The sequence below is a fragment of the Leopardus geoffroyi genome, chromosome A1 (assembly GCF_018350155.1).
Source record: "Leopardus geoffroyi isolate Oge1 chromosome A1, O.geoffroyi_Oge1_pat1.0, whole genome shotgun sequence".
NCBI classification, from domain to species: domain Eukaryota; kingdom Metazoa; phylum Chordata; class Mammalia; order Carnivora; family Felidae; genus Leopardus; species Leopardus geoffroyi.
The window spans coordinates 167,920,226-168,748,070 of record NC_059326.1 but is presented as its reverse complement, the minus strand read 5'-3'; the positions used below and the strand labels follow the sequence as shown (position 1 = coordinate 168,748,070).

Here is an 827,845-nt window from a genome sequence, read left to right as displayed (position 1 = left end):
ACTGGACAAGTTTCTTACACCATACACAAAAACAAACTCAAAGTGGATTAAAGACCTAAATGGGAGACCTGAAACCATAAAGCTCCTAAAAGAAAACATAGATAGTAGTCTCTTGGACATTACCCTTAGCAACATATTTATGAATATGTCTCCTCAAGCAAGGGAAACAAAAGTAAAAATAAATTATTGGGACTACACCAAAATAAAAAGCTTTGCATGGCAAAGGAAACCATCAACAGAACAAAAAGGCAACCCAGTAAATGGGAGAAGATATATACAAATGATATATCCAATAAGGGGTTAATATCCAAGATATATAAAAACTCATACATCTGAACATCAACAACACAGATACTCAGAAACCAAGAAATAGACTCTTAACTATAGAGAACAAACTGGTGGTTACCAGAGGGGAGGCGGGTAGGGAGGTGGGTAAAATAGGTGATGGGGACTAAGAGTACACTTATGATGAGCACTGAGCAATGTATGGAATTATTGAATCAATATATTGTACACCTTAAACTAATGTAACACTATATGTTAACTATACTGGAATTAAAACTAAAAAATTAATTTTAAAAATACCAAAGAGAAAAAAGGGGGGAAAAAAACAAGGGAAGAGAATTCTAAAGGGAATACAAGTGGGAATGTAAATAATAAGAATGACAGTTTTTAATTAAAAAAAAAAAAAGGAAGAGGACATGAATAGACATCTTTCCAAAGAAGACACCCCAGATGGCCAACAGACACATGAAAGGATGCTCAACATCCCTCATCACCAGGCAAATGCAAATCAAAACCACAATGAAGATATCACTTCACACCTATCAAAATAGCTAATATCAAAAAGACAAGAAATAATAATTGTTGGTGAGGATGTGAAGAAAAGGGAACTCTTGTGCATTGTTGGTAGGAATATACAGTGGTGCAACCACTGTGGAAAACAGTATGGAGGGTCCTCAAAAATTAAAAATAGAAATACCATATGATCCAATGATTCCATTGCTGCATATTTACACAAAGAAAGTGAAAACACTAATTCAAAAGATATATTCATTTCTATGTTTATTGCAGCATTATTTATACTAGCGAAGATATGGAAGCAACAAAGTGTCCACCTGTAGATGAATGGATAAAGAAGATGTGATATATAGAAGCATCTGGGTGGCTCAGTCAATTAAGCATCTGACTTTGGCTCAGGTCATGATCTCACAGTTCGTGAGTTTGAGCCCTGCGTCGGATTCTGTGCCGACAGCTCCGAGCCTGGAGCCTGCTTCAGATTCTGTGTCTCCCTCTCTTTCTGCCCTTCCCTCACTCACATTCTGTCTCTGTCTCTCAAAACTAAATAAACATTTAAAAAATTTAGAATGTATAGTATAGAATATTACTCAGCCATAAAAAAGAATGAGATTTTGTCATTTGTAATGACCTGGATGGACCAAGAGGGTATTGTGCTAAGTGAAATAAGTCAGACAAACACAAATATGCTTTCACTTATATGTAGAATCTAAAATACAGAAAAAAAAAAGACAAAAACAAAACAAAAACAAAAAACACCAGACTCTTAAATACAGAGAACAAACTGGTGGTTGCCAGAGGACAGATGGATGGGGGGGATGGGTGAAATACATAAAGTTGATTAAGAGGTATAAATTTCTAGTTATAAAATAAGTAAGTCATGAGGTGAAAAGTACAGTTTAGGAAATAGTCAGTAATATTATAACATGATATGGTTACATATGGTGACTGAACTTATCATGGTGAGCTCTGACTAATGTCTAGAATTGTTGAATCACTATGTTGTACACTTGAAGCTAATATAACATAGGATGTTAATTATAATTCAACAACAAAACAATTATTAAAAAAATTTTTGAGAGAGAGTGTGCATGCAAGCAAAGAAGAGGCAGAGAGAGAGGGAGAGAGAATCTCAAGCAAGGTCTGTGCTGTCAGTGCAAAGCCCAAGGTGAGGCTTGAACCCATGAACGATGAGATCATGACCTGAGCCGAAATCAAGATTTGGACATTTAAGTACTGAGTCATTAAGGCGCCCATAAAAAAAATTAGAAAATTTTGCTCTGTGAAAGATATTGGCAGGAAAATGAAAAGATAAGCCAGAGAAAATACTTGCAAATCACACATCTGACAAAGGGCATGTAGCCAGTATGAAACTCTCTACTTTTAAAGAAATGCTTTCCATTATTTCAGGCTCAACTCAAATTTCATCTCTATGACAACATCAATGATTAACTAGAATTCATGTCTGGACCACTAGTGAATGAATGAATATTTCTCAGCCATTATTACTTTCCTATAAAATAATATACTCTAATAAACTTACACTAATATTCTGGTCCCCTTTTTAACCAAAACCCTCTATTTATTTGCCAGATGCTTGTCATATTGCAATATGTTACCATGGAATGACAGGAAATAAATAATAAGTGCCATGGATGGATGGGCTCACCTTACAGATCCCCCATTGCTCACATTATAGCTTAGCTCTAGGGAGTTTATGTCTAATGAAGGCAGGGCTGAATAGGTATATATTTTTAACTGCATATAATGTCTTGAATGTGTATTTGTCTATATACAGTTATACAAAGTTTTAAAAATTGGAAAAAATCTAACATATATTTCATTTATTTTGTTGAAATAGTAACTCTCCCACTCAGTTTTAGCTCTTACCAAACACACTGTTGCATTATTATTTGCTTTTAAAGTCAAAAGCTTTGGTTTTGTGGAGGCCATTTATTCTGGCCTTGTTTTTCAAAAAATCTTGATTTGCTAAATTTAAATGCAGCTCCTTTTACTAAGGATCAACTGAAAAGCTTTTAATAAATTAATACCTTGGACAGTGGTATTCCAGGGGCCCTAGAAAATATGTAACCTTGATGTTTCCCTCAAAGATTTTAAGATAATAGGTTTACTATATACACAGTTTCCCTATTACATTAAAGGAAAGGTGGACACATTCAGGGAGGTTAACACAAGTATAGTGCTGTTGTATAGGTCCCTATATTCAGAAAGGCCCCGTCCTTGATCACCATCTTGAATTCTTTTTTAGGAATTTATTTTTACATAATCTGTACACTCACATGGGACTCGAATTCACAACCCTGAGATCAAGAGTCGAATGCTCCAGTGACTGAGCCAGCCATGTATCCCATCATCTTGAAACGTTTGATAGTTTTATCTTTGAATTTGTATTTTGTAAATGAAATCTAAAAGGACAAAAGAGCATAGAAATAAACAGAGAAGATATGCACAATATGTATGACCACCTTTCCTTTCCACTCTATTCTTATTAGTATTCTCAGCACCTCATGAGTACAGCGTTCCAGTGAACCCACAATGCAAGAGATTCAAATTCAATGCATGAGTTTGAAGTGAGTATAAGGTTCAGTGTGTTATGTCTGTGACTGAGTAAACAGAGGCACTGACAATCCCCAGAGACCATACTTGTCATTCAAATCAGAACTTGCTGCAAACGCAGAAAGAAGGCAGTGGCATTCCAAGAAACTTGAGCATCCAAAGAATGCTATTATATTCTTTCTTACTGTGTCACTTCCTGTATTGGCCAACTACTCATACTAAAATGAAGACACAGGAGGAAAGAAAAGATAAGCATCATAGAGTTAACTTCCCTTTTTGTCCTTTCTTACTTATCAGCGAAAGCTAGAGAGGGTTGATAGATGCGCACATATCAAGAAGTGAAATAAAAAAGTTGAGTTAGTTTTGTGTGGTTTTCATTATCCTGGTAAGAATGAAACAGATATTCATATATAAGCTACAAAATATGAATTCTGTAATTTTGCTGATTTCATATACAGGTTAAATGTTCTTATATTTGCATTAAAATTGGCATTATGCGGGGCGCCTGGGTGGCGCAGTCGGTTAAGCGTCCGACTTCAGCCAGGTCACGATCTCGCGGTCCGTGAGTTCGAGCCCCTCGTCGGGCTCTGGGCTGATGGCTCGGAGCCTGGAGCCTGTTTCCGATTCTGTGTCTCCCTCTCTCTCTGCCCCTCCCCCGTTCATGCTCTGTCTCTCTCTGTCCCCAAAAAAAAAATGAATAAACGTTGAAAAAAAAAATTAAAAAAAAAAAAAATTGGCATTATGCAATAGAAAGATGAACAATAAAAGTCATGCTAATAATTTAAAATTAAAGATTCTCTTTACTTAGTAAATGAAACCACCATTACAAATTGGGAGAGGGGCTGAAGAAGAAAGGAAAAAAAAAAAACCTTTATTTTAGTACTTGGAAGCATTTTTTCCTGCTTTTTGAGCAGAGGGGGAATTTCATTTTATACTGAGGGGTACTGCATCCTGTTTTCCATAGTGGCCAAACCAATTTACATTCCCACCAATAATGTCCAAGGGTTCCCTTTTCTCCACATCTTTCCAACACTTGTTATCTTGTCTTCTTGATTATAGACATTCTTTTTATTTAAAAAAATTTTTTAACGTTTTATTTATTTTTGAGACAGAGAGAGATAAAGCATGAACGGGGGAGGGTCAGAGAGAGGGAGACACAGAATCTGAAACAGGCTCCAGGCTCTGAGCTGTCAGCACAGAGCCCGACGCGGGGCTTGAACTCACGGACTGCAAGATCATGACCTGAGCCGAAGTCGGCCGCTTAACCGACTGAGCCACCCAGGCGCCCCTTGATTATAGACATTCTAACAGGTATGAGGTGATCATTGTGGTTTTGATTTGCATTTACCTGATGATTAAGCATCTTTTCATGTGTCTGTTGGCCATTTGAATGTCTTCTTTGGAAACATGTCTATTTAGTTCCTCTGCCATCTTTTAATCAAATTTTTTGTTATTGAGTTGTATGAGTTCCTTATATATTTTGGACGTTAACCCCTTATCCAATATGTGATTTACAAATACTTTCTCCCATTCAGTACATTGCCTTTTCACTTTTTAATTGTCTCTTTTACTGTGCAGAATCTTTTTGGCTTGATATGGTCCCACTTGTTGATTTTTGCTTTTATTGGCACATCCAAAAAAATCATTCCCCAAACCAATGTCAAGGAGCTTCTTCTAGGAAGTTTTCTTCTAGGAAGTTTTCTTCTATGGAAGTTTTCTTCTAGGAAGTTTACAGTATCAGGTCTAATCCATTTGAGTTAATTTTTGTGAGTGGTGTAAGACAGTGGTCCAATTTCACTGTTCTGCATGTGTTTCTCCGGTTTTCCCAACACCATTTGTTGAAGAACTATCCCTTCCCCATGAGTGTTCTTGGATGCCTTGTTAAACATTAGTTGACCATATATATGGGGACCTATTTCTGGGATCTCTATTCTGTTCCATTGGTCTATGTGTCTATTTTTATGCCAGTACCATACTGTTTTAATTACTATAGCTTTGTGGGAGTTTCATTTTTAAATAAATACTTTGAAATCTATTATTGCATTTTGTTTATTACTTTACCAAGTGGCACTCTATTAAGTTTTTTCTAATGTGTACCAGCAGTAAACCTTCCATTTCAATGGGGAAGGATAATAAACAGTTAAGTAAGACCATTTTCAGATACTGCTAAAAATACGCAGAAAATGAAACAAAGTAATATGACAAATAGTAATATGACAAATGTGTTACTAGGTGCAGATATGGTCCTTGCTAATATTAGATAAAGAGTCTGAGAAGGTGACACTTGAAATGAGACTTGAAGAGACAAAAGGAGGCAGCCATAGGAAGGTCTGGAAATAGAATATTCTAGACAATGATTAACAATGATTACAAAGTATAGCCCACATAAAGGCCCTGATATGGGAACAATTAAAAAAAATCTTTTTTTTTAATGTTGAATTTTTGAGAGAGAGAGAGAGAGAGGAAAGAGACAGTGTGAGCAGAGGAGGACCAGAGAGGGAGGGAGACACAGAATCTGAAGCAGGCTCCAGGCTCTGAGCTGTCAGCACAGAGTGAGATGGCAACAATTTAAAATGTCCCAGGAACAGAAGGAAGACCACTGTGACTGGAACATAATGAACTTAGGGGAAAGGAGGCAGGTATATAAACTGGAAATTGAGGACAGCTTTACAGGAACAAGACTTTACATTTTATTCTAACTGCACTGAGAAGCTAACAAAGAGTTCAAAGCAAGGTGATAGTGATCAGTTTTACTCTTTTGAAAAAAGATCATTTATGCTCCTACATGGAGACTGAATTGTAGAAGAGCAAGAGGGGAAACCAGGAAACTGCTGAAGTGGTCCGGGGAACAATGATGGTGGTTGGTTTGGATTACCATGGTAACATTAAGATGGAAAACAGGTAAAGAACACAGGATGTATTAAGAAGCATCTCTAAGATGACATTAGTATTGTAAAATAATAGATTCTAAGATGACTGAACATAATTTTAACAAAAAATTACAAATATAATTCAGCTCAATCCAACAATGATTTATTACATAACATGTCCCCAGTTTTCTGCTGTATAAATCTGTACTCATAAAGTATTTCTGCTGTCTAGAAGCAAAAGAAGTATTTTATTTGTGGAGCTTTCTGTAGTGATAAAATAATCTCCAAAAGGACAATTTTTTTAAATATGAAATTTATTGTCAAATTGGTTTCCATACAACACACAGTGCTCATCCCAACAGGTGCCCTCCTCAATGCCCATCACCCACCCTCCTCTCCCTCCCACCCCCCATCAACCCTCAGTTTGTTCTCAGTTTTTAAGAGTCTCTTATGGTTTGGCTCCCTCCCTCTCTAACTTTTTTTTTCCTTCCCCTCCCCCATGGTCTTCTGTTAAGTTTCTCAGGATCCACATAAGAGTGAAAACATATGGTATCTGTCTTTCCCTGTATGACTTATTTCACTTAGCATAACACTCTCCAGTTCCATCCATGTTGCTACAAAAGGCCATACTTCATTCTTTTTCATTGCCATGTAGTATTCCATTGTGTATATAAACCACAATTTCTTTATCCATTCATCAGTTGATGGACATTTAGGCTCTTTCCATAATTTGGCTATTGTTGAAAGTGCTGCTAAAAACATTGGGGTACAAGTGCCCCTATGCATCGGCACTCCTGTGTCTAAAGGACAATTTTTAACAGTCATCCAGGGGCACCTGGGTGGCTCAGTTGGTTGAGCATCTGACTTTGGCTCGGGTCATGATCTCCCAGTCCATGAGTTCGAGGCCTGCGTCGGGCTCTGTGCTGACGCTCAGAGCTCAGAGCCTGGAACCTCCTTCAGATTCTGTGTCTCCCTCTCTCTCTGCCCTTCCCACACTCATGCTCTCTCTCTCTCTCTGTCAAAATAAATAAACATTAAAAAAAACAAGTCATCCAAAAACAAAGCCCATTAAAAACTTAAAAATAAAAATAAAAAACTTTATCACAGTCTATCTCTAAAAGAAAAAATAAAACTTTAGGAAAAGAGATCTGTACTCAGCTATCTCTCAAACTGTCAAACTACTGGCATGTAAGGAGATTCAGATACCTTGTTTGGGTACATTGAAAATTCACAGAGTTCTAAATAATCACCAAGAATCCTGGAGTCCAATATACAAATTTAATATGTAATTTATCTTAAGCAATATTTAGAAAGAAGCCCCATGGCATGCTCTGGAAAGAAAATAAACTTGGTATTGCAATGTGCAAAAACCCAAAAGCTATGCTGTTATGGGTTAACCTGTGTCTCCCCTATACGTACATGTTGAAGCCCAGTACCTCAAAATATGGCTGTATTAAGAGATAGGACCTTTAAGCAGGTGATTAAGTTAAAATGAGGCCATTAGGGTGAGCCCTAATCCAATTTGATTTGAAGTCCTTATAAGAATAGGTCATTTGGACATACACAGAGACACCAGGGATGCATACCCACAGAGGAAAGACCATGTGAGGACACAGAAAGAAAGCAGCCATCTGCAAGCCAAAGAGGAAGGCCTCAGAAGAAATCAAACCTGCCAACACCTTGATCTTGAACTTCTAGTCTCCAGAACTGTAAGAAGATAAATTCTTGCTGTTTAAGGCACCCAGTCTGTGGTATTTGGTTATGGCATCCCTAGCACTTACACACAAGCCAAGGGACTGACTCACACCGATAATGTGAGCCCAATAATATTTTTTCATATAAAATAAACACAATCTTTTAAGACTTGACACAAATGAAAATAAAACAAAAGAGAAAAACAAAATAGACAAGTGAATGTGATAGATATATTTAGAAGTACTATAAACAAAATCAAAGCTGTAGCAGCATGATGCTTGCAATAGGCAATGTCAAAGGATAATAAGGTGTCATTAAAGGAAATATACTACATGCAAGCTAAAATCTGACAATGTTAGAAGCTTGGTGTATGGCAGCTTCTGCTGGAATCACACACTTTATGTGGACAAAGCAGTTCTCCAAAGAAGGGATGGGTGCTAATTACTACCACATACTGTACAAGCAGCTACAAAAAGACTGCTCATGGTTCGCTAAAAGAGGACTGATAATATGGGGATTCTGTAGGGTGTTTTCCATTTCAGAACATTAAAACCTTTCTCTAATTATAAAGTTTTCCTAAAAGACTGTCTATAAGTTGTATTTTTGGAATGTGTGTGTGGGTGTGTGTATTAGAGATAATCACTATCTGTAATAGGTTTTATCACGGGCTTTACAATCGGACTTCAGAGAGCCCATGTGCTGTGGAAAATTGGAAGATGATGTGATATGGCTGTGTACAATAAGGCACACTTTTCTGAGGAGAATGGTTGAGCCAAAGCTCTGGCTGTGGAGACAATCGGCCCCGGTGAAATCATAGCTGGATGATCTTACTCAGATTATTTAAACTGTGTACTTCAGTTTCCCAATCTGTGACATGAAGATAATAACACAAACAACCTCTAATTTATTTGGTCTTGAAAATAAATACAGTAATATGTATAAAAAGCTTAGAATGGTAAGAGTTCACTAAACATTTGCTACTGTTATTTCAATAGCACTCTTGATTCACAGTAAAATTCAAATGCCTAAAAAGGTTACAAAAAACATATTTAGAGAAATCCTTTTGTGAATCCTTTTTAAAATAAACTTAGACTAATCACATCCATATGTATTTGTTTTCTGAATCTGGATGTTCATACTAAGATTCAAACCACAGTGCAGCAATAATGACCATCCATATTATGTGTGTTAAGAAAAATCTACCAGTGGGGCACCTGGGTGGCTCAGTCAGTTAAGTAACTCCGGTCATGATCTCATAGTTTGTGAGTTCAAGCCCAGAGTCGCGCTGACAGCTCAGAGCCTGGAGCCTGCTTCAGGTTCTGTGTCTCCCTCTCTCTCTGCCCCTCCCTCACTCATGCTCTGTCTGTCTCTCTCTTTCAAAAATAAATAAACATTGAAAAAATTTTAAAAAAGATCTCCCAGAAACCTTTAAAGCCAGGTTTGATCCACATGACAAAGGCATTCTCTATAAATCTTTTTTTTTAGAGGGTGAGCCTGAGCTTTTACTGGGTATTTGGTGATGTTAATGAGTGTTCAAATTTAGAAAGAACTCTTAGGTACTCAGTCCATCACTAATCGTATACAACACACAGAAACTGCCTTTCCTATAGCAGTCATAAATTGGAGTTAGTCCCTGACAAACTTTTACTTATCTCCTCTTCCCAACCCTGAGTGAACCCTCACATGTTCCAAAAGCAGATAGAGGTAAATGTTTTACTTTCTCCTACAGCAAATGCCAGCTATGCCTCTGAGGCTTCTTAGGCTCTTGTTAGAGAATGCTGTCACATTCACTATTGGGTTCTAGGAAAAATAATATAAACTGAGTACTTATATGCTCAGATACTCACCAACTGTTTTTATACACACTCTCACTTAAGTATTATTTAAAACCCTGTGGGGTAGCACTAATATTATCTGATGTGAAAAAAAGCAGAGGTTAAATACACGATTCATGGTCTCACAGCTGTTATTAGAGGCACTGTGATTTGAATCCAGGTGATCTAATGCAAGAATCACTTACTCAACATCCTGCCTCGCCAGTTGGGTCTATTGATTCAGAAGAAGAGGAGTGAATTTGAGAGGAAAGGAGCATGTGTGCAAAATGATGAAACAGTAAGGAAGATCATTTCTTTTAAAGTAAAAAAGAACACAGCTGACATAAAAATCCCTTTATAGGTTCAAAAATCAGACAGACCTAAATTTGAGAACACGCTCCACAATTTCCCACGTTGAGGAAACTTAACTGGTCTTAATGAGGATAGTCTTAACCCAACTTCACAGGGTTGTTGAGAGGATTAAACGGCCTAAGGCACATAAAATATTTATCGTGGTGCCTGGATTTAATATATGCTACATAAGTACTAGTCACTGTTACTATTATTTTTAGTATTGAGCTTCACACCTTCAAATACCCTTTTTCCTTCTGTCTTTGTGGTTTAAGTAATTTTTCCTGCAATGCTGAGCTGGACTTGAGCCCTACAAATAAAAGCTCCAGGCAACCAGATAGCTTCACTTTCTTCCTGCAATTCTATTTGCCACCCACTACATCTCCATTGATTTAGTGCCAGACTATAGATCTTCATCCACATACTTTAATTTAGAACCTTTCCTTTTATCTGGGTTTGAAGCATATTGTGTTAAATTCCCAAATGATACCTTTAGAGTTTGCTGCAAAGTCCTTATCCTAGCTTTCAGAAAACTTAAAGTTGTTCATAGGGGAACAATCATTGCTTTGTATTTCATTATTGAATAGAAAATCTAGAAGAATAATACCAACTTTTAAATGAAATTATACGCCCGGAAGGGGAGTATAAATGTAAAAAGGAGAGCACCTCATTATCACTCTTCCAAGCTGCTAGAGTGAAACTTGAGTCATTGCATATTCCAACATCAAAAACTCTCTTGGATATACTAAAGAACATCATTATGCACACAGCAATAAAGTGAGGACGTTATTAGAAGGAACCACTAAGAATAAAAGATTGCCAAGACAGATTCCTAAAATGAATAATATAATAAGCTCGTTAATAAGTATTGTGAAATAGCTCTAGGACTTTCCAACCGAAACCGAATTCCTTGGGGTTTTTAACTAGTCAGGAGCATCAATTCTATTTTTTTCTGTGTAGCTAAATTATTCATATCTCTTCACTGACCCACACAAGAATGTTTCTACCTATATCTATCTAAACATAAAGAAATATTTGATTTTGGAATTGGTATTTATCAGAGTACAACTGTGAAAATAAATGGAATTAGGCTTCTTAAAGACCTGGGGAACTGACAAAAGCCGTTTTAATAAAGAATAAACATATGAAGTCATGCTTCCCCATCTTGTTAAAATCATCTAAATTGCCTTCATAATGCAGAAACTCCTCTACTGCAGAACATTTAAGAATTATTAACAATTCTTAATACACATTTTTTTAAAGTAATCTCTACACCCAACATGGGGCTGGAACTCATAACCCTGAGATCAAGAGTCACATGCTCTACTGAGCCACCCAGGCACTCCAATTCTTAGTAAACCTAGTCGTGAAAGGTTGTTTTAGTCAATAACTGTACACTTAGAAATACACATACTAGTTCATGAAAGGTTTTTTTAGTCAATAACTGCACATTTAGAAATACACATAGCAGTTCATTTTCTTGCTATTTCCATTACCCTCTATTTTCATTACCAGTTGTTTCTGTTTGCATTTGGGCCAGTGCTTTGGGCTCTAGCCCTGCTCATCTTTAATGTTTGTGGTTCTAACCACAACATTAGGTAGAGCAATTGTTTTCTCTAAGGGTGTTAGCTCTGCTAGGAGAAAGAAGTCCGGGTGCTATATTCCACCCAGTGCTCAGGGAATTGCAGGGAGGGGTAACTCAAATGCTTCCATCACATCAAAGATTCTACAGCAACAATTAGAAACAAAACCAGGAGTACACACGAGAAATCACTAGAAAATAGTAATGACAAACTAAGAAATGGTAGGGCGTTTTGTTTTGTTTTGTTTTTTTCCTTTCTGCCACACAGCAAAAGAGGTGTAATTTTGGGCAAAACTGACCGCGTTGTTCTCCAAGATATTTAGAAATCAGACTTTCCGGAGACAGCCAGGGCATGGAGTCAGGTACAGAGGCCAGAGAGTCCCCCGGGCCTCCTCGCCTTCTCACAGCTTCTGCTCCAGCTCGCGGGGTGTTGGGTTTAACGCAAGGCCCGTGCCTCGCCTGGGACTCCAGCGGCCCGTCCCCAAGGTGGGCGGCTCCCGGCGGTAGGCCGGGTCCCAACCACAGAGAGGAGGCCCCTCCGGCATCCTAGAGCGGCCGCAGGGACCACGCGTGGGGCCGCAGGAGCGGGTTGGGGAATCTTGAGCCAGGGTTCCGCAGACTGTTCCTGGTCCTAGAGGTGGCGGAGCCTCTGGCCTTCTGGGCCCTGTTCACCTGAGTCCCCACGCTAGGATGCGACTCAGGCGGAGCAGTTCCCTTCCAGGAGCGGCTTTCACGCCTGCCCCGCCGCCCCTGGAAGGTCTTCTACGCCACCTCGGCGCGACTTCCCGCTGGGGGACTCCTTCGAACCGAAGAAAGGAGCTTCTGCAGGGGGCAGGTCGGCAGCGAAGGCAGAGCCGCGGAGGGCGAACCTGAGGGCTGCCTCCTGGCGTAACCGAGAAGGACCGGCCAAGGAAGTGGACAGGGTTGGCTCCCAGGCCCGGCGCTGTTGCTCTGCGGTCGCCTGACCTCAGGCGGGCTGCTTAACTTGCCGTAGTTTTCTAGACCGCAATACCGGGTTTCTTACTTCTGGTTTTGTGCAAATGAAATGACCTAATGAATGTGTATTTCAGTAAGTGCTGTTTATTTGAGTGCTTCTATGGGCCTGGCATTGGTAAACAGTTAACAAAAGCTTATCCGTTCATTCAACACATGCTTATCGATTACACGCTATATACCAGTACCGCAAGGCCCTGGAGAGGATGCCCACCTGTTGTGAGAAAAACAGGGTCCCCGCCCTTCTGCCCTTCTAAAGCTTATTTAAGGATGAGAGGTTGAGGTGTGGAAGAGGGAACTGACTAACCACCAAACCCATTATCTAATTACAACTTCTAGAGCTTATTACTGGGAGATACCTATGGGGAGGGGATGGAGATGGCGAAGAGGAGAAAAGGGAAGATTTTCCTGAGGAAGTGCTATTTCAACTGACAACTGACCGATGAGGAGGAATCAGCCGCCTTAAATGGTGTTCTAGACCTAGGGAATAGAATGTGTGAGGACTTAAGCAGGAGGACTCCAGTATTTGCCTAGCACCAACAGTGGGACTACCCAGTATGTTCTCTGCCCATTATCTTCAGTGGCCTCATAGTAGGGCAGTGAACCTGGCAGTTAATTTTGGTTCTAATAGTCTTTCCTTATAGTAAGCATCATGCAGTTTCTTATGATCTCCAGTTTGATCAAAACAGGTATTTTTGAAAATCTGAAAAAAACAAAATATCGTCTATGGTGTCTTATTGCTTTCTAAATGAAATGTGGTAGTTATTTCCTTATCTGTAGAAGATAAGGCTCAGGATCCCAGTGGATACCTGAAACCATATGTATATATATATATATATATATATATATATATATATATATATATATATATAATGATTTTTCCTATATATACATACCTATGACAAAGTTTAATTTATAAATTAGTCACAGTAAGAGATTAACAATAACCTAATAAAATAGAACAATTCTAGCAATGTACTGTAATAGGTGAATGTGGCCTCTCTCTCTCTCTCTCTCTCTCTCTCTCCCCCTCAAAATACCTCATTGTCCTGTTCTCACCTTTTTTCTTGTGATGATGTGAGGTGATACCTATGTGATGTGATGAAGTGAGGTGAATGACACGAAGTGAAGTGAGTGACATAGGCATTGTGACATAGCGTTTGGCTACTTGCTAACCTGTATGTCAGAAGGAGGAACATCTACTTCTGGAGCACAGTTGATCATGGGTAACTAAAACCACAGAGAGTGAAACAGAAGATAAGGGAGGAACTACTGTATAAACAACTAAGTTGCTGGAAAAGTTCTCTGTCGACCAAAGACCCATATTCAATTCGAACCTCTGTTCTGCTGCTCTCTTCACTGTATTCTTCAGTTGATGTTGACTTCTTTTGGAACCATGTACTCTTCATCTCAATTCTCTAATCCACCAGCTATTCAAAGCATAGTCCAGTATGAAGCACACTGATTCCTGGTATCCCAAATATCTTCATATCTCCACAAAATGTTTATTTCTTAACCACTTCCTGCTAGCACAAGAGAGTAATACTAGCACGTTAAATAGTTGCAGTTCTAGGCAGATTTTTAACAGAACTCTATCCCAGGGCGCCTGGGTGGCTGAGTTGGTTGAGTGTCAGTCAGGTTATGATCTCACAGCTCGGTTTGTGAGTTTGAGGCCTAGTTGGGGCCCTGTGCTGACAGCTCAGAGCCTGGAGCCTGCTTCGGATTCTGTCTCCCTCTCTCTCTGCCCCTCCCCTGCTTACACTCTGTCTCTCTCTCTCTCTCTCAAAAATAAATATTAAAAAAAAAAATTTTTTAAAGAACTCTATCCCAATCTAACATATAAATTATTTATTGTACACTGATCCTTTTTCTTCCCACTCAGGAGCCTTTCATCTCTTACCCCAGATGACAGCCAGGCATTTCAGAACCATCTGATGGTAACAGGATGGAAACAGACTCAAGTTCACCCCACCATCTAATTTCTGCTTTAAGGGAGATTGTGTACATATAATATCCTTTAATTTCCTTTGTTTATCGCTGCTCCCAACACTGTAATTCTGATTTAGGCACCTTCTAGACCTTCATATCCATTACTGTCTTCTTTCCTGTTTGTGGTTAGAAAATTACTTTTATCAGGGCACCTGGGTGGCTCAGTTGGTTGAGCATCTGGCTCTTGATTTCACCTCAGGTCATGATCTCAGGGTAGTGGAATTGAGCCCTATGGCAGGCTCCATGCTAAGCGTTGAGCCTGCTTAAGATTCTCTCTCTCCCTCTCTCTCTCTCTCTTTCTGTCTCTCTCATTCTCTCTCTCCTACCCCCTCCCCTGCTTACATGCTCTAAGAAAAAAAACAAAATGAAACAAAACCCAAAAAACTTTATCAATCTGTTTTATTTATGAACCAAAAATAGATCTAATCATGAGAATGGCATAAGCATAGTACTAGCATACTAGTAGTACTAGCTAATTGTTCCTCCTCTTTATTCCCATAATATCCTGTGGATATGTCTGTGATGGTATTTGCTACATTGTGTTATAACCAGTTGTTTGTGTTATTCTCTGCTCATTAGACTTCCTTGAAAATAGATTGAGTCTTTTTCCCCCATTTATTTTCACTGTGCTTAGCACAATGCCTAGTACATTATAGGTACTTGTTGATTGTATTTTGAATGGAAAAAGAAAAAGGAATTCATTGTTAAATCAAAGTTTTTAAGTGACATAGATGTAAATGGGAGGCTAACCTCTAACATGTGAACATGCCTAGAAATGACCTTCAGAATCTGCACACACCTTCATCTATCTTCCTACCTTCTAAATAAATATACTTTCCCTCAAACATTAAAGATAATAGTAAAATGAATTCTTACTCAATTTTTTTTCTCTTGAGGTGTGTGTGTGTATGTGTGTGTACTTGTATTTAAACTAAAACAAAAAGAGAATATAAGAGGCATCAATTCCCCATGTTACCAAAAGAAAACAGTCTCAGAACATTAAAAATAGTAATACTTTCAGTGAAAGACAACTGGTGTCAAAACCCAGTTCTTGGGGCGCCTGGGTGGCTCAGTCGGTTGAGCGTCCGACTTCAGCTCAGGTCACGATCTCGCGGTCCGTGAGTTCGAGCCCCGCTTGGGCCTCTGGGCTGATGGCTCAGAACCTGGAGCCTGCTTCCGATTCTGTCTCCCTCTCTCTCTGCTCCTCCCCCGTTCATGCTCTGTCTCTCTCTCTGTCTCAAAAATAAATAAACGTTAAAAAAAAAATTAAAAAAAAAAAACAAACCCAGTTCTTTCTGGTACCAAAACCAATGTTCTTTCTTTGGTAGAAACTAAACTTTGTTTTTTCTTATGGTTCAAGTAATGTAATGAATGACAGAAAAAAAAAAAAAACAGAAATTTCAGATAAGCAAAATGAAAGCAAAAAACCTTAAAATTCAACCATGATTTCAGCATTCAACCATTATTAACATTTTTGTGCATGTATGTGTATATTTATATACATTACATATACTCACACTTTTTTTTTTTTTTTACAGAAATGGAACCAATTAACTTTAATCTTTTTTGCTTAACGATATCTAATAACTCTTCTCTCTTGGCTAATTTATTCCAAGGTTTTTCAACCTCAATATCATTGACATTTGAGGCCAGATCATCTTTTTGTTGTCAGGAGGCTTTTCTGTGCATTGTAGGATATTTAACACCATCCCTGACTTTACCCAATAGATGCCATTAGTACCACTCCCCCACTTTATTGCCCCAATCAAAAAATGTCTCCAAACATTGTTGCCAAATGCCCCATAGGGGACTAAATTAATTAATATAATAATATATTAGAATACATAATTTCAATCATTTTTTCTCAATACCTATCTAATGGCTACTAGAAAATCAATTGTAAATGCTTGACTTTTTAATTTTATATATATTTTTAGAAATAGTTACTATCAAATGAATATTAGAAATTTTTAAAAATTAGTTGTTTACCACTTTTTGCCAAACACTGAAGTAATGCCATCAGACTCAGAGAAATTTCTTATCATCTTAGACTATGTCCTCTTTATGACCCATGGATTTGTTATTGTTTAAAATTTTAAAGTTGATTTTGAGTGAACAAAGGAATATTATCTCAAAGCAAAGACCTGGTAGCATTATAAGTGCATTAGGACTGATAGCCTTTGAGAGAAATGAATTTGCTAAATGAGTGATAGTTTCCATACACAAATGTGTATTTGACAGATTTTTTATCATTATAGCCTCTTTTGTATTTTTAGTTTTCAAGACCTCTAAAGTAAGGATATCCTTTTTTTTTTTTTTTAAGTTTATTTATTTATTTTGAGATAGAGTGTGAGCAGGGGAGGGCCAGAGAGAGGAAGGGAGAGAGAATTCCAAGCAGGTTCTGCACTGGCAGCATAGAGCCCTACGTGGGGCTCGAACCCGGAACTATCAGATCATGAATAGAGCTGAAATTGAGTCAGACACTCAACTGACAGAGCCACTAAGGTGCCCCAAGGAGGATATTCTTTAAAAAAAATTTTTTAATGTTTATTTATTTTTGAGACAGAGAGAGACAGAGCATAAGCAGGGTAGGGGCAGATAGAGAGAGGGAGAAACAGAATCTGAAGCAGGCTCCAGGCTCTGGGCTGTCAGCACAGAGCCCGATGCGGGGCTCAAACCCATGAACTATGAGAGCCAAAGTCAGACACTTAACCGACTGAGCCACCCAGGCGCCCCCCAAGGAGGATATTCTTATACCAAAAATTCATAAACATCTTTCAAAGGCCATTGAAAAGTTCAGGGGAAGTTTTTAGAGTTTGTTATCTTTTACTTAAAAAAAATGTTTTATTGTTAAATAAAATCTAGAAATAAAATATCTAGAAAATTGCATGAATGTAGACATGCAGTTGAAAGAACAAACTACTGCTAACATCATGTAATCACCAACTCAGATCAAGAGGTAAATCACTGATAAAGCTCAAGAAGCACCCTATTTCCACCTCCATTCCCACTCACACTCCCCTCTTCCTCTCTTTCCTCCACCTCCCTCCTCCCTCTTCCTGGTTCTCCTCTTTCTTACTTTAATGAGAAACATTATGTAGTTACTTCCTTGTTCTTTTTATTCTTTTACCATCTAAGTGTGCATTTGTTTACATTAGACTTTAGTTTCACTTGTTTTTAAAATTTATATACACGGAATCTACGCTGTGTAGACTTTTCTCCTTGGCCTAACATTATGTTTCTGAGATTTATCTGCACCATGCCTTCCACTAGAATTCATTTGGTGTATTGTTTTACACTGTATGACTATGTCATGACCCTTGACAGACATTTAATTGTTTCCGGTTTTTGGCCAATGATCATTCTTATGCACAAGTGCTGGTAACCTATGCACACATTTCTGCTGAGTATGTAGGTAGAAATGCAATTGCTACAGGATAGAGAACACATTCATCAACTTTATGACATGACACAAAATTGCTTTCCAAAGTGGTTCTACCAATTTATATACTCCACCATCAGTGTGTGAGAGTACTCTTTTCTCTACATCTTTGCCAACACTTAGTATTTTTAGTCTTTTTTAATATTTAGCCATTCTGGCGGGTTTATAGAGACTTTAATTTGTGTTTTCCTGATTAATAATGAGGTAGAGCACCTTTTTGTGTATTTTTTAAAAGATGTGTTCTTAATATCTGGTCAAATTTCTTGCCCACTTTTCTATTGAGTTTTCCTTCAATCTTTTTCTTACTATTTTGTAGTAAATATTTTCTCAGTGAGTTATTTCTGTTTGTTTCATTCTGTGACTTTTTAACTTTTTAGTTCTCAACTTTTCTAGGTACTTCGTATTAGGTATCTCTTGTGTATAGTATTTAATTAGATTTTGTTTCATAATCTTTTTGAGGGTCATTTTGTTTCCATAGGTAAATTAATTGATATAATAGACATCCCTTCTTATGTTTTCTAGCTTCTATCTTTTCCTGTTTATGATCTTTATATTTTTATGTTTGTATTTTATATTTTATGTGTGCGTTTCTTCTGGAAATGTAAAACTAAAGTTGCATTCTATGTTGTTTTTAGGCTAAAATTTACCATAACTTTATATAATGTATTTTCTGTTTCTTTTTCCTTTATATATATTCCCAACCATGAATAATATCCCTGCCCTCTAAGACCTGAGTTTAATTAACTGCATTGTTTTTCTGTTTTCTAATGTTTACTTTTATATCTTGAAATGTGGTTGTACATTTGTGACTTGAACTGTCAGCTTTAAAACCTGACTTTATAACCTCAGCTGCAATATAGAGAAAATCAAATCTTCCACACACCCTACTTTTTCACCCCTTTCTCCTCTCTTCTCTTATTTGTTACATTGTTTCTACATTGTCATGATCCATACACCTTATGTTCTAATCTGTAACCATAATTTTCATGGTTGTTTTAATCTTAGTCTTAAATAGATTTAATGCTTACAAGCACAGTTGGAAATAATATTAGCTTCCAAGGGTTGTCAAGGGGATCAAATGAAAATACTGAGTCAACCTTCATGAAACTTAACTGAGCATTTAGTTTAATGCAGGCCCTGTGCCAGATATCTGAGAATACAGAGGCAACAACATTTCCTCTGCCTTAGAAGCTCCCATGGCTCATGGAAAGACAAACCATTTCACTGTGATAAGAGGTGTGCCACAGGGAAGTACGATGTGCTCCATACCAGAGAGAAGGTGTTCCTAACCCAGGCTTGGGGATGAGGCAAAGAATGAATTCCTGGAGGAGATGGAAACTGATGATGGGGTGAAAGGCATTCCTGGCCTACACAAGAGCAAAGACAGAGGCACGAGAGAGAATCCAAGTTTAGATATTTGTAGTAGTCCTGAATGTCTGTACTTGAACATAGGGTGTAGGTGGGGAAAAGAGAAGTGATGGGGCTAAGGAAACAACAAGAGGGGAGTCATGAAGTCCACGTGAAACTACTGGGGAAGTTTTTCTTTTTCTTTTTCTTTTTTTAAGTTTATTTATTTACTTTGAGAGCAAGAGCAAGAAAGGGGCAGAGAGAGAATTCTAAGACACTCTGTGCTGAGAGATTGTGACCTGAGCCAAAATCAAGTCTGATATTTAACCAACTGAACCACCTAGGGGCCCTGAACCACGGTGGAGTCTTAACATAAAGAAAAGACTAGTTGAGAACACAGCATGAAGTTCCCACTTAACTGAAATTTAAAAATCCAACAAGTCAATCCAAGAAGGTGGTAAGAGGAGCTCCAGAAACAGCAGGGCACAGGAGAGGGCAGGCAGAGGCAGGCAGGGGAGGAGGGCGTCCTCGGCCTGGCCCAGGTGGCTTAGGGACAGACATCTGATGAGCCCTGCCTGAGGTTCTCCAGGCCTGATGTGACTGAGCAGCCAGCTGGAGGTGGGCTCAGAAGCTGAATGAATGACTGCTAGCACATGTCAGGTCTTGACAATGCAGTCAGCAACTATGTATTTAGGGCTGCAATAGCAACACCAGGGGCCTGTCTAGCGCACCCCGTGGGTGAGCTTGTTGAATCCCTCCCTTTCTGGGGGAGGAGGAGGGACATACAGAGGGACTTCTTTCTCCACACCATTCCTATCAACTCTCTACTCCTGGCCCACATTCCCATCCATTAAACCACTTGGAGTCAACTACCAGGTCTCCAAAGCCCTGGAAATAAATAGTCACAGGGCTGGGTCAGGGTTAGGCCCTTTCTCAGCAATATCTACAACTTTTGCCTAGGTTCCTATTTTTTAAACTCCTGAACTGCATGCAAATTAACACAGTTTTAATAGAATTAGAAAGAAAAGCAGCAGCAGCAGCAGCAACTGATCAGATTTTCATTCCTTTTTTTTTTTTAATTTTTTAGTTCTTTATTTGCTGGTTAGTTGATTTCTTTTTTACTTTTTATTTTATTTATTTATTTATTTATTTATTTATTTATTTATTTATTTTTTAATATGAAATTTATTGTCAAATTGGTTTCCATACAACACCCAGTGCTCATCCCAGAAGGTGCCCTCCTCAATACCCATCACCCACCCTCCCCTCCCTCCCACCCCCCATCAACCCTCAGTTTGTTCTCAGTTTTTAAAAGTTTCTTATCAGATTTGCATTCCTTATGGAACCATTGGCAGCAGCAAAGATGTGGACTCGATGAGGCCAGAATGGAAGGAGATTAGTTGGAAAGTCACCTCTGCTATAACAACATGATTCTTTGTGAGACTGACACCAAGATTTTAAACCCTTTATGAAGAGAGACTGAAAATGAACTAGACTGAGGCTGATGTAGCCCAGATTCCATCGGTTATTGATGTCCCAGGAGAGGTTACTTAACATTGAATTATCCAAACTTTAGGAAGTGAACTAATATTGGCCAGTGTATTTCCGATATGATTATCTTTGGGGGCTGGACCATATCTCTTTTAGGGAGGTATGCAAGGAATTTAAATTCTTCTGTCAATCATATGGAGAATGGAAACCAGTACATCTCAGACAGGTGAGGGGAAAATCTCCTGTTTCTGGCACCAGCATCCATTTGGAATGGATTCCAAGTCATGGAGATTCCTGGAGCATTTCTAGAGGAGAAGCCATCCTGGCCAGGGAAGACTGGCTTGGAATGAGATTCCCCTATGGAATCTTTGCATGGGTCTGGCCTGTGCACATTGTGCATAAGTACCTTATTCTACATTCTTTATTTTTACTCTTAAACCTGAAGCAAAGTTTTGTCAAAAGTTGTAGTCTGGATTCAGTTATTCTGTGGGGAATTGAGGAAGGGCTTATCCTGTGCTTCAGAAAGAGATGAAAAGGTGAGAGCAGTACACCTCCTCCTTGGGATCAATGTGCTGGTACCAGCTTGCAGAAAGCCGTGTCCAGCTGACTGGTCAGTGGGACCTTGCAGGAATACACTGCTGCCTTCAGCCTTAGTGGACACAAGAACCCTGTGGACCTCCTCAGGAGAGTACATGAAAGAACCTTGGGAGCTCTTGGAAGAAGCTGGCAGGTAATTTGATGACAGCTGATTTCTGTGAATTAGGATTGGAGCTATTATAATTTGTGCACTAAGAAAAAGGGATTTCCTTATTTTCTAGCCACAAGATGGTGTGACTGTGGACAACAGAGTCACGTGGTAATCCAAACAAATAAGAATGAGGCCAAACCAATGCAGTGGTCCTGAGGGCAGAGGGCAGAGGGCAGGAGGGAAGAAATATGAAGACAGAAAATCAGCAGGATGTGGTAACATACTGGAGTCTGGGCTATAGATAAATATTTGAAAGCCATAATCATAGAGATGAAAACTGACTCTATGGGTATAGATAATATTACCTGGGAGAGAGTGTCAAGAAAGTATTTTATGAACAGTAAATCATTATCTAAATGTTAACAATTTCACATGCTAACAAAGTGGTCTCATTACTTTATACGCACATCTCATACATTTGTATTCAGTGTGAACATATACACACACATATGTATATATGTATACATATGTATACATACAATCTATGTATATATATACATATATGTGTGTGTATATATGTACATATATATGTATATAATTTCTATTTTATCTTTTTATATATCCTAAACTTTTAGAGACAAAATCTGTAGTGAGTCTTTTAGTTTGGGTCTAGAGGAGGATTTCTCAGTCTTAGCACTATTGCCATTTCTGTTTGGGGCCAGATAATTTTTTATTGCAAGAGACAGGCCTGTGCATTGTAGGCTGTCTAGAAGCATCCCTAGCTTCTCTACCCACTGTTAGCACTGACCCCCACCCACCATAACAAATAAAAATGTCTCCAGACATTGCTAAATGTCCCCTGGGAAGCAAAATCAGTTCCTCCTGAGAACCATTAGAGGACTATATATATCTGTTAAATTTATCAGTGAGAAATAGGAGATTAAAATATTTTATTTTTTTTATTAAAAAAAATTTTAATGTTTATTTATTTCTGAGAGAGAGGCAGAGACAGAGACAGAGACAGAGCATGAGTGGGAGAGGGGCAGAGAGGGCAACAGAATCCAAAGCAGGCTCTGAGATGTCAGCACAGAGCCCTATGCAGGGCTCGAACTTATGAACTGTGAGATCATGACCTGAGCCGAAGTCGGATGCTTAACCAACTGAGCCACCCAGGTGCCCCTGGAGATTAAAATATTTTAAATTTTTTTTTTTTCAACGTTTATTTATTTTTGGGACAGAGAGAGACAGAGCATGAACGGGGGAGGGGCAGAGAGAGAGGGAGACACAGAATCGGAAACAGGCTCCAGGCTCTGAGCCATCAGCCCAGAGCCCGACGCGGGGCTCGAACTCACGGACTGCGAGATCGTGACCTGGCTGAAGTCGGACGCTTAACCGACTGCGCCACCCAGGCGCCCCTGGAGATTAAAATATTTTAAAATAACAGATTCTTTAATAGGATAATTCATCATTGCTGAAATTATTTCTAATTTTATCTGTTCTATATATCATGCTTAGGCATTCTTAAAATCAGAGATACATTTCCTACAGAGCATATTAAAAGTAGTGCCAGTAGGGGTGCCTGGGTGGCTCAGTTGGTTAAGTGTCCAACCTTGGCTCAGGTCATGATCTCACGTTCTGTGAGTTCGAACCCCCTATTGGGCTCTGTGCTGACAGCTTAGAGCATACAGCCTGCTTCAGATTCTGTGTATCCCTCTCTCTCTGCCCCTCCCTTGCTCATGCTCTGTCTCTCTTGCTCTTAAAAATAAATAAACATAAAAATTTTTTTTTAAAAAAAGTAGTATCAGTAGAATAATTAATTTGTATCAAACTAATTTAAAAAAAATTTCAGTACTCAATGGAGCTAAGTTGAAGTAGGCCGTGTTTACTTAGTAAGCCTTTTCTTCTTCAACAAATTAAGAGTAAGCAAGTGACAAGAAGAATGTTTAAATTATTATGTATTAGTTTAATAAGAATATAATTTTTAAAGTATCCTTAAGTACTTTCAATTACCATTTAGACTTTAGCAACTGATATACTAAGCAGAAATCTTTCTATATCATTCATTACATCTGGACTATAAAAGCAACTTAACTACTAGGTATTGTACTTTTAGGTTGATCAAGTAATTCTGAGCTGAATTTGGAAAGAAGATATTTTGTCAAGCATATTACATAGTTTAGACTTTTCATAAATTTATCCTGGATGTATCATAATTAAGGTGATTTAGAGAGAAGTTATCATAACAAATAAGTGTTAAAAAAAAAAAAAAAAGGCCTTCTGATGTGAGAACCTGGCTTGTATTTATGTTCTTTTCTTGTAGTTTAGGCCACTTTTCAGTTTCCTACCCTTAGCCAAAAAAGGGACACCATTAATCTAAAAGTGAAGGACAGTTTTATATTTTCATGATTAAATAACACTGACTTTAATGCTTAAAGAAAGGATTATATACTTTGTTATATTATACCCCTTGTCAGTTATATCTCAATTTATGAAAAAGGAATTATTGTTAGACTCTTCATCTTGAATATCAAGAAAGTGAATTTTGGAATAAGTAATTAATTCCAGTGTTGATAGCTTTGGCATCATTTCTTCCTAGGAAGTCCTAAAGCTTCCTCAGATAACACTTATGAAAAAGTGTATCTAAAGACCACAGCAGAGTGAAGAACAGGACCATCCCGTAATATAATTGAAAGCAACGCAGTTCAGGGATCAGATTCAAATGGCATTATTGGTATGACCGGGCTGTCGGCCAAATGGCTAAGTTATTTGGTGTCAATTTGGTTAACTTGGGTTTTCAGTGTCTATGTAAAAAAAGGATAATGATGTCTAACTTTCAGGTTGTTGAGGAATCAGAACTAATCTGTAAATAAATATACTACCTATGCAAACATTAATCATAGTTGAGCCATGTAGTAAATGCTGATTAATTTTATATATTATTCCTAACCATAAAAATATAGAATTAATATACATAATACATAATATAAATAAAAATGAGTTATTTCAATTTTAATATACTTGAATTTACCAACATTTTCTTTCAAAAGTGATATACAACTATTATATATATATATATATAAATTAAATATATTTTTCTTCTTTTTTTTAATTTAAGAAACAGTTCAAATGTATTTAAGTGGGCTGATTGTATAATATTATATGTAAATCTATTTTAACAAAGAGAGAAAGTATGTTTTTTTTATTGTTAAATATATATACATAAGAGTGTGTAAAATGTATACACACAATTCAAAGAAAAACAATAAAGTAAACATTGAGTATCTACTATTCAGGTTACAAAAAATACTTTGTCAATACTTGGAAGCTCCTAGTGCTTTTTGCCAGAACATAGCGTTTTCCCTCTCCCCTGAGGTAACCTCCATATTTACTTTTGTGATAATGTTCTCTTGCTTTGTTTTATAGTTTTACAGCCTATATATGCATCTCTAATGACATACTGTTGATTTTTGAACTGCATATAATGGAACCATGTCTTGTGTATTTTATTTTTACTTGCTTCTTTCACTCAACAATATTTTGTGAGATTCCATCATGTTGCTAAGGGTCTATTTTCATTTCTATAGGGTATTCAGTTGTATGACTGTATCACAATTCATTCACTCCACTGTAATGGAGCCATTAGTTATCTCCAGCTTTCACACATTATAAACCAAACTGGTATAAATGTTGTTATATATAATTCTTTGTGCACTTGGGCAAGAATTCTTCTAAGTCACTTGCCCAGGAGTAGAATTCCTTTGGGGTAGAATATGAGTAGAATCAACTCTACTAGGTATTGCTAAACATTGTTCCAAGGAAATAGTACCAATCAACAGTTCTACTAATAGGATTAGGAGTTTCCAGTGTTCACTAATATTTGGTATTGTCAGATTTGCTATTTAAATTTGTGTTTTCCTGATTACTAATGAAGTTGAGTATCTTTTCATATTTGAATCAGCCATTGAGTTTTTAGAGAAGTTCTTGTTCAAGTCATCTGCCCATTTTTCTAGTGGGCTACATGTGTTTTTCTATTGCTTTGTAGTTAGTCCTATATTTTGTATACTAGTTCTTTGCCAGTATTTGTATTACAAATACTTGCCTTCTTTGCCTTCTTTGTGACTTGTCTTTTATTCTGTTTATCATGTCTACTAATGGACAGAAGTTCTAAATTTTAAGGTAACCAAATATATAAATAAATCTTTTCCTTTATGGGTTATGCCTTTTGTGAGTTGTTTCAGGATTTTTTTTCTATCAAAAATCATAATACTTTTTTTTAGGATTTAAAAAACTCCTTCCTTATACCAAGATCATAAGGATATTTTCCTATATTTACTTATTAGATATTTACATTTTTTTTCTCACATTTAGGTCTTTAATTAACCCGAAATAATTTTTGTATATTTTGTGAGGTAGGAAATAAAAAAAAATTTAATCCCCATGGATAATCATTTTTCTTAGCACCATTAACACTTTACTCACTGTTCAATAATGTGACCTCTGTTATATATTAGGTTTCCGTATATATGTGGGCTTGTTTGGCGGCTTTGGAAATGTCTTAATTATCATAAGTTTATAATTAGGCTTGAGAGTTCTAGGTCAAGTATCCTGTACTTTGTTCTTTAAAATTGTCTTGGTATTGTTCATTTGCTTTGTTTGGTTCTTCCTTATACATTTTTTTATTTTTTTTTAATTTAATTTAATTTTATTTTATTTTATTTTATTAATTTATTTTTTTAACGTTTATTTATTTTTGAGAAGAGAGAGACAGAGCATGAGTAGGGGAGGAGAGAGAAAGAGGGAGACACAGAATCTGAAACAGGCTCCAGGCTCTGAGCTGTCAGTACAGAGCCCGACGTGGGGCTCGAACTCACGGACTGCAAGATCATGACCTGAGCTGAAGTCGGACGCTTAACCAACTGAACCACCCAGATGCCCCAACTTATACATTTTTTTAATGTTTACTTATTTTTGTGAGAGAGAGAGTGTGTCGGGGGGGAGGGGCAAAGAGAGAGGGGGATAGAGGATCCAAAGCAGGCTTCATGCTGACAGCCCAGAGCCTGATACGGGGCTTGAACTCAGGAACCATGAGATCATGACCTGAGCTGAAGTCGGAAGCTCAACCAACTGAGCCACCCAGGTGCCCCATCTTTATATATATTTTAAAAAGTAATCTCTACCCCCAACTTGAGACTCAAACTCATAATCCTAAGATCAAGACTCACATGGTCCACCAAGTAAGCCAGCCATGCACCCCTCGTTTTTCTTTACACATTTTAGAATTAACTTTAAAAGTTCCATCAAGGAACTAGAGAGTATTATGCTAAAGAAAAGAAATCATAGAAAGATAAATACCATATTATTTCACTCATGTGGAATTTAAGAAACAAAACAAATGAGCAAAGGGGAAAAAAAGAGGGAGAGGCAAACCAAGAAACAGACTCTTAACTATAGAGAACAAACTGATGGTTACTAGAGGGGAGGTGGGTTGGGGGGAATGGGTGAAATAGGTGATGGGTATTAAAGAGTGCACTTGCTATGATGATCACCTGTGTTGTATGTTAAGTTTTGAATCACTATATTGTACACCTGAAACCAATATTACACTGTATGTTAACTAACTTGAATTTAAATAAAAAATTAAAAAAAAAAATAAAAGTTCCAGGGTGCCTAGGTAACTCAGTCAGTTAAGCTTCTGACTATTGATCTCAACTCAGATCATGATCTCATGGTCTGTGGGATCCAGCCCCATGTCAGGCTCTACACACTGACAGCACAGAGCCTGCTTGGGATTCTCTTCCTCTCTCTCTGTCCCTTCCCTGCTTATGTGCTTTCTCTCTCTCTTTTTTTTTTTTTATAATTTTATTTTTTATAATTTTAAATATACATCCAAATTAGTTACCATATAGTGCAACAATGATTTCAGGAGTAGGTTCCTTAGTGCCCCTTACCCATTTAGCCCATCCCCCGTCCCACAACCCCTCCAGTAACTCTCAGTTTGTTCTCCATATTTATGAGTCTCTTCTGTTTTGTCCCCCTCCCTGTTTTTGTATTAGTTTTGTTTCCCTTCCCTTATGTTCATCTGTTTTGTCTCTTAAAGTCCTCATATGAGTGACGTCATATGATATTTGTCTTTCTCTGACTCATTTCACTTAGCATAATACCCTCCAGTTCCATCCACATAGTTGCAAATGGCAAGATTTCATTCTTTTTTTAAACAATTTTTTTTAAATTTTTTTTTCAACGTTTATTTATTCTTTTTGGGACAGAGAGAGACAGAGCATGAACGGGGGAGGGGCAGACAGAGAGGGAGACACAGAATCGGAAACAGGCTCCAGGCTCCGAGCCATCAGCCCAGAGCCCGACGCGGGGCTCGAACTCACGGACCGCGAGATCGTGACCTGGCTGAAGTCAGACGCTTAACCGACTGCGCCACCCAGGCGCCCCAAGATTTCATTCTTTTTGATTGCCAAGTAATATTCCATTGTATATATATACCACATCTTCTTTATCCATTCATCCATCAATGGACATTGGGGCTCTTTCCATACTTTGGCTATTGTTGATAGTGCTGCTATAAACATGGGGGTGCATGTGTCCCTTTGAAACAGCTCACCTGTATCCCGTGGATAAATGCCTAGTAGTGCAATGGCTGGGTGTAGGGTAGTTCTATTTTTAGTTTTTTGAGGAAACTCCAAACTGTTTTCCAGAGTGGCTGCATGAGCTTGCATTCCCATCTCTCTTTGTCTCTCAAAATAAATAAATAAACATTAAAAAAAAAAGTTCCATCAAATACTCTTGGTATTTTTTCAAGTCGCATTGAATTTATGAATTCATTTGTGGGAAATTGACATTTTCAGAATATCGAGTCTACTTCTCCGTAAACGTGGGTTTTTATTTAGAAAATGTTATGTTTTTTCATTTAAACATCTTACACATATTTTTAAATTTGTTTCTATGTATCTGTATCTCCCATTTGGCCGTCCATGTCTATTCCTTATTCTTCTCCACTTTGCTCTCTACTCTGGGAGGCTGACCTCTGAGGACTATATCCATGGCCTCTTATGCTCTCTGCCTCAGTTGGATTCAGCCAATAGGCACCCAGAAGTAGATCAGAAAGAAGAGTGAGGTCAGGATATTATTGACTACTCCAGCTCCTGCAAGGGTTGCTTTGGGTTGGCTCTGTCCCACTGAGGGCTACTTCTCTCACAGTGGTACAACTTTCTCTGATTCTGAGTCTCTCCCTTCATTCCTTTAGGCAAAGACCGATAATAGCTTCTTATGAAATAAAGAATACCAGTCCGAGGATTGGACATTAAAGATTATTTAAGGTTTGTGGCCTACAAGAAGGAAGAAAAATTTTTAGTGCGTATGAAATGGTGACATTTTTCACATGCTATAGAAATGTGAGGAGAAATAAAGACTGTGAAAGAAAAATAATAATCATGAAATTATTGGGCAACAACTATGTGCCTTGCTCTGTGCCAGGTGCTTTACATATTTTATCTCACTTAATCCTTATGATAATCTTATGAGATTGATTTTATTATCCCAATTTCACAGAGGAGGTTTTAAAATGCTTTCTCAAGGTCACAGAGCTAGTTAGTAAGCAGTCGACTCAGAATTTAAACGCAGGTCTGCCTGATTCCAAGCCCATTCTATTAACTACCTTGCTGGTCTGTCTATATTTTACCATTAAATTAACAATCAGGAAATTATGTCCTTTTAGTATGTAGTTTCAGTTAAGTGATCAGGATGTAGTGTCAAAGGAGTGATCAGGCTAGATGATCTCAAGAGGTTAAGGAATTTGGTGGTGAGGAAATAAAGATGGTAGTGGCATACCAGTTCTTTGATAAGTCTAGTACTAAAAGTCTGGAGTTTGATAGTATTGGTTGCAAACAGTCCCATCCTTTTCTAAAAGTTTATGTCACAAAAAGTCTGACTTTTCTCCTCCTGAGATTTGCTCAACTGGCTTTCTCCAAGAGTTCCACTGCATTATTCCAACAGTGATGCCCCAGATCTATAGGGGTTTCCCATCCTCACAGGAAAAAAGGAAGCTACACCAGCTTCTTGGGGTCAGAGCACCTCATTCATCTCTGTATTCAGACCACAGAGCCTAGTGTGCTTGGATCTAAACATGGTGACTTGGGCTCTGCGATCCGAGTTTGGTTGCAGGGATTGTTTATCCTCATTAACATTAACACAGTGACTGTTTTCCAGGTCACCTTGTCCTGGCAGCAGAGAAAAAAAAAATTTATGTCTGCCATCCTCCTGGCTTTCCTTCCTAATAGCTCTGGTACCTAATATATAAGCACAGACAGGTGCCATTTAATAAGACACTTTTAAAAAGGTTGGGGAAATAATTAGCTTTAACCTTGGATCAGCAACTCTAAGAGAGAGAAACCATTGCTGTCACAGAAAACAAGAAATTTTCCAAGAATGGTAGTCAAAACACAGAATGAAAACTAATACCCAGATTAGATTATTGGTGACCACATAATGGAATAGGTAACTAGAAGCCATTTTTCCTGCCCATATTCATCACAGATCAAGAAGAACCTAGATCAGCCTATCTTTGACTTAACGGCAGGTCTCATAAGAATGATAAGGAACTTCTCAAGCAAGAGAGCACAATTCAGCTAAGTAAACTTTGCTTCTTTCTTTCCCTATATCTTTTTAACTTTTGTTGCATTTTTACTTCCTTCACTAACATATTTTATGCTTTTAAAATATATTTATGAAAAAGTCTACTATAAAAGTCATTGCAATAACAATTGTTAAATCATGGAAAACAATAAATAAATGTTATTCAAATGACTGGGAAAAGCCAATATGGGAAAGGAGGGTTGTGAAGACTATAATTAAAGCCTATTAGCAAAAGATCACCTATCTTTAACAAGAAGGGAAGGGGGATTAGCAGAACATGAGTTGTACTCATGAAATACTAGTGACAGTAGTAATAATTACAATAGTAATTGTAGTAATAATGACAATAATGATAGGGAAAGCTCCTATTTGAAAACTGCAATAAATAGAAAGCCACAGAGGACTGTTAAATCTAATACAAATGTCTCCTTTTAATGGTTTAAAGTTTAGAAAGTGAATTTAAAAGACTTTTCTAACTATTTTATTTATTTTGAGAGAGAGAGAACGCAGGGGAGAGGCAGAGGGAGAGGGCAAAAGAGAATCTTAAGCAGGCTCCATGCTCAGTGCAGAGCCCAATTCAGAGCTCTATCTCATGACCCTGAGATCATGACATGAGCCAAAATCAAGAGTCGGTGCTTAACCAACTGAGCCACACAGGTGCCCCAAAAAAGACTTTTTTTAAAGAGTGATTTACTATAGTATGGATAAGGAAAAGTGATGTTTGGACCAGAGGTCCAGTTGCTTGTTTTAGCCTCCATAATTGGATGACATGACATAGTATAGTATATGAAAATATCTAAGTGATGTTAGAGAGGTTTTCATAAGAGAAGCCCAGGGGTGTCTGGGTGGCTCTGTCAGTCATGGTCAAGAGTTCAAGCTCCATGGGTATGGAGCCTACTAAGAAGAAGGAGAAGGAGGAGAAGGAGAAGGAGAAGGAGAAGGAGAAGGAGAAGGAGAAGGAGAAGGAGAAGGAGAAGGAGAAGGAGAAGAAGGAGAAGAAGAAGAAGAAGAAGAAGAAGAAGAAGAAGAAGAAGAAGAAAAGAAAAAGAAGAAGAGAAGAAGAAGAAGAAGAAGAAGAAGAAGAAGAAGAAGAACAAGAAGAAGAACAAGAAGAACAAGAACAAGAACAAGAACAAGAAAAGAAGAAGAAGAAGAAGAAGAAGAAGAAGAAGAAGAAGAAGAAGCAGCTTAAGAACTGTAAAGTAAAAGACAGTTTGGGAATGAGGTTGGTTGTCTATGTTCTTGACAACATGGTCAAGAGTTCAGCTCACACTGGGTATGGAGCCTACTAAGAAGAAGGAGAAGGAGGAGAAGGAGAAGGAGAAGGAGAAGGAGAAGGAGAAGGAGAAGGAGAAGGAGAAGAAGGAGAAGAAGAAGAAGAAGAAGAAGAAGAAGAAGAAGAAGAAGAAGAAGAAGAAGAAGAAGAAAAGAAAAAGAAGAGAAGAAGAAGAAGAAGAAGAACAAGAAAAGAAGAAGAAGAAGAAGAAGAAGAAGAAGAAGAAGAAAAAGAAGCAGCAGCAGCTTAAGAACTGTAAAGTAAAAGACAGTTTGGGAATGAGGTTGGTTGTCTATGTTCTTGACAACACAGAGAATGTGAGCCATTTTTAAGTTTAGGAGAAGGATTCCAAAAGTTAAGAATCTCTCATATTTCATTTGGTAAGTCAATTAAATTTTTTTTCCAAATAAGTGAAAAATTTGATGCTTTGTAATGTTTCATTACTATAAGGCACTTCTTTCTCTTGAAGGTAGTCTATTATGTTTGAGGGAAAAGATGTTTCTTCCTAAATAAAAGTGCAAGCTTAAAAACTAATTAGTTGGTAAAAGTTTGTTTGCAACATAGTGTAAAACAGTACAAATCCTTATAAGTTCTAGTTCAATGTAAGTTTTAATATGTCTTTCCTTTAAGATTTATATGGTCCATCTAAAATGTTACTCTATCAACAGTATAATTTTGAGTTGTGATAGGAGCACAATAATAAAATTATCTTAACAAAATGAGGATGAAAAATGAATTCACACTTTGCAATGTTTTACATAGACTTGACCTATCAGATCCTCAATTTTAGTGGAAAAAGCTAAAATCAGATCTCTATTCCTGGACTGGACTAGAACAATATTTCTAAAGCTGTTCAGAAGATCATTAGCTTCTTTCAAGTCAAAATATATAAGAAATAATTTTTCCATGAGAATAAACAACTGTATTATTCCAAGCTCAATAAAACAAAAAATCCTTACTTATGCTCCTTTTCTCAGAGACTTCAGCCTTTAGCATCTCATAAATCCTAGCTAATTACATGTCAAGAGAAAAGGTTAATTCTAAGTTTAATATGCTTCCCTTTTCTATCTAATGAATCACTATCACATGGAGAATGCTAGGGGTAGAGAATAAAAATGCAAATATTTTTAAATAACTACTTTTGTAGGTTCTAAATGTGAAAAACTTCCCAAACAACGATGCTGTCCCACAATGGAAAACACTGCCTCACTTGCTAGACTATTCATTCAAAAACATTTATGAAGCACTGACTCTGTTCCAGCCCCATTGTGCTAGGTTCCAGATTATATAAGAATAAATATATAAAAGACAACATTTCTGCTCTCAAAGAACTCATGACTATGGGGCAGTGAACTTCAGCATTCAGAACTCCTGTCCCTGCTGTTCCTTCAGAAGCCCATGGTACATGACCCTTCAGCTGCTCTCCAAGTCAGCCCCTTGCTGGATGGCAGAACTCAGGGATTTCTTCTTGACAAAGTTATTTTGGTTTAATTCCCAAATGAGCAGTTAGACTTCTCTAAATACCACAAAACTTTGTAAATTTAAAGCCTCATATAATAAATGTATCAAAAGACCTTTAATGTAACAGGATGATAATTTCATTTTACAATATGAAAAAGAATAGCATGTCTTCATTAATGTTTCATTCACTGATAAGTCCTTTCAAGATCACCCTCGAATCAAAATTATCAGTGCTGAAGTACCATAGGCTAGTCTGCTAATTATATTTACTTTACTAAGCTGTGCTGTTCTAGAAACATCAATTTATCGTCCATCATTTTATTTACTTTATTTGAAAGGTCAGAGCATCTGTGTCAAGTCAATTCTCCAATGTGCTGCAAACAGTGAATCATTCATTTGGTTTATTACAGTATAGATATATCCTTAAATGTAGGTAGACTCCATGATTGTGTCTCACCCCGCCAAGTTTTTCTTTTACGAGGGGGAGAAAGAGAATATACTTGTCCATGGGAAATCTGTCACCAAGGATTTAATTGGTTGACATTATTGAAGCAAAACAAATAACATTGGCATTAAGGTACAGGTGTCACTACTTGTGAAGCCTAATGACATCCCAGGAATGAACAAGAGCATTAGCTGTCCATTCCATTGCCTTATTCCTTATAAGAATAATCTGCTGTATAAAATAATTTGGCTGCACGATATTTTTTACATACAGTCTCTAATCTTCATAACTGTCTAAAATAATCTTTGCAAAATCTTTCTTTTACCAAAGAAGGCCTTTAATCTCAAAAGTAAGTTGAATTGCCCGATGTTACAGAAAACAAAGCAGTCAGAGCTGGCATTTGAATTCAGATCCGTCTGAGTTCATATTTCCTCTTTCTATATGGCACTGCCTTTCCACCAGATCTGTCATCTAGATTGAAGTGTAGTTCTACATTCAAATTAACCACCTCAATATACAGGACAGCAGTCCTTGTAAGTCCAACACACTGGAATCATCAGTCTCTTCATAAAGCAACATTTTTTTCTTTCCACCCTCTGCACCTCCCCAGAAAGCAACATTATTAATAAGATAATCACCAAGATATTGGAAATGTCTTATTTCTACTTTGTGGTGTTTAGAACAAAGACCTGAAGCGAACATGTCTAGTGTAGACTGACTGGCAACACACAGGGCACGGGACCTGTCAACTTGACAAAGAGTCACATCCTCATGTGCCATCTCTCCAAGCCTTCTTGAAAGACACAAACGTGTTAATCACTAATGACAGAGAATTAGTCTCCCTTGATTTGAGTATGTCTAGATCCCAAAGAGAATGCAATGAGATGCCAATATTCACAACTAGTTATTCTCTTCACTTGTGATTATAATCTTACAACATAAGAAAAGCAACATGTTTTGATCAGTCATAAGTGAGGGCATACAATGGCCCTTGTACATCTTGATTTTGGACTTCTGGCCTCCAAAACTGTGAAACAATAAATTTTGTTGTTTTAAGTCATAAAGTTTGTGGTAATTTGTTATGGCAGCCCCAAGAAACTAATACAACACTCCAGGAGAATAAAGTAGAACACAGAAAAGCATTTCTACTATAATTTCAATTATATGAAAAGATCTATGGAAAAAAATTTGAAAAGAAACTCACCACCGTGTTGACAATGACTGCCCCTAGATGATGAAATTATAGTAACTATTGTTTGCTTATTTATAATTTCCGTATTTTCCAAAACCTCTAGAATAAGTATTGCATTTTTATTAGAAAATAAAACATATCCCTTTGGGTTGTGAAAAGCCATGCATTGGTATGTTAATTGCATCATTTATGATGGAAAAATTAGAGGCAATCTAATTATCTAATATTTGATAATGGTTAATTAAGTTTTGGTTTGTCCTTTTGATGGAATATTAAACAGCTATAATATGAGTATTATGTAGCAATAAAGGAAAAGTCTTAAAACAATAAAGGGACAACAGAGCTTAATGGTTAGGATGGTGAGCATTGGAACCAGACTGACTGCATTTTAAAAAGACCTGCTCCATAATAATCAAGCACATTGATAACCAATTTGTTTTTCAGTTTTCTCATTTGAGGACTAAAGAATTGACTTAAAGGTTGTTTAAGGATCAACTGGGCAAGGTTTTATCTATTTGAAGGAGAATTTTTTCACATTTTAACATCTCTGGTATTGGGCTGTCACTGACAATTGATAGTATCTTACAATCACAGAGTTATCATTGCCTATACATGTCAACTTGACCATCACCGTTCGTGTGGTTGTCACATCACCTGAATTATGTACATTGTGGTACTCTATAATTTGAATTTAATTGCTGTTTAAAATGCCTTAAAAATTACATTATGATTCAGCATGGAAATAAAGGCTAGTGTGTATGGACAGAGGCACAGAAATAGAGCAGGAGGGCTTAAACTTGATATTAGCAAACAACTATTTGTTCCTGATGGAGAGACTGCAATTCCATACATTCATGCAAAGCAACCCTGAAGAGGAAGCTGTGTTACATTTTGGGACTGAAATTTGAGCCTATCATACACCAGCAAAGCTATCAAAAGCAAGAGAACTGTGAAATCCCTTGAAATAGATGAAAGAAATTTTAAAGTAATAGAGACTAGTGTAACCAATTCATGCCTTGTGAGGAACCATCATTAAAGGGTCAAGTGTCACTATTATAAGAAATGTCCTGTCACCTTTAGATAGAAGTTGCTTAACTTCTAGAGATGTGAGCTTCAATTGAGGCGGAAAAAGCCTACATGTTGTTTGTGTTAGAGTTTAGTGAGCAGGTGTTTTTAAGTTCTTTCTTAATGATACATAAGATAATGGTGCATCCTACAAACAGTATCTCAATTTCAATGAAATACAATTCAAGGAAACAATGGCTGACACATGGTCAGTACTTCCTAAGTGTAACAAGCAAAAAAGAAACAAAGAAACAAAAAACTGAAAAAACAAAAAATCCAACCCCCCAAAAGGACTATAAAGTTGTCTGTGTACATATCTCACTTACTATAAAACTTTAATTAACAAAGATTTAGAGGGACTATGTAAAAACACAAATGATATTATGTTAGATTGATGAGTTAATGAATGCTTTCTTCTGTTTGCAAATTATTATGGAAACTTGACATTTTCTTATATTTTAAAATCTTTTGATTGAAAAATATGTATTTCATGAGCATGGTAAAAAAAAATAAAGCCAACAATTTAAGCAGTATATAAACAAAATGTAAATCTCTCTCCCATCTCAGACTGTTTCTGTTTTCCCAGAAGCAATTACTAACTTCATTTTCTTTAAAATCTTGATTTTTTTCCATGCATAAAAAAGCATATATGTGTCTCTACTTTTATTTTTCTACTCTAATATATTGTTTTATAGCCTATGCAGATTTTAATTCTTCTTGACATCCATGTAGTATCTGTCAGGATACAGTACAGGAAAGAGAAATCACTCCAGGTATTTTTCAGATAGAAAGGAACTTGACGCCAGAAATTAGGTACTTACAAAATTGTGAGATGAGTCCAAGGAGTAGAAGACAGTATTCTGCTACTAGATACTGATTTCAAGGGCACACCACTTTCACCCAGAGGTCGGCAAATTGCTGCCGTTTCCACTGCTAGAGGGCTGAACTTCCTCAGCTCCCACTGAAGTTGATGGTCAGTGCCTCTGGGACACTGCTCTGCAATGGCAAAGCTGGTAAGTCCACAAGGGAATGCTGAGTCTGACTGCAAACACTGATGAGCTGATAGCTAACTATGAAGAAGAAGGCCTCCCTCATACTTCCAACTTCACGTGCTTCTCATTGGTGGAAGCAAATGCTCATCCTGAACCACAGCTGAAAGAGAGTGAGAAAAGTAGTTCTATCCTGTGGGAAAGAATGTAGAAAAGGGTAGAAATGGACATTGAGGGCTAGTTGACTATAAACAACAGTGTTCCACAGTATCCATAGACATTGTGCTGTGCTCTGTATGTGTGTGTGTGTGTGTGTGTGTGTGTGTGTGTGAAGGGGGGTGAAATGTAGGCCACTTACAGTATTTTGTATATAAACTATGAGGCAATAAATGTCAGTCTAAATATGTCTTTGAGTATCTTTGAGAATACAACAAATTCTAAGCAGTAAACTTAGTGGTGTTATCAGTTGGCTGTATACATCGTTCCATAATAAGAAAGGAAAAAACACATCCCACACTGCCTGAAACACAAAATGACATTTGTAGCTCAATTATGTCATCAAGGGTAGATTTTTACATTTTTTAAATGTGAATCATGTAATATTTAAATCATACAGAAAACACCCCACACCCCTAGTTGCTCTCCTGTGATATACAGAAATGTTTTAGAAACATCTTTATTCCCCTATCTTAAACGCTACAGTAGAGCTAGGTTTACAGGTTCCTGCTTCTCACCAAAATCTCCATTCCCCTATGGCTTCATCGTGTTTACCAATCCTGCCCTAAGGACAGCCCAAGAAGGGTGTGGCCAACAATTTAGTGCAAAATTAACTAGGCCACAAGGGCTGGAAGCATTCTTACCACCTACACCACCCACAGGCAGAAGTAATAGCAATGATTAGCATTCTTGGAGTGCTTGCCAGAGGTCAGACACTGGTCTTTCTTTTAATGCTTAGGATGATCCTATGAGGAATAGGCACCTTTATCATCCCCACATAGAAATGAGGAAATAATCCTCAGTGAGGCAAGGAATTTGCCCATGGTCAAGGCCAGCCCCCCTCCCCCCAGAGTGGGAATTTGTTCTATTTCTCATGATTAAGCACGAATTCATGAAATATGAATCCGGCTGAGGCAAAGGAACTAATAATATTTTCTGTAGCCAAACAAGATGGAACCCCAGTCTCAGGACAATTCACATGTTCTACAGGCACAAAGCCCACCTCATACCAGTGGTTCTCATTATGATGCCAAGCAAGAAAGTAACTGCCGATTAGATCAGAAGATCAGATCTACTGCTAGAAAAGCAATGCATAGCACACACACACACACACACACACACACACACACAGACTCTCTCTCTCTCTCTCTCTCTCTCTCTCTATATATATATATATATATATATTTTTTTTTTTTTTTTTTTTAATCAGCCAGCCAGTAATTCATTCATTAACTGGTTGCTAGTCACAGAATCCTGGAGGTCTGTGGGCACCAAGAAAACAATGCAAGCTACAGCCTGCCTTAGGCTCTCAAGGAATTTTCAGTCACTTTGTAGTGAATAGATAATTATACACCAAACATTTGAATACCAATTCGAGTAAAAGATAGCACAATATCTTTGTAATGTCCTGTGAAATTTTAAAACTTATACACTTTAGGGCACCTGAATAGTTCAGTCAGATGGGCATCCAACTTGGGCTCAGGTCATGCATGATCTTCTGGTTCGTGGGTTTGAGCCCCACATCGGGCTCTCTGCTGACAGTGCAGAGCCCGCTTCAGATCCTCTGTCCCTCTCTCGATCTCTGCCTCTCCCCTGCTCATGCTCTCTCTCTCTCAAAAATAAAAATAAAAACATAAAAAAAAATCTTTTACACTTTACTTTTTAAATGTCATTTTAAGTATGCTCCTGTCTACAATCCTATCAAAGTTACAGTTTGTAACTTTATTAACCTACCACTGTGGATGGTATGATAGGGGAAAAAAATCTATAAAGTGTCTCTGACAGTGAATATATTAAAGTTTTAGCACAACTGGAGTAACCAGCAATGCATCATTATATGCTCAGTTCGATTTTACCTGTATGAAAACTACATGTATTTTTAATTACATGTATTTTTAATCTTAGTCTCTACTAAAGACAATAATGATTTTTTTTCAAAATATACTAGTAAAACGTTGCCATGATAATGACAAAAATTAAAGAAGGCCCCACCTCCCATGATTGAACTTCCAGAGTGAGAAATATTTCCTCTCCCAGCAGCTCATTCTCTTGGGGAGGCAGAAGGATGAGGTGGACGTTACCAGTCTTGGCTAATTAGATACTCCTATTTGAGGTGAGAGTCAGGGGATGGCCCATGACGGTTGCCTCATCGCAGCCAATGCCCAGGAATGTGGAGTCGGGCAGAGGGCATGAGTGTCGGATGGCAACAGACTGCTACAGTGATGTGATTTTGACTGTAACTTGAACCTTTTGGTTCCTGTCTGTTTCGAGGTCAGGATTCCAGCTGCCTAGCCTCCAGCTGCCCTGCCAGCTCAGTGGGCTATTCAATAACCTTACAACAGATTCATTTTGTTTGTTCTTAGACTAAATTAGCCAGAATCAGTAGCCGTTGTTTGCCATCAAGAGTCTAGAGGAACAGGATGTTCAGGAGCTTTGGGGCAGGGGCTTGCGAGCGCTGAGTGGTGGTGTCCTCAGTGGCAGAGGTGGGTGGTATGGCTTGAAGGACATCCTTGGGTCCTTGCTACAAACAAGACTGGTTCGTTTAGTTTAGCTAGTGTTTCCTAAAACACTAAATGTTGAATGTGCATAAAACTTTATGAAGATCTTATTAATCAGGATTCTCTAGAGAGAAAGAACCAATAGAAAATTTTAGACAGAGATAGGTTAGTTTAAAGCAACAGCTCACAAGATTATGAAGGCTGGCAAGTCCAAAAATCCGCAGAGTAGCCTAGCAAGCTAGAGACCCAGGAAAAAGCCAATATTGTATTTCAAGTCCAAAGGCAGTCCACTGGCAGAGTTCACCCTTCTTCTGGGGAGGTCAGTCTTTTTCTATCCATGCCTTCAACTGATTAGATGAGGCCCACCCACATTATAGAGGGTCCATTAGATGAGGCCCACCCACATTATATCTGCTTTACTCAAAGTCTACTGATTTAAATGTGAATCTCATTTTAAAAATACTTTCACAGAAACGTCTAGAATAATTTATGACCAAATACTTGGGTACTCTGGCCTAAGTTGACATGTAAAATTAACCACCACAATGCACACGGTTAAAGGTTAAAATTAATAGCACAGGTGGTAAATCTTACCTATCATCACTGAAGGAAGAGAATACCCACTTAGCTAGAGCCACTGGGGAAAGCTTCATGTAAGTGGTGTGGCTTAAGGGTAAGTGAAGATAGTTACAGCTTCCATCTTCCTGTTCACCATTGAGACAGTCATTGACAGGGATTTGGAGAGTAGGCTGCTTCTAGATGTTTCTTGGTATATCATTCTCAGTGAGTAACCATTTACCTTCCTTATGAGCCCATCTGAAGCCTAATCAATTACTTTAGATGAATACAGACTTATTAAAATTCTTTTAGCACAAAGCAGAAAGCTATTAAACCACAGCTAACATTTATTATCTACTATATGTATTGGACACTGTGCTAAGTGTATTATCTAACTTAATAGACACAAGACACACACCTTAAAGTGGGTACTATTATGAACCCCACTCTACAGATACAGAAGACTGAAGCTCAGAGTGGTTAAGTCACTTCCCCCAAATTACACAGCTAAGTATAAAACCAGGATTTAAATCTAGGCCTACTTAATGCACAAGCTCATGATTTTAACCACAAAACTAGATGTAAAAAAGAAAAAAAAAAAAGTGCTACCAAGATAAGAAATTGCCAATGCTTTAAGTTTATCTTACTCTGGATTCCCCTCAAAGCAAATTTGACACAAGGTTTTGGATGTATGTAAGCTCATCTGGGAGGTGATCTCAGAAGCACAAGTATGAGGAGGTAAGACAGAGAAAGGAGGTCAGCCAATAAAGGATATTAATACCTTACTGTGTGGGCTCAATCCCCTTGGCAACTCTGTGAGACTATAGAACATGGCTCAGAACTGACCTGCCGGGGCGCCTGGGTGGCTCAGTCGGTTAGGCGGCCAACTTCGGCTCAGGTCATGATCTCGCGGTCCGTGAGTTCGGGCCCCGCGTTGGGCTCTGTGCTGACCGCTCAGAGCCTGGAGCCTGTTTCAGATTCTGTGTCTCCCTCTCTCTGACCCTCCCCCGTTCATGCTCTGTCTCTCTCTGTCTCAACAATAAATAAACGTTAAAAAATAAAAAAAATAAAAAAAATAAAAAAAAAAAAAAAAAAAAAAAAGAACTGACCTGCCAAGGAGCAAAGAAGCTGGCACATTTATCTACCAGTTCTCATCCTTCCTTGACTGACTGTTGTTCTTCAAGGGATGAATTCCCTGGCCTTCCTAGTCTGCAGCACACATGGGCTGAGCAGGAGATCCAGGGACTTAAGGAAGGAAGTGCTTGGTGTATGTGGGAAGCACTGAAGTTACCGGTGAGCTTCAGGTTAGCCCACGGGATCTGAGTGGGACATTAATAGCATCTGCTACAGGATATGAATTAATTGAGAACCATTAATTATCAGAAATTTTCTTATTGTGTCAGAACAGTTTATTTCATAAATAAATAGATTTGTGCTTCTGTGAAATTGTATCATAAAACAAATTAGCATTCACCCTTTAAATTCCCATTTAAGGAACTTACAATAAAAAAAAAAAATGAAAATGATATCCAGTTCTAAGAACATACTAGAATTGATTATAGAGCCATATATTAAAAAATAATTGCAGCAGCAAGCAGGCCAACCAAACATTGTGCTAGACAGTTACTAACCATTGCCGAATAAATTATCACTCCTTTTACTCATTCTGTAGACCTATGGAATATGTGTGCCCATGGGATCAGATCACCCTTGCAAACCTGAAAGCCTGTGGTTTCGTGGCTTTGAAGTACCATCCTAATGACTTTTCAAAATGAATTGTGTGGATACACTTGTAACCTAATTCTGTTTGTTTTGTTTGTTGTATCAGACCACCCTAAATAGACCCTATAAATTTGGTGAAATCTGTTCAGCTAACTTTTTTCACGATGAAGCAATAAGCAAGCAGAGAGAGACTCCATTTTATTTACAGAGAGCTCGTCTTATATATATGGGTAACAAACTGGATTTCAGAACTGAAATTAAGCTAAGGTAGTAAACAGTCAAATCCCAATTTCCCTAAAGGACAGAGCCTAAGGCTGTTTTAAAATTGTTTATTTGTTTCCTTATCTTATGACTATAGTTTTTAATTGGTTTTAGAACATCCGGTTCTAATAAATATTTTCCCTGTGCTTCTTATAGCTGAGTTTCCTCAGAGACCCAAGCAACTTTTTTTACATTTTGAAAGCTGTGTGATGACCTAATAATTAGCAAGTTTGTAGCTGGGTTAATAAAAATAAAGCATTTATTATGGAAAAAATGAGAAATTTATTGCAAAATTTTGAGCTATCTTCCAAATGTGGAGTCAATAAAGAGCTTGAAGAAAAAAAGAAAGGTGGAGAGAGATGTCAGTTGAGTATAATAGAGTTAACCTAAGGGTGCACTCCTGGAAATACTCAATTATCATTATATCCTAGGCTAAAAACACCCTTAGCTTTTTAGCCTTGAGTTTATTTCCTACAAACACCTCAGCCACTGAGTTTATTCAGTAGAGACTGCAGTTATTGCCTCATAAAAAGAAAGCATCCACAGCCTATCTCCTTAAGGAGAGAGATTGGTGTTTAATTCAGAAGTGGGTCTCAGAGGACTAAAAGTCCGCAGAGTTTGGAAAGTTGAAAACTATTCATGTTGACGGGAAATGCGTGCTCATTCAAAGGAATTGTTTTTGTTTCTGTTTTTGGTTTTTTTTGCTTTGTAATAAAAGTGGACAAAAGATCCAAATGTGCTTTAGGATGTAATTTTTTTTTTAAATATATGGTTGTCACCATGGATATTTTCTTTAAATCTAGAAAACTATCTCAAATGACAATTAGATTGAATAATAAATTGGGATTCTCTCTACCAATAATAAATTGAGAATAAATAATAGACAACATATTTCATAGAAGATATATCTCCATCATAATCAAAGCCAATCACGCTTCTAATTTAACATTCAGTATTTGAACCCACCTAAGTGGCCTACCTTTTGGGAATCTGGGGAATCTTTCTGCTGAAAGTTCATTAGGAAAAAACTTAACCTAAAACCACCAGACTTTGTATCCTGTAAATACAAGGTTACTCTTGAGAAATTCTCTGCTTGTCTGCTTTGTCTGTATTGATTTCTTAGGTCTCAGTAGCAACTTATTTTTATGATCTGTTTATGTTAGAACATGGGGAATACAAAACATATTCTACCTGTCCTTTGCAACTAATATTACCCATCTCACCATTAGCATTATTATATAGGACTATTTTGCTATTAATATCTGCTCACCAGTTAAATACTTGAGACAAAAAACAAACAAACAAAACCTTTGCTAGAAATCATAAAACATAATAATTTCCAAAACATGACATAAAAAATTTAAGTTCTACTTTAGGGGGTGGTAAAAATGACCAATCTCAGACTCTGTCTTATTTCTTTTCAAAGCTGAAAACACAAAACCTAACTAGGTTTTGGATAGGAAGGCAGGACTCCAGCATATAGACTTTTAGGATATCACATCTGCATAAACACAAGCACTGATAGGTTTCATATAGTGCCAGTGATGGGTGTCTGTTTACAGATAGCAGAGTTATTATATTTCTGTCTCTATTCTCCTTTGCTTTCAATGTTTGGTACAAACATTTCTGCAGCTGTATTTTAACCTAGAAATTCTCTTTGAATGAAGCTTCTTCCTCTATCTTTGGCAGCAGCTCCCTTTCTTCCAAGGACTTCTACACATTTATTAGGTGGTTCACACTCCAGTCTTTCATTAAGACGGCAGGTCCTAGAAGAAGCTTTCTTCATCTGCAACTATTACCCAATTGTAACCATGCAGTCCCGTTTCCTTTTTTTTTAAATGTTTATTTAACTTTGAGAGAGAGAGAAAAAGAGAGGGAGTGGGGAAGGGCCAGAGAGAGGGAGAGAGATAGAATCCCAAGCCTGCTCCAGGCTCAGTGCAGAGGGCTTGGTCCCACAACTGCGAGATCAGGACCTGAGCCAGTATCAAGAGTCCGTTGCTTAACCAACTGCACCACCCAGTCGCCCCCACGCAGTGCCATTTTTGGGAGGTGTCCATGGCTTGAAGATACTAAGTTTATAAATTAAATAAGACAGAGAATTTATAAATACTTTTGAACGTTCAGTTATCGTTTTTGAAGCTCAAGACACATCAGCTCTGTGAATCTCAGCTTCTCCATCAGTAAAGTGAGGGGGTAGGACACATAGTCTCTACAGTTTATTTCATTTTTAACATTCCAGAACTTAGGCTGTGGCATCAGAACACCTAGGTCCGAATCTTTCACCACCTCAGGAAACTTAGGAATTACATACCTAACAGGGTTGTTCTAAAAATTGAGTAAGCCAATGCATGTAAAGCACATTGGACAGTGTCTAAGTGTCCTTTAACAAATGTTAGCTTCTGTTATTATTTTATAATAGCCTCATTTTACAAGTAGATATTCATTTCCTCTTTATTTATTTAACAAATATTTATTCAACACCCACTCTATATAGGTAACAGGGATAAAAAAAAAATAAAGTCAAATAAGACATTAGCCCTGACCTCAAGGATCCTAGAGTCTCATGGAAAAGACAAACAAGTAAATAAATAATTATGATTCAGTGCAGAAGGTACTTTTGTAGCAGAAAGAAGGTTGGGCATGGGCGGTGTGGGATGAGGGAATGCTTGTGGGATGGATGAGATCATGTCTAAGGTGAATCCTCTGAGCAAGAGTTAGCTAGAGTCAGCAAGGGCACAGGGCAGTAGCAGAGGTAAGAACTGGGGGATGGAAGGAGTGAGGAGCTCCACGTAGAGGGAATATCATGGGCTAAGACTCAGATGCATGAAACAGCATGGAGTATTTAGAACTGATGGTGATTCTGCATGTGTGGAAAAGAAGATGCATGTGGCAAGTGGCAGAGAAGCTAGTGAGGCAGATGAGGGGTGGGGTGGGGGGGGTGGGGAGGCAACATTTAAGAAAGGAACTGAGGAAGGGAAAAAAGACTGAGAAGGAGCAACCAGAAAGGGAGAAGAAAATTCAAGGTTAGCATTCTCAACTGTGTGGCATGCAGTGGGGAGATTATTACTTGATTTCTCTTTTACTGTCTACCTTTGGATTGAGTTTTTATTATGTTTCTGTTTTCTCTGCACTATTGACTTGGTTAGTTATGTTTCTTTGTTTTATGGGGGTTTTAGTAGTTGTTTAAGGCAGGGTTGACAAATTTTTCTCTAAATTTGAGAGAATAAGTATTTTCGGTTTTGTGGGTCATACAGATATGAAAACAAATGGGCTTGGCTGTGTTCCAATAAAACTGAACTTACAAAACAAATTTGGCTCACAGAATCTCATTTGGCAACTCCTACTCTGGAGTTTACAACATACATCCTTAACGTACCACAGTAAACCTTTAAATACTATTGTACCACCTCAAAGTGTCTTTTCAGAACCTAATAGTATGCTTTCATTTCTTGCCTCACTTCTTTTGTGGTGTTGTCATATTGCCATAAATTTTACTTCTACACATGCTATAACCTTCATAATATACTGCTGTTATGTTTGTTTAAAGTCAACTATCTTTTTTTTTTTTAAGATTTTTCAAATGAGAAAAAAAAATAGTTATTTTTTATCTCTGGACATAATTTGCCATTTCTGCTGCTTCTCATTTCTCTGTCCACATTCAGATTTCCATCTGATACCATTTTCTTCTGTCTCATTTGGGATTGGGATGCTGGAACCATTTGGGGTTAGTTAGACATTTGACTCTTTCTCCACATGTCCCTTCACGTAACTACCTTGGCCTCTTCACAGCATGGCAGTCTAAGGGTAGTCAGATATTTTTGCATGATGGCTGGCCTCCCTCAGAGCAAGTGTTCCAAGAGGGACTCATTTCAGAAACCCAGAAAGAAGCTACTAGGTTATTCAATATCTAGCTTTGGAAGTTATGCAATTCCATTTCCATGGCATTCTATTGGCCAAAAGTGAGTTATAGAGTCATCCCAGGGGAGGGCTCCACAGGACCTTGATAGCTGTGGTATGGTTCGCAGAGGTGGAGGAGGGGAGGGCGTAATCCTTAAAGACAACCTACCATAGATTAATGACAATAAGATTTATTGTGATTAGGAGAAAAACATTTCACTGAAGAGATGAGACTTAAGTAAGGCTTTGAGGGATATGTGGGCTCTTCCTAAGGAAAGAAAAGTAAGTGCTCATGGTGAAATGAGCAGATCCTCTCAAGAGGATCTGGATTTGAATCCTGCTCTTCCATTTACTAATCACCTACCTTTGGGTTCAAACTAACTGGTTAGTTTAGTTGACAATGATAATAATCTACCCGAAAAGCCTGGATTCTAGCAGGGGCTCATTAGAAGGGAAGTAATTACTACTACTCATAATGGGACAACCTTCAAACTGAAACATATACTGAAGGCATAGTAAGCGAACTCCAACATCAAGTCTGAGGTGTTAGAATGGGTCTGTTCCTCTATATATAATGTACATTTTCTCCCCCTGTGGATGTTTTAAGATTTTTTTCTTCAATATTCAATGTGTTCCTTTCTCCTTTCTCACTGCTTTTCAGATTTTTCTGTTCATCACTTATTTTTGGCAATTTCTCTATGATGTACTTTGTTCATCGTGTTAGATTCACGTTAGATTCCTATTCATGTTAGATTCCTATTGCTGCCACAACAAATGATGACAAATTTAATGGCTTAGAATACAAATTTTGTGTATCAACTATACTTCAATTTTAAAAAATACAAATTTATCATCTTACAGTTATAGATGTCAGAAGTTTAAAATCAGTCCTATGGCAGAGCGCCTGATTGGCTCAGTAGGTTAAGCATCTGACTTCGGCTCAGGTTGTGATATCACGGGTTTGAGCCCCACATGGGGCTTTCTGCTGTCAGCACATATCCTGCTTTGGATCCTCTGTCCCCCTCTCTCTCTGCCTCTCCCATGCTTGCATGCTCTCTCTCTCTCTCAAAAATAAATAAATAAACATTAAAAAAAGTAAGCCTTATGGAGCTAAAATCAAGGTCATGGCAGGGCTGCCTTCTTTCAGGGGCTTTAGGGGAGAATCCATTGCTTGCCTTTTTTAGCTTCCAGAGGCTGCTTGCATTCCTGGGCCCCTGGCCTGCCCTTGCATCATCACAGCCTCTGCTTCCGTTGCCACATCTGCTTCTCTCTGACTTTCTTGCCTGAGTCTTACAAGGCCTTTATATTGGGTCCTCCCAGATAGATCAGATAATCTTCCCAAGTTAAGATCCTTAATTTGCAAATGATATGACTAAGGTAAAATAGTCACAGGTTCCAGGAATTAAGACATGGATATCTTTGAGAGACCACCACAATTCTGCCTACCAAAGTTTTGTTTTTTTCATATTTCTTATTTTTTTTAATGTTTATTTATTTATTTTGAGAGAGAGAGATAGAGCATGAGCAGGGGAGGGGCAGAGAGAGAGAGGGAGACACAGAATCTGAAGCAGCCTCCAGGTTCTGAGCTGTCAGCACAGGGCCCTATGCAGGGCTAGAACTCATGGACCACAAGATCACCACCTGAGTCAAAGTCAGACACTCAACCGACTGAGCCATCCAGACGCCCATTTTTTTTTCATATTTCTTGACTTGAAGTGTTTTCAGTTTCTTGTATCTGTGGGTTTATAGGTTTCATTAAACTTGGGAGAATATTTCTTCAAAAAAATTTTTTTCCCATTTTGTAGCCCACTCTTCCTTTTGTGGCTCCAATACATGTATATGAGACTGCTTGATAGTATTCCTCAGGTCATTGATGCTCTATTAATTTTTTTCAGTCTTTTTCTCTCTGTTGATAATTTCCATTGCTAGTCTTTAAGTCCAGTGATCTTTGTTTCTGTAGTGTCTATCTGCTGTTAATTCCATCCAAGGTATTTTTCATTTTAGATATTGCTTTCAGATTTCATTTCATATATTGTATTTTCATCTCTAAAAGTTCTATTTAAGTCTTTCTTAAATCTTCAATTTCTCTCTTTATCATGTTCATATTTCTTCCACTTTTTTGAACATATGGAATATATTTACAATAGCTGTTTCAATGTTTTTACCTGCTGATTCTAAAATATATGTGATTGATTTTTCTCCTATCTAAGGATCTTATGGTCCTGCTTTTTGCATGCCTGGTAGTTTTTTATTGGATGCCAGACATTTTGAATTTTATTTTGTTGAGTGTTATATTTTGTTGCTTCATTTAACTATCGTTGGGCTTTGTTCAGGAGCATTTGGAATTTGTTTTGATCATTTAGAGGTTTACTTTTAAATCTTGTCTGATTTGACCCAGAACAGTCTTTGGCCTAGAGCTAATTTGGCCCCACCAGTAAGGCAATAGCCATTTGAGAGGAATACCCAATGTCTCACGTATTAGGAAATCTTCATTTGGGCTTGTGTGAACACAACTTACTTCTTACTATGCATTAATTCCAGTGATGTTTATGCTTGTTCCTATTTCTTTTTGTTGGTTCATTCCCTGGCCTTGGGTAGTTTCCTCACATGCATACTTGCTCAGATCATTACTCAGATGAAGATTTGAAGAAAGTCCTTTGCAGATCTCCAGAGCTCTCTCTCTTTGCGGTTGCCTTCTCTTCATTACTCTGTCCCACAAATTCTAGCCACCCTGGCCTCCTTGAACTTTCAACTCATGAAACTGCCAGGCCCTGTTTGAGTTCCCTTATCTGTGCTATAGCCTCTCCAGGCAGTAAACTGAAGTAATCATGGGTTTCCTCTCCTGTGGATTACAGTCCTGGCACTACCCATGATTTCATGTTTGAAAACCATTTGCTGTCTAGATTTCATCTGAGTTTTTAACTGTTGAGGATGGGAGGCCAAATCCAGACCTTATTACTCCATTATAGCAGAAAGTTTTCAGTAATTATTAAAGCATAAAAACAAATATGTATTAAATATATATATACTTACTTACTAGAAGAATTTATAAGTGCTTATATAACCACTCCTCACAAGTATTCCTTAAGGCAGAAACTATGTCGGTTACTTTTTTTTTTTTAAGTTTATTTATTTTTGAGAGAGAGCATGAGTGGGGGAGGGGCAGAGAGCGAGGGAGACACAGAATCTGAAGCAGGCTCTAGGCTGTCAGCACAGAGCCCAACATGGGGCTCGAACTCGCAAACTGTGAGATCATGACCTGAGCCAAAGCCGGACGCTTAACCGACTGAGCCACCCAGGAACCCCTGTCAGTTACTTTCTTAAGACTGTCCTTAACTCAACTTAACTCAGTCTACTGTCCTTAACTCAACAATAGCTGGATCCATATATCAAAGACCAATCTCAATATGGAGCAGGCAGTACAGTGAGAGCCCCATTCTTCCTCTCCAATCCAATGAATTTCAGACTTTGAGTAGATGGCTCACAATAACTCTTTAACTGCCCATCTTGCTACCCCTCTCTCACTCTAATCCCCAAGGTTGAGTTTCCGTCGTCCTGTCTATTCACTGTGACCCTACCTGCCAGGAACACAAATGAGTGGACTAGAAACGGGCTGATTAGTGAATAGAAATTGAAATAGACTCTTGCTATCTATCTATCACCTATCTATCTATCTATCTATCTACCTATCTATCTATCTATCAGTCATCTATCTACCTTTCTAGGGAGAAAAAATTGCAAGAGACTAAGGGTAACAAAGAGAGATTCAGAATCTATGTGGTTGGACTATGATATATAAACTCAGAGGCTGGGAGATGCCACATTCTTTGTGGGCCACAATGAGTTATGAGACATGTAGAGAGAAGAATATAACAGATATACATTAAGAAGAGAGACGGCTGACCATGGCCTGAGTTCCTGGTGACTTTCCTGTTCTTGATTCCAATTTCTTCTTGAATACCTGCCCTTGGGTCCTACGATACCCCTTTTGTACCCTTCTCCTTGCTAAAACGAGTTTATAGAATTTGTTACCCTTCAACAGACCTGGAATTTGGGTTTTCCAAAGTCAACCACTGGGATCCCACATTTCTGAGTGTCCTTTGCTGCCTGTCAAATCTGGAAGAGACCTGATGTCCTCTGACTGAAACTCTTTCCACCACTGTGTATTTCAGCTTCCAGGATTTGCTTTTCTTTCCATCCTGCTACTCATCTTCCCCTTGCAAGCTGTTCCTGGGTCACTAAAGCCCTGCCGCAAACCTCAGTGACTGCAGCCCTTTTGCCTGACTTCTAGAACAAGGCCCATCTAACTCAAGGACCACCCACTCAGGATTCCTAGCTCCTACACTCCAGCCTAAGAGGGACCTATTGAATCACATGGAAGAGGCTGCCACTCTTCCTCCATGCAAGCCAGACCCAAAAGTGATATAGACTTTCCTGTGGGGCAAAGCAGACTGCTGTACTATGTAATATTCTTCTTTATAATCCAGCCAAAGTTATGGGAAGAGTTTGGCAATGAGGGAATGAGTATCATTCATCATGTCTCCCTTTTTCTCTCAAGAGAGTACCTAGCTAATGCCAACCTAAATAAAAAGGTATAATCGAACACATTAATAATGAAGACTGCATTATGCTATTTTCCAGGGTTGCAGAAATGCTGAAAACTGGCTCTTTCAGAATAAAAATGAACAAGTGTTGCCTCCTATACCTCGAGTATGTATTATTATTAGAATTCATTTTTTCTTTCACATACCCATATTTCTCTCTAGCCGATCATAAATTTGCTAAGCTCTGACATAAAACAATTTTTAGCAAGAGGGTGCATGAGGGTAGTCATAGTGGGTTATTAAAGCAGTGGAGGGAAACCTAAATATTGCTGAACAGGTCATAAATGAAGCTTTAAAATGAGCAGTTAAATAGCCCAAGAGTACTGATTGGAGAAATAAAAAAGTTAGAAGGCTCCATGTGAATTTGGATTATAACTATTAAACTCTTTCATGAATTTACCCAAACTCCATAGATATGAACATCTTTTAAAGAAGAGAAGCTTTTTTTGTGTGTCTCTAGTGAGTTTCATGTTGTGTTTTATTTTTTCATTTCATAAACTAAAAAGCCAAGATCAATTTCTGTCCTTTGATAATGTCTTTCCATCCAAACCAGATATATATCAAAATAACAAGTACAATTACCCTTAAATTCCACTTAAGAAAACAGTAAGAAAAAGTAGCCAAGAACATGAATAGACAACGTACAGATGACTAAATGCAAGTGACTAATAAGTACTGTATATGAAAACATGTTTAATCCCTTCAACAAAGATGCAGATTAATATCACAGCATGGCACCATTATTTCTCTACCACATCAATAAAAAGTTTTAAAACAATAACATTTGATGCTAGTAAAGGTGCATTGAAATAGTTGTTCACATATTGCTGATAGCAGTGTAAACTGATGCAGCCTTTCTCAGAATAAATTTAGGAATAGTCACGAAAAATATTAAATATGTTCATTATCTTTGACCCAGGGTTTTCTCTTTAGAGATTCCATTCTGGGAAGTACTCTGAGATATGAACAAAGATTTATGCACAAAGATGGCTGTAACAGCAAGACTTATAAAATACAAGTACCAGAAGTCCTATGACATAAGCTGAGTTAAACACAGAGGAAAGTTATCCCACACAACAGGAAGAACAGAGGATGTAGGCTTCAGGGTTGTGATTCAGTGGTTCACTGATGTCATCAACGAACCAGGTTTCATTCCTTTCTCTGTGATCTTCAGAGCTGGCAGAAAGTAAGATGGCTGTATATCCACAATTCACAAGCTCTATAAGAAGAGAGACTATCACTTCTGTTGGCTCTGTCTTGGATGTGAGAAAACCTCCCCGAATCTCTTCATCAGAACTTCCTTTCACATCTTATTGGTTAGTAGTTGTCACATGCCATCTCTGAAATAATCACTGGGAAAAAGAACTATATTCTTTTTACACCAACCAGGGCCACTCCTGGAGCTCCTAGTAGAATTATTTCTCTTTGAGGTGCATGGTTACATGGAAGAGCAGTATACTCCTGACCAAAATCATTGTTCTTTTTGGAAAACAGAAAGGACAACCAAAAGTGTATATTATAAATCTAAATGAATTAAATGAGCAGTTGGTACAATAAGTACAGGACATTCATGCTATATGTTAGATGACTGGCCATTATAAATGTTGTGTTTGAAGAATGCTCAACATAGAAAAACTTTTGTTTATCATATAATGTTTTCTTAGTCTGCTTATGATGTCATAACAATTTACTATAGACTGGGTGGCCTAAACAACAGAAATTTATTTCTTATAGTTCTGGAGGCTGGGAAGTCCAAGATCAAAGGTACTGGCTGACTCAGTTCCTGCTGACAGCCCTCTTCCTGGCTGCCTTTTTCCTCTGTCCTCACATGTCAGGGAGAGAGAGAGAGCAAGCTCTCTTCTGTCTCCTCTTATATGAGAACTAATCTCATCAGGAGGGTCCTACCCTCATGACCTCAATCCTAATCATCTCGAAAGGCCTCATCTCCAAATAACATCACATTGGTGATTAGGGCTTCAACACATAAATTTGGAAGGGGATACAATGTTCTGTTGAAAACAAATGTTATGTGGGGCGCCTGGGTGGCGCAGTCGGTTAAGCGTCCGACTTCAGCCAGGTCACGATCTCGCGGTCCGGGAGTTCGAGCCCCGCGTCGGGCTCTGGGCTGATGGCTCAGAGCCTGGAGCCTGTTTCCAATTCTGTGTCTCCCTCTCTCTCTGCCCCTCCCCCGTTCATGCTCTGTCTCTCTCTGTCCCAAAAATAAATAAACGTTGAAAAAAAAAATTAAAAAAAAAAGAAAACAAATGTTATGTAATGTTATGTAAAAAAAAAAAAATGCAATTAGAAAAGCACATGCACATTATAGCCAAATGATACATACGTGTACATGTGTTGGTGTATACAGACAGACATCAGAAAGAAATGATAAAATATTAGCTGTGGATATCTCTGTGTAATAAGATTATTGATGGCTTTCCTTGTCTTTATTCTTTTCTGTATTTCTCATTCCTTTCTATATGGATGGATATACGTAAAAAAGTATAAAAGTTAAACGGGTGCCTGGCACAGTCAATTGAGCATCGGACTCTTGGTTTCGGCTCAGGTCATGATCTCATGGTTCTTGAGTTTGAGCTCCACCTCAAGCTCTACGCTGATGGTACAGAGCCTGCTTGGAATTATCTCAAACTCTCTCTCTGCCCCTCCCCCCGCCCCGGCTCTTTCCCAAAATAAATAAACTTAAAACAAACAAAACAAAAAATTTTTAAAAAGAATAGGTTATTTATAAAAATTTCACTCGAATTTGAGGTTAATGGTAGCTCTAATTCTAGAAAGTCAATTATTCACCTCCAATTACTCACTGTATATGGTATTTTAACACTTTTGAGGGTATTTGTCTATACTTATGGGTTGGGTCTACAATAGATCATGTGTGCTGGATTATTTGATCAGGAGGTCTTTAAAGACATTTTGTTTTGACTTTTTACACAGTACTCAGTTGAATAGCTATTATCGGACTATTCACACTACCCAAAGATCTAGTTTATCTTTGATATCAGCCCCTGCAATACTTGTGATAAACTTTTGGCAAGCCATCCACTACTGGGGCTTGAGGACATCTACTTCTAAAAATACTTGTTAAGGTAGTGAAATATTCCTTTGCAAGTTCATGGCACAATGGCCTTCTGACTAGCTCTTGCCACACTAACATATTTGAATAAGTGGAACCTTTCCATTTTCAGACAGACCATCTCATTCAACTTTCTTATCATCAATGTCTACCTTCAAGGGATACCATAGGATTTGGGTAGGAAAAAGTCCAAGAACTGGAAAAGAAGGTTTTAGGGTATCCTCCCTCACAGACGGGTAAGGTGACCAACCGTCCCAGTTTCCCAAAACCGAAAGGTTTCCTAGCTGTATGCTAAAGCCAGGGAATGAGTTCCTGGGAAAGCTGGGATGGGTTAGGTCTCCCTAGTCACAGTTCCATAAACTGCTCAAGCCAAGAGAGCCACACCTGGAAATCATTGAAAAATGACTTGGGAGGCTAAACTATTATTTTTGTTTTCCTTTGTTTTCTTATTAAAATCTCCCTTGGAGCATTCCAGTCTGTTTCTGCTGCACTGCCACTCCATTTTAATGGAATTAAAATTTTTTTTTCCTACTTTTCAGTTAAGAGTCAAGGGAAGCAGAAAGACTCAGGAGGCTGGGTGGAGTGGCAGCATAGGAAACCCTTAGGAGGCAAAGAGAGAAGTAAAATCCAGTAGGGAGGGGGTCTGTTTGTCCAGGGAGCTACAGAAACCTGGGGCAGGCATTAGAACATTTTTTGTTGAAAAAATTAAGGATTTGATTTTATTCATCTTTTTTATTCATCTTTACCCTCACTTTCAGTTTTCAAGATCTGTTGTCATGGCAACGTCATGAATTGAGTAGTTAGTTCAACCTTAATGTCTGTTGGTATCTGCTATGTTATTTAAAACTGCAAGGTTTTCTTGGGGGCACCTGGGTGGCTCAGTCGGTTAAGCGTCCGGCTTCAGCTCAGGTCACTATCTCACAGTCCGTGAGTTCGAGCCCCGCGTCAGGCTCTGGGCTGATGGCTCAGAGCCTGGAGCCTGTTTCCAATTCTGTGTCTCCCTCTCTCTCTGCCCCTCCCCCGTTCATGCTCTATCTCTCTCTGTCTCAAAAATAAATAAACGTCAAAAAAAATTTTTTTTTAAACTGCAAGGTTTTCTTAAAAACAAAAACTCTTGATATTTTATTGTTCAATCTCCTCAGAAATCATTGAATGGACTTATTATTATGCTTATTCCTGACAGGAATGCCAGAGCCATATGCAACACATAAATGATCTCTAAGGATTTTATCACAGGCCTCTCCTCACATACAGAGATTATGTGCAAAACCAAACTTTGTTTTTGCAGAGTTACACAAATAGATAAATTCTGTGTGGTACATTATATACTGCCCTCTTTTTTTTTTTCTTTTTTTTTTTTTTACTGAAAGTGATTATCAGAAAGGTTAAGACAAAAACTTAAAATATGAAAATCCCCATACAGCTAGCAATAGCCTATAATCAAAAACCTTTAAGAATAAGATAGTAAAAGCATATTTAAAAATGAATGATTACTATGGTTTCTAGTATAGGTGCTGAGAAAAAAAAATTAGTATTTAAATTTACTGCTCCAATTCAGACAAGTCTTTAAATACTATATAAACTATATGGATGGATGGTTAAACTCAGACTCTAATCACTTGAGGCTAATAAGATGCATTTTCTTTGTTTTCCTTAATTAGCACATAAATGCACAACATTAGCATCTTATGCTTTCATGTTTGTTGAGTGAATCAGCCTACTTTTTAGGATGTGTGGCAGGAAAATGTGTTTGAGAAGTTAATTATTTTTCTTTCTACTTCTTCTACCCCCTTTTGCCCCATTCAGGCTTGTTAGTCTGATGAGATGAAGAATGTGTCAGAGAGAGAACCATCCTGGTTATCTAGGCAGACTGGCTCATGGACCATTTATAAGTAAAATTCCCATGCCCTAAGTATGGCAGAGAAGCATTGGATAACTACAGGTCTTGCAAGGAGCTGTGCTAATCAGCATAGTGGAACAGTCTGCCATAAACTGGGTTGTGGACAATTGATATTCAGAGGAGTCCACCTTGGCCCTTGGTGCCTGGAACCATGGAACAACTGGTGGAAGGTAGATAGGGGATTGAATGACTCCAGCAGTTGGGAAATAAAACTTCAAAAAGACTATGTTTAAATTTTCTGAAAGCTAAGTAAAATGGGGACTGACCAAGATGGCCCTAACATTCCCTTGAACTTGACTAAATTTTAGATAAACTTCTTTCTGACTATAGGCGTCTGGTTGCCATTTTCTTTTCTTTTTTTTCTTTTCTTTTCTTTTCTTTTCTTTTAAGATTTTATCTTTTTTTAAAGTAATCTCCACACTCAACATTGGGCTCAAACCCACAACCTGGAGATAAAGAGTCACATGCTATGCAGACTGAGCAAGCCAGGCACCCTTGGCTTTTACTTTAGAAAACTTGCAGTTGTAAATTCTCTCTACTTCTCTTTGAAATGTAAATTTTCTACAACCAAAAATGTTTTTCTTGAGAACAGGGGAGCCATCCTTTTGAAATGGAATCATCAAGATGGAGATCCTGTCTCAGTCTTGGTGGAGGATAGAATCTAACTTTGATAAGCAACACTTAGTAAATACAGATGGTCTAATCTCATTGACTAACTTCTCAAGTTCCCCAGTACTTTTCCATTAGCTCACCCCAGCATTTAGAAATCCTCCTGACTTTTGCCTCAGTAGAGTTCACTTTCTCTCCTCTATTGCAATAGTCTCTCTCTCCTTTTGCAATAATCTTGAATAAAGTTTTCCTCGCCTGTTTAACTGGCTTGGCACAATTTTTCTTTTACAGGACTCAAGAGTAAACAATTAAGCTGCCATATAAAGTTTAAATTTTGGGGGTGTCTGGGTGGCACAGTCGGTTAAGCGTCCGACTCCTGATTTCAGCTCAGGTCATGGTCTCACAGTTTATGGGTTCGAGCCCCACATCAGGCTCCATGCTGGCAGTGCAGAGGTTGCTTGGGATTCTCCCTTTCCCTCTCTTTCTGCCACTCCCATGCACTCTCTCTCTCTCTTTTTCTCTCAATAAATAAAATAAACTTAAAACATTTTTTTTTATTTATTCAGTTCAGTTTGTGGCCTGAAATTCATAAGCCTTAAAAATAGAAATACTTCTGCTCTGTAGCTGGCTTCTGAAATCCTGGATATTTTGCATTAGAGTCAGATTCAAAAATAAACTGTTTCCTTATATGCTTGCTTCCTTTTTGAATGTTTCTTGTTCTTCATCATCAGAGATGGTTACTATTTTTTCCCCCAATTTGATTATTTATATTTCCTTGTGGGACATAAAAGTTGTTACAAGGATTGAAAGTAGGATCTGTACACTGAATATACAGAATCTAGCCTTTGACAGCCATTCAGCGAATGCAAAGAGAGTTGCATTCTTTCATCAAAGTGCTAACACATTCAACAGCCCATTGGTATAGACAGAAAAGTTCTAATTTAAGGACTTATTTTTCACAGCTTGAGAAGGAGACATAAACTTTCCTTTTCAATTATAAACAACAGAAGAACTGAAATGAAAACAGCTTAAACAGTAAAGACTTTTTCAATCCTACATAAGAAAAATTAATGATACAATACTTTTCTACTGTTGCTGTAGATAATGACTACACAGTCCCATGGCCCTGAAGTCTGGCTCAGCATTTCTCAACTAGGTCTTCTACTCAGGGTCTCACAAGACTGAAATCAAGGTATCAACTGCAGTGGGTTCTTGTCTGGAGGCCTTTAAGAAAATTCGACTTTCCAACTCCTTCAGTTTGTTGGCAGAATTCAGTTCCTTGAGGGTTACAGAGCTAGGCTCCCATTTCCTTGATATGGCCCCTTCATCTTTAAGCCAACAATGGCATATTAAATCCTTCTCATGCTTCAAATATCTGACTTCATCTTCTACTACCAGTTGGAGAAATAGCTCTGTTTTTAAGAGCTCACGTGATTTACACTGGATAATCCAGAATAATCTTTTTATTGAAGGTCATCTAATTATCAACTTTAATTACATCTGCAAAATCTATTCTGCCATGGAAAGTAACATTCACAAGAGTAAAATCAGGGGGGAAAGGTCATGGGGACCAAAATTCTGCTTACCATACACGGATTTGAAATATACTTTGGAGGTGGAGGTAAAAAGTTTGTTTCAAAAAGTATTTAAGGGACATCTGGGTGGCTCAGTCAGTTAAGCATCCATCCAGCTTGGGCTCAGGTCATGATCTCACAGTACATGAGTTCAAGCCCTGCATCAGGCTCTCTGCTCTCGGCACAGATCCTGCTTTGGATCCTCTATCCCCACCCCAACCCCCTCTCTGCTCTTTCCCTGCTAATTCTCTCAGAAATGATAAATAAATTTTTTTTAATAAATAAAAGTATTTAACATTTTATCTAGTGAGATGTGTATCCCCTATCTAGAAACTTATTAAAGGCCCTCACCCTTTCCTTCAGTACTTGTATTCATTAGTTGACAAATATTCTGCTTGAGGGCTTTCAATGTGCAGAAAAAGAGGAAAGACAACTATCAGTCAAGGAAAATTTGTATGTGGTGTTAAAAAGAAACAAGAGATCCCAAATGGAGTCACTTTTGCTAAGCCCCTGTGGGACCTCATACCTAATCTAACTGAATTTCAGCTTCTCCCAAGAGTGGATTTTAAACCAATCATCCTGGAATTTCCTGATCAACGCTGGTGAGGTAATCTGCAAAATAAGACCCCTTGCCCTTGCCCCGAAGGGAAAGTGGCCATGTCTGAAACAATCCTGTCTCTTTGGCCTGCCCTATTTCTGCTTCTAAAGAATCCTTCCATTTTGTATTGCTCCTAGGAGCTCCTTTCTCCTTGTTAGATGGGATACCACCCAATTCATGAATCATTGAGTAAAGCCAACTGGATCTTTACATTTACTTGGTTGAATTTTGCTTTTTTAACAGCGGTAATAAGAATTGTGGTTTGTGAGGCAAAGACATGGTGAAATTAAGCAGGAATTTGTAAGTGTGGAAGTCACTTTTCCACTGTTCATCCATATGGGTGTGCTGGCATGAACAGAAGCAGAAGAAATTAATGCAGAGGACAGTGATCTGGAGCTTGGGGTCACATATAATATGTGAGGAGAGGAAACCAGAAGTAGATTATGTTAAAGAAGCTAAAATGGTAAAGAAGAAGTCTTTACCAGGAAGTCCTAAGTAAGAAGAGGACAAATAAAGGTAAAAACAGCGTTAGGACCAAACAGTGTCATCAGCTAGCTAACCTGTTTGGAAACAAAAATTTATTGTGAGGCGTACATTAAAAAAATTTTTTTTTCATAAAAGATAATCTCCCTACCTAGAACCAACCCTGTAATTTTATAAAAATATTCAATTAATTATGGAGATCCTTGTTGAGTACAATGTATAAATACATACATATGCACATGCATACACACATCTTTTGGGGGGGGGGAGGAGAGCTGCTATTTTGGGGAGGAAAAGCCCAAGTAAAGACCGAGTGTACAGCTTAATAGATCTCAGGAAAATATGCTAAAGCAAAAGACCCATTGAAGTGTGCTCTATTTTTACTCACAAGCCCAGGGCCTCCACAAAAACATCCACAACAGCCACAGAAAATGCACATTTTATTCTGCTGCTCCTTCCACTGGACAGTGATTTGGATTTGGAATGAAAAACAAGCTCGCATTCATGATCCAAATTTTAAAACCTCTAGGTCACTGTGTAATAAACATTAATAGATTTTGCTTTTCATCGTCCTGGATCAGCTAAAACAATTATGCCCTCTAGTCTCCAAAACCTGTACTGCAAAAGCCATTTTAACAGTGTTTGCTTCAGCTTCATCCTCTTCAGCTTTGGTTCTTGAAGTCAAAAGTTAGCAAAAATGTGATTCAGATTCACTAAGTCTCCTCCAGGTGTAAGCAAACAATTAATCTCATTTGGCTGCATAAACGTGGCTATTGTGAGGTTCATTTGCCCTCTTAACTCTACAAGAAAACAACAACAACTTTAAATTGCTTTCATGCTACTTTTTGGCAGTCGTATTTTTAATTTTTTACATATTATAGAAAAAATACTCCCTAACAGTTGCGAAGGAGAAAGTTATCCATCATTTCCTAATAAAGGCACATGACTAAACACATAATGACAAATTACAGAGGTTGCCTGCCTGACCTTCATTAGCCATCTGGCATTTAGGATGCTTATCTTTAAAAAGTCACCCCAGCATCTTTTAAAAAATGCTTTGATTTGATCTATTTCTACTTCTTTGAGGTAATCAGGCTGGGTGGTTCTGAGAACACATTGTTTGTTTATTTGTTCCTTTGATACCTTTATGTCCTGTCTGCATGCAAGGGCACACCTTACCTAGAAAAGAGCTCCTCAGCAGTTCTCAGGAACAGGAGTTCAGTGCCTTCATCTTGGGCCACCTTTATCAGAATTTCATTTTTTCCCTCTTTGATTCTGAACAGTGCATATATATTTGAACACCCTAACAACATTCTGCCAAGTCTCCTTCGTGGAGTTGGAATTCAGATCAGTAGTCAGGTTATCAAAATACCTTCCCACCTAGATGGGATCGCTGTTAATTACTCTGATCAATTGTAACACATGGCTAAGACAGAAAAAAATATTGAGAAGAGACCAAGACAGAAAAAAATATTGAGAAGAGACCTTAGTGGATCTAATTTTATTTCAGGGACAAAGACAAATGACTGGATATTTTAGGGGGAACCAGGAAGGAAGAGGAGGCAACATTAAGGTTTAAAGGCTTCCAACAATCAGTTTCGGGTCTCTAAATCTAAATGACTAATCTCACTTGGTTATTTTAAAGGCTATCTGGAAATCAAATGGGAACAGTTTGAGATATCTTCTCCGGTATACAGAGGATATGATTCATCGCAACAGCTATGTGTGGCTGGGCATTTTGTGTCAAACAAACTTCACATTTGATATCTCTGCAAATATGCAAACAAATATCACCTTGGAGATTTAAAAGCTCAAAACATCTTGGAGTTTTGAAAGATTTTGTCATTTCAGAAATGGAGGAACAGGGATCCTCAGGAGCAAGGGTGGCTTAATGGATCTTCCAAAGCCCCAGATAACTGTCTTTCCCTGACTTATTCTTAAGTTTTCATTTTTTTTAGATGCCTAAAATTCTCCTCAATGAGACATTAATTTATTAATAACAAATCCTCTTGCGAGGATAACAAACACTCTGGGATGGTGAAGGGAATCTCTGTCATTTACAAATGTGTGTCTATATCTGGGTGGGGTTGCTTTAACAAATCTTCGGGACAAGAAAGGATTTGGGTGGGGGGCACCTGGGTGGTTCAGTCGGTTAAGCGTCTGACTTGAGCTCAGGTCACGCTTACAGTCTGTGGGTTCGAGCCCCACGTCGGGCTCTGTGCTGACAGCTCAGAGCCTGGAGCCCGCTTCGGATTCTGTGTCTCCCTCTTTCTCTACCCCTCCCCCGCGCACACTCTGTCTCTCTCTCAAAAATAAACATTAAAAAAAAATTTTTTTTAAAGAAAGGATTTTTTTTCTTAAGATTTCAAAATCATATCACATGATGGGAAATTCAGTATCAGTCATGTTTAGGAGGCCTTCCTCCATCTAGCATTATGTAAGAATTCCAGGCAGTTTATGCTGTTCAGGAAACGTGGAGAGGAGAATCTGGTGGTGTGCTCATCATAGCTGCACTGAGATCCTCAGTGTTTACGTGGTTTTCTGCTAATCATGACAACCTCTACCTCTGCACTCAAGTTAGCCACTGGCATAAATGTCAACCACCAGGCACCATCGACCCTCCACTTTTTCTAGTCTCTGCAGGGCATCCATTCTAATAGCTAGATTCTCTCTTGCTCAATCAACAGAGTTCTCCTCTCTATATAATAATCCTGCTGTTAAAAAGGGAGGGGGCAGGCTTTTGAAAACTAAAACTTCTTAAACTTTTCTGAGCAAAGAAGACTCCAGACCTCCAGGATATTTATCCTTTTGAGAAAGAAAAAGTAACTGCTTCTTTTATAGATAGTCTGTTCAGGTTATCTACTGCTAGGTAACTCAGTCTGACTCAAAACAATAGCAATTCTTTATTTTGCATTCAAATATGGAGTCCACAGGACTCAGGCAGTTTTCACTTGGGGTCTCTCACATGGTTGCTGTGGAAAGGTGGTTGAGCCTGGGGTCATTGTGAAGGTTTTATCACTCACAAAACTAATGCCTGGACTAGGGAAACTCTAACAGCTGGAGCTAGAACAGTTTGGATTCCTTGGGGATCTTTCTCTTTCTGTGGTCTCTCCATGTGGTGTCAGGTAGCATGAGGGTAGCAGAATTCTTACAAGGTGGCCAAAGCCTCCCAGAGTGAGTAGAGCAAATATCCCAAGAGATACCAGCATAAGCTGTATGGGCTTTTCTAATCAAGCCTTGGAAGTGACGCAGTGTTACTTCCACTGAATTCTGTTTGTGTGGGTAGCCACAAAAGTCCACTCAGATTCAAGAGAGGCTCCTCAGATTTTACCAGTTGATGAGAGGAGAAAGAACAAAATTGTGGATATACTTAAAAACCACCCCAAGAGTTTATAGGAAGGAAGGAAAGAAAAGAAAAGAAAGGAAAAAAGAAAAGAAGAAACAACTTTTTCTCAGTTTGGTTATCCTTCTCCTGTGTGTCCACCCATAATTACCAGGCTGCTGCTGCAAACCTTTCTGGCTTAGAAATTTACTCCCCTTCCATTTCCCATCTCTTTGTAGAGCTTTCTTACTGTCAGTTTTGGTCCCACTGCTCCAAGTCCTGATTATCTCTCCTCCTGGGGACTAAACTAAGCTGGCTTGGGTTCTGTTTCTGATCAGTCTTTGCAGTTCTGTGTATTTTAGAACTCACAAATACTATTTCTACCCCTGGGCACGCTGCTGGGGAATCAGGTTCCAGCCTGGGCAAGAAACAGCTTCAGCTTTTCTGGAATGGAGGCTGGGGAGGTCAGAGCTGCCACACCACAGTTGGAAGTCGGCTAGGCCACAGAGAAAGATTTGCATATGGAAGTGGCAATCTTTATTTCAGCAGTTCCCTGGACTAAGAATGGCGTGGAATCTCTCTGAGCTTCAGGTCTTTCCTCTCAAGTGTCATGGCCCTCTCACAGGACACACAGCCCAGATTGATACTGCTGGTCCTGACGGTAGCTCCATTCAGGTTACCTCTGGGCCTCCACTCTCACTTAGAAAATGGGCAGCCTTGTGGGATTAGGTATCTGAAGGCTTAGGTATCTAAAACTCCTATTAGGATATGAATCCGGCCCACAGTGGTTCTGTGGCAGTCTTTTTCTTTAGCAAGATGTATCTGAGCTCTGAACTGTCCACTTACAGAACAAACGGACACATAAACCCACTGTAAATTGTGTATCACATATGTGAGGGTCTTACCTCATTAACAGTGGTCCACAACCTGCCGCACAAATTCTTCCTGGCACTGTCATTGAACTACTTTTTCTTTTAACAATCCACAAACATTTTGGCAGATTTGATTCATTTTGGATTTTTAAAATAGTATTTTAATAATATTTCTCCTCCAAGAAGTGCTTATTCATTACACATAATTTGGCAAACTTTTTCTTTCAGCTCCAATAGGAAAAACATGAGGAAAGCAATTCCATTGCCTCTTTTGGGTATAATGAATCTTTTCACATTTCTTCTAGTTAGTTTCTTAAAAAATAAAAAAAGAATGACAGCCCGGACCATGCTTCTCATATTTGTCTGTAATGTTGTATGGTTAATAGTCCAGTCTCACATTTGCACGGGGCCAGCTGGCTAAGATGGCACCACAGGGAATCCACCATAATTTTAAGGCATGTTGCAGAGTCACATATGTGCATAAATCTAAATTCACTAGAATGCTTATGGGAACATAGTCATCATCAGATTTGGAAATAAATCCTTTATTGCTTTCATTTTGAACTTCACCCTTACTTGACTCAAATGATCTTTATCTGATAATGGATGAGAGTTCTCATAATGAGTAAACAAGTTTCCAAGAGCAATCTCATTTGTGAAACTTCTTAAAATTCTTGTCAGAGCCCATTTTGAACACAGCCAGGGCAATTATTTCTGTTCTCTTTCAAGAAAAATCTCCTTGACCTAGCTACTATCTATGATGTGTCACAGTCAACATGTAATGACAACACCAGTCAAAACCATAAACTCACTTAAAAAGTGCAGATTAAGAAATTTGAAATCCACATAGATTGTCAATCACACCATAAAAATACGGGGTCTCATCTCACACATAGCAAAGATTGGCATACCCAGCTATAAAACTCTTTCCACACGCTTGGTAAAAATCATTTTTTATTTATATGTAAAATAGCCTGGATGTTTGTAAAAAGAGAAGAAGAAAATTGAATTCAGCCCAAATACTTGTTCATCAGTTCTTAAAAAGTGAATGTAGTTAGGGGCACTTGGGTGGCTCAGACGGTCGAATGTCCGATTTAGGCTCAGGTCATGATCTGACCTCAAAAATAAATAAACACTTTAAAATTTTTTTTTAAAAAAGTGAATGTATTTACTACTAATATATTTAATGACTTAGGATTCTAACCAAGTAAGTCATAGCCACGCTTCTTGAATATTCTAAGAGTAAGTATAAAATCTCAAATAAGTACACAATCTTAAAAGTAAGTATAAAATAAGATTTAGATGAGATTTATCCATCCAATTCCAGACCTTGGAAGAGTTTTTCCATACACGAAAGTTGAGGGAACCAGGACTTCATCTGTGGGTAAAAAATACTTTCATGTGGTACAGTGAGGCAAGATGCAGTAGTAAAGGTAGTTAGTTTATTTTTCCATCAAGTGGGAGTAGGTCTCCTTCCTCCAAATCTGGATTTTGGTAAATCACTGTTTTAAATAAGTTACCAAGATTCTCCTCTTGCTCACCATTGCTCCACTTCAGAGTCCCTGTCAGAGCCTGCTACTCTCCCACCCCGTATCCTTCTCATGTTGTCTGATACCTCCAGTTCCACACAGGGACACCCAGGGGATGTTGAAGAAAATCCCACTGCTGATTTTACACATGCATGGTTCCAGCTTCAGCAGAGGCCCCTCCCCTCAGCCTTCCACATGTCCCAGAAAGTTCTCTTGTCCATTCATCATTGGGGGCTATTTCACTCAGTCCCCCCTCTTGGCTTCCACTATCCCTCACTCCCCATTCTTTCTCTCAGTAGATGATCTTCAGTCCTACAACATTAGAAAAAATAGACTCTAAGGCAGTTGCTAAACTTCCTACCCCTTCCCCTGCCCTCATCCTCATTCTGTTCCTCATGTCTTTAATTCTATCCCATTTCTGGGGTACCTTCAGTCTTTCCCTCTTCTTTGACTTCTCCTGAGCTTGTGAAGCTAAGCCTCTCTAATCCAAGAAGAGCTCCTTTCAGTTCTGCTTTCTTTTCTAGTCACCTTCAACCCCCAATCTTACTGGTCTTTCAGGTAAGACTGGTCATACTGGTCTTAACTGATCATTGCAGGTCTGATACCTGTGAAAGGAGAGAAGGAAGGAAGGGTTGGATGGGAAAAGCCACAGACCACAGTGTAACTCTAAGAAAAATCTCATCTTTGATGATGATGAGACATCACTGAGCAAAAGTTTCCTGTTAGAGGGATCCTGTGTTGAGCAGAAGTGGGCTGGTTCTATGACCCTGCAGTGTTCAGTCAGTCATTAGGGGCAGTCTGTGCAAAGTATGGTCTCAGTGTTTCCATGGTAGAAGACAAAATTCATCAATCAGTTATGTTTCATACAACAATTTGGAGATCTGGACAGCATATCCGTGATTGTCACAGCCTATACCATATACTGCCCAGATTCACTTCTCCATTCATGCTTTCCATGGTCTTCATGTGCCTCTATTCTTAAGGGAAACTTAGAAGAGGGAGTTACCCTACAAGGATAAGTTACAACCCCTGTTTCTACCATTGATCTCAAACCTCCCCTCGCTTCCTCCCATACTAAGCTGTCTTCTTTCCAGTCTTGTTGGCTTACCTAGTGGCATAACTCAAAAACTCATTCCTGAGGGGTCTGATTTCTTAGAAATCATAACCTTCTCAGGCTGTGGCTGCTGCACATGTACATTCACAGTTACCATTAGGCAAGAAAGTATCAAGAAACACCTAAGCAAACCACCTTGGTTCCATACATCTTCTTTTCTGCCCTCATTTTGTCATAGCAGCCCTACCTCTTCCTGCTGGTTGGGTTAAGTTATTCCTGACAAGATGGTGGCTCCATGTCTTATCTGCCAGTACTTGGACACCAAGAGTCCATAGTGATCTGGCAGCAGTCATAGCTTAGAGTTCATGGGGATCCTTATTCTGTTCCTTCACAAGAATGCACCCCTTTGGTGACCATGACCCCCAACCTTGCAGAGTCCAGAGCTGAAGGAATGAAAAACACAGAGATCTCAAGTGGGTCATTGAGAATGATGATAAGTGAGGCCATTTCTATTTCTACTCTTGGTTCCCAGATCCATGTATTCTTCCTACTGAGGCTATTTAGAGGTCTCTGATGGCACCCCATCCTTGCAGAGTACTGCATTTAAGGATGTTAGTTCAGATGTGTCTTCAATAGGTTCTTCTAGTACTCTATGAGGGTGGCAGATTCCGGAAGGTGCAGTGTGTATTGCAAACAGTGAATTCTTTGCTGAGCAGTGGTTTCCCTGATTGGATGCTATGTTATGTGGACTACATCCTATGGATCAAGCATCCTGTAAGCCCTCAGAGAGTGATCCTGCCTGAGGATCTATGGAAAGGAAAGGTAAACTCATATCCAGAATAAGTATCTACTCCTGAGGGAGAACATTTTAAAGTGAAAGGGGTTCACTTGCTACCAAGAAGATAGTCAGTTTGCTGAAATAATAGTGCCAAACTGGGGGATCAACATTGATTGTTCTCTTCTGCTCATGGGTTGGACATTCAGAGGCAGTGGCAGTTAGCAAATGATAATACATGTTGTTAAATTCATGTGCAGTCTCCATCTCTGCCACTGGGCCACTCTCATTATGTACCCATCATTCCAGTTCTGAGGTGGCAGTGATGAAAGCTGGTGAATGCCAACTGTCATTTTTTCTGTTTAGTTGCTCATGGTCTCCTCCATAGTGCGTGCTTTCTCCTGGGTATTAATGTGTGAAAATCTTCACACTTTGTACCCACTACCATACGCTATCGACTTGCTTTTACCCCAGAACTCCTTATGTCTGATCTTCTAGTGTTTTTTCTTCTAGGCCCCTGGCCATCTTGTTAGGCTATTGGTCACTGCCCAAGAACCTATAGTCTTGCCTTGGGCCACTTGTTCTTGCACACAAAGTAAATGATGAGGTATATCACCTGCTCATTGGGAAGATTTTCCCTTTCCACCATATTTCAAGGCCATCCCTGAATGTGGCTATACAACTGCAATCCATTTTTGGATTGTACCCACATACTAAGCTGATCCATATGCAGACCAAACCTAGACATTTTCCTGCACCTACAGCTGGTCATAAGGGGCCCCACATATACTCATAGATGTTATCTGGGACAGTGGTTCTGGGGCAGCTGTGGTGGAAGGGTAGACTACTTGCTCATGCAGCTTATTTGTGCCCTCTGGTCTTGCTTCTGATTATAGATATTAGGCAAAACTGGCCAATTTTTGCTCTATTAATTTTCCACAACTCCCTGAAGTCAAGCATCCTTGGCTGTTCCACTCTCCTTATTGGTTGTTATGATTATTGTGGCCTGCTGGCTTTTAGTAGCTGATCATCACTGCTTGGTCTTCTTTACTTCACTTCTCATCATGAGTCCAGCTCTGTGACCAGCTATCTTACCATGATCCCTGGTCTGCATAGGTGGCCACCACTGAAACTTTGAGTGCTGCTTGTGTCCCTCTCACCAAAACATTCCTGAAAGCCTTGGTGAATGGTATATCCTCTGGGGCCCTCCATGGAATGTTATCCTGCAGAATGTCTTCTGGTTTCACATAATGTATCTATTCCAGCATCCCACTTTCTGCAGCCTTCACATTCCATCTTCTACCATATACAGGGAAGTTCAGGCATTCCCATTGTCCAGCACAAGACATCATTTTTTCCAGACTTCTAAGAGTCACCCAAGTTGAAAGTTTGTCTCATCCCCTCGGGTCCAATGCAGGGTGGTAAATCCTATGTCCTGAGAAAGCATCACCAGTTGCTGACTTTTTGCTTATCCAGTTTTATGCTCTGACCCTTTGATCAAGCACCCTCAAAATTCAATCCCAGGATTATTCCCCCAGTCCATGTGTATACATACTGCTTAATTCTTCCAACTTCTTTAACAGAAATCTCTTTTCCTCCTTCTCTCAGGCCCAGTATGTTTCCAGCAAAGTTATGTGGGGATTTAATCCTAGTAATTAGTCTGGCAGTCTGAAGAGAAGGTGGGATGAGCTCCTGAGGGTGTTATCCATTGTTTAATGAGGAAGAGAGCTCAGCAGAATATTTCCTCTTGGGAACTCTTCCTCCAGAGAGGTAGGCCACATTTTCAAACTCTGAGATTTCAGGGGACTGTACAGAGTTAAGATCCACAGAAACACTCACTCTGGGTGTTTCCATTTCATGTTTCAGGGTCCCAGGTTTTCCCAACCTCAGCCCTTACCCTTGTACACAAGACCTACTTTGAGCATTTAAATATCACTAGAGTTCAGCAACCTCAATTATCAGATGTTGATTTTGCTCCTCAGCTGTGATTGCTCACCCACACAGCAGGAGATAAGGGTTTTTTGTAAACTGTCAGGTAAGCTCTCACATTTAGCTTTTAACTCTTTCTTAACAGCTCTTACTAGGATTTCTAATCATCCCTCTGTAAGGCTTCACTACAACTTAGTAATAACCAGCCAACTCCACAATAGTCTTTGTCCTCTCAATATTTATCAGATGCTTTTGCATCATCTCACTGACAAGGGCATTCTTCTCCACTGGGTGTTTCCCAGGTCATCACCTTTCCAATGTCATCCCAAATGGCCTTTCCATTCTCATCTCCTGCTGTCTATCTGTCTTCTCCCACCCCACAAGCACCTTAAGCTCCTCACAATTCTCCAAGCATTTTTTGCTGCATCATGCCTACACACCTTTGCCTATGGTATTGCCTCTGCCTGCAGCTTTTCCTCTTTACCTCTATGACCATGCTTCAAGTTCAGTGCAAGCATCATCTCCAGAGAGAGTCATAAAGTGGACATGCCTTTGCTTTAAGGTCACACAGACCTGGGTTGTAATACCAACTCTATGACTTACTGCTGCAAGAATCCAGCAGTTTTGGGGGGGATGTAAACTCTTCTGTTAGTACTCAAACTGCAGGGATGAGTTTTCTGATAAGCCATGGAGTGCAGCTCTGTGCTATGGTAAGGATGTAGTAAAGTGTCTAAATTTGATGTAAATGGGAGCTGGTTTGGGGCTGGAATCTTTTAAAATGCATCCAATGACTCCTAAAGGTCAGGCTACCTCTATAGGCTGAACCCACACCATTCACAAGAGTCAAAGTAGTGATTGCTGGATTGGTGAAGCAGGTGAGTTACCGGTTAAGACTTGGGAACCAGATACATCTAGACTCAGATTCTGACTCTGCTATTCAGCTGAATGACTGTGGGCAATTTACTTAAGCTCTCTGAGCCTCAGTCTCCTCCTGGGAAACTTGGAAACAGTAAGCCTAGCTCATTGCATGGTAGTAAAGCCTGGGTGAGAAAATGTGTAGAAAGCATTCAGTACTCTGCTCAGCACATTGTAAGAGCTGGATGAAATGAAGGAAGGAACGACATTGATTAGTCTACATTCCCATCTCAGGTGATGGTCTCTCTTTAGGACAGATGACCTGTCATAGATGGTGAAAGGGATATCCTAAGTGGGCTCCTTTCCTGATGAGCCCATCTGGCCTCCTTCATATTTAAAGCTCTTTGCTCCTCCTTCTTTCTTGACTTTTTCCTTCCATGTATTTGATGCTTCACTGCTGCCCAGTTTGCTGAGCACAGTTCTTTCTCCCCAGCTTGTGCCAAATGCTTTGAATTTCATTTAGTCCATCACTTTATCAACATTTACCTCTTATGCCCCCCTTTGATTAGGGCCCTGCTGGGGAGACACCCAATTAATGTGGTGAAGCAATTAAAGGCAGGGCATTAATGGCTGGCAATGCTGCGTTCCTCCCAGGGAGTCTGAGGTACTTTAATAGGAGTCTCCTTAGCTCAAAGCAAGGAGTGACTAATGGGCTAATTTCAGGACCTTGTGAGGTCAACATCACTGGGACAACAACCTACATAAAATCCAACTGGAGGACTGAATAGACTAGTGAGTGCCAGACACTGACTATGAACAGGGTCTCCTGTCCTTGAAGTTGGTTAACATTGTCAAGGGGTCAAAGATTCCTCAAAGAGCACACCAAGCTAAATGGGACAGTGGAAAGTGCCCAGATAGGTGCATTACTGAGACTTTGATTCAAAACCTTAGTCTCTCTTGCCAAGACAGCAGGTCTCCCTGCCTCCTTGAATAGGTTTCTTTCTAGTCTTTTTTCCATACCACTGATAGGGGACCTTTAGGTGATACCATTCTGAGAATGGTATCTTTCATTGGGCCCCCATTACCTAAAGGTAAGGTCTGAACTCCTTATCTTGACACAAGCCCCTCCTGCCACACGTTTACTCCCTTCTTCAGGCTCATCTTCTGCCACCGCCATCACACACTCACATTCCAGACCAAATGGGAAGACCTGCTGTCCCCTAAAGCCCTCCGGACCTAGCATTTGCAGTTCCCAACACCCAGACTGCCTTCCTCCCCTCTCACTCCCATAATGCCTCATCTCCTCATTCTCCTCCTCTTGTACATTGCCCCATGGGTGCTTCTGTATTTTTTCAAGACTCATCTGTTATCACATCCTGGGGAAGTCTTCACTATTGCTCACCATCACTTAGCACTTGCAAAGTCATACATTTCTTTTCTTTTGTCCTACCAAGCATACCTCTGTTATAATATTTTCACTTTTTAAAAGTTACTTGTTTTGTATGTTTCATCCCACATTAGGTAAAAGCTCTTTGAGCATTTGGAGCATGTCCTGTTTGTTTGAATCCTCAGCTTCAGGAGTTCAAGGTGATTGATAAAGTGTTTTGAGTGAAATGAATGTAGCTATGAATGACCAGAATTTAACTGGCATTCTGTGTCTACCACATATTATAGGGCAATCTATTTAATCTCTCAGTGACTCCATCTCCTATTTTGGTAAATAGGAATAAAATACCTACCTACAAGGATGAAAATGAGATTTTATGTCTATGAAATGTCCTGTCCAATGCTGGGCACAGCACACTGTCCAATTGGGCTGCTGCCCCCACCTTTACCAGCCTCAGTATATGTCTGAGTTGAGTTACAGTACCTTTGAAGACAAGTCCCCAGAATCATAGGAGGAACCAAGAAACTGAGGGGAAAGCCAATATTTGCTGAGTAATTTCCTGTGTCTAGTCTTATTACCACTAGTAATAGTAGTTGTTCAATAAACATCTGAATTTATTAAAAATTTTTTTTAATGTTTATTTATTTTTGAGAGAGAGACAGAGTGTGAGTGGGGGAGGGGCTGAGAGAGAGGGAGACATAGAATCTGAAGCAGGCTCCAGGCTTTGAGCTGTCAACACAGAGCCCGACATGGGGCTCAAACTCACAAACCATGAGACCATGACCTGAGCTCAAGTCAGACGCTGAACCGACTGAGCCTCCCAGGCGCCCCAATAAACATTTTAATTTAAATAAATCAAACAGAATCTTTTTACACTGATTCAGAGTTTGAGGACCATTTCCTTCTGCTGTACTTTCCCAGTAATTAAGTTACAGATTTTCCTTGAATAACTACGATTATGCAGACAGATTTATAAGCTGTTACTGCTGAGTACTTAAAAGAGACTGGCTCTTTATACTGGAATGAATGTGTTTGGCTCACAGTTTTTGCCAGCTTTGTGAGTAAAGAATTCAAAGACATACATTTCTATTGTAAATTGAAAATTTCTCTACCAACAACAAATAGAGGAAATGAAAGAGAGAGAGAGAGAGAGAGAGATTCCCATACGTGTATAGATACATAGACAAACGTCTCCTCCATTTGATGACTATTCAGAGCACACTCTAGTCTGGTATCTTAGAATAGCTTATTTGTTGAATACTAGAAGAATCAAGTAACTATAAGGGATTCAAATTGCCATAGAAAGTCAATCTTTGCAATATATTGTTTGCTTAAATGAACTGACAAGGAAATCTTTCAGGAGCTAGAACCAGAAGGCCTCCTAGATATAAAAGGAAAAACACTACAGTGAGCTCTTGGTTACTGAACACTCTTAAAACAAAAGGAAATGACAATAAGACACCATTTCCTTGGCTTTGTGTAAATTCAGTCTGTCAGTACCTGGGCAGGACTCTTTCAATCTTTCACTACAGATATAAATTGTAATCTATGCTGTTATTTACTGCTTATAGAATATTGTCTCTTAAGAAATGTACATAAAAAAGGGTAAATATATACAATGGTATATGCAGATGTTTAATTTATATGTGTTCATTTATGATTAAACAATTATTTATAGAATACTTGGTATGTGCCAGATAGTGCTTTAGGCACTGGATATATAGCAAAGGACAAGACAATGTCTTCTGTCATGGAGTGTACATTCTGAAGGATGGGGCTGGGGGTAGATGGAGAAAACATGGCTGTTAAATAAACTGATGAACAAGAAAAATATCACAGAGTGAAAAGTGCTATGCACAGGGAACATACAAGTCCCTACAGTAGGAATAGGCTTGGTGTGGTGAAGGAACAGAAGGCAGATCAACATGGTCGGAGAGAAGTGATATGGTTAGGAGGTGAAGTGGAACATTAGGCTTGGAAAATCTAGGTACTGAATTTGAGTTTTATTCTCAGTGAAGTTGGAAACCGTTGGAAGGATTTTAAACTGAGTGGTGACAGAATCGGAAGAACATTTAGAAATGAGGGTGGAGAACAGGTTCCAGTGGGTCAAGAGTGGAAACAAGATTTCCAGTTAGAAGGATTCTGAGTTGAAAAAAAAAAAAACATGACAGCAGCATAGACTATAGCAAACTGGTGAAGATGGAAACAACAGAAAGACCTTACATATGATACACATTTGCATCTGTTTATTAATTGGCAAAAGAACTAAAATATCTTTGTCTTTTTGACATTTAAATACTAAATGTAAGCCAAGCACTGTGACGTATGCTTTATCTCATTCGATCCCATTACAACCGTATGGATTGCTATTATAATTATTCCTTTTTTATGAGATAGGGAAACGGAGGCTTGGAGGTCCAAGGTCATACCACTAAAAAAAGGTATCCTCGGCTCTCTCTGCCCTCCCCTGCTCATGCTCTGTCTCTCTCTTTCTCAAAAATAAATTAAAAAAAAAAAAAACATTTTAAAAAATTTAAAAAAAAAAAGGGGGGGGGGTCGCCTGGGTGGCTCAGTCGGTTGAGCAACCGACTTCAGCTCAGATCATGATCTCACAGCTCATGAGTTTGAGCCCCGCGTGGGGCTCTGTGCTGAAAGCTCTGAGGCTAGAGCCTGCTTTGGATTCTGTGCCTCCCTCTCTCTCTGCCCCTCCCCTGCTCATGCTCTGTTTCTGTCTCAAAAATAAATTTAAAAACATTAAAAAAAATTTTTTTTAAAAAAGTATAGTTGGAACTTGTAATTCAGGTCTGCTTCTACCAAAATGAGTGAATTTATAACTTAACTACAAATTAAACTGCTTTTCAAAAGTGAAATATATAAACGATTTACTAAAAGTATCTAGAACGCTTTCTTCCCTTCCATCATAATTTTACCAAGGACTCTAGATTTTACCATTGAATAAACATCAGGATCAGAAGCATATAACTTGAGTCTATGGCCCTAACTGTGGAATGGGATATAATAAAAAGGACCAACAGATTGCCTATACATTTCTCATCGTACCTCACCAAGCACTTATAGGCCAGTCTTCTTGAGTTGAGACTTGCTCAACAAGCCACTTTGTGTTCTGATTTTTAAATCCCATTGATTCTATTTCAGTGCCTCAACCTCGTAGCCCTTTTTCTACAGCCGCTTTCAATACCCATGTCCAAGTCCTATCACCTGGTGCCTCATCAAAATTCTACCGGTGGTGCTTTATGGTTTATAAATCATCTTTTCACATTATTACCTCAACTCTCGTAGCAATGTGAGATAGATATTAATACATTTTGTTGGTTTCTTGATACATCTATCTTTTTTCACATTGTAACATATTTGCAAGTGAAATAGGTTTTACCCACTGGCAACTAACAACTGCTATTGGCCAGATAGCAGTTGTGGTATGTTTGTCCTTGACTTGCTAGCTTAGTCTGACATATTTTTCCCGATGGTATGAATGGAACTCACTGTTCTCAACTGCTAGCTCCTAACAGATTCTTTAAGGAAGGAATATGAGTCCTGATTATTATCTAAATACTTCTATTAAACATCCTAAGATGTCTTCCAGAAACAACATTTTGAGAATGAATAGGGCTTGAAAAAACTTGCAGAGACTTGAGTGGAGCACTTTTGAGAAGATGATGCATCACCAATGCATCTACTGGCACAGAGGCTAATAATGTGTAGATAAAACATGGGTGCAGACTACTCTGAATCAGAGCGATCCAGAAGAGTTGCACTATGAATGTGAAGAAGTTTTACGAACATCCTAACCCAGAGATTCACAAATTTTCTTCGTTTCAGCCTTACTAGGGTCTCAGTACTTGTTCACAGCATGCCAAGGCCAATAGTTCCATTTATTAATTACTTAGGTCCAACAATTTAGTAGCCATTTGAAAATTTGAAAAAATGATATATATTTTTTCATTCCTAAATAACTGGAATTACCTTCTAATGGGGTAATGCTTTTGGGTACTGCACAACTCTAAATCCTTGGAATTAGATTGGACACTGCCACCCTCATTTCCTGTTCCACATTATTTTTGCATTATGTGCTTTTTTTTAAGTAAGTATAATTGACATACATTATATTATTTTCAGGTGCACAGCATAATGATTTGATATTTATATATATTGCAAAATGATCACCACAATAAGTCTAGTTAGTATCCATCACCATAGTTATATATTTTTTCCTTGTGATGAGGACTTTTAAGATCTACTCTCTTAGAAAACTTTCAAATATGCAATACAGTATTATTAACTATAGTTACCATGCTGTACATTACATCCCCATGACTAATATATTTCATAACTGAAAGTTTAGTACTTGCTTTTTTCTCACAGCGATTGCCAATAACCCACCTTCACAAAATACAATGTCATCAAAGGGATGTAGCCTGAGCTAATATTAAAATTGCCAATAATCTCAAGCTCATAGTTGGTACCATGTGTAACAGATGTCGAAGTATCACTGTTCTTCCCTTAAAAATGTAAAATATACTATGATACTGTGAGTTCCTTGAGGAGGATTGGTACATGTTACGGGAACCATGGCCTTGCTCAATCCATTTGGCTCAGAGTTTACTTTTATAAATGCTCAAGAATAACATATGATAAAAATGAAAACAATGTCCAAATAAGTACACAAGAGCAATTAAATACACATAAAATAAAGTTCCAAAACGATAAATCATTTTGTTACAATTTTATTGATAGGAACTTTTCTTTCTTTGGGGTACATAAGTGCTTCTTATAACTGATGGCGTCTTAGATTCTATTTTATAGATTGAGGTAATCAGACATTAGATTCTGAATTCATCTCCTTGCCTCTAGGCACTTAGGCTATACTTTGTTGTCAGATCAGTTGCCCTAAGTCATAATTTTCACTATGTCACTTCCCCTTATCCAAATATTCAACAACTTGCCTTTGCTTGCATGATTAAATCTAGGTTTCTCCATGCGACAGGTATTGCTGTCTGCAGTGTATTTTAATGTACCTACTTTTGCAGCCTTAGCTTTTGCCTTTTAGGGCCAGAAGACTCTCAGCCTGCACCTTCTTTTAATTGGTAAAGCACTTTGCTACTCTAGGTCTCAGTTACCGAATCTATAAAATGAGAGTTTTGATTCGATCAGTGGTTCCTAGGTGTTTTGGAAAAAAAAATTTGAAGACTGACATAGGGTTGCCAGAGTTTGAGTCCATGACTGATTAATTCTGATATTCATATAGTCTATTTTAATAGAATTGTGTTGCAAATACAGTAAACAACATAAATAACAAGAAAAAACTGAATAGAATTAACTATATAAAAAGTTCAGTTTATTACTTTTACTGTTTTCATTTCACCATGGACTGTATACACTGTTAAGCCCCGGTTCTTAGATCAGCATTTGAGACCAATGGATGACTCTTCCTACTAAAACTGAAGCCTTAGACCAGGGGCATCATATCACCTGGAAGCTTGTTGGAAGTGCTAAATTCAGAGTCTACATTTTAAAATGATCCACACGTGATTTGTATATACATTAAAGTGTGAGAAGTCTTAGACCAGATGCTCTCCAGCAGGAACAATCTCTGTTACCTATGATTCTCTTATATGGACTTGGCTGCCAAACCATGACTTGCCCCGTGACTTGCATCAAGCTAATCTTATACTTTTCTTCCATATTTCTTACTGCTCAGCCCCCTCCCTGCCCTTTTACCTGTTCTTCAATGTCTGGCTCAGCTCTCATCTTTGCTTCTCTGTGTGTGACTTTAGGCAAGCTGATTTTCCAACCCAAGTTGCAACTGCCTCAGAAATATCTATTTCATAAGGCTGGTGAAAGATTAAATGAGCTAATATTTGTAAACTTTGTACCACAGTGCTGGCCATAACAGGCCCTCAATGAGGAGGAACTGCTATTGTTGCTGTCTTTGTCCTTACTGTAACTAGCAATACTAGTGTACAAAACAGGCAAAATGCCCTGCCCCGTAGAACTTACTTCCTAGCAGGTACTGCCGAATTAATGTTTGTTGGATACCGGAGTCACATCTTGATTTGCCAGGCAGTCACTCATCAGCTCAGTGGGTCCTGAAGATTGCCAGAGAGCTCGCTGTAAGATTTTTGTATGCTTGTGAAATTTACCATATTATGTGTTACACTATAAGTATTCATGTATTTGTTTTTCACTTGTTAACCTCTTAAATGCCTTGCTTCTATGAACAGTCCCTTGGCACTTGATACACAGTGGGTATGCTTACTGGATAGAAGAATTTTAGAAAGTTCTCAGCTCTCTTTATCCTTCTAGTGTGAGGCTGCTGTAGTCAGTGCAGTTCAAGCAGCCATCTTAGAAAAAGGTGTTCCTAGCTCCAATCAGACACTGTTCTCTGAATTCTCCTGTTTGTCCCAGCTGTTTAATGTGGACATCTCTATTTCTAGCCTCACTGTCTTTAAGTTGCCTTGTCACTGATGCTGATGACTTCATGGAGAACTTCTAGCTTGAAAAACATAATGCCAACCACAGGCTGGTCCTGAGTGCATAGGTTTTTGTCCACTACAGATTATTACAACACACATTCATTCTCTCCGACTTTCTGATGTGGCCTTTCCTGTAGTTCAGATGACTATCATTAAGAAAAAAAGATCGTGGAAATTTTTGGTTTAAATATAAAAACTATCACTAAAGCAATTTCAGGGAAATAAAGAACTGTCTTATCGTTCCTTTTGGCCTTGTCTGCCCCATGATCTAATTGATATCCATTCTTTTTCAATTAAATCACCACTTGTTTTGGCAAATCCAAGACAGTTCATTGTCTTTCTACTGCCTGTTTGGTAAGGTCAGGGCTGGTGTTTCTGTGCATTAGTTTCCTGAAACCAGGTCGCCACGAGCAGAGGGGACTTGGAAACCGAGGTTGTCTGGTTCCCTGGAATAGCCTAAAATCACCCTTCCAACTGCAAATGCCTTCCTCACTAAAGTTTCATCATCAATTTGCCGATATGCTTCTCTTTCTCTAACAAGCCCCAGTAAAGCCGTATCCCTTATTCAAAACACCCATGTTCTCTACATCCTCAAATTCACCATCTAAATCCAAGATGCTTGGGGAGATCATTAATTCAGACATTTGACTGAACAGAGCCCTTTATCCCATTTCCCCCCAAACAGCAAGCTATGCTAAGTGCAGGGTAGGAAAACTCAATAACTCATGGCAAAGGCATTCATTTTACTTTTAAATTTCAATCACCAGGGTGAAGGGTCAAAAAAGGCCATGACAGAAATTCTTACAGAAGAAAATCCCCCTGTTGCCCTGAAGCCAGTCATCTTCCGATTGAGTAAATCATTACATTCTGTGGAACGTCAGCTTCAGCTATGATCAGAGTGCCAAAGAGAAGGGCTTTCTTTAGGGCTTTCTTTTCTTCCTGCCTACTTATTTTGGTCAGGCTGACAGATGAACAGCCTTTTCAAAACAGCAAGATTCATTAAAGACCCGTTCCTACACATGCACTTGGTGCTGGCCTGGTCCCACTGTAGGAATGAGGAATCTGCATTGCTGTGCATGGTCCCCACGGTAGCATACGCAGACCTCCTGGTCCCCTGCAAGGATATGGTGGCTATCTACATCCTCCTGCTTCACTCCTTTTGGTGAGATGCCACAATATTTAAAAGAGAAGGAGGAAATAGACTTTGACTCTAATCTGCAGCAAATGGACAGGGAGAAAGTCCTGCCTTTTGCCTCTCTCCCAGATGGCACCATTTCCTTTTCATCACCTATCTTCCCAGCTGCCCTGTACGCCTGAGCTCATAACCCTCTCCCCCAGTACTCTGAGACTTCCACTGAAACTTCCAATGAAACCACACAAGAAACCAGAGAGACTGCTCACTCCCTGCTTCATGAATGCTCTTGCCTATTCTCTCCTTTCTGCCTCCTGGGATTACCTTGGTGCTTCCCAAAGTTTGGACTTGGCTCTGCTTCTGCATTTTGCTGAGACTTCGCTTCCCAGATGCCCAATAAAATCTCTACTGGGAGCACCACTTATCCTCAAACTCAGCACTGACAAGCTAAACTAGATTCATTCCCAGATAAGTTCTCCTCCTGACACCGCTGTTTCTCCAGTTGACTAGGTTTGAAAACAACAGTTATCTTCGATACCTCATTTTCTCTTCCAAAGAATGAAGCCAATAACCAATTGGTATGACTTACAAAATGTCTCTTGAATCCACTGCCTTTCAAACATCAGGGCCACATTTCTAGTTCATACCCTTATTTTCTTCAGACATTTACCACTGGCTCCTCTCATCTCTCATCTCACTTGCAGCCACTCCTAACTCTTCCTTGCCCTCCATCCTGTGAACAGCTCATTCTGGAACAGCTCTAATCCTGGTGCTTTTCTGCATAAAAACGTTTAGGGGCCCTCCATTGCTGAATCAGGTGCATGTTCTTCAGACTGGTTTCAGAGCCCCCAAAATATGGCCCCAAGATAGGACATCTGTAATTTTTCCTACCCAATAGGCGGTTCTTTTTTGGTAGATGCCTTTAAGTTTCCTTTGGGGTTTCCCTCCTCCCTAATCCATATGGTTTGGTTGGCACTGATCCCTCTTCTTGGATCTAGAAGTGGACATGTGACTTATCCTCCAAAACACAGTAAATAGTTCTGGGAGAGGCAGAAATAACTTAAATTGGAACAATGAGTCTCTATTCTGAGGCTTTTGCCTAAACATTTGAGAAAGAGAAACTCACTTTGTGTTGACACTGCTAGGAGTAACAATGATAAAAGATTGGAGCTGCCAGGAGTTAACAAGCATAACATGATAATGAAGTCAACAGAGAGAAAAGAAGTGGCATTTAGAGAGCAAGATGGGAGTCCCTGGATCCAGCTTTGATTGAAGCCAGAGCATCCCCTGGCCTCTCCAGTGATGTGGGACAGTGCATGTCTTTCTGTTTGTCCGGTTTTATTTATGCTGCAGTGACCTTCAATCTAAAGAATTCTGACCAGGGGCGCCTGGGTGGCTCAGTGGGTTAAGCGTCCGACTTCGGCTCAGGTCATGATCTCACAGTTTGTGAGTTCAAGCCCTATGTCGGGCGCTATGCTGACAGCTCAGAGCCTGGAGCCTGCTTCAAATTCTGTGTCTCCCTTTCTCTCTGCCCCTCCCCTGCTCACGCTGTCTCCATCTGTCTCAAAAATAAATAAAACATTTTAAAAAATTAAACATAAAAATAAAAAAATTAAAGAATTCTGACCAATGCAGTTTCCACTTATCCTTTTGAATGTTTTCTCCTCCTCTTCTACAGCTATGCTAAACTATTGGTCTTGCTTCAAAGTATAATGATTTTACATATTTGTGCTTTTGCTTGTGCTGTTCCATTGGGAACACTGCAGCCATCTATCTCCACCAGTCCAATCTTTTAAGGTCTCTTTCAGATGTTAACTCCCATCTGATGTCTTTTCTGCCCTTCAGCCCCATAGGGTCTTGCCCCCATTTGAATCCCCCCACTGCCACGGAGCCTTCTGTGCCATTAAACACTTAACATCCTTCACCAGTGACCCACATTAGATGCACAATAAACTCATGTGAATTAAATCAAACTAAAAAAGAGGGGGCTTCCTACATAGAAATGAAGTCAATACTTGTTGAGTTGAATTGACTTTATGTCCTGAGAAAAATAACAGGAAATAGTTTATCCTTTCTACATTACACATGGCTTTAGTTTCTTCCAGCAGATAGGTAGACATTTTCACTGCTACTTCCTTAACCACACATGCCACTATAAACTATAATTTTGTAGCATAAAAGCACTTTAGTTTGAACGTGTGGGAAGCAGTAGTCCTTCTGGTTACAGAAAGGAATTTTATTTACTTTAATACTGGGTGCTTCCTTTGACATAGAGATTTTGTTGTTCTTTTGTTGGTGTCACCATTGTTTTGGTGTTTGGGATGTATTTTTCTCAAATTCAATATTGTGGATTTATTTCACTAATAATATCAGTATTTCTGAGGCTTTTGTATTGCTTTCTCCTTCAGAGTACTGCAATTCTTTGAGCCTTGTTGGTTTTACTACAGCCTTATTTGAAATGAATGTTTTAGTTGCATTTGGTGTTTATATAATACCTGTCAGTTGATCTTCTGAATGATTTTTAGCTCCTCTCTGGAAGAGGAAAGTAACTACACCATAGTCTGGCAGAAGAGGGGCTCTTTCTATAAATGTTAACTGACTGGTTAAACACGAAAAATCCAATCCAACGCCTTGAATCTCTTGTCTACGTGATGCCAAAGACCCACTTTTTTCCCCTTAAGTTAAAATAGTTACCTTGATGTCACATAAATACAACTTATGGAATCAGACTTTGAATTCAAAAGAAATCTTAGGACTGAAATCCAGGACTTTCTTTCCCTCACTGCCATAGGCTCCATCCCCTTGAAGAGCTGCTTTACAGTTAAGTCAGGAAAAAAAAAAAAAAAAAAAAAAAAAACAAAACCCTCAATTTATGTTTGTCTTGGTAAGCAGCTTAGAAAGGAAACTCTAGATGGTCTATGCTCTTGTCCATATTCGGCTCATAATATCACTGGGAAATGTTTTTCTTATGAACACTGAAACATGGGGAACTTGTAAGTTTGGGGTTTCTATGTATGTGATGTGAGTGTCTGAACTAAAATGTTTACTGTTTCTACCTGATTTTACAAGCAATACATATTCACTGTTAAAAAACAAGGCCGCAATGAAATACCATTTTATAACTGCTTTATGGGCAAAATTTAAGGAATCTAACATTCTGTGTATTGGGAAGGTGTAGATAAAGAACATCTTTCGTATGTTGCGAGTAGGAGTGCAAATTGGTTCCACTACTTTGGAAAATAATTTGGCATTATCTTGTATAGTTGAGCACTCACATACCCTATGGCATGAAACTATACTTTGTATATACCCAAAGGAACATGCACCAGGAGTTCTATACAAGAATGTTTATAGCAACCTTATAACAGCAATAAACAAACACACAAACAAAAACTGGAAACAACTAAAATACCCAGAAGCAAGGAAGTGTACAAATTATTGAATATTATACAACAGTGAAAATGAATGAATCATAACTACATGTAGAGTATATATGAATCTTGTAACATACTGTTAAATAAAAAAAGCAAATCTTAGAAGACTGCATACAATATTTTACTCTTTTAGCAAAGTTCAAAAACAATTAGCATTTTGTTTAACCATACATTCACACAATAAATAAGAAAAGCAAGACAATGATAAACCCCAACTTTGAAAAACTTGTTATTTCTGGCAGTAAGGCAAGAGCATACTATGGGAGGAATACATGGGAGAATCAAATCATTGTTAATGTTCGAATTCTTGGATTGTGTGATAGTTTGTGGGTATTTATTACCAAGAAATAAAAGAAAATTAAACAGGGCTACGAATGGACCAATGATGGTAGTGTGCCATTAACCAAGATTTAAGGTGAATTCAATTCTGTGTATCAGAAGTCCAGAGTTAAGAAACAAAGGACAACAAAGATGAAAAGGAAAAACATGTCACTTGAAACTTTTCATTTTTCGATAGTGGGAAACTCAACTGCAGTGGCTTTAACAAGAACGAGATTCTTTATCTCTTCCTGCACTGATATTTGGGTGTATAGGACTTTCATTTTTATGAAAGGCTAAAGGCCTAAGATGCATGCTGACCAAGGCTGTCCTCTTTTAAAAGGATTTGCCGAAGCCCCATCTAGCTTCTGTTGGCTTCATTCATTTACTTTTTATCTTTGCTTTTACTGTTCCTGCTGATTCCCACCACCTTCTCTCTACTTTCCTTCTCTCTTCTACGTGGCTTCTATTTATTGCCCCTTATTGCTTCTGAGTATTCACAACTTCAGTGTCTTACCTTCTCTCTTTGTGCATTTCACTTTGTTCCCAAAATGAATGGTTCGTTCTAATGCCATTAAGTTCAGAACTCCTTGAGAGAGACCTATTTTGCCAAAGCTCACCTGTTGGCCCCCTAAAGTGTCTCCAGTCAGGTTTATTGATTGGCTACCCTGCTTCATTCCCCTAGGCATTATGCACCAGCAAGTCCCCTTTAGGGATGATCTCTCTGAAAAGGGTTGTAGGCATGGCAGACATTCCAAAGCTTGACCCATCAATGACAAGCCAGCTCATAATGTATAGCTGACATATATGGTCCACAATATGGTCCTAGAAGAGCATATAAATGGTAAAGGAGAGGGTGGATTTCTACATTGTTGTGGTATTGGGAAATGTTATCAACTCTTTTTAGAGAAATGTGTAAAGGATTCTTGAAGGAGATTTTTTTTTTGAAAGAGGAAAAGAAAGGATGAGTCTCACATATTATTATGGGTTTATCCCTCTTCAGGTATCTTTACCGTCATTTCTATGGGACACTGGAAAGGAGAAATAAATACAGGTTTTCAGTCAACCTCCTGAACCAGAAACCAGCTTCCACATTTTGATGAGCTTAGTTCATTTCAACATCACCTGCATCCTTGAAAACAATATATTTTCACAAAATAACCCTTCTTACTGCTCTGGTATAATGAACAGGAAACTTTTAAAAAGGTGAATTTTGGGAAAGGCAAAGTCCAAACACTACTGCTGACAACCGAGTCAATGGGCTAATTTGTGGTCTCACTATATGGGGAAGAATTCATCCCTTGGCAGCTTTGCTGTGACTGACCATCAGTGGGTTTTTCCTGATCTACTTTGCACTTGGGAAAGAAATGCAGACTAATTTCTAGAAGGCTGAATCGGATTTTCAGGATGGGCTGGAGTGAGCAAGAAAAACCTAGAAACTCAGCTCAGCCAGCAAGTGGCATTTGTTGTCTTGTTAACTATCTTACTGTTATCTTTTTTTTTTTAAGTCAGCAGTTGGTATTGAAGGCATTATAACACAATTACAGAGAAAGCAGTAGCAAATTCCTCAAAACAAAAAAATAGTAATGAATGTAAATGCTTTTTGCCTCATCTCTTACTGACATTCTTCTTTTCCTCAGTGGTTTAATAGACTGTACTAAATCATCTACACGTGTTCAGCTGGTTCCTGCTCTAGAGGATCAGATACATTTGGAGGGAAATTAGCAAGAGTAAATATTTAGCCTTTGGCTGTGAGATGGGAATTTAATCTGAGTGAAGATAGGACCCATTTGAGATTTAAATACATGATCTTGCCTCTCACCCATGGACCCTATATGGGGAAAAATCAAACAGTCCACTAGAAGTACTTATCTACATACATATTTATTTACTATTTTCTGTGGTGTGTTCAGTATTGTGGCATGTGTTAAAGATGGAGGAGTGGTATGGGGTCAGCAATCAAAATGCAGAAACACCATTTATTAATTGGCAATCTACTTGGGTAGATAAAATATGAAGCAAATTGTAAGGTAGAATGCCAGTGGTTCTCTGCCTTAACTATCCACTGGAATCACCTAGGGGGCTTTTAACACTACTAGTGCTGAGGGGCACCTGGGTGGCTCAGTCAGTTAAGCATCCAACTTTAATTTGCATCATGATCTCATGGTTTGTGAGTTTGAGCCCTGTGTAGGGCTCTGTGCTGATGGTGTAGATCCTACTTGGGATTCTCTCTCCCTCTCTCTCTCTGCCCCTCCCCCACTTGCTCGCTCTCTCTCTCTCTCACTCTCTCTCAAAATAAATATGTATCCTTAAAAAAAAATGCCAATGCTGAGTCCTACCTCCAGAGAACTTCATTATATAATGTACTTAGTATATAGTAAAGAATTTGTCCGGTGAGGACTGCAAGTCCCAGTGCTTGTTTTCAACATTAGTAGCATATTTAGAATCACTTGGAAGACTTTTAAAAGCCCATGCACCCAACTCAATAACATGAGGATCTCTGGGTATGGGACCCAGCCATTAGTATAACTTAAAGTTCTTGAAGGCTGAGAACCATATCCTTAGAGAAATTCATAGCAAGAGAAAAAAAAAGTAATGTCTGGTACAGTGAAGAAGATCCCACAAAAAAGGGCATAAGATGCTTTGACACAGAAGGGGGCAGACTTTTATGTGGGAATAAACATGGGCAAAGGCACAGAACTGGGACAGAGGCTGGTGGGAACCCAGAACACAAGCTAGACAACAGTCAAGGCTTTTGTTTGAGAAGAGTGAAAATACATTTTGAAAGACAAGGTGAATTGAAAGAGGGATTTTTTAAAGTTTATTTATTTTTGAGAGAGAGAGAACACAGGCACAAACAGGCGAGGAGCAGAGAATGAGGGAGAGAGAAAGAGAATCCCAAGTAGGCTCCACAATGTCAGCACAGAGACTGATCTGGGGCTGGAACTCATGAACCATGAAATTATGACATGAGCTGAAATCAAGAGTCAGATGCTTAACCGACTGAGCCACCTGGGTGTCCCAAAGGATGGATTTAAAAGTCTCACTGCACACTTATTAAAATGGTGAAAACCCCAAACACTGGCAACACACCAAATCCTGGTGAGGATGTGGAACGACAGAAACTCTCATTCACTGCTGCTGGGAATGCAAAGTGGGATAGCTGCTTTGGAAGACATTTGGGCAATTTCTTACAAAAAAAAACCCCAGGACATTCTTATACATTTCAGCAATCATGCTTCTTAGGAGGTACCCAAATGAGATGAACACTTATGTCCACACAAAAGCCTACACACAGATGTTTATAGCAGCTTTATTCATAATTGTGGAAACTTGGAAGTGACCAAGATGTCCCTTGGTAGGTGAATGGATAAATAAACTGTGGTACATCCAGACAATGAATTCAGCACTAAAAAGGACAAAAAGACATGGAAAAAACTTGAATGCACATCACTAAGTGGAAAAAGCCAATTTAGAAAGGCTGCATGATATAGGATTCCAGCTATATGACATTCTGGAAAAGGCAAAACTATGGACAGAGTAAAAGGATCAGTGGTAGCCAGGGATCGGGGAGGAAACAAGGGATGAATAGGCAGAGTACAAAGGATTTTTAGGCCAGTGAAACTATTCTATATGCTACCACATTGGTGGATATATGTCATTGTACATTTGTCAAAACCCAAAGAATGTGCAGCATCATGAATGAACTATGGACTTTGGGTGATAACGCATCAATGTAGGCTCATCGATTTTAACAAATCACCACTTCCATGCAGGAGGTTGATAGTGGGGAGCCTGTGCATGTGTGAGGTCAAGGAGTATATGGGAACTCTTTATAATCCCTGCTGAATTTTTGCTGTGGTCCTAAAACTCTAAAAAAATAGTCTGTTTTTAAAAGTGGGGGAAACAAGTCAGGATGAAGAGTTGAAAATTTAGACCGGAAATAGCAGGGTGCTCTTGTATTTCTTGAGCAAGGAACGATGTGGTAAGAATGATGTTTTAAGAATACTTTTGTCACAGTGTATAGAGTAGATCAAAACAGCAAGACACTATGACAACAATATAAATGCAAAATGATGAGAGAGGGTTGAAGATCTGGTGATGATCTGAGACTCAATGGGAAGGAAGCCTTAATGTTGACATCTCGTCATCTTGAGCCCTGTGGTTCTCTTTTCATTATGTGATAAATAAAAGCGGTGTTGGGGCTATCTAAAAGGGAAAGGGAAGAGTATGAAAGAAAAGTTGAAATATGTCCGAGGCTCTGAAAAATCTGTGCTTCAGAATGAGGCTGGAAGGCGGCATATGGAAAGCACTTGAGTACATTAAAAAGCCACCATGTGAATTATTTTAAAAATCTAATTTGCAAAGGCCATTGGCATTGCTTGGGTGCATTTGTAAATCAGGCAGTCGCTAAGTCATCTTGAACAGCTAAAGCTATAATTTCCATGAAAAGGCTCAAAATATTAAAACATTAATTGAAAAAGAGCACTTTGAAAATCCTGTTTGCAGAGTTCATTCAGCTGGGCAGGATAGGGTCAGGCTACTTTTTCATCTGCAGGATAGGCTAAGCCTTTTTGCATGATTGCCCTGGAAAACAAATCCTTCATATTGTAAATGAATGACTCCTTGGTCTGTTTGCTTTATTAAAGTCTATTGCAGTCCTTTTTATTTATTAAGCTCTCGGTTTCTAGTAAACTCTCAAACTTGAATATAAAATGTCCCGTGTTATTTAATCTGCTAGCTATTGTTTATCCCCTTGTCTCATGAAGCCAGGGCTGGCAGACTCAGCTTTTATTATAATGGCTGTAAAGTGTCTGTGGCATCTGTGATGGGGATAAGCCTGGCAGGACAGGGGTCTGCTGTTCCCTGCTCTACTCCTGTGGGCTAGCAGGTGGGCACAGATGCTCCCCCAGCGCTCCCTCCCCAACAGCTCCTGCCAAACCTTAGATCACCTTTACAGAACAGAGGGTAACTCAATGTCAGCACCTCACACAGGCTAATCTTCCCTCTGAGTCAGTTGACAAAAGCTGCTGAGAACAGAAGATTGACTCTGGGCTCCTTCTCTGAAGGTCCTTGCTGTTTCAAGGTCAGGTAGGTAATGCACATAGTGTCTTAATTAGGGCAGACGCTACAAAGTCTGGAAGGGAATAGAAAAAAAGGAAAGGAGAACTATATGCTTATTCCAATCCAGGTACTTTACATTAGCATAGTTTACGCTCTTACCATCTTAGGAGAAAAGAAATATTATTTCCCTCACTTTATAGGTGAAAAAAAAAGGAAGGTATAAAGAAATAACCAGGAAGCAGGGCAGGCATGCAGATAAGAAGTTAGTAGTAAAAAAAAAAAAAAAAAAAAAGTTATTAGTAAGCAGCAGAGCTGCGGGGGTAAATCCAGGCCCGCCCAACTTCAGACCCTGAGTACTTTTCACTCCACCAACTCTTGTCTTGGTTCTGTTGCCAGGTCCGCCTGGACCCGCCAGTACTCTGCACCTCCTGTCTGTGTGGCCCATTCCTGCATTGCTTCTGAGATCCTTGCCTGAATGGCAGAGCCCCAGGGCTCACCCATGGAAAGTTACTTCTCTGTAGCTCCCAGACTGCAGGTCAGCTGGGAAGTCCACATTCTTGTCACACACACACCAATTTTGTCACTGGTAGGATTAATTTAGCTCATTAAGCACCTTCACATTAGGCCTGTGGCTTAAGTGACGTGTCAAAATTTGATGACTACTATTTTATGAATTACACTGATGTGCTGCTTCTTTGATCCCTTTTCATAGCCCATGTGATGGCCATCTGGACACCTCCTTCTCTTGGAGTTTTTGGGATGGCAGCCAAAGCAAGTACAGAATGCTGAACAGATCAATATAGTTAAGCGCATTACCATAATCCACAGACATTAAAACGTCAATACCTCATCCCCCTGACAAAGCCTATATCAAACAGAAGGCTCGATGGCACAATAGATAGATTCATGAGGCTTTCACCTCTGGGCATGGGTTTCAACACGGCTTAGGTCACTTGAAAAAGATGAGTTTCATGGTGTTAACTTTGCCAAACTTTGTTTATTGGCATTTGGGCTCCGATCACAATCCAATCACATGGGCAGCTTTCCTTTACAAAGGGGACACTCTCCACGCTTTCATCAAACACAGGAATTCATTTGAGCTCTGTGTGACCAGTATCCTGTTCTATTAAAAACACCTATAAACATTAGACTGTGAAGCTTCACATATAACCATATCAACATGTTAAGCCAAGACGTGAAGAATTTTAAAACTCAATGAATATTTCTCAGGCACTTAACTTATATGCCCAGCACCGTTCTAGGGGCTGGAGGTGTAGGAGGGGTATACAACAGACTAGGGGCTTCCTCTACAGAATTTATGTTGTAGCTGGGGAGACAGACAAGTAAACAAATAGATAAAGTAATTTCAAGTAACTATAGATGCCATGAAGAAAGCAGACCTGGAAATGTAAAGTGGGGTGGTGAGCTGAGTCCAATATGTGGAGAGAATAGCCATGAAGAAGTTTGGAAGTTACAGGAGAAGCATCCTAGGTAGAACAGTAAGTGCAATGCCCTGAGGCAAGAATGAGCTTAATTCATGTAAGGAATAGAAATAAGGCCAACAGGGACCTCTAAGTCAAGCTGAAGTTGGCATGGGCTAGATCATGCAGAGCCTTCCTTGACATGATGAAGGACTTGGGGAGTCACTCGAGGATTCAAAGTAGTGAAGTGACATAGTTTTAATTTCATTTTTTATTTTAATATTTGTTATTAGTATTACTCATGATTCATTTTTTAGATACAAATTATTCTGGCTATGGCAGTGTTTTTCAACATGGGTGAATTTTCCCCCTAGGGGACATTTGTCAACGTGTGGAGATACTCTTTGGTCATCACAACTGGTGAGTGCTACTGACATCTAGTGGGAAGCTGCTAAACATCCCATAATGCCCAGGACAGCCCCCACAGCAAACAGTCTAAAATATCAGTGGTGCTGTGTTTGAGAACCCCTGAACTATGGTATGGAGAATAGATCATTCAGGAATGGGGAAGAGTGGAAGCAGAAGGCTGGGGCAGGAACCAAGGAGAAATTATGGTTATTTGGACTAAACTGTCAGTGGCAAGGTAAAGTGACTCAAGATATATTTTGGAGATAGAGTTGATAGGACCTGCTGATAAATTGGCTGTAGGAAGTAAAGGAAAAAGGAGTCAAGGATGACTCCTCATGTTTTCACTCTGAGCAAATGGGTAGACAATACAGTCATTTACCAAGATGGGACAGAATAGGCAAGGAATGGGTTGAGAGGGGAGAGATCAAGAATTTTATTTTGGGCACATTAAATGTAAGACCTGTTAGACTTCTCAGTGGAGATTCATTAATACATGAACCTGAAACTAAAGGTAGGGATCAGTTATTGAGCATGTAGATAATAGTCAAGGCCATGGGACTGGAGAGGGTGGCTAAGAGGAACAGAGAGGAGAGTGCGGATCTCTCCAATATTTAGGGGCTGAACTGAAAAGGAAGATCCAGCAGTGAGCACTGAGAAAGAGGTGTTAGGGGAGCACCTGGGTGGCTCAGTGGTTAAGTGTCCAACTTCATCTCAGGTCATGATCTCGCAGTTTGTGAGTTCAAGCCCCACCTCAGGCTCTCTGCTGTCAGTATAGAGCCTGCTTCCAATCCTCTGTCCCCTCTGTCTGTCCCTCCCTCCTCTCTCTATTAAAAATAAATAAACATTGGGGCGCCTGGGTGGCGCAGTTGGTTGAGCGTCCGACTTCAGCCAGGTCACGATCTTGCAGTCCGTGAGTTCGAGCCCCGCGTCGGGCTCTGGGCTGATGGCTCAGAGCCTGGAGCCTGTTTCCGATTCTGTGTCTCCCTCTCTCTCTGCCCCTCCCCCATTCATGCTCTGTCTCTCTCTGTCCCAAAAATAAATTTAAAAAAATAAATAAACATTAAAAAAGAGAGAGAGAGAGAGAGAGAGGTGTTAGGGAAGCAAAAGGGAAACCAGGCGAATGCACTATCCTCAAAAATAAGGAAGGAAAGGGTTTGCAGAATGGAGCCATCATCTATGCTGAATGTTTCAGAGAGGTCACATACAACGAGAGAGAGAGAAAAAAGACCTTGAATTTGGCTGGCTCGATTTGGCCAACAAAGTAGTCACAGACTAGAGTAGCTTGGGTGACATGGCAGATATTGCGCCCTGACTGGTGTGAGTTGCAGAGAGCTTGTTCAGAAGATATAATCAAACAATATGAATTCTTTCACTAAATATTGCTAAAAAGAGGAAAGAAATGGGATGGTGACAGAATTCCAATCGCACAGCAACAAAGAAGTGTCTTCTTCTTAATAGAATCCTTTCTTTATAAGTCACAATGTGTTACATTTACTTATGAAATTCACCAGTAATCATTTAAACAACTAATTTCATTATTTCCTAGGCATTGGTATATAACACGTGCCTTTTATCAACAGTGGAACTCTATTTTATGAATGAAACTAAAATAAAACATCCCGGAGCCACAGAACGAGCTTCAGAACAGTAATTATTTTAAGAATGTAGTTAGAAAACGACCACATAAAGTTCATTTAATTGAAGCAACAAACTTTCGTGTACCAGTCAGTAAGGGGGTAAACTTGTCTTCCCAGCAAGTTCTTTCTCCTGAACCTGAAATTATAGCAAGATTTTCATCTTGGCACCGTCACTTCTTAGTTCTCTGACTAAGTTGCTTCATCTCTGGACACACAAGATTCCTCATTTATAAAACAGTAGAGGTTTGGGCGGAGATTAAATGAAATAAAACATGCAAATTGTGTGTGTCCTGCAGGCATTAAAAATCCATCTTCTCACTTCTTTCTGGCACCTTCACTCCAGTACTTTCTGACTTTCTTTACATGGCAGTGCTGGTCATCATGGGGAGTTCTGTTTTTTCCCCCACATCTCTCTTATGATGTCTTCCCACCTCAGCTGGCACACAGTCCAGAATGCAATGGAATTTGATACACTTGCTGCCTATTATCCTGAAGCATCTATATGATGTTAACACCGTAGCAAGATTTGTTTCTGTGGTTTCTGTATTTCAGTGTATGAAACATTGTGGATTACCAAATATGTAAGCTATGATGACTTCAGAGTGAGAACTCCACCAAATTGTTGGTTCAGCGTTTAGATACAGTCAGGACCATAAGATACAGCCAGGACCTAAATTATCCAACCACAAACAGAAGATTTTTCTAAGAATGAAAAAAAAGACCAAAAATCACAATAACTTAAATTATTTATATAAGTAGAAGTGAGAAAAAAGCCTCTTCAAATTAAAAAAAAAAATTGCTACTGCCCTAAATTGAGATTTTTGAAGAGAAAAGAACTTATTTGTTGATTAAATTCTTATCAAAGATGGGGAATGCGGGGCGCCTGGGTGGCGCAGTCGGTTAAGCGTCCGACTTCAGCCAGGTCACGATCTCGCGGTCTGTGAGTTCGAGCCCCGCGTCGGGCTCTGGGCTGATGGCTCAGAGCCTGGAGCCTGTTTCCGATTCTGTGTCTCCCTCTCTCTCTGCCCCTCCCCCGTTCATGCTCTGTCTCTCTCTGTCCCAAAAATAAATAAACATTGAAAAAAAAAAATTAAAAAAAAAAAAAAAAAGATGGGGAATGCTAGGAGGAATCCATAAAGACAAGGAAATTGTAATAATGAAATCTTTGTATAATTTAAACAAAGCAATCAGTTCCCATACACCAAACCACAGGCTCTAGAGTTCACCAGTTCAGAAGAATGGCATATTCACAAATGTATCATTAGGATGGGCTGAAGGTTTCTGGGTTTGTTTTTTAGACAATGCTGGGAATATCTGCCAAAGAGTGCTCATCCTTTTGTGCTTCCAATAAATGGATGCTGATAGTTCACTCCAAATCCCCAGACTTTTTTTTCCAACCATAGTATTTTGAAAGTTTCTTTTATTTCTGAGTTGCCTAGACTTTCTCCTGTCTCTGTGCATACATTTAGGGAATTTTGATGTGAATGTCTCAATGACTGCCTTATTTTTAACTTATTTATGGGCAATTCCTAAGTTCTATCTAGCATTCAACTAATTTAAATGAATGAAAGACATCATTAAGTCATGAACTGTCATTGGAAGAAAGGTGATAAAGCCAGAGGCCCATGTTTTCCTCAGCAATGTCTATAACTAGTCAATGGTCATCTAGATCCCCATTTGACCCTCTAAAGATCTAGAACTGAATATCCAACTAGGGAGCCCATGCTGATCCCGATCTATTTGAATGGCTCTACATCTATCCTCTGAATCCACACAGAAACAAACTAATTTCCTTTTCTAGGCAGGCGTTGCCCATAACACAACCCAGCTCTGCCTAGTACAGAGTGAGGGATAGGGAGTTCAGGGGATGAGAAGGAGCTGCTTGAGAGGGTAGGTAACCAGGCACAAAGAGAAGAACTCTTGCTTAGCCTGTGAGAAGAGCACAGGTGAATGGGGGTGGTGGGAGTAGACAATGCCTTCTGTTAATGTTAAATATTTTTCAGGTCATAGTTTGAACCCTGTGCACAGACTGAAGGATGCATGCATTTTAGCCCCAGTTAACAAGTGATTTTCACACTTTTGTCCCTTCCCGTCTCAAATCCCCCACTACCGCTCTGCATTTCTTACATTGGAGCCTAAACATCCCAGAACACCATCTCTGTGAATATTCTGAGATGTGCCTAATAGAGGGAGGATAATGTCCTTGGGTTAGGGTAAAGACTGTTTTGGAGATTCTGACCTATGTTCAGCAGCCTTCCTAGGGCAGTTTCCACAATGAATGAATCCTATCTTTAAACATGGAGCTCACTTGGGCTTTTGAAATGTGAAGTCAGTGCCAAGTAGGACCAATCAGAGTCTGGTGTAATTTCTGCCATGCAAATCTCTTTTATGTAAATTGTGTCTTAGGGAGCTTCCAAACGCATACAGGTGGGGAGTGATTACAGAAAGTCCATAATTCTTCTCATATTATTAGCATCTTCAGTGCAAGAATTCTGACAGAGACACTAATGATGAAGCAGCCAAAAAGGAAATTAAGAAAACAATCCCATTTAAAATTGCATAAAAAATAATAAGATATCTAGGAAAAATTTAACCAAAGAAGTGAAAGACATGTACTCTGAAAACTATAAAACGCTGATGAAAGACACTGAAGACAATACAAAGAAATGTAAAGACATTCCATGCACAAGGATTCGAAGAACAAATGTTGTTAAAATGTCTATACTTCCCAAAGCAATCTACAGATTTAATGCAATCTCTATCAAAATACCAACAGCATTTTTCATAGAACTACAACAAATAATCCTAAAATTTGTATGGAACCACAAAAGACCTCAAATAGCCAAAGCAATCTTGAAAAAGAAAGACAAAACTGGATGTATTCCAGACTTCCAGTTATATTACAAAGATGTATTAAGTATGGTTCGACACAAAAATAAACACATAGATCAATGAAACAGAATAGAATACCCAGAAATAAACCCACAATTATATGGTAAATTAATCTTTGAAAAAGGAAGAAAGAATATGCAATGGGAAAAAGTCTATTCATAAATGGTGCTGGGAAAACTAGACAGCTATATGCAAAAGAATGAAATTGGACCACTTTCTTACACCATACACAAAAACAAACTCAAAATGGATCAAGGACCTAAATGTGAGACCTGACCATACAAATCCTAGAAGACACCATAGGCAGTAATTTCTCTGACATCAGCTGAAGCAACATTTTTCTAGATATGTCTCCTGAGGCAAGGGAAATAAAAGCAAAAATAAATTGTTAGGACTACATCAAAAAAAAAAAAAAAAAACTTCTGCACAGCAAAGGAAGCAATCAATAAAACTAAAAGGCAACTGATGGAATGGGAAAAGATATTTGCAAATGACATATCAGATAAAAGTTCAGTACCCAAAATCTATAAAGAACTTACCAAACTCAACACCCAAATAATCAAATAATTGGGTGAAGAAAAACAAATAATCCAGTGAAGAAATGGGCAACAGACATGAATAGACACTTTTCCAAAGAAGACACCCAGATGGCTAATAGACATGAAAAAATCACTCATCATCAGGGAACTACGAACCAAAACCAAAATGAGATAACACCTCACACCAGTCAGAATGGCTAAATTGAACAACTCAGGAAACAACAGATGTTGACAAGGATGTAGGGAAAGGGGAACCATTTTGCACTGTTGGTGGGAATTCAAATTGGTTCAGCCAATCTGGAAAACAGTATGGAGGTTCCTCAGAAAATTAAAAATAGAACTACCCTATGACACAGCAATTGTGCTACTGGGAATTTATCCAAAGGATACAAAAATGCTGATTTGAAGGGGCACATGCACCCCAATGTTTATAGCAGCTCTATCAACAATAACCATATTATAGAAAGAGCCCAATGTCCATTAACTGATGAATGGATTAAGAAGATGTGGTATATATATACAATGGAATACTACTCCGCAACGAAAAAGAATGGAATTTTGCCATTTGCAACAACGTGGATGGAACTTGAGGTTATTATGCTAAGCGAAATAAATCAGAGAAAGACAGATATCATATGACTTCACTCATATTGGAATTTGAGAAACTCAACAGATGAACATAGGGGAAGGGAAGGAAAAATAAGATAACAGAGAGGGAGGCAAACCACAAGGGACTATTAAATATAAACAGGGTTGCTAGAGGGGAATGTGGTAGGGGGTATGAGTTAAATGGGGGATGGACGTTAAGGAGGGTACTTTTCAGGATGAGCACTGGTAGTCATATGGAAGACACAATCACTGGGTTCTACTGAAGACAAGACTACATTGTATGTTATCTAACTTGAATTTAAATAAAAAAGAATTCTTGCCATTTGCAACAACATGGATGGAACTAGAGAGTATAATGCTAAGTGAAATAATTCAGAGAAAGACAAAGAGCATATGATTTCACTCATATGTGGAATTTAAGAAACAAAACAAATGAGCAAAGGAGAAAAATGAGAGAGACAAACCAAGAAACAGACTCTTAACTCTAGAGAATAAACTGATGGTTACTAGAGGGGAGGTGCATGGAGGAGATGGGTGAAATAGGTGATGGGAATTAAAGAGTACACTTACCACAATGAGCACTGAGTAATGTACAGAATTGTTGAGTCACTATACTGTACACCCAAAACTAATATAACACTGTAGGTTAACAATACTGGAATTAAAATGAAAAACTCAACAACAAAAAAGACTTCTGATATAGAAAAGCTCCAAAAGTTCTGAGACTATTCATTCTTCAGGGGATGCTTCTCCATTTTTGGTCATATTTTATTTCCCTTAGTATTATTCTATCTGCCTTGGCATCATTTTACTTTCTTAAAAAACTTTTTTTAAGCTTCATGTGGTGTGGATGAATCTTTAGCCTTGGGATAAAAGTCAATTCATAGCAATTTAGCAGTATCTAGTGATTCTCAGGATTGTCCTACTTAAGACAGGTTAAACTATTCAACAGGTTAAAACTGTTTCCAGATCCCCCACATTATTATTTATATCCATTGATTGAGAAACCGCATAATGACAGAAGCAGACACACTTGAACAGAGCATAGTAGCAACTGAACAAGTTCACTAGTTTTCAAGACAGTACAAATACATGTCATATTAATCCTATGCTTTTCAGGAAGTGCTTAGTGTGCTATAAGAATGAGTCAATCTTTTAATGTGGTGGCTGTTCAGGAGTCTGCCTCCATCCTTTCTTCATACTTCCCCACCTCCCCACGAAGAGTTCCTTAAAGCCCTGATACCTTTGTTAAGCAGTGTGCCAACTCATAACACTCATTGGTTTTGCCCAGAATGCAAGATAACTCTTCTGGCTTGACCTGATTAGATCCTAAGTTAAAACCATAGAATTTGGTGCTAGGGGGCAGTAGAAATCATCTAGTTTTACCACCTTAATTCCCCAATAAGTAACCTAAGGCCAAGGCATTGGAGTGGCTAGCATAGGGCATGGAGAGTAGGACAGAACCAGGTCTTTCTGGTGCCCAGTCCCTGCCTCTGTCTTATATATATAGAAGAGCCAGGCCTGCATCCTAAGCATTGGCTACTCCCTAAGGCCTGAAGATTCTCCAGTGTGTCAGGTTGTGTCCTGCTTTCAGCACTCTACTCATATAACTCCTCTCGCCCACAATCTATTTCTCTCCACAATTATCTGGCAGAAATTTGGTGCATTTTCAAGACGTGGCAGAGTAGAATCTTCCCATGAAGCATCTTTAGACCCTCTCAAGTCAAATAAGACACTTTTTTTGTGCTTCTACCATAGAAAGAATAATGATAATGGCTAACATTTACTGAGCATTTACCATGTGCCAGTAATGTTATAAATTATATATCACTCAATTCTTATAACATCCTATGCCATAGGAACTATTATTTGTCTCCAGGATGAAAATGAGAAAACTGAAATTCAGAGATTTAAGTAATTTTTAAGAAGTGCCTACAAGTGAGATGCCTCACTGGCCGCGTGAGTTAAGTATCCACACGCTTAAGTACTGTGCTATCAACAGTTGTTGAGGCACATCACCCATAACATGGGAGTGTACTTATGTTTGACATAGGTCTTTCTTTCCCACTAGACTGTAACCCCCTCAGAGCAAGGGCTTGTGTTTTGACTTTTTTTCTCTCCATACCTAGCAGTTTCTGGCAGAGAGTAAGTTGTCAATAAACATTTGCTGAATGAATGCATGGAGGAAAGAATCATTTTTCATCAGGGGTCCTTAAAGTGCAATTCCAAAACAGTCCGTGCACAATGGTTTATAAATGAGAGGCCCAGACTAGTGATTTTTTGCATGAATAATGACTTCCCCAAATAGACACTACAGATTGTTGGCAAAAATGTCAGGTACTTAAAAGGCTTTATATAGTAGCACAATCAAATACCTCTATAGGTCACTATGAGAATTTCAGATTTCTCTCTCTTCTTTTCTTGCTAAGGAAGAAAGGGGAGCAAGAGAGGAAGCAGGGAACAGTGGGAGTAGTGTCAGAGTGGAGGCCGAGAGAGACAGCCCCACTTTCTGCTCTGTAGTCACTTAGCTTCCAGAGAAATGCTGGCGTGGGAGATAGCCATAAAAACAACTCTTTCCAGTTTTAAAAAAGATATGCTTTTACATGTTCTCTAAGGCCTTTTAAAAGCAAATATTCTGGGATTCTAAAATTACCTCTAAATTTCACCGTGGCCCCCGGGTGGATCCAAAATTCAAGTCATAGGAAAAATCTTGGTTACTTTAGAATTCTTCAAAGTACGTATTTTCTATTGTACGGTTTTGAAGCTGCTTTTAAAAGACAGAAAATGAAAATTTAGAAAATGAAACTAAACCTACTCTTCTTTCCCAAGGGCAGAGCCTTCAAAGATTTTGTGTTTGTGGTGCTGAGGACCAAAGATGCTCTCACCTATAAAAATGGTCATCAGCCAACAAGAGCTGAAGACACGCCGTGACCCCTTGCTAACCCTCCAGCCCAGCTTGGTCTGCCTGTCTGTCAAATGCAGGGTGGGGGCTCATCAAAGGTCTCTTCCAAGGCAAATGTTCCATGATTTCACACACTCCTGAAATCAACTCGTGATCTCCCTTTACACCACCAGCAAGGGAGGGCATCAGATCAAAACCCCCTGCCAAATATGGCCTTTTGTAGCAACATGGATGGAACTGGAGAGTGTTATGCTAAGTGAAATAAGTCATACAGAGAAGGACAGATTCCATATGTTTTCACTCCTATGTGGATCCTGAGAAACTTAACAGAAGACCATGGGGGAGGCGAAGAAAGAAAAATGGTTGAGAGGGAGGGAGCCAAAACATAAGAGATGCCTAAAAACTGAGAACAAACTGAGGGTTTATGGGGGGTGGGAGGGAGGGGAGGGGTGGTGATGGGCGTTGAGGAGGGCACCTGTTGGGATGAGCACTGGGTGTTGTATGGAAACCAATTTGACAATAAATTTCATAATAAAAAAAAAGCAAACAAAAAACAAAAAACAACCCCCCCCACCCCCCCACCCCACCCCCGCACTATATACCACTCCTTCTTCCACCGCCTTTCTATTCAAGCTGTAGCTTTGGTCACAGCCATTATCTCTCCATGACTATTGGAAGTTCAAAGTCACTTACTTCTTTCTTTTGGCTTTGATTCTCCTCATCCCCCACCCCGCCTACAATTTTTCTGGATGACTGGGAATTATCTGAGAACATGCCAATACTCACTTATGTCATCTTCTAGACACAAATCTTGAGATTCACACCCATTTCCTACCATAAGAGAAATACAGTATATATGCATTTAAAATATGACTTTCTTTGGAAAAAAAAATCCTTAATTTCACAAATAGTTTATTTGGTGCAAAATTTGAAATTATCTTGAGTTTTTAGTTCTCGTGATTTTCTCATTAAATATATTTTGCTTTAAAAAATACAGTAACAAAAAATTTAGTATTTGGAATTAATACTAAATGGTCAATAAATGACCATTATTTAATAAAAGAGGCTATGACATTTTCCAGTGCTTAGCTATGAAGCTCTCAGCATGCAAGTCCCTGATAGATATTTTTGAACAACTCACATAAGCTATTCTTAATATCATAAGCTTCCTTTTATCCTCTACCACGTTCTTTTTTAAACCTGTTAGATATATTCACAGAATATCACATTTTCCTCACAAGCTGTTTTAATTTGCATTTTTCTCAATGACTAATCTGACATGCCAGATAGGAGATTCTTATTTTTTTCCAACTTAGGAAATGCTACCAAAGTATTTTGTTTTGTTTTTGTAAATTCTGAGAAATCTAGCAATAATAGACAAGAAATAAAGAGTCCAATGTCTGCATGTTCTTGTTCTCAAGATGGTCATATTTTTGAGATTATCCTTTCTGCAAAATGGCAGTCCACGTTTCCTTTTCAGAAAGTCATAAAAGTGTTGCCAGAATCAATATTTTAAATTCTTGTGTTGGTTTCAGACAGCAGGATTCACAGTGGTAATACCGTATACCATGTGTTTCTATTTGAAATTATCTGAGTTTCTTATTTGTAGTTATGCTGCAAGATGGTGTGATTCTGAGTTTTCTTTTCTCCCAAAGATTTTATTGCCTTATTTTTTAGAAGAATGAATTTTCTTATTTCTAAGACATTGAGAAACGATTCCATTTCTCTATATTTGTACCAAGAAGAAGGAAGCAGTTATCCATTTCCATTTCTTCTGTGTCATATTAGTTGCCAAGAGAATCCTCCTTGTACTTTCAGTGGCCATTTGTCTCCCAGTTATTTATAGTCAACTAATGATCACTCTTCCGGAACTTTGTCTGTGTTCCACATGTTTGGTTGGAATAAGGCAGTCAGTTGGCAAGAAAGCTCAATGAGGAAACCCCTCAAAAACTGGCTTGAGGATTTTCCATGTTTATTGTTGGTTAGAAATAGGACTCAGGAAGTACTCATTCTGTACTCATCACCAGTAACAATCAGAGATTTACAATAAATGGAGAAGCCCCATGTGAATGGTAGTTAAGTTCCTAAATGTATGTGATTGCACTTTTGCCATTGGCGTTTACATATCTTAAGTAAATCTTGCATCTGAAAGATAAGATGATTCTTCTACAAAATTCTCATGACTGCGGCTGAAGAAACCACAAAGTTCAAAGGGGAGCCAAGAGTTGAGGCTGAGGGATAGCAAAGACTTAGAAACAGAGGCTATTTCAGTTTGCAGAAGGAATGGGACAAGTAAATGGCCTGACCTACTGGTGGCTTTACTTTTGAAAGAGTCATAAAGGTTTCTTGAGAAGTTAGGCACAAAAACCTCAGACTGAGAATAGGGGTGACATAGAGGTTAAACAGACATCCCCATTCTAAGGCTGGAGAATTCAAGACTAGTCCATCCATTCAGTAGCATTTATTGAGGATTTACTGTATGTAAGTCACCAATTATGTTACTATGCACACTCACCTCACTACTAAACAGAATGTTCCCCTGTTCCCTTCTCTTAGGAGTTGCTCCTCACTCATCTCATGGTCACGAGATCGAGCCCTGTGTTGGGCTCTGTGCTGACAGCGTGGAGCCTGCTTGGGCTTCTCTCTCTCTCACTCTCTCTCTCTCTGCCCCTCCCTCACTTGTTCTCTCTCTCTCTCTCTCTCTCTCTCTCTCTCTCTCTCAAAATAAATAAACTTAAAAAAAGAAAGTATATACTTTCTGCTTTGTAATTGTACAAGCCCTCTTAAGCCTCAGCTTGCCTTTTTATTTTAGAATCATATTGAAGACCACATGGCATTCTAACCTACTGAATTTTTCTTACCAGGTTTTCTAATGCTATAGACTCAGTAGGCACATGGTCACAATTCCTATATTTAACTAATTGTTTTGCTATCACATGACAATGACTGCCAATTTGTAATGGTGTGTTCACTGCCTTCTACCTAGTTTCCAGTCAGCAAGTCTCACTTTTTATAGTCTGTTATTTTCAACACCTTATTTCTGGGAACAAATTCTGTTCCCGTTAAGATCTATTTGGTTGGGATGCATCTGGGTGGTTCAGTTGGTTAAGTGTTCGCCTCTCAATTTTAGCTCAGGTCACGATCTCACCGTTAGTGTGTTTGAATCCCACATCAGGCTTTTATCTTTTATGTCAAATAAACATATATTTGACATAAAAGATAAATTTGGTTGGAGGTAATGCAACATGCTGGACGGCTTAAACATCAAAAGTAATTTATTGGCTCATGTAATAAACAGTTTGGAGGTAATGTAGGCCTCAAGCATGGTTTGATCAGGGCTCTGGCCCCATTTCTCTGTGGTGCTTGGCTCTGCCCTCCTCTTTGTGTTAGTTTGGTCTTAGGTTGTCTTCTCTCATGATAGTGAAATGGCTGCCAATGGCTACCAAGACTACGTGTTTCTTGTTTACAAATAATAAATTTCTCTCTAACTTTCACATCTTTTCTGTCACACAATAGAGAGAAGCTTTGGTTCACAATTAAGTTGTAGTTAATCATTTCCACATCTTCATGTACTAACTCAACAGGTACTCCTGACAAAATGTAATCCCATCACCAAATAAGAAGATAGGAGATCTCAGTCCACTCACCTATTTTCACAAGCATTTTATTTCACGACACTTCATGTTAAGCAGATTTTCTCTTACCAGACTCTAAGACCCATTTAAATTTTCCTCTTGCTCTTGAAAAGGACAATTTTCCTTATTTCCAAATTGATGTCTGAGAGCAAAGAGGACATATGGTTTTTGGTAAAACTGGAAAGTCTTTGGGAAAGAAGTTGTCCCAGGACAGAACAGTCTTTTATGCTACTTTTTCCTTTCTGACTCCACTCCTGCTCTTAGAGGTGTCAGTAGAAAGAGGAACAAGTCACCCTAAAGACACATAGCTTTGGGATGATGTTACCACCTTACACATACACCCTGGAATTTAGATATCTGGCTGCAGTGAGATCTGCTCCTTCACTTCTATGCCAACTCTGCAGGGGGTCCCGCGTCCCTACTTTGTACCCAGCACATCTGTATTTTAGAATCAGCTCTTGTTGTTCTATTCCTTTTCACTAAGGCATAGGCAAACATATTATGGTCTCCAAATAGATTCAAACCACTTTCTTAAGAGCAGACTCAAGTATTAGATGTTCATGTGTAATATGGGTTTACTTAGAACATCCAACCACATGTTCAACTACAAAGGACATCAGATTAGAGGAAGATGTAGTCAAAGTGGTACTTAGTAATCTCCCAAGGCCAGGGTCCAACCCTCTGACTCTGTCTGTGAAATGTATAGAGGTGTACCAAAGAAGGCCTGAGGGAAGTCAGGAGGAAATGCATTGTCCGTCTTAAGAGAATTTCTGATAAATTCTAAAAGAGCAGAAAGGAATTTGGAAATTTGGAAAACACCACACAAATAGCCCAGAAGTTGCAGCAAACAATATATTTGGTGGTTCAAGTTCACAACTCTCTCTCTCAAAATGCCATTATTTGGGACCCTACATGGAGTTAGGTCTTACAATCCAGCCTTTCCCCATCACAATGCCCTTCTTGATTTAGATATCAAAACCAAGCAGAATACAGTCTGACACCACCTTGCATACGACAATGGATAAAAGATTATGCCATCCACTCCTGGATTGGATAGAGCTGGAGTTCCGTTAGTGGACAATCCATCTAAATCATTCAAGGCTCTTGTGCTATGGCACCTTCGATGTCTCAGGACAGCTCTCACTCCTCTCCCAGACATCTCTCCTATTTCCCAAGCAGCTCAAATGCCCAGCAATTCAACCATGTGATAAATACAAATTAAACTTTTGGCTGTCCCCAACTTTATTATGAACACCTGGGGGGAGCCAATTTAAGGGAATAAGCATTCAAGGGAAGACATAGCTATTTTGTTATCATTGTGCACAAAAACAGGTGGATGCAAATTCCTCACTTTATTGCTTTGTTTGGTTTGCTTCATTTCCTCCCATCAAGACCTTCTCTCTCTTTCTATAACCTGTTTTGTATTCTGCTGGTAGATCTAGTTCCTCCTCAACACAGAAAGAAAGCTAAATTGTTTTGAGATAAAAATGTCATCTGCCTCCCTCAAAATGGGAAATTCAATCATACAAATGACTGTACAAATGACTGTGGAGGCTGGTTCTCCATTTCCAATGTGGTGTCACTTAGAATGAGATGTCCTTCAGCAGCTGTTGTGCATTATTATGGAGGCTGAAAGCCCATTCCTCCAATCACAGCAAAGGACACCCAAAGCTGCTGCTCCCTCCCTCAAACAAATCACTCCAGGCTGCAAATCTTAATTGTCAACAGCAACCAAGAGAGCAGACTGCACTGGGGAAATCCAGTGCACCCAGCTTGGAGTATGGGCCAGAAACACAAATAGGAGCAGAGACTTGCTGTGTAGCCTGGAGACACATAAGTGCCTCTTCCAACTGTGACATTCTTTGTCAGGTGAAAGTATAGAGGGCCTGAGAGCCCCAAGAGGGGAAGGGGCCACAAAGCTCGGTAACACGTCAGCTGGCTTCAACCAGATTTCCACTCCTTCATTCCGACTAAACATTCCCTTGGGACTATTGCTCTTCTCTATTTGATAGTGTTCTTTAGGCAAACTCAGAACATGTTTTTTAAAAAAAGTGTTTATGTTAATTTATTTTTGAGAGAGAGAGAGTGAGACAGAGACAGAGGGGGAGGGCCAGAGAGACAGAGACACAGAATCAGAAGCAAGCTCCAGGCTTTGAACTGTCAGCACAGAGCCCGACACGGGGCTTGAACCACGGACCATGAGAACATAACCTGAGTGGAAGTCAGATGCCCAACTGAGCCACCCAGGTGCCCAAATTCAGAACATATTTTAAAGATCCTCCCTGTTGATGGAGGGTGGGAGGGAGAGGACGGTAGGTGATGGGTATTGAAGAGGGCATCTTTTGGGATGAGCACTGGGTGTTGTATGGAAACCAATTTGACAATAAATTTCATATATTAAAAAATAAATAAATAAAGATCCTCCCTTTCAGTAGATGCAGTTTAAAGACAACTTTAGTTTTTGAAATACCCATATTATACAGCCTCATAATTAGAAGGAAAAGGGCTCATTATTAAAGACATCTGCTGGGCACCTGGGTGGCTCAGTCAGTTGAGCATCCAACTTCAGCTCAGGTCATGATCTTGAGGTCCGCGGGTTCGGGCCCCGCATCAGGCTCTGTGCTGACAGCTCAGTGCCTGAAGCCTGCTTCGGATTCTGTGTCTCCCTCTCTCTCTGCCCCTAACTGACTCGCATTCTGTCTCTGTCTCTCTCAAAAACAAATAAACATAAAAAAAATAAAATAAACATGTCTGCCAAGGAACAGTCAATAGAGATCTACAACCAGTTCATTCTAATATGCCCAGATAACTGTTAACCCCACCAAGAATGGGAGCAATAAATTAAAGTGCACTAGTTGGCATCCACAAAAATGGTGACAGGAAGGGAAATACTTGTGTGCATATTTGGGGCCAGGCCTCAGTGTAAGGGATTTTCATGTGCATTATCTCCTATAGTCCTAGAAAACCCTGTTAGATAAAATTATAACTTCCATTTTTACAGGTAAGAATAGTGAAGTTGACAATATTTAAATTGGCCAAGTTTCTACACAGAGAGTGAGTGAACTAGAATTTGACCTGTCTAGCTCTATGCTCTTTTCATTACATATTTCAATTTTGGGCATATGACTTCAAGAAAGCAGATTTAAGTAAACCTTTCCCACTCTGGGCCTGATCAATTTTAAGAATAAGTCATATATGGGAATATTGCTTCTGGGAGGAGTAAATTACTCATACCTCAAGTAATAAAACTTTCTCTCCTGTTTTTCCATCTCTAAAACCTTCTCTTCCCTTTTCCTATTTGCATAAGCATGGGAATTTACAATAGCATAAAAACAGTAATTCTAAGAGAAATGTAATTATATTCCTCTAAAAAAGTGGCCGCCTAGGGGAATCCATATAATTCTTTCCCTCATCAAAAGTTACCCTTCCAAAAAAAAAATACAAAACAAACAAGCAAACAAAATGATAGGAACACACACACACACACACACACACACACACACGCGCGCGCGCGTGCGCGTGCAAATTCTACATGTGTCTCCTAGCCTGGCTGGTAAACTCCTTACGGAAAGAAATCATTGGTCTGAGACTTCATCATGAATTGAGGAACTCACATTGGAAATGAATGGTAGCTTGGCTGACTTAGACATTGCTCAAATTGCTGGGGGTGGATCTGAGGGTTTATCTTGAGGGAGCCCAGGGTTTAGAGAGACAAGGGAAGCCAGCCAACACTCTGCAGGAGAAATGCAGGACTGGGTCAGAGGTAGGAGTGAAGCTGAAAGTATACAGCCAAGAGGTTAGAGCCTGGTGGAAGCAGAGATCTAAGTACAAGAAGGACAGAACAAGAGTGAGGATAATCATGGGACACCTGGGTGGCTCAGTGGGTTCAGCATCCAACTCTTGGTTTTGGCTTAGGTCATGATTTCACAGTTTCATGAGTTCAAGCCTTGCCTCAGGCTCTGCACTGGTAGCATGGAGCCTCCTTGGGATTCTATCTCTCTCCCTCTCTCTCAGCCCTCTGCCACTCACACTGTCTCTGTCTCTCTCAAAATAAATAAACTTAAAAAAAAAAAAAGAGTGAGGACGATCACCATGAACAGCGTTGAAGAATACGTAAAACTTTTCACTTTGGGATGGCTCAATTTTTTTTTTTTTTCGTTTTTATTTATTTTTTTGAGACAGAGAGAGACAGAGCATGAACGGGGGAGGGGCAGAGAGAGAGGGAGACACAGAATCGGAAGCAGGCTCCAGGCTCTGAGCTGTCAGCCCAGAGCCCTACGCGGGGCTCGAACTCACGGACCGCGAGATCGTGACCTGGCTGAAGTCGGACGCTTAACCGACTGAGCCACCCAGGCGCCCCAAGGGATGGCTCAATTTTTAAAGTATACTGCACATAAGATGGGTAATATGTGGTAGATAGGACAAGTACCTAAAATGGAGACTCACAAAAATGACCCATAAAATACATGTGGGTTTTATTGTTGTTATTGTTATCATATTACCTTAGGTCAGCAAGGTTTCCAATCCCAACAACAGCTCCATTCTTTCCCCTGGAGAATACATTTGTCCTTTTCCTTTCTGTGAGGATAATCTTCCTGATGCACACAGGTCATTGTGCTTCAATCTTACATATTTTCTTACCTCCCTTTTCTTGCCATGTTTTCTATTATCTACATTATTCCAAATGTGACTTGCACGGCTTTACATTTCCTACTGAGTTGTACAATCATTCATGTGCTTCCTTTTCACAAAGTTCCCTGAAAAAAGATGTATAGTCTCTGGAAACAGTGCATTATTACCTGTAAAGTAAAATTGAGATACTCAGAACATCAGCATGGAGAGAATTCTCTAGCCATGGAGCCCATGGAAACCTGTCTTATACAAATATTCCATTTTAGTGTTACACAAAGAATAATCTAGTACATAAAGAGTCCCCCTAGAAGTTAAGTAAGCACTATTATAAACTTGTTTTGCAACACCTATGTAAGGGACATTGTGATTGAATATTGAATAATAAAACATTGAAATACAAAACATTGTGGGGCCTGCTGTTATGCTCAAAATAAAACTGACGCAATTCTTATTTTTTTATAGAAACCTAGCTTATTTTAATGTTTATTTTTGAGAGAGAGATAAGCACAAGCAAGGGAGGCGGAGAGAAAGAGGGAGACGTGGAATCTGAAACAGGCTCCAGGCTCTGAGCTGTCAGCACAGAGTCCCACGCGGGGCTCAAACTCATGAACTCATGTGAGATCATGACCTGCGCCGAAGTCACTTAACTGACTGAGTCGCCCAGGCACACCCACAATTCTTTTTTTTAATTTTTTTTTTTTGAGAGAGAGTACAAGCAGGGGAGGGGCAGAGAGATAGGGGTACAGAGAATCAAAACAGGCTGTCAGAGCAGAGCCCAACGTGGGGCTCAAACTCAGGAACCCCGAGATCATGATCTCAGTTAAAGTTGTATGCTTAACCAACTGAGCCACCCAGGCACCCCAAAACTGATGCAATTCTTAAGTTAAAACTTGGAAAGTAGATTGTTACCACCTGGAGGTGGACTCAGGTTGGAATGGGAACCCTCTCAAAGTGTTTGCCTGACTCTGCACCCCTCCCTAGAGAAGAGTAGCTCTTATCTTTCCTTGGCCAATGCACTCATACTCTGTCAAGATGAAAAAAAAAGTTCTTCAGATACATGTACCCTGAAAGGAATATTCTTGAAGCAGAGGAACGGTATGTCCATCCTTCTATTCCCTCTACATACACTTCTTCAGAGCATCAGAGAGGTGCCAAGACCTTGAGCTCTGCAATCAGGTTGATTCCAGCAAGTCTCTGAACCAACTTTAAGTCCCATTTGGGGCAGAAATCGAGAGAGTGTTATTTTCTGCCCTCCAAAGCTCTGGAGCATGCTTTGATAGAATGTTTCAAATCAATACAATGCAAGTCACACTCTAAAGTTCTTGAGGATTAAAATGTGCCTGAGAACAGGTTGCCAGCATATTGAGCCAGAATTCAAAAATTTCTTCTTTTGAATACAGAAAACCTCCTGAGGTCTCTTCACTACATCACCACACAGTCTCCTTTAGAGGGCTCACAGTTGGGCTGGTTAAAAGCAACTCTGAACGCTATCACCCCTATTATATCTGCTTTGAGGGTGAAAGATTCTTCTAACTTAGTATTTGTTGTGTTTGCAGATCTTTTTTGGTCTCTTACGATTTGGAAATGGGAATGCACAGCTGCAGAGTGGCAATCAAAGTGGGGGAGGTGATCATTTACATTCCAACACACAGAGATTTCCTAGTCAAGGTTACTTATAAATCAAATAGACGTCATTTCATAAACACCCCCTAACAACTGTACTCCATTACCAAAATGGGAAGCAGTGCTGTTAATGGGTATCTAAGGACTGAAATCAATTTAACTTACAGGCACTCAGCTGCTACAACAGTTGTGAACATATCTGAATTTTAATAAACGCTGATTAGTATTAATATCATACAAGACTTTAAATGTGGCTGGCATGAAATTCTCAATCTAATGAACAGAGAAGCCTGTTGACAAAGATACATTCTCTATTCCCTTGTCTAAAGAAATTTTCCATAGGTTTGACAGTATTACCATCAGTTTCACAAAGATATCATGGCATTTAGTTAGTGTTTGATACTGTAACACTCTCATGAAAAGAGAGTAACCACAAGACTCACATGTCATTCAGAGACAACATGGAAATGATACAGAGCAAACCCAGGAGCAGCAAGTGGAATGTGAAAATTAGGACGAAAGACAGTGAAGATATGCAGGCTGTGATGACACAGAACAGCTGGGGAGTGAGGGCCTGCTCCTTAGAGAAGAAGCTGACAGCAGCCATGACCTGCATAAGGAGTGATAATGCTGGGACATGGCTCCACTTTTGTTTCCTTTCAACAGGAGTGTAAAGGAGCAAAATGAAGGGAAGTGTAACCTATCAATTGGAATTGCAAACATGTCTGATTTTAGCAAGTTTCATGTGAACTCTGAGCTCTGATTTCTTTCTATTTTCTCACTCATCATTGTTTGCCTTGACTACCCTGGGATGTAAGAAAACTGGACTCAGAGTGGATAGTTAATTGTTAGAATAGTATGAATCAGTGGGTTTTATTTGAATAATATCTATTGTCTAGGATACTTATATATATTTTAATGGATATATTGAAGTATAATTGACAAATAAAAATGATATATATCGAAAGTGTACTCCTTGATGTTTTAACATATGTATACATTGTGAAATTTTCACCACAATCAAAGTAAGTAACATATCCATCACTTCACATAGTTACCATACTTTTCTTTGTCTTTTTATTAATGGTGAGAATACTTAGGCACATTTCGCACGTACAATACACTATTGTTAACTATGGTCATCATGCTCTACGGTAGGTCTTCAGGGCTCATTCATCACAAAGGTGACACTGCAGTGAGATGGAGGAAAGGAGTATCTTTTCAATAACTGGTGCTGGGTAAAATGGATATCAATATGGAAGAAAAAAAAAGAATAAGTAACCTCTCCCCCACTATATACAAAAAGAAAATTCTAAGAGGGCTGCAGATTCAAACATGAAAGGTACAAGTTTCCTTTTTTTTTTTTTTTTTTGAGAGAGAGAGAGCGAGTGGAGGAGAAGGGCAGAGAGAGAGAGAGACAGAGAGAGACAGAGAATCTTAAGCAGGTTCCACGTTCAGTACAGAGCCCGATGTGGGGCTCAGTCCCACGACCCTGGGATCATGACCTGAGCTGAAATCAAGAATCAGCTGCTCAACTGAGCCCCCTAGGTGCCTCACCTTTGCTTTATATGGGTTTCTGGGGTCCTAATGACACACTGTTTCTTTATCTGGGTGCTATTATACAGGTATGCTCATTTGTAAAACTGCATGCAACTGCGCACTTACAATTTGTTTACTTCTCTGTAATAAATGTTATACATCTGTTAGAGCTGTTATACTTCAATAAGAAGTTTTAAAAATCAAGTAACATCTGAACTTAAATGCTAACGGGTCCTTACTCTCTCTTACAACCCGCAGAAAAGTTGAAAAATTGTTAATACCATAAGCACACATATAATGTACACCTATATTCACCAGTTGTCAAAATTTTACATTTGCTTTCTCCCTCCCTCCCTCTCTCCTTCTGTCCACCCACATACATATCCACTTTAATTGAACCAGTTAAGAGTAAATTGTACCATTTTAACTGAACCAGTTACGAGTAAATTGTAGACGTGACTAAATTTCACTTCTAAATTCTTCACTGTGGATCTCCTAAGAACAAGGACATGACTACATCAGCACTACATAACCACATTCTATTCTCATATTTTAAAAAGTGTCTTATGTAAATTAAGTGTTCATACTTTCCCAATTGTCTCAGTAATGTTGTACAGTTTTGTTGTTGTTGTTGTTGTTGTTGTTGTGTTTTCGAAGAGCCAGACTCCTAACAATTAGTTGTCAAGTCTCTTCAGGGGCAGTTGCTCTCTTCCTCCCTGCCTGCCCCAGGAGGGGGGCTTTATACCGTCTCTACCTTGCCCCTGGTCTCTGCAAGCACTCGTGGCATCTGTGAGATGGACTGGAAGTGTTAGGACAGCCCTTGTGTTTGAAGCTCCCAGAGGCCCCGTGTTGTTAAGCTTGCTCACCCTCAACGTCCAGCAATTCATTAAAGCTTTGATCTGAAACGTTAAACTCACTTGTAGAGTCACCCCATCTTCCCTGTGTCCTGCCCCAGGCAAACCAGTGTTCCTGTACCTTCTCTTCCTGGAGGTATCCATTTTTTCCCCTTAGATTTCACAATAGGTGGATGCACTGAAAAACTTAGCTTAGTCTGTTATCCAGTCTGTGGCTGAAGTTTCTCTGGATGTATCATTACCTTTAAAGTTGTTGTGTTGTTGTTATTGTTGTTGCTGTTGGTGGAGGTGGTGGTTTTGTGTGGGTATGTGTGTGTGTGTGTGTGTGTGTGTTTGAGGCTATTTTTTCCCTCCATTTTTGTCCTATCTGCTTTCTATATTCTGGGAATTTCCCATCTTTTTTTTTTATGTATGTTGATAGCACGATTTGTAGATTTGCTTTCTTGTGCTGCTGAAGATTTATTCACAGTAAAATATATTTTCTATTGCTAAAAGGAACTTGAGCTAGGAAGAGAGAGGTAAATGCATGTGCTCAATCCATTGTTTTGCTCTCATTTCTATTTTGATTCTTTTAACTTTACATCAAGATTTCTTGCAATTAGGGCCAACTGTGTACAAGCAGATGATTTCATCAACTCTCAAGTTGTTATGCCCACCCCTTCACTCTCCTAAGTTTTGTTCTTCCCTCTTTTGCTCCCTAAATAAAGAGAACAGAGAGAAGGCAGTTATGAAAATCATATACCACTTTTGCTTCTGTGTTCACCCATTGTGGGAAAAAGTTGATTTTGGTTAAAATTTCTCCCTAAAATGAAGGCCCTGCAGTATTAGATTTCCTCCCCACCTGAATACCCAATGCGGGGATAACAGAAGCACTGTCATAACCTTCAAATAACTGGAACATTTTGATGAAATAGGCCTATTCAATAAGCCATCAAAAGCACAAAGGAAGTGGAATCAAGTTGATAACCTCTTTTAGGGAACTAAGATGGAAGTGGATGGCACAACCTCAGAGACAATAATGATATTTCCTAATTGGACTACAGAGTGCAGAATGTCTTATCAACAGATAATATGGCATAGTGCAGCCCATAATTAAAGGGAAAGATTTTAAAGAAGCAGATTTTGAAAGGGACATAACAGTATTTAGATCAAACGACACATACAACTTATAAATACATACAAATATATACACAAGTTGCTTGTCCAACTCACAGAACAAGACAGTCAGATTTGAACTAAATTTCCAGTAGAATTGTACACTAAATGCATATGAGAGACCAGAGCATAAATTCAAGCCCTGAGAGAGTAATAGTAACTGACATACAGGACAGAGGAGAGCTGTTTTACATGTTCTCTCAGCAGAAAGTATAGTAAAGGGAATTGGAGGGATAAATGTTTCAGAGAAAGCTAAGTCTTGCAAAATGGACCAGGTGAAAAGAGTATTAATTCTAATATACAAGGCAAGCATTCAAGGGTGAAGGACTAGAGATTGTAATCCATCCTTCTCTCTGCCAGATTGAGTGCCATCCATACCATGCCAGGAAAACATTCTATTTAGGGCCATGAACTCAGTGGAAAATTGAGTAGCATCTATAAATTCTATTCACTCCCTTTTCCAGATCATTAAAGGCATTAAACTAGACCAGACCCAACACAGACCCTTGCAACACCCGACTACACATCGCCCTAGAGTTAATTATGCTATCATTAATCATTTGCCCATTGTTTATAATCACCCAAGCATTTTTAATAGAACTAGATTCTTATTCAAGTCTGTTTTAAATTAATTTTGCCAATGAAATTTGGAGGGCTAACATACAATGATCATTTGACACCTACATCCATCAATTATGCAGCATTCTCTCTTTTCCTCCTTGGGAATTTTTTTTGGTAGGATGTGCACTCCCCACAGATCTAAGCTTTATGTTAGACATAGCTCCACTGTGCTCTACTTGTTTACAATTTTTCTCTTTCAATAGCTGCACCGTAACTTTTTAATCTGTTGACATAAGAACAACCAGATGATAGAGACTCGAATCACACTTGTTTCTTAAAAACTGATTACACGTCTGTTTTGTTTTATATTCATTTTTCCACCTACTACATTCCTGTCTTCATTTTCAGCAATATGTCCTAGTTCTCCATGGAAGTGATCAGTTCGTATATTTCTTTAACACCATTTAGGTCCTTTTATGCTTGGATGTGTGTCACATCATTGCCACTTTGGATTTATTAAATAAATGTCTTATACTCTTTTCAGACTGCATTTTGAAAAGGGTTATTTTTCATATTTTTTCCACAGACTTCAAAAACAGTCCATATCTTCCCTTTATACATCTGTGCATTAATTACTGGTTTTATTTTTCTGGACTCTATTCTTTTCCAGCTCTTTGTCTTTTTCTCTATTTTTAACTAATAAAACCTAATTTTAAATGCATATATTTTAGAATCAAATAGCTCTACAAAGTTTGTAATGAAAGAGAATACTCTTCCATCCCCACCCCAGCATTTACTTCTCGAAGAGACAACAGATTTGATCTCAGCTAAATATTTTGGTATTTATCTCCATGACTTGAAATAATGTACTTGAATTTCTACCATTGATTTTTATTTTAGACATTATGTAATGTCTTCCCATTATGGAAGATGGAAGTTTTACTCCTTTTCCTCCCGTGTTCCTACCATACATGTGTTACCTTTCCTTTATCTTATACTTCGGATATGATTATATCATAATTTTAATTAGATTAATATCAGTTTATTTTATTCTGATTATGTAAACGTTAGGTCTAGGAGAAATAAATGGTAAAGTCTGATGATTTATTCTTTCCTATACAACTTTTTGTTTTCTCTGGAATTAACAACTGTCTTTGTTTTCTTGATTTTTTATTTACTTTTCACTAATTCATCCCCTGACTTCTCATCAGTTGTCAAAAGCTCCTCTCAAGACTGTCAGATTCATTAGCATTACCTCCATTTTCTCTTCCTAATAAAGGGCCTTACAGAGTCTCTGACTTCTTCCAGTCTGGAATGGTAGCACGCCAGGTCTGATGGACAACTCTCATCCTGGGATTCCCCCCATTGGTTGACTCTCCTGGTCTCTTTGTCCTGGGTTTTTCTCTTTCTTGACTTAATCTCCAAGAGTCTTGAAAATACATAAATGGTAGGTGATGTTTTGAGGAAGCTGCATGTTTGAAGTTGATTTATATTGCCCTAAACATTGTTGGCTGGGAACATAAATCTAAATTGGGACCGGTTTCTTTCAGATTGTTTGAGGCCCCCTATTCTATCAGCTTCTAGCTTTCAATGTTGCTGTTGAGAAGTCTGAAGCATTCTGATTCTAGCTTCTTTAGTATTTGATCAATTTTTTCCCTTTCTCTTTGTTTCTTTTTGTGCCCTGTGTTCTGAAATTTCACAGTGATGAGTCTCAGTATAGTTCTTTTTTCATCCATTGTGCTATATACTTGGGGCACCCTTTCAATCTAGAAATTAAGTTGTGTAATTCTAGGAATTTCCTCCTCAATTACTTCATTGATGATTTCTTCCTTTGTATTTTTCTTTCTTTCCTCTTTCTGGAATTCCAATGGTTTGAATATTAAACTTAATATGCTTTTCATTTTCTCCTGTCTTAGTTTCCATCTTTTTGTTCCTCTGCTCTACTTTCTGGAATAGTTCCTTAATTTTATCTTTCAATCCTTCTATTGTGGTATTCGCTTTTGCTATATTTTCAGTTTCTAGTATTTTTTAAATGTTTATTTTTGAGGTGGGGGGAGGAGCAGAGAAAGAGGGAGACAGAGGATCTGAAGCAGTCTCTGTGCTAATCAGGGCTCAAACTCATGAACTATGAGATCATGACCTGAGCTGAAGTTGGATGCTTAACTGCCTGAGCCACCCAGGCATTCCAGTTTCTAGTATTTTTAAAAATAAATTTAGTTCTATTAGAACCTTAATCCTGTTTTCAAATTTGCATTACCTTTTGTTATGTAAGCCTATTTTTCCAACATTTTAATCCAAAGATTTCAAACATACACAAATGGTGAAAGAGTAGAGTGATAATAATCATACACACACTACCCAAATTCGGTAATTGTATACCATCCAAATACAATAATTGTTAACATTTTACTACCTTTGTTTTTATCTATGTCTACATATGTATATATGTATATTTTGCTAAGCCATTTGAAAATCAATTGCAGATACCATGTTACTTCACCCCTAAATTCTTTCATGGATACAATGTGATCAGTTTATCCTCATTTGCCATTGATTTTCCTAGGTTTTTTAAAATGTTTTATTTATTTTTTGAGAGGAAGGAGGAGGACAGAGGATCCCAAGTGGGTTCCATGCTGACAGGCTGATAGCATCAAGTCCATGTGGGGCTCGAACTCACAAAACATGAGATCATGACCTGAGCCAAAGTCCGATGCCCAACCAACTGAGCCAGCCCGGTGCCCAATTGTCCTAGTTTTTAAACTGAATGCCCTGTGTCTTGAGAACCCCGCTCAGGACAGTCGATCATCCTCAGTAACTCATAGTGATGACATTCTCCTACATAATCATAAAACCATTATCAAACCTAAGAAAATTGACAGAAATTCTATATCATCTTCATTCCACTCTACATTCGAATTTATCCACTTGTCTTTATAATATATATGCGTATGTTTATGCGTTTGTGTATGTGCATGTGTGTGTATATTAAGCTTTCTACCCTCTGCTTCTCTGACATTAACTTTTTAAGAAATCAAATGAGTTGTCTTCTAGAATAATGCCTCATTACATTTTTGGATTTTCCTGATTGTTCTTGATGTCATTTAGTTTATTCTCTGTCAACATTATATTCTGCATACAGGCAGTAAGGATTAAACTTTGATTGGGCTGAGGTTAAATGTTTGGTGTGAATACTCTATATGTTATACTATATACCTCAGAATGAATCACATCAGGAAGCACAAAATGTCACGGTTCCCCGCTATCAGTAATATTAGGTTTGAAATCTCAGGTAAGGTGATGATCACCAGATATCTCCATTGGAAATGCATGTTATCTCCTTTGCAATTAACAAATAATCCGTGGAATAATATTTTAGGACCCTTAATATATTCTGCTCCTCACAACTTTTCATCTCATGATTTTAGCATTCATTGATGATTTTTACTGGTAATATTATTTCAAATGGGGCACAAAATCGTGATTTTTCTATTTCACTCATTCCATATTTATTAGCTGATGTTGTTCTGTAATAAAGAACTTTCTCTAAACTGGGGATAAACAATAGTTTCTCTTAAAAAGAACTAGTAAGTCTTTGCTTTTTTCTCTTACATTCCCAATTTTCAGAATAAGGAATGGTGCTATTAGCCCTCCAAAGGTAGCAAATAGGATCTTTCCCCTTCATCCCCAATCAATGAGGGGTAATAGGTTTTTTGTTGTTGTAATATAACAGATTTTATAATTTTGTTTTATATATAATACAACAGATTTTTTTTTATTTTAGAGAGAGAGAGAGAGAGAGTGGGGAAGAAGGGCAGAAGGAGAAAGAGAGAGAATCTTAAGCAGGCTCCACACTCAGTGCAGAGCCCAACATGGTGTTTGATCCCATGATGCTGTGCAAAAAAATCTCTTTAATTTCAATAAACATATATATGGATCATTTTTTATTTTTATAGGTTTTTTAATTTTTATTATTTTTATTTTTAGAGACAGTGCAAGCAGGGACAAAGGGGGAGAGAGAGAATCTCAAGCAGGCTCCACACTCAGTGGAAGAGCCCAGGACAGGGCTTGATCCCATGACCTGGGATCATGACCTGAGCCAAAGTTAAGAGCTGGATGCTGAACCAACTGAGCCACCTAGGTGCCCCTATATGGATCATTTTAAATGACAATATAGTGCTTCATTGTGCAACTAAAACAAAATCTGATCAGTCTTCTATGATTACAATTTTAAAGGCACTATTATCCTCTCCACTTGCCTATTTTTTTTCATTTATTTTTATTGAATATCCAAACAGATTTTTGATTAGACAAAACTTGAAAATTTTCTTTAGAGAAAACAGAAACCCAAAAAGGCAAAAGACATACAATTAAATTATTAAAATTAACATTTTTACATTTTACTTTTCCATGGAAGCTCTAATAAGTTTGAACATGGACTGGAATTCTATCAAAGAGAAGTGATATCACAGCATTGATATCAAACAGCCTGTGTCCTGACTGGTATTTTAAAAAAAGATGGAGCCAAACAGCAGCTCTCTAAGTCTCCTAGCTTTGGCAGAAGAGTGTGTTTCTAGAAGCCAGATTTTAAAACTTGGATACTAATTATCCATAATGAAGATCCTTCTTTTGTAAGTCATATGTTTCAGAAGTGCTTTACTAAAATGTCTTCAACCCTAAAATTAATTTTGTCTTTAACTTTCTTTTCAGTTAACCTTAATCCAGTTATGGGAAATTGGACTCAGGTAAGTATGGATGGTAATAGAATTGTTTATTTTTCTTTTTTAGCTCACTTATCTCATTATTAAGCTTTTAAGTATAATGGATACTAACAGCTCAGTGTTTGGCCAAATTGCTTATTCCAGATGAACTGGATATTCAGGGTTATTTTTATTTAGGAGGAAAAATGGCAGAGGAAAGCATGTGGTCAAAAAGAATGACGGAACGATGAGCCTAATGAAAGGGTTGGCTGGATGTTCTCCAGTATCTCTTTAAAATGAGATTTCTTGGGGCGCCTGGGTGGCGCAGTCGGTTGAGCGTCCGACTTCAGCCAGGTCACGATCTCGCGGTCCGTGAGTTCGAGCCCCGCGTCAGGCTCTGGGCTGATGGCTCAGAGCCTGGAGCCTGTTTCCGATTCTGTGTCTCCCTCTCTCTCTGCCCCTCCCCCGTTCATGCTCTGTCTCTCTCTGTCCCAAAAATAAATAAACGTTGAAAAAAAAAATTAAAAAAAAAATAAAATAAAATGAGATTTCTTGACCCAGTTATCTAAGAGAAAATTTAGAATTCCCCCCCCCCCAAATGCTCACTTACTAAATTGACTTGGATATTCCATCTGTAGGATTAATATTTTGAAACAAATTCATTCCCTTAGTCATCCCCAATGAATTGTGTTTAACCTGACTTAGCGCAGGGAATTAATTCTGTGTTATAGTAAATGTATTTTGAAATTTCTAAGTGTGTGGAAGTAAAGTTCTGTTCAAGAGCATGCCAGTTACTTAAAATATTAAGAAAGGGTGATTCTGATTTTTCTTCTGATGTTCTTCCACCCTGATTTTGTATATTGGTCTTTTTCGTTCATGGTCAACTCTTTGACCCACCAATGAGCCAACTTAGGATCCTAGACTTTTCTGGAAAGATTTACTAGCGGTTCTTTCTTTCTTTCTTTCTTTCCTTTTCTTTCCTTTCCTTTCCTTTCCTTTTCTTTTCTTTTCTTTTCTTTTCTTTTCTTTTCTTTTCTTTTCTTTTTTCTTTCTTTCAGTACATAAAGATTTGCAGTGGGAAGTTCTTTCTTCCGCCATGTTGAGGCAGCATGTTGAGGTTGCTAAGTGACTGGGCAAGGAAATTACATTCATATTCATCATATGCCTGCACTTCTCTGCCTACATGAATTGAAACTATTGGTATCACGACGAGGTTTATTGTCGGCATCTTCGCCATCTGCATGCTTTTCACACTCTTGCTGATTGCTTTTCTCAGCTTCACATTTCAGCCTTCATTTCACATTGGCAATGCAAAGATATGAGTCACTGTGGCTTAACAGTTTGAATAATGGCCCCTCAAATAGGATCTCTGGGCACTCTGCTTAAGCAGGGGCTTTCCTTGCCACAATGGACATAAAGCCTATGCCCTCTGTAAAGTGAGGAGAACAGTTTGAAAAAGAGAGGTTAGATTTAGTATCTCGGTTGTCCTCTTTGAACTGGGGTTGTGACTTCATAAGAAGAATGTTCTCGGCCTGGTGGTCTGTGAGTCAGGGCAGCTTTGCTGTCATTTTGAAAAATTCAATTGAGTTTAATACCAAGTGTTTAATTCAACACATTGACTGACTTCTCAATCTGTCCTACGCACGATGTGGGCATAGACATGAGTCTCTGCCATATGTTCATTCAGCTGACCAGGTGAACTAAGTTAGAGACTTCTCTAGCTGTCCTTTTTCTCATTCATGGCTGTCTTGGGGACAGTGAGATGGCCTATAGGAGCTGTTGGGAAGTCCTGGGGGACAAATAAAAAGGATGTATAAGTCAGACTATAGATAATTAACTTGGCTCTCTTTTCAAAATGTTTTCCACTATTTCTGGAGCAGGGGAGCAATTATCCAAGTTCTTTCATCTGAAAGCTCTAGTGCTCCACATTTATGGTATTCATGGGAGTCCAGACTGTTCCTGAAGTTACACTACATCAATGTCACTTGCAGTTAAACAATTTTACACATAACTAGTCCTTTCTTCCTCAGATCCTGTCATTTTGCATGCAGATAATTTCTATGGGAAACATGTGCCATATTCAAAATCAGCTTTCAGCCTTCATAAGTCCTATATGTACATTTCTGACGAGCAAGTGTCACTTCTCCAGAATTTGCAAATATCACAAAGGCATAACATTTTCTTCCAAAATGCACCTTTTGAGCATACTTTGGCACATATTCTGAAAAAAGATTTGAAATATGCTCTTTACTCAACTGCCATTGGGAGGAAGTTATCCAAAAAATACATTATTCTCTATTTCTTTTTTGTATAATGTACAAGTCAGAGCCTCACTGGGGCATCTTTCTTTCCATTTTGATTGATCCATCTAATTTGCAATTTGGCTTAGTGGTTACTGAATCAGCCCAGCAACCATTGCCCGGCATCATGTACTCTTTTCATAAAAGCTAGTGTCAAAAATGCACTTGTTTTTGTTTGTACCCAAATGTATAGAATAGAATCATTATATTTTACATCTGAAACTAATATAACACTGTGTTTTAATTATACTTGAACAAAAAAAGAAGAATCACATATAACTCTGTTCTTTTTATGATACTATTTTAAAGGGCACTTTAAAAATTTGGGGGTATATATTCTACAACTTACAGATTTCATTTGATTTCTAAATTTTATAGAAATCTCTATTCTCTGACTTAATGATACCAAGCCCATTCTTTTTAACATGCTTTACCTAATCAGGAAATATGCCCCATGTTTTCACCTAACCAAAGGAGAATCACTTCTTTAACTGACTATGCCACTCATGACTGAGCAAAGCAACTTTTTCAGCACTATTTTAAAATTAACAAACAACTTCTTAAATGAATATTCATGGTTCAAGCAAAGTCAATGGAAATGAAAATGTGAGAAATGTGCCTCCACTATCTTGACACCCAAACAAATAAAACTTTGAGTTCCTTTCCAGTTTTTATTCATACACATTGGCAAATTTGTCATAGTTACCAAGTGTAAACAAAATCTTATGCTCTGTTTTTCATGTAATGTTTCATAATAGTTTTCCTTCATGTTGAATGGTCTTCAAAAACTTAAATCATAATGACTACACAGTATCCCTAACAGTTCACTTTGAAAAATGCATAGAAAAGCCAATACAAAAGCCCACATCATTTCTCCCAATCATGCCTAAATACACATGAGAAATCTGAATGGAAGTGGTTATCAAAAAAAAAAATACACTTTTTTCCTAGTGACAATTTCCCTAGTCACAGTTCTCCCTAATACCAGGGAAGTTCTTCTCCCTGCTCATCTGTGGCTGTTTCAAAACATATCTCCAAAATCTTTGACACTCCTCCTTTCAGAAGATGGAATCTAATTCTCCTCTCCTTGATTATAGGCAGGACTCACTTCTAACAACATGTGGTAGAAATAATGCTCTGTGACTTCTGCTTGGTCTTTCAGGATGCTTGCCATTGAAAACCAGTCACCACCATGTTGTAAGGAAACCCAAACTATATAGAGAGGCCACACGTGGGCCTATGGGCCTACAACTTCAGCTAGGTCTTCAGCCAATAGCCAGGATCATCCACTAAACATGTGAATAAATAACCTTCAGAAGACTAGCTGGTGAGTTTCAAACCTTGCACCTGAAGCTCTGAAGATTGTGGAGCAGAGACAAGTCATCTACACTCACAGAAACCATGAGAGATAATAAATGATTATTATTGTTCTAGTGCAAGCCTCTTCAGTGAGCCTGAAACAGAAAAACACTTAACTTCCCCCTGGTAGATGTGCTCAGACTTTCAGAAACTTTGTGTTGACCTCTCTTTCAGGAGTCAGGACAAGAAAAAAGAAAAAACAAAAAAAAACAACGTACTATTTGGCTTTTTGTTTCTTAGCAAATCATCATTTTGTTCAGTTGATTGTTCATAACTCTTTTGGTTACAAGTTTCAGAAAATTCAACCCCAAAGTAGTTTACACAAACAAAGGAAATTATTGTTTCTTGTGTCTGAAAGGTCCAATGCAGATCTGGCTTTAGAAACAGGTATATGAAGAAAATGAAACGGGATAAGAGTGCACTTAACATGGTGAGCACTGAGTAATGTGTAGAACTGTTGAATCACTACCTTGTACACATGAAACTAATATAACACTGTATGTTAGCTATTCTGTAATTAAAAAAGAGAGAGAAGCAATGCCATTGGAACCTAGTGTGTCTCCAACTTTTTGTGGCTCTGCTCTTGTCCCTGTTTCTTCATTCTTAGCTTCTAGATGGTGACAAGATGGCAAAAATAATTACAGGCCACCCATCTTCCAGGTGCAAGTCTTAACAGAAAAAAAAAAATGTACCTCCCTGTCAGCAGACCCAGCACAAAGTCTGATTACATTTCAGCAGCTCTGATTGTGTGTGTGTGTGTGTGTGTGTGTGTGTGTGTGTGTGTGAGAGAGTGTGTGTGTGTGCCCACCTCTGAACCCGTTACTATAAATTTGGGAATGTGCAGTGCTAACCAAGTCACCTGAACTTCTGTGGGGCACACGAAATAGAAATTGAGAAGATGATTCTGAGAAGAAATCAGGATGTAGTAACCAGAGAGGGACAGACAGGTAGGTAGAAATAATTGCACAGTAAAGTTAAATAAAATGAACATAACAAATAGGGCAATGAATAAACTGAAATTTTCCAAGACATACTAGCAAAACACCTTCTTTCCTCCTGCCTCCTTTAACCCAATGAACAAGTACAGAGAGTGTACTGTCCACTGAGGTGGTTTAGAATTCCATTTCTAAAGACTACATTTTCCATCAAGTTTTTAAAGCTGTTTACAAAAAGTGTTATTCTACTACTTCTGATTTTAAATCCATTAAGCACTTATAAATATCTAAAAAGACTACATTTTTCATACAAAATCTTATTTACCCACTAGGTATACAGCACTGTTAAAGAAAACTGCATGCATTTAACAATGGTTATAATCTGATGTATCTTCTAAATATAACCATTTTGGCCTTATAACATTCCCTCCTCACTTCCCTATCTTTTCCACCAATCCAGTAGACAAGCACAGGCATGTGTAATGCTTAGAGGTGATGCAACCAATTTATATCCAAAAGCCATTTACAAAAGACAAGCTTTTCTCTGAATTTCAAGACAAAAGGTACAAAATGTGCTAATTTTACTACTTTGTCATATACTGGTAAGCTCTTTAACATCTAGAGACTAGACATTGCAATATCAGGATTTGTTTGTTCATTAGTTAAACTATATACAGCCAAAAAAAAATGCACATAACATACAGAAAAACAGTTTTGTTGGGAATGTTGATGAAAACATTAGCCTATTAAGTTTTGAAATTCTTTCCTTCCGACTTCCTTCAAACCATTGAACCAGTACAAATAGTAGTACAATGCTCACAGAGGTGATTTAACAATTTCATTCCCAAAGACAATATTTCCTATGAGTTTTAGCAAAAAAAATATTTACAAAGTGCTACTTTACTACCTCCGCTACATTTAACATGCATCCAGTATTTCTACTAGATGTTTCAAATAAAGACTTCATCTGCCAACTGAATATACAGCAGTCTTGAATAAACCGCACACATGTAATGACAATTATTATGTGAAAATGACTTCAAAATGTGAACATTCTGGCCTGAAATCCTTCCTTTCTCTCCCTCTTCCACTAATCCAGGGGACTGTAATGCTCAAAATTTTCAGAAGACAATCTTTCCTAGGAATTTTACCACAAATTTTTCAAAATGTGTTAGTTTACTAACTTTACTTTTGTCATAGACTGGCAACCTCTTTTAACATCTAGAAAGGCTGGATATTATAAATTACAACTCAATTGTCTATTTTATACACTATATATCCTGTAGAGTAATAAAAAATGCACAGACATAAGGAACAATGGTTAATTTTGCCCCATTATAAACACAGTGGAAGAGTACTCTCTGCATTTCCTCTCCCTCCCCAGAACAGTGCACAAATACAATTTTCCTGCTTAAAGAGATATTTTCTCTATCCCCCCCAAAACAATATTGCATGTGAATTTTAATAAAAATATATTGACAAAATGTGAGACTTTATAATCTCTATTTTCAACACATATCAGGCACTTCAGAACATCTAGAAAGGTAAGATATTTATAAAGCACTCAGCACCATCAACTATATATACAGTAGTGAGGAACATGCACACACAAAACAATGATTATAATATGAAAATGTCTTCCACATATGACCAGTCTGGCAAAGAATCTGTTTCTTTTCTTTTCTTTTCTTTTCTTTTCTTTTTTCTTTTCTTTTCTTTTCTTTTCTTTTCTTTTCTTTTCTTTTCTTTTCTTTTCTCTTTTATTTATTTATTTGTTTGTTTAATTATTTATTTCAATATATGCAATTTATTGTCAAATTGGTTTCCATACAACACCCAGTGCTCATCCCAACAGGTGCCCTCCTCAATACCCATCACCCACCCTCCCCTCCCTCCCACCCCCCATCAACCCTCTGTTTTTAAGAGTCTCTTATACTTTGTTCTGTTTTTAAGAGTCTCTTATACTTTGGCTCTCTCCCACTCTAACCTCTTTTTTTTTTTTCCTTCCCCTCCCCCATAGGTTTCTGTTAAGTTTCTCAGGATCTACTAAGAGTGAAAACATATGGTATCTGTCTTTCTCTGTATGGCTTATTTCACTTAGCATCACACTCTCCAGTTCCATCCACGTTGCTACAAAAGGCCATATTTCATTCTTTCTCATTGCCACGTAGTATTCCATTGTGTATATAAACCACAATTTCTTTATCCATTCATCACTTGATGGACATTTAGGCTTTTTCCATAATTTGGCTATTGTTGAGAGTGCTGCTATAAACATTGGGGTACAAGTGCCCCTAGGCATCAGTACTCCTGTATCCCTTGGATAAATTCCTAGCAGTGCTATTGCTGGGTCATAGGGTAGGTCTATTTTTAATTTTTTGAGGAACCTCCACACTGTTTTCCAGAGTGGCTGCACCAGTTTGCATTCCCACCAACAGTGCAAGAGGGTTCCCATTTCTCCACATCCTCTCCAGCATCTATAGTCTCCTGATTTGTTCATTTTGGCCACTCTGACTGGCGTGAGGTGATACCTGAGTGTGGTTTTGATTTGTATTTCCCTGATGAGGAGTGACGTTGAGCATCTTTTCATGTGCCTGTTGGCCATGCAGATGTCTTCTTCAGAGAAGTGTCTATTCATGTTTTCTGCCCATGTCTTCACTGGGTTATTTGTTTTTCGGGTGTGGAGTTTGGTGAGCTCTTTATAGATTTTGGATACTAGCCCTTTGTCCGATATGTCATTTGCAAATATCTTTTCCCATTCCATTGGCTGACTTTTAGTTTTGTTGATTGTTTCCTTTGCTGTGCAGAAGCTTTTTATCTTCATGAGGTCCCAATAGTTCATTTTTGCTTTTAATTCCCTTGTCTTTAGGGATGTGTCAAGTAAGAAATTGCTGCGGCTGAGGTCAGAGAGGTCTTTTCCTGCTTTCTCCTCTAGGGTTTTGATGATTTCCTGTCTCACATTCAGGTCCTTTATCCATTTTGAGTTTATTTTTGTGAATGGTGTGAGAAAGTGGTCTAGTTTCAATCTTCTGCATGTTGCTGTCCAGTTCTCCCAGCACCATTTGTTAAAGAGACTGTCTTTTTTCCATTGGATGTTCTTTCCTGCTTTGTCAAAGATGAGTTGGCCATACGTTTGTGGGTCTAGTTCTGGGGTTTCTATTCTATTCCATTGGTCTATGTGTCAGTTTGTGTGCCAATACCATGCTGTCTTGATGATTACAGCTTTGTAGTAGAGGCTAAAGTCTGGGATTGTGATGCCTCCTGCTTTGGTCTTTTTCTTCAAAATTACTTTGGCTATTCGGGACCTTTTGAGGTTCCCTATGAATTTTAGGATTGTTGTTTAAATCCTTTTTGATCAGTTCACAAGCTGTTGCCATTTCCTAGAGATTCTTTTGAGGGGAATTCTTCCGTTTCGTCATTTTGGATAGTCCCTGGAGTGGTGCAGAACTGCATGGCACTTCCCCTATGCTGTCTTGAATACCTTGTGTTGGTGGGCGGGGCCGCAGTCAGACCTGATGTCTGCCCCCAGCCCACCACTGGGGCCACAGTCAGACTGGTGTGTGCCTTCTCTTCCCCTCTCCTAGGGACGGGATTCACTGTGGGGTGGCGTGGCCCGTCTGGGCTACTTGTACACTGCCAGACTTGTGGTGCTGGGGATCTGGCGTATTAGCTGGGGTTGATAGGCAAGGTGCACAGTGGCGGGACGGGCAGGCTCAGCTCGCTTATCCTTTGGTGACCTGCTTCAGGAGGAGCCCTGTGGCACCAGGAGGGAGTCAGACCCGCCGCTGGAGGGATGGATCCGCAGAAGCACAGCGTTGGGTGTTTGTGCGGTACAAGCAAGTTCCCTGGCAGGAACTCGTTCCCTTTGGGATTTTGGCCGGGGGATGGGCGAGAAAGATGGTGCTGGTGAGTGCCTTTGTTCCCCGCCAAGCTGAGCTCTGTCGTCCAGGGCTCAACAACTCTCCCTCCCGTTGTCCTCCAGCCTTCCTCTGCTCTCTGAGCAGAGCTGTTAACTTATAACCTTCCAGATGTTAAGTCCCGCTTGCTGTCGGAACACACTCCGTCTGGCCCCTCCGCTTTTGCAAGCCAGACTCCGGGTCTCTGCTTGGCCAGCAGGCTGCCCCTCCGCCCTGGCTCCCTCCCACCAGTCCATGTGTAGCTCGCACCGCCTCTCCGCCCTTCCTACCCTCTTCTGTGGGCCTCTCGTCTGCGCTTGGCTCCAGAGACTCCATTCTGCTAGTCTTCTGGCAGTTTTCTGGGTTATTTAGGCAGTTGTAGGTGGAATCTAAGTGATCGGCAGGATGTGGTGAGCCCGGCGTCCTCCTACGCCGCCATCTTCCCAACCAAATTCGATTCTTTTCGTTTTATACAACATAAACAGCTAACTCTCCTCTGTCACTCCACTCCTTGATATTTCTAGTCTTATCATACAACCTGCTTATGGCCAACATCATCAATTATCAGTGATGTTGAGACTGTCTGATTCTGTGCTTACTTCCCCTTCCCAATTCTTGGCCGTTATTTGCTTTGATAGTATTAACCTAGTGGCCCTTCTACAAGGAAGGCTTCACTTTTTTGGTCCCAGACTAAATCCCAACTTTGGATATAACATCCCAGTAGAAATCTTTACAGACTTTAAATTTCACTAAGTCTTGGCCAACATGCTTGTATAGTTTGCTTTTTTACAAGTTGAGGCTGAATTCCAGCGTAAATATAGAATTGGTTAGTCCTTTTGAAGGCCACCCTAATTGGATTTGATTTGAAGATTCATATTATAAAACTCACTCAACCAGACCTTTCAGTCTCTGATCCATAGAAGGATGAGAGGAAGTCAGAAGTGTAAATTCAATGACACTTTTTATTTTAACAGCAAGAAAATTGAAAAGCAATCTGAGAATTGGAAATCTATTTTCTTCATCACATGTAAACTTTTAAGAATCTGCTGTATATGACTAAATTTTTATTTGCAACATTATATAATTCAATTCACTAGAGTATTTAAAAGAGAAAAGTGGTCCAATATTAATTTTCAATCATTTATAATGAAAAAAAATTCTATATTATAACTTTGTGAGTCAAAACAAACAAGTCTTTTATTTTCTTTAAAGGCTTTTCTGTGTTCTGTAATTACACTAAACAAATTTTCTACCCCTTTCCCCATTTTGAGAATTGTTTACTAACTAGCTAAGGAATTTATTATGTATAAACATAAGTGATATGATATTTTACAAATATCAACCTACCTCTGAAATGCAAATATATTTTGCTCAGTACAGTGATACAAATATGACTATAGATCCAAGAGTAGAAAGAGGCTTACACTTATATACGTAATTCTTTGGAAATTGCATAAAATGCAATCACAGAAATGTGTTTATAATATTTACTTTTCTTTGTAGTTACATTTTAAAAATACACATTTTCCCAAAAAGTTTTCTGTACAAATTTGACCATTTTAATTATTAAATCTCTGCTTTCAGAAGACTGTTCCTTCATCAGCTATGTGCAGAAACCAAAAGAACCCTGAATTAGATAAATGGAGGCTATGGAGCTAACAAAAAGAAAAGCATATTTACACTCCAATCAATAATTACCTGATGCTATTTATGCCTCATGAAAATTGAGAAAGGGTTCAGCTCTAGAAACAGTGACCTCTTTCACTTATCAGTTAGCAAAACCAGAGAAGGATTCTAAATTGAATGTAATTCTGTATATTAAGGATGATTGGGCCAACCCAGCAGTCCAGTCTCTGGATGAACATATGTCCTTTTAGTCACATAGGTGTTTGCTTCTGGATTGCTACATGAAAAGGAAAGAAATTTCTATCTAATTTAAGCCACTGTATTTTGGGATCTCTTTGTTACCACAGCTTAACCTATGTCCTAACTGATGGAACAACCCAGAAAACCTCACCTACTGTGAGAACCAGCATAATCATCATCATTATCTTTGCCCTCATGATATAATATTTGCTATCACCTGATGTATCTACTAATACACTGCTCATGTCAAGATGATTTTATTTAAAAAATCAACATTAACAGCATACACTGTAATGCATGCAACACAATACACGGTGCAGGTTACAATGGTAAATGTGCACCCTGAGCAGCATTTTTGTGCTGAGTAACGTGCATGTGCAGATTTCACATCTCTTCACTAAAGACTGGAGTGTCGGAGAGGAGGTGACATGCCCCCGGATCCTTTGAAAAAGGCCAGAATGTGATTGGGAAATGAAAATGGAGAGATGTGGCTAAAGTGTGGAACCACAAGTTCTATCTCTCTTAGAAACACATTTGCTGCTAAGTAATTGTACTAAATATATCTTTAGACTAAAACGGACAGTTTCAGTAAAACTTGCAGGCAAACATACCACCCACAGAGGGCAAAAAGGCAGGGGAATAACATGCATCATCCAATTTGTGCCTGTAGGTAAAATCCATCACCTGTTCAGACTGCTGTGGATCAGGCCTCTTCTCTGCCACTCCTCAGACTCCGGGCAGCTGCAGGCTGACAGGAGCTCCTGGCAGTGAAGTTGTCTTTAAATTTCTCTGCTATTACAATTCCATTTCCAAGGATTTTTAGTGCAGCAATGGAATATATTAGTATACTTGTATTATTCACTAGTCCTGCTTAGCTACACACAAAAGAGTTTACACTGGATTCAGAGCAATGTCTCTGGGTCTTAGAAGTTTCATAGATGCATGTATTCCTTTGTACAGTTTGGAAAACAGGCCAATGTGAGAATTTCTCCTTGGAAGAGAAAACAGCCTCGAGCATCTGAGACCTTCCTGCCACAATTTTACCCTCTCCTGAGAAGCTCCAAATCTCCTCTCCAAATGTATATGTATGTATATGTATAGAGGATTTTGCCTTTCATGCCTGAATATACGGGGCATGTACTGCTGGAAATCCCTGAAAAAAAAAAAACCAGACTTAATTAATACAGGAATGTGCCTGAAAACACTCATATAGGGACAAATCAAATGACTCTAACTTTCTAAAACAGCAAACTGAATGCCTCCTGCACACAGATGTTGAAAATAGAACTTATTCATTTTAAATGCTCACATTTACAATTCACATTAGTGAAATTATCATATTCCATCAAGGTCACTGAAATTAGCATTACGGTGACCTCTCTATTGTGTCTCATCAATCATTCAATATATTAAGTCACTCTTGAGAGACAGGCCCTGTGACAGGTCCAGGTCGCCGTGTGAGGAATGCCTTCCCATTTATACCATAAAACCAACTCTTACTGCATGGTAGGAGTTGGCTGGACCTAAAGAATAATGACAATTCATCCTTGCTTTTACAAAATCTATTGGATAGCTGAGGAGCAAGATACAAACATGACAAGTGTAACACTTTTTCAGAGATTTCAAAGCCCAAATTAATTAACTGCTAAATAGAATGAGTGGTGTAAAAAATGAGTCAAATTCCCAAACCTGAACAACCTCTAAAGGCATTGCCAGCCCCTCCACCAAAGGAAAATGCTTGGGTGAAGCGAAGTTCTAACCCTCCTCCTCGATCTCAGAGCTCAGACACAGAGCAGCAGTCCCCTACAAGTGGTGGGGGGAAAGTAGTTCCGGCTCAACCATCTGAGGAAGGACCAGCAAGGAAAGACGAAAGCAAAGTAGATGGGGTGAGTGTCCCAAAAGGCCAAAGTGGGCACTCCAGCCATGGTCCAGGACACGGAGGGAACAAAGACCACTGGAAGGGATCAGATAGGAAAGATGGCAAAAAGCATCAAGACTCCCGATCTGCACCTAAGCCAAAGAAACCTGAAGAAAGTCCAGCTTCCAAGTTCAGTTCTGCAAGCAAGTATGCTGCTCTCTCCATTGATGGCGAAGATGAGAATGAGGGAGAAGATTACACCGAATAGACCTCTGCATCCTGTGCTTCCTCCTAGTCTCTCCATCCTGGAACATTCGAAAGCAAATCAAACCTCAGTCCAGACAAGACAATAAAACTCACCATCTCCTGGAGACCTTTCTTAACTTTTTTTTTAAAAAAACAAAAAGCAAAATGAAATGAAATTCTTTTGCATGCTGCTGCAGCCTTTAAAGTATTGAACTAACTGGAGAATCGCCAGTGTAGCCAGAGAGAAAGAGACGGACAGCTTTTAATGGTAAAGTTGTGCATTTTTACGACACATGCAGTTGCCCGTGTGATTAGTGCCTGCGGGCTTCCATTTAGCAAAATGGCAGTGACAGTGATGCAGTGTCTGGATCTGGTTGGGCAGTAGGACAGGGTTAAGGAAGAGTGAGATTTCTACCGTTTCATTCTTAATATCCTATTGTGGCACATATGAATTCTCAAACATTACCTGAATAAATTTTCCATCCTTGGAAAAAAAAAATTAGTCAAATTCTTAACAAAGCACCCAGCTGGTGGCCAAGAAGGACTTTTCAGTTATTGTCTCACCTAATCTTCTCCACAACCTCTTAAGTATTATCCCCATTTGCGGAAAATGAAGTTAAAAAGACAGAGTAATTTGATCAAATTCATGCGATGAGTAAGTGAGGGGTCTGGGACTGGAATCAGACCTGTCTCCATCAATGACTTGAATTTAGAGGACCAATTAGACTCTCAGGGAGAAGTGACATGACCTATGCCAAGTCTTAGAGGAAGGCATATTTGGCCAAAAGAAGAACAAGGGCTTTCAGAGTTAGCATCCGAGGTAATTGGGAGCCTCAGGCTTGCCTGCCTACCCAGGAGATGCCTCAAATCCCAGGAGTGGTTACTTCTTCCTTTTGTTAGAGCATACAGTGCACTAAGCAGTTGTCTCTACTATACTCATTTCCCACGTTTATATTTGCTTTCTCTTTCACTGGTGGTCTGAACGTATGAGTTAGTTTTGGGGACAGAAAAAACCGCATTCTATCATTCAAATTAAACGCCTTCAGGTTTTTTGGTTTTTTTTTTTTTCTGTAGAAGGGCATCTGGATATTAGCATTTCCAATTGTGCCTAGGAGTCAAGAAGTAGATAAACACATTGAAAAGTTGACTTTTCACTATGTCCTTGAGCAGATCATTGCCATGAAAACTTTAGTCCAATTACGGTTTATGCTGCAGACCTAAGGTTCCAATAAAGCTACTAAATTTGTAAAGAAGATTCTGTTTTAAACCTGCTGGAAATTTCAAGCTGGTATCTCCTAGGGTTTCCGAGATACAGTTGTCTCCAAATTGGCCCTTTGTGTTGTGCCCTAGGGCAGCACAGCAGTGTTGCAATTGTGTCTAATTAACCTCCTGCTAAACACAAAATGTCAGAAAGGCAAATCACCAAGCTACAGCAAGATGCTGGGCTGTTGTTATTTTCAACAAGGGTAGAACTAGCTGTTTTAGGTTTGAGGCAACTACTCAGAAATTTGGCAGGATATTAGCACTTAGTATTAGGGTATTTGCATGTCAAAGATGAGATTTGAATAGGCCTTAACTTTGAGGAGGTTACGTTTTAAAACAAGTAGCTAAGAAAGACAAAGATTATTATAGATGAATATTAATTTAGAGGAGATTTTGTAACTAAGTTTGGTTGCATTCAAAATTCTGTTCTCTGCGTAACTCAAGATGACTATCATATATCGCAACTGAAATTTTTCTTTCTTTCTTTTTTAAAAATTTAATTTTTATTTACTTTTTGAGAGAAAAAGAGAGACAGAGACAGAGTACGAGTGGAGGAGGGGCAGGGAGAGAAGGAGACACAGAATCTGAAGCAGGCTCCAGGCTCTGATGCAGGACTTGAACCCACGGACCGCGAGATCATGACCTGAGCCCAAGTCAGATGCTTAACTGAGTGAGTCACCCAGGTGCCCTTGGAACTTTTTCTTTATTTAATAATGTAGGTAAACAGGTGGGGAAAGCAGGAGACTTGCATTGCAATTCAGCTGCTGTAGGCTAAACTATGCTTCAGCAACAGCTCCAAAACCACTATAGTCTTAAATACCAAAGATATATATTTTTTTCTTTTCTTTTCTTTTTTGTGTGTGTGGGGGGTAATGTCTACACCCAACATAGGGCTCAAACTTACAACCTGGAAATCAAGAGTTGCACGCTCCACCAACTGAACCAGCCAGGCACTCCTCCCCCAAAGTTTTATTTTTCAACAGCGCTCCATGTTCACTGGCTCAGCTGGGACCCAGTTTGCAGGAGGTTATATCTCTGTACTACCACAATTGCCAACTTGTTTTCTATTGTTGTATATCAAATTACTACAAATTTAGCAGCTTAAAACAGTACACACAAGAGTCTTGTAGGTTCTTTGGGTCAAATATTCAGACATGGCTTAACTGGGTTATTGGCTTCTTGGTCTCTCACAGGACTGTAATTAAAACGTTAGCCAAGGCTAGGACTCTCATCTGAAAGCTTGAATGGGGACAGATTCACTTCCTCACTCATGTGGTTTTTGGGAGGATTTAGTACCTTGCACATGGTTGGAATGGGGGCCTCAGTTCCTTGTCATGTCAGCCTCACCACAGAGCAACTCAAAACATAGCAGCTTGTTTCACTAAAGCCAGGAAGGAAGCGAATGTGCTAGCAAGACAAATCTACAATCTAATAAATATAATAATGGAAATGACTTCCCAACACCTTTGCTATATTCTATTTGTTAGTATCAAGTTACCAGAACAGCCTATACTCAAGAGGAGGGGACTGCACAAGGTCACGAACCCGTAGGATGTGAGGATCAGTGGGGGTCATCTTGGAGTCTGTCCACCACACAGTAAGACAAAAAACAAAAAAACAAAAACAAAAACAAAAACTAGTTAACATAAGGGGCCATGCACTGGTTCTTAAAGATACATCACCTCCACTACTTTCATCAGCCACATCAAGTCAAATGGCCATATCTGCTTTGGGAGAGGAGGCATGCAATCCCACTACATGCTTAGAAAAAGGAGAAACAAAACATTTGCCAATAGCCCCAATGACAACCACATTTTGTCTATGCAATAAAATCACTTTGGTCTCTGTAGGCCAATTCACCAATTACAAAAAGATCAGTGCATAAAATAACAAATTTAAAAAAATAATAAAACAAGAAAATTATACCATCACACCATTGTCTTAACTTGGGTTCTAAAAGCAGACTCCGAGATAAGAAAAAGTATAAGTAGTTTATTTTAGAAGTGATGGTGTAAGGACGTGAGAGAGGCAGGGAAAAAAGCTAAAAAAAGAGGGGCGTGTGTGTGTGTGTGTGTGTGTGTGATAACAGTGGCTACTGTGGCAAATTGGGGCTCGAACGTTCTGAAAATATTTCTAATGAAATAAAATTCTGGAGACATTTTCAGGAGGCCCGGCTTCCAGGTCCAACATATTATTCTAAGAAGCTAAGACCCCTTGAATCTTACTTTTCTTCATCTGTAAAATTGAGGAAATTTGCTCCAAAACTTTTTTTTTAGGTCTTGTAAAAATAATTTACTTCTGACTCATATATGTCATGTTATTTAATATGAAATCTGCTTTACTCTGGTGCCTTTGATTGTTTCTGTCACATTATGGAGAAACTGAAGTTCCACCGTTCCATGTACTATGCTAGACACCTCTGGGGAGACATATGAGTAAGAATCCTAACATCCCTCCTCAGAAAAGCTTTTAGTCATATAGGAGAGACAGACATGTACACCTTTATTCCTCCCCCTTATCCTCTTTCTCCTTTCTCTTAATATCACCCAAGTCTGTACTTGATATTCAGAAGAAATATGTGCAGCAAAAGATGCAATAAACTGCTATGCCATTTCTCTATTTATCTTCATTATCTCCAGAGAGAAAAGATGCCAACGTGAAAATCAATGACAGGTTAACTGTCCCTTTCGCCTCACAAAGGAAACGTCTTAGATGGTTTCTTAGAAAAATTCAGACTTGGATTCCTTTCTGATTTCCTTTAAATGAAAATTAGCATAGAGAACTGAATTACAAATAAAATGCAGCGCCACAGTCAAGTTTGGACAAACCCAAAAACCAGTTCCAGCGTTAGAGAATTTCTGCATGTTGCAGGCAATGGATGAAACAGAGGGAAAGCGACTGTGTCCTCACACCCTATGCCTCTCCTCATGAGATGCTCAGTGTTTCCCAGGGCCAGGATTCCAGATGTTGAAGTCTTGAGAGTGGCCTGCTGAGCAGAGGTTCTCAAGAGATTGGTACCTCCATCTAGGGTATGGTTGCAGATTTAGTAAGTAAAAATACAGGATGCCTAGTTAATGTGAATTTCAGAGAAACAGTTATTTTTATAGTGAGAGCATGTCCCAAATATTTCACGAGACATATTTATACTGAAAAATATTTTGTTGTTTCTCTGAAATTCAAATATAACAAGGCATCCTGGATTGAATCTGGCAACTCTACTCTAGGGAGGTTTTCCAAAATTTGTGGAGGGAAATATTTTCATCACAGTGATGAAGGAGGGAGTAGGGATGCTGGATATTGTTCATGTGCTAAACAATCTTACATAATAGAAAACTGTCTCATAGCCACATGACTTTTGAATATCCCACTGGACACTCATGAAAACAAAGTAAGTTGGGATGGTTTTAATGTATAATGAGTTTAACATGCAATGGAATCTTAAAAATAAGAGTGCAACAACTATGTATATTAAGGGATAATTTTACTTTTTGTTCAATATGTTACTAATGGCAATCCATCATCCCAGAAAACCATATCACCCGTGGCAACAGAGTTTGTGGAATTTGAGTCACCAATATATCACCTCTGAATCACTGGTGGCTGTCACCATCACAGTGCTTCTATGTGTATGTGTGTACAAGGACGTGATTCTTCATTATTCTTGCAGTATTATTGAGTGCAAGTTCTTACATGTTAAAATACTGTGTCATAAATTATTTCCTTCTATTTCTCTTTTACATTAAAATTAGGGCATTATATATTTTATTCAAAATATTTGCAGAGATAGATTATGTTACCTATGAATTTCATCTCAGGACAGTAAGGGGGTTTGGGTCCGATTAGACCAATACTCACTGCTAGAGGAACCTGGGACCTAGATTTGTCTCCCGTGCCACTTGGGTAGGCTCCGGCACAAAAAAAAAACTTTGGAGGAAGAAGGACTCTAAAATTTTCAAAGGAAAATCAAAACAGCATGATTATGCAAACACACTGCAACCTCTTCACCTCCTCCTTTCTCATCTAAATCCTTCCAAGAAACAGAAATTCAGTCTTGATTCTGCTTTAAATTTTTTAAATGTTATTCTTTCCTCTAAGCTTTGGGACAAAAACTGCATCATTTCATGTTGGATGTATTTCTTTGCATTAACCAAAATTATGTTTTATGAATCCTAATAGATCTAAATGGAAAAGAAATCAACCCCTGAGGCTATTCAGGGTTTATTAATACTAATACGTCCGTCAGCATAAGGAATGATAGTGTTGATTTGGCTTTTAAAAAATCTATTTCTTAGTGAACACAATGTCTAACCAAATAGAAGACAGACCTAGATCCTGCAGATATCAAACATAATTATTACAATTCACATTCTAGGCTATTAAGCAATTTGTCTGGCAATTAACTTTCTATACAGTTCCTTGAACCACTGTTATCATAATAAATAGCATTTCGATATAATCAATGTTGGGGATGCTATGAGACAGTCCTCAGGAGAAGGGAAAAAATGGATGCTGGTGACAAAGAGGAAGGACAGAGATGAGCCTGGGTGTTCTGGATATCAACTGCTGTGTAATAAAGTCCTCCTAAAATCAGTGGCTTAAAACAACATCCAATTTAATTATATCTCATAATTTGGGGGGTTAGGAATTCAAGTAAGGCTCAGTGGGGCAATTCTTCTGTTCCACGAGATATCCACTGGAGTCACTTGGGTATTTAACTGGAATTGGTCTGAACGGTTCAGGATAGCTTCCTTCACAGGCTCAATGCCTTGACAAGGAGAGCTAGAAACATGAGCTAAGCTGGACCCTTGTCCTCTCCATGTGATCTTTTCTGGAGAGTAATTGGGTTGCTTACATGGTGGCTAAGATGCAGGAGTGTTTCCTATGAAGCAGAAGTAGCTGATCTTTTAGGGCCTTGACTCAGAAACTAGTGCAGTGTCATTTCTGCTGTACTCTACTGTTGCCATTAACAGAAGGTGCACAAATTCAGAGCGAAGGAAAATTGACCTCACCTCTCAATGGGAAAAGGATCAAAGAATTTGTGGCCACTTAACATACCAGATTTGAAGGGAAAAAGAAGATAAGCTGGTTGGTGGGCACACATTACACCACCACAAGATGCAAAGCACCATGTCATGCAAGAAAGACATTGTAAAAAGAGACAGAGGGAAATGGCATAGCACAAAATAAACAATAAGGTCAGCAGAGGTACTGCTCACTGTGGTTCTGAAGAAGTCTGACAACAGTTTAAATTTACAATGTTGTGAGAAATTATAGCATCACGTGACATTATATCATACTAGCTAACACAGAAAAGTACAACAGGTTCATATTTTGAAATATTGTATGATGGATATTTTATTTCTGTAAGATTACTTCTCTAAAGGCCCTCTTCAGAGTAAGGGAAGAGTACAGCAAAGATAAAAGATTTAATGTTCCTACTTGGACTTCCAAATTAAGCTCATGAAGTCCATTTCATGTAAGAATGTAAAAGAGTCGGGTGGTTTAGAGTAAGTAGAACTTGCAGTTTTAAATGAGTCTGAACTTAGTGGAATCAAACAATAGAGGCTATAAACTAGACCACAGAGTAGTACGGATAAAGATGTGATTGTTTTGTTAAGAACTGGGGACGTGTTATGCTCCTTGTACTTTTTATATGTGAATCCTATGGACATAAAGCATCTGGGAATTCTTTATTGATACAACCAGATCAACAACCAGAATAGGACTGCAGAGTCTGTCCCTCACACCGATCCCCCAGACTTCTCAATGAGAGCCATGGAAACTTTTAACTTAGGTGTGTGGGGCAGGGGCAGAGAATAATGGATTTTCTCCATTTACACACAGGAAAGAAGCTGCCACCTCTATGTCCTTCCCCAAATAAAAGATGAAAAGAAAGAAATTTAAAAACTTCTGATCCTTTGAGAATGGAAAGGATGCTGGGTTCTCACTCTATTTGGATTGTAAATAAAATCTCTCCAGGAGTCAAAAAGCCTGGTGTGTTCCAACCTAGAGAGGTCCTGGTTTTTCATCTCTTTTTATACATAAATTCCTAGGAGCTAATCTAAGTGCCTATCTCAGGATGTTTGGATTTGGAGGAGATAAGAGAAGTTGTATTATCCTTTCAGATCAGAACAATTAGCTACATCATTAGAAAAACAAATGGCTACAGATCTAATCCTTATGGCATGTGAAAATGCATCCAGGGGAAGTGAAAGCCAGTATTCTCTATCTTTGTATCTTTCACATTTGTCTGTCTCAGGCGACTGGAGCTTTTTGCAGGAGCACTGAGGAATCCAGAGAAGTTTCATTTCCCCACAATGATATAACAGCGGTTTCCTGACATATAGAATGTTAATAAAAACACTTGCTAGTCTAGGGGTACAAGTGGAAGTTGAAAAGTCACACATATTTAGAAGTGGCAAGACTAGGATATATATGGTGTCCAAGGTGATCATTTTTATTGCTTTTAGCTACAAGTACAAGTGACATAATCACAATGACTTACGTAAGGAGGGGATTATTTTTCCCCTCTAATAAGAAGTTTGAAGGTAAGTAATTCATCAACGTTCCAGACTTCTCCTGGCATCTGATTGCCATGTTAGCCTATGGCTGGTCAGTTACGAGGTGAGTACTCTACCTCCTGTCATCATGGATGCACTTCAATAATTAAGAAGGAGAAAAGTCAAAGGTACATATCAGCTTTTTAAGTTTTTTTAAGTCCTAGAAACAATACCTTCAGAGAGGCCTATCCAGTTATATCCATTTATATCTCTTTTTCCCCATTTATACCTTATTGCCCATCCCTAGTGAAAGGGAACTTGAAAAGGTAAATATTGACACTAACCACATTGGTATCCTGAACAAAACTGGGTTTCTTTTAGCAAGAAAGACAAGATGAAAAGCTATCAGAACAGCAACGAGCAATGTTTCCCATCCCCTGGGCCTCAGGCTAAGGAAGGAACATAAGACTACAAAAATCCCAGGTAACTTGGGAGGAGGCTGAACATAGAGAAGGTTTCTGCTCCACTTGCTGTCTGGATCTGTGAAAGGAGACTTCCTCTTAATGTGCTGGCATTGTCACAGGGTGGATGGAGTGGAGTAGGAAGGCAGGGGTGGTATGTTTAAGCAGGGAAACGACCTAAGAACAATACGGTGGTTATCCAGAAGTTCATGCATCCTTTATATGGCACTGAGAAGGGCCATAAGGGACAGAGGAATAAAAGAAGTCCCAGTCAGGGGCACCTGGGTGGCTCAGTCAGTTGAATGTCCAACTTCAGCTCAGGTCATGATCTCACAGCTCCTGGGTTCGAGCCCCACGTCAGGCTCTGTGCTGACAGCTCAGCACAGACTCAGGCTCTGTGCTGACAGCCTGCTTCGGATTCTGTGTCTCCCTCTGTCTCTGTCCCTCCCATGCTTGTGCTCTGTCTCTCTCTGTGTCTCAAAAATGAATAAATGTAAAAAAAAAAAAAATTTTTTAAAAGAAGTCCCAGTCAGGGTGAGAAGGATGCAGAAGACATGGATCCCCTCACCAGAGGCTCTGGCAGGGACAATAAACATCAGAATCCTATTTCTGTCCAAGATCCCCAACCAGATACATCAGCAACAGATAGAGTGCTTCAGAGGTAGATCCCTAAAAAGCCAATGGCAGCTGCTGAAGAGCTGAGGTTGGCCCGTAGACCAGACATGCTACCCCGACATAACAGTACAGAGTGGCAAATGGAAGGAAAGGTTACAAACTTTGAATTGTGTGCCTCTAAATCCTGAATTGAATATAATTAACTGAGAGGCTAAATTTTCAACTGAATGTGACTAAATTACGTTCAATCTGCAAAATCAAGATCATCTTTCCCTCTACAGCGAGTGGGGATAGGATAGAGTCCCGAGTTAGTTTAATTAAATCATGGAGATATATAAAAGTTGCACTTATAAAAGTTACACTTAAGTTACACTTACGTCATATATAAATTTAAAATCTATGGTCATAGGTAGAGTTATGATTATGGTATAAAAATTATTGAAAGTTAGAAATTGTGTTTGGCCATTTCTGATAGCAAAGTGTAATGATTAAGCTAATTCCTTTATTCAAGGCACAAACAATAACTGAGTCTTCTTTGAAGACTTCATGCTGGTGGCTTGAGCCTTCATGCTGGTGGCTTGATTTTAACCACCACAGTGGAGGCACAGACTGTCTCTGGGGCTCTCTGAGCATGAGACAGGAGGCTCTGCAAAGGTGAGTGAAGCAATATTCAGGTTCTGAGTAGGAAGACCCTTGTGGGGTGTGAGTCAGGCTGAGGAAATCTCAGCAGTTTGGGGTAAGTTTGGGAGATAGTCCACCCGAAGACAAAAGAAGAAATAGAATGTTTCTCAGAGCTTGGTCACCACTGGGGAATTTGTAAGCAATTCTCAGAAGGAAGTATTAGGAGAGGGAGATGATAAGATAATAATAGTAGTAATAATAATCACAAATACTTATAACTGCTATTATTGGCTATGAATTTCTACTCTTTGGGAAACATGAAAAATAGTTATCTTCAATTCTCACAACAATTCTTGCAAGGTAAGTATTTTTATCCCCAATTTTGCATATAAGGAAACAGACTCAGAGAGATCAAGGCACTTTCCTAGGATTACACAGTCAGTAATAGGGTTGAAACCCAGGTCAGCAGCCCAACACCAAAGCACTGCTCTTTTCACTGTGTTGTGCCTACTGCACACAACCAGAGAAACAGTCTTTGGCCATTTACCCAAACCCTCCCATTCTGAAAATGGGGAGAGGTTGTTCAAGACAAGCAGTGGGGTTTTGCCCCTTGTCCTGAGATATCCTACCTCCCATTCCTGCCAAAAAGGGAGCGGCTGAAGGTCCCCATGCTTACATCTGAGTTTCAAATCAACAAAATCTGGGTGTGTAAGTAGGAGGAATAGGATCTTCAACAGTTTCATGTTCAACAAAAGACTCCTGATTCCTAAAAGATGCAGTCTTCCAGGGTAAACACAGTGAACTTTCTGGAATTCATAACCAATTACATATGAATTTGGGATTTTTCCATTACATTCTTTGAGCTACTCCCTCTTAACTTCATAACAAGTGATGTCACCCCTGGGGGGCCACCAGGAAGCAGAGGGATTTCATGTGTCTTAAATCTGTATCTAGACTGCAATGGTGTAACTAAGTCACATTACAGTATTTGCAAATATTCAACTCATTGTTTTCTTTGGATCACTGAACCGCAGCATTAAAATAATCCAAATTTCATTTTTTGGTTTATTTCCCAGAATAGAACTCATTATGTCCAGAGCCTTATGGGTCTCTTTAGGAAGACAAGGGCAGATCTCATTCTCCTCACCACAAAGGAAAACAACAATTGAAGATAACCTGTGGCTTGCATCTCTTGTATCTAACTTCCTCCTTTGGTCCAAATTTCTAAGGGTTCCCTAGGGTGAAAAGATAGGGGAGCTTGGATGGAAAGGAGAGAATGACAGTTCAGGATGAGAAAGTTTGTCACTAGTTGACCCTATGCAAGAGGATCCAATGCTTGTGAACTGATCTTCCAAATATTCTATGTTTTTCATATAGGATGAAAATAGAAAATATGTGATATTTATTGACATGTTTCAGCAATTAAATTTAAAACTATGTGTCAAGAGGCTCTTAACTGAAGTTATATATAACTTAGCCCACACTTACATGTCCAATGACATGGATTTATGATGGGATAATGTCATCTCTTGTGTTGCCCACAAGATCCTTAAAGGTGATCCTGCAAGAAGTGGGGACTAAGCCCAAAATGTCAGAATCAAGGTTGGGCATGATTTCACAATAGGACAAGGTACAGAGTTTTAGGGGGTGAGCACACCTGGCCTTGATCTGAATTGGATCTGGCAGATGAGGTTTACAGAAAGAATTTCTGGAGGAGACTAAGGCAAATTAGGCTTGCTAGGCCAAGATCCTAGCCAAGTGTTGGAATACAGCATGGGGTGGCCACAGAGAACAGATTCCACTCCCCTGGAAAAGAGAATGAAATAACTAGGTGGGGCTTGGGTTAGGGTTCTCGTACAGTAGGACAGAATACATTCAGAAACCAAAGCAAAAGCCAAGGTATAAATTATATAAGCACACTATCAGGTGACATCTGTAGCTGGGTAAGTCCAGGAAGGGGACATTTAATAGGTTCATGAAGTTGATTCATGGATGGTGAACAACAAGGCTGCCTCGTTCCACAACTTTCATGGGGCATGTGAAGGGCCTCGCTTGGCTAACTATCCAGTGGCCAGGACTGAAAGACAGTACAAATGGTATCTACTGGAGTGTTCCATGCAGTGGCCGAGTGTCAAATATTTACTCTGCACGTTTATGGTGTTTAGAACTGTTAGCATGGTATACAGATAGAACAGAAGATACTGACCACAAATTTCTATTTATTTGTGCATATCTTAGACTGATTTAGAAATAATTCTAAAATATCTTGCTCTAAGTTGAACAGAGCATATTGCTGAATGTGAAGAGCCAGAGAAACAATTCAGTTGAAGCAAAATTTACTGGTTAGAAGTAAGGACCAAAGATTTTTTGAACCACAGATTTTTGAATATCAAAGTGCTTTGACTCTGATAGTTAGATTTATTTGTACAAGTTGCTCACATGAATCTTTTAACAAGGGAGAAATTTTTAACAAGGGAGATGAACAAGAGCTAAGCTGTGAAGCTAAGGAGGCTGAAATTTGAACCCACAACATTTCCTTGTCAGAGACCACAACATCTGGCTAGTGGAGCACATTTATATCCCTCCATTGCTGTGTCTTCAGGGTATGCCTGTCCATAACTCCACTCTACATTTTTTTATGTTTTATTTTTTTATGTGAGTCCAAACTCACCCCCACTCAGACTAGAATATGATAAATGACAACCTGAAGAATTGTAAAGATATGCCCCAAAAATAATTCTCACTCAGATTTTTTTCTGGCATCTTGTTTGGTCCAGTGTCTGAAGCTGTGATTGATGAAAGCTGGGCGCAATGGCACAAAGCTGGAGTCGTGATCACTCAATGTTCCTTCACCTGAGAAAATAAATCAAGAGGAATAGCACCATGTAGCAGGGAAGTGAGGTATCCTAGAGCTATTTCTGTGGCAGGCGGGGGGAACAAGTCATAGTCTCCCACAGAGCTTGAGTCTCTCAACTTCATTTCCATAATCAGGTTAGCTACTTTTCAAAGATGCACTATGACACTCATATGGAGGGAAAGCTCATGTTTCTTGGCTCAGCCTAATATGCTGACAGTGAAAAGGTGAGGAAGGCACTTCCCCTCTTTTTTTCCCTTAGTGAATTGAAAGGCACTTTGAAAATATATTTAGTGTCTCTGAACATTTCTGGGCTCACTGCTGGTAGCATTTACAGAAGCCACCTGGTGATACAGAAGCCTCACTCTCAAAAGCGAGCTTGAGATGAGTGAAAATAATGATCTAAATATTCTCTCCTAACTTGGGTGAGAAGGGAGCTGAGATGACAGGGGATCCCAGTTACCTAGCACTCCTTCTGATGCCTTCCTCTCCCTCTGTACCCTTCCAATCTATCACCTAGCCCTACCGAGGTTTCCTTCTAAATATCTCTTGAACCCATCTGTTATTTCCATCTCCACCACTAATACCTGGTCTTCAGTTCTTATCGGGGGACACACACACACATACACACACACTGCACTAATCTATGGTCTCCTTCCTCCAGTTTTGTGCTCTCACAGTCCATTCCCCACACGGTAACCAGAGGTGTTTTTACAACATCAATCACTTATGCCACTCTCCTGAATCAAACTCTTTTATTGGCTTCCTTTCACACTCCAAATAAAATCCAAATTCCTCTAACCACAGTTTTAGGCCCTCAGTTATTTGACTTCTGCATCTTTCTCCATTTTCATTTCCTACAACTTTCTCATCATTCATAGTGCTCCAAACACACTGACCTTCATCCAGTTCCTCCTACCTTGCGCTTTCTTCTTACTCTTTCTAGAATGTGCTTCCTCCTGATCTTGGTTCTTCGGTACCACTTGGATAATCAGATTAAACATGGATGCTATACAGAGTTATTTCTGACAACTAATAGATTTTCACTCCCTGCCAAATCTATAATGTTTTGTAGGTTACGGAATCATTTACCCATTTATTGTTAACCTCCAACAGACTATAGGATCCATGAGAACAGGTATCTCACCCTTGCACCTAGTAGTAACTGGCAGGTGGTTATGCACTCAATAAGTATTTATTAAGTGGAATGGACTGAATAAATGAAGGAATGACATTCTGGCTGTAACCCCTAACTCCCAGTTGCTGAGTCATTGTTCCAGCTAACTGGCTGGCCTGCTGCCCAATATTATATTATCTTGCTTTCCTCTGGTTTATAGGCACCCCAAGAGACACTTTGATATATCAGTCACCTTTTGACCAATTGTGCTTTGACTGATTCTGCTTGTCTCAGTGAGCTATGCCTATGTACGGGCTCTGACAATGAATACCAATGACCCTAATGTAGTTTCACTAGCTAACAGGGATAAAGGATGGTATGATGGATTAAAGATTGGCACAAATTCACTGACCTTCCTCCCTGGTATATGTTCAGGAATATATGTCTACTCCCCTTGAATCTGGTGTGTTCTGTGACTGCTTTCACTGATAGGATGGGTTGGAAGTGGTGCCGTGCCAGTATGGGGTCCAGGCCTTATGAGACTGGTAGCTCATACTTCCTGACTCTAGGAACACACTCTCTTAGGGTCTTGAGTCACCATGTAAGAAGTTCAATTACCCTGTGGAGAAACCATGCAGACAGCCCTCAAACTATAAAAAAAGGGAGAGGGGCCTGGCTGAGCCCAGACATCAGTCAATACAAATAAGGCAACAGACACATGAATTAATCCTTCTTGGACTTTCCAAATCTAAACAACCACTAGCTGAATACAACTGAGTGACCCTAATCAGGGCTCCATGAGGCAGAAGAGTTGCTTACCTGAACACTGTCCAAATTCCTAGACTACAGATTTTGAGCTTAATGAAATGACTATTGTTACAAGGCATCATAGGTTTTTTTTGGTTTATTTATTTATTTTGAGAAAGAGAGAGAGAGTATGTGTATGTGAGCAGGGGAGGGGCAGAGAGAGAGGGAGAGAGAGAAATCCCAAGCAGGCTCCGCACCGTCAGCCCAGAGCCTAATGCCAGGCTTGATCTCACAAACCATGAGTTCATGACCTGAGACGAAATCAAGAGTAGGACTCTCAACTGACTGAGCCACCCAGGCACCCCTATTGTAAGGCATCATGTTTTAGGTGGTTTGTTAAGTGACAGGATGGGTGACAGGACAAGCAAGTACACTGAGTTTTATCCTTCAAAGAAGGCATGATCCTCTACTCCTTTGAAAAAGATACTTGTTATCAGTCAGTAATATGGAACAAATTAATCATAATCAATATTTGGGAGGGAGTGTGATGTGTGATGACTTCTCAGGTTCAGAAGAAGATTCCTGTGTGTTTTCTAGGATACAAATCTAAACCACAGCAATATCAAGACTATCTTATCAGGACAACTGATAAATGAAAAAAAACTGTCATAATATTCAATTTAATTCTAACTCAATTTTCCTCCAGGCCTATCTGACGAGTCTACCCAAATAGGATGTGATATAGTAATTATAGGTGCACTTTAGCATATTCTGACACAGGATTTGATTGCAATTTCTAGATTGAGGATATACAGCACTCTCAGAAATGAATCTAAAAACCTTCCAGCACTCTCTACCAACTATCTACTAACCCCATTAACAGCAGATAAGAGAGTATATCCAACAATTTTTCTTGCAGATTCCAGACTTTCTTAAGATTGTCTGAATCTGATATGCACTAGATTACAGTTTCTGTCTGTTTTAATCACTGATGTATCTCCAGCATGTAAAACAGGGACTGAGACATTGTAGGAGTTCAATAAATACTATTAATAAAATAAATCATTGAATTAGAAAAAAAATCAAAGAGGCAATTCTGAGCTGAGGTGGTCACTCCATAAAAGTATCAGATTGGGGCACCTGGGTAGTTCAGTTGGTTAAGCATCCAACTCTGTTTTGGTTCAGGTCATGATTTCATGGTTCATGAGTTCAAGCTCCACATGGGGCTCTGTGCTGACAGTGTGGAGCCTGCTTCGAATTGTCTCTCTCCGCTTCTCTCTCTCTCTCTCTCAAAATAAATAAATAAACTTAAAAAAAATTTTAATAATAAAAAATAAATAAAAGTATCAGATCACCAGCATTTCTTTAGGACCTCAAGCATGCCCAAGTGCTATTCAGAAGATTATGACACCAAAATATTTCATTATAAAAGCTTTACAGTATATTTTATAATATTTAAGAGAGAAAAAAGAGGAATGAAGAATAACGTAACTGAAATTCATGTACTACTCCCACCCAGCTTTAGAGACAATTATATTATCAAAATTGTTCCAATTCACCTAGGGTGGCCCTTTGTAGGTGCCTTCTCCACCCTGCCCTGCAATATTACCACTATACTTAATTTGGTGTTCATCAATCTCTTTATACATGTATGTATGTACACAGAATCTAAAGCAGGCTCCAGGCTCTGAGCCATCAGCACAGAGCCTGATGCAGGGCTCAAACTTATGAACCACAAGATCATGACGTGAGCCAAAGTCATACGCTTAACTGACTGAGCCACCCAGGCACCCCTCTTTTTACATATTTTATACAAAGGCACACACACATATGTAATATATATACATATGTGTGTGTGTGTATATATATATATATATATATATATGTAATATATATACATATATATTACATATATATAATCTCTCATATATATAATCTCTTTATAATAATGGTATTATGTAGATAAGCATCTTTAAGTGCTAATAGATAGTATTGTTCCATGTCTTAAATTGTGTTACCTAACTATATGAATCCTTCTGCAATTTGTGTAAGTCTATGTTTAAGAGTTCATCCTTCTAGAAGTTCTGCACATTTACATAGCACAGATACAGACAGACATACCATATATGCTACTTTGTGACCTTGTTTTTTTTCTTTATGGTCTTTCATTCTAAAATAATTCACAAAACAAAAATATAACAAACTGAGGTGGACATACCCCAAGAGGTAAAAAACACTGCACATATACTAGAAGTGTCCTTTTTTCAGTGCATTCACTTCCTTCACTCTCCCTCTTATCCTCCTCCCATAGGCAGAATTTGGTCTTTATATTTATATCTCCCTCCCCCAAATATCTAATACAAGTTTTTATTTTTAAAAACTTTATCTATCGGGGCGCCTGGGTGGCGCAGTCGGTTAAGCGTCCGACTTCAGCCAGGTCACGATCTCGCGGTCCGTGAGTTCGAGCCCCGCGTTGGGCTCTGGGCTGATGGCTCAGAGCCTGGAGCCTGTTTCCGATTCTGTGTCTCCCTCTCTCTGCCCCTCCCCCGTTCATGCTCTGTCTCTCTCTCTGTCCCAAAAATAAATAAAACGTTGAAAAAAAAAAAAACACTTTATCTATCATCCTCTTCTAGAAAGAAAAAGAGAAATACTGACTTTTTGAGGGTCTGGACTTCATGTAGGTATGTGAGTTCCAGCTCCCCACGTGGAAAGGGTCCTATGCCTAGTCTTAGATCCCCACACAGCCTCTCCTCTCTTGATTTTTCAAGACTTGAGATGCCCCAGGGCGGTCTGTGGACATCACTACCCAGGGGCTTCTCTCTGTCCATTTTTGACACTTGTAGATTTCTACTGTTTTATTGTGAGCTCATGTATACAGTTTAAAGATGTATATTTGACCTTATGCAGCATTTCAAGGTGCTTATAGCAGGAGAGTTTTTCAGAACATCTCATCTGCCAAATTTCTGGAAGTAAAAGTTATGAAAGTAATTCCTCAATATTCTAAATATATTGTAGGCAGCACAAGCATACAGTCATTTCCCATAAGACTGTCACAATTTAAATAGCTGACAAATATTTACAAAACACGTGCTAGATTTTTTAAGTTTATTTATTTATTTTGAGAGAGAGAGAGAGAGAGAGAGAGAGAGAGAGAGAGAGAGAGAATGAGAGTGTGCATGCACATGAGTGAGCAGGGGAGGGGTAGAGAGAGGGAGGGAGAGAGAGAATCCCAAGCAGATTCTGTACTGTCAGTGTGGAGCCCAAAGTGGGGCTCAATCCCATGAACTATGAGATCAAATTGGACACTTAACTGACTTAGCCACCCAGGTTCCCCACTTACTAGATTTTTTAAAGACATGTATCAATTTCATTTAAATAACTCACTTTGTTTCAATGTGAATATCTTATATGATCATTTTTGTTTACATAAACATATTTTTAATTTTTTTAAATAGAGAATAACCACACATGCCTAATAGGTTAAAAAAACTAACCAATTTTTCCTTCATTAGTATAAAAACAAAGGGAAATATTTCAGAGGCAATAAGTAGTTAAAAAGCAAAAGAAGAGAACAATCTCCAAAGTGGTTAGGCCAGGCTTAGTGAGAGGGAACATTCGTGAATTGGGTCGACTAACACAGATAGAAGGAGGGGTCCGATGTCTGGGGGGGGGGGGGTTAGTGACGACAACATAAGCAAGTGTAACTCTTAGTCAATGCTAATGGAAAAAAGAACTCTGCAATACCTGGGAAGTCTTGTTCTGGAACTGCATATAGCACATCAAGTAGACTATTATTCTATCTGAAGTTATGATTATGATTGCTTTTTATTGGTTGTATAAGGTGGTTTTTATTTTGCTTTGATACTCTTTCTGTATTTAAAAATTCTTCCTGAGTTAGTAAATATCCTAGCTATCTTCCATTTGTCCCTTTGTCATTATCTAGCCTTCTCTGCCCTGTTCTGGAGGGTCCCTGGAGGCTGATGCATGGTCGCAATGATCTCTTTTGGACCCTTGACTTTCGGTTGAGTTTAACCAATGAGAGGCACCAGGACGGGGCTAGAGGGTAGAAAGAGAATGAGTCAGATTACTTGCTCCTCAGCACGTTCCCTGACAGGTAGTCATGGATTATCTGTCTCCTTCTAACCAAAGCCACATATTTCTATACAGTTACTATCTCCTTATAACGGTGACTCTTCCCCCACCTGCTCCATCAGACATCAGGTGGTCCCAGTATCATTACTACTAGCCCCATGAGCCATTAACACTGCCTATAACTTTATTAACCTCTCCTCAAATTATCCAACTTGATTTTATCATCTAATTTATGAAGGAACTTTGCATGATATCCAGGGATAATTTTGGTGTGACGTGAGACTGAAGAGATAGGTAGGGAAACTAATATGATCAGATTTTTCTTTTTGAAAGATTTCTCTGGGAGAAGGCTGGGAAGATGGTGCAGTAGTAGGGCCCTAAACTTACCTCATACTACAGATATAACTAGATAACACTCACATCACCATAAATAACCCCAAAAATGACCCAAAGATTGGCAGAACCAACTCTACAACTAAAAAAAGGAGAGAGGAGGCCACATTAAAGAATGTAGTAAAAGGCAGAGATGTGGCTTGAGAGCTAAACAGACTATCTGTGGTCAGGAGGGAGTTGGTGGCGCAGAGAAGGGTGAGAAAATTTTAACTCTTCATTTCCCCATTTTATCATTCAGTCTTTTTGCGGTAGCATTGTTTAGATATAATATGCCATAGAGTATTTTTGGGGAAAGACACTATAATTTTTAAAGAGGAAAAAGCATTTTTTTCCTTAACCTTTTTGAGGTAAATGAGTGTTAAAGGAATAAAATGACTATCACACCAGCAAGCCCACAAAGAGAAGACAGATTCCCATAACACTTTATTTTGAAAGTGAGAGAGACCGAATTTCATGAGTTCTTAAAACCAGTGGGACCTAGACACTGGAATTTTAAAAATCAATGGCCCAACTCTTGGAGAGCCCAGAGGATGTTAGGAAGCTGATAAACAAACCAGATGGGTGGTTCTTTAAAATTTTTTCATGCACATTACAATATGATGAGGCACATATTCATTCCTTCATTCATTCCTTCATTCCGCAAATGCTTATGATTAATATTTATGATCATCCACTATATGGCAGGCAGAGCTCTAGATAGTGGAGATATAAGCAAGAGTAGAGAAAACCCTGCCCTCGTGGAAGTATCATTCTAGTGTGAGAATGTAGCATTGAACTTGAGCTTTTAACACATCTTGAAAGGTGTTTGTAAAATAAACCTCCAGATGTGAGTTATGAGCTCCTACCAGTGTATGTTAACTCTTGACCTCATGGACTTGGTTTTGAATCCCCAGCTCTGTAAGCCCTTCCTTCCACTCTTTTCTCAATGTACTTGAACCTTAGCTTTCCACCATGGAATTATCACTCTGGATGTCACCATTTTGAGGTAGCTTTAGTAGAGCAATCTGCTGTAGCTCTTGACTGACAGCACCTATCTCTGACATCTCAGATGGATGCACCCTAGATCTTCAGAGGGCAGGCTGGGGGTGAGCTGGTAGTGCTGAAGCAAGTATTCAGAAAGAATGAGTCCTACACAGCAGCAACAGTTAACAGCACATTGTGAGGATCTAAAAAATATTCATTTTATTAGTGTTATCAGATACTTCCAACAAAATAAAGACATTAAATTGTTAATTGAGGGGTTGGATCAGCTGCAAAGGATGAGGGGACCCTGGCCAACTAGGGTCAGTGGAGAGGAAGGAGTAAGCTGGGAACACACAGAGGTTGTGCTTGCTTGCCCGACAACCAAGAATGGTCTCCCAGCTCTACAACTTATTGAAGTTACCTCTCTAAAATTTCTCATACATAAAACAGACATGATAATGTCACCTAACTTATAGTGTTGTTGTGAAGATTAGCATAAATACATATAAAGCACTTAGAATAGCACCCTGGCATACAGTAAAAACTCAATAAACATTAGCTATAATTATTTTTTAAGTCATAGGCTGTGTTGAAGAGGGAGTGTGCTACAGTTGTAGTTTGGTCAGAAGTACAAGCATCACCAAGTGATGGCAGATGACTCTCCATATTGTTACTGCCTCCTACTGGAATGGATTCCAAATGGGGTGGAACTGCATGTAAGGACAATTGTTTGAAGTAACTCATGGGAGAGAAGAAAAACAAACAAGGAAATGAGTTACTGACTGAAAAAGATAATTTGATACCTTTCCCAATAATTAATCCTAAAATTGTTATGATGCCATAGTTTAATATTTCTCTGGCTAATTCTCCATGTGGTATTAATAATTGTCTTCCAACTTGTCTTAAATTATCCTTGGAAGCTATATTGCTTCTAGAAACTGCACTATGCATTACAACCATCTGGAGTAATTATAAAACACACTGATGCCTAGGAGTTTGTTCAGTTATTTTCTCATAGGATCTGGACATCTGCATTTTTTTTTTAAATGGCTCAGACGATTTCAGTGTGCAGCTAGAGCTAAGAACTTCTATCTTAGAAGATAGTTCCAGAATCAAACCAGTGGTTATCAAAAACTTTTTTCTCACAACTGCTAGCTCTGAGCACTTCAGCATGATGAATAATTACTGGGACTGGCCCTTTTTCTAACACTCTACTAATTTCTAATTTCCCTTTTTTCCACTAAACAAAAGGAGAAAGGAAAAAGAAAAACTTCATTCAACCAAAGTTTGTATCTTCAATCAACCAATATTTATTGGGCATTTGCTATAGAACAAGCATTTGTTGGGTTCTAAGGATCTAGTGATGAATAGTGTAGATTTCACAGACTGGTAAAGGACTGTGTGGTCTAGTACATTGCTTAGCCAATAGCCTCACATCTTACATATGTGAAGTTCAAAGTGCAACCCTTATCTGGTTAAAATTAATCTGGGAATTCTTTATATAGATTTATATATAAAAAAAAGATTTTTTTAATCCTTATTTATTTTTGAGAGAGAGAGAGTGAGCAGGAGAGGGGAAGAGATGGTGACACAGAATCCACAACAGGCTCCAGGCTCTGAGCCCTCAGCACAGAGCCCGACGCAGGGCTTGAACTCACAGACCATGAGATCCTGACCTGAGCTGAAGTCAGATGCTTAACTGACTGAGCCACCCAGGCACCCCTATAAATCTTTTTTCTTTAATTTTTTATTGTGGTAAAATACACATATCATAAAATGCTACCATCATAACCATTTTTAAGGGCACGATTCAGTAGTATTAAGTATTATAATATTAATAGTGTCATATTGCCATGTACCCATCACCACCATCCATATCCAACTCTTTTAATCTTGCAAAATTGAAACTCAATCCCCATTAAACAAGAACTTCCTAACTTTCATCCCTCTAGCTGCTGATAACCACCATTCTACTTTCTGTCTCTGTGATTACGACTATCTGATACCTCATATAAGTGGGTTCATATGGTATTTGTCTTTTTGTGACTGCCTTATTTCACTTAGCATGTCTTCAAGTTCCATTCACATTATAGCACATCAGAATCTTCTTCCTTTTTAAGGTTGAATAATATTCCATTATATGTGTATTCCACATTTTGCTTCTCTACTCATCTGTCAATGAACACGTGGGTTTCTTCCAGGTCTTAGCTATTGTGAATAATGTTTCTAGGAACACGGATATACAAACGTCTCTTTGAGATCCTACTTACAATTATTTTTTGTATACACCCAGATGTGGGATTGCTGGATTATATGGCAATTCTATTTTTAATTTCTAGAGGAACCACTTTACTGCTTTCCACAGTGGTTGCATTGTTTTACATTCCAACCAACAGTGTGCAAGTGTTCCAATTTCTCCGCATTCTCACCAACACTGTTATTTTAAGGTTTTGTTTTGTTTTGTTTGTTATAGTAGCCATCCCAGTAACAGATGTGAAGTGGTATCTCAGTGTAGTCTTGATTTGCATTTCCCTGATGATTAGTGATATTAAGGATCTTTTCATGGGCTTCTTGCCCACTCCTATATCTTTTGTGGAGAAATGTCTATTCAAGGCCTTTTTAAAATCTGATTGTTTGTTGTTCGTTGCTGTTGTTGAGCTTTAGGAGTTCTCCATATATTCTCAATATTGATCCCTTATCAGATGCATGATGTGCAAATATTTTGTTTCATTCATCAGGTTGCTTTCCACTCTGTTGATCGTGTCCAATGATGTACAGGTTTTTAATTTTGATGAAGTGCAACCTATTTTTTCTTTTGTGGCCTATACCTTTGGTGTCATATCCAAGACCTCATTGCCAAATCCAGTGTCGTGAAGATTTTTCCCCATGGTTTTTTTTCCTAAGAGTTTTATAGTTTTAGCTTTTACATTTAGGCTTTTGGTTCATTTAAAATTAATTTTTGTATATGCTGTAAGGCAAGGGTCCAACTTCATTGTTTTGCATGTGGATATCCAGTTTTCCCAGCACCATTTGTTGAAAAGACTACTGAATAAATAGTCTTGCCATTCCTGTCAAAAATAATTGGATTATATTTGCAAAATTTTATTTCTGAGCTTTATATTCTATTCCATTGGTCTATAGGTCTGTCTTTATGCCTGTTCTTCAGATGAAATTTTAATAAGGGAAAGATAACAATACTTTCTGTAAAAAATCAAAGGAGGCATCAGAGCTATAGAAATATGGGCCAATATTTTATTTTTAGCCTGGCAACACTCAAGCCAGATATACCTATTATAACCCAGCTTCTAGCCACCTCCAGCCAACCTTGTGTTGGTTTCTTTAGAAGGAACAGAAGCAACAGAAATAGCAGCATATAACCTTTAATGCTCTCTTCTCATTGTCCCTCTTCCTGCATGCTTATGTGGTCCCTTCTTTGCTCTGTCTTCCCCCAATTCCAACAGACAGGCTGAGATGAAGGACGGACTTTTATTTCCAGGTTTTGAACTTACTTTATGTGAAGTAAATTAACAAACCTGGTTGTCAGTCATTTATACTTCAGTGTAAAATACAGAATGCTGATACTCTGGGATACTTAGAGACCAATGAAATGTAGAAACATCTTAGCTGACATGTACTTCATTGTAGAGTCAGAACTATAAAACCTAGATATCCATTCAGTGTTTTCTTCACCCTATTGCCTCTTCATGGTGGAGACAAGAGTGGGTGTTTTTGTAGAAGTGGGGTCAAGGATCCTCAATGATTTAGGCTGAGTTCTGAATACTAACAGTGTGGGTACAAACAAGGAAGACAGGGATGAAAAGCATTGCCTGCTTTTGTACTGTGCTGAGATCTAGCTCTTGATCAAATTTGACTAAGAGATATTTTAGTCAAATTTTGGATATTTTGAAATACTGAACTCGCCTCAAAAAAAGCTGATGTGTGTGCCCCTTCCTAGTGAAGTTTTGCAAGATACTCTAAGCTCTTCAAAGCACATATACAGACCACATATCTGAATATCCACAGTGAGGATAATGTTATTCTTGTCCTGGGGTTGAAAAGAGGATTTCTCGCTCATGATATCACATTCAGCTTGTTACAAAAAAAGAGAGGTGAAATTGTCTCACAGCTGGCAAAGCTCTTTCCTAATCTATAAAAATTCTTCTATGCATTATGGCTTCTAGCTATTCCCTTAATCTCTGTAGCCTTGATTTTCTGATTTCTTCATTTTTACAAGGAAGTCTTATTATACAAAGGACATCACCCATGATGGGAGTTTAAAATATTGCTACGCAAGAAAGGAGTCTTTGGTGTGTTTGATATGTAAAGCAAGCAAGAAAAAAAAACCCTAAATTTACAAAGTTGATACATTTTCTCCATGATTCCCCAGGGGCTCAGCCAAAGTCAAAAATCAAAATGATCAAATTTAGTCTGGAACACACTGTACTGCTACAGATTACTTGTACTTCCTGCGGTTGGAGCTCTTCTGTTCCTCATTTGCGATTTTCATGGGCTACCAAGCTGATATAAATTTGGGCATTTCTAAAATCCAGATTGGGTGTGAAGATTTCTTATTAAAAATTAAGTTAAAATGGGAAGACAAAACATAATTGAACCAATCTGAGATTATGGTTGGATTGTATTTGTTCAAAAAGTTCGGTTATCAGTCTTAATAGCCATTAGTAATGGTTTGAGGTCAAACTTCATGCATGCCTTTTAAAATCAAGATATTTTAAAGAGGCCTTTTTGATGCTGTGTGTTCAGCCTTGAAATTATTTGCTTGGATGTTGCTGCCACAGGCTCTCAGTGATGTACTTGAAGAGAAGTTTCAACGGACAATCATTTAGAACATTTAGAATACTCAGAGGAAATGAGCATTTGAATGAATCATTGACCCAAACAAGAAAAGCTTCTATGTTATTTAAAATGCTTCAGAAATCCTAAAATAATTAGTAGCAAATCTGAGTACAGTGGAACATCCCTAAATCTTGCTCCAAGAGCAAAGTGATGAATCACTCTTCTGGGGCCCATCTAAAATTAATATTCTTCAAGCCAATCTCTATTGTACTTACTGTAGGGATGTTTTACTTAATCAGAAAAGAATATGAGTAGGCTGGTATTAAAATGTGCACTGTAGCCAGAAAAAAAATCATTATTCGTTACAATTTTCTGTTTTATAAAATACACCATGTTGATAACACTATCTAAACAATTCCACTAAATAATGAAAATTAAAATGTTAATTGTTGATAGTCTCTAATCTGTCCAAAATGGTTTATCTGTTTGACTTATTTTGGCATTTTTTCTTGGAATTAACATGTCCATGCATGCTGAAAATGTTGTATTTCTTGATCTGGATGGTAGGTTCATGAGTGTCTTCACTTTTCTTTTAAAAAATCACTACTTTAAGTATGTTTTGTGTGTGTGCTATACCTCAATAAATTGTTTAATACTTGCTGTAAAAACGTCTACAATAATACACTTGGAAAAAATATTCTCAGTTTATATCAAAGACCAAGGGTTAATTTTCCTAATTATATATAAACCTTCTAAAATAAAAAAAAAAGGAGGGGCACCTGGGTGGCTCAGTGGGTTAAGCGTCTGACTTCGGCCCAGGTCATGACCTTACTGTTTGTGGGTGTGAGCCCTGGGTGGGGCTGTGTACTGATAGTTTGGAGCCTGGAGCCTGCTTTGGACTCTGCATCTCCCTCTCTCTCTCCCCCCCCCCCCCCCCCCCCATTCTCACTCTGTCCTTCTCTCTGTCTCTCAAAATTGAATAAACATTTAAAAAATAAAAAAGTAAAATAAAATAAAATAAAATAAAAAAGGGAAAGATCCAAAACCCAAGGAAAAAGGTTGTGCAAAGGATATGAAGTTAGTGTTCACAGAAAAAAAAAGAAATACAAGTGGATCTTAAACATATAAGATAATGTTAAATCTCATTTAGAACAAGAGAAATGCAAATAAGACTTTATTGAAACAGCACTTTGTGTTTACTAGCTTGTCAAAAGTCAGAAAAGGCTGGGGTGCCTGGGTGGATCAGTTGGTTAAGCATCCAAATTTGGCTCAGGTCATGATCTCACAGTTCGTGAGCTGGAGACCAGCTTCAGGCTCCACACTGACAGTGCAGAGCCTGCGTGGGATTCTCTCTCTCTCTCTCTCTCTCTCTCTCTCTGCCCCTTGCTCATGTGTGACTCTCAGAAAGGAAAGGAGGGAGGGAGGGAGGGAGAGAGTGAGGGAGAGAAAAAAGAGAGAGAGAGAGAGAGAAAGAAAGAAAAGGAAGGAAGAGAAAGGAAGAAAGAAAGAAAGAAAGAAAGAAAGAAAGAAAGAAAGAAAGAAAGGAAGAGAAAGGAAGAAAGAAAGAAAGAAAGAAAAAGAAAGAAAGAAAGAAAGAAAGAAAGAAAGAAAGAAAGAAAGAAAAAGAATTATCCTAAAAATGAAAATTAAAAAAAAACGTTGATCACACTATATGGTAAAATCAAGGAGATCAACAGACATACTTCTCTACTGTAGAGAAATGCAAACTGGTAACATTTTCATAGAGGACAATTTGATGGTATCTGTCACATTTACAAATGGATTTTTTTGCCATAGCAACTCCACTTCTAAATATTTAACCTACAGTTATGTTTAAGCATGTGCAAAGTGACACATATACAAGAATATTAATGGCAGCATTGCTTGCAAGAGCAGAAGATGGAAAGCAACCTAAACATCTCTCAGTAGACTGGAGGTACAGTCACACAATGAAATATTCTCAACCCCAGAAAAGAATGGGAATGTTCTTTGTGAGTTGATATAGAAGGATCTCCAAGAACTACTGTGGGTAAAATAAAAACAAGTTGTGGATAGTGTGTACAGTACAGTATCATTCACCCACGAGAGAGGCAGTATGTATTAATATTTTCATGTATATTCACAATATATGCTTGGAAAGATATACAAGAAAGTCCCACCATTGCTCAGAGAGGGGAACTGGGTGGTTTGGGAACAGAAACTCAAGGAGGACATTCACTATATGGCCTTTTACATCTTCCGAACATTGAACTAAGTGAACGTATTGTTTTGAAAATACATTTTTTATTTTAAACAAGGATACATTTTTTAAAATATGCCCATGAATTTCTTCCTTTAAGTGTTACTAAAATGCCTTAAAGATTGGAATAGATAAGAAGCACTATAGGTGCACAAACTGATCTCATCCTGCTTTAAAGGATCAGTGGGAGATGTAATTAATGTATGGGGCACAATTATGTGAAAATTCCAGAGATTCTGTTTTGTTTTGTACTGTATGCTGATTTTTAGAGACTGTTCAGACTTCTTATGAGGTGTTTCTCATCAGTCAAATTACCAAAAGACTACTAAGTAGGTAAAAATTGTGGTAGGGAATTATGTAGTCTCTTTCAATATTAGTTTCATTAGTCTAAGAAATCCGAGAAATCAGTTAAAGAATGTAGATGCTCTAATTCAATATTCTAACTCAATCCAGTATTATTCTAATTTGAATTCTAATTGAATATTCTAATTCAATCTTATATTTATTAAAATATTGCTTATCTTTCTGAAGAATGCCCTTTACAGAATGCCCTAAATAGAAGCCATAAGACACAAGAAAAGATAGTCTTGGCATTAAGACAACCAGCTTGCTGGGTTAGTGTCATGCCTTATTTTGTGTTCAGCAGGCATCTAACACTCTGAAAATAATCAAAACTGGTTTTGGAAGTTAATTATCAAATGGTGGGGCTATACAGTCAATCTGAGCGACTGTGCCAACATCATTTATTAAATTAGTTAGAAAAAAATCAAAGCACATGTTGCAATGGCCTTGACTGCTCTATGGTGGTAAGATAAATGCTTAGGAAAATTATTTAAATTTTTCACACCATTAGGGTAGAGAGATCACTTTATAGTGATTATATTTGGTTTTCCACATGGAAAAAAACACTAAACAGATAATTATCAGTTGGTGTTCCTGCTGTCGAAGACAAGGCATTTATTGAAGGCCTCTCTGCACCAGGCACTTAAGTTTGGCTGAGTAATTTTTATAGCTACATGAGGTAGGTTTAGTTATCTACCTTTTGAGACAAGGAAGCAAAGACACAGAGATTGTACATTTAGGAGCGATGGACCTAGCATTAAAACCAATCTCTGGCCAACAGGATGGACCAATATTCTTCTACCACAGTACTTTTACGTAAAAACTACTTACTGCCCATATTTCAATTTTGCCAGCTGACCTGTATAGCACTTTCCCCTTCTCTAGCACAAGACTGAGTCTAGAGCTGGGAAACTGCATGTAATCACCATGCCTCTTTAGCCTCTTTTAATCTAAAACATCTCCACAGCCTTTCTCTCTTTTACAACATTGACATTTTTATTTTTAAAAATTTTAAATGTTTATTTATTTTTGAGATGGAGAGACACAGGGTGTGAGCAGGAGAGGGGCAGAGAGAGAGGGAGAAACAGAATCTGAAGCAGGATCCAGGCTCCAAGCTGTCAGCACAGAGCCTGATGCAGGGCTCAAACTCACAAACCGTGAGATCATGACCCGAGCTGATATTGGACTTAATTGGCTGAGCCACCCAGGCACCCCAACAGCACTGGCATATTTAAAGAATACTGTTGCTCTGTATACTTTTCTTTTTACATAGAAAGTTTCTCTTTCTGTGTTTGTCTGATGTTCCCTATTGATTAGATTAAGGTTTTGTACTCTTGGGTGGAGTACTACACAGGACAGCGATGTTGTATTCTTAGAGCATATCATTGGGATGCACACAATGTGCATCTGTCCCTCACTGATGATCTTAATTTGATCATCTGGTCAAGGTGTTGTCCAATTTTCCCACTCTGTAATTACTGGATTTTTTCCTCAGTTGCAACCAATAAGTGGCCTGTGGGGAGATACTTTAAGACTATGCAAATATCCTGCTTTTCACTAAACTTTCCTCCTAAGTTTAACATGCATTGATGATTCTTATATGATTTAGTCTTTACCATTATGGTTGCAAGTGATAATTTCCTAAATCCAACATTCAGTCTATATTTACCAGTAAGGCCCAGTCATTCTACTTGAAGTAAGAGAAGTCATCTATCTACCTACCTATCAATCATCAGTAAGAATTCATAAGTTCACATTTTTTCAATCATTGATGACTTATTTTACTTAATTAGATGTTCAAGTGGTCACAGATTTGGTGGTAGATCCTTGTGACATTTCCCTATCATGTGTTTTAGTATTTCTTTACTTTCTGGAGTAACAAAAGATGTTCTTGTATCATCTTGTACCTACTTGCTCCAATTCCAGAATCAGCTATTTATCTAAGAAGCTCTAGTTGTTTTTATTGACAATAATGTTAGAGACCAAAATCTGGATGCTAGGTATGCTGACTGCTACCGGCATGGCTTTACTTCTTAGCTCCTTCAGTAGACAGAGCTAGGAAATATATGTATGTGTATTCACATATACATACACATACATACAAACAAATAGACATACAGATATATACACATATTTTATGATACCCAGCTTCCAAGATGGCCCCCAACAATCCCTGTCTCTAAGTTTCGTGAGAAGTTTGGTCTGAGTGACCAACAGGACATGGCAGAATTGATGATATGTCACTTCTGAGATCAGGTTATTAAAGACACTGTGGCTTCCATTTTGATTTTCCTCTCTCCCTCTCCCTCTCTTTACTGTCTCTGAGAAAAGTCTGATGCCCTGTAAGCAGCATATGGAGAAGCCCACAGAATGAACAACTGAAGCTTTCTGCCAGCAATCCTATGAGTAGGCCTGGAAGTGGATCCCCTAGCCTTAATCAGCCTTGAAGATGACTGCAGCCTCATGAGAGACAATGAGTCAGAACCACCCAGGTAAGTTATTCCTGCATTCCTAACCCACAGAAACTATAAACAATGATTGTTGTCTTAAGCTGCTAAACTTTAGGATAGTTGTAGGACTATAGATTAATATATGCATACACACATACACACTTTAGAAATCATGAGTATATACTGGTATTTCCAATTCCAATCCCTTCTCACATTCCACAGTTGTGTGTCCCTTCTTCCTCATCAAGAACTCTTGCTTCTGCAATCCCTATCAAAATAACACCAGCATTCTTCACAGAGCTAGAACAAACAATCCTAAAATTTGTATAGAACTACAAAAGACCCTGAATAGCCAAAGCAATCTTGAAAAAGAAAACCAAAGCAGGAGGCATCATAATCCTGGACTTCAAGCTGTATTACAAAGCTGTAATCATAAACACAGTATGGCACTGTCGCAAAAACAGACACTCAAATCAATGGAAGGAATAGAAAACCCAGAAATGGATCCACAAACGTATGGCCAACTGATCTTTGACAAAGCAGGAAAGAATATCCAATGGAATAAAGACAGTCTCTTCAGCAAATGGTGCTGGGAAAACTGGATAGCAACATGCAGAAAAACAAACCTAGACAACTTTATTACACCCTACACAAAAATAAACTCAAAATGGATGAAACACCTAAATGTGAGGCAGGAAGCCATCAAAATCCTCAAGGAGAAAGCAGGCAAAAACCTTTTGAATCTCAGCTGCAGTAACTTCTTACTCAACACGTCCCCAGAGGCAAGGGAAACAAAAGCAAAAATGAACTATTGGGACCTCATCAAAATAAAAAGCTTCCGCACAGCGAAGGAAACAATTAGCAAAACTAAAAGGCCACAGACAGAATGGGAGAAGATACTTGCAAATGACATATCAGATAAAGGATTACTATCCCAAATCTATAAAGAACTTACCAAACTCAATACCCAAAAAACAAATAATCCAGTGAAGAAATGGGCAAAAGACATGAATAGACACTTTTCCAAAGAAGACATCCAGATGGCCAACAGACACATGAAAAGATGCTCAACATCAGTCATCATCAGGGAAATATAAATCAAAATCACAATGAGATACCACCTTACACCTGTCAGAGTGGCTAACATTAGCAACTCGGGAAACAACAGATGTTGGTGAGGATGCAGAGAAAGAGGCACTCTTTTGCACTGTTGGTGGGAATGCAAACTGGTGGAGCCACTCTGGAAAAACAATATGCAGTTTCCTCAAAAAATTAAAAATAGAACTACCCTACAACTCAGCAACTGCATTACTAGGTATTTATCCTTGGGATACAGGCGTGCTGTTTCGAAGGGGCACATGCACCCCCATGTTTATAGCAGCACTATCAACAATAGCCAAAGTATGGAAAGAGCCGAAATGTCCATTGACAGATGAATGGACAAATATATATATACATACACGCGCGCACACACACACACACACACACACACACACACACACACACACACACAAAATGGAGTATTACTCAGCAATCAAAAAGAATGAAATCTTGCCATTTGCAACTATGTGGATGGAACTAGAGGGTATTATGCTAAGCAAAATTAGTCAGAGAAAGACAAATATATGACTTCACTCATATCAGGACTTTAAGATACAAAACAGATGAACATAAGGGAAGGGACGCAAAAATAATATAAAAACAGGGAGGGGCACAAAACATAAGAGACTCTTAGATATAGGGAACAAATAGAGGGTTGCTGGAGGGATCGTGGGAGGGGGGATGGGCTAAATGGGTAAGGGGCATTAAGGAATCTACTCCTGAAACCATTGTTGCACTATATGCTAACTAACTTGGATGTAAATTAAAAAATTAAAAATTAAAAAATTAAAAAAAGAACTCTTGCTTCCAACATCAACATATTTCCTCATTAGCTTAATCCCATTAGGCATCCAAAGTCCTCTCAGAACTTTTTGCCATACCATGACATAAATACACCTACTTAAAAGTGATCATAGGGGTGCCTGGCTGGCTCTGTCAGAAGAACATGTGACTCCTGATTTTGCAGTTGTGAGTTGAGCCCCACGTTGGGTGTAAACATTCATTACTTAAAAATAAAAAGTCTTAAAAAAAGAAGTGATCATGGCCTGTTTGCAATTCTTCCCCTTTTCCAGCCTTTCCCTACTCCAAACTGAGGGTATACAGGGAAATTCCATGTGCATAAGTTATTTGTATCACTTCTTTTTTGATTTCTTTGTTTTCTCTTCCTGAGTATGGTTCTGGTATTTATTTGAGGTAAAATCAGAATAAGTTCTTTCAGTTTTAAGGTTTTGTCCCTGTTCTCATACTTACTGATTTAGTTTTACTTTTGAATATATAAGATATTAACATGCCTTGGAAAGCCAAAACTATATAAAAAGTTACACTCAGAGAAGTATTACTCTCACATGTATCCTTTCCACACTATGCCCTCACACCCACACCTTATGGGTCACCATTAAAAAAAATTGGTTTCTTGTTTGTCATTTCTGATCTTTTTTACTTTGTAATAACAAGATGCAAGTATGATTTTTTATTGTCTTTTCTTTTGCACATACCTATATAATTTCATAGAGATTGTTCTCATTCTTTTTACAGTTGTATAGTGCCCCCATTTTATGTACCATAGTTTATGTTGGAATATTTAGGCAGTTTCCAATATTGTGTAATTATAAATAATGCTGAAGTAAATAACCTATGCATACATATTTTTATTTATTTATTTTTATTTTTTAATTTAAATATAATTTATTGTCAAGTTAGCTAACATATAGGGTATATAGTGTGTGTGCTTTTGGCTTCAGGAGTAGATTCTCATGATTCATTGCTTACATACAACACCCAGTGCTTATCCCAACAAGTGCCCTCCTCAATGCCCATCACCCATTTTCCCCTCTCTCCCACCACCCCACCCCCATCAATCCTCAGCTTGTTCTCTGTATTTAAGAGTCTCTTATGGTTTGCCTCCCTCTCTGAAACTATTTTTTTCTCCTTCCCTTCCCTCATAGTCTTCTGTTAAGTTTCTCAAATTCCACATGAGTGAAAACATAGTCTTTTCTGACTGACTTATATCACTTAGCATAATACTCTCCAGTTCCATCTACATTTTTGCAAATGACAAGATTTCATTTCTCATTGCAAAGTACTATTTCATTGTATATATAAACCACATCTTCTTTATCCATTCATCAGTTGATGGACATTTGGGCTTTTCCCATAATTTGGCTATTGTTGAAAGTGCTGCTATAAACATTGGGGTACATGTGCCCCTGTGAATCAGCACTTCTGTATCCTTTGGATAAATTCCTACTAGTGCTATTCCTCAGTCGTAGAGCAATTCTATTTTTAATTTTTTGAGGAATCTCCACACTGTTTTCCAGAGTGCCTGCACCAGTTTGCATTCCCACCAACAGTGCTAGAGGGTTCCTGTTTCTCCACATCCTCACCAACATCTGTTGTTTCCTGAGTTGTTAATGTTGTAGTGACACCTGTCACTCCGACAGGTGTGAGGTGGTATCTCAATGTGGTTTTGATTTGTATTTCCCTGATGATGACTGATGTTGAGAATATTTTTATGTGTCTGTTGGCTATCTGGATGTTTTCTTTGGAAAAGTGTCTTTTCATGTATTTTGCCCATTTCGTCACTGGAATTTGTTTTTCAGGAGTTGAGTTTGGTAAGTTCTTTATAGATTTGGGATAGGAATCCTTTATTTGATATGTCATTTGCAAGTATCTTCTCCCATTCTGTCTATTGTCTTTTAGTTTTGTTGATTGTTTCCTCCGCTGTGCACAAGCTTTTTATCTTGATGAGGTCCCAAAAGTTCATTTTTGCTTTTGCTTCCCTTACCTCCGGAATTGTGTTGAGTAAGAAGTTGCTGCAGCTGAGGTCAAAGTGGTTGTTGCCTATTTTCTCCTCTATGGTTTTGATGGTTTCCTGTCTCACATTCAGGTGTTTCATCCATTTTGAGTTTGTTTTTGTGTAGCGTTTAAGAAAGTGGTCCAGTTTCATTTTTCTGCATGTTGCTATCCAGTTCTCCCAGCACCATTTGCTAAAGAGAATGTCTTTTTTCCATTGGATATTCTTTCCTGCTTTGTCAAAGATTAGTTGGCCATACATTTGTGGGTCCAATTCTTGGTTCTCTATTCTATTCCACTGGCCTATGTGTCTGTTTCTGTGCCAGTACCATACCGTCTTGATGATTACAGCTTTGTAGTAGAGGCAAAAGTCCGGGATTGTGATGCCTCCTGCTTTGGTTTTCTTTTTCAGGATTTCTTTGGCTATTCATGATCTTTTGTGGTTCCATACAAATTTTAGGGTGGTTTGTTCTAGTTCTGAGAAAAATGCCAGTGCAATTTTGATTGGCATTGCATTGAATGTATAGACTGCTTTGGGTAGTATTGACATTTTAACAATATTTGTTCTTCCAATCCATGAGCATGGTATGTTTTTCCATTCCTTTGTGTCTTCTTCAATTGCTTTCATAAGTTTTCTATAGTTTTCAGCATAGAGATTTTTTACATCTTTAGTTAGGTTTATTCCTAGGTATTTTATGGTTCTTGGTGCAATTGTAAATGGGATCGGTTTCTCGATTTCTTTTCCTGTTGCTTCATTATTGGCGTATAGAAGTGCAACTGATTTCTGTACATTAATTTTATAGCCTGTGACTGTAGCTGAATTCATGTATCAGTTCCAGCAGCTTTTGGGTGTAGTCTTTCAGGTTTTCTTTTTTTTTTTTTTAACGTTTTATTTATTTTTTGAGACAGGGAGAGACAGAGCATGAACAGGGGAGGGTCAGAGAGAGGGAGACACAGAATCTGAAACAGGCTCCAGGCTCTGAGATGTCAGCACAGAGCCCGACGTGGGGCTCAAACTCAAGGACCTCGAGATCATGACCTGAGCCGAAGTCGGCAGCTTAACCTACTGAGCCACCCAGGCGCCCCAGTCTTTTAGGTTTTCCATGTAGAGTATCATGTTATCTGCAAAAAGTGAAAGTTTAACTTCTTTGCCAATTTGGATGTCTTTTTATTTCATTTTGTTGTCTGACTGCTAAGACTAGGACTTCCAACAGTATGTTAAACAACAGTGGTGACAGTGGACATCCCTGTCATGTTCCTGATCTCAGGGGGAAAGCTCTCAGTTTTTTCTCATTGAGGATGATATTAAATGTGGGCTTTTCATATATGGCTTTAATGATATTAAGGTATGTTCCTTCTATCCCAACTCTCTTGAGGGTTTTCATTAATAAAGTATGCTATATTTTGTCAAATGCTTTTTCTGATCTATTGACAGGATCATATGGTTCTTATCCTTTCTTCTATTAATGTGATGTATCACACTGATTAATTTGTGAATATTGAACCAGCCCTGCATCCCAGGAATGAATCCCACTTGATCATGGCGAATAATTCTTTTAATATACTGTTGAAGTCGATTTGCCAGTATCTTGTTGAGAATTTGTGCATCCATGTTCATCAGGGATATTGGCCTGTAATTCTTTTTTGTGGGATCTCTGTCTTGTTTAGGAATCAAGGTAATGCTGGCTTCATAGAATGAGTCTGAAGCTTTCCTTCCATCTCTATTTTCTGGAATAGCTTGAGAAGGATAGGTACTTACTCTGCTTTAAATGTCTGGTAGAATTCCCCTGGAAAGCCATCTGGCCCAGGACCCTTATTTGTTGGGAGATTTTGATAACTGATACAATTTCTTCGCTGGTTATGGGTCTATTCAATTTTTTTATTTCTTCCCATTTGAGTTTTGGTAGTGTGTGGGTGTCTAGGAATTTGTCCCATTCTACCAGGTTGTCCAGTTGTTGGCATATAATTTTTCGTAGTATTCTCTAATACTTGTTTGTATTTCTGTGGTGTTGGTTGTGATCTCTCCTCTTTCATTCGTGATTTTATCTATTTGGGTTCTCTCTCTTTTCTCTTTGAGAAGTCTGGTTAGGGGTTTATCATTTTTGGTTATTCTTTCAAAAAACGAGCTCTTACATTCATTGATCTCTTTTACTGTTTTTTTTTTTTTTTTAATTCTATAGTGTTTATTTCTTCTCTAATCCTTATTATTTCTCTTCTCCTGCTGGCTTTGGGGTTTCTTGCTGTTCTGCTTCTACTTTCTTTAGGTGTGAGGTTAGGTTTTGTATTTGGGATTTTTCTTGTTTCTTGAGATAGGCCTGGATTGCAAAGTATTTTCCTCTTAGGACTGCCTTTGTTGCATCCCAAAGGGTCTGGACTGTCATATTTTCATTTTCATTTGCTCTCAAATATTTTTTAATTTTTCTTTTGTTTAATTGCCTGGTTGACCCATTCATTCTTTAGTAGGATGTTCTTTAACCTCCATGCATTTGGAGGCTTTCCAAATATTTTCTTGTGGTTGATTTCAAGTTTCATAGTGTTGTGATCTGAAAATTATGCATACATATTTTTAAATTGTTGGAGGTGTATCTTTAGGAGAGATTCCTAGAAGTGAGATTTCTAGTCCAAGGATAAATGAATGCGTAATTTTGTTTGACATTGCCAAACCCACTTCCATTTTGAATTCCAATCAGAAATATATGAAAGTGCCTATTTTCCCACAGACTTATCAACAGAAAGTACCATCCAACTTTTGAATGTTAGCCATTCTGTTGAGAAATGCTGTCTCAGTGTAGCTTTATTTTGTATTTATCTGATTATGAGTGATGATGAACATCTTTATAAATATTAAAGAGCCAGTTTTATATCTATCTTTATGAATTGTCTGTTTACTTTTTTTTTTAATTTTTTAAGTGTTTATTTTTGAGAGAGATAGAGACAGAGTGTGAGCTGGGGAAGAGGCAAAGAGAGGGAGACACAGAATCCAAAGCAGGCTCCAGACTCTGATCTGCCAGCACAGAGTCTAACACAGAGTCTAACACAGGGCTTGAACTCACAAGCCTTGAGATCATGACCTGAGCCGAAGTCTGATGCCTAACTGACTGAGCCACCCAGACACCCCATGAATTGTCTGTTTACTTCTTTTGCTCAATTTTATCTATCAAGCCCTTTATCTTTTTTCTTAATTTTTAAAAGTTCTTTATATATTAAGGATATTAGCCCTTCACCTGTGGTATATATTGCAATTTTTTCCCCACAATTTGATAACTGTCTTTTGAATTTGCTTATAGTGTGTTTTGCCATGCAGTTCTTAAATTTTATGTCATCCAGTCTATCAGTGTTTTCTTTTTATTGCCTCTGGACTTAAATTCCACTTAACTCAACTTTTTTCCACAGAGCAATTCACCTTTGTTTTAATACCTGTATTATTTTTTTACATTTACATCTCTGATCTATTTTTTTTTTTTTTTATTTTTGAAGGAGAGAGAGACAGAGCATGAGTGGGGGAGGAGCAGAGAGAGAGGGAGACACAGAATTTAAAGCAGGCTCCAGGCTCTAAGCTGTCAGCACACAGCCTGATGCAGGACTCGAACTCACGAACTATGAGATCATGACCTGAGCCAAAGTCGGACGCTTAATCGACTGAGACACCCAGGCACCCCAGATCTCTGATCTATTTAAAAGTTTATATATATATGTTTGACTCAGTGATCTGAGATACCACCTTAATCATACACTATTATTTTTATATATTTGGTTCTATTTCTGGACTTTTTATCTACCCCACTGACCTCTTTATCCTTGTACCAATACCACACTGTTTTTTTTGTTTGTTTGTTTTGTTTTTTTGTTTTTTTAAAAATTTTTTTAACGTTTTTATTTATTTTTGAGACAGAGAGAGACAGAGCATGAACGGGGGAGGGGCAGAGACAGAGGGAGACACAGAATCGGAAGCAGGCTCCAGGCTCTGAGCCATCAGCCCAGAGCCTGACGCGGGGCTCGAACTCACGGACCGCGAGATCGTGACCTGGCTGAAGTCGGACGCTTAACCGACTGCGCCACCCAGGCGCCCCCACACTGTTTTGATTATAAAAGCTTTTGGAGTATGTTTTAATTGCTGATAGTGCTTGTCCCCTCTCAGAAATGTTACTTTTCAGTATTTTCCAAACTATTCTTTTGTGTTCATTTTTCCACATAAATCTTGCAACAAACTTATTTGGCTTCACTTAAAAAAAAAAACTTGCTGGATCATGATGGGCTCTGTGCTGACAGCATGGAGCTTGCTTGGGATTATCTCTCTCTACTTCTCACTCTGCCCCTTCCATGCACATTCTCTCTCTCTCTCTCTCTGTCTCAAAATAAATAAATAAACTTAAAAAAACTTGCTGGAATTTTTGTTGGGGTAATACAACACATATATATTAATTTAATGGAGAACTGATATCTTGATAATGTTTAGAAGTTCTAACCAAGAACAAGGGATTTTTTTTTAATGTTCACATCTACTTTTTGTTTCTCAGCAGTGTTTTATAATTTTTTTCATATAAGTTGCAGTAGGCATAAAAACGGCCTCCCAAAGATGCCTACATCCTAATCTTCAGAACTTGTGAAGATTTTACATCAAATGACAAAAGGAGAATCAAGATAGCAGATGAAATTAAGGTTACTAATCAGCTGATCTTAAAATAGGGAGATTATCCTGAATTATCTGGATGGGCACAACATAATCACACCAGAGGGAGAAAGAGAGAGGGAGGGAGGGAAGGAAAGAGGGAGAGATTCTGAAGTGCACAAATGTGGAAGGGAGAGGCAGAAGGGTCAATGTCAGAGTGACATGGTATGAGAAAGAATCAACCAATGGCTGGCTTTGAAGGTGGAAGTTGGCTATGAGCCAAGGTATGCAAGCAGCATCAAAAACTTAAAAAAGGCAAGAACCATTCTCCCAAAGCCTCTCCAGAAATCAATTCAGCTCTGTAGATACCTTGATTATAGTCCATTTCTCACTGTTTTGGACTCTGAACTTACAGATCTGTGAAATAATAAATACGTAATTCTTACACCACTTAATTTATTGTAATTTGCCACGGCAGCAATAGGAAACTAATACATAAATTCTTAACATTTCTTGTTAGGTTTACTCCTAAATATTTTCTATTTTTTGCTATTATTGTGGATAGGGCTTTTCTGATTTATCTTGTAACTAGTTCTTATGCCTGTTTATAAGTTCTATTTATTTTTGCATGTTAATTGTATATGTCACTTCCTTTCCATGCTCTTTGTTTGTTGGTTTCATCATGAATCTCAAGAATTTTTCAGGTATACTACCATGTAACCTGGAAACAGAGATAGTTTTCTTTTTCTTTTTGTACTTATACCTCTAATTATTTTCTCTGGTCTAATTATATTGGCTAATGCCTCCAGAATAATGCTAAATAGTGCAATGTTATACACAGAATGTTTGTGTCTCTCTAAAATTCGCATGTTGAAACTCTAAACCCCAAATATAATGACATTTGGAGATGGGGCTTTAGGAAGGTAATTAGAATTAAATGAGGTCATGAGAGTGGACCCCCCCATGAATGGGATTAGTGCCCTTATGAGAATCAAGACTCATAACGTTGAGCCTTTGAAAAGTAAATATGTAGTCAAGACAAACTCTTGTTTAAAAACTCAGGATGGGGGCACCTGGTTGGCTCAGTCAGAAGAGCATCGGACTCTTGATCTTGGGGTCGAAAGTCTCAGCCCACGTTGGGTGTAGAGATTACTTAAATAAATAAAACTTCAAAAAATAAAATAAATAGTACATAAATATAAATAAATAAAAATAAAAACTCAGGATTTTTAATCTCTCGGATCCTCATCTTAAGTCACTATGTTCTCTTTTTACCTTTTTACATCTTTTTTGTCTTTTTATCTTACAGTAAAATTGAACTTTTATTCATTTGGTATATAGTTCTATGGCTTCTAACTTATGGATAGATTTGGGTAACCACCATCATTATCAGAATATAGAGCAGTTTCATCACCCAAAAAACTCTTTGATGCTAACCCTTTATAGTCATTACTTTTTATTTATTTATTTATTTATTTATTTATTTATTTATTTCTAAAGTAATCTCTATGTTCAATGTGGGACTTAAACTCTTGAGCCTAAGATCAAGAGTCACTTGCTCTTCTTGACTGAGCCAGCCAGGCACCCAATTACTTTCTTTTTAAATGAAATAAATATCTACATAAAGATTCAATTTTTTAGCCTATACCTTCATTTACAAATATGTATCCTTTTAATTATTCCTTCATAGATAATATATCAGTGTTCTATTGCTACATAACAAAATACCACAAAAATTAATAATTTAAAGCAATAGCCTTTTATTATCTCAGTTTCTTTGGAGCTGGACTTTGGGTACGAATTACCTAGATTTTCTACTCAGGATCTCACCAGAATGAAATTAAGATGTCAGCAAGAGATGGGGTCTCATGTAATGTCTGGGTCCTCTTCCCAACGTCATTCAGGTTGATAGCATAATTAAGTTCCTTGCAGTTGTGGGATCAAGGACCTCAGCTACTAGAAGACCACCTTTCATTATGGGCAGTTGACAACATGACTGTTTTCTTCTTCCTTGAGATTCACAGCAAGGAATCTGCTGTTGCTTCTTGTCTCTTTCAGGGCCCACTTGACTAGGTCTGGCCCACCTATGATAATCTCCCTTTTGATTAAGTCACAGTCAAACTTTAAGGAACTTAATTGCATCTATAATATCTCTTTTGCCAGATAACATAATCACAACAGTGACATCCATCATTTTTACAGGTTCAGACCACACTCAAGAAAATTATACAGAGTTTGCTCACCAGGGTGTAGGAATCTTAAGGTCATCTTAGAATTCTACCATAGATACCACAGATATATATATATATATTTTTTTAACTTAAAATACTCTATTTTTCTGTTGTTGTAGTACACTGAAGTGACTACAGAAGCTGGGCAGGTGACATAAATGAGTAACCTGTTATGATGTTTCAAAGGGACACATGCACCCCAATGTTTATAGTAGCACTATCAACAATAGCCAAATATGGAAGGAGCCCAAATGTCCATCAATGGATAAATGGATAAAGAAGATGTGGTATATATATACAATGGAGTATTACTCGGCAATCAAAAAGAATGAAATCTTGCCATTTGCAACTACGTGGATGGAACTAGAGGGTATTATGCTAAGCAAAATTAGTCAGAGAAAGACAAATATCATATGACTTCATTCATATGAGGACTTTAAGAGACAAAACAGATGAACATAATGGAAGGGAAGCAAAAATAATTTAAAAACAGGGAGGGGCATGAAACATAAGAGACTCTTAAATATGGAGAAAAAACAGAGGGTTACTGAGGGGTTGTGGGAGGGGAGATGGACTAAATGGGTAACGGGCATTAACGAATCTACTCCTGAAATCATTGTTGCACTATATGATAACTTGAATGTAAATTAAAAAAAATAAATTAAAAAAAAGCGAGTAACCTGTTGTGACAAATGATACAGCCATGCTCTGCTGAGCTGGGGGTGGGAAGGAAGGGAGTAGGTAGCTATTTACTCCCAAGCAAATGTCAGTCAAGCACATAGATAACTACTGCCAGATCACCTTTTTCAAGAGATGTCACAAATTTGAATTTGTAGACATGATCTGCCATTTTAAAAAATGTAGGACACTAGATCAAATGTTAAAAGAAATATTGTGTGGGATGAACAACTCCTAATTACGAATGCATTCAGACTATTAGTTTATAGAACTATGTTATAGTGACTTCATGACCATATAAGTAAAATAACTGAGGTTAAGAGACCTGCCCAAACATCACTAAAGTACTTAATGTCAGGGTTTAAATTAGAACTCAATTCTTGTGGGCCCTAGCACTCCCTTTATCTTAAGGAATCATTGAACTTGTTCCACTGTTATGTATTCAAATAACCCACTTGAAATTCACAGTGCTTTGAAGAGGCTGATCACTTCTCAAGACATTCACCTTTCAAACTAAACATTTCTAATAATTTTCCTTTCCTTTTATCTCAAAATCAAATACCAAAAGGCAGATTTTTATTCATGGTTCCTCTATTAAGACAAGGTATAATTTATCAAGTATTTGTAACACTTTGAGTATTGCTTTTGGAAAAAACATCTGCCAAGAGATAAATGATGTGATATCTGGATAAACAGTTGCCTGCAACTTGAGAAGCAAAGATTCTTCTCAATTAATTTATATCACATTAGACATTTGTGTCAAGTGGGTGCTTCATGGAATTTGACATCAGGACAAATATTATTAATAATAAATCCATCTTTCAGGTATATTGTAAAGTATAATTAGCTACTATCTGAAGAGTACTTTGTATGCAGAAATTGCTTTATAAATCCCAGGTATGATTTCTCATTAATAACCTTGAATGCATTTGACATTAGTCAAATGTGAATTAATTTGACATGAAAATTGCCTATGACCCATGAGTGGTTATAAATGATATAATTATACAATACAGTATTATTAACTACCATTGCCATGCTGTAAACGTGCTAAAAGAGTAAATCTTAAAAGTTCTTATCACAGGAAAAAACAAATCTGTAATGACATACAGTGATGGATATTAACTAGACTTATTGTGGTGATCATTTCATAATATATACAAATATCGAATTATTATGTTGTATCTCTGAAACTAATATAATGTTGTGCATCAATTATACCTCAATAAAAAATTTAAAAAATAAATGACATATTGTGAAACTCAATAATTCTAACCAAGTAAGAAAGAATAAATAGTGGAAATAAATATAAGTTTTTGGGAAATAGCTAAACACTACACCAAAAACAATTTTGAAAACTCAAGGAAAATTGTTGCACAGAACAATAAAAAAAATTGTGGGGGGAAACAGTAAGATTTAGCTATTTGACTATTACTTTTGATTAAAATGAGATTCTCTTCTTTTTTAGAATTAATCATTTGACTTCATGTGAAAACCCCAAAGGAATCAAAGACTCATAAAAACATCCCAGGTATTACAGACAGGCATTTTTTATTACTGAGCTGAAGAAGAGCTCCTTTCTGAACCATGGCCCAGTAGCTATGAATTGAAATTACTGCTGTTAGAATTTATATGACTCAATAATAAAAAGATAAATAAGCCAATTTAAAAATGGGCAAAAGATCTACATAGACATTTCTCCAAAGAAGACATACAAGTGGCCAATAAGCACATGAAAAGATGATCAATATCATTAAGTCATTAAGGAAATGCAAAAATTTTTCAATTTTTTTTTTTAAGTAATCTCTAGAACCCAACGTGGGGCTTAAACCCACAACCTCACTATCAAGAGCCGCATGCTTCACTGAGTGAGCCAGCCAGGTGCCCCCAAGGAAATGCAAATTTAAATCACAATGAGATACCCACTAGGATGGCTAGAATCAAATCATCAGGTAATAACAAGTGTTGGCAAGATATGGAGAAATTGAAACCTTCATACACTGCTGGTGGGAATGTAAAGTGATGTAGCCACTTTGGAAAATAGTCTGATGTTTTCCCCAAAAGTTAGAGATAGAACACACTTCATACCTACTAGGATGGCTATAATTTTTTAAATGATAATAACAGGTGTGGGTGAGGGGTAATCATAAATCACAGACAGGAATATGAAATGGTACAGCCACTATGGAAAACAGGTTGGTGATTCTTCAAAAAGTTAAACATAAAATTATCGTATGAACCAGTAACTCCACTCCCAGATGTTTACTCAAAAGCATTGAAAGGGACACCTGGGTGGCTCAGTCAGTTAAGTGGCCAACTTGGTTTCAGCTCAGGTCATGATCTCATGGTTTCTTGTGTTTGAGCTCCGTGTCGGGCTTTGAGCTGACAGCACCGAGTCTGCTCGGGATTCTCTCTCCCCATCTCTCTGCCCCTCTCCCATTTGCACTGTCTCTGTCTCTCTCAAAATAAATAAATAAACATTTTTTTAAGCACTGAAAGAAGGAACTCAAATACTCATGTACCGATTTAAAAAAAATTTTTTTAATGTTTATTAATCTTTGACAGAGACCGAGACAGAGTCTGAGTGGGGAAGGTCAGAGAGAGAGGGACATACAGAATCTGAACCAGGCTCCAGACTCAGAGCTGTCAGCACAGAACCTAACATGGGGCTCAAACTCACAAACCGGGAGATCATGACCTGAGCCAAGGTCACACTCTTAACCTACTGACCCACCCAGGCAGCCCTCATACCAATGTTTATTGCAGCATTGTTCACAAGAGCCAAAGGTGGGAATGACCCAAGTATCCATCAACAGATGAACTGATAAGCAAAATGAGGTATATATACTCACAATAAAATATTATTCAGTTATAAAAATGAAGTTCTGATATATGCTTCAACATTAATAAATTTTGAACACATTATCTAAGCCAGGCATACAAAGACAAATACTGTATGATTCCAAATATATGAGGTACCTAGAATAGGCAAATTCATAGAGACAGAAATTAGAATAGAGGTTATCAGGGGATGGGGAGGGGAACTGGGAATTATTACTTAACAGAGTTTCAATTTAAGGTGATGAAAAGTTCTTCTGGTGATGGTTGCCTAACACCGTATTAATGTATGAATGTAATTATGTCACTGAATCCTATAAAAATCATTAAAATGGCAAATTTTATGGTTTACATATATATATTACGGTGTGTGTGTGTGTGTGTGTGTGTATGTATATATATATATATATATATATATATATATGACCACAATTTTTAAAAATTAATAATGTAACATACCCAAAACTTGGCTTGTATATTTTAAATGGATGAATTTGCATCATATGAATAATAGTCCAACAAATCTATTTTTAAAACCTATTGCTGGGGCACCTGGGTGCCTCAGTCGGTTAAGTAGCCAACTTGGTTTTGACTCAGGTCATGATCTCATGGTTAATGGGTTCAAGCCCTACGTAGGGCTCTGGGCTGACAGCTCAGAGCCTGAAGCCTGCTTCGGATTCTGGGTCTCCCTCTCTGCTTCTCCCCTGCTCATGCTTTGTCTCCCTCTCTCAGAAATAAATAATTTTTTTTAAAGTAAAACTGCTTAAGCCCCAAAAACTCCTCAAATATCATTTACACACATGCACCCAAAAAAAATATATTTGCATATTGTACCCGTGATCCCAAGCAAGCTTTCCTGAACACTGCTTGTCCATTCAGAGTTAATTCCATGCTTTTCCTTCATAGTGCTTATCACAGTTGACATTTGTTCCACTACTAGATTCCTAGCTCCATGAGAGTAGGGATCAAGTTTGTTTGTAATTCACTACTGCTTTATAGTGGCTAACACATAATTGGTGTTGAAAAAATGAATGACTGGGTTTGCATGAATAGCTGTGGGTCTTATCAGTTGATAAAGTAACCTTGCAAAATCTATGAGTTGACAGCACAATAAAAAAGTTTATATAAGGCAGTGAATAGCACATTTCTTCAAAACTGCCTTAGGAGTGCACCCCAAGACACCTATCTACAAACACACTAAAAACATGTGCGTCTAGTAAAGGAAGGTTTACCCAACTGTGATTTGAAAGGTGGTGCAAGGGTTTCACTACCAAACGGTTAGGGTGCTGTTTTATATTTGGATAAAAGATTCATTTATGCATTTATGTGAAAATTGAATTTGGCAGATCAAATATTAAGAGAAACCTTAAATTCTAGAAATAAACAAAAACAGTTGCTAGTATGAGAAGAAAGCTACCAAAAAGAAGTCAAGAGATCTGATTTATTTAGATTAAAGAAATGACATTTCAGGTAGCAAAACACTTAAAAAGAGGGACTTGAGAGGAAAACAGACTTTAGAGTGAAGAGGTCTGAAGAACAGTAAAGCAAGAGCAAAGGGCAGGCTCAAACTGAAATTGGGAAAATATTCCTGGAGCTAATTATGGTCAGAAAGTGAAACCATTTTCCTAAAGAGGTAATTATAGCAAACCCAATAGCAACATTCAAATGGAAATTAAATGTTTATGGAAAATGTGGTATTCATTTTTCTGATACAAGAAGTTCTACTAGCTGACTCATGAATTCATTACCCTCTTCCATATTCTTTCATGCTTTTGCTTCCTAAGAAGTTTTCCATTTTATCTGAGCTTGGGTCTGATGAGTGTTTTACAATTGTGTGCTTAGTCAGCATTTTATATTTTACAGGAGGTACTTATCGGAATGCCATATTTAAAATTTCATCTAAAGGCTAGGCCAGTGAAGTTCATACAGTATGATTTTCTCAGCTTGGGTTCAGTGCAAGAAGCTCTATTTTAGGCCAAAATCTCTCAATCTAAGTGACATTGTCAATGAGTAAAACACTTAAATCTCTTATTCAAACATTTAACATTCTGTAGAAATATGATACACATGAATTTCAAGATACAAATTGGGATTTCCTGTTCAATAGCAAATTTAGAACAAGTGCTTTTCTCCTCTCTTTCCCTAGACCCCAATAATAAAGGAATAAACCTAGTGAAAGATGATAACTACACTTTTTATGGTAAGCACTACATAATGTATTGAATTGTCAAATCACTATGTTAAACATAATATAACAATGTATGCCAACTATACTTCACTTTAAAAAAAGGAAGAAATCCCTATCACATCAAGGGAGGAGAGATTTTGAGAAATTTCTAGAAGATAAAAAGAGGGACACAGATAATATGGGAAGGTAGGAACCAAAAAGAGAGAGGTTGATAGACCAGCTCTCTCCTGAACAGCTCCACCTGGCAGTCTCCTTCCCCTGCTCTCCACCTTTCTGTCCAGGTTACTCAGAAGTTATTCCCAGGCAAAATCACGGGGGGCTTCTCTTAAGAACTTAGTGAACTGCCTGAGGAGAATTAAGAGTTATTAGGGTAGCTTAATAACTGCAGCCATTACTGTTTTGACATTTGGGGCCAACACGGCCTTATGGCCAGCTCCCTCCTAGCTTCTACCCACCATGTCTACACAACTCCCGGTCAGCCATTCTGATGAGGCTACAGAACAGATGGAAAAACAGCACAGGCACTCTAAACCAGTTATCTGGAACAATCAACACAGTCAAACATCACAAACATAGGAAGAAAACCATCAGCATGGAGGATATAGAAAAAAGAAATTGTATAAACAAAACAAAAAATCCTATGAAAATGGAACCAACCATTAGAAGAAATGTCTTTGAGCAAAACTGAACAGACTCAAGACAGTAAACAGCAAAAGGGGAAGAGACGATGTTTGTGACATGATAAAAAAAAGTTTCCTCCTTAAAGAAGAAAAAATTATAAACTTCAGAAAAAAACAAACTATAAAATTCATGGTCCAAATAAGCAAACTAAATTATGGCTAGATTTAATGTAAAATATTAAAAGAGAATTCATGTAGGAATATTTTTTACAGGAATATTAGTCTTTGAGTGACCCAGAGGTCATGACATTAGGACCCAGCACACTCCTTTTCTAGTCAATGGACCATATTTTACACAATGAAAAATGTAAATATTCTCATCTAATATAGTAGGAGTCAAGAAAAACTTTATTTTTAAAAAGTTTTTAAGAAAAATTTTAAATAAATATTCTAAAAGAAATACAGGGGGAAATATTTAAATAAATATTTAAATATTCAAATGTAACCAAAAGAACTAAAGTAATAATTATCAAAAATTGGAATAAGTAGAAAATAAGCTAAGGAAAAGAACTTATCTAAGTCCTTATCTTTCAAGGCAGGCAGTACAGACAATCATGTAACTGACAAATAAGAATGAGTATTATGGGTATATTTAGTGGCATGGAAACAATTACGGAGTTGGGGACAGAGAAAGGACATTTAATTGGTTGCTTCTTTGGAAAAAAATAGGCTTAGGTATCGTTACTTTTCATTATAAACCTTTATACAATTTTTCTTTTTTGGTGTTGTCGTTGCTACATAAATATACTGCTTAGATAAAAATTAAACCTGAGGGGAGGGGCCAAGATGGCAGAACAGCATGGAAGTTTTTTGTGTGTCTTATGTCCATGAAATATAGCCAGACCAACACTAAACCATCCTGCACACCTAGAAAACTGATTTGAGGATTAACACAACAATCTGCACAACCTGAACCACAGAATTCAGCAGGTATGTGGTGCAGAGAGGTGAACTGGGGGAGAGAGAAGCCACGGAGGGCAGGGAGCCGCTTTTGCATGCAGAGAGAGGAGGGAGACCGGGGGGGGGGGAGGGAAGAATACGGGAAAGGTACCCCCCTCAAGAGCAGCTGGAGAGAAAGTGGAAAAGTGGAAACAGCCCCAGGGACTGAACTAAAAAGGGAGATAGGAGAAAGGAGAGGGTTTAAATTCCATTAAGACTATAAAAATGGTGAGCACAGAGTCTGAAACTCTCAGCTCAATACCTGGTGGTGCTCTGGTGGGAAGGGCGAATCCCCAGGAGCAGAGTGGAGTCTGGGGTTCTTCAGGCCACATGGAGACAGGCAGTTCCCCTGCTGGAGGACACCTGGTAGAGGTTGTGTGGGTCCCCCAAAGGCAAGGCCCCAGTGGACCCGGGAGAACAACCACATTTACTGGTGCTGGAACAAGGTTGTTAAGGGTGAAACCTGGTTCCAGATATGTGTTGTGATTTTCCATAATCCCTGAAACACTTTGCTACACTATCTCGCAAACTTTTTCTGGGGTGGGCTGGCACCCAGCTGCAGTCTCTAGGCATCAGCAGCAGCACCGTCCCACAAACGTTCCTGGGTGCAGCCAGCACCCATACATTGCTCAGTGAGACCCTCTTGCAGGGGAGGGCAGAATGGGTAAAAGCTGCAGTCCCTCAGAAGTGGGGGTCAGGAAGAACAGCCTCGTCTGGGACAGAACTCGGGAGGGAGGTGCTGCCTGGGTTATGGTCACGGATTGTGTAAAAGCAGGGAGTGGATGGAGGTTAAAGCCAAAGGATGGGTGCGCAATTGCTGACGGGGGAGAACAGAGTTCTGATTAACTAGAGACTGGGGAGTTGGGTGATGCCATTTTCACTGCTCCTGCACATGTGCAAATGCACCTATGAGGGCCACAGCAATCAACCCCAGGAAGCTAAGCAGTGCCATCTAGTGGAGAATAGAGCCATTACACTAAGCCCTGCCCAACTGGGCCAACTTCGCTCTTCAGGAACACAAGTCTCTCCGCTTGGTTAGTTATGGACTACAAAGTGCTTCACAGTTTGACTTCAGGGTAAAACGAAGTAATTTCAGTCATATTTCAGTCTGTTCTTAGGTCCATCTTTTCAATTTTCTTTCTTTTCCTTTTTCCTTTTCTCTTTTTTCTCTTTTTCATTTCTTTTTCTTCAATACAGAAAGAGAAAAAATTCATTTTTTTAAATTTTATTAAAAATATTCTTTAATTTTTTTCTGCTATATTTTTTACTTTTGTGTAAATTTTTTCAAATTCTATTTTACTTCCATCATTTCATTTTAGTCTACCTCAGTGTATTCATGTTTTCAAATTCTCAAACTATTTCCTTTTTTTTTTCCCCTTTTTTCTCTAATCTATCAATCCCCTTTCAACATCCAGACAAAACATACCTAGGATCTAACATCATTTATTCGATTTTTTGGTGTGTGTTTGTTTTTAATTTTTTCATTTTAATATTTTTTTATTTTATTTTTTTACTTTAATTTTTTTACCTCATTAATTCCTTTTCTCCCTTCAAAATGACGAAACGAAGGAATTCACCCCAAAATAAAGAGCAGGAAGAAACGACAGCCAGGGACTTAACCAACACAGATACAAGCAAGATGTCTGAACCAGAATTTAGAATCACCATAATAAGAACATTAGCTGGAGTCAAAAATAGATTAGAATCCATTTCTGTGGAGATAAAAGAAGTAAAAGCTACTCAGGATGAAATGAAAAATGCTATAACTGAGCTGCAACCTCAAATGGATGCCACAGCAGCAAGGATGGATAAGGCACAGAGAATAAACGATATAGAGGACAAACTTATGGAGAATAATGAAGCAGAAAAAAGAGGGAGATTAAGGCAAAAGAACATAATTTAAGAATTAGAGAAATCAGTGACTCACTAAAAAGGAACAACATCAGAATCATAGGGGTCCCAGAAGAGGAAGAGAGAGAAATAGGGGTAGAAGGGTTATGTGAGCAAATCATAGAGGAAAACTGTCTTAACCTGGGGAAAAACACAAGCATCAAAATTCAGGAAGCACAAAAAAAGGACTCCCATTAGATTCAACAAAAACTGACCATCAACAAAGCATATCATAGTCAAATTCACAAAATACTCAGACAAGGAGAGAATCATGAAAGCAGCAAGGGAAAAAAAGTCCTTAACCTGCAAGGGAAGACAGATCACGTTTGCAGCAGACCTATCCACAGCAACTTGGCAGGCCAGCAGTGGTAGGATATATTCAATGTACTGAATCAGAAAAATATGCAGCCAATTCTTTATCTAGCAAGGCTGTAATTCAAAATAGAAGGATAGATAAAAAGTTTCCCAAACAAAAATTAAAGGAGTTTGTGACCACTAAACCAGCCCTGCAAGACATTTTAAGGGGGACTCTCTGAGGGGAGAAGAGATGAAAAAAAAAAAAAAACACAACAACAAGAAATAAATAAAGACCAAAAGCAGCAAAGACTAGAAAGGACCAGAGAACACCACCAGAAACTCCATTCTACAAGCAACATAATGGCAATAAATCCATATCTTTCAGTACTCACTCTAAACATCAACGGACTAAATACTCCAATCAAAAGACATAGGGTAACAGAACGCATAAGAAAACAAGATCCGTCTATATGCTGTTTACAAGAGACCCACTTTAGACCTAAAGACACCTTCAGATTGAAAGTAAGGGGATGGAGAGCCATCTATCATGCAAAAGAAAAAAAAAACAAAACATTATATCATAATTAAAGGGTCTATCCACCAAGAAGACCTAACAATTGTAAACATTTATGCACCAAATGTGAGAGCATCCAAATATATAAATCAATTAATCACAAGCATAAAGAAAGTCATTGGTAGTAATACCATAATAGTAGGAGACTTCAACACCCCACTCACAGCACTGGACAGATAATCTAATCAAAAATCAACAAGGAAACAATGGCTTTGAATGACACACTGGACTGAATGGACTTAACAGATATATTCAGAACATTTCACCCTAAAGCAGTAGGATATACATTCTTCTCCAGTGCACATGAAACGTTCTCCAGAATAGACCACATACTGGGACACAAATCAGTCCTGAACAAGTACAAAAAGATCAAGATCATACCGTGCATATTTTCAGACCATAACACTATGAAACTCAAAATCAACCACAAGAAAAAGGTGGGAAAGGTAACAGTTACTTGGAGACTAAAGAACATCCTACTAAAGAATGAATGGGCTAACCAAGAAGTTAAAGAGGAAATTAAAAAGTTCATGGAAGCCTATGAAAATGATAACACCACAACCCAAGGCCTCTGGGATGCAGGAAAGGCGGTGATAAGAGATATCTAGAAATCCAGGCCTTCCTACAGAAGGAAGAAAGATCTCAGATAGGCAACCTAACCTTACGCCTTAAAGAGCTGGAAAAAGAACAGCAAATAAAACCCCAAACCAGCAGAAGACAGGAAATAATAAAGATCAGAGCAGAAATTAGTGCTATTGAAACCAAAAAAACAGTAGAACAGATCAATGAAACCAGAATCTGGTTCTTTGAAAGAATTAACAAAATTGGTAAACCACTAGCCAGTTTGATCAAAAAGAAAATGGAAAGGACCTAAATAAATAAAATAAAAAATGAAAGAGGAGAGATCACAACCAACACAGCAGAAATACAAACAATAATAAGAGAATATTATGAGCAATTATATGCCAACAAAATGGGCAATCTGGAAGAAATGGACAATTTCCTAGAAACATATACACTACCAAAACTGAAACAGGAAGATATAGAAACTTTGAACAGACCCATAACCAGTAAGGAAATTGAATTAGTAATCAAAAATCTGCCAAAAAACAAGAGTCCAGGGCCAGATAGCTTTCCAGGGGAATTCTATCAAATATTTAAGGAAGAGTTAACACCTATTCTCTTGAAGCTGTCCCAAAACATAGAAATGGGAGGAAAACTTCCAAACTCTTTCTATGAAGCCAGCATTACCTTGATTCCAAAACAAGACAGAGACCCCACTAAAAAGGAGAACTACAGACCAAGTTCCCTGATGAACATGGATGCAAAAATCCTCAACAAGATATTAGCCAACCGCATCCAACGATACATTAAAAAAATTATTCACCACGACCAAGTGGGATTTATACTTGGGATACAGGGCTGGGTCAATATCTGCAAAACAATCAATGTGATTCATCACATCAATTAAAGAAAGGACAAGAACTATATGATCCTCTCAATAGATGCAGAGAAAACACTTGGCAAAATACAGCATCCTTTCTTGATAAAAACCCTCAAGAAAGTAGGGATAGAAGGATCATACCTCGAGATCATAAAAGCCATATACAAAAGACCCAACGCTAATATCCTCAATGGGGAAAACTGAGAGCTTTCGCCCTAAGGTCAGGAACAAGACAGGGGTGTTCACTCTCGCCACTGTTATTCAACATAGTATTGGAAGTCTTAGCCTCTGCAATCAGACAACACAAAGAAATAAAAGGCATCCAAATCAGCCAGGAGGAGGTCAAACTTTCACTCTTCGCAGATTAACATGATACTCTATATGGAAAACCCTAAAGATTACACCAAAAAACTGTTAGAACTGATTCATGAATTCAGCCAAGTTGCAGGATATAAAATCGACACACAGAAATTGGTTGCATTCCTATACACCAACAAGGAAGCAGCAGAAAGAGAAACCAAGGAATCGATCCCATGTACAAGTGCACCAAAACCATAAAATACCTAGGTATAAATCTAACCAAAGAGGTGAAAAATCTAGACACTGAAAACTATAGAAAGCTTATGAAGAAAAATCGAGGATGACACACAATAAAGGAAAAAGATTCTATGCTCCTGGATAGGAAGAACAAATATTGTTAAAATGTTGATACTACCCAAAGCAATCTACATATTCAATGCAACCCCTATCAAAATAACACCAGCATTCTTCACAGAGCTAGAACAAATAATCCTAAAATTTGTATGGAACCAGTAAAGACCCCAAATCGCCAAAGCGATCTTGAGAAAGAAAACCAAAGAAGGAGGCATCACAATCCCGGACTTTAAGCTATACTACAAAGCTGTAATCATTAAGACAGTATGGTACTGGCACAAGAACAGACAGATCAATGGAACAGAACAGAAAACCCAGAAATGGACCCACAAACGTATGGCCAACGAATCTTTGACAAAGCAGGAAAGAATATCCAATGGAATAAGGACAGTCTCTTCAGCAAGTGGTGCTGGGAAAACTGGACAGCGACATGCAGAAGAATGACCCTGGACCACTTTCTTACACCATACACAAACATAAACTCAAAATGGATGAAAGACCTAAATGTAAGACAGGAAGCCATCAAAACCTCGAGGAGAAAGCAGGCAAAACCTCTTTGATCTTGCCCGCAGCAACTTCTTACTCAACACGTCTCTGGAGGCAAGGGAAACAAAAGTAAAAATGAACTACTGGGATCTCATCAAAATAAAAAGCTTCTGCACAGCGAAGGAAACAATCAGCAGAACTAAAAGGCAACCAGAAGAATGGGAGAAAATATTTGCAAACGACATATCAGATAAAGGGTTAATACCCAAAATCTATAAAGAACTTATCAAACTCAACACCCCAAAAACAAATAATCGAATGAAGAAATGGGGAAAAGAGATGAATAGACACTTCTCCAAAGAAGACATCCAGATGGCCAACCAACACGTGAAAAGATGCTCAAGTTCACTCATCATCAGGGAAATACAAATCAAAACCACAGAGATACCATCTTACACCTGTCAGAATGGCTAACATTAACAACTCAGGCAACAACAGATGTTGGCGAGGATGCAGAAAAAGAGGATCTCTTTTGCACTGTTGGTGGGAATGCAAACTGGTGCAGCCACTCTGGAAAACAGTGTGGAGGTTCCTCAATAAATTAAAAATAGAGCTACCCTATGACCCAGCAATTGCCCTACTAAATATTTATCCAAGGGATACAGGTATGCTATTTCGAAGGGGCATATGCACCCCCATGTTTATAGCAGCACTATCAATAATAATCAAAGTATGGAAACAGCCCAAATGTCCACCGATGGATGAATGGATAAATAAAATGTGGTATATATATACAATGGAGTATTATTCAGCAATGAAAAACAATGAAATCTTGCCATTTGCAACTATGTGGATGGAACTAGAGGGTATTATGCTAAGCAAAATCAGTCAGAGAAAGACAAATATCATATGACTTCACTCATATGAGGATTTTAAGATACAGAACAGATAAACATAAGGGAAGGGAAGCAAAAGTAATATAAAAACAGGGAGGGGGACAAAACATAAGAGACTCTTATTATGGAGAACAAACAGAGGGTACTGGAGGGTTTGTGGGAGGGGAGATGGGCTAAATGGGTAAGGGGCATTAAGGAATCTACTCCTGAAATCATTGTTGCACTATACGCTAATTTGGATGTAAATTTAAAAAAATAAAATTAAAACAAATAACAAAAGGTTGTTGACCAAAATGGAAAAAAAAATTAAATCTGAAATTGTTTTTCTGAAATTCAGGAAGGAAATAGATTTGAACCATCATGTTCTTATTCATGACAATGTTAAGTGTTCCAGTTACCTGGGAAAAATGAAATAACCTAACACATTTATTAGGGCTTTCTAGGGTTAACCCTTAGAAAGATCAAACATGTCCTTAGTACTTGAAAAAATGTTAAAAAACAACCAAAAAAAATCATCCCAGGACAACTATGATATTTGGAAAAAGATATAGCTACTGCTTCAGTACAAGATGAGGCCACTGCTAGAGCAGAAGAAACCTAGGAAGGTAATGGCCATTGTGGATGGAAGGGATATCAGGAAACCATCAGGTGGGATTGTCCATCCTAAGGCAACAGAGGCCAGAGAAGGCAGGGACCTCACACTGTATAACAAAGAGCAATGGGACTGCTCTTTCACACAACTTGGTCAGGAAGCTCCCTCACATAAGTTAACATTTGAACAAAGACCTGATCAAAATGAGGGAGCAAGTCATAAAGATACCTAAAGGAAGGAAGTTTCAGACAGGGAAATCAGCAAGTGGTAAAGGCCCTGGGTTGGAAATCTCATTTAATGCAAAACTTCTCCTTCAATATCTCAAAGGTGTTTCTAACTTAGTATATTCCAAACTAGACTACTTTTTCCCTCAAACCAGTCCTCTTCCTGCACTTGAAACCTTGGTAAACAGCACAAACATATAGCCACTAGTGCAAAACAGGAACCTAGCAAACATCAGAGATAAGGGTTTCTTCCTGTCCACAACATCTAATACATCTAGTGCATCTGGTGGACAACCTTGCTAGTCCACTGCATTCTCACCATTAGCAAGGACTCTTGCAGCAGCTTCTCCATGGTCTCCATCCTGTGTGATCTGGCCCTGGTGACCTCTCCATTTGCATCTAGCACATCCTCACCTTTGCTCTCTGCACTCCATTCACAATGGCTTTCTTTCAGATCTGGGAACACTATTTCTTCTGCCTCAGTTTTTGGCATCGGTTAACTACCACCTCCTGTGGCCATCCCTTCAGTGACCTGTATTTTATCAAATCTTTAGATTTTATTTCAAATGTCACTTCCTCAAGAAGAACTTTCCTGATTGGGTCAGGCCCTGATTCTATCAATTCTTATGCTTTTCCTTCCTCACCAATCTCTTAAATTCTCCGATGGAAGGAAGAGTGTTTATTTTGCTTATATCCTCAGCACTTACAATAGTGCCTGGCATATAATAGGTCTTCGGTAAAGTTGACCTTTCTTTTTCAAGCCCCTGGCTCTACATCACTTCCTGGCACTTCCCTCAGAACCTCTAACTTCCTCTTAAACCAAAGGGACAGGACAAGCCACACAAGACTTCTCCCTCGTCAGTGAGAAGGTCACCATTTCTAAAATGGAGGTAAAGGGCAGAAACATGTTTGCCTCCCCTATGTCAGCCAAACAGGATCTTGCACTGTCCCACCCATTCTTTGATCACCCTCTGCACCACTGTTCTGCAGACTGGAGGTGGTAAGCATGGGCCAAAGAGAAGACAGTTCTCTCTGGTAAGCAAACCCCAAACAATGGTGCCTGACAGCCCTGGTTCACTGATAGAAGACCACTACTGAGGCAAAACTTTCAGCTCCAAAGACAAAGCTCCCATGCCCTGTAGAATTGGGGATAACAGGTACAAGAGTCCATTCAGAAGTTTTTTAAATAACTGCAACAATACTTAATATTTATTGGGCATTTGGCATGAGATAGGCACTGAGATAAGCATTTTAAACATATTACCTTATTTAATCCTGTCAACAGCCTAGGAGCTAGGAACTACTATTTTAACCATTTTACAAATTAGAAACACACTGAGTAAAGTCCAGCAATTTGCCTTAATCTCACAGCTAAACAACTGGCGGAACCAACTTTCCAGGAAAAACAACTGTGTTATACAGCATTGTTAGCAACATGGACCTTCTAATGGTAAAAGTGGTGTAAACGACTACAATTTGCCAAAGCCTGGATGTTAACTAGGCAGTCAAGAGAAACTATTAGGCAATTTTCTAGCAAACATAGACTCATGCTACCTTCTTTTTAAGTCACAAACTCAGTATCTTTGCCTTAGATATATTTGTGGTTGTATTTATTCCAAAATTATATATATGATCATAATATACACGATTTTATACATGTTAGGGGCTTCTGTAAGAATTATTCCATGTCACAGAAGCTGTAAATGTGTTAGAGAGGACATGGATTCTAATATGTTCCATTACTGAAGAGTTTCTGTCTTATAGTCTTCAGGTCAACTAGCCCTACAGTTGCATCAATACTGGACCATTTTGATTGGGTTGGTTTCAAGCACCGTATCCGTGTACTACAATTGCTAAAATTCCCAACTGTGGGTGTGTGCAACATGGTGGAAAATGTCTCCCTACCCCTCAACTATGAAATGGCCCCATAGCTAGTCCCTGCCACTCCCAGGTTTCAGTAGTTTTCAGTCAATGTGGTCCTGGGCAGCACAGAGAAGTAGAAGAGTCCCCACAGGGGATTCTACAGAACAGAATTTAACCTTTCGCTTCTCTATTTTTTTTCTAGTTTTGTGTTCCATATATGCTCTACCTTCAAGTAACAAGGGAGGTCTGCCCCATGCCTTTAACTTTATATAGACGGTGCCCTCTCCTGGCTGCCAAGGGTATGACATATAGAGCTAAATCACTTCTTAACTCTACCCCCAAAATGCCCAAAGGATTTAGAGAACTAGCTGACAAATCAATAGAATTACAGTTGGCCCATGAACAACACAGCATTTGGGGCACTAACATCCCCCCTCCTTGTGCAGACAAAAATTCATTTTGACTTCCCCCAAATTTACTTACCTGCTAATAGCCTACTGTTGACACAAAGCCTTACCAAAAGCATAACTGATTAACACATATTTTGTATGTTATATGTAATATATACTGTACTCTTACAATAAAGTAAGCTAAAAAAAAAAAAAAAGAAAATATTATTAAGAAAACCATGGGGGGGTGCCTGGGTGGCTCAGTTGGTTAAGTGTCCTACTCTTGATTTTGGCTCAGGTCATGGTCTCAGTTCCAGAGTTCAAGCCCTGTGTTGGGCTCTGTGCTGTCAGCAAAGAGCCTGCTTGGGATACTCCTCCCTCTAACTCTGCTCCTCCCCCATGCACATTTGTGCATACATGTGCACATTGTCCCTCAAAATAAATAAACTTTTTAAAAAAAGCTTCTTTAAAAGAAAGGAAACCATAGGAAAATAAATTTATAGTGATGTACTGTATTTATCAAAAAAATCCATTTGTAAGTGGATCCACACAGTTCATAAAGGGTCAACTGTATTTACTGGTTGCAAGGAATTACACTAGGATTGGCATACCATACAATGCAATAAAAATACTTTTAAAAAATCTGAAAGCTTCCTGCCATGTGGTTTGTGAGTACAAACTATTATTATGAAAATAGTTCACCTTTGCTCTATAAATGAGAGTAAAAACTCCAAACCATTTGTATCAAACAAGGATCTGACAATTAAGTCTTTGTCAGACCAAAAAAATGAAAATGCATTTCATAGGCTCTGGAGCCAGCCAGCAGGTTGGGGTCTGAACCTCGCTCTGTCATTTATCATCTGAGTGACTTTGGGCAAGTTACTTTACCTGTATGAGGTTCAGATTCCGTAGGGATCACATACACTACCTACCTACCTCACAGAGTTCATTGTACAGGTTAGATTTAAGAACATAGTGACATAAAGGACTTAATACAGTCCCTAGCACTTATTAAATGCTCAACAAATGGCAGCAATTATTATGATATTGACAATGATATAAAGCAATGATCTCCAAATATCTTTGATTATTCACTTCTATCAGAAAAAAATTTTTGAATAGTGTATCTCCAACATATATATATATCTTTATAAATTATATCTACATACACCAATGTGTTAAAATAGAACTGTCTGAAGGATGCAACACAGTATTTCTATTTATAGACACAATTATAAATAAAAGTTCTATTTTCTTTCCACATCCCAGTGAACTGTGTTGTGACACTCCTAGTGTGTGTGCACCCTATTGGAGACTACTGATCTAAAGGCCCAAAATAAAAGGCTTTTCTCAGAGCATCTAGGTCCAAGTTTAAGATCATATTTCTCCTCCATAACCTCTTACCACCCCTCTCTCTAAATTTATCTTCCACAAAATATAAGTCCTATAGACCATGTGGGAGCTTGCTTTCTGCCTCTCCCGTAAGCCACATTCACTGTACTTGATGACTCAGCTCACGTCCAGCCTATACCCCAACACCTGGCTTAGTAGTCCGTCCTGTCTATTGTTAGTCCCAGATGAATATGTGTGCTATCTTGATCTCTACTTGGTTTATATTTCTACACATCTTATCTCTCCAGCAATAAGACCTGAAGACAGGAACCATGTCTTGGGCTTCTGGTGATCTCTGATGCTGGTGAATATATCTTTAAAATACATACCTGTTGAAACATTGACATGCAACTTACTTTTATTTTTTAAAAATATTACACTGGCTTCCTTGTCTAAAAGTGTGTTCTACCACATAAACTAATCATAAAAATTGAAGTTTCTTGCTACATGTTATTCAAACCTACTTCTTAAAATTAAACTATCTTAGAGGTGAAAAGAACTATCTTATTTTTCAAATGTAAAAACCAAGACTTGGAGATTAAGTGAACTCATTTTTTAAAGACATTTTCCGGGGCGACTGGGTGGCGCAGTCGGTTGAGCGTCCGACTTCAGCCAGGTCACGATCTCGCGGTCCGTGAGTTCGAGCCCCACGTCGGGCTCTGGGCTGATGGCTCAGAGCCTGGAGCCTGTTTCCGATTCTGTGTCTCCCTCTCTCTCTGCCCCTCCCCCGTTCATGCTCTGTCTCTCTCTGTCCCAAAAATAAATAAACGTTGAAAAAAAAATTTAAAAAAAATAAAATAAAAAATAAAGACATTTTCCAAAGGAAATTTTCAGAGTTCAAGATAGTTCTTAGTTCATCAGAATAAAAATATTTGGAGTGGATGGGGAGAGAATTTAGACATTCCTTTTATAGTTTGGTTCAAATGAGATCCTTCAGGACAGGAGAGCTTCTTTCTGTCTTCCTTGTCTCTGCACCTCATTTGTCTACAGCTTTAGGTTTTTTGTTTTTTTTTTTTTTAAGTTGTACAAAAGCACGAGGCTTTTAAAATCTGTCAAAAAAAAAAAAAAGTGGCCCTTGTTACAGAAGGTACCCTGAGAATTGAACATAAGCAGTACTAGGCAGTTAGATGACCTAACTATAAGATGATGACTATCGAATAGAGAAAATCAATTGCCTTTTTTTCCCTGCTCAGAAAGTGCCCTGTAGGGGATAGATAAGTGCAGGCTGTAAATAGTTTATTACTCCGGAGTTCTTCCTAATGGCAGGCAGCACTGAAGCTGACAAGGTAACAAGTAGTCACTCAGCCAAAGGTCACTTTCCGTAGCCCAGCAGCCTTCCCACTTGGAAATGCAATCTGGATCTAATGTTGATTTGAAAGGAGAGGTCATTATACCACCCAGCTCCAGGCATCAACTTTCTAAAGGTTTTTAAATTGTGCTTCTTTTAAAAATGAACTCAAACCTGTGATATTTGTGCTTTATTGCTAGTGAAAAGACCTGATTACCGTGGTCAGCTTAACTGCTTTTATTGAGAAGTGGAAGCCAAGGAGTGGAAAATAAATCTTGTGGCTCTGTGTAGGAAGTCTGAAATAAAATTCATCAGTCCAGTTAGCTTTCAGAAATAAGAGGGATGAGGATGGGGCTCTGGTTTCTTTTGATTACAACTGTCTGTACAAGTGGATTGGGAGACTGTGTGGGGTCTGAAGGCTGCTGCCCTGGAGAAGGTCACTGGGATCCCTGAGCAGAAGGGAAGGACCTCCAGACAACACTGACTCTTGCACAGCAGCAAAAAATTAGTTCTGAGTCACCCTGCACTGGGCAGGAAGACTAGAATATACAGACAAGTAGATTTACATTTAAAGCCTCCCTGCCCCCACTCACTCCTCAAATATGCCTACCCTTGAGGGTAACCTAAGTAATTCTACTGGGAAAGGGAAGTAGAATCTACATTTAAGGATGTACTTTTTATTTCCATTCAGGGACAGCATTCTTTCACCTCTAGCTTTACTGGCATTAGTGGTGCTGCCACAGCCAGTTCAATTTCAGTCATTTGACAATGATTTGGGTTTGGCTGTTTGGGACCAACTAGCTCCAAGTTGAATAATGCTGATTATTACATATGATATGTTTTCTCTAATATGCCCTGTTTAATCTCTTGTACTATCTATATTCACAAATTGTGTAACACCTACTTGAATATATCTCCCATACCTGTGAGTCTTCACAGCTACTCTTTTTTAAAAAAAAATTTTTTTTATGTTTATTATTTATTTTTGGGACACAGAGCGTGACTGGAGGAGGTGCAGAGAGAGAGAGGGAGACACAGAATCCAAAGCAGACTCCAGAATCCAAAGCAGGCAGAGAGAGAGGGAGACACAGAATCCAAAGCAGGCTCCAGGCTCCAAGCTGTCAGCACAGAGCCCGACACCAGGCTTGAGCCCTCGAACTGTGAGATCATGACCTGAGCTGAAGTCAGATGCTTAACCAATTGAGCCACCCAGATGCTCCTTCACAGCTACTCTTTTTTTTTCAATATATGAAGTTTATTGTCAAATTGGTTTCCATACAACACCCAATGCTCATCCCAACAGGTGCCCTCCTCAATACCCATCACCACCCTTCCCTCCCTCCCACCCCCCATTGACCCCTCAGTTTGTTCTCAGTTTTTAAGATTCTCTTATGCTTTGGCTCTCTCCCACTCTAACCTCTTTTTTTTTTTTTCCTTCCCCTCCCCCATGGGTTTCTGTTAAGTTTCTCAGGATCCACATAAGAGTGAAAACATGGTCTCTGTCTTTCTCTGTATGACTTCTTTCACTTAGCATCACACTCTCCAGTTCCATCCACGTTGCTACAAAATGCCATATTTAATTCTTTCTCATTGCCACGTAGTATTCCATTGTGTATATAAACCATAATTTCTTTATCCATTCGTCAGTTGATGGACATTTAGGCTCTTTCCATAATTTGGCTATTGTTGAGAGTGCTTCTATAAACATTGGAGTTCAAGTGCCCCTATGCATCAGTACTCCTGTATCTCTTGGGTAAATTCCTAGCAGTGCTACTACTGGGTCATAGGATAGGTCTCTTTTTAATTTTCTGAGGAAACTCCACACTGTTTTCCAGACACAGCTACTCTTAAAACAGAGGTGGACTGGAGTGCCTGAGTGACTCAATCAGTTAAGTGTCTGGCTCTTGATTTTGGCTTAGGTCATGATTTTGGTTTTGGTCATGAGCCCTGTGTGGGGCTCTGTGCTGACAGCACAGAGCCTGTTTGTGATTCTGTCTCTCTCCCTCTCTCCCTGCCCCTCCTCCACTCTCTCTCTCAAAAATATATAAACTTAAAAAAAATCAGGGTTGGGCTAACTGCTTATTTCATAATTCAGCCCATACTACCTGAGGAAGGAAAATGGCTCAACCTCAAAATACATGCATTTCCATGGTTTACATTCTGAAACTTAACTGGGCAGATTATTCAGCATATCCAATAATTTCTTTTGGAATTTTACTGATTATGTGAATACACTTCAGAGGTAAGTTATATGAACTAGCTTGGATTTGCGTGCTGATCTTGTAATAACTCCATTGGCCAAAATACACCGGTCATAATTATTTCAGGTGGCCAGCCCCTACTTGTCCCTTGCTGCAGTAACACAGCTTTGTCTTGAGGACATCACTATCATCTCCACTCCTCAGAAGTGCACCGTTACAGGCCATTTTGAAGTGCGTCAAGTTGAAATCAGAGCTGCAGTTTCTAGGTCTCCATGAAGAAAATGCATTCCTCAGTTTTAAGCTGACTAAAATGAACACAGAATTGGTTTTGTTTCAAGGAGAGTGAATGTATTCACAGCAACTTATGGATTAATAAAACCATAAGTTTTATTATGGGAAAAATAAATAAATTTCTTTGGGAGTTTTCTTTGGGAGAAACTGCCACAAAAATGACAGCAGCTTTATATGGGTGTTATAAAAAGAGTGATACGCCTCAATAAGAAAATCAGAAAGGCTCTAATAACTGAAGTATCAAATGCATGGAAGGACAACCCTCAAAAGAGTAAATTTAGCCAGTAAGCAAACCTGGAGAAATGTTCACTCCTACCAGTAACCCAATGAATGCAAATTTGAAAAAGAAGATATTGTTTTCATCGCTTAAATCAGCAAAAAAATTAAATTAAATTAAAATAACCAATGCTGCTGAAGTGGCAATCTGTCACTCTGATGCAAGTGACCACATTTTAATTGGCTCATCCCTTTAAAGAACATTTGACAATAAGCAGTGAAAATGTTAAAACTACCTATTTTTGGTTCAATAGTTCCTAAGAAGATAATCTAAAATGAATAAAAGAATCTCATGCATAAAGACATTCATTTCAAAATTATTTATGTTACCAAAAATTTGAAATAACCTCAGTAGTCAAAAATAGGAAAATGTTAAACAAATGGCATATTAGATAGCCATAAATTAATGCTATCACGAATATTTATTCACACCTAAAAAATGTTTATGGCCTTCTGGTCAGTATGACAGTTTTGAGCTTGTGAAATATTTCTCCTCTGCTTCAAATACATTAAAATTTCACTTAAAAGTTAAAAAATTTTTAATATATAAATAATCTCAATTAAAAAGACTTTTAAAGCCTCAATACACAAGCTGAACAGCAAACTAAATACATTCTAAAAAGAAGTAATGAATTGGGAGACAGATCCAGGAATCTCACTGAGAATTCAAAAGCAACATAAAGAGATGGAAAAATATGAAAGAAATAATAAGAGACATGGGGAACAGAAAGATCAGTCCATTATCTAACTGAAGTTTCAGGATACAGAAACTAACCACATCATAATGAAGTTGAGAATATTAAAATCACAAAGAAAATCCTAAAAACTACCAGAGATAAGTCAGATTATCTACAAAAGAACAATAATGGGCTCAGGTAACTCGCCTCTGAAGTGTCTCCACATAATAAAGAAAAAATCCCAAAAATGTTACCAGAAATGCTAAAGCCCTTCACCCATAGTTGGGTTTTTCAACATTGCTTATCTGTATCTATTTCTATTTCTATAGAAATATTATTGTATTTCTATATAATTTTATACCCTGCTGCCTTACTGTATCCTGTCAGTGTTGTTATAGTTTTTTATTTGTTTCTTTGGTGTTTTCTAGGTATAAAATGTATATAATGATGTACATATGATACTGTAATGTTTACAATTATATCACCTAGAAATAACAATGCTTTTATGTCCTTTTTACCAATGCTCATTCATTTGGTTTCTTGGTCTTATCTAAGTGCGTTGACCAGAATTTCTGGAACAATATTAATAGGGACATCCTTGTCTTGCTTGTCACTTTATTGACTACTTCCAGTATACAATCTTCAATTAACATGATGTCACTTGAGGGGAGAGATGAATTCTTCCTTAACATGATAAAACCTATCTATTGATTCCCACTTTACTTATTATTTAATAAAGAATTGATGTTGAGTATTATTAAATATATTTTCAGCATCTATAAAGATGATCACATAAGCTTACATTTTGAGTAATATGATAAATATTATTAGTTTTTTCTGATGTCAAATTATTCTTATACTTCTAGATAAAATGCCATTTGGTCATGATTTATTATCCTTTTAATGTGCTGCTGAGTTTTGTTTATTAATGTTTTATTTAATGTATTACATAGTCATAAGACTGATCTGTCATTTTCTTTTCTGTTGTTGTGGGTTTTTTGCTGTCATATTTGGATTCTGGTATCAATGTTTTCTCATTTTATAAAAAGGATCTGGAAGCTTTAGTCCTTCTTCTATGTTCTGTAACAATTTAGACAGCATTGGAACTCTGACATTTAGGAGCTAAATAAAATGCGCCTGTGAGAACATTTGGACCTAATGATGTTTTGGGGTTGCTTTCTGACAACTTTCCATACTTCTTCTCTGCTAATTCCTGTTTGCATTTTCAAATCTCTTCTAAGATCAGTTTTGCTAGTTTAATTTTTTCTATGAAATTAAACATTTTATGTTTTGATATTAATTGATATCACTGATTAATATCAACATTATATATATTACATATATAAATAAAATCTCAAACTTACAAGACACTTAGAAATATAAAGTGTTTATCTTTTCCATAAACCCTTTGAGTGTAACCTGTTGGCATGATACATCATTATCCCAAATATTAGTGTCATTTTCCTACAAACAAGGGAAGTCCCCATTCTAACCAAAATGCAAGCATCAAATTCAGGAAACTAACACTGATATATTACCACCATCTTATCATCAAACTTCATATAGGTTTCACCCATTGTACCCAAAATGTCCTTTACAGCCAAATGATATAGCCCAGAATCATGTGTTCCATTTAGTTATCACATCCCTTTGGTGTGGAAAGAGACTCATTCTTTCAGTGACTTTCATGATCTTGTTGCTTTAAAACATTACAGACCAGTTATTTTGTAAAATGCCCCTCAATTTAGGTTTGTCTAATGTTTCCTTATGATTAAATTAGGATTAAGTGCCTTTGGTAGGAATAGCACAGAAGTGATGAGGAAAAAATATTGATTTTGGGATCAAATTTATCACTTTTTTATTGTCTCTAGATTTTGAATAATTAGAAAGCTTTCCCCATACTAACATTAAAGATGTATTCACCCATGTTTTCTTTGTACTTAAATTGTTAGAATATTACACTTAGATCTCTGATGAACTTGAAGTTTATTCTTGGGTATATTGTGATATTTCATTTTATCTTTTCCCAGATGGCTACCCAAGTCCATCTTTGACCCAGTGATTTGAGATATACTTTACCATATACTGGATTTGTGTAGGAACTTGGATCTCTGTCTGGGCTTTCTATTCTGTTCTACTTCTCTGTCTATTCATATACCAGTATGACAATTGCTTTAATTATAGGAACTTTGTATTATGTTTTAATGCTTGGTAAGAGTGGTCCTTCCTCATTTAGTGTTTTTTTTTTTTTTTTTTTGGTTGTTTGTTTTGTTTTTTGGTCCTGGCAACTCTTATATGTTGGTTTTCCACAGAAACTTTAGGATCAACTTTCCTACCCCTATATTAAAGACTGGTGGTGTTTTTATTGGAGTTGCATCATATTAATAAATTCATGTAGTGAGACTGTCTTAAGTTTTCCTATTCAAGAATAGAGGATATACTTTGCATTTCTTCAAGTCCATGTTTGTGTCTTTCAGAAGTGTTTTAAAGTTTACTTCACATAGGTTTTGAACATTTCTTTATTTTTGGTTCGTTTTGTTTAGAGAGAAAGAGAGAGCATGAGCCAGGAAGAGGGGCAGAGAGACAGAGAGAGAGAGAGAGAGAGAGAGAGCGTGAGAATCTTAAGCAGGCTCCATGCTTAAGAGCCCAATGTGGGGCCTGATCCCACAACCCTGGAATCATGACCTGAGATGAAATCAAGAGTCAGATGTTCAACTGACTGAGCACCACCCAGGTGCCCCAAGATTTTAGATACTTCTAAACTTTATTCTTAAATATCTGCTGCTATTATAAAGGGGTTGTTCTCTATTATTATGAAGACCTCTTTATTTTGAAACAAGACAAAACTGCTTCACCTTTACAGTTTCCTTTCCTTCTTCTCCTACCTAATATAAATTGCGTACTCCATAAGTCATCCCTCCTAGGCACAGGGACATCACATCCGGTCTATGTAGGTGGTGCACTAGCTGTCTCCAGAGCATAGCAGGCAGCTGTAATCTATGGCCATATGCCAAGGCCTTGCCAAGAAGCCAACAATATCACCTATGATATCCATATAGAAAAGATATAGTAAGGTCTGTAGAATATGACTTGTCACAGAATTACATCTGACAATGTCTAAAACATTAGTCACTTTTGTTCTCTGAAAAGCTCATCTAAACAGTTATAATTAATTATTTCATTATATGTCCATCTACCTTTGATCTGAATCCCTCTTTGAGAGGCATAATGCTTTAGTTATTTATGAATTAACAGTACGTGGCACATAACACTAGTTACTCAATAAATGTTTACAGACCCAATAAATGAATGAGTAAATTATGTCTATCATAAACACACCTTACCCTCTTTAAGACATAGATGTTGCCTCTTCCCATGGTTTTATTTTCTCTCCCATGCAAATTTAAAATTGGGAACTTTTTTCCTCAGAGTAACAGGAGAATATAGCATTTTATCCTACTACATTATAAAATGTGATTATTTCTCCCGAAAGTAGGTCTCAGAGTGTGTTAGGTCCTCCCAGTGCTTCTCCTCAGTAGTCATCTGAGTGTATCAGAGCCACTTGATCCCTTACAAGCACTTCACATGTTTTCAGACATCATGGTTTGTAGATTTGCTGTCACTATCAAAACTCCTCAAGCTAGGCAAGAAGGATTCCTCTCTAGGTATAAAGGCCAAGGACATTAAGCAAGAGTCCTTACTGAGGACTGAAACCCACTGAACTGAGCACAACCAAATCTCTCACTTTAGTTTTGACCACATCTAAAATCTGAAATTGAACTCACAGAGATTTTTTAAAGCTTCAGAGGAATACACTGCTTTCTGACATTTTCCTGGTTTTCTTCTCCAGGCAAGGTTGTTCTATCTCAATCTAAAAGCCATTCGATTTGGTAAATCTCTTCACAAATAGAAAAAAAAAAAAAAAATCCCATACCTTTTATAAGCACATAGCAGTTTTCTTCCAAGAATCTTCAAGTAGTAAGCAAACAAAAGCAATATTAGAAATGATGATAAGAGGAAGTAGATGTTACCACTGAATTGCTTCTCCAGTTGAGAAAGTATTACATGAGAAGCTAAAGCAAAAAATATCAAAGACAAAGGAAACAACTTCAGAATCTGATCAAAGTCTCTCAAGTATGTGCCATCAATCTTTCAGAATCAATATCCTAATGGTCATTTGTCTAGATGGGCTTCAGTTTTCAAAGTGTAGGAGTGGGAAACATGGGGGTGGGGAGGGATTGATTGTGTTATGACTAAGGCCAGCTTGCTGAGGAGGGGCCAAGCAGTGGTAGATCTTCAACTCTTCTGATTAGTTGGGGAAAGCCAGTGCTTCTCATGAAGCATGAGGAAGGGACATTACCACAATAACCCTTGAGACAGAAAGAAGAGGAGAGCATTCCACTTTGTGCTATGAGAAAATGCACTTGAAATGGCAAGATAGGACACACCTACAAAAAACAGTAGAAGATATGCCACTAGCGGCTAGATCCAGAATGAGGGCAACTAAACAGCAGCCTCTTTGTCATTCTTGTCCCTGAAAACATATTGTTATCTCCTGTCTTCTATCAAAAGGGTTTTTAAGAAATGTCAATTGAAAGATTTGGTAGGAATGAATCTTCATCCTTATAATTTGGGAGAGAATATTATATTTTAGATTTCCTAAATCAATATTATCTTTGTTCATATTTTTTTAATGTTTATTTATTTGAGAGACAGAGTGCATACACAGAGAGAGAGGGAGAGAGAGAATCCCAAGCAGGCTCTGTGCTTCAGCACACAGCCCAAGGCAGGGCTCAATCCCACAAACCTGGGAGATCATCACCTGAGCCAAAATCAAGAGTTGGATGCTTTACCGGCTGAGCCAACCAGGCAGTTATTATTAAATACAATTAAATCACTGAAATTATCTCCAAATATTAGGGTGTAGGTTTCCTATTATTTCAGAAAGCAAAAAAGCAAAAAACGGTAGACAAGTTAACAGGTGATCTGAGCAGAAACATGCATTTGGGTATATAATTAATTCTACAACCACTATTGGATCTAAATATACCTTCTTAGTTCAAAAATGCATAAAGCAAGGTTAAAAAAAAACATTTTCTGCAATCTGTGTTAAATCTTCCCATGTTTCAAAATGTAGAACCTAAAACTTTTCTTCAGATCCAGGCCACGTGTCTTTTTGAGAGATACGTGGGACTCATTTTATTGGGACTCATTTTACTCTGACGGAGGTTTACACAGTCTGTGATCACTAGAGGCTTAAAGGCATTTAAACTTATTATTTTCTAATTGCCTGAGAATCTAATTAAGTCTTGATCATATGATTAAAGGTTATCATCACCTCAATACTAAAATCAGGATTTTGAATGTTATAGTTCTATTCATATGTCTTAGTTAACTGAAAAATAATTCCATCCAGTTGTCTTCTAAATTATTGCAGCCATTCTTTTGACTTTCCCTATAGCAACAGAACTCAGGATATCACAGGGAGAATGGCCATTTTCTCTGCTTTGATTATTTTTAGGAGTGCAAAACAATAAGTAACTGAGTCTACTTTAACATACATAAAAGTACCACGAGTTTTCAAATAAACTTTATAAGGGATCCATACCTACTTCTCCCTAACTTGAAAACAAGCAGAAAACAAACAAGAAAACCAAAAAAAATCTGGATTTAAAAGCCCTGTGGCAACTGGGAATCAGCAAAAATTGAACAGATTATCTATGGCTAAATTCATATTATGATTATTATGGTCAACAACTCACATTAAATTGTTTTTATTTACCATTATATAGCTCATATTCTTAGCTGTAGGGAAACAGCCAAACCACCTTTGCCAACTTTAGAGACTTGTGACTTAGGTTCAGTTTCACTGTATGGTATAGCCAGAGCTCCTATGATCAACAGCAATAACAAGAATGTTCTCTTGTAATAAATATTAGCAAAGGGTGTGTATATTTCTGCTCTTCAGATGACTGTGTCAATTTAATCTAATTTTAGTTCAAAGAGTCATTCATCTCTGGTTCTGCATCAGAGAAAAAATTACTTTATTTGATTAACTGTGAGGACTGGGAAGAAGTCTTCCATATATCTTAATATTCAATTCTAATGCATTCATTAGGAAGAAACAATTCCATAACCTCAAGTAAATCGTCTCAAATTGGAATGGTCAAAACAAAAATGCTAATAACCAAATAGAATTTAGTGTGTTACATAAGCATGTGCAATCATCTAAATTAAAACTAATCACTTTGTATCAGAAGCAGTAATAAAAGCCAAGTTCTGCCTCATTGTTCTCCAGCGAAGCATGAATAATTCATGACTCAGGTAAGCTTCCCACCTCTTCTGTGTCTTCCACAAGATTATACCAGTTTTATTATTCAGACTGTGTCTCTTTAGAGCACTTTAGCCATGTCAGAATTGAAATGATACTAGGCATCACACCTTCTGATGTTACTATTTGTAGATCTGTTCTTAGGCCTTGATCCAAAGCCGAGTTTGACCAGGTCTTCCTGGACAAAGCAAAATCCCAGAATTTAGCCTTGCTTCAGGACTTCCCACTCTCCCTGAACCTGCCCTGATTCCTCTCCATAGTCTCCAACACTCTCCCTGAATTAAAAATCTTTTCTGGTATCCGGTCCCACCGTGTCTTTCCAGGAAGCTGCTTATAGTGGAAAATTTAAATTATCCTGTTTTATAGCCAAAAACTCTTAATAGCACTTTTTACTTCGCAATAAATGCACCCACCAATAGTGTCACCACTTTTGCACATCACATTTATGCATTCAGCAAACATTTACTGAGTTCCTACTGTGGGTGATATGCTAAAGTCAGAAAAAGAGGCAAGCTCTGCCTCCATGGGGGAACAAATATGGTGGACCAAATGTTAAAACAGCAGTGCTAAGAGGTACTAACTCACATGAACAGGAGACATAGAGAAGGATTCCCAGAGAAAGACTCTTCCACCTATTCTTAAAGGATGAGCAGGAGTACCTAGGTGGTTGCAGAGGAGGGAGGAGGGAGAATAAGGGAAAGAACTCCAGCAGGAAGGGATGTACACCCACAAAGGTGGAAAGTTGAGGACAAGAAACAGATTCCAGGGGGTTCCAATGTCAGTTCCAAAGTCAGGTCCCAAAGTCAGTCTGGATGAACAAAGCTGGCTCAGGGCAGAGCAGCAAAAACTGGGAGGCAGTGAGCTGACTGGAGAACGCAGGCCACTTCGAAGTCACCAGCCTACAGTGGCCATGTGGGATTGCAGGCCGAGAGAGGCCAGAGGCAGCCAGGAATCTGGATGTTTATGTAATATCTTAAACTTTTTCACTGTCTGCAACTTTTTTTTAAATACCACTCAGTAGGTGAAATCAAACATATTATGTATTTTGTGGTAGGCTGAATAATGGCCCCTAAAATATTCAGATGCTAATCCCTGGAACCTTAAATATGTTACCTTATGTGGCAAGAGGGACTCTGCAGATGTGATTAAATTAAGGACCCTGAGATGTGGAGATCATCCTGGATTCTTTGAGCGGACCCTAAATGTAGTATCAAGTGTCCTTAGAACAGGGGGAAGTGGGGAGATTTGGATTACAGATGAGAAGTAGGAGAGGAGATGACGGAAGCGTGAAGCAGGAGTGATGTGAGGAAGGGGTCAGGAGCCAAAGAATGCAGGCAGTCTCAGATGCTAGAAAAGGCAAGAAAATGGATTCTCTCCCAAAGCCTCCAGAAGGAACCAACCTTGTAACACCTTAAATTTAGCCCAGTGAAACTGATCTCAAATGTGTGGACTCTAGAACTAGAAAATAATTAATCTGTGTTATTTTAAGCCACCAAGTTCATAGCAGTTTGCTACAACAGCCACAGGAAAATAATAGATCTTCCAACCTGATTCAGCTCTTTGAGTTGTCAGTGGCATGTGTGTTTGTATGCCCAGCTTGACATTAGACTATAGAGGTGGCCTGGTCCAAGCTCTTGGTATTCTACCTGCTACCCCATTTGGAAACATTTGTTTATGTGTCATTCTACCCTATTAGATACTGTGAATTCACCAGAGACAGGGACTGCCTCTCACTCTCTCTGTGTTTCCATTGCCTAGCAGAGCGCTTGGCACATATTCTTTGCTTTCAAATAAATAAAAGGCAAGGTAGAAAGGGAGGCTGGAGCCAAATCACCAAGGTCTTATTTTTACCATGCCAAGAAATTTGAATTTTATATTGAAGGAGATGGGGAGCAAATAAAATATTTTAAGCATAGGAAGGACATGATCGTTTTGCTTCTTAGAAACTGACAATACCTTAAGGACAATTTAGAAAAGCACAACTGAAAACAGGAGATTGGTTAGAAAGCTGTTGCAGTAACACAGGAATCCTGTAAAGCAAGACTAAGTTAGTAGCAGTAGGGATATAAAGAAAATTGATCATATATTGGGGTTTAAATTGATGGGACTTAAAGACTGGTTCAGGGCCGCCTGGCTGACTTAGTCAATAGAGCATGTGACCCCTGATCTCAGGGTCATGAGTTCAAGTCCCACACTGGCCACAGAGCTTACTTAAAAATTTTTTTGTTAATAAAAAATAAAGACTGGTTCAATATTGTAAGACAGAAAAGGAGAAGTCTTAATTGACTCTCAGGTTTGTGGTGGCAAAAGTAAGGTGGAAAAGGAGAAGTATAGGAAAGAAAATGAAATCAGCTTTGACAGGTTGAGATTATAGTGCCCATGGGACATCAAAATGGAACTATTCAGTTGATTTTATTTTCCTGAGTTTACAAGGGCAGTTTGAGGTAGAGATAGAGATTCTATCTATCAACAATAGTTGAAGCTATGAGTTGTGATGACATGACTTACAGGATGTGCATACATCAAGAGAAAAAGAGAGGAGGATAGAAGAGAAAGGAGAAGGGGTGAAGCTCAAGACTAGTGGCATTTAAGAGAAAAATACAGAAGAGTATCTCTTAAAGTAAATAAAGGACAAATAATCAGAGAAAGGAAGAAAAGTCCAAAGAAAGACAAGTTACTGAAACCAAAGGTATGAAAAGACCAAAAACAGCGATGTGGTTATCAGGATCAAACACAGAGAATAACTGAGATTTTAAGACTGAAATTTGTTTAAGAAATTTAGCAACTACAAGAATATAAATTTCCTTAGCAAAAGAAATTTCAGTGGTATGGCAAGATGAGGGCATCAGGCAGAATCAGACTGCAGTGGACCAACTAGTAAATGAAAAGGCAGGAGTATGAATACAGTGAGCAGAGATGGCAAGATCAGCTCTAGATACACATTGCAATTAAATTGGTAGGTTTCTTGGGGAAAACTGAAGAGGTTTCTGCCTTATTAATTCTATTTTGTCTGTAAAGTGGGAGTCAAGATCCTTTCTTGAGAGCAATGATGAGTTAGAAGATATGAAGGGAGGGGCGCCTGGGTGGCTCAGTCGGTTAAGCGTCCGACTTCAGCTCAGGTCACGATCTCGCGGTCCGTGAGTTCCAGCCCTGCGTCGGGCTCTGGGCTGATGGCTCAGAGCCTGGAGCCTGCTTCCGATTCTGTGTCTCCCTCTCTCTCTGCCCCTCCCCTATTCATGCTCTGTCTCTCTCTGTCTCAAAAATAAATGTTAAAAAAAAAAAAAAGAAGATATGAAGGGAGTAATGAAGGCTTGAAATAGTCACCAAAATGATGGTGAAAGAGCTGAATAAATTCCAGGCAGCAAGGAAGATTAGCATACACTGGAGACCATCAATCCATGAAGGTTCCATACCAAACCAGTTGTGTGGTTCTTCTCCATGGCTGGTACAGTGAAAACAAGGACCAAAGAGTTAAGAGTATCTGTAGATCATGGATCTCTGCCAGAAGGAAGAAGTGGACCTAGGACCAAGCTGATGGCCTGAGAAACAATGAAGGGATTAAGAGACAGGATATTAGGGGATAAGGCAGTAAGAGAACCAAAATGATAGGATGTCCTAGTCATATAAGAACACTTAGGGGTCTAATGTTTAAGTGGGGTCCAATCTAGTTCAAGGATCAGCCATGGAGCAGGTGACTAAGTGGGAGGTGGCAAAAGTTCTTAGAGCCACAGAGGGTAGGAATCCTAAGGCAAACATAATGCTAATAGAATAGATAGATACTGATGTCACACAGAATGACTTCAGGTAAGGAATAATGCAACCATTTGATGAAGTAATATAAAGCCCCACTCTGCCTCAGGTACTGCATTAAGTTATGGGTCAGACCCTACATGAACTAAAAGAGTGTACAATATTGTTCAGAGTAAAAGTGGTAAATAAATATATCCCATTTAATATGTGATAAATAGTAATTGATATGGAATACCCACCTAACTGTAGTGGGCATACAAAGGAGAAGGTGTAGTCAACAACTTGGCAAGTTCAGAGAAGACTTCACCAAGAATGTAATACTTGCCAGAGTTACTAGAAAAAGTTACATTAGGAAGTAAATAGCTGACAATGATAAAGAGGAGTAAAGGGCAGCCAGTCCTAATGACATGCAAGTGAAGAGCTACAGGCACCAAAAGTTTGCAACACAGAAATGACATCTCCCCTCCATATCTCTGGCTGCCCTAAGTGCCACCTAAACTATTCAGCACACCACTGCCATACCTACTGGCCTCAAATACTACTTTCAAGACTTCGGTTTCCTTCTTACATCTTTCCCTTTCTTTCCAGTTCCTTCACCAGTTCCTTTTTAAAGTGAACAGTCTCAATTCTTATATCACAGAGAAACAAATGTGAAAAACATTTGTTTTACTTGCCCAACATCCCCATCCCGACAGTATTTCCCACCACTTACCTATCAAGTACTTCTGCAATGTGTCACCTGCTTCCTGCCTTTCTCATTCATGAACGCTCATGCTCATCCCATGTTCTCCACGTGTGTTCCCTGTCTGTAATATTTCTCCCAGTTTTCCCATCTAAATTAGTTCATTTCTCCTGGCCTAGGTGAAGTTCCATGACTCCCATGATGCCTTTCCTTGACCATCTCTGAATTAGTTTACTATGTATTATAGCCTTTAGAACTGTGCTGTCTCCTCATATTCTCTAACAGTTCACATGTGCTAGACCTATCTTTAAATAAGGTTCCTGAGGACAGAGACCTTGCTTTATACCCCTAGTGGTTTGTAGAGTGTTGAACACACATCAGTACCAAACTAATATGGTAGTAAGTACCTGAGTCAGATCTCATTTTTTAATTCAAGATTTGTTCCTCATACTGAATTCTTTTTATTTGTGAAATGAAGAACCTGTACCCTAATCACTCAGATCCCTTTCACCTGCTGCAATCTGAGTCTAACAAATGCTAATTATTTTATTTGATCAGAAGCTGTGATAGTACACATCAAGAATATCACATGGGCGCTTGGGTAGCTCAGACAGTTAAACGTCTGACTTTGGCTTAGGTCATGATCTCATGGTTCATGAGTTCAAAGCCCCATGTTGGGCTCTGTGCTGACAGCTCAGAGCCTGGAGCCTGCTTCAGATTCTGTGTCTCCCTCTCTCTCTGCCCCTTCCCTGCTCATGCTCCATCTCTCTGTCTCTCAAAAATGAATGTTAAAAAAATTTTTTTAAAAAGAATATCACATTGCTTTGATTCTAAGATTCTATCACATAGCATGCACCATATTTAAAAGGAAAGTAAATATATTTCAATGTACACTTTAATTCTAAGAGTCAAGTTTAATAAATAATTATTAAATTCATTCAGCAAATATTTATTGAGTACCCATTACATGTCAGGCATAATTCTAGGCTCTATAGGACCTTGTAGTATATAAAGCAGACAAGGTCTTTGCTCTCTTGGAGCTTATATTCTAGTAGAAACAGACACTAAATAAACATATAATATCAGGTATGCTATGTCACTTACATGTCACTCAGTGCTATGGAGAAAAATAAAGCCTAGAAAAAGGATACAGAGACATGGGGTTTGTTATAGATGAGGTAGTCATCTTAATTTTAACATCACACAGTAAAGATATGGGTATTCTTGTAGACATGGACACAGGTATGTATAGCTATAAACAGATACAGCTATGGATACATAGATAAGTACAGATGTCAATGTTCTAGACACAGCACTATGTGCCATGTAATGAGCTTAAGTGTATCATGCTCACAAGCTTATTTAATCTTTCCAACAATCCTTTGAAATGTACTCTCCCATTTTACAAATGAAAAAAAAAAAAAAAAACACCTCATATTCAGAGAGTAACATGTCCAAAGTCACTCAGAAAGTGTCAGTACTGGAAACCATACTGAATTTGCAACATACTGATTTTCTTACACAAAAATATTTTAAATTAGAATGGGAAGAAAAACCATCATGTACTCTGATTGCCAGGCAAAGAAATGTATTTTCGTTTTAGGGACACCTGGGTGGCTCAGTTGGTTTAGTGTCTCACTCTTGATTTCGGCTCAGGTCATGATCTCACAGTTCATGAGTTCAGGCCCCCATTGGGGTCTGCGTTAGGAGGGCGGAGCCTGCTTGAGATCCTCTTTCTCCCTTCTCTCTGCCCCTCCCCAGTTCATGCTCTCTTTCACTCTCTCTCAGAATAAATAAACTTTAAATAATGTATTTTTGTTTTAAATATGTCTTTGGCTTTGTTGGTTAATCATCTGACTTCGGCTCAGGTCATGATCTCACAGTTCGTGTGTTTGAGCCCCACATTAGGGGCTCTACCATCAGTGCAGAGCCCACTTCAGATCTTCTGTCTCCTCTTTCTCTGCTCCTCCCCTGCTTGCACACTCTCTCTCTCTCACAAGTAAATAAAATTTTTTTAAATACATAAATATGCCTTGAAAGGTCAGAGGTCTTTTGTATATTTAAGAATTGTGATGGATTATATCACCATAAAAGCCAATAACATAGCTGAAAATGAAGAAAACTCCAAGTTACATGGTTATACAAAAAACAAAGTTGTAAAAATGTAATATATCATGCTGCCATTTATACATAAAAGTGGACCATTTTCCTTATTTGTGTATATATGCACAATATATCTCCCAAGATTAAAAAAAAAAAATGTTGGTAACAGTGGTTACCCTAGACATGAGTAAGGAGACTTCCTTTTTACTAGTATATAACTCTTAAAATTTTTTCATGTGCATGTGTTGCTTATTTACAAATAAAGCTTTAAATTTTTAAATGGGATAATTGATGTCAATAGGACACCCAAAATTGCAGATAGAATAATCTTGTACAAAGAGATCTTTTCTTAACAAAACATAAACATTTTCCACAAGAGAGCTTTCATTAATGTGTAGCCACAATGAAAATTGATGTTATGATAAGCTTGGCCTACTGTATGATTGTTGAACCACATTCCTCTATAAGCAAAGAATAAATGAACAATTGGAAAATAGCCAGAAAGTAGAAAGTGACAACATAAACAATCTTAGCACTGTAAAGTTTTTTTTTCCATCAGACATCTAAAGAGTGATAAGAGCTCAAAACGTACTTGTAAGTATTCGAGAATAAAAATTTAGATTATTTTTCAAACCTTTCCTCCTATATAACATTTTCCCTTGCAACTTCCAAATATCCACCAAGATTACAAAGGAACAAGTCTTTCACAAGAAAGTCGTGGGAAATAAAAATGAGAATATCAGGGTTCTCTTTGTATAAAATTACAAGAATGCCAAATGCCAGCATTATCTGGTTACTTAATGTATTTTAAATGTAAAATAAGTTTACACTAATCCTTTGACCTTTTGAGTCATGAAATGTAAGTTTTTAGCTATAACGGGTATAGCGAAACGTTTTACCTAATTCAAATTCATGCCTCTGCATTGAAAAAGGAGGCGGAGTCCAGGGTACCTCAGTATAATCTATTGGGAATTTAGACCTGTAATTAGCTACCTTTGGTATCATCACTTGCTGTTCAATATCACTGCAACTGAGAAAGCATTTATCTGGCAATAAAAAGCTTTTTATATGTTATATGTGTCAGCTTTGTGTAGTTAGTCAGATCTGTAATTAACTCTCCTTTATAAGCTTTGTAGAAGAATGTAGGAGTACAGGTAGTGAAATCGTGGCAGTTGATGCCCTGTGTCATTTTGTGGACTAGTTATGGTGCCAAAAAAAGAAAGGGGTCAAGTCAACACCCATTGGAACACAGCATCACAGAGATCTTTAATTTCTAGGATTATTTAGAAATAGATAATGATGGTATGACATACATTGACCCTGAATCTCTAGAATTGTGGGCACTTTGCTTCAAAATTTTATTCGCAGTGGTGAGGTTGCCACTCAAGTTTTCTTCCTTCCTGACAGGGCAGGTGGATCACTGAGATGGCTGCCTACACTGAAAAAACAGTGTACATGTTTAAAGCAGAAATTTCATCAGCATAAAACTAACTGGGCAGAAATGAGGCTCTTTTGACCTTACCATCATTAGCATCTTGTAACCAAACAACTCAGATACCTTTGAATCCTTTGCTGGGTCCCATGAATTATTAAGTGGAGAGTCTGATGGCTTGCCCAATTAATGATATACATTTTATTTCCAGGAAGGATTTATTCATCTCTAATAAGTGTTTACCATGTTGTGAGATTAAAAAAATAATAAAACACTTGAAATTTGGGTCAAGAAAACCTACAGGATTTATGTGACTCATTAATAAGTAGAGTAAAATAACCTTCATCTTGAATGTAAAAAAATAAGTACAGCAAATTTTCCATTAGAGTCGTTTCAAAATGGAGAAGAAACATAATGGAAAAGATTCCCTTTGACAAAATATAAACATTGAGATGGGAATAACAATTACAAAAATTACCTATATAACTAGACATATAAAGGGTCCATGACAAGAGAGTGTATCAGTCATATATGTGAACCATATACTGGAGACAAGAAATCCTCTCATCTGAAATAAGTGCCAGAAACCATCCAATGTCTACAAGTGGACCTGGTGTCTCACCTTCTGTGCATGCAACCAGATTTTTCGAACCCATTTCCTTTAAAGCCTTGCACACATATACATGAGTGATTAAGTAATCATTTTTTCCCATCCATTCTGATGTAGCAAGACAACATTCAGACTCCTTTACACAAAGAAGGCTTATGTCAGGAGAAGTAAAGATATATACAAAGAAGGGCAAACAATTTTGCTCAAATCACTAGCCTTCCTGTGTTGCTCCATCATCCCTGACTGAATAGATGTACCAGACATAAGACAAGATAATGGGAAGAATATAAAAGAGATATTAATATTCTTTCCTTCTGAAGAATCTTCCTACTGAAGAAGGAACATACATTTGTTCAGAGCAGATAAGAGCATACTCAAAGACAGTATTTGATCAGCTTCCCAATGGGAAAAACTATGTAGTTACAGGCAATTAAAAGGATGAGAAGGTAGGAAAAGTTGCCTTAACTCAAAGCTACAGTTTAAATATTACGTATAGGTAAAAGCAAGCAAGGGATATCCAGGAAACAATGAAGCCGTGTCACAGATAGGTAGAGAAGGGAAAGGGGTCAATTTAGAAGAATAAGACATACAAAATAGAGACTCTAGATATGTTCCTTTTGACATTAAATACTCTCTTGACATTAAATACTTGAAAGGTTTGAGCAAGGTAATAACCAAGTGAAAATAACTTATGTACAAGTATAGAGCTTAGCTATATAAAAAGTCCCTAAATTTTTTTTTAATTTATTTATTCTTTTTAAGTAGGCTCCAGGCTCAATGTGGGGCTCCAATTCAAGATTCTGAGATCAAGAGTCGCATGGTCCTCCAAATGAGCTAGCCTGATATCCCTGAAATTTTTAATTTGTTAAAAAAGCATATTACTTAACCAAAAGTTACATCCTCATCTGGACATGGCTGAGAACATTCGAAGTAAGTAACAGGAGCCTTTAAATATCCAGGGGGTACAAATCACAAACCAATACACTAAGGTTACCCCATTCACCATTGGAAAACTGACTTTCACTCAGAGCTTGTTTACTCTTATTTTAGAAAAGATCTAACTCCCCTCCCCATTGCAGATTAGAAGCAAGAAATTAAAAGGGGTAGCTTCTAGATTCGGGCGTTCTCACAGCTGTAATAATTGACGGTTGGCAGTGAGACAATGAAGGAAGCAGAAAAAGTATTAAAAATAGTTATTAATTGAGAGATGTGGGTATTTACTTGAAACTGAGGTCAATTACCTCAGTAAAACAAAAATCTTCATTAAATCATTTGAATGCTTTATTTTCATTCTCTAATAATTTTGTTCCTGTAACAGCATGAAGCAATTCAAGCCAACCAATAATGATCTAAAAATGTACCAAAAAGCCAACCTTTCTCTGACTTTCTGACCAATTTTAAATGTTACATCCTTTTATTTAGTTTCCCATTATATGGGAAACTAGTGCACTCACACTAGACATTTACAATATTTGCTCAAAGAGAGCTGAAAGAAGGCTACTGTCCAACTGCAATATCTTCCTTGTAATGCTGTAATCACGTTTTTGCAAGGAAATAACAAATTTTTAAATAACAGTGTTTAAAGGCATACATGGTCTAAGAAAATGTCTCTTTTTTTACCAGGCAGAGTTCTTGCCAACACAGCTCTCTTCTCATTGATTTCATATCATACAAACTGGTGTAAGTGAACATATAAAAATGGAAATTGTTTCAAGGCTGAATGCAACCCTGATAAAGCAGTCATACTTTGTTGCATTTCTTTAGTAACCATTAACCCACAAGAAACTGAAAACATGCTAAAGTGTAGCCCAGGGTCTCTCTTTGTACCTTGGGCTGCCACACTCCTGTCCAAACGTGTCAGGAAACACAGATGAGGATGGAATCATCGTGTACAAATCCAGAGTTCCTTTCTGGCACCACATGTTGCAATGCCTAAAAACAAGGGGGGAATAATAATCATAGCAATGTATTTTGACTACTTATTATGCCCAGGTACTGTTCTAAGCTTGTTCCTTAAATTAACCCATTTACTTTTTTTTTTAAAAGCACTATTAGACAGGATTATTAGATCTAAGTACAAGGCAAATGTGGCTGACGGATTAAGTAACTTGACCATGATCACAAAGCTGGAAAGCAGAGCCTAAATTCCAAAGCATGTCTATCACATGGAAACTCTTAGGTACCTCAACTGAAATTTCCTCTTCTACTGATTAATTACTATACCTTTCAACCAAACACTAAGATTTGTTTTATGATTATAGAGTTGACAAGATGATACAGCACCAATATTTCCCTAACTATTGCTATCTGTCACTCCAGTTTTACAAATAGGGAAAAGGACAGCAAAGCAGAATTCTAAAACACAACACGAGCAACCTAGAGTACACTTTTTGCTCTACAGGAAAATGTCAACAACTCACTTTGTGGCCCCCTCCTCAATATTAACAGAAGTCTTCACTGTAACTGTTTGCATCCTTGTTAAGGCAAATATAGGCATATCACACTCTTGAGATTTGGTGTATGGTTTCACCATTGCGTTATTCAGGATTTTTTCGATTGCAAAAGGCAAAAACCAACTCAACTAACCTAAGCTACCATAATATTAAGGGTTCACTACTGGCTTCACATGAAGCTAGATCTAGGTACTCAAGCGGTGTAGTTTGTATATCCTCCATCCACCCCCCGGCTTGGCCTACCCCATGCTGCCTTCATTTTCAGGCTGGCCTCAAGTAGTGGCAAAGTGGCGGTAAGAAGGTATAGGCTTAGCAACCCCAAAAAACAAAAGAGCGTTTCTCTTTACCACTGGTTCCAGCAGAAAGTCTCAAACTGATATTTACAACGGTGACTGGCCTGCATAGATCACATAAACTGCCTCTGAACTAGTCTCCAGGCCACGGCATATACTGCTCTCAACTTCCATGCACCAACCACTGGCTCTAGAGGCAGGTTCAACTCCAGCTGAACCAAAGGCCTCAACTGAATCAATGAAAGACGGTAGTTCCCTATAGGAGAATATTTTTACCCCGATATAGGGAAACAGATGCTGAGTACAGATAAGCCACAAATGTCCATTATTTCTTTCCTGGCATGCCAGAATAAGTTGCCATCTTGTCATCATTTTAAGCAGATTTTGAGTTCAAAATGACTTCCTTATAATGGACTAACCTGTACTGAGTCAAACAAGAGCAAGCTGAAGAACATTAACCAGGTTTCACTGAATCATATCAATGCAGATGTGTAGACACAGCAGTAGCAGCAGAAAACTTAGGCAACTATAGCAGTCATAGATGGTGGGGCTAATTTGGGCAAAGGCAACCTTTAGCAGAGAGGGCAAAGAGGCACTGCTAGTAAAGTACTTTGCCACATCACAGTCAACAGGTCAAACTCACATGATAATGTTTACTGTGAAAGTAACTGCAAATAATATATGCATCAGACTTTGTAGTTTTGCAAATAGGCAGAGAACAATGTTGTCAGCAGTAATATCTTTAATGCCGAGAATGCTATTTGGAAATAAAATAGGAAAGAACTTCAATATTCTCCTGCACACAAAAGTTACCCTAATTTAATCCGATTTGCCATGCTACACAGGTTTCCATTCATTGCTGTTACCCAATTTAAATAGTTCTCTTCTTATAAATATATTGTGTTAAGAAGTTTCATTTGGAAGAAGAAGGAGAAGAAGGAGAAGAGGAAGAAGCGGAAGAACTTGTTTCATTTGTAAGTCAGTGTTTTTAAAATTTGAGTCCATTGTCCCATTGAAAATGTATAAGAAATGGAGACTGGGTTCCAAGGCTAGACCACTAGTATCAATCAAGTAATCTGTATGTGCTTAATATAGAGCCTAGCACACTGCAAACACTTCACAGATTATAGATGTTACTATTTGTTATAATATGGTAAGCATGAACAAAATGATCAAAATGGTTTTTTAAAATACTAAGAGTTGGGGCGCCTGGGTGGCGCAGTCGGTTAAGCGTCCGACTTCAGCCAGGTCGCGATCTCAGGGTCCGTGAGTTCGAGCCCCGCGTTGGGCTCTGGGCTGATGGCTCAGAGCCTGGAGCCTGTTTCCGATTCTGTGTCTCCCTCTCTCTCTGCCCCTCCCCCGTTCATGCTCTGTCTCTCTCTGTCCCAAAAATAAATAAACGTTGAAAAAAAAAAAAAAGAATAAATAAACGTTAAAAAAAAATCACTATTTAAAAAAATACTAAGAGTTAAGCTAATGAGTATTTACAAAAATGACAGGAACACTCAGTTACTATGAAAAAACAAGCCATTTGTTTTAAATCCCAATTCCATTTCATATAAGAAGGTATTTAGGGGTGCCTGGGTGGCTCAGTCAGTTAAGCATTCAACTCTTCATTTCAGCTCAGATCATGATCTCAAGGTTCATGGGATCAAGCCCCTCTCTGAGCTAACTGTGCAAAGCCTGCTTGGGATTCTCAATCTCTCTCTCTCTCTCTCTCTCAAAATAAATAAATAAACATTTTTTTAAAAAGATGGCATTTAATATATTTCAGCTTAATGAATGTTTATTATTGCAAAAAAAAGAAGTAGGGAATTATCTTAATATGTTTCAGAACAGAATACTATTTAAATTATGATATAATTAAATTTTGGGATTCTATGTAGCTGCAAAACTGAATTAAATATTTTGAGTACAACTAGATCCATACAGCTGGGAATATTTAATGAATTGCTTTTTATTTACCAAGAACTTTTCATAATTTCTCCTTCCACATGCTTACATCCGATGAAATTCCATTTATAAATTGAGGACACGGTATATTGCTATTACCAAAAAAAGAACTGTAATAGGGACACAGCCATAATTGAATTTACATCTTAATTATTTACACTCTTCTCTTTGCAGCCTGAATATTCTATGCCTCAGAGCTGTTTTGCAGACAAAATATCATCCAGGATTAGTAATGCAGATACTCTTTTGACATAAGTGACAAGTTCTTTTGGGTAACTCACATAATGTCTCAGTAAAATTTACTTCATTTAAGAATTAATTCCACAGATCTATTATAGAAAAATCTGATGCTAATTTTGACATTTTTTAAATTACTTAAATGCTAAAGATACCTAACTGCTATCATTTATCTGACCATTTTTGTTTTAGGACGATTTGGGAGAGAATTTTTTCAATCAGAAGTCCTTAAGAAAAAAAATAAATGTAGATAATCATGGGAGCCTAAAAAAATTTAATGAGTTAGTGTCAATAAGACTGCCTCACTAGGGTTTAGACTTCTACTTTCCAAGTATCTGAATTACTGCTACCTATAAAAGAGATAAAATAGAGATACCAGATTGATTGAACTTTGCTTCATTTTTTTTCATTCACTCAGTAACTAGTTCTGGAGCACCTATTATGTGTCAGGCATATTTCTAGGTTCTAAAAGGAGACAGGAGTAAATAAGACAAAGTTCCAATCCTCCAAGGAACTTAATTCTGCTTGAGAAAGACAAAAAATAAATTATTAGGTAGTATTATTCCTCCAATGAAGAAAAATAAAGAGGATAAGGACAAGGTTGGGGAGAGAAGGATAGTGATCAGGGAAGTCCTTTCTGAAGAACTGACACTTGAAACTCAAATAAGAAAGTAAGCCATGCAAAAATTAGAGTGCAAAGGCCCTGAGATGCACAAATCTCACTGTGTTACAGAACAGCAAGACTATGGTAGCTAGAACAAAGTGAAAAGGTCAGAGGGAAAATGATAAAAGATGAAGTCACAGAAGTGGGAAGAGCCAGACCCTACAGAGCATGCAGGTCACGGTAAGGAGTTTGCATTTACTTTGATTGCAATGGGAAGCCATAGGATGGTTGGGAATAAGACAGTGACAGGACAGGAAGTCCGGAAAAGAGGCTCTAAGGAGGCAAGGAGACCATTTCAATCTGGGCAAGGTATGACACTATTGCACTATTAAAATATTGACTCTATACTGCCTAATATCCAAGATGAAAATAAAATTGTTTCTGTGCAAGTGCCATGTTGGGAACAGAAAAATCAGCCATTTAGCTGAAGCGGAACAGATGCAGCTAGAATAAAATACCTGTTTCTATAATGACTGTAGAGAAACTGCTCACCTGAAGGCTTACCTGAAGTACCAATTTACAGAGATTCTTTGTGGATGGATGCTAAATTAGAGAAGAGTGTAAAAGGTCAGAATATTCTGAAGTACATATAACACCTTATCTCCCACCCCCTCCTCCTGTGACAACCTGGCTTCTGGGTGTTGTTATGAATAGAAAAGCATGATGGGCACTACAGGCAATAAACAGCTTCTTCCAAAGTAAAATGCTGCCATCTTGAGGTTTCCAGACAACAAAAATAATGTGAAAAACCAAACAAAAAAACCCTGTGTCTATTTGTTGTTTCTATATGCAAGGTATTCGATTTGGGGGGAAAAATCATAAAGGCCATTAATTTAAAAGAATCAAGAAGTCATCTAACCAGTCTCATGCTCTTGCTTTGCGTGATTCAACCTGTACTCTATAGTGGGCCTTAAATTCATTGTAGGTAGAGGGTATGTTTGGATTTTTTTCTCCTCTGTAGCAGCTAACACTAGCCCTAGTACCTTTTCAAATGATAAATCTTCTGCATCCCTTTCATGATCTGGACCTATTCAGGTTTTTATTTATTCAATTTTGGTAATTTATATTCTTCTACAAAAACTTCAATTTCCCAGATTTTTAAATTGTCAAAGAGTTGTACATAATATTGTTCTATAAAAGTTTGAGTCTCTCGTCTACCCATGGTTATGTATTATTTTTAATCATTAGTGTTACATCTTTTTTACTTTCTCATTTATTGTAGAATTTTGAGCATAAAAAAAATGACAAACTTGGGACCATTTAGGAAATAGCTATCTCATCTCTAATTAGTAATAACTGGAATCTGAACCAAAGAAAACCAGATTTAAAGGATCCTGCAAAACAAATCAGCAGGAAATGGTGACTACTGATATCTGTTTATAAGAGAAAGGAAAAGGTTAACATGATGTTGCAGTTTCTAGCCTAGGATGATAACCAAAGGGGGAGAATAATGATTTCCCCTGAGGACATCTGAATTTCAGGTGATGGAAGGATAGCCTTGTGAAAAAGTCCAATCAGTTTGGAGCTGTAAATACAAATCAAAGCTAGGGATTATAGCTGAAGCTGTGACAATGCATAGATCACATGGAAAAAATTATACAGGGAGAGAAAAAAGTGAGTGTATTAAAATGTCAATAATTAAGAGTTTTTTCTAAAGACTTACACTTTTGGGCAGCTGAATAAAATCAGAGAGCATATTAGAGAAGCCAAAAAGGTCAAGAATTCTAAGGAAGAGGTTTAAAAAAAGCACAGCACAAAAGATGCAACAGACTAAAATGATAAAGATTTGACTACACAGAAAGAAAAACTTTAATGTGGAACAAAGTACCATCAATAACCAAATTAAAATTTTGTTTTTATATTAAAAAAAACTATTTCTAACATGCCTGACCAGTCATAGGACTAATTTCCCTAATACATGAGCACTTAAAAATCAATAAGAAAGCCATAAAAGAATAAACTGATAAACTGAACTTTAACAAAAACTAAAACATTTGCTCTGTGAAAGGCTCTATTAAGAAGATGAGGGGGCACCACCGGCGACTAAGTGTCCGACTCTTAATATCCCTTCAGGTCATGATCTCAAGTTCACAGGATCAAGCCCCACTTGGGGCTCTGTGGTGACAGCGAGGAGACTACTTGGGATTCTCTCTCGCCCTCTCTCTTTGCCCCTCTCCTGCTTTCCTTCTCTCTCTGTCCACATGCAAGTGCACACGCGCACACTCTCTCTCAAAATACATAAATAATTTTTTTTTTTTTTTTAAAGGTGAGAGGCACCTAGGTGGCTCAGTCAGCTAAGCATCTGACTCTTGATTTCAGCTCAGGTCATGATCTCACAATTGTGAGACTGAGCCCCACGTTGGGCTTTGTGCTGACAGTGCAGAGCTGCTTGAGATTCTCTCTCCTGCTCTCTCTGCCCCTCCCCCACTTGCTCACATGCTCCCCCGCAAGATAAATAAATAAACAAACAAAACAAAAAAAGAAGATGAAAAAACAAGCTGCAGACAAGAGAAAAATAGTTGCAAACAACCTACCTGACAGGGAATTTCATCTGGAATTTATAAAGAATTCTCAGATCTCAATAGCAAAAACAAATAAACAACTCAGTAAGAATGAACAACTCTAAAAGACATGGGTAAACAGATATTTTACCCAAGATGAGTTATGAATGGTAACTAAGAAAGATGAAAAGATGTTCAGCATTATTAACGGTTAGGGAAATGCAAATTAAAACCACAATGAGGTATCATTATACACCTATCAGAATGTCTAAAATAAAAATTATTGATAACACCAAATACTGGCAAGTATGCAGAGAAACTACATTAGTCATACTTTACTGGTGAGATGTAAAATGGTACAGCCACTCTGAAAAATAACTTGGCAGTTTCTTATAAAACTAAATATGCATCTGCTATACTACTACCCAGTAGTCACACTCGTAGAAAATTATCCCAGAGAAATGAAAACTTACATTCACACAAACACCTGTGCACGAATGTTCATATCAACTTCATTCACAACTGTCAAAACTGGAAACAACCCAAATGTCCTTCAGTGGATGGTTACACAAACCTTGATATATCCATATAATGGAATTCTAGTCAACAGCGAAAAGGATAAACTATTGATGCAAACAACTTGGATGGACCTCAGGGTCATTATGCTTAGTAAAAATGCCAATCTCAAATGGTTACATGCTGTACGTTTGTGCTTGTATACATTCTTAAAATGACGAAACTATAGAGATGGAGAACAGATCAGTGGTTGCTAGGGGACAAGGATGAGTGTGGGAACAACTACAAATTGGAAAGTCCTTTTCAGAGATAAGAGTTCTCTCTTGATTATGGTTGTGGTTACACAAATCTACATATGAGATAAAACTGCATAATACTTTACATGCACAGAGGAATAAAAATGGAATAAAGTCTGTAATCAAGTTAACAATTTTGTGCCAGTATCAGTTTCCTGGTTTTCATATTGCACTACAGCTATATAAAATGTGACCAATGGGATAAATTGGGTGAGGGGTTCACAGGGCTTTGTGTGCTATTTTAGCAATTTTGTAGGAGTCTAGAATTGTTTTAAAACAAAGATTTTTTTAAGTTATGAGGAAATATGTTATTGCCTAGAATGAAGGACTTCTAAATATGGAAAAATTGCTTTTAACCTTAGTTAGATGGTATATGCAACTGTTTTTGCAATGTTTCATTATTTAATATGTGAAAATAAATTAAAAGAGGAAAAATATCACTATGAAAGTGACACATCAATAGGAAAATAAGCAAAGAACTAGAACAGACCTTTCAGCAAAAGACATACAAAATGGTCAAAAAACATGTGAAAAATGATCAAGCCCATTCCTTATCAAAGAAATACTAGTTAAAATCAGACATCATTTTTGCCTTTCACATTAGCAAAAATTTTAAAGGAATCTGTGTAACTATAGGGAAATAGGGATCTACGTCCTTGGAACATTTTTGGAAGGCAATCTGGAAATATTTACTAAATTTTTAAGAGTTTTTTTTAACCTAATAAACTTTTTAAAAGTTTATTTATTTACTTAGAGAGAGAGAGAGAGAGAGAGAGAGAGAGAGAGAGAGAGAATGCACAAGTGGGGGAGGGACAGAGAGGGAGACAGAATCCCAAGCAGGCTCTTCACTGTCAGCACAGAGCCCAACACAGGACTAGAGATCCTACCAGCCGTGAGATCATGACTTGAGCTCAAACCGAAGAGTCTGTATGCTTACCCAACTGAGTCATCCAGACAGCCCTGTGGTCATTTTTTTGTAATGCTACTATTCTTCTCAAGAATTTATCTAACAGGGGTGCCTGGGTGGCTCAGTTGGTTAAGCATCCAACTCTTGATTTCGGCTCATGTCATGATTTCAGAATTGTGAGATCCAGTGCTGCCTCTGGCTTGGTACTGGGTATGGAGGCAACTTAAAAATCTCCCTCTTCCTCTGCCCCTCTCCCACTCATGTACACCACACAGGCATGCTCTCTCAAAAAAAAAAAAAAAAAAGAATTTACCTAATAGAAACAGAGACTGTTCAAAGATCTATGTATATGGATGATCATTGTAATGTTTATCACAGAAGATTTTTACAAACATTTACAAACATAAATATCCAACAATAAGGGATTGTTTGAAAGTTAAGATATGGCCATACAATGAAATATAATAGGGCATTCAATTAATGCTATTTACCAATAACCTATTATTTGTTCTAGTTGCTTTATAGATATTAGATAACTATCACAGCATCCCTATAAGGTAGATACTATCATAACTCCATTTTTCAGGTGGAAAAAAATGAACTATAAACAGTTGAAATAACTCACCCAAGATACTCAGCTAGATGTAAGTAGTCCTGGCTTTACACAGTAATGTAGGATCATACAATGACCATAATCAATAAGAAAATAATTGATATAAAGTTTTTTAATCAAAATATTAAAAATACTCATGCTGTCTATTATGAATGCACAGAAAATAATACAAATAATACTTAGTACACTCCAACTTATGTTTTAATTTTTTAATGTTTATTTATATTTGAGAGAGAGAGAGAGAGAGAGAGAGACAGCACGAGAGGGGGCGGGGTGGAGAGAAGGAGACAGAATCCACAGCAGGCTCCAGGCTCTAAACTGTGAGCACAGAGCCCAACTCCGGGCTCAAACTCATGAACTTTGAGATCATGACCTGAGTGGAAGTCAGACGCTTAACCGACTGAGCCACCGAGGCATCCGTGTAACGTCATTTTTTAAGTTTGGATAACTTTCCAATATTTTATCCTTAATGCTTTCAATATTGTGAAATATTTCTCATGGTTTCTGTGCTGTGAAGTTTTTGTAAGTGTCACTTCTTCTGGGATATCCTCCTCCCTTCCTTCACAAGCACTTTCTTCATTTATGTCAATGCACCCTCACTGAGTTCCTTGGCTGCATATCTAGGGTCTCTCACATAGCAGCAATGTTAACATTCCCCTGGTCAGTCATTCCTTCTAGAAATTCTACTCGAATTTCACTTTCAGCACTATTACTTTTTGTTTCTTTGCTGCCCTTTCATCTTTTTTAGCCAATTCTTTCTTTTTTGTACCCATTTTTCCAAAATGTCACATAGGTTTATCAATGGGAAACATGGAAGCAACATAACTATGTGTTTTATTGGGGCACCTGGGTGGCTCAGTTTGTTAAGCATCCCACTTCAGTTCAGGTCATGATCTCATGGTTCATGAGTTCATGCCGCGTGTCGGGCTCTGTGCTGACAGCTCAGAGCCTGGAGCCTGCTTCTCTCTCTATTCCTGTGTCTCTATTCCTCCCCTGCTCACACTCTCTCTTTCTCTCTCTCAAAAATAAATAAATATTAAAAAAACAATATGTGCTTTATTGTGTGAATTGGTCACAGATGTACAACAACCAATCATCAACAGATTTTGAAAGAAGTGATGTGATTGGTGACTGATCATAATATATATCTATTTTTACATACAGATGTGTGGTTTGAAGAGCTAGCAGCAACATTTTGTTCTTTATGCAATTATTCACATGGTAAGTGAAATATGAATTGTGTTGTTGAGTCTGGTATTTTTTTAACAAAACCATAGCAACTGAAATTCACGCAAAGAAAGAACTGACTGCAATAGCTTAGCCAGAATTTGAAGACTAGCAGTACAACACCAGAACATTTTCTCTTAACCACTAGGCAATAATACCTCTTAGAAAAGAAATGGTAGGTATATTAAAACTTTGAAATATGTCATTACAGTAGAAAAGAATTGCTAACATATAATATGATCTGATATTTGAAAAAATAAGTTGCAAAAATAGTCATTTGTGTGTGTATTAACATATTAAAAAAATCTGTAGAAATATTTACCAAACTGTTGATAGCAGTAATTATCTCAAGGTTGGGGTGCAGAGTCTGAGAACTTTATCTTTTATATTACATATTCTCTCTACACAGAGCCAGCATGAAATATGAAGACAATGAAAGGGAGAAGGACAAAAGAGGAGGAAGTGATGGAGGAGGAGACTGCTGTCAATATTGGGGACTGCGCAATGCAAGTAAGACAAGGCTTGTGACACTGAGAAATTGCCCTCATAAATCCTCTCGTCTCTCCTCCTCTTTCAGTCCCTCTCCTGTCTAATATGCTCAGGTATCTCTCGTCTTCGTTAAAAATTAAAAAATTCCTTTACCCTGTGGATTCCTCGAGTTCCCATTCTTGTTTTTGTTTGTTTCTATTCTTTTCATGGCCCACGTCTCAGATGCACACACTTTTTCTTCCCTATTTCCTCTTGCCCAGCGCTTCCCATCATGTCATAACCCCATTCCCAGAACAATATCAATGTTGAATTGTTCTCTCAAAGGTCAGCAAGGGGAGCAAAACAACCTCCTTCCCACTGCCACCCCCACCAAACCTGGTGCAGACATGGCCAGAGCAACCTTCGGGAACACGGAGCTAAGTACACTGCGCTCTGCGAGCTGTTCTGGTGAGACCAACCCTCCAAGCAGAGGCCTCCAGTCACCGGGGAACAAGCAAGTCCCCGGAAACAGGAACTCTGAAGGGGACAGAGAGGCGGCAGCGGTTGCACAAACTGAGGAGTCGGGTCTGCGCAGAGGACTTCGGTGTTGCTGCAGGACCCGGATGCAGTAAACGGCTGGTGTGCGTGCAGGAGCGAGATGGCCCACTGCAGGCTAAGAAGGGGGATACCCCCCGCTTCTGTCCTCCACCACAGTCATTGCAGGATGGGATGTGATTTTATAAAGAAGTCAGCAATGTTTCCTTAGAAAATGACGCCTTTATTACCAAATTCAGTGGACTATTCTTACCCTCTTTCCCAACATACATTATTACCACAAGGTAATCACAATACCTGTGTAATGCCCCAGAATTTACACAGGTGAGAACCTGACTCACCTTCCCCTCTGATGGAAGGAATAAAGCAAAAACCTGGTATCCGAAAACCCCTTTGCTCTGGCTTCACGTGCTTTTCTGCCTCATCCAAAGCAGCCCAGAGTGGCAGCCTCATGGGGCTGTGGCCAGCAGAAAGGGAGAGAGAAAGTCCTAGTAGCTGCAGCCACGGATTCTCCCCTCTTCCACACCAGTCGTCTGTCCTTTGATCAGGGGTGGGCGTGAGGCCCTCCTGGCTGTGCAGGACGTAAAAGGATGGATCCAGAGAAGGGGCTTAGATCTCAGCAAAGGCAATTTACCACAGAGCCAAGGATTCAGGCCGTGATCTTGGGGAGGCCAAGTACCCCAAACCTAACCCAAAGTCCTGTGGTGCCTGGTCCCAAAGCAATAAATCCCATGCTGCTCTGCGGACCCCCTTCCTTCTCAGTGGACATAGAGCACATTCCAGAACCAGGAGTGGTGTCACAACCAAATATATTTGGACTCTGTGGGGATGGGGGAACAACTCTGGAAGAGAATTAAGTGTCACTAGGACCCTGGGATGGTAGTGAGAGAAGAAAGAGCTTCATGGGAATGGGATTTTCCCCTCATCTCTTTACATACCTGGCTCCTTCCTCTCAGGCCTCAGCTCATAAGTCACCTCCTCACTGAGGCCCTCCAAGCGCACCCAGACAAGGCCCACTCTCCTCTACCTCCTCAATAGTCCTGGTTATTACCTTCTTTAGGTTCTGACAATAATAAGAATAAAATTTCTTTCACTTTTTTATTGCCCTCTCTCCCAAGTGATAAGTTCCACAAGAAGGGACCATGTCTGCCTTTTTCCCTGTCTTAGTGTGGTTTACCCTCAAAATTGAAAAATATTTAGTGATGGGGAGGTAAGCCCAGGCAACACTGAAAGGGAGGGAACAGGGAAGAGAGACAGGGAAGGGAGGAAAACCAATAAAAAAAGACTCAATGAGCAGGTCAACACTGGGAGGCAAAATGGGCCTCAGTCCTCCAACTGTAAGGAGACTGGGGCATTTACCAAACATCTGCTGGGACCCACTGGTGAAGGAGCCTGTCAGAGGTGTTATCACATCTCTGAGCACATGCACAGGCCTGGCAAACACACTTAGCAGAGAAACTTAAGCAGCCATCAGCCTCTGTAGGAACTTGTGTGCCAGCAGCCTCCAGAGAACACTGGGCAGACACGGGCCAGGCAAGAACAGTGTAGACTAGGCCTGTTCCCAGATAGCCTCAGTTCCCAGATCAGGCTCTGGCACCTGGTGTGTGCTCCATAAATTACAGCTGAATAAACAGAAGATTGATACACGAATGAATAAAAATGAGGATGAATGGGATTCCAGTAATGATAATGTCAGGACTGTTTTGTTTTGTTTTTTTCTTTCTTGGTGTTGGCCTTAATTTTGCCCCAATTCCTAGATCTTTACATTCTCCTTCTGCCAGGTTGAGAAAGATTTATCAGATTTCTCCTGCCATGTGCATTTTCCTTCTCTTCCTCCTCACCTTCCTGGTCAGTGATTCATACACCTTCCTCAGAGGTGTTTTCTTATGCTCATTCCACTGTCAGAAAAAAAGCACTTTATGATTGACTTCATTCCTGCTCACTTTTCAATGAGAAAAATATTACTAGGTTTCTTGGAAATAAATATAACATTACTTTATTGATCCAGTTTTCCTGGTATGTAAGCTATTGCCTATAAATTAGTTGGCCTACTTTTAGAAGTTGCATTAATTCTTTTGGGCCAATTGAGTACACTTTAGTGCACAAACAGCAAGAAAAGTTAAATTTACAACATTGCACACTGCAACTATTAATCTAGATCAACACATACTAGGGACCACTTTTTCCTTTCCCTCTTTTTATATCGTTTTCGTCTGCATTATGAATAGGACATCTTGTCCTGGGCAAAGAAATATTATATCTTCAGGTTTTCAAATACTTGATTAAAATCTTTTAATTTGATTTAAATCTTAATATTTAAATCAAGATAAAATAAATCTTGATATTTAAAATTTTTTTTTTTCAACGTTTATTTATTTTTGGGACAGAGAGAGACAGAGCATGAACGGGGGAGGGGCAGAGAGAGAGGGAGACACAGAATCAGAAACAGGCTCCAGGCTCTGAGCCATCAGCCCAGAGCCCGATGCGGGGCTCAAACTCACGGACCGCGAGATAGTGACCTGGCTGAAGTCGGACGCTTAACCGACTGCGCCACCCAGGCGCCCCAAATCTTGATATTTAAATCAAGATAAAATCTTGATAGTAAAAATCTTTTAAGCTTAAATTAAATTGCTGATGTACACATTCTTTTTGTTTTTCTCCCACAGCTCTTGGTTTACATGAGCTTGGCTTAATTCTTTTATGTAACAAACGCTCTGTGAGAGTGAACTTTCTTTATATAAGCAGTAACAATGAGTTTGAAGTTATCAAACACATTTGATTATGTTTCTAATTGTTTTCTGTAGGGCCTCTCTCTTATTTGTCATAATCAATTGTTTTTTTCTTGCTTCATGGCGACTTGCTATAATACTGAATAATAAATGCAACTTTCCTGGCCAAGGTCATCTAAATAATACTACATGAACTTAAAATTAGTAAATAAACTCACATCTCTTTATTGTTCCTCTTATGGTTAATTTTATGTGTTAAATTGGCTTGATCATGGTACCCTTGTTTTTGATCAAACGCCAATCCAGATATTATGATTAGCATTTAAATCAACAGACTCTGAGTAAAGCAGATTACCTTCTGTAACAAGTTCCATCCAATGAGTTGAAGGCCTTAAAGAAAAAAGTAAGGGCCCCAAGAAGAAGGAATTCTGCTAGTATATTGCCTTGAGATGTAGGACTGCAGCATCAACTCAATCCCTGGGTCTCCAGCCTGCCATTCCATCCTGCAGATTTCAAACTTGCCAGAACCCACAACTTTATAAGCCAATTCCTTAAAGAAAATCTCTCTCCCTCTCTACATATATATATATATATATATATATATGTACATATATATATGTGCGTGTATGTGTGTGTATATATATACATAAATATATAAATATAAATACATAAATATATATATGTATGTGTGTGTATATATATATATATACATATATATATATATATATATATATATATATATATATATATGCAGTTCCTAAATTGCAAAAAAAGTGAATCTTCAGAGGAAAGTCCTATATGAATTTTTGTATGTTTGGAAGAATTGTTTCCTTGTTTCACCTCCATCCTTCCAGTCATCATGTTGAGTATTAAGGGCACAAAGAAGAAAAGTCATGGGCACTGTTCTGAAGTTACAATATGATATGATGATAGCAGAGATAGATATAAGGGATGCACAGACATATTCAAGGAGATAAGCACTACCCAATGCCAGGGAGAAGCTGAGGTGGCTTGACGGAAATGTTTCAGTTAAGCTGGATCTTGAGAGATTAGTAGGAGTTGACTAACTGGTATAGGAAAAAGATCTTCTAGACAGGTTTAATATTTGATTCAAAAATATGACAGCTACCTGTTATATTCATTAATTCACTCAGCAAATATTTATTGACTGTATGTTTTATGCTAGAGATGGTTTTTGTCCTCAATTTTAACTCCTATTTTTACATCTCCCTTTCCAGGCTAGGAAAAACCCATCATATTTATCCTGCTAGATGGCTGTCTCTCATAGTTCAGCTCCCATCACACCCTATAGCAGATATTGGCAATAAAATGTTGAGCAAAAACAAGCAAATAAAAAAGGAATGCTTAGGATTCACTTTAACAAGCAATGACAGAAATCCCCAAATAACAATGATGTTAGCATGATAGAATTTTATTTTTCTCTCATGAAAATGTCTAGATCTATGATCTAGGGTTGGAATGATAGCATTAGGCTTCTTCTACCTCACTACTCTGTCAACCTCATCATGCAGCTATCACTTAATTCAAAATGGCTGCCCTAGCTCCAATTGTCTTGTCTACATTAAACCAATAGGAAGGAGAAAAGGAAGAAGAGATGAGCACTAATCTTCTCTTTACAGACACTTCTGGAAGTCACATATATCACTTCTACCAAAATCCCATTTCCCAGAACTTAGTTATACAACTACAACTAGTCTTCATTAGTGGCAGCCGTATACCCAGATAAAAATTGAAGAAGGAAAGGAAAACAAAAAAAAAAGAGGTTAGAGTGGGAGAGAGCCAAAGCATAAGAGACTCTTAAAAACTGAGAACAAACTGAGGGTTGATGGGGGGTGGGAGGGTGATGGGTATTGAGGAGGGCACCTTTTGGGATGAGCACTGGGTGTTGTATGGAAACCAATTAGACAATAAATTTCATATATTGAAAAAAAAATTGAAGAATGGAAGATAAATATTCAGAGACGATGGACTGTGTTGCAGAAGGGAGAGAATCAGAATGAATATTATTCTGAACACTACACCCTTAGGTTGAAAAACAGAGTTGATAAACAGAAGTTAATTGTTGTTTTAATGTCTTTTAAAATCTCCACTATATTAGGGTGCCTGGGTGGCTGAGTTGGTTAAGCATGTGACTTAGGCTCAGGTCATGATCTCACAGTTCATTGGTTCAAGCCCCACATTGAGTTCTGTGCTGAGAGCTCAGAGTCTAGAGCCTGTTTCCAATTCTGCCTCTCCCTCTCTCTCTGCCCCTCCCCTGCTTGCAGCCTGCCTCTCTCCCTCTCTCAAAAATAAATAAACATTTAAAAAATTTTAATCTCCACTATATAATTTCATTGTTTTAATGATAGTCATTTAAAGCTAGTTGTTTAGAAGAAAAATGTATTTGAATTTCTCCAAAAATCAGGAAACGAATTTACAATTTCTGCGTGAGTTAATTGATCAGTGGATAAGATCATTGGTTTTGTAAAGGTGAGTCCCTACCCAAAAGGTATATCCTCTTTCTTATTTTGAATCCTTTATATGATACATGGGAGAGGAAATCACAAACACTGAAAACTCAAAATAGAAGTCAACAGCACGGTTTCTCACTAATAGCAAAAGTCTGAAAGATTTTTAATTATTGTATTAAACATATCTATGTGGCTGCCATGGAGGCACACTGTCCATTCTTCCCTTTCAGAGAACCTGCCATGAGGAGCATTATTGATGGACACACCTCTGGATTCTTGGTTCAAGACCAGATAGCCTCTGACTGTTCCTGGCCAATGGCTGAACACAGTGAAAGTATGAGAGATGTAACCTGTGAATTTCCAATCCTGGTCCTCAAGGATCCCTTCAGTTTCTGCTCTCAGTTTTCACATGCCAACAACACATGAAGAAGCCGAGGCATTCTCCTTGAAAATGAGAGACTGTATGAAGAGAGCGGCTCAGTCAGTAGCTGACACTAACTGCCAGACCTATAAGGACATCTTGAAACATCTAGTGCCAAACTGCCATGTGACTTGCAACTACATGACTAATTCCAGGCAAGACCTGCAGAAAAACTGCCTTTGAGTCCAACACACATTGCTGACCCACAGGAACATGCGCAAATAAAACGGTTGCTCTAATAAGCTACTAAATTTTGGAGCAGTATGTTAAAGATCAAGAGGTAACTGATACACACCTAAAATATAAGGTATATGGTGGCTGAGATTAAATATATCTATACGTACATATACATACACATATATACATATATAAGGCAAATACTAACAAGAGTCAAGTCCAACTTTCTACATTAAACAAATTAGATTTCAAGACAAAAGCCATTATCAGAGTTAAAGAGCGTCAACATAATTCTAAATTGTATACACCTAGTAAAATGGTCTCAAAGTATATAAAACAGAAAAAAAGCAAAAAATGGAACTACAAGAAGAAACAGATACGTCTATAATCGACACAACTGTCATCAGTGATTAAAATAGATCAAGAGGACCAAAAAAAATGAGCTTTGAGGAGACTGGAATGCACAGTTAAAAAGCTGGATTTAATTAATATATAAAGACCCTTATGCTCTGCGGTAGGAAAAATTTTAGCTTGTGCAGGGCCCGTGGATATGATGGGATAGTTACATCCTTGATTACACTATGTTATACAGGACTCCATCTTTTCAGACTGGAAAGAGATTCTCCTCCTGGCTTTAAAAAATGTAATGTCCTGTGTGTGAAAGGACCACATGGCTAGAACCAGAGGGGGCTCCAGGAGCTGAGAGCCACCCCTGGCCAACAGCCAACAAAAAATATGAGGGCCTGTTTTATAACGACAAGGAATCGAAGACTACCAACAATCTGAATGCATTTGGAAGAAGATCCTGGGCTGCAGATGAAATCGTTGCTGATAGATACTTTGATTTCAGTCTTGTGACACCCTGAGCAGAGAACCCATGCTCAGACTTGTGACTTACAGAAACTGCGCAATAATAAAAATGGATGTCATTTTAAGTCTCTAAGATTGTATTAATCTTAGCTAATATACACTCAACCATTAGAAAAGCATATTCTTCTCAACCTCACACGCTGTATTTATTAAAATTGATCACAAACAAGATCTCAGGGATAGTTTCCACAAGTTTTAAATAACTGATGTCACATGAACTATATTCTTTGATCCCAGTATAATTAAAACAACAATCTGTTCATGAATTTCAGGGAATCCAGAAGGTTTCAGTGTCCAAATATAGCCTAAAAGTGCTAAGAGGGCTGGCTATACATGAGCAGGAGCCCCAGGTCAGGAGAAAGAGGCCACCATGAATGGAAATGTTGGATGCAAGGACAAATTATTGTGATGGTGACTCTGCAGTGGTCCCTGTGCCCAAATAGCTCACAAGAAGCTAAGGACTAGCTTCCCTTCTGTAGTCGCCGGTCTGGGGCAGCAGAGTAGACACTTGGCAGTAAGACCATCAATGACTCTGAGGATGCTTTCCTCCCTACCATTCAAAGTCAAGAAAGCCTGCCAAACACCTAACATTATCTGGAAAGAAGCAGGTGAGAAGGAAGAGAAATCAAACACTGAGCACTAAGCCTAAAGAGGGCGTGCCTGGCTGGCTCAGTTGGTTGAGTGTCCCACTTGGGCTCCAGTCATGATCTTGCTGCTGGTGGGTTTGAGCCCTGCATCTGGCTCTGTGCTGACAGCTCAGAGCCTGGAGCACGCTCTAAGATTCTAGACGGATTCTGTCTCCTCTCTCTGCCCCTTCCCCGCTCAAGTTCTGTCCCCCCTCCCCCTCAAATATAAATAAAGCATTAAAAAAAAAGCCCAAAGAGAATAAACATCCTCAAAAGACAATTAAAATGGAAACAGATACTACTGAGATACTATCGATCGATAAGTTTAAAATTTATTTTCCCTGCTATCAGCACAGACGGCTAGTGAGGTATTTTTTTTCATTCCTGAGAGGAGTATAATTAAGAATTTTTTAGGGGTGCGTGGGTGACTCAGTCAGTTGAGTGTATGACTCTTGGTTTGGCTCAGGTAATGGTCTCACAGTTCATGGGTATGAGCCCCACTACTTGGGATTCTTTCTCTCCCTCTCTCTGTCCCTCCCCCGCTCTCTCTTTCTCTCTCTCTCAAAATAAATAAACTTTTTTTAAAAAGATTTTTTTAACACACCACACAAAATTTTCTTTAAAACTCATTTAAGGGGGGTCTGGGTGGCTCAGTCAGTTAAGCGTCTGACTTCAGCTTGGGTGAAGTCTCGCGGTTCGTGAGTTCAAGCCCCATGTCGGGCTCTGTGCTGACAGCTAGGAGCCTGGAGCCTGGAGCCTGCTTCGGATTCTGTGTCTCCCTCTCTCTCTCTGCTCTTCCCCCACTCATGCTCTGTCTCTCTCCCCTTGAAAAATAAATAAACATTAAAAAAACTCATTTAAAAGATCAGTATTTAAATTATAATATATCATCTCCCAGCAGGTATCTGTTAGACCTATCTCCATACTAGGATCTCAAACTCAAGTGCTTAACAAGGACCAGGCATATAACATAAATGAATGAAGCAGACTAAGTTTACAAGAATAGGATATGGTGGAGTCTTTGGTAACCTGAAGAACACATACCCCAAATCAAAGGATCTCAGATTCTGTGGCTTGGTTCTTGGCAGTGGGCCATCATTTTGTCTATTCCATGATATGCAATATGCATGCATATTTGTTATCTCTAATACGTCGTGATCAAACTAGATCATAGTTAAATATTTTTATATCTGTTTCCCCTACAGTGAGACATTCCAAAGGCTAGAACAGTTTCCTATTAATCATTAAATCCCCAGGATATACCTTTAGCATACAGTAAGCCTGCAATAAATACTTGTGGTAGAAATCATGAATGAATAAATAAATGACCAGGGGCTCATAGCAGCAAATCATCCAGATCAATGCATTAAATGAATGATGGCAAGAGTAATCAAATCACAGACATGAACATGAGGCACCTCACAAAGTTCTGCCTCTCTGTGGTGTGACATGCAAACAGCTGACAGCTCTCTGCTTAATGACAGTCTGCAACCTGAGATTCTAGAAGCTCAGTGTTTGGAAAGGCACTAATTTCTTTCATTTTTAATTAGGTGACCAGTGATTAGATTATTATTGCTAGAGACAAGCTGATTAAGAAGTCACTGACAAGTCATTTGTCCTCCTCCAACGGCTGTCACAAGGATACATTTACATAATGACAGCTTCCCAGATGGGAGCTCTACTCTCAGCTAGTGTCACTTCTGGCAATAAATGCCAGTCCCTCACTATTTGGGACTTCAGTAAATTTTTCCAAGCAGGCAGTTTCCTAGAGGAAATTCTTACGGAAAAAACTTAGGAATGGAAATGTACTGAAAGAGGATTTGCTAAGGCTTCTAGGTTTCTTTCTCTAGGGCTCTTTTTCCTAGAAAGTAAGTTTCTTAAGGTGGTGATGATAGGGTGGTGGAGGAAGGGGAGGGATCATCAGTTCTGTCTTAGGAAGAACACTTTGGGGAATTAGTTAAAAGAGTATCACCTTAAAGGGGCAGGGAGGTGTAGGGGAGTGAGTGATTGGTGTGTGTGTGTGTGTGTGTGTGTGTGTGTGTGTGTGTGTGTGTGTGGCTGGGGTAGGAGTTGGAGAGTCGGGGAGCAGGGAGTGAGTAGAAGGTTCTCTCTTAAATATTGTTGTATTTGAAAAGCAGAGGGGTGCCTGGGTGGCTCAGTTTGTTGAGCATCCAACTCTTGATTTCAGTTCAGGCCATGATCCCAGGGTTGTGGGATTGAGCCCCATGTTGGGCTCCACACTGAGCATGAGGCCTGCTTAGGATTCTCTCTCTCTCTCTCTCTCTCTCTCTCTCTCTCTCTCACACTCTCTCTCTCAAAAATAAAATAAATAAATAAAAAGAAAAGCCAAAAAACTTTACTTGATAAATTTTTCAAACTAGAGCAGCCCAAAGCCTCTATCTAGGTTGCTTTGTTACTTTTTTTTTTCTTCTCATTTTCAAAAGCCTTTCAAGGCTTATTGTGTTTCTCCATTTTTACATAAACAGTTGATTACATTCATTAAATGAAACATTCAATGGGATAAGACAAAGAGAGGGAGAGAGAGCAAGAGAGAGAGAATTCCACCTCTGATTATTTCAGATTAGTGAAGCCTCAGTTAATTTCTAAATGGAATGCCATTAATCAAGTCCCTAAGTTGAATCTCAAAAAAGACAAACAGAAAAACTGAACTTCAAATGCAACCTTCAAAATGGCTGAAAATGTAGGAGAAACTAGCTTGTTTGGAGTAAGTGTTCCAAATTAAAGAAAATTCTAATTATGTAAAATAAAGCAAATTGTTTTTTCAGTGTTGCCAGCCAGGGATTGCTCTGAACTACTTAATGATATTCTACCCCTGCATCTGAAATTTTCTGAAATAGGTGAAACATTTTTCATGCATTTTTTTTACATTATTAACTTGTTTGGTAAATTTATTTTTTCCCATAAGAGATGATGATGCTCAGTAGAGTGCCCAAATTGTGGCAGTACATCAAGATAAAAAAGGGTACATTCCAAAAACATAAGGAGTTCAATATCAGAAAATCTAACGCAGTTCACCACCTTAACAGATTAAAAGGGAAAAAAAAACATAACACTGATAATTTTTTGCTCATGAACTTGTAACTTGGGCTGGATTTGGTAGATATGCTTCACTTCTGCTTCATACAACTTTTGTTGGGGTGGGTGGACTGAGGCTAGCAATTCAGCTTCCAGGTGAGCTCATTATAGGGCCAGCAAGTTGGTACTTGCTATTGTCTGGAAGGCTAGTTGGAATTTTTAGGGGAGCCTCAGTTCCTTTCCACAGGGCTGCTTGAGCTCTCCACCACGAGCTGGATTCCACAAGCAAGTGTTCTAAAAGACCTGGGTGGAAGCGGCAAGGCTTCTTAGGAGTTAGCCTTGGACATCCCAGAATGTCATGCCCACTGCATTCTATTCTTCAAGCAAGTCTCTTAGGCAAGCCTAGCTAGATGCAAGGGGAGGGGACTACATAGTCTGGTTTGGGGGTGCCAGTTTTTAAAGGAGTTGTATGAGAACTAGCTGCTTGCAGCTGGGGATAATGGAGACTGTGGAAAGGCATAGGGCCCCTATTCCAGGGGACAGAAGTCACTGATCCCATGGGAAGCTGAACCTGGGTGCAGTCACTCCAGTTGGCAGAGAAAGTAAGCTGGATTCCAGTTAGCTTGTTGACCAGATGACTCACAGTTAGTACCACAGTGAGAATTTTAGCTATTCCTCCCACTGCCCTTCCGTCTATTTGTCTATTTGCATCCATTGTTCTGGACATTTCTTGGTCCCCTTCAATCAGAAAGCTCACATTCTTCAGTTTTTTACTGATTCAGTTCTGTTTTCTCTTCTTGAAGTTCCTATTATTTGGACATTGGATTCCCTAGACTATTCCTCTAATTTTCTTATCTTTTCATTTCTATTTTTCATCTCTTTATATATTTGTTATGCTTACAGAGAGATTGCCTCAATTTCATCTAATGTTCTGGTTTTTTCCCACTGCTATAATGTTTTTAATTTCCAATCTTCTTTCTTTTTTTGTTCTTTATAAAAATTTTAGCATCATTGTTGTTTCATAGTTACAACATTCTATCTCCCTAAGAATATTAAAAAAATAGTTTTGGTTTGGGGTTTGGTTTAGTTTCGTTTTGTATTTAAGTTTTTTTCTACCTAGATAGCTTCTATTTCTTCCAACCTGCTGTTTTGTTTTCTGTTTTGTCCTTATTTTCTTTGTTAGCTTTCCTCATATGCCTGGAAATCCTTGGCAGCCTGCCCTTCATTAAGAATAGGAAACTAATAAAAATGAACTATTGGGACCTAATCATAATAAAATCTTCTGCACAGCAAAGGAAACAATCAGAAAAACTAAAAGACAACCGACAGAATGGGAGAAGATATTTGCAAATGACATAACAGATAAAGAATTAGTATCCAAAATCTATAAAGAACTTATCACACTGAACACCTAACAAATAATCCAGTGAAGAAATGGGCAAAAGACATGAATAGACACTTCTCCAAAGAAGACGTCCAGATGGCCAACTGACACATCAAAAAATGCTCAACATCACTCATCATCAGGGAAATACAAATCAAAACCACAATGAGATACCACCTCACACCTGTCAGAATGGCTAACATTAACAACTCAGGTAACAACAGATGTTGGCGAGGATGCGGATAAAGAGGATCTCTTTTGTAGTGTTGGTGGCAATGCAAACTGGTGCAGCCACTCTGGAAAACAGTATGGAGGTTCCTCGAAAAATTAAAAATAATGGGTATTGAGGAGGGCACCTTTTGGGATGAGCACTGGGTGTTGTATGGAAACCAATTTGACAATAAACTTCATATGTTGAAAAAAAATAAAAATAAAAAAATAAATGTAAAAAAAAAAATTAAAAATAGAGCTACCCTATGACCCAGCAATTGCACTACTAGGTATTTATCCAAGGGATACAGGTATGCTATTTCGAAGGGGCACATGCACCCCAATGTTTCTGGCAGCACTATCAACAATAGCCAAAGTATGGAAGGAGCCCAAATGTCCATCGATGGATGAATGGATAAAGAAGAAGTGGTATATCTATACAATGGAGTATTATTCAGCAATCAAAAAGAATGAAATCTTGCCATTTGCAACTATGTGGATGGAACTAGAGAGTATTATGCTAAACGAAAGTAGTCTGTCAGAGAAAGACAAATATCATATCACTTCACTCATATGAGGACTTTAAGATACAAAACAGATGAACACAAGGGAAGGGAAGCAAAAATAATATAAAAACAGGGAGGGGGACAAAACAAAGAGACTCATAAATATGGAGAACAAATAGAGAGTTGCTGGAGGGGTTGTGGGAGGGGGGATGGGTAAGGGGCATTAAGGAATCTACTCCTGAAATCATTGTTGCACTATATGCTAACTAACTTGGATGTAAATGAAAAAAATAAATAAAATGGTAAAACACACACACACACACACACACACACACACACACACAAGAATGCTGAAGAATGATTCTGCTAATGACAGATGTGTTAAAAAAAGAAGACTATTCAATTGAAAAAAAAAAGAATAGGAAACTAAAAAGCGGTTTTGGGGCTTCTCTTTATCTGGACAGGCCATTTGTTAGGAAAGCCCTGGTGTTGATATATTTAGATATTTCCTCTTTGCCTAGTCATATTTCTAAGAATATTTTGACACTGACTGGAGAATGAGAGTCTAGCTGACTCTTCTGGAGGCCACATAAGGGATGATGACTAGAGGGTTCTGCATTCAACACTAGGCATATGGCCACCCATTCTCCTTGTTTTCAGTATTGTAGCCATGTTCCCTCAACTGTGTTTAAAATGCCCCTTCCCATCACCTCCAGGGCACTGATCCTGTTTTATACTTTCCAGAATTAAACCTCTAATCCTCTACCTGGATGGACAATGGACAGTTTACCCAGAGTGACAGAGAGAAGGAGGAAATTTTAAAATCTAACCATTTCTCGAACAGCATTCACCCGTATTTGTTATTATAGCATGACTCCAATACACACATACCCATAAATGGATACACTTCACATGCAGTTCCAAATGCACCTGGCACTAACAGTTCCTGAACTTCTTCAAGACTCTGGAGTAAATTGTGAATTGTATTTATTCGCAGCCTCTAGGCTGTTAGCTTGATATCTGGTCTTCTAGTTAATTTGCCCTCAACCACTAGCTTTCCACCTTACAAAATTCTGTTGTCACCACATTGAGGGGCTTTGATTATTGAAAATATACCTTGTGTGTAGTTTTAATATGGTTTGGGTAAGGAATTAAATTAGATGCACCATCTTATCCCAGTCAGTATTTTTTGTGGTTGTTTGTTTTGAGTATAGTTGACACACAATGTTGGATTAGTTTCAGGTGTACATCAAAGTGATTCAAGGGGCGCCTGGGTGGCGCAGTCGGTTAAGCGTCCGACTTCAGCCAGGTCACGATCTCGCGGTCCGGGAGTTTGAGCCCCGCATCGGGCTCTGGGCTGATGGCTCAGAGCCTGGAGCCTGTTTTCGATTCTGTGTCTCCCTCTCTCTCTGCCCCTCCCCCGTTCATGCTCTGTCTCTCTCTGTCCCAAAAATAAATAAACGTTGAAAAAAAAATTAAAAAAAAAAAAGTGATTCAATAAATTTATTATGCTGTGTTGACCACAAGGGTAGCTACCATCTGTCCCCATACATCTCTGTGACAATATCATTGTCATATTCTTTTCGGCATCTTAACCTAGCAGTGTTAATAGTTTTAATAGCAAATTTTATATCTTTTTTCTTCTAGCTGCTGAGCAGCGTTTAAGTGTGTTCCCTACTAGAACAAGTGAGTAGGCAAGACCTACACAAAAATAATCAAGCCTGTAAGCTGAGGTATAAAGCTTTCTAATGTATAACCACACTTGTAAAAGTACTCTAAAATGGCTAGCTACTCTATATTCTATAGTGTCCTAACATCTACAAATTTTTTAAAGTTGATTGGTATATAAAAGTTTACTGGATGGCATAGCAATAGGTCCCAGAGTCAGACTTCAGAAGAGTTTAAAAATCAGACCTTGAAGAGTTAATGGAATTCTTCTAAGACTCAGTTTGTTCAACTCTAAAAAAGAAATGATGAGTGTGGACCTTATAGGTTTATTGAGAGAATTAAAGGAGTGAAAACATAAAAATGGCTTTGACTAGTGCCTGGTATCCAATGATTACACAATAAATGTCGGGAATTAGAATTGAAATGCAATTTAATATATTGACATTAATTTGTTTTTAAATGTGCAGATCCTTAAGATAACTTTTGTATAACATTTATGAAATTAAATATTCCTACATAACATTGAAAAGAGTGATCTTCAAAAAGTTAACACTTGGTATTTCCTTAACAGGAAAATTCAAGACATTTATAAGAATTTCCAGTTTGTACTTAATCATTTCTGCCAAAACTTAGGAGAAAATGATACTTTAAATTTCCACCATAATTGTGCTAACATAAATTAAAACTAGGAAGCAGCCACTGTATATGTCAACTTAATAAAACCAGTATATAATTAACAACAAGCTAAGCTTCATGAGATAATTTCTTCATTCCTTAGCTGACACATGTTTTAAAGAATTACCTCTTTCTTTTGATAATTAAAGCCAACCAGGAAGGGATTCTTTTTGTTTTGTCTTTCTAGTACCAAAATGAATTCCCTTTTATGGCTTATTGCTTAATTAGAGGATATAAGGCTTCTCTGCTGATAAAAATATTTCACCACTCGAAAACCAGCATTGCAGTTAACTTTTCTGTATAGGCACTAGTTGAAATATGGCATGGAGCAAGACTGACACCTGGTGGTCATATGAGTTCATCACACTTAATTATTCCTTGGAATTATTTCATTTAAGGCCCCTTTTTATTAAAAAATAATAGGGCGGAATAGCATTGAAGCTTTTTGTGTGTCTCGCATCCATGAAGTACAGCCAGACCAACAATAAACCATCCTACACACCTAGAAAACCGATTGGAAGATTAACACAACAGTCTGCACAACCTGAACCACACAATTCAGTAGGTACGCGACACTAAGAGCTGAACTTGGGGAGCAAGAAGCCTGAAAGGAAGGGAACCCCTTTTTGTGGGCGGAGAGAGAACGGAAACTGGGGAGGGGGGGGGAGCATACAGGAAAAGCACCCTTCCCCAAAAGCAGCTGGAGAGAAAGTGGAAAATTGGAAACAGCTGCAGGGACCAAACTAAAAACGGAGAAATGAGAAAGGAGAGGGTTTAAATTCCATTAAGGCTGTAAACAAGGGGAGCGCAAAGGCTGCAACTCCGCAGCTCCATACCTGGCGGTGCTCTGATGGGGAAGGTGAATCCCCAGGAACAGAGTGGGGTCTCGGGCCACACTGGGAAAAGCGGTTCCACTGCTGGAAGGACACTTGGTAGAGACTGTTGAAGCCCCCTGGTCCCAGCAGACCCTGGAAGGCAGCCACATTCGCTGGTGCTGGGGCAAGGTTGTTGAGGGTGAAGCCCGGTGCCAGATGCGTGTTGCAATTTTCCATGGTCCCTGAAACACTGAGGCTACACTGTCTCACGATTTTTTGGGGGGACAGGCTGGCACCTGGCTGCAGTCTCGGGGCACCAGCAACAGCAGGATCCAGCAGGCATTCCTGGGTGCAGCCGACATTTGGCCATTGCTCATTCAGCCAACGCTGGGTGAGACCCTCCCACAGAGGGGCGGAGGGGGTCAAAGACGCAGTCCTTTGAAGTAAGGGGCCGGGGAAAACAGCTGCATCTGAGACAAAACTTGGGAGACAGGTACTGCCTGGGCCCTGGTCACGGAGAGTGGAAAAGTGGGGAGTGGAGGAGAGCTGAAGACAGAGGACCAGTGTGCGACTGCTGATCCAGGAGAACAGACTGGGTGGCTGGGTAGCGCCATTTTTCAGCGCTCCCGTGCATGCGTATGCGCACCGAAGAGCACGGCAACAATTCATCCCAGCAGGCCAACAGCGCCATCTAGGGGAGAGCGGAGCTGTTACACCAAGCCCTGCCCAACTGGGCCAACTTCGCTCTTCAAGAACACAAACCTCACCGACGGCTTGTGTGGACTATAAAGAGCTACATGGACTGACCTCTAGGGGAAAACAAAGCAATTTCAGTCCTACTTCAATCTGTTAGCAGGTTCATCTCTTCAGTTTTTTTCTTTCTCTTTCTCTTTTACAATTCTTTTCTTTTTCTTGAATGTAGAAAGAGAAAAAACTCATTTTTATTTACAATTTTTATTAAAAATATCTGTCTTTAATTTTTATTACTGTATTTTTTACTTTTGTGTAAATTTTTTCAAATTCTACTTTACTTCCATCATTTTATTTTAGTCTACTTCAGTGTAGTCACCTTTTAAAATTTTCAAACAATTTCCTTTTTTTTATTTTTCTTTTTTCTCTTTTTCATTTCTTTTCTTTTTCTTGAATGCAGAAAGAGAAAAACTTCATTTTTACTTTCAATTTCTTTTAAAAATATTTTTATTTAATTTTTATTACTATATTTTTTGCTTTTATGTAATTTTTTTCAAATTCTATCTTACTCCCATCACTTTATTTCAGTCTACTACAGTGTATTCACTTTTTCAAATTTTCAAATGATTTTTTTTGTCTTTTCCTTTTTTCTTTTTTCTATCTTTTTTCTCTTTTTCATTTCTTTTCTTTTTTTCTGAAATACAGAAAATGAAAAAATTCATATTTCTTTTTAATTTTTATTAAAAATATTTTTCTATACTTTTTTCTACTATATTCTCTACTTTTCGTGTATTTTAGTCTACTTTAGTGTATTCATTTTTCCAAATTCTCAAACGATTTCCTTTTTTTTCCTCTCCCCCCCCCCTTTTTTTTTGTTTGCTTGCTTATTTGTTTGTTTCTCTAATCTGTCAAACCACTTTCTACACCCAGACCAAAACACACCTAGGATCTAGCATCATCTATTCGATTTTTGGGTGTGTTTTTAATTTTTAATTTTAATATTTTTTAATTTTAATTTTTTTAATTTCAATTTTCCTACCTCATTAATTCCTTTTCTCCCTTCAAAATGACAAAACGAGGGGTGCCTGGGTGGCTCAGTCGGTTAAGCGTCCGACTTCAGCTCAGGTCACAATCTCACAGTCCTGAGTTCGAGCCCCGCGTCGGGCTCTGGGCTGATGGCTCAGAGCCTGGAGCCTGCTTCCAGTTCTGTGTCTCCGTCTCTCTCTGCCCCTCCCCCGTTCATGCTCTGTCTCTCTCTGTCTCAAAAATAAATAAACGTTAAAAAAAATTTTTTTTAAATGACAAAACGAAGGATTTCACCCCAAAAGAAAGAGCATGAAGAAACGACAGCCAGGGATTTAACCAACACAGACACAAGCAAGATGTCTGAACCAGAATTTAGAATCACGATAATAAGAATACTAGCTGGAGTCGAAAATAGATTAGAATCCCTTTCTGCAGAGATAAAAGAAGTAAAAAATAGCCAGAATGAAATTTAAAAAGTTATAACTGCACTGCAATCATGGATGGATGCAGCAGTGGCAAGGATGGACAAGGCAGAACAGAGAATCAGCAATATAGAGGAAAACTTATAGAGAATAACAAAGCAGAGAAAAATAGAGAGATTAAGGCAAAAGAGCACAATTTAAGAATTAGAGAAATCAGTAACTCATTAAAAAGGAACAACATCAGAATCATAGGGGTCCCAGAGGAGGGAGAGAGAGAAATACGGGTACAAGGGTTATGTAAGCAAATCATAGCAGAAAACTTTCCTAACCTGGGGAAAGACACAGACATCAAAATCCAGGAAGCACAGAGGACTCCCATTAGATTCAACAAAAACCAGCCATCAACAAGGCATATCATGGTCAAATTCACAAAATACTCAGACAAGGAGAGAATCATGAAAGCAGCAAGGGAAAAAAAGTCCCTAACCTACAAGGGAAGACAGATAAGGTTTGCAGCAGACCTATCCACAGAAACTTGGCAGGTCAGAAAGGAGTGGCGGGATACATTCAGTGTGCTGAATCAGAAAAATATGCAGCCAAGAATTCTTTATCCAGCAAGGCTGTCATTCAAAATGGAAAGAGAGATAAAAAGTTTCCCAAACAAACAAAAATTAAAGGAGTTTGTGACCACTAAACCAGCCCTGCAAGAAATATTAAGGGGAACTGTCTGAGGGGAAAAAAGATGAAAATATAAATAAATAAATAAATAAATAAATAAATAAATAAATAAATGCCAAAAACAACAAAAGATTAAAAAGGACCAGAGACTACCAGAAACTCCAACTCTACAAGCATCATAATGGCAATAAATTCATATCTTTCAGTACTCACTCTAAACGTCAATGGACTCAGTGCTCCAATCAAAAGACATAGGGTAACAGAACGGATAAGAAAACAAGACCCATCTATATGCTGTTTACAAGAGACCCACTTTAGACCTAAAGACACCTTCAGATTGAAAGTAAGGGGATGGAGAACCATCTATCATGCTAATGGTCAACAAAATAAAGCTGGAGTAACCATACTTATATCAGACAATCTAGACTTTAAAATAAAGACTATATCAAGAGATGCAGAAGGGCATTACATCATAATCAATGCGTCTATCCACCACAAAGACCTAACAATTGTAAAGATTTATGCACCAAATATGAGAGCACCCAAATATATAAATCAATTAATCACAAACATCAAGAAACTCATAGATAGTAATACCATAATAGTAGGAGACTTCAACACCCCACTCACAGCAATGGACAGATCATCTAATCAAAAAATCAGCAAGGAAACAATGGCTTTGAATGACACATTGGACCAGATGGACTTAACAGATATATTCAGAACATTTCACCCTAAAGCAGCAGAATATACATTCTTCTCCAGTGCACTTGGAACGTTCTCCAGAATAGACCATATACTGGGACACAAATCAGCCCTAAGTAAGTACAAAAAGATCGAGATCATACCGTGCATATTTTCAGACCACAATGCTATTAAACTCGAAATCAACCACAAGAAGAAATTTGGAAAGGTAACAAATACTTGGAGACTGAAGAACATCCTACTGAAGAATGAATGGGCTAACCAAGCAGTTAAAGAAGAAATTAAAAAGTATATGGAAGTCAATGAAAATGATAGCACCACAACCCAAAACCTCTGGGATGCAGAAAAGGCGGTCATAAGAGGAAAGTATATAGCAATCCAGGCCTTCCTAAAGAAGGAAGAAAGATCTCAGATACACAACCTAACCTAATGCCTTAAAGAGCTGGAAAAAGAACAGCAAATAAAACCCCAAACCAACAGAAGACAGGAAATAATAAAGATTAGAGCAAAAATTAATGCTATCAAAACCAAAAAGACAGTAGAATAGATCAATGAAACCAGAAGCTGGTTCTTTGAAAGAATTAACAAAATTGATAAACCACTAGCCAGTTTGATCAAGAAGAAAAAGGAAAGGACCCAAATAAGTAAAATCAAGAATGAAAGAGAAGAAATCACAACCAACACAACAGAAATAAAAACAATAATAAGAGAATATTATGAGCAATTATATGCCAATAAAATGGACAATCTGGAAGAAATGGACAAATTCCTAGAAACATATACACTACCAAAACTGAAACAGGAAGAAATAGAAACTTTGAACAGACCCATAACCAGTAAGGGAATTGAATTAGTAATCAAAAATCTGCCAAAAAACAAGAGTCCAGGGCCAGATGGCTTTCCAGGGGAATTCTACCAAATATTTAAGGAAGAGTTAACACCTATTCTCTTGAAACTGTTTCAAAAAATAGAAATGGAAGGAAAACTCCCAAACTCTTTCTATGAAGCCAGCATTACCTTGATTCCAAAACCAGACAGAGACCCCACTAAAAAGGACAACTATAGACCAAGTTCCCTGATGAACATGGATGCAAAAATCCTCAACAAGGTATTAGCCAACCGCAGCCAACAATACATTAAAAAAATTATTCACCACGACCAAGTAGGATTTATACCTGGGATGCAAGGCTGGTTCAATATCCACAAAACAATTAACGTGATTCATCACATCAATAAAAGAAAGGACAAGAACCATATGATCCTCTCAATAGATGCAGAGAAAGCATTTGACAAAATACAGCATCCTTTCTTGATAAAAACCCTCAAGAAAGTAGGGATAGAAGGATCATACCTCGAGATGATAAAAGTCATATACGAGCGACCCAATGCTAATATCATCCTCAATGGGGAAAAACTGAGAGCTTTCCCCCTAAGGTCAGGAACGAGACAGGGATGTCCACTCTCACCACTGTTATTCGACATAGTATTGGAAGTCTTAGTGTGTGCAATCAGACAACACAAAGAAATAAAAGGCATCCAAATCAGCCAAGAAGAGGTCAAACTTTCACTCTTGCAGATGACATGATACTCTATATGGAAAACCCTAGATTCCACCAAAAAACTGCTAGAACTGATTCATGAATTCAGCAAAGTTGCAGGATATAAAATCAATGCACAGAAATTGGTTGCATTCTTATACACCAACAATGAAGCAACAGAAAAGGAAATCAAGGAATCGATCCCATTTATACTTGTACCAAAAACCATAAAATACCTAGGAATAAATCTAACCAAAGAGGTGAAAAATCTCTACACTGAAAACTATAGAAAGCTGATGAAAGAAATTGAAAAAGACACAAAGAAACGGAAAAACATTCCATGCTCCTGGATAGGAAGAACAGATATATTGTTAAAATGTCGATACTACCCAAAGCAGTCTACATATTCAATGCGATCCCTATCAAAGTAACACCAGCATTCTTCACAGAGCTAGAACAAATAATCCTAAAATTTGTATGGAACCAGAAAAGACCCCGAAGAGCCAAAGCAATCTTGAAAAAGAAAACCAAAGCAGGAGACATCACAATCCCAGATTTCAAGCTATACTACAAAGCTGTAATCATCAAGACAGTATGGTACTGGCACAAAAACAGACATTCAGATCAATGGAACGGAATAGAAAACCTGGAAATGGACTCACAGACATATGACCACCTAATCTTTGACAAAGCAGGAAAGAATATCCAATGGAATAAAGACAGTCTCTTCAGCAAATGGTGCTGGGAAAACTGGACAGTGACATGCAGAAGAATGAACCTGGACCACTTTCTTACACCATACACAAACATAAACTCAAAGTGGATGAAAGACCTCAATGTAAGACAGGAAGCCATTAAAACCCTTGAGGAGAAAGCAGGCAAAAACCTCTTTGATCTTGCCTGCAGCAATTTCTTACTCAACACGTCTCCGGAGGCAAGGGAAACAAAAGCAAAAATGAACTACTGGGACCTCATCAAAATAAAAAGCTTCTGCACAGCGAAGGAAACAATCAGCAAAACTAAAAGACAACCGACAGAATGGGAGAAGATATTTGCAAATGACATATCAGATAAAGGGTTAGTATCCAAAATGTACAAAGAACTTATCAAACTTAACACCAAAAAACAAATAATCCAGTGAAAAAATGGGCAAAAGACGTGAATAGACACTTCTCCAAAGAAGACATCCAGATGGCCAACTGACACATCAAAAAATGCTCAACATCACTCATCATCAGGGAAATACAAATCAAAACCACAATGAGATACCAACTGACACCTGTCAGAATGGCTAACATTAACAACTCAGGTAACAACAGATGTTGGCAAGGATGCAGAGAAAGAGGATCTCTTTTGCATTGTTGGTGGCAATGCAAGCTGGTGCAGCCACTCTGGAAAACAGTATGGAGGTTCCTCAAAAAACTAAAAATAGAACTACCCTACGACCCAGCAATTGCACTACTAGGCATTTATCCACGGGATACGGGTGTGCTGTTTCAAAGGGACACACGCACTCCCATGTTTATAGCAGCACTATCAACAATAGCCAAAGTATGGAAAGAGCCCAAATGTCCATCGATGGATGAATGGATAAAGAAGATGTGATATAGACACACACACACACACACACACACACACACACACACACACATACACACACAATGGAGTATTACTCGGCAATCAAAAAGAATGAAATCTTGCCATTTGCAACTACGTGGATGGAACTGGAGGGTATTACGCTAAGTGAAATTAGTCAGAGAAGGACAAAAATCATATGACTTCATTCATATGAGGACTTGAGGAGACAAAACAGATGAACATAAGGCAAGGGAAACAAAAATAATATAAAAACAGGGAGGGGGACAAAACAAAGAGACTCATAAATATGGAGAACAAACAGAGGGTTGATGGAGGGGTTGTGGGAGGGGGAATGGGCTAAATGGATAAGGGGCATTAAGGAATCTACTGAAATCATTGCTTCACTATATACTAACTAATTTGGATGTAAATTTTAAAAAAGAAAAAATAAAGTGAAATCAAAAATAAATAAAATAAAATTCAAAAAATATATAATAATAACAATAATAATAATAATAATAACTGGGACACCTAGGTGGCTCAGTTGGTTAAGCATCTGACTTAGGCTCAGGTCACGATCTCGCGGTTTGTGAGTTTGAGCCCTGCATCAGGTTCTGTGCTGACAGCTCAGAGCCTGGACCTGCTTCAGATTCTGTGTCTCCCCTCTCTCTGCCCCTTCCATGCTCATGCTCTGTCTCTCTCTCAATAATAAATAAATGTTAAAAAAAAAGGTAAAACATGTAAAAGATTATGAAAGTAGTAAGAGATTTGCTGTACAATGAAAATCAGCTAGGGAACATTTTGAACTTCAAAAGCACAAAAAATGGTAATTAGATACATCTTGTTTCATTGGTAGGAGAGGTGAAACTTGCTTTTTATGCTACAAAAAGCATATTGATTCTTCTGAAACTATATGGGGATTTTACAGAAGATTCCTCCCATAAATGAATTTAAAAGAATTCAAAACAAAAAAATCCAACAACAAATAAAAGCAAAGTATAAAGACAATATCATCAATACTAAACAAAGGTAACATATCTGATCTTGTCTACAAACTTCGTGTGGCATCAATAATGAATAATTCAATTTAGAGCACAGTAAATGTAAATACCAAAGTCAAAGAGGGCTTCCTTTGTGGGAAGGTCAAGATGGTAGTGTAGGATATTGTAAAACAAACAAACAGAGAAACAAACAAAAAAAACTTCTGTCCAGTTTAGGAATACTAGAACTGAGGACAGTAGCATACTAAGAAAAAGATACAGACTATGTTCTGTGAAGTCCTCTAGCCAATCTTCCAACATAGAAGCTAGAAGAGAAACCAAACAAGAGAGGCTTTCCCCTAGAAACACCACAAAGTGGGAGAGAGATGGGGGTAATTCCCAGGGACCACTCTCTCGAACTTGAGTGATAGTGGCAAATAAAGGCAGATAAGTGCAGGGATATAGGTACAGCCACACACACTCTCTGTCTCTCTCTGTCTCTCTCTGTCTCTCTCTGTCTCTCTCTCTCTCTCCCTCCCTCTCTCTCTCTCTCTCACACACACACACACACACACACACACACACACACACGACAAAAAATATTGTAACTGTTCACCAAAGTGGTTCACCTTCCTGAAGAGAAGAGCAAAACCCTGAAGGTAACATATCCTCATACTGGGTTAGGAAATATCACTATCTCAACTCAGCTAGCCTTGGGTGCAGGAATTTCAACAGAATTATGAGGAAAGAGAGAGCAGAAATATATTTCCCCAAATGCGATTGACTATAGATGTAGCTTCCTCCCCATCCATCTCATACAGCTGCATAATTGAACAGATAATACAAACCAACATATCTAGTCTTCTGGCTGCAGGTTAAGACTCAAAAATAGTACCCAAGGAAATAAGAAAGAAAGTCAAAAGGAAGCCATATATGGTATTAGGAGGGTAAATCATAATCCTGAATAAACTATTCTGATTCAAAGTTGAGAATAAAAGAGATAATCTTTAACGATGCAAAGTGCTATGCTATGCAAAGTGTAGCAAAAGGAAAAAAAAGAGTACTAGCATCCAAAGAGCATACTCTTGAAGAAGCTTATTCCAATAAATAGAAAAAAATAGAAAACAATGCTTAATAATGTCAGAGAAAATTTGACATAAAAGAATAAAATAGTGGCACCTGGATGGCTCAGTCAGTTAAGAATCCAACACTTCGTTTCTGCTCAGGTCATGATCTCACAGTTCATGGGCTCAAGCCCTGTGTTGGGCTCTGCGCTGACAGTGCAGAGCCTGCTTGGGATTCTCTCTCCCTCTCTCTTTGCTCCACCCCCCTCTCAAAGTAAATAATAAAATAAACTTTAAAAAAGTTTTTTAAAAAAGAATAAAATAAAAATACAGTGAAGTGTTTTAGGAGGAAAATGATGGCATTACAGGACGTCCAATTCATTAGGAGTAGATATTACCTTACAGTAAAGTGACCCAATGACATTGAGACACATTTAAGATATCCACACAAAGCAGAGGAAAAAGACAAAAAGAGGAATCCCTTTTTTTAGGAAAGAAAAAGAGATACAAAAAAATACAACAGAAAGGTACAAAAGAAAGACAGTAGAAAGTCAAATATAGGGGCACCTGGGTGGCTCAGTTGGTTAAGCATCAGACTCTTGATTTTGGCTCAGGTCATGATCTCGCAGTTCATGAGTTCAAGCTGGGCATAGGACTCTCTGCTGTCCAAGGAGGAGCCCGCTTGGGATCCTTTGTCCCCGTGTCTCTCTGCCCTTCCCTGCTTGTGCTCTCTCTGTCTCTCTCAAAATACATAAACTTTATAAATCAATCAATCAGTCAATAAAATATTTAAAAAAAATCCACTGACTCCAGACACAGATTTTTGTAGGGGCATATTGTCCCTTGAAAGGGAATGAGTGATCCCTCCCCTCAATGCTATCCCAGCCAAGTTTGTCCCCTCATTGGGCGCCTTGGAGAGGAATTTTTGTGCTCAGCTCTTTCCATTTTTCATACACAGACCTCTCCCAGGGTTTATCTTAGACCAGTGATACTGAGGTGGGACCAGGTTCTGGTTTTGGTCTCTTCATAATGTCAGAACCATGTCTGCCTTTCACTATATGGAACAATCCACAAGGTAAGCAGCATTTTTATTTTTAATTCTTAAAACACGAAAGGTCTGATTATTAATTACCCTTTCCCTAAGCCATCCTCCCGCCATCCTCCTGCTACTTTTGTCACTCTGTATGCAGTAAGGATGGTCGGCCCCCATCCCCCGTCCTCTCAGCCCCATGTGTTTACTTGCATCTGCTGTGAACAGCTTCCAGCATGGCAGGGTGCCCGCCCCCAGTGCCTGGGCTCACTTCTCTGCCTGAGAGCTTCGTATGGCACAGAAAGAGCTTACTCCTGGCCAGCAGGTGTAACTGGCAGTATAGGGGAGTTGCAGCCCCTGAGGGGCAAAGCCGAGAGGAAGGAAGTGGATGATTAAATGCTCCATCCTTCCTCCCTCCAGACTAAAACTCAGTGGTATTTTCCAAGCATTTACTCAGAAGGCTCTGCCAGGCCTGAGCCCCAGTTCTCCTGGTGGTGGCAGGCTCCTTAATGCACTCTTAATGACTGTCCACTTTTACTCTTCTCACTGTCACCCTGTCTCGCGTTTACCACTTTCTGGCTTGTGCTTCTTGAGATCACCTTCCAAATAAAACCACTTGCACCCAAACTGTCACAGAGTTATATTTATTGATATAGAAACATGTTCTCAAGTTATTCTGAACTGAAAAGAAAGCATATTAGAAAGCAGTAGCACCAGTTCCTAGCAATCATGGGCTGTGGTGTCTTCCCCTACAAATGTGGTGCTGAAGCTAGGGAGAGGTTGGTTTGTCCCAGTGCTAACCTCCAAGTTGTGGGAAGCACATTGGTCATGGAGAATGTGCCTGGAGGGGATACCTTTGTGGAAGAGAGGGGAATGTGTAGGTTAGAGGAGATGAAGGCCAGATGCCAGGAACAAGCATGGGCAGGGGAGGGCTTCCTTATTTCCTCCCTTTTTTCTCCCCACATTTCCCAGACAAGCCCAATGGATATTGCAACGCATTGTGTAGCAGCCCCATCCAAGTGCCAGCCGGGGATGTTGGGTCACTTTGGCTTGTGCAAGAACTCAGCTACAGGCCAGAGCTGATAAGGGTCATGCAGGCTTATATTCTCCCATCTCACCCCCTTTCTATGTCATCATAGAAATAGGTATCCACCTCCACCCCTTCTACCCCCAATAACCATGGGCTAGGCGGTTATAATAAAAGGAGTCAGCCTCTCTTCTCTGAGCAGTAGTCCTAGGAGATAAATGAGTGGTCGAGCCCAGATTGCTTTATTCCTCAACACAGCACCACGTCTAACTAATCTAGGATGGCACAAACTAGGGCCTACATTTGTACCTCTCCCCAGCTAAACATTTTCAGTCAAGGGAATCAGGCCCCAAGGAATATAAAATACTAAGAGGGGAGCTCTGAAAAGAGCAAACACTATAAACAAGATTAGTTTCATAATTTAAAAAATTAGAAAAAGGAATTATAAGACCCACTTCACATATTATTATGACAAAGTCAAAATGCGTGGCGAGGACTGCCCAGGTATAAAGTTCTGTGCCAGCGTAACAGGAGGGGTACAGAGCACAGTGGAGGTGGAGTTTGAATGTTTGGAAGGGGGAAGATAAGGGAGGGTCCCTAATTGCTTCCATTTTCTTTATGAAGTAAGGGATGAGGTCATTACTTAGAGCAAAGAGGAAGGTTTTGGGGGTTTGAGCGGATGCAGAGGGGAACCAGGTAGGTTGGAAGTTTAGAAATAGCCTCATAGATGGGGCGCCTGGGTGGCGCAGTCGGTTGAGCGTCCGACTTCAGCCAGGTCACGATCTCGCGGTCCGTGAGTTTGAGCCCCGCGTCAGGCTCTGGGCTGATGGCTCAGAGCCTGGAGCCTGTTTCCGATTCTGTGTCTCCCTCTCTCTCTGCCCCTCCCCCGTTCATGCTCTGTCTCTCTCTGTCCCAAAAATAAATAAACGTTGAAAAAAAAAAAAAAAAAAAAAAAAAAAAAGAAATAGCCTCATAGAGCAAGACAGTGAACTGCCCAGACAAATAAATCCAGCAGGTTTGAGGCCAATAATCACGAGTTTGTAGTGGGTATAATCTCTGTTGTGTGACTTCTGTCATCAATGTTCAGTTGTACTTTTGCAGACATGAACAGAGTGGGTAGTTAGGTTTATCCAAGACAAAGGTCTTGCCAGACATGGGATGAAAAGATAAAAGGACATAGTTTAGAGAATGGCAAAAGGCAAGGTGTTATTAAAACAATAAACCACTGAAGTTAAGCTGGATAAAAGGAAATGTAGAAAAACGACTGGCCAAGAGGGAGATGTGGAGAGGCTAGGACTACGTTCATCTTTATGCATTTCCATCTTTACAGATTTCCTACAACTCGCTGAATGAATCATTCTTCTTTTAAGAAAGTGAGGCTTTTATTTTATTCTTTATACTTTACACGTTATATACTCTTGTTGATGTTTAATTTTTTTAATGTTTATTTAGTTTTGAGAGCCAGACAGCGCACACACAAGCAGGGGAGCGGCAGAGAGAGAGAGAGAGAGGGAGAGAGGCAGACAGACAGAGGATCTGAAGAGGGCTCTGCACTAACAGCAGAGAGCCAGACATGGGCTCGAACTCACTAACCATGAGATCATGACCTGAGCCGAAGGTGGATGCTTAACTGAGCCAACCAGGTGCCCCAACGTTTAATTTTAACTGCCAAATATTTTATAAAAAGAAAATGCAGAGGCAAATTACAAGATTTCTCTAGTAAATCTCTTCACAAGGCAGATTATGTAGTTAAACCTTTTGCTTTACAACTGATGACACCCATGCTTTGTTTCTTAAATGAAGGTTTTCCTTTTCTTCTGAAGACAATAATCATCTTTAGTTGATAATAGATTAGAAATTCTGTATCTTCAGGTGCCAGTTCTTAAGTAGCTTCCAGTTGGGGCAAGAATTTAGTTGCAGGTAAAATAGACAAAACGAATGTGATATTCCTTTTGAGAGCCTTGCAGATCACATGGTCACCATTTTCTAGGGGCTCTTCTTCACCGTGCCAAGTACAACCTGAATCACGCCAACAAACTCTCCCACTGCTGTGGTCTGTCCAGCAAGGCCAGGTGGAGTCACATGACTGTCCAGGTGATGTCAAAATATAAATGACAACTTGGCATAACCCTGGGGCCACAGGGGAAAACTTCATAGACATTTGCCAAACCCCATGTGGATGACTTCAACTTCAGCCAACACAGCATCTGTGAAGACAGCCAACCAAATCTGGGGCTGCATGTGATTCTGCAGATTAACAACACATTGGAGTCTAATCAGTGTCTTACTGTCATCTAGTGACCGTTAATGGAAATGCAGACCCTAAAACTCCCTGAAAGCCTGCAGAACATGGGATGGCTCTGGGTTGGAGTTGGCCAAAAGAGAAATAGGAAAGAGATCTAGAAAGCAGAAGTGAAGCAGCAGCCATTGCTCTCTGAAGGTCGCTGTGGTTAGAGACCATGTGAGAGACGGACATAGAGGTGGGATCCAGTTTGTACTCATTCTTTCTGGCCCCAGTTCCCAGTCTTGCCCTACAGCTGGCAGTTCTGACCAATAGCACAAGTTCACCAATTGTTTACTGTGAACTCAGAGATGTCAGCCAAGAAGAGGGAAGAGCTTTCCAGGGACTTCAATACCAGCTTTTCAGGGGCTCATATTAGCAACTGCATGTGCCTGGCTTCCCATAAGCTCTGACTTGTCCACCTGTGCCAGTGCTTCAGAACCACTGTCCTTTTCCCTGATCTTCCAGTGTTGGGGACATCTTTACTGGCACAGCCCTTCTCCTAATTGTGTACTGTCCAACTCCTATAATAAATCCTTATTTCGTATGCTCATAGTGGTTCTGCTTCCCTGAATGAACTTCATTGAAACACTCCCTCTCCAATAGTCCATGACAGCAGAAAAGATGTCCTGTACCCCACCTGTTTCCTGGCAAAATTCAGCCCCAAATGCAAATCCCAGAAGGTTACATCCGATTGGTAGAATCTCATTCATGTTTGCATTCAAGCAAACAAGGAAATCGGGACATGTGTGGCTTTGTCTTGCTTTTAAGTATTAAAATGTGGAGATAGTGTTTGTCAGGGGCCTGTTTGAAGAAGATGACACCCTTAAACGGGGTAATATGACAACACTTTAAGACATGGGTAGGATTTAAGGAAAGTGGGTAGAGGTTGGCAATCATTGGCCTGAGAAATTAGTAAAGGGAGCAGATAAAACAAGCTGGAGGGAAATGGAAGGGGCATCTGACAGAAGCTGGGGCCTTCCACAGAGGCACACAGCTAACCACATCCACCTATCAAGGACAAAGATGCTGACCACTTTCTCTTCCTGCCCTCTAGACCTCCTCTGGGGTCTGTATGATTACCGCAAGGGCCTTTGCTCATGCTATTGCCTACACTTCTCTGTATAGTTAATTTCTGAACACCCTTTTGACTTTACTTCCATCACAAAGAAAAAGTAATTTGCTCTTTCTGCTAGAAAAAGACTTTTCTATATTTTCAGCAAAATATTTAAAATCCATGTTGAAAATATTTAAGGCCTTTATAATAGTGATTCTTGATTTTGAGATTTCACTTTATTGTAGACCAATAGGTTGGTAAATTAAAAAGCAATTAATTAGAAAAAGAAATAAAAATAAAAGCAAATAAAATACAAGCCAAAATATTTTACCATTAAATTCTATAGCACAAAAGTATTCTGTCAAATTGGCCATAACAGTTTCTTAATACATATCCTCCATTCCGTGCTACCATTGGTCCTCTACCTCTGCTATGTCCACGAGAATAATTTGAAAGAATCGTCTCTGAATATTTTTTTTAAATAGTGTAAATTCTCTATACCAGACCAACTAAATCAAAATCTCTGGAACGTGAGGACTGGCATATACATTTTGTTTTTAATTCCCCTATGTGATTCTAATATGAGACTATGGTTGGGAATCAATTACCCAGACTAATAAGTTAGCTAAAAAGAGAAACTGAATCTTCTTTGTATTTGCATAGTATAAAGCCTAGGATGGGTTTGTTTTTTAATACCATATTAATTTATTTACAAAACATTTACATTAAAAACCCTCTCCTCTAAATGTATAGCTTTAAATACTATACTACTTTTAGAAAACCTGTCGTTTTGCAAAAATAGTTTCTTCAATACTCTTTTTTCTTTCTCCAGTATTTTCCCCCTCTGAAGTAGTTTATCTTAATTATTGAAGGCACTAGGGAATTAATTATTTAGGAAATCTTGAACAATGGCTTTTCTTCTTTCTCTTCTTTTTCTTTCTTTTTTCTTTTTTTTGGGAAAAATTTTTTTAAATAATTACTTCTGTGAACTTTTCATCTAACGCTGATGCCTCTTATCTTTCTAGCAGCCTGGCCTAAAAATGTCAGGTTGGTATAATCCATATCCTCAAACATCTCAGTAGATTTTTACATGAATTTACTCATTTTTTCCCACTAAATGTATTCTCTTTGTGTTGTGTTTGTGTTGTCCTCTCTTTATTTTGCACCTGGGCTTTTTTCTCTTCTTTTCTTGGAAGTTTTCATGGAGCTTGTCTATTTTCCCTACAAATATTCTTACTTACTCATAGTCTTAAAAGACCTAAGACTGTATGTTTTTAAGTAAGTTCTACCATTTTCTTCATTTGAGTTGTAAAAGATTTTAAAGTGGAGCAAACAAGCCTAACTAAAAGAGTCTTTTTTTAAAACTAGGTTAAGGAGGCCATAAGGGAGGTGGAATTTATTCAAGTCCTCATCAGGGAAACCATGAACTTAAAAAAACAACTTTTCAGCCAGCCGTAGGTCCTCAGCCCGGACTTAACTTCCTCCTCATCAAGACACCTTAGTGATCTGCATTCTTCCCTTCAAAAGGAACCAGTGCCAGTGTTTTAAGAAGTTTCAGTCTCTCATTTGCATATTAATCCAACCAATCCCAGTTAACCTGGTTTTAATCCCTGATCATAGAGGGCCTGAATGAGGACTATACTAGTAGTCTTACCTGTATAACTCTGCCCCCTCCTTTTTTTGCCCGGAACATGATCCAGGTTTCTACCTGAATCTCTGTCTCCCAAATTGCAATTCTAATTGCCCAAATAAATGCCTATTTGCTTAAATTTTCAGTGAATTCTTTCTTGATCAATGGAGCTTTAAACATTCTGAAGAGTCTTTGTGAAAGCTTTAGGGGTTCTGGAAAATTAGGAGAATTTTTAAAAGACGTTCCTCTTTCTTTGCCAAATTTATATTCTTAAAGACCTTGGTAGATTTTTCTAAATGAGAGGCTTCAGAGTAATTTGATTTTTTTTTTCTTTCTCAGTATTTTCTTTCTTGTCTGCCTGACCATAAGGATGTAAATTGAAAATTCCAAAGGAGGCCCTGGGGAATACTTTAGGAGGCTGTCCCGGAAACTACTTCTTTCTCTTCTACTTAATAGAAGTTTTTTTCCTTCCTCTGAGCTAGAAAGAGGTTTTTTAATGAAGGGTTTTCCCCTCCTAGTAGCCTAGTTTAAAAAGTGAGGGTGAATTTCTTAAACATGAAAATTTTCTGGGTCTCACAGCTTCTTTTTTACTTTTAACAGTTACTGGCTTCTTGTGAGAGATCTGCTTTAGTAAATCTCAAAGGCACTAGGGAATTAATTATTGAAGAAGTTTTGCATGAAGCTGTAGTCTTCGTTTCCACTTCAAATACCCTGTTCTTTCTCCAAGCCTTAAGACATGAGGTGGTGTTCTCTGATGAAGAACGACATCATGTAATGAGAATTGACTCAACCTGGTGCTGCCTTGTGGTTGTGAAATTGAGGGATAGATGAAAGAACACAGGTTTTAAAGTCAGAATACAGAGTTCAAGTTTTTTGTCACTACCCCCTGTTAACTGTGTATTTGTAATTGATTTGCTTGGTTTCTCTCAACCTTATTTCCTTTATCTGCCGAAGAGGGGATTATATCTACTCCCTCAAGAGATGTCGGGAGAATTAAATTTGATGATATACATAAAAGTGCCAAACACTGGACTTGGCATCTAGGAACGTGTCCAGAGGAGAAGTAATCAGATCCTGATACCGAAGAGAGTTGATCAGGTAGCTGGGGTATTGATTGGTGGGAACAGAGAATATCAAACAAGCCAGTTCCTTTGACTACTTTCATGCCTATAAAAGTCTTGTTACATGCTTTCTCCAACATGGTGGTTTTCATTCCTGGCTACCCATAAGAATCACTTAAGGAACTTGAAAAAAACAATTGGTGGGGGGGTGCAGTGAAAAATGAAATCAGAACTTTGGAGGCGGCAGGCAAAGATATTTGTTGTTCAGGTGGTTTTAATGTGTGAATCAGGATTAAGAATCAATGAACTAAGTAATTTTATACTAAGGAAAGATATAGTGAATTCAATAATAATTGTCTAATTGGAGTGCTTGGATGGCTCAGTTGGTTAAGTGTCCAACTCCTGATTTTGGCTCAGGTCATGATCTCATGGGTCATGAGATCGAGCACCACATGGGCTCTGCACTTACAGTGTGGAGGCTGCTTGGGATTCTCTCTCTCTTTCTCTCTCTCCTAGAATAAATAAACTTTAAAAAAATAATTGTCTAATCATTAACAAAAAGACATGTCAAAGACTGGGAGAAAGTATTTGTACAACACAAATCTGTGTTTATCCAGAATTTACAAAGAACTCTTACCACTAAGTAGTAAGAAGACAAACAACTCAATTAAGAAGTGGGCAAAAGAGGGTGCCTGGGTGGCTCAGTCGGTTAAGCATCCGACTTCAGCTCAGGTCATGATCTCACTGTTTGTGAGTTCGAGCCCCGCGTCGGGCTCTGTGCTGACAGCTCAGAGCCTGGAGCCTGCTTCAGATTCTGTGTCTCCCTCTCTCTCTGACCCTCCCCCATTCATGCTGTCTCTCCCTGTCTCAAAAATAAATAAATGTTAAAATTTAAAGAAGTGAGCAAAAGATATGAGCAAATAACGTGATTAATCATTTTTTAAAACTTTTCTCTATTTTGTGATGTTTTGACATCTTACAAAGCTTGCTAGCGTGGGAGAGACTGACCCTCCCAGGACTAGCCAATTCTTTCAGAGGGCAAAGACTGGGCTGGGAGCACATCTTCTTATGCACACCAGTCACTCCCAAATCAATAGTCCCAACCAGATCCTTGTCTAACTCTCACACCCCAAGCCAATGTTTTCCCTGCCTTAAACTATCCCAGGGCCAGGTACAGACAACCAGAGACCACCTCTATAGATCTGGGGCTGCAATTATTCAAACTAGCCAATCCTAAACTGTTACTCTGCCCAAGAAATCCCCAATAAAGCTGATTTCCACTTCCCTTCTGTTTTGCCCAATCTCAAATGGAGGGGCAGGAAGGGGGTAGATTTAGTAGATGGCATTAGGGCCGCTCTGTGGGAAAATTGCAAAATAGATGTGTGTGTTTGGGTTCTTCAGCAACCTCTTTGTGCTGTCTCCAAATTTCCCAAGGTCTCCCCCTCTCCCAGTCTTCCTGCTCTCCTGGCAGTGACCAAGTGCCCCTCCCAGTTCTCTAGGCCAATTGTTTTCAAAAGTTTTGAAATAAATATGGAAATCTGTGTACCCTCTTGCCCATTTTTAAGTTAACAGCTAAAATGTTATCATACATTTAAATGTTTGTTGCTTGTTAATGGAAGATACCGAATATTAAATATTTTATTTATTTATTTAAAAAATGTTTTTTATGTTTATTTATTTCTGAGACAGAGAGAGACAGTGCATGAGTGGGGGAGGGACAGAGAGAGAGAGAGACACAGAATCCGAAGCAGACTCCAGGCTCTGAGCTGTCAGCACAGAGCCCGACGCAGGGCTCGAACTCACAAACAGTGAGATCGTGACCTGAGCCGAAGTTGGTCGCTCAACCGACTGAGTCACCCAGGCGCCCCTTAAATATTTTATAAGATTAAATTGATGATTGATTATAATTGGAATCAATGAATGAAGATAAGATTTGATGAAACAGGTCTAAACTACCTTTTTGAATAAGCATATTCCACCTAAAGAAGTGATATTACATTTTTATCTGTGGGTTTTATCCAATATACCTCAAAATTTTGGTAGCTTCACAAAGCATGCCATTTCTGTTTAAAAGAATAAGAATCATTATCCACACTTCCTTTCCTATTGTGAATTCAATGCCTCAACATGGGTCAAACACCCTATTTCTCAGAACTTCACCTTCTTTTTAAAAAAGATTTTATTTTTAAGTACTCTCTACACCCAATGTGGGGCTTGAATTCACAATCCTGAGATCAAGAGTCACATGCTCTACTGACTGACCCAGCTAGGGGCCCCTCAGAACTTCACCTTTAACAGAAAGGCATATAAGATACATATGCCTTAATTAATAATTGACAGGGGTTTCCTTGAACAAAAACTTGAATATTTCTTTGTTTGGCTCCTCAGAAGTATTTACATTTCAGAGCCAAGCACTGTAGTAAGATTTGAGATGGAGAGGAAGATAGGCATGCCATCCTTGTATAACAATGGGGAGTTGGCCATTTCAGGGAGTTCAGTTTTGGAAAAACATAAGGATATTGATATCCTGTAAAACTATTCATGTAAATGCACGTACTTGAAAGTTTTCAGCTATAACCATGGTATGCATACCTATTGTTATCTTTCAAAACTTAACTCTATTTTAAACTTTATATTTATGGAATAAAAAGATTCATCTGTTTAAAGAAACTTCAGATATCATGAATTGATAGTGAAAGTCTTTGGGAATGTGCTGTTGCTGGGTGAACTGGGGAGTCCCTGAACCCTGGGGCCTTGATGCAGCCAAACTACAAGGAGTCACCCAAGGTTTTTGGTCCACAAGAATGAATTCAAGGAGACAAAACAGAGCAGATGGATGAGTAACACAAGTGGGAAAGTTTATTAAAGCAAAAAGTCCACTCTTGAGATATGAGGAGAGCCAGTGAGTTCTAAAGAAAGAGTTGGGCACCCTGGGGGTTGGGTTTCTATCTTTTATTGACAGTTTTTAACTAGGGTGCAGAATACTTTTTACTTGGGGTGGAAAGCAGGGTTTCCTGCTTTTTCTTCCTAATTTGGTCAAGGGTTTCCTGTCATGGTGTCTGTCATCTTGAGCCTGTCTGGTTAGATCTGACCTCTTCTGGGGTACTGCATGGACAGACCTCTGACTTTCGTGATAGCTGGCCATGACATCCTCCTTGCTGACCTCCAGCTATCTTGTTAGGACCTAATTAACTGCCTACTCTAACAGCACTGAAACTGGTCCATCACCCTGGAAATTACTCAGTGATGGTAGTCATCTATTGCCTAGAGTAAAGTCCACTCTGGCATTAGATTCTTGAGAAAAATCCACATTTACAGCTTTATTTCTGGATATACCCTATGTTTTACTTCCGAGCTATTAAAACATAGGTATCTTTTTCAGATTACTTACGAAATCTATATATGTTTTCCTATTTTATATATAATCTTATATATTTCTGGCCATAAAGACTTAATATTGTATTCACCTAAGAAGATTTCAGTACATTTTCAAGTATGTTTGTCTTAAATATATAAATGCATTACTCAAGAGATTTCAAATGGAATTAATTTTCCTCTTCCTGCCAAATTAATAAAAACCTAATTATTATAATAAGTTATGGTTGAGTCAGAGGTTGGCAAACTATGACCTGTGGGCCAAATCTGGGCTAACACATATTTCTGTATGGCCCATGAGCTAAGAATGGTTTCTACATTTTTAAATGTGTGGGGGAAAAATCAGAAGAAAAACAGCATTTCCTGATACACAAAAATTATATGAAATTCAAATTTCAGTGTCTATGGAGTTTTACTGGTGTTCCACATCCTTCTATCCACGGGTGCTTATGCACTACAAAAGCAAAGTTGAGTAGTTGCAACAGAAACTACATGGAACTAAATGTCTATAATATTTATTATCTGGTCCTTTACAGAAAATGTTTGCTGATCTCTACATCAGATTATTATCATACAATTAAAAGTCTGCTCCAGGGTAGAAATAAAATGGTGTACAGATTGAGTTGATTTTCAGCATTTGTCCTTTTTTAAAGCAGAGAAATCCACCTGAAAATGGAATTCTGCGTAGTGGTTTTCCACACCATTCAGAATGAAGTCCAAAGTTATTATCATGGTTAAGAAGGTCATTCATGATATTGCTCTTACCTACCACTGTAACTTTTACTATACTCTGCCTTTAGTCACTCTGATTTAGTCATACTGTCTCCTTGCTGTTCTGGTATTCACACCTCGGGGCCTTTGCATTTACTGGACTCTCCATTCCCTCCCACCAACAGAAAACAGCATAGCCTACTTACATATTGCATTCCTTGCTCTGTTCAAGTGTTACTTAATCTAGAGGCTATCCATAACCACCTTATCTAAAATAGCTCTCAGCCCCCAACATACATACTCTTTTTTCTACAATCTAAGTTCCCTGGGAGCAGGTACGTTAAGAAAGTTTTATTCAGCACTATCTTCGAAGTGTTCAATTCTGAGTAGATGCTCAAACTATTTGCTGATTGAACGAATAAATGATCACCCAAACTGTATATATGTGAGTTACTAAATCAAACAGAGATTCATCTAAAATGCTGCAAGTTCCGTTGAAAAAATATATGCATGTGTTTGTGTACTACTCTGCTTGGTTAATCAAAGGATTTAAGGCAGAAAAAAAAATGAGTAAAATATCTGGGAGCTGTGAAGACATTTGAGGATAAAACTCAATGACTGTTGGCCAGACCCCACAAACCTATGATACCGGTAGACCCTCAGAAGCCAGTAAGAGAAGATCCATGGTGTGCCAGAGAAGAGGCAGTTTCCAGCTGGGCTGGAGAAGAACACGGTAATTAAGAACCTTCAGACCTTGTGTTAGGTAAGGCCTCTCACTCTTAATTGCTCATTAACCTTTTAAAAGGTCTGTGGTGCAGACCTTTTTACAGATAAGGAAATTGACTCCAGGAGAAGTAACCTGCCTTAACTTTCTCCTACTTTCTTATGCACAGAAATTAGTGGGTTTATAAATGGTAGGATTACCAAATGGAAAAACAAAAACAAACAAACAAACAAACAAAAAACAAGTACATTGGTGAAATGTACTTTGGTGAAAATCATATAAAATTTAAGTGAATATATAGTGAAATTTCGCTTTATTGGAATTCTACCAAGCAGAAAATGTGGATAAAGGGGACTAAGGACTGACGTTATAATTTTCCTAATGATTCACCATAAAAGACAGGGAAATGGGTGGGATTTGCTGAAAACTGATAGCTGGCCTGGAGGAAGGAAGCGAATGGAGGAGATAAATGAGAAGTGTGAAGAGTTCATTTCTTAAGGATTAGTGGTAGTATCCGTCTTACTTAGCATCTTTATAAATGATCTGGTGGAGGCTCTATCAGAGAATTAATGGATTTAAATAGACTTTTCCTTTGCATAGCAGGAAAGGTATAGATTAGAGATAGCCATCATTGAGATGTTAATGAATCCTATCTCCATCTGAGGGATTTGGATAGCTGCCTTTAAACCAATTAAATGCACTATTACCATCCCAAAGAGGATGTGTGTGTGTGTGTGTGTGTGTGTGTGTGTGTGTGTGTGTGTGTGTGTGTGTTGGGGGTAGTAGGGGAAGTACCCACTGACTGAAGTACTGACTAACACACTGAAGGTAGAATCAAAATGGAAAAATTTTGGAAGGCAAGGGGCCAGAGTGAGTTTTGGGTTACACAAACTATTAGTATTTTTCTAAGAAGTAACTGAAACCTCTCCTAGGAAATTCTGACACTATCACCACCAATCACAAGAACAAAACTTCTTTTCCTACTCTTACCGTAAAACTGTGGGGTTGATATAGGTGGAAGATTGTGTACTTTTTATAATTGTTAATTGTGACAAATAGGATTTTTGAAGAGTCACTAAATTCACTGAAAAGCTGTGGGTAGTTGTGCGATAGCAGCTGAGAGAGCATAAAAATACTAACCTGGGAAGAGTAAAGAAATCAGGATATCGAGTGAGGAGAACAGTGACTTTTGTCTGGCAGGTTATGCCAGTCAAGATCTGCTAAGGTTTGCCTATCTATTGCTGACTCCTTAGGTGTAATTCCAGACTTTACATAACCTGGATTTAAATTACCTTTCCCAGGTTATCTTTCATTCCAGCCTTAGACCACCAATAGGCAGCATTGATGTGCGTCTAACTAACAAATGTTAATTGTTGTCATTATCAGTATCATCCTTTAAAACTCCTTCAGCTACCCTATTCTGAAGAAGTCTTTTCGAAAGATCTCTCTCACTCCCTCATTGGGATTAGTTGATCCTTTTTTTTTCTGGCCTTCCAAAAGACTTGTTTTACTCTTCATCCTCAGTATTCCTTTTATTCTGTCTCTTTCCTAGCTAATTGTTTATTCCTGGCTGCTCCCCCTTGTTAGTTCTTCAAATGAGGGAATCTTGTCATATTCAACTTCAAAATTTGCTATGTATATCCTTAAGATTTCTACCAGATGTATAAAAAGAGGAAACCTATTTTAGTGTCTTTCAAAGATACAATTGATATCTTACAAGCTTTGAGGATCATTTAAAAGATTTGGGCAATGGTGGATATTGTTTATGACTTTGACACAGCCGGGGTGAGTCATTAACTCCCGTCAGAAGCAAATGAGAAAAATTTGTTAATGCTATGGCTTTGACATATACCTTTGGCACTTCCTCAAAATATTCTTAGAAATTCCATTTGGAGAAAGGAAACTGATGAGAGCTAGAAATGAATTCTAGCTGTCTGACGATAGCAGATCATAAAATTAGGGATTGAAAAGATGGTAAAATGAATACTAATCTTTATTGATTGCTTTCTCTCAAAAATGACAATAATGAGAATCTTTTCTAAGATACCACCAGTCCTCGCTTCTTTCTTTTCTTGTGTTTCCTTAATTAATGAAAATCAAATACATAAATTTCCTCACAGAATTTCTCTCTCAACCATTGTTAAAGAAAATCAAAATCAATAACACTTGTTAAAGATGGTAAGGCAGACTTTATTCAGGACCATCAAGTTAGGTGTAGGGGCCACAGCAATGGGATCTTATAGTGAGCAATGGAGAGGTTGGGCTCCACTCCAAATACAGCACAGGCCTGTGGCGATTTATAGCTGGGAGGCAGAACGGAGGTCCATGAATGAAGAAATACTAAGGAAACATCAGAGGTGAGGGTGATTCTGGCTAAACCAACCTAACGGGATTCTTGCTGAAGACAGGCCAGAATGATCAGATATCACAGGGGGGTGGGGGGGGGGGGGTGGGGTTAGGGTTGGGAGTAGGTACAGGATGGTGAACTTGATCAGATATCAGGGGCGATCAGATACGCAGAGTAGGGGGTTCTTGTTAAACTAATGGAGTTCTTGCTACAACTAGATTTTACAAGGGAGTACACAGATAGGCCTAGGAAAAGGTTCAGGAGCCTGACTAAAGTTTAGTGAAGCGAAGAAGCTGTGTTGCCGTAATCGGCAGGAGAAAATTTTCCAATAGCTTAAAAATAGACATACATAGTAAGTTTCAATAAACTCCAAAATGTTAAAAATGCCAGGAGATGAAACAATGTGAAAATAAAAATAATATTAAACACTGTAACATTGAATTTTTAATTATTTTAAAGATTTTTTAGATGTTTATTTGTTTTTGAGAGACAGAGAGTGAGACAGAACACGAGAAGGGGAGGAGCAGAGAGAGAAGGAGACACAGAATCTGAAGCAGGCTCCAGGCTCTGAGCAAACATTGAGCACAGAGCCCAACATGGAGCTCAAACCCATGAACCTTGAGACTGTGACCTGAGCCGAAGTCAGAAGCTTAACTGACTGAGTCACCCAGGTGTCCGAAGTTTTAATTATTTTAACCCTTTTTTAAACTAAAAATAAAAAATATTACAAAATTAATCTAAATCACCACCTTAAAGTATCTACTTTTGTTTTAAGTAGATAAAAAACTTCATGACAATTCCCCTACCTTCTACAGAATGGGAAACATACCACCGTAGCATTTTGTCACCACAAGATGACTTGCACCATGACTTAGTCATTTACCTAGTGATCCCTGTCCCCTTCAAAGAACACACAATTCCAGGTTTCTAAACATGCCTTTTACCTAAGACCCACCAGTATACCTGGGCTGCTGCTGACCTCGCCTTTACTTCCCTGACCACTAGAGATCATATAACCTTTGCTGTGAACTTGTCTGTGAAGCCAGAAATTCTGAAGGTCGAGAACAGTCCGGTTTGGACTGCCTATGTGTTTGCCCCACATCAAAAACTTGTTCCCTGTAAACCATCTGAAGAATTTTCACTTCATTTTGCTACCCATTAAAAAAGAGTTTGAATTAGAGATTTCACGGAGGACAAGCATCATTACTATTGTTTCTTTTAACATATCTGCACTTTGGGGCAGGCAAGGTATATCGATAGGGTTAAGAGCTTCTTGTAAAGTATTTCGTTTCTAGTGGTTTTTCCAAAAGTTAACAGAGACAAAGTAGATGGAGCCAAAGGGGAATGGGACTGATGTTAAGGGAGAAGGATGGAGATCTCACTGAGCTGACTCTATGAGGATACTGGGGAAGAGGAATGCTGAGAGGTGGGAGAAAATCTGTCAGGAAAGAGTACAGAAGACTTTGAAAAGAGGCGTAAGAGATTACTGGGGGTTATATGGAATGCTGGGTGTTTTCTAGCCTAATCTTCCTTGTTATCTACATCTTTTGTTGTCTCAGAGCTATCTTATTGCTCTGTTAGTTGTAGTAAGCAGATAATAATATGATGGGGTTCAGAACACACTAGCCCTAAATGTGGCAACTTGCATATTGAAAATTTTAAGCTCAGTTTGAGGAAACAGTGGAAGCAGAAATGTATCTTTGACTTTCCCTTCCATGGCCTCTCACATAAGACCCTCTTTTGAGAAGTGCCCTCCCTATACCCAGAAGAAAGGAATTATCCTTCTCTCCAAGACAGAGGGACACCAAGAGGAATCTAAACAAGCAGGCCTTGCTTGGTTTCCCATATATGACACCCACCATTTATTACTCTCTGTCCTATCTTATTTCTCCATGATTGTTCACTTTTCATCAGATCTAGCATACAAACACTCAGGCTTAACCACTTCTTTAGGTCTTCATTTCCTTAAGAAGCCTCCTTTGTCATGTAAATCTAATAGTAAATTAACTCACGATTTTTTCCTGCTAATTTGTCTTTGTCAGTTTAATTTTCAGACCCAGTCAGGCACCTAAACTTGTAGAAGGAAACTTCTTTCCTCTTCAAAAAAACAAATAATTCTTCTTTATAGAAACACAAGTGAAGTTTTGCTACTGGTAATGTGATTGATTATTGCCCTGTGAATGTTACCCAGTCTTGATCTCTTACCAAATTCATTTCAGTGTATCTGATTGTCTATACATTTGGCTGCTCTCTGATTTCTCCTTTGACTTTTTTTAACACCGTCCTGATTCTCTCATTGATTAATGGGTTGTAGAAAATCTTTGACACATGTTCATGTTACATTTGATTGACAACTGTGATTTTCCTTGTACAAAATTTTAAAGTTCAAAAGTTTAAGAGCTCATCCTCCAAGATGCCCAATGGCTTTACCTGGCAGAGCCAGGGAACACGCACCATGGAGAAGCGTATCTCAAAAGCAGCCCAGCAAAATGCTGTGGCGCCCATAGGTGAATACCAAACAACCACAAAACTAACTTTGCTGACTTTTTCCCGCATTGGCGTATACAGACGAATCAGGGTACTTATGGGAAAATGAATGGTTTTTGGAAAGATAAATCAGCAATAGACAGGAGAAAAACTTCTCTGTTAAATGGTAATGTAGAGGTTCCTCATCTTTGGTGATAAGAGTCAGTCTTAGCTGTTTGCTTCCAGGGATGGAATTTATGACAATTGGGTTCCCTTAAGTTTCAGAGAGGTTCTGCTTTTAGGCAGATAAGGAATTCAGAAACTCAAATGCCTTTTGCTCAAAGTAATTTTTATGCCACATTTTTATGCCCTTTATGTACATTTTATTTTACTTGGATTTGTTTTTTTCGTAAGCTACAGTTTCATTAATCAAATAAGCTGACATCACTTCTACATGATTAGAATTTTTTAAATGTAAATATTGTTTAACTAAGTCCTTATTCTGACAAACTTTTAATTTCAACAGTAATTTTGTATTCCAGTATGTCACCTTCAAGATAATTTCCAAGATCTTAAGGTAACTTAAAACCTTGGACTCTTATTAAAGTTTATTTATTTATTTAGAGAGAGGGAGGGAGAGAGAGAGAGAGAGAGAGTGAGTGCATGAGTGGGGGAGGATCAGAGAAAGAGGGAGAGATAAAATCCAAACAGGCTCCATGCTGCTAGCGCAGAGCCCTATGTGGAGCTTGAACTCATGAACCTGAGATCATGTATGACCTGAGCCGATATTAAGAGTCAGATGCTTAATGACTGAGCCACCCAAGCGCCCCACTGGGAGGTATTTTGTAGACGTGATTAACACGTGATTTTAAACAACTGAGCCACCCAGGTGCCCCTAAATTGAGTTAATTAATAGATAAGCATCATTCAACACCAGGACAATTTCTAGATAAACCAGAATACTGAATCATTGATTATGAAGCAAAGTTTGAACTTTATCTACTTCTCATCCTAGGTCATATGCTACAAAGAGGCTATATCTTTCATCCATGTTAATGAAGTGTTCCTTTTTGCATCTTAACAAGGTATAAAAGAGATGTATGTTGTTGTAGAAGTTGTGTTATATGTGTTCACATGCTAGTTGCTCAAATGATGGTGTATGACAGACAGTTAAGCAATTGATCCCTGTTGGGAGAGAAACTTTTCCTGTACTCACTAATGCTCATTTCATAGGGACATGCAAAGTAACTAAAAATAGACAAACAGGAGAAAAGACAAAGTTCATTTACATACTCTCACAGAAGTCACCAGTAATGAATAACTCACTGAATAGCCAGAGGTAACTGTTTATATACCAGCTTCACAAAGAGATAGGTTTAGGGCTTCAACTGGAAACCATGGAAGGTTCTATTGGTCTTTATTATGCTAATGAACAGATAATTTTGCACTTCCCAGTGGTAAGGACCAATCTTCTTCCAAATGAGAAAATCTCTCAGAGAGGTCAATGGCAGCTATATTAGGGGAGAACAGTAAAACCTTGGTTTGTGAGCATAATTCATTACAGAAACATGCTTGTAATCCAAAGCACTTGTATATCAAAGCGAATTTCAAGAACCTTTGGCTCAGTTGTAATCATGTGATGTTCATGTACTACTTGTATTGCAAGACATCATTCATGATATTATCAAGTCAAAATCTATTAGAAATGTTTGCTCATCTTGTAGAACACTCAATGGAACAAGTTATTCGCAATCCAAGGTTTTACTGTTTCTGCTTCAGTTTAAATGTTTCCTTCTGTGGCTGCTGATTGGTCAGACGTTTGAAACTTAAAGTAATTTTAATCGCTTCACCCCATACCATCATTTTCCTCTTTGAAATAAAAGCCAATTTCTTTTTTTTAAGTTACAATTTTTTTTATTAAAATTTTTTAATGTTTATTTTTTGAGAGAGACAGAGACAGGGTGTGAGCGGGAGAGGGGCAGAGAGAGAGAGAGCGGGAGACACAGAATCCAAAGCAGGCTCCAGGCTCTGAGCTGTCAGCACAGAACCTGATGCGGGGCTTGAACTCACAAGCTATGAGATCACGACCTGAGCCAAAGTCAGGCACTTAACTGACTGAGCCACCCAAGCACCCCTAAAGTTATAATTACTAGGAGTGGTTGAGACCATAATAGGGGCAAGAATGACAGAGAAATAAAATTATGTGTTTGTTTTTCAAAGAAAAAGAGTAGGGTTTTTTCCCTTAAGAAAGGTAATTTTGGAGACATCTAGGTGCCTCAGTCATTTAAGTATCTGACTTGATTTTCGTTCAGGTCATGATCTTATAGTTGAGGGATCAAGCCCTGTGTTAGGCTCCCCACTGGGAGTGCAGCCTGCTTAAGATCTTCTCTCTTCTCTCCCTCTGCTCCTGCTTCAGTCACTCTCTTTGTCTCTCTCTAAAATAAATAAAAATAAATAAAATCTTTTTAAAACAAGGCAATTTTTAAAAAAATCTCAATATTCCTTTACACTTAAGAAGTATTGAGGACTCCAGAGCTTTTGTTTATGTGAGAAATGTAAAAAATATTTATATTTTGAATCTTTGGAAAACAGCAATATCATATGAACCTATTGCATGTTAAAATAAATAACATTTTAATAAAAAATAACTGTTTTCTAAAACCAAAAAATTCAAGAGGAATGGCATTGTTTTACATTATTGGGAACCTCTTAAATGTCTGACTTACTAGAAAATAGCTGGATTCTCATACCTGCTACTGCATTTAATCTGCTGTGATATCACACTCTGTACTGTACACTTGTGAGAGAATAAGAATGAAAGGGGTGAATAATAGCTTAATATTATTATGAAAATAGTCTTGACTTGGTGCACCCTCTAAAAGAGTTTTAGGAACCAGGGTGCCTGGGTGCCTCAGTCACTTAGTCATTTGACTCTTGATTTCGGCTCACATCATGGTCTCATGGGTTGTCGGTTTGAGCCCTGCATTGGATTCTGCGCTGGCAGCTCAGAGCCTGCTTGGGATTCTCTTTCCCTCTTTTTCTGCCCCTCCCCCAGCTTGTTCCCTCTTTCTCTATCTCTCTCTCTCAAAATAAATAAACTTAAAAAAAAAAAACAGTTTTAGGGACCCTACGGGTCCTGAGACCATACTCTGCCCTAGCCACGGACTTAATGTTTGTGTCCTCCCAAAGTTCGTAAGTTGAAACCTAATCCCCAATGTGATGGTATTAGGAGGTGAGGCTTTTTGGAAGTGATTGGGTCATAAAGGTGAAGCTTTCATGAATGGGTTTAGTGCTCTCATAAAATGGACCCCAGAAAGGTCTCTTACCCCCTTCCAGCCATGTAATGACACTACAGTTAGCTGTCTATGAACCAAGAAGAGGGTTGTCACCAGACACTAAATCTGCCAGTGCGTTTATCTTGGACTTCCTAGCCTCTAGAGTTGTGACAAATAACATGTTTGTTATTTAAGCTGCTCAGGCCATGGTACTTTGTTACAACGGCCCAAATGAACTAAGATAATCCTTAAGAAAAGGGTCAATTTATTCTAGAATATAAAATAAAATAATAGAGAAGACTCATAAAGGGAATTTTATTTTCTTTGGTTTTATAATACTTTAGTCTGAAAGAGGCTATAAAATATGTTAAATTTTAGCAAAGATAACTCAGTTTTAATAGCTTACTTCCTTGGTTGACTGATTAATAACTATCATTTATAAGATGAAAGCTCACTCTTTATCTTTTATGTTATCTGACTACATAGGAAAGATTCTGTGGCTTATCAGAATAATTTTATTTGTGCTTTAAGTTGATTTCGTGTTCGTGATTAAGAAAAGAAAAAAGAACAGTCTTTCCACTTTTGAAAGAACTAAAGTTCTTTTTTTTTTTTTTTTAATTTATTTTGGGAGAGAGAGCATGCATACCCACACATGGAGGGAGGGGCAAAGAGGGAGGGAGAAAGAGAATCCCAAGCAGCCTCTACTGTGGTTGTTAACTCAGAGCTCAATGCGGAGCTCCTACCCACGAACGGTGAGATCTTGAGCAGAAACGAAGAGTCGGAATCTTACCTGAGTCACCAAGGCACCCCTGAAAGAGCTAAAGTTCTTTACAATCATATTAACCTTCTAGGTTTACCTTAAAAATCTTTTATTGTCACTTTGATTAAATAAGTAACTAAGTATTGTTTTTCAGTAACCCTTGATCCTACCTTAAGTATCTACAGATCCTCTGACAACTGTTTTGAAATTGCCTTCCCCAGGGGTGCCTGGGTGGCTCAGTTGGTTTGGCGTCAGACTTGGGCTCAGATCACGATCTCGTGGTTCGTGAGTTCAAGCTCTGCATCAGGCTCTTTGCTGTCAGGGTGGAGCCTAGTTGGGATCCTCTGTCTCCCTCTCGCTGTCCCTCCCCCAGGCTCTCCCTTACTCTCTCAGAAATAAACATTGAAAATAAATAGCCTTCCTCAAAGCAGAACCCTAATTTCATAAATAAGTAAACAAAAAGTAAATAAACATTTCAGGATAACTTTTACACCTGTATCTTTGAGATTTTCAAAGGATCCCAAGAAAAATATCACAAAGACTTGCTTTCTTATTTTATAAAAAGAGAGATGCTACAAATAGGTTTGTTTGAAATGTTCCTATTGTGAGAAGTGGATGGGAAGAGTTGTCAGATCAGAAGAGATGTTCATCTTCTCTAGCATAGATTTGTATAGACAAATGTTATTATATGTTTTCAGAGCTTGCATGCTTTATGGGACATCCCCAGAGGTTTGTTAGTGTCCTTGCTGTATATAATATTTTTAGTTTCGGGGGAAACCAGAATACAATTCATGAAATAGTTATGCAGTGCACCCCAATAGAGAATTTTACTTTCTTCCATTCTGAAATTATTGGCTGCAGTAATAAATGAACCATAGCCATTGAGGCTCTGTAATCTACACATAGGTTCATTTGTGTAGCTTTGAAGCTTGCCTGAGGGCCAATTGCCTGGAATTTATGATTTGGGAATGGTACTTTTTAAATGAGGGAGGATAGGTCATTTTAATGGAAAACAAAAGTTGACAAATGATAAGAATAAGTTCACTTACTGGGAGGCCAGAAACCTTAGCCTACTTTGGGGACCTCAGAAATGAGGAAATCACTGAATGTATAAGCACTACAGAATAAATCTGGTGGAGAGAGGTTTTGAGATTTGATTTTTTTTTAATGTTTATTTTTAGAGAGAGAGAGAGAGAGAGAGAGAGAGAGACTATGAGCAGGATAGGGACAGAGAGAGAGGGAGAGAGAAACCCAAGCAGGCTCTGTGCTGTTGGTGCAGAGCCTGATGCCGGGCTTGAACCCATGAACCGTGATCGTGACCTGAGCTGCAATCCATAGTCGGACACCATATCCACTGAGTCACCCAGGTGCCCTTTGACACTTGATTTCTTATCCTTAGGATAGACAATAATAGAAGCTTTTAAAATTCCAATCTAAGATTCCTTATGAAATCTCCCAATCAGAAGTTTATTTTGTGGTCTTAAAGCTTAGTGCTTAAGTTGGAATAGCAGCCTCAAGGCAGGTTATATAGTCGGTTAATAACTGTTGTTTATAAACTTTTCTCAGTAGTCAGTAATAAATAATTTAAGCCTTCAATACGGCTAGGATCAGGGTGAGGCAAATGAGACGTAGCAGTGTTTTGCCAAGCCATATTGGAACCTGAGGCAAATGGGACAATCAGTAATACTCATCCTGTCTTTGTTTAAAATTTTGACATTTGGGTGGTTTTTTTTTTGCATTCCTTTTCATTTTTAAAAGTATTGCATCAAAGTATAATTCATTCATTCTTCATTACTAGGTTTTTTTTTTTAGGTTTATTTTTTTTTTTTAATTAATCTCTACACCCAACATGAGGCTCAAACTCATGATTCCAAGATCAAGAGTTGCATGCCTTTCTGACTAAGCCATCCAGGTGCTTCTTTTCATTACTTAGTTCTTGATGCCCCCTTAAATCTCGTGCCCAAGGCACCTCAATTGTTTCATCCTAGCTCTGGCCTTGTTTTGTGGACCTGTGACAACTTTTCAGCTCTGCCATTATCTAGAGAAAGCAGCCACAAACAATATGTAGATGAATGAGCACAGTTGTATTCCAATAAATTGTTAATTATGAAGACTGAAATTTGATTTTCACATAATTTTCATGTATCACAAAAAAGTTATGTATCTTTTGATGCTATTCAACCCTTTAAAAATGTAAAAATTATCTTTAGCTCCAGGAGGTACAAAAACAGGCTTTAGGCTGAAATCAGCCCACAGGTTGTAGCTTGCTGTGTTAAAAAAAAACAAAAAATTTCAAGTGAGTACATTTGAAGATCAAATTGGCTTCATTCAACAATTCATGAATCAGGCAGCATCCCATCTAGCAAACAGAAAGCAGCTCTGAACAGCTGAACAGAATGGAAGACTTTTGCAGGCAGAAAGAGGCAGGGACAAGAAAATAGCGGATTACCTCATCTTTCTTTGGGGGACAGGGGTCTATATGGTGGATTGCCTCATTGATGTTGACCAGGAAATTCCAGATATGCTGGTTTAAGATAACATTCCTAGGAGAAGTTGAAATGGCAGTTAGGTTAGGTATAAGTCTCCCATCGGTGATGTGAGTTTAGCATTCCATTTTGGGTTTGCTGTTTTTTTTTTTTTTAACAGCTAACTCCTGCCTTTGCTTCAACTATGTAAACAATGAAGCCAAACCTAATAAAACCAATCTTTTTGTGTGATTAAGAGTAATCTTTGAAATTATCATTCTCAGAAGAAGAGACTGTCCAGAAAGATTGTGAAAGACTTTGAAATTACAAAAGAAAAAGTATCTTTGAGTGTCCTATGAAATGCCAGGTGTTGTCTAGCCCACTCTTCCTCATTATTTGTATCTTTCATTGTGTCTGAGTCTTTACCACTGTTAGTTATAGTAAATTACTTCACTATTTCCCTGTGAATTTTGATTTTTTTTTCATGTATTAACAAATTCATTTTAGCACTCCTGAATGCCTCTATTTGCATCTTGCCTTCCCAATCTTTTTGAGCTGGCCTTTTATACTTTTTCTAGTTTCCTCAATAACTTAGTTAAAACATTTTTTAACACATGCTTATTTTATTTTTGTACAACATATTCATGATATTGTCTTTAAAGAAAAAGTATCCTTTAGCAACAGGTTAAGACAAACATAACTTACTATTAAAGTCCAGTTCCATACCCAGGTAAAGTGAGGATAGCTCTTGGATATTCTATTCATTCAACACTTACTGATTGGCAGAATGTTGGGGATATAAACATGAATAAGGAAATCCAGTTCCTTCCTCTTAGAGTTCACAATCTAGTGAACCTACTGGTCCTTCCTATTGATTCATTCATTCACTCACTCTCTCATACTATAGGTATTTACTGAAGCCTTCTGTTAGCATTATAGCTTCATCATACTTGGCATTCATGTCTTACCAACGTGCTTAACAACGTTGCTATGGGGGAAATGTTATGTGTTGTACATTCCAAGCAACTTCTGTTGATTAAATAAAAATGAAGGTCCTACTTTCATAATTTTGTCTCACTACAAGATTAGTAACAATTTACAAATGATTTTTCAACTACTCTGTTGCATTGGAAATTGCCTATATCATTCATGGATTGCATATCTGTTTCCAATGATACCGTTATTCCTGAAAAGATTTCTCGAAATTCTTCTTTAAGATTGCTTTGAAATGTAGAAGTGCTCTCTTATGAGTACTTAAATGTAGATATTCATTGATTTTAGGAGGATTTGGTTTTACAAAGAGTCAAAAGTCTTTTGGAAAGAATTATAATCTCATTGTACAGATGTGAAATTAAGGATCAAAAATAAGGTTTTAGATGACTTCCTCTCTACCTCCTTTCCACCTTGAGTCTTTTACCACAAGAAAAGTAGAGATCACCTAAAAGCCTTTCAGCATTTTAAAGTATATAAAGTGTTAAGTATAGAGTACTAAATAAAATTTCTACTTGGGTACTTCCAATTTCTGCTTCTTCATCTCATTTACCAGTAGGTACCTCTACCTACGTTATCATGTGTATCAACACCAAATTATTAGGAACTTATAAAGATAGATCTATATACACTAATCACACACATATTTTTAAAACCTACAATCGTACAATATGTATTTTTCTAGAATTTTCCTTTTAATCATAAGCACTGTGGACATTTGGTATATAATAATGGCAATATTTTATTTTATTTTATTTTATTTTATTTTATTTTATTTTAAGCAGTCTCTACACCCAATTTGGGGCTTGAATTTACAACTTTGAGATTAAGGATTGCATGCTCTACTGACTGAGCCAGACAGGTGCCCCAATAATGGTAGTATTTTAGATCAGACTGTTATCACTAAGAAGACATTTTTCTGATAAGCACAACTCAGGTCAACAGATTCCTCACCTAGTTTTGAAAATGATCAGTCTTTGGGGCGCCTGGGTGGCTCAGCTGGTTAAGCCTTTGACTATAGCTTAGATCATGATCTCACGGTTTGTGAGTTCGAGGGCCATGTTGGGCTCTGTGCTGACAGCTCAGAGCCTGAAGCCTGCTTAAGATTCTGTGTCTACCTCTCTCTCTGCTCCTCCCCTGCTTGTGCTCTGTCTCTCTCTCAAAAAATAAACAAACATTAAAAAAAAAAAAGATCAGCATTTGTCATGTCTCCCCCCTTTTTTATAATACCATTTGAAAGTAAGTTATAAATATCATATTTTATCTTAAATATTTTAGTATGAGTCTCTTAACAAAAAAGACATTCTTCTATATAATCATATTCTTTTAATGCCTAAGAAAATTAACAATAATTATATAATATCATCTAAAACCCAGTCTATATTCAAATATTCCATATGTACAAAGATAATTTTCTTAGTTGTTTTGTACATTATTTTAAACCAGAATCCATTCTAGGTTCATATATTTCATTTGGTATTTTTCTTTCTTCAGTCTATTTAAATATAGTTCAGATACCCTACTTTTTGTTTTTATAATATTGAATTTTTGAAGAGTCTAGGTTAGATGTCTCACAAATTAATGTCCTATGTTCCTCATTTTAAAGTTAAGTTTAATGAGATATAATTTATGCAGTGTAAATTTCATCCTTTTTAGTGGTTAGTTCTGTGAGTTTTGACAAATGCTTTTAGTCCTGTAAGCACCACCACAATCAAGTTATAGAATACTGCTAACTCCCCCCAAAGTTCCATTCTAGTAACCATGGCTCTATTTTCTGTCCCTACAGTTTTGCCTTTTTGGGAAAGTAATATAAATGGAATCGTATGCTATGTAGCATTTTGAGTCTAACTTCTTTCACTTAGCAAGATGTGTTTGAGATTTATCCATTGTTGTGGATATAACACAATGTATCCATTCACCAGTGGAAAAATGAGTTGTGTGCAGATTTTAACAACTATAAATAAAGCTGCTATAAATATTTGCATATAGGATTTTGTGTAAACATACATTTTTATTTCTCTTTGGTAAATACCTAGGACTAAGATTGCTAGAGCATATGATAACTGTGTGTTTAATTTTATAAGAAACTGGCAGCATGTTTTCCAAAGTGGCTACCATTTTGCATTTCTACCATCAGTACATGAAAGTTTTACATTTTCCCCATCTTTGCCAACACTTGCTAGATCAATCTTTTTAATTTTAGCCATTCTAGTAGTAGGTGTGTGTGATGATACCGCATTATGAGTTCAATTTAAATTACTTTAATGATTTTGAGGTCTATGTCTCAGGGACAGGAATTGATAGTTTCTGGACTGTGTGCCATTAGAAAGACCCTACCAAAATGTTAAAGTCATTTCTCTATTGTCTTTTTTGTTTTCTCCTTTCAAGTTTTCTCTCTTTTGGCTGAGATTATAAACCCAGCCCCAATGCCTATCTCAGTCTAGTCATAAGGCTGCAAGAATTTTTCCAACCCTGAAAACTCTTACTTGCTTATATGTATCAGTTTCTCTACAAAATGAAGAGACTGAGTTAACATTAGAAATTGTTTGGTATTTCTTGAAAATTATTTTTGATGGTAGCATAATACACAAGGAGAAGCCTTCTCTCTCTTTCTCGCTCTTTCACACATATACATTCCCATATACCTCCAGTAGTCTAAAAACTGATGGCTTCCCAGAAACTGATGGCTTCCCAGGCTCATATTTTATTTTATTTATTTTTTTTAAAGTTTTTATTTATTTTAGTAATCTCTACAAAATTTGGGATTCAAACTCATAATCCCGAGACTAAGAGTTACATGCTCCCATTACTGAGCCAACCAGGTACTCCCCTATTTTATTTTAGAAACCATTATTCTTCCATTAACCCACTCTTCGAAATTTCCATTCAGAGTAATCATTATCCAACTTGATCTTAGCAAATATTTCCTATAATGTGCCTGAAAAGGATTGTTAATTTTCTTCATAGACTCTTCTCCAAAACTACATCTCTAAGAAGAGACTATGAAGCAAATCTCAATATTGTTGAGGTATAATCTGGAATAGCAAGGCATAGTCAGAAATGAGACAGACATTTCAGGGGTGATGGGAGGCTGGTTGTTAATGAAAGTAGATGAAATAGCATGAAATAGGCAATACAATTTAAACTAGGTCTCAGGGTTAATTTCCCTTAGAATTAGAGTCTCTTCTGGAATAACAAACTTTCTTGTAATTCTTTATAGATTCTAGTCACTTTCTACTGGCTATGTGTTTCACATACCTTTTTGGTGAAGATCCTAACACATTTTGGTGGCCCTAAGACTTCTAAAGTAAACTTTCTTCTTCATCTTTTTTTTTAATTTATAAGAATGTGTACAGGGTTGGTGACTAAGGAACTATTATCCTTTCAAAATTGACATGGAAAGTGACTATCTTAATTTTAGATATAGTTCCTCTAGGACTACAGCCCTTAAAAATGGCATCTATCACTATCTGCACTTGTTACCTGTCAGTAGGCCAGCAATGAAACACCTTTGATGTACAGTCTAATAAAGATTGAAATTATTCAAGCTAGACCTAATTCATTTATGTTTAGGGCTGTCAATTTTTACAAACATGGAAGAAAACAGAGTAAATATGTTGATATATCAGGGAAAATCACTGGGAAAACAATAGAAACTGGGAAGAAGCCCTGACTTCCCAACACACACACACACACACACACACACACACACACACACACACAAACACACACTCTTCCAGAAAATAAGACTGAAATTAATATACAAGGTGATGGGGAGAGGAAAAGAAGTCACAAAGGACAGTATGCTTCCTAAAAGAGTGGTTCTCAAGCTTTTGGGATCAGTTCTCTTGGCGGTGACAAAAGACCCTGACATCCACATTTTACACACGCCCATTTTTCAGATGGGGGTAGGAGAGGGGACTCAAAAGCAAGCGTTACTGACCAAGCACATCTAAAAAAGATTATGTTTATGTTTGCTTTAACAACTGCATTATAGACAACATAATTTTTAGTCCCTCTACTTGGATCTTAACATGTAGTTAGTAGAAAATAATGGACCCCAAACTGGACTGATGCATTTGCATTATCACATACTGTGAGCGTAATGGACAAAGACACTAAACTAACAAACTAAATTTAAAATGATTAAAAAATGTAATATATAATTAAAAAGCAAGTAGAACAGAAGTGAAACCCAATGCTACTTAATATAACAAAGGTGATATATTGATGAAGTGTCCTTCCAGAAAGTTGAGGGAATTTATGTAATTTATGAAGTTAAAGAGATTTCCAAATCATTCTTCCATTGCTTTCACACATGGGTATGACCCTAACTGTCTATTTTTAGAGAAGAAAAATAACTTAAAAAAATACTTTCATCCTGGGGCACCTAAGTGGCTCAGTTGTTTAAGTGGCCTACTCTTGATCTCAGCTCAGGTCTTGATCTCAAAATCGTGAGTTCAAGCCCTGTGTTGGGCTCCGTTTAATTAACACCTACTTAAAAAAAAAAAGTACTTTTATCCCTTTCTATATCCAAGGCATATTATTCATTCCCTGAGACAAAGAACAATGTCTCAACACTTGGCTAAGGAGGCAACATAAACTTCCCCCAATCCAGGGATTAATACAGCCAGCAGTATGGGAATATAGAGGAGAGGTGAGTTTGACCCCCACATCACCACTCCTGCCACCCTTCCTCTGTCCTCAACCTGTGCCAGGAAGGCATTACACATGTAACTTGAATGTTTTTTTTAGTCCCTTCAGTTTGTGGATGCTGGTTATGAATGGGAATGGGCTAGGAAGAGGCAACCTGTGACAAATAATCAGACTTGGAAGTGAAGCAAACAAGGCCAGAGCACTGACATTCAGTTGATTGTTGTACTGATGCCTACAAATTGTTAACATGTGGAATTGTGGCTTGCCATTTCTGAGTAATTAAAAGTAATTTTAATTATCTGGCCTTTCTTTGTTTATTGTGAGCAAGTAGGTAACTATTTTAAAATTATATAATAAGAACTTTTAAACTTAAGAGAATAAATATAAAATTTGTTAGGGAAACACATGTAACTCAATTGTTTTATCTAAAGTTCCTGTCTTGGCAGTAGAAAATGAGAAAATATCAATTACAACATAGAATGTAGCTGGACACAGAATTGAGGAAGTATAAATGGAAGAACATCTTTATGGTGTATTAATTTAAGTAGAAGATAAATATGTGATTCTTAAGCAAAAGAGAGAAAGAAAACTAAAGCCCCAGCTTTGCTTCAATTATTGCTTTAATTCACATAAAGGTGGGAGAACAAGGAATTCACTGTATTAAGTCCTGGTTGGTTGCTTTCATGACCCTGAATGAATCTTTGAAGAGGTATGAATTGTTTGCTTTCTCCTGGTAGACTATCTTAAGTCTTAGTTTCCAGAGGACTATGTTTTCTGGCTGAATACATTTCCTATTCCCACAACAACAAATTATCACAAATGTAGTATTTAAGACAGCACTTGTTTATTATTTCATAGTTACGTACATCAGAAGTTTGGGCAAGGGGCCAACTGGATTCTCTGCTCAGGTTCTTACAAGGCTGAAATCAAGGTGTCAGTGGGCCTGTGTTCCTTCTGCAGCTCAGGATCTTCTTCTAAGCTTACGTATTTGTTGGCATAATTCAGGATTCTACAGGACTGAGGCCTGGCCTTCTTGCTGGCCATCAACCAGGGTTACTTAGTTCCTCGGGGCCACATAGTCCTCTCCACAACATGGGAGTTGGGTTCTTCAAGGCCAATAGTAAAGCGTCTGTTGCTGCTTTGAATCTCTCTGACTTCTCCTTGACTCTGAATTCTAGACTTACTTTTAAAGAGTTTACCTGATTACACCATACCTATTCAAAATATTCTCTCTTTAAAATGCAACTGATGGGGCGCCTGGGAGGCTCAGTCGGTTAAGTGTCCGACTTCAGCTCAGGTCATGATCTCGCGGTCCGTGAGTTGGAGCCCCGCGTCAGGCTCTGGGCTGATGGCTCAGAGCCTGGAGCCTGCTTCCGATTCTGTGTCTCCCTCTCTCTCTGCTCCTCCCCCGTTCATGCTCTGTCTCTCTCTGTCTCAAAAAATAAATAAAAAACGTTAAAAAAATTAAAAAAAAATAAAATGCAACTGATTAGCAACTGTAGGTGCTGGCGACTCAGGAGTAAACTTAATTGGGGAGTAGGGCTTAATTCTGATGTAGGCAACAGTCAACCAATGCTGAAACACTGCAACTGCAGACTGCGGTAGCTGCTGTGAGGGAAATGAACAATGTACTGTGACAGAGCAACTAGGGAAGAGCTCTTGTGACAGGTGATATCTGGGCTGAGACCCAGAAGATGAGCTGAGGGAAGAACAGTGCAGGCAGCAGCTGAACTTTTTTTTTTTTTTTTTTTTTTAAATAAGCTCTATGCCCAACATGGGGCTTCAGTCATGACCCTGAGATCAAGAGTGGTATGCTCTACGGACTGCACCAGCCAGGCGCCCCAGCAGCAGCTGAACTTTTATATCATGTCTGAAACAAACTATGGAAGAGTACAGATTGTCCTCCTGGGAGTTCTCCAAAAGCTTGTTTTCTCTATTATCTTTGGCTTTGAGTATTTGAAAAGCCGATCTGTGTATTATCTTTGGTTTTGAGTATTTCAAAAAGAAGGCCAATAAGGAATTAAATTTATTGAACGCTTGGGGTGCTGTATGCTTTTTCCACGCATAAAACAAGGTGTTCTCCTAAAGAGTGTTCTTTTAGGTTATCTGTTGAACATACCACCATCAGTGGGATCAATAGCATGTTACTTGTGTTCTACTTGTATCCCTGGAGCTATAGGATGTTGTAGCTATTTACAACAACCATCATTACCTAAATGCAAGCATTAAAGCATTTTATACATAAGTGTCTTCTTATAGGCAAATGTGAATTTCAAAGTAGGTACATTCTTGGTCAGCAAAGAAGAAAGAAAAGGCTTTAAACGAAAAGCTGTCCTTTCAACATTTTTTAAATGTTGAATTTTAAATCTATATACTGGCTTTTTTAAATCTATATACTGGCTTTCAGTGTGATTCTATGTCATAACACATGTCTACCCTAGGTAAGAGCTTTATTCAAATATGAAAATATTTTATATTATAGAACTATTTCACAATTATTTATACATTAATAAAATAACTTAAATATACAAGTCACTATTTCGGTGTTCTTCGTTCCCTCCCTATACATCATCCCCTCTTCTCTACCTTATTCATAAATTACAAAACCCTGAAAACTCCACATAAGAAATAATTTTCAATCCTACCCCTACTTCATTCTCCCCACAATGATTGCCTTAATTCATGCTTTTAAGTTCTCTCCATTGATCTTTTGAACACTCTTAACTAGTCTTCCTGCTAAGAGCCTCTTCCTTCTCTAGCCCTTCTTTTATACAGTTACCAGATTATGCTCCTAAAAACTGAACAAAGTTCCTGTCCTCATGGAGTTTACATTCTAGTGGAAGGGACTGAAAGTAAAAAAAGAAAAAAAAAGTCAAAATAAACATGTGATATTGAATGTAAAGAAAATAGAATTAGGGTAAAAGGAAAGATTAAAGGAGGGATTGATTCAGTTTTAATGGGATATAACTGATATATAGCACTATAAATTCAGAGTGTGTGCATCAAGAGGGAGTAATTTTAGGTAGGGTGGTGACCTTTGATTATAACAAATGTTAATGACCTTCAGCCAATGTCAGCAGGAATATACCCATAGTCAAACCAAGTTGGGTTTATTGACTTGTCACAAGGACACAGTATAACAAGAGGAACTGTGGAGAATCTCAGTAAAAAGGTGTTGTAAAAGATATATTATAACTGGGCTTGTGTTAGGTGATTCTAGAAAGGTTCAAGGCTTTCCTCTGGATTGGCTGCTGTCAGGAAGCAGAGGTAATTCTATGATGGAATATTTTATTTCTTTTTTTAAATTTTTTGAATGTTTATTCATTTTTGAGACGGGGGGGGAGAGAGAGAGAGAGAGAGAGAGAGAGACAGAGAGAGAATGAGCGGGGGAGGGGCAGAGAGAGGGAGGACACAGAATCTGAAGCAGGCTCCAGGCTCCAAGCTGTCAGCACAGAGCCTGACGCAGGGCTAGAACTCACAAACCGTGAGATCGTGACCTGAGCCGAAGTCGGACGCTTAACTGACTGAGCCACTCAGGCGCCCTGATGGACTATTTAATAACTGTTTTCTAGGGGCGCCTGGGTGGCGCAGTCGGTTGAGCTTCCGGCTTCAGCCAGGTCACGATCTCGCGGTCCGTGAGTTCGAGCCCCACGTCGGGCTCTGGGCTGATGGCTCAGAGCCTGGAGCTTGTTTCCGATTCTGTGTCTCCCTCTCTCTCTGCCCCTCCCCCGTTCATGCTCTGTCTCTCTCTGTCCCAAAAATAAATAAACGTTGAAAAAAAAAAAATTAAAAAAAAAAAAATAACTGTTTTCTAGTAGGAAGAATAGAGCACGGGTAGGTTGTAATAGGTCAAGAAACAGGTCATTTATATTAACCAGAAATGCTTGGTCATTTTTGTGGTTTGAAGAATGTTCTTGTATTTGCTTTGTTTAGACAGAATTATAGAGGAGTATTTTTTTTTTAAATTTATTTTTAGTTTTAGAGAGGTCATCATAGAGCCTGACATGAGGCTTGAACTCACAAACTGTAAGATCATGCCCTGAGTCGAAGTCAGACGCTTAACCAATTGAGCTATCCAGGAGGGGTCTTATATTGGGCCTGTCTATTATGGTTACAGAATGGCCATGACTGATACTGATGTTTTGTAAGACTGTTTACGTTCAACAGAACACTCAGACCTAGCTGAGAATGCCAGAGACACCAAGGCCTAGCTAAGAGTTCCAAGCCAGCTTCTGGTTGTTCAGAAGCTGCTTTTATTTTTCTAACAAAACCATCAAGTGTTATAATTGTTTCTAAGTTGCTACTTACAACTCTTACTCATAACTGTTTCCTGAATATTTATCAGTGTTATTATTTAGGATACTTAGTTCTAAAACTCATCACAGCTCTGATGACCACAGCAGTAGCTTACTTAATCATTACTAAAATACACAAGATTGCTACATGCTGTGGTAAAGAGAAAAACAGCCACCTGTTTGTGGTTGAATGCCTCTGGAATTGGAAGAATTAGTTCTGTGAATTTCAGAAACCCTTTCAACAATTTCAGTCACTTGCCTCATATTCTGAAAGCTAAGAAGTTGGAGTTAGATTATATGTGCACTTCTGATAGATCTGCATGGTGTCAAGCTGGGTAGTGATCATGTGGGGAGCTTGTTAAAATCAGGTAGAGATTTGAGGGCCCCAAGTCGAGAAGCTGATTTAGCCTAAGTTTGGGACATTTACGCATGTTTTTTTTTTTTTTTTCTTTCTTTTTAATTACTGAGTAGTATTCCATCAAATTAGTGTACCAGCTTATTTATCCATTCTCTACTGATGGACCTCGGGATTGTTTACAGATTTTGCTGATCATGAATGAAACTGCTATGAATATTTTTGTGCAGGTATTTTTGTGCATATAGGCTTTTATATTTGAGTAAATATGGAAGTGGAATTGTTATGTCATAGTGCATGTTTAATTAATAGGAAACTAATGGGTCCATAATCTTGACATTAAGTAATATAAGAAGATTTAGAACATCAACTTTTGTTCAGAGTGCAGCTTGGTAGAGATCCCAAAGGACCTGTAGTTACAAGGCCTCAGGCAATCCCTGTCACCCCTTAATTCTCCTCCTCAGTATTGGACCTCTGGAGCCAGAGAAGATTCCTGTATAGTCCCAGAGGAATGAAAGCTGTGTGTATAACATCTGCAGAAACGTAGTTTGGGCAGTGCCTTCTGATAGTGAGTGATACGTAAAAGCCCTCTGACAAGTATTTGCCTCTAGGTTCCCAGGGATTCCACCTGGCTGTGATCAAGCTCAGAAATGGAGATCCCCGAGTGCTGGAAGGTCTAAAATAAAAGTCATTCTTGACAAAGAGGCCGTTATTAGCAAAGGTTGGATGGTATGTTTGAGCAAAGGCTGGGGGAGGTTGGCCACAGGGGTGGGAGTCACACAGACTCAGACAATGGTCTCTACACTGATTGGCCTTGAATCTTGAAATAATTGCTTCCTCAGTTTTCTCAAGTTATCCTTAGCAGCTTTTAAAAACACCTGCCACTTTGCCTCCACTCTTCAGCAGGTAAGCAGGCTCCACTTAAAGGAAAATAGAGACTATGTGACAGGAACTTTTTCACTTTCATATCTCCCTATCTGTAGCCATTTTTTATGTATCTTTCCCTATTCCTCCCAATCAGTGAAGACGATACTCCTCCTAAGATACTCTGCCATTCCACCATCTCAGGGGCCTTGCTGGCTTATCTCCTCCCTTATACTGATGCATTCCCATCATTTAAGCCTCTTCGAATTTGTCCCTCGTGAAACCTAACCTTCTCTCAATACTAGGTACTGCTCTGATCATTGTCCTACCTCTTGGATCCCATTTACACTTAAACCTTGTAAATGGCTGTCTGCAAAGCCTATTCCCTCTTTCTCTTGGGGATCATCAAGGTCCGTTCAGAACCCTTTATCCTATAGTAGGCACTGCACAATCATTTTCAAGGTATACGATGGGTGGTCGATGGGACTCCAGGAGTGCAGACGACAGTCCTCTGTAGCTTGTAGTCTGGAATGCCGGATGACTCACTCGGTTGGGAAACTTTGTATCTTTTTGGCGTGCAAAGGTAACGTGATATACGCTTTCACTTTGAAATAAAGTTATGAACTCTGCAGTTGGCCACAAGCAACAAGTATAAACACGAGTGAAATACACAGCGGTTGCGGCACCACTAATTAGCCACTCACGTGAGAACACAGGGGCACCCCACCCAAGGGCCACGCATCTAGTACTGCACCGGAGAGGCTACCAGGGAGCCAAGTGGGTTTCCGGCGGAACCCTGTTTACAGCTCCTTAGTGGTCTCGGTATCCGAGTCTGGGGGAGGGGGTGAGGGGAAGAGCGCAGCGGCTCCCGGCCAATGGCAGTTCTTGAACTTACACCTACAGACGTCAGCAAACGGATGTCACACAGCTGGCTCGGAAGCGTCTCCTCCCGCCTCAGAAAAGAGGCGTGGGCCCATAGGCCTCCGCGAAACCTTGGGCGAGGGAGGGAGGGGCTCGCGCCGCTCCCCGAGAACCCCGCGCGCAAGCCGGTCCGCTTCTTCCCAGCAGTCCCTGCCTAGCGGCCGTCCCCGGTGAGCAGCCGAGCAGCCGGGCGCCCGCGCGCCGGCCCCGAGCGCGCCGCCGCCGCCAGCTCCGCCCCCTCCTCGAGCGGGCCGCGCGCTCCTGCGGCTCCGAGCAGTGTCGCGGGCGCGCGCGCCGCCGGCGGAGCCGCAGTTAAAATGGTCCGAGCGGGACCTCGCGTTCCCCCTGCCGCCGCACTGACTGACTGAGCCGGCGAACCAGGCTTGGACTGGTCGCCTAGCCGGCAGGCTCGCTCCCTCCGTCGCGTCCCCAAAGCTCGCGCCCATCGTTCTCCCGGCTTCCCGGGGCAAAGCATGTAGCCCCCGTCGGGCGCCCGGGCGGCCCGCAGCTGACGCCCACCCCCCACCGTCGCGTGTGTGCCCGTGTGTGCGTGTGTGTGCGCAGGGCGGGCGACCCCGCAGCGGGCCTGAGGCCGAGCCAGAGAGCGGCCTGCCCCGCTGCCGGAGCTCGCCTTTCGGGGCCTCCTTACTTCCCTGTCCCGGTCCCCCTCCTCGGGGCCTTCTATATGGGCCACCTTCTCTCGAAGGAGCCGCGTAACCGCCCGAACCAGAAGAGGCCTCGCTGTTGCAGCTGGTGCCGCCGCCGCCGCCCTCTCCTCAGGCTGCCCCGCCGGACCCCGGCCAAGGCGCCCCCCCAGCCGGCGGCGCCCCGGAGCCGGGACTGCTTCTTCCGCGGGCCCTGCATGCTCTGCTTCATCGTGCACAGCCCCGGCGCGCCCGCCCCCGCCGGCCCAGAGGAGGAGCCGCCGCTCTCGCCGCCGCCGCGGGACGGGGCCTACGCCGCGGCCGCCTCCTCGCAGCACCTGGCGCGGCGCTACGCGGCCCTGGCTGCCGAGGACTGCGCTGCCGCCGCCCGCCGCTTCCTGCTATCCTCTGCTGCTGCCGCCGCCGCCGCCGCCGCCTCGGCCTCGTCGCCCGCCTCCTGCTGCAAAGAGCTGGGGCTGGCCGCGGCCGCCGCCTGGGAGCAGCAGGGCCGGAGCCTCTTCTTGGCCAGCGTGGGGCCCGTGCGCTTCCTGGGGCCGCCCGCTGCCGTGCAACTCTTCCGGGGGCCGCCGCCGCCGGCCGAGCCCCCTACGCCCCCAGAGATGGTGTGTAAGCGGAAGGGGGCCGGGGTCCCCGCCTGTACCCCGTGTAAGCAGCCCCGCTGCGGCGGTGGGGGCTGCGGCGGCGGCGGCGGCGGCGGTGGCGGGCCTGCCGGGGGAGGCGCCTCGCCGCCGCGGCCCCCCGACGCCGGCTGCTGCCAGGGCCCCGAGCAGCCACCGCAGCCTCTCTGCCCCCCGTCCTCCTCTCCCACTTCCGAAGGTACCCCCACAGAGGCCGGCGGGGACGCCGTCCGAGCGGGGGGCACCGCCCCCTCGCCCGCCCAGCAGCAGCGTGAATGCGGCGACGCGGACTGTCAGGAGCCCCCCGAAAACCCCTGCGACTGTCACAGGGATCCACCCCCCGAAACCCCAGACATCAACCAGCTGCCGCCATCCATCCTGCTCAAGGTGGGTCTGGGCGAGTGGCGCAGGGATGCGTGCTTTCCCCCAACCCCGGCCCCCGCCTCGGAGGTTTTCTCTCTCCTCCCCCTGAGCGTGGAGGAGGGGGTTCCCTGATAGCCAGAGAAGTCCGAAGGGGAGATTGGAAAGCCAATGGGGAAGATGCTTATGGCCTGCTCTTTTGAAGTAGAAAAACTTGGAGTCTCGTCAGTGGTTTTTAATAGTTTGGGTTTGTTACAACAATTCAGGATTCATCTGTTTTTCCCAGTGGTTTAGAAATTATTCGTAGATGTTCTGCGAAATATTTATCACTTGAAGCAATTTACATTTACTGGTAAAGACTTCGTCTATTAGTTTTTGACAGTATTCAAACCGTACTTTCCGATTCGGTAGCTAACTAGTTGAGGTCAGTTACGATGACCTTTAATTGAACATTTACTATGGCCAGGCAGTATGCCAGAGCTTTGTATACATACCTCATTTAATTCTCCAATTAACGCTATGAAATATTAACCGCACTTTATACACGAAGACACTGATACTGCAAAATAGTAACTCAGGCAGAGGTGGTCTTTGCTTTGTGGAGCTTAGAGTCCAGCGAGGCTTGATGAGCTTGACTTGTCCAAGGTCACACACACAAAGTAAGGGCACATCTGGGGGAATTTAGGCCTTTTGGACTTGAAAACCCTGTGATTCATTCTATGTTTTGTTGCATTCCTACATTTTAACCCTTATATAGAAGCATACAGTTTGCCAGAAAGTAGAGACAAATGTATTTTTCATGGGGGAATAGGTGAGTGGAGAAGAGGTGGGTGTCCTCTGGGAGACTACAGAACACTTTCAACTACTAAGTTAAATTTGCACTTTTGTTAATGCTAGTTGAGAAATTTAAGTGACAAAGTTAGTTTTAAGTTACTGCTAGCAAGTTATTTTTTCCTCATTTCCCAGCCCCTTCCTGGAACTTAATAAATATAAACCTTTTTCACTGTGGGTGATATTTAAGACTAAGATATTTAAGATACTTAGTCAAAAATAACCTAGATAAGAATTTGGCGACTTTTATTGTTACAGTGTTACTGCCACCAATATACTTTTCTGATTAGAGCTTTTGAACATTTATAATCCTGTGTGTTAAGATTTGTTTTACTGTAATGTTCTTGTAACTGATACAGCAAAAGAATGGGAAAGCATAACCTGTTCTTGAGTCAAAATGTAATGATTTAACTCTTAAGGAGGTGTACTTGTTGGAGGAGTAATTGCCTCCTCTGTGTTCAGGGTGTGCATTTTAGGGCAGAGCGAACTTTCTTGAGTCCTTTTAAATCAGTAATGACAAAATATCAACAAATATTTGGTATAGAAGTTTGATTACTCTTGTTTCTTGGTCAGCAAGACTGTTTAAAAGCAAACCAAAACAAAACCCAGGTACTTTCTACCCAAATCATAATTTCAGGAGGTAGAGAACATTTTAATTAAAAAAAAAAAAAAAAAAAAAGTACATGGTCTCATAATAAAGAAAATTTATATAGAATAAATTTTGCTAGAATAGAATATCTACAAAAAACATTTTTTTTTTCATATTTTTGTGTGGACTGTTGAGAACTTGGTCTAAGGGATATTTGAGAATTTTACCTACTGGATTTGCCTTAGACATGTTGGGTAGATTTCCTTGTTAATAGAAACGTGAATAAAGATTCTTCATGTGGATCTCATGGTCTTAGTGGTATTCGGCACAAAGGAAGTTGGGACTGTTGGAATATTGGAAATAGAGGTTTTTCAGTGTTTACTAATCCATTCCAACTTTTAGGGATAAGGCTTTTGGGAGCAGAGGCTCTGTCCACATATATTTTGTTTCTTGCTCTATCTCCTTCCCTAAGTGCAGTGGCTGGTGTGAAGTAGCTCTTAGTAAATATTTATGCACAAATGAATGGACAGGTGTTCAGGATGTCTAGGCTGATACTGTGGGTGACTGTGCCATGCCACTAAGCAGTCTCTAAGAAATGTTTATGTCCTGACTTGAGTTGTTTTGAGTCTCAAAAGCCATGTGATGGTGAAAAGGTTTTGGCTCTATTTCTGGTAAGAACTGGAGGTGTTTGGCCTGGAGAAAAGAAAACTTTGGGAGCTATTACAATGTTTTATAGTACAAGAAGAATTGTTGGGTAGAGAAGTACAAATCCATCACCTCTATTGGAAACATTCTTAGAAAGCATGCCCTTCTTCCCTAATAGTGGGTCAGTAGCCTTTATGATTGTATTGCTGTATCTTTGTACCAGAAGTTACTATAGTTGTAAAGGGGATGTGGAGGAGGGAGAGTTTGGGAGAGAAATGTAAGGAAATGTGATTTAAAGGTTGTTTTTAAGGGATTGTTTCCAGGTAAAAGTTTTTCCAGACAAACAGCAAAAGAGAAACACTAAATTTTTTTAAGGTGCTTCATAGGGCAGATTTTTGGCTCAATATCAACAAGATTTTCTTTTTAAATTTTATTTTTATGTAACTTGCCTTAAAATATTAACACAGGTAAGGCAAAAGTTTGCTTAGGTCCACCCCTACCCTCCCATCTGGTTTCCTATCCAGAGGTAACTGACCACTCTTACCAGTTTAGATTGTTCTTCTAGAACTGCTTCTAGAACAGTAGTGTAAAGTAGTTAAAATGAAATCAGATTTAAAATTTAGTTTCTCAGTCACAATTGCCATACTGGACTGTACAGATCAGAACATTTCATCATTGAAGAAAGACCTGTGTAAGCCTTCATAGGTGTTTTGTTTTGTTTTGTTGTTAATAAATGGCACCGAATTGTGCATGTTCTGCTTTTTTTCTTTTTGTTAACAGTATGGTTTGGAAGTCTTTCTTTCCTAGTGAGCAGTGTATATGATTTCTTTTATTGTTTTCTTTTTTTTTTAAAGTTTATTTTACTTATTTATTTTTTTAAGATTTATTTATTTTGAGAAAGAGTATGAGCAGGGGAGGGAGAGACCATCTCAAGCAGGGTTTGAGCTATTGGCCCAGAGCCCGATGCTGGGCTCAAACTTAGAAACTGTGAGATTTTGACCTGAGTGGAAACCAAGAGTTGGATGCTTATCTGACTGAGCCACTCAGGTGCCCCTAAAGTTTAAGTAATCTCTACACCCAGCCTGAGGCTCAGATTCAAAACCCTGAGATCAACAGCCATATACTCCATTGACTGAGCCAGCCAGGTACCCTTTCATTATTTTTAACTGCTGCATAGTATTCCATACTGTTATACTGTATTTCTCTACTATTGAATGTTTCCAACTTATTGCCCCTGCAAACAATGTTAATACATGTTTTCTGTGCACAGAGTCCTTTTTTTTTTAAGGTAGCTTTCAAGAAGTGAAGTTTTAGGATTGAAGAATGTATATATTTGGAATTAAAAAGTCCTTTGTAACAATAAGAACTGTGTGAAAATGTCCTGAAATAGTGAGCCTCACCAGAAATCATAATTACGTAATTTCAGAACAGAAAGGGGTCTTTGAGATCATCTGGTTACTCCCCACTTCTGCATGAAAAAACAGGCATGGAGAAGTGAAATGGCTTCCCCAAGACATTTTAGATAATGAAAGGCAGACACTGGGCTGGAACCCCTCTCACTGTGTCCAGGTCTAGAGATATTTTCAGTATATTGTGAAAGAGGGTCTGAGTAATCTTCTTTCAGAGATTTTTATGAAAGAGATTCCTGAATTGGGGATGGCAGGGAGGAGCTTACACCAGAAGACTTCTAAGCTCTTATGAGTCAGAGGCTAATTTTATAATTGGGTCTGTAGGGTTGAATTGTGGCCTCTAAATACAAGCAATTTGAGAAGTAGGGAATGACTCTTGAAAGGTCAACTGTGGGAATAGCTTTTTGTTAGTACTTATGCCTGTTATAGTTGATATTTGACTGGTTGATGGATTGCTTTGAATCAAAGTAGCTTCAGTCTCTGGTACCTGTTGCCTTCAGAACTTAAAGCAATTCTGCCTTCTGATATCACAGTTATGTTTTTTTTTTGTTTGTTTGTTTTTCAAATAGGCTCCACACCCAATGTGGGGCTTGAACTCAGGACTTTGAGATCAAGAGTCAGATGCTTGGACATCAAGAGTCAGACGGACTGAGTCAGCTAGGCACCCCCAACAATTAGATTTTTATATTGTGGAACCACTATGCAACAGTTTTACCAAATGATAGCTGTGAAATACTTTTCTTCAAGTAGTTACTATTTGAGTGACTGCGTATTTTCAGATCTATATTTAAGGCTTAGAGACTTTGTGTGCTTTATATTTAGATATTTTCTCTGTCAACAGACCTGTTTCTTTACAAAGGAAATGAGGTGAGAGATCCAAAGTCTATTACCACCATTAGAAAACTGCCTCACCATGTACGCGCCCCTGATAATGTGTCATTAGGTATTAAATCTTTGCTTTTACAGCTTTATTACCAACAGGTTGCTTTAGTGATCGAGGAAGAATTTTATAAGAGAAATGTGCTTTGGGGGAAGGCTTATGTACTTGCTATTTTTTTCCAGATATGAAAATAAGGATGAAAACAATGGAAATGGGAGTCAAACAAAAGAAGTAGTATCACTTTTTAAAGCTTTGAATGTTGGGGCGCCTGGGTGGCGCAGTCGGTTAAGCGTCCGACTTCAGCCAGGTCACGATCTCGTGGTCCGTGAGTTCGAGCCCTGCGTCGGGCTCTGGGCTGATGGCTCGGAGCCTGGAGCCTGTTTCCGATTCTGTGTCTCCCTCTCTCTCTGCCCCTCCCCCGTTCATGCTCTGTCTCTCTCTGTCCCAAAAATAAATAAACATTGAAAAAAAAAAAAAAAAAAAAGCTTTGAATGTAGATTACTAGTGAGTAAGAGAAACTAAATTAATATGTAACATTTCATGAATGCTTGACTTAAGCCTTCAGTACCAGATTACCTCTAGAAGGTATGTCTCTGCAGTTCTATGGATGATTTTAGTCAGCTCTGAAATGGAATGTCGTGAGGAGGTCAGGTTCAAGATTTTTCTTTGCTGAAGAATGCCAGATAATCTTGATTAACTTAATCAGGCATAAAAGGTGAGATTTGTTTTCTTCTTATCTTGAGAAGTCTATAAATTTTGGTGCCTTGTGATGAGTAGCTGTTAAGATGATAACCCTGAGCCAAATTTTTCTGCGAACCCTGGAATACCAAGTCCTATAAATGATAGGGAATATGAGAAGGTAAGTGAAGGCATATTTGGAAGTATTTAGCATAATAATTTCCTAAAAATTGTTTAATTTTGGCTAAATATTTTATGCTTGTCCAGAGTCTTGCCCAAGTCTTGGCCAGTTTGGAGTCAAGTGGTGTGCTAAGTGCATCTACGTGGAGAAAGAAGCTAGAATAGTGTTGAGTGATGGTTACATGCATACATTTATATGTAAATTCTCTAGTTCTGTCCATATGAGAGGGCCTTAGAGCAGCAATGCCCAGTAATAATGTATGCACTTAGCATCTATATCTTAGCTTCTAAAAAACATTCTCTACTAAAAGGAATCTGTGCTCTTGGAGAAATGGCTGATTACAGATCTGATACGAAGAAAGTACAAGATGAGCCTAGAACATTTTGTGCCAGAACACAATGAAGAGCTCAAAGGATAATAGATATGTGTCAGAAGGACACATCATTTCATAGTATTTCCTTCCAAAATACTTAAAAAGAAAAGTTTTGTATTTTATTGAATTCTGTGACTGACTTTAGAATAGAACTCATTCTTGTGTAAATTTCATAATACTTTGCTATAGAGTAGCACTCTGTAGTAATAGTTGGGATTTTGTAAGTTTGCTGTGCCTTAAATTTTAATCACTAAATTGTGAGAAATTATTTTAAATTATAGATTAGAAAATAGTTTTCGAGTCTGTGACTTCTGTGTGGCTATGTAGTTAGAAAAGTACCATAAATATGTTTTGTGCCTCTGTTTTTCTAAATGGTGCTTTATTCAAGAGACTGCTTAATAAATGTTGCTTTCAAGCTTTTGGCAGGTAATGCGAGTAGAACATTTAAGAGGCAAGGTATGATACACATGGCAAAAAAAAATGGAAAAGACCAGAAAAGTTGAATATGGTTGAAATAGTTCATGTTGAGAAGATTACAAAGAGGGAATCGATCTGAATCTTTAGAATATTACCTGCTTTGTTTCTGACTATAACATGTGATTGTTGTGTGTATGTGTGTATGTTTTCTCAATAGGAATCAAAGGTTCTGGGAAGAAAAATGATGGAATGATAGAGATACAGAGCTCATGGACTTTTAAAAAAAAAACAGCTCTATTGATATTTAATTTACCCAATTTAAGTATACACTTTGAGTTTAGGAAGTATGTAGAGTTGTACAACCATCATTATAATTGAGTTTTATAACACCTCAAATAGTTCCCTTATGCTGCTTTGCGGTCAATTTTTGCTCATAAGGGGTATGAGCAACTAGGGAGCTTAGGCAACCACTGATCTGCTTTCTGCCTATATAGTTTCCCTTTTCTAGAAATTTCATGTAAATAGCATCATACACTATGTAGTCAAGAATATTGTCTTGTATCTTTAATATCGCTGTCTCTCTCATGACACCTAGCGTAGTCCCTGCCACAAAAGGAGCCTGTATAAAATAGCTGCACAGATTTACTTCTTTTCAGGTATTTAAAAATTTTTTTAAATGTTTATTTTTGAGAGGGAGAGAGAGAGACAGAGCATGAGTGGGGGACAAAGGCAGAGAGAGAGGGAGACACAGAATCTGAAGCAGGGTCCAGACTCTGAGTTGTCAGCACAGAGCCTGATACAGGCCTTGAACTCACAAACCACAAGATCATGACCTAAGCCGAAGTCGGATGCTTAATTGACTGAGCTACCCAGGCGCCCCAGTCTTTTCAAGTATTTCTATAACTTGCATGCCACCTGCCTAGTCATAAACTTTTGCAGTAATATTTGATAGCAGATAAGACCTCTTTATCAAGAAATAAAATGGCCAAGTGTAAGTGTTGGCTTGGTTGATTTTCAAGTACTCTAAGGTTCTGTGGGGTAGGTATGACCAAGTGCTAAGCAACAGTGCATTCTCTCGAAGTTTCTTCAGTGTGAAGTCTTTGAAATCTTATACTGATGCCCTGCTTAAAAACAGAATCTTTTTTCTTTTTTTAAAATTTTAATGTTTATTTATTTTAGGGGGGGAGGGGGAGAAGGAGGGGCAGAAAGAGAGAGGGAGACACAAAATCTGAAGCTGGCTCCAGGCTCTGAGCTGTCAGCACAGAGCCTCACCCAGGGCTCAAACTCACCAACTGGGAGATCATGACCTGAGCTGAAGTCAGATGCTTAACCAACTAAGCCACACAGGTGCCTGTAAAAATAGAATCTTTTAAAGATTAGAAATATTTGGCTATCACCTCGAGGTGATTAGTTCAGATTATATCTGTAATGTGACTTGTACCTTTTCTGGTAATTCATATTTAAAAAAAAATTTTTTTTTAAAGTTTGTTTATTTTTGGGACAGAGAGAGACAGAGCATGAATGGGGGAGGGTCAGAGAGAGAAGGAGACACAGAATCTGAAACAGGCTCCAGGCTCCGAGCTGTCAGCACAGAGCCCGATGCGGGGCTCCAACTCACGGACCGCGAGATCATGACCTGAGCCGAAGTCGGACGCTCAACCGACTGAGCCACCCAGGCGCCCCTGGTAATTCATATTTTAGTTGTGTTTTCCAGATTCACCACTAAAGATCAAGAATATTGTTTTCAACCCAGGTCCTGTTTAGAAGTCACTGCTATTTTCTAGTAGCCATGCCCCTCGTATTCTTTTTAGTAACGGAATCTACCATGTTCTAGCTTGGCACATAATCACCTAATTAGAAACTGTTTCTCAGCCTTTCTTCTACCTAGGTGTAGCTATGTGATTAAATGTTAGGTGATAAGATGTAAGTGGAAGTATTGTCCACTTTTATGGTATTCTTAGTCATACCATAAAAGTAGCTGTTTGTCTTTTGCTTCTTCCGTTTTTCAGGGCTAGACCACCTGGATTATAAGAGTAAGCCATTTTCCACTCTGTAGATGAGGGCAGTGAGGGAAGAGCAACAAGGTACAAGATGATGGATCCCTGGATCTTCTACATCCTTAGAATACCTACACCTCCTTAGTTTGGATTTCTGTTATGTTCAAGCTATTGCTAACAGGCCTGTGGTAAAGTAAGCAATTTCCTGGCTTGTTGCAAGTAACATCCAAGTTTTTTTTCCAGTGTCATCTTTTTCCCTTTGTAGTTTCCTTTATTCAACAAAAATGTTGTTTCTGGTCAGTCCTTTACTGACCTGTGGTCTCTTTATTCAAAGCAACCTTTGGGGGCACCTGGGTGGCTCAGTCGGTTGAGTGTCCGACTTCGGCTCAGGTCATGGTCTCTCACTCTGTGAGTTCGGGCCCCGCGTTGGGCTCTGTGCTGACAGCTGAGAGCCTGGAGCTTGCTTCGGATTCTGGGTCTAGCTCTCTGCCCCTCCCCCACTCGTGCTGTCTCTCTCTCTCTCTCTCTCTCTCTCTCTCTCTCTGTCAAAAATAAATAAACATTAAAAATTTTTTTAAAAACAACCTTCGAAATACTCTTTCTTTTAAGTCTTAAATTATCCAGAGATAATTTGGAAATGCCTTTGACTATATAATCTTAAAGCCAATGAATGCATCTCATGTCTTAATGTCTCCAGCAGAAACCTGGGTACATACACACAAATGTTGGTTAAATGAGTTAAGATAATTTGGGAGAGAGGTAGTTACTTTTTGAGGAGTTAAGATATGGGAGAGAGAGAGCATTTTAATGACAAGAACAGGAAAATTTTTATTTTAATTATCTATTTTTATGTAACAAATTATCCCACTGCTTAGCAGTTTAAAACCACAAACATTTATTATTTCATATTTTCTGTGGGATAATAATCCCTGTGAGATTGAGAGGGGTCCCTTTGGTCAAGGGTCTCTTATGAGGCTGTAATCAAGGTGTTGGCTGGATCTGCTCAATTGGGGCTCCAGAATTCCTGTCCAAGCTTATTTGTGAAATTCTTGGCAGGCCTCAGGTCCGCATTGGCTGTTGGCTAGATGCTTAAGTTCCTTGCCATGCCCTGTGGCTTCTCCATAGAGATAATAGCAACATGGCAGCCCACTTCTTCCAGAGCAACAGATCCTAGAACACCCAAAAATGGAAGCATTTTTTAAACATCATCTTGGAAGTAACATCCTGTCACTTCTGCCATACTCTGTTCTTTATAAGTGAGTCATTAAATCCAGCTCATACTCAAGGAGAGGATTACACAAGTGTAAATATCAGGAGGTGAGCTCATTGGGGACCATTGTGCAGGTTGCCTACCACAAACAATATGCAAAGATCTATTAAGTATGCGTTGGCATATCAGCTTAGTGTTTTTACTTTTTTACTCATACCCATCTTTCCTAGTACTGGTTTTATCTACACTTCACCTGCTTATTAAATTTCCTTTCAGCTGGATAACTAAGACTCATGTAGCTCCACCTAGATTTAGTCAATTATCTGTGGATTAGAACAATCATCTCACTTTTACAAAAGAGAAAACTAATGTTTAAGGAAGGTACAAACCAAATTCAGACATATTTATTTTTGTAAACTTTATTTTGAGAGAGAGCATGCAGGGAGTGGGGGTGTGGGCAGGCTGATGCGGGGCAGGGGAGCGTAGAGTGAGTGAGTGAGAGAGAGAGAGAGAGGAAGAAAGGGGAAGTGAGAGGATCCCAGGCAGGCTCTGCACTGGTCAGCACAGAGCCTGATACGGGGCTTGAACTCACAAACCGGAACTGTGAGATCATGACCTGAACTGAAATCAAGAATCAGATGCTTAACAGACTGAAACACCCAGGCACCCCCAAAGTCAGATGTATTTTAAACAAGGTGCTTTTTGGTTCCACTGACCATGTTCCACATATCTTCTACTTGTTAAGGGACAAATTAGCCCTTTAAAACCACATAAGTCCTTTAACCTTAAACAAATGATCTACTTTCCCAAAATCTGTATTTCTCATTTTATAAAATGGGGAAGGTGAGCATAAAAAACATCCACAAGAGAGGGACTTCCAGCTATGGCTGCATGAAGAGTTTGGTGACTGCTCTCCACAAAAATAAAGTAAAACTAGGTAAAATTGTCTGAAACTATTTGGGCTATGGAAATTTGGCAGGCAAAAATTCAGAAGCACTTATTTTTAGGAAAACAGCTAGAGCTTTTAAGAACGGTTGATATCTACAGCATTCTTGCATGAAGACCCCTACTGTGTGCCCCACCTCTCCCCAGTTCCTGTGGCAAGAATGAAAGTTTGGGAAACCAGCGGCCCTGCTGGTTTGTGGCAGCAAGTGAAAACATGTATTTGTCAACTTAAAGTGATGAACTTGATGGGAAACAGGGAAAACTCACATTATTTGCAAGTGTGAGATTGTGGTGCTAATTGGGATGCGTGGGGGACCAGCCAGGTTTTTAACAGGCAGACCTTGGAATTGAGAATACCATAAAGGGATAAGTTCTCCATGTATCCCTGGTGAAACTATGCACATGTGCTGGGGAGACCTGAAAGTGTCTAGCAGAAAGCAGGGCCAAGGCAAACTTGAGAACTGGCCAAGGCTTGAATGTGCTCTTCCCATCCCACACACAGATTGAAGAGCAGGTTTGAAATGTGTGAGCATACCTTTGCCCAGATAACTAGCTGAAAACTAAGCTATGCAGATAAAGGGTAACCTCCTTAGGAAGCCATAGTGAAAAAAAAAAAAATAGGTAAGTATTAAAATCTGAGCAGAGACGTTGACACTGCAGGAGACATAGATCCCACTCTTTAAGGCCAGGGAAATTAAAAAATTCTGGGGGTGACTGGCAGGCTCAGTCATTAGAACATATGACTTGATTTCAGGGTTGTGATTTCAAGTCCCTTTTTGGGTGTAGAGGTTACTTTAAACATAAAATCTTTCAAAAAATTCTGAAAAATAAATTCCAGAGTTGGTATATTTTTGATAATAAGTTATCTAAAATGTCTTGTTTTTAACAAAAAGCCAGGAGACATGTCAAGAGACAGAAAAACGTGACCTATACTGAGAGAAAAGAGTGCAGTTAATAGAAAATACCTGAGTGGACTCAAATATTAGACTTAAAAGATAAAAACTTCAAAATGCTATTATAAACATGTTAAAAGAATAGAAGGAAACATTTTCAAATGATAGCAGAATATGATGATACTGACCCGACAAATGGTGACTCTCAATAGAAGGAAATGGAATCTATAAAAAAGTATTCTATTTTTTTAGTATTATAAATGGAAATGTTTTCATTTTTTAATTATTCATTGTTAATATGTGGAAATACTTGCTTATTAGCTCTAAATTATTTGTGTGTTCTTTAGGATTTTTTTAATATAGAAGATCATGATATCTGTGACTAGAGAACACCTTAGTTCTTCCTTTCCTGGATGCCTTTCATTTCTTTTTCGTGCATAGTTGCCCAGGCCAGAATCTCTAGTACAATGGAGACAGCAGACAGCCTTGTCCTGTTCTTTATCTCAGGAAAAACCTTTCATCTTTCATCATTAAGTATAATGTTAGCTGTAGGTTTTTAATAGATGTGCCATCTATCAAGTTAAGGAAGATTCCCTTTATTTATAGTTTTATGAGTATTTTTATCAAGAAAGGGTATTGGATTTTGTCAAGTGCTTTTGTGTATCTGTTGTCTGTTGAGATGGTCATTAAAAAACCCCCTTCATTACATCTAAAACGGTGAGAGGAAAATTGCACTGTATCTAAACGGAACAATATTTTCAAAGGATCCATAGCTACAAAAATAATGGATTTTAGAGGATATTGGACCAACATCTTTACAGTGATGAGTGGGAAAAAAAAAACACAAAAAGCCCCTAAACTATCAACCCAGAATTCTATATACAATCAACAATTGTCTCAGGAAAAAAGAAACAATGATATTACGTCATGAATAAAACCTGAGAAAATGTTCATCAACTCATTTGAGCTGCAAGAAATTCTAAAAGATGTTTTTTAGTTTGAAAAGCAATGAAACAAATGGAAACTTGTATATTCAAAAAGGAATGCAAACCTTCAAAAATGCTATTGTGGGGCGCCTGGGTGGCTCAGTCGGTTAAGCGGCCGACTTCGGCTCAGGTCATGATCTCGCGGTCCTTGAGTTCGAACCCCGCGTCGGGCTCTGGGCTGACAGCTCGGAGCCTGGAGCCTGTTTCAGATTCTGTGTCTCCCTCTCTCTGACCCTCCCCATTCATGCTCTGTCTCTCTCTGTCTCAAAAATAAATAAAAGTTAAAAAAAAAAATTAAAAAAAAATGCTATTGTGTCTGCCTTCTTGATCTAGGGGAGGAGGGTAGAATTCATAGGTAATAATAAAAATTTATACAGAAAACCCCCCTTCATTTCAGTAATATGGTTCATTAAATGGATCAATTTTTTACATTTTGGATCACTTTTGCATTTCTGTGATAAATCCTACTTGGCCATGGTATATAATACTTTTAATATGTACTGGTATAAGCTTGCTGATATTTTGTTGAAGATTTTTGCATCTGTTTTCATAAAAGACATTGGTCTGTAGTTTTCTCGTAATGTCTTTGTTTGGCTTTGGTATCTGACTCCATAGAATGAGTTAGGAAATGTTCCCTCATCCTCCAATTTGGAAGAATTTAAGGATTAGTATTAGTTCTTCTTCAGATGTATCACTAATTATGCCCTCTGTTCCTTGGCATTTCTTTGTTGGAAGTTTTTTGATTACTGATTTAATGTTTTTACTTTTTATTCAGATTTTCTCTTTCTTCTTGAGTCAGTTTTATTTTTTTTTGAGTTTGTATGCTTCTAGGAATTTGTCCATTTCATCTAGGTTGTTTAGTTGCCATAGTATTCTATAATTCTGTTTCTGCAAGGTTGGCAATGATGTCTATTTTTTTTTTTAATGGTTATTTTTGAGAGAGAGCGAGAGAGTGTGCATGCATTAGTAGGGGAGGGGCAAAGAGAGAGAGGGACAGAGAATCTGAAGTGGGTTCCATGCTGATATCAGACAGCCTAATGCAGGGCTCGAACTCAAGAACCTCGAGATCATGACTTGAGCCCAAGCCAGATGCTTAACTGACTGAGCCACCCAGGTACCCTGATATCTCTATTTTCATTCATATTTTAGTAATTTGAGTGTTCTTTCTTTTTAATCTGCTGAAGGCTTGTTAATTTTGTTGATCTTTCCAAAGAATGGACTTATGTTTTCTTTGTTTCTATTGTTTTTCTAGTCTATATTTCATTTACATTTGCTCTGATTTTTATTTTCTTCCTTCTCCTTGGCCTATATTTAGTTTTCTTCTCCTTTTGTAGTTCTGTAAGGTGGAAGGTTAGGTAGGTTATTGGTTTGAGATCTTTATTCTTTTTAATATAGTTATTTACAGTTATATTCCATAAATTGTGGAATGTTGGGAGCACCTGGCTGGCTCAGTCGGTAGAGCATGAACCTCTTCATCTCAGGGTTGTAAATTCCAGTCCTATGTTGGGTGGGAGAGATTACTTAAAAGAAATCTTTAGGGGTGCCTGAGTAGCTCATCAGGGTAAGTGTCCAACTCTTGATTCTGGCTGAGATTGTGATCTTGTAGTTCGTGAGATCGAGTCCCATGTCGAGTGTGGAGCCTGCTTGGATTCTCTCTCTTTCTCTCTCTGCCCTTCCCCTATATGCTCTCTGTCTCTCTCAAAATAAGTAAACATTAAAAAAAATCTAAGAAAAAATAAATTTTTGGATATTGTGTTTTTGTTTTCATTGATCTAAAGTACTTTTTACTTTTCCGTGTGATTTTTTTTTTAATTGTTTTCAAATGTGTTGTTTAATTTCCACATATTTCTATATTTCCTTTTGTTACTAATTTCTAACGTCATTCCATTGTGGTCAGAAAAGATATTTTGTGTGATTTCAGTCTTTTAAAATTTATTGAGATTTGATTTGTGGCTAACATATGGCTTATCTATGTGCACTTGAGAAGAAAGTGTATTCTGCTGTTGTTGGGTGGAGTGCTGTATAAATATCTGTTAGGCCTAGTTGGTTTAAGTATTAACATTTTCAGTTTCCTCATTTATCTTGTGTCTGGTTGTTTTATCTGTTATTAAAATGGGGGTTTGGTGTTTCTCTTGTAGAACTATTTATTTTTCCCTTCAACTCTTCAATCAGTTTTTGATTGATCTATTTTGGACTTCTGTTACATGTACATATTTAATTGTTATATCGTTTTAGTGGATTAACCTTTTATCATTCTGTAAATTTTTTTGGTCTCGTAACAATTTTTGTCTTAAAGTCTATTTTGTCTGACATTAATGGGGACACTGCAGTTCTCTTTTGGTTACTATTTGAATAGAATACGTTTTTCCATCTTTTTAATCCATTTATGCCCTGGGGTCTAAAGTCAGTCTCTTATAGACAGTATGTAATTTTATCGTCTTTGTTGTTATTATTATTCTTTAATATTTTAATGTTTATTTTTGAGATAGAAACACAGGGAAACAGGGGAGGGGCAGAGAGAATGAGACACAGAATCTGAAACAGGTCCAGGCTCTGAGCTGTTAGCACAGAGCACAAAATGGGACTCAAACCCATGAATGGTGAGATCATGACCTGAGTTGAAGTTGGATGTTCAACCAACTTAGCCACCTGGGCACCCCTTGATCATCTTTATGTTCCATTCTTTCATTCTCTGTTTCTGAATTGGAGAGTTTAATGTTTTTATATTTGATGTAATTACTGATAAGGGAAGATTTCCGCATTTTTCTTGTTTTCTGTCGTATACTTTTTGTTCATCAATTCCTCCATTGCCCTTTTTATGAAATATTTTAAGTGTACTATTTTGATTCCCTTCTCTTTTCTTCTATGTATGTATATTTAGTTAGTTCCTTAATATTTGCTCTGGTGGATATAAGCATCATAATTTATAACAACCTAGTTTGAATTAATACTGTTTTGTTGGTCTTGAGCCTGTCTATGGTAGTACATTATGTCAGAAATGCCTGCAGTGTTCACTCAGGCACACATTACTCATGGCATACTCCACAGACATTTCACCAACCAGGGCCCCCGTTTATTGCTGGGCCAGCTCTGCTGGTTCTTATTATGATATATATAGCATGCCAAGGGCCATCTAGCCAGGTTGAGAGCAGAGAGAAAGAGAAAGCAGACTTGGGGCTCAGCCTTTATTAGGGTTCAGTTGTGGAGTGTCTAGGGTTTTGCTCATTCACTCTATTGGCTAATTTAAAGCAGAAAGGCAGGAATTAGGGCCTGAGGAAGGAGAAAATAGGGTCACTCATGTAGTCAGTTAGGTTACCTGGGGTTTTCTGACAGAACTTCACAGATGGGACAGCCTCATTGCTTATGTGGTGGTTTTTCTAGTAGCTGTGTCATACAGCTGGCAATATGTTTATTCAAGATAAATGTTTTTTTGAAATGGATATCATGGTGATCAAAAGCTTAATGTTAGACCCACTACAATAAAAAAATCTTACTGTCACCAAACTATGGAAAGAGCCCAAATGTCCACTGACCGATGAATGGATAAAGAAGATGTGGTATATATACACAATGGATTATTACTCAGCCATCAAAAAGAATGAAATCTTGCCATTTGCAACAATGTATGGAGCTGGAGTATATTATGCTAAGTGAAATAAGTCAAAGGAAGACAAATATCATAGGATTTCACTCATGTGGAATTTAACAAACAAAACATGAACTTATGAGAAGGGGGAGAAGAGAGAGAAACGATAAAAGACTGTTAACTATAGAGAACAAACTGAGGGCTGATGGAACTTGGTGGGGGATGGACTAAATGGGTGATAGGCGTTAAGGAGGGCTCTTGTATTGAGCACTGGGTATTATATGTAAGTGATGAATCATTAAATTCTATTTCTGAAACCATATTACACTGTTAACTGACTAGAATTTAAATACAAATTTGAAAAAAATACCTTATTGTTAGACATTTAACTTACAAATACAAATACCATGGTTTCAATGATATATAAAAACTTTGTTTCTGTATTTATGTACTTCCTGTCATATATTTTTATGTGTCTTGTGCCCAGCAACATAGATTTATAATTATTATTTTACATATTTTTTATTTTTTATTTTTTTTATTTTTGAGAGAGAGAGTATGAGTGAGTGAGGGGCAGAGAGAGAGGGAGAGGGAGAGAGAGAGAGAGAGAGAGACACACACACTACCCATGAGGGGTAGAGAGAGAGAGAATCCCGAAGTGAGGCTCGAGCTCATGAACCAGGAGATCGTGACCTGAGCCAAAGTGGAATGCTTACCCGCTTGAGCCACCCAGACGCCCTTGTAGTTTTCTTCTCAATCATGTACAAAATAAAAGGGGTACAAGTCCAAAATACATTAGTTATAAATTTTATATTTACCTACATAAACACCTATCTTTACTGTTTTTTTTTTTTTAACGTTTATTCATTTTTGAGACAGAGAGAGAGCATGAATGGGGGAAGGTCAGAGAGAGAGGGAGACACAGAATCTGAAACAGGCTCCAGGCTCTGAGCTGTCAGCACAGAGCCTGACGCGGGGCTCGAACTCACAGACCGCGAGATCATGACCTGAGCCAAAGTCAGACGCCCAACCGACTGAGCCACCCAGGCGCCCCACTGTTGTTTTTTATTTCTGCATGTGATTTCAAGCTGCTGGCTTAAGCTGTTTCATTTAAGTCTGAAGAGCTCCCTCTAGCATTTCTTACACTCAGGTTTACTAGTGACATACTCCCTCAGTTTTTATTTATCTGGAAATATTTTTTTTTAATATATTTTTTTAAACGTTTATTTTTGAGAGACAGAGAGAGACAAGAGAATGAGCAGGGAAGGGGCAGAGACAGAGGGAGACACAAAACCTGAAGCAGGCTCCAGGCTCTGAGCTGTCAGCACAGAGCCTGATGCGGAGCTCAAACCCATGAACTATCAGATCATGACCTGAGCCGAAGACAGTTGCTGAGCCACCCAGGTGCCCATCTGGGAATATTTTAATTTCTCCATTATTTTTGAAGAATAGTTTTGCCAGATATACAGAGTTCTTGCTTAACAGTTTTCCTTTCAGCACTTTAAATATGTCATCCCATTGCCTTGTGGCAAAAAAGGTAGTGAGGATTCCTTGCATACTCTTTGGTCCACAGAGTTCTCTTTGCTAGTTCTACTGGCCAGAAAAATGGTTTTACTTTCAGAGTTTTAGGTGTCTACACAGCTGCCACATTGCAGCTCTGTGACTTAGGCTGTATTGGGACATGGCTAACAGAGAGAGAAAAGAAAAGGGAAAGGAAAGAAAACCCAAAATGAAGGTTCTCACATTTTCTGTCTCACCTTCTGTCCAGAAAGATGGTTTTATCTCTGTAGTTTAGTTGTGTCTTATGTACAATTCTGCACAGGGGCCATCCTATTCCATGATGGGAGAAAAACAAAAAAAATTCAGGAAACTCATTCCTATTACTGACTATTCTTTAAGTTTTGGCTCACTTCCCCAATCCATCTGTTACTAACATTTATTTATTTGTTTGATGTTTATTTTGAGAGCATGAGTTTGAGTTTAATGTTCATTGAGAGAGCATGGGGGAGGGGCAGAGAGAGGGGGAGAGAATTCCAAGCAGTCTCTGTGATATCAGCGCAGAGTTGGATTCAGGGCCCAGTCTCCCTAACTGTGATATCATGACCCAGCTGAAATCAAAAGTCAGATGCTTAACCATCTGAGCCATCCAGGCACCCAACCTTTTATTTATTTTTAATGTTTAAAAACTTTTTAAAAAGATTTTATTTTTAAGTAATCTCTATGCCTCCTGTGGGGTTCAAACTCACAACCCCGAGATCAAGAGTTGTGAGCTCTACTGACTGAGCCAGCCAGGTGCTCCTATTTACTAACCTTTTGGAGTCCTGAGTTAATTGCTTTTAGTATGTTGTCCATAGGTTTTAGTTGTCATGAGTGAGAGTGAGAGACTGTAGTGGGCTTAACGTCATCTTTGCTGGTGATTCTTACACATATTTTTTATTTGTCAGTAGATCCTTGGAAAAAGAATGGTAGTTGTGAAGAGAAGGTAGTTATTTTCCCCAGGCTTAAGATTTAAATATAGTAGAGATTCTATCTGAGATGTCTACAACTTTTGCCTGCCCAGAGGCTTACCACTTTAGGTCATAGTAATGATAGGAATCATTTATATACTATTTACTCTGTTCCAGATACTGTTTCCAAAACTTTAAACTCCTTTAGTCCTCACAATAACTCTATCAGGTCAATACTATATTATCCCCATTTTATTTTATTTATCATTGTTATTATTTTTAATGTTTATTTTTGAGAGAGAATGAGAGCAGGGGAGGGGCAGAAGAGAGGGGGACAGAGGATCTGAAGTGGGCTCCATGCTGACAGCAGAGAGCCCAGTGTGGGGCTCAGAATCAAGAATGGTGAGATCATGACCTGAGATGAGGTCAGCCACCCAGGCAATCCCTATTATCCCCATTTTAAAGATAAATTGAGGTACAGAGAGAGTAAGTAATTTGTCCAAGGTTGCATAGATAATAAATGGTGGAGCCATGATTTAAACCCAGCATAAGACAATTTAGTGTTAGAGCACATGTTCTGGTTAAAATTTTTACTTAGTGTTATGGAAATTATCATATACAAACCAAAGTAGAAAATACTGTAATGAACCTGCCCTCCACCATGTATCTTCAACCAGTTTTTTTTTTTTTTTTTTTTTTTTTTTTTTTTTTTTTTCGACGTTTATTTATTTTTGGGACAGAGAGAGACAGAGCATGAACGGGGGAGGGTCAGAGAGAGAGGGAGACACAGAATCGGAAACAGGCTCCAGGCTCTGAGCCATCAGCCCAGAGCCTGACGCGGGGCTCGAACTCAAGGACCGCGAGATCGTGACCTGGCTGAAGTCGGACGCTTAACCGACTGCGCCACCCAGGCGCCCCTCTTCAACCAGTTTTATTAGTTTTCAGTATTCTGCCTTTCTTGTTTTATTTTTCACTAACTTTTTTTGTTTTTGATAAGGTATCTGAAAGCAAATTCTAGATATCATTTTATTTATAAACACTAAAGTATATATCTAAAATGCATAATACTTTCATAAAACGTAACCACAGTATGAATATAACTACAATATAATCAAAGCTTAAAAAGTGAATAATTTCTGATTTCTAATATTTTGTGTTCGATTTTATCTGATTGTCTCAGAAGAACCTTCTTATAGTTGGTTCAGTTCAGGATCCCAATATGGTCCACACATTGTATTTATTGATACATACCTTAATTGTAAAAATTTTAATACTGGCAAACACACATTTTCTCTCTCTAGAGAGAAATCCCCCTGCTCTCACACCCACTCTTTTTACATAGAAGATAATGTTAACACACATTCTTAACTCTCATACCCTCTTTAGGGCTGTCCCTAATGATGACTTTTCTAATAATGGCCACTTGTATTCAAGATGGTTTTCTGTTTTAAAAGTTAATTTTTTCTAATTAACAAAAACCTGTTCCTGTGCTTTTGAAGTATTTAGCACATATTATATGGTTCCTTTTTTATTTACAGATATTTTCCAATTTATCCCTGGATGAGCGTTGCCTTTCTGCCTCGTTGGTTTGCAAGTACTGGCGTGACCTTTGTTTAGATTTCCAGTTTTGGAAGCAGCTGGATCTTAGTAGTCGTCAGCAGGTATGGAATCTAATTCTAAGAAACACCTTGGCCTACTCAACAAATATCTTTATTTCTCTTCAGAAATCATTTCTTTCATGTTGGAGTTTTTCAAGATAGTTCGAATGACTGTAACTTATAATTCCATGCTTCAGTAATTTTTTCGTGTGAATTTATGTTATAGCTAGGTTCTTGTGGTGAAGAAGATATTTAATGTGGCTTGGTAATTTTGAGTTGCTTCTTAATCTTCTTGTCTAAGTCCTCTTGGTCTTCTCCCTTTTTTCATTACGTTTAAAGAAAGTTATTAAGCTTCCCCCCCCCTTTTTGTAGGAATTATATCATGAATTTTAGTTTAGTAGTAGAACACGATGGCATATGTTTATATAGTACTGCTGATATGCCATGTAGTGTTCTCTGGGCTTTACACATACTAAAGCATTTGAATCTTCTAACAACGTTTTGAGTTGATACTATTATTATCCCTTTTAATGTGTTATTATTATACTATTAATTATAGTATCTTTACACTGTTGTTATAGGTGAATGGTATAAGTATTTTTTAAAAATTTTTTTGTTAAAGGATTTTAATTTATTTTGAGTGAGAGAGTGAGAGTGTGTGTGTGTGTGTGTGAGAGAGAGAGAGAGAGAGATTTATTTTGAGTGAGAGAGTGAGAGTGTGTGTGTGTGTGTGTGTGAGAGAGAGAGAGAGAGAGAGAGAGAGAGAGAGATCGGGGGAGGGGCAGAGAGCGAGGAAGAGAGAGAATCCCAAGCAGGCTCTGCACTGTCAGTGCAGAGCTCAATGTGGGGCTCAATCCTATGAACCGTGAGATCATGACCTGAGCTGAAACAAAGTCAGACACTTAACTGACTGAGCCACCCAGGTGCCCCAATAGTTTAAGCATTCTCACACTACTGTTATAGATGAATAAATAGAAGCAAAATGGGCTAAGATATCTTGTTTTTATTTTCCTTTAGATTAATTTTCTAATCTTCCCTATTGCCTGGCTGCCCAATGTGTTCATATGGTGGCATAAGTTAGGAAAAAAGGTAGAGTTAATAGTGCTTATTGCATACAATTTGTTGGACTTGTTGTTTTTTTCTTTTGGACTTGGACTTGATTGTTAGAACTTCTTTTGGACTTGATTGTTAGAACTTGGCTTTGAAATGCATAAAAATATTCAATAAGAATAGGATTTTATTGGAGTACTGAACCTGTTCTAAATCCATGATACTGTTAGGTACTGGTGTGCTGCCACATGTTTAACAACTCCTTTCAAAAACAAACAAATAGAAAGCTGTGATTTGTAATATTTGCTCGTTTTTGTGGTGGAAATGCTCCCACCATGGCCTATTTCAGGCTACGGATGTGATATCACTGAATGCGGTGATGTCCCTGATTTGGAAAGAGGTACACATTGCAGGCTCTTGTGAGTTGGTACAAGCCAACTGCATGCAGCATACCACTAGTAGTTTACGTGGGGTGTGTGTGTGTGTATCACTCGTTCACTTTAAACAAAATAAGCAAATCCTGGACATTTATGTGTAAGTTTTCTTTTTGTTTTTCTGCCTCATTGGTTAGAAGCTGAAATAATTACAGAATTAGTCATTTCCCTGCCTGGGTCCATGAAATTTGTGTCCAGGGAGAATAGTGAGTATTTAGTTATTGTGGCTGGTAGAGTGGAAAGAAGTAATGTGAAATAATCCATTGGCTCTTTAGTACTCTTGGATATCTGAGCTGTTTGTTACAAACTCAGGCTAAGAATAGCTTTACCCTTCTATTGGTAGTTATGTCTGGAGATGAAAAAAGAAGAAAAGATAAAAGGAGAGCTATGACCAGGTTTTAACTTTGAAGGTAACTGTCTGTATTTATGCTTTTTCCAGGGAGCATAAAGGTAGTTTCAGCCTTGTCTCTTACTTTTAGTGCTCCTCAGCACTACAGTTCTTTACTTCTGTTCTAAATTTCGTCATGTGCATCTTCTTTGACCATTATTTGTACTCAGGGGACTTGAATAATATTAACCCTCTTTTTCTTTTTTATTTATGTTTACTTACTTATTTTTTATTGAAGTATACTTTTACAGGTGTACAACATAGCGATTTGACAACTCTATACGTAATGGTGTGCTCATCCCAAGTGTAGCTGCCATCTCTCACTGTACAAGGCTATTACCACACCATTCACTATACTCCCTATGCTGTACCTTTCATCCCTGTGACTTATTCCATGATTGGGTATAGAATATGTACAGGTTGATTTTTTAAAAATTATGTTTAAAATTCAGACGGCCATGTGAGTTTTTTACCACATGAATTCTAAGGTTACTCATACTTAGCTTTGAGGTATTTTTTTTATATAAATTAAAACAAATTTTGTTTAACATTTTTTATTTTTTTGAGAGAGACAGAGTGCGAGCAGGGGAGGGGCAGAGAGAGAGGGAGACACAGAATCTGAAGCAGGTTCCAGTCTGAGCTGTCAACACAGAGCCCGAACTGCCCACAGCTGTCATGTGGGGCCCGAACCCATGAACCCTGAGATTATGATCTGAGCTGAGTTGGACACTTAAAGCACCTCTAGCTTTGAGGGTTTTTTTGATAAAAGGTATTTGATATGGACATTTGTATGTAATCTTGGATGTGTTCATAAACAAAATGATGTATTTTCTATATCTATATCTATATCTATATCTATATCTATATCTATATATCTATCTATCTATATATATATATATATATATGTATATGAGGTAGTATTCTGATAGAAGTAGTAAAGGGACACCTGTTTGGCTTGGTGTCCTACTTCAGCTCACGTCATGATTCTACATCTGTGAGTTCGAGCCCTGTGTTAGGCTCTGTGCTGATACTCACAGCCTGGAGCCTTCTTCAGATTCTATGTCTACCTCTCTCTCTGCCCCTCCCTCACTCATGCTATGTCTCTCGTTGTGTCTCAAAAATGAATAAACGTTAATTTTTTTTTTTTTTTAAAGGGGCACCTGGGTGTCTCAGTTGGTTAAGTGGTGACTTCAGCTCAGGTCATGATCTCGCCATTCCCAAGTTCGAGTCCCACATCGGTCCCTATGATAACAGCTCAGAGCCTGGAGCCTGTTTCAGAGTCTGTCTTCCTCTCTCTCTGCCCTTTCCCCACTTGTACTCTGTGTGTCTCTTTCTCTATCTCTCTTTCAAAAATAAATGTATATTAAAAAAATAAAAAATAAATTTTAAATAAAAAAGTAGTAAAAATTAAAATTTATATTTTGTGGTAGGGATCATCTAATACTAGCTATAATAAGTTACAATTCATATAATGTGATGACTGATACACACTGTTTGCTGGGTTAAAAATAGAAAACAAAGCAATTAAAATCTCAGTATAATTTTGTGTATTCAAACTTTTTCAAAGTTTAACTTTGAAAGTTAAAGTAACTTTCCTGATAAGGATAGATCTTAGGCTTTCAACGAATATTAACACATATATTTTTGCTTGGTGTTTTTCCATACCACTTCTGACACCAGATGTGTGGAGTTTTTTTCATTCTAAAAAATTCTCTGATAATAGCTGGGTATCTAACAATTCAGTGCAATTCTGACACCAACTCCTGGGGTTAATGCAGACCTCACCGATTATGGGCTTTAGTCCTATAAGACTGTCCCCTCTTCACACACCCCTCACGAGTCCCAGGAGTCACCAGTAGTTCTCACTGACCAGCTGTGACTTCAAGAGTTCCCTCTAGTCTTTCCTTAGGTTTGATAATTTGCTAAAATGACTTACAGAACTGAGGAAAATACTTTTACTGGTTTATTGTAAAGGATACAACTCAGGACTGGCCAAATGGAAAAGATGCCTAGGACAAAGTACGGGGGTGGGGAGAAGATGTGGAGCTTCCATAGAGTCTGTGGGCCTGTCACCCTCCTGGCTTCTTAAGGTGTTCGCCAACCTAGAAGCTCTTCAATTTTCATTCTGAAAAGTTTTTTTAACCTAGTCTCTAGCTCCTGTACCCTCCCAGGAAGTCAGGGGTTGAGGCTGACAGTTACCACTTTCTAATCACATGGTTTTTCTGGTGACCAGACCTCATCCTAAAGGTATCATCTGGGGGCCCCTGTTCAAGTCATTTCATTAGTATAAACTCAGGTGTGGTCAAAAGGGGCTTGTTATGAATAACAAAGGACACTCCTGTCAATCAGGAAGTTTCAAGAGTTGTGGAGGCTCTGGTCTAGGAATTAGAAACAAAGACTAAGTATGCATTTTATACTATACCACAGTTCTTGTTATGCTTTAATATTCAATAAGAAGGTTTTCTTTTGATTGTGGTTTGCATGCTGTAATCTAATTATTATTTATTGGGGGAAAACTTAATAAAAGAATAGAAAGTAAGTTTCTACTTTTAGCAAAAGTTTAAACTTATTCCTTTTTTTTCCTCCTAGGTCACTGATGAATTATTGGAAAAAATTGCATCAAGAAGTCAGAATATAATTGAAATCAACATTTCTGATTGTCGCAGTATGTCTGATACAGGCGTATGTGTTCTAGCATTTAAGTGTCCTGGACTTCTTAGGTATACAGCCTACAGGTGTAAACAGCTTTCTGACACTTCTATTATTGCGGTTGCCTCTCATTGTCCTTTACTTCAGAAAGTTCATGTAGGCAACCAGGACAAACTTACTGATGAAGGACTCAAACAGGTAAATATTAGCATCTATAAAATGGTTTTACTCTGATTAACTCAAAATTTTTGCTTGAAGCTACACTTTAACACATTATTATATGTTGAAAATAATGCTCAGAGACTAAAATAAGCCATCTTGTTTTTTGTACCCACGAGTGGTTGGTTCAGTAAAGTTGATAAATAACTTTGGTTTGTTTTGTAGTGAGTGCCAGAACTTCTGGGACAAGCCATTTTATTTATTTTTTTGTTAGTTAAATTTTATACCAAATTTGGCTTTAGGTTCAAATAGTATGCATTTTGGGTTAGTATGAGGTTTTAAAAATTGACTTTTAATTCCCCTTTTACATTACTAGATGATATGCTTATGTGCTTTAAAATACATATTTTAAAGCATAAATGAAAGTCCAAATTAAGGAGTGTAGAATGAAGTAAAAGCTGCTCATTACCCATATTTGGAACAATAATTGGATTAAAATACTATATTTTATCTTTGATGCACTTCCTTTGGAAATGCCATTTAAAATTTTTTTGTCTCAGAGTGGATTATTCATTCATGAGTATTGAATGGATTCTATGTGCCAGGCTCTAGGTTTGTGAATATTGTGAATATTTAGTAATGTTCCCAGTTTTGTACTAGGTACTTACTGTATTTTAACATGTAACCCTTGAAGTAACTTTGTGAAATAGTTGGTATTAAACTCATTTTGTAAAGGGAGAAATTAAAGGTTAGAAAGATTAATTAACTCGCCTAATGTTTAGCAAGTGGTGGAACTGGGGTTTAAAGCTTAGATTCTCCAAAATCTCTTCCATCTTTTGACTTTCCCACTCCAAAAGACTTTGAATAAGGGGGCCTGCTCTGTGAGGGCAGAGGCCCTGCACGTTTCCCACTCCAGCTATGGTTTTCTTGACAAACATTTTTGAAAGAAAGAGCTAATTAATAATTTCATTCAAGAACTTGTCAGGATTAAAGTTTAAATTTAGAAGTGGGGTGTAGTCCTGACACTTCCCAGTAAAAGCAAAATATTGGCAAAGTCCTAGATTTAAATCTGATCTGAAATGAACTTAGAAGAAGATCGCTAAATTTAAACATTACATATGAATTAATTGACAGCTCAGTATTAGAAGGAATTTGGGGAGATTCTGTCTTAAGCAGTACTGGGTGTGTCAATCTAATTTATGTATTAAAAATGCTAAAATGTATAAGGGAGACTGTTCTGTCTGCAAAGGCAAATTGTGCAATAACACCGTTATTTGTTTTAATATCTGTCCTGATCATTTCTGCTATATATACGATCACCCACTAGTGGAATGAAGTTCTTATATGTATTAGAACAAATTAATCTTTAACGGGAAATTATAAATTTTGTTGACATGGCATGATTTTTTTGTGATAGAAATCTGTTGGCAAATTATACTTTATAATGAGACATTTATAGAGGTCTGTGTATTTATAAAGTTGACTAAATCTGTTGTATTTTTAAACATGATATAATATGAATAGTTGAGCAGACTGTTAAGGGTGTTTGTGGTAAGAATAAGATCATAACTATGATTGAAAGAGAGGGAAAATAAAAAGTCCTTTAAGGAACAAGAGTTAATATGCCAATCAAGTACCATGAATTTATCTAACCTCTACAACTTCTCTAGAATGTAAGATATCTTGGAACCTATAAATTTATGATTAGGTGTTTGCTTCAGATTTTCATGGCTCTTTTTTAAATACATATATTTTTAATTTTTAGAAAGAGAGAGAGTGCACGGGAGTGGGGGAAAGGGCAGAAGGAGAGAGAGAATCTTAAGCAGGCTCCATTCTCAGCCCAGAGCCTGGCAAAGGATCTCACAAATGGATTTCACAACGATGAGAGATCATGACCTGAGCTGGAATCAGAAGCTTAACCAACTGAGCCACCCAGGTGCCCCATAGGCAAATATTTTAAATCAATTTTTGGAAACATGCTCAAAGAGCTAGTGGAAAGTATGGACAAACAACTAAAAGTTTTAGAAACTAAAAGAATTCTAGAAAATGATGTATCAAAAAATTGAGATAGTAATAAAGATCTAGAAATTATCAAAAGGAACTAAATTGTAATTCTGGAGCTAAAAAGTACAATAACTGATATTAAAAAATTTTCTAGAGGGATGCAGCATCAGATAGGGGTAGGCAGGAAAGAATGAGTGAACCTGGAGATGAAACAAAGTGAATTATTGTGTCTGGGAAGAAAAAGAAAAAAAGAATGAGGAAAAGTGAATAGAGCCTGAAGGACCTGTGGGATATCACTAAGGAGAACAACATTTGCATTATGATTGTCGCAAAAGGAGAAGGGAGAGAGAAAGAGAAAGAATATTTGGAGAAATAATTACTAAAACGTACCAAATTTGATGTGAAAGACATGAATCTGTATATCCAAGAAACTAAATGAACTCCAGGCAGATTAATTTCAAAGAAGCCTACAATGAGACACATGATAGTATGATTGTCAAAAGCCACAGACAAATAGAGAATCTTGAAAGCAGCAACAAGAGTAGTGTCTCTTAGCATACAAGGGATCTTTAATAAGATTAACAATTGATTTTTCATGCAAAACCTTGGAACCAGAAAGCAGTGTGCTGATGTAAGTTCTGAGAGAGAAAATATCAAACAATTTGATATTTGACAAAACTATTCTTTAAGTATGAAGTCAACATTAAGATATTCTCAGGTAAACAAAAAGTGAGGGAAGGGGCACCTGGTTGGCTCAGTCAGTGGAGTATGTGACTCTTAATCTTGGGGCTGTAGATTTGGGCCCTGAATTGGGTATTAGATAGTACTTAAAAAAAAAATCTTTAAAAAAAAAAAAGGAATTCATCGTTAGTAAATCTGCTTTACACGAAATGCTAAAAAGAACATGATAGCTATATAGGTAAATATAAAAGATAGTTTTACTTCACTTTTGGTTTGTAACTCCTCATTTTTTCCTATGTGATTGAAGAAAAGCAAATGTATAGAATGAAGATTATAAATCTATGTTAATGGGCACGTAATGTGTAAAAGTGTAATCTATGATAATACTGTAAGTAGAAGGAGTAGAGACATAGCACCATCATGTATACTGTTGACACTATGTTGGTATTGTTCAAATTATGCTATTATAAGTTTATGATGTTAATTGTAGTCTCCATGGTAACCATTAAGAAAATAACTGAAATATGTGTAGGAAAGTAATGGGAAGAGAATCAAATGGTATACTGCATAACATCTATTAAATACAAAAATGTGGTAATGGAGGCATTGAGGAACAAAAAACATTTAAGACCTACAGTAAGCAAATAGTTTCTAAATTGCAGAAGTAAATCCTTCCTTGCCAGTAGTTACTTTATTTATTTTTTTTTAATTTTTAAAGTTGATTTTATTTTGAGAGAGAGAGAGCACGGGAGGGACAGAGAGCAGTGGGGAGAGAAAGAGTCCCACCACCAGCTCAGAACCTGATGGGCTTGAACACACAAACTGTGAGATCATGAACTAATCTGAAACCAAGAGTCAGACACTTCACCCACGGAGCCATCCAGGTGCCCCTATCAGTAGTTACTCTAAGTTAAATAGATTAATTGGAGCACCTGGCAGGCTCAGTCAGTAGGGCATGTGACTTTTTTTTTTTTTTAAAGATGTTAAGTAATCTCTACACCAAATGTGGGGCTTGAATTCATAACCTCAAGATCAAGAATCACATGCTCTTCCGACTGAGCCAGCCAGGTGCCCTAAGCAAGCAGTTCTTCCTTTTTTTTTTTTTTTTAATGTTCATTTTTTTTTTTAAGTTTATTTATTCTGAGAGACACAGACACAGTGCAAGCAGGGGAGGGACAGAGAGAGGGAACAAGAGAGAGAATCCCAAGTAGACTCCACACCACCAGCTCAAAGCCTAATGTGGGGCTTAAACTCATGAACTGTGAGATCACAATCTGAGCTGAAACCAAGAGTCAGACGCCTACCTGACTAAGCCACCCATGCAACCCAAATAAATGTTCATTTATTTTTGAGAGATAGAGAGTGCGAGCAGGGAAAGGACAGAGAGCAACAGAGGATCTGAAGCAGGCTGTGTGCTGAAAGCAGCAAGCCCAATGCAGGGCTTGAACTCATGAACTGTGAGATCATGGCCTGAGCTGAAGTCAGCTGCTTAACCAACTGAGCCACCCTGGTGCCCCTAAGCATGCAACTCTTGATCTCATAGTCATGAGGTCAAGCCCCACGTTGGGTGTGGAGTCTACTTAAAAAAAAGTTAGATTATACTGTAAAAGACAAAGATTGGCAGAATGGATAAGAAGATAACTGTACCTATCATGTCTATAAGAGACTCATTTTTTTGATAGAGACAGAATGAAGTTGAAAGTAAAGGATGGAAAAAAGATACTCCATTCATTCCCACCAACAGTGTGAGAGGGTTATCCTTTCTCTGCATCTTTGCTCACATTTGTTGTTGCCTGTGTTGTTAATTTGAACCATTCTGACAGGTGGGAGGCGGTATCTTGTTTTGGTTTTTATTTGTATTTTCCTGATGATGAGTGATGTTGAGCATTTTTTTCATGTGTCTGTTAGCCATTTGTATGTATTCTCTGGAAAGCTCATGGGGTGGGGGTTTCTCAGAAAGTTAAAACTAGAATTACTTCATGACCCAACAATTGCACTACTAGGTATTTATCCAAAGAATACAAAAATACTGGTTCAGAGGGGCATATGCACCCATGTTTATAGCAGCACTATCAACAATAGCCAAATTATGGAAAGAACCTAAATGTCCATCAACTGATGGATACACGTGTGACACACATGTATGATGGAATATTACTCAGCCATCGTTTCATTCAAAACGAATGAAATCTTGTCATTTGCAACAATGTGGATGGAACTAGAGAGTATTATGCTAAGTGAAATAAGTCAGAGAAAGGCAAATACCACGTGATTTTGCTCAGATGTACAGTTTAAGAAACAAAACAGATGAGCATAGGGGAAAGAAGGAAAAATAAGATAGAAACAGAGAGGGAGGCAGATTATAAGAGACTTTATAGAGGACAGACTGAGGGTTGCTGGAGGAGAGGTGGGTGGAGGTATAGGCTGAATGGGTGATGGGCATTAAGGAGGACACTTGTTGGAATGAGCACTCAGTGTTACATGTAAGTGATGAATCCCTAAATTCTACTGATATCAATACTACACTATATGTTAACTAACTTGAATTTAAGTAAAAAAAAAAAAAAAAGATATTCTGTTCAAATGCTAATAACCAAAGATGGTTGGAGTAGCTATATTATCATCAGAAAAAAATCAATTTTAAGTCAAACAAGTTTATAGTAGACACTGAAGCTCATTATATATTGATGAGTTTCAATTTCTCAGGAAGATAGAACATTTATAAGCATATATATACTTAATAACAGAGCTTCTAAATATAGGAAACAAAAGTGGAAAGGTTTGAAGGGAGAGATAGGTAATTCTCCATTAATAATTAGAAACTTTAATACTGCACTTCAGTGATGGCTACAACAACCAGACCAAAGATCAACGAAGAAATGGAGGACCCGAACAGTGCTATAAACCAATTATACCTAACAGACATATATAATACACTCTACAATAGAGTATATATGCTTTTCAAGTACACATGAAACATTTTCAAGATTAGACCACAAACAAGTCTTAGTAAGTTGAAAAGATTGAAATCATGCAAGTTTCTTCTGTGATCACAGTGAAACAAATCTAGAAATCAGTAACAAAAGGAAAATTCGAAAATGTATGAATATGTGGAAGTTAAGCAACACACTCTTGTACAGCCATTGGGTTATAGAGGAAATGATAAGGGAAATTGGAAAATACCTTGAAATGAATGAAAATTAAGACACAATACACAAAAAGTTATGGGATGCAACAAAAGTAGTGCTCAGAGGGAATTTCATGGCTGTGAAAGCTTACATTACAAAGAAAGAAAAATCTGAAATTAGTAACCTAAATGTACACCTGAAGGAGCTTGAAAAAGAAGTTAGCAGAAGGGAGGAAATGATGATCTGAGATAAATGAAGCAGAAAACAGAAAACTAGTTTTTCTGAAAATACTAACAAAAATGACAAATCTTTGAGTAAGAAAACAAAGAAGACTCAACTCACTAAATCAGAAATTTAAGCATGAACATTCCCACCAACTTTATAGAAATAATAACAGTTCTACAAGAAAATTAAGAGCAACAATACACCAACAAACTGGGTGGCCTAGATGAAATGGGCAAATTCCTAGAAATACACAAATGGCAAAAACTGATTGAAGAAGAAGTAGAAAATCATATAAAGAATTAATACCGTTCCTTCTTAAACTTTTCCAAAATATTTAAGAAGCAGCAAGCAGTACTTCCTAACTCCTATGAGACCAGCATTAGCCTGATTTTGAAGCCAAAGACAGTTCCAGGAAAGACAATTACAGAACAGTATCCTTGATAAGTATAAATGCAAAAAAATGTGAAAAAAATAGCAAGCAGAAGCCAGAAACATATTAAAAGGATTATGTATTATGACCAAGTGTGATTTATTCCTTGATTGCAAAGGTGGCTCAATCAAGCCACTGATGAAAATCAATCAGTGTACTATATCACATAACTAGAATGGAGGAAGAACTCACATAATCATCTTACTTGGTGTAGAAAATGCATTTGGTGATTCTAGTATCTTTCCATGTTAAAATCACACAATAAACTAGGAATAGAAGGACACTTCCTCAACGTTATAAAGGCCATATATATCAAAACTATTGTTAATATCATACTCAATGGTGAACGACTGAAAAATTTTCCCTTAAGTTCAGGAATGAAACCATGATGCCCACTTTTGCTTTTTCTCTTCAACATTGTACTGGAAATTCCAACCAGAGTAATTAGGCAAGAAAAAGAAACAAAAGCCTTCAAAATTGGAAAAGAAGAAGTAAAACTATCTCAGTTTGCATGGTTTTATATAGGCACACCTCAAAGATACTGCAGGTTCGGTTCTAGACCACCACAGTAAAGCAAATTACAATAAAGCAAGTCAAATGAATTTGAGTTCCCAGTGGATATAAAAGTTATGCTTATGCTAATTGTAATTTATTAAGTGTGCAATAGCACTATGTCTAAAACAATAATGTACATTTCTTAATTAAAAAATACTTTATTGCTAAAAACTGCTAGCCATCATCTGAGCTTTCAGGGAGTCATAATCTTTTTGCTGATTGCCTTGGTGTTGTTGGCTGCTGACCGATCAGAGTGGTGGTTGCTTAAAGTTGGGGTGACTCTGGCAGTTCTCTTAAGAAACCACTTTCTTCATCCATAAGAAGCAACTCTTCATCTATTAATGTTTTATCATCAGATTGCAGCAATTCAGTCACATCTTCAGGCTCCACTTCTGATTCGAGTTCTCTTGCTATTTCTACCACATCTGCAGTTACTTCCTCCGCTTAAGTCTTGAACCCTCAGAGTCATCCATGAGGGTTGGAATCAACTTCCTCCAAACTCCCATTAATGTAAATATTTTGACCTTTTCCCATGAATCAGGAATGTTCTTAATGATGTCTAGAATGGTGAATCCTTTCTGGAAGATTTTTTTTTAATTTTTTTTTCTTAAGCTTTTTGCCCAGTGTGGGGCTGAACTCATGGTCCTGAGACCAAGAATCACAAGGAGAGTGGGGGAAATGGAAAACAACTAGTTGGTGGAGCAGTCAGAACACATGTACCATTTATCAATTAAGTCTGCCGTCTTTTTTTTTTTTTAATTTTTTTTTTTCAACGTTTATTTATTTTTGGGACAGAGAGAGACAGAGCATGAACGGGGGAGGGGCAGAGAGAGAGGGAGACACAGAATCAGAAACAGGCTCCAGGCTCTGAGCCATCAGCCCAGAGCCCGATGCGGGGCTCGAACTCACGGACCGCGAGATCGTGACCTGGCTGAAGTCGGACGCTTAACCGACTGCGCCACCCAGGCGCCCCAAGTCTGCCGTCTTATATGGGTATGGTTACATTGGAGATCAATGATCACAGATCACCATACCACGTATAATAATAATGAATATGTTTGAAATATGGTGAATTTTACCCAAATGTGACACAGAGACATAAGATGAGAAAATGCTGTTGAAAAAATGGTGCTGATAGACTTGCTCAATACAGGGTTGTAAATTTGTTAAAAAATAACTGTGAAGTACAATAAGATGAAGTACAATAAAATGAGCTATGACTGTATATAGAGTAGACCCTAAAAAAACTCTTCCCCAAACTGTTTGAGCTAATAAAAGTATTCAGCGAAGTTCTAGGATACAAAATCAGTGTGCAAAAATTAGTTGCATTTCTGCAAACTAGCAGTGAAAAATCCAAGGAAGAAATTAAGAAAATAATTGCGTTTACCATAGCTTCACAAATAAAATATTAAGGAGCAAATTTAGCGAAGCACATGCAAGACTTATACACTGAAAACTACAAGACAGGTTAGAAAGAAACTAAAAAACACCTAATAAATGGACAGACATCTTGAGCTCCTGAATTGGAAGACTGTATTTTTAAGAGGATAATACTACCCAAAATGATCTACAGATTTAATGTAATCCCCATTAAAATTCCACTGGTGGTTTTGCAGGAATTAAAAAAACTCATTATACAATTCATAAGGAATTTTAAAGGACCCAGAATAGCCACAACATTTTTGAATAGGAAGAACAAAGTTGGAGGAGTCATACTTCTCAATTTTAAAACTTCTTATGAAGGTATAGTCATCGAAACAGTGTGATACTTAGTGGAAGAACAGATGTATAGAAAAATGGAATAGAATTATGAGTCCAGTAAACCCTCACATCTTTAGTCAATTGATTTTTTACCATAATGCCAAGACCATTCAGTGGGGGGAAAGAACACTTTTCCAAAAAAAAGTGCTGGTAAAATTGGATGTCCACATACAAAAGAAAGAAATTTGATTATTTATACTGTATACAGAAATTAAATGGGTCAGAGACCTGAATTTAAGAGCCAAAACTATAACACTCTGAAGAAGGGATAGGTGTATATCTTTAGGATTTTGGAGTTGGTAATGATTTCTTAAATACGACACCAAAAAGGCAGGCAACAAATGTAAAAAACAGATAAACTGGACTTGATTAAAATTAAAAACTTTTGTGTTTCTATGGACATTATCAAGAGAGTGAACAGGCAACCCACAAAATATGAGAAAATATTTGCAAATCGTGTATCTGAAAAGGGTTTAATATGTAGACTATATAGAGGACTATTACAGCTCAACATCAACAGAAGCCCACCCCAAAACTCAGTTGACAGGCAAAATGCTTGAATAGACCTTACCAAAGAGGAGATACAAATGGCCAAGAAGCACATGAAAAGATGCTTAACATCATTAGCCGCTAGAGAATTGCAAATCAAAACCACAATGAGATACCAGTTTATACCTATTCTCATGTAAATAAGCCCAAACCCACAAAGTGAAATAACACAGTGTGGCTTTGTGTATTTGGAGAAACTGGAACTTTGTACATTGCTGGTTAGGAATATAAAATGGTGTGCCTCGTGTGGAAAACAGTTTGGTGGTTCTTCAAAAGATTGAATACGGGGTTAACATATGACTCAGCAATTCTGCCCTCAAAATATACCCCAAATAATTGAAAAAGATGACTTAAGTAGATACTTGTTTATTAGTTTTTGTAGCATTATTCATAATAGTCAAGGTTTGGAAACAACCCAATGTCTATTAAGAGATGAATGAGTAAACAGAAAATATATATGCATAATGGAATATTATTTAGCCAGGTAATAGCATGAGATGCTGATACATGTTACTTAGTGCATGAATGAACCTTGAAAACATACGCAAAGTTAAGTAGGCTAGATACAAAGAACAAATATAGTATGATTATACTTATATAAAATACCCAGAATAGAAAAATTCACAGAGATGTAATGTAAACAGGAGTTTTCAGGGGCTAGGGGAAGTCAGGAATGGGGACTTGTTGCTAAATGTGTAGAGCGTTGGGGTGCCTGGGAGGCTCAGTCAGTTAAGCATCTGACTTCGGCTCAGGTCATGATCTCATCAGGTCATGATCTCACTGTTCCCGAGTTCGAGCCCCGTGTCATACTCTGTCCTGACAGCTCAGAGCCTGGAGCCTGTTTCAGATTCTGTTTCTCCCTTTCTGTCTCTGCCCTTCCCCTGCTCGTGCTCTGTCTCTCTCTCTCAAAAATAAACATTAAAAAAAAAATCAATAGGTAGAGTGTTTGGAGTGATAAAGTTTTGGAAGGAGGCATGGTGATGGTTGCATAACACTGTGAATGTAATTAATGTCACTAAATTGTATACCTAAATATGACTAAAATGGCAATTTTTATGTTCTATACATTTTATCACAGTAAAGGAAAAAAATAAAATATCTAATTGTTTTTAGATTCAAAATTTCTGTAAGATAAAGGAAAATGTCAGTCTCCCCTAATCTATCTTTACATGTTCCAATGATGTTCAGTCAGTTAGGGAATGAACAGGTGTATATTGAGCATGTACTATGTGTCAGGCACTGTTTATGTATTCTAACTACATGTTCATATTAAATTTCTCTTTTGATTCACATCTATTCTGAGATGAGGAAGCAGTTATAGAGGGATTGTAAGTTATTTATCTGAGGTTGAAGTAGTAAATGATAGGACTGACTCATATCCAGGGGTGTCTAGAATTCATACTAAATCTACTCAGTTCATTCCCTCCACTTTACAGATGACATGGCACACATTTTACCCTCATAATGGTGATTGATGTTTAATAATAAGACTGAAAAACTAGAGATCTTGAAAAACCTTTTTTGGCAAAATGTGTTGTGTTTAGTTAAAGGATATTTTAGGTATTCTTTCTACATTAGCATCACAATTGGCAAAAGGAAGTAAATATATATTGGGTTCTTTTTATAAATGTTACACAATTTAATCTCCACAACAAAACTGAGGTGATATTTCAAGATGAAAAATGGAATCTCTTGTAAGTTATTTGCCCAGGTTCACATAGCTAGGAAGGTATGGAGCTAATATTCTCTTTCAATTTTTTGATCTCTGAATCATGTGATAACTAGAAATGTAGAGCTTTTATATAAATGTCAAGAGGCTTTTTTTTTTTTCAGGAAATTCATCTGTATAGCATTTCTAAAACATTCCTTTCCCATGGATCCTAATGAATAGTTTTCTAATAGCTTCCTTCTTTACCCATTAATAATGATTAATAATGATATACAACATTTATTAAGCACTTTTATATGCCTTGCAGTATGCTAATTAACATTTCTATGTGCAGTGTCATTTTTAATCTTCTCAGCAACTCTGTGAGGTATAGGTAGGCATTATTATAATTCATTATAAGCCTGATGATGGGCCTGAGAATGGAAGTTGGTCAGTTAACTGAAAATCAATTAAATTAAGGAATCACAAAAATCAGTGTGTGTCATAAACATTTTAATTAAAAAGCAATATAAATGTAATTCATTCATGAGTCTTTTGATATAGGGTTAAGACCTTTTTCTTGAGTTAGAAATGGCTAGAGTTTTGACTTTCTTTGGTTCAACTATTACAATGGTGTCACCTTCATGATTTTCAGTTGTTTTTTCATTTAAGTGATACAGGAACTTAAAACTACTAACAGAGGAATATGAGTGCATCTTAATTTAGAATATGATCTTTCCAGTACAGATCTTCTTACCATGGGATTGCATTCAATGAACCTGTTGTAAATTGAAAATACCCTGTCAAAAATGCATTTAGTATACATAATTTACCTGACATCACAGCCTAGCTGACCTTAAACTTGCTCAGAACCCTTACACTAGCTTACATTTGGGCAAAATCATGTAACACAAAATTTATTTTGTAATAAAGTGTCAGATATCTCATGTAATTTATTGAATACTGTATGAAAGTGAAAAATAGAATGTATGGGTACAGAATGATTTTAAGTGTACAGGTTGTTTACTGTCATGATCACATGGCTGGCTGGGAATTGCAGTTCCCTGCTCATGCCCAGCATCATGAGAGTGTATCTTACTACATATTGGCAATCTAGAAAAGGATCAAAGTTCAAAATTTGAAGAATAGTTTCTGCTGAATGTGTATTGCTTTGGCACCATCTTAAAGAGATCATAAGGCAAACCATCCTAGGTTGGACTATATGGTTGTCTTACCCAAAACTAATATGACAGCAGCTTTTTATGGCTTCCTTTCATTGAATGCAAACATTCAACCTAGTTTTTATAGCTACAGCTTTCTTTTTTCCTTCTCATTGAAGTCAGTTTATTTTTCTTAATGCAATTGTGTTATAAAAATTACAATTAGAAAAAACAGATTTGGGAACAAGCATCCCTGCCTCTTGGCAGTTTTTTCTCTCAAGTTTTGTTGACATTTGCTATTTCAATGTGTTCCTTTTTTTCATTGTGATAAAATATACATAACATTTACCATTTTAATCATTTTGAAGCATATAAATCAGTGGCATTAAGAATAGAATATTGTGTGATTATCACCAATATCTATTTCTAGAACCTTTTCATCATTCCAACGTGGAATCATGCAAAAGTAAATATTTTGTGTCTGGCTTATGTTTTCAAGGTTCATGTATGTTGTAGCATATAATAGAGTTTCATTCCTTTTCATGGCTGAATAATTTTCCGTTGTATGTATAAACTACATTTTTTCTTTTCATCTGTTGATGGACACTTAATAGCTTTCTATGTTTTAAAAATGAAGTTGAGGGCGCCTGGGTGGCGCAGTCGGTTAAGCGTCCGACTTCAGCCAGGTCACGATCTCGCAGTCCGTGAGTTCGAGCCCCGCGTCGGGCTCTGGGCTGATGGCTCAGAGCCTGGAGCCTGTTTCCGATTCTGTGTCTCCCTCTCTCTCTGCCCCTCCCCCATTCATGCTCTGTCTCTCTCTGTCCCAAAAATAAATAAAAACGTGGAAAAAAAATTTTTTTTAAAAAAAATAAAAATGAAGTTGAAAAAGTTTTAATCACAGTATTTTCTTAGTTGAAACATTAGTCGTGACAAAAGTTTTTTTGGTGTGTTTTGGTGTTGAAATAGCATTTTTGATATGGATTGAGTTTTATTCATTGTTCTCATTTGCATGTGGATAATAATTACAGCAGTGACACATTGGGAATGGAAAGTAGAAGGAATAACTTTCCTTTTCTAGTGAAGGCAGCATATTTTAAAAATATTTTCTTAATACTGATTTTGAGCAACTTTCATGTGACATTGGAAGACCTAATCTTGTTTTTATCCCACACCAGTTTTGTGGTTTCAGTTGTCTAAATTCATTGTCCGTTGAAGTATATTCTTCCTAAGGTGTTTTTTTTTAATTATAAAAATAACCTGGTAATAACAGATGGCTTCTTAAAACAAATTCTCTTTTATAAATGCTCAAGGGTAGTATGCAATATTTTAATTAAAATTTGAGATGCTAGGAAAATCACCTCCCAACATTTTATAGAAAAATTTGAAAAATACCTTTGGATGTTTTAGAGCAAATTTGTGAATAATCTTGAATAATTATTATAAAGAAGAAGAGAATTAATCAAGGGCAATCTATTTTCTGTTATATTTGTTTACTTCAGTCCATTTGTACTCCTGATTACTGTCACATGTGAAAATGAACCATGGCTTAATGGGTGGATGGAGTAGCTTCTTTTGAGGTGATGGAGTGACCAGCAGCATGCTTTTCATTAAACACTTTCCTTCAGGGTGACTGCTGAGTGCCTTTTATATATTATTGTTCTTCCTGAGTTGGAGAGGGGTCTTCTATTACTATTTATCTGATTTTTACCTTTCATGGGTAGCCAGATATTGAACTGATGTTGATAAAAATTCAGAACTTCTCTTTTAAAAAAATTTTCTTTCTTTATTTTGAAAGAGAGAGACAGACGCATACACACATGCAAGTGGGTGAAGGGCTGAGAGAGAGGGAGAGAGAATCCTAAGCAGGCTCAGAGCTATTGGCTTGGAACCTCATGTGGGGCTTGAACTCACAAACTGTGAGATCACGACCTGAGGGAAAACCAAGAGTTGGATGCTTTAACCGACTGAGCCACCCAGGCGCCCCAAAATTCAGAACCTCTTAAATGATAAACTTGGGTTCTATATCTTAGGTTACTAAGACCATTTACTTGAGTGAAGAGTGAGAGTTAGGATTGCACCTGACATGGGTGCCAGATTCAAGCAGAAATAAAGGGCAGGTTGAATGAAAATGGAGAGGCGTGGTTGGAGGTAAAATTCCACAAGGTTAATAATCTCCATTACCTAGGAAGGCCTTCAGGCAGCAGTTTTCCAGTATCCAGCCAAGGTAAGTATTGATATTCATCTAGTCAACATCAACCAGATAGGTATTCTTACCTGGTGATGAGTAGTTATCATTTCACAGTGTTCTTTGGTAAGGTGGGAAGTAATATGGAGATAATTTTGAGATGTTTGTAGATCCTTTAGGTGTTGATTTTTGCTGGGATAAGAATAATGGGGGGTAGATTATTTACTTGATATAGGAGGAGATGGATGATAATTTAGTGTTTCCTACCCTAGCATTGGTTCCGGTAGAGGTGTCTTCTGGTGGGTTTCTGCTCTGGCAAGTTGTTTTTCTGTGTCCACCTTTTTGTCTCTCCAGTTTTGGGGACACTGGTTTTTCTTGTAACCTCATTTCCGTAAGAAGAGTTATTGATTTTTCAGTTAAGCTTTTTCCTTTATTGTTAGTATGGAGTGGTGACTTCTTTAAAAATTTTTTAAAAATTTTTTATTTTTGAGATTGGGACAGAGTGTGAGCAGGGAAGGGGCAGAGAGAGAGGGAGACACAGGATCCGAAGCAGGCTCCAGGCTCCAAGCTGTCATCACAGAGCCCAATGCAGGGCTCAAATTCATGAACCATGAGATCATGACCTGAGATGAAGTTGGATGCTCAACCGACTAAGCCACCCAGGTGCCCCTGGAGTGGTGACTTCTAAATTCCTTACCTGCTGGACTAGAAACTGCAGGTTAATTTTTTTTTTAAAGGCATTACTATTACTGGATGATGATTTTGATCTTGTTTATACTCAGTCATATGCTTTAATATGGTAGATTAGTGAAAAGTCCAGCGTCTTTAACTTAAATAATCTAGAATAGTCCCTATACTGGGGCTTGGTTCTTACTCCATAGTACCACCTTTTCCATGTCTCATCTGAAAGCCAGTGTTCTTATCAAGATCTCTCCATTTTGGTAGGGCCAGAGCTTTAATATCTCTAGCACTCTCTTTCTGAATAGAGAATTCTGTTTTTAGACGAGTTATATACAACTTCTATAGTTTTTAGATAGAGGACTAATTGTATGAAATTTAGGGAATCGTGACAGGGCTATTCATATAGGTTGATGCCCTCTCAATGTTTTCCTATGGACAATGGACAAGATGATTGCAGCATTGAGAGATCTGAACAACATTAACAGAACTGGGAAATATATTGGGTAAAATGATTGACTCTCCGGTGATTGGATGGTCTGGAACCTTAGGATACTTAGGGTTGGGAAAATGATGATTAGTTCAAATAAGTACTGATGGAAATGCAGTCTTGCCTGTCATGTCCAGTGATGATGTTTAAAACAGAACATCAGTTTCTGCAGTGAGACTAAGTGACAGTAATTATCCCCTGAGGCACTCTTTTTTGATAAGTTTCTGAGGCTCTCCTGCTGCTGATGTCTCTTGACGCCCATGTTGCTTCTACTTCTATGGAAAGTCACTTGTTTTTATATAAAACCAAAAGACACTTGATAAGTCAAAATACCAGGTGATCAGCTTCAAACTCTTTTGCAGGCTGTAGCAGTGTGACTTACGTGTGTTGACATGAGATTCTACCAACCTGTTCATACAAACTAATGTCTACATTCCTACCAGAGACCTCATTCACTCCTTCTGTATAGACTCCTCTGTATTTTTTCAGTGGTCCTGGTTGGTGCACTAAGTGTTGAGGCCTCTTTACTTCCTAGGATCTGAACAAATTAACAAGAGAAGGTAATAGGGACAGAGGAAAAATATCAAGTCAACTTTATTACTCAGAAAGGCTAGATTGGAGAATATTGCTTAAAATGGAGCAGAATGGGCTTGTTAACTCTGGAGGTTGGCCAGCAGACCCACTCATCATCAACTCGGCCACACCAGCAGAGTGGCCTTGCAAATAGAGAAGTGCATGCTTGTTTGCTGTGGGCAGTTTGTTTCCAGGGGGAAGAAGGATAGAGATGAGCTGAACATGTCCAGTGTATTAAACACAAACTAGTCAGTGGAGAGATAAGGAATTAGACTAATTGAACTTTCTCCAGAAGAAGGAAGCATACTCTTCTAAGCCTATCTGTATTTTCTTGATTTATCCATTTTAGACCATCTAGGCAGATTCCTTGCTATGGAAGATGAGAATTTAGCTTACTTATCCTTCCCGGTCTCCTATTCACTCATCCTCCCAACATAATTCTTCCATAATTTTGATTAAGTATTTGGTATTTACATTTTATAATTACATACCTGCCTTTTTTCTCTATAGAATTTTGTGGTTCTTGAAATTAATCTTCTCATCCCATTTAGTTTACTGACTTTTTATGATTTTTTAAATTTTTTTATTTTATTTTTGAGAGAGAGAGAGAGAGAGAGACAGAGAGAGAGAGACACAGAGCACGAGTGGGGGAGGGGCAGACACAGAATCCAAAGCAGGCTCCAGGCTCCGAACTGTCAGCCCAATGTGGGGCTCAAACTCACAAACTGAGATCAAGACCTGAGCCGAAGTCAGACACTCAAATGACTGAGCCACCCAGGCACCCCATTTACTGAGTTTTATAGTCTTATCATGAATGGAGTCAAAAGCTTTTCCACAGTTGCATTAGTATATCTATATGTAGATACTTAGTTAATATATATCTTCATATAGCAGATTTGCCTGGCATAGTCTGTAGGGTCCACATTGGACTTCTTGTATACAAGTGCTCTTGCGTTAGTGGTCATCAAAGTATCATAACCTTCACCATTATCCTTAAGGTTTTCCTGATCTTGTGGTTGTATTAGATATCCTGTTACCTAGATGTTATATCTTCTTTCTCTTGGTGTATTCTTGTTTTGTAGAGCACAGATTTTAGTAGCTTCCTGATAAAGAATATATAGGAGGTAAATCTTTTGAGAACTTGGGTGTCTGAAGATGTCTCCTTTTTATACTCATACTTAATTCATAGTCTCAATCCTAGAGCATAGGATTCTAGGTTTGAAATACTTGTCCTTGAGAATTTGATGGCATTGCTCTATGGCTTTCTTTCAGTGTTGTCATTAAGAAGTTTGATGCCTTTTTAATAGCAGTCTTTTATATGAAATATGTCACTGGAAGTCTGTAGAATCTTTTTTTTATACCCTTTAATTCTGACATTTTATGGTGATTTGCCTTGTCATTGGTCTGTTTTTGTCATTTGTGCTGGACATGTGAATGTGCTTTTTCAGTCCAGAAGTCCCTATATTTTAATCCTGGAACATCTTACAGAATTCTTTATTTGAATTTCTTCATTTTCACCTTAGAAACTTTCATGTCATCCCCACATTTTCTGGAGTATGCTTTTGCTTTGAGCTATGCATGGTGTACCTCAGTCCAAAAACCCTGTGTTTTACTTACTCCAGTCTTTTGCTATTCTGAGAGAGTGGGCAAGATCAGGCTGTGCAGTCATGGGTAGGTGATGTGAGTGGTTAACCACTTCTTAAGTACACTTTAAAGAATTCTGGTGTTTTTTTTTTTTTTTTTTTAACGTTTATTTATTTTTGAGACAGAGAGAGACAGAGCATGAACGGGGGAGGGTCAGAGAGAGAGGGAGACACAGAATCTGAAACAGGCTCCAGGCTCTGAGCTGTCAGCACAGAGCCCGACGCGGGGCTCGAACTCACGGACCGCGAGATCATGACCTGAGCTGAAGTCGGCCGCTCAACCGACTGAGCCACCCAGGCGCCCCAAGAATTCTGGTGTTTTTAATACTATCCTTGCCCTCAGTGCCAGACATATGTGAGCCTATGAGGAGTTTTGTAGTGATTATCAAGTTGATTTTCCATCTTCCCTGCTGTTGGCTTTGGATGAGCTTTCTTAGGTGTAAGTAATGTGCCATTATACATTTGTTCTAGAAATATATGTGCCTCTTTTATGCATTATAAGATCTGGTTGTGAATGTAATGAATACTGATGAACAGAAATGGAATTTCATGATAGCTGCAACAGCAGTGATATTATAAGAAATTGTCTTTGATTTCCATTGTTTACAAAATCACATGTACTGCTAAACTATTGTGATTTTTTGTTTACATTAATAAGTGAAGTAAAGGCTAGAGTTCATTTAGAGGATAGTATGAAAATAAAAATGTACTCTTTTTTTTCTCATCTGCTTTCCTGGAATCCCTGAAGTCTACCTGTGGACTCAATTTAGAATTCCTGGATTAACTGGATATGAGACCATAATCATGGTTTCCTATATTCATCCATTTTTCAAAGAGGCTTCTTTACATATATGTATCAGCCTTTTCATTCATTCAGCGAATATTTACTCAGTATCAGCTGAGTTAAGCAGAAGACACTGGGCCCCAGGGATAGTTAACAGGAAAACTTCTGTCTTTGTGGAACTTCCATTTCTAGTTGAATATGTAATTGTTTATAGTGTGGTCTAGATGAAAATAACATAGTTTATGTATCCCTGGAAAATAATGGAATTCGCATGTCTTTGTTATAATGTCATTACTTTACTTGAAACAGAACTTTAAAGTTTTTTTAAATTACTAAAGTAACATTTATTTTTAAAAAGATGTGAGAAGATTGATAGGCAGAAAAGAAAAAAAAATGCACCATTAAAACCTTGGTGTACATTTCAGTCTTTTTTCTTTTTTTTTTTTTTAACATTTTTTAAAAAAATGTTTTTATTTTTGGGAGAGATAGAGAGTGTGTGAGCAGGGGGGGGGCAGAGAGAGAGGGAGGCAGAGGATTCAAAGTTGGATGCTTAACTGATTGAGCCACCCAGGTGCCCCCACTCTCTTTCTACACACATACATATGTATATTTAAATGTGCATGATTTGTTTACAGAAATTCAATTGAATTATATTTTAAAAACATATAAAATTTTAATTTTTATTTGTCAAGTGTTTACTTCAATTTTAATGGCTGTACAATATTCAGTTTCATGAAAACACTTATTTGTATCTTTAGGTTGTTTTCTCTATTTTACTATTTAAAAAATTCCCATTTGCTAATTGCTTGTAGCTAAAATTTACCAAAAACTTTTATTTAATTGTTCCATCAGTTTATTATGAAAAAATTTATATTAATGGAAAATTTGAAAGAATTTTACAGTGAATGCCCATATACCCGCTATCTGGATTGTATAATTAACATCTTTTTTATATGTTTTAAAAGTTTTATATTCCAGTTAGTTAACATACAGCATTTTATTAGTTTCAGGTGTACAATATAGTAATTCAACAGTTTCATACATTACCCTATTATGCTCATCATGACAAGTGCACTCCCTAACTCCCTAATCCCCATCACCATTTAACCCACCACCCTATAATTAACATTTTAGTATGCTTACTTTCTCATATAATCTATCTAATTATCTATCCCTCTGTCATTATTTTTTTTGCAAATATTTATAAGCTGAGTTGTACATTTTTCAGTTACACAAATTTTTTTCATTTATGCTAGGTTCCCCTCCAAGGAAACTTTTCAGTACTAATTTTCACTCTTACCAGTGGTATATCATCACACTTTGAATCTTTGCTGACACTGAGTTTTATTATTTAATGTAGTTTTTTAGATAATTTTTGATGTATAAGTTGTTACTAAAGGAGATTGCTTATTTTAACTCTAAAATGACTCCATTCATATGTAGTACTCATGAAACAGCATTCATTTATAGTTTGATCATCTACACTGTGGCTTTTGAAAAGAAATGTATATAATTTGTTCTCTGTGATACTTGATGGTTTTAATGGGAACATTGTACCTGTTTGGTTACTAAGGTACAGTTGGAATTTCAATCAGGAAATAGTCCATTTGTTTTCAGTTTATGCAGTACAGTGTGTAAATAAGTACTCTAAAATATTACCTACAGCATATTTAGACTTTATTTTTTCCCAGGGTAATGAGCCAGTGGAGGGAAATGATTCATTGGGGTCGTCAGGAGTAGAAGTAGATCTAATGAATTAAATATTCTTTCACTCATTAGACCTTTGCCTTGCTTCTTGGAACTTTGTTTTATTCCTTGTAACTGGGCTCCACCAGTGTAACAATATAATTGACTCAAGAGAAATACAGATGTGATTTTGAGGTGTTAAGAAATCTGGACGCCTTAGGTGGGCATATAGTATGAGGTAGTTGAAGCAGGGAAGTAATTAGCAGATGAAAAGGCTTACACAATACTATCTTAAGTTATAGATCGCCTACATTCTACTTTATTTTAAAAGTAGTTTATAAACAGTTAATTTAACTTTGGTATGGCTATTTAAAAAATTATATGGAAATTCCACTAGAAATATGTTATCTTTGTTATTTTCTGAGCATTCAGCTAAATCTCTTTGTTTACAGCTGGGCTCAAAGTGCAGAGAACTCAAAGATATTCATTTCGGCCAATGTTACAAGATCTCAGATGAAGGCATGATCGTCATAGCTAAGGGCTGTCTGAAATTACAAAGAATATACATGCAGGAAAACAAATTAGTAAGTACTTGTTATAATCTTCATTTTTAAAAATTTTGTTTCTAACCTTTGATTTCTTTATAACTTATAAAATTTTATCTGCTTCTTTTGATGGTTTAGAGGCAAATACTACTTAAAAACAAGAATCCTCTCAAAACAATGGTTTTATAAATTGATCCTATAACTCTGTAGGTACTTGCATGTGGTACTTGTGTGTGGTAAAAATTCCTCATTAGCATGTGCTATTAGGTTTTTGTCTAAATTCTGGCAATTAATTAACTCAGGTAAATTGGAAAAAATAAAATTTAGTTGCTAAACATAAGTCTGTGGTGGTTGTTCCTTTTGATTTCCTAGGGATTGGAATAATTCTAGGTAGTTAGATTTTTTTTTTATGGTTCAGACAGATGTGTATGTGTGAACTAAAGCTTTTCACTTAGTGTGGTGAAAAATGAGATTCAGTAAACTGAGGCAGATAATCTTTTTAGTTATATAGATTTTATATTTTAATGACATACATGTGTAACTCACTAATACCTAATATATATATTTACAGCTGTTTATTTTCTTTTATTGAGATGTAATTCACCTGTCATAAAATTTACTCTTTGAAAGTATTGCGACTTAATGGTTTTTAGTATATTCACAAAGTTGTGTAGTCATCATCACTAATTCTAGAACAGTTTCATTACCCCCAAAGAAGTCTGCTAATTAGTTGTCACTCTCCATTTCCCCCTTCCTCCAGCCCCTGGCACCTGGTAATCTACTTTATGTCTCTGTGGATTTGCCTGTTCTAGGCATTTTATACAAATGGAATCACACAGTATGTGGTATATTGTATTTGGCTTCTTGGACATAGCATAATGTTTTCAAGGTTCATTCATGTAGTAGCATATATCAGAGCTTCAGTTTTTTTAGTGGTTGAATAATACTCCAAACCTTTAATATTTTGATTTGATGGGTGCTTAGTAAAAGTTAACAGAACAGGTTATCATTAGGGAGGTACTAGTAGATTTCTCAAGGTTGAGAAATCGTGTACTTTAAAATGTAGGCAAGGTGGTACTGAATATGTTGCATATTTTCAAAGGAGACCGGCTCTTAATTGTATCCCCCAAATAAAGGGATCTTTTTGTTGCTTCTTGGGATTAGTTTACAATATTTGATAAATGTGTCTCATAAATTAATGTAAGTTTTAAAAGGTCTCTAGAACCATCAGCACTTCAAATGAGATAATGTACTTTAAAACAAGATTCCAGTTAGAAAAATCAAAACACTATAAGTTAAAAGGAAATGCTTTTATCACCACATAGAATTACATTTTCCTGTGAAATTATATAGTAAAAATCCTCCACATTTCTCTTTACATTTATTACAAGTTTAATAATCTCTCTTAAAGCAGTATGATCTTATAGAATGAATAAGGTTTTCTGGGTCAGAGAGGGTGAATTTTTTAAACCTGGTGTACAATCACTTGTGATTCTAGGGAAATTGCTCTATGAACCTCTTCTGCAGACAGGGTTACTAATACCTGTTTTCTTGCAGGTTGTAGCTCTGAGGATTAAATAGCATAATGTCCTTACGTTGTCTAGTACAAACTCTGACCCATAAGAGACACTAAAACTAGTAATTTTTATGAAATCCTGTCTGTATTTGTTGTCTGTTGGTTTCCAGTTTACATTCAAGAGAAATGAAAGGATGGTAAACCCAACTTGAGATTTTTATATTCTTCACATATTGGGAATATTTGTTGGGAGATTAATATTTGTTTCCTTGTTGAGTAAACACAGAGAAACATTTTTCTTAACACATTAACATTTTTAGTCCGTGGTTCCCCAGAGGAACTAATTGTATATGTTCTGAAGTTTCTACTTACATTCACATTTGTTTTTCCTTATTATTGTGGTTTATTAAAAAGATGATATACTTAAATGATAAGGAAATCAATTTTATATGTCGTGTTCTTCAGTAAACATTTGATTTCATTGGAAATTTGAAGTAATTTTGCTAAATCTTAAAGTTCGGTTCAATAAAGTTCCTTCAATTTAAAGTTCTAGAAAAGGAATCTTAGAATCATTTGAGCTCTTCATACTGGACAGTTGAATTATTATCTATCCTCCCAGAGGAGCTACACCTTGTTGTTTTAGAATTTATGGAACAATGAGAAATATTTGAATCCTTTCAAAGCTATAATTTTAAGTAGTTCAGGTGTTTTCACTCTGAGAACTGTTATTATTAGTCTTTTAACAAGAAATATTTTAAATTGGGTGAGTAGAAATAATAGCAGTCTCGCTAAAGGCAAATTATATACTTTTATATTTTTATGCAGTATATATTTATAAAAATATTTATACTCCATATGTAATTACAGGTAGGAAATATCACTAAACATCACTAAATAAGACAGATTTTGTAAGTTAACAACTAATAGAGATATTTAGGAGAATGCTGTGTCTGAAAGGATGCCAACAGAATTTGACCTGTGCAGATACCGATCATTAATGAAATTGTTTTGCTAATTCTCTTATTAAATTGAATCTTCTCAAAAGAGTATTAGAATTTTGTTTATAGTCTAAAAATAGTCATAGCATAGAGTTTCTTTAAAAGTGTAAACTTTGCTGACTTTAAAATATCAAATTGTTTTTATATATTGGCAGTATTGGAGTATACATTTTTTTTCATATTGTATCTTGGCCTTTAGATGGCAGCATTGTCTTTGTATATTTCAGTGACATCGCTTTTGTGTCCTTGATATAACTATAAAGGTAGAATGCTTATACATAGTTTCTGCAGGTATTATGGTTTGTTTTCAATTTTTGTTCTTTAGGTGGTTTAATGGGAAAGTTTCTTAAAATAATTTGAAATATTAGTTGTATTTAGAAGTTAAAAGATGAACTTGCTATTTTACACAAAGTAGAAAGATATTTGAACATTCTTATTTGTGGGACTGATTTAAGTAAGATAAACTTTAGGGAAGGATTCCTGTGTTTATCGGAACGAGTTTTTTTCCGGTGGAAAGTGAGGACAATGACTTTACATTTTAAGACGCAGTGAGTTATGATGAGGCAAAGAATTGAGGACTTCCATGTAAAATTTTACTCAAAAGAGAGTGGATTTCTGTTTTACTTCTTTTTGAGTGATACAGATGCCATGCTCCTATATGACATGTTTTGTATTTGCTATAAAACTGTGGTATAGATTTTAGAAATAGATTTGAGGAATGCAACTATAGTGAGGTTCTAGCATATTGTATACAACTATCTCCCTTCTTCTAGTGATAGCTTTTGTATCTCTTCTGTGCAGTACTGGCTACAAAGTTATTTTTTAATCCATACTTACTTAAATGTATAGTTATTGATGATCTAGACACCTCTTTAAATGTATTCTCTCTGCTTCTTTACTCTTGTTGCTCCAGATTCCTCTTCTTTACTCTTTGGACAAAGAAGTCTTTGGGCAGCTTCTTACTTAGTTGTGACAAGATCAGATGGATTATCTGTCAATTGTCATCCAATCTGATGCTTTAAAGTACTAAGATTTTATAATTTATTTAGAAAATAGCTTCTATGTGAAGTCCTAGGGTCAGTATATTTTATTTGGATCTATATGTGTTGTGTTTATTTGGTCTATTTTTTAACACCTTCTATTCTATAGAGTTGGGTTGTGATCTAGTATAGGGTGTCTCAATTACCAAGAAAGTAGTAATGTATTATGAATAGATTTTTAGAAAGTTTTAGGGAAGTGATAAATGTTTCCTGGTTAAAACTTGATGTCCTGAGAGTTAATTGTGAACTTTTATTTTTTTTCAATCTCCTGGTGAATTGTTATTTTATTAGTTTTATAATTATATGGCATAGAGTTCTTTGACTGCTACCATAGTTTTTAAATAATGTTTCTATTTTTTCGTTTTATAATTTTTTGGAGGCTTACATGTATGAAGTAGGATCTAAATTCACCTCTTCAGACCTCCTTCTTGTAGCCTGGAAGCATTTCAAGGGGTGATTGAGGCAAATGCCCTATTTGAGTTGAACTAAACTCAGTTCATACCTTGATCCTAAGGTTTCTTAGTCATGTGACTTGGGTTAGTTACATTAATTTTTGTACTTTCATTTCTTTGTTTGCAGAAAGGATATAATGCTACCTCAGATGTGTTCTTATGAGTATTAAAGAGATTAAATGAGATTTAGAGGTAAAGTAGCAAATGTGTTTTATGGTCCCCAAAATAGGAAGTCTTCTGTAAAGTTTACTTTACTTCCTCTTCCTTCCAGAGTTTACTTTCTGGAATCTACCAATTTGAATTAAGGCTATCATCTACTATATTCTGATTTCACACCTATTCACAGTTTAATTCCTGGTTGCTGCTTGCTGTGATTTGAGGTTGTTGCAGCAGCTAAGTGAATACACTGGTAACCATGTTATCATCAACTGGAGTATGTGAGGTAAACATTTTCGTCAGAATTTAAATAGCAGTAGCTAATCCAGCATTTATATTAAGGCTTGCGTTTCCTGACTCTTTGCTTTTCAACTTAGAGTTAATATATTAAGGGATTTGGTTCCCCTTTTACCCCCAACACCCCACTGCATTTCTTATATCTTATTTCTGAAATACTCCTTGTGAAACAAGTTTACTTGTAATCCCAGACTTAAATAATTTATATTTGTGAGGGATTCCCTTTTCAAAATACTCATTTCAACTTCCAGGTCTCTTACAGTAGATACTTGCCTTCATTGTCCTTTCCCCTCTTAATGGATGAGGCATTTACTTACATCCAGAGTGGTACTTACTTTCCAGTAGACACGGTGCATGAATGTGGCACTCTAAAATAGGTGACCTAAAGATACTGGGCTTTATCTTATTATTGAATGCTACATTTCAGGATTTTGCTGTCACTTGTTGATATTTAAAAATATTTGATAGTTAGGTTTTTCTTTTTGTATTTATAATGTGCCACGCAGTGTGCAGTTTTACATAAGTAGTCCTCAAAACCATCATATGAGGTAGTTTATTTTTATTCTATTTTACAGATGAGGAAATTGAGACCTAGAGAGGTTAAGTAACGACAAACAGGTGTCAGAGTTAAGATTCTAACCCAGATCTGTTAGAATCCCAAACCTTTGTCCTCAAGCCCTTTCATGGATACATCACAGATGGAGCTAATAATCTATTTGCCTTTTAACCATACAGTAATTTCTAAAAGATATTTTCCCCCTTTAAAACACTTGCTGACAGGTACTTTGAGACATCAAAGAAAGAAATTATTTATTATCATGAGCAGAAAATCTTTTTGCTAGGATGATAACTGATTTCAGGGGAAGTACCAATGGAGACATATTGAAATCTTTTCTAGAAAATTAGTAAACTTATCAAAGAAGAAAGGCGTTTCAAGATGGCATTTAATTTTCATCTTAATCCTGTATGAATATGATCATAGTTAACTTTAATAGAATTGCACTATTTATGCAAAAATTTTTTACTTTGCAAAAGCATAGTATTTTATTTTAGTTTTTTGTGAAATTTGGATTCAGAAGCTAAATACCATTTTATTTTTGTCCAGTAGATTTAATAGAAATTTGAATAAGTCAATGAACTGATTACCTTCTACTCTGTTCCTTAATATTGTTTCAGATGTTCATTCGGTTCATTTAATATTTGACTAGCGTGTGCCAGGCTCTGTGAGAAGTGTTGAGAAATTAAGTTTTATTGCTAAAGGGAAGAGATTCCTGTCTAGTTATAAGTGCTGTGGAAATACCAATGACAAAAGTAGTTTGTAAATTGTACTATAAGTAGTAGGTGACAGTTGAACTGAGTCTTGAATGGTATATAGTGCTGTGATATTATGACGCAGGTAAACATTTTTGTTGGGGTATTTGCATTTGTGAGAGACAGCACTAACAAAGACAAGGCACTGGGAAAATATGTGGAATGTTTAATATGTGGTGGGTGTTAAAGTGAGATTAGTTTTACAGGCAGGGTGGTGGGTGAAGTGTTGATATTTGGGTTTGTAAAGGAGGATAGGGATCAGGATGAGACTTTTGAACATCATGCTAAAGGAATTTGTATGTCTCTAGGTAATAGGGACTATAGCATGGGGTTTCAGCAAATATGAAATGTGATCAGGTTTTGAGGTCTTGTATTATTTTTTTATTTTGAGAAATTGAAAAATATAGAATAATAAAAAGTAATAACATCTATATGCCCATCATCTAGACATTGACAGTTGTTAAACATTTTGTTCAATTTGCTTCTTTTTTGAGTTAATAAAATAAATAAACTTTAATAAACTTTGAGCCTCTGTTGTCTTGTACCCCATGTCATTCCCACTGTCTCCTAGAGACAACTACTATGATGACCTAAAATGCTTTAAAAAAAAACTTTAATAGACATAATTGGTACCATGAATGATATAGTATTGTTTAGTTTGTAGTCACATATAGTTTATATCTGATATTGTATTGTTAAATATCTGTTCTTGCAAATTATCAGCCAACAATTTGCATTTTTACTTTTAAACTTACTTATTTTTTAGTTTTTTAAAATATAATGTATTGCCAAGTTAGCTAACATACATTTTATATAGTGTGGCATTTTTACTTTTTTAAGTTGTTTTTGAGATCTAGTGATAATATGTAATTCATTCTTTGTAACTCTTAGTGTTCTATATAGATATGTATATCCTGTTTATCCATTCCTTACTGAAGGACTCTTGTATTGCTTCCAGTGTTTTACTGTTACAGGTATTGTTGCAATAAAATCCTTATGTAAGTCTCCTGCGCTTATGTATAAGAATTTCTCTAGGGTCTGTACCTAGAAATGTAATTATAGGGAGCTAAGAAGTGTAGATTTTCCAATTTTTACTAGATCATGCCAAATTGCTCTTCAGGAGTAATTAAAATCATGCTTTGCAGGTTTATCTTGCTGATGGATTATGAACTCTTTTGAGGGCAGGGAGTATCTACTTATTCTTTTATCCATCACCCCTCATTGTGCACGTAATAGACATTCAATAAGTGTTGGCTTAGTGACAAATGGGTTCCTACTGAATTGAACATGCTTTTAAGACGTATTTTTCTAGGGGTGCCTGGGTGGCTCAGTCAGTTAAGTTAACTGAAGTTAACTGAAACTTCACTTTCACTTAAGTGTTTGACTCTTGATTTTGTCTCAGGTCATTATCTTGCGGTTTGTGGATTTGAGCCCCATGAACCTGCTTGGGAGTCTCTCTCTGCCCTTCCCCTGCTCATGCTCTCTCTCAAAAATAAATAAATAAACCTTAAAATGTATTTTTTCAAGTATTTTGGCAATGTACTTTAAAAAGAAGATAGATTTACGTATGTAAATAAAAGCTTAAAAAATAGCTTACAGATTCAGAGTCAGTAGTTTTCTGACTTTTTAAAATCTTTTTTCATGTTTATTTATTTTGAGAGAGAGAGGGAGAGAGAATCCCAAGCAGGGTCCACACTGTCAGCACAGAGCCTGACGTGGAATTTGATCTCATGAACTGCGGGATCATGACCCTAGCCAAAACCAACAGTCAGATTCTTAACCAAATGAGCCACCCAGCCTCCTCTGACTTTTCAAATAAGTAAATTTCTTTGATCTAGTTACTATATTAATGATGCCATTCTTTGTGTATCAAATTTATCCAGCCATTGTCATTAAGCACTCAAGAGGTATTTTCTTGGATGGTGGATTTTTAACAACATGCAGTTTTGAGCAACAGCTAGAATATGATTTGTATTCTTTTTTTTTTTTTTTCAACGTTTATTTATTTTTGGGACAGAGAGAGACAGAGCATGAACAGGGGAGGGGCAGAGAGAGAGGGAGACACAGAATCGGAAACAGGCTGCAGGCTCTGAGCCATCAGCCCAGAGCCTGACGCGGGGCTCGAACTCACGGACCGCGAGATCGTGACCTGGCTGAAGTCGGACGCTCAACCGACTGCGCCACCCAGGCGCCCCTGATTTGTATTCTTGTCAGAATTATATGGACTTGTATATCCTTATTGTTAATAAAATTGGTTTTATTTTCTCAATGGTATTTGAAGGACCAATTTTAATTAAAAGCAAAAGTTATTTGGCATCCAAATAACTTGATAACCAAAGTTAAAAGATTATTTGGTATATTTTTCAATCTGAAGAATATAATGAACTCATTATATATTCTTTGCTAAAGCTTAGCCTGTGTCTTTTTAATCTATTGGTATCTTTCTCGTGTGGATATCCTTTTTTATGCTTTTTTTAAAAATTATTTTTTTCTCTTTCTAAAAATTAAAGAAATTTCTATTAAGTTTTGTTTTAATTCCACTGTAGTTGGCATACAATGTTATATTGGTTTTCAGGTGTATGATATAGTGATTCAACAATTCAGTACATTACCCAGTGCCATCATGATAAGTGTACTTCTTTGGGTATCTTTATCGGGTATTTTGGTAAGAACATAAATGAATTGTATTATGTCATTTGGAAGGTATAAAAAACCATAAAGTGTGTGTGTGTGTGTGTGTGTGTGTGTGTGTGTGTGTGTGAGTGAGTTTTCTTCTCCTGTGTACCAGTGTGACACAGAGGCAGGCAGTGACTTGGATAATAACTAAATAATTTTTCTTTGGAGTTTAGTAATTTTTTTTACCCAGCATATTTACTTGCCTAATTGTATTAGTTTAGTAGTATTAAAATTAGTTCACAAACTTGGGACTTACGACTGATGATAGGAGATGCTCATATGCAAAAAGCATCTCAGGAGGAAGTTAGCCTATTATTAAGAACTCCAATACAGATAGCCAGTGTTGACAATGCAGAATTTATTATGGTTAAAAATAGGAGACTCCAAGTAGTATTTATATATTCTTAAAAAAAATTTTTTGGGTTATATTCTAGATTGCTAAAAATATCCAACTTGTTTTGGTTTAAAATTTATAGTTGGTAGGTTATTTCTAGTATTGCGGTTCTTTTGCTGATGTTATTTCACTTATATATTTTATACTTTAGATCTTGCTTTTTCTTTAAAGATGTAATTTTTGTTTACTTTTCTTTTGGCACTGCATATTTTAAAAAATCAGAAAGATTTGGAGCAAATCAAATTATCTCTCAGCTATAAGTGTGAAAGTGCTGTCTAGGGCTTTGTGCTCAAGTGTTGGCAACAGGAGATATTGGATTGAGATAAAGAGCCTAGTCATCAGACTTAGCAAATAGAAATTTTATAGTGTTGGATGGCATTGGGATGCTGGGAGTACATTAATTCTGTCATTTATGAGCACATATTCTTCAGCTACCTTTCTAGACTGTCAGTCACCAAGTAAGATGTATTGCTTGGATCTAGGGAGAAGTTTTGCCTTATGTGTTTCTTTTTCCACAGTAATGAGGTGCTAGGGTCTTAGGATATCCAAGACTTAATCCCATTTATTATTTTAGTCGTTAAGCTTAAGGGGAAAAGAATTAGTGTTTTTGTTTTGTTTTTTTAGGTTTGCCCTTCTGAATATCATTAGTTGAGTCTGGCTACCAGGTGACAGGATGCATCTTTGCTAGCATTTTCTTACAGCTGTTAGCAAAAAGATAAGTTGCCATGAAAGTGTTATGCTACTTGGGCTTTCACCAGTGATTCTTCTTCAGGCAAAAGGTGTACAGGTTGTGCTTCTGTCTAGGTAACTTGTGTGGTGAGTACTGTTCCTATTTCTGTTACATACTTTTCTTATTCATATTGCGTAGATTGTCTTCCTTTGTTGTCTTCCTTGAAGTTTTTGATAAAAGTCTAAACATGGAGTTGCCTCCTGGGTGGAAGGATGGATTGTCCTGAGAGTGTTGGAGTAAATTCTTTGCCTTGGACTGTGTCTTCTGGTTTTTAGTAGTTGAGAACTTGAAAAGCCAGATAACGTCTGTACTATTTTGATATTTACTCACTTTTTAAACTGTCTTATTGCATCTTATTTATGTAGCCATATCAAATTTAGGTTGCAGAAAAAATCAACATGGTATTTTTCTTTAGTAGTTACTGTACTTCACTATTTTTGGTTTCTAAAATATAATAGAAGTGGATTACTTCAGAAGAGTTCTTGGGGTAGAAAATTTATAGTGTCTGTTGCCAGGTTTTTATGGGACTGACTGTTTCTGATTTAAGTGTAAAATCTAGGTTTTATCATTCACTCTAAGATGATATATACATGGATACATTAAGAATATGTAATTCAAAGAAAAATAGTTATAAATCAGAGTCCTTCTAGTTGAACTACATTTGGGCGATGAGTAAATCTTTTATTTTTTTCTTTTTGAATATGTCTTTGTAAAAGTAAAGAGGAAGGCATTTATTTATATTCAGTGTTCTTAAAATGCCTATCTGAATACCTACAGATTGTAAAATTATTTGCATGATGTTATGCTAGCTCTTCATTTTGACTCATCAGAGAACATGATAGAATTAGGTTAAGTTTTGATTTGTAGATTCTCTGAATGGGGAGTCAAAATGTATTTCTATGACTTTTCACTAAGTTGATGTTAACTTTAAATATTGGCATGTAATTTGAATAACTTGCTATGTCATATGTTTTAAGTTGTTGCAGGACATAGTTTTGTACACACATGTACATACCCCTCTACCGCTGATATATTAATAAATATTTTTCTCATTACATATCATTGTAGGCAGTTCTATTACATAATCTAATATACATTCCATAAATTAAAGTTGTTTTAGGCTTATGAATGAAGAGCTTAATGGAAAACAGCGTGAAAGGTATACCACTGAATTCGGTCGTGACCTAAGACATTTCCGTAGATTGACCTTTTGTTTTTCACATCCACAACCCAGGAATGCTCTTGATAAAATACTATTTATCATTTCAGAAAATCTGTAATGGCTTCCTTCACAGGTTTCTCTAGTTACTAGTCTCTATTCTCATTATATTCTCAACTTGTTCATTTACTCTTCTTTTTCTGCTATCATCTTGCTTCTAATATTTGTTCAATACCTTCAAGCTCAGCTAAATATTTTTTGTCAAATTTTCTTTAGGAATTCCACATTTATTACTTTCCCATATACTATCAGCTTTTCCTGTACTTTATAATTTTTTATTAATCCATTGATACCTTGTTGTAGGTTTCAAGGTTTCAGTTTAGTCATGTAAGCTCTTTGTAAATGGGGATGATAATGTCTTTTTCAAAACATGTAGTTAAGTATCAGACTACATCTGTCAGTGTTTTGGCTATTTAAATAGATATTAGAAGTTCTTAAAAATTAAAGATCTTCTATGTAAAAATTGTAAAGTTTTTGAAAATGACTGTTAATGAAGGTGAAACATTTTATACTCAAGTCTTTTTGATTTAGTTCTGGAAAAATTACTTTTGTGACAGGAAGGAAAGCTATTAAAAATTAACATTTTCAATGAAACACATGTCAGTAACTTTAAAGATGATTATTTATACTTTGGTATGTACACATAGCCTAGCTTGTGGTACATAAATGTTTACTAACAACTGAATTGGTGAAATAAACTTTATTCTGCAGCAGTGTCAACTGATTCTTCATTAATGTTTATACCAGAAGAATGACAGTGACAGCTTGAGGAAGTGAAACCCCAGAGAAGTCTACCCTCTTCAAGAATTAAGTAGTTTTTAGGAAATGATTTCTTAAAAGTGAACGTTGAACTTGTGTCTTTAAAATCTTTTTATTGTAAATGGCATTTCTTGATTTACATCTTGTTGAGAATATTTGACTTTAGTGCTTCCAACGATGCATTTTTTCCTGCTTTCTGACAACTCTAACAAAAATCTCTCCAAGACTGCTAAGAATTGTGTTTTTTTTTTTTTTTTTTCTTTTGTCAAACTTTAATCACTTGGATGTTCAGGAGATGAAAGTTACCAGGTTGTTTCTGTGGATGAGTTTGTTTAGATGAGTTTGATTTTGTTGCTACAATTAGAGATAGATAAAGTGTAATATTTGATGCGTATCTTGGTTGCTTGATACTAGCTAAATGCACCAAATAAATCTGGTGTTAAGTTTAGTTAGAACACTGATACTGCATGCTTTGAGGGTAATATACTGTGCAGAAATGACACTGACATGTATTCTTCTAAAAATACTTTCCGTAAAAGTCATAGTTCTTAATTTCATAAATTGATTCCATTTATATTATTATCTTTTTGTTCTTTAAAGTGTTCTAATGGTTTTGTAGAATCAAAAATTGTGGAAAGAATACCCAGAAAGAAGCGTAAATAGGCATCTGACTAGAATAATCAATGCAATTTGTTTCTTTCTTTTCTTGGAGGAGTAAGTGCCATTTGGAAGACTTAAGGGAAAAAATGGGCAAGTATTTGTTCAACCAACTGTATTTTAACCTTGGATTGTGTTTTTTCATTCTGGAAGTGATACTTCTTTCTAGTACACCTAGATGGCTTTTGTCTGTAAAGTAAGTCCAAGCATATAGGAATCCTCTTTTTTTCATATCTATATCTATATCTATATCTATATCTATATCTATATCTATATCTATATCTATATCTATGTGTGTGTATATATACACATATATATATATTTCATCTTTTTCATATATTAAAGTCTATATAAACCAGTTACATTTTTTAATGTACTTTATATTATGATTTTTTTTTTTACAGTCAAGAACTATTTTGTTTTTTTTTTTTTAAAGATAAAGTACTTGTGCTGACTGCGGATCAGTGTAAGACTAGGAGGTATTTCCATATAGTCTTTTCCATAGTGGTGAATCATTTTCATTCTACTGTCTGCATTTCCCTAGCGTCACAGGCTAATTCTTCAGATGTTTGTGCTTTTCCCTTTTCTTTCTATTAAAGCATACCTTACTTTACCTGTTGTGGAAAGTAACTTCTTTCAGTTATTACAGCCAACTTGTAATCACCTCAGCACTTACCTCCCATTCTTGAGATTCTATATTTGTACATGTCTAAGGTTAATTATTCATTTGTCTTAATACATTATATATATTAAAGGTACATTAGATTTGTTTGCATGTCTTATTGATAATGCACTTCCTTCTTCTGACCCTACTTATTAAAGTAAGGAAAGTCCTGTTTCTTAAACAAAAATGGTAATGACTTAACCTTGAAAGTGACCTTAGAAGGCTCCCAGACCTACTTCCTACAAATTCCTTTAGTGCATGCCTGATAATGAGTTGTCCATCAGTGTGCATCTGTGTGGAGAGGGTGATTTATTGATAAATATTCAAGAACTCATGCAATATTTTAATGACAGTTTAAAAATTATTAATAATATTCCAAAGTGATATTTGACCAGATTTTTCTTATTTCTAGCATTTAGGTTATTAATTAATGCCTTTTTTAAAAAAGAGGTTACATAAACTCAGCACATTATTTAAACAAGACTAGAGAAGCTTATTCTCACATCAAATTAGTCTGAAAATCTGTAATTTAACAATTGAAATCATCACCTTTTGTGATATGTGCATTGTTTTAGGAGACCTTTCCTTTTTTCTGTGGTGTATGGCAATACCCACTAAGTTAGTGGTTCCCGTAAAACTTCTGTGGTTTCATTTACTATTAACATGCTCTTTGACAGCTGGCCTTTACTAATCTCACACCATGGGCTTGAAACTTTTTCCTTAAAGCTTTATAGTTGAATTACAATACATTGTGTCCTTTATTTTCTCCTGGAAAAGGATTTAAACAAACTTTCTATTGCACTTGTTGAATATGTATTTCATAGTAACCACCATGAAGTTTGCAGCATTTAAGAAGATGAAGAAGCAAAGATAAAAGATACACATTCAAGAAGGCTTGGTTTCACAGTTGCTGCATAATCCTTTCTGCTGTCATTGGTACCCTAACCCTGTACCTACCAGAACAAAAGAAACTGAATTGGAAATTGTGGGAGCTGGGGAACATTCAGTTGGCAGCCCATCGCATGGCCCATAGGCGTTGTCAGGTCTCAGTTTGATGCCCTTTATTCTTTCTGACAGATGTGAGGTAGGGTCTATGAGGGGGAAGTCATTACTAGAGAGAGGGCAGTGTCAGATCAAAAGTAACCAGTGATCAAACAAGGTAAAGGGCTGTGGAAAATAGGCTCTCTTTCTGGCCTCAACACCTGCCTGATCACTGAAGGGAATAGTCCTTATGTGTCAGGGAAAGTTGATTTTCTTTGATGTACAGTGAATTAGAAGTTGGAATGGAAGCTTAACTGGAGTACAGAAGATTTTTACTTCCTAGTTCTTGGGCAATTTGGGTGTTTAAATTTTTTACTTTAATTGTCTAGAAGTTAGAGAAGTCATTCTCTTCTAAATATTAAAGCTTACCCATACTAACTTTGTTAACACTATATATTTAGAGGTAAGTACTAATAAACAAGCAAGTTTCAGTACAGTATAGAACAGGCTTTAGAAGTTACCAAATTCTTCTTTTCAGTATCGAATTACAACTTTACGCAGAGCATTTGTATGATTATGATAGTGAATACAAAGTGGATAGTGCTAAGCTTGTCACATAGTAGGTCCCTTCATTGTATAATTTTGGAATTTATCTAAGTCATTTCAAATGAGTTTGAATTAATTCTTTCTCCTTAAGTGCTTATTATTATATTTTCTCTTCAGATAACGCTTTCTAATCAAGTCAATTAAAAGAAAATTTAAAGAGAATCTTGTTGGGGTTTTCTATGTATGGTTCTTTTTTCCATGCCCTTTCATGTTTAATGCATATGACTAAAGTCTAGAAGAAGGATGCTATTTTTATCTTTCATTAGCTTGCTATGGTGATAGGTTGACAATTGAGACCTATTTCTAAAAATTTCATTTATGGTGTTTTCCTTTATATTAATAGCCAAGATTTAACCTCTACTAGTTCTTTACTGTCTCAACTTTTGGTATTTTAAATACTGCTGAATTTCATTCAGTTCATAAGCAATTAAAAGTCATTTTGTCCTCAAATTCTAGCAGTAAGAATGTATTAGAAATTGTTGATTTTCCAGTAAGAAGAATAAAGAGTCTTAGTGCCTCTGCCTTTTAAAAGTGATTTTTAATCTAATAACTTGTCTGGCTCTACATCTTTGCATGAACTCTTACAATTTGTTTGTTTTTGATACTCTTAGGTAACCTAAATCTTCCTCTTTTGTACATTTAGATCTATAAAGAAATATAAAACATGATATACATTATGTTGTATTACCTTCATATTAAATTAATATTTGGCTTCTAGATTACTGTTAATAATAAATATATTTTATGCTTGAGAAATTTCAGAATAATGTATTTGAGCATACTGCTAACTACTGATATTTCTGATTTGGCTTTTAAACAAACTTTGCTCATAAGTAATCATAAATGTGTTTGTTTAGGGTTTTCTTAAGGTAGTTTGACTTAGGAGTTTTTATGTTGACATTGAATAAGATGCATTTTAATTTTTTTATTTGAATTATTTTCTTTGAAGTAAAATGTGTTATAAATTAAGATTCTATATCTATTTCTGAAGCTTTATGAAATTTAAAAAATCTTAATACAGATACATCACACATCTAAATACAATTAGACTCATTTTTTTTTTTACTTTCTTTTATTATATAAATTTCAGGTATATAGCATTATAACTTCTAACATGTTTGCCCTGAACAGCCTCTGAAGGACTGCAAATTGAAACCAATATGGTAATATTACTCTGATTAAAGGAGGAGAATAATTTTGGCTTGGGTCTTGGTTCTTTGAGAACATTTCTCCAGTCTGCCCTTCAGTCTGAATATTTGCAAAATGGATTTGAGTTTGCCAATATTTTAATACTGTTAGGAAGAAACATTTGTAAAAGGTAAATTTCTATAAGGAAATTCCAGTTGTTTTTTCAAAATGGACTTCAGTATAAAATTTTGCTAGTCATAATCTTTGGTTTTATAGCATGCTATCATTAGTCCATGCATGCTCTTATTTCCTTATAAAAGCCAATTTATCTAAAAATTATTTAACATTTACTCGAGAACTTATTCCTCTAAGAATAGCATATTACCAGTAACTTTCAACCACCCATGTATTCCTCCTTTCTCTCATCTCTGACTGCCCTTCAGAGGTAACCAGAAGTAACCACTATCCTGAATTTTATGTTAATAATTTTTCCCATTTTGTTACATTTGTATATGTGCCTAAACAATAAGTAGTTCAGTTTTTACTTGTTTCTTTAAATTTAAGTTTTAATTTATCATTTTTAAAAATATTTATTTATTTTTGAGATAGAGACAGTGCGAATGGGGGAGGGTCAGAGAGAGAGGGAGACACACAATCTGAAGCAGACTCCAGGCTCTGAGCTGGCAGCACAGAGCCTGATGTGGGACTCGAACTCTCGTACCGGGACATCATGACCTGAGCCAAAGTTGGATGCTTAATAACTGAGCCACCAGGGTGCCCCTACTTTTTTTTTTTTAAAGTACATTTCTAAAGGAGCCATTGAACTGGTAAAAACAGTACTTTCTCAGATATTTCAATGTATTATTTAAAAGTAATGTAATTTAGTCAATTAATATAAGGAAATATTTCTGAACTTAAACTTGATACTATTTAAAGTAAATCTAATTTGTGAGATAGTCTCTGCTGTATTTTCATTTTAGATCTTTTGATTGTACAGTATCTATGTTGGTCCCTTGCAATTTGAATCTTCCATTTATAAATTATAAATATAGAGGATGAAGCCTTTTCTTTCTCAGTTTTGGTTTGTAACAATTGTAGCAATTTCTATGACTTGGTGTACAGTTTAGAAAAATTCCTCTTGGGGGCTCCTGAGTGGCTCAGTTGTGGGTAAGCCTCCAACTTCGGCTTGGGTCATCGTTTCATGGCTTGTGAGTTGGAGTCCTGCGTCGGGCTCTTTGTTGACAGCTCAGAGCCTGGAACCTGCTTCAGATTCTGTGTCTCTCTCTCTCTCTCTCTCTGCCCCTCCCTGCTCATGCTCTGTGTCTCTTTCTCTCTCAAAAATGAATAAACATTAAAAAAAAAAAAGAAAAGTTCCTCTTTTTGGTGATAGAAATAGTTGATCAGGAATAGCTAAATAATTACCAGTTTGGTATGGAAGTAAGTGGATTTTAAGCTTACCAAATGACCTTTATGTTTTACTTAGTTTAATGTGTCATCAGTAATATAATAAATACAACCATTGCCATTTTCCTAAGGATAAAATGATTGAGCTAAATTTCTTTGATTGCTAGATATACAATTGATCTAAAAACAGCTTTTGGTGGTGGGGGGGGGGGTTGTGTAGAGAAAGCTACATTAAATATTTAGGTTGGTTTTTAAGACTTCCTATGATTTCAGAGCTACTAATTTGCAGAAAAGTGTTTTTTTGTTTTTTGTTTTCCTCTCTCAGCCTAGTTCATTAGATTGGTTGGTAATTCAGTATTGGTCTGGTATACAAGTTTTGGTGAAATCAAATCAAATAGCATATTTGCTTGACTACAGGTGATTTTACTCCAGTTTCTATTTTTTTAACTGTAGTCCTTGTAAAATAAAAATCAATATTCATATTGTCTTCATGTTTTTGGTAATCCTTTGGAAATACAGTTGATAATACATAAGAATAGTCAGTATTCAGAATGGCTAATGATTTGCAAATATATTGACTGAGCTAATTAATATTACTGGAGATCAAATTAGCACATTTCAACTTTGATTAGCACAGATTTTTTTTTCCTCTTGAGCAAGTTATGATCAATCACATTTACAAGAATGTAGAATATACATTTTTATACCAGTCTTCATTTGCAGGAGACTTTTGATCTAAGTGGAAAGCTCATGCACATCCCTTTGTGTATGTGTAAATATGTGTGTATGCATGCAAGCATACATGTATTTGTATATGTATGTATTTATAAAATAAAGTTGGTAAAGTGATTTCAGTTAATGTAATTTGAATTTAAAAGGGAGATTTTTTTGTTTCCTTCTTTATAGTAATGAACTATGCTTTTTTGCTCTATTATGGTGTCCAAGAGGTCCATATTGAATGTTGATTCATCTTTTCTCTCCAAAATATATTTTGGTGAGATCGCTTATGAATGATAAATACAATTGGCAGAAAGTATGTAGGTTGTAGTTTGAGAAGCTACACTTAGTTCATTCCATTGAGCTTTATTCGCTGTTTTGTAATGTATGGTACATCTGAAGAGGCAAAATAATACTCCCTTGCATGCTTTCTTTTTTTTTTTAAGTTTATTTATCAGAGAACGTGAGCGGGGGAGGGCAGAGAGAGATTCCAAGCAGGCTTCACACTATCAGTGCAGAGCCCCACGTGGGGCTCAGACTCACGATCCCTGAGATCCTGACCTGAGCCTAAATCAAGAGTCTGAATGCTTAACCGACTGAGCCACCCAGGCACCCTACCCTTTCATGCTTTTTAAAAGTGTCAAATAGTTTTCTAAAGATACGATGATATAGTTCCTTGTTTTTTCTTAATTTAACCTAAAAAGTTATCACATGGTTATAGTGGTCATTAAATACATTGATTTAGGGTTTGGGAGAATAGAAGCTAAGGTTAGAGGTAGAGATTGAGAGTAGAGTGACATTGTATGCTCTAGTAAATGATATTGAAAACGTGGAGATAAATGATGCTGCAGTTTCAGGTGATATAATTGTGTAAAATAATTTTCCTTGGCTTCTTCATGGTTATTAGCTACATGGATCAATTACTTTTTAAGGCCAATATTTTACCATTCACTCCTTCATTTTAAGCATTTCTTGAGTACTAACTACATATATAGCACCATGTTTCTAGACCCATTTATCTAGCGTGCCAACTCACTTTATAGTAACTTTTAAGGATTATGAGAAATTTCTTCCTATCTTGTATTTTATCTATGAAAGGGCCTGATGTAGAACATAGTAATACCCCCTGTCAAAGCCATTGCTCTAGAGCCTGGACTCTTAAACTTTCATATATTGAACTCTACATTTTAAGAGTAAGAATTTGAAAATTATGGAATGTAGATAATATTTTATTTGCTAATAACTTAATAATAATAACCTTGAAGTTATTTCATGTCTATTTCATCTTAATTAAGATGAAATATTTTGAAAATTAAAACTAAAGGAGATATTATTAAATAGCATAAAACATGATATTATAATGACTTGGTCTTTTTTTTAACTTAAAATTTTTTTTAAAATCGAAGTTTCTATTAGCTGTTTATCAGAAGTTTTACTTTTTTTTTTTTTTTCAACGTTTATTTATTTTTGGGACAGAGAGAGACAGAGCATGAACGGGGGAGGGGCAGAGAGAGAGGGAGACACAGAATCGGAAACAGGCTCCAGGCTCTGAGCCATCAGCCCAGAGCCTGACGCGGGGCTCGAACTCACGGACCGCGAGATCGTGACCTGGCTGAAGTCGGATGCTTAACCGACTGCGCCACCCAGGCGCCCCCAGAAGTTTCACTTTTAAAGAAAGACTTGCTTCATTGAGCCATAGGAGTACTTGGGTAGTATATGGGTTTTGATACTTAAAGAATTAAATATAATGAATTGAGTTTTGACATTATTCCGCTGAACTGAATTTTAATTATTATTAGGATATTTTAGGGACATTGTTAACTATATCACAAAGAATCTTCCCTTATGAGAATTTTCAGCTAAATATTCCCTCTGGCCATAGTATTATGGAAAGCTAGACTTCTGAGCAATTATTTTCCTTTATTATTTTATTACTGTGAATTTTATAAAGGACATTTTGGTTTCCTTTCACGATTTAGTGTGGCATCTTAGATATCAAGAAACAAGTTAGTAATTCATCTAGGACAAAACATTCACAACTTCCGTCTTTTATTGTAGAGTGACTTTTGTTTTAACCCTTAATTTCCCTTGCCTCAGTTTTCTTCTACTTTTTTTTCCTGTAGGGTTTATTGACATGAATTGCCTCAATTCTTTTTTGGAAAGGGGAGGAATAGATCTTAATACAAACAGAAGTACTTACATAAGCACATTTTAACTTTAAAATACATTCTTTGAATAGGCAGTTGTGGTATAATGAGAAACGCTTTGGAGCTTGAATTAGGAAGATACAGGTTTAAATATTACCTGTATCCTTTAGTTGAGTAACCTTGAGTGAGTGCTTCTGAGGTGGTTTTTTCATTTGTAGCATGAATGAGAATATTATCTCAGGTAGTTTATGTTCAAGTGGTAGTCTCACGTTAAGTGATCAGTAAGATTTTTCTTTCAGAAATTTATCTGTCAAGCTGTTGTTATATATCAAAAGCTAACCATAATAAAAAAATATTTGGGAGGATTTTACATAATAGTGGGAAATATAAGAAAATAGACCTAAATAACCCTTACTATTGTAAAAAAAAATACATGTGCATGGTTATGAAATTCTAATATAGAAAAGTAGAAAATGAAAAGTGAAAAACTTTGCTAATCCTTCTGGTGATTATTTTCAGTCAACTTTTAATGCATATACCAATATGTATACATATGTCTTTATTTAAAAAAAATTATACTACGGGCGCCTGGGTGGCTCAGTCGGTTAAGCGGCCGACTTCGGCTCAGGTCATGATCTCGCGGTTTGTGAGTTCGAGCCCCGCGTCAGGCTCTGTGCTGACAGCTCAGAGCCTGGAGCCTGTTTCAGATTCTATGTCTCCCTCTCTCTGACCCTCCCCCGTTCATGCTCTGTCTCTGTCTGTCTCAAAAATAAATAAACGTTAAAAAATTTGTTTTTAAAATAAAAAAAATTATACTACATATTCTGTTCTACAGCACTTTTTAAATTTTTATATTTTTTGAAGTTTTAATTTAAATTCTAGTTAGTTAACATATAGTGTAGTATTGGTTTCAGGAATAGAATTTAGTGATTCATCAATACATTTTACACCCGATGCTCATCACAACAAGTGCCCTCCTTAGTACCCATCACCCATTTAGCTTATTCCCTATCCAACTCCCCTTCCAAGCCTTCAGTTTGTTCGCTATAGTTAAGAGTCTCTTATGGTTTGCTTCCCTCTCTTTTTTTCCCCTTTTTATATATATATTATTATATATTATTTTATATATTTATTTTATATAAAATAGATTTTATATAAATCTATTATTTATAGATTTTGGATACTAACCCTTTATCCTATATGTCATTTGCAAGTATCTTCTCCCATTCTGTAGGTTGTCTTTTGTGTTGTTGATTGTTTCCTTCAATTATAGAAGATTTTTATTGTGATGAAGTCCCAATAATTCATTTTAGCTTTTGTCTCCCTTGCCTCTGGAGATATGTCTTATAAGAACGTGCTGGTCAAGGTCAAAGAAGTTGCTGTCTGTGTTCTCCTCTAGGGTTTTGATGGTTTCCTGTCTTACATTTAGGTCTTTAGTTCATTTTGAATTTATTTTTGTGTTTGGTATAAGAAGGTTACTAGTTTTATATTTTGTACTCCTAGTAACTTATGTACAGTGGTTATTCTGGTTGATTTTTTTTCTATCATTTTCTTATCTATTTGTTTATTTACTTACTACTTATTTATTTTTGGGAGTACAAGGCAGGGAGGGGTAGGGAGAAGGGAACAGAGGGTCCAAAGCAGTTTCTATGCTGATGGGCTGATAGCAGAGCCCGATGTGGGGCTCCAACTCAAGAACCGGCTCATGACCTGAGCTGAAGTTGGACGATCAACCAACTGAGTCACCCAGGCACCCCGTGTTCCTATAATTTTTTTTTGTCTTGAATCCTTATTCTCAGAAGTTAAATTCTCTTACTTTTTAATGGGGAATATTGAAATCATTAAGTATGAGCTACCTCATATCATCTATAATTCATTTGATTGCAAGTAACAGAAAACCTGACTCAACTTGCTCAATTAAGTTTATTCATTTATTCATAACTATGTAGATGTAGTTAGACTTTAGGGTTGATTTGATTCAGTGTCTTTGACAGTTTATTTATAGAACTGGTTCTTTTGGACTCTTAGTTTTATGCTTTGTTGTCATCTTTCATCTAAATCTGAATCCACTTGTAGTTCAAAGATGGTTGACAACAATTCCTAAGTATATTTTGTGTGTATATCATCATTAATTCATTTTGATTGGTGAGAATGTTGTACTCAGTTTGATGCTTGGTACAGAATGTAAACATGCAACAATTTGCTTATCTTCTCATCTGTTAACAGACATTTTGGTTATTTATAATTTTTTTAAATGATTTTCTTGAAGTTTATTTATTTTGAGAGAGAGAGTGTGCATGCGTGTGCACGTCTGAGGTTGAGGGAGGGGCAGAGGGAAAAGAGAGAGAAACACAAGCAGACTCTGCACTGTCAGCATGGAGCCTAATGTGGGGCTCGATCTTATCAACTGTGAGATAATGACCTGAACCAAAATTAAGAGTTGGATGCTTAATCGAATGAGCCACCCAGGTACCCTGGCTATTTACAATTTTTTAACTGTTATGTATAAAGCTGCTATGAACATTCATGAATAACTCTTTGAGTGGACAAAGGCTTTCATTTGTCTTTGGCAAAGGCCTAGGATTCATATAACTGGGTTGGATATTAAGTGTTTGTTTAAATTTTACCTTATGAGAAATTGCCAAAGAGTTTAACAAGGTGGTTGTGTGTTTCCAACAATGTTTGGTAGCTCTGTTTGACTATATCCTCATCAACAGGTGGTAATGTCAGACTTTTTAATTTTAGAAATTCTAAATGGGTGTGTAATGGTACCTTACTGTGTTTTACATTTTTTCCCTTCATGTCTAATGATACTGAACTCCTTTTTATGCGCATATTAGCCATTCCTGTCTTTTCTTTTGTGAAGTATCTGTGCAAATATTTTGCCTATTTATTTATTTATTTTACAAATTTCGTTGTCTTACTGAGTTGTAAGAGTTTTTTATATGTTTTGGATACAGGTTATTGTGTCAAATATATGCACTGTGTTTACTTTGTGTCTTTCCTTTTCATTTCCGTTCATTTTCTTTTGAAGAGCAGAAGATTTTAATTTTGATGAAGTCAAATTTGTCTTTTTTTTTCCTCAATGGTAAGTGCTTTGTGTCTTGTGTAAAATCTTTGCTTAGTGTCAGCTGTTTTTCTTTATTATTGTGTATTATGCTGCTCCACTAAGGTGTAAACTCAGTAGGAGTAGGGAGCTCATCTGTCTGACTCACTCATGTATTCTCTGTCTAGAAGAGTGGGGCAATGTGATAGTTGCTCTAAAGTAATTTTTGAGTGAATTATATTGGTCTGATAGACTAAAATATTTTAGCCATTGTTTATGTCTTACTCTCTCCTCTGTACTTCACTCGTCGTTAGACTGGCTTGTTTCCTTTGATTGCTTCCTTGCTTTTCAGTCCTACTGCTAACTCTTTAGTCCTAGCCCCTTTATTTTTGTGTGAATTGCAGTATCTCATTAGGCTTGTTAGGTTTGCCTTTAAATCAATTCCAAAAAAATCAGTAAGATATTTACTCTCTCACTGGTACTTCCTTAAGAACCAGTTAAAGCTCTATTATACATGGTAAGGTAGAATCTGTTATCTTAATAGTTCTCTTTTTTTTTTTAATTTTCATAGTTTTCATCTTCATTTATTCTTCTCCTTCCTGGAATACTATCCCTTTTCCTCCTGCTGAAATAAATCTCAATTATTCTTTAGGTCTTTTCACTTATTTTTAAGATCGGGTTTTTGCCTATCATCTTGCTGAGTATTTCTCAACATTATTTTTTTGCCTCTCTGGATTGTTTTTTCCTCAAGGTAAGATTCATGCCTTCTGCTTCTTTTGTAAGGAAAAACATCATAGAGGTGATGTTTCTTGGTTGATCACTCCTTTTCCTGCTTGATAATTTGATGGTGGCACTGCGTGGGAAGGGAGTACCTTTATATTCATTTTTCATCTCTTTTAAAAATTATTTTATTTTTAATTGTGGTAAAATACATATAACATGAAATTTGCCATCTTAGCCGTTTTTAAGTATGCAGATTACTGGTGTTAAATTTTTTCACATCGAGGAGCACCTGGGTGGCCTAGTAGATTAAGTGTCCGACTCCTGACTTTGGCTCAGGTCATGATCTCACAGTCAGGAGATCTAGCCTCACCCCCACCCCTTCAGGCTCTGCTTTCAGCATGGAGCCTGCTTGAGATTCTCTCTCTCTCTGTGTCCCTCCACTACTCACAGTCTGTCTCTCAAAATAAATAAATAAACATTTATTTAAAAAATTTGTGCACATTATTGTGCAACCAATCTCTAGAATTGTTTTCATCTTGCAAAACTGAGACTTTATACCAACTAAACAACAAGGTTTATTCCTTCTCCCACAAGCTTTTGGCAACTGTCATTCTGCTTTCCGTCTCTATGAATTTGATTTCTCTAGGTACCTCATATGAATGGAATCATACAATAGTTGACTTCTTGTGACTGGCTTCTTTCACTTACCATAATGTCTTCACAGAATTTGTGCATATTGTAGCATATAGAATTTCTTTCCTTTTTAAGGATGAATAGTGTCTTGTATACTTGATTTTGTTTGTCCATTCATTTTTTATTTTTTATTTTTTTATTTTTATTTTTTAACGTTTATTTATTTTTGAGACAGAGAGAGACAGAGCATGAACGGGGGAGGGGCAGAGAGAGAGGAAGACACAGAATCGGAAGCAGGCTCCAGGCTCTGAGCCATCAGCCCAGAGCCTGACACGGGGCTCGAACTCACGGACTGTGAGATCGTGACTTGAGCTGAAGTCGGACGCTTAATCGACTGAGCCACCCAGGCGCCCCTATCCATTCATTTTTTAAATGACACTTGGGTTGCCTCCATGTTTTAGTTATTGTGAATAATGCTTATATGAATATGGGTATACAGATATCTTTTCAAGACCCCTACTTTCCAGTTCTTTTGGGTATATAACCAGAAGTGAAATTGCTGGATCATATGGTAAATTTTATTTTTAATATTTTGAGGAACTGCCATATGCTTTTCCACAGCAGCTACACCATTTTCATTTCCACCAACATTGCAAAACAGTTCCAGTTTCTATGCATCCTTGCCAAAACTGTTGTTTTGGTTATTTTGGTAGTAGCCATCCTAATGGGTGTCACATGTCATCTTATTGTGGTTTTGATTTGTATTTCTCTCATGATTAGTGATGTTAAGCATCTTTTCATGTGCTTGTTGGCCACTTGTATATCTTTGGAAAAATGTCTATTTAAGTCCTTTGCCATTTTTAAATTGGGTCATTTTGTTGCTGTTGTTGAGTTCTTTGAGTTCCTTATATATTCTGGATATTAACAACCCCTTAGTAGAAATTAATATGGTTCACATATATTTTGTCCCATTCCATAGGTTGCCTTTCACTTTGTTGATTATATCCTCCAATGCACAGACATTTTAAATTTTGATAGAGTTCAGTTCATCCCTTTTTACTTTTATTTCCTGTGCTTTTGATGTCATATTCAAAAAATTATTACCAAATCACTGTCATGAAGCTTTTCGTTTTTGTTTTTTTTTCAAAGAGTTTTATAGTTTTAGTTCTGTGTTTAGGACTTCGATCCATTTTAGTTAATTTTTGTATATGGTGAAAGTAAGGGTCCAGCTTCATTTTTTTTTTTTTTCCACACGGATGTCCAATTTTCCCAGCACCATTTGCTAAAGAGATTTACTCCACTGAATGGTCTTACCACCCTTGTTGTGAAAATCATTTAACTTACATATGTGAGAATTTATTTCTGGGCTTTGTATTCTGTTTGTCTGTATGTCTGTCTTTATGCCAGTATCATACTTTTGATTACTGTAGCTTTATAATAAATTTTGGAATGAGGAAAGGTGAGAGCTTTAACTTTGTTCTTTTTCAAGATTGTTTTGACTATTCAGGGTTCCTTGAGATTCCATATATGCTTTAGGATAGATTTTTTGTTTGTTTCTGAAGAAAGTGCCATTGGGATTTTGACAGGGAATATATTAAATCTCTAGATCACTTTGGGTGGTAGTGACATTTTAACATAATTGAATTTTTCAATCCATGAACATGGGGTTTCTTTCCATTTATTTATATCTTTAATTTCTTTTAGCAATATTTTGTAGTTTCCATTATATGGGTTTTGACCTCCTTGGTTAAGTTTATTCCTAAATGCTTTATTCTTTTAGATGCTATTATATGTGGGATTGTTTTCTTAATTTTCTTGATTTGTTTATTTTTAGTGTAGAGAAATAACAACTGATTTTTGTATGTTGGTTATATGTCTTGTAACTTTATTCTAAAAGTTTTTTTGGTGTATTCTGCGGGTTATTTTATATATAAGATCATACAGTCTATGAACAGGGATAATTTTACTTCTTGCTTTCCAATTTGGATGCTTCTCCCCTACCCCAAACCCAATTGCTCTGGTTGTGACTTCCAGTACCATATTAAATAGAAACGGCAAAAAAGGGCATCCTTGCTTTGTTCCTAATCTTAGAAGGAAAGCTTTTACTCTTTCACCATTGAATATGATGTTAGCTGTGGGCCTTTTCTATCACTTGTTACTGAATAGTATTGGTCACATTTCGTAATAAAGAGTACTGTTTCTAGCTATAAACTAGTCTTGCTGTATTGGCATTAAATAAAGTTTTGGAGTTTTGTTTTTTTGTTTGTTTAAGCAGGCTTGCATACATTAAGTTCCCAAGTAATATTTTTTATTCTATGTGTGTGTGTGTGTGTGTGTGTGTGAGAATATACACATATTAAATAGGCTCCACACCCAATAGGGAGACTAGTGCGGGGCTTGAACTTATGACCTTGAGATCAAGACCTGAGCTTAGTCAAGAACTGCTTAACAGACTGAGCCACCGAGGCATCCCCTCAAGTAATATTTTTAATGACAGTATAGGCATTGATATGGCACTTGCTACTTTATCGTCCTGTTTGGAAACATGTATTAAATAATTGATGGCAATATTACAAATGATTTGAGAGAACTAAAGTCCTAGTTTTTCCCACTCATATTTGGCAAAGTCACCACTTTTTTGGAAAGGCTACTGGTTCAAAAATAAAATTCTTTTTAAAAATACATACCCCAGGAAATCTTCCTCCCTATGTGTAACCAGTATTTATGAAAATATGAGAAAGTAGAAGCCTATATTCTTATATATTTTTTATACAAAAAGTAGTTAGTATTTATAAAAGGGATGCATGCTAGTTACAGAAATGTTAAATTACCATGTGTATTATATTTCACAGATTTCTCATAACAGTTACATAACATATCACTCATTTTTTCTCTCATCTTCTGTAACTAGTATATAGTAGTTTATTATTTGGAGATAGCATAATTCATTCAGCATGTGATTCTTAGATGCTTAGGGTGTATCCATTCTTGCTATTACAAGAATTGTCAGATTAGTTACACATACATTATTTTGTACAAATATAAGTGTCTTTGTCAAGAGATTCTCAGAGTGGGATTGTTAGGTCAGAGGGTGCAGACACCTGAGATTTTGGTAGATACTATCAGATTTTCTTTTCTGGGGGTTGTGTCATTTTGTATTCCTATAAGTAGTGGAAATGAATTTAGAGTGCTTGTTTCCCATAGCCTTGTCCATAGTATGTCTTCAGTATATTAGGTTTTTGCCATTTTGATAGGCAAGAAATGGTATCTTACTTAGTTTTGATTTGTATTTCCCTCTTTAAAAGTCTGTTTGGGCATCTTTTCATATGTTTAAAGACCATTGGGATTTCTTTTTCTGTGATTATTCATCCATGGCTCATTTTGCTACCAAGTTGCAGATCTTTCTCTTATGTATTCCTAGGCAGTTGTTATTTATTCAAGATATTAGTTTCTTGTATGTGATTAGAGTTCTAAATATTTTTTTCCCAGTTTGTCATTTCACTTTAGCCTTGCCCGTAGCACTTTTACCATGCAGAAGTTTTTTATTTTATTTTTATTTTTTTAAGTTACATTTATCACCTTTCCTTTTTTGGCCTCTAAAGTTTGTTTTATAGTTAGAAAGGCAGAAGCAGTACTTTCTGAATGGACTGGAATAGCCTCAGGTAATAGGAACATTAGCAACATATATTGTACAACTGGTGGTGTGGCAGAGACATTGGAACATTTTTAGGGCAACAGTATGCAGATGTATTCTTACATAATAGCATTCAACACCAGTCTACATTTCTATAAACCAGAGGCCATTTTTTAATGTGAAAGAAGTAGGGAAAGGATGTCTAACCATTATTCTTTAAATCTGCACCGACAAAAGACATGCACTTAATTTTATCAGCGCTTGAGAAGAAGCCTTTCTCCACTCATCTGTCCTCAAAGAAGAAGCAGAATAATATTTCAGAAGTTGTGACTGTATCTCTAGTTAGAGTCACTGATATCAATGTCTTGTATTTCAGTGCTTTACTGATAATGTATTCAGTAATTAAAGATTTGAAATTTTAGTATTGTTATAGATTTAAACATAACACAACAAATGCATGCATACCCATATGACAGGTAAGTAGTAGTAACGATAATAATAATGTTTTTATAAGCAAAAATTATAGGCAACATGAAAATTACTTTCATTAGATATATTATTAAATACATACCCTTAGGACACCCCTGCTAAGTGAACTATTTGGTGATTATTTAATTTTAGATATCTATTATAAAGCTTTGTTTGCAGATAGGCATTTAACCTGTGCTTTTCCTTTAAATAAATTTTTATAATTCTTCTCAAATTAAAATAAGCATGATCTATAAATTATTAAAAGTTAATCTGTTTTTAAAAACACTGTTTGAAAGTAGTCTACTCAAACAAGATTGTTGAAAATCAAGTTTTTAAGGCTTTGGGAATTATTTTATCTATTTTTTTTAGTTGCAAAATCTGGGGTTTTCATTTTTGAATAATGTAGTAATTACATATTTAGTAATCGATATTCTTATTAGTTGGAGCAAAAATTGTGGGAAGCATAAAACAGTTTAGCTTTCCCTCAGATTTAAATGTTTAAATAAAATTAAAAATTTTCAAGACATTTAGAGTCTTAGCTTATAAAGACTTTATTTGAAACATTTTTGAGTTCAATAGACTTGTGAAAGAGATTGGATTATTATAGCCCAATTATGCTTTTAGTTCTCTTTTCTAGACAAGAGAGAAGAAATAAAAAAAAAAAAATTTGGATGCTTTCCAAGAGCTCTATGTGTGTGCATGAGAAGTTATAATCACTTGATTCGAGTCTGAGTTTTATTGGACAGGCTTGCTGGTGGGTTAAAATCCCCTCATCCTCTCCCAGATGGTAACTGCCTTGTTTATCTTCCCTTAAAAACAGTAAGAATTTGTTTTTTATAGCTATCTCAGACCTGGTGACATAGGTCACTTTGGCTTCATATGCTGCTGGCTTAAAGAAAGAATGAAATATGAAAAGACAAAAAGAAGGGCATAAAAGAAGGTAAGGAAAGGAATACTGTTCAAGGTAAAAGAACAGGAAAACATTGAGGATTAAAAATGATGAAATAAGTTCAAAATAGTAAGGAGAGATAAGTATAGAGTGCTAAATGTTCTAAAGAAAGGTCTTATTATCATGTCAGAAAACGATTTTTGAGCTAAGAGAGTAGATATTTTTTAAAGAATATATTATCAAAATTGAGTACTTTTTAATGATGTATAAACAGCATTCAATGCCAATAGGTCACTTTTGGATCTTAGGGAACAGTTTTGGATCATGTTTGATAAACTTATTTATCACTGCACACATTTCAGATACACTTATTTGAGGAAAAATATTGCTGTTCACTTTTTGGTGGTGTCTAGCTTGGATTCCAGAGGTAATCATTCTAGGTTGTATATTAATAGTTGCACATTTGCAAATAACTAATTTAAAAAGTGAAAGTTATCAAAATTTAAATTGCTTTTCTGAGATAATTTTATCCAACTAAAACAATTACTTTTAGATTATCGATTTTTGTCTATTTAAAATATATTAGGGATGTTTATAACTATTTTCAAAATTATTTTGCATTTAAGAAATATTAGTATAATGCTGCTATGAAAACATTGAAATCTTCATATTATTTCAAATGTCTTATAAAGTAAATTCTGCTGAAAAAGTTAAGTAACTCAAGTTGTCTCATTGTGAATACTTTCTGCATTGCAGTGCACAGATAAAATTCATTAGATATAACCTCTCCACAATGGTAGTTGTTTGTCCTAACCAAATTAGAAATGCTTTAATCCAATGCTTTAATCCAAGAAATATGATATTTAATTTTGTTTTATTTTAGGAGTAATGCCACACTGTTAATTTTACTATCAAAGAAAATTTCAGAGAAAGTACATATTAATGTATTTAAAAATCTCTTAATGGGAATGGTGATTTTTTTTCCTGTTGCTAACTCTGTTCATGCTGTACTTAGATGATCAATTTCAAGAATGAGATTGATAATATAATTTTAACACTATTACATGGAAGAAAAAATGAAGTGGAATGGCTTATTTAAAATACTTCGTTTGTTGTCTGTATATGTAGAATAAAAACATTGGAAGGCAAGCACTGTTTGTCCCCACCTTGTGTCTCTAAGGGGGAGTAGACAAAGCAGAATGTTCCAGCTGTGTCACATCAAGCATAGTCATTCATGGTTGGGTTTGGCCTTGTTTTGGGGATGTGCTATAACTTATTTTTTAAATGAATATTTAATTTTTGCTGTGGTTTTTAAAACAGTAGTGTTAAAAAAACTTTTAATAATTAATTGCAATTGCCCTATCACAAATATGATGGATGTTAGACAGTTGTTTTTATAACCATTACTTGTTTGGCTTATGGTTTTAATGCCATGGATGAGAATGTTAAACATTTCATTCTGAGAGCAGTTGTATTGTACCTTTATCTTGTGTGCTGTTGATTCCATATACTTTAAATTCTAAGTCTCTCATGCCTATGATATATTGGGCTACTGTTTTCTGTTTATGATTGCATACAGTGCTCAGAAAGGCTTAATTAAACACAGTTTTGATGAGGAAGAACTAAAATAATATCTCATATTTGAAAATATCATATACAAATAGTAAAAGTTACCAAATGCTGTCAGTTTTTAAAACCAGTTTTCACTTCTTGCCTCAGAAATGTCAGGGCCTCTTTGCTTGTTGGTTATTGAAGAACATTGTTTTCTATATACTCTTTTTAAAACAATATTGGATTGTTTGAGATTTATTTAAAAATAAAAATAAAAATGATTGCAAAGATATTAACACATAGCACCATATAAGGTGTATAATAGGAGTTTGGTAAATACTTTTGCTTGATATTTGTGCAACTTACTGTTTTGGTAAAGCTGTAGGAAGGGTGAAAACCTGCTAAGACATTAAGTTACTGGATGTGGTATTACTCTGTTTTTGAACATGATATATGAGTATGTACCTCATTACTATTATTTTAAAATAGGTCATCTTTTTGTTGTTTGTGTTGGTCTCTTTCTCAATATTAGAGAACCTAACATTCATTTGTTAGGAAGGAAAAACATTCACAGTTTTTATAGCTGTCTGTTAATTAGTATGTTATTTTGTTGTATGTACAGGCAATGAAATGTTTTGTGAATTGTTTCATGAAAGTCATTTTAGACAAGAACGATATATTTAATTTTATCGTTATTTAATGATCTATTAAAGATTTTATTTTGGAAAATACAGCTCCAGTAAAAACAGTTAAGTTTCATGTGATTATTTGTTTACTAATACAGACTGATAGATAGGATACATACATAAAATGCTTTTGCCTTTAAATCACTGGATATGTAAGGTGCATATACTTTTATACTAAAATTACTGTTCCATTTGATTGCTGAAATTCTTTACAGGTTTTGGGATATTTAATATTGCTTTACGATAACATTTTTAATATGACTAAGTGTTATGTGGATACTGGCATATTTTTTTTAATGAATTTGGCATGTTAAGATGTATGGAAATGCTTTCTTATTGTACTTAATTAAGGTGATTAATCTTCAGTGTAACATATCTTAATTTTTATACCAAAATACTTGAGTGTTTTCTTTAGCAGATTGCAGGAAAATTATTGTTATCATTAAAAGTGCTCGTTAAAAGTTATGACTAAGGTTTTGGTAGTATGATTGTAACAAATAAATGAATATACATAGGTTTAGTTTTTGGAGAACTAATATGTCAACTTCACATGGTTTTAAAAACTTTTTAATCGAAAATATAATACAGGAAATTAACATTTAGCAACACACCTGTTTCACTTAATACCTGATGGGACTTGATAGAAACATAACTCAGAACTAGAAATTGAGATACTTTGTATGATTGGTAATTATTACTATAAAGAATTTTAAATGTGATGGTTTTAATACATACACAAATTAAGTTTTAAAAACCTAAAATGGAACAATGTATATTGGCTCCATATCACAAGTGGTATTTTGTGTGATTAGTTGGGTTTACAATAACTTACAAGATTTCTAATAGTTTAATGATTTGGTGTGATTTAGTGATTACTGATCTCTAAAATATCAATAGTATAATTTCCATTTTGTGTTTATTCTATGGTATCTAATGGTGTGCAGTTATTTAATTCATTTGCTTATTGTATTTACAACATGGCCTTGCTGTTTAAAAATGACTACTTGATAGGCAAGGCTAAACTATATGGAATCTAGTTTGTTTAATAATGAGTGGGCATCGTTCAACACAAGAAATCAGTGTTGTCTTCTAAATGTGAAGATGTTTCTCACTTTTTTGTTTTGATATTTTAATGTTAAAAATTTTACAGTTCATATTTAAAGATAGCTATCATTTATATGTATAAACTTTTGAATACCTGCCGTATAAAAGGTTCTACACAATGATGACTAGTGCTTGTGTTGTGAAAGGTAGGATTTTATTAATCATCTATTAAGTGTCTTATAGGTTTAACTTGTGATCTATGACAGAAGAAATTTGTTGTTACAGGGAGTTATTTCATGAGAAATTAGAACTTGATTTTGCCTTATAAAAATGGGTTACATTTCAAATACAATTCTAGTACGTGTTGGTAATCTTTTAAAAATGTGTTTCTCTTGTAAGTATTTTAATCATAGTAGATCATCTTTTTTTCTTCTTTAAAGAGTTTAGAGGGTCAGGTAAGCAGGATGGGTTTTACTGGAAGTCTTAATCTTTCCTAAGGGTAGAGTTTCATTGAGTTCATATTATGTCATTTTTCATGAATCATAATACATCCCATTTGGGATAGATCTGTGTGGAACTTTTTTTAAAGAGTCTCATTACTGACGACCCTTGTTAAATAGATGTCAAGAGATGGCCTCATCAGCAAGGTGTGTGTGTTTACAGGGCAGCATTGTGGTCAGACATTAGTTATATATTGTGTCCATTTTGTGACATTTAAAAATGAAGGCTATTTACTTATTGGACTTACTCTATATATCAAAGATAAATGTTTCCTATTATCCATTCTAAAGTATTCTGTAGAGTTACAACATGTTAATTTGTTTTTAAATACCCTCTGTATTTTAAAATATTGGAAGATGTTAGATTTATATCCTAATTGAATTATCAAATGATATACATTAGCAAGCAGAATTTTAATTGTAGTTGAAGAGTCTTTGAGTTTTTATGAGAATGTGGTGCCGAATTAAATATGTTTGATGCTTGGTTGCTTGAAGTGTTTTTCTTTTTTTTATTATTTTTTTTTGAAGCGTTTTTCTTTTTTGACAACTTTCATATTTTTGGAAGAAAATAAAGTCTAGTTGTATTATGATTGGAAGAAAAATACTGAGAGAAAACTGTTATCAGGTTTGATTAAAATTATGCAAGTTTGGGGTGATATTTAGTGTGCTATTTCACTTTTTTGATATAAGAAAACTATTTTGAAATATAGTACATTTAAAGTTTATTGACTGTAACATTACTAAAATTATATATAACTTTTCACCTCACCATTCAGATGCACAAAAGTTAAGTTATAAGGGGGAGAATCTTCCCGATCTTACTAAGGTATTTCTGTTTTTAACAACAGATTCAAAATAAGTAAAACCAAAAATAGGTCGCTCAAGCACATTTTCTTCTTACTTCTCTAGATCTTATAAGCTCTAGATAGATTCTAAAGAAGATACATTACAATTTTTTTGAATGTATTTTTCTTTTTTGCTTCAATAATAATGTGACCTTACTGATATGCTCTTTTCATAAGTTTTTATTATTTTTGCTTTCTAATGAGCTGCATTTTTGCAACCTTGTTACTTGATCAGTTTCAAAAAAAATATTCATCTATCATTCTTAAGTGATTTTTAGATATAGTTGTCATATTGAACATAATGATGTATTACATGGCACTTATATTTTTCTTCATAAAACTAAATAAAATGGAAAAACTTTTTAAAATAGGAAAATAAGACAATAAATGGTCTTAATATTTCAATGGGTTATAAAATTCACCTATTAAATTGGTGTTATGATACCTGTCCTACCTAGGATGTAAGATTATAGACTAAAACAAGATTAGAGCTTTTAAAGGATTTTATAAGCTATAAGTGTTATACAAATATATTATTACTCCAGATGTTAGGACTCCAGAGATTTTCTTGCCTTATTTTAGAATGATGAAATGAAATAAACATATTTTATCACTTTTATAAGTAGTAATTTCAGAAACTGAATGTTATTTTTTGCTTTTTTGTGGGGGCTAATATCTAGGTTGTATAGACAGACCATTTAACTTTCTAATACTATATTAATCTGAATTAAATTTGTAATGTGGAAGAAGAAATACTCAGATTAAAAACAAAATTTAGGATTAAAGTTAATAATATCAATTTGTCATTTGTTAATTATAATATCAAATGTGCCAGTCATTATAGTAGAACATTAAATTATAAATTATTTCCCTTGTGCTATTTTTCTGAATTCACTTATGGGAAAATCTTAGCAATTTGCTGTTTCACACCAAATTATAAATTGAATCTTTTTAAACATAGTTTAAAAACTTCTTGACTATACCATTTCAATGCTGGCCGACAGTGTAAAGTTTATGGTTATTCTTAAGAGTATTTTTGAAGTCATAGATTTTTTCTCTTTACCACAGTTCAGGGGAATATATTCAGAAGACTCTAGAAAAATGTTAGTGTTTAAGGTTACTCAGTTACTTATTAAATATTAGTAGTATTTTAAGGAAAATGTTTTAAATACGGTCTTTTTTTTGCTTTCATTTTAGGTGTTTAAATTGTTGTATTTTTAAATAATTTCAAAGTAGAAGTGTTACAAAAATAGTACAAAGAACTCCTATATACCCTTTGCCTAGAATTATTAATTTTTAGCATTTTGCCACCAAATATGGTATTTCCCATTATCCTCTATTTTGACTGTGAATGCATTTTTCATTATGGTAACTATTCATAGTACTATGATTTTTATTTCTAGATCTTTTATTGTCAGAACCTTCTTCACATAGTTTTTGTAAAATTTTTATTATAAAGTTACTATATTGGTTGTCCAAAAAATAGTTTTAGATATATTTGGGACTGAGGCATTAAATACAGTGTGCAGAATTATAAATGGTGATATGAACCTAAATATTTTACAGAATCTGTTGTGTTCATTTTCACTGAGGCTGATGAGTGAAACGATAGCTCTTATCTTAGTAGTGGGTAGAGGAATAATGGAAATATAGTAATATATAAATATAAACAATTGAAGATAATTACCAAACTCAATATTAGACTGTTTCATCCTTCTTTTGCTGAGGTCTAACTCTTGCTGAAATGTAAATGAGCTGAATAGTTTAGTATAGCTACTAAGGTTATATTTTGCAGTTGTTAGCTTGCTATAAATGAATGACAGAACTAGGTCTGTCTGTTTTAATTCCTTCCTCACTAACACAGTGATGTACTTCCATGTAGCAAAAGGTAGAGTTAGCGTTAAATGGCCTTAAGCTTCTGCTTTTTGAAGATACATGGCCCATTGTTTTCACATTGAAATATCTGCTTTCAAAGCATGTTTATCCAGTCTGGGTGCGCAAGTTTGGAAGTAAATGTAGGTAGGGCTTATTCCAGAAGAGTTGTGATCCCAGTTACTTACCTGAATAGAATGGCTTATATATACATTGTTGGTGTTAGAAGAATTATTATCAGGTAGTAAGTTGGGAGAGGTGAATTCTTCTTTCTAACACCTTGCAATTGTCTAATTTATGCACCATTTGAAAACAAAATTGTCCTGTCTATTCAATGGGTAAGAAGTGAAGAAGAACTGAAAGTGGAAGTTGGAAGGACAAATAAAGTAGCATGAGCATTGGATAGTTGTTGAATCTTTAGCAACTGAGATTTGGCTGTATGTAAATGTTCGCTTCCATTTAAAAATATGACAGAAACAATCAGTTGGAGTTTGTTAATTGATTCAATTTAAATTAAGTTGTATTTCATACAAGTAACTTTGGTCTGACCTGAAAACAGGAAATCGATGACTGCCATTAGCTTATTATGGTGGAATGAGGGAAGAGTATGCTGTAACTACTGGTATGACTAGGCACTAACTTAGAAATTGTCAGTATTGGGCATTTTAATTAGAAGGTCCTGAAAAAAGAATATATATTTGTGAATGTTATATAGAATAACATATATTTGTGTTTCCTCAGAATAGTGAAAAATTTACATACTTGTATTTTTAAGGATAGAAATGATTTTACTCTATTAAAGTACTTTTTAAGTAACAAATTCAGGATTAGAATAGCAGGTTTATTTTCCTTAAGTTTTACAGGGCTCTTCAACTGAAATTTAGGTTTATAAAAGTTAGGGTTTTTTGCTCACACTTTGGCATTTGTGCAGTGTCGTAACATGTGTGACTGCTTAAATAGAAGATACGTGTGAAATTACTCTCATCCCACTGTTGGGTTGCCTTCCAGCAATGGCTTGTACTGCTATAATCAGGCAATCTGCTACTCAGGATATTTAAGTTTAGAAAAAGGAGATTCTATTTTTTTTTTTTTTTTAAATAGGAATAAGGGAACTTGCTTTTCTACATGGAAAGGTTGCCATACTAGCTATGGTTGCATCAGAAGTAGAGGTAGTTCATGACCTACAAATGAGCAGTTTCCAGCATTGAATTTTTAAAGATGTGCTTTTTTTTAAGGAGTTGAGTGGAACTAGGAACACCTTTTCCTAGGAGTGTTTTATGTAATGTGTTTCTAAGCTAGTCTACGTAGCATTTCCTATGAACTATAATACTGCTGCGATTATGAGGCCTAGCTGCTTTTGATAAGAATATTTCTATAGAAAAATATCTTCAGAGCACTAGGTTAGGAGATTCAGAGGACACATTTCTGTCTTTTCATGATGACTCCAAAGACCTGGACAGGAACTTCAGCAGTGAGCTAGCTGGGGGCACAGAAGTAGGTGTTGGAATCTGGGGAACAGGTTTTTTACTTTGGAAGCTAAAGGGTCTGACTAGAACTCTTCCATTGAAAATACCTAGAACACACTCATTATTTCCTGGCATTGGGCCTTCATCTCTTCTCTTCTTAGGTTCATTACTAGCCTCTTGTTATCATCCACTCTTTTTGTAACTAGGATTTTTTTTCTTCAACTAAGACACAAAATAGTGTTAGTATTCCCTTCTCTTTTCCTATCATCAGAGCAAGTCTTCTATCTTTTTGAGGTTTTCTAAGAGTTTATACAAATAACAGAGATTTGGAGAAGGAATAAAAAACACTTCGGGAAAGCTCAGTCCAAGGACAGATAGCAGTGGTGGATATTTGGGGATTCAGAAACCAAAAGTCATTTTCTGTATAGACTTCATTGTTGCATCTCCAAGGGAGATCATGAAAAGAATTAGTGTTAAAAATGTATGTGAAGGAAGGGTAGGTAGGTTAACTTTTTTGCAATGGGGAACTGAAAGTAGAATGCGATCATTTCAATGGTGCTTACCTTTCCCTTATTTCCATTTCCTCTTTAGTCCCAAATTTAATTTGTGTTGACCTGGTCCTGACTTGTTCCCTACTTGAAGCCAGAATGGTGACGGCTGGAGTTTTCTGAAGAAGTTTGCCGACAGTTTGGCTAGGAGAGGAAAGGAGATTAAATCTCTATAGGCAGCAGCAGATAGTGAAGGAAAATTATCCGTGGATTTTCAGTCTTGGGCCATGCGGGACATGTGTAAGTAGGTGATGCTTGCAAGTCACATACTGCTTTTTGTTTAAAGCAAAAGAAGCCTATGTTCCACACTTTGATGTTAAATAATGATGTAATGGTTATTTAATAGGGCAGTGGTAGAGGGCCCTGCAAGAAAATTAAGTAAGTATTCTAACATACATAATTTATTGATTCTTCAGTAGATATAGCTCTAAATTGTTTTTTTTTTTTTTTGAGACAATTTAAAAAAATACCTTAAGAGTTCTAAGGGAATTTTTTTTAATGTAAGAAACTTGCTAAAGTTTCAAATGATACACGTTGCAACCATAGTTAGGTTATTTATTGAAGCTACACAGTTTAAATGGGCAATTTCTGACGTAATTAAACATTGTGGGATATAGATAGTCTAAGAGGATTATTAAATGAAAACAGGGTGGGTAAATTTGGAGTAGAGGATTTAAAAAAAATGATTTCTTAGAGTAAAACAGTTTTTAAGTTTGGTAATAGGGAGCTACTTGGGTAGAAAAGGAATAGTTAGTTCATATATTATGGGTCAGGGTAAATGAATAGTGTGGAAAGTGCTTTTTTCTTAACCTCACTGTCCTTTTGCAGCTACTGGAAACGGTAGTCCACTCACAAATTTTACCTGTTTTGTGAGACCTTGCAGTTTTAAAACTGTGATCTTCTATAGGATATCCTATTTCAGAACATCCTGGTGATGGTTAGGAAGGCCTGAATAATTCTCAAACAATTATTTAAAAGTAGCTCTTAATGCACAGAAATTCACCTGCCCTGAAAGACCTTAAATATTTAATTTATAGAATGATACTTTGCATTTGATAGAAATTTTAAATTTTAGAAAAACTTTTTAGTGATTTTTAGCTGTCAGACTTATCCTAAATAGAATAGTTTTCGTTTGAATTATTAGATATGGAGTATTATTTTAAACATAAACAGATGAGAAGAGGTAGAGAATCCTTTTATTTCTTTATTTTGCTTTTTTAAATTACAAAATCAGTACATCGTCATTAAGGAAAGCTTGAAAAACACAAAGCCAAAATGGCAGAAATCACAAATTACCCAGAACCCAAAGACAAATGAATCACTGTTTATACCTGATTGAATATTGTCAGCATTTTTCTATGTAAATATAATTTGTTTTTCCAAAAAAATGTTATGTTTTATATATGACTTCACTAATTAATATATTTTAAACATTATCCTATAACAAGAAGTAATTTGGGAGAACATCTACAGAAGAGTTTACACCATAGACTAGATAACTAAAGGTCACTCATTTAAATTTAAACCTTTTTCAACCTTTCTAAAATACTTTGTTAAAGAGAATATATTAAGATAGACTTTTCTGGTTGATTCAGGGTCATCACTATAACTATCAATACACTCAGGGTCAATTGAGAGGTATAGGAGTACTTGACTTGATAGTCAGTGGCTCCAGACCATTATTTTTTAGGTTTCATGATGGATACCTAAAAACAATGTGTTCAGTACAAAAGAGAGGGATAGTGTAATAACCAATAAATGACAGTGATTGAAGTAGACATAATCATGACAGTGAATTAATATATTTAATGGCATGGAACAATTACTAGTGTTAGTACTTTGGGTTTTTTGTATACCAACTAGTGATAATGAGAGAAGAGAGAGAGTATGAAGGTTCAAGTTCTCTTTTATGTAAGACTTTCACATTGCACATAACTTAAAATACTATGATTCAACACTCTGTGGACATCATGATGGAAAAATGGCAGCCTTATTCTTTATACCGAGAACGATAAAGTACTTGACAGACCCACAGTGAAAGGCCCCTTTACTTAAAAGAAGTAAGAGTCTGGCTAGATAACTTGCTCCAAGGTAAATAATAATACTTAACATGTGAATCCAGCACTCTGTGATATACTTTACCTATTTTAACTAGTTTAGTTCTCATACCATCTCTATGAGGTAGGTAATATTATGTCCATTTTTCATATGAGGAGACTTGAAGCACAGAGAAATGAAAGCTAGTAAGTTTCAGGGCCAAACTTAGAATCTGGACACTATCTCATTAAAATCCATGTGCTTAACCACTACTTTGTGCTGCCTCTGTTACAGCAAATAAGGCCTAATGTTGTTTTAGGCATAAAAGTAGTAAAAATTCCTCTTGGAGATCTGTATCCTTTAGTAATTTATATTAAATGTATAACCACTATTGTGTCCTTCTCATTCATTTCAGAGCATTACAAAATTAAATCTCGAGGCCTACTTGAGGCACTGGGAAGTATATTTTCCCTATATCTAAATGCTCATAGGATAATAACAATAATAAATGTACTTACATGTTTTTCAAGAAAATGTATAAAAATTTACCCCCAAAGTAAAAAGATCCTTTAAAAATATACAAATTCATGTATCTCCATTAATGTAGACAATTATGAATAAGATTTAAAAATTCCAGTGTAATGACCCTTAGATATCAGAGTCTGCTCTGAGTACTACAGTGGTACTTTTAGATCAGTTTTACTTTGCTAGTAAAGGCTCAAGCAGTAGGTTTTGATATAAATGTAGTAGATCCAAACTGTCAGGTTTGGTTGTTGTTGTTGTTGTTGTTGTTGTTGTTGTTGTTGTTGTTGTTTTAAATAGGAATGGAAGTGAGCAGATGTATTAAACAGTAAAGGTTAATATTTTTTTAAGTTTATTTATTTTGAAAGAGAGAGAGTTGAAGGGGCAGAAAGAGGCAGAGAGAGACAATACCAAGCAAGCGCTATACTATCAGTATGGAGCCTGATGCGTGGTTCGAGCTCACGAACCGCGAGATCATGACCTGAGCCGAAATAAAGTGTCAGACGCTCAACTCACTGAACCACCCAGGTGTACCAAGATCAATATTGTTTTGAGAAACTTTAGTTTCAGAACTAGATAGGTAAATGTATGGATGTTTCTTTCTGTGGAGATTGCTCAAAACTGTTGGAAAAGGACCCTTAGCAACTGCTTGAGTATTGACTCCAACTACCTCCTGTAAACGGAGACTGCTAAATAATTCTTAGTCTTATTCTCTTTCTGTATAAACCTTTATATTCAGTTCAAACTGAGTAATGCTCAAAGCTCAGTTGGACTGAACTCATAATCTTATCTATCTCTTTGAATCTGTTTTTCTTTTGAGTTCTTGTTCTTGGGTAAAATCCTTCAATGTTTGTTTCCGTAGAGATTCCACATTCCTTAGAATGGTTAGCAGTATCCCTCTTGGCTTGACTTCCACTTAGCAAATCTTGCTCCTACTATGCCCTTACAAACCTACCATGCCTTAGCCGAATTCACGTGTAGTTTTCTGAACATGATGTTCACACTTACTTTCCTGCTCAAATTTCTCTTTCCCCTCTTTTCCATCAGGCTCATCTTTTAAGACTTGTTGGTTTATGACAGCTTTATCAGGTAGGTATTCTTATCTCTACATTTTTCATATGAGGAAATTAAAGCTTAGAAAGTTTATCTTTCTCAAGAACTGTTCAAATTCCTGTCTTAGAAATTAGAAATTGGGAAAATGAATCCATTCCTTATAGAAAAATTTTATTGTAGACATACAGTAGAGAATCAGTTCCTAATGGAAAAACTTTATTTTTATTTTATCATAGAGCAAGATCAGGAAGAGATCTCCTTCCACACAGGGGAAGGAAATTGTTTTTTTTATTATGTATGAGGCTGAGATTGAAGGTGATGGAAAGGAAATAATTGAATATGAGGGGTTGAAACACCATGTGAGGAGAGAGGGTAAGGGCTCTCTTGGTGGCTAGGTCTTTTCATTCTTGTGTTGATAACTGTAAGAGACTTCCTTTCTCTGGAGTTCATTTGAATTGATTTTTGGTTCTTTGTGACCTAAAGGTCCAAATTAAAGCAGACCTGTATATTTGTATATATTTGCTAGCTTAGTTTCAATTAAGTAGAGGAAATCTTGACTGAAAAGTGATTATATTCCAGAAGTGTATTTATGAATTTGATTGGAATCTAGGAAATGGTTTCTCATGAAAACAATTATAAGTGATAATTATATTCTTTAGTTAGTTCATATAGGTTATATCAGGTTGAACTACTATATATTATTATGTAATAAAAATAGATAACACTATTGAAATATGTTTATTAAAGTAAAGTCAGTGATTCAAATGAAGACTAAAATAGTTTTTCTCAAATGCTGGTACCTGAAGAAAAGCAGACTTAATTAAAGAAGCATAGGGTAGTAGATATAAATTTACATGACAGTTTTGGCTGCTTCATATTTATTTAAAACAACTGTATTGAAGGTGTTTAGTATCCATGACAGATAATTTGTGTTTAAAACTGTAATGAAATGAGAAAGGATGGAGATATATTTCTTTGGTCTGTGAAAGATAGAGGGAAAGGAACATGATACATGATCCCTACCTCCTATGTTAAAAGCATTATTTGTGGGCACCAAATTTCTGTTCATTGGTTCTTAAACTCTTCGGTCTGTGGACCACTTTATACTCTTAAAAGTTATTCAGGACACCAACGAGTTTTTGTTTATGTTGTTATGTCTATTGATATTTTTTGTACTTGAAATTAAAAAAGAAATATTGAATATAGAGACATACATTCCATTAGTCATCAGAGTGATTATGTTATCACAAGGTCATATAGTGTCTGAGAAACTCCACTGTATACTCAGAAAATGAGAGTAGAAAAGGCATTTAACCTGTTAGCCATATTATTAAAATAGTTTTGACTTTATAGCTATCCTGAGCAGGTCTTGAGTGAGAAACCCTGGATCAAACTTTGAAGACTGCTCCTGTAGTTATAGTAATTCTGTTTTGAAACTCTTTATTTTAAATGGGAGAAGACTTTAGTCTTCTTAAGTCGATGCAAGAAATAAACCATTTTCAGAATGTGTATATTTTATGTTGAGCAAACTCATCACTCTTAAATTCAGTTATTTTACATAATGAAAGAAAACAATTTGAGTTGACTTTGTATTTAGTTTTAGATTGGATGACCAAAATATGAAGAAAAAAAGAGATGGATAGTGTTGATTATAGGTGTGTGTGTGTGTGTGTGTGTGTGTGTGTGTGTGTGTGTGTGTGTGTTGGGGAGAAGTGTTTTGGTCAAATGGAATTGAGCTGGTACTGGAAATGTGATCTCTGTGGCTCATCTAATGGTGGTCATTTTGCTCTGTTTTTAGCCATACATTGTGGTTCACTATATGGCTGTTACTTGAGTCCTATACCAGGTAATTTAGAGACCACAGTTAGTAAAGGGAATATATTTTCAAGCATTCTTAGATATGAAAGAATCTCATGATCTTTCTGAGCCTTAGGAAGGATGTTTATATTAAGACTTAAGCACTTTGTGTTGTTACTAACACTAGCTGGATTTGAACCAGGGACTTTAATGTAATGGTGAAGCTGTACAATTTGGTGTACAACTGTTTTTTAAAAAAAGAAAAAATTTTAACATTTATTCATTTTTGAAAGGCAGAGAGAGACAAAGCGCAAATGGGTGAGGGGCAGAGAGAGAGGGAGACACAGAAACAGAAGCAGGCTCCAGGCTCAGAGCTATCAGCACAGAACCCAACGCAGGGCTCGAACTCTCAGACCGTGAGATCATGACCTGAGCTGAAGCCGACTGAGCCACCCAGACACCCCTACAACTGTTTTTTTAAAAAGTCGGTAGTATTTGCCCCTTATATATTAGGTACTCTATTTAGTAAGTGCATGCAAATCACCTTTTTTTCCCCCTTTACATTGAGTTACATGTTAACTTAATTGTAACATTTTTGGCTGAGAGGAATTCTGTGCCTTCCTTTTAAGTAATCTGCACCCCATCTGGGGCTTGAACTACGACCCTGGTTTCAGGAGTCACATGCTCTACTGATAGAGCCAGCCAGGCATCTTAATTCTGTGGCTTTTTTATAAAATAAAAAAAATTATTTTGAACTGTGAATTATCACCAGTTTTTCGTTCAGCATAGGTTTTTCTTAAAAAAAACAAAAACAAAAACAAATTATATCTACATATGAATTCCATAGAGTGCATTGCAAAAAAAACTATTAGTGTGTATGTATATATATAAGGGCCATATGCCAATGTCTGTAAAACACTTTGAATTAAAATATCCCACAAATTACAAACATACTATTCCTTAAAATATTTAAATATAGTAAATATCACTTAAATTGAAATACTGCATATATTTCCTAAATGGTTCAATTAGGTTTAGGCGTTTTGATGAGGAAAATTATTATCTTAATTATAGTTGCTTCTTTAGAAGAAAGTTTTCAGGTTTTGTGTGTAGAATTACGTTTTCTAAGTATCTTAATTTTTCAGTGCCTCTCTGAGGCCTAGGCAATGATGAGCTAATTCACTTTTTTGAAAGGGCTAATTTGGAAGTGATTATTTCTTCAGGCTAAAGATTTGTTTGGAGAGTCTTGTAACAACTTAACTGAGTAGAGTCAGGAAGCAATCTGGATTTCTAACTTTCTTTTTGAGACTCTGTTTGAAGTAATTATTCCAAAAACAAAGATGAACCCTCCACTCACTTTTTTTAGGGAAATTACTCAATGACATTGTATTGATATAATTCATTTTTGAAGTATTTTTGACTAGTGATGACTTTATATTCATTTAAGAGTAATCATTAGACTATCTTTGGCTATTTTAGTGTAAACTTTTGTTTTTCCTTGGATGTGTCAATTTAGTTACATTGATGACATCTGTATTTTCAGCTAAATTAGCCTTGACCAACTGCTTTATTGATTGGTCCAAATTTGTGGCATGTTTTTCAGAAAGACTTATGATGGGTTGGCGCACAGAAATGTCATATTTCAATCACGACATGAGAAATGGTTGGATTGCCTGTCCTACTAGGAGGTATTCTTAAAATTAGTTATCCTGTTATATCAATACTCGTATCTCCCATTAAGAATGAGAAATATTTAGATTTTGTTATTACCAGTTTATTTATAAATTCATAGAAATTATCATTCGAGGAATTAATGTGCCAAACTTCTTTGGATTCTGTATTTTTTACTCTTCTTCTAAATAGGAATATATGTCTCTGAGTAAATAATAACCTACTCTGTTGATACTGATAACTTATAATTGATATAATTGACTATAACTGATAACTCCATTTATGCTGATAACTGTAATTTTCCAGGAATAATGAAGCTTTATCACTTAGCATTGATGCAAGAATAAGTATTATTTCTCCAGCTTTTAATTTTTTTTCTTAAGACTAGATCTACAGAATTACAAATAAAAACAAAAATATAAAACTTACATCAATTAAATTTCCATTATATAAAGATAGTAGTTAACATAGTATTTAAATCTTTGTCCATGAGAAATGTGACTTCAAGTGCTGTGTAAGAAAGATGTCAGAATCTTGCAGCATAGGTAAACTGTAGTAACTGTGTGCTAAAAGAAATGTTGTAAAATTACTGGCTTAAAATTGTTTTGTAATTCAGATGGTGCCAACAGTTCTTCATGAAAAGGTGACTTGTTTTAAAAATTCCATTTATTAATATGCATTTTAAAGCTTTTAAACTCATTTTAGGTTTTTATCACTTAATTTATCTATATAAATATGTGCCTCCTCCATTTTGAGAGTAGTTGATAGAAAACCGAGCAACAAAATAAAGCCAAAGGTCTCAGAATTAACAAGTGGTAGAAATAACAACTCAGAGATCCTTGAGTTTTATTTGTACTGTTTCTTACATTCAGTAGACAAAAATGCAGTGAAAAGCTATAATTAAAATGCTACAGTGGTTACTTTATGAATCAGTTTCATTTCATAGAAAAAAACCTTTAGTAGGTATGTTGCTTTTTATTATGTTCATGTATACATATACTTTACTACAGTCTATAATCTAATTATAGACCATATTTTAAGCTATTATTTTAAACTATAAACATATTTAAACATACATATATTCTTTGATATTCATTTTATTTTCCTAACTGTGATCTTTAATTATAAATCATTTTGAGTCAACAATATTTTGGAACTAGCAGAACTCTACCCTTATATATATATAACAATTCCATGTAGGCCTTCATTATATAAATTCTAGGTAATAAAAATGTAGCCAGAAATACACATCTTTATTTTTTTCCTTTCTCTTTGTTGCTTTGTGTGTGTGTGTGTGTGTGTGTGTGTGTGTGTGTAAAAGAAGCTAAGTGACTTATTTCATACTAATGAATAATTTTTAGGTCTAGGAGCTGCCCTCTAGGTTTTCTCAAATTGCTACCATAGCAAAATAAAACTAAGTAAAACTCCATAGAATGAATATATCTTTCTGTATATAGAACATTGTTAAACATATTTACTTTACAGTAAAAATCTCCATATGGAGATAATTAAGTAATATAAAAGAATCAGGTCTTTTATAGCCATTAATTTTTAACAACTGCCCTATAATACAGTAGGTAATTTGGTCTGCACATTTAATTAAAACCATTATCTTTCTTTTTGGACACATTTATTGTACAATTCTGAAAGTTGTACATGAAAAAAATTGTGAATCTATTTGTCTCTAAATTAGGCCACTTTGAACAAATAGGGGAAAGAGAGTGTGTCTCTGTGTAAAGAATTATTCATTTTAGATTTTTGAATAGTAAAGTGTATATAAAATTATTTTAGTTATGTCCCTAAAATTTCTTGAGCCAGAGATATAAAAATGAAACCATGTACTCTAATCATTAGCAGAACCAGTGATTAGTTTAAAACATTTTTTGAAAATTTCAAATGAGAGTCTGAAATGTAACCATTTATTTCTGGCTTTAGAAACTATAGATTGTACAAACTTGGAACTGTAATCAAAATTCCCTGTGAGAATGGACACATTACTTTTGAGCTCTAAGAAATTCATTTTCTGAAACCTTTAAGTTTAGGGTCTAAATCTGCACATTTAGGTTCATTTACCCATCATTTTAGATGTTCTGGGAAGAAATATCTAATGATTTTTCCATGACATCTACCCTTTTTTTCAGATTCTCGACTGACATTTTATCGTGTTATTGTGTTCCACGCTATTTAGTTCCTTCTGGAGCCTTCCGAATTTCACATGCACTGCTTTCATCAGCTCCTGCAGAGTGGATAACTTACCTAGGGACCCAGGTCTTGCTGGACAAGCAGGCAATTGTGAACAGAGACAGACTGGCCTTTTTTTTTTTTTTTTTTTTTTTTTGACTTAAATTTTTATATTTTTTGCGTTTTAAAGTATAGATACTCATTTTGGCAATTTATTGAAAAGTAAAAGCCAGTGAGTTTTCTGTAGGAAATACATATCTTTATCTGAAGTGGAAAGATTGTGTAGAAGTGAGCCTGACTACCTGCTGGCTTTTCTTTCCATATTCAGTAACTTTTACATTGTAACTGAAACATTTTTCTATCTCTAAACTAAGTATATCTTTGTTTTCTGGTACATATTTCTGTAATGTAAACATGCTTGTGTAGATCTGAAGAAAACAATGAGAAGCTGTTCTGTATGCACAAAATATGGTGTCTTGTGGGGGTTTACCAAGGAGTAGAAGGGAGGGATTTATTTGAGGAGCTTTAAACTAGTTGCAAACTGGGAATTTATCTTGTATATCATAAAGGTATAATTCTGCCATCAGTTTAAAAGAAAAACAAGATTTTGGTAGACTCTTGACTAAAATGACTTGAACAATGTTAGAGAATTCTAAAAACTGGTATAAATCAGACTGCTATAGAAGAGCAGCAAAAAATTGGGGCTACTTTTTTGATGTGTACTCATTATAATTAGGTGTCTCTGTTGGCAGTTAGGTAACAGGAAAATTTGATATGTTGTATTTTAATGAAATAATGGCACTTTATAAAACTGAAAGTTAATTTTAAATATTGTTTAGCTCAGCCAGCCAGAATTTTGATGTGGATGTGGAAGAAAAGAGTCACCTTATAAAGTGCAAGAATAAATATATATGTTTTTAAATGCTAAAGTATGAATTTTAAATTTTTTTGCTGCTTTTTGAAAATATGTAAGAACTAAATTAGGTTTTTGATTAATGACTAGTTAATAACAGGGAATAAATAAGCATGATTCTAAAAATCAAATAGAATGAATTAGGAATTGTTAAGACTTACGACGCTTTAAAATTCTGTATGAGAAAATAGTGTATTATCAAGGGATGAATTGTGTTTTGTGTTGATCGGGAGCTTTGCTATTTTTAAAAATTTATTTCTATTTTCTGCAATTATAACATTGTTTCCCATCTCTCAGACTGAATTTGAACTGATTTCTTCTTAACACCATTAAGCAACTTAGTAATCAGTGGCATTTAATTTTTGTAAAGCAAAACTTAGGGCTTTGGGTGCTTCCAATAAAACTAAAAAGCCATTGAAATGGTTTTGTTTGGATTTTAGTTTAAATCTGTGTGTTTCCTGCTTTATAGCTCTCCCTTTGACTAATAGATTAGCAGTGCCTTTTTCTGTGCACAGGTTTTATGCAAAAAAGTAAATTTTCTTAATGTCTTCTATCCTTCTTTTTGACATTCAGTAGCCAAATACTTTTTGCCTTATCTTTACATTAAGTAGCAAGAACAGTGTAGCTTGAATAGATTAAAGATTATTGTGTTGGAGTATTTTTTATCATATAATGCTATTAGGTTTTGCAGAATTTCTGTAGTACTCTGTTTCTCCCATTAGAAGAAGAAAGAATTAGTTGTATAATAGATAAATTTAAAATTGTATAATAGAAGCCCTAATTGGGTATTTGTGGAAATGCAAGACTGAAATTGTTTTATCATTCTTCTGGTAAGAAGTAAAAGCATTGCTTTTGGTGAGAATGGCACTTAGAGTTAGAATTCAGCCAGACAATTGGGGCTTCAACTCTTTTTACGAATAAAGAGTATAATGGCCTATAGAAACCTAAATTTTCAGAAATATACTGATTTCTGGCTTAGCTGAATTTCTTAGTTTTGTTTGTTTGTTTTTGTTTTTAAAGCTATCTTTCCAGCAAAGGATAGAATGTTAAATACTTAGAATTCTGAAGCATGATTTGGTATAAAATGACCTAAAATTATTTTTTAATTTATAATAAATACTGGGTTAATTTTTTAAAGTATATTTCTGAGTTGTTTAACATTTTTTTTTTGCAGTATTCAATGTTAATTTTGAAAAGAAATGTTTCAGCAAAATTTTAAAACTGTTTTAGCACTCTTCTGTAGATGAATGGGCAGTCAGTGTCAGTCTTAAAATTCTTTTGCAAGGTAAACAAAATTATTTTTCTCTGTGCAGTAGAAACAGTTAAAATAATGTTTATGCACTGGGTTTTCTCCTGATGTTTGAGTTTTTAAAATTGCCACATAGTCTGAAAATGATTTAATTGTGCTGGAAATGCTTTGGGGAAGATTTATTTTCTTTGTAAGTGGAAATTGAGCACCACCTGTTGGTCAAACATATGTATTTTCATTTGTGATTTCAGCAGAAATATTTTGTTAAGTAATTACATTTCTTAACAACAGAGGTCTTATATAATTCTGTCACAGTATAGATTTATGTCTAAACACTGTATTTCATAAAGTTCACCCGAATGCCTTTATTATTACAGATTATAAAATGATCCACTTTTATCATCTTTACTGTATAAGATATACTGTATAAGTAAGTTTTCCTAACTTTATTGCTATATTCTGCTGAATTATATGTTACCCTCTTAAGGAAGTGGATGGTCTTAACCCTCTGTGTACCTATTAAGTTATTAAAAGAGATAATTATTTTATTTGCCTTATGTGGAAACTATCAAATTGAGGAAGAACAGTTTGACGTTTCCTATGTTATCTATACATTAGCTGAATGCTGCTGGATTTAATGTTTTAGAAAAAGAAATCCTTTTCTATTTGTTTTTCTTTCTTAGTAACAGTTTGAAGTAAAAAGAAAGTAAGAATTCTTACACTAGAAAAAGCAATTACTGTTTTTGCAGCTTTTAAAATAATTTTACACTGTCATGTTGAATGTTTTATTTTGCTTGAAATGGATACTTATAACTCAAGTAGACATTAATAAAGCAAATTACTAATTTTAGAATGTTAATTTTAATAATTGATATGAATACGAATGTTAATAAAACTACTCAGAGCAAAGCAAAAAAGGTCTGAAGTGACATTTGATACTCTCAGAGATGTGAAAACTATATTTTCATTAAGACTAGTTGCAGAAGGCAACTGTGGTACTTTTTTCACTACTGACATCAAAGTGAGTGCTACAGCTGTATCAAAGTCTTAACCCCTCATACATTAATAATGTACAGTAAATAAATCAGTCCTTTTGGGTTTTAGGGAGGTTGATCTTTTTATTTTAGGTTATACTTTCCAAGAAGAAATTCCATGCTTAGTGTTAGATGTATTTTTGCCAAGAAAACAGTACAAATACAGCCAAAAGAAATGTTTAAGAAATTTACGTTGGTATTTTATATATCATAACTGAAAGTAACTGACTTTTTATATAAAAATTAAGACTAGTAGTGTCAGTTATATCAGATTATTTCAAATCATGAATCATACCCCAATTCCCCTCAACTCCTGTTGCTTTTTCCTATATCCCTTTAATGTTACCACTTCTTGCTAGTTTTCCAAGCTAGAAACTTCAGAGTCAGTCCTGTCTCATCTTCCCCATCAAACTCAGTTTCTAAGCACTGGCAAAGACTCTTCATTCTCTTCTCCATACTACTGCTCTGCTTCAATCTTCCGTATTCCTCTGACTATTCCAGTAGCTACCTAACTAATTTTATTGTTTTTAATCTCTTTTCTATTTCACCTTATCTTCAATAGCACTGAGACATTTTTTGTTTTGTTTTTCTACTAAAACACTTGGCTGGTCATATTAAAATTATTCTTTAGATCTCAATTGCCTACTATGCAATCAAATCTAAATTCCTTCAGATGACATTTTACTGGGACCTTAGAATCAGGTTCCAATCTACTGCCTTACTTTTTCCTCTTCCCTTTCCCACCCATTGAAACCAAATGTCCTCTCCTTTGTGAACAGTCTTTTGAAGAATTTAATTATACTAATTTGAGCTCTACCAGCAATTGGATCATATTACTAGAAGGTCTTTTATTACTGAAAGAGTTGTTAGTTTATACTGGTATAAATAGTTATGAAGTCCCTGAAACCGGTGACTATGTGGTTTTGTTTGTTTGTTTGTTTGAATTTTGAATTTTAAGTCCCAGGCATAGTCCTTGGCACATAAGAGGCTATAAACTTAAAGAGTTTGTCTACTTTGTCTCCTAGAGCAATTTACTTAATTACTCAGTCCCTAAATGTATTTACATGTGTAATGTGCTTAGAACAGTGCCTGATACATAATAAAGGCTCAATAAATGTTAACATTTAAAAAACAAAATAAACCATTTAATATATTCAAAATTGGGGGAAGTACACAAATTTGAAGCAATTACTTAAAGATGTTTTTGTAGTAAAATATCACATTTTAAAGCTAATTTAGGGGCGCCTGGGTGGCGCAGTCGGTTAAGCGTCCGACTTCAGCCAGGTCACGATCTCGCGGTCCGTGAGTTCGAGCCCCGCGTCGGGCTCTGGGCTGATGGCTCAGAGCCTGGAGCCTGTTTCCGATTCTGTGTCTCCCTCTCTCTCTGCCCCTCCCCCGTTCATGCTCTGGCTCTCTCTGTCCCAAAAATGAATAAACGTGGAAAAAAAAAATAAAAAATAAAAAATAAAAAAATAAAGCTAATTTAAAATCTTGACTATATGAAAACCATTGTAACTGAGTAATGAATGGTTTAAAGTTTTAGTGAGTTTGCTCTTTAGAGTTTAATAAAATATGTGTACATATACAAATAACTGCTTAATCTTGTCTTAAAGTTGTCATATTATGTTAAAGTAATATCACTCTAAACTGTTTACCAAAATGTTTTTTACAGCTACAGAGAAATATTGTTAAGAAGATACATAAAAAAATTGACACCTTTTTTTTTTTAGGTAGACTTTTAAATTAAAAGATGAAGGCCTAGCATAGGTTCCCCCCACCTCCAAAGTCTGGATTATAGTAATATTAGTAGAAGGTTTTAAAAGACAACTGTGGAATGTTTGAAATAAGTCATTCTATCACAAGGCTTATGGCAGAAATAGACTTCCTTGTGACTTGACAGTCTTAGCTTTCCTAGTGTTTTTGGTTGTTTGTTTGTTTTTACTTTCTTCCATCCTTAATGACTTGATGAATTTCCTCATCATTTCCAGCCAAGTTCAAAGTAAATATTTCCCTGATTTTCTTTCCATGGTTTTGGAGGGAGGATAGATGGGTACATAAGGAAATGTCAATTTTTTATAATATATGATGTTATAGTTAAATTTTATTTCTTTAGCTAGAAATCTTTATTTACCATTTGGCATTGGGAGATAAAGGTTAAAAACATCCATTGGGAAATAGGCCTCCGAATCTAGACAGTTCTCCTCAAAAATTCATAAAAGCATTCATAATGAATGAGAATCACTGAGTAATGTTAATATTAGCTTAGATTGTAAACGCAAGGTATTTTTAAGGAGTTTACAACTTCTTGGAATTATAAAAGGTGTTTTTTCAGACAATGGGGTACAAAGAAATTTGATTCTTTGTGGGGTTGGATCTTATATTTTGTAATCTAGTATCATTAACATATTGCATAACTTTGAAATATCTTGATATGTATCATTTTCTTTCTGTGAATGCTTATGTTGGAAACAAGTATACCTTTGACAGTCTGTGTTTAATATTATGTGTGTCTGCTTTGAATTTTTTTCTTTTTTGATTGACATACATTACTCCTGAGTGAGATGCTTACTGTTGATAATATTCTTAAATAATTTGTGCAGTCTACAATTAATAATTTAACTGCAAATGGCTTTCTGTTGACTCTTTGTATGTTATTTCATCTTATGATTATAAAAGATGCCATAAGTTAGTAAATTAATTTATTTGGGGAATTTAATTAAACATTCAAGGATGAATACAGTCTGAAGACTTATAATCTTGAATTTTATTTTATTGTTTAGTAAATCGTATATTATTCCCTAAGAGTTGTGTATTCAGAATAACAGAGGGATGTTAAAACTTAGAAGAAACAAATTTTTTAAAATTATTTTCTAGGAATAAAATGATACATCTTTCCTTACTTGAAAATACCTTTTAATTATTGATTTAGTTTTCACAGTTTTGTTTAGATCAGAAAGCTTTCAGTATTTCTTAAATGAATAAGCCACTTAACAGCGTGAAATATTTCAATTTTACATTTTTATATTCAGTATATAACCCATATTAATATGTAGCATTTCACTTTATAATGAAAATTTCTCATTGTAAGATGTAACTGTTATTCCTACCAAGAAATATTTTAATTTTAAAATATCAGTGATGACAATATTTTCAAAATAATAAGCTAATAGAAATACAATGCGTATTCAACAAATACTTCGGTGTCTATGATTTAAGTTGGGGTATTTCTTTTTTTTAATTTTTTTTAAATGTTTATTTATTTTAAAGACAGAGGGAGACAGAGCACGAGCAGGGGAGGGGCAGAGAGAGAGGGAGATGCAGAATCTGAAACAGGCTCCAGGCTCTGAGCTGTCAGCACAGAGCCTGACGCGCGGCTTGAACTCACAAACCGTGAGATCATGACCTGAGCCAAAGTCAGACTCTTAGCCGACTTAGCCACCCAGGCACGCCTAAGTTGGGATATTTCTTAATGAAATATTATTTAGGAAGAGAAAAACATAATAGAGAATTAAAATGCAGTGTTATAAGTGCTATAAGAAGTGGTACAAAAGGAACTTAGAGCAGTGCTTAAGTCTTTTTAAGGATTCAGGGAAGGTTTTTGTGAGATTATTTTGCTTCAGCTCATTTACAAGGAATTGAAGAATATTTCCAGGTGGTATTAGAAAATAAAGAAGGGGTTTGAGGTTGAGGGAGCAGTATGTGCAGAGGTGTGGGGACATTTAGAGAGCAGGGCTTGAAAGAGGGGGCTGTGGACCATGAGGCTGACTAGAGATATAGTCTATAAAACTTTTTGGGACGTTATGCTAATAATTTTGGATATTATCCTGGAGGCATTGGTGAGGCATTAAAGAATTTTAACCAGGAGAGGAACATGTACCCATTTACATTTTGAAAGATTATTCTGGTCATACTATGGAGGATGAGGGAAGAAAGGGCAATTTAGGAAATTACTGCAGTACAGGAAAGAGAGTGCCTGAACTAAGTGGCAGTGAGAGTAGAAAAGGAGGGTATTAAGGAGATGGAGTCAGCCAGCAGGTCTTGATGATTAATCGGTTGTTGAGGTTCACAGTGTTTTGTTTGTTTGTTTGTTTTGAGTACTCAAGGACAGGTATCTAGTTTGAACTACTACCCAGTGACATTGGGACTAATGGAAAGAGGACATAGTTTTGAGATAGGGTTGGACTTTAGTAGTAAGCATGCCATTTTTGAGGTGTGAGAGAACGCTAGCTTAGGTACGTCCAAAGATCTGGAGCCCAAGATATAGAAATTTGGAAGTTAGCCAAACTGGTCCCAAACTCATTTTGTTGATTTTGTTTTTTTAGCTTGTTAATGACTCTCTAAGAAAAACAGCAAAAGAGTAAGGAGAATTTAGAAATTGGGTCAGAGAAATTTTGGGAAAAGAAGTGTCTGTGTATAGTCTATTTTGGATTTTAAGGGAACTATCTGGGATATGTTTCTCCTGCCAGTAAATTCAGTTCCCTGCCACCATCTATCTCATGTGATCGGTGAAGTTGTCTTAAGGGAAAGGAGAGTGGATAATGACCCAGCTGTTCTGGATACCTACAAATTTAGGGGATGCCTAACTTTTTAGTGTACATTTAACTCACGTGGGCACAATATCTGCTTTTTTGTTGTTGTTGTATGTGTCAGTGTTTCTTTCAGTTGGTATGGCAAATGGGGAGTTGACAGAATAAAATCACTAAAGTGAGCAAGAATAATTGTTTTGATGCCATTATTTATTTCAAAATTGCAGAAGTAGATCTAATCCAGTATTTAATCCAACATTTTATATGTATTGTATATAATTTTGGATGCTATGTTATTTCCAGGACAGTTTATATCTGTGCTTTAGTTATTTTAAATGAAGTTGCATATGAGTTATGAATCTTTTATTTGGACTTTTGAAGTTGCAGTATTTTGTGTATCATGGAAATATTTTTGTTAATTTTTAAATTGTGATATGTATAAACATAGGAAAACAAGATTAAACGTATTGTATTGTCTTATATACTTGAGATTGCTAAATATTCCATAAATTTACCAAACATAACTTAAACACCATTTATAATAACAGATCCCAAAAATAAATACCAGGGACTAAATTCAACAAAAGATGTACAAGACCTCTATGGAAAAAATTACCCAACTTTATTGAAAGATGTAAGATCTAAATAAATGGAGATACCACGTTTTTGGATGGGAATACAAGAATAGAAATTCTCCCCAAATGAAACCATTAAGTTCAATACAATTTTGATCGAAATCCCAACTAGTAGCTTTTTTCAGCATTAGCGTAGATGGCCTACCTCGCCCAGCATGGTTTGCGCGCGTATGCGAATAACCTTGCATTGCGAATGGGCGCTCTGCGCATGCGCAAACGCCCTTTCGCCACGAGGGGGCGCTGTGTGCATTCACGAACAGCCTTCCTGCCTCAGGGGTGGTGTGCTTAGACAGTCTGATTTAAAAATTGACATAGAAGAGCGTCAAGAAGAGCGAATTGGTTTTGAAGTAGAGTATGGGTGGACTCATCCTAGCACATATCAAATTTATACTTTGCCACATAAAACAACAGTAAATTAGCTAGAATGATAATGACACAGGTAAACAAACTGATGGAACAGTCTACCTCATCATTCTTATTTCCTGACTCCTCTTTGTATACAACTATATGCCAGCCAACCCAAACTATATATGCCAACATCATGCTGGAAATTGCAACACTGTGCCTTGGGTATTGCCACTCTCTACAGAATTCCCTTCATCCATATATATTGTACTTTACTGAATCTAAAATGCATTATTATTTTATATACCACTAAAAAAAAGTTGCCAATTGAACTGACACATCATCATTGCTGGAAATGTTCTGTTTCAGAGATGTTAAAACATGAAAGTATGTGTCTTAGGATCTTTGGAACACGGTATTTAAAATGCCAGTGTCTCCAGAAAAAATATTCCCTGGTTTCTCTTATCTGAAGTAAGTTCTCTCACTAAGAATTTGCAGAGCATTTATTTGTGTCTTTTTGTGAAAATTTTACAACAGATGTGTACAAAGCCTTTCCTCTCAGATTTCCCATTTCTCAGTGTAGGTATCATCAACAGTAATTCTAAAAGGACTGAGAGTTAACAAATATTGAGGACCTACTGTATGTCCCATGGTAGTTGCTTTAAGGGTATTGTCTTGATCTTTAGGCAGCTCTGCAAGGCAATTACTGTTATCCAAATTTTTGCATAGGAAACGAGCTTGGAGTTTAAGATTGCAAAACCAGGATTGGATCCCCAGACTGCTTGACTTCAAAGCCATGACATACCACATCACACTGCATTTCTGCCTCTCTGCTTCCCTTACCCTGATTACAGTGAGCTAGCTGATTGCAGAAACCATGTGTTTTGTATCTCTGTGTTCCCCATATCTTGTTATTTATTCCTTAAACCTACTAGGTGGATGTGTAAAATTGGAGGAGATTAAGGCACCTCTTCAATAATTCTTTAAATATTTGTTCAATGTTTATTTCTATGTGGGATCACACAGGGTAGGTGTTAATTGAGGCTATTTTTTTGACACCACTAATAGATTAAATAGTAGATGCCACTTCTTAATTCAATGAACTTTTGAACATTTTGGAAAAATAATTTCAAGTAAGAATTTATATTTTCATGACAGGAAAATTGAAAAGTGAGTAAAAAAGATTAATAACACATATTTTGGAAGAATATACTATGTACCAAGCACTTCACATGCATTATCTCAGTCCGCAAAGTAACATAATCATAATCATCAGTACTATAGTTATCTTTATTTTGTTACATGAGAAGACTCAGGCAACAAGCTGGTAAGTCAGTTAGTTCACCATGTCATTGCTAGTAAGAAGAAGAGTTACAGTTCGCCTAACAATGGCTACACTCCTCACTGTCTGTTTTGGTTGTTTGCTTTTAAACTTCAGTAGTGAACTCAACAGTTTAAAATTTTCCTTTTTTTTTTTTTTTTTGCCCAATATTCTTTTTGAGATTTTGTCAGTATTGATTCATGTAGCTCCACTTTAATTAATTAAAAATTTTTCAGAAACCAGTAAGTGTACTTAGTTTAAAAAGTCAAAGTATGTTAGGCTTAGAGTGAAAGATGGATACCTCTCTCTCCATTCCTTACTCCTTCTCACAGAGACAACTGCTTTTCATATATATATATATAAATGTTTATTTACTTATTTAGAGAGAGAGAGCATGCGTGAGCATGAGCAGAGGAGGAGCAGGGAGTGAGGTAGAGAGAGAGAATCTCAAGGAGTTTCCACGCTCAGCATGGAGCTCCATCACTCGACCCTGGGATTATGACCTGAGTCTTATCAAATCAAGAGTTGGATACTTAACGGACTAAATCACCCAGGCACCCCTGCTCTCAACTTTTGGTGCTCTTTTTTCCCCCTTTATTTACTTCTATATCTGCTCCCCCACCCCCCATTGACTCTGGTATTTCCTGACTTTTCAATTTTAATTATGTCTTTCTACTGTGAAAGACAATGATTTAGCATTTCCTCCCCCCCCCACACCATTTTGTTTTCTTTTTTTTCTCTTCTCATTTTTTGTTGTATTTACATCATGTTATTATAACTGTAAATATTTACAACAGAGCTATGTAAAGTTCTATGTTCACTTTTTTTTTCTTTTGTGAATTTTTTGAGTTGTTAACTCCTTCCCCCACCATTTTCTTAGTTTTCATTGTACAAATTACTAATTCTTACCTTAAATTCTGAGCAAAATAGAACTCATCTCAATATGATCAAATTAATAACATAATTAGTGTTTGGTTTTTTTTCTTAGAGACATTCTTTCTGGAGCCCTAAGCCCTCCTTCAATTCGGATTTCTTTAAAAAAATTTTTTTTTAATTTTTTTTTATTTTTTAGAGAGAGAGAGAGGGAGACAGAGCATGAGCAGGGGAGGGTCAGAGAGAGAGGGAAACACAGAATCCAAAGCAGGCTCCAGACTCTGAGCTGTCCGCACAGAGCTTGATTCGGGGCTGGAACCCACAAGCTGTGAGATCATGACCTGAGCCGAAGTCAGACGTCTAACCAACTGAGCCACCCACGCGCCCCAATTAAGATTTCTTTTGTCTCTTTTCTGTGTTAGAGCCCTGTTTTTCCTGGTATCTGTATTTTTCTCTAACTTGTTTTAATTTTTCAATTTTAATTCCTCTAATAGTTTTTTGAGGAAGAATGCATGGAGGTTACATTTTCCCCCCTGGAGAATTTAAAGTGATACATTGATGTGGAGTTAATTCTTCTGTAACTACAATAAAATCTGATATTTTTTTCAAACTGCCCAGTAGTTAAAACAAATTGTTTCTTATCCTATAATTAAATAATTTAGGAGGAAAAATATGGTGAACTGTTACCTTGTTGAAACTTTCCCCTCCAGTTTACTACTGTCAAAGACTTCAGGTTGAATTTAAAAAATGATGAAGCACATGAAGATTTAGAGAAAGCATGGTTAATATAACTCCTTATATAAAAGAGATAATGTCAGTTGTAAAGAGTGTCATGGCTCTGTTTTCATTGATATAATGGCATTTACTTTAAATAATTCTTGATTTAAATGAAAACATCTAAATTGTAGTGTTTAAAAGCAATTATAATCTAATTTCCATATAAAGATGTCCAAGATACAATCTAAATATAGGTTAAGTGGGAAAAAAAGTCCTTTATAATTGCCTATGGAAAAAATTAGGCAGAGTATGCATGTTGGTTTATCTTTTATGGTTTTTAAGTGGAAGCTTTCTGTTTCTGACATTGCAGAGAAGCCTTTTCACATAAATAACCTCCCATAAATCATCTCAAAATGTCTAAGTAAGGGCCTGCATAATAATTTTTTTCTTGAGTAGTCTGAAAATGACATCTCAGTCATTAACTACTTTAGGATAAAAGCATTTTGCTAACATTGAGCTTCACTCAAAATTCTTAACTTGTTTAGATTGGCATATGCTGTTTATAGTATTGTATTTGACTTATTTGTTAGATGTCTTTTTTTTTTTTCCTTAGTAAGAAATTTTACTGTTAGTTAGCTTGTCAGACATCATTATAAATAGGGGGATAAAAATCTTGGTGGTAGATTGCAGTGTTTTATAGTGAGCATTATTGATCCATAAAGACTTACAGTATATTATTCTAAGGTTGTCATTGCTAGAAAGGACTGAGGAAGGATTAAGGAACTACATTGACAGAAGTCATCATTTTAATGACAGGCAATTTAGTTTGAGGTAACTGAAGCAGGGAAAAATGCAATCAATCATCACAGCAAGGATTTTCACAAATGTTTACCAGTCTATAATGAATGTTGTGTAGATCATCAAGGTCATTTGATAGCTTCTCTGAAAGTATTCATATTATAACAAAGCAATTCTAGTATTTTAAATAAACTACTGTGTTCAATTCCTAAAGTTCTGTGGTACAATGAAGTTGTGAAATACAAAGTTTTAAAAGGTTAGGAAACATGAAAAAAAAGTCCAGCTAATTCATTAAGCATTTTATTTCATCCTTGGAATTAGGCATATTGTTTTCTCGCCAGTGATAGTTTACTCAAGTGTTTGGCTAAGGAATACACATAAAAGATAATTTGATATTGGATCACATTCACTTTATTGTTAATTGTTTTCAAGTTTTAATACAGTGTTAAAAATTTTATGTTTAACAACTCTTCAAATTGTTTTCTCTTGATTATCATGAGGGGGAAATCTACATATAAATTCCCTTCTACCCAGATTCCCCATCCAATTAGTTCTGGGATAGTACATGAGGAGGACTGCTGAGTTAGGAGAGTAGTGCTGATGAAGAAAGTGAGGGTAAATGTTGCTCACTGGTTGAGAAAGCTTTAGAGGTAGTTTTGGGTTCAAATTTAGGCTCTGTCTTTTGCTGGATGGGTGATCTAATTTAGAGGACTAAATATCGCGTTTTGCCCCTGCGGAATGAGAATAATAATAATAATACCTTGCCAGTGTGGTGGTTGTGAAGATTAATCTCATAGCTTTTGTAGGAGACTTACAGTTCTGAACACAAAGTAGCATTTCAAAGATGTTTAGTTTACTTCTTCACTTCTCCTGTATGATAACAAAGATAATAAAACAGTTGGTCTCTAAAATGCCAGTATTGGTAGGTAGAAGGGAGGCATGGTTATTATTTTATTTGAATGAAAATATACTCAAGATATAGTCACAAAAGGCTTAGCATAGGCCAAGGTTATTAGAAAGTAAAAATTGTGGCTTAAAAAATTGTTTTAGTGATTTCATGTAATTGTTTTGATTTAAATTACTATGTATCTCCCTCTGCCCCCTCGCCCCATACAAAACAAAAACCTGGATTAGCTTATTTGACCAAATGATTTGTTGGAGTCTTGTGTCCTAGGCACTACCTCAGTCAACTAGAACTATCACTGTAGTTATATGGTGAAGGAAATACCCTTGCCATCTACTTTATAAGTTACACATTTGCATTTCATTCAGCATTCATGGTAAGTAATCTTAAAGGTCATTAATTTCTGTCCTTCTATCTATCTATCTGGAATTCTGAGCAAGTTGATAGTTGTGGAGGGAGTGTTCATTTTGTTGAGGAGCTCTGGTTTTGGGGTTGTACAGACCTGGATTTTAATTGTGAGTCAGTCACTTACCTTGTGTGGACTTAAGTAGTAGTTATTTAACCTCTCTGCTTCTCAGTTTCCTTATATAGGAATAGGATATTCCTAATTATATCCTTAACTAGGATACTAATAGTAATGACATTTGTGGTTCTGTTTTTAATTAAATAAGATTGTATATGTATTTTGAAAAAGAACAAAGCTGGAGGATCACACTTCCTGATTTCAAAGTATATTAAAAACCATAGTAGTCAAAGCAGTATAGTAGTATCATAAAAACAGACACATAGGTCAGTACAACAGAATAGAGAGCCCAGAAATAAACCCCACATGTATGGTCAATTAATTTATGACAAAGAAACCAAGAATGTACAATGGAGAAAGGATAGTCTCTTCAATAAGTGGTATTGGGAAAACTGGACCCCTATCTTACATGATGCACAAAAATTAACTCAAAATGGGTTAAAAACTTGAACATATAACCCCAAACCATAGCGTTCCTAGAAGTAAACATAAATGGTAAGCTCCTTGACATCAGCCTGGGCAATGATTTTTTTGGATTTGTTGCCAAAAGCAAAAGGCAACAAAAGCAAAAAGTAAGTGGAACTACATCAAACTATACAAAGCTTATATAAACGAAGGAAACCATCAACAAAATGAAAAGGCAGCCTACTGAATGGGAGAAAATATTTGCAAATCATATACAGTAAAACCTTGGATTGTGAGTAACTTGTTCTGTGAAGTGTTCCTCAAGACAGGCAAACGTTTCTAATAAATTTTAACTTGATAAGTGAGCTGTCTTGCAATGTGAGTAGTATGTGACTCTGAATGTCACATGATCACAACTGAGCCATTGGTTGGTTCTTCCATCTCTCTTGCTCACTTGCTTGCTGGCTTGCTTTGGGATTGTGGGAGATCAGCAACACAGTGTTACATTTCTGCACATACTCAAAAGGAGACAAAAGCAGGTTCATTGGATAGGTTCCTTGTTAAAGTTGCCTGAAAAGAAAAAGATTCCAGTCAGCCAATAGATAGCAGTGATTCCGTTAGTGATAGTGACAGTCCTACACAAAATCCTCCTCTCTCTTGTCTCCCTTACACCAGCCATGAACGTTTTCAAAGGTAAGTGCAGGTTAATTTATTTATTTCTTTATATTTTGGGTTTTCTTTATTATTTTGTATTATATTATAGTAATATAATCATTTTTATATGAATATTTTGGGGTTGTGGCATGAATCATCTGAGTTTCCATTATTTTTTTTAATTTTTTTGATGTTTATTTATTTTTGACAAAGAGAGAGAGGGAGAGAATGAGTGGGGGAGGGGCAGAGAGAGGGAGACACAGAATCTGAAACAGGCTCCAGGCTCCACGCTGACAGCAGCGAGCCTGATACAGGGCTCAAACTTACAGACAGCGAGATCATGACCTGCCGAAGTTGGACGCTCAACCAACTGAGCCACCCAGGCACCCCTGAGTTTCCATGATTTCTTATGGGGAAATTCACTTTGATATAAAGTGCTTTGGATTATAAGCATGTTTCTGGAACAAATTATGCTCCCAAACCAAGGTTTTACTGTATCTAATAAGGGGTTAATAGCCAAAATATATAAAGAACTCCTACAACTCCATAGCAAAATAACAATCTGATTAAAAAATGGGCAGAGAATCTAAATGGACATTTTCCAAAGAAGTCATACAGATGACCAACAGTTTCATGAAAAGGTAGTCAACATCACTGGTCGCCAGGGAAGTGCAGATCAAAACCACAGTGAGATAACATCTCACCCCTTTTAGAATGGCTATTCTAAAGAAACAAGAGATAATAGGTGTTGGTGAGGATGTGGAGAAAAGGTACCTCTTGCACTGCTGGTGGGAATATAAATTGGTGCAGCCAGTATGGAGATTCTCAAAAACTTAAGCATAGAAATACCATATGATCTAGCAATTTCACTTCTGGGTATTTATCTGAAGGAAATGAAAAAGCTGACTTGAAAAGATACATGCAACCTTCATGTTCTTTGCAGCCATTCGTGATAAGACCTGGAAGTAACTTCAGTGTCTTATCAGTGACTGAATGGATAAAGAAAATGTGTTATATATACCATTGACCCTTGAAAACTCAGGAGCTAGGGATGCCAAATCTCTGTGCAGTTGAAAATACATGTATACTTTTTAACTTCTCCTAAACCTTAACAGCTAATAGCCTACTGTTGATTTGATAGCAAATAGTTGATTAACACATATTTTGTATATGTATTATATACTGCATTCCTAAAGTAAGCTAGAGGAAAAAAAATGTTAAAATCATAAGAGAAAATGCATTTATAAAACTATATTGTATTTATTGAAAAAAAATCTGCATTTAAGTGGACCTATAAATTTCAAAGCCATGTTATTCAGGGTCAGCTGTGTGTATATATATGGTGTGTACATATACACACAGTGGAATATTACTCAACTGTAGAGAAGAAATCTTGCCATTTATGACAACATGGATGGACTTTGAGGGCAATATGTTAAATGAAATAAGTCAGGCAGAGAAAGACAAATAACATACGATCTTACTTACATGCAGACTCTAAAAAAAACAAAAACAAAAAACTCAGCCACCTCATAGATGTAGAGACTAGATTGGCAGTTACGAGAAGTGGGTAAAGGTGGTCAAAAGGAGCAAACTTCCAGTTATAAAGTAAGTCATGGAGTGCAATGTATAGCATGGTGACTATCGTTAACACTACTGCATTATATTTTTGAAAGTTGCTAAGAGAGTGGATCTTAAAAGATCTCATCATAAGAAAAATTTATAAATATATGTGGTGATGGGGGCACCTGGGTGGCTCAGTGGATTAAGTGTCTGACTCTTGATACTGACTCAGGTCGTGATCTCAGAGTCATGAGATTGAACCCTGTGTCCATGCTAAGCATGGAGCCTGCTTGGGATACTGCCTCTCCCTCTGTCTCTCCTCCTGTCACTTGTGTGCATGCTAGCAGTCTCTCTCTCTCTCTCTCTCTCTCTCTTTCTCTCTCTTTCAGAACAAACAAACAAAATATATGTGGTGATGGATGTTAACTAGACTGGTTGGTGATCACTTCACATATATACAAATAGTTGAATCATTATGTTGTATACCTGAAATCAATAAAATGGTATATGTTAATTATATCTCAATTAAAAAAGATAACACATGTAAAAGTCCTAATATACACAGAGTATCTATTGTTGACTGTTAATTATAATTACGGTTTTCATACCATACTCTGGATTAATTTACTTTTATATACATGTCCACATGTATAAAAAATAACTATTTATAAGGTAACTTTTTACAGGTAAGTCACTAATCATACATAATACATTTCTGACAAAGAGAGTATTAGTTTTATTGTGAGTGAAGTAAGAGACCCTGTTACTTGTAAAGTGTGGGGTAATTTGATATAAAAATCATAGCATTTGTTGGTTGCTTTGTATATGTCCCACACTATGCTAGTATATTAGTTCATTTAATCCTCACTGTGACCTTGTGAGGTCCATGTTGTTATCAGCCACATTTTATGGATGAAGAAACTGAGACACATTAATTTGCTCAAAGTCACATAGGTGGTAAGTGGGGGAGCCAGAGATCCTTGTTTTGAAGATCTTTGAAGAGTTCTTACTTTCACTTCCTCTTTAGTTCTCTTACCAAGTACTTGGAAGGTGTTTTCCAACTGGGTGAAAGGAACTCCATGAAATATTAAGATGTCACAAATAAGATAGATCCATGGCAAAACCTTGCACTTAAAATTGAGTCTCCCTGAGCAGGTTATTTTATAGTTGTTATAGTTTGTAGTTTTTTGGCAGATATAGCCAACTCAAAGCATGTACCAGTCCATAAATATATTCTCATGAAGTTGCCTATAATAATAATTTCCTTCATGGTAAAGACTCATCTTTCACAATGTGTGCATTGTAGCACCTTCCAATATTTTCTCTAGCGTTTGATCCTGTGTTGTGATGAATAAAGAGTACTTCTATGGCTTTAACAGGTGTCAGGGGCTCATTAGCAATTTTAAGCTGTTTTGTGCTATCCACGCCTATGCGCATGTGTGGGTGCTACCTACCACCTGCTAGATTCCTGAATGGGTGGGGGAGGAACAGAAAAAGCATAAGAGAGTCCAGGCTTATTCCATGGAGTTAGTCTTGGGTTTGGAGCAACCTCTCTCATTTTCATTTTTCCTTAACCTCAGCAGTGAACCTTTTCTAGTTGAGGTTGGCCTGGAATTGAGAAGGCCCTTAATAAAAATGTGATAAATTAATATAAGTAAATGGGTGAAATGAATTTTCTCATCACGATCAAACAGATATTAGGTGGAAAGTGGGAGGAGAAGCAGCTGCCACATGTGGATGTGACTGGGACATTTTAGGATATTAGAGAAGATAGACCTTTAACAGACAGGGGAGAAAGCTCCAATTTGAATTGTTCATTTCAGTGGTTCATGAGGAACAATGAGCCCATCAGGTGTCATGATTTCTATTATAATTTGCTTCGTTATTAGATATTGATTTTCATTATTTATGTTCTTTGCTGTTGCTATTCTTATTTTTCTTTTTTTACATCATCCTTATTTACCAAATCATTTGTCTTCATCATTTCTACTACTTGCTTGGATGTAATTATTGGGAAGGGGTGTGTGTGCATGTGCCCACCAGGGGTAAGGGAAGGGGAGAGGAGACAGAAAAGGATGTTTACCAAGAATTACACTTTTGGGGTGAATTTCAGTAATCTGTTATTCTTTAAGTAATTTTCCTCCTGGTAATATTGAAAGGGGATATGGGAGGAATAATTTAATAAAATATTGTTAACATAGAAGTGTATGTAAACTTTGTACTGAGAAAAGAAATTTTAAATGGGATTTAGTCTCAAGATTTATGGCTAATGAATGTTCTGTTGCTTTGGTTTTAATAGATAAATTTCCTTAGAAACGTGTGGTTTTTCAAACAAGGAATCTAAAGCTCTACTCTTTTTCATTTTATATAAATGGCTGTTAAATGCATGACTTAGCTGCATTTGGAAATGAGCTAGGGAGGCACCCTCTTTTCAGCTGAACACTGGAATGGAGTGTAAAGAAATCCATCACTTGTTCATAGGGCTCTACAGACATTGAGAGTTTTTCTTATTTAAGGTTCCTTTTTATTCTTAAGTGTTTCTACTGTTTTTAAGAGTCTAACCCTTTGTCTAGTAACATGCCTGGCATCCCTCCTTTTTACTTCCCATGGATGTGTTTTTTTTTTTTTTAATTTTTAATGTTTTTAAATTTATTTTTGAGAGAGAGAGCGCACACGCGCATGGGCGCACGGAGCATGAGTGGGGGAGGGGCAGAGAAAGAAGAAGACAGAATCCTAAGTAGGCCCCAGGCTCTGAGCTGTCAGCACAGAGTCTGATGCGGGGCTCAAACTCAAGAACTGTAAGATCATGACCTGAGCTGAAGTCGGACGCTTAACCGACTGAGCCCCCCGGGCGCCCCTCCCATGGATGTCTTATAGATGATTGGAGATAATAAAAATTGTCTTTCAATCTATATGTTTCAAAACTTAGTTTCAGAGTTGTTGAGGAGACTTTTTCGCTTTGGATACTTGGTATTGCTGCTGTTTTTGATTTTGTCAGGATTCACCTAGTCTCTTAGTACCTAGTCTCTCAGGCTACAGCCACAATACTTCACACGGATATTTGTAGTAATAGTAGGGGGAAGGTGCATTTCAGGGCAGTACCAACATTTTCTTTGGTATTTCAAGTAATAAATTAACGTGATAGGAAAACCTCATCTAAAAGATTTCGGTTAATATTCTTTATTCTTTGAATGTATATTTTATGGCAGTACTGTCTTAGGTGCTGGAGTTTCAGAGATAACCAATGCATAGTCTTTTTTTTTTTTTTTTGGAAGGTCTCTGGGTTGTAGAAGAGGGGTAGAGAGGGTGAGGAGGAGATCCAATAATCGTATTTTCATATCCTTGCCTTACCTCAGATTGCTACAAGTGTGGGGAATCAAGATTCTTCTGTGCACCAGCCTTATGATCATGTGGGGCCAGTGCTGATGTAAAAAGTATATAAAATGGGGATGCCTGGCTGGTCTAGCCCGTGGAACATGAGACTCTTGATTTCAGACTAGTGAGTTCAAGTCCCATGTTGGGTGGGGAGATTACTGAAAATAAAAAATAAAAAAATCAACCTGCATTGAAAAAATAAAGTAAATAAAAATTAAGGAATTTGGTGGAGGAGGCACAAATAGGCAGAGCACAGAGGATTTTAGTCAGTGAAAATACTCTGTATGACACATAATTATGGATATATGCCATTATACATTTTCCAAACCTATAGAATGTATAGCACCAAGAGTGAACCATATTATGAAATATTAGGACTTTGGTCATTGTAAGTTCACCAGTTGTTAACAAACTTACCCTTCTGGTGGAGGATGTTGATAAAGGAGGAGGCTATGCATGTATGGGGACAGGAGATAAATGGGAAATATTTCCACCTTCCCCTCAATTAGCTGTGAACCGAAAACTGCTCCTAAAAAGATTTTTTTTTAAGATTTTATTTTTAAGTAATGTCTACACCCACCGTGGGGCTTGAACTCACAACCCTGAGATGAAGAGTTGCATGCTCCACCACCTGAGTCAGCCAGGTGACCCCGAAACAGAAATTCTTCATTTAAAAAATGAAGGAATCCACACATTTCTTCATCTGTCTCCAGTAACTAAGCTTGATGGAGTTAGCCCTGTTGTGTACATTCTTCTCATTAAATTCTTCAGATTATTCCCATCTTGGATTATCTTGAGATAATGGTCTCAGTACTTTTGCTGTGATGATGGATCTCATCTAAGTTATAGATTGAAAACTTTCATAACACTATAAGGAAATAATACATTCCAAGGTAATTCCTATAGTCATTTTTAAAGTCCTTTAATTAAAAACCTATAAAAAAGAGTATAACATGTCATAAGTGATATCTACCTTTTTTGAGTAGTGTTTATATATCTTTAAAGAAAATGAGTTTCTCCCCTCTGACATTTTTTCAGGGGTTGAATTCTAGCTTTTTAGTTTGATACGTAAATCCAGCATAGTTCTGATTGAACAGTTTATCGGGGAAGGAGTGAAGAATCAGGCTTTCTGCAATAACTGAAGTATTGTGCCAAGTGGCTGATGCATCTCGGAAGAAAAACATGAGAATTTATATAATCTAAAGTTCTGGTCCTTTTCTGATAACGTTGAACCAGAGCCGTTTCATAGTTACAGATTTGCTTTTAAACCTTACACTTTGAGATAAAATACTTTGAAAGTAAAAAGAGAAAAGTGCTGGGTGAAGTTAGTATAAAAGACATGGCACATATATGCATGTGTGCATACACACACCCCCTACTCCATTAAAATTATTGCTTTTTTGGAATAAAATGAAAATAGAAATGTCATTTACTCATGATTTATTCATGAGCTGCTTATCCAGTTTATGGATCATCCAGACACTTTATTTCTCTTTCTTCTCCTGGCCCATCAGTTGCCTACTCACAAACCTCTAGTTTTTCTTTCTCATTACCAACTCTACTAGAGGGTGGGATGTGTCTGTCCACACAGCAATTTAAGTTAGCCAACTTTGTTCCTTGTTGACAGTGATCAAACTAAGAACCAGAACTAGTTGAGACTTGTCTTTGATATATAGTTGTTTATGCTGTTCCTATTTATTATTATAAGGGATAAATGAAAGTTGACTTTCTTAAATTTTTTTTTTCTTTTTTTAGAGAGAGCGTGAGCAGGGAGAGGGGCAGAGGGAAAGAGAGAATCTTAAGCTCCACGTTCAGCGCAGAGCCTGGCACGGGGCTTGATTCCAGAACCCTGGGATCATGACCTTAGCCAAAATCAAGAATTGGATGCTCAACTGACTGAGCCACCCAAGAACTCAGAAATTTGGCTTTTTAAATAATAAAATTCAGAAAATGTAGTTGAAACAACATGATCATTAATTTTTCATAACATCCTACAGGTAGGTCTCCACTCATATGTTACTTCCTCAGATAGGCTTTCCCGGATTTAACCCAGCCTAATAAAGCATACTTACTCACTGTTATCCTCTTATCCAACCTTATCCATCTTCATAGGGCATATTTAATTCATCTGTCCACCTGTGTATTGTCTTTTGGTTTATATTACAAGTGCTGTGGAGGTAGTTGGTCTTACTCTAGTATAGTGCCTGCTTCAGAGTAGGCACAAAATATTTGTTAAATAAACCATAGACAAAGGAAGCAATTTTCTCTGTGCTATAGAAATAAAAAGTAACAAAGATAATAATTTACCAAGGTTAAATTACTCCTAGTGGGGGTAGGATTAAGTAACACCCTGAAACTTACAATGCATATCGAAGTGTTGACAATTTACATAAGAATTTCCAACTACCTAAATTTGTTAATCTGTGTATAGACTAGAAGTGAAATAATTTGTAATTATGTATCATTTCGTAATGGAGTTTTTTGACTTTCAGTTCAGTAATAAAAATTTGGTCTATTTTATAAATATGTTCTAAAGCATATCTTGGAAATACTGCTTTTGCTATGTTTGGAGAATTCTGTATATAGCTCTTTCAGAAACTCTAGATTTTCTGTTACATGTTAACTGAGAAGTTTATTGAAAAAAGTAATCTCAAATATTGAGATTGGTGTGTGTAAATTTAGGAATAATAGTAAGGGTAAACATTTTAGAAAATGGACTTACAGATTTCACAGTATTTTCAAAGTGGCATTTGCAAGTGTTGTTTAACAAACCTTTAGTCCATACAATCCAGAAAAATAAGATTAGGTGTACACATTATGCAGGATTTTCCACAAATACTTTGAACATTTAGATGTAAACAGTTTTTGTTTGATATTTGGTTTATGTAACATAATGCAACATATACAAAGTATTGATAATAGAATTAATTTTTCTTAGTTCAAGTTGTTACTTTTATTTAGAGAAATTGGTTCTGTAATGCCAACTAGATTTTTAGTGATTCCCTACATAGTTACTACTACTCTGTTGTGGGAAAATCCTGAAAACATTATGCTAGTTAAAAATTTTTCCTAGTATAGTGTTAACTACCTTTAATAGTAAAAAACTGTTTTTTGATAATTTTTGTGAGAACTGTAAGTAGTTGCAATTTATTATGCTGTAGAATAAATCTACATTTCCCAATCATTAGAGTTATTAAAAATTATTTCCCAGTATTCAAATATTAAAGTTAGTAATGTGGTTACTGTTAGTAGTTGCACCTTACGTAAAGCTTCAGTGTGAAATTTCAAGGAAATCTTGCTTCATATTTTTAAGTCTTGAAAAGATTCTTGTAGTATCTATATTTCAACTCTACCACACTCACTTATCTGTCACATTCTAAAATTTGGAAACTTGAAGGAATTGGAATTAGTTCACCTGTGTGAGAGAAAGCCAAAGGACATTTAAGTATTTCTGTATATGAAGAGAAGTATATTACATTTCTGTAGAAGTTAAACTTAATTGCAGTCTTGAACCTTGCTGTTCAAAGTATGATTTGAGGACCAGCAGCACTTTAAGGTTTGTTAGAGATTATAGGATCTCAGACCCCCCATCAGGCTCAGCCATGTTAGAATCTGCATTTTAACAAGATGTGATGTGTATGCACATTAAAATTTGAGGTGCTCTGGTTTAGAATAAGCTGGTCAAATAAAAATGAAAACAGGACCTGACTTTAGGGTGGTGGATATTGTTTTTCAGAGATTTAGATATTTAATAATAGCACAAGTTCCATAAGTCTTGCTGGGAGTAGGCGTGTTACTGTTTATGTGAGCCCTGAGAACAGTGGTTGCTTCAGTTATCTCTTGTAAATGGTACAAGATTGACAAAAGTCAGTGGAGCTTTGAGAAATCACAAGTAGGATCTTTTCACTGTGTGCTGGTGTTTTCCATTAAATCTTTATTATAAAATAGTATTAGGTTGAACATACTCTAGATATAGTAAATGGGAATAGTTGAGAAGAGTAAGTAGTTTTGGGAATAATGGCTTCTGGCTCTGTCACTTGAAAATATATTGGGTCAGGGATGCCTGGGTGGCTCAGTTGGTTAAGTGGTCAAAATTGGCTCAGGTCATGATCTTGTGGTTCATGAGTTCGAGCCCCGTGTCCGGCTCTGTGCTAACAGCTCAGAGCCTGGAGCCCGCTTTAGATTCCATGTCTCCCTCTCTCTCTGCCCCTCCCCCACTTGTGCTCTGTCTCTCTCACTGTCAAAAATAAATAATAAAACATTTTTAAAAAATGTATTGGGTCAGTTGTCTAGATTTAAGAATTGTATCAGGATCACTGAATATCAAAATGAAAGTCCTTTCCTGAAGATGAGTACCAATAGTTTTGTTTTGTTCTTTTTCCTGATTACGTTCTTTTTCCTGTTTTGTTCTTTTTCCTGTTCTTTTTCCTGATTTCCTAAAATCAGTATTTTAGGAAATCAGAGAAACAACTGCCTGGGGTTAGTCATATCATCAAAGCAACTAAAAGGGCAATGAAATAATAAGTGTCCAAACATGAAAACAGAAAAGATCTTTCAATGTAGACAAATCATTGATTAAAACAAAATTCTAAATTATTCTATTGCTTTTCCTACAATAGAGTTTTGTGTTCTTGATAGTATTAATTCATCTAATAGTTTTTGAATATAGAACTAATCCATGGATCATGGATAAAAGAAATATGGCTTTGGCCCTATCACAATGTCAATAAAAGTTGAAAATATATTCTCAACTGTTGTTATAATTCTTCGCAATTTTTTTATGTTTACTAATATTACATAGCATTAGGAAATGTAAACTAGGGAAATAGAAAATGGACTGGTGGGGTTCCTGACTGGCTCCGTCAGTAGAATATGTGACTTTTTTTTTAATGTCTATTTTTGTAGGGGTGCCTGGGTGGCCTAGTGAGTTAAGTGCCTGACTCTTGATTGAGACTCTTGAGAGTGAGTGAGGGAGGGAGGGCGCACACAGCACTGAGCCTGTTTGGCATTCTTTCTTCTGCTCTTCCCTTGCTTGTGTCCTTTCTCTTTCTCTCTCCCTCTCTCAAAATAAATAATTGAGGGAGAGAGAGAGCGAGTGAGGGAGGGACAGAGAATGAGAATAGAATCCCAAGCAGGCTCCGTGCTGTCCATGCAGAGCCCAACATGGGACTCGATCCCAGCAACAGTGAGGTCATGACCTGAGCCAAAATCAAGAGTCAGGTGCTTAACCAACTGATCCACCCAGGTGCCCGAATGTGTGACTCTTGATCCTGTGATTGACAGCAATGATAGGTGTAGAGATTGTGAATTTAAACCCCATGTTTGGTATAGAGATTACTTAAAAAAATCTTAAAAGAAAATAAAAAACTGGTTTATTCATCTTTCATGGATATTTGAAGAGTTATGATTGGTACTTTCATACTAGTAGATTTGTTCTACTGAAGTTACTGTCATGGATCAGTAAAGCTGGCAGAGCTTAACTTATCTTGTCTTTTCTTTCAGCCTTGAACCTTTTTTTAACAAATGAAAATCTATTTAGAAAGTCCTCCATATGAAAATCTTGCATACTTCGTAATTCACTTCAATGTCAGAAAATTTTAACTTATTTTGAATTGGAATCACTTCATTTTCATTTTAACCCTATTTATTCCTATAAGTTTATAAACACTGAACCAAAGAAGCAGCACAGAGACAGGGACTAATTTGTTATCTTTGTGTTGGCTTAATATTTTTTTCTATTCATCACTGGTTTTCCCCTTATGTTTTGATCATTTGGGACAGAGCACCTGACCCATTGAATGTTGTGAGTGCTCTTAAATTATAGAGACCAAACTAGGACAAGAGTACCCGTTGTCTTTCTGACTCAGTTGGGACCAAACAAGTTACTGAAAAGAATGTGTTAATGGAAAAAAGCTGTAGACATTCTTTAAAACAAATACTCCACATTATATACTGAATGTTTCTTTCCATTTTGGGTAGTGTGTTCAAATCAAGATAATTTTCTCTTTCTCCATAATTATGGTTTTGAAGAATTAATTAAGTGTTATGAACACTTTGACAATCTGGTGAAGACTATGGAAACTTTCTCAGGATAAAGTTAAAATACAAAGATATGTGAAAATACATAGATGTGTATTTTTTAATGTATTAAATAATAATATTGGCTAATAACTGATAATTTTGAAACCGTAATAAACATCAATGCCATTTCAAGATATCTGCAGCAACTATAATATAATGTGGAAAGAACCATGATTTCTGTTGGTGATAACCATTGTATTTTGTTGCCAATATTCATAACTGAAGTAAGTGCTAGGTAGAGGAAAGTGAAAGTAAAATGTTAGAGGGAAAGTAAATAAGTTACTGAATATAAAAATGTAATTTATTTTTCCATCCAAATGTACATATCCATTAGAGGTAACAGACTTTATGGCAAGAACCCTTTATCTGACAACTTTCCTGAACTCCTTTATTTGGAACCTTAAAAAACTGTCCCCCCCCCCCCCGCCAGGTGGATATTTATATCATCTAAAAATAATGTTTTTTTCCCTTCCTTTCCAAGCTTGACACATTTCCTTTTCTTTTCTATTTTATTTTAACTATGACCTCTAGAACTGAATTTAAGAGCGGTGATGCTAGTAGTCTCCTTTCTTTTGTTGTCAATCTTAAAGATTCTTCATTAAATATAATGTTTCCTGTAGGTTTTTGCTATACGAGTATTCTTGGCTATCCAAGATTGCTTGGAACCTGAATTTAAATAGTTGATGGTAGAGCAAGGAGATCTCAATTAATTGGTTATATATGGTTTATGAATTTTGAGTAGTGAGTGGTGAGAAGTAAGATAATGAGGAAAATTTAAAACTGAAAATGTATTTGAATTGACTTTGTTACTGAGTTTCACTGGTAGGGGTGCAGCTAAGTTCAGATGGGACAGTATCCCTGTATAGTTTATACCAACCTAAAGAAGTTCTATTCCATTAAAAAAAATCACAAATAAGTAATTTAAAAAGTAATTTAATAAGAATTTACTTTACCAAGTATTTTCCTGTATTAATTGATATAATCATATGATATTGAACTGCCTTTGCATTATAGAATACCTCATGATGTCATTATGTATTATCATTTTTTAATATAATTGTAGATTCAGTTAGCTAACATTTTATTTAGAGATTCTTTTTGGTTTATTTTCTCTGTATTTAACTCATAAGTGAAATGGGCCTTTTTTTTTTCTTATAATATCTGATTTTAGAATCAAGATTCCATTAATAGCTTCTGAAATTGAACTGGGAATTTTCACCCTTCCTATTTGCTGGTACAACTCATATTAGAAAGTCATTATTAAAACCCCCCTTTTGGGTTTTGGTCTTGTGAGAGTGAGTGGAGTTTTGACTATTTCAAATTATTTCATGATATTTGGTATATTCATGGTCTTCATTTCTTCTTTTGTCAATTCTGGTATATTATATTTTTCTAGGAATTTATCCACTTCATCTCAATATTCAACTTTGTTATACCACTTTAAAAAAATCTAGCATTTGATACTCCCCCTTTTCATTCTGTATTTTGTTTCTTTGTTCCACATCCCAACCTCACACCTAGTTTTGATGAAAAGATTGTCAATATTTGTTAATATTCTTAATCCGTGAAAAGCAATCTTTGTTATGTTGATATTTTGATTGGTATTTTGTTGATTTCTATTATTTATTATTTCCTAGCTCCTTGTTCTTGTTAATGTTATATCTTTGCTTCTTGTTTTTGTTTAGAGTTTTTGTTCTCAGTTGTGAGTATTCTTTGTTTTCCCCTTTTCTTTGTGTTTAGTTTATAGGACAATAACAGTAAGATATTTGATAACCCTTATAATCCTGTGTATTTTCATTTACTTCCTGATTTTTTTTGTTTGTTTGCTTGTTTTAAGTTTCTTTATATTTTAATAATCTCTACACCCACAGTGGTGCTCAAACTCATGACCCTGAGATCATGAGTCCCACGATCAGCCTACTGAGCCAGGCAGGCACCCCTGTTTGTTTTTAATCTGGGTACCTTCTCTAAGAATGTTCTCAGTTTGGGTTTTTGTGAGGCAAACTGTCTGATCCATTGTATGCCTGAGTGATTTTTATTCTGCCCTACCTTTGAGAAATAATTTGGCTTGATATAAAACTCTAGAGTGAATATTACTTAAACACTTTAAAATGTTACTATATTATATTGTATCTAGAGTTGTTCCAAAATTTATCTCCTTTCTCTCTGGAAGCTTTAGGAATTTTGTCTTTTTCTCTTTGGTCTCAAATTTATCCATGGTGTGTTATGGTATAGAGTCTTTATTTGTTCTTTTAAAGACTCTGATCATTTGGAGATATTTCATCTTTCTTTAGTTCTGGAACATTTATTTTAATTATTCCTTCAGAAATTTTCAGTGTTTCTCTCTACTTCCCTCTCTCCACCATTTTTCTGGGGATTCCTATTATCTGGCTGTTCACATCTGCTTCCATCTATTGGCCTCCCTTTTGTGTTGTTATATCTTATCCTTTTGTATTGCCTTTTAGGAAGAATCTCCAATCTGATTTTCTAAGTCGTAGTTCATTCTTAGTGGTATCCATCCTGCTATTTATTTCCTCTAGTGTATTTTCTATTACAGCTGCTATATTTTATATATATATACACACATATATATTAAGTGTCTTTTTAAAAAAATGTTTATTTTGAGAGAGAGAGAGAGCAAGTGGGGGAAGGGAAGAAAGAGAGAGGAAGAGAGAATCTTAAGCAGGCTCTGCTCTTTCAGTGCAGAGCTCTATGTGGGGCTTGAACTCAGGAAATCGTTAGATCATTACCTGAGTCAAAATCAAGGGTTGGAGGGTTAACCGGCTGAGCTACCCAGGCAATATCCCTATACCAATATTTTAAATTATTTTTAATGATTTCTTATTTATGACTCACGTTGCTGATATCTTTCTTTATTGCCATAGCTATATTGTATTTGTTTTAAATTATTAATACAACTATTCCAATAATTCTGCTTTAGTAGATACGTAAAACTCTTCCAGAAGATCATAAAAGAGTCCAAATTTTTAATTATGTAGGTGCAAGAATGTGTGATGTTGATATTGATAAAATAACTAGAGGAAGCCTGTGCAGTTTGCCATCCAGGATTTCTGGGTCTTGCACTGACAGCCCATTCTGTCCTGGTCCTTGCTGTGGTTTGGTGCCCCCTACTGGCCATTGCCTCTTCTGGCTTAAATTTCCATGGGCACAATTTAGTTTTCTTTTGTGAGCTGCAAGGCAGCAGCAGAAAATATAATTTTAAGTTAATTGTCTTTCATTTTGTGGGGCCGATTGGAATGATTAGTCTGGGAAAAATAGGGGAGTATAGGAACCCACTCTCTCCCTCCCTGCTTCTAGGAATGGTGTTGCTCGGCATGGATTTGTCTTCCCCTTCACTCCCTATCTCCCATTCTTTCCTTACTCATCCCAGAGAGGTAAGTCAATCTTAGATGTTTAGATTTGTGTATTTACTTAATTATGGATGTTCTTCATAGTTGTCCAAGGATCTAGATTTCTAGATCTAATCTTGTTCCTAGGATATAATCACTATGTTTCTCAATATGAATTGGGAAGGGCTGACGGCCAGCCTCTTGTGGTTGTTAATCCGGCATTGAACTACAGGCACCACTGACTTCCTGTTGATCACTCATTGCCTCTTTTCTGCCTAGAAGTTTCATCCCCACCTCACAAGAACTTTTAAAGTGGCCCATATTACCTTGCTGACATTAACGACCAGCTACCTACTGCCTAGTTTCTATGGTATGGGAAGGTGAACGCTTTGCTTATCTCAGAGGAGAGGCAGGGGTAGAAATGAAAAGTTTTCCAACAGCCTGTTTCCTTCCAACATAGGCTCCAGGAGTCTGACTCTAACATAGTTTTTTGTTTTTGTTTGTCTGCTTTTCTTCTTCTTTTTTTTTAAGTTCCATGTAACTACTTCCTTCATCAAGCTATGGTTTTGCCCAGGATTGATTGTTGTGGAAGAAGTCAGTAGTAGAGGGAGTTTGCCATCTTGATATGAACAAGAAAATATATTACCTTATAGGTAACCACGAAGCAAATTTTTTCTTAGCCTAGGTTAAAAAACAATTAGTCTCAAGTTGGTAAATTTAAAAATAGTATTTTATTGCATTGCCTTCTGGTATTTATATTTTGATTTCACTAGCTATTGAAAAAATTTTCTTTTAGGGTACTCTGTATCCTCATATGATTCCGTCACTTTGGGAATTCCTTTTGCCTTTTGTTTGGCTTTGTATTTTTTATATCTCATATTATCACATCTTCGACACTGAGAAATTGAACATGCCCTGGATTCTTGGAAGGTGTCACATTTTTTAGCAACAACATTTTTACAGAGCTCTTTCACATATGTTAATTGTATTCATTTATAACTGACATTGTGTGGAGGAAACTGTAAGGCTCAGAGAGGTCAAGTTTTTTGGACACAATGACACAAATTGCAAGGCAAGAATGTAAACCTAGGACCAGCTTCAGTTCCATGGCTCTGTCTGCTACACTACAACTACACTGGGAGTTTTTTTCATATTAGAATCCTCTGATTTCTTTGAAAATTATTCTTTATTCTTTTTTTGTGGAGAAATGAGTTTCACAGTTTTTGCCACTTAGAAACTTTTAAGTTAAAGATTTTCTCAAACCCACATATTCTATATTGACAGGCATTTTTGATGGGTTGTACTGTATTTTTTTTTTTAAAACCAACATATTTGCTTTGTACCTGACTTTTCTCCTAGATCAAATCTCTTCAATTCCTGATTTTCACAGCTTGAAAAACAGTGTTGTTTGTGTTGGAGAAAGAAATTTCTCCAATTCAAATTATGCTGAGAAAATAGCTGATAGCAGCCAAGGACTTCTTGTTGGTGGGGGGCACCTGCCACTTTTGAATCATAGAAACTGGTTATTTAAATGGAAATTGTGTAATTATTTTCATTATGATCTATAGACTGCCTTGGAAATATGTAGTCTCTGGATTTAACCTCTCATAGGTTTGTTTTTTTTTTTTTTTATGTTTAGTTTTTCTCTTGATTACTGGCATCTAATTTGTGTCATTGGAATTTCTTTTAAATTCTTTGTTATCACTCTAGGACTATATCTAGAGTAGACTCTTTGTTGATTAGTTTTCTACTACCTAGATTATAGGATCCTACAGTGTTTTAGCAGAAAAGAAGTTAAAGGTCATCCAGCCTGACTTCCTTGATTATATCTGAGCAAATGGAAAGATTAAATGACTTGGCCAAAGTCATCTTACAAATAAGGGCTTAAGCCTCCCCAGAGCTCAGGTTTTTTGACTCCAACTCTGGTTCTTTAAACTATACCACTTAATCTCCTTAATGAATGGTACAGAGAAAGTTTGTATTTTTTATTTGAATCTGTTTCTCTTGTAGGGGATCTCACATTTTTTTTCTTTTCAACAACTGACTACTTCTTTGCTACTTATTTTTTTCCCCAACATGTGAAAGTGTAGACAGAAAAAAGAGAGCTAACATTATTAAGTCCCTTCTCCATTGATGCTCTGTGTTAGCCTGCTTGACCTGCCATACAAAATACCAAATATTGTTCATAGGCTTAAACAATAGAAATCTATTTTCTCACACTTCTGGGGTCTGGAAAGTCTAAGATGTAGTTCATTGTCTGGTGAAAGCTCTCTTGACAGCTACTTCTGCTGTGTCTTCACCTGGTGGGGGAGGGGGATAGAGGGGGAGGGAGAGAGGAAGGGAAGGTGGAGGGAGAGGGATGGGGGAGGAAGACAGAGAGAGAGAGAGAGAGAGAGAGAGAGAGAGAGAGAGATCTCTTTCCCTCTCCTCTCCTCTCCTCTCCTCTCCTCTCCTCTCCTCTCCTCTCCTCTCCCTTCCTCTCCTCTCCTCTCCTCTCCTCTCCTCTCCTCTCCTCTCCTCTCCTCTCCTCTCCTCTCCTCTCCCTTCCCTCCTCTCTCTTCCCTCCCCTCCTCCCCTCCCCTCCTCTCCCCTCCCTTTTCTTTTTTCCTTTCTTTCATCTCTTTCTCTTCTCATAAGGCCATAGTCTGGTCCCATAAGGGCCCCACCCTTATGACCCTATTTGACCTGAATTAATTCGTAAAGACCCTATCTCCAGATACTGTCACTTGGGGATTAGGGCTTCAACATATGAATTTTTGAGGAACACAAAACAATCCATAGCATGCTTTGTGTATCATAACCCTGTGAAGTAGCTAGCATCCCTTAGAGCTGCTGACATGCCTGCCTTATAATTCTTAATGGATCACTGTTAAGGTCTGAGGAGATAGCAGATTGATGTAAGCACAATTTCTTCCACAACCTTTGATAAAGCACACACAGTTTCATAGGATTGTTCCCAATTCCCTAATTCAGGCAAGGACAGGGTTTTCCTTCAAAAAGTTATTATATGTGGGGCGCCTGGGTGGGTTAGTCGGTTAAGCGTTCGACTTCAGCTCAGGTCATGATCTCACACTCCATGAGTTCTAGCCCCACGTCGGGCTCTGTGCTGACAGCTCAGAGCCTGGAGCCTGCTTCGGATTCTGTGTCTCCCTCTCTCTCTGCCCCTCCCCTGCTCATGCTGTCTCTCTCTGTCTCAAAAATAAATAAAAAAAACATAAAAATTAATGTAAAAAGTTATATGTGTATGATTAGTTTAAGATCATTTTACCCATTTAAATCGCTGTTTAAATCTTAGTGGAAGTCATTATCAGGTCATGTGCACATTCTTTGGTATGAGAATTCCTAGATTTGAATCCTTGCTTGGCCACTTAGTGTCTGTAAACTTGGAGAGGGTGTTTGTCACTCTTCCTCAGCTCATCGGTAAGGTGGACAAAATTACCTCTCAGCTGCTGACACTGAGGAATAAAGGAGTCAGTGCCTCCTGAATAGTAAATATTCAGTTAATAATGATTATTATCATCTTATTTTGCTACTCCTCCTGACTCTTGGGGCCCAAATGACTAGCTCATTTACTCTCTGTAGTAGACCTAAAAAGTTCTCCCTTTGTCCCTTAAGGCCTTGGTAGATTTCAATTAATTCTGTATTGTGTCTTGGAAGGGTAAATAATTATAGGCTATTTTATCCAGTTTTTTTTTTATTCTTAAATTATGCTAGTGTTAGAGACATCAGGAATCATAATATCCCAACAATTCCTGCTTTAAAAAAAAAATTAATGTATATTTATTTTTGAGAGAGAGGACGAGCTGGGGAGGGGCAGAGAGAGAGGGAGACACAGAATCTGAATCAGGCTCCAGCCTCTGAACTGTCAGCACAGAGCCCGATGTGGGGCTTGAACCCACAAACTTTGAGATCGTGACCTGAAGTGAAGGTGGATGCTTAACAGACTGAGCCAGCCAGGCCTGTTTTATAGATGAGGAAACTGAGTCTCAGGCTGAGCCAGAATTCTCTGTCAGGCCTCTCTGCCCCCATATCTTGTGCTGTTTCAATTACAGTTCATTAAAAACACTTCAGCACTTTCAAATGATATCTGATTAGTGTGAAGTTTGTAACATTTGAAATATCTGAAACTCCTATAAAGCCCAGGTAATTTGTTACCCAGACATAACAGAATCCTGTTCAGTGAAACAAGAAGTTGGTGACTAAAATACTGTTAAGAACAAATTAAATATTTGTGGTGCTTCTAAAAATGCCAAAGGGCCACAACAGTCATAATGCACGTCAAACTAGTGGACATAATGAACATTCAAATAATCATCTGAAAGAACTGAAAATCCTTATTACTTTTTGGAAAGGAGAAATGAGGGTGGGGGTCGGGGAGAGAGGTCTGCAATTTTTTTTTTTTAAATAAACCTTCTGAAGTTATTTGCTAATTCAAGACAGATACATATATAATTTTAATAAAATGAAGCTAGAAATAAAGAATAAACAAACTTTTGCCCAATCATAAATATTTTGACTTTAAGTTAGCTGATGTTTTGTTTGAATGTCAAGATAAGCATTGATTTTCTTTAGAAGGCATCATAGTTAATTAATTTGCCCAATATTAACTGAATGCCTGCAATGTGCTAGGCATAGCAGGGGATATAAATGTAAATTAGACAATAATCCTTGCTTCCAAGGAAGTTGTGATCTAGTCAGAGATGAGATATATGCAAGTAACCTAAATGGAAGATAGTACAGAATACCTACCAGCAGAGCAGGCTTTCCTGAGCCTTGTTGATTCTGAGCTTTGCCTCAGGACTTGGGGTAACAATATAGCTCACATTTCTAGTGATATTGGCCTTGTTTGTGATTTGCAGACTTGGTTTAATTCTAGGTCTTCATCTGTTTCCAGTCTTGGTGATCTTGGCCCTTTTTTTCTCATGGCTTCTTAGCATTTTTTTTTTTTTTTTTGAGTGGACTTTACCTAGGAAGACACTTGCTCAGAGAAATCCAGTAGGCAGGATGTCTTCATCAGTTGCTCCATTTTCATTTCAAATTTTACTCTTAGACGAGAGCAGATGTTTCTTTATTTGTCAGTATGTTTTTTGAGTACCTATAATGGGCAGAGGTAAAGGTAATTGAAAGGTTGTTTATAATATATGAGATAAGAACAAGACACCCTCTCAGATTTCCTTCCAGACCAGTCCTTTGAGTCAGAAATTCTTCTAACTGAAAGGGTTAGAATCCAGAAATTGGGTTTTACAGATGAGAAAACAGCCCTAAGGAGGTTTAATGGTTTACTTAAGGGCAGGGAGCTGGTTATTTTTGGAGTCAACAGAGGGGTCAGTATTCAAAGTTTTTGCTAAAATTTGTACATGTTTATCATGTGCCTGTTTTTTTTTTTGTTGTTTTTTTTGTTTTTTGCTAAGCACTTTTATATAGATTTCCGTTCTATCACAAGATCTCTGTGTTTTTATTTCTGCCCCTCCCCAGGGACCAGATTAAAAAATGTGGAATCTGTTTTTAGTAACACCTTCAAATCTGAGTTTTCCCAAATGATTTATCTAAGGTTGCTTTGTTAGAAAGATGCTTTAGAAAAAAGGATGTGTTGGGGCGCCTGGGTGGCGCAGTTGGTTAAGCGTCCGACTTCAGCCAGGTCACTATCTCGCGGTCCGGGAGTTCGAGCCCCGCATCAGGCTCTGGGATGATGGCTCAGAGCCTGGAGCCTGTTTCCGATTCTGTGTCTCCCTCTCTCGCTGCCCCTCCCCCGTTCATGCTCTGTCTCTCTCTGTCCCCAAAAATAAAAAAAAAATAAACATTGAAAAAAAAAATTAAAAAAAAAAAAAAAGAAAAAAGGATGTGTTGTTTATAACAAAACCTTGGAAAAGTTTGCATCATTTGGGTTTTAAGACCCTTGTTATTTGATTTACAACCAATTTAAAGTAATATAATCTGTGTAAACAAATTTAATGTGTGGAAATAAGTTAACCTGTCTGACATGTTAGAAATAGCATCCTAGGAACTGGAACTAGATCACGTAGTGGGCCTGATCAGTCTTTTATGAGCACAAACCCAGAGGGCTGCTTGGAGTTGGGACTAAATATGAACCCAACATAGTTCTGTTATATTCCCTCAAACCTATTGTGGGAAAATAGGAAGTAAGAAAACCTTGCTACTGAATTAAAAGTCAATTTTTGGATTGTGTTGAAGAAAAAAAAAAAAAACCCAACACACCTGAAACCTATTCTTTCTCTTTTATGAATTTGCTTTTGAATCTGCCTAAATGTAGGGATTCGTGATATTAAAAAATCCTATCAATTTCTAAGTTTCTGATTTTAGAAAATACTACAAAGAAAAGATTATAGGAACAACCAAATGAAAAAGTTAAAATCTATTTTACAATGTATATATATTAAAATACTCTGGGGGCGCCTGGGTGGCTCAGTTGGTTAAGCGGCCGACTTCGGCTCAGGTCATGATCTCGTGGTCTGTGAGTTTGAGCCCCGCGTCGGGCTCTGTGCTGACAGCTCAGAGCCTGGAGCCTGTTTCAGATTCTGTGTCTCCCTCTCTCTCTGACACTCCCCCTGTTCATGCTCTGTCTTTCTCTGTCTCAAAAATAAATAAACGTTAAAAAAAATTAAAAAGATAAAATACTCTGCATGTTAAGCCTTCAGGACACTGGAACATACTACTTTTTATTTATAAAATAATTATCTTCTGCCACAATTATGTTCTGCCTTAATGTTCTTCATGATTTTAGAAAAAATATATCTCTGTTTGCCAGAGAATAAACGACAAATGTATGTTGAGATATGTGTATATGGACCTTTCTTTAAGATTGATTACATAATCTCTTTGATGGAGATATCGCTCAACACTCTGTTCCATTAAGTTGTACAAGTTCTTTGTGCACTCACAGAAGCCACATTAATTATCTCACATAGCAGAGATGAGCGAGTAAAGCATCATATTTCGTATGCAGATTGTACAGTGCTCCACTGCAATAAATCTCATAGCTGAGTAGCATATGTGTAGCCAATTCGAGGAGGAGGACATTAGAGTTAATTTAAACATTGATACTAAATGGTTTTCTGAAGAGCATAATGCAGTACCTCTGAAAGCCCTAATGGAGGGAAAAGCAGAGGGTAGGGCTGTCCTTTGTTCTCTGTTCTCACCATTATAATTTATCTCACCTTTGTGGGATAAAAGTATATTTTTGTGAAATTATAGCTTATCTTAAATTATTAAATCTTATTTCTACAAATTATCATATTGTATCTTTCTTTGGAATACAATTAAATAAGAATCTGTCACTCTTTAATATTATAGAATTGATGCTTGAGAAATTAGAGGCATTTATGATTTCCATTTTCTCTCTGTTTGATTTACCCTTTGGGAATAACTGATGTCTTTAGGATGTCTTGATGATTATTTCGTGTCCTTACTGGATCTTCAAACTTAGTCACATCAGTGATTTAAACAGTGGAAGAAAGAAAAGCGTGGGGGACAGAGTTTTCTCTCTAGGTGGGTATTGAATTAGGGAAGAAGCTATGTATAGGCAGAGAATTTTAGACATTAGTAATTGGTGTCTTGTGTCTTCTGAAACATAAGAGAATATGTAATTTAGCCAACTCAAGCTCAACTGGGGAAATGGACTTGAATATGTTACAATTTTTTTAAAACTTTATTCCTCTTTCTCTTTTAGAAGCACAGTTTACTGTTCAAGAGCTATTTTACTAGTAAGTTTCTCATTTACCAGTAAGTTTTTTTTTTTTTTTTATGTAATGTACCTTGAAACTCTTTTAATTTGGAGTTTTAAATTTTATAAAAAGTATTCTTGTCTTGTTTCCATGAGTACAAAAATGCAAATTTACCTAAGCATACCTATATTGTGGGAAAAGGTGGTTTCACATTTATTAGTGCTTGTATCTGGATACTTCTTTACAAATTCTAAATTACTTTAATTACTTCTTAAAGTGTTGCTACTTCTAATTATCCCTATGACTACTGCTAGGTGTTAGAACCAAGGAGGATGGGCCAAGTAGGGGGGTCATCTGGTGGCAAGATCCGATATACTTTATTCATTTTCTCTTGTAAGGAAAACAAAAAATAAAATAGGAAGGAATTAGTGGAGTAGCTCTCTATCAATCACTATGTCTACATCTCAGCAACATAATGTTGAATGAAAGATGAAAGCAAATTGTAGAAGGATATATACACAATATATGATTTATATAGATAATAAAACCTGTAAAACACCACTTATGTGATGGTGGAATATTATTTGGCTTTACAAAGGGCTTATACAATGTGGAGAAATGTGTGTTGTGTATAACAGAGTAGAAAATTGTCTATGATTATAGCTCCAGGGAAGTGGCTGTATAATGTGTTTACTGTTCTGCATCCTTCTGTTTGTAACTTGCTTGTCCTGTAGTTTTGCCAGCTTCTTTTGGCTCAGTGTCAAAGAATCTTGTGAATTTACAAAAGCAGATATTAGATTGTATCAGAATAATAAAGTCTGGCTGGGGGAAGATTTCTATTAAACTGTTTTTCTATTTATCTCAGAAAGAATCAGGCATTTATTGAGTAGTTGTTATATATCAAGCTCCAAACTAAAGGGATCAGACTTGATTTTCTTGTTCTCACTAAACAAGATAATAATAATAACTGAAAACAGCCATCTTTGAATAAACATATGAGATTTGCATCCTTATTAATAATGAAGAAACCCTAAATGAGAACAATGTTGTTATCTTTTTTACTTTGGAGGTTGGTGAAAGTGAGAAGTATGATAATTCTCACTAGAGTCAAGGATGTGCAGGAAGGGGTATTCTCTTCAGTGGCTCGTATCAGTCAGTGTAGTCTGTCTGGAAGACAGTGTAGCAAAATCTCTCAAAATTAAAAAGGCACATATTCTTGGATCCAGGAGTCACACTCTAAGGAGCAACTGCCGATACCTTGCACATGCTTTTTAAATTGTACTTATAAATAAGGATATTCACAGAAGTATTGTTTGCAATAATAATACAAAATAAATAACAAAATGGGAGACAACTTAGATATCCATCAGTATAGGATTGGTTAAATAAATTTGTATTTTCACATGATAGAATACGGTGCAGTGATTAAGATAGACCTCTGCTTGTTGAGATAGAAGGGTCTCTAAGATATTGTAAGTGAAAAAAGAAAGCTGCAGAGCAGTGTATCAAGTACGAAACTGTCATTTTATAAAATTAAAAGGAAAAATAAGTACATATACTATACACAAGCATATACATCGAACAATTTTTTTTATAAGCGATTATAAGAAATCTTAAGAATAACTTTTGGGTGATGAAAATGAAGAGGAGAAGGCTTTTACTTTTCATTTTGTACCTTTAATTACACTTTATATTTTTTAAACTAAGACGTGTTAATGTAATGTTTTTTAAAATGGCGATAGGTTTTACCTCAGATTTTCTGTGTCCTCACCCTCCACCCTCATTTCTCCTTTAATGATAAAATGACACAAGCTACAACAAGGAAACAAACAAAAATCAGCAAGCGACTGAGGGGTTATATAAAACACAAAAACAATTATGTTTTCAGTGAGCAGAGACGGTGAAAAACACCCTTCAAAATAGGTCATTATTAATAGTTATTTATTGTCTTGTTAGTTTAAAACATGATGCAAAGGTCAGGACAGTAATGGCTAAAGCCAATTGGTCATTAACTGTGGTAATCATTGACCTTAAAAAGGAGAATTGGTCTTCTAAATGATTTTCTGAAGTTGTTAATAACTGTATTTGAAGATTAGCAGTTATATTGTGATGGTGACAAGCGTGCCAAAAGACATTGGCCCCATTCGTATGACAAATTATGTTTTTGGTGTGTAATTTGCAATAGTATTCGTCAAAATTATTCATTCTTTCTAAAAGGAAAAAATTGATTGGTAGCAGTCACAGTGCCAAGGTTAGCATTTTAATGGTGCTGAAACATCTAAATTTCCTGGCTTTTAAACCTTTTAAAAACCTTTGAAGAGATTTATATGGCGTCTTAGATACGTAACAGTTCTTAAAAAATAATAAGGTCACTTTTTTCTTGCATGCGAAAAATGTATTTTCTTAGATGTAGAGGAGAGTTGTCAGCTTTCCTTAACTGTTTTTGCAATCTCTTTATTCATTGGGGTTTACTTTTGGGTAAAGGAAAGAGAAGGTGGTTTCCCTGCTCTAATGTGGTGGCTCTAGTGGGATTTTCCCTGCACTCATATTTTGTTAGTATAGGAACGTGTCTCATTATGGGCAGGTGACCTCTAATAGCATGTTCTAGAAAATACGGGTCTTAGCTCTGCATTGCTCCTCAGGGCATCTTGCTTGGAATAGTGGATTATGAATGGAGGTGAGAGTATTTCTGAATACAGGAGAGCAGTGCTCCATTTTCTTTCTGTATATGTTGCATTCCTATGCAAGTTGATGACCTTACAAAGGTAGCAGATCTTCACTCTTCAAATAAGTTAAATGTAGGGGCACCTGGGTGGCTCACTCAGTTAAGTGTCTGAAATTGGCTCAGGTCATGATTTCACAGCTCTTGGGTTTGAGCCCCGGGTCGGGCCCTGTGCTAACAGCTCGGAACCTGATGCCTACTTTGGATTCTGTGTCTCCCCCTCTCTCTGCTCCTCCCCTGATTGCACTCTGTCTCTCTCTGTCTCTCAAAAATAAACATTAAAAAAATTTAAAAAACCGCAAATAAGTGAAATACAGAGTTCTCCTAACATGCAACAAAATATGCATGGTGCTGTATGTAATACTGATTAGATATGTTTCTGTAAATTAACATGCTGGTACAGAATAAAACAGTATATTTTATACTGTTTGGCCAGATCATAAGTAGAATCAGCTTTCATTTTTAATCCTTTGTTCCTACCATAGTTAAAAATAATGTTCAGGATTTTCTCTAAGTCAGGTGCCTTCCTGGCTTGTTGCGTCCCTTTTGTAGCAGAGAGAAAGAGACTGAAATCCTCCTTCTTAAAGCTGTAAGCAGGTTGAGAGAGGGAAGGGAATGGGAAATGGAGATTGCAATGGGCTCCCTGGTTGAATCTGGCTTTGAATTTTTCTCAGCCTGTTCCTGCTTTAATGTTTTTATGTCAAATATAATTTAGAAAACTCAAGAGAAGGAAAATCTAGTGTATTAATCTATATTTTAACTTTTTCTCTTGCTCCTCTGTACTTTCCAATGTTCTGAGATTCTTCCTTTTAGTATTTCCTTTCATTTCAAGAACTTCCTCTTGTTCTTTAGAGTAGGTCTGCTGGCAACAAAGTTTGTTAGGTTTCTCTTTATCTGTGAGTGTCTTGGTTTCCAGTTCATTCTTGAAGGATATTTTTGCTTGTTACGGGATTCTGGCTTGCATTTCTTTTCTCAGCACTTGAACAATATTGTCCCGTTTGCCTCTGGTGTCTATGGTTTCTGTTGAGAAACCTATTGTAATATTGAATTGTTTTTTGAATTCCACAATAGATTTAGCTGCTTTCAAGATTTTGTTTGGTCTTTAATGTTTAGGAGTTTGATTATGATACATCTTAGCATTTTTTTTGGTCCTGTTTGGGGTTCACTCATCTTCTTGAATTTGTAGGTTTATTTCTTTAACTAATTTTTTTAAGTAGCTAAATTCTCTGGATTATTTTTTGCCTTATATATACCTGACTGGGTGCTGGAGAAGTCAGCAATATGGAAACATCAATGAGCACAGACAAAAAACAAACAAACGAAAAACCCCTAAGAAAATGGCCTCAGGAAAACTCTGCTGTCTTGCTGTTTCTGGTCAAAGGATCAGAGTCTGAATGTGTTTGTTTTATATATGATGCCCAGGGTTTTTGCTGTACTTAGGAGGAAGAGTAGAATAGTTCATCCTATTCTGGAACCACAGCGCTAGCTTGAATGTTAATCCCTGACACCTGATGGGTAGGAATCATGTCCCTTCCTAGCTTTGTCAGAAGCCATGAGCACTCCGAAGATGTTTAGAAGGCAGTAAAAGTTAAGTGGCATGAATAAAAATTAAAATATGCTCAAAACTTTTTAAAAATAAAATTTGAATATCATAAATTTATATACATTAATTTTAAGGGCGCAGTGTGTTAAAAATTTCAAATCTGAGGTTAGAATGAATCTGATATTAACAGAAAAAAATTTAATTATAATATATTTTTATGTGAGTGACCTTATTTATGAAAAAGCCTTCATCTGATAGTCTTATCTTCATTTTACAGAAGGCAAAACTGGGGTAAGAAATTTCAGTAATGTATCCAAGGTGGCCACAGTGCTGCCTAGGGCAGAGCTGAATTTGATACCTGGATGTTTTCATTCTTTCCATATACTTTGTATATTCACATCTCTAGGCCCTTGAGCCTCTTATTTTGTTGTGGTCCTTCCTTACCTCCATGCCTGGAATGATCTTTTAAAGGTCTTTCCTTTTGCAACTTTTATGATACCATTTGGTCCCTTTACACATTTATAAAACAAATTGCTTTGTCTTCTGTGATCCCAAAGCAATTTTGCAAAACTGTTTTAGCATTTGTCTCATGTTATTATGGGTATTTGTGTATATTACCCTCCACTACCGCTGCACACACATACGTGTTAGACCGACCCTTTACATAGTTGATGATAAACTTTTATTAACTGAATTAAGATTAAAATCTGACTCCCAGCTAGGGACTTACTTTCCTATGTTGCATTGCATTCTCTGAATATAATGAAGTATACAGTGTTGGGTAGGTACAAATTGCCCAAGATTTTAAGAGACCAAGCCTCTTCACCTAACTAAACCAAAAGCCTGATTGAACAAAGATGTTCGTTTTGATGCTTTAGTGGTTTGTTTTCTTTATGAAATTCTGAAAACTTAGGTTTTACTCCAGATTAACATATAATCTTTTCTATCTTTTGCCAAATTAACAGATTCATTTGAAAGCAATTACATTGAGCTTGTATTATATATGGGTCCTTTACATGCATTATCTCTTAATTCTCACTACAACTTGATGGGGGCAAATACTATAGTCGCTCTACTTAAGATGACAATATTGGAATTTGGACAGATTAAGTATGTGGCTGGTATGTGGTAAATTAGTATTTCAAATCCAATTTTTGTGACTCCAGATCCAAGTCTTAACCATCTGAAGTTGTAGAGATGCTGTTCACCCATTTCTTTTTATATACATGCTTATACGCATAGTGTTTGCCAGTGTCTGGTGTGTGCATTTTGAAAACAGGAAGAAGTGGGAAAGATCTGTGGTCAGAGGACTAAGGAAAGGAGCAAGTTGTATGTCATCGCTTCCTCATTCAACACCTTGTACTTGGTTTTAATTTCTGTGGTTAGAGGGAAGGGGCCTGAAGCTATATGAGAGACAGACAGACATTGTGAGGTAGTGGGCCCCAACAGAAAAGCTTTGGTAATTCAGGTGAAGGGGGTTGGCAGAAGTCATGGAGGACTGATTCCCCTGGTTCCATTGGTTCTACTTCTGCTGAGATTCCAGGAATGGAATCTCAGGAGCTGCAGGAGATCACCCTGTGACACTGGGGCGGTCATGAGAGCCAGGACAAACCTGCAGCTCTGTTGAGAGGCTGTGCTGTAACAGACACGGAGCAACAGGAGCCAGAGCAGGAGGAGCAGAACAGGTCAACACCTTATGGGAATAGCATCTAACAGATGGGCATTTGGGCAGGAGTGAGGCATTACTCTGGACACCTCACAAATGACTGTGGAGAAAATTTAGAGTTGCTAATTTCCATGCATCAGGCAACTGGGAAATTTTAGCTCCCTAATTAGGTCATTAAAAGCAAATTTGACCCTATTTTATAGTCCCATATGAGTGAGGTCTGGGATACGTTTGATTTATATTGTTTTCAGACAAAATACAGGTGAGAAGCTGTGTGATACAAGCATATTATCACTATGTTGCTGAAGTGGTTTGCTTTGTGAATCCCTGGAATGCATCCCTCCACTAAACATCACATATTTCTGTACATTGAAAGTGTCTTTTAATACTGAGTTCTAGCATATATCTTGTTTTGTAATCTAGCTGTATGTTGGAAAATTTTCCTATTTGTATTTTGGTTCTAAATTAGTGAGTTGACTATATAGTATTCTTTTTGTTCCTTTATAATTTTTAAAAATTTACATGTTTTTACTATATAGGAAAAAGGTATAAGCAGATTCTTAAAAACTTGGCTTTGGTCTATCCAAGCAAAGTGTACTTAGATGTATTATATATTGCTTTATGGTATATTTTCTTCTTCTTTTTTTTTTTAAGTTTATTTGAGAGAGAGAGAGCGAGCAAGCAGGGGAGGGGTAGAGAGAGAGAGAGATAGAATCCCAAGCAGGTTCTGCGCTGTCAGCACAAAGCCCGACATGGGGCTCAAACTCACAAACCGTGAGATCATGATCTGAGCCAAGATCAAGAGTCGGATGCTTAACCAACAGAGCAACCCAGTATATTTTCTTCTTATTGTGTAGTTTATAGAAGCAATTTTAGAAGACTAAAGGCCATTGGGGCACCTGGCTGCCTCAGTCAGTAGAGAATGCAACTCTTGATCTCGGAGTTGTGAGTTTGAGCCCCACGTTGGGTATAGAGATTACTTAAAAATAAACTCTTAAGGGGCGCCTGGGTGGCGCAGTCGGTTAAGCGTCCGACTTCAGCCAGGTCACGACCTCGCGGTCCGGGAGTTCGAGCCCCGCCTCGGGCTCTGGGCTGATGGCTCAGAGCCTGGAGCCTGTTTCCGATTCTGTGTCTCCCTCTCTCTCTGCCCCTCCCCCGTTCATGCTCTGTCTCTCTCTGTCCCAAAATTAAAACGTTGAAAAAAAAATTTTTTTTTAAAAAATAAAAATAAACTCTTAAAAAAATAAAGGCCGGGGAGAAGTATAGTACTAATTTACATTTAATATTTTAAAACTTAAAATAACTTATGTTCTATTTTTTCCAATTTCTAAGAAAATTTATATGTTTTTTCTTAAATTTTTCTAAATTGGAGAATTTAGAAAAAGAATAAAGTTTAAAAAGCCCTCTCCTGTGCTTTTTCCTTTATTAGCAGTTTTCTTTTATGACTATAAGAGTAAAAATATTGATGTAGAACTTTGGAGAATGAGAAAAGCATAAAGAAAATTAAAATCACACTTAGATAATCCCACCCCAAAGAAGTAGTTAACATTTTATTTTTCAGTTTTTTCTCTCTGCATATGTACCTAATAGAATCATATTTCTACTAATAATTATATATTCTGCTTTTTCCATTTACATTATATTTTCCTACTTCATTAGATGTTTTAAGAAATACGATTTTTCCTGGCCATGAAGCACTCTATCAAAAATATATGCCATCATTCAACCATTTTAATACATTTGGGGGCTTTTAGTTTTTTCATTACTACAGATAGTGCTGCAGTGAGCATTCTGGTCCACAAATCTGTCTGCTTCTCTGCTTAGCCTGTTGTATAGAGGTCCCCAGAAGTGTTCTTCCTGGGTTAAAATGTGTAAACATCTTTAAGACTTTACACTGTAGTTTAAATAAATATAAATGAAATCATCTAGCATAGTACCTGGCGAATAGGCATTCAAATACTGACTTTTTTCTTAACAGTAGAAATTCTGCATTTTATTTGTTGTTTCATCCTCATTGATAATTGACTTTCCACTACCTGCCTTTCCAGGATTTTTTTTTAAAACTAAATTGTATAGCCAAAGTGGGGCTCGATCTTGTGACCCTGCAAGAGTTGCATACTCTGCCTACCAAGGTAGCAAGTTGCCCCTCCTGGATTTCTTTTATTCATTCGTTCATCTATTCAGTAGATGTTTATTGAGCACCTACTATCTGTCAGGCCCTGTGCTACTGGTACGTGTTAACTTGGACTTGGGGAAAGCATCATGGAAATACTTGAAAACTTCCTTGACCCCTATACCTAGAGAAAAGAATCAGTTCTTGATCTTATACAACACGAGGTCTCCCCTTCTGAGCTTCTAATTTAAAAAAAAAAAATGAAGTGAAACAGATTTATACAATTGACATTTTAATTTTTTTCTGCCAGAATTGACAAAGAAAATGCCTCCTTTGCATTCATGTTACTTAGCATGACTTCTTTTGTGAAGGTTAAGTGTGTGTACCAAGTGGACTAGGTCAAGGGTGGGTAATGGACTCACCATCTTACTTCCAATTATTGTGGGAACCTTATTAAACGAGGTGGGATTTCATAAGCTGTTTGAAATGTAAGAAAGAACATTTAGTGAGCTATGAATGTATTTGTCTGACATGATGAAAAATGTATAACCTAATTTTAGGTTTTGTTTTTTGATGATAGGTTTTCTTGTTTAAAGAATGTTAACGTGAATATGTAAGAAATGTTCTATATTCATACATTAGGGTGTTTGTACTCTTTTTTTTAAAACAAGTCATTATTGTCTTTCATTTATGATTAAAACACAGATTGTTAAGGCTTTATACCTTGGTAGATTTTATTCATCCTGGGAAGCATTTTCTCCTGTTAAAATATTAAAGCCTAATCTGAAATATTTTCACAAACACAAGTGACTTTTTGAAGGTTGTGCTCTTGCTTCTGTGCATTGTCTTTTTGCATATTATATATCAGCCTCTCAGAGAGGGGTGTGTTCTTTGTTGCTATAGAATATTGTACATTCAAATGAAGTCCACTTATATATTCATGACTTAAACACCTTTGTAGAAACCTTCCTTATAAACACAGGTGAAAAAAAATTTGCTATTCTACTTATTACCCAGCACCTTGTATATTTAAAAGCTTGTTACAAAGCCTCATCTTGGGTGTGTATACTTTGTTGTGCCTTACAAAGTCTTTAACAACAGTAGGAATATGCTGTCAAACCTAAGTGCTTGGAGTAAAATAATTTGTCAAGTTAGAACATTAATAATAGAATTGATGTACCCAAACAAAATAAAGTTATTTGGGTTATTTCCTTTTATTACTTATTATTTAAAATATATTGCAAATTACAGGTAAACCTGTTGTGTACAGTTAAACTTGTTACTGATATTTTACCACCCAAAGACTCATTTAACTTGTGTTTTTTTCCCTTCGATACCAAACTTCAGACTGGTGGACATGTATAGAGTAGAACAGTTTAGGTATTGGTATTTCTATTTATAATGACTTGGTGGTGGATAGGTGGGACATATTATAACAGAGAGTTTCATTAAGTGCCAATTTACATTCTAGCAGGTATAATGGTAGCAATAAAATTAACTTAGTATAGTAATGTTGTAGCTCCAAGGAATTGGGGAAAGGAAATGTGTACATTGAGTAGTGGCTAAATTTTTTGAGCACTTTGCATGGTAGGTGTGTAGCACACGTCTCTTGGAATGCTCATAAGAATTCCATTAGGTTCATATCTTATTTTCACACTTTTTGGATAATAAATAACTTCCCTAAAGTCACACAGCTAGAGAGAGGTGGATCTGGATTGCAACCCAGGCAGTCTGGGCTCAGTGATTTCTTAGACAGCCGTATAATACTGCTATTTCTTTTTGAGATAAATAAAAAATGTAGTATCACTGATTTGAAATTGTTGCAATAATTATATTTAAAAAGCTTTCATACCACATTATGACCAACCACTTATGAAAACGTATGACAGTGGCCATAAAAGATGCAGAAGAAACATGAGGAAAAGGAAAGGAAGGACCCAGAGAAAGGAGGTGAGGTGAGGTGACCGATTGAAAGGGGAGAGGACAACAAACGAAGAGGGATTCTGGCAGAGGTTGAGGAAGGAAGCAGAGAATGCTAGTTAACATAGGTAAGGAAAGAACCAGAGACAGCTTAGAAGTCTAAGTAAAATTACTTTTTTCATGGCTGGCTTTTCCCTTGCTTTGTGAGTTTCAGCGTGCCTTTTGGAATACTGACTTTTCTGCAATTCACAGTTCTTTCACTCTTCTTTGTGTGTTAGCCTTCTGGGACTTAATTTCATTTCATCCTTTATGATGAAACTTCATTCAAAGTTGGATGATTCAGAATTCAAGTTGTATATATTCTTTTTTTTCCTATTTTCTTACATAACTCATGACACACATCTGCATAATGAAATTTTGGTAAGTGATCTGTCTGATGGATTTAATTTAGTCTTCAATCATACTCTTGTGAATTTCTCTTTTATACTTTTGAAATGAATCCTCAAACTAGCCATATCTGTTAATTTAAAGGTTTTATTTACAAACAAAGTTTGACAGAATAGAAGAGACTTTACTTTCAGAGAATGAAACTTTTTTTTTTTTTTGGTGATATGACCAAAGAATGAATTATATGTTTATGAAACAACTACTTTATTTTCAATTATGTATACTTATTACTTAATTGATTCCAAATTTAGTGCTCAAATAGATTATTTGTTTTTATTTTAAGTACCTTACTGATTATTTTGCAATGAAAAGAGCACTGGGCTGATATGTAAACTTGGACAGGTTACTTTATCTATTTCTTTATTTGTAAAATTGAAATCACACCTGCCCGTTTATCTTACTGGGTGAGTATACAAATGTGTATGTGTACTAGAAAATACCTTGTAGATATTGTTGCTAAATACACCTATGGTTGTTAAATTAGTATATTGCTTTTAGATTCCCCTTTCCATTACTTAAAAGATGAGCAGATACAGAATAGACCAATTCTTCTGTTTCATTTAGATTATCCAAATATTGAATTTCAATAAACTAAAGCAGTATTAGTCAAAGAAACTTGGTCAGCAAATTGCAAGGAAGTGGTTAAGTCATACCCAGCCTATCATACATCTTTTTAATAGGGACAAATATCTATGCCATTAGTTCTGGACCAATGTCTTTCCCTTTCACAAGACTTTTAATGCATAACTTATAAATCTCTTTATCAGCCAATCTGACTTTTCCAAACCCAGACTAACATTAAGCAAGATAGAATGAGTAAAAATCAGGGAAGGTCAAATAAGCAATCAAATGATCAGATTCTCATTGGACACTAATGGAATTTTAGACTTTTAGAAAATGATTAGTTATGAATTTCAATGCCCTGTTGACAAAGGGTCAGTTTTTGTAAAATTATGGTAAAATCTTAATGAGATTTTTAAATCACTGTGTTGGATTATTATCTGCATAAAAAACGATACATAGTTCATATTAAGTCTCACATGAACATTTTTACTGAAAAGATAATGGTATTATGGCTATGATTTTTTAAAGAGCCTTATCTTTTAGAGATCTTTTGAAATACTTGCTGATAATTGTGATGTTTTAGAAGTAGATGGGGCTATTGATGAAACAAGGTTGGCCATGAATTAGCAATTATTGAAACTCGGTGATTGGCAAACGGAGGTTTATTTTACTGTTTTGTCTACTATTGTAAATTGTTGATATTTTTTATAATAAAAATAGGTGGGTGGGAGGATGGGTAAAATAGATGAAGGAGATTAAGGGGATTAAGAGATACAAATTGCCAGTTAGAAAGTAAATAGGTCATGAAGATGAGAAGTACAGCATAGGGAATATAGTAATAATATTGTTATAATGTGGTATGGTGACAGAGGATAACTACATTTATCGTGGTGAGCATTGAGTGATATATAGAACTGTTGAATCACTATGTTGTATACTTGGAACTGGTCTAACATTGTAAACTATAGTTCAATAGTAAAAAAACCCCAACATTAAATTTTAGTACTTTGTGTTTCTGATATACTTAGTGAAATAATTGTGTCATGCTAATTTAAAGTCAGAGTTGTACTGGCAAATGTGAAGTCTTAAAAAATCCTTGTTTTTTTCATGATCTATAAAATCAGGGGAGCCGGTCTGGCTCAGTTGGTAGAGCGTGCAACCCTTGATCTCGCGGTTGTGAGTTCGAGCCCCACATTGGGTGTAGAGATTGCTTAAAAATAAAAATTTTAAAAGTTAATATTTTTTATAGCTCTCTATTAAAAAGATATCAGGCATGTAATTAAGACTCAGCTTAAAGTGTTTGGGAAAAACCTTATTTGTAACAAGTATAATTTTTAGTCATATTTTTGGTTCCTTTCCATGTGAACTACCTAAGTATGGCATATATAGAAAATAATAATTCAATGACTATATTAATAGAGTGAACACAGTTGTAACAAATGTTTAACATTTGTCCTTCTCACTAAATTGTAAACTCCATGAAGTCAGTCTGTAGGTCTTAATCATTGTGTGGAACACAGTGTGTAGAATATAACATGTGCTCAGTAAATATTGTTGTGTGGTCATGGTTTAAGAGAAAACTATGTTTAAATAATCTGCCTTTAGATTTCATTTAAAAATGTATTAAAGATACGAAATTATTATTAAATGAAGAGCCCAGTGATGAAGGTCTTACTGAAATGATTTATAAAGCAAAGCTATACTAAGTGTTTGTCTTCGTAATTAGGTATTTCCTTTAATATGACAAGTGCCATTCTTTGCTGTTTTTTTTTGCAATGCTGTGTCAAAGGAGAAAGCTTTCTAATGCATTAATTGTGAGTGTACCTACTGCACTCTGTTGAAAGGTATAATATAGGAAAGCAAAGGAAGATGGAAATGAAATAGTTTTTGTAGATTTTCAAGATTTGAATGAACAAAAGGAGACATTTTATTCTGTTCTGATTTTTTTAATATTTATTTTTGAGAGAGAGAGAGAGAGAGACTGAGCATGAGTGGGGGAGGGGCAAAGGGAAGGGAGATAGAATTTGAAGCAGCCTCCAGGCTCTGAGCTGTCAGGACAGAGCCCAATACAGGGCTTGAACTCATAAACGAGATCATGCCCTGAGCCAAAGTTGGTCACTTAACCGACTGAGCCACCCGGGCACCCCTATTGTGTTCCATTTTTAAAGCTCCTATAAGTATAATGTATAGTCACTGGCTATTTAAATAAAATTTATTCCATTTGGGATTTTTATCATTATAGTACTTGACATATTCTTTGTTAGTTGTCAGATGTGGGTGCTTACTGATTGTGGCATGTGTCTAGGCCTAACTGAGGTAACCTGTGGTGTGGTATTCTGCTGTTTCCTAGGGGGCATGGACCCTGCTGTGGTGATAGCCTTCTGGCCTGCTTCTCTGAGGCCAAAATCTCCCTTTGGCTGGTTCTGTGTGTACCTGCTGCACTTTGAAGTACAACTCTCCCTTCACCTTTCTCTTAGAGCCTTTAATTAATGGCTCTGTTAGTCATGGGCCTGCAGTATGTGTTAGCTTTGCATTTCATACATTGCCAATAGGATAGCTGCCCTCATTATCAAGTCATAAGTATCCTGTCTGGTTTTCAGCCCTCCGTAATCTGGTTACGTCTTCCATCTTGGCTTCAGATCTAATCAGAAGGCCTTGGGAAACTGAACTCCACCAAATTGGGATGCAGTATACAGGCTGAAATATTCCCAGGAAGCTTTCTGATAGTTGTGGCAGCTAGATCTTTCCTATTCCAACCTGTAGCTTCTGTTCTTAGAGGCAGGGACTGTACCTTATCTTCATACTGCATTAGTGCTTAACATGAGGTGGTATGACTATAATAGGTACTCAAATATTTGGTGATTGAAAGGGGCTTAAGAAACTGAGCAACCCTGAGTGAAATAAGCCCTTCCTTAAAAACACTGTAAGTGTGTTTTTATTTCTAAAGATATTGCTGATTTAGTAGACTCGGGTAGTCATTTACTACTGGGGTCACTTTTCTTTCTTAAACTTATAATTCATTCAAATGATTATTACCAAATGGTTATTACTCAGACAACCAAACTCTTTTCCACCTGGCTTTTGCCCAGAATCCATAAGGCTTTTCTTCTCTGGTGAATCTTGCTAAACTGGAACACATGGCAATATTTTGCCCTTTGGTTATAATGTTCAGTTAGAACCCAACCTAAGCAGATTGCTTTATGCTGGCTTTATTTTGCATTCAGAAGATGAGGGCACTCTACAGGCCCACTGACCACTCTGGCTGTAAGAGATGAAAAAAATAATTAAAGGTTAACATTCCTCCTGAAAAATTCCCTAGAAAGTAGATTGACTATGCCCTTGATCCTTGTTATTCTTTTTTCCTGGAGATAGAAAGAAGGCTTTGAATTGGTTCTGAGGTCTTGAGTGAGATTAGATAGTCATGCCAATAATTTCCCCACCTTAGTTTTCCAGTCCATTCCAGAATCGAAGTGCTGCTGTTGCTTTCTTTGAAAATCCTGTCCTTCACTTCATGAAGCCAGTTGTCTCATTCTTAGACTCTTGGAACAAATAAGACCAACAATTCACATTTTCTTGGCATTAGAAGGATTTGTTTTTCAATACTGGGCCAACAAGCCATTAACGTGCATCAAAACAGTACTTCGTTCGTTTTTATTTTTGGAACTTCTGTTGTGTGCCAGGTCCTGTGCCCAGCACTGAGGATACAGTTGTGAATGGGATAGATGGGGAGACTATCACATAGTGAACAAGGAGAGAGGACGGTGGGATGAAAGGAGATATAAGAGACAGGAAGGAGGCAGATCTTGTATGGCTTTGTAGGTTATAGAAGGAGTTTGGATCTCATTCTTAAGAGTAATTGGTACCAGTGGAAGATTTTGAATAGCAGACTGACATCTGATTTTTAAAATCACTTTTTTTTTTGAAAGATCACTGTGACTTGATCGGTGGAAAACAGATAGGTGGAATCAAGGGCAGGCAGAAAGAGGTCCAGTGTGCAGGATATTGAAAATGTGCAGGAGAAGGCTGGCACATCGTGGACCATGGCGGTCTATTGTGGCAGTAGAGGTGGCAAAGAGATAACCCTGAAGTATACCCAAGACCATCTTAAATACTAATATTTGAAAGTTGTAGTTAGCTATGGTTTTTAGATTTAGTAATAGGATTGTTTCTGTCTTGTCATTTGCAATGACATGGATGCAGCTAGAGAGTATTATACTAAAGTCAGCCAGAGAAAGACAAATACCATATGATTTCACTCATATGCGGAATTAAAGAAACAAATGATCAGGGGCCACTGGGTGGCTCAGTCTGTTAAGCCTCCGACTTCAGCTCAGGTCATGATCTCACTGTTCCTGAGTTTGAGCCCCGTGTCTGACTCTGTGCTGATAGCTTAGAGCCTGGACCCTGCTTTGGATTCTGTGTCTCCCTGTCTCTCTGCCCCTTCTCTTCTCATGCTCTGTCTCTTTCTTAAACTTATAATTCATTCAAATGATTATTACCAAATGGTTATTACTCAGACAACCAAACTCTTTTCCACCTGGATTTTGCCCAGAATATTCTCTACCTCTGCCATGTGAAGAGATAATGCTATTGAATCTGAGGTTCATCTTCCTCTTTCTCTCCATCACAGCTTTGACTCAAAGATTAAAATCTGCTTTGTAAGCTGATCTCATTCTTCCCTTATTTTTTGTTGCTTCTTTCCAAAACCTGAGCTACATTTCTGTTTGCATAGTAATTCCTATGTGCTGCCTGGTTTCCCACAGTCTTTGAGTTAGTGTGATCCTTCAAGGCCAACCATTCCAGGTTGGAGCTTTTTATCATTCCTGCATTAATAATAGAAAGGAAAGAACCATACAATCCTCTCAATAGATGCAGAAAAAGCATTTGACAAAATACAGAATCCATTTTTGTAAAAACCCTCAACACAGTAGGGATAGATGGAATATGCCTCAACATCATAAAGGCCATATATGGAAGACCCACAGCTAATATCATCCTCAATGGGGAAAACCTGAGAGCTTTTCCCCTAAGGCCAGGAACATGACACGGATGTCCACTCTCACCACTGTTGTTCAACATCATACTGGAAGTTCCAGCCTCAGCACTCAGACGACAAAAATAAATATAAGACGTCCAAATTAGCAAGGAAGAAGTCAAACTTTCATTCTTCACAGATGACATGATACTCTACGTGGAAAACCCAAAGACTCCACCAAAAAATTGCTAGACTGATAACATGAATTCAGCAAATTCACAGGATGTAAAATCAACATACAGAAATCTGTGGCATTTCTATACACCAAGAATGAAGCACCAGAAAGAGTGATCAAGGAATCAATTCCATTTACAATTGCACCAAAACCATAAGATACTTAGGAATAAACCTCACCAAAGAGGTAAAAGATCTGTACTCTGGAAACCACAGTATGTAATTTTTTAAACAAATGGTGGTAGGACAGTTGGATATTTATATGCAAAAAAGTGAATATTTACCTTACTTTGCGCTATTCACAAAAATTAACTCCTAGAGCACAATAGACCTAAAGGTTAGTGCTAAGACCACTATTAGGAAAATGAAAAGACCAGGCATAGAATGGAAGGAAATATTTATGAAACAAATATCTGATAAAGGACTTGTGTCTGGAGTATATAAAGCGCTTTTAAACTTAGTAAGACAACAAACCAGTTTTTAAAATGTGTAAAAAATGAAACTTACATGACTCAGCAACTCTACTTCTAGATATTTATCCAAGAGAAATGAAAATATATGTCCATACAAAGTATTATATGTGAATGATCACAGCATGATTATTATCAAAGCCCAAACTGGAGACAATTCAAATATTTATTATCTGGTGAATAAATAGGTAGTAGAGCTATACAGTGGAGTTCTGCTCAGCAATAAAATGAGCCAACGACTGATCCATGTAGCAAGGGTGAACCTCCAAAACATTATGCTAGTGAAAGAAGCTAGAAACCAAAGACTACTTATGGTATAATAGTTTATATGGAATTTCTAGAAGAAGCAAACTATAGAGATAGAAAGCAAGACCAATGGGTGCTTAAGGGTGGGAGCTGTGATTGCCTGCATATGGGCAAAAAGGATGAAGGGCATGTTGGGGATGGTGCAGTGGAGGCACTTTAAAAGGATTGTGGTGGGGCATCTGGGTGGCCAGTGGGTTAAACGTCCCACTCTTGGTTTTGGCTCAGGTCATGACCTCGTGATTTTGGGAATTTAAGCCCCACGTGGGGCTCTGTGCTGGCAGCAGAAGCCTGCTTGGATTCTCTTGCGCTCTCCCCCTCTTTCTGCCCCTCCCCCACTTGCACCGTCTCTCTTTCAAAATAAATAAACTTAAAAAAATTTTTTTTAACTGCATTGTGGTGATGGTTGCACAACTGTATAAGCTTACTAAGACTCAATAAACTATATCATAAAATGAGTGAATTTTATGGTATATAAACTATACCCCAATAAATCTGTTTAAATAATTCTCCATAGCACTTGGTTTATGAGATAACTACCCAGTTTTTGTTCCCCTCTCCCCAAGAAGATGTCATAGCTCCTTGTCCCTTCAGTAGTATTTCTCAAGCTTTAAGGTACATGAGAATCACCTTGGAGGGGGGATGCTATTTAGCTGGCTCAGTTGGTAAAGCATGAGACTCTTGATCTTGAGATTGTGATTTTGAGCCCCACATTGGGTGTACAGATTATTTAAATAAATAGTAAAACAAACAAATAAACAAGGAATCACCTGGAGATCTTACTAAACTGTAGATTAGGATTCAGTAGGTCTGTGATGGGGTCTGAGATTTTGCATTTTTAACAAGCTCCAAGTTGATGCCAGTGCTGTTGGCCACATTTTGAATGAAAGGCTTTTGAACTTGTTCAAAACTCAGGCTGCATGTTAGACTCTCTCTGGGTTGGGGGGGGGTAGCTTTTAGAATAAAATTAAGGCAGATCCCCACCAGAAATTAAATCAGGAAACTCTTCAGGTAATTCTGATGTGCAGTCAGGCTGAGAACCTTAACAAAATGGGATTCTTTTTACCATAATGGTTCAATAATAAGCTTCTACCAATGTCTCCCTCACTCTCGTCCCACAGTTTAGCCCAAAACTTAGAGCCCCCAAATTATGATCAGAATCTCTTGGAATAAGTAGGAGGGTAAGCCAGCAGGCTTTGACTACACTTTTTTTTTTTTTTTTGAATTATTTTCTTACACATGTCAACCCCTTAGTCCTGGCTAAGAACTAGAATACAGAAGAAAGGGGAGCCTGGGATGATTATGATGATAATAGCTAAAATGTGTTAAGCAATTACAATGAACCATGTGCTGTTCAAAACATTTTATATGCATTTATCTAGCCTCATATTTTACCCTGTGAGCTAGGTACTGTTATTTTCTCTGTGTTATAGAAGGAACAAAGTATAGAGACATGAAATGACTTGCTTAAAATCACACAGCTAATAAGTGGTCCACCTGGGATTTGAAAAGAGTTAGGCAGACTACTGGGTCCCAGAGAAGCTGATACTCACCAGTACCTTCTGCTTGCAGTCTATACTTATTTCTGCCTGAAACAAGTGAGATATTTAACCCCAAATTTCTAACATATCTTCTATTCTTTGGAATGGAGCCAGACCCTGCCCGAATCTTCAAGGCCCTTTGATTAGTCTCCTAAAACATACCCAAGCGTAGTTAAGAGTGTTTCTATACCCCAAGGACTTACTCTGGTCTTGCTTGACTTATAGGACTCTGTTGGTGCTGGAGGCTCCTCTGAGTTCTCTTGTTCTGATTGCTTGAGCTGAACGAGGAAGACCCGCAAACCAAATTTTTAATACCCTTTTTTCTTCTCTCTGCAAGATTTAACACCTTGGACCTGAGCTTTCTTGTATCCTTAATCCTTATCTGAGTTCCTCTCCCCTCCTTGAAGATGGAGGTAGGAAAGGCTAGATGTTAGAGTGAGATTGGGCAGGGTATTTAACCACCTGACCATATGTATTTAACCTCTGTTAACCCCTACCCTCTTTTTAAAAAATAGAAATTGGTTTCCATTGAGGCTTCAGGCGATTTTAGTGCTTGAAACATTCTTTGTTAACATAATGTTTTTTAGAAAGCTGAGTGTCAGGAAGGCCCATTTTTAATTTATCAATGGCACCCTTAGCCTTAATATGCTAAAGCATACTTTACTTTTGAGGGCAGAATTAATCTTTTATCAGATGTACCATGGATGCTGTTGGTTTCATTATTTTAGGAAAATGTTCTTGTGATTGTTTTAGAATTAATGCTACCCACATACCTTTATTTTCCAATATCTATTCAGAATAGATAAGGAAGATACAAAGTGTCACCCATATTAAAGCTAATGCAAAAGAGATTTGTCACTGCTGTTTGAAAAACTAACAAAGGTGTTTAACTTGTTGATCTCATCTTGACTGTGAAGAAAATGAAACTGAAATTAAGCCTATGGTAGAGAATATTTGGACCTTCTTTTATAAACTACCACTTTGTGGAACAGTGAAGAGAATTTTAGCACAATTACAAGAGGATAATTTTATACACTGAAATTTTCTGGAGGTGGGGGAAGACAAAAAAGGAATTTCACTTTGCCCTTTGTTTAAAGCAGGGCCAGGTGGAAATGTCAAAAGTTGTCAAGGTAACTTCTTGGCAGCACTTGGGCCTCAAGCTTTTACATGCCTAGGAGTCACTCAGGGGCTTATTAAAAATAGGGATTCTTGGGCCTCACCCTTTTGGCTCTGAATATTTAATGAACTCCTCAGGGAATTCTAATATGTATTACATTAGTCAGGGTTTTCTTGAGAAACAGAATCCGTATGAGAGAGAGAGAGAGAGAGAGAGAGAATGTGTGTGTGTGTGTGTGTGTGTGTGTGTGTGTGTGTGTGTGTGTTTCTATACAGAGATTATTGTAAGGAATTGGCTTACACATTTATGGAAGCCAAGAAGTTCCAAAACCTGAGGTCGCAATCTGGAGACACAGAAAAGCTGATGATATGGTTCTAATCTGAGTCCAAAGGCATAAGAACCAGTAGAGCCAACAGTGTAAGTTCTAGTCCAAGTTTGAATCTGAAGGTGGGAGACTGATGTCTCAGCTTGAAGATAGCCAGGTGGAGAGAGAAAGAGCAAGAGCGAGAACAAAAGAGCTGGAGTGAGAGAGAGTGAGCCAAGTCTCCCTTACTCAGCTTTTTTGTTACATTCAGAACTCCAGTGGGTTAGTTGAGGCCCACTCACTTTGGGGAGGACAGTCTGCTTTACTCAGTACACCATCTCAAATGTTAATCTCATCACAAATATCCTCACAGACATACCCAGAACACTGTTTAACCAAATATTTTGGTGCCCCATTGTATAGCCATGTTGACACATAAAATTAATCATCACACCACCCTAATTTAAAGAATTTGAAGCAGCGAGGGGCAAAGTCAGATTCCTTGAAAGAAACACTTGAAGGTAGAAACCTTATAAAGAGACCATTGTTATCTTTTAGGAACCAGTTATATAATTTCCATGATAAAAAATGTTCAGACCAGGCAAATCCATAGAGGTGGAAAGTTGCCAAGAATTGAGGGCAACTCTTTTGGGGGTGATAAGCATGTTCTAGGGTTAGATGGGTGCACAATTGTGAATATGCTAAAAACCACTGAACGGTACCCTTTGAAAGGGTGAATGTTATAGTGTGTGGATTATATGTCAATAGAAAATATGTATATTGAGAGAGATTGTTAGGAAGAAGTGGTGATGGAGAGTGTTGACATCTTGGGTGCCTGGCTGGTTCAGTCAGAAGAGCATGTGCCTCTTGATCTTGGGGTTGTGAGTTCAGGCCCCATGTTGGGTGTAGAGATTACTTGAAAAAGAAATAAAGTTAAAAAAACCCATAGGAGATATTGCTGCATGTTTGTAAACAGATTAAAATGAGCCAACGGAAAGGGAAATATTAATGACGCGAGGTAGGGCGGAGGGAATTTGCAGGAGCCAAATCCTTAAACTCGCTGGGATGCCACCTTGAATAACTTTATTCATGTCCCTTCCCTAGGTAACAGATCAGTCAGTGAAAGCATTTGCTGAGCACTGTCCTGAACTTCAGTACGTTGGCTTCATGGGTTGTTCGGTTACTTCTAAAGGAGTCATTCACCTAACCAAGGTAGGTTCTGTGGCTGCATCTCCTTAGCCTTTCTATCATTCATATCAGCACCCTAGCATTGGTAAATGTATTTGAGTGAGGAACAGTCAGACCATTACAGGAGTGTACTAGGATTGGGGTGCCTGGGTGGCTCAGTTGGTTAAGCATCAGACCTCGACTCAGATCATGATCTTGCGGCTCCTGAGTTTGAGCTCTGCGTCGGGCTCTGTTCTGACAGGTCAGAACCTGGAACCTGCTTCACATTCTGTGTCTCCCTCTCTCTGCCCCTCCCCTGCTCACACTCTGTGTGTCTCTCTCTCAAAAGTAAACAAACATTAAAAAAAAATAAAAGTGTACTAGGATTTGGTAGTTGAGATCAGTACAAAATCTATCCTTTCTTAAATGGAACATTCATTTAAACAAGAAAGCTTACTTTCTTGCTTTTTCATTGCCAATGACTATGAGATAAATATATGCATTAAAGAAACTGATCTATCTAACAAAAATTATTTAAATGTTAATTTATTGCATTTGGCTTTTAGGAAGTACATATGGCTCATGCATATGATTAAGCTGAAAATGTAAGGTGAAAAGAGAGGTGAATTTATGTCAAAAATTAACCTTCTAGGAGAGTTCACTTTTATACCAAATATATAAAATATCATATTTTGGCAATGATGAAAATGCCAGTTCCTTTGTAATCTCTCACTTATGTGTCATCTTTACTCCAGAGCTTTAAAATAATTAGGAGCTAATTCTTACATGTGTGTAATGAAGAATGGATGACTATAAAATTTACCTGTGTATTACCTGAAATTTGTCATTGGATAGATTTCAACTGCATCATATTATACTTAGGATAATGGGTATGATTCCTTGCCTTTCCCACTTTGTAGTTGAGTAACCTTTTCATTCACCTTTCCTTCATTTCACTACTCTTAGGAAACTGTTGTGTTAGCAGCACAATGTTGAAATAAACTGGTTGAGATCCCAGGTTTCTTAGGGCTTGGTCTCTTCAGGTCTCTTTAAGCTTACAGTTTAGTGGGAAATAGTCTTTTTCTTTTCTTTCTAGGAAGAGAGCAAATGATAATGAGTTACGTGGGACTCTCCAATAAAGGCACAGGGGATAGGCGCCTGGGCTCTGTTGTTAGCTTGAGTTTGAATCTTGTCTCTGGCACTTATTAGCTGAGTAGACAAATATTTTTCAGGGTATTAACTGAAATAATACATGCAAGGTGCTTGTCTCAGTGTCAAAATTGCAGTAAATGTTAAGTTAATGTTACTCCTAATATTAAAATGGATTTTGTTATATCTAAGTTGCTTGAAAATCAGAGCAAACTTTGAGAGAAGAATATCAAATCACTGTTTTGGTCTGGTGTGTCTGAAACAGATCCTGGGATTGTCCTGTGTCTTAAATGACTGATAACTGACCAACTTTAATTGTTTTTTGAGGATCAGAGACTAAAGCTAGTGGAGAGGAAAAACACATCATTCTCAATTATTGTTCTATCAGAATATCTTAGTGTAACCAAGACCATACATGACCATAATTTTTATTCATTTCCTATAACCTTGGCCTGGAACATCTTGGTGGATGAATGTTTTTCTAGTCACATCTAATGTTGTTTATAGTGTAGAGTAGAAATGCCTTTGGATGAACAGATTGTGCACAACAAGTGTTATAATGACCATATGTGGGATTTTTATGATCGCTAGAAATTGTACTCATTAAAGACAAAACAAGACTTATTAGATCAGTAAGTGCTTCCCTGAGCATTTTGAGATGGCCAAAAATTATGGTACACTGGTACTTAAAAGATCAGAATTACTCTCAGTGACAAAATAGCAGCTATAGCAAATAGCAAATGTCTGCGTTGGAAGGCTGAATTTGCTGAGAATGTTCTTCTGAAGATTATAGGCCGGAATTGGTGGTTTGGACTGTCAGTAGTTCGAATCTACTGGATTAATATCAAAGCCAGTCCACAGACTTTTGAGGATCATTCTTTGTTGGTCAATAAAGTCTTTTGGTCTGATGAGAAGACTGATTGGTGGTATAATATTGCTTATTTTCCTGGATTCAAATAAAGGCAAGATAGAATTTTAAGCATGCATAGCTTCTCTAAAGCTATTTTAATTGTTTTTATCTCTTGAAAACTAAGGGTAGAAATCATGTTTTAGGGGCACCTGGGTGGCTCAGTTGGTTGAGCATCTGACTTCCGCTCAGGTCATGATCTCACAGCTTGTGAGTTTGAGCCCCACATGGGGCTCTGTGCTGACAGCTCGGAGCCTGGAGCTTGCTTCAGATTCTGTGTCTCCCTCTCTTTCTGCCCCTAACCCACTCACATCCTGTCTCTGTCTCTCTCAAAAATAAACAAACATTAAAAAAATTTAAAAAAGAACTCAGGTTTTAATAAAATAAAAGCTTTTGGGTTAAAATATTTGCATTCTGACAGTTTTCATACTCAGATATTGCACAAAATGTAATTTACATTCACAAAATGTTTATAAATATATAAATGCTCCGAGGAAGTTGTGTTACCCTTCTTATCATTGTGGTATATAATTTTTAAATTAATGATTTAAGAGATGTGAGATGCAGAGTGTTGAGAGCTATTGGTGTAAATATGCTTAAGTTTATATGGTTTAGAAATTCTTTCCAATATATTACTTTTCTAAGTCTCTGGCTCTCAGTTTGCTAAAAGAGGCAAATGACATAAAACCTCCATGATTTAGTTTCCTGTCTATGAAGAGATGTGTCTAAATTAGATGATCTATCTTTAGAGTTTTTTGTACCCAGAAGAACCTATGCATTTAAAAGTAATTGACCTATGGGGCACCTGGGTGGCTTAGTTGGTTAAGAGTCCTACTCGATTTCGGTCAGGTCTTGATCTCATGGTTCTTGAGATTGAGTCCTGTGTCAGGCACTGTGCTGGCAGTGCAGAGTCTGCTTGAGATTCTCTCTCCCTCTCTCTCTGCTCCCCCCTCTCCTGTGCACATGCTTGTTCTCTCTCTCTTAAATAAATAAATTTAAAAACAGAATCATAGGGGCGCCTGGGTGGCGCAGTCGGTTAAGCGTCCGACTTCAGCCAGGTCACGATCTCGCGGTCCGTGAGTTCGAGCCCCGCGTCAGGCTCTGGGCTGATGGCTCAGAGCCTGGAGCCTGTTTCCGATTCTGTGTCTCCCTCTCTCTCTGCCCCTCCCCCGTTCATGCTCTGTCTCTCTCTGTCCCAAAAATAAATAAATGCTGAAAAAAAATAAAAACAGAATCATTAACTTAGAAGGGACTATGAGGGGGGTCTCCCTGAAACTAAGAAACCAAATTAATAATTTAGAAAGGAAAATTGGGGATTTGTTACACCAAGGGCAAGAAGACAGAAGATTTCGAATAGGTGGAAAAATATTGATATCCTATTACTGTGGTTCATTGGGCTCAATTTTACTTTGATGCTCTCAGCCTTGACTAGACTGTTACTCATTTTGCAATATTTATTGACGAAATACCCTTAGTCTTCAGATAAATTCTGCTAATATCAAATAATCTTAGAGTAGGAGGTCTTCCTTCTAGGCTCCTATGACTGCAAATTAGAGTCCAGAAATAGCTAAGACTGAATGCAGCCAAGTTGAGAAGATAAAGTCAGGTTCACTAGGCTGTGTTTGGAAACATTGAGACCCATATTTAAGAAGCAATAATAATAAGAACTTTTGAGATCTCCATTTAACAGTTGAGAATCTTAGTGACGTGTTGTATGTGACAGAATTGAGGCTTCTCCAACACAGGTATGTTTGTTCTTTCACTGCAATGTATCTGTTTATAAATATAAAATGTTTCTATATTGTTTTCCCTCCTACTCTTCAAAAACAGATTTAGCAAATGCAAATATGTAATTAACCCCTAGCGTCTAGATGGTGGTGCCTAAATATCATTTGCCACTGAATGAACTAATAGAAACACGTCAAAAGGACCCAAAGTAAACATGAAATGGTTCCCAGTGGCCTAAGTTGGCTTACTTTGAATATCAAAAAGGAAAATGGCTGCAATGGGTTAAAGCAAACCAAATGTACAAAAATCTTGAATTCATAATGATATATAAAAAACAGAATAAAATGATTTATTTTTCTAGCTAAGATGGAGTAATAGGGACCAGATTTACTCTTTTCCTTGAAATATCCCCCAAACCAGGCAAAATATATGTAACAGTAGTCTTCAAGACACTGGCTGTCAGACAACTAAGGACAGTGATCCCTGAGATATGAGAAGCAAGAGGAGTCCTATGATTGCTTCCATCTAATGCATTGAAAGAATTTCCAGCACATAGCACAGGGTGGGCATGGGGGGGGTGGTAACCCAGGCAAAACTCGGCAGACACTCTTGAGTTAAGACAGAACAGGAAGTCCAGGGAGACCAAGGCAGCCAGAGTTCAGAGGACAGACCACCAGAGTGGAGAGAACCCCATAGAGAACTCATAGGGAATCCCAGAGGTCTGTAGATGATCTCTTTTGCGCACCCAATCCTAAATAACCCATGAGTACAGAAGAAATCAAAAGAGAAATTAGCAAGTATTTTTAACTGAATGAGAATGAAAACACAACACTGATGATTTAGTGTGATCCTGCTAAATTACCATTTAGGTAAAATTAAATAGCACTAAACACCTATATAAGAAAAAAAAGAACATCTGAATTTGGTGACTTTCTACGTTACAAACTTTTACCTTATGAAACTTAAAGAAGAAGAGCGAATTAAACTCAAAGTAAGCAGAGGAAAGGAAATAGTAAAGATCAAAGTGGAAGTCAATGAAATGGAAAACAAAAATAAAAGAAAAATCATTGAAATTAAAAACTGGTTCTATGATAAAATAGATCAAATTGATAAATCTCTACTTAAACTGATTAAGAAAAGGAGAGACAGAGAGACAAAGACAAGACACAACTTGCCAATATCATGTCATAACTACAGATTCTACAGATGTTAAAAGGATAACAAGGGAATTTTGTATGTGTTTATGCCTATAAATTTAATAAATTAATGAAATGAAAAATTCATTTGAAAGACAGATTACCAAAGCACACTCAAGAAGTACATAATCTGAATATCTCTGTATCTGTTAAAGAAATTGTATTTGTAGTTAAGAACCTTCCCTCCAATAATACTCCAGGCCCAAATTGCTTTACTGGTGAATTCTACCAAATATTTGTTATATTTAAAAACTTTGAGGCACTTGGCTGGCTCAGTTGGTGGAGCCTGCATCTGTTGATCTCCGGGTCATGAGTTCACACCTCATGTTGGGTGTAGAACCTAAAAAATAAATAAACAATCTAACTAAAAAACTTTATCAGTAAGAGATACACATGAGTATTTACTGGTAACACAGTGTTTAGGCATTTGGTTTGAAGTATTTCAAAGAAGATAAAAAGAAGAAAACGTGGATTGGCCGATGAAAAATGGCAAACTATAGATAATTGAGCTAGATTATAGGACATGGAGGTTTATTACCTTATCCTCATTACTGTTGTTTGAATTTGAAAATTTCCATAATAATAAAAAAAGCTTTTAAGAGGTCAAAAATTTAAAAATGTTGATATTAATGTCACATGATAAAATCACACCATTCAGTATCATACTTTTTAAGAATGCATACGAACATGGGAAGTGTTCAAGATAATAATTAACAATAATTTATATTAGCATATAATATTAATTTAAAAATCAGTTGAACAGATAGATCTATGGAGTCTGGAATGTCAAAGTGGCAAGTTATTTTTACCTGTAGTTGGAGTACAAACTTCAGAAATGCTGTGGGTTCGTGAATTTAATGCCACAGATCCGTTGTAAGTTTACATCAGATCAGCTAAAATGATTTTAATCTTTTATTAGATCTTACTTTAAATATCTACTAACGGGGGCATCTGTGTGGCCCACCAAGCGTCGACTCTTGGTTTTGGCTCAGGTCGTGATCTCACGGTTCATGAACTTGAGCCCCATGTTGGGGCTCCATGCTGACAGCACAGAGCCTACTTGGGATTCTCTCTCCCTCTCTCTCTGACCCTCCCCTGTTTGGGTGCATGTGTGTACCCACGCTCTCTCTCAAATAAATAAACTTAAAAAAAAATTAAAAAATAAATTACTACTATGGAAGGTGGGGAAGAATTTTTGACAAAAATTTCACTTTTATTATATACCATGTAAAAAATTCATATTTGTCATAACTTAAAGGTAGATGTATTTTTTAGATTGCTGATATATTTTAAAGTTATGTGTGTTGATATTATTTTAAAATATGAATATAGTAAGATTACTAAATATTATAAAGCTGTGAGTGTTAATTAGTTAATAATATAATTCTGATGCTACATTAGGTCTTATTGTTGCTTTAGTTATTCAGTTTATAAACATGACCTGAATTCTTGGGATATGTCAGGTATGGTTTTGGTTGAAGTTTTTAATGTTTGTTTCTGTTTTTAAACAGAATTTTTTTGGGCAAGGTAACAGACAACTAAACAAAATGCCCAAACTTCTGATATTTTTTTGGACCATAATCACATTTAAAGAATTAAAAAAAAAAAACACGTATTTTAAAAGTGCTTATGGTTGAAAGTATGAAATGTTTTCTAAAGAAAAACAAAATTGATTTTTTTCAGTCAATTTAACTTAAGTAACTGAAAGAATGTTCATTCATGCAACTAACTCAATTTTTGTCTTCCCTTTCTTGTGTATCCAGAGACTAGAAATGAAAGATGAACTTTCTTGCCTTTTAAATTTCCAAACAACTGATCAGTTTAGAGTACTTTAGTCTACAGTTAGAATAAAATGTTTTGCTGCCTTAAGGATGATGTTGCTGTTTAGTTATAGATTATCATTTCATTTTTTTCTCAGTAATTATAGTAGTTGAGTGTTATTTTGAGATATGGAAAAATACGTGTTCTTAAATTCATTCAGCTCTAAAATATTTTGTAGTAAGTATGAGCCAGTGAGTATTATGAAGATGTGTTTGTTAGATGACCATGCTTTGGTTCTATTTAGCCTCCAGAGTTAGGAGTTGAGCCCAAAACCTGAATGTTGAAAATATTGGTGATGATTATCTAGATCTGGTGTGATCCATTAATTGATTTTTTTTTTTAGAAGTTTGCAATGGACAGCAAACCACTTATTGCTGTCATCAAAGCTGATGGTATGATGACTAATTGTATGACCTGGGGCAAATCACCTAATTTCTTTGCCTCAATTTCCTCATCTATAAAATAAGGATAATAATAGCATCTACCTGCTGCTCGGGTTGTAGAGGAAGTGTGCTTGGGCTGTAACTAAAGTAGTCAAAAAAGAAAATAAATAAAGTAATGAGAAAAATATTCATCCTGGTGTCCAAAAGTTCCTGATAACTCTTTAGTCCTAATCTACTCCTATTCTTTCGTTAAAATAAAAATGTAAAATAAATTTTCATGAAAATAAATCTTATTTAAAATCTTTATGATCCTTTTATTTTTATCTCAGTGCCAATACTGAATCTTAAGATTAATAACCATATGTGTGCTCTTCATTGTTTTGTTTTGTTCTCTTCCTTTCCCTGCCAACACCCTTATGGGTAAGTTCATGCACTGAACAACTAAAATAGTATTTTTAATAAAATTATTAAAAAATTCTTACTGCAGCAGTACACTGAATCAGAATATACTGTTGTACCTTATTATTGCGCAAATTAGTGACTTTGATTTTTACTTTGCTAAATTAGTATAGGCAGTATCTACATAAGCTATGGCAATTTATCACATTTAGTTTTTTATTCTGTTAAATCAGTAACACCTGTCCAATGAGGTTACTCTTTTTTATATTTTATAACCCTGTTGCTCACATTCTAGTTGTAATATGTATTTGTTTGTGCTACCTTTTCATTTCAACAACTACAGTGGCAGGATGTATCAATGTGACACGAGTAAAATAAATGAATTCATCTTTCAAATGACTCCATTTGTGAAAGTCCTAACAAGTAAAATGAACAGATGAGTTTCTTTGTTATATCTATCCTTTGATAAAATGGTTGCTTCAGGCTTTAATATAAATATATAATATAAAATGAAGAAAGTAGGCAATCTTTTTTGAAAGGGTCTTTCTTGGATCTTGGCTTTTATATTTTAAATATTGTTTTACATTGCTCTTATTATCCTCATTTTACCCCTTGACTTTTTATCACATACTTCTTATTCATAAATTGTGGTTTTGAGGCAGATATTCTTATATTCGTATGAAAAAGGATTTCAACTTTATTTATCATGTCTCTAACACATGAGGTCAGTCTTTATCTAGGAAAGATTAGGAGATGTTGCTTTCATGCTTTCTTAGACTTTCAAATTCGTTCACACTGTTTTGTGAGAGAAATTTTATTTAAGGAACAGTGTGAGTCTACTTCACTCAGTCTTGTGGTTTATACATAAATTGTAATATTAGACACGGATGGGGCCCCAACAGAACAGACTGCCCGAATTAGAGAAACCATATTTGGGGCCTAATGAGAATAAATTATAATGAAACTTAATGAGGAAATATATTACTGGGAAAAAATAAAATAAGCAGATCTCATTTATTAATTTAAAATAAACATTTATTGAGAATTAGAGCTAAATAGAAACCAAATTTATTTAAGGGACATAGTCAATTATATAAAACCATTGACAGTTATATTCACTTAATAGCTTTGAATGATTATACAATATTTACCAGCGTTTTATTTTTAATTAATTTAACTGTGTACTTAAGTACTAATTTCACTGCACCTGGGCAGATCTTGTTAGCCACAGGGAAGTGCCTATGTATGAATATATTATATTCATTCACACACAGAGTTAAACATGGTACACACCCACACCATGCCAATCATTAATCATTACTCAGAAACCAAATAACCAGATTTTTCTTTACAATTTTGCTTAATATTGTATGATGTTTATAATGATGAAGGGGCTCCTGGATACTGAAAGGAAGATAAATTATGTTGTGCCTTTTTTATAGTCGCATTCTTGGACAATAGGGAATTCATTTCCATAGTAACTCTCTGTTAGTCAAAAGCTAATTTATTTATGTGACAGTAGAGGTATGTGTTCTGAAATTTTAGCTTGAATCCTCAGTATTTAACCAGAATTTGAGCCAACATATTTTTACTCATTATTTTCCATAATTATTTTTGGAATAAAGTTTGGTTCTGAGCTGCTTCTTCTCCAGACACCCTGGCCCAATAATAGAGGCCAATCGAGTCCATTGACTAAAGGCAATTGAGCTTCTCACATGTTTGCTATCCAGCCCAGAGGTATCACAGGCATTTACACAAAAGCTGTTGATCACACTGTATTTACAAAACCTTTAGGAATATAGCTGCTTCCCCTCCTGTAGACTTCCCTGCAATTGAACGGTAGACTTCCCTTCAATTGATTGTATCCTAGTGGGATGATTGGCCATGAACATTTTTTTTTTCCCAAGAGAAAGCTTTCCACTGGAGCTTTCTCTTTTATATTCACTAGAGGAAATGCTTGGTTATTATGTTTGATCAGAGGTACTTTTTCAACATACAATTGGCTATCAATCTTGGATCTTTAAAAATGAAACAATACCCCCGTGCCTGAGAAGGCAGCACAAGTGATGACTTTTACAGATTTCATCTAGCTGGAAAAGAAAACAAAGTTGGTTAGCACTGCGTTTCTCAGGCAAGTTGCAGGAGTGCTCTGGCAGTTAGGCTTCTGGGTTGTTATAAAGAACTCCCATTAGATTGACTACTTTTTTCTTATTTTTGGAAACTGGATCTCCTAACCCTCTCCTTTTACTTTGTTCTCACCCCTAGGTCTGTTAGTCCTCAGATCCTTTTTTCTCTCTAAGCTATGTGCTTCTGCATCACAGAGGGCTTCATTCTCCAGGCTGCATTCAGTGGGAGGCAGCTAGGCCAAAGGAAGTGAGAAACTAGTGTATTTCTCTCCCTCCTTCTCTGTCTCAGGTAACATTACTGGAGACAGCTTTATTTCCTCCATGGTTCTAGCCCTGGACAGATCCCCTGCAGCTCCAGCTTGTATTGGATGGCCATAGCCCATGGATTCCAGTAACACTGACCTGTCCTTTTGTCCTTCCCTCCTTGGGTGCATGTTCTTCCTGCTGTTGCAATATCTCTGGCTTACCCTAGCCTCTCCAGTTTTTCTTCTCAGCCTCTGCTTCACCAGAAAAACCAATTTCCTTAATGAAATTCCCTTCGTGTAATTTTAATAAATACTTATAGTGGTTTCTGTTTTCCTGTTTGACCCTAATGCATCTTTCTTTCTGCATCATTCCATGTTTCTTACATGAGACCCCCTTTAAGAGAGTAGAACCAATAATTATTTCCTCTCAGAGGATCTTGTAATGGTGGCGATCAAAGCACAAAGCAGAGAATTGCACATAATGTAAGATTTAAGTTATTCTTGACCCTTCCTAAAATTATCACTACCTTCTGCTCTGGATCTAGACAAGCTATAGCTAGAGAGATAGAGACAGCTAGCTATGTGACAGTTAAAAACAATGAAGCTACAAGGCCATGGTGAGTCCCCAAAATAGGATGATGGACTAGCTGCTTAATTCTCAAAAGATAGTTTGTATACATGCTCCTAGAAAGACAAAATTTAAATGTTTTCTCAGTGCTATAATCTATAATGTCCATTCATAGAGGAAAATTTGAAGAAAAATATTTGACTAAATAAGAAGTTGTGAACTAGTTATCTGAGTTATTGGTTATTAGTCACTAGTTAATTTAAGTTACATCTTAGATGGTTTTGACTGATAATTTAAAAATAACATGCTATCATGTCCACTTCTGTTTATTTTTTCATTTTCAAAAATCTTGGTCATGCTTTTTTTTTTATTGATATGAGAGGGCATAAGTGACTCAGAGTACATATTATTAAAGTAAACCATAATTTGATATTAAAGCTATACCTTAGATGTACACTGGCTATTTTATTTTAAATTCATCTCGGTTGAAGATGAGATGGTTAAATCCATCTCATAGATGGACAAAATAGGTTGAGAGAGTAGCATTACAGATGGATAGTTCTTTGTATCAGAATGTGATACTTTAACATATAAGGCAAAGTTATAAAATTTTTGCAGCTTACTTTGGAAAAACTTGTATTTTCTATTTAATGATAATGTAATTTCATGATCTATATTATTTAATTACCATTTTTTTTTAAGTTTATTTATTTATTTTGAGACAGAGTGTGTGTGTGAATGGGGCAGGTACAGAAGGAGGTACAGAGGTACAGAGGGAGAGAGAATCTCAAGCAGTCTCCGCACTTCGAGTGCAGAGCCTGGTGCGGGGCTCGAACCCATGAACCATGAAATCATGACCTGAGCCAAAATGAAGAGTCGGAAGCCACCGACTGAGCCATCCAGGAGTCCCATGATTACTGTTTCTTACTGATAACCGATATACTGCCTGTAGCATAGATATTAACCTTGATTTTTAGATCATTCACTTTTAGCTCTTGAGTGCCATTAGCAGAGTGAGGAACTAAAGTTTACCAATTTCAAATTTAAATATATTTTAACCAAATGCTGTTGCTTCTCAAAATGGTTATTATAGAACAAAGGTAAAACAATTGAAATCTGATTTAGTGTTTGGAGAGTTCCTGACTTGGATTTTGAGTACACATCTTTACATGCCCTTTAAAAAGTTTGAGTCTTCTAAGATTTTTCTCATGTGGAAAGTGTTCATTCTTTCATTATCATAGGTGATTGGGGCACTTGGATAGTACCATGAACAATTAAATCAAGTACATTGCCAGAAATGAAGACTGTGGAAGAAATAGCATTTTTTACCAACTTACATCTTGATTTCTTTTCGGATGGATTCAGTGACTCCTTTCTCGCTAGTAGTGGTGATCCAATTGATTAATTGTAAGTTTGTTAGTATCAGATATGTCTTCCAACTAGAAGGAATATTTGGGGTTTTATTTGGGTACTGTAAGGGGGAGTGTAGAAAGAAGTATGACATATATGTTTTGGAATGTTTCTTCTCATAAAAATGGCTTTGAGATTGAGAGGAGAGAATGCTGCTGATGGATGCCTAGGTGAGCTGTTTTCTTCCTTGGTGACTCAGGGTGCTCCAGACTTATAGGGCAAACCTCAGAGAGAAGCTGCATGTACCTATTGACAGAGGCCCCATGCTGTTCCGCCATGTGTGTTAGGAAGTCTTTTTCTGGTGGCATGGAAGGCCGAACACTGGTCGGTGGCCCTGCTGGTGGTTATTCTGGGCACCAGCGTTTTTTTAGTTCACACTCCCTGAAACAGTACCTGGTCACAGAATAGGAAGAATCATTTCTGAAATTAAGATTCAAGCACTTTTCCCTCTGAGCTGTGGCTTTAGGCTGAGGCCCAGAAATGAGAGTGTAAGGCTATGAGATTTTCGATGTGAAGGTGAGTCCCAGTTGCATATTCTAAATTGGGAAGAAAGAAAAAAACAGACATTTTATTTTACAGAGTAGGTACAACATTTCAGTAACATTTCTGGAATGCCAAAAAAATATATATGTCAGAATACTTTTTTAAGTTAAAAAGCATTAATGGCATCCTTTTGTTTTTCAGCTGCATACATTTAAAAATAAAGACTGGAATGATAAGACTTTTGCCTGAGTAGCATGTGATCAAGAGGTCAACGTACAGGTCGCTTGGCTTGGATATGACAAGCTTTTGTCCTGGGCTAAGTTTCATTTATTTTCCTACTTTAAAAAATTAGGTCATGAAACTTTTATTTGGAAGGTACCTCCCAAACTTCTGACACACTGAAGTGTGGTATATGATGCCAGTCACTGAGATAGGTTCCAAATTCCATGGACTGTCTTTTGTTTTTATAATAGATCTCGGACCTTGTTGCAAAGAAATGAAGGACAAGTACCCAACCAGTCCAGTTAGATGAAATAATCTCTCCTTGTTTGCATTCACATTTGACTTAATTTGCCCTTAGTTTATTTAAGCTTTGATTTTTTTTTTCCTATGTGAGTGAAACAGTGTGAACATTTTATTTTTTTAATTGAGGAGAAGTTCTGTTTCTTAGCTCCTGCTGGGTAAAAAAGTGACAGGGCTGCTTAGTGCTGCTAACTTTAAGTGCTGTTTGTAGTTTGTTATGAGCTCCAGAAATCTTATGTGGAGAAAAGAAAGGGATCTAGTGGAAAGAAAAGTCCTAGAAAAAAGTCAATTAGAGACTGCTGCCTGCCAGAGTACAAGATGAGGAGCAGAGCATCCATTCTGAATTGGTACACCAAGACGCAGAAATCCAATTAACAAATTCACATTTCTGCAGCAGAAGACAGTGATTACAATTTTGGTGAATTCTTCAGAATTCCTGCCACACACATCAAAATGCTGACAATTTACAGAGGCTTGAACAAAAGAAAAACTGTTCTTCACTTTAAAAACAAATATGTAAATAGAGAACTGATTGTGCTTGTTCTAAATGACCTTTAATTGTGTGGAATGAGATTTTTTTTTTTATTATTTAATACTTACATCTTAGTGAACTTTATGTTCGCTAATGTTCAAAAATATCACTTTTAAAAGCTTCAGAGCCTTAGATCCTGAATTTGATAGAGTTAGAGGGACAGATACCTGATTTCTGGAAATGTAAATAAATGAAATATTTTTAAAGTTTTGACCCTAATTTCAGATTTACTCAGTCAGCAAGAGCATTTAATGAATTGAGTTTGATGCACCTAATACCGTGTAAGGCACTGGTGACATGAAGGTGAATAGCCATGGCCCCGACCTATAGTAGCTTGCCTTTGACTCTAGTGGGAGGAACACTTACTAGACCAAACTGTAGAGCAGCGTGTTGAAGGCCCTGGTGGGAGAATGACCACCATCAGTGGGTGTACGTAGGGCAGTCTCTGACTCTGACAGTGGGCATCCCAGATGATTTTACAGAGGATGTGCCCTGGAGCTGTGAAGGCTGAATTATGCTTTGATGGGAAATGAAGCCAGCCTGTCACTGCCCCAAGGTGGCTCAGGATACTATTGCTGTTAATGCACTTAAAAATTTTTTTAGAATCAGATTAGCCGACTATGTATTATATTCTATTACTATGCTTATGTATGCTTGGATATTAATTTAATCAATCAATTAATTTTTTTTTCCCTCACTGTTAATTGTACCCTACTATCATTGTATCCGGCTAACCCAACGAATTTAATCAATTGTAAGTGCCATTTGTGTGCTGATGACTTCCAAATTTTCTTGACATCTTTTCTTGGCCATCTAATGGGCATCTCAGACATAGCATATTCAAAATCAAACTCTTTTCCTATCCGCTACCAAACCATCTTAGTTAATTGTAGCAATACCTTCCAGGAGCTCAAATCAAAAACCTTAGAATCGTCCTTGATTCTTCTTTTTCTCTCATGCTCCATAATCCATTTGTCAAAAAATTCTGTTGATTCTTCTTTCAAATATATCCAGAATCTGATATTCATACCACCTCTAGCTGCTATCACTGTGGACCAAGTCAGATATTGATTGACTACATTAATTCAGTATAGCCTCTCTCTGCTTCTACCTTTGCTTCTCTTATAGACTCACGCAGAAGCTAGAAGATCATTTAAAAATGTAAGTTAGATCATGTCATACTCCTACACAAAACCCTCCAGTGGCTTCCCAAATTCCTCAGAGCAAAAGCTAAAATCCTTACCTTGTCCTACAAGGTTTCATACAGTCTGCCTGTCTTCACTCACCTCTTTGGCTATGTCTCCTGTTAGTTTTCTTTCTGTTCATTCTGCTGCAATACCTCTGGCTCCCCATTCCAAAATGCTCCTCCTGTTCCCATCCCAGGGTCTTCGCACTAAGTCTGGGCCCAGACATCAACATGTTTTGTGTGCTTCCTCGCCTCCTTCAAATCTGTGCTCAATGATCATCTTTTCAATGAGATCATCTTTGACTGCCTATTTAAAATCATACCCCATCTCATCCCTTCCCTCCACTGTTTTCCATCTGCCTTGCCTTGTTTTATTTTTTTTTCTATAGTACTTTTTTTTATATAGGACTTTTAACATACTATATAATTTACTTACTTATTTATTTTTCTCCTCACTTTTTTCCAAGTAGGAATATAAGCACCCTATGGACAGGGTTTTTTTGTCTGCTGTGTTCACTGTTGTATTTTTAGCATTCTAGAATAGTGTCTGGTCCATGATAGGTGCCCAATAAATAGTCATTGATCATATGAATAATATCTTATGCATTCTTTTTTTAAAATTTTTTAATGTTTATTTTTGAGAGAGAGAGAGAGACAGAGAGACAGAGAGACAGAGCATGAGCGAGGGAGGAACAGAAAGAGAGGGAGACACAGAATCTGAAGCAGGCTCCAGGCTCCAAGCTGTCAGCACAGAGCCCAACGCGGGGATTGAACGCATAAACGGTGAGATCATGACCTGAGCCGAGGTTGGACGCTTAACCGACTGAGCCACCCAGGTGCCCCTCTTCTGCATTCTTTATTTGAGTGATTGAAGAGGCTGAGCTTTATGAATTAGTTTTACACTTTCAGGATTTAAACCTCAATAGCTCTGTATTAGAGAAGTGGTTCCCAATTTAGGCTGCAGTCAGCTGGGTATCTTTTTCAGAAATACTAATGACTGGCCTTACCCCAAGTCAGTGAATCAGAATGCCTAAGGATGGGGCCTCATTATCAGTATTTTTTTTTAGAAGTTCCCCATGTGATCCTAATGTGCAGCCAAGTTAGAGTCAGGTGTTGAGGAGACATTTAAGTAAGTATGCACAAAAGAATGAAAATTCACAACTATCCAGATATGGACCAGCTCAAGCATTAAGACTGGATGGCAAGTGTTTGGGGTGAAAGATTGTTCCTGAGCAGAAGAGCCTGGGAAGGTCTGGTTGGGTAGGAGGGGAGGTGGAGGGGAAGTGAAAGAGTTGGGAAAGACAAAGAGGGGTCTCCCAGGTACTTGTAGCAGGAAGGGTAGGTTGGACCCTGGTCCCTTGGCAGCTGCTGCCAATTGATGGTTCCTGTCTAAAGGGCATAGTTAATATTGGAGACTGTCTGGTTAATAATTTGTGTTAGGCAAGTAGATTGTATTTCCAATACTCACTAATTTTTACTCTCTCTAAAGTAATTGAGAAGGTTTTGTGGAGAAGTTGAGGTAGGAACTAGGCAGTTGAATAAGTGGCAGGGAGAGAAGAAGACACACTTCCAAGTTATCTGCATAAAAAGAGTGAAGTGAGAGCAATTTTAAAGTAATGAGCACAGCTCTTTGAGTACATTGAGACTAGCCTCTCAAAATTTGGGGAAAGAGATTTCAGCTAGCTTAACAGATTTCAGAAAATGGCAGTAATAGTGAAGGGCTTTGATAGGCAAGTTCTGGGGTTCTTTTTTGCAGTTGGAATATTTTTGTTTCCTAAAAGTTTCAGAGAAGGTGAGAGATATGGTCAGAGTTATTTAAGGAAGATTAATCTGGCTGGTGATGTGCCAATAAGGAGTTAGAAGGTACAGCTCTGAGACACAGTGCAGTAAAGTGTGCTAGAAAGCAAAACAGGATGTGAATAAAATGGCAAAAAATGTCAGATCTAGTAGGAGAATGGCAGAGTGAAACAGACCTTGGATTTGGAAATAATGCAAAGAAACAGCAGCCCAGTGTGATTAAGAAGGCAGTGGATGGAAGGAATACATAAAGTGTCAGAGAATTAACATAGTAGCTACTGTGTATGTGGCAGCATTCAATACCCTGAAAGTCCTGTTTTCGTGGTTAGATTTAGAAATTTTTATTGTCTATGCCAGGATCTCAGGCTGTTTAAACGCTTTCAGTTACATCCTGAGGTTCTTGGTTCTGTGAGGTGCTGGGAAGGTTTCACCTGATTTCCTAAATGTAGCTTATCTAGCTTTTATTACCATTTCTATACTTGAGTGCAAGCCTTAACCAAGCTGAGATTCAGAGCTAGTTGATGAGCAGAAGGGATGCCGCTCATTCTCTCTTGTCCAACCAAATCCTCTAAATGTAGATATCAGACCCTGTCAAGATGTAGAAGCCATCCTATGCTCAGGGACAGAAATTCCCTCTCTGCCCCTTTCCTTCCCATTCCCAGCAGTCTTAATTTTTCCCCTCCCCCCGCTTTTTTTCCTGTTTTTCCCATGCAAGACCTGTGCTACAACTCCTTTCCTTTATTTCTTGTGTCTCCCTCCCTGTCGCTAATAGGAGACTCTTCCCCAGAGAAACTGTCTTTCTCTGATCCTTCTGTCTCCCTGTGCCTCTGCTCTCTCCCATGACCTCCATCTTGGCAGATGAGTCTGTGGTGCTGATCTGCAGCCCCAGTAACCCTGATATCACAAGGCAGCCTGTCTTAACCCTTGACTTTGCTCCCTAAAGATTATGACTGATTGCTTTGAAACCCAGTCCCAATAGAACCAACATCTGCAGGACTGGTAAGAAGTAATTTAGGACTGGTTGGCCTTTGAACATATTAAACTATGCAGAAGTCTTTATTCTTTTTAAAAATTATTACCTCCAACTGGCTTCATCTGAATTATCCTTGTTAGCCTGAATTGATGGAACATCCCTGCTCCCGCTGCCAAGGTCCCGTGAGTCCTCTTATGTTGGTTCATCCACCATAGTCAATTTGCACAATTGAGGATTTTGTTTAATTTTTTACTTTTCCAGAGTCTTACGAGAACTTGGAAGCCATTTGAGGTCTTTTTATAAACCTTCAAGACTGTTTCCTAGGTAACATTTTAGTGTCTCATTTTATACTTAAGTACATACATGGCCATACCAATCATTGACTAATTTTAGTCTTTAACCTAAATTAGTTACCAGTAATATTTTTTCTCAATAAAAGCAAAATTAAACTGAAAGTTGATTACCTGTAGTCTACATTCTGACTTGGGCTTCTCTTAAAATACCTTACTACATGTTTAAGAATTGGAGTGACGCGTTTAGAAGATCTTGGTTGTAAACTTTGTTTATTCAGATCCTCAGTGATTTGTATAACCCAGCTACCAGTGAATTTATAAGGAAAGTAAGTTTAATTAAAATGCCAGTTTCCTAAATGTAATTATTTGTTTTATACTATGAAGCATTATTTTAGGTAGCTTTTTATGAAACACTTGAGGGCACTATTATGAAATTCCCATAGCAAGGGAAGGAATGTGATAAATTTGACAGAGCTGTTTGTGGAGTTTTCAATAAAAAGTCCTCAGTGTGTGTCTTGTAATAATGCTGGTTTCCAGGAATTAGCCTTCTGAAACTGCCTTTGGATACTGTTGTATTTCATGCTGAACTGGCCAAAATAGTCATAGGGAAGACCACATGAGCATAGTCAATGACTGTCAGCTCATAATAAAATGAGCCTTAATTGGATCCGGGAGTAAAACGCTCTTTTCAAGATCTCAGAATGCTACATGTGATAGCCAAAGTAAACTTGTTTCCCCATGTATGAGTTTGAGCTCCATTGTAAGAGTAAGAAATGTTCCATTTATGGACAATAAACAGGGAGGCATCAGCCACAGGTGGGCCAGTGTCATCATTTGACCTGCCCTGCAGTGAGGAATGGTCCTGGATGCAGGATTTCTAAAAGCTAAAGAATCAACCAACTAAAATTAGAGGTTTTATTACATAGAGATAGTTTTTGGAATTGTTACTTCTTACTATTCCATTAATTTTAGAAGATATCTTTGGATTTTCTTAAGTCTAGAAAATAATTTAGATTTGCTAACATCTCTCTCCCTGTTATCTGTTCCTTAATAAGTTATTCAAACCTGTTTGGTCCTCAGTTATGTTTCGTAATGTGAGGGGACTGAACTGCACAAACAACTTTAAATTTTCTTCTTTACACAACTTTATTACAGCCTCCTTCTATGTCCTGGTTGATGAAGTGATTTTTCTTTTGTATCTTGGCCAAATGTACCTAACATACATAGTTCACCTTTTTAACCATTTTTAAGCGTACACTTCTGTGGTACCAAGTACATTCACACTGTTCTGTTATGATAAAGATAATTTACAGCGAAGGAACCTAAGAGATATGTAAGAATTCACACAGAAACTTTGTCTCAGAAGCTGTGGTAGACTCCAAAATATACATGTGTAGGAAATATTTATGTGACTGGGTAAAAATTTTATGAATTTGTGTCTTCCTAGGGACTATAATAAAGAATAATTGGAAATAAAGTGATGCTGTATATGTATTATACATGGCTATATTTAATAGTTCACATATGCATACGGTTACACATAGCAAAATTCATCCTTAACACTCAGGTTTAATAGTCATGCTTCAAAGTATTTTCTAGCATCTCTATGGGTCCATTTTGTGTATTTCTGATTTTGCTGTGGTACACATATGTCAGGACATAAGCCCAGCAAGCCATCCAGCACCTGCAATTCAAAGAGGCTATTTGTTTCTTTATGCATTTCCAGAACAGTATATACTTAACAGTAGTACAGACTTTCGGGTGTTCACACCTAAAGGAACTAGTAAAAGAAAAAAGTTCCAAAGTAGTAGAAAGAAGGAAATAATAAAGATTAGAGCAGAGATAAATGGAATAGAGAGTAAAAAAAAAAAAAAAAAAAAACAACAACAACAAAAGAAAATGTCAATGAAACCAACATCTGGTTCATTGAAAAGATAAACACAATCGATGAACTTTTAGTCAGACTCATCAAGAAAAAAAGAGAGGCCTCAAATAATATCAGAAATGAAGAAGGAGAAATAACAACTGACACTATAGAAACATAAAGGAATATAAGAGAATATTATATATAAAAAAACTATATGCCAACAGATATATAACCTAGAAGAAATGGATACATTTCTGGAAACATACAATAATCCAAAACTGAATCAGGAAGAAGTAGAAAATTTGAACAGACCAATTACTAGTAATGAAGTTGAGTCAATAATCAAAAAACTCCCAACAAATAAAAGTCCAGGATCAGGTGGCTTCATAGGTAAATTCTACCAAACATTTAAAGAAGAGATCTTACTTTTTGTGACAACATGGATGGAGCTAGAGGGTATAGTGCTGGGTGAAATTAGTCAGAGAAAGACAAATACCATCTGATATCACTTATATGTAGAATCTAAAAACCAAAACAAATGAACGAACAAAAACAAACTCTTAAATGCAGAGAACAAACAAGTAGTTGCCAAAGGGAAATTGGGCATGTGTTGCGGGGTGGCGATAGTTGAAATAGATAAAGGAGATTAAGAGGTGCAAACTTCTAGATGTAAAATAAATAAGTCATGGAGATGAAAAGTCCGGGAACATAGTCAAAAATAACATAGTATGGTGACAGATGGTGACTATACTTTTGTCGTGAACCTTGCGTAAAGAATTGTCGAATCTGGGGCGCCTGGGTGGCGCAGTCGGTTAAGCGTCCGACTTCAGCCAGGTCACGATCTCGCGGTCCGTGAGTTCGAGCCCCGCGTCGGGCTCTGGGCTGATGGCTCAGAGCCTGGAGCCTGTTTCCGATTCTGTGTCTCCCTCTCTCTCTCCCCCTCCCCCCTTCATGCTCTGTCTCTCTCTGTCCCAAAAATAAATAAACGTTGAAAAAAAAAAAAAAAAAAGAATTGTCGAATCAGTATGTCGTACACCTAAAACGAATGTAGTATTGTATGTTAATTATAATTCAGTTTAAATATACAAAAACATATCCTGTAATGAAAACTAACTATAAAAATAATGTGGTTTAAGAAAATGGTTATTTTTTATATAGGAAATACAAGTATAGGATACATTACTAAGAGGAACTTTAATAATAAGAGTATCAAATGTAACAGTGACTAATCCTTGATATGTACAAGTTCATCTTTGCTTAACTGAGAACAAGAGAACTTGACCAAAGAAACAATTAGCTACTTTTTTTAGTCCCAGTACAAATTCTTGTGAAAAATAAAAGATTTGTGAAAGTAAAAAGACAGATCCTTACACTATTAAGATATTTATAAGAAATGTGACTGTTTACAAAATACAAATTGAGGGGGCACCTGGGTGGCTCAGTCGGTTGGGTGTCTGACCAGCTCAGGTCATGATCTCATGGTTCATGAGTTATGGGGCTCACTGCTGTTGGTCTTTCAACCAGAGCTCAGTTCGGATCCTCTGTACTCCCCTCTTTCTTCCTTCCCTTACTTGCACTCTCTCTCCCCAAAAAATAAACAAAAAATTTAAAGAAATACAAATTGAGTAAAACCCAGGGGATATGCAAACATTTTTATGAAGCAATTCTAATAAATTCATCTTTCCATGAGTGAGGATTGGTTTGAAAAATTTAACAAGACCTCCCCTCACTACAGTATGGAGCTAACAGGAGTGGCCAATTCAAGTTGCCTATTTTCCCAGGAAGTACTTTCTTGGCCTTTGAAGATACACCTAGAGGAGAAGGCTGAATGGACCACGCATCTCCTTCTATGCCTTTGTGAGCATATACATCTAAAGGAGGGAAGTGGGCCTCAGTGTTTAAGGTGGTTAAAGATATTACCCTTGTCTTAAGAGAAACTTGGCTTCTTTTCAAAGATAGAGAACCCTGAAGCTGTTCTGTATTAATTTTCTATTGCTGCATAACAAATTAACACCAATTTAGAACCTAAAACAATGTACATTTCCAAGCGTCAGGAGTCTAGACACTCCAATGTGGCCTTTTTCCCAGTGTTTCACAAGGCCATAATCAAGGTCTCAACTGGGGATGCATTTCTTCCTAGAACTTAGATCCTCTTACAAGCTCATGTAGTTGTTGGCAGAATTCAGTTCCCTATAGTTGTAGTAATGAGGTCCCCATCATCTTGCTGGCCTTCATGCAGGGATTTCTCTCAGTTCCTATAGGCTTCTTGCAGTTCCTCTCACAATATGGCTGAGTAATGAATGCTTCAAGACCAGCAGGAAAATGTCTCTGACCTTTAGACCATTAGTCTAGACCCTGACTAGGTCAGCCCCATCTAGGATATGGTCTTTTTTGATTAATTCAGTGTCAACTGGTCAGGCATCTTAATTACTGATGCAGAATCCCTTCAGCTTCACCTTAAAAGGAAGATACCCCCATTATATTCACAGATCCTATTCACACACACGGTCAGGATTATACCAGGGCCTAGATCATTGGGTTATTTTAGCATTCTGCCTACCATACTTGTTTATTTTCTCACTGTGTTTCTCAGGGTCAGGAGGTAGGGGCAAGATCTTTGCTCTCAGCTGCTTTCAGATTATCATTCTTCTACCCTCATGAAAAATAATAATAAATATAATTAATAAAACACTGAGACTTTGAGACCTGTGCCATTTGGTGTTTGTTGTCTCCCATTTTACTGCCATCTTTTATACTCCTGGTGTCTCCTGCTCCTTCATAGAGATATTGGATGCCAAAGATTTCAGCACTTGACTCACAGCCTTCCATTTTGTTCCATGCCCAACTGTTACTCTGAATGACTTCAGTTTCTGTGCCCATCACATAGAGATATGTCAGAAAGAAAACATAATAAGGAACATATGTATTAGCCCTTTGAGTCCTTATTAGAATTTTAGTAATATCAGAAAGACTATAAAAACTTTGCGGATGCCTGCATGGCTCAGTCACTTGAGCGTCTGACTTTTGATTTCAACTCAGGTGATGGTTCAAGCACCATATCAGGCTCTGCACGAACAGCATGGAGCCTACTTGGGATTCTTTCTCCTTCTTTCTCTGCTCCTCCCCCATCTTAAAAATTAATAAACTTTTTTTAACTTAAAAAACCATACTTTGCTGTTTATTTTGTATTTTATGCATTTATTTTTTGTTCCTGTAGATGCTTCGAAAAGTTTTGATCATTGTTGTTTTATTTAATGCCAGTCTGCCTTATATATAAGGGGTAAAGGGTAAGGATCAGGAGTCACATTTGAGGCAGAATGTTAGAGCCTGAGCAGCTCATCTCTGGGCCCTGGGCATGGTATTGATTCTCGTCACCAGAGAGAGGAATGAGGAGAACCTTGGGGAAGAGGAAACAGGGAGGCTGCCCTGATTGACTGGTGAGCTATCTGGAGCTACTGAAGTGGTTAGAACAGTCTGTTTTATTTTAACAAAGTGAGTGCATTCCCTGTGTAGTTTGGTTGCCAAGTACCAATCATATTCTGTTGTTGGTAAGGCTCTGAGACCATGGTAACTCGAGTAGGAACTTTGTTAGAATCCATTCCTCCCTCCCTCCCTCCCTCCCTCCCTCCCTCCCTCCCTCCCTCCCTCCCTCCCTTCCTTCCTTCCTTCCTTCCTTCCTTCCTTCCTTCCTAAATGTTTGTTTATTTCAAGAGAAAGGGCAGTGAGGGGCAGAGAGAATGGGAAAGAGAGAATTCCAAGCAGGTTCCGCTCTGCCAGCTCAGAGCCCGATGCAGGGCTCAAACCCACGAACTGTGAGATCATGATCAGAGCCAAAATCAAGAGTCAGATGCTTAACCAGCCGAGCTGCCCAGGTGCCCCTGAATCCATTTCTTCTTTCCTGGTTCTGCCTCCATTCTGGAGTGTTGTCCTGAGTCTCACTTTGGATTGGTGGCTTTGATTATCTGACCCTATAGGCTGATTATAGAGACATTTTCCTAAATCTTTTTATGAATCTTCAGAATGCAGCCCTTAGTGTACAGAAGCTTGCTGTCTCAATTAGAAAGAATGTACCTACTGTTGTGGACATTTTCATATTTCCTCTCTCTTAGCTATCTCTGTTTCTTTCCTCAGTTCTGCAGCATATATCAGGGAGCAGTGAATAGTTGCTCTGTGTGAACCTTCTCTGTGTCACTACTTCCTTTGTGAGCTGAGGTGGAAAAGAGGGTTTGAGTGCTGCCTAGTGGACTCAGTTCTGTAGAGCTGCTCTGCCCAGCATTGTAGCCACTAGCCACATACATATATAAAAAGTAAATGTAAATTAAACAAAATTAAATAAGATAAAAATTCAGGTCCTCCCTCACATTGGTGACATTTTAAGTGCTCAGTAGTTGCATGTGACTATGGTTACCATATTGGGCAGCAACGATACAGAATATCTCCATCATCAGAAAGTTCTCTGGGACCATACTGTTTTAGAGCATTTCTTTCCCTGTAGCCTGACAACAGTGGAGATTCCAGTGTCTTACGTTGTCTTGGGATTGAAGCTCAATGAACCTTTGGGTGGAACTTGACTGTCTCATTCCTCTGAGGCCTTTGGGTTGGGTTACACCTGCAGGTCAGCTTCCTGCAGGACTAACCTGATCCCTTTACGGAAGGATTTGAGGGTAAGCATAGAGAAGACTGGCCAGTTCTGGGAAAGCTCCCTCACAGTGCTAGAAATGCCCTATACTCATTTTCTACTGCTGACATAAAAATTACCTCACACTGAGTAGCATAAAATAGCACAAATGTACTATCCCATAGCTGCATAAGTCAGAAGTACAACATGGGTCTCACCAGGCTAAAATCAAGGTGTTGGCTGGATTGTGTTCCCTTCTAGCAGCTTAAGGGGATGATCTGTTTTCTTGCTCCTTCAGGTTTTTGATGGAATTCAGTTAAGGTTGTAGATCTGAAGTCCCTATTTCTTACTGGCTTTCAGCTCAGGGCTGTTCCAGTTTCTAGAGGATGCCCACAATCCTTAGCTCCTAGTTCTCTTTCTCCATACTCAAAGCCAATAAAGGCATGTTGAATCCCTTTCACAATTCTAATGTCTCCTACACCACCTTCCATTACATCTCTCTGACTTTAGCTGGGAAAGGTGGTCTGCATATAAAGGCTCATGTAATTAGATTGGGCCTACCCTGTTAATCCAGGATAATCTCTCCATCTCAGAATCCATAATTTAATCACATCTGCAAAGTCTCATTTGCCAGGTAAGTAACATATTAGGGCTTAGACATATTTGGAAGGGGTGCTACTTGGTTTATCACTTGCATCCAGAATAATTCTTTACGTGTTATTAAGCAACAATACCTTATTTGATTTGTAGCTTATTTGAAGAGGATGATTTCTATCTTTGTTTAAATGATAGTATTAATTTTCTTTGGAGACTAAACATCAGGGGAAGACAAGAAACCTCAGGAAAGGAGGAGAGAAAAGGGAGAAATGGGGAAGGTGACACCTGGAGAAAAATCTTTACGTAAACAGCATTTTATATTGCTTTCCACTTGGTAAAACACACTACACGTAATAGTTCTATTTGGAGTTTATTGATAAAATATCACCAGAGTATCTCCGAATTAACCACTTACTCATATCTCATCTTTTGAAAAGTGCAAAAACCTATACAAAAGTGGTGTTATAATCCTGAAGATAAATATCTGAAATTGAACAATGTTAGAATAATCTTACTAAACTGTAGGTACTTAATGTGATATGTTTAACAGCTTTCCCACGTATTATGTTGCTATTTTTGATTCTTATGAAATGTCAATAAAATCTATTTGATTTTAATATTTATTGCCATTCATATATATATATTGCCATTCACATATATATATATATATACTTCTCCATTCATTTCTAATTTAGTACATAAAATATTATATGAATGAGTTTAACTTGATTAGACTGTTATCTATTTTCAGTATCATACAGTGTGATACTCTACTTTGTAATAAACTATATAAATTTTGAGAATGAATGTAGCATTTATCTTTCTCATCTTTCACTTTTTTTTTTTTTTATCTCATTAGCTACGAAATCTTTCCAGCTTGGACCTACGTCATATCACTGAACTGGATAATGAAACCGTGATGGAAATTGTCAAGAGGTGCAAAAATCTTAGCTCTCTCAATCTCTGCCTGAACTGGATCATAAATGACAGGTAACCATTGTAACATCTTGAAAACAGTTTTCCAGAGGGAAACATGTGTTCTACTGACCAAATACTAATTATCATTATAGCAAGGCATGACAATTTTAAGGAAAATTTAATGTAGCCATGCCTTTTGAAATAGATATGTTTAAGATTTGAAAACCATCTAGACGTATACTTTTAATCCATCCACTGCTTATATTTACAACAAGGTTTTATGCGTTTTGATTCAAATGTTTGCCTAAACAGTTATAACAGCAGTCTATTGAATTTTTCTTTGTCACCCATCCAGGATATATTGTTTGTTACTTTAATATTTTTGCAACTTTTGTGCTTGATTTACTGTTCACTTATCAAGGAGAATGATTCTAAGAAATGATTTCAAATATTATGCATTCAGGTCCTTTCTCAAGGATGACATTTTGTTCTCTGCATCAATATAATTAGTTTTAAAAATGGAAGTCACGTGATGGACAGTTTAATACATAGTGTCAAAATGTATAAAATGGGTAGTTTTCTTCTTGTAAGCAATGATAAACCCATTTTTCTTTGAACTATTGCATGAAAGAAAATTAGATGGAGGAGCCCTTGAGAGTAGACTTCTTTATAATGAAATCAAATGTGGAGTAGGACTATTCCGCTGCTAATGATTAATGTAGGTAGGTTCTGAAATACAGACAAGAGACAAGATGTTGGTCCAGTAACTTTGAGGGATAAATTTTGTTTTTGTTTTTTTTAAAGATAAGCCACCAAACATATTTTGCTTTCAGAATAGAAAGTACTATTTCAGTTAAAATTAGTACCTATTTAAATTTAAATACTTTTGCATAAATAGGATTTATTAAGTTTGTGTCAGATAATGTTTTAAATCAAAATACTTTTCCCCTCCTCTTTTAATTTTGTACTTAAAATTAAAGTTACATGGACTCCATTTTCCCCCATTATGGTAAGTTCTAGTGACAGTTTTGTAACTTAACCCGCATTATCCTTACAGTTATGTGATAGCCTTTGACTTGACTCTTTTTTAGTAAAATTTTTCTTGAAAAATTTTCTAATCCAGATCACATGGTCATCACTTATAAAAGGTATTTATTGTTTTTGAGTAATAGTTGCCATGTAGGGTATATTGAAATCTACAGAAAATTGATAAAAATGTTTTTTAAAAAATTCTTCTTTATAATCAACATTCTTCTACAGTCAATTTTATGACATCTTAAAATAATCTTTTAAGTGTTTCTCATAACATCTCATAAGATAAAGTGCATAAGGAAACATCCTGTGATGTTTTGCCTTAGTTTAATATTGAGATAAACTACTTAGTAATACAATGAATTAAAAGGAAAAAACTGTTTCTTCAACAAAATGATTATGAAAATGATTTCCTTTTATTCCACAACAATTTTCTGTGTAGCTGACATATGTGGAAGAATCAGTAATTAAAGAATTCAGAGGTAAATAAGAAGCAGCCCATGTATAATTAGAAAGGTTGTCTTCTAAGTAAATATTTTGCTTAGGTTTATATCATTTAAATAAAGATATTTAGGGATTTCTAATCTTCTGGCTCTTCAAATGCTTATTTAGTCCTAACTGGATATTTACAAATGAGAACATGGGCACCCCTCACTTTGTCTTTCCTTTCCTTTCCTTTGTTAGGCTCCATCTTTTCAAAGCTCTTGCTATTTCAATAATTTTTTTTCCTATTTAACTGTAATGGTTATTTGGTATTTGATCCTAAATATATGTACTGTAGAGATTTACTTGCAAGGAATGAAAGTGTATTTTTATGTTTTTAATGGAAAAGTTTGGATTAATTGAGAAAACATGCATTTTAATGAGGCTGAGCGGTAGAGTTTTAAAAATCAGACTCTTTTAGGTTTTAATTACACTACTTGCACTTATCCTGTGTACTGTAATAGAAGTTTCAAACATTAAAACCCACTTTGCAGTATCATCTAAATTACTCATCTCATTGTTCTTACCATACTCTATCACTAAGCTAAGTAATATTCGTAATTATATTGGTATAAATCTAGGACTTCTCGTCAGACTTAATTATAATTTCAGCACTTAGCCAAGATGGGTTAGTAACCTTTCATATAGAGGGCAGTGGAATGCACTAATGCATTTAGCCTATCAATTAGCGTCTGTTTTACATTTGTTCACTATTATTATCCTCTAGTAAATCAGGAAGCATTTATTAACCCCCTACTAAATACTTGGTACTGTGTCTCTGACTGTAGGGCACTGAGTCCCTCGTGCTCTCAAAGGTTGCTGTCTTTAGGTGACATAAGACTTAATGAGTGAGATAGATAATAGTGAGCCTTGTAAGGAGAGAAGGGAGGAAAGTAACCTTTACTACCCAGGTAATTGATAGGCACTTTATACATGTTCTCTTTTAATTCTTTCAGATCTTTTGTTTAGTAGAAGGTCATACTATTCCTATTAAATTTAGACTTTTGTATGATTTTTCTTTAGCTTTTCCAGCAGATGTATTTTTCCATCATTGCTGCATTAAAAACTGGGTGAGGACAAATGAGCAAAAGCACATGGTGGCTAATGAGTCAATTTTCCATTTCATAGTTGGGATTCACACACAACTGACATTAATATGTAAATTTCTTAATTTTTAAAAGGACTCTCATTATTTTCTTTTCTAATAAAAGTATAATAGAAACTTTAGATGTTGTTTTATATGTAGTACATCTGAAAAGGATCTATGTTTAATGCTGCTAGCCTTAAGAAAGGAATCCTTACATGAAGATAAACTTTGATATTCAGAACTTTACACATAAGATTTATCTTGAACTTAAAAATTCTTATCTGTAAGCTTTCTTTTGAAGTTCAAAAATCTAAAATATGTAGTAATTGAAGGTCTTTATTGTTATGCTCTTGGTATCTTTTAGCATTTTTTGGTTCTTCTATCGATGTGTATGACTAAGACATGCTGTTCTTTATCTTTGTTTTTCTAAAAGCACTTTTTGTGTTTAGAGAGTTAAACAGCATGATATTTTCTTGTATTCAGAAGGATGGTCTAGTAGTCATTTGACATTTACCATTGCTTTTGAATACAAATAAAATCCAAGTGGTTTATGAAAAGAGGACACTATTTCTATCAGTGACTTAAATTAAACATCTGGTTGTTATATCTACCCTACTCTCTCTGACTCTAAGTTTATTGAAATGTTTATTTGTATTTGATATAAATCTTTTGTTCTTTCACATCCAATTTGGTCTTCTTCGTTTTTGTATGTTTGGCACAGAGTCTAAAAGCAGCATGCTTTGGATGTAACAAACTGATATGTGAAAAACTGAACGGTTCTGAGCATCTTTAGTGATAGGCTTATAATGGCTCTTTTGTTCCTTTTTGCCAGGAAGAATTAAATGAAATCTACTTGATTTTAATAGATCTTTACAAAAACTATTTAAATTTTTTAAATTGGTTATTAAAGATGTAATAAATCTCCCATTTTCAGTTTTTAACATTAGTCTTGAAAAAAGTTCAATCGCATGGTATGTATACCCATTATCAAATATATGATCCACTCATTAACAGTTGACCATGCTTGCTAATGAATTAGGATAACAATATAAGAGAAATGAAAATTTCTCTAGCATCTATCAGCTAAAGTCACAAAACATAATAAATACCAGGTTGGTTGTTAAAGTAAGTTATGTTGCCAACCAGTCGAACTTACCTAGCTAGCGATTTATGTTTTGAATTTGCAGTTAAAAAAATTGAATGTATTAAATTTGTTGAACATTAGTAACTGAGAACACTTTCTTTAAGGAGTTAATTGTGCTGTGTGAATCTGCTATTCATGTAAAGGAGTTAATTGTGCTGTGTGAATCTTCTATTCATGTCTGTTCTATCAGTGGACATTCTAAAATTTGGAGAATTTTAAATCTTAGACTATTGTGACCGACTTCTTTCAAACATAAAATAGCATCTATAATATGTTAACCTTTCACTTTATATGTCCTAGTGTTTAGAATAGTAATTATGGATAGTTTCTCTTTAAATGGCACTTTTAAATAAGTTGAAGCTGCAAACTGGTGGTCTACAGCTGAGTCCAGTCCATAAAGCTGCTTTGTTTGGCCTATAAAATATTTAAAAAGTTGAACTAGTTGCCAACACTTTAAAAATTGAAATAGTTTACATAAAAATTATGAAGTTGGGCTCTCTGTTGGAAATGTGCAGATCTAGCAACATTGGACTCAATCTTTCTGGGAAGACAAATAGGCTATTCTCTGTGGCGATTCTCCAGTCCTCCACCATTCCTACCAGGCGTGGTACTTTTGTACTTTTTTTTGTATTATCTGTCTATCCCCAGTCTACAAGCTGAAAATCAAGAATGTAGAGGTTTTTAAAGGGTATTTCTTACTTCAAAACAAATCGTTCTTTTTAAGTCCAGTCTGATAAACTATATTAACAGACAATAGAGAGTTAATTGGTCTACTTAAATTAGTTCTTCATTATTTTAGGCATCAGAGCTTTGGCCAAAGGGTAGAAGTTGCAGCAAGAGACAGAATTCAGCTTAAAATTAGCTAAACACTTTAATTTCATCCACTGCCATCCAAAATGGACACTTCCACTCAGTGTTCAAACAAGAGTGTTCTAAAAAAAGTTTCCTGAATTACAAAGAGAGCTGAGCTAGTTTATTAAATTCCCTCCAACTTCAAGGCTGTGATTTAAAGTTACTTATTTTAAAATGAAATGAATTTATTTCCAGTGCTCAGTATTTGAATCTTGATTTCTTTGTTTATAGCATTGAGAAAAATCTTAATACTATTCTTTCTCCTCTTCTTCTGTGGGTAGCCCTATTTAGTCTTCTAGGTGTACTTAGGTTGAAGTTGTAGAATGAACAGATTACTCCACCACCCCTTTGAGGGAGACTGACAGCGCCCTGGCTCATGGAAAACTCAATGAGGCTTTCTATAAAGATTTTTCTAACTCCCTTGATCTTCTCTGGATGTTTATTCTGTTTCTTCTTTCAAATTTCCGTTGATTCAATAAAAAACGGTGACATTTAGAAATAAAGTTCAGAGAGGATTTGAGCAGGTGTTGGTGATATAAACTATTTGCTGAGTGCCCATTGTGTTTTATTTCTAAGAATTGTTTTGTGAGCATATGCTATATATTGTATTTATAAGTGTTCGAGGACTGGGTGGATAATCTACCGTCTTCCTGTGAATGTCATGTCACAGTGGACTTAGAATTTTATTTCATTTCAATCCCCTAATATTACTTAATTCTCCTAGAGACTGAGGTTTAAAGATTGCCCAGGGGGGACAAACCTATCCATTAAATCCAGCAGGCATAGTTGAATTTGAGTTTGAGAATATTTTGTTTTCTATTAAAGTTAAGTGGTCTGGAGGAGAGGAATACTTTTCACCTTGGAGTATTGAGTGGTGTGAAGTTTGAACAATTTTCTCTTATAAAAGTCTGAAAACTTGGAAATAAAGAGGCAGCAAAAATAACACTGACTATTGAAGCAACGCTGTGGTGGCATTTACAGCAGCACTGCCCTGCGTGTGTAGAGTATGTGGAGCGTTCCGTCTGCATACTTTTGGTGCCTAATATTGTGGCTGGGCTGGTCAGCTCCAGCTTTTGTGCAACTAAATTTTAGCATATTTTTGTAATCTGAATAATCTTGTATTATTCTCTGATATTCATATTTTTTGCAAAAAGAATAAGAAACGTTTTATTGAGTTCCGAGGGAGTTCTAGGGACAGAACGGAGTCTTTCTGAGCTAGTGACCCTTGTTTAAGCTTGGCATATTTTTTGACACTCTCTTTTATATTCACAATTATTTGTAAGACCGTCCCTAAAAGAATAGTATGATATTAGAGTAACTACTATTCAGATGCTCAAGCTATCTGTAAATATGTCTTCTGTGTCCTTCTATCCATTAGACCATCTTTTTAAAACTGTGATTGGTTCTTGTAATGTTAGAGAGGCCAGAGGGTATAATATTTTCTCCCTTTTGTTTTTTGGACCAAGGATAATGAAGATAGCTAATAATAGCTATCATTTATTATAGTTTGTGCCATACACTGTGCTAAGTGTTTACACACAGTGTTTCATTTGTCTTTACAACAGCCCTGAGGAAGAAATTAACCCCGTTTTCAAATGAAAGGATTAAGGTCCAGAGAGGTTAGATAGCTCACAAGTAGTAAGTGGTAGAACATATTAAAATGAATCCATATTAAAATGAATTCATTTTAATATGTTTTCAAAGTCTAAGCTCTAACCACGAGGGGCTCATGTTCTCCCAGTACCTCGTTCTGCCTCAGACCTGGAGTGACCTAGTGTTCTCATTTGCTAGAACATTTCCAGCCCATTCTTGTTATTTTGAAATTCTGTCAGGTTTAGCATTTGTGCTTCACTGTTCCCTTCTGTGGTCCAAAGTGTCCTGGTGTGTGTGATAAATTATATGGTCATCCTATCTCAGGCATCATGCTGTGCTTGATCACTCTAAACATCATCAGAATGCTACCTTCTCTTTTCCCTTCGGGATATTTGATAGGTGACAAGTTTTGGATATCTTACTGTGTACATAAAGTGGATTTACAAAACAGCTAATTTTGTAATGAAGAGCATATTTTCCCCACCGGCTTTATTTGTAAATACTCTTCATTTCATACTAAGTTCCTTGAGGAGAAGTAGAAGGTCTTGCCCATTTTTGTGTCTTGTACCACACCTCGTTCATAGTTGGTATCAACAGGAATTTCACAAATGAAATTTGAGTAAGGATTTATTTAAGCATGTGCTGACACACATTTGTTTTTACAGATATTTCATTATCTATAAAAGCTCCCTCACAGTTGTAGCAAATACTTAACCATTGCAGAGTAAAGGAGAATACTGGGTGTATATTTTGAGTAAGTTGTCTCTGGGTTAAAAAGAAGGAAGTCATTGAATGTCTCAGTACCTTTGGCAAAAAATAATTGCTATAACTAGTCTGTACCGGTTTCCCAGTATATGTGATTTTTCACAAAACTGATGATATTTTTGTACAAAAGGCAAAGTCTCTGATAAAATGATTTGTGCATCTATCCTCAGATGAAATTTTTAGTGCATTCAAATGAAAGGAACTTTTTCATTGTTTGGTACATAGTGATACTGGATATTTGTTCTTTTAGTACATCTAGTGGCTAAGTCTCATTTTTAAGGAAATGTTAATTGATATATGTTCAAAAGTATTTAACCTAACAAAATCACTTGAAAGGAAAATCTGTATGAGATGTATATGTCTCAGCTTGCTTTAATTTTTAACTGCATTTCTGAAGATGGGATGGAAGCTGGATTTGATGTGGATGAGTTTGTCTTATTTATTTTCCATGTTCACATTATTTTGTCTTACAGAATAATGTGAATTTTTATGGTAGTTCTGACATGTAATGGCAACTTTAAATTTCTGCTTTGTGTGTGGTTCCTATTGTGTGATAAATACATAAGTAAAGATTTCTGTAAATAATAATTAACAGAGCTTCCATACAAGTATATCACTAGCTTTCCTGGATGTGGTACTCTAAACACTGCTATTGCTTTTGTGTTTTTCAGGCAATATAAATGTAAGTAAACATACATTAATCATTCAGTTTGGGGGACTAAAAAAAAACATATGTCTTGCATAGTATAAAATCCGAATTCATGATCAGATTATGGGAAGAATGGGATGTGTTTTATGCGATGATAGATGCAGCGCTATATACTCATGGATTTAGAGGCTTCCTAACCTCAAACCTGCTTTAAAATTGCCAACAGTGAAGAAAATCTTCATTTATTGACAAAATGGTAATCGTTTGTTGATTGCTTGGACAAACTTAGGACCATCCCTCCCTTCTCCATTTCCCCCAGGAGTTGTCTTTTTCTTAATCCCCAACCAGAAATGGTAATTAAAATAACTCACTGTTGTCAAAATTTTTGAATGTATGATAAATGAAGCCTAGTAAATAGTGAAAATATGAGAAAGGTGATTAAATCTGACAATTTTCCTGTAAAAGGCTTGAGATGATAAATATCTCCTGTGATTAGTTATTAATTTAGTGCAAGGGATTTGCATCAGCCTAAAATATTTTATGAACTGTGGCATAAAGAAATATTTTAGCAGATAGGTACACACATGTTTAACCAGAGGAGAAATTGCTGGAATTTGATTGGTAATAATTAAAAATGGCAGACCTGACACGTATGTGCCTGGGCTATTTTCTGTGTGACAGTCCTTTCAGAAATTAAGAAAGAGGACACGAAGACGTGGAGACATGAAGAATGACAGAGTACTTGCAGCTTGAACCCTTTGCTTCGTGAAAACGGAAAGGTTTTAGGTATATTATTCCCCAGCTGATAAAATATTTAATTTAAAGTAGTATAAAATAACTCCTCACTTACTGAAGCCAAAAGATCAGACTTGTTTCATTAACAGTTATGGTTGCACTACTGATGATTTCCCTTAAATTGAATGTGAATTTCTTTATATTTAAAGAAAAGAAGAAATGATGATGGTGGTTGTAATGAAGTGCTGTATCGTGTTACTGTCTGGCTGAATCCACAGCAGTCACTCTGTTGGTGGCGTAGATCATTTTGTGGCTGCATAATGTTTTGTGTATGAGTTTCTCTCCTGGTAAGGAGGACCTGTGTCTTCATCTTGGGCCCCCTGCCCCCATCGCAGCACCCCCTAGCATCTCGTGTAGGGCCCAGCTCAGAGAAGCCATTTAATACCTGCATGGTGCAAGAATTATAAATGCTGCTTTTGTAGGATGTATAAATCTGCCTTTAAATTTGGCTTGAATTCTGGCTGAAATCCAGGCAGTTGGTTCAAATGCCCTCTTTCTTCCAGATTTATTTATTTCTGAATAAAGTTGAAACTTCATAAGGTGAGGATTTAATGTCATTGTCTGGATTCGGATAGAGCTTGATTTATGTATTGCATGCTATTTATCTGAAACCCGTAGCCTCATTTTTTGAACAAGAAATAGGATTTTAATGTTGAATCCTTGGGTTTGCCCTTTTAATAGGGTCTTTGGAATACTTCTAAATGAAGAACCAGAAACTTCACTTGCCTTTCATATGTAATGATACCTTGTGTTAATTGAAAAGATGCAAAGGAGGCAGTTACAGCTTTTTTCTGCTTCTTGGTGAGAAAAGTATGACTGTCTGAGGGAAAAAAAAACACACACAGTTTTGTTCTTAACTCGTCTTGTAGCACTTTTAAGTTCTGTTCTTTAAAGTATGTTTAATATTTGGTTAATTGTTACCATGAACCTAAACATACTGATTAAGGCCAGGTTCACATTAGAACAATTATCTGGTTAATTGCTCTGGTGCAAAAATAGGCTAAAAAATCATCAGAACATCAAGTTGTGAAAGCACTGGCAGGAGTTTCAAAACCACCAAGCATACCTACTGCAAATCACATCAGCAAAGCAATTAATTTAGGCTAATTGCTTTTCTGTTTGTTCAAGATGCACTTTGGAACTGTCTTTTGAAATCGTGGCAATTAAGATTAGTAAGCAGTATAATTAAAGAATGTTAGAATAGTCACTATTTTTCAAAAGTGGTAACTATTCCATACGAACCTATATAGTGTATCTATCACTCGTGTAGGGCTGCGAAATAATTAAAGCAAAATAAGAGTGTTTTAGATATTTACAAGATTTCCTATAAAAATAAATTGAGAAGTAGATTACCTGTACAGGAGCTGTAGCATGGGGTTATCTTTAATCTTTAATTATCAGTTAGGATTATCTAATTTCAATATGCATGCTAAGTTGCCTTGTTCACATAGGGGAAGAAATACCTAGCCACCGAAGATGGCACCGGCTAGTGATATTTCCTCTAGCCGAATGTGTATTTGGCTTCTCATGTGGCTTCTCATAAAGTAATCAGGATTTTTAATGTCTTAAAAACCAGATTAGGCACACTTCATGTTATTGAAGTTTTCCATTATTGAGTATTATAATTTTGGCAGCATCAATTTGTCTAAAATTGAAAACTACTTGAGTTTCCAACTGTTTCTCTATGAAGCAATGTTGTAACAGATTCTCAGCTGAAAAAAAAATGGCAAGTTTAGGAATGAGTTCTTCATTGGAAAATGTAGAAATGTCAGTGGGGGAATTAGCCATTACCCGACCCCTCCTCTGCTCACCATATTGTCAAACAGCAAGTAGCTCTTTCTTTCACCTCTCTCCCTCCATAAGGAGCAATTCTTACCATTCAGTGTGTTTGGTGACATATCCTGCCCCATGAAATTCTCCAAAACAAACAGATTTTGTTGTATTAAGGACTGTGGCTCAAGATAAATCTTGCAGAGACACACATCTTAAAGAAAGTCTTGGTAGCAGTTATCATTTTGTGACTTTCCGAGGCTGTGATAAGAAATTTAGAAAGATATTCATTAAAATGAGATTTGACACAATAATTTAAAGATAAGTTTCAAGTTTTGCTTGGCATTATACTTTTTGTTGGATGAAAGATATAAAAATTGTTGTCTTTAATTTATTTCTTTTTATTTTATTTCTCCTGAATTCAGGATGAATAGCTAGCTGACTGTATCACAAAACTAAATTTTTCTCTAGTTATCATTTTCATGGAGAAGAACAAACGTGTATATACTTTTTACAGTGATAGATTTTTCTTTATTTTCTTTTACACATTTCGTAGTCTCTAGAAGTACTTCATACTCGATCCCAGTTTCTTGGTGATGCTGTTTGTTGTGGAATCTTTAGTTAGACAGTGGCTTGTTGAAGGTAAAGCCATCAAGTCAGATGAAAATAAATGTATTGATTAATTCAATAGAAACGTGCTGAGGACCTTTAGACCAGAAAAGCAACCAAAGAAACTTACATGATGACATCAGTCACTGGGACTGGTTGTTGGGTATCTTTTGAAATCTGTCATTGAAGCAGCAGAAGAAATGTTTGGTGGAAAACTCAAGCTAGTACTTCTTCTTGGCCTTCTACAAACTTGGATTCTACAATTATTTAAATAATAAGAATTTAAATAATTCTACAATTATTTAAAGTTGTAAGAATTTGTCACTATTTTGCACCCTTCAGAAGATTGCAAATTACAGCCATAACTTTTTCCCATCCCTGTATGCATGCCTTTGTGCAGTGTGATGCTGCCTAGCCTCCCATCCGTAGGTAGCATCCATTTCCCTATCCTTATGCATCTAGGCAGGCTTTGTGACTTTTTCTAACCAATAGTATATAGTGGAAATTATGTTCTGAGGCTTCCAAGCTTTGGCTTAAGAGACCTAGCAACTTCTGTTCTTGCCTTTCTGGAATGCTGCCATCACCTGAAGAAGCCCAGGCCAGTCTCTTGAAGATGAGAGACCACATGGAGATGGAGGGCAAGCCAACAGCAAGGATCATCTGTCATATATGTGAACAGGGCCACCAAGACTAGCCTCAGTCAAGCCTTTGGATTCCTGCAGTCCTGTATAGTGAATGAGACCAGGAGAACTACTCAGCTAAGCCCAGTCCAAATTGCTGGCCCATGGAGTAGTGAGCAGATAAGCGCTGTTTTTTGTTGTTGTTGTTTGTTTTGTTTTGTTTTTTTAAGCTACTAAGTTTTGGTGTAGTTTGTTATACAGCAGTTAATTACAGAGATTTTATAGCGACTCTGTGTTGAGAATTTTATATTGTTAGGTAAGGTACCAAGAGTGTTTTAGTTATTATCTTATTTCATCATCACATTAACTCTATGACATAGGTATCATTATACCCTGTTTTATAGATGAACTAAAATGAAACTCACAGAGGTAAAGTATCTTGCTGACGACCACAGCTAGTAAATGCAGAGTCAGGATTGAATGTAGATATGTCTGACCTCAATCCCATCTATCAAACTGCCTCCAACAGCTTATTCTGAATTTAAAAGTATAGTTGGTTGCCATAAGCAGTTAAATCTACCAGTGGAGTCTATTGAATCGAAGTGCTAGCTAAATAGCATTATAATAAAATAAATATCATTGAATGAAATAAATATTACAATAAAATAACATCCATTTGCAGTTTCTCGTGATACTATTTAATCTTGAGTATTCATCTAAAAGATGCGTGGAAAAAAAGACAGACAGCTCTACTGGTGTCATACGAGCTTTGAGTCTGAAGGGAACAGTGTGAATATAGATCTAAAAATACATAAATATAAGGTCTCAATTTTATGCACACAGTTGAGACTTGAACAGTGTGGGGGTTAGGAGTGCTGACCCCCTGCACATCTGATAATTGGCGTGTGTACTTTTGACTCCCCCAAATATAACTGCTAATAGCCTGCCATTGACTGGAAGCCTTATAGATCATCAGAAGTCAGTTAACACAATTTGTCTATGTTGTATGTATTATATACTGTCTTGTTATAATAAAGTAAGCTAGAGAAAAGACAATATTACTTTAAAACTCATAAGGAAGAGAAAATACATTTATAGTACTGTATTGTATTTATTTAAAAAATCTGTGTAAAAAACAGACCACTGTGGTTCAAATCTGGTTGTTCAGTGGTCAATTCCTATATTAAAAACAATTTTAGGTGTTTTATAGTTTTAATAGTATATTCTGTTTTACTCAATTGTCACGTTAGGGAGAAATGAAAAGGAAGAGACCCTCTCTTAGAAGGAAGTGTTGTGGCTGGAGCTTAATCACCATATTTTTACCTTCAGCATTTGTGTCTTCTAATAATAAGTCTTATAAGGAGATACCTTCTAGGGCATATGTAAGTAATGGCACTTAATACCTACCACAAAAATCCCACAAATACAAGCGAGGATCTTTTCATTTTTGAAATGCTTTTATTGTTAGTTTTAAGTATCACCTTAATAACTATACATCAATAAACCAGTTAATAGTAGTAGTTGATTTTGACATATGTATCAGTGCTCATCTTATCACTTACCATAACAGCACACTAATCGGACCTGCCTCAGGGTTTTATTGCCTGTTAAATAAAGTCTGGGAGCATTTCCTCCATGATTTATTACAGTATTTTGAGAACTGGTTTCGTTTGGGAAAAGCAGTTTCCATTTGTTTTCCTTCTAACTTGAATTTAAGCTGAATTCTTATTTTTGGTTTTGCTTAATCTCTTCTTTCAACCAATAAATCACCAGTGTATTTTACTATTTTGATATTTTATTGTATTACATGAATATAAACAAATATTTTGCTTTGTGTGAATATATATCTAGAAAATCTTACTTGATGTTTGGGGAGAGAAGAGAGAGAGAAGTTGCGTTTTTGTCTACTAGTTTTAATTTACACTCAGATGGTTTATAAATTTCTTAGAATGTTACATTGATAGCAGCATAGGTATTAAAACTGTATCTGGACATTGTGACTTTTCCATGTTCCTGGGCTCCTAATCGGAAGCTCAGTAAATCTGTGTTGATTGATTACATGGCAATCAGACCATAAGTTTGTGTTCAAGGTAAAAGGAAAAAAAAAAAAAAAAAAAAAGAACTGCTCAAATTGGTCAAGAAATAGAGCAAGTCAAAATAAGTCATTCAAAATAGTAAACTTCATTTAATGGGTATAGACATAACCTTTAAAAACGCTTGCAGAGTTAAAGAGATTCTAACTGAAGAGTTAAAGAGACACTAACTGAATTCTCTAACAGAGAGTGGTGGTTTGTGTGTGAGGTATGTGGAGACAATTTTCGTCTAACTGACAACATGTTAAACTTACTGGATTAAGAAAACTGAATGAAGAAGGTGGAGTAGGGGGAAGAAAAACCCAGAAGAAACATGATATCCTTGTGACAGCCATTTATTGGGAAAAGGGATGACAAAATGTGTCAAGACAATGCCCTGGCTTCATTAAATTGAATAATCAATTTGGAAAAAAAAAAAAAAAAAGAGTTGTGTTCCATAGCATTTCTTTCTGCAGATTTATAGACATTTATGGGATAACTGTCTTTGAAAAATATATATTACTTACCATACAGTTAATATTTTGCTCATTATAGTCTTACTGAAATTAGAAATGTTTAGTAGTTTATATCTTTAAAGAGATGTCCATCTTCTTTTTGGTTCTGAGATTTTTCTTCACAAGTTTATTCTCAGTATGGAGACATCATTATGTTACAGAAGCGCTTTTTGGGGGGTGATGTCTCTTGGCAGACAGCCATCTCCAAGTAGAATGTAACAGTGAAGCTTGTAAGAGGCAGAGAAGTATAAAGTAGCACCAAGGAGGCCCTGACAGATATTTAGACATCCACACAGACATTGCTGCTACTGGAAGGTCCTCTCCCATTTTGAAAATGTAGCTATTTAGGAAGGGACAAGGTCACAGTAACTTCACAGTGTTACACTCCTGTTGATTCTTGTATGCACATTTATTTTACTTGTGATTCTTTTTCCATTGACAGTATTTTTCTAATGTTTACTTTGAATGGTTGCATTTATCTTCACTAACTTGTCCCTGTTGCACAGTATATTTCAGTCCACTAAGTTAGTTCTGTATGTGCATATTGCATTTGACAATTTTTTTAGAATTTGTGATGATCCACACTGATGGGCTTGGGAGTGTATATGAGAGAAACATGGGATAATAGTTGGTAGCAAGAAATTCCAATGCGCACCTCTCTCTGCTTTGTTAACACTCATATTAGCATTCATTTGCTTCATTGTTGGGAAGATAGGTGTCCTGTGAGCATTTAGTTAGAACAAACTGCCTAAAATTAAATTTGGACTGTGGTTAATCTTCAGAACAGTTTATCCTCAGGCAGGTAATCAAAAGTGTAAATGTGTTATTTTGAAGGTTCTATTAAAGCTTTATTTAAAAGTGCCAATCATATGTAGATGAAAATTCCAGACTATAGAAAAAAATATATTCTGATCATCAGTAATGAACTGTAATCATTAAAAAAATTTTTTTTTAAGTTTGTTTATTTGTTTTGAGACAGAAATCACAGGGGAGGGACAGAAAAAGAGGGAGAGAGAGCGAATCCCAAGCAGGCTCCACACTGTCAGCACAGAACCTGCTATGGGGCCTGAACCCACAAACTGTGACCTGAGCTGAAACCAAGAGTTGGACCCTCAACCAACTGAGCCATCCAAGAGCCCCATGAATTGCAGTCATTGACTTCAATAATCTCAACTGACTGAGCCATCCAGGAGCCCCATTGATTGTAATCACTGATTTCAATAATCACATTTGAAGCTAGGTACATTTTTTTTAATTTAATTTAATGAATTTATTTTTTAAACTAGATCCATTTAGAAAAAAATCCAAAATCTTAGTGTAAAATAATTTTCTCAATAAAATCATGTATACACATATATGATATATTTTTATATAAATTTCAGAACGGTAAACATATCCAACTAGATTGTTTAATTTTAAGTATTTTTACAAGTGAAACTTACTTCCAAAGACTGTAAAATGGGACAATCAACAACTTTTGACTTTCTATCTTAAGGGCAACAAGGAGGAAATTTTTGTTCAGTTTCTATTTAATTTTCTGTGACTACTTATGACATTCACAAATTATGCCATTCATTTTGACATGCAAATGAGAAAATGAGTGACTTTGGGATTCAGATCTAAAGAGCTCTCACAGGTGCTCAGACATGTTGCCTCCATCTATTGCCTATTCCCGTCCCTCCCAGAAAAAATAGCATGATTTCTAAAGGAGACGTAGTTTTTCTACAAGCCTCCATAAAAGGAGTCTTTATTCTCCTTTCTGATCCATTAGAGAGCACTGGACTCTCAGGTAATTCTTCCCCTTTGATTTGTGTCTTCTTCTTTTATTTAAAGCTGTGGTCTATTTTTTGTTGCTGTAGTCACTGATGACATTTTCTCAGGTAGTTTTTTCCCCCTTTAACTTGGATCTTCTTTCGTTCCTTAAATCTGTAGAATATTTTCTTTTATTGTTGTCAGTGTCACTGATGACATTTTCATCTGATTCTTGACATATTCATTTTATAATATATGGCATCGTATGGAGTTTTTTGGTCAGTGACATTTTGGCAAACACTTGCCTGTGGCTACCAGAGAAGGTCAGTTAGAAATAAATTACTCTTGAAAGACTTCTCTGCAATACTAACGAATAGGGGCTTGCAGTGGGAGTTGAGAGTCTGGGGCCCTTTGTGTTCTTGTTTTTCTGTTATTCCAAACTTTTGTCATTGAGTCAGTCACTGTATGTGTAACCTTGGTAAACTTATTTAAGTTCTCTTTTATAAGATTGGGGTAATGAGAACCTACCTTAGTGGAATGTTTGGAGGCTTAATCATGTTTCGAAAGCACCTTGAGTATGAATCATTAGTTCATTATTAGAATGGTGGCTTGGGTGGTACCAGTTATGACTGATGCTTCATCACCATTATAGCCTCATAGTTTCCTTCAAATTGACAATGGACATCTTAAGTCATATGGTTTTTAAGATAGTAGCAGACTCTTGAAGGTTACTTAATTGCTTATCATATAGTAACACTGAAGTGTTTGCAATTTTTACAATTATCTGAAGAAAATAAGACAATTAGAGTGTACTAATTGTTATATATTTTCACAAACGAGTTTTCAGATTAAATGGACAAAGTACATTCAGATTCAGAAGTAGAGATTTAAAAAGAAACACAACAGTGTCTCCTACTTACATTGCCATAAAATAATTTATATATAGCTACTTACCTTTGTGAAATGTTTTTCACTCACAGCTTTTATCCAAATGTATTTTAAGGAGTTACATTTTTCAAAAGATACTTTAACATTATACACACACACACACACACACACACACACACATACATGCACAATGTGGGTAATGAGAGATTATGTGAAATTCAATATATTCTATGAAGCAGGGCTTTTAATTTCTAATTTCGAGTTCAGTTGAGAAAATGTAATGACTGAAAATTAAGAAAAATTAACTATTTACTTTGAATGTTTGTATGTTATTCTGAATTTAATATATTCCAAGAGTCACAGGATTTGATTTGGAAGTAGTTTCAGCCTTCTGTGCTCCTGAGCTCCTGGCTCTTCATCCATTGCATATATTCTCTCTCTGTGTTTCTCTCTCTCTCTCTTTCATTCCATCTTCGTACCACCTTTTCCTTCATCTATCATCTGGGTCTATTTAGTTAACATACAAAATCATACTCTGACTATATGACACTCAAAATGCTTCTTATAACTACAAGATCAGTTTCTTAAAGTGTTTTTAAAATCAGGTTATTTATTATTGATTTAAAAAAACTGTGATACACCCTCCTAACTTTAGAGCTTGGACAGGTCTATGAGAGGTTTTAAAATCCAGAGAAGTCTCCGGAGTGTGTGTTTTGCGGGAGTGGAGCAGGGAGGACATAGTGGGCTGCCAAAGGGCAAACCGCTGGAGGGAAGACATTGCACATGCTGATTTCCCTTTGCTCTGTCTCGCTCTGTTTTTCCAGCCCTGTGGCTTGCAGGTTTATTAAAATGCTAATGATGTTTATTCTGCTTTTATTGGCAGCTCTCCAGATTTGATTATTGATATATCTGAATAACAGTGGAATGCAACATCAAAGTCTCACTTGACTATTCCTTAGATTTTTGTCAGTAGACAGATAAATACTGCAATGTCAGATGGATCATATAGACTTTTTTTTTTATCTGTATAAATGTGAAATGTTATAAATGAACTGTCAGCTGTTTGGAAATGAACTTTTATTGGGATGGAGAGGGTCTCCTGGGGGCTCCTTTCTTAGGAGAGGATACTATCCCACTCTCTGAGGAACAATCATATTTCCAAACACAAGTTGTCTGAGTGGGTTTGTGGGTTTGCACTGTTGTTCTCATTTTCCAGACTTTGATATTTCACATCCTTCACAAACAAATTAAAGTGTATACTAACAAACTGCAGAATAATCCAGGGCACCTGGGTGGTGCAGTTGGTTAAGCGACTGACTCTTGATTTCAGCTCAGGTCATGATCTCATGATTTGTGAGATCAAGTCCTGTGTTGGGCTCTATGCTGACAGGGTGGAGCCTGCTTGGGATTCTCTCTCTCCCTCTCTTTGCTCCTCTTTCTTTCTTTTACCCTCTCTCTGTCTCTCAAAATAAATGAATAGACATTAACAAAAAGAATAATCTGGGGTGCCTGGGTGGCTCAGTCGGTTGAGCGTCCGACTTCGGCTCAGGTCATGATCTCACAGTTTGTGAGTTCGAGCCCCCCCTGTCAGGCTCTGTGCTGACAGCTCATAGCCTGGAGACTGCTTCAGAATCTGCGTTTCCCTCTCTCTCTGCTCCTCCCCCACTCACACTCTGTTTCTCTCTCAAAAATAAATAAACATAAACAAACAAAATAATCCACTTGTGACTAGCAAGGGATAGAGGAGTTGTCCTTTTCATATCTGTTCTTTCTGAAAATTTACACCACAAACCATTAGAAATGAAAAGAACTTCTGAGAATACCCCATGTAGCTCCTTCATTGTGCAGTTCTGAAACAGGTGCAGAGATCATCTGTAACTTGTCAAGCTTTACTCAGCTTGCTGGTGGTGAAGGTGGTGCCTGAATGCTGCTTCCTCTTGACTCATACATAGGCTGCTGCATCCCACTTTACTTGAGCTCCTTTCTCATTGTTCTTATTAGCTGGCCACTTATTTGCCACCAACACTTATTTTCTTTCATGGCCTACAATGTGTCTCTGGATTGTGACTCTTGTAATTCTTGTATGCTCCTTTGAATGACAAAATAACACACACACTTAAGTAAATTTTTAGTAAATTTTTTTAAAACAGTGAGACAACCTAAATTACTGCCATTCAGACATTTATACTGTTTACATTTTGATGAACATCTTTTCAGATGTACACATATGTATGTGTACTCCCCCTACTTCCTTTTGGAATTTCATTGTGCATACTATTTTGCAATGTGTCTGAAAGTCAACAGTGTACTATGGATTTATTTTTGGTTTAATGAATATAGATTTATGTCACCATTTTTTATGGTTTCATGTGTTTCAGCACAATGTATTTATACAATTTCTTATTGGTAGACATTTAGCTATTTCCACTTTTTATTCCTATAAATAACTGTAAAGTAAACATCCTTATACCTGTATATTTGTACACTTTTATTTTTGTCCTTAAGGTTAAATTCTTCAGTGGGAATTTCCGCATCTAAGTGAATACATACCTAAATTTCTTATACATCGTGCTTAACTCCCTGTAGAAGAATATGTAAGTCTGGATCCCCGCAGAAGAGTGTCTGTTTCTCCATACCTATGCCAATTCTTGATGCTCTCACAACTATTTTGGAGCACTTAAAAATGACTTTAAGGTTTAATAGCTGAAAAAATAACTTGTAATAAATTATGTAGCCACAAGTGTATTTTCCACTAAGAGACAGTGTAGCGTAGTGGTTATAGGCACAGGCTCTGGGGCCACACAGTCTGGATTTATACCTGGCTCTGCCACTTCCTACACGTTTGTCATTAGGCAAGTTACTTAACCTCTCTTATTTTCTTATCTGTAAACTTGGGATTCCAGTAATATTTACTTAGAAAGTTTTTGTACGATTTAAATGTGATTATACATGTAAAGTACTCAGAAAAGTTTCTGGCACATAATTACTCAACATATGCCAGTTAGAATAAGAATTATTATTACTGTCAGCCAGTGAGCATTCAATTTCTATCTACAGTGTGTAGCATATAGTATACGGTGCTGGAATGTGCAGTTTGAAAAAAAACCATGCGACATTGTCACAGTGATCAAAAACATTCACCATATACTAGAAGAAATAAGACATAAATAAATGAAAAGTTACAAATGTAAGTTAAATATAACAACACAAAACTACATTGTCAGAACAGACTTGGGCTAAAACATTATGAGTTACCAAATATGTGATATATTCATGCAACAGGACCCTCTTAGAGTACTTCGAAAGGCAATAGTGAAGTTTGCTCTCTGTTTTGTATTCTTATTTTCCACCTTGACCAAAACTTTTTGTAATGTAGGGTGATCGTATGTCTCAATTGGTGTAGCATGGTCCTGATTTATGTCTGGCTTAATGTCATGGTTGGATGATAAATGATACGGTTGCCCTGTTGCCAGTTGATATCTTCTTTCTGTGGTTGTCATTGTGATGACGATGTGATGTTAAATTCTTGTTGTAGCCTGGGAGTTCTTTTGCTATTTGTAGTCAAAATATAGTTCTTTTGACTATCATTGCTCATTTGTTCTCTTTTTTCATTTCATGGTTTAACTTAGGAGACAGTCTTGTTTCTAGGTGCTCAGAGGAAAGCTCATTCTTACCTATCATGTACTGCTTAAAATGTTAAGAGGGAAACCACGGAAAACTTTTATTGCCAGGTTTTAGATGATTCAGCATGTTGTATTGAGGTAGCAATTGAGATTTTATTTCTCTAAAACCAAAGGGAGAAATATTTCAGGGTGAATAATGGCAGTTGGGTGGAAAATTTTAGATTTATAAATAAAACAAATCCACTCTTTCTTAGAGTTCTAACATATTATTTTGCACAGAAGTGTGCTTGTAATGCTAAACACATTTGGAGCAATGGATAGTTCTCCATATCTTCAGTACAGATTTTTAAAAATGTTTTAATGTCCTGCATTGTTGACATCTTAGCCCATTTCCCAATATTTGATTGTCAGTTGAACCTTCTTATCTGCTATCCTTGTCATTGATGTCACAGTAATACATTGAAAGGATTGAGAATTTAGTTTTTGCATGATGAATAAATGGTAAGGAAGAGGATAGAGGAACAGAGATTGACTGTATGATGAGCCTTGGCAAAAATGAAATATTTTAAGCTCTTTCATTATAACTGTCTCTTAATTAGATATTATCAAATGTTAGAGGAAAATTCTTGTCACATCTGGATTTATTATGTAGGAAATTCATGCTCTGAATCATAACAGGCCTAGATGACTTTTTTCTGATGAGAGTATTGTAATATTAGTGTTTGATTTGGCACAATTTGTATTCCTTTTCTTCTTTTGGACCATTTATTTTGTGCCTGGCATTGTGCTTAGTACTGGCAATACATAATTAACTAAGAAATGGGTCTGTGCCCTGGGGTCAGGAAAAGGGCTAATAAAACCAGTGACTGGGGCACCTGGGTGGCTCAGTCGGTTAAGCGTCCGACTTCGGCTCAGGTCATGATCTCGCGATCCGTGGGTTCGAGCCCTGCGTCGGGCTCTGTGCTGACAGCTCAGAGCCTGGAGCCTGTTTCAGATTCTGTGTCTCCCTCTTTCTCTGACCCTCCCCTGTTCATGCTCTCTCTCTGTCTCAAAAATAAATAAATGTTAAAAAAAATTAAAAAAAAAAAACCCAGTGACTAGTCACAGGGTTTTAAAAACATCCTTGGACATTATTACAAAATAACAGCAGAAACCACTAATGCTTACTTAGTCATTGTTCTAATTACTTTCTGTGTATTAAACCCCTAATAATGCTGTCTGTCAGGTTGATGCTGTTATTATTGCCTTTTTTTTTTTTTTTTTTTTTTTGAGAGAGAGAGAGAGAGAGAGAGAGCGCGCGCACAAGTGAGCAGGGGAGCCAGAGGGCGGGGGAGTGGGGGGAAGAATCTTAAGCAGGCTCCATGCTTAGCATGGAGCCTGGGATCATGACCTGAGCCGAAATCAAGAGTCAGAAGCTTAAATGACTGGGCCACCAAGGTGCCCCATTATTGCTGTTTTTCAAGTGAGCGAACCAAGGCACAAGAGATTAAGTTGCCCAGTGTCGCACAGGTAGAATACAGCATTCTATCCCAAGTGAATTCTTTTGAGAAGCATTCTTCACATGTGTCTGCTTTGTGTTTGAAAAGCATTTTAAGAAGTAATTACTTGTGTAATCCAAGAGTATGTAAGGGAAAATTACTGTATGATATCACTTATTCTTCATTTATTCATTTATCAGCTATTTGTTGAGCACCTACCAGGACTAGGCATTTAGGATAGGGCAGTGAGCAGAACCATTTGTGTTCCCTGCCTTCACAGAGTTTATAGTTTAGTAATCCTTGCCTTTGATATAGTCAAGGGATTTCTGGATAATTGTATAATACTTCTGTTATTTTTCATTTTCATCATTTCTACTCACTCCTTTTAACTCTGCTGAGCACACTCTGAAGCCTTGTTTGCTATTCCTATAATTGGCAAAATTAATGGTCTCCAGTTTGCATGTGTGGATAGTTTTTAATTACTATACACTGCACTTTCCTATCACCTGGATTTTCAAATATTGTACAGTGACTTCAATAAACTGCCTTTCATATGCCAAATTTCATTATTCTAGCTGACAAAAGATGGTACCTGGCTCTCATGTAGATTTTCTAACTTATTTTCAGTGACACATAGGGATATACTGTTTAAAATTCCTATTCCAACTGTATTTCTTTTTACATGTAGAGAAAATGAGTAAGTTTTTACTGTCCTAATGGGAAAGTAATCCTGAGTCTTGAGTTGGTTCATCATTGCCCAGTGGTGTGATTACTTGCCAGCTACCGCAGCTGGTAGGGAAGAGTCTGGCTTGTGTGGAAGCCTTGAGATGCCAGCGGCTAGCCACTTGCAGCAAGAACTGACCCACTGGTTGACTTGCATTGGTTTTTTTTGTTTTGTTTGTTTTTTTTTTTTTTTTTTTTTTTTTTAATTTTTTTTTTTCAACGTTTATTTATTTTGGGGACAGAGAGAGACAGAGCATGAACGGGGGAGGGGCAGAGAGAGAGGGAGACACAGAATCGGAAACAGGCTCCAGGCTCTGAGCCATCAGCCCAGAGCGCGACGCGGGGCTCGAACTCACGGACCGTGAGATCGTGACCTGGCTGAAGTCGGACGCTTAACCGACTGCGCCACCCAGGCGCCCCTGGTTTTGTTTTTTTTTTCCAACACACCATGATTTTCTCCCCAGGGTCTCTCACACAGGTGATCGCTGAAGCACAATCTTGGCTGATGAAAAAGACATCTGGCATCTTTCCTCCAGGGATCTCGTGTTTCCCACTGTAGAGGCTTGAAGGGTTGAGGGCTGGCTGACCTTTTCTGGAGGCCCAGAAACAGGGTGGAGAAAAGGGTGGTTGCTTTCAGGTAGGGGATACTGCTTGCTTCACAGCCTGAGTCATGAGTCCTCTGGTATGACTGGCAGCTGACTTCTCTCCAGGGCCCCAGTCAAGGTTCTTACCTTCCTGTGGAATCAAGTAGGCCCAAGGAAGGCATGCCTGCCTGGACCACAATTAGGGGTTTTTATCATTATTATTTTTAAATCACTGGGACTAAATTTTTCCACTCCTACCCTTCTTCCAACTGTCTCAAATAATATCCTTAATTCAGGTTTCTGACTTTTTTCTTTTTGTTTTTACTTTTTTTTTTTTTAAACCATGAGGCTCAAACTCAGGATTCTGAGGTCAAGAGTCACATGCTCTACTGATTGGGCCAACCAAACACCCCTTATCATTCAAACTTGTTTCCGGTACTAGTTTTTGCCCTCAAGTAGGGGGGTTGCCTCTATGAATATGAAAAGGACTTTTCCTCTGGGATTTTTGTCCTTAATTCAGATGTTAAACCAAACATAGAATATAATTTGTGAAAACCCTTTTCTTATTGATAACTCATTTTTCCCCCAGTAGAATGCCAATCCCATTTTTACTCTGCATCCTCAAAGCTAGTGACTGAGAGCTTTCTTCCTCTGCTCTTTATTTCAGAAGTAAGTAGTGGTTTGTCTAATTACTGTACTGTAGTTACAATTATAGAGAAAAGGTCAGTGTAGTCATTGCCAATTAAAGTAGGAAAAAAGCTGCATTTATAACCACTAAGAGCCATTATGTCAATTTAATGCTGTTCATCAGCGTGTAACCCATTTTCTAGGATATATAAATCTAATCTTGGTATTATAGTACACTCACCCTATTAAAGGCCTTTGGTACTGCAGAGAAGAGATTATTGCAAGCAACTTGTATTAATTGTGCATCCTTTCACTCATAGATTTTAGGATCTGGATTTTGTAAAACCCGGTCACCATAATGAGTAGAAATAGGCACTCCAAGTCACTGGTTGATTCTTTTATTTTTAGGTATTGGACAAAAGTAAAATAATCTGTTGAGATTTAGGTGTTCTTACTTTTTTTCAGTGACTGTTTCAGGGATATACTATTTAACTAAAATTCTCATTGTGGTTGTGTTTTATTTTATATATGAGGAAAATGTATAAACTTTTACTATCCTAATGAGAAAATATTTCTGGGATCTAAGTTGATTTATCATTGCTCTTTTCACTTTTATATCTTCATGTAGTATTTATGGATTTTTAACAAGACATCATGGATTTAGTACAAGTTAAGAAAATATAATAGAAAATGAAATATTAGTGTTAATTTCACCCCTTATGAAAAGTCTGAAAATACTTCTCAATATATCTTTATATGCTATGTAGGATGTGTCACATTTCACCAGATTTATACAAATTGGAAAGGTTGTCTTCCTAAGTAATCCTTTTACTTCAGTAGTTTTTTTAAATCAAATTGCATAGTGTTTGGAACAATGAAAAAGGGTGGGAAAGTTGAGTTTGTCCAGCTTAGACTTGTGAGGGATATAAGAACATACCTACCACTTGATATTCTAGAGTAGATTTCTCTATTCAGGGTGTTTGTGATATTAGGGCAAGCACATTTTGATCTTTATTCTCTGAGTCCTTTATAAATCCAAAAGATGGATTGCTGATTGAAATACCACTATTTACTTTATAGGAACCTATTACTTTGGTTCCCTTTTCTTTTTTGAGTAGGGTTCAAGCTGTACCTTTGGGCCTTTGAAGCTTCCCATTGCTGTATTTGCCTGTTCTAGTGTCTTCTATCCTCAAGAGAAAATGTAAGGCTGAGTAAACTTATCAAGGCCTTCTTTTCTAGTTTTAGATTTCAGATGCTATTGTCTTGAACTTCCTAATCTGAATATGTCATGGTTGAGTACATTAAAAGTTTTTTTTAAGAAAGATCAAGGTTGAATTCACTGGTTATTGAGTCTTTATAGACTGTTCCTAAAACTCCATAGAGCACAATAAACATGACCTTTAAAATGAAAAAGGGTTGGGGTGCCTGGGTGGCTCAGTCAGTTAAGTGTCTGACTCTTGGTTTCAGCTCACGTCATGATCTCATGTTTCTGAGTTCAAACCCTGCATTGGGCTCCATACTGACACTGCAGAGCCTGCTTGGGATTCTCTCTCTCCCTCTTTCTCTGCCCCTCTCCTGTTTCTCTCTCTCTCTCTCTCTCTCCCTCCCTCCCTCCCTCCCTCAAAATAAATAAGTAAACTTTAAAACTTTAAAATAAAATAAAATAAGATAAGATAAAATAGTGTTGGATTGAGTTTTGTTACATTTTCTCTTTTAAAAAAAGAACCTTCCTGTAAGAGATACTTGGGCTATTTCCCTGACTAGATCTTCCTAAAACATACTTTCCTAGTGACTTAGAGTTGTAGAATATTTGTTGACAATGTATTTTAATAACTCTCTTGCACAGCAAAATGAATTATTTGGAATGGAAAAGAATTTTGGAAAAAAATCATCCCCCCTTCCATTTGTTTATTTTAAAAAACTTACCCAGTTATTTCACATTTCTATGTTGTCCTTAGCTTACTATTTTTTTCTACTTTGTTCAGTGCCATTATAGGAGTGCATGAAGTGAAAAATCAAATACTACACGATGCATATTATCAGAGGGTGGATGTTTGCATATCTAACAGCTAGATCTAACTCTGTGTTTTAATTCATTATATAAAGTAAATTACTGAAACTCTTGTTTTTTATTTGAATAAAAAAACTCTTGTTTTTTATTTGATCATTTCAAGAATGATTAAAAATAAAAGTATGTAACTTAAGAGATTTTAAATTTAGCCCTTTGTATAACTAATACTGATCCTCACTATTTTAATTTCCTTATTTTTTGGTGTCTGTTTGTCATGCATAAGAGCTAACTTGTATATTAGAATCAAATTATTATTCTTGGAACTTCAGAATAGAGCAGGAGTATAATTCCTACTATTATTTTTGTTTTTGTTTCTTATTTGACATGTAAAGCTAGATGTATACTTTAAGAAAAACTTCATTTAGACAGAATCATAAAATGATTCCTAAAACTTGTCTGTATGAAAATTGTTGAAAACTTGATATCAAGTGCTTTTATAACAACACATTTATAATTTCTCTAAGTAAGGAAAAATAAACAATAGAGGTTGATTTAGAGTAAGATGGTAAAATACCAGCAAGCTTTGATACTTTGCGTACTCCAGAAATTTTTGAATCCTTAAGTTGTGAAAAAAAGACAACTATTCTTTTTTATACTTCAATATAGTGTATCTAGGATATACAAATAGGATTTTGTAGCTAGGACATTAATGTACGTGTCTCTGGAAATTATTTATTGATATCAAGTACACAGATTTTGTTTCTAGGTTGAATATATTTACATTTTATATTCCATAGAGGATTTTGTCCTCTCAGTTAACTTCAAGAACTCAAGAACTCTCTCTCCCTCCCTCTCTCTCTCTCTCTCCCTCCCTCCCTCTCTTTCTCTCTCTCTCCCTCCCTCCCTCCCTCTCTCTCTCTCTCTCTCTCTCTGTGTGTGTATATATATATATATATATATATATATATATATATATTCCACAAAAAACAATGCTCTATCTTAAAATCTTATTTTTCTAATGCTTATGCCCCATACATACACATACATACTGAGCACCTATTAGGCATTTATTCTAACACTGTGCTAAGTGCTGGGCACAAAAAGGTAAATAAATAATGTGATTTCTTGTGTTAAGTTGCTTACAGGTGTCAATAAGTAGAAAGGCAGATTTATGAATCAACAGCTATAGTATGATATGTTGCTTATTATGATAGAAGTCATGAGAAGCAAAAAAACCCCCAAAACAAACAAAAAAACCTTAACAGGATTATAGCAAATATTCATCCTAAATTTTAATAGTCTATGGTGGATAAGGCTGTACACAACTAACCAGAACTATATATAAGTTGCTTCTTTAAAATTAAAATTAAGTTTTAATCAGTGCCCCATTTTTTACAAAAGGTAGTCTCTTTATTTATAATCCTGTAGTAGTAGTTTCTCGACTCTAGTTTTGTCTTCTTGCTTTCAGAGCAGTCTGGGAAGATTATGGTCCTGCCTGATTTCTTTAGGCAGGTCTCTTCAGGGCTAATGGCTGGGCAAATCTCCAGGTTTCCTCTTTTTACCCCTTTTATTCATGTTCTTCCACATCACTCTTTGGTCTCTTTTGTCATGTCTCCTTCCCACTCACCCCCATTTCTTTCATTTCATCTTTGAGATGATCTGTAATCCTTTTCACACCATTTTTTTTTTCTTTCCTGTCTTGAGTTTACCTATCTCTAGTTCTATATTTTCCCTTTCTCTTGTCTGTCTTCCACCCTTCCCTTTTGAAGTTAATCTTGTCTTCCAAATCAAGTGTTCACACCTTGGGTGTTTGGTGGTGCATGGAACATAGTCAAGTCCGCCCCTTGCTACTGACATCATGCTGACATTCACCTGACGGTCCAGTTAGCAGGTTTGACAAGTGGGTCTTTGGAATGTGTTGAAGTCCCTACACAGTCCAGGGAAGAAAGTACTGCCTGCAAGGGAAACTTTTGCAAGTTGACTGAGCCATGGACACCAAGGTAATACACATGGACCTCAGTGTCAAAGTTGTTTGAGCATTTTGGACTTTAAAAAACAATTTTAAACATATTTTTACATAATAATTGATCCTCTGTCAGCAGTCCTGACAACAGTGAAAGTGAGTGTTCTTGTGAATTTTACCCTTTACTCAGAGGATAAAACTTTGTTTTCAAGACAGCAAGCTAGTTCTTGATATTTTTTCAGTGAAATTATCCAACTCTTAGTCACAGATGTCACAGTCCCTGGACCAAGTGCTATTCCATTGAATGGTGGGGTTACCGCCTGTTAGATTGGAAAGATGTTGGCTTCCACAATAAAACAATGCTTTATCTTAAAATCTTATTTCTCTAATGCTTATGCCCCATAAGGCATTTTCAGAAATATTAAGTTTCTTGAGCCTGTCCACTCTGCAAGGTATGTAGGGCAAATAATATTAAAATATTGAGTGGAAATAGTGAAGTTACACAGAAGTAATTTATCAGTCTTAGGCACCTAGTTGGTGCTAAAATTGTATTTGAATTCAGTTCAGTGCCTTGTGTCACAATGCTGCCTATTTGTTGAATAGTAGTTTCACAATAGTAAAATAGAAATTTCTTATTTAGATCCATATTTCATGATTCACGTTGTATACTACCTACCACTTTAGGATTGCAAAAAAAAAAAAATACAGGATGCCCAGTTCATTTTGAATTTCAGATAAAAACAACAAGTATGTTTTAGTAGAAATATATCTCATGCAATGTTTGTATTTCTATTTGCTAACTGTGGGCTCTACCCCACTTCTAAGGTTGTTTCCCTAATTCTAGTTCCCACCCCACTCCTGCTCCCAAACAGGAAGCTCTGGTCTCTCTGAATTCTAGGATTTTTGTTTTCTCTCTATGGTACGTTGTATTTCATTTTACGTTTTTGTAAAACTGACTCTCCATTTCTTTGAGACTGAAATCTAGAATAGAGGAATTTAGTTTTAGACATTTTGGTGCTTCGCCTATTGAAAGAATGAATCCTTAAATCCAGTGCCTTACTGAACCACATTAGAGCCTAAGGCATAATTATTAAAAAAATGTGTGCCCTTGTAAGTACTTATCAAAATATCCTCCCATATTTTGCATCAAGTGGAAAAAGCTCTCTAACAAAATTATGATTATATATAAAAGACATATTGCTTAATGTGTTGGACACCTTTCTCAACCCTTATAAATAAACCTTTCTGGCAGGAAACAGCCTCCTGGACTGGGAACTGCCAGCTGATGGTAAATATCTGTTCCTGTTATACAGTAATGCAGGGTCATCAAACAAACAACGACCTGTCTTTGTTTATTAACATTTTGGTATTTTGTTTATCATGGATTTTTGCATTATTTTTATTTTTAAAAAATATTGTACTAAACTATTAATTATCTTGATTACTGAGTATTTTCAGTGCCTCTTTAAATCTTGTGCTTCTGGTTAAATCTTTTGGGGGGAATGCAAGGGGTTATTTTATTTGAGTATCAGCTTGTATTTTTATATGTTAGTCAGCAATACATTTAGGTTCATAGATGACTCTGAAAATAACATCTTTAGAACTCATCAAATCTAATCCTCTTTTTCACAGAGGAAGAAATGATCACAGTAGCAAAGTTCAGACTAGAGTTCCTTGCTCACTGTGGTTTCTGCTGGTCAGTTAAGCTCCCTTGTGGGAGAATGCATAATTTAAATCAAATTTTTTTTTTTTATCTTTGGTATTAAAGTTCGTGAGAATAAAGAATGTCATTGGAGCATATCGGTGTTCATTATTGGAGGTGTCAATGCACATTGTTCATCCCTAGATTACTTACTTAAAAAGTCTGCAGGTTTTTCTAGAGGAAAAAATATCAAGTGGAAAATAGGTGTCTTTATTAAAATTGCTTTTCCATTTTGCATAATAGAAAGCTCAGTTTTGATTTTTATGGGTAACATTTGAGCCTAGGTCACAGTTACTTTCTGAAAAAGTTCTACTATTGTAATTGTATGTCTTAGCAAAGTTTCTTGTAGGCGTCTACAGATGGCTATGCTCTTCCTGTGCTTGCCCTCTTGACTTCTGATTTGGGAATTAAGATTTTGATAGAAACCTTATTTCACCTTCCTGTGTAGCTTGATTCATTAGAGTTGATAAAGTAAGATCCATAGCAAATACAGAACACTGGAGATATGACAGACAGCCTGATACAAGTCTGTTAGGAGACAAGCTAAGAGCTTGATTGACAGATTGTCCTGTAATTTTGTGAAGCAAAGAGAATTTTCTTTATTAACCAATGAGACAGACGGGCTCAAGTTTGATGGGTTTAGTTTAGTTCTGCTTGTGTATGGATGATTTTTTTTTTCTTTTTATAGAAGGTAAGGCCAGCAAATAGACTAGAGTTTGTTCAGTATGAGCGATGAGACAACTACTGTGTAAAATACTATATTTGAAGCTCTTATTAAAAGAAATTTCATAAGATTTAGAAAGGGGAAAAAAGGGAGGGTCTTTTTATACTGAGGACTTCAGCAGACCATTACGCTAAAACTATAGGCCTCACAAAAGGACCTTATGGTGTGTTACTTAAGCAGGCATTCTGAGGACAGATTGGTTAATATAGCAACATAAGGAATGAGGGGCCCACATGAAAATTAACGTTGTCATATTCATCAGTGATGCGAAAGTCATTGTATGGAAAATTGTTGGGGAAAAAATAGTTTTATAATTACTAATTGTGAAGGGTAGATTATTAATTGTGAAGGGCAAATGTACCTTTACAATGGTAAAATCCAGCAGGCTCTACTTTAATCGAGTGATCAATCATTACCGCCAATAGTGGAGAAAATGGCATTATGTACCTTCATTTGGGATCCTTTGGGAAGTACAGTATATCTTGCCAAAAATGCTTAATCTGAATTTAATCACAAAGTAGTAAGACAAATTGAGATTACAGGACATCCAGAAAACAATTGACATGGACTCCCTAAAAATGTAGCTTAATGAAAGGCAAGAGTAAAAGTTAAAGAAACATGACAATTAAATGTAATGAATAATCCATCACTTGATCCTGGATTGAAAAAAACTTTTGTTAAGAACATGACTGGGACGGGGAGCCTGGGTGGCTCAGTTGGTTGAGCGTCCGACTTCAGCTCAGGTCACGATCTCGCAGTACGTGAGTTCGAGCCCCACGTCGGGCTCTGGGCTGATGGCTCAGAGCCTGGAGCCTGCTTCCGATTCTGTGTCTCCCTCTCTCTCTGTCCCTTCCCCATTCATGCTCTGTCTCTCTCTCTGTCTCAAAAATAAATAAACGTTAAAAAAATAAAAAAAAAATAAAAAAAAGAACATGATTGGGACAAATGGAGGTAGACTGTATTAGAGAAACATGATTGTATCAAAGTTAAATTTCTTGAGTGTGAGAAGATACTGTTATTTAATAGGAGAAAGTCCTGGTTCTAAGGAGATATGTTTATAGTATTTATAGATAAAGTATTTATAGATAAAATGTTTTAGTGTTTGAAATTTACTTTAAATGATTCTGCAAAGGAAAAAATACATATTTTGAGAGAGCAATAGAGCAAATTTGGTGACATGTTAACAATTGATAAATCTAGGTGAAAGTTTTATAGGTATACATTTTCTTCTTTCATCTTTTCAGCATGTTTGCAAATTTTCAAAAGTAAAAGCCAAAATCAAACAAGTAAGCTTCAGATCCCTAATTAATACAGGATTAAAATTTAAGGGGAAATCTCCCACGAGTTCCCTGCCTTGGACTGTATGCCTTGGAGTTAGGGGCGGAAAAATAATCAAAGTAATGAGGATTGTTTTTAAAACACAAGTCATATGGTACATGAAAAAACACTTAGAGAATATGGGATATTTAAAAAGATTTTTTTTTAATGTTTGTTTATTTTTGAGAGAAAGAGACACAGAGTACGAGTGGGGAAGGGGCAGAGAGAGAGGGAGACAGAATCCAAAACAGCCTCCAGGCTCTGAGCTGTCTTCAGCACAGAGCCTGACATGGGGCTCAAACTCACGAACCCTACAATCGTGACCTATGCCACAGTCCTACGCTTAACCGACTGAGCCACCCAGGTGTCAAGAGTATGGGATATTTTGAAGTTAGGGCTTTTTTCTAATTATAATAAATTAATGGATAATTAACTTGGACTTTAGTATGAGAAGAAATGCCTGTGACTTCCTGAAAGTACCAAGAGTATGGACTGTGGTTAGCATCTGTTGGTAACCCTGGGGGATGGTATTTGGAATACAGAGCGGCTGCCCCTGGCACCGACTATCCAGAGACTCATGTGCCAAGGGTAGGAAATGAAGTTAGAACCAGCTCCCAGCTCCTTTATGCTTCACACATGCTTGACACACTAAAAAAGTGGAAAAAATTTGTAGCTATGACGTACCTCAGATGACAATTTCTCTTAATGTTTATATGTAACGATTATTCACGTTCAGTCACTTATTTAGTTGTTCTATTTCAGTTCTTTAATAAAAGTCTCCTCCTTCTCCATTAAAGCCTGTGGAATGTACATCATTAAATGACTTGCCCTAAGGCCAAAAGTAGGTTGAGCATGGTGGTGGCATGGTTCATTCTGAGCCTAGACCTTCCAACTCAGCAGTCAGTATGTCTTCTGTGTACCTCCTCAGAGAAATTGTTGCAAGGTTTAAATGAGATCATGTGTGTGAAAAGGGTAGAGAAATTTAAATGTTTACTCCATACATAATTCAGGTATTTTTAAATTGAATGTTTATTTTGAAGGCTATAAGGACAGTGAATCCTACCCTTAGAATTTATAGGTTGTTGAATGAGATATGGAATGTTTGCAAATCATGGTTATCCTACAAGCTGCACCGTGGTACATGCCACAAAACAATGGTGGTAAGAGAACAGGCTTTGAAGTCACATAAGTAGAACCCTATCATTTGCCATATACTATGTAACCTTGACAAAGTGACCTGAATCTTGGTTTTATCATGAGCAAAGTGAGAAACTCCCTCTTCGCTTACGAGTCATGAGGAGCGATAATGTCCTAACATAGCACAGTGACTGACTCACAGTTAGCACTTCATAGATAATAATAATAATGATATCTTTGTGACCCTATTCTGTATTTTCTCCAGAACCTATAGCATCAACTGCTGCTTGATGGCAGCTCTCAGAATTATTTATGTTGATGTAGAGGTTGAAATTACTTGATGTTTTGTGCCCTTCGAAAACTCCCTGAGATAATAATCTCTAATCTGTGGGTGCACTTAATTTATCTATTTTATTTTGTATATTTGGATAGTTTCCAATTTTTGGGTCTTATGAGCAATGTTGCTCATGTGAATGTTCTCATGCATGTCTCTGAAGCACATATGCAAAAGTTTCTTGAGGTCATATACCTCAAGAATTGTAGGATTGTGCCTTTTCCCAATGGGATGCCAAACTGTTTTTCAAAGTGGTTGAATAATTTTACACTCAAAGCAGCAGTAGATGAGGGTCCCTTTGCCTCATATTCTCACAAATGCTTGTGAAACCAACTTCTTAATTATTGCTTGAACTAGTAAAGTTTAAAAAGAAATCTCATTGTAGTTTAATTTGCATTTTCTGGATTAGATAGCATGCTTTTCAATTTATTTAGTTCTCTTCTAATGTCCTACAACAAGATTTTATAATGTTCTGCATCAAGAACTGGTACATAGTTTGTTAATTATTCCTAGATATGGTATTGCTGCTGTAAATGGTATTTTTAAAAAAGTTTTGTAACTCTTACAGGTATATAGAAATACAGTGGACTTTTTACTGTTGATTTTTATATTCAGCAACTTTACTGTCCTCTCTTATTATCTTATCTGTTAGATTCTTTGGTGTTTTCTACATAGACAGTCACAACATTTATAAATGATGGCAGTTTTGTTTCTTACCTATTGCTATGTAACTCTTTTTCCTTTGGGCTTTGTTACTAGAGTCTTACAAGTTTAGAATGTCGGTATATTTCTGTTGAAGAGAATGTTTTATTATTCTATCATGATGCTCTTTTTCTCTTTTAATGCTTTTAACGTCAGGTATCTTTTGTCTGATATTAATATAGCTGATTGGCTTTCTTTTTACGTAGTTTAATTTTAGCTGCTGAGTTATTTGCATTTGTGTGACTTCTAATATAGATCTTTCTTGACTTACAGTGGAGTTATGTCCTGATAAACTCATCTTAAGATAAATTTATATTATATTGAAAATGCATTTAATACACCTAACCTGCTGAACATTATAGCTTAGCTTACCCTGCCTTAAACGTGCTCAGAACATTCACATTAGCCTACAGTTGGGCAAAATCATCTAACAAAAAAACTATTTTATAATAAAGTGTTGAATGCTTCAAGTAATTCATTGAGTACTATACTGAAAGTGAAAAATAGAATGGCTGTGTGGTGCAGAGTGGTTTTAAGTTTTGTGCCCTTAAGGGTTGTTTAGCCTTGTGATCACTTGGCTGACTGGGAGCTGTGGCTACCACGCCCAGAGTCATGAGAGAGTGCCATATCCCATATCACTAGCCTGGGAAGAGATCAATATTCTAAATTTGAAGTACGGTTTCTACTAAACGGGTATCATTACACCATTGTAAAATTGAAAAATCATGAGTTAAACTGTTGTAAGTTGGAGACTGTCCATATTTTGGATATTTTGGACCAAGTTATTATATTTTTTAAGCTTTTTTAAAAACTGTATTTTGAGAGAGAGAGAAAGAGCATGAGCAGGGAAGGGCAGAGAGAGAGGAAGCGAGAATCTCAAGCAGGCTCCACACTGTCAGCACAGAGCCTGACTCGGGGCTCAAACTCCCAAACTGAGATAGATTATGACCTGAGCTGAAGTCAAGAGTTGGACGCTTAACCGACTGAGCCACCCAGGCACCCCTGATAAAGTTATATTTTTTATTTATTTCTCTCTCCCAGCCTTTCCCCCATCTCCTTTTGTCTTCTTTTGGATTCACTGACTTTTCCCCCCCGCCCTGGGTTTGTACTTTTAATGGTTACCATACCTATTTTTTTTTTAATTTTTTTTAACCTTTATTTATTTTTGAGACAGAGACAGAGCATGAACGGGGGAGGGTCAGAGAGAGAGACACACAGAATCCAAAACAGGCTCCAGGCTCTGAGCTGTCAGCACAGAGCCCGACGTGGGGCTCGAACTCATGGACCGCGAGATCACAACCTGAGCTGAAGTCGGATGCTTAACCGACTGAGCCACCCAGGTGCCCCTACCATACCTATTTTAATATGCATAGTTAACAAGGTATAAATGTAATCAATATGCACTTTTTTGTCAAACTTAACCTTTCCCTCCCATCAGAAATTATTGTTTTATAAAATCGATGTTTATTTAGATTTACAATATATTTACTAATATTTTCCATTAACCTTGTTTTTTTGCATTTCTCTCTTTCTGTCTGGGATCATTTTCCTTCCTCCTTCAAAGGTATTCTTTAGAATTTGCTTTGATGAGAAGCTCTTTCAGTTTTTGTTCTTCGGAATATGCCTTAACTTTTTCATTTTTCTTTTGGAAGATTGGTTGAGTGTTGAATTCTAGTTTATAAGTTATTTTACTTCAGCTCAATAAAGATATTATTTTAGTGCCCTCTGGCATTCTTTGTTGCTGTTAACAAGTCATTTTAGGTCCAATTAATATTTCTTTGTAGATGATCGGTCTTTACATTCTGGCAGGTTTGAACATCTTCTCTTTGTCTTTCTTTCTTTTTTTTTTTTTTTAATGTTTATTTATTTTTGAAAGAGAGAGAGACAGAAGGAGGGACAGAGAGAGAGGGAAACGAAGGATCTGAAGTGGGCTCTGAGTTGACAGCAGAGAGCCCTATGCGGGCCTGGAACTCATGAACCTGTGAGATCATGACCTGAGCCAAAGTCGGACATCCAACTGACTGAGCCACACAGGCGCCCCTCCTCTTTGTCTTTCATATAGTGTGATTTCATGATGTATTGAGGTTCAGTTTTCTTTTTATTGTGCTTGTAATTCATTGAGCTCTTTAAGTCCGAGGATTGGTGTTTATCAGCTGCCAAACACCTTTGCCATTATCTCTTTGAAAATTTTCACTTTCCCACATGCTGTGTGTTTCTCTGGAGTTTTGATTACATATGTGTTGCCTCCTCCTATTTAACTCCTACTCCATATCTCTTTACCTCTCCTTGTGTCCATCTGTTTGTGCTCCATTCTGGATAATTTCCTCAGATTTATCTTGAACTATGTTGGTCTTGATTTTGATAGTCTCTAAATTACAAAAAAAAAAAAAAATACAGTCAAGGCAACTGAGATTTAGTACTATATTCAATAAAATGTTAAGCATGAAAGTGAATTAACTTGCTCTTGTCTCCATAGCTTACTCCAGTAGAATAATCACACGGTCCTATAGAAAAGTGAAAAAATTACATTTCTTGCATAAATAATTATGTGGATTGAGATTTATATTTATTGTATCTAAAATTATTTTCTAGTTTCACAAAAGCCTCGTATGTCACTTCTTAATTTGAAAAGCAAGTCAACAGAACCAGGGCTAACTTCAAGGTTTTCTTTCTTTCTTTCTTTCTTTCTTTCTTTCTTTCTTTCTTTCTTTCTTTCTTATTTTTTTTAAATCTTTTTTACATCTTTTACCTTTTGTCTGTCATCTGTATCAAATTTTTCTAATGTGAGTTTAAAAGAAATCTTTTACTTTTTAAAGTCCTGCTTCAGCTAGAGCTGAATTTTTCTCCTTTTTTTCTTCTCATTATCAGTGAACACTTATGTTTATTTGAATTTGAATTGATGAACAATTTGATATTCCTTTTAAAAATTCAATTAAATTTCAAGAAGGCATGTAATGAACAAAACAGAAAGGTCCTTTAAAGGAAATAAAAACCATGGCCATAGATTTTATTTTAAGGAAAGTTCTTTTAAAGGGGAGAAAAAAACTTTAAAATAACAACACAATAATTACACATTGTTAAAAATTATATAAAAGTATATATGCATATTTAAGAGACAGAAATAAGCCTTCAAAAAATGTAAATAGTTTAACAATACCCAAAAAGTTTTACAATACTGTAATAAAAAGTAACTCTGTAGAGGGGCAGCTGGGTGGCTCAGTAATTTGAGCAGCAGACTCTTGATTTTGTCTCAGGTCATGATCCCAGGGTCCTGGGCGGAGCCCTGTGGTCGGCTCTGCCCTGAGCATGGAGGCTGCTTAAGATTTTCTCTCTCTCCAAAAAAAAAAAAAAAAAAAAAAAAAAAAAAAAAAAAAAAAAAAATTAACTCTATAAAACATAAATGAAAAATAGGATTTGATAAATTATGAATGTTTTGTATTTTATTTTGAAAAGGTAAGAATGTAATTGTTTTCTTTTTTCTGTGCGGAAAGGTCATCAAAATTGTGTTCCTGCCAGTTTTCTCCTAAGCACAATATTTGCTACTGATGGTTTGGTGGGGGAGAGCAAGTGGAGAGTGAGAGAAGAGGATGTTGTTACGTTAGTAGATTCTTACTCTGCTCCCAGTTCATGCTTCATGTGGAAACCTCTGAGTTTATAATCGTTTTTCTAGCCTTTGCTAGATAGGATCTCAGCTAGGTAGATTCTTTTCTGCCTGAACCTGTTTGGGGGTCTCTAGCCTACACTACCAGTGCACCCACCCCAGGACACAACATTTCTGAATTTATAGCTCCTCCTCTTGTGGGGAAATTTTAGATAGATCGTTGATTGATGGCGTAAACCACATAGCTTAAGTCTGTAAGACTTTTGAAGCTTAAAAACCAGGTCATTGCAACTTAAAAGCCTGGGTTTGTGAAACTCAAAGAAGAGTTTGCTTCTTGTTTTCCTAAGATCCCTTCTCTAAGACTGTGCAGATTGTCCTAGCCACTTGGACTAGGGGAAGGACATGGCATACTAGGACCTAAGCTGGAGGGGAAAACTTTTGGTGTGTCCTACTCTAGTGATAATGAAACAGAAAGTAACCCCAGAGTTAATTTAGAGGCCATGAATTAAGATAATCCTCATGTAAATAAGAGGATTTGAAAATCCTTTTTTTATGTTAAAGAGTGACAATTTAATTCAGATTCTAAGATTCTGCTTTGGCAGTGAGACGCTTAATAGCTTATGTTTACTCTTAGTATCTTTGTGCATTTTTCTATCAGTCTTGATAGTGATTAACTCTAATTTGTAAGGTTTTTGTTTGTTTGCTTGTTTGTTTTTAATTAAGGTAACCAAGATGTTGTCATCATCTTATATTCTAGAAGGGTTTTTTCTCTGTCCTTTAAAAAGACCCTTTGGAAACTTACTGAGGCGCCTAAAGTTCTAATTTCAAATAAGTCTTTAAAACTGACCTTTCTGTTATTTAGTATAATTCTCTTTATTTAATAATTCACTTTCTTTATTTGCAGAACTCAGTCTAAAAATATAACCTGTTTCATATCCTTGACTTCCCCACAGTAATAAACATTGTAAGACGCTTTTTAACGTTTGTGTTTTTAAATGAAAGTGAGTGGAGAATGAAGGAAATTGTGAGTTAGTATGTGTTTAATGTAGTATGTGTTTAATGAGGGAAATTTTTAAGTAGGCTGGTTTGGTGAGGCGATAAAATGGAATTTGTCTCGACCTATCTGACATTGGATTATACAAACTTCAAAGTTCTGTCTAGCGCTAACACTTCTGAGAGAGGGGATCTGAGATGCTGGTGTCCTTGAAGAATCGAGTTCTGCTTGTTGCCACGTGATCCCTACTCATTTACTTTTATGAAGTTGATTGTTTTGTTCTTGATGTATTTATTCTACAAGTATTTCTTAATGCACGATGACAGAAGTAGAAAATGATCTGTCAAGTAAACTTCATGCATACTTTTTAAGTCACAAATTATGTTTCTCAATTCATCATTGGCAAGTGCCATAAGCTAGAATACATCAAAGTATATGGAAAATTGGGTCCTGTTTTACCATTTAAAAAAAAAAAGCTTTGTGAAACTCTGATAATGAAGCAACTGTTTTCTCTATTTAGTGCTATTAATTTCTTGGTTCTGGTGGGTTTGGGCTGAAAGTCAGTAATTCTAAAACAATGTGTTTAAAATGTTACTGTGCTTCTCATCACATTTACATTTTTAAATATAGAAAAGTTTGCAAAATTATCAGTCTGTGAGTGTAACCAAATTACTTGAATATTAAACATGTTTATTTTCAATATATATGGAGATTCAGTCATGAGCCCTGTTTTACTAGTTTCTCCAGGTAAAATAGGCCAACTAACAGATTTTGTCAGTTTCATTCCTATTATGATTTAATTTAGTTTGAGAATTTCTGAGATTGTATGTGTTAAAGAAGTTTCTGATAAGAAAAAGTATGCAAAATCTATTAGACATACTGTATGAGCAATGTTTATGAAATAGTTTAAAATATATTGGCAGTACAGAATTACTAGGTACAGTTTTTTGCCTACAGCAGTTGACTATCAAATGATTAGAATTGTTGGAATGCTTGGTATATCTTTGAAAGAGAAATCTGCAAAAGTCCGTATCTACCCTTGGCAAGTTGCCAATCCATGTATTATGCCATTTTAATACAATTTTATTCTCATATCAGATTTTTAAATATTTTTAGCTGTGGGAAATTGCTTTCTCCAGTTGACAAATGATTAAATGAGGGCTCTTTCATGTTAGAAATAATTCCAGTATATTTATATGGGTCCATGACAGTACATAAATGTGAGCCAAATAATTTAATGTTTATCATATCCTTTTAGGTTCATATAGGATTAGCTCATTAAACACCTTTTAAGAATCACCTTCCCTCATAGCACATGCATTAGCTCGTAGAGGGCATTGGAGTATAATCAAATGTATTAGATTACATTAATCTAGTGAAGTAGTCAGGTTCCTTTTTCTGAGAAATGGTTTGAATAAAAAACTTTTATTTAACTTTTGATTATTTTCAATTTGGTCTAAGTCTGTCAGAAATACCAAAGAATTATAAAACTAAAGAGAGGTTTCCAAAGGCGTCACACATCCTTGGTGCTACTATGACTTTAGAAACATGAGTTGCTAGTTGATTTTTTAAAAGCTGCAGATGAAAAGATGTTACAACATTTCTCTATAATTCTTCAGTCATAAGTTCTTTCCATTAGCTCAGTTTTGTTTTGTTTTGTTTTGTTTTGTTTTGTTTTGTTTTTTAACGTTTATTTATTTTTGGGACAGAGAGAGACAGAGCATGAACGGGGGAGGGGGAGAGAGAGAGGGAGACACAGGATCGGAAACAGGCTCCAGGCTCTGAGCCATCAGCCCAGAGCCTGACGCGGGGCTCGAACTCACGGACCGCGAGATTGTGACCTGGCTGAAGTCGGACGCTTAACCGACTGCGCCACCCAGGCGCCCCTGTTTTGTTTTTTTTAATTAGGATCTGTTTGCTAGCTTCCTGGGACACAAATTCAAGAATTAAAGAACGTGAGTTGTGTTTTTCCTGCCAAAATGAGGTCTTCCCCCAGTTTCACATGGAGGCATATTGCAGAAGCACCCACAGGCAGGATGTATGTCCATTTAAGAAGGAAGCTTGCGTATATTCTGTTTTCATGAAAAATGTAAGGTCACGGGTGTAAAGAGCGATAGAAACACCTTCACTTCAAGTAAGGGGCTCAAAGAAGGTTTACTGCTGTTGGGCTTCAAAATATATTTAAATATTCACATACATGAATGAGGATGGAGGGATTTTTGATGCAGATGTTGGCACAAGCAGAGGCAGGAGAGAGCAGGGTATAGTCAGAAGGCCAAGTATTTCGTATGACCGAATGTCTGTTGTAGAAAGTCTGGGCATGAAGGGATGCTTGTTTGCATTTGAAATCCTTTATAAAACACTGTAGCAATGAATAAATAAATTAATGGCATGTTCTTCTTATGAATATATGAATGCTCTTCTTCTGTTAAGACACGCTAGTAGTCTGTATTTGTTTATTGAAGAATATATTTAGTATCTGAATAATTCTACATGGCAATACTTGCAACATCAGAAATTTCTTTTTTTAGCATTGGAATTCATCATATAAGTACTTTTTACAGTTAAAAGAAATCTTGCCCGCCTTCCTCATCAATACATTTTTTTTCCTGTGGTTTTCCTTGTTTCCAATTAGTTCTTAAATGCAATAATTAGTATTACTTATGTATGCTCCAGGGGAAAAAATCAGTTAAAAAATTGATATTTATTTATAAACAGACAGCATTTTTTGGACAGAGATGTTCTTGTGATTGCTGGAGAACTGCTGCTTTGAGTTGATTTAAGGAAATAATAAGGAGCATCTGGAAATTCAAGCCCAACTGATTTACCACTTACTGTATCATTTTTGGGTCTGTACAGATTTAGCTCATTAAACACCTTTCAAGAATTTCCTTTTCTGGAAGCAGAGTGGGAAAAAATTCCCTAACCAGTCTTTGAAAAATTACTGTTTGCAAAAAAGATTACCGGGGAAGCAAAATGTTGAATTCAAAATAATTATCATTAGAAGCATAGCCTCTTATAGTTTCTAAAGTGCCAGTGCTAATATGATAAGAATAGATGGGGAGGAAGGGGAGAGTATTTTAAGTGTAGACAAATTAATGTCAAGTAAAGTGAGTTAGAATGTGTTTGTATTTTTGTGTTTGTACAATGCTCATCTTCTTACTCATTCTTGACACTTACTCAGCCACGTGAAACGTAGGCTTTTGTGTTCCAGACATTTAAAGATAAATGTTAACAGTCTCTACTCTGGAGGAGTTAACATTCTAGTAGGAGAAGCAAACTTTTAAACAAATAAGTTAAAGTGCATGAAATGAATGGAATGTATCCCAGAGAGCAGGTGAATCAACTTAGCCAGGGATGGCAGTAGTTAGGTCAGATTTCTGACCTTCTGATGCTTTATAGAGGTGTGATGCCCAGACACTAAATGCTTCATAGAGGTGTAATGTCTTGAAGCATGAGGGGAATTTTCCTACTGGGACCCTGGCGGAATGAAGTATCCATGTGTGCAAGCCTGGAGGCATAAGACAACATGTACTCTGATATTGCTAGAAAGTCTGGCTTAAGGGTAAGGGTGGGTAGAAAGGGATTGTGGAGAAGCAGACAAGGATCAAGTAGGTCATGTAGTGACTTGGATGCCAAATTGAGGTATTTGAAAATTTCTTCAAATGTTCCTCATTGCCTTTAGATTAATTAGGGGTGTAACCTGATCAGATCTGCCTTTAGAAGTAGAACTCATAGGTGTATGGAAGGAGAAAAGTAATCGGAAAGAGAAAAGATTGGTGCCCTTATTTTCATTGAAAAACTATTGATTGGTTCCTACAGTGGCTTGAGCATGATTTGAAACTCTGGGGTCACAAAGCAAAGAAAACCTGAACTGGTCCTGCTCACAGAATAGCAGGCAAACAGGCATTCAACAAAATAGAATATAGTGTGGAAAGGTCTACAGTCAGAGCCGTCATTTTGATAAAAGGAAAAGAAATGTGGGGCGCCTGGGTGGCTCAGTCGGTTAAGCGGCCGACTTCAGCTCAGATCATGATCTCGCGGTCCGTGAGTTCGAGCCCCGCATCGGGCTCTGTGCTGACAGCTTGGAGCCTGGAGCCTGTTTCGGATTCTGTGTCTCCTTCTCTCTGACCCTCCCCCGTTCATGCTCTGTCTCTCTCTGTCTCAAAAATAAATAGACGTTAAAAAATTTTTTTAAAAATAAATAATAAAAAAAAGGAAAGAAATGTGAGAAACTGCCAGGTCTGTATGTGTGTTGGTAGAGGGTCAGAGGAGGGAATTCAAAGATGGTTTACACTGGACCTAAAACCTGGAAGCTGAGTAGAATTTTGTCAAGGAGATTCTGCCAGGTAAATAAGTCACTTTGGGCGACTGAATTAGGCCATAGCAGGAAATAGACATAGATTACTGATTCTAGAGTATAAAGGGTAGGAGATGAAACAAGAGAGGTAGACAGGGGCCACCTAAGTGGAGGAATGATGTCATCACATTTCTATGTCAGGACAAATAGAAGTTTAAGATCAGGATTCAGGATTATTGATGTAGGGAGACAATTTGGGTGGTCCAGGCAAGAGATGACAATGTCTAGGCTTAAGGCAGGGTTAGGGAGGAAGTATTAGGGGAAATACATTAACAAATTAGGAGGTTGGTTTAATGAGTTTTGGTATCTGGTGTGATATGGGGAGGGAGAAAAGGGATGATTCAAGTTTCTTGTGTGTGTAATTGGGTGGTGCCATTCACAGAATAAGGTGGGGTATCCTTGAGTTTATACCTACTTGGCTATTGAATCTAGGCAGTAGAACTTGGGAAATAAATCTGAGCCAGGTATTAGGAGATATCAATATTTGGTGGCTGTTAAAACCTTGGGTTGTGGATGTGCTCTCTTGAGAGTACCGTAATGTAAGGTTCCAGATTTAACCTCAGTGAATACCATTGGTTAATGAGTGGGTAGAGGATGCTGATGCCCCAGAGAGAGAGAATGAACAAGGGTTATCTGAAAAATAGGCAAGTTGTTGTTACTTGAAACCAAAGGAAGAGGGAGGTATCAGATGCTTCAGCGGTAGGTATGAAGTTGAGGACTGAGGAAAGACCTTTGGATTAAACATTTCAGAGGATCTTGCTGATTCTAGTGAAAGCTGTTTTAGCAAAGAAGTGGTAGGGGAAAAACCCCAGATTATAGTGGATTGAGGAGTTTTGTGTGCTTTTTTAAGGTGGGTGACACTTGAGTATGTTTGGCAGAGGAGGCAAAGGAAAGAAGAGAAGGAGAGAGATATAAGTAAAAGGGGGTGGTTCATGAAGTGAGGTCTCAGAGGAATTCAAGGGACCCGTTAGGAATACGAGAAGTCAGGAGGATTTAACCTTGAGAAGAAAGACCAAGAGATACCCTCTACCTCTGAGAAGAGAGGGTGGATGCTGATTAAACACTCGTAGGGTTTGTGGAGTATAAGAAATTGAAAGAGTGCAACTTGATGGCCCCTCATTGGTCTTTGAAGCCGAACAAGTTCTGAGATAAAAACCTGAGGAAAGGAGGGAGTTGGGTAGGCCCCTGGGGACAGGAGCTAACATTTGGAAGAGCTGCTGAGGCAGAGGGAGCTGACCAGCAGAATGTAGAATTGCTGAGTGGTTGTGCGAGCTTGGAAACCATAAATTTGTAGTGGCATCAGTCCAACATGATTGTTGTATTTCCTCCAGCAGAACTCAACAGCCCAGTTATGAAAACTCAAAAAATGTTGATTGAAACTGAATCTGGAGATTCTGTGAACCAAGGATGGCATAAGACAGCTATCAAATTCCATGAATTCAAATTTGTAGATTTCAGAGTAGGCTGAATAATTCTGTGAATTCTAAAATTAACAAATGTTGTATCTTGGGTCCTAAGTAGACATAATTTGTTTTCCACTTAGTGTTTCCTATTCAGGAATATCCTCAGTTACTTAAACACTGTGCATCATCACCACGCATGTCACCCTCCTCCCCCACTCCCCCAAGGATGTGATCTTAATTCTAAGTCCAGTGCCTATTTTATACCTGGAAGTTTCCTTATTTCAGTCAGATCATTTCATCTGAGTATTAAAAATTTCTACATTGGTCATGTAAGAATAAGAGTTTATGTCTGAATGAGTGATGTCCCTTGAAGGGAGTTAAATGCTTATTACCAAATGAATTAGTAAATCTAAGACACTTTTTACCTCAAAGTCTAGCTCTTATGTGGCCCTCTCCTTAAAATCTGTCTCAGGTTTTTCCCCCTTTTGGACAAATAACCTGATCTCCTCTACCTGCCTTTTCTTACAGCCTCTTTTCCATACCTTTTCCATACAGCAGTTGTCACAGAATTTCATGACTTTTTCTGTATATTTTTGAATTCCATGAATACAGGGACTGAGTCTTACTCATCTCTGTATTTATTTCCTGTGTCTCCTTATTGCCTGGCCCAAATTAGACACTGAATCAGCAGTAAGTAAATAATAAGTACATGAATAAAAAGTAATAATAAATGTATGAATAACTTATTACTTCTTCAGTATAAAAGCGATGAGTGAGAGAAAGGAAGAATAAAACTTTGTGATTCTAATTTCTTTCTACCTCTTTTCCCCACTGCAGTATCATCTGGTTTACCTGTGACCAATTCAAGAAGAGGTGTTTACTTATCTATTTGATATCAGACCCAATTATTCTGGGCATTGGAATGGAGAAAAGCATAAAATCCATATACAATCCAAAAGCCCAAAGTCTTACCAAAGTTACTGATGGGCAAAAGAAAATTGAGAGTTGTAAATTTTCTCTTTTCTTTTCTATGCTTAAATTCTATAAATAATGCATATTTTTAACAAAGCCAATGAAAAATTAGCCAGACATATTAGGGAGAAAAAGAAAATGGGAAGAAGTAAAGGTTTTCTAAAAATGTCAGTAATCTTGAGGTTTGCAGTCTAAAACATATTCTCTTTGCTTGACCTTGTTTTGCTTATAAGACTGCCCCAATTAGCTTGAGTCTGTTTTTAAAATAACTTTGGACAAATTATTGAACAGTATTATCTTGCCAATAATCTTTTCCTTTTGATTTAGAATTTTTAAGTTATCTTGGTATCATAAAAGATGTTACTTCTGAAAACTTCTATGGGAAGTTACAAAAAATAGGCACAAAAATTCTAGAAAAATAAGGCAGCTTAAAATTCAAGTAGGAAGCAGTTATAAATAGTTTTAATAGCTCTGCGGCTTTTGTCTTAGAAGTGTTGTACCTAGGGGCCTGGCTGGCTGTCAGTAGAGGACGTGACTCTTGATCTTGGGAACAGGAGTTTGAGCCCCATGTTGGATAAAGAGATTACCTAAAAATAATATCTTAAAAAAAAAAAAAAAAGAAGTGTTACACCCATATCATCAATAGGCTTGGTATATATCATGCCTTTTTTTTTTTTTTTTTTTTTTTTTTTACAGAAAAACTATAGAAAACAGAAGGTTTATTTACATAGTATTTAGGTATAGGCCCTTTTGACAAAGTGACATTCACTAATGACATGAAGGCAATTTGATACCCCATTTTTTTGTTGTTGTTGTTGATTTGATATCCCACGGAAACTAATGACAATCTCTCTAAGGTTTTCTAATCTTTATTTTTTAAATTAAATTTACATTTTAATAAATGACCTGTTTTGTTTCATGTATGTGGGCAAAAAATATAGTGTTAAAATTTCCATTATTGATGTTAGGTTCTATGCTGGTATTTTTGTATATAGTGCATCTCTTAATAACTCATCTGATTTTCACTGGACCAAGAGTTAAATGTGATGCTCCTCTTTTTCCCATCATTTGAAGTTTTAGTTCAACAGATATTATACAAAATAAATGTATAAGTGGTCACGTTAGACTATTTATTATGAGGAAGAGGGGCACGGCTAAGATTCCTGTCCAGAAATTTTGGTTATCAAGCTGTCTTCATGACTTTCACTGCAAATAGATAATTTACAAGTATAGTGCATTTTATGAAGCAGATAATTGTCGGGCAGTGATAAGCTGGAGGATAATTAAGTACTCTCGTCAGTGGGCAGTTATCATCTACAGCAGCTTTTTCAAAAGTGGCAATGCCACTTTACTCTCATGCCTGATTACTAGCAGGTGATCCAATCATACTAGTTTTTAAAAACACAGAGGTTATTAGTGATGTTCCTGATTTTGTGAATGTGGGTGGTGGGGAGATAAGGAGCAACATGTCACAGTGTGGAGGCAAAGAGCAGGGAGGGGGCTTTTCCAAGTAATGCAAAAGAGAGAGCAGTGTCTGATCCTTGTACCCTCCCCCCCCCCCCCCACAGCCTCAGGTTGCCAACACATGCTATATATCATGCACAGATAACCAATTTCTACAGAGTTAGAATGAAATAAAGTGTACTTAAAAGAGATCATACTGAATGTATACTGAGTTACATTTTAGGATTTTTCCCTATTTCACAATTAACATTATGATGTTCATCATAGAGGAAATGTATTTATCTCCTAGGAAATTCCAGTTAATGGCAACTTTTACAGTTGTAAGGTTAATATCTAATTTCTGAGGACTCTGTTTTTTTTTAATCTTTATTTATTTATTTATTTATTTATTTTTTTTTTTTAACGTTTTATTTATTTTTGAGACAGAGAGAGACAGAACATGAATGGGGGAGGGGCGGAGAAAGAGGGAGGCACAGAATTGGAAGCAGGCTCCAGGCTCTGAGCCATCAGCCCAGAGCCCGACGCGGGGCTCGAACTCACTGACCGTGAGATCGTGACCTGAGCTGAAGTCGGATGCTTAACCGACCGAGCCACCCAGGCGCCCCTCTTTATTTATTTTTGAGAGAGAGAGAGAGAGCGAGAGAGAGAGCGCGAGTGGAGGAGGAACAGAGAGAGGGAGACACAGAATCCGAAGCAGGCTGCAGGCTCCAAGCTGTCAGCACAGAGCCCGATGCGGGGCTCAAACTCACAAACCGTGAGGTCTTGACCTGAGCTGAAGTCAGATGCTTAACCTACTGAGCCACCCAGGCGCCCCCTGAGGGTTCTGGTTTTAAATCTTTTTGTCCTTTGCTTAAAAAACTGGATGATGTTATCTGATTATTGAAAAGTTTCTTAGAAATTAAAGTATATGTTACTATATATATACATATAGTACATGTGTATGTATATGTATGTATGTTATATAGTAACATATATAAAATTTTAGGTTATAGCTTTAAAGTAATCAATACATTGAAGCTGGATTTCAAAATAATCTGGATTTATTCCTGGATTCATTAACTTTTTTTGCTGTATTAAGAAAAACTAGAATAATCAAAACAGATTTTCAGGATAACTTAGAAACATGAGGTTCCCTCTGAGTTTAGACCACATACCTAATAATAGTCACTTCTAGAAAATTCTGTAATTACCAAGCACTCTTAAGTTTTTGCTAGGTTGGGCTCTCTGCACACTGCAAATTTATTATGATTTTCGATGTTTTTCCCCCCCTAAGGATCAATTTTATATATCAGTGTGTGTGTGTGTGTGTGTGTGTGTGTGTGTGTATTTTTTATGTGAGCAGAGTGCTACCAAATTGTGTTTGCATTGATTGGCTACAGTACTTTTTATAGCCACTTCTTTGGCCATAGTCTTTCATTCTGTATTGCTCAAATGGGCAAGAAAAACTAGTTATGTCCACAGCCCCAAAGAAATACCATTGTTTAAACTTGATTATAGCATACCAAGAAACATGTTACTGAAACTTGCTATCACTATAACTTAGTGGTTATAACTTAGGTTTTGAATTTGATATTTGAATACTTAATTTTTTACATGCAGCAAGCTTAAAATACATTAGCCCATTTTCCCTTTTGTGAGAATGAATGAAACTTATTCAGAGGAAATGAATGATTTAAGAAGCATTAATCAACTTGGGATGACCACTGGGTGTTGTATGCAGGCCAATTTGACAATAAATTATATTAAAATAAATAAATAAATAAAGTGACTAAAAAAAAAAAAAGAAACATTATTCAGTAGTAGTTTGACTTAGTTCTGGAGTTAAGTTTATAAATAGGTAAATTTAAGAGGTTTAACCTATCTGCAATATTTTTCTTTTTCATATATACGACACACATGTATACATATATTTTGAGGTGAAAACAAAATGTTTTCTTCAAAAGTAATCCTACTTATGCTGAAACAGAAACCATTGTTGCTCATTGATGATTCAAATACCCTTTATTCTCAAGGTGCCTACAAAGACCTACGTTGGAGGCATTGACAAGTAGATGCTGTAAGAGGATAAGGTGAATGTTTTACAACTTTACAATGTTTTGCCCCTTTCCTGCTGCCTCATAAAATATTCATCTAATTAATTAATTATTTTTTTAAGGTGTTATTTTTAAGCAATCTATACAACCAACATGGGGCTTGAACTCATGACCCTGAGATCATGAGTTGCGTGCCACCCCGACTGAGGCAGCCAGGTGCCCCCAGATGCCACAATTAAGATAAAGATCCTTTTAGCCCCCTTTCTTCTCTGGTTTTGTCAAAATTCCATGTGTAACGTAAGTTCCTTACTGTTTAAATAGAAAGAAATTTTTACGAGTATAAAAATTGTGAAGGAGAATCGACAGTGGAGAATCTAGATTTGTTCATTTCACTACTGATGAGTATTTAAGGCATTAGTGAAGGACTGAATCTCTTACAAACATGGTTTGAATCTCAAGGATGTGTGAAGTTAACCAAGGCCATTTTCTCATCAAAATCCGGATGCTTGCATAATTCTTACCCTTTTGAATGTCAGGGTACTATTACCAGGAACAAAAGAAGCATACTATGAGTAAGCTTCTCTTGACTCGTACCTTCAACCCTACTCCTTATTGAAACCATCCCCTTTAAACATGAAGGAGCTGTATCAAGGAGTGATTTATGGGGGTCTTAGCTCTTCTCAGAACCACCACCAGTTTTCTCCCTCTAAGAGCTATGCTGAATGAACAGATAAAAGCTTTGGGGCAGTTATGTGAACACATGGGTAAGATGATTTCTGTGGATGCTCCTTCTCCCATCTGATTGACGCCACCCCCACTCCCCGGTCCCTTCTCTAATGAAACTGAAGCTGCCACTAAAGACAATAGACTATATCAGATAGATGGTTGCTAACCTTTTTAACTGTCTGATCGCAAAGCATTTTCTTAGACGATAAGAAATAGCAGTAATATTTTCTACCTAAACATGGAATGACAAAAAAAAATCATTTAGATGTTGTTGTGATTATTAAAATACAAACTCATTAAACACTTCACTAAGTTCCTAGCAGCTTTATTTGTCAATAAGGAAGAGAAAGAAAAGGACATGCAATGCAGGTTTAACATGCAGCAGAATGAAGGGTAAGGAATCATAATCTGAGGATTTCTACAGAAGAAACTGCCAACCTGTGGGAGACTTTGGGAGCTAGGAGGCTGTTGGAATTAGGATTGGAAATCAGTGGATACATCCATATTTCACATGTCTTACACATATGTATGATTTTCAAATCAACTCCTTCATGGAGAACTTGCAGTATTTACTGTTGTCACAATGTTAGTCCCCTGTGGTGCCTCTGCACATACCGTGTGCTTTTCTTTCTCTTTTTCTTTTTTTGTGCTTTTCTTTTTTTCACTATCCTGTGCCAGACACTCCTTGGAAAGAGAACTCTGTTATTATCCCAGAAAGAGTGGCTACAGTTTGGTTACATGGTTTGAGGAAAAAAGCAGTTATATTTTTTATTTGTCATTTTCTGAAATTACATCTATCTGTTATTTTAAAACTTACGGGTAGATATACAAGTATGCCCCAGTTTAAGAAAAACTTGATATATTCAATTATAAACTGAAAAATGAGACAAAGTTAAGATGGGATTATTTTCATTATAGAATGATTTCTTAAAACAAAAAAGAAGAGTCACTCTTTGGATCCCCTGGTACAATTTCTATGTTTCTAACCACATATATATTCATATATTTGCTTTCAACTCAAATTTTGAGGGCTTTTTTTCCTTACATATAATTTCCCTCAGTGGATTATTATAGTCATATATAGCAAGTACTAAAGTTGTTTGCTATTGGACCGATCAAAAATTTGTTCTTTATTATTTTGTGCCATTTTTGAAGAAATTAAAGCTAGGTCTTTGGGCTTTTCTAAGTAATGATTATATATCTTCAAAACAGCTAATAAGGACAGCCAGTGTTCAGCCTCACTTTACTTGTAATGCTTAAATTTGTAGTATTGGAACAGTAGAAGTGATTTTAAAATACAAATTCTTCAAAGTATATTAGTAGGTATTAGTAGGGCAGTAGTAGTAGGGTATTACTGAGCACCTACTATGTTTTGGACTTCTGTTAAGCCTTTTACAGATGCCACCTCATTTGACTCTCATTTTAACTGGGAAGGAAAAGAGAGCATTTTAAATACATTCAAGATTTTCAACTGGTAAGAATAGATATAGAATCCAGGCTGAGATGTTTGACTACAAAGCCAAAATGTTTTTTAACTCCTTTCTTCTATCTTATCTTTCCCTTCTTTCGATTTGCTACATACAGGCCACCCTTCTTTCCTTCCTTTCCTCTCACCCCTCCATTTTTTTCTTCTTCTCTTCCAACAAATCTCTGTATACTGTCTGGATTCCTGACACTGTGGTTGGCATGAGGAATTCAATGTGGCTTGCCCTTGGGGGGTTTAAAGTTCAGTCTCCAGAATGGGCTGCTCATTTGTACTCTGAATGAGTGAATGAAAAAATGAATGAATGGAGAAAACAAAATAGAAACTTTAGATTTCTTTTGTAACTCCGAATAGCTTATTATTGCTATTAGTAAATAAGACTAAATTGTCAGATAGAATTCAAATGCATAACCTATTAGGAAATATTTAAATTCAGTGTACTAAAATCTCAATGGTGGCCACTTCCTTCAGGCATAGTATCATTTGGTGACCACTCAAAGAAAAAGCTAAACTTAATATAAAAATTTTTAGATGTATGGGCAATCTGAAAGAGGATAGTTCAGAGAGGAAATAGTTTATGAGAGAAGGTTAAAATTTACCTTAAAAATTTCAGACTTTTTGGGGTGCCTGGGTGGGTCAATCAGTTAAGCATCCAACCCTTGATTTCTGCTCAGGTTATGATCTCGCAGTTGGTGAGTTCCAACCCCACATCGGGCTTTGTGCTGACAGTGTGGAACCTGCTTGAGATTCTCTCTTTCTCTGTCTCTCTCTCTCGTGCTCTCTCTTTCTTCCTCTCTCTCTCTCAAAAATAGATAAATGTTAAAATTTTTTTCAGAATTTTTAATGTTTTCTTCTTTCATCCCTTTATTGGTAGTGGGTTTTAAATTGTAATCATAGTGCTTATGCAGTTTCACTGTTTGCCTCCATGTTTCTGCAGGATCTTCAGAGTGATCATATTAATGACTAGATTGCTACCAGTTGTGCCTCTGAGTAGATATTTACTGAATTTTATGTAACCATTTCCATTTTCCTCTTTGGAGGAATAATTTATTTTATTCTTTTTTTCTTTTTTTCTTTTGAATATATTTATTTTATTTTTTGTATTTTAACTTGCTTTATTTATTTATTTTTTAAAATTTACATCCAAATTAGTTAGCATATAGTGCAACAATGATTTCAGGAGTAGATTCCTTGGTGGCCCTTACCCATTTAGCCCATCCCCCTTCCCACAATCCCTCCAGTAACCCTCAGTTTGTTCTCCATATTTATGAGTCTCTTCTGTTTTGTCCCCCTCCCTGTTTTTATATTCTTTTTGTTTCCCTTCCCTTATGTTCATCTGTTTTGTCTCTTAAAGTCCTCATATGAGTGAAGTCATATGATTTTTGTCTTTCTCTGACTAATTTCACTTAGCATAATACCCTCCAGTTCCATCCATGTAGTTGCAAGTGTCATAATTTCATTCTTTTTTATTGCCAAGTAATACTCCATTGTATATATATATACCACATCTTCTTTATCCATTCAACCATCGATAGACATTTGGACTTTTTCCCTACTTTGGCTGTTGCTGATAGTACTGTTATAAACATGGGGGTGCGTGTGTCCCTTTGAAACAGCACACCTGTATCCCTTGGATAAATGCCTAGTAGTGCAATTGCTGGGTTGTAGGGTAGTTCTATTTTTAGTTTTTTGAGGAACCTCCAAACTGTTTTCCAGAGTGGCTGCACCAGCTTGTATTCCTAGGAATAATTTATTAAACTTATTTCTAGTTTTTCCCACTGCTTATAATACTGCAGGCAACCCCTTTATGCATATAACATTCCTTTCTCTTCGTTCCATGTTTATGTGGTGGGTTTGAGGTAAACTAATGCAGGATATCCAAATGGAGATGTTCTATTCACATTTGGGATTACAGAGTGTTGGTGAGATCTGGCTAAGTAAGCTTAAATGGTTTGTGGTGATGTTTACGCAGACTGTCCTGAGAATCAGAATACTTCTTGTTCTGTAAGACGATTGTTATTAGTTAAATGACATGTTTGTTAAGAAGAGGTAATAATGAAGGTAAAGGTGTGTTGCAGATCATGGTTTACTTGAACGAAAGTCTACTGAAATGTAAACTTTAAATTTGCCAATCAAATCAATTAGAAAATCCTTCTAGTAATTCTTAAAGAAAAAAATATTATTTATACAAGTTTTGAATATTTGTTATAAACATAACATGTTATAAAAAGCAAAAAAAATGTTATTCATTTATACAAAACACATCCAAATGGGGGGGTCTGACTGGCTCGGACCATAGAGCATATAACTCTTGATCTCTGGATTGTGAGTCCAAGCCCCATGTTGGGTGTAGAGTTTACATAAAAAAACAACACACACCCAAGTAATATTCCTAGGTAAAGTGTTCACTTTGGCCAATATCTGTTAATAGGCATAAATATTAGTGTGTTAACTAATTAGGGTTTTCCATTATTTTGTATTTAGCATTAATAACAGCTCAGATATTTTAGTCTAATATGGTCATTGTTATCTGTATATAAGAGATAACTTGAGTTTTCAGAGCTACATGTGAATTGTTCACATTTTTGCATTTCTTAAAGGGGACTACCTTCAGTCAAAGTTAATATAAAATAATTCTTTGGAGAAAACACATGATTATACTTCTAATAGAATACTAGTTTGAGTATGATTGTACATGTAAATTTGTGTGCCAATTTCTCTAAATAACTAAAAGGATTTTATGAAAAAAAATCACTAAAATTCAGCCTTGACATTTATTGAGATAATTTTAGAAATTACAAGAGAAAACTAGAGGTTATAATGGAACCATAATTACAATAGCTATATGGTAATTAGCATTCATAATTATAATAAATAGTATAATAATTATTTCTGTCTTACTAACCAGTCCATGTTCTAAATTCCCTCTGTAGTAAGAATTTATATTTTGATGAAAATATGGTCTCTTGCTGCTCTGAGAATGTAAGAGAATTCACAGTGGTGATTAGCTTGTGAGGAGTATATTCTCTCTCCCACTTTTTTTCCTAATGGAATGTTTTATTAGGATTTTCCTTCAAAGGTGTGGATTCTCATTATTAAAACCAATAGTGCCCATGTAAGTGGTCTTTCTATGGAAGCATCTGCCTCACTACAATTTTAAATCATTTATAGTCATCCTATTAATGAGGACTCTGGGGGTCTCTTCATTTGTGATTTTGGTACCTGAATTCTTGGGCTGCTTGCAAATCTTTCACAAATCACACTTAGAGCAAAATATTATTACCAAACAGTCATGGATTTATTTATAATAGAATTCAGAACTTTTTATTATTTAAGATTCATTAGATGCTTAAGGAACCTTTTAATGTAACCAGGAAGTAATAATTTACTGGTGTCAGAAATAACTTGAACCAAGAAGTTTGTGTCAGAATAGACATAAAACAGGAGTAGATCTAAACCTGCAAAATTGTTCCTATTCCTGCTTGAAATACGTTATTTATTTCAGTAGCAGAGTCAAGAATTGCATAGAGATTTATGTGGATAGTATGTCTCTTGAGTTTTGCTGTTTTTCTAAAATTTGAAGGTTTAGAAAGATTGCAAAATCTGGAATAATAAAAAATATTGCTTAGTCTATTTTCATTCTCAGAAACAAAATCTAAGTAAGAAATAAATGAAAAATGAGAACTGGAACTTAAAGTCAGTCTTTTAGGTGAGATCATAACAATATTGAGCTATTAGTGAATTTGTAAGAACCATCCTAATCTCAGCACACCTGGCGAGTGTGGTTGTGGCCATCTTTGAGTGCATAAATTTCATTATGAAGTTAGAACACAACCGACAGTGAATGTAAAGTTTAAAAAAAAAAAAAACAAGGTGGGATATTAAAACGGATTTTTTTTAACCCTTTAAACCCTAGAAGTTGATAAATATGCCTTTAAAAAGGCGGCAATAGAAAAGAATTGGTTTGGGAAATTTGCAGCATATAGAAAAAGAGACTTTATAAATTTAACCAGCTGGAGTAAAATCTTGAACAGATAGCCTTTTTTTTTTCTTTTATCCATATAGATTGAATCCGTTTATAATATCAGCCCTTGGTATCCTATCCATAGGATTGACACATAATCATTTCAGTGTAGTTTTAAGGACCTCTCCCCAAATTATATTACTACTTACAGATATTTATGAATATTTTTACTTTTTTTTTTATTTTTTTCTTTCCCCTGCCCACCCACTAGGTGAGATATGTGATTTTTTTGCCAGTTTTAAGGTTTGCAACTCTTAGGTTAGAATGGCAAGTTCACATGTGTATATGAGAGAAAGAGAAATTTTCCTTTTCTCATTTATTTTCTATTCCAAGTCTCACTTTTGATGTCATGAAACCTTTTTAGTGTTTGTTTTCTCACCTATAATAAAAATTACATTTCAAAAATCAGTTATATTTATTATTATGTAAATGGTTATATAAAAATGTATGACACGGTCTGGATGGGAACATGAAAAATACAAATAATTTACATATAATTATCCTTCCTTTAAAACAAGTTTTCTTCTGTTAAAATATTATTTTAATAAACAAAATCATGAAATATAGAATTGTTTATATAGACTTACCAGAACTTGTATAAATTCTTACATTTATACTGGTCATTTTTATTAGATTATTAAGTATGTGTGATTAAAAGACATAGTTTATTTAGATAACAGACTATGAAGCAGACTGTTAAAAAAAAAAAAAAAACCTCTGGAAAAAAAGGTAATTTAACATTATTTAAAATTTAAAGGATCTGAGTATACCAGCCAGTAATTATTTTCATTTATTTTGAAAAATTCTTGTTCTAGTCAGGCTTTAGAATAGATTTAGCCATCTACCATGGTAATGAATTACTGCTTTAAGGAATACTATTTGATATATTCTCAGGAGTTACGTAACTACCATGACATATTTTTACTCAGTAATTTTCATCTCAGTAGAGACATATTTAAATAAGTAATGTTATTCAAAACTGTTCGTGAAGTCTTTTGACTCCTTTTCACTGTTTAGAAAATATTAAGGTTAAAACTGCAAAGTGATTGAAGCTAAATGGGAGCCTACTTTGATTATAAAGGAAAATGATATTCAATTAGACAATTTCATACCTGTGAGACTTTTCAACAGATAGTGGTAGGTTGTCTATTTTAAGAGCATAAATCAGACTGCAAATGGATTCCTTGGAAATATGTATGCAACCCTGCTCGAAGATGCATCCCCTTAATTTACAATACTGTCATCCTGTGACTGACAACTAGTGAATACATTGCATTGATTTCATAATACCTGACACCCTATACAACTGCAGAACAAATTGGTAAAATCCTACTTTGTGAAAAGATGGTGCTAAAAGAGCCTTTCTTTTGGTTTTCTCTTTCTTAACTCATGTGCTCCGTCAGGAGGTAATATAGGTAGATTGATTGCTTAACAGTTGAAAGAAAATACTTAAATTCAGATTTTCTGCTAACAATAATCAAGACTTGAGAGCATTTTTAAGTCAATCTATTTGATGCAATTCTCTGGGAATGCAATTTTCAGTAGCAATTGGTATCACATCTACTTAAAAATCACATCAACCAGAAAATTCCATTTAAATAGCTAGATGGGGAAATGAATTTCTACATACTGTGAACATAAATGTAATAATTGAACTTGGTTTAGCTTGTTTTTATATTGCAGATATTTAAATATCCAGATGTTCCTGCTGAAATTATATATCATATTGAAAAGTTTATTTTCCTTACAGTTGGCATTATCTGCAGAAATTATACATTGGTAGCTGTACTCCCCGGCGTATCCCAGTTGCATTCTTTAGCTAGTGTTGTGCGATCTATATCTCATTAAAATTTTAAAGTGCTTGAAAAAAATTGTGCTATGGATCTTCACATAATTTTTAACTGTGCTTTGTAGACCCTTGTTGGTTTTGGTATTTTAATCAGCTATCATGACAGGCCATCAGAAGTGCTGAATTAAAGGAAGTTTTCTTGGCTGTTGTTTTTATCATCGAGTTTCCGTGTGCCACAGGGCAAGGCATAATAAGGTGATAAGTTATTGTCGGTATCTTAACCCTTTCGCTTGTCACATCTGTTTCATAGCCTTCTTTCTTATTGTAATAGCATTTTTAATATTGAAGCTGGGCCAGGCTCAATGACTAAGGTATCCCCAGTAGTACTACTGACTGTTAATGTTAGAGGAAACAATACCAGAAATGAAGAGCATAAAACATTGACCTTCATCACAGGAGAAATCCAGGGAAAGCAGAGTTATGACGGCAATGATTGAATTTTCTGGTTAATGGAAGGTTATGGAGGAATTCTTAATAATTGATAAGTAGAAAAAGCAGAAAAACAAATTGTTTCATAAAAACTCACAACTCTAATTAAAAAACCTTATGTGGGCTTGTTATCAAAACATTTTTCAGTGTTTCAGTGAATTTTCCACATAGCGTATTTAAAAATCAACTTTTAATTGATGCTTGTTTTTTAGTAGTTTGATTTAATTAAAAGAAATTGGTATTAGAGAAGAAGTTTGTTTTTTTTTTTTAATGCTGAAAACTGTGATCTCTAGTTCATAGTTCTAGTTCTAGTACATAGAGTTGTTTGAAGCAGAATTTTAAAAATATATTGAAGGTTTTTTTGTTGTTGTTGGAAAAATGGCCTGCTACAGAATTTCCTCCTTCCTAGTTTCTTATGTTTTTAAGCACCTCTTCTCATCATCTAACACTAAAGCACCTCCCTTTCTCCAGGGGAACAAATGTGTGTCAATAACCTTTGAAACTCAAAGTCCTATTAGTTATGCTGACTCTGCAGCTCACTTATATGAGTGGACGGAGCAGTGATGGCAGTTTTGAAAAGGGAATCAAGATGCATTACCCCCTGGAGCCGCACAGCTTTTCAACACTGTTTTCCTTCCTATCGTGTTTTGGACAGGACAATGACAGCAGTTTGGTATTCATCATCATTGTAGCTGAGTATCAGAATTTGACACTGTGGTCTCACCATTGCCTCACTTGTTCTATCGTGAGGATGATAGGCAATTTGAAAGCTCCTTCTACAAAGACATACATATCTGAATCTTCCAAATCTGTAATTATATTTAGACAAAAATGACTTTTTAGATTTCCAATTGATATCTTTCTTCTTATTCCTGTTGGCACAAGCCAAACCACCACCACCACAAAGCACAATATAGAGAAGCAAAGACAATATTGAAATTGTATTGATTTGAGGATCTTAGATACCTAAAGGCTTCTGGTGGCTTTAAATAGAATCTGTCTGATGATGTTTGTAATACTGTCTTCACTGACCACAGAGATGTTTTCTTTTCTTCTTTGACCCTCAATGACTCTTTTCCCCACAAGTGTGTCTTTCAGTGAACTAAGGAATAAACCAAACCTGGTGATCTAAAATGTGCCTTGTAAAGTCAGCAAGTATTTTCATCTGCCCCTTCTTTGAGAAAATAGGCCTTTAGCTGACCCATACTGCATGTTTGCTCTAAGAATCAATGATACACACACACACACACGCACGCGCGCGTGCCCGCATATGTGTGTGTGTGTGTAAAACAAATTATAACTATGATAAAAATACAAACTGGCAGTTTCTCATAGGATCTTAACTGTCTAGAATGTTAATAAACTCATTTTTAATCTGAAGTAAAAATAGTCTGATTTGAATTGTGAAAATTTCAGGTTTAGTACTTTAGCAGATAAATTAAAAAAAAAAAACTTCATGGTTTAACAAAAGAAACTGAATCTTAAATGAAAAGAGAGAGAAGTGAGTAAACCTTAGCTAATTTTACCTACAAAACCTCCAAAATAGTTTTTAAGAAAATGTGCCCTTGGGCTGATATCTCAAATGCCAGGTTCTAGGCGAGGGCCCATTTTTTTTTTTCTTACCTGATTTTTAAACTGATCAAATTAGAGGCTAAATTATGCTCTCTATTTTAGTTAAGCCATGTGCTATTAGCAGGGAACCTAGGACTATCTCTGGTCGACAGCTGACCAGAAACTACTTGCCTCTGCATCTCTCATAACTGCACATGATTGCTCTAGAGAAAACTCTCAAAAGCTCCATTCCATCAGAGCAATCTAAAATTAAGGAGTTGAGAAATAGAATTTTTACACTTGTGGGCTTTCAGAATTTTTGTTGACTCTTTGGGCCCTTTGGACTATGAGAATATACAGGTGTTGTGTTTCACTTGGTTACATTTCTCAGGAAAATAGAAGAACATGTATAGCTAAGGAAAGGTTTTCTGGTTGCTTCTGGGGTTTGGATATTATTTGAATGACAATAGCAGAAATTCATCTAACTTAAAAAGAATCCCCTCGCTCCCCTACACAAACTGTAAAATAGTTCTAGTAACACCATAAAAATTATATGCAAATGTCTGCCAAAATATCCATTAACATAGCCTACCAAAGCTATCACTGTTGATAAACTACCTGCCATTTTTAAAAGGTTTCATAGAATTCCATTAGCTAACCGCCCCCCCCCCAAAGATTCCTATAGTTACTCATAGATATAAATTTTGAATATCTCATTCAGGAAGTTCTTACTTCTGTCTAACTTATATTCTAATTGATGTTAGGTCTTACTCATTTTGTTCAGTTTTGACTCTGATCTAATTTTATTGATTTTTCTGGAACTTTCATGAAACTTTCAAATTTGTCTAGTTTATTTTTATTTACATTTATCTTGTTGTCTCTGTGAATAGTATGTGCAGAAACGCAGGAAAGTCTCCGGTGATTACTATCCCTTCTTTATGTTGCATTAATTTCTTTTCTTGTATGTTCCATAGATATCTATATCTGTGATTTTAATTGCATTCCTTTTTAAAAGTAAAATGCAGGATTTTGTGGCTTCTAGTACCTTGATAACAAGGAAAAAAAATTATTAACCAGGTATCCAACCCAGAGCCGTTTTTGTTGGGTAATTAGATAATTTCAGGTATGGTTTAGTTGGACATGGAGTTTTCTACTTCGGATATTACCCTAGTCGTTTTACTTTCTCAAAAAGAGGATATTTGATTGCAGTTAAATTGTGAAGTTCTAAAGCTATGTTAGCTAAATTTTTTACTATGTCAGCAAGCAGAATATTGTTTGCACTTCTTTGCTTTTTAAATGCTGCTCAGGGAGCTGCGTAAGTTATAATTGATGCACAGAAGAGATTTCGAATTTTATATGCCTATAAATTGGCACTGCTACATAGACTAGAAAGATGAGATTGGAGAAGTTATTTTCCCGTGAGAATGATACAAATTACTGTCAAACTGTTTATGCTTGCTGTAAAAATATTTTCGATGTACAGGTATTTGCTTACTAGCTGGGTAGCACTCTTATTAAAGTAGAATAACATTTTAAGCCAAAGTGAAATGTTTTCAGTAGTATTGTATATTTTTGTAATAGGCCAATTTAGTCATTTCAGGGCTTAAATACCTATAATTATGTTTGTTCTTTAAAACGCTGATAAATTTGCTTAAATTTGAACTTTAAAAAATTTAAGGTACCATAGAGTTTATCTGGTCCAGCCTTTTTATCTTCCGTAGGAAGAAACTGAGGCCTAAGGAGTTAAGGAATATATGCCAAGGTCAGAGACCTAGAAATTTGCATGAATGAAACTAAAATTAAGTTTTCTTTCATTACTTACTTTGGTTCTTTTCCGACCTACTTCCTACCTTAGGAAATTGCTATGCTTAGTATATGTTTATTCCAGGAATATGAATGCCTCTTCTTCTTATCAGCTTAATTTAACCTCCAGATGACCTGAAATTTGCAGTGGTTTAGATGAATTTGTAGAACTTACTTGAAGTTGGGTAAAACTTTAAAACCATAGAACAAAGTAAGCACAGGCAAATCCACTGTTTATCTCACCTTGTCAAGGCAGTTTAGTAATGTCAACAACGGGAGTGTGATTTTTTTTTTACCCCAAATAAATTGGCAGTCACTGACTCAAACTTAGTACATCCTTTAATATAATCTCAAAAAGAATACTAGCAGGTAGGTGCTGTGTCATTGGGACTCAGGCGAGAAACTTACAGCCTGAGGTTACATAGGAAATTGCAATTCTTCATTTTGTGAGTGGCTTCTCCTAATAATAATGTGATGTGTTTTGTATATGAAGATATTGATTTTGACTGACCATTTCAGAGTGTAGTTTCTTGGTTTTGCTTCCCCTTTACCCATGAGCAGAATCTAGGAAATCTCATGCTTTGCAGTATTTTTTTTCTCTATTGGTGTATAGAAGAGACACGGGAATAGGGAGCATCAGCTAATGAAAGGCGACAACGAGGCGACAGTTTGAGGTGTGTTGAAATAGGATGAAAACTAGGCTTTGCTTTCACTCAGACAGCTATTTTTTTTTTCTTTCATTCTGGAAAGTAAGCTCTAAGGGAAAGACTTCATGATATGTCTCTACTAAGAATTCAATAATACAAAAACACCAGGATGTAATTTGTTTACCTTAAAGTTATCAAATGGAAATGTATACATAGTAGCAGAATGTATCTATGCCCACAGTGATATTGAAGATTTATCTTTAGGAATTGGCGTGCATACTTAATTGCTAATCTTTAGGTAGCATCCTTCGATTACGTTAAGAGTTGCTTGAAGTTGCTTGATGTTACTTTTCAGAGCTTTGCCTGTGGAGAGGAGAATAAAGAGGTGAGGCCGAGCGAAATTAACAGGCTAATGCACTTCTCCTTAGAGAAAGCTATATTAAAAATAGAGACACTTGAGTAATTCCTACAGAATCTTGACTTTCCTGTGGAAGATTTTGCCAAAACTGTGTGGTGGCAATTAAAAAAAGAAAAAGGCAAAAAGCTCAACCAAGTACATACGTGTACAAAGCAGCATCACCACAAAAACACCCTTTTCCTAAAAGATCCAGCATGGTAAAGTAGGAAATCTATGCAGCTAAGGAATAAGGAGTAAAAGTCAGGCTAGAGATGAGAAATTATAATGTTTGCATCCCTCAGCCCAGGTTAAGGTCGTGTGTTGGCCGTATCAAAAGCAGATGCTCTCGTGAACTAAATGTTGGACTATTGAATGTGTGAGCCCCACCAATAATCAGGGGGTAACCGTGGGAGCATGCTGTCTTCTTGCACGTACTTTTCCGAAATGCCGTAGGAATGAGAACACACCACGGAAAGAAGCCGGGCAATGCTGTCTGAGCAGCTCCTCGTGGGCATTTTCTGTAAAGCCTTTTGCTGACAAATAATGCAGCAGACACTATTGAGAGTCATTTGCGTTTGCCTCACTGACTTTGAGTATATGTTACTCAAAGGCCTTGTTTCTGTAGGAATACAAAATTGGCATATAGTTCTAAAGTCCTATAATGTTGATTTTTTAGTTTTAGATATTTGTCCTTAGAGGTTATTTGTTTCTTGCCTCCTGTATGTGTGTACCTCCTGTTTGTGGTAATAAAGGTTAGGTCCACATTTTAAGGGCAATTCATTAGTGGAATTATTAGAAGATATTACAAATATTTAACTTTACATATTCTAACAATGTACTTAATTTATGATACCTTCCCCCCAAAATTAAAATCATTGCTTTGTGAAATACAGCATAGTAATTTATATTATGAACTCAGGAGCCAGACTGTCTGAACTTAAATACTGGCTCTGTTATTTATTAGCTTTGTGACTTACTAACAAATTACTTAACCTCTGTGTGCTTCAGTTTCCTCATGTTTAAAATGGAGGAAATGATGGTATATACTTCATAGGATTTTTATGAGGACCAAATATATATATTTATGCATGTACATGTGTATGAGTATGCATATGCATATATATACATATGTATTATATATAACTTGGCATTTTATTTTATGTTATACAAATTATATAAAAAATTATATATAGCATAGATACTACTTATCCGGTACATAATAAGTTCTTCATAAGAGTTTGCTGTTGCTATTGTTGGTATTTTCATTCTGAAGGCCCAATATAGTGTCAACATTTGGCTTGTAATTTAGAAAATAGTATTTTAATACTTTCACAGATGTTTTTACTATTTATTAATTTGATTCCACTCTCTTCCAGTGCATGGAATTAGAGTATTACTTATCCAAAATAATTTAAAATGTTTAGGCTGAATTATCATAATACCAAGTGTAGTAGTAATAAAGTGTTACTTTTCAGGGACTTTAAAAATAACATGAAGAAAACATTTAAATTGTAACCACATTTTTGTATGCATTAGATTTATGTAGCCTTTTCCTTTTGTATAATGAACAGTTGTACATTAAAATATGCATAGCCTCATTCATATGAGTTAGAAATATTTCTTTTCTTCTTTTCTGTTTTTGTCAAGCCTTTGTTTATGTGGGGAGTATACATGTGTGTCTATCTATTATCACTTTATACATTCCATTGCCAAAAAACATTAAAATTTTATTAATGTTGTAGCCTATTTACTTGGAAAGTATGTAAAGTGACAGACTAAATCTGAAACCCCTTTATCCTTTTGAGCTTTTGACTAATATAAAGAACATAATAATCATGGTGGTAAGGATAGACCCATTCATTCAATCAATCAACAAGTTAAAATTTGAACTATTCTAGGCTGTAGGATACATCAGTGAAAGTTTTGGGTCAGAATTAAACTAACACATTTTTTTTTCATGGTCATAATTGTTGATAACATCCAGATACATATTCAGGTCACTGAGTTCTTCTTTACCTGTGTTATGTAGTTCAAATGATTTTTTATTCTCTTCCATAAAATACCTTAGATATTGTATGCAGTATCTCTTACAAAGGGGAGATTAACCACAATGGGATTGTTCATAGAACTTCCATCTTGACATGAGCCACTGTTTTCATCAAGTTTGAATAAGTGGTCCCTGCTACCTGATTTAAAATAGTTTTATTTAGCCCGTGGACCATCCTCTTTGTTCCAGTAGGCCCAGGAGCTGGGATTGGGGAATTTTCGGCCCCACAGGGAATTTGTGTTCCTCCTAGTAAAGATAAGTTACTTCTCTCAAGTCATTTTGTCTTTAGCACCTTGCTTTTGGAATGGGATGAAGGGTAGATGAATGTTAATTGTAAAGGCAACACGAATAGCACAAATGCAGCATATGTTAACACTATAGCATTTCAATGGTGAATGCACCATATGGAGCAAGGCTAATGCCAGGGCCTGATCAGGCAGTGCCCTGGAGCCAGTGGATGGCTCATCAGATACCACTATTTCCACGGCCACCTTGTCTATTTTGTAAAGTTCTATTCCACGGAAATCTACACAGGGTAATCTTTTTAAAATCTGGTTCTCTGGAATTATTTGAAAATGCAGAGAAATGATCAGGAATTGCTGTTCTTGTTATGATGTAAGGGGACAAATAAATATCAAAATGAGTCGACCATGCTGGCCTGTATTCTCATTACATAGAAACTTCTGCAAAATATCTAATGCGTGTTAACAAGTTACTATACAGCCAACTCCTCATTAGAGTACTAGATGTACTTATTTAATTTTCTGGCAAAAATATGAATGCTACAATTTTATTAATCCTTAAGGTCTACATTCCAGAACTTTCTTCATTGAGTTTTGGAGAGATGGAAAACACATTCTTTCCAAAGTTGAGGCTCCTGATTTTCACAGTGTTAACAATGGGCCCTATTATGCTGCTTCCAACTGAGCAAGGCTAGGAAGAACTTCACAGCTGGCTGGGCACCTGACATGCCCAAGGCAGGTACTCTGACCTGCTCATATAGCCCTGGTTCCTCCTGGGGAGAATAGCAGTTTCCATTCCCTGAAGTGCCTAATTTATTCCAGGCTATGAATAGAATGAGCTTGTTGACTTGGGACTAGTGGCATTCCCCTTGCACAACCTCAGGACATGATTATCCATGCCAGGGTCAGATGGGAGCTTCCCATCTGACCCTGCGCAGTCCTCACCCTGAGCACTTAACAAGAGTGATAAGAGGCTATTGGAATGTCACATTCTTTCACATTTATTTGTATTTTTAATAAGGTATGGACATCTTTTGCTTTTATCTGAGCCTGACTTTATAGTAACTTGATTAACAAAAGGGATGTTAACCCAGTGAGTTGTTAGATGAACGATATTAATACATGAAAATCATAATCCTAGAATATTGCCTTTTAGAACACATGTGTTCTTTGACTTTATAATGTATGCAGAGCACTATACTAGGTTCTATCTGCGACAACAAAAATATAACAGGAAACAATGTTTCTGTTCCTGAGGCAAGAAAAACCTAGAGATACGGAGAAATTGAGAAATGAATGGAAGAAAACATATGAATGAATCAAATCGTACATACTGTGATCTAACCAAATACCTAAGTTATATTTAAACACAAAGGACACATCACAGAGAGAAGGTGACTAGGAAAGGTTTCTTGTAGATAGTAAATTGTACTAGAAGTCCTAGAATATTTCAGTAGGGTCCAAAAGAATGGAAGGCTAGCTGTCATGAGTAGTTTTTGGCCGGTAGGGTAAATTGTGTCTTCTTAGCTGGAGCTGCATCTCTCCTAAGAGTAACTTCTACTTAGTGGTTGTTCAGTAAATATTTGTTGAATTGAATCAGTTTTCTCCTTAAGGGAAGAGAGGCTGAGGTCTCTGACCCTGTCAGCAGAGTCAGCACAGGACCTCCAGATTCTCATATCCTTCAGGCATAAGGATTTCTGACCAAGAGAGACCCACATGAAAACTAAGGTATTTGAAACTTTAGTATATTTTGTGCTTTAGTTGTAGAAGACAGAAGGAGACATTTACGATTTATTATTGGCCAGGAAAAGAAAAGAGAAGAGAGGGGAGGGGAAAGGACTAGAAGGGAAGGAAAGAAAATCAGTTGAGGGAATAGATGGAGGATGGGAGATAAGGATTTCTGCTCGAGTTTCGAAGAGGGTTATTAGAACAAGGCAAAGAAGGAAATGATCACATTGCAAACTTAGGATTTTAAAAGCTTATTTTAGAGATACTGACTCAATGTAGGTAGTGTACTAGATAATTAAAAACATATTTTAAATACCTAGAAAATAATCCATGCCACCTCAGTCTTAGTGGGCAAGGCAGCGATGTAAAGCAAATAATTGCAGCGGTTTGAAATGAGTGCCTTTTACATATTTGAATAAAGTGCAGTGAATTAGCCCAGACTGGGAAGTATGCAAAGGGCAGGGGAGGCTCCCTGAGGAGGAGACATTTCACTTGAGTCTTAATGAATGAGGTAGGAGTTTTTTGGAAGAAGGAATAATAGTAAGGGCACTCCAAACAGAGAAAGCCTCATGTGAAAACATTTAGAGATTTGGAGGGACATGGCAGATACTAGGGAGTGTAAGAAGTTGCAAGTGTCTAGAACACAGGGTTACGTGTGGCAGTCATAATGAGAGGGAAGTCTAAGTAGGTAAACAGGAGACAGAGCATGAGGGATAGTGGTATCATACTGAGAATTTAAAAAATTATTGTGTATAGATTATGGGGGAGGCATTGAATGTTTTGTACCAAAAAGCCAAAGAGTTATATAAAGTAGATTAGAGGGCAGTCAGAAGCAGGGAGACGTGATAGAAGCCTGTCGCCGAGGTCCAGGAGAAATTGTAGACATCCTGAACATCAGTAGTAAAAAGCAGAATGGAAAGGAAAGGATAAATTTGAGAGTCATTACGAGTGTTCCAAGTCTTAGTGATATGAAGGCTTGAGGGACTAGAGATGTCCCTTAGGAATACCTAAAAAGTTTCATCCCAATCCAAAGATGGAAGTCAAACTGAAGATAAAGATTTTGAAGCCACCAGGATGTAGATGATAGTGAAAATCATGCATATGGATGGGGCTTAAAGAAAAGAGAAGGCTCATGTATAATACTCAGGAAAGCACAAACACTGGTTGTGGACCCTGACAATAAATATATGAACATTATCCCATTTCATTAAGGCAACCTACCTGCCAACTGTTGTGTGATAGTACCAAATAATGGAAACCTTGATCTCCTATAACTGCTCTTTGATTCCTTATGGTTCCAGTATTCTGACAAAGAAGAATCCTTGAAGGAGTTTTTCACAACTATCTAGTATAGGGTTTCCCAAACTCTGTTCCGTGGAGCACCTTCTGCAATTCTGCAAGATGTTAAAATGCATTAAATGAACTTTCACGTTGAAAAAAGCAAAAGTGAAACATTACTTTATTCCAGGACTTCTTAAAACCTTTAAGAATGTACACTAGAAATTTCTAGGGGAAGGGAGGCAGTTGATAGCTTCTTCCTGAGCTTCTCTTTCTTTTTTTAAAAAATGTTTATTTTTGAGAGAGAGATAGAGTGTGAGTGGGGGAGGGGGCACAGAGAGAGGGAGACACAGAATTTGAAGCAGGCTCTAGGCTCTGAGCTGTCAGCACAGAGACTAACACGGGGCTTGAACCCACAAACTGTGAGATCATGACCTGAGCTGCAGACACTTAACCAACTGAGCCACTCAGGTGCCCCCTGAGCTTTTCTCATTTTAAGCAACAGGCCTTTCTCTTCATGCATTAAGTATTGATATCTCAAGGTATTGAAAAAAATGCTTATCACTTGATTGGGGAAATTAATGTCATCTTCATACAGTCATTTGGGCTTTTAATCTTTGAGAGTCTCTTATATTTGAAAGGAAAACTCATATTCCTTGCATTTTTAATTATTATTCATTTTTTTAAGTTTGAAATCTTAAACCTAAGTTTTATAAGCCTTTAAGCTCAATTTAAACATCTTGTCATTTTAGGGGTGCCTGGGTGGCTCAGTCAGTTAAGCGTCTGACTTTGGCTCAGGTCATGATCTCCGTGGTCCATGAGTTCAAGCCCCTGTGTCGGTCTCTGTGCTGATAGCTCAGAGGCTGGAGCCTGCTTCGGATTCTGTGTCTCCCTCTCTCTCTGCCCCTTCCCCCACTCACACTCTGTCTCTCTGTCTCTGTCTCTCAAAAATAAATAAACGTTAAAATTTTTTTTTAATCTTGTCATTTTAAAATTTAGTAATTTTAGGGGTGCCTACCTGGCTCACTTGGAAGAGCTTATGACTCTTGATCTCGGGGTCATGAGTTCAAACCCCACGTTGGGTATAGAGCTACTTAAATAAATAAGACTTACTAAAAAAAAATAAAACTTAGTAATTTTAGTTTAGATTTAAATACTCACTTTCATGTGTTCCTTGATTAATGATCAATTAATTAGCTTATAAGTTTGACAAATTCTAAACATTTTACACCATTTTTAAACTTGATTAATTAAATTCCTGTAAACATTTCAAACTTTAACCTCTAATATACTTAATTTTCTCAAGCATTTTAAACTTCTAGCAAGATAGCCTTAGAGATCTTCCAGAAATCTTCCTGAGCCCTTAAATACAATTTACAAATTGAAAGCTTAACATATATGTCAGTCAGTTAGTTTTCCAAACACTGTGTATAAACTTAGTCAAACTATCCTTAAATATTTCTAATGAAAATCTCAAGTTTACCATTAGTCAACTTCTCTTAAGTATTTTAAATAAAAGTCGCAAGCCTAAAATGACAGCTTTCCTAAGATGTCAGAATCCCTTAAATGTTTCAGACACCCTAACTATCAAACAAAACATTCCTAACCCTAACAAAAGTATGATTTTTAAAATTGTTTTGATCTACCTCATGATTTTTGTATGTGTCCCTTCTCTTTTTGGGGTTGTAGAGTCACATACATGATGAAATATGTGAAAGAGTAAATGTCTCAGCCTTGCTGAAGCTAAGGATTCAGGGTTGTTGGCCTAACTGGAAATGAAAAACCTGGGTGTTCATTGCAGGATGGATCTCTCTAAGCTGCTTGAACAGAGTGATGAGATTTTTTTGTGCCCATAACTTCTTCTGTAAAATGGCGTTATGCATCCTTCATCCCTTATTCTTTATTTTAACCTCTTCTACTGTTGTTAATTACCTAGTTGAATTGCTGATATTCTTTACCCCCTTGTGGCTTGCTGGTAATCTCTCATGATCTGGCTTAGTTCTCACTTACTTCCTATTTTGCTTCCCCGTCTTTCTCATAGAGCTGCCTTCTGGAGTCATTTTATTGCTGTCCGGCTGCAGGCCTTCCCACCTCCCACACTGTGTGCTTCCTTGACTTTAGGACTTCTCTTTCTTCTTTCTGTTTTCTTTCTGGTTCACTACATTCCTTCAAAGGAGATTTTATTCACAGTCCTCTTTATTTCAAAATTTTTGTTCTTTTTTCAAGCCAGGATCATTTTAGTAAAATTTCTAAACCGATGTTTGTTTGTTTGTTTGTTTGTTTTTAAAATATAATTTATTGTCAAATTGGTTTCCATACAACACCCAGTGCTCATCCCAACAGGTGCCCTCCTCAATGCCCATCATCCACTTTCCCCTCTCTCCCACCCCCCATCAACTCTCAGTTTGTTCTCAGTATTTAAGAGTCTCTTATGGTTTGCCTCCTTCCCTCTCTGTAACTTTTTTTCCCCCCTCTGTAACCTTTTCCCCCTCCCCCTCCCCCATGGTCTTCTGTTAAGTTTCTCAGGGTCCACACATGAGTGAAAACATATGGTATCTGTGTTTCTCTGTCTGACTTATTTATTTCACTTAGCATAATACTCTCCAGTTCCATCCACGTTGCTACAAACGGCTAGATTTCATTTTTTCTCATTGCCAAGTAGTATTCCATTGTATATATAAACCACATCTTCTTTATCCATTTGTCAGTTGGTAGACATGTAGGCTCTTTCCATAATTTGGCTATTATTGAAAGTGCTGCTATAAACATTGGGGTACAAGTGCCCCTATGCATCAGCACTCCTGTATCCCTTGGGTAAATTCCTAGCAGTGCTATTGCTGGGTCATAGGGCGGATCTATTTTTAATTTTTTGAGGAACCTCCACATTGTTTTCCACAGCGATTCCACCAGTTTGCATTCCCACCAACAGTGCAAGAGGGTTCCCGTTTCTTCACATCCTCGCCAGCATCTATAGTCTCCTGATTTGTTCATTTTAGCCACTCTGACCAGCATGAGGTGGTATCTCGGTGTGGTTTTGATTTGTATTTCCCTGATGAGGAGTGACATTGAGCATCTTTTCATGTGCCTGTTGGCCATCTGGATGTCTTCTTTAGAGAAATGTTTTCTGCCCATTTCTTCACTGGATTGTTTGTTTTTTGGGTGTGGAGTTTGGTGAGTTCTTTATAGATTTTGGATACTAGCCCTTTATCTGATATGTCATTTGTCAGTTGCATTTTTATACACCAATAATGAAGCAACAGAAAGAGAATAAAAAAAACTGATCCCATTCACAATTGCACCAAGAATCATAAAATACGTAGGAATAAATCTAACCAAAGATGTAAAAGATCTGTATGCTGAAAACTATAGGAAACTTATGAAGGAAATTGAAGAAGATACAAAGAAATAGAAAAACATTCCATGCTCATGGATTGGAAGAATAAATATTGTTAAAAATGTCACTACCCAAAGCAATCTACACATTCAGTGCAATCCAAATCAAAATTGCACCAGCATTCTTCTCAAAGCTAGAACAAGCAATCCTAAAATTTGTATGGAACCACAAAAGACCCCGAACAGCCAAAGTAATATTGAAGAAGAAAACCAAAGCGGGAGTCATCACAATCCCAGACTTTAGCCTCTACTACAAAACTGTAATCATCAGTGTAGTGTGGTATTGGCACAAAAACAGATACATAGACCAATGGAATAGAATAGAGACTCTAGAATTGGACCCACAAATGGATGGCCAACTAATCTTTGACAAAGCAGGAAAGAATATCCAGTGGAAAAAAGACAGTCTCTTTAACAAATGGTGCTGGGAGAACTGGACAGCAACATGGAGAAGGTTGAAACTAGACCACTTTCTTACACCATTCACAAACTCTAAATGCATGAAGGATCTGAATGTGAGACAGGAAACCATCAAAACCCTAGAGGAGAAAGCAGGAAAAAACCTTCTGACCTCAGCCATGGCAATTTCTTACTCGACACATCTCTAAAGGCAAGGGAATTAAAAAGCAAAAATGAACTATTGACACCTTATCAAGATAAAACCTTCTGCACTGCAAAGGAAACAATCAACAAAACTAAAAGGCAACCAATGGAATGGGAAAAGATATTTGTAAGCCTATGTTTATATAGCTCAAAAACAAACAAAGAAACAAAAAACAGTCATGGAAAGTGGCCAAACTGTGTTATGTTATTTAATTTCAGTGTGATTGTGTTTATTTTAATCCCTTTGAGCCTTGGTCATGTCAGCTTTTTTTTTTTTTTTTTTAATGTTTATTTTTGAGACAGAGACAAAGCATGAGCAGCGGAGGGGCAGAGAGAGAGTGAGGGAGACAGAATCTGAAGCAGGCTCCAGGCTCTGAGCTGTTGGCACAGAGCCCAATGCAGGGCTCAAACTCGTCAACTGCGAGATCATGACCTGAGCCGAAGTCAGACCCTCAACCCACTGAGCCACCCAGGTGCCCCTCATGTCAGCTTTTTAAACTTTTTAAACTTAGTCTTACCTGACTGAGGACAGGGTCCAAATGAGGCAGTATTTTGGATTTTTTTTCTTTCATTTCCTTTTTTTAATTTTTTTTTTTGAGAGAGAGAGAGAGAGAGAGAGAGGGGCAGAGAGAGAAAGGGGGACAGACGATCCGAAGTGGGCTCTGTGCTGACAGCATTGAGCCCAATGTAAGGTCTCAAACCCACAAACTGCAAGACCACGATGTGGGTGGAAGTCAGATGCTTAATCCACTGAGCCAACTAGGCACCCCACCTTCTCTTTCATTTCTGATGGCTCCAATTCTTGTTCCTTTTCTTCTTGCTCAGTTGCTTACTACTAACGTGGTCTATATATGTGGTCATTTTCTAGAACTACTCAGAGAAATAACTTTTTCAATTTTGAAATAGTTGCAATAATTTAAAAATTGAGAGATTTAAATTCTTTTCTTTTTTCCTAAAAATTGGAAGATGTGGGAATACCATATCTGCATTCCCACTTCTCCCCAGGCAACTTGAGCTGAATATTCATTACCACCTCTGGATGGATGGGCCTGTGCTTTCCAGTTTGCCCTAGTCCCCACCACACTCTTCTTGTAATGAAGTGAGCCTATGAGCCATACCAAAAAACAAGTCTAAAAAATGAGGCAGTGTAGAAGTTAAGGATTAATGTTTATGTATGTGATGGTATGTGCATTTTAAAGAAAAAAAATTAATTTACTATAAAGACATTTTATATACCAGAATCAGCATGAATATATATTAAATTTTCACATGTAAAAAACTTAGTTTAAAAATCAATGAGGGGTGCATGGGTGGCTCAGTCTGGTTAAGTATCCGACATTGTCTCAGGTCATGATCTCACGGTTTGTAGGTTTGAGCCCTGTGTCGGGCTCTGTGCTGACAGCTCCGAGGCTGGAGCCTCCTTCAGATTCTGTCTGTCTGTCTGTCTCTCTCTCTGCCCCTACCCCACTTGTGCGCTCTATCTCTGTCTTTCACTCTCTCTCAAAAATAAATAAACGTTAAAAAATCCAATGAATAAAAGCCCATGTTTTTCCTGTTTTTGTTTTGTTTCCCCACTAGTAAGAACTTTCTGATTTTACCATGGCTTCTTGGAAGGGGCAAATAGTTTTGTTTGCATAACTTGAATACTTACTGTTCTATCAGATTATTGCACCTGCACGTATATTTCCTAATGATTATTCCTCAATTTTTTCTAATATGTCTTGAATTTGCCCAATTGTCGTGTGATTGATGCATTCTTTTAGAAAATTGCTTGGGGACTGTGATCCTGTATACACTGAAAAGAGTGCATACCATATTGAAATGGCTGCGTTTTTCAGACTGCATTTTTATATAGGATTAGAGGCACTCTATTAATATTCCAGATAAGAAAAGAAATCTGCAACATGTTTGTCATTTACCTTGGTTCTCTGGACTTAGGACATGAAATTCTATCCAGCAGCTTGAGAGCAATATTAAAAAATGATGTAGCATCACAAGTCAATGATAAATATGTTCACCCTAAGAATTTAAATTGTGGTGAGTAGATGCAGCAGTGTGATTAGCATTCAGTGGCCTATCTCTAATTCCCTTTTCAGGCATTTAAAAGTCAACCAAGCTTGAAACATTTTGCAATGTGCCAAGCATTTGTGTGCTCCATTCAGTATCAGGGTAAAATTTGCCCATTTGAATGTCTTTCTGATATACATAGTTTGAAAAACAAATGTCCACAGATACGAATATAAAAGTCACTTGATATCCTACACCATCACAAACAAAGAATGTGGGGCTAATGAACATACAACAACTTTATTCCTCATTATTGTCTATAAAATTATTTTCTTGCCTAATTTGTTTCAATCAGACATTTAGTGATGTGTACCTAATTGTCTTTCAATAATAATAACACTCAATTAATATAAATGATGATTTATGCTTGATGTCATACTGAATTTATAGTAATTTGGAAGCCAGAGACAACAACTTATAGGGAATTGAATGAAATGAATTCACTAAGACACTAACAAATCAAAAGTATTTTAAGAGTAAACACATCGTTACCATGCACAATAAATCTATAAACAATTGGGAAGTTCTAGGAGTTGGAGTATATACAATCTATACATGTTATAATCACAAAGTGGCATATAAACTGTTTTGGGGGAGGGTGTTTTCTAGTTTTTTTATTATGGATAATGATGATCAAGGTCAGCTTTATGACCTTCATGTATAACACTATTGTGTAATCCAAAGAGTTGTTGCCACAATTCTTTTTCTATAACTGAAAGAATGTAAAGGATTATTGTTTAAATAATTTACAAAAGTATTAGAAGGTTCTTCCCTATGCACAAGTTCTAAAAGAAATGGAAGAAATTTAAACGATGTTTCATAATTATTTGTGCCTTAATTCTGTTTACTTTTTCTTTTGAAAAACCAGTTTTCTGAAGAATAGCTTACACAGCTACATCCCTAGCTTGCTTATTTCAGGTGTAGTCTTCAGGAGTTATCTCAAGGCAGAAGGACATAGTGTGTAGAGAGATTCTGGGGACAGACTTTCCAGTTTCTCAATGTTAAATAACAAAAATTCAACTGAATAAGTTTTAAAGATCAAATCAGCTTCACTAATTGATTCATGAATGCGGCAGTATACCATCTAGCAAGCAGAGGAGAATTCCAAAGGGCTACAGAAAAGGAAAGGTTTTTAAAGGTAGAGAGGGAGTGGAGAAAAGGAAATTATGAGCAAAGCATCCATTGTTTTAGACAAGGTCGCCCTCCTAAGGGGAACAGAGGCGGTTTATCAGTAAATTTCCTGGTGCTGACCAGGAAATTAAGTCTTGGTTTACTGACTTGGGACCTTAACCTAAGTGATGTCTTTGGGCCTGTGTTTTTCTTTTTAACAAACAAGAAAGGATGATTTTAAAATAGGCATCCCTAAAATTGGATTATTTTAATGTGAGGTGTGTTCACTTGTAAGGGGATATTTCTCAGAGACTCATCCATTTTTGATGGTGTTTTGGTGTCTGCTTGAGAGTCCCTTAGTAGTTTTCCTGCCTCTGAGAAAGACATCGCAGAAGTATTTTTTTCTTTCCATGCGCCAGTATTTATTACTTATTGGATTGATTCATATATATTACCCCTGTTCATAATTCCTCTCATTCTTTATGTATTCAAAGCCAAATTTAAGAAGGTAGAATTTTCCCAACACATGATTTTATATTATCTGCAATGGTTAAATGACTTCGTTCTATATTCACAGATACCAGCTTTAGTCATTTTAAAACTACTATGACTATTAGTAACAAATACTCATTGTTTAAATTTTGACTATATTAGGAATAAACTGGTCTATATATGGGACCTAGATTAGGGCAATGCAGCAATATTTTTCTGATTATCAGAGTGATATAGCATACTAATTTGATACTAATAAACAATCACCCCTACTCTAATAAAAGATGGTATGTTGTTCCTCTCCATCCTTCCCATCTTTCCTCCTTCATCTACAGCCTTGTAAAGGACAGTCATGCTATCATACACACCATTATATCCCATTGCCTCACCCAATAGCTGGCATATAGCAGATACTCAGTAAGTGCGTGTAAATGAATGAGTGAATAAGTCTGACATTGGAGGTGACTAGTGGAGATAATCCATAGTTTTAAAAATAGGTAACCAGAACAAGAAGGGATGGAATATGTGAGAAGGGATTTGTCTCATCCCTTCTCCTGTGCTTCTTCTCCAATACACCCATTCCAAGAGTAGGATGGCATATGTGTGTCTTGCTTATTTAGCCTAAGGGACTCAGTGACTGGAAAGTATTTAAAATTGCTGATGAAAACAATATTAACTTTTTGGTTTTTTTTCTTTATATATATATATATATATATATGTATATATATATATATATATAGAGAGAGAGAGAGAGAGAGAGAGAGAGAGAGAGTGCATTAGTAGGGTAGAGGGGCAGAGGGAGAGAAAATCTTAAATGAGATCCACACTTAGTGCAGAGCCCATTGTGGGGCTTGATTCCATGACCCTGGGGTCATGACCTGAGCCGAAAACAAGAGTCTAGACACTCAACCAACTGAGCCACCCAGGCGCACCAAGACAATATTAAGGTCTTAATCTTAAAATCAAAGATTATCTTCTCAGGTAAAGAGACTGAGATCCGGCCACATTAGGCATATGTTCTTGAGGTCTTCAGACAGAGTCAGAGACCAGATGGGAGTACATGTCTCCTGATGTCCTACCCGCACCTCCTCTATGACACCAACACATCTGGAGGATAGAGATCTAGATTAGAGTGAAAGTATGAGAAAGGGTGAGGTATTAAGAAAATCTAGATCGCATTCAACTGGATTACTGTATGTTATGTAATTTTAGAAGAGTAACTATTTACTTGCAAATGGGGGTGCAATGACAAGAAATATTAGAAAATGATTAAGACTATGAATATCAGATTAAGAGAAAGTTTGGAACCAATGGGCTGTGACATACCCCTACTTTACCCTTATTTTAGAGTTCAAATATCAGAGGAAATCAGAGGAAGAAGTTAAAGATTTATGAAAATATGAAATTTTTAAAATGTAGAATATTTTGACCTTAAAGCATATCAGCATATTATTTTATCTCCAGAAGTTCAATTTGGATCTTTTTTTACATCTTTCAGTTCTTTCATGCTGATGCTTCTCTTCTCCTTTCCGAGCAATGATACATTTATAACGCTGATTAAATATCCTTCTTCACTAATGCTATCATCTATGTCATTTCTTTGTCTATTTCTGTTGATTGATTGTTCTCTTGGGTTATGGGATATATTTTGTTGTTTCTTTTCATGACTAGTAATTTTGATTGGATGCCGGACATCGTGAATATGAATTTGTCGAGCACTAGGTTTTTTGTATTCCTTTAAATATTTCTGGATTTTGTCCTGGGATGCAATTAAGTTACTTGGACACAGTTTGATCATTTGTGGCTTGCTTTTAAGCTTTGTTAGGTGCATCCAGAACAACCGTTAGCCAAGGGAAATTTTGGCTACAGCAGTGAGGCATTGCCCTTCTGAGGCCTTGACTTGATGCCCTATATATAGATTAGGAGCTCTTTCTATCCTGGCTCTTGGAAAACTCAAATATTTCCAGGCCTTTGTGAGCTCCAGAGATTGTCCCAGTTGCTTCTTAATGATGATTCTTTCTCTAGCCTCAGTAGCTTTCTTTTATGCACAGTCAGACCAGTACTCATACAAATACTTGACCAGACTCCTGTGTATATTTCCAGAGCTTGCTCATTTGCTCTTTTTACGCAGCTCCGTCCTTTTTGGCACTCTGTCCAGCAGACTCTGGCCACCTTGGTGTTTCACAACTCTGAACTCTGTCTCCTGAACTGAGCACTGCTGTTGTGCTCTGTGTGGGATCTCCTTCCCCATGCATCAAGCTGGAAACTCTCTAGGCAGGAGTGTTTTACGTGTAGGGCTCACCTGTTTTCTTACCCTTCTCTCAGAGATCACTGTCCTGCATTGCCTGTTTAATGTATGAATACCAGTTTTGTTTGTTTGTTTGTTTGTTTGTTTGTTTATATATGTTGTCTAGCGTAGTGGTTTTCTGAGGTAGGAGGGTAAATCTGGTTTCTTTTCTCATCATGGCTAGAAGCAGAAGTTACAGAATCCACTTAAACTTTATTGTTATAACATTTAAAAATATTTAACATGAATTTAATTTATTTAAGATTTTTGATCATCTGATCAGAAGCCTGAAGTCAGAATTTTTAGTCAGTTCAAGATAGGTTTTAGGACCTTATGAATTTGTGACACAGAACTGTAACATGAGTCATGCAGTGGTTTCTCCATGAACAATGCCTGACCTTCTGTAAACTGAAGAGCTGGGACTAAGTAATCAATCCATTTGGCAAATATTCATTGAGAGTTCATTATGTGATCGGATTTTGTCAGTCACGGAGAATGCAGAGATGAATAAAGCATGATCCCATAGCCTAGTGGAGAAAGCTGGCGTGTATGATTTTATACATTGACTGAATGATTATGAGAATGGGGAAGACTCTTCCTGAGAGATCAGAAGGTCTTAGAACACTTTGTGATTGCTGGATGTAACATATAATTAGATCTTGCACAGAGTAGCACTCAATAAATGCTTGTGGATGAAGGATGCTGCAGATCCTTCAGAAGCATATTCTGCTCAGAAATGTTAACTTGTTTATTTCTTAGTTCTCTAGAAAAGACAGTTTAAATAAATACATACTAGGAATATGATAATACATGTTTTAAGAAAAAATCTAACTTGGTTTAGCTAGTACTGTCATGGATATTATGTATTGATAATTTCAAAGAGTTTAAATACAACATTGACATCTAAGTTCTGTAGACCTGCTTTGTTTCTAATTGTCATATCAAACAGTCGAAAAGTACCCATTCAGTCAAACCTTCGTTTTTAACTGCTGTTCCCCCTTTTTTGGCTATTCCTGTTCGTATTTTGAAAAGCAGTGTCTGCAGATAGTTATTTATATGTATGAATTCACTGGTTCATTCTAGTGCGAAATAGGTCATTCTGGAACAGTGAGAAATGTGATTGCTGAATTTCAAGCAGTTTTTGCTGCTCAGCTGGATCGTAGAAAAAGAAAGGGGGTCAGGCCAGCACTTGTTGAAGATTTCTTGTTGCCATTGTCCTCATGAAAGAGGCTTGATGCTGGTGAATACGGACTCTTCAGTACTGGCTGAGAGGGGTAAGGAGGCTTAGATCCCAGGTTTAGTAACTATTATGATATTTTATTTGAACCACTAATTAGGATCAAGGAAATGCATAAAATGCCATCCTAATTAAAATGTGTGGGGCTTTTTTGTGTTCAAAAAATTAAGGTACAGCAAATGGCTGTGTGATAGTTTTCAGGCACAGAATTGCTTTTTTTTCCCCTTTCTCAAAGCATGCCAGTGTACTAAAAAGAAAGAAAGCCGCAGTAGGATTGGCAAGTGATGATTCCCGTCAAAAATAACAAATTCTTAAATAGTAAAATAAAGAATACTTAGAAAATATTCCACATTACTCAGCATTTGAAAATTGAAATCATTCTAAGCCTTCTTTTCCTCTGTGTGGAAAGTAGGACTCTAAACAGGAAACTATTTTTAAGAAGTCAACTTTATTTACAAACTTGATAAAGGGTCCATTAATTAAAATCTAATTCCTACAGTCAGATAGCATTTTTGCTTATGATACGTGTATGAATTCATTAATTTCTTTTTCTTTTTTTAATGGCATAGCTGATTATAATAGACTGTGGTTATTTCTATTAATGTCCAGTTAAGAAATCTCAGGAATCCAATATTTGGAAATATATATCTTAGTCCATTTCAGTTGTTAATATAAATAAATATCTGGCATTCCTGAAGAATTTGTTTCAAATTAAACTCAGAGACAATCTAAGAGATTAATTCAAAATTATACTTCAGGTTCTTCCGGGGTGTTCTTGAATCCACAGATCTTTTTCGTATCCATTTTAAGGTGAGTGAGAACAAGAGCTCACAGAACAGTGAGAGGTTGGCAAGGCAGGCCCGGGAACCAGGGTGAGATGGGGGCACACCCATCCCATCCAGGAGCTGTGAGACGAACAGGGGTCTCACTTTAGCGTCTGTAAGTTATGATGTTAATTGCTTTATTGGTCTGTAAGCTAGAAGAGAGTAACAGCATTTGACTCTGTCATAGGACAGACTTAAAATTTTTTTTTATTTGAATATAGTTGACACACCATGTTCTATTGGTTTCAGGTGTACAACATAGTGATTCAACTTCTCTATACCTTATATTATGCATATAACAGACTTTTAAAAGAAAATCTTTATTATGCAGAAACGAATTCTTTCTCTGACTTTGACAGAATGGATGTATCTCGTGCCCCTCTTCCCCCAACTTTTTTTTTTAAATGAAAGGAAATATAAATCTTTGTAAAACCAGTTTGAATTTTGAAATCTTTGTGGTAACTATTACCTTAGTAGAAGATTATGCTTTAAAAATAATAAAAATTAGAAATGAAAAATCACTCTAAATAATAATTATGGCTCCAACATAGTTGTAAATTATAACAATAGTGTAAACAATATTAGGATACATCCTCAAGGTTATATCTATTTTCCCTCAACTTTATTGAGGGATAATTGACAAAGTATATAATGTGATACAAAGTATACAATGTGATAATTTGATATACATATTCACTGAGAAAATGATTACCAAGATCAAGATAATTAACACATCTATCCCCTAACATAAATAATGTTTTATGTATGTGTGTATGGTGAGAATGCTTAAGCAACATTATATTTAACAATTTTTGAATCAGTTTAGGGCAAGGACAATGCCTTATTAATCTTTGGACCTCACATAACGCTTAATACTCCTCAAAGAGCATATATGCTCATGTGGAATTTTTTTTTAAATAATTGAGTGGTTAATATTGATCTAAATAGGAAAGTATAATGAAAACATACTTAGTTTTATTTTATACTTTACCTTTAAGTTTGGAGGTACATAATGTCAACTTTTAAAGTAAAATTCTTATTAGAGCCTAATATTATTTTTCGGGTAAATTAATTAAAATATATATACATGCATGACACACTCATACATTCACATTGAGAAATTTTATGTTACTATATTTTAACTTGTTATCAGTTCCATTCAGTTCTTCTTCCATTTCTTTTTAAATTTATTTTTTTTGATTTGCATCCAAATTAGTTAGCATATAGTGCAACAATGATTTCAGGAGTAGATTCCTTAATGCCCCTTACCCATTTAGCCTTTCCCCCTCCACAACTCCTCCAGTAAACCTCTGTTTGTTCTCCATACTTAAGAGTCTCTTAATGAGATTATCTTAATATGTCCCCCTCCCTGTTTTTATATTATTTTTGCTTCCCTTCCCTTATGTTCATCTATTTTGTATCTTAAAGTCCTCATATGAGTAAAGTCATATGGTATTTGTCTCTCTCTGACTGACTTATTTCGCTTAGCATAATACCCTCTAGTTCCATCCATGTAGTTGGAAATGCCAAGATTTCACTCTTTTTGATTTCTGAGTAATACTCCATTGTGTATATATACCACATCTTCTTTATCCATTTGTCCATTAATGGACATTTGGGCTCTTTCCCTACTTTGGCTATTGTTGATAGTGCTGCTATAAACATTGGGGTGCATGTGCCCCTTCAAAATAGCATACCTGTATCCCTTGGATAAATACCTAGTAGTGCAATTGCTGGGTCATAGGGTAGCTCTATTTTTAATTTTTTGAGGAACCTCCATATTGTTTTCCAGAGTGGCTGCATCAGTTTGCATTCCCACCAGCAGTGCAAAAGAGATCCTCTTTCTCCATATCTCGCCAACATCTGTTGTTGCCTGAGTTGTTAATGTTAGCCATTCTGACAGCTGTGAGGTGGTATCTCATGGTGGTTTTGATTTGTATTTCCCTGATGGTGAGTGACGTTGAGCATTTTTTGATGTGTCAGTTGGCCATCTGGATGTCTTCTTTGGAGAAGTGTCTATTCATGTCTTTTGCCCATTTCTTCACTGGATGATTTGCTTTTTGGGTGTTGAGTTTGATAAGCTCTTTATAGATTTTGGATACCAAGCCTTTATCTGGTATGTTGTTTGCAAATATCTTTTCCCATTCCATTGGTTGCCTTTTAGTTTTGCTGATTGTTTCCTTTGCTGTGCAGAAGCTTTTTATTTTGATGAGGTCCCAATAGTTCATTTTTGCTTTTGTTCCTCTTGCCTCCGGAGATGTGTTGAGTAAGAAGTTGCTGTGGCCGAGGTCACAAAGGTTGCTGCCTGTTTTCTCCTCGAGGATTTTGATGGCTTCCTGTCTTACATTTAGGTCTTTCATCCATTTTGAGTTTATTTTTGTGTATGGTGTAAGAAAGTGGTCCAGGTTCATTTTTCTGCTTGTCGCTGTCCAGTTTTCCCAGCACCACTTGCTGAAAAGACCTGTCTTTATTCCATTGGATATTATTTCCTGCTTTGTCAAAGACTAGTTGGCCATACATTTGTGGGTCCATTTCTGGGTTCTCTATTCTGTTCCATTGATCTGAGTGTCTGTTTATTTGTGCCAGTACCATACTTTCTTGATGATTACAGCTTTGTAGTACAGCTTGAAGTCCATCTTACCCCATCTTCTGTGGTAGAGGAAGGGGGGCAGTGTATTAATGTATTTGTTGTATAAAAAGTGATTAGATAAAAGGTAGTATTCCTAATATCATAAAGTGTTTTCATCATATATTGCCCTTCTATTGGTATATATTGCTTATATTAAGAATATGCAATAAAAGAATATGAATCATAAAACGGCATGTTTGGGAATCCTGGGAATTGGAGCTCTGGCAAGTATTACATTCTATTACCCTTTGTCCTATCTTTTGCAAATCTCATGTGTTTCTCTGTCTGCTCTCCTTTCTGCTTTCCAATAGGTCTTTGTCTGAGGGTGTGAGTCTTTTGGCCCCCCGGGGAATGAGATCTAATGGGTGTGCTTTCCCCCAATTTGTCTTGTTTTAAGTAAGGACACTGGTTATGTAAGGTGTGTTCTACTTAGTGCTGAAAAAAATGGAGATGAACAATTTTTTTATATATAATAGGAAAGCCAAAGGAAATTTTAAAACCCTTTAGTAATAGCTACTCATGTCTTTATTCAAATATATAGCTCAATCCTAACCTGATTATATTTAAACACAATAACTTCATTCATTCATAAATCCATCTATCCATCCTTCAGAATTACTAGATGCTCAGCCCTAAGGGCACTAAGATGATTGCTGTATCTGAAGAGCTGATGATATTTCATAGTTTTCTAAGCACTTTCACTGAGACTCGTCTGATTGTTTATTCATTTATTCAACAAATACTTGCTGAGCTCCCTATTCTTGGCACTGGAGTTACAACAGTGAACATAACAGACCCTGCCTTCGTGGAGTTACATTCTAGTAGGAGGGATGGAAAATGAACAAGTCAAAATGCTCTTTACATCAGATAGTGATAAGACAAGTGTAAGAGTTTCAGTGGATGTGCCTGTTATTGTTTGTGGTGGTGAGGATGTGCCTCATCAAGGAGCTGGCACTGGAGCAGAGACTTAAACCAGGACCACATTTGTATGTTTGAGAAACAGAGAGGAGGGCAGTGTAGCCAGAGCAAACTCAGTAAAGGAAGGAGGGGTGGTAGGAAATAAGATTGGAGTGCTAGCCGGCAGGCAGATTGTGTTGGGCCTCATAGGTCATGTGAAGGGGTCTGAATTTTTAGATATGATGGAAAGTTGTTGGAAGGTTTGAATGAGAGAATGGCATGATCTCATTTATGTTTTAATTTTTTTTAACATTTATTTATTTTTGAGAGACCGAGAGAGAGCATAGGTAGGGGAGGGGCAGAAAGAGAGGGAGATACAGAATCCAATGCAGGCTCCAGTCTCCAAGCTGTCAGCACAGAGCCCAATGTGGGGCTCCAACTCATGGACCTTGAGATCATGACCTGAGCCAAAGTTGAGCCACCCAGTGCCCCTCATTTATGGTGTAAAAGAATCATGCTGGCTGATGAGTTGAGAATACACAGCAAGGAAAGGATGGAAGCAGAGAAATTAGTTAGGCAGTATTAGCTTACATGAGATCTGATGGTGGTGGGGGCCTGGATGATAGCAGTGAAGATTGTGGCAAGTGGTCGGATAGAGTGTGCATTCTAAGGCTACAGCCTGTCTTGGGAACTAAAGAGAAGAGTAGAGAATGGCTTGTCTTGACCTCTCTTGGTACCTACACCAACCCTATGCAGCTGTTCCACATTGCAGCTAAGGAATGGAGTTTCCAAGGTGCTATTTATAGTTAGCCCTTAAGTAACTCCAGATTAAGGGTACCAGTCTCCTGCACAGTCAGAAATCTGCATATAACTAATAGCCTACTGTCAACTGGAAGTCTTACTGATAACATTAACAGTTGATTAGTCGATTCACATATATTTTGTATGCTAGGTGTATTATATATTGCACTCTTACAATAAAGTAAGCTAGAGAAAAGGAAATGTTATTAAGAAAGTCATAAGGAAGAGAAAATACACTTACAGTACTGTGGGAAAAAAAAAAATCTGTGTACAAGTGGGCCCGCAGAGTTCAAACCTGTGTTGTTCCAGGGTCAAATGTACTTTCCCAAGCCTTCTGTTTTAGACCCTAGGCTAGCTCAGAAAAAAAAAAAATGTTGAACTCTTTTTCTAATCCATCGTTTTTTCCATTTCCTCCTATTCAGGAAACTAAGACCATTCTGCATTTAAATAAGGAGGTAATATTGTGGATATCAACATTACAAATATAATGAACACATTATTTTATCACTGTGAAGATTACAGAAATTTTCATTTTTTTTGAAACACACTCAAGATTTTAGATCAATTTCTTTAAGATTGTTTCCTCCCTTCTATTACATGCAACCATTCCCAAGTAGTATAGCAATGAGTGACTAACAGCCATGTAAAATTTTAGAGGAATACTTAGAAAGGACTCTTACAGAGCAGAGACAGAATAGAAAATAGAGGCAATAAATGGATAGCGAAAAGGAACATTGAGAATTTAAAATGAGTTTCTGTGCAGACTTTCTTTGCTGCATACTGTTCTCTCTCTAGTGATGGACCCGACATCTGTTCTCTCTGATATGGACCCACAGAGCAAAAGGTGACTCAGTGGTTTCAGTTGAGTAGGTGAAATAGGGAACACAGGTAATAGTCCAGCTCCTTGCCCCGTGCTCTGTCAGTCCAGATGCTCAGCTGGGATAAGGCTGACCCTGGTGCAAGCTGTAAATAAATTAAGGGACTGTAGATTTTTCCTGTTTTCATTATTAAGGAATTAGTTAACTCTTAGGCTGTGCTTATGTTGTATTATGTACATGGTACTGATCAAAGTGCTTTATGTATATTAATTCATTTAATCCTCAACAGCTTGCAAGGAAGTTACTATTATTTTACCATTTTAATATGAGGAACCTGACCCCCCAGGGAGGTCAAGTGACTTACCTTGGGTTTATAGAATTAGAGCTAATGAATAGCACAGCCAGGATTAGAACCCAGGAAGACTGGCTCTGCTGCTCTGCTCTTACTCTTTACACCATACATTTCACAAGGAATAAGTACATGTGTTGGATCAAATGAAACGGGAAAATGTTCCTTACATTTCATAGTACAGATTTTCAAGTTTTAGAAAAACAAAAAGGGATGTAAGCTTAGGAAAAAAATGTTGCCTAGGGTATAATTAATCAGTTTCAATAAAAACAGTATCAAAATAAGAGGCTTTGGGGGCAGACATCCATTAGAAGGATACATGTCATTGAAGAGGGATGAGCTGAATAAAAAGTTGGGAAGGACTTACATGAGTCAGTCCTAAGAAAATGGGTGCCCATCCTGACCCGTCAAAGTCCTCAGGGCTCCCGAGGCATATTTACTTTATGTACGTTTCCTCTCTCCCTTTAAAAATATTTTTCACTTTATCTCTCTCTCCATATTCCATTCAAATGAAGTATTTTCCAAAGATAGTTTGATTCTGTAATTCACCTTCCTCATGTCTGTAAGACTGGCAAATGACAAGAGTGAGGTTTCCCTTATAGGAGGCTGTTGAAATGATGTTTTCCAACTATAAAGGAAGCTGAATTATAAAATAAAATACCGCCTAATCAGAGTTGGAAATCCTTCATTTCGCTATGTCAATTAACAACAACAAAAAAAACCCCACAGTTGTGTTTAAAAGTCAGACATCGTTAAGAAAGATACTGTATGTGTGTGTGTGTATGTATGTATATGTATATTTTTCTGTTTCTTTCAATTTTTCACCTCTTTAAAAAAATTTTTTAAGGTTTATTTATTTTTGAGAGAAAGACAGACAGACCATGAGTGGGGTAAGGGCAGAGAGAGAGGGAGACACAGAATCCGAAGCAGGCACCAGGCTCCATGCTGTCAGCACAGAGCCTGATGCGGGGCTCGAACTCAAGAACTGCCAAGATCATGACCTGAGCTGAAGTCAGACACCCAACCGACTGAGACACCCAACCGATTGAGCCACCCAGGCACCCCTAATTTTTTGCCTCTTTTTAAAATAACAGCTTTACATAGATGTATTTCACATACCGTAAAATCCAGCATCTTAAAGTGTGCAATCCAGTGGTGTTTGCTATATTCACAGGTTGTGCAACCATCACCAAATCTAATTTTAGGGTATTTTAATCAACCTAAAAAGAAATGCTGTTACCAGTAGCAGTCAATCCCCATTATCCCCTTCTTCCAGCCCTTGGCAACCAGTCTACTTTCTGTTGCTATAGATTTACCTGGATATTTCCTATCAGTGGAATACTATATAACATGTGCCCTTTGCGTCTGGTGTCTGTAACTTAACACATTTTTTTCAGTGTTCTTCCAGGTTTTGGCATTTATCTGTACTTCATTCCTATTTATTGGAAATATTATTCCATTGTATGGATATGCCATATTTTGTCCATCCATTCATTAGTTGATGGACATTTGAGTTCTATTTTTTGGGGCGGGGCTCTTATGAGTAATGCTATTATGAACATTTGTGTACAAGTTTTTATGTGGGCATATATTTTCATTTCCCTTGGAGATTTTATATATATATATATATATATATATATATATCTGTCCACCTAGGAGTAGAAGGGCTGGGTCATATGGTACTTTATGTATAATATTTTCTTTTTTTTTTTTTTTTTTAATTTTTTTTTTCAACGTTTATTTATTTTTGGGACAGAGAGAGACAGAGCATGAACGGGGGAGGGGCAGAGAGAGAGGGAGACACAGAATCAGAAACAGGCTCCAGGCTCCGAGCCATCAGCCCAGAGCCTGACGCGGGGCTCGAACTCACGGACCGCGAGATCGTGACCTGGCTGAAGTCGGACGCTTAACCGACTGCGCCACCCAGGCGCCCCTGTATAATATTTTCAAGGAACTCCAGACTCATTTCCAAAGTGGCTACACCATTTTACCAGCACTATATAAGGGTTCTAATTTTTCTGTGTTTTGGCCAATACTTGTTATCTGTCTTTTAACTTTGATTTCCTTTGATTTTCATATTTAGATGAACTAGAATCCTCTCCTGCTTGGTTGTTTTATATTTAGTTCTCCTGCCACATACTATGGTGCAGTTGTTAGCTGTGGTGTAAAAAGAACACTAAACTTAGACAAATTGGCTTCTAGATCCAGTTGATTACTTCTTACCCAGCCTGAGTGACCTTGAGTAGGTCAATCAGTTCACTCCTGAGAGCCTCAGTCTTCCACTGTTTCAAGTAGGATTAATTCCCCCACTTTCCAACAATGGTCTAATAAAATAATATGTAGAATTAATTTGCAAATTATAGAGCATCAGATTCTTCTTGCTGTTCCTTCTTGTCAGCATCTCTTTTACTCTCTGTTTGATACTTGTTTCTTAAGTAAATAGAGGGAGATATTAAGTATTTTTGCTTTAAAGACCTTTTTCTAATACAGTATAAACTCTAAAAATAAGTTTCTTTCCTCCCATCGTTATTGTTGATTAACTTTAGAAGTAGTTGTATTAGCACACATGTTGAAAGCAAAGTTTGTCTCTGTCCTATTCATTTTGGGAAGAATTTTATAACTTGTCGAGGATAAGAAATGAAGCACATAATCGATAACATACACAAAAATTAAGAGTTGAAGTAGCTCTCTCTCTAACATTTTAAGCTTTTTCCCACAATTGCTCTATTTATGTTTGTAACTTGGATATGTATCCAAAGAAAGCTATGTTTTCTCCTTTACCCTTTTTGTAGTTAAAGGCAACTTTCAGAAACACATGTAAGATCTAGTTAGTGGCTTAATAACAACATCAGGTCAAAGTCTTTGACAACAGCCTTTTTTTTTTTTTAAGTTTATTTATTTATTTTGAGATAGAGAGAGAGAGAGAGAGAGCGCGCGAGAGGAGGAGGAGTAGAGAGAGAGGGAGTGAGAGAATCCCAAGCAGGCTCCACACTATCAGCCCAGAGCCCAGTGTGGGGCTCGATCCCACAACCCTCAGATCAGGACCTGAGCCAAAATCAAGAGTCAGACGCTTAACAGACTGAGCCACGCAGGCACCCCAACAACCCAACTTTTCTCCTGCAGTTTTACCTGAATCATCTTCTGAAACCACATTGGCATAATTATCATCTTTTGCGAGTGCCAAAACTTTGCTCCCACAGTGCTTTGAGCTTTCTCTGCCACCGGCCTGGCCCATCACTTCCTGCCTGTTCTTCAAGGTTCACTCGTGTTCTGCCTTTTTCAAGAAGCCTTCTCTTCTGTTTACTCATATGAACCATTTTATTTATTGTCAGTTCTTTGTTAATACAAATAGCAATTCATACTTTAAAAAATCTGGCATATCCAAACTATGTGAAGAAAAAGGTGAAGTCCTTTCTACTCCCAGAGTTCTCTGTATGTATACTCCTGGTCATTTTTAATATATAGCCAAATACATTTTTAACAGAAGTGGAAACATCCTATTCATTTTGTTTTGTCACACTTGTTCTGTCATAAAACTATGAATCATTTATTACATTCATTGAATGAATCTTTTACTCTTTCATCTGTTTTTATTTAATTTTTGCATGTGTGTTAGCCTTACTCTTCCAACTAAAATAAGAAGCTTCTTGGAGGACAGAGGCTGTATTTTCAGCTTTTGTTCTTCCCCATCATGCACAGAGGTCTGTCTTCTAGGAGATACTAAAGATTGTAGGTTGAGTTGGACATTTTGAGCCTGTATCTCAGTGTGATCTTCTGTAAATTCAGGAGAATCCTTAGAGGATTGATTAATTTCTTTCTTTTCATTGTAGATAATCTTTCTAACGAAAACAACACTTAGAAATGCAGTGAAATTAATATTTGGGTGAGGGAAGACAATAAAATTGATGAAGGGAATTCGAGAAAGTCCAGCACAGGCTGGTGTCTGGCACAGTTTGCTTTGTGGAAGAAGGAAAAGGATAGCAGCTAGAGGGGAATAGAAAGGGAAAATCAACAAAAACCCAAAGAACAACTTGTTGTCGACTGAGAAAAAAAGGTGAATAGAGGGAGACTTCTTGAGAAGTAAAATAGTCAATACAAACACTGTGGAAGAGACCACCCTACTGCCCCCCAAAATACGTATTCCATCAAAATAAAAAGGTATAAGCTTTGCAGTAAATGAAAGAGCAAATACCTTATTGGCTGGAAACATTTGAAAAATAAAATGCTTTACTGCAGAAGTGTATGACATTGCTTAATAAAATACATGACATGACATAAAAAAATCAAAGTTAATCTTCTCACAGCTTTTTCCTTTGCTTTCGATGCTCATAATCATCTGTTGACCAGTGTTATATTTTATTTTTTTCTTAAAGTAGATGAGTAGTGTTTTATACTAAAGGTTTACATTGAAGGTACCAGTGATGGGATCGCTGACCAAGCGATCATTTAAACAGCAACAAAGATAACTAGTGTACTGTTTTTGAGGCAGAGGCAATAGCACAGCCTTATGCTTTTTTCTAATGAACTCTTCTTGAATTTGAAAATTCTTCACGCCACTGGAAAGCAAAGTGGCTGCAGCCTAAAACCCTATGCTGGAGCAACTTTTCTGAAGTTTTAGAAGTTGGATTACTGAATACAGGTTACCTTCTCCATAATTGTATAAAGCTGATGGAATGGGTGTCTTTTGCTCTGACTGCTTTCTAAATTCTAGCCAAGTGAATTCACAGCTGCTGGTTTTAAGCAGAGTAAGGACAGATTAACTGGCTCACATAAAATAAAACCTTTAAAGACAGAAAAATTAAATAGTCCCACAGCTTCACAAGGTGTTATACATATTTGCAAAGCACCCAGTAATTCTGATGGCAAATATCTTTTTCTCCCCCTCTGATTGGCTTCACTGTAGTGCTTATAGCATATTTACCTTTTCCTATTAGTCAATATCACCTCTTTTATTTAGTCTCTCAACTCTGACTTTACATTGTTTGGAATAGTAAATGTTATTGGCAGAAAAAAATTTCACGAGAGAATTGCTTTGTCATAAGAGCCTCAGTCTTGTAAAAGGTATGATTTAAATATTTCTTCTGCCAGGAACCGTTTAGACAATTAAGCGTTGGTGAAACACAGGAAAAACTATTCCTGTGTCCTGTTTGCAGAAATATTTTGTCAGGAAGGTTTTTTGTCTTCCATTCTTTGTTGTTGAGCCGCATGTACACCGGTGAACTTAAATGAGAGCAAAACCAAAGACAGGGCCAACAGTGCGACAGTTGCTTTTGGACTGGAGCATTCCTGATCAAGGGTGGACTTAGCTGAAAAGGAAAGAGTCCCACCATCACACACTCCAAATTCCAAGTAACAATGTAGGCATTATTTCCATTTTACACATAAGGAATCTGTGGCTCAGAAAGATTAAATAATTTGCCCAAGGTCCCAATTAGTGTTGAAATCAGGAATAGAACTCAAAATTCTTTTTTTTTTTTTTTTTGCAGAACTGCAAAATTCTGTCCCTTTAATCATCACACTTAGGATTTTGTTTCCTCAATTCTAAAAGTTTGGTAGAAAAAAAAGCCACTTTCAGTCAGAGGGGATTGAAACTTGTAATAAATTATTTTCCTAATCTGAGACTGAAAACTAGTTTAGGACTAAAACTTTTACTATTTAAAAACAGTACATGTTACAAGTCTGTTTCATTTTCGGGTTAGAATCTCTGATGTCCCCGAATCTCTCCATGTCCCATTTTCATGAATCTCATTCTCTAGAGACAAAAACCCTTAAAGTCTGTAATGGCCACCTCTTCGTAGGCGGTAGGGGTAGCGGTGTGGTAAAGTGTATTTAATCCTTGTTCCTTGAGGACAGGCTGCCCAAACTGATTCACTTCATCTCATTTGAGTCCCAGCTGCTCAGGAGCTCAGCTACCCTGGGAACCGGTGAACCCCTTCACACAGGTCTCTGTCACATACACCATTTTCTCAAGAGCTTTTTGCTTCTGTGATGTCTATTTTGAAAATTTTGCAAGTATATCTTTAGCATTTCTCCCAACTGAAGTGGCATCCTTTATACATTCCGTTTTATATTTTTAGTGGTTTTGAATAATTTTGTTAGTTAAAATAAAAGCAACAGATTAGTGTAGGTGATGATTAAAAGTTGCTACTTGTTGTCCGGTTTCCCTGCCCGAGTGACGTTGCAAGCGTAGGAGATGATAGGTTGGGAAATCACTATTATAAAGTACATTTTAAAATGACTAATTATAAACATTTTCTCCTTTTTGTGTCAGTTAATGTTAAAATACAGGAGAGAGGTAACGCAATTTAGTTCAAAAGCCATTTTCTAAATGAGAATTAGCTGGGAACAGTGTTACATTAATAGACACTGCCAGCGGCTGGATTCTGCATACAAAACACTTGTTCATGTTTTCCTTGAACCCCTTTGATTAGGCCCAGCACTAAGTTTATACTGAATGGGCTCAGTCTGGTCCTTGGCAAGCATCAGAGAGTAATGAATAGTGGAACATCGAAAGGCTTAAATGTCCTGGCACAGGCCCTGTGTCAGTATGATGAGCTAACCATTGCATTGTTCAATGAGAAGGCCTTGTGTCCTTTGGAAATAAAATCTTGGCCTGTGGACAGAGGTCTATGTACACACATTGAATTTCTGTCTTCCTGCTATGCTATTCCATTCATAATTAAACTTTGAAAGAGAAGTTCTGAAGAGGTTCTTGAATGCCTCTCCTCCTAGCATGCCCAGAAACGAGTGGCTGATGTAAAAATGACATAGCCCAACCCTTTTATTTGATAGCTCTCCGAAATTCACATCAAAGACCTGAAGAACAAACTCTTTAAACTAGAGAGCAGTGTGGACATTCACTGTTTTCTCTTCCATAAAATGTCTTCCCTCTTAAAGCTGGGGTAATTTACCACAGATTTTTGCTATGGAATTTCTGATGTTCTGATCTTTTATGTTTACAGCTCCATCTGTATTTGTACTGAAATGTCTAAATTTGTCTCAGTACATCTAAATTCTAAGAATGAATTGATCTTCTTCTGAGTATTTTCGCCTTGAAAGCAAAGAAAGGAAGAAAAATTAAGCCCTAGTGATTGGTTAAAACTATGACCTTATAACTTGCTTTTCCATTCTAATTTTTATTCTTAAAAACAGAACAAAAATTCTGTAATCAGAGCCTGCCAGAAAGTACCTGAAGAAGCCAGAATAGAAACTTATTTTAGCTGTTTTAAAACTGGTTCGGATTTTCTAAATTATTGAGGAGAGTCTCCTAACAAGCCCTTTTAAAGCATCTTTTAGTTCTGGGTTATAAAACCAGGCTCCTAGTATGGTATAAATAGCTAAATGAAACCATCAAAAAGCTGTGGTATATAAATATTAAAAATCTGAGCATCTATTAGAAATATATTTTGAGGGGCGCCTGGCTGGCTCAGTCGGATAGGCGTCTGACTTCAGCTCAGGTCATGATCTCAAGGTTTGTGAGTTCAAGCCCTGCATGGGGTTCTCTGCTGTCTGTGGAGGAGTCCGCTTGGGATCCTCTGTCCCCCTCTTTTTCTATGTCTTCCTCATTTGCACGTGTGGGCTCATGCTCTCTCTCTCTCAAAAATAAACATTAAAAAAAATCCTATGTATATAGTATTGTCTAGTTGGAGAATCAACATATCTTGGTGAATTCCCAGTGGGAAATCTTTAATCCAATGAGGCTGTTAATTTTGGTGTCAGAGGCAAAGCAAACATCAGGTAGATGCCGATGACTCAAGTAAGCATGATTTGTCTTTGATGACTTTTTTGCTGTGGTGCTCCTCTTCATATTTGCTTGAGTAAAATATTTTAAGAGTCTAGGTAACTGGTCCTCTGTTCTCTATTTTTTTTTTTTTCAACGTTTTTATTTATCCTTGGGAGAGAGACAGAGCATGAACGGGGGAGGGGCAGAGAGAGAGGGAGACACAGAATCAGAAACAGGCTCCAGGCTCCGAGCCATCAGCCCAGAGCCTGACACGGGGCTCGAACTCACGGACCGCTAGATCGTGACCTGGCCGAAGTCGGACGCTTAACCGAATGCGCCACCCAGGTGCCCCCCTCTGTTCTCTAAACTATGAATAATGCTACATCCTTCATGTATTCATATTTACAATCTTTTATTTCCTCTTTATTAAAATGTTATTATCTTGGAGGCGCCTGGGTGGCTCATTCATTTAAACATCCACCTTCGGCTCAGATCATGATCTCATGGTTTGTGGGTTCAAGCCCCACGTTGGACTGTGTGCTGACAGCTCAGAGCATGGAGCCTGCTTCAGATTCTATGTCTCCTTCTCTCTCTGTTCCTCCCCAGCTCATGCTCTGTCTTGGTCTGTCTCGAGAATAAACACATGTTAAAAAATAAAAAATAAATTAAAAAAATTTTAAAATATGTTATTATTTTTTTCAGTTTGGAATGTTTGGTAACATTCTGTTCAAGAGGGATTTAAAAAAAATAGTAGTTTCTGGGGCAAGTTAACTCCAAATTAAAATGAACAGGAGGCAAATGCTCTCAGATTGAAGACTTGATTTTTTTTAAATGCATCTGTGATATCACTGTGGACTTTTTCTTTAATTTTTTAATGTTTATTTATTTTTGAGAGAGAGACAGAGCATAAGCAGGGGAGGGGAGGAGAGAGAGGGAGACACAGAATCTGAAGCAGGCTCCAGGCTCAGAGCCTGATGTGGGGATAGAACTCATGAACGGTGAGATCATGACCTGAGCTGAAGTCAGACACTTAACTGACTGAGCCACCCAGGCGCCCCTCACTGTGGATTTTTATAAACAGGTATTAAAAATGTCTGTAGTACCTGGCAGTCTAGATGAAATTTCTGGTCCTTAAAGAGTACAATCAATCATCAAATATTTATTGAAGATATGCTGAAGTAACTATGTGCTCATTCATCTGACCATGCACTTGTGCATGTGCTCATTCAACTAATATTTATTAGTTCCTAGTAAGAGTTTACTAAGTGTGTAAGAGATCCAGCGGTGAATAAGATAGGCAAGTTCCTTGCTTTCATGAAGCTTTTGTTTTAGGATTTGTGGGTAGGTGAATAAGAAACTGATCAGATAGTATAAAATGTTTTTCTGGGAGTTAGAGTGGCATGAGAGAAATGTTGGGTGGTCAGAGAGGGCACCTATGCAGATTTAATGTTTAAACTGAGATCTGAATGGCACAGAGCCAATCTTGCAGAGGTGAGTTGCTTAGTTCTTCGTGTTAAAAACTAAATCTTAAAGCTCTCCCTCACTTTCATAGTGGTAGGGTTTTATCCAAATAATAGGTATACTTTGATTCTGCTTGACCAATCAGTGGACTGGTTAAATTGTTCCACAGAAGTGCATTGAATCCACACCACTGCCTCATTCAATAACACATTGTAAGCCCTTCTCTCTAACTTCCAATGCAAAACTCAAAACAGGATGCTTATGTTTGGCGTGTTTCTCTTGGCCTTACAGCCATTGCTGTGGGGCCTTCCCTCTCCCCCAGAACTTCATACTGCTTTCTGGTTGCTCAGAAACCTCCTTATTTCCTGATATTTTTCTTCCATGTGTCTGACCATCCAGGTACATTGTTGGTACTGCCTAAACCCTCACACCCAAAATAAGGGAAATCTAACTTGTTTTCTTCTGTCTGCTTGATGCCAAACTCTTGTTCTTCCAGAGGGTACTCCTGGATAATCTAATGTCCAGATCTGAGCCAATATGTGAATGTCAGAAAGCTTGACTACCTTCTCCTCTGTCACTCACTCCACTCCCCCGAGCTATCATGCTCTCTCCCTTCAGGGTAACATAAGCACATTTTCTGGTGGTCCTTTGGGACAAGGTCCACAACTTTGGTGGTAATTTTGGACTGCTACCAAAGGCATTATGGAGATAATGAGTCTTGTAACACTAAGGTTGTCCTATGTGGGTAAATGTCTAAATTAAGTACTATTCCTGCTCATGTCTGAAAAGCGCTGTATTTTCCACTTGGACAGTAACAATGTTATCAATAATGAATTAATGGCTTCCTACTGAGCTGAAAAGATCACTTTGCTAATGTTTCATGTGTAAGATCTCCATGCCTAAATAAATTATTGTTTCAGTACCTATACAACAGGATAACCAACATTTAAAAACAAAATCAGATAGGATATTTTGTATTGCAATAATCAATCACATTTTTTTCACTCCTTAACTTTATGATATTGCTAACAAGCATAACAGTTTTAGAACACTAAGTCTATATTGAGGAAGATAAGTAGATTGATATGGTAATCATGCTGTTTAAACAGACCCAGAACATTTTCAGCTCTTTAGAATTTTAAACTTAAAAAAAAATAAGTTTATATTTTTAAAGTTATGTTTTGGCATAGATAGCATGTCCATGTCCGGCATTGATTTACCTGTCTAGGATATTGATTTATCAGTTTTTCTTATTTCTAAGAAGACAGTTCTCTTCATAAAATTCCCTAGTTCTTTTCAAACAATTGGATTTGTGTCATTTTGTTCTGACATCTGACTTAAAGGTGAAAACTCTATGAATGATGCCATTTATCATCACATCAGCCCTTATTGTGAATAAAATGTAACTACATTTGCCATTTGTTACCTCTGGCTTAATATTAACAGTGATGAATGATACAGAAAAGTTCCTAACATATAATGTGTTTCTAACACAACACGTATTATTAAGATTTGTTGAAGTAACAGGAAAAGCTTCTCAGTTGTCAGGAAATTATCAAGTCAGATGCTAGATAGCATTTTGTTAATGTGAATAGAATAGCTACTCAGTTGATTTTTTTCAATATAGTGTATGGGGTTAAGGCTGGAAGAAACTTCTCTAATTTCTTTGTTAATAGCTTACTAAAATAACGTATTTAAATTTTACATAGCTTGTTTTCCAGCATAATGGGCATAAATACCATCCCCTCTTTTTCTTTCTAACAGTATGGTAAAGGTTAAATAAACACCACGTATTAAGTGAGAAAGCGTCTGAGGTTTCCACTGATTTCTGTTCCCCGTTCTTTCTTCATTTTCATACTATAGGTAAACAACTTTGCCATCTGATGGTATTTATACAAGTTGCTTAGAGATAAAAAGTAGGATTCTGAGCACATGTAGAACACTATTAATAGGAAGAAAAATACAAGTCCTCCTGTCCCTCAAGGGTAAACATACAACGTGCTATGATTTTTAAATGAATGTTATAAATAACACATTTGCCTTCTATAAAGAGTCACTTATATATAAAATAGAAAAACTAAATATATCACTTAACATATGTGGCCAGAGAAGCAGGTTTTTTTTTTTTTTTCCTCAGTGTGATGATTGGTCGCATTGCTTCCCTATCCGTTTTGAAATGCTCTGATAAAATGCATAAGAAATAGGCAGGCCTAGCTAAACCTTAGGTTGATTTTTCATAAGAGATCACTCACTGATTTACTTAGTTGTACCCTTGTTTCTATCAATTTTGATGAGAGCCTTTCAAACTTTAGGTTTTATCATTTTCACTTTGCTTCAGTTTCATAGGTTCCTAATCATAGCAAATCATATAATAATTAGTCCCCAGAAATGGTTTAGAACAGTAACATCTTTAGAGCAGAATATGACAGCCCATACAGATTTTGTAAGTAATCCATTTTCAACTGCAAAAAGCTCTTTCTCTCATAAAACAATAGCACACTTGCAGCTTTTGTTTGTGTTATTTAACCATAAGACCCATTTTTATACATGAATGAGAAACTTCTAAATATTTATTGTTCACACGAAAATGCAAAATGGAGTTGAGGAATAGTTTTGGTATTCTCTAAAGATAAAGGAGAGAAAGACAATGAATGAGTAGGGAGAGGCTCCCTTGGTTTTTCTCCAAATCGCACATGCTGTTTACCCAGTGTTATATGCTTGTCCTGCTGGCATTTGCATGATGGAAACTTGATCATATAATAGTTGCTTCTGTCTCTTAGAATCACTGAGTTTACCAGGGTTTGGACAGCTTCCTGGATGTAAGATACACAGAGATACATAATTAATTTTAACCGTTTTATCAGAAAGATGATTTCATAACTTGTTTGTGCAGAAGAGCTTGTCCCTCGTGTCTTGCCCTTGCTTCTTGATGAACTAACTGGTCACAGGGGGCTTAATTTGCACAAAATAATGACTGAAAAAGCACACCCTGCTAAGTGCCACAGATTGTGTTTTATACCTGTGTTCTAGTAATCATTTTAAGTTTCGGGGCCCAGGGGTCTTGACTGTGCAGCCTTTAGAGAGCATACTATGTGCAAGTACAGATTTTGATGTTTAAACCATTGACTTTATACTATGTTGGCACACTGAGTGTTCAAAGAACTACAAAGGGGAATATGGACATCTAAAATTAAGGATTATAGTACATGCAGATGTGTTCTGGCTCTAGCATCCTGAATCTGTGGCTTTCTAAGTACTTGATGGCTTTGATTTTTTAAACATCGTGCTTCTTTCTTTCCACATTATCATACATTTACATTACATCTTGAAATAAAGTTAGGCATTAGAATAAAACATAGACACCCTACTGAGTTAAAGATTTTAAATCTTATTCTATTGTCCTTACCCTTAGACAGATCCACCCACTTAACTCTCAGGTCTGCATATAATCATTGCAAATATAAATGCAGTAAAATTACTAAATCAAAAGATGCTAAAAACTGTCAGTGTGGGATTGTGAACTTGAATGGGGAGTAAAGGAAATTATTCTAGGACGCTAAGACGCTAAACACTGTATGATATAATATTTTTTCATTGGTGACCCCTAGGGAATATCTGGCAGTGTAAATTGCCTTTTCAGCTTTTGGATACATTTCAAGATGAATTCCTTATTAGAAATTCAAAGGAAATCTTCTTTAGTAATCATTTTAATGCTCCCCATCAGTGGATTCAACTTTGCTTCCTCATAAAGTTTTGCTCTTTCTTAGTAAATTACTGGCAAAATGCTGTGGGGCGTGGTGAAGGACTGAGTTTTCTTATAAAACTCACAAGGGCAGTAGTTCCAGGGGAAGGAAGATAGTAACTGTGCTAAACTACTGCATTTAATTTTTTTAAAGTAGACTAAGATTTTAAGTGGGATTATTATCATAAAAGTTGATTATGCCATGTAAAATACAAAAAAAAAAAAAAAGGAATCTTTTCAACAGTGGAATATTTACCAATTTTAACAAATTATAAAAAGCAAATTTTAAATGAGTCTCCCTAAAAGGATACCTGGAAGTATGCATGACCAGTGGTACTGGGGAGTAGTATGTGTGTGAAGAGGTCTGTGTGTGTAAGGTTAAAAATGTAATTATTAAATACTTTATCATTTGTCTAAGTAAACGGTTTAGAAATGTTTTATTTCGCTCTCCATTGCTGATTCTCCACATAATTATCTCACAGATTGATTATATACTTATTTAGTTTGGGAATTGAAGAGAACATACTCTAATTAAATTCCTCAATTCATAGTCTTTTCTTTCTTTAAAACAAAACAAAAGTGATCAAGTTTTCTAAAATATGTAATACATCTTAACAGTATGCACAAATCCAGTAGTTACTGCTTGTTTTCATTTTCTTCCCTTTGGGAAATATTCATCCCTCAGGTATGTAATTGAAAAGACCTGTTTGTGTACTTATGTAGGGGAAAGCCTTTAATGAGACTTTTAAATGTTTCTTGGCAATGAAAAGAAAATAGTTCCAAATTCTGTAAATTTCATATTTATATAAATACAGACCCACTCAGCTCCAGTCTCACCCTCTAGATTTTCAAGACCAATGCTTGGTCTCATTTAGCTATCGTCATTGTGAATACCTGCCTCTCTCTGGCGTGTGAGAGTCATTAGGAAAAGTTCAGATAGCCTGGTCCAAGTGTACAAGGTAGAGGCTTTGTAGAGGTTCTCTGATTTTTCATTGCAAAAAAAGACACTGATTAATTTTTGTTGGCACATTCAAATAAATTTTACTTTGTAAAGTAATATATGGAACTAATTGTGTCCAGAGTCACACTTTTTTTCCAGCCTAGCAGATTGCAAAGCTAATGCCAGAGTATAAACGTAGGAGGGGCATTGTGTTTTCTGGACAGGAGAGTTTGACACATAAATTAACAAAAGAAAACAAGTTGTTACAGATTTTTTTTTTCTGCTTTTACTAAAACTAAATATTTTATTTTGCTACCCACATATATTCTGATCTGTAATATAAGGATTAGAGTTTATTAAAAATTTACAAGAATTTTTATATGCACCTCAGTTTAACTGAAATGCATTTAAACAAAATGTACAACTGAAGAATTCACAAATTATGTTAACAATTCACATGCATAAGCAGTAGTTCATTTCTTGGGGACCTGCTGTGTGCTAAGCCCTGTTTTAGGGGAGTATGTGGGATACAGGCTTTGTGTGTAAGGAGTGAAGAGTTAGCATAAAGAGTGGGAGAAAACGCATAAGGCCTGATGCCTGTCCTCAAGGACAGCCTGATCCTAGAAGGAGCAAGGTTTATATAAAGCAAACAGCAGAGCAGCAAATAATAAGAATATGCAATAAAGTGTCAAAGTGGGTAGCATATTAAAGGAAAAATACAGGCTTCCCTTCCCAAGTGAAGTTTTACGCAAAATGCCAACACAGAAGACAGAGAAATGTGGGTTTTTTTGTGCTCTGATTTTGTTGTACAAGTTCAGATGTATATGATATTTACTCAAGAAAATATTTAAAAAGCAAGGGTATTTAAATGAACCAAAGAATTTAAATAAGTAGCAAAGGGGTTGGCTCATAGTAAGGACTCGATAAATGTTAATTACTCTTGTGATTGCTATTAGTTTTAAATTATATGCTTTGGATAGCAGTTGCAATACAATGTTAGCCTCAGCTTTCAATTCTTTTCTGTATTTTGTTCAGGTTGCACATTTCAGAGAAAAATCTTGACTCACACAGATAAATAGTTTTACATGGTAAGGTTTTGTTTGGTTTTAATAGTTTGCTATGCTGATGTCACCTTATGATAGTCTTCAGTTAAACCAAGATGGCAAGAGAAGAAATTCCTTTAAGCAGACTCCCCTCCCCGCACTGGAGCAAAAAAGAAAACTTGGTGGCACAAGTTAATTTATTGGTTATTTTAGTATATAAAGAAGAGAGAGAGAGAGAGAGAGAGAGTGTGTTGTGTGTTGTGTTAATGTGTAACAACCTACAAAATAGAACCAGACATTTGAAAACCCCTTAAGAAACCCTCATGTAATATAAACTTAGTAAGGCATGCGGTTTTGAGAACCCCCCTAGTGTATCTTATAAGACCCAGGTCAGCAAACTACAGCCCATCGCTCAAATCCACCTCACTGCTTGTGAGCTAAAATTGGCCCAAGAGTTAAAAGTGTTTTTTTATGTTTTCACATGTTAGAAAAATAAATATGAAGAATTTATCATCATGTGAAAATTTTTGAGGCTGAACCACCAGTACTTGATGATGGATTTGGATGTGGGGAGACAGTGAACTAGAGGGAGATGTCACCAAGGCTATTTGGTTCTGGTTTTTCATTATAGGATGAACCGTAGCACCATTCCCTGAGATAGGCAACTTGGGAGAATGGCGGTCAGGAGTTTAGTCTTTGGCATGTGGAACTAGAGGTGCTTTTGAGGCATTTATCTGAAGTGTTCTGTGAGTGGTCTGCATATGAGTGGATTATGTGTATCTCTGGATGGATGCTGCTTTAGAACCATGGTATGGTGTGGACACTAAGGATTGCTTATAGAATGAGAGAGGGCTGAGGTCCTTGGACCAAGCTTGAAGTGATGTCTTTTCATGACTGCAAGGAAGGCAACGAGCCTGGAAAGTGTACAGGAAAAGGAGAAAGGTGAGAGGGAAGCCAAGAGTGTTATGTGGTAGATGTTCGAGAGAATTGCCAACGGAGTGATAATACTTCAGAAAATTAAGTCTGTAGGAAAGGATTAACGAGTGTCCATGGGGTTGTGCTGTGAATGTCTTTGGTGTCTAGAGCAAGAAATGTTTTGATGAGGCAATGAGGATAGAATCCCTAAATTGGGGTTGTTTTATCGAAGTTGTTTATATCTTTAACTATATTAGTTTTAAAGAAAACCTTCATTCCCAGGTGTGATCTTTTTATTGTTCAATTGATCTCTTATAATGGCAGTTAATTAAAAAAATAGGATTCACTTAAAAGAAATTTGCTTCACAGCAAGTTTTGATTGAAAACATCTATTTGCCATCACCTAAATACTTAAATCTTACCCAGATTGTACATCAAATCCCCTTTAATAAAAAACAGCAATAATGAGAAAAAAGGTTATCATTGCAACATTCAGAGTGACTAAAAAAAGCAAAACTGGTGACTCATGGGAAATATCACATTGCTCATAGCCTTGTCGATTTTAAGTAGATTCCCAGCTAACTTAATAGTATTAATCCAATTTATTAAATAATGCCTTTCTCCCTTATGAAGATTTCTTCTACATGTGCCTGAAGGAATTTGTATTATCAAAGAAAGTTTGGAAAATGAGAGGCTGAGGTGGGACAGAAGAGAATCTATGTTGTACATTTTGTTTGTAGAGATTTGGTGAGGATTTTCCTTATATGGTTTCACATATATACTTGTTTTTATGCTCTTGTCTTACTTTGTTAACAATATGTTGTAATGCTCACTTGGATAGAGACTATGTCTGTCACTGTGGGGTTCTTTGGCTGCAGGCACTGAGATGGAGGTCAGGGTCTAAGGTGTGTATTAGGGATGAAGCCTTGTGAAAGGAAGCATGCAGGAAGGCTTGGGCTGAGGGAAAATTCAAACTGATGCAGCCGTAGGAAGGTCTTGGCCAGCCCTGCAGGGAGTTCCGGAGTCAGCATTTTCTGTCCAGGTGTCCTGCTTAGGGCTGAATGAGTGGCTCTTGATGTCTCCCCCCACTCCCCCGCCCCCCCTCCCCCCCCCACCGCCCCCTGCTCAGCCACCGTCGCAGACTGCTGCTTAGGCGAAGTGGCTGTCTACAGGGAGGTCGACCCTGTGGCAGAGGCCAGCATCTGAGTCTGGTGCTGCCGATGCCCCAAACTTGGCAGCAAGCCGTTGCTGGAAGGAGGATCTGAGCAGCTCATTTGTCTCTAACGTTACTGTCATGTAATTTTCCACATATTTGTATCGAATGCTTTGTATATACTTATATTGGTTTGAATTCTTTGTTATAAGCAGCTACAGTCATTTCGGTCAGAAACTTCATTGGCTCATGCAAACAGAGACCCAGAGGTCAGGTGGCCTTCCCAGTTTCCTTAATCCAGCAGCTCCAGCTCCATTCTCTGGGATTCTCTTTGCTATTTTCAGCATACCACAGGCTCTTCCCTCTGGTTGAGCTCTGGTAGTAGCAGGCAGCCAAGGTCAGGGACCTGTGTCTGCATACCACCCAGGCCAGAGCTGGAAGGAGTATCATGTATGTGCTAGGAGAGCTCAGGCATAGTCCCGGGACCACTCTGCCTGAATGCAGGAGCATAGTCCAGTGGCAGAGGTAGAGAAGATGCTGAGAGACTTAGCTGTGGTCTGTTCCTGGGGCCAAAGAGAAAAGAAAAATGAATAAAACTGACATATAGGAATTGTAAGTGTTAAAATATTTATCCACTTAACAAGTTCCTAGTCCCATTTGGGGCACCTATTGTATAGATAGGAAGTAGACTCTATAAAAAATTTCATTTTCTTGGAGGTTTTATTGGAGTTTTTACAAAAATATCAGCATTTGATTTCTCTGCCTTTACTAAGTGGTTGAGATTGCAGACTGACACTTATTAATTATACCAGATTTCTGGTTTTAATTAGAGAATGTCTTCTGAGACTAAACCTTTTTACCATTAGGCTGTTTGAAACCTGTGAGATAAAAAGGGAGAGTTCTTTCAGAAAATTATTTACATGATTTTAATTAATGATTATAATCTCCATGGTCATTTTTGCAAAAGAGCATTTAATCCCTTAACCAGTTTTCATGATTTGCATTTTGCAAAAACATGTCGGCCCTGCAGGCTTATTATCTGAGTTGTATTTTTTTCCAGATGAAACTTATTTTGGGTGAGTTTTATTTTGCTACTGCTCCGAGCCCCGTTTCATACCTTAACACCTGTTTCTCATGCAGAGCAAACCGATTGGTAGAAAAGTAAAGTTTGCTTCCTTTTGCCAAGACAGAACATAGCCCTTGGCAAGGTTACCTTTGAAAACAGTTTTTCATGCAGAGACCGTATACAAGTAGCATTGCTGTTGCCAAGATCCTCTGACTAATGAAGGGTCGGAGAGATGGTGTATTCTTTCTCATTGCTTGCGGCACGTATATGTAGCATTTCTTCTGAGAAAAGGCACTCTAGCGTTTCAAACAGAAGCTAGAAGTTTAACCTTCCAGGAGGAAGGTCAGTGTTAGTTTTTATTGATAACACAGAAGAAAGCCACTTTATAAGAATATGAAAGATAAATTCTTTGCTAAGTAGAAACGATTAAACACAGTGAGTTTTCCACCTTTCTTATGAAAATCAGTCTGAGACTATTTTCCATTTGCAAAGTTGCTTTTTTTTTTCCCCTTTCTTCGCTGAGATGTCAGTCAGATCCTTTACATGGATGATACTTAAGCCCTAGTCTCCAAATTATGGAAATTTGGTCAGGACTCAAGGTCCAGGTCCCAATATATGACTGCCTGCTCTGTTTTGTTTGGTGCAGTTACGTTTTTTATATTTTTGTTCATGTGTAATCTTATTTTATGAGAACATTTACATTTCCAGTATGCTTTAAGCTAAGTATAGTCTAATGGTTTCATAAACAATGAGACTGATGCTTTGTTTCACAAATGGGAAAATCCTAGAGAGTAATGTTTTGTGAGTACTTGTGGAACTGGGGAAGGAAGGGAAAATGCTTATTTCTGTGTGCATGATCAAAGTAGCTGTTACCTTAAGGTATGTGCGTGCGTGCGTGTGTGTGTTTTCTGAGGTAAAAGTGAAGGAAAAGCCACGGAGAGGGGTGTTTTTTGCTTTATTTTCCTCTTCCCAAAACAGTCATTTGGTGGATGTTTTCTACCATTTAAAGATTTTTCACATTTTATACCTTCTTAAACATTATTATAAGATTATATTTTTCATTGTATCTCCCCCACCTTCAGTCATGGGCAAAGACAAATTAATGCATTAATTCCATAAAATTTTGACAATACTGATGTATAATGTTGCTTCCTAAACAAATCCAAATAGCTGACTGACAAGTGCAATATTTCTCTAAATAACAAATTTTATTATCCAGATATTGCTGAAAGGCTCCACTTCCTGCTAGGTATTGCAAGAATTCAGCTATTTTCACTTTTGCTCCACGGTCTTTTCTTAATACTTTTGACTAAAGATGATCCAGTCATAGCATAGTTTAATCTGTTTATCAAAGGTTGGAAATAAATTTTGCAAAGGGTACTGGAGAGAAAACAACAATGCTATTATATGATATTTTTGTTTTCATTATTATTATTATTCTGATGTTTTGCTAACAGGAATTTGTAGATCACTTTGGGTTGTCACAGGGGTTCGTGTTCTTAGAGCACATTGCAGAATATGAAGGAATATTTCTGCAACTGGAGATAAGAAAATGTGACATAAGTAGAAGAGATTGCTGTTATGTGGAATTTTGTCTACTGTGAGACAGAAGCAGCAAGTCAGATGTCTCCTTGTACACCTGTCTTTGGTTGGAAATTTTTAGAGTAACAAGGAGAACAACTGCCATATATTGAGTACTTACTATGTGTCAGGTATTATTCTAGGCACTTACCAATAATATTAAGTAGTTTAATTTTCATGACAATGCTATGAGGTTTCTTGCCATTTTAGAAATGAGAAACTAGACATCTACCATTAGGAAGTGATGAAGGTGAGATTTGAACCAAGCAATGTGAGCCTACAGAACATGATGAAACCACTGTCTTTCTACGTTACAGCAATAGTGTTTTGGTACCAGAGGAAATTTTGAGAAATCCTCTATCACCCTTCTCATTTTACAAATGTCTCCATATTTAAATATGTAACTGGCTCTGAGACACTGAGTATCTTTCCCAGGGTCAGATGGTACGGATAGAGGTAGAATACAGTTAAGCCTGTGTGCTTCTGGTTTCAGGTTTTCTCATCCTCTGGGGCTCTTCCCTGGTACTACTGGAGATGTGTTATACCAGGAAGCCTCTTTCCTCAAGCTGTATCTAGAATTGAGAGTGGCCTTAAGCTTTTTCTTCTTGATGATGTTACAGCCCAGAGGGTGCTGAAGTTTAAGCAGGTAGCGTGGAAAGTTAGTTGGAGAGGAGAGAAAAGGAAGGGAGGTTGGGTACAGATGGAGCAGGGCCTGGGGGAATGACTTGGACATTATTTGCCAGGCAAAGCTTGAGTACTATCTGAACATAGGAATATAAGGAGACCCTGTGACTGCGTATGGTTTTTTTTATCTTAGAGAAGGCAGTCTTAGCAGGCAGGGCCCTAACTTATCAAAATGCAAAGGTTGTGTTGCATGGGCATTTGGTATGTGACTCTGCTGAGTCCAGACTTTGTCTCTACTAACCAAGTGGACAATTTCTTCTTAGAATAATGGGAAGTGCAAACCCTTGTTGAAATTTAAGAATTGTTTCCCCATGGCAATTTGTTTGGAGACATCTAATGCCAGAAGAAAATTCTTTTACTACAGACAGGAGTAATCCTTAGGCCAGATCATTATCCTTTTTACTTCTATGAGAAAAATAAGTTTTAACTGTAGTTAAGCTTTTATTTTCATTTTATTTTTTTCAAGTTTTGGTTAAGTTCCAGTTAGTTAACATACAGCGTAATATTAGAACTTGGTGATTCATCACTTACATACAACACCCAGTGCTCATCAGAACAAGTGCCCTCTTTAAAAACCGTCACCCATTTAACCCATCCCCCTGCCAGTTTGTTTTCCATGGTTAAATGTCTGTTTGCTGCTTTGCCTCACTTTTTCCCCCTATATTTACCTGTTTTGTTTCTGAAATTCCACACATGAGTGAAATTATATGGTATTTGCCTTTCTGTAACTGATTATTTCAATTAGCATTATACGCTCTGCCTCCATCCACATCATTGCAAATGGCAAGATTTCATTTTTAATGGGTATGTAATATTACATTGTGTATATACACCACATCTTCCTTGTCCATTCATCTGTTGATGGACATTTGCTCTCTTTCCACAATTTGGGTATTGTTGATAATGCTGCTATAAACATTGAGATGCATGTATCGTTTTGAATCAGTATTTTTTTATCCTTTGGATAAATAACTAGCAGTGCAGTTACTGGGTCATAGTGTAGTTCTATTTTTAACTTTTTGAGTAATCTCCATACTGTTTTCCAGAGTGACCGCACCAGTGCACTCCTACCAACAGTGTAAGAGGGTTCCCCTTTCTGTGCATCCTCCCCATCACCTGTTGTTTCTTTTTTGTTAATTTTAGTCATTCTGACAGGTGTGAGTGATATCTCATTGTATTTTGATTTGTATTTCCCTGATGATGAGTGATGTCGAGCAGCTTTTCATGTGTCTGTTGGCCATCTGTAGGTCTTCTTTAGAAAAATGTCTACTAGGGGCACCTGGGTGGCTCAGTTGGTTGAGCAACTGACTTCAGCTCAGGGCATGATCTTGCAGTTTGTGAGTTCTCTGTGCTGACAGCTCAGATCCTGGAGCCTGCTTCGGATTCTGTGTCTCCCCCTCTCTCTGCCCCTCTCCTGCTCATGCTCTGTGTGTGTGTCTCTCTCTCTCAGTAATAAATAAATGTTAAAAAAGGAAAAAAGAAAAATGTCTACTCATGTCTTCTGCCCATTTTCAGGGAGAGAATCTCAAGCCAGCTTCACCCTTAGCACAGAGCCCTATGCAGGGCTCAATCACACAACCCTGGGATCATGACCTGAGCTCGAAATCCAGAGTTGGATGCTTAACTGACTGAACCACCCACCCAGGCACCCAGCCACCCATTTTTAAACTGGATTGTTTGTTTTTTGGGTGTTGAATTTGATTAAGTTCCTTTATATGTTACATTCTTTATATTTTAGATGCTAGCCTTTATCAGAAATGCCATTTGCAAATACCTTCTCCCATTCTGAAGTTTGCCTTTTAGTTTTGTTGGTTGTTTCCTTCTCTGTGCAGAAGCTTTTAATCTTGATGAAGTCCCAATAGTTTGTTTTTGTTTCCCCACAGGGTTTTATTTTTAAAAGCATGCTTCAATAAGTTAAATTTATCTGGTTTTAATTTTTCTCTAAGATACTTACTTTAAATCCTATTTATTAATTTCCATGAGCCATATGTCCAGTGTCACAAGGATGCACTGAATAAATCAAGTGCCTGCAGACAGTAGATGGTGGTGTTCGATCCTGTACAAAGTGCTGTGTAATATAGAAATGCTATGCTTAATATCTGCCTCCCTGCCTTGTTTCTTAATTGGATCAGTGCTCTAGGGGGCATTAGGTTGAACTGAACAACAATGTAGAAACAACATTGCATTCCTGAAGCCAAGTCAATTAATCACACAATGCATTTCAAAGGAGTTACTTCTAAGTAATTGTTGTGTAAATTAGGCCCATTGCAATTGCTGGGTAGTAAACAGGAGACAAGCCAGCTTTATGCAACCTAAGATACATCACAAATTTGCCATTTCTAACCCCCCTGTGAGATAATCCTTAAAACCTCATTGCTTGCACCCACAAAATAACCATACAGTTTTTTATAACCACGTTGGTTATGTTTTCCCAGTGAGCCTATAATTACACATTTAACTTTTTCAAACAGAGGTTAATAATGATGGGATTTTTCATTTTGAGGTTATTTTATTTTTCTCTAATGACTTTCTCTGGTTTTTGTATAGTATAGGGGATTAAAATACAGGTAAAGAATGTCTTCTCTTTAACAGCACTGAAATTCCACCCTATACCTTTCATCACATCAAACAACATGAACTATATTATTTATATTTTATTATTAATCAGGAATCGGCGATTATATCTTGAGACTTCCTGTTTCAGGAATATATCCAAAATTCTATAAAGGACCCTCACAGAGAGAGTTTCAGGATCACTCTGCCCTGTTATACAAATTATTTTTCAGCAAAATAGTCAAGATACTCAGTAAAAGTTTCCCACTGGTCTCTTTGGGAAGCACCCAGCTTTCTAAAAGTAAGCATACCCAGGAAGTACAATTCCTGCTGGACCAGGACTAGCCATGTGACCTTTGCTGTTCACATTCCACCATCTTCCCCAAAATCAGATATGTTTGGCTTTGAACCTCTAAGGTCATGTTCCTGAGAGTGATTTTTCTGGATCAACTGTAAATATAGCTCAAGCTCACTAGTCCAGCACAAAGAATGAGAGAGTGTGAGCCCAGAGCTTCCTCAGCCATGGTTCTGCATTGTGCACAAAATGATTCTGAGAGAATGAAGTCAATTTAGAGAGAGAAGTGGAAAAAGACACAGAGAGGGTGATGGGCATTGAGGAGGGCATCTGTTGGGATGAACACTGGGTGTTGAAACCAATTTGACAATAAATTATATTAGAAAAAAAAGGAAAAAGACAGAAAGGGACTTCAGTATCTCTACTTTCAGTTATTCCTGAATGTACCTTACTTTTGTGTGGAACCCAATTTATTGGCATTTCATACAACCTACTTCTTTTTTTTCACATTTTTGTTTAAATTCTAGTTAGTTAACATATAGTGTAATATTGTTTTCAGGAGTAGAATTTAGTGATTCATCACGTACATGTAACACCCAGTGTTCAACACCCAACAAGTGCCCTCCTTAATACCCATCATCCATTTAGCCCATCCCCCTGCCCACCTCCCTCCATTACCCCTCCTTTTGTTTTCTATCCTAAAGAGTCTCTTGTGGTTTGTTTCTTTCTTTCTGTCTCTCTCTTTTTCCCCCTTTTCATATGTTCATCTGTTTTATTTCTTAGATTCCACATATGAGTGAAATCATATGGCATTGTCTTTCTCTGCCTGACTTATTTCACTTAGCAAAATACACTCTAGCTCCATTCACATCATTGCAAATGGCAAGATTTATTTCCTTTTGATGACTGAGTAATATTCATATATATATATACATATATATGATAATATGTACATATACATACATAACTACATACTGCATCTTCTTTGTCCATTCATCAGTCAGTGGACATTTCGGCTCTTTCCATAATTTGGCTATTATTGATAAGGCTGCTATAAACATTGAGGTACATGTTCCCCTTCGAATTTGTATTTTTGTATCCTTTGGGTAAATACCTGGTAGTGCAATTGCTGGATCATGGGGTAGTTCTATTTTTAACTTTTTGAGGAACCTCCAGACTGTTTTCTGGAGTGACTGCATCGTTCCCACCAGCAGTGTAAGAGGTTTCCTCTTTCTCTGCATTCTTGCCAACACCTGTTGTTTCTTGTGTTGTTAATTTTAACCATTTTGACAGGGCATCCAGCCTACTTCTTTTTTCTTTTCTTTTCTTTTCCTTTCCTTTTATTTTATTTTATTTTATTTTTTTAATTTACATCCAAGTTAGTTAGCATATAGTGCAACAATGGTTTCAGGAGTAGATTCCTTAATGCCCCTTACCTACAACCCTCCCACAACCCCTCCAGTAACCCTCAGTTTGTTCTCCATATTTATGAGTCTCTTCTGTTTTGTACCCCTCCCTGTTTTTATATTATTTTTGCTTCCCTTCCCTTGTGTTCATCTGTTCTGTGTCTTAAAGTCCTCATATGAGTGAAGTCATATGATATTTGTCTCTCTCTGACTAATTTCGCTTAGCATAATACCCCATAGTTCCATCCATGTGGTTGCAAATGGCAAGATTTCATTCTTTTTGATTTCTGAGTAATACTCCATTGTATATATATACCACATCTTCTTTATCCATTCATCCATCTTTGGACATTTGGGCTCTTTCCCTGCTTTGGCTGTTGTTGATAGTGCTGCATAAACATTGGGGTGCATGTGCCCCTTCGAAACAGCACACCTGTATCCCTTGGATAAATACCTAGTAGTGCAATTGCTGGGTTGTAGGGTAGTTCTATTTTTAATTTTTTGAGGATCCTCCCTACTGTTTTCCAGAGTAGCTGCACCAGTGTTTATTCCCACCAGCAGTGAAAAAGAGATCCTCTTTCTCTACATCCAGCCTACTTCTGAGTTTCTTTCACATTAAACAAGAGAGACCTGCTCAGTTATGTACATCTCCCTGAGGCTTCCACAGCACCTTCACAAACATTTGTGATGACCCTCACCATATTACTTGGTATTTGTTTGTCTGTTTCTGTGAGGAAACGTACTGTCTTCATTATTACTTAGCAACAAGTCCATCAGTTAATGGATAACAGGTAAATATTGGATGAAGAGTGAATGAATGAGCACCCATATAGCTTTCAGTGTCTCACCCTTTTTCTAGCAAGAAAATGATAAAAATCTACTTGGTTTTGCATGATATGGTTATTATATGACTTATTATAAAACATGTATAGAAACTGTGAAAATATTTTCGTATTAATTTTTCCAGTAGTATTTTCATTACCATAGAATTGTAATACTGTACCCTCCTTTTTTTCACTTCTCTCCTAGCTAAATATAGTTAAATTCTGGAGCCTGTTTCATGAGATTGACCTAATCCTCAGTAAGAATTTATATCTATGTCAGTCTAAGTATAGAAAATGCATTATAAATATAGTGCTGAATGCTTTCCATAGTAAGAGCCTTCTTGTGTGGGATTTAGAGGGAAACTTGCTTATGATGTAAAGCCTCCGTATTGTTTAGTCATCATCATCTCCTAAGCCTTCAGGTAGAGCAGGTTAATTACTTATTTATTTTTCAATTTTGGTTATCTTTCATTTCCTCATGTGTAATATTTTTCATGATAGGTTTTGACTTCAATTTACGTCCCTACACATAATACTTTATAACTGGTTGTGATTACATTCACGAGTAACATTTTCTTTCATTTTACTTGTGTCTCAAGTCTTCACAGCTGCTACAAAAAGTAAGGTGGTAATAACTATTTAAAATACTGTTCTCTTCACCCCTTGTCCTCATTTTAGGTCTAAATTTCAAAGCCAATGTAGTTCAATCTTTACCCATTAAGTGTAGTTTGTCCTATATTTGGTGCTATTCAATGTAGGAATATATACACAGAATTTTTCATTTTTCATTTTATCCTCTTTACTCTGCCATTTAACCAGCTATTACCATGAAATATCATTAAAATATTGCCTTACTGGCCTTCTAACTCTTGTAACTTGACGACTAAAAGTGTTCTTCCTGAAGCAAAAATATGTGTAAGTGAAAGCAGGCTATCATTAAATAAGCATATGTATTTCAATAATTTTATGGACATGAGCCTATATACCTTTATCTTTTTCACTTAAGATGAGGTCCTTTTATTTGTTTAGCTCCCTAACATCTTTCCACTAAAAGCAACATATTTCATGTTGAGAGAGATGCTGAGTGCCCCTTAGCTTGACTCTAGACATCTCAAATGTTTCTAATGCAAAAGAGTTAATGAGGGATGAGTTAGAACGTGTTATTAGTGGTTGGGATCAAGATATGGCTGAGGACTTCCATGTCATACCTTCTGGGAGAGTTTCTGCAGATCATGACTGTGTAACTGTTTTTGACTTGCTGTTGGTCGTACTTGATTTGTAGTAATAGCTCTCTCATTTATACAATGTATTGTGAGAGTTTGGGGTGTTAATAAGATTTTTTAAAACTCATTAGATTTTTTTCAAATGAGCTGTCTAAAGCTTTATCTAGGTTAAAGTATAAGGAGATAAAGATGATGAACGGGTTTCAGAGAAGTTGAATCTCAAAGTGTATGTAGAGATGTGTTGAGGGCATAAAGATTAAGAATAAAGCTCAGGGCCTGGGATGCATTTGGGAGTCATTCAGGCAGAGTCATGTACCCATCACTTGCAATAGATAAGGTCACTCCATTCAAGGGAGCTGAGGAAACATCTCCAACATTGTGTTAGGAAACTCAGAATAATCAGGAAGATAGGAAAAGAACCAATCTGATGGCTGCCCGGGAGAAGACAGTTTCATCAATGAGTTTTGGCAAATCCGGACGTTGTGGAAGTTGTGTTAAGATGAGATTCTGTTCTAGATTTTTGATTTAGGAAATTCTGTGATAGGCAATTTTACTGGAGTTGTACTCTAAAATGTAGGGAAGAGAAACTGAATTAGAATGTACCAAGGAGTAAATGAAAGAGAAACAGAAGGGACAGCAAGTGTAAATGATTTGGCCTATAACCATGAAGGGCAGGAACATGTGTGACGATGATTTCACAGTAAAGTAGAATAAGGGAAGTTCCTTTTAGAATTTGAGAAACACAGAGGCATTGAGAGGCTGACTAAGGTTGGGACAGAAGAATAAGAGAGAAAAAATGGTCAAGTCTAGAATGAGTAGGTAAGGTTGCCCACCAATTTCAGTGTTTGGGGATCTCTGTCACACCCAGCAGTACTCTGACACCAGCTGGACGTCCTGCAGTTCAGCTCAATTCTGATACCAGTTACCCAGAGATAACATCAGATCCCATAGATGAGGGGCTCAGTCTACTTCACATGCCAGGTGCATGCCCAGCTGTTACCGGTGCTTCTGACCAACTGGCTGTAACTTGGAGATTCCAACAACCCCCTTCTTGGGTTTGATTAATTTGCTAGAGCAGCTCGCAGAACTCAGAGAAACATTTTATTTACTAGATTATTGGTTTATTATAGAAGGATATAACTCTGGATATATAAAAGCAGATAATAGCCAGATGGAAGAGAAGCAGAGGGCAGGGTCTCGGGAAAGGGCAAGGAGCTTCTATGCTATCCCTGAATGGCTGTCCCCAAAAGCTTCACGTGTTCACCAACCCTGAAGCTCTCCAAACCCCATACTTTTAGGTTTTTATGGAGTCTTCATTACATAGGCATGATTGATTAAACCATTGGCCACTGGGAATTGATTAAAATTCCAGCCTCTTTCCCCTTCCAGGGGTGTGGTGGGGCAATGACAGAAAGTTACAGCCCTCCAATCACAGGGCTGGTTCTCCTGGCAGCCAGACCCTTCCTTGGGCACGGGACCAAAAACCACCTCATTAACATAACAAAAGACACCTTTATCTCCCTCATCACTTAGGATATTCCCCAAGGGTTTTAGGAGCTCTGTGATAGAAAGAAGGAGGAAGACTAGATACGTATTTATTATAAATCACGGTATCACAAAGGGACTGAAGAGATTAGGCTTGGAAAGGAGTAGAGCTACTTCCTCTGTGACATCAAAGCAAGTTTAGAAGAGGACTGAATGACTCTCCCCACCCACCTTCTCACAGGGGTTGTGGATGAGGAAGGTGACTTGGAATCAGATTTGTGTCAGTTTAGATCTAGCTTGAGACTGGACAGAGAGGAACCCATGCAGTTTGCTGAAGTCATCTTCACAACTGGAGATGCCAGGAGTGAGATGCAGTTTTCCATCTAATTTCAAGCCTATGCGTGAGATATGTGACACAAATGGAATTTTGTTTTTCCAGCGTTACTGAGTCTTGAAGCAGGTCGTTCCTGTTACAGATTGTGCTCCGTTGCCTTTCACCTGAACACTTCATACAGATATACTTCATTTGAGTATAGTAGGATCATGAAATTCTTAGTGTCTACATTTCTACTTTCAAAACAGGATTTTAAAATGTGTGTTTTGGCAACAAAGCCAAGTTACACTTTGGGAATTTCAGGGAGACTGAATTTGTCCCAGCAGTGCCACCTAAGATGCTAGTGCCATTTGTGTCTCAGTAGCACATAATGTTTCACACATTGATTTTTTTGTTTTGATCTCAGGATGCTTTGGATTCTGATTAGCTCAGACAGCTCTTTCTCCATCAAGAAACTGTATTTCGTTGGTTTAAAAAGAAAGTATTATGTCAGTGCCTTATCCACTTCATGTGCAAAATTACCAAATTTTTTTTTTTTAAGGATTCACTTTTATTTACACCAAAGTGTTTCCTTAAGCTCCTGCTGCAAATTAAAATTGCATTTCTCAGTGTTAGTTACATGGTAGTGGCTATTATGGGTTTGGGCCTCTCTGTTTTAGAAGGTCTTTATGCTCTGCTGCACTCTGGAACTATACAGCCCTAAATTACCTTAATCTCACTAGTCCAGATAATAAGGATCAGAGTTAGTAAAAACTGTCCAAAGCAAACTATATATTTTTAATTAAGTGACATTAATTTGGATATCTTTATATCTATGTTTTCAAAAATGCTGAGATCCTTGCAATTGAGGTTTGGTTTACCCTAATGAGTTTACACTAATGAGTACTGGTTTGATTTATGCAATAGAAACAACAGCAGGAAAGCAGATACATCTTGTGAGATGGGTTCGAAGCATTTGTAGTGATGAAGTGTACCCTTGCGAAATAAACCCTGTCGGTGACTTAAAAACAGTGTAATTTTTCAGTTTTCATTTTATGGCAATTTCTTTCTTCATGCTATCATGAAAAGCTCTTTGCATTTGCTAGCATGAGAGATAAGATTTTTAGTAATAGGGAAGACCTGTTAAGAGTATCTTTAAAAGTTACTGTCTCTCAGGGGCGCCTGGGTGGCTTGGTCGGTTAAGCGTCCGACTTCGGCTCAGGTCATGATCTCACGGTCCATGAGTTCGAGCCCCGCGTCAGACTCTGTGCTGACAGCTCAGAGCCTGGAGCCTGTTTCAGATTCTGTGTCTCCCTCTCTCTCTGCCCCTCCCCTGTTCATGCTCTGACTCTGTCTCAGAAATAAATAAACGTTAAAAAAAAATTAAAAAAAAAAAAAGTTACTGTCTCTGAACTTAACAGGAGTTTTCAAAGATAGCCACACTTCATGGAGATGAATGTAATCCTGAAGAAAACCATCGTTAACCTGCTCAGAGCCTTGTGATTGGATGTGTTATTGAATCTTTTGCCAAATTTGGCTTTGCAGGACCTGACTGAGTATAAATGGAATGATATAGTGAATATATTAATTTATGCTGAGATTGTCCAATATTGGTAGATTCATATACAAATCTGTTATTTGGAGAAATACTTGTACTTAATCTGCTGTTTTAATGCATAATATTTTAATTTGAAATATATGCTATATGTCCAAAGAAACCTCTTAGGACAGCAATAAAGGAAGAATCAAGCAACTAACATAGATGGGTAATTCTCTTTGTAAGAATATTCTATACAGATTAGTTTTGTTATTTGACCACTGGAGTACTTCAAAATAATTATAGCTAGTAATCTAGAATATAAAATGAAAAAAAAAATCAGTTATCAATACTATAGAACTTGATTTCAGGCATCTGCATGAGGAAGGTTTTGAAATTAGAAAGATATATGTAAAGAGTCGTCAGCTCTCATTTCTTCCTCCAGCTATGTGGGGGCATGACACCCTTCAAACCACCCCCCCAAAAAAAAAAATAAGACTCCTTTCTTTACTGACCAGTCCAAGGTGGGCAGTGAGGGTGCAGGAAAAATAATCTTCCTTTTCTCCATTATCAGTAAGAAGTTAAATTTACCTCTGTGATACCCCAACTTACAGGTTATAAAATCCAGCTTTTTAATGAGGATAATTTTCTTTGTGACTTTGTCCTATGAGTCCTTATTTTCTATGTATGCATACTGCTGGCATGATGCATATACAAAAGCACATTAGCAGAGATAACACAAAATTATCCTTTAAAACTGATTTTCCCTTTTTCTTTATTTATACACAGACATCACTCATATTCCTTATCTTCTTTGACTTAAAAAAGGTGTGTCCTTAAGGTTTCTATTTTCAGAATAAATAAGCATTCTTGAATAGCCAAACTGTTAAATCCTTAATATCTCCCCCTTTAAAATACAAAATCACTCATTAAATGTAGGTATAGCATAGCACAGGGATGAAAAGCAAATGATGTTATAGCTGCAGTAAACATGATTCATTTGTACATTTTAGGACATCTTCTCCGTGTCAGTTTTTCATATTTCTCTTCTACTCCCCAAGTAACAAAATGTCACATGAAAAGGATCAAAATATTCCTTGCTGTAGATCATGGTGTGTGTGTGGGGTGTGTGTGTAAAATATCAACACTCACCTTCAGGCGTTTGTTTTAAGAAGAAATCTAATGATCTTATTTTCAGCAGAATCAGATGTTCTTGAAATATTTTCTTACATCCTTTCAAGGCCGAGAGTATTTCAGTTGCCCCATTAGTTAGCACCAATGTACAAGTTTGCTTTTTGGGTTTTTTTTTTGTTTTGGTGTGGGTTTTTTTTGTTTGTTTTTTGTTTTGTTTTGTTTTATTTTGGTTTTTTTTGGTTAAAACTGTCAGTGTTTGCACTGTGAATGCTATTTTCCAGGCATTCATTGCTCAGCATAGACTGTAAATATTCGTTTTGGACTAACACTTGTCAGAAAAAGTCTGTGAGCAATTAGGAGTATTTATATTTTATTTGTATAAAGAGAACTTTTTTTTGTGTGCTGTGCTTTAACAAAAGCATCATTGGCTCAAAGTATTTCACGGTGTTTTCATGATAGTTGACTTTAGATATTTTGGTAGAGTATGCATGTCAAAACATTTAACTGCAAATTGAATGCTATATGTGTATTTTAATTGCTATACATTTTTTTTTTTAATTTTTTTTTTTCCAACGTTTATTTATTTTTGGGACAGAGAGAGACAGAGCATGAACGGGGGAGGGGCAGAGAGAGAGGGAGACACAGAATCGGAAACAGGCTCCAGGCTCTGAGCCATCAGCCCAGAGCCCGACGCGGGGCTCGAACTCCCGGACCGCGAGATTGTGACCTGGCTGAAGTCGGACGCTTAACCGACTGCGCCACCCAGGCGCCCCAATTGCTATACATTTTTAAATGAGACATGTTAGATCACAGAGGCAGGAATTAGCAACTTTATGATATTTTCACATGTTGAATGAAACATAAAGGATTTAAGAAGTAATATCAAAGTGTCTGTTTTCTTCAAGTACTCTAGGCTTTCTGAAAATATGAGGAAATGGGAAATGTCAACACATGAAGTAAAATAAGTGAGGTACTAGAGCAGCAGTTATCTGTCAATAAATGTCCAAGCATAATTGCCAGTAAAGAAGACTGCAATTTGAGAACACGTGCTGATACATGATTGGAATCTCACCACGTGATCTGTTAGATGATAAAGTGTATTTCAGAATACTGTGCTCGCCTGTTAACTTAGAATCGGTCATATTTTTATTTTTCTACAAACAGTGACAAATATTTATGAATGTACACTAAATCTGGACTTCCTGACCCACTGTTGGTTCAGTTTCAATTCTTGTGTTAAGGTGTACTCGGCTCTGGGTGGTAGGAAACTGTGGAGGAGCAGATCCCAGTCAGTAGAGCCTGTCAGGTTTACAGCTTTCCCTCCATTCCTTAAGAAATCAAACACAAAATTATAAATAAAAAACTTGAATTCTAAATGTGCAGTAGTCTTAGTCGTAGTTAAAATATCATACAAAAAATTTATGAGAACATATGACCAGGCAAATACAATGCAAGGATTGCTCCCAGGCCTTAGAAGGGCTCATGGAACGTAGAGGCCCTTAAGCTCGAAGATTACAGAAACTAATTTTCTAGTGATTATAATTATTCCTTTAAGTTTTCACTTTCTAGTCACATAAAAAAGTATTTTTTCTTGTTTTACCACTTACTTTAGGAGTGCCTTTGCATGTTTTAACTGAAACTTGAATGTTATAGTCAATTCATTTATTCAGTATTCAGTGAATGATCATTTATTGAGCTGCTAATATTTATGAGATTTGGTGCCTGCTAATAGGAATGCAATGATATATATGGTCCTGGACAGAAGATTTTAAAAAGTACACATATAACAATGTAATCATAAGAGGTAGGTATTGTCTATTTTACATGACTCGGACAGACCGTCTAGTTAGTGCATAACCCCCCCCACATTCTTATGATAACAAGTTTTTCTGTTATTTAAATTATTACTGATATCCACCACTTTCCTTTTAGAATACCTATTCAATGAGATATAATCTAGTTATGTCTTTTAGGACATCTATTTAAAACATAGTCTAGATTCAGAGTTATATGATACCATGACCTTGCTTTATTGTACATCTAAGAAGAAAATTAATAATTTATTTTTTTAGAAGATAAACTAAATAATCCATTTGTAAAATTTATTTTTGCTTTAAATGCTTATTTAGATTTTACACTTATATGCTCAGTGCTTATTTTCAAGATCCAGTGCTTTATTTAATGTAAGATATAATTATATCATTTACTTCCATGTATGAATCAGAAAACCATACTCTAAAGGCATATATGTTGTGTTTGAATAACTGAGAATAAAAATGAGAAATTCTTAAATCCTACTTCAGGTAAACAGTGTAATTATAAAACAGGTGATAGCCTTGTGAAAATATCCAAGTTTATAAAGCAGATAATAAAATGGAGAAAAATTGCAGTTGTTCACCTTCCAAAATGATACATAATGAAAAGAACACTTTAAAGTTTTGACACTGGCCTCAAATTTTAGATACAAATTATACACTTGAAACCTGCTGTATTCAGGAAAATTCATATATAGTTAATTTAAAAGATTGCATTATAGGTTCCCAAGAATTATACAGTTGTTTGAAGTCACTTTAGAATGGAGATTATAATTACTATGATCAATGCTTTTTTTAAAATTAAATATAATTTATTGTCAAATTGTTTTCCATACAACACCCAGTGCTCATCCCAACAGGTGCCCTCCTCAATGTCCATCATCCACTTTCCCCTCTCCCCCAACCCCCATCAACCCTCAGTTTGTTCTCAGTATTTAAGAGTCTCTTATGGTTTGCCTCCCTCCCTCTCTGTAACTTTTTTTCTTTCTTCCCTTCCCCTCCCCCAGTGTCTTCTGTTAAGTTTCTCAGGATCCACATATGAGTGAAAACATATGGTATCTGTCTTTCTATGCCTGACTTATTTCACTTAGCATAATACCCTCCAGTTCCATCCACGTTGCTGCAAATGGCAGGATTTCCTTCTTTCTCATTGCCAAGTAGTATTCCATTGTATATATAAAAAAAAACATGGAAGCTTCACGAATTTCCGTGTCATCCTTGTGCAGGGGCCATGCTAATCTTCTCTGTACTGTTCCGGTTTTAGTATATGTGCTGCCGAAGCAAGCACTATGATCAATGCTTTTATTTTAAGTATGTGATACGATGGTGGGGTCATGTACATGTACGCATGAGACCAGGCCAAGTATATATGCCAAACTACTACCACTACTACTGCTGCTTCTCCTTCTTCCACTTCATCCTCCTCCCCCTCCTCCTCTTCCTCCTCCTCCTCCTCCTCCTCCTCCTCCTCTTCTTCTTCTTCTTCTGAGAGAGGGAGAGAGAGAGAGAGAGAGAGAGAGAGAGAGAGAGAATGGGGGCCGGGCAAAGATGGGGGGAGAGAGAATCTCAAGCAGGTTCCACACCTAGTGTGGAGCCTGTTGTGGGGCTCAGTCTAATGACCATGAGATCATGACCTGAGCTGAAATCAAGAGTTGGAATCAAATCAGTTGCACAACAAACTGAGCCACCTGGGTACCCCTATATGCCAAACTTCTTTTTTTTTTTTTTAATTTTTATTTATTTTTGAGAGAGAGAGACTGAGCAGGGGAGGGGCAGAGAGGGAGGGAGACACCGAATCCAAGCAGGTTCCAGGCTCTGATCTGTCAACACAGCCTGACACGTGGCTCAAACTCATGGACTGCAAGATCATGACCTGAGCTGAAGTCAGACACTTAACTGACTGAGACAGCCAAGCGCCTTCTTAAGTAAAAAAAGATTTAAAAGATAATCTATATATTTAACTTACCTGTTACATAAATTAACATTAATGGTTATTATGTCTTAGAGATTTAAAATGCTTCTTTCATTGGCCAACATAGTGACTTAGTTAATAACAAACAGTAGTAGTTTGCAGACTTTGAGTGATTTCTAAGATTTCATAACCCTCCTTATAATCAATTTTATGATGTCCCCCAGGAAAAGCATTTTGAGTTTCAGAGCCTAGGTCTGCCCAGTTTCTCTTCCATTCTTTCCCTTCTTAACATTTGGAAGACGTTCTCATCAGCAACGGTATAAAGTAAAAATCCCTGCCAGGAACCTGACTTTCAGTAGTTCTCTGTCTCCTTATGAAGCCATTCGTTCCTCAGGTACTGTCCATTTTTTCTTTGGTAGCCCTTCCTTTCTCATATGAGATGTATTGGTAACCATAGGATTTCTAGCTCAAGTCCTGGTGGTTTTATTTCATTTTTCTCATTTTTTTTCTTTTCCTTTTTCTTTTTTTTTCCTCATCACCTCTTCCTTGAGAGGAATTTTGCCCTACAATTTGAAGGCTACTGGAAAGAAGGACTCTTTTAAAACTGAGATTTAAAATCCTTTCTTTCAGGTTCAATCCAAGTAGTTTTCTTGTTTTCCTATCTAGGGATAGGAATCAAACATATACCTTGAATTATTAGCTTCGAGAGTAAGAGGTTAACTAGAAGCAGAATTTATTAATTTTGAATTGTCTTCCTCCTTTGTAAAAATTCATAGTAAATAATTCTATAGTCACAACATGGAAAGGGTCAATTGCTACATTGTGTTTTCGAATTTCAAGTTTTTACCATTATAAAATATGGGAAAGTACTTGGCAATACTTTCCAAATAAAAAATGTGTATACCTTTTGACCTGGAATTCTACTTTGAGGTACTTATCTAACAAATAACCATGTGTGTAAAATAATATTTAAGGATGCTTACTGTATGTGTTATTTGTATGTACAATGTAAAACTAACAAGTTCTATATGAGAAGTTTAAAAGTAAAATGCATCTTTCTTTTAGGCATTTTACATTTTCATTAGGATTAAAAGAATGATCTCAGATGGTCTAGGCCTCTTAAAAGCTGAAATTAGTTTCTAGTCAAAGATACCTAGAGAGGTATATAGTCCAACTATGTAAGTAATTTATAAGCATGTTTTTTTATTCAGGTTAAAAAAAAAGAACTAAAAGATCACTGGGAAATTACCATCAAACTTTCTGGTCCCACTAATATTGGAGGTTGATTTAGATATTTCTCCTGCAGAACTTGTCTTGATAAGTAGATACATCTCAGGGGATAAAGTCCAAGTATTTAACTGTCAAAGACAGAAAAAGAGTAAGTAAAGAAAAGCCCAAGACCAGTAGAAGGAGAACTAAATTTATCTAAGACATAGTTAGAGGGCAAAAACACAATCAGGGTAGCTCTACAAAAAAAAACAAATAACAAAAAACAAAACAAAACAACAACAACAAAAAAACACACAAAAAACCAAAAACAAAACAGACGGAAGTTGGTAAAATGTCCAAAGAAAAGTTCTCCCAATGATCTTGTGACTCAGCTATTAAAAAAGAAAAAAAAAAAAGAGAGTGAAATGCAGAAACAGCATGTATGCACTGCTATTTATGGCAGACAAACTATATATATACACATACATATGAATATGTATATATATAACTTACCCATGTATATATACACATACACACATATGGCATATATTTGTAAATGCATAGGTTATCTGTGGAAGGCTATTCATGAAATTGCTAAAGGGTAGATAGCTAGCCTCCAAGGAGAGAAACAGGGCATTTAGGGATAGAAGAGTGGGGGAGTCTGACTTCATTTTCACTGTCTTACAGCTGTATCATTTAAATGTAATCTCTCTTAAAATATATATCTAAAAATAGATAGGATGTTTAAAATTAAAAGTGAAAAGAAGCAGGCCAGGTGAGAACCTTTGATGGAAGAAAGGTGCAGGAAGGAAGACTGCCCCAAACTGTTAAGCCCAGGAACCCTGAAATAAGAACACCAAGCCCTTTAGGTCTAACTGTCCATCTCACAAACTCTGACCTGTAAGTTTCCATGTGGGGGAGAATGCACCCATCTGACCAGGCCAGGGACCCCGCTTGCATTTCAGAAAGGTGTCATTTTAAATTGGTAAGGTAGCATTATAGGAGTTGAATTTTCATGAGTGTATCCCAGATAGACTTCTCAGTTTCCCTAAAAGCACAAAATCATTCCTGGAGTACTGAGGACTAGGTCCCAACTTTGCGGACCCAGGTGAAGTGTCATCCTCAAGAGGCCTGCCATGCCTCCGCTGGGCACCTACCCATACATGCCATGTCTGCTCTGTGACTGTTGGAGGGCTGGGTACACATGTTGTTTGCCACCCATCAGGATCTCCCTTGCCCTGAAGTTTAGTTTTCATTTCATAGACTAAAATGAGCTCAGATTCCAAGAGAAGTAGGAAAATGAGTGCTCATTATCTACATTAGAAATTGTGAAGTTATTTCTCAGAAAGTGAAACTTGATGGACCCATAAAAGAATATTATCTGTGTGGAGAATACTTCAGAGTAGAATAAAGAGCATGGTAAGTGATTGACTGACATAAATATAGGTGTGCCTGCAATATATATTAATAAACAGGGCCGTAATATTAGGGACCAGAAGCAATCTATTTCATATTTAAAATATCAAGTAAAAACTATCTCCACAATTATGAATATTTAAACAGTATTATTGCTTCTCAATATATAACACATGCAAACATACCACATCATTTTTATTGCCAAAAAGGAAAAAATAATTAAAACTATAAAAAGCTGTTCTTAGTGTCATTTTAATGTCTTTGTTATTGCCATTTATCTCTGAGAGATAATATGAAAAAGAAAGTGAGAAATAATGCATCAGTAGATGATAAATTTTATTCATAGCAAACTGTTTTAAAAAAATCACTGTTGCTTTTTATGCAAGAGAATGACAGGGAAAACAAGAAAGACATATCTGTTATAAATGCCTGTTTCATATTTACATCATTTTAAAAGCAAGGGTTTGCTTCTTCCATCAACTTTTCAATTTAGTTTCCCTCTTTGTTTGATTTTTGTCTTACCTATTTTCTTAAACTTAGGAAAGAATTTTATTCATTTCAATGAATGCATGCATGAAGGAATTTCCAATACATGGTTGCATTGTGGGTACACATACAGATCATTCACTCACGACTGTGACAGATTAGGAATATAGTTCAAAGACTGGGCTTCTTATCTCCTCAAGTGAAAACAGTAGAATGAGAGGCCGTGAAGGTAGGGGATTGACAGTTCAGGTCTTTAAAAGCCACATTAAACTAAGATTACTGAATGGCCTATGCTTTGTACTGAACCTCACCTCAGGCTTGCTTGCAAATGAGACAGGAGGCTAAATTCTTGAGTAGCTGACTAGGAGAAATGATGGTGCCTCTCTAGGTTTAGATAACCAATTCATTGCAGCATCTCCTTTTCTCAGAGTGTTCCAAATAAGACCATCACCATCATTTCTCAAGCCATTGGGGAACAGTCTGTAGGACAAATGACAAAGTTCTGGGGAATGTCAACTTTCCATTGTGATGGATAAAGCAATTTTTTGAAATGAAAAAATGAACTTTAAATAAAACAGAAACGCATGCTTTGGGTGTAAAATGTTTCTTGACATACTAACTGAAAAGAGTGTGATATAACATTGTGTCTCCAACAGTGTATGAGATAAAAGAGAGAAAAACCCACACATACACAAACACAAAAAGCTACATTATTAGAAAACAATAAGAGGAAATATATAAGCAGTGACTGGTGACTGCATTAGACTCATAGGATTATTTCTTTTTTCTCTTTTTATTTTCCTGAACTCTAACTTTTCTTTTATGAACCTGTATTGCTTACATAATAATGAGGTGAAAAGAAAGCCCTGTCCTTTGGAAATGTAGTAATTTTATGTTTTTATGTTTTTGCAGTCACTCCTTTGTGCAATCTTAATATTCTATAAATTTGTATGTTATAACGTCAAAAAGAAAAAGTGAGAAAGGAAAATAAGCCATAGAAAATTTAGAATAAATACCAGAAGAATATTTAATAAATGGCTATTGCCCCCCTCCAAAATGTTGGCATGAAAATTGCCTTAGCATTTTAAATCCTAGATTGAGAATACTAGGTTCATTAGGCTAGGGAGTTTATCTATTTAATATGTTCCCTAGAACATAGAATCCAGCTTACTCCCAGCTGTTGAATAGTTTGTGATTCTTATTTGTGGCTCGCTTTGGAGATTCTCCTCTCATTCCTTTCTTTTTCATCCTTGGTAGAATTGCCAACTTTGTTGTTAGAAAAGTTTGTGTTCTTTTTAATTGATACCTATACTTTTAAAAATATGAATTTTATGTAGCTGGATTTCTAGCGTTATGTTGTATAGCCCTCGTATCCATGGCCACATAAGTATGATGTCTGTATGCTAATATGCTTACTTAATCTTTAATACATTATATTTTAATAATATAGGAATGCCAAGCTACGGAAGAGCAAATGAAAAGGTCATTTTTTATTCATGTACTACTGAATGTACCTTCTGCTTGTAGCTCATTATACATGCAGTTGAGCCCAATTTTTTAAAAGTGGAAAGCATACCAAATTAAACCACAAGTTTCACAACTGATGTTCCTTTTGTAAAAGGAGTGCTCTCCATCTTTTCAATTTTATTTATTCTGACTGCTTGTTACTCATTTGTGCTTCTCTCTTCTCTGTTATAGTCAGAATTTCTAATCCCATTTCAAGCAGAAGGCTGCCACTTTTCATCAGAGAAGAGGCAATAAACACGCATCACACTTATATATGCGGGCTTTCATCTGGGGAGCTCAAAGTGTTTTATGCATAAGTAGCATTTCCCCTGGCTTTTTTTTTTAAGTAGGAAAAATAAAGTCTAGAGAGCTTAAATGACTGAAGGAGGCCCACACCTGCAACAATGGAAGTCGTGATTTTAATTAAATATATATCTATGAAAGTATTCAGGATTCCTTGACCTGGATATCAATTTATATGCAATGGTTGAAGAGTAACAAAATTGTGGAGAGTAAAAATTAATACTAGCACACTCTTGTCAGTTAGGGGAAATGGTAACATGACAAAAATGAGCTCTAATGTAGAGTAACTTCATAAACTTGACTAATTCATTTAATGCCTTTAAATATCGAGATTATAAAAACTCAATGGGAAAGGAAAAGTCTTTTTAGGGTCGGGCTTTTCAGTGTTACTAGGGTTGAAAGGGTCAAAGAAAGAGCAACCTCTGTATGGGGTCTAGTAGGGCAGCAGGAAAGGCCCGTCTCCAGAATTAGCCCCCTTCATTTAATCAATCTCACTCTTTCTTCCTCTGTCTTTCCCTCTCCCTCTCCCTCCTATCTTTCCTCCCCTACCTCCCCCCACCTTTTCTTTTTTTTTTTTTTTTTTGCCAAAGACATAAATGATCTCAGTGGTACAATTCAAAAGCACGAGTAAGAGATTGACAGAAAATAGGGAATTAATAATAATAATAATAATAATAATAATAATTATAATAATAAAAGACCATCTTATTTTGAATATGTCTAGACTTAAGTCTGTGGTTTTCAACCTGCCTTGCACTGGGTCTGTGGGCAGGGCCTTGGGGAGGAGTTAGAAGGTCTTTTGCCACCTCCACGTTTGGTGATGGTGGTGTTGTGCAGACTTGGTTTAATATGTGTGGGGGTGGCGGTGAAAGTGAGGGGAGTTTGACTTACATTGAGAAGGAAGGCATAGGATGTGAAGGCGAGAATGGAATGAGAAAAATTAAAACCAAAGAAGGCTGTGTCTTTGAGAGAGTGATGGGTGAATTTAGAGATTTAAATGTAGAGGTCAGAGGTCGTTGCTTTCCGTGATGAATGAGTCTTTGGGAAGGTAGTTTTCTGAAAAGGATTTTCAGAAGTGTAACTAATAGTGAGAGTCGAGTGGCTAAGGTACTAATCTGTAAGAGATTATTGAATTTGCTGGCATGTGACACATTTTGTCTGGTGAAAAAAATAGGCTAAAAAGTGCTGTGTGTTCCATAGACTCTTATTAGAGATGGGTGGCTGAGAGCTTAGTATATCAAATAATGGATTGGGTGAACACCAAAGGGACGTCCATGTGATCTCACTATATCTCTCTGCCATTTATAATGCAAACCAGATTAATTTCCTAAGTAATATAGTTACTGAATTAATTCTAAGAAAAACTTTAATTTCCATCTAACTGAAAAATGGCATGAAGTAGAATTTACTAATACCAGTCAATATATTTTTTAGCTGTGCAATGTCTCTATATACACATATTTGGGTATAGTGATATTTAGGTAAAATGTAGATATATACTTAGCAAATAGTAGTACATATATACTGACGATTTCCTCCTGAGTTCCAAGGTATATATATATTTATTTCCCCTGTGTAGAGTGTAAAATCACTCCCTATGTAGATATGATGAAACGCACTTGATCCCCCCCTCCCCCCGCAAATTATCCTTATAAAATTTAGAAATACTCTCGAGTGTCATAAATGCCTGTCAATATAGTAGTTGGGGGAAAATTGTGGGTATATTAGTCTAGAAACAAATATCTAAGATGTCAGACACCTGCCTGATATTCCCACTGCAAACATTTCATGCTCAAAATTGCAACCTGACCATGATGTTTGTGATGGTTCCTCTGGAGAACAAAGCAGCATAGCAAAAAAGCAGAACAACAGCATCCTGAGGCAATATTTTTCAGTGCCCGTAGCTACTCCTGCTTAGCCTGGTGGCTCTGGACCAGATCTGCAGAGAATGCCAGGGAAGTGCTGGATAAAAAGCTTCTGACACGTCCTCCTGCTAAGGCACCATGGCCAAACCCGATGAGGAGAGGCCACCACTCATTGGCAGTGCAGCCACTTTCCAGGGTCCAGTGATGTGGGAGCAGGTCCTCAATCCCTCTAGGCTCTTGCTTCTTCATATGTAAATGAAAGGATGATAAAACCCTTAAGGCCCTGCCAGATTTAATATCCAGAGATTATGCCATTTAGCATCATCTGCCCTGGAGCTAGTCTTTGTCTATACCTTTAGAAAATGCACTATAGGTCTGTACCTAGTGGATAATGTACTAAATAAATATTCCTCTATGTAGTAATTATTGTAAAAAGGAAAAAAAAAAAAGCATAGTGTAGATTATTATTACAGTCAAGTTTGAAATATCAGAAGTTGTTCCCCAGAAAAATTTACACTTGGGAAAATACTTGGTCAAGTCAAGTGAAATGGGCCTGCAATACTGTTCAGAGCTTTTTCTGTGCTTATATGCATTGTGACCCAAATCAGTTTTTTCAACTGATTTGAACGAAGTCTGTCTTTTTTGTTTGGAAAGTCTCTGCATTCTGGCAAACAATGTTTTTGGCTCTTGTCAGTATTCAGCTAAATAATCATCAAATATAGTGAGTGTTTTTCTTCCTAAAGTCTGCCCTTCTCCTAGCTTACTTTTGTCTCCAGAGACAACTTTTGTGGAAGGATCTCAAAGCATTAGGCTAGGAATTCAGTTTTAGGAAGAGGTGTAGAAATATCGGAATAGTAAGAAGCTACAGACCTGGCCCAGATTTACCTGGTGTTTTGAGTTCCATTCCCCTCCCTTTTCTCATATAAGAAAGTGTCCGTGTAGATAAACTAGTAGGGAAGGAGTGCATATCATAGATTCTGAATTATTTCTAGCTTTAAGTTTATTCTCTTAGAGAAAAAGCACACACTTTGTAATCATAATCATGCCAACCTCAGTTTAAATCTGCCACTTACTGGATATAACAGTAAGGCTGTGCTCCTATTTCTGAATTTGGAAAATGGAAAATGGTAGAATGGAGTAATATATCACAGAATTAAATAGGTAAATATTTGGCAAATTACCAGCTATTGAATGCTCACTAATGTTACTGGCCTTAATTCTTTCATTATCTAGCAGAGAGGTCCTAGATATAGGAACTAGTAACCTGGTCTCATTCCTTTACTAACTTATTACTATCACAACATATAATATTGTTGCCCCCAGGACTTAATATCCCTACAACTCAGTCCTCGCAATTATCAAATGAAAATAAAACCACATACACAGTGTTTTCAAGTATAAACTAAGATAATAGATGTGTAATTAATTTCAGTTTTTTAAGATTTTATTTTTTTAAGTAATCTACACACAACATTGGGCTCAAACCCACACTCCCAAGATCAAGAGTCACATGCTCCACCAACTGAGTCAGTCAGGTGCCCCAATTTCAAAAGATTTTTAAAGTACCAATTAATAGTGCCATTTTTTAGTAGCAGTAAAATTATTATTGACTATTACTCTGACAGTGGAACATTTTGTTGCCAGTGAAATGTCTATTGTAATGAGATTGCTGAAAGTTTAAGCATACTATTTTAACAAAATCCCTTTGGACAGATTTAAGAAAAAGTACTGAGCCTCTTGTTTTCCATCTTACATAGGAAGGTTTATATACTTTTAAACATTTGTATACAAGTTCTTTCATCTTCAACAGCACAACTGTAAAAGATTTAGAGTTTTTGAAGATTATGCATTTAATTTTTAGCTAAATTGTATATAGATCAAATCCATGCATCCAAAAGCCTCCAAAAAGAGAATTTATACAGCCTGGGGCGATGGAGTTAAAAATTTATAAGTCTTTGGGAACTTTAAATGGGAAAGATGTTTAAAAAAATGTGTTTTTGAGACACTTAAAACTACATTTTAGAACTATGGGAAACTAACTCTTGGTAAATTCTTAACATGAAAAGAATTTCATGTTGAAATTTTCATAATGAAACTTATGATGTTAATTTCTTCTATTACATTAAAGACACACCATTATGAAAATCATTAATTTCACAATGCAAAGATACTATTGGCATTAATATTTTGTACAAGTTATCTTAAAGCATTTTGTTTTCAAAGTTTATTTCTGATGTGAAATTTTAATAGTTTAGTACAAAACAAAATTTTTTAAAACAAATTTAAATTTTATTTTGAGACATATGTTTATCTTACATTGTGTCAAACATTTTTTTTTCCTAAGTTTTTCATTTGTATATCTGATCTCTTGAATAGACTTTGGGTTTTGAAGGCATTTGCAAAATGCTTTTGGGTGGTTGATAGCTTACCTGTCTTTTTTGATAAATCTCCATTTCCTTACTGGATATTTAGGAGAGAGATCTAGATTCCTCTGGGATATGTCTCTAAAGCCCTGGATGCTTATTCTGTCTATTGCAGCCATCTATTCATAATTCACTTTCCAAGTGTCGATAGTTAGATGGGCATTCTGTAATTTCCTGTAGGAGTTAAGTGTGTAGACAGAAAAAGTCTTAAAATTGTATTGTTGAGAAAATATTGCAAAACATGTAAATCATTGGTAACATTGTGTTCCATCTAAGATATGCTTAAATTGGTAAAGATCATAGGCCAGGTGTCTATTTTCATGCCATAAATGATGACAAAGAGTGCTTCATAGATGTTTTTATAGGAGTTTATTGTAGAGCATGTGAGTCCATAAATTTCTGTATGCTAAGTTCCATCTCTGGGCACAGCACTATATCAAAACCATGGCATGAGAAATCTCTTCTGCTTAACACCTAGTCGTGAAATTTGATTAAACATGAGCCTCCTGTATTGGAAAGAGGAACATTCTCATGCCAATAATTTTAATATTTAATAATAAAATACTAAAGATTTAATTTTTTAAAATCTTTAATTTAAAAAAAATTTTTTAATGTTTATTTTTGAGAGAGAGAGACAGAGCACAAGTTGGGGAGGGTCAGGGAGAGAGGGAGATATAGAATCTGAAGCAGGCTCCAGGCTCTGAGCTGTCAGCACAGAGCCCAATGTGGGGCTCAAACTTAGGAACTGTGAGACCATGACCTGAGCTGAAGTCGGACGCTTAACCAACTGAGCCACTCAGATGCCCCCCCTAAAGATGTAATTTAATTTAAATTTAGTAAGAAAATACTAAAGAAAAAAACCCTTAAAATATTTTACAAATACATATTTTCTGATTTAGAAGTATTAATAATGGCTAACAACTGAAATAATAATTGAGTGCTTATGATTATGAATCACTGTACGTGTATTATACCATTTATCTTCACAATAATCCTGTGAAGCCATTATCTCCATTTTATTGTTAAGGTCATGGACCATAGAGGTTAAATAATCTGGTTCATGGTCATACATCACAAGACAAAACCATGTGTGAACCTAGACCTCTGATTCCAAGTTCTGTGCTATAATGCTCCATATCTACTGATACATTGTTACAAATTTTATAGTTGCTTTATTGCCCCAAATATCTAAACCAAATCACTCCTACATTACCAAATCTGCACTTACCTTTATATTCTTACATATTTAATGTCTGATAGTCAACTTTCATGATAAAAATCTCATGCCCACAAAACCTCAGAAATTATCTCCTTATTCCTACAAATCTTTTGGTAATTAATGTTTTGAAAGAAAGATATTAAATCTAAACAAATTTAAGAATATGGAAGAGGAGCGCCTGGGTGGCTCAGTCAGTTGGGCGGCTGACTTCAGCTCAGGTCATGATCTCGCAGTCCGTGAGTTTGAGCCCTGCGTCGTGCTTTGTGCTGACAGCTCGGAGCCTGGAGCCTGTTTCGGATTCTGTGTCTCCCTCTCTCTGACCCTCCCCCGTTCATGCTCTGTCTCTCTCTGTCTCAAAAATAAATAAACGTTTAAAAAATTAAAAAAAAAATAATATGGAAGAAATATTAAAAAGCCATAATATAGAAGGGTCCATGTTATTCATTCTGCTTTGTGACTTTATTTGTGACATATTCTTATTTGTGACTGTTTCTTGAAATCTTGACATGTCAAGGAAAATATGTGTCATCCTATTACATGTGTGCATCTGGATACCATAATTTTATTTAACCTATTCTATTTATGTTTGCAGTAATAGAATTTCTGTGTCATAGGACACAGTCACTGAAAGTTTTCTTAGTTTTGTTCATCCTATATCACTAGGATCCAGAATATCCCTAGGCCATGTATGGCGGTCCTTAAGTATATAAAATGAAGGGATGAATAATACCAGACTACATTCCAGAATGATGTTGATAATTTATGCTCCTGCCACATGTGTATCTGTTTCCCCATATCCTTCCCACAGCCAGATATGAAAGTTGACAACTAAGTCCACATTGTCTTTTTATAAATAAACTGCCTTTTGAGTGAGTCTAGAAGCTCCAAATGATCAAAACTCATAGCGGCAGCTGTGTTTGGGGTGGCTCCTAGACAGCAGTCATAATATCCACTGCAGTTTTAAAAGGCAGTGTCAGATTTCTAAATGCTTATTCATAATTCAAGATTTTATTATACCTAAATATGTAATTCTTATCATTTTGAAAGTTTGGTTTAGAGAAACTAAAATATAAAGTTTTCTATTTTGTTTCCCAAGATGTAAAGTAATATCTTCACCATTTTTACTATTTTTAAATAAAGTACCAAACGATGTCATTTTTAAATTTATGATGATGAGGAATTCTGGCATGGGGCTTTAGGCACTTATTATGTATTCATTTTATGCTGATTTGCTGCATTGTCATGTTTTCCAACAGCTTTGAGATAGGGGCTATAATTAAATCAAAACTATAGCAAAATATATTTTACTGAGATAATTTTTTTTTCTATTTCAGTATATTGGAACATACAGCTAGGATTTGGGGTAGCTTTCTGTGATTATTGTCCCCAAAGTGTATGAATAAACCTCAAAATTGATTAGTACTGATATTCCACTGTACAAATGAAGACTGATAATTTTTAACAGGAAAAGATATTTTAATTCTGGTACTTTATTATAGTGACTTTGAATATCTTACATAACTTGGCTTTCGGAAAGGAAGCTTATTTTAAGCATTTGTTTTCCTTTTAGAGCAAAGTCATCATCTCATTGTCTTATAACTAGCTAAAATGAACATTTACTTTCATTTTAAGCTACTGCCAATTCTTTTGTTAAGTAAGCAGAATATAAATAAATAACTTGTCATTTTCTAAGTCTAGTTGATATCAATACATTTTACTGTGTATTTTATCTTTGGTCAAATGCAAAACACAGCTTTTTGCAATTTAGAAAGACCCCCAACTTCTGATTTATTGAGGCCATAGTTGTGGTAATATGATCTTCATTCTAAAACTATAAACATCATATCATTTTCTCAATCTATACCACTTTAATCTGATATTATGAATCAATCAATTAACTTAAATAGTGGAAATAATATTTGGGACAGGATTTAAAACAGAAGTAATCTATGGATTCCATTAAGTTAAAAAGGGGGTCCAAAACATTTATTAAAGAACAACAAAACAAACTTGTAACTCAGTAGAAACTCTTCTTTTCTGCCCTTATGGGGATTAGTATTTGTTTATTTCAAGAGTTAAGGGGGAGGTAGGGATTGTAAAATAAAATATTAAAGTAGTTTGTATCATTTAAAATTCTATAAATGCCCACTTATTCACCAGTGTTCTGCTGAAGGACCAAGACCTTTTATTTGTACAAGAGCGTTCTGATGGGTGTTTCATATCATCTCACCTCTGCCAACCCCAATTGCATCATCAGGGATCTCCAGTTTTCAGTACATTAAAGTAGAATGTGCACTAAGATACTTCATAGCACTGAGAAGCAATATAAGTACAAACCTTCTAAATTTTAGACTTTCCCCTAAACTTTTAAGATTATCTCACACCTAATTCAAAAGCATTTTTAGTGAGTTACTTTTATCAGATATATGCAAAGCATTCGACGTAGTTTTATAAAAATAATTATCTCTTTTTCACTTTCACATTTAATTTATTATAACATTTAGTTAAGTTGCACAATTAGAAGAACAAATATGGATAGCATAAAGAGATTTTAGGGTAAACACATTAAACAACCATATGATAAATTTTAAAAATTTAAAGTTTATCATGGAAAGTTTCAAACATATATAAGTGTAGAATCAAAAAATGAACTCTTATGTACCCATCACCCAAATTAAACAATTACCAACATTTTGCTGTTCTTATTCATCAATTGATTTCCCTCTAACTTTTTTTTTCCTGGAGTCTTTTAAATTAAATCCTGAGCAAATACTTATTTGTAAATTCTTTTTTTAATGTTTATTTTATTTTTGAGAGAGAGAGAGAAAGAGAGATAGAGTGTGAGCAGGGGAGGGGCAGAGAGAGAGGGAGACACAGGACCTGAAGCAATCTCCAGGCTGTGAGCTGTCAGCATAGACCCTGACTTAGGGCCGAACTCATGAAGGACGAGATCATGACCTGAGCCCAAGTTGACGCTTAAACCAACTGAGTCACCCAGGTACTCCCCTCATTTGTAAATTCTTCGGTTATCTCTAATGAATGAAGATTTTTATTTATTTTTTTTAATTTTTTTTTAACATTTATTCATTTTTGAGAGACAGAGAGAGACAGAGCATGAGCAGGGGAGGGGCAGAGAGTGGGAGTAACAAAATCTGAAGCAGGCTCCAGGCTCCGAGGTGTCAGCACAGAGCCCAACGTGGGACTTGAACCCACAAACCATAAGATCATGACCTCAGCCGAAGTCAGATGTTTAACCGACTGAGCCACCCAGGTGCCCCCCACCTTTTTGTTTTAATAATTTTTTTTTACATTTATTTATTTTTGAGACAGAGAGAGACAGAGCATGAACAGGGGAGGGGCAGAGAGAGAGGGAGACACAGAATCTGAAGCAGGCTCCAGCACAGAGCTCATGTGGGGCTTGAACCCATGAACTGTGAGATCATGACCTGAGCTGAAGTCAAGACACTTAACCAACTGAGCCACCCAGGCACCCCGATGAATGGAGATTTTTAAGTGTACACATACAATACTATTATTACAGCTAACAAGCAACACTAATTTCTTTAAAGTCTTTTTTCAGCTTATTTGTTTAAATTAGGATCTAAACTAGGTCACATGTTGCATTGGGTTGATACATGTTTTAGTTTCTTTTGGTGAATAATACCCCCACCCCCTGCATTTGCATGTCATTTATTTGTTGAAGATCATGAATTGTTTGTCCTACAAATTTCTTACATTGTAGATTTAGCTGATTGTCTTCTTATGGTGTCATACAATATGTTTTGCTACTTGCCCGTCCCCCATATTGCCTATGAATTGATAGGTAAATTAGAAGCTTGATTAAATTGAGGTTTCTGGTTTTTCAGCAATATACTGGATAGGTAGCACCGGATATGTCTTAATTAAATCAGGAGGTGCATCACATCTAGAGATAATGGAAATTTTAAATAAAGTAACAATAGCTAAGATATGTATCATTTAATATGTGCAAGGTAGAATTCTAAACAACTTACATACATTATTTTAATCTTTACAAAATCCTTTTGAAGTGAATGTTATTACCTCACTGCACAGTAAAGCAGAGTAAAGCACAGGGAGGTTTAGTAACAGACCAGATTTGGTCTGGTCCCTGGCTCTCAGACTGCGGAATTTGTGCTCCATAGCACTCTGCCATTCTGCCTCTTGAAAGCACTGACATTTCTAAATTACACTAAAAAGAAATGTGTTCCAGATCATTCTAGTAAACATACCGTCTTAATTCTGTAAGCAAATAAATGTTAAAGGGTATATATTTTAAATAAAAAGTACTTTTGAACTATGTTGTTTACCTCATCTTCCTTCTTTGAAAATAATACCTTGTAAACCATATTTATTTTCTTGCTGTGATATTTACTCTCACATTGACAAATTGTGGTATTTTCTTTGTCCTGAAGTAGAACTTGTCATGGAAAGTGAATTTACTTCCCTCAGGTAAATATTTCCTTTCCAATATCAAGAAGTATAAGATGAGCTCCTTGAAATTAATAGCAATTTATAATTTTCAGTAGCCGTCACATTTTTTAAGAGTTTATTACAGTTTTTGTTCCTTCTTTTGCTTACCTAAAAATGAATATTATAGCGTCTTCTGAATCATTTTAGTTTATCTAGTGTAGAAGATAAGTCTACTAGGAATTCAGCAGAGCCCACTTCATGTTTCTAGTACATGTTCTTTTCCTATTATTATACTTTTAACTTTATGGATTTCCATATACAGTTTTTCCTCCTTTTAAATCCCTTTACATTTTGTTATTACATGCTTTTTATCCTTTATGGTAGCCAGATTTTTCATAGATATTTCTCCTCATAACTACAAATTATCTAGTCCTTCTGCTTAAAAATAATGTCCTACTTTGTTGATATATTCTCTTTTTTTAAAGTTTGCATTTATTTATTTTGAGAGAGAGAGAGCTTGTGCATGCTGGGGAGGGGCAGAGAGAGAGGGAGAGAGAGAATCCCGAGAAGGGATCCCAACACGGGCTCGATCCCACAAACTGGGAGATAGTGACCTGAGCCTAGATCAAGAGTTGGACACTCAACTAACTGGGCCACCTAGGTGCCCCTTATTGACATATTCTTAATAAAAGTGATGTATTTAGTCCTTTTATTTAGAATTCTAAGTATATACAAGGGCATGACTTGTCAGCACCAATCCTTCACTCATTTCATTCAACAAACCTGTCCTGAGCATCACATCACAGATGAGTAAAACATGGACCCTGCATGAGGTCAGAACTAGAAGTCAGGTCAGGATGATGAGCTATATACTTCATACAGTGGTCACAACAGAGGAGAAGGAAAACCACGGGTCAGGAGCAACAGTCAGTCTGAGAAGAGACCAGCACTTGGGTCTGAATTAAGGGTTTTAAACCAATGTGGATGAATATACATGGTATTTTCAGGAGTTGCAAACCTAAATGCCCATAAAAGCAGACAAAGAATGTACACGAGTAAAGCAGATCAAATGTATTCATTAGGGAATGGTGGGGACTGTTACAACTAAAGAGCACATGTCTGATCTAAAAGCATTCATATTCAAATGTTTGTTTAAAACACAGACTCAGCCATATAAAATGTGGCTGGACTCTATATCTATGGCTCTGGTAAGATCTAAATATATTAAAAGGCATAGTGTTTTGAGAAAACATCTAGGTAATAAATGTGTTCAGTGCACCAAGTCAGACAGTTATGCAGAATATATGTGCCAGAAGTCATTCTTAGTTTTCAATCTACATTGAAAGAAATAGGTAGTGAACAAAATTTGAACAAAAAAAAAAAAGTGGCAGAATCATTGTAGTCCATAAAATGGGGGGATAGAGTGTTCCCAGTGAAGTAGCAGTCGTTATAAGATCAGGCATTCTACTAGATTATTTTTAAGCAGACCAAGTGCACGCTTAGTGTATCAGCACCATGGGGACAACATAAACAATCTGGGGGGAAAAAAGAAAACAACTTTGATCTTCCTTTTATAAATTGTACAGTTTAGTGGATTTTTTAATTGTTATGCAATTACAGGTGAGAGAGAAACCATGTGGTGTTGTTTGTTTGTCGAGGACTTCATGGCTTCTGCTCATCTTTATCTGGCCTGGATAAGGCAATAAAATTTAAGATTCCAAGAATAGAGGGGCTAGGTGTTTGGCTGAAGACCAGACTCAGGGTGACGGGGTATGGGTGTTAGAAGCTGGGGTCAATAAGGGTGACTCAGTCTGGTTAAGCATCCGACTTTGGCTGACTTCGGCTCAGGTCATGATCTCACAATTGGTGAGTTTGAGCTCTGTGTCGGGCTCTGTGCTGACAGCTCGGAGCCTGGAGCCTGATTCAACTTCTGTGTCTCCCTTTTCTCTTTATACTCCTCCCCTGCACTTGAGCTCCTCTTTCTCTCTCTTTTTCTCTCAAAAATAAATAAACATTAAAAAAAAAAAAAAAAGAAGTTAGGCTCAATAACAAATATGGCCCTGTACTAATATATGAATACACAGCCCGATGCCCATTAAGACTTCTTTCTCCCTCAGATAATTCTGAATGCCTCTTTATAATTAATGTTTGATATTGGTTGTACTATCTGTTAAGAGAGATGTCCAAACTTAAAGATTTCATCTCTGTATTAATTTTTGCAGTAAACATGCATTTATTTTTCCTTGCAGGGATTTATAGACATTGATTCTAATCAGTGTTTAAAGTTCACTTTAAAAAGAATTAGACTGAATGTTTTGAAAGTTATATGGGATAATTGAATAATATAGAAGTATAAATGACTTTTAAAAGCTTTCACACAGTTAATAACTTTGCAATTATTTCTTAGTGGTTTCCATTTTTAAATATTGATATTATGAAAAATAATACAGTAGTTCATAGAATTCTTGCTGTAGTTTTACATAATTGTGAAATAAAGGTATCTTTTTCCCTCACTGAATACCAGACTTTGATCATGTAAGGTTTTTAGTAATATGCTTAAAGTTATTAATATCTTCAAGTTATCTTTATATTATGTATCAGAAGGCTCTTTCAGATGTAGCCGAAATCCTCAAATATGTGCTTGGCACATCTTAGTATGGCTTACTACGAACTTTTATATGTCTCGAGCCTTAATCGAATACTTTAAAAGATTCATGACTATTTCTCTCCTTGATCCTATTTGGAAGCCATGTTTACAGAATTCTTTAAATACCTGATGTTTAGTTGCTTTACCCAAATCATCTAGATCAGAGGTGAATCATTGTATGTAAGACATAAATAAAATTTACAATGGAGTGGAAAAAGATAAACTGTCAGGTTAAATTTTCTTTGATCTTTTCTTTTTCTGTGTTCACATATGATTATAGAAAAACATTGACTTTATCTCTTCAGCAGTACTAAGCATCTTAATGTTCACTTGAAATTTTCTGTATGTTTCAGTTAAGATTTTTATTTTATATATATTATATGTAGCTATGAAAATCAGTGGACTGTAAGTTTCTTAAAATTGGCCATTTTGCTTAAATAATTATAAATAGTAAAAGAAAGGAAAATCATTTGTTTTTATCCCCAGTAATTGAAGAAAATTCTGAGAGATCCACGGTATCCAACTTTTACTATTTGCTGATGAATGCCAAAGTCCTAATCTATTGCTGACGAATGCCAAAGTCTTAATCTAGTTTCTGGCTATATATTTTTTTACAATGTTCTTGGTAATAGAATAAGCAGCCTACTTTGTAAGTCACAACATTCTATAATGTCTTCCACCAAATAATGATTTACATTATAAACCTTAAATGATGAAAAGCTTGGTGGTTATAGAGGAGATCATAGTTTGGAGCTGATTTTAAATTAGTTTCTAACTTCTAGTTCAACTTACGAGAGATAATGTGGAAAGCAACATATAAGGTAACATTGAGGGCTATATGAGATGACTAAGACTTCTTTCCTAAAATTATCTGATTACTGTTAGTTACACTGCTTGGGATAAAGATAATAAAAGAAATGGAATTAGCCATGAAGATGTCCCAAAGACCTAGCAGATGGAATGTTGCATCTGGGCCAAAAAGCTATTACAAAGAGTCTATACCAAGCTTTGTCTGTATAATGAGTAAATCCATATCATATATATGTACTTTTAATGTTGTGTGCATTAAAAAATTATGGAAATACAAAGATAAAGTTTAAAATATTGATCCGTTTCCAAATATAGTTTGTCATTGTGTAAATATTTTCTTAAAAGATAAAAAAAGTAGGGGCATCTGGCTGGCTCAGTTGGAAGAGCATCTGACTCTTGATCTTCGGGTTGGGAGTTTAAGCCCCACACTGGATGTAGAGATTGCTAAAATAAATAAACTCAAAAAACAGATATAAAAAATTTAATTATTATCGTGATAGAACATTTATGTTTTTTAATGTTTAGTCTTCATTACATACTCACCAGAATGTCTAGATGTCTGATAACATCAACAGGTGAGGACAGGAAGCAACTAGAACTCTCAAAAGTGTTTGTGGCAATGTAAAATGGTATTACAACTTTGGAAGGAGATTTGTCAGTTTCTTCTAAAACTAATCATCTACTAAATACATACTGCTAATACTCTATGATGCAGCAATTCCAATCCTAGGTTTTTACCTATGAGAAATGAAAGCATATATCTACAAAAAGATTGTACAGCAATGTTCCTAGAAGCACTATTATTCGCAGTTGCCCCCAATCTGCAAACAGTTCACATGCCCTTCCAGAGAAGAATGGATAAAGAAACTTGGTATATTAATATAATGGAATACCTCTTGTCAATTGTAAGTTACAATCAGGAAGAACTACTGAAATATGAAACAACATAAATGAATCTCAAACCTTTATGCTATGTAAAAAAAAAAAAAAAGCCTTACACAAAAGAGTACATACTGTATGTTCTATTTTTATGAAGGTTTAGAACAATCAAAACTAAGCTGTGGTAAAATAAAATAACAAAACATCTACAACTGTAGTTGCCTTTTTGGGTGGGTATGAGCAATGACTGACTAAAAGGGGGCATGTGGGAAGTTGGTGGGGTGCTACAAATAATCTTGATAGCAGTTCAAGGTAGACAGATGTGTGCTTTTGTCAAAACTGATTGCATTTAAGATTTATGCATTTCACAGTAGGTAAATTTACTTTAAAAAAAAAAAAAAGAACATTGAACTCTAGTTAATGATGTATATGCTGAAGTGGCTAGGAGTGAAATGTTTGCAGTTACTTTAAGATGCACCAAAAAATAAGTTAAATTGATGATAGATACCTGGATGGATAGAGAAATAGATGGATGGATACATGTGACATAAAGCACATGTAGAAAATGTTAATTATAGAATTTAGGTGGTGGATAATGGGTTTTCACTGAACAATTCTTTGAACTTTTTGTATGTTTGCAAATTTCTGTAATAAAATGTGTGGGGGGGGAATGATTGTTTATTCTAAAAAAGACATACCTTTTTTGGAATTTATTCTAATTCAGGCTTTAGATATGGTTATATTCTTTAAAGTTTTCCTTTTTTGTCCCTTTCACAAATTAAAATTTTGTCTTATCCAGTAACATCATCATAATTGCACTTAGCTTGTTACCTTTATAAATCACATTCCTTGGTGCCACATGTATAATGGTTAGTTTAATAACATTTATTAGGCTTTGGATTCATTTCCTATTGGTACTATAACAAATTATCACAAATTTAGTAGCTTAAAAACAAAGATGCCAGAATACCTGGCCTCCTAGTCAGGCTTTCCCTGTCACCCACTGAATGGCCTGGGCTGAGTCCTCTCCTGGCATCAGCTGCAAGCATGAACAAAGATAGGTGTTGACATTCCAGCGCGCTCTACTTCCCCTTCACCACGTCCTTCCAGCTAAAAGTTAGCCCGTTGGCAGAATGGCCTGAACAAGAAAAACCAGCCATCCCACGTGCAATATTTTTGGTGGTTTCAGTGATATTTCCTTAGAAAATGCAAAAATGGAAGAATTCAGAAACTTGAATTTCAGTCGAAGTCTTTCCAAAATAGCACCCAGTCATAGCAGATTTCTAAAAAGAAACCAAACTCAGGGTGTAAAACAGTCCCGAAATTAAAGGCCCATGTGGGGAGTGGGCCACCGCCGCCTGGAAGCCCAGGGCAAACCCCGCGCCCACGAAGCAGGCTCGGAGGGAAATCAGCAGCAGGAAACCGGAGGTGGAACCTGACCTCTGATGGATGGTTTTGCAAGACGGCAAGCAGACCCACCCGGGAGTACAGAGGCACTTCCTTCACACAACACAGACAAACCCCCCAGAGACAAGCCCGGGAAACTCGTCTCGCCGAGAGCGGTGGGGCAGGAGGGTTCTCCAGAACAGAGAGGCACATTCTGGAAAGAGGAAGCTTACAATACCCAAAGACAAAGAACCTACTAGAAAACTGGATGTGCCAGACAGTAACGAGGAGGAAATGAAAGAGTTGCTGGGAAGCTTCATGGAATCTTCTAGAAAAAAAGAAGCACACTCCATCCAATCATAGTTTTTCCTCAGCACCACAGCCAGCAAGCAAGAACGGGTAAAACTCTTCCGGTAGGATCGGATCCCAGCCTAACGGAGAGTCCTTTCCGCCGGAAGCCGTTCCGGGGCGTCGAGTCGGCGGCTCTGGCAGTCGGCAGGCAGCGCCTCGTCAGCCGCTCTCGCTCTCGGCTTCTGAGCTCGCTCCCCACACACTCGCGCCTCGGGACACACAGCCTCCCGCCGCCAGCGTCGCTTCCTCGCCTGCTCCCAGTTTGTACCCTCGACGTCCGGGGGAGGAGCGAGTGAGGCCGGCTCGGGCGCTCTCGGAAGCCACCGCGGCCGGGCGGACCGCTCGCCTTGCTCTGAGGATCACAGGGTGTTGCCACAGGGGCGACCGGGCAGCGCACGCTGCTCCCTCAGCTTCCTGACCCCTGGGGGTTGAGGGGCCAAGTCAGACTTTTGTTCTGTCTTTAAACTCTTCCTATGGTAACCCTGACCAATTACAGAGCAGTACCCCCAAAACTAACTTGTGGAGCCACCTACAACAGAAAGGCAAGTCAGTTTACTTTTTGTAGAAAGAAATTTGCCTCCTTTCCTTTTAAAATTCCCAAAAGGAAACAAATCTCTAACCAGGCACAGTTAAACGTGTCTGTTATTTCCAAAAGAAAGGACAAATCAACCAACACCCCACAAATACTTACTCTCTCGTGACTGTGGAAGACAAACATCCAAAATCAGTTTCGTTGGGCCGAAGTCAAGGTGTCAGCCTCCTTCTGAAGGCTCTAGGAAGGAATCCATTCTTCCTCTTTCAGCTTCTGGTGCTACCAGCATTCCTTGGCTTGTGGCCAAATCACTGCTGTCTCCACCTGTCCTCACCCTCTGTGTCACTTCTCCATCTGCCTCTCTTAGAAGTAAGTACACTAGGTATTGTTTGGAGAGCCTCATCAGATAATCCGGGAGAACCTCCCCCTGCAAAGACCCTTTTTTCCACATAAGGTGACGTTTATAGGGGCACCTGGGTGAGTCAGTTAAACAGGGGGCTTCAGCTCAGGTCATGATCTCACGGTTTGTGGGTTAGGGCCCTCATGGGGCTCCCTACTGTCAGCACAGATCCCGCTTCAGATCCTCTGTCCCCCATCTCTCTCTGTCCCCTCCCCTTCCCCCCCCCCTCAAAAATAAATAAACATTTAGGGGTGCCTGGATGGCTCAGTCTCTTAAGCCTCCGACTTCGGCTCCGGTCATGATCTCCAGGTTTGTGGGTTCAAGCCCCGCGTGGGGCTCTATGCTGACAGCTCAGAGCCTGAAGTCTACCTCTCTCTCTCCCCCCCCCCCACACTCTTGCTGTCTCTCTCTCTCTCTGTCAAAAATGAATAAACATTTAAAAATTAAACATAAGAAAAGAACCTAAATGTAAAAAAAATGTAAAAATGTAAATGTATAAATGTAAAAAAACCTACATTTATAGGTTCCATGGAATAAGAATTGTTATCTTTGGGGGCCATTTTTCAGCCTACCACAGGTGTTTTTTATGTGCCAAGTTCTGTGCTAGGGCCTAAATAATATTAATTAACATTTAATTGCTTACTGTGTACCAGGTGCTATCCTATGTGTTTTATGTTAATTTTTTTATTCAGAAAAAATTTGATTTAGCATGAACTTATTGAACCATACATTTCTTTCTTGCATATGCCAACTATTAAAGCCCCAGAGTGCTAGTTTTCTGAGAAATGTATGTTAGGAAATTCTATTCTATTCTAAATAACACTGTCTTATTTGTGTGGAGGATGTTAAAGTTGACAAGATTGTGAATCCCCCTTGGGAAGAGGCTTGGCTTATCCATCTTTGTATCCATATAGTTAGGGGCATAGTAAGGGTTAGTAAATGTTTGTTGAATAACTAAAAGCATCTTTGCAGACATTATGAAGTGTAACCTTTATAAAATCCTTGGAGGCAGATATTGTAATTTCCATTTTACAGAAAAGATTTAGAAATCTTTTTGTTCATTTGGGAATGTTTTTGTTTGATTTGGGAATGTTGAATCCCATTCCCAACACTAGGACAGTGGATGCACCCATATACACACACTCACATATGATGATGACAGTCTGAGCATCTGACACATATTTCCAGTATCTGTAACTGATTGATTTTGTATATGAAACATTAAAATTTAGCAAAATTCCGACGTAACTAACTCTATTTTATTATTATACTGTTATTAATCATGTATAATATAGTTTTAGTTTTTAAGTTTTTTGAATGGCCAGTTTCTCATGGGTTAAGTCCATAGTGGTATTAAGAAATGAGAGGACATTTTTTAAATGATGCAGAATATTTTGATACTTTTTTTTGAAACGTTAGCCCTTACCTAGAACTGCCTCAGGCATATCTAGTCTTTTTGTAGGTTCTTTTGAACATTAGATTTTTAAAAAAATCATTGATATTATGAATCTTAGAAATAATCCTACTTTCCTCTTTACTTTGGTTCGTTGAAAGCTTATTCCAAAATCTTAACCCACTTGCAGAGGCTTTTCAGCACTGAATCGTATGAATCCCTTCAGGGTGAGTATACCCCTGACATTATTTTACTATCTGTATTTCTTACCTTTCTTGCCTCAAATATTTTCTTTATAATTTTGTATGCATTTCTAGTGGAAAAAACCCTGAATGTAAGTAAACAAAATAAATTCAAGTCCCCTGCTAATGATGAAATAAATGAATATATTTTTATATATTCATTATTACATATATATGTTATTTATAACAAGAATCATTACACATATGTTATATGTAATGTAGTATGTTATATATTTGTATTGTTACATGTTATATATATTGTTTTCTTCTTTTTCCTCTTTATAATACTCTTTTCACAATCTTAACTGAAGCCACTAGTTTGACTAGTACATCCCTGAGTTTATATCACGTTCTCTGACTTGCTTATACTATTATTACTCTTTATATTTTCATTCACCTTTTTAAAAGTTTGATGTGTCATTGAATTGCCATTATTTTCCCCAAAGCCCCAAATTTTGCTAAATGGCCTAACTGTGTTTTGTTTCTGAGGACTACGTATTTACCTTTCAATAAAAGATCACAAAAAGGAATTTGTGCTCTAATTTTATTTTTTAATACAATTCTGTCATTACCAGGGAAGAACTCATGATACTCTCAGGACTCATAGAAGCACAAAACTGATCATCAGATTCCAAGCACATTTACCTGACATCCCTTTCAAACACCTGGCATTGCTCTTGCCTCTTTATTCCACTAATTACTTTTAAAAACAGTAAACTCTCTTCTCAACTCTCAATCTTGCTTTTTCTCAGAATAGCAGAATGAATTCCTTTATTTAGTTGGGTACTTGAGAGAAGTGGTTTTTTTTTTTTGTTTTTTTTGTTTTTTTTGTTTTTTTTTATGCAGAGCAGGAATGTTAATACTGTTACTCCATTTTGCTACATGGTTTGTTGCTTATGCAGACAGAACTGTAACTATAATCAACAGTAGAGCATTGAGAAATATGCCAGAGATGTGCCGTTCATTTTGATATAACTTTAGAATAACATAAAGCTGAGTACTGGGTTTGGGAGTGTTGCTTGTTCTTGCTGTCAGACATGATGTTGCCTGCAAGGTACCCACTGTCTGAAACAAATGGTGAAATGATTCTTCCTTCCCCATGTTTTTGCAACTTTCTGCAAGGAGAAATTGGGCAATGCTTCCCTCCATGGTTTCTATCAGTCTTACACACTGGTTTCATTAGCTTTCCACCACTCTCCCTAGGAACAGAAATGTGTTTCCCCTTCATAGGGAATAGACCGATGACTAGTCCAAGCAGAGCAACCTGGATTTTAGTGATTATGATATTTCAGAGTCAAGACTGCTAAAATTTGTACTAAGTGCATTTATAACAATTATGTGTTTGCTCATTTAATGATAGTATTGGTAAGGGAAAATGTATTTCTTAAGAATTACATTTATAGGGGCGCCTGGGTGGCTCAGTCAGTTAAATGTTTGACTTCAGCTCAGGTCACGATCTCGCGGTTTGTGGGTTCGGGCGAGCCCCGTGTGGGGCTCTGTGCTGACAGCTCAGAGCCTGAAGCCTGCTTCCGGTTCTGTGTCTCACTCTCTGTCTGCCCCTCCGCCCCCTCAAAAAAATAAATAAAAACTTTTTAAAAAGTAGTTACAACAAAAGAATTACATTCAAAAATGTATACACACATGCACATATATATTATATACTCTTCTGAATATAAATTAAATGGTTGATGATCAAGTCTTTTCATTGATGGATAGAGGTAAGAGAGAATCCTCTGGAAGTGTATTTTATAGGCAAATGAACTTTATATTAGGAATCATTGAATTGGTCTGGTAGCCAGAAAAGCTAAGTAAGATTCAGTAGCCTTTCCCTGGAATTTCTGAAATTCATTCTGTTGTATTTACTTAAATATTATTTAAGAAGAAAATTTGGAGGATTTTGTTTCTATATCCTTCAGATAGATAAAAATTAACTGAAACCAGCCATTATTCTTCTGTTGGGATTTACAAAATATAAACTGCATACTTTTCATAAGAGAATTCTTGGTCAATGCCCCTTATTGTCATTTGTAGAAATATGTGGGCTGTTTTCTTTTTTTTTCTTCTTTTTCTTTTTTTTGGAAAAAGAAATGTAATTGTTATTTCTTTTTTAAAGTGGAAAAGTTATCTCTTTGTGTAACTACAATGTAGCAGAACAATTAAGCATGACCCAATGCTTCCCTTTCCCATAAGTGTTAGAGCAAAGATTATTTTACCTCTGATATGAACATTAATATGTAATGATATGGGAGAAAACAAGAATAAAGCAGTGGCAGTTTCAGAGCTTTGGAATAGATTTTTATGAATTCAGCAGCAATGATCCTTAAGCCTCAAAGGGTTCAGAGTTCAGTCTAGCCAAGTGTTAGTAAAGTCAAATGTATGTAATGTCTCTGCCTTCATCAAGTCTGTGTGAGCTTTCTGTTTTCTTCTTTGTGGATGAATATGCAGGTTATTTTGTTCCCAGTGCCCTCCCTTTTCCAGCTCCTTAATCTAGAACTCACTCCTTTTCCTTTCTTTTTTCAGAACCTGACAAGAGGCCTTCACTATGCTTTTCTCCCAATTGCAGAATTAATTATTTTTGTGTAATCACTACTGAAAATCACCTGTAAAAATTCTTTTGTTGGCTTTTGCTAAAGCCAGAAATTTTCCAAGGTTAAAAATTTAATGACAAAGTACAGGCTTCCTGAGTATGAATGCTTGAAGCGTAGGGGAAACATTTGGAGTGGAGAACATTGACCTCCTTTCTTTGTGTTTTATTACAGCTATCTAATTATAAGCTTTCAAAGAAATCAAATTAGGTGCCCTCTTCATTGCATTTTAAAATAAATAATCTATTTTTTTCTTATCACTAAAACCATTTCTCAAGCAAAATTTTGAATGATACATTTGGATGTTTAGAATCACTGTTAGCCAGAGTGAAACCATTCTTTTGACTTTTATAAATTGTCTTTACCTACTGTGTTTTATAGTCTTCTGAGAATTTGGCTTATCCAAAAAGAGATTTTGTGCCTTCCCAAGTGAGAAGGAAACCTTTTGTCAGCATCTTGTCTGAGTTAACTCCTTGGCTACGCAGGTCATGGGAGGTCTATGTTGAACATCAGTCTTTGGCTCTATCACAGAACTAGTATTGAAGCACGGGCCAGCTCCCAGAGTACAGAGGTTAAAGAGGCAATTAGTCACTACAAAGCCGACTTGTGGTGTCTTCTGGTAAGGAAGTACTTAACTCCTTCCTGAATGATGCCTGAAATCTCATCTTCTGGGTGCTTTTATACTCCAGTAAAATAATTCAGTCTTAGCCATTTTAAATCAAAGGTGAGCACGAAGTATATGATGTCCGTTAGATTGAGACTTTCTTATCTACTTACAGCAGTTAGGGTAAATGGGGTAGGAATGGGCAGGGAGATTATTATCAATTATATGTGGAATAGTCCACCTCAGTTTCATTTTAGTTGTTTGGAAGCCTAAAAATCTCTTCTAGCTTTAACATTAAAGTTTTTCTTTATTATTGGTGGTGGTAGTGGGGCGTGGTGTGGAGCTTGCCAGAATCTTGCATCACTTTTTTTCAGAAGGGGAGTGGCTTCTGATGAATTACAATTCACTAAAATGGACCATAGCTTTATATGTTTTTATATTCCTGAGTCTTTTTTTAAGGGCCTGGGCTTTTGCTTCCACACAATAAATTTTTGTAACATGTAGAATAATAAAATCTTCTCTTTTGTCCTTTGTCTAAAAATATGCCAGAAAACCATAGAAGTAGCACCAGTCTTAACAGTATCAGCATTGTACAGTGCCGTATTCGCCCAGAGATGTTGGTAATAAATTGATGGAACCCCAAAAACTTTAAAGGAAGAGGAGGTTTTTTAACTTTTCCTGTTTCAAAGTAACTACGTTTTCCCCCATTGAGGAATGAATACACTGCTGAATTAGAAAGTCTTGCCTTTACATTTCTTCCTCCTTTCTTTCTAGGATTTCCTTTAGTCCTGAAATATAACTGTTTTCAATGATATGTTTGTTTTTTTTTTTTGCTCCTAGGTGGGAACATTATTATTAACAATAACAAAAATAAACAACAGTTGATTTATCAAGGTTATAAATATTATGTCCATCATTTTATAATAATGTGGCTTTCTGATTATATCTTTTAATGTTTCTAACGCATAGTTTGCACTCAAAGCATGGTTGAAATAAATAAATAAATAAATAAATAAATAAATAAATAAATAAAAGCAAGTGTTGGATCTTTTTTCTGTTTCTTGCATATTTTGAGGAATGCTCAGACTAAGTGAGCTCAAGTTGTTAAATAATGATTTAGTGTAGTTGTGGTAAAAGGATGGGACAATGGCTAAAATTAAAAACAAGACTTTGGATAAATGTATCTGAAATATTAAAGCCAAATTCATGTTTGTCACAAATTTGTTGGTTTAAGCTCCCTTTGGGGAAACCTTTAACCATCTTGTTTCTTAGTAGCTTAAAGAAGATGTACATTTTTAAAATAGTACAGGTTTCATTCTATCCAAAAAACATTTTTAAAATACTCTGAGAAACATCCAAATTATATTAAAACATATTTTACTATATAAATGAAGAAGCAAAATATTTCAGTTAGAGCTGATTTGTAATGGTCATTCCTAAATATATTGGAAAATATTAGTTTGTTGTTGTGTACTCCTTTTTCAGCACTGACTCCTACTAGCTTTCCAGTTGGGAAGCCTACCTAATGTTAGAGATGCTTACGGAAAGGCTGGTCCAGAAGGATCAGCAATGACAACATCTGCTCTGCCTCCTCAAAGGTGTCTAAAGGTGCAAACCCCTAGGACTTAGGTTTCAATAACATTTCAATTTATAGGTCACTTATTGTAGTAGGTACTTACTGTAATAAGTCTACTTACTGTACTACTTACTGTAGTAAGTCTCTCTTTCACTATCCATGTGACAAAATGGGCATCAGTTCTCTACTGTTTTAAGTAGCAAATGCCTAAATTAATCTTAGGTCCACTAATCAGAAATCAGCTTTCCAGAGAATAACGTTTCGTATGTGAGAACTTAATGAGTGTCCCACGATAACTATTGTTAACTGGTGGAGCTGGTGTCATTTTGCATGTCACTGCTAGTCTTTGCCCCTGTGGTATATTAAGAACATGCTCTGAGCAAATGCTTTTAGCATTTTCATTGCAAGTCAACCTTTAAAAAAAATATGGTGAACATGTCTACTATGAGAATATATTCGGAAGTTTACATGAGAAAATAGACTTGCATATTTTTTGGTATCATGTTGTAAATGGAATAGACTAGAAGAATGTTTACACAAAAGTGTATCATAAAATACAAAGCACACTCAGCATATCATTTTGATGCTGTTGTGTCTTTCATTTGTCATGTGTAGTTGTTTAAGTTAAATACAACAATAACTACTGCATAGCATTTCTGTGAGGTTAAGGTGTCCTATTACTAGAAAAAGTAACTGTAAATGGAATGTTTATAGATGAATTTATAGTGACATGTAATAAGGAGAAATGTACTATTATTAACAGATTATTGGGTCGATTCGTCTTGTACATGTTTACCTGTAAATGTGTCTTTTTTTTGTAAATAGAAATCGTTTATATAGGGCATTTTCTGAAAGCAAGATACACCTGTAAATCATGCCAATTCATTTGCTGCACTGGGATTGGATTATTCTTCAGTAAAACTCAATTGGAGGATTTAGAAAAATCAATCAAATATCATTATTCTTTCCATAAGATGCCAAATTGTGTTTTGGTGACCTCTGCTATCATTTAAATGACCTGAAGTCAGGATGAGCTTTTGTAGCACAGAATTGGAGTAAGTTCGCTCTGTTGTTGCTCTCCTTAGATCTTGTAAATCCTTTTTATTCCTTTTTCATTTGTATGTGTCTGTGAGTTGCAGCTTCTTATGCTTTTATAAGCTATATAGCATAGGGTGGCTTATTGGCTTGCTCAGTTTCAAGAAATGATGAAAATGAAGTTCTATTCCTTAAACCCCCCAATAGATCACTTTTACAATGTGTTTGCATTTCAGGAGTTTTAAAGTTTGATCTCCATGTTTATTCAAACTTAAACATACCTAGCTCCCCATTGTACTTATTTGCCAATTACTTTACAGCACTTTTCATACTTTTTGTTTTAAATCTGTGGGGTTGTTTTTGTCTTGTTGCATTTTTTCCTCTCCTTGAAGTTATATCTATTATTCAAATCTAAAAGTGACTTAGGAAAGAACATCCTAAAGTTTATTTAGAAATTCACCAAGCCACATACTAATGCATCTCTAATGGGGACATTTCTTTCCACACCTCTAAGGTGATTGAGCCTGTCCTTTAAAGTGAGATTTGCAAACCAGTGTCTGGCAGCTCCAATTAGCTTCTTTTGGGTTTGAAGCACATCACAAACAGTAACAAGGTCTCCTAGGACACTCCTCTTGCAAGCAATGTAGTCATATTTCCTCATTAGTTCTTTTCAATTGTCACTAATGCCATGTTCTAGCTTTTGAGTAGGAGACAAAAAACATAAAAATTTGGTATGTATGTAGAATGGGCCATTGTTTTCCATAATTCAAGGCTCTTTTGAATTCCTTTGATAGTTTTGAAGCTTACACAGCTTAATTCATTAACCTTTACCCTTCACATAAATCAGGTGATTAGGAATCTATTGCTAAGGAGACAGATTTTCCCTCCACTGAAACTAAGTAAATGCTTTTTCTTCTGAAAAAAAAAAAAAATCCTCTATAGCTGACAAAAGTAACCTTTTTGTTGCTTTTCGAATTTCATCAGATGTTTCAAGTGCATTTTAAAACATTATCAAAAGCAAGTGAGCATAACATTGCATTATTATAAATAATAATTCTGGATGCTTTGGATACTTTGGAGCAGGTTTTCTGTCACATTTTGGAATTCTAAAAGAGTTTATATGTATATATGTATGTATACACACACACATATGTACTCAACAGCTGTTACTCAAGAATTTACAGTGGTTGCAAATTTTAAATTTTTTTTCAGAACCCTGCCAAAGCATAAAAGAAGAAAATAATTTGAGGGGAGGCAATTCAGAAGAAACTAAAATATATTGATCCTAGAACATTTGATTTGGATAAATTGTTCATATAGGCCCTCATGTTTATAGAGAATGGTAATACGGGCTTTCAAAGGAGCTAGGTGGTTCTGTGGGTCCATGGACGTGAGAATAGGGTATATTTCGCCAGATTTTTTATTTCTTCTTGTTAAGATATGTCTCACTTTATTTCTCAGAATTTAGGGAAAAGTTTAGCAGACTTGTGTTGGATATTTTTTTTATTTGATAATCTGAAGTTTTCCTTTATGCCATTTTCTCATTATTAATTTCTCCTTAATAATCTTATAGATTGTTTCTTTCCCTAAGGATATAGTTCTTTTTCCAAGTTTTGTAATTCTTTATGTTGTCATGCATTAAGTGAGAAAGCTTTGAATGTACTGACCCATAGAGAATGTCAGTCATACGATATTCTGAGGTTTGTCTTTAGGGATGGTGGGGACAAGCGTGGGGTGAAGAATGGGTAAAAATTGAATTCTAGATTCTGAGTTTAGGGACTCATGGCTTGTACCTCAGGACAAAACTATAATTTATCACTGAAATTAATGGATATCCTCCTATGCATTATCTGTGAATAGGAGAGGGGATGGAGAAACAAAGGTTTTAAATGTGGTCCTTGTTTCTCTCGCTCTCCTTAAAGATTATCACTTTACAAACATTTCTTTTTTATTGCTACCATTTAAAAACTGACCCTTAAAAAATTATATAAGTACCTGTGGTCAAAAGTTTCAATTACTGCTACGCTTTACCACCTTGTTTGTTGCCTGCATAGTGCTATACAGTGAACTGGGAAATGCTGTAATGTTGATACACTAAAGGTCAGACTAAAGCCAAGACTCGAAACAGAGAATTATTTAGAGTAAATGTGGTCCACAGACTATAGTGTTATGTTCACATACTTCCTGCAAATACATACTGTAATGGACTCTAAAAGTTTCAGGAGGAAAGGACAGTCACCATGCAGGTGTCTGTCTCATCATGACCTGCTGTCACTGCAGGCTGCCTAGGAAACTAGACCTGGACTAATCCCTGGATTTCAGGCACTAGCCAGTTGATGTGGGGTTCCATTTCCATCAATTTGCAGTAACAAGACAATACAAACCGTTTCCACTTTCAACTCTCAAAACAACAGGTATTTTAGCTACTTATCTGAAACACTCAATTTTGTGTAATATCGTGTTAAGAGTTTCAGCCTACATTCACAGAACTTGGGGTTCCTTGCTTCAAATATCACACCTTGGAATGATGTGATATTTACATTAAAAAAATTAAGTTTTGCCACACATCTTCCAAGGAATGTTTTTTTTTTTTTTCTCTCCATGAATTTTTATTCAAGGAGTACCTCTGTGTTGTGTGTAACTTCTAGTACACTGGCTGTGATTACAGGGTAATTAAAAGTGTTTGGAAAACCTCATGCAGCTGAACTTTTAAAACCAGCAAAAATCCTAGGTGATACTTTGTAAAAGCAAAGTGCTTTTCTCTTATATTTCTTTTCTCCTTTTCTGTCTAAAAGATATTTACTGCTTCCTTCTTAATCATGTGTTATCTCTTGGCTGTCGCCTCTTGAATAAGCTGAATTTACTTGCCATATCTATTCATGATAACTTTCCTCTGACACGCAGTGGGGAAACCTGATGCTCATGGCCTTTCATCAGTTTTTCAAGAGTTTTCATCCAGTGATTGATTATCTTATTTTATATGAATACTGGTTCTTGTTGCCTATGAAATAGCATTTGATCTGGCTTATACAGTGAAATCAATTTGTGTTATTTGCTCTTTGTAGTTTGCTCTGTGTGTCTTTAATGTTCCTATGTGCTTGTGGCATATCTTATAAAGAATCAAGTGACAGGAACACAGATAGGATATTGCATCTGGTTAGAGTTTTTTCACAATCAAATGTAAAATCAGGCATTTTGGACTATTTGGAAAGAGCATAAGAATAAAATAAATGACACAAACATTATTTCTGTACTAATTTATTTTATTTTGTAGTAGTCATACAGAATACTGCATCTGTTAAACTTTTTTGGTAGGTGCTAGAGGAGGACGATGAAACATACCTTTGGCATGAGAGAAGGTAGTCATTTCTTTTAATTTAAGGGTTTTGTAATTATCTAGGGTCTTTATTTTTATCCTTCGCGTGTGAAAATTCATTTTTAAAGTTGTAAATAAAACATAGTTGTTGCCTGTAATGTTTCATCTCCTTTTGCCCTTCCTTTTTTATGAGTTTATTCAAATATTACATTAAAGCCAAATGACATAGAATTAGATTTAAAATTTTCCCTTCACAATAAGCTCTATCAATGGTAATTGCATTGTATTGCTGTTTTAAGTTTTCTGTTGTAGCCATGGAATAACTTCTCTGTTTTTGTCATAAATCGTTTCTTAAAAAAAGCCAAAAACAATGTTTATTCATTTATTCTGAGGAACTTTGAAATGTTTATCATTTCATTAAAACAATATTCTATAAAAATATTTTAAAGGAAAAAGTATGTCTTCTTTATAACTAATTTAACCTTCAGTAATGAATTATGTGAAGTAAAATCATATAAATTTTTCTGACATTTTATGAAGATTCCTACAAATAAGCCAGACAGCAAATAAAATATCTGCAAGGCAGAGATGGATACTCAGTAATTTTTTGATGGATTATACACACAGGTATCAAATTACTTGATCCTTACTTCCTAGAAAAGGTTAATGACTCTTTTTGCTTTTACCCTTTTACTTAACTGTTATTTATAAAGATTAAACAGGGACTACATTGAAGGATGCATATTCCTACATTTCAGTATGACTGTACAGGTTTTTCTGATATTATGGGAGACTGAGCCACAAAACGGATGGCGTTGTTAATCATTATTTTTAAAGTTCATTCAGTTCTTTACCACATGTTCCGCTATAGCTATTAGAGCTGAGTGCACCATTCAAAAACCTTTAACTTAAATGAAACCAGAGAAGACTTTAAATCTTACATATCTTTATATTCCATATCTATCTATATTATTATATCTATGCAATAATTCATTTAAAATATTAAGAATTAAACATTTTAAAGTAATAGATTTTAAGGTTCTTATGTGTTCAGATTTTTCTTTCATCTATAATTAATGTTATAGATTTTAAAAATATTTCTGATTTTTGTGGAGTAAAGCACACAAAAATGTATATTTTAGTGTTATCAAACTCCATCATTAATAATTGAACCAAGAGCCCATCCATCTATATTCTAGTTTCATTATAATTGTTATATATCGTTTTATTATGTAAATGACATGTTCTTTATATAGCCTGTGTTTACTAATCTGTTACTAAATGTGACATTACTTTTACAGAACCGTCTCTTTTTCATCACTTTGGTTTTAAAATATACACTAGTCATAAATGTATTTAATTAAAGTCATTTAGGTATTACTACACTTGAGTTTAAAGCAGAGAATATAACACTTTTTCCTGACACACTTGAAAGAAGTTTGTTGAGAGAAGAGAGCTGTGGCATTCATCAAATGCTGACCTCTTCCTGTTACAGTCATGGCCAGACTCTTGCTAATTTAACTTGAAACGCATTAGTGTAACTCACCACTTTTTATGTGTGTGTTTCAGGTGTGTGGAGGTCATTGCAAAGGAAGGACAAAACCTGAAAGAGCTGTATTTGGTGTCCTGTAAAATCACAGATTATGGTATGTAATGAGTCCTTGTCCTATTCCTTTTTCTAGAATTAAAAAGTTACAAAATCTTTGAAAACTTTTTAAAAGAAATCAAGAACTACTATCTCATAGAGACTGCTCATCTTACGATGTCTGATGATACCAAAGTAAATTAAGAAATCATGAGACGAGGGCCCAGAGTAAAATGAACATGCAGTGTCAATTTTTCACCACATGCAATCACACACTATGTGCATATGCACACATACACACTCACATTGGATTAAAAAGTATGTCTAAAAAAGCTGTCCAGAGAAAATAAGCACCAGCATAATTTAATATTTGATATAATAATAAGTATAACTAAAAAGTCATTACTTGAGTTAATATGCTTAATTTAATGTCATGTCAAATACATTCCCTGCTGACACCCCAAATGGCATGCTACTTAATGCTTTAAATTTCTTAAAGCATTGGAAACTTCCACACGTAGATATGTAAAAAGTAAAGGGTATACATTTGGATGCAAGATTTTAAATTACCTTAATTTTCAATATCTTTCTAAAGTGGAGAAGAGCAAGTTGTTTTAGAAAAAAATGAAAAGTACGAAATCATCTCATTGGAGTAATAAAAGAGTAACCTAGCTTTTCTTTTTTGTTCACATTTATATATTTTTTCTTATTAATTTGTATATTTAATCTAAATATAGAGTTTTAAGCAGATATTTGGCATTATGGGAGACTGAAATGGTTTTCTTTCCTCTTTTCTGATTTTTTAATTTGTTCATTTAAATTTGAGAATATGCTTTCTACCTTGAGGGAAACTAATAATTCATCAAGTTTTTTTATTGTTAACTCTGACATATGCTAATAAATGACTCCAATCCTAGGATGTCATGCTGACCATCTGTCCTGGGTTGGAGAGTTGTATTTTATCGGCTACTAAATTCAGCCTTTAGAAAAATTCTATGCAGCTATAATAAAAAATAACATAAAACAAGATTTGGCTTAAAATAATGCTAATTTCTTTTCAGAGTTTGTTTTTTATAATGGTAAATGAGCCTTATGTTGATTTATTCATAATGTTTTTGGGTTGTTGGTTTTTGTTTTGTTTTATTTTTCTTACTTATACCAGGCAAAAGGAGTGTTTTGATAGGTTTTTCTTTTCTTATAGTTTGTTTTCTGGTTTGGCATATTAGATTGCCCCTTAGATACAGTAATTCTAAAACCTTCAATATCTCCCTATTGTCTAGGCCTTAGAGAGTTCTCTCTGTCCAACCCAGGGCATATACTCAATACCTATGGACTTGTTAATCAGCTAATATATTCATTCATTGCAAACTCTTTACTTAGCATTCAAGCTCCTTTACTCTTAGTCTCCTTCCTGCCCCTCCAATCTAATTTTATATATTTCTCTCCTTTACCTATTCAGTGCCAATGTCGGATTGCTAATTGCCACTAGAGCTATGGATTAAGTTCCTTAGAATGAACTCTTCAAGGTCCTATAGTGGAAAATATTGCTAAAATGACACTCTGTCCCAGCTCCTAACGCAAGTGCAAAGAAATGATTCAGAAGATACAGAGAGGAGAAAAATCTTTGGACTTGAGACTTGATCAAATTCAAGCTTTGTTCTTTATCTGTTCTTTGGCCATAGAGAAGTTCCTTCACATCTCTGAGGCTCAGTGTCCTCATTTTTAAAAATGGGGAATTCATGTCTGATTCATATTTATGTACCTGGTACCAGGTCTAATGATTAGCATTGAAAAATGTTGCTTTCCTATATAGGAGGTGGAGAGAGAAAAATTTTTATACAAAATTCTTCTACCCTTTTTCCTTTCCTGAGTTTTGGAAGAGGTTTTTATTGTTAGCGTTGCTGTTGTCTGTTGTTATTATTTATTGCTATTGTTTATTGAAATTATCGTGTTTTGGTGTTTAGAAATTTTAGAATTTTTTTCTTCCAGTGAGGTGAAAACTATGTTAAAACCTTGCCAATATGATTTACATTTATTCATATCTCTGAATTATTTAAGTCGGTGGATTTCTGCACATTAGGATCACCTGGGGAATTTCTAAAGCATACTGATTCCTGAGTCTTATTCAAGAGTAATTAAATCAGAATTTCTGTGAGGTGGGGCCCAGGCAAAGGTTTTATAAAACCTTCCTAAATGATGTTATATCAGCCAAAGTTGAGAACAACTGATCCAGTCCATCTGAAAGCACCAGAGATGGACATTTAGGGGACTTCCTTGCCATGTTGATGAGAAATCTGTCACAATATTTCCAGCATCTTAGTTCCTTCAGCGTTAAGCTCTCTGTCTCACCTCATCTCTCTTCCATCTTTCCTGAGGTTTTAGGTATTCAAAGTGTTCATAGTGCAAGTCAGTGTTCATCTATTGATTCTGTTCTTCAAAATGTTGGGGCACAATTGAAGAGGAGGGGTAAAGGTCGATAGTTTATGCGATTGTACTATAATTGCTATTTGATTATAAAATTAAAACAAATCATTGAAAGTTCAGATCCGTTCATCTCTTTTTCCCTGGTAACATGCTGATAACACATGAATAATTTTTGTCAGAAAGACAGCAAAAGGATTATCCTTTGTTAACCAGAGAAACAGTGTGTTATTGGAGGTAAGTGCTCTGCTGGGGGAGGCTGGCTGTGATCCCTTGCTCTTTGTTAATTATAAATTTTAGGATGGAAAAACAGATGCCTATTTTCTTCTTTAGCTGGATAAGTAGAGATATATTCCATAGAACTTTTAGATTATTAAGGCTACTTAAAATTGTGAAATTTGATGCACACCTGATACTGGGGGAGTTTCATCCTTTAAGAGACTCCTCCATAATTCTGCTTCCTATTGCTTTACTCATATTCGAGCTAGTTAGTCTCATCCTCATCTCCTCCCTCTGTGATGCTATGTTTGTACATGGTTTCATTATAGTATCCCAAGATTTTTGAAGTTTTTTACAGAATGCATTGATTCAGAAACAGCAGCCTGCCTGGCGTATCATTTGTAATTTTTGTCAAGATTCTCACAGATGTTGAATGCAGTATTATACTACTTAGCAACACCTGGCCAGGCTGTTATGAAGTTATGTTCATTTTAATTGATGTATGATATAGTCGTCATGAAGAAAACTATCATTCTAATAGGCTTCTTATTCCCATATTGAACATAGATCTTTATGGTAAAGGATGGCAATTATAAACAAATCAATAATTCAGGCACAGCTAAATGGAAAATATAGTCTTGGGAAATTGCTCCCTGAAGAGAAATCTAATATCGTCACTCTTCTTTCCCTGAACAAATACATGTTATGTAGGCAGTATCGTGGGGGGAAAAAACCCTCAAACTTAGGAGTCAGAGAGTTAGGTTAGAATCCAGCTTTGCTTCTACTTTTCTTTATGACCTTGAGCAAGTTACTTGACCTCCTAGTTTTGTCATCTATTAAGCACATAATAAAATGTACCATAAAAGGTAGTGAATATGAATATAAAACATCTGCGTTGTACCTAGCGGCATAAGTGGGTACTCATTAATTAGCAGTTCTTAAAATAATAGAATCATCTCTTTCTCTGAAGAAGAATCGGCCCTTCTCCTCCTCCTCTTCCTCCAAGTGTGGCTTTCCTGTCTGTGGGAATTATGATCTAGAAGTTTGACCTGTACTTGCCTCATTGACTTACATACCTAAGCTATGTCAACCACATTCTTATTAGTAGGGAATAAAGGGAAAGATGCAGCAGAAAGTTTAAAATCTTTCGTTTGCCTCCCTAGTTTTTTCCTCATCTCTTCATTTTTGTTTGGATAATTTTCTCCTGGCTCCCCTTATGCTTTCTTTTGTTCCTATAAGAATTTGTCAGCTGATAGTTTTTAACCTACTTTCTGCTTACCTTCAAACGCTTTTCTTTTCAAAGTTCTCCTCTGGAAAATTGTATCCCTGGGATTAAAAAGAATACGAGGAGTAGAAAGTCATGTGTATCCTTCAAGCCTGTGGACATCAGAGCCAGTCTGTCTTGGACTGCATGGCACAGAGCATGTGGTGGGATGAATGGGATGGATGAATAAAGCACTTACCTCCCCTAGCATTTCCATAGTGTTTTACCAGTGTAGCCCTATGTCAGGGAGCAGTTGTAAAAAGGGCCCTGTTTTCTTTCTGGGTTGTTATCACATTTCCTTTGACCTTAGCACTCCTAAGGGCCCTAGAAATACACTCTAGAGGGTATCTTTTTGCTTTCCCTCTCAAGTTGTCAAATAACCTTTAATTAAAGAGGACTGTAAACACTTACCTCTGACATCGATATTTGGGGCCTACAAGGTCACTGACAACCCACAGGGTCATTCTGTGCTGTTCCACAGGCTCCCCTGTCTCTCCCACAGGCCCTGGGGCTACTCTTTCAGCACAGTCTTTGGTTACCCCTTCTTCTGCTTGCCATTGGTCTTCTGCCTGATTTGGGACTTTTAAACCTAACCTCAAGGCTTGCCACAAAAGCTTTTGGATTGCTCTGAGCAAAACGTCTCCCAAGTGAAGGAGGTCACTATTCCCATGGTGATCATTTCAGATGTCATTTCAGTTGGCCTGCTGCACAGAAGACGTGATACGTATTCATTATGTCAGCAGATTGATTCAGCACCTACTGTGTGATGTGTTACATGCTATGTGCAAGACATATATAGTTTCTGTATTCCTGGAGATTTCATTCTGATGGGATTGCGAGGACAGGACTAACTTGCTCATTTAAAAAAAAAAGGAAAAAAAAAAAAAAAGTAATGCATCTTCTTCCAGACAGGAAGAATGGCAGGGAGTGGCCTGCTGACATTAATCTGTGCTTTGGTGTAATCCACGCCTCACTCCAGCCTTGTTGAACTTTGAACATTATTGAAAGATTTATAGGTTGTGCATTCCCTACCTCTTCTTGAGATACCAGATCTCTTCAGCTGTTTGTTAACTCAAATTGGGATCCTGGATGCATTATCAAAACAAGTATGCACGCTGAAGAGACAAAAAGAAACCCTGACAAGTATTCTGGATTACACTCGTATCAAGAGGGCTTCATCTTTTCTTGTCAAACCAACACTGATAAAGTATTCAAGAAAAAGTCTCATACCAAAAATAATTTTGCTCTTTTTTATATTACTTTATTTTTCATATTATTAGGTATGCATTACATACAATGATATTCCACTTAAAATTAAATCTCTGGTTTTTCCTTTTACATTTTGTTTCATTTTCAAATTGTATTTCAAAGTGTTCCAAGATTGTTGGGTAAGATTCAGCTCCCTTTGTCAGCAGGAATAACTCTAATAGTTGTAAAGTGACAGAGAAGAACTTTAGAAAATACATTTGCAAGTCAAAAAGAATGTCTTATTGTTTACTGTTGATTATTCATGCTTTCTTTCCATTCTATCATTTAAATATAGATAGCTTTTATTGTTTCTAACAAAATAGTACTAAATTGCTAAATCTTCTGTTGTTGCAAATTTCCCTTGTTTATGTGTCCATCTTGAAAGTTACTTCTTTTCACTTCTAATTCTCTATTTCTATTCCTGAAGTTCCTCACTGCTAGATTGATATACCTACTGTTGTACTTAGCAAATATTATATTCATTTTTTTCTTCTCAGTAATTGTCGTAATTTCTCACCAAACATTTGGTATTTAATTGCAATTTTTTCTGAATGTTTTTCTTTACTCAACAGCAAAGAAATTGTTGACTTTCTTCCCTATTTCCTAGGTCATCCTAAGACTGCATCTACATAACCTTGAAGTAAAAGGCTGAGCAGTAACAATGCTTATCACTCTGCCTTGACATAACAGACTACAGAATCTCAAATCTATTGAGAATGACTAAAGACGTTTCTTCAAGCTAATGCTCCCATAACCAATTCACAGGCCAGCTTTAGCTTCATTAATATAAGAAGTTTTTTTTTTTTTTTTTTAATTAAGAAACCTTTAACCTACATTAGCAAGACAAATGGACCAATTTCTATTTGCTTGCTCCTAAACTTTCTTATACCTCCAGATGCATGTATGTTGTTGCTCTAAATTAATTAGTTTTTTTATAAATAAATACTAAATTTCTATATTTAACTGAATCATTAACTAAAATATTCACTTTCCAACTTTCCTCAATTACTTCTAACATTTCTAAAATGTAGCATTTAATTTTAATTTTAATTAGCTGTTTTTAACATTAATCTTATAAAGGAGGCCTATTATAGATAAAGAAATTTGTCCCAAATCACACACTTTTGAGAGTATGCATTCTAAGCATTTGTTTTCCCTGTAGTATGCTGTATTATTATTGAATTTTTATTATTATCAGTGACAACTAGATCTAAAGGGGACTACAGTGAACACCAAGATAATTGCAATAATACTATGTTTCCAGTATCCTACATAAGAAACAATTTCCTAGTGTTTAAAACTTCTTGAAAATAGATGCCTTGAATAGTAGTGAGTTCTCTATTACAAGAATTATTCAAGCTGAGGGGCACCTGGCTGGCCCAGTCAGTGGAGCATGCTACTCTTGATCTTGGGGTTGTGGTTTGGAGCCCCACATTGACTGTAAAGATCACTTTTAAAATTTTTTAAAAAAAGAATTATTCAAGCTGAGATAATCTCTTTAGGAGAATGTGGAAAGATGGAAGCATTGAGTAAGGAATTGACCTATATGATGTTTAAATTCCTTCTAATCCTGCGATTTATTCTGGACTGGTTTTATGTTTTGTTTCATTCCGCAGATGTTTACTGTATAACTGCTGGCTGGGCGCCCTGGAGGATACCGAGTAGGATAGGAAGTTTACTCTTTAACATTGAGAAGGAAGATAGAAACAGTGAAAAGTTTTTTAACAGATTAAACAATATGATGAGGTTAAAGAAAAAAAAATAGGCCCTACGAGATATAGGGTTTTGAGGGGCCGATCATCAGGGATTGAAATCACTGGGGAAGCGTCTGTAATGGAAGAGGCATGGGAGGACAGAGATGAGAAGGAAGGGCATTTGAGGTAGTACAGCCCTAGGAAAGGCTCAGAGCAAGAACAGGTGTCTGAATGGATGAGTTTGTATGCGTTGGTTAATCTAAAGAAAGAACAGAAATCATCCAAAGTGATTACGTGCACACACGGGCAAATTTTGAAGAAACCTTATGAAAATATTCTAGTTGAAAATTCAGGGTAAGTTCCAACTTTCATCTCAACTTTTCCTGTCTTATTCACCATTCCCATGGTAACAACTTCACTTAACATATATAAAAGGAAACACTACTTTGGGTTCTAACTACTAATCAAGTATCCAGTTCAATTGAAAGAAATCTAATGTAAACTTTCATGACAATAGTCATAATGATAGAATAGTTAACATTTTTGGGGTGTTTTCTGTAGGCATTATTTAACCCCCTTAATGCCCCACTTTAGATAGTACTGTTAATATTCAGGCCTACAGATGTGGAAACTGAGGCCTAGAAAGGCTCAGGTTCACATAGTTTGTTAAGTAGTGGTATGATAAGGATTTAATAGTAAGTCAGTCTCTTGTATAATCACTCATAGGTCAGTGATGTGCTTAAAAGTATTTATTACTAAGAAAGCTTTGCTAGATTTTCCCAGTTGTCAGAGCTTAAGAAATGTGACTGAATTGCCACCATGTTTGTCCATCTGTGGACAAACACTGTCACAAAGCTACCCTGTAAGATCTAATTATATAGTTACAGAACTTAATAGGTTTAATGTGCTTATTCACCATAAGTTTGTTATGCCAGCACCAAATATCAGTTGCATGCTGTGATTAAACATTCCCTAGCCAGAAGATGGAGACTCTCATTGATGTTCAATGTGTAATCATGTATTCAACAAATATTTTCTTAATAATTTCAACACTATATATAATTCTTCATAAGTAAAACATTTTTCTTACATCTCTTACCTAAATTATTCCCCAGAATTGGCACTTGGGTGGCTCAGTCGGTTAAGCATCTGACTTCAGCCCAGCTCATCATCTCATAGTTTATGAGTTCAAGCCCTGCGTGGGGCTCCTGCTGTCAGCACAGAGCTTGCTTTGGATCCTCTGTGCCCTTTCTCTCTCTCTGCCCCTCCCCTGCTCCCTCTCTCTCTCCCTCTCTCTTGTTCTCTCAAAATAAATAAACACTAAAAAAATTTTAATTTTCCCCCAAATTTATGAAGGAAGCAGAAATATTATTGCTCTTTTTTAGTAGAGGAGAAAGTTGAGCCCAGACAGGTTTTAATTAATTAGCAAATCTGGAACTAAAATCTCCTACTTCAAATCACTTGCTGGATTATGTTCAGATAACTCCTCAAATGTCTCTGTTTTTCATATACAAATGATTTTTTTCATTGAAACAGTCTTTAAAAGCAATTTTAGCCAATACTAAATGACCTAATTTCATAGCAACTTTTTAAAAGTACAGTTATTTCTAGAGATAAGCAGTCATACGGTTCTCAAAAACATAAGCAGTTGTGCTCCTCTTTAAGTTCATCTCCCTTGAACCTGAGCCCAGAGGTTCCTGGGGCCTCAGTGTCATCACCTGTCTCAGGTGCCCCTTCCTTTCCTTCCCTTAGGAGAGCCTCTTCCAAGAATGTTCTCAGAAAAGTCAGAATGGACTCTCTCTTCGGTGTGGCTTTGCACTCTACCTCCTCTATGCCCTTTAATCTTAGAGCTCCCCATTTTCTGAGATATGAAAAGGAGGAGTAGAAAGGGAGAAAAAAAAACGAGACCTGCATCTCTTCCTTCTAAAGCATCAAACCACATCTCCTCCACTTGCAAGCATTCTCTAGGGTTTCACCCTCTCTTTGAAATGATTTTACTCTCCCCAGCTGATGTTTAACTAAATCTTTTTTCATTATTTGCTGACTAATTACCTACTTAAGATACTTGGCATCTGATTTATTTTAAAACAAAACAAAAACATTTATTATGTTTCCCCTTAGAAAGTGGTAGCACTTACAATAAAATATAAATTGAACATTAAAATAATTGATTTTACTGCATGTCTGTCACTAGTTAGGCTCACATCATTATGTCCACTAACACTGATAGGATTGAGCTTTACAGATTTTATAGAAGGTCTTTCTCTTTTCTTTTTTTAGCAGCGCTTCCTTATAGTAATAGCAACTTTCCATGATCAACTTTTTGGTCTACCTGCGTTCAACTTATATAGGAAAGAAAAGACTAATACATGACTTTTTCTCTTTATTTACTAGCTTTCCTCTCTTTATGTTTCCATCATCCTTCAAAGGTGCCAGTGAAGAGTTGTTGTTGTTGTTGTTGTTGTTGTTGTTGTTGTTGTTGTTGAATTATCATTATAAACTCAGCAATCGCTTACAGTCAGTTTGTCCTATCTTTGGTAATGGAAGCTTCTTCAAGTTGGTTCCCATGTGCCTTTGATATAGACTGATTACGTCAGATTCAACAGGCTTTGTGCATTTCATATTAGAGATGTGGCATCAGCTGCTTTTCTAAAGAGCTCTGGTTCTTTGAGTGAATTAGGCTCTTTTTTTTTTTTTAATTTAGAAAATTTCATCTTTTAAAGTCTGTTGCCCTCTGAATCTTATGTCACTATATAAGACTATTATTGTTTTCTTTTGTTTCTCCAGCTTAAAACTTATTCTGTATTTCATCACAAGTCCAACCTTCCCATTACAACTCAGCAATTCAGCCCCTGAGTTTTAAAGCATCCTCATTTAGAGATTCCCAACACACTAGAAATTTCTAGTTCCTTATATCCAACACTCTCTTCATCTTACCTGCATGTTCTGCTTTTGAGAAGTTAGAGGTGGGAATTAGAAGGGAGAAGTAATTTTACATTTTAGCTACTCCAGCTTTTTGGAGTTTCCTTCTGATTTTGTTTATGATTTGTTTGCTGCATTTGTTTTAAGTTAAGTGTAAAATTAGACCTCTTGGATCCATTTGGAAGTAAGTAGAAAATTGTTCAAACTGTATGGTCTTCTATAATCTCATTCAGGGCCTTCATACTTTCTTGTCTTACCGTGAAAAATACGTTTTGCATTTAAAATGCTTGTTGGGCTCTCACCAAATTGATTTTATCACTTACCAGAATAACCAGGAGTTGACGCTGCTGTGGTTCAACTTCTCCTTCGGTGTATAGGTAAGAAATACATCTGTCAGTGACCTGCTCAGGAGTGGAAAACTGATGGATTTCCTTGCTACAGAATGGTCACCATTCTTCTTGGGGTAGCAGATGCCAATCTTCCCATGCTCATCAAATCCCACATGTTGCTTTTATTATCTATGGAATAAGGGGTTAGTGGTGCTTCTGTCTCATATCTTTGGGAGTAAGAGAACCAAAGAGATTCTCTTGATGATTGATTTCACCTTAGATAGTTACTAAATGGAACTTTCTCCTGAGGCAAAAAGGTAGTTTTGTTAATTTCCTAATTTGGTAAATCCAGTGTACTTTTAAATATTAAAGTGTTCATTTTAACGCTTATCCTAAAACATTTCCTTGGGTTTATAAGACTCAGTCACCTAAAATTTATCTGTCAAATATGTTCCTTTTCTTGGGTTTATCTGCATGACATTAAATAAATAGTTTGAACTTTTCAACTTTTCAAACAATTGTGTGGAGTTGACGTGGCTGATCCAGCCTGTGTGTGTCTGTGTGCAATGTGTGCTGAGTACCTGAAAGCGACTTGTCTTTCATTACGAATGACTGAATGTGGGCAGAGAAAAGGAGATTTTAAAAATTGGAAATAAGAAGTAAACAAAAGAAAATTCTGTCTGTCTTCAGTGAGTTAGGGTAGGTTTCTATTTGTTATATAATGTAGCCTTTCAAAATGAACGACCTTTATACTGATAGAATGTAAAACTTGCTTACCATGATACTTTTATGTCGCAAATCATTCTTAGAAGAAAAAAAAAATTAGTAGAAACTAGCTGAGTACTGTCTGATGATTGACGACTTTTAATCATCTCTCTCTCTCTTTCTTAGATGAAATTTCCCACTTTTTCCCTTCCTACTATCTCTTTCTTCACATTTATGTCTAGGAGCTTCTCCAAGAAAGCAGTTTTGCTTTGAAGATATTGTATTTCCTCTCAGAAAGGATTCTTCTGTTCTTTTAGATTTAAAATCACAATAATACCCTGGTAGGCTCCATCCCCTTCCCTGCCCTCTGTCTGAGAATCTCTCTGAAGTCAGCCTTGGAAAGTCAGATTTGGAGATTAGAAGTCCAGAGATGCTTCTCTGGTGTACTGAGGACAAGACCGGCGTGCGTGAAGCAGCTCATGACCAAGCTGAATTCATCCAGCATGACATTCTGAATGTGCTTGAGGAGAATATATTTGAAATTTTAAATCACGTATATCCTATAGTAACCAAACACTTCTTTCAAATGAATGAGAATAATATATATATATATATATATATAATTATACATATATAATAGCATACAATTGAAGCCAATTTTGAACAGCAATAAGGAACTTAACATTTCAGCTCTACAAAATAAACGAAGAGTTTGAAATTCAATCAGTCCTATTTTATGTTGAGGCAAATGTACTTGGCTTTTTCTGAGAATCATACCTTCTGCTCTGGTTTACATAAGAAATCACATGAAATCCTTTAAAGCATTCGTTTTCAACTTTGCCATCACAACACACCTTGCAATCAAGGTTTGGAAAGGATTTATTTTCTAAAGAATTATAAATTAGAACAAATTTAGTAATTTCTTCTTTTCACTCACTTGGATTCTGGCAAAATTTTCTTGAGCAGCAGAAGGAGGGGTGAGTTTAGCAAGCATATTGAAATTTGCACATAATTTATGGGTTCTTTGTTGTCACAGCTTTTGGCATGTGGTACTTACCAGTATACTGTTATTAATTATTTATATGCTTGTGACATGTGTTATTATGAAAGCCAGTCACCTCCTCCCCATACGCATATCCCTCCAAATTTCTGTTGTGTTCTTACTTCAACAACGTTTTGGGGCTAGAGCACATTTAGGGAATGCACACGAGTATGTGCTTTACGTGTCAGTATTACCCATTATACTCGTCATTCTCTGGAGGAAAACACAGATTCTAGAGCTGGGGGCCAGTGAGGACAATGGGACACCAAACAGCACAAACCTGAAGAAAGACCCTCTCCTCTACACACACAAAGGCTCAAAAGGCTATGCCTTTCCACAGTATGCTGGTTTTCTTGTGCCACTCATACTTCATCCTTTTGCTAGATTGTTGATCTGAAACTTACTCTACTCATTCGGATTTATGAAAAAATACAGTTTTTAAATTCCTCTTCCAGGAAGTGGTCTTTATTTTTAATAGTTTATATAGCATATACTTTTACATTTGTTATTTTAAGATACAATGTTTAAATTAGACACCTACTATAATTTCTTATGGTTTCCTGGATATGGCAAGGCTCTTGAAAACATCTTTTTATATGCAGTGGGCTCTACAAATATTTACCTCTGTTTTTCAACTTTAGGAAACCAGTTGAAAATTGTAGAATTAGACTTCGGGGCTGTGTAGTGTGTTTTCCGACTATTGCAAATCTATCTAAATCTACAACCTGCTACGAAAGATCGAATCCCTTCTAGCTTGTGATTGTAATAAATGATTTGTGTGGACTTGAGTCTGTCGCACAAATGCATTTATTATTTCTGAACCAAGCTTCTGTTCTGTGCCAGGCAGGTTTCTAACTGTGCGTGTTCAGTCCACTGATTGACTGACTGAGGGCCAAATTATTCTCACTAACACATACTCAATTCCCAACTACTACAGAAAAGATGGACTCCAGGGCCAAAATTGGACCCTCACTAACAAAGCTTGCTTTCTGCCACTAGTAATACTTACACAATGAATGAAAATTCAGTGACCTATATTCTTCCATTTAAATCCTTAAAATTTAAATTAAAACTTTGTCAACAGTAATTCTAACCATACTGAGGCAAAGAGAGTGTTCCCTGCAATCTGGCAGCACTAAATGTAATTCATAACTATCAAAAATCCGTTTTCTCTGCATAACTTTAAAGAACGCTCCTGATGTCTTGAAAATTCCATGCAATTTTCTTTAAAAGTTGGTTTGGAATGCCACTGTGCATCTTGAAGCCCACATACAGTGAGTTAAATTACAGCAATAGCATATTTCTCAAGCACCATATAGTTGCAAATCCTTTATCCTGAAGTACATAGTGAAGGATTTTCTCCTTGAACAGTAAAGGAAGTTGAACTTTGGGGTTGTTTCAATTTAACACATGATGTGCTGCACACTTAAAGCTGTGTTTTGCCTTTCTTACTTTTTCTTCTTTATTCATCCCCACTTCCTGTAAAAGGAATTAAGTATATAATTCTGATTATAAAACTGGATCCGCGTTATCACTTTTCTCAAAGCATCATTTCCCCACACTGCCGTATGTAAGTACTTACTTTTCAGGGGGTTAATCTAAATGCAGAGTAGAAGCCTGTTTATTCTTCACCACCATTTCTATCGCTTCTTTATAACCACTGCTGGTCTCCTCTGACTCAGTAAATGGCATTGCTGTTCACCGTGTTATTCCAGCCGAAAGTTAGGTGTCCCTGATGCTTCACTCTTCTTTATACCTCTCATCACATCCACTAATAAGCCAGGACAGCTCCACCCTTGAAATATATCTCAAATAAAGCCAGCTCCACTGATAACTGCACTGGCCACTTAATTGTATTTCCTATTTGTCATCTTACCTTACCATCTGTTTATCATAGAGCAACTACAATGAACCTTCTAAAAAAATTCTTGAATGAAAGAACCAATACAAATATTATTAAAATTAATTTGTCTGTGACTTTAGCATTATGCTGTTTGTCCTGGGTTATAGACCTAAAACCATAAGAAACACAAAAAATTAAACATTCGGATGCTTTGCCCGCATTCAACTGAACATTTAGACTTTTAGCCATCGTAGACCACCATTGGCGCAGTTTATTCAGAAGGATGAGGATGGGAACCTTCTCTTGCCAGAGGACAGTCCTCTTCTCTAGGAGGCCTTGCACCAGTCCATCACACAGCTCACCCAGCAGTCAGGGAAGTATTTTCTTTCACCACCAGATGAAAGTTCAAGTGCAAGGAGATGAGATCCACATGGTGTGGGTGTGGGCACTGCCCTGGCTTAGAAATTTCATACCCCCATGAACGAATGTCTCTTGTAATGGTCAATAGGCACAGCATCTAGCATCCCTGAAAGTTACATGAATCGTTACAAGAATGACTGCACTAAAGAAATCCAAAGCCGTGGTGTCCCCATCAGGTATTTATAGTTCTCTTAAACCACTCAGATGCTGTCTACCAATTAGCTGCCATTGTTACTATAAGCAATGTTGCCTAGTAACATAGTTAATGTACCGTTTGAGGGAAGCAGATCTAGGAAGTTAACCGAAGGTCAGCTTCTCATTCAGAAAGGGACAAGCTTGTTAGCTCTCTAGTCACTGTAGGATTTTTAAGTCAGTGTTAGATTTTACCTTAATTTTATTTTTCTTATTTTTTTTTCTTTCAAGTTTTTATTTAAATTCTAGTCAGTTAGCATATAGTGTATGTAGTATTGGTTTCAGGAGTAAAATTTAGTGATTCACCAGTTACATGTAACACCCAGTGCTCATCATAACAAGTGCCCTCCTTAATGCCCGTCATCCGTTTGGCCCATCTCCCTGCCCCACCTCCCCTACAACAACCCTCAGTTTGTTCTCTATAGTTAAGAGTCTCTTATGGTTTGCCTCCATCTCTCTTTTTTTTCTTCCTTCCTCTATGTTCATCTGTTTGGTTTCTTAAATTCCATATATGAGTGAAATCATGTGGTATTTGTCTTTGACCTATTTTGCTTAGCATAATATACTCAAGCTCTATGCATGACATTGCAAATGGCAAAATACCATTCTTTTTTGATGGCTGAGTAATATTCATTCATATATGTATACACACATCACATCTTCTTTATCCATTCATCAGTCAATGGACATTTGGGCTCTTACCATAATTTGGCTATTGTTGATAATGCCGCTATAAACATCCAGGTGCATGTATATCTTCAAATCAATATTTTTGTATCCTTTGGACGAATACATAGTAGTGCAGTTGCTGGGTCGTGGGGTAGTTCTATTTTTAACTTTTTGAGGAAGCTCCTTACTGGTTTCCAGAGTAGCCACACCAGTTTGCATTCCCACCAACAGCGTAGGAGGGTTCCCCTTTCTCCGCACCCTTGCCAGCATCTGTTGTTTCTTGTTTTGTTAATTTTAGCCATTCTGACAGGTATGAGGTAATATCTATTCATGGCTTTGATTTGCATTTCTCTGATAATAAGTGATGTTGAGTATCTTTTCATGTTAGACTTGGCCTTAAATTTAACATTATGTTATATTAGAGGGCAGACATTTAACTACCATATTTCTTGCTTTCTCTGCCTGGCACTGTATTTTGTTTTTGGTTTTAAAGAAACAGACATTTTACTCCTAAAATTGAGGTGAAAGGAGTAAGCCATTTGACAGGATGGTACTGCTGTGTTTACACCCCTCTGTTCCAGCCTCTGGACCACTCTGGATTAGCTAGGCCTGGCCTCACTGGGGATTCTGAAACCTTAGACATGGTCTAGACTTAGCGGCAGGTACAAGCACTTTTAAATTTCCATTTTGTTTTTGCATGGGAGGGAAAGCCTAGCCAACACCAGGCAGCAAAATCACCTAGAATATTGCTTATGCCTAATGTATCAGTCTGGTCCCAAAATGACACAACTAAACAGGAAGAAAAAAGTCATTGAAAATTTGCCACTGTAGCAATATACTTGGTACTGTTGGGAAGACCTGTAAACTGGCACCTAGTATCCCCTACCCAGCACTGTATTCTTGGGGAAAAAAGCTGTCAGTTTTGTAAACCTCTTTCAAAACCATTGTTTCTGTTATTAAATCTCTTGGGGCTTGGGGAATGGGATGAGGAGTCCAGACTGGAAGCTTCTAGTTAATACAATTATTAGTGGGAAAATTTTGCAAGAATGTGTTATATAATGTGCTACAAATTCCATCTAGAAATATTTCCAACTAGCTTTATTATGGCTTCTGAAATTATGGAAGACAGAAATTTCATCCTATAGGATTGGGCTAAAAGATTATCAGGCTTGAGAGCCATAGCAGCCATCAGAAAATGTTGAAGTCTATGAAGTCCCTACTTTTTACAGAGGAAGAAATGGAGCCAAAACCAAGCTGTCCTCTTTCCCCAGCTGGAGGCCTTTTTCTCCTACAGACCATATGACTTCCCACCTCCCACTGTCAGTCTTTGGGAGACCTACTAGGCTTACCTTTCCTCAGAATTGCAATGGGGGGTAGAAAATATATTGATTACTCAAGTAAGTCATGTTATGTGATAAAAGGGTATTATTTCTTTGGTGTACTGATTTTAGAAATGTTCTTTATTAACTTCCTATATACATTAAGAAAATAATATATAATTTCTTACCCGATAGATTAGGCAGGATAACATTGTTGTTAGTTTATGCAAGAATGGGGAACATTGTATTCACGAACAAAGATGTGTGGTGGGCCTTTTATGCAGAAATGTTTTAAAAATATAAGATCACATTTTAGGGTACCCAATTCTTGAGTGATATGTAGCTATGTACATAATATTTTAAAATTATAGTTATTTTCTTTCAGCATTTTGAAGATATTATTCCGCTATCTTCTGGCTTCTATTATATTGAGAGAGCTGACAGTCATCATCCCTTTTTAGTGATTCCTTTTTTCTTTGGAATGCTGATAATAGCCTTTTTTTTTTTCCTTTTAGCGTTCTGCAGTTTTTCTGACAGCTCTACTTATGTATTTCTTCTTATTTACCATGCTTAGACTTTGTAGAGCATCCTGGATCTAAGGACTCAGTTCTTTAATCAGTTTGGGGAAAGTTTCAATTATTAAGTTCTCAAACATTGCCTTTCCTCCATTACCTCTATGCTTTTTTCCTGGAGATTTAATTAATTTAATTTAGTTTATCATATATTAGACTTTCTTGTCTGTTAAACTCTCTTTTATATTATCCTTCCATGGGTTATAAAAGATTCTGTCTTTAGATCTGTCTTCCAATTAATTAATTTTTTCTTCAGCTCTGTCTAATTGTCTCTTTAAGTGTCTGTTGCATTTTGAATTTGGGTAATCATGGTTTTGATTTGTAGAAATTCTGATTCATTTTCATATAGTCTTTATTTGTTCATGTTTTCAGTTTCCTTTTTATTTCTCAAACATTTTAAATATACATTTATTACATTTATGATCTTGTAATCTAAAATCTGAACTCCTTTGGGACTTAGTCTTGTTTTTGTTTTGTGTTTTAAATGTGAGCTCTGATTTGAGCTTTATCTGTAGAACTCCAGTGGGACTTGGGCTACTGGATGTGCCTCCAAAAATCTGTGTTTGCTTCCATCAGGAGCTCTGGGGCACTACCGATTTGGACAGGTGAGTTTGAGTTTATTACTTGGGTAGAGGTTTCCAAGAGCAGTATTAAAGGGTAATTCACAGTCCAAATTTATGTGAAGGATGGTTTAGGACTTTAATTCTCAGAGGAGTTCATTTTTCCCCCTTCAGGCCTACATGGCCATTAAACTCAGGCTACCAGGATTAACAAGTCTCTTCCACAATTCCAGGTAATTGTGGCATTCTTCCTTAATTTGGGAGTCCTTAAATTTTTCACATTCTTTTTAGGAAGACTTTATTTATATAACATAAAATTCACCCATTTTAAGTAACAGTTAAATTATTTTAGTAAATTAACAATTGTATGACTATCACCAAAATCCAGTTTTAGAGTATTTCTACCACCCCAGTAAGATCCTCTTGTCTGTTTACAGTTAATCTCTCTTCCCATATCCAACTTTAGGCAACTGCTATTCTAGTTTCTATCTATATACATTTGCCTTGTCTGGACAGTTCATATAAACAGAATCATAAAAGGTGTGGTATTCTGCATCTCCCTCTTTCACTTGGCATTATGTTTTTGATATTCATTTATGTTGTGGCATATCTCAATGTTTTATTCCTTTTTACTGCTGTATAGTATCCCATTGCATGGATATGCCATATTTTGTTTTGTTTTGTTTTGTTTTTTGGATATGCCATATTTTGTTTATCTGTTTATCAGTTAATGGACATTTGAGTTGTTTCTAAATTTTTGCTATTATGAATAATCCTGCTATGAACACTCTCATGCAAGTCTTTTTATGAGTGCATGTTTTTTTTTTTTTTTTTTTTATATTGAGTGGATGGTTATAAGAAGAATTGCTGAGTTGTATGGTAAATTTTTGCTTGCTTTCTTACAAAGTCAGCTGTGTATTTTGAGGAATGCTTATTAAATTTCATCCAGCATTTCTAGCTACTTTATAGTAAAAAGATTTTTTTGTATATCTGGAGCATAACAGTATTTGAAAGAGAAGCTTTTTATTTGGGTTTTTAATCTACAATTTAATAACAGAAATTTGTGAGTTGAAATTTTTGACATTTGAAAATATCCACTTGCAAGACAGTGATCATATCTGTGTGTGTATCTTTCCTTCTACTCTCTCCCTATGTGTGTATCTCTCTCTCTCTCTCTCTCTCTCTCTCGCTCTCTCGCTCTCTCTCTCTCTGTCTCTCTCTCTCTCTCTGTAGTTATTATAGTCATCAAAGGCCCTTAATAACACAGGAGGAAGACACCAATAGAATGTCAAATGTATTAGGCACAAGATATTTTTGTTTATTTGTCATTTGTTTTAGTTTTTATTCTAGGGCACAGGGAGCTGCCTTCCCCAAAGAAGTGAATTTCTCTTATGCCCTGTCAGCCAAAGAATTCAGTTGAAAGAAATACGCTTTTAATTTATTCAAATGTCCAAATCCAGATTACTTAAATTCTACTTTTGTTATTAGAATGAGCATTGACTTAAAAAGTTGTAATGATAAAGTCATTTAATTCGAAATTAATTCCATTTCAGAGACTTGGTTTGTACCTGTGCTTTCATTAAAAACATAAAAACATCCCCACTTAAACCATCCTTATTTCTCTGTTTGGGGTCTTCTTTTCTCTAAAGTGGACCACAACTAGTAAGTAGTTACAGTTGTTATATATAAAAAATATTGCACAACTAGCAAAGTCTACCACCATATGTGAAGATAATTTTTCTTCCCTCCACCCTTAGGTTATTTAGGACTATGAGGACAACATTCTGATATTGTTAGTTGCTTTGAGGTTTTATATTTTCAGATCAGCTTAATGATTTTGTGCATCCCCTATTTTATACTTTCATGTGTCTGTGGTAGATGGAAGGGGGCACAAGTATTTTGGATTACCCATCACCTATAAGCACTTTGCGATTCAGGGGCTTGTGTTATATTCCACCTAGTAGAGGAAATTACTTCACTAGCCAAATGCTTTAAAATAATTTATTGTGCTATGTTTCTCTTTTTCTATACAACAAAATCATTTTTGCAAGATCGTTCTAAATGGATATTGTTTTTGTTCATGGAAAATTTCAAGATCATAAGGTTGATTTAAATGCTTTTAACCAATCACTTATCATTAATGCAGTGAATCATCAGGGAGATGCTGAGAGCAATTTAAGGTTCTGGTATATGATACTCTCTAGTGAGATTTTATTGTCTTGAGATCCTGGCGTATCTATCTTAATAGAAAGTTGAAGATAGAGTTTTTACTCAGTGTATGGATTACATTAGTATAGGATGTTTATGAAATACACTCTTCCATCAAGTATATGAATTAAATTTTAGCAGCAGTCAGATATCTGTTGTCATTCCTAAAATATTGTTATTGTGCTTTTGAGTGTGCCATTTAAAAAAGAGACTTTATTTTTCTTGGTAGAATCTCTGAAGCAAGCAACAAAAAAGATGATTAACATATAGATGTAAGTAGAATTCTGCCTTTAGAAGGAAGGAATCTGTCCTCATGTCTTCCCACGTATTTGCCATTACCTACTATAACCACTTCCTTCTGTTTCCGCCCTCGCCTGAGGAAGCCTCAGCAGTAAGTGTACAAGGAGCTTCTGGTTAGACCAGAAGTCAGCTTTATCTTTGAGGTTGTCAGGGTGATGTTGTTTTTGTTATTATTATTCGCATATGCACACAAAATAATAAAGCAGCTTTCATTTATAGGTCATAATAGAAGCTCTTTTATAGCAGATCTTGAAGGGGGGGGGGGAGCATTATCACCAATTACAGATAAGTAAATGGAGACCAAGGAAAGTTCTGTAATTTGCCTGAGGTTATTCAGCTAGAATGCAAATCTAAATGTATCCAATTTTAAAACTCATTCAGGTAACCTATATTCCCTGGCTACCCTGACTGATTTTTTTGGTTTGGAAGATGCCTGGTTTCTGCCCACCTTGTCTCGTCTTTCATTATCTCCTTCTTGTTTGTTCTTAATGGGTACCCCATTTTATCCTATTTCTTTGCCTTGACAGTGGTATATGAATGCATTTTCACTTTCGAAACTATTGAGTAGTTTATGCTCAAGCACCAGAGAACATGAATATTCACGTTTCCATTCATTCAATCAACCAACAAGTGTTTGTTGAGTATCTATTATGTGTAAAGTACTCTACAAGATATTTTAGGAAGCATGAAGATTCAGATAAATCTGCTTTTGCCTTTGTGCTCCTTAAGAGCACAGTCTAAGAAATATAAGAATGAAGGGAAGAACAGAAAGAAACACCTAAAGGAGTTGGAAGTCATGGACTTTAGGAAGTAGGGCTTGAAAATGAGAAAGTGTACAACATGAGACTGCTGGTTGTAGTATTTAACTTTTTTTTGGAAACAATATACATGTATTGTTCTGATAAAAGTAAAAACAAAAGGAAACAAATTTCAAAAAGAAAAGCATTCCAAACTGGTAGAACAGTAGGGATGTTGGTCGTATTTGTAGGAAAGCACTAGATGCTTCAAAAACATGAGAGTCTTATGTGGGTCATACCTAAGATGAAGGGAAAAAGTGAATATTTATTGGAGATCCAGTTCATGTCTGTCACTCTCCTAGATCTAGGGGCGCAAAGGTATAATGTCAAGATGCTTGTCTTCATCTCCTCCTTCACAAACTGATCTTCAGTGGGGCAACAGCCCTGTACAATATAATGTGATAAGTGTGATATATGAAGATATCAATATACCAGATACCCAAAGGGTATAGAAAAGGCCATCCCATGTCATCTGGGAATATCACTAAAGGCAAGGGGAGATCACCACCAGACAGGGAGGAGACAGGGGGCAGCAGAGCTCCTGAGCAAGCTTGGCATGATTGGGAAAGGCAAAGCATTTGCTAGTGGTGGAAAATTCTCAGAGATGAGAGTGGAAAGAGGTTTGGAGTGAGATGTTGGCAAGCTTTAACTCTGAAGAATTTAGACTTTATGCTATAAATGTGGGGAGTTGTTGGAGGTGTTTGAGGAGGAAAGTGACAAAATCCAATTAATCTTCCAAACCAGAACTCTGGCAGTGGTGTGGAGGATGGGTTGCACTGAGAAGAGACCAGTGAAGAGACGAATAAATAAGGAAGGCATTGGAATAGTCTGGGAAAGAGATGACAAGTCTCAGGTTTCTCAGAGCTTTTGCTTTTGCTTTTGACTTCCTGACCTTGTAAACAAACAAACACACACACACACACACACACACACACACACACACACACACACACACATTGAAATCTGGTATTCTAGTGACATCTATGTCATTAAATATATTTAGAATTTACATTTAAAATAGATATTTAGAATTAAGTTCTTTAAATCTTATCTCTGTAGATCACTGTCTTAAAGATCAAAAACATTTCGGGTGACAATGTAATAACATGCTAAATACCTACTGCATAATATCACATGAACATCTGTGACTCAGGAAGCAGTTGGCAAATATAATTCTTAATGAAGTTCGACTCCTCTTATTTGAGTTGAAGAGAGTATTTCTCATGTATATCACTTGCTTGAATGTCACATATCTTTGATTCTCATTCTAGGCCAGCATTGTCTAATAGAAATGTAATGCAAGCCACAAATGTGTACTACATATGTAATTTCAAATTTTCTATAAGTGCATTGAAAAAAGTGAAAAGAAATTGATGAAATTCATTTTAATAATGTATTTTATATAACAAAACATATCCAAAATATCATTATTTCAGCACATAACTAATTAAAAATATTCCTACTTAGGTATTTTCCATTCTCTTTTTTATATTAAGTCTTTGAAATCTTAATTCCTTTGATCCACATTTCAAGTGCTCAACAGCCATGTATGGCTAGTTGCTACTGTATTGCAGTACAGCTCTAGATTGGACATCTTTTTTTTTTTAAGTTTATTTATTTATTTTGAGAGAGATAGAGACAGCCCAAGTAGAGGAGGGGCAGAGAGAGAGCGAGGGAGAGAGAATCCCATGCAGGCTCTGCACTGCCAGCACAGAGCTCGATGTGGGGCTCTAACTCACAAACTGTGAGATCATGATCTGAGCCAAAACCAAGAGTCAGATGCTTAACTGACTGAGCCACCCAGGTGCCCCATAGGTTAGCCATTTTTAGTGTAAAACTCCATTTTCGGATTCATTCTAAATTTAGTAACATGAGAAAAATGGATGTCAGTTTGACTTTTGTTTTCTTTTGGGTTTTTTTCCCCTTTGTGGCAATGATGCAACCAGTCACTGAACATGGATTTCATTTATTTTATTGCCTTGTTGATTCAAGGTGTTAATTCATCCATGTAGTTAATAGACCTTAAGTTTACCTCCTTCTTCATCTTTCTGAAGCTTTTTCCTGCCTTTTATAATCTCATCCTTTTGTTCTCAGCTGTAGGATAATTTATAAATAAAGACTGTTCATCTGACATCCTGGAAGGTAGACTGGAACAAATCAGAAATAAAAAGGAACCCATATCCTTCACAACTCCTTGCCCTCTTCTATTGAAATCTGTCTTATTTGATATGATAATGAATTCTTGAAATTATTTTCAAGATGCCATCTCCTTAATACTCTTGAGTAATGAGTAGCCAGGAGCACCGTTCTCTTATAGACACCTGGAGGGGTCATGGAAGACCATGTGGAGTAGATCCCCTGTAGAGGACATACACTGTACATTTCTGGACTGTGCTTTATGATGAACCCCTGCAGATGATGACATTTCAGTAGAATACCAGAATTCAGCATTTCACTGTGACATGTAAGTTGGGAGGGAACAAGAAGACTAGCTGTGAGTATTTTGTTAGTAATTTAACATTTATCAGATCCCTTAGTCTTCTCATTACAGACCTTCAATATCTCTATTACTGTTGTTGTACTGATAAGAAAATAGGCTGAGAGTATTTGCAAATGTTGCCTAAGGATACAAAGTAATGCTAGAGATAGGATTTATTTTATTTATTTATTTTTCAATATATGAAATTTATTGTCAAATTGGTTTCCATACAACACCCAGTGCTCATCCCAAAAGGTGCCCTCCTCAGTACCCATCACCCACCCTCCCCTCCCTCCCACCCCCCATCTACCCTCAGTTTGTTCTCAGTTTTTAAGAGTCTCTTATGCTTTGGCTCTCTCCCACTCTAACCTCTTTTTTTTTTTTTTTCCTTCCCCTCCTCCATGGGTTTCTGTTAAGTTTCTCAGGATCCACATAAGAGTGAAAACATATGGTATCTGTCTTTCTCTGTATGGCTTATTTCACTTAGCCTCACACTCTCCAGTTCCATCCACGTTGCTACAAAGGGCCATATTTCGTTCTTTCTCATTGCCATGTAGTACTCCATTGTGTATATAAACCACAATTTCTTTATCCATTCATCAGCTGATGGACATTTAGGCTGTTTCCATAATTTGGCTATTGTTGAGGGTGCTGCTATAAACATTGGGGTACAAGTGCCCCTATGCATCAGTACTCCTGTATCCCTTGGATAAATTCCTACCAGTGCTATTGCTGGGTCATAGGGTAGGTCTATTTTTAATTTTCTGAGGAACCTCCACACTGCTTTCCAGAGTGGCTGCACCAATTTGCATTCCCACCAACAGTGCAAGAGGGTTCCCGTTTCTCCACATCCTCTCTAGCATCTATAGTCTCCTGATTTGTTCATTTTGGCCATAGAGATAGGATTTAAACCCAGATTTCTCTGCCCTAAATCTGGTATCCTTTCCACCACAATATGCTGTCCACTTAGATATAATTGTTCATCCTTGAGTGTTCAGTGGAACATGGGGCAGAGGAACCAGAAGATAGTTTCTAGTCCCTGTGCTACTATTAACAGGGTGTCTGAGCATGTGCAGATTCGTTATTGACATCTATCTCTGGCAATGTACAAGGAGTAGTGGAGTTAGTCATGCAACCCATTTTCTAGAAGAGGTACCATGGTGAAGTACAGTCTTCTCTGTCCTTCAGAATCACCATCTGCTTGAAGGTAGATAGAGGCTCTAATATTTTGGAGTCAAGCAGCCTCTGTATTCAGAACCCAATATTGGTTTTTAATATCTCTGTGAAGACTGGCAAATTATTTAGTCTCTCTGTGATTCTAAATTTTTTCATCTGTGAATTGGACTGCTGGAAAGATTCAATGAGAAAATGTGGTACATGGAAGTTGTCCTTTCTTTACTTTTCCCATCAGAAAAAAAATGAGTTGCATTCATGAAACACATCTTACATAAAAGTTAAGCTCCTAGTGCCAGAGGATTCTAGAGAAGGAAAAAGATCATTGGGAGCTGGGGTGTGATCAAAGATTTCAGAGAGGATGAATGTCAGATTGGTAGAGGAACGAAGGAACGATTTGGGCAGGCAAAGTGGGCAATACAGAGAGCAGTATCATAGGAACAAAGGGAAAAACAGATATGCTATATATGAGAATATTCAGAATTGGTAAAGATTTTGAGCATTTTAACCTTGTTGAAGTTATTGAGCTTTTGGTCATAAGCTAACCTTAAAATTAAGTAGCTTCCTCTGCCTGAGTGTCTAATTATGTCTAAATAAATAAATCTGTTATAGCGAGCTGTCTCTTCCACGCTCAGCTATCCTGTGTACTTCATCAGATGCCGATTTCAGTTTTTGTTTGATGTCTGCATTTTTTTCATTTTCAATGTTCCATGACTAGAAATTTCACCTTCTTTTAGGATAATAGCTTTGTGTCTTTTATTAGGTTTCATAGAATTCATTTAAATGTTCATTGACCCAATACTATTTGGGTATTTAATATTATTTATCTGATAATATTATTAAATTAAACTTTAAGTGAGACCACACTACTTGAATATCTTACTGTACATTTCATATCATTTTTCAAAAGTAAGATCTATTTTATTTTTCAATAATAAGATCTATTTTAAAGATCTTGAATAATTTATAAAAGCCCTCAGAAATTTGAGTTCATCAGGCTTTTGGTTACATTGATGCACATATGTACAAACTTTTATGGAACATGCTACTTTTTTTACTCCTTAAAAGTAAGGGAAATTTTGTAGTCTCTAAAAAAGGCCTGTTAGAATTGATGAAGAATATATCTTTGTTTTTCGGTTCTTTTGGTTTACCTGATAGAGATAGTTTAAATATCCTATACTATGGGGTGCCTGGGTGGCTCAGTCGGTTGGGCGTCCGACTTCGGCTCAGGTCATGATCTCACGTTCCGTGAGTTCGAGCCCCACGTCGGGCTCTGTGCTGACAGCTCGGAGCCTGGAGCCTGCTTCCGATTCTGTGTCTCCCTCTCTCTCTGACCCTTCCCCCACTCATGCTCTGTCTCTCTCTGTCTCAAAAATAAATAAACGTTAAAAAAATTAAAAAAAAATAAATATCCTATACTAAAAGAGTTCATTTAGCCATCTTTACTCCTAATGGAGGCTAAGTCACATCCAAAATTATTCCGAATTGCTCAAAGGAGCATATATTCTAAATAAATCAGGTTAAATAAGAAATAATTGCGTTGCACAGCACTGAAAAGAACCGCTTCTATATATATATTTGTGTGTGTGTGTGTGTGTGTGTGTATTTACGAATGTGAAAATATGTACTGATATATAAAAATATAAACAAAAATGGTGTAATATCCTTTTAATTCATTTTCTACTTAAAAATTTTTTAAGTATAGGGACACCTGGGTGGCTCAGTCGGTTGAGCGTCCGACTTCGGCTCAGGTCATGATCTCGCGGTCTGTGGGTTCCAGCCCCGAGTCAGGCTCTGTGCTGGCAGCTCAGAGCCTGGAGTCTGCTTCTGATTCTGTGTCTCCCTCTCTCTCTGCCCCTCCCCTGCTCATGCTCTGTCTCTCTCTGTCTCAGAAATAAGTAAACATTAAATTTTTTTTAATTTGTAAGTATAATATAAAGAAACATACACATATATTGTAAGTTCAGTAAATCTTCACAAAGTGAATATACCCTGTAACCAGCATTCAGATCAAAAAGCATTTCCACCACACTACAATCCTCACTCCTCCTGACCCTTTCCAGTGATTACCCTACCCCAAGGGTAATCAGTATCATTACTTCTAATAGGACAGATTAATTTTTCCTCCTTTTCTGCAAGAGCATTTTTCTTTAAATAAATGTAGCATTATAGAAGTCTCTAAAATTTATTTTTTATTGTCTTGTATGTTTTATTTTAAATATGTAATTTCATTGCTGTCTTCAGCCTGAAGATAAACTAGTTTTAAATTAATTACCTGTGGCCTAAAAGGGAGGGAGGGAGATTTATAATCTGTGCATATGTGGGTACCTGCACGCACATGCACATACACACACACACACACACACACACACACACAAAAAAAAAAAAATAAGATTTTGCCCTATCACAAATTCATCTGACTTAAAGCACTATAATAGCAGGAAAACACTATTTCAATGATTTCTTTTTAACATTTGGAATTACTTAGCATCGAAATGGAGGATTTTCTTTTTAAAAACAATTTTTGTGATACCATGTCACTAATCTTTATTGGAAGTAGTTTTGAAATCTTCCAGAATAGTCAGAAAAAACAATCCAGCTTTTGAATCAGTGTTTATTCTATTTATGAATCAGTGTTATTGTGTCTCTTCCAAGCCTTCTTTAATAAGATACAATTTTTACCTTTAAAATTTGTTTTTAAATATGTGGAATTAACCATAAGGATAATTTCAATGTGATTTTAACGTAATACTGAAAATCACTACTAGCTCTTCAAACTCTGCACCACGGTCCTGACTAGGACACTAATGGGAACATGTATTCTTGAACTAAAAGATGTTCGTTTGAAGTGAGCTTGATCTGGTGGGATGGACTGTGTTCAAAAATTGGTTGACTGTGGAATTCTCAGATACAAATTTTGATTTACCACCACATTTTGTTTTAGTACTGCCATGACTTTACTATTTAGGATAACATCATGATACAAAGGATTATGATCTGAAGGAAGGTTTGAGTACACACTATATTAAAGGAAGACATTACATGTAAAAATGAAACACCCTAGGAAAAATATATATTAGATTAAAAAGGAAAACATAAGAAATTGTCCTATTTATGCGGGCCTTGGTTTTTAGATACATGAAAAGCATCTATGTAGACTATTTGTTGCTTAGTCAAATGAATGTAAAAGTGGAATGAAAAAGTTGAGTTTTCCTGATATATGAAAAATGTTGAGAAAACCACATGTATTTAATAGCTTTGTTTAGAACATAGTTGCAAATGTGTGTTTAATAAATACCTGCATCTCTAATTTCTTACCTGATGATCTATTTTAATAGAGTCTCAGATTACCCATCTAAAATACACATGTGTGAAGAATGATCATTCATCACCTTTAGTATGCCTGTTTAAGAGAACCTTTATTTTCTGGGCAAGCTATAAAAGGATTAAAACATAAGAGAAAAAATTTTATGAATGAAAAAAGTACAAGAGATATGCATTTAAAAAGAACACAAAATCAAATTATTCAGATGCTGGATAATGGCTTGACTAAATGCCCTCTGCCCATCCTGCCCCCTGCCCCCATCCAATGATCTGCCATGCTATTTGGAATTTGCTTTAAAACAATCCAGTCAGTGTGTCCATTAGGGTAGGGAGAGTAGGTAGGGGTGTTTACAAAAACAGTTTTGCAAATGGGTTAATTAATTATTGAAGCTAGGTGATGGATGGATACATGGAAGTTCATTGTACTACTTTTTCTACTTTTGTGTATGTTGGAAATTTTTCATGATAAAAAGTTTTAAAAATTTGTCCCCCAAAGTACATTTGGAACTGATATGAATAATTCTTCCATTTTCAATGTGCCATCAGTTACCATTTACATTATGTAGATGGACAAAGAGGAAAATCTGCTTAGTAAAGGCAAGATTTTTAACATGAAAAAAATGATAGATATTCGCAGAGTCATGGCCTTGTTTATACATCTTTTTCAAGGACAACAGTTTTGGGATTTGTGTTCCAGTCTCAAGGAGACAAAGTATTCTTATCTGATGTGCACTAATAGAAAATTTCATTACTGTCTGTATTTAAATGATATTGTACTTTTCATGTTAGGTTGGATATTTGTGATATGTTCCCAGAGTGGGAAATTAGTTCCTTTCCAGTCTGACTAAATCTATTGGTCATTGAACTGTACAAAGAGATGTACTACTTCCTAATTCTTGTTTGGTGTAAGGAAACTCTTAGTATTACATGGTATTATACTGTCTAGATGGTCCTATACCTGCCCCAACTTTGTATCTTTAAATGTCAGTGTGTGGGTTTGTGTGTGTGTGTGTGTGTGTGTGTCTAATTTTTATCCCAGTATTTTTAGATGCAAATAAGTGAGGTCCTGTTTCATCACCCCTCTCACTTCATCTGGAAGAAATTCTGATTTAGGCAGGTAGGTTTTATTTCACTAAATACCATGATTAAATCTCCTTACCCTAAGCACTGGAATGAATGCTTGGATATGTGTTTTATGTAGGGTACCCCTGAAAATAAATTATGTTGACTCTTCATTTTTCTAAGCTGATGAAAGGATATTGTAAAAAAGCAGATAAACCATGCAGGATTGTTTTTCTCCCAGCACAAGCAGTATCTAAATACCAAAAAGAGAAAGAGATAAAATAGTAAGAGAAACTTAGATATGAAAGAGCAGTCTTCAGGTTATTTCTGGGGGAGTGGATGAAGATTATATAGTACATCTGTCACTTTGGAATTTAATTTTTTAATCTTATCTATAATTTGGCTTCATTAGTAGTTGGGATATGTACCCCAAGTTATGTTTGTGTCTTCACTCAGTGCTGTAATGCAGAGTAAGAGCTCATATAACTTCTACTGGTAATGACAATGTCATATCTTAGCTTTGAAGCACAGAAATCATATCCAGTTTTGCTATAAACTGCTCAGAAGGAAACTGTTGAACTAGGCCCATGGTCCGTAGGTCTGACTACACCTTAGAATCAGGTGGGCATGCTTTATTAAAATACCAGTGTCAGGTCTCACCCTAGACTGGTAAAACCACAGTCTCTATGGAAGTTGGGGGCTGCATGATAATTCTAAAGATCAAACTGAGGTGAGTACATCCTACCCTGGTACTCTCTTCAAATACTCTGGGCGGCTCTGGGAGTGGGGAAACTACAAGTGATCATCCTTCTATCAGACCTACTAAATCTGACTCTTGCCAGGGGTAGGGTGAGAGTTAGGGGTGGTGAGCAGAGCTCTGTGGTTTTTTGTTAATGTTATTTAGTAGTTCTCTGGTGAGTTTTACGATTGGTTATATTTAGATATCACTGCTTCAAAGAACCCTATGTTCTTTTAAATCAAAACAAGGTAAATTAGAAAAAAAAAAATACATCTTCTATGGGCATATGCATGATACTTCCCAGGCCTCCAGGACCATAGACCATAAAACCTCAGCACTGTTCCTTGATCTCAGCCTTTTGCACTCTTGTCTCTGCTTTCAGAAGGCCCATTTACCAGAGTGTCTGGGTGGCTCAGTCAGTGGAGCGTCTGACTTCGGCTCAGGTCATTATCTTGCGGTTTGTGAGTTCAACCCCATGCCGGGCTTTGTGTTGACAGCTCAGAGCCTGGAGCCTGCTTCAGATTCTGTCTCCCTCTCTCTGCCCCTCCCATGCTTGCACTCTGTCTCTCTCAAATAAATAAACGTTTTTTAAAAATTAGAAAAAAAAAAGCCCATTTACCTGCTCCATCTGTTCTCATACACAGCCATGATAGCTGTGTAGTCATGTTAAACAAACCAGATGCTTTTAGAAAACAAGACCCCATGTTTGAAGACAGGTATAAGGAACTGAGAAGAAAGGTTGGGATCCTTTATGTTTTGGGCCTCCATTTATCTGTCATCACGTACACTTCAATTCATTCTCATGAAGTCTTATTATCTAATATTATCATTTAAAAAATCATTTGTTAGTAAATCAAGCTTGAAGTATAAAGTTGGGCCTCTTTAAATATACAAAAGATTTTAGCCTGGTCTTATTCTGAAAGTTGATGTTTGTTATAAAGATAAAATGTTAGATTGGTATTAAGACGGTACTTTACGTCAAGAATCATGTTTCAGACAAATTCTAGAGTCCCAAAGAAGATGAAGAGTCATGGGCACCTGGGTGGCTCAGTTGGTTAAGCGTCCGACTTTGGCTCAGGTCATGATCTCGCGGTCCATAAGTTCGAGCCCTGCATTGGGCTCTGTGCTGACAGCTCAGAGCCTGGAGCCTGCTTCAAATTCTGTGTCTCCCTTGCTCTCTGACCCTCCCCCCGTTCATGCTCTGTCTCTCTCTGTCTCAAAAATAAATAAACGTTAAAAAAAAATTAAAAAAAAAAAAGAAGATGAAGACTCGGTACCATAAGACAGGTTCCTTGGGGACAGGGACCTTATCTTTCATGTGCATATTTGTGTCCTCCCTTGCTAGCTGCTTGCCAAGTAAGACTAGCATTATCAATATTTATTATATTAAAAAATTATCAATAATAGTAACTAATGTTTATTGAGCTCTTGTTATATGTCAGGTCTATTTTAAAAGTTTCCACATTTGTTAACTTAATCAGTTCTTACAACAACCCTACTAGAGACTTATTATTATTATCCCCAAATTACAGATAAGAAAAGTAAGACACAAAGAAATTCATATCCAAAGTTCTGCAGTTTTTTCAGTGATCGAGCTAGAATTCAAATTATAGAGACTAATTCTAGAGTTTGCACCCTGAGTCATTACTCACTTGATAATTAATTGTTGAATGAAGAAATGATAATGAAAATCTTTGGCCCCAAACCTAACACAGAACTCTAATAAAAAAAATAATAAATAGGGGCAACTGGATGGCTCAGTCAGTTGAGCATCTGACTCTTGATTTCTGCTTAGGTTATGATCCCACGGTTGTGGGATCGAGCCCCACATCAAGTTCCGTGCTGAGCCTTGATCCTGCTTGAGATTCTGTCTTTCTCTCTCTTTCTCTTTACCTTTGCCCGTCTCCCCTACTCGTGCTCATGCTCTCTCTCTCTCAAAAAAAAAAAAAAAAAAAAAAAAAAAAAAAAAAAAAAAAAAAAAAAAAAAAAACATGGAGTGCTCCTTTCATCTAAGAACAAACCAAGCGGGTTTCTGCCCCCAAACACCAATCCTTAGAATTAGTAACCACATTGAAACAAAAAGGCACGATCATCTGCACCTCTCACTCCTGGGGCAGTAGCTCCAGTTTTGTCTGCCCATGCTGGAGGAAAAGGGATGGTGGGGAAGATGCTGAGTAGAACCTCACAGAAGGATGCTGGAAGAAGGCAACCACCATACTAGGTAAAGAAAAGCTCTTACCTCTTTTGAGAATTTCATCCCTAGAACTTGTTGCTCAATTGCCATGCTAGAATCCAACTTGAGGTCCACACTCTTCCTCCATGGAGAGAAATGTGGAGGAGTTAGGGGAGGAACAGAAAGGAACTTCAAAGCTCCCTCCTGGAACCCCGTAATGATGGCCTTTTTGAGTAAAGATCCATAAACAGTTCCAACAGGGAGATCCTAGTGGAGAAATTAAGTTAATTCAGGGAGTCACATATGTCCTTATATCTTTCTGGAAATATTAGCAACTCCAAATACATCAAATACACCCTTATTTAGATGTTCAGATGAGAACATTCTATGGGCAAATAGACATGATAATGAGGTTAAATAGCCGTTAGGGATTATCCCCTTTCTTATTCAGTCTAGTCAAAAGGTGGCTTCTTTGCACAAAATTCTTTCTTTGCCAAATTTCATTGCTGTCTAAGAGAAAATTTAGCTTGGGGTTAAATTCCAGGTGGGTGGTTACCTACATTAGGCTAAATAAAAGATCAGATTATCATGCTCTTTTTTTATTAATGAATCATCTTTATTTGTTTTTAATTTTTAACATTTATTTATTATTTTTGAGAGACAGAGAGAGACAGAGCATGAGTGGGAGAGGGCCAGAGAGAGAGAAAGGGAGACAGAATCCAAAGCAGGCTCCAGGCTCCAAGCTGTCAGCACAGAGCCCAACATGGGGGTTAAACTCACAACTGTGAGATCATGACCTGAACTGAAGTCAGACGCCTAACCAACTGAACCACCCAGGTGCCCCATAATTAATGAATCATTTTTAAACTAATGGATCAAAACATTCAAATGTGCTGTCATATCTAGATGACTAATTTTATTTTAATCAATTTAATCTAATCAATATTCTCATTTTAAAACTACTCAAATTTGGTCTATTTTCAATAGTACTGGTTTATTTGTGTTTGATGTATCATTCATATATAGTAAATTATCCTTAACTGTATTGCTCTACTTTTTATAAAATCATTTGTTTGGATTCACAAGAATACCACTCCTAAAACTGAACTACTTAGAAAGAGAACTTTATTTGTAACAGCCTATGTTTCAACTCATATCAACTTTTCAGTGCTCTAAAGGTATTGATTGTGCTTATGAAAGCATTAGCACCCTGTATGACATCTTCAAAAAAATGATTGAAAAAAATTTTTAATTGCGAAAGCAGAGGAAAAGTGTTTGACCAGTAAGTTCTCAGATTAACCTGTTTCTGCAGCAGAAAAAGTGGTAATGAGTTGAAAGGTGATATCTTGCTAGACTCCTGGATATAGAATTACTTGGTTTCAAACTAATCATGGATTTCAGGATATTGTAGTTGTATTACACACAGGATATATTATGGGGCAGATTGTGAATTTTATGTCATTTGATCCTTATTTTTAAAAACTATTTTTATTTGATAAAAGAAGAAATATATTAAAATTGGCCCTATGCACTAAAGAAAATCTGGTGATACCACTTGTTTGTATTGATGATGTTTAGTTCTTATCATTAGATTTTTTTGTTATCAAGTACACACACACACACACACACACACACACACACACAAACACACACATATACATACACACACAGAAATTCCAGCGGTATTCTCTTGTAGCCAATATTTATACAAGAGAATCAAATGAATTTAGAAAATAATTCTTTCAATCATCAGCATCAATTTAATTTCACCTAATACATCCACGATGAATTAAACACTGTCAAAGGATTGTCTTTTATCATTAAGGTGGGTATAGATTTAATCATTGCTTGGCCTGACCACAGCTTCTTACTCATTCCCAAGAATGCTCAAAGCCCATTTCTCCATTTTCTCATTCTCACCCATGGTTCAGAGCATCTATTCAACATGTTATGCTAAATTTCTTGGCCTTGAATACCTTTATTGTAAATATTGTTTAAAAACAATCAACAAGATGCGCACCGAAGGCAGGTTTTATTTTCTGGACACACAGTATGCAAAGAGCCTGAGCAGGCATTGAGCCAAGGCACTACTACTGTCTTACTAGAAGTGTGTCTTGAGCTACTGAATTTACATGAGCCTTTTTCCTAATCTGAAAATAAATTCACGACTTTAGGAAGGAGGTCATGAGAGAACTTGTACAAAGCACCACGTCTGTTAGGTTTGATTCAATAATTGTCCTTATTCTTTTATTTTACATTTTATTTTATTTCATTTCATTCTATTTTTAAGTTTATTTGTTTTGAGAGAAAGGGAGAGAGAGTGAGCATGTGTGTGAGGGAACAGGGGAGAGGCAGAGAGAGAGAAAGAGAGAGAGAGAGATTCCTAAGCACTGCACTGACAGTGCAGAGCCTGATGCTGGGCTCAAAAACATGAGTGAGATCATGACCTGAGCGGAAACCAAGAGTCAGATACTTAACCACCTGAGCCCACCCAGGCACCTTGCTATTATTCTTTTAAAATACAAATTTTGTTTTAACCCCAGCACAGGAGAAATGACCATTATGAATCTAAAGGGTTTTTCTGTGCATGTATTTTTTTTTTTTTTTTAAGAAAAGAGGAGTGTTGGCTAACACATTAAGCAGTAACAGTTGTAAATAGCTGAAAATCTACAGTACTTATGTGTTTTTTGGCTCTTATATATCACTTTAAAATATTTGTTTTCTTAATACCACCTTTTCTGTTTTTAATAATTAAAGACTCTAAAGATAAAATATCTAAAATACATGAACTATAATATACTTTTAAGTTCCCACTCCTGTGTTTCCCTACGTCTTCTCAAAGGAGCAAATCTTCTCCAGTCACCTTTTTATAAAGCAGTTGATCAAAAATGTGTTAAAGTTTCAATAATCTGACTTTTCATGTCTGAGTTTATTAGTAATTTTCAATTTAGGATGTCAATAAATTTGTATAGACTTAAAAATTTTGCTCAGCCAGATCAACATAGTTTCCCCACAATTGATCTTACAAGTAACAAAATTATGATATTTGTTAGATATTTACATCCTCAGATCTGATTCTTGGAATGTATTATTAATTTTTGAGTGACTGATAATTTTTGAAATTGTCATTATATATAGGGCTGCACTGTTGTAAATGTGTCACTCTATTAACTAAAACACTTAGTGTGTTAATATGTAATATGTTTTCTTAGTGAGAATGACTACCAAGTTGTCAAAATAATTCTGATATAATTTGATTTGAAAGACTATTTTACTTAAACTTACATTAAGTGACATGATTAGGTCTGTTTTAAACAGTTTACTGGATTTCAGTATGTATCCTTGTTACATTGAAAAGTGTATCAAGATATGATATGGAGACTTGAATTCTTTTGCTATAAATGCACATACTTACTGCAACATTATTCACATTGCAAATAAAAGGATAAATATGTATAAATTAGTGTCAAGTTTGTGTTACATTGTTCTAACATTTGAGTAGACTGTTTTTTTATGTATGTTTAATCTAATACTTTTCCTTAGCATTAAAAAAAGGTTAATTTGAGAGCATTTACATCTTTTGTGATTTGAGGTTAAACATGCCAACAAAAAAAGTCCTTATTAAAATTAATCATTTTTTTCTGGTTTCCTTATATCACATTAGTTATGGTCGATTTGACAAGGCAAGAAGAGGATTTATCAGTATAAAGAGCATATATCTATATGAGACATTGAAATATTTACTCTAGCTACAGATATATTTTATCTCATATATTTATTATGGTTCCTGTGTAGAGTAGATTTGATACTGATGATTCAGTAGATTATATTTCTAGTCTGAAAAGTAAATTTGTTTCAGCCACATTAGATAATATAACCTTCCAAAGTTGCTAGGTTTCATGTTTTTAAAATGTTTTTATCATGGAAAATTTCAAATGTTAACAAAAGTTTCTACAGAAAACTGTAATGAAAGCCTGTGTATGTAGTACCCAACTTCAGTAGTTGAATAGACAGCTAAACTGGTTCTGTCTGTAGTCTCACCTTCTCTGCTCTCTTCCCGCATACTGAATTAGTTTGAAGCAAATTCAAGAGACATTATGATATGTTTATAATTAGTAATTTGTAGGATATTTCATCATTTAATTTGGGCTGTGTTTAATATTCGGCTCTATTTTGGCTGGCTGCAGACTGATAGATGTTTGACCATTTACCTCTACGTAATAATTAACATCATGTTATTGTTTTCAGACAAGTGGAAGACATTAAGAGTTCTTTTTGGGATTGGTTGCCATAGTTTAACACCAGATCACTCTGACATGTATAAATCATAATAAAAGTGGAAACAGATATGTGGATATAGATGGCCTGATAAAATGCCTGAAGTTACTTTATGTTTCTCAGCAATATGGCAAAAGTGAGAAAAACAAGAGACCAATTTAAGGAAGTCCATTTATGGCAGCCTGAAAACACACATCACAGGCACAAAGAGAATAGATATCAAACTCTGACAAGCTTTCAGCGGAAAAGCCAGGATGTTCTCTGAGGTAATCCTGGAATAGCTACACAGTCTGCACCACCTCCACTGAACTTTTAGCTTTCTCTTGAGACACTTGGCAACATGCCATATCAGCCTGATGCCAGCAGTACAAGGACTAATCATCCTTAGACGTGGCATGCTCTGAAGGTGCATATAATTCTTTCAAAAACTGAAATAGGATCACAAGACTGAGGCATCTATTTCCAATTAATTTGGTCACAGGAGTTTATCTGTCATCTTTGTTCTGTCACAGCAGTTTGTGGTAAACCTGCTTCACATGGATTATCAAATATTAAGAACAGTGGATTGCAGAATTTTCCCCCCAGTCAATTCCTATTTTGTCACTTCTGGTTTAAAGTAGATGAAACTAGCCATGGGTTTAAAAATGAACTTGACATTTTCAAACTTCCATGAAAAGGAATTGGTCAAACTTCTGGCACGATGACATAGTAGGTTATCGTATATACCATACTAATTCATTCTGATTTTCTCCACAAGGTTAGTATAAAGTTTTTATTCTAGAAAAGTATATGCAACTTTAGCAGCAAAAATACTTTCTTCCTTTTGACCAGAAATGCATATATGAGAATGGTGTGCATAAAATCCTTATTGCGTGCTAAATAAAATGGATACTAGTTTTGTGAATAGTATCTCTCAATATTTAAATAGCTTATCTACCTTAAAAGCATAACAAATTATTTTCCCCTCTATGGTCATATAATTCCAGTGCAAAACAGGTAGGAATTTGGATGCCATGATAACCAGTTTTTAATTTTTATCTGATTTTGATTCAATTGTTTTAGGCTATTTTGGTCACAAGAGCAAAGGGAAAGGTCATTAGAAGGATACAGTGTATGTTGTAGCTAGGAGGTAACAGGAACTCATGGTCATCTGGGAACTGAAGTTGTATGGCTGGCTTCTTACACTCTGAAACCAGACCCAGAGTACCTCTGCAGACCTCACCGTGTGAGGGACTAGACCTTTGTTAATATTGTCATTCCAACCATATTTACTCATTAGTTAATATACTGTGTCTGAGTTTTGTAAAAATGAGACTTAAGAATGGAGCACCTTGGTGGCTTAGTCAGTTAAGCCTCTGACTGTTGATTTGGGCTCAGTCATGATCTCGACGTTGTGAGATCCAGCCCTGCGTCGGACTCCTTGCCGAGCGTGCAGCCTGCTTGGGAGTCTCTCTCTCTCCCTCTCTCTCTCTCTGCTCTTCCCCCACTCATGCACTCTCTCTTTCTCTCTCTCTTCCAAAATAAATAAATAAACTTCTTTAAAAAATAAGACTTAAGTATAACTTATATTACAAATTTCTAAAGTTAAATAACTTGAAATTTATATGACTTGAAGGGAGATGGAAATGGGACCGTGACTCCTTGAAAGTATTTTAAATATCTAAGCTTGCCCTCATAATAGCTCTAGGAAGTTAATGTCGTTATTCCCAGGTGACTTGAGCAAATTTGATGCAACTAGCTCATGGGGGGAAAACCGAGAATCAGAAACCTCACGTATACAAACCCCCAAGGCTGTGCTTGCTCGCTAGACCACACGGTCTGCCTGTGATGAAATCAATAAGAATTTTCAAAATTGCTAATGTGTGAGGGGCATGATTGGCAACTCCATCTTTCCCCTTTTGGACCTTAATCTTTTTACTTCGAAACAGGTTAAACCAATCCAGAACACCCCTCTGACCTTTTCCCTCATCATGTATTCCTTCTTCCTGTCTCTCCTTCTACTTATGTTATTCTCCTTGCTACTCAAACCCTTCTATTTTTCTTTCTGATGAGTCTCAACACTCGCGGGCTGTGATACATCCACACAAAAGAACATAGGGAACATGACACCAGGTCAGTTTCCAGTCCTGCCTGGACTCTGCCCTCCTCCCTTGGCTTAACTCTTCTGACATTCCTACTGTTTGAAGACCTACTTTAGAATGGACCTTAGGGGCTGTAGTTTTATCCCCTGAATTTCTGGTAAATGCATCTTTGTTTCGTGGGGAAGGGTTTCCCATGCATCATATTCACCTCTCCCTTTGCCATCTCTGTATTGGTTTTGTTTATGAACTTCATGCATTGTTATTCAAAAGGCAAAGAGGGCTGCCACTGTGCATCCCAGGTACAGGGCGGCCAGGTTTCTTCCAGAGGAAACAGCAGGGCAACAGCCAAGGCTTGGAAAGGAAATGACATCAAAGAGAAGCCATCATGTCTGCTCCCGATGAAGGTGTATTGGACTTTTATGAGTAAAAAGGAGAGAACAGACACTCAGAAGGAGCAACTGAGCCAGGAAAAGGAAGGGAATGCTTCCATAACAACAGAGGTTACTAATAACCAAACAGCCAACTTCCCCAGTTTTCTTCTGGGAGTAGCCTCCTAGGTGTATTCCCCATGGCCCAAAGTGGCTGTGGGCATGAGGGGAGCACTGTGGTCATCCGGGCCAGGAAACATGAAAACCACTCCTTTTGTTCCCTACCGTGAGTCTTGATTGTAATGGAAATCCTGCCAGACCCTTAATTATGAAAGTACAACAGGCATTAATATAATTCATCACCTGTTAGAAGGAGCACTTGTGGGCTATTTACTAGAAATCTATTAAATATGACATGAAGACAGATTGCACTCCATTTCTTAACATGACATTATAATCAGGATATATGCTCGGTAAAATGGTTTATAGAACCCTTGTCTGTGAGTCCTATCAATTAACCTAAAATCTGCATAAATGAAGTGTAGCCAGGCAGCGCCCTGAGCAAATGGATGCATTCTTTCTCTGGTTCTCTGCAGAGGAAAGTTTCATTTTGAAATATCAGTTGTTGTTTTCATAGCAAGTTCATTGCCATGTATTATATTCATCAGTGCACCAAGTGAAAGGATTATAAAACAGAGTACTCACTTCATAGTTGTGTTACTGAATGTTGAAGAATTTGTTTCTGTATGAACCTGGTACATTTCCTTGACATCCTAATATAAAAATCTTTTGTATAGATAAGGTCAATATTGATGGCCTAGTACTGTAATCCTGTAAAGTATGCCCTGATGTACCTTCAAGTACAAATATCCTTTTAAGCTTTTCTGCTTACAAATGAAAGAAAATTCATTTATGTATTATCTGCAGTTAAAGATGAGAATTTTTATTCTCACCTTTATAGCAGTTAAAGATGAGAATCTCTCTGGCTTTAAGTGGAGAGTAAGTATTCTCAAATGTATTTTATTTACCTTTGTGCTCAGGATTCATCCTTGCCTTTTTTTTTTTTCCACCTAAAAATATTATGTGAAACTCTTCTTATTATCCTTATAGTTATGACCCCACTCAGTATTACTCTAAACTTATATTAGAAGTGTTAGACAGTAAACAAGCAGCCATGTTTGACATTGTCTTAATCAGGCTTAGTTCAGATCTCTTTGTTCATTTCTCTGATAAGGTCACATGTACATATAGCTTTATCCATAGAGAGGCATTGTGTTTTGGCTGCGATGAAGGGAAGTAGTGGAAGAGGGCAACCAACATGAAATAAAAAGTCACCTAGGCATGGCTGTAGAATAAATATTTGGTTTTACTTACTATGTTTATTCATTGGTTTCTCTCTCCTTCACATGCCAACAAGAATGTCAAGGAGAATATTTTCCTTGTATTCTGTCCCCTGCCCTGGTGCCATATTGTGTTATGCTTTAAAACAGAAGCTGCCACTGCCGACCCAGATTTCTTTAAAGAGAACACACTCTCTTCAGGCCAGAATAGAGCAAGTGTTCGTTAGACCAGTGGGACCCTGCAGGCTGAATGGAGGGGGTAGGGGATGACCTCGTTAGTTCTTCTTTCACCATTCCCTGCCCTGACTGAGCAGCTTTCCACCTCTACTCTTTCTGTTATGCTTCTAGCAAGAGTTGCTTTCCTCTGCCTGTGGAGACAGAGAAGAGCTCTAAGCCAGGCTGTGGTCACTCCTTGTAAACATCTTCTTAGGTATATCCATGAGTGGCACAAAGGTGCAGAAACTGTAAAGAAAAAAAACATCGTTATGATGACATTAGGATTCTGGCTAGCGAAACCTTTGTATGAATGGGATGATCAGGTCCACAGAACTCATTTTCACCCCCAGGTCTTCTTTTATTTCACCATATGTCCTACGTCTCTACAACGTTAACTCCTATGCAAGCCAAGCCAGGCTGCTTCCCACTCTGCCATAAGCATTTTATCCTCAATCCAGTCTCTGTGACCCTGGCCATGCCCCAGATGCCCTCCCTTTTCCCCTCATGACTGTATCTCATCTCCTCTATGAATTATCAGTTCCTTAATGACAGTCAAGCACTCACTTTTGTATCTCTCCCAGAATTTACTACAGGAGATTTTACTAAGGAGACATAGTAAACATCTGTTGAGGTAACAAAATGTTGTGTTATTAAGTAAAATTTCTGTGTAGTTTTAGATCTATAATATCTGTAGAATTAAGGTCAAGGGTTTGTGAGAGCGTGAAAACGCATTTACATTTAAAGCTATTCTTAACTATTTTTAAATCTCTTTGTACATCTTCAACATAAGTAAACAGGATATGTTTCTTGAAATCTAAAGGCATGAAAATAATCCTTTCATTGTGTTCTTGTGTATCACATGCATCCAAAATTAATGTTCTCTGAGGGATAGTTCAGGGTTCATGATGAATACTTGTTAAAACGAACAATATAAGTCCTAGTTAGCTGTTAGCCCCAAAATAGAAATGGTCATTATCAATAATCATGTGCCCATAATAGATTCTTACTCTTTTGGAGGAGACCCTGATGTTTGCTGCCTCATTTCCAGAAGGGGCTTGTGAGAGAATCAGTGCCTGGAGTCACAGCTGTCACACTTTGGAGTCTCGGCAAGGCATGCTGGGTTGGAAAACCAGCTTTCCAAAGGGTCAAGGAAGCAGAAACTGATTTCTCACACACCATTACACAGTTTAACTAACATAACAAATGCCAAATAATTGCTGGCACTAATGGGTAGGTGGATGTTTACTTTGTGTGGTTACCATGGATTCTCTTAGCATTGATGGGCCTGCAGTGATTGAGAGGCTGCAAATTTAAGGAAATAGCAATGATATGATTAGTTTGACTCAATAATTTGAAAAGGGTTTATTTATCTGAAAGACGATTAAAACTGTCTTACTATGCTCAACTTGCTTTGATTTAATATATTGTCCTCTCCTATGGGAGTTGTTTCAGTACTTTATAATTCTATTTAATCCAAGTGTTTGTGTGTGTGTGTGTGTGTGTGTGTGTGTGTGTGTGTGTGTGTAACCTTATTAGATGTATATAAATGTTTTTTGAACTATTGAGTTTACTGATTTATGCATCAAATCTGTTGAGTTCTTAATGTGTGTCATACATTGGAATAACCTTCACATGTTATCCTGTTTAATTTTATTAGATATAATCATGCCCACTTTACAGATTAGAAAACAGAGGTAGGAGGAGGTTAAGTAACTTGTTAATGATACCACCCTCATAAGTAGTAGGCCAAGGGTTTAAACCCCATTGGGTCCCCGAGTCTGTGCCTCAACTCAGTGTGTTCTTCCCTGTCCAGCAGCAGCAGCAGCAGCAGCAGCAGCAGCAGCAGCAGCATTACTGGAAACTTGTTAGAAAATGCAGATTCTTGGGCCCCACCACAGCCTGAATGAATCCAGAACTCTGGGGGGTGGGGCTCAGCAATCTGTAGTTTAACAAGCCCTCCAGGTGATTCTGATGATGCTGAAGTTTGAGAATCATCAAGCTCCACTATTCTCAAAGCATAAGTTCCCAGCCAGGTTTACCAGCCTGCATCTGCCTCAGCTCCACCCCGCCTTCCACAAGCCCCCAGCCCATCCTTTAATAACTTGCTATGTTTAATGAATCCAACCGTACAAGGAATATTGCCTAAGTTTATTGAAAGAAGAAACTATGTATAAGGTTTCTCTTGAACAAGTACTTTAATCATTATCTGATGAAAATTAGAAACTTTCTGCCCAGACAAATATGTTTGTCCAGACACATATGCAGGTTCATGTAGAATTTGCTAATCATGTTTCTTTGGAGCCAATCCATGGGATATCCCTGTCACTCAGGTGAAGACTCTCAGGTAGTGGCTATCAAAATTTGTCAAAGTGGGGCACCTGAGTGGCTTGTTCGGTTGAGTGTCTGACTTCGGCTCAGGTCATGATCTCACAGTGAGTTCGAGCCCCACGTCGGGCTCTGTGCTGACAGCTCAGAGCCTGAAGCCTGCTTTTGATTCTGTGTGTGTGTGTCTGCCCCTGCCCCACTTGCACTCTGTCTCTCTCTCCCAAAAATAAACATTAAAAAAAAGAAAGATTTGTCAAGGTAATATCCAAGGCCCACAAATGCCCTTCATAGCAACAATAATACTCAGTTCATCTCTGTTCTTTAGTATTTTTTCTTAAAGAAAAAAAAAATCTGACCTGTGACATTTAATTATCTATGTGTGAACTTAAGCACAGCTAGCCTTCTCTGAGCCACAGTCTTTTTTTCTCTATAAACTTAGGGGTATAAACTCTCTCTATACTCTCGCTCTCTTCTCTATAAACTGTGGGATCATTGAAAATTTAGCAGTAATAAATTTAAAGCTCCTAGCAACATAGCAGGATACTCTTAAATTGTGTATGTGTGTGTGTGTGTATTCCTTATCATTTGAAAAATACAGAATATTACAAAGAAAATCAGTGATAACCCCTAAATAAATGATAACGTAGAGATAACCCACTTGCCTCTCATTTCTAAAACTGCATTTGGAATATGCAGAGTTTAGTAAATCCAACTTTTACTAAACACTTTATTATGATTCTTTGTCAACCTGCTTGGGAAGAATTATGTCCAATGAATAATTTAGTGTAATATACAAATAGGACTTAATCCCTGCCTGCCTACACCCAGCTATATATTCTTTGTCCTATAATAGTGGCAGGGATGCACACTTTTTACTTTTAAACTTGTACTTAAATAGCAAACACCCTCAAAATTTCCAACCCTCTTCTCCAGCCAATTCCCAGTGATAATGACCTTGGAAAGAGGGAAAAGAGTGGAGGCGAATATGGACTTAAAATGTCTCTTATTCTTCTATGAGAATACACTCAAAGTACATTCTAGTACTTACAATACCTGCTCCTCTCTCCCCACCGCCACAAGACTAGAATCACTTGTTTTAACTCTAGATATTATAGCTTGAGACCTCAGTTTAAACACTATTTATTTATATTGAAATCTGTTCCATGATCTCTTTTATTGTCTCACCCTTTCTTTCCCTCTAATTGCTTGCTATTACATGAGATGTCTCAAAAAGAGTAAAAAAAAAAGTTTTTAAAGCATTTTTAAAAAATGAAATGTGCTCCATTTTCTACTCATAACTTATCTCCTGTATTGTTTCTTTTTTTTTTTTTTTAATTTTTTTTTCAACGTTTATTTATTTTTGGGACAGAGAGAGACAGAGCATGAACGGGGGAGGGGCAGAGAGAGAGGGAGATGCAGAATCGGAAACAGGCTCCAGGCTCTGAGCCATCAGCCCAGAGCCTGACGTAGGGCTCGAACTCACAGACCGCGAGATCGTGACCTGGCTGAAGTCGGACGCCCAACCGACTGCGCCACCCAGGCGCCCCCTGTATTGTTTCTTTACTGTTGTCTGGAACAAGGTATCCCCAAATAGAGGGAGAGCACAAACTACACAATCACGAGAAATCACAGGCAGACCTGTCCTGCCTCAGACCCTGCCACTAGTGTCACCCCCACCTAAACTCTGAGTTTACACATCGCTGAGACCTGAGAGGAAAAGGGTAGGGTCTTTTTTTCGTCATTTTTATCCAGCATCTAGTACTGAGTAAAATTAATCCAATAACACTTTGTTGACTCACTATTATGAATTTGCTTCAAATAGCCTGAATGATTCAAATATCTTTTTTCCCTGTATTTCAGACATTCTTATATCAACTTCAGTAATTGGTTCGAGGGCAATCTAGCAATGTGAGGAAAAATTGCAGATAGAGAATCTTAGGTTTTTCTGCTTACTTAATGCCTAAAATATTCTTTATACTTGTAACCAGTGGAGATAAGATAGACTTTTAAAATAAAGTCATGATTCTTCCAAGTGATTGTATATCAACCCTGAGAGAAGTCAGCGTACATCATATATAACATCTGGAGATTTATGATCCCTTGGAGAATGCTAGCAGAAATCTTCCAATCTTCTCAGAATTGTATTTGGGTTTTAAACTTTTTTTTTAATATTAGCACCTTTTTATCTGTCTGTAAAAATGATAGCTATTCATAGTCAAGCATTTGAAAACCACAGAAATAGTAGGGGGAAAAATTGCCATCACCAGGAATTCAAACATACAAACATAACCTTTCTAACTTCTGTTGAATTTCCTGCTACCATATCCACATTTGTTGGATGTATTATTAAACAAAGGGCTGGCATAAACTATTATTTATGTTCATTTTGATATTATAAAATGATTTTACAGCATGCCCACTATTGGTATAATTATCTTTATGTTGGAATATTAAACATTTCCCCTGTGAAGGGGAACCATCTTTAAGTTTCTTTCCTGAAAAATCCACTTTAACTAAAGTAGGAAAATCAGAACAATCTGATTGTTGAGCAAGACTCCTAGCTGAACCTTACAAATGGAATCTTTGATATTATTTATAAGCCTGTTATCTCAAAAACTCTATCATCTGTAATAAAAATGAACTGTCAAATTTACATCTAGATTGATTCAGATTTCATGCATCTTTTATCTTTTGATTTCTAGAATTCTTTGTGTGTTACTGAAGAAAACAGTAAGTTCATTCTGCATGTTCAGTTCATAAGTCAAATTCTATTAATCCTAATGCCATTACAATTAAAGAAAAACCCACTATAATAAAAAAGTATCCAAATCTCAGGCAATGACACATTTTTTTTTCAAATGCTCTTTAATGTAGTAGATTGTGCCCAAGCAAATAAAAAACATGTATCCATTTTTAATCTTGAATACTATATAAAATTTTAAAGCACAAATATCAAATAGTATTTTTGTAAGAATACATTGTAAGCTCATGGGATGTTAGAAATGAAATTATATTTTATGATATTATTTCTTTATATGACCTGTTTACTTGACCTTGGACTTAATCCCATTAATTGAACATATTTCAAGAACTGTAATGAAAAACAAGATTACTGAAGGGGAGTAAATTTCCAGAAGTTTTTGGCAAGTCTTCTAAATCGATAGATTTGTGTCACCCATCTTGTCTTGTCCTGGGTGTGCTAATGAGCAGTCAAAGCCAATACATGAAGAAAGGGAAGGAAGAGGAGGAGAAGTATTTGAGCATGTTTATTGGCAATCCATAGCTTATTGACTAGACACTGAATATCTGTGAATTGATTTTATAAAAGAGCATATTTTAAGAATGAGGATTTTCTTAAGTTCTTTACTCCCAGAACAAAATAATCTTACTATATTTTTAGGACGCTTGTCTAGAGAAGGCTTTTGATATAAATAAATGATGCATTAACATTATATGCAGACAGAGTGTATATGCCAGCAGAAAACTAAATGGGGGAAAATTGTATGTTTATACAATACAATTCCAAGGTCAGTTCACTCTTTGCTGAATGCACAGCTCAGATTTTTTTCTTCTTTTTCATATATGTTCCTTTTTCTGTTAACAGAAGATATCCCTTTATCAAACATTCCATAAATCTGATTCTAGTGAGAGAGTTTTTTTGTAATTTTCCCTTGACCCATTTCTGTGCAGTTTTGAAAACATCTAACAGCTGCACAAAACAACCTAGTAGCCTAAAATAACAAAATAGCTGAACGTGGAGCTAAAAGAAGTAAGCAAGTAAGGTTCTATATCGCAATCAAATTTCCAGTCAATAGTTGTTTTTGATGAACTGACTAAACACTGTTCCTTAAGGACATTGTTGTTAATTGTCTCTAAGTGTATTGTTTATGACTTTTGGAAATGGTTGCGATAGTGACAAAAATGTTGTCCGATGGAAATTTCTCTAGGATCAAATATTTTTTGAGTGGAAATTAAATTTACTTATCTAGTTTAAAATTACCAATGAAGAAAGCCTTTACAACCATTAAGACATAATTGCTTTGCTCTTTTTTGTTTAAATGTGTACAGTATTTGGTTTGAAGTTTAGAAAGTAATGGAATCTTTTTAGTGAATATATTTAATTTTAAAGTTACTTGTCACTGGTTTTTGCCTTTCTGTACAGTTACACAGTAAATATTTTGTTGAGTCATTCAGCAACTTGATCTCAAGACAGTATGACTATCACAATCACTTAGATTGTTCAGGTCCCTATATTTAGCTTCTTATATTGACTTAAAAATCTTTTTACTTTTTACATTTTAAATAGTTAATTAATTGTTGATTTACTTTTAAGTCCCACAGTGACAATAACCAAAGGAGACCACCATTTTAAAATCTTGGTTATAGGGGTGCCTGGCTCTTCATCCTGGGGTGGTGAGTTCAAGCCCCACGTTGGGAAAGAGCCTATTTAATAAATAAACAAACAAACAAACCTTGGTTATAATTTTATCTTTTTGTTTTTCGAATGGGAAAGCTACCCAAACTGATATAATTTCCTTCTGTGATGAAATATTAACCTATACAGACTAAAGGAAAGCAATGTGATGGAGTAATTATCTATTTGTGATCACCTTTAATTCTACCCCATATACTGCTACCCATTTACCCATTATCATTAAATAAGAAGATTATGTCTAAATAGACCCCATCACAATTAGGTACATATGCTTTTTTTAAATTAATTTTTTTAAAATTTTATTTAGGCTATTACCCTCTAAAGTCCTTATCATAAGCCATAGGGGTCCATTAATTGGAGATCTTCAGGATTCAGTCCTGGTGCCTATGTTAGATTCCATTCTGCATTTCATTATTTCTTGGGTGACAGAATGAAAAGCATACTGATTAAGTTTGGAGATTACACTAAGCTAACAGGAGGTTACAAACATTTGGAAAGCTAGAACTAGAATTCGAAATGATCTTAATAAATTATATAAATCACATTTCAAAAAATGGAACAAATTCAAGGTTATATTCTGAGAGAAGAAAGTAAACAATACTATCAGCAGAGGGAGGAAGATTATCCAAGCACAGCAATGACAAGAAAAGGACTGTGAGCTCAAGGTGAGTCAGCAGAGTAGTGCCCAGCCTAAAACAAGATTACAAAGGCCAGCTTTGCTCTGCAAAAGACATGTTTAGCTCCTTCGTGGTCTGGGCTACAGAAAATTAAGGTGAGGCACACACGGAATGTGCTTCGCTACTCAGAGCCCTAGTTCAGCAAGCTGGTGGGAACAGACACAGAGGGTGTCGCATGTGCTCAGGGCACCTTTGAACAGCTGTTCACAAGGAGAGTTTGGGTGTCAGGATCTCTTCAGACACCACCCATTCAGAGAGTGCATGTAGACTAAGAGGCACAGGGAGGTGATAAGAGCTGGTTGGCTTTTAGAAAGCATGCTGTAAAACTCGTATGATACTGGGATTTGGGGAGTTAGGAAATAATCCTTTGTTATGTTTGGTGTTGTATGAGCTTTTATTAAACTATTTTGTCGACTTTGAAAAAGAACTGTGAAAATTGGGAAAGGTCTGTAGAAGAACAACAGAAATGCTTAATGGGATGTAAAATAGGTCATGTGGGGAAAGATTAAAGGAGTTCCGTTGCTTAGCCAGGAAAATAGAAAGCTAAGAGATGACTTAATAACTGTCTTATAGTATACAGAGGTTTATAATAAGAATGCTGACCAGTTCTCCATCGTTACAGAATAAAGAACAAAAGAAAATTAGTTTAAAGTAGCAAGGGAGAGCTTGCTTTTACATTGGTAGGGATTTCTTGATTATAAAATATCATTAAGCATTGTCTAAGGCTACCAAGAGACATAATACAATCTTTGAAGGTGTTTAAAATGGAATAAGCCTTCCTGGCTGGAAAGCTTTACAGTTAACCTGCTTGATGGGGGAACTGAGGCAGACCCCTCTTGAAGAATTTAACTCTTCTCTCGTGGTTATAAAATGTCATAGTCCTCTTCCTTTCTTATGCATCTATAAAGACAAATTCACAATATTTATATTAAGACTTTATTTGACACATTCAAGAAATGGCTTTGCTTCCCATTTTCTTGTCTCTAAACAAGTATACTTCTCGTTTTCTGTTTTCTGTCATTTATTCAACAGTGTCTATTGAGTGCCTGTTCTGTGGAAAGCACTATGCTCAAGGCTGTGAGTAATACAAATAACTGGACATTCCTTTATTCTTCCTTCACAAGCATCTTCTGGGCACCTCCCCTGCGCTAGACACTATGCTACATGCTCAGAATCCAAACACATGTGCAAAGACAGCTCTAAAGAGCTCACAGCGCGGTGAATGAGAATAATAAGTAAACAGAGTTGCAGTGTGATGCGATGAGGCCTGTGCCAAAGGAGTGAGCAGGCAGCTTTGAAACACATGGCACAGAGTGGGTGCATCTAATACAGATTGAGGTGGTTGTGGAAGTTGGGAAGGTTGTGCTGGAGGAGACGACATCTGATCCGAATCGAGGTGCGATGGGAGGGGAGCCCTGTGTGCTTTAAAATTCCAAGAGGACTACCCTATGTGAACTGATTGTTTCTCCTTAGCAAGACACATAAAAACATTTGTTTCATTTTATCAACTAAAATGATACTGATTCTGCCCTCTGCCCTTTCTTTGGTCTGGAATAAAACAATGAATCTGATTTACAGTCAATTCTGTTTTAAGGTGACATGCATGTTTCTAGATTCATCATGCTGCACAGAACATTATAGCTTAGGGTTAGGAAAGGGGGTTAGGGACAAACATGAAAAAACTTCATCAGAGATGTACAAACAGATAGGAAGCTAATAAAAAATGGCAGCGCAGTTTTACACATGTTAGTTAAGGAATACATACTAATACTACAGTGCTGCTTAGATACTATAATAAATATGGCAGTGTCCCATGAAAAAGACCTGGAGTTTACTTGTGGAAGTCAGAGTCAGAGGGTAAAGTCGTGGAAGGGGATAATCTAAAATCTGATGGGAAGTTGTGACAGCAGATGGGCATGAATGTGGCTCATTACTGTGTCACAACACAGGAAGTGAAATGAGAAGTTCGAGATGTGTGCTTATGTGTGATTTGTAAATTTCTCCACAATTCAGTTCAGCTGGGTGCAGTTTTCTGTGCTCACCTAGCATTTCTCACCAAGAACTCCACATAAGCAAATGCAAAATTCACATTATGCTCAGAGTGTTCCCTAATATACCAGTCCTCTTGGAACAGATTTTTTATTTTAAAATGAGCGTTATTGCAAACGGACGGTATATGGTTGCAGATTAAGTTCATAATTTTTTTATTATATCTCCTGAAATTTCAAGTATCATTTATTTAGATTCTACTGGGAATATCAGCATTCCTCATAAATTTTGTTTTCTGCTCAATTAATGCTAATACAGAGACTTCCGTTTCTTCCCCAAACAACATTTCCTCTAGGCTTCTGTAACAGGGGAGCATCCACAGGGAACTTGGAAAAACAGGTGAAGGCCATGCGAGTACAAATAGTGTCTTGCAGTCTGAGCCCCCATGTTTGCAACAACCGCAGGGGAGATGCAGTAACAAGGACAGGAGGTCTTTTCTTTCATTCTGGTAAGGTAAATGGCCAAAACTGCAAAGGAAAGATCTCAGGAGACTGGGGTTTTGACCAAAGATCAGTCTCCACTACCAGGCATGCGAGACAGTGATGCATATAGGGATCCAAGTGCTTCATTTTCATAGGGAGCCAGTAGGTCCAAAGAACTGGCCTTTACTTTCTGCTTTCTGCTTTCTAGAGTGGACTTAGATTCAGGCCTAGGGGGAGAGGAAAATCCCACTGGAGGAAGTTATAGTTAATGGGCAGTGGAGGTAGCATCTGGGGAGGTGGGTCAGGCAGTGTACTTCAGTGGGCCCCTGTCTCCTTTTGAAGTATTCCCCCTCCCCATAAAAAATATTAATAGAATGCTTTTCACCTATGCAATGTGGTGGTTTTTTTTTTTTTTTTTTTCCACCTAATTCAAGTAGTTCCTGAAAGAAAAGCAGCTGTGTTATGCTATCCAAGGTGGGGGAGAAAAGACAATTTTGAACTTGGATTTGGTAGTGGAGAGAGTCATCACAGGCACTTCATAGTGTTCTTGATGTAGTCAGAGTCCTCTTGGTCATGCTTAGCCCCCCATTTGCAGGCCTAGAGAGAAGGAAGATTCCATCTGCCCACCCCTCACTCCCAGGTTAAACAGCTCCTGCATAAAAATTGGGAGCTGAAGGGTTAAATTACACCAGATGATAAAATCCTTACATGGCCTCAAGCAAACATTCAGCTGACAAAAATGTTATTGTATGTTCTCTCTTGAAAGCTTTAAGATATGCTTGGGTTAATTAGATTTCCAAATATGCAAATATGCCCTAGTGAGGTTTTTCTGAAATGCACCATTTTAAAATTATGTAGCATGGCATTAGTGTTCAAAATACTGAATTGTAAGACTTAGCCTGAATAGCTTACTAACATATCATATAAATTCATAATTGATCAAACCCATTTATTCCCCACTGTCCACATTATACTGTTCAAATTGGGTTAGAAAGTTTTATGGAAATTAGGTTCTCTAGCATGCTTTGGGGAAGATCAAGGAGTAGTTTAAATTACAGCGGTAGTTCTTCAAAAAATGCCAATTCACTTGTCTGATATCAGTGTTTCCAGTGTGCTCAGGTTAGGGAACATGATACTTCTATAGCCCTGAGACTGGATCACCTGAAGGAAATTAGAACACAAACTTTGATCTTAAAGGAAAAAAGTGTTTCAGCAGGGCATCTGAAATGATTTCATTTTGTTGACCTGCTTGTGCCAGTAAATAACTGTACGATTTTGACTTCTGAGTCATTTACGTTTTGAAATGCTAGATTTTCCTTTAGGAACGTAATTCATTCAGGTGTTCTATAGACATAGTTTTCTGGTTAACTGAAATGTTAGTTCTGTGTTAGTTAAAAATAATATTTCCTGGAAACCTTTATAAAATGGGTCATAGCCTTCAATGCTTTATTAAATAATGCCTGCTGAAGCCTACTAAACACAAGCCAGTAATTTCTGGATAGCTCAGGTATGCTATGCCCATAGGCCCCAGTGAGTTATGGGAAGCTGTTTATCCACACTTTTAATGAGCTGGATTCTACCGTCAACAAACTTTTCTTTAAAGGGCCAGATATTAATATTTTAAGTTTTGCAGGCCATGTGGTGTCTGTTACTGCTACTCAGCTCTGGCACTGCCCTGTGAAAGCAGCTATAGAAAATATACAGTGAATGAACATAGCTGATTTCTGTTAAAACTTTGTCACTGAACAAAAGCAGCAGTTGAATTTGGCCTGCAGGCTGTGGTTTGACAAACTCTGACCTCAGCCACCATCTTTCTTGAATCATTTTTTAGAAGTTCATCATGGTCATTTGTCTGTGTTTTTGATGTTCTTGTGTTCCTTATTTGGCAATATCTCATCTCTTTCTGTTTATTGCTGTTGATGTGCTTTGGTGTACAAGGAGAAGAAAACTGACTTGTTAGAATTGTACCTAAAATAAGAGTCACTGGACTCCCAAGGGAGGGGCCCTAGGCTTTCTAGTAGGGAAAGCACACAGTGCATTTACTTTGGCTTTTCTTCTCCATGCTTGCTCAGAGGCCATTTTTATTTATTTCTAGATTCTTGACCAAATTGTTAATGTGTAAAATAAGTTTTGTGTTAAAATAATTTTGTTGTGGTTCAATGGGCTTTTATAACTCTACATCAAATTCACTTAAAAGTTGGTTGAATGGGTTTTTATAAGTAGACATCAAATTCGCTTAAAAGTAACAACAAATTTTTCAACTACATTTTCATGGGCATAGTTTAGTGTGTCTCGTCCGGTGTTTTCCATATTTATGACTAGTTATCAAGAGTAACAGATGTGTCTACTCAAAAAGAAGAGACTAAATTGCCTTTCAAACAAGAAGAAATTGCCCTGCCCTCACCATGATCAGTCTACTGTAATATTTTGTGCTTACTCTAGATTTACTTTATTCATGTAACCAAACTTTGTTTTTGAGTTATTGGGAACTTTTCAGCCTGCACACAGAACTGAGTTGTTGAAAACCCTCGATCTGGGTTCAAATCGTAGCTCTATCGCCTATAGCTATGTGATGTAAGGCAAGTTGATTAACTTTCCTGAGCCTCAGCTCCTTCATCTATAAAATCTATAAAATAGGTACAGGGATACCTACCTGAGAGCATAGTTGTTCCATTTCTTTGATGTTTTTGTCTTTATTAATCCTCCTCTTTTTCTTCCTTTCCTCCAGTGACACTCAAATCAACTATAGGTTTAACTCTTGACGTGTCATTTTAGTTACACTATCCTAGCAAGGCTCTTTTTTCTTTCCAGTTCATCAGTGAAGGAGGTAATACCTGAGATTAAAATAATTTCTCTCACTTTAAAATAGGTGGTCACAGTGATACCTGCCATACAGGGAGTGAGGATTTATAACATAAAAAGCCACATCATGATACAGAAAATGTTATTTTCTCATTTTTGCTTTATAGTATTAGATAACCTAGGTCTTACCTACATCTACTTCGGGGTGCATGCTCAGCAAAATATTGAAAAGTTTGTATTACACAGGTCCTAAAATAAAGTCTGCCAGCTCAAGGAGAAGGTGATAAGTTTAACTGTCGACATTGGTCTAGTTCTTCCATGATTACACTTCCAGGAATTTCTAGAGATTTAATTCTATTATTTAATTTTCTAGTTAATTTCCTAAGCATCAACTGTCCAACAATTATGTCTTTGATCTCCATGGTATACACAATTTAAAACTGTGCCAAAAAAAAAAAAATCTAAACTCACAGGGACCCCAATAATGACATGAATGGTATAGTTGATGGAAACAGCCCTGGTGGGTAATTAGGCAAATCATCAGTACCCAGAGCAAGTTGCTCAACTCCAGGCAAGAGTTGTTCCATCTTTAAAATAAAGAGACAGCGGGGCGCCTGGGTGGTGCAGTCGGTTAAGCGTCCGACTTCAGCCAGGTCACGATCTCGCGGTCCGTGAGTTCGAGCCCCGCATCAGGCTCTGGGCTGATGGCTCAGAGCCTGGAGCCTGTTTCCGATTCTGTGTCTCCCTCTCTCTCTGCCCCCCCACCCCCCCGTTCATGCTCTGTCTCTCTCTGTCCCAAAAATAAATAAACGTTGAAAAAAAAATTTTAAATAAAGAGACAGGACTTTTAGGTTTTACGATGACAGAATAAAAACATTTCTGTACCCTACTCTTGAAAATCACCCCAAAACTAGAAAAAAAAAAAAGAAGCACACACATAAAGTTCAATTGTGGTTAAAGTAGTAGGAGCTCACCCTAGCCCAAGAATGCAGTTGTGAAGCTAGAAATAAATGGAAGAATGAGAAATGATTGGGATAATGAAAAATCTTTGGGAGGAGATATTGGTGATGGTTGCATAATAATTTAATCGTTGCCATTGAATTGTGCATTTAAAATAGGTAAAATGGCAAGTTTTTAATATATATTTTACCACAATAAATATTTTAAAAAAATAAGTTATTTACTAGAGAGAATTTACTAGAGAGGACAAACAAAAACACTTACAAGTTGAAAGTACCAAAGAACAGCTAGCCAATCTGCTTCTCAGAAAGGGCTCAGAAATTTCTAGTAATAGAAGGTGAGGGTACTGAAAACGGATTGCTTGAAAAGGTATACAAGTTACAGCTAGAGCTCCTGATCTTCCTTTCCCCCACATCTCCTCTGTGCCTAGTCAGATGACCTGGCCACTTCTATCCAGGCAGGAAATTGAATCAGTCTGTCAGGGAGACTGAATCAGAGAGTCTCAGGCCTCAGAGACTTCAGGGACTGAAGACCGTGAGGGACCATATTGAAAACACAAGTGGAAGTCTACTACTAAATATGAGGTCTTTTTCCAGATGAGCCCCAGAATACAGATAGTCAGGGGTTATCCCTGTGAGCTATCTCACTAGAGAAGTCCTAGCTGATTTAAAACTATGGAGGTCAGTTGGCTCCATAGCTCAGGGGTTAGAGCACGGGTCTTGTAAAACTATGGAGGTGAAGAGCCAAAGCAATGACTGAAAGAGTTGATAGTCATTTCCTTTGGAGAGGAGGAGAAGAGGAGATGGGATAAATATCCCTAGGGGTATTTTTTTCTTTTTTTATTGGCATGTACTTAACATACAGTGTTACATTAGTTTCAGGTATACAATATAATGATTCACTAATTCCATGCATTATTCAGGGCTCATCGTGATCAATGTACTCTTGATCCCCTTTATCTTTTTTACCCCTCCCCCCCCCACACCTTCCCTCTGTGTCAACCACCAGTTAGTTTTCTGTATTTAAGCATCTGGGGCTTTTTTTGTTTCTCTTTAGTCACTCTTAAGTTTTTAACAGACCTTTTACTTGATTTCCAAACTATATGCATGTAATACTTCAGTTTTTTAGATGATTAAAATAAATTTAAAAGACATAAAACAAGGGACAATTTCTAAGAGCACATCTTGCTTTTATTTGTTTCGGTCATATTCAGGCACGATGTCCTTGACTACTCTTTCTAGATTCTTCACTTTTTTCTGTAAGGAAAAGAAATTCACCAAAATAGCCATTTCTAAGGAGTGCTAATTGGTGTCATCATATTTTATGTGTAGTGTGTGTTTCTACTTAGATACATTATTTTTCCCTCTGGTAATTTTGTGTCTGTGCACTAGACTATGTCTACTTCAAGATCACTAATTTGGTCCTAATTCAGAATGTCTAATAGTATCATCAGAGTTGGGCCTAGTTTCATTTATAATTTTTTCTGAGGAAACCATTTACTAAGTAACGGAATAGGGTATGTTTAAAAACATATTTGGGAGAGGAACATCCTATCTACTATCCAGCCGCTTTGAATTTGCATAGAAAATGTATGCTAATTTCAGAGGGTCTTATCTATACCTTAGAGAAGATCTGGGATTTTTTATTTTGCAGTATCTTATTTCCGTATAGAGCTATCTCATTGCCCTACTCACTAATAGGCTTATATTTTAATTCATTTTTATGAATCTAAACAAATGAGTTGAGTTTAGCAGACATTGTTATAATAGGTATTTTTCAGCAGACTACTGCAGTTGATTTATGCAGTTCTTTATGTTTGCTCCCATGAAAAGACCATTTTCATCTTTTGTTTTTATTTTCCAAACATACAAGGGTCACTAAACCTCTTTAGAAATTGCTTTTGAATAGTCATTCTTTGTTTGGAAAAACTACAGTATATTCCTTAAGTGAAATTCAATCAACTACTTTTATGGTAACTGGGCTTAAAAGACATCAGTGAAAATACCCACACAAGCTCTTAAGATCAAGGCATTTGTTTTAGCTGACTTTAGTATGTACTTATCCATTGTGCATCAAATAATGAGCAAAATAGCCAGACTTCTAATAAGCAAGTACAATATAGACAAAAGAGAACACTGATTTAAGGTCCTAGTGTCAAATGCGGTAAAACACTCTGTTTATAGCAGGTCAGGCTTGGGTTTACAATTAGCACTAATTACTGAGAAAAAAATCAAAACCTCAGCTTTAAGGAAGGACACTTTTCACTGCAAGATCAAAGGCAGTCTCTGCAGAATAGGGAAGCCTCTACCACTTAATTGCACTGAAGTGCTAATTGGATTGTAAGGAACTTTCATGAGTTCCTCCAATTAGCCAGCCATCTCTGACGAAATCCGAAAAGAAGAGATTATGAGTTCTTAGAGCTTTTGTCTATGTGGTTGCCATTTGTATACCTGAGTGAATGTAGCCTTGCCTTCTTTTTATGCAAATCGAGGTCTTGGGGGTCTCAGTTATTAGCTTCCTATAAATAGCCTTGAAGGTAAAGCTATCTGTGCTAATGATAATGGAACAACATTTAATGGAACTATCATTTTTACTAAGATACTTCATTTAAATTATGAGAGTTGGGGGTAGCTTCTTGGCTCAGGATTGTCATCGTGCAGTTAGGATCCAGTTAAGATATTGGTATTACATTTGATATTTGTATTACATTTAAGTACTCTTCGTTTTGCGTAATTTTATGAAAGGAATAGATAATAAATAACTTCACAGTGTTTATTCTCCAAGTAATAATTTTTATCCCTGAGAATTATTCATGGCTCTAATTGTGCTTTGCCCATGCACTGCCTCCCCTGTGATTTTTATTGTTGTTGTTTGATCATATAAGGCGGCAGCAAATCTGCCAGCTCACCACATGAAAGCTCATATGACAAAGTGATCTCTTTGGGCAAAATTATCCATTTGGATAAAGAAAATGGGAACCTTTGCCTGATGCCAGGTTGTCCCTGCACAAAGTGAAATAAAAAATTGTCAGCTGTGTGGTAAGTTCACCTGTGTGTGTTAGACTGGGACTATAATAAATCTTAAAAAGCTCTTACTGACATAAAAGCTATTCTACTTTATTCATATTCCTCAAACTTTGTTTATTTGGACATTTGCCTAGGTGATAAGTGTGCTAGGTCTCTTTTGTACCAGCCAAGGAAATCAAACTTAAGCATTTACTCAGTATTTTTAGATGTTATAAATTATCTGATGATTAGACTCATTAACTAGAAAAGAATCTACTTACCACAGTTTACTTTCTGTTACCTAAACCCTAGGGTGAGTTTCTGAATAATAAAATTGTTGACTTGCCTCTGCAAAATTTGAGCACAGTTCTTCCTCAACTTGCAGTAGGGTTATGTCTCAGTAAACCTATTCTAAGATGAAAATACCATAAGTCAAAAATACAAGTACGTTTTTTTAGGTTTCTATTTATTTTGGGAGAGAGAGAGCCTGGGGGAGAGGCAGAGAAAGAGAGAGAGAGAGAGAGAGAGAGAGAATTTCAAGCAGGCCCTACACTGTCAGTGTAGAGCCCCATGTAGGGCTTGCACCCACAAACTGTGAGATCATGACCTGAGCCCAGGTCAAGAGTTCAATGCTCAACTGACTGATCCACCCAGGTGCCCCAGCTGAAAATATATTTAATACACCTAACCTACTGAACATCATAGCTTGGCCTAGCCTTCCTTAAATGTGTTCAGAACACTTATATTAGCTTACAGTTGGATAAAATCATCTAAGACACAGTCTGTTTTATAAGAAAGTGTTAAATGTCTTGCATAGTTTATTGAATACTGTACCGAAAATGAAAAGCAGAATGGCCGTATGAATGCAGAGTGGTTATAAGTCTATGGGTTGTTTATCCTCGTGATCACGTGACTGGGAGCTGTGGCCGCCACTGCCCACCATCAGAAGAGTATTTACCACCCATCACTGGCCCAGGAAAAGATCACTATTCAAAATTCGAAGTACAGTTTCTACTGAGTATGTATTGCTTTTGAACTGTTGTAAAGTTGAAAAATCCTAAATTGAACAGTTGTTAAGTTGGGGACTGTCTGTATGCTAACAATGGCAGAACAACTGACTGTCACAGAGAAGTAACATGATTTTCTGTGCTCCCAGAGTTAAATGTGTTTCATGCTCAGTTTTTGTACCTTACAATGAATGGAGGGCTTATGGTAATAATGGCACCACTATGTATATGGTTGATTTTATTAGGCATTTTGTATACTTTATCCCTCTTAGAATAACACTCAAAGAAAAAGAAGTGCTATCTTCACTTTCTAGGTAAAGAAAACTAAAGTTTGGAAAGGTTCAGTAACACAGCTGTTAAGTAACACAGCAACTGACTAGAGAAGTCAGGATTAAAATCCAGTTTTTTCTGACTTCAAAGCCTTTGCTCCCAGTTCATTGAAATTAATGGCAAAATGGCAAAAAGATCCTTTCTCTTATGTTTAGTCTTAGCACCTTGTATATTTCTTATATAGGACTTACAGTTTACATCTATATGTTGTTTTGTTTAATTTCTCATTCCACATTTTAGAAATAATGTACTATGTCTGTCTTATTCATCAGTGCCTAAAAATTTGTCTGGCCCATAGTAGGCCCTCAATGAAAAGGTGGATGGGTGTACCAGTACCTAAGCCATAGGCTTCTAACTTGAAGTTAATGCTTTAAGTATTCTGGTAAAGTCCTGGAATTTATAAAATATTTGTAGTTTAATAAAAGATCAGGGTTCTGGAATCCTACAAATATTAAGAAGAAAATATTCATTAAAGAATGAATGAATTTCATTAAAGAATGAATGAATTTCATTAAAGAATGTATGATTTTCTCTCCCAAATAATATATATATATATATATATATATATATATATATATATATATATTTCCCTATCATGAACAGATACTTGCTGTTACAAATTTAAAAACCACCCTAAAGGAGGATGGATTTTGTACTATGAAATTATTCAGATAGCTTTTTAGAACTAGATTATTGGGTGGCATGCATTGTTTAAAATAACTGTCTTTTTTTTTTTAATTTTTTATTGTTTATTTTTGAGAAAGAGTACAAGTGGGGGAGGGGCAGAGAAAGAAGGAGACACAGAATCTGAAGCAGTCTCCAGGATCTGAGCTGTCAGCACAGAGCCTGATACGGGGCTCGAACCCATGAGGCATGACATCATGACTTGAGCCCAAGTCAGACACTTAATCAACCGAGTCACCTAGCGCCCCAACTGTCTTCTTTATGAAATTTTATTCTTTTGCCAAATTCAGACATTATCTACAAGGAGGCCTATGTGGACCTTGAAATTAATGAAGTCATTAAAAAATTTTATCAGCTATGTAAATTTATTGATAACCACTACTCTTTTCTAATTTACGAAGAAAATAATTAGCTTATGGTTAGACGCATTTTTAAAAAAAATAAAATGAGAAGTTGTTCATTAAAAAAAACCTGATACATGCTCAGTTATTAGTTTCAAAGAACCTGGCTCATAGATAACTTTTAAAGTGCATTTAAGAGTATGAGAAACAGGCATTTGAGATGCAAGGTGATAGCAATAACTTTTACATGATGATCTTCGAATTTTGCTTGTAAATGATTTTTGTTATCCTAAAAGTATATATTCCTTATCTGTAAAATGGGAATAATACCAGTATCAAAAAGCATGTGTGGTATGTTGTGTAGAGGGCCTGCTGGAGTAAATGGTCAATAATTGGTAGCTATTTATACAGTGGACTGTTTATAGTCACAGTGAAGCATGGGTTATTAACTAATGTTGTTAATGCTGATTTACACTATATAAAAAGTTTTGTACTGTAAATCCTAACTTACGTAATGTATATTTTATATATTGTACATCACATATAATATATACAGTAGTTTCCCCTCATCTGCAGTTTCACTTTCTATGGTTTCAATTCCTATGGTCAGCCATTGTCCAGGAGCATATGGCCTTCCTCTGATGTATCATCAGAAGGTCAGTAATAATGTCCTACATCACAATGCCTGCATCATTCACCTCAATCCATCCCGTCATGTAGGCATCTTATCATCTCACTTCATCACGAAAAGAAGGGCGAATATAGGACAATAAGATTTTTTCAGAGAGAGAGACCACATTCACATAACTTTTATTCATATGTTGTTATAATTTTTCTATTTTATTTTTAGTTATTGTTGATCTCTTACTGTACTTAATTTCTCAATTAAACTTTATTATAGGTATGTAGGTATAGGGAAAACATAGTGTATTTAGGATTGGGTACTATCCTTGGTTTCAAGCATCCACTGGGGGGTCTTGGAACATATCTCCCACAGAAAAGGGGGGACCCTACTATACATAACTTTATATATATTTTAATTTTTTTTGTAAAATATGCAAAACAAAAAATTTGCTATTTTAGTCATTTTTAAGTGTACAATTCATTGACATTAAGTATATTCACAGTGTTGTGTAGCCAACATCATCATCCATTTAAAGAACTTTCCAAACAGAAACAGTGTAAATATTTTATTTTTAAAGACTTAGACAACAAAAAATGCATTTAACAGATCTGTGGTGAAAATTTATTGAGTTCGCCCTTTTCATTCCAAGGGCATTTCACTCTTTTCTAAGTCACATTTACCATAAGGAATTAATGAATAAAAGTTATCATTATAAAAATCTTGATCTTCTCTTCTCTCCCCAGAACCGATCCCCGATCCTTTGCTCCCTCCCACCTAACCCCACATACATAAACCCCAACCCATGATTACTTGAAGTTAAAAAGTTTAGCTGAGAAATCAGTGCAACTGAGATAGTCTCCCATCTCTAAATGAAAGCATTCTCAAACCAGGTGTCTTTCAAGAAATACACATTTACCAAGAAAAACATTTTCTATTAGTTCTGTTTAATCCACATTGTTTCAGGTTTTGATTTTGTTTGAACCATGAGTCTGAACCACCTATGACTATTTCCGCTGTCTTTGCTCCACCCTCTTGGTGCCCATTCCCTACCGTATTACCTTGGTTCATCTGAAGTTGACTGCACTCGAGTGTCCTATGTCTATGCTTCTTGTACGTATTGCCTATTTCACCTTATGTGTCCCTCCCTGGCTTGGACTCCACTTCTTTGCAGACAGGCTGGTTCTTACTAGCACTGTGTGCTAAGCTCAGACTTCACCTTTTCAAGGAAACCTTCTCTGGCACTCAGCCTACCTGCATCTCCTCTGCACACCCATAACTTCCTATTTTTATACTGTGGTATGGAGCCTGCATCCCACTCTTGTGAGAATTAAAACTTAACCATCCTTCTTTCCCTCTACATTGGGAACTCCCTAAAGCTTGGGATTGTGACTTCAAACATTTGTATTCCTCTATCCTGGCACAGTACATGGCACAGAGGAAGCAGTCAGTAAATAGTTACTGAATGTTACCATATTAGAATGTTTCCAATTGTAGCCAACCTGTCAGACCCAAGAACAATGGGTTGCTATATTTTCAGTCTATCAGAAACCTTTGGGGGTTACTCTAAAGAAGAAAGTTGATGAATGAGCAACTATGCATGTCAGGAGACTTAGGACAAGCTGAATCCCAGAACCATGGATAAATGAGCAAGCTCCAGCCCACATGAAAATCAATGTATTCAGAGGAGCAAAAATAAAAAGGAATTGAAAACCAACAGGAACCACAAAATTCTCCAAATTTGCCTTCTACCCATATCATTCCTGTTCTTGATTAATCTGAATATCAGTTTCCACAACAGAATAAGGCCCTGGGACTTGTGTGTCACGTGAAAAGGAAGGTACACAGATTAATTTTAGTCATTGAGAACAGATCTACTGAAACATTCCCTGCAGTAAGTATGGATTTTATTACAAAGTGCTGAATAAACCTCCCAGAGCTTTTCTTGCTTTTGTGAGACCATGTTAGTTCCAGAGACAAAAAAAAAAAAAAAAAAAAAAAGAAAGAAAAAACCCACAGTATAAAAGAAACAGGGAACTAAGAGGCCATTTCTAGCCGCAACCTTAGCAAACCACTTTAGCTCTATTCTGCTTCAATCAAGACCACATTGGAAGGGACCTGAAACTGTTTTTAGTAATAAACAGCAGACATAGTTCCCATGTTATAAGTTCACATAACTTTGTACGTTGGGGATATAAACATTTTTGCATAATAAAAGCTACTGCTATTAAAATATACCATAAGATGGAATGATTAACATGCTTTTTACAGTGTGAGTGTTGAAATGTACCAAGCAAATAAGCTAGTGAATTTGGAGTGAATGAAAGGAGATATAAGGGTATTGATTAGACCCATGTGAAAGGCAGGTGAGACACATCACAAAATGTATACAGAAATAAAATTTATCTTGATACTAAAGATGTGCCTGTGTGCGTATAAGTGCTTGTATGTGTGATTATATAGCAGCCCCGTATATTAAATAATGATCACGGCTCAAAACGCTTTAATTTCTTGTGTAACTGAATGAAAGTAAGTTGAAAATACATGAGGTTCTTCTAAATGATTCCTGAACATTCTTCTTTGTATGAAGGGGTTTTTGTACTCTGCTAAACCCAGGGTTCTGTGATTGATAATTTCAACCATCAGCGTCCCAAACTTAGGTTAATAACCGGCCCTGAATGCAGAGGGCCCCCACCCATGAGGAGAACAATCCTATGGCCCAAGCACTCATCAGAAACATCATGGGGTATTGTGCATGTAAGAGAAGGCCCTTTGATGTAAGCACCAAGGCTGTTACCATGGAGACCACATGATTCAAGTCACTTCCTGATGCTAAAGCACCTGATCTTCGTGTCTCCACTCATTTCCACAGAACCTTGACCATACCTGACATTTTAAACTATAATATGACAGAATTTATTTTAAGAAAATGTGTGATTACCCATCATTCATAAAACTGAAGATGCAAAATTTTGAAAGATGTACAATAACCCCTATAAAATTTAGAACTTGATACAATTTTTCCTTCACTTTCTATGTCTTAGCTTTAGGACAAGATTATTTTACATGTAATTTTGAAAGTTATCCGTTTAATTTAGATACCTCTGAGAAAGCAGAGGTCTGTCCAATGTAAGGAGAGTGGTTCATGGGTGTTAGCTGGCAGCCACATTAAGTGGGAAGAGACCCGGACTAGAGGAAGAGCCTATTGTTCAGGGGTATGCCAGGAGCACGCACAGGAGTGTTCATTTTAGAGCCCTTGCGCTGTTCCTCAGAGCTTGAATGATCTCCAAACCTCTATTACATTTGCATTAAACATAGGCTGCCGATGAACAGGTCACAGCTTGGGCATGAGCAGTGGTCACTGAAGGAGCAGCTATTGAGGGATGGAAGGACACTGATAACTTTTCATGTGGGCACGAGCAAGGAGCTCTTAAAGTATTTTTTGCGGTGTACAAAATGCAACATGCTATAGTTCACATCTTTACATAAAATGAAGAACATCATAAGTTCTAATGTGTCATGTTGTTTTTACTGAACTCAGTAGTTAAGTAAGATCAATTTGAAATATAATTAAAGAGGAAATGGATGATTTAAAAAAAGGAGGCTATAGGACAGAGGAGCACATAACAAGTATCTCTACATCAAACGGCTAAGTCATTTGTGTTTTCCTGCTTTTTAAGGACAGTTAATTTTGACTGGAATTACTGCAGAGGAATAAATAATTTAGGCTTTTCTTTCTTCACTAGAGGATGTAGGAAAAGTATGTGAGATGTCGATTCTCAAATTTTGAGCTGGCTGGCGCTAGTGTAGATGATTGTGAGATCAGTACGGTGTACCTTTAGTTCTCAGAGTAAAGATTTTATGTTAGTCAGGAGGAGTCTTAAAGCCAAATATGGGGAAATATTGATGGTCAATGAGAAGAGAGGAGATATTTAAACTTACAGACAGCTACAGGAACAGTTCTATATCTCTCTGTGCTTTGAACAACTGACAAAAAAAGAATCTGGGCTATCTTTTCTCCTATTTTTACTCATGATTCACTTTTTTTTCCCCAAGCCATTCCATTTCTATGCACCATAGTTGACTGAGTCATACGGGAGGTAATTATGCTTTCTACCTGTATTACATGGCCATTGTACTATTTCCACTTAGATCTTTTCTCTACCACAGAGACAGTTACAAATTCACAGGGACACAGGGCCTTGAGGCTTGCACAGGATGCCTGGTTCAGAAACTGCTGTTTAAGGACGCATTCTACATGTTGATGTACATCGCCCCGTAGAATCAACTAGGTCATCTTTTTTTTTTTAATTTTTTAAAAATGTGTATTTATTTTTGAGAGAGAGAGAGAGACAGAGCATGGGGGAGGGGTAGAGAGAGCGGGAGACACAGAATCTGAAGCAGGCTCCAGGATCTGAGCTGTCAGCACAGAGCCCAACGCGGGGCTTGAACTCACAGACCGTGAGATCATGACCTGAGCCAAAATCGGGCGCTCAACCGACTGAGCCACCCAGGTGCCCTCACTAGGTCATCTTAAAACTGTTAAGTGAAAATGGGAAATGGGGGTTCATTTTTAAACATTTCTGGTTTTTTCTCAATCCAACTGAATCACTAGGAAGTTTCTACCACAATTATGTTTTAAATAATCACCAGCTATATGCTCTGTTGTCAAAGTACAATTAAAAGTGCTTACTTACTTTTGTTATACATGTACATAAGTGTGTGCTTATGCTGTGTTTGGACATACAAAGCAGCTTAGGTTGTACTTGAGATAATATGGACAGAGAGCTACACAGCTTGTTAGATGGCGACCTGGAATATACCCCAATTTGAGGAATCTAATATCTCCAATGCATTAAAGTCTTTGGGAAGCTCCAACAAATGACGTGTAACGTTTTCTTCACTAAAATATCAGTTTTAAGGATAGTCCTTTTTAAGTAATGTATTTCTAAATGTATATTCTAAACAGGAATTAAAGATTCTCTTCTTCCTGGGTGATTTTTTTTTTTTTTTTTTTTTTGGTAATTTGGCCTGAAGCCATTTTTTCTAACCAATGAAAAAATCTTGTTTCCTTTCTCTCCTTTCCAGTGTTAGAACTGTTTATTAGCATGTTACTTCCTGATCACACTAATTGGCTGAGTGTGGTGGAACAGTTGGTGGAACCAGATGCTGTTTACGCCCACTCTTCCTGGGTCTCTATCTCCATTATCCTCACCTGGATTACTTATAAAGCCAGTGCCCTTTGTCGTTTTGGATGTATACTTCTGGTATAAGGATTCTTAATCAGTGACACTAGAAGGTTGAGAAAGCACAAAGGAAAGAAAGGAATAATCAAGAAGTGACTATATTAAGCAAAGCAGTGAAACCATGTAAATTTAAAATTAAAGAAATCAATCTCATGGTCCTGAAGGTGACAAATTATGTCGTAATTTTAAATGTGAAATCTATGCAAATTCACTTGCTACCTTCTCAACACTATAGGTTCTTAGATTTGGGCACAGAGAAAATGCAAAAATTTACTTTTGTTTTGGAACCATTTCTTTTCAGTGCTTTTCTTGACGTTGCCCTTAATTACCCAATAAGCAGTCTCTTTTCTACCCATTCCCACAAAATTAACCTTGGGAAGTATTTGTAAAACTTCTTAGGGTTTCATCAAATCACCATGGCTTGGATAGTTAGGAGCACACAACCCCAAAATAGTCCATTTCTTTATTGGCTGCTGTTTTGAGGTACATTCTGTGGACCAGCTGCACAACAAGTTAATTGTCACTGTGGGGATTGAACTAATAATGCTATCTTTGAGAGCCTCCCGTATGCCAGACTCTTAACACAAATTTTCTTGAATCCCCAGAGCATCTCTATGATGTACTAAAAGCTTTATTTTCAAGATTTTGAGAGTTCAATAACTTGCAGAATGTTATATTATAAAGGGAAGAACAAGAGTTGGAGCCTTCGGTCTACCTGACATCTCTGATCACTGCACCTTATGCCTTTGGAAAGAAAGCTAGAGATCACCTGTAGCACGCTGTACACAAGTGAAGTGGCTACTACAGCAGTAGTTCTGAAACCTTACGGTGCAAAATAATCACACAGGGAGCATTGTAATACTGCATGCTTTTTGCCATACTTGCAGATTCTAGGAATCTGATTTTTTTTTTTAGTGTTTATTTATTTTTGAGAGAGAGATAGAGCGGGGGAGGGGCAGAGAGAGAGGGAGACACAGAATCCGAAGCAGGCTGCAGGTTGCAGGCTCCAGCCTCTGAGCTGTCAGCACAGAGCCCAACACGAGGCTTGACCCATAAACTGCAAGATCACGACGTGAGCCAAATAACCAGTGGAGCCACCCAGGTGCTTAACCAGTGGAGCCACCCAGGTGCTCCTAGGAATCTGAATTTTTAACAAGCACCCTGGATAATTCTGATACAGTTTTTCACATTGTGAATCGCTTTTCTTTTATTTTTTTTTTTTAATGTTTATTTATTTTTGAGAGAGACAGAGACAGAATACAAGTGCGTTAGGGGCAGAGAGAGGGAGACACAGAATCCGAAGCAGGCTCCAGGCTCTGAGCCGTCAGCACAGAGCCCGATGTGGGGCTCGAACCCACAGAGCTGTGAGATCATGGCCTAAGCCAAAGTCAAGCGCTCAACCGACTGAGCCACCCAGGCGCCCCAGTGAATTGCTTTTCTAAAGGCATTACCAAAATTAACTGTATGTATCTATTCATCCATTCATCATGTGTATATACATCTGGAAGAGTTTCTGTAATAATCTTTACTTGAAGGAAAAAGAAATCAACTTCTCTTGCCACAGGATGGTTAAGTTGTTGATGGCTTTAATGTCAACCCCTTCACAATCTAAGCATTCCTTCTCTGCCCACTTTCTTCTTCCCAAGAAAACTGAAGACATTGGTTTGCTTTCTTCAGATTAATTCAAGAGGTCATTGGTTTTGAGTTAGTCATTCCAAGTAATGCTAAAGATGTTTTCATTTTGATGGGATCACAATTGTATTTAAGATTGATATCTATTAGTATTTTGAGGAATCTTTCTTTTGACACACTTAGCCACAGACATTGATTTTAATTAGTGAGCACTACTTAATTCTACATGATTTTTGGGAGGTGGGCTGTTCTGAAACCAGATGTAAGAGTAGGCTGCCTTGAGAACCCGTGTCTCTGAGCTACTAAGGAATTGGGGGGAAATAGGTGCAGCAACACTTTTTTTGTTATAAGACAAATTTTTAATTTAAAAAATTAGTTTTCCATAAGCCAGTACATTTTTCATGGAGAAAGGCGGTTGCTGACACTCCCTAAAGTGCTGCAACATTTTGCTAATTTAAAAAAGGTCTGCTTCAGATCGATTGCGACCTTATCAATAGGATGATCTCATTCATCTCCTTCGGAGACTCCTGTCACTGGGAGCTGCGCTGGCTCTGAGCTGCCTCTACTCTGATTGCAAAATCAACATTAAAGAGGGTTTCAGAATCAGTTTGTGGCAAACTGAAGCATTTTTGTGATCTTTCTTAGTTATTAGTTTTTAAAAGTGGAACGTCTTTGTAATCTTTCTTAGTTATTTGTTTTTTAAAAATCACATACTCGTGCTGCTGGTATTAGCCATTCTAATTTTTTTTTTTTTTTTCCTCTACAGACTAGGTTAGTCAGGTGCAAGAGAGAATGATTTTGTGAAATGTATTGAATTTGTGGCTCTTTTGGACAAGCATTTCCTCCTACTTAATACATTAATTTTGTTGATATAAATGGCTATTATTTATTGGAAATAAAATATCAAACAAATATATATCAACAAATATAACAAATTTTATTTTCAGATTAACAAATATCAACAAATATAATAAAAAAATGAAATTCCTTATAGTTTACTAGTTGTCAAGATTTACTTGTGAGAAATGGCTTTGTAATTAAAAAAAAAAAATCTTTCCTTGAAGTTGCATAAAATTTAGAGAGTCAGTTTTCAAAATGCATTCTGTGTTCCATACTTAACATGTCTAAAGTCTATCAGTAAATTAATGAGATTAAATTTCCCGTGTGGCTTCTGGAGTAAATCTCTGGCTTTAAAGTCTATTTTGTATCAGAGCAGTCATTGCACAATCTATAGTCAGTTCCTTGAGCCTAATTTTATAGATAATAATAAAAATGAGAAAGTTTTCCATAATTACCCTTCTTCCACTTCTTTTGTTTTCCACATTTATTAATTTTGTGCTAACCATTTCAGCTTTCTGATTCTAGTTTATCTCAATTTCCCTTCATTCCTGTGATCAAAACCATTTTCTCTCCATCTGCTATCTTTTCATTCATCTCTCCTTTTAAAATCTGTTTCCTCTCCTGTAGACTCATGAATATGCCATGGTATGTCAACTTTCTTTGACTAATTAGGAGGGGGAAAACAATTCTTTACTTTTGGGGTTGTCATTCTCCTGTGTACCAGTCTGAACCATTAAATCATCTGTCTTTGCCTGCTAGTGATTCCCCAAGTTGGATGTGGGAAATTGGAATGGGATGTTTTCCTTCTGAGCACCCCTGCACTCTGTAACAGTGCACCTTCCATCGCCCTGCAGCCTGAGTGACTGCTCTTCAGTCAGCCTACTTTCTGAACTGATCTTTCCTAATGAGACAGCACTGACCTCTTAAAGCTGTTGCTATTTTAAATTATTTTTGTGTGTTTCAAATATGTGTCAGGAAAAATATGTATTTAAATGCCCCCATTTTGGTAATATCCATAATCCTTGATAGAGTTATTTTATATCCATTTTATTTTGTGCCTGTTATTTACCTTCTGCTCACTTGGAAATCCTATATTAAATAAGATGCTCTTCTAAGAGAAATATTTATTCAGAACTCAGTTTCTTTGTTTTAATATTCAAAACTATCAGATAATACTTTTAAGCATCTTATTCATATTTTAGAGATATGTCAGCCAATAACAAGTTACAAAGAAATATAATTCAAGAATGAGGATTTATTAAGTACCTACTATATGCATGAACTTTTCTAGGTCTTATGAGAAATGCAAAAAAGTTTATTAAAGTTTGGTAATTAGTGACACAGTAAGATATATGACTAAGTTTCAAAATAATTGGTAAACTCGGGCAATGCTCTACGATTTCAGAGGAAAGAGAAATCAGTGTAAGTTGATGACCTTGGAAAGCTTGGTTGAAGAGCTAGTATTCACACTTGTCCTTGAAAGATGGGTATATTTCTATATAATCTCTGTACCAAAGATCTCTTATTAATTATATTTAGCAGATTAAAGGAAGGAGTCAATAGTGATCTAAAGATTCCTGCTAGGACACCCTGGAGAGTGAAATATGACTAGTAAAAAAGATGTCATGGGATCTGGCTTGGGACAGAAGGTCAACAGTCTGGTTTTGGACATTTTAAATGTGATATCCAGTAAGAAGGTAGAAATACATTAGATCAAATGAGACACCAAGGCTAAAAATGGATGCAGTATTGTATAGTTAGAGAGCAGACAACTGGAGTTGGCAGAGACCTATGTTCTGCTGCCCTCCCTGATGCCAACTAGGTGGGTAGGTTTAGTCAAGTGACTTCATGGCTTCCAAATTCCATTTCTTATGTATAAAATAAGAGAGTCCTGAGATTCCTTGCATTTTAACATTTCATAAAGAAACCTTCCAACTTGCCCACATAGAAGCCATAGTTGAATGCATAAAGGACATTGGCCTTTGAGAAAAGAGGATACTTACTGAGAGTGAAGGAGGAGGGCTGAGTCTGGAGGAACACAGCAGTTTCAAATTGGAAAATGAAGTAGAAAGAAATGTGTTTTCAGGGGGCAGATGATAGGGTTAAGGAGAAGAGATGACCAGCATGTGAGATGACAGAGAGCTTAGGCAGAGTAAGTAAGGAGAATTACGGAAGGAGTGACAGTTCATGTCTCCTATCTGTCCAGTCTTTGTGTCTGATGAGACAGACATTGTGCTGTGGCACCAGAGTAGTGTTTCTTAGAAGGTTATAATCACAGATCACAAGACATACATATGGATTTCACCTTGTTATATCAATTGAATATTTATATATTATGCATCAGGAAAGTCAAATTAACTTATTGCCTGTTCTAAGAAAAGCTGGACCTCTTTAGGCTAAATCAGATTCACACACCCAGTATAGTTAAGTCTAAATATGTTTTAATAGCCCATTTATGCCATTTAAATAGTTTGAACAACCTCAGTTTCATCTCTTATTACTTATTCCAGGTCCAAGTTTTGGAAACAGGCCAATATTTTAAACAAAACTACTGAACACATCATTTGATTGTCTATGCTATTTGATGATATAGTAAAAGACACGTTCTAGAACCCAAAATTTGACATACATCAGAAAACTGTAATTCATAGAGCTCCTCAAAGACCTAATAGTCCTTTTTGCACAATCTTTCAGTAAAAAACAATTGTATTAAAATACTCATCATTTCTAACCAACTCTGTGACTGGAGTCTCCAAATAACTAATAATGCTATTTATCCTCCGACGTGTTACTAAGATAGTTGCAGTAATGTTGGTGGCAGATGTGGAAAACTGCCAACACCTAAAATATCCTGAGTTTTAAGACTGTGAGCAATGCAGGGGTACGTGAGTGGCTCAGTTGGTTAAGCGTCCAGCTTCGGCTCAGGTCATGATCTCATGGCTCATGGGTTCAAGACCCTGTTGGGCTGTGTGCTGTGACAGCTCAGAGCCTGGAATTCAATTCTGTCTGTCTGTCTGTCTCTCTCTCTCTCTCTCTCTGCCCCTCTCCTGTTGGCACTCTGTTTCTCTCTCAAAAATAAATAACACTAAAAAAAAAGACTATTAGCAATGTAAAAAAATCCAATTTTTATCCTATCCGAAGAGAAAAAATCATATAAAGGTCATTACAGAAGAATGCAAGGAGTAAATGTAAAAATGTTTGAAAAAGAGGAGCCATCAATGATTTTATGTTTAAATTGGCAGATATATTCTTACATATACCAACTGACTAAAAGTAAAAAGGAGTTTGCTTTTTTTTTTTAAACGTATGTGTATTCCTGTCCTTGAGTTTTTACAAGTGTTAAAGTAGTCAAGATTTTAAGAAACGTGTTGGGCTAAAACCAGGCAAGAAATATTAATTCTAATCAGTGTTTATTCTCATGAGAATTTACTGTTTTGGGGGAAAAAGTTTTAGCCATTACAAGAAAAATGCCAAAAAGCCAATTAGATTTTTCTCTAAGTACTTTAGACAAGCACAGGTTATTTGTATTCACCCCATAGAGCACTATGTGGGAAACTTTTGTTGCTATCTTTGATCTATGAAAAGTGACTACGCTGGGCTTTTTCTCTGGCTTCCCTTACCTCATACTTCTAGGCAGCTTTCATCATTAAAATGTACTTGATGCAGTTTTTAGCACCACTATGTACTAACTGCTTTATTCATTATTTAATTTAATCCTCACAATTGTTTTTCATTTTTGCAAAGAAAAAATGGAGACTTAACTGAAATAAGTTGCCCAGCGTCAGAGGTTCGTCAATGGCAGAGCCAGGATTCCAAGCCTGTTTGCTTAACTCTCATATGTAATGCATCCTTTTTTCTTGGCCGTCTACTCCAGACACCATGTTTGGTGCCAGGGATGTGAAGATGAGAAGGACTTTCTTTCTGATCTCATGGCACTCAGGCTAGTAGAGTAAGGTCATTGCCCTTTCCTGTGTGGTTCACCTGGCAGCACCAGGCCTGCCAGTGGCTGCCAGGCTGAGTGCTCCCTCCAGGTATCAAGTGACATCAGCTAGAGCCCCTGTTCTCACAGAAGCCACAGGCAGTTTTCTATCTTAACTCCAAAGTGGCTATTGCCTAATGCAAATTCTTGCTGTAACACTCCCAAGTATTTTCCAAGTCTTCTGGTATTCTCTCAACAGAAAAATCGGGAAGAAATGTTGCACAAGAATAAAGCAGGAATATTACTTATAGGAATTGAAAATGTGTTTCTGCAGTGTAAGTCAGAACTGACAGGCACATAGAGCCCTGAGCCCGAGCCTGTAATGAGACTTCCTTTTTTCCAGCACCCTGTGACCCATGCATGACTTGTCCATTATGACAGCAGCAGCAACCACTGTGCTCAGCTCACCACATGAGGACAACCTTTCCAGTGTGTGCCTGCCATTTATTGGGACATTAGTGGACGGCCATCCTCCAGATGCCCAGCCGTGACTGTCACACAAAGAAAACATTAGTTTTCTTGGATGTTGCTATTATAATTTGAAAATTAGTTTTGCCTTCATGGCTGCATCACATTTGGAATCTCTCTTTGATGTTGTTATTAGTTTGGCTCATGGTGTTCATGATAACTGTCACACATTAATCATGTCCATCACGTGATTCTTAATTTGCTCCATTATGACAAATGGATTTAGACACAAACTTGCAATTACCTATTTTGAGGTTAATAGCAGATTTGGGGTTGTAATTGGTTCCCAAATATTCAATTTAGGGAAATTATTTCTCACCCAGCTCTCAAACATGTTCTAAATGAGCAAATTGTATTTTTTACTGTCACTGCAAATTGTGCCAGATGAGACCATCTGAGACATTTGAGCATAGTAATACACCCAGAAGTTTTTATCAGAACAGATATCTGTGCATTCTGTGGGGTGTTTTGCTCTTTGTCATTATCTCATTTATCCACCCCATTTTTATCTGGATCTCAAAATACTCCAAAAAATTTTACTTTATCAACTCTCTCCTTATGGGGAATATTGTGTAGTAATTCTATTTTCAGAATGTTACCAGTCTTAATAATTACCTACAATTACCATTTTTTAATCTAATGGCAAGGAGAAGATATTTGTAAAGGTTGCTATACCTTTTGGTTTTTTCTCTTGGATCTCTTTCTTAAGTATTGTATATTTTAAATGATTGCATATCTAAAACCATCCCAATAATTCTCCTTATGAATAAGCACAGGGATATCTAATAGGGTCCTTTTTGATTACAGAGACTTTTTCTTGCAGAGTTTGTATAGATTAACGTTTCCCTTCTGCTGCAGCTATGTCTCCTACCTATGACTTCCTGTATATCTCCAGGAAATGGTACACATTCATCTATTCCAGTAAAATTTCCTTTTCTGACAGATCTTAGTAATAGGAAATTATAGGCACATGGGATGCCAGTTAACAAGTGACTGCAAAAAGGGGTGAGAGATGGAAACACGGGAATTACAGGTGGAAACATTCAGAAATCAGCTGGTTTAGAAGTTGTGTAGCATGGAGGCTAAGAGTCCAAATTCTGGACTTAAGCAGCCTGTACTTGACTCCTGTTTCAACTGTTTTCTGTTGGACTATAGGCAAGTCACTTAACCTGTATCAACTTTCTCATCGGCAAAATGATGGTATCTATCTCACAGAGTTATTGTGAGGATTAAGTGAGTAATTTTGTAAAGCTCTTAACACATCATTAAGTGCTTAGTAAATATTATCTATTACCCTGTCTTGTCCAAAAAGGAAATTCTTTCCTCATGGTCCTTAGAAGATGATCATTCAGCCTGTGCTTAAAACTTTTCCTGTGAAGGGCCATTTGTTACTCCTCTAAGTATTTTCCTCCTATTTTTTGAGTAGTCCTAATAAGGAAAATTCAGGTCTTCTTCCTTGTGACTTCTATACTTTGGGTCTAACTCTGCTCATTAAGACCTATGTAATGTGTTTTCTATAAAAAGACTTTTCAAATATTTGAAATATCTCATCCATCCTCTCTGTCAGGTCTTTCCTTCCCCAGGCTAATTACCTCAGTTCTCTTAACTATCTCATACATTGTTTGCAGGCCCTTTACCTTCCTACTTGTCCTAAATTCATCCTTAAGTCACATGTGAATCCTGCTATTATAATATAGTGCCTAGAATAAAACCGAGTGTTACCTGACCAGTGCAACATGTGGCTTCTCTTGCTTTAGTTCTAAATAGTATCATGGTCTAATATTTCTTTAGATTGTTTTCTGTGTGTGCATTGGGATAGGGAAGCAGCCTGGAAACCACCAGGGTCTTTTCTCTTACATGCTTGCAGTCACCTAAAATTCATAAGGTCTTTTTCCATGAACTGTGAAATGCCCTAAGCCATTTTTAGTGCTATTGATATTTTAACCCAAGTGTAAGACTTTATATAGTTTAGTTAAATGTAGTAATCTCCTTGTTGGCATAGCAATGAGAAAAGGGTGTATAGTGGGAGAAGTCCTAGAAAGAGTTTACTAGTTTTTTTGAGGTGCCTAGCCTAGTATCATACACACAGTGGATGTTCTCTGAGTCTGCTGACTGTAAAACATTCAGATAGTTAACACTCACTGAGTGCTTGCTGTGTATCAAGAAGTGTCATAAGCACTTTACAGGAAGGTTCTGCTCTTTAGCTGCATTTGATAGCATAAAAATTATAATGTAAAGAGAGATTCCATAACTTGATCAAGCTCATATAGATTGATAATGATGGAAAGGTGGACAGGAACCAAATCCTACATGCTTGAAAGCTAGGGAAGGAGTGTATATTTGATTTGCAAGCCATTGATACGACACTGAAGAGCATTTCCTGGGGAGTGGTGCAGCTAGGTATGGGCTTTAAAAAGTTGCTTTGGCTACTCTGTGGAGGGAGACGAAGATGGCCCGAGGGCAGAGAGGTCACCTCAAGACTTTTAAAGGTTAGATAAGAGATGGGTGGGTGGGCAAGGGAGCTGTGGAGAAGTGGATAGTTCAAGGTCTCTTATGGAGGTTGAGTCAAGATTTAGTGGTTGGTTGGACTTGTTGCCAAGGGAAAGAAGAACTCTGAGGTGACTCCCACAAGATGACAGTGGTGATTAAAAATACAAATTAGGGGCGCCTGGGTGGCGCAGTCGGTTAAGCGTCCGACTTCAGCCAGGTCACGATCTCGCGGTCCGTGAGTTCGAGCCCCGCGTCAGGCTCTGGGCTGATGGCTCGGAGCCTGGAGCCTGTTTCCGATTCTGTGTCTCCCTCTCTCTCTGCCCCTCCCCCATTCATGCTCTGTCTCTCTCTGTCCCAAAAATAAATAAACGTTGAAAAAAAAATTTTTTTAAATACAAATTAGTTAAGGAGAACTAGTTACTTAGATGATTATGTGCTCAGAAAATATCTTAGTGGGTGCTAAACAAATGGATGCTATATGTTAAAGCTAAAAATAAGATACTACTTTCAAAAGGTTTACTTCTCTATTACATCATATCCTTAAAAAATTTATGTAAGACAATGCCCTTATGAGAAAATGAAGACTGTTTTATAGCCATAATACCTCTCTCTCTGGGAGAGAATGCCTTTTTCCCATGAGGAAAGTTGGCAGGCAACAATTCCCATTTGTTCCTTTATGTTTCCGATCTTTTTAGTCGTCTCTGATATATTTCTATGAGATTAAATCATGGGTACATATGTCCAAACACATCTGTTCTGTTCAGAGCATGTTTGAAACGTTTAGGTAGGAGAAGGAACAGAGCTAGAAGGAGGTAGAATAAAATTTTTTTTAAAAAAAGGAAAGTCATAGAATTTTAGCTCTGTGATAAGCCTTATAGATAATGTCTACTAAATTGCTTATTTTTGAGTTGAGGAAGTAAGGACCAGAGAAGGTATTCTTCCAATCCAGCCTGGGAGTCTTAGATCCTCAGTCTAGAGATCTCTCAATGGTCATGAATTTTCTTAAAGCCATCATCTAGAACCCTGCGCTTCAGAAAGGAGCTGTAGAGGAAGAAAACAAATTTAAAGTTAAGGAAGAAATAGCTTCCATCTGTGTGGCGACAGTGATCGTAACAGAAAAATACATCAGCAAGAACTTCACATTTTTGGGATCAGTAGGTGAGATGGGTGAGAAGAGAGGAGAAAGAAGCTTAGCATAGATACCCTAGTGAGAATCAGCAGCACAGGGTCAAGGTCAGCCAAACAAGTCAGGATAATGAGAGCCAGTAAGCATCAGGAGCTAGGGCTCAAGGTATGACATGCTTGCCAAGTGGGCTGGCAGGCATATTCCAGACACCAAAAGGAACCTGAGCACCTCGCAGCCCAGGCAAAGCCTGCACCATGTTACCTGCCAGAGCTTAGAGAGCTTTACTTAATTGCAAAAAGCAGTAGGCATTAAGCACCTGAACTCTGGAGTGAAAATGAAAGTCTTAGTACATGAGAGGCTGAGCTCTTGAAATTTGGGTCTATAGCATTGCCAAGGTAATGGCTATTGTATTCCACTTGTCAGGCCCTGACCATCACCATCCTTTTCTGATAAGTCTATGAAAAAGTCATGCAGGCATGAAAAGAAGCTGGAACTGGAGTTCATTGAGAGAAGAAAGTGAGAAAAACGATGTATCTTTCATAATAGAGGAGGTATAAAAATGTATATAGTGAAAAGTCACCTTCTGAATCATGTCACCTGCTCTGCCCAGTACCCATTCCTGCTAACAGCTAACTGCTGTTTGGGTTTATCCTCTGGGGGTATTTTTCTGCATATGTGAGCCAAACAAATACAATATTCTTGTTTTCCTTCTTTTTTTATAAAGGGGCTCTGTATTATACATTCTGTTTTGTACCTCACTATTTTCATTTGATAAATAAGAACTGTCATAATACAGAGCCATCTCAAGTCCAGAATGTATCCAGGGGCTCCTGTCCTTAATGAAGGTTTCAAGATACATAGTTGTGATTCAAGCTTAAGTAAGACTGACAAAAGTAATAATACTGGAATGTTGGATATTGTGCTTGAGAATCCCTCTGTTTAATTACACTCTGTGTCTGTGGTTGTAGCCGCTAGGGTACGGACCCAACTGCTCTAACCCTGTCACTGGCCAATAGACAATACTGACTGAGTTATTCCTGCCATTTCCTACTTGTAAATGGGAGAGGGTTAGACTGGCCAACCTTTAAATTCTAATTCTAGGACTGAAAACCCTGTTTGAGTAGTTTAAAATCTCACCAGTTTATGAGATATTCCCATGTTCAGGGACTGGAATATGTCTGGCTGTTAGATTTATATTTTGGAGGTAGATGTTATGGCAACTTCCTTCAACAATAATGGTCTTCAAAGTGATTGACTTTTTAAATTGTGAAAATTCCAGGTATTCAGAAAAGCATAGAGAATAGTATAGAAACATCAATACACCTTAGCTTAAAAAAACAAATGATTACAGATGCAATTAAAGTCCCTAATTACATGCCTTCCTTCCTCCTCCAAAAGTAACCACTCTCCTGATTTTAGTATTTATCATTCTCACACACATCTATGTACTTTTGCTTCATTTGTATGTATCCCTGAACAATATAATTGATTGTTCCTTTGCAGGTTTTAAATTTTTATATGTGTGTTTTTTTAGTACATACATATTCTGCTTCTCACTTTTTTTTTGGTTATTATTCAGCATTATACCTCCAAGATTTATCCACGTTGGTATATGTGTCTTAATTCATTCATTTTTCCATTCTGTAAACAGCCCCAACTTAATTTTCCACTCTTCAGTTAAAGGACATTTAGGTGATTTTTCTCTTTTCTGTTACAAACAGTGCTGCAATGAATATCCTTCTGTGGGTGTGTGTATCTTTGTGTCTAAGAATAAATGTAGGAGTGCATCTTTAGCTTTATTAGATACTGCCAATTTGCTCTCAAAGTTGTGCTAATTTACACTCCTACCATCAGGTATAAGATTTCTCATTGCTCAGTATCCCTGCCAACACTTGGTGTTGCAGATTTTTTTAATGTTTGTCAGTGTGATTGGTGTGAGATGATATCTCATTATGACTTTAATTTGTATTTACTTGATTTATGATGAGGTAGAGAATCTTTAGGAATGTTTATTGGAACTTCAAGTCCAATCTTATTTTGGATTGCCTGTTCATGTCTTTTTCCCCCTGTTTTAGGAGATTGCTTTTATCTTACTGGTTTACAGTCATTCTTAGGCCATCTAGATGTTCATCTTTTGTCAGTTGTATGCTTTGCAAATACCTTCTTTAAATCTACAATCTGACTTGAGTTTATGTATGGTATCTTCATGAACAAGTTTTTCATTTTAATAGAGTTGAATTTATCATCTTTTGCTTTGTTTCTTCTATTTTGTCTTTTAGAGCCCTTCCCCATCCAAAATTTAGGAAGATCATTTTCTCCTAAAAGTTGTAATTTGTTTTTATACCTAGGTCTGTTATCTACCTGAACCCAATTTTTTTTTAAATGTAGCTAACCATTTATTGGGTATTCCATCCTTTACACAGTGTCATTTCATTAAACAAAAAATATGTTCTGGACCACAGAGTGTTCCCATCAAAGTTAACAGCCTAACAGAAGTATTTCTTTCAAGATGGCTGCCTTCACTGAAAATATTTTTGAAATTTCTCTTTTTTTTTAATTACATTCTTTTTTAAATGTTTATTTATTTTTGAGAGGGAGGGCGGGGGGAAGGGAGAGAGAGAACAACTTGGGGAGTGGACAGAAGATCTGAAGCAGGCTCTGCGCTGACAGCAGTGAGCCCGATGCAGGGCTCAAACTCACAAACTGTGAGAGTGCCCCATTTTTTAAATAACTTTTTTAAGTTTATTTATTTTGAGAGAGTCGGAAGCACAACCAGGGGAGGGACAGGGAGAGAGACAGAGACAGAGACAGAGAGACAGAAAGAGAAAGGGAGAGAGAGAATCCCAAGCAGGCTCCATGTGATCACACAGAGCCTGATGTGGGGCTCGAACTCACTAACCATGAGATCATGACCTGAGCTGAAGTCAGATGCTTAACCTACTGAGCCCCCCAGGTGCCCTGAGAGTGTCCCTTTTTAAAATTGCATTCAAAGCCTGCTGTAAACTATTTATTGCCTACCATCATTGGCAGACATTTTTCCCTTTAAGGTCAGATTTCATTTAGAATAAACTTGGTGATGAAGCTGGATAGTGACTTTTTATTTAACTTAAAATGAGATATGACTGCAAACTCCTAAAATTCTTTTCCTTGTATGAATATAAAGGGATTCTGAAGGCAGGCATCTAGGAGAAATTCTCAAACTATTTTGAAATAACAGTAGCCTCAATATAAATAGCAGCGTAAAATCTTCATTATGTTCATTTGAAAGTTTAATCCTGTTAAGTTTAAGCCAATTTCTTATAACTTAGCTAGGCAACCGTATCTGTAGATAGATGCATGAATGAAATACCAAGAGATGAATGCGAATAGAACAATATGTTAAGTGTTAGGAAATAAATAAGATGTGTATGTGCAAGTCACCTTCAAGATCAGGAGTTTATTTAGTGGGCCAGAAATACTGTATTTGGCAACTACAGTTTGGTCCCTCACTACCAAATGTAGCCACAAAAATCTTTTAAGCATGGAAGCAGTGTGATCAGATTTATACTTTTAATCAAACTCATCCTGGCAATAGTGAACTTTTTCTATAAAGGGCCAGATTGTAAATAATTTAGGTTTTGTGAGCCACGTGGTCTCTCTCTCCACTGTAGCATGAAAGCAGCCATAGAGAATACATAAATGAATGAGTGTGGCTGTGTTCTGATTAAACTTCATATACAGCAACAGGCAGAAGGCAGGAGCCGGCCCTTGGTCATAGTTTCCTGACCACTGAATAGGAGACAGATGGAGGAGAGGATGTAGCAGAGATGGGAAGATCGCCTAGAATGATTGGGCTGGATTGGGGGCGGGGGGGGGGGGGGGGGAAGAAAGGAAATGGAAAAAAAGACTGGATGGAGAAAAAGGGATGACTGAGTAAATGTTGCAGAAATACTTGGCAGAACTGGTGGTGTTCTGGAATGGAGAGGGGCTGGTATTGAGGTGAAAATAATGGTGGGATCTATCTCTGGGAAGGCTTAAATGTCCGTGGAGATCCCGTCACCTCTTTTTTGAACTTTCCAGGAGAACAGTCGTGGTTTGGGCTTTTGTTTTTGTTTTTTTAGAGCCTGCTTTATATGATTTGACGGACCATGGTGGTAGGGAAAGGCCTAGTGAGGGAATGTTAGACACCCTGTGGACAATTATGCAAGCTCAGCATATTTGCTGGTATTGCTACTTTAGCCTTATGCCAAGAGGTAGAAAATTCCACATGGGAACATCTGTGTACAGTGGACTTCTATGGGCAGTGACCATCATGGCATCTCTAAGTTGGCAACAGACATTTTCACAAGGAGATGCATCCTTTTGCCACTTGAGAGCCAGCTGTCAGAACCACTAAGGGACAGTAGTTCAAGAACAGAACTTTGTCATGACAGTCTCTGAATAAGGCCTAAAACATCTCTCTTCTTCTCTTCTTACAGTTGAAATAGTTGAGCTATATTCTGCCACTTGAGCTCTTTTGGGGGAAAGGGTGTGTGCAAGATGCTAAATTAGGTTCCACTTGAATCTTTAGTTCTGTTGACACTGAAAGGTTCTTCTTATCTTTTGAAATGTGAGTGCTAAGTTGAAGACAGTGAAGAATTTCTCTTTCTCTATCTCTAACATGGGATCAGGATTACATCCATGCTCAGCCACCAAGTCTTGTGTTAATGGAACTAAAACTCTCTGGGGAAGCATCCCAAACCTACTTAATGTTCCCAAGCACTAAAGTTTGCATTAGGACTTTTACATTAGCTGAGGTATCTATAAAAACGCATGCTTGCAACTAGGTCCCGGGTGGCTTCACATTGGAGGAAACTCTGGAGCATCCATCATTCTACCCAAGAGCTAGAATAACTTTCACTGCTGCAGGTACTTCCATTACATAACTCAGTTGAGAGTGTTCTGCAATTGCCATGGCAGAGCTTAGCCATGATTCCATAGAATAATGTAAAGATAAAAAGGATTTTTACCTATTTTTACCCAAGATACGTTGGTAGGAGATTTGAGGAAAAGGTTTTTAAGATGAGCATTTGATTTTCTTTGTACCCCTTAAATGGCATGGCTTTTCCACACCGTTTCCTCATCTAGTGCTATAACTTAACACATTCTGGCCCACATCTTGCCAGCAGACCCTTACCTTCAGCATGCAATCACAAGCAGAAGTGTTTCGTTTTTAATTTTCACTTTATTTAGCAACAATTTTGTGAGACATTGTTTAGATTTGTATCTTAGGTGGAATCTTCTGGATTGGTGGTTATGTTTTTCTGCTTGTGTGGCAAATATTTAATGAAAGTCAATTTTTTTATAAATTAGACACTGGAAGCCAAGAAACATGATTCTCAGCCCAGCCTGCATATTTGAATCACCTAGGGAGCTTTTTAAAATACTGATGCCCAGGCCCTGCCCCATATCCTTAGAATTCGATTCTTTGGGAGTGAAGTCGGGGCTCCAGTAGTTCTTTGAGAGATCCCCTGATGATTCTGATATGCAGCCAGGTTTGTGAACCACTGCCTTTTAAAATGGAAATCTTACTGCGCGCCTCTACACTTTATAACTTTTGTGAACAGGAAACAGCCTAACTCCTTAGTATTTAAGATCCTTCATAGAATGGCTTCGCTACTTGTCCAGTAAGCTCATGCTAGTCTGCTGTATACACCCTCTAACTACACCACTTTTTTCCGGTTCTATTTAGGTATAATTGACATACAACACTGTATAAGTATATGGTGTACAGCATAATGATTTAACTTACATATATTGTGAAATGATTACCACAGTTATACTCCGCTTTCTCAAATAGGCGGTCCTACCTCCATCTCCATGTGTTAAAAAATAGTTTGGAGAAGAGACCCTATCATTGCCCACCAAAGTTTTCCCATTTCTTAAGATGCCCCTTAGGCATCAGCACCCTTACTTAGCAAGCCTTTTCTGGTTCTCTTGGGTGAGGTTTTCTTCCCTCTGCACTGTGTATCCTTATCACCTTGCAGGTACTCAGTTGTCTGATATATCACTATTTATCTATATGCTCCCCTCCTCTAAAACACTGAGGTTATTGAGGATTGGGTCCATGTTTTACTATTCTTTGTACTATTATACAGGGCCTAGAACATAATGAGTACTCAACCTATGAATAAATGAAATTTATTCTAAAAACTCATTTTATGGGGAGCAATAGCATGGGTTCCAGAGTCAGACAGCCTGGGTTCAAGTGATAGCCCTGCCATATACTAGCTTTGTAACCTTGTGCAAGTTATTTAATATTTCTGAGCCTCAATTTCATTATCCATTAAGTGGGAATAATATTATTTGCTACTTAGGCTTGTGAGAATTAAATGGGATACTATTTATAAAGTGGCTAGCATAGTACCTAGTGCATGGTAAGCATTAAATATTCACTGGTATTGTTCTTACTGCCTCCTCATTGATCTCTATATGGATGTAACTGTAAGTACTATGTGGGATAGTGATAGAACAGGAAACAGGCGAAACGTGGTCTGTGAAGTTTGGATTCATCTGGTGTAGGTTGGTTGAACCCTCTTGCCCTTTCTTTCAAGGTCTTATTGGCTGGCTTGGAGAAAGAAGTGGACAGAGCTCCATGGAATTGACTGTTAGAATACTTTGTGAGTTTTTAGGGCTTGAACTCAGGACCCTGAGGTCAAGAGTCGCATGCTCTACCAACTGAGCCAGGCCCTTGATAGGATACTTTGAAAGACAAACAGAGGATCCTGGATTTGTAAAGGATATGCTATAGCAAGAGAGTGAAACAACTGAGATTACATATGAACAGAATTATTCTATACAATTTTACATGATTAGAAATAGGAAATACTGGAAACAGGGTAACCCCTCTCCCCCAAACTGACATGAAATAATGAGAATCTACCAAGGGTAGACACTGACTATGAATTTCTGACTCTAAGGCAGAAATAAAAAATTGTATACACAGTGATACTTTATGGCTACAGTCATCTGCCCAGAGGCATTTATTGAAATCAGATCATCACAGCCCTTCCTGATCCCTGGTCTGAGACTGGAGATTCTAGTAGTTAGAAGGTTAGAAGAAGAAGAGGATGGGGAACAAAGACAGATAGTAATCAAAGAATCAGATCATTTATTTACTCTTTCTCGTGTTGCATGCCCTAGAAGCATGAGGATTATCAGGGTCTGATATATATGCAAAATCACCATTGTGATGACTGAAAATTACAGTGAGTTCAACCTTAAATAATGTAGCTATAAACATCATTACTACATTTTTTACTACATTTTACTTGTAGGTAAAATAAAAATGACGTATTATGTTCCATAGCACAATACTTGGTCTGTCATCTGTACTCAGTAACTATAAACTGTTGTTAATCTCATGAGATTGATGCAGATGATTGATGATAATTATCCATGACTCATTCGTCAGTAGGAGAAAATCCTCTACTTTTAGAGTATACTTAGGAACATTGGTTGGGATGATATATTGAAATTCATGCTAAGGTTTCTTTGACCCAAATTTAAACAATAATACTACCTTGATACTCGAGTGTGGGGATTTTATTATTATAGAAAGAAGTTCCTAGGTCCTAGAAAAGCAGTATTGTGAATAATAGGGATTACTTTGAACTGATTTTAAAACAATTCTTTTCAAATTCAATTCCTGTAAATATTTCAGAATCCACAGAAGAGATAACAACCAAAGGATAAAAAAGGGCCACTATTATTCAGGTATAAAAGTGAAGCATATGGCTGTTTTCCAGAAGACATGTTTATGGTAATATAACATATGGGTAACATATGGAGAAAATCAAGTTGGAAGCCCTCTGGAAATTAGACTAATATATCACCACTAAGCAGATGTAAATTGCAGTGCCTTCGTTACCTACTGACGTGACTATCTCTCTTAGAATTAAAGGAGCTTTTCAATAGCTGAAATCGTTTGGACGTATGTTTACATACAATGTATTTATTTATATCCTTAGTGTTTAAAGATAATGCTACTGCTTCTGACTACCATTCATGACAATTGATGTGGCTAAAAGACAGAGAAGTGACTAATAACCCTTGTCACCCTAGATTCACAGAAACTAGTGACTTTGATGGCTAGGACCATGTTTTCCCACAGTTTTTCTCAGTGTGAGCTGTCCCATTTCTTGATTACTGGTAACCAGATTCATCTCATCTTCCCTGTTTTCCCAGGATTCTTTTTTTTTTTTTTTAACAGTGAGGCTGTATCATTTTGAATGGTACTTCACTGGGTTCTTTAAAGAATTTCTAACACTCGTCCAGTTTACGTTAATCCCATTTCAGGTCACCATAAAGCAGTTGTTTTCATGTCTAATCGGCAGGCTTGCATAATCCACAAGAAGCCTGTTGTCAAGTGCACTTCTCCAAGCTGGTAAATCTGTTGCAGTCTGGGAATGTGATATTTGTGCTTCTCTCTCATTGCTTACTAGGAGCTTAAGTATTACTCACAGGTGATGCTGATGAAATTGCGCAGATAATCCGATGTGGTCAGTTCAGGTCTCTAGCCACGTACTAGAAGGTTGGACATTCGTCACTTTGATCTTGACCCTGTTGCTACAGTGAGTGCGCTCCCTGTCTGCCTGACACAAAGGTCATGCTGGCCTTCTTGATTTGATTTTCTACTCTGTCAGTCAGCACACCATTAGGCAGAGTGCTGCCGGTGACCCCTGTAATCTCAATATTGGCAGTGAGCGGTATGTGGGGTTCTGCTGATGGGGACAAGTACGTGATCTTATGGTGGAATTCAATTCAGCATCTATGTATTGCACATCTTCCATTCACCTAGAAACATACAAGGTGCCACAGGATAGAAAGAAATACAGGCACAGTTTCTACCTTCAAGAAGCTTACATTATTTTTGTGTGATAATAAAAGTCCATCTCATGATTTGGAGGGACAGACAAGAAATGATATTGGAGGTCAGTAAGCTTTTCAGTGTTTTGGCCACTGGACTTATTCTGCAGAAAGACCTATAACCATGAGCTGTCTTTCTCTGTATGCATTTTGAAAGCTCCCATGTCAGCCTACAGCAGCAGCCCTTGAATGACTATCTCACGGGCTTTTAATGATATACCGAGCTGTTAAGTGGTGTTTCCCAGAAGACAAAAATCAGTCTAACACAGGCTTTTGAGCCCTTTATTCTACTCTCAGAGAATCACTGCACACAATAGATTGAATAAGACGGGCTGATTTGCATCCCTGCTTCACCAGTTGGTGACTGAGCATCTCAGCCTATTTATGTTCAGATGATTATTGGATGTTTCACATGCGTCCTATAATATGTTTTTATCACTAAGTTAATTCATACCCTTTTGTGTTTACAAATGAGAATATAGAATTTTTGCTTAATAATAAGATTTGTTACTCAAGTTTTATCTTGACTTTTTTTTTTTTTAAATTCAGGAAACACTTTCCTATGCTGACATTGGCCATTGTGGTTTTATTCTCAGCCATTTTTCTTATCCATGGTTATTTTCAGTGATGAATTGTTTAATTTTTTTCCTCTTTGAGTTTCTTTAACTGCTAGTTAAACTCTTGCCAACCTGCTTAATATAATATAAAAAAGTAAGTGCTAAAGACAAGTTCATGGTGGATAAAGCTGATCATCTTGTTTCTGTTGTAATTTATAACCTGCAGCGTTTACCAATGTAAATATTTAGGAAAGTAGTCTTGCCACCCAGCCTCATATTTACACGTGGGATTTACTGGTCCAATGTTAGGTCAAAAGTCAATATAAAACAGGAGTGGAGGCTCTGATGTCTTGTCCCTTGGAAATGTTTTCTGAAAATTCCACAAGCAGATCACTGTACTGTGAAAATAATGGGCTGCTTAGCACATCTCCAGACTTCACCTGCATAGGGGCCTTTGTGTAACACATCAGTCATCTTTCTAATGTAGAGTCATCAACAGTTTTGAATTCAAGAAAAGTAGGACAAAAGAATACTTGTTTGATCTGCCAAAGTAGAAGATGACACAAGGAAGGGGAGGAGGAATACTTAGCCAGAAGGCAAAAGAAAAGTAGCAAACTTAAGAGGATTCTCAACCTTTGGGAATAATTTTAGAAAAAATAAATAGTAAATTAAGTGACTTACAAGCTTTTTTGACCCCACTCAACAGTAAGTTGAATAATCTTGCCACACGAAACAAATAAATCTTAGGAAGGAATTTATACTTTGACTTCTTAAGCTATTAAGAATTTGTGCAGATTTGAGAATATAAAATAGACAGTGATGTAAACGTCAAAGCTACAGGATGCCTTGGTGAGAAACTGCATTTGAAAAATCAAGTTCATTTTCAAACTCATCTAATAGTGCAATTTAATGCAAACTAAAAGGAAATTATCAGCACAACTTTTTTATGGCTATCATACTTCTAGTAATAACATAAAGAAATAAGATTTCTTGGGAACAGATGGCATATAGCAGAGTGGCTGGTATGAAATATAGTATTATTAATATCTGGGTGTTAACAATATGGTGGCATGTTATAAGTTGAAAAGAGAATTCCCAATTAAGTTCCTGTGTTACTTGACTCTTACCTATAGCAGTCTCTACAGCACTGCTCAGATTCTCCAGGATTTCTTGAGCTTGCCAACAATTCTCCTAATTGATTAGCAGGTAGCATGTGCTTCCCTGCCTTTCCCCACCCTCTCAGGTTGCTATGGTGATAGAATCTTAGCTTCCCCTCCTTTGCTTCTTCCCCTGCTCTGACTTACTTGTAGAGTGAGATCTTGTGAACCCGTTGGGCAAACTAGTGGTGGCATTTCTATTCATATGCGTTACCTAACATTCCTTTTTGGGTTAGTAGAAGGAAAGTGGCCTTTCATGCCAGCTAACATGCTTACCTTTTGTAAAAGTGTCTAAGAAAAAAAATGATGTAATTCTACTTTATAAAGCTTTTGTCTCATCATTACTTCTAAAACACTAGATTATAAAATATTTTTAAGGTAAACGTTGAAAGCTCATTTACCTTCTTTCTTAAAGACTCCTAACAATCACTGTGAAAAGTGTTCTGTTAACGCTGACAACACTTTTGAGAGGAGTCTGTGTGTGTGTGTGTGTGTGTGTGTGTGTGTGTGCCTTTTATTTTAAAGTTGTTTTGAGAATCAAGAGCATTGTTTTGTTTGCTTTAGTATGGTTTTTACAGAGAAGCTAAGGCAAGTCAGTAATATTTATATACCTTTTCTATAGTCTCCTGCTAATGTAAAAAGGACAGCAATTACTTTCAAATCAATTCCTCAGAGTCCTTGATTTTTGAAGGCAGCTATTCACACATAACAACCAGAGAGTCTAATCTAGGCATTCTTTGCATCTTCTGTGAGGAAATACACATTTAAGTAATATATAAAAATACCACTTTTTATTTAAATGGCATACTGTGTGTAAAAAGTACAGTAAAACAAAACACATCATCTTACTATTCTACTGACCATTCTTTACTGTAGACAGATGACAATAACTCCTTAGAACAATTCATTTCACAGGCCACCTGACTTGAAGTCCACATTTTTGGAACCCATTTTACTTCCAGTCATGAGAGCACTGTGCTTTAGGGTGACATTTGGCACCTACCTTTTTAACATGACTTTATGTACTTCTACAAGTACATAAATGTGATAAAATGTGTGTAAGTAGGGCAGTAGTTCAAAATGCATTCCTGTGCTTTTATAGGAAGTACAGTACATAGTAAGAGAATCAAGCTCCTAGACTCCTGCCGTCAGGGCCCAATCTGAAATGCACTCATGGTGACAGCTGGAAATCTGCCTCTCCACCCACCTCTCCCCAGTAAGGGACATGTTTCAGAACTGGTAACCAGAGTCACTCTGCAAATAAAGAGCACACAGTGAAAGAATGAGAAGAAAATGAAATTAAGAAAACAAAATATGAAAGAAAGTACAAACAAACAAAAAAACCCACCCCATCTTTAACATTGGGAGCATGTACCTAGTTTCAAAAAGAAAAAACACCTTTGGTGAAGTTTATCCTGCTTCAAATAAAGTTTTCAGGCTTGACTAAATTTTCAATAATTTTGACATAGGGATAATAATTTTAAAATATTTTTTTTAAATATTACCATATCATGTGATCTGCTTATCTGTTATGTGATCATCTGCTTATTCTGTCATATTGACTATTTTGAAATTAAGAAAATAATTCATTTAATTTATATAAAATTCTCATTTAATGTATTGGGTGACAGTCAAAGAATGATTCACTAGAATTTTTCTCTTTGAAATCTGCAGAACAGTATATATATGTCTTCAGAATAAGCCTGTAAATTCCATACTATTTCATACCTTAAGTAAGAAAACTGAGACTTCTTTTAAAGTGATCCAGCTAAGGTCATCTATCTGGATCTCAGACTTGTATCTTCTGATTCAATATCCTGTCCTTTCCTTACATCTGTCTCCTCCTGTTTTCTGATACTATTCATTTACCCCTTTCAAACCATCTCTGTCTCCATTTTTGCTCTCATAATAACCATAACCTTATACCCAATTTCTAGAATTCCTATTTATATCCACAATCAACATTGAACTAGACATCCTGTGTATTTCTTAGCAGGCTCCTTACTATTGGTGGTGATAGATTTTTCAGGCTTAGAGTAATTTGGATTCTAAACACTGTTTTAGAGAGAGTTATGGGGTTCCCCCCCCCCTTTGCTGTTCTTTCCAGTTTCTCTTTAAACTTAACAGATATCTCTTATTTTGAAATAAATCATGTTCAATTTGAATATTTTAAGATTGTCTTTGATTCTTAAAAATCTTTTCACCATATGCTAAAGAAGAAAAAAGACTGTCTTATTTTGAAATAAATCATGTTCAATTCGAATATTTTAGGATTGTCTTTGATTCTTAAAAATCTTTTCGCCATATGCTAAAGGAGAAAAAAGACTCTTAGTTCAATGACTTGAGATACGATAATGCTTTTAAAACAAATCAAATTTGTTTTATTAAATATATTTGGGGTTGAGAGTTCAGTAGACAACAGTCAGCACTTTATTTCAAGCCGCTTAATGGAATTGCATAAAATAGATCAAGTAGGAGAAAGTGCTTTCCTATTCTTCACAGTAATTCCACCTGCTGCTAGCCACATGCAGGTCATTAAAATATCCAGTTTCGTTGTATTCTTAGAAAGTTTTAAACATAAATGTATTCCTTAAATGTAGCTCTTTCCCCCAAAAAAACTAGTATTTGCCAATATTACTATTCAAAAGATATATTATACCAATGAAAATATTCCATTAGTTGTTTCATAAAATCATATAATAAACTTTCTATTCTCATGAACAGTTAGTTCATTCAGTGAAAATTTATTGATGCCCATGAGATGCCAGGTAATGTGCAAAGTGCTGAAGGAGACATTAAAAAGTGCTAGATAAAAATCCTTCTGCAAAAGGAGGAAAGACTAGACCGGTGGCTTTGAGCATGTGTGCCTCTTTCCATCAGCATCCACATCACCTGCCAAATTGGTTAAAAATGCAGATCCCTGGACCCCACCCCAGACTTACTGATTCATAATCTGTAGGTAGGACCCAGGAAGATGCACTTTTAAACAAGTTATTCAGTGATTGTGAGGCTCATTAATTTGAGAGGCACCTGTATATCAAGAATATAGATAGACACAGAAAGAAATTAGTGTAACACTAAGTGATAATTACTCTAGTGATATTGGCGTTGATAAATGCTTGATTTAAATTTATGTTTATAATGAATGTAAAATGTAAACATATGACCTATCACATGGAGTGAGCACATGGGTAAATATTTATCTAGAATTCCATGCCTCAGATGCCTTTATATTTTCACAGAAATTAACTAAACATATTGGTCTAGAGATTCTGTCTGTTTTAAACTAGAAGTGTCATAATGAAGTCATGTTTGGAAGGAGTAAGAATAAAATAGAAAGATACCTGTTTAAATTACTCAATTAAAAAAAACCTCTTTAACTTGAATAGCTCAAAAATATTAAAGAGGTCTTGGCTTCTTACATATTTCATAGCAAAAGCAGGATCAAGTGGCTCTACTTGAGGCTAACCCTACTGCCTGGTCTGCTTAGATGTGCAATGGGAGTCTCAGAAGTATCCATCACTTAGTTTTACTGTTTGGTTCAGTTCAACTAACTGCTCAGCTCAACCACAAGTGGCGGTTCACAAAGGCTAGCCACATGGGCTGTATATATAGCCCCAAGGAGAAATGTCCTTATTTACTTTTTACTCAGCACGAAAAAGTGATAGCGCTAAATTCCAAAAGATGCTTAACAATCAATAGGAAATGTCAAGGTAGAAATTATTGACAAACTAGTGTAAATAAAGCTTTTTTAAAAAAAGGATATAACTTTCCAGTATTTATTAGTAAGGTGTGAATTTCTAAAATCGTTCACCTTTTATAGATAAGCTTGCAGTAACAGTTTGAACTGTAGGTCACAGTTTCATATAAACAGGTAACACAGTGAAGTGAAATATAAAACAACACTAGGATGCTGCTAGATCTCCTCTTCACCTCAGTTTTTTCTCTTGTGTTTATTCATTTTACAAGTGATTATTGAGTGGCAATGCCAGGTGCTCTCCTAGCCACTGGGCTGCAGCCTAGAATAAGCACACATAATCCTGCCCAACACTTGGCATTTGTATACTGGTTGGAGAGTGGTCCATAACAACATGAACAAACCAATTAACAAAATTGTTCTTAAGGAAATTTACAGGACTCTGTTACACAAAAGAACAGGGTGGGGGTCCAACCTGACAGAATTATCAGAGAAGACTACTCTTAGAAGGAAATATCTAAACCCCAAGATGAGAAAGGGGCAGGATAAAGAAACTAAGGAAACAATAGCCACAGAGGCCCTGCAGAGGGAGAGAAGGTGGTGAGTTGAAGGAACTGACAGAATTCCAACACAACCCAGATAATAGGGACAATGTACAGAGGAAGTCAGATAGGTAGGTGGACTATCCTATATAGGCAGTGGCAGTGTGCTTGGGTTTTATTCTAAATGCAATGAGAAGCCATTGAAGAGTATTATGCAAAGCAGTGCTATCAGAAATACTGTTTACAAAGTTTTCTTTGGCTACTGTGTACAGAATTAATGGAGGGTGGTGGTGGAAAGATGACCAGTTTGGCCACTCTTGCTGTGGTCTAAGGAGAGATGATGGTAAGCATAGAGATGGACAAAAGTGAAGGGATTCAAAGTGTATTTTAGAGGCAGAATAAATGGACTTTGCTGATGGAAAGTACATGAAGTTTTTAAGAGTATTATTTTCAGAAAGGATATATATAAAATCCAGACTAAATAGGTGTAGAAATGTAAGGAAATGGGGAAAGAAAATTTCACAGCTGCTAGCTCCCATTCCTTTTCCACCCTATGCTGCATCCTCTTTGGGGAAGTCATAACAAAAACATTTTGCCTTTGCGTACACTGATGGGGGAGGAGATGGAGTGAGCCTTTCTCTCTTTGATTCCTCCCACAGAGATCTGTAAGCATTATGTAGTGCTCTAATTGTATCAGCAAATGTTTCTTGGAGCCATTGTGTTTCATAGGTATCTGATTCCAACTCCTATTTTTGCCTCTTATGCCATGTCCATATTTTTAATAAATCAACATTTTAGATTGAGAGTAAAATCCAAGAAAATCTGCCAAAGTGTTTAGAATCTCTAAAAATAAGAAAAAAAATACGTATTTAAAATATTTTCACTTTTACTAGCATACACTTACATACCCATCATAGTTAAAATGTTGTTTTCATAATAATTTAATACGTTTTTCCATTAAGTAGTAGTAAAAGTAATTTTATAGCATTTAGGTTAATTTATCAGATTTAATAATGCCAAACAAATGCAGCTCATTTTAAGTAATGAGACTAGAGTAGGAAAAGAAGCATCAGGAAAAATCGGAAACCACAGAATAATTAGATTTAGGCTTTCAAAAGCTCTTGACTCCATATCCTCCACCCTACCTCAAAGGAAATAAAAGACAAGCCATTTAAAAATAAATTCTTTTCTGAAGACTTTTCTTATTGTGTCTGTTTAGTCTTCACAGTTTTCAATATTGACAGTGAGTTTCTTTTCACCACCAATATGGCAAGTTCCTTTGAGGTGGAGAGAGATTTCACCTTTCATTGCCTTGTGTTATTTCCCCTCTACTGAACTATGTAAAGAAAGGTAAATGGTAAAATGGCAGTGCACGAGATGGAGAGCCTTAGATTATTCACTCCTGCACAAGGAGATTGTTTTCTTTTTTTCTGGTGTCAGTGTGCATTTGGGGGGGGAAATCTGCTTTAGCAAGAAATTCTTCTTCCAGAGAGGTAATTAGGAAATACATAACTTCTGTTTTAAGAGCACGTCTTCTACAAACGGCTGCATGCACTTACAGTGATGATTGCATAATCATAGGCAGGCCTACAGCTAAATAACAGATGAAATAACTTTATTCGGAAGATTAGGGATACATGCCTTTTGCTCACATAGTAATAATATGTTAGGTACTAATCCAGTTAAAACCACTACCTCCTTCTCTTTAGACACTGTCTTTCCCATAAAGTAAAAATTTGAAGCTATTGAGCAGTGAATGAAATATGCAAAGTGTATGCCTTCCTTAAGCCCAAGCACATAAGATCCTTTAAGAAAAAGAAGTAATTGTTGAGTTTCTGTACGTAAAATTAAAATGTAATTTTATTTTTAAATGCAATACAGCTTCTTCAAAAGGAATATCTAGCACACATTTTGGGAGGTCATCTTTGCTGACTTGTTTAAAAATCAAAGTAGCTTTTTGTCTCTTAGAACAAATCCTACAGCCAAACTCTCTTAAGTAAATAAAGGTTTAAAAGAATAAATGTTTCACAACTAAGGATGTGATGGATTGCTACTGTATATGTATTTTCCTGCAAAGCTAGTCAAAGGCTTTTTTTCTCCCACTACCTCTTTAATCTTAGTGAAAAGCTTTCCTTAGAGCTTCAGCAGGCCCCATAGGAGCCCTATTTTCTCTTTATGTGTTTCTGCACGCTGCTTCTCTTTACCAGACTTTAAGATATACCCACGTTTCCTACACCAGTGCTCGCAGAGCAGTCATATTTTCTCATATTAATTATTATTTAGAATTTCCTTTGTCATGGTTGAGAGGAACTGTCCCAGAATTTCTTTTCCCAGGGTAACCTTAATGTGTTTAAAGGCTCTGAGGGTGAATGGTAAGAAATTAGTCATTTTATAATATTGTTTGCCATCCTCAAAATATTTGGATACTTGATATCCAAGTGCCAAATGAGGTCAGGTATAAGAACAGGTGAATTTAAAAGAGTAATTGCTAACATGATATGAAAAAAAGCAGTGTGCCACCTCCTTCATTCTTGCTCCTTAACTTCTTGGAAGACATGTAGAATACCAATCAGTAAGTTTCAAGAGAAAAGGTGGCGTATGTTGGGTGTTAATTTCTCATAATTTTTTTTTTTTATTGAAAGTTTTGGTCCCTTATAAAGAACGCTTATGTAAAGTTAAAGAACCTTTTCTTCAGAAGAAAATTACTATGTTAGTGAAAAATACAACCTTGTGATAGATAAAATGCTCTTTTATATCGAGTTTTATTTACTAGAGAATCATTGTGTGTTTACAGTTAAAGTCTTATGAGAACTTATTAACTGGAGATATTCTTTTCTGTATGTTTTGGTTTCCACATTTGGTTCATAATCTTTTATATGAAAGGAAGCAATTGTTCTTAGCTATTGGACAGATGGGATGCTCAAGAAACAGACTTTAAAAGCTTTCCAAAGACTCTCACTCACGTGCTCCTCTACAAAATCATGGGTAACGGAAGTCGATAGTACGAGTTACCATTGCACTTCTTCCTCCTGTAGCGAATTGCCTAGAGCATGCATTGTGGCTCTGAGCCATAATTTAAATATTGCTATTATGTAATGTAGTTACAGTTCTTATTATTAGAGGTCGTTTATTATTTACAGCATGTCAGTTTGTCATGGCTAGTTCACCCAAATAGATTAACCTTTAACATTTTAAATATTTGAAGAGAAATTGATTTAGCATTTATTTTTCTAGGGAGTGTTTTTATTAAAAGTCATAGGACTTTAGGGGCATTATTTTAATAACCACTAAGACCTGTTCTATAGATCACTTTAAGTTTAGCTTATTTTTTTAATTGCTCATTCACCTGTGCAATTTATAATTGTTTTTAGATACATCATTTAAATTGTTTTGCTGTCTTTACATGTTTAATTAGCAATTTTATTGTGCTGTGTTTTCAAACAAAATTCAAGTCAAGAGTCCAAAAACAAATAGGTTTCCAGTTGATGGGCTAGCAACATCATTAACTTATTAAAGAAAGGTATAGATAGCTCAAAAATGTGCATTAGCAACTGAAAAGAATTTTTTTTCTTGACATACTAAATGTTCCTAATTTATTTTGAGGCAGAAAATAAATATTGCCACTAATATCACCTCTACCTGCTTCCCTCCATATTAGTTTCTTTTTTCTTTTTCATGATAATGATGATGATGATGATAAAAGGGAGCCACTCACTTCTTCACCTAGCATAGGCAGGCTAGTTATTCTGCCTTTCTAACTTTTGACCTGAGAAATGGCTATTGGTCAAGGGATTGTGACACACGTTAATCACCAAATTGAATGTTGCAATACTCTTACCATACATATACAAGGACAGACACATGAATTTGCTTATTCAGAAGACACCAGGAGAAAGAGTAGGGAAGGATACAGGCAACCAGAAAGATTATGACCACTATAATCAATAAATGAAGATACAAGAAATGCAGATTTTATGTGTGTGACAACGATGTTAGCAACCCCACGTATAACTTAATCTCTCTGCAAGACTAGAGCAAATAAATATTTATTAACTGGACTCCTTAGTCCTCTTCCTCATCTAGGCCATCCTCTAGGATAGCGTGGCGTTAAGGGCTTGAACTCTGGAATCATCTCTGCAGTTTACAGCTACAGAACCATCGGCAAGTTACTTACCTTTCTTTTCTTTTCTTTTCTTTTCTTTTATTTTCTTTTCTTTTAAGTTTATTTTATTTGTTTTGAGAGAGGGGTTGGGGACAGAGAGAGGAGACAGAGAGTCCCAAACAGGCTCCACACGGTCAGCATGGAGTCCAATATGGGGTTTGAACTCACAAACTGTGAGATCATGACCTGAGCCAAGGCTAAGAGTCAGGTGCTTAATTGACTGAGCCACCCAAGCACCCCAAGTAACTTACTTTTCTAAGTCACTGTTACATCATCTGTAAAATGGGATTTAGGCAACAGGTATTTAATGAATGCAAAGAGCTAAGGCTCAACAGTGAACCAGATAGTCTATTCCTTCAATAGTATCCACCTCACAAGGCTGTTGAGAAAGTCAATAGAATATAAAGTTTGATACAGTGCATGACATAGATGTGTTCAGTTGTTGTTAGATGCTTTCTTCATCATTATGTATGACACATATTATGTACAAAGTACTACATTGTTTTAAGAAATGCACAAAAAAAGGTCTGTTTGGGCCTATTCTTTAGCATTAGTAGTCTGTTTGCATATTTAAGATGTAGATTACTTTAGGTTGTAATTCTCGGGAGACTCTGAGGCAAGGATTTGAATGCAAGTAGCTTATTTCGGAGGCTATCCCAAGAAGCACTGGTAAGGGAGTAGAGATGGAAAACGGGGCAGGAAGGGAATGCCATTAGAGGATACATTAATGAACACATTACAGCAGTAGGCAGCTGGGACTCTGTCCCACTTGGGGGGTCTCTGGAAGATGACATAGGGAATGCCTCTGAGTTGTCTCCCCAAGGGGAAAAGAAACTGGGGTATTTTTCAACCCTTGCCTTTTTGTCATTGGCCAAGGGCTGTTTCTGGGGAGTTAATTCCATAGCATTTCCATCCAGCACCATGTGCAGTCCAGGCATGCTCTGGGGCCAGAGATGCTCTCAGCAATCACAGGTGCTTGCAACAGGAAGCCCTTGGCCTTTTCAGAAACTATGATTTTGAAGGGATCTGGGAGGGCACCAATAGCATTTGCTACATAGCTCTTCACCCAAAAACCATAATATAAGACTATATGTGGCGAGCTCAAAATACGTAGAAACATGAGAGGCGGGTACAAACACTAGATTTATAATTCCTTTTTCAGAATAAGGGTGGGAGCATTAGTATGGAAACACAACACCTGACTTACATAAAGGAAATGTACTTGAGCATTTTTCTTTCTAAAAGCATCACAAGTAATTGTTTGGCACCGAGGAACGTTTCAGAATGGTCACCATGTTTTGATCAGGTCTTTTATCAAATTAGAACTTAATTACCTAACATCTATATGAAAAAAAATCAATCTTTTTTTTTTTCTTAGTTGCTGAATCACTTGGACACTCCAAAGTAAATTGAATCTTTACATCAATTTTCCAGGAAAAGAAACGATAAAATCTTTGTCCTTGAGGTTCCACTTGACAGGGTCAGAAGCAATTCTTCCATTGTATTATACCATAACACAAATCAGAAAATGCAAAGATTTCAGAATCGCTCTATTTCACATATTATCTTTGTAGCTTTCCTCTGCAGCAGAGCAAGGGTGTTATTAGGCACAAGAAATTTTGTTGAATTCTTAAATTGGTCTCAAGAACTTTGTGATGGATGGTTTACCCAATTTAAAACAGATCATTGGGTGAAATTGCTTTTAGGTTAAAAGGAGGGTTCTTCAGACTCTTTTTAGGGCAGATCCTTTCAATTACTTGGTTAAGTCCAGAATTGCTAAACTGTAAAGTATGAAGACTCTGGGTACATTGGTGGTGAATATGATAAAAAGAGAATGCTAGAAGGAGAATAGAGCAGCCTCAAGGCCAAACTTCGTCTGCTTGAAGGTTTTACAGGGAGTAAGGACTGGCCTGACGACTTATTTATCTTTGTTCAATCCAGCTTATTCTGAGTAATCTAAACCTTAATTAATGATTATTAATTTGACATGAAGCTCAATGCAAATGCCTGGATACCATCTGGAGCATTTTACCCAGTTTCATGAAATAAATATTTGTCTAATAAGACTCCTCATACCCAACTAGAAATGTATGTGGCTCCTTGCCATGAAGCTCAGCTTTTAGTGGAACCTAAACCACATAAATGCAGACAGATAAAAAATATTATATGTACTTCTTTCATATTTTTGGTTTTTCCTGGTGAAAGTTATAAACTGACGTCTCAAAGGAACATGCTCTCAAAAGTCGAGTCTCACTGAGCTCAGATGTTTCCTCCTCAGGTAGAGCTTCCCTGGTTATTCCATTTAAAATGGTCCCTCATCCTGGCCCCTCACCTCCATCCCCTCACTATTTAATTTTCTTCAGCACACTCATCTCTATCTTGTGTTCTTTCTTTACTTTTTCATGTTCCTTTATTTGTTTATATGTTTGACTTCTCGCACTGGAATGTTACTGCCATGGAGGAAGAGAATTTATCAGTCTTATTCATTGTGATATCCCAATGTCAAGGGCAGTGCTTCCCATAGAGTAGGCACTCAATAAATTTTTGTTGAATGAATCAATGAAAGAGTGGGTATTAAGAATCCTGTGTCCTTGAAAATAAATGTAGCATATCAAGTACCCTAGTGTTTTAGGGAAGAATCTTAACTCTTTGTAGCTTAAAAAATTGCATTTAATTTCACTGCAGCAATAATGTAAAATCTGACAAAGAGGCAGCCTCTCAGTAGAATCTTGAGCTGTTGAGCACAGATTTGCTGACAAGGGAACAGTGGATGCAGGGACTGGGTGGCCAGAAGGTCAGTGTGCCAGGCAGCTGTGGAACTGTATTTGGAAAGTACCAGGGACTTAAGACAATGTGAATCAGCAAAGAAACAGGAGGGATCAAAGGCTCAGTAAATCCCCACCTTCTCAGGGCTCAGGCACCTGAGGCATCCCCTGGTTATAGGGGCCTTCTTACTGAGACCAGGAATAGAGGAAAATGCCATAATAGGCCACCAGAGGAATGGACGGGCTGAGTCTATTTGAGGTAAACACACTATGGGACTTTAGAGCAATCCAGTCTTTCCTTTCCTGAAAAGATAAGCCATTTATTCTTTTAACAAATATTTATCAAGTACCTCCTATGGACTAGCACTATTTAGACTCCAGCCTTCATCGTCTCTTCCTTCTCTGGCCCCCAACACACTTGCGTACCCATTGCTACAGAGACACTTTGCTTTTGGTTTTATTATTTATTGGCCTTTTGTGTAAAATTTGGTTTGGAGAAAGGGCTTTGCCACTGTAACAAGGCCAGCAAGCCTTCTTTTCACACCTTATTAACACTAGTAGAGAGTGCTTTAGGCATAGGTAGACTATACCTATTCCAAAACACAGAATGAATCCCACTAGAATACTCCCTTCTGCCCTCCCAAGAAGTTTGGAAGTGTTCAAGTTTACTCTTGGGATCGCATCAGTTATCTGCAGGCCTGTTTTTCTTCAAAGGTACCAGGTGACCCTGTGCTTTTTGGGCAATTGAGATTGAAAGTTAGGTTTCTGCTGTTGTATTAAACTAACTCTGGTTTCTTATTTGACTGAAATATGAAAAAGCAAGGATTTTTGGATTGCTTCTGTTATATTTCCCCAGATGTGAGTGTGACAGGAAATTTTTATTTTAAAACAATACCGTGATCCGTGTACTTACTGACAGAAGACGTTGGCTTAAAAGAAAAAAAAGAAAAGAAAGGAAAAGACAATGTCAATCTGAAAGAAATTGGGTGCAGCCAGACTGTTAAACAGACAAGTCAATTGCTGAAGATATCTCATCCTCATTCATTGAGCTCTCGGGGAGAGTTTTATTAACCTACTGTGTTTTCAGGGTCTCTACAGTCTTCTGCCCAGTGGGCCATTACCCAGTGGGATTGAACCGGGTGAGATCCTTGCATAGACTCAACATCTTCTTAACAAAAATGAAAACAATATCATATTGCCTTTGAATCTGTTTGAGGGGAGAAATATTTTTAGGGAAAAAAAAAAGATAATTGAAAAGCTCTGTGTTCATCTCTCTGTGCCCTAGGACATTGATTTTTCAGACGTTGTAATGTATTACATGGTGAAAGAGTCCCATGGACTTTCATACATATTAGTGACTCCAGTGCCCACAGCACACACTGCAAACCTTTCACATTCAGAGATTCAGCATGCCTTGTGGTATTTCTGTCTGACCTCAATCCATTTTGGAAATAAAATGTTCCATACACTAAGGGAAAGAAAGTCTTAAGGGCCTCTCTCTAGCTTTCCTGCCATCCCTTGGTAGCTGTGTAGGGAAGCCAGTGGCAGGCATTCTCGCTCAGAATCTGCCTGGTGATACCCAGGTCTCTGCCAAGGGCTTTAGGATCCATCTTTCACTCTTCTGTTTCCCAGCAGTACCATCTGCCCATGTGGTCACAGGAAATATGAGCTTTGTATTCAGCAGGTGCTCTGTAGATATTAAAATTGAATTGAATCAGGACTTAGTAAATCCAAGCCAAATCAGGTTTGAGTTGTGTGAACTATATCTTCACTGGAAAGCAAGAGGTAGAGGGAGGAGTAGCAGTGACAGCAGAGGAGAGAGAAATCAAGTCTTCTTCAATTTCAGGCTTCAGTTGAGGCCTTCAATAGAGGCTCAAGCACAATAAAGGAGAAGAGATCTCCTTTATGTATAGATTGAGGAGGGAGTGTCTCCCTCTCCCATCCCAGGTTGTGACTGTCCCTGCACAAATCTCTGACCCATGCTTGGTTTCTATTATCAGATGCTTCTCTCCTGATCTTGCCTCTCAGTCACCCAGCTTCCTGGCCAAGAGCATGGGTGTGATGCAGTGTTCATCCTGGGCCCCCTTCCTGGGTCACAGGAGACTGCCCCAGACACCTTAACCCCTCACCAGGGATGCCTGAGTGTTGGTCTGTTCACCCTGGCTGCTCCCACAGCCCCTTCCAAGTTTTCATTATCCATAATGACAGCCAGCTTAGATTTAACTCCTCAAGTTCTATGTGTTGTGTTTTGTATAAGAAGCATGAAAATTTTGGGGCGCCTGGGTGGCTCAGTCAGTTAAGCGTCTGACTTCGGCTCAGGTCATGATCTCGCGGTCTGTGGGTTCGAGCCCCGCGTCAGGCTCTGTGCTGACAGCTCAGAGCCTGGAGCCTGTTTCAGATTCTATGTCTCCCTCTTCCTCTGACCCTCCCTTGTTCATGCTCTCTCTCTCTCTCTCTGTCTCAAAAATAAATAAATGTTAAAAAAAATTTAAAAAAAAAGCATGAAAATGTTGGCGTGCTGCCTCCATTTTCTCCATTCTCTTCTATGACCAGCCCTTTCCTTCATGCCATGCTACCTGCTATGCCTTGCCCTTTGCCACACTGCTTCTCAGTTGCATTGCTTTCTGCTAAGAAAAATTCATTAGAAGAGCTGGTCGATGCCAAGTTTTGTGTTGTTGATATCTTAATACTTTATGTGAAAATAGTGGCATAATATGGGAATGTATATGAACTTTGGAATATACATGCCCAGCTACTGCTCTCTGCATCCTATATGGTCCATAAAATGGAGGCAAGGGAGGCATGAAGCAAGTTTCATTTGGAAAGCAAGCACTTCTAGGCCAAAATCAGAAACGTTAGTCAAAAGGCAGGGTTACATACTCAGAATTTTGAAAGACTAGCACCGAATCCCTCCTAAAACCTTACATAAAACCCTACCAAAGGATATTCTGAATTGAAATCTGAGAAGTTCAAGTTTATCATTTATGATAAAAAATTCCTCATGCCCTACCAGTCCTCTTGTGACTGTTTATTAATAAACAGTATTGTTATAAACGGGTGTGTCCCTGAAAATGGACCCTGACATCAAATAAATATGTGTGCGCCTATAGACTTGCATAATTTTTTAAATTGGTTTGTTTTTAAAGCAGAATGAAAGGAAAATAAGTCTTTGCCAACTGTGTCTTTATTTATTCTTTTTATGTGTTTGGCATGTAAATACAAAAAAAAGTTCTCTTTACGTTTCTGAAACACTAATTTTGAACACTATTGCTCTTGGTAAATTTAGCACACATTTTCTTTTACAACTAGTATGATGAAAAGAATTCAGGGATGTTCAGCTTTACAGAATTCCTGAATAAACCTCATGGACTCTAATATAGTCACTGTGCTAAGAGTATGTGAATAATTAATTTTATGACTAGGCTGGAAATAAAAATTCAACGACCACCTCCTTCATTCCCATTTACATTTGAAACCTCCTATTCCACTTGTTGTGCCATGTCAAATAAACAATAGAATGCTGTTTTTACTCAGTTTATTGTAGTCTTCGTTTTTAAATATTTTATCCTCTGAATTTTCATGTGACTATATCCTGTGGCTCTGTAGTATATATAATAACATATATTTTTTTCAACAAGGAATAAACAAAGGAGTGCTATGAAAATAGAAACGAATTGTAAACCATGGTCCTGACATAAGAAACTTAGTTCCTAGTGGGATTGTGGGGCAATTTTCATGGCTTTTAAAGGAAAGGAGAAACTTGTAGTGGTGATAAATTATACCACGGGGACCTCTTAAACACTTAGCCTTGCCGAACATTAAACCTGTCTCTTCAACAGGTTTATTGCAGGATTAGGCACTTCCTGGAGAAAGATTCACTCTGCCTTTGGCATTGATGTAAATTTGGTTTCTGCTAGATTTATAAAAGGTGCTATACAGAAGTCATTCAATTTTCTCAAAAGTTCACTTCAGGATTTGGGATGTGGATGCCATTGTCCTTAAAGTGGACCATCTAAAAAATTTTCCCAGATTCATACTGAGCCAGGTTATTCTAATCCTTTGTAGTACTTCATATATGCCTAAACATTATATTAACTCTTTCTGGCCACCAGAATTGTGCTGATTAAGTGACAAAGCCAGTGGTGCTAAGACCTGTGAACCATATGTTAAGATTCATATACACACTTGAGATGTGAATGTGGCAGGCCCAGTCACTTCAGCTCTCAAATTGCAGATTTGTCAAACAGAACCAACATGTCATTTAAAAATATCTAATGGTTGGGGCGCCTGGGTGGCACAGTCGGTTAAGCGTCCGACTTCAGCCAGGTCACCATCTCGCGGTCCGTGAGTTCGAGCCCCGCGTCGGGCTCTGGGCTGATGGCTCAGAGCCTGGAGCCTGTTTCCGATTCTGTGTCTCCCTCTCTCTCTGCCCCTCCCCCGTTCATGCTCTGTCTCTCTCTGTCACAAAAATAAAAAATAAAAACGTTGAGAAAAAAAAAATAAAAAATAAATAAAAATATCTAATGGCTGAAGAGTCAGGACACTAAATAACTTTGCTTTTTTTGTTTAAGTTTTTGAATATGCATTTTGCAACTTGTAATGTAAAACTGGATCTTAAAAAGTTGCTTGGTTGCACTCTTTAGCCATCATTCACTTATTCTTTAAGTATTTATTGAGCACTGTACCCCAGGTTTGTCCTAGGGCAACTGTAAGCAAAGCAGTGAAGAAAACAGGCAAAAATCCTTGCCCTCTTCAGAGTGGAGGAGGTTACATTCTAATGTAACTAAATCAATAGAATCAGCTGATAAGTGATACGGAGACAGATAAAGCAGATCAAGGGGGATAGGAGAGCGTGGGAAGAAGTGTCATTTTAACAAAAGGAGTGAAGGAAGGCCTCACTGAGAAGGAAACTGTGAAAGAAAGATCTGAAAGAAGTGAGAGTGGAGCCCATGAGGATTTGGGGGGAGGGAGGATTGAGCATATCCGGGTAAAGGGAACAGTAGGTGCAAAGGCCACCAAGTTGGGAGGATGGTTCATTTGTTGGTAGAACAGTGATGAGGGCGGTGTGGCTGGAGTGGAGTGAGCAAGACGGGGAGCAGTAAAGAGATGAAGACCAGGAGGTAAAGGAGGCCAGAGCATATAAAGCCTTTATGGCAATACTCTGAGTGAGGTAAGAGCCCTTACAGCTGGCTGATATACAGAGGAGGGACTTGAGCTGATTCACTTCATTTTTTTAAGGTTTTATTTATTGATTTTGAGAGAGAGAGAGAGAGAGAGAGAGAGAGAGAGAGAGAGCATGAGAGGGGGAGGTTGAATCCCAAGCAGGCTCCCTGCTGCCAGTGCAGAGCCCAGTGCGGGGCTTGAACTCACGAACTGAACCATGAGATCATCACCTGAGCCAGATCAAGAGTGGGAGCCATCCAGGCACCCTGAGCTGATTCACTTTGAAAGAATTCCTTTGGTCATTCATAAGAGTAGATCCTAGGGAGACAAAGGCAGATGAAGAGGGATGGGTCAGGAGGCTGTCACAATCACTGGTAATCGAGGCAAGAGAGGAAATTGCCTTGGACCCAGGGTAGTAGAAGAGGTGGGGAGAACCCGTTGGATTCTGGATCATTGGAAGGCAGAGCCAACAGCACTTGCTACTGGATCAATTAAGGCTGTGAGACCAAGAGAGGAGTCAAGACTGCCAGTCTTATAATCCCAATTACTTGCTAAGGTAATAGCCAAAACAAGAAATCCCATCTCCCTCTTTTCAGGACCCTATATATTTTTTCTTCTTACTGACTGTGAAAACCTGTTTCTTTGTCTTTAAGAAGACTAAAGTGATACAAGAACTATTTGTTGCAAAGTCAACAAAGTTTCACTAGGGGGTGACATAAAATAGAGATGCTACTTGAAAATTAAGTTAACAAATACCACCCCTCTAACACAGCCCCTCCCCCAGTACATCCATGAGTAAGGCAAGCAAAGAGAGGGTCAAGTTTGAAATATAAGTGGAACTAAAACAAGAGCTCATGCATGACTTCCCTGGATCAAGACACAAAATCCAGAGGAGGGCTGAGCAAAGATTGGTTGATAGAGTTAATCACTCAGCAAGGCAAAGTGCTGTTAAATCAACAAAGGAATATGACACATTCCTTGCCTTTGAGGAGCTTAAAGTCTATTGAAAGCACTTGCCTTCCATGACTCAGTGGAGCACCAGGATTTTATTTATATCATTTGCAGAGATACATGTCAGTAATGAAACTGTTACAAATAAACATCTAGAGTTTTAAATATAGATTCATATAGATATTTCAATGTATGGTCTTTTATGTGTGTATAGGCCAGCAGTATAGGTATGTGGCTACAAACTTACTCATATCCTTGTTCCAAATTTTAGTATTCAGAACGTGTTTGGCCACTGTGATGAGTAAAAGCAATAGTAAACTGGAGAGTCCATTAAAAAGTTCACTTTGGAAACTTAATACCCAAATAAATGAGAATATATTGAGCAAGATTTCTTGAAGAAAATCTCTGTGCATTGCATAACAGGTATTAAAATCTCAGCAACTCTACCAAAGGTGCCCAGAGTTCCCAGCCAGCTCCAAAAAGGTGTCCGTGGCTGTGTTACAGCTCTCCAAGGAAGCTGGAGAGCAGTTGTGTGCTATTCTCAGTCACTTCCGGCTTTGCCCCCTTTTGTGCCCTCCTCAGCCTGGCAAGGGAGATCTGCCTCCCCTTCGGAGGAGGCCCCCCTTGCTCTGACTCCTCTCCCACCAGGGAGCCGAGGAACAGCTTGCTTTCCTAAGCATCAGTGGTTGCGCTTCTCCCCTGGCTGAAAGGCTTCTACAGGAAGCAATGAGGGGACACAAAGCTGGCAAACCAAAGTGAGAAAGACAGAAGACCTTGGCTGAGGGTCATCATTCTTGTATCTGTGTTCCTCAGTCTGCCCTGCAGAAGATATACTCACTAAACCTATTTGTTTGTTTTTAATTTTTCTGGTGAAATTTTGTTGCTTTTTAACTCCTATAAGTTCTTGAGCTATTCCTCCCCTCCCCAGTTCTAAGCTTCCTTTAACTTGTTTTGGAATAAGCCGAAATGAAACAAAATCGTACATTCTAAATCAAGCTCTTAAGACGGAACTGAGTTCATTGATTAAATATGAAAGAGAGCATCTTTAGCAAAACGAAAGCCAAGCTTTTAAGTCTTCACTGAACACTGGTTGATCTTACCACCGTCTTGGCACTAGTTTCCTCATACAGTTTTGCATATCAGGTGTTTACAGACTAAATAGTAGATGAGCTTCAAGTACACTATGTCATTTAATGTCAATGAGCTAACCCTGTTTATTCGGCTCTGTGCTTAGCAATTGAAATAATCTGCATCGAAGTGCTCAGTATGCTACAATTAAGAAGCGTGCTTGTGGAAGGCACACTCTTGGTTCATTTTTTAAAAAGACCATCTGTTTCTTGGTGTGCCACTTGCACAGGTTTTCCTTTCATCTTTCACCTTCTTAAAAAAAAATCCACAGCTTTCTAAAGCTTCCGATACTATTTCATATCGGGCTTTATAGAATGCTCATTCTCTGGATTTTCAGCTGTGGTTTTACCAGCATTCTCACAAGAACATTTTAAACCCTCAGGAATCTTAGAAATTGGAATAGGAAAATAGGAAGCCCTCCCCCACCCCGTATCTGTTCCCTTCTGGTGAGCTGACAGTTCCTGTCGGCAACTGGTAATGATACTTGTAATAGGGGCAGTGGTGGTGGCGGTAATCTATTAATATTTGCAAGTTAACAAGGTAAAATATATTTAAGGTTTATATATATTCAAGAAACTTTTACTCGTTTCTTTGAAGTGCCCTTAGGAAAGGATAGAAATGCCCTGACAGGCTGTGGAATAGGAAATCCTAAATAGGATTCTTCGACCAAAAGTTGCTATGTCTTGAGCTTTGATCACGCTCAAAGACTAAATTTTTAGCATGTTGACAAAACAGTTTCTCATTCCAAGTATTTGTGATTCAGAAAACAAACTTCTTTAACCACATATTTTTAAGACATTTTCGTATTCAGTCTGAAGGTGAAGTGTGTACATTATTTTGTGGGAAATGAACAAGATAAAGGGAAGAGGTAAAATATTCTTCAGTTAAATAGCACATTTTATGCCCAGCAGCCACGGGAAATAGGTTAGTTTATTTAAGAAGTTTATTTCCTAATATAAGAAAGAAGAAAGATGTTTGTATAGCCTGTGCTTTGGAATAAAAATAGCAAATTTTAGACTTGACTTCATTTAAAATGATTAAACATAATGCCTATTTACTGCTGAATTTCTTGGAGGAAAGAACAGTCTTGTCAGAATTGTATATTTCCAAACTTCTTTACTTGGTGTCATTTTTATCTCATGAAACTACATTTAAAAAGGGAAGTAGGAAGTGAGGCAGCTTTAAGGAAAATCACGATGTCAGAAAAGAGATTGGGGGAAGTGAGATAACCTTACGCACCCCTGTGTTCCCCTGGGATGTGGAGAAGGTGGGGTTTTATGGTGACGTCAGCCTCAACTAAGAGCCTTCCCAACCTCTGTGGTATGTTTTGTTTTAGACTTTAAAAGCATGACCTTAAACATGTTTAGGTGGTCTTCCATTTTATAAAACCTTGTGAAAACAACGGATTGATTATTATAGTCCCAAACCAGCTAGTCTTTATTGACTAAATGTGGACATAATACCTGGGATCTGGACTTTGTGTTTACCACACCATCTCCATTGCCCAGCAGGGCTTAGGTGAGGTCTGTGCTACACAGAAGGTATTTAAGCAACCAGTTTAGGTTCTCATTAGACTGCCCATCACAAGAAGAAAAATCTATTGTTTGGAGCAAAGAAAGTATCAAGTGAGCCTTTATATAGTGAGAGAAAATACCTGGAAAGCGATGAGGTGAGAAATCCAGAGGTGCCTATTGGTAAGCGTGGAGATCTGGCACCAAGCATCCTTTGCTGGCAGATGTGTAAAGGTCTCTGAACCAATAGATGTCAGCCTGATTGAACACAGATGGGAGACAGCAGGAGCTAGCAATAACGATGAAATGTTTGGGAAGTCAAGTTTGGATTAAGGTATTTGGTTCTAGCCGTTGAACAAGGCAGCGGACACGGCTGGAGTAAACACAGCTCTCCTGTTTAGCTATTGATTTATTATCAGCACCAAAATTACTTTTATTTTTACATGCAAAAAGGTACATTCAGGTTCTAAAATTATATGTCCCAAGACTAGATGACGCAAGAACAATGTGGCTCACTGTACATTTCTTAGAAGCTAAGGGGGGAAAATCTCATTACTTTCATAAGTTCTTACAGAAAAGACTGTTGTATATTTTTCCAGACTATTGGTGGAGATTTTTCTTAACATATAAAGAATAAACCATTCCCCTACCCCAGCCCCTACACAATCTGGGAAACCGCTCTTATGAAATAGCAGTTCTCTAAAATAAAAACACCAAAGACATATTAACTAGGCTTCTTTTTTTCTTTTTATTGTTGGCATTGAATACAAATCAACATTAAATCTGAGACCATTTTTAGTGTCAGATTCCCAGATCTAAAATAGGGTATACAAATAAAAAAAAATTGGCAAAAACGTTTTACTTATGTTTTATGCAGCTTGTAATGGTTGAGACTCTTCATTTAGAATTCAAACATCCCCCTCCGTATTCCATATGGAATAAATTTTAGGAAGTGCCAAAAATAATGAAGGGATGCTTGGGTCTAAGCAAATAATATATTTTAAATTTTCAATTACAGTAAGAAACTAGTTTTTTCTATACACAAAAGATAGCTTATTAGCCTCTCCATCAAAGACCAAAATGTATTTCGGCATTCTATCTATATTTTTAAAACACTTAATCAAACAAATGAAATACTTTCAGTTAGGAATCTTTTGGTTGCAATTAATAAAAATACAAACTTAACTGATCTAAACAAAATAGGAGGGGTGAATTTGATTGGCTCATGGAACTGGAGACGTAGTTCTAGTTACACACAGGGTTTGGACCAGCAGTTCCAGGCTCTCAGCCTCCGGCTCTGTATTTCAGTAGCTCTTTCCACTCTGCCTCCCTCAATGTATTGGTGTTGTCCTTAGGCCAACCCTCCTTGTGGTAACAAAAAGGGCTATAGTGGTTCTAGACCTAAGACATCATAAGTACTGTCCCAAGGGAGGAAAAAGTCTGTCCCAACACTCCCAGCAGGAAGCCCTGGGATTTACTCTGGGGGGGATTGACTAATGTCAAATGTTCACTAATCACTTTGGCCAGGTAGATGGGATTCACAAGTGTGCTTTAGCTCTTCAAAGCCTTAGCTCCAGAGTTGAAGATACGTTGAATTCCATCTAGGTACAGCTAAGAATTGGGGGATGGGTTAATTCTTAAAAATCTGAGTGTTTTTAGAACAAGGGAAAGAGAATGGAGACCAAACAATTAGGAGGCAGCCAGTGAATATCTTTTGCAACTGTATCCCTAAAAAGAGTAGTGTCTTCCAGGCCTAGGCTTAAATTGGTTGGGGAAAGTTTATCTTGCCCATCATCTCTTTTACCTCTCAGCAGACAATGCAATTCCGTTATGTGGGTGTTTTCAGTAGGGACGTTGCAATCTTGTTTCAAAATGTTAATTTAGGAGGGGTGTGATCCACAGACATAAGTGGTCACTTCCTCATTGATTCCAGTACCTCAGGTGCCCACCTCAGTTGACCAAACTCTGGTTTGAACACTGTTCTGGTTTCAACAAACTGCATGTAGGATTTAGAGAAAAGCTAGATTCAACAGGAAGCATTTTACCAGATTTCCTACTAAATCTATAATGAAATGTTCCTGTAGAATGCTGAACTTTCATATGATGGACTTATGGTTGCATTTTATATTCATGTCATTGTGTGAAGTGCTTCTTGTGTGGAAAAAAACAAAAACAAAAAACCTCACAGAATGAAATCGCAAGTTTTTCCCCCTCTATTTTTTTTCTGTTTCTCTGAATAAGCTCATCCAAATATGTTCATTTCAGTCCTGTGTGGCACATGGTCTTACATGTTTTTAGCAGCCCTAAATTGCCCCGTTTGGCCCTAACTTGGATTTGCATTTCCACCCTCAACCGTCCGTATTTTCAGAATGAGCAGTGATACTGTTGCCCTTAGCAGATAGCATCCTCCTGTGCTGAGTTTATGATGCCAAGCCCTGAATGCTCTCCTTAGACATACATAAGGAGAGGAGTCTAAGGATTAGAATGTGGCCTTTCATCCCTACCAGCATGCACCCCTCTTCTCCAGGGTGGGTTGCAGTGAAGAGATCGTGGATCTGCATCACTGAAGGTTCCACAATTCTTAAGGCAGCTCTAAAGCTTTTGTACCCAAGTAGGGTCCCCAGAGGATCAAGGGAACCATCATCAGCATCACCACCATCTCTTCATGGTTCTTTTTTTCCTTTGCTCCTATCCCAGAGAAAATGTTTCTCTCGTCCCATGTCCTCTGCTCAGCTCTGAGACTCGACATCGTTTCTATACCTCCACTTCTGCCTACTCAGAATGCAATGAAGGCAGCTTGCCAAACCCCTCCAGTCTGCCAGTCCCACAAAAATGTCACCATCTCTTTCTCCTTCATAGCTGCTGTCCTGTAGTCATTCAGAGTCCATACCAGCTTCCTCAGCTTTTGCCCTGACCCACCCGTACAAGCACACATCCTCCTAAAGTTTCTAATAATTCAATAAATATTTATTGTGAGGTATTGTGTGAAAAGACACAACGGTGTGTTAAGATACAAAATAAATTCAATATAGTCACTGCTTTTAAACCACCTAACAATCTTATGATAGCTGTTTCCCACCTAGTCAAGCCACTGAAACTCGCTCTCTAAAAGGGTCCCAGGGCTTGCCTACACATCAGACATAAAGTCTTCCTTAAGTCCTTAAAGTACACCTCTATAACATTTGATTCCTTGGGCAAGTATGAAAAGTAAGTGGCAAAGCAGGAACTTGAACCCGAGCCTTTTGGGCCAAATTGTAAACTTTATTATTACATTTTAACTGCACTGATAATACATGAATACTTTGTCCTTTAAAAACATGTATAATGTTGCAGGTAAATACCTTTTAGCCACCACCCTACTTCCCAAGTGGAAAACACTGTAATATGTGTAGTTCTTATAGGCTATCTTTATATATATTCATATGTGTATGTATTCATCAAAAACATGTAGTATTGTATTTATTTTTTTATGTAAAGGAATTCTAGTGTAAACATCTTTTAACAACATGCCTCTTCATTCAACAATATTGTTTTGAGATTCATCTGTATTGATACATACAGATTTAGCTCATTTTTTTAACCACTTTGTGAACTCCATGAAATGAATATACCATATTTTTAAAAAAAAAATTTTTTTTTAATTTTTTTTTCAACGTTTATTTATTTTTGGGACAGAGAGAGACAGAGCATGAACGGGGGAGGGGCAGAGAGAGAGGGAGACACAGAATCGGAAACAGGCTCCAGGCTCTGAGCCATCAGCCCAGAGCCTGACGCGGGGCTCGAACTCACAGAGTATGAGATCGTGACCTGGCTGAAGTCGGACGCTTAACCGACTGCGCCACCCAGGCGCCCCAAAAAAAATTTTTTTAACGTTTATTTTTGAGACAGAGAGAGACAGAGCATGAACGGGGGAGGGGCAGAGAGAGAGGGAGACACAGAATCTGAAGCAGGCTCCAGGCTCTGAGCCATCAGCCCAGAGCCCGACGCGGGGCTCGAACTCACGGACCACGAGATCGTGACCTGAGTTGAAGTCGGACGCTTAACCGACTGAGCCACCCGAATATACCATATACCATATTTTATTCATCTCCCTTTTTGAAGAACATTAAGTTCCTTTTTTCATGCTTTCACTATTACAGATTCCTCAGTGGTCTTCCTTGTGCATAGTGACACAATGTATTTTGCTGGTTAAATCCCAGCTCTTGACTACTAGCTATGGGACCTTGGATGAGTTACCCAAACAATCTAAGCTTCATTCTCCTCATCATAGAGTTGTTTTAAGGATTAGATGGGTTTAGGTATGCAAGGTGCTGAGTTACAGGCTTGGCACCTAGTAAGCGCTCCATAAAGTGAGCTGTTAGTATCGTAAATGTCTGGATCCTAAGTTGTACTCATTTTCAGTTTAATTGGTACTTCCAAATTGCTCTTTAAAGTGGTCACATTGATTTATAATTCCCTGAGCAGTATAAGAGAGTGTTCATTTTCCTTACTCCTCCTAACACATTATATCATCAAACCTTTTTATTTGCTGTTCTGTCCAATAAGAAATGTCCCCTAAGTGATATTTTAATTTGAATGTCCCTAATTATAAATGAAGATGAATACTTTTTATGTGTTTCTTAGCCAGTTTTATTTCCCCTCTAAATTATTTGTAGCCCTAGTACAGTTTTCTATTTTTGTAGACTTTTGCCAAGTTTTAAAAAATGTATTCTGGATACCAGTCCTTTGTTACATGCTGCAAGTGTTTTCTCTCTATCTGCCACTTACTTCCCTTAGCTTAAAGTATCTTTGTCTTTAAAAAGATGGAATTTTACAGGGCCACACTTATCAATCTATTCTTTTATGTGCTTTAGGCTCTGACAGTTGAGATTTGAATCCTAGCTCTGCCACTTACCAACTCTGAGGTCTTAGACAACTTACATAACCTCTTGATGCCTTCATTTTCTCAGCTGTAAAATGAGGATAATAATAACATCTACTTTATAGGTTGTCATGAGGTATAGGAATTAATACATGTAAAGTGCCAGCCACAGAGCTGACATAGTGTGTTTTCTGTTATTAAGTCCTGCCCCAACCCAGAGCCCAAAAATATTCTTCCATAGTATTTAGTAATTATTTCAGTTTTCTTCTAAAGTTCAGGTCTTTAATCCACCTGGAATTTATTTTATAGATGAGGTTGGGATCTACATATTTTTATATAAGGATCGTGAATTGTCTCCAGAATCATCTATTGATATCTTTTCGCCCCTGATTTGATACGGTGCTTCTCTCATAAACAACATTTCCATGTATTGGGGCCTATTTCTGGGATCTCTTCTATTTGTCTATCCCCTCGCCAGTACAATACTGTTTTCATTATTGTAACTTTATGTTGTGACTGGACATCTGGTAGATTTATCCTCCCTGAATTCTTTTTCAAAATTGTCTTCCCCATTCTTACACAGTATTCTTCCATAGTAATATTACAACCAATTTCTTAAATTTCACTTAAAAACTATGTTGGTATACATTCAGTGTATAGATTTTTCTGCAGTGAATTTTCCCATCCATAAATTGGACATAGCTCTCCATTTCTGGTCTTCTTTTATGCCCTCTACTAAAGTTTTACAATTTTCTCTACAAAGCTATTTCATATTTTTTAAAGTTTATTCCTATATACCTTTTTTTTTTTTTTTACTATTATCAGTGAGATCTTTTTCTTTTAAATTTTAACTGGTTCTTGTTACTAAATTTGAATGCTTTTGGTTTTGTGGATCTTGTAACTGGCTCACTTACTAAATTTTCTTAGTATTTAAAAACAGTTTTTTTTTAATGTTTATTCATTTTTTGAGAGAGAGATTGAGACAGAGCATGAGTGGGGGAGGGGAAGAGACCAAGGGAGACACAGAATCTGAGGCAGGCTCCAGGCTCTGAGCTGTCAGCACAGAGCCCCACATGGGGCTCGGACCTACTAACTGCGAGATTGTGACCTGAGCACAAGTCAGACTCTTAAGCGACTGAGCCACCCTGGTACCCCAAACTTTCTTAGTGTTTTTTAAAGTTTGTTAGTTTGAGTCTCTTGTAATCGTAATTTGTGAAACTCCTGATTATCTTTGTCTCCTAATATTTTGCCTCATATAGCTTCTTTTTTTTTAAGTTTATTTATTTACTTAGAGAGAGAGACCAAATGCATGAGCAGAGGAGGGGCAGAGAGAGAGGGAGAGAGGGAAAATCCCAAGCAGGCTCTGTGCTGTCAGTGTGGAGCCCTACGTGGGGCTCGATCCCATGAACCATGAGATCATGACCTGAGCTGAAATGAAGAGTCAGATGTTTAACCAGCTAAGCCCCCCAGGTGCCCTGCCGCATATATCTTATTTTATTGCCATTTTCTAGGACCATGAATGTCCGGGATTCTAGAAATATCAGAGATGTCTCTGGCATGTTTCTGGCTCTAATGGACACTTACACTTTTACCCCTTCCAGTCTGATGCTTGCTTGCTGTGGGTTTCAGAGAAACACTCTTTCTTGAGCCTGTATCATACTACACTGGTTCTTATTTTGCACATTTGAAGACTGAAACAATGAGCCTTAGAAGTCTGTGTCAGCCCTCTTCATCTGTGAAGTGGAAGTCCTCGTAGTTTTACTTGTAATTTTCTACTGATTAAGTTTTGAGGAATGTAAGATTTTTTAATTAATTTTTATTTGCTTCTCTCTTCGTTTTCAAAAGAGTCAGGCCCGATTCTATTATTTTTCTTTCTGTAATGGTTACTTTCTTGAATCCTTTGAATAGTTTGTCTCTTAATCCCCCATGGCCAGGCGTTCACCCAGTCTAGATAACTTCTCTTTCTACAAGCAAATGACATTGAAGATTCTAACTGCATTGATGTGAGTGGCTTATGGTGAGGTCACTTTAGTTCAATGTGTGTAGCTGTCCAAGAATAATTTAGTGTCTTTACTTTTCTAAGGAAGGAGTATTCTTAGAAGGCAACCAATATATATTCTACATATTAAGCCATTAGGCATCAATTTTTGTAATGTAGTTGTAAACATATGTGTTTACCTTGTTCAAGAGTGACTTTCATCCCTGAGATGGTTAGACCTCCTTGAAGTAGAGGCCAGTTCTGGTCTGGTCCCAGCACCTGGAGCGTGAGGTTTACGGAATTCTGCCTGGGATTATTTGGGAGAAGCTACATTAACATAGGTTAACTTTAACATCCTTCCCGTCTTTATATGCAACTTTCCACTCTCCTCTATTATCCCTGCATTCGTGCTTTATATTTTATTTAAAGTCTCAGAATTCATTGGGCAAGGAAGTGAAGGGGATGCTGCCATTTGTATTATGTTTTCCTGAACAATCCCTGAGGCAAAAGGCCTTAATTAGTGAGAAAAGTAAGATTTTGCTACTTAAGCTTATGAAGCAGGATAGGCTGGCGAAATGTTTTAGTGCAGGAGGAAAATGTTTCAAAGGCCTGCAAAGCTAATAGCTATTCTTTGTATTTCCATCATTCACACAGTTGCTTAAGGATTTTGAAGACGATTTCATTCAATCACCTTCCTAAAGTTCCAATGTGCTCATTAGGCAAGGCAGCTAATTATGGTTTAAAGCTCTGTTAGTCTAAAGAATATTCAAGTTATGTGTAGCCACTGAGCAATAAACATTGTTCACATACAGTAGGTATCATTATTGAAACTAATTTGACAGTCTTGAAGCACTATGCACAAATTGTGGTTCTTTCCATGGAAACTTGGCGCAATTGTTGTGAAGTACTCAGGACCCACTTAAAGGAGTTAATAATGAGACTTCAAAATGGTCTGCCTGGAAATACTACTTCACTGTATTTTTACTCTCTCTACATTGGTTTATAGTACAGAATTCTGTTTAATTTTGTTCATTTTCCCCTCAGAATCTCAATATACGTTGCTGTAAACATCTGTTTATGTTCATTTAAGTGTACAAGTGGGATTGTCACAAGTTTGGTTAATCATAATTAACATGGGGCAGAGTTTATCACTGTGGCCACTTGCCATGCTGCAGCCAGCAAAAGTGTGTGTCAGCACAGCAAGAAGAATCATTTCAGAAGGAGATCACTGTCATGGATTTATAAGCATAAGGCTGTTGGGGGCTTTCAGTACAGTTCAGCTTCCGAGACTAGCACTTACAACCTTCCCAGGAAGACCATACGTTGATGCCCGTTGTTTCTCTCCATAGATTCATGTGTTCTGATATGATCAGATCATCACTGATATGATTGTTGAACTGCATGCTGCCATGTGCATTCCTTACCCAGAGCCTTTGCTTCCCCTACCCCATTTTTTTTTAACATTTATTTATTTTTGAGACAGAGAGATGCAGAGCATGAATGGGAGAGGGTCAAAGAGAGAGAGAGACACAGAATCCGAAACAGGCTCCAGGCTCTGAGCTGTCAGCACAGAGCCCGACGCGGGGCTTGAACCCACGGACCGCGAGATCATGACCTGAGCCAAAGTCGGCTGCTTAACCGACTGAGCCACCCAGGCGCCCCAATCACCTACCCCATTTCTAGAATGCCCCCTCATCCCTTCCCAGTCCACAGTGTCATGGCTCAGCTTACAGCTCACTTCTACAAGAGTCTTTCCTGACTACTCTAACACACATGGTATTCTCCCTATTTTTGAACACATGGCTCTTTATAGGGAATTAATTTTATACAGATTTTTGGTTATGTTTCTCAGTTTTCATATATATCATTTTCTCTAATGAGGGCCCCAGGTTCATTTAAATTTGAGTATTTGGACATTTTGGCTTAAAAAGAACATATTTTGGGGGTGTCTGGGTGGCTTAGTGAGTTAAGCATCCTAGTCTTGGTTTCGGCTCAGGTCATGATCTCGTTGTTGGTGAGTTCGAGCCCTCCATCAGGCTCTGCGCTGACAGCATGGAGCCTGCTTGGAATTCTCTGTCTCCCTCTCTCTCTGCCTTTCCCCTGCTCTCTCTCAAAATAAATAAATAAATAAAACTTAAAAAAAAAAAGAATATATTTTCTATCAGTATCCCACCCAATTCATTCTTTCATATTGCAGTGCCTAAGAACTGTGCCTGGAACCTAATAGATACTTAGATAGTTGTTGAATAAATGAATAGATTTCTCTTCATGCAGAAGGCAATATTCGAGTATTGGTGAAATTAGCAAATAAATCTCCTTATGAGTAAGTAACCAAAATAGTGATAATTAGTTATTAGCATATTACTAAGTAAAGGGAATACCAAGTAGAATCCTGTGCATTATTTGTTTGCTTGGTTGATTCCTTTTTTGTGTGTGTGTGTTTTGCTTTGCTTTGAAGAGGGATTAGTTTGCAGCCATCCTGAGCTGGGATTACACAGGTGTTGAGTACTGAGCTTATATGTACATTCAGTAGCCTGTGGCTACTGCATAATTTCATTCACAATGAACAAAGAACGTCTATAAAGTAATGTTACTAATCTTTAACCAGCATACTAGAACTTCCCTATTTAGATCACTGTCATCTCCTTCAAATTAGTCATCTTTTGAAAGTATTCCTTAATCATTACACTGTAGTCACACTTCATAGATCTTTATAAGGTAAATGTGTGAAGTGTAAATGGATGATATGGTCAAGGAGAGGTAGAGGACAAGAGGGTAGGAGGGTGCAAATTAGCTATTAGTATTTTCCTCCATTTATCAAAGAATTGCTGTACATGTCATGGGGGTTTTATCTATTTTACTAAAATATTAATTGTGACTCAAAAGTTGACTATATTTCTCAGTCTGACTGGGAAATATCTGCCTTGTATCCATGCAGAATGGAGACTGCTTGAGATGTACACCTAGCTGAAAGAAAATTAAGTTTAATGTGACAGTAGTATTATAGGTTACCAAATATTGCATAGCGTTTATGACCGTGTAATTTCTTTGTCTTGTTCAGACTGTTTAAATGAGAGGATAGCCCATTCCTTAGTTGTTTTTTAATCTCTTTGGTTACTTTAGTTTACTATTTATAACAATTCGTATTTAATAGACCTGTTCATAGGCATGTTCTCACCACCCAAATTCTTTTGCCTTCTTTCCTTCCCAAGTTGTTTCTAATTATTTAGTGTTCTGAGGTGAGATGGACAGTCAATGGACCATGTGCTAGAGCTCCAGTCCCGGCCCTACCTCTTATTAACTATGGAACTTAAGTTGTAGTTGTTCAGCCTCATTTGGAGTATAGCCTCCTCATTTATATAATACCATTAGCATCTATGTCATGAGAATGGGATGAGGACTAATTGAGGAAATGTATATAAAAGCACTTACCAGATAGCACATGGTCGTAAACCATTCCTCCTTTCATGATTATTATATTATTCATAGTCTCTTTGGTGGACACTATATTGTTTTCTCTTTTATTTTCCCTTTATTTAAAATGGTTTTTACCAATTTGCTGTAGTATATGAAGCTTAAAGTAATAATTTCCAGGTATATCTTATTTACATTTAGCAATGCTAACTAGAACACATCTTGAATACTTGTGATGTTTAAAGAGTGTGGTTTCAAAAAATATGAATTAGTAAAAATGATTCTCACTCTTTGACTGGCTCGTCATCTAGTTTCCAAGAAAAGGTCAAAATGTACATTTGGATCTAGGGAATTTAACCAGATTTGCTAAACTTCCTGGAAAAAAAAAGTTTGCTTTAGGCATGTAGTCTGCCTCTCTTCCTTTTCACTTCATTTGGGCATCGTATTAGATTGGTTCCCAGCGTGGCCATGCCCTTATATTCTTGCTGAGTTTGACTGCAGTCCCATACTTCATTCTCAAGAAATGTTGCCCAGAGGCACAAAGGTAGACCCACAAATTACCACAGGAGGCCACAGCTGCCTGATGTAGATGAGGCCCAGAGTAAATATGAAACATATACAGTTTATTAAAAGGTAAGTCTTCACCCCAAAATATGATATGAAATTCCATTATAAAAATAATTCCAAATGGATAAAAGCTTAAAAATGATATTTTAGTATAGGTGAGTTATAGCCTCATCTATATATCCAACAAGAAGAAATGTGTATATATATACACACACATATACATATATATATATATATATACACACACACACACACACACACATATATACATATACATATATATGTATGTGTGTGTGTGTGTGTATATATATATATATACACACACACACATAAATATATACATACACGTATATACATAGGCACACACATATATTGTTCACACACATATATGTGAACATATATGGTATGTTCAGGTTTACCTGTCACTGGCCACATTTAACTACAAATGTCTGCAGTTGTCTGTATTTGATCTATTTAAAGGTCTCATTTTCATAGTTTATACTAAGTAATAGGTATACACCATTTCACAAATAGTAAACAAATATTAACATAGAAGTCTGAGGAAGTATTCCACACACCTTGGGGTTTTTTAGGGGGGTCGTTTGGTTTTTTTTTTAATGTTTATTTATTTTTGAGAGAGTGTGTGCATGCTGGTGTTAAGTGGTGGGGGTGGGACAGAGAAAGCAGGAGGCTGAGAATCCTAAGCAAGCTTGCACTGTCAGCACTGAGCTCAAAGTGGGGCTCGAACCCACAAACTATGAGATCATGACCTGAGCTGAAATCGATTCAAGAGGCTTAACTGACTGAGCCACACAGCGGCCCCTCCACGCACCTTGCTTTAAGAGTACTCTTGTTTGATAATCAAAAGTAGAGCCTGTGAGAAATCAAAGCAAAAGGAATTTATCAGAATAATGTTGGATAAAGTCTTCAGTTTGGGATAAACTCTTTTGATTTTATTTTATTTTACTTAACATTTATTTATTTTTTGAGAGACAGAGCAAGACAGAGCACAAGTGGGGGAGGTGCAGAGAGAGAGGGAGACACAAAATCCAAAGCAGGCTCCAGGCTCGGAGCTGTCAGCACAGAGCCCAACGCGGGGCTGGAACACATGGACCTCAAGACCATGACCTGAGCGAAAGTCAGCTGCTCAACTGAGCCACCCAGGTGCCCCTGGGATAAACTCTTTTTAGAAATATATTAAGTATCTTGTAAGCAGAAAATCTTTAAGAAGACACAGAAAAGGGGGCGCCTGGGTGGCTCAGTGGGTTAAGCATCTGACTTCCGCTCAGGTCATGATCTCACAGTCTGTGAGTTCGAGCCCTGCATCAGGTTCTGTGCTGACAGCTCAGAGCTTGGAACCTGCTTAATATTCTGTGTCTCCCTCTCTCTCTGCCCCTCCGCTGCTCATGCTCTGTCTCTCTCTGTCTCAAAAATAAATAAAAACATTTTTAAAAATTTTTTAAAAAAGACACACTAAAGATTGTTTTATATGGAAGAAGGATAGGTTTTGTGTTAATGATTATTTAGCGAAAAGCTGTTTTTTACATAAACAATTAGTTACTACACATTAAATTGAAGTATTTTTCATCTACTGTAAATTTTTAGACTATAGAGCAGTAACTTTTAAACTACTATCTTAAGCATTGTTGCCCTTTTATCATTAAATCTGATGAAGAGCCACAGTATATTTAGCTTAAAAAAAAAAGGTTGAGCTACCCTGTTTGGATTGGAAGCAGGTACCAGGGATCTGACTTACTTAGAGTTTCCCTTTTCTCTTCTCTCTCTGCTGCTGTTTTTCATCCTCTTCCTCCTTCTGCTCCACCCCTGGAATTGGTGTAGTTATCTGGAAGTACTTCAGCAGAATTCAAGGTTCTTTAGCAGTCTGCTGGAAGTCTAATAACAATTCAGCTTATGGTAAATTCATAGAAGTGACATAAGCATTGAAATTGTAGCTGTTGTTATTGTTTTGTACCTTTAATCCTTTAGGACTTTATTTAGGGAAAATACACTTGGTTTTTGCTATGATATTTGATTATTGGCATAAGTAAATACTCCCTTAAGAACCTAAGTAAAGAGATGCCTGGGTGACTCAGTTTGTTAAGCATCTGTCTTCAGTTCAGGTCATGCATGATCTCGCGGTTCGTGTGTTTGAACCCTGTGTTGGGCTGTGTGCTGACAGCTCAGAGCCTGGAGCCTGCTTCAGATTCTGTGTCTCCCTCTCTCTCTGTTCCTTTCCTGCTCACGCTCTGTCTCTTTCTCTCAAAAATAAAATAAACAAAAAAAAATTTTTTTTAAACAAGAACCTAAGTAAATAGGCCCAGCTTTATTGTCATTGGGTGTTACTTACCTGCCACGAAATAGACTTATCTAGTAGTTATTATGCCCCTGCCTTTGGGTTCAAGCCCCAAATTAGCATATGCAAGTTAAGAAGGTGGTTTTTCATCTTTTTAAACAACTTGATATGACTAGAAACTAGAGAGTGAACATATCGGAAAGCTTTCTTTATGTGAAGGCTAGATTGAAGTGGGGGTGAGACTGGAGGCAGAGAAACCAGTTAGACTGGGTCACTGGTTAGCAAGAGATGATGAGGATCCAAATTAGAATAGAGGCTTTTGAGATGGAGAGATTGGGGAAGACTGAAGAGCTGTTCAAGAGACAGAATCAGTCCTAGGTTACTGATTGAATATGAAGGCCAACGAAGAGGAAAAGCAAAGGATGACCCTCCCGGCTCTGATCTGGGCAACTTATTGGTGTCATCACCTGATAAAGAATAGGAAGAATGAGAGGTTTGGAGTCAAGAATGCTGAGTTTATTTTTAGACATGTTGCATTTGAATACCTCTGGAAAATTTAGGGGAACACCCTGATGCAAAAATGCACTGGAGCTCTGGAGAGGTATGGAGGCTTAGAGTCATTAATGCTTTGGAAGTTCATTCTTTTATAGTGAATAAACTGATTATCAAAGTCACAATGTTACTCTTACAAATGTGTGTTTATAAATGCATTGGAGAAATTTGCCCTTGTAGTCCTTGGATCATATGACCAAGGCTTCCCTCCTACCAACTCTTGACATGGTACCCTAATGGCCTCAGGAAATCTGTTCTGGGGGAATGAATAGGAACAGTGCAAAATTGCTTCTGAAGTTGCAACAGTAAAGCTCAAGTCATGGTGCGAAAGCAAATGTCCAATCATTTTGCACTTTGTGGTATGATGGTTTCTATTTTTCCTGGTTAATATTGATATTATTATTTTCCGCTTAAGCAAATGGTAAAAACTCTTACAGTTAAGGTGCTGTCTTCTCCCTTTTCCCCTTAGTTTTGCCTACACCTGTCATCAGGTTCCCCCACCACATAAGAATACAGACTTTGGGACCAGCTGGACCTGGTTGTGAATCCTAGCTTTGTTGTTAACGAGCTGCATGGCTTTGGATAGCTCATTCTACCAGCATCTGCTTAGTTTTCTTTGCTGTGATATAAGACTCATGCTAATATTACTTATTAGGTTGAATCATTTGCAATTGCTGGTATTTGGTCTACCAAAATAGCAATTTCATGGGGTTCAAACTAATACTGTGCAAACGTATAGTGAGGCTGAAATACTGTGTTTAATCTACCTTGAAGGTGCTCAGTAAATAATTTTTTCAATAATTATTATGTGACTGGCTACTGCTGCCACTACAAATGTACCTCAATTAACTATATGCAATGATAGTTTCTTTCTAAATTTAAATTCTTTGAAATATCAAGGAAAACTAAAATTGCTTAAATTGAAAATCTGAAGTGTTAGGGGGAATGTCTCACTAAAGGTCTGTGAAATGGGAAATATTTTCCAGAAGTTTGTTGCCTAAATCTTTTTCTTTAAACTTTGATTATAAATCGAGTTACAAAGACAAAATCAAAACTACTTAATGGTTTTCATTTTTATATATAAAGGTTGATGAAATAGGTTGAAGGAAAGTTCTTCAGCCTCATAAATTACTGAGATAAAACACAGATTTCTGTTCTCTTCACTTTTTGTTCAGGCAATGCCATGAATGATGATTTTTATTAAACTACAGTAAAATTTCAATTGTCTGGAGATCAATTACCAACCAACTTCAACTAGAACACAAACCAGAAGCCTGCAAGTTATCATAAAAAAAAAACACTTTGTGCAATTAAAATAGATACCACAAAGTACATGCATAAAATCTCTTACTTTTGTTTTTAAATTTCCATAATAAGAACTTTTAAAAAATAAATAAAGGCAGATGAGAAGAAAGTATGAGAAGATATTTTTAGATGGTTTTTAAGAGTGCATCATCTTCAGATAGCTTTCTACTTTATGGAAGGAAGAAAATAGACTGTGAGTTACCATGCTTTTTGCTTGGGTGCTGAAAGATAATCCTAACCTAGCTGTTTGAAATTTCACAGTGTTAACGATTTTGACTGCAACTCCTACCCTAAATGGGGGATGCTGTGATAGGGTTAGAGTTCATGGCACTATTCTGCTTGCCAGTCTCTCTTACATTCCTAATTGCATTAGTACTGCATCAATAGTAAATATTTCTTTAAAACCCATACTGTGATGTCACGTTGAAATCAATAAATTAAATTAAAATTAAGTTATTTTTAAAGAAACCTCTTGTCCTTTACTCCTGTAGAGCCCATTCATTCCAACTTTATATACTGTTGTGACACGTGAGATTATCTGATTTCTCAAGCTGTCCAACGATCTAAGGAGGCACTGAAAAATAGCTATGACAACAGGGAAGAGAGAAATACGTAGAAAGACCTAAAACCACACAGCATAGTATGAGACCAACTAGAGCAGAGATTCCACAGTTGTGCTTAATAGGCCATATTCATCTCACAGATATGTTTTGTTTAGCTCCCATTAGGTTGATCTGCACAGTGTTTTTTGTTGTTTTTTTGTTTTTTTGTTTTTTCAGTTGCTAATACTTAAGTAACAGATTCACATTCTAAAAAATTGATTTCAAGCCTCTCTTAAAGATTGAAGATCCAGCATCACTGATTTACATTCCTAAAAGGCATTAGCTCTTGGCAGTTCCAATTGACTGCAGTGTATGGGGTATCTATCCAGTTTGCCAACCCTCCACCATTTAGGGAGGCCATTTTGATCTTCACAATTCCCACTCAGCCCCACTGTCTCCCCAGCACTGAGGCTTCATGCTGGCTGCCACTTATCTTTGTATATATGTATTTTTAACAGTCTGTTTTAAAAGAAACTGAGCAAAATATTTGTGACATCTGAGTCTCCATCAAAGGGAGGAATGGGAGGAAACAGGCTTTGTGGGCTGAGTGGTGTAGAAAGAAAGGTAACAGCTACATTTTTTTTAAGGACGAAAAGAATATTTCTGTGTGTAATATGCAAACAGAGTGTGTCAAATAATGTAATAAAGCAACTTTGTTCATTTAGTTTACCTACGTCACCCTTTAGGCATGTGGGCTTACTAAAGAGCCCTTCTGTAATTCTGTGCCTGGCTTATTATAGTAAAGTCATGATAACCAAGGAAAAGTTTGACTAGATACAATAAATGCTATTTTAAAAGATAAAGAAATCTGTAAAAATTTTCCAGAACTATTTTTCTCCAAAATAGTTAAAATAAGAATCATTTGGTATATAAATGTTGAACCATATAGAATTGCCATATTTAATAATTTTTGACCCATAAATATGGCAACTTCACATCAATTAATTTGTTGTAAAGTAGTAAATGTCTGCTACCTCTTTATTTTATATGGAACTCTCTTTCCCACAATTCCATATTAATGAGAGAGTACTTTATCTGGGTTAATAAAATTCATAATATGCTAAAGAACAGTTACAGATATTATATGAATCTTATTAAAACATACAGTACCATGCCTGATTACAGTCTGAAATACAGCTTATGTTCATGGATATGATAATATACTCTGAATGTTATGACTGAAAATATTTTGTAGTAGATACGCCCTTCATTAGGAGAGGATAGTAGCTTTACAAATCTTCTAATCCCCTGAGATGTAATGCTGTCTCGGGAGATGCTTTCTCTATTTAGCATCTAATAAAAATGTTCTAGAAACTAACTACATTCCACTTTGTTGGTTCCCCTCTATGAGTGCTACTTTCTGCTTTTATAGGGTTCATCTTAAAAAGAAATCATTACCTGAAATTCAGTAGATTTTGTAAGAAGCTTCAATAAATGCGAAGCGTTTAACTTAAATAGAAGCTTTGGGGGATGTAATTTTATTTAAAATCTTTCATTTCCTGGCATCTGAACAGTTCTTAAAAGTAATTTATTTAGTGCACACAAATAATTTTTAGTCGCATAGTGGTTACTACATTCTGTATGCATATCTAAAAAAAAAAAAAAGAAATGCAATGATTAGTAAATAGAGAATTATCTTACCTGATATTCTTTAGTTAGAATATTTTATTTTTGTTGAAAGCATAAAATTCCAGAGAACTAAAATGTGTAAATTCTGCTTTTTAACTTTTAAAGCTATTATCACTGAGGATAAATTGCATTTCTTAAACTAATAATAGTTTGTTTATAACTGTATATATAAATATTTATGATATTACCGATTTGAGGGAAATGTCAGTCATAGGCTACTTTTTTGAAGACGTCTTTCTCTTTGGACCTGAAAAAAAGTTGGCTGAATTTAATGACTATTGCATATTGGCATATATTGTGGATAGATGATGCAATGAAGTGAATGGAAGCATAATACTATTTCATTAAGATTTGCTACAATTAACCAAGTGGAATTCTATCTCTAAAAAGATGCACTGAGCAAGTCATGCTAATACACTTATGTTAGCAAAAATGGTTTCTTTACTGAAAATATTCTTTTGCATAAAATGCCAGGTGTTTACTTACTTGTTTTCAAATATCTTAAAATAAAAACGTTTCATCTATTAAGGTGTTGGTGAAACCAGAAAAAGTGTTTCAAATATATTAGGAAGGAAACAGCCAAATTACAGAAACTATTCCTTGAGAGTATATGGAGAATTTTCCAGCATCTGGGATTTAATTTCAGATGTTGTTTAACTCAGTGGTAAATACAGTACTCCACTTGATAAAATAGTTAAAGTGCATCCCAATAGATGTTTTTTAAACAATCTATTAACCATATGGATTAATCTAAATTTAAAGCAGAGTAATATTAAATACAGAGAAAATAATAGGTCAGGGGCCAGGAATAACTAAAAAGATATTATTGTTTAATTAGAAGGTTTACTTACATTTTCCAGGATATACTGCTCACCCTTGATGCTGAGTTGTCCTGCTTTTACTGTGCCTTTAATAGACTGGGTATGTAACACATACACATGTAAAGAGACTGACCTTTCCTTTAATGATATATTTCATTCAAGCTCAGAGGAAGCAACTTTTAATGAATGCCTAAAACGGGGAACAATTAGGAAAGACCATACCTTTCCCATGATTTTTCTCACCAATTAAAATAGCCAACAGACCACGTGCATTAATCTTTTCTTTGTTGTAAAATCTTGCTAAAACGATGTTAAAGGGATTTTTTTAGACAAAGAAAATAGGAAAGGAGATAAGAAAGGATGAGAGATGTCAACACATTATTAGAAATCAGAAATAAGAAGGAGTGCTAACCATCTTAACAAAAGCAGGGGAATTCACAACCCAAATGTTTTTAGAGAGGGACTCCATAACAGGTGAGCTTGTTGGCCTGCAGAACCCTGGCAAGGCTTAGCCTTCAAAGGCATTAGGTACTCTAGAAACCCCAAGTGATATGGTCAAAGATCCTTAGATGGCCAGACTGTTGAGAAAAGCATCCAACATAGAAGAGAGATATTAAAACAAACAGAGAAATTAGGCTAAGAGAAAACAGAGGCAATGCAGATAGCAGAAGAAGACTTCAAAAACTGTAAGTAGTATTCTCAGAAATAAAAAGAGCACTTCCTTCCTTGACAAAGAAGAGGCTGCTATGAAAGAAAGGACCTGAGTTTCCAGATTGAATGGGCCCACCAAATATCCAGCACCATGTATAAAAATAGATTTACATGAAGGCAAATCATCTTGAAAATTTAGATTGCCAAGGATGAAAAGGGGATTCTAAAAGTTTCCTAAGAAGGTAGGATCGATGTTTCCGATAAAAAGTAAGAGTGACACCAAATCTCTTAAAACCTATATGGATGGTAGCCATTTTGCACTATTTTAAGTATATCAAATCAACACATTGTATGCATTAAGCTTACACAATGTTCTATGTCAGTTATATCTCAATAAAGCTGGAGAAAAAAGCAATATGGGAAGCTAGAAAACAATGAAGCAGTGCCTTCACAACTAAGGAGAAATGGTTTTCAATCTAGACTTCTATACAATGCCCAACAATTAATTGTGAGAGTAAAATAAAGGTGATTTTAGGCATTTAAGGACTCAAATTTTGTCTCCCACTAACCCTTTAAAAAATGTGTTTCATCACAAAAATGAATAAGCATGGTAAGGAGAAGACATTGGACCCATAGGAGAGATGAAAGAGGAAATCTTACAAGCAGGAGTTTGAAGGACGTCAGAAGAGAGGGCATGGAGACAGGATGGTGTAGTTGGGTAATGGAACTATTCAGTTGATTTATTTTTTTGAGCTTTTGGAAAAATATGGATGGGGATTTGAACTATTTGTAGGAACATTTAAAAAATACAAAAGATGAGGAGCACCTGGATGGCTGTTGGTTAAGTGTCTGACTCTTGATTTCGGCTCAGGTCCTGATCTCACAGTCCTGAGACAGAGCCCTGCATTGGGCTCCATGATGAGTGTGGAGCCTATTTGGGATTCTCTCTTTCCTTCTCTCTCTCTGTCCCTCCCCTGCTCATGCTTTCTCTCTCACTCTCTCAAAATAAATAAATAAATAACATTAAAAAATACAATAGACAAAAAGTGAACAAATAAAATATGAGGCAAATATAAACTCCACATGAAAATTGAGAAATGAAGTTTAACCATAGTATACCACTAGGCTCAGTAGTGAACAGTATGTACAGAATCATAATAACATAAATGCCTTCTATGTAATTTATTCTCCCTATCGCACTGAAAGCAAGGACAAGGACTCTGTTTTACTCATCTTTTTATCTCGCTTGTTATTTTGTGTGTAGTAATCATAAAATAAATATTAGCCAAATTAGTCTACAGTTTAAGAATTCTCTTTTTTCAACATTATTGATTCAAACCTCACAATTCTTAAAAAAATTTGGGGGGATACCTGTGATTAACATGTAATAGGTATATCCCATTTAGAAAGGGATAGCGACAATTCATTGATTCAAGCCATGAATCTCTATGCCCATGTAGAGTCCCAATTTTACATCCCAAAAGTGTTGAATAAGAGGTCACCAAAGGAGAAACCATGTTGATGAGCCATCACCATCTTCTGCCACCTTGCTTTGGAACAGAAGAGACTTCCAGAAGCAAAATGGGTGAAAGAGGGAGAGAAGCAGAAGGTGCTAAAATTCAACACAAAAATGGTTCAAACGGTTTTGTTATTAGTAACACGTAACATCTTAAACATAGAAATCTGAGAGAAGAACAGGTATGTCAGGATAAAGGAAATAACAGACATGTGGTGAGGATACTAAACCCAAAGATTCTTAGTTAGTTCCAACTTATTACTCACCTCCCCATATTGCACACAGATAGCCAGCCACAGGTAATCAAAGAAGAATTTGAAAGGAACAAACATAAGACCATTTACAGCATCTGTACCTAGCATTTTATTTGAGTAAATCATTTACAAGGGAGGGGGGAAGGAACAAGTGAAGCCAACAGAACAAGAGTGAAACACATGGATCCTGCATCTAAAGAGTTCTAAATCTACAACAATCAAGAGTGTCCTCCATGTTCTAGGAAAATAAATCACTGCAGAATAATAAAGACACTCCCTGATAAATACATTGATCCTAAGAAATAAAGGAGGAATCATATAGCTTTCAGACATTAAAACAAGACACATATAAAGGGGAAGAAATCAGATTGGACTTAGTTTCTCCACAACAACACTGAAACACCTGTATATAAAGCTCTGAAGGTAAAAAATAAGTATGCCCCCAAATTTAATACTTAGCCATGTTGTTCCTTAAACATAAGCCAAACAGTCTTTCAAGCATTCAGAACTTAGGGAATATATGATGAATCTTTCTAAAAAAAAACACACAAACTACTTATAGATAGTATCTAGTCACCCAAAAGATTAATCAAAAAAAGACCTCAGGAATGAAAAAAGAAAAATCATGAAGGAACTCATGGTATTTAATCCACCTAATACAGAACCAGAGCAAAACAAGCAAGAGACTTGTGGTTACTAAAGCAGGTGGGAACACTGAAACCTGACAATGTAAAAATAATAATAGAGGTGATGAATATGAAAGGAAGAAGGAAGAGGTAGAAATGCCTACCAGTTTTCTTATTTTTTTTTCTAGAAGGGAGTTGATAGATTTTTGTCTAAGGTAAAGTATAGAATCTTTTAAATGACTACAAATTCTTCATGTTTTCATACATTTTGTTCTGAATTTATGTAGACTCTTTTAAGAATTATCTTGGTAAAGAAATATTTTACCAAAGTTCTATGATTCTTTTTCAATTCAATTTCTTTACTTTGGTTAAATTCAAGTAAAAACAAATTAAATACTTTTTTAAAGCATGCATAATTATTTCCAAGATTTCTGAAATTATTTTTCTCTTTCTTTTGCTCTGTCTATATGTGGAAGAAGGTGCTGGAAGAATGGTTACCAAGTATTAGTGATGGTATTTCTGAATAATGGGATTTGGGATAATTTTAGAGTGTTATTGTACTTTCCTTCATTGATTTAACTTTTACAATAACTTGAACCATTTTTGTGCAAACAATAGAGTTATTATTTGAAAAATTTAAAAAGATATCATGGGACTAAATAGAGTTATTTTAATTCTCCCAAGAGTGAGTACAGATATGTTAGTAACATCTACCAACAAAACCAATGTTTATTTATGGAGCCATATTTCTATTTTCTGCTGGTGTGACTCTTTCAGCAGGGCATTGTTGAGAATCTGTCTGGGGTTTTTGTTATTGTAGAAAAAAACTGAGTTGTCATGCACATAGTTTTCTCTATGAGTTAAGATTCTTTGGTTGCAAGTTATAGAAACCAACAGAGACTACTTTAAGTAAAAACAAAACCCAGAACAAAAGCAAAGAAATTATTGGAAGAAGATGGGATAACTCCCAGAATCAGGCTGTGGGAAAGATAAGAACATGGGATCTCTAGATAGCTGGGACTAATGAGAGTCTCTTTCGCTAACCTCCCCCAGGATGGGTGTCTCCAGCTGTTTTACTTCTTAAGTCATTCTGGGCAGAAATCACATACTAGGAAGTGAGTATGCTTATAGTCGGATTTGGGACACATGCCCCCCTGCATGTTGGAGAAGGGGAGGGAACCTTTGATTACAGTCCCCATGGTGCACCTTTGGAAAGGAAAATTAAGGGTTTGTTACCAGGAAGTGGGAATGGAAGCCGGGCATGTGAAAACTTCCCATGCCCCTGTCTTTGCCTCACTTTAAACTGGCAGGGAGGTGAGCTTCTCTCCCACTCGGTATACCCCTAGAGGAATTAGCTGATTTAGTTTCTTTATCAGATCTGTTCCTTCATTCCTTTCAAAGTAATTACAGGCTGCTTCTTCCCTGTCTCATGACACTGATTATTAGCTAAAGCTAATTCATCAGCTAGATATAGGTGAAACACCTTTAGCTATCTTTCAGGAAAAGCTTAGTAAATTATTTGTCATTCTCCAACCCAAGAAATATTCTCCCTGTAAGTAAAAGTTTATTAGATACCGTGAGAGGTCTTGGGGTTCAGCCATTTTCTGTCCCAACTATAATTAGAAAGCTAGACAAATTATATCAACTCCTAGGGAAAAATCCACACACATACTCTTTTTAATAAATCCAATTTACTCTATTTGCTTGGTATTAACAACTGTTAATGTTATGTCCAAATTCCCTTCCTTCCTCTTTGAAAAGAACTATATCGCTACAGCCAGTACATACAAATGGATAGTTAATTACTCGGCACAGAGGGTTATGTGATTCATCACTGCAATGTGGAAGTGAATGTTGCCAATTGTCAGCTTTTTCCAAACTACATAGTGTTATATGGTTTATGTCCCAATCAATGGTGGCAAAGCTCCAGGTAGAAATACTACCTAGATGTCAGGGACTCATTAAACTGATCAGTCTGTAAGTCCTTCGTCAGTGATTTCCAAACCTGGCTATGCATCAAAATCACTTGGTGACATTAAAAAATAGGAAAGAAAAAGATACAGCTTCCTGATATCCACCCCCAAAGCCACTGAATCAGAATATTCTGTGTTGGATCAGGGACAAATTCAGGATTTTTCAGGACCTGAGGTTTAAACAATTTGAGATCTCTCTTAAAGAAAAGAATACAAAAGCATCTTGCTTTTGCAGAATTTTACAAAAATACATTACCCTATGAGTACATTTCTGTGAACCAGGACCTTGTGAAGGTCCATGTAAATGTTGGACCTTCAGAAGGCCCTTCAGTAGCTTTAAGATAAGTCTACCTGTGAATTAGGGCCTAAGAATAATATATGTATATACATCTGTGTCTGTGTCTCCCTGCCTGTGTGAGCATTTGCTCTAGTGTGAGAACTGGGATTTCTTCTTCCCCCTGGAAGACAAAAAGAATATAGAAAGTTTAGTGTTCCCTGAATTTTAATCTAGTTCTCCACTAAACTTTTTTTTGATGTTTGTTTATTTATTTTAAAAGAGAGAGTGACCTCTCACGTGTGCATGACCAGGGGATAGGCAGAGAGGGAGGGAGGGAGAGAGAATCCTAAGCAGGCTCCTCACTGTCAGCACAGAGCCCAATATGGGGGTCTATCTACGGAATCATGAGATCATTCCCTGAGCCAAAATCCTGAGTTGGGCACTTAACCAACTGAACCATCCAGGCACCCCATAAACTTGAAAAAATCAAATTGAAATGCTTTGAATTTCATGTTTTTATTTCCTTTTCCCTTCTTATGGCAGAAAGATCCATAAGCAAGTTTTTGCCAGTATCTAAGCTAATCTATGGTCTGGACAACGGCCCCTGAGTAATAACTGCTGTGGTTATAATTAAGGAGGAGTAAGTGAACTTACCTTTTTGTATTTAATTTTAGTTTGCAAATAGCTTTGTGCTTTTTTCACAGGATTTCATGATTTTTAGGTATTGAATTTTGGTACCAGTCAATGTGTTTGTTTGCCTTGACGAGCAAGGTTAGAGAGAAACCCCACTTTCAGAAAGGTTAAGTTCTGGGACACCTGGGTGGCTCAATTGGTTAAGCATCTGACTTTGGCTCAAGTTATGATCTCACAGTTTGTGGGTTTGAGCCCTGCTGACAGCTTGGAGCCTGGAGCCTGCTTCAAGTTCTGTGTCTTCATCTCTCTCTTCACCTCTCCTGCTCACTCTCTCTCTGTCTCAAAAGTAAAATGAAACATTAAAAAAAAAAAAGAAATGTTAAGTTCTTCCCTTTACTCTGGTAAAACTAAGAAGTCTATCTAGTTCCTCTTTTTAAAAACCAATTTTTTGGTAAAGTAAAACATGCCTAGTGTTAGAAAAAAAATTAAGTTTGTTTGTTTGTGTGTTTGTTTGTTTGTTTGTTTAAGAGAGAGAGAGCATGCCCAAGAGAGAGCAGGGGAGGGACAGAGAGAGAGAGAGAGAGAGAGAGAGAGAGAGAGAGAGAGAGGGAGAGAATGAATCCCAAGCAGGCTCTGTGCTGTCAGCACAGAGTCCGGTGTGGGGCTCGAACTCATGAATTATGAGATCATAACCTGAACTGCAACCAAGAGTCAGATGCTTAACCAACTGAGACACCTAGGTAGCCCACACTCTTGAAAATTTTTAAATGCAGAGACATATAGGGGGAAATGTTTATTACCTATAATCTCCTCAAAGGTAACTACAAACATCATAGTGATTAATATACTGTAGCTACTCAGTAAATACTTTTAGAATAAAAGAATGAATATGAACTCTAGAGAATGCAAACAAGACCCCTTTCTAAGTTGTTTTTCCCTAAGTGCTTTTAATTGTGATATCTAAGATGTACATATTGAAATGAACATATATTGAACACTAACAAGTAAAGGCCCTATGCTAGATAATGATGATATAAAGATGAATAAAGGTGCTCTTTGCCCCTCTCAGAGTTTATATCCAAGAGAAGAAACTGATATATTCCTACTAGTGCAAGAACACTTAGACACACAAGGACCCAAGGAACAGCTATGTAAAATTCCATGCAGGAAATGTCTTTCAAATCTAAGTGCCAAAAAGAAAAGATTTCTTTTCTCTTAACACCCTGACTCTTCTTCTTCTCTTACTCCAGTCCATCAGCAAATACTGTTGGGTCTCTCTACTGTAGTCTAGTTCAACTCCTCCCCATTTCTGTTACATAGCCCTTGGCCAAGCCACTATCACTTCTTGTCTAGATCATTGCAGTGGCCTCCTTACTGGTCTCCTTGCTTCTGCTCTTGCCTCTTACAGCCTGTCTTCAACCCAGAAGCCAGAGAAAGTTTAAATTAGATCATATCACTCCTCTGCCCCAAATTCTCCAGTGGTTTCTGATTTCATTTAGAGGGAAAGCCAATGTCGTTAAAATGATCTATGAGATGATTTTGACCACCCCCTTTTCCATTAACTCTCCCCAATCTCCTCTCCACTACTCACCACCTTGCTCTTTTGCTCACTCTAAAACAAACCAGCAACCTTCCTGCCTCATGGCCTTGGCATTAGGTGTTCTCTGAACATAATGCCTTTCCCTTAGATATCTGTATGGCTTGTTCCCTCACCTCTTCAGATCTTTGCTCAGATGTCATTTTTTCTGTGAGGCCTTCCATGGTTGCCCTAATTAAAATTGTAGCTCTCCCACCTCTAGGCCCTGCTGAATTTTTCTCAGAAGCCTAATCACCACCTGAAAACCTAGGTATTCTAATTATTTATTTGTATTCAGAATACAAGCCTCACAAGGGCAGGGATTTGCTCTCTTTATTCTCAGTTCCTGAAACATTCCCTGGTGCTTAGGAGGCACTTGATTAGTATTTGTTTAAAGAAGGAAGAGATGATATATTCACTCTGCTGACATCCTCGTGTGTTCTTCCCTCTTCCTTCGGTTTCCTTCCCTTCAATGTCAAGATATTTTTACAATGCCTGTTGGGCAGTCTGGTAACACATATGTTGTCACCAACCTTGGTATCTCTCAAGCGGTAGTTGCTGCCATGGCATCCTGCTCTGCTCCACGTGGAGTCAGATAAATATTTGTATCTGATGCCTGCTTGACACTGATGATCCATTTTTATGGCAGTCTGGAAACTCCAGCTCAGAAAGGTGGACAAGGCAGATCTGTGTCAGAAACACTAATATACTTTTCCATATCCATGAACCAACATATTGAAGCCCAGAATTCACTTCTCATAAAGTGAGGAAATCTAATATAATGTCAGAATTTTTAAAAATATGCATAATTCTTTGATAAGTAATATATGTATTTATGCAGGCTAGCTAGAATAAAAAAGAATCATTGAACCAGGGACTTTAAGGTTCTCAGCTAATGTTAAGATTAGTAAGGCTTTTTTTTTTTTTCTTCCTCATCTTGGATTCCAAAATTTAATAAGGGGATTATCAAGGGAACCTAACATTCCTCTCAGAGGGTTGGTTTCCACCAAAAACAGCACCACTGAAAACCAGAGCAGTGGATCAGATTCCTGTTAAATGAAGGTTAGTTCTAAATATGCCTTTTGTTTATTACGTTTTCAGAAGTCACATACTCAAAAATAGTTTCTACCTACCCAATGTGATTTGTGTCTTTCTGCTATTAAAATGAAAATAATTTGGAAAGCATAAAGAATAAAAAATACTTATCCTTGCTTCTGATGAACTTAAAAAATTCTTTAAAAAATTCTTCATGTGAACTCTTACTTTCCACCAACTTGCTAATCTCCTAGGAAGGAAAGCAGGTGCAGCCTATAAATAATGTTGTATTTCCATTTCAGGATGTATAGGGCAGGAGAGTCTTTTCCCCAAAAGGTCAGGGGCCACAGCCAGCTTCTTCCCTTTGTCAGATAAGACTTGCAAGTTGCTGTTCTGAACTCAGTAAGAAGAGTTCTGTAAGATGAATGCCCTTACAGAAAGTGTCTTGAAAATTCTACCATAATTCAACATTTTCACTCCAATGTTATCCACCACAATTTTTGTATTATATTTATTTTTCACTTGATTGTAAGAGATTTAGAGTTCCTAAATAAAGCATACTCCACAGTCTTTGAAATTCCACAAATAAATGAGCATTTGGAAAGTTTTCTATAACTGTAAATTTTTTGAATTTACTCTCTTATTTTAAGAAACTTGAAGATTTTTTTTGTGTCTCCAGAGGCTAGACTAGTTTATTTTACTGGTACATTCCCTCAAATTATGTGGAAAATGATCTGTCATCTAGAAACAGATATTTTGCTATTCTTTGCTAGGTAGTCTAATCATAGAAAACTTACGTGCCTCTCCTTCTTCATCAATTTAATTTAATAGATACTTACTGAGTGCTTGTAAGGATAAAGGCACATAATATTATGCTGGGATTTTAAAGCAGTGTATGACACCATGAAAAGATGCACAACATCATTAGTCCTTAGGGAAATGAAAATTATAACCCACAATAAGGTAGCACCTCACACCCACCAGAATGGCTATGATCAGAAAGACAGATACCACTAAGTACTGGCAAGGATGTAGAGACACTGGAATCTTCACACATTACTGGTAGGAATGTAAATGTTATCGCCACTTTGGAAATGAGAATGAACAAACTATTCATACCCTTAACAATGTGGATGGATCTCATTAACATAACAGACTGCTGAAAAACCAGAAATAAGAGTACTGGGTGTTTGACTCTATATATATGAAGTTCAAACACAAGAATACTAATCTGTGTGGTTAGAAGTCAGGATAGTAGCTATTCTTAGTGGCAGAATAACAGTGACTGGAGTTGGGGACGAGTGAGCTTCAGGGGTTATGGTCATGCCCTGTCTCTCAATCTAGAGAGTGTTACACAGCTGGGTTAACTTTGTCAAAATTCATCAAATTGTACCCTTAGGATTTGTGCAATATTCTGCATGCATGTTATACTTCCAAAAAATTCACTGAAGCTGTAAAAAATGAGTGACACTTGATTTTCAGAGACTTAGAGGTCCTAGAAAAGCATTCTCTACATTTGCTGCTTCAAAGACTTTACAATCTAGTAGGAAGACAGGTGTTTGATAAATAATTCTAATATGAAACAAACTCTGATAAGTGCTGTATTAGAAATATAAATAAGTGCAATGAACTAAAGGAAAATATTTACTAAAAAGGACAACCTGGAAAAATAGCATATGGTCACTGTCAGGTTTACTACATAATAATAGGAGGAATATGGGGCACCTGGATGGCTCAGTTGGTTGAGCTTCCGACTTCGCCTCAGATCGTGATCTCGCAGTTGTGGGTTTGAGCCCCACATCGAGCTCTGTGCTAACAGCACAGAGCCTGGAGCCTGCTTCTGATTCTGTGTCTCCTTCTCTCTGCCCCTGCCCACTCGTGCTCTTTCTGTCTCTCAAAAATAAAAATAAACATTAAAAAAAATGATAGGAGGAATTTAATAGTAATATATCAAAATGGAAGGAAAGGATATAAATTAGAAATAGAGAAGTTAAAAAGTATTGGATTGTGTACAAGAAGTCACTACTGTTTGAGAGACAAAGTTGTATTAAAATATCAGAACACAAAGCTACTTATATCCTTGAAAATTAGTTCTTTTGTTTTTAGTTGACTGACTTTGCCCGAGTTACAGGTTATTCTGTTCAAGTGGTTCTCAGCCCTGGCTGCACATCGGGATCACAGGAGTTTTTATGGCTTCTCCTGAGTCAGAATCTCCAGGGGTGGGACTCAGGCATCTGTACTTTTTCTAGGCACCTGTGATTCTCCTGAACTGCCAGGGCTAGGAACCACTGCTATAGTCCCTGCAGGGTGGAGGGAGCCTTCCCAGAGACCATCACACAACAACGAATGTCTCTGAAAGTGTCATTTCTTTGTTTTGGAGGCTTCTGTGGCATCTACAAAGAAGAGTGCTTTTCATATTTATCTCTTTGTATCCATGCCAAGAAATTTCTTTGCAAATCCTTTTTTCCAAGTGTTACATGAAAGATGTTAATCCCACTGTTAAATTTTAACCCTAGTTCTTTCAAGCACCAGGGCATTTCTTCTGATTGTATTGCAGGTACATAGATCCATAGCAGAAAATAGAACTGGAAAGGACAAAATGGCACATGCAGGTTACTTGTTAATGCACTCGTGTGACTAATCTTCCTCCTATGAAGAAAAAAATGTATTTTTAGTTGTAACATTTATATATCAGATTGTTCGCTGTGAAAGTAATACCTGCTTTCACTTAGAAAATTTTAGCTCTCTCCTTAGTTCATTCACTTGTTGTCTGTTACTAGCTTATCTACGCTTTTAAAATCTTTATTTTCAAATACTGTTTTTAAGATTTTATTTTTGAGTAATCTCTAAACCCAGTGTGGGGCTCGAACTCACATCCCCAAGATCAAGAGTTTCATGCTCTACTGACTGAGCCAGCCAGACACCCCAAAATACTTTTAGAATTCAGAAAAGTTGCAAAACTAGTAGACAGTTCACATAATACTCTTCACCTAGCTACCTCTAGTATGATCAACTCCTATAACCATAGTATAATTATCAAACCAGGAAATTAACATTGAAGCAATAAGATAACTAAGTTATAGATCTTATTTGAATTTCACAGTTTTCCCCCTAATTTTCTTGTCTATTCCAGGATCCAATCCAGGATCTCACAGTATATCTGCTTGTCCTGTCTCCTTAGTCTCCTCCTATCTCTGATGCTTCCTCATTCTTTGCTTATATTTCATTACCCTTACCCTCTAGACCTGTAGAATGTTTTTCAGTTTAGGTTTGTGTGATGTTTGGATTGAGATTATGATGGATTGGATTGTGATGTTTGGATTGGCAAGAATACTGAAGAAGTGATCAGGTGGTACATGTGATGTCTGTATGTGTTATTACTGGTGATGTTAACCTTGGTCATTTGGTTAAGGTGATGGCTGCTGGGTCTCTCCACTGTGATGTTAGTAATTAAACTGACTTCCCTTTGCAGTTGATAAATATGTTTGGCACTATGCTATTATTCTGTTTCTCCCAAAACTTTCACCCACTGATTTTAGCATCCATTTGTGAACTTGGACTGCAACAGTTATTACTGCGGTCTTTGCCTGATGATGTTTTTGTATTTCCGCCATTCTTTCCAAATTGATTCATTGGAATTTTTCTGTAAGGAAGAGTTGTCCTTCCTTGACTGTATATCCATCTTCTATCTTGTCTACCTCTATGAATATGGATTTGTGGATGCTTATTTGTTTTTCTCAAGTATAGTCCAATACACTCATTTATTTTGAGATTCACATTGTTCCAGCTGTGGCCATTGGCAGCTTCTTCTGAATGGATCCTGTGTCCTTTTGGTATGCCCTCACTCTTTTAAGCATCTGTTTTTTCTGATATCACAAGATGTTTCAGACTTATCTTGTATTTCCCTGCCCCAGTGCAGGAATCAACCATTTCTACAAGAAGACTTAATTCTTTTTATTAGAGAATGATATTTATAATTCAAGATCTGGGTGCCTGTACATCACTGCTACTAGAGTGTCATTGCTCCTAGTCTCTCTCAGCTGAAAAGATAGGGAATATATGCATGTATACTAACCCATGCATGCACATACATCATATTTATTAGTTATTTCTATATCTGTGTATCTGTTATGAACCAACAGTTCATTCTAGTACCTCTGATTCCAAATCAATACCACAGGGTTTATTATAAGGCTCTCCCCTTTTCTTATTTATAACTTCTTTCTCTAACAGTAAAAAGACTGGCTCTCATCATTTACAATCCTAGATTACACATAAAGTAGTTACTGAATTGCTACCTCATAGCCCTGTGAGAAATAGAATTACTAACTGGAATACAATGTTTGCTGACAGTTCTTTTTGGATTTCACCTTACAATATCCTGCCAAAATAATGTTTTCCAAAGTGACTGAATTCTTAATTCCCATCCTCTTCTGTGTGGTTATTTTATTTGTCTGGGTCATGCTCTTCATTTGTAATACAATTAGCTTCATTTGTTACTGTTTGTATTCTACTTCCCATTCCCCTACATCGTTGTTAGTTTTAATTTTTTTTTTATTTTGGGAGGTATGTAAAACATTACTATGATTCACAGTCAAAGCTATATCCAAAGAGATACTCCAGGAAGTGTCCCTCCCTCCTCACATCCCCACCTCCACATTCCATGCCCCTTCCTTCCTCCCCTTTCCCACCAACCCCATATACTTAAACAGTCTCTGTATTTCCTGGTTTCTCTCTCCCATATTCCTTTTTCACAAAGGAGCAGATTTGTAAGTGGATTTTTTTAATTGTATTCTCTTTTATATGGTGATAGCACACCATATAAATTCTTGCACCTTTACTTTTTTCACTGAATGATTTAAAAGTTCCTAGTATTATTAAAAGTATCTTTTTTCAAAAAGTGTATTTCCAGGGTATGTTCCTGGAAATGGAATTTCTTTTTTTTAATTTTTTAATGTTTATTTATTTTTGAGAGAGTGAGAGACACAGCACAACCAGAGGGAGGGCAGAGAGAGAGGGAGACACAGAATCTGAAGCAGGCTCCAGGCTCTGAGCTGTCAGCACAGAGCCTGACACAGGGCTCAAAATCACAAACCGTGAGATTATGACCTGAGCCAAAGGCAGATGCTTGACCCACTGAGCCACCCAGGCACCCCTGGAAATGGAATTTCTTAGTCAAAATTTAATATATATGTGCTCATGGTTTTCACTTTCTCTGTCTATGGAAATGCCTTTTAGGGGGTTAATGTATTTTCTTGATAATGATATAAGTTACTGGATTATAGCTTTTAACTTGTGTAATTTTTTTAGAATTTAACTTTTTATTAGTTGTACTTAGCACATAAAAACGTATATTCAAACTGCGTTGAGATTAGGAATTAGTCTTGCATAATTTATCTCTTTTCAAGGCTCAATAAATATCATTGTAGTGTGTCAACAGCCCCTAGTGAAGGTAGTAATCACACATTACATTTGCAGCCCTATCATCCCAGGTGCAATCTACAAATTCATGATCACCAATAGAGAGTAGGCAGTTCAGGAGCTCTAGCAGTGACATAATGACTAAATACTTATATAATGCTCTCATTTTCCCGGAGCATTTTATTTTTCAAAACTCTTTAGGGGCGCCTGGGTGGCGCAGTCGGTTGAGCGTCCGACTTCAGCCAGGTCACGATCTCACGGTCCGGGAGTTCGACCCCCGCGTCGGGCTCTGGGCTGATGGCTCAGAGCCTGGAACCTGTTTCCGATTCTGTGTCTCCCTCTCTCTCTGCCCCTCCCCCGTTCATGCTCTGTCTCTCTCTGTCCCAAAAATAAATAAACGTTGAAAAAAAAATTAAAAAAAAAAAACTCTTTAAAGTCTTTTCATTTTATATCAACTGCACCACTGTAGAATGCTTTGGGAAAATATCACATAAATCATGACATTTATGTAGTGCCGAGCCCCTTACATGTATTATGTCATTTGAACCTCAGACCAACCCCGTGAAGTAAGCAGGACATATAGTCAACATCCCCATTGTCCAAGTGAGGAAGCTGAGACTCAGAAAAGTGAAGTATCCTGAGGTCAGACATCTACTAAGTAGTGAGCCTGGAAATGAACTTGAGACTGTACCACACTACAAATGTCATGGGTAGCTTGTGAAGAACAATGAAAAAGTATTCAAAGGTAGGATATAGTCACAAAGATGTAAATTGTTCTATATGTTCTGGAATTTACAGATTCTGGTGGACCGTGTTTTATGGTCACCGTGTTTTACTTGGCTCCCTGCAAGCTGTAATGGTTAAGTCCTGAATGGTGGTAAAGGGGAAAAATACATTCTGTACACATGCAGGCTCCTCAACCACCCGTGTGCTGCTATGGTAGAACCAACACTGGCCTTGGAGCCAAACTATCTCGGTGTGCACCTTGGTTTTGCCACTTAGTAGGGGTGGGGCCTGGCTGAAGTATTTAACTTCAGTTTTCTACCATAAAATGAGTATTGTTTTTGCAGGGCTATTGGACAGATTAAAAGTAACTTCATCAGGAAGACTCTCCCTAGTGCCCACCCCCTGCCCCCCCTCCCCCGCAAGTGTTATTCCTAAAGTAATCAGTCAGTTTCCTTCAGAACATTTGTTACAATTTAGATTTATATATGGTGGTGTGTTTATTTGCTTCACACCTGTCTCTCCTACTAGAATGTAAGTTAAAGGACATCAAGGACTCTGCTTGTTTTTGCTACTCTGTGTCTCTTATACCTACTCCAGTGTCATTAATCATTGAATAAATATTTCTGAAATAAATCCTGCCACTTCTTGGCCTTGTTTTTATTTCAGCTGCACAGAATGGCCTACAGCTGCCCTACCCTTTCACATCTCTCTATGCTTACATATGCTGTTTCCTTAGCCCAACATACTTGCCCGAGCTCCTTTGTTCTCCTAGAGAATCCTTACTCATCCCTCAAGACCTAGCTCAGCTCTTCCATGAGAGCTCCTATGATTTCTCTTCTCCCTTGAAGAGTGAGGGGCTCCGGTGCCCCCTTGGCATGCTTCTGTAGTAGACCCAAACCATATTCCAGTCATTGGTGCGTTCCACTAATACTTTTAAGAACTACCTCCGTACCAGGCACAGGCTAGGGGCTGGGCATACAGCAGTGAATAGGAGCTGTCATACTTATGGGAGAGATGGGCTACAACAAAGTGAATAACCAAACAAATTAATAATAGCGTTTCCAGTAGTGGCAAATGATAGAGTGATCCATTTTGAGAAGCTGACCTTTGACTTGAGATCTGAGAAGCGAGAATGAGCTAGGAATGGGAAGAGAGGGGGGATGAGCATTGTATTGTCACTATTTACTTGGGTGTTCCTCATTTCCACCCCACTCAGCTGGCCTCTGAGCTCTGAATCTTTCTGTCCCCAGCACCTAGCACAGGCCCCTCATGTCACACCCACGGTTCCACTTCCACACGCCAGTGGTACAGCATGTTAGAACTGCCTGGTGACTGGCCCCATGGTTCTGACTTAGTAGATCTCTTGTGCAGCCAGGACTGAGAGCCTAATTCTCAGCCTATTATCCCTCACTTAGTGTCTTGTGACAGGGAAGGCCATTCAGTCTTTCTGTGACTCAGTTTTCTGATCTTTAAAATGGAAATAATAATAAAACTTCATAGGGTTTCTGAGAGGATTTAATGAAATAATATGCCTAAAATTCCTAGCCCAGTGCCTAGCCCATGGATAGTCAATAGACGTTAGACAAAATGCTCTAGAGCGAGTACTCAGGAGGTGTTTGCTGAATAAATGAACAAGTTAAGGAATAATAAAGTTCAGTTCTTACTTTACGGTATAGAGCTATGTCAAAACAAACATAGAATGCCCTGATTTATCTTCAGTTGTCTTGTTTACTGCTTATTTTAATTTGGACAAGAAAGGAAAAAAAGGGAAATAATAAACACCAGTGTTCTTAGCAGTTAGAATCAAAAGCTATTGACTCTTCATTTGCTTATAAAGCAGCTTCTAAAAAACTTCTCAGATCATTATTTTTATGTTTTTCTGTCCGGGGCAGGGCTTTCATGTTCTAGCCTCAAACCTAAATAAAAGTCCACAATCTACCAACCTGGGGCCTTCTGCAACTTGTGATTTGTCATCTTCTGAAATTACAGTTTGAGATTGAAAGAAATTTCTTTTATGTATATTCTACTTCAGTCATCATAGGAGATCCTTAGGATAGCATAACTAGTGAAATTATGATGGTGCCAGAGATCATGGCTTTCTTAGGGCAGAGACACCGATGGCATATTACTTCTACGCACAAAATATCATTCAGACCACTTGGCAAACCTTTGGCAAAACCCCCTCTACCCTGCTCCACTTCCTTGAAAACTAAATGTCAAACTAGCGGGACGCCTGGGTGGCTCAGTCGGTTAAGCATCTGACTTGATTTCGGCTCAGGTCATGATCTCATGGTTTGTGAGTTCAAGCCCTGTGTCAAGCTCTGAGCCGACAGTGTGGAGCCTGGGTGGAATTCTCTCTCTCCCACTCTCTCTTTTCCACCTCTGCTTGTGCTGTCTCTCTCTAAGTAAATTAAAAAAAAAAATAACAACAAATAAATGTCGAAGTAGGTGGGCAAAGGTGAAAGCATGAACAAATCCGTGGCATGAGGAATTTCTAGGAAAAAAAAATTTGTGTCCTTCATCGCATTTTCACTGGAATACACTGAGATGATGGGTGTTTTTGTAAACCTTAAATATCAGGCTACTTAGGAGTGCTTTGATACTTGAATCATAGGCATGAATTTTCTAGTAAAAAAAAATATTACTGAGGTAATTGGCAAAGAGATTTTGCCAAGTTCTTCTCTGTGAGCTGTAAGAGTTAACATTTATTTACATGAGTAATTCACTCTGCTCTTATCAATCTAGTCAATTGGAAAATATCATCCGCCTTTAATGTCACAGAAATCAACTCATCCTATCTTAGAATGAGGAAATAATTAGCAAACAATTTCTCTGTCCTTTTTAAAATGTGTGGCATTGTTTTCAGGGTTTTCTTTTACAAACCAATGCACCATGAACTTATTCTGGCTGGAGGTATCGAAATCTGTTTTTCTGCTCCACAAATGTAGAGGTGTGCATGTCTATCAAGTCAGAAGTCCGTAGCAAAGAGCCACCTTCGCTGATTGGTCGCTCTGACAGGGTGCCGGGTAATGGAGCAGTGATAAGTGGTGCACATCGTAGATTATGGGATAAGCATCTGCCCTTTAGTAGTGGTCCAGTGCTAAACAGTCAAGAAGACTAGAGATACTGATAGTTTTCAGATGACAGGCTTCATTTTATATGTTAATAGAAGGAAGACTTCTGATAATGGTGAGGAAATTCAGCATAACAAATGCATTCCCTTTACCGCACTGTAGCATGGCACCAATTAAGTTCAACTGTATGTATAATGTACTCTTAATTCCTAACAGTCCCAAGAAGGACTAATGTGAAAAATATTATATAGTCTTACATTTTACAGATCGTGAACAGCTGGAAAAAATTATGCCAATCGGTAAAGAAATTTATATGCGGTATAATACACCTCAAAATGGTGCTTACATGGATTTTTCTTTTAAAAAATTTATTAAAGTTATCTTGGGTAAAGTTTAGTTTCTACTCAGCATTTTCTGTAACATTATATATATAATTCATTTTAATTTATTCCTTCTGCAGATATGAATGTTTGAAAGTACAGGTAACCTTGTAATGAGTAAAACTGATAAGAAGCTGTGTTCCAATGAAAGGGGAATTATGGAATGATTATTCACTTTGTGAAAGGGTTTGTCATAGAGCAAGCTTTCCTAAAGCATTTCAAATTTAATTTCGTTTACAAAACATTCATTTACACACAACATTTCAGGAACAAATTTACTGAGGAAATGAGAGAAATAGTCATAATAAGATAGAGATCCCATACGCTGCTAACATTTATGCTTGCTTTCTCTCTTTCTGTCCCTCTCTGCAGCACTGATAGCCATTGGCCGGTACAGCATGACAATAGAAACTGTGGATGTTGGATGGTGTAAAGAAATTACAGATCAAGGAGCCACCCTGATTGCGCAGAGCAGCAAATCTCTAAGATATTTGGGACTGATGAGATGTGATAAAGTAAGAGTTACCTATCAAGTTTGTAGTTAATAGCTTTCTATCATATTCTCTCTCTCTCTCCCCCTATATGTATGTATGTGTACGTGCACATACATGTACTGTTACCGTTATGCATTGCAAGATGCCTGGTTTTCTAAACTAATCTGAGGTTATTTTTGCATTTTTCTATTTAAAAATGAATTTTGTGCTTATGCAGAAAGGAAAAGCAATCATACGCACAAATTATATTTGGCCTCCTGTCCCTAAGTCCACGGACCAAAATTAAAAGTGTTTGCACATCACACAGCAATGTGCAGGGTCTAACGGTAAAACTCTTTTCTGGATTCCAAGTTTCCTGCAACAGTAAGGTGGAAAGAACAGTGCCAAACTGGTTTTTCACAATTTGAAGTGTGTGGTTTCAGTGCTCAACATGTATGTATTGTGGCCATCTGGGGGCAAGAAAGGGCCAGTGAGGGAATATTCTGTGGGAATTTGTGCCTTTCTGCTCTTAAGATGTCACTTTTAGTACATGATGAGAAATGGTCCCAGAGGTCCCACTGAAGGTGTGTGGCGCTGGCCAGAGATGTGAGTGTGAGTTTGGGAAATTGTGCCATGTTTAATATGGGGCCCTTGAAGACTACGAAGGAAAATGATAAAAATCCGTATTGATCACCAAGTACTACCGAGATGCTTCCATGTTTCCCCTGTAAGTCTAAGAAGTGGTTATTTGTGCTATGAACAGGAGAAAATGGAGACATAGTAAGACCAGACCCTGGCCTGAGGCCAGTCATCCAAGATTTTACCGCAGGTCTCCAGGGTCTGGGCCCAATGCCCGTGGCACACCCTGGGTGCCGTCTCCAGGCACGGGGTCTGCCCCCTGGGAACAGATCCACCTCAGACACTTGCTCAGAAAGTGCTAGCATCTTATAATAATTTACACATGTGTGCTACTTTTGCAACTGGTGATTAGGGAAAGAGAGTGAAACTAAATATATATGTCTCTCAAAGGACATGCATTTTCTAAATGTACCAAATTTGGGGGCCAATAGAAGAATGGCCCAAATCCTTTGTGTGCTTTTGTCATTTTTGTTAATTGACCTAGTTCTTTTCTCCAAATGCTTTAAATGCTTTAAAATCCCAGCTTATACTAGGCCTTTGCCAGTTAGTTATGTTTAGAGAGATTTTACTATATATTCTCAGCCCAGCCTAAAAAGCTGGCTGACTTTGTTACTAAGCAACAGCACTTAGACCCAGGGGTTGCAAGTCTCCCTCAGATTTCACTACTAACTAACCTAATGCTGCTACTGACCCTTTCACTTTAAAATGACTCCTCTGAAGGGCATCTGGCTGGCTCAGTCAGTGGAGCATGTGACTCTTGATCTCACAAGAGTTGTGAGTTCGAGACCCATGTTGGGTGTAGAGATTACTTAAAAAATAAAATCTTTTTTTTTTTAAAGACTTCTTTTAAAACAAGTTAAAGAATCTACAGTAGGCGGAGTATTCTAGAAACGCTAAACAATGACAGTAGCTTTGCTCAATGTCTGCCAGAAGAAACTGCTACTACCTGGGTACTACCTCAACCAAGGACGCCAAAATGTATGCGTTCAAAATGGATCTGTATATCCACAAGCACTCTTAGAAATTACCATATTTCTAGTCTGTACTCCTTAGATTTGTTGAGGTCAGCTCCACCTTCAGAGATGAATGGTAAAAGTTTATGTTCCAGTTAGTACAGGAGAAGATTATTTCCGACATATTTGCTGATCAGCATTTTGCTTATTTTAAGTTAAGGAAAGTATCCTTTTCTACCCAGACGCAAATTAGTCCAAAATGGGATGGGGAGGCTGTTCTGATTAGTGGGCTCCCTGAGAGAGCGTTAGTCCTTTCCTCTGGCGGCCTCTGAATCCTGTCTCCAACCACTGAACTGCTCTGAGAGACTCTGGCTCCAGCACCATGCTGTCTACCCATAGCCTGCTGTGGTGCGGCCCAGCCCAAAGGATGCTGGGGCCAGCCTTACTGCCTGGCGTCGTTAGGCTTAGGGCAGCTCAGAACCAGACACAAGAGGTTCTGTGAGGACAGAAGAAGTTTCCAAGCCACCCACAAAGTGCAAATAAAGCCTTGCACATAATCGCTTGTTTGTTGATTTAGTTGGATGGAAACCTAGAGTAAGTAGCTACTCAGCTTTCAAAATTTGTGTTATGCAATCTGTCTCCAGATTTTAAATTTTTATCAAGACTCAAAGTAACAATGTGAGTAACAAAGAGGTTAATAGTTGAGGGGATGGGTTCAGAGGCCACAGTTAGGTTCACATCTGGGCTCTGCTCTTAGTAGTGTTATCTTGGGCAGTTACTCAGTGCCTCTGTTTCCTCATTTGTAAAACGAAGATAATGATAGTACCTGTCTTGTAGAGTTCTGTGAGCATTTAAGTGAATGAACATATACCAAGCCCTTAGAATAATCATGTTTGTTATATATAAAATACTCAGTTCTACTGATTATTCTTATCATCAATGTCATATTAACCTGTGTTTTGATATTTGAAATTTCCAAATGAGAAAAAATTGTACTGCCTGCTATCTGATTTTGAAAGGAAATTAGACAGGAAAAAATAAACTAAGATTAGAAAAGATGCTGCCCTTTTACTTTTTCCTCAGTTAAAATTAAGGTTATTATTTTCTATACTAAGATGTCAAAATTACATTTTTTTTTTTACATACTCGACAAAGGAAAACTAATGCCCCTATAGGACAATCTGTATTTAGAATCAACTTACTAACCAGGGTGTAGGGATAAAGAAAGATTTGCAGGGTGAGAAAAGGCTGAATTGAAGAGAAGACAATTCATATAGGCAGGGAAACAAAAAGAGAGTAATAAGAAAATAGTGGAGAAAAATAAGAATAAAAATAGAAAACAGAGAAATCATGATCAGCATATGGACATGAAGACCCACGATTTATCTCAAGGTGAGCATCTGTGCCAACCAATAATTGAAGAACAAAACTATTTGGGTCTATCACTCTTCTCTCTGTCCCTTAACCAAATCTGCTAACCGTTAATAAGTCATCAATTTGAGCTCTTCCCCTTTCTGCACACCAACTGGAGCCAAAGGAGGAGCAAGAAACCTCAATGGTCTACACCATTAACCCCCTTGTCAGGAATATTGTCACTGGGATCCCTGCGCTGGGGGAAAGATGAGATTTGTGATGTCTTTGTGTCCCGGGCTTGTGATCTGCGATCCTGTAGTTCTGCGAAATAGTGAAGGCAGTTATATTTTCTTTCACACACAGCCAGTTTCATTTGGGGCCACTTATATTTAATTTGGAAGCTATACTTTACCGAACTTGAGCTTTTTTCCTCACTTGGGCTTTTGAGGAATTGAAAGAATGACGAAATGCATTGCATTTGTTGTAGGAAAAGGTGTTTTCCTCCGTCTCCCTGTTCTTTCTCTCTCTCATTTGGTGAACAAAGAACAGATGAGAAACATTCACCATATTCTTAGCAGATAAAAGCAACGTGCGCTTAGACTGTCAGACAACTTGTTTGGCTACAACATTGGTGACTTGTAGGGAGGAGTCCTCCAGCCATTCCACAAATGCAGCATTCCCTGAACACTTGTAAAACTAGGAAGTGTGTTAAGAAGCCCGTGTTTGAGTAGCTGTTCCGATTGCTGGATGGATAAGCATGTTAGAGGCATTACTTTGAGTTTTAAAGCCGACGCCACTTAATCTCCTAAACTTCAGTGCATTGTAAGAACCAAGAGAAGAAAACGCTGTGTGAGACGGCTTTGATGAATTGGGGTGAACTTATATTCTTAAAGACTGTTCAAAGGCTTACTTGACCTTGGGAATTAGAGTTGACCCAAAATCACCTATCAACTTAACACGCATTTATTTGGTGATTTAGTTAAAACTGCTTGTATAATCAACGGGACTCTCTAATAAGAGTGATATGTTTACTCTGCTTTCCACAATTATAGACAGTAGGTGGTTTTGGTCAGAGAATATTTTCACAACCTTAGAATAGAATATTCTGTAGAATTCTAGAGTCCATATAGATCTGTTTCTTCTCATAATAGGATATTTTCCTCATTTCTTACAAGGTCGTTTGGATGGAGAACAAAACTGAAAAGGACAAAAAAAAAAAATCATGGGAAAGCTGTAGGGCAAATGGAAACGCAATGTTCAAGGTTAATGAAAAATGTTTGGGGTAACAGGGTTGATGAGAAGGGAGGGAGCCCAGTGGCATGGCATTGGCTGAGAAACCAGACCTCGCCAGAGGCAGCCTGGCTGGTTTGGGAAACCTCGGTGATAAAAAGTCGTGGTAGAAACCTCTGCAGTGTGTGTTAATACAGAAGTTCGGAGACAGAGGGCCTGAATTATGAGCAGCGAATAACATCATAAATGTAGCAATTCTCAAATGCCAAACCCTTGTGAAAAGCAGTTGGATGAAGAAATGCTGGAGCTTTTAAAAGCTCCCTTTCACTTTCTTTCTTTCTTTCTTTCTTTTTTTTTTTAACTTCATGCAGAACTAATTTTACACACTGTTCATTTGATTTGAAAATGCCAGCGTCTGGGGTATCATTAAAGAACGTTATTGAGGGAGCCACTCTTGGCAAAGCATTTGGCTTAAAAAGCCTATTTGTCCTTATGTCCCTGGAGAGTTGTAGATAGGAAGGAGAAAGTGTACCTCGATTTACCTAACGCCGCCCCTCTGCCTAGGCCGGGACCAGGTAGCTGCCCTTCTGTTGGGAGGAGGCTCCTTCTCCTTGGCCTCTAGAGGCGCCAGGAGGGTTGTGGGGGCCACATTACTGAAGGAATAGACGCAAATAGATTTTGAAAGGTCCACCCCAATGTCCTATGACCAAAGCCTCTTGGAATTTCTTTGATTTCTAGTTGACATAAATTAGAATTACACAGGCGTGAAGAGTCCGCCCAGAAAAGATCAGAGAGGCTGCTGGGGGAGGAGAAGCCTCTGTGTGATCCTATTGATTATCCAGCTGCCTTCAGGCCAGGGGCCTCTGCGAGGCTGACTATTATTGATCCACACCATGGAAATAATCGAATTAATTCATTTCTCATCAAACTACCATTGCCAAGACCTTTCTCCTCACCTGCTCCAATTCCTGAAGTACTTAGTCGAGGAGTGAAATAGATGATTTCTTTCAATAAGAAATGATTTCTTCAGGTCATAAGAAATTCTTGTTTTCACACAGAGTTCCTCATTTAAATGGTAGGGCGATTTAATCAAATCAATAAGAAGCCAACCCAGAAAGCAAGTAATAGAAACCAGCCATCTCTTTAAAGCCAGAAATCTACTTTACAGCCTTCAAATATCAAGGGCCAAGTTTTGTGTGCCCAATTTAATGTAAAAATATTCAGGAAAAATTGACCACTGCATTTTTCAGGAAGTAATTATGGTAAGAGAAAGCCTCAACAACCTAAATATTTCTGTGGAGAAAATGGAGTTTTTATCAGCTTCTTTAGGAATCAGGAGCAGGAAAGCCCTATGGGGAAAATAATATAGGACTCTGTAACTAATACACAGAACTAACTGGAAAAATCAGTTTAAAGGAAAAATAATTTGTGGGGCGCTGTGTCCAGGACTGTTTGGGTAGCAATTCAGCCATGAAACAAAGTGTGTACCTGCAGGGACTCCCCTCTTCCCTGCCATTCATGCACAGCTGTTTCCAGATTGCCCATAGCCAAAACTGAGAATTGAAAATGTATGCCTTATCAAAGAAAATAAAGTGAAAAAACAAAACGAAACAAACCGTCCTGTGCTGATAAGGTGGGAGTGGTCTTGCCTGTGTTACACTGTGCAGCCCAAGGCCTAGGCGACATAACCGTTGCCCTGACAGCCCGTAGTCATGTGCTCAGAGGGAGAGGGAAGATGAAAAATGGTGACAGCATGGCTGGGACTCTAAAATCTGAACTGAAGTCCTTCGCTTGAAGTATCAGCATCTTGTTCCTTTTGCTGATAAAACAGTTTCTCCAGGTGATTTTCGCATAGGAACACTTTAAAACACATTTTTACAACCCTCTCCTGATTATTCCTGGTAATTGAAACAGAAAAACACATCAGCTGAAATTCAGAAGTTACCTCACAACCGCACTGTGGCGAAGCGCTCCCGTCTCCTCTTCTGCCAATCCTGGGCACCTGAAAAGCCTTCCCTGTATTTAAGCATTAAACCAAGAAACACAGCATGGAGCTTTTTTTTTTTTTTTTTTTTTTTTTTTCTTAAAAATTTTTTTTTTCAATGTTTATTTATTTTTGGGACAGAGAGAGACAGAGCATGAACGGGGTAGGGGCAGAGAGAGAGGGAGACACAGAATCGGAAACAGGCTCCAGGCTCTGAGCCATCAGCCCAGAGCCTGACGCGGGGCTCGAACTCCCGGACCGCGAGATCGTGACCTGGCTGAAGTCGGACGCTTAACCGACTGCGCCACCCAGGCGCCCCAGCATGGAGCTTTTATGGCAAAGGTTAAACTGGTAAGCACTGGTGTCAAACTGCTGGGTTTTTAAATTCTACCTACTTCACTTGACTGCCTGTGGACTTTGGACAGCTTAATCTCTAAAAGCCTCAGTTTCACCATCTGAAAAATTGGGATGTATTTACTCCATACAGTTGTCATGAGACTAAATGAGGTATTGCAATAAAGCACTTAGCCCAAAGTCATGCACGCTGCAAGCCCTCAGTAAATGTCCACTACTAGTGCTATTATATTTATTCATATATACGTATCTGTTCTAGAATCTGGTCTGTGATATTCAACCATGACATGAACTACCTGGCTCATGATATTGTAGCCATGAATAGAAATTCACATGCGAAGATCTTACAGAGAAACACCAGGCCCCGAGACTTAGCAATTCTCAGAAACAAATAGAATCTATTTTTATCGTAGCTAAAATTCATTAAGTAACAATTCCACTTATTACAAAGGAAGAAGAAACTCAGAGACCAATAGGTCTCAGTCCTTTGGGGTAAACAGAGTAAAGACTTGCCAAGTTAGAAGGCCACTCAGTGTGCAGGCTGGGACTTGTTTGGTTTGCTTCTTCAGGAAAATCGACATCAACCTAGAACGCTTTAAGGGAGAGTGCTGTAAGGAGCTGCTTATATTTTGCTCACTTCTATTATGGGAATGATGTATGAATTTTTTTTTTTTTTTTTAGAAAGGAGGAAGCAGAGGGCCTACTGTTCCCCAAATGCTGGAGGAATAGAATGTTATGTTGGAGTTTGCCTGAAGGCATCAGGGAGCGTCATTGCTTTGTAGTAAATAATCTCCTTGGAACTTTGATTTGGCTTAAGTAATTATATGAAAGAATTAGATTGCAGGATCATATTATTTTTCTAATTTAGAAACAGAAAAGGTAACAGCAGTTTCTTAACAGGGTTCAAATTAGATCCCAGAACTCCTAAGCACCTGACTTCACAGAATAGAAACAAAGACAGCCCACAGTGGCTCAGGAGACTGAGGGACTCCTTGGGAAGGAACAGGCTCAGCCCGCACATGAAACCTGGCCATCCAGCAGCAGGTTTGCAGTGAAAGTTTTATTTGGCAAGTGGTTTTTCAAGAAAAAAACCCAAACTCCTTCCCCTCTCCCAATTTTTATCTATTTTATCCATTTATTCAAGAAATATTTGTTGAGTGTGCTTATTGGGTTCCAGTCACGGTAATGGGAGACGGGTCAGAAAAAACAGCGAACAAGGCAGTTCCTACCCCATAGGTAGGGGAGTCTCCTAGGGGAGACAGGCCAGCAAATGGGCAATTACAATGCAGTAAGACTGCAAATTAATTTTTGAAAGTGGTACCCCAAAGTATATTTCTTCTGCATGAAGAACCTTGCTTTGACCCCACAACTTCTTTCAGCTGCATTCCTCTACAGTTCTATTTTCTGCCACTCTCCTATTAAACTCCTTTCTGCAAAGGATGGACTATGAACAGTCATCCTTCCTTTTTCACCACTCCTTACAGTCTTACTTCCATCCTCATTGCGCCACTGAGTCTGTTCAACATCACCAGTGACTTCCTTGTCACCACATGCAGCAGCCACTTCTCTGTCCACAATTGGTCTCATCCCTTAGCAGCTGCACGCATATGGTAACCATGCCCTCTTTCATGAGAACGCTTTTCTCTTGCCTTCAATGTCACCACAATCCTGGCTTTTCTATCTCCATCTCCCGTACTGCCTCTCTCATCTGTAAAGAGGGAATAAAAATAACACCCATCCCATAGACTATGGAGAGAATTAAATGAGTTAACGCATGTAAACTTCCTTACATGAAGCAAGCAAGGACCATTTGCAAGCAAGAACCATGTGGTGGTGAATTCCTGCCTTCTTCATCCCCATCACTCTCCTCCTCACTAGGTTGTAAGATCCATGGATTTCTCCTTCTGTTATATTGCCAGACCCAGCCATAGGGGCTGATACATAACAGTTACCTAACAAATATGTATTGGATGAGGGATGAATGGATTGTGTTTCTTATCTGCATTCTGTGTAGCTCCAAGGTTCTGAGGAGGTTCCTCAGAGTCTCTGGGAATGACAGAGCAGCTAAGAGGGCAGGGTGCCTGGTCCTTACCATCTAACTGACTTCAGCCAGAGCAACCCCACTTTTATTGCTTTGTTTATTTAGTTTACTTATTTGGTTTGTGTATTTATTTATTATTCTGGTTTGCAGAAGTATTGTACAGCTAAAAGCAAGTTTGAAAAACATTAGATCCCACTTCCTCCTGATAATTTTATAGATTATAAGAAGTATCTGGACAGAGGGAAATTAGAAAGGTAACACCTTGGATTTAACACCAGCTTCCTGTAGCTGGGGAATTCTGAGTGTAGCTGAAAGCCCCTGGGGTTCAGGACAGTCACAGACTGAGTTCAGGCATCTGCTGTGTGATTGGACTCAGCATCCTTCTGAGCCTAACCCTGGAATTCTCTGATTTATGTAGAGTCTCTCTTCTGAAAACCAGAAATATCACTTGTTTTCAGGCTTTTTAATCTACAGATTTACAGATCACTTTTATGCAGAATAAATTTTTGTTGGTAATAAATTTGTTTGAGGAAGCAGGTCAAATCCATAAATTCTACCTGATGGCAAATGCCATTTTAGAAAGATATTTTTTTTTTTTTTTTGTCAGGTGTCCACTGGTGATTACCACCGCCCCAGGCTTTCTGTAAGAAAATAAAAACTGAAATCAAGAAAGCCATTAAGCATACAAGAAGACATTTTTAGTTCTGAGAGTTTTCTTTCTCGATTGTGTTTTTTAGCTTAACTTTGTGAGTTTAATTTAGAAACACCCAGATGTGTTCTATAAATACGTTGTACTTACCGCTCAGTTAGTGACTACATTAATTATCTGATTAGGGCCCAGTTTTTCTCAAATAGTCGATCTTTTGCTGAACCATTTAGAGCATTGCAGATGACTCACCAAGTAGCTGTCTCCGTCCTGATGTCCCACACGGGTCCGCTTTGGTTCTCATCTGTACCGCACATGCAAATCTATACTAAAAAATGTATGCATTTGTGCATTAGGTCGATTCCATGGCCAGCAGTCAGTGGCCTCAGAGTGGCCTATGCAAGGCTCTGCATAGAGCTTACACTTGACTTGAAACATCCTTCTTGGTGGAGGATTGCTTGGAGAAACGGAATGAAAATGTCACTAATTTCTCTCTGACAGTCTGGTTGTTGGACTCCTGTCACACTAATCTCTAATTAGAGGCTTCAGGTTGGCGAGCCCCGATTCTCACTTAACACTGCAGGCGTTTCTGTGATCTTCATCCTCCCAGGTTCTTTGCTGCTTCCTCACTGTGCTAATTCAAGTGAATAGAAAGCAATGCTAGTGTTAACAGGCTACCCACATCTCATGAAAAAGAGACAGCATGAAGCCAGGCCTGTTGTGATATTGACAGAGCATAGCACTTCCAATCATTGCAGATTCTGAAATGGAATGACTGCATTTGACAAAGTTGACTGAATTTATGAGCCTGCCTCTGTCAGGTTCATTGCATTCTCAGTATCTGTCTCTTTCCATGCTTTGGGACTTTTAGATGAGTGTTTTGCCACCCAAGAGTAATATTTCTTACCTCTTTCTATTAAAAAAAATCCATCCTTGAAGGCCTCAGGGAGGTTCATGCATGAAGCATAGTGCATTGTGGGTGGCCTGTAGACACCTGACTCCCATATGTAACAGGTAGCTTTTAGTCTCCAATAAGATGATCAATTTTTCTTCTTAAAATTATATTAAATACTTGGTCGTGCATGCCCTGTCCTTCACCTTATGGGTGGTCCCTTGAGGAAGCACTACATCCATCCATGTATAGCTGGGTTTAGGGGAATCTTCCCTCCCATTAGCTATTGGAAAACTCAGGAGGTGGCCTCCTTGAGCTGTGCCCAACTAGAGATCCAAGACCAATGGTGACAGACAGGAAGCCAGTCTGTTTTTACCACATTCAAAGAATATACCTTTTGTTTCGGGTAGGGGTGAGTATTTGTAAAAAGATGGGCCAATAAGCTATAGGAACAACCATTTCTTTTCTCCAGAACCCCTGACTCAGTTTAATATAGAGGGCAGCGTGGGAGGCAAGTGCTTACTTGTTGTCTTCAGATAATCTTAGTTCAGACTTTGCCTTCAGATTCCCAGGAGCAGAAATCACCTGTGCCTTCTGGGAACTTTACAGCTGAAAGCTTTAACCTAGTGGGTCTCAGCCCAAGCTGTACATTGGAATCTCCTGGAGGGTTGGGGGGGGGGGTACTTTAAAAAACACTGGTGCTTGGGTCCCACTTCCCCAAGATGCAGGTACAGTTAGTCTGGGATATGACCTGGGCACTGGGGTTTTTAAAAGATCCCCAGGTGATTCTAGTGAGCAATTATGCTGAGATCCACTGTATTCTTATTTGTGTTCTTGTTTGCAGACACAGTTTAACTCATCCCACGTCAATAAATGTGTATGAAACATTTGTTATGTCTGAGTTGCTGTGGGGTTTGTGGTGAAGGGCCTTCGCTTGACTAAGAGAGACAGAGGGAAGGAAAGGAATGTGAAGTTGACTGTTGAGTAGAGACAAAGAGCAGGTGCTTTGGCTCACACCTAGAATCATTTTCACAGCTCTCACCAGTCTGGGAAAGACCCTTAATCTTCTTTGTGGGCTCTGCCTGCAGCCTGTTCATGCATACTGAGCTACTGCTGTATCCTCCTCCAGACTTCTGGAAAGCTTAGCCTTGCTGCTGAAGAGAAAGAGTGTGAAGAGAATGAAGTAAGAGAGTGTAAAAGTCCCTCCAAATTTTTGGTGTCCTGGACCTCCCTGTTCTAACGTAGGGAAACATAGGTAAGACATGGTATGTCACCCAAGCAGGGACGTGAGAAGTCCCTCTGCGAAGGGAAGAAAATAGAGTCCCCAAAGAGAGCCTGCTGCATGTTGTTGGCTGTGCAGGGTCCTGGGAAAACCAATGTATCATCTGCTGTTTTATTCTTTTCTTAGTGTCCTATTTAAAATATTTTAAACTGCACTTAGATGACTCATCTCATTTACATGCAAAGTTGACATATTACTAGAATTCACATTACCCTTATTTTATCCATTTTAATATGTGCCCATCTCGGGGCCAGTGGGCACTTGCTTAAAGAGCAATTGGGCCTCTTTTGAATATGCATTGTCTGCGATGACTTTTGCTACACCTTGTGAATGCCGGGTTCCACTGATAGCCAGTACAGTTTCCCAGAGAGCCAGGAAACTCAGAGAGAAGCAGATTCCGGAGGCGTATTGCCCGACAGACAACACTCTGCCTCTGGGCCGCCAGGAGTCAGCCTCTGGGGCTGTTAGCAGTGAGTGACATTGCCCAGGGAGTCTGTGAAGAATGACAGACCAGTGTGAGGGCAAGAGCCCTGAATTAGGAGAGAGTAGTTGAATGTGCTATTTGCAGCCCCTTCACAGATGTACTGTGGGTTCCTTACTTTTCCCACCTGAAGATAGGAGGATCCATTTTCTTCACTCCCCTTTCCTCAGAATGGAGCTATGTGAAGCAAGAACTACTGAAGTTATACACTTGAGTTTGCTAGATGAGCTGGAGAAACATTACCTTACAAAGCTTACAAAGTAAGGGACAGATTAGTGGTTTATTCTGGCTCATGAGTGGGTTTCCTTTCTTCCCTGAATAATATGTGTGTATTTAACAAATGTGTACACAGGCTGATGCTTCCCTGTCCAGAAGTTCAATTAAATATTCCTTCTTTTGGAAAGCCAAAAGCTCTCTTGGAAAAGGTCAGGTGCCTCTGTCCACAACCTGCACTTCCCCTAGAAATCAATCCTCAAGCTTTGCTGTTGCTGGTATAATTGTCCATTTTCCTTGCTCCAAGGGGTCAAGAACCTTGTCTGTCAAGTTGGCCATTCTACCTCTGTCTGGGACACAGAAAAACGTGTTGATGGGCAGGAGACTGGAGAAAAAGCAATGCCTGTTTATGTCATGGGCAGTTGCCCTGCCAGAAGGTCCCTTGTTAGTCCTGCAGCTTCATCATGTTTCTATCATGTTTCAAAGTCTCATGCAACCACAGCTGCACCATGGAATATTCCACAAGCAAAGTGAGATCTATTATAATTTACATTCCCACAGAGCAGCCATTTTGAAGACATTGTAAAGGACTTTGAAATGTGCTTATCTGTAAATTGAAATCATTTTCTGTACCATAGATGGAAAAGGAATGTCAGTGAACAGTTTACTGGCCAGGTGATCAGCTAGGCCACAGTATGGCACTTCCTGTGTCTCGCTGTTACCTGTGTGCCAAGGCAACATGGCACAGTGCAGAGAACATCTTTGCTTAGGGGTCCTGGATTCAAATCCTAGCTTCCATTTACAAGGTCCATGACCCTGTGTGAAATACTAATCCTCTCTGAGCCACAGTTCATGTGAAATAAGGAGTATTAATGCGTATATGCCTGGAAAATAGTAGATGTTCATTGAATACTTTTCCCATTCCCTCCTTGCTAGAGTGGAGGCATACTTTCGTTTTGCCTTTATTGGTCATTATGGTGAAGAATTAACAAATTATGTTCAACTTTTTGCCAAAGTAAACCATGCTGGAGAGAAGAGATGTGTTTGATTTATCCCCTACCACCCAAGTGCCTCATTCTGATGAGCACAGTGTTTCTCAGTGGGGGGCGTAGGACAGTTTGGTTTGAAGAATTCTTCCTTGCCCGGGACTGTACTGTGAGTTGCAGTATTATTCTCATGCTATCTGGGACAACAAATGCCACACGTCACTGTGATGACAACACCAACGATAGCAACAAAAAGCTCCTTGGATTTCCATTTGCCCCCCAGGGAGCAGTAAAGGCAGGTAGAATTTCTGAAGCCCAAGAAATCGGGTAACATTATTTTGAGGTAGCATCGTTTTGAGTCAGGGGATCTGCCCACAGTTCCCCTTCTGCCTCCAGATAACTGTGACATGAGAAGGCACGTTAAATGTCACAAAATTTCAGAATCTTCTGTGGGGCCCACCTGGGCCTGCCGCCCTGAGCAGGGCACTGACGCTGGAAGCAGAAGTGGGTTTTTGCAACGTTTTGGAAACAAGCTCATATCTAGTGACCAGTAATGTGTTTCTTAGTGTTACCCATCCAGTCTAGTGTGTCACTGATCTCCAGTAAGGAAGGCTGCCCTCATTTAACTCCAGTATGGCCTAGGCTTTTCCTTAGTACTGTCTGATAGCAGAATGACCCAGCAGAAATTACTGAACCACCAGCATGAGCTACTTTGGTGTCCTGTGCCAAATTATTGGAAACCCGAGGGAAGGTGCATCTGGAAAGAGGCGCCCGGTGATGTCGGTTGGAAAGGAGAGTAACATAGAGAATCGCCTTAGGTATGAACTTCAAAGGATGAAAGGAGTTTGGAGCTGCCATAATGCCCAGACTTTAGAGACTGCTACCCCTGTAGTGGGAACAGTCTGGGAACAAGGTGAGGTTATGTCCACTGTTTCTGATGCAGAACTAATTCGTGCTTTTGTGTTTACTCTGTACCTGTTCATTGAACAACTACTACATTAATTTAGCCAGCAAATATTTATTGAGGAGTTACTAGGTGCTAGGCATTCTATAGGTGCCAGAGATGTGGCAGTGAACAAAACCAACAAAAACTCCTATCTCATGAGCTCATAATCTAATGGAGGCGAGAATATGCCAGGCAGTGTGCAAAGGACTGAAAACAAAGAGATGACTCAAATACTCTTTGCTGTCAAGAAACACAGTCTGGCAATAGCGTAATACATTTTAATGTTATTGATATTTTCAGTAGTGGTCACCTTTGCGTGGAAACTTTCTCCATTTAAAAAAAATGATTTTTTTAAAAAGTGATTTTAAGTGGTTTATAATATTCATGAATGTGAGTTTCATACACTCAGGTGTCAAATATTTCCCCCCTCACAAGAAATGTGTCCTATTTTAAAACATGAGACAAAGAGGAAATAATAATCACTTCACATAAATGTTTTTTTTTTTTTTCTGAAAATTTTATCAGAAATAGCGTTTCTTGAATGGTAGGTATCATTGGGGAAATACTTCAGATTTGGGCTTGCACTTAGCTGGAACTTTCTGGGGAAAGTATTGATAAGGTGAAGGAATGAGTGTGATGGTCTAGAGAAATTGTTTGAACTGAATCTCCGAAGCTCGAAGAGTCCCTTCTCATCCTTCCATAGTAGTAACAGGAAGAGAATGAAACTATGGTATGATTTACCTTAATTAGCATAGCAATTTACCTCACATTTTCAAAAAGTGCTAATAGATGTTAACTCAAAATAGATTAAAATACCAGACAAATTGCTACTACCTTGGAAAGAGTTATAATAATTTTGAAAATGTAAATTATGGTTATGCAGTCTTTGGAGAGAACTATAAAATCCAATCTTTCTTATATTTAAAAAATAACCTGTGGTACACACTTTTTTTTTTCCTTTAATCACAGTAATTTCTTCAAATGACACCACTGCATATTTCTTTAGGAAGATAGGCTGCATTTTTCAAATCTCAAGTGTAATATAGGAGTTGCCGTTGATGGTTTTCAGCAAAAGGAAAAGAAATTGAATACAGAAAACCAGGGATCATGGAGAAATGTAAAAAAATTAATCTATGTTCCCTTTTTATATTACACACATTTTATGAGTTGGAACAGAGAATTGTTCCTTTCATTCTAGCAAGTGGAGTTGTGCATGACAAAATGTCTGCAGAAATGTGTATGTAGGCGTAACAATTTAAAATGCTTTGGACCCTCCTGGTGTCTAACGCTGAACTTTTTCTCTAAGGCACCAAAGTGCTTATGGATTCTATACAAAGAGGTGAGCATAATTTGTACTTCTGAGGAGTAAATGAAAATAACTTTAGTATAAAATTTGTCACACTGTATCGCCAGGAGACACTATAAGTAAAAGATAGAAACTTCCCTAGTGGGAACACATGTATTTCCCCTGAATAGCTTCTACCCAACAAAGCTCTAAAATGGAATATTTGCATTTTCCCCTTTGCTTTGTTTTCTAGAATTTACAGAGCACAATTAGCAAAAAGATTACTTATAAGACATATTATATCCACAGAGGATTGCTGGTTTAATTCAACTATACAAAACCAAGTTACTGTCTATTCTTGCCCATAACCTTTGAAAGCCAGAGACCTAACATACTCTGTATTCTCAGCTATGGGTATACCTTACTTTAAGCAACTGAAACAGGTAAATTGAATTTTGGTAAATCAAAGTATATATACAATATTGGCAGAGAAAATCAGTTAACCTGACCGTGGATGCCTTTACCAAAGTGAATAATTATCCCCTAATTTATATACTTCATAAATTTATGTTTATATATCAGCTTTGCTTAAGGTAAATTGTATCTCTCTTCCCACAAAACAGTTACCACATAGAGATATTTTTTTTTCTGTGTTTAAAAATTGGACCTCCAAAACAGATTGCCTGTCAATCCCTAGGTATCGGACTTTGTGCAAGCCCACACGTAGATCAGAAAAGAGGCAGCACAGAAGACAGTGCCCATCTTTACAGTGGGTTTAAATGTTTTCTCTTCTCAGTTTTCTGTTATCTCTTTTCCTGGTCATTGTTCCTTGAATACTGAGTGGTCTGGACTTTCTCCCCTTGCCATGCATCCTGTCTGACCAAATGACTTCAGTTCTTTCTTAATGAGACCTGCATCCTTATGGGTTTGTTTATGACAGAAGGGAGGAAGGTAACCTAACAGCAATGTGGGGAACATCAGGTAAAGAAAAGGGAGGATTTTCTGAAAGTAGATATTTAAAACCTGCACTGTTCCATTAAGGAAAGTTCTAGAATCACCTCCAAAGACCAATAAGGTAGAATAGACTCTTCCTGTATATGATGTATGTTTTAAAGCTTACTTCTCACCCTATGATTATTTTATTTTGAACACTACAACTAATGATACCAAGGTCCACTTCTGAAATATCTCAGAAATTGAACAATATGGAGCATCACGACAGAGAATCGGTCACCCTAGCGTATCGTTAATTAACTCATGCACCTAATAACCATTTACCAAGTGCCTGCTCTAATAATAAGAGCTACCATTTGGGGACCTTTTTAAGTCAGTCACAGTGTTAAGCATATCATTACACTTAAGCCTTACAACAATCCTGTTACTTTTAAGTAGTTTTATCCTGTGTGTATAGTTGAGGAAACTAAATCTTAAAGAAGTAAAGTGAAACGAGGGTTCAAACCTGTTTCTGGTTGACTCTCAAGTCCATGGTATGAACCACAGTTGCCGTTTTTCTTCTCTACGTTGCACACAGCTTGACAGCCTTAAAGGTAAGAGACAGTCTCCGGTCCCCAGAGGCTCTTCTTATGCAGGTGGAAGCCATAGGCAAGTAAAGATTACACAGTGAGAGTGCTTAAATAAAAGAAAGAACCATGCAGGGTGCCCACCACAGGTGCACAGAGAAGGGGGTACCTAACCCTACCTTTCTGGGAGATAGGCTTGCTTCGGGAAGGTTTCTCGAAGGAGGGAATTCCTGAGCCAAATAAGAGTTCCTCAGGGAATTGGTCTTTGTGTGATTAGTATTTAATGTCTGGTTTTGCCTTGCTCTTGAGTTTCCATTTCTTACTTGCCTTTTGGTATTTTTTTTTTTATCATTCTGTCACTAATAACTAGGCCTGACTTGTGGGTACAAAAATGATCATGGCTCTTGTGGATTGTACATTGGGGCAGGAGAAACAGATATTAAATTAAGTAATTATAAACTAACTTTATAAGTGTTATGAAGACAAAGTGGGCAATGTTAGAAGAGTAAATAACCTAAAAGCCTTACCTAATTTGGGGTGGGGGGGAGCAGGGATAGAGCAGTGAAATGACATTGGGGAAATGACACTGAAGCTAAGAACTCAAGAGTAAGTAGGAAGTAGGCATGAAGAGAGGGCTTTTAGGGGGAAGTGGGTTAAAAAGTATTCCAGGCAAAGAGAATAACATGTGCAAAGACCCTGAGGCCAGAAAGAACTTGGACAGTTTGATCATCTGGGATTAAGTCAGGTGACTGGAGTATCAAAAATACGCTACCGAGATACATAGAGCCGGATGGCGCATGGCCTTCTTAAGTGTACTGTCTTAGGCTGCCTCAACTCAAGTAAAACTTAGATCATAAATTTAAATTAAAAAATTAAAAATGTTGCATAAGATCCTCTTAAGGCCATCAATTCATATTCTCAACCCTAATTTGTATATCAGTTTTTCTTTTTTACTGTAAATGATTTTCTTCTTGTTTTTGAAAACAATGTTATACATCATAACTATCACAAAAAGAATTAACTACATGGTTTGGTTGAATTTGGAGTGAAAGTTGATTTAATACAAGCAAGTCTTGAATAGAGAGGTGTTCTGACAGATTAAGTATCATCAGTGCAATGTTGAAATATCAATTCTCAATTTAAAAAAAAAAAAGATTATATATAACAGTTTTCCAAATCACCCAGAAAACATCATGTTATCTCAGAAAAGCGTAGACGACTGAATGTCATGGTCGTCATACTTCTAAGCAGGCTTTCAAAGCAAAAAGCAAGGGTTTGATGTTGTTTTAGGCATTTCTTGGTGGTCCTGATCTTTTTCAAGAATGGACAGACATGGAGAGGAAGCACAAAATTATGTATCATAAGCACCTTCTTTCAGACCAGCTTACTCAGTATAAATGAAATATTGATGCATTTGAAAATGCCCAAGTGTTCAATAAAGATTTTAAATAAAGCTACCTAAAAGTTGTGGTTCTTAGGTTAATCATTTATTTATCTAAAGGATGAAGGAAGCTGTCTACTTCTGTGATATGAACTGCAATCAGCTTAAAAATAATTGACAAATTAATCCCTTCACAGCACAGCAATTGTAAAGGTGTTAGTTTTAATTAGGCCTGTCTGATTGCCTTGTCTAATCAAGAATCAAGGTGGTATCTTTGATGGTTAAGGTCTATTGGGGCCATCCCTGACCTGCCAGCCATGTATGTTTTAATTATTGATTCCTCACATTTCAGCCCTTTTCACAAAGGGACTTGAAGTTTGCAATGCCTTAACATTTAAAGGGAAGAAAAATAAACATTTCCCCCAACACTTCCATCTAGATTCCTGTGGATCCTCTCTACCACTCTACAGTTTTGTCCTAAAAAAGCTGTCAGGTTGATGATGTAGCTAAATGCACATTAGAATGCTATCTCCCTGCTGCCTCTCCTCCCAGGCACTAGCTTTTCAGTGGGCATTGTTAAGATCTCACCAAGTCGCTATCATTTATATGCTTCTAGAAAACACATTTGATTTCTTGATATCCTATGTCTTCTTTAAAAAATCCCTGAGGGTGAATGTAGTACTCAGGAAATCGGGAAGGTCAGGCAAAAAGGGACACATACCTTCTCACAGAACACTGGCTCACATTGCTGACGGGGAATGAGGTGAGAGTTCCTGTTACCACCATTAGCACGTCAGCCAGAGGACACGGGCAGTGGGCGGTCTCAGCCGTCCCGTCCTGTGCTTGACGATGGCTCTTCTTTGGTTGCAGGTCAATGAAGTGACAGTGGAGCAGCTGGTGCAGCAGTACCCCCACATCACCTTCAGCACCGTGCTGCAGGACTGCAAGAGGACCTTGGAGAGAGCCTATCAGATGGGCTGGACCCCCAACATGTCTGCTGCCTCCTCCTAACACTCCTGCTCCCGCGTAGGTCCACTCGGATCAGTCAGCAGGGCGGAGAGGAGCAGGAGATTTGGGGCAGGCGATCCCTTGGAAGGGTTTTAACTGTTCCACGTGTACGGGTGTACCCGAGTGTGTATATTTGTGTCTTGTTTGCATACTGCATAGCATAAGCGCAATTGCTATTTGTTCCCAGGTGAGCTGGGGTTCTTTTTTTTTTTTTCCTTAAAAATTAAAGATTTCAAAAGCCACACACACCTTTTAGTTTTTAAGTTCAAAGACTTGTTTCTCTAAAAATTTTTTCTTCCTGTAGAACCAAAAAAACATCGGTCTATTATTTTGAGCTTCTAACTACTGCCTCTTGAAGACGCCCCAAAATAAATGCAACTGTCTTGTCTTTTGATGGGATAGAATCGTGCCCTTCTGATGATCACCAGACCAGAAGTGATGTTGCACTAATTGGAAACCAGGAAACCAGTACCCTGCAAAATTTCAAGCACGTACACACATATACGTTCTTACACTCCTTCATAAACATGCACACGTGCGTGCGTACACAACTCCAGGGCAGTTTCTTTCTAGACCATTTCTGACACAGGGGCGTTCCTCCAGGTCACTGAGGAAACATGTCATCCACTGTGCCTCTGCCTAACTCACTGTATCCACAGATGGTCAACTTGCTATCTGGAGATGATGTAGGGACTAGAGAGAATTAAGCCTTCGGTGAAGTTTTTATATGGAGGCAACGATCTGAACTCCCCTGGACAGCTCACAAAAGTTAATTATTCATTATTTTGCAAATATGTTCTGTTGAGTCCTGAATATTTCAGTGAAGTTTTGTGTTAACGTTGTGTTAGCTTTTATTTCATGGATAGTAACTGGTCCAGATATATTTTAATGATATTTGGAGCTAACCTTAGCATTCTCCACATTAAAGGCACCAATGTAATTAATAGTGCGCAGTTATTTAAAAACAACCCTACCGATCATTTAATTATTTTTTTGTTAATTTTGGTAATTATGAACATGTATTTCTGAAATTTGGAGGTAGTCACATGAATAGAAAATTAATGAGTGAGATGTAAGTAGACAATCTTCCTATTACTTTCTTTTTTTCTTTTCTCTCTTTTTTTTTCTTTGCTTTGCTTTGAGCTTTAGAACAGGTTTTATGGATATATGCATGTTATTTTTGAATAGTTCTTGTGCTACTGCAAAGATCTATTGCTGGTTAATGTATGAGTAAAGAGGAAAAATTAGAAAGTCTTTTCATTAAGATTTTGTTTACACTTGTCAGAAATAAGCATTTCTTTGTTTAAAGATTGCCAGCTTTCAGTTAAGACAATATCGATAAGTAAATGAATATGTGTTTTGATTTCACACATCTTTACAATTAATTCATAGTAGGGACTCAGGCTCAAGTAAACTTGCCTGTGTCTAGATTTATAATCAAGACCACAGGGAGCCTTTTTAAGCTAAAGAGTGATTATCTTTCACAGTAGAGCTAGATACAAAACCCTGACTTGTGAGTTTGCTATTTATTCTCCCCCAATGTGGACATAACTGGTTTTTGTTTTTTTTTTTTTTTTGGTCTTTAACAGATATACTAAGGTTTGAGTTTCACTTTCTGTAAGCCCCAATATGGCTAAAATGATACTAGCTGTAAGAAACAAAATATAGCTTTACATTCAAATACTACTCACTTATTTATAAAGACTCCTTTTTTGTAAACACTGTTTCCTTTGATTACGTCAACATGTTTCTGATGTGGCATTGTTTTGCTTTTAATCCCAATCAGTTAAGAAAATCTACTTAGTAAGCACCAAGGGTATTTTTCCCATCACTAGATAGATTACTAATTTAATTTGAAAGGAATACAATTTGTGTAAGATTAAAAACTGTTTATTATTAATAAAAGAGTTCGTCTTGCACATCAAATAGTATCGTTTTCATATTCATTTCCCCACCACTGAAAAATATTTTAATTCACAATATTTTAACTGGTTTTTAATCCAAAACTAATTTATAAGACAGTATGTATAGAAATAGTAGCTTGAGTGAATAAGCAAAAGTTTAATTTTTATATACGTCACACTATATTTTAAATAGTTAAAAAAAAAAAAAGAAGGGAGAGCCATTGATGATATGGATGGTGCCATTTCAGTTCAAAGTTGTCATCTTTAGAGTGTTACAGTTTGCTTGTCAAATGGTTTCAGAAGTGTAAAATTCATTTTTTTTATAATGTTGCGTTGTTTGAATCTCAAATACAGCACTATAACATGCTTTAGCTTGGGGGTGGGGCGGGGTGGGGAACTTGCACTTATTCTTTAAGATGTTGACTAACCCAGAAAGCCTGATGCAACATAACCTGGAAAACTGCTTTGGTATATTTGTAGAAATCTGTAGAAACATCATATCCAGTCTCAAAGCATTGATCTCAAAAAAACAACCAGAAAAAAAAAAAAAAAAAGCATCACCTTGAGTGATCCTGTGATGGTTGTTGAATGTGTTCTCATTAGATGCTTTGAAATGAGGCTTCAAATGATTTCTGGGCAATATAGTTTCTTGTTTTGCTTAGAATGTCATAAATATATGTGAACACGTTTAATGCAGGGCTTTGTATCCTCTCCAAAATGTCAACAGTATTTTCAAAATAAAGACTATGAAATATATTGCTGTAGTGAAAAATTCTGGTCCTTTGTCTTTAATGTCTTTTTGAGTGGATAAAGGAAATTCACCCAGTTTGTAGTTTCTATATTTCCGTGAATCTTTTGACCTTGCAATGGGTTGCAATAAAAGAGAAACAAAATACTTTGTCTTTTGTTTTATTTTAGAGATAATAAATGGCCTCCCTGTTGCTGGTTGGGTGTGATGCATGCAGCGGTCCACGTCCTTGTGTGTTTCACTCCTGACTTTATGTTGGTTTGACTAACCAGGATAATGAACAAGACTGGGTTTAGGAGGTTCTAATTTGGCCAGTGATTACTGAGATAGATTAAAACCTTAAGGGTTTAAACAAGTGGTTTGTTTAAAATCCCATTCCCTAAACAGTCATTCATTTGCTTTGCCATTTATTCCATTTTTCCAAAAGTAAACAGTTAAATTTATTGAGTAAAAAACATGTACCCAGCACTGGTCATTTAAAGATAAATAAGACTTATTCCCATCCTTGTTTCTCATAGCCTAGCAAGGAGACATTCTTGAAAACTAGCAATGGCAGTGGAGTACAATAGGTGTAATAATAGGCATAATTAGAGGGCACACATGAGACAGAGTAGCAGCTTTGGAGACGAAGAGCTTCACAGAAGAGGTACTTCTAATGAGGGCTGAAGGAATAACAGGAATTTACAAACTTAGTGTGGGGAAGGAAGGGAGAGCAAACCTGGAAGATGGAAAAGTATGTGCAAAGTCATGCAGGAATGAGACAGCAAGGCAAGTTCAGGGTGTAACCAAGTTAAGGTAGGTAGCTGGGTAGGTAGGTAGATGGCCAAGTGAAATAGAAAAGTATGTTCTGTAGGGGCAGAGAGTAGAAAAAGCCTCTACAGAAAAATCGAGCCTAATCATAAACTTTTCATGGACTCCTAAAGAGATTGGATTTGTAGGGAAGGAAGATCGTTTCCACTAGAAAAGTCTTGCCCTAAATTCTTTCAACAAGTAGAAATTTAAATGCAGGACTTCTATTTCTGGCAATAGGTTAGAATGAAGATCCTGAAAGATTTTCTGCTATGTAACCTCTGAAATTTTTCAGTAAAATTATTTTAAACCCTTTTACCTTTAGAAAAAATTTTAAGTTTATTCATTTATTTTGAGAGGAGAGAAAACACATGTGCACACAAGTGTGGGAGGGAGGAGGGGGGAGAGGGACAGACAGAGAGAGATGGGCAGAGAAAGAGGGAGAGAGAATCCCAAGCAGGCTCCACATGTTAGTGCATAGCCCAACCCATAGCCCAACACCGGGCTAGAACTCACAAACCCTGAGATCATGAGTGGGACGCTTAAACGAACTAAGCCACCCAGACACCCCTTTTTAAACCTTTTTAAATGACTAGCTGTGCCTGCAAGAAAGCAAAAGGAACCCCTTGTGACCAGGAACAGAGTAGGGACATCCATCAAGAACAGGGGTCAGCAAACTATGGCCCCAGGCCAAACCTGGCCTGATGTATATTTTTGTAAATAAAGTCTTATTGGAACACAACTACACACGTTTGTTTATGTCTTATCTGTAGCTGCTCTTGTGCTACAACAGCAGAGTTGAGTGACTGTGGCAAAGACCGTGCAATCTGTGTTCTAGAAAATCCTCTGGGTGATTGTGATGCTTGCTAAAACTTTTATCTCTAGAGAAGCTTGGAAACTTGCAAAATCTGGAGACTATACTGATCATTGCAGCCTAGAGAATGTGTATAAAACTTTGGGCCTGTGGATAATTGGGACACAAATCAAGAGTTCACCTCACATAAAACCAGGATCCCTGAAAGGCAACATCCTTTTACAAATAGTGAACTAAAATAAAACAAAACAAAAATTGAAGATGCAAATGGTCATTTTCAGCCTTGGCTAGTCTCGAGTTATTTTGTTTTGTTTTTTTTAAGGTTTTCTTGAAAATTAATAGCCACTGGCTACCATTCACATGGTTTAGTACCTGAATCTACAGTACTTGCATAGTTTGTGTTGCTTATTTGTATTTTAAAAGTATTCATTACAGGAATGCTCATTGCCTGACAAAAGCAAACAAAAATCATCCTTTGAGAAAGGTACCCTTAATCCAGTCCTAAAACCACCCCCCCCCAATAGAGTGGCAACTAATTTAAACTCACAATCTAAAATCACAGAGAAATTTTAAAGAATTTTTTTTTTTAAAGCGGGGGGCGCCTGGGTGGCTCAGTGGATTAAGCATCCAACTTCAGCTCAAGTCATGATCTCACGGCTTATGAGTTCGAGCCCCGCATCAGGCTCTGTGCTGACAGCTCAGAGCCTGAAGCCTCTTCAGATTCTGTGTCTTTCTCTCTCTCTGCCCCTCCCCCGCTCACACACACACACACACACACACACACACACACACACTCTCTGTCTCTCAAAAATAAACATTAAAAAAAAATTTTAAATCACAGAGAACAGAAAATAAACCAACACTAGTTGCTAGTCAACAAAAAAAAAAACAAACAAACACACATCTGCAAAGGCGTCAATATTAAATTTTCAAGGCCATAATACAAAAAGTTTTGATACCCTTAAAGATATAAAAAAGTTATTTAAAACACATATAAGAAAAAAGCTATCAAAAAAATGAACAGATACATTCTTAAAAGAGCTAAATAGAATTTTTAGAAATCAAAATGTAATAATTGAAATTAAGGGGGCACCTGAGTGGCTCAGTCGGTTGAGCGGCTGACTTCGGCTCAGGTCATGATCTCACGTTTTGTGTGTTTGAGCCCCGCATCGGGCTCTGTGCTGACAGCTCAGAGCCTGGAGCCTGCTTCTGAGTCTGTGTCTCCCTCTCTCTCTGCCCCTCCCCCACTCATGCTCTGTCTCTGTCTCAGAAATAAACACTAAAAATTAAAAACAAAAAAGAAATTAAGATGGAAGGCTTGAATAGTAGTGGTATTCAGCCAAAGGGGGAATTTGCAAACTGAAAGGTAGATCTGAGTAAAGTGAAACAGAAGTTAAAGAAAAGCCGTTTTTTTCTTTTGTTTGGATAATTTCCATGTGGAAGACTGAGAGATTAAGACACGTGGATATAGTATGAAACTTTTTCAAACAATCTCTCTAATCTCACAGAAGAAAAAATAAGATAGGATACAGGCAAACCAGAAGAGACTTTTAAATACAGAGAACACTCTGAGGGTTGTTGGGTGGGGGAATGGACTAAATGGGGGATGGGCATTAAGGAGGGCACCTGTTGGGATGCGCCCTAGGTGTTATATGTAAGTGATGAATCACTACATTCTACTCCTGAAACCGTTATTACACTATATGTTAACTAACTTGGATTTAAGTAAAATTTAAAAATTAAAAAAAAAAGTGGAGTTTCCATTTTTTGGAGAAGAAAACAAATTTTTGGAGAAGATCGAAGTCTCAGTTTTGGATGAGTTGATTTTGAGATGCATATTAGACATTCAGTGAGTATGTTGAGTATGCAGTCAGATACGGAAGGTCAGCTCAGAAGAGGGACTTATCGGTGGCATTTAAAACCATGTATGCACCTGTCTGTAACCATCATACTTGGTCATCACCCATTAATTTATCTGGAAAAAGGTCTAAGGACTGTGTCCGGGCATGCCTAGATTTGGAAGACTGGAAGAGCAAGGAAATTGAGGTGGAATAACCTGAAAGGTAGGAAGAAAACCTAAAGTGTGTTCTATCCTAGAATCAAGTGAAAACAAGCAAAATTAAGTAAGCTGTTATTTAGGGACACACATGTATTTATATAAAGGAGGAAAGATAAAGGCAACAACTGCCAAATTTCAGAGTGGTGGTTACCTCTGTGGGGAGCAGACAGTGGGTTGGGATTATAGGACCTCACAAAGGGACTTCAAAAGAATCTGTAGATTCTATTTTATAAGTTGAAGGTGGCTTCAGAGTATTTGTTTTATTAATCTGCTTCATAACGTATGTTTATGTAAAAAAATATTTTGTATCAAATATCTTATTAAATTTTAAAGGAAAAGGGTTGTATACCTTGTTTAAAATGATTGATTATCAAGAATTGTGAGGTTCCCTCCTGGTTTGGTAGTGGAGGTTAGCTCCGTATAAAGCAGGGTTTACACAATCCCGTGTCTAAATGGTGGCAGAGGTGGGGAACACAGTTACTCATCCTTTTCTTCTCCTGCGCTGGGAGCATAGTGTTGCCCAACTTCCTGGTTTCTAGCCGACTGTCGTTGGAATTGTGAGCAGAACAGCTGTCCAAGTGGCGGTGAGGCAGCTATGGGATTTCTTGCGGCCTGTCATGTCATTAACACAGGAATCAAAGGACCACCACACTGTTTTGTAAAACAGTGGGGGACCCTTTCATTATCACTTCATTTTTAATTACACAGATAAATCTGATATCAAACCTTTTAGAGATACAGAGACTTGTCTGATAATGTGATAACCTATCGCTGAAACGAGCAGTTTTAGGGTCAAGTCTATCCGCTTCATTATATGAATAAACCACAGTTGATTTACCCATATTACCAGTGGTGGATTTTAGGTTTCTTTCTGTTTGGGGCATCATGCTTCTAAAAATTATTTCTAGTTTCTTGATATATTTTGCAGTTATAAATGCAGCAATATAGCTCCCTCAGTCCCTGAAATGCAACCATCTCCAGAAAATAAACTTGAGCACAGTAAAATCATCTCTGTAACAACTCCAAATAGCATCCCCCTTTTTATGATTCTTCTTGGATAATAAAACTATGTATGGATGCCATCAGTCCAAGAAAAGAGAAACACCCAAAGGGCAAGTGTTTGTTTTGGCTCTTGTATTCACCACGTGATAGATGTTTCTTGTACTTTTCCCCGTTTGGCATCACTTGAGAGATCTGGACATGAGAGGCATTAACATTGAGTGACCTGGGAATGCCTAGCGAGACAGGCTGACGGGCACTCGCTCAGATTCTTTCTCCAGCCTTAAATCTCCCAGTGGTGGGTCTGTGGCCCTGTGTGTGTGTGTGTGTGTGTGTGTGCACGCATGCATGTACACGCCCATGTGCTCATATGTAACATCCAGTCATAAATGATGCCTACTGACGGCAGTCTGTTCAATCTTCTGTTCTTTGAAGTTTTTAGTGATTAACATAACGAAAGATGAAGTTTTTAGTGATTAACATAACGAAAGATAGTGCCTAAAGAAGGGCTTTTTAAGAAGAAGTGCTGTAAAAATATATGCTGCCTTGATGGTCCTCGGTGGCTAATAACAAGGGTAATTTTTACAAATAATGCTAAAATAAATGGAGAAATCTCAGCAAACTTGATTTTGTTAATAGAAATCATTTTATGGTATTTGAAGCAACAGCTTGCAACTGAGTCACTTACTGGCTAAAGTGGGGGAGAAAAGACATCTTGATAATTGGATTTCAATAAAGCTTTTATTAATGTTTTTTTGATTCCAAATCAAAAGTTGAATTACTGTACGGGGTTCATGGATGTGGAGAGGCAAATACTGGGAAGTACACTTATAGATAAATAATTTGGCTTAATGTGAAATTAAGTGGCACCCCTCTTTATTAGATAACTTAAGACGACTGCCTTCCCTCAAATGTATACTAATGAATGTGTGGTCCACTTCTCTACTCTTCTCCCTGCTGTTGAATGTTACTGTTCCTGTTTCTTCTTAGCTCTACTTCACTCTAATCATTAACCAAACAGTCTAAGAAAATTAGTGATCAGAATCTTCATGCCTGTAAGGATTAACTATATATTTGAAACTGATCCCCAAACATAGAAAACACTCACTGTTTTAAAACATTTTGCTGTGAATGGGGCGCCTGGGTGGCGCAGTCGGTTAAGCGTCCGACTTCAGCCAGGTCACGATCTCGCGGTCTGTGAGTTCGAGCCCCGCGTCGGGCTCTGGGCTGATGGCTCAGAGCCTGGAGCCTGTTTCCGATTCTGTGTCTCTCTCTCTCTCTGCCCCTCCCCCGTTCATGCTCTGTCTCTCTATGTCCCAAAAATAAATAAACGAAAAAAAAATTTTTTTAATAAAAAAAAATAAAACATTTTGCTGTGAATACAACAGAATATAACACATTCATGTAATACAGTTGTGAACTAAGTTCCGCTTCAGTCAAGAAATAGAGCATGACTGGCACCCTAGAAGCCCTCACCACAAGTACCCCCTCCCTGGCCCATGCATCACCCTGTCTCCAGATGCAACCACTCTCCTGGACTCTATGCAAATCATTTTCTTGTTATTTTTGCTGTATTACCTGTATGCATCCTTAAAAATATGGGTGCTTGGGTGGCTTAGTCGGTTAAGTGTCCGACTTCAGCTCAGGTCATGGTCTCGCAGTTTGTGGGTTCGAGCCCCACATCAGGCTCTGTGCTGACAACTCAGAGGCTGGAGCCTGCTTCAGATGTTGTGTCTCCCTCTCTCTGCCCCTCTCCCACTCATTCTCTTTCTCTCTCTCTCTCTCTCACACACACACACGCACACACACACAAATAAACATAAAAAAAAACTTTAAAAAATATAGTTTGGTTTTGCCTGGTTTTGAACTTTGCATGAAAGAATCATATTGTGTGTATTGTTTTGTGACTTTCTTTTTTATTTGATAGTGTTTCTAGGATCCATCCATTTTATTGCGTGTAACTCTAGTTTATACGGTTTTATTGCTACTTAATATTCTGTTGTGTGGACGCACTACTATTTATCCATTCTGCTATTGAAAAGCATTTGGTTTGTTTCCAGTTTGGGACAATTACAAATCCTGCTGCCAAAACCAATCTTGTACAAGTGTCATAGTGCACATAAGCACACATCTCCAGATACAGACATAGGAGAGGAAGTGCTACTATTTGCCTATCTTCAATTTTATTAAATGATACCACACCATTTTCCAAATTGGGTGAGCCAGTTCACATATCCATCAGCAGAGTATGGAAGTGCTTAGTGATCACTTATTTCCTTCTGATTGCCATGTAGTGATATCTTATCATGATTTTAGTCTGCATTCTCCAGAATATTTAAAAAGCTGGGTACCATTTCACATGTTTATTGGCCACTTAGGAAGCAATGATTGTAAAGATCTTTAAACCATTTCAGAGAAAAGAAAGCACATAGGAAAGGGCTGAGAGGGTTGCCACAGTTTCACTGTGGATTATAGCTGTTGGGGCAAAAGCGATGCAAAGAGGGCAAGGAAGGTGAGGGACCCTGAAAGAGGTTTATAGATTAAAAAAACAAAGCTTTACCTTCCTGTGACTTTATTACATCTTGATGTATGGAAGGAGGCCATTATCTTGGATTTAAATGAGAAGTTACAGGGATCTGAACAGTGCCTTAATGCAAGGTTATATGGTTATTGTGACGATGTAATTAAATTAAATATGATGTAAACCAATCAAATAAGAATGGGAAAAAGAGAGTGTCACTTCTCTGCTATGAAAACAAAGTTGAGTGCTTTGGAAATTGAGATGAAAGGAAAAGCACACACACACAAAAATCTTTCAAGTCAGTTACAGAGCTCACAAGATGTGAGAGCTCACAAATGTGGGAAAAATTATAAAAACCTAGAAGGAGTTTGCATTTAGATTGCTTCCACAAAGAATTTAATTTCTTATTCCATTTTAAAGAAATTGACACTAGAAATCATAAATGGTATGTTATGATGATGGTTTATACAAGAATGACAATGTAGAACACAAATGGCCTTGGCCATTGCATGTGTATGTGTGTGTCTTATATTAGTATAAATTTGTATATAAGTTTTGTGTGTTTATATATGTGTTTTATATTTATATAGACGTGTATATATGTTTTATATTAAAATACTGAAAAAATATATGAACATATATATGTTTAAATGATATTTAAATAAACTTTTTCAATTAAGTAGCTAACTAGCTGTCCTAAATTTGCTAATAAGAGGGCTTTTACTTGACCTGCTTAAACCAAAACAGATATCCAACTGATGAGAAATCATGTTTTAAAAATACCATTTTTTCAATTGAAGTGTAGTTCATCTACAATAAAATACATATGTATTAAGGTACGGTTCTCTGCATTGTGACAAAGGTGTACACTTTTGTAACAAGCCCACAAACAAGCTATATAATTTATTAAAAAAACAATATATATAATGTATATGTGTGTTTGTGTATACATATACACATATGTGTGTATACACTACCCCAGAAATTTCCTCAATCCTCTCACCCTGCCACAGACAACCATTGTTCTGATTTCTATCCCCTATTCTGTTTGCCTCTTATTGAACATCTTATAAATGGAATCATACAGTATATATCCTTTGGGTATAATGTCTTTCCCTCACATAATTGTTTTTGAGATTTATCCACACTGTTATATGTATCAATCATTGCTGAGTCCATTGTATGAATATACCACATTTTTTAATCCATTCTGTTGAAATTTGTTACCAGTTTTTGACTACTATTTATAATGCAGCTGTAAATAACTTTGTACAACTCTTCTTATGGGGTATATTCCTAGGAGTGAAATTTCTTGGGTAACTACCTAGGAGTGGAATTGCTGAGTGATAGAATATGTATATGAACATAGACCTTGTGAAAAACTGTTTTCTAGAGTGGTTATACCATTTTCCACCACTACCACTACCGATGAATGAGAGTTCCTATTACTCCACATCCTGATGTTTGATGTTGTCAGTGTTTTAAATTTAACCATGTTAAGGGTCCATTAGAACTTTAATTGGGATTTTATTTCAAAGTCTGGATAGGGGCGTCTGGGTGGCTCAGTCATTAAACATCTGACCCTTGATTTCATCTCACGGTTTGTGAGATTCTTTCTGTCTCCCTCTCTCCCTGCCCATCCCTAACTCCTGTGTGTGTGTGTGTCTGTGTGTGTGTGTGTGTGCGCGCGCGCGCGTGCACACACACACACATGCACACTTTCTCTCAAAATAAATAAACTTTAAAAAAAAGTCTGGATAAATTTAAGGATAATTGACTAATCAACAATACTGAGCCTCCTAGTCCATAAACATATTTCTCCATTTATTAAACTTTAATTATTCTCAATGTTTTGTAGCTTTAAGAATAGAGGTCTTGTAGGGGCGCCTGGGTGGCGCAGTCGGTGAAGCGTCCGACTTCAGCCAGGTCACGATCTCGCGGTCCGTGCGGTCCGTGAGTTCGAGCCCCGCGTCAGGCTCTGGGCTGATGGCTCGGAGCCTGGAGCCTGTTTCCGATTCTGTGTGTCCCTCTCTCTGTGCCCCTCCCCCGTTCATGCTCTGTCTCTCTCTGTCCCAAAAAAAATAAATAAATGTTGAAAAAAAAAAATTAAAAAAAAAAAAAAAAAAGAATAGAGGTCTTGTACTGCTTTTATTAAAATCATTCCTATGTATTTTACATACTTTGATGTTATTATAAATGGAATTTAAATTTTTTATTTTTAAAATTTTTTTAATGTTTATTTATTTTAGAGAGAGAGACAGACAGAACATGAGCAGGGGAGGGGCAGAGAGAGAGGGAGACATAGAATCCAAAGCAGGCTCCAGGCTCTGAGCTGTCAGCACAGAGCCCAACGCAGGGCTCAAACTCACGAATCATGAGATCATGACCTGAGCCGAAGCCGGATGCCCAACCGACTGAGCCACCCAGGTGCCCCTAAATTTTTTATTTTTAAATTGTTTGCTACTAGTATATAGAATTGTAGTTTATTTTTATCTATTGTCTTGCATCTAACAACCTTGCTAAACTTACTTATTACATCTTAGTTGTTTTGCAGATTCCTAGGATTTTTTTTAGTCCAAAATATCATAATAATAAGGATAGTGCTTATTTCTTACTAATATTTATGCCTTTTATTTATTTTGCTTGATGTATTGCACTGGCTTATGAGCCCCAGTTGAATATTGAAGAGACCTGGTGAGAGCTGACATCCTTGTTCCTGATCTGAGGGGGAAAGCATTTAGTCATTCACAATTATGTTCTTAGCTATAAGGTTCTGTAGTTCTGTAGATGACCTCCATAAGGTTGTCAAGATTCACTTCTATTTTTAGTTCCTGAGAGTTTTTATTGCAAACAAGTGTTGAATTTTGTCAAATATTTTTCTTAATCTTTTAATATCTACCCTCATATTTATTATTTCTGGTGATCTTCATTACATAAAGTAATGACTTATTTTCTTCTAATATCATTTTTCTTTATCCTGAAGAAATTCCTTTTAAATTAATTATATAATCATATAGATTCTCACATTTATTTTTATCTGTTATATTATGACCTTGTAATATTTCTTTATTTTCTGAAAGACTATGTAAAATTGGTATTATTTGTTTCTTACACGGTTGAAAGAACTCTCCAGTGAAATCATAGGGCCTATAGTTTCTCTGTGAGGTTTTCCATTTTTTTCTTTTCTCTTGTGTCAGCATAACACAAGGGATTTTTTCTTCATTGCATCTGAGTTATAGAATTTATTGTCATAAAATCGTCCATAGTCGCTTGTTAGTTTTTTTTTTCATGTTTGTAGGATCTATAATGATACCTCTTTTCCATCCTGCTATTAGTGACTTGTGTTTTCTCTCTAACTCTCTCTCACGAGTTCAAGGTCATCAACGAATAATCTAACTGCCTAAAGGAAAAAAAGTTAAAAGTCACACAGGAAGATAACAGAAGACAGAAACTCTGCAACATATGATCTACAAGATACTGTGTATAATAAAAATAACTAAAAGGTATGTTCAGGAGAAGGAAAAGCTGACTCACACTCAAGAAAAAAAATTAGTCGAAATAGACCTGATACGATCCAGATATTGGAGTTAGCAGGCAAGAACTTTAAAGAAACTATTATAAATATGCCCTAGTACTTTGAGAAAAAAAAATGATCATAATGAGTGAACAGATGGGGAATCTTAGCAGAGAAATGGAAACTATATTTTAAAAAATGGAAATTCTAGAACTGAAAAGTACAATATCTGAAATAGAAAATTCATTGAATATGGGTTTAAGAGCAAATGTGAGTTGGCAGAAGAGTCACTGGGTGTGAATATATAGCAATAGAAATGATGTAATCCGAAGAATGGAAAGCAAAAAAGCTAAGGGAAGAAAAAAGAACAAAGCCTCAGTGGCCTGTGGTACAAGTACCCTAATACATGTCAAATCCCAGACAAAGAAAAAAAAAAGAAAAGAATAGGAGAGGAAAAAATATTTAAAAAAAAATAATAGCCAAGTGCCTCTAACTTGGAGGGACTTAGACTCCAAATGCTTTCTTGCCTGTGTTGGCAGAGCTGAAATGCCTTTTTAATCTTTCCAGCCTTCCAATTGTGGCTTTTACTGGGGTCTTCCCCATGCAGGCACACAACAGAACTCAGCCAAGGATTGTCGGAGAGTTTGTATGCAGGTTCTGATGGTGTCTTTTATTTCCAGAATGTCCCCGCTCAATGTCCCATCTCTTGGACGCTTCTCTGAGCCTTCAAGTCTATAGATAGCAGCTTTCTGCTCAGGTTCCAACCATCTTGGTACCATGACAACTGGGGAGTGCCCTCAGGGGAAAAGCCATGTAAAGGTGGGGCTCACCCAAGTGAGTGTGGTTCCTTTCTTTAAATGGCTGAATTCCCTTTAATAGTTGCTTACTTTAGGGTGTTCTCCTGTGACATCAAGAGGTTTGTTTTTGTTTTTGTTTCTACCCCCAGAGTTTAATTGTTTTCTGTGCAACGGTTAGTCCAAGACAAACTGATCTACCACTCCCAGAAGAATAACTCCTAATGTTTTGATTTTAAGGAAGCCAAATGTAGACATGCCACAAGGGTGCTTTTAATGCTATATACACACTGTCCAGTGGCAGAGACCACTCATTGCCTCCAAAGACCCATGTTCTCTTTCTTCCTCAGGAATAGAACCCTAATTTGATGTGGAGTCACCTTTCCCACTCTCCCTTGAGGCAATATAAGTTCTGGCTGGTGAGATATATGAAGAAATTGTTGGAAATTTGTGGAAGCCTCCTTAAAAGAGAAAAAGACAGCAAAACAAAGACCCTTTGCCCTTTATCTTTCTTCTCATCTTCCAGCATGTAGTGTGGACATAATGGTTGGAATTTCAGCATCCATCTTGGGTCATGAATTGACAATAGGAAGATGGAACAAAGAGTTAAGAGTGGGGGTCCCTAATTTCTGGGGAGTTACCACAGCAGATCTGCCTACCACCAATCTTTTTTCAAATGAGTGAAATATAAATTTTTATCTTATTTCAGCCATTGTTGGTGGTAGTTGATGCTAATCCTAACTGATCTAGGTCCAGTGAAGCCCTCATATAATTAATGCACCAATAAATACAAGCATACCCATTGTATAGGATTTTTGTCAGGGAAAAAAAGTAACTGCAGTGGAAAGGTCATTAATCTGCAAACTAGGAGCCCTGAATTCTAGTCCTGCCTCTTCCAACTATAGCTACATATTTTTGAGCAAGTCTCCCTCTGCAAGACACAATTTCCTCATCTATGAAAGTCTCTCATTAAGTTAAATGGACCCTAATCTTTCTCCCCCCATTCCGCTGAACTCTATACGATGTAAGTCACGTTTTTGCTATTTTATTTTTAAAAAATTTTTTTAACATGTATTTATTTTTGAGACAGAGAGAGACAGAGCATGAACGGGGGAGGGTCAGAGAGAGGGAGACACAGAATCTGAAGCAGGCTCCAGGCTCTGAGCTGTCAGCACAGAGCCCGAAGCGGGGCTCGAACTCATGGACCGCGAGATCATGACCTGAGCCGAAGTCAGCTGCTTAACCGACTGAGCCACCCAGGCGCCCCACGTTTTTGCTATTTTAAAGAGTTTTAGAGATTTCATATATTTTCCCCTTTAATTTGATCATGAATCTTCACTTCCAAACAACACCCTCTTTCTCCTTGAGTTTCCAAGAAACTTTGGTGATCAAAATCAAAGAATCCATGTTCCCATTGATCTTAGTCTGCTGACCTTATGTTTGGAATGGAAAGAATAAATTTTTTCAGTGTACCTCTCTGCTCACAAATATTTCCCTAATTTTTTAAGAGGCTAGAACCAGTGGTACAAATCAAACAAATAAAACACATTTTCAACAGTGCGGAGGCTCAGAACTGTTGCTGAGACGATGAAATGGTTTTATTTTCTAGATGACTATTTTTCAAACTAGAAATATGTTTTGCATCACTGATGTGTTAAGGTCAAGTCAAGAAAAGAGACAATATGTCCCATGTCACGGAGACCAGGATAATGAGAGTGTTCTCTGGGAGCTGGCTCAGAGGCTGTTCATTTCACCGGCAAAAGGTTATACCAGACAGATTGTTTCTCATTTGATGTCTTAAATTAAACTGCTGACATGACCTGCCTCAAAGTAAGAAACATACGTGTTTGCCAAACAGACCCTAAAGAAAATCCCTGTTCGAGAGAGTTGGTTTCTTTGGCCGCAGCCTTTGAGGCTTTTCTGTTTTTAAGGTGTGCTTAGCAATTGAACCAGGTTTTCCACTGCAGAACAACTTCTAAAGTGTTCTTCAGGGAAGCTGGTGGATCTGAGGCTTGGTGGCTGGTCAGAGTGCTGTGGGGTTTATAATTTAGAAATATCACACATTCAAGATGCTCATGAGATCAAAGACGAATTACTGAGATTAGAAAATTATTTATACAGGATTCGTTTTGATTATTCTCCTCCTTTCTGTCCCTGCCTCACCCTCTTCTATGGCCATATCCGCCCACTACCCAATCTGAGCTAAAGGAACGCCAGATTTCATGGAAGACGGTCCCCAGACAGGCCACATCAGCACCACAGGCCCTATCCCAGGCATCAGAATCTGCATTTGCACAAGATCCCCAGATGATTCAGAAGTCCTGGTCCATACATGTCAAACAAGATTAGGCAAGAGTGATGTGCCAGGCATTGTTCTAGGTTGGGAGGATATAGCAGTAAATATAATAGACAAATCCTGCTTGCGTTGACTCCACATTGTGGTGGGGAAGGAAGAGAGATCAGTAAACAGCAGACAAGGAAGTATTAGTATTTCTGAGCCTCATAAGTTTGAGGGCAGGGAAAGGGGAAAGAGGTGCTGATGTGGAGTGAGGTTCCTACTTATAAATGGTGATCAGGGAAACCTTCAATGAAAGGGTGAAATCTGAACAGAGGTGTAACGGAAATAAGAGAGAGGACCAGTGGGTGAGTGGTCGGAGGAACTGAATCCAGTGTGACCTCCCTCTCTCAATGGAGGACAACATTTTGCAAGCTATTCAAACTTCCTGGTCCTTGGCCTCCTCATCTGTCAAGCAGAAGTAAAAATACTCCCGACAAATTTGTGGGTGATTTTGAGGATCAGGTATGACGCATATATGCATGCACAAGCCCCATTAACCCTGTTGGCCGGGGTCCAGGCTCCTTGGTCCTTGGCCTGTGACTCACAGGGGTCCAAACTGGTGGAATTCACAGTTGCAAATGGAAGCATAAAGAGTCAAGCTTTGCACAGTTACTCTACTCGAAGTCTTCCCTGAGTGCCATACACAAGCTTGGACCTCACTTCCCGGAACAGAGGCACCTCCACATAACGTCCCCTCACTGACCTCCTATCTGACATGCTTCCTACACCTCTTCCTTGTCACAATCTCACCTCCATGCACAGATCTTTAATATCTGCTCACCTCTGACATCTCCATATCATCTTCTTCCCAGGCAATGGTCCTTCCCCAGAGTGAGGCCACTTCTACTTTCCTCTGGCAGGGAGTGTTCTCTCAACCCAGTAGCTTTTGCCAAGTCTACATATCCTCCTCATTTCCATTCATTTGAGGCTGTACAATGTGTAGCATCTGTCTGCTTTGTGGAGCCTGGAGCTACAATGTAAACCCTCTTCTATGACTTAAACTTGAAGTGCTCAGTCCTGGGTGCTGGGTCAGCAGATAAAGGGACGGTAGAACAGACCCACCGGTGAGGTCCCCCACCAATGTGATGATGCTTGTTGGAAGAGAGCCCTAGCCAAGCGCTGTGCTGCAGTTTACCTTGTGGCATTTATTCTTCACTAACAATAAGTTCTTTCCGGTTAATTTGAGAGAATGTCTGTATTTGGTGTTTCTGTAATTTTATTTTGTGTTTCAGTTGAGTAAGTGTTGCTGAATATCCGTAGAATGTGTGATAATTTTTTTTTTGTAAAAAACTCAATAAAAGAAACATTAGCATAGGAAAATATTTTATGTTGTGTAAAACGCTTGGCTGAGGAAATGTTTTAATGCATTATATCAAAATGCTACAGACGCTCAGCAGCTAGATTACAGGAGTGTTTGGCACTGAAGGAGACCCAACTCAGCCTTGCCAGGTTGGGAGAAGGGCACTGGGGGAGGTCTGGATCAGGAAAAGAATTGAGTATCAAAGGGTTCTCCTTAACTGGCTCAGCATTCATTCAAGCACCTTCAGGGCAGAGCACTATTCTAGGCTCTTGGGAAGGCATATTGATGAAAAATACAAACACCCTATCCGCCTGTGGATTACAAGCTAGAGATGGTCTGGGTATAAGCATTCATTCAGTTGGCCCATCTTTATGGGAGTAACTATGAGCAAAGCACTGTGTGGGATGCCGGGAAATAAAGATAAAACAGATGTGGACTCTGCCCTGGGTTCTAGCCGGGGTGAGGAAACGAGTTGTCATTAAAAGTGTCAAGTGCAGTGAGTGGTAGATTTTGACATTAATGATTTTATATCTTATTTTTGAACCCAGCACCTCGCAACACTTGACATCCCCGTTTAACTGGCTTTGGTTCGTAGAATTTTGGTGCCTTACAGTGCGAAAAAGATCACGCTTCCCTTCTCCTTGTTCATGCTGCCAATTTTCACCACAATGCCCTTCACACCCCCTCGTGTCTCTCTTTTTATCTGACCTCATGGGCACCTCACCTAGTAAATAAACACATGTGCACTGAATGAATTGGGCCTGCTGTGTGTTTACTGAATTTTATCCTAGTATTTCTCTCCATTTAACACACATGTGGTCTTCCGACCTCAATCACAACTTGAGCTGCCCCAAATCCACAGTACGGAAAGAAGTTTAATAATACCATTCCCACCACCTAGGAGGACATACAGCCCTATATTCAGACTTCAGTTTCAAGTCTCAAGGGTTTCCTTGCAGAGGCTGTATTCAGACTTCGGTTTCAAGACTCAAGGGTTTCCTTGCAGAATCCAGACCACAGACTCATACGCGTTTTGTTTCTTTGAAAACATTTCATTTTGAATGGTTGAGACATTTACCACCAACCCCTAGTATTCTCTGTCACCTTTTATCTTGCCTGACGGCAAGCTGCATATGCTTGAGCTATCACTCAGCAACTCAACCTATCTTCATACATCTTGGGTCTGAGTTTTCAGGGACCTGTAGACCGTTGCAGCTCTAAGTCCTACCATTCTTATTCCGTGAAATTTAGCACTGCAAAAACCTCTGCTCCCAGATCATCGGAGAAAAAAAGCTGAACATCTTCACTCACATCTAAAAGGTTGCCGATCCCCTGACCTAGAAAACACAATAGTCATTGAGAAAATGTTGGGAGAAGTATCATAAAGGAGGCTGAGGATATTGGAACCTTAATACCCTGCCATGGAGGATTTAAAAAAAGAATTCAGTGACTTAAAAGCACAGTTTTTTTCACTTTGCATAAAAATAGTCTAACATTGGAGTAAAAAAAATAGGAAGTGTATCAATTTTTAATAAATACAAGCCACAAAATAAATTTAATAAATTATAAATGATAAAATTATTGAAAAATTAAATATTAAACATTCCCACATAAAAATGTAGAACATTTATTAATTAGGGAGCATTTTCAGAGTAATACTTGCACTTTAAATTGGTCTTAACTTTTTAAACATGCAATGTTGTAGGCCTATAGAAAATGCCTCACTATATTCGCATGGCTGGTCACACCAGAAAAAATGATGCACTTGATCAGTTTCCTGCAGGATGGTCATCGGGTGGAGGGCACAAGATGGTTAGGGATAGGGTGGGAAATAGGACCAGTGGTGGGATTCCTGGGACTGGCATTTATGGAGCACAGTAAGAGATATCTCTTTTCCTATTTGGATTTCCAAATTCAGTAGTCCCCATTTATCAGCACTTTTGCTCTCCTGTTTCAGGTGCCTGTGGTCAACTGCGGTCAGAAGCAGATGATCCTTTTTCTGGCGAATGATCTGAAGGTCAATAGTAGCCTAACTCTACATCATTACCTGCGTCATTCACCTCCCACCCCATCACGTAGGCATTTCATCATCTCACATCATCACAAGAAGAAGGGTGAGTACAATACAGTAAGATATTTTGAGAGGCCACATTCATATAACTTTATTACAGATTACTGTTAAGATTGTTCTATTTTTGTTATTAGTTATTGTTGCTAACCTCTTACTCTGCCTAATGCATAAATTAAACTTTACTGCAGGTATATGTGTATAGGATTTGGTGCTATCCACGGTTTTAGGCAGGTCCCAGAGCATATCCTCTGCAGTTAAGGGGGGCTACTGTACAAGGAAGAGCAACCATCCTGTGAACATTTCCAGCAAAAATTTGGAAGGAAAGTCCACACAGACATGTCTGGTTCTCTTCCTGGAGGCTATAGGGAAATTCCCAACCCAGATGTTCTTATTCTGGGTTTTGGATGAAAAAAGATGAGGGAGAAAAGACAATGAAAGAGAGTATTTGGGGAGGGAAAGCTTTCCGTTTTCTTTTCCTTAGATCATTGTGGGTTTTTTTTTTTTTTCTTTTTACCTCCTAAATTATACACAGTCTTTCTCTGGGCCCTCCCAGTCATCTTCTCCCTCCTACAATGGGAAAATAAAGGGTCGAGTTTGTAGAACCCATGCAACAGGAACCACAGCGTGGCTTCAGTCCTGCACCCACCCCACCCTGTGCAATGCCACAGACCTGTTCGTGAGGTCTCTGAGTTGCCTAAGGAGGACTGGGTGTTAGACTTGGACACATGCTGGGCAGATTCCCATTCATGGAGGGTCCTCCAGGCCGGCCATAGGGAGGGAGTGAAGCTAGCAGCCAGCCTTCAGCCATCGGCAACTTCAGCATCAGCCTCAGCTGCAGAAGCCATTTGGCTGGTCACGTTCTTCCAGGGAAGCTTGTGTGAGACTCTCTAGATAACACTTATTCCAGAGCATTCTGCCAGGTTGGCCAAAGCTTTGTCAGGCCTGCATCGCAGATCACCTTCTTCCTTGGACCAATCCTTTCTCTCCCCCTTCTCTTTATAGGTATTAATACTTAATAAATATCATGGTCCCCAAATTGCCTCACGAACTGCTTCTGGGGAATCAGCCTTTCAATACTGAGAGAAGTCTAAGATAGCAGGGGGTGATAAGATAGAGCTTTAAAGCCAAACCACTTACCACATCACTGGCAATTAGGGCCCATTTTCGGGCACCAGGTGGTGGTCCTTTTGTTAAAACTCCCCTCAGCGGTGGATTGCTATGGCATATTGGTGGAAGGGAATTTACTAGTGACAACTATATGTGAGGCACCTGAAACTTATGATGGTGTGGACAGAAAGATAACAGGATTAGGGGACTACTGCTAAGTATCGATGATGCTCCAACTGAAGGCAAGAAATAGGTAACCGAAAGCCAGAGGTGAAAGCCTAGGGCCTCTTTGCTTGCACACAGTGAAGCTCTCCTCTCCTCTAGCTAGAGAGTGCAGCAAGCCAAGGACCAAGCCCAGGACTTCAAGTCAGACTGGATGAACCAACCAAGAAAGATCTGTTAACCCAAGGTCAGGGTTTTCCTGAAGGGGAAACGTAGGACCTTGACAAATGAACATCTGAGCAGATGCCCTCAAAGAAGCTATGGTATCCCCACGTGACCATGGTATCCATGGGTTGATCATATATATTCCACACTGCCCAGAAGGATATAATATATACATTGAACCAAAAGCCTTTGTAGGGCATTATGTCCCTACAACACTATGCTTCCAATAGGAAGAATTCATGTGTCTAGGAACCAAGGCATAGGAATAGGAATGGACCCTACTCCCAACGACCCACTAGGGAACATTGTGCTTCATGTCCCTGCAACCCAAAGATGTCCCAAAGGAGATACACTTCCTCTAGGGGACACAGCAAGGGTCCCATTAAATTCTAACTATAGCTACTGCCGAGGCATTATAGGATCCTTGTATGCAGGGAGAAGTAGGCAAGATGAATTATGGAGATAAGTGACCCTGGTCATCAGGGGCAGGTGGGCTTCTATTATAATGTGGAAACAGGGAGGACTATGTGTGGAACCAGATGGGTGCCGCTTTTTATGCCTTACCTAATTCTCACTCTAAATAGACAGAATTAACAATGCCGTTAGAGAAAGATATAATGATCCGTGGAGAGGGTGGTCTGGGTCCAGCCACCAAGGTTAGCAGAGGTGGTACGTGAGGGTGACTGGAAGATAAGAAAATAAACATCGCTGTGGACCCTGAAAATACTTGCCTTGCTCAGACAACCACACTGGGAGTGTAATTACTCACTGATTTCCCCTTTTTAAAAGAGGTTCATGGGAACCCTGGAGGAGCTGTTCCCTGAACACATATGGAGAATTAGATCCAAGCAGCTCAAAGGGTGGACTGTGGTGGACACTGAGATGTGCCTCCCAGATCCCCTTCAGGGAAGGACTTGCTGCTGTACTGTGGGAGTGCGGCAGACACAGCTCCAGCCGTCAGTTTCGTCATGGTCAGCCTCAGCTGCGGAGGGTGCCTTGCTTGTGATCATGCTCTTTCCAAGGCAGCTCTCATTTGGAGACTGAGCAAGAGGAGCAGTATGAAGGCCTGGGCATTACAGTCCAACACTGTATCTTCTGAAGGGCAGTACTCACACCGGGGTGGCTGAGCATTGTCGTTTTACTTGTTCCTCTGTCTAATCCCACCTTATCTGCTTTCCGTTCACAGCTATTATTCCCTAAAGAAAATCTTGTACCCCAAATTCTTTTTTTTTTTTTTAATTTTTTTTCAACGTTTATTTATTTTTGGGACAGAGAGAGACAGAGCATGAACGGGGGAGAGGCAGAGAGAGAGGGAGACACAGAATTGGAAACAGGCTCCAGGCTCTGAGCCATCAGCCCACAGCCCGACGCGGGGCTCGAACTCACGGACCGCGAGATCGTGACCTGGCTGAAGTCGGACGCTTAACCGACTGCGCCACCCAGGCGCCCCTCTTGTACCCCAAATTCTATATAAGCATCTGCTTTGGGACAGTTCATTCCATAATTGGAATTTCCAGCTCTGAGAGGATTGTTGGCCCCAGAGCCAGGAATCAAGGGACAGAAAGACTGCCTTCCAGTCCTCATGATGGGTGCTCAGGAAGCCATCTTGCAGGTAAGAGACTGTCCTGAAACACTCACTGGTTAGGAGTGGTCAAAACAGGGCTGTAATGTGGCCAGTAGAGAGTTAAAGAAAAACCCTAATCCACCTCTAGGCATCAGTCTAGACCTCACAGAGCAAAGCCATTTCAGGGCTTGATGAATACTTGGCTGTGAAGGTTTAGAGCTTATAGGACAGGCACAGACTGCTGTGATGAGAAGCCAGCATTGGGCACAGATGTGGTGGGCAGAGTGGGGTCCAGAAGAGAAGGTGATGAGAAGCTGCAGGGGATCTGCAGATCACAGTGGCATTCAACTATATTCAAGTGGCCTCTTGATTTTTCTGTCTCACCTCCCTGCCCAGCCATCCTGTCTCTTCTTCATGGCAGTGACTATGTGTCATTCCCTGTAGCCATGGCAGTACCCAGCACGAAGCCTATACACAGGAGACATATTTGTAGAAGGACTAAACTGAAAGTAGCCAACAAAGAGGCCCTATGGCTCAGACAACCTTCAGCTTTCCAGCACTACCTTAAAAGATTCAGTGTGGCCTTCTGGAGGTGGTCAGTAATACAAGCAGCACCAGTGATCACTGGGGTGATTTGCAGGAAATTTGGAGTTCCAGCAAATCCTTGTACAGCTTCAGTTAAAACTACAGTGTTCCTTTGTTTTGTTTCCCATGACTGGCATGACCTAAAAACTAAATGCTATATTTGTTTATCACAGGGATAGATGGATGGATGGATGGATGGATGGGTGGATGGATAGATGGATGGATGGAGTCAAAGAAAGATACAGAGAGAAAGAGACAGGCAGATAACCTCTTCTGCAATGTATCAGTTAAGATGCTTTTGGCTGCAAATAAGAGAAAATCTGGCTGAAAGTGGCATAAAAATGAGATGTTGATTATCTCACATAAGAAGTCTGGTGACAGGCTCTTCCAGGTTTAATTTTGTGGTTCAATGACATTGTCAAGGGCCCATTTGCTTTGTTTTTATGTGTTAGCATTCTCCTCTGACTTGAGTTGATCCACTCTGTCCCCTCATGGTTACAAGATGGCAGCAGCATCTCCAAGTGTCATATCCTCACCAAATAGTCTCCAGAAACTGTTCCTTCTTGCATTTATGTCTATTTCTCAAGAGCAAGAAAAGCTGCATCGGTCATGATAAAATAGATTATATATTGTAGTAACAAACAAACCTCCAAATGTTAATGGCTTAAGACAATACTAGTACACTGCTTGCTCATGCTCCATGTCTTGCACAGATTTGCTAACTCACTGTAAAGGATCCACACTAACGGAGGCTCTCATCTTAAAAAGAACTTCAGATGTTGCAATGACAGGGGAAGAGAAGGTTGGAAAGTGTAGCTCCTGCTGTTAAATCTTTTGGCCTGAAGTGGCACATGTAACTTCCTCCTAGATTTCATTGGCCAGAACTCTACCAAGTCCCTGCCTCACTTCAAGGAAATAGGGAAGCACAATTTACCATGTATGTCTAGTAGAGGAGAACCAGATAATAGTGAACGTTAGCTATGTCTTCCAAAGACAGCTTTCCCCCAGAAGCCCCAAGTCTTTTATAGCTCTTTGTCTCGAATTGGGTCACATGGTTATGGCTAAATGAAAACCTCATTCAGGGAGAATGGATCACTATCAATACTCTGGTGCGAAGAAACATTTGTGCCAGCAAGTCAGGAAGGGGGTTGATCTGAGTAGGCAAACACCAGTACCCTCTGCGTGCTATAAATGGACTTACTTGGCAATATCTGTAAGTCTATTAAAAAGGTCCTTCATAAGAGGATTTGATTCTAGATCTAGAAAATAATGCCTCCATGAGTTAGCACCTTGCTCACTGACAATTCTTTAATCACCATGGGAGGGTCAGACCAAAACAGATCCTGCGACAGGTACCGTTAAGGATTTTGCCTTCATCCTCCGACAGCTTTGAGAGATGAATGGTGGACTTCAGATAATAAGAAAAGCTTAGTTTGCTAGTTTTCCCAGAAAAATTAATTCAAACAAACAACCAAACAAAAAGTCTTTGAAAGAAGCCAATGAGTTCTTTTATTCAGAGTTAATGAGGGACGGTTGAATTCTTTTAGTTTCTTCCTTCTCCCTTTCCTCTCTACCCATCTATCCCACTCATAAAATAAAGCTACATAAAGTGCCATTGCCCTATTTTGCCATGGTTTGGGGCCTCACATGTTTGTGATTCTGTGGCAGCATGGGGGCAGTTTAGTGAATGGTTGAAAGGGGAGGGGGAGAATTACAGCAGATGGTTGAAATTCCAGAAAAGTCAGTCATAGCACCCCTGCTAAGACTAAAATTGCTCTATTTCTGGGTAGGTCCAAACCTGGAAGTTGTTTACCTACATAGCCTCCTTGAAAGGAAAAGCCGAGGGTTGAAAGAGGAGTCCAAACCTATAGTGCTGACTTGATCCCAACCCCAAAACAGGCATGTGGGGTGTGTGTGTGTGTGTGTGTGTGTGTGTGTGTGAGACATATGGCAATTTAAAACAGTTAAACATATGAAGAATGTTTTTCATTCACAGATGGTTAAAAAAAAAAGGCATTTATTTTTTCATGTAACACATTCTCAGGGTTTGGAGCCAACCACCTCCAGGGAGGGTCACAAATCCACTCAGTGCCCCTGACAACTCAGGTTTATGTTTGAAGGTCTGCTTCAGCTGAAAGATGAGTAAAACTGTGGTTAAGTCAGACGTTCCCTGGTGGCTCTGGGGCCTAGGGGCACTGATTATTTCAACAAGTCTCTATGAAAAAGTCCAATTCGGAACATTTGCTTCAGATGGATTCACCTGTTCAAGGCAGGCGAAGGAACAAGATTTATCCACTGAGCTAAATCCTTCCCATGGCACTTACCTGGCAACATTTACCTGGCGACAGCTCTTCAGGAGGGGCTTCTGGGGCTGTAAAGAGAGGGATAGAGGTGGCTTTCCTATGGCAACCACATTCTCCTTTTCTCCAGTGAATAAAGTATTGCTACTTGCCAAGGTTTTCTCCTGCTGCTATGAGAGCAAATTGTGATCCAGAGTGTCCAATCAGGGCACCAAATCTCTGCACTACTTGCAAAGGCAATTATTCCACTGGGGCTTTTGACGGTGGGAAAAGAGAATTAATTAAGCCTCATTGTAAAATTAAGTAGCATAACTATATATTTTAGAATGAGTGCAATTATGCCTTATCTTAGAGTGTTGTAAATTCTTTGCAACTATGATGTATTATTAGAAATTTTTTTTAGAATTGTAGAACTCAACGGTCTTTAGAGATCACGTAATGAAGCAACTTCCTTTTTGTAAGGATGAAAACAAACCCAGAGCAGTTATGTGACAGACTAGAGCCTATAAGTCTCCTGACTTAAAATCTAGTATTCTTTTTTGTTTGACTTGCATTTCGCACAGAGATAAAGTCTAATGCAGGTGAAAATAGCAGGTGGTCAAAATGGTCTCTGAAAATCTCTTAGAAGGGCACTGTGCTGCAAACAAGCACCTGTCTTCCACTGAGTCCAACACAACCAAGTTTTCCTTCAGAGTAGATCTTTGTTTCTCAAGTTGTGCACCAAATGAAGTAGTGGGTTGGGGCTTAGAGGCTATATTGTGTAGAAAACGGGTCTTTAAAGTCAAGGATCACAATCTGTAAAGATGCTTGCCGCAATAAATGACACCTACAGTTGAGACCAACTCATGGATGAAGAGTGTTCTTAGGCAGCGAATGAAAGGGAACACTGGGATCTCTGAAGTGTTCTCTCTGTGACCTCTCACCTGCCTGGTGCTTTACCCTGTGAAGTTTAACCTCCCTGAAATCTGAATTTTGTCTCCTCAACTTAGCCTGCTGCAGGTGATTTGGGACTCCCCTGTCCCTGGGTTGGAACCTGGAGACTCTCTTCGGACATAGGCTGTGGCAACCACAGGCTCACCTTGGAGTTCTCCAGAGAACCAGAACCAACAGGATATATAATATATGATATATATAATTTATTATAAAGAATTGGATCCAGTGATTATGGAGGCTGACAAGTCCTAAGATTTGTGGTCGGCAAGCTGAAGACCCAGGAAAGCAGATGGTGTATTTTTAGTCTGAGATCCAGGAAGAGCCAGTGTTTCAGTTTGAGTCTGAAAACAGGAAAAAAATGATATCCCAGCCCAAAGGCAATCCGGAAGAAGGAGTTCTTTCTTACTCATGGGAGCCTTTTTGTTCTATTCAGGCCTTTAACTGATTGCATGAGGCCCACCCACACTAGGCAGGGCAATCTGCTTTATCCAGTCTACTGCATATGGTTCATACATTTATACCATCCAGAAACACCCTCACAGACACATCCAGAGTAGTGTTTGACCAAATATCTGGGTACCATGTGACCCAGTCAGGTTCACATATAAAGTTAACCGTCACCGCTGTTCTATCTGCTTTTGTCCAATGTATAAACATTTTTCCTTCAAACACTTCTTCTGTCTATTGTTATTTAAGGTGAGAGAATACATTTAGTTTTATTTAACTCTATCTTAACTGAAAGTGGAAGTGGGGCAGATGCATTATTATTTTGAAGGACGTTGTCACATTTCCTCCCTTGGGAGTTTCCCATTTTATCTTCTGAATCAGCAATGGCTACTGCTCCTCTTTCCCTGCCCCTCTAGGAGAATGTGTTGTCTGACTTCAGGATTATTGTTTGTCTCATGGAAAGAAATGGCATCTCTGAATATTTTTAATTTGCTTTTCTCTTGTAATGAGTGACACTGATCATTTTGATGTATGTTTGGCATTTGTGTTTCTTTTTCTACAGTTTTTTTTTCATGTTATCTGTTCATTATTCTGTGTTGGATTCTATCTTCTTTTCTAGGGGTTCTTTTTATAGAGAAATTAGCGCTTTGTCTGTATATGAGTTGCAACTATTTTTTTTCTCTTTTACTTCCTTTATGCTACTTTTGCATGGAGAACTTTGTTTATTTTTAATGTGGCTGAATTTATCAATCTCTTTCATTATGGATTCTGAATTTTCAGTCATAATTAGAAAGGGCTTTCCTACAGCAAGATTCTCCCACGTTTCCTTCTGGTATTTTTGTGTTTCATTTTTCACATGTAAAGAATTAATCTTTGTATATAGTATAAAGTATGGATCCAATTTTATCGCTCAGCACATGACACTCAGTGTTCCCAATGTCTGGTATAAAAACTCAGTCTTTACCGTATACTAAATTCTATATGTATACGTATTTTATTTTTCTTCTATAATATCTATTCTGTCTAAAGGTCTTTTTATCTGGCAACACCAGTGTTTAAATATTGGGACTTTTTATTAATATCTACTAGAATTGGTCTCTAAAAATCCCTGCTCTGGCCAATTATTTTTCAGAGGTTTCCAGGTTATTTTGATTATTTGTTTTTTCCATCTGAACTTTAAATTCAGCTCATTTGTTTAGGTCCAGGAAAGAACTAGAGTACTTTTACTGAGCTCATGTTAAATTTATAACTTAATTTAAGGAGAATTGAGATATTCATGATGAAAAGACTTTTTGGTCAAGAACCTTTTGGGTCCTTCATTTGTAAAAGGTCCAAGGAGATCCTGCTGGTTTTCAACCACTGCCCTCCCCACCCAGACTCAGCTGTCAGCTCTGCTAGGCAGACATTAGGACTGTCTTTTACACGAAGCCTAAATAACCCAGAAAGCCAGAGCTGGAGAAGGCCATGTGTTTTGGTGGCAATTCCACCTCCATCATTGTTAATAATGTGGAACATATAAGATCTCCCCATTGATGGATTATCCTAAATGACACCTCCGCATGGCACAGCAGAGCCATGTCATTACTTTTGGATAAGACCGGCCCTGTGGAAAATGATGAAGTGATCAACTTGGCAACTTCACGTTTCACATTTTTCATCGTTCTCCCCCACACAGCATCCCCTTCCTCCCCAAGGCACAACGTCAGCTACCAATAATAGCCCCAGGCTCCCTCCTTTCTCTAAAGCCCTCTTCTCTAAAGCCATCCTTGGAAAAGACTCTGATATCAGTCATTTACACCTCAATGTGAACTTCCTTCTAGCAGTGGAAAGAAAGATTGTATTTACTTAAAAGAGTTTTGTGTACCTGGGAGCAACTGGAGGAGGCAGGAGCCTTCCATATGTCCCCGAAATATTACCAGATAGATATGTACCTTCAAAGGCCCTACTCTCGGGCTTCAGAGGACCCTGCAAACCCCAAGAGATGCTCTTGTCATCTTCTTTCCCATGCTCTGAGAGGGATCCTGAGACGATACAATTGATTTCGTTGTGACCACATGTTACAGGGAGGCTGTCCAGAAGGAATACATTTCCCTTATCTGCCAGGCCTTCTAGTGTGCATCCGGGATAAGGGAACTCCTCTGAAAGCCAGAAATGGTACGATTAGAAGCAAAAATATGAAGTGCATTACATGCAACTTCTCTTACAACACGTGCAAAGTAATCAATCTTAACCTCTGGCAGCCACACCAGGGAGTCTGTCTTTCCCTTTTTATTTATTGACTTGCCCTTGGCCAGGCCTTAACATATTTGTGTTTGTCGTTCCAAGGCTTTTGCTTAAAATTCAGCCTGTCCTGTTTCCTTCCTGGGATGTAGATGGCTCATCTGTCAGCTGCCTTCAGTATTAGTGACCAACACCCATACCATATTGTAAAATAAAGCCTGCTTTATCATGATTTAGCGACATGGAGTCTTTTCGGCTCAGCCATTCGGTGTTTTAACGAGCAGAGAGGCTCCCTTTGGACTCAGGCTCTTTGTGGCTCCAGTTGGAGGGTCTGAGGCCACGGCTCCTCGGGGGGCTGCCTTCTGGGGGCACCACCATTGCTCGGGACCTGGCAAGGAAGCCCTGAGGCGCCTCGGGCTCCATTCTCCACGGCTACTGCTTTGGAATTGGAAACTTTGTGCCCGGCTCTAAACACTGCATTTGAACAGTTGAAAAACCCAGAGCTTCACCCTCAGGAGTGAGGGGAGCCTTTGGAACAAATGTGAAAGGGATGTGAGCTCACTGAAGTTCCTGCATGTGAGGCGCTCAGAGTGGAGGACTGCACTTCATTTTTAAACACCTCGGCAGTTACTCTGCTTCAAGAACTAACTGCAGTGCACGGTATTAAAGGCCCCAATTCCCTCTGACATGCCTTCTTTTCTCTCAGCTTCAAAACTTGGAGCTGGAGATGAGACTCGGGAAGAGAGCGGGGAGGGTGTGCCGCTGTTGCCCCATCCGCGTTCCGGCTACTCCTTCTCAGGCTTCTTCTCTCACCTGCTCTTGTCTCTCAGGCGGGCTCATCTCAGGACTTTTTATGAGGGCTTCAGTGAGACTGAACATCACAAATCAGGTGTGTGAGGATTTGTTTTTCTTTAACTCTGCTTAATTTTAGATTAAGCCCTGGCTCTGCTGAGGTGGAGGAAATTTACCCTCCATTAATCTACGGTCCCCTCTTGCCATTCTCCAGGGGGTGGCATCTGGGGGCCAGGGATCCGCAGAGGGTACAGAGGGGCAGGTGGAAAGAGGTGTGTGTGTGTGGGGGGGGGGTGCCTTTGGTGTTTGGAGTGTCTGCCACCCAAGTCTCTACTTAGGAGTCCATATTTGGTCCTTTGCTCCTGTTCGCCTGGACCCGTGGGGTCAAATATCTCTCTCCACTGTTCGGTGCCATGCTTGATGTTAGAGCCATCATTTTGCTGTTTTCATGCCACGTGCCATTCTGAAAGCTGAAAATCTCTGCAAGGCCATCATAAGCCCGCCCTGTCTACCTAGATTCACCGTACTGCCATTTCATCCCTCTGGGAAAGGGCACAGGTGCTCTCTGGTCTCAGATTTAGGAAAGCACCTTGCTTCTCCTCCCTGGGGCCTCAGCCCAGGAGACCCTTGTGTCCAGGAGCCACCACCATCTATATTCTATGGATTCCTCCCTGTCTCTCTTCCATTTTCTCCAGCTCAGGGAATTTTTTTCTGGTCTGAGGAGTTACGGGTAAAGAGGAATACATTTCTACATTTTCTCCCTCAAATCCATAGCTCTCAAACTTTTTGTCACTTTTTCTCCTTAGGACACGCAAGAGCCCAGGATTTTGGATGACAAAAGCCAGGAATGTAATTTTGATTTCCACTTTGTGTAGCATCCTTCCCTTGAAGCAATGAGCATAAAGTGGCCCAGCTGCTTGAATGGGTACAAAATACATTGATTAAAGTTTCAAAAGTATTATTCTGCCACAAGGATAAAATAGCTTAATAAACAAAAATCTCTCAGAGGGTCCCTCTGATGAAGCTCCTAATGACTACTTGCTAAAGGGCGAAGCATAGCAGTGTATCGGGATGAAGGCCCTGGGCAAACTCAATTGAATTTTGGCACTAGTTTTTCAAATGTGACTGCTTTTTGGCACACTAACGTTTGTTCCTGCTTTCTGAAATAGTTGTGTTCTAACGTCCTTGCTTAAGCAAAGGACTGCAGACACTCTCTAAGACCATATTACCAATATGGTGATGAGCACTAGGACTCTTTCTAGCATTATCTGTCTTGTTCCCTGCCTGGTATATCCTGAGGTCAAAATGTATATGAAAGTGGAGAATGTACCCCTCAGTAAGATTCTGCTCTCTCTTCTCTAGCATTTCTTCTAAGTATTTTCCTTTACATTTTTCCCATTTAGAATTCAATAGTTTCTTTAATAAGTGAGCAAATTTGTAACAGACACTCTTTTTTTTTACATGCTTAATTTTTCAGCGTATTGTCAGATAAGCTTCAAGTAAATGGAACTCATTCAGACAGTCTTTTTAAATTATGAGTCCTTTTGCATATTTTGGCATCAGGGATCCCATTTTAAAAGGAATATTTATTTTTATTGATTGTACCAGTTAGCAATTTTAAAAAAATTAAAAATTTTTAAATGGCCTGTGTTAAGAAACATGAAAACTAAGTTATTTTGAAATTCCTAAAGGTAGCACAGGAAAAATTGCTGTTGAGCTCAATATTCAATGGTATGCATATAAAGACATAAATCCACACAATACAAGAACACCTATAAGAGTACAGATATATACTCAAGAGTGGGATAATATAGAGATGAGAAGTGAGTGGATCATACAGGAAAAAGAGATTAGTGCCTCACAGGGAATAAAAGACTAAATTAGCATATAAGGTGTGCCTGCTGTGTGCCTGGTACTTCTCAAGCCTGTGGGGTAAACATTATTGCTCTGCTCCACTGTGCAGAGAAGGAAACCAAGGCTCAGAAGGGTTAGGTAGCTTGCCCAAGGTTACATGTCCACTCAGCAACAGAGCTTGGCTTTGAATCTAGGTCTGTGGGACTCCACGATATCCTCTTCACGATCGCTGACCACCAGCTGTGGTCAGTCCAGTGCCCACAGAGTGGCAACGGAGATGTCTGGACATACCCACCTTGGGTGTTTTATACTTCTGGAAATCCGTGCCAAAGGATTAGCTAGAAGGAATACAATAAAAGGAGATAGCCAACTATGTGTCCTTATACTATATGCATTTCATACACTGAAATAAGGTTGGCTACAACAAATCTTGGAAGATACTGATTTGATCAGTGCCATCTTTCAAGATACGATCTTGGTCTTTGGCAAGAACTACACTATTTTTGCAATCCATCGAGTGGTGACAGGAGTTCACTTCACACCATCACAAATTTCCCACGAGACCTAACAAAAGCTTGCAGCTTGGGAACATGTGGGAAAGTGCAATATGCTACTCACAAAGTAAAAGTAATATGTCACCGTTATATGGTACAGTAATAAACTATGTGTGTAGTATAAGTGAAATGGAGCTGGGTGGAGGGGGCGGGAGTTAGTCTGCATACAGAAGGTGTATTGTGAACTTAGAAACAGCAGGAGATACTTCATTTCTCAACAGATTCACCTCCGACACTCAGTCTAGCAATTTGTGGTGTAAATGCCTCTGTTTCTTTATCCTCAGCCCAGAACTGGAATTCAGGCATTTTCATTTTGAAGTCAGTTTTTACAAGTATCAATCATTTGATGACACCTTTGATCCCTCAGAAAGAAAGAAAATCTACTTAAGTCTGATTTTCTTGAAGAGCTCATCTTTTGCATAAAATGCTTGATAAAATATGCAACCCATGTACAACTAATGTCTTAATGACTGTCTTGAGATTTCTCTTTCACTCTAACATTTAAGAAACAAACAAAAAAATTGGATGATCCATGTCTAAATCAAATCGGACCAGTTTCCTTTTACTTTTATTTTTTCTTATTTTAGCAGCAGCTCCTTTCTCTCTTTTTAAAGTAATCAGTATATTGATTTTGAAACCTGAACATCAAAAGAGAAAAAAATTTAAGGATGGTCATTATCTAGAAATGGCACCAACAACTGGTAAACCTAGTAATATATGGTTCACCCATTGCTCATCCACTGCCAATAAAAACCACTTCAGGGGGCGCCTGGGTGGCGCAGTCGGTTAAGCGTCCGACTTCAGCCAGGTCACGATCTCGCGGTCCGTGAGTTCGAGCCCCGCGTCGGGCTCTGGGCTGATGGCTCAGAGCCTGGAGCCTGTTTCCGATTCTGTGTCTCCCTCTCTCTCTGCCCCTCCTCCGTTCATGCTCTGTCTCTCTCTGTCCCAAAAATAAATAAACGTTGAAAAAATAAATAAATAAAAAACCACTTCAGGATAAATTCGTCCTTCTCCAAGAGCATTTATTCTTTGAAGATACAAGGAAGAAATCAAATATACCAGGGACACTGGAAAGTTCTAGGTAATCATTTTACTTCTAATTTTAAATAAAATTCAATTCTTTAATGTAATAGCTTATATGACCGCAGAGATATTTGGAGACAGTCTCAGGTAGAAGGAAGAACCTGGGTTCTTGCATCAGGAGGTTCCCAGGCCTACACACACCACTTCCTAACTAGGTGATCCCTACCAAGTCACATGGTCTCACCGAACCTGGTTTCTTAATTCATAAAAATTGACATCAATAAGCCTCTGAACTCATGGGATCAAATGAGGTAATATTTGAAAGTCTTTTCTATACTCTGATAGTACAGACTTTTAAAAAGTAGGGAACTCATATCTCACATGGTTTACACTTACAACAGTGCAGTTTCCTTTAACTGCATGTTTCTTTGGCATCATGGGGAATTTCAACCACATTAGGAGTTAAACAAGCTTTCATATGCCTAGGCATGTAAGAACCATTGCAAACTTTTTTTTTTCAGAGAAATAAATGTGAATCAATTCCCAATCAAACAGTAAGCCCCCCCTCACTTGTCTTTTTAAATAAAACCTACTTGTTAGTTGGGGAGTCACCTATTTTATTCTGCTCAGTGCTACCTGGAGTACAGGGCCCTTCCCTGCAGGAACTGTAAAGGACTCACTATTCCATAAGTTTGTTGACAGTAGGGACCATTTCTGTGTATCTAGCACATAGTACAGTGTTTGGCACAGAGAGGATTCAGTGAGTTGGTTGAACTCAATTGTTGAGCACAATGGGATAGAGATAACAGATGTGTATATATTGTTTGGCAACCCTCTTGGAGCTTCTCGGGTGTGATCTGAAACTGGCCCCTGTACTCAGAGGGCAGGGAGAGGCCAAGGAAAGGGGCAGGCCTCTTCAGGTTGGTAGGTGGCAATTTTAATAAGCAAAGGGAACTTACACACAAGGCCTGTCTTGGGTAGGAGCAAGATGACTAAATCCTTGCACCTGCCTGTCAAATCTGAAAGCTTACAGACACCTTAACCAGGTTCAGTCATATATACTATGCAGGTGTTCTGAACCCCACATCACTATCTCAAGGCTATGTCCTTGGAGCAGTCTCTGGGAGTGGGAAAGGCAAGCGGAACCCACATTCCAAGGACAGGGAAGGGGAAGAGGAGCCTTGGATTGCCTGCAGCCAGCTCATGGGTCAACCAGCAGTCATGTGTCTTCAATGACCTTCCTCAACACTGTAACAGTACAGTAAAGTGAGGGAGTAGGCCAGGAGCTGACAGGTATGAACAGAGACTTCCTGCCTGGAGATAGCAGTGATCACCCAAGGCAACAAGGCCAGTGGTGGGAGCATGTCTGTAATTTGTGTGTAAGAGCAGAGTAAAATTCTCCCTCTGTGAGCTTGTGTATACATTTTTATTTGTGTAAATGTATGTATAAATAGATGATGGGAATTTTGATGGCTAGCTACACATGCAGGTCCATTTAAGTGACATAAAATCTGTTTATTAAAAACAATCAAGACCTCTTCCTTTCTCTAGTTGTGAAAATTTATCTACTTTGTCCTTTCATTCTGACTTTCCAATTTGGCTTTTCAATTAAAATCTAATTTTACTTATTTTATCATCTTATTAGAGCTCATAAATATATTTTTAAAAAGAAACAAGTTATAGATGAAGAAAAAAGCCAGTCTGTTTGTAAATATATTAGTGTGTTTCATTTCATTCAGATGCCTGCCTGGTCTGAATTAGGCTATAATGGGGCCAAACACTGAGCTTAGCGTTGGTTTCATGGGGGAAAAGCCAAGTAGTCAATTTTAATTACTTGTTGCCATATCCTTAAACAATGCACCAAGCGTGGAAATGTTCAAAATATCTTTCCTTCTGTCTGATTTCACTTTAGTCAATCCAAATTTGGCATCACTGCTTTCTGAAATATTTTTGATTTTAGAGCAGTTGGTGATTTTAATAATTTAGTATAGAGGAGAGAATGAAGAGAAAGAAATTGGAACTTAAAGCACAATGGCAAAAAAAGTTAATTTAAAGTGATGTTTGGTTAAAAAAAAAACGGTTCCCTTTGCAATGCTGTTGTGTAATTGAACGGATTAAGGGAACTGACGGGAACTTCACGGGTGTCTCAGTGGAGGTCTCTGAGGTCAGCCCTTAGCTCTGGTGCCTCACGTTAAACAAGTTTGTCAATTTTCCATCAGATTGATTTTTCTCACAGGTCTGAAGGCCTTGTCTTATTTCGCCTTATTTCCACAGGGGTTCTTAGCATTGCAAACTTCCATTTACTTTTGTTTCAAATTGTGAAAAGTGGTTTTTATCTCTGAGAGATCATCAAAGAAGAAACCTCTGGAATCGGAATACCCCATTTAATATGTGGACCATGTTGGTTGTCTACCACTTTCTTTCATTATTTGTTTTCTACTGGAATGAATCACCCTTTAAGGATAATCATGTTTATCTAGTTTACCTGGAGTTGTCTTTTGCATTTGATTTTTTTACTTACAACAGAGGTTTTGGAAAAGATCAGGTAAGTTTCCCCTTTCAAGACAAGTTGTTTAAGTGACTACGGAGAGATTCCAGATAGACCCCTGGGAAATACAGAGGCTTGCTAATATTTAAGAGTTGATCTACCTGGCTCAATGACATCTTTAAGAACTCAAGCACTGAGTAAAGAAGCTATTTCTTAGCTCTTAATTTTTAGTTCCTTTGTGATAAATATTGGATCTCTCAGGGTTTCTTTTTTTCATTTTTTTTAAAGTCGTGTTCTGTTAGTTCCAAAAAAGAAAAATCACTTTTACTCCAATTAAAAAAAAAAAAATCTCCTTAAAATGACTTTTAGTCTTATGACTTCCTTTTGAGTTTTTTGGAAAGCATATAAGAAAAAAAAAAACACATTTACATAAGCAGAATCAATTATGTCTTTCATTGCTGTCCTTACACGTGCTTGACTATTTCTTATTTAAAATAGGAAACCACAAAAAATACAGACATCATGCATTTCTGTTTTCTTAAACTTTCTAACATTGTCTTCTCATACATGGTCTCATTTGCTCCTCCCAACCTGCTGTGAATTAGGAAGAATGGGTATTGCCAATCCCCATTCACAGATGGCATGAGTATGTCCTCCCCTAAGACATACCAATAAATGCAGAGTTGGATCTAGAACTCAGGTCTTCAGACTCTTCAGCCTATGCCTCTTCTACTGCATCCTACCACTTGAAAGAGCTTGTCAAAGACTATGGATCCTTCAAATTGATACCCTGGCAATTTTTTTTAATGCAAATGGTTTCTTCATCCTCAACACTACAATCACTTCATTAATTATTGGGGAAAATCTTTTCATTTCCAGACTTTTCACAAATAGTTACCACTGAATAAATGAACCCTGCTCTGTCTCTTACCTGTTAATTTATTAGTTGTTTTCATATTAATACCTAGGACCAATCTTAGAAGGAAGCAAAACAGGTATCCAGAATGTCTGAAATTCCACTATTATAACATTTATTTCTTTGCCTACTTTTGTCCCCATTGGAAATGCAAATAATTCTCCGAGGATCATGAAATGTTAATTGAAATTGTACTATATGCTAGTCTCTGTGGTTATAGATATGAGTAAAAATGACATGTACTGAACTCTTAGTACCACCAGCCACTGTGCTGAGTACCTTCCACATACCTCATTGAACTATAAAACAACCGTATAGGTAGGTTCTTTTATCATCCTCATTTTACAGATTTGGAAATTGAGACTTAGGTTTAAAAGCTTGTCCAAGGCTCACCGCTAAATGAAGAGGTAAGGTCAGGATTTTTAACGCCATCAGCCTGGCTCCCAACTCTTTGCTTTTAATGATCATGCTCTAGGAATCAAGTTTCCTGCCTGTGAGTAATTTGTGGTCTAGTCAGAGACACTACGATGTGATAGGAGCAAAAACTGTGGGACCACAGAGGAGGGAGTGCCTCAGTTTGCCTGTAACAGAGAAGGCTTTCCAGGGAGGAAGATCAGAGCCTGGGGCCTGAAGGATGGGTAGCAGTTTTCCAGGAGAAAGAGGAGAAAGGTGGAGAGGCCATTCCAGGCAGAGGGAACAGCCAAGACAAAATAGAAGAACATAAAATATGTGGTGTGCTTGGGAATTTGCCGGTAATTTGGTGTCATTGGAGCAGAGACATTTAGAGTGGTAGCACTAACAGAAAACAGGTTGAAAAGCTGCAGGTAAACGCCAAATTACAAAGGAGCTAGGATGTTCTGTGCTGGATTTTTAGAATTTTTCTTTTAGAGCAATAAGGATCCATAAAATATTTTTAATAAGGTGAGTATGATTGGATTTGTGGTAAGAAAATGCAGTATGGAGCAAGGATACCATTTATTCGACTGTTATAATACCCTAGAAAACACAGGACTGGCTATATTGGTTATCTAATATATATTGTTTTTAGCTACCAAACATAGTAGCTTAAAACAATAAACATTTATTATTTTACATTTTCTATGGGTCAGGAATCCAGGCACGGATTTCTGGGTGTTTCTGACTCAGGGTCTCTCACAGGGTACAATCAAGGTGTCACCTGGGACTGCATTCTTCTCAAGCTTGACTGAGACTGAAGACTTCTTCAGAGGGATCCATGCCTAGGCTCACGCACATAGCTGTTGTCAGGTCTCAGACAACCCACTTACACGCTCAATTATGTGGCTATGGCAGGCCTCAGGTTCTCATTGGTTGTTGGCTAAGATATCAGTTCCTTGCCACATGGGCCTCTCCACAGAGCTACTCACAGCATGGCAGCTTGTTTCCCCTTAGAGCAAGGGCTCTAAGAAAAAGAGAGTGTGAACAAAGGAGAGACAGGATGAGGGAGCAAGAGAGGGCAAGCAACACAAATGCCAGAGGTTTTGGGGAACCTAAACCCACCATTAATGTCCTATAACTTTTGTTACATTCTGTGTGTTGGAAGCACGTTGCCAGACCCAGCCTATTGCAGAGGAGGGGATTACACAAGGGCATGAACACCAAGAGGCAGGATCAGGATCATCGGCTGCCATTTTAGGGGATGCCTGCCATACCAGCTTTTTAGAATGTTGATTTTGAATGGCTTATGGGGCCTTAAAATGCTGATGTCAGTTGGGTGGTTGAAAATTGAGGTTTAAAGTTGAGATGGAAAGTTGGATCAAACTATAAATGTGTGTGAAGCAGGTTTTTTTTTAGATAGCTCTGTGGCAGCTGTGTTTGAATATGGGGCACACCACAGATACATTCTCATTTACTTAGTAAATATTCTAGCACCCTCTGGTTGTAAGATGCTATGCTAGGCCTTCAGATAATAATTTGGTGTATTGCTCTTCTATTTCTTAACGGGACTCAACCCCTTGTGGTCTTGTAGTAATTAAAGACTTTGTAGTGGCATGAAAATATGAGGTGGCAAGCCCACATACCCTCCTGTTCCATATTTTCACCATAAGCATCTTTGCTGTAGACATCTTTGCTGCAAGCATGTTCACCGCACACATTTTCGCCGCATAACTAAGTGGCCATAAGGCAATTTTGCTGTAAAAAGATAAAAAAATAACTGGTTGACAGTTTGGTTTGACAGTTTGGTTTCATTTCTCCATTGACACAGAACTTCGATTTTATATTATATAAATCTCAGCCCTTATGATGGTCTATACACTGGTGCAGAGTTTTGATCCTATGCTTCCCATAGAACTTCGGAATATCCATCAATGGACATGTAACAACATGCCAAGAACAAAGAGCAGTGGAGAAAGCTTTCAACAGGCAATACAAAGGTCAATTGCAAATATATATCCTAATATTTGGAAACTGACTCTGAATGAAGGAAGAAATTTTAGTAAAAATAGAAAAAGTGCAATGTTGAGCAAGATGAATCAACAACCAAAAGAAAGTATAATACTATGAACGAAAGACTTAGAAGACAAGTGCTTAGGTACAATTCACAAAATAAAATCAGTTATTTGCACAGTATTGCCTGAAACTACACACATTTTAAATGTAATCAAATGACTGTATTTTGCAATAAAGTTTTTAAAATTCTGTTATTCATTTTTCATGTTTCATTATATTCTTTTTAATGAATGTCCACCTTTTATTTTTTTGTGATTTTCTTTTACAGCAAAATTGCCTTACAGCCAATTGGTTATGTGGTAAAAATGCTTCCGGTGAAAATGCTTGAGGCAAAGATGCTTACGGCGAAACTACTTAGAACCCCTCTTGTAGTATTTGCTAAACATGTTGAGGGGGAAGGCTGGGCACTGGGAGTGATGACCTTGCCACATGCAGCAGCTCATATAACCAGTCCACATGAAGGGCCAGCCTAAGGGAAGGCAATGCTCAGATACAACTGAACAATACCATGTGTAAGCTGATTTAAACGAACATCCTGGAATGCTAACCTGACTAGGGTAAGGAAGCCAAACCCACTGCTGCCTTCATTTCAGTGAACTCGGAATAAATTATTTTGCAAGAACCACAACTAGAGTATGGCAGAGTTCACAGTCTGCAAGTCCAAATAGCACTGATAAGTGCATTTTCTGTTTGTGTTTACTCAAAGTGGATTATGTATCTTAAAAAAAAAAAAAAAAAAAAAAGATCATTTAAGGCCACTTTCTAGATAGTTTAAGAAGGTTAAATCTGATTATAACAGACATCATTACAATGATAACTACCTATATAACAGAGGTCTAATGCCCAAATGATGACATACTTCTTGCAAACAATATTCAATATTCAAAACAATTAGTGTCTTAAAGTTTGTTGAAATTGGATTTTACTTATATCCAGATAATTAAGACAAGTCAGTAGTTTTCCTGAAATCTCCAGATAATTGCTTCACTTACCCCCTTGGGGTATATGTGAATAGCTGAATCCCCATGCAACTTCAGGGAGAGTCCCCCGTGTCTCAGAGAAGTTGTATGTACCTCACACTTTGGTACAGGATCCAGTTCATTATTCAAGAAGGAAAGTACAGCAATCTGAGATAATTAAATGCCTAGTCTGTCAACACTCAATGTGATACATTAACACAGGAGAAAATACGTGAATTAAAACTTTCTGGAGAGATGTATGACTAAAGCTGTACATGGCCAAGCTTTGGGGAAAAAATATTGCTACATCCAGGGAAGTAATATCACTGTTCTACCCAAATATGACTCAGGTCCTTTCATGTTGCTAATTTAATTTCTATCCTGTTAAGTTCTTCTTTATTTCCCCACTCAAGACTGCTGCATTGTGTGGCACAGAATGGAGCCATGGCTCCAGTTGGGAAGTAGAAGCCTTATCTGTGGAGTGCTCTCCACCACGACCTCTTCTTTGGTTTCATGGAACCATCTAGTTGTTTAGCCTACCTTCTTCTAATCTTTACTCTTCTTTCTTCATGTACCTCTTCATCCAACTTGACTTGCAACATATCGATGGTTGAGGTTATTGTTAGGACCAATGTTCTGAATCATTCATGTCTCACAAAAATCTAGCAAGCAGTAAAAGCTCATATCTCACAGGTCTTCACATATTTACAGCACTAGTGTATTTGGAATATTTGAACTGAGAACATGATCCGACTTGATATATGTGTATCATAATCATACCTTCTATTTTAAAAGCATTTAAAATTTTTTCTAAGCCTTCAATTGTATGTATACATAATATGTATATTTAAATATATATTAAAATTTTATTATGTTTAAGATTTTATATATTTAAACATATATAATAAATATATATTTAAATGTTCATTGATACACAAAGCAAGTATTACTGAGTTTATATTTTAAATGAAGAAATGGTCACAGAAAGCTGCGTCATTTATCTAAGTTCAGACACGTTTGGTGACAGGACTGTGATGATATATTATTCCTTTCCAAGGAAACTGGTGAAAATAAATTCACAATACCTCTCCTCCCTGTTTTCATCAGTCAGAGCAGCAAACATAAGCTCCATAGTGAATGGATTCTCAACAAACTCAAATCTTCATATCCTGCTGAATTGCTCCATCACCATTTTCTTCCTTGTTCCTGACCCAGCTCCCCAGTCCCCACCTGCTACCAACAAAAATTCTACTTTGCTGTCTGAAATTGCCATATCCCCCCCCCCCCACAAGTATATAATCATTTCTCAGAGTGCTCTCATTAACTCTCTTCTCAAGGAGGACCTTCCCCAAGGATTTTGCATCTCCTCACCCCTTTCAAGATCTGGCTGTTAATTCTCTCCCATCTAGTATGCCTCAAGGCTAGCAGGAAGGCTGAGTCAGTACTCTCTGCTTTCTGCTGCTACACCTTAACTGTGATTCCCCTGCCTTCTTTCCCTCCATGCCAGTTCTTTTGTGAATTATACCACTCAGTGCTACCACCCTATTCTTTCTCCAACTGACCCGCGGGTTCCTCTACTTTGTCTTTCTTCGTTTTTTTTTTTTTTTTAATTTTTTTTTTTAACGTTTATTCATTTTTGAGAAACAGAGACAGAGAATGAGCGGGGAAGGGGCAGAGAGAGGGGGAGACACAGAATCCGAAGCAGGCTCCAGGCTCCGAGCCATCAGCGCAGAGCCCGACCTGGGGCTCGAACTCACGAACCCTGAGATCATGACCTGAGCCAAAGTTCGGACGCTCAACCGACTGAGCCACCCAGGTGCCCTTCTTCAGTTTTTTTTTTTTTTTTTTTTATGCCAGCTTAGACTCCTTGATATATCTTTTAAAAAATAACATTCTTTCAAGTACCCTCAACTCTCTAATACCTCTATGTTTTCCTTCATAATGCCTTTCCTGAATCTCTGAGCCCAAAGATACAGTTCACTGCTGAACTTCCCTATCAGCATCACTGCTCACAACTACCACCATTACAGCTACCCCTACTACTACCAACGTTCACTGACTACTCCCTCTACTACTGCCACCATCCACCATTTAACTGGGTGGATACTCTGCACCAGCCCTGTGCTAAGTTCTTCGTATGAATTATCTTTTCAAATGTTCACAACAACCCTGTGAAGTAGGTAATATTATCCCCATATTATAGTCTTGGATTTAGCAAGACTTACTGCCTGTAGTACTTAGTGTGCACTTAACGTGAATTTTTAATACAGTGGCCCACGCTCAATAGCTCAATGAGTTGTCATCATTGAAGGTGACTTCAAAGTTCAATGAAGGGCAACTCATTTCTAGGAGGATCAATTATATACCAGGTCTATACCAGACACAGGAGATACAATGATAAGCAAAACAAATAATTGTTCTTCCAAAATTTATGGTAGCCTGGTAAAGACAGATAATTAGGCATGCAATTGAAATCAGGCAGCCCATATTTTAGGGGCCAGGACAAGATGACAAATAAACACCCGCATACCATATGCTGAAATATTTAAAGCTAATAAGCTGTTAAAATATGTTCTATTTCCCTTCCTTGACAAATATATTTCTTAGAGACAAAATTGAAAAATATAGGTAAAATTATAGCCTTTATATGATCTAAAGTTGGCAAAATGTCAAAAATGACTGAATTAATTGTTATTGCATATGTCTGAGTGTTCCGTTGATGAGCTGAAGGTGTTTGAATAAATAACAAAATAAAGATATACATAATTCATAAACTATCATATATTTATGTCATAAAAATTTTTCATTCATTTTAACAAAATCATTAATTAAGATGTTTTATGTAACATTTTCATATAATTTGTGTTCTATTTAGAGTAACGTCTAAATATCTTAAAACATTAAGATATAGTTATATTATTAGCTTATATAAAAATGTGAAAAATTTATTTTCATTAAAATGCAAATGAAAGTAAAACTTTAAAAAAGTTAAAATTGTTTTATATTTTTAAAATAATTTTTCTTTTAACAGAAGGCAGTGTTATGATTGCCCGGGTCTGGAAAGGGGAGAGCAAGGGGAATTATTGTTGAAAGGATGTAGAGGTTCTGCTTTGCAAGATGAAAATGTTCTAAAGATCTGTTGTACAATAAAAGGCATATAGTAACACTACTGTACACTTAAAAATGACTAAGATGATAAATTTTATGTGATGTGTTTTTACAATAAAAATATTTTTCTTTTAAAATATTCAAAATAACCTATTAAAATTAAAAAGCACTATACGAATTATGATAATTTATCATTTTAATAATTATAAAATAAACATTCAAAAGCTAGATTTTACAAATCAAAGCCACAATGAGATACCACCTTACAGAATGGCTAAAATTAACAACTCAGGAAACAACAGATGTTGGCAAGGATGTGGAGAAAGGGGAACTCTCTTGCACTGTTGGTGGGAATACAAACTGGTGCAGCCACTCTGGAAAACAGTGTGCAGTTTTGTCAAAAAATTAAAAATAGAACTACCCTATGACCCAGCAATTGCACTACTGGGAATTTATCCAAAAGACATGAAAATGCTGATTGAAAGGGGCACATTTACCCCAATGTTTATGCCAGTGCTATCAACAATAGCCAAATCTTGGCTAACAACAATAGCCAATGTCCATCAACTGATGAATGGATTAAGAAGATGTGGTATATATATATATATATATATATATATATATATATATATACACATACATATACATATATATATGTATGTATATACATATATATATGATGGAATACTACACAACAATGGAAAAGCATGAAATCTTGCCATTTGCAACAACATGGATGGAAGTGGAGGCTATTATGCTAAGCAAAATAAGTTAGAGAAAGACAGATATCACATGATTTCACTTACATGTGGAATTTGAGAAACGTAATAGATGATCTTAGGGGAAAGGAAGGAAAAATAAGATAAAAACAGGGAGGCAAACCATAAAAGACTCTTAAATACAGAGAACAAACTGAGGGTTGAGGGGGTGGGGAGAATTGGTGATAGGCATTCAGGAGGACACTTTTTGGGATGAGCACTGGGTGTTACACGTAAGTGATGAACCACTGGATTCTACTCCTGAAGCCAAGACTACACTGTATGTTAACTAACTTGAGAATAAAAAACAAAAATAAAAAAATAAAAGCTAGATTTTTAAGTTTTTAAACATAAATCTTATCACATAAGTCTCATTGGAAAAAAAAAACAAAACTATTTGCAACGCTACTCTTAAATTCCCACCTACCCGTCAATGTAAAGCATCAGTATCATGTTCATTCATGTTACATATAGACCCATGTGTACATACAAATTTCAGAGTAATACACATCGGCAGCCATGTGTAAGTGTTGTGAATGCCATACTCATGTGTGAGTACCTTGTAATTCCCAGTTGGAGTAAGAAGAGAAGCAAGCAAACGGATACTTGACACCATTGGGAAATGGTGCTTTGTTATGTAAGAATTCATTGCATTCAAGATTTGTGAGAGGATGAATTTGACAGGTTAGTTTGTCATTTCTCTCACCTAAGTGCTTCCACTGTTGAATTCCTCTTTGTATTCTGGGGCAGAATCCACCCCCATCATCTCCCACCTAACCATAGACCTCCATGGAATTCGGATGTGGTCGCCTTTTGTTTTGAGGACTTAAGACAATCTTCGCTGGGGCTTAACAATATTATTCAGGAGAATAGATGTTTCAGAATGCAGATAGGGGGCACCTGGGTGGCTCAGTCGGTTGAGCGTCCGACTTCGGCTCAGGTCAGGATCTCGCAGTCCATGAGTTCGAGCCCCGCGTCGGGCTCTGTGCTGACAGCTCAGAGCCTGGAGCCTGCTTGGGATTCTGTGTCTCCCTCTCTCTCTGACCCTCCCCCATTCATGCTCTGTCTCTCTCTGTCTCAAAAATAAGTAAATGTTAAACAAAAAAAATTTTTTTAAAGAATGCAGATAGCCTGGGACACATGGGTATCTCAGTTGGTTAAGCATCCGACTTCAGCTCAGGTCGTGATCTCGAGGTTTGTGAGTTCGAGCCCCGCATCAGGCTCTGTGCTGACACCTCAGAGCCTGGAGCCTGCTTTGGATTCTGTGTCTCCCTCTCTCTCTACCCCTTCTCCACTTGTGCTCTGTCTCTATCTGTCTCTCAAAAACAAACAAATTAAAAAATTTAAAAAAAAAAGAAAAGAATGCAGAGAGCCAACCATGTACTAGCATTGAACTTTGGATCTCAAATGGCAGAAAGGGCCACAGAACTGCGTAGTAAATAAAGTTTAGCATCTCTTGGCTTTCTCCATGTCCAGAGCTCCTTTCTTTACTTCCCTCAGCTCTGGGGGTTTTGCACTTTCCTCTCACTACTCACTGTGGCTCCCTCTCTTGTGAAGGCCATATGTTTTCTCCCTTTCCTGTTACTTTCCCTTCACTCTCCTCACAATAGAATTTCTGCTACTTCTGGTACAAAACTGGTAGTTAACCTGTGATTTGTTCTTTCCTGAATGGTGTAATAAACACCACTTTTCCTAAGAATAGACAACATAACAAGTTCCTTCCCAGATTACCTTTTGAGTTTGGTTGATGTCTTTTGGATTCAGTGACTTTTCCCCAAACATCAACTTTAATAACCAGTATATAGGTCACTGGGGCCTACAACAGGGAGGGACATATTTTGGGGAAGATGGGTGTACTGAATATTTCTAAAGCATTTGTTATAAAAAAAAAATGCCACAATCACGATTTCTATTTTCCTAATTCCAATATTTTTAATTCACTTAACTAATTCTATTCCACTTTTGCATTATATTGAGTCCAATGTAATCTAATTTTCAAAGGTCAAATTGCTATTACTTTTCACATCCCTTAAGGAAGCTCCCTGTGTTTGATATTCCTTCGTACTTAACCGTTGATCCTTCAGAGATATGAGGAAGTCAGGAAACTGGCTGGGTGTCTGATCCTACTCTACATTCTGATTCACGAATTTAATAAATTACACTTCGAACAAGCCCAGACCATCACAAGTCACATGTTCTTTAAAGTCAGGCTTTTTATGGAACACTGCCTTCTATGCTAGTGTCCTTACATGACAGCAATAGTGGTATTAGTGCCATTTAAGGATGGCAAGAAAACTAAAAACCTTTATGAAAGGTAATGAAAGTTAATTTCCACAGACACTTTTCAAAGCTAAATGCTTGAGACACCTTACATTTTTCTCATAATTCTAAAAATAATTAGATCACAATGTGGATTAATTTCTTGTCACATTTAATTTTTTAGACAAAAGCTGTTGTTCAGTTGAGCACCAATAATAATAATAATAATCCCCAAATGAAACCATTCAAACAATGTTGCCCCCATTTTCTCCCCCTGGCGCTTTTCTTTAAGAAAATAAAGGTTAGGTCCCCTAGATTTTGGACTGCAGACTGAGATGGGATTTTTAGTTTGGTTCCTCATATCTTAAAAAAAGTCATTAAATAATCAAATTGTGGATTAAGAAAGAAACTCTCACATTAACTACTTACAATATTATAAGTAATGGATCTGACTGTTCAAAGGATCTCATTTTCAAGAGCCAAAAATGGAAAAAAATGTACAGGTAGTATCTTAGCAGCCATAATGAGTTATTAACCCAGAATTCCGTGATTGCCAAGATGTTGAACTCTACATTTAGAAAGATCAAGGTTCTGCTCTCAACACCACCATTCACTCCCTGACAACATCCAATAATTACAGTCACTCCTCTGAGCCTTGGTTTCTTCATCTGTAAACTTCAGATACTAATACCTAATCACCAGGTGAGCATCAAACGAGACAATAAGTAGAGAGCACTTAACAGGTTCAGTTCACTGAAGAAAACTACTCTGATGAAGCCAGGTTGACTTTCAGGACATTACAAAATATTGTTCAGTTGGTATCAAATTAATACTTAGAAGTAATGAAATAGCTTTGACATAGAGAAAGTCTCGGACTTGCAGGAGAACATCCAAATCCCAGGCTCTGAGGGGTCACGGGCCACTTCAGATTTAACCACGTGATGACAATCTTTGTGAGTCTTGCCTTCTGTATTTCCCAGAAACTCCGTGACCCTTGAATCCCCAGCCACCTGGCCTCTCACCTGTTGTGCCAAGGCTCCCAAGAACAGGGCTTAGGTCAGGGGTGACAGTAGGAAAGGCTTTGTAAGGAGCTGGAGGCACCTGCTCCCTCTGGGACACCTGAGGAAACATTCAACAGATTGAATACAGCAATGCACAGCTGGGGAGACCAGTCCAAGTGGGTGGGCAGCATCTGTTAAGGAAGACCAGCCTCACTCACAGGCTAAAATACTCTCTAAACAGCTGAGATGGAGGCAAGCTAGTGGTGAAGCCAGAATTCCAGGCCTCTCCCGCAGAAGCGGACGAGTGGATTTCTGTATGCCCCCGACCACTTTATCTGACACTTTCTCTGCTTCCCCCTCGCTGGGCCACTCTGCTTTCCTCTTCAGCCACCAGGCCCACCTGGTGGCCTGTCCTAGCCCATGCAAGGTGGTAATGCATGGACTCTAAAGTCAGATGGCCAGAGTTTAGCCCCAGCTCTGCTACTCATTAACATTGGTAAGTTACTCAGTCCTTTGATTCTCCATTCACTCATCTGTAAGATGGGGTCAATTAATATTATTTATTTCAAGAGTGGTTGTTGAAGGTTAAATTGTATAATATAAACTTCTCAATAAATACCAGCTCCTATAATCTTTTAAGAAATAGTTATTTCCTGAATGCAAGGCAGGTGCTAGCAGTCGGAAATTGGGTGGAAAAGAAAGCCATTCTGCTGACTGTCCTCTAGAAAGGAACGTACATCAATAAATAATCATACAAGGACAATGGAGTTGTGAAGAAAAGATACATGGTGTGATGAAAATATATAATGAAGGGCTGGAAAAGCCTTCCCTGAGAATGTGGCAAATTGGCTGACCTCTGAAGAGGGCATTGCCAGCTTCTGCCCAGCCCTGTCTACCTGCCCTCTGCCTGGGCCCCACCAGCACTTCAGGATGTGTCTGTGCTCCCCCTTCACAGTGATCTCTGTTCTATCTGCCCTTGGGCCTTTGCCTTGCCCATGAAAGAGCCAAATAGTGTTTAGGTGTGTGTTAACACTGGAGGGAGTCCTGGGCCAACATTAGCTGTGGCAGAGATTATGTCCAGTCTGTGAAGGGTCTCTCAGTGGCAGGCATGTCTACGCATTTACAGTGAAATGTGTGGGTATTTTGGGAAACTTATCTTGAAGGCTCCCTAATAGGAGATTTAAACGATGAGAGATTTAAACATTCAGGTCCACCCATGTTAAGTAGACAAGAAAATGGAAGGATTCTTCAGGTGATCGAGATCTGTTTGTTCACTATTTCCTAGACCTGCCACAACTATACATTGTCTCCTACCTGACCTCCTGCTGTCCGTATAGACTAGACTGCCTTGTATCCTCTCTGTAGACCCCCACAATGCTCTTTCCCAAAAGCAAAATTGACCACTCCACCTTCTACAACATCTACTGGCCCTCTACTTGTGTGGCTGTGTCACCAGCCCAGGGGCTGATCAAGACCAGGAGATGCCTCTTTGCATCACCTGCCTGGCACATAGTGGCACTCAATTAATTCCTGTAAAATGACTTGAGTCCCTTCGGCCATCCCTGCAGCTCTGATACCATGTGAAGTAGTGCCTGAGTTTTTATAAATGTCAACAGTATTTAGGAAGAAAACACTTCTACTTTATCACCTCCTTATTACATATTGGCTTCCAAATCTTTAATTCTTTTACATATTTTCCTTATTCTAAATCCTACCTTCAATTTGAACTCAGGATATATTCTTAGTACTTTGTAAACTTTAATAATAATGCATTTTATTATATATTTATTTGCCCGAAAACGATCCTCAAATATGTACATGTATAGAGGCATAGCAGATACCCACAGATATTTATAATGTTTGACTCACTCCAGAATGATTCCTGGGATTTTTGCTGGGTCAGCCATCTGGCTCCTGTACTATAGGCTATCGGGTGTCTCACTGCGGTGTCTCCCAACCTTCCATCCCCTCGTTTAGTTGGGTGACAGCTTGCTTCTGTGGTCAAATCCAGCCCTCACCTCCTTGAGTCCTTTTCCCACCCAAGTCAATCTCTGGGTAGTTATAGTGGACATAGCTGAGGTGGTGGCCACATGTCAGAGGTGGAGGGTACAGAGGGGAAAAGGAGGAAAAGGGAGAGCTCCCAGCTGCATGACTGTCAGGGGCTTCTGGTGGGGGAATCTGATGGAGTCAGGAGGTGAGAGGAGGACCAGCTGCTTAGCAGCTATTTATAAGACTGTCATATGGGGAAGTGTGTCTGGCCGGCAGAAGCAAAGGGGGGTGGCGGACTGAACTGGCTCCTTATTTAGCTTTATGACACACACGCAGCCCAACTGTGAGAACCCACTCTGTGTGGAGACACCTGGTCAAATCTGCCACTGCCAGACGGTGGGAAAGAACATTGACATTTCTCAATGGAATTGAAAAATGGTAGAGCAATTGAATTTTCAGCCAGAACAATAAACTTTTTCTCTGTTTTCTTTTCCTTCTTTGCTCAATCACGTGGGCCTCCCATCACATGGACTGGTGTTATCCCCAACCCCCGGCACCCAGGAGTCCAGGCCCCCAGTCTGATAGTAATGCAGCGCTAGTCAGGAAAGAACGGAAGCAGAGTTTGACTCTTCTTTAAGCTGGGCAGGAGCAATCAAAGTCTGGGGGTTTTCACAAAACCAGCTAAGCAGCAGGAAAGAGTGTCAGTTGGTCTCCTGGAGTGGAGGGAGGTTAATAATGTGGTGCATTTGGGTCCGTTTGGGGACCAATGTTATTTAATGTGTTTATTATTGATTTGGAGGAACAAGTAGATAGTACGTTAGTGAAGGCTGTGGAGGGCACTAAGTTATTTCACTTAGTAAACACCCAGAGAGTTGTGGAGAATTCAGGAAGGATTTTCCATGGAGTTAAAGAAATTAGAAATGAAAACGTCTTGTTAGATGATGTACTCCATCCCAGTGGGCCAGCACAGAATCGTTGCCGACAATAGAAAATATTTCCAAGAGTTTAATTCAACCTCAATTTTTAAATGCCTTGAGTGTGCTCACTGTCCCCTTGGAATATGGAAGTTCTGTCTCTTCCCTAATGCCTGTCTCAAATTTTTCTTTTTAAATTCCTCTTCTACACCTCACAGTTATTCCATGGGGCTGAGTGTTCTTTGTGGCTTCTCAGGATTTCTCTTTCTGTACGACATAATAAAAGCAGATCATTAGCATTCCTCCTAGCCAATTCTGCTCCAAAGTAATTCTTTTATCTTTTTTAAAACCATTTTGTCATTTCATTCAGTCTTCCAAGTTCCCAAATCCTGGCAACTGCCTCACCTCCAAAGTTCCTTTTCAGGTCCCCAAAGTAGTCTGGTCCCAAGCCTAGCCGGTTATCCTGGTGGCTTCATCTCTGGTTCCCGCCCAGGGAGAAGAAAATTATGTAAATGTTATACAGACATGTATTTATACAAATACCTATTCGTATATCCAATGGCCTGTGGTTGAAACTCAAAGTCCTAAAAACCAAGCGAATACATTGGAAACTCTTCTCCACCTTGCCATCTAGGCTTACAACCAGCATTCTCGAGTTCCAAGTATCCATCTAGCTCTAACCACTTATACTTCAGCTTACTATCCCCCAGTGAATGGCTTTGCAGTTTTCAATTCCCAGAACAGGGAGTTCTGGGCTCCAGGGCAGCTGCATGGAGCGTATTTTGTTATTTACAATATTCTTGACCATGCTGAGACATGGAGCAGCTTGATGAGAGACGGCTCTTTAAATAAATGTAAAGTTTTTTGTTTAAATGATACTTCTCATCCTGATTGCTTAACTGCATCAATAACATGGGTGAACATGATTTGAGGATTAATTGTAATATATGTCCAGCCAAGACAATGGCGGAGGCTTCAACTTTGTACCCAATTTCAATCATTTTTCTTCGTCCTGTTGTTATTGTCTTCCTATTTGCATCTCACCTGCAGTCATGGCTAAGTACTTATTGACCTCCCAGCTCCAGTGTAGATATGGAAGAGATGGCAGTGGAGAAGCTGCATAGAAAAATAAAATCTCCTTGCAGGTTTGTTGTTACATTAGAGGAATTTTATAATGCTTCCACTCTAGCAAAACAGGCTTCTGTGTGGAGGTCTCCTTACATTGCCTATTCTTGTCTGGGAGGAAATATGGTTCTCCCAGCCCCAGATAAATACTCAAGGGATCATAGAATGTTAGAGCCGGAGAGATAGATCTTAAAGGTCATTTTAATTAGCCCCTGCATTTCTAGATGCTGGAATGGAGAAGCACAGAGTTTAAGCTCTTTGTTTGAATGTATGAGACGACTCCAGCAACTCATCTTTGAGTAGGAAAAATATTTAACAAATGTAAATAAAAGAACTCCCACTTTTGATGTGGCTACGGTATGCCACCAAGTAGAACGTGCAAGCTGGTGTAAAGTGTGTAAAGTGTGCAAGCAGGTGTAAAGTGTGTAGCTCAGCCCCGTTATGTCTCTTATCAACAGTGGATTATTCTCTCCCTGGAAATGTACCTTCTCAGCCCAAGTGGTCAGGTGCAGTTTTTAGAAGGACCCAAGAAGCTTTGGGAGAAGAATAGGGTGCTAGCCCAGCCAGCCAGCTCAGCCTAATCAACGGTGGTAATCACGAGGCGACATATGTCATAGATCATTCTCACATCGAAAATGCATAGAATTCAAAAGCCACTGTCAAAAGCAAATCTATTTATGGGTTAATAATAGAAAATGAGCAACCTCTTATCTTCTGAAGTAGTTCCCAGTCTCCATTTCAACATCTGTTTCTGTAGGATACTGTAGCGGATGCTGTGGCATGTCACCCAGATGCCCTTTCAAGACTAAGGGTCTCATTCCTCCTCCTAGTGGGACTGCGGGTGGATGTGGTAGCTGATGGCTGTCAGCTGATCTACTCCAGGAATTGGCCCCGAGCTGGAGTGAGCTGCCTTGCCCCAAATCACATCCCTGCCAGGGAGGCGCCAATGACTAGTCCATTTCACTCCCAAAGATGGCTTATCCTGAGAGCACGCCTCAGTAAACTTCCTACATGCTCCTTCTTGGAGGGTGCTCCCTTGGGAACCCGACCTAACGTAGATATATAGGACAGGTATTATTATTGCCACTATAAAAATAAAGAACTGGAAGCTCAGAGCACACTCTTCTTTCATAGCACTCATATATTTTATTGTGTAATTATATTCACTTCCACTCCAGTCAGAGACCTTCGGAATTACTGAAACACTTTCCCAAAATGCTTATGCCCAGGTCATATCCTGGAAATGCTTCCAGCTCTATTAAGTCTGGGCTGGGGTCTTCACTGATTAATTGTATGTTGAAGCTCCCCTGGCAACTCTGAGGGATATCTCTGTTTGAGAACACCTAGGTAGAAGGATCCAGTATTTCTTAGTCATTATTTTCCTCCAACAACACTTACGACAACGCCTGGCATATGGCAGCACTCAATAAATGTTAAATTAATGAATGAATTCCCTAAAGTCATAGACGGATTCATAACAAAGGCCTAGGACTCCTGGCCCATTGCTTTCACTGCTGGAGGTATTTAAGGGAAAAAAAAAAAAAAAAAAAAACTTTCTTAGCAATATCTTAATCATCACTCCTCTGGCAATTGTTTATTTAACGTCTTAAAATTCCTTTCAGCAATGGCAACAAAAATAAAGCCACAAAAAAAAGCTGTATGCTAATAGGCTCTCTTAATAATTTTACCACCGAATTATATTGTACACTCTCCACTGTCATCCCCCACTCCAGAGTCATCTGGGCTAGAAAGATGATAGATACACAGATTAGTCTCTGGTCGTAATGAACACATCCATTATAAAAGCAATAGTAACTGCAACAGGGATTATGTGCTTGGCGAAAACATCTCCAGTGTCTTGTAAACACCTCAGCCTTCTGGCAGCCCCCCTATGGGCCTATTTACTGCCTCTACAATGCAAGGTAGCTACTGTCTAATTATACACAACTGGCTTGGTTAATCCTGTATAATAATAATTAAAAACAATTCATATTTTTTTCTTTTACTCTCTTTATTAACTTTAAACTTTTAAAAGCCTCAGAGGTCCCTGTAGAATCAAAAGCTTATTAAAATATCAAGACATGCGAGCCTTTTCAAGTGCATATTATTACATTTGTTTTTGTTAACATGACAAGGCCCAAAAGAAACTCAGCAGACTTCTGTAGATCAAAACAAAGGCGATGTGAGAGAAACTGGAGCAATGTCACCCATAGCCATACAGGAAACAGCAGGCCCCACAGGACTGCCCTCAGCAGCAGCCCGGATGGGCAGGACAACATTAAGGGAGAAAGAACATAGCCAGGGGGGAACTGCCCCACCTTGACCGCTTTCTCAGGTAGGCCTGCCTAGGCTCTGGGGGCTTTTGGCTGCCTTGGTTACCTGGCCCACGGGGTCCCAGTATCAGATGCATCCTTTCCACAGGAGGGCTTGAGAGAGGGCAGGGAAAGGAGGGGAAGGTGCTGTTCCAGGCTGTAGGCGGCTTGGATATGCAAAAGGGGACAACTGAAGGAGCTGGCTGCTTGGCTTACAGGGAAATAAAGGAGTCTTACTTACACACATAAACCCACATGCACATTCTGGAAACGCACACAATGGACACTCCAAGCCTCTCCATGGGCCTTGGGTAAAGAAGGGCCTTCCAGGCCACTTATTTGAGGCTACCCCTCCTTGATTCCTTCCCCTTTTTGGAAACTCTCTTTGCTTTATTCCACCTCCTTCTAGGCTTGGGAGGAGGAGAATCGGGCTGAGTTGTGTACATGGTGTGATTGGGCTGCCGGCCTCCTTCAGGGGACCACAGGCCCTTGGATCAGCCTAGGTAAAGACTAGTTAGTAATTCCCAAAGTGGACTCTTCTCGTTCCCTAATCACAAAAGGAACCCACATATTCGATGGAGTATTAGAGCTTTAGAGTGAAAGGGTTGCAGTGGTAGAGAAAGGAAAGATTCCCTTGCTTATCCATACCAACTAATTAGCGCTAAGTAATTTTAATTGGTCTCAAGAAGCAGAGGAGAGTGTGAATCCACATAGGCCACACACAGGCAATTGCTATTCTGAGCAGAGAAGTAACATTATCTATTGAGTACCTTCCGGGGTCAGGCATGGCACCAGGTGTTTCATACATATGTAACCTCCCGTTTGAGGTAGGGAACTGTGTGTTACTCAAATGAAAGTACCTAGAACAGCAACTACACTTTATACATATTTATCAAATGGATTAACTCATAATCCTCACAGTGACTTTGTTTGAGACATTACTATCCCCATTTGGCAGATGTGGAAAGTGCAGCTCAGACATTTGTCTGAATTCTTACTTCAGACACTCTCCTCCACTGGCTTTCAGGTCTCCACACTCTCGGTTTCCATCCTACCCCTCGTTCACCCGTTCCTCCTCTTCTTCCTCATTTCTTAATTTTGGAGTATTTTCTTCTCTAAATTTACTCCCTTGGTGACCCCACTGAGGCTTGAAATACTGGTAATTCCCTCACTTGTATTTCCTCCCCATACATCCCCTCACACTCCAGACTTGTCTATCCAACTGCCATTCAGCATCTCTCATCTCAGCTTGGAGGTTATTAGATATTTCAATCTTAACATGTTGAAAATCACACGCCTGATTCTTTCCCAAATTGACTTCAGGTACACCCTCCCCAACTCCGTGATGGCAACTCCACCCTTCCTGTTGCTCAGGCCAAAAACAATGGCACCATCCCTGGCTCCTGTATTTCTCTAGTAACCTATCCACCCTCTGTCTTCAAAATATATTTAATTTGGTACTTCCTGTCAGTCCTCCAACATTGACACCCAGGTCTGAGCCTTCCATATCGCTCGCTTGAATTATTGCAACAGCTGACTGGGCTCACTGCCTTCAGCCTTGCCCCCTGACACTGAAGCTGTATCATGCCACTCCTTTGCTCAAAATCCTAAAATTCACACCATTTCGCTCAGAGTAAAAAGATAAATAAATTCAAAATCCTTCAACAACCTACAAAACCCAACATGACCTCCTACCTCCCTCACTTGCAGAACCTCAGCTTTTTTTTATTTATTTATTTTTTATTTATTTTGAGAGTGGGAGAGGAGGGGCAGAGAGACAAGGAGAGAAAGAATCACAAGCAGGCTCCACACTGTCAGCACAGAGTCCGATACAGGGCTAGACCCCACAACCATGAGATCATGATCTGAGCCTAAATCAAGAGTGGGACGCTTAGCCAACAGAGCCATTCAGGTGCCCCCAGAAACTCATCGTTTTAAATTCTCCCCTCACTCCTTGAACTCTAGCCATCTTGTCTCCCACCTTTGTTCTGGCTGTTTCCTCTGCCTAAAGCTACCTCCAGAAATTTGCCAGCTAACATGCTTTAAATCTTTGTACAGATCATACTTCC

At 37.4% G+C, this 827,845-nt stretch overlaps 1 protein-coding gene, 4 long non-coding RNA genes and 1 other non-coding gene across 8 annotated transcripts; 2 read left to right on the top strand and 4 right to left on the bottom strand.

Annotated features, from left to right (window-relative positions):
• Positions 1-140,224: 140,224 nt before the first annotated feature.
• LOC123609422 lies at positions 140,225-208,227 on the bottom strand. The gene is made up of 2 exons (XR_006717777.1): positions 208,123-208,227; positions 140,225-140,758 (listed from the first exon to the last, which is right to left on the bottom strand). It is a non-coding gene; the product is annotated as an uncharacterized LOC123609422 (long non-coding RNA).
• Positions 208,228-279,950: 71,723 nt separating this feature from the next.
• Positions 279,951-296,730, bottom strand: LOC123609413. The gene is made up of 3 exons (XR_006717774.1): positions 296,719-296,730; positions 289,681-289,685; positions 279,951-280,278 (listed from the first exon to the last, which is right to left on the bottom strand). It is a non-coding gene; the product is annotated as an uncharacterized LOC123609413 (long non-coding RNA).
• FBXL17 (F-box and leucine rich repeat protein 17) lies at positions 280,223-774,660 on the top strand. 3 transcript variants are annotated; one of them, XM_045500412.1, is made up of 9 exons: positions 280,223-281,206; positions 300,785-300,907; positions 305,306-305,563; positions 326,157-326,288; positions 431,242-431,349; positions 456,964-457,094; positions 610,099-610,175; positions 752,567-752,709; positions 771,724-774,660. In XM_045500412.1, exons 1-9 carry the CDS (start codon positions 280,223-280,225, stop codon positions 771,862-771,864), a joined length of 2,097 nt encoding a protein of 698 aa, XP_045356368.1. In that variant the 3' UTR covers positions 771,865-774,660. The 3 variants fall into 3 exon arrangements, with proteins under 3 accessions (XP_045356368.1, XP_045356387.1, XP_045356376.1); XM_045500431.1 differs by lacking the exon at positions 326,157-326,288; XM_045500420.1 differs by lacking the exon at positions 431,242-431,349.
• Positions 367,670-374,603, top strand: LOC123609417. The gene is made up of 3 exons (XR_006717775.1): positions 367,670-369,467; positions 371,022-371,106; positions 373,231-374,603. It is a non-coding gene; the product is annotated as an uncharacterized LOC123609417 (long non-coding RNA).
• LOC123609409 lies at positions 573,006-596,858 on the bottom strand. The gene is made up of 3 exons (XR_006717771.1): positions 596,753-596,858; positions 577,165-577,273; positions 573,006-573,517 (listed from the first exon to the last, which is right to left on the bottom strand). It is a non-coding gene; the product is annotated as an uncharacterized LOC123609409 (long non-coding RNA).
• LOC123581573 lies at positions 575,185-575,291 on the bottom strand. Its single transcript, XR_006703834.1, has one exon. It is a non-coding gene; the product is annotated as a U6 spliceosomal RNA (small nuclear RNA).
• Positions 774,661-827,845: the final 53,185 nt, after the last annotated feature.

Excerpts from the sequence above, each read along its gene's own strand:
- FBXL17 (XM_045500412.1), top strand. The coding sequence starts at position 280,223 with ATGGGCCACCTTCTCTCGAAGGAGCCGCGTAACCGCCCGAACCAGAAG. Across the intron at positions 300,908-305,305 it reads ATCTTAGTAGTCGTCAGCAG|GTCACTGATGAATTATTGGA; the intron begins GTATGGAATCTA and ends TTTTCCTCCTAG. Across the intron at positions 326,289-431,241 it reads ACATGCAGGAAAACAAATTA|GTAACAGATCAGTCAGTGAA; the intron begins GTAAGTACTTGT and ends TCCCTTCCCTAG.